At 37.0% G+C, this 1,153,433-nt stretch overlaps 10 protein-coding genes across 17 annotated transcripts; 5 read left to right on the top strand and 5 right to left on the bottom strand.

Moving 5' to 3' along the window:
• Nucleotides 1-116,429: 116,429 nt before the first annotated feature.
• prg (piragua) lies at nt 116,430-121,958 on the bottom strand. Its single transcript, XM_067769384.1, has 3 exons — nt 121,820-121,958; nt 121,515-121,752; nt 116,430-118,552 (listed from the first exon to the last, which is right to left on the bottom strand). The coding sequence occupies exons 2-3, from the start codon at nt 121,740-121,742 to the stop codon at nt 116,627-116,629; spliced, it is 2,154 nt and encodes a 717-aa protein (XP_067625485.1). The 5' UTR covers nt 121,743-121,752; nt 121,820-121,958; the 3' UTR covers nt 116,430-116,626.
• A 60,460-nt stretch (nt 121,959-182,418) lies between these two features.
• Nucleotides 182,419-190,693, top strand: LOC137241477 (epidermal growth factor receptor substrate 15 homolog). Its single transcript, XM_067769088.1, has 3 exons — nt 182,419-182,969; nt 183,046-183,404; nt 190,662-190,693. Exons 1-3 carry the CDS (start codon nt 182,419-182,421, stop codon nt 190,691-190,693), a joined length of 942 nt encoding a protein of 313 aa, XP_067625189.1.
• A 7,274-nt stretch (nt 190,694-197,967) lies between these two features.
• dachs (unconventional myosin-IXb-like dachs) lies at nt 197,968-229,669 on the top strand. Its single transcript, XM_067764640.1, has 7 exons — nt 197,968-198,218; nt 216,024-216,598; nt 218,859-219,473; nt 219,545-220,252; nt 222,177-223,809; nt 223,915-224,066; nt 228,072-229,669. Exons 1-7 carry the CDS (start codon nt 198,128-198,130, stop codon nt 228,522-228,524), a joined length of 4,227 nt encoding a protein of 1,408 aa, XP_067620741.1. The 5' UTR covers nt 197,968-198,127; the 3' UTR covers nt 228,525-229,669.
• A 7,846-nt stretch (nt 229,670-237,515) lies between these two features.
• Dh31 (diuretic hormone class 2) lies at nt 237,516-303,502 on the bottom strand. The gene is made up of 4 exons (XM_067769383.1): nt 303,210-303,502; nt 246,064-246,190; nt 242,594-242,704; nt 237,516-238,762 (listed from the first exon to the last, which is right to left on the bottom strand). Exons 2-4 carry the CDS (start codon nt 246,159-246,161, stop codon nt 238,627-238,629), a joined length of 345 nt encoding a protein of 114 aa, XP_067625484.1. The 5' UTR covers nt 246,162-246,190; nt 303,210-303,502; the 3' UTR covers nt 237,516-238,626.
• A 25,670-nt stretch (nt 303,503-329,172) lies between these two features.
• On the bottom strand, nt 329,173-331,488 carry LOC137242019 (U3 small nucleolar ribonucleoprotein protein MPP10). Its single transcript, XM_067769382.1, has 3 exons — nt 331,256-331,488; nt 329,454-331,188; nt 329,173-329,381 (listed from the first exon to the last, which is right to left on the bottom strand). The coding sequence occupies exons 1-3, from the start codon at nt 331,357-331,359 to the stop codon at nt 329,217-329,219; spliced, it is 2,004 nt and encodes a 667-aa protein (XP_067625483.1). The 5' UTR covers nt 331,360-331,488; the 3' UTR covers nt 329,173-329,216.
• Nucleotides 331,489-336,334: 4,846 nt separating this feature from the next.
• Nucleotides 336,335-338,515, top strand: PIG-U (phosphatidylinositol glycan anchor biosynthesis class U). The gene is made up of 5 exons (XM_067769381.1): nt 336,335-336,567; nt 336,627-337,260; nt 337,601-337,872; nt 337,942-338,084; nt 338,154-338,515. The coding sequence occupies exons 1-5, from the start codon at nt 336,447-336,449 to the stop codon at nt 338,262-338,264; spliced, it is 1,281 nt and encodes a 426-aa protein (XP_067625482.1). The 5' UTR covers nt 336,335-336,446; the 3' UTR covers nt 338,265-338,515.
• A 1,039-nt stretch (nt 338,516-339,554) lies between these two features.
• Nucleotides 339,555-344,820, bottom strand: lmgB (lemming B). The gene has a single exon (XM_067764638.1). The coding sequence runs from the start codon at nt 344,799-344,801 to the stop codon at nt 343,815-343,817; it is 987 nt and encodes a 328-aa protein (XP_067620739.1). The 5' UTR covers nt 344,802-344,820; the 3' UTR covers nt 339,555-343,814.
• Nucleotides 344,821-344,889: 69 nt separating this feature from the next.
• Nucleotides 344,890-345,461, bottom strand: lmgA (lemming A). Its single transcript, XM_067764639.1, has 2 exons — nt 345,212-345,461; nt 344,890-345,116 (listed from the first exon to the last, which is right to left on the bottom strand). The coding sequence occupies exons 1-2, from the start codon at nt 345,303-345,305 to the stop codon at nt 344,953-344,955; spliced, it is 258 nt and encodes an 85-aa protein (XP_067620740.1). The 5' UTR covers nt 345,306-345,461; the 3' UTR covers nt 344,890-344,952.
• Nucleotides 345,462-354,809: 9,348 nt separating this feature from the next.
• On the top strand, nt 354,810-469,562 carry LOC137239380 (uncharacterized). 8 transcript variants are annotated; one of them, XM_067764634.1, is made up of 6 exons: nt 354,810-355,109; nt 425,269-425,773; nt 425,911-425,972; nt 433,658-433,805; nt 436,607-436,842; nt 466,541-469,562. In XM_067764634.1, the coding sequence occupies exons 2-6, from the start codon at nt 425,754-425,756 to the stop codon at nt 467,374-467,376; spliced, it is 1,302 nt and encodes a 433-aa protein (XP_067620735.1). In that variant the 5' UTR covers nt 354,810-355,109; nt 425,269-425,753; the 3' UTR covers nt 467,377-469,562. The 8 variants fall into 8 exon arrangements, with proteins under 8 accessions (XP_067620735.1, XP_067620734.1, XP_067620732.1 ...); XM_067764633.1 differs by having other exon boundaries at nt 354,810-355,150; XM_067764631.1 differs by having other exon boundaries at nt 354,810-355,212.
• A 2,489-nt stretch (nt 469,563-472,051) lies between these two features.
• Nucleotides 472,052-1,150,711, top strand: Sema1a (semaphorin 1a). Its single transcript, XM_067764629.1, is given in 21 exon segments — nt 472,052-472,268; nt 583,890-584,667; nt 891,728-891,824; nt 953,716-953,824; nt 983,893-984,088; nt 1,050,507-1,050,611; nt 1,057,853-1,057,941; nt 1,060,862-1,061,003; nt 1,066,507-1,066,628; nt 1,069,204-1,069,284; nt 1,072,656-1,072,801; nt 1,100,768-1,100,850; nt 1,101,010-1,101,153; nt 1,102,706-1,102,817; nt 1,105,182-1,105,324; nt 1,110,690-1,110,821; nt 1,128,606-1,128,813; nt 1,128,943-1,129,189; nt 1,130,563-1,130,616; nt 1,142,341-1,142,410; nt 1,147,520-1,150,711. Coding segments are annotated over 20 exon segments (3,447 nt in total). The 5' UTR covers nt 472,052-472,268; nt 583,890-584,492; the 3' UTR covers nt 1,148,512-1,150,711.
• Nucleotides 1,150,712-1,153,433: the final 2,722 nt, after the last annotated feature.

Here is a 1,153,433-nt window from a genome sequence, read left to right as displayed (position 1 = left end):
TCCGTCAAATCAATCTTCAGCATTCTAATGCGGCTTCCGCAAACTTATTGCTCTGTCTTGAGAAAGGCGGAGTGGATATAGTCCTTGTCCAGGAGCCGTGGCTGAGTAGTAACGGCGGAAAAATTTCTGGATTAAGGACGGGAAAATTCAACACCTTGGTGCATGGGGAGGCAGGTAGGCCTAGATCCTGTGTGCTTATTAAAAAGGAATTTAAAGCTTTTATTCTCTCTAATTTCAGCAATGCTGACGTAACCACGGTCTGCCTCGAGCGAGGCAGTAACGAATTGTGGGTGGTCTCAGCGTATATACCCCATGGGGACGTAACGGGACCACCGCCTGTGATACTGGGCGAAATCACCGCTGAAGCAAGGCGGAGAGGTGTTGGCGTAATCATAGGTGCCGATGCTAATGCACACCATAGCATATGGAGGAGCTCGGATACGAACACCAGAGGTGAGTATTTATTTACTTTTATTGTAGATGAGGGACTTTGTATATGTAATAGGGGGAATGACACGACTTTTATTACTGCGGTAAGGGAGGAGGTCCTGGACCTCACCCTGGTTAGCTGAGAACTGGAAGATCGGATATCTGGATGGAGGGTTCTCAACGAGCACTCTTTCTCTGATCACCGATATATTCAGTTCTCGGTGAATGAAGAACGTCCCGGTAAAATATCTTTTAGGAACCCTAAAAGTACCAACTGGGACTTGTATTGTAGGAAGTTGGGAGAACTATTGCCTGAGGCGCCTATCGTTGGTTCGGACCTGTCCGAATCTGAAATAGACGGTCTGGTGGAAAACTTCACCTTGGCAGGCAATAGCGCCTTTCAACAGTCTTGCCCACTGAAAACTTATAGGGGGAAGGGCAAGCCGCCCTGGTGGTCTGATTCCCTTGATGACCTAAGAGCGTAGGCGGCTCTTTAACAGAGCCAGGAGGAGTAAACTATCCTCGGACTGGGAGCTCTATAAGGTGAGTCTGGGGATTTATAAATATGAAATAAGGTTAGCCAAGCGAGATTCATGGCGAAGCTTCTGCGAAAACGTAGAGGGCTGCAATGAATCCGCGAGGCTTAGAAAAATACTCTCTAGGAATCCCGCCCCTCGGGGGTAGCTGAGAGATGATGGTGGGGACTGGTCGATGAGTAGCGAGGAGTCCCTGAGACTTTTACTGGACAATCATTTTCCCGATGTCCCAGTTGCGCAGGGATCTTCGCTTGCGTGGTCGGCGGTTGCTGGCCATGCAGAAATGCCTGCCATCCCAATACGGGAAAGTCAAATATCCTGGGCTATAAATTCGTTCAAGCCCTATAAGTCACCCGGTCCGGATGGCATCATTCCTGCGCAACTTCAAAGGTCTTTAGGGATTTCCTGCCGCTGGTTGGCCATCATCTACACTAACTGCCTCAGGCTTAACTATATCCCTAAGTCGTGGCACACGGTTAGGGTCATCTTCATTCCGAAGGCCGGCAGGAGCTCTCATGTGTCACCTAAGGATTTCAGGCCAATCAGTCTCTCGTCGTTTCTTCTTAAGACGTTTGAGCGCCTGATTGACCTGTACCTACGAGAAAGGATACCTGGGGGGTTACTGTCGGCTTCACAGCATGCGTACTGCAAAGGCAGATCGACGGAAAGGCTCTCCATTCGATTGTAAAGCAAATAGAGGGGTCTCTAGAACATAAAGAGTATGCTCTGGGGCGAGGGGGCTTTTAACAATGTCTTACCGGGGGCAATCGAAAGAGCTCGCAGCGGAGTGGGGAGGAGCCATAATAAAGAGGAAGGTGTGCAGGGGAACGCCACAGGGGGGTGTCCTATCTCCTCTGCTCTGGGTTGTGGTAGTCAACGAGCTTCTTGTGGAGCTGGAAGTCAATCGTTGTCGGGTGGTTTCCAATGCAGATGACCTCGCTATCCTAGTCAGGGGCAAATTTCTGGGCACCCTGCGCTATGTTTTGCAGGGATACCTGGATACTGTGGCTAGGTGGGCTGAATCATGTGGATTGGCGGTCAACCCGGGAAAAACAGAATTGGTTCTTTTTACAAGGAGATATAAGATACCCGACTTCAGAACTCCTTCGATTGGAGGGGTACTGTTGGTACTTACTGACAGGGTTAAATATTTGGGAATTGTTCTGGACAAGAAGCTGTCCTGGAGGCCCAATGTGGAAGATAGGGCCAGGAAGGCCGCGGTTGCCTTGTACTGCTGCAGGGGGGCTATCGGAAAGAGATGAGGGCTCTCGCCAGGAGTAGTACACTGGCTTTATGAGATGGTGGTCAAATCGATTCTGCTATATGGGGTGCTGGTCTGGTGGAAAGCACTGCACACGGCGAGCACCTCCAAAATGCTAGTGTCAGTGCAACGGACGGCGCTTATCGGTATCAGTGGCGCTATGAGAACAACACCTACCTTGGCACTGAATGTCATGCTGAATATACATCCAGTAGATATTGCGGGAAAGGCAGCCGCGGCCCGGTCGTTGGTCAGGCTTCGTGATATGGGTTATATGCTTTCTGATTTCGGACACTCTAGCCTTCTTACTAGTTTCGACTTTATCCCGGACAGGACGGACTATTGCATGCCGGTGGCCGCTCCCTATACAACCTTCACCCCAGTCATTCCACCGAGGGAGGAGTGGAGAAGAGGAATTATCTGGGGCATGGGACCGGTTAACTTGTTCACGAATGGGTCGAAGTTGGACGGAAAGGTTGGCGGGGGGGTCTTTTGTCAAGAGCTAAATGTAAGCCGCAAGTTTAAGTTGGCTGATCACTGCAGTGTATTCCAAGCCGAAGTTGCTGCGATTAAGGATGCGGTGGATGAAATGCTATCCAGCGCTACTACGGTTAGGGAATTTAACATCTACTCTGATAGCCAAGCGGCTATAAAGGCCTTGAGCTCAACTACAGTGCGATCGAGGGTGGTCTGGGAGTGCCTGACCTCACTTGCGATTGCATCGAATTATTTTACAATTAAGATTATCTGGGTCCCGGGCCATAGTGATATTCCGGGTAACTGTCAAGCGGATCTCTTAGCCCGAATCGGTACAACTGAACCGGATGAAGATGGCTGTAGGGATTTCGGGATTCCGCTAGCCACCTGTGGATTGCTCTTCCATAGCTGGGCCTCGAGTCAGCTCAGCAAACGTTGGGCGGACACTACGTCTTGTAGGATATCAAGATCTTTCTGGCCGAAAGTGGATGGCAGGAGGTCTGCTGAAATAATTGGGTTCACTAAGGCTCACCTATCAATGGTCATTGGGGTTTTGACAGGGCACTGTCCCATGCGTATCCATGCGGTATGTCTCAATATATTGGAAACTCCAGGATGGAGGATGATGAGGTGGAATCACCAAATCACTTTATGCCTGACTGCCCAGCTTTTGCCAGAACTAGGCGAAAGTATTTCGGTCTTGACTCACTTGGATCTCCCGAGGAGCTATCCAAGGTTGAGATCGGGATCATTCGGAACTTTATCGTTGCTACCCAACGATTCTCTAAGTAGTTATATCTACGTCACCGTTAGTTTAGTTTATTATATGTGGTATCACAACGGACCGTCATGTTGTCCAAGTGAGCTTCCTCTATCAGGGAAGCTACCACCCAACCTAGCCTAACCTAAATAATGTGAATATAGAAATGCAGTCTGAAGATGTTCGCATACATGTACTTATTACCAAATTAAAAATTTTATAAAAAAATCTTATATAGACTCCAGTCCTATTTGGACGTTAAATATTGATTCAGACGAAAATCACTTAACGCCAGATGAAGTTTGCTGTGGTGTTAATGTGGATATAATTCTATCAACCAACTTTTTCGAAAAAGATGACGTACATATATTTAAGAGCTGTGCTAAGCAATTTTATGTACAATTTTGTAGTACTTTATTAAAAAAAATAAAAAAATAAATGTAAGGCGCGATAACCTCCTCTCTTCCAATTTGCATCGTGTGCGGGACCTACTTGTTTTACGCTGACTCCGAACGGCATCTGCGAGATGAGTTTTCACTGAGAGCTTTTCATGGCAGAAATACACTCGGAGTGCTTGCCATACACTGCCGAGGGGCGACCCCGTTTAGAAAAATTTTCTTCTAATTGAAATACCTTATTTCTAAAATTTGTTGATGTTGCTTTGCCCGGGGTGTGAACCTAGGGCATTCGGTGTGGTAGGCGGAGCACGCTACCATCACACCACGGTGGCCGCCAAAGAAAGAAAGCAAATTTGAATGATAGAACTTTGTTGTGGGCTGCAAAGCTTTCACCAGAAAGTATTTTAATCGGTGATAAAATAGAGACAATTAATTCTCAGTTTAGAGCTTTAGCAGAGCATGAGTAGAAAGTTTCCTGACTAAAAACAGTTTTTGTATAAATAAGCAGAATATAGCTCTGGTTTGTTTCAAATCCACATCCGAAGACTTTTGGTACATTTTTGTATGATTTGGTACATTTTTTTCTCGTTTGGTACAAAATGAAAAAATCCATTTATCATCTCTGATAAGAAACGGCTCGAAACCAACATCAAACAGCGAGCAATGACATTCAACATCGACGCATTAATACCAAACAGCGTGCAAGGATAACTAACGGTTCGAGCAACAAAATCTGACTAGAAAGCATCAAACATGTAGGGTGTCTGTATGTTTCAAATGAATGAAACGCCGGCCGGCTTCAAGTAAGCAACTTGTTAGCATAGCAAGTGTGCAAGTTTGAACGAACATACGCAGAGTTGCCAACAAACTACCTAAATATAGCTAGATGTTTTCACATAAGAGCTAAGATTTTCATATGAACTTTAACTTGAAACTCGGCTAAGTAAACATTGGTTAAATAGCAGCGTGGCCAGCTTTAATTAATTAGAGAAATGGTGTGCTGCGATAATCTAACTCCCGATTGGGCGTTAGGGCTTGTATTTACCGGGCAAGCTGGAACCAAGGCACTTTCGCCTGGTACTGATAAAAGCTGAATAATAAAGCATAGAGGATCTTCATGACTTCACTCGTCAACTATTATTCACAGCTGTGTCCATTGAATGATGGGTTTGATGGTGAATGAGGACAAAACGAAGTACCTGCTGTCATCGAGCAAAGAGTCAGCGCATATGCGCATTGGCAACCAATCTACTGTTGGCAGCCATAATTTCGAAATAGTGAAAGACTTCGTTTATTTGGGAACCAGCATCAGCACTAGCAACAACATCAGCACTGAAATCCAGCGAAGAATCAATCTTGCCAATAAATGCTACTTTGGACTAGGCAGGCAGTAAAGTCCTCTATCGGCGAACGAAAATCATACTCTACAAGTCACTTATCGTACCCGTCCTGCTATATGGGGCAGAAGCATGGACCATGACAACAGCAGATGAAGCGGCTTTGGGAGTGTTCGAGAGAAAAGTTCTTCGAAAGATTTATGGACCTCTACGCGTTGGCGATGGCGAGTACCGAAGAAGATTTAATGATGAGCTGTACGAGCTATACGCAGACATCAACATAGTCCAGCGAATTAAAACGCAGCGGCTGCGCTGGCTAGGCCATGTTATGCGAATGAAAGATGATGCTCCGGCCAAGAAAGTGTTTCTATCGGAACCCGCCTATGGAAGCAGAGGTAGAGGGCGGCCCCCACTCCGTTGGAAGGACCAGGCGGAAAACGATTTAAACTCCCTTGGTGTGACCAATTGGCGCCGGTTGGCGGAGCGAAGGAGCGACTGGCGCGCCTTGTTGGACGGCCATAACCGTTTAGACGGTTAAGTGCCAATTAAGTAAATAAGTAAGTAAGTGTCCATTGAATGGTTCTTAGTTGGAACACCAATCACCAAGGATGAATGAGTTTTATTGAGTGGAATGAGATCCGCTTAATGGCTGCCTTCTAACTCTTGCCAGATTTGCTCTGCCATTTTTCGATTTGTGTTCATCCAACATAAGCGGAGCTACAAGTTTCTTAATGTACTTCTTTTCTAAGCTTATACCCCTGCCCGAAAGGGTTCTCCGGAATAATGTTAGCCTCTTTAACCAAGCTGATATATATTCTCAAATAGTTTGTGGCCTTCGAGATCTAGATCAAGCATTCCCAGGCTCCCAGACCACATTATTGTTGTGCTCAGATCCCTAATTGCCATTTGACTTTCAGGGTAGCTAATAATTCCAATAAATGTAAGAGCACTAGATAGCATATCATTCATTTCATCATTCATCATTCACCATATCATCATGCATTTATTAGCTGCGACCTTAGCCTGAAGAAAAACCAGTAATTTAGCAGTTGGAATCTTTGCCTACCCTCTAACTTTGAGCTAAATAAACACCGAGAACCGCAACGCCCATCGGGTATGAGGCACATGTACCGGTAACACCTAACCGCAAATACTTAAAAATAGTTGTTATGCGAGGTCGCCCTTACGCAGTATTTCAGCAAACACACCGAGTGTGTTTCTTGAATGTAAAGCTTCTCAACTAAAATTAATCTGCATTGCAGATTCTGTTTGCCTAGGCTAATATTTTTTTTATTTTTGCTTTCGAAAGAGATGAAATGAGGGTGGGGGAAGGTGGAAGAATTAACTAAAGAGGTAAAGGGAGTGGGGAAGCTACAGAGCGAAGGTTTGATAAAAGGAGCGGGCTGGTCACAGGGAGACGGGGAAGTAAACTAAAGAAAGATATATAGGGACGGAAGAAAGACAAAGACGCGCAGAATGACATGTATATTAATAAAGGGAGAAAAGGTGGGGATAGTGATAGGCATCGGGACAGAGAAAGGGATGGGGATAAAGATAGGGATAGGGATACTAATAGGTATTAGAGCTTACGATTGTTCGAGAAGAGATTTATCGCAAGTGTTGCCTTCTCGCGAGATTCTCGAATCTCGAAATACTCGTAAGGCTCGCGAGATTCTCGAATCTCGAATTACTCGTAAGGCTCTTGAGATTCTCAAATATCGAATTACTCGTAAGGCAAGCGAGCTTCTCGCCGTTGACCTTATGTCACCACACCATCACATTAATGCATTGTCGTCGAGCCTTGATATGTGTGCAAAGTTTCAATCAAACTTATGGCAAGCTAATAAAATCGTGGGCTCCAGTATGCTCTTTCGTAGATGTGCCATGCATCCACTTCTATCATTAATAAAGGAATGCGTTTTTCGCATTACATATGTGCAAGGTTTCAAATCTATGGCCATTTGGGGTGGTCATAAGTTCATTTGACGTTATGGCCGTTGACCTTATGCCACCACACCATCACATTAATGCATTGTCATCGAGCCTTCATACGTGTGCAAAGTTTCAATCAAACTTATGGCCATTCAAGGTGGTAATAAGTCCAATTGACCTTATGGCCGTTGACTCTATGTCACCAAACCATCACATTAATGCATTGGCATCGAGCCTTCATACGCGTGCAAAGTTTCAATCAAACTTATGGCCACTCAAAGTGGTAATAAGGCAAATTGACCTTATGTCACCACACCATCACATTAATGCATTGTTATCGAGCCTTGATATGTGTGCAAAGTTTCAATCAAACTTATGGCCATTCAAAGTGGTAATAAGGCCAATTGACTTTATAGCCCTTGACCTTATGTCACCACACCATCACATTAATGCATTGTCATCGAGCCTTCATACGTTTGCAAAGTTTCAATCAAACTTATGGCCATTCAAAGTGGTAATAAGGCCAATTGACATTATGGCCGTTGCCCTTATGTCACCACACCATCACATTAATGCATTGTCATCGAGCCTTGATATGTGTGCAAACTTTCAATCAAACTTACGGCCATTCAAAGTGGTAATAAGGCCAATTGACCTTATGGCCGTTGACCTTATGTCACCATACCATCACATTAATGCATTGTCATCGAGCCTTCATACGTGTGCAAAGTTTCAATCAAACTTATGGCCATTCAAAGTGGTAATAAAGGCCAATTGACATTATGGCCGTTGCCCTTATGTCACCACACCATCACATTAATGCATTGTCATCGAGCCTTGCTATGTGTGCAAACTTTCTATCAAACTTATGGTCATTCACATTGGTAAAAAGGCCAATTGACCTTATGGCCGTTGACCTTATGTCAGCACACCATCACGTGAATGCATTGTCATCGAGCCTTGATACGTGTGCAAAGTTTCAATCAAACTTATGGCCATTCAAAGTGGTAATAAGGCCAATTGACCTTATGGCCGTTGACCTTATCTCACGACATCATCACAATAATGAATTGTCATCGAGCCGTGATACGTGTGCAAAGTTTAAATCAAACTTATGGCCATTCAAAGTGGTACGTGATACGTATGTAAAGTTTCAAATTAATCAGAATTCTAGAAACCGGTGAAAATTAGGCTCAAAGATTCCGTTACATAGATACAGGCCTAGCTAATAAAAGCGTGTTAAAAAAGGGCTCCAGTATGCTCTTTCGTAGATGTGCCATGCATCCACTTCTATCATTAATAAAGGATTGCAAATTGCAAGGTTTCAAATCTATGGCCATTTGGGGTGGTAATAAGTTCATTTGACCTTAAGGCCGTTGACCTTATGGCACCACACCATCACATTAATGCATTGTCATCGACCCTTGATACGTGTGCAAAGTTTCAATCAAACTTATGGCCATTCAAAGTGGTAATAAGGCATTGACCTTATGGCCGTTGACCTTATGTCACCACACCATCACATTAATGCATTGTCGTCGAACCCTGATATGTGTGCAAAGTTTCAATCAAACTTGTGGCCATTCAAAGTGGTAATAGGGCCAATTGACCTTATGGCCGTTGACCTTATGTCACCACACCATCACATTAATGCATTGCCATCGACCCTTGATACGTGTGCAAAGTTTCAATCAAACTTATGGACATTCAAAGTGGTAATAAGGCCAATTGACCTTATAGCTGTTGACCATATGTCACCATACCATCACATTAATGCATTGCCATCGAGCCTTGATACGTGTGCAAAGTTTCAATCAAACTTATGGCCATTCAAAGTGGTAATAAGGCCAATTGACCTTATGGCCGTTGACCTTATGTCACCATACCATCACAATAATGAATTGTCATCGAGCCGTGATACGTGTGCAAAGTTTCAATCAAACTTATGGCCATTCAAAGTGGTAATAAGGCCAATTCACCTTATGGCCGTTGGCCTTATATCACCACACCATCACATTAATGCATTGTCATCGGTCCTTGCTACGTATGCAAAGTTTCAAATTAATCAGACTTCTAGAAACCGGTGAAAATTAGGCTCAAAGATTCCGTTACATAGATACAGGCCTAGCTAATAAAAGCGTGTTAAAAAAGGGCTCCAGTATGCTCTTTCGTAGATGTGCCATGCATCCACTTCTATCATTAATAAAGGAATGCGTTTTTCGCATTAGGTGCAAGGTTTCAAATCTATGGCCATTTGGGTTGGTCTTAAGTTCAATTGACTTTATGTCCGTTAACCTTATGTCACCCCACCTTCACATTATTGCATTGTCATCGAGCCTTGATACGTGTGCGAAGTTTCAATCAAACTTATGACCATTCAAAGTGGTAATAAGGCATTGACCTTATGGCCGCTGACCTTATGACACCACACCATCACATTAATGCATTGTCATCGAGCCTTGATACGTGTGCAAAGTTTCAATCAAACTTATGGCCATTCAAAGTGGTAAAGGGCCAATTGACCTTATGGCCGCTGACCTTATGTCACCACACCATCACATGAATGCACTGTCATCGAGCCTTGATACGTGTGCAAAGTTTCTATCAAACTTATGGTCATTCACATTGGTAAAAAGGCCAATTGACCTTATGGCCGTTGACCTTATGTCAGCACACCATCACGTGAATGCATTGTCATCGAGCCTTGATACGTGTGCAAAGTTTCAATCAAACTTATGGCCATTCAAAGTGGTAATAAGGCCAATTGACCTTATGGCCGTTGACCTTATCTCACGACATCATCACAATAATGAATTGTCATCGAGCCGTGATACGTGTGCAAAGTTTAAATCAAACTTATGGCCATTCAAAGTGGTACGTGATACGTATGTAAAGTTTCAAATTAATCACAATTCTAGAAACCGGTGAAAATTAAGCTCAAAGATTCCGTTACATAGATACAAGCAAGCTAATAAAAGCGTGTTAAAAAAGGGCTCCAGTATGCTCTTTCGTAGATGTGCCATGCATCCACTTCTATCATTAATAAAGGAATGGGTTTTTCGCATTATGTGCAAGGTTTCAAATCTATGGCCATTTGGGCTGGTCATAAGTTCATTTGACCTTATGGCCGTTGACCTTATGTCACCACACCATCACATTAATGCATTGTCATCGACCCTTGATACGTGTGTAATGTTTCAATCAAACTTATGACCATTCAAAGTGGTAATAAGGCATTGACCTTATGGCCGTTGACCTTATGTCACCACACCATCACATTAATGCATTGTCATCGAGCCTTGATATGTGTGCAAAGTTTCAATAAAACTTATGGCCATTCAAAGTGGTAATAGGGCCAATTGACCTTATGGCCGTTGACCTTATGTCACCACACCATCACATTAATGCATTGCAATCGACCCTTGATACGTGTCCAAAGTTTCAATCAAACTTATGGCCATTCAAAGTGGTAAAAAGGCCAATTGACCTTATGGCCGTTGACCTTATGTCACCACACCATCACGTGAATGCATTGTCATCGAGCCTTGATACGTGTGCAAAGTTTCAATCAAACTTATGGCCATTCAAAGTGGTAATAAGGCCAATTGACCTTATGGCCGTTGACCTTATCTCACGACATCATCACAATAATGAATTGTCATCGAGCCGTGATACGTGTGCAAAGTTTAAATCAAACTTATGGCCATTCAAAGTGGTACGTGATACGTATGTAAAGTTTCAAATTAATCACAATTCTAGAAACCGGTGAAAATTAAGCTCAAAGATTCCGTTACATAGATACAGGCAAGCTAATAAAAGCGTGTTAAAAAAGGGCTCCAGTATGCTCTTTCGTAGATGTGCCATGCATCCACTTCTATCATTAATAAAGGAATGCGTTTTTCGCATTATGTGCAAGGTTTCAAATCTATGGCCATTTGGGCTGGTCATAAGTTCATTTGACCTTATGGCCGTTGACCTTATGTCACCATACCATCACATTAATGCATTGTCATCGAGCCTTCATACGTGTGCAAAGTTTCAATCAAACTTATGGCCATTCAAGGTGGTAATAAGGCCAATTGACCTTATGGCCGTTGACCTAATGTCACCACACCATCACACTAATGCATTGGCATCGAGCCTTCATACGTGTGAAAAGTTTCAATCAAACTTATGGCCATTCAAAGTGGTAATAAGGCCAATTGACTTTATGGCCGTTGACTTTATGTCACCACACCATCACATTAATGCATTGGCATCGAGCCTTCATACGTGTGAAAAGTTTCAATCGAACTTATGGCCATTCAAAGTGGTAATAAGGCCAATTGACCTTATGGCCGTTGACCTTATGTCACCACGCCATCACATTAATGCATTGGCATCGAGCCTTGATATGTGTGCAAAGTTTCAATCAAACTTATGGCCATTCAAAGTGGTAATAAGGCCAATTGACTTTATGGCCTTTGACCTTATGTCACCACACCTTCACATTAATGCATTGTCATCGAGCCTTCATACGTTTGCAAAGTTTCAATCAAACTTATGGCCATTAAAAGTGGTAATAAGGCCAATTGACCTTATGGCCGTTGCCCTTATGTCACCACACCATCACATTAATGCATTGTCATCGAGCCTTGATATGTGTGCAAAGTTTCAATCAAACTTACGGCCATTCAAAGTGGTAATAAGGCCAATTGACCTTATGGCCGTTGACCTTATGTCACCATACCATCACATTAATGCATTGTCATCGAGCCTTCATACATGTGCAAAGTTTCAATCAAACTTATGGCCATTCAAAGTGGTAATAAAGGCCAATTGACCTTATGACCATTGACCTTATGTCACCGCACCGTCACATTAATGCATTGTCATCGGTTCTTGATACGTATGCAAAGTTTCAAATTAATCGGAATTCTAGAAACCGGTGAAAATTAAGCTCAAAGATTCCGTTACATACAGGCCAAGCTAATAAAAGCGTGCTAAAAAGGGCTCCAGTATGCTCTTTCGTAGATGTGCCATGCATCCACTTCTATCATTAATAAAGGAATGCGTTTTTCGCATTATGTGCAAGGTTTCAAATCTATGGTCATTTGGGGTGGTCATAAGTTCATTTGACCTTATGGCCGTTGACCTTATGTCACCACACCATCACCATTGTCATCGAGCCTTCATACGTGTGCAAAGGTTCAATCAAACTTATGGCCATTCAAGGTGGTAATAAGGCCAATTGACCTTATGGCCGTTGACTTTATGTAACCACACCATCACATTTATGCATTGGCATCGAGCCTTCATACGCGTGCAAAGTTTCAATCAAACTTATGGCCATTCAAGGTGGTAATAAGTCCAATTGACCTTATGGCCGTTGACTCTATGTCACCAAACCATCACATTAATGCATTGGCATCGAGCCTTCATACGCGTGCAAAGTTTCAATCAAACTTATGGCCACTCAAAGTGGTAATAAGGCAAATTGACCTTATGTCACCACACCATCACATTAATGCATTGTTATCGAGCCTTGATATGTGTGCAAAGTTTCAATCAAACTTATGGCCATTCAAAGTGGTAATAAGGCCAATTGACTTTATAGCCCTTGACCTTATGTCACCACACCATCACATTAATGCATTGTCATCGAGCCTTCATACGTTTGCAAAGTTTCAATCAAACTTATGGCCATTCAAAGTGGTAATAAGGCCAATTGACATTATGGCCGTTGCCCTTATGTCACCACACCATCACATTAATGCATTGTCATCGAGCCTTGATATGTGTGCAAACTTTCAATCAAACTTACGGCCATTCAAAGTGGTAATAAGGCCAATTGACCTTATGGCCGTTGACCTTATGTCACCATACCATCACATTAATGCATTGTCATCGAGCCTTCATACGTGTGCAAAGTTTCAATCAAACTTATGGCCATTCAAAGTGGTAATAAAGGCCAATTGACATTATGGCCGTTGCCCTTATGTCACCACACCATCACATTAATGCATTGTCATCGAGCCTTGATATGTGTGCAAACTTTCTATCAAACTTATGGTCATTCACATTGGTAAAAAGGCCAATTGACCTTATGGCCGTTGACCTTATGTCAGCACACCATCACGTGAATGCATTGTCATCGAGCCTTGATACGTGTGCAAAGTTTCAATCAAACTTATGGCCATTCAAAGTGGTAATAAGGCCAATTGACCTTATGGCCGTTGACCTTATCTCACGACATCATCACAATAATGAATTGTCATCGAGCCGTGATACGTGTGCAAAGTTTAAATCAAACTTATGGCCATTCAAAGTGGTACGTGATACGTATGTAAAGTTTCAAATTAATCAGAATTCTAGAAACCGGTGAAAATTAGGCTCAAAGATTCCGTTACATAGATACAGGCCTAGCTAATAAAAGCGTGTTAAAAAAGGGCTCCAGTATGCTCTTTCGTAGATGTGCCATGCATCCACTTCTATCATTAATAAAGGATTGCAAATTGCAAGGTTTCAAATCTATGGCCATTTGGGGTGGTAATAAGTTCATTTGACCTTAAGGCCGTTGACCTTATGGCACCACACCATCACATTAATGCATTGTCATCGACCCTTGATACGTGTGCAAAGTTTCAATCAAACTTATGGCCATTCAAAGTGGTAATAAGGCATTGACCTTATGGCCGTTGACCTTATGTCACCACACCATCACATTAATGCATTGTCGTCGAACCCTGATATGTGTGCAAAGTTTCAATCAAACTTGTGGCCATTCAAAGTGGTAATAGGGCCAATTGACCTTATGGCCGTTGACCTTATGTCACCACACCATCACATTAATGCATTGCCATCGACCCTTGATACGTGTGCAAAGTTTCAATCAAACTTATGGACATTCAAAGTGGTAATAAGGCCAATTGACCTTATAGCTGTTGACCATATGTCACCATACCATCACATTAATGCATTGCCATCGAGCCTTGATACGTGTGCAAAGTTTCAATCAAACTTATGGCCATTCAAAGTGGTAATAAGGCCAATTGACCTTATGGCCGTTGACCTTATGTCACCATACCATCACAATAATGAATTGTCATCGAGCCGTGATACGTGTGCAAAGTTTCAATCAAACTTATGGCCATTCAAAGTGGTAATAAGGCCAATTCACCTTATGGCCGTTGGCCTTATATCACCACACCATCACATTAATGCATTGTCATCGGTCCTTGCTACGTATGCAAAGTTTCAAATTAATCAGACTTCTAGAAACCGGTGAAAATTAGGCTCAAAGATTCCGTTACATAGATACAGGCCTAGCTAATAAAAGCGTGTTAAAAAAGGGCTCCAGTATGCTCTTTCGTAGATGTGCCATGCATCCACTTCTATCATTAATAAAGGAATGCGTTTTTCGCATTAGGTGCAAGGTTTCAAATCTATGGCCATTTGGGTTGGTCTTAAGTTCAATTGACTTTATGTCCGTTAACCTTATGTCACCCCACCTTCACATTATTGCATTGTCATCGAGCCTTGATACGTGTGCGAAGTTTCAATCAAACTTATGACCATTCAAAGTGGTAATAAGGCATTGACCTTATGGCCGCTGACCTTATGACACCACACCATCACATTAATGCATTGTCATCGAGCCTTGATACGTGTGCAAAGTTTCAATCAAACTTATGGCCATTCAAAGTGGTAAAGGGCCAATTGACCTTATGGCCGCTGACCTTATGTCACCACACCATCACATGAATGCACTGTCATCGAGCCTTGATACGTGTGCAAAGTTTCTATCAAACTTATGGTCATTCACATTGGTAAAAAGGCCAATTGACCTTATGGCCGTTGACCTTATGTCAGCACACCATCACGTGAATGCATTGTCATCGAGCCTTGATACGTGTGCAAAGTTTCAATCAAACTTATGGCCATTCAAAGTGGTAATAAGGCCAATTGACCTTATGGCCGTTGACCTTATCTCACGACATCATCACAATAATGAATTGTCATCGAGCCGTGATACGTGTGCAAAGTTTAAATCAAACTTATGGCCATTCAAAGTGGTACGTGATACGTATGTAAAGTTTCAAATTAATCACAATTCTAGAAACCGGTGAAAATTAAGCTCAAAGATTCCGTTACATAGATACAAGCAAGCTAATAAAAGCGTGTTAAAAAAGGGCTCCAGTATGCTCTTTCGTAGATGTGCCATGCATCCACTTCTATCATTAATAAAGGAATGGGTTTTTCGCATTATGTGCAAGGTTTCAAATCTATGGCCATTTGGGCTGGTCATAAGTTCATTTGACCTTATGGCCGTTGACCTTATGTCACCACACCATCACATTAATGCATTGTCATCGACCCTTGATACGTGTGTAATGTTTCAATCAAACTTATGACCATTCAAAGTGGTAATAAGGCATTGACCTTATGGCCGTTGACCTTATGTCACCACACCATCACATTAATGCATTGTCATCGAGCCTTGATATGTGTGCAAAGTTTCAATAAAACTTATGGCCATTCAAAGTGGTAATAGGGCCAATTGACCTTATGGCCGTTGACCTTATGTCACCACACCATCACATTAATGCATTGCAATCGACCCTTGATACGTGTCCAAAGTTTCAATCAAACTTATGGCCATTCAAAGTGGTAAAAAGGCCAATTGACCTTATGGCCGTTGACCTTATGTCACCACACCATCACGTGAATGCATTGTCATCGAGCCTTGATACGTGTGCAAAGTTTCAATCAAACTTATGGCCATTCAAAGTGGTAATAAGGCCAATTGACCTTATGGCCGTTGACCTTATCTCACGACATCATCACAATAATGAATTGTCATCGAGCCGTGATACGTGTGCAAAGTTTAAATCAAACTTATGGCCATTCAAAGTGGTACGTGATACGTATGTAAAGTTTCAAATTAATCACAATTCTAGAAACCGGTGAAAATTAAGCTCAAAGATTCCGTTACATAGATACAGGCAAGCTAATAAAAGCGTGTTAAAAAAGGGCTCCAGTATGCTCTTTCGTAGATGTGCCATGCATCCACTTCTATCATTAATAAAGGAATGCGTTTTTCGCATTATGTGCAAGGTTTCAAATCTATGGCCATTTGGGCTGGCCATAAGTTCATTTGACCTTATGGCCGTTGACCTTATGTCACCATACCATCACATTAATGCATTGTCATCGAGCCTTCATACGTGTGCAAAGTTTCAATCAAACTTATGGCCATTCAAGGTGGTAATAAGGCCAATTGACCTTATGGCCGTTGACCTAATGTCACCACACCATCACACTAATGCATTGGCATCGAGCCTTCATACGTGTGAAAAGTTTCAATCAAACTTATGGCCATTCAAAGTGGTAATAAGGCCAATTGACTTTATGGCCGTTGACTTTATGTCACCACACCATCACATTAATGCATTGGCATCGAGCCTTCATACGTGTGAAAAGTTTCAATCGAACTTATGGCCATTCAAAGTGGTAATAAGGCCAATTGACCATATGGCCGTTGACCTTATGTCACCACGCCATCACATTAATGCATTGGCATCGAGCCTTGATATGTGTGCAAAGTTTCAATCAAACTTATGGCCATTCAAAGTGGTAATAAGGCCAATTGACTTTATGGCCTTTGACCTTATGTCACCACACCTTCACATTAATGCATTGTCATCGAGCCTTCATACGTTTGCAAAGTTTCAATCAAACTTATGGCCATTAAAAGTGGTAATAAGGCCAATTGACCTTATGGCCGTTGCCCTTATGTCACCACACCATCACATTAATGCATTGTCATCGAGCCTTGATATGTGTGCAAAGTTTCAATCAAACTTACGGCCATTCAAAGTGGTAATAAGGCCAATTGACCTTATGGCCGTTGACCTTATGTCACCATACCATCACATTAATGCATTGTCATCGAGCCTTCATACATGTGCAAAGTTTCAATCAAACTTATGGCCATTCAAAGTGGTAATAAAGGCCAATTGACCTTATGACCATTGACCTTATGTCACCGCACCGTCACATTAATGCATTGTCATCGGTTCTTGATACGTATGCAAAGTTTCAAATTAATCGGAATTCTAGAAACCGGTGAAAATTAAGCTCAAAGATTCCGTTACATACAGGCCAAGCTAATAAAAGCGTGCTAAAAAGGGCTCCAGTATGCTCTTTCGTAGATGTGCCATGCATCCACTTCTATCATTAATAAAGGAATGCGTTTTTCGCATTATGTGCAAGGTTTCAAATCTATGGTCATTTGGGGTGGTCATAAGTTCATTTGACCTTATGGCCGTTGACCTTATGTCACCACACCATCACCATTGTCATCGAGCCTTCATACGTGTGCAAAGGTTCAATCAAACTTATGGCCATTCAAGGTGGTAATAAGGCCAATTGACCTTATGGCCGTTGACTTTATGTAACCACACCATCACATTTATGCATTGGCATCGAGCCTTCATACGTGTGAAACGTTTCAATCAAACTTATGGCCATTCAAAGTGGTAATAAGGCCAACTGACTTTATGGGCGTTGACCTTATGTCACCACACCATCACATTAATGCATTGTCATCGAGCCTTCATACGTTTGCAAAGCTCAATCAAACCTCTGGCCATTCAAAGTGGTAATAAGGCAAATTGACCTTATGGCCGTTGCCCTTATGTCACCACACCATCACATTAATGCATTGTCATCGAGCCTTGATATGTGTGCAAAGTTTCAATCCAACGTACGGCCATTCAAAGTGGTAATAAGGCCAATTGACCTTATGGACGTTGACCTTATGTCACCATACCATCACATTAATGCATTGCCATCGAGCCTTTATACGTGTGCAAAGTTTCAATCAAACTTATGGCCATTCAAAGTGGTAATAAAGGCCAATTGACCTTATGGCCATTGACCTTATGTTACCACACCAACACATTAATGCATTGTCATCGGTTCTTGATACGTATGCAAAGTTTCAAATTAATCAGAATTCTAGAAACCGGTGAGAATTAAGCTCAAAGATTCCGAACATACAGGCCAAGCTAATAAAAGCGTGCTAAAAAGGGCTCCAGTATGCTCTTTCGTAGATGTGTCATGCATCCACTTCTATCATTAATAAAGGAATGCGTTTTTCGCATTATGTGTAAGGTTTCAAATCTATGGCCATTTGGGGTGGTCATAAGTTCATTTGACCTTATGGCCGTTGACCTTATGTCACCACACCATCACATTAATGCATTGTCGTCGAGCCCTGATATGTGTGCAAAGTTTCAATCAAACTTATGGCCATTCAAAGTGGTAATAGGGCCAATTGACCTTATGGCCGTTGACCTTATATCACAACACCATCACATTAATGCATTGCCATCGACCCTTGATACGTGTGCAAAGTTTCAATCAAACTTATGGACATTCAAAGTGGTAATAAGGCCAATTGCCTTATAGCCGTTGACCTTATGTCACCATACCATCACATTAATGCATTGTCATCGAGCCTTGATACGTGTGCAAAGTTTCAATCAAACTTATGGTCATTCAAAGTGGTAATATGGCCAATTGACCTTATGGCCGTTGACCTTATGTCACCACACCATCACAATAATGAACTGTCATCGAGCCGTGATACGTGCGCAAAGTTTCAATCAAACTTATGGCCATTCAAAGTGGTAATAAGGCCAATTCACCTTATGGCCGTTGACCTTATATCACCACACCATCACATTAATGCATTGTCATCGGTCATTGATACATATGCAAAGTTTCAAATTAATCATACTTCTAGAAACCGGTGAAAATTAGGCGCAAAGACTCCGTTACATAGATACAGGCCAAGCTAATAAAAGCGTGTTAAAAAAGGGCTCCAGTATGCTCTTTCGTAGATGTGCCAGGCATCCACTTCTATCATTAATAAAGGAATGCGTTTTTCGCATTAAATATGTGCAAGGTTTCAAATCTATGGCAATTTGGGGTGGTCATAAGTTCATTTGACGTTATGGCCGTTGACCCTATGTCACCATACCATCACATTAATGCATTGGCATCGAGCCTTCATACGTGTGCAAAGTTTCAATCAAACTTATGGCCATTCAAAGTGGTAATAAGGCCAATTGACCTTATGGCCGTTGACCTTATGTCACCACACCATCACATTAATGCATTGTCATCGAGCCTTGATATGTGTGCAAAGTTTCAATCAAAATTATGGCCATTCAAAGTGGTAATAAGGCCAATTGACTTTATGGCCGTTGACCTTATGTCACCACACCATCACATTAATGCATTGTCATCGAGCCTTCATACGTTTGCAAAGTTTCAATCAAACTTATGGCCATTCAAAGTGGTAATAAGGCCAATTGGCCTTATGGCCGTTGCCCTTATGTCACCACACCATCACATTAATGCATTGTCATCGAGCCTTGATATGTGTGCAAAGTTTCAATCAAACTTACGGCCATTCAAAGTGGTAATAATGCCAATTGCCCTTATGGCCGTTGACCTTATGTCACCATACCATCACATTAATGCATTGTCATCGAGCCTTCATACGTGTGCAAAGTTTCAATCAAACTTATGGCCTTTCAAAGTGGTAATAAAGGCCAATTGACCTTATGGCCATTGGCCTTATGTCACCACACCATCACATTAATGCATTGTCATCGGGTCTTGATACGTATGCAAAGTTTCAAATTAATCAGAATTCTAGAAACCGGTGAAAATTAAGCTCAAAGATTCCGTTACACACAGGCCAAGCTAATAAAAGCGTGCTAAAAAGGGCTCCAGTATGCTATTTCGTAGATGTGCCATGCATCCACTTCTATCATTAATAAAGGAATACGTTTTTCGCATTATGTGCAAGGTTTCAAATCTATGGCCATTTGGGGTGGTCATAAGTTCATTTGACCTTAAGGCCGTTGACCTTATGTCACCACACCATCACATTAATGCATTGTCATCGACCCTTGATACGTGTGCAAAGTTTCAATCAAACTTATGGCCATTCAAAGTGGTAATAAGGCATTGACCTTATGGCCGTTGACCTTATGTCACCACACCATCACAATAATGCATTGTCATCGAGCCCTGATATGTGTGCAAAGTTTCAATCAAACTTATGGCCATTCAAAGTGGTAATAGGGCAAATTGACCTTATGGCCGTTGACGTTATGTCACCACACCATCACATTAATGCATTGCCATCGACCCTTGATACGTGTGCAAAGTTTCAATCAAACTTATGGACATTCAAAGTGGTAATAGGGCCAATTGACCTTATGGCCGTTGACCTTATGTCACCACACCATCACATGAATGCATTGTCATCGGTCCTTGATGCGTGTGCAAAGTTTCAAATTAATGAGACTTCTAGAAACCGGTGAAAATTAAGCTCAAAAATTCCGTTACATAGATACAGGCCAAGCTAATAAAAGCGTGTTAAAAAAGGGCTCCAGTATGCTATTTCGTAGATGTGCCATGCATCCACTTCTATCATTAATAAAGGAATGGGTTTTTCGCATTATGCGCAAGGTTTCAAATCTATGGCCATTTGGGTTGGTCTTAAGTTCAATTGACCTTATGGCCGCTGACCTTATGACATCACACCATCACATTAATGCATTGTGATCGAGCCTTGATACGTGTGCAAAGTTTCAATCAAACTTATGGCCATTCAAAGTGGTAATAGGGCCAATTGACCTTATGGCCGCTGACCTTATGTCACCACACCATCACATGAATGCATTGTCATCGAGCCTTGATACGTGTGCAAAGTTTCAATCAAACTTATGGCCATTCAAAGTGGTAATAGGGCCAATTGACCTTATCGCCGTTGACCTTATGTCACCACACCATCACATTAATGCATTGTCATCGACCCTTGATACGTGTGCAAAGTTTCAATCAAACTTATGGCCATTCAAAGTGGTAATAAGGCCAATTGGCCTTATGGCCGTTGACCTTATATCACCACACCAGCACATTAATGGATTGTCATCTGTCCTTGATACGTGTGCAAAGTTTCAAATTAATGAGACTTCTAGAAACCGGTGAAAATTAAGCTCAAAAATTCCGTTACATAGATACAGGCCAAGCTAATAAAAGCGTGTAAAAAAGGGCTCCAGTATGCTATTTCGTAGATGTGCCATGCATCCACTTCTATCATTAATAAAGGAATGGGTTTTTCGCATTATGCGCAAGGTTTCAAATCTATGGCCATTTGGGTTGGTCTTAAGTTCAATTGACCTTATGGCCGCTGACCTTATGACATCACACCATCACATTAATGCATTGTCATCGAGCCTTGATACGTGTGCAAAGTTTCAATCAAACTTATGGCCATTCAAAGTGGTAATAGGGCCAATTGACCTTATGGCCGCTGACCTTATGTCACCACACCATCACATGAATGCATTGTCATCGAGCCTTGATACGTGTGCAAAGTTTCAATCAAACTTATGGCGATTCAAAGTGGTAATAGGGCCAATTGACCTTATGGCCGTTGACCTTATGTCACCACACCTTCACATTAATGCATTGCCATCGACCCTTGATACGTGTGCAAAGTTTCAATCAAACTTATGGCGATTCAAAGTGGTAATAGGGCCAATTGACCTTATGGCCGTTGACCTTATGACATCACACCATCACATTAATGCATTGTCATCGAGCCTTGATACGTGTGCAAAGTTTCAATCAAACTTATGGCGATTCAAAGTGGTAATAGGGCCAATTGACCTTATGGCCGTTGACCTTATGTCACCACACCTTCACATTAATGCATTGCCATCGACCCTTGATACGTGTCCAAAGTTTCAATCAAACTTATGGTCATTCAAATTGGTAAAAAGGCCAATTGACCTTAATGCATTGTCATCGGTCCTTGATGCATATGCAAAGTTTCAAATTAATAAGACTTCTAGAAACCGGTGAAAATTAAGTTCAAAAATTCCGTTACATATAGGCCAAGCTAATAAAAGCGTGTTAAAAAAGGGCGCCAGTATGCTCTTTCGTAGATGTGCCATGCACCCACTTCTATCATTAATAAAGGATTGCAAATTGCAAGGTTTCAAATCTATGGCCCTTTGGGGTGGTCATAAGTTCATTTGACCTTATCGCCGTTGACCTTATGTCACCACACCATCACATTAATGCATTGTCATCGACCCTTGATACGTGTGCAAAGTTTCAATCAAACTTATGACCATTCAAAGTGGTAATAAGGCATTGACCTTATGGCCGTTGACCTTATGTCACCACACCATCACATTAATGCATTGTCATCCTGATATGTGTGCAAAGTTTCAATCAAACTTATGGCGATTCAAAGTGGTAATAGGGCCAATTGACCTTATGGCCGTTGACCTTATGTCACCACACCTTCACATTAATGCATTGCCATCGACCCTTGATACGTGTCCAAAGTTTCAATCAAACTTATGGCCATTCAAAGTGGTAAAAAGGCCAATTGACCTTATGGCCGTTGACCTTATGTCACCACACCATCACATGAATGCATTGTCATCGAGCCTTGATACGTGTGCAAAATTTCAATCAAACTTATGGCCATTCAAAGTGGTAATAAGGCCAATTGACCTTATGGCCGTTGACCTTATCTCGCGACATCATCACAATAATGAATTGTCATCGAGCCGTGATACGTGTGCAAAGTTTAAATCAAACTTATGGCCATTCAAAGTGGTAAGTGATACGTATGCAAAGTTTCAAATTAATCACAATTCTAGAAACCGGTGAAAATTAAGCTCAAAGATTCCGTTACATAGATACAGGCAAGCTAATAAAAGCGTGTTAAAAAGGGCTCCAGTATGCTCTTTCGTAGATGTGCCATGCATCCACTTCTATCATTAATAAAGGAATGCGTTTTTCGCATTATGTGCAAGGTTTCAAATCTATGGCCATTTGGGCTGGTCATAAGTTCATTTGACCTTATGGCCGTTGACCTTATGTCACCACACCATCACATTAATGCATTGTCATCGATCCTTCATACGTGTGCAAAGTTTCAATCAAACTTATGGCCATTCAAGGTGGTAATAAGGCCAATTGACCTTATGGCCGTTGACCTTATGTCACCACACCATCACATTAATGCATTGGCATCGAGCCTTCATACGTGTGAAAAGTTTCAATCAAACTTATGGCCATTCAAAGTGGTAATAAGGCCAATTGACCTTATGGCCGTTGACCTTATGTCACCACGCCATCACATTAATACATTGTCATCGATCCTTCATACGTGTGCAAAGTTTCAATCAAACTTATGGCCATTCAAAGTGGTAATAAGGCCAATTGGCCTTATGGCCGTTGACCTTATGTCAGCACACCATCACATTAATGCATTGTCATCGGTCCTTGATACATATGCAAAGTTTCAAATAAATAAGACTTCTAGAAACCGGTGAAAATTAAGCTCAAAAATTCCGTTACATACAGGCCAAGCTAATAAAAGCGTGTTAAAAAAGGGCTCCAGTATGCTCTTTCGTAGATGTGCCATGCATCCACTTCTATCATTAATAAAGGAATGCGTTTTTCGCACTGCGTGCAAGGTTTCAAATCTATGGCCATTTGGGGTGGTCATAAGTTCATTTGACCTTATCGCCGTTGACCTTATGTCACCACACCAACACATTAATGCATTGTCATCGACCCTTGATACGTGTGCAAAGTTTCAATCAAACTTATGACCATTCAAAGTGGTAATAAGGCATTGACCTTATGGCCGTTGACCTTATGTCACCACACCATCACATTAATGCATTGTCATCGAGCCCTGATATGTGTGCAAAGTTTCAATCAAACTTATGGCCATTCAAAGTGGTAATAGGGCCAATTGACCTTATGACCGTTGACCTTATGTCACCACACCATCACATTAATGCATTGCCATCGACCCTTGATACGTGTCCAAAGTTTCAATCAAACTTATGGCCATTCAAAGTGGTAAAAAGGCCAATTGACCTTATGGCCGTTGACCTTATGTCACCACACCATCACATTAATGCATTGTCATCGAGCCTTCATACGTGTGCAAAGTTTCAATCAAACTTATGGCCATTCAAAGTGGTAATAAGGTCAATTGACCTTATGGCCGTTGACCTTATGTCACCACATCATCACAATAATGAATTGTCATCGAGCCGTGATACGTGTGCAAAGTTTAAATCAAACTTATGGCCATTCAAACTGGTACGTGATACGTATGTAAAGTTTCAAATTAATCACAATTCTAGAAACCGGTGAAAAGTAAGCTCAAAGATTCCGTTACATAGATACAGGCCAAGCTAATAAAAGCGTGTTAAAAAAGGGCTCCAGTATGCTCTTTCGTAGATGTGCCATGCATCCACTTCTATGATTAATAAAGAAATGCGTTTTTCGGATTATGTGCAAGGTTTCAAATCTATGGTCATTTGGGGTGGTCATAAGTTCATTTGACCTTATGGCCGTTGACCTTATGTCACCACACCATCACCATTGTCATCGAGCCTTCATACGTATGCAAAGGTTCAATCAAACTTATGGCCATTCAAGGTGGTAATAAGGCCAATTGACCTTATGGCCGTTGACCTTATGTCACCACACCATCACATTAATGCATTGGCATCGAGCCTTCATACGTGTGCAATGTTTCAATCAAACTTATGGCCATTCAAAGTGGTAATAAGGCCAATTGACTTTATGGCCTTTGACCTTATGTCATCACACCATCACATTAATGCATTGTCATCGAGCCTTCATACGTTTGCAAAGTTTCAATCAAACTTATGGCCATTCAAAGTGGTAATAAGGCCAATAGACCTTATGGCCGTTGCCCTTATGTCACCACACCATCACATTAATGCATTGTCATCGAGCCTTGATATGTGTGCAAAGTTTCAATCAAACTTATGGCCATTCAAAGTGGTAATAGGGCCAATTGACTTTATGGCCGTTGACCTTATGTCACCACACCATCACATTAATGCTTTGCCATCGACCCTTGATACGTGTCCAAAGTTTCAATCAAACTTATGGCCATTCAAAGTGGTAAAAAGGCCAATTGACCTTATGGCCGTTGGCCTTATGTCAGCACACCATCACATTAATGCATTGTCATCGGTCCTTGATGCATATGCAAAGTTTCAAATTAATAAGACTTCTAGAAACCGGTGAAAATTAAGCTCAAAAATTCCGTTACATACAGGCCAAGCTAATAAAAGCGTGTTAAAAAAGGGCGCCAGTATGCTCTTTCGTAGATGTGCCATGCATCCACTTCTATCATTAATAAAGGAATGCAAATTGCAAGGTTTCAAATATATGGCCATTTGGGGTGGTCATAAGTTCATTTGACCTTATCGCCGTTGACCTTATGTCACCACACCATCACATTAATGCATTGTCATCGACCCTTGATACGTGTGCAAAGTTTCAATCAAACTTATGACCATTCAAAGTGGTAATAAGGCATTGACATTATGGCCGTTGACCTTATGTCACCACACCATCACATTAATGCATTGTGATCGAGCCCTGATATGTGTGCAAAGTTTCAATCAAACTTATGGCCATTCAAAGTGGTAATAGGGCCAATTGACCTTATGGCCGTTGACCTTATGTCACCACACCATCACATTAATGCATTGCCATCGACCCTTGATACGTGTCCAAAGTTTCAATCAAACTTATGGCCATTCAAAGTGGTAAAAAGGCCAATTGACCTTATGGCCGTTGACCTTATGTCACCACACCATCACATGAATGCATTGTCATCGAGCCTTCACACGTGTGCAAAGTTTCAATCAAACTTATGGCCATTCAAAGTGGTAATAAGGCCAATTGACCTTATGGCCGTTGACCTTATCTCACGACATCATTACAATAATGAATTGTCATCGAGCCGTGATACGTGTGCAAAGTTTAAATCAAACTTATGGACATTCAAAGTGGTAATAAGGCCAATTGACCTTATAGCCGTTGACCTTATGTCACCATACCATCACATTAATGCATTGTAATCGAGCCTTGATACGTGTGCAAAGTTTCAATCAAACTTATGGCCATTCAAAGTGGTAATAAGGCCAATTGACCTTATGGCCGTTGACCTTATGTCACCACACCATCAAAATAATGAATTGTCATCGAGCCGTGATACATGTGCAAAGTTTCAATCAAACTTATGGCCATTCAAAGTGGTAATAAGGCCAGTTAACGTTATGGCCGTTGACCTTATATCACCACACCATCACATTAATGCATTGTCATCGGTCCTTGATACGTATGCAAAGTTTCAAATTAATCAGACTTCTAGAAACCGGTGAAAATTAAGCTCAAAGATTCCGTTACATAGATACAGGCCTAGCTAATAAAGGCGTGTTAAAAAAGGGCTCCAGTATGCTCTTTCGTAGATGTGCCATGCATCCATTTCTATCATTAATAAAGGAATGCGTTTTTCGCATTATGTGCAAGGTTTCAAATCTATGGCCATTTGGGTTGGTCTTAAGTTCAATTGACCTTATGTCCGTTAACCTTATGTCACCCCACCTTCACATTATTGCATTGTCATCGAGCCTTGATACGTGTGCGAAGTTTCAATCAAACTTATGGCCATTCAAAGTGGTAATAAGGCCAATTGACCTTATGGCCGTTGACCTTATGTCACCACACCATCACATTAATGCATTGTCATCGAGCCTTGATACGTGTGCAAAGTTTCAATCAAACTTATGGCCATTCAAAGTGGTAATAAGGCCAATTGACCTTATGGCCGTTGACCTTATGTCACCACACCATCACATGAATGCATTGTCATCGAGCCTTGATACGTGTGCAAAGTTTCAATCAAACTTATGGCCATTCAAAGTGGTAATAAGGCATTGACCTTATGGCCGTTGACCTTATGTCACCACACCATCACATTAATGCATTGTCATCGACCCCTGATACGTGTGCAAAGTTTCAATCAAACTTATGGCCATTCAAAGTGGTAATAAGGCATTGACCTTATGGCCGTTGACCTTATGTCACCACGTCATCACATTAATGCATTGTCATCGAGCCCTGATATGTGTGCAAAGTTTCAATCAAACTTATGGCCATTCAAAGTGGTAATAGGGCCAATTGACCTTATGGCCGTTGACCTTATGTCACCACACCATCACATTAATGCATTGCCATCGACCCTTGATACGTGTCCAAAGTTTCAATCAAACTTATGGCCATTCAAAGTGGTAAAAAGGCCAATTGACCTTATGGCCGTTGACCTTATGTCACCACACCATCACATTAATGCATTGTCATCGAGCCTTCATACGTGTGCAAAGTTTCAATCAAACTTATGGCCATTCAAAGTGGTAATAAGGCCAATAGACCTTATGGCCGTTGACCTTATGTCACCACATCATCACAATAATGAATTGTCATCGAGCCGTGATACGTGTGCAAAGTTTAAATCAAACTTATGGCCATTCAAAGTGGTACGTGATACGTATGCAAAGTTTCAAATGAATCACAATTCTAGAAACCGGTGAAAATTAAGCTCAAAGATTCCGTTACATAGATACAGGCCAAGCTAATAAAAGCATGTTAAAAAAGGGCTCCAGTATGCTCTTTCGTAGATGTACCATGCATCCACTTCTATCATTAATAAAGGAATGCGTTTTTCGCATTATGTGCAAGGTTTCAAATCTATGGTCATTTGGGGTGGTCATAAGTTCATTTGACCTTATGACCGTTGACCTTATGTCACCACACCATCACCATTGTCATCGAGCCTTCATACGTGTGCAAAGGTTCAATCAAACTTATGGCCATTCAAGGTGGTAATAAGGCCAATTGACCTTATGGCCGTTGACTTTATGTCACCACACCATCACATTAATGCATTGGCATAGAGCCTTCATACGTGTGAAAAGTTTCAATCAAACTTATGACCATTCAAAGTGGTAATAAGGCCAACTGACTTTATGGGCGTTGACCTTATGTCACCACACCATCACACTAATGCATTGTCATCGAGCCTTCATACATGTGCAAAGTTTCAATCAAACTTATGGCCATTCAAAGTGGTAATAAAGGCCAATTGACCTTATGACCATTGACCTTATGTCACCGCACCGTCACATTAATGCATTGTCATCGGTTCTTGATACGTATGCAAAGTTTCAAATTAATCGGAATTCTAGAAACCGGTGAAAATTAAGCTCAAAGATTCCGTTACATACAGGCCAAGCTAATAAAAGCGTGCTAAAAAGGGCTCCAGTATGCTCTTTCGTAGATGTGCCATGCATCCACTTCTATCATTAATAAAGGAATGCGTTTTTCGCATTATGTGCAAGGTCCTTATGGCCGTTGACCTTATGTCACCATACCATCACATTAATGCATTGTCATCGAGCCTTCATACGTGTGCAAAGTTTCAATCAAACTTATGGCCTTTCAAAGTGGTAATAAAGGCCAATTGACCTTATGGCCATTGGCCTTATGTCACCACACCATCACATTAATGCATTGTCATCGGGTCTTGATACGTATGCAAAGTTTCAAATTAATCAGAATTCTAGAAACCGGTGAAAATTAAGCTCAAAGATTCCGTTACACACAGGCCAAGCTAATAAAAGCGTGCTAAAAAGGGCTCCAGTATGCTATTTCGTAGATGTGCCATGCATCCACTTCTATCATTAATAAAGGAATGCGTTTTTCGCATTATGTGCAAGGTTTCAAATCTATGGCCATTTGGGGTGGTCATAAGTTCATTTGACCTTAAGGCCGTTGACCTTATGTCACCACACCATCACATTAATGCATTGTCATCGACCCTTGATACGTGTGCAAAGTTTCAATCAAACTTATGGCCATTCAAAGTGGTAATAAGGCATTGACCTTATGGCCGTTGACCTTATGTCACCACACCATCACAATAATGCATTGTCATCGAGCCCTGATATGTGTGCAAAGTTTCAATCAAACTTATGGCCATTCAAAGTGGTAATAGGGCAAATTGACCTTATGGCCGTTGACCTTATGTCACCACACCATCACATTAATGCATTGCCATCGACCCTTGATACGTGTGCAAAGTTTCAATCAAACTTATGGACATTCAAAGTGGTAATAGGGCCAATTGACCTTATGGCCGTTGACCTTATGTCACCACACCATCACATGAATGCATTGTCATCGGTCCTTGATGCGTGTGCAAAGTTTCAAATTAATGAGACTTCTAGAAACCGGTGAAAATTAAGCTCAAAAATTCCGTTACATAGATACAGGCCAAGCTAATAAAAGCGTGTTAAAAAAGGGCTCCAGTATGCTATTTCGTAGATGTGCCATGCATCCACTTCTATCATTAATAAAGGAATGGGTTTTTCGCATTATGCGCAAGGTTTCAAATCTATGGCCATTTGGGTTGGTCTTAAGTTCAATTGACCTTATGGCCGCTGACCTTATGACATCACACCATCACATTAATGCATTGTGATCGAGCCTTGATACGTGTGCAAAGTTTCAATCAAACTTATGGCCATTCAAAGTGGTAATAGGGCCAATTGACCTTATGGCCGCTGACCTTATGTCACCACACCATCACATGAATGCATTGTCATCGAGCCTTGATACGTGTGCAAAGTTTCAATCAAACTTATGGCCATTCAAAGTGGTAATAGGGCCAATTGACCTTATCGCCGTTGACCTTATGTCACCACACCATCACATTAATGCATTGTCATCGACCCTTGATACGTGTGCAAAGTTTCAATCAAACTTATGGCCATTCAAAGTGGTAATAAGGCCAATTGGCCTTATGGCCGTTGACCTTATATCACCACACCAGCACATTAATGGATTGTCATCGGTCCTTGATACGTGTGCAAAGTTTCAAATTAATGAGACTTCTAGAAACCGGTGAAAATTAAGCTCAAAAATTCCGTTACATAGATACAGGCCAAGCTAATAAAAGCGTGTAAAAAAGGGCTCCAGTATGCTATTTCGTAGATGTGCCATGCATCCACTTCTATCATTAATAAAGGAATGGGTTTTTCGCATTATGCGCAAGGTTTCAAATCTATGGCCATTTGGGTTGGTCTTAAGTTCAATTGACCTTATGGCCGCTGACCTTATGACATCACACCATCACATTAATGCATTGTCATCGAGCCTTGATACGTGTGCAAAGTTTCAATCAAACTTATGGCCATTCAAAGTGGTAATAGGGCCAATTGACCTTATGGCCGCTGACCTTATGTCACCACACCATCACATGAATGCATTGTCATCGAGCCTTGATACGTGTGCAAAGTTTCAATCAAACTTATGGCGATTCAAAGTGGTAATAGGGCCAATTGACCTTATGGCCGTTGACCTTATGTCACCACACCTTCACATTAATGCATTGCCATCGACCCTTGATACGTGTGCAAAGTTTCAATCAAACTTATGGCGATTCAAAGTGGTAATAGGGCCAATTGACCTTATGGCCGTTGACCTTATGACATCACACCATCACATTAATGCATTGTCATCGAGCCTTGATACGTGTGCAAAGTTTCAATCAAACTTATGGCGATTCAAAGTGGTAATAGGGCCAATTGACCTTATGGCCGTTGACCTTATGTCACCACACCTTCACATTAATGCATTGCCATCGACCCTTGATACGTGTCCAAAGTTTCAATCAAACTTATGGTCATTCAAATTGGTAAAAAGGCCAATTGACCTTAATGCATTGTCATCGGTCCTTGATGCATATGCAAAGTTTCAAATTAATAAGACTTCTAGAAACCGGTGAAAATTAAGTTCAAAAATTCCGTTACATACAGGCCAAGCTAATAAAAGCGTGTTAAAAAAGGGCGCCAGTATGCTCTTTCGTAGATGTGCCATGCACCCACTTCTATCATTAATAAAGGATTGCAAATTGCAAGGTTTCAAATCTATGGCCCTTTGGGGTGGTCATAAGTTCATTTGACCTTATCGCCGTTGACCTTATGTCACCACACCATCACATTAATGCATTGTCATCGACCCTTGATACGTGTGCAAAGTTTCAATCAAACTTATGACCATTCAAAGTGGTAATAAGGCATTGACCTTATGGCCGTTGACCTTATGTCACCACACCATCACATTAATGCATTGTCATCCTGATATGTGTGCAAAGTTTCAATCAAACTTATGGCGATTCAAAGTGGTAATAGGGCCAATTGACCTTATGGCCGTTGACCTTATGTCACCACACCTTCACATTAATGCATTGCCATCGACCCTTGATACGTGTCCAAAGTTTCAATCAAACTTATGGCCATTCAAAGTGGTAAAAAGGCCAATTGACCTTATGGCCGTTGACCTTATGTCACCACACCATCACATGAATGCATTGTCATCGAGCCTTGATACGTGTGCAAAATTTCAATCAAACTTATGGCCATTCAAAGTGGTAATAAGGCCAATTGACCTTATGGCCGTTGACCTTATCTCACGACATCATCACAATAATGAATTGTCATCGAGCCGTGATACGTGTGCAAAGTTTAAATCAAACTTATGGCCATTCAAAGTGGTAAGTGATACGTATGCAAAGTTTCAAATTAATCACAATTCTAGAAACCGGTGAAAATTAAGCTCAAAGATTCCGTTACATAGATACAGGCAAGCTAATAAAAGCGTGTTAAAAAGGGCTCCAGTATGCTCTTTCGTAGATGTGCCATGCATCCACTTCTATCATTAATAAAGGAATGCGTTTTTCGCATTATGTGCAAGGTTTCAAATCTATGGCCATTTGGGCTGGTCATAAGTTCATTTGACCTTATGGCCGTTGACCTTATGTCACCACACCATCACATTAATGCATTGTCATCGATCCTTCATACGTGTGCAAAGTTTCAATCAAACTTATGGCCATTCAAGGTGGTAATAAGGCCAATTGACCTTATGGCCGTTGACCTTATGTCACCACACCATCACATTAATGCATTGGCATCGAGCCTTCATACGTGTGAAAAGTTTCAATCAAACTTATGGCCATTCAAAGTGGTAATAAGGCCAATTGACCTTATGGCCGTTGACCTTATGTCACCACGCCATCACATTAATGCATTGTCATCGATCCTTCATACGTGTGCAAAGTTTCAATCAAACTTATGGCCATTCAAAGTGGTAATAAGGCCAATTGGCCTTATGGCCGTTGACCTTATGTCAGCACACCATCACATTAATGCATTGTCATCGGTCCTTGATACATATGCAAAGTTTCAAATAAATAAGACTTCTAGAAACCGGTGAAAATTAAGCTCAAAAATTCCGTTACATACAGGCCAAGCTAATAAAAGCGTGTTAAAAAAGGGCTCCAGTATGCTCTTTCGTAGATGTGCCATGCATCCACTTCTATCATTAATAAAGGAATGCGTTTTTCGCACTGTGTGCAAGGTTTCAAATCTATGGCCATTTGGGGTGGTCATAAGTTCATTTGACCTTATCGCCGTTGACCTTATGTCACCACACCAACACATTAATGCATTGTCATCGACCCTTGATACGTGTGCAAAGTTTCAATCAAACTTATGACCATTCAAAGTGGTAATAAGGCATTGACCTTATGGCCGTTGACCTTATGTCACCACACCATCACATTAATGCATTGTCATCGAGCCCTGATATGTGTGCAAAGTTTCAATCAAACTTATGGCCATTCAAAGTGGTAATAGGGCCAATTGACCTTATGACCGTTGACCTTATGTCACCACACCATCACATTAATGCATTGCCATCGACCCTTGATACGTGTCCAAAGTTTCAATCAAACTTATGGCCATTCAAAGTGGTAAAAAGGCCAATTGACCTTATGGCCGTTGACCTTATGTCACCACACCATCACATTAATGCATTGTCATCGAGCCTTCATACGTGTGCAAAGTTTCAATCAAACTTATGGCCATTCAAAGTGGTAATAAGGCCAATTGACCTTATGGCCGTTGACCTTATGTCACCACATCATCACAATAATGAATTGTCATCGAGCCGTGATACGTGTGCAAAGTTTAAATCAAACTTATGGCCATTCAAACTGGTACGTGATACGTATGTAAAGTTTCAAATTAATCACAATTCTAGAAACCGGTGAAAAGTAAGCTCAAAGATTCCGTTACATAGATACAGGCCAAGCTAATAAAAGCGTGTTAAAAAAGGGATCCAGTATGCTCTTTCGTAGATGTGCCATGCATCCACTTCTATGATTAATAAAGAAATGCGTTTTTCGGATTATGTGCAAGGTTTCAAATCTATGGTCATTTGGGGTGGTCATAAGTTCATTTGACCTTATGGCCGTTGACCTTATGTCACCACACCATCACCATTGTCATCGAGCCTTCATACGTATGCAAAGGTTCAATCAAACTTATGGCCATTCAAGGTGGTAATAAGGCCAATTGACCTTATGGCCGTTGACCTTATGTCACCACACCATCACATTAATGCATTGGCATCGAGCCTTCATACGTGTGCAATGTTTCAATCAAACTTATGGCCATTCAAAGTGGTAATAAGGCCAATTGACTTTATGGCCTTTGACCTTATGTCACCACACCATCACATTAATGCATTGTCATCGAGCCTTCATACGTTTGCAAAGTTTCAATCAAACTTATGGCCATTCAAAGTGGTAATAAGGCCAATAGACCTTATGGCCATTGCCCTTATGTCACCACACCATCACATTAATGCATTGTCATCGAGCCTTGATATGTGTGCAAAGTTTCAATCAAACTTATGGCCATTCAAAGTGGTAATAGGGCCAATTGACTTTATGGCCGTTGACCTTATGTCACCACACCATCACATTAATGCTTTGCCATCGACCCTTGATACGTGTCCAAAGTTTCAATCAAACTTATGGCCATTCAAAGTGGTAAAAAGGCCAATTGACCTTATGGCCGTTGGCCTTATGTCAGCACACCATCACATTAATGCATTGTCATCGGTCCTTGATGCATATGCAAAGTTTCAAATTAATAAGACTTCTAGAAACCGGTGAAAATTAAGCTCAAAAATTCCGTTACATACAGGCCAAGCTAATAAAAGCGTGTTAAAAAAGGGCGCCAGTATGCTCTTTCGTAGATGTGCCATGCATCCACTTCTATCATTAATAAAGGAATGCAAATTGCAAGGTTTCAAATATATGGCCATTTGGGCTGGTCATAAGTTCATTTGACCTTATCGCCGTTGACCTTATGTCACCACACCATCACATTAATGCATTGTCATCGACCCTTGATACGTGTGCAAAGTTTCAATCAAACTTATGACCATTCAAAGTGGTAATAAGGCATTGACATTATGGCCGTTGACCTTATGTCACCACACCATCACATTAATGCATTGTGATCGAGCCCTGATATGTGTGCAAAGTTTCAATCAAACTTATGGCCATTCAAAGTGGTAATAGGGCCAATTGACCTTATGGCCGTTGACCTTATGTCACCACACCATCACATTAATGCATTGCCATCGACCCTTGATACGTGTCCAAAGTTTCAATCAAACTTATGGCCATTCAAAGTGGTAAAAAGGCCAATTGACCTTATGGCCGTTGACCTTATGTCACCACACCATCACATGAATGCATTGTCATCGAGCCTTCACACGTGTGCAAAGTTTCAATCAAACTTATGGCCATTCAAAGTGGTAATAAGGCCAATTGACCTTATGGCCGTTGACCTTATCTCACGACATCATTACAATAATGAATTGTCATCGAGCCGTGATACGTGTGCAAAGTTTAAATCAAACTTATGGACATTCAAAGTGGTAATAAGGCCAATTGACCTTATAGCCGTTGACCTTATGTCACCATACCATCACATTAATGCATTGTAATCGAGCCTTGATACGTGTGCAAAGTTTCAATCAAACTTATGGCCATTCAAAGTGGTAATAAGGCCAATTGACCTTATGGCCGTTGACCTTATGTCACCACACCATCAAAATAATGAATTGTCATCGAGCCGTGATACATGTGCAAAGTTTCAATCAAACTTATGGCCATTCAAAGTGGTAATAAGGCCAGTTAACGTTATGGCCGTTGACCTTATATCACCACACCATCACATTAATGCATTGTCATCGGTCCTTGATACGTATGCAAAGTTTCAAATTAATCAGACTTCTAGAAACCGGTGAAAATTAAGCTCAAAGATTCCGTTACATAGATACAGGCCTAGCTAATAAAGGCGTGTTAAAAAAGGGCTCCAGTATGCTCTTTCGTAGATGTGCCATGCATCCATTTCTATCATTAATAAAGGAATGCGTTTTTCGCATTATGTGCAAGGTTTCAAATCTATGGCCATTTGGGTTGGTCTTAAGTTCAATTGACCTTATGTCCGTTAACCTTATGTCACCCCACCTTCACATTATTGCATTGTCATCGAGCCTTGATACGTGTGCGAAGTTTCAATCAAACTTATGGCCATTCAAAGTGGTAATAAGGCCAATTGACCTTATGGCCGTTGACCTTATGTCACCACACCATCACATTAATGCATTGTCATCGAGCCTTAATACGTGTGCAAAGTTTCAATCAAACTTATGGCCATTCAAAGTGGTAATAAGGCCAATTGACCTTATGGCCGTTGACCTTATGTCACCACACCATCACATGAATGCATTGTCATCGAGCCTTGATACGTGTGCAAAGTTTCAATCAAACTTATGGCCATTCAAAGTGGTAATAAGGCATTGACCTTATGGCCGTTGACCTTATGTCACCACACCATCACATTAATGCATTGTCATCGACCCCTGATACGTGTGCAAAGTTTCAATCAAACTTATGGCCATTCAAAGTGGTAATAAGGCATTGACCTTATGGCCGTTGACCTTATGTCACCACGTCATCACATTAATGCATTGTCATCGAGCCCTGATATGTGTGCAAAGTTTCAATCAAACTTATGGCCATTCAAAGTGGTAATAGGGCCAATTGACCTTATGGCCGTTGACCTTATGTCACCACACCATCACATTAATGCATTGCCATCGACCCTTGATACGTGTCCAAAGTTTCAATCAAACTTATGGCCATTCAAAGTGGTAAAAAGGCCAATTGACCTTATGGCCGTTGACCTTATGTCACCACACCATCACATTAATGCATTGTCATCGAGCCTTCATACGTGTGCAAAGTTTCAATCAAACTTATGGCCATTCAAAGTGGTAATAAGGCCAATTGACCTTATGGCCGTTGACCTTATGTCACCACATCATCACAATAATGAATTGTCATCGAGCCGTGATACGTGTGCAAAGTTTAAATCAAACTTATGGCCATTCAAAGTGGTACGTGATACGTATGCAAAGTTTCAAATGAATCACAATTCTAGAAACCGGTGAAAATTAAGCTCAAAGATTCCGTTACATAGATACAGGCCAAGCTAATAAAAGCATGTTAAAAAAGGGCTCCAGTATGCTCTTTCGTAGATGTACCATGCATCCACTTCTATCATTAATAAAGGAATGCGTTTTTCGCATTATGTGCAAGGTTTCAAATCTATGGTCATTTGGGGTGGTCATAAGTTCATTTGACCTTATGACCGTTGACCTTATGTCACCACACCATCACCATTGTCATCGAGCCTTCATACGTGTGCAAAGGTTCAATCAAACTTATGGCCATTCAAGGTGGTAATAAGGCCAATTGACCTTATGGCCGTTGACTTTATGTCACCACACCATCACATTAATGCATTGGCATAGAGCCTTCATACGTGTGAAAAGTTTCAATCAAACTTATGACCATTCAAAGTGGTAATAAGGCCAACTGACTTTATGGGCGTTGACCTTATGTCACCACACCATCACACTAATGCATTGTCATCAAGCCTTCATACGTTTGCAAAGCTCAATCAAACTTATGGACATTCAAAGTGGTAATAAGGCCAATTGAACTTATGGCCGTTGCCCTTATGTCACCACACCATCACATTAATGCATTGTCATCGAGCCTTGATATGTGTGCAAAGTTTCAATCCAACGTACGGCCATTCAAAGTGGTAATAAGGCCAATTGACCTTATGGACGTTGACCTTATGTCACCATACCATCACATTAATGCATTGTCCTCGAGCCTTCATACGTGTGCAAAGTTTCAATCAAACTTATGGCCATTCAAAGCGGTAATAAAGGCCAATTGACCTTATGGCCATTGACCTTATGTCACCACACCAACACATTAATGCATTGCCATCGGTTCTTGATACGTATGCAAAGTTTCAAATTAATCAGAATTTTAGAAACCGGTGAAAATTAAGCTCAAAGATTCCGAACATACAGGCCAAGCTAATAAAAGCGTACTAAAAAGGGCTCCAGTATGCTCTTTCGTAGATGTGCCATGCATCCACTTCTATCATTAATAAAGGAATGCGTTTTTCGCATTATGTGCAAGGTTTCAAATCTATGGCCATTTGGGGTGGTCATAAGTTCATTTGACCTTATGGCCGTTGACCTTATGTCACCACACCATCACATTAATGCATTGTCATCGACCCCTGATACGTGTGCAAAGTTTCAATCAAACTTATGGCCATTCAAAGTGGTAATAAGGCATTGACCTTATGGCCGTTGACCTTATGTCACCACGTCATCACATTAATGCATTGTCGTCGAGCCGTGATATGTGTGCAAAGTTTCAATCAAACTTATGGCCATTCAAAGTGGTAATAGGGCCAATTGACCTTATGGCCGTTAACCTTATGTCACCACACTATCACATTAATGCATTGCCATCGACCCTTGATACGTGTGCAAAGTTTCAATCAAACTTATGGACATTCAAAGTGGTAATAAGGCCAATTGAACTTATAGCCGTTGACCTTATATCACCATACCATCACATTAAAGCATTGTCATTGAGCCTTGATACGTGTGCAAAGTTTCAATCAAACTTGCGGCCATTCAAAGTGGTAATAAGGCCAATTGACCATATGGCCGTTGACCTTATGTCACCACACCATCACAATAATGAATTGTCATCGAGCCGTGATACGTGTGCAAAGTTTCAATCAAACTTATGGCCATTCAAAGTGGTAATAAGGCATTGACCTTATGGCCGTTGACCTTATGTCACCACGTCATCACATTAATGCATTGTCGTCGAGCCGTGATATGTGTGCAAAGTTTCAATCAAACTTATGGCCATTCAAAGTGGTAATAGGGCCAATTGACCTTATGGCCGTTAACCTTATGTCACCACACTATCACATTAATGCATTGCCATCGACCCTTGATACGTGTGCAAAGTTTCAATCAAACTTATGGACATTCAAAGTGGTAATAAGGCCAATTGACCTTATAGCCGTTGACCTTATGTCACCATACCATCACATTAAAGCATTGTCATCGAGCCTTGATACGTGTACAACGTTTCAATAAAACTTGTGGCCATTCAAAGTGGTAATAAGGCCAATTGACCATATGGCCGTTGACCTTACGTCACCACACCATCACAATAATGAATTGTCATCGAGCCGTGATACGTTTGCAAAGTTTCAATCAAACTTATGGCCATTCAAAGTGGTAATAAGGCCAATTCACCTTATGGCCGTTGACCTTATATCACCACACCATCACATTAATGCATTGTCATCGGTCCTTGATACGTATGCAAAGTTTCAAATTAATCAGGCTTCTAGAAACCGTTGGAAATTAGGCTCAAAGATTCCGTTATATAGATACAGGCCTAGCTAATAAAAGCGTGTTAAAAAAGGGCTCCAGTATGCTCTTTCGTAGATGTGCCATGCATCCACTTCTATCTTTAATAAAGGAATGCGTTTTTCGCATTATGTGCAAGGTTTCAAATCTATGGCCATTTGGGTTGGTCTTAAGTTCAATTGACCTTATGTCCGTTTACCTTATGTCACCCTACCTTCACATTATTGCATTGTCATCGAGCCTTAATACGTGTGCGAAGTTTCAATCAAACTTATGGCCATTCAAAGTGGTAATAAGGCCAATTGACCTTATGGCCGTTGACCTTATGTCACCACACCATCACATTAATGCATTGTCATCGACCCTTGATACGTGTGCAAAGTTTCAATCAAACTTATGGCCATTCAAAGTGGTCATAAGGCCAATTGACCTTATGGCCGTTGACCTTATGTCACCACACCATCACATTAATACATTGTCATCGAGCCTTCATACGTGTGCAAAGTTTCAATCAAACTTATGACCATTCAAAGTGGTAACAAGACCAATTGACCTTATAGCCGTTGACCTTATGTCACCACACCATCACGTTAATGCATTGTCATCGGTCCTTGATACGTATGCAAAGTTTCAAATTAATCACAATTTTAGAAACCGGAGAAAATTAAGATCAAAGATTCCGTTACATATAGGCCAAGCTAATAAAAGCGTGCTAAAAAGGGCTCCAGTATGCTCTTTCGTAGATGTGCCATGCATCCACTTCTATCATTAATAAAGGAATGCGTTTTTCGCATTATGTGCAAGGTTTCAAATCTATGGCCATTTGGGGTGGTCATAAGTTCATTTGACCTTATGGCCGTTGACCTTATGTCACCACACCATCACATTAATGCATTGTCATCGACCCTTGATACGTGTGCAAAGTTTCAATCAAACTTATGGCCATTCAAAGTGGTAATAAGCCATTGACCTTATGGCCGTTGACCTAATGTCACCACACCATCACATTAATGCATTGTCATCGAGCCCTGATATGTGTGCAAAGTTTCAATCAAACTTATGGCCATTCAAAGTGGTAATAGGGCCAATTGACCTTATGGCCGTTGACCTTATGTCACCACACCATCACATTAATGCATTGCCATCGACCCTTGATACGTGGGCAAAGTTTCAATCAAACTTATGGACATTCAAAGTGGTAATAAGGCCAAATGACCTTATAGCCGTTGACCTTATGTCACCATACCATCACATTAATGCATTGTCATCGAGCCTTCAAAGTTTCAATCAAACTTATGGCCATTCAAAGTGGTAATAAGGCATTGACCTTATGGCCGTTGACCTTATGTCACCACACCATCACATTAATGCATTGTCATCGAGCCCTGATATGTGTGCAAAGTTTCAATCAAACTTATGGCCATTCAAAGTGGTAATAGGGCCAATTGACCTTATGCCCGTTGACGTTATGTCACCACACCATCACATTAATGCATTGCCATCGATCCTTGATGCGTGTGCAACGTTTCAATCAAACTTATGGACATTCAAAGTGGTAATAAGGCCAATTGACCTTATAGCCGTTGACCTTATGTCACCATACCATCACATTAATGCATTGTCATCGAGCCTTGATACGTGCGCAAAGTTTCAATAAAACTTATGGCCATTCAAAGTGGTAATAAGGCCAATTGACCTTATGGCCGTTGACCTTATGTCACCACACCATCACAATAATGAATTGTCATCGAGCCGTGATACGTGTGCAAAGTTTCAATCAAACTTATGGCCATTCAAAGTGGTAATAAGGCCAATTGACCTTATGGCCGTTGACCTAATATCACCACACCATAACATTAATGCACTGTCATCGGTCCTTGATACGTATGCAAAGTTTCAAATTAATCAGACTTCTAGAAACCGGTGAAAATTAAGCTCAAAGATTCCGTTACATAGATACAGGCCAAGCTAATAAAAGCGTGTTAAAAAAGGGCTCCAGTATGCTCTTTCGTAGATGTGCCATGCATCCACTTCTATCATTAATAAAGGAATGCGTTTTTCGCATTATGTGCAAGTTTTAAATCTATGGCCATTTGGGGTGGTCATAAGTTCAATTTACCTTATGGCCGTTGACCTTATGTCACCACACCATCACATTAATGCATTGTCATCGAGCCCTGATATGTCACCAAAAAATCACACTAATGCATTGTCATCGACCCTTGATACGTGTGCAAAGCTTCAATCAAACTTATGGCCATTCAAAGTGGTAATAAGGCCAATTGACCTTATGTCACCACACCATCACATTAATGAATTGTCATCGAGCCTTCATACGTATGCAAAGTTTCAATCAAACTTATGGCCATTCAAAGTGGTAATAAGGCCAATTGACCTTATGTCACCACACCATCACATTATTGCATTGTCATCGAGCCTTGATACGTGTGCGAAGTTTCAATTAAACTTATGTCCACTCAAAGTGGTAATAAGGCCAATTGACCTTATGGTCATTGACCTTATGTCACCAAAAAATCACACTAATGCATTGTCATCGACCCTTGATACGTGTGCAAAGTTTCAATCAAACTTATGGCCATTCAAAGTGGTAATAAGCCATTGACCTTATGGCCGTTGACCTTATGTCACCACACCATCACATTAATGCATTGTCATCGAGCCCTGATATGTCACCAAAAAATCACACTAATGCATTGTCATCGACCCTTGATACGTGTGCAAAGCTTCAATCAAACTTATGGCCATTCAAAGTGGTAATAAGGTCAATTGACCTTATGTCACCACACCATCACATTAATGAATTGTCATCGAGCCTTCATACGTATGCAAAGTTTCAATCAAACTTATGGCCATTCAAAGTGGTAATAAGGCCAATTGACCTTATGTCACCACACCATCACATTAATGAATTGTCATCGAGCCTTCATACGTATGCAAAGTTTCAATCAAACTTATGGCCATTCAAAGTGGTAATAAGGCCAATTGACCTTATAGCCGTTGACCTTATGTCACCACACCATCACATTAATGCATTGTCATTGGTCCTTGATACGTATGCAAAGTTTCAGATTAATCAGAATTCTAGAAACCGGTGAAAATTAAACGCAAAGATTCCGTTACATACAGGCCAAGCTAATAAAAGCGTGGTAAAAAGGGCTCCAGTATGGTCTTTCGTAGATGTGCCATGCATCCACTTCTATCATTAATAAAGGAATGCGTTTTTCGCATTATGTGCAAGGTTTCAAATCTATGGCCATTTGGGGTGGTCATAAGTTCATTTGACCTTATGGCCGTTGACCTTATGTCACCACACAATCACATTAATGCATTGTCATCGACCCTTGATACGTGTGCAAAGCTTCAATCAAACTTATGGCCATTCAAAGTGGTAATAAGGCCAATTGACCTTATGTCACCACACCATCACATTAATGAATTGTCATCGAGCCTTCATACGTATGCAAAGTTTCAATCAAACTTATGGCCATTCAAAGTGGTAATAAGGCCAATTGACCTTATGTCACCACACCATCACATTATTGCATTGTCATCGAGCCTTGATACGTGTGCGAAGTTTCAATTAAACTTATGTCCACTCAAAGTGGTAATAAGGCCAATTGACCTTATGGCCGTTGACCTTATGTCACCAAAAAATCACACTAATGCATTGTCATCGACCCTTGATACGTGTGCAAAGCTTCAATCAAACTTATGGCCATTCAAAGTGGTAATAAGGCCAATTGACCTTATGTCACCACACCATCACATTAATGAATTGTCATCGAGCCTTCATACGTATGCAAAGTTTCAATCAAACTTATGGCCATTCAAAGTGGTAATAAGGCCAATTGACCTTATAGCCGTTGACCTTATGTCACCACACCATCACATTAATGCATTGTCATTGGTCCTTGATACGTATGCAAAGTTTCAGATTAATCAGAATTCTAGAAACCGGTGAAAATTAAACGCAAAGATTCCGTTACATACAGGCCAAGCTAATAAAAGCGTGGTAAAAAGGGCTCCAGTATGGTCTTTCGTAGATGTGCCATGCATCCACTTCTATCATTAATAAAGGAATGCGTTTTTCGCATTATGTGAAAGGTTTCAAATCTATGGCCATTTGGGGTGGTCATAAGTTCATTTGACCTTATGGCCGTTGACCTTATGTCACCACACCATCACATTAATGCATTGTCATCGACCCTTGATACGTGTGCAAAGTTTCAATCAAACTTATGGCCATTCAAAGTGGTAATAAGCCATTGACCTTATGGCCGTTGACCTTATGTCACCACACCATCACATTAATGCATTGTCATCGAGCCCTGATATGTGTGCAAAGTTTCAATCAAACTTATGGCCATTCAAAGTGGTAATAGGGCCAATTGACCTTATGGCCGTTGACCTTATGTCACCACACCATCACATTAATGCATTGCCATCGACCCTTGATACGTGGGCAAAGTTTCAATCAAACTTATGGACATTCAAAGTGGTAATAAGGCCAACTAACCTTATAGCCGTTGACCTTATGTCACCATACTATCACATTAATGCACTGTCATCGAGCCGTGATACGTGTGCAAAGTTTCAATCAAACTTATGGCCATTCAAAGTGGTAATAACGCCGATTGACCTTATGTCACCACACCATCACAATAATGAATTGTCGTCGAGCCGTGATATGTGTGCAAAGTTTCAATCAAACTTATGGCCATTCAAAGTGGTAATAAGGCCAATTGAACTTATAGCCGTTGACCTTATATCACCATACCATCACATTAAAGCATTGTCATCGAGCCTTGATACGTGTGCAAAGTTTCAATCAAACTTGTGGCCATTCAAAGTGGTAATAAGGCCAATTGACCATATGGCCGTTGACCTTATGTCACCACACCATCACAATAATGAATTGTCATCGAGCCGTGATACGTGTGCAAAGTTTCAATCAAACTTATGGCCATTCAAAGTGGTAATAACGCCGATTGACCTTATGTCACCACACTATCACAATAATGAATTGTCATCGAGTCGTGATATGTGTGCTAAGTTTCAATCAAACTTATGGCCATTCAAAGTGGTAATAAGGCCAATTGACCTTATGTCACCACACCATCACAATAATGAATTGTCATTGAGCCGTGATACGTGTACAACGTTTCAATCAAACTTATGGCCATTCAAAGTGGTAATAAGGCCAATTGATCTTATGGCCGTTGACCTTATGTCACCATACCATCAAATTAATGCATTGTCATCGAGCCTTCATACGTGTGCAAAGTTTCAATCAAACTTATGGCCATTCAAAGTGGTAATAAGGCATTGACCTTATGGCCGTTGACCATATGTCACCACAACATCACATTAATGCATTGTCATCGAGCCCTGATATGTGTACAAAGTTTCAATCAAACTTATGGCCATTCAAAGTGGTAATAGGGCCAATTGACCTTATGGCCGTTGACCTTATGGCCGTTGACCTTATGTCCCCACACCATCACATTAATGCATTGCCATCGACCCTTGATACGTGTGCAAAGTTTCAATCAAACTTAGGGACATTCAAAGTGGTAATAATGCCAATTGCCCTTATAGCCGTTGACCTTATGTCACCATACCATCACATTAATGCATTGTCATCGAGCCTTGATACGCGTGCAAAGTTTCAATCAAACTTATGGCCATTCAAAGTGGTAATAAGGCCAATTGACCTTATGGCCATTGACCTTATGTCACCACACCATCACAATAATAAATTGTCATCGAGCCGTGATACGTGTGCAAAGTTTCAATCAAACTTATGGACATTCAAAGTGTTAATAAGGCCAATTGACCTTATGGCCGTTGACCTTATATCACCACACCATCACATTAATGCATTGTCATCGGTCCTAGATACGTATGCAAAGTTTCATATTAATCAGACTTCTAGAAACCGGTGAAAATTAAGCTCAAAGATTCCGTTATATAGATACAGGCCAAGCTAATAAAAGCGTGTTAAAAAAGGGCTCCGGTATGCTCTTTCGTAGATGTGCCATGCATCCACATCTATCATTAATAAAGGAATGCGTTTTTCGCATTATGTGCAAGGTTTCAAATCTATGACCATTTGGGGTGGTCATAAGTTCAATTGACCTTATGTTCGTTAACCTTATGTCACCCCACCTTCACATTATTGCATTGTCATCGAGCCCTGATACGTGTGCAAAGTTTTAATCAAACTTATGGCCATTCAAAGTGTAATAAGGCCAATTGACCTAATGGCCGTTGACCTTATGTCACCGCACCATCACATTAATGCATTGTCATCGATCCTTGATACGTGTGCAAAGCTTCAATCAAACTTATGGCCATTCAAAGTGGTAATAAGACCAATTGACCTTATGGCCGTTGACCTTATGTCACCGCACCATCACATTAATGCATTCTCATCGAGCTTTGATATGTGTGCAAAGTTTTAATCAAACTTATGGCAATTCAAAGTGGTAATAAGGCCAATTGACCTTATGGCCTTTGACCTTATGTCAGCACACCATCACATTAATGCATTGTCATCGGTCCTTGATACATATGCAAAGTTTCAAATTAATAAGACTTCTAGAAACTGGTGAAAATTAAGCTCAAAAATTCCGTTACATACAGGCCAAGCTAATAAAAGAGTGTTAAAAAGGGCTCCAGTATGCTCTTTCGTAGATGTGCCATGCATCCACTTCTATCATTAATAAAGGAATACGTCTTTCGCATTATGTGCAAGGTTTCAAATCTATGGCCATTTGGGGTGGTCATAAGTTCAACTGACCTTATGTCCCTTAACCTTATGTCACCCCACCTTCACATTATTGCATTGTCATCGAGCCTTGATATGTGTGCTAAGTTTCAATCAAACTTATGGCCATTAAAAGTGGTAATAAGGCCAATTGACTTATGGCCGTTGACCTTTTGTCACCACACCATCACATTAATGCATTGTCATTGACCCCTAATACGTGTGCAAAGTTTCAATCAAACTTATGGCCATCCAAAGTGGTAATAAGGCTAATTGAGCTTATGACCGTTGACCTTATGTCATCACATTAATGCATTGTCATCGGTTCTTGATACGTATGCAAAGTATCAAATTAATCAGAATTCTAGAAACCGGTGAAAATTAAGCTCAAAGATTCCGTTACATACAGGCCAAGCTAATAAAAGCGTGCTAAAAAGGGCTCCAGTATGCTCTTTCGTAGATGTGCCATGCATCCACTTCTATTATTAATAAAGGAATGCGTTTTTCGCATTATGTGCAAGTTTCAAATCTATGGCCATTTGGGGTGGTCATAAGTTCATTTGACCTTATGGCCGTTGACCTTATGTCACCACACCATCACGTTAATGCATTGTCATCGACCCTTGATACGTGTGCAAAGTTTCAATCAAACGTATGGCCATTCAAAGTGGTAATAAGGCATTGACCTTATGGCCGTTGACCTTATGTCACTACACCATCACATTAATGCATTGTCATCGAGCCTTAATATGTGTGCAAAGTTTCAATCAAACTTACGGCCATTCAAAGTGGTAATAGGGCCAATTGACCGTATCGTCGTTGACCTTATGTCACCACACCATCACATTAATGCATTGCCATCGACCCTTGATACGTGTGCAAAGTTTCAATCAAACTTATGGCCATTCAAACTGGTAATAAGGCCAATTGACCTTATGGCCGTTGACCTTATGTCACCACACCATCACATTAATGCATTGTCATCGAGCCTTCATACGTGTGCAAAGTTTCAATCAAACTTATGGCCATTCAAAGTGGTAATAAGGCCAATTGACCTTATGTCACCACACCATCACAATAATGAATTGTCATCGAGCCGTGATATGTGTGGAAAGTTTCAATCAAACTTATGGCCATTCAAAGTGGTAATAGGCCAATTGACCTTATGGCCGTTGACCTTATGTCACCACACCAGCACATTAATGGATTGTCATCGGTCCTTAATACGTATGCAAAGTTTCAAAATAATCAGACTTCTAGAAACCGGTGAAAATTAAGCTCGAAGATTCCGTTACATAGATACAGGCCAAGCTAATAAAAGCGTGTTAAAAAAGGGCTCCAGTATGCTCTTTCGTAGATGTGCCATGCATCCACTTCTATCATTAATAAAGGAATGTGTTTTTCGCATTATGTGCAAGGTTTCAAATCTATGGCCATTTGGGGTTGTCATAAGTTCAATTGACCTTATGTCCGTTAACCTTACGTCACCCCACCTTCACATTATTGCATTGGCATCGAGCCTTGATACGTGTGCTAAGTTTCAATCAAACTTATGGCCATTCAAAGTGGTAATAATGCCAATTGACCTTATGTCACCACACCATCACAATAATGAATTTTCATCGATCCGTGGTACGTGTGCAAAGTTTCAATCAAACTTATGGCCATTCAAAGTGGTAATAAGGCCAATTGACCTTATGTCACCACACCATCACATTAATGCATTGCCATCGAGCCTTCATACGTGTGCAAAGTTTCAATCAAACTTGTGGCCATTCAAAGTGGTAATAAGACCAATTGACCTTATGGCTGTTGACCTTATGTCACCACACCATCACATTAATGCATTGTCATCGGTCCTTGATACGTATGCAAAGTTTCAAATTAATCAGAATTCTAGAAACCGGTGAAAATTAAGCGCAAAGATTCCGTTACATACAGGCCAAGCTAATAAAAGCGTGGTAAAAAGGGCTCCAGTATGCTCTTTCGTAGATGTGCCATGCATCCACTTCTATCATTAATAAAGGAATGCGTTTTTCGCATTATGTGCAAGGTTTCAAATCTATGGCCATTTGGGATGGTCATAAGTTCATTTGACCTTATGGCCGTTGACCTTATGTCACCACACCATCACATTAATGCATTGTCATCGACCCTTAATACGTGTGCAAAGTTTCAATCAAACTTATAGCCATTCAAAGTGGTAATAAGCCATTGACCTTATGGCCGTTGACCTTTTGTCACCACACCATCACTTTAATGCATTGTCATCGAGCCCTGATATGTGTGCAAAGTTTCAATCAAACTTATGGCCATTCAAAGTGGTAATAGGGCCAATTGACCTTATGGCCGTTTACCTTATGTCACCACACCATCATATTAATGCATTGCCATCGACCCTTGATACGTGTGCCAAGTTTCAATCAAACTTATGGACATTCAAAGTGGTAATAAGGCCAATTGACCTTATAGCCGTTGACCTTATGTCACCATACCATCACATTAATGCATTGCCCTCGAGTCTTGATACGTGTGCAAAGTTTCAATCAAACTTATGGCCATTCAAAGTGGTAATAAGGCCAATTGACCTTATGTCACCACACCATCACAATAATGAATTGTCGTCGAGCCGTGATATGTGTGCAAAGTTTCAATCAAACTTATGGCCATTCAAAGTGGTAATAAGGCCAATTGACCTTATGGCCGTTGACCTTATATCACCACACCAGCACATTAATGGATTGTCATCGGTCCTTGATACGTATGCAAAGTTTCAAATTAATCAGACTTCTAGAAACCGGTGAATTAAGCTCAAAGGTTCCGTTACATAGATACAGGCCAAGCTAATAAAAGCGTGTTAAAAAAGGGCTCCAGTATGCTCTTTCGTAGATGTGCCATGCATCCACTTCTATCATTAATAAAGGAATGTGTTTTTCGCATTATGTGCAAGGTTTCAAATCTATGGCCATTTGGGGTGGTCATAAGTTCAACTGACCTTATGTCCCTTAACCTTATGTCACCCCACCTTCACATTATTGCATTGTCATCGAGCCTTGATATGTGTGCTAAGTTTCAATCAAACTTATGGCCATTCAAAGTGGTAATAAGGCCAATTGACCTTATGTCACCACACCATCACAATAATGAATTGTCATCGAGCCGTGATACGTGTGCAAAGTTTCAATCAAACTTATGGCCATTCAAAGTGGTAATAAGGCCAATTCACCTTATGGCCGTTGACCTTATGTCACCACACCATCACATTAATGCATTGTCATCGGTCCTTGATACGTATGCAAAGTTTCAAATTAATCAGACTTCCAGAAACCCGTGAAAATTAAGCTCAAAGATTCCGTTACATACAGGCCAAGCTAATAAAAGCGTGTTAAAAATGGACAAGAACGGTTAAAGACCACGCCTACTTTTACATAAAAGATTTTTAAAAGGATCGTAGACGAAAATAATAAGCTATATCTTAGCAAAAAAGAGCTTTGTATACATAGAATTTTACTTTCTAAATTGAATTATAACATTAAATTGGAAAACACTAAAATTTTTGAAAATGGGTGTGGCAATGCCCCTTTTATGACTAAGCAATTTTCTATGTTTCGGGAGCCATAAATCGAAGAAAAATTAACATATCGTAATGAAATTGTGTACGCATATTTTCCTTATAGCAGAAAATATTTCTAGAAAAAATGGACGAGATCGGTTAAAGACGGCAACTTAGATATAAAACAAGTTTAAAAGGGTCGTGGACTAGAATAATAAGCTATAACTTAGCAAAAAATAGTTTTGAATCAATGATATTTCACTTATCAAGTTGTATTGTAAGAGGAAATGGGGAGACATTTTTTTAAACGGGCGGTGCCACGTGTTATGTAGAAAAGTAATTTATCTGAAATGAAATGTACAATTGCAGCCCACGCTGAGTATATAATGTTCGGTTACACCCGAACTTAGACACCTTTACTTGTTTTTTTTTTTTTCAGAATTTGAAGATAACCCCTAAATTCTTTTTTTTTTCAGAATTTGAACATTATTTGAAATTTTCTGAACTTAACTTTGAAAATTTTAACTTGAAATGTAAATGTTGATTTGAGTTTAAGTTTTCTGACTTTGAAAAAAAATTCTCAACTAGAGTAGTTGTTTTCTGAATGCGAAATAAAAATTCCGAATTTATATTGAAATTTTCTGAATTTGGAATCGAACCTCTAAATTGAATAAAAAATTTTCTAAATTCTACAAAAAAATTCTTTATTTAAATTGTAATTTCCTGAATAAAATCTATTGAGCTCATGTTGCCGTTTTTCGAATTTGAAAGTAATTTTTTGACCCCGAATTACTATTTTCTGAATTTAAAATAGAAATTATGAATTTAAATAATTGTTTTCTGAATTTGAGCTAGAAAATCTGAATATGAGTTGCAGAAATTCCAAATTTCGACTGAATATTTCTAAATTTGGTAAAGAATGTCTGAATTTGAAATAGACAATTTGAATTTGAATGGTTTTTTCAGAATTTTAACAAAAACCAAAACTTTAACTTGCAAAATATTAAATAGAAATGTAATATTTTGTTTCTAAAATTGAAATTCTGACAGTTATTACTGATTTACTGAGTTAAGAAAAAATTCTGAATTTGAGTTTAAGCTCTCTGAAATTGAAAATGAAATAAATGTGAAATGAAAGTTCTGAATTTATACTGATTTTTCTGAACTTAAAATATAACTTCTATATTGAATCAAAAATATTCTGTATCTGAAAAAAAAATCTTTATTTAAATTTAATTTCCTGAATTTTGAATAAAATCTACTGAATTTGAAAATAGTTTTCTGAACTCGAATAACGGTTTTCTGAATCTAAAATAGAAATCTTGAATTTGATTTGGGATTTTCAAATTGTAATTTTCTGCACTGAACCTTTATTTTTCTGAATTTAAAATGTTATTCTCTGAATTTCGATTAAATTTTTTTTAAATTTGGAGAACAATTGTAATTTTAATTTTCCGAATTTGAAATAAATAGACAATTTGAATTTGAAATGTTTTTCTAGAATTTGAATATAAACCAAAATTTTCTGAATTTAACTTGGAAAGCGTTAGCTTAAAATGTTATATTTCGATTTCGTTAAATTTTTCTAAGTTTGGAATAAAACTTCTGAATTTTAATTTTAATTTTACGAATTCAAATTTAAATTATTTTTTCAGAATTTAAACATAAACCGAAATTTTCTGAATGTTAAATGAAAATGTTAAATTGAAATGTAATATTTTGAAATTGAAATCGAAATTCTGATAATTACTACTGATTTTCTGAATTAAGAGAGAAATTCTGAATTTGAGTTAAAGTTCCCTGAATTTGAATATGAAATTCTCAATTCGGGTTGCAGTTTTCTGAATGCGAAATGAAAATTCTGAATTTGTTTTGAACTTTTATGGAGTTTGAACAGAACTTCTGAAATGAATAACACATTTTCTAAGTCTGAAAAAAATTCTTTATTTAAATTGTGATTTCCTGATTTAGAGTTGCCGTTTTCTGAATTTGAAGTAGTTTTCTGAACTCGAATTACTATTTTCTGAATTTAAAATAGAAATTGTGAATTTGATTTCTGATTTCAAAAATTTTAACTTTCTGGACCGAAGCTATATTTTTTTGAATTTAAAAAAGCAATTTTCTGAATTTGAACAAGAAAATCTGATCATACATAAGTTGCAGAAAATCTGAATTTCGATTGACATTTTCTAAATTTGGAGAAGAGTTTCTGAATTTTAATTTTTATTTTCCTTATTTCAAATAGATAATTTGAATTTGCATTATTTTTTCAGAATTTGAACAATAACCGAATTTTTTTTGGATTTACTTGGAAAATGTTAACTTGAAATGCAAAATTTTGAATTTGAAATTGAAATTCTGAAAATGATTGCTAATTTTTTGAATTAAGAAAGAAATTCTGAAATTCAGTTCAAGTTTTCTGACTTTGAAAATGAAATTCTGATTTCGAGCTGTTGTTTTCTAAATTCGAAATGAAAATTCTGAATTTATATCGAAATTTTCTAAATTTGGAAAAAACCCCGAATTTTTAATATATTTTTTCGAAATCGAATTTGAATTATTTTGGAAGACTTTAAACGTAAAGCGAAATTTTCTGAATATTAAATGAAAGTTTTAAATTGAAATGTAACATTTTTAATTTGAAATAAAAATTCTGATTATTATTACACATTTTCCGAATTAAGAGAGAAATTCTGAATTTGAGTTTAAGTTCTCTGAATTTCAAAATTTAATTCTCAATTCCAGTTGCAGTTTTCTGAATGCGAAATAAAAAATCTGAATTTGTATTGAAATTCTATGGATTGAAAAAGAAGTTCTGAAAAATTTTTTGAATTCGAAAAAAATTCATTATTGAAATTGTGAATTCCTGAATTTTGAATAAAATCAAATGAATTCAAGTTGCCGTTATCTGAATTTGAAAGTATTTTTTTGAACTCTAATAACGGTTTTGTGAATCTAAAATAGAAACTGGGAACTTGATTTGTGATTTCAAAAATTGTTATTTTCTGGACTGAAACTATATTTTTCTGAATTTAAAAAAACAATTTTCTGAATTTGAACAAGAAAATCTGAATATGAGTTGCAGAAAATCTGAATTTCGATTGAGACATTCTAAATTTGGAGAAGAATTTCTGAATTTTAATTTTTATTTTCCTAATTTGAAATAGATAATTTGAATTTGCATTGTTTTTTCAGAATTTGAACATTAACCGAAATTTTTTTGGATTTACTTGGAAAATGTTAACTTGAAATGACAAATTTTGAATTTGAAATTGAAATTCTGAAAATTATTGCTAATTTTTTGAATTAAGAAAGAAATTCTGAATTTCAGTTCAAGTTTTTCTGACTTTGAAAATGGAATTCTGATTTCGAGCTGTTGTTTTCTGATTTCGAAATGAAAATTCTGAATTTATATTGAAATTTTCTGAATTTGGAATAGAACTTTTGAATTGAATCAAATATTTTCTGAATTTGAAAAAAATTTCTTTATTTAAACTTTATTTTTCTGAATTTTTATAAAATCTACTGATTTCTAATTTCAAAGTAGGTTTCTGAACTCGAGTTATAATTTTCTGAATTTAAAATAGAAATTTTGAACTTGGTTCGTTTTTTTTTTTTCAAATTGTAATTTTCTGGACTATATTTTTCAGAATTTAAAAATGCCATTCTGAATTTAAATATTAATTTTTTGAACTTGAACAAAAAGATCTGAATATGAGTTGCAGAAATTCTGAATTGCGATTGAATTTTTCTAAATTTAGAAAAAAGTTTCTGAATTTTAATTTTAATGCTCTGAATTTGAAATAAACAATTTGAATTTGAATTATTTTTTAGTATTTGAACATAAACCGAAATTTTCTAAATTTTACTTGGAAAATGTTAACTTGAAGCGTAATATTTTGAATTTGAAATTGGAGTTCTGAAAATTATTTCTGATTTTGAGTTTAACTTCTCTGAATTTGAAAGTGAAATTCTCAATTCATGTTGCAGTGTTCTGAATTCGAAATGAAAACCCTGACTTTGTATTGAAATTTTATGGATTTTGAACAGAACTTCTGAGTTGAATCAAACAAAGCAATTCTGAATTTAAAAGGAAATTTTCTGTATCTGAATATGGGGTGCAGAAATTCTGAATTTCGATTACAGTTTTCTAAATTTGGAACGGAACCTCTAAGTTTTTATTTTAATTTTACGAATTCGAATTAGAATTATTTTTTCAGAATTTAAACATAAACCGAAATTTTATGAATTTGACATGAAAAATTTTTAATTGAAATGTAATATTTTGAATTTGAAATCAAATTTCTGAAAATTATTACTGATTTTCTGAATTAAGACAGAATTTCTGAATTGAGTTAAATTTCTCTGAATTTAAAAATTAAATTCTCAATTCGAGCTGCAGTTTTCTGAATACGAAATAAAAAATCTGATTTTGTATTGAAATTTTATGTCTTGAAAAAGAAGTTCTGACTTGAATCAAATTTTTTGAATTTGAAAAAAAAAAATTCTTTATTTAAATTGTGATTTCCTGAATTTTGAATAATATCAACTGAATTCGAGTTGCCGTTTTCTGAATTTGAAAGTAGTTTTCTGAATTCGAATTACTATTTTCTGAATTAAAAATAGAAATTGTGAATTTGATTTGTGATTTCCAAAATTGTAATTTTCTGGACCGAAACTATATCTCACTGAATTTAAAAAAGTGATTTTCTGAATTTGAACAAGAAAATCTGAATAACAGTTGCAGAAAATCTGAATTTCGATTGAGATTTTCTAAATTTGGAGAAGAATTTCTAAACTTTAATATTAATTTTCCAAATTTGAAATAGACAATTTGAATTTCAATTGTTTCTTCAGAATTTGAACAATAACCGAAATGTTTTAAGATTTACTTGTTAACTTGAAATGTAAAATTTTGAATTTGAAATTGAAGTTCCGAAAATTATTGCTGATTTTTTGAATTAAGAAAGAAATTCTGAATTTGAAAATGAAATTCTCAATTCTAATTGCAGTTTTCTGAATGCAAAATGAAAACTTTGAATTTGTATATAAATTTTATTGTTTTTCAAAATAACCTAAATGAATCTAAAATTTTCTGAATCTGAAAAAAGTTCTTTATTTAAATTGTAATTTACTAAATTTTTTGTAAAATCTACCGAATTCGACTTTCCGTTTTCTGAATTTGGATGTACTTTTTTGAACTCGAATAACTATTTCCTGAATTTGATTTTTGATTTTCAAAATTTTAATCTTTTGGACTGAAACTATATTTTTCTGAATTTAAATAAGCAATTCTAAATTTTAATGTCCCGACTTCGAATTTGAATTATATTTTCAGAATTTGAAAATAAACCGAAATTTTCTGAATGTTAAATGAAAATGTTAAATTGAAATGTAATATTTTGAATTTGAAATAGAAATTCTGAAAATATTACTGATTTTCTGAATTAAGGGAGTAATTCTGAATTTAGTTAGTTCCCTGAATTTGAAAATGAAATTCTTAATTCGTGTTGCAGTTTTCTGAATGCGAAATGAACACTTTGAATTTACATTAAAATTTTATGGATTTTGAACAGAACTTTTGAGTTGAATCAAACATTTTCTGAATCTGAAAAAAATGCTTTATTTAAATTGCGATTTTCTGAATTTTGAATAATATCTGAATTCGGGTTTCCGTTTTCTGAATTTTAATGCAGTTTTCTGAACTCGAATTACTATTTTCTGAAATTGTGAATTTGAATTTGTGAAACTATATTTTTCTGGATTTAAAAAGGCAATTTTCTGAATTTGAACAAAAAACCTAAACCTTAGTTGCAGAAAATCTGAATTTCGATTGAGCTTTTCTAAATTTGGAGAGAAATTTCTGAATTTTAATTATTATTTTCGAAATTTGAAAGAGACAATTTGAATTTCAATTGGTTTTTCAGAATTTGAACAATTACCGAAATTTGAGATTTACTTCGAAAATGTTAACTTGAAATGTAAAATTTTGAATTTGAAATTGAAGTTCTGAAAATTATAGCAGATTAATTCTGAATTTGAGTTCAAGTTTTCTGACTTTAAAAATGAAACTCTGATTTCGAGCTGTTCTTTTCTGAATTCGAAATGAAAATTCTGAATTTATATTGTGTTTAAGCGACTTAAACTATGAACATTTTTCGTTCGTTTGTTTCAGTAGCCATTGAGTGTGCTTGTAATTCTCAACTGGTTAGTGAAATATTCTAAAGACATAGTTTGAGTTTTTTAATTAAAACCGAGGTTCTTCGGATGGTGTGCTAATACATCAGAGCCCAGTGCTCGCCTCCATATCACACTTTGAAGGGGTTCTTCAAATAGAAGATGAGGTGGCTCATTAGAGCGAAACCTCAGAGTGCCCAACGCTCGCCCAACTTAAATAAATAGAGGTTTTTCTTGTAGAAAATGGGGTGCCAATACCTCAGAGCCGTCCCGTGCTCGCCTCCATATCACATTTTAAAGGGTTCTTCAAATAGAGGATGAGGTGGCTCAGTAGAGCGAAGCCTCAGAGCCCCCAGTGCTCGCCCCCAAATTAAATAAATAAAAGGTGTACTGATGCTATGCATCCTCCCATGACTTAAACACACCAATAACACTAAAACTACCCAACTTAATAAACTGAATCCCTTAAAATAAACACAAATAAATAAATAAAGGTGTACTGATGCTATGCATCCTCCCATGACTTAAATACACCAATAACACTAAAACTACCCGACTCAATAAATTGAATACATTAAATAAAAAACCCCATAAACTCAATACAGTCCATTAATAATAATAATTTATAAATTTAAAAAAAAGGAATGCTTGGTGGGAGTTGAACCCGCAACCCCGGGCGTTTGGTCGGGTACGTCAGCCACTGTGCCACGACTCATACGCTTACAAGCAAATAAAATTACTCATTTATAACTCTTATTAAACTGCTCGCCCTCAATTGCCCAAAGCTTAGACTTATTGAAATTTTCTAAATTTGGAAATAAAACCTGAATTTTCGATATATTTTTCCGAAATCGAATTTGAATTATTTATGAGGAATAAAAACATAAACTGAAATTGTCTGAGTATTGAATGAAATTTTTAAACTGAAAGGTAATATTTTGAATTTGGAACCTTCTGAAAACTATTACTGATTTTCTGAATTAAGAGAGAAATTCTGAATTTGAGTTTATGTTCTCTGAAATTGAAAATTAAATTCTCAATTCGAGTTGCAGTTTTCTGAATTTGAATTTTGAATTTTTTCGGAATTTGAACATAAACCAAAAGTTTAACTTGCAAAATATTAAATAGAAATGTAATATTTTGGTTCTGAAATTGAAGTTCTGACAGTCATTACTGATTTTCTGAATCAGGAAAAAAATTCTGAATTTGAGATTAAGCTCTCTGAATTTGAAAATGAAATTTGCAATTCGAGTTGCCGTTTTCTAAATGCGAAATGAAAATTCTGAATTAAAACTGAAACTTTCTGAACTTAAAATATAACTTCTATATTGATTCAAGGTTCGATTCGAGCTCAAGGCCAGAACAATAATTTTTTTCTAATTATAATTATTGTTATTTTTTAATTTTTCTAAATTTGAAAAATTGTATTTTGTTTTTGGAATAGTAAGTAGAAAATTTTTCCGACAACCTGCCATAGCTGCGCAGATAGATCCATTTGCCAGTCAAACAAACCACCGCTGTATAGCTAAATGGTTAGCGCAGCGTGCCTAAAGCGTACTGATCATGAAGGCTTAGCACCCTTCGAAATGGATCTATCTGCGCAGCTATGGCAGGTTGTCTGAAAAATTTTCTACTTACTATTCCAAAAACAAAATACAATTTTTCAAATTTACAAAAATTAAAAAATAACAATAATTATCATTAGAAATTATATTGTTCTGGCCTTGAGCTCGAATCGAACCTTGAATCATTTATAAATAGGCCCATAAAAACAAAAACAAACTTCTATATTGAATCAAAAATATTCTGAATCTGAAAAAAAATCTTTATTTAAATTGTAATTTCCTGAATTTTGAATAAAATCTACTGAATTTGAAAATAGTTTTCTGAACTCGAATAACGGTTTCCTGAATCAAAAATAGAAATCTTGAATTTGATTTAGGATTTTCAAATTGTAATTTTATGCACTGGACGTTTATTTTTCTGAATTTAAAATGTTATTCTTTGAACTTTAAAAAGAAAATCTGAATATAAGTTGCACAAAATCTGAATTTCGATTGAATTTTTCTAAATTTGGAAAACAATTTCAATTTTAATTTTCCGAATTTGAAATAAATAGACAATTTGCATTTGAATTATTTTTTCAGTATTTGAACATAAACCGAAATTTTCTGAATTTTACTTGGAAAATGTTAACTTGAAATGTAATATTTTGAATTTGAAACTGGAGTTCTGAAAATTACTACTGATTTTCCGAATTTGAGTTAAAATTCTCTGAATTTGAAAATGAAATTCTCAATTCGTGTTGCAGTTTTCTGAACACGAAATAAAAAATCTGAATTTGTATTGAAATATTATAGATTGAAAAAGAAGTTCTGAATTCTGAAGATTTTGAATTTGAAAAAAAATCTTTATTTAAATTGTGATTTCCTGAATTTTGAATAATACTATTTTCTGAATTAAAAATAGAAATTGTGAATTTGATTTGTGATTTCCAAAATTGTAATTTTCTGGACCGAAACTATATTTTACTGAATTTAAAAAAGCTATTTTCTGAATTTGAACAAGAAAATATGAACATAAGTTGCAGAAAATCTGAATTTCGACTGAGCTTTTCTAAATTTGGAGAGAAATTTCTGAATTTTAATTATTATTTTCAAAATTTGAAATAAACAATTTGAATTTCAATTGTTTTTTTAGAATTTGAACGACAACCGAAATTTTTTGAGATTTACTTGTTGTAAAATTTTGAATTTGAAATTGAAGTTCTGAAAATTATTGCTGATTTTTTTAATTAATAAAGAAATTCTGAATTTGAGTTAAAGTTTTCTGACTTTAAAAATGAAATTCTGATTTCGAGCTGTTGGTTTCTGAATTCGAAAGGAAAATTCTGAATTTATATTAAAATTTTCTGAATTTGGAATAGAACTTTTGAATTGAATCAAACATTTTCTGAATTTAAAAAAGTTTTTTATTTAAACTTTAATTTCCTGATTTTTTATAAAATCTACTGATTTCGAATTGCCGTTTTTGAATTTTAAAGTAGGTTTCTGAACTCGAATTACAATTTTCTGAATTTAAATTAGAAATTGTGAATTTGATTTGTTTCAAAATTGTAATTTTCTGGACTGGAAAAATATTATTCTGAAGTTAAACAGTAATTTTCTGAACTTGAACAAGAAAATCTGAATATGAGTTGCAGAAATTCTGAATTTCGATTGAATTTTTCTAAATTTGGAAAAAAGTTTCTGAATTTTAATTTTAATGCTCTGAATTTGAAATAAACAATTTTAATTTTAATTCTTTTTTCAGAATTTGAACATAAAATGAAATTTTATGAATTTTACTTGAAAACATTTTAAATTGAAATGTAATATTTTGAAATTGAATTTCTCCAAATTGCTACTGATTTTCTGAATTAAGAAAGGAATTGCTGAAATTCAGAATTTCTTTCTTAATTCAAAGGTCTCTGAATTTGAAAATCAACTTTATTTTTCTGAATTAAAAAAAAACATTCTAACTTTAAACAGAAATTTTATGAATTTGAACAAGAAAATCTGAATATGAGTTGCAGAATTTCTGAATTTGGATTGAATTTTTCTAAATTTGGAAAACAATTTCTGAATATTAATTTTAAATTTTCGAATTTGAAGAAGACAATTTCAATTTTAATTGTTTTTTTAGAATTTGAACAAAAGCCGAAAATTTCTGAATTTAACTTGGAAAATGTTAGCTTAAAATGTTATATTTTGAATTTGAAGAAGTTCTGAAAATTTTACTGATTTTCTGAATTAAGAAGAAAATTCTGAATTTGAGTTGAAGTTTGAATTGTAATTTTCTGTACCGAAACTATATTTTCGAAAATTTAAAAAAGCAATTTTTGGAATTGGAACAACAAAATATGAACATAAGTTGCAGAAAATCTGAATTTCGATTGAGATTTTCTAAATTTGGAGAAGAATTTCTAAATTTTAAGTTTTATTTTCCAAATTTGAAATAGACAATTTGAATTTCAATTATTTTTTTAGATTTTGAACAACAACCGAAATTTTTTGAGATTTACTTGTTGTAAAATTTTGAATTTGAGATTGAAGTTCTGAAAATTATTGCTGATTTTTTGAATTAAGAAAGAAATTCTGAATTTGAGTTAAAGTTTTCTGACTTTAAAAATGAAATTCTGATTTCGCGCTGTTGGTTTCTGAATTCGAAAGGAAAATTCTGAATTTATATTGAAATTTTCTGAATTTGGTATAGAACTTTTGAATTGAATCAAAAATTTTCTGAATTTAAAAAAATCTTTATTTAAACTTTAATTTCCTGATTTTTTTATAAAATCTACTGATTTCGAATTGCCGTTTTTGAATTTTAAAGTAGGTTTCTGAACTCGAATTACAATTTTCTGAATTAAAAGAGAAATTCTGGATTTGAGTTTATGTTTTCTGACTTTGAAAATGAAATTCTCAATTCGAGTTGCCGTTTTCTGAATGCGAAATGAAAAATGTGAATTTAAATTGAAATTTTCTGAATTAGAACTTGTTAATTGAATAAAAAATTTTCTGAATTTGAAAAAATCTTAATTTAAATTGTAATTTCCTGAACTCTGGATAAAATCTACTGAATTTGAAAGAGAAATTTTTGTTTTCTCAATTTTAAATAGAAATTGCTAATTTGAATTATTATCGAAGTTGTAATTTTCTGGACTGGAATTATATCATTCTGAATTTAAAAAAGCAATTCTGAACTTTAATTGTAATATTCTGAAAATGAATTGTAATTTTTCGAATATCAATTGCGACTTTTTGAATTTGAACTGAAAAATGCGTAAAAGTTAGAAATATGATTAAGACGAATTGTAGGATTGGAGTACTTTACGTCACAGCTACAATCCTACGGGGTCCTGAAAAGATCCAGAATATACTTTTCGATTTTTCAGACCACTGACTTAATATGAATAATTTCCTTGACGATTTTCATGTGTACAAGGGCCTCTACAAACTCAGTGGTATTAAGAAAGGGAACCTATCACAAAACTGATTTCTAAGGATTTCGTGGAACAGGACACCTACTCGCCTATTAAATATTTACCATTATTATGCCTATATTATTGCCTAATTTACGAGTTTTAGTACAAAAACGTCGCGCCTGCGCTAATCAGAGCCAGTGGGAGGGGCAAAGCTATCATTCCAGCCCTACTAGTGGCCCATTAAAATGGGGGCTGGCATCGTTCGATGAGACGGTTGATCGACGTATATTAAAATGAATAATTTTTTGTTTTCATAGATGTCTATGTAAAAAAATTCCAAAATTATTTTTTTTTGCAGGATACAAACGGAAATATCTACAAAATCTGATTGCCTATGAAATCTGTTAATGTTGCAAAAACGTAAGCAAGCAACAACTATCAAGCAACATGCTCGAGCGCATGTTGCACTGAAACAGTTTGATGCAACAAGCATTTCCTACCAAAAAACTTGTTTGATTGCTTGCCTTGGTGTGCGTGCCGGCTTTTTCGAATGTATTAGTAACTTGCACTTGTATTAGTCCACCCATTTTTTGGCTGTATGAGTGCGTCCATTACTTGTTTGTATGCGTGCGCTTCGTGTCTTTCTTTCAATGCGTTTGTGGATATCGCGTCTCTTTTTATGCTTCGTGTCTGCTTGTAAAATTTTGCAGGCGTGGGTGTGGTAGGAGTACGATGACATGACAATTTTTGCACGAACACCTGGCATTCGTAATTCTTGTCGGTTTTAATACTCGCGCCGCGCTCGCCTGCTCGTTTCGTCTTTCAGTCTCCATATAACTTCGGTTACGACTTCGTTAATGCCGCTCCCCAAATTATGTATGTTTGTGTGTGTGTATGTGTGTTAGTTGGTCCTTTGTGGCCACTTGTTTACATACTTTATTGTGTTTATTTGTTTAGTTGTAGCTGAGCTTTGGTACTTTTTGCTTATTTTCATTACTTGCTGATGGTCCTCACGTTGTTATTGTTGTTATTATTTTTGTTTCTATTTTCGTGTTGTTGTTGTTGCTGTTTTATTTTTGCGTGTGTCTTCTCAAAGCTAAAGCCTTCCTGTGCATACATAAGTAGTTAGTGCTAGTTGAAGTTACATTTAGCACGTAGTTGATTCATTCGTCTGCAACGAATATGCAACAACATACCGACACACACACAAACACACACACATGCGTATGCATGCACAAACAACTTTTCGCAATAATAAAGCAAATGCAAAGTTTCGAGTAGATAATACAACTACAAAAAAAATATTTTTTGACAAAAACTTTTTAATCAAATTGCAGAGGTTATTGGCTGCCTTTAGTCTAATCGTGCGCTCTGCAATTTCAAAAACTTGAAAATTTTTAAGCCATTTAAAGCATTCATAATTTAATCAAAATTCGCCACAAAATCAAGTGGTCGCTTTTATGTTTGTTATTTTGTGCTTGGAGAATACTAACAAATGTATGCCCATGTGCAACTCTATGTAATAAGACTAATCGACAATTTTGGCAATGCTCACTCTTGCGTATTGCAATTTTCCTATTTATTGTATTCCTTTTTTTTTATTTTTAGCAAAAAGAAAATTTATTAGTTTTTCGGTATACTAATTCTTGGCATCAATTTTTGAAATCATAAATAAAAATGAAGAAACCGAGTGCCTTTGTAAAAGGAAAGTGTGATAAGTCCGCAATTTTTCTTAGTAACAAAGACATCCGCAGCTAGAAATTTGAGAGTTTACTCACTAGAAGCTCAAGATGTAATAAATAATTATTTGCAAGAAAATTTCACTAGACAAAACTTCTATGTATGTGTAAGGAGCGCAAGTTGTAAGCCATTGAAAAAAATGTGCGCCTTAAGATATGCAATCAAATTTTCATATTTTTTTCACTAAACCTTTCTTTAGATGAAATTTTTATACAATGAATGCAAAAGAAAATAATAAAAAACAAAATGCGCCTTTAAATATGCAATGAGTTTAAAAAAAATGTTACTGGCGTGAAACTTATAACTTAAAAAAATGTGAATCAAAATTTCTGCATTTGTTAAAACTAAAAAAATATTTTAGCTATCATTCTTGAATGTGTGTAGTTCTTAAGCGAGCATGAACTTCATTACAGAACGCAAAAAGCGCCTTGTGATATGCTATGAGTTTTTAATTTTTTTTATTGAGATGAGTACTGAGCAAAATTTCATTTGATTATTATCTCCTTTCTATGCAAATGGTCTACAGGTAGGAATCAACTTTTCAGAGTCTAAATAAAACCTTTAAATAAGGACGTTCGAAGATTAAAATATTTTAGGAAATATTTTTCAAGGAAACTTCTGCCAGGACTTTTATTCAAAGTGAGTAGAAGTAAATAGGAAATATACGTCAAAGTAGTAACTACTATTTAAGTATGTATTGGAACTAAATTCAAACCAACTGCGTCTAAAATTATACATCAAGTACGCTGTAAAATTTAATTACATTGTTCCTTGGACAAAATTTTGTCCGAAAAAAATATAATTTGAATTATAATGTTAGACGTGCTAGTCACATATTAACTGCATGAAGGTGGTATTATCATAGTAAAACTATAGTAAACTAATAAAACAAAATATTTAAGTTAAAAGGAATCAAATCGGCTTGACTCACCTGTTAGGCAACTACGTATCTAAAAAAAAGCCCGCCAAAAAAAATCAACTTCAAACTTTTTAACTTTACTTAAATCAGCGCAGAAACCTTTTTTACCTTATCAGTTTGCAAAGTCTTTTAAATAAGGAAACGTGTGCCTAAAAATATGCAACATTTCTTAGTTACTGAAATTGTCAATTCCAGCAGCATGAAATGCTGACTTTCTAAAGGGCCCATTACTGATACTTAGCATAGACTTAACTGGACTTGAGAACCTTGAGAACTGTCACTTACAGTTTTGTTAAATGAACATTGCATGTTACTGATTACTCAAAACTTAACTTGACTTAGAAGTTGGTTGAATTTTGAATTTCTATGTAAGTTCTAAGTGACGTTTACATTTTGAGATGCCATTTCTATGTTTCCATTTCATTTTGACATTTTCTCATACAAATTGACATTTATTTAAAAATAAATATCAAACGTGGAAAACAGCTGATTTCATAATCCAGCCAGATTGTATGCGCTAAGTGGAGTATAATCGTGGCTAAGTTGCCAAGTTTACGCCACGTCAAGTCAAGTATATGCTAAGTATCAGTAATGGGCCCTTAAGGAATATTTGCGTACATAGCGAAATTTGCGCCTTGAAGAATGTAGATCATTTTTCTACTTTCTGGAACGAAACTTTTCTGTACAGTTTTTGTTGTTTCTGTACTAACGATAAAGACACTCCCCGAAGGTTTTGGGAAGTGTTATCAATGTTGATGGTCTTTTGCCGAATATAGTTCCAGTAACATGCACCATTAAGCTACTAGCCCGACCATATCGGGAACGATTAATATGACCGCATTAAATCTTCTATGCCAACCTGCTACACCCAACCCACCCCCCCCCCCCCCCCCTCCTTGTTCCATGAGGAAGTAGGGAATCTTGAAACCTATTTATGGGTTACTTCTCGTAGAGTTTAAGTCTTTGAACCTGGAACATATTTCAGAACACGATATAATGCAACATGAGTAAAACAGATTTTCTGTTGTTGGCGCAGGGATCGCTGGTTTGAACATAGAAATTTTTGGACGAGTTTTAGGTAGCTTCACGATCACTTAGAGACCAGAAACTTTGACAATAGCTGAGAGCCCTACTGAAATGCTATATTAAGGGAAACAATTCTTACAGTTTAGGCAGAATAAGAGATATTTAGAAAATCGATAAAAACCATGTAGAATCTTGTGATCGATTTTTAAATAACTTCTCTTTGAGCTATACGCTCGAAATCCTACACTTACTTTAGGGCAACGTGACAATGAAAAAAGAAGACCCGTGTCACACGGGTCGAGATAGTTAAAAAGTGCATACGAGGTTTGGAATCTTGCGAACGATTCTTAAGTAATTTGCCAGTGAGCTAGAGACTTGAGATTTGAAATGTGGTTCAGTAACAAGTTAACCGTTATGACAAAGTTTCGCCGCGTATCGCACGGATCTAGATATTGGCATTGAGCTACAAAGCCGATGCTATTGCATTGAAAACAAGTAAGGAAGGTTACGTTCGGGTGTAACCGAACATTACATACTCAGTTAAGAGCTATGGTGACAACATAAGGGAAAATAACCATGTAGGAAAATAAACCGAGGGAAACCGTGGAATGTGTTTGTATGACATGTGTATCAAATGAAAAACATTAAAGAGTATTTTATGAGGGAGTGGGCCATTATTCTATAGGTGGACGCCATTTAGGGATATCGCCATAAAGGTGGATCAGGGTTGACTCTAGAATTTGTTTGTACAATATGGGTATCAAAAAAAAAAGGTGCTAATGAGTATTTTAAAAGGGAGTGGTGGTAGTTGTATAGGTGGTCGCCTTTTCGAGATATCGCCATAAAGGTGGACCAGGGGTGACCCTAGAATTTGTTTGTACAATATGGGTATCAAAAAAACGGTGCTAATGAGTATTTTAAAAGGGGGTGATACTTAGTTCCATAGGTGGGCGCCGTTTCGAGATATCGCCATAAAGATGGACCAGGGATGACCCTAGAATTTGTTTGTACGAAATGGGTATCAAATTAAAGGTATTAATGAGGGTTTTAAAAGGGAGTGGTGGTAGTTGTATAGGTGGTCGCTTTTTCGACATATCGCCATAAAGATGGACCAGGGGTGACTCTAGAATGCGTTTGTACAATATGGGTATCAAACGAAAGGTGTTAATGAGTATTTTAAAAGGGAGTGGGCCTTAGTTCTATAGGTGGACGCCGTTTCGAAATATCGCCATAAAGGTGGACCAGGGGTGACTCTAGGATGTGTTTGTACGATATGGGTATCAAATTAAAGGTATTAATGAGGGTTTTAAAAGGGAGTGGTGGTAGTTGTATAGGTGGTCGCCTTTTCGAGATATCGCCATAAAGGTGGACCAGGGGTGACTCTAGAATACGTTTGTACGATATTGGTATCAAATTAAAGGTATTAATGAGAGTTTTAAAAGGGAGTGGTGGTAGTTGTATATGTGAAGGCGTTTTCCAGATATCGACCAAAATGTGGACCAGGGTGACCCAGAACCTCATCTGTTGGATACCGCTAATTTATTTATATATGTAATACCTGCAAAGCTTTCAAGGGTTTTTTATTTCGCCCTGCAGAACATTTTCATTTTCTTCTACTTAATATGGTAGGTGTCACAACCATTTTACAAAGTTTTTTCCAAAGTTATATTTCACCAAGATAAAGTGCGTTCAGATAAGTACGTGAACTAAGTTCAGTAAAGATATGTCGATTTTTGCTGTAGTTATCGTGTTAACGGCCATGCGGAAGGACAGACGGACGACCGTGTATAAAAACTGGGCGTGGCTTCAACCGATTTCGCCCATTTTCACAGAAAGCAGTTAACGTCATAAAATCTATGCCCCTACCAAATTTCAAAAGGATTGGTAAATTTTTGTTCGACTTATGGCATTAAAAGTATCCTAAACAAATTAAATGAAAAAGGGCGGAGCCACGCCCATTTTGAAATTTTCTTTTATTTTTGTATTTTGTTGCACCATATCATTACTGGAGTTGAATGTTGACATAATTTACTTATATACTGTAAAGATATTAAATTTTTTGTTAAAATTTTACTTTAAAAAAATTTGTCTTACCCTTTAGATGTGATGATGTTATCCCTTAGTCTTTGAACTGCAGTAGAAATTTTAGTCGTTGTTGTTGTTTTGCGAGTCTTATTTTGTTCTTGCTATATTGTTTTTTTTTAAGTGGGCGTGGTCCTTCTCCGATTTTGCTAATTTTAATTAAGCGTACATATAGTAATAGGAGTAACGTTCCTGCCAAATTTCATCATGATATCTTCAACGACTGCCAAATTACAGCTTGCAAAATTTTAAATTGCCTTCTTTTAAAAGTGGGCGGTGCCACGCCCATTGTCCAAAATTTTACTAATTTTCAATTCTGCGTCATAAGTTCAACTCACCTACCAAATTTCATCGCTTTATCTGTCTTTGGTAATGAGTTATTGCACTTTTTCGGTTTTTCGAAATTTTCGATATCGAAAAAGTGGGCGAGGTTATAGTCCGATATCGTTCATTTTAAATAGCGATCTGAGATGAGTGCTCAGGAACCTACATACCAAATTTCATCAAGATACCTCAAAATTTACTCAAGTTATCGTGTTAACGGACGGACGGACGGACATGGCTAAATCAAATTTTTTTTCGATCCTGATGATTTTGATATATGGAAGTCTATATCTATCTCGATTCCTTTATACCTGTACAACCAACCGTTATGCAACAAACTTAATATACTCTGTGAGCTCTACTCAACTGAGTATAAAAAGGAGCCATACCGATAGGTGGCGCCTGGGTCAGAAATATAGAAATGTTTTACCAAAGGAGGGGATTTTACTAGCAAGTTTTAAGAAACTACCCATTGAGCTACAACCTTGAAACCACACAATACAGAATACCGAGCCAATGCAACAAAAGGAGAGAAAAATTCAGCCAGGTGGCGCATGGCTCTAAATAATTAGAAATTTTATACGACACTTGGAATTCTGAATTCTATAGTATTAACGGAACAAGCCGTAGAGGAAACAGTGTTAATGTTGGTGAATTTTGATTTTGGAACTACAACAGCAACAACAATAAAAGCTAGAAAAAAAAGAACTGAAATAATGTTGGAAAAACACTGCTCTCTACCGAAATATCAATCTTTCACGCCAAAAACGCACACATACATCCAACCACTCTCGTCAATATGCCTATAATAGCAAATCTTAAATCGCCTCAAAGCCAATAAATAACTTTTTAGTTTAGCTTACGCTGAGAGTCGGAATTCCCTGTGGCGAAAATTGCGGTTAAGGCGAGCGGTGAATTACTAATAGAACTCGACCTGGGACATGTCGTGATTGCTGATGCGGTTTGTGTCCACTACCAAATATACCAAAGTTGTAATACATATTACTCTTAGATCAGCAATATGAAGCTGCATATTATTGTTTTTGTACTTAAATTGACAGCATCTGCTGCGGCCAGTTATTGGCTGGTCTTCAAGCTATTGAAGCTGATGGCGCCAATGCTTTTCCTTCTGCTGCTGCGCTGCTGATGTTGCCAACGCTCGTTAGTGAGCATTGCGTATGTGACCGGAATTTTAGCGTACTTTTAAAAATCAACATGTATCAATATGTAACACATACATACATACGTACACTTTACAAAGCTAACTAGCTCACCTATGTAGACACAAATGCAACAAAAACAACGACATAGCAAGCACTCGAAAAAAGTAGGTAGTTTACTCATGGTTTAACTAGAAATTGGGTAAAAGCAAATCTAAATTGAGCTGTGTGGTACCCAAAATTGATACGTTGACCACAACGAAACTATGCTCTGACCATCGCGCTGTGATGACCACCATTACCACCGTTAGTAACATAACGAATTCAGAACAAATGTGAAGCAATTGAATCAATGCAGTCATTCTGGTACCTTCATATGAGCGGCAATGGCGCAAAGTAAGCTGTGTTGACAGAAATGACTGTGTGTGTGTGTGTGGTAAGGTATGTTCAAATGTTGTAACATTGTGCTCGGTTTTATTGGAAATGAATAAAAATTGCCTGAATAAAAAGAATTGCGCAAAATATATTTTTTGTTGTATTTTTTTTTACTTATTCTACTTTTTTTTGTTCAATCAGATGAAAAATATTTTTCTTTCGGTAATCGGCGTATAGAGTAGGGGGAAACGCAGGCGAACGAAAAATGTCTCTCTATTTGATAATTTCAATCGATGATAGCAAATTTATAAATTCAACCCAATTGCTTGGGATTGTTAATAAAGGAGGACAGGAAACGGATAAGCATCTTAATTTGTGAAGATGAAACATATTTCATATTCTTTTTAAGTTACTAATTTTGTCATGGATGACAAAAAGGGTTGAATTTGAAATAGAAGCGAAGGGTCTATATTTTGTGGAGAGGTGACATAAGGTCAACGGTCATAAGGTCAATTGAACTTATGACCACTTCAAAGTGGAGATAACGTTCTTATGAGCATTTTAAATGCACATAAGGTTAATTGACTTTATGACATTTTTGACGTAATGGTCATTTGGAAAATTCCCGTTCGCCCTTATTACAATTTCGGTAAAAACCTATGGCTGCTTTTACTGAAATGCGAACATCACGAAATGAAAAAAGCATCGCAGAATGAATTAGGCGTTAAGTTGAAGTAGTTTTTATCAGATTTCACATTAGAATATAACGATTGACTTTATGACCATTTCAGAAAAGCAGATTGAAACGCCAAATGTAAAAAAAAAAGTCCAACCCCAGCGTTGTGACACGTTTGAAATGGTTACAACTTTAACTGATATTATGGCCATTTGATGTGGCCCTTAGGTCAATTGACGTTATGGCTCTTGACCTTATGTCACCCCGCCATATTTTGTATATACCTTCTTCCTGTTTACTCCCTTTTGCTAATGATGTAATCTAGTTTCTCCCAAGAGATTAAAGTAGAAAGGAAAGGATAGGAGATGGCTATCGAAGGTTGCTATTCTATGTAGTTAGGATGCTGCGGCTCGCGCGGTAGTAATGGCTTAATACACGAGTTCGAAGACAGAAAACGAATGACGAGTCCATCAAAAGCAAAACTAGTTGGCTTATTATTCATTATTCATTTATTATTCAAAGACTTATGAGGTTGACAAGTATCATAAGTTCATAAACCGCGAAGCTGATGAGCTTGTCTGCGGGTAGATCGATTAATTATTACATATTTTCTTCTTTAAAGCTTAATTCATTGTATCCAAATATCTTAAAAACTAAGCGATAACGGGACATTTAAATTATGGGATTTGATGATTCCTACAATAAGCTTTTTAAATGATTTTTTAGAAGTGTTTTCCTGTTAGGCGTGGTTGGCAAGTTAAATAGATGGAGTGGCAGTTCGTTTAGAAGTGTCGGTAAAATAACTGCGAGCGTATGTTTAGAGTAGTTGTTTAGATATTTTGGGACTCTTAGCCTATTTTCTGAACGAATTCGTGTGGCGTGGGAATGAGAAATTGTGACTTTATAGTCTGTTCTATCATAAAATTCGTGTAAGACTGTTAACTTAAATATAGATTTAACGTCCAAGAGTTGTAGCTCTTTGTTATGCTCTTCGTATATATTTATTTTTTTTGCAGGGATTTCTAAGTTGTACCTTTGACTTTCTTGAAGTTTTCTACAACCTGTCGACATGCTCCATGCTGCGATACCATGTCTAATGTACGATTCTGTTAAACCAGTATATACGCTTCGGAGAACCTCATAATTGCTCCAATAACTCAAATGCTTTAAAAAATAAGATAAGCTTCGTAATTTTTTCTGCAGATAGGAGATGTGGTCGCTCCATCTAAAATGCCTATCAAGGACTACTCCAAGGTATTTGTATGAATCTACGGATTCTAATATTGTTACGCACTGGCAATTTTTATGTTGTTCGTGTAAACACTCATAGCCATGAAACTTGAGGTTGATTGTAGCAGTCTTGAGGTGTGGGGGTCTGATATGCATTAATTTTGTCTTCTGGGCATTGATTGACAAACCGTTGTCATGTGACCATTTAGCTATTTGATTGAGCTTCCTTTGCATTATCTCAATGGCAGTGTCGAGGGTTCTGTGTGGAACTAGGATCGCCGTATCATCCGCATATGCGTATACTTCGCAGTTTTTCAAACACTTTATCATACTATTGGCATATATTATGTACAAGATCGGGCCTATTTTTGATCCTTGCGGGACTCCGTTGGATACATATTTCTCTGTGCTATATTCTCTATTTATTTTGACTCTATATTGCCTTAGTTCTAAATAGCTTTCGAACCATTTCTGCAGGTTCCCTCTTATTCCCGCATTTTCAAGTGCTTCAATCATTTTGGAGTGTGACAAAGTGTCAAAAGCTTTACTAAAATCTATAAAAAGGACGAGATTATGAAAATTTTTACCCAAGTTAGAATTAACTACGTTAGCGAAGTTACCGAGGAGTTGGTTGATGTTTTTCCCTTTTTGAAAGCCATATTGTCTACTATCGACTATTTTATATTTGTTAACGAAAGCAGACAGTCTTCTATATACGATGTCTTCCATTACTTTTTCATTTGCAGGTAAAATCGCTATTGGGCGATAATTTTTCAGGTCCGTCTTTGCTCCTGCTTTATATATAGGTCGAATCGCAGAAGTTTTTAAAAGCTTTGGGACTATTGATTGACTAAGGCTAAGATTAATAAGTCACTTATCAGTGGAGCTATCACGGATGCATTTCTTTTCAAACCTTTGGGTCTGATTCCATCATAACCTGATCCATTTTCACCGAGTTTGGGGATTATTGACAGCACCTCCTCTTCGCTTGCCTCTTCGACATAAATGGAATTACTTATTTTGCTGTTGTTGTTGTAGCAGTGCTTCGCCCCACCTAACAGCCGCGACCGATCACAAATTGTCATCAATATCCTCTAACGGGAGTCCAAGGAAACTTGCTGTTTCAACAGGGGTGGACCATAATGAAAGCGGTGTTATAGGCGTTGGTTCCCCATTACAATTAAAGAGATGGTTGGTGTCAGGTGGGGACACATTGCAAGCGGGGCATACATTTAGTATGTCGGGGTTGATTCTGGATAGGTAAGAGTTTAACCTGTTACAGTATCCAGAACGAAGTTGAGCAAGAGTGATACGCGTTTCCCTGGGGAGTATGCGTTCCTCTTCCACAAGTTTTGGGTACTTTTCTTTGAGTACTGGATTCACCGGGCAATTCCTGACAAAAAGGTCCGACGCCTGTTTGTGGAGTTCACCAACGACCTGCTTGTGTTTTTTTGCTTCATACGGCTGGGTTCTCAGGTGCCGTATTTCCTCAAAATGCTTACGGAGATGACTCCTTAAGCCCCTACGCGGTGTTGGCTCATCAATCAGATGTCTGTTTGGATGCCCAGGTTTCTGGGTGTTCAACAGGAACTGTTTGGTTAGCATCTCATTTCTCTCCCTGATGGGGAGTATTTTCGCCTCATTATGTAGATGGTGTTCTGGGGACATAAGAAAGCAGCCCGTGGCGATTCTGAGAGCAGTATTTTGGCAGGCCTGTAGCTTCTTCCAGTGGGAAATTTTTAGGCTTGGCGACCATATGGGTGACGCGTAGCACGTAAACGGCTGGCCAATTGCTTTGTATGTAGTAATGAGCGTTTCGTTATCCTTTCCCCAGGTACTTCCAGCAAGGGATTTGAGGATTTTATTACGGCTCTGGATTTTCCGAACAATTGCGGCTGCGTGCTCACCAAAATGTAAATCCTGATCAAACGTCACACCCAAGATTTTGGGGTGTAGAACAGTCGGTAGCGTAGTGCCATTGACGTGGATGTTCAAAATGGTCGACATTTGGGACGTCCATGTTATAAATAAGGTCGCGGAAGATTTAGTCGGTGATAATGCCAGGTTTCGCGAGGCGAAAAAACTGGAGAGATCAGGGAGGGAGCCGTTTATTCTGTTGCAGAGCTCATCGATCTGTGAGCCTGGGCCTGTGGCCATTATCGTGCAGTCATCGGCGTATAAAACGATAGTGACTCCTTCTGGTGGTGAAGGTAGCTTAGATATGTAGAAATTAAACAGAAGTGGGGATAGGACACCACCCTGTGGCACCCCTTGTTTAATTCTTCTTGATTTTGATGTTTCGTTTCTAAATTGCACTGATACCTGCCGACCACCCAGATAATTTGCGGTCCACCTTTTAAGACATGGGGGAAGGGTAGACCCTTCCAGGTCTTGCAGTAACGTGTCATGGTTGACCATATCAAAAGCTTTCGATAGGTCTAGCGCTGCGAGTACTGTTCTATGGTGGGGGTTTTGATTTAAACCCCAATTTATCTGGGTGCTGATGGCATTTAGCGCGGTGGTGGTGCTATGGAGTTTTCTGAAGCCATGCTGATGAGAGGCTAGCTGCAAATTTGCTTGGAAGTAGGGGAGCAAAATGGCTTCAAGCGTCTTTGCTACTGGCGATAGGAGAGATATCGGACGAGACGACTCTCCTATGTTAGCTGGTTTCCCAGGCTTTAGTAGCGGGACCACCTTGGCCATTTTCCATTTTTCGGGTATGACAAAGGTGGAAAGAGACAGGTTGAAGACATGTGCTAAGTATTTGAAACCCTCTTTCCCTAGGCTTTTAAGTATCGGCATGGCTATGCCGTATGGGCCCACTGCTTGGGATGGTTTAGCGTGACCAATGGCATCTTCAACCTCTCTGGGCGTGATGGTAATTGGTGACACGCTGAATTTATGTTTATGTGCGTGTCTGTTGGCCCTCCGTCTATCTTTGTCGACCGTAGAATGCATTACATATTGACGGCAGAAAGCGCTCTCGCATTTTTTCGAATCCGACAGCACTTTATCGCCGAAGGCGATGGAAACTTTGTCATTGTGCTTAGACGGATTCGATAGGGACTTTACGGTAGACCAAAGTTTACCCACACCGGCAGAGAGGTTACAACCTCTTAGGTACTCCTCCCATTCAACATGGTAATATCAATTCGCTCCCGCCATGGTCGGGCTGGTACCTTAATAGTGCTATTTTTCCGGAACGTGCCGCATCAATATACGACAAAGGACCATTGACATCGCCAAAACTCCAAAACCTTCTCTGCTTACCGAAATTTTATATTCTTAACTAAGTTTCTCATAACAATTTGAAAGCGGCATGAATGAGAGAAAGTCTACACTCCACAATCCCCAGCCATCTTCACAAATGCTTGGCTGTTGGACAGCAGCTTAGGGATACATTTTCAGGCTAAAATATAAAGGAAGCTATAAGGGAGGCCGTCCAACGTCTACTATCGGAAAGTCTTGCATCCATGTCCGAAAGGTTAATCAAACTGCGATTGAGCTGCAAACAAACTGACGAGGAAGACCATGGCGCAGGCCAAATTAAATCACGTCTCCTCTTGTAAAGCTCTTTTATGTACATACATTCGACAGTAAATTATTCCTTCTGAAGTTTAGGTTGACTGCCCAGGCGGTGAGAACCTCAAATAGACTTAATACGTCATAGTGTTACCAGAACTTTGATCAAAGACCAAACTGAAAACACCTATTAACAAAAACTCCGTCTTCTTGGCCCCTGAGCTTAGCGAGCGCAGTATGTGCTTGGGCTCACACGTACTCCTCTGCTCTTTATTTTCTTTAAATTGGAAGTCTCATTCTACACAGAGGAAGTCTCCATACTTTGCGACTCAGACGCACTGTGCTATAACAACGTTCTCAGGCACGCATCGTTGAGCTAGACATCATAATGGCAGTTATCACACTAGCTTCCAGTTTTTCCTGACCTACCATTATCAGCAACTAAGTAAGGACAGAAGCTCGGCCTTAGCTCTCTTCGGAGGTTATCGCGCCTTACATTTATTTTTTTATTTTTTTTTTAAGTAAACTGCGACGTGATGGGAATTTAAAATTAGAAATCTTTATCGATGACATAATGCTGCCGATACCCCAGCCCAACGTTGGGCTTAACTTCCCTGCAAAAAACCGTACGACTTATCCTCAAAGAGACTGACCGACCATTGATATCTTACGTCTACAGTGAGGAATAACAGAGATCGACTTGTCCCGTATGAGACAGTTCTGGCAAGGGTACAAAGAAGAGTAGAACAATGACCTGGCCAACAGTATGTATTCAGGCATAAACAGGTAAAATAAGTATCTCCCTAGGACATGCTCAAACAAAAAGGATCAGATCAACTCATTTCTAAGACTAATCCAATTTTTTAAGGGTCTATAGTGGTCCCACCAACCGTAGTTATTTGTTAATCTTAGAGAAGTAGCAATAACCTCAATTGCCTTACAGGTAGCTTAGAATAAGATTAGGAATAAGATAGAGAAGCGTTTCCAATAACATTCAAAACAATTGGCAAGTGGGGCATATGTTACGCATTGCGTATATGGAGGCCTGTCCTTCGTTAAATACATTGGAGAAAGCGACTGTCTCGCCATAAAGCCGCAAACAAAATCACCTTTATTTATGTTTTTAAGGCGAATTTAAATGCTGATCATTCAGTTGCTGTTGTTTTACCACAAATCAGATCATGCGAGCTGACAATTGATTGACATTTGCTTGCATGCCATGGGAATATGGGGTTAGATAGTAAATACTCAGAAGAAATCTGGCATATAGCTCCGCTGTTTGATCTATAGCAACATGAGTTGTCTCGTAAACCAGTTCATAGAGAGCACCGCAGGAAGAAGTCGAGGAAAGGAGGCATCAAAAAAGAAGGCGTGTTACTCTGGCCCAACATCAATCTGGATATTGCAGCAAGCCAAACTCTTACTTGACCAGACCCAAATCTTATATAGCGAATATAAATCGAACAAGTGGATTACCTCCGCAATTCTATTGATGTCAGTTTATTTGGACTTACGTCACAAGTTTTGAAAATTCCGCGTTATTGATTGAGACGAAGTATTGCGAAGTATTGCAAAACCTACGAGTGTCTTTATCGCCACAACAACAACAACAGAGTTCCGTATGTATAACTGCTATAGTATCCATTTAGGTGAAGTTTTTTCTAAAATATGCAAATATGTATGCGTATAAAACTCTTTCATCCTTTTCGGACTCAATTCAATTCCACGCACTTCATGAACAATCAATTGATATTCATTGAACCTACTTAACCCTTGTGTACGCCTCAATGCACCCAAAGACATGCCGATTGTCGCATTTTATGTTTCAACTTCAAACGACACATTCCATATTCACACGCTAACAAATTCACATTGATACATATGTGTAAACATGTAACACTTCAACACATGTGCCACGGAATTTGCCCCACCTATACTGTGGTCAAATGGCATTGACTGCCACCGATGTGGCATTTGTGCCACTTACCACCAAGCACATAACAACAAACTATCTATCTCATTGCATACCAGAGTCATCATGATGTCACAATATATCGTGTATACTGCATAAGTATTTTGTAGTGAAAATGAAGTAGAAGAAGAAGGGGAGAAAGAGGGAAGAGAAAGTAAGTAAATAGCAACCGAGACATTATCAGTACGCTATGGTTACTTTAAGCTAACGTACGCTGTTACTGTCGCTTCAAGCTTCCCGCTTCCCGCTTTCCGATTGCTGTTTTCCGTTATCTAATTTCTGCTTCCAGCTTCACACTCTTTAGTTCGTTTGTTTGTAGTCTATTTTAAGTTGCTTTATTTTTTAGATTTATTTTGCTCGTCTCAGTGCGCAATTTTTATATATTTTTGTGCAGTAATAATGTCAAAATAAAAAGCCAATATAAAAAATTCCTCAATTGCTTGTTCCGTACCATGGCTATCGTCGCTTACTTGCTACCGTTTGCCGTTACTGATGATGCTACTCCTGCTGCTATTCGTCCTTCGTCTGTTTCTGCATCTGTCTTCATCTTTTTTTCTTATCTCCTTTCTCCTGCCACTTGCCACATTATTGTCTGTCAGTAGAGCTTAAACACTCGACAGCCGCCATTAGAGGCATCAACCATCTAGTCAGCCAACCGTCCCGTATACTTTATATTCTCGTCCTCTACTTAGCAATGGATTTAGTAGTTGGTATAGCTTGGCTGGCTGACTGGTTGGTTGCTTGGTTCGTTTGTTTGGTTGCCATTCAAAGCAAATGCGAATCTTTTATTCATTTTATTGAGGCAAAATTGCGAAAAGCAGTCAGCAGACAGTTGCTGCGGAGCTCATCTAAGGCAGCGCAATGCAATCAGACGTATCGACAGCAAAAATCGTGCCTCGCTAGCATTTCAAGTTATCCCCTGGCGTATCGCCTTTATAGCCGACCGTTTTTGTTCCCAAGTGAAAATTTTTTCCTTCTTATATTTCATACAAGAGGATTTGCAAATATATCTTCTATTGAGCGTATATTTCTCTTAAGTACCAATGTACGTACAGATGTATGTGGCTGCTCTGAAATGTTCGCAATTGATGTCGAATTTATTTGCACGTGTGACAAGGGTTACCCTGCAACGGGGACGAGGAGCGTAAACAAAGGAGATTTAATTGGGTTCGTAACCCTACCGTATGCTATCCTTTTGCAACGTAAGCCTTATAACACTGCGAACTCTACAGATCTTTTATACAAACCTCTACCTAGTAAAAGTACAAACCTAAACTTATAGGAAGTTGATCACTGTGTTCAATTTCGTGGTTCACATTCTAGTTAAATGACCTTTTAAGAGACCATTAAGACCAGCCGGATACCCAGCGGGTTAGGGGGTTACAATATGTCCGCGCGACCACTCACAAATTGTCATCAAAGTCCTCTAACGGAAGTCCAAGGAAACTGGCTATTTTAACAGGGACGGACCATAAGGAGATAGGTGTTAGAGGCGTAGGTTCCACATTACATTTGAAAAGATGGTTGGTGTCATGTGGGGACACATCACATGCAGGACATACATTACGTATGTCGGGGTTGATTCTGGACAAGTAAAAGTTTAAGCTATTACAGTATCCAGACCGAAGTTGGGCCAGGGTGACTGCCTTGGTAGTGTGCTTTCTTCTTCTGCAAGGGTGGGATATTGCATATTACGGGGTTCACTGGGCGCGTCCTGACAAAGGCGTTAACCGATTCTGTGTTGATTTCGCTAAGGGCCAGCTAATGCTTACTTGGATCAAACGGCTGCGTTGGCAGGTGCCGGATCTCGTCATAGTGCTTTATGAGATGTTCCCTTAACCCCGTTGAGGCGGTGCTAAATCAAGCAGTTGTTTGCTAGGATGTCCTGGTTTGTGACAATTAAACCTACCCCCGGTAGATATGCCTATCGTATGAGGCGATTAAAATACCAAATAGATTCAAGGGGTTGTGTAGCGCAATCCTTTCAGGTTGCCAGCGCAATATATAGCTTCTCTAACCCTATTGTCAACCTCACCTATCCGTGGTGAATCCTTTCTCATTAACAGCCGAGGCTCTGGCGACCCCAAACTCCTCATGGGTATAGGGGGTGGGAGGGCGGTATGGCCTAGAAGGTCGCATGTGGTAATTACAAATCGTTCCCGAGATGGTCGGGCTTGGTACCCGAAAATACCGAATCTGCATTCGGCAAAGGACCATCAAAATCGATAACACTCCCCAAGGGCTTCGGGGAGTGTGCTTATCGCTACAATAACAACAACAACAATAACAAGCCGAATACTCTGCGAGTGTGGGACTCCCTTTCTCTTTACAAGGGTTAGTCACAAAAGTCGACCCGCTCTTGACTATAACTTAGGTCACGCAAGCATGCTTCGTGAGCTGAATGACTAATCTGCCGCTAATGGAATAGGCAATCATCTTCCAGTTTATTGCGAGGTACAAGCCTTAATTATCTCTTTACATTACCCCTCTATCACTTCTGTTTAGGCCACCAGCCTAAATATTTCGGACCACCCTAACGGGCGCATTAGTTATCGTATTATTACCGGTAACGGCTAACAGCTGCCCAGGGGAAAACTCGACGAAAGTTAGCTATCGGCAGGTTTGACTTTTGACCATTGAACTAAGAGTTCGCATGCAAGGAAGCTTCTCTCCGATGTTTCATTTTGTTTTCCCTATCAGGAAGATATAGTGACGAGAAAGCTGCTAAATAAAGTTTCAGGGGCCTAGCACCGAATCCTTGGCTGCGACGTCTTTTGTCTCCCCTTCTCCTTGTCTCAAAGTCGCAGCGTATGTTATATACCGGACTGTCTGGTAGCCCCTCAAATTAACTAGCAGATAGGCTTTTTTAGGTTTCAGGCTTGCTAGAGCAATTCACATACTACAATATTCATCAAAAGGATTAACATCCATAACTAAAACTAGATAATATTTCATCCACTTCAGATTGTGATTGTCAGTATCCTACTTGATCTTAAGTTATGAGTTTTGCTGCGAAAACAGCGCGTTGCATACAGACACTAAAAAAAACTACTTCAGCACAGGCCGTAAGGCTCTGCGGCGAGAAAGGCAGCAAAGAAAGAGTAGCGCACTACTTGTGTGAATGCTCAGCTCTAGCACACCCTAGGCAGTTATATACTGCCGGAACTTGAGGAAGTAGCTAAATGGTCTGTACAAGATATCAGTAGGTTCGTCGTCCGCTCCAAATGGTTCGAACGGAGTACCGACTAGCCATACGAAATCAGCAGCCAGGTTCTGGTGCCAGGATAAATGTGCTTTTAAATGGTGCCACGTGTGCGACTTGGGTTCGGATCTTTGGTATCCGGGCGGCACAGCAACCAACATGACGAAATGATATGTGTAGATCTTTCTTCAAAATACATGCTTTTAAGCTGTTTTGGAGGCTTTAGGAATATATCTGAAAACTGGCATCTATGAATTTGTCAAAGTTGGGTCAGCCAATAGTTTTGTTATAAGGGGGGCTGCAGTTTGGGTTATAGAAACTACTTTATCAATGAAACGCTTAAGATAGTAAACATTCTAAGCTATTTGAGAAAGATTTTTGAAGTTAAGACAAAAAAATTACAAAAAGGCTTCGTCTGGAGGAATTTAAGGTTTGCCGGGATTAGCATGTCTTAGATTTTACTCAATAATTTGGAGCAACAACACGGTTTCTGACAAGTACTTTTTATTACAAAGTGGCCTTTTTATGTTCAATTAAAATACACTTAAAAGGATACGTCAAATTATCTAACATAACCCATCTGCTCAGCAGTATAACGCGCCAAGCTGCTACCTATCCTACTCTTGTTCAAGTTTGACCCACGTCACTGCCTGCAATGTTTTTATGCAAAATTGTAAGGACAAAAAAAGGCATACCTCAAGGCGTTTCCTAAACACAGAATGTGTGTGTGCTTGTGTTTATATTACGACATCATCATAGTCATCGTCGTCGTTATAATAATGTGATTTGGTGTGAAAAGCTGACAAAAAAAAATGCAGCTTCAACTACAAACGCCCTTTCGTTTAACCCGCACATATATAAGTTGCGGTTTTTTGATGCTGCTTGGGGCTACATCAAAAATATCAAAATATACAGACACATGTTTCATATACACTCACACTAATATGTATGTATGTCTCTAAAATCAACTAACTAACTGAGTGAACAAATATGTCTACTAATATATGTAGATATGGGTATATATATATAATAAACTATTCTAAACATATGAATATTTACATACAAATATACAGACACATACCTGAGCAGATGTTACGTGAACGATTATGAATGGAAGCGATTGTGCCAGCTGAAGTGCACTGAAGCACCATAATGTGTGTATGGTTAGTTTTGATTTTATTTTTTTGGTTATATTATTAATGCGAATTTCATATTTGTTGAGGCTATAAATGCTTTTGAATATGTTAATGCCACACTTGTATGCAAATTATGTTGGAGGAGTGTTTTGTTTTGTGGTATGGGTTAGCAACCGATTTATGGAAGTATGTGCATTAGGGTGAGCAGAATGTTAAACGAACTTTGAAAGAAAGAAAAGAAAAAACAAAAAACGGCTATGAAAATTTTTAAAAATATTTGTAAATTAAATTTCATTTATTTTTCTTGAACTTTGTAACTGAAACTATCAAAACATTTCCGAATAATGTTTGAAATCTTGAGAAAATGTTGACTTTTAACTTAAGTTCTCCGCACTTTTTGCATATGCGGCTTTGTTTGAATTATTGCGTTGATTTTTTACAATTTTTTTTCCTCCATACAAAGGACGACAATTTTTTTTTGATATCGACCCTTGGATATGACACAGTTCGGAAAAAAATCACCAAAAATCAATGCAAGTTTTAAGTGACCTATATCTTGCACTTGGTAAAACTGACATTGATTGGGCTACAAAACTGCTTACCTCAGCATCCTGTATTCCATTCATGGCAGCGTTAGTTAAGTTAGTTACCTCGTAGGAGGTTACTCTTATTGGAGATGTTCTCAATAAATACTGGGAATGACCTTGTATTTTATGGTATCTCTAAAACCACTGACTTTACCAACTAACTTTCATAACATTAATATGGCGCCCGAGCAGGAACGCGCTTTCATAGATAACTGTGGGAAAATATGCAGACGTATATAATGAAAATATTCTCCCAATTAACACACCGATTCACTATACATCAACGACGGGGCTGAAAGCAGTGCGACATCGGACTTACAAATGGGGGAGTGTAAACCGTCGCTGTTCTGCATGACGCACTGAGTAGGAGGAGTAGGCGACTACATCTAGCAAATTATTGGGACGTGATTTTTTGCCGGCCACCGTGGTGTGATGGTAGCGTGCCCCGCCTGCCACACCGTATGCCCTGGGTTCACACCCTGGGCAAAGCAACATCAAAATTTTAGAAATAAGGTTTTTCAATTAGAAGAAAATTTTTCTAAGCGGGGTCGCCCCTCGGCAGTGTTTGGCAAGCGCTCCGAGTGTATTTCTGCCATGAGAAGCTCTCAGTGAAAACTCATCTGCCTTGCGGATGCCGTTCGGAGTCGGCATAAAACATGTAGGTCCCGTCCGGTCAATTTGTAGGGAAAATAAAGAGGAGCACGACGCAAATTGGAAGAGAAGCTCGGCCTAAAATCTCTTCGGAGGTTATCGCGCCTTACATTTTATTTTTTTTATTTTTTTTATTTCCCACATGAATAAGCAGTTTTACTTCAGTTCTTGTCACCCCTTTAGCTATTAAGTAATGTTAGTTAAAATAGTTCCTGATCTCATTCTTTTTGATTACGCCTTCAATTACCCTCTTTAAGGCTAAAACTTGCAAAGTTGGTTGTACTAGCCTGTCGCAGTCTGGCTAGCTTTAAAAATATCAATACATTTGTTTCGAAAACTTCAGTATCTACACGAATTGGCTACGTCACTTGCAATAGAAAGCAGCTACAATTTCGTTTCAAGTCGTCAGGGTCGATTATGACATTGTTCGAAATTTTTAAGGTTTAATTCATAATCAATGCTGGATTAAACACAGCTTCTTTGAATTATTTTGAAATTAATTGCATGTTCAATTTACTGTATTATTATAGATCAAGGAATTGCATGAATAATAGTCTTTAGCGTTTAATATGGGTCGAATTTCGGACCTTTTGGAGACCATTTCCAAATTACTTCAAGCCCACTTCGGGTTTGTTTTTCTAATATATTGTACAAATTGTAGAATATTCCACGATTCTTTCCGGAATCAAACATTATGTAATTGCATAACGGTTCTTGAAATAGTCCCGAAATGGTGCCAAAAAGACTAAAAAGTATTATATTCATATCGACGGCTGAGTGGAATATCACTCTATCTCGACTGCCTGTTCGAAAATGACCTAAGAATATTTTTCAAAACAAACCTAATTCTGGGCTCGTATCGTATTATGGGATTCGTGATCGATATGAATTTTTTAAATCGCAGTAGCTCTGAAAGGGCTGATCTGATTAAGGAAATATGAGAAATGGTGGCTACTTGTACTCATACGATCCATAACTTGTTATCATTTTTACGAATCTTTTGACTGTTCCATATTTATCGGTTGAGTGAAATTGCTTTTTCACCGATACGGGTTCTGAATTCGGTTGAAGAACGCCCTCTCTCAAATTTTTTTTCATAAATGCTCTAGCTGATGGGAAAATGTATTAAATTTAAGCTCAGATATTTGTTTAAACAATTTCTGTTATAGGAAGTTCTTTGCCCGAATTCTGAGATGAGTCATTTCGAAACGAATTTTAGAATAAGGCGTTCTTTAAAAGTTTTCTAAGACAGCATTCGATGTAAAAGGTGTCAGAAGCTACCATAACAAAAAATGCTAAAGGTGCAAGGTCATCAAAAATTCAAAGAAATTCTGTTTGGTGCGGGAATGATTCTGAACTGATACCACTTCCTTACAACCACCTTACAAATTTTACAAACGCCAATCCCTGCACCACATTACACTCTCCGCCTTAATGGGTTACCAGCTACTACCAAACTTAACGGTGCTAGTTATCAATGATACTTTACCTGTCATTAATACCTTTGTGTATGATCTAATAAAAAGGTACACCAGTGCGTATACGTAACATAATTTTTTTAGTCGGTATTACCTAAGCATATATTAAATTCGAGTTTAAGAACTATTCAATGCGCCATACTATTTTATTGCAATATCTTCGAAAACAACCCACCTTTATGTGCCCAAGATTACGTTCTTACATATGCGAAGATATGGAAATAAAGTTTATGGTAGACAGCGCTTTATTTTATCATCAAACTTTGTGTGTGTATGTATGTATGCATACATACTTGTATTTATATGCTCTAAATACATACATACATACACAAGTGTATAAAGAAAAAGTTTATATCCTTAGAGAATTTTATTACCCGAGGGCTGTAAAATATATGTAAATTGGTGTTGTTAATTTGAATATTTCTTCGACCTTCTTTATCGTTTTAAGTTTAAGCTTACAAAAGGCTTTGATTAAATTAGTTAATAACTAATTAAATGAGAAGTAATTGGCTTCATGTGACTTAAACTGGTTTTGAATAGCTTTTACAATAGTTGTTTTGTTGCAACTCATAAAATGGCAATTATCGTAAGCTGCCATAGAGCCTACAGCTACTAACAAAATTGTGATGCCATTAAGTTTGTATGTGAAATTGGTATTACCTCCCCTTTGAAAATTCAAGAAAACACACACATATTAAACAAACACACACATATTTCGAAATCAACACACATACACACTTCAACATTCTATCATATAGAATATTATCGAAAATTATATAATAAAAAAAACTATAATGTTATCGACAAGTTATTGATTTGTTATTAAAAATGTATCGGAGTGTTATCGAAAAGTTATCAGTTTATAATCGAAAAGTTATCGATAAATTATCGAAAAGTTATCAACAAAAACCTATCGATTTGCTATCGAAAAGATATGGATTTGTTATCGGAGTGTTACCAAATTGCTATTCACGTTTTATCAATTTGTTATCGAAAAGTTATCGATTTTTTACCGTAAGGTTATCGTTTTACCATCATATGTATCGATTAGATATGAAAAGAGATCGGTTTTATGGGAATGGTACCAATTTGTTACCGATAAAGCTTCACTATAGAGTCGATGACACACATCCGTAACTCCGGTATAACAAGCCGATAGGAAACCAATGACTCGGTAAAAACAATCCGGTAAGAATAGATAACTCCACTATAATAATTTTCTTGGAGGGAGGACGTGAAGCTCAGCTCAAGCTCAGCTAACACGAAATTTAGGCGATCACTGCAGCGACTTCCAGGCGGAGGTGGTTGCTACATGCGGCAAATGGAATGCAATCCGCTGCTATAACTGTTAAGAAACTTATCTTTTACACAGATAGTCAGGCAGCTCTCAAAGCGCTAAGCTTTGCCAACGTGACGTCGAGCACTTTGAGAGATTGCTTTACGTCACGTGTTGTGGCATCTAACTACTTTTTTTTATATATTTTATCCGAATACCAGAGCATGTCGATGGCAAATGTCAAGCTTATATCTTGACCGGAGCAGGCACTAGCGAACTGAACGTGTCGCCCAGTGGATTCTTTGGGATTCTGCTGAGCATGGGCTCTTTGGTTTTAGATAGGTAGGCTTCGAACCAGCGAAGCAAACGCAGAGCTGACAACACCTTTATCAGTTTTTCGTGGTTCTTTTTGCCCGTTGTTGACTGTAGCCTCGACGGAGCTATTCGAGTTTGATAAAAGCTCATCTATCAACGGTTATAGGAGTGTTTACTGGTGCGCCTTAATATACTGTACAGCCACAGCTGTGTTGGCTGTATGGAAGACGACGAGGTGGAATTATGATGTTTTTGTATTAACAATAAAGACACTTCCGAAGATTTTGGGAACTGTTATCGAAGGTGATGGTCCTTTACCAGTTATAGATCCGGTACTTTCCGGTAACAAAGCCCCCTTTAAGGTACGAGCCCGATCAACTCTGGAACGATAAATATGTCCACATTCAACCTTCTAGGCCATGCTCACCTCCTAGTTCCACGAGAAATTTGGGGTCGCCAGAGATTCGACTGCTAAATATGTATGATATATTCTTATTTGTAACAGAATCCCCCTTCTCGTAGATGAGGTTGACAATTGGGTTACAGAAGCTCTAAAGCTATACAAATTTGTATTGCGCTTATCTCTCGAATCCCCAGGTGGAATTATACAGTCAATTTATGCTCTGCTATCCAGGTTTTGCGCGGCCGAGGCGTAAATATCGCGGTTGGGAAATTTCTAAGGCAAAGGTGTGCCTTATTCGTAACCAAGCAGCGATTTGTTAAATAACTGAAAGCCAGTTTCTGGGCTAATATGCAGTTGGCTCTCAAGCTTCCGCTGGCTTCCCTGCGAGTTTATTTGAATATAGCCAATACTCCAAACTATCTTTTCTGACAAATTCTTGTGAAGTTACCACTACAAAAGCATAATATCCCATTGGTCACTTCTGCTATCGCGCACCCTACTCTTGCCGACCAGCAATCAATCTACAGTAGACGTAACCCCAATACCAGCTGTTTTCAACTAACCTATAATTGTTCTCTCGTTGTTCACTATATTTGTACGGAAAGCTGCTGTTCTATTAGCAACTCAAGAATTTGTTAGAAGAGAAATTTAGGGCGAGTATCGGCTTCTCGCTAGAGTCCCGAAATACACGTGAGGTTAGCGAGGTTTTCTGCATTCAATTCAATCGCCGATTTGGCAGTATTACACAGGGCTAACGATTTCTTTTCGAGCACAGGCGTGAATTTCGAGAAGAAATCGTAAGCTGCAGTAAACTCGTAGAAACTGAGTCGGGTTTTTATGAACTCTACTTTAGTGAGTGACTTAATGGTACTTCGGCCTTCTAAAAATCTACCTCATAGATAAAAAGCAATACAATTTGGGTATACGGTTTGATTTTTACACATAACAATCAGCTGGGTGTATTGTATTTTGTTGCACACGAACTTAAACTTCCTTAACTTTTTTTTTGGTTTTCAATTTAGAACAAAACTAAGCTTTGATACTGATTACCCATTGAAATAGAAAAGTTATGCAAATTATATCCTTTACAACTCATACAAAAAATTTTTGCCTCAGAGGAATTGTTTTCAAAAAAAGTTTGCAACTCGCTTCATGTTCGCATTTTATTTTTGGCCTTGAAAAGTTTTGAACTCACACTTTCTAAGCACTTGCAGAAATACAATAAACAAATATGTACACATGTGTGATGATTTGGCCACAATTTTATGCAGTGAAAAGCAGCCAGCACTTGCCGCAAGTGTACGGCACTTGAAGGTGCTGAATGAAGTTGGCGACTGTGGGAATTCGACTGCCGTTGTTACGACTATTATTTATTTGTATTTCATTTTGTTATTGTGGTATTTTGTATGGCTTTTCAAGTGAATAATAGTAGCAAAAAATAACAAAATAAAAAACTACAAATCCATTGTGCTTGTTCAAAAAATGGTTTCACTAATGTTACAAGTATTGCTTTTTTAAAGTTAAATAGAATGAGTAGCAAAAAGAGAGAGCGGAAAAAATATTTCAAAAAATTAAATTAAGACAAAGCGCCAAACTGTAATGAAAAACAAAGGAAATGGGATGAAAAAAAGTTGTAGAAATTCCCCCTCACGACGTTCCGATACCTAGAGCAACGTGGCGCTTGGCTGTCTGGCGTTGACAAGACAACAAAGCATGCCAAAGTAGCGAAACGCGTACGGCCAGCAGTCAACGTCCTTCTATACGTCCGTCTACCCATCGACCACACTATAACACCTGTAATTTTTCTTACTCTCTAGTGGTTTTTCAACAGCTATTCCCACGCCAATGCCACATCGCGCAAAATGTAACGAATGGACGCGACGGAGCCACAACACACCTGCCAAACATCGTTCGTAAAGTACAAAGTACAAAAAGGACGATAAGGCGACAGGCAATCGCCGCTTGGTTGCACATCTTGTAGGGCGCGAATTGTTGCATGAGGTGGCGTGAATTGGAGCGCGGTGATGGGTTGTGAGTAGTGAAGCTTTGCTATTTACGCCTTACTTGTTTTCAACGGCCACCAAAACAACAAATGTTGCAAAAGTCGAAAAATAAAAACAAGCAAAAAATTTAAAAAATAGTAATACAAAACAAGAAGAAAAACAAAAACTCTGTACAAATGAAAATATTCAGAGTCCAACAAGGCAACATCAAACTTTTTGAGCGTTGGTATGGGTGTGTAAGCGCATGCTGTCAGTGGAGTCCGCGTTGCTTGTGGCTGCTTGTACGTAGGATTACAAGCATAAAGATTTGTAGGAAGTCTAAAATTACCATTGCTATGCGTTTTTTTTCATTAACGACTTACTTTTGTAGATACTTCTTGTAGTACGTGGCTTTTATTGACGGTTGTTGTTTTTGTTTCATATACCCAGTAGTAGTAGTTGATAGCGCGGTATGTTAGATAGTAAAGTAGATATAGACAACCATATCAACCAAACTTGCCATTATACTTGAAATAGCAAGAATCTGTTCCCATTTCTTTTTATATCTACTTCAGTTCGTCCGGTCTTTCGTTCATAAGCCCATCTATTCTTCGTACATTCATCCGTATGTGTAGTCCTTTCAGATATGTAAGCGACAAAAGTTGAGAGAAGGTCATGGCAGAGATCGTCATTGTCGATCTATTTCACAGTCTATGCTTCCGAGTTTAGACCTACCATGCTATTTTGAATGGCTATTCACTAAAACTCAACTTTCCCCGACCCGCACAATTTTTCGTACTGGGGCCTGCAGTTAGTATAGTACGGATAATCTACTCTCACGTTTGGTGACAGGCAGTTCACGTTCTTCACAAGATGTCGAAATTAGTTCGCTAGTCTTATTTACCCTGCAGTACTTCTGCTCCACTGCTACTGACTGCTCGATTATTCTCGTACCTTAATGGCGACAACAACTCTACAAGCTTCTGGGTCGATACCGTCATTTAATATGGTCATCAGTATATGGACTACTTTTTTGAAAAACGATGTTATCACAAGCAGTCCCCGTATTTTCTGTTGAAACCTCTCTACTGCCTGCACACAAGAAATTTATTTCCTCAGCGAAATTTACTATTTACCTCACAGAGCCAATCGAGTGATCGAGTGATAGGAGTTTCTTATTTTCGAAACGTAAGTATATCATAAGGGTCGTCTACATATGTAAATCCCTGATTAAGGAAGTGTACTTCAATCCGAAATCTTCGCTTGTCAAGAGAGTATGCACTGGCCGTTAAGGACTGGACGGATGGCATTGAAATACAATATCTAATGTCATAAATCTTCCGATCAGGAAGGAACCGATGGAGCAGTATGTTGTCTATTGACCGGGCATTACTTAATAGGAATTCCAGTTAAAACTCTTCATCAAAGCTCGAAAAATGTCAGTCCTTCACGGCTATTTTCATTAAATTTCTGGCTAAATGACGAACTGTGGTATGAAAACCGAGTTAGGCAGCAATGTGGGTCAGTTTATACAACTCCCATCTACCTAGCAACTAACCTAGTCACACTGCTAGCTAATCTTAAGTGATGTGGCAGTCTGAAAAGCCAACATAGTCAGAATAATCGTTATATTACGCCAATCTTCACATTGCCCCATTGCAGAGTGTCCGCCAATACACCAATAAACACGTTAAGATGAGAGGTGGTCTCAATTCAATGCTTTCTTTCAAATGTTTCAAGTGGGACTCGGATTACACTTATACAGGAAAAGATTACAATCCCTACTCACAGCCAAGTTCAGTTCGCATATGTCTAGTAGAGTCAAAAGATTCGCTCTAGTAGTGGAAATTCCGTGTTGTCCCGTGACCCTTATTAATAACTCGATGCTATCGGCAGGTCAGGCAGACAACCTCCAATCTCTCTTACCACACATTAGTTGATCTGAGCGCATTAACCAATTACCTGCTGGCTAACTGTTTGAATATTTTATAGAGATCGTTTTAAACCTTCCCATCTACCGCATCTCCCGTTTCCGATATCTTATTATCTACGAAAGGGGAGGCCCATTGCCACTCATATATTCTTTTGAAAGGGAGGATTAGAATACTCCAAAGAAAACTCTTGAATATCGAGAGAAACTTTGTTCCCAGAAATTCTGAATGTTAGAGAAAAAGAAATACCTTTACGGTGCACTCTGAGTATCCTAAATACCGGCGGCACAGATAGTGCACGCGAAGTGTATTTGGTGTCGAGTTCCAGCGACTGCACAAGATGCTGAATAGGGCACGAGCCTATTCAGTCTAAAAATATCTCTGGGACTATGCACAATGTGCTTGAGCACGCATATGGTAACAAGCCACTGCGCTTCGGATGTGGCAGGTGTGGAAGACTATATTGAGTCCCAAATGTGGGGATTGTGCATTTCCAATGCAACCAACACCGGCGGTCACCGTGGTGTGATGGTAGCGTGCTCCGTCTACTACACCGTATGCCCTGGGTTCACACCCAGGGCAAAGCAACATCAAAATTTTAGAAATAAGATTTTTCAATTAGAAGAAAACTTTTCTAAGCGGGATCTGGCTGGTCATCGAGCAGCGGTAACCTCAGCCCTGCGTCTAAGGGAGTTGTCGTGCTGGAACAACAAGACCACAGGACACTCAAGTATACTAAACAAATACAGTTTTCTCCCTCCTAGCACGGATCGCTGTGCGACCACAACAGTTGCGGAAACCAACTTTAAGATAAACATACCCAGCAGGGATGACTGGACGGAGTCGGATAAGTGCCATGCTATGAGCAACAGCATATGCATATACACGGACGGCTCCAAGCTAAACGGTAGAGTTGGAGGTGGAGTATACTCAAGGGACCTTGACCTCCAGCTCTCATTCAGACTACCCGACCACTGCAGTGTATTCCAGGCAGAAGTTGCAGCCATAATGGAAGCCGCAGCTAGGATAGGGACATACAATGTCGGCAAAGAAATTTTAATCTTCAGCGACAGCCAAGCTGCCATAATATCTCTGGGCTCCCACTCGTTCAATTCTGAACTAGCACTAAACTGTCGCCGATCTCTTCAAGAGATGGCTCAACAGAACCGTGTACACCTCACATGGGTCCCTGGACATAGGGATATCGAGGGAAACTGCATTGCAGATGAACTCGCTAGGCAGGGTACAACCAAGCAGGTTCTTCCTGGACAAGAACGCTTAGGTATGCCCCTGTCTACATGCAAGCTAATACTAAAAGAGCACATCTACCGTCAAGCCGACGAAAGATGGCTACAAACACCGGGGTGTCGAACATCGAAAGAAACCTGGCCTAAATGGGATCCTAAAAGGTCCCGTCACGTGTACAACCTAAGAAGGGATACAATTTCCACACTTGTGGGGGCACTAACAGGTCATTGCCTCATAGGTAGGCATGCAGAAAGGCTAGGAGCGCCTTATCGTCGTTGCTGTAGGAGTTGTAAAGAGGATGAGGAGGAGGAAACGGTAGTTCACCTCATTTGCAACTGTCCAGCACTAAGCGGAGCACGGCAGCGCTTTCTGGGAGCTCCATTTCTTGATAATATGAGTCAGGTTGTGGAGCATGACGTCAAGGACCTGGTAGCTTTCATCAGGTCCTCAAAATGGTTCGAAGAGGAAAGGTAACGGTGTTTTTCGTGGTATCACAACGGGCCTAATAATACTGGCCTAAGTGTGCCCTCGGGCAGCCACTCCAACCTAACCTAACCTTTCTAAGCGGGGTCGCCCCTTGGCAGTGTTTGGCAAGCGCTCCGAGTATATTTCTGCCATGAAAATCTCTCAGTGAAAACTCATCTGCCTTGCAGATGCCATTCGGAGTCGGCATAAAACATGTAGGTCCCGTCCGGCCAATTTGTAGGGACAATCAAGAGGAGCACGACGCAAATTGGAAGAGAAGCTCGGCCTAAAATCTCTTCGGGGGTTATCGCGCCTTACATTTATTTTATTTTAATGCAACCAACGGCTGAAACATGTTTTTCTCCAAACTAAATTCGCAAGGGATGATGGAAAATCATTTCAATATACATCAATAATTTACCTTGTAGGACAACCAACAACAGAAAATGAAGCAGAGAAAACCCCTTCCGCGCTCTGTGAGATTTAAACAAATTATCGAGAAGGATAAAAGAAAAAGCACTGCGCAAGGTCACGCAGAGAAGTCAATGCAGGAAGCGGATAAGTATTGACTAGAGACCCGATAAGAGTTCGAAAAACCACAAATCTCAGACAATTTTAGATCTTAATCTGGAACAAAATATGTCCTGAAGGGGAGGTAACACCGTAGCGATGATTACCTACAGGCTGACTGTGAAGAAGCAATCCTCGGAGTGGCTTGATATGAAAACGGCTTAGAATAATAAATAAATAAATAAATAAATAAATGTAAGGCGCGATAACCTCCGAAGAGATCTAAGGCCGAGCTTCTCTTCCAATTTGCGTCGTGCTCCTCTTGATTTTCCCTACAAATTGGCCGGAGGGGACCTACATGTTTTATGCCGACTCCGAACGGCATCTGCAAGGCAGATGAGTTTTCACTGAGAGCTTTTCATGGCAGAAATACACCCGGAGCGCTTGCCAAACACTGCCGAGGGGCGACCCCGCTTAGAAAAATTTTCTTCTAATTGAAAAACCTTATTTCTAAAATTTTGATGTTGCTTTGCCCGGGAGTTGAACCCAGGGCATACGGTGTGATAGGCGGAGCACGCTACCATCACACCACGGTGGCCGCCAGAATAATAGCCAGCGCCAAATACAAGTCATCTACTTGATTAACAAGAGCGATCTGTGGCCTTAACGCTTTTGACAGGGGAATAAATTCACCCTATAGACCATTTAAGGAAAACCTTGTTAAATCAGGTCGTAATTGGCTATATATACACTGAAAGAAATGGTGCTAGTAAAATCAACAAATCGGTTCTGTTGTTCTTGACTTAACGGAGATTCGGTGAAATTAATCGAATTATGGTTAATGCGACCGAGTTCTTTGTCAAGCGAACATATTAGTTTAGTCATTTCAACAGAAGAGAAATTTTCGCTCTTAAGTTAACAAAAATTGACAGATTCCTAATCAGACTAACTGATTTTTTTGTTAACACAACTGATCTCACTGGTCATTTCAACAGCGATCAACAGTCAATACATTAGCAACTTTCAAAGAGAATTTTACGCTCACTGCGCTCTCTACTTTGTACTTATGTATGATGTGTACTATATGTATGCACATATTTACGTATGTATATGGCGGCCGCCATGGTGTGATGGTAGCGTGCTCCGCCTACCACACCGAAGACCCTGGGTTCACACCCCGGACAAAGCAACATAAAAATTTTAGAAATAAGGTTTTTCAATTAGAAGAAAATTTTCCTAAGCGGCGTCGCCCCTCGGCAGTGTTTGGCAAGCACTCCGAGTGTATTTTTGCCATGAAAAGATCTCAGTGAAAACTCATCTGCCTTGCAAATGCCGCAACATAGGTACTTTCGTACAAAGCTGTCGCAACAACTTTGTTTGTTCATTTGACTACTAAAAAGGTCAATTACGAATCAATGATTTGTGCGTAGTTGATTCAACATCTTGTTGCGATAGATACAAATTGACAGAAATTTCGGTTGAATTGACCCGTATTTCGGTTGATTTTACCAGTCTTTTTCTTTCAGTATACTTAGGCTTTTTACAGACTCTGAACACTGCGTTAATCTTCGTATCTTTAAATTTATCTTTTATAGAATAACCTTCATTTTACTTAAGATTTCATAGTAAATACATCAGGCGTCATAAGCTCAAATACCCTTAAGTCATTACGGGGTACATAATCGTTACCTCCACCACAACTTGTCCTTCCCTTAATTATTTTGCTTCTTTTTTTTCAGTTGATTGGTGGTAATGTACTTTTTTACCCGTTTCTTTATTGGTTTTTTTTCTATAGTTTTTTTTTAATATTTGCTTTTCTTCACAAAAGTATTTGCATTGAAAGTTCAAAAATTGGAAAGGTGTCCGTTCCATGCGGCTTACAAGTTGTCTATTGAAGATGTCAAGTAGCATGAGGGTAGGATAAGCGGAAGTTCTAGCGAAAACAAAAAACAACTACAAATGAAACGAAAAGAATATATAAAAAAATTTTACGAAAATCAAGCCTATCAAGAAGAATACCAACAAGAACTTGTTTAGCCCAAAAAGTATGGTGAGGTAAAGTTAAGTTAAATTGGCTGCCTCTTCTATAACGCAATTGAAATTGCAAACGAATCTACAAATGCGAATGCGATTGCAAAGTTCGAGCGAAAAAAAGTTGTGGGCTATTCATGAGAGGCAAGGCAGTTTTATAAAAATTCAGGTTTACACTTAAGGCAGAGGAAAAAGGGATTTGGCGGGTTAGGCTGTGGTTAGTTTGCGTTTGCCTTGGGACGCCATTTTTTTTTTTCAATAACAAATGAAAGATGCAAATTTTTGTAATTTTACTGTTAAAGGAAAATGCAACTGACATGACCATTGGAATGCAAACAAAATTGCTTGTATTGAGACTTCAAGTTTTGATACAACAAATAAATCGAAAACATGCAGCAATTTTTGCGGAAAAATATTGAAAGCATGAAGATCAAATGATTTGCATTTGCAACTGAGCGGAAATTATTGCAGAGATATGTTGGGGATAATGGTCATATGAAGTGTGGCGAATGTAAGCAAGTATCGTATATGAATTCCAGAATTCCTGGCAGTTATGCAGATTGCTGCAACAACAACGACAACGTAATTACTAAATAACGAAAGCTACATAGACCCACACACGAAAGCAGCAGGCGGCGTACAGAGACGGATGTGATTGACATCTAGTACACTGGCATGATGATCTGTTGGACTTTCAGGCCTTGCAAGTTAATTAAAACCCGTATTTACAGACCATTTTAGGGGAAGATACCGATGTCCTAGCTACCTACTTGGTGTTCTCGTGAGGTAAAAGGTTGACATCAACGACTTCGATCTGTATATTCTAGTAAGTGAAATTCTACTTACTTATGCAGAAGCTCGGCATACTGCATGTTATGTATCTACACATGTCGCGAGTCATGGTTTAAAATATAGCCAACGCTTCTAACAGAAATGTCTTTATGGCCCAGCCCCAATTAAACTGTTAGTTTCCTTGAACTTCCGTAAGAGAATATCGATGACATTTCATAAGTGGATGAGGCGAGCCACTGTTACCAATAGGAGATCAGCTGCAGACAGAAATCGCGAGGTATTGGACAAGGCAAGAGGACAATAGGGCAAAGTCTACCATGGACAGTTGGAGATAAGTGGGAGTATGGTGGTCACGACTGTAAAGGAGAGTCACGCCGCAATGCGCATCAAGTTAATGTTTTTCAATTTAATCTACAATATAATATGCGGCTTTGTGGATAAAGATGCTTTCTATGTTAAGCTAGAAAAGACATACGATGATTGTCCTAGTGATGACTTTAGAATCACTGTTGACGAGTTTAACGCCAAGTTAGGAGTCTTTGGTGGAGTGTGATTGCCTTCGCTGCGGATCGAAATATAATAAACTGTCTTACCAGGTTTTTAATAATCCCGAAAAACAACTGGAACGAGCGAGGAGGAATGTCAAGCTACCTCAAAAAAAGCTAAATTAAGGCGCAGCAACGCGTGTTATACGGGAGCGTTGCTAACGCGAATTGGGTTGAGAGACGGCTAGTTAGAAAAGCAAGAAACGTTAGGACGAACGGAGTGTCACGATAAAATCCAAAGCTCAATTGTCAACCTCAGTTTGGCGAGGTGAGTCCTGCTACAAATATGAATGTATCATACATAAACTTAACAATCGAGAGTTTGGCGATCCCAAGTTCCTCACGGAAGGAGAGGCAGAAATGACTGAAGTTTTACGCGGTCACATCAACGCATTCCCGAAATGGTTGGGCTGTTTCTTTAATGGTGCAAGTTTCTGCAACATAAAAAATAAAAGTAAATGCAAGGCGGGATAACCGCCGAAGAGATTTCAGGTCAATCTTCTCGTCCAGTTTGTGTCATTTGTTCAATTTTTCCTACAAATTGGCGGGATGTGACCTACATGTTTTACGTCGACTCCGAACGGCATCTGCAAGGCAGATTCAATGAAAAGCTTTTCATGGTAGAAATACTCGGAGTGTTTGCCAAATTACTAACGAGGGGCGACACCGCTTAGAAAAACTTTTTCTAATTGAAAACACCATTTTTCTAAATTTTCGATGTTACTTTGCCCGGGGCTTAAACCCATTATCTTCGGTGTGGTATGCGGAGCACGCTACCACCACACGACGGCGGCCACTACTTTTGGAACATGCCTGAGTAATATTTGACAAACATCAAAATCGATAACACTTCCCAAAACATTCGGGGAGTTTCTTCATTGCTGCAAGAAAAGAAGCATCGACTTCTATGTAAAATATGGTCGTACGAGCTCCTCCAGACTGGAATTTAAGGCGATGCCGCAAGCCGCGTTAATTTACGCGGATTCATCCTAGTTGGTATCGAGTATAAATAAGGATCGCTTATTGTTCGAATGACTGAAGCCCAAAATACACGAACTGGTTGGACCTTATCAGTGCGACTTCGTGATATCTCCGGGCAGTTCGAAACCAGATGAGTCTATAGACAATGCGACACTTTGTCGAGCTGTAATACTACAATGCTACAATGGAGATGGAATGATTTTGGAGTGTTCGATAGAATATAAAAATGTATGGGCCTGCATGTGACGATAACGTATCGAGTGAGGTTTAATTGTAGGTTGTATGAGTTTATTGCAGAAAGGGGCATAGTAATAATCATATTATTTTGGCGCGATATACCTCCGAGGAAATTAAAGCTAAGTTTCTATTCCGATTTATGGTTTGCTGTGTTTTCATTTTTTTTTTTACAATTTTTACTTGTCGAGAAGTTTTTCATAGCATTAATACACTTAAGGAGATTACAAGCCACTGTCAATGAGCAACCCCGTTTTCAAAATGTCTGAAGTAGTTGGATGATAGTTGTCACCTAACTACAGTCAAAAAACTTTGATTAGTTAGGTCAGCAGCATACCTCTATACAGCGGCAGCCGCCAAAATGAGCAGCGAATTAAAAGCCAAAGACTTTGCTAGGTAAGATGTAGGAGGGCGCTCGAACTCAGTATTCGTAACGGCATCCGTAATTGGACCTTCACTGAGATGGAAGAGGCCATTGGAAGGCTATGTGATCTCTTTTTGTGCTCCCAATTGCCTTAAGTTATTGGGAAATAGTAAATGCTGGTATGACTTGTTACGTAACGGCCTAAATTGCCAAGGCGTTGAAGCTCCAATTAATTGATGTTGCTAAAGCGAAAATGTCTGTCTTTATAATATTCTCTGTCTCCGGATGATGCAGAAATCTCTTTAAGACCAATATTTGGGAGCAGAGAAAGAGGCGCTGACTTGGAGGAGTCATACTTGATCACGTTTGGAGTTCCTAACTGTAGTCAGTTCCCGCGAGCTTAAATCAGCGTAATAAAACTCGCTGCCTCTTCTATGATCCCTACATATTTACATAGAACATACAATCATATGCGCAAGCATACACCTGCAGTAAACAACAAAAAACTTTAGTCGGCTCAACAGTTGCTGGAATCAGTTTCACACAAAAGTCAAAAGCATATGGAAATCCCACAACATCGCACTGCATCCATGCAGTGAGATTGGCATGTTTTTTAAGCAAACATAAGCTTTTCACGAGCATTTATCACTTTGCAAAAATGGGTATGTATGTATGTGTGGTTGTGTGTGTGCGTGCTTGTGGCAATTACCATTTTCCACTTAATTTATTTAACACAATAGTCATAATCCCTTTTGAAAACTCGCTAGGATTTAAATGCTAAGTTAAGCAAGACAAAAACAAATTTCCCCAAGACTCAACAACAAACAGGCAGACAGACAAACAGAGTTTTCAGAAATCTCTATGCAGATAAAATATAAATACCCATACACGTGCACTTACATATTTAGCTACATACATGCATTGATACGGCTGCAGTGGAAGTGTGAACACAGAGATCAAAGTGATAAAAGAAATGCTTTTTTGAAATAAACACAAAACACTTGAGAGTGGAAGCCAGTTTTCGTGCGAAGTTTTGTTTTTGGAGCTTTAAGTGGTGCGAAAATTTAATACTGAGGTTCATGGATTCAGTGAAAACTTTAAAAAAGAAAATCACTGAAGTATATTATTTTCAGTGCAAGCCGATCTGTTGCTTAGATCATCCGTCAGCTCGAAACCCACGGTACGATTCTACGGGCAGAACGTGTATTTCGTTCCCCACTTTATTTTAGCCTCCTAAAATCGGGATTAACATTCTATTACAAAAAGTAACAAGTCTTGAAGTTTTTCCGATAGTCATAACTTTGCGGTATTCATGTCAGTCTCGTTCTCAAGTTACCAAGTTAGCAATTATTTCACTCCAACGTACTTTTTCTTAGGAACTTGAGTTAAGGGAGTTAACCTGATAGGCAGGCCTACGTAAATACCTCTAGGCTTGTGTCAAAAATCCTGTTCTAAATTACTCAGAACGGTTTTTGATAATTCTTTTAATCGTCGCAGGCTTATCACAGCCTCAGAATTTCAACTGCATAGAAGTTCTCACTCAGCTCCCGTAAAGTTTGGAATGAACGAAAGCTGTCTGCATTCAAGGCTTAACAACAGGCTTCCTTTGGACTAAATGTAGTGGCTCTTAACTGTTAGTACACTCCACAATTTTGAGTGCGGTCGGTAGCCAAGTGGCTTACCCAGCTCTTAAAAAGTACCTGGTTCTAAAAACGTATCCGGTTTTAAAAAATTATCCCGTCCTGAAAAAGTATCAGCTTCTTTAAAGAAACCTGGTTCTTAAAAAGTACAAGGTTCATAAAAGTACCTGGTTCTAAAAAAGTACTCAGTTCCCAAAAAGTACACAGTTCAAACAAGTACCCCGTTCTGAAAAAATATAAAACACTATTCGGTTTTGAAAAATTGACCTGTTTAAAATACGGTTATAAAAAAGTACCCGATTCTGAAAATATATTATTCAGTTCTAAAAAATGTTTCTGTTGAAAAAAGCACGCGGCTCTCTCAAAAAGTACCCGGGTTTTAAAAAGTACAAGTGTCCTGTTCTGAAAAAGTGGCCCATTTTTTTAAAAGTATCCACGTTCCGAAAAATACCCGATTCTAAAAAGTACCCGCCTCAAATAAAGTACTCGAATCAAAAAAAAAAAGAGCCCGGTTCTGAAAAAGGGTCTAAAATATTCGGTTCTTAATTAGCACCCCGGTTCATAAAATTACCCACTTCAAACAATTATGCGGTTCTAAAAAGTGGGCGGTTGTAAAATGTATCTTTTCCTAAAAAGCCCCGGATCAAAAAGTGCTCGGCTCTAAAAAGTCCACAGTTCTGCGAAAGTAACCGGCTCTAAAAAGGTAAGTTGAGTTCAGTAGAGGGAAGCTACGTCGATGAGGCACTTCAGAAATTCCATACGTGTCTTGACCAGGGGCCCTATTCTGTAACTCGATTTGAATAGAAATGCCCTTGGGAAAGCTGTGATCTCATATAAATTTTTTTTCAAATGCGATAGAAATTTTTTTCGAATCGAGTTGCATAATAAGGCTCTAGAGCACATAGGAAATGTTCAACTTACTAGCCCGTCATAAGTAGACGGGTAGTTCATTATTATAAGGGTCAAAATAATAATGCCCATTCGACAAAAGCTTTCTTGACGAAAACAGACACCAGCTTGAGTTCGCACTCAGCAAAAAGAGTATCGATGTTCCTCTTCTGGTTCAACACGGTTCATCTCGTGAATTTCTGCTACTTCCCTTTTTCGATAATTCGTTGGCAGCATAGTTTTCTGAGTGGTTTCCCGCGGAATGTTGTCTCTTGAGGAAAGTGCCTTTGGGCCAAGAGGTTACCCTTTTCCCTATTTCGACCTTCTAACTCACTGAAAGTGGCTTATTTGCATATCTTATCCTTAGTATCCTCCCTCATATCTATGGGAGATAAGTTTTCCGGCCTAGCCCTTAACCAACAACTAACATCAATTTACGAAAATTTTTATTACTCTCGGCAGTGGTTTGGAAAGCCCATTGTGAGTATCGTTGCATTGAAAAGCATCTCATCAAAATTCTTCTGCCTTATCAAATGCCGTTCGGAGTCGACATAAAGTGAGCCAATTTCTAAGAGAATTCGTAAATGCAGCACACCACAAATTGGAAGAGGAGCAGGGCCTTAATCACCTCGAAGATGCCGCACGCCAAAAAAGTATTATTATTATTGATCACCTACTAAGGCGCTGCCGTTTCTTGGACATGAATTGAAAAACGAACAAAAAAAGGAGAAAAACCCGTTGGATTACAGCAGAGCCGTATACGAAATCCTCATTACTCATTGACTGAAAAACTCTCAGTAGAGGATTTCGCATAACACTATGGATTTGGCAAAAGGGAATATTCGAAACCCTTCAGATCAAGATCCATAGAATTCTGTAGAACCATGACAACTTAGGAGTGGCCAGGGCCAAAGCAACTCGTGTCCATGCACGTTGGCTTCAGCGGGTTCCGAAGAAGACATAATAATGAACTGTATGACCATTATACAGAGATCAACGTAAAAAAGCTAATCAAAACACATCCACAACGCGGTGTGCTCCAGCCAAGACATGTTTTTTTAATGCCACACGACTATGGAGGTAGATTAAGACGGAATTCCCTTGATGTTTCCAATTAATGGCGGGTAGTGCAACGAAGAAGCGACTGCTGCAATTTATGGGAGACCAAAACCGATTAAACATTTAAGCAAAAGTCTTCATCAACTAAACCTTGGGTTTTCAGATGCTAATTTAGAGCCTAAACTGACTCCTGAAGTTGTAGGATAGCAAAAGGTACCAAAAAAAGGAACGAGAAGATTTCATCAACCACTATGAAAATCGAGAAAAGAACTATGCAGAGCACTACGCTTAAGAAAACTATTATATCTAGACCCCGTGTACTGCTGGAAAAAATATACATAGTTGACACAACCTTGTGAGAAGAAGAAGTACTTAGCTAGAGTAGATCTTATGAACTCAATCAATACCTATTTATATTAAGTCTAGCTATAGGTAATAGAACATAAAAGACATCATGCATCGATTTTCATTCTTGCTATTACGAAGTTCACCTTTAATCTCGTCAGAAGACAAATTACCTAAAACATTCGAATTTAGATCGCCCTCACTCTTCTTCTACTCGAAGCGCATCGATTACTGCCTGAAGTAAGGATGAATTTCTTCATAAATAGGAAAAAACAATGCTACTTTCGAATTATTAGACATATGAGTAATTTTAGAGTCACTCAAAAGGACATGTTAACAAGAGTTAACAGCCGAGTTCCAATAAAACTCCTCACAAAATTATCTCCATTCACCCCTTGAATGGAAAAGCTTAAGCTTTTTCGAATATTGCTCCAGTCCAGTTTATCTTTCGTACAGTCTATCTTTTATTTATCTTGTCCCAAAAAGCTTGCTAAATTATCTACGAACGTTGTTTTTTGCAGAGAGGCTGGAAAGTATATGAGAGTATTTTCATGTTATTCATTTAGGCTTTTAACATTATCTGCATCCCCCAAATAAGGGTGGGAAAAGCGTTATCCTTCGTCAAATTAAGCTTTCGAAATTCTAACCGAAACACAAAGACAGCTTTACATATTCATTGACTTTTTTATCTATGGTTAGTATAATGGTAAATATTTTTGGTCTGATATTTTCCCTTGATTTCACTTTTCAAATTTGTGTTAACGGTGCTTTGACAAAAACTAGGAAGCAGCACAGGAACCAGAGAAATATAAATATTTTTCGACTACTTGGGTTTGTTGTTAAGGCCAGAATGTAAGTCAATTTGGAATCAGTATCAGAGCTAGGGGCATACATTGATAGGGAAAGGGATAGAGATAGCAATAACCGGAGGTCAAAATAAAAGGTAGATCTGTACACGAAACTCTGGCCTTACTTTGGCTTACCTGCGCAGAATAATTGGAAGCTATTTTTAGCAAAAGAGTACTCCTTCTTGACACGGCGGAAGCTTCGAGAAAGCAAAATATCCCCGGCGGCATATCAGAGGGATTGGTACTAGCGCCGACGCTATGTGATGTGTGCTCCAAATCGATCTTCCCGGAGGCAAGCTGTGGCCATGAAACTAGATCTGCTCCAAGCAATATGTAATGACGCCGTAGAAAAAATAAAGAAATCCTAACGAATAAGGGCCTTGAGATGGCCAGCAATAAAATAAAAGTAGTGTTGGTGAACTTAAAGCGGGCTGTGAAGGACCAGGTCCTTACCATTGGAGATTAGCGAAAAAAATTAAAACCGCAAACTTCAGGGCGGTGGGAAGGAAAGTTTCTTAAGTTATTGGATCCCTTATGCGAATAATGATTAACAACGACGGGCCAGGCGAAGCAACCTGTCAGCTATTGTCGGTGGTAACGAGCTAAGGTTTTGGGGAGTGTTATCGATGTTAATGGTCCTTTCCCGGATATAGATCAGGTACGTTCCAGTAACAAACACCATTAAGGTAGGTTAGGTTAGGTTGCAAGGGCTGAGCTGGACACTATGGTAACAGCTCACTACTTAGGCCACCAATAGGCTCATTGTAATACCCTATACGGCCTCAAGAGGACCCCTACCCTGCCTAAAGCGAGTCAAACCACCTCGTGGAAATTATAAATTATGCTAGAGCCTTTACTTCATAGCTAGAGACCTCAGCGAGGTCATGTAGGAAAGGTTTACCAAGGATGGCCAACCTACGCCTACTAAGCGCTGGACAATGACAGAAAAGGTGCTGGACACTCTCTTCCTCTTCTGTACATCTACAGCTGCGACAATAGTCGAAGGTCGTTGCCCCCATTCTAGCACCATGCGTGCCTATTAAACAATGCCCTGTAGGAACCTTATCAGGGACGATAGAACTGATTTGTTTAAAATCAGAAGCGCTCCTGTGCGCCCCTTGTCATATGAGGGCCAGGTTTGCCTGGATGTCTCACACGATGATATGGCTGAGCATAGTCCATTTGCAATTCTTATAGTGCTTGTGTTCACACGAAGCCTGAAAGTGGCCATCGATATACCTACCGAATCATTTCCCGGAAGGATATGGTCGGTGGTGCCTCTTCTGACCAGCTCGTCTGCTCGGCAATTACCTTCAATATCCCTGTGCCCAGGTACCCATATAAGGCTGATACTGAAGTGCTGAGCCATCTCGTTAAGAGATCTGCGGCATTCAGTGACAGACTTTGCGTTGTTGACGAATGAGTCCAGGGCCTTAATGCGGTCTGGCTGTCTGAGAAAATAAACACCCATTTACCATCCTTAGGCATAGACCTGAGATGGTTCACAGCCCTGTGTATTGCCAGCATTTCCGCTTGGTAAACACTGCAGTGATCTGGTAGGCCAAAAGAGACCTCTAGACCCAGATCAGGCGAAAAGAGGCCTGCTCCCACCTTCCCGTCAAGCTTGGAACCATCCGTAAATATGTTGATGGCACCCGGTACCGTATGTTGTCTGGTATTCCAGTCCTGTCGCGATGGTATATCTAATATATAAAATTCTTCTGTCACGGTGTTAGAGGCTTAACTCCTCCGAAACGGCTGAACCGATTCAAATGAAATTTTGTGAGCATATTGGGTAGGTCTGAGAATCGGCCAACGTCTACCTTTTTTCCGCTACGTGCCTAGGGTCTTGAGACTAAAACGTGGACCCGGGTACCCCTAGAATGTGTTTATACAATATGGATATCAAATGCAAGCTGTTGATGAGTGCTATAGTACAGGATGATTTTCATACAACTGGGAGGCTAGCGTCTCGAGATATAGCCCAAAACGTGGACTCGGGTACCCCTAGAATGTGTTTATACAATATGGATATCAAATGAAAACTGTTGATGAGTGCTATAGTACAGGATAATTTTCATACAACTGGGAGGCTAGGGTTTCGAGATATAGGCCCAAAACGTGGACCCGGGTACCCCAAGAATGTGTTTATTCAATATGAACATCAAATGAAAGCTGTTGATGAGTGCTATAGTACAGGATAATTTTCATACAACTGGGAGGCTAGGGTCTCGAGATATACCACAAAATTTGAACCCGGTTACGCCTAGAATGTGTTTATACAAGATGGATATCATATGACAACTGTTGATGAGTGCTATAGTACAGGATAATTTTCATACAACTGGGAGGCTAGCGTCTCGAGATATAGCCCAAAACGTGGACCCGGGTACCCCTATAATGTGTTTATACAATATGGATATCAAATGAAAGTTGTCGATGAGTGCTATAGTACAGGATAATTTTCATACAACTGGGAGGCTAGGGTCTCGAGATATAGCCCAAAACGTGGACCCAGGTACCCCTAGAATGTGTTTATACAATATGGATATCAAATAAAAACTGTTGATGAGTGCTATACTACAGGATAATTTTCATACAACTGGGAGGCTAGGGTCTCGAGGTATAGCCCAAAACGTGGACCCGGGTACCCCTAGAATGCGCTTATACAATATGGATATCAAATGAAAGCTGTTGATGTATGCTTTAGTACAGAGTAAGTTTTACACCGCTGGGTGACTACGGTCTCAAGATATGGGCCAAAACATGGACCCGGATACACCTAGAAAGTGTTTTTATATTATGGGTATCAAATTGAAGCTGTTGATATGTGCTATAATACAGAGTAAATTTTACACCGCTGAGTGACTAGGGTCTCGAGATATAAGCCAAAACATGAACCCGGATACCCCTAGAATGTGTGTGTATTATGGATATCAAATGAAAGCTGTTGCTGAGAGCTCTAAAGTTCATTGCGATATTCGATTTAGTCGCATCAACCGGGCAAAACTGATAAATGTGCATGCGAAGCCGAAATAAGGACAGGAATTAATAATACCCACATACCTACATATTTACATACGTCCTATTCGATTTGCCTGAAATTTCGTATATAAATTTGCCTATATTAGTATTTACGATGTTTTTTTCCGGGAAGTATACCAGAGACGGACTGGGACTGGGATTAGGACTAGGACTGGGACTGAAAATGAGACTCGGAATGGGACTGGAACAAAATACATACCACCCTCTGGGACTGGCAATAAGAGATGAAGAAGGAGAAAAACTTGAGAGAAGAGAAAAGAGAGAAGGAGACTGAGAAAGAGATAGAATGAGACGAATATGGAGATGAAGCGAAAAAGACGGAGGGTGGAGTGAAAAAAAGATTAGGAAAAAGTTTAGAGGGGTAGGGCAGAGTTAGACGGAAAAATCTTATTAAAAGGTATGCAGATAGGCCAAATTTAGGGCAGAACAACGTCTGCCGGGTCTGCTAGTATATACTATAGTTTTTAACGAAGACGTTCTTTGGCGGGCAGTAGTCAGTGCGCTCCGGTATTGGGACTGGATTGTTGCGTGTCCCAGGTCAAGAGGTGGAAGGTATAGCATTGTGTTGAGTGCTTCAGATGGAGTGGAGCCGAGAGCCCCGGTGATGCAGAGCTCCGAACTCCGTTGCAACCATTAAGGTACTAGCCAGACCATTTCGGGAACGATTAACACGACCACATTAAACCTTCTAGGCCTTACCGTTGTTAAGTGAAATTGCTGATCTATATGAGATGAGAATCAAGCGATGACGTAAAGACGCCCAGAAAAGCACAAGGTCACGAAAAATTGTGACAGGAACGGACCTTCACATTAGTTCGGCATACAGCGGGATGGTATTAGCGGAAGCGCAGCGAACTAAACACGGAGATACGCGGATATGGCTATCAATAAGACAGAAGTGGTTTTGTCGGCCAGAAGGCGGATTGTGGATGAGTAAATCGAGGCATTTATTGAAATATTAAGGAGTAAACATTGATCCAAAGCTAGCTTTTAGGGAGCACTTCAGGGCGGATCTAAAATGATCCATCAAAAAGATATACTAGCAGTCTAGAGTAATACTGCTACACGATTAGCATGTGCTTATCTGACGGTGTGCGACGACACGATCCTTAATTTATCTCGAAAAATCCTAGTAGATCTACTATCAAGTGAAATGGCCGATCTGTATGGTATTGGTCCGGTCAATCCTCTGAAGGTGCCAAGAAAAGTGCAAGGTCACGAGCATTAGTTAGGTGGCAAGAGAAATGAGAAGCATTGAGGAAAGGGTGCTAGACCTTCATGTTATTCGGGAATATGGTACGAGCGAAAGCACGGCGAACTAAACTACCACCTCACGCACCTTTTGAGTGAGCACGGCGGTTTCAATGTGTATATACATAAGTGTAGGATAGAGGGGGATCCTTTCTGTCCACACTCTCCCACTAAATTGGAAAGCGCTCAACAGCCAATATTTCATTGCCCTCGTTTTCAAGGCGAAAGACTCTCTGTATACAGAGGTTTTGGAGAGGAGTATTCCATTATGAATTTAGGTCCCCTAATGTGCAAAGACATAAATTTTGGACTGCTGTGAGTAAAATGGCGTTTTTAGTGATGACGCGATTGAAGCATGTCGAAAGGGAGCGCACAGAATTGCGCATTCGAAGCAGTGGCGCCTAAATGGCCTTTCCCCTTCCGTAACTTTATGCCTAATAGCGATAACGCGGGGTGTGGGTACATGAACAGGATTAGCCTGATTCCATTGGGCCACTTGAGGGCAGTGAGCTACCCCAACGTACAACAAAAAAGGAAAAGGCAGTGCCTCGGCCCATCCGGTAGGTGCGACAACTCACAAATTGTTATCAATATTCTCTGACTGGAGTCCAAGGAAACTTGTAGTTTCAACAGAGTTTGGACCAAAGAGAAGGATACGTCTGGCATAAGTCTGTTCCACCTCATCCTGGAAGAGACTGATGGCCTGTTTATCTTCATGGTGTTTCATAGCTCTCTATTGGGATTTCCGGGTTTCTGATGATGATTGGCAAGTCGCAGGTGAAATATGGAAGCAGGATGGCTGCAAGTACCTTGACTACTGGAGATATCGGGCGATATGAGTCTCCTACGTTAGCTGTATTCCCAGGCTTTAGAAGCGGACCCCCCCCCCCCCCCCAGCAATTTTCCATTTTATGGATGGCGAAAGTGGAGAGAGACAGGTTGAAGACGTGCGCTAGTTATTTAATTCCCTCATAGCCAAGGTTTTTGAGCATCGACATGGCCTACTGCTTTGGAAGGTTTAGCAAGTTTGAGATCTACTGTAACCTGGAGTTTTCAACCGAGGAATGTATTAGGTATATCCGGCAGAAAGTTCCGCGCAATTCTCCGCATCCGATAGCACTTTATCGCCAATGGCGATGGCTTATTTGGCATTGTCCTTAGTCGAGTTGGAGAGGTTCTTTCCGGTTGACCATAGCTTACCAACACCGGCTTACCTAATGCGTATATTTATGCCCCTGATTTGGTCGCCAGGGTGTTGCTGTGTCACAAGGTCACGCTCGCTCGATGAAGTTGCGGCCGCCTCCGTTGGAAAAGTTTACCGGATTTCCGGAACTCTTTTAACAGGAATAAAGCGAGGTAACGCGGATTCAATGACCTTGCAAAGCAAAATGACTGCATTTGTGTGCGTCGCTCAGATGTTATGAATTTGGCTGATCGCTCAAGCGAGAGGAGTATGGATAAGTGATCGGATGCCAATGTTAACATCGGCTGCCAGTTGACAAGCCCTGCCCTAACGGTGCAGATATCTGGCGGGCTATCACAATTCCGAGTAGGCGCTGTTTACTGTGCAGAAAGTCGTATCATCGATTTGATTCGCCATTATCTCACCCCTACCGTCAGCTTGCAGATCAGAATACCACAGATTATGGTGGGCATTAAAATCGACTTGAATAGTGCGGTTTTCACCAGGAGAAGAGCACTGATATCAAGGCGATATCTACTGAAGCAGCAAGTAACAGGGAAAATATTGATGATATCTAAATTCGCATCTCCTGATGATAGATATTCTTTGACGCTTTGATGATCAAATACATTATACTGCATAGAGTAATGAGTAATAAGTGTGAGTCTTTTAAGTGAGGTTAGATTAAATGCCTTCAGAATGGCTACGGGCCGTCTTCTAATATCCCCAGAACACCACGTACACAATGAGGCGGGAGTACTTCCCATTATATATGTATATATATATTAGGGCGGGTCGATTTGTGGGGAGGCAAAAAAAATCGCCAATTGCTCTGTGAAAATCATATTCTAGGGATCAAAATAAGAAACTTTGCCGAAGGAACCATACCTCTAAAACGAATTCTGATGCCCCCCCCCCCCCCAGGTAGGGGTAAATTTTGAAAAATCCCACTTTGACCCATTTAGAGTGCTCCAATCGAATCCAAATTCGTTTTAGAGGTATGGTTCCTTCAGCAAAGTTTCTTATTTTGATCCGTAGAATACGATTTTGACAGAGCAATGCGCGATAACCTGCGCAGAGATCTAAGGCCGAGCTTTTCTACCAATTTGCGTCGTACTCCTCTTGATTTTCCCTACAAATTGGCCGGACGGGACCTACATGTTTTATGCCGATTCCGAACGACATCTGCAAGGCAAATGAGTTTTCACTGGGAGCTTTTCATGGCAGAAATACACCCGGAGCGCTTGCGAAACACTGCCGAGGGGCGCCCCGCTTAGAAAGGCTAGGAAGTCATCTCCGCAAGCATTATGAGGAAATACGGCACCTGAGAACACAGCCGTATGAAGAAAAACAAAAACACAAACAGGTCCGCAGTAATATCAACAAAAAGGCGTCGGACACCTATGCTAGAAATTGCCCGGCGAACCCAGTTATTAAAGATGAATACCCTGAACTCGCATAAGAGGAAAGCACTCTCCATAGGAAGACGACCGTCGCTCTAGCTCAACTTTTATCTGGATGCTGTAACAGGTTAAACTCTTACCTATCCAGAATCAACCCCTACATACATAATGTATGTCCTCCTTGCAATGTGTCCCCACATGACACCAACCATCTCTTTAATTACAATGTGGAAACAACGCCTCTAACACCCCTCTCACTCTGGTCCACCCTGATGAAACTGCAAGTGAGGACAAGTAGGATTAGACTTTTCAGAAGTTCATAGTAATTAAGTGATTTCATATGTACATAGTTACCGCATGGTGCAGGGGATATCTTTGTCTTTACTGGCCGGGACAGTTCAACGTAACCTAACCATGGAGAATTCTATAACCGCAGTTGAATCGAACCTTGCTTAAAATTTACCTACCATATGTTGAATAAGTTTTTTCGCTATGACCTAAGATTTAAAAATATATAAGATGCTACATTGTATACCAGAGCTGTGGAACTTGGTATAACGGTTGTGGCAGGAATTCACCATGCGATTTGCTATGCTGTCCGCCTCAAAATAGCTAATTTTTGGTGAATTCCTGACACAACCGTTATACAAAGTTCCACAGGTCTACAATGCACCATTTTATATTTTTTTAAATCTTTGACAGATTTACGTCTCTGGATGACTACATCTCTGCAACATTTTCGATTTTCTCAGACAGAGAGGACATAGAACGCAGAGTTGCGATGTTGTCCACACAACCCAACTGTTATTCCTCTGCCAAAACACAAGAATTCTGTTATTCCTCTGTCAAAACACAAGAATGCTGTTATTCCTCTGCCAAAACACAAGAATTCTGTTATTCCTCTGCCAAAACACAAGAATGCTGTTATTCCTTTGCCAGAACACAAGAATTCTGTTATTCCTCTGCCAGAACACATGAATTCTGTTATTCCTCTGCCAAAACACCAAAATTCTGTTATTCCTCTGCCATAACACAGAATGCTGTTATTCCTCTGCCAAAGCACAGAATTCTGTTATTCCTCTGCCAAAACACAAAAATTCTGTTATTCCTCTGCAAAAACACAGAATGTTGTTATTCCTCTGCCAAATCACAGAATTCTGTTATTCCTCTGCCAAAACACAAGAATTCTGTTATTCCTCTGCTAAAGCACAAGAATTCTGTTATTCCTCTGCCAAAACACAGAATGCTGTTATTCCTCTGCCAAAGCACAAGAATTCTGTTATTCCTCTGCCAAAACACAAGAATTCTGTTATTTCTCCAAATGGCGAAGGTGAACTTTGTGTTCGATGTTCCTTAGAAACAACCAAAGGTGAAATTATTTCACCTTCTCTTGAACGCTTGAACGTATACACACCACCTTTCCAGTGTTACCAGAACTTTTTTGGCGAATCGGCTAGGTTGGCAAAGAAAATCGTTTAAGCGCCAAATACACGACACGAAAATTTCCGCGAACATTCCCGTTATGTCAAGTTTCTGCGACCTTTTCTGTCGTGTATGGTGGTGTTTGCCAGTTCGCGCAAATGTTCGCCAAAATTCAAAATATTTTAATTTTTGGCGAACAATTGCGCGAACTGTTCGTGCGTGTATGGCGAAATAGCTCATAATCGTAGTAATTTCTGAACGGAACAGACGTTCGCGGAAAAGTAAAATGGACAATAAAAAATTTCTGAGTGAATTTATTGAAATGTATAAATCTTTGCCATCATTGTGGAAAAAGCAAAGATTATTGTAATAGAATTAAAAAGAATAATGATTATGCGACTTTAATCGAAAAATTAAAAGAAGTAGATCCTGATGCCACAAAGGATACAGTTATAAAAAAAATAATAATAATTTTTTTACGCTTAATTGCCACAGCGAGCAATATTGCTGCAGCACAATTGTTGTCTGTATTCATCGCTGTCTGAAAGTCATCATTGGTCTGAAAGAGAACTAATGTTCACTGATGACCTGATACGAAACTTTTATTCTCTCTCAATTCGTTTCCAGGAATGGGGCTCGAAATCAGCTGACTGTTCATTCAATTGTAAACAAAAGTTCATTCGTTGTAAACAAAAGTTCATTCGTTTTCAAGAATGGGGTCTGAAGTCAGATGGCTATAGAGTTGCCTAAAATACGCAAAAAAAATTCTCCAAGAAATCCGTTCGTTTTCATTATTTTCAAATACATCAGCAAGTAAGCTGATAAAAACTTATTAAAATTTATAAAAAAGGTAAAGTTTTGTGGAAATCGCGGGTTCGAATCGAGCTCAAGGCCTAACAATAATTTTTTATCATTATTATTATTTAAATTAGAATAGAACAAAGAAAAAATTTAGACAACTGCCAAAGCTCGTTGTATAGATCCATTTCGGGAACTGCTAAATTCCTTCATCGGCAACGTTTAGGCGCCGCTGCTATAACCATTCAGCCATCACAGCGGTTTTTTGTTTGTCTTCATTAATCCTACTTCTATTCTGGTTCGTGCCAATTGATATTCACAACACTGCGACATCTGTTGCAGAATGGCTGTGAAAATTGGACTTTGTTTGTTGGCAATGCTGCCATAGTGTCATATTTTATTTGACACTTTTTCCCCGTGCTCTGGGATGTATTAACAATTTTTGTTGTTATATCGGCCTACTGATTTTAAGATCGCGGGTTCGAATCGAGCTCAAGGCCTAACAATAATTTTTTATCATTATTATTGTTATGATAAATTTTTTCTTACTTGAAAAAATTTTTAAATTAGAATAGAACAAAGAAAAAATTTAGACAACTGCCAAAGCTCGTTGTATAGATCCATTTCGGGAACTGCTAAATTCCTTCATCGGCAACGTTTAGGCGCCGCTGCTATAACCATTCAGCCATCACAGCGGTTTTTTGTTTGTCTTCATTAATCCTACTTCTATTCTGGTTCGTGCCAATTGATATTCACAACACTGCGACATCTGTTGCAGAATGGCTGTGAAAATTGGACTTTGTTTGTTGGCAATGCTGCCATAGTGTCATATTTTATTGACACTTTTTCCCCGTGCTCTGGGATGTATTAACAATTTTTGTTGTTATATCGGCCTACTGATTTTAAGATCGCGGGTTCGAATCGGGCTCAAGGCCTAACAATAATTTTTTATCATTATTATTGTTATGATAATTTTTTTCTTAATTGAAAAAATTTTCTTAATTGAAATAAATTCGCATCTCCTGATGATAGATATTCTTTGACGCTTTGATGATCAAATACATTATACTGCATAGAGTAATGAGTAATAAGTGTGAGTCTTTTAAGTGAGGTTAGATTAAATGCCTTCAGAATGGCTACGGGCCGTCTTCTAATATCCCCAGAACACCACGTACACAATGAGGCGGGAGTACTTCCCATTATATATGTATATATATATTAGGGCGGGTCGATTTGGGGGGAAGCAAAAAAAATCGCCAATTGCTCTGTGAAAATCATATTCTAGGGATCAAAATAAGAAACTTTGCCGAAGGAACCATACCTCTAAAACGAATTCTGATGCCCCCCCCCCCCCAGGTAGGGGTAAATTTTGAAAAATCCCACTTTGACCCATTTAGAGTGCTCCAATCGAATCCAAATTCGTTTTAGAGGTATGGTTCCTTCAGCAAAGTTTCTTATTTTGATCCGTAGAATACGATTTTGACAGAGCAATGCGCGATAACCTGCGCAGAGATCTAAGGCCGAGCTTTTCTACCAATTTGCGTCGTACTCCTCTTGATTTTCCCTACAAATTGGCCGGACGGGACCTACATGTTTTATGCCGATTCCGAACGACATCTGCAAGGCAAATGAGTTTTCACTGGGAGCTTTTCATGGCAGAAATACACCCGGAGCGCTTGCGAAACACTGCCGAGGGGCGCCCCGCTTAGAAAGGCTAGGAAGTCATCTCCGCAAGCATTATGAGGAAATACGGCACCTGAGAACACAGCCGTATGAAGAAAAACAAAAACACAAACAGGTCCGCAGTAATATCAACAAAAAGGCGTCGGACACCTATGCTAGAAATTGCCCGGCGAACCCAGTTTTTAAAGATGAATACCCTGAACTCGCATAAGAGGAAAGCACTCTCCATAGGAAGACGACCGTCGCTCTAGCTCAACTTTTATCTGGATGCTGTAACAGGTTAAACTCTTACCTATCCAGAATCAACCCCTACATACATAATGTATGTCCTCCTTGCAATGTGTCCCCACATGACACCAACCATCTCTTTAATTACAATGTGGAAACAACGCCTCTAACACCCCTCTCACTCTGGTCCACCCTGATGAAACTGCAAGTGAGGACAAGTAGGATTAGACTTTTCAGAAGTTCATAGTAATTAAGTGATTTCATATGTACATAGTTACCGCATGGTGCAGGGGATATCTTTGTCTTTACTGGCCGGGACAGTTCAACGTAACCTAACCATGGAGAATTCTATAACCGCAGTTGAATCGAACCTTGCTTAAAATTTACCTACCATATGTTGAATAAGTTTTTTCGCTATGACCTAAGATTTAAAAATATATAAGATGCTACATTGTATACCAGAGCTGTGGAACTTGGTATAACGGTTGTGGCAGGAATTCGCCATGCGATTTGCTATGCTGTCCGCCTCAAAATAGCTAATTTTTGGTGAATTCCTGACACAACCGTTATACAAAGTTCCACAGGTCTACAATGCACCATTTTATATTTTTTTAAATCTTTGACAGATTTACGTCTCTGGATGACTACATCTCTGCAACATTTTCGATTTTCTCAGACAGAGAGGACATAGAACGCAGAGTTGCGATGTTGTCCACACAACCCAACTGTTATTCCTCTGCCAAAACACAAGAATTCTGTTATTCCTCTGTCAAAACACAAGAATGCTGTTATTCCTCTGCCAAAACACAAGAATTCTGTTATTCCTCTGCCAAAACACAAGAATGCTGTTATTCCTTTGCCAGAACACAAGAATTCTGTTATTCCTCTGCCAGAACACATGAATTCTGTTATTCCTCTGCCAAAACACCAAAATTCTGTTATTCCTCTGCCATAACACAGAATGCTGTTATTCCTCTGCCAAAGCACAGAATTCTGTTATTCCTCTGCCAAAACACAAAAATTCTGTTATTCCTCTGCAAAAACACAGAATGTTGTTATTCCTCTGCCAAATCACAGAATTCTGTTATTCCTCTGCCAAAACACAAGAATTCTGTTATTCCTCTGCTAAAGCACAAGAATTCTGTTATTCCTCTGCCAAAACACAGAATGCTGTTATTCCTCTGCCAAAGCACAAGAATTCTGTTATTCCTCTGCCAAAACACAAGAATTCTGTTATTTCTCCAAATGGCGAAGGTGAACTTTGTGTTCGATGTTCCTTAGAAACAACCAAAGGTGAAATTATTTCACCTTCTCTTGAACGCTTGAACGTATACACACCACCTTTCCAGTGTTACCAGAACTTTTTTGGCGAATCGGCTAGGTTGGCAAAGAAAATCGTTTAAGCGCCAAATACACGACACGAAAATTTCCGCGAACATTCCCGTTATGTCAAGTTTCTGCGACCTTTTCTGTCGTGTATGGTGGTGTTTGCCAGTTCGCGCAAATGTTCGCCAAAATTCAAAATATTTTAATTTTTGGCGAACAATTGCGCGAACTGTTCGTGCGTGTATGGCGAAATAGCTCATAATCGTAGTAATTTCTGAACGGAACAGACGTTCGCGGAAAAGTAAAATGGACAATAAAAAATTTCTGAGTGAATTTATTGAAATGTATAAATCTTTGCCATCATTGTGGAAAAAGCAAAGATTATTGTAATAGAATTAAAAAGAATAATGATTATGCGACTTTAATCGAAAAATTAAAAGAAGTAGATCCTGATGCCACAAAGGATACAGTTATAAAAAAAATAATAATAATTTTTTTACGCTTAATTGCCACAGCGAGCAATATTGCTGCAGCACAATTGTTGTCTGTATTCATCGCTGTCTGAAAGTCATCATTGGTCTGAAAGAGAACTAATGTTCACTGATGACCTGATACGAAACTTTTATTCTCTCTCAATTCGTTTCCAGGAATGGGGCTCGAAATCAGCTGACTGTTCATTCAATTGTAAACAAAAGTTCATTCGTTGTAAACAAAAGTTCATTCGTTTTCAAGAATGGGGTCTGAAGTCAGATGGCTATAGAGTTGCCTAAAATACGCAAAAAAAATTCTCCAAGAAATCCGTTCGTTTTCATTATTTTCAAATACATCAGCAAGTAAGCTGATAAAAACTTATTAAAATTTATAAAAAAGGTAAAGTTTTGTGGAAATCGCGGGTTCGAATCGAGCTCAAGGCCTAACAATAATTTTTTATCATTATTATTATTTAAATTAGAATAGAACAAAGAAAAAATTTAGACAACTGCCAAAGCTCGTTGTATAGATCCATTTCGGGAACTGCTAAATTCCTTCATCGGCAACGTTTAGGCGCCGCTGCTATAACCATTCAGCCATCACAGCGGTTTTTTGTTTGTCTTCATTAATCCTACTTCTATTCTGGTTCGTGCCAATTGATATTCACAACACTGCGACATCTGTTGCAGAATGGCTGTGAAAATTGGACTTTGTTTGTTGGCAATGCTGCCATAGTGTCATATTTTATTTGACACTTTTTCCCCGTGCTCTGGGATGTATTAACAATTTTTGTTGTTATATCGGCCTACTGATTTTAAGATCGCGGGTTCGAATCGAGCTCAAGGCCTAACAATAATTTTTTATCATTATTATTGTTATGATAAATTTTTTCTTACTTGAAAAAATTTTTAAATTAGAATAGAACAAAGAAAAAATTTAGACAACTGCCAAAGCTCGTTGTATAGATCCATTTCGGGAACTGCTAAATTCCTTCATCGGCAACGTTTAGGCGCCGCTGCTATAACCATTCAGCCATCACAGCGGTTTTTTGTTTGTCTTCATTAATCCTACTTCTATTCTGGTTCGTGCCAATTGATATTCACAACACTGCGACATCTGTTGCAGAATGGCTGTGAAAATTGGACTTTGTTTGTTGGCAATGCTGCCATAGTGTCATATTTTATTGACACTTTTTCCCCGTGCTCTGGGATGTATTAACAATTTTTGTTGTTATATCGGCCTACTGATTTTAAGATCGCGGGTTCGAATCGGGCTCAAGGCCTAACAATAATTTTTTATCATTATTATTGTTATGATAATTTTTTTCTTAATTGAAAAAATTTTTAAATTAGAATAGAACAAAGAAAAAATTTAGACAACTGCTGTTTTGTGGAAATATTTTGTGGTAGATAAGTGAAAAAATATGAAATAATATATTTCGATTGCGTTGCTTTGCTTTGTTGCGCTGGCACCGCCATAAGATAACAATGAACGGCTAGGCCCTTTTTCACTTTGATGCGACCAAAATGGTTATGTACATACATATGTATATCCACATACAATAAATAGTTATTTTTTCTTCGGATTTGTAATCCTGACAAAAATTCGAGTTTTTTGATATCCCATTTTACAATCTTGAGTAAGTTTTCGGTGAAAATTATAAATTAAACCTTTACCATGTAAAATACCCCAAAGTTATTCTGAAATGCCCAAATTGGATTTTGAGCATGATGGCATCTATGGCCAATATTATAAAAAATGCACAATTTCACGCGCTTTCAGAGAGCGAGAAGTTTCATATCATGTCATCAGTGATTTCAAGAGTAAATTTGTTGGCAAAAAAATCGGCTAAAATCAGCCAATAAAACTTTTGCAGCGCTTTCGTTTTTGTAATTCTGACGTCGGGTACCGTAGTATGGTGGTGTATGGCGGGCCACGATATCGAAGTTCTGGGCTTACAAAAACATTATCCTAATCGGAGTCGTCCTTCAACAGTTGTTAGGCAAAAACTTCAATAGTATATCAGCACCGCGACTAACATTGGAGGAGAAGCTCGGCATATGTCGCCTCGCAGGGGTTAACCGTAGGTATAAGCAAGGGAATTAAAATTGTTATTGTAGCGATAAGGACACTCGCCGAAAGCGTTGGGGAGTGTTATCGATGTTGTTGATGGTCCTTCGCCGAATGCAGATCCGGTACGTTCCGGTAACAAGCACCATAAAGCTACTGGCCCGACCATCTCGGGAACGATTTGGTATGACCACAAGCAACCTTCTAGGCCATAACGCCCTACCACCTCCTAGATCCGTGAGGTCGCTAGAGCCTCGGCTGATAAAGAAACAGGATTCGCCACGGGTAGGTGAGGTTGACAATTGGGTTGGAGAAGCTATATATTGCGCTGCCCCCTTGAGAGGGTTGCGCTACACAACCCCTTGAATCAATTTGGTGTTTTAGTGTCCTCTTATGACATGCATACCTACCGCGGCTATATTCTAAGCCCCCTAACCCGCTGGGGCTAAGGGAATTAATCATTGCATTGGATGAGGGTTGATAGTTCAGTTCACAAAACCGACCAACATGTTGCATATAGTACCCACCGACAATCAGCAGATTCACACCTCTTAGGCAATAAATTTGGTTGGATGTCATTTTGTTGGTAGCATAGGCGCTTAACCTGTTCCTATGTTCTATGCATTTACCTATATCCTAAGCAAATGAATTTAGTGTAGTGCGTGCAGGATATTGGACTATAGTTACCGATTGAGCACCCTGCAATACCTGCTCATTGTCTTACTGCCATTCATATTCGGCAACTTATCAGAATGTATGAGAGTAAAGTTCTGCGAAATATTTACGGACCTCTGCGGGTTGGCGAAGGCAAGTACCGAAGATTTAATTATGAGCGAAGAAACGACTGGCGCGCATTGCTGGACGGCCATAATCGTTTAAACGGTTTAGCGCCAATTAAGTAAGTGACGCCAGAAAGCACTGTCCAGTCAGAATACCCATCACAAGCCTACCGTCTGCTCTATTCAATGGTAAGAGTAACTTTGTTAATCTAAATTTTTGGGGCATGCACATGATCTTCGACACTTTGCAGTCCCGCGCTTGGTTCCACGCCTTTCCTGCTTGGTCGATCATGTACAGCCTCGTCTTCTTTTAATCTCGCCCACTACCGTCCCCCCTTTTCAATGATAAGAGTAACTTTGTTAATCTAAATTTTTGGGGCCTGCACATGATCTTCGACACTTTGCAGCCCCGCGCTTGGTTGCACGCCTTTCCTGCTTGGTCGATCATGTACAGCTCTCGTCTTCTTTTAATCTTATTGGAACGTCTACAGTGCAAGCTTCGAGCAATGCGTCCTGTTATTAATTAAAAACATATTTGTTCATTGTTTAAAATAAAGTAGTTCCGGAAGAAGTATATATTTAAGTAACGACATTTAGGTCTATCTAAAACTAAATTACATAATTATATATACTCATACATATATATATTTCGTACAACAAACAACTTAAAATAACATAATGATTATGCAAATAACTTACGCGCCTATTCCAACACCTCCACTATCCGCATTCTATATGCCATTACGATCTTCGGGACGCGTCTCGTTATAGAAACCTAAATTCATGGTGGGAACCAATTGGCTATAGAATGACATATCAGCTGCCGAGGGACGATGCGATGTGGTTGACATATCTTTAGGCAGCGGCACCGCAGGTGGTGGTGGTGCACCAGCAATGCTCGTCGAATTCGTGGCTAAATTTAATGGTCCACTAGTGTTGGGCACTCCACCAGCTAAGCCAAAAACGCTATCCACTACAGCAGCACCAACACTGCTGCCAAATACCATACCAGCTGCTGCACTTATTGCCGCTTGTGTAGCCATAACAGCATTTTGTTGCAGTTCGTGCATTTTCATATGCATTTCATATTCATCACGCTTACTAAATTGTATGCGACAGACTTCACATGGATGTTGAGGAGCATGAAATTCCAATTCATGACGTGCCAGTTTCTCGCGTCTATTAAAACCAGTACCACATTGTTTGCATGTAAAAAGTGTATCGAGATGTAATGCCTGATGACGTTGTAAGTCACGTTCGCGGGTGAAAGTTTTCTGACATATGGTGCATGTGAAGATGCGTGGATGTGATGGTTTATGTGGCGGTGGTTTTGGCATCACAGGACGTTGTTGTTGTTGCAATTGCGTTTGTAATATATTTTGTTGAGCGCGGAATTGGTCTTGTGGTGAAGTCAAGCTATTAGGCACTTGTGTCGCGTCTGTATCACCGTAGGGATTAAGTGCTACTACAATATTTTCGGATTGTCCAGCCATAGCATTGCTTCCATCTTCATTTTTAATAACAACACCACTTAAAGGAGGTTGCGTACCATTGCCTCCCGTTTGAGCCTGTAGCATTTCAGCGTCTCTGCGGTAATGTGCTTCTTCGTGCAGCTGCAATTTATCTTGACGTGAAAAAGTGCTTGGACAACGTGTACATTGATATGGTCTCGAACTAGTATGCGTACGTACATGACGCAGCAAATCGATAGCGCTTGAAAATGATCTTGGGCAGTAGGTGCAAACATGCGGTTTTATACTATTATGTATGCGTATATGTTTAGTTAAATTGGTGTTGCGTGAGAAACTCTTTCCACAAACTGGACAAGCGAATGGTCGTACGCCTGTATGCACAATCGTATGCTTTTTCAAATCTGAACGACGTACAAAACCTTTTTTGCAAATCGCACATACATAAGGACGTTCGGGATCGTGTAGTTCTTTGATATGATATATTAAATTTTGACGACTGGAAGTACGTTGTGAACAGAAAGTGCAGACATAGGGTGCAACGCTATCGTGCTGTGATTCGTGCTCTTGGCATTCCGATTGCACCGTAAATGCCATATCACAAATTTGACAGAGGTATGTATTCCTAACCAAAATTTCGCCGGCAATAAATGTATCATTATTTGTTAACATCGAGTGCTGTGATGCGAAGGTTGGTGATATATCATGTACTTGTGGCGCGGTTGGTTGTATTTTATCGTTGTTTAACAATTCAGCATTTGCCGTGGCGGGGGGTATAGGTGGCGGTGGTTGCGTCATTAAAGCATTATCAATAATATTTGTTTTCTCATCCTCCGTGAGCGTCTGCGCTAAACTCAATGTTGTTTGTGTTACATTTGGTGATGCTTCCGATTGCTCCTCCATTTCTGTATCTGATTCCATTGAAAAGTCATCCTCTGAACTTTCATATTCTTGATCCGGATCAACTTCGGTTATAATGCAGTCTTCCTCGGGCTCAAATTCACCAGGGTTTCCATTTAGACCTGGTCGTTGTGATTCGCCTGCTTCTGCCCTCTTGTTTGCATCATCCAGCCACCTTTGCAGCTCAGTCTCACATCTCTGTACGTTTTCGCGGAAATTGCCAAAAGCCTCCAACAATGCAAAGCAGCGCTGACATATGCTACTCGGTAGTGAGGCTGAGTATTCGAACTGCAATAAACGGATTTAGGTATTGATTTGATTAAGAACATACAGTTGGACTTCATAATCTATCACAACGCGGATGTTTATTTTTTTACAAGATAGAGCAATTTGATATATAAGAATAAAAGTTTGTTGTTGACCAGAGGCAGACATACGAAGGTAAGGAGCACGTCTAACAAAACATGGTCGGTATCATGTAATCGATTTATAGAACTAACCGTAAGGCTTAGGTAAACAAAAGAGGTTCCTTATATTAAGATTTGAGCTGACTTAGATTACCAAAAAAGAGTACATTAAACCTTGTGTATAATTTCCTGATGTAGATATTGCCTATCTTCTTGGCGTCTTCAGTACTTTGAAACATTCTGTTAAGGAGCATTCTCCGGAACGGCTCGTACATAAGGAGACCAGCTTAGCCCCTATATTAAAAATTGAAATCTTTGTGGAACTTTCGTAGGTACAAGTTAGCAGGGCTGAGTATGTCGCCGAGGCATATTCCATCAGATCATGGGTCTAGAGACTTCCTTCCATACTGCTATATAAGTTCTTCTAAACCTGCCTTAAGAGCTTATCACTTTTATTTATTTGTTTTTTGAAATTTTATAAGATTTTAGGAGGTGCAGTTCTGAAAGTTTCATTTTAAAGAAATGGATGCTAGTTTTGTGTGCTGTTGTTGTTGTTGTTGTTGTAGCGATAAGGTTGCTCCCCGAAGGCTTTGGGGAGTGTTATCGATGTGATGGTCCTTTGCCGGATACAGATCCGGTACGCTCCGGTAGCACAGCACCATTAAGGTGCTGGCCCGACCATCTCGGGAACGATTTATGTGGTCACATTAAACCTTCAGGCCATCCCTCCCTCCCCAACCCCAAGTTCCATAAGGAGCTTAGGGTCGCCAGAGCCTCGTCTGTTAGTGAAACAGGATTCGCCGCGGATAGGTGAGGTTGACAATTGGGTTTGGAGAAGCTATATGTTGCGCTGGCAACCTGCAGGGTTGCGCTACACAGCCCCTTGAATCTGGTATTTTAGTCGCCTCTTACGACAGGCATACCTACCGCGGGTATATTCTGACCCCCCCTAACCCGCTGGGGGAAGTTTTGTGTGCTCTTCGCTAACCATGCCGTCTTCTTCAAGTCAGCCTAGCAGCCCACCACTACAGGGAAAAGCGGATTCCTATGACCTACAATTGAAATATTTCCTTTTTCTTGAGCAATGTTGTGCATGGTATATTCAACAGGGTTGTACCATAGGGAAGAATTTGTCATGTGGGGACATATCACATGCAGGTCATAGATAACGCATATATATGGGGCTGATTCTGGACAAGTAAGAGTTCAACATATTACAGTATCCGGAACGAAGTTGATCCAGAGTGAGACGTGTTACCTTGTAGTCTGCTTTCTTCTTCTGCAAGGGTTGGATAGTTGTTGTTGTTCTATTACCGATAAAGACACTCCTCGAAGGCTTTGGGGAGTGTTATAGATGTTGATGGTCCTTTGCCGCCTATAGATCGGTAACAAGCAACATTAAGATACAAGCCCGACCATTTCGGAACGTTTTATTATTACCACATTGCACCTTAGGCCATACCGCCTCCACCCGACGGATCTCATCATAGTTCTTACGGAGATGTTTCCCTATCCCTCTTTTAGGCAGGGCTAGGGGCGAGCAGTTGTTTGCAAAGATGTTCCGGTGTGGCACAATTTAGCAAAAAATGTCTGTTCAGCATATAGTTATGCTCTTTTACTTTGAACTCTTTTTCCTCACTATGTTGATAATGTTCATAAGACATCCCGTAGGAGTTGAGTTAAGCATTTGGTAGAACAGGGGACCAGACTGGCTACGCGTAGCACATCATCAGCGGCCAATTGATTTGTAAATTGTAATCAACGTTTTTTTATCTTTTCTTCAAGTGTTACCGGCAAGCGACAAGCGGTAGCGTAACGACAGCAACAACGTGAATGCACACAATTTCGCCATCTGTTTTTTCCACGTGGCCGTGGATTTGGTCGGTAATAAGACCGGATTGTTATAGATATATACTGTGATGATCGTTGGGACATCACGTCTTGTAGGAAATTCAAATTTCTGCACTTCTTGGAGAACACCCAACATGTTATCTTGCTAATCCGACAGCCGCAAGTTTTCGTTTGGGTTTTGAAGTTTTAATCAGTATTGTGTTCTGATATTTCAGAATTTTTATTTTTTTTCGTATTCTTTTTTTAGGCGTTATAATGAACACTACTTTCCATTCGAGTCGAAACGATAAGAATGTCCGAAACCAATAGAAAGTCCCACAATCAAATTATAATGGTCCCTCATTAGACTGGGGACCATTAGAATGGTTCACTAATCACAAACGCAAGTTTTTACTTATCGTGATGCGGTCGAGTTAAGGAGAAGCTCAAGTGTAACTCATTACCCACAGAAAAGAACTAGATCCCCTACACCAGCGGGTCAGGGGGTTAGAATATACCCGCGGTAGGTATGCCTGTCGTAAGAGGCGACTAAAATACCGGATTGGCCTGAAGGTTTAATGTGGCCATATAAATCGTTCACGAGATGGTCGGGCCAGCACCTTAATGATGCTGTGTTACCGGAGCGTACCGGATCTGTAAACGGCAAAGGACCATCACATCGATCACTCCCTAAACCTTCGGGGAGCAAACGTATCGCTACAACAACAACAACAACTAGATCCCCTTTGTTGAATTGACTCTTTGAACACAGCCACAGCATTCCATTAATGCATTTCCAAATTCCTATTTAATGTTGTTAATGTAACGATATGTCGCCGCTCTTTCAAGATTGCTTTAAAATTTTGGCGGGGAATTGTTATGTATTCCTACACAACAACAACGCTACAAAAGGGTATAGTATTGTCTAACCATTGCCAAACCTAAGCTTTACACCTACGTCTCTTTTTCTGCCCAAATATGATAAAAGAGCCAATCATAATGCAAAAACATACCTTAACTCCCAACAAATCAAACAGTCGCTCCACCAATGGCATTTTCTTCACTTCACCATCTGCAGAATTTATGGCGCTATCACCAACTGGTACCGCTGCCGCCTCTATTTCTTCTTTAAAAATATTCGCTATTGTTTTATCATGACGCAAACATAAACGACACAATCCAATTCTAGCTTCCATCGCAGTAACTTCTGCCGGCGCTCCCAATTCTTCGAGATCAACCATATCTGCTGTACTGTTTAAAGGAATCACGTTTTATGAACAAATTTTTTTTACTAACGCACAACTTTGTGATATGTTGCTTTGTTTTGTTTGAAAGTCATACACTCCTAAGTTATTCTTAATGCAGTAGAATTTATAGAAATAAATGAATTAATAAACGCGTCGCTAAAATATGACAAAAAAAATATGCGATTACAAATGGGTTGTTTGGAAACTAAAAATACACAGGGTTGCATGAATATGTCACTACGTGATGCTAATGCAATGTTCATATGGTGGTTGTTGGAGTACTGCGTGTGTAGTATGGACCCAAAATATTTGATTACTTTACAACAACCATGGCAAATTGATAAGGCTGGTTCATTTCATCAGCTGAATTAATTGATAATTTAATCTTAGCTAACAATTGTTAAAACACGTCCAAAAGAATGCGAATTTTATTTAAGACAAAATATATTTCCAAGGCAATTCTTTACTTTAACTCACAACTGCTAAAACTTGACCAAAAATATCGGGAGAGGTGTCAAAGGGCGCGTTTTGATTCCAGGACCAAGAATCCCCAAGCGCAAATTCAAAATTTTATTTATGTCAAAAGTTATTTCAAAAAACCGAAATTTGGCCCCGGAGCGCTGGGAAACCGGGGTGAGATTCATAGGCGCATAATCATAGTCAAAATAAAATAGATTTTAAATTTAGTTTCAGCTTTTTTGACAGATAGCTCATAGAAAATTATATCAAAAAGCTGCAACTAAATTTAAAATCTATTTTATTTTGGCTATGATTATGCGCCATAGTATTTTTGCGCAGAACACCTTTCTGCATTGGCGGCCTTCGGCCGCGCTTATAAAAAATTACCCTGGGTTGGTCCAGCACCGCTTTGGAGAGCAAAACTATATCCGCGCAAACTACTTTTAGCTACAGTTTTTCTATTGGGTACCACAAAATCATCAAAATTACAACAACTACATGAAAATTTTAAACTTTGTTTGCAAATATCTCCAAAACGAAATCAAATTTTTAATTTTGAATCCTTAGTCCAAGCGCGTATTCTAACTCCTCTCCCGATATTTTCGGACGAGTTTTAGCAGTTGTGAGCTAAAGTAAAGAATTACCATTTCCAATAAACCGGAAAATGATATTGACCGATTCGGAACCAAGAATAGAATGCATGATATTTTTGCACATAAAACCTTCCTGCATTAGTGGCTTCGTCCACGCTTATAAAAAGCTACCTTGTATGGGTCCAACACCGGTTTGCGATAGAACTAAATCATTTAAGTAATAGAAATAGGCTGCAATGACCAAAATTTGCTTTAGTGCAAGTCAAAGGACTCCACTATTCAAGCCCTACGTTTCGCTAATCTTCTTAGCTTCTTCAGGGGCAGACTGCATTTATTAAATAATAGTATAATACACCACAAACAACAACGTTGAACATGAAACATGAAAATAGAAAATTATAGAACTTAAAATTGAAGAACTTTTTGTGTAAATATCACATTAAGATAAAAAACTTACAATTTATGTGTATAAATATGTAATTATAATTTACATAATGCACAGTTGTAATTAATAAATAAATTAAATGCAAGTCAAAATTTAAAATGTTTAGATACCCTTCTGTTTAGGTATACTTGTCAAATTGGACTTTGATCCATAAGTAGAAAAAACCAACAATTATAAACATAATAAATAAGCGGATGAAATGTCATAAGTGTCCTCTTTCCTGTTTACAGTTCGGCTTCTGTTTTGCATTATTCGCAAGCTTTCCAGTGTCAATCTGACTTTTCCTCTTTTTTCTTTGTCTAAGATTTTCGCATTGCTTATGTCAGCTATGTGGCCAGTGGCTGTTGTATGTTGCGATAGTGCTGTGCTGTTTTTGTTGTTTTTAATGTCTGCAGCATGTTCTTTTAATCTTACGCCTAGTGTACGTTTTGTTGTTCCTATGTATGTTTTATTGCATGTTTGGTTTTCTGTTCCCTTACATTCGATTTCGTAAACTACATTGTTTTGTTGTGACGTTGGAATCGGGGTTTTTGTTTTGGTGTAGATACTTGACAGGGTTATGTTAGATTTATATGCCAAACATACGTTGTTGTTGCTTTTGATTAAGCTTTTGTTAAAATTGTCTGTTAGCCTAGGTATGTATGTTACACTGTAAAATTGTTTAGGTCTGCCATCGGTATTTTCTGTAGTGTTGTTGATTTTTGTGTGTTTAATCTGTTCCATTTCCTGTTTTATTAGATTTTGTATGAGTGTGTGAGGGTAATTATTTTGTATTAATATATTAGTGATTTTTTTCAAATTTTTATCCCAGAATTTTTGGTGGCAAATTTTCAGCACTTTGTATATGAGGTTTTTTGCGGTATTCACTTTATATTTAGAGGGCTGGGCTGAAAGATAATTAATTAAACGCCCAGATGAAGTGGGTTTGGTATACCAATCTAGCACAAGTTTATTGTCCATTCTGAAGATACGTGTGTCTAGAAAGGGGATGCTGCCATTATTTTCAACTTCCACCGTGAAATTGAGTTTGTTGTGGTACTTGTTGAGGGTATGTAGGATTTGATCTAAGTCCCTTCTCTTCACGATAGCAAATATATCATCCACGTATTTGCATAAGAATTTTATATTTATATTTGACCTTTCTTTAAGTTCTGCCATAGCGTAATTTAATAGGTCATCCATCACCAAGTCGGCTATAGTAGGAGAGAGTGGGTTTCCCATCGGCATTCCATAGGTTTGAGCGTAAAGCTTATCGCCCCACAGAAAATAATTATTATCTTTTAAACAAAAGTTCAGTAATCCCAGAAATTGTTTTTTTGTGATGGAGTTTCTTCTGGAGATCTCATCCCATTTTTTCATTATTATCTTGATCGCGAGCATCGTAGGTATATTAGTGAACAATGATACTACATCAAACGACACCAGTATGTCGTCGTCGGAAAGATTTATATTGTTGATTTTTTCTTTGAGTTCAAAGGCATTTTTTATATTAAGTTCATCAGATATTAAATCTTTGAGGATATCTCCAACATATCTAGATAATCTGTAACATGGTACATTTATGGACGATACTATTGGACGGAATGTCAACTGCTAATGCCCCCAGAATGTATGGCTTGCCTAAAATACACAAACCTGGTCATCCATTCCGTCCAATAGTATCGTCCATAAATGTACCATGTTACAGATTATCTAGATATGTTGGAGATATCCTCAAAGATTTAATATCTGATGAACTTAATATAAAAAATGCCTTTGAACTCAAAGAAAAAATCAACAATATAAATCTTTCCGACGACGACATACTGGTGTCGTTTGATGTAGTATCATTGTTCACTAATATACCTACGATGCTCGCGATCAAGATAATAATGAAAAAATGGGATGAGATCTCCAGAAGAAACTCCATCACAAAAAAACAATTTCTGGGATTACTGAACTTTTGTTTAAAAGATAATAATTATTTTCTGTGGGGCGATAAGCTTTACGCTCAAACCTATGGAATGCCGATGGGAAACCCACTCTCTCCTACTATAGCCGACTTGGTGATGGATGACCTATTAAATTACGCTATGGCAGAACTTAAAGAAAGGTCAAATATAAATATAAAATTCTTATGCAAATACGTGGATGATATATTTGCTATCGTGAAGAGAAGGGACTTAGATCAAATCCTACATACCCTCAACAAGTACCACAACAAACTCAATTTCACGGTGGAAGTTGAAAATAATGGCAGCATCCCCTTTCTAGACACACGTATCTTCAGAATGGACAATAAACTTGTGCTAGATTGGTATACCAAACCCACTTCATCTGGGCGTTTAATTAATTATCTTTCAGCCCAGCCCTCTAAATATAAAGTGAATACCGCAAAAAACCTCATATACAAAGTGCTGAAAATTTGCCACCAAAAATTCTGGGATAAAAATTTGAAAAAAATCACTAATATATTAATACAAAATAATTACCCTCACACACTCATACAAAATCTAATAAAACAGGAAATGGAACAGATTAAACACACAAAAATCAACAACACTACAGAAAATACCGATGGCAGACCTAAACAATTTTACAGTGTAACATACATACCTAGGCTAACAGACAATTTTAACAAAAGCTTAATCAAAAGCAACAACAACGTATGTTTGGCATATAAATCTAACATAACCCTGTCAAGTATCTACACCAAAACAAAAACCCCGATTCCAACGTCACAACAAAACAATGTAGTTTACGAAATCGAATGTAAGGGAACAGAAAACCAAACATGCAATAAAACATACATAGGAACAACAAAACGTACACTAGGCGTAAGATTAAAAGAACATGCTGCAGACATTAAAAACAACAAAAACAGCACAGCACTATCGCAACATACAACAGCCACTGGCCACATAGCTGACATAAGCAATGCGAAAATCTTAGACAAAGAAAAAAGAGGAAAAGTCAGATTGACACTGGAAAGCTTGCGAATAATGCAAAACAGAAGCCGAACTGTAAACAGGAAAGAGGACACTTATGACATTTCATCCGCTTATTTATTATGTTTATAATTGTTGGTTTTTTCTACTTATGGATCAAAGTCCAATTTGACAAGTATACCTAAACAGAAGGGTATCTAAACATTTTAAATTTTGACTTGCATTTAATTTATTTATTAATTACAGCTGTGCATTATGTAAATTATAATTACATATTTATACACATAAATTGTAAGTTTTTTATCTTAATGTGATATTTACACAAAAAGTTCTTCAATTTTAAGTTCTATAATTTTCTATTTTCATGTTTCATGTTCAACGTTGTTGTTTGTGGTGTATTATACTATTATTTAATAAATGCAGTCTGCCCCTGAAGAAGCTAAGAAGATTAGCGAAACGTAGGGCTTGAATAGTGGAGTCCTTTGACTTGCACTAAAGCAAATTTTGGTCATTGCAGCCTATTTCTATTACATACATATTCAAAAAGTGTTGACCAGCTTAATCAAATCTAAATCATTTAAACTGGAACAACGATTTGAAAACTTTCAACTTTTCTTGCAAACACCTCGTCGGGGGGGTCAAAAGTTTGGGTTCAATACGCATCTTTTGACATCCCCCTCATATTTTACGACGTGTATTAAGAGTTTTGAGCTTACGAAAATAATTGACCCTTTTTGGGTTCAAGATCCTAGCATCAACTTCCAGTTTGCCTCTTGGCAGGAGTTTGACAAACCCTCCGAGTATATTTCTGATATTTATGAAAAGCTTCTCAATGAAAACTCATCTGCATAGCGTCGACACTTTATTCAAAAACATAATAAATGAGAATTTCGCTGTTTCTCACCGCTATATTCGCCGAACATCAATGAACTAAAGCCGTGTTTTTTTTACACGCGAATACGTTTCGTTTGCGCGTGAAAAAAAACGCTATCCTCGCTTAGATAATCCTTAAGATATCCATCTAGCGGTTGTGGTTAAACAACTAGCTACAGCACTGGGTGTGCCGAAAAGCGGAGACACAACCCTCTGTTGTATTTCTGTGTATAACATATAGCTGAATCAGTTACGATAAATAGTCAACGCGCATAGAGTACATAGAACTAGTGCAGAGGTTGAAACATAGACACATATTTCAGTTACATTTGATTATAATGCGTATTAAATTTAGTAGTACTAATTTTATGCGTAGCAATTTCAGAGGTGTATTTAAAGTTTGTCGCTTAGCAGTCCATATAAAGTTTAAGCGTAAATGTATATAGATGTGAAAAAAAAAACATAGCTTAAATTAACGTTATGATGAGCTATACCGGTGTGACATAAAACGCTCGACGCGTTGCTTTCTTTTTTGTGGGTGCGGCCATACGTTGAAGTCATCTCTCAGGCGATGCAATGCAACGAAGCGTTCTACATGAATTCGGGAGTGTGTTAAAAGCAAATCGAAAAAAACCATAGCAAGTAACCGAGAAAATGTCGTATTAGTCTGCATTGCAAGTGGTTAGCGTAAACGCCTAAGAGTGCGTTTTCCATCTCGATAAAGAGGAGACATCAGTGCAAATGTGAAAGAAAAAAAGGAAAAGGGGATTCTTGAGTGGCTATTATGGCTACAAACGACATTGGCAGTATTCATTCAAATATCGATACAAATTTTGCAGAGGAGACACTTATTTCCGAAATGACTTTACAAATTCCCGTATATAAGTTGTGCGGTATAAAGTTGAGCTGAATGAGTGCAAGGAATATATTGCATCGCAACTAAAAGCAAAATAAAACCGTAATTCGAAAACGTCACTGTTAACTTCAGCACTTTTCTTTTATGGGTTCCAAAAGCCTTCTGCTTCCCACATTGACGACAATATTTCGCTTGGCTAATGCCCAGATTTTCAGTGCGAGTTTGAACTCCGTTTAAAATTGACTAGAGCTTAACTTTGCCCCTGTTTGCTTAAGCTGACATGGCAGCAAAATTTTATGTTATCGAGAAAAGTGGCAAAGTTAAACTTTAGTGAACTTTAACTGCAGTTTAAACTCACACTGAAAAACCGGGCATAAGAAGTTCACGCCATTTATGACTTGTGTGTACTGTCCAAAAAATAAGTTTAAAAAATGAAAAAGAGAGCATTTCAATAATCCATGCTAAAAGAAAAAAAATTCGAAAATAATATTAAAAAATACCAAAGGCTGTCGGAATGTGTGGGGCGCACTCAAAAATTGATACGCGAAAAATAATAGTGGTTAGTGGTGATTCATTTTTAAATGTGTTTCCGCATGAGGAAAGCGCTCTTCTGTTGTTTTGTTATTTTCTGAATTTAAATTGAACATTCCGAACTCGAATTCTTATTAAACTATTTATTTTAAACAAATAAGAAACACGTATGCTTTTATCACGTACAAAATTAAAAACGTAATGAAATAAAGTAACTAAAAAGCAAAAAGAATTGTTCCATTTTTGGCGGAAGATACCAATGGTCATTTATGATAATATAACAGTCAAACCTGATATCTGCAGTAAACTATCATTTATTACTCTTTTTGATAGTTAGAGTGTCAGCACAGATCCAGGAAAGGAATGAGAGTGAGCAGTACATATACTTAATCAGTAGGCCATGTTGGTGTATAAGAAGGAGACAAAAACTCACATGTATACAGTTGTTTACATCACATTTGCGCAAGTCCCCTTAAGTTTGTGATAGAAAGTTTGTATGAGGCGCTGATCGTTAGGTTGACATTGCTAACAATCAGATGATAGTCATATGATAGTCAGTATTCTTGTAGGGTCATCTATATAAATTTGTTCAATTAATTAAAATCACACGACGGCGAATCTGGGCGAAAAAAGAAGTTCATTTAGCCATGTCCGTCCGTCCGTCCGTCCGTATGTCCATAAACACGATAAATTGAGTAAATTTTGACGTATCCTAATGAAATTTGGTATGTAAGTTCATGGGCACTCATCTTAGATTGCTGTTTTAAATGAACGAAATTGAACTATAACCACGCACACTTTTTCAATATCGAAAATTTCGAAAAACCGAAAAAGTGTGATAATTCATTACCAAAGACGGATAAAGCGATGAAACTTGGTAGGTGAGTTGAACCTATGACGCAGAATAGAAATTTGGTAAAATTTGGACAATGGGCGTGGCACCGCCCACTTTTAAAAGAAGGTAATTAAAAAGTTTTGCAAACTGTAATTTGGCAGCTGAGTATGTAATGTTCGGTTACACCCGAACTTAGCTTTCCTTACTTGTTTAAAATCCTAGCTATTAATATAATGTTGCTTTGGGTACAATATGGCAGCATGAGCCGCGTTAATTCTGCTGAAAGATATCGCCCAACTCTTATCTATATGAAATTGATCAAGTTAATGCAACCACGCGACGGAACACCCTTTAATTTAACACCAAAGCAATACTATATGGCATCACCTTAAAATTTTGCTACTACTTGCCAGCAGGTGGCGCGACTGACTGACAATTGAAAAGCAGTTTTGTGCGCGCGTTAAATCGTTACGTAAAAAAATTTTTAAGTGCCGGAAATCCTGTAAATTGCATCATAGAAAATTTCATAAAAACTCCCGATAGAACCATGAAACCATGTGTGGTCTCGAAACTTTCTTGGAATAACTGGATCGGGTAAAAATGAAAAGGTACGCTAAAATATTTGCTAAGCTTCACTTAACGGTGGCGAATGTATATATCTGTATGTATAGATGTAATTATGTATGCAATTAGGTAGCAAGTACATTCATAGCTGATAGGAATGCAGCAACGGTGAACAAGCTGGTTGCGTGCACACACAAGCGTACGGTTGAAATTCTTCGGACTCTTGTACGCATAATGCGGTAGTTACCCACCGACGTGTGCCGTACGTAAGGACGTTTGTCGTACGAAGCACGTTTGACCGAACTTTCAAGCCCGTAAGAATCAATGTATGCGTCTGTGTACATGTACATAACATATTTGTGTGTGTATTGTTTACAGATAAGCACTGTTGCCATTGACCATTTTGCATGTATGCTTATGGAAACATCAACTTTTTCCAATTTAGTTTTTGATATTGTAAAAGGCCGGAATACATATAAAATAAGTATAAATAGATTAAATATTTATAATCAGCACTTTTACATAATTATTTCGAATTATTTCCACAATTTTTCAAACTTTAATTAGGCGTTTTTGCATAAAATTGGAAACGGTCAAAAATTAGCGCACAAAAGTTTACTAGGTAACTCTGTCTAGTGAGAGAGCGATCAGCTGACACGTTCTTACGGCAAAAATCAAAATTGTTTTGATTTCTACGTTCCGGGCTACGTACGTACGGGCGTTGCACGTCGGTGAGTTTTCGTTTACATTGCACACTCATAAGATAGGTCGTGTCAGCTGACACGTTTTTTCTACGTACGTTCGTGGGTAACTGCCGCATAACTAATATAGCACCGCAAAAAGGTGGGCGCGCACACGAAATAACACAGTTATCTATTCGTCATATCATTGTGTGGTGAGGTAGCAGAGATGAGATAAGAAACAAATGAAAGAAGGCAACGACGTGCAATGTGATGAAGATCAGAAGTTGCCAACAAGTGTTTGTTGCAAGTGGCCACAAGTGACATAATTAAATGCTGCGCACGTTGTATGCTGCCCAACCATTTAGGGATATTCAATTATAATTCGATTAAAATGCTTCACACATGACCATGATTATGGCACAAAACAGGTACTACATGGGCTAGCGCTACAGGAAATCATACTATCAGCTAAAGCATCCCACTGTGATTGAGTGTGTAATGTGGCAAGACATAACCGGAGTAAACACGCGCGGATGCAATGGACAAGTTTGTGTAAAGTGGATATGCACGTCTAAATGTCTACGCTGATTGTATGTACTTTCAAAATTGTTGACGAGCGCTAAAATTACGCTTTAATGTTGTCACTTTGAGCCAAGCCATAAACGATTGTCACATCGAGCTTGAGCTCGATGGTCAATTTATCAAAAGCATACAAAAAATTCCCATAATCAGGTTCGAAAAAATATTAAGTGTTAAGATAAATTGTGCATATTGGTAGCAATTACCGTTCAACATTTATCATTGTAAGCTTATAAATATGTAGCATGGACGATGACTTTATTACGCCAGCAAAGCGTGAGAATAAATTATGCTTAATGAATGAAAAGTTCTGAGCGGAGAAAAAGGGATAGACAAATTTAAAAGATTTTGCAGTTCGGAGGAGACAAAAGACGATATTGTTGACGAGAGATTACAGGACAAACGTTATAGGATTCAAGAATTTACACAGCACCCAATAGGCAGCCGAGCCTTCGATGACCCCAAGTTTCTGAAGGGAGCATCGGCGCAGGTGTAGCTGCTAGGTGGGGCGAAGCACTGCTACAACAACAACAACAACGGGGAGGATGGCCTAGAAGGTTCGACGTGGTAATATCAAAACAATCGCGCTCGCACCGTTATGATGGACCATCAACATTGATAATACTCCCCAAAATTCATCGGGGATTGTCTATACCGCTACAAGAAGAAGAGAGAATAGCTACTGTTGAACAACATCAAATACAAGCCATACGACTTCAACGTAAATATATAAGAAGCTCCCACTGTAAGTCAGTGATGCATCCTAACCAACAAAACTTCTATAAATAAAAAGGTCCAAATCGGATTGTGTAACTCCTCCTGTGGCTGATACTTATATTTAACCATGTGGCCGGGACGTGCGCCCTTCAAGTCAAGAAAATCCGTCACACCTCCAGCTCAATAGGCGCAACTCCTTTAGTTTCGTTAGAACTAGCAAAACCACTTCAATTATGGTTTCCTGACTAGCAAAGCGGCGATGCCATTCGTATGGATGCAGCTCTACTAAAAATTATTTACGCAAAATTGCAAATTTATTCTGTTTTGGAGAATCGCTCGGCTTACTTGTTCAGTGGTTTAAAAAACTAAGCTTATCGTGCTGGGCCTGTGGTCACAGGCGTAACATTGAGCTACTTGCTCTCGACTCTACCCAGAAGGTAAACACAGTGAGATCAGTTTCGAATTTCAGTCAGGCTATGGTAAATTCCTTATACCCTCTATTTATCGTTCTTCGCGTTATGCGAGTGTCAAAGGGAATCAAATGTATGAAGATGATCGTGTGATCGGCGAAAAGTTGGGACAGCAGAGAAGCAATGAATGGGTAGAATAGGGTAGAATTTTCGCTTTAAAAACAAAAAACACTTTACATTATCCACTTGAAAATGTAACGAAACAACAACATGACCAAAATCAGGGATTCAAGGGGTTGATAAGCGCAACACACAGCTTTATAGCTACAAAGCTTCAGCAACCCAATTGTCAACTTCACCTACGTGAGGGGAATCCTCTTACAAATATGAATGTATCATACACATATTTATCAGACGAGGCTCTGGTTCCCTCATAGAACTAGGGGGTGGGGGACGGGCGAGATGTCCTAGAGAGTTTAATGTGGTCATATAAATCGTTCCCGAGATGGTCGGGCTAGTATCTTAATGGTGCTTTGTTACCGGAACGTCCCGTGTCTATATCCGGCAAGGGACCACCAACATCGAGAACACTCCCCAAAACCTTCGGGGAGTGTCTTTGTCGTTAATACAACAACAACATCCAGCAAGAACAGTTTCTAACGTTAGAGAAATATTGTAATTTTACATAAGAAGTCCAATGTAGTTCTATAATGCATTTCGAATCGAAAACTAGGTTAGAGAGCTAGGTTAGAATTCGACCGTGAAACGATTCGAAAACACTAGAAATGCGATGTTATGATTATTGTCACAGTTATCGATTATTTGCACGACATGATCACTCATTCTTAGTGTTATACAAACAAAATAAAAATAGTGGAAATATTACAAGTTGCGAAATAAGTTTTTTTTATTTATAATAATAAATTCTAGTACGTAAAAATGAATCAAAAAAGTTAAAAAAGGAAAGCGAGCAGATTATTGAAGTGCTATTTGAATGGCATGAAGAAACCGCTTCCTCATCCGTACCTCAAAGCAACGCTGAGCTCAATCTTTAAGTACAGTTTTAATTTATTATAATAGAAAAAGGCTTTGAAATATGTCCATTCTTGGTACATAAGATTATAACCAAATAAACATATTTGATATAATGAAGCAATGAAAATTTCATAATAAATTATATATATACATAAATATTTGAACTTAATTGCGCATCACTTCAAAATTCTCATTAGAAACTCATTAGAATTTGACGTTAGAATTCAATCAGAATTCTAACCCTTTTCTCGATATCGAGAACGAAGTTCCCTTTTTGTCGAGAATGCTGTCATTCGCGACAGTTTCGGAAATTATCCTCTAACCTTCTACCTTAGAGAAATACATTAGAATTCGAATCGTCTTCTAATCGTTTTCTAACCTAAATGTTTGTTGGGAATGAACAAAATCACATTTTATGCCTGTGGAAAGAAAATGTCTGTTAAAGATTCTTAAATTTTCACTAAACTGGCTACTGCTGAAGAATGAGGCGTATAATCCCACTAGTGAGGCAGTATAAACCTTTAGGCGAGTCAATTGGGTAGAATTCTGTATAATAAATGCTTAAGACGACAAGATACCCATTGGATACGAACCTCCCAGCATACAAACAAGAAGGCTAGCCAGTCCAAGCTCCTTATAGCAGTAAGGGATATAGAACAAGATGACGTGGAAATATCGACTTTGTCATTTGAAGTCAATAGCATAAAAGGCAGGTGAAAACCCGATCATCCTGAATTTGTATGGTGCTCTCCAAAACTATGAGAATAGTTTTTGACGACTATCACAACACAACAACACCTAAGTGATCCCTTCTTACTACATCGGGATCAGACAGATTGATATTCGATCAGGAACTGCAACCTTCGCGGCACTTTTTGGTACCTTCTGAGTCTTATACCTCACTTACGGATCTAGTGCCGAACTATGTCAGTAATTTACAGGCAACAATCAAAACATCATGAACATTTCATGATGAAACTTAAAGGTAGTAATAAGTTTTTCTGAAGCCACAACTGCCTCCCCTTTCGCAATAAAAACCACTACAACGCACCTGCGCTCAAAATATGGTTGTTTGGTTTTGTTGCATGTGGCATGTTCGTACTTTTGGTCAGTCTCACCGGCAACCACAACTTTTCGTGCTCGCGCATAGGTTGATCATCAACATTTGGCTGGCGCGTTACACACTCAATACGAAACGGCGCGATCGTTCGCACGCATGCGCAGCGCTAACTTTTAATTCGCGGATGTTTAGTGTTATTTATTCGTTTCGCAGTGTGCTTTGGCATAGGATACGTAATTGTTTACATATAAGAATTCTATATACTGTACAGCTGTTTTTGGTGATTGTGTTTTTGTTTGTTTACTGATCATGCGATATGTGCAGCTTATGAAAATTTTAAGCTTGCAATGTGTGACCACCGTTTTGTCCTTTAATTAAGCTGACATTTGCAATGATTATAATATGGAAATTGTGGGGTGTAACGAAGTGTATTAAGAGAGGCGAAAAGTGAAAAGAAGAAAACTTCGGAGATTGGATAATCTCCTTCATAAATGGCGAAGTGTTTATTTCGAAAATTGGATATTGATTGACAAGCTTGTTTTGAGTGATTTTCTCAAGCCAAGCGTACGCTGTGAAGACCAGTGAAGACTAAATATTTTTGAAATTGATGGGTTTAACAATGTTTAGTTTTTCGCTTTGAATATTTCTGAACATGAACTGGGTATTATAGCAGGAGTTCTTTGCTCTTTTACTTTGCGAGTTGGCGTGAATAAACCAAATTAAATAAGAACCTCGGCGCTGATACCGAAGTGCTTTGTTGTATATTCCAATATGGTAGTGATCTCCAGCCTAAAATCTCTTCAGAAAGGACTGTCTGCCTAAATTTTTTATGCCCCTAATGACGATTAGCTACTTCATGTCAGAGTTGTGTTTGTAGCGTTAGAAGTAGATTGCAGATGGATCTAATCCTGAAAGTGTCTCTACAATGGTCCCCAGATGGAAATTTTTGCGACCTGTCTGCATGTAACTCCTCATGTGGTGGCACAAGCGCAAACATGAAGCTGAGATACTTCAAGACGGCATTTATTGGTGTTAAAGAATTGCCCGCTAGGTGCAACCTGTTGTTGTTGTAGCGATAAAGACACCCATCGAAAGTTTTGTGAAGTGTTATCGCTGTTGATGGTCCTCTGCCGGATATAGTTTTAGTACGTTCCGATAACAAGCACAAATTAAGTACTAGTCCGACCTTCTCGAAAACGCTTAATATGACCACATTGAACCTTCATGACATACCACCCCCTTTTCAAAATGTTTCATATTTCTCATTTTTACATAGCCTTCTGTTGTCCTTGCATTCAGATCCCGGTTCTTTGATTTGAGTATGGTTTCTACAAACAAGTTTTTGCTTGCGAAGCATTCAGACACTCGAAGGTTGTGTGCCAAACAACTACGTTTAAAAATAAAAACGCTGAAGTAATTAGAGCTTGGCTGTCCTGTCACTAGTCAGAGATTTCTGTTAGTAAGGACCCAGACTACCTTCATACTGCGTAAGCCGCCAACTGACAATCAAAATAAAGGGTGGATCTCATACATTTTTGGTCCGCCCGGTTTTCGAGGACGATTCTGGTTTAGTGTTGTTGCTAAGCCTTACGGACTCTTTATTGCATTTAACAACCTCATATCTCTATTGCTTCTTGACCTCCACCCCAACAAAGGAGACGGATAACGTGAATGAGTTGTTCTTCTGCAATAAACTAATAAAGGTATACAAATATTGTCCTACCACCTGCTCGCTTACTTCAATGCCATAGTAGGAAAGGAATGAGTCTTTGGTTATACAGTCGAAAAACTCGTCTCTTGTCAAGGTTCAAAATGGAATTGCCTGTTGTAGTAGATACTAACATCAAAAATCGGTGCGGCCCAACATCTCAATATCGACGTGTTTTGTTTTGTTGATTTTCCGACAGGGTGGGTAAATGATGTATATTGGAGAGATTTTGCGTTATCCCTTGTCAAATTTGGTTTCGAGACAAACCGGTTTCGGCGTTGTGGCATCATCAGTGTCGATTTCGTCTCAATATCGGCTCGAAACCTCATCTTATGATAGCCCAGATATGCAAGGTCCTCAACCTGCAGCGAGGAAGCAAGGTTTGCCAACTAGCATACGTTCATGAGACCGATAGCTCATAAATTAACTAGTCGCATCTAGCACTAGCTCCATCAGCGTAATATATAACTTAAGGATGTTGATTAGGTTAGGCTGAGAGAGGATGCACGAGAAACCCAACACTTCTTAGACTCTGCGACATTTTTCCTATTGTAGAGGGCCTGGTGGTGCCACATTCGTTCGGCTAGGTACTTCCTTATTTGCATTAATTTCTTTTCCATAGAAACATTAGTAGGACAGAACTATCCACGTTCCCTATCTCCGCCAAAATGTCAAAAAACCGTGAGTAGTCTTATTTTCAGTCCTGAACATTGGCAGAGAAAATTTATTCCTTTTGCTCCTTCTTCTTCTGGAGCGATAAAGACACTCCCCCAAGGTTTTGGAGAGTACTGTCGATGATGGTTTTTTGCCGTACTTTGACCCGCTTGGAGTTAATACTGTTCCCCCTCATTCTAGCAGCTTCTGCAGAAGGAGCTGGTTGATATACGCAATCGGTACAATAGCACGTTGCCATGCCACGACATCCTCGTAAATACTCGTCTCCGAACTTGGCTATGACATCAACAAATTCAATCCCTTCAACATTGCTATGCTATGGTGACCTTGCAGAGGCGAACTTTGAGATATACTATGAATACCAGCGAGGATTGACAATTTTGAACAATACTTTTATCAAGTAGGTTTCAAATGTCTTTACGCCAGCCTGACTGCCAGTGGCCAGAAGATGTCTAGCTGCTATCGCTCTAAGACATTGACTTCGTCTGAAATACGCTGCCAGGATGAGGAAGTTGGTAAAACTGACTGACAGCAGATGCTTCGAATACAGATCTGCTCCAGTTCCTATTTTCATTTTTTAGTAGTTCGTGTAGACTTTAATGTCACTTATCGGACTAACCAAGTATTGGAACCATATTTCTCACTCATTACGTACAGCCGCTGTGCACACTAGGGACGCGCCTTAGGACAATACCTTGTGCGTACGCCACATTGTATACAGGCGCAACGAACTCTGTATGTGAGATTTATTATAGCACAGGGAGGAAAAAAGAAAATGGAGTCTGCTGGAAAAAGACGTGTAATTCAATATTTGTGCATGGTATGACTTGGGCGACACGAGGACCATTAGGGGCCAATCTAAGATCAATTAGCTCATTTTGCAACCACTCTGGGCTCAGATGTGCCTGATTTATCTTAGTTAATTTTGTTTCGTCCATACAATATATGCATTACTCCAAATAAACGGAAGGACTTACTAAGGCTGGGTTTTTCAGTACGAGTTTAAACTCCAGTTAAAGTTGACTAGAGTTTAACTTTATCACTTTGTTCAATAACAACAAATTTTGCTGCTCATCCCAGCTTAAGCGTCTCAAGTGGCAGGGTTAAACTCTAGTCAACTTTAACTGGAGTTTAAATTCGCGCTGAAAAACCGGACTTAAAGCTCTGAAATGATCGCTGGATGTCATAAAGTCTGTGGCAAGCAACGACTTAAGTTAAGTGAGCGATGAGTGTTTAACATTTTGTTGAAATAAACCAATTTATTGCGATGACAAGCAACAAATGCCGCTACAGCGGATTGAAGCGGCACACGCGTCAATAGGAAAGAAGTACGCAAAAAACTCAGCGCGCGCGGCACTTAACTTCTCAACAGAACACTACGGTCGATGCTCATGCAAAAATATGAGGAATTATAAACAAATATTTAATGAAAATAAAAAAACCATAACAATTTAAGATCCTCCCACTCTGAGATGGCGCAGCAGCTAACATTGGCCGCTCAACTTAAAAACGTTACTAACGAGTTTAGCAAACGAAAAAGATAAACGCTTTGTCACTCTATTTGTCCGCGGACGCACGTAGTTTGTCGCAGCTGTGTCTAGCATGGGGGTGCTGGTATGCGATGGAGTGATGTGGTGGCATTAAATCACGCACGCGAAATATAGCGTGCTGCCATCATGATTCTTGGCGAAGTGAAGAGTACACGCGCGCGGGTGTAGGTTGCAAGGTTGGTGTGCTGCATTGATTTTGCTCTAGCTGCAGTGTGTTAGCGCTACGCTAAAGCTAAATGGCTGGCCTACTACTTACCTGATGACGAAAGAGAAACGCGACAAGCCATACGAAATGAAGGAATAACTAATGAAAAATTCTTGGAATAAAAGCAGAAATGAATAATTTATTGATGTGAATGGCATGCGGCTGTGAAGCGCTATAGCTGGTGGATGGTGCGGTAAGAGCGCAGCAAACGCGCGTTGGTAATATTGATGATGCGCTTGGTGGCGCGTTGACAAAGAAGTGGCTGCGCGCGAGATGCGAGTTGTGAACACGAAGGAAGCAACAATATGCTCCAAAGCAAACGCAATATTTGGCAATGCTAACGACGCGCGTCATCTACTTTCCCTCCCGCTGACACGGCTGCTGTAGTGAGCTGAAGCATTTTTTGGAAATATTTTAATTTAGGTTTTTTATGCAACAACGCGCGCGCTTTACTGTTTTATTATACAATGTTATTTAAAATTCGCAATTACATAGTATCGTGCAGCGCGCGGCATGATGGCGTGCCGCAAATCGAAAAAAAAAACAACAATAGTTGCTACTGCGGTTTGCGTGCTTGCTGCGGTTGCGTTTGGCATTACAGCTGTGGCTGTTGCGCGCGCGTCTTGTTTGTCAACGCGATTGTAACGAAATTTTTGTTGTGGACTCCTGCTTATATTGCTGTATTTGTAAACTTTTTGTTGGCGCAGTTTAGTTAGGCTTTTTACTCTCCCTCTTTCAACTCTCACGGCATTTCACGATTATAGATAAGCGCCACGGCAACAAAATGTTGCATGCAACATAATGGGGATTATGGCGTTAAGCTATATGCTGTTTTTAATTTCTTGCGTCGAAAATTAAAAAAAAACTATTGTTAGAGTGGCGCGTATCGACGCGAAGTGACCAAAGTAAAAAGTCAATTTGCCTGCTGTCAATGCGGAGGCAGATAAATTCGATATTATGAGAAACACGCACATCTTGTCGACAAGAAAAGTGGAACAACGCAGAAAAAATAATTGAAACTCGGATTATCAATGATATTGAGTTTTGGGAACTAAAGACAGCAGCAGCAAAAACAACAGCAACAAAATAGAAAAATTGCTAAAACCCCAAAGCGGAAATATATGTATGCATATGGGCTTTGTACAAATCACGTTTTGGTAATTTACCTGCTCTTTGTTTTTACAAATTCTTGTACATATAGACACATGTTTCGCAACATAACAAATACCTCGCCCACATTCACTACATTTTACTACATTCTTAGATCATCCTTTGACCACTCGTCGCTGTCTGTCTGCTTTCATATTGATACCTCACCTTAATTTAAGGCTCCCACTCCGACTTCATGGTCGAGCACTTATGGAATACATTATACACAAACAAATGCTTTACCTAGATTATTATATACATATATTAGTAGGGATTACCCTTAGGCTATTAGCGATTTAGAGGCGATTAATCAAATAGCCGAGCTGAGCAATAATAACGACAAGGGCAAAAGCTACATGGTAAATAATGATTATACTTGCATTCGTTTCCTCTCAACTATGAGAGGATTTTCAGAACAAAACAACTCTTGAATAGGTTTAATTTTATATGTCCAGGAAGTGTGCCCCTTGACACAGTGATCCGTCAGAATGCCAATCTTACATACTTGCTTACTTATTGGCGCCTAACCGTTTAAAGCCGATTCACGGTGGCCTTCAATCTTTCCCACAATACACGCAGACAGGATCCACGATAGTTGGCGCAGTTTGCAGTATCCCCTTTCTTGTAGACTGGGCAAAGAACACTTGGATTCCAATCGTCGGGCATGCACTCGTCCGACCATATTTTGTGAAGAAGCTGATGCATGCGCCTTACTAACTCCTCGCCGCCGTATTTGAATAGCTTCGCAAGCAATCCATCAGCGCCCGTAGCTTTGTTGTTTTTCAATCTGATTTCATCATAATGGGGTGGGGGGACATTTATTCCATCACCATCGATTGCGGGATCGGATTCGTCATCCCTGTGCGGTAAATCGCTGTCTCCATTTAGGAGAGCAGAGAAGTGTTTCCTCCATAATCTAAGTACTCTCTGGACATCAGTTACAAGGTCACCGTTTTCGTTCTCAGAATGCCAATCACCAAAAATAAAGCATTAGTGAACCAATTTTTTCTGCAGAATGTCTGCTATCCATTTCGTGCAAGGGGGATATTCGCTCTAGCGAATATCGGAGGGTCATGCAAAGCGACAGTTTCGCATTAGAGGTTTAATGACTATGACTACCAACGAACTGGTGCTAATCGGATGTAGAGCGGGACATTTATTTATATTGATTAATCAGAGGCTGCGACTATTTCAGAACCACCAACGACTGAACCAGTTCAAAACACCTTCAAAAGGTCGACAAAAAGAGGCATATGCTATTGCGTAGGACATCACGGTGTTAGAAATGGCAGTTGAAAACACTGGGATGGGACAGAATTAGAACAAGTACCGTCGCTTAATGCTATAGTTCTGTGCTTGTTCGGAAGTGGTACGATACCCTGCAGGTTTGTAACCCTACAAGAGGAAGTTTGCGTAGCTTAGTATATTTCCAATTGTACAACAGAAGTCTACCGATGGACAACGGAACTATCAACTCCTAAAAACTATCCACATTCGGCTCAATTGTGGTTTTTTGGAGTAAGAGTTCCTCGTAATAGTTTCTTGTAACAATATCGTCCAAAGCCTTAATTACCACTATAATAGCATTAGCGCTGGATAGCATCACAACTCCTGTATCTTTACGGCCGGCGACCTCTACTTGGAAGACTATACAGTGATCGGCCAGCTTGAACTTTCAGCTCACATTTAGCTACTTACAGAAAACCTCGCCACCAATCTTCTCTTCTGAATCCGATTCATCCGTAGTCCACTTAATTGGTCCACGGCCCCCAATTGGGTCTCTCACTCCATTACTCTCTCAAGAGAGTTAGCAAGCAACCAGCATCGAGGGCAAATGTCGGTGCACCAGTGATAAAGTCTGCCAGGTGTCGGCCAGTGATAAAGTCGATGTTGGTATGGATGCTGGAGTGGTTGAAGCCAAAGAGCCCCTAGCTTATATTCAGAAGCCTGATAAACGTCCAGGTCGCAGCGGTCTGGCCGAATGGGTTTGAGCATTCAGTCCCAAAGCGAGCGTTATTCTTGGGTAGGCTGGTGTCAACACCGATGTTCGCCGCATAGGCATCATTGAAGAATATGAATAAAATGGAGGACATACGAATAAAATGGAGGAGATAGACGACACGCCATCGCTGCTCCCATCAAGGCATTAAAATCATGCTTGGTAGTTTCGACGCCAGGATGAACAAAGATTCAGTCTGTGGCCTTACTTACTTGCACACTTAATTGGCGCTTGGCCGTCCAACAAGGCGCGCCAGTCACTTCTTCTCTCTCTTAACTGGCGCCTTGGTCACACCAAGGGAATCTACATCATCTGTGGCCCTACCAAAAAAATTGGTCCTCCATAATATAAGAACTCGAAATGGAAAGATGTTGATTAACTTCGCCGCAGCTTGCAAAATTGTAATCTTTGGTATAAGGCTCTATCATTAAAATATCCGCCAATCTACCTGGCTATAGAAATATAAAACTTTATCGATCACGTCCGGATGAAACGTTAGTCCAACGTCCAGGATGTACGAACTTTTTTAAGTGAGCACGGCTTAACAAACATGCCGCAACTTGTAGCTTTCTGTTTTAATAAAGAGCGAAAAAGGGCGAATCTTGCGGTTACCGAGAACAAAACGTAGTACTCTTGACATCATCTTACGTACTTCTCAACAGCATTCCCTTTTCGTAATGGAGGGAAGAAATATCTTGCGATTTACTTCAGAATGGGAGAAAGATCACAAGCATATTCCCAATCGTATTGTGACGAATACTAGCAACACTAAGGGGTACTATCATCTCTAAGCCGAGCAGTGACTTGTATGCACATAACCAAATTAATCATTATGTCTACACTTATGTCCATACAAGCAGCGGAGAGCAACGCACAAACACATGCATATATCTGAGATACTCCCAAAAGTAGGCAATAATTTGTGCCAGTATCACTCACATATACACGCGCATATGAGAAGCTATACACGTGCATCTGTAGTTATAATTTTATAGCTAGTAACTAAGTAAATTCTGGAAACGCCTAGAAGTATGGAACGAGGAAATCAAAGAGTATAAAAGAGCGCAATATGAGAATCAGAACGATTTTTATTTAAGCACGCTATCTGTCGAGAAGTAGTAGAATTGTGAAGTACTTGAATAAAGGCCATTTTGCATTATTGAATAGTGAAGTTATTTATTCAACAGTTTAGTGATTCGAACGTTAGTAGAAGGTTGCAAATAAGCGGACTTACAATTAATTCGTTACAGTGTGTTAGGGCCTTGATGGCCGATCAATTTTTTTGAGTGAACCTACCACTTCCATCCTACATCAATGGGTGTCATTATTGTTGTAATGAAAATTTGCTTCAATTTTGTTGTGCCATCTTCAGTGACATTTTCCGTTCTATTAGTCTACTGCTAAGTGTTTAGTTGTATCCTTTTATAGCTAACCATTTTGCTGTACCGTTCGTTTAAGTACGCTTTGTGTGCATAGCATGCAGAAGGTAGTTACTTCGTGTGTGTACGAAATGCGCTCTTTAAGTGTGTGATTCTAATTTGTTTATCTACAGGGTGTTTATTTCATGTGCCTGTGCTTGCATTAATACCGCGTGCTTTGCCTGTTTTCGTACATCATTTTGAAGATTCGCGTTGTATAGAGTTAGTGTGCTGGCCAATTTACAGATGGCATACTAAACGAACGTTACAACATAACGAAGGATTGTAAAAGCCTACAACTCAATACCAACGCAACGGATCGAACAAGGACACTGAAGATGGCATAAACGCCGATTTTGGTTTGTCGTCACGACCGACCAGAAATAAAACATTAAAAAAGTATATCGGTATCCTTGACTGTCTACATATAAGGTGCGTTCGGTACTAGTCCGACTGTCGTTGCTTGTGTTACCATGAACTAGTTCTAACCAATAGAAGATCACATTCTAGTGTTTTTAAACTCATAAAAGAGATTTTTAAGTAATTGAAAATTGTTTACCAACACATCTCAAATATTCGTGGCCCCTATCTCAGAAATTAAAACAGTACTTAAACTGTGTAAACGACTTTGATGGGATTAGTGCTTTCTCAATTTAGACATCCGTCTAAATATATGTACAAAAGTCGGTTTCTGTGTGCTAGCAAATAAAAAGAGGCTATAAAACGTCAATATAAATACTTAAACGCCAGAGAACAGTGTAATCAGCAAATGAAGAAATGAAAAAAAAAAAAAACCAATAAAAAAAAAACCAAACAAATCAAACAAGTATTTAAATTGGTCAGTAGTGCGTAGCTGTTAATCACCTGCTGAGTGTTGAGTGCAAGAGAAAATCTGTGTCGTTTTACATAAAAAAGAATTGCATGCGAGTGATTTATGTAGGAAATTACCCAAATGACTTCATTGTGGTATAAAGAGTATATAAATATTTGATTGATTGTGAGCTCCAGAAGGTGAAGTGAATTTATGTACTAAGAAGTTATTAGTGTACGCTTAAGCTTAAACCATTTTGCAATATTCCCAACCTACGTACTTTTTTATAGCCTTAAATCACTTTGTATTGGTGCTTTGTAGATCTTACGATCAAATGAATTTGTTCGAGTAGAATTTTCTCGCGCGTATCGACTTCTCGAAGATTCTCGCATCCCAAAATACTCGTACGACTCGCGAGCTTTTCAACATTCACGGAGAGGGGCAAAATTAATTTTTTTTGGGGCTGCGTTATAGAAACCCATGGCTTTTCCATTTCAAAATTGCTTTACTGAGCAGATTCTGTATCGACACCATGGTCCGGAGCTTAGGTTAATTTGAACTGATCCGGCAATAAAAACCTCGCATAGACTGTTTGTTTTCATAGTGTCACAAACATTTGTTTGACGACCAAACGGAATACCTCAAATCAGGTACTGAGATTTATGTTATGAAATAACTTCATCCTCTTGGCAAACACTGGACGTTTTCTAGTATCTAACTTAATTGCTTTTACTGACAAGACCTAATTTTTAAGCATGTGATGTCAGAAGGCATCATGAGCCTTAGGTCTTCTCCCTTTCTAAGCCTAATATCGTAGAACTCGCACATGATCTCAGAATTTTCCTATCCCGGTGCTTCTGTCCACTCCTTTCTTGATAGATGCAACTCCTGTCTTCTTTTGATTTTCCCCTGTGGATTAGAATGTCTACCGTAGTTTCATCGAGTGCTGCACCTTCCTTTGCCAACTCATCGGCCTTTTTATTACCTTTTTTGCCTTTATGACCGGGAATCCAGTTTAGGTGTACGATCCGGCCTGAGAGAAGACTCTTAAATGCTTGTTGATGAAGTGCTGTGTGTGTTATTTTTGCCTTAATGGCCGCCTGACTGCCAATGTATATATATTGAAGCGAATATTTTGCATAGTCGCGACTGTGGAGAATCGAATTGCTGCTGTAAGTGGGGAAAACTACATGATACCATGATACCATACCAATGTTGTCTAGGTGTCTACTCACATTTACTGCAAATAATTTGTTGGATTGCTGACAGGTGACTTGACTTGGTATAAACACATGACTGCGATCATAATACATGAGGGCAACCCGAGCAGCCTTCCCTGCCTCGAGAAAGATGAGATGACTGAGCAATTTATGTTCGGCTGAATAGATGTGTTAGGCGGGGAACACCTGAGCTCTTGAACTTACAGAAAACTACTTTCATTTATTCGTACAGGTACCCTTAGAAAAGGAGGGCAGTGAATCGGGGAACGGCTTTGTGAATCCAAGTTCAACCATTGAATTATAGAACGGTGGTAACGTGAGTAGTTAGGTGGTGTGCAGAACGACTGGTGTAGTTATGTAATGATAAACCGTTGACTGGAGGTTGGTTAATTGTGAATGGTTAAGTGGTTAATCGGTATCTAAGTATGTAAACGATGAACAGGTAGAGGAATGATCATAAACGGTGGATGGTGAAATGGCTAGTAGTGGATCGGTGGTCTTGTTCCCGAGATGGTTGGGATAAGAATTTAGGAAAAAGATAAGTACTTAGCGCGATTTACATCAAAGGCGATTGATTCTGAGCTATTTCAATTTGCGTCGAGCTGCTTTTTAATTGTTACTAGAAATTGCTGACTCCGAGCGGCAATTGGAAGGCAGATGAATTTTTGTTGAGAAGGTTTTAACGCCAAACTACTGCCGAGGTGTGACACCGCTTAGAAAAACTTGTTTCTAATTGCATATTTAAATTTTTTTCTCTGATGTTGCCTTCGGTGTGGTAGGCGTAACACGCTAATAACACACCACACCACCACTAGCACCATAATGATGCTTTTTATCGGAACGTACCAGATCTACATCCGGAAAGGTCCGTCAACAACAATAATACTCCCCAAAGCCTTCGGGGTGTGTCTTTTTCGCAACAAAAAGTAGAAGAAGTCGAAACTGGTTGACCGGAATAAGTTCCAAATGTATGTGGAGGTATGGTCCGTATGTACGGTGGCAGCTATAAGGACGCTATAAGATCACCAGTGCCTTAAAGACAGTTGGGATAAGAAATTTAATGTCGTGTGCACCCCAAGTTTCTTGACAGTAATAATTATCGGGAAGGGGGGTTTGTTCAGAAATTTTGAGCTACAGATCTATCCTATAAAACGGCGCTTTCGACAAACAGAGAAGTTCTTGCTTTTCATTGTGTTGCCTTTTGATAAGGCGCGATACGAAATGCCTAAGTTGATGTCGTTGATTACCCGTGAGTATGCTGGACATTGCTTTGAGCTCCTAATATAGGCCCTTATTATAGACAAGTTTCGATATCAGCCCAAAATGCTCAAAGAAAGAACTATGATCCGTCAATAACAAAGAGAAAAATGAAGGATCAGCGAGCGACAAAAAACACTACATCTATCACTTAGCTGATCAGTGTTTCTTTGTTTTCCACATAAGGAAATTATGGCTCTCATGCGTCGACTTTTTCATTTTGAACTCATATAAAATAAAAAACTAATTATTTGATTTGCAAGTTCAAGATAATTGTCTGCGTATGATATTGCCACCTTACAGAGTCCATGTGCCTGTAGAGCACAACCAATTTTTTTCAGTGTATCGTACTTTACCCGATTTGTGCTCCACTCACAATGTATTCAAATATACATCACTTGAATGCCAGCACAATTAGCCTGCCTGCCCATGTTCACAGATATTTGAATACTTACTCCAACGCTATTGATCTTGACCCTACCATACAACCATTCAACCTACCATTACGCCATCCAGGCAACCAGTCAATCTTCAGAGCGAATGTTATGCCTAGCATCAAGCAATTTAGTAAACTAATTCGCCATGAGGTCAGTCATGGCTGTCATCTTAACAGAGGATCATACTATTATGGCAATAATAACAAAAGTACGAGTAAAACAACAAAATTATTAACTCAACAAAAATTGCACCACAAATAAAGCGACATAAGACGGGTATAAACATAAAACAAAAGAAACTCAAGCCAGACTCACGAATTTATTAGAACATGCGTTGATTAAGGGTATGCGAAGTTAGCAGTATGTGAGTGAATATATTTTTATATACAGGGTGAGCAATAATAGTAATGGAATTAAAAGAGACATTAAGACATGCCGAAAACCAATTCGGAGTGAGAAATGGAGTGGGAGTAAGAACGGGATTGGCAGTGTAGTGAAAGTTGGAGTTGGAGCGAGAGCGATATTGGGAGTGGAAGCGGGAGTAGGAATGATTTAGCTCCGCTCTCAGTCGAAGTGGAAGGGGAGGTAGAGGTAGGAGATTGAGATCGAGAGGGAGACAGAATGAATTATAGAAGGACAGGAATAAGAAGTAGAAATGAAAACGAAGGATGGGGGCGAAGTGATAAGTACCAAGACGTTAAGACGGCGTTCCCGGGATGGTCGGGCTAGTATCTTAATGGTGCTGTATTACCGGAACGTACCGGATCTATATCCGGCAGAGGACTATCAACATCGATAACACTCCCCAAAGCCTTCGGGGAGTGCGAGGGGTTCTTTTCCGGCAGACACAGCAAAATAATTTCTCAGGACCGGGGTCAGGAGACGGACCCGGATTGGGTTCGATACCTTCCCGGAACAAGAGAATATGGAGCAGTCCCGCTGCAAGGAGCTGCTGATAGGTTGACAATTTGTGGAAGGGACGCAACAAATTAGATGGGGTTACACTGAAATGACAGTCCTTGGTAGGAAAAAATCCCGAGTCGCTCCGGTACATAGAACCGACTGCCTTGGGAAGCGACCTTCGGGGAGTGTCTTTATCGTTAATACAACAACAACGTTAATAGCGGTGGTCTGATGAGCCTATAACTTCGATCAATGTCTTGTCTTTAGATCATATTGGCGATAACCTTGATCTTGAGCCGTCTCATCACTGACGGCAAACCCTGTATTTAAACTCATCTTTCAAATGTTTCTTTGTACGCTTGTGTGGGCAGCTGGGCCTGGTCATTTCTACACGTCTAATTGTGAATGAGTGCTTCCAGCTTATCCTGTGAGGGGAGCAGCACGAATTCGTGGCATACACACATACACACAAATCCATGTAAAGCATATTTGTTGCACGGCACTCACATGTATTTTGCTAGTAGCGGCGATATATCTACATGCAGCATAAAGACGCGTCGTGCCATGCGTCTCACTATTTACCTCATTTATTGTTGGTGCGCCTTTTGTCAGATATACATCAGAACTGACAACACGAAAAATCACTGTACAAGCGTGCAGCTACACTGAGGGGGTAGCAGAAGCTTTGTTGCACTACGCAAGATCACGAGGAATGCATATTTTTAGCATACAGAGAGCCCTGATTTGTGATGGTATGGTTTCGGTGCGGGTAATTGTGCGAGGGCGTGCCTCTTTGAAGTTCAACTATACGTAGTACATACGTAAGTCTGCGCAAGCACATTTGTAAGAGCATATACATTTTGGCAGTATCACACACGCGGATGAGACGTCGAGTCTGCAATTTAAGATCTTTTGCCTAAGGATATACGAAATCAATGGATAATCATGTAATTTCTATAATATTGCGAATACAACAACAACTTCAATAACAACAAAATAATAAAGATTAAAGTAAATGATTGAAGTACAACAACCACATCTCGAGGGCTACATTGTTGGTGAGCGCATGCATGCAGCAGAGTTCGAATAGCACATATCGATCATTATAGCGGTAGAGGTGGATAGTGTAAATGACACAGTGGGATGCGGCTTGAAAAGTACACGACATCTAAGTGCTCTCGAAAATCGAATGGAAAGTAAACCATTGCCAATAGAGACAATTTTTGTTCCACTTCCCTTAAAAGTCCGAATCACATGCAGAGGTTGAGATTTGCCAATGTAAGGACTTATCTTTAATCACATTGTATCTGCCCATAATTCAAATTTCATATTTCATATTTCTTTATTCAGTCTATGATTTACAAGAATCTTACAGATTATATTAAACATTATTAAACATAAGGTTTATTTACAGTAAAGTTAATTTAAAATGGAAAATAACATATTTTTAAAACTTCGACGAGATATCGAAAAATCAATACAATAATTATTATTGATTGAGTTAATAGCAATTAGAGCGCGAGTGATCGGGCCATTAAGTGCGTAATTAGATCTAAACTGGTCAATTACAAACATAGTATATTGGCGCAAAGTCCGTGATGGAACATAAAAGTTCAAAGACTCTAACAGTATCGGGCAATCAATATTGCCATTAGAAATATCATAAATAAACATTATAGATGTAATTAATCTTCTACTTTCTAATGTGTGAAGATTGATTAGCTTACACCTAGAGATATATGGAGGAAGAGGCAGATCGAAGTTTATATCGTATAAACAGTACTTCATGAATATTTTTTGCACACGTTCGATTCTCTTATTGTGTACCTCATAATTAGGACTCCATATTATGGAACCATACTCAAGCCTTGACCGTACAAAGGTATTGTATAATAGTTTTTTAGTATATGGATCCTTAAACTCGGATCCATTTCTTTTAATAAAGGCCAGTAAGGAATATGCTTTGGAGATAATAAAATTTAAGTGCTCGGTGAATGTAAACGACGAATCAAATACAACACCTAAATCCCGAATTTTATTCACCCTAAGTAACGGTTTATTAGAGACATAGTAAGACGAAATCAATTTATTACATAATTTGGAATAAGTTATGTAATAACATTTTTTGGCATTCAACGCAAGCTTATTTTTACAGCACCACTCATTAAAATTATTTAACTCAGATTGTAGTATGAGAGTATCAGACTCGTTCTTGATTCTGAAAAAAATTTTCAAATCATCAGCGTAAAGAAGATAATTGCATTGCTTGAAACAAGCACTTACATCATTGTTAAAGATAATAAAGAAAAGTGGGCCAAGGATACTACCTTGGGGCACACCTTAGGTTGCTACGTAAGGAGATGACTTTACGTTGTCAATAACAACAAAATTTATCCTATTGGATAAGTATGAATAAATCCATTGTAAAAATGTTGAGTGGAAACCCATTTTTCGCAATTTAGCCACGAGAGCTTTGTGCGAAACTCTGTCAAAAGCTTTGGATATGTCCGTATATATGCAGTCAACTTGACAACCATGAGTAAAAGACGAGATGCAGTAATTCGAAAAAACGACCAAATTAGTTACTGTTGAACGCCCCGGAACGAAGCCATGCTGACATGGGCAAATATAACGCTTAACTGCGGACGATAATTTAAACATCACCGTTTTCTCAAAAAGTTTTGAAATCACGGGGATTTTCGATATTGGCCGATAGTTTGTAACGTCAATTTTACTACCACTTTTATGAATAGGTTGAATAAAAGTAATTTTCCATTCATCCAAAAAGATACCAGACTTTAATGATAAATTAAATATATGCAACGAGGGCTCTGCAACGGAAGCTACACATTGCTTCAGGAAAAAAGATGAAAATTCTTGATAATCACATTGCTTGGAGCTCTTGATCGTCTGAATACTTAAGATAATATCATCAATATCTAGAACTAATGAGGAGAAGTCGAAACAAGACGTTATCCCATTCAACATATCCCCGTCGTCATTCCACAGATCATCAATAGCAAAGTTTGCTTTAAAAAATTCTGCAAACAAATTGGCTGAATCACTAGACGATGATGAATTCTTGCCCTTGTAAGATACAGACACCGGTATTCTTGAAACCGATTGTTTGGAGCGAATGAAATTCCAAAACGATTTAGGATTTGATATTATTTTCGAAATTGAGAATATATCGATTGTACAGAAACTTATCAAGACAATTAAACTCCTTCGCGTAATTCGGATATTGTTGCAAATTTTTTAGAGTCTTTAAGCTTTTGGTATACCACGGCAACTTGTAAACCCTTGCCGGGAAACGAGGAATATTAATATTCATTATTTCCGAGATATTACTTTTGAATAAGTCAAAGCAGTCTGAAAGATTACGATTATTAAAAAGAAACTGCCAGTCAATATTTGAAATCAAATTATTGATCAAGGCAAAATCACATCGGCTATAATTGAAACCAACTTCATTATTGAGTTTAATATTTTCAAATTCATAAAACTTAATCTCCAATATCAATAGTACGTGATGTTTATCAGTATTAGACAACGGGCAGAGGGAACGAATTAAATTATAATTAAGATCATTACTAACAAATATAAGATCGAGGATTTTACCTAGCGTATTTTCAAAATCATTGATTTGAACTAACTGTAAACTATAAAAATTATCAACTAAGTACATTTCACTAGCTTGATTGACATTAGTAGGTATGAGAGTTTTCTCACCTGGAAGATAATTCCATACGATTTTATTTAAGTTAAAATCCCCTAAAATACAAAATGATTTTCATAAACACTATCTGCACTATTTGGTGGTATATAAGAAGCACTGACAAATAGACATTCTGTTTTGCCTTTTATGCTGATTATAAGCTGATCAATAGAAGTATCAGAGATATTAAGAGGAACCTCCGAGGTTTGTAGGCTTTTTCTTACAGCAATTAGCACTCCTCCACCTCGATAAAGTCCTGTACTTACATTATCACGATCTTTGCGATATATATTATACAAATTTTTATCAAAAAACTCATTACTAAAAAAGTCCGCAGTAAGCCACGTCTCAACAAGAACTATCAAATCGTATTCTTCACTAGAGGTAGCAGCAAATACAGCAGAGGCCTTAGTTCTCATGCCTGATATGTTTTGAAAATATATTGATATTGAGTTCTTTAAAGAACGGGCATCATCAATTAGACATGAATTGTAGCAGTCATTATTGGTGACGGAGCGAGGACTTATGAGTTGTCCTTTTGGACCACAGTCCTTTGAAAAAAACGAAACGGCCTTATTTTTACATCCGATGGCCAAATTGACGAATCGAGCAACTTATTGTAATTAGATGCTGAGATCCCAAGCTTAAAATTAACACTCCGTAAGGACTTTTCATCTACGTCCCTTTTCGTAAGTTTTTGGCAGCGCATTAATAAAGGCGAAATATTTGCAGTTCTTGATACATAGTCAACTATAGTTTCAGCATTCACAGATGGCTTAAAAGATTACAGATGAAGCCATTTGAATCGTACACTAACTTCTAAACTAGCATTAGAGTTACTACCAACAACTATTGGACGCGCCTTTTGGTTGTTCATTCCATCACTTTGGGAACTATTTTTCAATTTCTTATTGGGATGTCCGATATTAGAAGAATCAGATCGAAATGAAGCGACATACTCTGCAGTATTAGAAACAGCGCCAGCTACAGCAGAATAACTACCAGCATTCACACTCCCAATATCAGCGACGCCAGCAGCAGCTGCAGCAGCATCTTCACCACCAACAAGACTCCGGCTCGCATTATCAAAATCACTAGCACTCAGCTGTTGAAGAGAGTGAGATTGCACCTGACACTGCATTTTTTCTATTGCTTTTTGTGGTTGTTAAACACATAAGCCTTATCAAAGGAAATGGCATCAAGGTTTTTGTTGTTGCGCTAGTGGTATCAGAGCAGTAATCTCAATGGGACGCCGCTGCGGTTTAAAGGGATTCGAATATTCCCGCGGTAAGGCTTTCCTGCCGAACTCCGAGTGGCAAAAAATCGTTCTCGAGGCAATTGAGCTACTACAAGAAGATGCTAGTATTGAATTCATATCCATGAAATGATTGCCCGTGTCAGTAACACTCCCTAAGCTATCGGGAAGAGTTTTTGTGTTCACAACAACAGCAACATATACCTCCCGAAGTGACTTCTAACTGTCATAATATTGTCATATAAGTTTCGAATTCTATAAATAAATATATATTTGATAGTAATGATTTCGAAAGCCTCTTTGCAACAGTAATGAATAGCCTATATTAAGAGGCTCTGAAGACGTCTTTTGGATTTCTAAGTAGTAAACAATAGTTACTGCGAACCAGCCGATGTACTAAAGACTTTTTATTTTAAATTTCTTTTGAGTTCGATGTGGGATTGGATATGCGAAGCGAAAGTACCTATATTTTGAGATGGCGTGTAATAACTTTTCCGAATTGATATCGATGTTGAGACTTTTTCCTTCTGATTTATCATTGTATCCGATATTTATATATCGTGGCGGTGGCTGTGATGCAGAGGTAGTGTGCTGACTAACTAACTGAAGGACTAAATTGACGGGACGTAAGAAAAGTACCAGTACCACATGCCGGCTTGCACATTTGTATGCTTCTGCCGTTGCAATATCATCCCTGTTTGTTTATGATAGGCGATTCCCGTAAAGTTCCTGTGGTGAGGTTAGTTGGTTGCTGCACAAAGCATCTTCCTGCAGTTACAACCCCAATCGCTGGATGGTGAATCCTGTTTCGAACACATGAAACCTTCTAGGCCATCTCGTCCTCCCACCCCCTGTATCCATAACGAACTTGGCGTTGCCAGAGCCTCGGCTATTGAAGAAACCGGATTCGCCACGGATAGGTGAGGTTGACAATTGGGTTGGAGAAGCTATATATTGCACCGCCAACCCCTTGAATAAATTTGGTATTTAAGTCGCCTCTTACGACAGGCATACATGCCGCGGATATATTCTAAGCCCCCTAACCCGATGGCGCATCTCCAGCTCAGTGAAGGTCTTCTCTTTTATCTGCTTCCAAAATTTTAATTTTTTTTTTAAATACGGGTATTGATTGAAATACTTTCCTGGCCGAAGCGTCTTCACGCATTCGCATAATATGACCTAGCCATCGAAAACTTTTTATTTTTTATCGAAAACTTCTGCTAATCCGTTACTTAAAAGTTTTTTGGATTGCATGTACCTCTCAAGCAGGGCTAAGCACTGCTAAAACAACAACAACATAGTCCTATTGTCGAATAGCTTGCAGTTTCACTGATGTAAAAGATTTAAACCAATGTGATCAAGGCAGACGTGTAGTGTGTCAGTTGAACAATACCTTATTGATTCTGTCACTCCGGACTTCTGGCAATATCTTATTTAGTTTTGCAAGATACTTTGTGTGAAGCATGTTTCGCCAAGGAAAGTATTTCGAGATGACATCGCCAGAAAAGGTTCCGAAATGGGCATTAACGAGGCGGACAGCTCCGTAACATCACCGCTGTGTTAAATCCTGAGGAAAATCGAGAAATATAATATTCAGACAAAAGACTTACTGTGGACCAACCGGGATGATAACGAGGTCTAAAGGTCCTTATGACAATGTTTGGATAGGAAAAGAACTAGCTTCGTTCTCAAGTTAAAAAAACCTGCCGTGAGTGTCATTACAGGTCATTGCGCTCTTACACTGATGCTCGCACCGTGTCGCATACTAACAAGCTCCCTCTGCAGAAGCTGTCAGGATCAGGAGAAAGAGAAGTCGATTCAATAATTTTCTTTTTGTGGGAGGTTTCCGATTTTAAAATCGTATTTCAACAATTCAAATAACATAAATTTTGTGCTTGAAATATCCCACTATAACACACTGTACCCTCTCCTGCTTAAGCTAGTGGACTGTGATGAAGAACTGGTGCGAATTTCCAGCTCAACTTCGTAACGCGCAATGGCATGAGAACAATTCTCAAAGCATGTTCTTGTATTTTTTTTGAGCTTGTGAATATACCTACTTAAGCTGCGTGTTGCTTGACTTGGTATTTGTTTTTGTTTTGTTTCTACGTATCTATAATACGTTGGCTGGTTGACTGAGGAAACGCTGACTTACTATGGTTGAATCATTTGAGTGGATGAATTGATGTTTTATTCGTACATAATTCCGGTAGATACATACATAGTAATATGCATAATTGAGCTGCTAACCGACTGCACATACCCAAAAAGGCGGCGGGTGGATTGAACTTAACCACACACATTGGGTACCAATAATCAATTTGATGCCAAGTTGAAGACAATTTGGGAGGGATACATTGCGAAAAAGAGGAACTCCTTATAGCGTAGACTATTGGCATAGAAAAATGACTGGTATGTATGTAATCGTTAGGTTGAGCGAGTGAATAAGTGAGTCAATTACCGTTGCCCGTAACCACAAATTAACAGCCATACAAATTTTTGGGTTGGCCTGCGAGCTTCGAGTTGGGATGCTTTCTATAACCTTTTCAATTACTAGCAACAACTATCGAAATTGCGCTCCAATTGTGTTCGCATTACAAAGCGCAGCTGACGACGCCTACAACGCGCTGAACACATACTTACATATGTGTGTACATGACACATATACATGTGTATAATTTCAAAGCAATGCAGGCATGATTCCGGTCATGCCACATGTTGCATGCCACATTCACCACACATACACTTATTGTATGAATGATTTATGCGTGTTATTTAGTTTCACTTTACATTAAACAACGATTAAATGCTTTGCTTTTTAACTATTCGCGTGTTGCACTTTTAATGGTAAAAGCAGCAAAAGGTGTCGCAGTGCAGGGCGGCGCCGTATTCTGTTTAGTTGGTTGTCACGGATAGTGTGAATTTTGTGTTGCAAGTGTTTAATTTTTTGCAACTTCATCAATGTTTTATTGTTCTTGTACATACATACGTCAATGTGTACAAGCAACTGCTGCCAACCCCGTGTTTTAGCTTTTCCACTTCCTATGCTTCGCTACTTAGATTCCCACCGGCTTAAACGGCAGCAGCAGCAGCAACACGTGTTGCATGTGTTGCACAAACAACAAACAGCTACTCATGTACAACTTCATTTAACATTCTACAACAACCAAGCAAAAAAAGAAAGAAAGATAGCATAACAAAAAGCACGCGTGAAATTACAGACCTGTAAACGTTGAAAGAACAGAAGTTGGTTTTGATATCAAATACAGCCACGAAGAAAATAATTGAAAAGCGGCAACCAATTGATTTAGATTATGATGGAGATTCTTGTATGGCTTCGAGGAGCTTAGAAAGCCGTAAATGTTTTATAGAAAGAGTCCAAGAATTTTGATTTTTAGCTCACGGTGCACACTCCAGAGTGTTACTTTAAATCTGTCGGCTACGGTTATGGTTACAGCTACGTTTAAGGTTGCAGTTGTGCTAGAGTTTGCGATTATGTGGTTCACTACGATTGCGCTTAGCGTTAGGTACAAGATCGCGACTGTGGTTACGTTTCCGTTTTAAGTTATGATTACGTTTACGGTTACGGTAAAGGCAGTTGAAAGTAAGGTGTTATGATGATGGAAGCATTTGGAAAGCTGACCTAGTTTTCAATCGCGAGTCACACAAGAACAGTTAGCTCAGTTGCGGCCTTCAAAGTGGTGATAGAGAGAACAGATACCGACCACCAATGCGGAACGGGTGACACGGAATTCAACAGAAATAATCTTCACGACTCCAATGAACGTTAACGTTTATTGCTGTCAAATCTGAAGATTGATCAAATCTGAGAGCAATTAGTTGAGCAGTTCGACAGTTAATGCTTCGAACGACGACGCCCCCCTTATGTTATGGGTAACGGAAGGCTAACTTTAGGTCAACGGCCATAACGTCAAATGACTTTTGATCATTTGAAGTGGTCAATTGACCTTGACGTCAACGGCCATAACGTCAAATGTCTTGGTCATTTGAAGTGGTCAATTGACCTTATGAACACTTCAAATGACTTTTGGTTATATACTAATATTAGGACCATCATGCTTTTCCAAAATGGTCATAAAATCTACTATTTATTGGCCGTAGGGTCAATCATTTTTTTACGCACCTCCACGTATTAAAATGTTGACAGCTGGTGAATTACAGTTGATAAAGTCATATGAACTTATAACCATTTGCAGTGCTCATGAGGCCAATTATCTAATGGGCTTTTGAAGTGGTCTTGACTTTTTAGCTGTTATGTCACCGCACCATTGGTAACGCCAAGAATTAACCAAATATCTCCATAGTCAGCACAAATGGAGGCAACTGCGTTAACTGGCTATCGATAATAGCACCAACGTTACTAATATTTCGGCAAACTCATCCGTATTTCGCTGCAGAGGAAGCAACCTTGTCCAAATTCAGAACACCTTCGGCTAATTCTTTGGTAGTAGTGCTTAGCGCACAGAACACATGCAGGTAAGCACTCGTAATAAAGGGATCGAGACTCAACTCAACGCAAGGATAGCCGAAACTATCACATATTATGATCAGGTAAAACTGAGCACTACAAGTTATGCATAAAAGAAGCAGGTACCGTTTCAATTGTGAAGCGAATACAGGGAAATAACGTAATCCGATGTTAATGCTATACCAGCGATTTTGTTAATCTTGCAAGCGGGAAGTTAGAAACCATGTTTTTAGATGTTGTCGATATTATCCACAGGGCACTCAATTAAACTAGGCGCTAACCCTAGCTAAACCGCCACTATTACTTGAAAGAGGAAAGGGACTCTGGGCGAAGGAAGCATGTTGGTAGTATCACAACTAGAGTAACAATGGTGTGTGGACGATTCGCTTTCAAAACTTACAGCTGTCTCCCAAATATGTTGACGTGGATGTATACAAAGTTAGTCAGATGCATAAACGAAAATATGAGGCCTCCAGAGCAGCTACAGCTTCACTCAGAAAGCACAAACAGTGGCGTTAGAAGTGCTGCTCGAGTTAACTCCCTTGCACACAGTAAATGAACAAGCTGCCTAGGAAATCCTAATAAATAGAGCCAAAGAGAGTGTTGACAGAGGAAAGCTCATCACAATGGCCGAAATGCGACGTCACACTTTCATAAGTTTTGACAAGAGGAGACATAGCAGCTTTGAAGGCCTTCAAGATTGACACTTTCAGTGAAAATCAGGCACTATAGAGTGTAATTTAAGAAGGATTTAAAGACTAATGCTTACATAGTTCTAAATTATCTTTGAGGATGGAAATAATGTACATAACTTTGCTGAATGTCAGTCAAACCACGCTCAGACTCATTTGCATATATGAGACGAAATCCCCATTAGTGCTTGAGGCCTTGTTAAAACTTAACATACTGTAACGAATTTAGTGCAATTCCCCTTATTTGCAACCTTCTGCTAACGTTCAAATCACTAAACTGTTGAATAAATAACTCCACTATTCAATAACGCAAAATGGCCTTTATTAAAGTACTTCAGAATAACACTACTATTGCTCGCCAGATAGAGTCTTAAATCAAACTGATTGTCGCGCCTCTACTGTTGCTGCTTTTTATACTCTTCGATTTCCTCGTTCCATACTTCTAGGCGCTTCTATTTCCAGAACTTACTAGTTAGTTATCAGCTATAAAATTACTACGTTTATAGCTTCTCATATGCACGTGTATTTGTGAGTGATACTTGCACAAACCATTGCCTACTTTTGGGAGCATCTCAGATATATGCATGTGTTTGCGCGTTTTCTCTCCGCTGCATGTATGGACATATGGGTAGACATAATGATTAATTTTTTGATGTGTATACAAGTCACTGCTTAGTATCGGCTTAGAGATGACAGTAGCCCTTTAGTGTTGCTAATATTCGTAACAATACAACAACATGAAGTTGGGCTAGTGCGCAGGGGTGATTGAAAAGAGCACACAAACAAGAGAAATAGCGGATGAGTGGCTAAAAGACCTGAGAGGAGCTTAGAAAGGAAGATATAGAAATTAAAGGCGCCGTCAGGCGACCGGCGTGAGTATAACAAAAGCTATGATGGGAGGACACAGCACTAAACGTATAATCCTAACTGGAGCTGCCATTGGCTCCTGCCGACTCAGGACCAACATGCATGAAACAGCCATCTGTTTCGGCAAACTGTTTTTTTTTTTACAATAAAAAGGTCGTGGCGACAACAAAAAATAAAAACTTAGAAAAAGGGTACATAAATTAAAGGGGAGTACCGCTATTAGTTTAAAGCATTAAGACTAACCCTAAATCTTAGCGGAAGTTCCCTTTGCCCTCTGCAGACTCAGGACTCATATACATTTGAAAGACATCTGGTTTTGCAGACTGTATTTTTGGGACAGTAGCGATGAGGCCATAATTTCTGACTACGCGTAGCTGGCTTAAGACAAAGGAAAATACTTCCATACTGCTGCAACTTTTTTAGGCGCATACTCTAACGAAAGTCGACTTTGATTCTCAATTGCTTGAGACCGATTGTTCTGAATGAGGTGGTCTGCGGAAAAGAAGGCACAAGAGATACATAGGGCTATCTATATTACTTAATTCTATTCGTTTCCATAGACTGTGAAGTTTAGAAAACTTTCTTCATAACCCACATTTTCCCCAAGAGAATGCTTTACTTCTACGGGTATTTCGCTATTGAAACGACACCATTAACATTAAGAGCTGCAAAATTACAATACAAAAAACCTATAGATAAAACCCAACAACTCACTCGAACTCCCACCGCGCCTCTTCACCTATAAATAAAATTACATTCAAAGTTCTTGCTACAAAACTGTTGCAAGCATAGTCGTAAACTTGCCTTTTGTCATTGTCCATGCGCCTCATTAATTCCCATTGTACTTATTTGTGAGTCTTGTGGCACAGAAGTAGAATTTGTTAAGCATGAATGTGATGATGTTGATGATAATAATGTTGACGACATTAGTGGAAGTGTTAATTAATTGTTTGTCTAACAGCAAAAAGTACGAATGTTGCACAAAAGAATTTATTCTATAACTGTTAAAGAGCTGGTGTGGGCGTGTCAATTGGCGTTGCAGGCTAACGAATATGGGAAGAAGTTCATAAAGCAGTTTTTTATACTTCGTTCGTGCACCGTAACGGTATAAACTAATCGAGATAGATATAGACTTCTATATATAAAAATGATCTGGGCGAAAAAAGATATTCATTTAGCCATGTCCCTCCATCCGTCTGTCCGTGAACATGATAACTTGAGTAAATTTTGAAGTATCTAAATGAAATTTGGTATAGAAGTTCCTGGACACTCATCTCAGATCTTAAGATATTTAAAATGTCCAAAATCGGACTATAACCACGCCCACTTTTTCGATATCGAAAATTTCGAAAAACCGAAAAAGTGCGATAATTCATTACCAAAGACGGATAAAGCGATGAAACTTGGTAGGTGGGTTGCCCTTATTACGCAGAATAGAAATTTAGTAAAATTTTGGACAATGGGCGTGGCGGCACCGCTCACTTTTAAAAGAAGGTGATTTAAAAGTTTTGCAAGCTGTAATTTGGCAGAGGAGTATGTAAGGTTCTGTTACACCCGAACTTAGCTCTCCTTACTTGTTTTTGGTTCATTTTTATGCTACTCGTATTTGAACAACGGAATGCTAAGCTAAAAAGGTTTATTGTATTTTTTTTCTTTTTTGCTTTATATTGACACATATATGTATGTGTGAGCAACACTCTGTAGAAGCTAGACTCAGAAGTACCTTTCAGACAAAAATACAAAAGTACCTTCAATGATTGATACGGAGGTAGGAGTTGCTCCACTCTTGGAGAGAAGTGAATGAACGAACTTGAAAATACAAAGATACACATGAGAATGAATGTGTCTTGCTAAGAGCTGGTAGCGACTGTAATACTTTGCTGAAGTTCGTGTAGTAGTACAGCTGTGGTACTTAGGTATAATGTGTCAATCACATTTGCCTGGCAAGATGTCAACGCCAGCCTCTTGTTGACAGCATTACAAACAGTAGTTAGTAAGCAATGTTGTTACAACTCGTTAAGCGACTGCAGAAAGAGATGTAGGGATGTGAATGAGCTACTATGGGCGCAAATAGTTTTCCTTTTATTTATTTTATCTTAAACAAACTACAGTTGGGAGTGTATCATGGATACAGTAACTTATTTGGAGCTTCAACAATAAGAACTCTAGTTTTTTAATGTAAAAGTGTATAAAGAAGTGAGAGAGATGGAGAGCAGGACAGAGATAAGTGAAGGGAGAATTAGAGCAAGGTGTAGAGAACGCGGTAAAGAGATGGAGAGAGGAAGTGGGAGAAGTAGAGTGAGACCAAGAGTGGAGTGTGAAGGTAAAGGAGAAGGAAAGGTGTGGGGCTGATTAAAGTAAATAAAATAGATGTAAGGCACGATAGCTACGAGCTCCATTTCCAATTTGCATCGTGCTCCTTTTTAAAATATACGTACGAATTGGCGGGAATGGACCTATGTATATGTTTTATGCCGACCACGAACAGTATCATCAGCAAGGCAGATGAGTTTTCCCTGAGAACTTTTTCAAGGCAGATATACGCACGGAGTGTGATGTGTGATGATGATTAGAGTACGAATGGGAAAAAAGTTAACTCAGTAAAGCAGAATGAGGGGAGGGGGTGAGAGGTGGAAGAAGTGAGAGTGTATGTAGAGGAAGAAACCAAGGCATTGAGTGTGTTAATGATAGAGGAGTGTTCATAAACGGAATAACCTTCTGAGTCTTATGATTATTATTAATGAACTTGTCTGATGAAAGGTAGACCTTTCCAAAAATTTGTAACTACTTGGGGAGCAAGAGATACTATAATTATGTTTTAAACACAATTTTCGCAACCATACTTAAGCTTAACTCTTACGTCTTTGTTTACTTTATCTAGGAAACGTAAGCAACTCATGCGTAACTGGTTCGATTTAGAAGTTGTCTGGATTTGACAATTTTATTAAACCAGTAGATATGATCGCTTGAAAATAACAACACTTTTCTTCACCACACTTCATACAGCAAGATCTATAATATTTAAGCTGATTAATTATTTCTGCGGACTAATAGACTGTAGATGCCTTTAATTCGTCCAAGATGCTTATCTCTTTTCTGAGCGATGGCATTGCATGTCGCTTTAGTCTGCCATGGCCTGTTGAGATGCTATGCTCATATTTTATAGCATTAAAATATGCTTTATGACTAAGTGTAACGTAGTCATCCATGCAAGCCAGCAGGTGTAGCTCTTACTTGGAGGAAAAGGCTCTAAGGAAAAACTAGTCCCCATAGGAATGCAATGCGTTTTCCTTCGATGAGGAATGAGCTCGCACAAATAAAAACTACCTCGGGAACTAAGCTGCTTCCATGTCACACGTTTACTAGAGGTAAAATGTTTCCAGGAGGTGTAGAACAAACCCTATTAAGTTAATTAGCAACTTCCCATGTGTCATTTTGACGTCGTTCTAACGTCTACATGGGACTCTGTAAGATTACCTTTCAAGTGAGAAAACCCAAATTTTGATCTTCCTAGTTCGCAATCTGCAATATTCAAAGAGGGATCTTAGGCTAGTTTTTTTTAAAGAGTTACCTCTTATAGGCAGAGGTGAAGAGATGAGGAACCATCGCTTCTGAAAAAGGAACCTTTTACTTAGATCTAAAACCAAAAAATACAAAAAACCACATGACTTCAATGGAAAAGTAAGTGAGAATGTATGAATGTGTTGTGCGAATGCTCTATGTACTCGACACATGGTCGTTTGGCGTTAGGGGACAGGTGTAATTGACGGCAGGTATGACGCGTGCGGTACTCCCTTGTTGAAACTAGAAAATATTGAATACTTGTGCACGAGGTATTTGTTAATGGCTTCATGTGAAATGGGTCTTGCGGATATTTCGACCCTCCCTCGTCGGTAGTTTTGATTTCGAGGCACAACTAATGACTTAAAGTTTGTAAAGTCTGTACCAAGGGAAGCAGGCACGAATCGAGTTGGCCTCAACTTGACTTAGAGTTGCATTGTTACCAGGTGCTGGGACTTATAGTAAGCAGGGATTTCGATATGCTTCGTACCCCACCACGGAGGTTTGTTCATCCAAAGGGCACTGACAATTGGTGACAAAGTACTTGCGGTCTGCACGTCCACTATATGGATCAGTTTTATGTTTTTGAATACTGTCAGATTGGGCGATGATTGCAGCCTATGGTGCGGTCAATAGTTCAAAGGCATCGATACTTCATTTGAGTGCAAACGTGATCACAACAAAAAAAGTCTTGTCCCTTCAAACTCATTTACAACGCAGCGTTGTTGGTAACCGAGCCTAGCTAAGGCTGTATGTTATAAATCCTGTTCAATTAAGAACACGTATCGTACATTTCCGGCGGGAGGAACGCTAGATCATGTAAATTTTAGTTACGCGGTGAATTAATTTTTGAATAATTCAATATAAGTTCATCTAGTGCAAACCCATTCATCTATATTAAAACCATTCCCACACAAACTCCTTATATAAACATCACCTAGGTACGTATTTGCTATTTGGGTCCCCTATTTCCGATGGTCTATGCAGGTTCCCAAAAAGGGGCTTTCAAAAGTTTTCTTACTAGAGCCGCAAATGTACATAGAAAGTGCTCAAAAGTCTCTTTGCTGGTTATGTCTTTAAAATTTATGCCGTGATCAACATAGCGTACTCGAGAGAAAATTCTGGTCCAAGCTCAATATGTAGAAGGCTAACTGCCAAGGCTACGTATTGTAACGAATTTAAGGATATCCTGGTTATTATACACCTTCAGCTAACGTTCGTATGGCTGAACTGTCGAATAAATAATTCCAGTATTCGGTATTGCCTATTTTAGGAGAAGTACAATTATAATTCGATATCACGTACTTCACAACTGCATGTTTAAATCAAACGGATTACTGATTCTTCAGCTTGCGCTGCTGTTATACTCTCGGGTTTCTCGTTCACCTATTTCTCCTAAGGTCTAGTCATTTCGCGAAAATCTGTTCGAGAACAATTGTATCTCATGCTTGGTTACCATCTACAAACATGTAAATTTATAGTTTATGCTTTTCTTATAGCCATATGCGTGTGTATGTGTGAGCAACTACTTCGGCTGATTACTATATGTGTGTGTGTGAGATATCTCTTCGCTGCCTTGTACATAAGTGCTGCCGTTTTTGCTGTTGTGATTATTTACTAACAGCATAGTAATGCTAATATTCGCCACAGTATATTTACCATTGTTTCAGTCTGAAAAATAGCTTTAGCTGGAGTATGATATGTCATGGCTCTCACTTACATACATAGAAGGCGAAGACCACCAATACGGAATCAAAGTAACGGTTAGGTTGAGACGGTTATAATGTTTTGTTGGAAATAAATTGAAACCAATTTCCGAATCAGTAACATAATTTTTGTGCATAAATTTTCGAAATAAATCCACTGTGCTATAAGTTATATGTATGTGCGTTCTTCATGCAATTTGTTGCAACAAAATTAATTCTCGAAATGAAACAATGCTAAGATTGTCGTCTACTGCTTTGCATACCACGCTTTTCGCGTACTTAATTCTCAAACTGAAAAGATCGATTGTCAATCAAAAGAGCTGACGACGAATATCAAAGCAACACCAAATAGTCAGGCACTTAAAGGAGGAGGAAGCAGAATTGTATGAAGATTTTGCTGGACGGTTTCAAAAGCGGCGTTGATAAACGACATTTATAAAGCTATAGATTGAGACAATAGTTTTAAATTTACTGGGCAACATTTACATATTTACGGTTGCAAATATTTTAAACAATCCGTGAACATGACAAAAAAGTCTAAGTGGTAGATTTCAGAAGATACAAATACATTGGTAGGTTGATACTAACAGTCAAAACCCCGCTTTCTTGCCACAATATGTTAGGATCGGTTAGGTTCAAGTGGCTGCCGTCCACATGGGAGCGGCACATTTGGGTTTTTATAGGCCCATTGTGAAACCACACGGATCTGTTGCTACTCTCCTAATCAAAACAATTCGTTGAGTTCGTGGAGCTAACCAAGCGTCGTGTATTGACCTCAGCTATATCAGTCAGATCTACAAGAAACATCTTGCCCATGAAACGTTGCCTTTTTCTACCAAGCGCTGGACATTTGCAAAGTTGATGCCTAATAGTTTCAGGCTCCTCTTCGTTGCCGCAGCTTCTACAATAATCATTAAATGGAGCGCCAATCCTTTCCGCATGCGATCCAATACAAACTTGACAGTGAGAAGACCTACAACTATGGAAAATCCCTCTTACCGATTGTGAGAAGCTCTCGCGATCTCTTCTCATTCCATTCGGGCCATGTGCGTTTTGCCTTGTGGCATCTATCATGGTGCTTCCACCTGGCTCCCGCTTCCATCAGTAGGGCCTCCTTTATCTTGAGCTTGCAGGTGGCGAGCGGCATGCGCAACCTCTTCCACGATGGGCGTACCCTTTCTTGCAAGCTCAATCGCCATCTCATTACCTGGTAAGCCCTTATATCCCGGAACCCATACCACATTCAGGGTAAACTGTTCACGTTTGTTGCTATTTGACAGCCTACTACAGTTTCAGAATTAGTTGTGGCAGAATCAAGGGCTTTCAGTGCTGCTTGACTGTCTGAGAAAATATAAATGTGCTTCTGAGAGACTGCCTTAGGCAGTCCATAGCGTCTTGTATGGCCGCAAGCTCGACCTGAAATACGCTACAGTGATCCGGAAGGCGAAACGAATGTATGTGCAATCGTTCCGAATAGACACCTCCTCCGACCCTGTTATCCAGTTTGGATCTATCTGTGTATATCTGAATGCTGTAAGTGGGCTAATCAGGGTCATTCACCCATTGTTCCCTCTCAGTGATTAATATCTCGTATCCCTTGTTGAAGTTGGTATGTGGTTTGCAGAAATCTGTCCATTCTGGTTTGCAGATTATGTCGAGAATTTCAGTATGGTTGCAGTGAGACCTTGTGGTCAGTTTCCTCAGCCTAATAGCTGCACATGCCACATACTTTATGCCTACTATATCTATGGGTAGTAGGTTCAGTATTACATTCATAGCTTCCGATGGCGTTGTGCGGATGGCTCCGCTTATGCATAGTAATGTAGATCGTTGCACCTTTTGAAGAGCAAGAACCGTCGAGGATTTATTCAGGGCGGGCCACCATACCGCCACCCCGTATAGCAATATTGGCCTAACAATGGCCGTCTATATCCAATGCACTATCATAGGGGACATACCCCATTTGCGTCCAATTGCCCTTTACATGTGTAGAGGGAAACCGTGGCCTTGTGGATACGTTCCGTGGTGTTTTGTGTCCAGTTCAATTTCTTATCAAGTGTGAGCTCTATATAGTTGGCGGACTCGCATAACTTAAGCACTGTGTTTGCCAGCACCGGAGTTTAGAGAGGTGGTATCTTATACTCCCTCGTAAAGAGCGCCAGTTCCGTTTTATTAGGGTTCACGCCCAGACCATTATCAGCGGCCAGTGCTTCGACTCTTCTTAATTCCACCCTTATTAATTCTTTTCCACAATGGTCGCATGCAGTTTTGGGAGCTCAAAACCTCGACTGTTTACTAACAGGAAATTAACTTGTTGCATTAGAATTTATTATTTCCAACAATCATAAATACACAGACACTCACACACATATACATTAGGCACCCAGTCAACATGATCACCCGACTGCATATTTATTACATTTGTTTGTTGGTTCTTTCAAATTTATTTGCTTTTCAGTTGAGTGAGTGATGATGCAACTAAAATGTGCCGTACACAAACGGAATTGCAGCAATGTTGCAAAATTCAAAATAAACTTAATTTGTTGACATTTATCAGCTGTTAGACAAAGTGTAATTAATTTTAGCAAATCGCTTACATATTACTGCCATTCGAAAAGAAAATGACATTGCCACACGCGAAGTAATGCTGGGAGTGACGGAGTTGGCAGCCGAGCGAGAATGTCATTTAAAAGTAGCTCTATATATGTATGTATGAATAGTCAAGCTTTAATTCTTCAACGTATGCAGTGAAACCTCTTTCAAAGGACTTACGCCTACATATTGTAACGAATTTTGGGGATTTTTGATAATTATACACCTTCTGCTAATGTTCGAATCGCTGAACTGTAGAATAAATAACTCCAATATTCAGTAGGGCACAATGGTCTTTATTTAGACTACTTTGGGAGTAGTACTTCACAATTATACGTCACAACTAATAGCGTGTTTAAATAAAACTGATTACTGATTCCTCAGCTTGCGCTGCTTTTATACTCTCGGTTACCTCGTTCCCCATTTCTCCTAAGGTCTAGACTTTTCATGAACAGTTGGAGCAGTTGTATCTCATTCTTGGTTATTTAGCTATATTCAGGTATGTGAGAGTAACAACTTCTGCTCTTAGCTATTGACTACATATGTGTATGTGAGATATTCTCCGTCGCCGTCTATCTACGTGTGTAAATGGTTTACTTTGATGTGTTCATGTACACAAGTGTGGTTGTTTGCTTTATTGTTGTTTTGCATTTATTTAGTAGCAACATAGTTAATATTCACAACATTTTAAAATAATTGAAAAGGCAAAGAAGAAATTATTTGCCAATTGCTCGCATTATATGTACATTAGGGTGTTCCTTATTAATGAAATAAAACGATTTTTCACAACCTTAAAACGGTTAAAAATATCGTATATAAATTTTGGTTCCAATTGCACATGCTTAAGGAGTGTTGCTACATCGGTTCAAGCACAGATTATACTATGAAGACTAATGACTCAGAATATGAACTTTAAGCACTGTGCGGCACCCCCTAACCGGTTCCAAACAGAACCCAAATGTCATAGAGTAATGTATTACAATCAATTTTGGGTGCTAGAAAAAAATCTTATCTTTGACCACTGTGCGGCACCTCTTAATGATTTCGAATCGGCACCAAACTTTCTGTGTTATATTTTTGTCCTTGTTATTGACGTTTAAAGGGGCGAGACTGGAAAAATGTTATATGATTTTTTAGACCACCCTACTGTACATGCACCTGACAATTGAATAAACAAGAAACAAGCCCTGCTAGCGCTCACCTTTATCTAACTACCACTTACAGGACTACGATTTAAGGGTTTGCAACTGGGCAAATATACCTATGCGCATCTATTTCGGTTAGATGATGTCCTAATTAAGGCAAATGCTGGCATTACTGTCATACAGGACGCACGATGGATGGGGCAATGCAGATAGACAATAAGTCCTTTGCTATATCTGCAACAATGGCCATATGGATGGAAGCGTTATTCGGGCCAAGGTGATGGTTTTGTGGAGGAAAAAAGCCTTCTCCATCCCAAAAACTGTCGCGCACAACTGTGAACGAGCATATTGGCGTGATTCGTACCAATGCAAGTGTTTTCAATACAAACGCCAACGAAACGATTATTTCAAAATCATTCTTAGCAGCTTTAAAACCAGGGTGGCCAAGGAAGGTGGAATTGGGCTGTACAGTCGGAAAACTTAGCCTCCACGATGTAACCTCTCCTAATTGGCTAACGTGTAATGACTTCTCCAGGGCTCGAAATAAGGTTATACGCAGTACCAAGTTTCAGCCTAAATAAATATACCAAGTAACTTTGCTGTCTCCGGATCGAAGACCACTGTCGGTTTCGTCGCAATCATTGGCAGGCATAACACCAGCTCCTGCATATGCGCACTCTACGAGTTCCAAAAATCGACACGAAACATTACATTGTGGCAGCCAAGAGACGCCTGTGTTAGGCGAAGCAAGTTCACATAGTTACCCAAGCAATCTTAGCCGTCAAGAAGGCGCTAAAGAAATATACTGGCGGTGATTAATCCACTCGGCTCTAAAAAACAGCTCACTGAGAACAATGTTCTATCTGACTAACGGAAAAAAGGGCTTCTTATCGGCGGGCTGTGAGCGTTCGACGAGTTATCGAATTGTTACTCACAGTGTGTTAGCACTGATTATAGACGAGTTATCGATTTTTTATCCAAGTATAAACAAAATTTTATCGATAAAAAAATGTCGATGAACTATCAGTTTTCAATCGAGGGGTTATCCGTTTGTTATCGGAAAGTTGGCGATTTCCTATAGAAAAGTTATCGATTTTTACATCGAAAAGTTATCCATTGACTATCGAAATGTCTTAGATTTGATATCGAATTGTTATCAACGAGTTCAGGCTATCAGCGTTACGAGTTATCGAATTTTTATTCACTTGTTATCGGTGTGTTATTTTTGAGTTATGGACGAGCTATCGATTCGTTATCGAAGTATACAAAAAATTGTATCGATAAAAAACCTTACCGATGAACTATCAGTTTTTAATCGAGGGGTTAACGGCTTGTTATCGAAAAGTTAGTGAAGGTTATCGATTGGAAAAAAAAGTTGTTGACTTTTACGTCGTAAGATTATCGATTGGCTATCGAAAAGTCATCAATTTGTTATAAAAGAGTTATTGGTCTGCAATCGGTGTGATATCGAATTGTATCAACGAGTTTTACGTTTGTTATCGTCGAGTTATGGGTTTGTTTTAGATGAGTTATAAGTTCGTTATAAGTAACGACGTTACAGACACCTCATCGATCACTTCAAAGCTGAAAACAATTTCGAAATAATCCGAAAGTGGATCCTGATATCGAAGTAGATCTCTAATTTGTTGAAGAATGGTACCAAATTCATTGAAAAAAGTAAGAAATAATTCCAAAATTACAACCTACAGAAATTATCTATGGAAACTCGGTCTAGATTCAGATTGGATTAATTTTAATGAAGCCAGTTAAAAAGTTCATCTCGCAACATCTCCGCTTGATAACGAGCCTTATACCACGTTTACGCATGCCTTACTCTACAATAAATCCAGGTTTTTACGATTTTCTTATATTTTGTGCTTCTAATTAGAGATTACACTCTAGAGGTGGAACGTTTTCCATGACAAAAAATCCGCATCTCTAAGTTTCATTATAATTACTGATTATCGAAGGGAAAAAGTTATATGGGAAATCTAGACATACAATTAGCGATTAGGAGTTAAGTACGAAAATGAAAATAATCTCGTTATATGTAAACTAAGCCTTAGCTATTTCAAAGCATGTACTTGGATAACAAAATAAAGGTTCGATTTACATATGATATATATTTGTTTTGAATTTTATAACTTATAAAAATAAAAACAAGCCGACGACGGGTTCTTAGAATTCTCAAGGCCTTTAAAGCTCCATAGTTCCTTAGTTTCGTTCCAAGGTATTCTTATATCACTGTCTGCATATCGAGTTTTTACTGTACTATAAAGTGCATGCTTGTAAACTAACACCTGGCAGATATCGCTTTGGGCAATGTAACATTACCGGCTTGCCTCTCACTACTCTCCCTCTATCTGTGCATGCATATGACATACTAAGCTACGTATAAGTGAAACCATCTGTAAGTTGTTTAGAATTTATGATTTAGCTTAATTTTATTGTGTAATGTTTTAATAATTCATCGCATGTGCTTCTGTTGGTTTCCGCTGTTGAATGGCGCCCAACCAATACATAACTACAAAAGCAATGCCCTCCTTGGATATTAAGTGAGAGCATAGCGGTTTTTTTTTTGGTGCTAACAAATGTACCTGCCCTCATACGTATCTTTTCATACCGTCATCCATACCCTACTCACATTAACAAATGCGCATAAATGCATAAATTTTTGTGGCATCACCTGCTCCTTCACATTGGTGTTCATTTGTTTGTCAGCTTGGGTTATGATGCTGCCGTTTGTAGATTTGTTTGTTCTGCATGAATGTTAGTGTGTTTTACAAGCTTTACTGCTACCATTTTGGCTGAATCGCAAGCTTTTATCGTTTATAACCATGCCACATGTTGCAATGTTTATGCGGCGCATGCAACACGTTAAGATAATCTTTTCGTTTCCGTAATGTTATGCCATGCACTGCGTGCCAATTTAAGTGCAGTGAAACTGGCGCTAGAGGGCTGTAAGACATCTGACCGTAAGGCAAGAACATCTTCAACAAGCTTCAGAGCAGGCTTCCGCTTTTCAGAAGAAATGGCTAACAGTTGAGGAACTATGAAGAGAAAATGTTCTCGACGGGGGAAAAAATGTCGCCATAGCTCTTTATCACATCTAACTCTTGAAGAACTATATGGCAGTTTGAATGAAGCAAACGAAAAAAAAGCATCAGCAAGGTACGAGCCCTAAGAAGTCAAAAAAAGCGCTGAAAGTGCCCATAAGAAACCATTCTTGGAGATGATGGTATCACAGCCCCCCATAAATATCCGGAAAAAGACTTTAGGAAGTGTCTATTCCTACAAGAAGAAAAAGAAGATTATGGAATCACATCTTTGTCTGAAGTTCGGGGTTTTGGCCAATTTTCTGTTCTGGTTTAGTTCTACTGAGCCAGGAGAAGTTCAGTGAAAAAGTTTTGTCGAAACATAGAATAGGTGCAGAGATAGCTCTACTGAAAGTCAGCCTAGTTCAAGAAAAAGTAGTGTTAAATCTGAGAAATTCAGGTTCGATATGGAGGTGACAAATGTACATGTATCAGTAATTTTGTCTGAGCAGCTGAAATATCTAAGTAGGTCGCCGCGAAAACTTCAAAGAAGTCGCAGTGACTGAATGGTTGTGATCGCATCTGTGTCTCGGTCGCAATCACGTTTACCAGTAATAACAATCACAGACCTAAGCTGGGATTCAAGGGGTTAATAAGCGTAATACAAAGCTTTATAGTTTCAGAGCTTTTGCAACCCAATTGTCAACATCACCTAGACGTGTGTATCACACATATATTTAGCAGCCGAGGCTCTGGCGACCCCAAATTCCATGGAAATAGGGGGTGATATTAAATCGTACCCGAGATGGTTGGGCTTGTACTTTAATGCACCATTAATGTTACCGGAACGTACCGGATCCATATCCGGCAAAGGGCCATCAACATCAGTAACACTCCCAAAAAAACTTCGGGCAGTGTCTGTCTTTATCATTAGTACAACAACTACAACAACCGACATAAGATCTCGTCACATCACCTGTAAGAAATGCGGTGTGCAATAAGAAACGATCGAGAACTTATGAGTTCTGACTACATTTAACTACCCCAACTCAATAGGTCGGCCAGTTGGTACAATTCTCTGAGATTCTACTTTGCAAAGTCCTGATGAGTCAATAGCAGACCCTGAAGTAGTCATCTGGGGATTTTACTATATCCAGATCGAGGTACTAACGCATTGTCCTTACAATAGCTGAGCTACTGAGCGGGAAGTGACTTGTTAATATTTCCATCTTTTCATCTTGGATTGAGCTAGCAAAGCCCAGGTCGTTCTAATAATCATCCGCATTGTATTTACTCCCATAGAGAAATACTCTATTAACGTTCCAATTACTGTCGACAGTTGTACATGATAGAATCATATAAGTGTGCCTGAATACTTGCCGTCAACAACAGTCTAGAAAGATATGAAAATGTTGCAGGAGTTGATGTCAGCTTTTCAAGGAATGCCTTACTTTCTTAATATTTCAATGACAATCTACTTTCAAATATGGGATTAGCATACCAATAAGTCTGACACTAGACGTCATTAGTAAGCTCTGGTCTGACAACAGAGCCCAGTCTAGTTGGGAGCTGCCGCTCACCAATCAACGAAATATCGAAAATTAACGATATCACACTGTCTACGAAGGTTGGAGGTGCTTTTCTTCTCTTTATAGGGGCTAGAAGACCTTAAGTTATATGCAAATGAATTCACTGTGGAACGTTTTTGTGGACTATACTTTACGGTGCAGCCACAGAAGGATGATATGACGAGGAATTCTTACGAATTACTGATTTGATGCTAAGCATTCAGGAGAATGTCGGTACCCCTGGTAAGGTACTGAGATGCTGAAAACTTCTATGTCTATGAAGGATATAGTTTTAGAATTATGGAAATCGGAGTTCTTAGACAGCAATACCTATGAGAGTCTATTCCTGGCAATGCTGTGAATATTTGGTGGAAGGCTGGGATGAACCGTGGCTCTCTTCATGCTGCTGTGAAAACTAACAGCCTAGTCTTTCAGAAGTTTCAAGAACGATTATTCATTGATCTAATTCCACTTGGAGGATGTCCCTCTTTATGTAACCTAACTCAAGGGGGTTTCTTCTTTAAATTTAGGTATAATTAAACCAAATGTCGTCAGTCCTATGGGAGGCAGACACCTTAACTACCGTTTAGCTTAAAAGACTTACACATTTCAGTTCATTTCATGAAATACTAGCATTCTTTAGTTTTTTTCGTGGCGGACTACCACATCTCATTTCTTTGCGGGGAGGACTAGCACATCTCCGTTCTCATCATAAGCACATTTCAGTGCTCGTGCTAGAAGACTAACAAATCTCAGTTTTTGGCTGGAAAAGTGGCTCATTTCAGTTCTTTGAGCGTAATACTAGTGGGTTCAGTTCTTACTGCGAATACTAGCACATCTCAGTTCGTGAGACGGAAGACCAACAAATTTCAGTTTTCGAAGGAAGAATGTCTGATTTCAGTTATTGGAGTGGAAGACAAGCACATTTCTTTTCTTGCCGTGAAAGACTAGCACATTTCAGTCCTAAGCGTGGAAAACTAGCACATTTTAGTTGATTGCGTGGATAAGGGCGTTATTCCAGTTTCTTGCATGAAAGAGAACTTGTTTTCATTCCTTTTTTACGTTTTTTTTTGGGAAGACTGACAGATTTGCTTGAAAGCCCACTGGTTTGATCTGCTGAATTTGGTTGGGCTTAGGTTACACCTTTTCTAATATTTGGATGTCTGGTATTATTGATATGGGATCGCCCTCTCTAATGAACGTATTCCAAAAATGTGAAAGCTTTCGAGCAACTTGATTTAGCTCTTTTGGTTCGTAGACTGACTACATATTCAGTTTCGAGTACATTAACTCACCTACTGTACTTGTAGCATCCTCTACACGAATACTGGATGTAAAGTAGTGCAACAAGAATTTGAAGGAAATACAAAGGCATACGAAAATCCACGCGGTAGGTAGTTCAGAGATTTATGAAATAGCGGTGCATATAAAATTACTAATGTGTATCTTGCAGAATATCATCTACATACTCCGCATATTGCCCCCAATAACAATGCAACAAATGGGATTGTGTCATATAAGCTCTACGTTGACTTGAATTAATATAGCAACCAGCAGCGCGCAAGTCGTACTCACAAAAATCTCTGCCATTTGAAATAATCTGTTAACGTAACAACTGCACTGCGATGTCGTCTTGTGGTGCACTTTAATCCATTTCCTGCTAGATTGCTTGCATGTGTCCTACTAGCTTATGCTGATCCATCGCACTTTTATTGTGCAACACTTTGGCTCATTTGGTATTGCACTATTGATTGGTTTGGCTTATTGGTGTTAGTGATGCTTTTAAGTCTTAACAGCTTTTGAAGTGTGGCGCATTTACCGCTGCTACTATCATAGAGTTAATCCGCCATTAGTGTTGACGTGCGTCCACAGTAGCCAACGCAATGACATTCCATATTTCCCGCAACGTTGGAGCTATGGCGGGTTGCGTGCATTCGTGCACCAATTAGCCGTCGAACTAGTTAAATGTAAATTTTTCTTTTTAGTCGTATTTTCTATGTGAAACGCACTTCCGCTAATGATGGATTAGCGAACTTAAGAGCGTCTCACTCTTTTCGTCGTAACTGTGGCCCAATACTTTCAACCCCTCACTTGCTATTAGTTATGCGCAAGTTTCGCTCACCTCTCACTTTTCTATAATGACATCATAGTGACAGTATCGAAAGTAAATGCAAAGTAAACACTTGTTGCCACTGTTACATTTTCCAATTAAAGATTTTTTAAGATCCAGAATATACAGGGTGCTATGGTTTTTCCATTTGAAAATTTACATCATTTTTTTGCGACGGGATTTATAGGGTGGTGGTATAATATAAGATCAACGGTCAAAAGATCAATTGACGTTATGACTACATAGGATCAATTGGTTTTATGACCACTTCAAATGGTCACAAGATCAATTGACTTTATAAACTTTCACAAATTTACTTTATAGCCATTTAAGAAATTTCGGTTTGATCTTATAACCGTTTCGGGAAAAAACTTGTAATAAATGATGGCGCGAATTTTTATACCAAGTTTTCTGAAAACTTATTGGACTTCTTATCAAGGAGAGGTCCTCACTGGGCCAGTTTATTATCCGATTGTTCACTGCAACGGGAGCACCGTATTTGAAAATTTTAAATTTAAAAAATTCTCTTTTCATTCGACTGAATAAAATTATAGAGAAAACAAACGAAACTGTTTTTCAATAGTGGTTTAAATTGTAATACGGAGAGTTGCGAAACAAAATAATTGACCTTATAGCTACTATAGAAAAAAGATTGACTTTATGACCATTTACGAAAAGTAGGATGGTCATAATGTCAATATCGTTGACATTGTAACCATTTCGAATATGACTTTTTTGCCATTTGAAATTGCCATAGGGTTATTGAACGTTATGGCCGTTGACCTTGTGTCACCCCTCCGATTCATAGTGATATACGGTATGAATAAGTTAGATATCGAGCAAGGGGTGCCCAAAGTCGCCGGAGCTTCGTACCATTTCATGTAGTAGTATAAGAAGATCGGTGAACAAATTTTAGCATACAATTTACTCATGAGAAGTTAACTGCTTGGAATATAAACGATATTGATTCACCGCTTGCTCTGCTAATTTTCAGTCGCTGCACTCACACGACATGAAAGTGAACGTCGAATAAATTTCCGACTCTCTACAAAGCTCAGGCATGTCTGGTTTAAATTCGTTTATGTTAAATCTCGTTTTCAAGAACTCTCTGTTTGACCCATCTCAAATCAAAGTCTCGCTCAGAATTTGCGCTAAAACATTGTCGACTGCTCTTTAAGCGACCCTCTCTTCGCCCAATTGTCGCCTTGGCTTCATCGTGATTAATTGAAAATCGTGGATTGAGAATTGTGGTCTTCTATTCAGTAATTTTCTTGATTTGATTGTCGATGCCCGCAGAGCACAAATGTAAGCGGGAACGTGGATCTTGTGGCTAACGTAATGTTTATCTTCCAACAAATTTGTAGAGCTCCAGATCAAAACTTCTGCGATTATCGTTATAGTCCTTTTATTTCATTATTCATTTTCTCCGGTGCATTTTACAACAAACGCATGGGTTTCATACGCTCGGCATGAGCACTTCAGCGAACTTCTCCCTACTGTGCCTATTTCGGCCCATCGCCAATATATTTATGACATTTGTTCCGTCTATGACTTGAAATGCCGGCTGCAATTGGAGATACTACTTGCTCTATAAAGGCAATCAGAGCGATATCGTTATCTCATAGCGGGAGCCGCCATAAACCGCTAATTCTATTAGAATGGGCTTGTAAAATGTGCATGCTTGATCAATCAGATATTACTACCTTTGTACTACTGAAACCAAGTAAACCTGAAATGTGTTGCATAGATGTATTTTCCATATTTCTGAGATGTGATGGGATTCAAACAAAGGTTGGATAGTGCGGAAGTACCTATACTTGTTCCTGTCAGGGTGAAGAACTTTCGTTTCTGACAAATGGAAATGACAGTCGCCGATGCACACATAGGCCCATTGTGATACCACAAAAAGACAAAATCAGGAAATAGTTCTAAAGCTTAGCTATAACTATAAGTCCTCGTCACAATACTGCTACGCTAACCACTTCAAAGAGCAGTTGAGGTTACCGGTCTGAATTCGTAATATGCAAGATAACGTTGTAGACAGTGGCCGCGTTGACGCTCGAAATTCAACGCACTGATCGCCGAATAGATAAAGTCGGAATAAGTAGGGGCAATCTCTAGACTTATTCGTCCATTCGGTGTATGCAGACAGATGGGATAGGTCCACGCATAACACGTACAAGAAAAGGTTTAACAATTCGATCGAGCACCCAGGTGCGCTCGTCAAATTCCGTACCAATACCCAACCTCTTCTCAAATTCAATTAAAAAATATAACGACAAAGGTAGTTTAGCTTCATTAAAATTATTGCAGGTTAGAAATTTATGCTACTTCAATTTGTTGAATTTATTTGGCTTAAATGTCAACTAACGGGTCGAGCTCAGTATGGATGCTGAACTCTATAGTTGTTAGCTACTGCTCTGAACGCAGAATGAACTGTTAAGCTCAGCGCAGCGTACTTTTCAGGTACTTTTGACTTTAAATCTAAGTGAGTATAAACTATTTGAGAAGTTTACACCCCCGCGGTAGGCGATAGTTTCGCGAATAAAATAAGTGCAAGTATTCACTTGTATACGTCTGTCCCTTTCTTTCAAACAGCGTACGGCGTATAAAGGTAAAAAATATTAAAACACCTTGTATACATGAAACGCGGTCACTCAAGCACAACTTTTTTTTGACATCTCGTTCAAAACACGAACGCAATCTCGGTTAGCAGCTCACGGGAATTATGCACGCTTTTCTGTTTTGGCCGTGACGCCACTTGACATACGACGATTTGACATGCGCCATGGGAAACAACATGTCATCGTTTTTTGTATGTTTCATTGGTGTGGCGATGCGCCAATTCATGTGTAGTACGAGCTTAGCTACCCGTTGGTTGTTTGTTGGCTGCTGTCGCTCAGAATTGGCAGTAAATGGCACTAATCTGTGTGGTAAAGTAAACAAAAATCGTCAGTTACAACAGCATTTTGACTTGTTATTGTTGTATATCATAAAAACAAGTTTTATTAGTTGCATGCAATATGAACAAAAACAACAAGTATAATACATTGTCACCACGCAGCCAGAGTTGCTGGTTGTGTAGCTTCTTAAAAAACGTAAAACTGCTGTTGGAGATGATGATCGCAGGCGTGCTAGTAGTGCTGGCGGCAATTGGTGCGGGCTACAGTAACGTCGACCACGGTGATGGCATCAACCATGGTGACGGTGTTGGTAATATTTGTGGCAACTAATATGGCGTGTCTGATATATCGAGATGCCAACATGTCAGTATGCAGATCCGATTCACTTACAAAAGAAATGAATGGTGGAATGCCTTGACTATTAGAGTGTGCGCAGTACCGCCTATTTATGAGCTGAGCGGTGGGCGTGGTTAGGTGTTAGAAATAGGCGTTCATTATTGTGGGTTGAGACGTCATAACAATTAGCTTTCGGCGTGAATTTTTTGCAAGGCGCTTTTCTCAAAATTTCATTTTATTATGAAGGCCATGAAGTGTTGACCAGTTATCGACGTCGCTTGCATTTTGTTTTTTATGTTCGTGCGCAAGTTAATAAATTTCAAGGCTAGTGGGACCATACCTGCGCATGAGCATTAATTTCACTTCTAATGCGCATAATAATGTTTCTTCATTATTCAGGCTGTGCAAAGAAGTTTGGCTGGTGTTGGGTGGTATATTAAATTTTTCATATTTATTGCTTTTAAGAATTTGCAGTCCAGCCACTTTTGTGTTGGTGAGTTCTACTTGACCTTTGCTCAGCGCAATATCGTTTGGCTGAGGCACCTAACAGAGCTTGAAAAGGAATCTATAAAAGAAATGTTGTGATGAGGATTCCAATTTCAAAGCATCTGCTGCTTCTTATTTTGGTAGATCTTGAGAGTAATACTATCTTAGTCGATTAAATCAAGACCTAACCGGACAGACTGTACTCTTCAATATGTTTCAAACTTTGGGTTTATTAATGCAGGATTCATCTATCCCTTCCAAACTTTATCAAAATGGGTGATGGGATTATCCGAGCGGGAGGTTCTTACCTATCAGGCTGGTTGATGTTCCCGTGAAAGCGAAAGCCACAAGTTGCGATGTGAATGTCTTATCAATATCTCCATAAAGCAAAATTTCGACAACATTTCACTCATTTTTACCCTTGCGACGAAAGACGAAAACCAAAGCCAATGGAGAGAAGGACGTAAGCATTTTGAGGAAATACGGCACCTGAGAACTTAGCCGTATGAAGCAAAAAAACACAAGCAGGTCCTTGGTGAACTCCACAAACAGGCGTCGGACCTTTATGCCGGGAATTGCCCGGTAAATCCAGTACTCGGGGAACAGTACCCAAAACTTGCGGAAGAGGAATGCATACTCCCCAGGGAAGCGCGAGTCACTCTGGCTCAACTTCGTTCTGGATACTGCAACAGGTTAAACTCTTACATATCCGGAATCAACAGCGAAATACAAAATGTATGCCCCGCTTGCAATGTGTCCCCTCATGACACCAACCATCTCTTTAATTGTAATATGGAACCAACACCTCTAACACCCCTTTCGTTATGGTCCATCCCTGTCGAAACAGCAAGTTTCCTTGGACTCCCGTTAGAGGATATTGATGACAATTTGTGATGGGTCGCAGCTATTAGGTGGGGCGAAACATTGATACAACAACAACAACAGAAGGACGTATGGGTTTAAGGGGCTGTGTAGCGCAACCCTTCAACACAATTGTCAACCTTACCTATTCGTATTATTTTGGGAGGCGAGGCTCTGGCGAACCTGAGTACCGCAACGAAAGGAGGCGGTTGAGTGACCTAGAAGATTCAACGTGTTCATATCAAACCGTTACGAGATGGTTGGCCTATCAGCTTAATGGTGCTATTTTCCGGACCATGCGGGATCATGATCTGAGAATGGACCTTCAACATCGATAAAAGTCACCAAAAACCCTTTGGGAGTCTCCTTATCACTACAAGTAAGTGAGGAAGAAGTACGTATTCCATGACCGACTGGAACACACATACGAGCACTGTTCCCGCTATATTACAAAAACGTTGTTGGCGTCTTCACTGCTAGGTTGGACAGAGAAAGGTTTTTAGGTCAACCTCGACAACTTAATGGAGTAAGGCTGATCGACTACGCCGGTACCCGAATATGGTCACCAAATTTTAACATAAAATTTCCACCTAGTTGCAATCGCAATAGCCAGCCAATTAATTCGCTACTCGGCTGGCGTTCAGGCGCTCCAAGGACACAACTCAAACTATCTCTAGAGCACTTCGTGCTGCAGTCAAAACAAAGAACGCTACTGATCGAATCCAAAGAGAATAATGTGCGAATACCTTCGAGGGGTGACTGCCATAAAAACCTGCATCTACCCCCTTCATCATTCGATTCTAGGGAAAGAGCAAATGAGGTTAAGTTGATAGATAGATAGATAGATTGATATTTATTATTAATATGTTTACATATTTTTTGATTTCACAATAAATTTTAAATATCACAAATTCATTTTCAATTCACAGACGTGTATGATATATATATATTAAGTAATAAAAAGTAAAAAGTAATAAAAAGTATTTTAGCCTCGAATAAGATCTATACATAGCCGTTTAAAATTCATAATATTAGCCTCTCCTTTGATATAATCAGGTAACGAGTTAAATATGTTAAGGCCCTTATATAATAATGTGATTTGGGCTGCAGTAGTCCGCTGTAATCCTAGTCGAAAGTCATTCGCATTCCGCACAGCATATTGGTGTGTATCTCTAACATACTGAATGCAACTTGTTAAATACATCGGCGCCCTGTTCTGTTTAATTTTAAAAATCATTATTAGTGTATTGAGCATCAGTTTTTGCTCAATATTTAGCCATTTCAATGTTTCAAGCATGTGACTTATTGGGGTGTATTTGTGGCATTTTATTATTGATCTCATACATTTGTTTTGTAATTTCTGTATTCTTCCTATTTGTGATTGGTTACAAGATGTGTACAGAATTGTGGAACAGTATTCAAAATGTGGCTTTATGATTGTATTGTATATTTTTATTGCTGTTAAAGTGTCTAATTTATTTCGTATTCTTCTAAAGAAGTAAATCTTTTTTGCAGCTTTTTTACACAAATAGTCCACGTGATTGTTAAATTTGAGCTCATTGTCTATTATTATTACTTGCTCAATACTAGTATTATTTATCACTAAATTTATTTCGCTATTTGTATTCATCACCATTACTTTTGTTTTCTCTTCATTCAATGTGAGCCTATTCATTTTAAGCCATTTCATAATTTCATCTATATCACATTCTAACTTTCGTTTACATTCTTCCACTGTTTCTGCTTCTGTATATACCAATGTGTCGTCTGCATACATTACCAATTTGGATTTTGATATCACTTTTCCTATATCATTTATGTAAATTATAAACAGAATTGCTCCCAGAAGAGATCCTTGGGGCACCCCTGTATTCACATATGAAAAACTTGATTTTGTGGATTTTATTTTTGTTTGCTGTCTACGATTTGTAAGGTAGTCCTTAAACCAAAGTAGCTCTTTTCCTCTTATTCCATACATATACAGCTTTTTTATTAGAATATCTCTGTCTATTGTTTCAAATGCTCTTTTAAAATCAAGAAATAGAGCTGCTATTATTGTTTTTCGTGGACACTTCTTCCACTCACTTACGACGAAGTTTATTGCACTTTCACATGAATGATTCTTACGAAATCCGGACTGGTTTAGAGACAGTATTTATTGAGCTTATCAGCTATTTCATTTTCATCACTTATTTCTTCGTTTTTATAAATTATAGAGCTTGTTTCGTTTACATCTTTGCTAAGTATTAAATTTTTAAGTATTTTCCACATTTCTTTTTGATTTGTTGCGCTATTGATTTTTAGCTTAAAGTATTTATTTTTTGCCTTTATTATCTCTTGTTTGTATGTTTTACATACACTTTTATAAATTAACCATGAATTGGTATCGTCCATTACTCTTGCAGCTTGGTATGCTCTAATTTTGTTTATTTTTAGCTTCTTTAACGTTGAGTTAAACCATTTGTTGCGATAATAATAAGATAAGATATAAAAATAATTCGACCATGAAATGGCTTAGGAAAGTTGTCCAATTTCTTCAAAACAAAGCAAAAGAGCACGATTTGAAGTGGCAGAGGAATTATTTTACCCAGAGCTTAGGTAAATATTTATAACTAAGTGGCTTTTAAGGCAATAGTTTCACTTCATCGAAGTGTCTTGGAGTGCAAACGAGCACGAGAGAGTATTCACTGAGAGCGAAGCGTTTTTATGTATTGGGGTTCCATTTATAACAGGATTAAGAGTGATGAAAAAGCTAATGAGGATGAGGGACTCCATGCATTTACGGTATACGTTCCAGTCCGTTTGAATTGAAAGGGGAATATAAGTTGCCTGGCGGTCACATCTCTAACGTTAAGTATAAGTTTTACGAAATTGGACTATCAAAGTAGGTTATATTGGTAAATGGAAAAGACTTGAGGCTAATGATGCGACAGTGACAGCAGAAGCATAAAGTGCTGGTTGTGTTCGTGTAATTCGCTCGCTAGGCCAAAGCTCCGACTGCAGGGTAGGAGATTTGTTAGGTCTTATCATTTAAGCTGTTTGCAAGTAGTATTTGCGGGGAGGACGGAGTTATTTTGTAATATGCGTGCTGATTCTTAGTTGGGTCAAATAATTTCCGATAACACTATGGACACATTCAGTTTATGTAAGGGCCTTATGGACTGACCAATTCAATCTAACCTGGATAAGGTTCATATGGGAAATAAAATTGTTTAGTAGACATTAATTTGGAAATATGTGGTTGGAACACTGAGGCGCCATCCGGCACTTACTGAGGTCACTAACAATGGACAAAAGTATCTCCGATCAGGATTGTGAGAAATTTCTATCCACGCCATCTCAACATTGCCCTGCTATTATTGAGTAAAAATAACGGATCTTTTGTTTTTTCTTTTTGTACAGATTTTCCGAACATAGTTGAACGGAAATCCCTACAATCAAAATGATATGTTGCTGCCGGATGAAACCTACGATCAACACGACAAAAACCCGACCATAGCAGTATCCGATCAAAATACACTCAGTAAATCTACAAACAAAAATAAGACTTCGAAAACCAAAGTTAAGCCTACAAAGCATCAACTCCAGCAACGCAATGACTCACTTTCTGGTAGCGCGGGAGCAATCAGTGGCGGCAGCGGAAGCGGCAGTGCTGCCGACAGTAACAATAGCAGAATCAAGAGTACCGCGAGCGTGTCCTTCCCCTACTCCACGTCAAATTTCTTCACAAATATTCTCGACACATTGGGTGACATCCTGCCGCAATGCGAAGAATTCACACACCAGCAACCAGCACAAAAAGAAGAAAACGCAGCCGCATCAGCTGAAAGTACCAACCTCTGCGATAGCAGTAGCAGCGAAAGCACCGCTGAGGAGTGGGATCCGAGCGCACGACGATTGACAACAAATGCGGACATGTTGCACGTTATTTGCGATAATTTCTTGCGTCGTTATCGAATACGTCCGGACTTCTTTTGTCAGTATCAGCAAGCATTTAGGTAAGTTTTGGAATGATGATGAGGCCATGTTTTTTAAGCAAAAAATACAAATACTCGAAATATTTGTTTTTCTTAGCTCTGCTACGTTAATGCAGCAAACAACAAAACCAAAGAATGTGAAAACAACGAATGTTGCATGCCACGAACCCGTCACTTTTGCTGCTACCGAGCGTTGTGCAATAAAAACTGAAGACATTGCAGTGACAATAAAATCGGATGAGACAAAAATAAAATTAGATAAGCAGATGGAGATGCAGCAGCAGCAAGAAGAGCAAGAAAAGCTATTTAAACAACAGCAGCAAAAACAACAACGTCAAGCTGAATTGCAAAATCTGTATACATTACCGCTGATTAAACACAAAAAAACATGCAATGCATCAACAACAACAACCAAAGTAGCTGATGCTGCTGCTGCTGCTGCGGTTGTTGGCGCAGGTAAGTGCAGTTGTACGATCGCGTGTCGAATATTTAGAACAGCAACAACTAATGCAACAACAGCGCCATCCATGTATGTTGGAGTATTTTAATTGCAACAACGTGCTGAAATTCTCATACTATAACACCCAGCTTTTTTTGTTATGGCTAATGTTATTGCTACATTCTACACATATCTACATACCACTCGATGCATTACAATTAATTAAGCAAAAAATTTGTGCAATGCTAAATTCAAATCGAAAGTGCTTTTGATATAAATAAGCGCTAAGGTGGTAGGCTCTTATTCTAGGGGTGCTAACCTCATGTTCTGTGCCAAAACCTTTTGAAATGGTGAAAGATACTGTATTTAATTAGCGAGCTTTGCTCATATTGCTTATACAATGGTTTTTGTTATTGATATTAGAGAAAAAGTTTACAAACGACTTTACTTCTTCATCAGCTAGCTTTTCGGGAGCTGAGCATTGAACTCGAATCTCCAACATTGATACCAGTGCAAAGGCATATGCCTTTTACCTACTCAGCCATTACAATTGGTCTCTAAGAATTGCCTCTCTGTTTCTACTTTTGGCTCCCAGTAGTGAAATATAGGTGTTTGACAACACTTCAATTTATTTCATACCCTTTTTACACTCAGCTGAGCAGAGCTCACAGAGTATATTAATTTTGTTCGCATAACGGTACCCCGTAACGGCATTAACTAATCGAGATAGATATAGGCTTCTATATATCGAACTGATCTGGGCGCAAGAAATTCATTTAGCCATGTCCGTCCGTCCGTCCGTCCGTCTGTCCGTCTGTCCGTAAACACGATAACTTGAGTAAGCTTTGAGATATCTTAATGAAATTTGGTATGTAAGTTCCTGGGCACTCATCTCAAATCGCTACTTAAAATGAACGAAATCAGACTATAATCACGCACACTTTTTCGATATCGAAAATTCCGAAAAAGTGCGATAATTCATTACCAAAAACGGCTAAGGCGATGAAACTTGGTAGGTGGGTTGACCTTATGATGCAGAATAGAAAATTAGTAAAATTTTGGAAAATAGGCGTGGCACCGCCTACTGAAAAAAAAGGTAATTTAAAGTTTTTCAAGCTGTAATTTGGCAGCTGAGTATGTAATGTTCAGTTACACCAGAACTTAGCCTTCCGTAATTGTTAAATTTGACTTTATGGTTATTTGTGAAAATTCCGTTAGACCCTACGACCATTTAGTAAGAGATTCAAGGGGTTTATAAGCGCAATACAAAGCTTTTATAGGGATGGCCTAGAAGGTTTAATGTGGTCATATTAATCGTTCTCGAGATGGTCGGTATCCGGCAAAGGACCCTCAACATCGATAATACTCCCCAAACCCTCGGGGAGTGTCTTTATTGTTAATAAAACATCAACAACCATTTCGTGAAAGAGGCCAGGCTGAATATGTTCTTTTTATAATAAAAAAATGCGGGCCGGGACATTTTTTTTATCCGATTTGTGATATTGTGGCTATTTCATATGGTCATAACTTCAATTGACCTTGTGACCATTTAAAGTGGTCGTAAGACCATATGACTCCCCCCTCCATAACATGGGCTAGCGCGGCAGCTGCTATTGGTACTTTAGTATCACATTCGTCATTCGGAATTCAATCACCTTCCGAAATATTTCAAATTCCACACGAAATTCTGATAACAAAATATTTCATTTGAAGTTAATTCACACTTAATTATTACATGAAATATGTTTAATTCGATGCCTTGTTGTTGTTGTTGTTGTAGCAGTGCTTCGCCCCACCTAACAGCCGCGACCGATCACAAATTGTCATCAATATCCTCCAACGGGTGTCCAAGGAAACTGTTTCAACAGGGGTGGACCATGATGAAAGGGGTGTTAGAGGCGTAGGTTCCACATTACAATTAAAGAGATGGTTGGTGTCATGTGGGGACACATTGCAAGCGGGGCATACATTTTGAATGTCGGGGTTGATTCTGGATAGGTAAGAGTTTAACTTGTTACAGTATCCAGAACGAAGTTGAACAAGAGTGACACGCGTTTCCCTGGGGAGTATGCGTTCCTCTTCCACAAGTTTTGGGTACTTTTCTTTGAGTACTGGTTTCACTGGGCAATTCCCGGCATAAAGGTCCGACGCCTGTTTGTGGAGTTCACTGAGGACCTGCTTGTGTTTTTTGCTTCATACGGCTGGGTTCTCAGGTGCCGTATTTCCTCAAAATGCTTACGGAGATAACTCCCTTAGCCCCTAGGCGGTGTTGGCTCATCAATCAGATGTCTGTTTGGATGCCCAGGTTTCTGTGTATTCAACAGGAACTGTTTGGTTAGCATCTCATTTCTCTCCCTGACAGGGAGTATTCTCGCCTCATTATGTAGATGGTGTTCTGGGGACATAAGAAGACAGCCCGTGGCTACTCTGAGAGCAGTATTTTGGCAGGCCTGTAGCTTCTTCCAGTGGGTAATTTTTAGGCTTGGCGACCATATGGGTGACGCGTAACACATAATCGGCTGGCTAATTGCTTTGTATGTAGTCATGAGCGTTTCTTTATCTTTTCCCCAGGTACTGCCAGCAAGGGATTTGAGGATTTTATTATGGCTCTGGATTTTCGGAACAATTGCGGCTGCGTGCTCACCAAAATGTAGATCCTGATCAAACGTCACACCCAAGATTTTGGGGTGTACGACAGTCGGTAGCGTAGTGCCATCGACGTGGATGTTCAAAATGGTCGACATTTGGGACGTCCATGTTGTAAATAACGTCGCGGAAGATTTAGTCGGTGATAATGCCAGGTTTCGTGAGGCGAAAAAACTGGAGAGATCAGGGAGGTAGCCGTTTATTCTGTTGCAGAGCTCATCGATCTGTGGGCCTGTGGCCATTATTGTGCAGTCATCGGCGTATGAAACGATAGTGACTCCTTCTGGTTGTGAAGGTAGCTTAGATATGTAGAAACTAAACAAAAGTGGGGATAGGACACCACCCTGTGGAACCCCTTGTTTAGTTCTTCTTGGTTTTGATGTTTCGTTTCTAAATTGCACCGATGCCTGCCGACCCCCGGTCCACCTTTTAAGACATGGGGGAAGGGTAGACCCTTCCAGGTCTTGCAGTAACGTGCCATAGTTGACCGTATCAAAAGCTTTTGATAGGTCTAGCGCTACGAGTACTGTTCTATGGTGGGGGCTTTGATTTAAACTGCAATTTATCTGGGTGCTGATGGCATTTAGCGCGGTGGTGGTGCTATGGAGTTTTCTGAAGCCATGCTGATGACAGGCTAGCTGCAAATTTGCTAGGAAGTAGGGGAGCAAAATGGTCTTTGCTACTGGCGATAGGAGAGATATCGGACGATGCGACTCTCCTATGTTAGCTGGTTTCCCGGCTTTAGTAGCGGGACCGCCTTAGCCATTTTCCATTTTTCGGGTATGACAAAGGTGGAAAGAGACAGGTTGACGACATGTGCTAAGTATTTGAAACCCTCTTTCCCAAGGCTTTTAAGCCGGGCATGGCTATGCAGTCTGGGCCCACTGCTTTGGATGGTTTAGCATGACCAATGGCATCTTCAACCTCTCTGGCGGTGATGGTAATTGGTGACGCGCTGAATTAATGTTTATGTGCGTGTCTGTTGGCCCTCCGTCTATCTTTGTCGACCGTAGAATGGAATACATATTGAAGGCAGAAAGCGCTCGCGCATTTTTTCGAATCCGACAGCACTATATCGCCGAAGGCGATGGAAACTTTGTCATTGTACTTAGACGGATTCAATAGGGACTTTACGGTGGAACAAAGTTTGCCCACACCGGCAGAGAGGTTACAGCCTCTTAGTGCTCCTCCCATTTAGCCCGCTTGTGTTCATCCACAAGCAATCTGATGCGTTGGTTTATATCCCTTATTTGGGGGTCGCCTGGGTCGAGCTGTCTTATAAAGTCACGTTCTCTCGCTAAATTTGCGGCCTCCGCCGGGAAGTGGTCCGAATTTCGGAAATTCTCCCGGCGGGAATGAAACGTGCCGAGGCGGATTCAATGACCTTGCAGAAAGCACGCTCCCCTTGGCGGGCATCAGTCGGGATAGGGCGGGCAGCAAAGAGGTTGTCTTTAAAAGATTTGTATTCGTCCCACTTTCCTTTTTTAAAGTTTATGAAAGTGCGTTTTTCTGTAACGATGAAGTCGGCGGTGCGCTCGAATGAAATAAGTATAGGCAGGTGGTCGAATGCCAATGTTACCATCGGCTGCCAGTTGACGCAGTTTACGAGTTCTGCGCTCACGATTGAGATATCCGGCGAACTGTGACAGCTTCCTCCCATACGTGTGGGGGCGTCTCCGTTTATTGTGCAGAACGTCGTTTCTTCTATTTCATCCGCCAACATCTCACCCCTACTGTCCGCCCGCAAGTTTGAATGCCATAGATCGTGATGGGCATTAAAGTCGCCTAAGATAATGCGATTGTTGCCAGTGAGTAAGGCGCTAATATTAGGGCGGTATCCACTGGGGCAACAGGTGGCGGGAGGGATGTAGATGTTGATGATTTCTAGGTTTGCATCGCCTGACCGGACAGATAGGCCTTGACGTTCTAAGACATTGTCCCTGCGGTCGATGCCAGGATCAAATATATGATATTGCGCAGAGTGGTGTATGATAAACGCGAGGCCGCCTCCATTTCCGCTCATGCGATCTTTTCTGTGGATATTCAATGCAATTCGATTTTTATTAAAAAATCATCCAGCCTTCTTTCGATGTCAAGGGTGTAATGCGGTGTATGCCTATGGGATGATTTGCAGCAAGGGCAGCTGTTGTGGCAGTCATTAAGTTAGAAGCCTGAGCCTTCTTTGCTTGCAAGTGATCGTACGAGCAAGATTAATCACTCAGCAACCTATAACGACGAGGAGAAGAGTGCTACAACAACAGCACAATACAAGGATGGTGAAAGTGTGCCATTAGGGAGCGGCAGGCGAGTCAACAGAGAAAAAAGTGGATAACGTGGCAGAGCATAGAAAATAGCCCTCTCACAGTACCGGGCAATATTAAAAATTGCGCAGCTCTTGGGTTGCTGGGGTCGAACAAACCGCTAGTAGGCATTTCACGGTGAGAGCGTAGATGTAGATCGCAGGCAGTTCGTTATCAAGAAATATCGCTAGAAACCTTAAGAATAAGTTTTGTTATCTGTTCTATGTGCTGATCTTACTTATCAACATTCTGTTGTATAACCATGTGCCGCTTTACGGCCTACAAAAACAGATATCCTGTCAATAAGGCGTTTTCAAACTGAAATATGTCATTTGTTTTCTTTTTTAGCAGTGAATGTGCTTGTTACGTTGCGGGATCCAAGCCCAACGCATAATTTTAACTCAAGCGGAAGAAATTTACGCATTCTTAGCGATCCCTGCTTGCTGAATAGGTACTGCACACCTCAGTGAGCCTCTTAAGCCGAGTATGTTGGATTGATAAACTGATCCCGCCAATTGATTTCCCACGTTATTTCATAGTGCGTCAACGAGGTACGGGATTGAGCATTGCCGCGTAACTGAGTTCTCCAAACCAGTGACACTACCCATCTCCATTATACTCCCACGAACCGATTCGTATCGCTTAGGCGGTTGAAGGTCTATTAGTGAATAATAAATTTAGATGCTTCTTACTTAAATGAACTTTTCTGCAGGTCACACTTCTTGGGCCAAAACTTTCTCCACAGAATTAAGATAATAATAATAATTTGGAGAGATATACCGCAGAGGAGATCAATGCGATTTTCCTCCAATTTGTAATAGAGCAAATTCCTTAGGTATTTTAGTGTAAGTTTTTCCGGAAGTTTAAAATGGGACCTTCGGTATGACAGATCAGCTCAGCTGAGCAGAGCGCATAGGGTATATTAAATTTGTTCGCATAACGGTACCCCGTAACGGCATAAACTAATCCAGATAGATATAGACTTCTATATATCGGAATGATCTGGGCGAAAAAAGAAATTCATTTATCCATGTCCGTCTGTCCGTAAACACAATAACTTGAGTAAATTTTGAGGTATCTAAATAAAATTTGGTACGTACGTTCCGGGGCACTCATCTTAGATCGCGATTTAAAAAGAACGAAATCGGACTATAACCATGCCCATTTCTCCCCGTACGGGAATTCCCATCGACTTAATAAAATTTTTAAGCTCTAATTCAATTTTTTAACTGTATTTCGTAATAGTTTGATAGAAAAATAAAAATTAAACAAATATTACGATGTTGTTGCTGTTGTTGTAGCTATAACGACACTCCTCGAAGGTTTTGGTGAGTGTTATCCGTGTTGATATTCCTATGCCTGATGTATATGGATCCGGTAAGTTACACTAACAAGTAGCATTAAGTTATTAGCCACCCCATCCCGGAAACGATTCAACATGACCACATTGAACTTTGTAGGCCATTCCGCCTCCCACCCCCTAGTTCCATGAAGAACTTGTGGTCGCCAGGGGCTTGCCTGCTAAATATGTGTATGATACTTTTATATTTGTAACAGGATTCGAGTCTCGTAGTTGAGGTTTACTATTATAATCCCCAAATACTACGATGATGGAGCATATCGTTGGTCCATGGAAGACTAATACGGTTCGTGTTCGCATGGGAAGCTAGCACAGTTCGTTATATGCGTGGGAGAGATTTTAATTGTTGTTCGTGAAACGTGCTAGTTTTCCGCGCGTACAACGAACTATGCTAGTTTTTAGCGAGAAGAACAGAAAAGTGTTAGCCTTCCATGGGACCGACGATATGGTCTTAATATTTTGGGCTCTTTATAGGGCCCCGAATTTTCTTTATTTAATAATTCGTTTTACTTCCATTTAATTTATTTTACTGACCAATCCCAATTGTACGCAAATGGACCTAGATCGGTTCAATTATGACCCAATGCGGCCACCGTGGTGTGATGGTAGCGTGCTCCGCCTATTACACCGTATGCCCTGAGTTCGCACCCCGGGCAAAGCAACATCAAATTTTAGAAATAAGGTTTTTCAATTAGAAGACAATTTTTCTAAGCGGCGTCGCCCTTCGGCAGTGTTTGGCAAGCGCTCCGGGTGTATTTCTGCCATGAAAAGCTCTCAGCGAAAACTCATCTGCCTTGCAGATGCCGTTCGGAGTCGGCTTAAAACATGTAGGTCCCGTCCGGTCAATTTGTAGGGAAAATCAAGAGGAGCACGACGCAAATTGGAAGAGAAGCTCGGCCTTAGATCTCTTCGGAGGTTATCGCGCCTTACATTTATTTATTTTTTTTTTTTTTTTGTAAACACAACAGTTCAATCTCAAGCTTACTCTCTTCAGGATTAATCGCACGATTTTTTGTAGTGTAGCTTCACATAGCGTACCAACATATGTTCAAACCTGATGGCTATCAAAAAATATTGCATACTTACAGGCGCACAGTAATGATCTTGTCAAACTGAACTTAATTGTAACCGTAAACAAAAAAACGAAATTAAATTCTTGCAGCTGATTCTTTAACGTCTTTGCACCATACATACATACAAATATGTGTACATATGTGTATTTCTATCATCACATACATATGCATATGTTTGTTTTCTTAACATTCAGAAGTTAACCAATACATACATAAGTATGTGGGAGAGCGTATGCTCTCATTGTCGATTGGAAATTGCATTGACAACCTGTTTGAAGTGCAAACAAGTAAGGAAGGCTAAGTTCGGGTGTAACCGAACATTACATACTCAGCTGAGAGCTTTGGAGACAAAATAAGGGAAAATCACCATTTAGCAAAATTAACCTAGGGTAACCCTGGAATGTGTTTGTATGACATGGGTTTCAAATGGAAGGTATTAAAGAGTATTTTAAAAGGGAGTGGGCCATAGTTCTATAGGTGGACGCCATTTCGAGATATCGCCATAAAGGTGGACCAGGGTGACTCTAGAATATGTGTTGTACGATATGGGTATCAAATGAAAGGTGTTAATGAGTATTTTAAAAGGGAGTGGACCTTAGTTCTATAGGTGGACGCCTTTTCGATATATCGCCATAAAGGTGGACCAGAGGTAACACTAGAATGTGTTTGTACGAAATGGGTATCAAATGAAAGGTGCTAATGAGTATTTTAGAAGGGAGAGGGCCTTAGTTCTATAGGTGGACGCCTTTTCGAGATATCCCTATAAAGGTGGACCTGGGGTGACTCTAGAATGTGTTTGTACGATATGGGTATCAAATGAAAGGTGTTAATGATTATTTAAAATGTACCCTAGTTCTATAGGGGGACGCCTTGTTGAGATATTGCCATAAGGGTGGACCAGGGGTGACCCTAGAATGTGTTTGTACGATATGGGTATAAAATTAAAGGTATTAATGAGGGTTTTAAAAGGGAGTGGCCCTTAGTATGTGAAGGCGTTTTCGAGATATCGACCAAAATGTGGACCAGGGTGACCCAGAACATCATCTGTCGGGTACCGCTAATTTATTTATATATCTAATACCACGATACTGTTCCTGCCAAGATTCCAAGGGCGTTTGATTTCGCTCTGCAGAAATTTTGTCATTTTCTTCTACTTAATATGGTAGGTGTCACACCCATTTTATAAAGTTTTTTTCTAAAGTTATATTTTGCGTCAATAAACCAATCCAATTACCATGTTCCATCCCTTTTTTCATATTTGGTATAGAATTATGGCATTTTTTTCATTTTTCGTAATTTTCGATATCGAAAAAGAGGGCGTGGTCATAGTCGGATTTTGGCCATTTTTTATACCAAGATAAAGTGAGTTCGGATAAGTACGTGAACTAAGTTTAGTAAAGCTATGTCGATTTTTGCTCAAGTTATCGTGTTAACGGCTGCGGGATAAGAGACGGACGACTGTATATAAAAACTGGGCGTGGCTCCAACCGATTTCGCCCATTTTCACAGAAAGCAGTTAACGTCATAAAATCTATGCCTCTACCAAATTGGTAAATTTTTGTTCGATTTATGGCATTAAAAGTATCCTAGACAAATTAAATGAAAAAGGGTGGAGCCACGCCTATTTTGAAATTTTCTTCTAGTTTTGTATTTTGTTGCACCATATCATTACTGGAGTTGAATGTTGACATAATTTGCTTATATACTGTAAAGATATTCAAATTTTGTTAAAATTTGACTTTAAAAAAATTTTTTTTTAAAGTGGGCGTGTTCGTAATCCGATTTTGCTAATTTTTCCTTAGCACACATATAGTAATAGGAGTAACGTTCCTCCCAAATTTCATCATGATATCTTCAATGATTGCCAAATTACAGCTTGCAAAACTTTGAAATTACCTTCTTTTAAAAGTGGGCGGTGCCACGCTTATTGTCCAAAACTTTACTAATTTTCTATTTTGTCTCATAAGGTCAACGCACCTAGCAAGTTTCATCGCTTTAGCCGTCTTTGGTAATGAATTATCGCACTTTTTCGCTTTTTCGAAATTTTCGATATCGAAAAAGTGGGCGTGGTGATTTTCCGGTTTGGTTCATTTTGAATAGCGATCTGAGATGAGTGCCCGGGAACCTACATACCAAATTTTATCAAGATACCTCAAACTTTACTCAAGTCATCGTGTTTACGGACGGACAGACGGACATGGCTAAATGAATTTCTTTTTTCGCCCAGATCATTTTGATATATAGAAGTCTATATCTATCTCGATTAGTTTATGCCGTTACGGATTACCGTTATGCGAACAAAGTTAATATACTCTGTGAGCTTTGCTCAGCTGAGTATAAAAACGTTGAGAGCTGATCTTATGTGATCGCTTATATTGTTGGTTTGTGTGCGTTAAGCGTTATACGCCTACATACATACATTTGTTTTTCAATGAGTATATACTCAGGTGAACGAATAAGCGCATGCGGACCTGTTGCTGTTGTGGGTACATTGTGACGTTTTATATAATTTTGTATTGGCAATACGCGCAGGTAAACGTTTTTGCCACAAGAAGAGCGCTCAACGCCACAACAAGCCATTTAGTCTACGGAGAGCATTAAGAGTGTTAAGATGTTTTTAACGGGTGAACGATTTTTTAAAATGCTGCATATAAAAAAAAAAGAAAACAAATAATAAATATATGTATATACATATATGTATTCATAAGCATATACAAGTATTTAAATATACTTATAAATGAAAATTTGTGCAAAAACGTAACTGCCAAAAAGTGTAAAAAGATTTGTAAAGGGAAATTGCAGTTTTTACTAAAAAGAAAATTTAGTGTTTGAAAATATTGAAAGTATTCAAATTTGAAAATTAGTACATACAAACACATGCATCTATCGTTTTGCATACACATGCATAGAATTATCCATAACAGTTTTGTAGTTGTATATGTGTGGCGGTGGCCAATATGCCAACTAAGAAGAACTCATGCAGTTACTTGTATGCATGCACATACGTGAAAATGTATGTATATACATATATATGTGTGTGTGTGTGTATGTTGCTAGTACCTGTGTAGTGTGTATCCGTTGATTGGGTTGTTTGTCTGATCAGCAGCGCTGTGGTAGAGCGGTTGGACAAGTTACCAATTCTGAAAAAGTGTTGTTTAAAAATAGCAGAAGAAAAAAAAAACAAAAATAAACAAAGATAAAAAAGAAATGAAAGATCAAAATGAAGCTATAACAAACACGACTAACGTAAGAGTGTAGAACAAATGATATTTGAGTTTAAAAAAAAATGGGGATGAATAAAGAATGAAAATTGAAATTATAAAACAAATAAAAAATCAATAATCAAATATTTAACATCTTGAAAAATTGGAAAACAAGCAACAAAAAATGGGTCTACCTTAAAATCTAACTATGCATAACATAAATGTTTCTAAACATAATTTATTCCTTTGAAAAAATGAAAGCATAACAGAATAAAAAAGTGTAAACTGCGCCTATTACAAGCAACATATCGCTCATTTAGATGAATAAGGAGCTAAGTCGAAAATCTGTAATTTCGAATTCATGCATGCTGTCGGGTTGCACAATTAAATACCCATCAATCTCTATACTCGATTAAATAGTAGTTCTAATTACTTACTTACTTAATTGGCGCTTAACCGTCTAAACGGTTATGGCCGTCCAACAAGGCGCGCCAGTCGCTCCTTCGCTCCGCCAACGGGCGCCAATTGGTCACACCAAGGGAGTTTAAATCGTTTTCCACCTGGTCCTTCCAACGGAGTGGGGGCCGCCCTCTACCTCTGCTTCCATAAACGGGTTCCGATAGAAACACTTTCTTGGTCGGAGCATCATCTTTCATTCGCATAACATGGCCTAGCCAGCGTAGCCGCTGCGTTTAAATTCGCTGGCCTATGTTGATGTCTCCGTATAGCTCGTATAGCTCATCATTAAATCTTCTTCGGTACTCGCCATCGCCAACGCATAGAGGTCCATAAATCTTTCGAAGAACTTTTCTCTCGAACACTCCCAAAGCCGCTTCATCTGCTGTTGTCATGGTCCATGCTGCTGCCCCATATAGCAGGACGGGTACGATAAGTGAATTGTAGAGTATGATTTTCGTTTGCCGAGAGAGGACTTTACTTTTCAATTGCCTACCTAGTAAAAAGTAGCATTTATTGGCAAGATTGATTCTTCGCTGGAGTAGTTCTAATACTTACTAAAAATTTCATTAGCCTTCATGGCTAAGCCGATACATTTTTTCTTCACTTGAACATGTGATTTCTTGATTTGATCGATGGGTTCTTCCTCTTCTTCTTGTATCGATGAAGGCATTCCCCAAAGGTTTTGGAATGCAGCTTTCACCCAAATATGCATAAAGAGGTCCTCAGCCTCATTTACAAAGGGGCGGCACAGTCTTGTGCCGATCAATGACCGGCGAAACCTGTTTTCAGACTTCCCAGAGAAATACGCGTCACTCTGGCATAACATCGATCTTATCTAGAATCAACCCCGTCATATACACACAATGTGTGTCCGCATAATACCAAACATATTTTCAATTGTAATGTGGAACCAACGCGTCTTAAACCCATGTCTCTCTTATACAACACTACTGAAATATTCTTAGGATTCAAACACTACGGGCTCATTCAGTCTATGTGAGGTCCTCATGGACCGGCCAGTTCAACCTAGGATTCCCGATGACAATTTGTGAAAGATCGCATTGAATGCGGCGAAGTACTAATACAAAAAGAAGAAGAACATAAATATGATAAGGTTATGTGAGGTTGAACTGTTCGGTCCGTGAGGAATTCGCTGAATGAGTCCCTAGAGTTACCAAAAGTTTGATCAAAGACTAAACTGAAATACCCTGTCACAAACCAGGACTCCGTCCGCTTAGTAAATACAAGTAGCTTTCTAGGTAGTATATACTTGTTGAATCTAGGTGTGTTAATTGTACCACTCCTGACATCTGGGGTCTTAGCTTGTCGAGCGCAAGATACGAGCACAATAAATGCCGACCTTTTTCTTCTGCAACCCGCACTTCTTTCATTTACTTTTACTGACGAGACGCTATTTAAAGGGACATAACGCGTGAATGCAGTGTCCAGTCAGAATAGTCTTCATGAGCAAACAGTCGTCTCTTTTTAGACACAAGAATAACTTTGTTAGTCTAAGTACTTAAGACCGGCACATGATCCCAACAGTTGCTTTCCGCATGTCTACTCAGTTCGCAGTTAAAACTTCTAGCAGTGTGGAAATGTTATCTCTATTTAGGGTGTAGAGCCATTTGGCTAGGTTTGCTTAGTTGTCCAACACTTCGAAGTAAGTAGCCATCTTTAGTTGGCAGATATGCACTTTCCGTATTAGCTTGCAAGTAGTAAGAGATATACCTAAGCGTTCTGTGTCAGGCAGAGTATGCCTGCTCGTACCCTATCTAGCTATTTAGTCTGCAATGCAGTTTCCCTCGAAGTCCCTGGCACCTATGTGAAGTGCACACGGTTCTGTTCGGGCTATCTCTTGAAGAGATCGGCGACAGTTTAGTGTCAGTTCAGTATTGAATGAGTAAGAGCTGAAAACAAGGGTTTCCTTGCCGATAATGTAGGTTCCTATCATAATTGCATCTTCCATCAGAAGTATTAGCCACTTCTGTCTGAAATACACTATAGTGATCGGGTATTCTGAAGGAGAGTTAGATGTCTAAGTCCCTTAAATCATCAATACAACCCTGCCATTTAGCTTAGTACCGTCGGCGTATATGGAAATCGATGCATCGTCTCATCCGCTATTTGAGTGCCCTTGCGTTAGCCTTTTACCTACCTCTGTTGTGATTCCAAGAATCGAATCGCAGATACAGAATCACATAGTCTGTTCGTACAATATTTGATGGCAGTAGGGTCTGCGCTCGAGCTACCGCGAGACATTGAGTCTCGTTGCAGTTCTTAACGCTATGTTCTTTGCCACTAGGTCTATAGATGGGATATTGTTACAGGGCTTAAAATACCCAATGAGATATTTGCGGGTGATAGGCCCCTCATACACGCCTGCACTCTGCTGTCGAGGCCTTTTTCACTCTCCTCTCCATCTTAAGTTTCCACGACAACTTACTGTCTAGAAAGAATAGATTACCCCTTCTGCAACGCGCCTGACCCCCTTATGAATCTATGTATGATAAGAGACTAGTCTCTATAAAACAGTACGAATACAAGGACTGAAACCTTATTGATCTGTCCCAACCAGTTTGTCTTTGGCACTGTAGAATAATAAATGTACGCGACGCTTGTGTTCGAGGGCACTGTGTGCTACTAGTGACTCAGCATTGAGGTCCGTCTAATTGGTGAATGCATGATGATGCTGGCAAATTTAACTTGTTTTAATTGTAAGATCACTAAAATGTTATAAATTCCTGAGAATCCAAGAAGCTGCAATAAAAAAAGAACAAACGAAAAAAAATCAGTGCTAAAATACAACAACCCAGGTACGACTAAGCGCTTCTTGGAATTCCAAGCTCACTTTGCTTGCAATAGATACACTTTTGGCAATTTCCTCGCCCCCGTCGTGAATTTCACCAACAAGCGTGTGCCATTATTCCTGCGCTGGCTAAACATTTCATTGCTTTTACTGCTGCTCCACCAAATTCCTTATATTGTACTCAACAAACAACACCAAAACAAACCTGTTTCGTAGACGGTGTGTGCCTGCAACGAAACGATAACGTCAATGTGCCACATTTTGGTAGAAGTATTCGCGTACAACATTTAAATTCATTGTTGTCGCGTCATCGCGTAAAGTTTTAACTTACCCAAGCAAGTTCCCGTTTGTCTGTTAACCCCTCTATTGCGCGCATGAACCGAAACACAAGCTCTCTCCACAACGCGCATTTATTCCCGATCGCGCACTTATTGTCGACTCAGCGCGCTCTTGCAACAACAAATCGCGTCGTCGTTGTTAACGCTGCCGCCGCCCTTTGCAAACTCAACGGAGCGCGCTGCACCTTTGTGGTGAATTTGTATTACATTTCGATTTTACCATTCTATTCAAGTCATATACTGGTACAAACACACTCATGACATGTATGTATGTGTTCTGCCCAATTTGAAGGCGCCACTACGTCGTTACTACATACAAATATTCATAGTGAATTTTTATTTATTTTTATTGCAAAAGATAGGCGCTTCTAAGCCATTAAAATTGGCATCACCAAAAGCATCTACAATTGCAACCTGATTCCGGATTTCCAATAAGAAAGTATATATGTGTGTATGTAATTTTGTGCTTGCATTAGTGTACTTCCGCACACATAGTTAACGTTAAGGAAAACAACTTTTTTTTTGGATAATAAATACAAATGTTTATCAACTATGGCCACATTGGGCCTTTCAAAAGTATTCATTCTGGATAAATATTTTACCGAATTGCAGAAATTTTGGGAGACTGAAAAAAAATTACAAGGTGAGTTTCATATCTACATTAACAAACAATTATTGAATAAAATTTTGAGTTTCAATTAAAAACCAAAAAAACTAATATACGAAAATTTTTGAGCAAGGAAACAGAGGGAACAGGGCCGTTGGGCCTCTATTGTTCTTCGCCGATCAGTAAGCATTCATTAGGTTGCCCGAATTTTAAATTTCTAAATAGACTCCCCCAACGTCGGTTCAAAGCACTCATACAGCATTCGTTATGCAGCGAAAAGGTGTATCGCTATTCAGAGTTACATTCAGAGGAGCGGAGAGAAGATTTGGAGAAGTTGGAGTGAAAAATAGAGAAAGAAGGGCATCCCAAGTAGGGTTGGAGAAAGAAACAGCATTTCTTCCCAAAATATCTATTATATTAAATTGATTCACTGAATGTGTTGCCAAGGGCAAAACTCGAGAACGGTTGGACCGCGTTCGCTAATACTTTTTCAAGAATGATTCTTGAAGTACGAGGATGGTTTTTATGGAGCGAAAAGTTCATTCCGGGAATTAGACCAGGGACCGATCCATCCGCACAAACTCTATTAAGGGTTCGATTTTCCTGAAATTTTTTATATAGGTAGTCCTTTGCCTAGATTAGTTTTTACTAACCTTTTTTCCGGGAAACGGACCAGGGGCCAACTGGGAGTGCGACTGGCACTGGGATTGGGGCTCGGACTGGAACTAGAACTGTAACTATTACTGGGAGCGAGACTGGGACTGGAACTGGGGCGTGGTCTGGGATTGGGACTGTGACCGGGACTGGGACATGGACTTGAGGTTGGGCTGGAACTGTAACTGAAACTGGAAATGGAACTGGAAATAAGGGACGGAGAGCGGGACTGGAACTGGGACTTGGAGTTGGGCTGGAACTGGAAATGGAATTGGTAATAAGTGATGGAGAAGAATAATAAGAACGATGGAGAAGAGAAAAGAGGAAAGGGGAAAGATATTGCGAAATAGACTTGGAAAGATGGAGATAGGGATAGATAGAGTGCAAAAGAAGTGAGGGAAAAGATGTTGAGGGAGAAAGAGAAGCAGCGAAAGAAAAAGGCATAGAGGGGAGTGGGTAAAAGGATAAGGAGAAGGGGAGAGAGAGTCAGAGGTAAAAACTTCTTAAAAGTTATGCAAATAGACCAAAGCTAGGGTAGAACAACGTCTGCCAGGTCTGCCAGTAAAAAAATTGTAAGGTAGCAAAATAAAATGTTTAAACAAAGCCGCGTTTTTGGAGATATTGGAGAAGGGTCTTGGCTAAAACAGGAAAGTCATAGAAGAGGGAGAAAATTATTCTTAACATGCGGACTACCAAGCTGGACTTGTTCTTCTTAGGAAAATATGCAAGCTGCCTGACTTCGGATTATACCGTTTTGTTAACTTTATTTGAAATATAGGGCTAGGAATGCCTGGGTAATATTGTACCACCGCAAGAATGGCATCTGTAAAAACTGAAGTCTCTTGAAAGATGCAAGATTAATATGAAATAAAAGTCGATCAGATACTCTTCTTTGTGACACAAATCTGGTGTAACAGACTGCACGCTAGTATGTACAACGAAAAATTGGCATTTTTTTGAAATCAGACAACGTCTTCAGATGTTGCTAAAAGATGGAATATGTAAAATCATTATTTGTGCTATATTCGATGGAGCTCTTCGGAATTAGATTGGCGAAGATGATCATGGATGGATTAAAACTATTTTGGAAACGATTGAGGTGGCTAAGATGCTATGCAGTGCTCGCAGAGTTATGGAATTTAAGCATCTAAATTAACCAAGCGACGCTTAAGCCCTGAGGTCAATATTGGCTTGGCTGAGGGCACACTGCGAATCCATGATTCATTGCAGTTTATTTTTGGACAAATGAACCTTGTGCAAAGGCCAACCTGGTGTCGAGGTGCACACCTACCACACCATACCGCAGGCACAAGTCCACGGAAAACCAACATCAGAACATTTTAGAGCAAACTTCACGTGTATTTGGGCTATGAAAAGCTTCTCACCCCTTGCAACAATTTCTAGTGAAAATGAAAAAGTGGCACAACGCAAATCGGCATTGAAGATCGTCCTGAATGTCAATGGATCTTAAATCTGTCATGCCAAACTATTTTTATAATTAGCCTCGAATGAGCAAACAATTACTACACAACGACTGCGGTCGCTATGTCCTTTTAACTAGAAATGGATGCTAGGCGATCAGCTGAACTCATAACGTTCATTAAAGCTCATTTATTCATGATGATTGGTGCTTTAAAAGGAAACTGTCAAATTTGATTCATTTTACTGCAGCAGCCGCCACCAAGTCATTTCTGTTCAGGACTGTTGAAAGCGCTTTGGTCGCGGATTTCTCTGTGTAGAGCTTGACCAAGGTAGATCTAATCTGATTTGGAATTACATCATTCGATAATCAAAACATACAACTTACCGTTCACTTCTCATATCAGATGCTTCTGTCTAGTAGCGTGTATAACTCACATCAACCTAACCTCACATGTATTCTCACTAGGGTGGGCAAAAAAACTGTTCTTTTGGTAAAGTGGAAATATTGTTCAGTACATTCAAAAAGCTAGTTCGTAAAAATTTCGGCTTTTAAATGGGTTGTTTTTGGAGATTTTACGCACTTCTTTGAATAAAACAAAACAAAACTTTAACATCGTATAACAACTAAGAAAAAGTATAAGAATTAAGGGCCTGGCAAAGTTGACATAGTCATAACCATAAGAAAACGCCAAAAATTACGAACATATTCCACAAACAATAGATTCTTAGTAAAAACATATCCAAAATAGATTCCTTCTCGAACACAAGCGTGACTTTCGAGACCCGAGAAATCGAGAGCTCGAATTCTCGCGAGATTTTCGTGTCTCGAAGTATTCGTAAATCTCGCGAGCTTCTCGAAATTCTTACTTAATCGCTGTATGGACAGTATTTATACACTTTGTTTTTTTACTTGTGACTTTTTTGTTGATTATATTGCTTCAATGACATTTAACTCAAAACATATACATACATATAATTTTGTTCGCAATATTTTATTTTTCAACGAGACATCAAGAACACGGCCTCTCGCGAGATTCTCGAATCTCGAATTACTCGTAAGGCTCGCGAGATTCTCGAATTTCGAATTTCTCGTAAGGCTCGCGAGATTCTCGAATCTCGAATTACTCGTAATACTCGCGATCTTCTCGACTTTCAATTCAGTCACTGCATTGGCAATATTCTATACATTTCGAGGTATTTTACTTGTGGTTTTGCGGACATTTTGGCTTGTGCTCCAGAAGAAATCGTAAGCTCTATATAAAACAGCCAATGAATCGATTAAGTTGAATGTCGAGAAGCTCGCGAGCCTTACGAATAATTCGAGAGTCGAGAATCTCGCGAGAAGGCGAGATTTGCGAGAAATCTCTTCTCGAACATGTTCGAGAAATCTTAAGCTCTAATACAAAACGATAAACAAAATATACAAAATGTTAATAAAATCATCAACTTAAATATTATGGATATGGCGAAAAACCAAAAACCAATTGGTTGGTTATGGAATGGTTATGGCTAGGGCGTTATGGTATGGCCCCATTGCCCAATTACATTGATTTCCATAAGATTGGTGGGATAAGCTGTTTTATATGGATATGATAATTCGTCTTTAGCAGGGCTTTTAGGCTGTTATTGCTTGTGACCAAATGTTACTAAATGTTGCATACTTTTCTGCGCACTTGATATTGTTTTAGAGATTTTAGGCGACGGAGTTTTAGCGTAGCGAATCCAGAATTTGGGGCTGAACAATATTTTCAGTATACCAAAAGGAAAACAAATTTTGTTTGGCCAACCCTAATACTTACTTTAATGTAATGAAGTGACTAAAATATTATATAAATATGGCAATTAGGTAGGCACTTGTATGCAACCCTTTGGCAATCCATAATTATACATATAAAAAAACCAAAAAAAAGTCATAATACAAATGATATTTTTGTTTAAAAAATTTTGTAAGTAAGTTAAAGCGAAATACCCTTTCAATTTGATAACCTTTGTTTATTACGTTGAGCTTTATGCGGCAACGACGAGATTTATTTTCTAGCAGCAGCACAAACAGTTCCTCAACTCTGAACTCCTTCAGGCAAACATTCATAAAAGCTACGAATAAACGTACATACCTACATATCGCACACTTTGATCAAAAGTGAGCTAAATCATAAATCTGAAAGTTTGAAGTTATGGCAACCCTCGGGACTGCCAGTTCAATATCTACAGAACTTCATACTCGATTTATTAATACCTCGACTAATCAGCGAGAAAATGCTTTGAAAAAAATAAAATAAAAACAAGTAAGGAAGGTTACGTTCGGGTGTAACCGAACATTACATACTTAGTTGAGAGCTATGGTGACAACATAAGGGAAAATAACCATGTAGGAAAATGAACCGAGGGAAACCCTGGAATGTGTTTGTTTGACATGTGTATCAAACGAAAGGCATTAAAGAGTATTTTATGAGGGAGTGGGCCATAGTTATATAGGTGGACGCCATTTAGGGATATCGCCATAAAGGTGGATCAGGGTTGACTCTAGAATTTGTTTGTACGATTTGTGTATTAAATGAAAGGTGTTAATGAGTATTTTAAAAGGGAGTAATCCTTAGTTCCATAGGTGGACGCCCTTTCGAGATATCTCCATAAAGGTGGACCAGGGGTGACTCTAGAATGTGTTTTTACGATATGGGTATCAAATTAAAGGTATTAATGAGGGTTTTAAAAGGGAGTGGTGGTAGTTGTATAGGTGGTCGCCTTTTCGAGATATCGCCATAAAGGTGGACCAGGGGTGACCCTAGAATTTGTTTGTACAATATGGGTATCAAACGAAAGGTGTTAATGAGTATTTTAAAAGGGAGTGGGCCTTAGTTCTATAGGTGGACGCCGTTTCGAAATATCGCCATAAAGGTGGACCAGGGGTGACTCTAGAATGTGTTTTTACGATATGGGTATCAAATTAAAGGTATTAATGAGGGTTTTAAAAGGTAGTGGTGGTAGTTGTATAGGTGGTCGCCTTTTCGAGATATCGCCATAAAGGTGGACCAGGGGTGACTCTAGACTTTGTTTGTACGATATGGGTATCAAATGAAAGGTGTTAATGAGTATTTTAAAAGGGCGTGGGGCTTATTTCTATAGGTGGACGCCTTTTCGAGATATCGCCATAAAGGTGGACCAGGGGTGACTCTAGAATGTGTTTGTACGATATTGGTATCAAATTAAAGGTATTAATGAGAGTTTTAAAATGGAGTGGTGGTAGTTGTATATGTGAAGTCGGTTTCCAGATATCGACCAAAATGTGGACCAGGGTGACCCAGAACATCATCTGTTGGATACCGCTAATTTATTTATATATGTAATACCTGCCAAGATTTTAAGGGTGTTTTATTTCACCCTGCAGAACTTTTTCATTTTCTTCTACTTAATATGGTAGGTGCCACAACCATTTTACAAAGTTTTTTCTAAAGTTATATTTCGCGTCAATAAACCAATCCAATTACCATGTTACATCCCTTTTTTTCGTATTTGGTATAGAATTATGGCATTTTTTTCATTTTTTGTAATTTTGATATCGAAGAAGTGGGCGTGGTCATAGTCGGATTTCGTTCATTTTTTATACCAATATAAATTGAGTTCAGATAAGTACGTGAACTAAGTTCAGTAAAGATATGTCGATTTTTGCGCAAGTTATCGTGTTAACGGCCATGCGGAAGGACAGACGGACGACTGTGTATAAAAACTGGGCGTGGCTTCAACCGATTTCGCGTCATAAAATCTATTCCCCTACCAAATTTCAAAAGGATTGGGAAATTTTTGTTCGACTTATGGCATTAAAAGTATCCTAGACAAAGTAAATGAAAAAGGGCGGAGCCACGCCCATTTTGAAATTTTCTTTATTTTTTGTATTTTGTTGCACCATATCATTACTAGAGTTGAATGTTGACATAATTTACTCATATACTGTAAAGATATTAAATATTTTGTTAAAATTTTACTTAAAAAAAAAATTTTTTTTTAAAGTGGGCGTGGTCCTTCTCCGATTTTGCTAATTTTTATTAAGCGTACATATAGTAATAGGAGTAACGTTCCTGCCAAATTTCATCATTATATCTTCAACGACTGCCTAATTACAGCTTGCAAAATTTAAAATTACCTTCTTTTAAAAGTGGGCGGTGCCACGCCCATTGTCCAAAATTTTACTAATTTTCTATTCTTCGTCATAAGTCCAACTCACCTACCAAGATTCATCGCTTTATCTGTCTTTGGTAATGAATTGTTGCACTTTTTCGGTTTTTCGAATTTTTCGATATCGAAAAAGTGGGCGTGGTTATAGTCCGATATCGTTCATTTTAAATAGCGATCTGTGACGAGTGCTCAGGAACCTACGTACCAAATTTCATCGAGATACCTCAAAACTTACTCAAGATATCGTGTTAACGGACGGACGGACGAACATGGCTCAATCAAATTTTTTTTCGATCCTGATGATTTTGATATATGGAAGTCTATATCTATCTTGATTCCTTTATACCTGTACAACCAACCGTTATCCAATCAAACTTAATATACTCTGTGAGCTCTGCTCAACTGAGTATAATTACATTGGCGCATATGGGTCAGGCAATCAGTTTTTTCGCTTTTTTTGAACACTGGCGTTTTTCGAGTTGACCACTGTTTTGATCTAAGTGTGCGCTATGCACAAATCTTTCTTATACAGCATTTTCTTTTTTGGTTATTTTCTATACCTGAGAGTAGATTTAAGTTATTGCTAAGCGTGATTAGAAAGGCATTTTGTAGGCCCAACGTACGTGTAAAATTGTTGGTGCTAAGCTGTGGATAATATTTAACATATACATACATACATACGCATTAGACTGGGTCGCTTTCTATGTTTACAAAGTAGGAAATTTTCAAAAGACCGCAGCACAAATATGTAGCAGCACAATTATGAAGCGAAAAAACCTTGTATCTTCTTTATCGTAGTAAATACCGTCGAAATTTAAACTTAAGTTCTTTTGAGTCCGCCGACATTTTCAAGTAGAGGTTTTTATAGAGGTATACTTTAAGGGGCTACAACATTAGCAGGAAATATGGAAAATTTGTAATATCAAAATGTCAATCAATCTAAACTAAAGCACAATTCTGAAGGTATTAACAAAGATAAAAATTTTAAGAACTGTGTTTTAACGAATTAAGGTCAATTCTAATTATTATGCACCTTCTTCTAACGTTCGAATCGCTGAACTGTCGAATAAATAACTCCAATATTCATTATTGCAAAATAGTCTTTATTTAGACTAGTTTGGGAGTACTTCACAATTATACTTCACTTAATAACGTGTTTAAATCAAACTGATTAGTTGCTCCTCAGCTTGCGCTGCTTTTATACTTACTGTTGCCTCGTTGGCATCTTTCTCCTAAGGTCTAGACTTTTCACGAACTTGGAACAGCTGTATGGCATACTTGGTTATTTAGCTATATGCGTGTGTATGTGTGAGTAACAGCTTTTGATCTTAGCTGATGGATACATACGTGTATGTGAGATAATCTCCTTGCTTTAAGCAGCTTGTTATGTGTGTAAAATATTCTTCGTCGCCTTCTATGTAAGTGTGGCTGCTTGCTTTAATGTGCACATGTAAATAAGTGTGGGTGCTTGCTTTTTTTGTTGTAATTATTTACTAATATCATAGTGAAGTCAATATTCGCCACAGTATTAAGGATTAAACACATTCGAATTTTGCGTCGTTTTGGCGTTTACGTTGCGTCAACAGCGTACTTTGAACACACACATCTTTATTGCTATGCTCTCAATCCTCAGGCAACACAACGAGACCACCAAAGCAACAGCAAAAGAGTTCAAAAACTTACGTTTTTCCATACGCTGTCAATCCTCTATTCCAATCTTCTAATTGTATACGAAATTTATTAATTCTCGAGTTTTCTTGCGTTCCTTGTGGCAGGGAAACATCCATCGTGCGTTATTTCAAAGTGACACCAGCGCCAAAACGACGCAAAAGTCGCATGTGCTCGGGCTTCTGGTCCCTCATAACAAAAGCTTAAAATTTAGTTAGCAATTTGTTTGCATCAACTTTGTTTTGACCCAGCCTAATGTACATATGTATGTATATCTATTGTGCAAACTTTAGTTAAATGCTTAGCTTTTTTCTTAATTTCCTTATTTTGAAGTTTAGGTGATTGCTTGTACGCGTTTCGATCATGCTGACTTTAAGCTTTGTCGTTCTATGTGCACATCAGAGAAATGCTTCTCCGATAGTGTTTCCTATACTCGTTTTCGAGAAGTGTGAGCGCAATGTGATAAGGTGCGTATTTGAGAAACAAAAAGTAATGTCTTTCCATAAGCCAATTGTGAAATTATCTAAGCGAGTTCCTTCTATATACTATTTCTTCAGAATAGAACAAACAAACGACTTTGCAACTTGACCCTTCTAATTAGCGTCCAATAAAGTACATCAGTCGCTTCTTTATTGCACTACCTGGCGCCAATTTGTCACAGCAAGGAAACTATCGGCAAAGACAAGAGGTCCATAAATCTTTCGCAGAACTTTTCTTTTAAATAATACTAAAAATTGTAATTGTAATTCGGAACAGAGAGTGAAAGAGAAAAGAAGAAAGATAAAGCTAAATTTTAGGGTAAGGGCAGAGTCGGGGTAAGAGTGAAAATGGAGATGAGGGTTAGCGTGAAGCTAATATTTTGGGTGAGGAGAAAGGATGTGGGAAAAAATTGGGCAAGAGTAAGGGCTGAGGAATGGGAGAAGAGAGTGGTGAAAGCAGAGGGACAAAGCTCGAAGTGGAAGACGGGACGGATGGAAGGATGCGTAGTGAGAAAGGAAAAATTTGCTATTTTAAATAATTATTTACAAAATCAGCCTAAGAATAGCTTCTGTAAAGTCTTCTTGGGAGTACCCAAATTGTTACGCTGGGCAACTGTTGTTGTTGTTGTAGCGATAAGGTTGCTCCCCGAAGGCTTTGGGGAGTGTTATCGATGTGATGGTCCTTTGCCGGATACAAATCCGGTACGCTCCGGTACCACAGCACCATTAATGTGCTAGCCCGACCATCTCGGGAACGATACGCTGGGCAACTCGTTGTAGGCTATGCCTGAACTACATATTTTCCTTCTGTATTTGAGAAAAAGCCAAATCAAAATCCGAAAAAAAAAATAAATAGAGAATAAAAGTAAATGTTCTTAGGTCAATCTTCTCTTCCAATTTGCGTAGTGCTCCTTTTAATTTTTCTTACAAATTGGTTACCTACATGTTTTATGCCGACTCCGAACGGCAACTTCAAGGCAGGTGAGTTTTAATAATCAATAAGTATTAAGTTAATATGGAAGTTGTACAGTTTGGCAAAAAACGACAAAACTAGAATTCAACTTTTATTTCTCCAAAACATGACACTTCTGTATTCGGCAAATCTTTACATTTTCTTAAACAAAAGCTAGTATTTCTTTTTTGGACTAGTTTAGGAACAGTCATAAACTTCTAGTTGTAAACTAATGGGTTTGGCGGTTCAATGCTAGGGAAATGTGCATTCAAAGCAAAACCCACCACAAACATACATACTTAAATGTTAGGTATTTTGGCAAAACTGGTTCTCGAGTATTTGGGACTTTTCCTTCAAATTTCGTGTGCTTTTCTAACAAACACATACCTATGTATGTATGTAAGTAACCACATTAAAACAGGCTGGAAGAGTGTACCCAAAAAATAAATAAATCAGCAATAGATGAGAGATATATGTAGCTAAGCAGAAACTTTTATTTTGGCAACTAATAGGAATGCTCACAAAATGTATATGAAACTAAGGAGGCATTGCACGACCTTTTCAACCTTTTTTCTTAACACAACACTTGAAGTCGTGCCGAATTCAAAATTTTATTTTAAAACACCTTATCTCAGAATTTGTTTCATAAATGATCTATCTAAGCATAAGTTCAGTACAGTTTGATATCGATCTCATATCATCATGATATAGATAGTTCTTCAACTGAGTTCTGGTGTAGCCGAGGTAGGGTGAGATTCCACTGAGTAGTCGTTATGATAGATTGAGAACGCAAATAATGTTACTCGTACGCCACACCCTATATTATATAAAGGAATACTAGATATTTTCAATCAAGTTATTTAATGTCAAATAACGGTAGTGCTGGTTTCGGCTTCTCACAGAGAACAACCGTATTGCCTGAGTATAGCAAATAGATTAGTCCTTGAACGAGAACAACCGACTACCAGAAATTATAAGAGAGGCAATGAAAGTAGAGGAAAGATGTGCAACCGAAATCAGACAAAGTGTTAACGAAATGTTAACACTTTCAACCGTTATCGACAAGTTATCGGGTTGATATCCATTTGCGGCGTGTTGTCGATTAGGTTTGGACAAGTTATCGATATGTTATCGAAAAGTTGTTATCGAGAATTTATCGACTTAAAAAATATGAATTTGTTATCGAAAAATTATTAGTTTGGTATCGAGTTTTTACCCATTACGTAAAAATTTCAATAAAAATTCGATAACTAATCATTTTCGATAACCTTAACAAATAGACATTTTTGAAAACAAATCGATACCTTTTTAATACTAAATCGATATTTGTTCTACAACAAATCAATATCTTTTCGTTCAAAAATCGATGTGTTTTCGATCAAAAATCGATAATTTTCGACAGTAAACAAATTTCACGTCGATAACAAATCATTAACTTGCCAATATCTTTCCCATTACAGTAACTGCCCGATAACTTTTCGTGATCATACTTAAATGAATTTTTCCGAAACCTGCCGAAGTCCAAAAATATTCCCGAAATTATCTCAAAATGGCTGCGGAATGATTCCGTAATGATATCGAAATAGTAATGCAAATAATTCCGAAATATTCCCTAAAACATTGCCAAAATGATATCGAAATAGATTCAAAATAATTCCGTAATCAGCTGAAAATTGTTTCAGATTCATCCCACTATTACAACAAACAAGTAATCACATTATTCGAAAATGATCGCCAAAGTCCACAAACTATTTCAGATTGGTCCCAGAAATATTCTGAAAATACAACAAATCGTTGTACAAAACGTCTAGAGCTCATTAAATTTTACAAATGTTATAAATTTCTTCTCAATGAGAAAAATAATTAAGGTAGGACGAGTGGGTTAAGATTTCGCTGCATTTGGATTTTGTAATGTCATCGAAAAGATGCGACTAAAGAATATTGGTATACACCAATCAATATTTGTCCATGAAGTGCAATTAAAAACTTATGTTTGTAACTTAGATTTAGCTTATGATGAGTTTTGAGGCTATGTAGAAAATATTGTACAAGAACTGTAAATAGTTAACTATGCACATACAGCAGTGAACAGAAAAATTGCAGTGGCAGTCTTTTTTTTCAATTTCGTCAATTAAGTTTTTTTATTTACGATAATTTAAGAGAGCGCTTCTTTGAATTTGGTAATTGAGACCATGCAAATCAATCTCAAAAAGGTTTTCAAAAAAATTTATATTCGAAAAAGTTTTCGAAAATTTCGAACTTTTTTTGAGTTTTCTGCATTTTTTGTAGTATGCAGTTTTGTAACCCAATAAATTTTATTTCTCCGTTGTATAAGTTATATGTCTCAGATTTTTACCTTTAAAACAAAAATGTTCAAACTATGTATGGAGTAAAATCAACAGAGCTGCTCCCTATTACATTTACAACACCTTTGTTTTTGTTTTGCCCTGAAGAATAAAGGGCCCATTACTGATACTTAGCATAGACTTGACTTGACTTGGCGTAAACTTGGCAACTTAGCCACGATTATACTCCACTTAGCGCATACAATCTGGCATCGTAATCAATAAATGTCAATTTGTGCGACAAAATGTCAAAATGAATTGGAAACAAACAAATGGCATCTCAAAATGTAAACGTCACTTAGAACTTACATAGAAAAGCAAAATTCAACAGGCTTCTAAGTCAATTTAAGTGATGCTAAGTTTTGAGTAATCAGTAACATGCAATGTTCATTTAACAGAACTGTAAGTGACAATTCTCAAGTCAAGTCAAGTCTATGCTAAGTATCAGTAATGTGCCCTTAACGGTGAATTTAATATGAATTCGATTCATATGAAAGTGCCTGAATTACATATGAAAGTGCAAAGAAGGCATATGAAGGCAAGGCACTTCGGTGTGATATTCACATTCACACTAACAAATTGACAACAAACAATTTTTCAAAATATTGCAGTACTAAGGAAAAGTTTACTTCAAAATTTATTCATTAAGGGGACCATGAAAATTCTTTAAACATTTAAAATATTTTTTTTTTTTTTCAATTTGAAAAAGTCTCCGTGTAATTTTGTATATGTATTGTGATTTGCACTTCAATATAAAAATGTTTGTACGCCCTGAAAATCAAAAGTACCCTTCGGAAAAAAAATTTTCAAAAATCAATGCAAATCTTTAGAGGCCTATAACTCATACTTTGTTAGACTAAATTGATTCGGCTACAAAACTGCATACTCAAAAAAATTCAGACAAATTAAAAGTTCGAAATTTTCGTTAAATTGTCTCGAAGTTTAGAATTTTTTTGAAAACGCTTTTGTGATTAATTTTCATAATTCAAATTACAAAATTAATATAAGTTTTTTCATGAATATCGAAAATAAAAAAAAAGAATTTAGTTGACAAAATTTGATAAAAATTTTAACTGCTATTTTGCTGTTCACTGCTGTACATATTAATATTTAAAAATTAAATATCATTGACCGCAAAATAACAAAACAAAAAAGCGACTAATTAATGCAAACAAACTAGAAAAGTTTAATTTAACATGGATCGTAGATTTACCTATACAAAAGTATATGCATATATATCTACAAAACCATAATTACATACACATACATCCATACAAACACATATTTTAAGCCGTTCCGGTGAGCTAAAGAGCAGTTACTAAAATTTTCCTGAGAAATAACAACAAAGTCTCAAACAAAATCAAAACAAGTTTTTACTCTCATATTCACTTGCATAGAATGCTCTTTTTTAATATTCGACTGCAGCTGTTAAGTTCTCTCAATTCTCTGTGCACTCTGCTCTCCATCAGCCATGGTTCAATTATTTGGTTGGCTCATCTGTAAAGCAACAAAATATGTCTGTTCAAATTGTCAAAATCTGTGTATTGGTGTTGGTGCGAATTATATGGAATGGAAACATAAAACTTAGCAGTTTTTGTATGTGTAAGAAAATGTTGCCAATGTGTTGGTTTCATTTTGAGTTTGCCATCTCCTTTTGACAATCCCTTCGACCATGCAATGAAATAAATAAAATCAGCTGATGAGATGAGCCAACCATATAATTGAACCATGCCATCAGCTGAGCAAAATTGGAAAGTTTGAAAAATTGTTAGGGCTCCATGCTTGATGGTAGTTTTTCTAATTGGTCTCACTAAAAAAAGTTCATCACTTGCTTTCTGAGCCACTTTAAACTTAAAGTACCTATCGTATTTTATCTTAAATTTTGTTTCTATTGTAAGCTCTCAATCTGCAGCATAGAAATCCATAACGAACAAGTTGAAGTCTATACGACAGGATAGTGAGTGGAGCTCTGTTGAAACAAAACAACGAATGCAATATCCCTTCAATCCGGGCGATCGAATTAAGTCTCTAGAAAAAATTTTTCAGGTACCCGTACAAATTGGCCTGTCCAACCGTGAGAAGCAAGGTGACCTTGCCTCCGTAGTGAGTTAAAAACTTAGCGAGCTAAGGTCAAATGTAAGAATAATTTTTTGCGACTGCTACTCAAGAACTGACTCTCTTAAGTGTAGAACCTTTTTAAAGAAACAACACTGCTAGTCGATTGATCCCGCACAGCACACAGCAAGACTTGAAAAGATTATGGCTATAAATAGCTCCAGTTAAATGTTTGTCAAGCGTGTTGATGGAGCTTGAAGGACAATAAAAAAACGACGGTGATATTCACATCGAATTTGAGCAAAAGTAAACATGCACTGACCAAAGATTTGAGGTCAAGAAGCCCCACATCCTTCGATTCACAACTTGTCGATGAGCTCCCCTTTTTATTGGCAGAAACACTTTGCTTTGGCTGTCTTTGTTAATATGAAAAGTGCTTTCAATAACGTGGAGATGACTATTAATACGTCTTCGTTAGGGTAGGGTTGGTAAAAAGAGCTCGTTCTAACTGCTTTAACGCGAAACATCATCCGGGCTAGGTCGCTAGAACAACAACAGCTGGGTTGAGCTAGGTTGTCTGGTAAGCATTACTGTCGTAGGATGTGACCAGATGCAGTTTACGTGGTGCCAGAACTTAAGCATCCGGGATTACTTTTACGTGACTATCCACATCCGCAATACTCTCTGAATCGGATTTTTTGTGGTTACAACAACATCAACAAAAACAACAAGATACTATGACTAGATGACGGTCCTGATTTCGTATTACTTCTCTTTCGCGATGAGTTAAATCATAAAAAGCACATTGAAACCCCCCAATTAGATGGGCACAGGAATAAGGTCATTCGTCCACTCGCAGAAAGGCGGAGCCACAGCATTGCCTTCCGAAGAAGCCATTCTTCGAGAAAGTCGCAATCTCTACTTTTTGACTTATCTACAACTTCCTCCATCCCAATCCCTATGATTGTCATAATACCTCTTGTTGTGACTTGCTGCTTTCGAGCTATATGCTTCCTCGCTATTCAGGTCCCTCTGTTTTCAACATTACACTTACGTACATGTCTGCCTCACAGCCCTTTAACTAAATCCTTGTTGCCCTTTTAAGAGCAGGTTTGTCGAAGGTTTATTGCAGCAAATTTCTTGTCATCGAACTGCCTTCATTCGACCAGCTTCTACGGTCAACGCGAATCAATGTCAAGCGCTCACTCTACCGCTCTGTTGGAGCGATCACATCTCTCAATCGTTGAACTATTCCTAATGCTGCTGTGCTGTGAAGGGCTTCTCCTACGCTCTTCTTTACACGGTACTCCACTGTATTGTCTCTTTTTAAAATCACCTGCTTCTTCTTCATCGAACTTATTGAATTTCCACCACCCTCGCTCTCCAATGAGCGACTCAGCGGTTGCAGTCATGTCAACTCTATAATCCACCTCTTCGCCTACTCATCTAAGGTATAAGCTTTCATATAATACATTTCGTACGTATGACCAGTTGCCCTATAAGGCTGGTTAGGTTAGCTTAGGTGGTAGCTGCCCTGATAAGGATAGCTCACTTGGATAACACGAAGACCCGTTGTACACCAAAAATGACCCAACGATTCTCTAAGTTGCTAGATCTAAGAGCAACTTAGAGAATCGTTGGGTAGCAACGATAAAGCTCCGAATGATACCGATCTCAACTTTGGATAAATCCTCGGGAGATCCAAGTGAGTCGCGACAGAAGTACTTTCGCCTAGTTCTGGCAAAAGCTGGGCAATCAAACATAAAGTGATTTGGTGATTCCACCTCATCATCCTCCATATAGCTGCAGCAGGATAGAATTTCCAGTATATTGAGACGTACGGCATGGATACCCATGGGACAGTGCTCTGTCAAACCCCAATGATCATTGATAGGTGAGCCTTAGTGAACACAATTGTTTCAGCAGACCTCCTGCCATCCACTTTCGCCCAGAAAGATCTTGCTACCCTGCAAGACGTGGTGCCTCCCAACGTTTGCTGAGCTGACTCGAGCCCCAGCTATGGAGGAGCTATCCACAGGTGGCCAGCGGAATCCCGAAATCCCTGCAGCCATCTTCATCCGGTTCAGTTGTACCGATGCGGGCTAAAAGATCCGATTGACAGTTACACGGGATATCACTATGGCCCGGGACCCAGATAATCTTAATTGTAAAATAATTCGATGCAATCGCAAGCGAGGTCAGGCACTCCCAGACCACCTGCGATCGCACTGTAGTTGAGCTCAAGGCCTTGATAGCCCTTTGGCAAAGAGAGTAGAAGTTAAATTCCCTAACCGTGGTAGCACTGGATAGCATTTCATCCACCGCATCCTTAATCGCAGAAACTTCCGCTTGGAATACACTGAAGTGATCAGCCAACTTAAACCTGCGGCTTACATTTAGCTCTTGACAAAAGACCCCCCACCAACATTTCCGTCCAGCTTCGACCCATCCGTGAACAATTAAACGGTCCCATGCCCCAGATAATTTCTCTTCCCCACTCCTCTCTCGGTGGAATGACTGGGGTGAAGGTTGTATAGGGAGCAGTTATCGGAATACGAGTTCTATCCGGGATAAAGTCGAAACTGGTAAGAAGCCTAGAGTGTCCGAAGTCAGAAAGCCCATAGCCCATACCACGAAGCCTGACCTTACCGCGGCCGCCCTTTCCCGCGATATCTACTGGATATACGTTCAGCATGACGTTCAGTGCCAAGGTAGGTGTTGTTATGAGAGCGCCACTGATACCGATCAGCGCCGTCCGTTGCACTGACATTACCATTTTGGAGGTGCTCGCCGTGTCCAGTGCTTTCCACCAGACCAGCACCCCATATAGCAGAATCGGTTTGACCACCATCTCATAAAGCCAGTGTACTACTCCTGGCGCGAGTCCCCATTTTTTCCGATAGCCTCTCTGCAGCAGTACAAGGCAACGGCGGCCTTCCTGGCCCGATCTTCCACATTGGGTTTCCAGGACAGTTTCTTGTCCAAAACAATCCCCAACTATTTAACCCTATCAGAAAGTACCAACGGTACCCTCCAATCGAGGGAGTTCTGAAATCGGGCATCTTACATCTCCTTGTAAAAAGAACCAATTCCGTTTTTCCCGGGTTGACCGCCAATCCACATAATTCAGCCCACCTAGCCACAGTATCAAGGTAGCCCTGCAGAAATCGCGCAGGGTGCCCAGAAATTTTCCTCTGACTAGGATACGAGGTCATCTGCATAGGCAACCACCCGACAACCATTGGCTTCCAGCTCCACAAGAAGCTCGTTGACTACCACAACCCAGAGTAGAGGAGATAGGACACCCCACTGTGGAGTACACCTTCCTCTTAATTATGGCCCCTCGCCACTCTGCTGTGATAATTCTGCCGCATAGAAGTTTGCCAATAAATTCAATCAGAGCCGCCTCGACTCCTAAACCCACCAGAGCTCTTTCGATTGCCACCGGTAAGACATTGTTCAAAGCCCCCTAGATGTCTAGAAAGGAACCCAGAGCATACTCTTTGTTTCTAGGGAACCGTCTATTTGCTTTACAATCGAATGGAGAGTCGTTTCCGTCGATCTGCCCTTGCAGTACGCATGCTGTGAAGCCGGCAGTAACCCCCGAAGTATCCTTTCCCGTAGGTATAGGTCAGTCAACCGCTCAAACGTCTTAAGAAGAAACGACGACAGACTGATTGGCCTGAAGTCCTTAGTTGATACATAAGAGCTTCTTCCGGCCTTCGGAATGAAGATACAATGGTCTAAAATTAAATATGGAGAAAAAAATATCCCCCAAAACAGCACCATTTGTTGTGGTGAGGCTATCTAGGCGGCCCTTTATAGGGAAGGCTACGTTCAACAGTCAGATTCCGAGAAAAAAGTTGGGATTATCTTGGCTCTTGTATAATAGCATATTCTCAACTTTTTTCCTTGGAACTATGTCGTGGCACTCCCCTGTTAGGGCTTGATATATTCTTGATTTTAGTAGGTTAAGACAAGTTCTGCGTCATCAAGTCAGCTTTTAAATAATTATTTGGCCGATCTGGGTCGCAGCCATTATACCTGATTAGTATAGTCTAGATAGTCTATAAATAATAACTTTTATTTTTTTCAGACGCATCCTCCTCCAATGAAGCTGTGCACCTGCAACAACGCCTCAAAAGTCTTAGCACTGAGTTAGTCACCCTGCGCAATCGTTTGCATGTCGGTCAGGGACAGAATAATAATAACAATAACAACAACAATAATATTAATAACAATGTAACGACAGTGTCAAATATACAGCAGCACCAACACCAACACCAGCAACAACAACATGGTGCCAACACAGCTGCTCTAACCGGCCTTAATTTGAATGCGTCCACGCCGAATTTACACAGCTCAACGCAACAGCATCACAACAACAACAACACTACAACAAACTGCAGTAATAGCACTTTGCAACAGCATCAACAGCAACAACATCAACAACAACAACAACAGCAGTCATTACATTTATCGCACCCAACATTAATTCCCACACTAGGCTATAATTGCAACAGCAACAACACTCTACACAAATCTTCTGGTAATAGCAATAGTAATAACTGCAACAACAACAACAGCAACAATGCATCCTTAACGTCATGCAATAACGCTAATAATAACAACAACAACACATTCCAGCATATTAACAATAATAACACGAAGGTGAGTAATCGTTGCCGTTGACACGATCATACATTTTGCTTGAACATACAGTTATGCGCAGAAGAGTAGCACATTAGAAACACAAACCATTTATATTTATTTGGGGCTTAACCGTCTAGTCGATTTTTTCAGTTTCCCATCAAGTCACGCCATTTCTCCTTGTTTTTCTATACTTGACGGCAGTTGTGAGATCAAAATATTTCCCACATGTCCCTCCTAGCTTAACTGAGAGCAATACCTTTTGGACTAATGCGTCTTCATCCATTCAGAAAATGCCTAGGCAGCGTAGCCTTCGGACTTTTATTCATTGCACTAATCTTATATCTGCAAAGAGCTAATAAAGCTCTCATTACAACTCCTTCGATACTCGTCGTCGTTAAGCCTCACCGACAGGGACATACATCTTTCAAAGAAATTTTCTCTACCAACTTCCATGATTCTAATATATACATCAGGACAGGTATGATAATTACCTTTTTGATTTCTAAGCTGACATTGTTTTTTCTACCGTTCAAACTCGTTACCAAATATACGAGTCGTTAAGAGTTTCGTACTTTGTCTCGGTCACGGCAAACAAAACTTTTTGTCTTTTATCCAAGCCTGAGAAAATAGAACGTATGGCGTATTTGTTAAAACCAATATTATCTATATCAGTATTCTGCCCGGATCTCAGTGTCAGCCGGAAATTTACGCCGTCTGATCTCTGGCGGAAGTTGTCCTATTAAGGACGCGCTGCATAGGATGCTAGTTTTCGTTTTACCAGTTAAAGGGCTGTCTGTCATCGGTTCACCTCACACACAGTAGCATCGAACTACTTTTAATATATAAATTTTAATAAATAATCGGGATGTCAGGGCATAAGAATGTAAATGGAAATATTTCAGGCTGATCGTTTGGCCATAGAAGGCACTTGCGAAGTAGTGGTCGTCAGTAAAGACTTCAAGATTGCGCTGGCTACTTCTTCATGTCAGTTAAGAAAGCGCTTGGCTATCAACTTCTTAGAGGTCATCGTGGCCAGTGTTCACTCCAAGCGCTCTGAAGATCTATGGGTGTTTACGTCTTTTGTATGGACGATGCGTAAATAACTCAGTTGGGACGTATTCCACCCTTCAGAGAAAATAACCAAGATCAATACCTTATTCATAAAATTTTCATTTCTATGCTGCGATTCGCTAAATAATTAATAACCAAGCCTTTAGAGAATATGGTAATACAATGGTCCAAAAAGTACGTCCCTTAACTGAGCAGCGGTTTGCCAACCCAACCCAGTTGAGGATATATTGCGATGTCAACTCAAACTTCTATTTCTACGTCCGCATTACTCCATGGCGGATCGGGAAGAACATGCCACCGCTAGTAAACTCAACAGCTCCAGCATAGATCTCCTGAGAACTCTACGGAAAGTTGCTGTACAGTTTTGCATCGGTCAGGAAAGGCAATATTTTTATACTTGTAGCTAAGAATCAGTTATAACTGGGGCACAGCTTTGTACTTGGCAACTGTAAGATAGATATCTAAACTCATTAGCAACGAGTTTAAAATATCAGGGACTTTTTAACTGTCAGAAACTTTTACACCGGCAAGTTTGTTTAAATAGAAGAGCTCCAATCGAAGACACAAGGTCGTAGGCTGATATAACTTATTGTCAAGTAATGCAGTTATTCTGATCGAACTAAGATGCTAAGATAACCAAAGCTTTCTGGGAACTTTAGCAATCCAAATGTCCGTTTCTTTAGCAGCTTGCCACAGTTTAAGTACTTCGTTTCGAAAGGTTTATTTAAAATCGGGGTTGGTCAGATTTAGCAGAATTTAATACGACTTTACAGCACTAATATTGGCATAACCACTACATTATTGAGTCTCCTCGTAGAAGGACTAACCTAACCTAAATCTGTTTAGTGAAAGAACTTTTTTTGGGGGACTACACGGAAATTCTTTTTTCTTTTCTTTGTCTTTTGCCTTTCCATTTATCTTTGTCTTTCCTCCTCTCATACCTCTCCTTTCACTTTCTCTCCCCCCCCCCCCCCCCCTCTCCCTTTGCCTCTTTCTCTTCCACTCCTTTTCCCTATAACTGCCCATATAGCTCTCCCTCTTACAATCTCTGCTCCCTCTCTCATCCCCAAACCCCCATTTTTATGCAGAAGACAATTGGTTATTTTTAAACTCAAGGCATGCTACTTCTCTGCCCATAACTATATTTAAATGATTGCCACATAATTACACATATTAAATTGAATTTTTTTTCTTGCTTTCGCATTAGACACATTTGCACACCTTCAGCCATACATTGACGCATAACGTAACAGCAACAATTTCCGCTGCCAACACTTCCACATTGCCATCGGGTGGAGGCGGAGGTAGTACTGGCATAATTTCCACACGCAATACTTCCATACCACACCCATTACCAACGTCCATACAACAGCAGCAGCAACTCCAGCATCAACACCACCAACAACACACTCAGTTTGGACAGCAGCAACAACATCAAACACATTCGGCGCACACGCTTCCAATGCGCTCCACTGCAGTTGGCCCACATGTCCATCACCTAAGCCATATATCGTCACCCTTCATTCCCATAGCACATAAACAATTGAGTTCCAATCATGGTGGTGGCTTCAGCAACACCGTCGCACCATTCGGTTATAAGAGTACAAATACCGAGCAGCGCAATACGAGCAATCAATTTCTTGTAGGGGGCAATCAGAGTGTTGGCCAAGGTACGCATAACAAGCACAACAACAACAGCAATGGCATTGTTGCACTGAAGCAACCGCGTGAAATTGAGGATTTGATACATTTGCCGGGGCCGTTGACAGAGGATGCGGTAATGCGCACGCTTCAAGCGCGATTTACGGACAATTGCTATTTTGTAAGAAGGACTAACTTAACCTCGCTAAAAAATCAGGCACTAATATCATTCCATCTTTATTTACTTTCCAGACTAATGTTGGCCCCATATTACTTTCTATCAACCCTTATCGCGATGTTGGCAATCCGTTAACGCTTACCTCTACCCGTTCGCTACCATTGGCACCCCAACTGCATCGCATCGTTCAAGAGGCTGTACGTCAACAAACTGAAACTGGTTATCCGCAAGCTATTATACTCTCCGGCACATCGGGTGCTGGCAAGACTCATTGCTCTATGTTATTATTGCGTCAATTGTTTGCTATCGCTGGCGGTGGCCCAGAAACGGATGCCTTCAAACATCTAGCTGCTGCGTTTACGGTGCTGCGCTCCTTGGGTTCTGCTAAAACTACAACGAACTCAGAATCCAGTCGTATTGGTCAATTTATTGAAGTGCAAGTAACAGATGGTGCTTTATACCGTACCAAGATCCATTGTTACTTTTTGGATCAAACGCGCGTCATACGCCCATTGCCGAAAGAGAAGAATTATCATATATTTTATCAAATGCTTGCTGGTCTAAGTCGAGATGAACGTATTAAATTAAACTTGGAAGGCTATTCGCCTGCGAACTTGCGTTATTTGCAAAGTGGCGATATTGCACAAAATGAACAGGAGGATGCGTCACGTTTTCAGGCATGGAAGACGTGTTTGGGTATATTGGGTATACCGTTTTTGGATGTGGTGCGCGTATTGGCTGCTGTTTTGCTGTTGGGTAATGTGCAATTCATTGATGGGCAGGTGAGTTCTTGCAGAATAGTAGCACCTTATATTAATTCGCCTTAATTTAAAGGGAACCAGTGTAAGGTTCGATATACTTGAACTCTTCCAACTGTCTTTGAGAAAAGAGCAGAACTTTTTGAGTAATGGCCAATGTGTTTGGGAAAAATTCTGTAGTGAGATTGAATTGGCATCTACCTCGTAGGCACCTCTGCATTAGGGAGTCCCTAAATCTTCAACTTTACATAGCTGTGTCCTAAATTCCAACTGGCACTGCGGCAATTGCTCTTTGAATGCACTTGCCCGTATGCGCTGACATGCCTACTCAATATTCCGATCATAACATGGCTACTTAATACTTCAACTGGTGAAATAATTCGCCGTTTGGACCAAGCTGCTTGTAATTTGGCTAAGGTTCAACTCGGTAGACGCGCTATAAAAAGGGATGAGTGATACGATAGCTTTATTTCGAAGGCAACGAAAACTTTTCATGTTAAACCGAGTTAAGCTACCTTTCAGAAGTATATTTCACTCCCTAGTCATTAATAGATCACTGGATCCCGAAGAGCAGTGGACTAAGCTGTAATAAGTGGAAAGGGCCTTCGAACAAGTACCTCTTTGATGGATTGGGCACTTCGGCTAGCTAATTTCGAGTTGAGTGCCAATGAGGAGAAGACGTTGATGGTCTTGTTCACAGGGGGGTATACGGTCCTGAGTAGGTCTAGTCCTTAGCTAGGAGGAAGAAAGAAACTTGTACCAAATATTTAGAAATCGTTGTGGACAGTAAGTTCGCGTGGAGCTCAACGTGGAGGAGAGAGTGAAGAGGGCCTCGACGTCACTTTATGCATGTAAAAGAGTGCTAGGGTGTACATGGAGTATATCGCCCACTCTCTCTCGCATTGGATATTTATATTGTAAAGCCCATCTTCTACTATGTAGTTCTTGTTTGGTGTACGGCCACTAAAAATGAACGTACCTCAAAAATTATAGAGAGGCGCTGAAATGGCGGACGAGGCTATACACGTGTATGCCGATGGTTCCAAAGTAATGGAAAGTGCAGGGTCTGCGGTATATTGCGCATATCCGGAAATAAACAAATCCCACAAGCTGGCAGATCACTGTAGTGTTTTTCAGGTGGAAATGGTAGAGCATATTTTGTGCCCCTTCCCGGCGCTCTTAAGCCTAAGACCCCAACTATTAAGAGTTGCACAGGTAATAAATTTAAAAGCAGCAAGTAGCAGTGGTCGTAGTAAGCTTCTAGTACTTGCCAAAAGGACGTAGTTATTTTATAACTAGGTCCTGGTTTCTAATAGGGTTTTTCAGTCTGGTCGTTGAGCAAACTTCTGGTAACATAACTCGGCTTAGTCAGTCTATGTGATGTCCTCATAACCTAACCTAAATAAATAAAAAAAGGAGAAATTGAATTGACGAAGTTTTGGAAAAATGTCCATTGCTTTTTTTCGTTCGCTGCCGTATATTCAATTAAAATCTAAAAATTTACTTTGAATTTCCTACTGGGCTTCATACAAATTTTATTCAGTTACACAACAGTTGTATCACTCTGTGCCTATATTGTGCTTGACTAAAGGTTTGTGTCTATACTGCAAACATTTTTATCCCAATAACAAAACAGCATTTCGCCGCTAAAGCAGGACGTGTGGAGGTGGCGCTATGGTAATGCGATGTGCCAACGAGTTTGTGATCCCAAGTTCAAGTCGCGGTGAGGGCGAGCAAATTTTTCATTGTGATGTTTTATTTGGGTAATTTACGCCTGAATACGATTTTGAATTGTGTATGTTGCGAAATTCAACGACTGAATGAAAAATTAGCTATCTTTTTTTAAATTTAAATAAATAATAGTTCCTATTTGTTAAGTCATATGTATTTTTAAATTTTTATTATTTTTTTTAAATTTATTTTTATCTACTTCACTTTCTCTCCATAGAGCCTTGAAGTGGACGTAAAAGGTGAAGCTGAATTAAACTCTGTAGCAAGTCTATTGGGCGTACCACCCGCCGCACTCTTCCGCGGCCTAACCACACGCACTCACAATGCACGCGGTCAATTAGTAAAATCCGTTTGTGATGCCAATATGTCGAATATGACTCGTGATTGTCTCGCCAAAGCTTTATACTGCCGCACAGTAGCGACCATAGTGCGACGCGCCAATAGTCTCAAACGCTTGGGCTCAACTTTGGGTACGTTGAGCTCTGATTCAAATGAGTCTGTGCACAATCAAGCAGATGTCGCCTCGCAGCATGCCTCTACAATTGGTGGTAATTCGGGTTCGAAATCGATGGCTGCCTTAAATAATGCTGTGCGTCATGCTACGGATGGATTTATTGGTATATTGGATATGTTTGGGTTTGAAGAACCATCACATGCGCAGCTCGAGCATTTGTGTATTAATTTATGTGCTGAGACGATGCAACATTTCTATAATACGCACATCTTCAAGTCTTCGGTGGAATCGTGTCGTGATGAGGGTATTGTATGCGACACTGAAGTGGACTATGTGGATAATGTGCCGTGCATTGATTTGATTTCCTCGTTGCGTACTGGTTTGTTAAGCATGTTGGATGCAGAGTGTTCAATACGCGGCACCGCCGAGAGTTATGTAGCCAAGGTTAAGGTACAACATCGCAACTCAACGCGTTTGGAGACCAAACATTCTGGCGAGCCCTATGATCCGCGCATATTTATGATACGTCATTTTGCCGGACGCGTTGAATATGATACAACCGATTTTTTGGATACAAATCGCGATGTGGTGCGTGATGATTTGGTCGCTGTCTTCTATAAGCATACCTGCAATTTCGGTTTTGCCACACATCTCTTTGGTTCTGAGTTGAAAGCTTTGTATGCCTTACAAAATGTGCCACGCGGTTTGAGTTTTCGCATTTCCCCCACATCACACACAGATCTACTGAATGGCGACGAGCCTGTCTCAACACTAACACAAGACTTTCACACACGCCTGGATAATTTGCTGCGCACTTTGGTACACGCTCGTCCACACTTTGTACGTTGTATACGCAGTAATGCCAACGAGACGGGTGGTTGCTTTGAACGCAAGATGGCCGTGCGTCAAATACGCTCATTACAAGTATTGGAGACCGTCAATTTAATGGCATCTGGTTTTCCGCATCGTATGCGTTTCAAACAATTCAATTCGCGTTATGTTGCATTGTTGGCGCCCTTTCGTCTCCATCGCCGTAGCGAGGATAAAGCAATGGAGGATTGTAATCTTATATTGGAGTATGCAATGCAGAATCCACCTGTGCTGGATGGTTCGGTCACTTTGGCTTGGGCACCTGGTAAGAGGCATGTATTCTTATCAGAAGGTATGCGTCAGCATTTGGAGCATCTGCGCTCTGAGATACGCACCAAAAGTGCTACGCTAATACAGGCCACCTGGCGTGGTTGGCAATGGCGCAAGAAGATGGGCGGTGTAAAGCGTACGCGTGGTAGCGGTGGTCCTCCTACCAATAGTATTATGACATTGTTGCCAACAACTACAACAACAACAAGTGTGTCGAAGTTGAATAAATTGCTGCCCAGTAGTGGCGCGAATTCGCGTAAGTGCTATGAAGCGCTCATGCAAATCGGAATATTAATTGAATTTTTTTCTCTATCCTTATTTTTTTCTTTTCATTTCTGTTATTTTTACCGTAAATGTGCAGTTCCTCGTTTATCAGCTAAGTCATCAAATCTGATGGGCACCGTGACACGTCCTCGTCCACAACCAATTGCCGGCACACCACCACCTGATCCGAATGAGAAATGCGATACAAAGATAATCCAGCAAACTTGTAGTCTTTTCGGTCTAGATTTGGTGAGTAGAGCATTTACATTTTATACTTTCATTTATTGATTTCCACATCCATATTCTTTCATTTCACTGCCTTTTTTAAGTTTGTATCCCAACTAACTAACCAACTAACTAAACCTAAAGTATGAGAGGAGCTAAGGTTCACGCAGTTTAAAGATCTAAAGATTGCCCAAGAAACATTTGGGCTTGAGTAACATTAGAGCTCAAATTGAGAATTAGCATACTCCTCAGACCTCAAGCATTGTTCTCAACAGTGGCTCAACAGCCACTCAACAAAAAGGCCATTGTTTTAGATGGGAAAAATGCAGTGTGTCAAGTTGAAAAAAGCTAGTTCTCAACTTGAACTCAAGTCTGACTCTCTAATTGGACTCAAATGTACGAGTCCAATACTGCAGTATCACCAGATGTTTATTTCCACACGATAAACAGCTGTTGGCTGTGGTGGTGCCACCATTAAGAACATTTCCAGATTCACCTCAACTCGTTATCCAATATGGGATATCAAATGGAGAAATGTGCTGGATATAGATTAGAGAACTATAAAATTCTCAAAATTTCTGTAAGATTAGAAAATAAGTTGAGAATAATGCGGGAGATCAACTCAAGAACTATCAATTTCACAAAGTTTTTTAAAGCTTGGATAGTGATTAGAGAATTATGTTGGATATCAACTTGAGAACTATATATTTCTCGAAGGCTGGAGAAATACCTTTTCGATGTTTCTTGCGTAGTTTGTGCCAGCGGATAATAAATAGGGGTGGTACATCTTTCGCAATATAAGACCAATTTCACTGTATCATAATGTCCGATACGTTGGAACCTACAAGACCCTCTTAGCCCTAACAGTGCCTACTAAGATAACTTCCGCCAGACTCGTGTCAAAGTTTATATTAAGTTCTGGACTAGTTTTTTCGAAGGTCCACCCACTAAAACCGCCGCTCATGAGAACGCTTATAAAACTGTTTTAGGTACTGCTTATCTCATGGTAAATATCTTTTCTTTATGTTATCGCCTTGATATGTATATTGGTAGCTTGAAATGGAGCTCTAGCGCAATGAGCATTAAAGAGTCAAATGTATTGCTCACATCTAATAAAGCTCTATAGGCTTTGTTTTCTGCCACACTGTCCCAGGTACAGCCGTTATTTTGTTCAGCTAAGGCGCCTACTGTGATGCATTGTTTCCTTTTATAGCTGTGGTATGACGTTGCTTCGGAAGGCATTCCGTCATCCCGTAGTGTTCGGTTAAGCTGAAGCCTGGACTACTTCACATATTATCTTCTTCTATATCGTACTATGAGTAATTTCGTATGTATCTGGCTGAGTAAAGCGTATCTGACCTCCACTAGTTCTTCCTTGGTGGCACTGTTTCGGCTTTCTTGACTGCATCTGGTATATTCATTTGGTTCTTAATTCACGCATTTGTTTTAAATGCGCATAAATAGCTTTGTGCATCGATTTTCAGCTATTTTAGTTGTCTAAGCGGGTACTCCGGCAAACCCTTGTACAGCTTTCAGATTACGAAGGACTGTTCTAAGCCCAGACGATGGACTTCGATGCTGCTTTATCTGTCTACACACTGCCACCTATTGTTAAATAATCAAACTATTGAGATCCAGTACAGCTCGCGCTATCCTTCGACGTATTTACGTCGCATTTTACTCGGGTTAGAAGCTAAGAAAAAAATCATGTCAAGGTGTGTCTGTCGTAAGCCGAAATCATCCCCTCGTACTGTTGCTATAACAACAGAGTGTTCCTGTTTTTACAACAACTACAAAAACACTCCTTTCACTGAGTCGGATGAAGCACCGTGTATTTCATGGAAACCATGTCGACATGTGAAAGGGTACCGAAATCTCCAGAGAATGATTTGTTTTCGAAAATTTATCGATAATTATCGTAAAGTTATCGATTATTTCTTTAAAAATTATTGATATTTAATAAAAAATTATCAATTTATTACCGCAATGTTACAAATTCGTCATCGGAGTGTTACCAATTTGTTATCGGTTTATTATCGAAAAGTTATCGCTTTGTTATCAAAAAGTTATCTACTTACTATTGAAAAGTTATCAATTTATCGGATTCAATAAAACAAATACCGTTAAAACTTCAATTTAAAATGAATGAGACGTCTGTAATCCGTCGGTAAGAAGCTCATATGAAACCTATGACTCGTCTTCTTTAAGTTTATAGGCTGTATTTAGAAAAGGTTGCGTTGAAGGCTTCAAGCACACATATCGAACCCAAACTCCTTATACGTGATCACAGCGCAAGCTGAGAAAACTGAAAGAGAATCCTCAGTTTCATCCTTCTGAAGAAAAAAAGGGCAAAGTATGATGTCATATATTCTGATCACAGTTCATACCATGTGAATTGGTTTGCAATCCCTTATACCTTAAAACGTCTGCCATTCCGTTGGCTCAATGATGGAAATACCTCGACAGATTGTCTTCTGTGATTGAATATAACCTGAGTTTAGTTCGCATTCAGTCCCTCGAAGCTTTACAGCTCCGACTGTGAGATACATATATTCTGACTGAGGCTTCAAAAGCCGAAGGTTGAAGAGAGCCGTTGCGTCACAGAGCTCGTTTACTCCCAATTAGTTTCGCTCTCCGAGTCCGACGCATCACTTTTTACGCTTTTGTCTTCCTGGCTTGCGACTCAGTTCAAAGTCTCTCCTCCCAATTATTACAAGATCTTCAGTTGTTCATCTTCAGCGGCCAAATATTAAATATAGGAAAGAAACCGTCCGTCATAGCAGCACCCTTTACAGTTGGAAGGCTATCGTTGCTCTCCGAAGCGGTCCGGTATCGGAAATGCTCCGTTGGAATTCAACTGAATATATCCCATGGCTGCAATCAAGTAATATGTACGGTCTGCATAACGCCCTGTAGGGGGGGGGGGGCATCTGGCCATCGGCACTTCACCACACTCCTGTGAGGCCGAACGGCGTAGACGCAAGCCCCTAAAATATTTACCCACATAGTCGGGCGCTATAGAGTTCGACTAAGCCCTCACACCATCGACAAGGTGCCTACCCTAGTATGGGAGCTGCCCATGTCTAAGGAATAATTTGTAAAGGAAATTATCAAGGAGGCGTAATATGGAGAATACGGCTTCCTCTCTATTGCTTGACGAAGGAACAACGGCAAGAGTCGGGCTTGCACCGAGGCCTTAAGAGCAGTAGCTAAGCCAATTATTCTCTTTGGGATATAGTATATAAGAATTCTCCGGAATCGCTGGGTGGTGTGAGCGGCGATCTTTGTACAGCACCACGTGAGCTTCAACACAGTAAATTTCAACTCTGAACTTTCTCAGTAATAGCATTGATATAATGAAATTCTGTGCTAATTATGCTCACGGAGATTTAGGTTTACCATCATCTGTTTTTGTTTTTTAATACCACAGGTGGGACTCCAACAAGGAGCTCTGTAAAGTCTATTCTTTGTAAAGAATCATTGTAATCTGTGGTATTAGTGTGTCCTAGTACATATATATGTATAATAATAACCAGGCGATGCAATGTTGTTTTAGTCACGTAGGCATAGGGAACTATTTCTAGTCCTGCTAGCCCCCTCTCCTTTCTACTAAATATAAAAACTAATTTCACTTTTTTAGTATTAATTTGCTAAGCTTCTTCCCCTTCTTCCCAGCTCCCTAACCAATCTGTAAGCTAATCGCACGTTCAATAAACTAAACACTCGCGTATAACTACTTTCTTCATCACGTCCCACTCATGCCCCCATTCACTTACTCATTCACTGATTCCCATTATGCTCGTTTGGCCGCAATAAATTTATTGTGCTCGACATCGCACACACATACATTCATACTTTATCATTCATTGTTTGTCAAATGCCTTTCAATTGAATTCTTTTCTTATCTTTTTCGTCGCGTTTGTGTGTTTTTTTACGTTTTATGCTCCTTGCGTTGCCAACGTCAACATAACTGTTCTATAAACTACTTCGATTGTCATATGTCACATGCATAAACACACATATATACAGGAACGTCCACCACCAGTGCCACAATCACGCGCCTACACCATCGCTGGCAGTTTGAAGCTTAGTTATCCACAAAGTCGCATCATGAAAATGAATTTCCCAGAGGATCCATCCATTGTTAATCCAGCCGAACAAATGCAACAACAATTGAAGAAGGGTGAAGCTGTTAACGTTGTGGGCGCTTCGACATGCCGTGGACATTTGATTGTGGAGCATAAAGGTCAGAGTTATCACGTACCATTTCAGTATATGGAGTTGTTGCGTCCAAGTGCTGCTGTAGGCGGCGTGACCAATAATCCCAATAACAACACAAATGTCAACAATAGTGGTAACAATAACAACAATAATAACAATATAGCTAGTAAAACTTGCAGTAATAGCACAGGCAATTTAGCTAACAATTGCAACAACAGCGGCACTACCAATAATAACACTTCGACTGCTGTCAACATTTGAGGTGTTTGAGTGTGTGTGAAGGTGAAGTGCGACAGGTGGCACTTTTGTAACCACAATAACAAATCATAGCCACTTCCGTTGCAAGGGAATTATGTTGGTGGTTTAACGGCACGTATTTCCGTAAATATGCGAAAATAAGATAAATTTTTTTATTCATAAAGACTGTAAATATTTAATTTCATATAAGCAAAATATTCATTATAAAGTTTAAACTTTAAGCTTAAATACAACAAACATTTTATTAAAAAAATATAAAATAATATAAGATATCATAACATAACATAACACAGAACATAATCCAACATAGTATAACATTATATTCTACTTGAAAGAATTGAAGGGTAAAAAAATGTAATATTCGCGCGGCCAATCATATTATACGGGCTTGTATTTGGTTGGCCGGCACTCCAAAAAGAGATGGCATAGCCTGCAGGATCAGCAGTGCTACTTCCTTTAACACCCACAAAGGAAGCTGGAGTGCAGTCCTACACTGTAGCACATCAGATTTAGCCATTCCGACAATCGGAACACGCCTATGGAAGCAGAGAAAGAGGACAGCCCCACTCCGCTGGAAGGACTAGGTGGAAAACGATATAAACTCCCTTGGTGTGACCAGTTGGCGCCATTTGAAAGAGCAAAGAGCGTTTAAACGGTTAAGCGCCAATTATGTAAGTAAGTAGCAATCTAGAGACCGTTTAGAAGACATACGTCAACAAGAATACACTTTACCGACCCAATCTTTATAGAACTTGGTCTTCATTTCTACTTTTAGTCCTGATACCTCAGCTGTCTTCACGATTGAGTCCCAACTTAATGGGATTGAGGGCACGATATATACTCAGAGTGCATTTCATTTACTGTATCAGCCAGCCCAAAGGGGTCGTTTTTAGGCTGTTAACCATGAATCTCACATTCGTGGAAAAATTCTCGTAGTCGAACAGCAATACAAGAGTAAGTGTAGAGTACTGATGGTTGCTAAACAAACTAGCCTATTGGTGTGTTGCCGCATGAGAATCGCAATAAGCGATTTCCGTCAAAAATTTAGAGTATTTGTCTCTTGTTGGAGATATAGAGTGTTAAGTACTTCCTCTGGAGATATTCTTCTCGCGGCAGGGATTGCTTAGATGAGCTTGACAAAGCTTAAATTCTGATACATCATCATTAGTAGGCGCTTACCCGTCTAACTGATTTAGACAGTTTCGTAACTATTCATGCCAGCTATCCCCGTTTCACGATAACTGACGCTGCTTGGGAACACCCAGGAAGGTGAAGACTTCCTCCACCTGCCTCTACCAACTCAGTGTAGGTCTCGCTCTTCCTCTGCTTCAAAACTGCGGTGTCGATAGAAATTCTTTCATGGCTGGAGCGTCTTCGTCCATTCGCATAACATGACCCAGCAAGCGAAGCCTTCGGATTTTTTTTTCTGCCTGCCGCCATGCCCGCGTAAAGCTCATACAGATCATCCTCATCCCTCCTTCTAAATTCGCGGTCGACATTATGGAAAGGACCATAAATCTTCCGGAGAACTTTTCTCTCGAGCATTCTAAGTTCCATCTCAACTTCTCTCGACAACTTCCATGATTCCGCGCAATACATCAGGACAAGTATGATGTGAGCAATGATAGAACGAACGTAAGTTTTTTGTCGATAGAGGGCTTTATAAGAGGGATGAATTGGGTCGGTTCGGTACATATTTAAGGGATAAAGCGCACAAGGACATCCAGTGATATCAAAATGGGCCAGCCAGCTAGTATGCACTTATAATGGTCATAGAATTAGGGGTTGTCTTACTCACAGGAAAAATATATTCGTCTCATCTCCCACACGGTAGGAATGGGAAGATTGACTTGTCATATATCTTAATCTGATTAATGATTCATAAAATAAAAGTGACTTGGCGGCAATTCTGCAAGTAGTATGCATTCCCATATATTTTATGAGAGTAAACACCTAGCCTGACTTTCTAAAACTGATGGCAGGATGCAATCCTCTATGCTCTCATACATAGTGAAATATCCACAAAGCTTCTTACCGTATCTACGTTACCCGAAGGGAGAAAAGCTAGAACTGGCTCCAGTTCCTTGGGTATATTTTCAGAGCCCACTTTGGCATGTTGTCAGCCGTGTTATTCGCAGGAAATCGAGTATGACCTAATACCCACACAAGTCTAAGCGCCACAAATTGAGTGGAATCGATCGTTGTTATCCAAGTGTAATTCCCTAACGTGAGGTGCTGGAACTAGTTGGAAAGAGGTTTAGAGCTTTGCTGCCTTTGCTAGTTGTCAAATATGACAACTGATAAACTTAGTTAGAGCTGGCGTACATATAACTGCCTCATACAGAATAACCTTCCCAAAGATCCTTCCTTCAGCAATTCAGCCCTTAAGCTTGATGTGAGACACAGAGGGACCACTTTGTCCCATAGGAATGCAATATGCTCCGGTGTAGGACTAATCCGACTATATCGGAAATGATTAGCTTGGCCCGTTGAATCCTCGCTTAATATTATCTTTATGTATATTTACATGTGTATGTTCTTTGAACTATGAATGGAGTTACCACTTTACGCTACGTAAATCCCGAACTTGGCAGTCGGAGCTAAAAATCGTCATTACACTATGCTTTTTTTAATTGTTGCCGGCGTTGTATAGAAAACATAGCACAACGTTCAACGTAAAATCAAAACGTAACAAAACATAACAAAACAAATCAAGCCACTACATAGCATAACATAAGATAATATAACATAACAAAATAACACTATATAACTTAGCATAACGTAAAAATATAACATAAGATAAAATAGCATAACATAAGATAAAAAACATGACATAATATAACTTAATATAAAATAACTACATAAAATAACATAACTGACATAATATTATAAAACATAACAAAAGAAATATAACACATAACAAAACATAACACAACATAATTGTGAAAATACATACATTGTCTAATTGTATATATGCTACAAAAAATATAACGCAACGTGCCATAACTTGGCATAAATTATCACACATAACAAAGGCATGAAAAATAACATAGCACATCTAAAGTTCTCATATAATAAGTTCTACATGGTATTACATAACATAACAATAAGATTATACGATATTATTTAGCACACAAAGCATTGTATGGTATGAGGAAAAATGACTAAAAAGCATAATAAGCATAGAAACGTAAACTTATATAGCGACTATTAACAATCAACATAGCATAACATATTTAGCATAAGAAAAACTAATTTTGTCATAACGTAAAATGGCTGCATAATGTGACGCAATACAACATAACGAAAGGGAACATAAATTATTAAATATAACAAACACAACATAACATGACATAGCATAGCACAACATAACATAACATGACATGACATAATATGGCACAACATAATGTGTAAAAAATGAATGCAATTAAATTAATATGAATCACAACATAAATAAATTCCCCAAAAACTTAAATAAAACTCTGAGATAATATAAAGTAAATTATTATAAGCAATCAAGTGTGTGTCTTTTGGCAACATTTGATTATAAATAACGCAACTGTATTTAACTTTTAGCAATTTAAGTATAATTTATTAAGATTTAATATATTTTATTGCGAATTCACTATTTTAATTGAATAAAGTATTTAAGTATTTCAATTAATCATTATTGTGCCAAACATCAATCTCAATACGATCTGTCAATCAACAAACATAACGACAAGTAAACGTCAACTCAATGCATAATTATAATTTTTGTTAATTTTTTTAATTCCATATAAAAATACACAGTTAAAACATGCATAATTACTTGCTTACTTTTAGTTTAAAAAATTTGAATAGCTTGTAAGAAAAAAAATTTAACCCAGTTTTAATATGCAATGCATTTAAATTTTTATTAAATCAATTTTGTGAAAACGATTTGCAAACAAAAATTTTGTGCATTTAAAAATGCACATGTTGAAGTAATTTTATGTGCATTGAAATGTGTATTGTAGGACAAAAAATCCACCATAATTACCTTTACTTTTGCAAAATATTGTGTGCATTTGCTTGCATTTTTTTTTTCAATCATACAACCAAACAAGTACATACATTTGTATGTATGTATGTATAACGAAAAAAAATATCTTTATAAGTACGCATAACTTATCATTAAAAATAAGCTAATGCCAACAATTATGCTCGTGCAAATATTTATTAGAAATAAGTATGTATTAAATATGTATGTGTATATGTATAAGTTCAACATTTCATTAAACATCATACATACAACGAATATTTTCAAACAAAATATGATAAGCAACGAATCTTTAAAAGTGTAACACTTGTTTTGAATATTAAAATATATAAATAAGCTTATACATAAATATGTATAAACGATATTAATAGCAATAAACCTAAAAACCTACATTTTTTAAATAAATATTTTGTATTTTTGTTTTTGCTGTCATGTTACGTTACGTTACGCGCTCATATGATGGCCACTGGATGCGAATACTTTTTGACTCAATCCAGCCAGGTTGCACTATTTATTGTTGCAGCAGTTGGACTAGATTGAAACATAACTTAGCATTTCGTTATACCGAGAGGGGCTTAGAATATACCATCGGTATTGATTCAAGGGGTTATGTAGCGCAACCCTCTCAAAGGGTTGCCAGCATAATATATAGCTTCTACAACCCAATTCTCAACCTCAACTACCCGTAGCGAATCCTGTTTCATTAACAGTCGAGAATTTGACGACCCCGAACTCCTGATGGATCTAGGGGGTGGTAGGCCGTTTTGGCCTAGGGGGTTTCATGTCGTCATACCAAATCGTTCCCGAGATAGTCGGGCTAGTACCTTTATGGTGCTTGCTACCGAAACATACCGGATCTGCATCCGGCCTTCGGAGAGTGTCCTTATCGCTACAACAACAACAACATTAGAAATTTGTGCCTAAATTTTAAACAATTCATTGTTTTAAGCACTTCTTCAAACTTTTGAAACGTCTCCATTTATTACACTTTTTCTAAAACTATTCGATTCACACTTTAAACTTAACTGAACACCCAGTCTACAATCTCAAAAATGTTTTAAAACAAAACCAAAAAGTTTAAAAAATCTATAATTAAGTGTATTTAATTAGTGAGGCATATTCATATTGCTTTATACAATTCTTTATTTTTTATATCTTTCATGAAAATGAAATGGTATATTAACTTTGTCACGAATCTCAAAATTGTAAGTCCTTAAAGGAAACCCACCAATAAGTAAACCGAAATGATCATGATGAAGAGCTGAGTTAATTTAGCCATGCCCGTCTGTCCGTCTGTCTGTTGGAATGCAAACTAGTCCCTCAATTTTTGAGATATCTTGATAAAATTTGGTGAGCGGGTGTATTTGGGTGTCCGATTAGAAATTTTTCAGAACCGGCCGGATCGGACCACTGTACCATATATCCCCCATACAACCGATTTTTCAGAAAAGAAAATGTCTGTCATATCTTCATCAATTTATCAGATTGAAGCTTCAAACTTCACCATATGCTTTCCCATATTGCACATATAGTTGTCTGAAAAAATGGATGAAATCGGTGGCACATATAGTATATATCCCATACAACCGAGTGTCCAGATAAGAAACTTTTCGTAATTTCTGCGCCATTTTAACAGCTAGAAGCTTCAAATTTCAGCAAATGCCTAAATATAGAGCATATACTGTTGTCTGAAAAAATTGTATAGATCGGTGGTATATATAGTATATTTCCCTGTCTAAGCTTTGGCGATTCGGTGGGCGAATAGTTTTTTTGCTATTATATTATTTAAGTGGACTGTGTGTTATTCATCGGGGGCGAGCACTGGGGGCTCCAAGGTATTGGCTGCGGGATGAGCCACCTTGTTTTGCTTTGAAAAACCCCTATTACACCTTGTATTTATTCATTGGGGGCGAGCACTGGGGGCTCCAAGGTATTGGCTGCGGGATGAGCCACCTTGTTTTGCTTTGAAAACCCCCACTTTAGGATAAAAAATTTAAACTATGTCTTTAGAATATTTCACTAACCAGTTGAGAATTACAAGCACACTCAATGACTAATGAAACAAACGAACGAAAAATGTTCATAGTTTAAGTCACTTAAACAATCCCATACAACCGATTGTTCAGATAGGAAACTTTTCGTAATTTCCGCTCCATTTTAACAGCTAGAAGCTTCAAATTTCACCAAATGCTTACGTATATTGGATATATTGTTGTCTAAAAAATTCGAAGAGATCGGTCGTATGCATATGTCCCCTACAACCGATTGTTCAAATAAAAACTTTTCGCAATTTATACATCAGGTTAACAGCTAGAAGCTTCAAATTTCACCAAATTCTTACGTACATAGCATATATTGTTGTCTGAAAAAATCATAGAGATCGGTGGTATATGTATTATGTACCCCATGTAAACTGTCATTTCTGCCCCGTCCCTATTCCCCGTCCTTACATGTTTTTATTGATATTAGAGAAAAATTTTAAATTTACATACGGCGAGTGATACTAGACATGTTTCTGAGTTTCACTACTTCATCAACTAGCTTTTCGAGAGCTGAGAATTGAACTCGAAATCTCCAACATTCGTACTTCATACTGGTGTTAAGGCCGATGCCTCTGTCCACTCAGCCATATGAATGTTCCGCTGCATGATTTGTAAATTGTCTTTAAGTATTGCCTTTTTTGTTTTGCTATGCCTTTTGTACACAAATTGGTATACATATTATGCTATATGTTTTTTTATCAAAATTGGGTGGAATATTTACAGGCGCGCTCCAAGAACTTAGTAATATTGGACTTTTGGCAGTGCTTTCGCTTCCGATGTTCACTATTATACCTACCTAAACTTGTTACTAAAACTCTAGAAAGAAAATCTTTCATTTGAAAAAACTGCTGCTAGCCGTATAATCTTTTTCGCAATGTTTTGTTACATAAATGATATGTTTTGTTATACAGATGTTCTAGCTCGGTGGGTAGAGCACAAGACTGTTATTCAGACAACTCCGACTCAAAACCTAACTACGGACCGAACAATATTTCTATTTTTTCGTACTGCTTATGCATACTTCTTTGTTTCAAATTTGAAACAAAACTTTTCTCACCCGTTTATATAAATCACATGTAGTAGTCGCATATTTAGTATAAAAATTTTTCCAAATTACGGTAAAATTTTTAAGCGTACACCAAATCACATCATCTGAGAGTCTATAGATTTTACTTGACACCTTTTTAGCCATTTAGTTAAAAAACCAGTATTGCAGAATATATTTTATTTATTAGCTCAGAGGTTACAGCACTCAAGTCTGATGTAGTTGGCAGCCCTCGCATGAAAACTCTCTCAACAACCTCGAGCAAAAAAATTGGTTCCGATTTCGAAAGATCAAGTACTTGTTTGCCCGCAGTCGGTCAAAGAGTTGATTGACAACGTAAGCGTTTGCTTGGAAGTGATCCTGATTTGTCATGGACAAGTTATCGATTTGTTATTCAATTTGTTTTCGATTTCGCGAAACAGATATCGATAAAACATCCAACTATCAATAGAAAAGTAAGTTATGGCCGTCTAACAAGGCGCGCCAGTCGCTTCTTCTCTCTGCTAACCAGCGCCAATTGGTCACACCAAGGGAGTTTAAATCGTTTTCCACCTGGTCCTTCCAGCGGAGTGGGGAACCCTCTACCTATCCCTCCATAGGCGGGTTCCTATAGAAACACATTCCTGGTGGGAGCGTCATCTTTCATTCGCATAACATGGCCTAGCCAGCGCAGCCGCAGCGTTTTAATTCGCTGGACAATGTTAATGTCTGCGTAGAGCTCATACAGCTCATCGTTAAATCTTCTTCGGTCGAGAAAATAGTGTTATCGGTGAGTTATCGATGTGATGTTTATCTATTATCGGTTTGTTATCGACGTGCTATAGACGAGGTGTATACGAGTAATCGATTTGTTAAAAAATTTTCTTCGATGTGTTATAGAAAAGTTATCGATTTGTAACGGAAAATGTATCGACACGTTATCGAAAAAATCGATTTTGTTAGCATAATTGTATCTGTGCCTTATCTAATTCATATCGTTTTGTTATCATTGAGTTATCCGCGTGTTCTCAATTTTTTATATACAGACTATCGGTTTGTAATCAACATGTTATCGATAAGTGAATGCCGAGTTATCGATTTGTTAGCGTTGCTTTCTCGGTGTGTTGTCGACATTTATCGGATTTCTATCGATAACTAAGTCAACAGCAGCTCATCGGTTTGTAGTCAAGCAGATACCGATAAAACTGCAAAAAAAAGCCCGAACTGGTCCTTTCAGGACAACATTCTGAAAATATTCTATACATATGCCGATAAAGAGCAATAAACCATGCCGAAAACCTTTACTATTTTCTGTACCAATAATAACGGTTTCGTATAATATTGGTAGAACTCAACCGAAAAAATAAAGTTTTCATTTTGTTTGGATGCACACTTTGATTCTGCCTACATGAGGTCCTCACGGACCAGCCAGTCAATGCTTACCTTACGGTTTGCACCAGCTATGCATGGAAAGTGTCGATTTTCCTCCAATGGCGTAGTGAAGCTTTCTTGCGCCCGGGGAAAAATATTTTTTTGGAGTTTTAGGTTCAATTTCTTTTCTACCTCGAAGTTATATTTTCCAGAAATCAGTTATAATAAAAATACAAATTCCGCTTTGCAATGAATTGGTTCCCCCAGTGAGTAGCGCCCGGTGCAAGATGGCCCCCTTCCCCATGCTCTCACTACGCCACTGTTTTCCGCCTCTAATGTATTTCCATAGTTGAGCAGCCTATAAATAGTATGAAAAATGGGAGGTAAGATGAAATAGAAAAAAAATCAAAACGCAATATTCGTTAAAGGCCTTTTATGTATTTTGTGTATGTATGTATGCATACATTTATTTATTTTTTTATATATATATTAATTTCTCTACAAACATCAGAATTTCAAATGCTTTTTTCAGTACAATTTATTTATTTAATTTAATTTATTTATGTTTTTTATAACTGTTCGAACATATTTATTTATATATGTATGTAAGTATATATGTATATCATCACTCGATACATACATTTAAATAAGTTCATAAATATGTATGTATATATGTATTTTAAATAGGTATACATTGTATTTATAATTCGTTTCAGTTGCAATTTGTTTTTGTGCATGCTAATATTATATTTTTTTAATTTGTTTATTTATTATTTTTTTTTTTTTTTAGTATAATACAGTTATTTAACATAATAATGTAAAATAATGCAAAATTAATTCATATTCATTCCTTCGGGGGCCTTTAAGTTTTGTAATGGTGACGTCATTTTGTTGATGTTTGTGTTAACGGTGGTTTAGATGACATTGTCGGTGGTGTTGTTTTCATGTTGTTGGTGGTTGTATGTTGTTCTTGTTGTCGCTCCGCGCCATAGTGTTGTTGTACGTATGTGCGTGTGTATGTTTTGTTGACGCTTAACCTACATACCTACTTAAAGATTTTTTTAAATTTATTTAATTTTGTTTTTGATTTGAAACTATTTTACAAGTAATTTGCTTCCTGTTCTTCTTTTCTTGTTCTTCCTCTGCTTCTCGTTCGAGCACATCTTGCGCTATCGTTAGTTTCAAATATTCGCAAAAAGTCTAACATTTCTAAAATTTGTTAAAAAAAAATTTAAAATTTTTTTTAAACAACAATAGAAGTATGATTTCATAATTTTTTTGTTGCATAACAGTTTTTAAATTTTTTTATTTTTTTACATTTTTTTGTTTTTGTTTTAATAATTTAAATTTTCCATTTCACTGCTTTCGTTAGTTTAAAATATACGTTTTAAATAATTTTTTTTTTTATCGTAAATAAATATTTTATATAAATTAATACTCTTTCCTTAAATATAAAATCTAATTTAAAAAAAGCATATATTTCATAGTTATACTTTAGGACTCAACGGGCTCTGTAGCGCAGGTATTTGTTTTTGTAAATATTGGCAAATTCTTTTAGAGTTCTTCAATAAATCCGGCATAAATTCAAGTTTCAAAAATCAGGAATTTGTTTTTCATTTAGTTGTTATTTGTTGTGCTGGGAATGCTTTAAACCTGAGTTTCAGATCGTCGCCTCCTTCCAGGTCCTCCAGGGAAATTAGCTGCAGCTAGACCCATACGATGTTTCGCCTCTTGCGTTCCAGAGTAGCCACGCGCCAAGCCAAAATCTACGGTCCGTTTAGAGCTGTAATAAGAAAATAACCAGAAGTAATATAATAAATGAAAGTCAAATGAAGCAAATTGTTATTGGTTAAATGTTTTATTGCAATTTTATAAAATTAAAATTTTTTTTTTCTATATCCAATTTAGCAGAGTAGCCGACATCTATCGAGTGTACCATAGACATTTATATTAAATTAAGTTATAACAGTATTCAGTGAATACTATTCACTCTCTCATCTTTCCTTTCCATTTCCCCCTTAATTTTCTGCTCTTTTCCTCGTAATTTTTTCCCTCGTTTCGCCACTCTGTCGTCTACTCTCTTCATATGTCATATCTCCAACTCTAGTTATATATCCTTTTCATATATGACAGGTATTCTCTTACTCTACAAAACTCTCAAAAACTGTTTCTCGTCTTTTCCCTATCTCTACTACTACACATCTTTCCTCACCCTTTCTCTTCATCTTTTCTCTTCTCTCTTGTCAGTTTTCTGCCAAAACTTCCAAGCATTATTGATGTTAGCCCGCATCTTCTCGCACTCATGCCTATCGGAGTCACGTTTCATTCTTGTAACAAAAGTTTCTCTTTGCTATTCGAGTATTGAAAATAATCACATTCATGGCGCGTTGATGCGCTCAAACGCATTGGAAAACTTTCGGTAGAGTTGTTCTTTTCCGAGGGCGTGATATTCCTCATTGTAAAAGTCATTTCCCATGGTCCCATCGTTAGACATACGATTACTCTCAGTGAGCACAGGTAAAAAAAAAAAACTCAGCAAAATGGGGTTACCAGTGTTTTGAGACGTACCGCATATATTACCATTAGACAATGCCCTGTCAAAACCTCAATGATCTTTGATAGATGAGCCTTAAACCTGCAAGAGGTGGTGTCCGTCCAACGAATGCATGACAGTCAATGACATGGTAGGTGTTTTTCTATTGTTCTAAGTGTGCCGCTGATATCAACCAGCGCCATTCGTTGTACTGACACTAATATTTTGGTGGTGATCGCCGTGTCCAGTGCATTCCGCCAAACCACTACCTCAAAGAGCAGATTCGGTTTGACTAACATCACATAAAGCCAGTGTACTACTCTTGGCCAAAGGCCCCATCTCTTACCGATAGCCTCCCTGAAGCGGTACAAAACAAACGCTGTCTTCCTGGCCCTATCTTTCTCGTTCGGTCTACAGGACAGTTTCTTGTCCAAAATAATCTCTAAATATTTAACCCTATCAGAAAGTAGCAACAGTACCTCCGCAATCAAGGGAGTTCTAAAAGCGGTTCTCTTATTTCTCCTTGTAAAAAAACCAGTTCCGTTTTTCCTGGGCTGACCGCCAGTCCACATAATTCAACCCACCTAGCTACAGTGTCTTGGTATTCCTGCAAAACAGCGCGTAGGGTGCCCAGAAATTTGTCCCAGACTAGGATAGCCAGGTCAACTGCGTACGCAGTCACCCGACAGCCATTGGCTTTCAGCTCCACAAGAATCTCTTTAACTACCAAAATCCAGAGCAGAGCAGACAGAAACCCCCTGTGGCGTGGCCCTACACACCTTCCTCCCGATTATGGCCCCTCCCCACTCCGCAGAAGTTTGTTAATAAACTCAACGAGAGCCCCTCGACTCCTAAAACAAACAGAGAGCTTTCGGTGGCCCAAGGTAAGACATTGTTTAACACCGCCTCCGTATCTAGGAAGGTATACTCTGGGTGCCTGACAGAATATGTTTAATGCCAGCTCCGAACGGCATCAGCAAGACAGATTAATTTCTTCAAACGCAAAATACATACACTCCGAGTGCTTGCCAAGGGGCTAAAAACCACATCACCGCTTGGAGCTTATACCCCAGTTTCATCCAACTATTCTGTTACACCATTAGTGTCAGATATGTAGGTCCCCTGTATTAAGACTCAATCAAAGACCAGAGCATACAATTACATTTGTATGCCTATTTCCCCAGCTCTGACGTTAAACCGTCCATATAGCTCTAGTAGATATTTTTGTAATCAAAACTCTTCAAAGTTGTTCACCAGTGTAAGAACAAGCGTTTTCAAGACTTTTTTATACTCAGCTGAGCAGAGCTCACAGATTATATTAATTTTGTTCGCATAACGATACCCCGTAACTGCATAAATTAATCGAGATAGATATAGACTTCTATATATCAAAATGATCTGGGTGAAAAAAGAAATTCATTTAGCCATGTCCGTCCGTCCGCCCGTCCGTCCGTCTGTCCGTAAACACGATAACTTGTGTAAATTTTGAGGTATCTTAATGAAATTTGGTATTTAAGTTCCTGGGCACTCACCTCAGATCGCGTATTTAAAATGAACGAAATCGGACTATAACCACGCCCAATTTTTCGATATCGAAAACTTCGAAAAACCTAAAAAGTGCGATAATGCATTACCAAAAGACGGATAAGGCGATAACACTTGGTAGGATCTTATGACGCAGTATAGAAAATTTGTTAAATTTTGGACAATGGGCGTGGCACCGCCCACTTTTAGAAGAAGGTAGTTTAAAAGTTCTGCAAGCTGTAATTTGGCAGCTGAGTATGTAACTTTCGGTTACACCCGAACGTAGCCTTCCTTACTTATTTGTAATCAAAACTCGCCGAAGTTGTTCACCATTGTAAGAACAAGCGTTTTCAAGACGTTTAATCCCTTTCATGAACATGAAATGGTATATTAACTTTGGTCCGATGTTTGTAACGTTGAGAAATATAGAAGATAGACTCACCATTAAGTATACCGAATTGATCAGTGCGACGAAATGAGTTGATATAGCCATGTCCGTCTGTCTGTTTGAACACAAACTCGTCCCTCAAATTTTGAGATATGTCAATAAAATTTGGCAAAAGGATGTATTTTTGTATTTTATAGACATTTGTCGGATCCGGTTGGATCGGACCACTATAACATATATCTCCCATACAACCGATCGTTCAGATAGAAAGATTTTTGGCAATTTCTCCCTTAGTTTCCAATATAAAAACGTGAAACTTGGTGATACATATTCTAATATATCATAGAAGATTTCCTGTAAAAATCATTTCGATCGGAGCTATATATAATATATTTCCCATACAACTTATCCTTCAGATAAGGGGTTTTTTGCCATTTTTTTATATTTATCTTAAAATCGTTTAGGTATGTACATCAGTTCACTATATATTTCTTGTCTTATACAGCGCATTATTTGGAGATTACGAATGGGATAAGATTATTGTTCAACCCCATTCATGAAAGGTATGAAGTCTTCGGCACAGCCGAAGACAGTCCCGTCCTTACTTGTTTTTATTCTATCATTGCCTTATAATTGTTTAATTTTGTAACTCAATAAAGTAAAGTTTTTGTCGGTTACTCGTTTTTTTTTTGGCTCTGTAAACCTGCCCGAAATAGCAAATGAATTTACTGGACTTAAGGTACATTGTTTACTCACTAATTTCGGTAGTTTCCGTTTTTGTCTACTTGATTGGGTGACCTAAATTATTGGCTCATTTCTTTCGTATGTGCTTTGATTGCCAAACAACACGAGAGTTAAGCTTCATTTACTTTGTCTACGAATTAAGTAGGTAAAATAAAAAAAAAATGTTGCTCATTTAGAAAGTCTAACACTAATATTTACTTCTAGTTGCTTGTAAATTATCTAAGTAAATAATTATGACATTCGCACAAAGCTACAAGCAGATGTATTCAACTTGCTTGTGCTAGCCAATTTAGACATCCTTTTATTGACTTTTTAAGTTAACTAATTTTAGAGTTTAACTTTCGCTCTTTTGCACAACGCCTTCTGCATTTAAACTAATGGTTTTTATAATAAACATTTCTTTGTTTTTGTTGTTATATACTCACTTTTCCAGATCGTTGCGTGCTCTCATAATAGTTTGTCCAAAACGAGCCATCAGCTCCATTAATATATCATCGGGCACTTCCTCCAGCTCGTTGTAGTAGCCATTGCTTTGACTGTGCATGTATGGGTGCGTAGATGTGTGTTTTATGTTCGCATAAGAATTTATGTTTATTTGTATTTGTGTTTATGTTCCGTTTGTGTTGGCAAACATATGGAAAGAAAAGAAAATCTCATATTAGTATCTCTTAAGCTCATATTTATGTACTTCGACAATTCTTTTTTAAGCACGCATCCATTAATAATTTATATTGAATACGCCTACATACATAAAATTGCTTTGAATCTATAGCAAGCATTCGCATAATAAGAATACAGAAAAACAGCGAAGTATGAACTCCAAAGAGGAAAACAAGTAATTGCCTATTAAGTAGAAAAATATTTGTAAAATAAAATTAATTAAGATGTCCAAGCTAAGCAAATCCATTGAGCAAATTCATCAGCTCCGTAAGGATGTACAAGCACCTGTTCAAGAAAACTCAAACCAAATATGAGAATATGATGGGCATTTGAGAATTTGCAACCATTTTTAATTCTTTCTTTCCCGTGATGCTAAAATTCGAAAACATTGTGGATAAGGCAAGTGTGATATATTCTGCATAGACGTAAAAATTACAAATAGAATGGATCACCTGATTTTTAAAGTGACTATCGTTATCTCATCCTGTATCTCTTTCTATCACCCGCTGAAAATAGTCGGCCATATGCGCCGCCATATTGGCCATCCTGTCAAGACGCGAAAAAGTAGCCATCTTGAACATCCTGTCAGGCAGTTGACGGATAAGATATTACACTTCTTTTGTTCACAATGTTCGAAAAGCTTCCCTTGCTAGGTCATGTTATTATTATTTTTACTAGGCCTTGATGCACTGTGACCTTTATTTAGATTTATTGTTGCTGAACGCACAGGCTTTTACTGTATGTGGAGGCTATTAATATACTAAACTACCTCTTCAGCATTTTTACTCCATAGTTATCACGAGTATTTTAAGGATCACACCACCTAGATGGAAGAGGCTCTGTCTTGCCAGAGCGACGCATTCGCATAGAATGTGTGGCGGCGTTTCATCCACCAGCTTAAAAAACGGCCGGTTTGTGTATCGGATCATTTTAACTTATTTAGGTGGAGTCGTAGACTACAAGAATTCGTAGGTCCTCTATGCTTAGATTGATGAGTTTGGCTGGTACTCTTGTTACTAGGAGTATATACCATTTGGCCTTCTTTACCTTGAGCATTTAATCCAGTTTTGCCTGAACTGCTATGCTTCCCAGTTACTTATGGTTTACCACATGTGTTCACAGAAGGGCTCTGAATGTATAAAAAATCTCCCCAAAATCAGTATTCCTATCGACACCCTAAGCAGCGCAGCAAGAGAAAATCTCTGGAGACAGTTCTTGATAATACTACTTTCAGTACATTAGCCAGTTCGGGCCTTCAGTGCGGTATTTACTATGCACTGCTCAATTGAATTCAGTTAGAGCTGGTCAAGATACAACTTGTGGCATCAACTAGGACTGCATAGGGGTTGCTCGCAAGGTGGAGTGATTTAGTTGAACTGGCCGGTCAATCAAGACCTTAAATAGACTGAATACGTCTATATTGTTACCAGAATCTATTTAAAGGCCAAACGGGAAACCCCAATTAGGTACCAAAACTTATGTTATAAAATAACTTCATCATCTTGGCAAATATAAGAAGGTTTCTAGGAATTAGCTTAACAGCTGCCACGAGATCTGCCGCCTCTAGTGCTCAATTCTTTCTTCTTGCTGTTACTTACGCCGCCTAAATTATAAACATATGACGCAAAAAGCGATGTCTACCGTCGATTCATAGAGTACAGCACCCTCCTTTACCAAATAGTCGGCCTTTTCGACCATATATCCCTTTATGACTGGAAAACGGTATAGATTTATTCCTTGCTCTGGTAATTTTTAATCGAGAATCTACATATATACCTTCAGGCATCATTCGCATGATTTGGCTTTGAAGGGATTTGGGTCGAGCTTTTTTACCAACTACATTCAGAGTGCTTTCCAACTTAACGACGTTTTTCTTATGCAGAAAACTTTGAAGGGGTCTCTCTTCCTTTATTTATATGTCTAAGATGTGACCTATTGCCATTTGCCTATTATATCTGCGGTTAGGCAGAGTAGACTCTAAATCAACAGCATTAAGAAATCAGGTTGACAAACATAAAGAACGGTCGCTATGGGTGACAATGCCGATATCTCTGCAACAACTGTTGACGTTCTTGATGCGATGCTTTTTCACCACGTAGTACGATCATAATAGGTGAGAAAGCCATTAAGACCGACTGCAGAATTACATGGGAAAGTAGTGATATAACACGTAGTGGGTATATAGATGCGTCGAGATAAATATTGCTGCGAGTTGCGATGTCAACATATCCGTTTTTTAACTCTTTAGAGTTCTTTACCACCATTGTTTGATTTTTGATTGCATTACGAAAGAAAATCCTAACTGCTGAGTTCTCTATAGCTCAATTTCGCTCAATCTAAGCACTGGCACTAAGCTCACGCTTTCCTTTTACTGGCACCTTCAAATTCGTGAGTATTTCTTAGTAATTTTTTTTTAATGTAATTTTTCACTGGGACTCCCATATTGCAGTCTACCAAGCCATAAACTATGTTCTAGAAAATTGGTAGGAAAGCAAAAGTTTTTACATCGACAGTGCAGTAAAGGTGTGGGTTAGATTTCTTACTTCTTTTAACTGCTTCAGACATAGTCACTGCAGTTTAATTATGTTTCCGGATATAATGCCCGAAGTCCCCTCTGGAAGCCAGAGTTTCGAAAAAGTGGCGACTAAATACTTGGAAAGGGTGCGCTTCGAATAGGATTTACTGAACCCGAGACTGATTCTTCACTCACCTCTCTAGATATCGAAGCCAGAAATTTTATGAATATTCCCCTCAGTCGATACTGAGAGACATATAGAGACTGTCCAGATAAAGTGTTTGCTGCCAAGACTTAAAGAGTCTGGCTAGGCTTATGTGAACATTGAGCAGATGAAAATGCATAAAACGTCTGGCGTTGTTGACAATTCACATCAACCCGATGTTACCTTCCCGCCTTGAGCAGGGATTTCCGTGCGCCTGCCCATCTTAGCTGGGATCAAGTATACGGCATTTGAGAAAGATAACATAAAGATGTTAATCTTTAACAAGCGCATCTCGGACAAATATACTTGTTACAAATCTGTGGTAACAAGCAATAACAAACAATGATTTAGAATGAAACGAAATTATTAACAACTTGCATTTTTCGGAAAAAACAATTTTTTTAATTTAGCTTTCAAAGCGCTCTTTTCAGAAATAAAAAACAAATCACTTTGGTTGTTATTGCTTATTGCCAAAAAAAAATAAATAAAAATGTGCACTATGGTGCATCTACAACTACCTGGGATATGGCGCAGCATCTGACGTCGACAAACATAACGCCAAGCAGACAGCGACAGCAGCCAAAACACAGCATAATACTTTATTTGACATCATTAGAAATTTGAAGATGAATGAGACTCGTGCTGCAAAAGACAGAAAATATGAAAGAAATTACTTTAATTTATTATAAATCTTGTATTAAATATAATTTAATTTAATTTCAAAGCACAATGTTTCTAAACGCATAAATTTTGATGAAAGTTTGCACGCAGGTAGCCAATAATCTTAAATTATTACTGATTAGCTGCTTACATTAGCTGCTGTTAAAATTTTAAAATTAATATACATATATCAACATTATATTTTTCATCAAGTACACGTTTTCGGTGTAGATAAGGATTTACATTTTAACCAGCGCGCATCGGCAATTGTACTTAAATTCAGGTTCGTAATAAAATCATAAAATCTCTCGCCGGCAGCAATTGCGGTAAAGATAGAGAGACGCCCATTGCAATTTACAAAGCAATTGGCCGATCGTTTGCATGCTATGCGTCCCCGGAAATACGTGCCTTCCAAAACACTGCTCTTAGAATCGCTACGGGCTATATTCTTATGTCCCCAGAACACACATTGAGGCGAGAGTTAGAGTTCCCGTTGAATACCCAGAAACTTGGGCATCCCAAAAGACATCTGATTGAAGAGGACCCGCCTCCCAAGGGCTTAACAAGCCTTCTCCGCAAGCATTGTGAGCCAAGCCAAGCTGCGTATATGGTGTTCTGGTGACATAAGAAGAAGTTGCGGCTGCAGTTTTGAGCTCGATGTTTTGATAGATTTCATTGAGTAACCTTTAGGCTGGGCGACCATCTCGGAGACGCGAGGCATGCAAGCGGCCAGCCAATTGCTTTGTAAGTGATAATGAGGGTTTCCTTATTTTTACTCGAAGTGCTGTCGGCAAGGGATCTGAGGATTTTATTACGGCTCTGGCTTTTAGGCACAATTGCGGTTGCATGCCCGCCAAAATGTAGATCCTGATCGAACGTCATACCCAGTCTTTTTAGGTGTAAGACAGTCGGTAGTGTAATGCCATTGACGTGGATGTCCAATATGGTCGACATTTGCCGTGTCCATGTGATAAATAAGTTCGCCGTTTATTTGGACGTTGACGGTGTTAGGTTTCGAGAGGCGAAAAAACTGTAGATATCGGGTAGCTGTTTGTTTTATTACGTAGCTCATCGATGGGTTGTTCGCAAACTGTGGCCCTGAGCAGTCATCGGCGTAGGATACAATGGTGACTCTTTCTGGTAGAAAAGGGAGCTTCGATATGTAGAAGTTAAACAAAACGGAGATAGGGCACCACTCTGTGGCACCCTTTGTTTAATTCTTCTGGGCTTAAATGTTATGTTCCTGAATTGCACTGATGCTTGCCGACGAGACAGATAATTTGCGGTCCACCTTTGGAGACTTGGAGGAAGTGGGTACCCTTCTTCGGTGAAGTTAGCGTAGCACGCTACCACCACACCACGGCGGTCCCCACAATATATATTTAAACCTATTTACATTGATGTTGCATGCACTGTTGAAATATTTCATTCAGCAACATAATGAGCAATGAATAAGCTATTTATGAAAGAACTTGTTTGAACATTTACTCTGAAACGCATTATAAACAATTTAGTTGTTGTAAATCAGCAAGTTATTTAACCTATTTAACACTAAAAATGATGAAGCAGAATGTTAAAAAACATTGTTAATGCCATAAATTTTGATGCAAGCAAACACATACATACTATGTTCATATGTATATAATAACAATGTTGCAATGTGTCAACATGTAATGATGATCAAGTTGATGATGTCGTAAATGACGTATGATTGGTGGACACTATCAAAATGTTGTTTACTGTATGCTGGGCTTGTGTGCTTGCACTGAAACATTCAACAGATAAGAGATAACTAATAAAAGCGAGCTCAGAACTAAACAAACTGATGCGGTTGGGCATCAGTATAAATAAGCGTAGGGCAGTGTAAGTGTAGGAAGTATTAATGGTTCTTTATCTGCATATGAGTGTTATAAATGCTATCGATAGCAAAGTTTATAAATGAGACAACGATTTCTACGCGGCGAATTTTCATTCGGAAAGATATACATTTTTCATCAAATAGTTATCGATTAGTTATCACAAAGTTATCGGTTTTTATCGAATATTTATCGATACGTTATCGGAAAGTTTTCGATACGTTGATAAAAATTATTTTGTTGCTACCAATTTGCTATCAAAAAGTTATCGATGTTTTATAGGAAGGTTATCGATATGTTATCACAAAAAAATCGATTTGTTATCGAACTAAAAATCAAATATGTATAGTAAAACTATCGATTTTCTAAAAAAACTATAGATGTGGTATTGATAAGTTATCGATTTCTTATCGAAGTGTTAGTTATTTGTTATCGATAACCAATCGACTTGTAAATATAAACTCGATGACACACCGGTAACCCGTCCTTCAAAAAGCCAATAAGCAAAAATGATAGCTCATGCTTGACTAATGGTGTGACGGTTTACTCAGTCGCCTGTATTCCTAGCTGATGCCGATAATATAGGAACGACAACCCATCCGTATGATTACGATAGTGACAGATCGCCCATGGGTTATCGATCTAAAGCGACAAACTTATGCATCGAAGTATTTATCGTAAATACAACAGCAACAACAATATCGTAATGGTCTCTCCCAATCTTTACGAAGCTGAGGGTCTTGCTTTGCATCATTTGACAAAGACGTATAGGCCATGCACGCTACTCCATTCAGGCATAGTAATATACATCGTGTCGCTTCTCCAAGCTGTAGCGTATAGAAAAAGTCTCGCCGATCGTAGAATTGCAAAGTCTAAAGCAGCATAGATAAGGTACAAACAGTTCGTTGACTTCGTGGGCATTAAGCAGGCTTATTCTGCGGTAATCAGCGCGATTTGCAGGATCGACTTTGGTATGGAGCAAATTTATATAAAAATCTGGCGACTTGCGCTCTCTTTCGATCATATTTAGTGTAAGAGTTTATGCACGACTTTTTACAACTCTTCTCCTTATGTGTATACATTTCGGCTGGAAGTTCGTCTTTGCTAGGAGTTTTGTAACGAATTGCTGTGATTTTATCAATATCAATTTATAACAGCGTATGGTATATGTGTCGCGTATCTTCAGCTTACTGTGAGGGTCTGTAAAACAGTTGAACTTTAACTTGTACCAATAACATCTACTTTCTTTGAGCTATCGATTAAACCGTAGTCTTTTAAGATAAAAATTGCTCTGGATTTTACAGAACTTTCATGCCATCAAGCAATTCCTAACAGAATCACTGTGCATCGTATGCTTTCTGCATTTAAGTGAATAAGTGACTGAGTACACACAAGTTGCTCTTGAACTAGTAGTAGTGTATAAGCACGTGTCAACAGTACTTCGTTTGTATGAGTATTTGCCATAGTACTTTCTCTCTCAACATTTGCCACTGAGGTCATTTCCTCGTTGTAAAATTAATCGCCTGCATATAACAATTTACTTAATGTTGAAATATTATTCAAATGTATGTGTATAGTAAAAAAAGTGCAGGCAGTTGGTTTATAACGATTGGCAACAAGTTGCATACATACACACATATATGTATAAGTAAGTACAAATTGTAACGTTGACCTTAATTTTCATCTCGCCCTCTTGCTACAACATAGAAATGTAAATGTTGCTCATACGCCATGGCTACTCCCATAGGCACAATGATAACTAACTGCTCACTTGATATGCAGCAAATTATTCAATTAAATTGTTTATCTAAATAAATATGACTCTGCCTCTGTGTATATGTATCTGCTTGTTTGTGCATATGTTAGTATCCTCATGGAAAAATTGAAATTGATTGACGTCTTCTTAAGCCAAGAGTTTTACTTTTATGAATCACTTTGTTATGGACATATCAGATATTTACTTCGGTATTTTCATGCAATGCATTTTCTTTTGGGACGAGTTTATTGGCAACCTGTGGCTAAGCTATTTTGGTTTTGATAAAATTTGTCTAGTCAATCATGTACATATGTATGTCATCTCTTCTAAGAGTTACTTTAAACCAAAATGATTGAATAGCTACGGCCGTGTAATGTTATCATGTATATTGAGAGCGAGGCTACTTTTTTGGCTAAATGTGTATATACCGTTTGAATAATGTACATTAATGAAGCGGTACATATAGTTCAGGGCATGTTTCTCCTTTTACAATTTGCTCTATTAAAATAAGGCATTTAAGACAGGATACGACATATCGCGAAAATCTAGTACATGAACGGTTTACCAGATCTAAAGCCACTCTGATAACATCCGATCAATCTGTTTACATATGGCTTCAATCTGCCATATAAAATACTTAGCCTTTTATACGGTACTTAAAGCTGATTTTTCGATTTTCGATAAGCAAAGCACACTTAGGGCCAGATTATGTATGACGCCGTGACACTTTGCGTCGCAGTCACTTGCATTCACAGTCACTCTTATATAAAACCAAAAATTTCATAAAGGCTTTCATGTTTACTGTTACTCACGGAAGTGAATGATTGCTCTTATGTGATAGGAATTTCGTTTCACACGACAAAAAATTACTTGTTGTTGTTATACATAATTCGCCGCTTAGATTCCAATACCTATGTATAATTCACTGAATATTTCTCCTTTTATAATTTGCTCTATTAAAATAAGGCAGTTAAAATTCTGGTAATATTAAAGATATTTTTAATTTATAAGGCAAGAGAAGGACTCAGTAAGTGAATTCTAACCAAATCAGAGAAACAAAATCAACGTTTGCGCTAGTGTGGAAGAGTGATGTCATGGAAGTTACATGAATAACATCCCAGGTTAAGTTCACCGTGATATTTGTGAGGCATTCACTGTGACAATTTGATCATAACCTACTGAGGCTCTTCTGTGCAGACACGTTATGTACAATATGGCACTGACTATTTCCTTATCGCGGAAACGGCAATAACCTGCAACAGTTGGGACTCTGTAGAGAAGGTATATTTAAACCGGCCCTTTTTTTTGCAATTTTAACGGCTCCTACATAAAAACAAGAACAGCTTTGTAGCAGCAGCAGGTATTTCTTTAATTCATCATTTCAGTTTTAACGTATGAAAGCGCTGTGTAGGAGCAGACATATCGGCAAAGCCACTGCATCCATCTGTTAAGCAGCCGGATTCAGCAGCCAGCATGGTTCAATCCGTGATCTGCGCTAACCATTACTGTCTCCCAATTGTACTGATAACAGCATAGTCATCCTCTTAAAGAGCTTTACAACTATAGGGATCTTCGATCAGCCAATAACACATCGTACCTGGTTAGTAAATTTAGTGTTTGCGGCATGAACCTGTGGAGTCGACAAAGGGTCCCTTTAAACTACGTAACGACTCAGGTTTACACACACAAAGAAATGTTGCAGAAACTAAGGAGATCTTTAAACACTTCGACCGTTTCCCTCCGCACTGGATAATCGAGGCTAAAAATAAGTGAAGGCTTTTTCAGTTAAACACGACTCAACTGTAAGATGACTTTAACAAGCCGATAAGAAAACAATAAGAAAACGAGCATCCCGCAGAAACAAGCCGATAACTTGACGATAATAGTTCGATATCGATATTAACCCGATAATAAAACCACAAATTGTCAATATCGGTTGTTACTGATAAGAAGCCGACGAAATGCTAAGGATGAAAAAAGGAATTGATTTAGCCATGTGCGTCCGTCCGTCTATCTGTGCACACGATAACTTGATTAATTTCTTATTGAAATTATGTATATGAGTTCATGCAACTCATCTCCCATCGCAATTTAAAATTAGCAAAGTCGGATGATGATCACGCCCTCTTTTTATATATATAACATTTTAGAAAGCACTATAAACTTGATTATTTTGAAAATAATACACCAATTATTAAAATGTGAAGTGTGGACTGATTTGATGATTGAGACTTTTGATAAAAATTTAAAAAATAAAAAATTTACATGAGCGTGGCACCGCCCACTTGTGATAAAATCAATTTTACAAATATTATTCATCGTACATCAAAAACCGTTAAACATATGATAACAGAATTAGGCAGAGAGGTTGCCTTTACTACAAGGAATACTTCGAAGAAAAATTAACGAAATCGGTTAAGAACCACGCCCACTTGTATATAAAAGATTTTTAAAAGGATCGTGAACGAATAAAAGCTAAATATTTGCTAAAAAGAGCGTGGTTAGTGGAATTATAACAAGAATTAGGAAAAACTTCAAATTTTTAAAATGGGCGTGGCATCACCCCTTTTAGGGCTATGCAATTTTCTAAGTTTCGGGAGCCATAACTCCAAGAAATATTAACGGATCGTAAAAATATTGGGTACACATATTTTCGTTATAGCAGGAAATATTTCTAAATGGACTAGAGCGGTTAAGGACCACGCTCACATTTATATAAAAAACTATTAAAAGGTTCGTAGACGAATATAATAAGCTATATCTTTGCGAAAAAGAGCTTGATATCAATGGTATTTAACTTTCTAAATGGAATTATAATAAAAAGTTAGAAAGAATTACAATTTTTTTAAATGGGCGTGGCACTACCCTTTGTTTAACTGAGCAATTTTCTATGTTTCGGAAGAAATGGCTCGAAGAAAAATTAGCATATTGTAATAAAAATGGAAATACATACTGTAACGAATTTTGGGAAATCCTTGCTATTATACACCTTCTTCAAACGTTCGAATCGCTGAATTGTCGAATAAACAATTCCAATATTCAGTAATGCAAAATGCTCTTTATTAGACTACTTTGAGAGTACTTCACAATTATACTTCACAACTAATTGCGTGCTTAAATCAAACTGATTCGTTATTACTCAGCTTGCGCTGCTTTTATACTCTCGGGTTTCTAGTAAACCCATTCCTCCTAAAATCTAATAATTTCCCTAACAGTTGTAGCTCATGCTTGGTTAGTTACCAGCTATATAAGTACATGTATGTTTGTAGTTTATAACCATATGCGTGTGTATGTGTAAGTACCTACTTCGGCTGATGACTGCATCTGTGTGTTTGAGATAGTTCTTCGTCGCCTTCTACATAAGTGTTGCTAGCTTTAATGTGTACACGTACATTAAAGTGGCTGGTTCATGTTTTTGTTGTTGCGTGGTAATTTACTAACGGCTTAGTGATGCTAAGATTCGTCACAATACTTTCTTCACAGCAGGAAATCTTTTTAGTAAAAATGAATGGCATCGGTGAAGGACAATGCCCACTTTTATATAAAAGATGTTTAAAAGGGTAGTAGACTGAAGTAATAAGGTATATCTTAGCGAAAAATAGCTACAGCCGAACTTTCACTTTTTTACTTTTTTGGGAATATTTTGTGCTAAAATATATCTCAATAGGATTAAAATAAATAAATGTAAGGCGCGATAACCTCCGAAGAGATCTAAGGCCGAGCTTCTCTTCCAATTTGCGTCGTGCTGCTCTTGCTTTTCCCTACAAATTGGCCGGACGGGACCTACATGTTTTATGCCGACTCCGAACGGCATCTGCAAGGCAGATGAGTTTTCAATGAGAGTTTTTTATGGCAGAAATACACTCGGAGCGCTTGCTAAAGACTGCCGAGGGGCGACCCCGCTTAGAAAAAATTTCTTCTAATTGAAAAACCTTATTTATAAAATTTTGATTTTGCTTTGCCCGGGGTGCGAACTCAAGGCATACGGTGTGGCAGGCGGAGCACGCTACCATCACACCACGGTGGCCGCCTATAGGATTAAAAAAGTAATTTATTGGAAATAAACAGTACAATTGAAACTCACACTGAGTATATAATGTTCAGTTACACCCGAACTTAGGCACCCTTACTTGTTTCAGTTTGAAATGTATTTTCCCAGTCGTTCTGTTACTATAATTGACTGTCCCAACTTCTTGGGTTCGCGTAGTTACAAGTTCACCCTGAAAATATTTTTTATATAAACGGGAGCGTAAGCTCAGCAAATTTACACAAAACCAAGTGCTTACAAGACAAAATCCACTCAGCATAATTTGTGAACTATCAGATAAATAAATGTAAAGCGCTATAACCTCCGAAGAGATCTAAGGCCGGGCTTCTCTTCCAATTTGCGTCGTGCTCCTCTTGATTTTCCCTACAAATCGGCCGGACGGGACCTACATGTTTTATGCCGACTCCGAACGGCATCTGCAAGGCAGATGAGTTTTCACTGAGAGCTTTTCATGGCTGAAATACACCCGGAGCGCTTGCCAAACACTGCCGAGGGGCGACCCCGCTTAGAAAAATTTTCTTCTAATTGAAAAACCTTATTTCTAAAATTTTGATGTTGCTTTGCCCGGGGTGTGAACCCAGGGCATACGGTGTGGTAGATGGAGCACGCTACCATCACACCACGGTGGCTATCAGATAGTTTAAATATTTTCCCAAAGCTTTTCTGCTTTACCAAATAGTTTCATATTTATAAAAATCTGCAGAGACTAAAGCGATTATCCAAACAACGTTGGACCACGTCAAACAAAGCCAGACTGGTGTAGTTTAAATCTAAAGAACTGCAACTACTACAACAACACGAATATAAGAACTGGAATGTATTACAGGAATTCCTTGTGGTGCTATTTTAAATGCCAAGGGGTTTTGGCAGTGACTTAGACCACACACAGGTTGTTTTGGTGGTATTTATGTATAACATAGACATGTACATATACATATATACACATACCTAGGTACACATGCACTTATAATCATATTTACGGTAATATCGGTAATATCAAGCGTAGGCTCTCCTACCATCAAACGTCGCGGAGTCGAAGGGAAGCAAGTGGATTAAGCCAAATACTTGCCCTTTGGCAAACAAAAAATGTCTATTTAACAGACTTTGCTGCTCGTAGAAGGTATTTCATGTAAGAATTTTAGGTTTTTGCAATGTTTGTGTGTATGTTTTAGTCTTTTAGTTAAAGCAGTTATTTCGGTTGTCAGGCTTATATGTGGTACTTATGTATGTATCTGTATTAGGGTGAGTCGATTTGTATGGACGAAAATTAAGCGATATCGCGCCATATTTTTCGATAGGATTTGGGCTCAGGAAAAAATGTTCCACTATGCATACCCAAAAAAATAATTTTGGAGCCTGTGAAATTTTCATTTTTTTACTTAAAAAAAAAAAAATGTTATCGCCAACATTTTAGTGAACATTTTTGGGTTGGACATGGTATATATATGAAAATTTTACAACCAAATGAAAATTTTTTTAGTAGGTCATAAAAAAACCCTTAAAATCAAAGTCGAAAAAAAATGAAATTTCGCAGGCTCGAAAATATTTTTTTGGGGTATGCGTAGTAGAACTTTTGTTTTCTGAACCCAAATCCTATCGAAAAATCGATGGCGCGATATCGGTTAATAAATCGACCCACCCTAATCTGTATGTACATAACGTAAAAGCAACCTTTGAATTAATAACGTAAACAAACCTTTTACTGTCTTTGTAAAGTGCAGCTAAACATATTTTTGCATTTTTGAGTACCCTGATAATGTGGGACGATTATGAAATACATTTTGTGCTAACCCACACGAGTGGACAGTTAAAAATTAGCATTAGGAGCCTATTTCGCAGTGAAATAAATTAAAATTTTTAGTAGACCTTTAAGAATAATCGAACGCCTACTAGACTAGAAATAAGCTGTTGCTCAAGGTTTAGTTATAAGAAGCTTCAACAAGCATGACCAAACAAAAAAAAAATATGGTAATAAAACTATTTAAGGAATCCCATTGGAATAGTTTGAAAACGTATAGCTTTAAAAATTTAGTGCCCTATTATCATTTAGGATTTTCAAAAAAAAAAAAATTACGACTGGCTAACAGTTTTACTGCCACTGGAGAGGCGCTCTGTAAACATTTGGCTCAAATTTAAAAAACAATCTAATTTTTAAAAGAACTTTGCCAACAACAAAGCCTAGCCTTCGTATAACCAAATAAACAAAGAATAAGTATATGCAGCATAAAACAATTTGGAAAAAGTTGTTGTACAACAAGACGTCGCTTTGGTTGAGTCTGATAGTCAACAGATCGATCAACGCAAGAGCGCAAGTTCATATCTCACTCCCGTGATAAATGCTTTGAAGAGATTTACAACATTTAATCGAAACAACTGTCGCCTTGTCTGATGTCGCGTTTTTTAAATTTTTTTCAAAATCTTAATATATAAAAAACACGTGTCACAACATTTTTGGGCGCGATGGACTCCTAAACTACTGAACCGATTTTGAATTTGTTTTGCACCCCGAGTGTAGTTAGATTTAGCTTGAGAGATAGGATAGGCTATATATCAATTTATAGTCGCAATATTATTTTATTGCAAATTTTTTTATTTGTTTATACGTAATAATAAAATGTTACGTATACGCAGTGGCACTCATATTTTCAGGTGGTGCGGATATACTTCCGTGTAATTGCTTGGTGTTTAATTAAACAACCTGCTTATCAATAAAAAATGAATGATGATATCAAGTATAGCACATCATCAGGCCCGCCGAGAGGGGGGGGAGGATTTCTGAGGGGGCCCGCGATTTAGAGATCCTATGACATTTTTTTTAATTTAGGAGAGTCTTTAGTTGTGTAGAGGGTAATTTTCATACCCCTGGGTGACTAGGGTCTCGAGATATAAGCCAAAACGTGGGCCAGTGAATGCCTAGACAGTGTTTATACAATATGGATATTAAATGAAAGCTGTTGATGAGTGCTTTAGTACAGAGTAATATATTATCCAGAGACGGACTGGGATTAGGACTAGGACTGGGACTGAAACTCAGAGTGAGACTGGGTCTGGGACTGGAATAAAATACATGCCACCCTCTGGGACAGGCAATAAGGGATGCAGAAGAATGAGAAGAAATTGAGAGAAGAGAAAAGAGAAAAGAGAGAAGGAGAAGGATATTGAGAAAGAGATAGAATGAAACGAAGATGGAGATAGATGAAGCGTAAAAGACGGAGGAAGGAGTGAGTAAAAGAATTAGGAAAAAGTAAAGAGGGGGAGGGCAGAGTCAGAGGGAAAAAGCTTATTAAAATGTATGCAGATAGGCCAAATTTAGGGCAGGACAACGTCTGCCGGGTCTGCTAGTATTTTATAAATTAAAATGTAATTTATCTCAGTCACCCACAATATTTCATTAAGCTATCTCGCTATTCATGTTAAATTGTCAATTACAAACGACTCGCGCGTAGGGTCAGGAGGGGCTTAGCAATAATTTCGTCACTCAATTCATATGCTTAGGTTGGGTTGAACTGGCCTGTCAATAAAGACATCACATAGACTGAATGTGCCCACATTGTTACCAGAATTTGTTTGACGACCAAACGCAAAAACCCCAATCAGGTACCAGGACTTATGTTTTAGAATAACTCCGTACCCTTAACAAATACTAGAAGTTTTCTAGCACCTAGCTTAATTGATGCCTCGAGATCTGGCAAGTCTGCCGGCCCTAATATTTGGAGCTTTGACCTGGTGAGCGCAGGGCACGAACACAGAACGTGCTCAACCGTTTCTTCCTACAGCTCGCACTTCCTACACCTGCTGTTACTGACGAGGCCTAATTTATAAGCATGTGCCGCCAGAAGGCAATGTCCACTTAGTATACCCACCTCGAGCCTTAAGTTTTCTCTCTTCAGAGATATGAGCCACTTTGTGAGTCTAATATCGCAGATTTTGCACATAATTTTAAAAATTTGGCAGCCCAGCGCTTTTATTTATTCCTTTCCTGACAGCGTGGTTAGGGCGCTTAGAATCTACCCGTTGCAGGTATTACTGTCGTAAGAGGCGACTAAAATACCAAATTAATTCAAGCGGTTGTGTAGCGCAACCCTTTCAAGGGGTTGCCAGCACAATACATAGCTTCTCCAACCCAATTGTCAACCTCACCCAGCCGTGGCGAATCCTATTACTTAAACAGATGAGCTCTGGCGACCCGAAGTTCCTGATGTATCTAGAGGGTGGGGGTGGTATGGTTTTATGTGGTCATACCAAATCGTTCCAGATATGGTCGGGATATTACCTTATCTGTATCCGGCAAAGGACAATCAGCATCGATAGCACTCCCCAAGGCCTTCGGAGAGTGTCGTTATTGCTACAACAACAACAACAAAGCCTTTCTTGCTTGATGAAACATATGCAACTCCTGTCACATTTTAATATCTCCCAAATGGATTGGGGCGTCTATCGTCGTTTCAGAGCGTGTTTTATCATCCTTTTTCAACTCATCGGCATTTTTGTTAAGAACACTTCTTGATGAAGTAGAGATTTTTGCCTTAGTGGCCGCCTGACTATCAATATATATATTGACGCGGTTGCAGATGAAGCACGCTTCCTCTAAAAATTTCTGCTCCTTTCTTTACGGAACTCTTCGTGAACGACTAGACCGATATTGATGAAGTTGTGTGTATCTGTTCGAGGGGATTTGAAGATGCTTTGGATTCCATGCGCTTGTGAAATGCGTCCTCTTTCTCATCGTATAAGTTCTCTCCACGTTTATCTCTTTACAAATCTCCCACCGAAGCTATGCTTATTTTCATGGCCGCTCCTTTGTAGATAGCGGGCTTATATCTGTGTAGCACGGATCGCATCTTTTGTATGGTGCAGCCGGACTGAATCTGGCGCGTTAGAGACTTTGTTTGGATTTTAATTGGAATAAGGCTTTATGTGGCGGGTTACAAACCCAACGCATAACACACCTCATGGTAATATCGTCCTGCCAATGAAATGATCCGGATAGCACTGAAATAAATTATTTCAGTTTGTTGCATTTCCACATTACTTCATCACCAAACGGATGCTCAGTGGCTACTTGAACTACATGAATCCCATGCAAAAGATTCACTCTGACCCTTCTCTGGTGAATGGCGATCAGGACTTTTTTGTAGCTTTTATTTCTCATTTGTCATTTTATAAATCAGTCCCGCTCATAAAAGTTTTAGATCTACGGTACAATCTAATGGCGTTTTCTTTTGTAGAAAAATGTTACCCTCATGTTGCAATCTTACACTTCGAACTTTTGAACTAGATCACCTAGCGCTATGCAAATTGGCTATTTTTGTAGATAACCAGACCCCTGTATAAAACTTTTTGTAAAAGGATTACACGAAATAGTGAGAGAGAGCCGAAGAAACAACATGCCGGCATTTTTTTTTTTTTTGCAGCAAAGAAAACTCCTTAAATAAAGCTCTTGTTTGCTTGTTTTTATTATATTTTTATTTCATTACCAATTTATGTACATATATAACACGATTTTCTACAACAGCTGCATTTCTGCGTTGAAATTCACAACTAATTTGGGCTGTCATGCAATTGCTTCAGCTTAGAGCTTTATGGGACTAATAATCTTTCACAATTTGTTTTTTTTTTTTTTGCCAAATCAAATAAGTTGTTTATGAAACATAATACATTTAGAAATTATCCTAAGTCCGAAGTAAATCAGCTCCATTGTTGTTTTATTATTGTTGGGTGCAGGACTGTCCTCATTAAGGAGATAAAGGTAAAGGGGAGAGCAAAAACTTTGTTGACCAGCCTAAGAAGCTTTGGTTGATTTAAACAGATTTGAGGAGAGTTGATTAAGATTACAAATTTGCCAAATTTAGCAAAGGAAAGCAGGTACTATTTGACTAATAATTGAGGTAATGTATGTGCGTGTGTGCATTTTTACATTCAAAAAAATTTAAGCAAGAAGTAAACGCAAAAGAAACAACAATGCTTGCTTAATATTACTTAAAATTGTTTACCAATGCGAAGGCTGCGTGCTCTCAGTGGAGTAAGCGTACGATTTTGTTTATAAATATGAATGAATAAACGAGTGAATGAATGAATCTATTACGCTTAAATTACATACGTAAACTCAGCCACTGAACAGCAGGACAGCAAAGAAAATTCTAAATGAGCTTGGCTGTGGGTTGCCACGCACTTAGAAGGGCAACAGGGAGTTGCTTCTATCAAACCAAACACTGCCAAATAAAAATATCGCACACAAAATCTGATTAAAAGATAGTGGGTGGGGTTATGTGACGTTATGGCTTTCCGCCTGTGGCGTTCTATGAATCAAACTTTAAGTGCAACTAAAATATTTCTGAATGATTGTTAAAATGAATGAGTTTGATTGAAATGATTGATAGACGTTGAAATGATTATTGCTACTCTGCGACAGTGGGGGTGACTACAAATAAACAATGTAAGCAATCAAAAGTGATTTTAGAAACGCGCTTCGAATTTAAGTATTTTCTGTATAATTTCTTATAAGACGAAAGTTGTAAACATTGTAAACATAGACCTAATTGTTATGACTGTGGTTCCCAATATGTATTTGCAGCTGATCTACCAAAACATATGCCGATTTCTGCTCTTAAAAAGTGTTTCTGTAAAATATTAGAAATACATTTAGGTGGGCTGCCATCTCAGCCTAACCCAGCTAAAGACGTCTTAATAGTATATTGAATTTTTAGTCATATCAGGAAATCAGAGTAAGTGGTATTTAGCAGTGAGAAAACTAGATGGTTTTGAGAAAAAAGGAAAAAAAGACTAGAAATCAGTTTCCAATATGGACCAATGTTTGGAGAGTTCACATGCTGAGTTCAACTTTTACCAAATCAGTTTTTAACACTTTCTTAATATGCAATCAATTCGCCCGACAGCGTAGGAGCGTGGAGGAGATATTTATCATTATGCCATGTCATTCTTAAAATTACGGCGTGTAGCGACATATACATAAAGGATATGCTCAGCTTATATTGACATGACAGATTACATTACCTTATTTATCAGAATAAATAAATTTTTCCATTGGAATATCAAAAATGCATGCAGAACGTGCTAAGATATTTTCTTCTCTCCGTGGACAGTTCGCTTTTGAATCAAAATGTCAATTTGTGTGATTTTATGTAATAAATTTACTTTAGCAACAACTGAAAAGGAGATGCCAGGAATGTTATACCAGCTGCAAATGAACGTAATCCGATGCATATTGACCTCAAAGTACAAGTCGTGAGCATAAACATTGACATAAACTAAATTTTACCTGCCAATGCGGGAGTAAGCTATCCAAGGTGTCAAGAGTATGGGATGATAAGAAGGATGATGGAGAAACTACCATTTTACTATGACACTGATGTTACTCAATTTAATTGTAGTAATATGGGACAGCTGTCGATAGCTGGTTGGACTATATGAATAGCTAACGCGCAGACTAAGTTACGGACTAAATGACAGGTTGCCTATGTCAGATTTAATTGAACAGACTACTATGCTAATCGGTTGTCATGTAATGGAAGCTGAGCGAAAGGTGTAATGCGTGTACATATGGAATCATATTATGTATTTGCTTATTGCTTTGAACTTTGTACGTAATTTTCTGCACTCAAATCTATCCACTCCATTACCAAATTAAATTGATGAATTGCTAAGTGTTTGCTAAATGATAAAGTATGCAAATGATGATCAACATAACTAAAGCATAGATAATTAAGGCATAGTTGTTATTTGGCTTTAATTTAGTTCTAACATAGAAAAAAGATATTTCAAGCTTTCAAATAATTGACGTTTTTGCATAGTTTACGGATGATTTTATCTATTTTTTTATCTATTTTTTTTTAGCCATTTGTACCTTGTTATCTGCCAAGCGAAGCTCTGCAGGTCATTCTTGGCATCCTTCCATTAGATCTAACTGGTTATCGCGCTGCAGCAACTTCAGCCCTGCACCTAAGAGAGTTGTTGTGTTGGAACAGCAAGACCACACGATACTCTAGTATAATAAACAAATACAGTTTTCTCCCTCCTAGCATGGATCGCAGTGCGGCCACAACAGTTACGGAAGCCAACTTTAAGATAAACATTCACAGTAGGGATGACTGGATGGAGTCGGATAGGTGATTTCCTATTAACGGCAGCATTTCCATATACATGGACGGCCCCACGCTAAACGGTAGAGTTGGAGGAGAAGTATACTCAAGGAACCTTGACCTCCAGCTCTCTTTCAGACTTCCCGACCACTGCAGTGTATTCCAGCCAGAAGTTTCAGCTATCATGGAAGCCGCAGCTAGGATAGGGACATACAATGTCGGCAAAGAAATCTTTATTTTCAGTGACAGCTAGGCTGCCATAAAATCACATCCAGCGTCAAACCAACGAAAGATCGCTAAAAACACCGGGGTGTCGAATATCGAAAGAAACCTGGCCAAAATGGGATCCTAAAAGATCCCGTCAAGTGTACAACCTAAGTATGGATACAATTTTCACACTTGTAGGGGTACTAACTGGCCATCGCCGTAAGATTGCAGAAAGATTAACACCGCCTTATCGTCGATGCTGCAGGAATTGTAAAGAGGATGAGGAGCAGAAGCGGTGATTCACCTCATCTGCAACTGCCCGGCACAAAGCGGAGAACGGCAGCGCTTTCTGGGTGCTCCATTTCTAGATAATCTGAGCTAGGTTGTGGAGTATTACGTCAAGGACCTGATAGCTTTTATCAGGTCCTCAAAATGGATCAAAGAGGAAAGCTATTGGTGTTTATTCATGGTATCACAACGGGTCTAATATCACTGGCCTAAGTGTGCCCTAAGGCAGCCACCTCAACCTAACCTAACCTTGTTATCTTTAGTATTTGTTGTTTTCACTGTTATGATTTCATTTTCTGTGTTTTTATTTATTAATATATATTTTTTCATTTGTCATGAATTTTGTCATTTTTAATTTGTAATTTGGCTCTTGTCATTTCTTCCTGCGGACTAATATTCTGTCATTTGTCATGTATTTTGCCATTTTGTAACTTGGACCTTGTCATTTGTTCCTGTGAACTAAAATTCTTTCATTTGTCATGTATTTTGTCATTTGTAATTTGGCTCTTGTCATTTGTTTCTGCGGACTAATATTCTGTCATTTGTCATGTATTTTGTCATTTGTAATTTGGCTCTTGTCATTTGTTTCTGCGTTTTGTCATTTGCAATTTGTAGCCTGGCTCTTGTCATTTGTTTCTGCGTACTAAAATTGTATTTGTATGTATTTTGTCAAATTTTTTTTGTAATTAGTACTTTTTAACATATTCTTTGTCATTTGTTTCTGTGTACTTTTGTTTTTCATTTGTGATTTCTTTGGCGGCGTTTGGCCAGCGCCTTTTGTCGTTATTATGGTTTGTTATTATACCTTTCATGAAAATGAAATGGTATATTAATTTCGTCACGAAACCGAAAATTGTAAGTCCTTAAAGGAAAATAGATAGACCCACCATTAAGTATACCGAAATAATCAGGTTGAAGAGCTGAGTTGATTTAGCCATGTCCGTCTGTCCGTCTGTCCGTCTGTCTGTTTGTATGCAAACTAGTCCCTCAATTTTTGAGATATCTTGATAAAATTTGGTGAGCGGGCGTATTTGGGTGTCCGATTAGACATTTGTCTGAACCGACCGGACCGGACCACTATAGCACATATCCTCCATACAACCGATTTTTCAGAAAAAGAGGATTTTTGTAATATCTTACCCAATTTAACAGATTGAAGCTTCAAACTTCACCATATACTTTCGTATATTGCACGTATTGTTGCCTGAAAAAATTGATGAGATCGGTCGTATATATAGTATATATCCCCCACAACCGATTGTTCAGATAAGGAACTTTTCGTAATTACTGCCCTATTTTAAGAGCTAGAAGCTTCAAATTTCAACGAATGCTTACGTATATAGCATATATTGTTGTCTGAAAAAATCATAAAGATCGGTGGTATATATAGTATATATATGGTGGTATAAATAGTATATATATAGTATATATATATATATATTTTCGCAAATTTTAGCCCCATTTTACCAGCTAGAAGCTTCAAATTTCACCGAATACTTACGTATATAGCGTATATTGTTGTCTGAAAAAATCGTAGATATCGGTTGTATATATAGTATATATCTCATATAACCGATTGTTCAGACAAGAAACTTTTCGCAATTTATACCCCATTTTAATAGCTATAAGCTTCAAATTTCACCGATTGCTTACGTATATAGCATATATTGTTGTCTGCAAAAATCATAGAGATCGGTTGTATATATAGTATATATCTCATACAACCGATTGTTCAGATAAGAAACTTTTCGCAATTTCTACCCCATTTTAACAGCTATAAGCTTCAAATTTCACCGATTGCTTACGTATATAGCATATATTGTTGTCTGAAAAAATCATAGAGATCGGTTGTATATATAGTATATATCTCATACAACCGATTGTTCAGATAAGAAACTTTACGCAATTTCTACCCCATTTTAACAGCTATAAGCTTCAAATTTCACCGATTGCTTACGTATATAGCATATATTGTTGTCTGAAAAAATCGTAGAGATCGGTTGTATATATAGTATATATCTCATACAACCGATTGTTCAGATAAGAAACTTTGCGCAATTTCTGCCCCGTTTTAACAGCTGCAAGCTTCAAATTTCACAAAATGCTTACGTATATAGCATATATTGTTGTCTGAAAAAATCATAGAGATCGGTGGTATATATATTATATACCCCATATAAACTCTAACTTTTGCCCCCTTTTTACGGCTAGAAGCTTCAAAATTCATCAAATTTCATCAAATAGTTACGCTTACGTCATATATTGTTGAAATACGTGATTCGTAGTCATAGTTTTTACACGCAGACCACAAAAACCTGAAACTTTGGATCCTCACACAAAGTACCTACCTATTTTTTATTTTATATTTATCTTAAAAATCGTTAAGGTATGTAGATCTGTTCACTATATATTTCTTATCTTATACATCCGATTATTCGGAGATTACGAGCGGGACAAGATTATTGTTCAGCCCCATTCATGAAAGGTATGAAGTCTTCGGCACAGCCGAAGACAGTCCCGTTCTTACTTGTTTGTATTTAATTTTTATATCAACTGCCATTTCTCAATTATCATTTTCCATCGAGGCGAATTTGTCTTTCGCACATTTCAAACCACAACGTGTTCACTTTAAGAAATCAGAAAATTGAGTAATTGGAATATGAAGCTTTTTAGTGAAGGGGGATCTTAATCCAAACGGGAATTTTTTTCGAAGAACTAAAGCTCTCACTTTCGGGCAAACAGTTTTTTTCCGGCAAGCTAAATTTCAAGTTTTTTTTTTCAAGACTTCCTTCGAGTTTCATTACAAAATTTCTTGAATGTTCTTGCAAGGGGCGGCCGCCGTGGTGTGATGGTAGCGTGCTCCCTTCCACCACCGAAAATCCCGGGTTCACGCCCCGGGAAAACCAACATCAATATTTTAGAAACAGGTTTTTTAAATTAGAAGACAACTTTTCTAACCGGGGTCGCCCCTCGGCGGTGTTTGGCAGGAACTCCGAGTGTATTTCTGCCATGAAAAGCTCTCAGTGAAAACTCATCTGCCTTGCAGATGCCGTTCGGTGTCGGCAAAAAAACACGTGGGTCCCGTCCCGCAAATAAATTGATGTTCAGATATATATTTATTGTGTCTAATGTATAAAAGCTGACGGGATCTTGTCGAATGAGTAAACTGAAGCCGTTCTCTGATAGGTTGATGTTCCCTACGGTTAAAATTGTATGTAACATTGTAAGGCATTTAAGCTTTAGTACGTTGTAGAATGAAATCGAAGATATCTTCAGCGCCCACTCTGAAATGTGATCGTTACGTCTTTTACCAAAGACATACCGTGCGATGTTATTGTAGATTACATTGAATTTTTTATGACACAAAGCACCAGAGCCTGCATAGAATTCACAACCCTACAACAGTTTAGGCAATAGATATGTTTTAGCCAACAGTAATCGAACATCAAGTGGAGTGAAATTTTGAGTAGACCAAAGCCATCGAATCATGCTAAATACTTTGCCAATAGTATGAATGATATGATCACTCCAAGTCAGAGTTCTGTTGAATATTATCCCAAGATTTTTAGCAGAGGAGACAAGGGGTATAACAGATTTATTCAGTAGCATAAGGTCGTACTCGTTAGGATCAAAATATTTTCTGTGGATGACCACGCACTTTGATTTGCCCTTTTTTACTGGCCCATTCACTTACAAGTTCCAAGTCATGGTTAAGCTCATGTACGTAAGAGTTTAGCGTCGATTTAGGGCAGCTTATATACAGTTCGACGTCGCCTGCGTAGATGCGGATATTACCATACTTAATTATTTTAGGGAGATCGTTAATGTATAATACAAAAAGTAGAGGACCGAGAATCGACCCCTGTGGGACACCCCTGGTTACAGAAAGAAAATTAGAAATTCTGTCTTCTGAGCTAACTGCTTGCGATCGGTCTAAAAGGTAAGAGCTAATAAAATTTAGGGCAGACAACTCGAAACTAAAAATACTTTTCAATTTGATACACAACAATTTGTGGTTCACAAGGTCAAAAGCCTTGGAATGATCAAGAAGAGTGAGTAGGGTTACAAATTTTTTATCAATATTCAACCGTATGTCAGCGGATACTGTTAATAGAGCAGTGCTACAGTCTAAAACCTGATTGAATGCCGTCAAAGTCAACAGCGTTAGACTTAATGGATAGTACAGACTGGACAACGTCGCACTCATCCAATGCACACGAAACCGAATCCCTGGATTGACTCATTAGCACCCACACTATATCTATCGTAGGATATATCGCTGTCGGGGACAGATGGGTTCACGAATTTATTGTTTAAGTCATTTACGTCAGCTTTTTCCGGAATTTTTGCTTTCTTTTTGCTGCCAATGCCTATTTCATGAATTCGCCTCCAGGTTTGTTTGGAGCCTATTGCCATCCCGAACTTGGTTTCATAGTACCTACATTTTTGGGTCTTGATTTCCTTGTTTACCTCGTATTTTAGGGCTTTATATCCCTCATATAAAGTGTCGCTTCTTGTTCGTTTCCAGTTGTTATATGCCCAATTTCTTTTCGAGATTAGTGTCTTGATATCCTATTAGGTTAGGCATTCCCGATAATTTTCTGCTAGCAACATCAAGACTGTAGAAAGTTCAGCAATGACAAAATCAAATGTCTTAGGTCTGAGATCTTAAACAGAAAACAATCTAGTACGACACTTACAATCCACCTGGCTTAACAATCAGCTTACTAAATGGAATATGCTATTTAAATCCTCAATCTAAGATGTCTGCAAAGTTGGCTTAAATGAGATTTTGTGTTTTCCCAATACAGTAAACGTAAGAAATTTCAAATTTAAATTAGTTATCTAATAACAAACAAACAACAAATATCTCATACCAAAATATCAACACATAAGAAATTCTAAGGATTTGCCATAGTATCCTAATGTATAACATCTGCAACAGGCCTTAGCATATATCTGGTTAATTGCGTAATTTACAAGCGAGTAAATTGGTTGCTAAAATTCTACACATGTGAGTGGGTCTACATGGCGTATGATTTATGCATAAGCGAATAAATAAAAAGCTGGGTGGTGCGCAAAAGCTACTGGCTAAACAGTTTGAATACTTGTTATATGAATATGAATGTATACTCATCCTCGTATATGGGTTTACAACATAATCCCGACTTAAAATATCCCGAAATAAAAAATCCCTAAATAAAAAATCCCGAAACACAAAATCCCGAATTACAAAATTCCGTAACACGTAATCCCGACATGACCAAATCCCGACACGACTAAACCCCTACCATTCACAATCTCGGCACGACCAAATCCCGACAACATGTAAATTGGGAAATCGCGTATGAAGCTATAAAAATACATATCTTCAGTATTGTTTTATTATTTTAGACATCTCTGCATAACAACACATACCCGATCCAACACCAACTACGCGATCCAAAGTATTTCTGCGCAGAACATCTTTCTGTGTAGGCGGCCTTCGGCTGTGTCTCCAAAAAGTAACCCTTAGCCGATCCAAACGCGGGCTACGCGATCCATAGTATTTCTGCGCTGAACACATTTCTGCGTAGGCAGCTTTCGGATGCGCATATACAACACCGACTACACGATTCACATTGTTGGCGCTGTATGTGACAACGCAATTTCAGTAAATTTTTCTGAATTGCGTGTTGTCGGGATTTTTAATTGTCGGGATTTTGACCTGGTCGGGATATTATGTTGTGAGGACATTGTCTTCTCGGGATTACTTTATGTTGGGATTTGATTATGTCTGGATTATGTCTTGTCGAGATTTTTGAAAATTGTCGTGACTTAAGTTTTCGGGATTTTGAAAGTCGGGACTATAAGGTGCATCTCTATGCATATATATGTATCCATTTGAATTTGCTTAGTTATGAATAAAATCCAATTTAAGTTTCTTAAGATTTCTTTCAAAATATGTTTATTGCGTAAATGGTAGTAAAACGATTTGCAAATTTAATTGAAACTAAAAAGACTTTACTAAAATTGACAAATTTTAATCTTCAATTTCCAATTTTGAGCTCAAAAGCAACCAATTAAAGTTGAAGTTTCTCAATTGTATAACCGCTCATGTGTAAGTAAGAGCGAAATTTATAATCTAACTGCACACACACAATTTCAACAATTTGGGTTGAATGTTTGTTTTTTTATTTCCTCTCGTACTTTCTTCTTTCCTTCCTTCCTTTGTGAACCGTTGCTAATTTCGTTCAACATTTGTCATTTATCTATGCCATTTAAGGTCAATGCGCAATTAATGCGCTTCTTTGCGTAGGACTATGTTTTCTGGATCATTTTAGGTGACCTTAATAGGTGTCAGATGTTTGTACAACAACAATTGTTAGTGTCAACATAAAAAAAGAGCATCAAAAGGCGAAATATTTTCATTGGGTAATAGGTGTACAGTGGTATTAACCAAGCGAATGCGCGAAGGCATCCAGTTCTTCATCCAAATGGAACGGAAGGATAACATTAAGTCAACAGGCATCACATCAATTGACCTTTTGAACAATTCACATAGCCACAAGATCAATGGCCTTTTTCCGAAAGCGTTCTCGCTCGTCGCAGTCGTCTTACTGCCAATCAAAGGGGTATAAATAAGTAGGGGTTACCTTGTATGATATTAACACAAATAGTCATCCGTATACCGAATGAGAGATCCTACCTGTTTCAATATCTTGGCAATAGCGGTGGTACGTGCTTGACCCATCGTAGTCATCAGCCTTCTGAACTTCGTAACGCCAATTATGAACCCTTTCAAATAATTTGTAATGACCCTGTATGGCTGCAGTCGATAGCCGAAACCGATGAGTTAACCGACTTCATAGATATTTCTATTTTCGGCAGTTATTCTACTTAGCGTCTTTCCATACCGTGATATATTACTGAGCTTGTTTGAAATTCGCTTCTCGAGGCCGTTCAGTCTTCAAAACAAAGTAAACTTGGTACTGCTTCGAGATTAATAATGATGCACTCATCCCACGTGCTGATACCACTGGAATGGTCTCTCCTGGCGCAGCTTCAAAATATAAGCTACAACAATCTTGTATATTCTTTAGACTTGGACATTCCTCAAGGAACAACAGTTGCCACCAGCAAATGTCTTACACACCATCGTTTTTGAGAAGGTTGAAAGTGATAACAGAACTTCTATCCGTGATGACTCTAGCCGCTTTGCCGAACACTGCCTATTGTGTCTTAAGACCTCGTCGCTTACCCGTCCAGTACCTTTGGTCGAATACAACCACATAAACTTTGAAAATACGCCCCCGACATTCAGAATTTAATTGTAGGCTTGCTTGGTTGATTCCATGGACCCCAGGTAGACGTTGTGGTAGGACCCTAAGGGGCAGTCTTCTTTATTGAAATTCTTGTACTCCTAAAGGCTTCAACTCATACCAAGCATACCTTTGACTCATAGGTTTGATCTAATGGTTTTTGTACTGAGCTGTAAGAAGCCCTAAATCGTCGTTCCTTTCGCAGTTTTTAATATTTCTCTAGAGCAATGATTATACAAATATCTCTGACCAAGTGACTTTCAAATAACTTTTTCATACAACTTTTTTTAATAACTGTTATCATACGACTTTAATTTTGAATGATAAAAAAAGTCTCACTAGTAATAAGGTTTCAGTCTTAACTCGAGCTACGTGTCGGGTTTTGTTTTGGGATCTAGTTTCCGTATCGGCTTCAGCTTTGGTCTCGGTTTTAGAATAACTTTCGACTTGTGTTTTGGTCTCAGTTCTAAGCTCATTTGCTTTTCAAATTCAGTTCGGTCAGAGTTCCAGTTTCGGTTTCGACCTTTCCGTCGGTCCCGATATCGGTTGCAGTTTAGATTTTAGTTTCGTGCTCGGTTCAATTGTGGTCCGGCTACCTGTTTTGGTTTGGACCTTGGGTTTAGTTTCTGTTTTCGTTATGGTCTTGGTTTCAGTTTAGGTTTCGGCTTTAGGATTCGTTAAAGTCTTGGCTTCTGTTTCGGTCTCAGTCTCAACCGCGGTATCGGTTTTGATTTCGGTTTCGGCTTCGAGTTTTGCTTGGGTGTTGATTTTTAGCCTTGATCTTGCTCTGAGCGTAGGTTTTCTTTTCTTTTTCGGTCTCGGCATCACCTGCCGTCTTGGTTTCACTTGCCGCCTCGGTTTCAAGATCGATTTCAGCTTCATTTGCGGTAAAGTTTCAGTTTAATTTTCAGCTTCAGTCTTGGTTCCGGTTTTAGTTTAGGTGTTAGTTGCGAATCAGGTCTCAGTACCAGTTTCGGTTTTGGTTTATGTTGCGGTTTCGCCAGAGCTTTTATATTTGGACATACAAAATAAAAGTCAGTGACTGGCATTTACTGAGGAGTTTAAACATATAACATATTGACGGACAGTTATAAACGACGTTCAAATGAAGTATAGACGCTCTTCTGATAAGTATAAACCTGCAAGCTGTGTGAGTCAATGGATAAACTTATGAGAATGCTCAAACAAACTGGCCACAACCTCTTTCTCAAAATCTGTACGCTTTCTTTACTACCAAGATGGTAACTGATGTTAGCCGTACTAAGTAGTTACTGAGTTTTCTCGCTGACTTAGAGATAGGACTACAGTGTCAACTTTCTATTACTTAATTTGCGTTGAGCCACCTGAGCGATTTTAGAGGAGTTGAACATAATAGAACAAAGAATTACTTCCTTCTACGCGTTTTAACGCAAGCTCATATCCTCTTCAGGGATGCTCACTCTCTTTCGGTCGAAACATGCTGAGAGTAATAAAATGCGTATGGGCAATCAAAAAACAGCTTCACTGTGCCTTGATTCAATTTAATGCCGTCATGAAATTCATACGATACTTCTTCCAATTCTTCTTTATGTAGCTATCATATATAATTAAGATGAGATAAACTGGCAACTCAGGAGTCACAGAATGAATCTACACACGTGCTCACACCGCTCGCAAGCCACAGGTTATTCAGCTTGACTTCATTTCACAAAAAATGACAAACCTTATTGGTATTTCTTTTTCTCATAGAACAATAATTGGCCCTTTACAATCAGCAATAAATAAATCAATTCGAAACTGCAAACGATAAAGCAAGCTGAAAGTCTGCAAAGATACTCCGTCACATATTTATAAATACAGCCAACATAATGTTGTACAAATAAAGAAATCAACGAATTTCAAGCATGAGTTAATTCTAATAAAGAAAAAAGAGCCACTTTGCTCATTGAATCAACAGAGTGTCCTTCAATTACCGCATACATACACAGATATACATACACACGCGTTGTACACACAGTTATCTGTCATCGCTAAAATACCATACGAATGTTCATATTTTGTGGTTAAACATAACATATAAAAGTTATTTGAACAACAAATCAAATAACGAGTTTAAATGAAATTTTGTTGCATGCTCAGTTTTGGTATTTGGGTATGATATGATATGTGTGTGATGTGACGTGCATGTGATACGATGTGATATGGTTGTTTTAGTATATTATTGTCATTATTGATGAATTATAAATACATAAATATCTGTGTTTGCCAATATTCGAATCAGTAAGCATTGAACAAATAATTATGGAATTTTTGTTAAAATTTCTGAAGCTTTGAAAAAAAAAACAAGCAGCCAGAACAATAAGCAACCAGTGCAGGCGCGCAACGTGCTCCCAAATTCTAATTAGTTTCTAAATAGAGTTTTTTCTTATACATTGATTTACGCATATTTTGTTTATTCTATGAGCATTGGATTAATTTTCGTATTTTCATTTTCACTTTCCTCTTTGTTTCGGCCATTGCTTTCTACAGCCGTTCATTTCCTGCTTTAATACCCATGATAATCAAAATGAAATGAGTTCTTCTATCAAATTATTTTATGTCTACCACAATTTGGCCATTTTACATATTGAAAGCAGAATGTTATTATACTCATATCTGTGATACGTTTTTATATCGAACTTATCTGACATCATCTTTATAGGCATAGAGCTTTTATGGTCATTATTGCGGGATTCACCTGGCTTGCTTTGTTTTGGGCAACTAATCAAGCGATATTGACGCAAGCAGGTGGCTTATGAAGCTTTAAAGCACTTGGGTGATTTGAAGAGTATCCGTAAGAAAATTGTCAGATAAATTGATTACCAGAAATTACAATAGACACTTAGAGTAGAAAATATCCTATAAACATTCGAAATATATTAAAGAAAAAAAGGAGCAAGTACATTGACCCAAACTTGCCAGTGTCATTTCATATGTTTTTCTTATTTTACCATCGAAAATTTCCCAAATTGACGAGATTTGTTGAGAATCTTCTGCGAAGACGTGAAAAGCTGCATGGCTTGGAAAAATTCTTTCAAGGAATCCTACCCCCTTGAGCTGCTTGAGGGATATGGACAGTGGCTGTAGAGTGAGTAGGGAAGAAGGTTCTAAAGGGCAATAACTCTCCTGAGATCCCTGTAGTCGAGGTTCCTCTCAACACTGCTGACTGTTGTGGACTCTTTGGGAATACAAGTAATCCCTCTGCGCGAAAGCCACCATGTGTGGACTATTCAAGGCCTTGGGACCGGATGTCATTTTCCCTGCGTAACTTCTTTGAGGAATATCTGCTGCTGACTGGCCAACATTTACATCAATTACCTTAAACTTAACTATATGCCAAAGTCATGGAACATGGTGCAAATCAACTTCATTCCAAAGGCTTTTAAGAGCTCTCTTGTATACCCTTTGGATTTCAGATCAATCAGTTCCTCTTTGTTTGTTTCCTAAAAAAACGTTTGAATCTTTCATTTTGATGTGCATTTGGACAGAATTTTTAAGGGGTTACTATCAGCATCGCAGCATGCCTACTGCAAGATCAGGAAACGGAGTAAGCTTTTCATTCGATTCTTAAAACAAAAATAGATCTCCTTAGACACAAACATATTCTATGGGTGCCCTTGTATTTAGACATCCAAGAAGTGTTTTATAATTTCCCACCTGAAGCTATCGAAGGAGCGCTGATCTGTTAGCGTGTCGGAAGGGCTCTCGTTGAATTTATTTAAAATTTTTGGTGCACACAAATTTTCGCAATGTCTTAAAATTGTACCAGAATTGAGAGAAGCTGTAAAGGTGCCCGCCGCAAGGGGTGTCTGTCCATTCAGCTCTTGGTTGTGATAGTAAATGAGCTTTTGGAGGACCACAAAGTCAGTAACTGCCGAGTAGTTGCCGATCCAAAAAATCCTACAACTCTGGGTAAATTTCTGTACAACTTGTGCGACGTCCTGATTGGCTATCTGCATATGGAGAATATGTATCCCGAGTCACCTGAAATGGCTATCAGCCCAAGCAAAAGGTAAATAGTTGTTTATACGCGATGTAGTATTCCTGCTTCCAGGCCTAATGCAATTGTACAGTAGCGTTGATAGCCCCTATTAAGGTCAAATAACTAGAATTTACTCAATAAAGAAGAAAGACCTAGCAGCACCTCCGCTGCTTTTCACTAATGTAGGGTCGTGCCCTGGGTTTACCAGATCTTAGTCAAGTCTCTAGGGGGTGCTGGTCTGGGGGATAGCACTGAACACTGCGATCTGGAGTGGTTGAATTCATCGGCGATCTGAAGATAACACCTACTTAGGCTCTTCCAATTTGCCTCGTGCTCCTCTTATTTTTTCCTAAAAATTGGATGGATGGAAGCTACTTGTTTTATGCCGACTCCGAACGGCATCTGAATTACACTCGGAGTGCTTGCCAAACACTGTCGAGGGGCAACCACGCTTAGAAAAATTTTCTTCTAATTGAAAAAACTTGTTTCTAAATTTTTGATGTAGCTTTACCCGGTGCGTGAACCCAGCATCTCCGGTGTGGTAGGCGCTACCATCACACCACGGCTGAACATGATGATGAAGATATATCCGGTGGAATAAGGCTTTCGTAAATTTGATTGTATTCTAGTCAAGTCTGAGGCATAAATGTGGTAGGAGCAAGTGGACCAGTTATCCGGAAAACGTATGAATAAAAGTAGGAAATGAAGGATGGTGGGGAGAACTGGGCGTGGCAGAGTATAGGGAATTGGGAATTACTCTGCCCACCTTAAGTAATCTTATTAACAAATAGGTACTCTTTGAGCAAAGTAAACTCTGGGTATGTTCTTCATTTTGTTGGGTAGCGAGCTTCTTATGGGCGTAAGTTGGCGAAAGGCGGTTTGCCGAAATCTTTACAACGCTAAGGCTCTGTTATCTTTCTTCTATGATATATTATCATAGTGACATAAACTTCCTAGAGGAATTTGCTTGAGACTGAGCCACTTTTAAAGCACTTCAGAAAATATTTTCACCAGTCTACTGACATGGAGTTCTGATGAAACACTGTCCAATGGGAGTGTATTCGGTACTTTTCAGCACACTGGAAACCCTTCCTGCAGCAGCTGTATGGGGGTCTCCGTAGGATTAATCTCAGCTCAGGTAGGTATAAACCATCTTACAAGCATCGGTATGAGAGCACAGTGACCTAGGATGACGCCCGTTAGTACTCCCACTATAGAGTTGTTTGTTTGTTTAAGGATACAGCTTGTCTGAATTTTATCCCAACTTGGCCTTAAAGACCTAGAGTTCCCACAATCATCCTAGTTGGCCACAACAACTTCGTTGCACTTATGGTGTTTTCTTTGTTTCTCAGATATCCAATAGTATCAAGTTCTATTATAATATCTTCCCCTCAGCGGGTTACGGGGTTAGAATATACCCGCGGTAGGTATGCCTGTCGTAAGAGGCGACTAAAAGGTTCAAGGGTTGTTTATCGCAACCTTTCAGGTTGCGAGCGCAATGTATTTCTCAAAACCCAATTGTCAACCTCTTCTATCAGTGTCGAATCCTGTTTCATTAACACCCGAAGCGCTGGCGACCCCGAACTCCTTATGGATCTAGGGGGTGGGAGGGCGGTATGGCCTAGAAGGTCGCATGTGGTCGTAACAAATCGTTCCCGAGGTTGGTCGGGCTTGGTACCGGAACGTACCGGATCTGCATCAGGCGAAGGACCATTAACATCGATAGCACTCCCCAAGGCCCTTATATTTTAGACGCCGACAGGCATTAGTCCATGATGTACTGTACCTGGAAGTAACAGTTGCCAAAATATAATCAATACAAGAACGCTAGGTCTGATTTGACACGGTTTAATCATTCTCCCGCCCTGTTCTGCGTACCCTCAGTCGACTGTTCTTCACCTTTTTCGTTATGTCGAAAGGCTACACCTTTGAGTACCATATTTAACCACTGTTCCATCATCAGTTTTCTGCCATCAACAGTAACGGCACCAGTTGCTACTTCCAAGATTCACAAAATATGAAGAACAGCCTTTCAATCAAGCTAAATCCAATATATGGATCATCCAACAAACTCCATCCTTGACATCCATTCAGAAGAAAGGATTCGATAGTAATATTCAAGTCAATCAACTATATACAAAGACAATCCTTAAGGTTTTTTTGTTGTTTTTAACGGTATAATCCACACAAGCTGTTGTTTATTCAATTGAAAACTTTTCTAAATGACCAACATATACAGTTATCACAGTAAATGCAACAAGTGAGAAATCTATTTCACTGAATTGATGCAAGAGTATTAGTAAGTAAGTAAATATATATGTATGCAGATATAAATATTTGTATGACTGCTTCAAACCAAATAATCGATTTGAATGACGATTGTGATACTTAACTTATCTATATACTGGAAGCTTTTATTTATTTGTGTGATTATATTATTCATGTAATAAATATATCGAATTGCAAATATAAATATTTGTTCTACGCTTTATAGATATTTGTAAAAATATAGGTATGTGTATTAGTGCACATAACTGTCGATTGAATTGCAGGCAACAAGTGTCTACTTATGACGCTTAGCTATTGGCTATAAATGTTGAAACTTTGATTCGTTGCTCTAACAAACACAAAGCTATAACAATTGTTGTTGCTAAAGTTGATTTTTCCTGATTACATTCTTAGTATTACATTGTATATATTTCTCGTTTTTTTTTTTTTTTGTTTATGAACAGTAAAACATTTATTGTTGCATGACCTCTTTGAGTATGTCTACTGCTTTAAGTTGCTGCCCTGTACGGAAAATCTCTAGTTCAAAACGACTTAGCTTCTGGTGCATGCGGAAACCCTACTAAATGTCTTAGGCGCTGGAAGTTGTCCCCGCTATATTACTTTTTCTGTAGTTCCGAGATAGCTCGAAATTTCCACCTCAGAACTAGTTGGTTTATTGGTACGATTATTCCGAACTAGTGGAAAAAGTGTATAGTTGAGATATATTTCATTTAATAATTTGGGAAAAATTTAAACAACGTGACATCAGGACGGACAAGGCGACAGCAGTTTCGATTATACCTTGTAAATCTCTTCAAAGCCTTTTCTACCGGGAAACGCATTCAGCCACGTCATGCTTTAGTTGTTGTAAGCTTTATCCCAATTGCCTTCCTTGCATATATTTTTGTTTTTGCACAGTACATACTTTGTATGTAATCACGTGTTAAAGTGATGCTTGTTGGTAAGGCGGTTTCAAAGAAACTGGTATTATTTTGGTTTTTTTTTTCTATTTACAGAGCTACAAAGAATTAACCAATGTTGTCTATTTGTATGAATTATGCGGGGGTTGGCCTTATTCTTTTGTTGGCATTATATGTACGGTTCCGATCCAGACCAAAACTATACAAGTTGCTTATAATACTATTTTGTCCTCTTTTTCGATAGTTCCAAAACTTCCAAAACACTCCATAAGTACCCTGTAGGCAAAATATCTAGTTCAAAACTTATGAGCTTCTAGTGCATTCGGAAACCCTACTAGTTCGCCCTCTCTTTCACATGCTTTCAAATTGCGGATTTAACATGGAGATGTCTTTTCTGTAGTTGGTACTTTTTCCGAAAATTTGGAACTAGTGGAAAAATTTATAGTTGAGATCTATTTCTTTTGTTGATATTATTTCATCTGTTCCGAACTAGACCGAACTTCTACAAGTTGTTTCTAATACGATTTTATCCCCTTTTTCGATAGTTCCAAAACACCCTATAAATATCTACAATGAAAATATTAACGCCATTTTAAAGTTAAATCTGATCTAGACGAAAATTCGAAATAAAAATGTTATCAATAAAAATAGATCTCCCTGAGGAAGGTACAAAATGTACCGAAACGCGTAGGAGGATAAAGGAAAACTTCGTTTTTCGCTTAAACACCACCGGCCAAATTGCGCTTATATAAAATAACCCAAAAATAATAAACATTGGCCTATCAAACAACTGAATTCGGAATATTTTAGTTGGACCTTTCTGCATTGTCGGCCTTCGACCGCTCTCTAAAAGAATATCTATGGATCGGTCTAGCACCGGCTACGCGATACAAAGTATTTCAGCCCGGAACCCTTTCCTTAGTGTGCGTGCATAGGCAATAAGTATTTCTGATTCTCCAAAGTTGCTCTCTGAGAGAGTTAGGCATGTTCAATACGAACTGACTCAAATATATCTTGCTTGTCATTGTCTAAATGTACTCTATTGAATTTGTGTCAAAAAATTCCTTTCTGGAACCCCTTTTCCTGCCAATTCGGTTATCTGTATGCTATGGAGCTTTTGCTAGGGAAACGCTTTAAAGTGTAGGGAAGCGAGGCATACTCATATTCGAAGCTCCTTTAAGTTCTACATAGCATATTAATCAAATATACGTTAAACGTGAAGCATAAAAACCCACATTGTCGATTTTTCAATTAGAGAAAATCTATTAGTTATAGAACTCGTACTTATTTGGTACTTGTTCTGAATCAGAAACTTGTATCACAATTTACTGACTTCCCTACAGGGTGGTGCACAATGTTATAGTTGGTAGTAGACCGCTGCACGACAATGCACAGATTCATCAGGAAGCCACTGTATGCGCTTTTATGCGAGAGTACTTTAGAGTGGCAAAAGGTCAGAAAGTATATACATATGTGTGTGTGATTGTTAGTATTACTTGCTTTATGCGCGTTTTTATCGATGAATTGAGCTTTAACCATCAGTGCGTTTGTGAATTTGAGCAGCGTTGCATAGCAAAGGCAGCACATATATGTAATAGGTCTGGTTAACTGACTGTTAGTTAGTACATTTATATTTTTAGTTAAATGAGTGCTCGCTCACTTCAATGTGCCAGTATGTATGTAAGTACTTTATGACTTTGTTGCATATAAAAATCGATTGGTTGTAAAGCAGTATATATATAAAGTTAGTTTTGAAAAATATTCAATTTTTATTATGGACATTTGGGGAAGCGCGACATTATGTTAATGCTCATAACGCCAATTGGCCTTAATACCACTTCTAATTTCCACACGTTCAATCAAAATAGTCACAAAGTCCAATTCCAAGTATCTACAATATGGGGTGACATAAGTTCAATGGCCAAAATGTCAATTAAACTTACGACAACTTCAAATGGTCATAAGATCAAGTTGCCTTCTGAGCATATTTTTACTGAATTTAGAGCAGCACAAAAACAAAAAAGCTCAGCAGGATGAATTAGACGTTTATTTGAAACAAATAAAATAAATGCAATTCGCGATAACCTCCGAAGCAATTTTAGGCCGAGGCACTTGGAGTGTTTGCCAAATTTCTAAATTTTTGATGTTGCTTTGACAGGGATTTGAACTCAGAATCAACGAAAAAAGTTTTACTGGCCTTTCCCTTGAAATGGTCATAAATTCAAACAGCATTTTTCCAAATAAAATCTAATTTAAATTGATCATAAAGTAAATTCACCTTATACCTATTTGATGTGGTTGTAATAGCGGTAATGATATTTCCCGAAGGTTCTAGGGAGTGCTATTGATGCTCATGATTTCTTACCAGATATAGATCCGGTACGTTCCGGTAACAAGCACAATTAAGGTACAAGCTCGACTATCTCGAAAAATATTTAATATGACCACACCGAACCTTCTGGGCTATACCGCACCTCACACCCTAGTTCCATAAAAAGCTTGGGGTCGCTAGGATTAAACAAAATAGGTGAGGTTGACAATTGGATTGGAGAAGCTATAAATTGCCCTGGAGCCCCCTTGAAAGGATTGCGCTACACAACCCTTTGAATCATTTGGGTATATTAGTGACGTCTTACCACAGGCATACCTGGTTATATTCTAAGCCCTTACCCGATTGGAGAAGTGGCCACTTCCAATACTGATTAAAATTAATGTATATCTGGCTTCGATTTCGATTAGTATGTTGCTGTTTACTGTTACAGCTTATCACTGAATCTTCTTCGTGTAAGGTCATCCTAATAATACGAGCAATATAATATAAAGGCAACCTAATCTATGGTCAATATAATACAACGGTTAGGCTGACCCTACCTTAGTAATTAATCCTACGAAATACATCATCTCTGCACATGAAGGGAATAACAATCAATTGGCAACCCTTACTCAATGTCAGCGACAAAAGAGCAGTTTAGATTTGAACAACGCGCCGTGAACAACGTCGGTTCGGCAACGGGCAGAGAAATCATTCTAATACTCATTTTACTTTCATTAAATTAAACCATTTAACTAATTTCATTTAAACACACATATTTTCATATATTTAACTTTAAACTTTAATAAACATGAATTGTTAGTTATAATGTGCTAATGTGCATAAATCGGCAGCGTTTTTGTTTAATCGGAATCCAGAAATCCTGACAACCCGAAAGATCTTGAATAAAGACTCTTTCATTCGGTACTTTTGAAGAACTTTTCTCTCCAACATGTCCAGGGCCGCCTTATTAGATGTTGTGTTCACGCATTTTCACGGACGGATGAGGACGGGTACGATTAGTGACTTTGATGCTTGTGAAAGCAGCATTACATTAAAATCAATTTCAGTATTCGGTATTAGTTCGGCTTCGGATCCAGATTCGTTTCCAGTCCGGCTTTGATTCAATATTCGGCACAAGGTAGCGTTCCAATCGGATCGGTTACACTTTCAGTTTCTTCTTCGGCTGCAGCTTCGGTACAAGATTTAGTGCCCAGTTAGTTACAAACTCGATAAGATTTCCGTTTAGGTTTCTTTTGCGGTTGTTTGGAGTTGAATCAAGTGCAGTGCTTATTGGTTAGGATATCCCCGCACTATTTTAAGAGCGAGATAAGGAAAAGGCCTTTGTAGAATACTATTTTGTTTTAAATCCAGATACCAAGGGCGTATCTAGTTATATACTAAAACTATTTTATAAGTAAGTATATCAATACTGAATAGCATGTGGTGAGATTTGAGCAAAAGCGTAGACGCTTCAGCCATGATTGACTGATTTCAAATCCACCTTTGGCGGAAGCCTGAGTATGCAGTCCTTGCTACATCTCACTGCAAATTGCTCTGAATTATTAATTGTACCATAGCATAAAAACTTATGTTAACATCTCTAATACAGAATGGCATGAGGTCTTAGAGGAAAAGGGGTTAAGTAAGTTTCTCCGTTAAGAGGGGTGCATCCCAAACCACAAAAATTGCAACAATTTGTATTGAAATTTAGGTAAGGCAACTTTCCAAAGTATAAAACAAAGGCTAAGTTTCAGCTGTAGGCATACATACTTAAGTATATGTATTAGGGTGGGTCAAATTTATTGTTGAAAAGGCATATCCAGTTTCTGAATCTATGGGTCATACTGAGTAATATTGTCCATGGGAACATAGGTCTGAAATGAATTTCGAGCCTCCCTAATTTTGTTAGAAAATTTTATATCCCAATCCGAATTGCGGCCCTCACAAATAAAATACATGAAAATAAATGTCAAATTCGGATTCGGATTGGGATATAAAATGTTCTAACAAAATTAGGGAGGCTCGAAATTCATTTCAGACCTATGGTCCCATGGACAATAATACTCAGTACGACCCATAGATTCAGAAACTGGATGTGCACCTGAAGTTTTTTCCCCCATTTTCCCCATAAAATTTCATCCGCCCTAATGTGTATGTATGTATGTGTAACTGAAGTGGAAGCAAGTGCGTTCACTTTCTTTCTCTACTTCCTTCATTTTAATAATATTCTACGAATTTGCTTGACCAGAAAATTGGCCAATGTATATGAAATATGTAAAAGTTTTAAAACAATTCAAATTTATTTATTCGAAAGCCACTTTACAAATATTTGCTCTAAAGTAGCGGCAATTCAGAGTAAGCCAAAATTTGATTGTTGTGCAGGAAAACCAAAGTAAACACAAAAGCCGAGCGTGGGAGAGAAGTGAACATAACCAAAATTTAAGATCAACACTTGAAAAGTGCGTATGCATTTTTATAACCTCGGGAATACGCCTTAAAGTATGCACACACTCTATTTGGATAGTGGCCACACGCCTACATACACACACTTACATTCTACTTAAATAATCATGCAATAGCAATGAATGTGTCTTATAACTTTTCATTCCATATCTTTTTCAACGGTTTTGTGTAATTTTTATATCCACAATATGCGTGTACGTGCGGGAAATGTCTCATAACAAAGTCGTAAAGCTCCAAACAAAAGTTTAAATAGCGAAGATAAGCAGCAAGTACTTTGTACTTAAGTGAAAGAAAATCACTTAAGAAAAAGCGACTGCGGAAAGATTTGCGAACTTGAAAACTTCACAATGGATTTATTTAATTTGTTTGTTTGCACGTGTGCCTTGTTATAATATTCCCCCATAAGCAGACATACATACATACTGGCATGACTATTACATGCAGTATTATATTTAATCATCAGAGTTAGAAGTTTACTGGGATGATGGTATATTTATTACGATTTTGAAAACAAAAAGGTAAAGGTAAAACTTGTTATGCGAATGAAAGATAACGCTCCGGCCATGAAAGTGTTTCTATCGGATCCCGCCTATGGAAGCAAAGGTAGAGGGCGGCCCCCACTCCGTTTGAAGGACCAGGTGGAAAACGATTTAAACTCCATTGGTGTGACCAATTGGCGCCGGTTGGCAGAGAGATGGAGCGACTGGCGCGCCTTGTTGGACGGTCATAACCGTTTAAACGGTTAAGGGCCAATTAAGTAAGTAAGTACAGGTAAAAGCTTAGGTATAGGAAAAGTAAAGTTTAAGTTTAAGGTAAAGGTAAAGGTAAAGGTAAAAGTGAAGGTAAAGGTAAAGGTAAAGGTAAAGGTAAAGGTAAAGGTAAAGGTAAAGGTAAAGGTAAAGGTAAAGGTAAAGGTAAAGGTAAAGGTAAAGGTAAAGGTAAAGGTAAAGGTAAAGGTAAAGGTAAAGGTAAAGGTAAAGGTAAAGGTAAAGGTGAAGGTAAAGGTAAAGGTAAAGGTAAAGGTAAAGGTAAAGGTAGAGGTCAGACTAATGCTAAGGCTAAAAATAAAGGTAAAGGTGAGGGTAAAGGTAAAGGGAAAGGTGAAGGTAAACGTAAAGGAAAGTGTAAAAGGAAAAGGTAAAGGTAAAGGTAAAGGTAAAGGTAAAGGTAAAGGTAAAGGTAAAGGTAAAGGTAAAGGTAAAGGTAAAGGTAAAGGTAAAGGTAAAGGTATAGGTAAAGGTAAAGGTAAAGGTAAAGGTAAAAGTAAAGGTAAAGGTAAAGGTAAATGTAAAGGTAAAGGCAAAAGTAAAGGTAAAGGTAAAAGTAAATGTAAAGGAAAAAGAGAGGGAAAGGGAGATGTGGAGGAGGGCACAGGGGAGAGAGGGATAGGAGGAAGGAAAACAGAAAACGGCTAAAGCGAAAAGGGGAAAAAGGAAAAACGAAGAAAAGCCAAAATAAAATAGTACTACAGGTAAAGTTGAGGGAGCAAAAAATAAAGATAAGGAAGAGAGAAAGTAAGGAGAACGAAGAGAGAAAGTATCGAAATTATCCAAGAGATAATCGTAAATAGATTCTGAAATATACTATGCATGGCCCCAAAACATGACCATCTGCGCACGAAATTAAATTTGACAGTATCCCAAAGGGCAACGAGTAGTCCTAGAAAAAGTCCAAAATATTACTATAGTTATAAAGACTTCATTGGTACTGTTCCAAAGATGAACGGGACTGACATTGCACACTTTTCCAAAATTGTTATAACTCTTTTTTTTGTCTATGCGGGGGGACATTGGCTTACTATGCGGTCAATATAGTAGACGCCATTGGGGTTTTTTTGTTTTTCAAAAGATATAGCCAGTAACCTATTATATAAGTGTGTGCTAAGTTTCATCCAAATTTTGCCGCGGTTCTGGCGTAATTGAGCCACTTAGACAAATATCTGAATATTCAAACTTTCACATTCATCTCAGAAATAATAGTTACACATTTTGTAATGAAAACAAGTAAAGGTGTCTAAGTTCGGGTAAACCCGAACATTATATACTCAGCGTGAGCTTCACTTGTACATTTCATTTCTGATAAATTACTTTTCTACAAAACACGTGGCACCGCCCGTTTAAAAAAAATGTCTTCGCGTTTCCTCTTACATAAGTGATATATCATTGATTTAAAACTATTTTTTGCTAAGATATAGCTTATTATTCTATTCTACGACCCTTTTAAACTTGTTTTATATATAAGTTGCCGTGGTCTTTAACCGATCCCGTCCATTTTTACTAGAAATATTTTCTGCTATAACAAAAGTATGTGTACCCAATTTTGTCACGATATGTAAATTTTTCTCCGAGTTATGGCTCCCGAAACATAGAAAAGTGCTTAGTCATAAAAGGGGCGGTGCCACGCCCATTTTCAAAAATTTTAGTGTTTTCCAATTTAATGTTATAATTCAATTTAGAAAGTAAAATTCTATTGATACAAAGCTCTTTTTCGCTAATATATAGCTTATTATTTTCGTATAAGACCCTTTTAAAAATCTTTTATAAAAAAGTGGGCGTGGTCTTTAACCGATCTCGTCCATTTTTTCTAGAAATATTTCCTGCTATAGGGAAAATTTGCGTACCCAGTTTTATTACGATCCGTTAATTTTTCATCGAGTTATGGCTCCCGAAACATAGAATATTGCTTAGTCATAAAAGGGGCGGTGCCACGCCCATTTTTTTAAATTTGAAGTTTTTCCTATTTATTGTTATAAATCCACGTGTGAAATGAAATACCATTTATAAAAACTCTTTTTTGCAAAGATGAAGCTTATTTTATTCGTCCACGACCCTTTTAAAACTCTTTTATATAAAAGTGGGCGTGGTCCTTAACCGATTTCGTAAATTTTCTCTCTGCTGAGTTTTGTTACGATAGGTTTAACGATTTTTGAGTTATGATTAATAATATTTGTAAAATTGATTTAATCACAAGTGAGCGGTGCCACGCCCATTTTAAAAAATGTTTCAAAATTGTTATCAAGAGTCTCATTATCAGTCCACACGTCAAATTTCAACATTCTCGGTGTTCTATTTACTAAATAATCAGGTTTTTTGTGTTTTCCAAAATGTTATATATATAAAAAGTGGGCGTGGTTATCATCCGATTTCGCTCATTTTCAATAGCAATATATTCTGGGTCCAGATAAGCTCGTTAGCCAAATTTGGTGAAGATATCTCAATATTTACTCAAGTTATCATGTTAACGGACAGACGGACGAACGGACAGACGGACGGACGGACATGGCTCAATCAAATTTTTTTTCGATACTGATGATTTTGATATATGGAAGTCTATATATATCTCGATTCCTTTATACCTACACAACCAACCGTTATCCAATCAAAGTTAATATACTCTGTGTGCAAAGCACGCTGAGTATAAAAAAAACTGAAGAAGATATAACAGTTTCCTTTGAGGATTTCTCTAAAATCTACATGGTTATAAGACAAAATTTGTTCCTTGAAAATGACTGCATGATCTTTCTTGAAAACTCAATCTTCTCTTATTTTACTACGTTTTAATTCATCATATACTACGCTTTTCTTCGTCCGCTCTTCTAAACCTATTCAATATACCCTCTCAAATAGTTGCTCATACGCCACGTTGTACCCGTAAGCTTAAATGCTTGTTTTGACAGTATTTTGTGGGTTCTATTAGAATTTGGCTTTGTAAATGACTTTTGTTAGATCAAAGCAATTTTCTTTTAAATCTTGTTTGTCTTATCTGTTTGAGCCAAAAATAATGTAATTTCGTGTGCGATTGTTGATTTTTGTTGGTTATTAAAGAAATAGCATGCGCTTTTATTAAATCGCGTAGCATAGGAAAACGTGCAAATAAATGCACACAATTTAGTAGCGACAAAATTAAACACCAAGAGCTTGTTGATGTTCTGCCAACTCACACAACTGGTGGCAGTCGTATGTTTGACAAGAAGCAAAGTCGTGTTGCTGAAAGGAGTTAACACAAGAGCTATTATGGAGTCGCAATGCGCGGAAATAATCACAGAAACGTCGGTGAAAGTGCTGAGTGCTAATAAAAATTGCTTGATTTCAAGTTTGAGTTAGGTGAAACAAGCTGTTCCGTAAGAAACTCAGATAGACTGAATATGTTCCACAGTCGGTTTAAAGGAATTTGTTTGTATTTTACGATTTCCTTACCCTTATAGTGCCTTTGAAGCAAAGGCGTAGCCATTGTAGTAATAACTAATTCGCCCAAGAGAGTACAGCTCTTGCGATGCTGCTATTAGAATCTAAGATAGTAAAATGTTAACTTGCACGGAAGTTCCAAGTCTCACTGAACTGCATAAAGCATGTAGTTGCCTATTTCTTGAGGGCGCCAGGAGATAAGAATATCGCCGTATATAAAGATAGCCAAAAAAGATATCGAAATTAACCAAAAGGAGGCGGACTCCTTTTCAACGGCAAACAAGCTTGATATTAACCAACTGAGAGCAGGTGTGAAGATCTGTTGTGCCATTGTTGTATAGGAAGACAGACATAGCTTTTTTCACAAACTTAACAATACTTTAATGAGAGTGCTTAGAGGCCTCATCGTAGGTTATTTTTTAAGGTACCGCTGCATCTGCCACAAAGTATACCAGACCAAGTTTCTCCTTTTAATTCTTAAGCTCACAGAATTATATGGCAGTGGAGTTGATTCAAAAACTTCTATGCCAGTGCTCAGAATTGCAGTCAAAATGACGTAGAAGTTTGTATAGGAAGAAGATGATTTAATAACGTATGGAGTTATAGAGAAGCTCGACCCCCAGCGGGTTAGGGGGCTTAGAATACAACCGCGTCAGGTCTGCTTTTTACCAGAACGTACCGGATCTGCATCCGACAAAGGACCATCAACACCGATAACCACTCCACAAGGCCTTCGCGGAATGTCCTTATCGCTACACCAACAACAAAGAAGCTCGACATAAATCTCTCAAAAGTTATATTGCGGCATGCATTTATTTACTAATTATATTGAGTTATAATTATATTCCCAATCGTCACTCACTGAGGCACTGATGACATTCATGATTGTCAAAAATGTCTCCGAGTGGAATACACACCTTAAGCTAATATTCGCGCATGTATTGCTTCTCAGTAAAAACTCATTTGCCTTCTAGATGCCGTTTCGGAGTCGGCGTAACACATGTAGGTGCCGTTCCGCCAATTTGTATTTATGTATTTATAATTATTAGGCCTGGAAGCACCTGGTCTGGACCTGTGTGTAGATCTATTGTGCATGACCTTACAGCCTAATTTTGTATGTGGAGGCTTTTAATATGTATCTAAGTACCTAATCAGGCCTCCTACTTCATATCAAATAGGAATTGAGTCACACCATCTAGATGGGAGAGTGTCTGCCTTGCCAGAGCGACGCATTTGCAGAGCGAATTTTAACTGGCGTTTCATCCTCCAGCTCACAGAAATGACAAATTTGAGTATCGGATAGATTTAATTTACTTAGGTGATATTGTAGACCATAGTGTCCCGTATAGTACACAGTGAGAGTTCCCAGTTACTTATGGTTTCCCTGGTGTGTGCTTTTGTGAGTCCGCAAAAAGGCTCTGGACCATAGAATTCTGCTGTAGTACCCTGTTTTGGTAGGTAATCTGCATGTTCGTTACATTCATGCCCTTGATGTCCCAGAGCCCATCATAACAAATCTTTGGTTTTGGCTCCCACGTCATTAAGGATTTCATTCACTAGCTTAGATATAACTGTGTAGGATGGCAAGGCACGCAGGGCCGCCTGGCTGTCCGACATAATGTAGATGCTCTTCAAGTATTAGCCTCTCCGTAGACATTCTCTACCGCAAACTTCTATTGAAAGATTTCTGCCTGAAATATGGTAGGGTAACATCACATTGGTATCAATTTCATGAAGCTCAGCCCATCGATGCCAGATCTCGTTCTTCCGTCATCGAATTACGATCCATCCGTAAACCAGACCTCTGATTCAGGGCCATTATAAGGATTCCCAATTTCCCATTGGGTCCTGTCCACAATGCACACATCAAAGTTCTGTGGGATTCTGTGCTTAGGGGATTACGTCACGCAGTTGTAATTGTAGTAAAATTTAAAAGGAGCTCGACGCAAACTGGAATTGAAGCTCGGCCTTAATTTCTTCGTAGGTGTATCGCCCCTGCGCATTTACTTTATATTTTTTATTGCTAGAAGTATACCACAAAGCTTTGCATGCATATAACAGCAGAAAAATATTTCAAAAAGAAAAAATCGTTTCTTGTGCCGGATTAAACTCTTTAAAAAAGTGAAGTAAACAATTTTCAGAATTTTTGTCACTCTAACTGTATGTTTGTGCACGCATCACTAGCTTACTTACTTACTTAATTGGCGCTTAACTGTTTAAACGGTTATGGCAGTCAAACAAGGCGCGCCAGTCGCTTCTTCTCTCTGCCAATTGGTCACACCAAGGGAGTTTAAATCGTTTTCCACCTGGTCCTTCCAGCGTAGTGGAGGCCGCCCTCTATCTCTGCTTTCATAGGCGGGTTCCGATAGAAACACTTTCTTGGCCGGAGTGTCATCTTTCATTCGCATAACATGGTCTAGCCAGCGCAGCCGCTGTGTTTTAATTCGCTGGACTACGTTAACGTCTGCGTAGAGCTCGTACAGCTCATCGTTAAATCTTCTTCGGTACTCGCCATCGCCAATGCGTAGAGGTGCATACATTTTTCGAAGAACTTTTCTCTCGAACACTCCCAGAGCCGCTTCATCTGATATTGTCATGGTCCATGCTTCTGCACCATATAGCAGGACGGATACGATAAGTGACTGGTTTTTCGTTTGCCGAGAGAGGACTTTACTTTTCAATTGCCTACCTAGTCCAAAGTAGCATTTATGATCACTAGCTAATTGGTGGATTTTCAGCGAATCATTATTAGACCTCCTGCAAAGAAAATACGGCCGGGTTTACTGCGGCTGCTGTACTTAGAATTTTGAATTAGGTACAAGGCGAAGCGTCGCACAACGGTGAGTATCTTAAGGTGAATACCATTTCTTTGAAGTAATGCTCCAAAAGTGCTGAATAAGCCAGCATATTTTTTAGCTATGATTACTTTAAGCATCAGAATATTTCAAAATCTCAAAAATCATAAATTTTTTGATTTATACTTAATTGGCTTTGCAACTAATTTGAAAACTTTAAGTTACTTTGAAATACTTTCTTGCCGCCTTATTTATTTAAGTCACCACAATTGTACACAATCTGCAAAACTAAATTTAATAAAATAAAACAAAAAGAAACGCAAAAACACAAAAAAATATATACGCATTCGTAAGGTCACCACATGCCATCGGCGCAAAAGAACAGCCAAAAAACGACTTAAATCCAACTGCTTGCTTACATTTCCTTAATACGTCTAGTCTCTAAAGATTTGGTATAACAATTTTGTAAACATGAGAAAGTGCTTAAGAAATTAGCATAATTCTCATTTGAACTTAAGCCAACGAGCTAGTTATGATGACTAAATACTCAGCTAAATGGTGCGAACAAAAACTAAACTTGAATTAATATAAGCAGTAATAAGAAATGTTGTTGTAAGAGCAGGTGTAAATGAAAACAGAGAGCGGTGGCAGGAAAGAGCTTACAGTTTAATGAATAAATTGTTTAAGCAGATTTTCTACGAATTCCGTCATAATAAAATATCATTGAGCTCCAGCGCTTTGAAGTAAGAAAATTTGTGTGTTTTTCAATCAATGCTAAATAAATAACTTGTTGAATTCATCTATTGAGTCACTGTTATACTCTATATACGTAAACTAAGCACCGTTATCGTGGGATTACATAGTAAGTTACTTACTTAACTGGCGCTTAATCGTTTCAACGGTTATGGCCGTCCAACAAGGCGCGCAGGTAGCTTTTTATCTGGTTTAACGGGCTCCAACTGGTCACAACTAAGTAATTTAAACCGTTTTCCACTTGGTCCTTTGAGGGAAGTGGGGACCGCCCTTTTATGCTGCTTGAAAAGGCGGGCTCCGATAAAAATACTTTCTTAGCCGGAGCATCATCTTTCATACGCATAACATGGCGTAGCCGCTTCGTTTTAATTTGCTGAACTACATTGACCATGTGACGGCTGCTATGGTGTAGTGGTAGCGTGTTCCGCCTACCACATTGGGTTCACGCCTCGGGCAAAATAACATGAAAATATTAGAAACAATTTTTTTCAATTAGAATAAAGTTTTTCTAAGCGGAGGACCCCCTCGTCAGTGATTTGGCAAACACTGCGAGTTTATTTCTGTCACGAAAAGCTTCTCAGTGCAAACTCGCCGTTCGGAGTAGGCATAAAACCTGTAGGTCACGCCCCACCAATTTGTAGAAAAACTTAAAAGGAGCACATCGGAAATGGGAAGAGAAGCTCGGCCTTAAATCTTTTTGGAAGATATCGTGTCTTACAGTTATTTTTTGAATTTATGTTGATGTCTGCGTCAGGCTCGTAAAGTTTATCATTAAATCTTCTTCGGTACCTGCCATCGCCAACGCGTAGAGGTTCGTAAATCTTTCGAAGAACTTTTCTCTCGAACACTTCCAGAGCCGTTTCATCTGATGTTGTCATGGTTCATGCTTCTGTACCATTTAGCAGTACATGAACGATGCGTGTTTTGTAGAGCATGATTTTCGTTTGCCGAGAGTGGACTTTACTTTTCAATTGCCTACTCAGTCCAAACAAGCATTTATTGGCAAGAGTGAGTCTTAGCTAGATTTCATAGCTGATGGAGTTGTTTGTGTGAATTTCGGTTCCCAAATAAACGAAGTCTTTCACTATTTCGAAATTATGGCTGCCAACAGTGGCGTGGTTGCCAAGGTCCAAATGCGCTGGCTCTTTCATCGATGACAGCAGGTACTTCGTTTTGTCCTCATTCACCGATAAACTCACCTTTTCGGCTGCTTCATCCAATTCTGAGTAAGCAGAACTTACGGCGCGGGTATTCAAGTCGATGATATCAACGTCATCAGCATACACCACTTTTTGCACGCTTTTATAGAAATATGTTTCAGAGCGTCTAAGTTATGCAACTACTATAATCCAGCATCAAATTAAATAATCAAACTATAGACCGGGTGACTCCGTGTGAAATATCGTTCAGTTCCGTAATTAATCTGAGTATTTATGGCATTGAGCGCGGTGGTGGGGCAGTGCATTTTGTGGAAGCCATGTTGGTGCGTGACTAGGCGAAGATTTGCCGTGAAATGAGGGAGTAACCGGTTTCCAGTTTCTTCGCTACTGGCGAAAGGAGTGGTATCGGTCGATATGACTCGCCTTCGTTAGCTGGTTTGCCAGGAATTATCCTTGCCAATTTCCATTGTTCAGGAATGACAAAGGATTTCAGCGACAGGTTGAAAACTTGTGTAAAGTAAATTATTCCCTGAGTGCCAAGGTGTTTTAGCATTGGCATGGCTATTCCATTTGGGCGTATTGACTTATAGGGCTTGGCCTTGTGGATGGCTGCTGAAACCTCTGCGGAGGTGATGGTAATGGGTGGCACCTTCTATGTCTTGGAGTAGCGTGCCGTGGTTGACTATGTCAAAAGCTTTTGGCGAGCCACGAGCATCGTCCTGTAATGAGGTTTTTACTGATTTAGTTGATCGTGTTGGTCAACGTCATTTAATGGATATATTGGTTTATGGTTTTATAAGGGACATACATACATATATAAATTTTTGCGATTGCAATATTCCAACTAAAAATAAACTTTCCGGTTGCAAAAGTTGGAAAATTCCTTATTTTTCTCTTATCTAAGTACATGAAAATCCCAATCATTCGATTAGAACGCGAAAGCCAAAATAGCGTTTTATTAGCTATTTTTAAAAACTATGTACATATGTATGCAAATTTAAGCAAAAAACTTTTAAACTAAAACAATATAATGACCAGCATTTGCTGTGAAAGTGCAAATTCTAACACCTCGACGATTAACAACGGACACCATGGCGTATACGTAATCATTTCAGCTGGCGCAGCATCTGACACATCAACATGAAAATTCGGTTGTTATCAGCGTATACTAAATATTAGCATTCATAGCTATGTAAATATGAGAGCGCGTGAATACTTGGCAGAATTTTAATATTTTTATACCTTTCATGAACATGAAATGGTATATTAAGTTTGGTCCGATGTTTGTAACGTTGCGAAATATAGAAGATAGACTCACCATTAAGTATACCGAATTGATCAGGGCGACGAAATGAGTTGATATAGCCATGTCCGTCTGTCCGTCCGTCTGTCTGTTTGAACGCAAACTAGTCCCTCAAATTTTGAGATATCTCAATGAAATTTGGCACAAGGATGTATTTTTGTATTATATTAGACATTTGTGGGATCCGGTAGGATCGGACCACTATAACATATATCTCCCATACAACCGATCGTTCAGATAAGACGATTTTGGTCATTTCTGCCGCAATTTAGAAAGTATAGACGTGAAACTCGGTGATATATATTTTAATATATCATGGAAGGTTTTATGAAAAAATCACTTTGATCGGAGCTATATATAGTATATATCCCATACAACCGATCGTTCAGATAGAAAAAAAGATTTTTGGCCATTTCTCCTTGAATTTAGAAAGTATAAACGTGAAACTCTGTGATATATATTTTAATATAACATAGAAGATTTTCCGAAAAAATCACTTTGATCGGAGCTATATATAGTATATATCCCATACAACCGATCGTTCAGATAGAAAGACTTTTGGCAATTTCTCCCTTAGTTTCCAATATAAAAACGTGAAACTTGGTGATATATATTCTAATATATCATAGAAGATTTTCTGTAAAAATCATTTCGATCGGAGCTATATATAATATATATCCCATACAACCGATCGTTCAGATAAGGTGGTTCTTTGCCATTTTTTATTTTATATTTATCTTAAAAATCGTTTAGGTATGTACATCTGTTCAGTAAATATTTCTTATCTTATACATCCGATTATTTGGAGATTACGAACGGGATAAGATTATTGTTCAGCCCTATTCATGAAAGCCGAAGACAGTCCCATCCTTACTTGTTTAGTAAAGCGTTGCTTCCATTTGTTAATTAAAAACAAAAATAGACAGCAGCAATATCTAATACTTGCTACTAAGCTACGTAGTGCTAACAAAGAATGAGTACAAAAATACTTGAATCTTAATTAAATTATTAAATTTGTATACAAATTTTAACAAGTAAGGAAGGCTAAGTTCGGGTGTAACCGAACATTACATACTCAGTTGAGAGCTATGGAGACAAAATAAGGAAAATGAACCTGGGGTAACCCTGGAATGTGGTTGTATGACATGTGTATCAAATGAAAGGTATTAAAGAGTATTTTAAGAGAGAGTAGGCCATAGTTCTATGGATGGACGCCATTTAGGGATATCGCCATAAAGGTGGACCAGGGCTGACTCTAGAATTTGTTTGTACGATATGGGTATCAAATGAAAGGTGTTACTGAGCATTTTAAGAGGGAGTGGGCCTTAGGTCTATCGGTGGACGCCTTTTCAAGAAATCGCCATAAAGGTAGACCAGGGGTGACTCTAGAATATGTTTGTACGATATGGGTATCAAATGAAAGCTGTTAATGAGTATTTTGAAAAGGAGTGATCCTTAGTTCCATAGGTGGACGCCGTTTCGAGATATCGCCATAAAGGTGGACCAGGGGTGTCTCTAGAATGTGTTTGAACGAAATGGGAATCAAATGAAAGGTGTTACTGAGCATTTTAAGAGGGAGTGGGCATGAGGTCTATAGGTGGACGCCTTTTCGAGATATCGTCATTAGGGTGGGCCAGGGGTGACTCTAGAATGTGTTTGTACGATATGGGCATCAAACGAAAGGTGTTACTTAGCATTTTAAGAGGGAGTGGGCACTAGGTCTATAGGTGGACGCCCTTTCGAGATATCGCCATTAGGGTGGGCCAGGGGTGACTCTAGAATGTTTGTACGATATGGGTATCAAACGAAAGGTGTTACTGAGCATTTTAAGAGGGAGTGGGCATTAGGTCTATAGGTGGACGCCTTTTCGAGATATCGCCATTAGGGTGGGCCAGGGTGACTCTAAAATGTGTTTGTACGATATGGGTATCAATGAAAGGTGGTAATGAGTATTTTAAAAGGGAGTAATCCTTAGTTCTATAGGTGGACGCCTTTTCGAGATATCGCCATAAAGGTGGACCAAGGGTGACTCTAGAATGTTTGTACGATATGGGTATCAAACGAAAGGTGTTACTGAACATTTTAAGAGGGAGTGGGAATTAGGTCTATAGGTGGACGCCTTTTCGAGATATCGCCATTAGGGTGGGCCAGGGGTGACTCTAGAATGTTTGTACGATATGGGTATCAAACGAAAAGTGTTACTGAGCATTTTAAGAGGGAGTGGGCATTAGGTCTATAGGTGGACGCCTTTTCGAAATGTCGCCATTAGGGTGGGCCAGGGGTGACTCTAGAATGTTTGTACGATATGGGTATCAAACGAAAGGTGTTACTGAGCATTTTAAGAGGGAGTGGGAATTAGGTCTATAGGTGGAGGCCTTTTCGAGACATCGCCAATAGGGTGGGCCAGGGGTGACTCTAGAATGTTTGTACGATATGGGTATCAAACGAAAGGTGTTACTGCGCATTTTAAGAGGGAGTGGGCATTAGGTCTATAGGTGGACGCCTTTTCGAGATATCGCCATTAGGGTGGGCCAAGGGTGACTCTAGAATGTGTTTGTACGATATGGGTATCAAATGAAAGGTGTTACTGAGCATTTTAAGAGGGAGTGGGCATTAGGTCTATAGGTGGACGCCCTTTCGAGATATCGACATTAGGGTGGGCCAGGGGTGACTCTAGAATGTTTGTACGATATGGGTATCAAACGAAAGGTGTTACTGAGCATTTTAAGAGGGAGTGGGCATTAGGTCTATAGGTGGACGCCTTTTCGAAATGTCGCCATTAGGGTGGGCCAGGGGTGACTCTAGAATGTTTGTACGATATGGGTATCAAACGAAAGGTGTTACTGAGCATTTTAAGAGGGAGTGGGAATTAGGTCTATAGGTGGAGGCCTTTTCGAGACATCGCCAATAGGGTGGGCCAGGGGTGACTCTAGAATGTTTGTACGATATGGGTATCAAACGAAAGGTGTTACTGCGCATTTTAAGAGGGAGTGGGCATTAGGTCTATAGGTGGACGCCTTTTCGAGATATCGCCATTAGGGTGGGCCAGGGTGACTCTAAAATGTGTTTGTACGATATGGGTATCAAATGAAAGGTGGTAATGAGTATTTTAAAAGGGAGTAATCCTTAGTTCTATAGGTGGACGCCTTTTCGAGATATCGCCATAAAGGTGGACCAATTGTGACTCTAGAATGTTTGTACGATATGGGTATCAAACGAAAGGTGTTACTGAACATTTTAAGAGGGAGTGGGAATTAGGTCTATAGGTGGACGCCTTTTCGAGATATCGCCATTAGGGTGGGCCAGGGGTGACTCTAGAATGTTTGTACGATATGGGTATCAAACGAAAAGTGTTACTGAGCATTTTAAGAGGGAGTGGGCATTAGGTCTATAGGTGGACGCCTTTTCGAAATGTCGCCATTAGGGTGGGCCAGGGGTGACTCTAGAATGTTTGTACGATATGGGTATCAAACGAAAGGTGTTACTGAGCATTTTAAGAGGGAGTGGGAATTAGGTCTATAGGTGGAGGCCTTTTCGAGACATCGCCAATAGGGTGGGCCAGGGGTGACTCTAGAATGTTTGTACGATATGGGTATCAAACGAAAGGTGTTACTGCGCATTTTAAGAGGGAGTGGGCATTAGGTCTATAGGTGGACGCCTTTTCGAGATATCGCCATTAGGGTGGGCCAGGGGTGACTCTAGAATGTTTGTACGATATGGGTATCAAACGAAAAGTGTTACTGAGCATTTTAAGAGGGAGTGGGCATTAGGTCTATAGGTGGACGCCTTTTCGAAATGTCGCCATTAGGGTGGGCCAGGGGTGACTCTAGAATGTTTGTACGATATGGGTATCAAACGAAAGGTGTTACTGAGCATTTTAAGAGGGAGTGGGAATTAGGTCTATAGGTGGAGGCCTTTTCGAGACATCGCCAATAGGGTGGGCCAGGGGTGACTCTAGAATGTTTGTACGATATGGGTATCAAACGAAAGGTTTTACTGCGCATTTTAAGAGGGAGTGGGCATTAGGTCTATAGGTGGACGCCTTTTCGAGATATCGCCATTAGGGTGGGCCAAGGGTGACTCTAGAATGTGTTTGTACGATATGGGTATCAAATGAAAGGTGTTACTGAGCATTTTAAGAGGGAGTGGGCATTAGGTCTATAGGTGGACGCCCTTTCGAGATATCGCCATTAGGGTGGGCCAGGGGTGACTCTAGAATGTTTGTACGATATGGGTATCAAACGAAAGGTGTTACTGAGCATTTTAAGAGGGAGTGGGCATTAGGTCTATAGGTGGACGCCTTTTCGAGATATCGCCATTAGGGTGGGCCAGGGTGACTCTAAAATGTGTTTGTACGATATGGGTATCAAATGAAAGGTGGTAATGAGTATTTTAAAAGGGAGTAATCCTTGGTTCTATAGGTGGACGCCTTTTCGAGATATCGCCATAAAGGTGGACCAAGGGTGACTCTAGAATGTTTGTACGATATGGGTATCAAACGAAAGGTGTTACTGAACATTTTAAGAGGGAGTGGGAATTAGGTCTATAGGTGGACGCCTTTTCGCGATATCGCCATTAGGGTGGGCCAGGTGTGACTCTAGAATGTTTGTACGATATGGGTATCAAACGAAAGGTGTTACTGAGCATTTTAAGAGGGAGTAGGCATTAGGTCTATAGGTGGACGCCTTTTCGAGAAATCGCCATTAGGGTGGGCCAGGGGTGACTCTAGAATGTTTGTACGATATGCGTATCAAACGAAAGGTGTTACTGAGCATTTTAAGAGGGAGTGGACATTAGGTCTATAGGTGGACGCCTTTTCGAGATATCGCCATTAGGGTGGGCCAGGGGTGACTATAGAATGTTTGTACGATATGGGTATCAAACGAAAGGTGTTACTGAGCATTTTGAGAGGGAGTGCGCATTAGGTCTATAGGTGGACGCCTTTTCGAGATATCGCCATTAGGGTGGGACAGGGGTGACTCTAGTATGTGTTTGTACGATATGGATATCAAATTAAAGGTATTAATGAGGGTTTTAAAATCGAGTGGCCCTTAGATGTATATGTGAAGGCGTTCTCGCGATATCGACCAAAATGTGGACCAGGTGATCCAGAAAATCATCTGTCGGGTACTGCTAATTTATTTATATATGCAATACCACTAACAGTATTCCTGCCAAGATTCCAAGGGCTGTTGATTTCGTCTTGTAGAACTTTTTCATTTTCTTCTACTTAATATGGTATGTGTCACACCCATTTTACAAAGTTTTTTCCAAAGTTATATTTTGCGTCAATAAACCAATCCAGTTACCATGTTTCATCCCTTTTTTCGTATTTGGTATAGAATTATGGCATTTTTTTCATTTTTCGTGATTTTCGATATCGATAAAGTGGGCGTGGTTATGGTCGGATTTCGGCCATTTTTTATACCAAGATAAAGTGATTTCAGATAAGTAAGTGGGCTTTGTTTGGTAAAGATATATCGGATTTTGCTCAAGTTATTGTGTTAACGGCCGAGCGGAAGGACAGACGGTGGACTGTGTATAAAAACTGGGCGTGGCTTCCACCGATTTCACCCATTTTCACAGAGAATAGTTACCGTCATAGAGTCTATGCTCCTACCAAATTTGAGAAGGATTGGTAAATTTTTGTTCGACTTATGGCAATAAAAGTATTCTATACAAACTAAATGAAAATGGGCGGAGCCACGCCCATTTTGAAATTTTCTTTTATTTTTGTATTTTGTTGCATCATATCATTACTGGAGTTGAATTTTGACTTAATTTACTTATATACAGTAAAGATATTAAATTTTTTGTTAAAATTTGAATTAAAAAAAATTTTTTTTAAAAAGTTAAAATTTTCGATATCGAAAAAGTGGGCGTGGTTATAGTCCGATATCGTTCATTTTAAATAGCGATCTAAGATGAGTGCTCAGGAACCTACATACCAAATTTCATCAAGATACCTCAAAATTTACTCAAGTTATCGTGTTAACGGACGGACGGACGGACGGACGGACGGACATGGCTCAATCAAATTTTTTTTCGATCCTGATTATTTTGATATATGGAAGTCTATATCTATCTCGATTCCTTTATATATGTACAACCAACCGTTATCCAATCAAACTTAATATACTCTGTGAGCTCTGCTCAACTGAGTATAATTATTTAAAAACATTGCTATAGGCACACAAGCTTTACTACATTCATACATCCATGAGAGGTATTGGGCTGTTATTTTGTGTGAGCTTTAAAAAAGCATCTTGCAAATATTTGATTCTATTCAGCATAAAACTCTGCAAAGTACTTCACTGTTGGCCACCATACAATTAATGCAATAATCTCGCATAGCACAGCAACTTAAAGTGTGTTAGAGTATTAGAAATCCCTGGAAAGAATCAGGAGAGGAATAAGCATACGTCTACATTGGGCCCCGGGGCATATGGGAATGAAAAAGCGGACGAATTAGCTATAAAGGGCGCATCCCTCGAAGCTTGCTCCGAGAAGGCGAGCGTTGCACATGACCAACCAAGTGAGAACGGCGTTGACCCAAGCCTTACAAACTTAGACTAACAAAGTTATTATATCATTAAAAATAGAAGAACTCATGACGGGTATTCTGACCTCATATGCTTTTAAATTAGGCTTTGTCAGTGATAGCAGATGTAGGAAGTGCGATTTGGAGGAGGAAACCAGCAAGCACGTTTTGTGCTCATGCCCTGCACTTGCCAGACTAACACTCCAGCTAGTAGGAGTGATACGGCTGTCAGATCTAGAAGCTTTCAATATTTGCCAAAAGGACGAAGCTATTTTATAACATAGGACCTGGTTTTTGATAGGGTTTTTCAGTTTGGTTAATAAAGAAGCTTCTGGCAACACTACTACTCAATCAATCGACTAAAATCCAAAAAGCCAAGGATCGAGGGTTCAATAGCATCGTTCTTGAAACAGTCTGGCAGTTACCAGAAAAGTGCCGCAGCGTACTGGACTCTTAAGCGCTAAAGGACAACCCATATTCGCAACACTTCACTAAACCTTTGCGGTTACAACACCAACAATAACACTGTGCAACAAACGGCTGGGAATTGGACCAAACCCCCTTTTTTGTAGAGATTGAGGCTTAAGTAGACAAAGTACTCTCTCCGTTTTTCGAAGTTAGCCTCCGAAAAATAGATATCTGCTTTCAAAGTTCGAAATTCTATATTTCGAAATTTTATTTTTTGTTTTTTGTTAACGCGTTCAGCAAATTAAAAAAGTAAAAATGTGGTCGTGGTCCGCTCTTTTCCCTTATTTGAAGGGCTGAATTCTTTTTTTTTCAAAATTTAGTACAACAGCTGTTAAACGAAGTGAAAAGTCAGATAGTCCCATGATAGTGGCTACTACTTTCATGTCTGCACATACTCTCCACTGGAATTGCTCGTACTGTAATTTTTCAAAAAAAAAGAATTCAGCCATTCAAGTAAAACAAAACGGCGGACCCCGACTACATTTTTACTTTTTTAATTTGCTGAACGTGTTAGCAAAAAAAACTAAAATTTCGAAATGCAGAATTTCGAACTTCGTAAGCCGATATCTATTTTTGGGAGGCTAACTTCGAAAAACGGAGATAGTACTTTGTGTACTTAAGCCTCAATCTCTACAAAAAAGTGGGTTTGGTCCAATACCCAAAAAAAAAGTTGATTTTGTCGCATAGCGTAATTGTTTTTGTCATAATCTTAAGCAATTATTGCAATTGTTCTTGCTTTATGCCATTTAAACTCGAAGTCGCGTTTACTCAGTGGAATCGCTTTTTCCATCGGGAGTGAAAAATTGCGAATAAAAACAGCAAAACCAAAGACATCCGAAATTTGTTAACTAATTTTGGAACGAATGCTGACAGCCTTAAAAACTACCTTATATGTACCAATTTTCATAATTATAACGCAAATTTTCATGTTGTAGCCATTTATATAATTTCGTTTTAGTTCAAATCAAGCGCTTTTGACATTTATAAACTCAAGGTTTCTATTTTACACCAATTAAAAAAAGATAAAAATTGATCGAACCGTCGGCAGGTTTCGAGCGTATCTGCTTTGGGTCAGAGTCGTGTGCTCTACCCACTGTGCTGTCACATATGTACAATAAAACGTATTCCTATATGTAAAACAAAATGTTTTAAAAAAGATATAGGGCCATTCCATAGTGACGGGTGGGACATTTTGACTCGAGTTTTACTGAAACTTTAAGCGGTTTGTCCTTGGTAGTAATTATAAAAGTTTTAAAATTTTATTTTAACAAAAAATTGCCATAACCCCAGTGTGACGGGTGGGACTTTGAAAGTACGCTCCTATATAAATGGATGACTTTGCTTTCACAAACTATAAATTGTTGTAAAAACTTCTCTGTACCATATGTTTTAGTAGGAAGCTAAGATCCAATTTGTACTTTTACGCAATTTGACTATTTTTTCTAAACACAACGGTGCGTGGATTACATGTTTCGGGACCCGCCGATCCTTCTCAGGGGATTCGATACCAGTACCAACACTATATCCGTTCTTTACTGTAAGTGCCTGTAACCACTAGGGTACAATCTCTTATGTTTAAGTTTGTGACTTAATCTTAGTGCCATTTTATTCTGCCTTTGCAAAAAATTGGTTGCTTTACCTCAATTTTTCAATCAAAAATCAACCTTGGTTTTCTTGCACAGAATTACAATCATTTAGGTCCAGATTTTTAGCCGTGGTGTCATTTTTGGCGGGCCCTATTGAAACTTGCGCTAGGTAAAAAACGTTTGAAAAATTGCTTAGACCAATGAATGGCTCAAAATTTGCTCGAATTTTTAACCGTACAGCGTCTCATAAAGTTATTGAATGAAGCGCAATTTTTGTGTACCGCAACTGCATTAAAATTGAAATCCAGGAAATAAAACGAATTAGTTAAGGTCTGGACTGCTCAGTGGCCCCAATTTAAATTTGTTCGGCATTAATTAAACTAAACCATCTACAAAGTTGAAAGTTGGCAATGCTAATAGTGATAGCGTATGTAAGAACAACGCCAAATTTTCGACCAACCACGCCCATAGTCACCGCCAGTTCAAAGCATTATGTAGAACTTTGGATTTTGGATCCAACTGAGTATATTGCATCTAAATACTCTGTTAATACCTTTATTTTAGAGTAAGCGATGCGTACATTTGTGTGCAAAATAGTAGTACTGAAATTGAAAACTGTATTTTTTAACTTGTGCTTATTTATCGCAGTGGATAAAATTTTTTTTTATTACTCCTGAAAACTCATCATTTTCGTCAGGTGAAAATTAATTTTACAAATAGCTCCTACCTCTCGAAATTTTCTTTCTCTCATTTTGCGTTGTTATCGAGTTCTAAGCCTTGTTTCAAGCTACGAGTCCTTGTTTGAACTGGAAACTAGGAACTTTCAAGAATCTATCTATACGTAGCTGCGAAATTTCGGTTTTCTAAATACATTAATGAGTGTTCAGTCTACCAGAATTTTTCCTGCAGCATTTTTTATAGTCATTTCGTTCAAAACTTTGTTTCGATTTTCAAGTTTCTAGCTCATCAGTATGTTACTTAAAACTCGATCACACGGTTATTCAATTTCGCAGAAAATACACTGTAAAAAATGAAGCTAGTAAAATAAACAAATACGGTTTGTTGTTCTTGCTTTAACAGTTATTCAGTAAATTGTATCGCATTATGGGTAATTCAACGGAGTTATATGTCAAGGGGAAAAACTTGTATAGCCATTTCAACAGAAGCAAAATTCAAGTTAACAATTTTCTGTAAAAATGAGAGTGTCTCAGTCAATCTGATTTACTTTTCTGTTAAAATAACTGACTTCAATGGTTATTTGAACAGATTACAATTGCAAATATTATGCAAACGCATCAGCTAATTTTAAAGAGACATTTACGCAAAAGCTACGCGGGGCGAATCATGTTACAAAAATGCATGTATCATACACAAATTTAGCAGGCGAGGCTCTGGCGCCACTAAGTTCGTCATGGAACTAGAGGAACGGGAGGCAGGATGGCTTAGAAAATTGAATGTGGTCGTTCCCGAGATGAACGGGCTAGTACCTTAATGGTGCTTGTTAACGGAACGTACCGTATTTATATCCATCAAAGAAACACTGACATCGATAACACCGCCCAAAGATTTCGGAGCTACACAACAACAACAATCCAAAAAAGTTTTTATTTGTATTATTTCATTTGATGAACTATTTTTTTTTTTTTTTTTTTTTTTGTTGAGTTGACTGCTTAAGCATTCTGCATTAATATGCGATGGATAAAGATCGCCAAAAATATCGGTTGAATTGACTCGTAATTCGTAGCCCAGCGGGTTAGGGGGCTTAGAATATATCCGCCGTAAGTATTCCTTTCGTAAGAGGCGCCCCAACTCAATTGCTTCCCCAACCCAATTGTCAACCTCACCTACCCGTGGCGAATCATGTTTCATGAACAGCCGAGGCTCTGGCGACCCCGAACTCCTGATGGATCTAGGGGGTTTTTGGAGGGTGCTATGGCCTAGAAGGTTTCATGTGGTCATACCAAATTGTTGCCGAGATGGCCGGGCTAGTATCTTTATGTTGCTTGTTAACGAAACGCACCGGATCTGCATCCAGAAAAAGACCATCAACATCGATAACACTCCCCAAGGCCTTTGGGGAGTGTCGTTATCGCTACAACAACAACAACATGGATAAAGATTGACAAAAATATCGGTTGAATTGACCCGTAATTCGTTTGATTTTACCAGTTTGTTTCTTTCAGTGTCTAAAAATTGGCATTGACTAAAAGTTATAGTGAAAAACAACTGACTTTGTTGGCTTCGCAATAACTAATGGTTCCCATATATATTAAATAAGTATGGGTTTAAGGTACTCTTGTTTATGCGCTCTTAAGAACACCTTGCCTTTGTTAAGAATTGGTGAAAATGAAAATTGAGTTTATGTCTCATTTTTTCGATTTGTGATTTTTTGGTAAAAAAAAACTTTTTTGAAGGAGGTACCTGAGTATCCAATCAAATTGGCTTATCTAAATCTCAATTAATTTATTTGCTTTTTTGATTAGTTTTCTATTTTTCCTCTAAGCTAATCATTTTTTGCGGGGTTCTCATTTTCTGAATCTGTCCATTGTTTTCACATACATTTTTCAAGAAATTTTTTTATGTGATTTTTATTACTCGAGTATTATGGTACTCATTTTGCTCTTAATAAATATTGGACCTCAATATTTTTCGTTAATTTTTTAATGTGCCTTTTGATTTACACAAACTTACCTTTAATTTGTTATTAAAATCTTTTTCTATTTGAGTGTCACTCTCGGCCTGTCACACTTTCAAAAGCGCACAATTAAAAAATGTTTATAACCGTACACCTTTTTGGAAATATTCACTTATTTATCTTATCTTTTGTTTGCTATTCGAATAGTTTTCGCATACACTTTTCGCTTTATACGTTTTCGTTCGATTAAAATCACGCGTTTTGAAATGTAACTATTGCTACCAAATAATTATTATTTCAACTTGTTCAAGTGCTTAAGCGCTGCTTATACCCGTTTATCACTGCTAAAGTGCACTGTTATAAATCTGACTAAACAGTGAAAGCAGCAAAGCAAAGTTGGCGGGATTTATAGTGCACGGCAAACACAACCAAAGCAGCCAACGTATGAAAGCAGCGACGTAACGACAGTGTTAAGCAGCAGCTACGGAGACGACACAAACGACGAACTTCATAAATGAAGTAACTGTTTGAAGCGTATACAACAACGAATGGAATGACTTAATAACACGAACAACTTCTAAGCATATAAAAATCGCTTTAATAAACATATTATACATATGTATGTATGTACGTGTTTCAGCTTGTGTTCGTTATTCGTGCCGCTTTTAACACACAAATGTGTATTAAAATGAACGTCACCAGTTATTATTTGGCGGTTAACGGCAATTTTTGGGCGCCAACACTTTTCGAAACGAAATTGAATATAGCCAAACGGAAGTGGAGACTTGCCAACGACATAGAACAAACTAACGAGCATTTCTTTGTATATTACGCATATACGTACATATATGAATATGGGAGTATGCGTTAAATGTTCATATTATTTTGCTACAGGTGAGCGCACATACGAGCACACATCATAATTCAACGAAACGGAAACGATTGTGCGCATTGGTAAAGCACAAAAACAGTTTTGTTAAATAGACAGATAGCAATGCTTTGAAAGGGGAATGGCGTGGTTGGACTTAGGGTACAAAGCATATGATAATGTAGCGAAAGTCATAAAGCCACGTGTGCCCTGTCGCGTTCACTTTGCCCCCACACAGTCAATGGGTCATGTAGAGCGATGGCGTATGAATAACATTTGGTTGATTTTTGTCAACGTAATAGCGCGTACACGAAGAGGAACTAGGAACACAGATATACATACATATATATATATGCAACACGTGGTAGCGTGGCATTAGTAGATATACATACAACTTTTATTTGTGCATTTTTTTGTTTTTCTCTAAAATAATATTCTTATTTTCGTCCTCCCCTGCCAGCAATGAAGAAAGCGTAAAAGTATTTTTTTTTTTCCTTGCATTCTTTATATTAAGATAAGGACGTAGTGTGCTGCTGATAGTGAACTCAAAGCTTCTACATTAGGGAAGAGGGGGAAATTCTGGTTCTATGAAGTGATAAAAAAATTGCATAGATTTAAACAAATTTCTCTATTAAAATTTTTTTCATTTAACATCTTTATTATTAGTTTTACATATTTTTTTTAGTGGAAAACATTAAGATTGTCTGATTAAGATTAAAAATTATTAGTTAAGGAACAAGAATGAGTTAAGGAAACAAGATTTAGGGAAGTGGATCTTGTTCTGTGAAACTATGAACTAAAAATAAAATTACAGAAGTTTGATAAAATGTTTTTAAATTTCATCACTTCACGAACAGAAAAGGCTGAGCAAAAATGTTGAAGTAAAAAAGTTTTTAAAATGCAGTTTTGTGGCTCCTAAGAAATTTTAGAAAAAGCAATACGAAATACTATGTCGGAGTAAATAATTTTTTTTGTAAATACTTTGCACACGAAATAAATTTACATCAATTTGTGTAGTTAAGCCATTTAAAAACAAAATATTATAAGTTTTAAGCGACCTTTCTTTTTTAAATAAATAATTTTCTTGCCGGCTTGAGGTCCAATTTCGTAAATAAAATGTTCAAAAATTGTTGAGTTTTTTCAATATATTTCGGTTACCTACTGTAACCGTCTTCAGGATTAAATTATTTTACGCGTCTTCACTGCTCTACGCAGAGTTTTTGTACTGAAAACTTGGCGGTATTTTGTTTTCCATGAATTGTAGTGCCATCGACTCGCAAACTATGTGCTAAGTTCAACTCTGGATCACCGAGAAGTTAGTTAAAAGTCGATCGCAAAATTTCCATTTTAAAACTAATTTTCTATATATCTCGATCCGTGCGCCATCTAGCGGATTTTTTTTATCACTTGCATTGTATTGTCTCCCAGATCTGAACTATGCTCTAAGTATCAAGTGTCTAGCTCAACGGGAAGTTACCGAAAAAGACTTTTCCGTGGGTCAAAAATTCGTATGGAAATGAGGGGGCAAACATGAAAGCGACTTATAATAAAGGTATAAAAAAAATACACATACAAATTTACGGAAACTTACTTTAATTTATTTCAAAATAAGATTATTTGAAGTCATTTAAGCAAGTATGCTTTTGAAAAAACTTAAAAATTAAAAAAATTAACAATACTTTCAAAATTGAAAAATTAAAAATTAAACAAAAAATATGAAAGAAAATCTGAGAGTATTTTTAAAAAAATTATATTGGAAACAAGTTGTACGATATTTTTAAAATGTTTTGAACAAAAATTTCTAATTTGAACATTTTAAAAAGCACATTATATAATAGATATTGACTTAGAAGCCTTTTCTTTTATTTAAAAAAATTTGTGAAATTTTAAGAAAGGTAAAAGTAAAAGTTCTTTAATTCAATATAAGAGCTTTTGATATAAACTCTGAAAAAATTAGAAGTATTCCAATTTAAAAAAATTTTAATAAAAACTTTATTTTTTAATAAATTTTGAAATAAAATTTTCAAACAATTTTAAGAATTAAATTTCTAAATTCTAAATACATATTTAAGTACATATTTAAAAATTTACAAATTTCTAGAAATTCCAACTTAATTCTAAAAGTTCATGCAATTTTAAGAAAGGAAGAAAGTAAAATTTCTTAATTTCAATATAAGACCTTTTGATAAAAACGTTTTCCAATTTAAAAAAATTTAAATAAAACTTTTAGTTTATTTTGGAAAAAATTGTTGCAAAAACAAATTTTATGGTTTTTTAATAAATTTTGAAATAAAAATTTTAAACAATTGCGCTTGAATATTTTTAGAAATTTTAAGAATTGAATTTAGAATTTAGTAAATTTTTAAAAATCTACAAATTTGTAGAAATTCTAATTTAAATGTCTCAAATTCAAAAATATTAAAAGTTGAAGATTTTTAATGGAAAGATTTTTGATTTTTAAAAAATTTTGAAAAAAAAACTTAAAGCCTGAAAATTTAACAAGAATATAAAATGGAAAATATAAAAGAGATAAAAAGATTCAGAGCTTTCCTTTTCTTTAAAAAAAATCCATATTTTTTTTTAATTAAGGTACAAAATCGAAATTTTCGGTTGAACAAAACAGTTCTAGGCAAAAACAAAACATTTAAAAACTAAAAAAAAATAAACATACAAAAAAATGTAAGCCTGAAAAAGTTAAAGAAAAATTAAGTTTAAAAATAAATTTTTGATCAAAAGACAACTTTATAAATGTACAAGAAAAATTTTAAACTACTTATTATCAGATTTAATACACATTCGTAAATATTTTTTCCAACAACTCTCCATATTGGAGTGCCCATTTTTTATTTTTTTTTTTTTTACGTTAAATATTTTAAGATCTGGACAATTTAAATCAATGTAGTGAAATTATATAAAATTTAATTCCAAATCGACTACACAATTTTGATGTAAAAGTTTAGAAAATTTCTTAATAATTTAAAAAAAAAAAGATTTAATACGTGCTTTTATGGATTTTTTACCCACTTATTTTGTATGGATTGGTGAGATATTGTTGGTGAGCAATTAATATTCGTAGTCGCACATTCACAAATACAAATGCACGAAAAGCATTCCCGCAATCATTGGTCATTAATATGAATGAAATACAATAAATTTGTGTTTAATTATTTTTCGCGCTTCAATGTCATTAACATTGCTGCGATTGCGAGCGATGCGGCGCTTCGTTTTCCATTTCATTTGACATCATTTCCTCTTTTTTGATCTTTTCATTTTACGCTTATCAGTTTTCCATCAATTATCATTTATTAGTTATCTAAATTATAATACGCGTACTCTATTCAGCTGCCTATTAGTGAAGTTTTTTGCGTTAAAGTGAAGCGAAAGGCGTTTGGCATATCAACGCCGGACAATAAAAGTTTCATTATGAAAAAAAAAACATATAAAAACAAGTAAGGAAGGCTAAGTTCGGGTGTAACCGAACATTACATACTCAGTTGAGAGCTGTGGGGACAAAGTAAGGGAAATCACCATGTTGTAAAAGGAACCTAGGGTAACCCTGGAATGTGTTTGTATGACATGTCTATCAAATGGAAGGTATTAAAGAGTATTTTAAGAGGAAGTGGGCCATAGATCTATAGATGGACGCCATTTAGGGATATCGCCATAAAGGTGGACCAAGCCTGACTCGAGAATTTGTTTGTACGATATGGGTATCAAATGAAATGTGTTAATGATAATTTTAAAAGGGAGTGGGCCTAAGTTCTATAGGTGGAAGTCTTTTCGATATATCGCCATAAAGATGGACCAGGGGTGACTGTAGAATTTATTTTGTACGATATAGGTATCAAATAAAAGGTATTAATGAGTATTTTAAAAGAGCGGGGGCCTAAGTTCTATAGATGGACTCTAGAATTTGTTTGTACGATATGAGTATCAAATGAAAGGTGCTAATGAGTATTTTAAGAGGTCGTGGGCCATAATTCTATATGTGGATGCCTTTTCGAGATATCGCCATAAACGTGGACCAGGGGTGACTCTAGAATTTGTTTGTACTATATGGGTATCAAATGAAAGGTGTTAATCAGTATTTTAAAAGGGAGTGGGCCTTAGTTCTATAGGTGGATGCCTTTTCGAGATATCGCCATAAAGGTGGGCCAGTGGTGACTCTAGAACTTTTGTGTACGATATGGGTATCAAATGGAAGGTGTTAATGAGTATTTTAAAAGTGTGTGGGCCTTAGTTCTATAGGTGGACGCCTTTTCGAGATATCGCCATAAAGGTGGACCAGGGGTGACTCTAGAATTTGTTTGTACGATATGGGTATCAAATGAAAGGTGTTAATGAGTATTTTAAAAGGGCGTGGGCCTTAGCTCTATAGGTGGATGCCCTTTCGAGATATCGACATAAAGGTGGGCCAGGGGTGACTCTAGAATTTGTTTATACGATATGGGTATCAAATGAAAGGTGTTAATGAGTATTTTAAAAGGGAGTGGGCCTTAGTTCTATAGGTGGATGCCTTTTCGAGATATCGCCATAAAGGTGGGCCAGGGGTGACTCTAGAATTTGTTTGTACGATATGGGTATCAAATGAAAGGTGTTAATGAGTATTTTAAAAGGGAATGGGCCTTAGTTCTATAGGTGGATGCCTTTTCGAGATATCGCCATAAAGGTGGGCCAGGGGTGAATCTAGAACTTTTGTGTACGATATGGGTATCAAATGGAAGGTGTTAATGAGTATTTTAAAAGGGTGTGGGCCTTAGTTCTATAGGTGGACGCCTTTTCGAGATATCGCCATAAAGGTGGACCAGGGGTGACTCTAGAATTTTTTTGTACGATATGGGTATCAAATGAAAGGTGTTAATGAGTATTTTAAAAGGGCGTGGGCCTTAGCTCTATAGGTGGATGCCCTTTCGAGATATCGACATAAAGGTGGACCAGGGGTGACTCTATAATTTGTTTATACGATATGGGTATCAAATGAAAGGTGTTAATGAGTATTTTAAAAGGGAGTGGGCCTTAGTTCTATAGGTGGATGCCTTTTCGAGATATCGCCATAAAGGTGGGCCAGGGGTGACTCTAGAATTTTTTTGTACGATATGGGTATCAAATGAAAAGAGTTAATGAGTATTTTAAAAGGGAGTGGGCCTTAGTTCTATAGGTGGATGCCTTTTCGAGATATCGACATAAAGGTGGACCAGGGGTGACTCTAGAATTTGTTTGTACGATATGGGTATCAAATGAAAGGTGTTAATAAGTATTTTAAAAAGGAGTGGGCCATAGTTCTATATGTGAACGCCTTTTCGAGATATCGCCATAAAAGTGGACCAGGGGTGACTCTAGAATGTGTTTGTACGATATGGGATTAAAGGTATTAATGAGGGTTTTAAAAGGGAGTGGCCCTTAGTTGTATATGTGAAGGCGTTTTCAAGATATCTACCAAAATGTGGACCAAGGTGATCCAGAACATTATCTTTCGGGTACCGCTAGTTTATTTATATATGTAATACCACGTACAGTATTCCTTCCAAGATTCCAAGGGCTTTTGATTTCGCCCTGCAAAACTTTTTCATTTTCTTCTACTTAATATGGTAGGTGTCACACCCATTTTACCAAGTTTTTTTCTAAAGTTATATTTTACGTCAATAGACCAATACAATTACCATGTTTCATCCATTTTTTCTAATTTGGTATACAATTATGGCATTTTTTTCATTTTTCGTAATTTTCGATATCGAAAAAGTGGGCGTGGTCATAGTCGGATTTCGGCCATTTTTTATACCAATATAAAGTGAGTTCAGGTAATTACGTGAACTGAGTTTAGTAAAGATATATCAATTTTTTCTCAAGTTATCGTGTTAACGGCCGAGCGGAAGGACAGACGGCCGACTGTGTATAAAAACTGGAAGTGGCTTCCACCGATTTCGCCCTTTTTCACAGAAAATAGTTACCGTCCTAGAAGCTAAGCCTCTACCAAATTTCACAAGGATTGGTTAATTTTTGTTCGACTTATGGCATTACAAGCATCCTAGACAAATTAAATGAAAAAGGGCGGAGCCACGCCCATTTTGAAATTTTCTTTTATTTTTGTATTTTGTTGCACCATATCATTAATGGAGTTGAATGTTGGCATAATTTACTTATATGCTGTAAAGATATTAACTTTTCTTTTAAAATTTGAATTTAAAAAAAAAAATTTTAAAAAGTGGGCGTGGTCGTTCTCATGCCAAGATTTCAAGGGTTTTTTTTTCGCCCTGCAGAACTTTTTCATTTTCTTCTACTTAATATGATAGGTTTCACACCCATTTTACAAAGTTTTTTTTTTAAGTTATACTTTGCGTCAATAGACCAATCCAATTACCATGTTTCATTCCTTTTTTCGTATTTGGAATATTATATTATGGTATTTTTTTCATTTTTAGAAATTTTCGATATCGAAAATGTGGGCGTGGTCATAGACGGATTCGGCCATTTTTTATACCAATACAAAATGAGTTCAGATAAGTACGTGAACTGAGTTTATTAAAGATATATCGATTTTTACTCAAGTTATCGTATTAACGGCTGAGCGGAAGGATAGACGGTCGACTGTGTATGAAAACTGGGCGTGGCTTCAACCGATTTCGCCCTTTTTCACAGAAATAAGTTATCGTCCTAGACTCTAAGCCCCTACCAAATTTCACAAGGATTGGTAAATTTTTGTTCGACTTATGGCATTAATAGTATTCTAGACAAATTAAATGAAAAAGGGAGGAGCCACGCCCATTTTGAAATTTCCTTTTAGTTGTGTATTTTGTTGCACCATATCATTACTGGGGTTGAATGTTGACATAATTTACTTATATACTGTAAAGATATTAAATTTTTTGTTAAAATTTGACTTTAAAAAAAAATTTTTTTTAAAAGTGGGCGTGGTCGTTCTCCGATTTTGCTAATTTTTATTAAACATGCATATAGTAATAGGAGTAATGTTCCTGCCAAATTTCATCATGATATCTTCAACGACTGCCAAATTACAGCTTGCAAATTTTTAAATTACCTTCTTTTAAAAGTGGGCGGTGCCACGCCCATTATCCAAAATTTTACTAATTTTCTATTTTGCGTCCTAAGCTCAACGCACCTACCAAGTCTTATCGCTTTATCCGTCTTTGGTAATGAATTATCGCACTTTTTCGGTTTTTCGAAATTTTCGATATCGAAAAAGTGGGCGTGGTTATAGTCCGATATCGTTCAGTTTAAATAGCGATATGAAATGAGTACTCAGGAACATATATACCAAATTTCATCAAGATACCTCAAAATTTACTCAAGTTATCGTGTTAAAGACCGAACGGACATGGCTCAATCAAATTTTTTTTCGATCCTGATGATTTTGATAAATGTAAGTCTATATTTATCTCGATTCCTTTATACCTATACATTGTACTGTGTACAACTAACCGTTATCCAATCAAAGTTAATATACTCAGTGAGCTCTGCTCAATTGAGTATAAATATGAGCAACGTAAAAGCATATACATATGGTATGTATGAACCTCAGATTAAAAGGGAAATATTTTGTGCTGATACTACTATCTCAGTTAATATGCCTACTTTATTTAATCGCACTCGAATGCAATACAATTTTGTTAGTTTTTTTTAGCCAAAATTTGGCTGATAAGATTAATGCAAAATCACCTAACTTAATTAGTCGCATATAACTTTTGTTTGTTTGTTAACTTTTCCATTTAGCTTTTTCTCAGAATTAATTATATAACCCACTTAACTAATGATTATAAAACCAAAAAAAGTGAGTTTCAATTTACCAAAACTCATGTGTTGAGTTCACCTTTGTAAATTTGACTTTGGTTGCTTTCAGTGTATAGTGTATCAGTTTGATTTGCTATTTCTTTGATTGCGCTGCTTTTATACTCTCCGTCGACGCGTCATTGTTGTCTCCCAGGGTCTAGACTTTTTGCGAAAAGCCTTCTCGAATAGTTGTTTACTTATTTCTGGTTTCTGTATCTCATATTGGCTTTATGTATACATATATATCTGTAGGTCATATAATGCCATATGCGCTCTTTGTTGCTGTGTACATGTATTATGTGTGAGTAATGTCTATGCTCTTTGTTGCTGTTTACATGTGTGGATAATTATTTGATGTCCTATCAGCTTAGATTGCTCCTGTAGTTGTGCAGCACTTCCTTAGCGGCATATTGATATATCGGTATTAAAAATATTCGCCACAATGGCGATAATCTGTCGATAGCAAACCGACAATGTAGTTGTCGATAATATGCCGATAACAAACTTAAAACTCGTCGATATCGGTTGCTACCAATAAAAAGTTGATGAAGCTCTTTTCAAAAAATATCAAAATTACATCGACACAGTTCCGAAGAAATCTCCCGAAATGGTCCCGAAATAATCTCGAAAATAATACTAAGATGAGAAATGTCGCGCTGCCTCGGAAAAATGGTCGATTTCTGTAGAACCACGCTGCGTACGGATAACGGAAGGTCTCTCTCTTCCCCTCTCACTCGCCGAGCTGTTAAAACACGAGGGCGAAGAGTTGGTAAAAAGCATGTATCCAAAATATGGTTGGACGAGTACATGCCTTCATATTGGAACTTAAGTGTGCTCTGTCCTATCCAAAAGAGAGGCGATCCGGCAAACAGTGCTTATTATGGCAGAATTAGCCTAATTTTTCATGAAATATTCCCAAAATTATCATGTAACAGTTCTAAAATAGGTTTGAAGCAGTCTACAAATTATCCAGAAGTAATGCCTTGAAGTGATCCTGAAATTGTTCCAAATTGGTATTGAAATAGTGTGATCTTGCAATGAACCTGTAACTCTGCCTCTCTGGTTTGAATTAGTATCTTAATTAACCTGAAGTTGTACTATTGGGATACCTAAAGTAGTCCAGAAATAGTTCCAAATTGGTCCTGAAATAGTCTCAAAATGTTTGCGAAAACAATTCATAAGTGGTCTGAGATTGCCCAAAAATTGCACCGGAATAAATAAAATAAATAAATAAATAGTTTTGAAATGAGCCTTAACATAATCCTGAAGTGTTCCTAAAGTCATTTGTAAATTTTCACGAAGCCGTTCCGAAATAAATCCAAAATGGTTCAATAACATACAATACAACCCCTTCAAAATTTTATCGAAGTACATCAATCAGTAACGCATGAATAGAGGTGGTACTTAGCTTCATATTCTGATTATTTAGCTATATAAATATGTATATGTGAGTAATGTCTACTTCGCTCTTAGCTGATTACATATATGTGTAATTGTTTCTCTTTCTTTTTCACTCTTTGCTGCTGATTACATGTATGTGATATATTCTCTTCGCTCTTAGCTTTGCTGTTTACATGCATGTGTAGCTGCTTGCTTTGCTGTTGTTGTGTATTTATTTACTACCAGCAAAGTGGCGTATCGAAACTGCTTATATTTGTCACAATGGTATGCGGACAAACCAAATTTGATAAAGATTGTATCGAGAGAATTAATTGTGTGAGGATGAGTGCGCAGATCTTGATTTTAAAATTAAGCTAGAGAAGTCTACACAAGCAACGAAAAATGAAAATTGGTCGGTTCGTCGGCAGCTTTTGAGTCGACATGCCGTACCCACTGAACTTTCATATAACAAAATGTTTTAACTTAGGCCAAAATAGTTTGAAGCATTGCTTAAACGTTTGCCTCCTCCCCTAGAATGGCCCAATGTTAACACAAATAAAAATAAGAGAATCAGCAAACAAGTAAAGCCTTATGGTTCAAAATCTCCTTTACTCTGCGTCTATGCTATCTAATAAGCTAAATATTTTAACCGTGTACGGATCTAATTTTTCTACTCATTTAATCATATTACTTATTTATTCGATTTTCTTGACTTTCTTCGCAGTTCTTATTAATGCTAATGAAGTTGTGCTAATTTAACTTTATGTACAACAATAATAAAGAGTGAAAATTTAATTAAAAAAGTATTATTAAACTTAGAAGAATAAAATGAAATATCTTATGAATACATTAACCTACTAAACAAATGAAAACTAAATTATAATATACCTTGTATTTAAAATAAATATTTTCCTCTATTTTACTTAAACTCATGTTAAGCTTACCTTCGTTGCTCTTTTAACTTGTAAGGTATGGAAATTTTATGTTAGGAACAAGATGCACGAGGTATATGCGGGTAGGTGTAGCATTTAGATATAACAGTGTTTCGGACAGCTGCCCAACAAACAAAAAAATTAATCTTATGTAAGGCTTATTTCATGTGGCTGAAAGGCTTATGACATCAGGACTTAGTTTTGTAAGGAATATTTGTTGTTTGGCGTATTCCTTATAATCCTCTTTATTTTTCTTTACTTATGTCATCTGGCATTTTATTTATCTGAGAGGCAACGTTACAGCTCATATAACATAAGGCTTAGGAAGAAGATAATAAACCTTGCTTGTGGACTATAAAATAAAATAAGACTAACATACGGCAATATTATAAGATACTGCTTGCTGTATTAGGGTCTTATACATATATAAGGTTAAGAACCCACTAAAAATTAGTCTAACATAAGGCGTTATAAAAAGATAATACATCGATTACAACAACCAGATTATAAGGCTCATGAACTAGGTAGAATAAGGAATAGTATGTAATATTTTAACCTAATTATAAGTCTTATTGCACATATAAAATCAGGCTTCATAGGACTTAGAATAAGACACCTTCTGACTTTAAATTCTTTTATTCAGCTTTATAATCACTTATTCCAAAACTTTCAATTTAAATTTGATTACAAAAATAGTAATCTATAATCGAAAACTCGTTTTGATTTCCTTCGTTTAAGTTACGAGACAGGTTAAGTTACGTTAGGTGGAACTGGCCGTCGATGAAGACTTCACATAGACCGAATGATCCTGTAGTGTTGCCAGAAGTTTATTTAACGAACAAACTGTAAAATTCTATCAAAAACCAGACGCAACTCCGTACTCTTGGCAAATACTAGAAGCTTTCTAAAAGTTGTGCCCCTTTCTGCTTCTAGATCTGACAGCCGTATCACTCCTAAAAGCTGGGGCTTTAGCCTGGCTAGCACAGGGCATGAGCACAAACTTGTTCGATTGTTTCCTCCTCCAACCGACACTTCCTACAACTGCTATCATTAACCAAGCCGAATTGGAAGGCAGTTTTCAGTCAGAATACCTGCCATTAGTCTACAGTCTTCTCTCTTTAATTATAGGAGTAACTTTGTCAGTCTAAGGTTGTAAAGATTTACTAGCAGCCTACCGTATTACTGCTACACGATTAGCATGTGCTCATCGGTCGGTGTCCGCCGACGCGGTCCATATTTTATACCGGAAAGTCCCAGTAGATCTACATTCAAGTGAAATGGCCGATGTGTATAACATGGGTATCAGCCAACCATCTCAAGATGCCAAGAAAAGCGCAAGGTCACTAACAATAGTTAGTTGGGAATAAAGCGAAGTGGTACGAGCGGAAACACGGCGAACTAAACTACCACCTCATACAGATATTGAGCGGGCATGGCGGTTGCAAGGAATATATACATAAGGGCAGGATAGAGGAGGACTCTTTCTGTACACACTGTCACACCGAATTGGAAAACGCAGAACACGCCAGGTTCTGGTTCGTTTTCACGGCGAAAGACTCTCTGTGTATAGAGTTTTTGGACAGGAGCCTTCCATTAGGAATTTAGTTCAGCGATTGCGCAAATAAATAGATTGTTTGACTGCTGTTAGCAACATTGCCTTTCTAGTTATGACGCAATTGATGCATGCTGAAACAGAGCGCAGAGAAATGCGCATGCGAAGCAGTGGCTACTAAATCGCGTTTCCCTCCGTTACGTTACACCTAACGGCGGTCCCACGGGATGTGGACACGTGAACAGGATTAGCCTGGTTTCATTGGGCCACTTGAGGGTAGTGAGCTGCCACAACGTCCAATAAAAAAATTAAGTTTGTAATACCTACACATGATTTTCGACAATTTGCGGCCCCGCGCTTGGACCCACGCCTTTCCCGCTTGCTCGATCGTGTGCAACTATCGCCTCATCTTAATCTAGCCCAATCGAATTGGGACGTCAGCGGAGTAAGCTTCGAGGGATGCGCTCTCTTTAGCTAGTTTATACTTATTTTCATTCTCCTCGGTTCCCATATGCTCTCGAACCCAATAGAAATGTATGCTTCTTCCCGTTTCGATTCTTTCTTAGTTGCTGCTTGGCTGTCAATATAAAAGTTGATACGGCCGCAGTTTAAGCTATTTTCTTCGAGTGTATCTACTGCTTTGGTTACGGCTAAACCTTCCGCCTGAAAAACGCCACAATGATCTGGCAGCTCGTAGCATCTGTTATTTTCGGATCAGCACAGTATACAGCAGACCCTACATCCACTACTTTGGAACCATCGGTGTACACGTGATCGCCTCATACGCCATTTTAGCATCCTTGCGGCAACCATCCACTTCGCTGATACAAATTCAGGTTATTCCTTCGTCCTGTAATTGATGACGTTATACTACTATGAGCGTATGGTCTGCGCTCAACCTGCCTGGAGGTACGGTTACGAGACAAGCAGCATTTAGGAAATACTTTTCGGAAGTTTTATTAATCGTGGTTGCTCCTCCGAAGTGGCTCGGCCAGCCCAGAATGTGTGGCGTTACAATAAGGCATATGATGCCACCTTATTCTAAGGTTTATCTGTCAGGAGTGAAACCAGTATTCCTTATTGCTTACAACCGCTTATGCCATATTTTGTTGGGTAAACTTACGTGCATATACATATTTGTAATGATAACATTTAGATATATCAAACATAGCCAGCTGTTGCCTAAGCACTTTATGTCAGTTTATGCCAAAAATGCCGAAGCTGTCGATAAAATAAAATAAAAATAAAATAAAAAAATTTTAAGCACTTCCTTTATATAAATCAAAAATCAGCGAAAAATGTCTCCTTATATAAAGGCATATTCTTGCTAAACTTTGATTTTTAAATTTTGACATAGAAATTGCAAAAATAGTTATGAGAAGTAAAAATATAAAAGTGGAGCGCACATTACTTGGATTGAAAAGTTGGTAGGAAAGTCAATCAATTGCGCTCCACCTTTATATTTTTACTCACTTACTTACTTAATTGGCGCTTAACCGTCTAAACGGTTATGGCCGTCCAACAAGGTGCGCCAGTCGCTCCTTCGCTCCGCCAACTGGCGCCAATTGGTCACACCAAGGGAGTTTAAATCGTTTTCCACCTGGTCCTTCCAACGGAGTGGGGCCGCCCTCTACCTCTGCTTCCATAGGCGGGTTCCGATGGAAACACTTTCTTGGCCGGAGCATCATCTTTCATTCGCATAACATGGCCTAGCCAGCGCAGCCGCTGTGTTTTAATTCGCTGGACTATGTTGATGTCTGCGTATAGCTCGTACAGCACATCATTAAATCTTCTTCGGTACTCGCCATCGCCAACGCGTAGAGGTCCATAAATCTTTCAAAGAACTTTTCTCTCGAACACTCCCAAAGCCGCTTCATCTGCTGTTGTCATGGTTCATGCTTCTGCCCCATATAGCAGGACGGGTACGATAAGTGACTAGTAGAGCATGATTTTCGTTCGCCGAGAGAGGACTTTACTTTTCAATTGCCTACCTAGTCAATTGCCTACCTTTATATTTTTACTTCTCATAAATATTTTTGCAATTTCTATGTCAAAATTTAAAAATCAAAGTTTAGCAAGAATATGCCTTTATATAAGGAGACATTTTTCGCTGATTTTTGTCCATTTATATAAAGGAAGTGCTTAAATCTTTTTTTATTTTATTTTCATTTTCTCCTTTTGTTGCTTTGTCACGGTGTCTCAACCTGTCTCTGAGTTTTCATGTTTGTAGCTCAATGAGAAGTCACTTTAAAATCGATCTCAAAACACCAAATTTCCAAATTCCTATCTAAATATTTCGATCCGTGCGCCACCTAACGGAATTTTTCTCCTTTTCTTAAATTTTCTGGGCGTCTTATCCTATCTGTGAAGTTTTACAGTTGTAGCTCAATGAGAACTTACATAAAAATTAATCTCAAATTCCCTCCGTTTCGTACGATTTTTCTAAATATCTCATCCCGTGCGCCCCCTAGCGAATCTCTTTGTATCGTGTCATCGGCTGTCATCGACCTCTGAATTAAGTTTGCAATTTCAAGTATCTAGCTCATCAAGAACTTATTTAAAAGCTGGTTTGAAAATTTTCAAATTCTTAACTAATTATTTCGATCTGTGCGCCATCTAACGGATTTTTTTGCTTTTGTTGCATTGTCACGGTGTTCTAACCTATATGTAAAGTTTCACGTGTATAGCTCAATGAGAAGTTACTTAGAAATCGATAGCAAGATTTGTATGAAAAGCGGACGAACATTCAACCGACCTAATATAAAGGAAGTAAAAATAGGTTCCTGTCCAAAACTCTATACACAGAGAGTCTTTCGCCGTGAAAACGAACCAGAACCTGGCGTGTTCTGCGTTTTCCAATTCGGTGTGACAGTGTGTACAGAAAGAGTCCTCCTCTATCCTGCCCTTATGTATATATTCCTTGCAACCGCCATGCCCTCTCAATATCTGTATGAGGTGGTAGTTTAGTTCGCCGTGTTTCCGCTCGTACCATTTCGCTTTATTCCTTTTTCTTGGCATCTTGAGATGGTCGGCTGATTCCCATGTTATACACATCGGCCATTTCACTTGAATGTAGATCTACTGGGACTTTCCGGTATAAAATATGGACCGCGTCGGCGGACACCATCCGATAAGCACATGCTATTCGTGCAGCAGTAATACGGTAGGCTGCTAGTAAATCTTTACAACCTTAGACTAACAAAGTTACTCCTATAATTAAAGAGAGAAGACTGTAGACTAATGGCAGGTATTCTGACTGAAAACTGCCTTCCAATTAGGCTTGGTTAATGATAGCAGTTGTAGGAAGTGTCGGTTGGAGGAGGAAACAATCGAACAAGTTTGTGCTCATGCCCTGTGCTAGCCAGGCTAAAGCCCCAGCTTTTAGGAGTGATACGGCTGTCAGATCTAGAAGCAGAGTATGGAGTTGCGTCTGGTTTTTGATAGAATTTTACAGTTTGTTCGTTAAACAAACTTCTGGCAACACTACAGACTCATTCGGTCTATGTGAAGTCTTCATCGACGGCCAGTTCAACCTAACCTAACTTAACCTGTCTCGTAACTTAAACGAAGGAAATCAAAACGAGTTTTCGATTATAGATTACTATTTTTGTATTCAAATTTAAATTGAAAGTTTTGGAATAAGTGATTGTAAAGCTGAATAAAAGAATTTAAAGTCAGAAGGTGTCTTATTCTAAGTCCTATGAAGCCTGATTTTATATGTGCAATAAGACTTATATTAGGTTAAAATATTACATACTATTCCTTATTCTACCATACTATTCCTTATACCACTAATTTTTAGTGGGTTCTTAACCTTATATATGTATAAGACCCTAATACAGCAAGCAGTATCTTATAATATTGCCGTATGTTAGTCTTATTTTATTTTATAGTCCACAAGCAAGGTTTATTATCTTCTTCCTAAGCCTTATGTTATATGAGCTGTAAGACTTATACATAACGTTGGCTTTCAGATAAATATAATGCCAGATGACATAAGTATAGAAAAATAAAGAGCAATATAAGGAATACGCCAAAGAACAAATAGTCCTTACAAAACTAAGGCCTGATGTCATAAGCATTTCAGCCACATGAAATAAGCCTTACATAAGGTTAATTTTTTTGTTTGTTGGGCAGCTGTCCGAAACACTGTTATATCTAAATGCTACACCTACCCGCATATACCTCGTGCATCTTGTTCCTAACATAAAATTTCCATACCTTACAAGTTAAAAGAGCAACGAAGGTCAGCTTAACATAACTTTAAGTAAAAATAGTAAATATGATGGAATTAGCAAGCGCATTGGGGCTTATTTTATGCCCATTACGAACTTTAATCGCACCGTGTCAACGATACGTGATAATTTGGCATGTTAAGCTCTGAGTGAATGCACACAAAGCATTCCCAAAAAAAAACAAGTAAGGAAGGTTAAGTTCGGGTGTAACCGAACATTACATACTCAGTTGAGAGCTATGGTGACAACATAAGGGAAAATAACCATGTAGGAAAATGAACCGAGGGTAACCCTGGAATGTGTTTGTATGACAGTGTATCAAATGAAAGGCATTAAAGAGTATTTTATGAGGGAGTGGGCCATAGTTCTATAGGTGGACGCCTTTTCGAGATATCGCAATAACGGTGGACCAGGGGTGACTCTATTATGTGTTTCTACGATATGGGTATCAAATGAAGGGTTTTAATGAGTATTTTAAAAGGGCGTGGGGCTTAGTTCTATATGTGGACGCCTTTTCGAGATATCGCCATAAAGGTGGACCAGGGGTGACTCTAGAATATGTTTCTACGATATAGGTATCAAATGAAGGGTGTTAATGAGTATTTTAAAAGTGCGTGGGGTTCAGTTCTATAGGTGGACGCGTTTTCGAGATATCGCCGTAAAGGTGGACCAGGGGTGAGTCTAGAATGTGTTTGTACGATATGGGTATCAAATTAAAGGTATTAATGAGGGTTTTAAAAGGGAGTGGTGGTAGTTGTATAGGTGTTCGCCTTTTCCAGATATCGCCATAAAGGTGGACCAGGGGTGACTCTAGAATATGTTTCTACGATATGGGTATCAAATGAAGGGTTTTAATGAGTATTTTAAAAGGGCGTTGGGCTTAGTTCTATATGTGGACGCCTTTTCGAGATATCGCCATAAAGGTGGACCAGGGGTGACTCTAGAATATGTTTCTACGATATGGGTATCAAATGAAGGGTTTTAATGAGTATTTTAAAAGGGCGTGGGGCTTAGTTCTATAGGTGGACGCCTTTTCGAGGTATCGCCGCAAAGGTGGACCAGGGGTGAGTCTAGAATGTGTTTTTACGATATGGGTATCAAATTAAAGGTATAAATGAGGGTTTTAAAAGGGAGTGGTGGTAGTTGTATATGTGAAGGCGTTTTCCGGATATCGACAAAAATGTGGGCCAGGGTGACCCAGAACATCATCTCTTGGATACCGCTAATTTATTTATATGTAGTGCCACGAACAGTATTCCTGCCAAGATTTCAAGGGTTTTTTATTTCGCTCTGCAGAACTTTTTATTTTCTTCTACTTAATATGGTAGGTGTCCACCCATTTTACAAAGTTTTTTTTTAAAGTTATATTTTGCGTCAATAAACCAATCCAATTGCCATGTTTCATCCCTTTTTTCGTATTTGGTATAGAATTATGGCATTTTTTCATTTTTCGTAATTTTCGATATCGAAAACGTGGGCGTGGTCATAGTCGGATTTCGGCCATTTTTTATACTAATTTAATGTGAGTTCAGATAAGTACGTGAACTGAGTTTAGTAAAGATATATCGATATTTGTTCAAGTTATCGTGTTAACGGCCGAGCGGAAGGACAGACGGTTGACTGTGTGCGTGGCTTCAACCGAATTCGCCCTTTTTCACAGAAATAAGTTATCGTCCTATAATCTATGCCCACAAGGAATGGAAAATATTTGTTCGACTTATGGCATTAAAAGTGTCCTAGACAAATTAAATGAAAAAGGGCGGAGCCACGCCCATTTTGAAATTTCCTTTTGTTTTTGTATTTTGTTGCACCATATCATTACTGGAGTTGAATGTTGACATAATTTACTTATATACTGTAAAGATATTAAATTTTTTGTTAAAATTTTACTTTAAAAAAAATTTTCTTTTTAAGTGGGCGTGGTCGTTCTCCGATTTTGCTAATTTTTATTAGTCATACATATAGTAATAGGAGTAACATTCCTGCCAAATTTCATCATGATATCTTCAACGACTGCCAAATTACAGCTTACAAAAGTTTTAAATTACCTTCTTTTAAAAGTGGGCGGTGCCACGCCCATTGTCCAAAATTTTACTAATTTTCAATTCTGCGTCATAAGTTCAACTCATCTACCAAGTTTCATCGCTTTATCCGTCTTTGGTAATGAATTATCGCACTTTTTCGGTTTTTCGAAATTTTCGATATCGAAAACGTGGGCGTGGTTATAGTCCGATATCGTTCATTTTAAATAGCGATCTGAGATGAGTGCTCAGGAACCTACATACCAAATTTCATCAAGATTCCTCAAAATTTACTCAAGTTATCGTGTTAACGGGCGGACGGACATGGCTCAATCAAATTTTTTTTCGATCCTGATGATTTTGATATATGGAAGTCTATATCTATCTCGATTCCTTTATACCTGTACAACCAACCGTTATGCAATCAAAGTTAATATACTCTGTGAGCTCTGCTCAACTGAGTATAAACAGAAACGATATAATATAGAGACATTGCATAGACGAAAAATCGTGTGAGACAAGCTTCACAAAATTCTAGTAGGTCACATCCACCACTTACCACTTACTTAAACTACCACTGTTTGTATTTGTTATTTAATAATTATTTGTACACTTTTTATTCAGCTAATGTGTTCGGAATTTTAACTTTTACTCACTAAAACTCCAATCAGTGTATTTCTGTGCTTAAATTATGTTAAAAATTGTGTTAAAAGTTTTTGGTGTGGTGAAAGTGACCTACTAGAATCTTGTTACGCTCCGCTGCTTTCCACCGAAGTTCGCGCATGCAATATCTTTATATTCAAAAATTTTTGGTATAAACACAAAGAGCTTTGCAAACAAGCATACTTACATGCATACATAGGTATACCCTATTTACATACTTATGTGTATGTGTGTATAAATTCTATATTTATTTATGGTACAATACACCAAAAATCGCTCATACGCCCTGGCGTACGCTTTTCGACTAATTAAACAGCGCGGCGCAACTTTGGCAAACTAAATGGAAAAGCAAGCCTTTTTTTTGATGACTACTAATACCCGAAAATTCCAAACGATTAATTATTAATTATAATATTTTTGAACTTCGATTATGTCTGAATATTAGCGTAGGCGAATGATAAATTGGCCGCACAGCAAAGCTGATTTAACAATTTGCAAATTATTTCCTTATCTCGCGGTGAGAGGTTTTTCACAAAAAAAAAACCTGAGAGATTACAAATAAGCTGATGTGAGCTGGAAAGTATTTAGGCATAGCTACAAATTTACACTACAAATATAAAAAAAATGTCAAAGCACTCTTGTATGCCCTCACATATGTATAAATCAAATTCATATGGAAGTTTTTGATTTTCATATGTGAGTGCAAATCAAAAGCACTTCGGTATAAAAAACAAATTTGCACTAACAAATTTAAAATTTAAAATTATTCAAACATATTATGGCACTGAAAAAAATTTGTATTCAAATTTGATTCATTAAGAAAATTAAAATTATTTAACTTTTCGACCTCAGAATTTGCTTCAAACATTTCGTAAATCGATTTATCGTCACAATACTCAGGAGCAATTAAACTGAATTCTTAAAATTCAGCACAACAACTTCACTCAGCACCGATAGATATTAATTCAATTATTATTGTCATTAATATGGCATTCAGATCATCTCCCCTAATTTTTTTGCGATACGTTCGGAGTTGTGGTAAAACTGAGTGGCGCCAATTTTTCTAAATTTTGAAGCGATGTTGCTGGCGACCCAAATGTTAGTCCAAATACAATATTTCAATAAGTTCACTTCATGAATATCTAAAATGGGTCGATGCAAAGTTTGAGCGAGTGCTCGAGCCTTAACTCAGAAATGGTTGACACCACGAAAAAGTTCTTCAGGTCCAGCACCTGTGGAGCATTTCATAATGTTCGGGGCTCAAACATCTCAGCACGCGCACAAAGTCGCATGTGGACTATAAATACCTTTAACATCATATATTGTTTCTAATTGCTGTTTTTATGTACGGGTCCCTTTTTCACTCTTATTTGGAATCCAAATCTATAAATAAAATTTTGCTTGTAAAGATGGAGGTTCAGGCTATTAGCGAGCTATGGGCAATTTGGTCGTACAGCTTTTGTTTAGCTATATTTTATTAAAATAATTTGTTAAAAATAAACGATTGTGAGCACACAATTATAAGAGACTCTTATATTGGTTGCGCAAGATGCGCACGTGTACAGCTCGTAATGTTAAAATAAAGACTTATGCAATTTTCCAAGTCTTATCTCAAATTCCGACGTCAAACACTTAAATGGCTGGAGTAATTTAATTTTCTTAATAAATCAATTTTGAATACACATTTTTTTCAGTGCTATAATATTTTTGAATAATTTTTAGTTTTCAGTTTGTTAGTGTAAATTTGTTAAGCTATTGCATAGATTGGCTTGGCGACTAAATAAAAAAAAAACCGTAACGGATATTTGTCAAAAAAGGTTCGAAAAGGTTCGAAAAAGGTTCGGTGTTAAAGCAGGACAAATACATAAAATTGGATCTCTATCATAAAGTTAAAGTTATAGTTAAAGTTAAAGTTAACGTTAAAGTCAAAGTTAAAGTTAAAGTTAAATTTAAAGTTAAAGATAAAGTTAAAGTTAAAGGTAAAGTTAAAGTTAAAGTTAAAGTTAAAATTAAAGTTAAAGTTAAAGATAAAGTTAAAGTAAAAGTTAAACCTAAAGTTAAAAATAAAGTTAAAGTTAAAAATAAAGTTAAAGTTAAAGTTAAATTTAAAGTTAAAAATAAAGCCAAAGTTAAAGTTAAAGTTAAGTTAAATATAAAGTTAAAGTTAAAGTTAAACTTAAAGTTAAAGTTAAAGTGAAAGTTAAAGTTTCATTAGTTATCTTGGCCGGCGATTTCAACATCAATTTCGCTGTTAAAAAATCAGAGCGGTTGACAAGTTTTCTTTTTGAAAAATTCAATTTGAAAATAAATAATGATCCAAAAGAATCCACAACAAAATATAGGACCACCTTTGACGCGGTATTTTCAAGATATTTAGAGGATATCAAGTCTCAAACGTATGTTTCCTATTTCAGTTACTATAAACCTATAATTTCAATTATAAATATATCTGAATAACCTATGTATGTACATATCTTGTAAGATAATAATAAAAAATTTTTAACCAATATTAACATCTCATTTATTCAATAAAAGCAACTAAAATCAAAATGATATAATCAGGTCATCGCTACGGTTGGGACCGCCATGAAGAGACCCTACCAATGAAAAAACTTATAAATAAGCTTCGGTTTAACGCATTAGGATGTACGGGAATGTATCGCGATGTCCTAGCGGCCGCCGCGATGTGATGGCAACGTGCTCGTCTACAATACCGAGGATCCTGGGTTCAATTCCCGGTAAAAACAACATCGAAATTCTTTTAAAAAAAATATTTATAAGCGGGGTCGCCCTCGGCATAAGTCTGGCAAACACTCCCAATGTATTTCTGCTTTGAAAAGCTACTCAGCAAAAATTCATCTGCTGTAGGTCTTGTACCGTTAATTTGTAGGAAAAATTGGAAATAGCCCCACGCGCATTCGAAAGGAAGTATATTGCGCCAAGCTTTTTTTTAACTTGAAATATCCATACTCTTTTAAAGAAAGGTGCCAAAAGCCTCGCTAATTGCGCTGATTAATGTCCTTATGAAGGCAAAGGACAACATCACCATCATACAGAAAGCACGATGGACTGGGTAAGGCAGTCCTCCACAGTGGCAATATGGACAAAGGCTTAATTAGAACCTAAGGTAAAGGTATTGTGGCGAGTAAAGGACTTCGCCGTCAAGTACTATCATTCACGACTGTGAACGTGTGTTTCGCCGCTAATCCCAAAAACAGCTCTTCAGAAGGCGCAGTATAGCACGATTTATGTGAAAGTTGTCGTGATGCGACTTTCCAAGCCATTCGAAAGCAAAGGAGATTTCAGCCAAGGCAGCAAAGCATGCGAATTTTCCAAGATGATGCCCGGAAAGAAAATTCTGTTGATATCACTGGCTTAAACAAAAGCGCTACAAGTTCTGTCTTCTTTGGCCTGTCCAGAGATGTGAAAAAAGTATATCCTGTGGTAAGCTGTCGCATCAAAGAAAAAATTGGCAGCCACGTCACTGTTAACAGATATAAGATAAAAACTGTGAAGGACTTTATATATTTGGAAACCAGCATTTGCAGCGAAAAATATGTAAGCCGCTGAAGAATTGTCATCCAAATCGTCTTACGAAGCTAGCAGCTCGAATAGGGACTGCTAAATGCGTTGGTTCCACATATGAACTGAAAAGATGGTTTGTGTAATTTGGTTGTAATTGTGATACTTGCGTTAAAGATACTTCCTAATGTTTAAGGAACCGTGATCGATGTTGATAGTATTTTGGCAGTAAAGACTCGAAGTTTCGTGGGGCCAAAAAATCGTTCACCCGTCGGGCTAGTACCAGAAGGTTGTTGTTGTTGTTGTTAATAGTGCTTCGCCCAGTCAATCAAAGTTCTTTGACAGTAGCCTTAGGAAACTAGCAGTATCATTAGGGTTGCTGCTGTTAGAGGCGTAGGTTACACATTATAAGTGACAATTTAGCGTGCCGGTTTCATATCCGGCAAGAAATTGCCCCTATCCGGGAATAAGGATTACAACAAGGAAATTATAGTCTCTATTCTTAACGATCGCACAACTTTACACCAGCGATTTTATAATTTTTTCGTTTCCATTCTTAGCGATTTTTTGAGATTTTCAAATAAAAAAAAAAATAAGATGATTACAAACCTTGTACGCACCTTGTAGCAACGGTCATCGGTAATTTTCTTCGCTGTTGTTGTTGTTGTAGCGGTACGGACACTTCCCGAAGGTTTTGGGGAGTGTTATCGATGTTGATGGTCCTTTGCCGGACTGTAGATCCGGTAAGTTCCGGTTACAAGCACCATTAAAGTACTAGTGTGACCCCAAGCGGGTTAGGGGGTTAGAATATACCAGCGGTAGGTATGCCTGTCGTAAGATGCGACTAAAATACCGGATTCAAGGGGTTTGTGTAGCGCAGCCGTTTCAGGTTGCCAGCGCAATACATAGCTTCACCAAACCCAATTGTCAACCTCACCTATACGTGGCGAATCCTGTTTCATTAACAGCGAAACCTGTTTCCCCAAGACCTTCGGGGAGTGTCCTTATCGCTACAAGAACAACAACAATCTCGGGAACGATTTGGTGTGACCACATGGAACCCTCTAGACCATACAGCCCTCCCACCCCTAGATCCATGACGAAATATAAGCTGCAGGATTCTATGTGTACATTAACCTGGGTCGATTTGTATGGACGAAAGTTAATCGATATCGCGCCATCGATTTTTCAATAGCATTTGGGCTCATGAAAACAAGTTCCACTACGCATACGCAAAAAAAATAATTTTCGAGCCTGCCAAAAAAAAAATGGCGAAAGGGTAAGTTTTTCGACCAAAACACTCCCCAAACCAAAAAAAATATATATATATTTTTTTAAACACTGTTGTAAAAACCTTAGCGCTAACAGTTTTTTGAAAAAAAAAAAATATTTTTTTGGGTTTTGCTCGAAAAATTTATCCTTCGCCATTTTTTTTCGCAGGTTCGAAAATTATTTTTTGGGTATGCGTAGTGGAACTTTTTTCCTGAGCCCAAATCCTATCATGGTGGCCACCGTGGTGTGATGGTAGCGTGCTCCGCCTACCACACCGTATGCCCTGGGTTCGCACCCCGGACAAAGCAACATCGAAATTTTAGAAATAAGGTTTTTCAATTAGAAGAATTTTTTTCTAAACGGGGTCGCCCCTCGGCAGTGTTTGGCAAGCGCTCCGGGTGTATTTCTGCCATGAAAAGCTCACAGTGAAAACTCATCTGCCTTGCAGATGCCGTTCGGAGTCGGCATAAAACATGTAGGTCCCGTCCGGCCAATTTGTAGGGAAAATCAAGAGGAGCACGACGCAAATTGGAAGAGAAGCTCGGCCTTAGATCTCTTCGGAGGTTATCGCGCCTTAGATTTATTTTTTTTTATTTAAATTCAATGAAAAACTCGATGGCGCGATATCGGTTAATAAATCGACCCAGTCTAGGCTCGATATATTAATTTGCAAGAGGTCAATAGGTTCCAATGAAGTGAAAAAATATCAATTTATAAAAAATGCATTGCGTCCACATTAGCATTTAACATGTTTAATGTGACGTGCACTTATATATGTACATACATATATGTATGTATATTTTAGTATAAGTACACACATTTTTACTCTAGTATACTGCGTTCTAATACGCCCATATGTAAAAGCAATATGTTTTATTGAATATTAATTCTGACGCCTTTTACGATGTCTATAAAGACGACAAGCTATCAACTACCAATGCAGTTAACGTGACCAGTCGCCAGTGACCATGCTTGAGTTTTCAAAATCAATTGATTTGAAATTTCATATGACATAATATTGTGTTCATTTGCGATAATGTACAAAATAGTTAAAATAAAAATATGAACGCTAAATATTACATTATTTACTTATTTACTGAATTTAAATCTTATGCTTAGGCAACGTAAGAGCTTTTTTTAGTGACTCATACAGTTGATATATTAAAATCTATTTTGGGATATAGAACTAGAATCAGTTTTTTCCTGTGGGCGTAAAACTACTTCCGTAAATTGATAATTGTATTGTACACATGCGTGGGTAGATTTCCTCAATTTTGAATATATTTTTTAACCAACAATTGCGTCGCTTAAGCCAATCCTTGGCACATGTTTTTTAATATGCGATGCATAATTTCATATATCATATTTACAGCTATTTGACAAGACACGAGCTTATAATCTGTAGTAAGACCCCTACAGTGAGACACATACATAAATTGATTGTTTTTTTTTTTTTATTATTTGCGTCTAAAAATATAGCGCAATTTAGTTTGATGATCTACTTAGTACTTAACTGTGGCCCCTTGCGGTTTTCATCATACAAACAGCAGTGGAAGAGTTTTTGTTTTGTTTTGTTATAATTTACTTCTATACAAGTTTACCGGCGCGCGCATCAGTCGCAATAATTCTCTTGTGTATCCTAAGCCTAATTTTTGTTGCACGTGACATTTTGCACAGCATATAATTGCTGCATGTAGAATATATTTATGATGCCGTCATATTTAATGCTTTACAAAAAAATTACATATTATTTGGAAATACATCTACGCTTCTAAGCTAAACAGTTGAATATAATAAAAACAAACTTTATTTTTACCAAATTTTTATCTTATATTACAATTTCACTCTTTTTGCTGTTATATTTTTCCCTGTGGATTTATGTTTCTTAGCTTTTGCTGCTGAGGCAGCTTTTCCTGCGCTACTTGTAGTATCTTGCAATTTAGAGAAGAATGATTTGGATGATTTTAAAGCACGTTGATCGTCGCTTGTGGTATTTAACTACAAAGAAAAAAATAAAAAATAGATTTTTTAGATTTAAACTTAATAATATGCACAAAAATATATGTGTACCTTTTCCACATTGCGATGTTTGGTTAGCGACTTCAGCAGTTTTGCACTTTCCTCCTTCTTTGTTGGCGCTATGCCTTGTTCTTGTTTTATCTTGCTCTTCTCATCCAACAAACGATGTATGACACGTTGTTTCTGTTTCTTCTTACGCCTTTCACGATTCTTATCTGTGCGTGTGCGTTCCGTCTTGCCAAGTAAACCATTTTTAGGACCACGATAAACTTCTTCAGGCGCTAATAGCTTAGCATCACTCACAGCTACAGGTGCCACCTCTTCCATTGTTACTGCAGGCGTATTGGTTATGATTCTTGCTTCGGGCGCAACCGGTTTTGGTGTGAAGTGGAAATTGGAGAGCGCATCTAATTTAACAAATAATGCGCGCATTAGACGTTTAATTTCTTTATGCTCTTTAGGTTCTTCTTCAGCTGCATCAGCGCGTGCAGGGTCGAACTTATCTAACTCCTTTTGATATTCCTTTTCATAGACTTGCGCTAACGATTCCTTACTCTTCTCATGATCTAGTATGAGTTGTTTTCGTAAGTCGTTTGCTGTTTGTACTGGTTTCATTACATATACAGGATCATCCCAAGCTTGATCACGTATACGCTGTTTAATGATGTCTTCCAAGCGTCGCGTTGTAGTTTCTGTAATGACAGGCGGTGGCGCCATTGTTGATTCAAACTCGAGTACTTCCTCGAGCAATGAATTATGTGGTCTGTTGGTAGCTTGCACTTCACCGCGTAGTTGCCAAGGCTTCTCACCTAGTACGATGTCTTCGTACTCGCGCATGCGTTGCTCTAGGCGTGCTTGGCGTACTTGAAATGATGATTGCGGCTTTTCTTCACCCTGTTCGTCTTCGCCTTCACTATCATCATCTGAACCAGACGAGGCGGGTTGCAGCACATCTTTAGCGGATACACCTTCATTCTCACTATCGTAGTTTTCGGCATCGTCTTTCTTTATCAGATCACTACCATCATCATCGTCCTCATCATCGTCTTCGTCTGCATTATTTTCTTCTTTCTCCGTTACATCTTCCTCGTCGCTAACATTTTCTTCGAAATAATCTTTCTGTTTATTTTTTGCCTTTTTCGGCTCATCCTCCGTATCCTCCTCTTCTTCATCAAAAAATTCTTTGTATGTTGGATTTGCTTCATCTTCATCTTCTTCATCATCCTCGTCTTCTACACCTAAATCTTCGGCGAAGTAATCAATACCTGCATCCATGGAATCATCTGGCTTTCCTTTCTTTCTCATCTCTTTAGCATCCTCCTCTTCTAAAAAAGCTTCCATTTCGCTCAACTTAAAGAATTTGTCATCTACTATAGAACTCCGCCCCGTTCGCTTCTTTTTGAACTCTTTATCTCTTTTCAAAAATTCTGGCTCTTCATCATCATCATCTTCAGATTCATTAAGCATATTTTTATCTTCTTCATTTGCCTCTAAATTATTTTCTTCCAAATCTTCAACGTTCTCATTCTCATCGTCTTCATCTAGTCGCACCTCCAATTTTTCTTCCCGCAGCGCCAACAATTTAGACGTGTTATCTATCAGACCCGTGAGCAACGCATTGTTGCGTAGTTCGAGCTGTTGCCAAATTTGCTCTTCATCCATATCCTCCACCACCAGCTCGGGTAATATATCAACCGTCTTCTTGCTTTCTTTGTCAAGCTGTATACACGCTTTATATGTCTGCTGCAACAATGATTTGATATCCTTTTGCTTCTTTTCCGGCACCCTGAAAGGTTAAATATCATTTTACTGTTTTGTTTTTGTATATTTGGTGCACCACGTGCATTACTTACACGAGTAGAAACTGTGTTGGGTCATCGGCGATTTCTTTAAACCCCGTGGTAATATCGCTTAGTAATTTTGTTGAGTTTTGCTTATTTTTTTTGGTTTTTCCCATTGCGTTCGTTTACAACGAAGTTTCTCTGAATTAAAGGTATTTTCTTATAAATCACCTAAAATATTTACACAAATTAGATGTAAATAACACTTATTCTTCCCGAGCTTCCGTTCACAATAAATGTGGAATTGTTAAGCTGCTCAACTTAAACAGAATGAAAGGTGCTACCAGCATATACACTTTTTTATCTTTATTTATGTCAGGTTGCCTTATCAATTTATCAATTATGTTTTTTTATGCTTTTCTAATATTAGGCCATATTTATAAAAATCAGGGGCCGAAACTGTTATTCCTTTTATAATATAATTCCTTGCAATACTATTAATTTTGGACTTTTAATATATTTGGATCAAGATAAAAATTATTTTCGGATTTTTATTTTTTGAGTCCGATAGAAGTAGTTAAACTCGCCCAAACACTCACACAGTGAGTTTATTTTGGCCTTAAAAAATAAAAGTCCGGATTTAACTTTTATTTCTGGACTTTTATTTTTAAAAGTCCGAGTTTAACTATTTCTATCGAACTAAAAAAATAAAAATACAGATTGTACTTTTATATGTGGACTTTTATGGAAAAAGTTCGAAAACAAAAATGATGCATGATTCGACATGATATTGCTATAGGTATACCTGGGAACTCAAACACTTTCACCTAGGACAATTTTTGACCTAGACTTTTTCGACTCAGAAAAAAAATAATTATTATTTTCCGTCCCTGATAAAAATAGCAAATATTTCGAAAATGTGACATAATTTTTTATAAAAACTTGAGACTTGAGTAAAAAATCTAAAGTACTAAGCAAATCAGTTGCTGCTGTCTCAGTTTTCCTAAGATTCAAGGAAGCACATAGCATCACACTCGAATTTTTTCGCGGAAAAGTATACCTTCTCACCACATATGTTGAAAAATAGTCAACGATTTTCGGAAAAATTATGTCAGGCGCGTTATCACAATATCTCAACGTGTTGCTCCGTTGTTCATTCTACAAAGTTTGTGCAACAAGATGTATATGCAGCTTAACATTGAAATTATCTCTATTCTAAATGATCCTTCGTTGATGTGGCAATCTATTAATATATTGATAGAGTTCGGGGGATGACGACAGGCTTGTGCCGAATCGACCTGATATCTTCTTTATCTTATGAATTTGCCTATGAACACACGAAATCGCAGTTAAGTTGTAAAAGCTGCACCCTACTCAAATTTCAGAACACTTTTTAATTGCCTCAAAATTTTAAAGATAAACGTCAAGGTTTACGTTCTCAAAGTGTAAAAACCATGTTTTTAACTTTTCAAAGTTTTCCGAAAACATGATATCATTTTCTTTGCCATAGAAGAAGACCCTAAATGGCCGTATGCTGTATGCATGCTTTAACCCTAGTGAGATAACGTACGTCTGTGAGACGTACGTCCTTTTAATTTTGCTCTCAGTCTCCCACAATCGTAATGAGAGAACATTCTCATTCAAAGTTTTCTCAGCTACCATTACCAGCTTGTCAGTGAGGGGTGTTTTTATACTCATTTGAGCAGAGCTCACAGAGTATATTAACTTTGATTGGATAACGGTTGGTTGTACAGGTATAAAGGAAACGAGATAGATATAGACTTCTATATATCAAAATCATCAGGCTCGAAAAAAAAATTGATTGAGCCATGTCCGTCCGTCCGTCCGTTAACACGATAACTTGAGTAAATTTTGAGGTATCTTGATGAAATTTGGTGTGTAGGTTCCTAAGCACTCATCTCAGATCGCTATTTAAAATGAACGACATCGGCCTATAACCACGCCCACTTTTTCGATATCGAAAATTTCGAAAAACACAAAAAGTGCGATAATTCATTACCAAACACGGATAAAGCGATGAAACTTGGTAGGTTAGTTGAACTTATGACGCAGAATAGAAAATTAGTGAAATTTTGGACAATGGGCGTGGCACCGCCCACTTTTAAAAGAAGGTAATTTAAAATTTCTGCAAGCTGTAATTTGGCAGTCGTTCAAGATATCATGATGAAATTTGGCAGGAACGTTACTCCCATTACTATATGTATGCTTAATAAAAATCGGAAAACGACCGCGCCCACTTTTAAAAATTTTTTTTTAAGTCAAATTTTAACAAAAAATTTAAAATCTTTACAGTATATAAGTAAATTATGGCAACATTCAACTCCAGTAATGATATGGCGCAACAAAATACAAAAATAAAAGAAAATTTCAAAATGGGCGTGGCTGCGCCCTTTTTCATTTAATTTTTCTAGGATACTTTTAATGCCATAAGTCGAACAAAAATTTACCAATCCTTGTGAAATTTGGTAGGTGCTTAGATTCTAGGCCGATAACTTATTTCTGTGAAAAAGGCCGAAATCGGTTGAAGCCACGCCCTGTTTTTATACACAGTCGACCGTCTGTCCTTCCGCTCGGCCGTTAATACGATAACTTGAGCAAAAAGCGATATATCTTTACTAAAGTCAGTTCACGTACTTATCTGAACCCACTTTGTGTTGGTATAAAAAATGGCGGAAATCGGGCTATGACCACGCCCACTTTTTCGATATCGAAAATTACGAAAAATGCCATAATTCTATACCAAATACGAGAAAAGGGATGAAACATGGTAATTGGATTGGTTTATTGACGCAAAATATAACTCTAGAAAACACTTTGCAAAATGGGTGTGACACCTACCATATTAAGAAGAAGAAAATGAAAAAGTTCTGCAGGGCGAAATAAAAAACCCTTGAAATCTTGGCAGGAAAACTGTTCGTGGTGTTACATATATAAATAAATTAGCGGTATCCAGCAGATGATATTCTGGGTCACCCTGGTCCACATTTTGCTCGATATCTGGAAAACGCCTTCACATATACAACTACCACCACTCACTTTTAAAACCCCCATTAATACCTTTAATTTGATACCCATATCGTACAAACACATTCTAGAGTCACCCCTGGTCCACCTTTATGGCGATATCTCGAAAAGGCGTCCACCTATAGAACTAAGTCCCACGCCCTTTTAAAATACTTATTAACAACTTTCGTTTGCTACCCATATTGTACAAACGCATTCTAGAGTCACCCCTGGTCCACCTTTATGGCGATATGTCGAAAAGGCGACCACCTATACAACTACCCCCACTCCTTTTTAAAACCCTCATTAATACCTTTAATTTAATACCCATATTGTACAAACACATTCTGGTCCACCTTTATGGCGAAATCTCGAAAAGGCGTCCACCTATAGAACTAAGGCACACTCCCTTTTAAAATACTCATTAACACCTTTCGTTTGATACCCATATTGGGCAAACGCAACCTAGAGTCACCCCTGGTCCACCTTTATGGCGATATCTCGAAAAGGCGACCACCTATACAACCACCCTCACTCCCTTTTAAAACCCTCATTAATACCTTTAATTTAATACCCATATTGTACAAACACATTCTAGAGCCACCCCTGGTCCACCTTTATGGCGATATCTCGAAAAGGCGTCCACCTATAGTACTAAGCCCCACACCCTTTTAAAATACTCATTAACACCTTTCATTTGATACCCATATCGTACAAACATATTCTAGAGTCACCCCTGGTCCACCTTTATGGCGATATCTCGAAAAGGCGACCACCTACAGAAATAAGGCCCACTTCCTTTTAAAAAACTCATTAACACCTTTCGTTTGATACCCATATTGTACAAATAAATTATAGTCACCCCTGGTCCACCTTTATGGCGATATCTCGAAAAGGCGTCCACCTATAGAACTAAGGCCCACTCCCTTTTAAAAGAATCATTAACCCCTTTCATTTGATACCCATATTGTACAAACAAATTCTGGAGTCACCCCTGGTCCACCTTTATGGCGATATCTCGAAAAGGCGACCACCTATAGAACTAAGTGCCACTCCCTTTTAAAATACTCATTAACACCTTTCATTGATACCCATATTGTACAAACACATTCTAGAGCCACCCCTGGTCCACCTTTGTGGCGATATGTTCATTTTCCTACATGGTTATTTTCCCTTATTTATTTATTTATTCACCATAGCTCTCAACTGAGTATGTAATGTTCGGTTACACCCGAACTTAACCTTCCTTACTTGTTCAGTGGTAACTTTTTTGTTTGCTGAAATATATACGATTGTTTTTTAAAATTACATCTAATAGACGTATATCTTTTACGTGACTACAAATTTTATATGTAATTTTGCCCAAAATTATAATTTTAGCTAATATTTTCTTAAGTATAGTTTAAAACAGTTAATTCATTCAATTGAAGTACAAAAAAATGTTTTTCATTTTAATTTTTTTGCTATAAACTGAGGTCCTTCAAAAAAGACCGATTTTTATAAGGACAAGTCCAAAACAAGTCAAACATAATTTTTAATATATTAAAAAAAACAATATTTTTCTTTAAAAAACATTTAAAACAAGTTAATATATATCAAATAAATTATTAAAAAAAAAAACAAAAAAAAATTAAGTTTCTTTATGTCTTTAAGGTCCTTAAACTTGAACACGTCTCAGACGTACGTTAACTTTCTAGGGTAAAAAAATAACGTTATCTTTCTAGGGTTATCTCTTTTGTCCGGAGTATCCTCTGGGGAACAGTAAAGTTGAAGGTTAGGAGGACTTGCTGGTATGTCTTTTTCCAGTTCTTGCAATACAATACATAAGTTTTGTTGATTACAAGTCAAACAAATGACACAATCGCTCCATTTCCTGATGCAAATATTGCAGCTTTTCTAAAACATGAATGTAATTTTTCACTCTCAATTTTCCCTTCTTTGCAAACTTTTCAATATCACGATCGCTGTTTGATATCACTTTGAAATATTTTGTACAAATTATCAGCATAGCGAATAAAGCTTTGTTGAATTTATTGGCGCCAGTTATAAATGCAGGTGATTTTCTTCAAAAAAGGTTAGCACTAAACTTTTAAAATATGGCAGCATAGTTGATCAGCTGACCGGCAAAGCAAATGCAACTAGATGGTACAATTAATTTTTTTTTTCGAATTTTTAGCGTCTGCAGATATATTTGCCGGTTAAAAAAATTGTAATTACTTTTACTAGTTCCTCCAAAAATATGAAAAGAAATGTGGTGCTTTTGCTAGCGCTTGGTGGAGTGGCGCGCTATTACGTACAAAGCATTCATTGGATTGGCGAACGCGTTGAAGTGTCAACGCCTATTAACTCATTTAAGAGAGGTGAGACTGCCAAATCTTGGTTAATTATATTAATTAACCACCTTTCTCTTGTTTTATAGTAAAAGAAGGCATTTATCTTTACGAAAATGGCATAGACCCGTATACAGGCGATGTAGTGCACGAGCTGCCTGCAATTTTAGTGCTTTTGGTGCGCATCTTCAGCTATATGGGAAGCTTTGTACCACTGCTATATATATTGTTGGATTTATTAACCGCCTCCTTGCTTTATAAGATGGCACAGAAATTTGTAAAAATAAAATTAGCTGAACAAAAAGCTGAAATTTTAACGTATGCTGCAAGCACGGATGAGTTACAACTACAGCAAGCTGATTTGGATATTGTACCGCGTTGTGTATTCTTGGCGTATCTCTTCAATCCGCTATCATTGCTAAGCTGTGCTGGTCTCACATCGACTGTATTTAGTAATTTTCTCTTGGCGCTTACATTATACTTTTTGCTACATAAGCGTTTATTGCCGTGTGTGCTTTGTTTAGCGCTGGAGACAATGCGTAATCTATATCCAGTGGTACTTATTGCGCCAATTGTATTGGTGTTTACAGAACGGTCGAAAACAACGGCATCGACAGCTATTGGTATTGTTTCATTATTTGTTGCTGTCTCTTTTGCTATCACCAGCGTCAATTATTATTTAATGCAAAGTTGGAGCTTCTTGGATGCCACACTAGGATTTATGTAAGTAATTGATTAATGTTTTATATCTAACATTGCTTAGCTTGCATTATAGCATGTATATTGTAACTAATTTACTGTTGTTATGACAAAACCAACTCGACTGCCAAAATAATCCTTACTCAGTATAAATATTCGGCACTTATACACGATTGTCGATGACTTTCTTCATTTAGCTATGGCTTAGAATTGCAATACTCACATATAGCTAAAATTTGCGATGGTGCAAAAAAGCCTAAAGATAATAAATATGGTCTTCCTAACAATTTTCTAATCGCCTGTTAAGCGTAATGTTTATTCCATTTTATGAATCCTATTTAGATCTTGATTTTTTCATTCGCAGTTTCTTCTATCGTGATCTACAACCCAATATCGGTCTGTTTTGGTACTTCTTCACTGAAATGTTTGAACACTTTCGCACAATGTTCCTCATCACATTCCAAATGAACGCAACTGTACTTTATCTTGTTCCCTTAACGCTAAAATTGCGTAAAGAGCCATTGTTACTTGCTACAGTGCTCATTGCTTTAATGTCTATATTTCGTTCATATCCCAGCGTGGGCGATGTGAGTTTTTATTTGGCTTTACTACCGTTGTGGCGGCGCTGTTGGAAATGTAAGTTAACTACTTTAAAATATATACCTTTAAAAAAAGTTAAATAATGTGAAATAATTTTTCTAAAAGTCATGGCGCATAACTTTGTTGTCTTCTGCTTTTTCGTCGTCACATTGTCAATGATGCCAGCCCTTTGGCATCTATGGATTTATTCTGGTTCGGCGAATGCTAATTTTTACTTTGGTACAACGTTGGCATTCTCCACAGGACAGGTACGCTTATGATTAGTATATCAAACGTTAAAAAACGTTTTTAATTCTTTCCTTTTTTCTATTTTCAAGATATTTTTAGTCACTGATCTGCTCTTTGCCCACGTCAAACGCGAATTTTGCTTACGCAATGGCTTAAAAATCTATGTTGAAGGAAAGGAAGCGAAAATAATTTTAGAATAAACTGTATGTTTCCTAATTTACTTTATTCTTAAGCATTCGTCCTTTTAAATTTATCAAATTGTACACTGCTCTTGTTATGGACTACATTTAGATATTAGCTGAAGAGCCATGTATTGGTAATTTCGTTCGTCATGTTGGAGTGTGTGAGTGAACTTTTTAGTATTAAACAAAAAAATATCTAAACTGCATTTTGTGGCTGTATTTTAGTCGTTAAAAAGCACAAAGCTATCGTTAGAACAATAAATGTCGGAAAAAAGTAATAGAACTGTTTGTTTTGGTAATTTTTCCGGACCGAATATTCATCTGCATCAAAATGGCTTTATCCAAAGAGTAATTGTAATTTTTTGTTTTACTGCAGCGACTGGGTTTCTTTGTCAAGCTTTAGATCCTTCCCAACCAAAGGATAAGATGGAGCCCGCCAGTTTAGTAATGACATAGTCGCTTACATAGACCTATTGCTATCTCGAAATTCAGACAGGGATCTACTAGGACATTGTTATTGCCGGAACTTCGATTGGAAAATCGAATTCCCCGTCGGTCCACATAAGAAGTGTTACGTACCGAGCTTTCAATTGATGTATATTCCAACGATTTTCCGTCGTCCTAGTCAAATTTGGTTTGAAGACAAACAGGTTTGGGCGTTACGCCATCATCAGTGAAATTTTTCGTTCTGGATGACGGAAAATCGTTCCAATATACATCATTCTGCCGTTTATTTTGATTTGGGGACAACCTGGTTTTAGCGCTGTTACAGTCACGTTTTTCTTAGGCTTCACTTGAGTGAATATTGCGCCCGTTTCAAAGTTAAAATAGTTATAAAAAGCCTACTTGCATGATATGAATAGGAAAATGAAATTTTATATGATTCCTGTGTAAAAATTTAAATTTGTTTGTTAGGGCCTTTACGAAATAAGATAACGATCAGCTCTTTTTAAGCCACTATATTAGCTCGTAATGTAGTGACGAAAAAACCGCCACTAGGAAGGCAATATTATAATATCAAAATAATTTGTAGCATTATTCCTTTTCTGAATTTTGGGAAATCCCCTGAATCCTCTTGTACTTATATTTCTACATCAATATATATATATTCGGTTTTTGTTGAATAAGTTTAAAAGGAAATCGGTACGCCTGTTGCACTCTTTTAGCTTGCCGGTGAACTGGCAAATGTATGATTACGGAAAAGTAGCGGCGGGTAGTAGCTTGGATTACAATCTCAACAAAATTTCTGAAATGAAAGAAAAAATAAAACTACACTGTTAAAAAAGTTATAAAAATTAATTCAAATAATTTCCTTTTGGTTTTGTGTAATAATTTATTGCATAATTTATTTTAACGCTCTTTTTTCACATTTGATTTTTAATGTAATACTTAATATTTTTTATTATTTAAAAAGTTATAATAGGTTTAGTAGTAGTAGTAATATGCATTTGAGTGATTAAAAACATTTTTTGCAAATTAAAACATTTCAAGGACAATATTTGAAATTTTTTAGAGCTTTTCGCCTAGTCTCATAATCAAATCAAATAGCTAATACAGTTTGTAGTATATATGGTAAATCTGGCGCTTCTAGGAATTTTGTTACTTTTTTTTATAAAAAGCAACTTTTCCAAGTTTGGCTGGTGTTTAGATCACACACATATCTTAAGGATATCTAAAGAATATAAATGTATGAATGTGGTATGAGATTATTTAAATTAAAGAAGTAGATTTCTTATAATAGGAGCTATAATAGGACCATAACGATTGAACGTGAGAACAAGATTAGATTTAGCTTACCTTAGTTTTTGTTTTAATTTTATAATATGGTATATATTTTCTTTTTATATATCGTATGCGATTGCGTTTATTTGATTCGATTTATATATATTTTTGTTTTCGTTATTTTATAATATATCGATTTATATAATTTTTTATGACCCTGCTCATGCTGAATGGTGGGGAAATTCGAAGGAGTTTGTTCTAAAACCATACCAATCATTATTATTTAGATTAACTTGGTTATAATGGATACCACATGTAATATTTACAGATATTGCTTAGATCTTTAATGGGCAAATTGGCGTGTCCGGGTGAACATATTTTAAAAGAAGAGTGAAATGTTGGACACCTTCATCTGTGGAAACATCTGTGCGATATTTTCTATTGTTTTGTTTCCAAGTTATTCAATTTCTTTATTATGTATGCTTTGTTAGCACTTGGAAAAGCTTTTGCTCAAGACGAATGATAGTACCTTTGTATGTGATATTAATATTACGGATTCTGCGGCAACCCTAATTTTTAACAAACATAAGGCGACTATCCTTCTTGTGTATTGAAGTCATATTTCTGTGGCTTAGTTTAAGTGAGGAAATTATTGCTCTTACATCATCGTAGTGTGTGTGAAAAGACTTCAATTTGTTCATTCAGAACAAATATTCGCCATTTTCGTTCAAACAATAATTTGTGAATATCGAAACTTTTAGCCATTCATCGAAATTTTTCTTTGCCACTGACTGAAGTTCTACTAACTTTTGCCCATTTTCAAATTGCATTTATAACATACTAGCTTATGCCCATGGGTTTCACCCCACGTTTCTATAAAAATGTGCAAAATAAATAACACACATTTTAAAGTTATTTTAAGGATGTGTATTTGCGAATTTAGGTGCTGCTGAAACCATAGGATATACATTATTTTTTGTAAATTATTTTTTGATGAGCCAACTCTGGAATAGGCTACCTATAATTGGCCATGGCTGAAACATGAGTTGGTAAGATTGACTTCTACTACAGCTAATGACTGTCCTTGAGGGATTCAAGGGGTTGTGTAGCGCAATATATAGCTTCTCCAACCCAATTGTCAACCTCACCTTCGAGCGGCGAATCCCGTTTCACTAACAGACGAGGCTCTGGCGACCCCAAGCTCCTCATGGAACTTGGGGGTGGGGAGGGAGGGATGGCCTGAAGGTTTAATGTGGCCATATAAATCGTTCCCGAGATGGTCGGGCCAGCACCTTAATGGTGCTGTGTTACCGGAGCGTATCGGATCTGTATCCGACAAACGACCATCACATCGATAACACTCCCCAAAGCCTTCGGGGAGTAACCTAATCGCTACAACAACAACAACAACTGTCCTTGAGCTTTATTGCCTTGAGCTATTAAGCCAACCTAATAGGAAATTTGAGGCGTTTGAAATTTAAAGGCATATCTGTCGGTATTAATTGAATCCTTGGTATGAAAACTTTGTTGTTTTCGAAAATTCCCGATCAAATCATTGCTTCAATGACCTTGGAAGTTTTGTGATAATAAGCCTTGTCGCATTACATAAGCGTGGAAGATCCAAATTACGAAGAATAATATTATGTATTCTTTTTTTAAGGATCAATCGATGAGGAGGAATTCCTGGTGGCTCCAAAGAGTTTAGAAACTCAACCGGACAATGCACAGCTTGCGATTCTTCCACGACTGTGTCAATGGATTGGTTAGTAGTATCGTTTGTATGAATTTTAAATAGACATAGAAGATGTAGACTAAAATTAACAAAAAAATTTAACGGCGGCAGATTACTAAACATCCAAACGGAATAACAGCCAAACTCAAGTATGTAGTTAAACTTTAGCTGTTAAAATAACCTAAGTTTGTACGGCAGCCATAGTTCTCAAAAATCCCATTTGTAGGGAAGGTGCCACTGGAGGTGTTAGGACTTAACGTAATATAGCTCCTTACCAATTTTTATTATCCTACCATTACTACATCCAGAGATATAAGATATAATATATTCCATTTGTATGGGAGGTGCCACGCACCCTTCTCCCTCACCTCACATTTTCTTTGTGGTGTTAGGGATTGACCTCATATAACTCCTTACTGAATTTCAATGTTCTAGCATGAATACCTTCAGAGTTATGCAGTATCAAAAATTCCATTTGTATGGCAGGTGCCACGCCCCTTTTATATAAAATTATTTTTAGCCTATGACCATCCCTGGAAGGTTTCAAGTGGGTTGTGCAAATTTGGTTGTGATCGGTCGATCCGTTTAGGACGCAACCCGATCTATACCTACATACATAATTTTAATTTTATATATATAGATAAAATAGTTCGGGAATGACTTAGAAGTTCTGCATGTTGCGATTTTAGGACAAGTTCCTTCAAAAAGGCCCACTGTGCGACAGCTCAGGGATTGCTTCATACTTCGGGTTTTCTTTTATATTCGTTTATTACATTTTATTTAAATATGATCAATAAATAATTTTTTTATATAAAGATCGATGTAAATCTCTCGCTATTTCAAGGGTTGTATATCTCTATCATGTAATAATTGATTGAAAATGTATTATATGAATTGAACATCTTATGCTAACGAGCTTTAGGTGAGAACATGTACATATATGTATATGTATTGGGCTAAAATCAGCTAATAACGTGTGTGCTAATGTCTATGAATAATGTTCATCTAAGCTTATCCTGCTATAGTTAACAAGCTATGTGTCCAGCAAGGGACATTAATATGGGAAACTTTTCGAATTATTTCGAAAAATTTATTTCAAGCATTTTTCGAACTCTGATTCGAATATTAGTTCGAAATAAATTACCGTGACTTTTTTTTTAATTTGCTTCCACATTTTCCAGTATTATGTGGCGAAATATACCTATTTCTTTCACCAACATTATCTCGAAATCGTCAATCGTCTCGAATTACGTCAAGTTCGAAATAAATAACCCTGCTTTTTTTTAATTTTTTCCAAATTTTTTTTTGTGAATTGCTTCCACATTTTCAAGTATTATGTGCCGAAATATAACTATTTTTCACCAACTTTATTACGAAATCGTCAATCGTCTCAAATTACGTAAATGCAGTATATTTAGGATACATGTTATTTGTGTAGTTTACAACAAATGATCTCTTGCGTGCTTTTGTGTGTGATTGTGTAAAGCAAAACGTTCAAGTTTTATAATCGTACATATGTATTAACAATAATTTTCGTAGTACATATCTAAAAAGTTTGATATTCAATTCGTTTACAAGGTTAACCCTTTAACAGTAATATTCGTGAATATGTGTACTATACGACACCTTTTACTTACATATCATGCATATATTTGATCATGTAGCTTAACACGGCTATACGCTTATATACTACATACAATTTTCACGGAATGCTCTATATAAAATACAATTTTTATTTAAAAAATTTCGAAACAAATTGTGTAAAGCAAAACGTGCCACTCTAATACGTGAGCTAACGTGATGATTACAACCGTTTTTCCGCAATTCATAATATACGAAATCCTCTGAATAAATTTTTGATTATTTGTATTCATATTTACGTTTCACCGTCTAAGTTCAAGCGTCTCTCATCTCGTTGACCACCGGTTTAGCAATTGCAACATGTAATTGACAACATTCACTACTCTTCTACCAAACTACATTTATGCTGGTTGCTCAATAATAACCTATTTCCATTGGCATGAGTTAGTAGTTTTATTTATTAGAAATTATCTAATTTTTCGATACATTCTTGGATTAAATACAAAATGCGTTTAATCCAAGAATGGGTTTTGTCAGAGAGGTCTTTGTGGCACTTGCGCTGCCATTTTAGGTCTTGCTGTTGGTGGTGGTGGCGGCGGTGCACGCCGCATACGTTGCTGCAAAATACGTGGCAGCTGTGGATGTGTCTTTTGTGGCGCAGGTGGTAAAGGCATACCACCCATACTCATACCAACACCACCACCATGTTTGCCCATCGAAGAGGTCGCTGATGAAGAGCCTGATGTACCTGAGGCCGAGCTAGTTGATGCATGCGATATACTCGAACCACCAGGTGGTAAAGCTGGTACTACAGGCATGGGATGAGCGACTAACTTTAAAGGTTGTGCAGAGTATGATTCCTCCTCTGCCTCGGATGTTAGTGAATTTGTGTCAGATGGCGTGGGTGACGGCGACGGAGGTGAAAGTGTTTCTTGTTCTTGTAGAAAAACACGAAATCCCTGAATTGATTCGTTGAGTGCCCACAGTTGTGAGAGTAAAGATAAATCTAATTGTCGCAAGCCATACATTTCACGTCGTAGAATAGCTAATTGCGTGTCTAGTGTGGTAGTACTTGCGCTACTGTTACCACTGCCGCCGCTACCACCATCACGTATCGAACTAGCCGATGTACCACCATTATCGGTGTATGTATTTGTTGGCGTATGATGACTACTGTGCGAGGAAGAGGCGCGACTATGTATACTTTCGCGATCGCTTAACGATTCCTGCGTCGATGAGAGACTACCATGACGATAGTGATTATGTGTGGTTGCTTGCGCCGATGTGGAAGGACCCAAAAAGAGTTCTACATCGCCGACACCATGAAATGCACTATGATGAAGGTTGTGATTAAGCGGTGATGCTGTATTCGAATGCGCCGCCGATGAGGCGGCGGATGAGACACCGGCAGCTGCAGCTGTGCTTAAACTTTTTGGCAGTGGCGGTAGACCAGGCAAGTGTAATTTATTTAATTCGCTATCCATTTCACGCTCACGCAAACGTTCCTGTGCTAATCTCATTTAGTTTGCGTTTGGTTTTTATATTTAATGTTTGCTAATTATTTATTATATTTGCGATATAAACGTTCGCCTTTATTTAATATATATATTTTTGTTTCGACTTCGCGTTTTTATATTTTTATTTCAAAATCGTCATACAAATTAGATTCATTTAATGTATATTAAACTTCCAACTTTGACGACACATTGGGCATTGCTTATTCATTGTTTGTAAATTCAACCACTTAACAATGCAGTGCATATGAAAACAATGCGAGCATACGCCCCACACTAATGGACAATCGTCACCTGGCAGCGAACACTCCGGACAGGTACCTGTTTTGTTTTTTCAATAAAAATAGAATCAAATTAACAAAATGTCTTATTTTTGCAATTTCATGTAGAGCGAGCGCTTCTACTCCGCTCCTTACTTTCAAAAGACATTCGACAGATGCCGCAGTTTTCATCATTTGCAATCCAACGCCAAGTAGCCACTCCAGTCCATGATTTAATTGTTAATTTCATTTTGCATTCATTTGCAACATTGAATACAATTAATATCAAATATTTTACACAATTTTTGTTTTGATAATAGCTAGCCAGGTAAATTTTCACGAAAATTTTCACACTTCGTTGTGGCCCCTTTTATTTATGTTTTGTGCTTTTGTTTCTGCAATAGTGCACTAGCACGGCGAAATAAATGACAGCGAAAAACAAGAAATTGATAAACGAAATTAGCGAGTGCTGCCACACTGTACATAGCGTAGACATTGGTGCTTTATCGGTAACCGTATCGGTAACCTTTTAACAACTGATTCGACCAACCTTATGAGAATCAATGCAATCGATTATTGGTGCCGCTAAGGTCGTAACCGTATCGTAGCCAACCAATTGGGTTTTGGTTTACCGTCGTAACGATAAACAGCTGATTACGTTAAGGATACGACTACAGCGATACGACAAACGGCACCAATGACTCCAGCTTTACTTATGTGGAGAAAGTATTTAAGCGGGACTCATTGATGCCGTATGTCGTATCGCTGTAGTCGTATCCCTAACGTAATCAGCTGTTTATTGTTACGACGGTAAACCAAAACCCAATTGGTTAAGGGCCAATTAATGGTGACTTATAACCCTAAAACCATAACCAGATAAAACAGCTGATCGAACCTACCTTATGGAAATCAATGTAATCGATTAATGATGCCATACCATAACATAGCCAACGAATTGGTTTTTGGTTTCTCACCATATCCATAACCTAAAAATATTTGAGTTGGTGAATTTAACAACTTTTTGTAGATTTTATTCATTGTTTTGGATACGTTATGTCTAACAGACTTATTTTTTGTTTGTAATTTTTTGCGTTTTATTAATTTTTATGAAATTTTCACGATTTTAAGGTTAAGCCACCATTAGTCGATCACATTGGAGATGGTTATGGATATGGGTATAGTTACCACTATGGCGTTAGGGTTAAGGAAGTTTAATTAGCCCTTTAGCCACGATACGGTTACGACCTTAGCGGCACCAATAATCGATTGCATTGATTCTCATAAGGTTGGTCGAATCAGCTGTTATAAGGTTACCGATACGGTTACCGATAAAGCACCAATGTCTGCAGCTTTAAGCAGAGCTTGTGACACCGAACACAGTTATTAACCGCAATGTATAAAAAGAATGACGTAAGGGCCAATTAATGGTGACTTATAACCATAAAACCATAACCAGATAAAACATCTGATCGAACCTACCTTATTGAAATCAATGTAATCGATTAATGGTGCCATACAATAACGCTAACGCCATAACAATACCATAGCCAACCAATTGGTTTTTGGTTTTTCGCCATATCCATAACCTAAAAATATTTGAGTTGGTGAATTTAATAATTTTTGTAGATTTTATTCATTGTTTTGGATACTTTATGACTAAGATACTTATTTTTTGTGTAATATGTTTGTAACTGTTTGCGTTTTCTTCATTTTTATGAAATTTTCACAATTTTTAGGTTAAGGCACCATTAATCGATCACATGGGAGATGGTTGTGGATATGGGTATGGTTACGACTATGGTGTTAGGGTTAAGGAAGATTAATTAGGCATTTTACCAGATTGCGTTGCTTCACCTGTCAAAAGAGTTCAATGAAGGACCGCAACTATATCTTGCTATAAAATGTTCAAAGCGTAGCAAAGCAAATCATTGGGGTAAGAGTTCAATGTTGTTGTTGCGTTCAGAGAGCTCCGCCCCATTCATTAAATGCGTCCACTCATAAATCGTCATCAAAATCCTTTAATGGTAGTCCAATGAAACTAGCAGCTACAGGGCTGGGCCAAAGGGATCATTCTGTTAGAGGCGTATGTTCCGCATTATAACTGAAAAGATTGTTTGTGTCATATGGGGAACAGGTCATATATTACGTATTCTGGAGAAGTAAGAGTTAAACCTTTTACAGAAGAGGGACCAGAGTGACTCGTGTCTTCATTGTTTGCTTACTTCTTACGCAAGGGTTTGATGATGTACATATATTGATAACGGGGTTCACCTTATATCCTTATAGCTCTCCGAGGCGGGGATAGATCCAGCAGTTGTTAGCTGGGATGTACAGATTAGTGACAATACAGCAAAAACTGTTCAGCATTTCATTATGCTTTTTATACTCAGCTTGCTTTGAACACAGAGTATATTAGCTTTGATTGGATAAGGGTTGCTTGTACAGGTATAAAGGAATCGAGATAGATATAGACTTCCATATATCAAAATCATCAGTATCGAAAAAAAATTGATTGAGCCATTCCCGTCCGTCCGTCCGTCCGTCTGTCCGTTAACACGATAACTTGCGTAAATATTGAGATATTTTAACCAAATTTGGTACACGAGCTTATCTGGACCCAGAATAGATTGGTATTGAAAATGAGCGAAATCGGATGATAACCACGCCCACTTTTTATATATATAAAATTTTGGAAAACACAAACAACTTGATTATTTAGTAAATAATACACATAGATTGTTGAAATTTGACGTTTGGACTGATATTGAGACTTGATAAAAATTTGAAAACAAATTTTAAAATGGGCGTGGCACCGCCCACTTGTGATAAAATCAATTTTACAAATATTATTAATCATAAATCAAAAATCGTTAAACCTGTCGTAACAAAATTCGGCAGAGAGGTTGTCTTTACTATAAGGAAAGCTTTGAAGAAAAATTAACGAAATCGGTTATGGACCACGTCCACTTTTATATAAGCTATATCTTTGCAAAAAAGAGCTTTATATCAATGGTATTTCATTTCCCAAGTGGATTTATAACAATAAATAGGAAAAACTTCAAATTTTTAAAAATGGGCGTGGCACCGCCCCTTTTATTACTAAGCAATTTTCTATGTTTCAAGAGCCATAACTCGAAGAAAAATTAACGGGTCGTAATAAAATTGGGTACACAGATTTTCCCCATAGCAGGAAATATTTCTAGAAAAAATGGACGAGCAAAAAATAGTTTTGAATCAATGATATTTCACTTATCAAGTTTTACTGTAAGAGGAGATGGGGAGAATTTTTTTTTTTTTAAACGGGCGGTGCCACGTGTTATGTAGAAAAGTAATTTATCTGAAATTAAATGTACAATTGAAACTCACGCTGAGTATATAATGTCCGGTTACATCGGAACTTAGACACTTTTACTTGTTTATATTGTTACGGATATTAAAAACACTAAGGGGTACTGCCATATCTAAGCCGATGCTAAGCAGCGCCTTGTATGCACATCCATAAATCTATCATTATGTATCTACATAAACGAATCAATCATTATGTCTACACATATGTACGTACACGCAGCGGAGAAGCAACGCACAAACACATGCAGATATCTTATTTGAGATATGCACACTCGTATATGAGAGCTATAGACGTACATTTGTAGTTATAATTATAGCAGATAACCAACTAGTAGATTCTAGAACAGAAGCGCCTAGAAGATGCAAGGAGGAAATCAAAGAGTATAAACGGCCGCGACAGTAGAGGCGCTACAAGCAGTTTGAGTTAAGCAAGCTATCAGTAAGCGAAGTATAAGTGTTAATGTGAAATACTTTAATAACGGCCATTTTGCATTATTAAATATTGGAGTTATTTATTCAACAGTTAAGTGATTCGAACTTAGCAGAAGGTTGCAAATAAGAGGATTTGCAGTAAATTCGTTACAATATTAAGCCCTTTTGCTTTGCTATGTAGGTGGTGCTCAGGAGTCATAAGACATACCGTGGCACCTCTGAGTGCATCATGAGTATTGTTGGTCTGACCACGCGTAGCAGATGAGCGGCCCGCCTGCTTTGTAAGTTGTTATCAACGTTTCTTGCCCTTTTTCCCAAGTACATTGCTTCATTATCCTGGATGTGCACAGTTGATAAAAAAGCATGCCTCCAACTAAGATTGGATTTAAAATGTGCACTGTGCCCAATCTACCAGCAAGCCGAGCCCGCCAAACGCTCCACATACTAAGGCATTAGTCTAGAGTATTGTGTGAGAGACGGAACCTCGAACTTGAACGGATTGGATCGTAATAATAATGTAAACACAATATCTCTTTGTTGACTTCAAAACAATTTTTGAAAACGCGGAAAGGAGCTGTTTGTATGCTCTATCAAGACTAGAAATCCACCAGATCTATTATTTACCGTGCAATTGATGATAAGGCGATAAATACACTTCCCGATGGTTTTGGGGAGTGTTATCTTAAGCGGCAGCCGTGGTGTGTGGTAGTGCGCTCCGCCTACCACACCGAAGACAAAAAAAGCTTTTCTAAGCGGAGTCGTCCCTCGGCAGTGGCTAAGCAAACACTCCGAATGTTTTGGTGCCATGAAGGGTTTCTCAGTGAAAATTCATCTGCCTTGAATCTGCCGTTCGGAGTCGGTGTGTCCCGACGCAAATTGTAAGAAAAGCTCTGCCAAAAGCTTACTTTTATTTGCAGTTTTATACTCAAAAAACGTGCAATAGCTGGTGTATGCTCATGCTATTGGCACTTTGTCCTTAATTAAGGTGCTATAAATTCTGCTTCCTCAGTCCTGTATAAAGTGGGTCTTTCGGTAAACGGGGCACATACTTCACTAGTTGCCATCAAACCTCGTCACTGCTGATGCATACCAATTCAAAACTGTGAAGGAGTACGGAATTGGGAAATAAACTCCATCTTCGAGGAACGAAATCCCAAAAGCCTCTGAACATACCTTTGCAGATGTATGCTCCTTCCTGTGATGATTGACACACAAGTCAATCCTCAATTAAAAAGTCTCGGCCCAGAATGCATTCCTATCGAAACCGCGATTTGGCAGCAGCCGTAGTTAATCGTTCAGACTTAGGAGAAATGTTCGGAGAAAAACTTGATCGAGGCGACGTCTGCTAAGTGAAGGTCGCTTTCGTAACAAAAGCTGAGGAAACCAGCATTTGGGACGACTTGATGATAGAGATTTATTCATTGTAAGCTGTAGGAATGTAACCTATCAAACGCCGGTTTTATATTTAGGGACTCAAGAGGTTGATAAGCGTAATATAAAGCGTTACAGCCTCACAGCTTCTGTAACCCAATTGTCAAATTTCAACTAACCGCGGGGAATTCTGTTACAAATATGAATGTAGCATACATATATTTAGCAGGTGTGGCTCTGGTGACTCTTAAGTTCCTCATGGAACTAAGTAGTATGGGGACGGGGGGCTTGAATGGTTGGATTTGGTCATGTTGAATATTTACCGAGATGGTCGGGCTGGTACCTTTATGATGCTTGTTACCAGAATACACTGCATCTAAATCCGTCAAAGAACCATCAACATCTATAACACTTCCAAAAACCTTCGGAAAGTATCTTTATCGCTACTTTCAGATATAAAAATTCAACAAAACTGATTGGAACCGGTTCATGTGCTTGACGACAATATTCTCTATTGTCGAGCAATTACTGGACGCATACAGTACTGGCGACAAAAGTGTTACCATTGCCTCTTATATTCATTATTGTTGCAAAATGCAAATTCATATGTAAATCGAAACTCGTTTTTAAATGTACTCATTACACAGCCCAGCAATTCAAAAAGCGCCAAAAACGACTTAACATTTAATAAATGCAAGCAAAACGTTAATCGCCTTCAACTTGACAATCAGTGATCCTTGAAAAGGTTAATAACTTCAAAATGTGAAATATGAAGAGAAAAAAATATCAACAAAATATTGAGCTTATAAACGTACTAAGCTCTGCTGCTCTATGTGACTCCGACGTAGCGTGGAAGTGGAAATTTTTTAAAGTAAATTGCGATTCAGAATGTATCTATTTAGTGGTTTGTAGATAGCAAAGGTATTTAGGTGCAGATGTACCTATGAGTAATTAATGTTATTGCAGAATGCAGAAACTTTTAGCCAAACGATCAGTACACATCTGTTTTGTTGTGTCTCCTACATTTTTGTTTTGCTTGTGCGACTGTTACGCATTTTCTCAAGCTGGCTAGCCTGAAGAGCGTTGTATATTGTTTTTTGTTGTTGTTGTAGCGATAAGGTTACTCCCCGAAGGCTTTGGGGAGTGTTATCGATGTGATGGTCCTTTGCCGGATACAGATCCGGTAACACAGCTCCATTAAGGTGCTAGCCCGACCATCTCGGGAACGATTTATATTGCCACATTAAACCGTCAAGCCATCCGTCCCTCCCCACCCCCAAGTTCCATGAGGAACAGAGCCTCGTCTGTTAGTGAAACGGGATTCGCCGCTCGAAGGTGAGGTTGACAATTGGGCTTGGAGAAGCTATATATTGCGCTGGCAACCTGAAAAGGTTGCGCTACACAACCCCTTGAATCTGGTATTTTAGTCGCCTCTTACGACAGGCATACCTACCACGGGTATATTCTAACCCCCTAACCCGCTGCATAGTTAACTTATCTGATTAATAACATGTAAGATTCGTAAATGAGAACTCATTACAAAGGAGTTCTGTAGATATCTGCACCACTTACAGGGGATATCCCTGCATAATTACTGTGGTTTAAAGTTTGTCGATTCCCTATTCATTTCTCACATTGTGTGTAGTTATGCGCCTCATAAAGGTGACTAGTTTCATCAAATATGGCGGTATCAATCCCCTTCAGTTATGAAATCTTTCACATAAATTATAAATGAGTCATATCGTGCGATCTGCTTTAAATTTGGGTCTCTTAGGGAGATCAAGGCTTTCTCTATCGGTTTTCCCCTACTCAGTGGCGTCTCCTCATTCCCCTGTGGTTAAATTTGAGTATAGATAGGAACTCGTTCTAAGCAGGTCCGTCCTTATCTATTCGCATAACATAACGTAGCCGTCGGACTTTAATTCGCGAATATACATAAGCCCATCGGGGTCAAGCTTATGAAAGAAATGCTTAAGGAAATCTAACCTTTTCGACGGCACGACCCCAGCGGGCTATGAGTTAAAATATATACCTGTTGTTTGGTATGTATGTCGTTGAATGCGACCCTAATTACGGCTATCAAGCCCGAAGTATGGTCAAATTCTTAAATAGAGGACGTATCTATCTGTTGAATACCCTTCTGTGCCTCGGCGCCTTTTCGCTAGGATCATCAATTAGGCTATCTCAAAGGAATATGTTCTGACCACCCGCCTCGAGGAGAATGCCCGGCAAGGAATTTAATAAACATCAATGCGACTTCGTGCAGAAACAGATTGAGAAATGAAAAAGTCTTTCCTGGATGATAAGACGGCGAGTCTGTGTCGCCTTACTAGGATAGGGTATAATAGATAAATAGATTTGTGCCGTAGTTATGCACACTCCGACCAATAGGTATGTTGTGGGTCAATTTCTTTACAGCACCTCGTCTAAGCCGAACTCACTTTAGAGAGCGTATGCGGATTTTTCGAACTGCGGCAATCCGAGGATTCTTAGTCTTCTTTTAGCGCCACCAATGTATTCGAGAAAATGTCGTCAGCTGGCTGCTTCTTGGGCGGTTAATCATGACTTTATATGTGGCCCGTAGGCTTCGGGGAGTATTACCGATGTTGATGGTCCTTCGCTGGATATAGATACGGTACGTTCCGGTAACAAGCGCCATTAAGGTATAAGCCCAATAATATCGAAAACTATTTAATATGAGCACGTTAAACCTTCTAGGCCACCCGCACTCACCTCCTCGTACGAAAAGGTACTTAAGGAACAGGTTAGTGAGTTTGAAAATTGTGTTGGAGAAGCTATAAATTACGTTGACATCCCCTTGAAAGTGTTGCGCTACACAACCTCTTGAATTTTTTGGTTATTTTAGTCGCTTTTTACGACAGACATTCCTGCCGCGGGTATATTTTAAACCTCTTAACCCGCTGACTTTATACCGCTTGGTCTTGTGTCCGCTACCAGTGACCTTGCCTGCCTCAATAGTGGTGCTCTACAGACATCTCTTCTCCGGACGGAGATTTCACCCATATAAACAGATGGTGTTACTAGTCCTAAACGCCTGAAACATGTTCCGAAACTTTTTCAGTGTAATGACCACGTTGGTTACGAGGCTGAATATTCACGCTCCAAAGACCGCTGGTCTCTGCAAGTCGTCAGTATACTATATGAGAGTGTAGTCCTAGTGGAGCGCCATTTCTTTCTTCAACCACGATGACCTTTGTATTATATCACATAGTCGCTCTCAAATGAATTGATATAATACCCTTACCATTATCACAATGTCATCTGTGAAATTTGGTCGGCTCTACATGCCCACAGCGGAAATATTTTAAGTCCCTTGACCCGCTCAGGCTAGTTTTACCTGGCGCAGAGGTTATAGTGATCTTTTGGCTTGAGGTTGAAGTCCTTTACGTTGGCAGAATACGCACGTTCCCGCATGTGTACTCACTTCAAAGTCACAAACGCCGCAGCCTTAAAGTACTCTCGGATGCCGTATATTTAATAATTTGATCAATTCGTACCATTTCGCTTATCACGTTCTGAGTCTTCATAGGGAACAATCGAACTTCCTCAGTGATCGGGATGTTAGCAGCTATTGATTGTATTCGCAGGTCGGATAAATTAGGGCTTGTTTTCTGCAAATATTTACTTCACCTTACCCACAAATAAACTAGATTGAAAAAAGTTCCCCCCAGTGGGTTAGGGTGTCAGAATATACCCGCGGTAGGTATGCCTGTCGTAAGAGGCGACTAAAATACCGGATTCAAGGGGTTTGTGTAGCGCAACCCTTCAGGTTGCCAGCGCAATATATAGCTTCTCCAGACCCAATTGTCAACCTCATCTATCCGCGGCGAGGCCTGTTTCACTAACAGACGAGGCTCTGGCGACCCCAAGCTCCTCATGGAACTTGGAGGTGGGAAGGGAGGGATGGCCTGGAGGTTTAATGTGGCCACATAAATCGTTCCCTTAATGGTGATGTGTTACCGGAGCGTACCGGATCGGTATCCGGCAAAGGACCATCACATCGATAACACTCTCCAGAGCCTTCGGGGAGCACCCTTATCGCTACAACAACAACAACAAGAACATTGAAAAAAGTTTTAAAGAAATGGTGCAGTTTGTCCAGCTAATAACTACATTCCGTTCATAGAATAGAAATCCCAAAAAATCTTTTAAAGAACCTTCGCTTGGAGTACTCAACGGGCTACCGTTCATGTCATCTTACGAGCGTCTTCCGTTCGCTTGCAACAGAACTCAAAAGTCTTCCTCTACGTATGCACTTCCATATCAACTTAAAACTATTAACAGCTGCCCATCCTATCAGTGGCGTTCACACAAACTAGCACTTGCGGTGCTTTTGGTTAACTTCCGAAATTTCGTTTAGTAAATCAAAATCGCAGTGTGAGTAGCAGCTAAAACAGATGCTGAACATACAAACGAACAACGACGACGACATTAAATACTTAACGATAATGACAACGACAAATCGAGTCAATCGAGCTGATTGCCGGCATACCAGCAGCCAACATATCTAACTTAGTATTTGGCTTCAACTCCATTCCGAGCTCTACTAGCTCTAGTCATCAATTCAGTCATTTGGCGACTGTTGAACTCGATAGACGTGTGAGACGGTTAAGCGTACGCGCGACCAAGTTTGTGAGTATTTTATTATTGCACGGATAAACGCGACCGAATGAAGTGATTAAATAAATTAGTTTACCAAAAGAAAGAACTAAATAAATATTGTTTATCAGTTTCGTGGTAAGACAAAATTTCACGCGCGGCAATTTAAAGTGGTGAAAAAAGGGAGAAAACAAATAAACCAAGCGATCTAGTGAGGTGTTGGTGGGCCAACACAATTCACAAAAACAACAAACGTACGAACGTGTCTTGTGATCAAACGGTGGTAATTAATTTTTTCCGCGTCTTATATTTCATAATTTTGGGGTTTGTTTTGTGTTTAAATTTTATTAAACAATTAACAACAACAATAAAAGCGTGTCTGTATGGTAAATAGAAATTATGATAAAAAGGTGATTAAATTTTATTGAAATAATCGCAAATTTATAATTAAAAATTAATACAATGATAAGTTTATATATATATATGCAGTATTTGTTGTTGTCAGCCGTTATAAAGAAAATAAAAAAATTGAAAAGAAATGCAAAATAAAATGCGTGTGCGATAAGTGTAAAAGAATATGTAACAAGTATGATAGGCTAAGTGCGGATGAAACCGAACATTTTATACTCAGTGGTGTATGAAAGTTGTAATGCTACTAGTGAAATGCCACGCCCACTGCAAAGAACTTATAAGAAGTGCTATCGGTTTAATACTCAATCTTGGAGAGTAGTAATATTATTGGTCTTTCGTCAAATTCGCTAAAGTTTCGGTTCGAGTTCGTCCAAAAAAATTTCCTTGGACAGCTAGAAGAAGTACCCTTCGTGTTCCTTATTTCATCTCTCGGATTGTCAAGAGGTACTTTGAGAGCTTAACTTGAACTGCCACGCGAATAGTTCTTTCTTGTTTGATACTTATTTTTAATTCCAATGACGCTGAGCTGCTAAAGCTAAATTGGGAGATAATAAATTATGTATTCTCATATACGAAAAATTTGTTTCTAGACCAAACGAACACACCTATTTTAAGGGCCTTTGGAAAATGAAATTGTTTGAACTTCAATTCGGTTCGTTACAAATTCTTTCCGACCGTCTCTAATAAACGCTTTAAAATTTAAATTTTTGAAAAATGTCGTGTGCCAGAACTTTGGTCATCTTTTATGTTAAAAAGCGCTGTATAAGGCGCGTACGAAGCTCAAAGATCAGCCTTCCCTCCTGTAAGGCCAACAAACTTTTCGTATCCCTAGCCACAATTTTCTGATGTAACCCTTTCAGGTTATTACCTTCTAAGACTAACTTATCTTCTGTCTTAGCACGTCATTGGAGATGCTGAAGGAAGATGTTTAATCTTTTAAGTCTTGACTGCGATGTATCGGAAAAGGTGAATAATGATCTGTTATATTTAAAAAATCTGAAATCCAGCGTCGGCAGTCAAGACAGCCCAGTAACCTCTGTTTCCCATAGCTTTTTATTCCAAATAATTTATCTTGTATGATGTTGGCGTATGCCGTGGTATAGCTGTAGCGTACGCCGCCTGGGTGCAAGTCCCTGGCAAAGCAACATTAAAAATTTACTTACTAACTTAATTCCCCTTAATCGGTTTAACAGTTTTCGTCGTCCAACAAGTCGCGCCAGTCGCTTCTTTGTTGTGCTAACTGCGGCCAATTGGCAACACCAAGGGAACTCAAACTTCCACCTGGTCCTTCCGACGGAGTATGAGCCGCCGTCTTCCTCTGCTCCCTTGTAGGTGAGTTCCCTTAGAAATACATTACTGAACGGAGCATCATATTTTATTTGCATTAAATGACCCAGGCAGCATAGCCGCTGTGTTTTAATCCATTGAACTGTGTTGTTGTCTGTATAAAGCTCGTATAGCACATCATTAAATCTTCTGCGGTACTCGCCGTCACAAACGCGTAGAGCTCCGCGTTCGGAGTTAAATAGCGCCAAGTATATATTTTTCCCATTTGGAATTACTATGGACATTTCGAGTATCCAGCTGTTTCCGTCATTTGGTTCCATCAAACGAGTTGGCGTTCTTTCGTCGCGTTTAGGCGTGTCTGTCGTAAGAGATGGCTAAAATCCACGTACCCAAAGGCTTGACGGGTCTAAAGAGTCGTTTTCGATGCTATCGAGGGAGCACCAGAAGGCAAAAGTACCGTAGCGTATCAGATTCATATCGGGCAAAGAAGTGTCCACTTCTTTAGAACTCCGCCTAAACCTTCAGGGATTGATTTTGAGTTTACAAGAACAAAATAAAGAACAACAATAGTTCATACGATATTGTGGACTTGACTTGACCATTGAGAGAACAATATCGGATGAGGAAACCTTTAAAGCTTTCAAATGGGTGATGGCGGCCGCGTCTAGATATCACAAGTACTAGGTAGAGCCTATTGAGAAATATATGAGGTGGAGAATAGTTTGATTGTTGTTCCTATAGTTGTAGCGATAAAGACACTCACTGACACTCAGATGTACTCTGGAGCTAGCATTTTAAGCTACTAGTCAGACAAAGTCGTGAATGATTTGATACGACCATTTGGAATCTGCTGGGCCGCACCAGCTCTTCGTCTGTTAGGAGTTCAGTGTAACCAAAGTCTTGCTATTTGTATGAAAATATATACCTCGAGTGGGTAAGGCTGATAATTGGATTGGGGAAGCTAAAAGCTTGGGTGTATAGCAGATGTCGTGAGCTGAATTACGTGCGATACCTACTATTGAAAACTCCATCTTTAGGTTACTTCATAAATCTCATTCCCTATGAAAGATATAATACTAGCAGACCCCACTAGCAGGAAAGGTAGACTTCGTTTTGCCTGAAATTTAGTAATGAAAATTGTTCTTTTCCGCTTTGGCGGCTAACAACACGTCAGATTCTCTGGCATGTACGTAACGAAGCAGCTGATGAAGATAACTTCACATTGTGTGCTTTACAGGTCCACCAAATCAATAAATAAGGGCACGCCGCAGTTCGTGGTATTATCGCACCATACATAAGAATGGAATAGGTCGGTTCCTTGTTCTCTTTCCCGAAAAATTGGTTTCCTCAATACTACCTGATGCAAAAAGCTACGTATATATGTACTAAATTTCAAACAAATATCTCAATAAATAAAACAAAAAAATAAATAAAATAAAAAAATTTTAAATACTTCCTTTATATAAATGGACAAAAATCAGCGAAAAATGTCTCCTTATATAAAGACATATTCTTGCTAAACTTTCATTTTTAAATTGTGACATGAAATTGCAAAAATATTTATGAAAAGTAAAAATATAAATAAAAGTGGAGCGCACATTACTTGGATTGGAAAGTTGGTAGGAAAGTCAATCAAATGCGCTCCACCTTTATATTTTTACTTCTCATAAATATTTTTGCAATTTCTATGTCAAAATTTAAAAATCAAAGTTTAGCAAGAATATGCCTTTATATAAGGAGACATTTTTCGCTGATTTTTGTCCATTTATATAAAGGAAGTGCTTAAATCTTTTTTTATTTTATTTTTATTTTCTCCTTTTGTTGCTTTGTCACGGTGCCTTAACCTGTCTCTGAGTTTTCATGTTTGAGCTCAATGAGAAGTTACTTTAAAATCGATCTCAAAACACCAAATTTCCAAATTCCTATCTAAATATTTCGATCCGTGCGCCACCTAACGCAATTTTTTCTCCTTTTCTTACATTTTCTTACATTTTCTCGGTGTCTTAATCTATGTGTTAAGTTTTACGCTTGTAGCTCAATGAGAACTTACATAAAAATCAATCCCAAAATTCCCCCTGTTCCGTTTAATTTTTCTAAATATCTCAGTCCGTGCGCCCCCTAGCGAAACTTTTTGTATTGTGTATCGGCTGTCATCGACCTCTGAATTAAGCTCTAAATTTTTAGCCTCTAGTTCATCGAGAAGTTACTTAAAACCCGGTTTCAAATTTCCAAATTGTTATCAAATTTTTTCGATCCGTGCTCCACCTAACGGAATTTTTTCTCCTTTTGTTCCTTTGTCACGGTGTCTTAACCTGTCTCTGAGGTTTCATGTTTGTAGCTCAATAATAAGTTACTTTAAAATCGATCTCAAAACATCAAATATCCAAATTCTTTCTTATCTAAATATTTCGATCCGTGCGTCACCTAAGGGAATTTTTTCTCCTTTTCTTAAATTTTCTCGGGGTCTTATCCTATGTGCTAAGTTTTACGCTTGTAGCTCAATGAGAACTTAGATTAAATCAATCCCAAAATTACCTCCGTTTCGGACGATTTTTCTAAATATCTCATCCCGTGGGCCCCCTAGCGAATCTTTTTGTATCGCTGTCATCGACCTCTGAATTAAGTTTGAAATTTCAAGTCTCTAGCTCAATAAGAAGTTTTTTTAAAAAATCGATTGCAAGATTTGTATGAAAAGCGAACAAACATTCAACCGACCTAATATAAAGGAAGTAAAATAATGTCTCTATATAAACAGTGGGCGTGGTTATTGACGGGTTTACGTATTTGAAAAGCCTGACAGCCTATCTCTTTCACAAAGTGCCTCAGTTGTACCGTCATGGTAATACTAATCTCAACTTTTTTGTTTGATAAATATTTTGTATAAAAGTCAAATGACCGCTATGTGGAAATCGCTAAAATATTTATACTGCTCGCCAGCACCACTGGGTATATATGTAATTCATAATGTGTGCAGCATATGCAAAGTAGAAAACAAAATGTGATGTGGGCTAATCGAAGGGAATTTACATGTGCATAGCGCACAGACAAGTGAACGAACTGAAAATTTCAAATGGATTTCCCGCACTTGCAGTGCTTGAAAATCTGTAAGCTGCATACGAAAGCCAAAAATACATGAGCTAAAATCCAAAAAAAAAAAAAAAAAAACAAAATGTAACACAGAAAAACGAAAAAAAAAAATAAAAAACCAAAAAAATATACACACAAATAAAAAGTAAAAATTGAGTAAGATGCAGTAAAGCAAGTAGCAAGTGGCAATCGTAGGAATGCTCTGTAGCAACAATTGCAACTACATCGGCCAATAACAACATCACCCATATGCGGTTATTGTCTGGCCTGTGGCCCGCCATGCGTTTGCTTTGGATCTGTGCACAAGCAATGAATGATATCTGATTTTATTTAGGCAATTGTTGCCGCACACCCTCACCCCTCTCCCCACTCCTCAGAAGCGATTGTCAATCAGAATTGTGTGGCTTTTTGTGTGTTTTTGTTGCTTGTGTGTGGTGTGTGAAGTGTGTACGTGTGCGAAAGTTGAAATGAAAATCATTAAAATAACATAAACTTAAAAGTTTTACTTAAAATGAAAGAAACAACCAATTTAAATAGGAAAAAAGTTACAAATTAAAAAAGAAAAAAAATTATGGCGGCATGTACTAAAGTTGAACGCCCAAGGGTAATGAGTGCCCAAACAAATAAAAAAAAAACTGATAAATAAGAAATTTTACCATCATCGAATGCTCTGGTTAGGTTAGGTTGAACGAGTCATGCGACAAAGACCACTCATAAGCTGAATGTGCCTATAGATTGTCCTTTGCAACTTTTTCATTATATTTATTTTGGCCTCGATGCACTACGAACTTTATTTAGATCTATTGTGCCTGACCTTTCAACCTATTGCTCGTACTGTATGTGAAGGCTTTTACACAATTACCTAGTAAAGCTTTTTACTGCATATCACAAAGAGATGAAGAGTCACGCCACCTAGATGAGAGAGTTCCTACATTGCGTGAGTTCGCGTTTCATCCTGCAGTTAACGAAAGCGACAGATTTGTGTATCGTGTAGATTTAAATTACTTGGTGATATGTAGTCTACAGAGTCCGTAGGTCCTCTATGCTTAGATTAATGAGTCTTTGCCCTGCGTAAATAAACCAGTGGTGTTTGTACTGCTTTTGTTTCCCAGTTACTTATGGTTTTCCTAGTGTGTGCTTTTGTGAATCCACAATGCTTCCATAGCACCCTGCTTGGCTAGGTAAGCTGTATGTTCCTTACCTTTATGTCCCCGATACCATGTGTACCCGATCCTAACAAAAGCTTGGTTCTGGATTCCAGATAATTAAGGACTCCAATGCATCATCCACTAGCTTGCAAGTAATTGTGTTCTATTGCAAGGCTGCTTGGCTGTCTGGCATAATGAGGATACTTCTAGAGGATAAACCTCCTCATAGATATTATCTGCCGCAAACTTCTATTACATGGATTTCTGCCTAAAAATAGTGCTGTAGTATCCCTTTGGTATCGATTTCGCGAAGCTCGGCCCATAAGTCCCATTTGTCCGTCATCAAAGGATCCGTATTTTGATTCGCCGTTTCCTCAGGAGGCCTGCCCAATGGAAATCTCAAAAATCCCTGAGAGGGCATCACGTATTTACAAAACGAGATTTCCTATGAATTTTCCTATTACTTTCAAATGACCTGTCATATTTTCGTTGTTTACCTCAGATTTATACTGAAGTGTTAGTGCAGCAAGTGTTGCCCCTTCATTTATTAGGATAGGGCAGGAAAGTATTCCCACTAAAGCACTAAGTGCATCAGCTGGGTACGTTCTCTTCGCATCCGTTATTTCAATGCAAACTAGTCTATGTAACTTGCTTGATTTAGTTATTGCCCTTCTTTATCCAACCAGCCTTTTGAACTCTTCCTGTGTTGCCTCCATCTAGAAGGTTGCCAGGATAAGGAACTAATCCTTTCCGCGCACGAATGATAGTACCGCTGGATCTTCAGTACGGAAATTAGATAGCATATATGCTTGTAGCCTTACCATGTTGTAGCTCTCGTACGGCCTCCAGGGTTCGCGTACGCTAAACCTAAACAAATTTCTTAACTCGCAGCATTTATGTGCACGTCTTGTTCCTGACCCGGCTATATCTGTATCGCGAGAACTGAAACTAATTGCTCTCCAAACCCATTGGAGTTCCTCCTTCTTCTGTTTCCAAATATGTATCTACAGGTGTTGATAGAAATACTTTCTTTAAATCCTTGCACTATCTTCCTATCTGCATAAAGCTCATACAGCTTATCATACTTGCCATCGGCAACACGAATAAGACAATAAATCTTCCAGATAACTTTTCTCTCAAACACTTCAAGGGCTATCTCAACTTTTCTCGAAATTCAAAGACAAAGTCCTTCACTGTTTTGAATTTATATCCATTAACAGTGATGAAGCTGCCGCAAGACCTACTGTGTTTTCTTCTCAATCTAATCCAGTGAATGGAGAACTTACGATGCATTTGTTTAGACCAATGACATCATCGCGGATTATTTCTCCTGCTAGGTTTATGTATATAAAAACCGCATGAAAGAGAGTCGGTTCGTCTGAAGCCTCGTTTGGCTTCGGATGGCTCGAAGTGGTACTTACCAATCCTAATGGAGCTTGTGGTGATGTTCAACTTCATTTAACAAAGTCTTATAAGCTTTGACCGTGTTATGATTATAGTCCCACATTAAAATGTTTATCTGTCAAAAGAGACGTAGCTGCTAAGTTCCAATTGGTCTGACGGTTTTGTTTAATGACAAGAAGTACTGCATCGTGCTTTCGTTTTTTACCAGACCTTTCTTATGCTAGGGTTCCTTTCCTTTGTTCGAGTAAATTATGTCAGATGGTACATTTGTTCGCGGCAAAGCCGAGTAAATATCGGAAAGGCATTTCGACTGTAACACCTTCTTTAAAAGTATAAGTTATCAACTGTCAGAAGCCGTCCAACATCGGAGTCCTGGTAATTGCATAAATAAGCTTAGTCTCCTAGTGAACCATATCCAGTCAACATTCTTGCAAAAACGTAAGAACCGATCAAAAACTGTCGATTAGCGTTACGCGGAGACGGAAGAAAAGGCCTAAGCCAGTTTGGCAACGTTTTTAATTTTCGGTATCGATTATTTTATCACATCGCTATTACACGCTTTAGTTTCGCACATTTTTGATTGTTGTGACTTGTATTGACAAATGTGGCAAGTAAATAGCTTTGGTAAATCATTGGCAGTAAACCGGCACGATTACAAAAAAAAAAAACTAATAGCAGCGGCAATAATTTACGATTGACTCAAAGTGTAGGCTAAGACAGTGGAGCAGGAGAGCAGCAGCAGCAACTGCATAAACAACTTGTAGAATGTCGCTTTGAGCAACAAATTGTTGTTAGATTGCATTTGAACGCATAAATTCGTAATGATTACAGGGTCAGCTACGCATGCGCAAAATAAAAAGGCGAACATACCTACAAAACAAAAACCCATACATTCAATCAACATCAGCGACACTGACACTGACAACCAGCATTTTTTGAATAATTTTAAGTATTTTTTGTATTTTTTCAAATACCTACGATTTTGTGGGCAGTTTGTAAGGAGGCGTGCACACAACTTCAGTGAAAAGCAAACTTACCTGTTTATTTAAAAAAACCGGCTCCGTTTTGGAAAGTACTTGTTTTTTTTCTTTTGAAACTTATGGATTTGTTCGAGAATTTTGTATCAACATATTTTTTTTCATGATGGGTCTAATGTTGCTGTAGTAAAATTTGCTGGGCCTTATGGAAGACGTGAGTAAGATTTTCAAATGCTTTAGTCTATACAAGCAGGTCAAATATACCGCCAACATCAACGATAAAAATTTTCCTAAATAAACTGAACAAGTGAGAAGAGCTCCCAAAAGCCTGTGGAGTCCTCTTGCCTAGCAAAAAAGTTGGTGAAAAACTTAAAGAGTTTGTCTAATCCGTGCTACATTCTATCACAATCGAGGACTGCGTCTTCTTAAACCCTTAGTGGTTCATGAGATTAATCAACTGACAGTTAATCTCACACAGATAATATTTGAGGCTCTCAGTCTCAAACAACATTAACTCTGCCAGCGGTTCAATATGTAATGATATACAAATTCCCAATGTTTTATAATAGCTGCTGTATCAGCAAAACTGTGTTCGTGAACTACAGAAATGCCCCCTTTGAAACCGTTGCTTTCTAAGGATCACTTTCACATTATTTCAAAGTGACTTTCAATGTTGCTAATCTGTTGCCTTCTATTGCTTCTGCGTCCAGGTTACGATTTTTACTCTAGATGGGGTTTCTATGAAGCTGCTGCTCAGTTGCAACTCTTTTAGGTTACTCAGCAGTTTCGCGACAACATTTGATTTGGCTCGAGCATTATTGGTTCTGTATCCATAGCGAACATTTTTAGAAGGTGTGTTTAGCATCACCCCGCCTAGTCGTTAATTTTTCTAGCGGTCTTACCAGAGTCCGCTTATATGTAGCGCTAATAGGATTGCGCGGGTGATCACTTGTATGGCTGATCCTACCTTTTGCTGTAAAAGCTTGCAAAAAAATTCGTTTCCGAAGCGTCTTTGTTCACTTTTCGGAGTCCTAACGTAGCGTGGATAAAGTGAAGTCCATCCGCAGCGTTCTCTTGCTTTCTGTTCGTCCTTCGATTTTTTCCCTCAACCTGATTAGCAGCGGTACCGTTCTTAGGTCTTACGTTTATGCGTAGTTATCTACGAAATTTGATGCGGAGTATCCACTCGTTTTCTTGTGCTGGCAACGGGAGTCCGTGTAAGTCTAGCTACTCTTTCCTTCGGATCGCGACCTGATGAAGCTTTCTGTGTGCTTCTTTTAGGACTTCAATGTGTGCATGCCTATCCGACCCAGTAACCGTCAGCGGGATTTCAAGTTTGAAAATTACAGCATAGCTGAGAATTTATTAAGCAGGACTTAGAATTGTTTCTCGTGCAGCTTTGAATGAGACCTTCAACGAGATTTTTATGGTCCGACAATACGCTGTAAATAGCATGGAATTTGAGTTTTACTTTGTAATTCAAAACAAGGTTTATGTTTTCAAAAAAAAGCTTAGAAGGATTGCCACCCTTCAGAATAAATTCGAGACTATTTCGAAATTATACTGACTTGTTTTCGGAATCAATTCGAAACAATTTCACAATCATTTCATAATTTTTGATTGAACTATTTCGGGATTGTTTCGAAAACGATTGGGAACTATATCAAGATCATTTCGGGATTGTTTTCGTTGTCATTGGAATTGACTTTTACTTTTTTTACTTTTTTTTAAGTCAAAAGAGGTTTTATGTTTAAACAATAAAATGATATTTAGGGTTGCCACCTTTTCAGAATAAGTTCGGGAGTTTTTCGAAATCGTATGGACATTGTTTTCGGGATAAATTCGAGACAATTTCAATATCATTTGCTAATTTTGTTTTGAGTTGTTTCGGAATATATTAGGAAGTACTGCACGTTTATTTCGGACTATTTTCGGTATCATTTCGTTGCTGTTTCGAAATCACTAAGGGCTCATGTCGAAATATTTTTAGTGTTAATTCGGGACTATTGCGGGATTACTTCGAAATCATTTCGTGACTGTTTTCGGGATCAATTCGAAGCTATTTCAGAATATCGATAGTTTCTGGTGATATCGATATCAGTACATTTGAATTGATTATGTAAGATGTGCCAGCTTTATATATTCTATAGGAGATATAAGAGCACAATATTCTATGAAGTTGTAAAAAAACTTGTTGCTCCGCGAAGGTTTTGGGGAGTGTTATCAAAGTAGATTTCCTTTACCGGATATAGATCCGGTACGTTCTGGTAACAAGCACCATTAAAGTAGAAGCCCGATCATCTCGATAACGATTTCTAGGACATGCTGCCGCCAACGCCTTGAAAGGGTTGCGCTACCAACCCCTTAAATCGTTTGTGTATTTTAATCGTCAGTTACGACAGGCTTACCTACCGCGGATATATTCTAACCCCCTAAGTCGAGTTCATTTGCGAGGCAATCACCTATGAAAAATTACTTTTACAAATATTTTTCATATATTTTGTTTGCTATTCTTGTTGTATCTATGTATTGTCGCTTGACACATGTCCAAACAGCAGCTAATGTGACGTGATTATTTACTTATCAGTTTTTAGCCACTCAAAGTGATGTTTAAACACTCGTACATACATATGTATGTATGTACCTACGTTTGATATTTAACTGTGGACAGACAAACGCACATACAACAATCATCTTATCGTCGTCAATGCGAAGCTCTGTTAACAATTCGCAAATAAACTTGCCTAATAAAGCGTTAATGAAAACTATATAATGTCAAGTAAATATGTTCCTTTAGAGAAATATAGTTTATGATACCTCGTTATTGATATTACAAGGATTATTTACGAAAAACTTGAGGCGGCTAATATCAGCAGTCAGTAGCTATGATGGGCTTCGCGACACTTTCCTTTCAAGGCATACAAGAAGGGAGTTTATGATTTAGAGAAGAAAGAAGTTGATGCTTCTACATTGAGTGCAGGTCCTCTAGTTACCAGATTTGATCTGATTAGATCCTTTAGTCGTAAGAATCCCTTTGTCTATTTCAAGTAGTTGTGAGACGGTGGAAGAAGCAATGCTCATATCTGCTACAGCCATAAAAGATATACACTGGGCAAACCCCTAAAATTTCTAAATACCTATGAGTCTAAAGGCCTCGGAATGGTTCCAGTCGATGAATAATATGCTATTTACAATTCAATGAGCTGTCCCTGATGCAATCGCAAAAGCGTTTAGATCAAAAGCTATGTATGCGATATTAAACACGCCAAGAATCGCACTATTTTTATAAGAAAATGCATTCCATGTTGTTGTAGCGGTAAGGGCACTCCCCGAAGGTTTTGGGGGTGTTATCGATATTGATGGTCCTTTGCTGGATGTCGATCCGGTAAGTTTCAGTAACAAGCATCATTAAGGTACTAGCCCGACCATCTCGCAAACGATTTAATATGACCACATTGAACCATCTGGGCTGGATATACAGTGGAACAATTGTCACTTTATCATTTCGCTTGCCGATCTCTAGGGCTGCAAACAACACATATATTCCTGGGGAATCGTACTCTGAAAACTTTTGTACTGTCGCAGATAAAGAAAGTTAATTTTTAGCTCCTACTCAAGTTATGATGAACAATATTATATTTCGGTATCATATTCGCCCCACAAGTAAAATAAAAAAAAAATACTTGGAGATTTAGACCGAGCTTCTCTTCCAATTTGCGTCGTGTTCCTTTTTAATTTTTCCTACAAATTGACACTCGGAAGTATTTTCCAAACCACCACCGAGGGACGACCTCGCTCAAAAAAACTGTTTTCTAAATGTTTTTTGCTTTGCGCAGTTCTTGAGCTCAGGACATTAGGTGTGGTAGGCGGAGCATGCTACCACCACACCACGGTGGCCGCCATGGTTTACTTAATGCTCAGGAAATATATGAGCTGTATGGAATACCCCAAACTAAATTTAATTGCCATTTAATCTATTCATTCCGTAATTTTATGATCATTGCATTTATAGCCAATCTTAATAAAATTATATGATTTTATTACTACCTTTATACAAGGTTGCTTTCTTTTTCGTGCAGAACTTTGGTGCAACGTTGGGAAATCTAGAAATCGACCTTTAAGGAACTTTGTTGGCAAAACTTTGATGATCAGCCATGTTACAGAAAGAAGTCTTTTAGATTCAAATAAGTAGAACATTCGAAGAATACTGAAAACTGTGCTTCCGTCCGATTTTTATTTAACTTTACGCGAGTTTGAGAAAAAGTGACGCCAAAAACGAGTACCTTATAAAATTCGTTTAAAAAAATAAATAAATGTAAGGCGCGATAACCTCCGAAGAGATCTAAGGCCGAGCTTCTCTTCCAATTTGCGTCGTGCTCCTCTTGATTTTCACCACAAATTGGCCGGACGGGACCTACATGTGTCATGCCGACTCCGAACGGCATCTGTAAGGCAGATGAGTTTTCACTGAGAGCTTTTCATGGCAGAAATACACTCGGAGCGCTTGCCAAACACTGCCGAGGGGCGACCCCGCTTAGAAAAATTTTCTTCTAATTGAAAAACCTTATTTCGAAAATTTTGATATTGCTTTGCCCGGGGTGCGAACCCAGGGCATACGGTGTGGCAGGCGGAGCACGCTACCATTACACCGCGGTGGCCGCCGAATTCGTTTAAGAAAAGTTATTCGGCACTGATTTTTGAGTAGTTTTGGAACTTGGAAAGGAATGCAAGGTGTAGCGAGGATCAAGTGCTTTTTCTAGTTGCCGAACTTTGTGATCTAATCTCAATAAACTTCTGGAGCGTAAAAGACTTTAAACCTTTAACATAGTTCAGAAGAAAGGTAGGTTAGAGGCCAAATGTTCCGCTAGATGGCGCCCGGATTTCGATATTTAAAGAATTAGTATTAATGGTCCGATTTTCTTCATATTCAGGACATACATAAACTAAAGCTTAGAATAGTTTAGGTGAACTTTATTAGTCCGTTACTCTGTTTAAGAAAATAGTACCTGGGCGACCGAGCTTTGCTCGGCAATCTTCAAGTATACCGCATAACATACTTTGTTCTACATGTCATTAATCAAACTCAACTTTTTTATATGTACATCTAATATATAAAATTCTTCTGTCACGGTGTTAGAGGCTTAACTCCTCCGAAACGGCTGAACCGATTATTATGAAATTTTGTGAGCATATTGGGTAGGTCTGAGAATCGGCCAACGTCTACCTTTTTTTCGCTACGTGCCTAGGGTCTTGAGATCAAAACGTGGACCCGGCTACCCCTAAAATGTGTTTATACAATATGGATATCAAATTAAAGCTATAGTACAGGATACTTTTCATACCCCTGGGTGACTAGGGTCTCGAGATATAGTCCAAACCAAGGTCCCGGGTACCCCTAGAATGTCTTTATACAATATGGATATCAAATGAAAGCTGTTGATGAGTGCTGTAGTACAGGATAATTTTCATACCCCTGGGTGACTAGGGTCTCGAGGTATAGGCCAAAACATGGACCCGGGTACCCCTAAAATGTGTTTTTACATTATGGGTATCAAATTGAAGCTGTTGACGTATGCTTTAGTACAGAGTAAGTTTTACACCACTGAGTGACTAGGGTCTCGCGATATCGACCCTACTCAAAAATGTCCCTATTGTAATGCAGAGTGAAATACCTTTCGTTTAATACCCATATCGGCATATCTCATACACTTTTTTTTAAATTGCGAATAGGTTTCAACCCTAAATGGCAACTCTACTCAAAAATATCCCTATTGTAATGCGGAGTGAAATACCTTGGGCAATCTCGGGCAATTTTTTTATTTCGAATAGGTGGCAACCCAAAATTGCATACTCAAAAATGTTCCTATTGTATTGCGGAGTGAAATACCTTTCGTTTAATACCCATATCGGCATATCTCATACACTTTTTTTAAATTTCGAATAGGTGGCAACCCTACTCAAAAATGCCTCTATTCTAATGCCGAGTGAAATATCTTTCGTTTGAAACCTATTGTAATTTATTTAAAATATGCATTAAGAAATGCTTAATAAATAAATAAAAATAATTATATCGGCATATCTCATGCAATTTTTTAAATTTCGAATATGTGGCAACCCTAAATGGCAATCCCACTCAAAAATGTTCCTATTGTAATGCGGAGTGAAATACCTTTCGTTTGATACCCATATCGGCATATCTCATGGAATTTTTTTTAATTTCGAATAGGTGGCAACCTTGGTAAACATTCTGAGTGGCAACACCTAGGTAGAAAGTCTTAGAAGGTGATACATTATCTCTGTGCCAAATTTCATCAGTTGAGCCGTTCCCGAGATTCGTTCCGATGCTCGTTTAAAGTTACTTATAAGATATTCTATAAATTTTTGGTCCACATATACATATAAAGGCAGTGTTGAAATTTTTATACAATTTTTGTATTTAATCATCTAAAACATTGTTAAGTTGTGTAAGAATTGTACAGAAACTTGTTTTCGTATATAAATAAGTCTGACTGCATATTTGAACAGGTGTCAAAAATGAAAAGTAACGTTTATGTGTAGTATTTGTTGTACAATTAAATATTTTTTAGAATTTCTACCAAAAAAAAAAGAAACATTTCCAGCAATTAATTAACTTGCATATAAACTAAAGCTCTTGAACAATAAACAAGGCATTGCAAAATGAATCAATTTCTGATAGCCTACCATTTAGAATGAACGGGGGCATGGAAACAGCAATGAAGAAAAGGTAAGGAATAAGCATAGCGTACTTAAATGTTAGGGTTCTTTCCGACGAAATGAAAAATTGATCCTGAAAAGTTCAACGATCCCACGACAAAGCTTTCATTCTTGGATGAATTGCTCCCAGTGTCACGCTCTTATGGTTTGGACGTGTAACCTAAATGCAGTTCGTTCGTTCACCATAAGTCCAAATTTCATGTCTCTCCGTATAAACTGGCGTCGCATTGAAACTTGTCCTGTTGGTATATTCATCCAAACTGAGAAGATAGTCAGACGACTGCGCCGAAGTTTTTTGAAAACATGTTTAGCCACAGATTCAGAATTTATGCTTTTGTTCCAAAGATTTAAGAGAAAACTAAAGACATAGTAATCGTAAGTGGCCGAGTAGACTAGTATACGATGGAAGTATTTGAAACGCAAGTCAGAACTAGCCTCACGTGCATTTCACTCATTTTGAATGTCTATTTCATTTTTACGACTGAAAAACGAGGTGAATGTCTCGTATGCACAAAACTGAAAGTACGCTCATAGAGTTGTAGCTTGGGTGCCTTATTTGGAATAAATCTCTCTCTTTTCTAGCACAGTTTTAGCCTACAAAACATCTCTGATCGAAAAAAAAGACAAAAAAAAAAAAAAATCATTGACAATCCTTCAATGAAACTACGTGATAGAACGGCCCCTATAATAAAATTTGCTTATGTCCATTGTCGATAGTGTGCTTTGGAAAACAGGGAATTCATATACCGCAACTAACTCAGAGGTCTGTCTCACCTATTGAACGAAATTTGAAACATTTGGACCAAATATCAAGAAGTCGATACCAATTCGACGCGATGCCGCTATATTTTAAACAGAAACCGTTGCAATACATTTCTGTGGTAGAGAATGTCTACGAAGAGGTTTATCCTCGAGGCATATCCACATTATACATGACAGACAGACAGCCTTACATCCTTCCAAACAGGGTGCTACAGCACCGTCGTGCGTCCTGTTAACTTATCATGTATTATGCCGACTCCGAACGGCAGCTGCAAAGCAGATGAGTTTTCACTGATACGCTTCTCATGCCAGAAATACAATTGGAGTGTTTGCCATACCACTGCCGATGGACTTTTTCCCAGGAATTGGACCCAGGATCTTCGGTGTGGTAGGCGAAGCATACTACCGCTCACAACGGTGAGTTAAATCTATCCGATACATAATTCTATCGCTATTATGAAACCGAGGTGGCGTGACCTTAATCTGTTCCTGATATGCAGTAAATCGCCTGAAGAGGTATTTTAATAAAAAGCTCCATATACGGATATAAGGTGGAAGTTCTTAGAAAATTGATTTAATTTATAGTCTCAGTACATTAAGGCCTAATAATAATAGCGTAACGAATTTAAGAACTCTTGATTATTCTGCACCTTCTGTTGTAGTTCGAATCACTGAACTGTCAAATAAATAAATCAAATATTCAGTATGGTAAAATGTTTCTTATTGATAACACTACTACGGCAGTCGTATTTCACAATTAAATTACTCGCGTTCTTCACTTCCAACGTTTGAAATCCAAGTGATTGTATATTCCACAGTTTGCGCTGTTTTTATACTCTCAGTGCCCCGTTATCCTATTTCTCCTAGGCTTTAGAATTTTCGCAAACAGCCATCTCGAATAGTTGCTTATATTATTCTTCTTTCTGTATCTCATAGTTGGTTATTTAGCTATAGTCAGTAATTTCATCTTCGCTCTTAGCTGATTACAAATATGTGTGACTGTTTCTCTTTCTTCTTCACTCTTAGCTGCTGACTACGTGTATGTGAAATATACTCTTCGCTTTATGCTTTGCTATTTACATGTATGTATGGCTGCTTGCTTTGCGGGTGTTGTCCATTTATTTATTAGCAGCATAGTGACGTTTCGAAATTGCTAATATTCACCACAATAGTAAGGACACATTTTTTAGTGATACGCTATTATAAAAGTTAAAATTCGTGAATAAGCCTCGAACAGCAGTAATGACTTGTATGAACAATAAAAAATGTAGTAGAATAAGACTTTTTAACCCACCTTGTATAATGGTAATTGTCTCCCATTGTAGACCTTTAGAGCTCGTTCTTAACTCGTTCAATCATAGGTGGTTCTGAAATAGTTGAATAATTATTTTAAGTTCGTATAGCTCAGGCCTGAGCGCTATTGGTACAAGTGTAGCTACCAACTGTCCCACTCTGCATCCGATTAGCACCAGTTCAGAAGTAGGTGCTTTGTGTGACGGTCTTCCCATTTTCCCTGCAGAGTATGTACAGTGTATATCTTAATATATAAAAAACACGTGTCACACAATTGAGGCCAATGGACTCCTAACCTACTGAACCGATTTTGAATTTGTTTCGCACCCCGTGTGTAGTTTGATCTAACTTGAAATATAGGATAGGTGACTGGGTGACTAGGGTCTCGAGATATAGGCCAAAACGTGGACCCGGGTACCCCTAGAGTGTGTTTATAGAATATGGATATCAAATGAAAGCTGTTGATGAGTGCTTTAGTAGAGGGTAATTTTCATACCCCTGGGTGACTCGGGTCTCGAGATATAGGCCAAAACGTGGACATGGGTACCCCTAGAATGTGTGTATAGAATATGGATATCAAATGAAAGCTGTTGATGAGTGCTCTAGTAGAGGGTAATTTTCATACCCCTGGGTGACTAGGGTCTCGAGCTATAGGCCAAAACGTGGACCCGGGTACCCCTAGAATGTGTTTATAGAATGTGGATATCAAATGAAAGCTGTTGATGAGTGCTTTATCAGAGGGTAATTTTCATACCCCTGGGTGACTAGGGTCTCGAGATATAGGCTAACACGTGGACCCGGTACCCCTAGAATGTGTTTATAGAATATGGATATCAAATGAAAGCTGTGGATGAGTGCTTTAGTAGAGGGTAATTTTCATACCCCTGGGTGACTAGGGACTCGAGCTATAGGCCAAAAAATGGACTCGGGTACCCCTAGAATGTGTTTAGAGAATATTGATATCAAATGAAAGCTGTTGATGAGTGCTTTAGTAGAGGGTAATTTTCATACCCCTGGGTGACTAGGGTCTCGACATATAGGCCAAAAGGTGGACCCGGGTACCCCTAGAATGTGTTTGTAGAATGTGGATATCAAATGAAAGCTGTTGATGAGTGCTTTAGCAGAGGGTAATTTTCATACCCCTGGGTAACTAGGGTCTCGAAATATAGGCCAAAACGTGGACCCGGGTACCCCTAGAATGTGTTTATAGAATGTGCATATCAAATGAAAACTGTTGATGAGTGCTTTAGCAGAGGGTAATTTTCATACCCCTGGGTGACTAGGGTCTCGAGATATAGGCCAAAACGTGGACCCGGGTACCCCTAGAATGTGTTTATAGAATATGGATATCAAATGAAAGCTGTGGATGAGTGCTTTAGCAGAGGGTAATTTTCATACCCCTAGGTGACTAGGGTCTGGAGCTATAGGGCAAAACGTGGACCCGTGTACCCCTAGAATGTGTTTATAGAATGTGGATATCAAATGAAAACTGTTGATGAGTGCTTTAGCAGAGGGTAATTTTCATACCCCTGGGTGACTAGGGTCTCGAGCTATAGGCCAAAACGTGGACCCGGGTACCCCTAGAATGTGTTTATAGAATATGGATATCAAATGAAAGCTGTGGATGAGTGCTTTAGCAGAGGGTAATTTTCATACCCCTGGGTAACTAGGGTCTCGAGATATAGGCCAAAACGTGGACCCGGGTACCCCTAGAATGTGTTTATAGAATGTGGATATCAAATGAAAACTGTTGATGAGTGCTTTAGCAGAGGGTAATTTTCATACCCCTGGGTGACTAGGGTCTGGGGATATAGGCCAAAACGTGGACCCGAGTACCCCTAGAATGTGTTTGTAGAATGTGGATATCAAATGAAAACTGTTGATGAGTGCTTTAGCAGAGGGTAATTTTCATACCCCTGGGTGACTAGGGTCTCGAGATATAGGCCAAAACGTGGACCCGGGTACCCCTAGAATGTGTTTATAGAATGTGGATAACAAATGAAAGCTGTTGATGAGTGCTTTAGTAGAGGGTAATTTTCATACCCCTTGGGGACTAGGGTCTCGAGCTATAGGCCAAAACGTGGACCCGGGTACCCCTAGAATGTGTTTATAGAATGTGGATATCAAATGAAAGGTGTTGATGAGTGCTTTAGCAGAGGGTAATTTTCATACCCCTGGGTGACTAGGGTCTCGAGCTATAGGCCAAAACGTGGACTTGGGTACCCCTAGAATGTGTTTATAGAATGTGGATATCAAATGAAAGCTGTTGATGAGTGCTTTAGTACAGAGTAATATATTATCGAGAGACGAACTGGGACTGTGATTAGGACTAGGACTGGGACTAAGACTCGGAATGGGACTGGGACTGGAATAAAATACATACCACCTTCTGGGACAGGCAAAAGGGATGCAGAAGAATGAGAAGAAATTGAGTGAAGAGAAAAGAGAGAAGGAGATTGAGAAAGAGATAAAATGAGACGAAGATGGAGATAGATGAAGCGAAAAAGACGGAGGAAGGAGTGAATAAAAGGATTAGGAAAAAGTGGAGAGGAGGGGAGGGCAGAGTCAGACGGAAAAAGCTTATTAAAATGTATGCAGATTGGCCAAATTTAGGGCAGGACAACGTCTGTCGGGTCTTCTAGTTAAACATACAATGGCCGTATTTCTTTACTTACATATACATCTGCGTTGGCGACTTAAAAAAGCGCCCATCTGCAATCACACATAGTAGTAGTGTATGGTGGAATAGACGCCAACCTTTCCGATCATAGTATATAACGCATACCAAGGCCGAAATTGGACAATTGAGGAGACACACAATTTTTGTACTTATTTTATGCGCAACAATTTCATAAGTGCAGAAAATGTTATGCGCTTATGATGTATATTGGAACGATATTCCCTCGTCCCTTGTCAAATTTGGTTTCAAGACAAAGGGGTTTCGGCGTTGTGCCATCATCCGTGTCGATTTTAGCACAGCTTATACATATATATAATAAAATACCTGATTAATTTAAATTCTTATTAAATAATTATTTCGCTTCATTAACATTGGTTACATTCGAATAATATCCTAAAGGGATGCATTGCCAGAGTTGGCCGATAAACATAAAATTAAAAAAAACTTTAACGACTGCTTCAAATTTGTGAATGTCAATTATGATGACATTAAACATCATTCGAAATTACGCTTGCTATAATCTCAATCTAAGTTTACATTTTTCAGATTTGCGATTGGTTTTTTTGTAATTGATTGACGTAAGATTCTTCGATTAAAGATTAAGTACAGTAATCGTAATTAAAAAAGTTGAAACTACTACTTAAATGATTTCAATCATAGGCGAAATTTATTACCAATAAAATTATTGTCGCCTAGCTGTGATTAAGATACCTCGCTTAATATTTACCGTAAACTGCTATTTTTTAGCGCACTAGAACTTACTACTTCGCTTAAACTGATTGAAATAGTTGTGATTAGACAAATTTTAATTCGAAATCGCAGCAATCATAATGAAAGTCTTCAAGGTTAAGATAAACATAATTGTAGCGTCTAATCTTCAAAATTTACGATTATGATTGTTGTAATCTAAGATTTACAATAATCATAATTTATGAACATTTGAAACTACAATTAAAATAATCATAATCACAGTTGCAATCGATTAAATGTAAGTTTTTTTGCTCATCTCTGTTGATTATAATAATTTATCTATATATATATGAACTTGCTATCTTGAATGCAGATAAGTCAATTGTATTGACATATGTTTACAAGTACGAGATATAAGGTTGTACATACAAACGTTCATACATATGTATAAGTAAATTATACAATTATAGATACGTGTTTATATCTCGAGTATTGTGTTCAATTATTGTACTTAATAAGTGCGATAACATGCATTCTGACTTACACACGTTTGCCGAATAGTGAATAATTCATCACTATTTCAAGTCAGTAAAATAATCGCATTTAGGGAAATATTTGAATGTTCAGGCATAAAAGGTAACGATTATATTGAAAAAATCAGTCAGGGTCTGTAGAGGTTGTGAGCATTGTGGATAAAACAAGTGTGATATCTTATCTGTCAACTGCCTGACAGGATGTTCAAGCATTTTGGCAGCGTTTTGACAGGGTTTTCAATATGGCGGCGCACAGGGCCAGCTATCTTCAGCGGGTGATAGAAAGAGATACAGAATGAGACAGCGATAGTCAACAAAAAATCAGATGATCCATTATATTAATAATTTTGACATCTATGCAGAAGTTATCGCACTTATCTTATCCACAGTGGTTGTGTTTTTTTTTTTTTTCAAAATGCCAAGATAGTAGCTTTTTCTCTTTCCTCTTTTATTCGATTATCTTTGACGCTATCGTGTCCAAAACGACCGTCGGTCGCCTTTTTGTAGCACGATTAGCAAATACGATGACGTGACGGAATCATACAAGGTGGCAGCACCGTGGCATACATACAAACATATACAAAAATTCCACGTACTTTGTTTTAATGTCAAAATCGTACTACGCCGATAGTTGAAGTGTCAAATCATGTTGAAAAAGTACCAATCAGCTGATTTGCGGCGGTTACCTGTTCCTGCGCTGCAAAAAGTGACCCGCAAATTAACAAGTAAAATGTCCCTATCTGTGATGATGAAACACGTAAAATCTTTATTAACATATCTTAAGAGCATCGGTAACTCTTGTGATTGCCCATATTGCTCACTCATATAGGGCAAATGTACACAAACTATAGGGCTGTACTGTTCGTACAACATTTTCCGTCACTAGATTTTAGCTGGAACAGTAATAACACCCGAAACTCATTATTTTTTCTGGCCGTCCAACTGACACTTCTGACGAATGTGTTCTCTCTTCTCTCAAAGTTTTAAGAGCAAACGGAAAGCAACGCCAAATCCTTACTAACTTTAACAAAACGCTACAAACATCGTGGATTTTTTACCTGTGGACTGAAATTAAATCTCTCCAAGACGGAGATGCCGTTAGTAACAAGACTACGTAAAATGAATTTTCTTAACTTGAGCTTAAAATCTCCTTGAATAAGTACTACCTCGGCATTATACTCGAAAGCAAACTTAACCGAGAAAAAAAATTAAACTGAACAAATCGAAGACAAAACCATGAAAAACGTTACTCACAAAAATGCTCACAAAGTCGCTATAGACGGCTAGAGCCCTAAATTTCTACGCAGTTACGATCTGACTAAAGCTCTTGCCTATAACGTATGTATGTGTAAACAGAAGCACTCCCTCCTACGTCTACGTTGGTTTTTGAAGTCATAATAAACTTTTTTGGAGCTTCCCCCTTTTGCTGAACGATAATTAACACCGAAAATGGCACCATGACGAAACCGTTTCATCCCGCAACCAAAATTGACAGAGGATGATGGAAAATCGTTTCAAAATAATTCTAATAATAAACCTTATTCACAACGGCAGGTCAAAATCAATGCTGGACGAGGCACTCATTCAGTCAGACCATGAAATTGATCCTTCTGCTGGCAGAACTAAGCACGACTTTCATTTTCAGACTGAAATATCTTCAAAGGACCATCAGATCGCGGCTCAATGAAAACTGAGTGCTTTTGCATCAAAATTTTGACTGACATCTTTTTCGATCCCTGAAATGTATATTGAAATTTTCACATTGTTTATATTAGGTTAGTTATATTTTTGTTCACACTTTTTATAATGGGAAATCATGTTATGGAACATTATTCGTAATGAATTTTTGGTATTATATAATGAGAAAAGGCCCCTATAGGTGGCGCGCGACTAGTAAAATTTAGAGAATCCGAGTAAAATTCGAAGATATTGTGAGAAATTTTTAAATAACTTCATTATGAGCTTTATACTTGAAAACTAGAACATATTTCAGATTGCCGACGACAATGCAGCATAAAGTAAAAAAAATCAGTTTCCGAACTAGCTCAGAAATATCTCATTAAGGGCTGATACTAGTTCTAATTCTATTCCCTCGCAGTACCTTCAACTGCCAAGCGCTGTTGGTACAAGTGCGTTCGAGATGTTTATGATGTATAAGACTACCTTTATATAAATGAACTAACGTAGTTGAAAAAGTGATAGTCTTGATGATTTTTGTCATCCAACAATTTTGGTATCAAAATTCGTCAAGGTTTCTTCATTGCTTGAGGGAAAAATTGTGGCCTGCTTTTTGGTTCATTGATATAAAGGTAGGCTGAAAAAACTGTTTTTATCTTCGTTTCACTATCAGCTCTCAGTCACTTTCAAATTTATTGACAACAACAATTACACGTATATTAAACAAAAGTCTCCAAGTAATCTCCTTGTAGTAGGAGGGTTATTTTCTGTTATGTATTATTATTATTGCTATTAACAATTGTGGATAGACGAAAGTTATAAAACAATAACTTTATGACACATAATCTACATATTCACGTGTTTAAACATATGGAGGTATTGTTTTAAAAACATTTATTGGCAAAGCAATGCAAAAGTAAAGTAAAATGAATCAATCGCAGGACTCTTCTGTAAAAACTTGATTATGATTATATAAATAGCTAGGATACGGGATCGAAGAATGCGGTAGGTGTTACGGTACTGGGAACCACTAAAGTTATTATCACCGAGCCTAATCGCATAAATTCTTAAAAGATAGGCAAGTGAATTGGAGAGCGAGCCTATAGCTTTAGAAAGGAAAATTGGAACCGCAATAAAATTATGAAGATTTTTACGGTCTAGAGACTAATTACTAAGCTTGCTCAAGGCCTCAGTCTAATATTTACTCACCTGCTTGTAGTGAATCTGAACATACGCCTGGGTTGAACGAGAATACATATTGAAATCCTTCAGGATAATTAAGCGTAGATATCAGCTTCCGAGTAAAAGCAGATTGCTAACCCAATCAGCTAATTCAGTTCATAATTAGTCCCTCTTTCGTCAAGGTTTCTGGCTGAAAGATGCAATGAATACTATACCTTGCTGTGAAATAAAATGAATATCCTATTGAAATGAAACCCTCGGCTAATATCATCATAAATTGACGCTAAACATCCCAAGCGATTGGTGCCGTTTTGTAACAGCTGTCACTGCTACGCTATAACTAACGCCAATTTGGCGCACCAAGGTAGGTCAAGTCTTCCTCCACTTGCCTCTCGCAACTCAGTGGAGGTCTCCCCATGCCTTTGCTTCCAAACTGCATTGCCGATTGAAATACTTTCTTGTCCGAAGCGTCTTTGTCTATTCCATAACATGACCTAGCCAGGGAAACCGCTGGGCTTTATCTTCGTAAAGCTCCTAAAACTCATAATTATACCTCCTTCAATAGTCGCCGTGTGCATCATGGACAGAACAATAATTTTCCGTAAAATTTTATTTTCGATTAGTCCAAGAGTCAACTCTTCTTCTCTCGACACAGTCCATGCTTCTAAGCCATACATCAGGACAGTTATGATTAGCGAGCTGTAGAGCGTAATTTTTGTTTGTAGAGAGAGGACTTAACTTCTGATTTATCTGCTTAACCCTAGGTAGCACTTGTTGGCAATAGTTATTTTCCTTCGGTCGGTAACAAAAGGCAAATCAAACATTTTCAATTTATATGACAAATGAGTCCTATTAGGGTTTGTTTACTGTCTAAAAAAGATTATTTAAAACAACTTAACCATTAGTACGCAGCATAATGACTCATATTCGGGAAACAACTTTTATATTTCCTTAAATCTTCGGTATTGTTTTGTATGAAAAATTACTAAAAAGGACGCCCCTCAGTTAGGTATGCTCGGTCTTCTTCTATGAATACTGGTAGTCGCAAGCATGACGCTTTTGTGGTATTGATCTCAGGTAAATTCTTTCCAGCGGTTAGTGAGCTCTCAAGGCAATGGCACTTTACGGCACTGCAAAACATGCTGGAATTAAATTCCGCACTACGACAAATCTTTATCTTGGAATCGACTCGAAATTTAGGTTGGCAAGGAATGCCGGAGTATATTATACCTACAAATAGAGCGTCGGTAAGACCGGTACTAAGCTCTGGCGCTCTCGACGGTTGAGAGGCGCTACACAAAAGAAGAAACGACTGCCAGTTAAGTGAAAAGGGCCCATTACTGATACTTAGCATAGACATGACTTGACTTGGCGTAACCTTGGCAACTTAGCGACAATGTTACTCCACTTAGCGCATACAATCTGGCATCATAATCAATAAATGTCAATTTGTATGACAAAATGTCAAAATGAAATGGAAACAAACAAATGGCATCTCAAAATGTAAACGTCACTTAGAACTTACATAGAAAATCAAAATTCAACAGACTTCTAAGTCAAGTTAAGTGTTGCTAAGTTTTAAGGAATCAGTAACATGCAATGTTCATTTAACAGAACTGTAAGTGACAGTTCTCAATTCAAGTCAAGTCTATGCTAAGTATGAGTAATGGGCCCTTCAAAGCGAGAGTGTAAACAAAAGTCAGTTGTTTTGTTGATTTTCGTGTATTCACAATAGACTTTTTCTGTTTGTATTACAAAACGTTCACAATTATCGATATATATGGGTGTGGGTCATCCTGTGTCACCAACAAAATGAAAATGCTATAAGAAGCTATCTAAACAATCACAGCTAAGTTTTAACATTACCAGAGATAGTAAAAATGGCACTCACAAAGTGTTGTTAAAACTGACCTAACGTCTGATCCAATCCCTATTGGGATACGAGTTCACTCCCAGGTACAGCAAGTAAGATAGGCTTCGAAAGAGTAATAAAAGGAGGGCTTACACAGTAAGACATTACAGTCCTCATGGCTACGGACGGCTCAAATATGTAAGAAAACTGGTGATATCCTGCATTCGAAGCAGGTTGCCTTGGAGTCTTTGCCGTTGAGTGAGAAGCTAAACTGCGTCTTGACAGTACAGTATCAGAGACCAATCATTGCCGCAGGGTGAGGAGAGTATGATAGAGGGAGCAAGACTTCTTATTATACTGCGGCAACAAGTTACGAACGTAGAGGTTGAAATTTATTTTCTTAGAGGGTATACAAACCAGTAATTAAGAAATTTGTAGTATAGCAACAAAAAAATATTTTAGCTCTAATGAACTTCAAATTCTTGCTAATCTAATAACTGTTTTGTGCACATTTAAACTGATTTATTCATACATGTGTTTGAATGAATGTTTGTAGATAAATATATCGGTTTGCATTGTTTTTACCCGTGTAGTACCTACACGGTGTAATAAAAAAGCAATTATAATCAGTGTCGATTGTTTTCATTGCCAATGAATTTAATTACTGTTACTCTTGAAAAGCGAAATAATTATGAAAATTATTGGAGAGGAACAAAAAAGAATATTTTCAAATATTGCGGATACTTATTAAATTGGAAGGTTTTAATGAGATATTAGTTAGTATTTGCAATAAATGAAGCATACAATTAATAAAAGTTGAACTAAAACTTGAAAGAGGTCGCTCATTTATAACGACCGGTAAACGGATTTTACAAAGTTTGCTTTGTCCGAATTGGAACCCAAAACCGGAAGTCGAAGCAGTGTACAAGTCGTACATATCTAAGTAAATATATTGAGCTGCTAAACCCCTATACACTTATAGCACTTTTGTTTTTGATACAAATTCCAACATTGAATGTAAAAAAAAATTCATAGCACTCCCATATGCCCTCACATTTAATATCGATTCATATGAAAGTGCCTAAAATCATATGGAAGTGCAAAATCACTTCCATATGAAGCCAAGGCACTTCGGTACGATATTCAAATTTACACTAACAAATTAACACCTAAAAATTTTTCAATAATATTGTAGCACCGAGACAAAATTTTAAATCCAAATTTATTAATTAAGGGGATCATCAAAAATCTTTAAACATTAAAATAATTTTATTTTTATTTTTTTTTTTCAATTTAAAAAATGTTTCACAGTACATATAATTTTGTATATGTATTGTGATTTTCAATATAAAAACTTTTGAACAGCCCTGATATTGAGAATTTGTAATAGAACCTTTGCTATTTTTCTTCATTTCACTTCATTCTTGACAGCAACAAAAAAGTTTGCGGCCGATTAGCCACTTCGTTTTGAAAAACTTTGTAACTACTAGCCACCGAGATAGGTTGATATGCCCGCCCAGCGGGTTAGGGGGCTTTGAATATACCCGCGGAGAGTATGCTTGTCGTAACAGGCGACTAAAATACCAAATTGATTCAAGGGGTTGTGTAGGGCACTCCTTTCAAGCGGTTGCCAGCGCAATATATAGCTTCTCCAACTCAATTGTCAGCCTCACCTACCCGTGACGAATCCTGTTTATTAACAGCAGAGGCTCTGGCGATCCCGAACCCTTGATGGATCTAGGGGGTGGGAGGGCGGAATGGCCCAGAAGGTTTCACGTGGTCATACCAAATCGTTCCCGAGATGGTCGGGCTAGTACCTTTATGGTGCTTGTTACCGGAACGTACAGGATCTGCTTCTGGCAAAGGACCATCAACATCGTTAATACTCCCCAAGGTCTTCGGAGAGTGTCCTTATCGCTACAACAACAACATAGGTTGATATTCCAATCAGCAGTTGAAATGTTCCCTGCAGACCAACTCATAACTCACTTAAACTGCATTTAATTTGATATTGATGTTTTTGAAACAGCTTAAGTTTTAAAGTAAATACTCTCATCTCTTTTATTGACGTAGTTCTTCCAGTGAAATTAGCATTGAAAATTTGTTTGTCGAAATAATTATGAATGATCACGTATTCAATTCATTAGCAAATTCAAAGGAAATGCGCAATTTAACCATGTGAGTTGATAGATAATATTTCAGAAGTACACACACAAACATTCGTACAATCATATTTACATATCACTTATATCCAAAATAGAAGTTGTACGTAACACTAAAGCAAGTAATGCTTGTAAAAATACTAAAGTTATAAGTAACAAGTAAAGAAGTCTAAGTTCGGGTGAAACCGAACATTACATACCCAGCTGTACACTTGAAATGCTGTTGTTGTTTGTTTCGTTTGCTTAATAGTGTTACAAGGCTGCGAAATAATACATATACATATGGTTCTATTCTGAACTAATTTTTCTTCGAGTTATGGCTTCCGAAACATAGAAAATTGCTATAAAAGGGGCCGTACCACGCCCATTTTTTAAAATTTAAAGTTTTTCATATTTATTGTTATAAATCCACTTGGGGAAATAAAATACCATTAATATAAAGCTCTGTTTTGCAAAGATATAGCTTATTTTATTCGTCCACGACCCTCTTAAAAATCTGTTATATAAAAGTGGGCGTGTTCCTTAACCGATTTCGTTAATTTTTCTTCAAATCATTCCGTATAGTAAAGGCAACCTCTCTGCCGAATTTTGTTACGATAGGTTTAACGATTTTTGATTTATGATTAATAATATTTGTAAAATTGATTTTATCACAAGTGGGCGGTGCCACACCCATTTTATTTTTATTTTTTTAATTTATATCAAGAGTCAATATCAGTCCACACGTCAAATTTCAACATTCTAGGTGTATTATTTACTAAATAATCAGGTTTTGTTGTGTTTTCCAAAATGCTATATATATAAAAAGTGGGCGTGGTTATCATCCGATTTCGCGTATTTTCAATACCAATCTATTCTGGGTCCAGAAAAGCTAGTGTACCAAATTTGGTGAAGATATCTCAATATTTACTAAAGTTATCGTGTTAACGGACTGACGGACGGACGGACATGGCTCAATCAAACTTTTGTTTGATACTGAAGATTTTGATATATGTAAGTCTATATCTATCTCGATTCCATTATACCTGTAAAACCAACCGTTATCCAATCAAAGTTATAATACCCTGTGTACAAGTACAGCTGGGTATAAAAATGCTAAGTTCCTTTTTAAAAGGTTTTATTTAGCTTGACTTGACAGGTTGGCGGGTTGGCCGGCACGAATTTTGTAATTGAAATTTAAGTAACTTCCTGATAAGCTACAAGCTTGAAACTTGGAATATAGTTCAGAACACGATGACAATGCAATAATAAGAAAAAAACTCCGATAGGTGGCGCATGGATCGAAATATTTCAAAAAATCGTATTTGTGGTCAGATTTGGTTCATATTTGGAATAATACATACATGAATAGAAAGCGACCTATTAAAAAAAATTGTCCCTAGGTGGCGCAAGGATCGAGATATTGAAAACAATCGTATTTGTGGTCCGATTTGGCTCATATTTGGAACACATAATACATACAAGAATGGAAATAGACCTATGGTGTCCGATTTGGCTCATATTTGGAACAAATATTACATACAGTTCGGTAGAAGTGACATCAAAATATTTTGGAGGTGGAGGAGGGACAAGCATACATGGCGCAGAGTCGAGTAAAGTCTTGGGAAGGATTATGTATTGAGGACTTAGATTGTAACAAATTGTTAGGAAAGAGTCCTTGAAATAATGAGTCACTAAATGAACTAAATAGAATAAGAAATAATAGGCAATTAAATAAAGACTAAAAACTTGAAAATAAAATAATTTTAAAAAAAATATAAGATAAACGGTTCTATTGAAAACAATACTTACATTAATTAATAATAATACTAAGCGCTAGAAAATAATTAGGTAGGTCCTAGAAACTAGTCATCACACAACTCATCAATCTAGGGCATTGATCTGACAATTAAATAAAAGCGTTGGACGCGTCAAATTTCTATTGATAGTTATATAAGACCAATGAACCTTAATAAGGTTATGCTACGCCTCAATTTTTAGAAATTTCAAGCGCCCAACGATTTTAGTTAATTGTCAAATCAACGCCCTAGATTGATAAGTAGTGTGATGACTAGTTACTAGGACCTACTTAATTATTTTCTAGCGTTTAGTATTATTACTTCATGTAAGTATTGTTTTCAATAAAAATGTTTAACCTAAAAAAATTTTTAAAATTATTTTATTTCTAAGTTAAACCATATAAAGCAGTAACATTGCATGGTTGCTACTCGAATTTGTTCGAGAAGAAGTTTCTTGGGAGTCTCGGCTTCTCGCGAGGCTCTCGAATCTCAATCCCCTGTAAGGCTCGCCAGCTTCTCGATATCAAATTTAATCGCTGCATTGACAGTATTATGGAGAGCCTAGGATTTCTTCTCAAACACAAGCGATAACTTGATTTCAGCTTCGTATGTGAACCCATTTCTGACATATAGACGAAAATGTGGACCAGAGTGGTCCTGGAATGTGTTTTCACAAAATGGGTATCAAATAGGATGTGTTTATGAGGGTTTTAGCCAGAGCGGTGGTTAAGTAGAAGAGTGAGAGGGAAATGGAGAGTTTTACGAAAATCCAATGATATGAAAAAAGTTAATGAAAATAAGAGATAAGCTTTGGGATCTAAGAAGGGAGAAAGAGAAAGAGGAGACGCAGAAATCTAGAGAGGGGGTGCAGGAGAAGACCAAAGGTACGATTAGGAAATGGAGATAAAAATGAAGAAGCAAGAGAAAGGGAAGAGATGATGAAAAATTTAGGGAATTTGAGGGAGAGAAAAGAAAATGGGAGTATAGGGGATAAGAAAGTGTAAGGGGAAAGATACAGAGGAGATGGAGGCGAAACAAATTTTTTTGCAGAAGCTACAATAGTCAAATGCCTCTGTTTACTGGGGAGTATAAAAATGCATACGATTTTAAAAACTGTACCTGCGTTAGCTTCATATGGTTATGTTATGGTTTATAAAAACAAAGATATAGAAATCGGTCGGTATAAGCATTCGCTATATGAGGAAAATGTGGTAAGAGAAGTAGAGGGAGTGGGACGGGAACTGAAAGTGGGAGTGGTAATTGAACTAGGAAGGGTAATTGGAATGGGAGTGGAAGTGGAAGAAGGAGAATGTGTGGGAGTTGGAGTGGGAATGAGGATGGTGATGGAAGTGGGTGTGGGAGTAGCAGTGGGAGGGAAATCAATGGAATAAGTAATGAACAAGAATAAGAAGAAGAACAAATGAAAGATAAAATAGAAGAGAGTGGGATAGAGATTGAAAACGAGAAGCGAGGTTCTTGTTTCAATTGTAGGCAAACCAACTTTCGGGCTGAACAAACTCTGCTGGGTGCTCTAGAATGTTTATATATATTTCTTTTATTCACTCTCAAATTATCTCCATTTCTTTTTGCTACAGATAGCCTGGAGCAAATAAAATGTCTATGAAATGGAGGCTGGAAAGAGTGATTACTTGTATAGCATGCTCGTTGTTAAGATTAATATGGCTAGGCCTGATCAGCAAATTTGGCAGATTAAATACGACTTTTAGACCAGAGCAAACCAGCTGTAGAAGTAATGGGGATACGGTATCCGAAGTGCAGAGCATCGTAATAAGAGGAGGATACGCCTTCTTCTAGCTTAATTTCTTCCTGCCGATTAGATCAAGGCGCAGGTATAATGTCTCGTGTAGTGATGATATACCTGGTGATCTATTCAAGCATGGAGGTGAACAGTTGGTATGTTGCATGTATCAATATATTCAAGCATGGAGGTGAACAGTTGGTATATTGCATGTATCAATATATATGGTCGGATAGTGCACGCCTACCGATTGTAGACTAAGCGTGCTCTAACCAGTTCTTAAGAAAGACATACCCGAAAAGCGTGCTTATTTTCGGGAATTTATTATCCTTAATATATCATATAAAGTATTACCTTGCCTGTGCCCTATCAGCGCAGCGCCTTCAGACCTGTTCGTATTTCCTTAGACTAAGCTAGCGAAAATAATGCCCTCTAAGTTACTCTATATACGGCATCGGAAGCATGAAAGATGACAGGCACGACGATTTTGGGCTGCGGGATAAGTTATCAAATAAAAGTGAAGCGGCTACCCTAGTAAGGATATGTTATACCTTCCACTCGGGTATAACAAAAGAAAGAAACCTAGACCGCAATAGCGTTGGGAGAATAACTTGGCTTATTGATGCTGCATTGTTGATAAAACAACGAACAATTCTCCACAACGGTTAAAGGAGTGAGAACTGTAACTTTAGTCACACGAAGGTTAATTTCACTTTGTTAAAGATTTTGTGGCATTCCACTTTGCCTACTTGTGCCTACTTCAAATTTTCTTTCGAAGAAAAGCGCTAAAAGTGCTTAAACACCCAACAAGAATCCGTGCGCTGAGGAAATGGATATATTCAAGTCGCAAGATACTATCTTCTTTACATAACGTCAGTGCCAGTAGAGCCTTCATTTTCAATCTATTTTATCACACAAAGTTATTGTTATCATTAAGGGTGCAAGCACTTGAGGTGCATACATGCAAATAATCTCATTGAATAGAATATGTCGCAGAGAACTAAGTTGCATCTAAAGTCTGCCTAAAGCTGTAGCTCAGCAGCTAAGTAGATGTGTGGAACATTTGTGAATCATTCATCTCTGGGTATGCGTTGATACTTCGTTTGGTACTCAAACCCTTATTGTAACAGGTATGGAGGGACTGCGTCGATGTGAAATCTTTGACTACTGTCCAGTTAACAAAGTGTATAACTTGACTCAAGCATGCGGCAGTGGTGAGTTGCTTGAACCGTTATCTAAACAGTCGTTCACTCCAAAGAAAATGACAGCAATTATCACATTGAGTACACCTCTGTACACTCACCCTGTATTTGATTGACAATAAACAAGTTGATTTCATAACTTGGCAAAGTAAATGCTCTCGTTTATTTAAATAAGAAAAGAAAAGAAAGAGTTGTGTATACACATGTACAATGTATGTAAAAATTGGTTAATACAATTAGTATCTTAACGGTAATAAGTCTACAAATATTTACCTGACCAATTACTGACTGTCAATCAACAATTTATAAACGAAATCTTAAGCGAGTATGAAAAACAATTAAGCAGCGAGTTTCTCAATATTTATGCAGCACACAAATTAAATTACAGTTACGTTGTTACTTTTTTATTATTATCATACAATTAAAGCTTGTAATAAAAATGGAGATCTATTACTATGATAGTGGAAAATTTTCCAATCGAATTCGGTGAGAAAATAATACAAAATTTATAAAAAAAAAAAATTATGATTTTTAAGTGCAAGTCATAATACAAAAATCCAGCACGAATTTGCTCAAGCGATACCGGTTGGTTGTTTTCCTATTTATCAATTTTTTTTGACAATTGAATTGTTAAGTTGTTTTTTTATACTTAGTTGAGCAAAGCTCACAGAGTATATTAACTTTGATTGGATAACGGTTGGTTGTACAGGTATAAAGGAATCGAGATAGATATAGACTTCCATATATCAAAATCATCAGGATCGAAAAAAAATTTGATTGAGCCATGTCCGTCCGTCCGTCCGTCCGTCCGTCTGTCCGTTAACACGATAACTTGAGTAAATTTTGAGGTATCTTGATGAAATTTGGTGTGTAGATTCCTGGGCACTCATCTCAGATCGCTATTTAAAATGAACGATATCGGACTATAACCACGCCCATTTTTTCGATATCGAAAATTTCGAAAAACCGAAAAAATGCGATAATTCATTGCCAAAGGCGGATAAAGCGATGAAACTTGGTAGATGGGTTGACGTTATGACGCAGAATAGAAAATTAGTAAGATTTTGGACAATGGGCGTGGTACCGCCCACTTTTACAAGAAGGTAATTTAAAAGTTTTGCAAGCTGTAATTTGGCAGTCGTTGAAAATATCATGATGAAATTTTGCAGGAGCGTTACTACTATTACTATATATGTGCTAAATAAAAATTAGCAAAATTGGATGAAGAACACGCCCACTTTTAAAAATTTTTTTTTTTTAATTCTAATTTTAACAAAAAATTTAATATCTTTACTGTATATAAGTAAATTAAGTCAAAATTCAAATCCAGTAATGATATGATGCAACAAAATACAAAAATAAAAGAAAATTTCAAAATGGGCGTGGCTCTGCCCATTTTCATTTAGTTTGTCTAGAATACTTTTAATGCCATAAGTCGAACAAAAATTTACCAATCCTTGTGAAATTTGGTAGGGGCTTAGATTCTGGGACGGTAACTTATTTCTGTGAAAAAGGGCGAAGGTTGAAGCCACGCCCAGTTTTTATACACAGTCGACCGTCTGTCCTTCCGCTAGGCCGTTAACACGATAACTTGAGCAAAAATCGATATATCTTTACTAAACTCAGTTCACGTATTTATCTGAACTCACTTTGTATTGGTATAAAAAATGGCCGAAATCGGACTATGACCACGCCCACTTTTTCGATATCGAAAATTACGAAAAACGAAAAAAATGCCATAATTCTATACCAAATACGAAAAAAGGGATGAAACATGGTATTTGGAATAGTTTATTGACGCAACATATAACTTTAGAAAAAAACTTTGTAAAATGGGTGGGACACCTACCATATTAAGTAGAATGAAATGAAAAAGTTCTGCAGGGCGAAATAAAAAACCCTTGAAATTTTGGCAGGAATACTGTTCGTGGTATTACATATATAAATAAATTAGCGGTATCCAACAGATGATGTTCTGGGTCACCCTGGTCCACAATTTGGTCGATATCTGGAAAACGCCTTCACATATACAACTACCACCACTCCCTTTAAAAGCCTCATTAATACCTTTAATTTGATACCCATATCGTACAAACATATTCTAGAGTCACCCCTGGTTCACCTTTATGTCGATATCTCGAAAAGGCGTCCACCTATAGAACTAAGCCCCACGCCCTTTTAAAATACTCATTAACACCTTTCATTTGATACCCATATCGTACAAACATATTCTAGAGTCACCCCTGGCCCACCTTTATGGCTATATCTCGAGAAGGCATCCACCTATAGCACTAAGGCCCACTCCCTTTTAAAATACTCATTAATACCTTTCGTTTGATACCCATATTGTACAAACGCATTCTGGAGTCACCCCTGGTCCACCTTTATGCCGATATCTCGAAAAGGCGACCACCTATACAACTACCACCACTCCCTTTTAAAGCCCTCATTGATACCTTTAATTTGATACCGATATCGTACAAACACATTCTAGAGTCACCCCTGGTCCACCTTTATGCCGATATCTCGAAAAGGCGTTCACCTATAGAACTAAGGCCCACTCCCTTTTAAAATGCTCATTAACCCCTTTCATTTGATACCCATAACGTACAAACGCATTCTAGAGTCACCCCTGGTCCACCTTTATGGCGATATCTCGAAAAGGCGTCCACCTATAGAACTAAGGCCCACTCCCTTTTAAAATACTCATTAACACCTTTCGTTTGATACCCATATTGTACAAACGCATTCTAGAGTCACCCCTGGTCCACCTTTATGGCGATATCTTGAAAAGGCGTCCACCTATAGAACTAATCCCCACGCCCTTTTAAAATACTCATTAACACCTTTCGTTTGATAGCCATATTGTACAAACACATTCTAGAGTCACCCCTGGTCCACCTTTATGGCGATATCTCCAAAAGCCGTCCACCTATAGAACTAAGCCCCACGCCCTTTTAAAATACTCATACACACCCCTGGTCCACCTTTATGCCGATATCTCGAAAAGGCGACCACCTATACAACTATCACCACTCCCTTTTAAAACCCTCATTAATACCTTTAAGTTGATACCGATATCGTACAAACACATTCTAGAGTCACCCCTGGTCCACCTTTATGGCGATATCTCGAAAAGGCGTCCACCTATAGAACTAAGCCCCACGCCCTTTTAAAATACTCATTAACACCTTTCGTTTGATAGCCATATTGTACAAACACATTCTAGAGTCATCCCTGGTCCACCTTTATGGCGATATCTCGAAAAGGCGCCAACCTATAGAACTAAGCCCCTCGCCCTTTTAAAATACTATTAACACCTTTCATTTGATACCCATATCGTACAAACAAATTCTAGAGTCAACCCTGATCCACCTTTATGGCGATATCCCTAAATGGCGTCCACCTATATAACTAAGCCCCTAGCCCTTTTAAAATACTCTTTAATACCTTTCATTTGATACACATGTCATACAAACACATTCCAGGGTTACCTTCGGTTCATTTTTCTACATGGTTATTTTCCCTTATGTTGCCACCATAGCTCTCAACTGAGTATGTAATGTTCGGTTACACTCGAACTTAACCTTCCTTACTTGTTATACCCAGCTGTACTTGTGCATAGGGTATTATAACTTTGATTGGATAACGGGTGGTTGTACAAGTATAAAGGGATCGGGATAGATATAGACTTCCATTTATCAAAATTATCAGTACTGAAAAAAATTTTGTGAAGCCTAGTCCGTCCGTCCGTCAGTCTGTCCGTCCGTTAACACGATAACTTGAGCAAATATTAAGATATCTTCACCAATTCAATTCGGCATACGGGCTTATCTGGACCCATAACAGATAGGTATTGAAAATGAGCGAAACCGGACGATAACCACGCCCACTCTTTCTATATCGAAAACTGAGAAAAATGAAAAAAATGAGATAGTCCAAAAACGAATACCGCTTAGCTAAAGAAATTTTGTAGGTGGATTGGTTTTATTACGTAAAAACTCTTTCCAGAAACGGAAATACACCTTGATTTAGAGAAGCATTACAAATATTCGTTAAGGGCCGATACAAATATTCCGCGCAATTTTTTAGAACAACAGAAGGAATGCTGTCGGGACCACTAGCATAAGAAGTTTTTAGGTTTTCTAGGTGTAGAAATACGTCGTTACAGGATATCGAAGGGGCTCGTACACCGCAAAGCAGTGGCGAGCTAAAAAGAACATTCGGTTGGAGGGGACGCAATTTTGTGCGCAGTTTGATTTAAAGAAATCAGCAAACATATCGGCAACTGTAGCATCGTCACTTGAAACCAAGTCTTTAAATTTCATGACGGATGGGAATCCAGTAGTCTTTCGTTTAGTGTGAACAAAATTGAAGAACGACTTGTGAATAAAGAAAAGTTGCAGCTTAATCTTATTAATGTAGTCTTTGTAACACTTTTTGTTCAAAGAATTATATTTATGACGTAGAATAGAATATCGGCTATAGTCATTTGGAAGTCCAGATTTTTATATCCCTTAAACCAACGCGTTTTCTGATTTTTTAAGCAGTTTAGTTCCTTGGTGCACGAACCAGCATTTACTGAAACTCTAACGCTATTAGTTTGGGGGATACAAGCACGGAATATGAGGTGTAAAGCACTAGTAAAATGATGAACGCTTTCGTCAACATCTCCACTATAATCGGGCCAAACTATAACGGAAAGCTCATTTCTTAACTTCCTGAAGTCAGTTTTCCTAAATAAAAACCTAGCAGCAGACAAATTGTTATAGGTGTTACGTTGTTTTGGAAGGCTAAAGGTTTCAGCAATTAACTCCAATGCAGGGTGATATACATCTTCAGGCAGTACCAACGGGTCAGTTCGGACTAAAGAGAATCTAGAATTATCACTGACATATATTAGGTGCAAGCATTTACCAAACTTATTCAGAATGCCGTTAACCTGAAAAAGCCCACTATCTGCAAGGTTGTTTAAGAACTCATTAAAGATTTCTCGAGAAGAACAGGGAACCAAGCAACCATCAATCATATTCCACGTTACACACGGTAAATTAAAATCACCAAGAACTACAATCAAGTCAGAAGAAGTAGCCAAAGAAGTCATAGACATTATAATCGAAGCGTGTTTGTTGTATAACTGTAGGTCAGATTGCGGAAGAAGGTAGCTAATAGTAATGTATAAATGCATAGATAAGAGTTTGATACGAACGCAAAGAAATTCGATTTCGTCAGCTTCAGGAATCAGAATTTCTTCATCAGATAGGCGACGATTAAGACACGACCACCGACTTTACTTTGACGGTCTTTTCTAAAAATTTCGTATCTATTACATAGAATTTCAGAGTTGAGCACATGAGGTTTTAGCCAGATTTCGGTAAATGCCAGTACCTTAAAAGAAAGGTCATGCCTGCCAAGAAAGAGATCTATTAGTTTAGTGTTCAAGCCCCTCACATTCTGGTAATAGAAGTTGATGCCAAGGTCTACAACTAGTTTTTTGAGACAGGAATAGATGGTGGAGTGCGAGCGACCTTTCTAGACCTAGACGTAAATTCGTGGACTAACGCTCCATCTGGCCAGAAAGACTTATCCAAAAGCATCTCAAAACAATCTGCAGAAACATCTATCTTGAAAGAAGAGATGCATCTATCATGGTCAAATGTAAATTTTCCTATATGCAGTTTATTCGGCTTTATTTTTGACGATATAAAATAATTTATATCGTCTGCAGTTGTATCACTTGAGAAGCGGGATACAAAGATAGCTTTTCTTGGAGGAACAACTGTAAGTTGTCTTCCAACCGTTATTTCCGTATTATTAGGGCTTGGTAAATTATGAGTTGATGGAGCCCTCAAAGTTGCCATATCTTCTGGAAAGCTGGGTCGTACGAGCTGATTTCCAAAAGTTATGGACGAAATAGGAGCAGATGAGGTCGACGGCGTCAACGTTAACGAAGAAGAAAATTTGAAAGTTTAACAAACCGTAAATCAAAAGCCTTTAAAAATATAACATTGAAATTCGGCATAGACACTATACTTGCAAAATTATATAGACTGAGTGAAGATAATCAAAATCGGTTAAAGACCACGCCCACTTTTTCTAAAGGTCTTACCCTAACAAAGTTTGCAATAACTCTATGATATTTAACTAAGTACATTTGACTAAGAACAAAACTTAAACAAATTTTGAAAATCGGATTGACCCGCCCCTTTTTTCTGTTTACTTTTCAAAAGTACTTTTAATGCCAAAAGTCGAACGAAAATCTGCCAATCCGAAGTTTGGCATAAGCATTTTTTTTGACAGCTACAACTGTTAAACTGCATTTTTACCCGCTTAAGTTCATTAGTGGTTGTTTGGTTTTCATCAACTTACTTCGTTTTATCCATATTGTACTTATCTCACCTTGTACTTTACTAACCCTACTCCTAAAATTTATCGATTAATCTTAATATCAATTATTCATCAGCACTATTTGTTAACCATCACTACTACAACAAAAGATATTAGCAGCAAAATTCAATCGTGTTGAGTTTTTATTTATTGTTAATGCACTAAAGTCAATGTAGTGAGTTCTTTTTTCTATTAATGTATCCAACATTAAATGGTGTCGAAACCCGGGAATAACTGATTCTACAATCATCCCACATCAATTGCCAAACTTACCAGCTAAGTAAAGAAAAGTAATCACGTGGATTACCTAACCTCTTTATATCTATACACTTTATAAAAATTTCTAAAATGGCCACCGTCGATTCGATGATCGAGGACCAGCGAAAGACATACAAGCAAAGGTTCCAAAAAAACTTTGACGAAAAACCCGCTGCATCAAAAACTGCGGGTCTTATACAAAGCCTTCTTACAGAAATTGAATTGCTGTTGCGTACTTTTAAGCAAGGCCACGACGACATCTGCGCGGAAGTACGAGCAAACTCTATTGCTGATGCCGACGTTCCTTACCTAAAAGATGAGACCTTTTACGACTGCTATGATCTTTTTATCAATTTCAAATCAAAACTGTTAGACTTACAATTGGAACTTGCTTTGCCTGCGACACCTGGTACAAACAGTAAATTCGCCGCCACTAATTCACGCAACGATACCATTTCAGCTGCCGCTCGCTTGCCTAAAATCGATATTCCTACGTTCTCAGGGGACTACTTGGAGTGGATTCCGTTCCGCGACATGTTTCTGTCGCTCGTACACAACAATACCAACCTAACGCAGGTGCAAAAATATTTTTATTTAAAGGGTTCGTGTACTGGAACTCCCAGAAAAATGGTAGAGGAGTATCCAGCTACAAATACCAGTTATGAACCAGCTTGGGCTGCTCTCGTGAATCGGTATCACAACAAACGCAAACTCGTTGACCAAATTCTAAGAAAATTGGTTAATGCTGAAAACACAGACGGACGTCTTCGTACTATACATTAATTGCTAGACATAACACACAATTGCTTGGCGCTTTTAAGAACATTAGAGGTGGACACCTCGAACTGGGATCCAATTCTTATGTTTTTGTTAACCCAAAAAATTGACAAGCAAACTCGAAAGGAATGGGAGCAATCACTTCACGGCAGCACTGACATCCCACAAGTGAAAGAATTTCTTAAATTTTTAGATTCCACTTACTAGGCATTAGAGTTTGTTGAAGAAGGGCTTCCTATTGCGAAACTGGCAAAACCTTCTGTCAATTCCCATAAAGATTTACGGCGTGGTGCTTACGCAAAATCAGTACTTACAGCAACAACTGCCACTGCCAATAACAGCTGTTCCTGCTGTCAACAAAACAATTTTCCTTATAAATGTAAATTCGCTGCATTGCCAGCAGTAGATAAAAAGGAGTTCGTTAAACAAAACAAACTGTGCATGAACTGTTTAGGTAAGGGTCACACCTACAGTAACTGTACAACAACATCACGATGCAAAGTCTGTGGAAGCATGCATCATACATTACTTCACAGCGATTCCTCAATTGGAAACTCAACTTACAACTCTCACCAATCTGACGTATCTAACACCTCTAAAGCTGCGACCGTGCAGTCAACCAACGTTCACACTTTGTCCACTAATATTAGTACACAAGTACTCCTAGCTACCGTTCGCATAATAGTCGAAACGCCCAGTAGGAAATTTTGTTTCAAGGCTCTTGTAGATCAAGGAGGTCAAGCGTCTTTTATATCTGAGGATGCAGCTCAATTGTTAGGATTAAATACACGTAACGTTACTGCAAATATTTCGGGTATTGGAGGTTCTCAATTTTTTACAGCAAGAAGGGCTGCCCACATAAGTTTGCGGTCAGCTTACAACAAGCACTTTATTCTAGAATGCCAATTTCTTTTACTGCCAAGTGTTACAACATACTCTCCTACTGCAATCGATCCCAATTACCTGAAGGATTTACCAAACGTATTCCTTGCAGATCCAGAATTCAATTCTCCATCTAAAGTCGATTTTATTTTGGGTGCTGAGCTTTATTGTAACATTTTGCTCTCAGGAATGATAAAATGTGAAAATGGTTTACTACTGCAAGAAACCTACTTTGGGTGGATGATTTCAGGTCCTGTAAAAACCAATTTTAATGAGTGCAATCTTTCTGCAAATTTATCGTCAATCGATTCCATCGATAACCAACTGCGTCTGTTTTGGGAACAAGAAGATATGGTGGATCTTCCGTTAATTTCTACTGAGGAAGCTGCAGTAGAGAAAATTTTTTTGGAAACTCACTCTCGTGACGACACTGGTCGATATCAAGTCCACTTGCCATTCAAACGTCTTGTTTTGCAAAATGAGTTACCAACGTTCAGTCACACCAATTTTAACGCCCTTTGAAGACTGAATCAGCTCGAAAAACGATTCAGATCTCAACCTGAGTTTGCGAGGCTTTATAGAGACTTTATGGAGGAGTACGTTCGTTTAGGTCACATGAAGGAAATCGGAAACTATCCGCAAGATCTTCCAGCTAACTCATATTTCCTATGTCATCACGGTGTCTTGAGAGACAGCAGCAGTACTACACAGTTAAGAGTAGTATTCGATGGCGGAAATCATCATCAAAACCAAAACTCCCTTAACCTGGAACTCGCTGCAGGAACTGCTTTACAAAATAGTTTGTCGCTTATATTGTCTCGATGGAGACTACATCGCATAGCTTTTACCGCCGACGTAGAAAAAATGTTTCGACAGATCAATATCTGTGAAAAACACCAGCTGTTCCAATGTATACTCTGGAGAGACGCTCCTACAAAACCAATAAAAATATACAAACTCTGCACAGTTACTTACGGTACTACTTCAGCGCCTTTCTTGGCCATACGTGTGCTACATCAGCTAGCAAATGATGAGCGGAGCTCATATCCTCTTGCAAGTAAGATCCTCTTAATATACTTTCAGGTGGAGACTTTATTCAAGAGGTAACCGAATTATACCAACAGCGAGAATGCTTACCAAAAGTGGTGGTTTCAATTTAAGGAAGTGGAACTCTAACTCGGCAGAGTTGCTGGAATCTATACCACTAGACCACATTGATAAGCATCACTCATTCGAGGTAACTTCCGAAAATTTTGTTAAAGCGCTTGGCCTTCATTGGGAAACAAAAGATCATAATTTCTACTTCAAAATTAACTTTGAATTTTCTGCCACCGTAACTAAGAGCAGCCTTCTTTCTGAATCGACCAAGCTCTTTGATCCACTTGGTTGGCTAGCACCTACCATTATCATTGCAAAAATTATATTTCAAAAATTATGGTTAGAAGGACTGGATTGGCAAGATCCGCTTCCACCTCAACTTCATTCAGAATAGGTTCGATATCGTCACTCATTGAAAGAGCTAGAGCAAATCAAGATTTCAAGATGGATTGGATGCAAACAAGCAAGTACAGTTGATTTACACGAGTTTTGCGACGCCTCTCAAGCCGCTTACGGGGCTGTAGTGTATGCAGTAGTATGTACAGATGGTGTTCTCTCATCAACATTAATACAATCGAAAACAAAGGTAGCGCCGCTTAAAACCGTATCCATTCCTCGACTTGAATTATGTGCAGCAACACTTCTGGTAAAACTAATGGCCATAGTAAAAACTTACTTCACGTCAAATCTTAGAACTACTTATTACTGGACCGACAGCACCACTGTTCTAAGTTGGATTCGAAGTCATTCGAATCGGTGGGCAGTATATGTCGCGAATAGGGTTGCCGATATTCAACGGCAATCCAGCACATCTCAATGGAAATACGTTTCAACTAGCGAAAATCCCGCCGACTGTTTAACACGAGGTCTAACACCTTCAAAACTTCGTACACATGTGCTGTGGTAGAATGGACCACCATGGATAGCAACTCCATCTCGCTGGCCGACACAAAATTTGAATTTAAATACTGAGCTTGAAGAACGAAAGACTAAGGTCAACTTTCACAACACTGCTGTAATCTCAGATAAGCATGAATATTTTTCTTTAATTAGTTAATACTCTACTCTTTCGAAGCTTCTTCGCATTACAGGTTACATTCTTCGGTTTTATAATACGCTTAAATCAGCTGTGAACAAACGCAAACAGCAAATGCAAGAGAATGTAAGCCACGAAATAGGTTTTTTTTAAATCGTACGAGTTAAAGCGAGCACTTATCACTGTCGTTAAAGTAGTCCAACGTGTCGACTTTGCAATTGAAATCGACTGTTTATCAAAGAAGAACACGTTAGGCAAAACCACTCGCCTCCTACAACTTGCTCCATTTCTCGACGACAACAATATACTTCGAGTCGGAGGCCGACTGTCTAAGACCAACATTGCCTACGACGGTAAACATCCAATAGTGCTAACTAAGCAAAATCCAATATCGTTACTCATATTTAGAGATTCTCACAATCAAACACTTCACGGTGGAGTGCAACAAATGATGGCATACGTTATGCGTCGATTTTGGATCTTATCTGCCCGAACCCTGGCTAGATCAGTACTTCGACACTGCCTTGTGTGTTTCAAATATGTTGCGAAAATGCATGAACAAAAGATGGGTGATCTACCAGCAGTGAGACTTCAACTTACCAGACCATTTAAACACAGCGGACTAGACTATGCTGGGCCCGTTTTAATAAGAAATTCTACATCACGTAAAGCGCCAACTGTTAAGGCTTATATCTGCATTTTCGTCTGCATGTGCACGAAAGCAATTCACCTTGATGTAGTATCCAGCTTAACTACGGAGGCCTTCATGGCAGCTTACCGAAGATTTATTTCAAGTGAGGACGTTGCACAGACTTGTATTCTGATTGCAGCTCAACGTTCATTGGAGCCGAAACAGAACTTAAAATTTGCTTCGAAATTCAAAATTTAGAGTTACCCGAGTATTTGGCAGCTGGACTGGCTAACGAAGGAACCACCTGGCATTTTATTCCGCCCGGCTCACCTAACTTCGGTGGTTTATGGGAAGCGGGTGTAAAATCCGTAAAGCATCATCTGCGACGTGTTATGCGTGATCAAAGACTTACATTTGAAGAATTAACCACGCTTTTAGCCCAAATTGAGAGCTGCTTGAACTCACGACCACTGTGTCCTGAACCAACAACCTGTGTATCTGAATATGATCTACTAGCTTACGAGGAGAATGCTCTAAGCCGCTGGAAGTTAGTTGAACGACTTAAACAGCATTTTTGGAAGAGATGGAGCAGTGAGTACATTCACACCCTACAAACACGTTCCAAATGGTCTCATACTAATCGAAACCTAGAAGTTGGCGACATTGTTTTACTGCAGCACGAACGAAGTGCACCAGGGTACTGGCCCTTAGCGAGAGTACATCAAACCCATCCTGGGACAGATGGACTGGTAAGGGTGGTTACACTTTTACTCAACGGTAAACTGCTGAAACGTCCGATATCCAAGGTGTGTCTGCTACCAATAATGGAGTCTACCAACAAGGACCAGGAACAACCTGAACCACAAGATAACACCTAAGCAATTCAAGAACAGTCGTTCTTAGTTGGGGAGAATGTTTGGTTTTCATCAACTTACTTCGTTTTATCCACATTGTACTTATCTCACCTTGTACTTTACTAACCCTACTCCTAAAATTTATCGATTAATCTTAATATCAATTATTCATCAGCACTATTTGTTAACCATCACTACTTTGAACAAAACAAAAGATATTAGCAGCAAAATTCAATCGTGTTGAGTTTTTATTTATTGTTAATGCACTAAAGTCAATGTAGTAAGTTCTTTTTTCTATTAATGTATCCAACAGTGGTAGCCTCTGTATCTGTTTTGCTTCTTTCGAACGAAAATGAGTTCAGAATAAAACCGTAAATGTATGTATTATTAAAAAAAATAAATGTAAGGCGCGATAACCTCCGAAGAGATCTAAGGCCGAGCTTCTCTTCCATCTTGCGTCGTGCTCCTCTTGATTTTTCCCTACAAATTGGCTGGACGGGACCTACATGTTTTATGCCGACTCCGAACGGCATCTGCAAGGCAGATGAGTTTTCACTGAGAGCTTTTCATGGCAGAAATACAATCGGAGCGCTTGCCAGACACTGCCGAGGGGCGACCCCGCTTAGAAAAATTTTCTTCTAATTGAAAAATCTTATTTCTAAAATTTTGATGTTGCTTTGCCCGGGAGTTGAACCCAGGGCATACGGCGTGATAGGCGGAGCACGCTACCATCACACCACGGTGTATGTATTATTGCGCGGCCTTATAACACTATTGAACACATAAAGCAAAAAACAACAGCGTTTCAAGTGCACAACTAGGTATATGATGTTCGGTTTCACCCGAACTTAAACTTTCTTACATGATGTTTAGTTTTATTTTACTAGGTATGTGTACGGTGGCTCGAAATTGATTCCTAGTGCTGCTGGTATTGCGCAGAAGATAAACGTGAACAAAAGCCTGTCTTTTTGAAATCACACATATGAACCTACTAATATTAGACAGTTTAAAAAAAATATATCAAAAAAGATGCTCAAAAGTTTGGTCCGCATCGCACCTTTTGATCTATTCCATTACTATCATTGCAAATTCAGCTCAGCATTATCGAGCTTTCAATTTGACTCCTTCCAAACAAAGAAAAGAACACAATGCCACACCCAGAGAAATAAAGATTCTTGAAAGTTTTGCATATTTCACTTAACTATGTTTGTATTTTTAAACCTTAAGCGTCGTTTTCACTATCTTTGAATAAGTTTGGAATTACTGGAGAATAGTAATCCCGCAATTAGCTTCACTTGATATTTTCATTTTAACCAACACAGGGTGACCAGCTCCTAGTTTAATCCACAATTGTGAATGTTTTGTAGAAAAATCGCTAAAACCTGTTCCGAATACACAAGCAGCTGACTTTTCTTTACACTTTTGCCTTACCTTTGAGAGTACTGGGTTTGATTGTGTCGAAAGGCTCCTGAATATAACTTATGGTGAAAGGTTTGTTATGATATTAGTTGAGTTGTAATTTTTGTATCGAAGAATTATAAAATTGCAATCGATAACAAACATTATCGATGAGTTATCGATATGCTACCGAAAAGTGTTTGACTTTCCATCAAAAAGTAATCGATTTGTTATCGAAAAATTATCGATTTGCTATCGAAAAGTTATCTGTTTATTATCGACTTGTTATCGCTCATATGATCAATAACTTTTCGATAAGAAATCTATATTAGCCGTGTTTTTTAACACGCGTATATCCGTTTACGCTTAAACTTTATATTGACTGCTAAGAGACAAACTATAAATACACCTCTGAAATTGCTGCGCATAAATTTTGTCCTACTAAATTTCAATACGCATTATACTCAGATGTAACTGAAATATGTGTCTTTGTTTCACCCTGTACACTAATTCTGTGTATTATATGTGTGTCCACAATTCATCGCAACTGATTCAGCTATATGTTATACCCTATGGCCATCAGAGCGTTGCGTCTCCGCTTTTCGGTACACCCTGTTGCTGTAGCTAGTTGTTTTACCACAGCCGCTCGATGGGTCTCCTAAGCATTATCTAAGCGAAGATAGGCGTTTTTTAACACGCGCAAACGAAACGTATACGCGCGTGTTAAAAAACACGGCTATTATTAGAAATCCAAGTCGATAACAAATCGATAGCTTTTGTACAATATACTGATAAAACTTCGATAATTCGCCGAAAACAAATCAATGACTCTTCGTTAGCTGTTGTTGTTGATACAAATTCGATAACACCTCGATAACAAACAAATAATTTGCATTCATAAATTAACTTTTCCGAATCCTACCAAAATGATTTCAAAATAATCCTGCTCCCAAATAGTCGCTACTATTATCCAGAGTTTATCTGGAAATGGCTCTGTATTGATTCCAACGCGATTCCATAATGATCTCGAAACAGTCCCGAAATAGTTCCAGAATCATACCAACATTGCTACAAAAAAGAGTCTCGAAATTGTTTCAAATCATCCCCAAATAGTCCAGAGCGATCTCGAAATGGTCACGGGACTACTTGCATGACACCAGAAAGATTTTTATGAAATTTTGAAAAATAAAAATTATACTCTAATAACATACATAGCATTGAGGTTTAATTCTAACAGAACAAACAAGTGAATCACCCTTCCCAAAACCTAATCGTCTGTTTTAAATTTGAACTCGAATAATTACTGATTGAGTAAATAATTTGATCAAAAACACCCCACGGACCAGAAAATACAGATTTCTGCAAAACCGTACATACCGAAAACTATACAAATAAATTTCTCATCAAAACTCCTCTTTTAAATACATCCAAACAAAACTGTAGTTATTTGGAAGAAAGAATGTGTTTTTTCGGAACTGTCTGGTGTACATACATAAGTACCTCGGTTGTATGTATTAACATAACTTTTGCCTTGCTGAAGAAATATTCGTTCATGTTTTCTATGCAATGGGATTTTTCTTAAACGACTCATTCGCATTTGCTTGGGATATGTATGTATGATTCATGATTATTTTTTTTTACAACCAAACCAAAAAATACACAAACATAACAAAATTTACAAATTTGCATACTAGTTTCGCATCTTTGATCTATGCACGTGGTATCAATTATACGTCACCTTTTTTGTATCTCATTTTTTGTTTTTGCTTATATTTATGTTGTTGTTAATCAATTTGAGTATATCTTTGTTTTGAATGGGAATTCTCAAAAAGGTAAACAGGAAATGTCAATATTACAACAAATTTAATCGTGTCAAGAAAGAATGTAAAATTGTTTGCATAAGATGGAGAAGAGTTCAAGCTCTCGACGGAGGTATTAAGGTTGAGAATCCGTTATGTTTTTTGAATTATCGTTCTGTTTTTCAAACGTCCGTCCTTCGTATTTTTTACAGTAAACATTGAACTGCTTAATACTTTTCTAAGTACTTCAGTGTCTTTATTTGTTAATTTTTACGGTACGGTACCTTCCTATACTTCTTTTATGGTTTGCGCTTCATGATTTAGGATTATACCCGGCCCATTATCCGTTTAACAAAAATGCAAGTAAATTTCTTTTGGTTTTTATTATTATTATTATTATTTTAAGGAAGTTTACTTGTATTATAAGACTTATTTGTTCCCTAGATTTCTGTTGGCATTGGTCTAGTCAACTGCAAATCGTGCACCCGCATTGTTCTGCTTCATCTGTCCCACTGATGACAACCAATTAAAATAAACTGAGCCTTATTATCTCCAAAATCTTCGTGACTCAAAGCCGTCCTGTACCAAAGAGGATAGATATAATAAGAGCCGTCACTCGTTATTTTTTAGGCATTTACTCGATGTAAACTGTGAGGTAGTCGCTACTTTTTTTTGGGGCGAGATGTTTATAAATGTCTTCTATACATTTTCATGGGATATTTGTGTTTACTTTTCCGACTGTATTTAATTAATTATTTAATTCTCTTTCCAAAAATCACGTTTGCATAAAGTGACAACACCGCATGGATAAATGGGAGGCAACTCAAAAATGTTCCTCATAGAAAACATTCGGCATGAATTTTTTGATTTCCAGCGAGTTACTCGCCACAAAATAACGAGTGACGGCTCTTATTATATATATCCTCTTTGCCTGTACTTCGACTGTTACGTAATTTATAGAGAATATCAGGCATACATTTTCATGGAACAGGATACATACATATATCATCCTCTCTCTCATATATATGCATCCAAAATTTGACGGTTTCACTAAAGCCAATGACAGTAGCGTGAATAGGATGGGGTATACCTTCTCGTTTTGAGTGTACAGTTCGTTTCATTTGAAGTTGCAACACAAAGGCCCCTGCAGCATTTTTAGCTAGCTTAAGCGCTTTCTAATATGGAGGGTTGGTATGAAGAAATCTAGCGGCGTATATGTAACTCGCCACCGTTATAATGGCTGCTGAAGTTAGAACGATTTATGCTGCAGTTAAGCCTATGTTGAGTCAAGTGGGTGAATGGGTCTAGAACAGGGTTCTTCGTTTCTTTGAACAATCATTCTTACTCAACATACACGTATATGACTCGCTCTTTAGTCCATGGAAATGTATTGAATGTCGTCGCTGAACAAGCGGAGTATCAACATAGAGGGGGGCTATTGTTTATTTGCGCATTTAAGAAAAACATATTTTGCAAATCATCGCGCATGCGAAGAATGCTTAAATATTTTTATGTAAGCAAAATAATTTATTTAAATTATTTGGTGTGCTCATACAATGAAATACCATTTTTACAAGATACTAGCAGACCCGCCTGACGTTGTTCTGCTCTATCTTTGGTCTAGCTCCATAACATTTAAGTAGTTTTTACCTCTTACACCCCTTCTCCTCTCGCTCCCTCGCTCCCCTTTTCGTTATCCTTAAAAAAAATATGCTCACAAAACTTCATGACTAACGTTCGAGCCGTTTCGAAAAACTTCTACCACAAACGCTTTAACACGAGAATTTTATATATAAATTTACGACACTAAAAAAAGCTAACAAACAATGCGTGCAAACATATTAGCCTGCTACACGTTAATCAACGACTAAACCAACTCTACAACGATTCTGTACAGTTACCAACACCACACCACAATTTCAGCTTTGAATAGCCCTCGTCTAGAATATTTAATCGGTGAGAAATTGTTTTAAGAGGCGAGTTAAATCCACATACCCAAGGTTTGAGGTAGGCAAAAAGTGGCTCCCGTGGCAGTAAAGCTAGTACCTGAAGGTGTGTCCACCTAAATTATATCCGGAAAAGAACCGCCCATATCCGTAACACCCAATACTCCTCTACACCCTTGGAGAGTGTTTTTGAGGTTACAAACGGAACTACTGTAGTTTAGACTACTTATCCTTAGTGCGTACATTCTGTCTATCATAAAGGGATTATTTATTTAATATTTTTAGGGAGTCCTTCTCTGTTTAGTATTATTTAAAGAAGTCTTGCCGAAGAATGGTTTCGAAAAATCTGGGAGGCCTGCTTTTAAAGCATTTTCAATTAATTTAATATTGGAACTCGGGTTTTAGGCTTTGGAACGAGTGCAGGAGAGGATAGAATAGGAACGGAATATTTTTGAGAGGTTTAATTAGGTTGAACTTGCTGGTTCGTGAGGACCTACCTCACATAGCCTGAATAAGTCCAAAGTGTTACCAGAAGTTTGCTCAACGACCAAACGGAAAACTGTTTTTGAGAACCAGCATCCATTTGCACACAAAATAGAAACAACTAACTATATTTACCGAAACACTTGAACCATAACGAACTTAATTGCATAAATTAGTTACAGTTGTTTATGAATTATCTAATCTGAACAATATGCAAGTATATAAAAATTAATTATTTATGTTCAAGTTCACTGCCGCGGAAAATGAAAAACAAAAATTATTAACATTTTGTAAATGTATGAGTAAAAAATAGTTACGCATACGAAATTCTTTCAATTCCAATTTAGTATTATTTACCTACAAAAAAATTATTAGCATTTTACCTTTCGCATTAGCATTCGCATTTACATTCGCCTTCACTTTTAGATTCGCATTTGTATTCGTTCAATTGTTTCCTATCACCTTCCTAATGTTTTTATAATTGTTTAAAGCTGTTGGTTAATGGACACATACATACATATATACTTACTTATATATGAATGTTAATATTTATGAATTGCTATTATGAGATCTGTAATGTTTTTACATTATCTTTGAAATAAATTAATTTATAGAATTTATTATAAACAGATCTTTCAACGTATTTATGAGTTTAAGGGGAATCTGTATTGTTAACAAAACAATAACATAATGAATGAATTGATAAACATGGCAAATAAATGCTTCGAGATTCTTAACAACAAATGTATTTTTCAAAGTACTGTTTGCAGCTGGGGTTGCTAATCCCGAAATGATTTGTTTGAAGTCAATACCGGCGCTGTATATTTTTTTCAAATTTCGTCAATAGAATTCTTCTATTTTTATTTTTGATGTTTTAAAGCAGGGCTGTTCAAAAATTGTTATATTGAAGTGCAAATCGCAATACATATACAAAACAATATGTACAGTGAAACATTTTTTAAATAAATAAAAAATATATTTTAAATGTTTAAAGAATTTTGATGGTCCCCTTAATGAATAAATTTTAAATTAAAATTTTTCTCAGTGCTGCAATATTTTTCAAAATTTGAATATCATACCGAAGTGCCTGGTTTCATATGAAAGAGCTTTTTCTTTACACTTTCATATGCATCGAATTTATATGTGAGGGCATATGGGAGTGCAAAGAAAAATTTTTTTATGTTTGTTTGTTTTAATGGTGTGTTCAATTTATACTTATTACTAGAAGACCCGGCAGACGTTGTCCTGCCCTAAATTTGGCCTATCTGCATACATTTTAATAAGCTTCTTCTGTCTGACTCTGCCCTCCCCCCTCTTCACTTTTTCCTAATGTTTTTATTCACTCCTCCCTCCGTCTTTTTCGCTTCATCTATCTCCATCTTCTTCTCATTCTATTTCTTTCTCAATCTCCTTTTCCTTCCCTTCTCCTCTCTCAATTTCTTCTCATTCTTCTGCATCCCTTATTGCCTGTCCCAGAGGGTGGTATGTATTTTATTCCAGTCCCAGTCCCAGTCCCACTCCGAGTCTCAGTCCCAGTCCTAGTCCTAATCGCAGTCCCAGTCCGTCTCTGGATAATATATTACTCTGTACTAAAGCACTCATCAAAAGCTTTCATTTAATATCCATATTGTATACACACTGTCTAGGCATTCACTGGCACACGTTTTGGCCTATACCTCGAGACCCTAGTCACCCAGAGGTATGAAAACTACCCTCTACTAAACCACTCATCAACAGCTTTCATTTGTTATCCATATTCTATAAACACATTCAAGGGGTACTCGGGTCCACGTTTCGGCCTATATCTCGAGACCCTGTACGTTGATCGCAACCACCGCGTGATGTTTACGCAACTTGTGTGAAAGTTTGAACAAAATCGACCGACGCATCTCTTCAAACACCAGCGACCAACTAACACACATTTTACCCTTTCTTTTTATATAGCTGTGTTTTTTTATTCTTCTATATACGGTTACGCTTAAACTTTATATGGACTGCTAAGCGACAAACTTTAAATACACCTCTGAAATTGCTGCGTATAAAATTTGTCCTACTAAATTTCAATACGCATTATACTCAGATGTAACTGAAATATGTGTCTCTGTTTCACCCTCTACACTAATTCTATGTATTCTATGTGTATCCACAATTCATCGCAACTGATTCAGCTATATGTTATACCCTATGGCCATCAGAGGGTTGTGTATCCGCTTTTTGGTACACCCTGTGCTGTAGCTGTAGTTATTTAACCACTGCCGCTAGATGGGTCTCCTAAGCATTATCTAAGCGAGGATAGGCGTTTTTTTTACGCGCAAACGAAACGTATACGCGTGTAAAAAAAACACGGCTTATATGTATATAGATTTTTATGTTTCACACTTCACTATAATATTAAAACGAAATGCAGATTTTTGTTGCTTTTGAAATTCGGCTTAAAAATTGCACATGGAACATATAAAGACTCTTCTGAATTAAAAAAAATGTCATAGTACCTCTAAATCGGGGACTCCTCAGAAACTGAGATATAACCTATCCTATATTTCAAGTTAGATCAAACTACACACGGGATGCAAAACAAATTCAAAATCGGTTCAGTAGTTTAGGAGTCCATTGGCCTCAAACATAGTGACACGTGTTTTTTATATATTAAGAAGATAAGAATTCATGAGCTTAACACCGGCTTATTTATTTATTTATTTATTTATTATTTAAAGTCGACGACAAACTATGGTCGACTGCATAATATAAAAGATATATAAATATACAACTCAAAAGATAAAATTTAAGATATATCGAGATTTCAACAATGTTATATTACAAACAAAGAAATATTAATGAACATTGCTATTTAATTTCAAAATATAATAATAATAAGAAATATGAGTAGAAATAAGATCTAATGCCGAAATCTTATACTGGCGGAATGCATCAGATTCCGCTCAGCATGATTTCGGAATGCAGTGGATTCCAATCTCCCTGTTGGAATGCAACAAGATTCCAATCAGCATGTCATGGGAATCCGGCAGTGCTAAGAGTAGTGTAATGAGGATACGCCATCACAAGGCATAAAAAAGTAACATGACCTGTGTTGTTGGAATGCACCGGATTCCAATCAGCTCGATGCCTGACCCATTAGATTATACTGCCGGAATGCATACGATTCCGGTCAGTAACTCATGAAAAAGCATGTTTTTTACGTTGTTGGAATGTACCAGATTCCAATCAACACAGTACTGTCTTGTTCCTTCTTAATGATACATGTTGATAAATGTTCCTCCATCCTTAAGCGAGATAGTTCCTGTTTTTTATCGAAGGAATAAAATGCCGACAAATTAAATTAGCTTGTATCTCTTAAATTAGATAGGCAAGTATTGCACTACGTATAGTGGCAAAAGTACATTCAAGACTGATGCAGCTATGCAAGTCATTGTAGTGCGCGCACCAGATAAGAATAGGATTATTTTTAGCAAAGTTTCGTCGACAAAGGGGTAAATAAAAAGGAACGTAGTGTCTGGATACTCTAGGGGGAACCGCAAAAAACAAGCGGCTGAGGAGGTCCTCGGAATCAATTTTTCCAATAATGAGCTTATGGATGAACAATACCCCCAGTAATATTCTCCGATTTTCCAGAGTGGGTAAGTTAATAAGAAGAAGTCTACTTCTGTATGGGGGACGGTGGAGACTTGAGTCCCAATTAAGGCCGCGCAATGCAAATATCAAAAATTGCTTTTGAACTGACTCAAGACGCTTTATATGCTTTTGAGAAACAGGGGACCAAACGCATGATAAATACTCGAGTATTGGACGAACCAGCGATGTGTAAAGAACCTTAGTGAGGTACGGATCATCGAACTCTTTAACCCATCTTTTAACAAATCCAAGTAAACCCAACGCTTTGTTGGCTATAGATGAAATATGCATGTTAAAATTCAATTTCGGATCAAAAAGGACACCTAGATCATTTGCAATAGATATACGCTCCAAAGGCGTACCATCTATTACATAAGATTTCAATGCTGGCTTCACTCGGTGAAATGTCATATGTTTACATTTAGAGCAATTTAAAGCTAGTAAATTTGTTGTGCACCAACATTGGAACGAGTCCAAGTCGGCCTGAAGCAGATCCAAGGAACTCAAATCGGTAGGACAGTAAGTGTAGCAAAGTTTTACATCATCCGCATACATTATAGTATGGGAATATAATATTGTCTGTGGCAAGTCATTAATGAAAAGGGCAAAGAGCAAAGGGCCTAGATGACTTCCCTGGGGTACGCCGGAGGAAACTCCGAACGATTCCGACAGATTGCACTTTAACAGGACTTTTTGGGTCCGGTTAGAAAGATAGCTTTTCAGCCACATTAATAGGTGAAACGGAAAGCCCAGTAAATCAAGCTTATGAATAAGCAACTCATGGTTGACGGTATCAAATGCTTTGCTGAAGTCCGTGTAGATGACATCCGTTTGCTTGTTCGCTAAAAATCCTTCCATAACTATAGAGGTGAATAAAAGCAAATTTGTAGTGGTTGACCTTTGACGAATAAAACCGTGTTGGCATGCAGATAAAAGACTAGAACACTGATATTGCAGTTGGCTGGTGACAATCTGTTCAAAGACTGTAGGAATGACTGAAAGTTTAGCAATACCCCTGAATTGAATATTCAATTATTATGTTTTTGCTAAGAGAAACTGAAAATAAAGGAAGAAACATTTACTGGTATATTGCGATGGTACAATTTCGAAAATCGTCACAAGTTCATCGTCAGGCAATTTCGTAATGTTATCAAAGGTTTCACCAAGATTCGAACCGCGAATCACACGGTGAAACTGCAGCTGCCTTAGCCACTAGGCTATCCTGCTTGTATTTGTCTCCTTACTTAATTCAGTTTATTTTATTTCTACACTAACAACGATGACGATGAATTTGTGACGATTTTCGAAATGGTACCATCGGAATATGCCAATAAATATTTCTTCCTTTGTTTTCAGTTTCTCTTAGAAAAAACATAGTAATTGAATATTCAATTATTATAAGTTTGAATTTGTATGCCTATTCTTCAGGGCAAAACAAAAACAAAAATGCTATAAGTGTATAGGGGTTGAACTGCTCTGTTTCAAAAAAATTTCAATGAATTTTGTAACAAAAACTATGCAAACCTATCTTCGAATTTTTAATTTGGAGTTCCCAGAATTTTTTTAACTATTTTTTTTTCCGAATTTCTTCCATAAAATAAAATTTTCAAACTTTGCATGGAGGAACATCTGAAACAATCTACGAAAAAAATTCTCAAAAATCTATGCGAATTTTGAGAGACTTATAATTTGTCAGTGTAGAGCAATTCATTGCCTTGACCTCACAGGTGCTTAAAAGAGCGCCTTTAGTACTCCTAATTCGATTCGACTAAAACATAGGGTACCATTTGGCAAACCTTCGATCCATATAATATAGCTGACTAATCTCTTACTTACCCAGAGCAAATGTATCCGAAGACATTCACAACTTTAGATAAGATGACCCATCGCTTTATAGTATAACTATTGTTTATAATAAGAGTGCCCACGCAAAGGCTCTTTTGGCTCCAAATGGCTCCCAAGAACATAATTTTGGCTCCGACTGGTTCCCAGCAACAACTAAAATAAACTACACTTTAGGAACCACATATAGTACTAAGCTATTGGGTTTATTTTGGCCAACTTTTATTGATAGAGTTGCTATTCTAAGGAAATGGAATTTAGTAACCGAAGAGCAAATGCGAGGGATTGTTAGAGTCTACTGTCTGTCCTACTTATAACAGACTTAACGACATTAACTAAATAAAGGTAAACGAACAAGATATCAACTTGGCTCACGTCTATTATAATTGCAATGAAGACTTCCAAAAATTGTTTAGATTAGGACGTCAGTAAACTAGAGAATGTGTTAGTTCCATTCTTCCCTTGAGAAATACTTTGTCTTTTACTACATTATATACTGAGATAAAATATTACCCATAGTGCTTCTCATTTTTCCTACAAATTGGCGCTTCCGACCTACATGTTTTACGCCGATTCCCAACGGCATCTTCAAAGGCAGATAAGTTTTCAGTAAGAAGCTTTTCAGTAAGAAGCTTGCTTTTCTTAGTGAGCAAATATCCGGTCTTAGCATATCAGTTAAATTTTTTGTCTAAAAAGGTTTTTCTTGCCGGAAAACCAGCCTAGCAAATCCATTTTTAATCTTGGCCTATTTACTCCGTTTAGTTTAAATTGGAATCAAAAATAAATACCAAATATTTGTCATCAATTTTGATGAAGTGATTTTCGTGTTTTCTGAATTGGTTATATTTAGTTTTGAGTTGATCATCTAATTTTTTAATAGATCGCTTGTAGCGGCACGCCTTTCCTCAAGTTCCTACATTGTTGTATGCTATGAAATCTCGTGAGCACGTTTTCACATCCGACTATTTATTTGCATATTGTAAGCTGTTACCTCCGCTGCTTGTGCATATGCTTATTTACATACATATGTTAACATTAGGGTGGTCTAAAAAAACTCACTTTATTCCGCATCAACTTCTAACCGTTATATCATGATTTAACATATAAATATTGGTTACGATTGGATACGATTATGGCGTGCCGAACGCAAGTCAAAGTTCAGATAACCAACTGCAAGGGGACCAAAACTTATATTTAACAACTTGGACTAGAGTTTTATCGAGTTAGGAAAACCATTTCATTTGATTTTTCTGAATTAATCTGAATTTGTATTCCTCAGGGACACGCCCTAATCGTCTTCAACGCTGATCAACATTTATACAGTAGCAAACACGAAAATAGCAGTGACAACTTTGATCGAATTAATTAGGTTTTTCTCTTTTTACTTTAGATGATTTGAGAAATAATTTTGTAACTAAAACTATATGAACCAATCCCAAAAAGGCTTTCGTAAAAATTCGGGAAGTTTTCGTACTTTTTACTCAGACTTTTCTGAATTTTCTTGAGTATGAATGCAGTTTTGTAGGCCAATCAATTTTAGTCTAACGAGGTAACCCAACTCCAATTGATTTTTTAAATTTTTTTTCAGACGGGTGTTTTTTATTGTCTTCCTTCCTTCCTGCCTTTAGCTTTCTTTTTTATATGGAAGAAAATCTGAAACACCATTCGGTGTTTATAGCATTATCAACTTTGGGTATTAAAGAAGAATTACTTAAATTGGTTGAGTCCCCACTCCAGGGGGTGAGACAAAAGAAAAACGTTCATTCGATTTTTGTAAGTACCACCCTAATGTTATACATACACACTATTCGAACTCGCGACTTGTTCGTACCCTGCCGTGTTACGTACAATGTCTGTCGATCGCGTGAATATTTATGACAATCAACGAATAATCTAATAATCATAGGCAGTTCGACGACTCATTTCATATTCCAATTCAAAATAATTGAATGCTGTTTATTAGAATGAATGAATACAATGAATCTTTCGTCGAATGCTAGTAAGTAACGGTTTGTGAAGAAAGTAGATTTACAGGTACACTAATTTACTTAAAATATATTTTCTAAATTTATATTTATTAGAAGTCGTTAAGTTTTGAGCCTACATTAATTAAATTGATGTAAATAAAGTCTAAAAAAGTTAATATGTTGAAAGAATAGGCTTCAAATGTATTTTTTATGTTCGTGAACATTTCAGCTATGCAATGCCGATCGCTTGACATACATATGCACATGGCATGTTTATTGTTTGCTTTTAAGTGTTTATGTTTTTCGTTTTGTTTTGATCAACAACTTCGTAAGCTCATTATGTCACAACCTGAAGTGGTCTTACTGAAGAGGCGTGTGTCCAATCGTTCGCTGTAAAACCGCGGTAACTTTCAAACTTAAAAAGATGTTATGATGTTGAAGGATTTCAAAATTCCGGTGGACAGTTTTTAAAGTTTATACAATTATTTTCAAATTGTCAGGAAACCTTATACTACACAGTATGTATGCTTTAGAAGGTATGCCCAGGACATAACTTGAATGGAAAGTTTTTAGCGGTGAAAGCTTTGAAAAGCTTAAAAACACACTGAGAGCATAACTTAAAAGAATTAATCTGAGCTCCTATGATTTGATAGATGGTGAAAGCTCCATTTATAGAACAGGCCAACTTTCGATCGTTGTCTGCTAAGTCAGCGTAACTTAAATACCTAAAGAAATTTTATGATGGCCGAAGATATAAAAGGTTAGTGGAAAAAGAAGGAATAGTTCAGAAGTTCCTAGATTAACACCAAAAACGTTATTTTTATTTAAAGCTCGCGATGGTGAAAGCTTTGATGCAAAAAAAAAACAAAAAATACTTGGCGCTATTAACCTTCGGAGAGATTTTTGGCCGAGCTTCTCTTGCAATTTGCGTCATGCTCCTTTTAATTTCTTCTGGCAGAAGGTCCTATGTATTACACCGATTCCGAACAGCATCTGCAAGGCAAATACCTAGCTACTGAGAAGCTTTTCATGGCAATAATTCACTCGGAGGCGACCTTGCTGAGAAAATTTTTTTTCTAATTGAAAAAACTATTCTCTAAATGTTCGTTGTTGCACTTAAAGAATCTTCGGTGTGGTAGGCGGCCGCTTTGATAGGCTTCTTACAAATTAACGTTAGCTTCAGTGAATAAAGCTTTTAAAATAAAGGAAAAGCTCAGAAATTTTTTTTATGTCCGCAGAAGTGGAAGTCTTAAAGAGCTTTTGAAAAGTATAAATTAGAATAGGTGGTAAAGAAAACTTTAAGCAGAACTGCTCTTGTTAGTGGAACCGATAAGACCTCCTCACTTCACGAAATGGTCTAAGAGCTAAACTACGGTGAATGCTGGATATAGCTCATAGCATATTCGTGCTAAGATTTCAGGGAATGTGGTATCAAAATGGCGCATTTGCGCATATTGGAGTTCGGGTAACTTACTACACCAGCCAAAGAACCAATCAGAGTGGTAAGAGTTTCAGTAATCTGGATGTAAGGAAAGTTTCACGAAGAGCTTTTATGCTGATATCGAATTTTAAAAGCTGAGTGTTAAACTTGCATAAAACACATTTTCTGTTATTAAAAGCTTTAAAAAGTTAATTATAGTTCATGACACTTCACGAGTCAGCAAAAGAACCGAAAATAGTGGTGAGAGATTTAGAAATTTGGATTGGAGAGAGGTTTTATGTTCATAAAGAAATGCGTTTGTAAATTAATGAGTTTTAGACATATTGCACAATATTTTTTTATATAAATAATTATAAAAGCTTAGTGAAAAACCTACTAAAACCTCGTTGTCTGAAAGCTTCAAAAAACCTTTGTACGCACAGGCTTAGATCATATATTTAACCTATGCTCTCTCTCAATATACAACAGCTTCAATGAAACGAAATTCCACTTGCTTGTTTTAACTAATACCCATGAAGTAAAAATTGTTTGGGAAAAGCTTTCAAAATATTCCAAAACATTGCAGTGAGTTCTGGTTAGGATAGCTTTAAGAGCGTTGGGTTATTCCTCTAAGGGGGGTATAACATATGCCATTCGATAGCGTATTTGGCTTGTAGTTTTCAAACTACTAACAAGCCCCAGGGCTAGCTTGGTGAAAGCTGAGGAAAAGCTTTGAAGAGCTTTAACAAGTTAAGCAGTTTTTTTTAAGCTGAATTGCGTTGTGAAAGTTCTTACGTTGCCGCAACATTTTAAAAACAGCATCAAAAGCTTAGGCACAAATTTGGAAAACTTTTAAAAGCTTCGAGAAAGGCTTATAAGAGCTATAGCAAGTTAAATAGTGTTTTTTAAGCTAAATAGTGTCGTGAACAACAAAACGTTGGTTAACTTTGAAAATCTTCAAAAATTCGTCAAAGTATTCCACTATAAAAGAAAGTTTGAGTGGCAGTTTCAATAGCTCCTACTTCGTTTTTCTCAATGGCATATTTTCAGCTTCGAATGATTAAAATGCATCACAGTTATTCATTTGCCAATACTTTACGTGTCAAATGTGCTTACATGCCGGTCTCGTAATGAAATCACCAGGTTAATAGTTTGAGCGCTACATAGCAATGAATTTGTGGTTTGGTGTAAACAAATTACATATGTATATAAGTATATACTTACAAACATATAAATAATTATAAATAAAGCAGGTACGACAAATTTTAAAATAAAAAATCACGCAGACGGTGTTACATGCAATGTGATGGATGGCGAATTGAAACTATTGGATGGGATCCGTGAACCCATTAAAAAATGTATCGCTTTCACTTGGAATTAAAGGTCTAAAAGATCGTTTAGTTGTATTTCGAGTAAAAATAGGACATAGGAGTCAATAAATAAATAGAAGAAGAATCTTGCATTTGAAATTTGAAGTTATGTTGCACTGGCCTCAATGAATGTTCGGAGAAAGCTCGAGTAGCTTCTGGTGCTGAAAGTACCATTGAACGATTTAAGTCGACCCATTCGAATCTTGTAGATCATATAATGTACGTCACCTTATGGAAGAGAAAAGCTGGAAATCGATAGTGAGAGATGAAATACGACTTATTCGTTTCAGTTCCGCATCATTAACCTCGGCCCATCGTTCCATGCTGGAATCATTTCGCTTTTAGACCTTCACTGTAAAGTAGTTGCACAGTAAAGTGCACAGTTAATTCGAAAATAGTCGAGGAAGTACATGACTAGATGATGCGTAATATTTACATACATATGTCACTGGAATATGACAGTTATTATACCGGAAAACGTATGAAAAATTAATTAATCAACATATGTGTTGTTGTATGGGTTTTAGAATAGAATTTTTGTGAAAAATATAAAAAATAACAACTAAAGCAATTATTGGGAATTATGACAACGCAATTTTGGCTTGAATGTATAAATTTTTTTTCATCATTAGGGTGGGTTGGTTGAAATATTTGTATCTAAAAAAACGTTTGAGACAGTTTATACTACTTTGTTTAGCTAAAGTTTGGCGGCGGCCGTGGTGTTAGCGTGCTCCGCCTATCACACCGAAGATCCTGGGTTCAAGCCTCGGGCAAAGACACGTCGAAAGACCTATAACTTGTACCTTGTTAGACTAAAACCGATTGGGTTACAAAACTGCATACTCACATATACTCAGAACACCCCAAACAAAAAGTTCGAAATTTCCGTAAAATTTTTTCGAAAATGTTTTCAAGATTAGTTTGCATAGTTTTAGTTACCAAATTAATGGAAATATTCTCTTAAAACAACAAGAATTACGACTTTACTCGACTCAGCACCACGTATGTATGCTTGTCCCTCCTCGAACTCCAAAATATTTTGATGTCACTTCTACCGGACTGTATGTAATATTTGTTCCAAATATGAGCCAAATCGGACATCATAGGCGCTTTCTATTCATGTATGTATTATGTGCTTCAAATATGGACCAAATCGGACCACAAATACGATTTTTTTGAATATCTCGATCATTGCGCCACCTATTTCATTGTCATCGGGTTCTGAACTATAATCGAAGTTTCAAGCTTGTAGCTTATCGGGAAGTTACTTAATTTCAAATACAAAATTCGTGCCGTACGGACTGTCAAGTCAAGCTAAATAAAACTGTTTAAAAATGCCACTGATATTTTTCTATTCACTGCTGTACATATCTAATATATACATATGTAAGTACCTCTTTCACAGACGAAAAATTGCTAATTAGGTTTTATTGAACCGGAATTTTTAATTAATGGCTTATGACAAGAAATTTATGCAAATAAGATTTTTAACAACCAAATATCAAAAAACAAAAAGATAAAAGTTTCAATAAAACGTGTTCTAACTCGCCTTGCTTTTATTTGCCTGCAAAAAACGTGAGTGGAGCGATTTTATTTCTGTAGTTAAAAGTAACAGTTCAATGAAGTCATTATAAAACAAGTAACACCTTTCATGAATAGAGCTGTACAATTAAGTGCTGAAATTTCAAAAAACCATAAAGACTGATCAATCTGTTGTATGGGATACATATTGTATACACGGTCGATCTTAACGACTTTTTCAGACAACAATGTATACCTTATATGTAAACATCCTGTGAAATTTCAGTCTTATAATATTAAAATGGGTAAGAAATTACGCTAAAACTTTTATCTCAACAGTCGGTTGTATGGGATGTATATTATTTATATGACCACTCTAGGCGATTTTCTCAGACAATATTGTATGACATATGTATAAGCATCTTGTGAAAATGCAAGCTTCTAGCTGTTAAAATGAGGAAGATATTACGCTAAAACTCGTATCTAAACAATCTTTTATATGGGATACATATTATATATATGGCCGATCTTACCAGTTTTTCGACAACAATGTGTGTCTTATATGTAATCATCCTGTGAAATTTTAATCTTCTAGCTCTTAAAATGAGGAATAAAAGACAAAAACCCTATTTATAGTGGTCTGATCCGGTCGGTTCCGACAGATTATCAAATAACACCCTAATAAACCAGCGCACCAAATTTTATCAAGATAACTCAACAAATTAGGAACTAGTTTGCATCCAAACAGACAGACTGGCGGACGGATAGACAGACGGCCGACATCTACTCAGTTCGTTATCCTTTCGGTATATTTATTGCTGGGTCTATCTCTTCTCCGTTAAGGAGATTCGTGACAAACTTAATATATCATTTCGATTTCATGAAAGATATAAAAACCAAATTGTTGCTTGTTATAATTTTCTAATACATATGTACATTCATATATGTGTGCATGTATGCACATTAGACTGGGTCGACTTATTAACCTGCAAAAAAAAAATGCCGATAGAGTAAATTTTTCGACCAAAACACTCCCCAAAACCCAAAAAATGGTTTTTTTTTTTCAAAAAACCGTTGTAAAAACGTTGGCGATAACAGTTTAAAAAAAAAAAAAATATTTTTAGGGAGTGTTTTGGTCGAAAAATTGCATTTTTTTTTTGCAGGCTCGAAAATTATTTTTTTGGGTATGCGTAGTGGAACTTTTTTTTCCTGAGCCCAAATCCTATCGAAAAATCGATGGTGCGATATAGGTTAACTTTCGTCCATACAAATCGACCCAGGTTAATGCACATACTTTCCTCTACACTAAATCGCTTTGTGCCTAAAAATATACCTCGATTTACATAAATCTTCTTCTACTCACAGCCAGTGTTGCCAGAAAAAAAATTTCTTTGTGGCTAGAATGTAGAATAAAAGGGCTAGAAAGAGCCAAATTTCTTCAAGAAAATCCAAAACCAGTTACGAAAAGAGCTAAAAGTATATGTATGTATATTTTTCAATGTAAGTTTTCACATTTATTTCAAATCAAACTAAACTAACAAAAAAAAAAAAAATAAGGTACAAGAGTGGTGCATAAATAAAATGGTTGTTATAGTTAATTTAATATTTTTTAATAACAAAAATAGGTTTTTTTACTTTTGTTTTGCCATTTGGCGGTAAGGTATTGTTTAAAAATAAGAAGTATTTTTCACACTACTACAATGACGCCATGCCTATAGGTTCGCCAAAAATATGAGTTGCCGAATGTTGGTCGATGGAAATTAATTTAAATTTTTTCCAATTTTTTTATTCAATTTTTAACGTCCTACGGGTGTACGAATCACCATTAAAATAGACGTGTGTGATAGTCAAGTTTATGTTAGGACGAGATATGTTTGAAGCGCCTTAGACTTCAAAATCTATGATTTCGTCCTCAGGAGATGAATTATTATTATTGCTACACTCACAAATATTTTTTGTGTTCATTAATTTTAAGAGATCGTTGTTTATTTCGAAGTCATGACAGCATTTATTTAGCCTTTTAAGACCACTTCTTATTGTCAGAAGCGAATTCAACATAACTAAACTCATTTTCTTTCTCTGTTTGCTTTTATCAAACTCATGTTTGAAAACGTGCTTGCAACTTCAGCATTACTTAGTGGCAACACAAAATCGACAAGCTTTTGGAATTATACTATTGAACATCAAACCAAAAACTTAATGTTGAAGTCACATTTTTCCAATTTTGGAGATATGTAGATAGATGCATCTGTAATCTCGTTTGCATCAGTGCTATACTTGTTTTTTTTTCATTTGTGAAATATGAAAACTTTTAAGGGTTTACAATTCTCAATGCGCTTTCACCCGAAAATAAATCTATTTTGCTAAGCTTTTCTATATTGTGCGGGGGGCGTTGCCTTAATTGCTCTATTAATTTAATTATGAAATGGCGACATACATATATTACGTACATATCTTACTTTCAATTCGCCTATAAACGTATCTTGTTTTTTAATTCGCATATATTCTTCAAAGGTATAATGAAAGTAAGGTACGGGAGACAAAAATGTATTATAATCTGAAGTTAAACGCTTAGAAGGTGACACCATGCTGTTGACAAGCTACAAAGCAAATATACAACCTCATGACACAGTTTATCAATTCAAGTTTTTGTTATCAGTTGAGTACCGAGTTGCCACATCATACATAACGAAACAAATAAAATAAAACTTCGACACACATAAAACACATTACAAATTTCACAATACGTATTGCCGAAATAGATTTGGAGCTAAAAAGGGGCAAACATTTTAAAAAGGGCCAAAAAATAGCTAGGGCCTAAAGCGGAATTTTTGGAGCTTAACGCAAAAAAAGTGCTAGATATGGCTCCAAAAGCACCAAAATGGCAACACTGCTCACAGCAATTAGGCGCCAATTTCGCTTACCTGTGATTGCACGCAGCTTAGCACGTCACAAACAGTTTGCCATGGGATTGGGAGCGAGAGCGAGTGATCACATATCTCTTCTATAGGTATATACTACTAAAAATGTGCATATGTGTGTATACAGGCTCATTGCCCATTTCTCGTCTAACACTCATTCGTTGCACAGTGGGTTGTCAAGGATGAAATAACGAAAAATAGTCGTATAACCTATCACTAGCAACATTTTTGCCGCTCACAAAAATCAGTTGTTTTTTTAATTCAAAATTCAGTTTCAACCTTCATGTCTCATTTATAAATTGTCTATTCAAATACACATTGCTAAGAAACTGTAGAAACCGTTGACAGTTTTTCATAAATTTATTTTGTTGTTGCGTGTAGTAAACTTTTGACAGTAAGATGAAAAACTTTCTAGGTTTCAGAATCAACATTTTGAGAAACTAAGCTTCAAAGTTATATATTTTGAAATATTAGGGAGCTTTGATATATATGACACACTTTCTGACCCAAAAGACCAAAGAACCGTATAAACTTGGAAATTTCCATTCCTGTAATGTAATGGCCTTAAAACTTATTGAATGAGTCTGCATTCAAAGCGAAAATATTTGGTATCTGTACTGGGCTACGTTTTGGTGAATTTATAGCGTAGACTGGTGCTGTTCACAATCTGTAGAATATTTTTGGCCTGCATATCAGCGAATGTACTTCCCATTATATCTACATTTGCTGCAAGTTGTAGAAATATGTGCTTAGTAAATGTGTCAATCGATAACAATTTATTATCCCGAGCACCATTTTGCTATAATGAGATTTTGTTCAAATATCAATCTCTAAGAACATGACATAACATTTTCTCATAGCTGCCATAAATTTTCATTCTAAACTTCACTCCGCTAAGCAATTTTTAGATAGAACCAAGAACCTGCAAAGTATTTCCGCAATCCCGAATAAGCGGGATGGCTCACTAGTCAACACTCATGATATAAAATAATATTTTGGCTAACTTTCAATCCCACCTTCTGCTTATACCTCAAAGCATCCCCTGAACTGAAAGCTTCATGCAAAGGGCCACGACTTCATGTCGAGTATTCGGATATACATTCACCTTCGAAAAAATCTGCATTTGCCAAGGCATGAAACCGACGCTGCTCCTAGAAACAAATTTTTCTTGATATTGATATCGATATGTTACTTATAAAGTATTTTTGTTTAGATAATATCAGATACCCGATAAAAAAAAAGCAGATACATAGTGTTTTTGGCTTAATCTCTCTGAAAACAGCCCACTGTGCGACCACCATTGCTGCTACAATCTATTGCGCGTTAAACTTTCTGCCTTTTATGCTCTCGCAGACTTTGCGACGCTTTATTTACACATGCAACCAAACATATAAACTTACGCTAACGCTTCAAACTTTATTGGGAGCATATCAAGTGTAAAGTAAATAGAATCGAGTTGAGTTAAAGAATGCGGGTTTTATTTACATAGTACAATCCCAAAAACAAATAATAATTAAAAGCATGAAAGCTCAACGTGTAGGCACAATAGGACCACAATTGAGGTTCACCCTCATAGAAACAACGCCAAAAACAAATATACACTTAATAAAAGAAAGGGTTCGTAAAAAATTATTGCTGTTCAGTAAAACGATATCGAAATGCAATACATAATAACAACAATAACAACAATAACAAGTAAAGTTGTCTAAGTTCGGGTGTCACAGAACATTATATACTCAGCGTGTGCTTCAATTGCACATTTCATTTCAGATAAATTACTTTTCTACATAACACGGGGCACCGCCCGTTTAAAAAAAATGTCTCCCCATTTCCTCTTATAATAAAACTTGATAAATGAAATATCATTGATTCAAAACTATTTTTTGCTAAGTTATAGGTTATTATTCTAGTCTACAACCTTTTTAAACCTTTTAAACTTGTTTTATATCTAAGAAATATTTTCTGCTATAAGGAAAATATGTGTACCCAATTTTGTTACGATATGTAAATTTTTCTTCGAATTATGGCTCCCGAAAAATTGAAAATTGCTAAGACAAAAAAGGGGCGGTGCCACACCCATTTTTTCGAATTTAAGTGTTTTCCAATTTAATGTTATAATTCAATTTAGAAAGTAAAATTCTATTGATACAAAGCTCTTTTTTGCTAAGATATAGCTTATTATTTTCGTCTACGACCCTTTTAAAAATCTTTTATATAAAAGTGGGCGTGGTCTTTAACCGATCTCGTCCGTTTTTTTTAGAAATATTTCTTGCCATAGGGAAAATTTGTGTACCCAATTTTATTAAGATCTGTTGATTTTTCTTCGAGTTATGGCTCCCGAAACATAACAAATTGCTTGCCAGGGGCGGTGCCACGCCCATTTTTTTAAATTTGAAGTTTTTCCTATTTATTTTTATAAATCCACTTGGGAAATGAAATACCATTGATATAAAGCTCTTTTTTGCAAAGGTATAGCTTATTTTATTCGGTCACGACCCTTTTAAAAATCTTTTTATATAAAAGTGGGTCCTTAACCGATTTCGTTAATTTTTCTTCAAAGCATTCCTTATAGTAAAGGCAACCTCTCTGCCGAATTTTGTTACGATAGGTTTAACGATTTTTGATTTATGATTAATAATATTTGTAAAATTGATTTTATCACAAGTGGGCGGTGCCACGCCCATTTTAAAATTTTTTTCAAATTTTTATCAAGAGTCTCAATATCAGTCTCCACGTCAAATTTCAACATTCTAGGTGTATTATTTACTAAATAATCAGGTTTTTTGTGTTTTCCAAAATGTCATATATATAAAAAGTGGGCTTGGTTATCAACCGATTTCGCTAATTTTCAATACCAATCTATTCTAGGTGCAGATAAGCTCGTGTACCAAATTTGGTGAAGATATCTCAATATTTACTCAAGTTATCGTGTTAACGGACAGACGGACGGACGGACGGACATGGCTCAATCAAATTTTTTTTCGATACTGATGATTTTGATATATGGAAGTCTATATCTATCTCGATTCCTTTATACCTGTACAACCAACCGTTATCCAATCAAAGTTAATATACTCTGTGTGCAAAGCACGCTAAGTATAAAAAACGCTGAACAGAATGTAAAAGAATATCGCGAGAGATTGCCCCAACCGGTATGTGGGACACAACAATAGCACCACTTCGACCACAAATCAACTCTCAACAGGGGCGTAGTGAGGCATACACCAACGTTGGGGTTGTATTCTGTATACTGTAGCACTCTGCTACATGCGGATTAGGTAGATACAATAATATACCCTTTGTTGCACCACGTTGTGTTCATATCAATCTTAATTCGGCAGAGTTCTTTGATGAACCGGAAAAATTCCAAGGTTCGCATGAGATATTCTGATAATCTGCACTCTACATCCTCTATTCACGTGGTATAAAGAAAAGCAGGCTTCGACATTGTAAAGTGACTTTCAAAGCAGCGATCTTGATGGAAAAACGAAGTTTTTAGAACGTTATAACTTCGTATGATCTCTTACGTAATAGGTTTTCAAATAAGTATTGGCTGAGATGACTCGATCCTCATCCGTCGAAGTGAAGCATGCAAGAAAGAACATGTAAACAATCAACGCCTGGTTTTCGATATGTAGTTTTCGTACTGGCGCCCAGGCATTTAAATCTCTTCTTGTCTATCGTAAGTGACTGACACAGTCATTAACTAATTTCGACCACTCTGTTAGCGCCGCCAAGACGCAAACATCGCAATATTTTCTCTTAGATATTGATGATTCCATTACATAATAATGTCAAGTTTTCAGCTCCAGCTTCCTACAGCTAGATGCAGTTTTAAAGGTTTTATGTCGACTCTGTTAATATTGGCGGAATACGCTGGTGGATGTAAGGACCAACCGCTTCTGAACAAATTTTGTATACATTTTATTAAAATTTTATGCTTCTGGAACCAAACTGGAAAAATATTTCTCACGGGATGGTACCTTAAAAATAGATTATATTTAATACTTAGCAAACGTTGTTTTAACGACAGCAAAACACTTCGAAAGTTGCCTCTCTGTTCTCCAAAGGATGTTTGGCGTTACAGCGTCTCCTAACGTGAAGAAAATAGGAAAATGCAATTCAGTCAACTTAAGTAATGGAAGCTTTAAGTTTTGTCTTAAAGTTCTGCCATTTAATCGGCTTTGTTTAGGCAAAAATATCTTGGTAAGGTTTGGAAGGATGTTACTGATGAGAAAGACTTTTACCAAATGTGATGTAATGTATGTCCTGCACGCGATGTGCCCCACATAGCACCAACCATCTTTTCAATTGTAAAGTGGAACCTGCGCCTCTAACAAAAATCTTCCTATGGTCCGCCCCTGTTGAAACTGCCAGTTTCCTTGGACTCCTGTTAGAGGACTTAAATGACAATTTGTGAATGGTCGTGCCACTGAAAGGCGTGAAGCATTGTAAACAAAGCAACAACAACAATCTGTCTATTCCTTCCCTATATACGCGGGACTGGTGTTACAAAGCAGACCATCCCAGCAAACAACTGCTTAATGCAGTGCATCGCATACATATTCGAAAGCACCGTGAGTAGACCCGACACCACATAATTCATCCATTGGACTTGGAGGAATATAAAGAGAAGCTTTGTTTCCACTTCAGGCCAGAAAACGCCACTACCACAGCTTAATTTTTACGTATAACGGTAAAAGAGCTCTTACTACCCAGGAAGACGTATGTCATGCTGTACTAACTTCCATCTAACTGCTGTAAATATTAAAATTCTTATCTATGCAGACGATACCCTGGAAAACCAAATGTATGTCCTGTATGCGACGTGTCTCCACATGACACTAACCATATATGCAATTATTCTGAAAACCCAACCACTATTATAATATCCTCTCTATGCTTCAGTTTTGTTGGAACTTCGACTTTGACTCCGTGGCCTACTGTTAAAGGATTTGGATGATAATTCCTCGTGTCGTCGTGCACATTAAGAAGGTGGAAGTACTGATACAACAAAAAATATTCTAGTTTGACGCACATACGTAAGCATGTATGTGCTTAGCTTAAGTGAGGTCAGATGCCTCACTCGTAGCCCTCCTGTCTGCACTCATGGTGCTAAGCACGTGAAATAGAGTGAGAGCCGACTGTGTCAAGTTAGAGAGAATTCTTGTCTTGCGAGTTGGTAGCTATGAGCGGTCGCGTAAATAAAACTACTAAATAGGTGCGTACAGGCGAGTGTAAAGCAGTAACAGCAGTCCACCCCGGCGGATAGTAGATGTTTCAATTATGCACGGATGGCAGCAGGCGGTTCATGATTCGACGAATAGGCATTAGTAGTACATACATACCAATCATCAGCTAATTGAGTAAATCTCATGAATGAAAAAAACCGACGCGATTGAAAACATATTCATAACAAGAAAACACAGGTACGATAGGAAGAAGAAGAGCAACAGCTACAACAAGATCGAATGGGGCAGAATCAAATGAATGATGCAGCTGGTGTGCATTTGTACTTTTTAACTGAGTGTGTGTGTGTGTGTGTTTGTGTCTGTTTGTTGACTCGGCATGACAGAGTATAATAGGTTTTTTTTTGTTTTTAGTGTATTTCGCTTGCAGTTTGAGCATTCCAGAGCATATAGCACGCCGATAAGTTTTGAATACAAACAAAAAAGGAAACACGTGAAAAAAGCGCTATGCGCACTTTTTGGTTGCGTTGCAGCTGATAAATAAGACGCGAACTAACTTTAAAAGCTTGCGGGCTTGCATTTTAATTTGATTTATGCAATTAAAAAAAATATTAAATACGCGCGTAACAACAACAATAAATTGTTGACAACGACGTCCCCAACTTTGATCGCTCTTGTCTCACCTGAGCGCTGCGAACAAACTCGAACTTTGTCGATCGAAAGACAGCAGCATACGTATACATAAATCAACAGTAAGTGGAGGCGCACGCACAAGAGAGATCCCCAACAGTGTGTGCTTCGCCGACACTCCACACGACGTAAACAAGCCAACGCATTTAGCTCCGTGTGTGAGACAACGACACAGTCAGACAGCCCGAATAATACTACGGAAAAGTAAAATGTGTCGTTGCTGCCAGAGGTGAGTAATCATAACAATAATCAGCTGATCTTATATTAGTATTTAGGTTTTCCTTACATTGTTACTGTTTGCTTTAAATGTTAACTAATACGATATGTATTTATAATTTGTTTAAAAAAATTGAAAAAAATATTTAGCTGCTGGGAAGACTTCAAGTGGAACTGCTTTGAGGAGAGATTCTGCTACGATGACTCAATTGGTAAGTAAATTGAAAAATATGTTTCAGATATGTATAGGAAAATTTAGTTAAATACAAATTAATTGTAAAAAGAAATAAAAAATAAAATAAAATAAATTAAAATAAAATAAATTAAAATAAAAAAAATAAATAAATATGAAATAAAGTAAAATTAATTAAAATAAAATGAAATAAAATAAACTAAAATGAAATAAAACAAATTTAATTAAAATAAAACGAAATAAAATAAAATAAAATAAAATAAAATAAAAAAGTAAATAGAATTAAATTTATACAAAATAAAATAAATTAAATTTCATAAAAAATTTAATTTAAATAAAATTATTTAAATTAAAATATAAAAAAATAAAATAAATCAAATTAAAATTATCTTAAATTAAAATAAAATAAAATAAATTAAAACAAAACCAAATAAACTAAAGGCAAATGAAATAAAATAAAATAAAATGAAAAAAAAAAAATTAAAAAAACATAAAATGCAATAAAATAAATAAGGAAAAATGAAATAAAACAAAATGAACAAAATGAAACAAGTAAGGACGGGACTGTCTCTGGCTGTGCTTCATACCTTTCATGAATGGGGCTGAACAATAATCTTAACCCGTTCGTAATCTCCAAATAATCGGATGTATAAGATAAGAAATATATAGTGAACAGATGTACATACTTGAACAATTTTTAAGATAAATATAAAATAAAAAATGGCAAAAGAACCCCCTTATCTGAACGACCGGTTGTTTGGGATATATATTATATATAGCTCCGATCAAAGTGATTTTTTCAGGAAATCTTCTATGATATATTAGAATGAATATCACCAAGTTTAACGTTTTTATATTGCAAATTAAGGGAGAAATAGCTAAAAATATTTCTATTAGAACGATCGGTTGCATGGGATATATATTATATATAGCTCCGATCGAAATGATTTTTTCATGAAATCTTCTATGATATATTAGAATGAATATCACCAGGTTTAACGTGTTTATATTGAAAATTAAGGGAGAAATTGCCAAAAATCTTTCTATCTGCACGATCGGTTGTATGGGATATATACTATATATAGCTCCGATCAAAGTGATATTTTCAACATATCTTCTTCTATGATATATTAGAATATATATCACCGATTTTCACATTTATACTTTCTAAATTGCGGCAGGAATGACTAAAATCGTCTTATCTGAACGATCGTTTGTATGGGAGATATATGTTATAGTGGTCCGATCCTACCGGATCCGACAAATGTCTAATATAATACAAAAATACATCCTTGTGCTGAATTTTATTGAGATATCTCAACATTTGAGGGACTAGTTTTCGTTCAAACAGACAGACGGACGGACAGACGGGCATGGCTATATAAACCCAGTTCGTCGCCCTGATCAATTCGGTATACTTAATGGTGAGTCTATCTTCTTTATTTCTCAACGTTACAAACATCGGACCAAAGTTAATATACCATTTCATGTTCATGAAAAGTATAAAAATAAAATAAATTAAAACAAAACCAAATAAACAAAAGCAAATGAAATATAATAAAATAAGGAAAATGAAATACAACAAAATGAAAAAAACCAAAAAGAAAATATTTCAAGAATTAAATAAAATAGAATAGAATTAAATGAAATAAAATGAAATAGAATGGAGTGATTGAAATGATTAGATAAAAACAGAATTAAATTTAAATGGAACGAAAATAAAAGCAAAATGTACAAATAGAGGAAAAATTTGATGAAAGTCCCAATAAAGCGGCAAGAAGTTGAGATACTGCAAAAAGTTGTAAAGCATAATTTGATGGAAATGAGGAAATGAAAATTGGCAACGGATAACAAATAAATAACAAAGCTTTGAAAATAGCACAACGCTGAAACCGGATTGTTTTAGAATCAAATAATGGACGGAAAGTTGCATACAAATTATTTGAACTTTGGCAATCAAAACGCTCTAGCAGTTCCCTCAAGGACAAGCAAGGGACCAGAAAGTAAAAATATCTCTCCCAAGTTACTTAAGCTAAAACGAGGTATCACAGATTGCTTGAGACAAACCGAGGTAATAAAGAGAATCGTCGCCCAATGTTGACAATATTGGCTCTAGAAATCAAGAAGTTCTACTGTTATCATAGTTGTACTGATATATGTTTTTGAGTCGCGAACATTGCCAGTGGTTGATCAGGCTAATATTGGAGGATTCAAAAAAACCATTTGGACTTTTGCGCCTAACCCGCTGTCCTAGCATATTAAACAAAAATCAAATACTCCGGCTTAAAAAATATTGCTAACTATAACCCTCAATGCATTGATCAGTTGGCTAAGGTCTTGGATTTTTTTTTAGAAAACGAAGAAGATGTCGGCTAGTTTTGTTGGACTCAGACCCAAATTGCAAGGAAGTTTGTAGAAGTTTGGAGACTACTTATTACAAGAAAATATAACAACTTTACAAAAATGAAGAATTGTGAATACAGGAGCTCACAGCCAGGTCAGTGACTTCAAAGGATTTTAACTTCTTGTTGAAACAACAGAACGAACGATCTTGCAGCCTTGAAGATTCCAAGCAGTTTTTAGCTGTGCCTTTAGCACAGATTCCAAGTTCATACCACATGCCAGCTCAGTTGTCTAATGACTCAAATGGGCTTGGCCATTATTGACTTTTCTGCTCATCTGTTATAAACCTTAATTAGTGCCAGGATAATTAACACAGAGTGCTTTATCATTTTCGCAGTTTTTCATTACAAAAGTGGCCGACAAAATGGCAATTTCGGCTGATAACTGCTGACTTACTTAAAGGTAATAAAATACTATAAAGATTGAGTTTTCAACGATCAAAAGCTTTATAGACGTTTTAAAATAATCTGTTTTAATAGCAGCCGTGATATTGTAAAGAAGTTGTTATGTTGAGACACAGTGAAGCTACGTTAAGTGACTTCAGTGAATGCTGCAACTCAAGCTAGAAGAATCGCAGAGAATACAGTTTTGCGCACACGCCTACATTAAGAGCAATAGAAGTTGTTGTACTGGAATAACTTGCAGAGGTACAACGCCAAATATTCCGCATAGTGCTTTGCTGATTACAATAGCAATAAAAAAATCTTTTAACAATAAAAAGTTAAGTCTAAATATATTTCGTGCAGGAAAGCTCAATCTATCAATCTATCTAGACTGTATAATTTTCTCCCAACTAACACCACTTGAGCTATCGTGCAAAGAAAGTTGAAAAAAAAATTGGCATAAAATTGTGGCAAACAAGTAAGGAAGGGTGTAACCGAACGTTACATACTCAGCTGAGAGCTTTCGAGACAAAATAAGGGAAAATCACCATTTAGCAAAATGAACCTAGGGTAACCCTGGAATGTGTTTGTATGACATGCTTATCAAATGAAAGGTGTTAATGATTATTTAAAACGTAGTGGGCCTTAGTTCTATAGGTGGACGCCTTTTCGAGATATCGCAATAAGGGTGGACCAGGGGTGACTCTAGAATGTGTTTGTACAATATGGGCATCAAATTAAAAGTATTAATGAGGGGTTTAAAAGGGCGTAGCCCTTAGTTGTATATGTGACCAGGGTGACCCAGAACATCTTCTGTCGGGTACCGCTAATTTATTTATATATGTCATACAACGAACAGTATTCCTGCCAAGATTTCAAGGGCTTTTGATTTCGCCCTGCAGAACTTTTTCATTTTCTTCTACTTAATATGGTAGGTGTCACACCCATTTTACAAATTTTTTCTAAAGTTATATTTTGCGTCAATAAACAAATCCAATTACCATGTTTCATCTCTTTTTTCATATTTGGTACAGAATTATGGCATTTTTTTCATTTTTCGTAATTTTCCATATCGGAAAAGTGGGCGTGGTCAAAGTCGGATTTCGGCCATATTTTATACCAAGATAAAGTGACTTCAGATAAGTACGTGAACTAAGTTTAGTGAAGATATATCGTTTTTTGCGCAAGTTATCGTGTTAAGGGCCGAGCGGAAGGACAGATGGTCGACTGTGTATAAAAACTGGGCGTGGCTTCAACCGATTTCGCCCATTTTCACAGAAAACAGTTATCGTCATAGAATCTATGTCCCTACCAAATTTCACAAGGATTGGTAAATTTTTGTTCGACTTATGGCATTAAAAATATTCTAGACGAATTAAAAGAAAAAGGGCGGAGTTACGCCCATTTTAAAATTTTCTTTTATCTTTGTATTTTGTTGCACCATATCATTACTGGAGTCGAATGTTGGCATAATTTACTTTTATACTGTAAAGATATTAAATTTTTTGTTAAAATTTGACTTTAAAAAAAATTTTTTTTAAAAGTGGGCGTCATCCGATTTCGCTATTTTTATTTAGCACACATATAGTAATAGGCGTAACGTGCCTACCAAATTTCATCGTGATATCTTCAACTACTGCCAAATTACAGCTTGCAAAACTTTTAAATTGCCTTCTTTTAAAAGTGGGCGGTGCCACGCCCATTGTACAAAATTTTTCTAATTTTCTATTTAGCGTCATAAGGTCAACGCACCTACCAAGTTTCATCGCTTTATCCGTCTTTGGTAATGAATTATCGCACTTTTTCGGTTTTTCGAAATTTTCGATATCGAAAAAGTGGGCGTGGTTATAGTCCGATTTCATTCATTTTAAATAGCCATCTGAGATGAGCGCCCAGGAACCTACATACCAAATTTCATCAAGATACCTCAAAATTTACTCAAGTTATCGTGTTTAGAGACGGACGGACGGACATGCCTAAATGAATTTCTTTTTTTTACTCAGATCATTTTGATATATAGAAGCCTATATCTATCTCGATTAGTTTATGCCGTTACGGATTACCGTTATCCGCACAAAGTTAATATACTCTGTGAGCTATGCTCAGCTGAGTATAAAAATACTTAGGTAGGATATGTTAATATTAGCTAAATATTTCGTAAACAAAAAAATTGTCCACAATTACTTTATTGAACTAGCCATTGTTTTTGTAATGTCATCGATCGATTGATGAATCACTTACCTTTCATCATATAAAGGCTGGTATTGTTTCCTCATGCATTCATTTGCCGCGATTATTTATTACATCAAACTACGCAAATCGTGAGAATGCTATGCTAATGTGATGTGTAATGACTTGTACGTGTTGTGTAGTGTTGTCTGCGAAAGTCACTCAAGATTTTGCGGGATTTATAGACGATATCGAAAATAATGTGAACTTCAGCCTAATTAATTACGAATAATGTACAGTGGCGGAGAAAAATTAATTCTGCTAAGCTTAAAAAATATCAAATAAAATGAAAAAAAAAAACATAATAATAATCAATAAATAAAAAATAAACAAACGTTTAAATAATGAAAACTAAAAAAATATTAATAAACATGATAACGTAATAATGATAAATTAGTATAAAAATAAAGTATTTGTTACGTTTCAAAATTGATTACTTCAGAATTACATTTTGAGCTTTTGTCACAATATCCCTTAAATAATTGATTATAAAACCATAAGTTGCATATTTTATCAATTCCCGATTACCTTCTAATTACTTTATGTTTATATTATGATTACATGTTTTCTATTAGATTAAAGCTGAGTTTAATCTTTTTGTTTTGGTTTATTATAATTTATAACTTATTACCAAACTAATTAGCCGTATTTTAATTTTTCGTTAGCTCCAATAAGTTTTAATACTAGTGCACCCGGCAGACTTTGTCCTGCCCGAAAACTGATTCACCTACATTGAAAAAGTGGGCCTCACTTCCCTTCTTCTCTCTGCACCATTCTCTTCTACTTTAAACTCCATTTTTCTTCTTTCACTTGTTGATCGCTCATTTCATTTATATACCGCTCACTCCAACTCTCACTCCCACTCTCACCCCGCATTCCACTCTAACTCTCACTTTTACACCCTCTTTCATTCGCATTCCCACTCACAATTCAACTCCCTTTCCAACTCTCACTTCCACCCCCACGCCTACTGCACACTAACTCGTAAATGAAATCTCTATAAAAAATTTCTTCTCATATTAGGGGGCCTGGCATCGAGACTAAGGCACCGCAATTTATTTATATATATAGATTAATTTGTAATAATAAAAAATTTTTTTGTGTGTTACGTGGTGGAAATGATTTATGCACTAAAACCTAACCTCACACGACTTGCACATTTTCCACACTTGGGACCGCGGTTAGCATAACTTCGGTTACAAAAGCGCGCTACATGAGCTCTTTGGCTGTTCTCACGTTATAGAGCTAAGCAACCATCTTGCCGTTTCACGAGGAGAATATTCCTTGCCTATTTGCTGACCATATACCATCTGTAACTTCCGCAGGTCATCTTATGGATGACACTGCCCGGAGATATAGGTGGCCTAGTGTTACTTCCACCTTTCTCCGTTGCCGTGCGTAGTGCGCATTCAAAAAACGTATGTCGTGCGTTGTATATGAGCCCACAGTATACGAAATTCGGATTTTCAACCTTGCGAATTCCTGTGGAGATATTCTCGAATGTAGCCGTGGTCTCTTAAAAACTGTGTCAGGTAGAAGTTGACCTCTTCATGTGGCCGCTCTAACCATGGGTCAAGGTCGGGAATTAGTAGAATATGAGGCTTCCAAGGAACTTTCTTGTACTAAGCTTTGGACCGCCTATGTTTGCCATTACAACTCAGATTCGCTATTATGTGGGAAGACTCCGCCGCCTGTTTGGTAGAAAGTCCCTTTTATGTTGAATACCGGCCTCTCATATAGTCCCTTAGGATATCAAGCAAATATTGTCGTACCTTGAAAATGTGTACTAGGGCATCTAGCATCCCACCTGGTTGCATGCAAATATCATCGTACTCTGAAAAAGTGCTCTAGTTCCTCTGGCATGTCATTCCAAATGCTTATCTTTTGGCACGATTATTTCCGCGAATATTTCACCAGGTTCAGGGACCTTTATGGGCTTAATACTATGCAGCGATGTTTTCAACTCTTATTGATTGTATGGTTCTACGTTAAGGTTTTCAGGAATGCACTCACTCCTCAGCAAAACGTTCACTCTGTTTCCCTGAGCTGGTTAGGCGATCGGAGCCTTTTAAAAAACATATTGCATCTTCGCCTCCAAGTTTCTCCACCCATTTCATCTCAAAGCGCTTTCCCATACGTGAGCTTACTTGGATTAATGGCAGCCCCGTGAGACATTTAACTCTCTTCAATGCTTGCGCTTCAATCAGTGATTTCGCTGTTACTCCAGTAGTTTGTTTCTTGCTCCTAGACTTTCCTCTCTAATGCATAGAAAGTTTCCAATTACTCTAATTACTTGGCCATCGAAATTTCATAATTGATTTAGTATCCAAAAAGGCTCTTTAAGGTTTTAAAATTTTTAAACGTTGTAAAATCATATAAGCAACGAAAAATGCTTTTGTTACATTTCATTACTTTGCATTATATAAAAACATTACACCAATAATTACTTAAGTTCATCTTAAAGTTCGCTATATTTAGATATAAAAGTTTTTTGTATACAATTCCTTCCATCACTTCATAATTATAATTATTTTGCATTACATTACAAAATTCTCTTGAAGAAAAGAAGGAAAAATTCCACGGCTAAAATCGAAGTGTTAAATTTACAAAGTAATCAAAATGTAATCTAAGTGCATAATATTACAAATACATTACATATAATGCTATTTTCTTCCTCTCATATTTTCAGCCAATTACAATCCTGATGACGATTCAGATTACACGACTATGCAGAAGAATGGCAGCGTTCTAAGTCATATACAAATTTCGGATAACAATAATTTAACTGTACCCATTTGTAATCAACCAGTACATCGCAGTAATTCCGGCTTTTTGAGGTACTTAAAAGTACTAAACAAACTTTTTGGGTGTAGCTTACTTACATACAAAGAGTCACATGTCTGGGTCGTTAATAGTTTTTTTTTTGATCTTTTTTAAACTTCACACCTTCAAATTCGTGCATGTGTACTTAACCGTAGAAATTTCGCCTTTTAAAAGTGCCATAAGTATTATTTACATAGTTAACAAATATTTTGAAGAAATTTGTATATGAAGTGATTCAACAACGAGTTTTCAGCTTACCAGAAACTTATGTCAGAGTTAACATTCTCTAAAAGAAAAAAATTATTCGAAACTTCAAAAAAATTTAAAAAATTTCGATAAATGTCGGAAAAAATCGAAATTTTTATAAATATTTTAAAAGAAAAAAAGTTCCTAATAAAAAAACAAACCTAATAATAATAAATAAGAGAACATCGAATATTTATTTTGTTTATAAAAAAAAAAGACAAATACGATATCCCAAGCAAGGGGAATTCAAATTTAGGAAAAAAGAAAGTAAAAAATCGTTAAACTTATAGATTTATGCGAAATTAAAAACTTGACACAAAAATAAATTTAGAAAACATTTTTGAAAAAAAAAATTAAACTTTTCAAAAATACTTTATTCGAAATAAAGAAATTGAAATTTTAAGAAATTAACGGTAGTAGTGCAGTTTAGGGGCCCCACCCTAAAGTTGGGCCAAGATTTTCCAGTGAGGTATCAAAAGACGCGCATTTATATCTAGATTAAGAATCCGAAAGCGGAAGTTAACTTTTTTCACCTGTCAAAAGTTATCATCAACACAAATATTGTACAAAATTTCTGCCCAAATGAAAACATATGAAAGTGAACAGTCTTGCCAGCTCAGCAGGTAATAAAACAAGGTTTTGTTTGATATATAAAACATCTATATTTAGAAGAAATATCTATAATAAAACTATGTTTTTATGAGAAAATGATTGCTAACTTATCATAAATCGAATAATAAGTCGAAAATATGTGTTATTGACAAAATACTTTAATTTTATTTTTTTCAAAAAAGGCTTAACTAAACATGCACAGTAATTCTGCGTAGAACACCCTTAGCCGATCCAACACCGGCTGCGCCATGCACAGTAATTCTGCGTAGAACACCTTTCTGCATAGGCGGCCTTCGGTCGCGCCCGGGTGCCACGGGGCCATGGTTATACCACACACCCGGACTTGGCATGGCGTAGCCCAGGGTTATTTTATATAAGCGCGACCGAAGGCCGCCTATGCAGAAAGGTGTTCTACGCAGAATTACTGTGCATGGCGCAGCCGGTGTTGGATCGGCTAAGGGTGTTCTACGCAGATGACTTGAGAAAAGCAAGAGTAATTTCTTGTTCAGTTAATTTCTATTATTGCTCATCTGGCAGCACTCTTCACCATCAGGTGTTTTTCTTCAACAACGAATCAAGTGATTAGAGTGTATTTTCTGTATTTTTATTACCTAATTGCATATTAATTAGAGAAATTAGACAAAATTTTTCACTAATTCGTGAATATCAAATTGTATTAATCTATCGAAAAACAAAATAGGATGTGATTTGTGCGCTTAAAAGATTGTAAATGTGCGGGAACAATATGTACAAGACGAACCAGTTTTTCGCGCATAACTTTTAAACGGATAAAAAAAGTTAACTTCCGCTTTCGGATTCTTGATCTAGACGTGAATACGCGTCTTTTGATACCTCACGCAAAAAAAAAAACCCAATTTTAGGGTGGGGCCCCTAAACTGCACAATTACCGAATTAACAAAATAAAAAATATTCGAGGCTAACGGTTTTTTTTTTTTTAATTAATTGGAAAAACTTTCTGGAAAATTAAAACTTTTTAAAAACGTTTGATTAGCAATAAAAAATTCGAGGTTAATGGAAAAATATAATTAAAATTAAAATAAACAAAAAACATTAAGCAAACTAAATTAGTTAATTAAAAAAAATTTTATTCGAAATCTGCTATTGTTTGTATTCATTCAGAAGAATATTTTCAAGGCTATTCGATTTAAAAATAAAATAAAGCAAAAACCAACTAGCTCAAACCAACAAAATTTGACAAATGAAATTCTAAAATTTCAGAAGGATTAAATATATATATATTTTTGAAAAATAGTTCATTAAAAATTTAGAAACATTTTTAAAAAAAGTTTGAATTAATTAATTAATATTATTTTTTTTTTTATTATTTTTTTTTTTTAAGAAGAAAAATCCAAAATTGTGCTCATGGAATAAAAAAATATCAAGACAAAAATTGTAAAAAAATAACATTTTGAAAAATTAAGAAAATAAAAATGTTAAAAAAAAATATTAAAAGAAGTTCAGAAGAAAGATTTTCAAAGTTAATTTATTGCAATTTTGAAAAAATAAAACCAAAAATAAACTGCATATAGCTTTTGAAATTAAAAAAAAATATATGCTGACACTTAACAAAAATTTAAAACTTTCAAAAATATTTAAATTTAATAGTTAAAGAAACATTTTTGAAAAAATTTCAATTTTTTAAAATAAATATTAAAAAAAATACTGAAATCTTGCTCATCAAATTTTAAAATTAAAAAAAAAAATGTATGAAAATATAAAATTTTTGAAAAATGAAGAAACTCAAATTGTTTCAAAAAATGAAAAAATTCAAAATAAAACTCGAATGGGAATAATTCTAAAACATGAATCGGCAGACAGAAGAACGTTGCACAGTCTTTGTTCTGAAGCTTTTACTTTTATTTAGAATCCTATTGTTTTTGCCCTTCCTCTTGATTCTCTCATACATTAATGCTCTATCACCCAATTTCACTTACAGCATTGCGAAGATACACGAGGAGGACTATCGACGCGAAATACAAACAAATGTGCCGATGTTGGGTCCAGAAATATTGGCCGTTTTTGCCAATTCACAAATCTTCCAAGATCATCAACCCACGAAGTTGAGTCGTATTAGCACAAAGACGTTCCTAGCGGGCATACATTCACCAAATAAAGAAATACCAACAACGCCGCGTGAATCTGAACAAGATCGGCTGTTACGACGTTTGGAAGGTAATAACCACAACAAACACTACAACCAAAGTAACAGCAACAAAAACAATAGTTTTAGTCATAATGAACATTTATTACATGTAGTTAGTGATGTTAATGGTGTTGATGATGATGATGATTATGATAATGGTGGCTTAGATGCGCAACCACATCATCCGCTACGACGACCATCGCGTAAAAGTAGCAATGGTAGTAGTAGTGGTGCGCAAGTGGTGGCGAGTCAGAATGGTATGGTGGGGCATCATAAGGTTAAATTTTACTTAGACTGAGAGGCGAAAAAATTAAACTCTACTTAAGTTTGAACAAAGTATTTGTTGGGTTCAATGTTGTTTGAGAAGGCATTTTAAGTGATTTGGTGCATTATTTTTCAAATGTGCTCACTAATACCTATGCAGTGCAAAAATCAAATTTTAAGGTTTGCCGTGTGGCTGAAAAACGTATGAGATACTTTTTAGTACTTAACTACATTAATGAATCATAATACATAACTAATAATAATAGCTTACATAGACCTACATACATATTTATAAGTACGCATGCTAGTATTGCTCATTTATAGAGTTGTCAATAGCTTTAAATATAGTTGTTTGCTATGTACTTATTAGCTTTTAATATGCTTCATTTAAATTATTTTTTAAAATAGTATTAATATGGTATGTTATACTTTTATTTCTATTTTTTATTATTATTTAATCGTCTTGTTATAAATATATTTTAAACTTTCATATTATGTATTGCATTCAAATATTTATTTGCATGTTTATTTCTTTTTTTTACTACACTGTAAATATTTATATGTAAGTAGCCTGTCGTTTTTCTCAAATACACCGTAGCATTTTAATTGGCGCAAAAAATGCGTGCGAAATGTAGGCAGTTTTGTGGCCAAATGCGTAGGCCATGTATCGACTTACAAACACACATACATGTATGTATGTACATTAGGGTGGAGCGGAATAAAAAAATATTTGTTCAACTAATTGCATGTGGATTATGAGCACCCATTTGCCTGCTTAATGCTTACTACCACTGCTTCCTTTGTTATTTTGAGGGAAAAGTGCAAATAAAAAAAAAAAAACAACTACAAAATGACTTATAAAACTAAAAAAACCCTTAAAAATTATATACCTAGAAAATATTCCTAGAAAAGTAGCAAGCATTTTCCTGAATGTGACCCAAAGAAAAAACTTTCCAAAATGATGCACCTTATTTAACATTGGATGTTTAATGTCATACAAGTATCTCTTAAAAAAAATTACGAAAAAGATCGGAAGTTTTTGTTCTGAATTTTCCGGACGAACAGCCATTTTCTTAGAAAAAAATTATAAAATTTAAAAATTGATTTTCCGAAATTTTGATTTTTTGTCCCCATGTTCCTGACAGATAACGAAAAAATAAATTAAATTTATAAAAGTTACGTTTACAAACTAATTTTGAATATTAAAAATTTCAGTGTTGCAAAACGATTATAAAAAACTTTTGGCGTTGTGTGACCATTTACCAGTTGCAAAGAATTGTAGAAAAAGTTTAAAAGTGGTTCTAGAAATGTAGATGAAATAATATTACAGATACGCATTAAAATGTAGCTTTTCGAACACCCAACTGTGTAGTGATACGTTGAGCATACACTGTATATATGTTGAGGAAGATAATGAGGGCGGATTTACATAAAACTTCGCCACTTTGCTTCAACAAGTATAGAATATCTAGTTTGACTGGCTTTACATTCCACCAACTTTACGCAGCAAGATATAAGTGCGCTCATACATTGAACTCATCTGTTTGGATCATAAGTCACACATGCCGATTCCGAACGGCATCTGCAAGGCAGATGAGAAAATACACTCAGAGCGTTTGACAAATCAGTGCCGACGGGCACTAAATTTTTGTTGCTTTGACTGAGAGTTGAACCCAGGATCTTAGGTGTGGTAGGCGAAGCACGCTACCACCACACCACGGCGGCCGTGCGTACATAGGATCAAAAATATTCAACAGTGCGCTTCAAATGTCATCACTAAAATGTGGGCCAAAAGTTGTAGGTAGGAAATGCTCCGAATGCATCCCACATGCCAAAAACGTTGACAACCCAACAGAATTCTAGACGCGATGTATACTAATCCTATACCTTTTTTTAATTTCTTATTGGTGCTTTGATTTTGTAAAGAACTTTCGCACATTAATTGAAAAACGCAAATCGAAATCAGAAAACTTTAAATTGATTACAGAAGAGTTTAAATACTTTTGGAAATAGCGATATTAAATAAAGGAATCCCTTTATGTGTTCCTGAAAAGGAAAAAAGTCAAAAGTATTTTAGAAAAGCGAAAAAGTTTTTCATAGAAAGGTAACTATTTTTCAGAAGAAGGTAAATGTTTGGCAGAAAAAGTAAATTTTTTTCTTCAGAAAAGTTTAAAATTACCTTAGTGGGTTTATGTGTTATCAAAGTGCCTTTTTTGAGATATATTTGGGATTTAATACTTTTTTGCCCTTTTCTGAAATAAAAGTGCCAACTGTGGATTTCATTCGTCCTACTCCGAAATAAATTTAGGCTTCCTAAATTTGATTTAATCTCTGGCAAAAAGTGTATATTCTTTTTCTGAATTTCAATAAAATTTTTCTAATTTCAATTTGTGTTGCTTTTCATTTTTCCCTTCTGAAACAAGGTTCGAAAAGGTTCATACCTTTTTGGTTTAAAATAAAGCAAAAAGGATCATAGAACGAGAAATGCCGCCAATCTAAAAAGACCTTGATTAAGTTACAAACACAAGTTTTCGATTTTTTTCATAAACGACCTATCTCAGTTCAAAATGTTTAGATTTTGTGCGGATATAGATCAAGAAAGTTTTGAAACAAATTCTGGAGTAGGATGTTCTTCAACCGAATTTTGAGATAGTACGTTATTCAATCAAATTCTCCTCTAGGGCGTTTTTGAAACAAATTCTAAAGCAGGGCGTTCTGCTAGGAAATTCTGATACATAAAATTTTTTAAAAGCTAAGACAAACTTATTTGCGTTCCATAAATTATATTTAATTGAAACTAAATTCTTGTATTCTTTTCGCTCCTCCCTAATATTGTTTCATACGTACATATATATATATATATACCATCCTACTTGTCTATTCAATAAGCGTACATATGTATGCATGGTGTGAGAATAAGTCAAATGGATACTTAAATCGATAACTAGTATTAAGTAACACTACGCAGTAATTAAGTTTTGTTGTACAAAAAAAACAAGAAATAAAATAATTTATTGACTTTCTGTGATTACAAAACAAACAAATTTGGTATAAATGCTTGTGCGTGCCTTTGTATGTGCATTATGTATTGTGGGAGATTGAGAAAGGTGAGAGCGTGAGATGTGATGCTTTTTGAGTTTGCTAGAAATGGCTTTAACTTTTCCTGGCTGAAATCAATTTGATAACACTCTAAAAGTTGTTTATCAAATCGACATTTTTGTTTCCACTTGAATCAGTCATACGGCGTATTTCTTGTTGGCGATGTCCTTAATTTAATTAGTAGCGTAGTCATACCAGTTCCCCGCCAAGCTAGCTGAGTAGAAATATGGTCTCACTTATCAAATTAATCGTTTGGTCGACGATAAATTTCAAGGAGCAGATACGAGAGCCAAATCCATCAGCTGTTTGCGTATCTTTGCTGTCTCTAAATAGTGTTCCGAGTCGATATTGGGGACACGTTGCCAACTAATCATTTCTCGCTAAGTCAGTCCTTTTCCCATCCAATACATATCTTGAAGTTGGCGACGAGATTATCAATTAGCCGATAATGACCACCCTCTATAGTATAGAGTCTAAAATATAAAATCTTTGCCGTTTAGCGTGATTGCTATAATATAATTACACAATCCAAGCAGAGCGCTTGCATGTCGAGAAAGTCAAAGTAGTCTCAATGCTAATGCTATCCCTCGCCTTGAGCCGCGGCACTTTGCACCACACCCGTTGGTTACCTTATATATGAACCTTCTTCTAAGAAATTTGAGAAACTCCGACAAGTGTTATCTAAATATATCCGGGCTCAGCTTTGTACCTTCTCCAGCCGAGTTCGGGATCATTACGTAGTTACATTCGGATACATTTTTGTCCATTGTGAATATCCTCAGTGAGAGCACATCCAACAACACAATACCTTGTTAATCTTTATCAAATTGCTCCATCAACATCAGAGACACAACCTAAAAAATGCGCTCAGAAGTCTTCACCAGAAATCTCTCTTCTACTCAATCTGTCAGACTGCAGTAAAACTTTGTAGGTTTACATCATTGTAGATACATTGATGCGATAGCACAATATACTGTGATGAAGCTCGTAAATATTCTCACTGCGGCTTTGCTCTATTTCCTTTCTCTATCCAGACAATTTCATAGAAACCTTTCTGCGCCGCAATCGCCTCAGCTAGGCTAATAGTATATTCCTCGATTTCCTTATGAGAGCGTCCATCATACAGAGCTGTCCAACTCAGTTAAGGCAGATGTTCGGAAGACACTATTTCCTGTAGCCGCCCAATTCTGAATCAGTCTAACCTCTCTCTCTCTATGGCATAGACCTTGCCTCGGAAGACGCTGCTGGAGTAAAAAAAAGCCGGTTGAATTGCCTGATAATCAGATTTTTAGAGTGAAGCCCAGCGTCAATTTACTTTTCCAGGCTCAGCCACCCTAGAACTGTCTAATCCCTTCTTCAATATCTTACTCAAAGTGCACTCTATACATCTGTAACTCGAAATCAATAGATTACGTGATGTTGTCCGTGTCGGACTTTATTTAGCTCAGCTTTGAAAGGGTTTAGTTCTTCCTTTTCCTTGCCATCCAACATCGCATTGTGACCATAGTTCGCTGATTACTGGTCTACTAAGTGGTTTTTCGGGGCTACTTAAGGAATCTCTTTGACACAGTTTCAGCATGACTTTTTATCCACATCGGTATTTTTCACGGGTTCAGTTCGACACAACTGCATAATCACTTGTGCACAACTTCATACAACTCCAGGGTTTGGTTTGCATTGAGAGCTCCTTTTGTGCTCCCAAAAAGGTACCTTGTTAACATTTGTAAAAAAAATATACAGCAATCGTTCTGGAAATAGTCGCGGAGTGTATTATTACAATCTAAAGTTATGACAAAGGACCCCAAGGACCTCTTTTTGTTAGAGCACTGCTCACGAAGTAACAGATCTATCTACGAAGTAACAGTCTACGATGCCTCCGACCAACTGAAGTAAGAGAGTTAGTAATCGTACCATGCTACGATGGCTCTATGCCAAAATACCACGTTGCCCAATTTACCAGGTTCTTGGCATCGTAGAAAGGTAACATTTTACTTTCTTAATTAGCCGTTAATGATTCTAATTATAATTTATACGTACATATGTAGGTCGACACCAAACACCATTTTTCGAAAAAGTTTTTTATGACTAGCTTTTTTTGTGTAGAGATTAAACGATTTCTTATCTCAGCTAACTGTTCAATAATTTTGAATTTGTGTGCTCCATGTTTGTTTAGGGGCTCCGAGTACTGAAGTGAACAACTTTTATTTTTTGGAGTTAAGGTCGTGCAGCGTGCCTCACTGGAAGCTTAATTTATGATATTAACACTTTTTAGAAGAGAGGTTCCATCTCCAAAGTTGCTCCCAATCTAAGTGAGTACATACTTATAAGACGGTACAAAATACCTGAACCAACGAATGGTACTATATGCCTCTTAGTAGTAGGGGTAGTTTTCTCTGTAATGTCAGAAAAAGAACAAGTAGTCTGCTCTCGTTGCTTGAGCATATGCTTTTTGCGCAAGGTCTTCATACACCAAGGCGGCCGCCGTAGTGTGATGGTAGCGTGCCCCACCTACCACACCGAAGATCCTGGGTTCACGCCACGGGCAAAGCTACATCAAAAATTTTAGGAACAAGTTTTTCAATCAGAAGAAACTTATTCTTATTAATTAGCGGGGCCACCCTCCGCCGTGTTTGGCAAGCAGTGTTTTTCTGCCATAAAAGGCTCTCAGTGAAAATTCATCTGCCTTGCAGATGCCGTTCGGGTTCGGCATAAAACAAGTAGGTACCATTCCGCTAAATTGTAGGAAAAAATAAAAGGAGCACGACGCATATTGGAATAGAAGCTCGGCCTTAAATCTCTTCGGAGGTTATCGCGCCTTACATTTAATTATTTTATTTTTATATACTAAACTGCTAAATCTCTTATCTTTTTTGCGATTTTAAAAGCATGTTTTTTTAATCACAAATATAGCTTTTCAAGATTGTATTGCACGTTCCTTTTTTGTTTTTGTTACACATATAAAATCTCTTTGCGAGACGAGCAATCTGATAATTTTTATACCCAGCTGTACTTGTACACAGGGTATTATAACTTTGATTGGATAACGGTTGGTTGTACAGGTATAAAGGAATCAACATAGATATAGACTTCCATATCAAAATCATCAGTATCGAAAAAAAATTTGATTGAGCCATGTCCGTCCGTCCGCCCGTCTGTCCGTTAACACGATAACTTGAGTAAAATTGAGATATCTGCACCAAATTTGGTACACGAGCTTATCTTTACCCAGAAAAGATTGGTATTGAAAATGAGCGAAATCGGATGATCACCACGCCCACTTTGTATATACATATATAAAATTTTAGAAAACACAAAAAACCTGATTATTTAGTAAATAATACACCTAGAATGTTGATATTTGACGTGTGGACTAATATTGAGACTCTTGATAAAAATTTGAAAAAAAAAAATTTTTTAATGGGCGTGGCACCGCCCACTTGTGAAAAAATCAATTTTAAAAATATTATTAATCATAAATCAAAAATCGTTAAAGCTATCGTAACAAAATTCGGCAGAGAGGTTGCCTTTACTATAGGGAATGCTTTGAAGAAAAATTTATGAGATCGGTTAAGGACCACGCCCACTTTTATACAAAAGATTTTTAAAAGGACTGTGGACGAATAAAATAAGCTATATCTTTGCAGATATGATTTATAACAATAAATAAGAAAAACTTCGTTTTAAAAAATGGGCGTGGCACCGCCCCTTTTATGACTGAGAAATTTTCTATGTTTCTGGATCCATAACTCGAAGAAAACTTAGTTCAGAATAGAAACATATGTATATGTATTATTACGCAGCTTTGTAACACTATTAAGCACACAAAACAAACAACAACAGCATTTAAAGCGTACAGCTGGGTATGTAATGTGTAGTTTCACCCGAACTTAGACTTCCTTACTTGTTTTTACTATAATTTAATCGCAATCGTCGCTGACGTGAAAGCTTTTATTATTCTCTTTTTTTTTAATTTATGCATCACACTATTTTAATCAGCGATATCAATCAAATTCTAATTTAAAATTTCTAAAAAAAGGAGGAAAACAAATTTAGAAAGATAAGAAAGTGTACACACCCATTCATAAGCTTTCACCTTATTTTAACCGTGATTACTGCAGTAGTATTTCGAAAAAATTTTTTATTTAATTTATTGTTAATCGTAATTCAGTTCAGTTCGTCAATAAATGTATAAATATAACATAGGGAGAGTTTATCACCTGATAAAAACACAATCACAATAATGTATTGTTAAAATTTTATCAGTACTAAATGGAAACGTTTCTTCACATATACACATTAGTGATGGGATGAATATTTACTTAACACACTGAAAGAAACAGACTGGTAAGATCAACCGAAATACGGGTCAATTCAACCGAAATTTCTGTAAATTTTTATCCATAGCAACAAGATGTTGAATCAACTGCGCACAAATCGTTGATTCGTAATTGACCGTTTTAGTAGTCAAATGAACAAAAAAAGTTGTTGCGACAGCTTTGTACGAAAGTACCTATGTTGCGGCATTTGCAAGGCAGATGAGTTTTCACTGAGATCTTTTCATGGCAGAAATACACTCGGAGTGCTTGCCGAACAGTGCCAAGCGGCGACCCCGCTTTCTTCTAATTGAAAAACCTTATTTCTAAAATGTTTATGTTGCTTTGCCCGGGGTGTGAACCCAGGGTCTTCGGTGTGGTAGGCGGAGCACGCTACCATCACATCACGGCAGCCGCCATATGCGTACGTAAATATGTGCATACATATAGTACACAGCATACATAAGTACAAAGTAGAGAGCGCCGTGAGCGTAAAACTCTCTTTGAAATTTGCTCATGTATTGACTGTTGATGGCTGTTGAAATGACCAGTGAGATCAGTTGTGTTAACAAAAAAATCAGTTAGATTGATTAGGATCTGTCAATTTTACAGAGTTTTGTTAACTTAAGAGCGACAATTTCTCTTCTGTTGAAATGACTAAACTAATTTGTTCGCTTGACAAAGAACTCGGTCGAATTAACCATAATTCGATCAATTTCACCGAATCTCCGTTAAGTCAAGAAGAACAGAACCGATTTGTTGATTTTACTAGCACCATTTCTTTCAGTGCATGTACTTATAAGAATGATTCGCATTAGTTGAAGAATCAAATGTTCATTCGCAACCAATTCGACACTGCACCTAATAAGCGTCACGCGAAATGATAGTTTCGCACTAGGGGTTTATTGACTACTCAAGAACTCCAAACGGATGTAGAGCGGGACAGTTATTAGCCACACTTATACCAACAGCGCTGAAGTCTGGGGTATATGTATTTAAATAAGTCAGATATTACATCTAAGGGTTAACAAGAAAAAGCAATTACGTTCATCACGGATAACAACCGATATTCCCGAACAAAAAGGGATTTCTCAGTGAGATATGTTTTCCATATGAATGTTTTCGATCTTTTTGTGATCATGCAGGAACTATTTCCAGCATCATCTTAAAAGCATGGCTACACTGCTCGGGAATAATTTCTAGACCTTTTTAATATTTTTATGATTCCTAGGATATTTTGATATTATTACTGGATTGTTTATAATTTTTCGGAAGTTTTTTTGATAATATTTCGAGATCGTTTTGTTAGGGAAAATTTCAGGATTAGTTATGTTGGAACTATTTTGATATCGTTATGGCATCATTCCGAAACCATTTATGTATAACTTCGGGATTGTGATAGCGACTATTTCGGAATCATTTCTGGACTATTTTGGAATAATTTAGTAGTTTTTTATCGACGTGTTATGGAAGAGCTATCGATGTCTTACTGGTCAATTATCGACGCTTTATCGGTTTTTGATTATATATTATTGATTTGTTAACGGAAAAGTATCAATCTTTCAATGAAAAAGTATCGATTTTTTATCGAAATATTGTGATTTGATTTCCAAAAAATATCGATTTGTTATCGAAAAATTATTGATTCTTTGTTGATAACAAATCGATAAATTATTGATTTTTGTTGATCGAAATTTTTTTATTCAGCCCAATTCTAAACAAAAATTCTTTGCGAGTTTTTTCCTTCCTCCCATTCCTCGTGTTCTAAATAAAAATTCCTTGCGCGTTTTTTCACTTCTCCTTTTCCTCTTATTCTGCACAATGTTCGAATAAGCGGAAACTGGTTATGGGAGAAAAGTAGGTATTATGAATGTGAGTGAGTGGGAGATTTCTCTGCCAATTCTTAGGAGTTTTTTTCACTTGTCAAATTAAAGGGAATGCATGTAAATAGTTAAAGTAAATTGGTTCTTTTAAGAAAGAACACTTATTTGTACAAATTTGTGCTAAAATATGTACATTTTACCACAATATTCTTCATTTTAAGTCCAAAAGTATATCATAAGCAACGGAAGAGCTTTTGGTATATTTCATGCAGCCATCCAGAAATTGCGCAAGGATTTTTAAGAAGGCTTAAATAGATTTTGGCATATGATGAAAGACGAATTCAACTCGACTTGGCCGCCAAAAAATTGCTTTGATGAATGGAATCAGGCAACTCCGGCGAATTTATGTTGTTCCGCCGTCTTCTTCTTCTTATGTTCATCTGTTGATGTTGCTGTGGCACCAATTCATTATTCATTTCAGTGAATACCACATGAAATGCAATACTGTGCATTGTTTTTTAGTTTGTTTCTTAATTTCAAACAAATTCGCAACAATAATTAACCTTTTCAATTTTCTAAACAAAATAAGAAATGCGTAACGAAATTTCAATTGACAATACAGCTGACTTCGAAAATTCGAAATTCCTATTCCCCAATTATTGTTCGCCCTAGGAGAACTAAATTCCGAGGGAATATTGAGAATTGGGCTGATTATTATGAATTATATCGTAAAGTATTTCTTTGTATATGAATTATATCGTATAGTACGCTAGAATCTATTACTTTTTCAGTCTGAATCAATAGCTTTTCTATAAATAGTCGACAACTTATGGGTAATAAATTGAAAGAAGGGGGTGCCATATTTTCAAATTGCCTATTTATATATGTACTAGAAGACCCGGCAGACGTTGTCCTGCCCTAAACTTCGCCTACCTGCATACATTTTAATAAGCTTTTTCCATCTGAATCTGCCCTCCCCCTCTTCACTTTTTCCTAATCCTTTTATTCACTCCTTCCTCAGTCTTTTTCGCTTCATATATCTCCATCTTCGTCTCATTCTATCTCTTTCTCAGTCTCCTTCTCCTTATCTCTTTTCTCTTCTCTCAATTTCTTCTTATTCTTCTGCATCCCTTATTGCCTGTCCCAGAGGGTGGTATGTACTTTATTCCAGTCCTAGTCCCAGTCCCACTCCGAGTATCAGTCCCAGTCCTAGTCCTAATCCCAGTCCCAGTCCGTCTCGGGATAATATATTACTCTGTACTAAAGCACTCATCAACCGCTTTCATTTGATATCCATATTCTATAAACACATTCTTGGGGTACCCGGGTCCACGTTTTGGCCTATATATCGAGACCCTAGTCACACAGGGGTATGAAAATTACCCTCTCCTAAAGCACTCATCCACAGCTTTCATTTGATATCCATATTCTATAAACACATTCTTGGGGTACCCGGGTCCACGTTTTGGCCTATATATCGAGACCCTAGTCACCCAGGGGTATGAAAATTACCCTTTACTAAAGCACTCATCAACAGCTTTCATTTGATATCCACACACTATAGGGGTACCCGGGTCCACATTTTGGCCTATATCTCGAGACCCTAGTCACTCAGGGGTATGAAAATTACCATCTACTAAAGCACTCATCAACAGCTTTCATTTGACATCAATATTCTATAAACACATCCTAGGGGTACCCAGGTCCACGTTTTGGCCTATAGCTCGAGACCCTACTCACCCAGGGGTATGAAAATTACCCTCTACTAAAGGACTCATCAACAGCTTTCATTTGACATCAATATTCTATAAACACATTCTAGGGGTACCCAGGTCCACGTTTTGGCCTATAGCTCGAGACCCTACTCACCCAGGGGTATGAAAATTACCCTCTACTAAAGCACTCATCAACAGCTTTCATTTGACATCAATATTCTATAAACACATCCTAGGGGTACCCAGGTCCACGTTTTGGCCTATAGCTCGAGACCCTACTCACCCAGGGGTATGAAAATTACCCTCTACTAAAGGACTCATCAACAGCTTTCATTTGACATCAATATTCTATAAACACATTCTAGGGGTACCCAGGTCCACGTTTTGGCCTATAGCTCGAGACCCTACTCACCCAGGGGTATGAAAATTACCCTCTACTAAAGCACTCATCAACAGCTTTCATTTGACATCAATATTCTATAAACACATCCTAGGGGTACCCAGGTCCACGTTTTGGCCTATAGCTCGAGACCCTACTCACCCAGGGGTATGAAAATTACCCTCTACTAAAGGACTCATCAACATCTTTCATTTGACATCAATATTCTATAAACACATCCTAGGGGTACACAGGTCCACGTTTTGGCCTATAGCTCGAGACCCTACTCACCCAGGGGTATGAAAATTATCCTCTACTCAAGCACTCATCAACAGCTTTCATTTGATATCCATATTCTATAAACACACTCTAGGGGTACCCGGGTCCACGTTTTGGCCTATATCTCGAGACCCTAGTCACCCAGTCACCTATGCTATATTTCAAGTTAGTTCAAAATACACACGGGGTGCAAAACAAATTCAAAATCGGCTCAGTAGTTTAGGAGTCCATTCGCCTCAATTGTGTGACACGTGTTTTTTATATATTAAGAAGAGAAGATTAAGATAGATATCAGGTGAGTGTCTTTTGAATTCAAGAACCATTTACGTTTTCCACACTCGAATAACGCCTATTCGAATTCATAATTTGGCTTTAGATTTTTAAACATTTGCCGTCAAATATTCATCTTCTTAAATCTCGTATTCGTAACATCTCTAATTCACGTAAACGTATAAATATATGGGTATTTTGAAATTCCTTTAGAAACCTAATTAATGTAATTTTACTTTTTATCGCTTTGTGATGGATGGCACACCGAAGGTGCGGTAATCTGTTTGTGTCGATAGGAAACACTTATAAAAGGCAACAATAAAAAAAGTAGACGACGGTAAACTGAAAATCAGATCACCGGGAAGAAACAGACCACTTTTACATTTGCCTCATTATAGCTTTGGAAAGCAACGGTGTGTCGAAAGATGTAAGTCTATGCGTTGCCTGAAGTTCTTTAGTATGCTGTTCAAAATCTTTGATTTTCCTATCGCTAATAAAAGAAAAGTCGTATACCTTTCATTTTACAAATCTGTGCAGAAATGAAGAGAATACTATATAATATTATCTCTAAGAGTTCTATAAGGAATGAAATCGACTGCTGAGTGGAATATCACTCTTTGGCTGCCGTTTAGAAACCGCCCTATCTAATAAAACGTTTGAGTAACGCCTATTTCAGAATTCGGGTAAAGAACGACCTATCTCAGAATTTGTTTCATAAACGCCCCAGCTAATGTCAAAATGTATTGAATTTGAGCTCAGATAGGGCATAAATGAGGTAAATTCTTAGTCCACTTGTTTTCCTCTGTCACCTCGGTGAAAGTCTCTACATTCTGCCAAATATGGGTGTCGATAGAGTATGTCGTGGTCTTCATCCATTCCCATTATATGTCCCAGCCAGCGAAGCCGCTAGGCTTTTATTCAATTCACTATATTCGCATCTTCGTTAAGCTCACACATCTCATCATTGAGTGCCATGCCGTTGGCAGCACGGAAAGAATCATAAACCTTTCGGCTAACTGTTCTACACGTTTCCGAGCCATAAATCTCGACAGATACTATGAAAGACTTATCAGTCCAAAGCAAAACTTGTTGATAAGAACGGTTCTCTGTTAGATTTTTTATGTATACATTTTTTTTTGTGTTAGGGCTGATTCCCAAACAGACTAAGCCCTTCACAGTTTAAAATTTTTAATAGCCAGCAACGATTCTTTCTTCGACGGCATCGAGTACTTCGTATTGTACTCGTTTATATGAAATCCACTCATTATCCAGAACAGAGAAGGCTGAAATTTCGGTGCGTTAGTTAAGGCCATTGATAACTATATCGTCTATATAAGGCAACAACTGTACACTCCTATAACAGATAATACAACCGAAATATATTTTTCTAGCGCCAGTTAAAGAAATCGCTCTATAGGGAGACGCCTTGCATGAAGACTCGTGTGAATTCGAATAGCTCGAGGAGCTCTTTCTCAATCCTTATAAAGCTGAGAGTGCTGTCAGACGTTATTTGAGAATGAAGGGTACTTAAATTCAGGCCCAACACCAGCCTTTAAAGAAAGATGCGCTTTTATGTAACTATTGTTGTTGAATAAGAAGAAAATGTCTTTCTTTTAAGGAGACTTATAAAAATATTCTTTCCACAGAAAAATGAGATAGACTAAGATACAAGTAGCGCTAGTAGCCTTAGATCAGACTTTTGAACTCACTTTATCAATTTGTATAGACACAAAAAAGCATTTTATCAGAGTTGTAAGAATAAAGTGATATATATCCTAGATATTTGACTTTCAAGGCAGTAAAACCTGATTATGACTCTAGCAAGTTGCTCGTCGTATTCTGGTTAGAGACCAAGCCCATTTTTCTTATCTACATCTTTGCCATGGACTTGGAGAGAAGAGGTGAATGTATTCCCCACAACCAACTCTATGTAACGAGATGGGTTGCCTCAAAGGCGAACAGCAGAACGGAGCAGAAACTGATAACAGACCGTTGCTGCAGGACCCTCCCTACAATCTCTTTAACGCCATATATCCCCCATTATCGCCCTCTATGTTTATTGTGGTTGAAACCAAAAAAAGAGTCGGAAATTTACTCTAAAATATGACTTCATTAAGCTAAATTCGAAAGTATAACGATCTATGCAGACATTTTTGTAGATTGGTAAAGTTTCTGGTCATGAGCTTAGTTTCTTTCCAAATGTCTTCAGGAAGCTATCACACACAGCTGGTAATGACCTATCATTCAATATATGCCCATACATTTTACATCCCGGTTCCATTTTGTTTCAGTACACCCCAGTAAACACATTATATGTATGTACATACAAGAGCCGTATTTGAAGAGTTGTCTAGAATAATCATCTTCACTTATTTCAGGCGCACTGACTGAATTGTCAGGTGTTATTTTATTTTTTTGTTATCTATGAATTATTGGTATTTCACTCACAAATGTTATTCTATAAATGTATGTTTATTAGACTGGGTCGGTACCCTTGCGAAATAAAAAAATAGCAAAAAGACAGCCCAGTTTTTCAAGCTTGTATAAAGATCATTTCGGAACAAAAAACTAGTTCTAAATTACCTCGGTTTTTTGACAAGGTGCATAATATAATCCCGAATTAAACAATTCCGATAACAAGAGTCCTAAAAACAATACAGACACGGTCAAATCTTGAGTACTCATAATCCAGACTGGATATACTGCCGACAATTCATAACCTCTACAAGATGAAATGCGGATACAAAATCCCGACAAAACCTCCCAGTGGGTTAGGGTACATAGAATATACCCAAGGCAGGTATGCCTGTCGTAAGAGGCGATTTAAATATTCAAATGATTCAAGAGGTTGTGTAGCGCAACCCTGTCAAGGCGTTATCAGTGCAATTTAAAGCTTCTCCAACCCAATTGTCAACCTCACTTATCCTTGGCGAGTCCTGTTTCTTTAGCAAGCGAGGCTCTAGTGACTCTAAGTACCTCATGGAACTTATGGGTGCGGGGTGGAATGGCTTAGAAGATGCAGTGTGTTCATATTAAATCGTTCTTGAGATAGTCGGGCTTATACCTTAATTATGCTTGTTACCGGAACGTATCGGATCTCTATCCGGCAAAATACCATCAAGATCGATAACACTCCCCAAAACCTTCAAGGAGTGTCTTTATCGCTACAAAAACAACAACCTCATATGAACATTGTTTAAAGAGATTGAAATAAATTTTTCGGTATATATTCTATTAACACTAAAAATTTTTCTATTTGCTTTGTTGATATATTATCTTGTCAGGATTCTGAAAGTCGAAACTAGGTTCGGTTGAGTTGGCCGATCCATGAGGACCTCACATAGGCTGAATGAGTCCGTAGTGTTACCAGAAGTTTGTTTAACTACCAAACTGAAAACTCTATCCAAAACCAGGACCTATGTTATAAAATAACTCCGTCCTCTTGATACTAGAAGCTTTCTAGGACCTACAGCCCAGCACTTGGACCCACGCAATTCTCGCTTGGTCGATCACGTGCACCTCTAGTCGCGACTGGGAAGTACATACATTCGTTATCCTATTTTAATCTTATATGCTTCTGTTTTAGTCTCAGATTTTGGTCCTTTAAAATCTGCAGTCGATTTCACAGCAGCGTTTTCTTTCTTTCATAGTAAAACGGGAAGCATGCATTAAGGGGTTTCACTCGTATATTAAGCAAACGGGAAGCATACTTTAAGGCGCTCCAACTCGTTGACCAGACGAAACTTAATGAAAGGCTTAAGAGCTTTGAAGGACAATAGCAGGATATGTAGATCTTCCTAAAAGACAGCTAATGATATGAATTTTCAATTTCGAAAATTTTCAAACTAATTCAACAAAAAAACAAGTAAGGAAGGCTAAGTTCGGGTGTAACTGGACATTATATACTCAGCGTGAACTTCAATTGTACATTTCATTTCAGATAAATTACTTTTCTACATAACACGTGGCACCGCCCGCTTAAAAAAAATTTCTCGACAATAAAACTTGATAAGTGAAATATCATTGATTCAAAACAATTTTTTGCTAATACTAGAAGCTTACTAGGACCTACAGCCCAGCACTTGGACCCACGCAATTCTCGCTTGGTCGATCACGTGCACCTCTAGTCGCGACTGGGAAGTACATACATTCGTTATCCTATTTTAATCTTATATGCTTCTGTTTTAGTCTCAGATTTTGGTCCTTTAAAATCTGCAGTCGATTTCACACCAGTGTTTTCTTTCTTTCATAGTAAAACGGGAAGCATGCTTTAAGGGGTTTCACTCGTATATTAAACAAACGGGAAGCATACTTTAAGGCGCTCCAACTCGTTGGCCAGACGAAACTTAATGAAAGGCTTAAGAGCTTTGAAGGACAATAGCAGGATATGTAAATCTTCCCAAAAGACAGCTAATGATATGAATTTTCAATTTCGAAAATCTTACAACTAATTCAACAAAAAAAACAAGTAAGGAAGGCTAAGTTCGGGTGTAACTGAACATTATATACTCAGCGTGACCTTCAATTGTACATTTCATTTCAGATAAATTACTTTTCTACATAACACGTGGCACCGCCCGTTTAAAAAAATTTCTCGACAATAAAACTTGATAAGTGAAATATCATTGATTCAAAACAATTTTTTGCTAATACTAGAAGCTTTCTAGGACCCACAGCCCAGCACTTGGACCCACGCAATTCTCGCTTGGTCGATCACGTGCACCTCTAGTCGCGACTGGGAAGTACATACATTCGTTATCCTATTTTAATCTTATATGCTTCTGTTTTAGTCTCAGATTTTGGTCCTTTAAAATCTGCAGTCGATTTCACACCAGCGTTTTCTTTCTTTCATAGTAAAACGGGAAGCATGCTTTAAGGGGTTTCACTCGTATATTAAACAAACGGGAAGCATACTTTAAGGCGCTCCAACTCGTTGACCAGACGAAACTTAATGAAAGGCTTAAGAGCTTTGAAGGACAATAGCAGGATATGTAGATCTTCCCAAAAGACAGCTAATTATATGAATTTTCAATTTCGAAAATTTTACAACTAATTCAACAAAAAAACAAGTAAGGAAGGCTAAGTTCGGGTGTAACTGAACATTATATACTCAGCGTGAACTTCAATTGTACATTTCATTTCAGATAAATTACTTTTCTACATAACACATGGCACCGCCCGTTTAAAAAAAATTTCTCCACAATAAAACTTGATAAGTAAAATATCATCAATCATTGATTCAAAACAATTTTTTGCTAAGTTGTAGGTTATTATTAAAGTCTATGACCCTTTTAAACTTGTTTTATATCTAAGTTGCCGTGGTCTTTAACCTATCCCGTCCATTTTTACTAGAAATATTTTCTGCTGTAAGGAAAATTTGTGTACCCAATTTTGTTACGATATGTAAATTTTTCTTCGAGTTATGGCTCCCGAAACATTGAATATTGCTTAGTCATAAAAGGGGTGGTGCCACACCCATTTTCAAAAATTTTAGTTTTTCCAATTTAATGTTATAATTCAATTTAGAAAGTAAAATTCTATTGATAGCAAGCTCTTTTTCCCTAGATATAGCTTATTATTTTCGTCTACGACCCTTTTAAAAATCTTTTATATAAAAGTGGGCGTGGTCTTTAACCGATTTCGTTAATTTTTCTTCAAAGCATTCCTTAAGCAAAGGCAACTTCTCTGCCAAATTTTGTTACGATTTTTGATTTATGATTAATAATATTTGTAAAATTGATTTTATCACAAGTGGGCAGTGCCACGCCCATTTAAACATTTGTTTTAAAATTTTTATCAAGAGTCTCAATGTGTACCCAATTTTATTACGATCCGTTAATTTGTTTTCGAGTTATGTCTCCGGAAACATAGAAAATTGCTTAGTCATAAAAGAAGGGTGCCACGCCCATTTTAAAAAAAATTTAAGTTTTTCCTATTTACTGTTATATCCACTTGTGAAATGAAATGCCATTGATATAAAGCTCTTTTTTTGCAAAGATATGGCTTATTTTATTCGTCCACGGCCCTTTTAAAAATCTTTTATATAAAAGTGGGCGTAGCCCTTATCCGATTTCGTTAATTTTTCTTCAAAGCATTCCTTAAGCAAAGGCAACTTCTCTGCCAAATTTTGTTACGATTTTTGATTTATGAGTAATAATATTTGTAAAATTGATTTTATCACAAGTGGGCGGTGCCACGCCCATTTAAAAAAATGTTTTCAAATTTTTATCAAGAGTCTCAATATCATTCCACATGTCAAATTTCAACATTCTAGGTGTATTATTTACTAAATAATCAGATTTTTTGTGTTCTCTAAAATATTATATATATAAAAAGTGGGAGTGGTTATCAGACGATTTCGCTCATTTTCAATACCAATATATTCTCGGTCCAGATAAGCTCGTGTACCAAATTTGGTGAAGATATCTCAATATTTACTCAAGTTATCGTGTTAACGGACGGACGGACGGACATGGCTCAATCAAATTTTTTTTCGATCCTGATTATTTTGATATATGGAAGTCTATATCTATCTCGATTCCTTTATACCTGTACAACCAATCGTTATCCAATCAAAGTTAATGTACTCTGTGTGCAAAGCACGCTAAGTATAAAAAAATTTAATTTCCTCTGGGACCCTCCCAAGAAGAGCTTCAAATCTAGAGGCGGTTTTTTGCAACTTTTTTATTTCGACCCAGTTTAACTTATATATTCCTAGATACATATATATTTACCCATAAATATATCGTTTTCATAGTATTTTGATATTTAGATAAATAATAAATTTAATAGAAGATGACTTATGGAGGCATTTAGATAACAATTGAAATGAGCCCTTGCAATCAAGTTTTTAACAAATGCTTGGTTTTTTCTTAAACATTACCGATATTGTTTAAGTATAAACCGTATCTATGTACATCGAAAGCATTTGTTTGATGAGAGCACGTTGTGGGCGTAAATGAAGTTAAACAAGATAAGATTTCTTAATTGTTTTCGCATGTAAATATAGATAGACAGATACACTGAGAAAAAAGGGAGTTTAACCTAAGAAGTGAGTACTATGCTTTAGAGAATCTTGCTTTCTAATAGATGTCTACACTAAAATTGTATAGCCGAACAATCAACAGTCCTCAATCTTGACTACGGGAGCTTATTTCAGCCATGTACCTTTTCCCGTACTTCGTCCAATTTCTGTCTTACCCTACACTGATGATGATTGCTCGGAAGGAAAGATTAAATACTTACTTAATTAGCGCTTAACCGTTTAAACGGTTAGGGTAGTCCAGTCATTTCATCACTGTTTTAACCAGTGCCAAGGGAATTTAAATAATTTTCTAACTGGCCTTTTCACCGAGTGAGGTCGCCATTTCCTTTGCTCCCGTAGGCGGGTTCCTATAAGAAAACCTTCTTAGTCGCATCATCATCTTTCATTCGCATAACATGGCTAAGCCATCGTAGCCACTGCGTTTTAATTCGCTGGTCTATATTGATGTCTGCATAAAACTCGTACAGGTAAGCATCAAATTATCTTCGGTATATCCCGTCGCCAACGCGTAGAGGTCCGTAAATCCTTCGAAGAACTTTTCTCTCGAACACTCCCAGATGCGCCTCATCACATGTTGTCATAGTCCATTCTTCTACATCGCATAGCAGGACGGGTGCGATAAGTAAGCTTGATTTTCGTATGCCGAAGGAGGGATTTACTTTTCAATTGCATACTTAGTGAATTTCGAGGCGGTGTTGTTGTTATTGTAGCGATAAGGACACTCCCCGAAGTTCTTGGGGAGTGTTATCGATGTTGATGGTCCTTCGCCGGATGCAGATCCGGTAAGTTCCTATACCAAGCCCGACCATCTCGGGAACGATTTGTTACGACCATATGCGACCCTCTAGGCCATACCGCCCTCCCAACCCTAGATCCATGAGGGGGTCGGGGTCGCCAGAGCCTCCGTTGGTAATGTAACAGGATTTGCCACGGATAGAATAGGTTGACCCTGAAAGGGTTGCGCTACACAACCGCTTGGATCTATTTGGTATTTTAGTCGCCTCTTACGACAGGCATATCTACCACGGGTATATTCCAACCCCCTAACCCGCTGGGGGTATTTCGAGGCGGTCGTTATTGTTCGTGTCCTTCGTTTTGTCCTCATTTACCATCAAACGCATCTTCTCCACTTCCTTTTCCAGTTTGGAGTAAGCAGAACTTACGCCGCGGATGTTTTAGCCGATGAGATAAATTTCGTCAGCATACGCCAGTAATTGCACATTTTTTTAAAATATTGTTCCAGAGCGGTTAATTTCCTCAAGTTTCAAATTAACAAGTAAGGAAGGTTAAGTTCGGGTGTAACCGAACATTACATACTCAGTTGAGAGCTATGGTGACAACATAAGGGAAAATAACCATGTAGGAAAATGAACCGAGGGTAACCCTGGAATGTGTTTGTATGACATGTGTATCAAATGAAAGCCATTAAAGAGTATTTTATGAGGGAGTGGGTCATAGTTCTATAGGTGGTCGCCATTTAGGGATATCGCCATAAAGGTGGATCAGGGTTGACTCTAGAATTTGTTTGTACAATATGGGTATCAAAAAAAAAGGTGCTAATGAGTATTTTAAAAGGGAGTGGTGGTAGTTGTATAGGTGGTCGCCTTTTCGAGATATCGCCATAAAGGTGGACCAGGGGTGACCCTAGAATTTGTTTGTACAATATGGGTATCAAAAAAAAGGTGCTAATGAGTATTTTAAAAGGGAGTGATCCTTAGTTCCATAGGTGGACGCCGTTTCGAGATATCGCCATAAAGGTGGATCAGGGGTGACTCTAGAATGCGTTTGTACAATATGGGTATCAAACAAAAGGTTTTAATGAGTATTTTAAAAGGCAGTGGGCCTTAGTTCTATAGGTGGACGCCGTTTCGAAATATCGCCATAAAGGTGGACCAGGTGACCCTAGAATTTGTTTGTACGATATGGGTATCAAATTAAAGGTATTAATGAGGGTTTTAAAAGGGAGTGGTGGTAGTTGTATAGGTGGTCGCTTTTTCGAGATATCGCCATAAAGGTGGACCAGGGGTGACTCTAGAATGCGTTTGTACAATATGGGTATCAAACAAAAGGTGTTAATGAGTATTTTAAAAGGCAGTGGGCCTTAGTTCTATAGGTGGACGCCGTTTCGAAATATCGCCATAAAGGTGGACCAGGGGTGACTCTAGGATGTGTTTGTACGATATGGATATCAAATTAAAGGTATTAATGAGGGTTTTAAAAGGGAGTGGTGGTAGTTGTATAGGTGGTCGCTTTTTCGAGATATCGCCATAGAGGTGGACCAGGGGTGAATCTAGAGTGCGTTTGTACAATATGGGTATCAAACGAAAGGTGTTAATGAGTATTTTAAAAGGGAGTAAGCCTTAGTTCTATAGGTGGACGCCGTTTCGAAATATCGCCATAAAGGTGGACCAGGGGTGACTCTAGGATATGTTTGTACGATATGGGTATCAAATTAAAGGTATTAATGAGGGTTTTAAAAGGGAGTGGTGGTAGTTGTATAGGTGGTCGCCTTTTCGAGATATCGCCATAAAGGTGGACCAGGGGTGACTCTAGAATACGTTTGTACAATATGGGTATCAAACGAAAGGTGTTAATGAGTATTTTAAAAGGGAGTGGGCCTTAGTTTTATAGGTGGACGCCTTTTCGAGATATCGCCATAAAGGTGGATCAGGGGTGACTCTAGAATATGTTTGTACGATATGGGTATCAAATGAAAGGTGTTAATGAGTATTTTAAAAGGGCGTGGGGCTTAGTTCTATAGGCGGACTCCTTTTCGAGATGTCGCCATAAAGGTGGACCAGGGGTGACTCTAGAATGTGTTTGTACGATATTTGTATCAAATTAAAGGTATTAATGAGAGTTTTAACTACCACATGTGAAGGCGCTTGCAAGATATCGACCAAAATGTGGACCAGGGTGACCCAGAACATCATCTGTTGGATACCGCTAATTTATTTATATATGTAATACCTGCAAAGATTTCAAGGGTTTTTTATTTCGCCCTGCAGAATATTTTCATTTTCTTCTACTTAATATGGTAGGTGTCACAACCATTTTACAAATTTTTTTCCAAAGTTATATTTCGCGTCAATAAACCAATCCAATTACCATGTTTCATCCCTTTTTTCGTATTTGGTATAGAATTATGGGATTTTTTTCATTTTTCGGAATTTTCGATATCGAAAAAGTGGGCGCAGTCATAGTCGGATCTCGTTCATTTTCTACACCAAGATAAAGTGCGTTCAGATAAGTACGTGAACTAAGTTCAGTAAAGATATGTCGATTTTTGCTGTAGTTATCGTGTTAACGGCCATGCGGAAGGACAGACGGACGACCGTGTATAAAAACTGGGCGTGGCTTCAACCGATTTCGCCCATTTTCACAGAAAGCAGTTAGCGTCATAAAATCTATGCTCCTACCAAATTTCAAAAGGATTGGTAAATTTTTGTTCGACTTATGGCATTAAAAGTATCCTAGACAAATTAAATGAAAAAGGGCGGAGCCACGCCCATTTTGAAATTTTCTTTTATTTTTGTATTTTGTTGCACCATATCATTACTGGAGTTGAATGTTGACATAATTTACTTATATACTGTAAAGATATTAAATTTTTTGTTAAAATTTTACTTTAAAAAAAAAATTTTTTTAAAGTGGGCGTGGTTCTTCTCCGATTTTGCTAATTTTTATTAAGCATACATATAGTAATAGGAGTAACGTTCCTGCCAAATTTCATCATGATATCTTCAACGACTGCCGAATTACAGCTTGCAAAAGTTTTAAATTACCTTCTTTTAAAAGTGGGCGGTGCCACGGCCATTGTCCAAAATTTTACTAATTTTCAATTCTGCGTCATAAGTTCAACTCACCTACCAAATTTCATCGCTTTATCTGTCTTTGGTAATGAATTATTGCACTTTTTCGGTTTTTCGAAATTTTCGATATCGAAAAAGTGGGCGTGGTTATAGTCCGATATCGTTCATTTTAAATAGCGATCTGAGATGAGTGCTCAGGAACCTACATACTAAATTTCACCAAGATACCTCAAAATTTACTCAAGTTATCGTGTTAACGGACGGACGGACGGACGGACGGACATGGCTAAATCAAATTTTTTTCGATCCTGATGATTTTGATATATGGAAGTCTATATCTATCTCGATTCCTTTATACCTGTACAACCAACCGTTATGCAATCAAACTTAATATACTCTGTTAGCTCTGCTCAACTGAGTATAAAAATATTGCACGATAGGGGGTCACCCTCGTTACATCCTTAAACTTTAAACGGCTCGGGGAGGTTCTTCCTAATTCTGAATCGGAATTCGGAATCCAAATTCAGACATAGCGGCATCAAGGCCGACTCTTTTCGTGCTGTCGTAGACGGCTTTAAAATTGACGAAGAGATGATGACGCACTGATAAGATCCCATCATCAGATTCACGATGATCAATCTTTTGCACAATACACTTGACAGGATCTTATATGCGATATTAAGGTGGCTAATTACGCGATAGTTGTCGCAGTTTGCAGGATCCCGCTTCTTGTGGACTGGGCAAAGAACACTTAGACTACAATCGTCAGGCATGTATTTATACGACCATATTTTGCAGAGGCTGATGCTTGCGCCTTACCGATTTCTAGCCACTATATTTGAATAACTCCGCTGACAGTCCATCAGCGCACCAGGCTTTGTTGGTTTTTAATCTGATTATTGCTATTCTAACTTTGTCATGATCAGTTTGAGGGGACATTTATTCCATCATTATCGATTGGGACCCGGGTTCATCATCCCTGTGCGGTATGTCGCTGTCTTCATTTAAGAGAGCAGAGAAGTGTTCCCTCCATAATCTAAGTACTCCCTGTACATCGGTTACAAGGTCGCCGTTTTCGTTGTTAAAGAAGTTTTCCCGGACTTAAAACCTTCCATCTGTCGCTTTCCTGCCTCTGTTATTTTCTTCGTGAAAAAGCTTCTCGCTTCTCTTTTCAACTCGCAGTAGCATTCACACGTTCTTCTTGTTGCGCTCGCTTTTAACCTAGCCCTAGTAGGCAGCCTCTTTTCTTTCAGTTGCAACGCGGCACTTTTCATCGTACCAGTTATTTTGCTTTGGTCGTCGATAATACATTTTTTCCTTGACGCCGGTACGAAGTGCTTTAGGGATATGCTGCGACTTCACCTGCATTCCGTCGGGCTAACTTGTGCTCTCATAGAGCAGTTGTGAGAGACGAGTTGCAAAATCATTGGATGTCTGTTGCGATTACAGCCTTGCGACATCTAGCGTTTCTTGTGTTTTTGTTCCTTGCTTTCAAACGCGCATCGACGGGCACGTATTTTTGCGACAAGATAGTAATCGGTGTCGATGTTAAATCCTCGGATCGTGTGCACATCTAAAATATTGGAGGCATGCGGCATGCCGTCCGTCTATCCCAACACCTCTTCATTGGAATTTAGGAGACGTGAGTTCGCTTCATAGCCGACCTCTTTAGAGTCATATCAGATTCTTCATTTTATACGAAGACTACTGCCCTGCGGCATTTTCTGTGTAGAAATATTTTCGAAATAATTGCGTGCTGATTTTGAAATACTGTATGACATAGACATAGATATATAAATAGTGTAAATTAGTTTTATTAACATATTGAAAAATAGTGTGAAAGTTTATACGAAACCACTAACAACTATATCTCTGTATGCATTTATTTATTTTTAGTGCCAAAGCTCAGTTTTATATAAGGCAATGCATGAAGGGCAGATTTCACAGTGAAATCTCAATTAGGAATGTACTTAATACTGAGTGCACTAGGAGACTGAGATGATTCCTAACAAAAACTAAATCTGCGAGTTCTATATATAATATATAAATTCATATATGATATGAATATAGAATTATGTGCAAACGTCCAAATAGGAATCGAATTAATTTGAGTGAGTCAAAATATTTTGGGAGACTTTGGTGGGGTCATCTATGTAAAAGCTTATATAGATTCATATATTTGCATATATGTCTGATGATTAACCACATTTTTCACTGTAATTTTTAATTACACTGAAAGCAAAAGACGTAAAATCAACCGAAATACGGGTCAATTCAACCGAAATTTCTGTCAATTTTTATCCATCGCAACAAGATGTTGAATCAACTGCGCACAAATCGTTGATTCGTAATTGACCGTGTAAGTAGTCAAATGAACAAAAAAAGTTGTAAATAAATGTAAGGCACGATAACCTCCGAAGAGATTTTAGGCCGAGCTTCTCTTCCAATTTACGTCGTGCTCCTCTTGATTTTCCCTACAAATTGGCCGGACGGGACCTACATGTTTTATGCCGACTCCGAACGGCATCTGCAAGGCAGATGAGTTTTCACTGAGAGCTTTTCATGGGAGAAGTACACTCGGAGCGCTTGCCAAACACTGCCGAGGGGCGACCCTGCTTAGAAAAATTTTCTTCTCATTGAAAAACCTTATTTCTAAAATTTTGATGTTGCTTTGCCCGGGGTGCGAACCCAGGGCTTACGGTGTGGCAGGCGGAGCACGCTACCATCACACCACAGTGGTACTTACTAACCGAACGTCAATTGGGCTACGTCAAATATGCTGGCACACATTAAACATTATACGCTTTATTATTTTGTTTTATTAAACGCACTTTCACCAAATTTTATATTTTATAACTTATTTAATTTATAGTTTTGAACTTCGTTTTGCAAATAGAAATGAAAATAGTAGTCACAAAACTGATTCTCAATTCTTTCAGTTGCAGCTCAGCTCATTCTCAATTTGTTCTCTCGCATGTAGTTGCCACACTTGATTGCTTCGAGCAAAACTTGTAGTATAAATGTTTGACGTAACATTTTAAAAAGTGAACTTGCAAATTATAGAAAAGTAAAGAATCAAATCGCAGGAAGGTAATTCACCACTGGAGTAACTTTACATGTAATTAGGCAAGTTTAATTTTCGTAACACTTTAAGTTGAAGCGATTCCAAAACAACTCAAACTTTTACGTTGTCGGAAACATCAAAATTAAAAAAGGATGTTTTTATTATCTTATTAAATTCGTTCGCTTGAGTGAAAATTCAAAAAACTTGAACAAAATGTTACTAGCTTTGGAAAAATACTGTTCGTTCAAGCAAAACTTTTGCAACAAGAGGGCGCAATTTTGCATTTCGCTTGGACGAGAAATTGCAAAATTGTACCCGATAGATAGGTGTCCCGGTATCTCATAATTTTTGCACAGTAAATGCAAAAAATGTTTTTTTTGTTTTGTATTGATAACTGAAAAACTAGTTTTTTGTTGTTTCCCCTTTTGTGTGTTTTTTCGATTTGATGCTTTTCTTATTTTGGTTTTTTTTTTTTTAACAAGTGGCACCATCGTCATAAGAACAAAGTAGAGAGCGCAGTGAGTATAAACTTCTCTTTGAAATTTGCTCATGTATTGACAGTTGATCCCGTTGAAATGACCTGTAAGATCAGTTGTGTTAACAGAAAAATCAGTTAGATTGACCAGGAATCTGTCAATTTTACAGAATTTTGTTAACTTAAGAGCGACAATTTCTGTTCTGTTGAAATTACTAAACTAATTTGTTCGTTTCACAAAGAACTCGGATGAATTAACAGCTCCGACACATAAGCAGTTTTTCATATAGATGAGTCTAACACATGATTATGCATTATGAGTAGAGTGCATGTATTTTTATGGAGAATGTTAGAATGAGCGACACTAGCGCCATCTGATATTGAAAAGTAGCCAACTCCCCGATTTTGTTCTAAGCAAATCATAAGAAGAAGAATTTGACATTTGCTTTGGCTAAGGGTGTTGGCACACTTTGCAAGTGAAATTATTTTTCGCACTGGTTGGTAAATTGTCTAACATTTTTCACATTTAAAAACTACAATATAATATTCGAATACGACACAAAAGCAAGTATTTTTGTTGTATAGGGAGAATGTTTACAACAGTGCTTCGCGAAATTTTGTATGTGAATGGGCAAGGCGTAATAAACTTCAGTTGCCAAGTTTGAAGTTCCTTCATATTTACAAACGCAACATCTTGGTTGATTGTGGCGATGTTATTGGAATACATAAGCTTGTGTTAAACGCATCTACATATATGAAAAATGTCATTGTGTCACCGCCTTAACCATAATTCGATCAATTTCACCGAATCTCCGTAAGTCAAGAACAACAGAACCGATTTGTTGATTTTACTAGCACCATTTCTTTCAGTGTACAAAAAACGCTTTTTTGAATTACTAACATGCCCATTACCCCAAACTATTTGCTGCAACATGGAATTGGCTGACTCATAGTATTTAGCTGGAGGCTGAAATGATTTCAATTCTGGATGAAATAGCGCTAAAGTAAAATGAAGGGATGCCAATTTTCTACCGTTTGAGTGTTTGTAAAGAACTACAGTAGAAAATCACTCCGGAAAGAAGAAAGCTTAAAAAATATTGCATAATTTTAGGTGCATCACATTTTCTTTTTTGTATTTTTTGATTACGAATACTTTTCAAAAAAATTTCTCGTCTACCATTTTCTCGAGCTCATTTTATGATAATTTTAAATAATTTGTGATGAGACTAAATATTTTAAACCTTTGATGCATTTTTCTAACCTAGGTGTCGAATAATGAGCCTAAAATAAACCGAATGATTTCGATTCAGCATGAAAGAACCATCAAGTTCAAAAACTTCACACATATAATGGATTTGTTAATGCAAACTTTAGAAAAAAGTTGATTCGCAAATGCAAATTTTATTAAAGAACTAAAGCTTGATAAATTATTGCATACTTTTAGGAGTATTATTTGTTTTATAACACTATATTTTGCAAGTTCCATGTGAGCTAAGTTGTAGTAAAATTTTTCCCAAAACAGATTTCTATTTAACATTTTAACCCATTAGCCGCCACCCAAAATAATTAAATTGTACAGAAAATAAATTTACTGTGCGCTTCTGGCTCTTTCATCCTGAATTGAAACCATTTCGCTATGAAAAGCGAAAACAAAGAAAATATATAAATATTGGCTGACTGAGAAGTGTGTGGTGAATGGAAGAGCGATTAAATGAATGTCGATATAATAGTGCATGTTATAAAAAAAAATTTAATCATTAAATTATTCACATTGCAACAATGTTATACATATTATCTTTATATAAACGCATACATACATACACTCGTATCCATAGGTATATAAATACAGTTATCCACAGAAGAAATGGTACAATTAAGTTCTTAAATTTTGTTTTTTGTAAATTCGAGAGTTTTCTATCAATAAATTTATGTGATTTTAGAAATTTATATTTAATTGGTTGATTTTTCCATGAAAACTTCAATATTGCTTTTGAAAAATTCAAAAAAGTTATCAAAATTATAGTTTGTTTCCAAAAAGTTTTAACCGAGAAAGAGAAAAAAAATGAAATAAAAATCTATAAACTGAAATTTCAAAATTGTTGTAACTTTCAAGTTAATTTAAATAATATTTAAAAAAATTTACGCCATAAAGAAATTTAAAAACATTTCTAAAACTTTAGAGATATTTTTTTCTCAACGAATTTGAATATATAAACAGTAAAATTTTTTTCTCCTAAAAATCAAAAAAAAAAAAAAAAAAAAAAAAATTCGAAAATTCTAGATTATAATGAAATTTTGATATAACTCTACAATTTTTAAAATGCGTTCTTAGAAATATTTGAAAATTAGTCTGCTATTTACAAATGTTAAAGAAAATCTTTAAAAAGTTTTAGCAGATTAAAAAAAATTCTTAAAATAAAAAAACTGTAGAACGTATTTTGAAAATATGCTTTTAAATATTTCTGTAAAATTGTGAAAAATTTCGAAAATCTCGATTTGATTTTTAAAAGCATTTTTTCAGAAATTTTGTGATAACTTTTTTTCTATTCAAAGTACACATTTTTTTTTGTGCACTTTTAAATTTGTTTCATTATTTTTTGGTTTTTACAAATTAACAATTATTTTCTCTAAAAAATGTTGCGAACGTCTAAAATTATTATTATACAATTGAGCAACTTTTTGTAAATTTAATTCCAAATTTTCATAAATACTTCCTTCTTTATAGTTTTTTTATTTCTAAATATTTAGAAATATTTTTTTTTCAAAGTTCATTATATTTAATTATCAAAACAAGAAGAAGAGCAAGATTTAAAATAATGTTTACTGATTTTGAGCAAAAGGAAAAAACTATTTTATTTTGTTAGCCTTATGACAATATTTTAAATTCTCGGATGGATTTCAAATTTTGAATTACATGACTTTTTAAAATTAAAAAAAAAAAAAAAAACTTTGAATGTAATTTCAATTGTTTTTTTTTGTTATTCTTTACATTTAATTTAGCTGAACCTTTTAAATATCAAAAAAAAAAAAAAAAAAAAATCAAACGTGCTATTTATTTAAACTGTGGCTGACTGTCCGTATTTATGTTGTAAATATTTACAGTCAACGTAAATAAGCTTTCACTAAAAACATGTTTTCTCTTTCTCCCTCTCTTTTCTCTCTTTTTCCATCTCTATATATTTCTTGCAGCTAATAACGCAACCAACCTTGCAGCTCTCGCCGCATCGAACGAGAAATCACATGCAAACAATGCGTACTCGCCATCCTTCGTCATATCCCCCATATCAGACGCGGTCGATGGTTCACCAGAGCAACGCATTACTTTCACTATAACCACCGACTCGTCGCCCGAGGGTAGCCAAATATTAACACCGAAACTATACGATGCTATTGCCGAAGAGGGTCAAAAGCACACATATAACAGTGAACCACCGAAGCCGGATACCGACGAAGTAATATTACGTCCACCACGCCTTTTCGATCGTCAACCACATCTTCGCACCTCTGCCATATCAAGTGTCGCTTTAAATTCGCCACGTAAGCTTAAACGTAGTGCAACCAGTGTGCCACATTTCAATGTACGCAGCGCTGCTAGTGAGACAGATATCTTCTCTATTACCGGTTCAGGTTTACGCATCAGTATGACACCCGAAGTGCCATCGATTTCATATAGTAATTTACCGAAGAATTACGAAGATACACCTACTATTGAAAAATATCGTGTCTCACAAAGTTTGTACTCAATACAAACAGCAAATGCGGCACGTGCTAATCAAGCGGATTATTCAATGCCACGCTCTTTCCGACGTTCAGCTGCACTCATGCAAACACAGAGTAATGAAATGTTATCAACAGCGCCATCTTCGTCGTCGAATGCTTCGATGTCATCGTCTAGTGATGGTGTGCATCGTGCGAGTAAAGCTAAGAGTAAGCGATTGCAAATGTTACGTGGTAACTTGCCGCCATTGTTGATACATTCGGTGTCGTTTCGTAAGAATCGAGAGGAGGGCAAGCAGCTTGATTAGGTTATGATTAGGATCATGCGAAGAGGGAGGTAGTGAACGCCTAAGAGAGTCGGAAGATGTGACAAGAAATGTTGGCGCAGTAAGAGCGTAAAATTACAGTGGATCTGAAGAAACATTTTGCTGGAGACCGTTTCATATGTACTTAAAATAAGCGCGAATTTGCGCTCAAAAGTGGGAGCACTTACAGTGAGGGGTCTTGAACTTGAACCAGTGCAGTTGTTAATTTAGAGTATGTAATAAGGTATCAACAAATTATAAAGACGTTTAACGAAGCTCCTTAATATTGTAGTATTTCTGTTATAAATATGAAAAAAAAATACAGTTAGGCTTTTTTATCTTGAACTTTAATTTTGAAAAAAAAGCAGGCATAGTAAAAAAAGACTTGTTGAGATTAATGAATTGAAAAAATTAAAAAAAAAAACTGGATTTTCATTCACAACCAAAACTATGGTAAAGCTTTTATAATATGGACGTATAGTTGAGTGATTTATATACCGGTAAGGTTGAACTGGCCGGTCCGTGAGCACCTCATACAGAATGAGCCCATAGTATTACAAGTTTGCTCAACGACCAAATAGAAAAATCTTGCCAAAAACCAGAACCAATGTATGTTATAAAATAACTCCGTTCGCTTGTGAAAAACATACTAGATGCTTTATAGGACCTACGTATGCTTCTTGATACTTCTATATCTGACAGCTGTGTGAGTCCTTATAGCTGAAGTCTTAGCCTGTCGAGTGAAACACACCAGCACTGTATGTGCTAGATACTTTCCTCTTGAAGACCGCATTTCCTACATCTGCCACTACTGATGAGTTCTTATTTATAAGCATGCCAGAAGGCAATTTTTAGTCAGAATACCTGCAGTCCTCTCTCTTTTTAGTGTTATAGGTTAACTTTGTTAGTCTAAGGTCATAAAGCGTTCACATGTACAAGCTCCGAGGTATGCCCTCTTTTTAGGTAGGTCATACGGTTTTTAATTTCAATCTACTCCCATATGCCCCGGGAATTATATACAGAGAATTAGAAAAAATCGAAGGACATGCCATTCATAAAATCTGTACCTTATATTAAAAAAAAATTCTTGTCTTTGAGACTTCACTGCACTTGATACAACTACGGCTTGGATCAATATTAAGAATTTCAGTTAACCAAACTGCATTTTACTTAAAAAAATCTAATAAATTAAGATAAAGCTAAGAAGTTTGACTTAGCAATACTTCACTGTACTTAATAAAAAAAATTCAACTTTTGTCGAAAAAGAGCAAGATTAAGAGCCGTTTTCACCATCTTTAGTTAGTCACTTATCCAAATTCTCGTTTAACTGTTAGTTAAACGCAAGGAAATAGTGTAAACAAAAGTCAGCTGTTTTGTTGGTTTTCGTGTATTCACAATAGATTTTTAAGATTTGTTCTACAAAGTAGTATTCACAATTATCAATTTAACTGGAAGTTGTTCACGCTGCGATTGACCAATGAGAATGAGAACGTCGAATGCATCTAGCTGGAGGATTGTTATCTTCCAGGTAAATTCTAACTTAACTAGAGATGGTGAAAACGGCACTAAGAGTTACAGTTGGCAAAAGTTCACGGTACTTAAAATTAAAAAATAAGAAAATCAAATAAAATCAATTTCTGCAGTTGAAGATTTTAAGGTAGCAATACTTTAGCGTAAAAACAAAAATAAATAAATACATAAGTCCAACTTTTGTTTAAATAGTTCACGCTAAATGGTTTCAGTTAGCAATAGTTTACTGTACTTAAAAAATCTATGGAATGTATAACATTTGTCGTAAAATTTTAAAGCAAACTAAATTTTAATAAATTTTCTTGTTAATACGCCCAATGAAGTAAACGCGTTCAAGTCAACTAGTCTTTACTGTACTTAAAGAAATTTAAGCAGCTAAATATTTGAAAATTACTTTTTATATTGAAATAATATTCCAGTATTTTGTTAAATGCATCTAAATTATATATATGTATGCACTTAATACATGCATATTACAAACAGACATATCGTTATATCATATTGTATTTATTATTATATAAAAAAAATTAAGTATGCGAAATAAGCGATATTTTATTGTAACTCGTTGTTTCCGAGTAAGTGGATTAATTTTAATTAAAAAAAATACATACATGCATATGCATGTATATATGTATGTGAATATAATGCTTTAATTGCAATAAAATTAAATTACAATAAAGTCTTTGTTTGATATTTAACAAATTTCGTTGAGACGAATGCGAAGGTAAGTGCAAGTGAACAGAGATGCTCGCCATCTCTGCGAGATCGATAAATAAATAATTCGAAAATTTCTTACATGTCGTTGAAAAAGTTGCAAAAAATAACCGATAGTTCGATAAATTTAAAATTGAATGCACTGCATATGCATCGATGACTCTAAGCCATGGGAATAGTCATTCAATTGTTGCGGTCCTTTTTATCAGACTCGAATCAAAAAAGAATCGCTTCTGACAGACCTACAGATTAATGATAGAATCACCATTTGAAAGGTTTTCGAAGACCACCATAAGTATTCACGATTGTTTCAAAAGGGCGATAACCTAACAATCATTAGTTGATGTCTTTTAAAAAACTCACATAGTCTTATAAAAACGGACTAAGTCCCTAAAACTCACAGTATTCTTAGCTTATCGATAACTACTGCCGAGTTGTAATGCACCAAATCCATGATGGAATTATAGAAGGTGGCGCATAGCGCATGTAAACATTAGTTCAGCTGTTTTTTATGGTCAATTTTTACGTCATTTTCCTTTAACTCTTGTTTTTTTTCTCTCTTTCATTCGCTGAAGCAGTCAGGTGTGACATAAATGCGCAGAACGAAGCAATTTTGAACTCGTGAATGCACAATCTTCTGTGTATGATTTGTGAACCAAATCAAAGGAGAAGTGTTTGCTTTTGCAATATCCACAATTTGATATAAAGTTTCATCACTAACCCTTCAAGGTGAAAACTGGAGTTATTGGTACACAAATGAGCCAGCACTATATCTATTGAGCTAAGCAAGATTTTCCAAACTTTTTTGTTGCATTATATAGCTATATAACTGTAGACTAAGGCCCCTATTACAAGACAAAAATCGATATTCGAATGAGGTCGAAAGAGCTGATCGAACGAATTTTCATTCGGTATTATGACACTCATTCGACGAAGACTAGTGTCATTGTTCGATAATTCGATAAATTCAACCATTTACAAAAGCACATGCCCATCAGCTGTCAAATAAAAAAAAACAAAATTATTTATTATAAAGAAAAGAGCTTAAGTACTGGAACTTGCCAGAAGTGAAAACGGCTGAAAAGAATGTCAACAGGTATTTGTAGCTTTCTAAATATTGTAAATTTCTAAACACGTTGTTACATGTCTTAAAAACTAAACTTCATACTGACCATAGAAGTCTTCATGGACTTGCTATCCAGTAAAAATGAATGGCTGCAACAATGCACAAGCGCCAAGCCTATTCCAACCATTTTGAAATTGGCAACAATTTTTAGATTTTACGCTAGCAGTTGTCTCAACTAAGCATCGGGAACGAGAATGCACTGGAAAGTTTTTTCCCCCTGATCCTTTGTGCAAGTTCCTTTTGTTATAAACGAATTTTGTCCCATTTTTGAAACCAGTCTTCCAAGCTGTTGTCTTGTATTCACGACCTTGAACCTATATAAGATTAATACAAATAGTTTGAAATTACTATTAGGTAGCAAAAAAGTAGAAGATAAACAAAAATAATTTACATTTCAAACAATTTTCTTCTAACTCAATCCATCGTCGAACCTATTCGATTCAAAAGTAGATACACAACGAAAACTTCGACAGCAATAAGCTGTGATAATACGAATTTGAAATTCGATGTTCAGTAGTCAACGAAGATCGAAAGATTCTCATAATAAGGGCCTAAGATACGTTTCAATTCAACGTTCTTTCCATTCTGAATGATGACTAAGTGTGATATCTTATCTGTCAACTGCCTGACAGGATGTTCAATATGGCTAATTTTTAGCGTTTTGACAGGGTGTTCAATATGGCGGCGCCTATCTTCAGCGGGTGATAGAAAGAGATACAGAATGAGACAGCGATAGTCAGTTACAAACCAGGTGATCCAATCACTTTGGAATTTTGACGTCTATGCAGAAGATATCACACTTAGTTATCATTCACAATGGTTCTTTCATTGACGGTTCAAGCGCTACGTGAAAAATCAGGTTTGTTATCGAAAGCCCGATTACTGTGTATATCTCTGTGGTCAGAGACTGCTCAAAAAGCGAGAGGGTGTAGAAAATAATTTTATAAAAAAAATCAAGTTCTTATCTTAGGCCCTTTGTTTTAAAATAAACATTTTGAAAACTGATTGGCAGCTGTTTTATCATAAGTACGAACGCTTCAATTCAACGCCGTTAATTTTCCATCGCACAGTCAGCCAAATACTTCAAACTCACCCGGCATTCTTCAATAGTGTGGCAGCAGCTGTGAGAGAGCGCATAACTAAAGTAATCCGTAATACATAAAGGTTCATTGTCCGATGCGGTCGTGTTTGTATATATTGTTTTAAGTGATAAACGGTATTTAAATAACATTTTAAATGTGAAATCGACAAGTTTAAAGTGTTCTTCTTAAGTGGTGCATCAAAAATCTACGATTGAAAGTAATTTTCATACAATAATCAATGTTTTAAAATAATTTTTTCACATTTCCTCGTGTCATTTTGTGTTCGAATTTCATGGAAGCACCACTTTTCTGTTTGCTGCAATTAGGCCGATACCAGCGCCGCTTCCAATAAGAGAAATATATGCATTCTTCCACTCGCACCATTCGTAAACAACCCGAAAGCAATGAGCTGTATCGGTTTGACTGGGAAAAAATAGCTATATGTATGTATGTATATTTGCTTAAATGGATTGAAGTGCTAAATACTAAGAAATGTGTGTGTAATTAACGTAATTTATAAATCTTGAATGAAAAAGTAAAAATCAATTCTGATATAAATTACAATAAACATATGTATATCTGAGGTAGCAATGGGTAAACAAATTATCCACCAATATCTAAAAACCAAGGTGTTGCATGTATAAAAAGTAGTAGATGCCAGTGTTGCTTATTGCGATTATTCAATATCAAAAGGGAAATATTTTTAAAAATCCTGTTAATCTAAAGGCCGCGGTACAATGAAATTTTTCATATAGATGCGTTTAACAACCAACCAAGATGTTGCGTTTGTAAATATGAAAGGAACTCCAGACTTGGCAAGTGAAGTTTATTACGCCTTGCCCATTCACATACAAAATTTCGCGAAGCACTGTTGTAAACATTCTCCCTATACAACAAAAATACTTGCTAACATATTTTGTGTCGTATTCGATTGTTATATTAGCCGTGTTTTTTTTCACACGCGTATACGTTTACGTTTGCGCGTGAAAAAAATGGCTATCGTCGCTTAGATAATGCTTAGGAGACCCATCTAGCGGCAGTGGTTAAATAACTATAGCTACAGCACACGGTATACCGAAAAGCGGAGACACAACCCTCTGATGGCCATAGGTATAACATATAGCTGAAACAGTTAACATAGAATACATAGAATTAGGGTAGAGGGTGAAACAAAGACACATATTTCAGTTACATCTGAGTATAATGTGTATTGAAATTTAGTAGGACAAATTTTATGCGCATCAATTTCAGAGGTGTATTTAAAGTTTGTCGCTTAGCAGTCCATATAAAATTTAAGCGTAAACGTATATAAAGTAAAAAAACAGCTATTGCAGTTTTTTATTGTGAAAAATGTTAGACAATTCACCAACCAGTGGGAAAAATAATTTCACTTGCAAAGAGTGCCAACACCCTTAGCCAAAGCAAATGTCAAATTCTTCTTATAATTTGCTTGGAACAAAATTTGGGAGTTGGCTACTTTTCAATATCAGATGGCGCCAGTGTCGCTCATTGTACCGTTCTCCATAAAAATGCGTGCAATCTACTCATAATGCATAAGCTTGTTTTAAACTCATCTATATGAAAAAGTGCTTATGTGTCGGATCTATAAAGATCAAATATTTGTACTTGTTAAAAGTCTTGAACAGGGGTCAATTGCTACTACACGTACAAAAATATCGGAAGAGGTGTAAAAAGATGCGTCTTGACCTCAGTATTAATAATCCGGAAAAAAATTTGATTCCTTAAAAAAAAAATCAATGAAAACCCGAAAAATTACCCTGGGTCCCTCCGAAACCGGGAGTGGGATCTATAGTATTTTTGTGCATAACATCTTTCTGCATTGGTGGTCTTCGGCTGCGCTTAAAAAAAAATTCGCTCATTACCCTAAATCGTTTGGGTAAAAGTCTTGAACAGGGGTCGATTGCTAATACACGTCCAAAAATAACGGGAGAGGTGTAAAAAGACGCGTATTGACCTCAGTATTAATAATCCGGGGGAAAAAACATTGAGTTGTTCAAAAAATATTAATGAAAAACTGAAAAATTACCCCGGGTCCCTCCGAAAAACTGCGGTGGGATCTATAGTATTTTTGTGCAGAACACCTTTCTGCGTTGGTGGTCTGCGGTTGCGCTTAACAAAAATAACCCTGGCCGGTCGAACAATGGGATGGGGTCAAAATTAAATCCCTTTGTACACATAATTTTTTCCTGTGTACAACAACATTACAACAACCACATGAAAATTGCCAACTTCAACTGAAAATATCTCGGTACAGAGAGAAGATTGTTAGAGAGATTTTTCGTTTCCGCCTTCGGATTATTTTTGTCGAGGTTAATACGCGTCTTTTAACATATCTCCCGATATTGTTGGACTCCTATTAGCAGTCGATCCCTGTTATAGATTTTTACCATCGTTTGTGACGCGAAAAATTTCAAAATGTATGATTTTTCAAAAAGCTAGAGTTTGTGTAGAGCTCTTCGGTACGGTAAAAAATTATAACCCCAACAAGCCTCACAGTTATATTTCAAAAAACTCACTCATTTTCGTTAATGTCTCACAAGGTGTGTTTGTTTTTGTTGTATTAACGATAAAGACACACCCCTTTGCCAGATAAAGATCCGGTACGTTCTGGTAACAAGCACCATTAAGCTACTAGCGCGACCATCTCGGAACGATTATTGTGAGCACAATAAAAGTTCTAGGCCAACCCGCCCTAGTTCAATGAGGAACTTGGGGTGCCGGAGCCTCGCTTGCTAAATATTTGTATGATATATTCATATTAGTAACAGGGTTTCGCTCGCGTAGCTGAGGTTGACAATTGGGTTGCGGAAGCTCTGAAGCTGTAAATCTTTGCATTGCGCTTATCAACCTCTTGATTTTCTTATTTTAATAGGTAATTTTACTAAACGCGGTTGAATTAATTTTTGTAGGGTCTGATTTCACAGATAACTTAATATGTTTACCCTTATTTTAGTGATAACTGAAAGAATGCAAATCGAACATTTTTCGATAACATAAAGAGATTTCGATTTAAAATGTCGATAAAATAAACTTTAATACAAGATTTCCGGGGAAGCGGTTGGAAGTTTTGGAATAATTGCTTTATCGACTAGGAAATTCGGAACATTGCTGATGATGGGAGCTTTTACAGCTCCAAACTAAAAAGATGAGGAAGATAAACTAGGTAATGCAGTGGGAAGGGAAAATAAGAGAGGACGTTAGTCAGAGGAGAGGCAGGTATATAGGAAAAGTCGGAATCATGTCTGTTGGGTTTGATCGTACGGATATTTCATGTTTGTCTTAACGTTTCAGTGTCAGCCAGAGCTGTTTAAAATTAAGTTCTGATAAGCCAAATTTTTCTTTTTTGCCATCACTGAATTTCTCTGAAGCTCTGATTTTTGGAAGCGTCGTTGCTGTAAGACCTCTGCCGCTTTATATTTTTAAGCCAGCTACTTTTTCTGCTTAATTAGCCTACCTCTTCTTCTTAATGCGCCTTCGCTTCGTTTACATAGCTAAATGTTGGGTTTTGAGGCCGAATACTGTCGATCTCGAGTTTTCGTATTTCAAGCCTCCCAGATACTCATACGCATCTTCATGATATTGTTTCAGATCGTCAATTATCTCATTGACGTCCAAAGTCTGTTTTCATATTCCTTAGTTGTGTACAATGGGATAGCATGAAGATCTAGCCATTCAGTTTCGTTGACTAGAACTTTTCCATTTCCACTCAAGAAAAATAAATAAGACGCTTTCACAAAAGGAAATACAGACCACATGTGCTGTTTTCCTGCACGTTACTTCATATTTCAGAATAGCATCAATGTAATATTTTTGTATGATACTGAAAAAATTAATGCTGTAGATAAGTCTAGAAGCAACACTTGAATTTTTGAGGGCGAGTATTGTCAAATGAGACTCCATTTTGTAATAATGAGTTCACCTGTCTGATTTATTGCATCGTGGTATTAATATTGATTGAGACTCGGCATGATAACTTAAAAATCTCCTGTTGATAGTCTTTAAAAACCCTAAACCATTTGATTTTTATTAAACCTTTGAAGCAATTTTGTAAAAAGAAAAATTGTATATGGAAAGTCTGTCGAAAGCTTTAAACATGAATGTTCTAGCTCAAAGTTAAAAGCCGTTCTTAGTAAAACTTACAATTATATGAGAGCCTATCCAATCTGCGATCCGGGTGTATGAAAAGTGGTACATCTTGGAAAAAGTTCCTTTCAAAAATGTCTCATAACAGAATTTTATCGAACGCTTTCCTTGGCTGTTTAAAGAAATCGACAAAAATTACGAGGTTGAGCTCTGGTTACTTAAAGCCTGTTTCTTATAAAAAGCTATATTGAAATACAAAAATTGGGCATATTTTTATGCTGTCATTTAGATTTTAGTCAGCATTCTTTCAACTTTCAACGTTGAAACGAGCTTAAGTAGGATTTCTAATATTTTGGAAATTTTATTATTTTTTTATTATTAAAACAATCTGGCAGCATTTCATCGCGCAGCACTGGTATCTATCACTTTTTCAAGTTACACATAAGCGGTGTGGCAAAGCAAACCACTGAAAGAGAATAATGAATGAAAAATGCTGATAAGGCGATTGATAAGAAAAATAGTAATATGAGCGCCTTAATGTATGCTACATTTAAGTAAAGCATTTTGTTTCTTTCATAACTAAACCCAAATAAAAAAAATTTTTTTCATCTAACAAAATACATTGGAAATACGGCAAATCATTCCATTATGTTTTTGTTTGCATTTTGTTTGTATGTTTATTAAAAAGCGCTCTGCTGTTATCGGGCATGTTTTGTATACTCCACTCCAAGCTCAATCTCTCTCAGAGCACATCAGAGTTGTTTTCTGTTCCAAATGAAGTGAACGTTTCATTTACTGCGCATGTACGTTCCATTTCACAGTATTCTCTTTGTTAGTTGCTTGAAACTCTGAAACGGGTGCCGCCGACTGCCCATTGAATTCAAAGCAACTTTGTTTCTGTTTTGCAGTCTTTTCGTGAGGTAATGGCGCGCGCGATCGTGAAATAAATTGAAAAAAAATGGACAAAGTGTGTGAAAATTGTGTTACTGCTTGAATAATGTAAAAAATACTTTAATAAAAGTGTAAATTAACTAAGAAAAGTGTTTGTGAAAACGTTTATAAGAATTTTAATCAAGTGGTAAGTGAAAAAATGAAGAAAAAGCAAGCAAAAGTGCTGCAGTAAGCAAAATGCTTGAGCGTCGTTTGTGCACACATACATACCCACAAGCATACAACCTTAGAATGTGCTAATAAAATGTGTATTATTTTCTAAATTGTTTGCTAAAAGCATGCAGCAGCTTGTTAAATGTGTTTGCATGTATGTAGTGGTGAAGTAAACAAAATAAATTGTGGCAAATTAAATAATTTAATCACAAGTGTGGCAGAGGCGCTGAGGCATTTAGCAATGATGAACACTCAATTTGAAGTAATAAATTGTGGGAAAAGAGCAAAAAACGATTTGTTTGTGCGTGCATAAAAATGCTAATAAAGCTAAAAAATATGAAAAATAGTGAGGAAATTTAAATTTAGGAAAAATTTGGTGGGTTCTAAAAAGAGTTTCAAAATCTCTCAAACGCGCTTACAAAATTCTGCAAACTTAAAAAAACTCAATAGATTTTAATCGTTTTGCATTTGTGAAAAAGTGTGTATGCTGTTTAAAATTTAACAAAAATTGAGAAATCACAAAAAAAAAAAAAAAAAAAAAAATACATTTGTAGGTATGTACCAAGATTTATCAAACCCCTAAGAGTATAAAACTATGAGATACATAGTATAATTAAAAAATATATCAATATATGACAAATTTAGAAAAAAAAAACTAACAATAGATATGTAGTAACAATATTTGAAAAATATTTTTTTTTACTCGAAATGTTTAAAAATATTTGGAAATATCAATACAGTTTCATATTCCCACATAGCATATGGCAGATTGATTAAGGTATAAATCACCACAATGAGACATTTTCGGCTCCTTTTGACGACTAAAAACTGTTCAATCAATTCTGCGATCAAACGAAGACTCGAAATCGACTCCCTCTTATGAGTAAAATATAATTTATTGAAAAAGCAACAACAAAATGTAAAGCGGTCACAAAAAATGATTAAAATAAGATTCCAAATAGACCCTTAAATGTCTCGAGAAAGAATCGCGAAAGCTTTAAAACACACTTGAAAATTATTCCCACAAGACTCATAAATGATGGTAAATATGACTCGAAAAAGACTAAATACTGATTAGAGAGTCTTTTCTGATCAGAAAATGAGCGCATATATGCTTATTTTGATCATGCTGGAGACTCGAAAAAGACTCTAATATGATTAATAATTTCAAAAAATGCTGGGTGGGTTGCAACAGAGGCTTTTAAAAATCTAAAAGCACAAAAAATTTTCCCAAAACATTCTAGGATTAGAAAAGAGATAAAAAATGTGCAAAAAAACGGGCAAAATAATAGAATATTGAAAAAGTTAACAAGTTTTCCACCATCACAAAATATATAGGTAATAATTTAATAAAAAAATTATTACGAAGGGCGTCCAAAACTCATTAAATTTTACGAGGGAAATATAAGTATTAATTTCAAAGCTTCAAAAATCGTGAGAACTTAAAAAAATCTGAAAATGGAAAATAAAAATTATGTTAAAAAAATTAGTTTATCAAAAAAGTTGAAAAAAAAAAATATATTATATTTCCTATAAACACTGCATTTGTTATGAAAACAAAAAAATTGAATTTATAAACGAAATACATACCCTAATACTAAAAAAAAAAACGTTTCAATGATGTTCAAATTTGGAACAAAAAACTTTAATATGAAAAAGGGGGAAATTTTAAAAACCGAAAACAACAACAAAAATTTTAAGTTATGATAGTTATTAATTACTAGTGTACCCGACAGACTTCCGAAAATTGATTTGTCTACATTCAAAAAGTGAGCCACGTGTTACCTTTTTCTCCCTTTAGTTCTCCCTTCCACTTTTCTTATTATTATTTTGTGCATCCCTTATCTATATCACGTATTTCCCTTTCGCTGCATCTCCCACTCCAACTGTCACTCCCATCCCAACTTTCACTCTCACTCCCATTTTAAATCTCACCCTCATTCCCATTTTCACTCCAAATTTCACTTCAAATCCCACTCCACCTCGCCTATAATACATTTTTGATACCCTCTTCAATTTAAGGAGATAAAGCGAATCTAAATTTTTTCTTATAGGGGCGTGGCACCGCCTAACTTTTCAAGTTTTTTTCCAAACCGTCCTTGAAACACAACTAACAAAATAAAATAAAAGTATCGAAGTCGATCTAGCCATTTTTAACTTTAGCGAAACTAACGCACATCAATTTATTTATATATGTATATAAATTCATTCATGGCGGCCACCCTGGTGTGATGGTAGCGTGCTCCGCCTATCACACCGTATGCCCTGGGTTCAACTCCCGGGCAGAGCAACATCAAAATTTTAGAAATAAGATTTTTCAATTAGAAGAAAATTTTTCTAAGCGGGGTCGCCCCTCGGCAGTGTTTGGCAAGCACTCCGGGTGTATTTCTGCCATGAAAAGCTCCCAGTGAAAACTCATCTGCTTTGCAGATGCCGTTCGGAGTCGGCATAAAACATGCCGTCCGGCCAATTTGTAGGGAAAATCAAGAGGAGCACGACGCAAATTGGAAGAGAAGCTCGGCCTTAGATCTCTTCGGAGGTTATCGCGCCTTACATTTATTTTTTTTTTTATATAAATTCATAAAAAAATTAAAAATTCATAAAAATTATATTAGAAATTCTAATGGAGATTTAACATAAAAAATTAAAAACAATAATAAATATCAACACAAATGTTCTAAATATATTGCATATAAAAAAAAAAAAAATAAAGAAAAACTGATTTAGTTATGATAAATAAAAATATATATTCACAGAACATTTAATTTAATTTTTTTTTTTAATTTATGAAAATTTAAATAAAATATTTTGAAATGGAACTAAAAGATGAAATCAGAACCAAAGCGCATATTTAAAAAAAAAATTGCACATTGCTGAAAGCTTAAAAAAATAATTTTAAATAAGAAACATTTGATTATTTATAGCCATGTATGGAAAATTGTTTATATGAAAATTATAAAAAGTTTGATAAATATGAGGAATGTTTAAATTTAAAAATTGGAAAAAACTTGAAAATATATAAAAAAATATAAAAAAATGTGATCGAAAATAAATTCTAATATTAAATGCAAAACAAAAAATTAACAAAAAAAATTCTAAATTGGAAGATGCGGCTGTATAGAAAAAAAAAAAACGTTAAAAATCATCAAGCAGTAAAATTTGACTAGCAAATTCTGGGAAGTAGAAAAAAAAAATTTCTAAAATAATCAGTGAAAATTGGAAAAAGTCAAAGAAAGCATACATACTAGAGAAAAATAGATGTACAAAGGCTTGTATGTTGTTAAACTTTTTTTCTAAAGATTTTGAAATTTAATTGTCTGATGCCAAAAATGTAATAAATTATGCTAACAAAAAAAAAAAAAAAAAACAATTTAGATGGTTTGATAAAAAAATAAAAACTAAATATTAAAATTTGCAAGTTTTGGAAAACTGTTTTGTTGTTTTGTTTTAACGAAGCTGTTATTAGTTCGTAATAAAATTTTGTCATCAGAAATGAAGAATAACAGGAAAAAAATATTTATAAAAAAACATCGGTAAAACATATTCAATTGTTTCCTGAGGATGATCTCAGAATGAGATCGAAATATCGACAAATTAAATTGAAATATAAACATTTAAACTGTGTTTCAATTTTTTAAACTGCCTCGAGCTCATCAAAATTTAATAAATTATAATATTTGAAGGCAAATAAAAATATTTTTAAAATATTTATAAAAAAGTGAAAAAAAATCGTGAAAATCCAGTAAAACTATTTCATACGTTAAATTTATACCAGAAAATGAGAAAAAATTCAAAAATTTTGTGTAAAAAAATTGAGAAATGCTTTAAAAAAATGTTAAAAATTGTAAAAACTAAAATACTTTTTGCCAAAAAAAACTAGACATTTGAAAAACAAAAAAAAAAAAACTGAACAGACAAAGCAAAAAATAATAATTATAACAAAAGTGCAAAAATTTCCACAACAATGTTTCAGAAAAATTTAAAACTTAAAGAAATTTAGAAAAAACGTAAGAAAAACCAAACAATCTTAAAAATTTAAAATTAACGAAGATAAAAAAATGTGTGAAAAATAGCTATAAAAATAAATTAATCCGAAGCTAAACATTAGTGTTGGATACTTTAACAAATTGCTCAACTATTTATCTCCCAAACGAGCAAAAGAAAACAATGAAAGATTAAAAATATTCTAATTGGACAGAAAAGAATAAAAAGGCACAGTTTGATGAACTTCGCTAGGCAGGAGCTGTAGTCAGGCCGTGATTTTCAAATATGATGTGGAAATTTTCCCATTGATTTTTCGTTTCGTCTTACATACGTTCCATTTAGACAGAACGTGAAAGGAGAGGAAAGGGATATGCAGCGGTGCGGCTGCTCCCAACTGTACAAATACATACATGTATGGATTATGTATACATATATATATATACAAATATATATATATATACAAATCGTTAAGACATTACTTAAAGATTTCGTGAAAATATTACTTTGCGAAATCGTTAAGGCTTTTCTAAAAGATTTCGTAAAGAAAGTTCTTAACAAAATCGTTACGACGTTTCTTTACGAAGTCGCGTCAACCCTGTCATACAAATTTCTTTACTACTTCCAAAGAAAATCGGTTCCGATTTCGGCAAATTCTTTAGACACAACTTAACGATTTCGAAAAAAAGTCGGAACAAATTGTTTAGTGGGTAGTGAGTGTTTCTCTGGTTTTCTACTCCGATTTTTCGTTAGTAGTACAAGATTGATAATTTGAATTTACGCCTTAGCACTATTTTGTGCAACTGTGTATATATGTGTGTACTGTATATGTGTATTTTTATTTTCCTCTACATACTTGCATGTGTGCTCGTATATTTTATGCTTGTTAAGTAAATGTCTCAAAAAAAAAAAAACAACATAAGTTTTATGCTCCTAAATTGTGTTGTATATGAAATGGAATGGAGAAGGGTTGGTATAGCGACGACGCATGTAAGGTGCATTCATTCGAAACGCTCAGCCAAGAGTTTGAGCGTCTGGGAATCCTAATGCGGAAGGAATGTGAAATAGAAACAACACAAACAAAAAACAAAAAAGACGAATTAATCTGGCAGACTTGATTTTAGATGTTATTTTTAGCGCAACAACAACAAAAATGTATGAGGAGCGGCATTCCCAAACATTGTTTTTTCTATTTTCTCTTTTGAATAGTCGTCCTAAATGTTATCTACAGCTGATAAAATGAGAAAAAGAATTTTGTGCTTGATTAAAATTTTTTTATTCAATTTAAATGTGTGAATAATGTGGCTTTCGTTAAAGTCTAAAGCGGTGGTCTGTACTTGGGGAATGCGCAAACCTTGCGACCTTTGACCTTGAATATGCAACAACGCTGCCAAGCGATTTCTTGGGACTGCTTATCTCAAATTTAAACTGTTAGGCCTTTTTTCTAACAGTCAGCCAAAAAACAGTCGTAAAAAAGGGCTACGATATGGCTATTCTTCCAAATCCGAATTTTTCTCATACAGGACAGACTATTGCGTCCAAACCTTCGAAAAGGTATGACGTTGGCGTCGTTTCGTCAGGATATGTTATTGATGACCGTGCCGAGCAACGAGATTCCTTTGACCGGACGTAGAAGGAAGACAGTCTGCTGGATTTATTGAAATTCTGATTGGTTGTTGTGCTATGGCCGTCGTAATGAAGTGGTAGCATGTTTGGCATACAACACCGAAGATTCTAGGTTCCATTGCCGTGCAAAGCAACAACAAAAATTCAGAAATAAGTTTTTTCTAATAGAAAAAAGGTTTTCTAAGCGGAGTTTTTTTTAATTAGGAAAAAGTTTTTCTAAGCGGGTCGCCCTTAGGCAGTGATCTGGCAAACACTCCGAGCGTAGTTCTGCCAAGAAAACCTTCTCAGTGAAGTAAGTTCAGCTTAATTGAGTTGGTCATAAGTACATATTTCGGTACCAGCTCAATTGTAACTCAAAATATTTATCCATGTTCGAGAGCGGTAGGAAATGTGAATATATTCTTTTTTTCTTGATACGATTCTTCAAGTAGCTAAAGCTCATGTTACCCTTTTGTATTCAGTATCAAAAGAGCTCTTCATGCTGCCCAGGCGCGCATCCCCTACCGAAGTCCCAACACCACAACCTAACCTAATTTAACAGTTCCCTGACCTATTCTAGCAAATGGCGCAATAGTGTGACGACCCTATTTTTAATTCTGGTACACTTTAGTTTCAATCTTGGTACACTGGTTTATGTGAACCCAAAAGGCAATGAACGTTCGTGGTAGTATAACAGAATGCTAACCGCAGAATATACTGGATTCATATCTGACAAAGGACAGCCCTCACCGAAGTCTTTATAAAACATCTAGGTCACATCCTGCCAACTTTCAGAAAAAATTAAAAATTGTAAATCTTAGCGTTTCTTGCCAATTGAACTTTTAGCAGCTTAGTTCACTCAAAAATACTTCCCAGTGCATGCACATAACTCCAAGCCTCTCCCTTGCTATTATTAAGTATTTTAAGTACGGGCTCTTTACCTTATTAAAATAATCACTTTGATCTGATTCACAAAAAACTTCCCATTAAGTTTTACTAAACAAACCAAGAGGACACATTTCCAATGAACAAAACCCAAATTTAACTAAAAATATCCACACAGTCTCCTTTGCTCGCTTCTCCATTTTTTGTGTGCATGTATTGTCGGCTACAATCGGTAGCATACCGAGTCGACCCAACTAGTATAATAAAACCAAATAGCGGCAACGGCAACGAACCATGCATACTTCTGCACACTAACAAACATACATGAATATATATCTTTAAACGCTCGATTGTATGACTGTATGTGTAGCTGAATGTGTTTATTGTAGTAGCCTTGTTCTCGTCCTCGCACAGGACATTCCACTGTTAAAGTGATGTATTTCTACGTACGTACATATGTATATATATCTGGGTATGTAAATATGTATATAAAAATATTTGTATGCACGTAACTACGTGTGTGTATGTTTATATTTTGCTGCTCCTACCTTTTTCGTCCTTTAACATTCGCATAGTTGTTTCGTATTGTATGTTTACATAAGCATTGAGACTAAAAACACAAAAAAACAATATACATACACACATATTCGCTTATTGAGGAGACATTTGCATACGAACATACATACATACGGACATACACATATGCACATCTGTATCTGTCAAAAAATCCTTGCCACGCAGCCAACACAACTATGCCGACGAAATTTTCTAGTGTTTTCACAGCAAACATCCTTTTGACCACTACATATGTTATATGCGGCCTCTCTCTGTTAGTCATTCACATGTGCTCTCTTTAAACAAATAACCTCACTTATGTATGTACTTAAATCCTCCAAAAAAATGCAACTCTGTGTCTCTTACATTCTTCAGCTTTTAACACTATCGTCCACTTTGCTGCGCATTTTTTCTTTCGCTTTTCCTTTTCCACCGTTTGTTAACCTTTATCCTCATGCGTGTTCTTCCCTACGCCTCATTACATTCCTTTTCTGTGTACGCTTTTCTCTGCTTTTGTGTTTTGATTTTCCTACATTTTCCGGGCGGTTAGTCCTATTCTCAAACGTTTCGTTTTCGCTTTTGTTGTTAAATGGGCAGCGTTTTCATATTCAAGTGTTGTCAAATGGGTTTTAATTTTAAGAGAGGATATCATGTGGGCATGTAGGAAAAGTTTGGAGGGAAAGCATAAGTTATACATCAATGACAGAGGCAGGCGTTTATTATCGTTTATACTTCCAAAAGACATATACTCCATCATAGATTACCAAAGACATATGCTCCATCATTAGGATATACACTTATCGATCTCCCTTTAGGTACAAACCAGCCAAAATAGAATATTTCTCGAAAGCAGGTCGGTTACTTGAAAGATATATTTCTACTCCGTTTTTACCCTTCTGAACTGTTCTTCTTGGTTACATATTACTTGATAGCTAGTCCAGTTAAGATTCAGAAGAAAAAGTAGTTGTCTGGTATAGTAGCCTAAGCTGTAAATTCTGATATTTAGGTTAGTTTCCCTTGGCGTACGTGCCTCTATACTAGTTTCAGTGAACCTTTATTATTCTAGAAAAAGCGCTGCATTCTAGAAACATGTGATCTGTAGCTCTATCTGTACTGTCGCGGAATCGGTATAAGCGATTCCAAAGCCTATTTTACGAACAAGGGAAGGCTCCTGTTAGAATTTCTGCTATTATATTGAGGTTGCTCTTGGCAATCCAACTGCCTGTATCCATTCCGCCCGTACTTTTTGTAATTTGAGCTCCTGTTAAAATGTATGGGGATCTATAACACTAAGCGCGACCTATCATGGACTTTCCAGCTGTCGCCTTTCCAGTTAATCTATAGTGCATGAAAGTTCTCACTGTTATATGTTGGTTCGAGGGTCCACACCGATTCCAACCGGGGTCTTCAAGAATAACTCTAGAGGCATTCTTAGATCCAACCGCAGTGTTGTTGATATTATTCTTCGATAAGTAAAAGATTGGGAGCTGAGTCTTTAACTATATTTACACTAGGGGCGATTGTTCTATTATATTGTGTAATGAAGCTAGCTCGACCAGTATATCCAGTATATCTATCGCCGCTATTTGCGAAGGGGTCCCGCTTTTGAAACCTCTATTGGACGAATAGACTGACTGATCCCATTCCTTCGCTTCGATGGGGTTGTTAAAGCCACAATAGAGATTGAAGATTGACGCAAGGCCGCTGAAATGGCGGACGAGCCCATACACGTCTGCATCGGTGGTCCCAAAGTAATGGAAGAGGTAGAGAATAAACAAATACTACAAGCTGCCCGATCACTGAAGTGTTTTTCAGGCGGAAGTAGTAGGTGAGGCCGAAGTAGTAGGAACACTGGAGGAAAATAGCTTGAACTGCAACTGCGTACATTTTTGTATTGACAGTAAAGCAGTATTAAGGCAATTATCTCGCACAGCAAAATATCTAAAAGTGTTTTAGATTTTAAGCAATCGCTAGGAAAAATGGGATAGCTAGAAATATATATGTATCTACATTGGGTCCCTGGACATATGCGAATAGATGGAAATGAAAAAGTGGATGAGCTAGCTTCAAAGGGCGCATATCCTGAAGCTGGTACCGTAGACGCCCCAATGAGATTGGGCGAAGGCGAGAGTTGAAAATTCTGGACCAAAGCGGGAGATGCGCGAAACCAAGCGCTGGGCTGTCAAGCGTCGAAAATCATACGTAGGTCGTACAACGTTAGACTAACAAAATTACTCTTATTAATAAAAAGCAAGGATTGTTTGCTCATGACATACGTCACGACTGCACACTGCCTTTTGGTGTCATATGCTTTTAAATTAGGCCTAGTCAGTGATAGAAGATGTAAGAAGGTGGGTTGTAGGTGATCGTGCACGTGCTCGTGCCCTGCGCTTGTCAGGCTAAGACTCCAGCTATCAGATCTAGAGAAGCAAGTGGTATGGGTCTATAAAGCTGCGAGAGAAGCTCTAGATGATATTAGGTTGAGGTGCAATTGAGTGCGCTTCACCACATGATGATCTTCTAGAAAGGCATGAATGCAGGCCTTGATGGTTTTAACCTCATGTTATTCATATTTGGTTCACTTTAGGTAAATTTTAAGTCTATATCTTATTATGTTATCAAATATTTCGAAAACTTTATAGGGCCTTTATTATTAAATAAAATTAGGCTGAGGATGCAACTTTTTCTTAAAAGTTATTAAACTTTCCTGCTGAAAAGTATAAAATATCAAAGATTAACAACACAACACTTCTTTAAAAATTTCCAATTAGATGCAAACTCTCTCCTCCTCTCTTACTTTCCAACTCGCTCTCCATTTTTTTCGGCCTGACAATCCCTATTGCATTTGTATGCGTATAGTTTCGTTTCGCTGCATTTCATTTCCACAAAATTTCACCAGCATAATGGCACACCAAATGAACCAGTCGAGTTTCGTACTTCCAGTCAAACAAACAGCAATGCAGCTAAAGTCTAAGCAGTTATATGCAAAAAGAATAAACAAATATCCTTAAAACTTAAATACACACACATCTAAGCAAAATGAAATGTTGTTATATGTGTCTTGTGTTTTTTCTCCTCTCAACTATTAAAAATGATTGTGTATAATGAAAAGCTATGAAAAGTAGCGATAATATAAAGAATAAGCGTATGCGCCTAGTTGTATGCTTAGAATGTTTGTATTGTCGGGGTATTTGTCACACTAAAACTATGTCTCGTTGTCATAATAAGTGATGCTGTTGTTTTAAGAAAAAGTGTTGCAATAAGCGAAAAAGTTGCTATTAGCAAGAAGATAAAGTGTGAAAAAATGCAAAAGCAAAAATTAAAAATTTTGTGCATTTCTTTAGAATATTTTCGCTTTTGTTACTGTTTTATTACTTAAGTGTATTTGTGCTATAGCGGCGTATCTTTTTTCTATTCATTCTATATACATACTTAAACTTTGTTGTGCTTGCTTTTGTTGTGTGCAGCCTCCTACCGCCCTAAAATTTGCGATGTGTTTATGTCTGTATTGTGAAGGAAGCAGAAAAATCGCTAAAAGCAGGCATTTAAAAGGAAAACAAAATAAATGCATTAAACACATTGTTTGGTATGTGAAAAGAATAAAAATTTAATAACAAAATAACAAAGAAGCTATAAATAAAGATATAGCTAATGTTGAAGGCATGAATTGAAATAAAACCGATTAAAAAAAATTAAGCAGTACGAGAAGAATTTAGGAAACATTTTCGATAGTAAAAAAAGACTAAGAAAAAGATAATAATAATAAAATAATTATAATATTAAAAGAAATGTTTAAAGCAATCTAGAAACAATTAAAATGATCCAGAAATATATAAGCAACTAACATAACCGGCAGACGTTGTTCTGCGCTAAATTTGGTCTATATGCATACACTTTAATAAGCTTTTTCCGTCTAACTATGTCCTCGCCCCTCTACACTTTTTCCTAATCTTTGTATTCGTATTTTTCGCTTCATCTATCTCCATCTTCGTCTCATTCTATCTCTTTCTCAGTCTCCTTCTCCTTCTCTCTTTTCTCTTCTCTCAAGTTTTTCTCATTCTTCTTCATATCTTATTGCCAGTCCCAGAGGGTGGTATGTATTTTGTTCCAGTCCCATTCCGAGTCTCAGTCCCAGTCCCACTACGAGTCTCAGTCCCAGTCCCACTCCGAGTCTCAGTCTCAGTCCTAATCCCAGTCCCAGTTCGTCTCTGGTCTACTTCCCGGAAAAAAGCATCCTAATTAATAATATTGGCAAATTTATATACCAAATTTCTGGCAAATCGAATAGGACGTATGTAAATAGGTATGTGGTTATTATTAATTCATGTCTTTATTTCGGCTTCGCATGCATATTTATCAGGTTGGTGCGACTAAATCGAATATCACAATGAAAATTACTTTAAAGCTCTCAGCAACAGCTTTCATTTCTAGGGGTATCCGGGTCCATGTTTTGGCCTATATCTCGAGACCCTAGTCACCCAGCGGTGTAAAACTTACTCTGCACTAAAGCACACATCAGCAGCTTCAATTTGATACCCATAATGTAAAAACACATTCTAGGTGTATCCGGGTCCACGTTTTGGCCTATATCTCGAGACCCTAGTTACCAATAGGTATGAAAACTACCGTGTACTAAAGCACTCATCAACAGTTTGAATTTGATAACCATAATGTAAAAATACTATCTAGGCGTTCACGGGCCCACGTTTTGGCCTATATCCCGAGACCCTAGTCACCCAGGGGTATGAAAATTACCCTCTACTAAAGCACTCATCAACAGCTTTCATTTGATATCCATATCCTATAAACACATTCTAGGGGTACCCGGGTCCACATTTTGTGAAAATTACCCTCTACTAAAGCACTCATCAACAGCTTTCATTTGTTATCCATATTCTATAAACACATTCCAGGGGTACCCGGGTCCACATTTTGGCCTATATCTCGAGACCCTAGTCACCCAGGGGTATGCAAATTACCCTCTACTAAGGCGCCCGTCAACAGCTCTCATTAGATATCCATATTCTATAAACACATTCTAGGGGTACCCGTGTCCACGTTTTGGTTTATATCTAGAGACTCTGTGCGTCGATCCTGCTATAAACTTCGCGGAGCCCGAGAACTGTCCAACGAATGCAAAACCGTGGAAATCGGTTCGTGCGTTCTGGAGTTATAGCGTCAGGAAGGAAAACCCGACTTATTTTTATATTATAGATGACGACTGAATAAATTTTAGAAGATAGTGCGTGAAATAATAAAAAAAAATATTAAGACGAGTGAAAACTTAAATATTAAAACAAAAATAGAAATACCTAAATAGATGGGGTGACATAAGGTCAACTGCCATAAGATCAATTGACCTTATAACCACCTTAAAACAAAAATATATCAGCAAAACAAAAATATAAATAACTAGGTGCGGTGACATAAGGTCAACGGCCAATTGAGCTTATGACCACTTTAAAACAAAAATAGAAATAAATAAGTGTGGTGAAATAAAGTCAACGGTCATAAGGTCAATTGACTTTGTGACCACTTCGAATGAACATAAGTTCAATAGGCCTTAAAGTCATTTTATAGGCTATAAAGTCAATTGATTTTAAGACATTTTTAAATTTGACTTAGCTGCCGTTTAGAAAATTTCAATTTTACTTTTTGACCCTTTCGGAAAAAAGTTCAACAGAAAGAATAAAGCTTTTAATTGGAATATTTCCCTTTATCGAAAAGAAACTCTCACCAGACCTGTTTATTATCGGATTTTTTACGGAAATGGAACCAGAATAAAGTAAAAGGCGTTGGTATTGTAATCATTTGACGTTGTGACGCCGCGTGGCGAAAGTGGAATAGTGGCGAAATGAAACTGTGACACCTAAGCAATCGCATACACCCATAACATAATATCAAACAACGAATTCAGAGTCAGACTGCTGAATAGTGTGAAATTCGCGTTAGCACCTCTTTTTAGACCAAGAGGACATATAAAAATTGTGAAAAAGTTGGTCTTACTTTCGCACAAGGTTGCGATTTAGTAATAGGAAGTGTGTTTAGAGACTCGCGGCAGCGCAACAGGACACATTTCGAGATATTTATTTTCTAAGACCTGAAATCTGGCATAGGCCAAAGATAATATAATATTAAGCCCCGAATACCCAAGTCATAATCGCGGTCAGCACCTCTTTACTGTCCAAGAGGTCGCATAAAAATTGTGTAATTGTGAATCGGCTTGACTATCAACTCGCCTCAATTCTTGTCAATAAGAGCCGCAACCAGAGACCTTCCTAGCCCAATCCTTTATAGTGTCCTAGATATATAACTATAGAGGAAGGCCTGAACAGCTATCTTATACATAAAACCAATCCAATATCTGACTCGGCCCACTTGCTCATCATGTCCATATAGCACTGCAGAACTCCGCGCAGTATACCCAGTAATTTATTCGTAACAAGGAATGCCCTTGCTCAATTTTTAAATTCCAAATTTTCGCCCGAGCCGCTTCTTTATTATATTCAGAATTAACTCCACTGAGAAGTCGTTTAAAAGTTGTTCAAGTTAATGTCTAAATCACGCTGCGAAGCTTTTCTGGTCACAATTCAGAAAATGTAAGGGGTGGGGTGATGTAAGGTCGACTGCCATAACGCCAATTGCCCTTATCGCTTATGGTTTTTTCGTGAAATGGCATAAGGTCAATCGTAAACCTTCTAAATGGCTATCAAGTCAAATTTAAAAAGTTAATGAACTCAATTTAAAGTGTTCATAAAGACTATCGTGCAATTTGAAACGGTCATAAGCTCAATTGACTTTATAACCGTTGAACTTATGCCACCTCGCCTGTCCATATGGAAGAAATTTTGTTGATAATGAAGCAAGTGACTGTGCGTGAAAGGAAAACTTAATTATTTCATTAAATCAAATTGTGATTCGATTAAGTTTCTGTGTGAAATTGATATAACTCGATATAAGAAGTTTTGGTTTAGACAATAATAATATTTTTATTAAAAAAATTAAAAATATTTGTGGCTCGTAAAAAAATGCAAGAAATAATGAAGACTTAAAACTTTATTTACAAAAAAAAAAAAAACAAAAAACAACGATCTGCTCTTTTCCAACAAACGTGATTGTGTGTTAAAACTTAATTCGACAAAAAACTACAACTTGTTTTTAGTGACTAACAAATTACAGCAATCGCCACAAAAGTGCTTTTATTTATAATATATTAATCATTTATATAAAAAGTATTTCTCATATTTGTTTATTTCTGTTCTTTTCTCTTCCCTCATTTAGCTGAAACGGAAAGAGATTAATTGATTGAGCAATAAAAAAAAAATGCAAACACCGTTAAAGTGAAAAAAAAAAAATTGTTGAAAAAAGCAGAAAAAATTGCAGTGAGACAAAAAAGAATTAACAACAACAATATTGCACAATTTTATCATGCACACATACCTGACTTGAGTGCAACAACTTCAAAATGTGCTGGCGCTATTGGTGCAGTGTAGCTGAAGTGATATCGCTCTGCAGTTAATACCATACGCACACACACATGTAACATTCGTGCCTGTGTACTGTGTTGTGTAAAAATAAAAATTAAAACTTATAAAATAGCAGTATCAAGTTGAAAGGATCAAAAAACATAACAACTGAATTCCGCTTATAAGCGGCGCAGTTATTTTACATACATTTCGCTTTTGTCATTTTACAAAACAAAAGAAAACAAAAAAGAAAGCAGCGCATAGAAAAAGACCCCTTACTGTTTTTGTTATTGGTGTTGTGCATTATTATCTGTTATTATTTCCGTTCATATATGTAGATATATCCACGGTTCGTACCCTACACACAATTCGTTTGTTCCGTCTCGTCGTTCGTTGTATACCGTTAAATACTCACCACTCATCGTTCGTTGTTTACCGTTCATCGTGCTCGTTTCAACTCGTATTTGTCACAGTCAAAACTTTTGTGTCGCGTCTCGTCTCAGCGCCCGTGGCTCAGTCAACCGTAAAAATTTTTTTTTGCTGGCTCTACACTCCAACTGTGTTGTATCCTAACGCGCCGTCTCTTGTCGTGCGCTAACAACAAAAACAGCAACAATATATTTAAACAAATCTTTGTGTCGTACACGTGCCTCCTGCTGTCTCTAGAGTGTATTACGTTTTTTATCATTATAACTGTAACAGCACTTGTGCTATTCTTATAACATTGTTCGTTGGCGCGTTTGTCCTCGCGTTTTACACTCCTGCTTCCTCGTCAACTCAACAACACAAAAGGTTGGCAGACACGGTGTTCACCTTTAACGCATATGTCAGCATAAAATAAGTCTTTTCAGCGCTAGATAGATAAAAGCGCAGCAGAAAGACAACCGAGGACCCAAAAAGGAGCTCAACAAACTTGCAAAAAAAAAGCATCGCGTAACATTCGCGTCGCAGCAAAACAAATCATCTAACTCACACACATGAAGCACGATACAACAACACTATTAATATTACAGAAAAGGGATATAAATTTTGGTTATATTCCAAAATACATTTTTAAGTATTTGCAAGAACGCTCCGCCAACATCGCCAACGTTACTTTGGCGTCAGCAGCGACTGTTTGTTCGTGGGGTATAAACGCTTGCGATTGGCATGTTGTTGGTTGGTTACTAGCCGCTAGCAGTCAGTATCAACTTTATGCGAATACATTCGATGTGTTGGAAGCTCGCTTAGATACCAATTTTTTAACGTCGCGTCAATGCTGCATTTGGCAATGGTCTTTGTTGTCACCGATATCGCAGCGTCGTAGTGTTTTCACATCAGCAATTGAAATTCCATTCAGCACTCCAAACTGGCAACTTTTATTTTCCTTTTCGGTTTTGCGACATACAACATTTGCAATGTTTTAAAAAGGAAAGGCAACAACAACAAACTGCAGATATAATTACAAAAAAAGGTAAGTTTCACTTTCTTAACGAAATTTTGCTTGTGTGTACTTTTTTTGTATATAATTTTGAATAATACGAGGGTCCATTGACAAGAGCGATACTCATGTTATGGGGTAGCAACTAAAAATTGAGATTCTCTATTTCTGTCCGTAATAACTTTTCCAATGGTTTCATTGTCAAGTCCTAAGTACCTACTCAATTGCCGCACTTACTCCTAAGTCTTCATAAACTATCCAGAACACCTGTCATAAAAAGTGGCTTGTCCTAGGTTAGGTTAGGTTGAACTGGCCGGTCCATGAGGACCTCACATAGACTGATTGAGTCCGTAGTGTTACCAGAAGTTTGTTTTGACGACCAAACTGAAAACCCCTTGCAAAAACCAGGACCTATGTTATAAAATAACTCTGTCCTCTTGGCAAATACTAGAAGCTTCCTAGGACTTAAGCCACTTGCTGCCTCTAGATCTGACAGCTGTGTGACTCCTAATAGCTGGAGTCTTAGCCTGGCAAGTGCCAGGGCCGAGCACAGAACGTGCTCGATCGTTTACTCCTCCAACCCGCACTTCCTACATCTGCTATCACTGACCAAGCCTAATTAAAAGGCATGTGACGCCAGAAGGCAGTGTCCAGTCAGAATACCCGTCATGAGTATACAGTCCTCTCTTTTTAATGATAGAAGCAACTGTGTTAGTCTAAGGTTGTAAGACCTACACATAACCTTCGACACTTTACAGCCCCACGCTTGAACCCACGCCTTTCCCGCTTGGTCGACCATGTGCACCTCTCGCCTTCGCTTAATTTCGCCCAATCTAATTGGGACGTCTACGGAGAAAGCTTCAAGGGATGTGCCCTTTTTAGCTAGTTCGTCCGCTTTTTCATTCCCATCTATTCCCATATGCCCTGGGACCCAATATATATGTATGCTTCTCCCTGTCCCGATTCTCTCCAGAGACTGCTTACATTCTAACAAGCATTTAGATGCTGTGCTATGCGAGATAATTGCCTTAATTGCTGCGTGACTGCCAATATAAAAGTTAACACGGTTGCAGCTTAAGCTATTCTCTTCCAGGGTTTCTACTGCTTTGGCTTGTCCTAAAAACTGAGCTGTCAGAAAAAGTGGCTTGTCCCAAAACCTGAACTGTCCCAAAAAGTGATATCTCCTAAAAAGTGATCTGTCTTAAAAAGTGGCATGTCCTGAAAAGTTACCTGTCCTAAAAAGTGATCTGTCCTAGAAAGAAACCTGTCCTAAAAAGATACATCTCCTAAAAGATGACCAGGCCTAAAAGGCGACCTGTCCTTAAGAGTGACCTGTCCTAAAAAGTGACCTATACTAAAAAGTGACCTGTATAAAACGTGAACTTTCCCAAAAAGTGATCTGTCCTAAAAACTTACCTGCCTTAAAGAGTGAATTGTCCTAAAAAGTTACCTCTTCTTAAAAGTGATTTGTCCTACAAAGGAACTTGTCCTAAAAAGTAACCTCTCCTAAAATATGACCTGTTCTAAAAAGCTACATGTCCCAAAGAGTGACCTGTCTAAAAAGTGAACATCCCCAAAAAGTGGTCTGTCCCAAAAAAAAAACATGTCAAAAGAAGGCCAGTCAAAAACAACAAACTGTTGTAGAGAGTGACTGGTGGTAGTATGTAGCCGACTCCAAAAAGTAACCGGTGCTAAAGAAATAAATGATCTCCAAAAAGTAACCCGTTATTAAAAAGTAACCGATTGCAAAATAGTGACCAGTTTTGAAAAAATTATTTAGAGCTGAATAAAATTAACAAGTTTTGAGAAGGTAACCAATTCCCTAAAAATATTGGGTTCATAAAAATTAATGAGCTCCGAAAAACTAAAATATTACAGACAAAAAACCAAGAATAGGCTCCGAAAAATAAATAAATAGTCCGTTTCTAATAAAAGCACCAGCTCTTACAAGAGCGTTTCTAATAAAAGCACCAGCTCTTACAAGAAGTACGGTTCTAATAAAGCGACCGTCTCTGTCAAAGAGTCTGACTCTGAAAAAGCTACCGGATCTTATAAAGAGACCGGCTCTGAGAAAGGATCGGCTCTTAGAAAGAGATTATCTTTTTAAAAGAGACATGCTCTGGAAAAGAGAACGTATAAAAAGAGACCGGCTCATAGAAAAAGAGCGGCTCTGACAAAGACACCAGCTCTGAAAAAGGATCCGTTTTTTCTCTTAGAAGATTGGGTCTGAAAAATTATCGACTTTAGAAAGGCACGAACTCTGAAAAAGAGACCGGCCACGAAAGAGAATTTGGTTTTAAAAACGACCATATTTTAGAAACAGACAGGCAATAAAAAAGTAACCTGCTCTAATAAAGAAATCAACTATGAAAAAGCGAACGGCTCTGAAAAAGATACCGGCCCCTAAAAAATACCAGTTGTATTAAAGATGGCTTAGATAGTATGGAGATTCTGTGAAAGTAACCGATTACGAAAAAGTATAAACTCAAAAAGTCCAGTGCAACCAGACCATGTTGACTCTACGTTGACGTCATCGTTCCTAGTGAAATAGTTCACAACTTGTGCTTGTAGAATCGAAAAACTAGACGAGTTTACTTTAGCTGAATATGTCGCAAGGTAGATTGTACCGTGTATTTCTAAAATGTTTATGTATTCTGTGGCGAAACGCCAACTTCCCTGAGCATTTAGAGGCGATGGTGGAACTGTTTCCTGTTTTATATCTGGCACCATCTTAAAACTTCTGCTAACGAAAACACTGGAATCTGGAGTTCATATACAACAGTATCGTTGTCTTGACACGCTAACGGTGTCTTGGTGGTTCCTTTTAATTTTTGCCTAATGCCATCAACGTTCGCAAGTCCTATACCAGTTAACCCCACGAGCTTCTCAACTATCCCTCGTCGTATTTATAGATAACTAAAACTCTACCTTTAAGCAAATCCTTTTATTCAGAGCTTTTAAGCTCATCATGTCAACCTTGCTATGGTGCTTAGTCCACCGTTGACATTTTTTGTTTACTTTCTGCTTACTCATCGCGTATAGGTAGTGAGAGTTTAAGTTGTATGTAAAACGGATTTCGCCATAAACATGGTATGATTATTTGGTCACCAGAAATGCGATTAATGGCTTTGTGGTTTTGCTACACAATACACTTTGTTAACGACCCATAAAATGTCACTGAGAGTATGAGGGAAAAGTAGTAAGTACGATTTTTTTCTAACAAAATGCATATCCAAACACAGGTCATTGAACAGGTTAGGAAGTATTTAGGATTGATAAGTAAAATTCTTTCGAAGTCACCGTATGTATATGACGAAATGGAAAGTTATCCTTGACAATTCTCCTAACAGCTTTATGCCATACACATCTTGGCGCCCGAGCAGTTTTCGAAGGACTCTCATAGTATGTAGTGTAAAACTTAAGTAATGGGAGCGTTACCAAACTCAATGCCTCAAACTTGCAGATATAAAATGTAATAGAAACAACAAGAAGGCATTACAAAGGCACCCCTAAAAGACGTTGAGTAAAAGTTAAGTTGACATGAATAATAGTCTGGTTGGAGGCCTCTGGACTAGGTTAGGTTAGGTTGTACTGGCCGGTCAATAAAGACCTCACATAGACTAAATGTGCCCATAGTGTTACCACAATTTGTTTGATGACCCAACGGACGAATTGCAATCAGGTGCCAGGACTTATGTTATAGAATAATTTCGTCCTCTTGGCAAATATTAGAAATTTTCGAGGACTTAGCTTAATTGCTGACTCGAGACCTGGCAACTCTGCCGCCCCTACTAGCTGGAGCCTTGACCTGGCGAGCGCAGGACACGAATACATAACGTGTGCAACCGTTTCTTCATGTGCCGCCAGAAGGCAGTGTCGAGTTGGTGTGCCCATCGTAAGCCTAAATTCTTCTCTCTTCAGACATACGAGTCATTTTGTGAATCTAATGTCGTAGGGTTTGCAAATAATCTTAGAAATTTTGCAGCTCTGCGCTTTTGTTCACACCTTTCCTGCTTAATGGATCATATACAACTCCTGCATTCTTTTGATTTCTCCCACATGGATTCGGACGTCTATCGTCGATTTAGCAAGTACTGCACCTCCTTTGTCAAGACATCGGCCCTTTCGTTACTTTCTATCCCTTTATGACCAGGAACTCAGTATAGATGTATGGTCCGGCCTGAGCGAAGTTCTTTCACCGCTTCTTTGCATTCCAGATCACTTCATGATGAAGTGCTGTGCGAGATTTTTGGCTTAAACGCCGTCTGACTATCTATATATATATTGACGCGACTGCAGCTTAAGCACGCTTACTCCAGAATTTCTCCAGCTTTCTGCAACGCTGTAATTTCCGCCTGAAAAACGCTACTGTAATCTGGCAGTCTATAGGATCTACTTATTTCTGGATATTTCACAGTATACAGCAGACCCGACACCTTCCATTAACTTAGAACCATTCATATACACGTGTATAGTATGTTCTGCCATTTCTGCACCCTGGCACTAACCCTCCGGCTCAATTGTGGCCCCAAGATCACTTTCGAAGCCAATTGCGATGTGATTATTTTGAAGCTTAACATGGTGCCGATCCAATTTGTTAAAGCTAGATGAACTTCAATAGAGTTGAGACTGTCGATGATTGCACTTTTCGAGACATTATTGAAAGCTCCGGCAATATCCAGAAAAACACCTAGGGGTTCCAGGGCTTTCTCTGTTCATGACCACCCTATGCAATGCATTATCGACTGACTGGCTTGGCACGTTAATGAAAGTTGATATGTAAGTTCCTGGGCACTCATCTCAGATCGCTATTCAAAATGAACGAAATCGGACTATAACCACGCCCACTTTTTCGATATCGAAAATTTTGAAAAACTGAAAAAGTGCGATAATTCATTACCAAAGACGGATAAAGCGATGAAACCACTACCAAGGTGGATTGATTTTATGACGCAGAATAGAAAATTAGTAAAATTTTGGACAATGGGCGTGGCACCGCCCAATTTTAAAAGAAGGTAATTTAAAAGTTTTACAAGCTGTAATTTGGCAGCTGAGTATGTAATGTTCGGTTACACCCGAACTTAGCCTTCCTTACTTGCTAAATATACGACTCAAGATTAGTTGAAGTTACTATTACGCTCATAAATCTCATCTTATGCTAGCAGCACATATTGCGGAGTCAATACGCCGCGGAAATCGATATCTTTGTTGATATTGGGGTATATCGCTGATGCCTAATTCATCAGACGGCAACGCCGCGGTTATGAGATTTGTTTTTTTGGTGAGCCTGTAGCTTGCTACATTGCGTCTAACACTCTTTCGGCTACCTAATTGATGTTTGCTTTATAAGTTGCATGCTTATTTTTGTAAGGTCTCTTTGAATTCCTTTGCTTTCGCTTCCTAATATTTCGATTGTCCGACGTTGCTTAAATATGGGCGCCTAGACGATCTTAATCAAACTTCAAACAAATTATTACAAAATCACTTAATAGAATAAATTGAACCTTTTTAATAGCGCTGAATGTTCGCAAGGTATTTTACAAAAAGATCGTTAATCCTCTATCTGTAACAGTTACATATCTACAATTCTACATCAATTGTATACAAAATTGGATTTTATTAGAGCTTTAGATACATTTTGTTGAAAATTTGTTTATAACTTGTCTACCGATGAAACAGCAGTTAAATAAGATTAAAAAATGCTATAAATTGTTGTTGTCAAAGTTTTGTTATTTTATACGTACGTACGTGCTGATGCAAGCAATTCAATCGATTGAAGAAGCTTCCTGTGTCTGTAATACGAAAACATGAAAACCCACACAATAAATGAATAATTGAATTGAACTACTCTATACTGCTTTGATAGTAGTGCACATAAAAGAGGAATCGGATCCTTTATTAACCATAAAGATTCCGACTTGATTCCTACAATAAATGTTGTGGCTACCATACCGAGTCCCAAGGAAAACTTTAAACGTAACTCAAGGAACTAAATCTTCGTTCAAAGAGAACAAAAAAAAAAAAAATATGGTCTAAATGACCCAAACTCGATCGTTAAACACTAGAAGATGGGTCGGAATCAACTCAAAATCTATTCCAAAATCGAGGGAAGCTGCTCTGGTTTTCAAGAGAGCAGAAGAAAAGTTTCCTAGTGGCCTTAAACGTGGTTAAATATTAGAAAACATTTCTACTTTTTACCACTCCGAACCATTTTCGAATGATCCAGTTTCCTACTAACTCAGATTAGCACGTCACTATTCTTACATACGTACGACCATAGCTTACAAGTAAAATAATCATCCCAAAAGGTAAAATTTTTATCTGTCTTTGATTATTCAAACAACGCTTTAAAAACATACGTAAAACGAAATAAAGAATAGAAGAAACAAAACATACAAGAAAACAAAAACAAAAATAGACGAACAGCAGGGATTTTGTTGAGCAACGACCGACCGAATTCAGTTTGAATGAATGAATTGATTTGAATGGGTTGAAAAAGCTGCAAATGAAACTGACAGCGGCAGCATAGCCAAGAAGCTGCATGACAGGAGCGTAGTTTTACTATGAGCTGAGTTTGCTCAGAATGAAGAAAAAATTCTATATTTTAAAAACAAAATTAAGTTCGTTTATCATTGATTCACAGGAGAGCAGCTGAATCGATATGAGGCTTTTGTTTGCTGATATATCTCTGGAAAAAAAATTCGCATATGTGGCACTGTGGTCTATATATTTTAAAAACTCTTAATTGCAGACCGATTGCGCTCAAATGCATAAGTAAGTATTTGAAGGATATCTTTTGATCTAAAGCTGCTGTTGAGATATTTAATCAAAAACTGAAAAGAAAGCTAAAGGAAAAAGGAAATACAAAAGGAGAAAGAGAGTGAGAGAGATATAGAGAGAAAATAAAAGAAATAGAAAGAGATACGAAAAGAGAGCATGAGATAGGGAGATGAAAGATAAAACTACTTATAGAATATATATATATTGTCTAAGAGAGGGAGCGCAAAGAAAGAAACAATGAGAGAGGTGAAGAGAACAAAGTTGGAAATAGTAGTAAATGCACTGTTATGTACTTGAAACTACGGAGGGAATAAAAATGTTGAAGAAAGCGATACGCCCTTTTGCCTCAGTTCTGGTATACTAAAGTGAGTTAGTGATATACGGTACAAAGAGATTTAACCTCATTCTAGAAAATTTCCAGAGTTTAGGCAGGAAATTGTGCATGCGTAATGCTTTCGCACCGAAGTGCCGACTATAGCATACACCAACAAGTTCCATTTACAGAATTTATCAGAATGATGTGAACGACGAATGAATTGCTACGGAGTAAACTGTTTATGTAGGTTAAATTAGCTTTAGAGAGTGTACATAGGAACTTTCCACATCTCCACCCATAGAAATCATTGTCCATCGTGAATGCCCTCAGTGGGTGCCAGGTGACGGCACATTCGTCCAACCAGGTTACTGCCTGCTTTCTCAGACGAACTTAAGTAGGAGCGATAGATCCATCTCCACCTCCTAACCTCTGGAAAACTGTCTGAAAAGCGTGCGCCCAGCAATCTGATTCGTTTTCTTTTCAGTCCTTAGCATTGGCAGAGAAAGTGATGAATCTACTCCTCTTCCTTCTCATTCTGACAGCTTCTGTAGAGGGAGCTTGTTGTTATGCACCACAACCGGAGCATCGTGTGATGTCACCCTTTAAGTACTCTCACTGCATATTAAGTACTCTCACTACATATTTGTTTAGCTTGAGAAGGAAGCTTGTTCCTTTCTTATCCCAAGAGGGCCACAGGAACCTTTAGACCTCGTAATCACCCCCGTTGGTTCACAGCAATTCCGATGTCCTCTGCTCATATTCCTCGATTTTCTTCAGAAAATAACACAGCGGCCGTCGTACGGCGCTGTTCGTCTCGCTTATGTCCGTTTCGGAACCTTTCCCGACCATCTCATCTGCAAATTCATTCCCTTGAATATCAATGCAAAGGTGCTTATGGATGCCTGCTGGCTTCGACACCTCCATACGATATATGACTTTATCACGTTGGATTCGAATGCCTCTTGAGGCGGCATTGGTGTTGACAAATATCGTTACATTGGTGTCTGAGACCGTAGTGTGCTGGAAGACACTGCCAGCGTCAGGAAGTCGATACGACTAATTTACCTGCAGATGCTTTGAGTGTACTCCAGCTCCAGTTCCATTCTTCAATTCTTCAGCCGTCTGTGTAGTTTTTATATTCTTAGAATAGTCTGAGAGGTCGATACCTACCACTATCCAACGTAGATATGGAATGCAACCAAAACAAGAATCGAATTTGGCTTTGTTTCCCAATGTCGGCGACAAAACTGATTTTAAAGCTACCTCAAAGTAAAGAAACTGTCCCCTCCAAGTTCTAGATTCCTCTATTAGCTGTACTCTGAGTTGGTGTATCTTATTTGAATTTATTAAAAAATGTGGGCCCATTAAAACGCAGAAAATATTACACATATATATCTAGCCTGGGAAACACAACCATATCAATTGCCCCTATCATTTGCGCCCATGCACACATTCGCAGTTGCAAACGTATAAAAAAAGCGGCATAGATACAAATAAAAGCAGCGGTCCAAACTGATAGAAGACCGAAAAATCAATCAAGATTATTTTGGTTTCTTTCTTTTTTCCGATGGTTATCTGTAACTCTGTGTAATGTATGTTTGAATCTCTTAGATACATATTTCATTGAAATTAGCGTCTGCATAGATTTGGTCCAGTTTGAAGACCACACAACCAATGCTTGATGCTCTCAAGTGCCTTTGATAAAGTTAGGAAAGACGAAGCATGTCAAATGTGCACATCATACTTAGTTCTTTCACACAGGGTTTCTTTACTGCATGGCATTTGTATTTTGACATTTGTGTAGGCATGTGTAAATGTTATTCCATTTCCATACGTCTTTCGCTTGGTCAGTCCATGTATTATTTATTTACGTTTTAGTTGTTTTTTTGTTATGACGGGTGAGATTCTTAACATTTCCAATGGGCGTGTATGCTGATATTTCGTTAACACACATATAGTACCACTACAAAATTTGCATATTATTTTTGGTTTCATTAGTAATGGTTTCATTCCACTTTTCTTGCTGGGAGGGACACCGCCTGTAAATTGATCAAAGATCATCTAATCCCAAGAGACATAAATTTCATAAAATGGCATGCAGGCCTGAGCTACTATATTTAACGATATTGAGGAAGGTAACAAACAGTGCCAAAGATGTGCCAAGGGTCCGAATTTTTAATAATACTTCAAAATACTCAGCACTGGAGAAATTTCATTAAATTATGTTTTTAGATATTTCAATGCCTTTTCAATGCTGTTGGACACAAGACGAACATATTAGTATTACTATCAGTAGTGGTCACTACTATAGAGCCCCATTCATTTTCCATGTAGTCCGATCTACTAGTGCCCATTACGATGCTGACTTTTTTCTGAGAAAGAGAAGCTGTATGTTCGCACCAGGGCTCTTTTGTCAAATGACATCTTCTCTTCTAACGGAAATAGGTCTTGCTATGACCGTTGTAGTGGAAACTGTTTCTTCAAGGTTTTGGGAAGTGCACCTTACGTGACAGTTTTTTGATGTCAAACAAAAGTTTGATGTCAAATAATGCTAAGAAAATGTAGGAGATCAACAATGAAAAATAAGACATCATATTAATATATCAGCCATTGAGTTTCTTGCACTTCAATTTGAAAACTCATTTAAGCTCAAACTGACAAGCTGGGTCAGGGTTCCGAATGCTCCTTAGCAAAATCATCTTGCCGTGCGTCGCGACGTGCGTAAAGCTGTCAGACCCAGGTGCTCAAAAATAAGTTTAAGTTGTTTGAGAATTAAGTGCTTTTTAGGTGCTATTTAAAGCCATAAAAGATAATTTAGGTGCCCATTGGGTTTTCGAGATATTCGCAAAAAAGTATGAGCCTGCTAGCTTGACGTAATTAACTTAATTCTCAAACAACTTAAGCTTATTTTTGCGCACTTTTTTGCGAATATCTCGAAAACTAAACGAAAAACTAAATTATCTTTTGAGGCCCTAAAAAGCACCTAAATAGCTCCTAATTTTGATATATTTTTTATTAAAAAAAAAATTTAATTTAAGTTGTGGGTCTGCTAGCTTGACGTAAAGCTAGAGACCCACACTTTTTTGCGGATATCTCGAAAACCAAATGAGCACTTAAATTATCTTTTGTGGCCCTAAATAGCACCTAAAAAGCACTTATTTCTCAAACAACTTAAACTTATTTTTGAGCATTTGGGTCTACTAGCTTTACGCACGTCACAACGCGGATGTAGTGTTAGATATCTAACAACTGAAGTCTATTTCAAATATTTTCTCCAGTAGACGTCAGAATAAGTCAGCTTAATCCAGCTTCTGCTAGCTCAAACTCGCACTCAATTGCTAATAATCAGCAATTAGTCAGTGTTGAGAAGAAGGAAGAAACGGAAGAAAATACAGCATTCACCAACTGTGGTCATTGTCCATTTAATTGGCTGTGAGAACGTCTGAATGTAAGCGAAAGTAAATTGTCGGCTGTCACTTAGCGTTGCTTGTCATTTGAGCACATTGAGCTGATAGGTAGATAGGTTTTGTAGGTATCTTTGGTATTTCTAGCTACCTACGCACACACAATGTGTGGAAGACTGTCTGTTGATTTCGCTTTAGAGTGAGCAAATTAAGTAACAAAGAAAGATGTGAAACCGCAAATGAAAGCCGTTTTACGAAATTAACGCTATTCATATAGATATTTGTGTGTATGAATTTATGCACATAGGACTCTACATCAAGTCTTAAGCAATGACAACATTTTTGTGTTAAAGTATTGTTTAGTTTAGGAGAATTCAAAAACTTTGTGTATGTTTAGGCTCACAGGCGTACACAGTTCAAACTCGAGACAGTCGTCTTCGCATTTGCCGACTACTTGACAAGCATTTCTTGGCCATATCAGATATCAGTGACTTTGTCAGCGACAGTTAGCAGCTAACAGTTGTGGTGGCGGCATGTACTGTAAACAAAGGACAACATTAACGTGACTAAAGTGGCTGCAGTTGGCATTAGATGCGCACAACTAAGCAAATACTAATGCGGGCATGGACTTTAAGTAGACAGTGGTAGGCAAACAAGTGAAATAAGATTGTGTTGTTTTGTTTGTAGAAGAAATATAAGTCAGATTGAGGCTGTACTGTAGTTCATACTTAGCATTATGGACCTCATAACCTTGCAAGAGGTTCTTTTGACTCAGTTCTAACTTTGCTTCATCAGCAGCGTAGACAATCCTTGAAAGAAAGGAAACGAAGAGCAAAGGAAATACCGACGGCTCTAATACTGCCGCATACATTTCCCTGGCATTTAATCGGGCTTAGATATACGCTAAGCAATTAACAGGTATGACGTAACAATCCGCTTTCTAAATGACTTATTCAAATATAGCTCTGGGTATTCTCCCCTTTTTCCTCTAAGCATTCTCTTCATAATTAATTGGTGCTTTACCGCCTAAGCGATGTTGGTCGTATCGTTACAAGTCATGCTAGTTACCCCTGTTTCGCGAAAAATGACGCCAATTGAGAGCACAGAGGGAGGTCAAGTGTTGCTTCACCTGCCTCTTTCAATTCATTGTAGGCCGCATTGCGGTTGATGCTGATTCCGATATAGACAAATCCCTACACAGTCTCGAAGTCAACAATGACTTGACTACCAAGGCGCGAATACGCCGATTCCGTTTTGAATGACAGCTAGTACTTCGTCTTGTCCACATTTACAACAATACCCATTTTTGTTTGCCCCCTGCGCTATTATAATAGATTGTGCCATCTTCTTCAGAATTAGGTTCAGACAATCTCTCGAAAGGGAGTCGCTTTATATTTGGTTTCGAATGGCTGTGGGAGGTGCTACTCAAAACTTAAGGAGGGGGTGGTGTTGCTCAACATTATTTGGCAGTCTTATTAACTTTGCAAGGATTTTAAATTCAGATATAGCAGCATACAAGCAATTTCTTTTCGCGATGTCAAAGGCTGAGTTGAGGTCAACCAAATACGTGCTGAGTATCGATTCTTTTATCTTGAGTCTTTTTAAGGATTTGGCGCGCTGTGAAGATTTGGTCAATGGTAGAATAACCAATTCTGAAGTTGCGCTGATCAGATCCAATCAGTTTATTCACTTGAGGCTTCAGTTTTTCGCACAGTATGCTAGATATAAACTTATACGCGATATTAAGTAGGGTGACTCCATGGTAAAAGTTAGCCATATAGCTTGATGTATCTTATTATGCTGGCAGCTGGTACTGTAAATCACCATATTTAGAGCCGCGGCGAAGTCAATCATCCTCAAATGTGGACGTTGCTTTGTACTACAGTAATACAGATCAATCTGCCCAGAGTACGATTACCTTAAGCATTCAAGAGCCTTATCAAGCATGTCTTTATTTTCTCGACCATTACTGTGTGCGCTCGTCTGGTCTATCTGCGCGCCTTTCTATCCTCTCCGTCTAATACTCATTAGCTCCACTTTTCCTAGCTCAAAAGTAATATAAAACCTTTGCATAGGAAATCCATGTAAAACTTCAATAATGTTCGCATACATATGCTTGTTTTTCTATAACTGTACATACATAAAATGTATCCCTCCCAATAAGCCTACTAAACATATGTTAAGATTATATTTCAAATGTTTAAGCTGCCTAAATAAAGTAGACAGACGAAATAGAGAAGCATAAGGCAAAGACCATGCTGAAGACAGCAATTGTACGAGGTACCCGTAGGTAGTCCAGTAACAAAGAAAATGCAACAAACGTTCGAAACATAAAACTCTTAGAAGTAAGTTCAGCCGGTAGAAGTAGGTATAAAAAAACAAAAAACAGACAAAGTCAATGAAGTTGTAAAATATTATTGTAGCTTTTAAAGTAGGTAATGCGATGAGCCTATCTTAAACACTCATTGGCCATGCGTAGCCTTATAACTAACTCCAAACCGCCCACTGAGATACTTAAGAAATCCAGTAAAAATGTGAGTATTGGAGCAAGAAAGCTTACGTACACAAGATATCTGTTACGTGCGTTTTATGTTTGTTTGTATTTTGCATAACGTAAAACCTTTCCCAAAAGTATCCCATAGCGCAAGTCAAAGATGATGCATTATGTACCGCATTGTCACCCAAAAAGTAATATCGCCGCAGGTTGCCCAGCAATCGGCAGGTGGTCTGTATACACTAATATGTCCATACTTTGTGTGGAGCAAGTGCAAGAATTGAACTGCTAAGCCACGCTCGAAATATGTGGGCCGCATTCACTACTTTTCTTCTCGGTTTCTGCTTCATATTGTGGTTTTTTATTGCTTTTTTAAATTTTTTTATGATAATTTTTCGTGCTAGTTTCGGAATTGCTTTCAGTATAATTTTGGGACTCTTTCGGATGGGCTTAGGACGGCTTTGTGGCCAAATTTGGATAATTTGGAACTATTTCGTGTGTCCGGAATCAGGTAGTGATCATTATGACAACCTTTTCGAACTCTAACGACATCAACTCAGGAGATGACTTCAGGATTGTATTCAATTCCATTAGTTCGAATTCGATAGTACTTTAAAATTTTTTCAGGATTATTTTGTGATGTTTTGATATACATGCCGGGAATATTTCGAAACCATTTCGTTATTGTTTTAGGGACAATTTATGAATTATTTCGGTACTGCTTTTATGGAATTTCTGGATCCTTTAGGGACTATGGCCGGAATATTTGGTTTGGGTTTCATTACAATTGTAAGACTATTTTGGAAATTTTTCTTGGACCATTTCGGGATCGCTTACATCACTTATTACACTAAATTCCTTTAATCGAACAAACCTATTATACGATCTTCCAAGTGATTGTTGATAATGACTAGTGGACGACGAAAGGAGATAGGTGCAGGGCCGGCCTGAAACGGCCCGTGGTTGATCTGTGCCAATATTACCCCAGGAAACATATCGGTGCTTGATGCACCGGTCAAATAAACGCTTGGGCATTGGATGGTGAAAAGAAACCGAAATATAATCGCTGGCGTGGCTCCGTACGGAACCGGATGCACCAGTTATTTTGTAGATGAGCGATATCATGCTCAATCTCCTAATACGTCAAATCCAGTTAGTAACCGCATTCGCCAACAGGAGTAAGGGAACCGAGAGTAGTGATTTATGTATGCACAATAAGGGAAAAAGATCTGGCCTAAGTAGGAGGTACATATTTTTCCTTATCGCAACCGTGGTTTCGACCCTTCTGTAAGGTGCAAATATTTGTAACTACTTGACCTGAAGTCATGATAAACTATTTGAGAAGTTAACGGACACAGGACAGACGATCGCTTTGCGAGCAAAATGCATGCAAATGATCACTCGCAATGCGGTCCTGTCTTCCATTCTCCTGCTGATCGCTCTTACTGTTTACTGTAGAGGAGTGTGTGCTTAACTTTGAGGGAGGTGCCGATTCATCATAAGGAATGAAAAGGAAAGCAAATCAAAGGAAAGGGAAGCAAAATAAAGGAACGGAAAAGAAAGGAAGAAAGAAAAAGGGGGAGAGAAAAGGGAAAAATTAGAAGTCAAAACTGAAGCCGGAACCGAAACTGCATAACACACATTTGTTTCGAAGAACTAACCGCTTTTTATCGATAAGTTGTCTGTTTGTTACCGGCGCTTAATGAGCATGTTATCCATTTCTTGATACCGAGTTAACGGTTTGTTATAGGTGTGTGTCGATTACGTATGTACAAGCTACGATAATAGAAGTATTATAAATTTGCTATCGATAAGAAACCTCATCATTAAGGTATGCATTTTTTCTCGCCGAATTGTAGAAAAGCCTTTGATTAACTATCAAAAAGTGTTCGCAAATTTATCGAAAAGCTACGGATATATTATAAAAAAGTCATGGTTTTGTTAGCGAAAACGTATCGATTTGTTATCGCACTGTTACCATCGAAAAATTATTGTTATCGAAAACATTCCGTTTATCTATCCAAATGTTATCAAAAAGTAATCGATTTTTTACAGAATAGTTATAGATTATAGATAGATATAGATAGATATATTTGTTATCAAAAGGCTATCGATAATTTATCTAAAAATTATCGATTTATTTTCAACGTGTTTGCAAAGAGTTGACGATTTTTTGTTGAAATTTTATCAATTTTCATTAAAAGATATCGATTTGATAGCAAAAAGTTATCGATTTCTGATCGGAGTGCTAACAATTTCTAATCGACAATTCATCGGTTTGATATGAAAGAGATACCGATAAAATTTTAATACAAAATCAATGAAACATCTGTAACAAGTCCATAACTGGCCGATGGGCCGACGATAACAAAACGATAACTCTGATAATAATTCGATATAAGCCGATAACAAAACAATAACTTGTCGGCTACCAATAAGAATCTGATACTCTTCTCAAAAAACCCGAAATTATATATTTGTGGTTAAATTACCTCTATTGTGGTATCACTCCAACCCCTGGGCGAGTGTTATAGCGTTTTCTTTTCTGGCTATAGTGTTACGCTTTTTGTACGCCGCGCAAGGGTTGTTGTTCTATTCTAAAAAACAGGCAACGCCTTTACGGGGTATTTCGTTCTTTTGTGAAAATTGTTGCCTGCTCGCAACGCAAAAGCGTTACACTTTTACCCTGTATAAAATGGCGGTGTGGCAATGCAACTCTGTGAAACTCTCAATTCGCTCTTGAGTTCCACATATACTCTGTTAATATGAGTGCAGATCACCTACCAGATTGCGCATTCACGAGTTCAAAATTGCTTCGTTCTGCGCAGCTACGTCACAGTTGACTGTTTGAGCGAATGAAAAAAGAGAGAAAAACAAGAGCTAAAGGAAGATGACGTAAGAATTGCCCATAAAAAAGAGATGATCTAATGTTTACATGCGCAATGCGCAATCTTCTTGTGTGATTTGTGATATGAGTCAATATGGTGAGATGAAATGTTCTTTGTATATGCACTATAAATGTTGACAATTTTCTGGGGTAGGAGTAACACTATTAAGGCTTTACCATTTACTTAGGCAGCAATTTATTTCTGAAAAGAAAACGCTATTAGTTCACAAGAAAAAAAAATTTTTTCTACGACGTACACCTGTAAGCTCACTCATCGACCTCCACGAGTACTTGGTTCTAAAGCCTATTTTAATACACTTAAAGGGGTCTTGCCTTGTGCAGCCTTAAGTATTGTTATAACTAGCAACTGGGTATACAATGCTCAATACGATACAAGCTAACACTTCTTTACTTGACATTTTTTTCTTTTTAGCATAACTTAAGTTCTTTCTTCCTATGTCTTTCTTCAAGTTTCCATCTGTATGCAGCCTATTTAGAGATGTCGTCTTAGGCTGGTTGCGTTTGAAAATAAATATTTAAATATTCGTTTTGCTGTCATGGTTTGCCCTTCTTATTTACTGGTAATAAATATATTTAGATTTTCTTCCACAACAAATAAACACAAACGAAAAAAGGGTTCGTATTGGGAATGACTTTGTATTTGGGTCTACAGATCTACAAATAGTACAGATAAAATAATTTAATGCTCTGTCGCATGTTTATTCAATTCAACTAGTCTTATTTATATTTATGTATGAATACAACTACATACGTATGTATATATCAAAAAATATATAGATAATCGTATGTATGACGATTTTAGAGAAACACTTGGATATCCAAATAGAGTAAGGGCGTTCCTATTGACTTTCAATGCACGTGCTGCATGCCACATGCCTCATGAGATAGATATCTACATACTTGCATACATATATATTCGTATATAAGTAATAAGATACAATTTTATATTTTTATTTTAAGTTTTTTTATGGTGATGCGATCTCTTAGCTTCTTCTTTACCATATTAAATTTATGATTCTTTTGTGTTTACCGCAATTGTTGTTGTTACTGTTTTTGTAGCAACTACCCAAATGTAATGCGTCTATTTTGCTTAGTATGTGTTTCGTTTCTTCATGCCTTTTATGCTAATAAATATTAATTCAAATAAAAAGGTGGGAAAATAGAATTCAAATCATAATACCCTTCTATGCAGTTGCCTTGTGGTTGCTTGCGCTTTCTAGCCTCGCCCTTCATTGCCGCACCTTTTCCTTTTCCCTCACATTTCACCGAGCTTTGTCTTTCCCCAATATTGTCACTTCCCCTTTTTTCACGCAACTACCTCCTTCTCTCTCTTAACTTTCATTGCCCTTTCCTCTCCCATAGTCCATTTTCCAATAAATCAATGAAGTAGCAGCAAAAGCGTAATAAACTATATGTCCCTATTTGTTGTTGTTGTTTTTGTGCAACTTAAATTTATTACTGTCATTGGCAATTGCCTTCAATTCACAAAGTTCATAAATTTTATATTTTTTTTTGTGTTTTTCATTTCATTTTGTATCTAAGAATGCCTAATGATAAATTCAATCGAGATGCTTTGATTAAACACATTTTGGGCGTTGATAATTTCATAAATAATCCCTTAACTAAGTGTGAAGCGCTACCACTTAAAATTTATTGAAATTGGGAAAAGCCGCCGAACATTGGTAACGCATGACCTGATTTACTCTAATTAATTGTCACAGGGGATGAAGCTGTATTGGCATTTTTATTTACTTTCAATCATGTAGCTTTCAGGTTAATCACTTCACATATATCTCGCTGAATGTATGGAGATAGTCGCATTTCAATGAAATTAATGGACTCATTTACGTGGGTATTATGGATAGAATTATACAACCTAAGAATAAGAAAAAATCTACGAATGGGTTATGGGCTTCAGACGGTCCCTAAGATATGTAGGTTGTGAAATCTTGTAATGTTAATGTTGTGTTAGTCGCTATATACTTTTCTGATTAATTATTCCTCAGCTTGCGCTGCTTTTATGCTCTCTGTTACCTCGTTCGCCTATTTCTCGTGAAAAGTGTACACCTTTCACGAACATGCCTTCTGGAACAGTTGTAGATCATACTTGGTTATTTAGCTATATGCGCGTGTATGTGTGAGAAACAACTTGTGCTCTTAGTTGATGATAACGTGATGTGTGATTGTTTCTCTTTCTTCTTCACTCATATCTGCTGACTACATATGTGTATGTGAAATAATCCCATGCAACCCTGTTGCAGTTGCGCGTTTCCTATCAGCACTATCACCCAGGCAACATGGGTCCAGGCTCGAGAATGTACATTAGGTGCAACCGAAGACGTCATTACAAGGCTTTAATTGGCACAGCGATGTAATGCCAAATCCAATCGATTTGTCCATCTTGTATTCTTAGACTTAAGAAACGCTTTCAACAGCGCAAGATGGAAAGATATGCTTGTCGCCTTAGAGCAGCGATTCGAAATCCCATGCTATATACAACGCGTCATCAGAAGCTATCTCAGTGAACGCATCCTGATATATAAAACTGCAGAGAGGCCGCGGACCATGAAAGTCAAATGCGGAGCAGCACTGGGATCTATTCTTGGTCCTGACCTGTGGAAAGTTAGTAGCGATGATATTGTCAAACTGGAAATACCCCATATTTCATTCTCAGTCGGATACGCAGACGGCATTGCCGCAGTCATTACAGCTCGAAATATAAAGCTCAATCAAGTCATGATACGCACAAAGGAGTGGCTAGACTCGCGTGGGATCACAGAAAAAACAAAATTGATGCTTCTAAGAAAAAAACTAGAAGTTGGATTTAAAAGCTTCTCTGGCAGTATAACCTCAAAGGAGGTAGTCAACTATTTAGGCGTAAGGTTAGACTCACGATTAATATACAGAGCGTAAATTCACAATGTGACTGAGTAGGTATCTAAAAAGGTTGATGGCAAACATCGAAAGCCCAACAGAAAGCATAAGAAAGCTGCTTGTAGGCATCGCGCTGTCCACGTTACTATACGGTTCCAAAGAATTATTTCAAAAACCAGCAAGCAAACATTGCCAGTTTAATTTAAATTCTTAACCCCTTTACCGCCATATTGGTGACAGCCCACGCAAACGTAATTGTTCTTTACTTTCTTTTGAGCAGCATAAATTTGCATTGATTTTTGTAAAAGGCGCCCGTACAAGGTTATTTGCCTTATTTATATTGAACATTTAAGTACAGCTTAAGCAAATTCTTTTGAAATTTGTTTATTTTTCACAAATAATTTGCATATTTTATAAATCGTTTTCGCTTGTCAAATAAACTAATTACACTTTGAAGACAAATAGCAATGAGCATATAAGTGAGTGAAGGGGGTTTTCGTGGTTTTTATGTGTGCAAGTGTAATGGTACATTAGAGAGTATTGAAATTCCAATCCCATATATTTTTTTCATATCTGATATATGATGTCCCAAGAAGGAGACACCAAAGTGGCCCAGGTTGGTTACTCTCTCTTTTGTGTTTAGAGAGAACAAAGGCGAAATAAATTTAACTCGCAGTGCCGTTGAGATTAATCCCTTGCGGGTTAAGGTGTTTAGAACATTTCCATGTCTGTCGTAAGAGGCCAACATTCACAACTTCGTTCTTTGATATGATATCCAAATGATATAACATTTGATATGATAATCTCCTCACATTCAAAAAAGAGGGCATCCGCGATTTTTAAAGCCGCTGAAAAATTATCAAGTCACTCGCCCGGTGAAAAATCCTCTATAACAACAGTCGCCGGTTCGTCGTAGCCACAAACGGCATTCATATGACGTCGATTGTTTTTTTGTCAGCCAGGTCCACAATTAGAAGTTCTTACACTGAAATAAAAAGACTGGTAAAATCAACCGAAATACGGGTCAATTCAACCGAAATTTCTGTCAATTTTTATCCATCGCAACAAGATGTTGAATCAACTGCGCATAAATCGTTGATTCGTATTTGACCGTTTTAGTAATACACTCGGAGTGCTTGCCGAACAGTGCCGAGGAGCGACCGCGCTTAGCAAAATTTTCTTCTAATTGAAAAACCTTATTTCTAAAATTTGTATGTTGCTTTGCCCGGGGTGTGAACCCAGGGTCTTCGGTGTAGTATGCGTAGCACGCTACCATCACACCACGGCGGCCGCCATATACATACGTAAATATGTGCATACATAAGTACAAAGTAGAGAGCGCAGTGAGCGTAAAATTCTCTTTGAAATTTGCTCATGTATTTACTGTTGATCGTTGTTGAAATGACCAGTGAGATAAGTTGTGTTAACAAAAAATCAGATAGATTGATTAGGAATCTGTCAATTTTACAGAATTTTGTTAACTTAAGAGCGACAATTTCTCTTCTGTTGAAATGACTAATTTGTTCGCTTGACAAAGAACTCGGTCGAATTAACCATAATTCGATCAATTTCACCGAATCTCCGTTAAGTCAAGAACAACAGAACCGATCTGTTGATTTTACTAGCCCCATTTCTTTCAGTGTAAAAGAGAAATCCGAATGGAAAGCAATGTCGAAGATAATAGAAAAAGGAAAGAAAACTTTAAAAAGCGAGAAGAAGTAGAGTTTAGAAAATAAACGGGCAAGATTCAATGAGAGCATGTGAACCGAAAGAATTAGAAAGTAGTCAAATTACCAAGGAATCGAAAAAGGGAAGAAAGGGAAAATGGCAGGGAAAGAATAACAACAACCGAAAGGTAAATACAAGGAAAAAGTGCAAGGGAAACAGAGAGAACGTGAAAGGAAAACGAAAAGAATATGGAAGAGAAGAAGAAAATAATTCTAATGATATCATAATTATGAGGGGGATTGTTAAGGCGACTAAAAAGGCAGAAGTTAAAAATAAAAAAAAAAAAGGAAGAACCTAATTACGTTGGTATTATAATGATGGGGATGCTAATGACGCCAAATCGAATGCATAGGGCCAAGCGAAGGAGATCAATAACGTGAAGGCGAAAAACAGGAAACCTCGAGATGGGCTAGGACTGAATTGTAAAACAAATTCGCCGCCGAACTTTCGAGTAAATTCGCAGATATATTTGAATACGAAGATACGGTGCTAGTTTTCGTTGGCGGTGAAATTTTTAGGTGATTACGAGACTTTTACCGAATTTCGCTACCGAAATTCAGTAAATACTTTGGATGATTGAAAATTTGTTGTAAAATTTTTGCTGCTGTGAGAATTATACCCACGAACTTTAGTAAAACTTTTGAATCAACAAAAATTCGCTGACGAATTTGGCTGCCGATTATCGCTGGGAAACTTTAGAAAGTTTTTGGTTAAATGCGAATACACGTGCAAATTTTAAAACAAACAATTAGCGAATTATTTTCCTAATGAATTTTATGTGGAATTTTAAGAGATGTTGTTGGACTACTTGGTTGGCGGATTGGTTTTTGAATTTTGTGCATTTTAAATTGTATTCTTACACTTTGGTTATTTCAAGCTTTTGGCTGTTTTTTCCCGATATGGTCTAATATGCATATTAAGCATAAGTTTTAAAATAACTTTGTATGAATTGAGTTTGGCGACAATAAGACCGCTAATCGATATGTCGTCGGTAATTAAGAATTCATCGTTCACAAGGTACATATACATACATACATACCTAAACATTTGACCAGGGATTTCCGCTAAAAATCTCTATAACAGCTTCGATTTTTTTCACAAATCCCTGTACGCCTTTTTCTAGTATACATTTATTTATAACGCAAATTGGAGAACTTCCACCCATAAAATACTTCGTTGCCGCAATGCGTCTCTGGTTTAGATTGTTGTTGTTGTTGTTGTTGTAGCAGTGCTCTGGTTTAGATTGATATGTTGCAGTAGAGGGAGGCTCTGGAGTAATAAATCATTTTTCGATGTTTTTTTTGGTATACAATTTTTCTTTTTTCTGCGTTGATTTGGTCTAATTCGTCTGCAAGCGCCATCACAATTAATTGTTCTCTTTCCGAAGTTGATGAACTGAAAAATATTCCATGCATTGAAGCGCACAGCATGCTTAGAAAATGATCCTAATTACTTGCATATTTACCGAATTTAACCTTAGTCGTTCGCCTACTTGAACGTCCAATGGGTTGCTTACCCCGCTTCAAAGTGCGTTACATGGCCTTTGGGCATATTCTGTTTAGAACTTAATACCTTTTCTTACTAGCACAAATTATGAAAGGTCAACGCATTGACCTTCTCTTTTTTTGTTTGCTTCATAATTTTCTAGTGGCCACAACGTTAATTTGTGCGATTTGAATGTAGCCGAAGTGGCTGCCTTCATTTTTCTTAAGGTTTCTGGCGCTTAATTGGAGCATAATTAAAAACAAATACATCATTTTTGTGGTCTGTCCTAAATTGATTATTCGTCTCAGTTACTTCTCAACCCTTTGGGATTTGTTTTGTTAAATGGTAACTTAAAAAATCTTTTATTTTCAGTGAGGTTAATTGTTTGGAAATTGTACGCGCATAATTATTCAAAATTTTATAGGCCAATGACTCTGCTGCTTCTTCCGTTTTAGTTCTAGCGCTTATGTGATTAAACCTACAAATTTTGCATAACTTGCGGTTTTGCAAGTCTTGGTAGAAGATCTCTTAAAAGAGTTTGTTCTTTTGTTTTGCTTTCCTAAATCCGCTAGGGACACTTTTATGAACTTTTTGATAACACCAAAAGCACTATATGAATAAGGAAGTCTTAATGTAGCGTTAAAATAATGCAACCCCCACTGTAACTTCTCCTACGCCTAAAACCACACAATAAAACAGCAGCAAGGCAAAAATGGATTAGCTGGGCTAAAACAGCTGAGCAAGTATCAGCTGACGACCAAGAGTAAGCACCGTTTTCACCATCTTATCTAAAAGCTATCGAAATTCTCGTTTTCTCCATGTTAACTGAATTATCGACTGTCAGTTAAATGTAAGAAAAAAAAGTAAACAAAAGTCAGCCGTTTTGCTGGTTTTCGTGTTTCACAATGGGTTTTTGCGATTTGCTTGTCTACAAAATATTCGCAATCTTCGATTTAACTGGTTATTTGACACCCTGAGTTGGTGAAAATGAAAAGTTATCTGAACTATTGCTAACCTCCAGTTAAACTTTAACATAACCAGAGATGGTGAATATGGCCCTTATTGGAAATTGACTGCAGTGCATATCAAAAGAGCGAATTCGCTGTACGCAATTCACTTCTACAGATGAGCTAGGGAAGTGGATACATTTGGAGGAAACATCTCTGCTCTTGATAAATAGTTGAGTGAAAAATGGGCTCTAACTACGCTGGGTCACCCTTTAAAGAGCTACGCACGATGAAGCGGCTGCCTTTTTTGGGCTATCTTTTCCCCCTTAACTCAGCTGAGTAAGCAAGTGGCCGCTGCCTTTATCACCAGATTAATCGTCAACTCTGGCTTCGGAAGTGAAATGTCAGCACATGCAAATTCTTCATTACCCCGAATCCCACTCATGCTGAGCACAAAGCACTAACTTCGTGTGTGTGGCGAACGACGGACAGTCTAGCTAGAAAAGTAGTGACTATAAAGCAACTTCGACCTGAACTATTCTTAGAAATGTGTCTACATACTCTCACGAACTAAATTGAGGGAAGAAATTAAGGAAACTCAAAGAGTGCCAAGTGCGTCGAAACTGCGTATTTGTTTTCTTCTCCCACTCCCACTTCCAGTGCCGCTTTCACTCCCACTCTCTCACCCATTCCCACTTCGTATTTGCTATAAAAAGTACAATTTATCTACACAACGAACTTTTATTAAACCCCCCTTAATAAATGAGCGTTAATGTAAGTAAATTTGTGGCAATAAATAAATGCATGGAATAAAGCTATACATAAAAAATTTAGTTAAATATACTAACTATTTAAAAATCATAACGAAAACTTTTTTTCTTTTCACCCGCCCGCTTTTTCATTTTCGTTACGCTTTGTCTGTGTAATTACAAAATTTTGTATGCGCGGTTAACCACTAAAAACAATTCAAATACAAGAAAAAAGTAGAAAACAAAGAAAAAGTACTGGCGCCCATTCATTCGCACAACAGAACTCGTATATTGCTCACATTTATACAACTACACACACGTTCAAATGTTTAACCACACATTTTCAAACAACTACAACTGAAATATAGTAAATGCCAATGAGCGCAATTGCATTGACATGCGGTTTGCCTGTTAGACGTTACATAAGTTCAATTCAAATTGTTGTATATAGTTCCAACCATTTAACCACGAAAAGTAAGTGGCTTTTTATGCATTTGTTTATATGGATAGGGGTATTCACTTCTAGTCTGAGTAGCAGGTGTATGTATGCGAAAGCTATAAGTAAAAACTGTTTATAATCGAAGACGTAAAAAAGACTAGTATTTATGTATAAAGTGCTCCAACCATGTTAAAAATTACATCTGTTAACATGAAATCACAAATAAAAACTGTTAAAATAACAGATTTCAGTAAATATTAGAATAACAATGAAAACTGTTGAAATAACAGAGATTTGTGTAGCATAATGATCAAAAGAGCAAAGTAGGGAGTGCGTGCGTAGGTTCTCTTTAAAATTAGCTGATGCGTTTGTATAATATTGACAGTTGGTTGCTGTTGAAATTACCAATAAAGTCCGTTTCTTCAACAGAAAAATCTGTGAGCTTGCTTAAGAATCTGTCATTTTTACAGAATATTGTTTACTTGAGCGCAACAGTTTCTGCTGTAGAAATCGCTAAACAAATTTGTTTTCTTGGCCAAATTTTACCGAATGTCAGGTTGATTTTTCAAGCGTCAGTTCTTTGGAAGTATTCCCTTAAAGACTGGCATACGATGTACGCTCCATAGGGCCAACTGTAATCTGAGTCATCATGATCTTTTCAATTTAGAATTGTTTTTGGAATTGCACTTTGGCGTCAGACTCAAAACTAGGATCACAGTAGAGCGTAGAAATGAAAAATAGACAAATTTGTACATGTACTTTCTCAAGATGGAATCTTGCTTTGCTTGACCATTAAGCTGAATTTTTAGCAAGTAATTCCCGACTTGTATCGTATGTACGCAAGATTCAATCACATGCGAAACTCTACAAAAGTGTTGGCAGAAGCTTGGTTCAAGTTTAGATTTGGTAGTCTACCTGCCATATCAAAAGTGATTTCCCTAGTGCAATGCCGATGAACTTCCTCAGTACATCACAATTAGTCGATCCCATACCTCGATCCTTTCTTTCACGCTTGCTAATACTATGTGCTCAGTACCTTCATACAAATTGTTGAACATCGAAGGCATGAATTATCTGGAATGTACAGCTAATATTTCGATTATATACCGAGAGATAATAAGAAAATATAAATTAAAATTAACACAATTGATTGATACATAATCGTGAACAATTTCTACGATTTTGGACTCACAAAGCTGCCCTTATCAGTGCCCTGCCATTAGGCATCGCATGCTTCCAAACTTGCTCTTACATATTGCGAGCGCAGTTCTAGCTACCAGAACCAACTTTCCGGGTTGTGAAAGATTTGCCTCTGTTACCTTCGGCAAAAATATTCTCAACGGATATTAGAAGGTGCAGTCTAACTGATAACCCTTAGTCTGAAACATTTTAGTCATCTCATCATTCTAGTCTTTCCAGTTACAGTACTGCTCCTCGTATTAGCCTTTAAAAAACCAACCAGCGAAGGTCGCAAAGGGCAATGATTAGGTTTCCCTACGCGATGCTTTCATACTGCAAAAAAGGCTCCGCAAGATGTTTCTATCGAACCTTTCTTTCAATAATTGAATTCAGTATACCCGTAAGTTCCTCATATAATGAGTCTCCGTAAATTATTTAAAGAAAAACCTCGCATGGCTTCATCTAAGTAGAAGGTGACTACTTCGGCTGCCATAGAATGTACCCATAGAAGTTAATTTAAAAACGTTCCATATTTATAAATTTTTTTAGAAATATCCTATCTGAAAAATTGATTGAACATAGCACTTTCTTAGCCATTTTTTCTAATAATGCCCGATCTTAGCTGAGAATATACTGAGCTTTTATTGAAACGGAGGGTTTTGAAAAAAAAAATCTGTAACTACGCATTTCTCAACCGAATTCTGGGTCTTCTTAAAAAAAAAAACACAAGATAGTTAAGAAAATAGGAAGTAAAATATCCGAACTATTTCTGGACCTTTATCAAATCCAAACGGTCTCGTTCTTTTATTCCCACGTCAGTTTTTCTCGACGATAAATCTGCTGAAGGGCCCAATGAGGTAGCTAATCTGTTTGCTGATTTTTTTATGTCAAACTTTTCTACTGATGAGAATTCCTCTTCTGCAAACTTTTCTTCGAACTTTAGCTCTTACCTCAATTTTGGTTCTCTTGTATTGTCTGTTGAGGACATAGAGATGGGTCTGACTTCACTGAAGCCTTCGTCTGAGACCGACGTTGATGGCCTATCGGCGATTTTGCTAAAGAAATGCCCAGCTCTCATCGAACCTCTTAAAATAATGTTTAATTTATCTCTTTCATCAGGGACTTTCATTAATGATTGGAAAGCAGCACACATAGTTCCGATTTTGAAATCTGGTAAAAAGACTGATGTTCGGAACTACAGACCCATCTCGAAGCTCTCTTCCGTTTCAAAACTTTTTGAGTGCATCGTAAAAGACAAATTGTTCTTTGCAACCAAGTCGCTTATTTGTCATAATCAGCATGGATTTGTACCAGGGCGGTCCACAGCCTCGAACTTAGCTGTGTTCACCGACTACTGCAATACTGCCTTTTCGGCTCGATTCCAGGTTGACTGTGTATATACAGACTTTTCAAAAGCCTTTGATAAAGTTTCTCATATAGTACTACTTAAAAAACTAGCATTTATGGGCTTCCATTCCAGCTTTTTGGAGTGGATAAACCGTATCTCACTGATAGACGTTGTGTTGTTACCATTGATGGTGTGTTCTTACAACCTTTCATTGCCTCTTCTGGGGTACCGTAAGGGAGCGTCTTAGGCCCTCTACTATTTGTTCTGTTCATCAATGACATTAGTAGCTGCTTTTCCTTCGCAAATTTTTTACTTTATGCCGATGACCTCAAAATATTCGCCAAAGTCCAAGATGCCTCTGATGAAGCAAAGCTTCAATGCGATATCAACGCTGTTCATTCATGGTGTCTTTGTTTTCGTCTCCCTTTAAACATAAAGAAATGTTTTAAAATGACATGTGCTAAAATTTTGCATTTTCGAAGCACGTCCTACCACATTTCTAATACTGTCCTTCAGAATTTTGTCGAAGTAAAGGACCTAGGAGTTTTTTTGACCCGAAACTGTCTTTTAACAAACATGTTGATTTCATCATTGCGAAGGCCTACTCTGTTCTAGGCTTTATTCGTCGGAACTGCACCAAGTTCTCAGACACTTATACTCTTAAAATGTTGTATATAACTTTTGTTCGCTCAAACCTTGAATATGCAGTTTTTGTCTGGAAGCCGTATAACCAGATATCAATAAAAAGAATAGAACGTATTCAAAAGGTGTTCATTAATTTCGCTTTACGGTCCCTCAAATTTGATACTCCCATTCCACCCTATGCATCCCGTATTATGCTACTTGACCTACAATCTCTCGAAACCCGTAGGTCAATCTTATCTTTGACTTTCATATTTAATGTTATTCATGGTACCATAGATTGTCCTTATCTTCTGGAAAGGATTACTTTTAACATTCCAAGGCGAAATCTTCGCGTCACCTATCCTTTTTACTCGAAAAAAGTCAAAACTAAATTTGCCAGTAATGCTCCTCTTGCAAGATCTATGCGCGAATTTAATATTCTATCTCAGAGTATTTCCCTAGATTTTTCCTTGGGAAAACAAGCTTTTTTGAATATTTTACTCTCTTATTTTAAGTAGGTATGTTTCATTTTGTAACCTACACCATTGTAATTAGTCTGTAAGAAATGTTCTTTCATAGACAGTATTGAATAAATATAAATAAATATGATATGGGGCATTCTAGCGGGCATAGGCTGATATTTCACTCATCCGACAATACAATCTAGAATTGGTGTTTTTGGAAGATAAAAGTAAGGTTAAAGCTGAACTTAGTTTTATTTAGAATATTTATTCACCTGCTCTTAACGCTGCCAAGTGTATCACACGAGCTTCTTTACTTTCGGAATTTGAACGACTAATTTTTTGTGGAGATTCTTTTTGGTCTGCTTCTGAGTATCTTAGGTTTGGGCCTTATAAAATTTTGCTGTTGTTGTTGCTGTTGTACCAGTACAATAAATTAAAAGGGGTTACACAAAATTTTGCTCTTGTGTCGGATTTCCATGGACGAATAGGAGATAAAGAGTGTTGAGTACAGTCTTTGAAGATCCCCTGCTCTGACTTGGACAAGTATATAGAATGTTTGAACGGCAACTTCAAGGACTATTTAGAATAGTCTTGTTCTGCTGAAGTCAAACACAATCTGCGATACATAAGACATATACTCTGGCTAATTTCATCATGTTGAAAGGAGGAAGGCTTCTAACTCATACAGTATATCACAGTGGGTCAGTGGGCCTATGGGGGCCTCTATTCTTGCTGAGCGTTAACTGCTATAACACATCTCTAAAATTGGGCTCTATTTCGGTTCGGCTTCATGATTTTGGGTAATGTCCGTTCGCTGCAACTCGCTGGTTGCAACATACGAGTACCAACTAACTTGGTATGGCTCTTTTCGACTTTATGATCAACACAATATTAACCTTTATTTCGCCACGTTTATATGTGTAAGTAAACAAGTAAATGTTATAATTAATCTACATACTCGTACGCACCTTCACCCTCTCCAACATTTTACTACCTGCTGCCTATTAGTATCTCGACCGCCAGTTACCATTTCGATTCTGTTTGGTCATTCGCAATTCCATTTAAGCCAAATTAATAGAGCGTGTTCATGTGGCTTTTAACTGTTTATATGCAATTTTAAGCGGTTTTTATTTTCTTCTTCATACTTTTTATAATACACTTTTTTTGCCGTTTTTGCAACTACAGTTCCACACCTCTGGACTATCACCACAAATACATACAGTTGTGTGTATAGATATAGTTATACTTCATATTTAGCTGATTTCGATTGACAATTGTTTTGCTCGTCTCTTTCAGTTGAAATTATATACACACATACATACAAATGGGGCATTCCATACCAGCAAAACTTTCCGTCAGATTTCGCTGGAATTTGAACATCTTTATGTATTTTTCGAAAAAGAGTATCCGTTTTTTGGGTACTGCCAATTGGAAAATCTTGTAACGAATTCTGGGAAATTCCTGATAATTATGCACCTTCTGCTAACGTTTGTATCGCGGAACTGTCGAATAAATAACTCCAATATTCAGTATTCCTAAATGGTCTTTATTTAGACTACTTTGGGAGTAGTAATTCACATATTCAATTATACTTCACTACTAGCGTGTTTAAATCAAACTGATTAGTTATTTCCCAGCTTTCGCTGCTTTTATACTCTCTGTTGCCTCGTTCGCATAGTTCTCCTAAGGTCTAGACTTTTCACGAGCAGTTGTATGGAACAGTTCTATCTCATACTTGGTTATTTAGCTATATGCTTGTGTATGTGTGAGTAACAACTTCTGCTCTTAGCTGATGACTATATAATATCTCTGCTTCAAGCTGCTGGTTATGTGTATGGAATATTCTACGTTGCCTTGTACTTAAGTATGGTTGCTTGCTTTAATGTGTACATGTACATAAGTGTGGCTGCTTGCTGGTTTTGTTGTTGTGATTATTACTAACAGCCACAATATGAATATTCACCAACTTTGTAAAAACGTATTTAAAATAAATATCAAAACTTTTGAAAATTCACATCTTTTGATAGGCTATAAGAAAAAATCATAAAAATCGTTGAAATCTTTTTCGAAAATCGGCTTTGCAAAATCGATCGGTGGGACGAGTTTGCATGGATTTACCCAATATCATCTATGGTATATAGCTTCAATTGTTAATAGACTCAAAAAAATAGTGTGAAAAGCTTTCCGTTATTCACAGCTTTAATTGGAAAATATAAATAAAAGTTGTTAGTATAAAAATATAAATTAATGTTTGTGGGCGTTTGAGAGCTTTTCTCGGTACATGTGGTGAATTTGATGTTCATATGTGGATCCACACTTTTCATGTTCATTTTATGCCAGTTGAAGGTAGTGAAAATTACTCCAACATTACCTTAACACACAACAACACACAAATAAATCAACGAAAGCCATCCAGCCAGCAACAAATGCTTTAAAGCTTAACGATAACAATTTAATGATAGCAAATATCATTGTATGCTAGTATATGTGCATTTAATTGCAACAACAATATCATAAAATGATAATAAATGGAGTAATAATTATGCAGAATATGAAACACAATTCCACATAGTGAATACAGACACACAGTGAGGATAAAAATTGGGCTGTGATAATTTTCAGTGTTAGAAATTTACTACAATAGTAGTAGTTAATTACTTTTTGACAAACTTTATCATATCTACTACATACTTTATTTACTACATTTTTGTCAGCTGATACTATGATTTGATGAATAACTAATTGAGCTTCTCTTTCAATTCCGATTGTGCCCCTTTTCCTACAAATTGGCGGCATGGGAACTACATATTTTACCCCGACTCCGATCGGCATCTGCAAGGCAGAAGAGTTTTCACTAAGAAGAATCTTCAGTGTGCAGAGCAGACTACCACACCCAACGCGGCGTCGGCCATTCGGGGCATTTAGGGGTGTTCACGTTCTTTATTCCCTAACCTCAAACACCGAAGTTGCCAATGCTTTCAAAAATTCTATAAAATGTGCAAACCAAATTTTGACTATAAGCATTCAGCTCATTAATAATTCTCTTTTGCGCTTTCTTATTACCTCTTTTCAACATTCTAAAATACCGTTAGAGACATGTTCTTATTTTATTGAAAACAGAAAAGCTATTGAAATTTGAATGCGAGAAAATCCCAACGATATCAAAAGCGGGAATTTGTCAGGAATTTTGTTATGATATCTGCAACAAATCCATTTACTAAATTTCGTTGCGGTATCTCTATTACTGCCCAAGTTATAGAGTGAATAGGTTCAGCGTTCTAATCTCTAAGGGATCTCAGTCCAAAATAAAAAAAGGCCAATTTCTGAATTGACTACACTGGTTTACAGCCAAAATGCACCAGAGACGCCATTATGAAATTCCTATGTAAAATCACCCCCTGATTTCGAAAATCAAGGTTATTTTTAATTCTATGTAAATGTTTTTGAGATATTTACGAATAACGGGGTTTTCCAAAAAAAAAAAAATTGGGTCCACTTAATCATATATAGAACGAATTGAGCAATTCCAAAACGGTTTAAAGCTTTTAAAAGGTAACAAAATTTGCTACAGACTGTGCATATAACTTTTGTATTAGTCCATCGATTTTGTTGAATGAAAGCTTATTTTTTTTTGCAATAAAACAGAGCTTAGATAGTAAGAAACAAATCTGCAAAAAAATAAAAAGTTTTCGAGATATTTCCTCGCAAAATACAATTTTTTTTTATATTTTTACAAAAAAAAAATTGAAAAAATCCGTAATGATTGTTCGTTATCTTTGAATCTGCAGGGCCTAGCAAAAAGTGTTCTATGCACAGTTTATAGCTTTATAGTTTTATTACCTTTTAAAAGCTTCAAACCGTTTTGGAATTGCTCAATTCGTTCTTGAGATATATATGATTAAGTGGACCCAATTTTTTTTTTTGGAAAAAACCGTTATTCGTAAATATCTCAAAAACGTTGCCATAGAATTAAAAATAACCTTGACTTTCGAAATCACGGGGTGATTTTACAGATGAATTTCATAATGGCGTAATGGTGCAGAAAGAAAATTGAAATTTGTGTACCAGTGCTATTAAGCTTTAGAAAAGCCCTTATCTCAGGATCTTAAGAAACTTTCAAGAACGAGTTATCTGAGCTAAAAACTATGACCAGGGTACAGTATTCAAATTGTGGAAAATCGAATGCGACCACTGTTTTCTGAACGGTTTAATGAGAATCAATGCGGTTGTTTATTCTAGCATCATGTACTTCAATGCCTCCCTCCCGTGGTCAGCAATAAAATGCTTTTAAATTTGTTTGCGTACCTTTGCAGCTAGCAATTAATTTCTGTGTGTATGTGTTTTAGTGAAAAATACATTTATTTCTGTAGGCATATTAGTGTTTACCTTCGTATGTGATTAGTTTGATCCGAAAAATCGTAAATAGTGGTAATTAAAAATGCTCAGGCTTAGTGATTATGAATTAAAAATGAAGGCCAATTGAACAGATTTGTGAATTCAACCAGTGGTGCAGAATGCCAGCAGAGCTTTAAATAGAAGCGCAATGTTTTTTTATATTAGTTAGTATATGTGTACAAAAAGAATAACTAAATACAAAATTAGCGTAGATTATGAGGAAGTGATGTTTACTGCTTCATTCACAATCGCAAATATCATTTGCTGCTTGTTTTACGGAGTAAAATGCTAGAAGCTTTCCAGGACCTATGATACTGGCTGCTCCTAGATCTGACAGCTGTATTACTCCTTATAGCTGGAGTCTTAGCCTGTCAAAAGCAGGACACGAGCACACAACGTGATCAATCGTTTTATCCTAGAATCCCCGCTTTCAACATTTGCTATCACTAATCAAGCCTAATTTAAAGGCATGTGACCTTTGAAGGTATTATTAAGTCAGAATACTCGTCATGAGTCTATAGTCCTCTCTTCTGAATGATAGGGGTAACTTTGTATATCTAAGGTTGTTAAACCACATATGATCTTCAACACTTAACAGCCCCGCGCTTGGTTCCGCGCCTTTCCCGCTTGGCCGACCATATACAACTCTCCTTCTTTCAATCTCGCCCAATCTTATTGAAACGTCTGCGGAGCAAGCTTCGAGAAATGAGCCCTTTTTAGCTAGCTCATCTACTTTTTCATACCCATATTTTCACACATGCCTTGGGACCCAATATAGATGTATGCTTCTCCCTTTCACGATTGTTCCCAGGGATAACTTACACTCTAACACACTTTTAGATGTTGTGCTATGCGAAACTTTTGCCTTAATCGCTGCTTGGCTGTCAATATAAAAGTTTACGTGATTGCAGTTTAAGCTATTTTCTTCCAGTGTTTCTACTGTTTTGGTTCCGGCTACTACTTCCGCCTGAAAAACACTACAGTGATCTGGTAGCTTGTAGGATCTGTTTATTTCCGGATTAGCACAGTATACCGCATATCCTACTCATTCCCCTACTTTGGAACCATCGGTGTACGTCTCTGCTGTAAAGGCAATAGTAGCGTTCGATCCTGGGTCATTGAAGATACACATTTGACTGTATCTCAGATATTCACTTCGTCTCCGTGTTGATCAGCATTATTTTTCATAATTAGACAAGACGCATCATAGTTTATAGTTGCATGGCCTATTTAGAAACAACAGGCATCAAATACCAAGCATCACAACAGTCGCTACGTGTATGGGTTACTGGCGTTTAACAAGTGATGCTTTACAAACTGCAACATAAATCATGGAACAAAGGCGTGGTGGGTCAGGATGGCTTATAAGGTGCAATGTGGTCGTATTTAATAGTTCCCGAGATAGTGAAACAAGTAGTTTAATGGTGTTTGTTACCGGAACGTGCGAGTATTGTTATTATGAGAGCGATGATCCCTTTTTTAGAATGTTGTGCTACCAGGGATCAGAAGTTTGATTAAAGAAGAGGCTATATCTTCACGAAGTTGAAAGTCTTTATAACTGTAGCCTGAGGGAGAATATTCCTTTAGAACGCCCTATCTCAGATTTTGTTTCTGAGCTCATATTCAATACATTGGCTGGGGCGTTTTCGAAACAGCAGCCAAGATAGGATGATATTCCACTCAGCAGTCGATATTTAGTAAGCTATTTCACTTTGAATATGAAACTTTCTTTCTGCGCTGCTTGCCTAAAAAAGTGTGTTACATTATTCTTAAAACATCATCAATTTGTCCACATTTTATTAACAAAAAAAAATGTTAACCATCTGTTCACCATTTACATTAACAGGAAATAATTGCTTACGCCTCCCTGCCTTTGAGAAATATATCTTGAAATTAAAACAAAAGACAATACGCAATTTATTTTCATTTTTATGCAAATTTGCAATTTAAACTTTGTTCAAATAAATTCATAAGAGTATAAAAAGGTCTCCACACTTACAAAAACACACATTAAATGTAAGCACAAATACAGTGAAACGCCTGAAAGTGAGCAAGAAGTATTGCTATGTAATTTCATCTGCAACACTGGTTGAGAGATGTCAAGTGCTGCTGCTGCTGTGCTGTGTGGGCACTAAATGGTTGCATAAAAGTTTGTATTTATTTTCATATATGTATAAAGTCATATTTGTAAGTATATAAGATGAATTTAAGTTTACGAATGTGTTGCAAGTTGACCAGGTCAGTGTGGTCAAGTTGATGATGTGCACAAAGTTACTTTCAAGCATGTAAATGTTAATAGGGAAATTGTATGATGTACATGCTTTCATCAGTAACATATTACGCTGTAAGTAAGGGCTATATACATATATGGTAAATTGTATACCGTTATTTGCAGTTAAATATGTTCTTGAGAGTTGCCATTGCGTAGCGGATGATGTCTTCATCAATCAAATTGTTGTAAAAGTCGGTAATGTTACATTTCAGTAGATGACGAATATAATAAATAAATACCCGTTGGTAAGTTATACTAATACGACAGAGTATTTGAAGGACTAGTCGTATTCCGAATAAATATTAGACCGTTATGTGAGGAAACTTGCAGTTTTCATGGAATACACATAGTGACTGCTAGTTTTCATGTATTTAAAGGAATACTTTTTCCATGAGAAAGATTTGTTGAGCATAACTAAGAACAAATACCTAAATTTGGGCCTAATTGGTCAGACTTAGAGCTCCTAGAGCTTAGAGCGCTACTTTTTCAATGCGCTCCTGCTGTTTTTTTCTCGAATAGTCTTAAAACACAAACAAAGTAGAACACCCAACTTCTATCTCTCTTCTCTCCTCATCCTCTCTTTTTCCAACCACTTTTTACTCTCACTGTCATTGTCATTGTCACTGGCACTGTCAAAGTCACTGACAAAGTTAATCTAATTTTCAAAGTCAAAGTCACTGTCACCGTCGCTGTCACTTTCAGACTTGCCCTCTTTTTCCTCTCTCTCTTCACATCCTATCCCTCTTCTTCTATACTTTTTTCCGCGAAACGATTCTTAAACTAAGTGGTTTGATTGATTTCTTATAGCCCCTAACAATGTGGAGTTCAGAAAAATAGTTGTATTGGCATTAAAGAAATTAATTGGCATTATTAATTTATTGTACTGTACCGAAACAGAAACAGGAATTTAAAGAAATTGGAGAGATTTAAAGCAACTGATTTTTTTTAGAAGCTAAGGCATTTAAAATGATTTCAATCAAAAAGAGAGTAGTTCAGCACTAGTCCCTTATGGTGTCTACATAGCATACATTTTATTATGAGGTACGCATACATCTTATGTTCTTCCGCGCAGTTCATCCGGATGTGGCAGTCGACTAGTTGGGAAATGTTACTCAATTACAATTGATATGACAAGTGCATCGATAATAACAACATCAACATCATTTATTATATATGACTGATGTTGATGATGTTGTTGGCGCTGTCAAGTATCATCATTGGTGGCCAACATTAACAATATCATGAGTATCAGCAGCATCAGCAATACAATTCGCTAGCCCATCAAGAGGAAGAAGAGTATTGTATATAAATCGTACGAACTATAGTTATAGGAGCCAAATGATATTCAAGTTACCTTAATGGTCATTCAGTGCATTAAGCAATAACTGAGATAAAGTAACTTACTTGGGATGCTATTTTATGTAGATCTTCTTTGAGGCAAATTGAATTGAAACAAGTAAGGAAGGCTAAGTTGGGGTGTAACCGAACATTACATACTCAGCTGAGATCTTTGGAGACAAAATAAGGGAAAATCACCATTTAGCAAAATTAACCTTGGGTAACCCTGGAATGTGTGTTGTACGATATGGGTATCAAATTAAAAGTATTAATGAGGGTTTTATAAGGGTGTAGCCCTTAGATCTATATGTGAAGGCGTTTTCGAGATATCGTCCAAAATGTGGACCATGGTGACCCAGAACTTCATCTGTCGGGTACCGCTAATTTATTTATATATGTAATACCACGAACAGTATTCCTGCCAAGATTCCAAGGCCGTTTGATTTCGCCCTGCAGAAGTTTTTCATTTTCTTCTACTTAATATGGTAGGTGTCACACCCATTTTACAAAGTTTTTTCTAAAGTTATATTTTGCGTCAATAAACCAATCCAATTACCATGTTTCATCTCTTTTTTCATATTGGTATAGAATTATGGAATTTTTTTCATTTTCCGTAATTTTCAATATCGAAAAAGTGGGGGTGGTCATAGTCGGATTTCGGCCATTTTCTATACCAAGATAAAGTGAGCTCAGATAAGTACGTGAACTAAGTTTAGTAAAGGTATATTTTTGCCCAAGTTATCGTGTTAACAGCCGAGCGGAAGGACAGACGGACGACTGTGGGCGTGGCTTCAACCGATTTCGCCCATTTTCACACAAAACAGTTAACGTCATAAAATCATGCCCCTACCAAATTTAACAAGAATGGGTAAATTTTTGTTCGACTTATGGCATTAAAATTATTCTAGACGAATTAAATGAAAAAGGGCAGAGCCACGCCCATTTTGAAATTTTATTTTATTTTTGTATTTTGTTGCACGATATCATTACTGGAGGTGAATGTTGACATAATTTACTTATATACTGTAAAGATATTAAATTTTTTGTTAAAATTTTACTTAAAAATTTTTTTTTAAAAAGTGGGCGTGTTCTTCATCCGATTTTGCAAATTTCTACTGAGCACACATATAGTAATAGGAGTAACGTTCCTGCCAAATTTCATCATGACATCTTCTACGACTGCCAAATTCCAGCTTGCAAAACTTTGAAATTACCTTCTTTTAAAAGTGGGCGGCGCCACGCCCATTGTCCAAAATTTTACAAATTTTCTATTCTGCGTCATAAGGTCAACCCACCTACTAAGCTTCATCGCTTTAGCCGTCTTTGATAATGAATTATCGCACTTTTTCGGTTTTTCGAAATTTTCGATATCGAAAAAGTGGGCGTGGTTATAATCCGATTTCGTTCATTTCAAATAGCGATCTGAGATGAGTGCCCAGGAACCTACATACCAAATTTTATCAAGAAACCTCAAAATTTACTCAAGTTATCGTGTTTACGGACGGATGGACGGACATGGCTAAATGAATTTATTTTTTCGCCCAGATCTATATCTATCTCGATTAGTTTATGCCGTTACGGATTACCGTTATGCGAACAAAGTTAATATACTCTGTGAGCTCTGCTCAGCTGAGTATAAAAAAGAGTAGAGAATTCGATCTGGGTGGTTGAGAATTCACTGATTTTGGGCAGACATTTAAGAGAAGTAGTTAGAGATAGTGAGAGAAAAAGTGAGTGGTTGAATATGAGAAGAAGAATACATATTTTGAGGTTCAAGGGCAACGATTTGGAAAACGCCTCTAGATAAAAAGTTATGCATCAGAGTTTCAGGTAGATACAAACTGTACAATATCCGTACTCCCGACCCTCAATATACGGCTGACTTGACTGATGGCCTCTAAATTTAATTGCAAAGTTGGCGGTAACAGCTACTCGGAAGATCTATCACTTTACTTAAGCAGCATCTTTCAGGCATAACTAGAAGTAATAACGGAGGAGGCCGTTCGATGGATACTCTTTAAGAAGTCCGCGTCCGCGTTAATTTACTCCGACTACAAAGCAGAGATTAAGGCTATTCAGGGCAAGAATACGTCATCGAAGGTAGCAATAGACTACAGAAATGGCTAGGTGACTGTTGTAGGTCACAGTGTTGCTCCTATAAACTGTACTACCGATTAGCTAGAGCGGAAAGCTCCTTAACGGACCAAAATCTACTAACAAAGTAATATCGCTCCACTGGTTCTTTCATATATTCACCGAGAGACCTATTTGCAATTGGGCACTTCAGTTTTGCATGGAATAAATGAGAAACGAATTAGGTTCATTGATTGGGTTTTCAAAGAGTAGACTGTCATGTCGTGTCGTGAAGCTTGGCACTACCGAAATTGATAACATTCTCTGGCGCTATATTAGACAGGCATAGACGTTTATATTTAAAGGAAGAAAGGTGGAGCTCATCCGGTACGATGATTCCAAGCTAAATTGACGGACTGTGAGATGCTTAGTTTTCAATAGATCTCAATAACAAATCAGGCCAAGGTCTCCGCCATTTTAGTAGCTATGTACAATGCTTGAGAGGAGCTCCGGAAAGAGATGGTCACCATTTTGTTTCAAGCTGGCACTTGCTTACTTTAATTCATTAGGCACAAACTAGCCCATATATTGACTACAGTTTAGTGGAACTGATTAAAAGGTTACCCTGCAAGGTATATTCAGACACATAAGGATGACCAGTCTTATCTCCGATATTCGAATCCTATCTACCTATCATACTTGTCTGCGAGATAAACGTTGATACATTAGGTAGCCAAGAGTTGCCCTCGTTTTAAAATAGTTAAGTAGGTTGATTAATAAGCTGATTTGACAATTTCGGTGAAGGGAGATAGAGTGGCGTGAGATGAGGGAAAATTCTTGGAAAATATAAGTTTACGATGCCCCTTTCGAGACGAATGAGGTTGCGTTCCTTTGATTGGTGTTGGCTCTACTCCGACCATTTGACGGGCAAGTATAAACAAATGACTGATTCTCGTCGAATGTAGCTTATACAATCCACATATCATGCTATTTTCTAACGGTAAGAGGGCGTAGATGGAGCTAGAAGGTTCGATGAGGTCATATTAAACAGTTCACGATATAGTAGCGCCATCGATAACACATCTTCTTCTTCTTCTTGTAGCATTAAAGACACTTCCCGAAGGTTTTGGGAAGTATCATCAATTACGATGGATGATTTGATATGACTACATTTGACCTTCAAGATCTGTGGATTGAGTCGCCTCTAATGCAGGGCATTCATACCACGGGAAAATTCTAACGCCTTAACACGCTGATGTCCCTCCACTCATTGAGATGATTCGTTATTCATCTGCGGGTTTTTTTCAAGAAAATATCTGCTGGGGTGAGGCGCAAATGCTTAGCCGCGCCCCTCTTTCAAGTGTTTGTGCACTTTAGCCCTTGGCATCTCCTTTCGCTGTAAACTTTATTTACTTCCGTAATTTTCATAGACTTGTAACTTTATCCACTTCGTTTTCTTGATTCCTGGCACCAAATCTAAGCTATTCGCTAGGTCGTCCTTAAGTGGATTTAATTTTTAGATCCAATAAAAGCTTTAGTTCGCGCGACCTCTCTGTATATGTATATAGGGAACGATCGAGATCTCCAGCGTCTTTAACGCACTTAATTTGTAGTAAAGCAATAAGAGCGGTACGCAGATCACAAGTAATTGTTAAAGGAAAATTTAGCCTTTTTTCTTGCGTGAAAAATGGTAGTATGGAAGTAATTTTGGCGTTTAAATATCCACGGTGAATAGTGAAACAAGCAAGAAGAAGAGCACATAAACAAAAGAAATGTAAAGAATGTCACTTCCCTTATAAGTGCCCGTTTCTCCTCCGCCGTGAAATTCGCTATGCGCTTTTTGCGTTTTGGTGCTGCGGCTATTGTTATTTCCATTTATGAAATAAAATAATAATTATTTATTGCAGAAAAATTAAAAAAAATCATATGCTTATTTTTCCAGTTTGTTTACCTTTTTTCTTCAAGAAATATATGGCACTTGACATATTTCTTGCGGAAACCGGCGTTGCCGTATGCAAATTTGATGGAAAAATAGTAGTAAATTAGCGTACTAAATTTCTTGTAAACTGCGTACTACCTCAAGAAAATTTACCACAAGGAATTTTCTTGAGCATTTCTTGACCGTTTTGTATATGGAATTTTTACTTTCTTGTGATCTGCGTACCGCTCTATAAACAGAATTGTAATGTGAGCGCCCATAACCAATTGATGCTTCGATCGCCCAAGTGCCCAGTACACAGCACAGCTCGCGTTAAGCGCCACTACCTAAGTGCTTTACAATTAAACGACCAAAGTGCAAGCGGAAAAAGCTGATTCGAGCGCAACAACACAAACATATGGTGTTTGCATAAATTATGGTAATAGCTTCGGGCGCTACAAGTTTGACTAGTTGTTATGCAAGCAACGAACACTTGAAATAAGAGCCAACAATAACAACCAGAATTTTTTTAGAAAATTGCTGACTATACGACAAATTTCTTTAGCATCTCACTTTGCTATGGACGGTTTTTAAAACAACATCTGGTAACATTTAAGTTCTTAATTTTATTGTCAATTGTGGCAAGTATATGTGCATAGTGTTGCATGTCTGCCACACCAACACCCAGACACCACCATGTCAACATTACAAAATATGCTCGGTAACTCGGTTGCTCGCTTACTTCTGGTTTTGTTGTTGGCTGTTGGTTGAAAATATTTTATTTAATTAGCGCGGAAATGCATACAAATTGCCTGCGTATGCGTTCTTGTGAAATTTAGCGCGCGCAAGAGACCAACACCAACACTTAACCCACCAAGCCACTATGTGTCAATTCATCACATACACTCTCACTCCTATGCGAAAGCTTGTTCCAATTTTATTTCTTATTTTTTACGACCACTTAAGTGTGCACTCTGTCGAAATCTCACACTGAAATTGCAGTGGCTTAATTGAGCGCAACAATTTGCTCATAGCGCTACCAGAGACGCCTGCAGTCGTAATAATATTGCCTGTCGCCCGCAAACCAAAACTGAAACCGAACCTCGTTATTGCTTGGTACGCGCGCGAGCTTCAATTTGACATTTAGTGCATGTTGTGCTTCCTCGTCACTTGTCGTTCATTTCATGAATGTTTGTTGGTAGGTCGGTATTTATGTGTATTTCTGGCATGTTGAGGCGTCAATTTTCTTCGCTCATGCATCGTTGACATTTTCCTCTTCGTTTTTATGTGCGTCTAATTCTGGAGCTCGAGAAGATGTTGTTAAGTTGTTTATGTTTTCTCGTTATTGTAGCTGTTGCTGTTGGTGTATAGTTTATTTCGCCTTGCCTAGCTTTGACATTAATTTGATTATTTCAATGTTGCTTCATAAAATCAACAGATGCATGCGTACTTACATACATATATACATACATACGTGTATATGCAGCATATTCACTTAAGTGCGTATAAAAAAGACGCCCCATTACGACACGCATATCGTTGACGCTGCAGGGGATGCTGTGAATTTTTTAGATGGGAATATGTTTTTGTTTTGTTGTTTTTTCTATTAACGCCTTTGTAGACTTTTTACTGCTCCACAGGGCATTGAAAAGTCATTGCACATAATTCAAATAATTCAAATTGCTACAATAATGCCCTCAAGCGAATTGAGCTTACAAGGCGCGATGATATATGTTGATTCATTAGTTTTCACAGATCATACGAATGTTTATTCATACATGTAATTTTAGAGCTTAAAAGCTCTGCGAATACGGTAACTATGCACTAGAAGACAATTTACTAGGCCTTTGTGCAAATATATTGTGCATGTAGAAGACAATTTGCAAGCAAAAATTCTTTTCCAGAAGCTTGACGAAAAGCTTTAAGCAAAAAGCTTTTGCGGAGCTTTTATTGTTAAACAATTTGTGGATCGCTATTCGTTCACAATTGATTTGTGTCAAAGGTGTTCAATATAGCAGCAGAGGCTATACTATTTAAGAACAAATATGATTATCAAGTTTTGATGAAAACTTGAAAACAAGGTTTGCAAAAACTTAAAAGCTTTTCAATTACTGTAAGCACTAGAAGAAAGCTTTTTCACGGAGATCTTTTTATATCAAGTCTAGGGAGTCGATTTTTTTCAGCAGCTTAAGAAGAACTTTAAGTAAAAAGCTTTTACTGACCATTGTTTTTTTTGATAAAACGTTTTGTGGTGCATTTTTTAGTGAAGTAATTTTTGCCAAAAACTTTGTGTAAAAAAGCAGAGGCCTAATATTTAGAAACAAATATGATTTTAAAGTTTAAAAAAAAAATTGTAAGGCCAGGTTTGCTAAAGCTCAAAGCTTTGCTTTAAGAATCTATTTTATAATTCTTGGTATATTTATATAAGGCGGAAAATCTATAATATGTGACCCGGTCTATGAAAAGGTAGCTTCTGACTCAAAAAAGAAATTGCGAGAAACAGCTCTTGACAACTGTTTTTTTTTGAGTCCTAAGCCACCTTTTCATAGACCGGGTCACATATATCCCCTAGCAGAGCTTTTACTAGCTGCTAGGTGTAACATACGCTTAAACAGTAGCACACTAATTGCGATTTCAACTAAATATAATAGAAAGGATTAAATAGAAGCACATAGTATTGAAGTGTTGTGACTTTTTTAAGTTTCGAATAGCCACAATCGATTTGATATGATATCGTACAAACTAGATTTCATATCATGTGGTGCGATATGAACTAAACAAATTTGACTCGAAATATTTACTGTCTTATGACGTTAGAAGAAGCCAAGTGAATATGACCTAAACAAGTTGTGCTATTTTACGATGTAAATTTAAATGCCATGATGTTATGATGATGATATTTACTGTCTTATGATATTAGAAGGAGCTAACTGAATATGACCTAAACAAGCTGTGCTATTTTACGATGTAAATTTAAATGTCCTATACAAGTTGTGATATTTTACGATGTAAATTTAAATGCCATGATGTTATGATGATGATATTTACTGTGTTATGATGTTAGAAGGAGCTAACTGAATATGACCTAAACAAGTTGTGCTATTTTACGATGTAAATTTAAATGTCATGATGTTATGATGATGATATTTACTGTCTTATGATGTTAGAAGAAGCTAACTGAATATGACCTAAACAAGTTGTGCTATTTTACGGTGTAAATTTAAATGTCATGATGTTATTTACTGTCTTATGATGTTAGAAGAAGCTAACTGAATATGACCTAAACAAGTTGTGCTATTTTACGATGTAAATTTAAATGTCATGATGTGATGTTGTTTGGTTACATAAAGTGATGTCGAGTATTGAATAAAACGTTTCAAGATTATGTATATAAAAGCTTTATTTTGTGTTAGAATAATCGATACAAATGTAACTTAGTCGGTATTTTTCCATTTGACTTGATTACTTCTTTTTGAATGTGATATCATATAATCGGATATCACTCCCGCAAAAATCAGACAGAAATTTGTTTTTCAAACCTGTTCAAGATTTTATAATTCGATACAAGATTACACAGCCAAAATCTTAATTTAAAAAAGTACTAATCTCAAAAATTACTTAAAAGTGATGTCATAAGACTTAATCTGTTCAAGCTTCTTGAAACATATTTGATTGAGTTAGTCCAATTAAATGTGATTTTATAAGATGTGATGTGATATTATTTGAACTGATATACTGCTCAGATATGATATGGTAAGCAGTTCGAGAAATGATTTCCACCCACACTTAGATCAGAGCTTACAAAGTTTATCTGATGAGATCTACTTAAGTTTCACCACCCTTGGTATTATATGATGTGATATCATGTCGTAGAAACGGTAATTTCATATGTTAATGAAATAACTTAACGTTTTAGTCTGATTTTTTTAATTGATTGTAACGTCGGGATCTGACTTTGTTAACAAGCCAAACAAATAGTTTAGTATTACGTAATTCGCTACAACATTGCAAAGCTGAGATCTTTTTAAAATTTTTTGAGGTTTGATCTGTTCAAGCTTCTTAAAACCAATTAAATGTGATCCTATATGATGTGACGTGATAATAGTTCTCCAATAGCTAATCTTCTTCACTGTATAATTTCGTTACTTACCGGTACCACACCTAACCACGTCGAAAACTGCCGGCAGCACAATTAGTTGCAACTGTCTGCTGCTCGGTATGTTTGTGTGCATATCACACCCAAATAACAATAAATAAGTAATAAGTGCGTATCGATTAGTTAGGCAAGCTTAAAGTGTTCTGCACCTCTGACTGGCTAAGTGCTACAGCAGTCTTCAATAAAATCCACCTTAGAAAGTAATAACGTATTCAGTGTAATGTTATTTGCTGTTCTTTGGCCAGATTGGATTTTGTATGATGTGATATTTTCTTATTTGAGAACACAGGATTTTTCTATAAAATTATCTCCTTAAGCAAAATATAAGAGAAACAATTTTCATAGCAAAAACACACCGAGAATATTTTGAACATAAGCTTTTTAGAAAAAGGCTTTCCCTTATTTTAGCCCCTTTCTTTTTGCCTTATGTGTATTATGGAAAGAGTTATAAGTTAATAACATTCTGTTGTCTTGTGAGTTTCGTCATACATTTTTAGAGAGACTGGGGTATTTTGCCGCTTAAAGATGAAAGCGCTATCTATCCTTTTCCAAAATAAGCATAACCAGAATCCCTAATTAATTACGGACAAATTTAAAGTTACTCAAGCCTTTCCGTTATTTACATTTTAAAAGCACATCACGGTTAAAGTTAAAAATAAAAATCATATACCTTGTATCAAATCCACATCCATATCCACAGCGCTCAATTTAATTCGGTTAATGGGTATAGGCAGCGTATTATATAACACACCAAATTACGTCAAATTCATTAGCCTGTTTCATTTTATAGTAATCCATTTTCATGCTTATTTTCACACGAATGCAATTTGAATCCATGAAGCAGCTAAGCTGATATGGAATTAAATATTAAAAAAAAAAGGATATATGCAAAAAAAACTACGAGCTACCATTTACCTACAATTCGTACCTTACGTAACAAATTTTGGGTGTGATGCAAACGGACATGTAGATATACACCAGGCATCGGCAAATTGGAAATGTAGATGTGTTAGTGAGAGCGCGATAATCGCGCGCATCACTTGATGCATCGGTTTGCGTAGTTCATTCGCTTATTAGCAGACAACAAGACAAAGGGTTGGGGAACAGTAAATATTGCGCATTGAAAAAACTAACAAACGATCTTTGCTTGTTGCTTGCTATTATCGTCGACATAGCGAGCGACGAACACAATCGATGTTACTGCGCCAAATGCTCAGCGACAACTAAACTAAAGAGAATAAGGGGCCCATTACTGATACTTAGCATAGACTTGACTTGACTTGACTTGAGAACTGTCACTTACAGCTCTGTTAAATGAACATTGCATGTTACTGATTACTCAAAACTTAGCAACACTTAACTTGACTTTGAAGTCTGTTGAATTTTGATTTTCTATGTAAGCTCTAAGTGACATTTACATTTTGAGATGCCATTTGTTTGTTTCCATTTCATTTTGAAATTTTGTCATACAAACTGACATTTATTGATTATGATGCCACATTGTATGCGCTAAGTGGAGTATAATCGTGGCTCAGTTGCCAAGTTTACGCCAAGTCAAGTCAAGTCTATGCTAAGTATCAGTAAATGGCCCTTTAGAATACGTGTGAATTGAGTGTGCACAATTGTGCCATTATTTGCCGATGTCTGATGTACACTCATACATACATTGTAAGCACAGATTTGGTCGCATATTGATATTGTACTCGTATCAATAAAAAGTAAACTCCGAAAATTACTTTGAATTCATTTCAAAAATATTTGACTGTGCTACGCTGTGGAGCTACGAGTTTTGTATACAAATGAAAAACGAAAAAAAAAATATAAAAAAAATTTATATAATCTATGGATTTGCATACACAGGAAGTTATTTGCGTTTGTGAATGTAAAATTCACAAGGAACCCTGTAGGAAATGTATGCCAATGATTTTATGCGGTTTGGGATCAGTGGTTTTTTATTGGAGTTTTGAGTGAATTCAAATTCATAAGCTGAGGTATGCTTTCATGTCCGTATTCAAAACAGTGTTGCAAATCATTCGAATAGCATAATTAGATGTGACGACGTGGTATCATGAGATGTGATCTAACCAAATTTGATGGGTATGATATGAACTTAACTTAGTTTCATTCTTATACGATCTAACCTGATCTATGTAATAAATATAATATGACTCAGTACGGGATCTGGTTTAGTATCGCAGGCAATGGAACGATGGGCTTAGATATTATATATATAGTTATTATAAAATAAGCTGAATATTTGCAAAGACGTATTAAAATTCGTCGATTGAGACAATATTTAGCTGCCAGATGGGATTAAATCACAGTCACGTCAGTCGTTCCTTCGCTTGCACCAATTGGTAACACTAAGGTAATTTAAATCGTTTGCCAGTCTGGTTCTCCCAGCCTAGTGGGATCCGCCCTCTTACTCTACTTTCGCAGGTGGTTTCCGATAAGTATACCTTTTTGAGCGAAGCATTATCTTTCATTCGCATAACATGGCCTAAATATTTCGAAGAACTTTTCTTTCGAACATTCCCAGAGCAGCTTCATCTGTTGTTGTCAGGGTACATGCTTCTGCACCATATGATAGGAGGGATACCTTAAGTGATCTGTAGAGCGTGATTTTCGTTTGCCGAGAGACGACTTTACTTTACCTTAATTGCCAACTTAATCCAAAGTAGAATTTATTGGCAAAAAAGATTCTTCGCTGGCTTTCAGAGCTGGTGTTGTTGTTTCTGTTAATGCTGCCTCCCAAATAAACGAAGTTTTTTACTATTTCGAAATTATGGCGCTAAGTCTTTTCTGCGTTCGTCCTGCGTTCGCCCATCTTTTCCACCCCTTAGTTCAGTTTGGCAATATCAGAGTTCACGGTGCCGATATTCAGGCCCATAATGTCGATGTCGTCAGAATACGCTAGTGCATGCTATCTGAAGCCTCGTTTAGCTTCGAACGGTTCGGAGAAGTCCTTCCCTATTCTGACTCAGCTGATGGTGTTGCTAAACCCTATTTTGTGCAGTCATATAAGTTTTAAGGAGAAACCAAATTCAGACTTAGCGTCATATAGAAAGCTCCTTTACGTGCTGTCAAAGGCGGCAAAGTAGCAAAATAAAGCAGGGCTCCCTGAAGAAAGTACAAACAGGTACCGAAACGTATAGCAGATATGGTATTGGCCCAGTCCATAATTTTTTACGCTATTCCAGTGTTAACAGTGTTCTTAGAAGAACGGAGAGGGAACTGTAGGCTTTGTTCTAAAATGGTCTTCACTGTTAGAGATGGAATATTTATAGCAAACAGCTTATGGAGTATCAAGTCACCGTCGCTTACAGCAGGACGAGATGTCCGATAAGCTTCGCCCGTTTCGATTTTAATGTTATGGGAGTGAGGTTTTTGTGTTTATTTTTTGGACTGTTATAGATACACTCTGGACCAGTATCCTAAGGCACATATCTCGTGAACGACTATGACCACATCGTATCATACATATGGATGTCTTCAGCTTATCAGTAAAGTAGGCACTGCCTAAAGGAACCACTACAAGGTAGTGTTGCTCCTCTATCCATAATAAAACCCTTACGTTGATCCTACGGGGTTTCCAATTTTCCCACTGTGTTTGCAAAAATGCATAGCTCCAAAAGAAAAAAATTTCCCAAATCCTTTTTAAAGAAGCGAAAAAATCTTTTCAAATACCCATAAAACCCAAGGCAAGTATGCATAAGTATAAGTGAATGAAAAATAAAAGGAAATTCGGGAAAAGAATGTATACAAACGCATGTGTATATAGTTGTAAATATTAAGTAAAATAAATATGCAACTGCTGTGAAGAGTTCCCATGCAGAAAAAACCCCCCTAGCCTGAGCCAGGCGATGATACCAAGCAAGCATCATTACAAACCCACACTGCAAAAGGAAACCAGCAGCAGAAACACTTAACTACAGGAGCAAAGCGGCCATACTCTCTCACCACTTTAAGCATTCAATCCAATCAGCACCACAGCCACTGGCATTAGAACGACTACCAAGGCCGATGCCATTGATAGCGTTGCCATAAGCTAAGATATATCTCCAAAATGAAAATTCTGTAGATTTTAAAACATTTTCTAGTTTTTCTTCTCTTTTCTGCTACTAACAGCCTGGCACACATTCAGTCTATTTCTAAAGATGATCTTTATTGTTAGCTTATTAAATCATCTGAACAGGATAGCAAACTTAGTTTTGGGACTTGAAATAATTTTTCCGTTAAATATTTCTTCACATAATTATACGCTGAATGATCTATAAACTCCTAAAGTAACCTTACATGTAAAAAATTCTGGTCCCTCCATTCTTATCACTGAGTAGCTGTAAAATACGAAAAATTTGCTGGCTCCGGTACACGATCCTTCTTCCACACCTTGCATAGAATATGCTTCGGCAATACATAAAAACAACAAAACAGCATCTACTCTCACTTAGATTTTGGGGCGATATCGTATCGCATGGCCGTTCTTGCCTTGTCTAGACATTAATTCTTTCCAATGTTTCCACTGCCAATTTGACCCCGTTTTATGGTATATTTTCTTTGAGATACCTCGTATATATGTACCTTAGATATCGTTGTTATATAGTAGCCACCACATTGGGCATTACATGCGTACAACATTGGGTGCCAGTTTTTTCTTGAATGTTAATATGCAATGATACAAAAGTTTATCCTACGCAGCAACACATAGTTTCAAACGTTAGAGAAATGTTGTGATTTTTCGTTAGAGTTCTAATGTAGTTCTCTAATCGAAAATTAGGCTAGAATTCGATTGGAGAAAGATTTGAAAAACACTAGATATGCTATGTTGTCACAGTTATCGATTATTTGTAGGACAATACAACAGAGTGCTACAATAATAACAACATTTGTAGGATATGATCACTCATCCTTAGTCATATTATAAACTTATTAGAAATTGACGTTTAGAATTCTAATCCCTTTCTCGATATAGAGAACAAAATCCCTTAATGCGAAAATGCAGTTTCGCCAATCGCCTTCTATCTTTCTACCGTAAAGAAATGCATGAGAATTCGATTCGTTTTCTAATCGTTCTCTAACATGAATGTTTGGTGTGTAAATTGTTGGGTATAAAGAACACCTTTTTCGTGAAAAAATTAGTATTTTTTTGCTTCTGCTTCTGGCAACGCTGGCCACCGTAACAAAATTTGGAAAAAAAATTTTTGTAAAAATAAAAATTCGAACACCACATTCGAGTTTCCCACCACATACAAACACAAACACATGCACACACGCAACATAACGGCGCTTAGCCTGTTATTAATGGCTTTAATGGTGGTGAGATTCGTTTAAACGCCTCCTCTAGCAGGAATATTCTAATCTACATACCGTTTGAATGTATGGGTGCGTTCGTGTGCTGTTTCTTTACCAGACCAAAAGCACTCATATCACTCTGTTTGCTTAACGTGTGCATGCAGGAGGGGTAATAAAATGTACCGTTATGTAAACAACAAGAAATTTCAATATTTTTTTCTTATTCATGTTTGCCAATGAATTTGTGTTTGTTTGAGTAACAACAAGCAGTGCAAGCCAACATTCTACTTAAACGCAAAAAGCGGCTATTGAGCCAGTAAATGTGGCATTGAAGCTTACAAAAATTAATAAGGAAAAAAAAAAATAAAAACAATAACAACAAAAAATATGCTGCTTAATGAAAATGAGAAAGAAAAGATATTAAAGCATTAATTTTTCATACGTTGGCGTTGATTGTGTTTACCAAGCGCGGGTGTAAAGGGGAATGCGTCCAAGTGGTAAAACAAGTCCTACGGCATGATGCACATCGCGTGATTATGTTTCATCTATGCATACATACAAACATACATATGTATATGCGCACATGTACTTTTTTTGTAGAGCAGCGATTTAAATTGAATAGCTGCAAGATGTGAAAAAAGCTTAAACTAGAATGAAACTGAATAGTATATACCCAGTTCTGGTTTGTATTATTTTTTGATTGCGTTTGATAATTATGAATCTGCAAAGTCGCCTATTGTGGTATACTAAAATAATAATAATTTGCCTCACTACATCTCCGAGAAGATTAAAGCCGAAATATCCCAACAATTTGTGTGAATTTTTTCTGTGCAGCTTTTTGTTATAAAAATCGAAGTGATTTTCGAAAATATTTCTATATCGAATAGTGGAAAAAGTTGTTATTCGATTTTGCCCTTTTGTAAGTTTTTTTTGGTAATACGACTTCACCTTCATTACTTTCAGCACTCGTAATATAATCACCCCTATTCTGCATTTCGATTACGTTCCCGTTCTACGCTCCGCTTTAATCGAAGTTGGGTATTGTGCATTACGACAGAATAATAACGAGAAGAGGAAGAGCAAATGATTTTTCGAAATCAGCTGTTTGTACGGAATGTGTGAACATTCGAACAAAATAAATTAAAGAAAATTTGTAAAAAACACTGAAAAACGTTTATATTTTATTATCCACGCCATTTTGTACAAAAAAAAAGCAATAGAATATATTGAAGCAGTGTTATATTTTTTTGAGTGAAGTTCTTTCAAATTTGTATGTGTGTTTTTGTCGTTCTTTTGGCCAATTCCCTGCCGTGGCCACCAAGTTTTGTTAAAACGGATTCCTGCACGAGTATAGTTGACATTTTCTGAATTTTATGGATGCTAATTTCATTGCAATGGCCTAAAATACTTTATGAAGATTTATTTATTCTTTCCGCAAGGATTGTTTACCTTTTCGCTTCACCTTCCTCTACTCCGGCAGCTTGCTTTGGCATATAACTGGACCCAACGAACAGACACAAATTATAGCTGTCTATTATACTGGAATCAATAGCCGCGGCATTATTTGTGGAGTTGGAAAGCAACGCATACGAAAATGGCCAGTCGAGAATGGAAAGGCAAATATTGCGAGGCAGTTACCAGCATGGAATAGGGGCGGATTATAATGTAGGAATGGGAGAGTCAACAATGTCAAAGTCACTGTCTACGTTTCTGGATGTAATGCAACCAAAATTATGCCCTCAGTGGATAACATTTGTACAAAGTGAAGAGGAGAAAATACAAGCGAAACAAGAATTTTATGCGAAGGCTGGCTTCCCAGGAGTCATAATATCCCGCCTTGTTGCCATTAAATTAGCCAACGTCTCATACTGCACTTGTGTTGGAAACATATAAAAAACAATCACCATCAAGCCTTTTACGATTCTCAACAAGAAAACAAGTTTTACTTACATTTTTGTTAAAATTCTGTTATAAATTAATAAACAAATAAAAATAAAATATATTTATTTGTAAGAGCTTTTTGGTCGTTCAATTTAAAGCAAAAGCATTAGTTTTTCTTTTTTTCTCCGACGCGTTTCGACACGTTATTGTATCTTCTTCCGGGAGACTATGTATTTATTTTGACAAGAAAACATAATTAGACAATATTTTTCTAAATTTTTTTGTAAAAATGTGTAGTTAATTTGCAGTCTACAATTTATGTTATGGTATGTATGTACTATAATTTAGAAAAATATTTTCTAATTATGTTTTCTTGTCAAAATAAATACATAGTCTCCCTGAAGAAGATACAATAACGTGTCGAAACTAGTCGGAGAAAAAAGAAAAACTAATGTTTTTGCTTTAAATTGAACGACCAAAAAGCTCCTAAAAATAAAGGAATTCAACAATTCCCTTGGTCTAAAAAAATAAAAATAAAATATTTTTCCGTCAACAAATTTGCAACTTAGAAAAACGGAACTACGATCGAAATGCAGAATACGAACGATTCGAAGTTGGATCGAAAGAGATTGGAACACAGAATACCAAAGTTGCCAAATCGAAAAAATTCCAATCCAAGTCGAAATGCAGAATAGGGGTGAATGTAAATTTCGAAGTTCCAACTTTCGAATTTAAAAAAAAAAAAAAACTAGTGTAACCATTGTTTTATTGTTAACAGCAAGTTTTCATATTTAGTAGATTAATCTCTGCAATCCATTTGGTTTTTTTTTACAAATAACGAGAATTTCGAAATCATTTCGATATCGAAAAAGTTTGTACTGCCTTATAAATTGCAAATGGTATCTGAATGCAGATTAATACGTATGTGTGTAGAAGTGATCGTTAGTCATATCACTTTACCTACGCTAATTTTGTTTGTTATAATTCGATACGATTTTTAGAATTTTCGAAAGTGAGCACCATAACCACTTTTTTGTTGATATCATTCACCCTTATCGCGAGTTTTTTTTTCGCCCGAAAATATTCACAGTTTTTGTTCACGCTATCGCAGAGGGTGGCGAAAGAATTTTTCGTGTTCGAAAAAGATTTCACCTTATCGGCAACTCTTTGTTCGGTTGAAATGAACAGCGGGGAAACCCAAATTTGTTCACTTATATTTTACATGCGAACGAGAGGAAAACAATATGTAAGTAATTTTTTGTTTTGAAATTTGGTACTCTTATATGTACTTTTATTATTAGAAATAAATCAATAAATAATGCACAATCGGAAGCTGAGTGGAAAAAAGTGAAACTCCTGTATTGCTAAGTAGGTAAATTCTATTTTTAATGACAACGTATCAGTCGGCCAAGTTATCCATCGTGGACAAAGCAACGGTTCCAAAATGTTGAGCACCTCGGTGAAACAAGATTGGCTAAGACCCACTCCTTGGTCCTTTCCAACGCCTTTCCCTATGCGAAAAAACGAAGACATGTACTCAACTTTACAATTGGTGGAACTCCAAATTTGTGCTTCAATGGGGGAAGGAGTTGGTAAGATTTCTAGCAAATATTAGAATGGCGGCTTGTTTACCCTGTAATATTGGCGAAAGATAATTGAAAAAAATATAACTTGTTGTTCAAAACTGCTGAAAATAGTAATTTTTCGCTTACAGTGAATCATTTAGCTTCAGAGGGTTAGACCTGTTCCTCAATTGCCTCCGAATCGCTTTCATATTTATATTCTCCTCGTCTCAAGCAATACCAACCTAAGTGCAATACTAAACACTATTTTATACATTTTTTATTTCTATTTTTGTTGTATTTTAAGGAAATATATGCTTGTTTACAAAATTTACACAATTCCAAGTAAATTATTTGTTCACTGCTAGTTCACAATAGAGCATCAGCTGTTTCGAAGTGAACTTTTGTTCGGCCGAAATTGCCGATAGGCGGAAAAATTTCACTCGAACAAAAAAAGTGAAGGCGAACACTTTTCCGCGTGAACTTCGCGATAAGGGTGATTCTTCACGCCCTGGGAAAAGCAACATCAAAATTTTAGAAACAAGTTTTTTCAATTAAAAGAAAATAAAATATAAAAAGTGCTTACCACTTTTCGCTTCTTAAAGTTTTCGAAAATGGGATCACTTATTAAATTTTTTCGAATTTTGAAAGAATGAGCAGTAACAACCATTTTTACTAATAGCATCTTGAAATATTTGGTGATTTAGAAGTGATTTTTTGTATATCACTTTACCTACATACGTAAATTTTTGGCATTCATACATACATATATAACACGGTTTTCGAAAATTTCGAATTTGGAAATAAAGAGACATTAACACTTTTTTGGGTTAACAGCATTCTTTAATATTAATATTAAGTCACTTAATTGCTGCCATAAATTCAGTATTTTTGAAAATTTTAAGATATGTAATCTTAAGGTTTTCGAAAATATTTCGATATAGAAAAAAGTCTGCGAAACAATTTTTCGGGTTTGTCCATTTATTGCACTTGCCTGAGATTACGTTACATTTAGCATTTTTATTTAACAGAAGCTGAACCCCTTATATTTTCATATTTCCAAATTTTGTAAAGTTGAACCGTAACCACAATATTTTTTTGAATATTCTGTGGCTCAATCACAGCTATCCATGTATTTAGTTTTTAAATTTTACGATGTTGAAAAAATTAAATTTGCTTTCGTACATTTGTAAAGCTGATAATTTACTTTCATTATATCTGGTGATGCAAAACTTTGGTTTTCGAAATTTTCGATATCGAAAAAGTAAGCATCGCTCTTTAAGCAAACAATTTCCTATTCCTTCGCGATACAAATGTGGTCTTTATGATACAAGTATACCATGTTTTCGCGTACTTTTCGGTGTCGCAACTTTTGCTGAGGATATTCTCGGCTAAGCCTATCCTCTTTCACTTCATTTTAAGACATCACATGGTGACTTACATGAATATCGATGTTGTTCGAAACTATCGTTGAGCGCAGCGAAATCAAATGTTACACAAAACTTTCAGTGCAACTGGGTATAACATGTAACACATACAAAAACACACACCCTCAAAAGTGATTTCAAAATATATCGAGCACAAAGCGAGTGTTGGATTTAGAAGGTGCCAAAAAGCCTAGAAAGTGTAAGCGTTCAAATCCCAATCGCATGCATACGCTAGAGTGAGCTCGTTTCAAGCATATTTATTTTTGTTGCTGTTTTTCTTTCTTTGATATTTTTGCTGTTGTTTGTTTTCGCTTTTATTGCGCTGAGAAAGGAGGTCAGCAAGAAAGTATGTAGAAAAAAATTTTAATTTGAAAATAGATTATGTAGCTGGCACACGCTCTTGTGTGGCCATAAATCCTCAATGGACACACTCACCGTTATAAGGCCGTTTGTCAGGCCGTGTGCCACTCGACTTTTCGCAGTCAAAGAGCAATAGCTTACATAAACAGCGCTCTTTGTTTGTTAGAAGTAGCACATTTTGTATGTTTGATAGTTTGTAGCAAACTTCTAGGCGAATAAGCAGATTCGCGTAGCGAAAAGGTATTAAAGTTGCATACAGTGAATGTTTTTATAAGTGGACACCAAAATTGGTTAAATCTTGGCTCACATCACACGCTTACAAAAATGCCGCTTATAGTAGATGATTGACATATGAACCAATTACAATATGAGGGTCTGCTCAAAAGAATTCTTACTGCATTTTGTACTTGAACGCCAAATAAAAATAATTACATAAAAACTCCTTGTAATTAAGCACTTAGGCGGTTTATGTTAACCGCGCCTTATAAACATTTATGATTACCATTCCTGGGTTACATTTTTCTATTAAATGTTTAATTTTGTCAATTGCTGGAAAAGATAATCAGCTTAATTCAAAGATATGTGCTAATATAAAATTTTATTGTGCTTGCTTTGATGTCCTTCATGAAAGTGTAGGGTGTGACGATGTTGTGACAATCCTTCACCAACAAAAAAAAAAAGGGCCTTGTCGTTTTGCTTTGGTACCCTGCTAAATGTGATATTTGGTGTTGTTTTTGCTATTGTTGTTGTAGCAGCGAAAATGCGTATCATATGCTAGCTCCTTTGTTTTCTAGTCCATCTTCAGCTTCCATTTCTTGTAAGCCCTCAATCAAGCAATGTGGTAGACACGTGCAGTGAAATAACTCCCAAATGCAATAATTCCCAACAAAAAAATTAAATAACTCCCAAATATTTTCCATATAAATTGGTACTTATTTCATTATGAAATAACTCCCAATTCATTGGGACTTATTTCATAATTTTTGCTGGTAATTATTTCATAATGAAATAACTCCCAAATGAAATAATCCCCAATAAAATTTCGTTGAGAGTTATTTTACAATTTTTTTAGATTGGGAGTTATTTCATTATTATTGGGACTTGCTTCGTTGTTTGTAATTCAGGCATTGGGAGTTATTTCATTTTTGTTGGGAGTTATCTCATTTTCTTAAAAATACAATTTTATAAAACCTTGACGTTCTTCTAACAGTTTCTATAACTGGTGTAAAGAAATCTGTATCAAAACAATGAGTTATTTTTCAATTATCAATCTGTACGCCATCAGTTCTTGTTAGAATTTTACTATTATAGATCGGTGCTTAGTGAGAGTGTAAAAAAATGTCAAGTCTTGATTTTGAAGTAGTGAGTGGAAAAAGAAGAAATAGCAAATTATTGTACATAAAAAATGAAAAACAATTTTATTTAAAAAAATCTGAAAGTAATGGTAAAATATTTTATACGTGTTACGAAACAAATTGTAAATTGCGAGTATCTTTGGAAAACGGACAGTGTCGATAGGTCCGAAACTTTATAGAGCATAACCATAATGATCAACATGAGCTATATGAAGAACTCAAAGCCCTTAATGAAATAAAGGATAGATGTTTACATTCCACAAGTACTTTTGGTGCATCTAGTACTGTCAGCGGAATCCGAGAGAATTTTCAAGAAATATACATGAGGTAAGTTAATAGTGTTACATGCATGTGTAAACTCACATTGGGTGTTAAAAAATTTCTTTTGTTAATAAAGCCAGCAGGAATCGACGAAAAATATTGATTTTAATAAAATCAAGCGTGGTCCCCAATATTTGACAGCCAAAGTGTTTGCAGCATCTCCGAAGACCCCAACTGATGTTGTTAATATGTTTAAAAAAGATAATATTTTCAATAACTTTGGACTTCGTGCAAAGTACGATGGCCAAGAGAAAACACCCTTTTATAAAGTTTGCCATAACTCGAAGGATTTTGCATACTGCGTATTTGCATCTGATAAGATAATCAAGCTGATCGGTGAAAACGTTCCCAACAACAACAATAATTTAATTGATGGTACATTTTCAATTGTACCACTTGGACGTTTTAAGCAGTTGATTTTAATTCATATTGAATATTACGAAAAGGTTAGAAACGGCGGGGGGGGGGGGGGGGGCGCACCGCCGGGGTGCTGCGTGGCGCGTTACGCCCGGTCGCGCCGGCGCCGCGCCGCCCACCCCCTTCCTCACCCTTTTTTATATATTAATTAATAAGGTTCCAAAATAATTTCGTATTACTTTTACTAGGTTTTTCCAGTATTTTTTATTTTGACAAATAAAAAGTCAACAAAATGCTATACACATTTATTCAACTACATAAATTCAAATCTTTTGAACTTAATGGTGCGACCTTCGTCGCCGATTATGAAGCGAGCCTAAGGAAGGCTATTAAAGCTCATTTTTAGATTCAAAATTGTACGGCTGTTGGTTTCATTTTTGCCACGCGGTACGACGCCAAATAACTACAAAGCATAAACAACTTGCTCAATTGATTCGACAAAACAGTAAGACGGCATTGGAATACCACAAGCTTTTGTCACTTCCTCTGTTGCCCGCCGAGCATATAGTGGCCACATTTCTAAAAATTAAGGACGATATTGGAAACCTCGAGCGTCATTTCCACTTTGCATGCTTTTTGGATTTTTGGAATATTTCGAGAAACAATGGATAAAGAAGGTAAGCTCTATTAAAGAAATCTCGGTAAAAGTCTAGTTGAGCGGTCGACTGCTAATACGCTACCAAAAATATCGAGAGGTGTCAAAAGACGCGTAATGACCGCCATCGGCCATCGAGGGATATAATGGAGCGCTGGTAAAAATGATACCAAAACAGGGAAACTTATAAATTTATCAAAGTTTTGCAAACAGAGGAGTTCAATATCTCCCGAAATTTCGAAATGCTGGCTAATAGTAATGGAGCTTTGGGAATAACTAAAAAAAGACGGAAATTTATTGACAAAGCTGAACTGATTGCGAAAGCCAACGAAAATCTACGTTCTGGAATCATAACAGCTACTGCGTTTGTTAATCGAATGGTGTATCCAAAAAATAAAATTGTCAGTGAAATGGAGCCAGAAGAAGATTTTTTTGAAGATCAACCGTATCTTGAAGAAGAGGAGGAGGAAGAACAAGATTCCGCATCAAAGCTATCAGAAATACCGCACTCTCAAATTTTATGCGTAATTTGTTTCGAGTTTGAGCCCAATGTACTATTGATGCCGTGCAAACATTTAAAAATATGCAACGCTTGTGTTCTAATGCTGCAAGCTAAGAGTATTTCCGAAGGACTAGAAAGCTTTAACTGCCCAATTTGCCGTGACAACACTATTCAAGTTTTCTTGTAATTGTAGCTTTTACATATGTACATAATAGTTTGCTGTATTTTTCAAATTTCATTGTAACTGATTATATAGTATAAAGATACAATTTCAAATTTTGATTTGGGATTTATTTCATTTGGGAGTTATTTCATTTTTTTTTTGGAACTTGTGGTTTCATTATGAAATAACTGGCAAATATTGGTAGTTATTTCATTTCCTTCTTTGGGAGTTATTTCATTTATTAAAGTTAAGAGTTATTTCATTTTTATTGGGAGTTATTTCATTGGGACTTATCTCATGGGAGTTATTTCATGTGGGAGTTATTTCACTGCACCGTTAGAGACCTCTTCAAGGGCAGAGTTTTGGTGTACTCAAAGTTGATTGACTGAGTGCTTTCTGTCAGAAACACGAAAAAAGCTACACATTAATTTTGCCTGATGGACAGTCTTATAAGCGGTGGTTGGGTTGATTAAGAATGCGATATTTGAAAGCTTTAAAGTTAGCGACTTCTCGTAGCCTATAGTCGATCTCGCCCACGCATGATAAATCACGTTACAGATGTAAATGTATAAATACTTATAAATATTTAGCAGACAAAGCTTTGGAGAGCTGAACTTATAAAATCGTCCACGAAACAATCTTGTTAGTACCCTAATGTGCAATAATCGAAGCGCACCGGACCCGTATCTAACAAAGTACAGTCAACATCGACAAAATCCTCCAAAAGCCTCAGGAAGTGTCTTTATCGCTTCAACAACAAAAAACTCATTTTGATCGCGATAATTTAGGATTTTTGATAGCTTTACTTCGTATCTCTAGGTATAGCACTATCCAGGGCAACTGTCGCGCAGATATCATGATCGTGAGTGCAGAGTTGCGTGCGTCTTCTTTGGTTCAGAACTCAACTTATTTCTGGTGAGTGGTGGTTTGATTGGTAGTAGGCATATGGAACATTTAAAAAGCCTATCTTCCTGCTGCGGCATGAGGAATCACGACGGAAAATTGCTGGATTGCCGGATTTCGGGAAGATTTAATCAAGCTGTAGGTTAGTCTTCGTAGTTACAACCCAGCAATTTTGAAAGTAATTTTATGTGGCATCATTACCGATATTTAGGATGTTAAGGAGAGCTGATCCTACACAGGGGCAGCTGTTTTTATACTTACCGTTACTTCTGCTTGTCAACCGTCTTTGTACATCCCCAGTCTATCCAACTTCAAGCCACCGGTCTTCCAAGCAAGTCAGAGGACTTGCAACTAAAAGAGCTGCCAGTCATCCACAGAGAGCTTGTATGTCTTTGCTCAGGCAGTAGAAACGTGCAATCGTAGTTCCACATATACTCAACGTCAAAAGTTGTACCTTCTTAATATTTTTGTCAGAAAGACCTTGGAGGTACAATGGCAGTTAGCTATCTAGCTTTTGATGTACTTAGCCTGGAAAAGAGGGTAATCACAGCTTTCAAAACTTCGTCTAAAATGCGATGAGGTGTTGGAGTATTAATCTTCTCCAAACTGGTCTCAGTCGTGCCTTCGACGAGTCTTCGAAACTCTGCTGGTGTATCCAAGCCGATGTACTTAGAATAGAGAGGACTTGTGGTTCTTGTTAGAAAGCTATAAGAATTTGTGAAACAAAGCAGTCCACTTAGTGACCATGAACTCATCTGGGTGAAGGGTGTAGTATGGCAGCAACTTTCTTTGCAAATGCCCAACTCTGATTGATCTCATACTGTAGGCGGGAGTAAACGTATTATCGAAATGTCCACAGGGGAGGCTTTCTTAGCAAATGATTTAGGCAGAAGTCAGCATAGAGTAAAACACTTTCATAGATAATAGTTCGACAAGAAGGAGCATCAAAATAGCGCTTTGTGCGCTAATTAGGCGACAATTATCTGGCTCAGTAGCTTAGCAAACAATCAACCAATTAAACTCTGTCCTTTCCAATGAGCACGTGCTGTGTTCGTGTTCTGCGCACGCAAGATCAAGGCTCCAGCTACTAGGGGGGACAGGATTGCTGGCTTTCGGGGCAACTATTTAGTTAGGTCCTAGAATACTTCTAGTATTGACCAAGGAGTGGAGTTATTTTATAACTTAAGTCTTGGTGCTAAATGGGGGGTTTCCGTTTGGTTGTCAACCAAACTCTGGTAACAAATGGAAACTGTCAGTCTATGGGAGGTCTTTATTGACCAGCCAGTTCAAGCTAGCCGGGTTTACGAATGGCCAAGTCTTTACTTAATACCAGTTGCACTGGATAGATTTTGTAAAGCTCAACATTATCAGCACATTGGTATTTAATAGGTTAAAGCTTGAAAGTACTTATTTGCAAGTAAATTTTTTTTTTTTTAATTTTAGTTACGAAATTTTAGAAATACAAGTGTCATAAACGTAAAACATTTTGTTAAACGTTTTGAAGTTTACGATGCAATTGAGTGTTAAATAATGCGTGCAACATTTACTGGTTAGTGCCAATGTATGTAAGGCTGAATGAAATGCTGCATAGTCAAACTTTATCATGTGATGCTGATCAACACCATCAGCCACTTGACGCGGTTATAAAAGCGCAAGCTCATTTGCGTGTAATTTTTTTTTATTTAACATTAGCACGCTATTAAGGTTTACATTAGCTGACTGCTAAAAAAAGTAAAAGTGTGTGATAAAAACGAAATAGTATTTGCATACTTTTAAGGATACAAAGCGGTTAAATGACAAAAAACCAGCAAAGTCATGTTGAGACTTTCGTTGGATAACATCCTTCTCTTGCCATTTCAATGATGATATCGCGTGCTTAGATATGTAAGGGAGATATTAGCATCATGGGATTCTAAAGAATGCCCCTGCTCGGGCGCCAGGTGAATGCCGTGATATAGAAATAGTAAGCTTGGATACCATACCCGAACTTCGAAGGTCCAAATGAGGAGGCAATTAGTATCAAAACCACTTTAAGAAACCATTTCTAAACGAGGCTAGCCCTCGGCATATGCTTGGCAAGCCGTCTGATGGATTCCTACCATTAAAAGCTTCTTAGCAAAAAAATTTTCTGCATAAAACATGTAGATCCCCCACATTGTAGTATAAATTCGTAGCAGCACACGTTGGAAAAGCAGCCTTAATTTTCTTGCAAAACTCTATTCTTCTACTTAACACATAATTTAAAGAAAATAATGAAATGTTATTTGGCATGTGGTTGTGATTAAAAAATTTGTGATTCACTTTAAATGAATTTCAAAATAAAAGCGAAGGAAGGAAGAAAACGGAGACGCAACGCTTTGTTTTACTGAGAATTAAGCACAAGTATGGGAGCACAGTCCAGCACAGAACATTATTTCACCAGTTTAGTTTTGTGGTGCTACTGTGGGCTACTTTGAAAATAGTTGTCACAAGAGTCAATATCCGATTAACGAAGAGTACCAAAGTAGTATGCGAAATACTTGAGCATAAAAAAGATCATAGATAACCAAATATTTGTTTGGAACTTTTGCAGATAGGTTAGTTTTGGGTAGGTTTTTTGTTTTACAAATTCTCAAGCTTGTGTAATTTGAAACATGTATAATACAGTACTTGATGAGATAGCATTACAAAAAATATCCTAGGCATCTCAGTAAATGAAATATCAAAAGAATACTTATTTTTATTTTAAAAAATCTGGAGGAATATGATAGATGACGCCCGAGCCTGATGTTCCCTTCTTTAAAAATTTAGGAATATTTTATTGGTGGCTCGCAGATCGATCTACACAAAAAAATTACACAAAATGAGAGGAGTACGCTAACTGGCGCCCGAGAACGTTATATAGCAAGAAAAAAGAGCGAAAGCAATTTTTAGGGGGTTCAGGGATCGAATAACAAAAAAAAAAAATGCACAAAATTGAATGCATATCCTAGATAGCACCCGATCCTGATTATGTAGCTACCTCCTTTAAATTGGTGGAATATTTTTCTGGGTGATCGAAATATAAACAACATTTTTAAACATTTTGAGGAATATGCTGGATGGTGCCCGAGAACGATATTTAAAATGTATGGAATATCTTCCTGGTTGCCTCGGGAATTGAAATGCTACACAAATGTATACGAAATTTAAGGTATATGTTAGATGGCGTCCGAGCCTGAACATTTAGCAAAATCTTTCAAAATTATGGAATTTTTTCCTAGTTGGCTTCGAGATCGAAATACTAAAAAAAGTGTATAAAAATTAAAAAAATATGCCGAATGGCGCCCGAGCACGGTATACATATACTGAAAGTTCTCTAGGATCTAGGTAAAATTGCTGCCTCGAGATGTGACAACTCTGCCATCTCCAGTAGCTGGATCCTTGAACTCGCGAGCGAACACAGAACGTGCTCAACCGTTTTTTTCTTTAGCTCGCGCTTCCTACAGCTGCTGTTACTGACGAGACCTAACTTGCAAGCATGTGAAGGCAGTGTCCAGTTAGCATGTATGTACATTGTGAGCCTTTTCTGTTTAAAGATACGAGCAACTTTGTGAGGTAATGCCGCATGATTTGAACATGATGTTAAAATTTGTTTGATGCATTCGTAATTGTGCCAACTTCAGCGTAATTTTGCGCTATCAAGAGATGACGAAGAGGTTTTACAATATACATACTTCAATTATCTACCCTGCCAACTAAATAAAAGAAAGCAAAATGAGTCAATACGATTCCTTTATATTCTATGTATATTGCGAAAAGTTTCATCAAAACACCCCAGTGTGCTTGGTTTCTGGGTGTGGTTGCAAACGCGACGTTCAAATCGAATTTAATTTCGATTGTCTGCTTGGCTGCCTTTTTGTGGCGTATACGAATATTACCATCACTTGTTTTGTTGCATTATTCGTAGTTGTTGTTTTTTTTTTTTTTGTCATTAAACACTCTGCACAATACGTTCTTGACACAAGCACTCGAAGCTCTCTGATATATTTACTTATAATACTATTGAAAGCTTTCATCTTATTTGCATTGCGCATTTTTTAAAGAAATTTTGTGAAGTGCAATGAAGTACTGCGGGTGATTTTCTTTGAATGCAAAGTTGAATTTAAAAATAAGTTGGTTTCTGTGATTCATAATTTTTGGGCAGCAGACCCCGATAACAGCGAAATAAGTCGTAGTTTTTGTTGTTGGCTGGAAGTGACGAAAATGACAAGTACTTAATATATAATACATTTATTCATGTATACGTACGAAATCGTCTTTAGCCGTCGCTTTTGCTCATTTACGGTCAGTTGTTGTTCATTTGTTGATAAGATTCACATACACAAAAGTCTCCATCTAGTCAGCCCATTTAGTTCCGTCATTTAATCTCTTTTTCACATGAGTTTTAGTGTTGTTGCTTAAGCTATTCATTAATTTTTGAAATTTGACTTTTATGTTCATTCTTTATTCATTTGTTCGTTTAGTGTTTGTTACTGATAAGCCATGTTTATGGAAATGGTTGTTTACTTATGTAAACCTTTTTATGTGTGCGTTGATATTTAGTTGTGTCTGTATCTGTTTGTTTGTTTTGTCTATTAATTAGTTTGATAGCTACGTTTACGCGTCCTGTTGTGTCTCTGGCTCGCCAACTTGGGTTCATGGGCATATTTTGATAATTACTAATGTACCACCTTATTTATGTATTAATATGGTGCATAAACGGCATTTCATGTTAGATGGTGCATGAAGATTCGATTTCGATATCAGTAGAAAGAAATAAGCAATATTTTCTTTGTTTTGACTTATTTAGGGGCCGCAAATTGGGTCTCAATTTGATATACTGTCACCTTGTTCGGATGTCTCTGGCATTGATGTGTTTACAGCAAAGGTTTTGTTGGTGTTGCTATTTCAATTTTAGTTTTTGTAATTTACTTAAATTAATTGTCCGCTTTTTTGTTCTTATTGGCTTTCTTCTTAGAACTTTTCTCCAGGTTTTAGTGGGTTGCTATTTTTAGGTTTTGTTATTTCGTTGTTGTATGTTAGTATTGTATTTCTATTATGCTTAAATCTTTGTGCTTGCTCTTTTTACTGATTCACTAGTTTTTCTTTCTGAAGTTTCTGTTACTCCCGATTTTTAGTTTTCTAGTGTTTTTCTGTTAGGTCGGTGCTTATTTCGCAATTTTTTATTTTCTGCTTATGATGATTTTGTTGTAATTTTTGTATGTTGTAAGTAACGCAGTTGTTATTCCTTTGTTTTACTTGATGTACTTGATTTTCTTTTTCGTTCTTCTTGCTGTTTTTGCACTTTGATTTCTCTTGGATTTGAGTTTTCTGTTACTTAGTTTTATTGTTGTTATGTTTTTTTTAATTTTAGTTGCTGTTATTATTTTGATTTATGCTTTTATAGCCGTTCTATGATTGTTGTTGGGTCTATTATCTGTTGCTTTTTTGTTCTTGTTATATTATGAACTTTTGTTAAAATTTTTGTTGGAATCTTATTATGTATATGTAGCCTATTTATTTTTAGTAAATATTGATCATTTCTGTTTATGGTGGCCTTGTTTTTACAAGGTTTTTTCCCCGGTTTATTATTTATACCTAAGTTAACTACTTTGTTGTTATTTTTGTGTTAGTATTTTTGCTGGTCTTCATAGTTCGGTTTTGTGTTTTTTACTTTTAATGAAAATTAAATGATATATTAAGTTTGCTCCCAAATATCGAAATTGTAAGTCCTTAAGAAAGAGAGCTATACTCCACAATAAGTACGCCAAAATTATCAGGTTGACAAGCTGAGTTGATTTAACCATGCATGTCCTGATCGCAAACTAATACCTCAGTTTTGAGATATTAGGATGAAGTTTTGCTGAGTTGATTTAACCATGCATGCCCTGAACGCAAACGATACCTCAATTTTGAGATATCTCGATCTTCATCATTTGTGAGCGGGCATACTTGGGTGTCCGATTAATCATTCATACTGGATTCGAACACTGAAGCATATATCTTCCACGCAACCGTTTTTTTTCGGATTGGAGGACTTTCGGCGTTCCCTTCTCATTCTAACAGCTTTAAGCTTTAAATTTCGCAGGATGCTTACATAAATGGTAGTCCCGTCCTTACTTTTTTTCAGATACCTTTCTTAACGGTGTTGTTGTATGTGGTATATCTGTTCTCGTGCTTGTAAGAACTCGTTTCATTAACTTGATTCCGATCAATTACACCTTAGCTTTTTTGTGACTGTTGATTTTTGTGTTTTTGTTCTTTATATTTCGTGCTTTAGGACTACTTTGCTTCTTCTTCTGTGCCTTTCTTGTTTTATGGTTGTTTATATAATTTTTCTATTATTCGTTTCTTTTTCTTCATTTTAGATATAATGTTTTCTTGTTGTTTTGCATTTCTTTGGGTGGTTTCTATTAAATTCATTGTTGTTGTTGCAATTTAAGTTGTTTTTGTACGTAATTTTTGTAATCTTTTGTTGTTAGACTTCTTCTTTTCTTTTGCTGTATTAAATTTGTTCTTTTGGGTTATTAAAACCCTTTTTTTTGTTTTTTTTCGTTTCTATTTATTAAGTTAGCTTATGGTGATTTCTTTTCTACACGAAAATGTCGCCACTTTCAGGGGCAAACATTTTTAAGATTCTCACTTCGCCTTGTGAAATTGTAGCCACTTAAAATTTTCAGTGCCACCCTGCATGACTTGAAAAGAATAAAAATTGTAACCCTGTCACCTAATCAGCTGTTTCTTCGCACCAAATAAACAAAAGCCTTCGCAAATATTATTTATTCAAATAAAATTAATTTTAGTATACTGTTTTTAGTATAATGTGTTTATTTGTCAACGTGGTACATCAGCTGATTGACAGGACTGTTCTCTGCACCTTCAATGGCAGCGAGGGCAAGTAATGTTGCATTTTTTCCATTTTTAGGGGTACGTTGTTGAGAAAAGATAACGATGCCCTCTATTGAGGCTACACTGATTTTACAACAGAACACAACTTTTTGAAGAGTTGGCGTGAAGGCGACATTTTCGCGTAGAATCACCTTAAGCTTTTTTTTATTTTATCTTTGTAGGTCTAGCTTTAATTACTTTTTGTTGTGAATTATTTTCTTGTACATTTATTTCTTAATTTTCTGTCCTACATATATCACCCTTTCTATTGTTCTTATATTTTTTGGGTTGTTCTAAGCGTTAAACCAAAGGTTAAGCTAGTCTGTATACAATATTTAGTCCTTGCTTGAAAAAAAGCTAGTCAGACAATTATCCTAAAGAGAGCACCCAGAGCGGCCATGGCAACATATTTCACCTAAAAGTCTGGTCTTTCTGATACTCTCCTTCCAGTAGGTATATACAATTTGGCCTGCCTTTGCCCTGGGCATTCAATCCAGTGCTGCCTGAAATGCTTTGTTTCTTGTGACTTTTGGATTTTATAATATGTGCCTTTTGTGAGACCACAGAAGGGCCCTCAACCATAAAATGCCGCTACAGCGCCCTGCTAATAAATATCTCCTGAATCAGATCGTTTGATGCTACCAACTCAAGAGCCGAATTACGTTATAACTTCCTTCATCTAAGCCGTTTTTAAAATAATAAGTATTGATACAGCAAGCTTTCTCAGTCTGAACGTTGCTCAATAGACCCACTTATAGCATGACTTGCAGAATGGCAGTCGATCACAGAACTCATAACAGAATTCGGCCCTAAAGCATCAAAGTTATTTCATTCAGTATGCTTTTAGTTTTAATACCATTTTAAAAGTTTGATGCCATGTCGCACAAAGATCCCAAAGACCATCCTCTATACTCTTTTATTCCTGTTATCCGATTATCTGGAATGAATTCTTACTCGGTGATAATGAGATTATTTCATCAAAATGAGCTTAGTTCCGACCCTGTTATCAGTATTTGGATAAGGATTTAAATTGAAAATGAATGTTTCGGAATTTTAAATAGACTTATCTTGTTCCACGTACAACATCTAAATTTCGAATATTTTGTAACGTTAATTGAGAAATTTCAAATTCGTTAGAACACTAACTACCTAATTAGTCATGGCCAATTATACTAACATTTGTGTTCATGTCTCACACTCATCAATAAAACAAAACATGAAGGTAAACCATAGTAAACTAGACAAAGTAAAAATATTTGTCAAAGTGACAATGCAACGCCGAGTTTGTTCCACGTTGTGTGTGAGGATGATTTATGCGCGTGCGTGTCGCTGTCAAACGCGCAGCGATTTGTTTGTATATATGTATATATTTTTCAGTTGTCGGCGTTAGAGCGTTGCAGTGAATATTGATTTCCCACGTTGAGAAATATTGGAATGTTATTATATGTAATAAGCTATTTTTGTTGTTGATAATTATAGTAACAACGATCATCCAACGCTTCCCCATTTGATCACGTTGCTTGGCATGTGACCACATTGTTTTGCTTAAAGGGATCAGGGCAACCCTTTCGCTGACTCGAACATGCGTGCAACCGTGTGATCAAGTTACATAAGCAGAAGCGTGAGAATTTTAGATAGCGAATGCAATATTGGGCTGCAGGCGTAACTGATCGATTGGGAGGTATCGAAAGGCTAATTTTGGTAAGACCAAAAACTTAGCTGAAAAAGAAGTTTTACAGTTAGAGAAGCGCCAAATTTTCACTCTAAAGACTACCAAGGTCTGCTTTGTGGTTTTCTTAAACCACGATTTATAAAGTGAGGCTATTGTGCACCCATTAAGTCTGCTGAGCCACCCTGCACAACATAGGAGTAATCTTAGAAGACAACTTTGAAAAGTTAAAATACCTCCTATACACATTAAAAGTCATTTATTAACCCATTTAAATAATGACCTGGAGATGCGTCCTGGGTAGAACCAGTATCGATATCATTAACTCATAGCCTTTTGAAGATGAGCCTCCCGATCTATTAACTAATTTCTGAGTAATTCCATTGGCTCAACTCAAATTCACTTAATCTAACTCCAATATCTTTACGATTGAAATTTGTGTTTACAGTGGGTTTTATTGACATCCTTCTATTAAATTTGGCTGTCTGAGGCAATAATAAATCAGCAACCTCACTTCCAGAAGTCTTCTCTAACCTGTCATTGTGGAATAAGTTCGGTGTGAAAGGCATTGCAGACACCTAAAATGAACATGCAACGATTTCAATGTATTCAAAGAGTCGTAGGATAATCCTAAAATTTAAAATTTAACCGATCTCAAAGATCCTACAGAATGTCCTAAAAATATTCTCGGAATATTCTCTTAAAACTTCAAAATCTACTGGAACATTTCTAACCTCTTTCCTGAGCTATCTCAAACGGGTTTGGAAAGTAATTCTTAAACAATCCCGGAAAATTGAAAAAAATGATTTCACAAAGTTCCAATAATATTCCTACACGAATATAAAAGAGTCTCTAAGAAATTCCGAAATTTTCTGAAAAGATCCCGCAATGGTTCCAAAAATAACAACAGGAATCAACCTGACATCAAACAAAAATATTCTGAAAATTTTCTCAAAATAAACCCGAAAAAATCCAAAACTTCTTGAAAAAAAATTTGGTCTGGTTTCTAAGAAATCATAAAATGGTTCCAGCACTGATCCCAGAGAAATAGTCCAGATATAATCTCGAGAGTTTTTCGAATATATTAGCGCAATTATCCTCTAAACTTATTATAATATTTCGGAAATGCTCTTGAAATAATCACGAGTAGTCCCAGTAAATAGCAAATGGGCTGCAAATAATACAAAAATGATGCCAAAAATCGCCCCTAGATTATGCCCAAATGGCCTGAAGTCATTTTCGAAATAAACCAAAAAACTCAAAATCTCTAGGAACATAATCCTGAAACTGTTCCTGAGAGATCCTTAAACGGTTCTCAAAAAAGTACGGAAATAATTTAAGATTTTTTCGAAAAATATGGGGAAAGAAGCCAATCAAGTTGTTATAACATCCTGGGAATGAATCTAAAGTAGTCCCGAAGTTGTTCCGAAAATTAGCGCGTAAGGAACTGCGACATTGTACCAAAATGAGTCAACAGAATCTAGAACTAATGGGTAGTAAATTCGAAAAAAGATCCAATAACTGTCGTTCCGGAAATAACCCCGGAACTCAAATTATATTCAAGTATCTCAAAAATACTCTCAAATAATATCAAAAAATTCAAAATCTCATGGAAAATAAACCCCTTAAAACCCAAACATATGCAAAAATAGTTCCGACAATAATTTGCAAACGCTCCGGAAAAACTAATCAATTAATACCGAAATAAATCCGATATTTTTTCCGAAATAGCAAAATGATCCCGTAAAGGTCTAATAATACTCTGTAAATGATCTTGGGATAATTCTTTATAGAAAAGGCACAAACTTTCTTAGAAAATAACCTGGAAATAAAAACTAAAAGATCCGGATATGTTACTGAAAATAATTCCAAGACGATCACAAAATAGTCCCGAAATGATTACAAAATTTTGTGAAATTATAGGGAAATCATAACACAAAGGTGTAATAAATGTCCGGAAATCATTCTGAAGTAATACCGGAATAGTCCCGAAGTTGTCCCGAAATGAACAGCGGCATTGCACTAAAGCGAATTGCACAGAATTCAGAATTACTTGCTAGTAAATAAAAGCTCCCTCATAAAAATGAAATTCTGCAATATAAATCCATACTTATGTAAGTGAAAAGAAAAAAAAAATTCTTCCGCTAACCTTAACCCAAATGCATCACTCATCTCCAGAATGAGTATGTATTGTTGTACATTTTAAATTACCTCACATCACAATCACACCCTCACATTTCTTGACTACGTCAGGAGACCTTGTCGTAATACTAATAATCACAGCTCAACAGCGAAAGTCTGCAAGCATTTCTTAGGCAGCTATTATATATAAATATAATTACAGTACAACAACAGTAAGCAAATCTACATGAAATAATAAAAAATAAAAACAAAATTGCCTAAAGCACAAGTGAGAATAAAAAAAGTTTTTTTTGTGAAAATTTCGATCCTTGTAATTAACACAAAAACTCAAATAGAAAATTTTTGCAATTTCACCCGTTTTTGCAGATACACACATGCAAACAATTTGCTATATGAAGTGCATTTAGTAGATACGTAGTTAGTGCAAATATATACTTTTATTGAGATGAAAGTAATTTCTTTTAAGGCAGGTATGTATACTTACTTACGAGTCGCGTGAAGGGGTGTGTTCTTCTTGATATAGCAAATATTTGCATTCTACAGTAGCTTGAACAAAAAATGGGAAGCACAAATTTTATTCTAAGTTAACGGCTAAATCAACTCTCATATCTCAATCCCTTTCAAACTAATGGTCCATCCCATTCTCCTGAACTGAGGAAAGGTCTCAGTAGCATTCTGAAAACAATATCGATAAAGCTTAGGTGGCATCAGATACCTATTTTCCCTATATCTCTTTTGAAACAACTTACGTTTTTACACGCGCGTAAAGCTGGCAGACCCAAGTGCTCAAAAATAAGTTTAAGTTGTATGAGAATTAAGTGCATTTTAGGTGCTATTTAGGGCCACAAAAGATAATTTAGGTGCTCATTTCGTTTTCGAGATATTCGCAAAAAGGTGTGGGTCTGCTAGGTTAACGTCAAGCTAGCAGACCCAAAATTTAAATTTCATTTTTTTTAAATAAAAAGTATATCCAAATTAGGAGCTATTTAGGTGCTTTTTAGGGCCACAAAAGATAATTTAGGTTTTCATTTCGTTTTCGAGATATTCGCAAAAAGGTGTGGGTCTGCTAGGTTAACGTCAAGCTAGCAGACCCACAACTTAAATTTCATTTTATTTTAAATAAAAAATATATCAAAATTAGGAGCAATTTAGGTGCTTTTTAGGGCCACAAAAGATAATTTAGGATTTCATTTCGTTTTCGAGATATCCGCAAAAAGGTGTGGGTCTGCTAGGTTAACGTCAAGCTAGCAGACCCAAAATTTAAATTTCATTTTTTTTAAATAAAAAGTATATCAAAATTAGGAGCTATTTAGGTGCTTTTTAGGGCCACAAAAGATAATTTAGGTTTTCATTTCGTTTTCGAGATATTCGCAAAAAGGTGTGGGTCTGCTAGGTTAACGTCAAGCTAGCAGACCCAAAATTTAAATTTCATTTTTTTTAAATAAAAAGTATATCAAAATTAGGAGCTATTTAGGTGCTTTTTAGGGCCACAAAAGATAATTTAGGTTTTCATTTCGTTTTCGAGATATTCGCAAAAAGGTGTGGGTCTGCTAGGTTAACGTCAAGCTAGCAGACCCAAAATTTAAATTTCATTTTTTTAAATAAAAAGTATATCAAAATTAGGAGCTATTTAGGTGCTTTTTAGGGCCACAAAAGATAATTTAGGTTTTCATTTCGTTTTCGAGATATTCGCAAAAAGGTGTGGGTCTGCTAGGTTAACGTCAAGCTAGCAGACCCAAAATTTAAAGTTCATTTTTTTAAATAAAAAGTATATCAAAATTAGGAGCTATTTAGGTGCTTTTTAGGGCCACAAAAGATAATTTAGGTTTTCATTTCGTTTTCGAAGTGTCGAGTATAACAAATGCCATGAATTAAGACCTCATTACATGTAGTACTCACAGCTCTGCTAAAACCCAAACCAACAGAACCCTAAGTGCTGCCAATTACACGTTTCAATGCTTTTGCGTCTTCTTCAAGGAGATAAATTGAATGGATGCTCCCTATATAAACGAATCGATTGCAACATCCGAGCATTCGATCTGCTAACGTGTGGACGTTTTTAGCAGTCTTCTTCCTCGACCGACTGCACATCTTGTGGTGTTCTCTTCATACCATACGTTTGACATGTTTCAGCATCGTTTTGCTAGGGCTTACATTTGGTCTTTCTTCTTAGACGACCAGACAAGTAGCAAACGTAGGGGAAATGATTTGATAAAGCGAGAGCAACAAATCGCAGTGGTGGAGAGAGAGCTACTCTCTTGGAAGTTCCTCTTATAATTCAGTTAATTTTTGTTTCCTAAATGCATCCAATATTTCGCTAATATACTGTCAAAAGCTAATAAATCGAGTGAAACTCATTTGTGACGATGTATGAAAGAGCGAATTGCACTGTTTAAAAGTCGTTACAAACATTTAGAACTTACGATATTTAAGCATTTTCCGCTTTTATTTTTCACCATTGTTTAATTTTTCATTTCGCTGCTTTTGTTCGTTTCTAAGGTCATACTCACACTGAGCCCCAAGGCATACATAATATCACCATGTGATTGGTACTTAGAGCGCTTGTGACATATGCGTGTAATGCATGAATGTGTATAAATAAAAATGCGCTTGTAAAAAAAAAAAGTTTTTAATGTAGAAAAAGTGTGAGTACTTGTATCGAGTGTGGAAGTAGTTGTTGGAGGCGTGCAACCCCACCATTTTTAAACCACTCCTGTACTTGCTTATTATAGTATGCTTTTGGGGACGGGGGAGAGGATGGGTGTGTATTTACACCCACGACTTTGTTAATTAGTAAACATTTTACGCCTTATTTACATTAATTACAACTTTACCAGTACAGCTGTGTAAATTTGCGCCTAAAAGTAGGCCTTTCTTATCGCAGCCTTGTCTTGTAGTGGAGAAATATCGAATCGAAAAGTTTGTTAATAATTTATGCCTGTATATTTTGTTGTTTTGCATTTTTAATCGGAACATAGTTACATAAGAACCTAAATATTTATTTGTGGACTAAGAAATTGGAGCAAAGGATTCTCTAGTGCTTGCTTGATTTATTTTTGTTGCCTAGTTTTAGGCGCACACACAAGTAAAATCGAAAGTAAAGGAAATGGCATCAACAAAATGGCTAATTGTGTGAAGAAGTGAATACGAAATATTGTTCTGCTGATAACAAAACTTAAATGTTGCAGGCGAGTTGGTAGAAAAAGAAATTACCATCACTTTGACCACAATCACTGCACAGTGGTTTTAATGAGATTAAGCTTCCCTGTAGGCGCTAAGGAAAGTGCTAACCACACAGTGTTTTTTTACTGCCTTTTCCTTTCTAAGCGTAAGCTCGTAGCAAATGGATCGTGTTAGTAAAGCTGAGCAAATGTTCTTCAGTTGTTGTTGTTGTGCCGATAAGGACACTCCCGAACGCGTTGGGGAGTGTTATCGGTGTTGATGGTCCTTTGCCGGATGCAGATCCGGTACGTTCTACTATCAAGCCCGACCATCTCGGGAACGATTTGTTATGACCACATGCGACCTTCTAGGCCATACCGCCCTCCCACCCCTAGATCCATGATTAGTTCGGGGTCGCCAGAGCCTCGGCTGTTAATGAAACAGGAATCGCCACGGATGAGTGAGGTTGACAATTGGATTTGGAGAAGCTGTATATTGCGCTGGCAACATGAAAGGTTGCGCTACACCCCTTGAATCCCTTTGGTATTTTAGTCGCCTCTTACGAAAGGCATACCTACCGTGGGTATATTCTAATCCCCTAACCCGCTGGGGAAAAATGTTCTTCAATAATTAAGGGTATTGGTTAGTACTGTAAAGTTTGAAGATGGCAAGTTAGAGTTTACATGGTCATCATCAATATCAGCATCTTGGATCTTATCTTTTGCTAATATTTGTCCCACATTCAATCACAAAAGTCCCTTTTGGTTCTTTTGCGACCTCTTGATATATGATGGAATCTTAAGTTTCTAGAAGTAGCATTGGAGTTTTTATTAGGTTGAGCCCAGACATCATAAGCTACTGCTGCTCAGTCCAGCCGTGTAAAAATTTGGAAGCAATTTATATGTTCTACCCCTGCCAATAACTGAAGAGTACAAGAGCTATACCTGGCGTTACCCTATCAAAAGCCGTTGCGCTTTTACTTCAATTAGAAACAAAAGTACTGAGCTCTCTGCCTCAGCCCACTTTATTGTGCACAGTCTGCTAAAAGCTGATACAAGCAACTTTTCAAAACTGACCAAAAGAGAAAGATTCTATAACCTCACCAACCTTTACCAAAGTTGCCAAACATAACATGTACTAACAGTTCCTTAGCGTAAAATAACATAGCTTAAGTTAAAACATCACAATTTGGCATAAGCAGTTGATGAAATTAACATGGTATATATTAAGAAACATTACAATACATAGCGTTATAAAATTAAACAAAAAGGAAGGAGAGAGAGCAACAAAATTTAATATAAGATAGCATAATGTAGCATAGTTAGTATAACAAAATAAAACCACCAATATAAAACTGAACAACAGTGTGAAGGACTACACAATACATTATAACATAAAATACCATAGTATAACGTAGCACATCACAACACAACGTAACATAAATTAACTTAGCATAACATAACATAACATAAAATACCATAGCATAACACAACAAAAAAGAGCAACACAAAGACAAACAATTTTACAAAACTTAAATTATTTATACAACATGGGATAACATAAAATAGCATGATTTTATCGCTGATTCATACCACAGTGCTTCGAAGTGCCCCACTATCTTCCTATGTTCGGCCCCAGTCATGTTACATTTCTATATGCTATCTATTTCTCGCTTCATCCCTTGCAAATAGCAAGAACATCCTTTCCTTTTGTTTTTATTGCTTTATACTATGCTTTCTATGTTTACTGCATTGTTATTGTGTCAGCATTTAATAAACACAGACCATAATACAAAGCATTAAACAAATCTACAGTAATGAGGAGAAGGAGTTAGAAGATGGCCGTAATACATACAAACTCAAACCAAATCACACCTACTCAATCAGGGCATTTTCTAGGAAACTGAAAAAAAAAAAAAAAACAAAAATAAATTGTAATAGTGAGGGGTGGGGCAGTATTTGACATATTCAAGCAATTGGAAATGTAATGATTGCACGAGAATAACAAACACACACAAAAAGCGAGAGAAAAAAAAAACAAAAAGCAACAACAAATCAGCAATTAAGCTAGAAAAACTACTACACTCGCATTGTGGCATGCTGCTGTTGCCAAGGGCGTACACGTTCAGAGTGCAATGCCCGCCTGTGGGGGCTTTGTCGGTGTCGTTGCTGGATTTGTATGTAGTCCTACACAAAGAAGTGTTGTTGTTGTTTGGTGAAGGATTTTCATTTCAGGCACTTTGTAGAAAAGCTTTTATATTCCATTACGAATGCTGTCGCTTGCTGCTTTACCGTTGCTACCGCAAAAATGCTTTCCGTTCCATTTTGGTTCACTTCTCCGTTCTTTATTTATCTACTTGTTGTATGTGTAAGTATCTTTTCCTGTACGTTACCGTTTCTCTTGTACTCCTCTTGTCCTGCCTCATTTGTGGCGAAATATTGCTTTGTGCATGTAGTTAAAACGTTATTTTGTTTTATGGATGCTTTGATGGCTTTGTTTTTTGTTGCTGTAAGGTTTTGTTTTTAAACAATACTTTACAAAGCATATATGCATAACTTAACACAACATTTTGTGACATACAATAACATAGCATGGAATAGCGCAACATAAAATGACACAGCACAACATAACATAACATAATATAATATAGCAAAACAAAACAGAACAAAGCAAAACATAACATAACACAACATAACATTACATAAAAAAACAAAACATATCAAAACAAAATATAACATAACGTTACTTAACAGAACACGACGTAAGATAACATAATATACAAAATACATTACACATAATATTATAACATAGCATACAGATCTATATATACCTAGTTAAACAGGGTTCCAAATCACATTTTAACATAAATAAATACTTAGCTGCTTTATCTATTTAAGACGTTGCGGCTACGCCCTACCTGCATGAAACCGGACAAAATCTTTTCAGATTTATACACCCGTGGAACCGACTTTCTTGGATAAGCACTCGATCTTGGATAAAGAACCTAAAGCCTGCAACATAGCCGAGCTAATTAGTGGTTTGCATATGAATTTGTTCTTACACAACGGAGTGATTAAGAGTGGGTAGCCACTCAATTTTAGGCTGCGATGATCCGGCCGGAGCATTAAAAGCTGGTACCATAGCGGTGAAGCTTTCTCCAATCTGCTTACTGCTAAATGCCCTTCAAGAACTTTGGCTGATATCCACATGCGGAAAAGATTTTAACTCGAATGTGAAGTTGCATTAAAATCGGTTGCTAAGACGTTCTACACGTAATAGGTTCTAGATAGGCCTTAAGCCTGATGAAGGTGGTACATTCGGTTGATAAGCGGCTTAGAATACTTCTACTGTATGTGTGTTTGTCGCAATTAAAACAAATTTTTTCTCTGGGCAGTTGGGTTAGCGGCCGAAGGTGCTTATACCGAAGTGTATTGGCTTCAGTCTAACAAAGGACTATACTAACAGCAATAACAACAAAAATCAATATATTCGAAGCTTGGGTGCTGGTCAATTATTTTTTGACCCCTAAGCATTGGTGCAGTCCTATCTTACCCATTAACACAGTGTTACTTTTTCAATTTGGACCTCACCCCGCTGTGGCCTTTGCTGGTTTCATTGTTATTTGCATAGTTTGCCTTTCATTGTGTAGTTATTGTTGTTTGTTTTACTGCCCAACTTTCTTTTGTTTTGCAGCATTTTAGCATATATGCATGATTTTATTTTGCATCAGTCGTTTAGTGTCGTTGCTGCTGTCTTTGCATAGTTGTTGTTGTTCTTGTTAGTGAATACCTATTATTGTTTTCATAGTTGTTATCCTTGTGAATTTTCATATTTGTAAAGTGCATATTTATGTTTCAACAGTTGAACCCTTTAAACACCCGTTTATCACCAGCTTTCTATATACATGTTCTCCTCCTCTCTTTTATGCGTACCAAGACACAGTTCAGGGTTAAGAAAACAAAACGAAGTTCTCTTTTTGTATACCCAAATGCATTTAGTATACATACCTTCTAGTTATTTGGTCATATCCGAGATTTACGAATAAATAATGTGTCCACAGCGAATTTGTTTAGCCAACATTTTTGCAACCTTCGCCAACATCTTGATAAATACAATACCACACATGCTTGCACACACACGCACACACCCACCGAAATTGCATAAGACCAAAGTAGAATTGCATGAGCAAAACAAATATAAATATATCCTTGACAGTTGCATCAGTGAAATTGCTTCAGAGCTTGAAGAATTTAGAATCTAATCAAAGCAATATTATTCTTGGCAATCTGCCTGTTTATTTAGCGGCATACAAAGCAATGATATTTCCCAAATGAAAATGCTGTTTAAGTTAAGAAGAACAAGAACAAGAAGCAGATAAATGAAATGAGATATAAAAAAATTGCAAGCGCACAAAAGTAGGCCACGAAAAACTAAGACTTCTTATCAGATTGACAATAAAAAGTTAATCTGGTTAGTGAAGGACAGCAAATCTTTTTAGTTAAGCGCGCTGCTTAAAGCTCTTTGCTTAGAAGAAATCGCTAAAGATTTTTTTGAGATAAAATAAATGAAATGAAAATAAAAAAGATTTTAATAGTTGCAACTCTGCGTAGTACAAAACCATTGTAGTCTCCTGAAAAAAAAAAAAACAATATTAAAATTAGCTCGGAGTTACAGGTCTGCTTTTAACCACTGCTGCTAGGAACTACACCAGAAGACTAACTGCAAAGTGCAGCCTTTTTTTAAGAGAGTTGTAAATGAAACAAAGGAGGCTTCCCAAGATATGTTGCTCTTGTGACTGCAAAAACACTCCTTGAAGATGTAGAGGAGTGGTATGAGTATGGGAAGTACCCTGTCTGATAGGAATGATACTAGCACCTTCTCGAACTTTTGAACCCTCGAACTCTCGATTCCTGTGGACTTTCCTCAACTCTTACACTGAAAGAAATGGTGCTAGTAAAATCAACAGATCGGTTGTGTTGTTCTGGACTTAACGCAGATTCGGTGAAATTGGTCGAACTATGGTTAATTCGACCGAGTCCTTTCTCAAGCGAACAAATTAGTTTAGTAATTTCAACAGAAGAGAAATTGTCGCTCTTAAGTTAACAAAATTCTGTAAAATTGACAGATTCCTAATCAATCTAACAGATTTTTTTGTTAACACAACTGATCTCACTGGTCATTTCAACAGCGATCAACAGTCAATACATGAGCAAATCTCAAAGAGAATTTTACGCTCACTGCGCTCTCTACTTTGTACTTATCTATGCTGTGTACTATATGTATGCACATATTTACGTATGTATATGGCGGCCGCCGTGGTGTGATGGTAGCGTGCTCCGCCTACCACACCGAAGACCCTGGGTTCACACCCCGGGCAAAGCAACATACAAATTTTAGAAATAAACGTTTTCAATTAGAAGAAAATTTTCCTAAGCGGGGTCGCCCCTAGGCACTGTTCGGCAAGCACTCCGAGTGTATTTCAGCTATGAAAAGATCTCAGTGAAAACTCATCTGCCTTGCAAATGCCGCAACATAGGTACTTTCGTACAAAGCTGTCGCAACAACTTTTTTTTTTGTTCATTTGACTACTAAACCGGTCAATTACGAATCAACGATTTGTGCGCAGCTGATTCAACATCTTTTTGCGATGGATAAAAATTGACAGAAATTTCGGTTGATTTTACCAGTCTTTTTCTTTCAGTGTATAAAAGGCATGCCTTGCCACTGCAATAATCTAATCCCCTTTGGCCGCTGTGGCTTCGGATACACCGAATCAGATCTGAGTTTAAATCATATCATCTTTGAGACTACCACATATTTCAGATTGGGCTTGCAATCTATAAAAATAAGAAATATATAAGAAGGGAAATTAGAAGCACCCAGAAAGGTATAGATACATAGTTTGTTGAGATTAGTTCTGTAAATATGCATCTATTGAATATGCATCTCTTTCGAAAAACCTCATTTATACTGACTTTTCTATATTATAATAATGTATGGGAACTGAGGGTTTGATTGTATGGCATGATAAGGGCATGCGATTTAATGAGGCTTTGAAGTCTACTGCCTCTGAACCGGCACATCTCGTTGTGATGAACCGCGTTAATACTTCGCAGCCAGCTTTTGAGTCGGGTCAAGAGTAACTGCCTATTGCTACTTCAAGATTCTGCGGCTCCGTATCGGTTACCACTGTGCAATTTTCTCTCAAGACTTCAAAAACCATGGAAAGATGAGCTTTAGTAGACCCTAACAGCATTCGTAAGTTATTGATGTCAAAAATTGGATTAAGCGACCCACCCAAAATGTGGTGCCGGCTGCCTGACCACTTTTTCATAGTAGGGGAGAAAGTACGCTTCTATCAGACATGCCCCTTTTCTCTTTTGTGTCAGCCGACACTTCTCCGTCCTCCGGTGTAACCGAGCTTTCCCTCAGTGGTTTACTTATACATTCGAGTCGATTGGATACCGCTAGTACGGCATTATTGAAAGCTCACAAAACTTAAAGAAAGTTGCCACACTCTATTTATAGGAATGGTTTTATATATCACGATAAGTCAAGTCGCGGATTGAGCTGCACATATTGATTAGGCATTCATTTCCGCCTATGCACGTGGGTTTCCACAGTCATTGACACTTTGGATACAAATGTAATAACTCAAATTCAAATCGGCCTTTTAGACTCATTCCTTTATCACTATTTTTTCGGATTAGTGAAAACTTTACGCAAATCCACATTATTTGTTTGTAATCGCTACTGTCATCCTTTACTTATTTAAGGATGGCTTGACTTCGGCTTGTCATGGCTTTCCTATGCAATGTTCACTCAGACTTGGTAGCCGCAGAATGCTTGTTTTCTTTGGACTGCTTTTATAGAAACTCGGTGTCAAAGATGTACTTGAAATGCTACTTCAATTGGTTTTCCCATTACAAAAAGAAATGTCGCAGAGTAATCGTTCTTAATCCGAATCCTTTTCTATCTCTTATTCCAAAAAAAGCAATTTTTCAATTATGTAAAAATTTAAGAAACAATAATTATCATAAAAATTAATGTTCTGGCCTTGAGCTCGAATCGAACCTGAAATCCTCATACAGATTAATTTATAGTTGACTTGTTTCTTTTTATAACCGGCAGGGCTTGAAATTTGTCTTCCAAAGCTTCCAATAATTCTGGAGTTCTCATTTGTTCGATTTCATTATGAACCTGCCAATTCGAAATTGCTACTTTCTCAGCATATAGTCGAAGCTTTTCCAACAGAGCCATTTCCCGGATAAATCTAGCTTATTTTCTACTCGAATTCTAAGTGTTTCCTACCTGCATATTCATTACTAATTTTTGTGTAAATCTCTATCGTTAAGCCCTATTATTCTTCCACACTATTCTTCCACATACATCTTATTAATGATGTTAGTGATAGTGTGTCTCTATAACATTCACCACAATTCTTTAAACACTTAATTTTTTCTCTTGTTATACGTTTTCGCTCTTCACAAAGTTTCTACATTCTCTTAATCCTGTTTACCTATTGTCAACACTAACATGGAAGTTAGCACCATCCACTCGTGTTGCTGTTAACCCAGCACCGTGGCTAAGCTACAACACACATCTTTTTATTCCTCACCAAAGTTCTTTACTACTACTCAGTAGTTTCTTGGGCAAGTTACTATTTTTTTTACCTCTCACGTCTACAGCTCTAGCGTCTTGTTTCGATCTCTCTCTTTCGCACTCCAACACTTTTAAATTTTTTGACTGCCTTAAGAGGCTTCGGATAGCTATTTTTTTATGCTATTCTTTTTTGTCAAATTTTTTTCTTTTTATTCCAATTTATTCCTTCAACCTCATCCACTTGCTTAGTTAGTCTAACTAGTAGTCCATTTTTGTTCTAGTGCTTGTAATATATATTGTGTAAACTTTCACTTCTACTGCCTTTTAGCAAGTTTCTTCGATTTGGCTTCCTCAGCATACACTGCAAGAAATGGTGCTAGTAAAATCAACAAATCGGTTCTGTTGTTCTTGCCTTAACGGAGATTCGGTGAAATTGATCGAATTATGGTTAATTCGACCGAGTCCTTTCTCAAGCGAACAAATTAGTTTAGTCATTTCAACAGAAGAGAAATTGTAGCTCTTAAGTTAACAAAATTCTGTAAAATTGACAGATTCCTAATCAATCTAACTGATTTTTTTGTTAACACAACTGATTTCACTGGTCATTTCAACCGCGATCAACAGTCAATACATGAGCAAATATCAAAGAGAATTTTACGCTCACTGCGCTCTCTACTTTGTACTTATCTATGCTGTGTACTATATGTATGCACATATTTACGTATGTATATGGCGGCCGCCGTGGTGTGATGGTAGCGTGCTCCGCCTACCACACCGAAGACCCTGGGTTCACACCCCGGGCAAAGCAACATAAAAATTTTAGAAATAAGGTTTTTCAATTAGAAGAAAATTTTCCTAAGCGGGGTCGCCCCTCGGCACTGTTCGGCAAGCACTCCGAGTGTATTTCAGCTATGAAAAGATCTCAGTGAAAACTCATCTGCCATGCAAATGCCGCAACATAGGTACTTTCGTACAAAGCTGTCGCAACAACTTTTTTTTGTTCATTTGACTACTAAACCGGTTAATTACGAATCAACGATTTATGCGCAGCTGATTCAACATCTTGTTGCGATGGATAAAAATTGACAGAAATTTCGGTTGAAGTGACCCGTATTTCGGTTGATTTTACCAGTCTTTTTCTTTCAGTGTATAAAAGGCATGCCTTGCCACTGCAATAATCTAATCCTCTTTGGCCGCTGTGGCTATTCGGATACACCGAATCAGATCTGAGTTTAAATCATATCATCTTTGAGACTATCACATATTTCAGATTGGGCTTGCAATCTATAAAAGTAGGAAATATCTGAGAAGGGAAATTAGAAGCACCCAGAAAGGTATAGATACATAGTTTGTTGAGATTAGTTCTGTGAATATGCATCTATTGAATATGCATCTCTTTCGAAAAAGCTCATTTATAGTGACTTTTCTATATTATAATAATGTATGGGAGTTGAGGGTTTGATTGTATGGCATGATAAGGGCATGCGATTTAATGAGGCTTTGAAGTCTACTAGGCCTCTGAACCGGCACATATCGTTGTGATGAACCGCGTTCATTGAGCCGATATTACTGTAATATCTTTTTTTCCTCATGCTGTAGGTCTTAAGTTAATACTTCGCAGCCAGCTTTTAAGTCGGGTCAAGAGTAACTGCCTACTGATACTTCAAGATTCTGCGGCTCCGTATGGGTTACCACTATAGTGTTAACTACTTTGTACTCTTTACTTTAATTTTTAAAATAATTTTTAATTGAGTTTTCAACTTAGAATTTTTGAATAACTTCAAAAAAAGAAAATTCTAATTAGTTGGAAAATATTTAAACTCAAAAATAAATAAAATAATATTTTTAAAAAATAAATATTTAAATATTTGGTTAACCACCAAAACCACTGTACAATTTTCTCTCAAGACTTCAAAAACCATGGAAAGATGAGCTTTAGTAGACCCTAACAGAACTGTAAGTTATTGATGTCAAAAACTGGATTAAGCGACCCACCCAAAAGGTGGTGCCGGCTGCCTGACCACTTTTTCATAGTAGGGGAGAAAGTACGCTTCTATCAGACATGCCCCTTTTCTCTTTTGTGTCAGCCGACACTTCTCCGTCCTCCGGTGTAACCGAGCTTTCCCTCAGTGGTTTACTTATACATTCGAGTCGATTGGATAGCCGCTAGTACGGCATTATTGAAAGCTCACAAAATTTAAGGTAATTTGCCACACTCTATTTATAGGAATGGTTTTATATATCGCGATAAGTCAAGTCGCGGATTGAGCTGCACATATTGATTAGGCATATATTTCCGCCTATGCACGTGGGTTTCCACAGTCATTGACACTTTAGATACAAATGTAATAACTCCAATTCAAATCGGGCTTTTAGATTCATTTGTTTATCACTATTTTTTCGGATCAGTGAAAACTTTACGCAAATCCACATTATTTGTTTGTAATCGCTGCTGTCATCCTTTACTTATTTAAGGATGGCTTGACTTCGGCTTGTCATGGCTTTCCTATGCAATGTTCACTCAGACTTGGTAGCCACAGAATGCTTGTTTTCTTTGGACTGCTTTTATAGAAGCTCGGTGTCAAAGATGTACTTGAAATGCCACTTCAATTGGGTTTCCCATTACAAAAAGAAATATCGCAGAGTAATCGTTCTTAATCCGAATCCTTTTCTATCTCTTATTCCAAAAAAAGCAATTTTTCAATTATGTAAAAATTTAAGAAACAATAATTGTCATAAAAATAAATGTTCTGGCCTTGAGCTCGAATCGAACCTGAAATCCTCATACAGATTAATTTATAGTTGACTTGTTTCTTTTTATAACCGGCAGGGCTTGGAATTTTTCTTCCAAAGCTTCCAAATAATTCTGTAGTTCTCATTCGTTCGATTTCATTATGAACCTACCAATTTGAAATTGCTACTTTCTCAGCATATAGTCGAAGCTTTTCTCTATCAACAGAGCCAATTCCCTGATAAATCTAGCTTATTTTCTACTCGAATTCTAAGTATTTCCTACCTGCATATTCATTACTAATTTTTGTGTAAATCTCTATCGTTAAGCTCTATTATTCTTCCACACTATTCTTCCACATACATCTTATTAATGATGTTAGTGATAGTGTGTCTCTATAACATTCACCACATTTCTTTAAACACTTAATTTTTTCTCTTGTTATACGTTTTCGCTCTTCACAAAGTTTCTACATTCTCTTAATCCTGCTTACTTATTGTCAACACTAACATGAAAGTTAGCACCATCCATTCGTGTTGCTGTTAACCCAGCACCGTGGCTAAGCTACAACACACATCTTTTTATTCCTTACCAAAGTTCTTTACTACTACTCAGTAGTTTCTTAGGCAAGTTACTATTTTTTTTACCTCTCACGTCTACAGCTCTAGCGTCTCGTTTCGATCTCTCTCTTTCGCACTCCACACTTTTAAATTTTTTGACTGCCTTAAGAGGCTTCGGATAGCTATTTTTTTATGCTATTCTTTTTTGTCAAATTTTTTTCTTTTTATTGCAATTTATTCCTTCAACCTCATCCACTTGCTTAGTTAGTCTAACTAGTAGTCCATTTTTGTTCTAGTGCATGTAATATATGTATATTGTGTAAACTTTTACTTCTACTTCCTTTTAGCAAGTTTCTTCGATTTGGCTTCCTCAGCATACACTGCAAGAAATGGTGCTAGTAAAATCAACAAATCGGTTCTGTTGTTCTTGACTTAACGGAGATTCGGTGAAATTGATCGAATTATGGTTAATTCGACCGAGTCCTTTCTCAAGCGAACAAATTAGTTTAGTAATTTCAACAGAAGAGAAATTGTAGCTCTTAAGTTAACAAAATTCTGTAAAATTGACAGATTCCTAATCAATCTAACTGATTTTTTTGTTAACACAACTGATTTCACTGGTCATTTCAACCGCGATCAACAGTCAATACATGAGCAAATTTCAAAGAGAATTTTACGCTCACTGCGCTCTCTACTTTGTACTTATGTATGCTGTGTACTATGTGTATGCACATATTTACGTATGTATATGGCGGCCGCCGTGGTGTGATGGTAGCGTGCTCCGCCTACCACACCGAAGACCCTGGGTTCACACCCCGGGCAAAGCAACATAAAAATTTTAGAAATAAGGTTTTTCAATTAGAAGAAATTTTTCCTAAGCGGGATCGCCCCTCGGCACTGTTCGGCAAGCACTCCGAGTGTATTTCTGCCATGAAAAGATCTCAGTGAAAACTCATCTGCCTTGCAAATGCCGCAACATAGGTACTTTCGTACAAAGCTGTCGCAACAACTTTTCTTGTTCATTTGACTACTAAAACGGTCAATTACGAATCAACGATTTGTGCGCAGCTGATTTAACATCTTGTTGCGATGGATAAAAATTGACAGAAATTTGGGTTGAATTGACCCCTATTTCGGTTTATTTTACCAGTTTTTTTCTTTCAGTGTAATCGTCGTAACTTTATCCATTTTATCTTTACATGCATACATATGTATACCCGTATGCTCATTCCTGCTCACTACTCCATTGGATTTCTTTTGCAGTAAATTTTACTTTTTGATGCTCATTTTATAGTTCCTAGCTAACTGTAGGTTTTTTTTTCATGTGTCAACTGGGCGTGTGCTGTGCCATGCCGTAACTTGGTTTGGTCGTCATCGTTAGCTTCCTGAATTAGCATAATGTCATTTAGGTTTTTATTGTTCTTCATTTATTGTGCTTTTATTTTGTTTTTCATATTTTATTTCTTCTACATATATAACACTTGCATATTTATTCAAGAGATATTTCCTTCCTCTTGTTCTTCTCTCATCTTTTGCTCCTGTTGCCTGCTGTTCTTCCTCTCTGGTCGCATATTTTATGTGTTGTGACTCCCAGTGTGGGGTGGATTACTTGCGTTGCTGTGGTTATAAAACTTCGAATTGTTGTTCTATTGTTACTGTTTTTCTTTTTCTCTTATTATTGTTGTTGTTGTTCCTACTATTGCCATGCTTGTCCTTGTTGCGGCCGACTGTCATGGTTATGTAAATAGTCGTAATTTTAAAACTTTGCTCAATGCTTTTTATGCTCGCATAGAAATATTCATACGAACGTACATAGCTAAAACAAATATAGAAATACTCAGATTACCCTCTAAGAATCTTAGCTAAGTTTAAGTACACTTTGTAGTAACTAGTTACTAACTCGTTATATATAAACTAACTTCTAAGTAGTTGATTTTAAGATAGCTACAAATTACCGACTTTTATGTTAGTTTAAAACTTTTATGTTAAATTAAAATTAGTTGATTCGTTCAAATTTTTTAGGGAGAGTGGTTTTACCTGGTAGATTTTCGGAAACGCTTCGATATACAACACATTTCTCATGGGGTTAGACCAAAGTAGAAAGGATTTCTGGATGTCTTTGACGGGATGGCAACGGAAGGCGTGGTTCGTCTCTTGGGGAGACATTTAGTTTCTTTTTCTTCAAATGTTTTGAACGTAGTTGTGTGCTCCCTCCTGCAATAAAATGAACTTTAATAATGACAATGACATACAATTCGATCACACATCTTTGAAATCAGTAATTTAACATTGCACCATCGAATGTAGTTTCCCGAAAACTTTTTTTTTTAAATCGTATAAATAAACTGAGATGACCTGAAAGTTTTGACTTAGTTCATGCAAGTCATTTGCTCGGCAGTATCTCAGTTCTAGTTCTAGAAAACCTTACATATTTCGCGCCCGGTAAAGAGTAAGAAGCCGTTGACCAAATTATGATTTTGATCAGTAACACAGTGGACACCTTCTGAGAGTCGCCTCACTAGAAGTTATCAAGAAGTACGTTACACCACCATCCTGAAGAACCCCGTCTTTGGATTTGCGGTTTCGTTTCTAGAGCGAGATGCCAGAATGACAGTTCTTATCCAAATATGACTTAGGGAAGCTTGTGCTTTGGTCCCTGAACATTACAAACCGCTATTCGGCATCCTGAAGAAGGTCAAATGACAGTAAATGTGAACTCTAGCTTTCTTAAAGTTAAGATGTGACTAAAAGAAAATATTCCATCAAAGAGGTCCCCAGGTAATATTAACAACTGCCGTTCTTTAATGCTTTTTTTTAATGTAAAAGTGGTGATAATCTTAGACCGAGAGCTGCTTCTTCTTTCTATACCGGAAAGAGAGATTCAATTAAACTGTGTATATTATCTGTTGCTTTATTAGGCCATACTTTGGATGTTTGATACTGACACTTCTGGCTTTGTCGAAGTTGTATCTTGAATATTGGGAGGAAGGAAGGATTAATCAGGAACGAACCATACACTTTTGAATACAGCTACAGCAAATTCCTCGCCCGTACTACAAGAGTGAGTCGCAATGCTTAGCTAATGCAGAAACTACTACGGCGTGCGGCAGCATGAATTGCAAAAGGCAAGGACACTGCATGATGCTGCGGAGACGAAGTAGCATACATAGCAGAAGAAAGGGCCTGTTAGAGTAGTCAAGGAAGGAAAGGACACTGGCCACTTCGCCTTCCTCCTGAGAAAACGGATCCCCCTTTTAACAGCGCTTGCAGGAGCTGCATGGAGGAGTGCAGCAAAATAGCAGTTTCACACTATCCGAGCGAATGCCAAGCTCTATCACATATTAGGATTCAAAATATAGCCAAATACTCCGTAAAATATAGGACAGATTTCAGCCAAATGTTTTGAACCGACTAGCTTAATAAAAACAGCAGCAGTCGGTTTTAGGAGAAAGCGCATCGAAATTGTGCCCCATGCACTACTTTGGGCTGGGTCTTTAAGTATTCGGGTAGCACAATAACCAACCAACAAGAGAGCTTTTCTAAATAGGCATCCTGGGTATGGTAGTACCGTCTTGAGGTTCAGCACTGCGTTAGAATTTGAAAGTTGTTAAAAAGTTTTATTGATTGTTGCTTTCATGGCCTTGAAACTAGCCAAAAGTTAGTTGATAGTTAATTAGTACAAAGTTAGTTAGCTTGTTTATTGGATTGAGTATTCCCAACAGGCACAATCTTTCTATTAGGGTGGATCTTAAAAAAATAAAATAAAAAACAAAACTGTTTACCGTACCGTTCAACCCCTATAACGATAATATCAAGGTCATAAATACCACTTTTAAAATTTGATTCCGATTTGGTGTCTACTAAGGGGCTTTGCACAAGGGTTATAGTAAATATTTCTCTATGGGGACTTAAAAAGTAACCAAACATTTTTTTTTTGTTTCACCATAGGGCAGTTTGAGCGTGAATCCTTGTAGAAGACGCCCTCGCTATAGTATAATCGATTTTGGTTATTCAAAAATTTAATACCCAAATATTTTTGGGTCTCCAAAACCCAATCTTAACTTCGACCCCTGTGCGAAACTCTTTACCGCCTGCAGTCAGGATCAAAAGGTTAAATTTGATATTTTCGAGCTTTGTCTTACCATTTGAATGAGTAAGGCTGAAGAAAATTGATTATTTGATTTATAAGGACTACCCTAATGTACATTGTGGATACAGACTTATGCATGTCTATGCTTTTTGAAATAGCAACTGCTGTTAAACCTTATTCGGTTGTCTCGCTTGCCTTGTTGCTATTGCACTAACAGCTTCTTGCGGTTGATGCCGTAATGCCAACAGCGTGTTATCAGCAAAGTAAGCAACTGTGACCAACATCAACAACAAGAACAACAACAACAGTCAACATACATACTTCTAGTATATGGATAATTCTTACTTATCCAACTAACTTTATTTCACAAAAATGTTTTTTTTTTTTCAAATTTTCTTGACAACTGCGGTGGTAACTCTGCTGGTTCTCTGTATAAGTTTCAACATTTACGTTCAGCTTTGTGAAGTTTTTTTTATTGAAATGAATACCACTAATTAAAAAAAAAAAAATTTTTTTTTTGTCAAATTCTGTGCCCAGAGAATTGCATACGAGAATTTTTAGGATGAAAATGAGATTATAAATGCAAATGTTAAATTAAACATCACAGCTGTAGAGTAGGAATGAAGTGTGGTGAAGGAACTCTAGAGGAATGTGGTTTGTTAGTAATAAAATGAGGTTTGCTGATTCAAAATGCGAGCAGAAATATAGCATTTCGAACAATCTTTTGAATTTTACGGCTTTCTATGGCTTTCACTTTGGTAGAACAGGACGCAGAATCATCAAAGCATGATCCGAATTAAGCTGTCTTTGCTGGAGCGTACACTCAATACAAACGGTTTAAAAATCGATCGACATTCATTCACTCCTGGCCGGTCACTTGTTCTTCACCTTCATAAGTTATAAAAAAGTGTAACCTTAGTAGAGAAGCTTTTGAAATCCTTTCAAAGAATAGCTTTAACCGCAAGCATATTCCAAAATAACAAACGTCTTTCTACTTTTAGTAATAAAAACCACTTAATTCTTGTAATGTCGTAGCGGAGCTCCGAGCAACGAGTTGAGGTAGAATAATTGCTTGATAACGTAGTTAGAGGCACTACTCAACAATATGTTCAAATAATCCACTCTCTAACCCCTCGGCAAAATTTAAACTTCAAAGGTAACACATTTCTGGTAGTTAAGTCTTTGCGTATGTCTAACGACAACTGGGCAATATTCCCTAGACATCGTGGACGTCATCCATTATCTCTAACCCGACGCAAACAAAAGGTACGAGTACCATGTATTGTCCTAAGTTCAAGGCGTCTAGAAATCTATTGTAATTGCATAAGTTAATTAGAGCTGAAGTTAACACACTTTGGCAACTTTACCAAAAACAAATAACTTCGAGAATTTTCCGAAGAGTTTCGTCGGCTTCTTATCGGTAAAAACCGATACCGACATGTTATTGCTTAGTTATCGGCTTATTATCGACAACAAATTATTCTAGTTATCGGTTGGATATCGGGTTATATCGCCGAACCACTGGTTTTTTATTGCGTATTTATCGGCTTGTTAAGAACGGGTTAAAGGTCTGTCATCGGTTTTATATTGAAATCGTAACGCTATCTGTTTCATAAAAAATCGATAACATGACTATATCGAATTGTTAACCATTAGGCTAAGAAATCGATATCAAATAGAATTTTTTTTATAACAAATTGACATCTATCGAAAAACAAATCCAGAGCATTTTTATAATATGTAGATAATTTTTCGACGACAAAGCGATAGCTCTTGAAGAAAAAATCGATAAGACGGCTATTAAAAATTGATAAAATTCCGATAAGAAATCATCAAATTTTTGATATCCAATCAACACTTTCGTTATCAAGTCGATAACTTGTTTATACATATCGATAACTTTCCAATTTCAACATAGAGATAATTTTTAAATAACAAATCGATAAAATTTCCATAAAAAATTGATGGTCATCCAATAATGAATAGACATGCTGGCTACTACAAATAGAAAACGCCGCGATAAGAAATCGACAACTTTTCGATATCAAACCATTTTTTTTTTTGTTAAAAAAATCGTAAGTCGGTATAAATGATTGAGAAATCATTAAGAAATAGATAACTAAGTTTTCTATAAATAATGGATATCTTTCGATAGTAAATGCATAGATTTTCGATAACAAACCGATAACTCGCCGATAAGAAATTAGAACACGTCCATAATTTGTACGTCGACAAAAAAACATGCACACTTTAATAACCAATTTATACCACGAATTCGGTTACGGTTTTGACTCCTAATTTTTTTTTATCTCTTCATTCTTCTTTTCTTTCATTTCCATTCCTTTTTTCTCTTTTTCGTTTCTTCTCTTTTCTCTTATTTATTTTCCCTTCATTTCCCTTAATATATACATAAATAATCGGATGACATCCTGTACAAAGAACGTAAAAATACTCGTAGAATAGATAAGGAAATTCGCGCCTTGAAATATGCAACGTATTTTTTTTAACCATTATCATATTATTTTCCCGAAATAAAATAAAGATGGGTGGTGTATACCTTCGATAAGATTTAGGTCGGCCTTATTCTATGGCAGAAATACTCTCGGAGTGTTTGCCAAAATAGAGCATACTTACAGGCGATAAATATCAAAATTTCCTCTCTATTATCTTCCACGTGTTTTGTGCAAAGATTTGCTCTAAGAGAAACGTTCCAGCTTCCTTTTAATTGCTATTCCAAACGATGTTGTAGAAAATTACACAAAAAAGCTTTCGTGAAAGTGATAACGGAATGAAATATTCCTCAAAATGTTTCCTGATACAATTATACCACAAAAGTATACACCAACTGCATATACACATCCGATATGTATTTTATCCTGTCTTTCATTGATTCTAAATTAGCTCAAGCAAAATAGTACAAATTGAAAACGACCATAGCAATGCAATTTAAACAAAGAATGCAAACCGCTTTCAAGCTTGTACTATACTTCATTATGATTTGAAGTTATTGCATCACCAAATTGCTCTTGCATGAGGCAAATTCACAGATGGACTCCGAAGGGCATCTGCTATGCCAATATACTCGGAGGCCTCACCAAATCACTGCCGAGAGGTGTATTTGTTGAAGAACGCCGCTTTGCCTAAAAGTATGCAACGTTAAGAGATATTTGTGTTTAATGACTGTCATATCGCCAGATCCGGGTGATTACCTCTAGTATAACTGCAGGCATGTCCTCAAACATTGCATATTTTAAGGCGTGAGCAAATTTTGTTTGCAAATACATGACTCACACTGCAAAAAATATTCAAATAAACTTAAACGAAAAGGTTTCATCTATACCAGAATTTCAAAAAGCACTTATAAACAAAAATATGAAAAATTCCCCCACCACTATTAATAGTTTTCTTTTTCTTCTTCTTTATCTTTTCAGAACACAGCCTTTCAACTGCGAATATGATAAAGTAACTCTGAAAATATATTTTCACTCAAATTATTATTCTTCGACGCAAAAGAAATCCAACATTCCAACTCCTGCAATATTTTCCTAACAACTCAAATAAATTTAATTTTAACTTTTAAGAATTTTTTTTTCCAACTTAAAAAAAAAAAATTAAAGCAGAAGCGGAAATCAGTAAACGTGCTAGAGTGTTTGAAGAAACATTTTCGTATTCGACAAAGTTAAGTCAAAGTTAATGTAAAAGAGCAATAAAACTGAATGAAAGTTCTGGTTAAAATAGCAACAACAACAAAAAATACGGAAATCAAAAGAAAATATTAAGTGAAAAGAAATTAAAAGTCGCAAGGAGGTAAATAAGTAACAAACTTTATTGTGATTTGATAAATAATAATAACTAAACGCGAAGAAGCATTAAATGAAGAAAAATAAATAAAAGGAAAGAGAAAGAAAAGAACAAAATAACCAAACTAACGAAAAGTAACAAATTGTTGTAAGAAAATAATTAAATTGTGGTAAGAAAATAAATAAATTGCAAGAATAAAAAAAAAAATATACCAAAAAATAAATAAAAAAAAAATGTTACACGAACCGCAAATCAAACGAATCAAAATGTCGTGTCGTAGCTGCCATATTGCCAACGGCTTCACGGTCGTCGCAGCGACGCAAGTCTTCCTCATATTGACGATATTCGTGATTGGGAATTTAAGTGCCTGGCAGGAGAATGTGCGGCCGAAACTTTATGTGGAATTAGGTAAGTTGAAATAAGAAAGGAAGTGGAGAAAATTTTTAGCAAGAAAATTATTTATAACATAAATGTATGTATATGTATTGGGTAGAATAGGGTTAGAGTGTAGACCCTGTAGGAGAAATTTACTTGACATTTTTGCTTATGTCAGACGAATTATGGAATAGTCGGATTTTAGCGATGATCAATAACAAAAACTATTGTATAAAGCAATTTGAACATGTCTCGCTAATTAAGGTTTTTCAATTAGAAGAAAATTTTTCTAAGCGGGGTCGCCCCTCGGCAGTGTTTGGCAAGCGCTCCGGGTGTATTTCTGCCATGAATAGCTCTCAGTGAAAACTCATCTGCCTTGCAGATGCCGTTCGAAGTCGGCATAAAATTATGTAGGTCCCATTCGGCCAATTTGTAGGGAAAATCAAGAGGAGCACGACGCAAATTGGAAGAGAAGCTCGACCTTAGATCTCTTCGGAGGTTATCGCGCCTTACATTTATTTTTTTTACTTAATAATATTGGTATAATAGTGAACAGTGAAAGTACTGCTTATAAAAGCAATGCTATAAACCCAATGTTACTAAGCTCTTAGAGCGCGCCTATAATTATTCCACATAATTGGGATTTAAAAGTATAAAGAATTAGTATGTATGTACCTAAATGGTGAATAAAGGAATAGCAAAAAAGGCAACACTTAGAGACCAATTGCAAAGCGAGTGGATAAAGCCATCTGCATTTACACTAGTATAAAGTATGAATGTTGGAGATTTCAATTTCAATGCTAAGCTCCCGAGAAGCTAGCAAAGACGTGAATGCTGTTGTCACACTCGCCTGTATAAAATTGTTTCAAGTAGGAAGAAGGTCCCTCAAAAGAACGCGAGAGGTCCTACGAAATGGTTAAAGCTCCTCCTATGATAAACTTGAGAAATCATATGAAAGTTGCTTTGATACCAAAAATAATTGCATAAACATTCGAGTCAAGAAAGATATCGGCCCAAACTTCTGCAGGAACAATAATATATATCTGGTAAGCGAGTCTGCCGCGAGAAATGATTTCTCGTCGAGCTCACGTGATTGAATTATTAATTATATGTAGGGATTTCTTTCATTTCTCGCTTTTAATTCGCGGCAGGCTTAAGAAATATTCTTCTTCAAGAAATAACTTAGGTTTATTTTCCGAAATGTACGTATTTTTTCTCACATAAAAATTAGGGCGTTCTACCCGTACATTAATACATCAGAGCTACAAGTGCTCGCCCCCAACTGAGAAAATTTCGTGCTCTTACAGGGGCTCCGGGCCTCAGTCCCTCAATAAAATTGTTCTCCTAAATACGGATTCTTCTCGTTTCTTCTTACTTGTAACAATATTTCTGCATACGGACACACACTGCTGTGACTGAATAATGAACCCAAATGATGTTTGTTTCTTGAAGGAGGGCTTTTGGATCGATTTTGAATTCTTCGTCGAGTGGAGAAGTGGAGTCTACCACAGTTGTGAGCTCGGATCGGTGTTAGTTCCTGAGTCCAATGTAGGACTGGCACATACATATATTGCGCTAGTTGTAGGAAGAGTCGGTGTGGTTTATGCTTTGACGGCGTCTTAGGCGATGTAATTTCAAACCCTTAGGTCAAAATTTACTCTAGTTCTTTGCAGTTAGACTTTAATATTTCGTGTTGTAATATTGCTATCGTCCTTTTTATCGCTCTTTGGGCGCGAATGAGCGTGTCCTGATAACCCACATTCTGCTGCGGATCCCCAGAAGTAAACGACGGACAAGAAGTGTGATCGCTGCCGCCTTGTCTGCTTATTTTTCCGACACTATAGATATTTGATGTATATAGAAACTATTTTCCATCATCGCTTATCAAAATTAGGGTATAGATAAACAACAGCAACTACAAATGCATTAATACCGGTTTTAGGGAGCTTGAAACGAAGGTATTTGAAATAAGACTTAAGTGCTTTGAACTTGTTCGAAGGACAGACTGAAAAGAGATAACAAACTCTCCAGTTCATACTCAGCGTGAAAGGTTGTGCAGATCTTGACTTTGCTTACTACTGCTAAGAAGGAATAATCATAGATGACACACCGTCAGGCGAAGTATGGCAAGACAGCTAGGTACACAATGATATGAGAAATTCTAGTGCTTGAAAGGGAGGGCTTTAGGATATGGGATCTACGTGATTTGGCAGACGTAGTATAGCAGTAAGACAGAGTAATTTTTTAAAAACTAGTCCACAAAAAAAAACGTCAAAACGGTGTCCGCAAACTCAAAAGCGGTAAACTCAATCTGCTATGCCAAAGCGTCGTAACAATTTTCGTCTTAAACAAAATGTCCCTAACAAAAGGCTCTAAATCCAAAATCCCCGAAAATGTTAAGGGTCTAACTACAAATAAGAAAATTTCCCACAGGGTGCGTTTTTAATCCCCACTAAAATACAAGCATGCCTTCATCCATATTAATTTTACTTCTACACTTGAATCAAAAAAACTTTGTATTCCAAATAGTGGCTCATTCGCGTGGCGGTGCCACTCCTTCCACGAATACGTCTGCCAATCTTTTTTTTGTTGTTGTGTTGAAAGTTTTGTGTTTATTTTTATACATTTTTGGCTGGCAATTAGTGTTGTATTTCCGCGCTTCGAGCAGCAGTAGCGCGTGTCAAGTGTGTTAACGGTGCGTTTATGTGTTAGCAAACGTGTATTTATGTATGTGTGCATGTCTGTATTAGAGATATACGCCGCCTATAAACGCCGTCGCCGCCGCCGATTAGGGTCGTTTTTCGCACGCCGCCGCCAAATATCAAAAATATCGGCGCGGCGGTGGCGGCGTCCGGCGCGTTACTATATCCCTGCAAAAATCGCGAGTACTCCATGCATGCATGTATGGAGTACTCGCTATGGACCAAGCGAGTGCTCCAAAATTAACCACAATTCATACAAAAAATATGGTCCAATTAACATAGCGATGTCCTAGGACCGGACCATATACTCCAGCTCCGCATTACATCAGAGTAATCCATGGAGTACCCACAGTCCAATCAACATCGTGTAGTGTTTACAATCGTTAAAAACGAACAATGATCGGCTTACAATATGTTCGTGTAGAAACATGAGTTGGTCCATTGCTGCATTACAGTGGAGTATAATGGTAAGTACTCCAGTGGACCACATGATCCAACGATTTTTGCAGGGTATTTTCTACTCGTTTAAGACTGTTTAGGCCATTTATTGTTCATGTCGAAAATTGGTCGGATATGGTCGAAAGTGGTGTCAACGGATGCGCATCACTGCCAGTTATAAGAAACTAATTGCGAAGTTTAACTCTTTCTACTGTTCAAAAGTTATTTAAAATAAAATAATTAAAAAAAAAATTTTTAAGTTAAACGGTTTTATTGAAAACAATACTTACATGAAGTAATAATAATACTAAAATCTAGAAAATAATTAGGTAGGTCCTAGGTACTAGTCATCACACTCCTCATCAATCGAGGGCGTTGATCAGACAAATAAATAAAAGCGTTGGGCGCGTAAAATTTCTAAAAATGTGAGGCGTAGCATAACCTGATTAAGATTCAGTTGGTCTTATATATGACTATCAATAGAAATATGACGCGTCCAACGCTTTTATTTAATTGTCTGATCAACGCCCTAGATTGATAAGGAGTGTGATGACTAGTACCTAGGACCTACCTAATTATTTTCTAGCTTTTCGTATTATTATTATTTCATGTAAGTATTGTTTTCAATAAAACCGTTTAACTTAAAATTTTTTTTTAAATTATTTTATTTTCAAGTTTTTAGTCTTTATTTAATTTCTCAATCTATTTAGTTCATTTAGTGACTCATTATTACAAGGACTCTTTCCTGACAATTTGTTACAACCTAAGTCCTCAATACATAATCCTTCCAAATACTTTACTCGACTCTGCGCCACGTATGCTTGTCCCTCCTCCAACTCCAAAATATTTTGATGTCAAGTGACATGACATGACTACTGGACTGTATGCAATATTTGTTCCAAATATGAGCCAAATCGGGCCACAAATACGATTTTTGTGAATATATCGATCCTTGCGCCAGCTAGCGGCGATTTTTTTTCATAAGTCGCTTTTTTTTGGTGAATATCTCGATCCATGCGCCACCTAGAGGCAATTTTTTTCACAGGTCGATTTCTATTCTTGCATGTATTATGTGTTCCAAATATGAGCCAAACCGGACCACAAATGCGAATTTTGCGAATATCTCGATCCATGGGCCACCTAGGCGATTTTTTTTCACAGGTCGATTTCTATTTGTGCATGTATTACGTGTTCCAAATATGAGCCAAATCGGACCACAAATGCGAATTTTGCGAATATCTCGATCCATGCGCCACCTAGCGGCGATTTTTTTTCACAGGTCGATTTCTATTCTTGCGTGTATTATGTGTTCCAAATATGAGCCAAATCGGACCACAAATGCGAATTTTGCGAATATCTCGATCCTTGCGGCACCTAGCGGCGATTTTTTTTATTATTACATTGTCATCGGGTTCTGAACTATATTCCAAGTTTCAAGCTTGTAGCTTATCGGGAAGTTACTTAAATTTCAATTACCAGATTCGTTCACAACGGCCGTGCGGCCGTGCATGCGGTCTGCCTGTCAACTCAAGCTAAATAAAACCGTTTAAAAAACAGGCGCCTTCGATGTCAGCTTAACACGGACTTTGCATCACCCAATTCACCAAGTTATTAAAACAAAACACTAAAAGAAAAGTTATATATCTAATAAATTTATAAGCTCACTTTCCATATTTAAAAAAAAAAATTAATAATGAACAATGAATTTAAATAAAATGACCCAAGGCGAACATGTTTTCAAATTGTCCTCAAGTTGTTAAAAAAAGCAAATTAACCAAAAAAGGTGCCGATTTAAAAAATATTTATATTGTGATTGGCTGAAAGACTAAGCGAAATCAGTGACGCAAAATCCTTTGAAATGATTCTTACCTCATACTTAAGTTGAGGATATATGTACGTATAAGGGTTTGAAAAATCACTTGGGCTTACATTCAAACATCTGTTGTCTATTTGCGAAATTATACAATAGGGTCTGAAATGTTAATTTTCATTTTGACACTTAATCCTTCAACACCCAAGTCTCCCGGTTTGAGATTTCCTAAAGTTGGCTGCCCTATCCAAAACTAGTCCCTTGGAGTGAATCACATTGATTATAGCTTATCAACCAAGTTTAAATATCACCTACACGTTACGGCTTCTTTTACAAATGTGAATACGTAGGCACATATATTTACCAGGTGAGGCTTTGTCCTTCGCAAGAACACTCAAAGTGGTGAAGTAAAAGCTTTCCCAAGACAGTCGAACTAATGACCGTGTATGCTACTACCCTAACGTAGTGGACAGTCGAACTAGTCTGAAAACTGAAGCTACGGGGTAATGAGCTCTTATAGCATAAGACCGGAAACAGAAGTTAACATATTTCAACTTAAAATCGGTCGACTTTCATTCTAAAATATGGTTTTGATTTAACGAAGACTATTGAAATCAATGTTGTGAACACAAACGCCTGCATACTTTGTTCTACCTTTAAAAATTTTATCCAGGGTCCTTGTAAAATTTTAATTATGTAGATGCGCCGAAGATTATACGATTTTCACCCATTACGCAATGACATCCACTTAGACTGCTTATGATTTCGAGGGCGGCATCTTTGGCCGAATAGTCACTCCCTAACGTTTCAAGGTGTTTCTCTGGTGTAGCTCGGCAGCATAGCGCGACAACAGCATTTGTTGGAAAGTCCTTGGAGGTACACCTAGAGCTTCTAGGAAAGTGACGTCAACGAAGGTATGAGTTCGAAGTCGCAGTCCTATAGCTTCTGTGCTGGTATATGGTGTGAGGGTCAGGAGGCGTGGTAGAGACTTGTGGTCGGGATTGCTACTGTTCGCACATCGGGAATAGCTCTTAAAAACAGCCGAAACAACTGGAGGCGCCCTGTGCCACGAGAGTCATGAGTATTAAAAGACCATTAATAGCAACCGTAAGTCGCCTTTGTGCGTGGCCGCCAAGGAGCCACAAATGATTTAAAGGAATTGTGTTCGCGACGATTATTAAGAGTTAGCCCTGGGTGAAACTACGCTTTGCACGAGATATACAGACAAAAGTGTGACTATTTTATGTATCTCTATTTCTTTTCAGCTGACCCAGCAGTACCAATTCCAAAGGCCGGGGTTAGGTTCGAAGCCTTTCTGGAGTAAGCGAACGAGGGACAGACCCTCAGCAAGGAGCTACTCCTGAAAATTTTTGAACGGTCTGCGAGATCTTGAGGCAAATCCCCGGATCTTTCCAAAATGGCCAACACGTTGATTTCCTTAAATACATACAAACAAAACCTTTCCTAAATATAATTTTTTTAAATAGAAAAATCAAGCTTTTTAAAGTAAGAACACCGGCGTAGGCCGGCGCCGCCGATAAAGTGATCGGCGTAAACCTCTAGTCTGTATGGAGATATTCGTTGGAATATTTGTGGCAAGTCCAACATGCCACATTTGGCGGCACATGTGTTGGATGGAGGCCTTCGGCGCATAGTGGCTTGTGTCATTTTATGAAATGTGAAAATAAAATCGTAAATAAAATACATAATGAGCAACAACAACAACAAAAATGCAATAAACAGTTACGGTTATATGCTTTGTAGGCTTGTATGCGAGCGAGCCTGTGCGTCATTGTCATACTAATAATTTTTGCAAAACAAGTCATCGTTGCTATCAGCGCGATAGCCAGGGGATTCGCAAGTGGTTCTTGTGCCGCACCTTAGAACTATTAATTTTGGGGAAAAGTTTCTATGGCAGTGGTGGTGAAGAATACTAAACAAATTTAAGTTGAAAGTATTTCTCGACATGAAAGGGTCCTTCAATAAAGCTAGTTGTGGAATGATCGAATTGAATTTATCGACAAAATTTTAAGGAAGGAAACTCTCGTGGAAGACTGGTGATGATATCCAGGGAGAGGTAAAAAGGGCCATTACTCAAGTTGCTGATCGATCCTCTAGTCTACGCCGATGTCATGACATTACTTGTAAGGGGAGGCTAGGGAGCGATCACTCTATTGAAATCAAGAGGAAGTAAATGGAGCCACGAAGATAGCGATTTTAGGGGAGATGTGACAATCATACCAGAAAGTTCTGTTTAAAGATGTCGGAGAAGGTATATTATATCACAAATGAAGGTACTAAAAGGCATAGCAGGCAAAATTTAAAAAACTGTGGCCTCGCTGAGCATTGTAGCGTCTTGCAAACTCGGATGGAGCTGTTGAAATGTTGTGTAATATCTGATAAGTGACCAAGTTCAAAAGCCTTCGAAACATTGTTAAATATGTGGGGTTTGGTTCATTGTGGCCATTCCAAATAGAAGAATCTTATTCGGACTGAATCACGATGATGGGTAATCTCAGCTTTAATTGTTGCACAGTGATATAGTTCAAAAGATGGCTGATCTCTCTCTGGGTAAGTCCTACCCGAAGCACTTTCGCTTAGTCCTCGCAAAATCCGTACAGTGAAGCACTTCGATGATGGATGTTTACAGTACCTATATTAAGACGAACAGCAGATTTCTATGAGAATTCCAATCACCGCGCATACATAAAATTTTCGAAACCCAATGAGTTTGGAAGAGGCAGTGTCTGCCCGCATATGTTGGTTAAGTCAAGGCCTATCTGTACAATAGCAGAATACAGGTGGCAATTGGAACTCCAAGTCCAAGTTACTTTAAAGCAAGTTTGGGATTCCCTGAATTGTATCAAAGTGCCTGAATTGCTGTTCAAGAAAATAAAAATTCCTTGACCGTGGGATCAATAGCCAGCGCAGGCGATGCATTCCACTCACAGCTTCCTTATTTGTGGTGACATCTGATTGGAATACGCTACACTGATCAGGAGGCTTGCGGATATTGCGGCTTGTATACACATTCTGACCCAAATAAGGGTGCTTTTGAAATCAACTATTTCCATTGGTTTGAAGCTTGGAGTTTTAAGGTGATGCGTCACAAAGCTCTAGCGAAATGAACGCATCGATCACCTAGGATAATAGTGGTGTTTTGACTCTGACTAAAATCACTTCAGCTGTACCTTATTAAAAATTTTCCAAACTTCTTGCTTTATTTGAATCGAAAAAAGCTCCGTTCAAAAAGGTTAATGAGTAGTTTTTTGTTAAAAGGGGTATCAAATATTGCAGATGGTCCCTTCTCGGGCGCCAGTTTATGAACTTCAGTTTTATAATAATCTTATTTAGATTAATTTGCATTAGACTATATGTAGAAAGCAGGCTTAAATTAGACGACGTCATCTGCTGCCCAGACACTTCTTGTAATTAAGTAAAAAATCTGAGAATCGGCACCAACTTCATAACCCTTACGAAATTTTGTTTCATTTCATTCATGGCGCATACCGAGCGATATTGGGAATGAGAAAGTATACCTACTGTCACATTTCGACAGCATAGGGTACACGGGCTTCAACTGAGATGGAGAAAACAGATAGAATTTGTACTCCCCCGTTCTCCCAGTTGGCGTCAGTTATCTCAAAGCAGAACCTCTCGTCCAACTTACTGTACAACGTTCAAATTCGCCTAGGCGTCCGTCAATATATGCTATTTGGGAAATCAGCTTCAGTTATAGCGCAGCTAAAACACTTCGACCAGTTTTTCATTAACCCTCTCAAAGATATTTTCAAAACTGGTGGTGGCTGGGTTTTAAGTTATTTTTAAGCATTTCGAGCCACAATTGGAACGAATTCACAGTAATTAAAAACATTTCTTTTGTACCTCCTTTTCCTAATCCAACTACGCTTCTGCCTGCCGCCGTTAACTCTACAACGTCACGGGCATATTTTTAACACAGCAAGGCCATAACGAAGCGAAGCGAACGACAGTCGCGTTTAATTGCGTGAAATGAAAATGCGCACGTACGATGCGTTTAATGTGCATATATTTATGTTATGTTGTCATCAGCGGCGACTAGACAGAGCTATCGACACAATGAGTTGAAGGCAGCGTGTGATCCGTACATGGTCTTGCACTAGAGGGAGGCCAAGTAGGTGGCGCAGAACTTTGATAACATGCAATACAGCAAATGGAACAAGTTCTGGAACAACTTCCCCCTTTCATTTTCCTTACCTCATGCCCTCCGAAAGCAGCAAAGCTGTTAGTCATACGTTAAATGAATAAAATTTTGCTTACTTGCTTGGCTTGTGCTTGCGCTTTGTCTCTTTGTGTCTCTATGCATAGTTTTCACGAAATGTAAACCGCAGGCGACTCACGCACTGACACCTTTTATGGACATATTACCGGTATTGGATTGTGTCGCTGGTGCGTTTGTTGTTGTTTTTTCCTTTTGGTAATTGTTGTTTATTGTTATTGCAATTTTGTCGATAGCAACCGCAGATTCTTAATTGAGTTCACCGGAAATGCGTATAATTTCAACTCGATCGATGCATACCCGTGGACATGTTGAATGTTCGTGTTTTTTTTTATTGTTGTTTTCAACATCGCTGTCAATATTTTAGCTACTACAATGTTGCTACATTACTTTCATACCTTTGAATAAACACCTAATGTTGCATGTCCAGTGAATAATAGCTGGCTTAAATCATGACACTTGACATCCTATGAGAGTTATGGTAATAATTATTCGTAAATTTTTGGAATGCAGTTTTATTATGAGATGAAAGAAATTGGAGTGATGAAAGGGGAATGTGTTATAAAAACCTATTCACATTCATTTTTAGAAGACAGGTAGGCAGTGTGATATCACCTCGACAGTGTGATATCACATCGAACTAGAGCTTACGATTTCTCGAGCTTACGAGTCTCGCCTTCTCGCGAGATTCTCGAATGACTTGTAAGGCTCGTAGATTCGCGAGCTTCTCGACATTCAATTTAATCGATTCATCGGCCGTTTTATATAGAGCTTATGATTTCTTCTGGAGCACAAGCGAAAATTTCCACAAAACCACAACTAAAAACACCGAAATGTATAGAATACTGCCAATGCAGCGACTGAATTGAAAGTCGAGAAGCTGGCGAGTATTACGAGTACTTCGACACACGAGAATCTCGCGTGAAGTCGATTTCTCCGGTCTCGAAAATCTCGCTTGTGTTCGAGAAGCACTACTAAGCCCAACATCGAACTAGACGTTCCCCTTTAAAGTTGCAAGATCAGACTGCACTTGAAATTTTTTTCATGCTTTGTTTGCGGTGTTATCTGTTTGCTTTCAACGATCATGATGTTTTGATCTATTTCCCACAGTACTCTATTCCACAAATCACATCACTTAAAATTGACGATATGGCCAAAGAAAGATATCCTAGCAAGTCACTAAGTGTTTATTTCGCCACTGTTTAATCCAAAATTCTTACCCATGAAGTTGAACTTCCCGTTACTCTCGTGTTCCGGATAGAACATTACCATCATTAAGGGTGCTTAATCGCTCAAGCTTTTTGGTCGCTCCGGAACAAGCCACGCCAGATACACCTGTTTCGCGACAACTAACACCAATTGTGAGCACCAAGGGAAATCAAGTCACCTTCAACCTTCCATTTCCAACTTAGTGGAGGTCTCCCCTGCCTCTGCTTCCAAACGTTGGTATCGATTAAAATATATTTTTAGCCAGAGCGTTGTCGTCCTTTCGTATAACTTGACATAATCCTTTTTAACATCGAAGACTTCTGCAGTTTTAATAAATCGGTCTTAGTCATTTCGTAGAACACGGATAATTTTAGAATAAATGGCGCCAATTGTTTCGAATTTTTTATGTCTCCCTTTAAATATGCCAAAGTTGTAAAAAGTAATTTTTTCCATGTTAAGTTTTTTTTCACATGGAAAACACACAAATGAGTCGTCGACATCCTCCCTATCAAAATACAATGCACCATCCACGACTGCGCTTATTTAAGTGGACGATAAAAATAAACGAGTTTATATATTTTAGTCAGAAAAATTTTCATGGAAAATATATTTATAATTTGCATAAGAACAGAAGGAAAAAATATTCAATGTCTTTTACTTTAGTTGAATTGGGGCGCATATGAATTTACATATAAATAAACATAAAAGGATGGAAGTATATTTTTAGTGAATATTAATTTGTATATACCCAGCTGTAGTAACTCATTTAGTTTTGATCTTATTCACATAGTTCAAGCAATGTAACTGCTCATTGAAGCTTATGTATCGGACGCAAATCATCTCTGGCAGAGTTCCATTCATTTCGACAGTAAAGATATGGAAACTATGATTCTATGTTTTCTTCACTCCGAGATTGCAGGGAAAGCCAGAGAACAGCCTCTAGTCGGCTCAGGAGAAGTAACATAAAAAAAATATGTTTAGACAAACATAAGAAAATAAATTTGTCCCTAACTGCATCGATGTTAGAATTACAAATTCGTATTTGGTGGCCGAGCAGGGACCTTTTGAAAGCTTTATGAAACCTTTATTTAGAGGGATTGTAAAATCCAACTTTAAAAAGAGCAAAGCATCGCAAGGAGTATTCACTAATTCTTTAAAAATCGTGAAACCTATAGACAGATATGATTCCAGTAAGGCGCATATTTTTGATCTAGATCTTCTTGTACGAAGATACGCATCACGATACAACACTCTTCAATAAAGCATATTCTTTGTTATTTTTTCAATTGATCTCGCTGAATAAGAGAATTTGTAAGCGGTTGCGCATTCAAAAAGGCAAAGTTGAACCATTTCCCTCTTCTTCTAAGAGGTTCTTCATATTTTTAGAAATCGATGATCTAATTTAAGTAGGACAAAGTCTCCCTTATTTAAGGTACTGAAACCTGCAAATTATGGCAGAACTTATCTGCCAAGGGTCTTCTATGCCAATTTGTAATGGTTCATCGCTCCATTACCAGTAGAACGAGACCTCGGTTAATGGGATCACTACATGTCAAAATAAAAAAAAAGGTGTGAAGTTGCCCTATCCATAAGTAGGGAAGGTACGACTGCTAGGCACATTAATACCCTGGAATAAAATAATCCTGCTATCCAAGAGATCTGATGACAGTGTTTGTGTAGCGCAACTATTTGAACTGTCCACCACACCTCACCGTATCTACCAGACAAGGTTCTGGCGACACCAATTTCCTCACGTAACGAGCGAGTTGGAGGGCCTAAAGGGCTCCATGTGGACACATTAAATCATTCCCTAGACTGTCGGGTTAGTGCCTTAATGGGGGTATTTTCAATATTCGCACAATCTTCTCCTAAATGAAGAAGAGGAAAAATAAGAAAAAGAAGAAGAAGGAGCGGTAGGGGAACAAGGAGTGAAACAAGCAGAAGCAGGTGTGGTAGAAGAATGAGTAGAAGAAGCAGAAGGTGTGGTCGAAGAAGAAGCAGAAAAAGAAGATATATGGATGCAACAGATGTGTGTACCTTTTCAACTTATGACTCCTATTCGAGCAGCCATATAATAAAATACACAGTCTTAGACAGATTTGCAGGGAGGGGGAGAGATGTAAAGAAGGTTTATTTGGCTAAAGTCGGCAATGTATGCTGGTATCTGATAAGTATCTGCTTTAAACATGAACAAATATATCAAGCTCTGCGCTCCGAACGAAAAAGTCGTAACGACATTGTACGTGTGTTAAAGGTACGATCGATGCACCCAGGAAAATCTCGTATTGGAGGAGCTTTCCGCCTGCCTCTGCAGAAAAAATATGTGTATACCGCTGGGAAGCTCTTAAATCGGTCCGCATATCTGTACTTGATCCGCTCTGCCAGTTTTCCTAATCGCTTCCTAACACTCTGGTCCCGAGTCCTGCTGAGCGGGGAGTAGTGTTACGATACACGCTTTTATATCGAGCTGTTAGATACACGACAGACGCTACCGATTCCCCAGTTAGCTTCTAAACCCACTATGTCAAAGTGGTTTTGTCAGGTTGTCGCGTGATCATCGGATCAACTATCATCGACAACCATTTATTGCTGCCCATTGCCCATTATGGCCAGCCATCGTGTATCGCTGCTGATTAGATACAATCGATAGCTACTTACTGTTGACTTTTCACAGCTCTCCGCTCATAGGTGGTTGAATGCAGACAACATTTCGTCCTTTGAACACCGCTTGTCGACTTGTTGACGTTCTTCCGCCGCGCTTTCTTTATCATGTTTCAAATAGTTTCCTTCTACAGCCCTAGTTGTGTGGTGACCAAATATTCTTATTGAAGCGCTTCTTTGATCCTTAAGTAAATCCACATCACAATGCCAACGGTCGGAGAGTTACTAGGTTTGAGGAGAGGACTAGGTTTGAACAATGTCACACATTTGTAGTACTTGAAAAATTTCACAGCGGGGTATATGTGTATGGTTTCTTACAAATCTAGATATCCTCAACTCTTTTAATAAGGTAAGAACGCTGAGCTGACTTCGAAGATTAGTTTGGGAAAAAAGGGAAGAAAAAATATTGTCGGGAGAGAAGAGTGGGGAACTAGAAAGATGTTGTTGTAGCAACGCTTATACAAACATGTAAAATTAAAAATAACTCAACACGTTTAAGAAAAAAGTGCATATTATTAAGAGCGCATTTGGCAGCAAAGAAAATTGAGATGAACTGCAATGAGTGAGCGCTTATTGCTTGGTGCAAGGGTAGTGAGTGCTGCCACACATTTACTGCAAGAATTGCAAGCAAAGGATATAAAGGATTGGAGTGCGCGCGTGTGTGTGTGATTGTGACAGTGACATGTCTGACTGGTAGAAGGCATTTGATAATATTTATACGTTTGTATGCAGCATAGCAACGCGGGAGCAAATAACTCTGTTGGGCTGACGGACGGACAAAAAGAATCCGCACACACAAAGCGCACTCCAGCGTGACATACATAAATAAGTAAACGCTTGCGAATCTGAGTTTTGTATATATAATATAGTTGTATTTAGTTGAAGTTGTGAATGTGTTGCAAGTACTGGGTATGCGGCAAAAGCATTTGTAGTGTGTCAAAGGAATGGCAAAGCAATTGTCAGGAATGTGTTGCACAGAAATGACAGCGCAAGCCAATGCACAAGTGAGACTGACTACGTAAAAAATAAATAGAATAAGCAGCAAGTAGAAGCAGACAATCAGAGGACGCTAGTAAATAATAAGAGAGATAAAAAAAAAACTTTAAGTAAAAAAAAAGCAAAATCGTATAACGCAAAGGCATACACTTTGCAAGCTGTAAAGGGGTTCCAGCATAGTTGTTCCACCAACAAACACGTACGCAAGCATTGTGTAGAACTGTCAGCGCAAATGACTAAATTGTCTGCACGTTTGAGAGAAAAAATCAGTAATAGCTTAGGTGGTGCAATGGTCAGGGGCGGGGATGCCTAGAGATGCTAGAAACTACATAGCTGTGGAGCAAATCTGCCACTCAAGCCACTCATGTCTAAGCTTACTTACATGCATACGATTGAGCTTCATTTTGGCAACGTGGACAGTGGGATATTAACTCCCATAGTGACGAAGAAAAATTTAATAAAAAAAAAAAAAAAAAAAACAAAAAAATATAAATAGAAAAAAATAAAAAATAAAAATAAACAAAATAAAATAAAGTTAAATAAAAAATAATTATAAAATAAAATAAAATAATAATAAAATAATAAAAAAATATTAAATAAAACAATAGTAAAATAAAATAAAAATAATAATTATTATAAGATAAAGCAATAAAATAAAGTAAACTAACAAAAAAACAAATTATAAAAATATAAAAAAATAAAATAATAAAAAACATAAAATAATAGTAGAATAAAATAAAATAAAATAATAGTAAAATAAAATAACATAAAATAAAATACGATAAAATAAAATAATATAATGAAATATGCTATAATATAATATAAAAGAAGATAAAATAAAATAAAACGAAATGAAATAAAATTAAGTAAAAACAAGTAAGGAAGGCTAAGTTCGGGTGTAACCGACATACTCAGCTGAGAGCTTTGGAGACAAAATAAGGGAAAATCACCATGTAGGAAAATGAACCTAGGGTAACCCTGGAATGTGCTTGTATGACATGGGTATCAAATGGAAGGTATTAATGAGGGTTTTAAAAGGAAGTGGCCCTTAGTTGTATATGTGAAGGCGTTTTCGAGATATCGACCCAAATGTGGACCAGAGTGACCCAGAACATCATCTGTCGGGTACCGCTAATTTATTTATATATGTAATACCACGAACAGTATTCCTGCCAAGATTCCAAGGGCTTTTGATTTCGCCCTGCAGAACTTTTTCATTCTTCTCTTAATATGGTAGGTGTCACACCCATTTTACAAAGTTTTTTCAAAAGTTACATTTTGCGTCAATAAACCAATCAAATTACCATGTTTCATCTCTTTTTTCATATTTGGTACAGAATTATGGCATTTTTTTCATTTTTCGATATCGCAAAAGTGGGCGTGGTCATAGTCGGATTTCGGCCATATTTTATACCAAGATAAAGTGAGTTCAGATAAGTACGTGAACTAAGCTTAGTTAAGATATATCGATTTTTGCTCAAGTTATCGTGTTAACGGCCGAGCGGAAGGACAGACGGTCGACTGTGTATAAAAACTGGGCGTGTCTTTTATCGATTTCGCCCATCTTCACAGAAAACAGTTATCGTCATAGAATCTATGCACACACCAAATTTCACAAGGATTGGTAAATTTTTGTTCGACTTATGGCATTAAAAGTATTCTAGATAAACTAAATGAAAAAGGGCGGAACCACGCCCATTTTGAAATTTTCTTTTATTTTTGTATTTTGTTGCACGATATCATTACTGGAGTTGAATATTGACATAATTTACTTATATACAGTAAAGATATTCAATTTTTTGTTAAAATTTGACTTATAAAAAAAAATTTTTTTTTTTAAAAGTTGGCGCGTTCTTCGTCCGATTTTTCAAATTTTTATTTAGCACATATATAGTAATAGTAGTAACGTTCTTGCCAAATTTCATCATGATATCTGCAACGACTGCCAAATTACAGATTGCAAAACTTTTAAATTACCTTCTTGTAAAAGTGGGCGGTGCCACGCCCATTGTCAAAAATTTTACTAATTTTCTATTCTGTGTCATAAGGTCAACCCACCTACCAAGTTTCATCGCTTTATCCGCCTTTGGCAATGAATTATCGCATTTTTTCGGTTTTTCGAAATTTTCGATATCGAAAAAGTGTGCGTGGTTATAGTCCGATATCGTTCATTTTAAATAGCGATCTGAGAGGAGTGCCCAGGAACCTATGTACATACCAAATTCATCAAGATACCCCAAAATGTACTCAAGTAATCGTGTTTACGAACAGACGAACGGACGGACGAACATGGCTAAATGAATTTCTTTTTTCGCCCAGATCATTTTGATATATATAAGTCTATATCTATCTCGATTAGTTTATGGGGTACGGGGTACCGTTATGCGAAGAAAATTAATATACTCTGTGAGCTCTGCTCAGATGAGTATAAAAAATATAAAACGAGATAAAAGAAAAATAAATAAAATAAAATAATTAAGTCAAATAAAATCAGCCAAAAACACTAAGTTTATTAGTCGTATGTAGCACAATAGGAACTCACATTACCATTTGTATAAGGACCTACTCTCTGTGTTGCGAATTCACGTCTCTGACTACTTACGTTTTGCGTCGCTCTTCTTCCAAAGGTCTCTTGAACTCCTTTGGTGAAGTGTCCGTCTGCATCACTCGTCGTAAAAGTAGCATAGCCTGCCTTTTCTTTTGCTCGTAGGTTCATTGTGCCAGCATTCAGTGCTAAATAACGGAAGCTGTTTACTCGTTAGGAAGTGCTTCACCACTTCTCTCATTATCTCAGGGTTACGGCGTTCTTCTTCAGATTCTGCGAGTGGGTCGTCAAATCCTTTTGGGTTATCTAGCACCTGGTCCACTCCTATGTGTTATTAACAAATTTCTAATCTAGTGATCGCGCACTCCAACCCATATAATTATCATTCATTAATCAAGTAACTAAAGTATGCTGAGGCGCATTTTAATGCCCGGTAATAGGAAGGTAAGATGGCTTTTAGTCGTGACCTTCTCTACTGAGGAAGCTTGAGTCTCTAGTTCAAGCACTAGAATTAATTATGACATGTATATGTGATACTTTTTTAACCCTCGTGTCTAAAAGTAGGCAGATTTTAATTTTCATGCTTCCTGAAATAATGTCGTTGTACTAAACTGAATGTTGCATATCATTAGGCGCATCCGACATAATGGTAACCATTTCGGAAAAGGAAGTTTTTAGAATTGTTAGTTGAATTCTACTTCAGGTGATAGGCTGGTTTAGATCAAAAGACCTGTAAATTTTGGTTCAAGCACCAAACCTTCATATGGCGTGTCGAACTAACAGGCAATTAAACCTCTGAAAAGATGAGTCAAAAGCTTTGCCGTAAATCTCCACTGGGAGCTATATATTTGTTTTAGTAAACAAAGTCTTGTCCAATTTTGGTAAAATCAATTTCAGTTTTTAAAAGAGATTTCGCGCTGCACACCGGTTGAACAAATATGGCTTGTATGTCTGCCAATGGCCCACCTTTCATCTCACAATAGCTTGTATGTATGTGTATATTATGATTTTCTGTGCATGTATGTACAGCGCGCGCCATAGCTGTGATGCATCAAACGTCTGGCAAATGACTGCTAGGATGAAACGCACGCACTGCATCAAAATCAGCAAAGAAATTCCAGCCACGCCTTGATATGCTGTTAGCGTGTTAAGTGGTAACGAGTATAATGCACATTTCAAAGCCATAAGTGGCAGCACAAATACGGCAGATAAGTGATGAGAGCAGCGTGAGGACGGGAGCGCCTGCATAACAAAAATAAAGCACAACACAATTGATTAAGGTTTTTTTTTAACAATTCCAAGCAAAAATGGACAAAAAAGGGTAAGACGCACACGCGCGCGTCAAACTCATTTGTCAGTTGACATGTGTGACGGTAGCGCAAGAGTAAAAAATAAACAAACAAATATGCAGCATCATTATAATGGCGGCAATTGTACAGCGCATCATTTATTATTTGTTATTGTCATTGTCGCTTGCGTCATAATCAATGTCAACTTGCAAAGAGAACGCTCGTTGACCAGCGCGCTATTAACAACTGTCAAATTCAACATTAAGTGTGTGATAATACATATATGGACTGCATAGAAAAGAAGTATTGAAAGGCTTTTTCTTCAGCGTGTCGATCTTTAAAGCTGTTGTTCTTGCATTAATATTAAGCGCGCGTCTCTGCTCCCTTTTACATGGTAGCGTGCGCTCACTTACAATGGCAGATTTTTACTGAATATTGGCAAATGATGCTTGCGGTGGCACGTACAATTAATGCAAAATGTTATCAGTTGGTACTTTGCTGTGAAACTAGCACAGATTAAGCGGAATTAAAGTATTTCGTACTCGATGAACTTTAACCATTGCCAGCGCGCACCTGGCTAGCGGAAGTACTGTGGCACGCGCTTGCAATATCGTTTTATCAGGAAAATGACAGGATCTTAAGTTACACAATTAACGTGAGCGCGCGCCTATTTGCTGCGTCCCTGTAATTGCACGAGGCGCATCTCATACGCGCTGCACTTCCGTATTGCAATTGTTTGCTGTGTCACACAGTGTAATTTAAGTGCGCTCTTATAAAGGAAATATTTTCGCTCATAATACTGTTAAACTAAAAAGTGCAGCGCGCATTAGTCGCTATAAGGGCGCCACGTGTAGATGACACGAGATATATCATTTATGTGAATTTGGTAACGTAGGTGAGTGCGCGCTGTTATGTGGTTGTTCATTGGTGACGTAAGGAAGCGCTCATGCGCAGTGCTACCAAATATTGCTAATGATTACCACTGGACGTCGTAATTTTCTGCACTTTTTTCTAGCGCGTCAATTTTGTCATTCTCCCTGCTGCGAATTTGCTTCGCTCGTTTCTTTTCATTCGAGACTATCTTCCATCTACCATCTTTTCTTACAACGCGTTGAATTCAATGAAAAGTATTGTTTTCTTTTGCTTTTCTGACCATTTATTTTAGTTTGCTCATTGTTTGGCGCCATCAGTGCGCCGCGCCGCTTCAAGTACGAAACATCACCAGGGAAATTAGTAATGCAAGACATTGCATAGCAGTTATATGTGCACGCGCGCTGACTTTCGCAGACGCTGATTCCCAGCACGATTGGTAGCAATAAGGATTGTGACTATGCTTGGACTCTTGTATACGTATACATATACATTAATTTCTACTCTAAATGTATGTGTCTTAGTCTATCACCTAAGGACGATTGGAAATTTCACAAGTGCAACTCCAACTCCCGAAGACAAAAAGAAGAAAAATAAAAATTAGAAGCAGTCCCTTCATGCGACAAATAGCTATCTAATCTTCATCGTTTCTATGAGTTTTGCTGCTGCTTTTGTTCTCTTTGTTCTTGTCTTTAGCTACGCTGCTTCACCTCATATTCTGCTGACCAACCGTTTGTAATTGACAGGACGTGAATGTGACTCTGTCAAGACAAATTCTCGTATGCGATACATAACCTTTGTTAGTGTATTTGTGCGCTTGACTTTCCTATCGCTTTCCTTTATTCCTTCTTATGATTTTGTCTTGAATTTCAAATGCAATTTAGTTTTCAGCAAATTAAAACTGCTGTTTTGCAGACAAACTATGAGGCAAATGTGGTCATTGAATGTCGGGCACCATATTGTCAAGCGTTCTAACGCTCAGTGTATAATATGCGTTACAGAAATTCGAAAATTTTGACAACACCAATAGTCACTGGCAGAAATAAATATGTATGCTCTCGTATAAATTAGTTAACAAATTTATACGATGCTTGAGCAAAACTAGTGGATTTTAATGCCTTAAAATGCGATTGAACTTTTCAAGTCGTTTTGCTAGATTAAAAACAAATGAGTATGAATAAAACATGGCACAAATGCTTAAGGGCTCCGGCGATTAACAACGAGATTGACTGAATTTTGTGTGTGTTAGTGCAGTCGGGTGGCTTCGTGACACACGTATTTGTTGTCGGACGTTGATGAAAATCAAAAATTTTTGATTTTTTCATTTGACGCTTGCTTATTTGATAGTCGCGGGGTGTGATTGACAAAATAGCAGTGTTGTATTTAGTTTGTGTGGACATTCAAAATGAACAAATGCGCGGAAGAACAGCAATTCATATTAAAATTTATTGAAAATTATCAATGTATTGCGTTTTGCGTACAAGCTTTTCAACCACAATTTCCTTTTATCACTCTTTTCCCTTCTCTTTTTATTTAATAAAACTGCTGTAGTAACAAGAAAAAAACATCATCCGATGACGACATATTCACGTCCAACCGCTACGGTTTCTCAATGCAAACGTTGATTGATGGCTTTTTATTTGATAGTCGCGGGGCAAGCGTCAAATACCCGACACGCACACATACAAAAATTCAGTCAATCTCGTTGTTAATCGCCGGAGCCCTTTAGTGCACTTTAAAAAGTTTAAGAAAGAAGAAACTAGTTGATAAACCAGGATAATGTTGATTTGAAAAAAATATAATATAAAAACTGATCTACAGTCACTTCTCTGCTTGTCAATGAATCATTATATTTTTAAGAGTGACTTAATTTCAATCTGTATGGTTTGTCCAACACATTTTAATCTTAACATAATTATAATTATCTTATTCAATTTATAATTATTTTATTTTATGAAATTTTATTTTATTTTTAAATGTTAATAATTGTTTTTGTTTTTAAATATTAATTGTATCGGCCCTAGCAAGCCAATATTAGTGGCGTAGCTGATTTGCATTACTTTTAAGATATGATGTATCTGACATCTCTATTTTATTGTTTCCCCAAGCATCTATATTTTTGATAATTTTTCTGTTGTACTATAAAAGACTCAGCTGAATTCAGTAAGCCGTCTCTAGGCACTATTAGAGACAATTTGGGATGAAAATCACTTTTGACACAATTTGCCATTCTGTAAGCTGTCTCGCGTCTCCAGCGTCACAAAAGCAATTACTAATTTGTGAGCTGGGCCGGAGAAAACCACAAACATGAAAATTTCAGAAAAAGTATGAAAATTATTTGCGAAGAACGCTTTAAATATGTTGTTTTATTCCTCAAATTAAAATAAGCATAGAAAAATTAAAAAAAAAAAAAACAGAAAATGCTAAAAAAAAAACATGGAACTCTACTATGTGGCGCCGCTGAGATTCGAACCTACACACTTTGGGATTTTCTATACAAAATTATGAACGGCGTCTTCGCAAGCTCAGCCACAATACCACGCAATGTTATGTTGACAAAATGCAATGCTATATTATTTGTTCAATGTATGAGTAAATTGTCTTTTTGGTGAATTTCGTTGATATGGTCAATTGTTTTTGTGACTTTCGTTTAATGAATACCGAAATCATCTCAAGTCACAAAAATTGTCTCTAAAGCAAAATCTCAAATTTAGAGACCTGAGATGAGACTCAATTACAGTATTCAGCCGTAAGTCTTATTGTACTAATGTTTAATTAATAAACAAATACAAATACAAGTACAATTACAAAAGGGATCGCAACCTTACTATAGTGATGGTATAGCAAAAGTGTCTTAACGTTGCACAAACTTACCGATGAAATTCATAAAACACTCACTTTTACAGTACTATCAAGTGCGCCTAAAAGTATGCAACGCTTTATCTTTCGTCTGTAAAATTCAACTTAAAGATGAATTCCTGCTTCAGCTAAGGCTAACATAATGAAAAAGTAAAAATATGGCCCAGTTAGGCTTTAACGATGGTGGTGGCAAGTGCTCCGATTTGTGCTACCGCAGTTCCTTGAAATGGCAACCACTAAGATTGAACATCCGTAAGTTCTATAAAGTGGCCACTAAGGATCAATATAACCAATTTCCTAAAATTAAGCATAACTGGATTATATGTCAGATCATTGACGTCACATAGCAAGAATAGGCAATAGGCTAGTGATGCATACTCTTAGACGCATGGAAAATTTTCGAGGAGATGGACATCACATATCAAAAAAAGGCTAGTTATGCATACTTTAAGGCGCACGTGTAGCTTGAAGTGTTGCTTAGTAGCTCGAAATCAGCACTTGAAATCAGAAAGAGAACTAAAAGTATGCCTCCAAACGGAATTTGCCAAGGCATGACAGACAATTTTTACAATTACATCAAAATTGGGATTCATCTTCTGATATGATGAATATTTTGGAATGTGTCAGATAGAGAATTGCATACTTTTAGATGAATATTTTTTTAAAGACATTGATGATCGCTTTTTATATTTGACTAAAATTGTGGTCTGCTTAAGTGGGCCAATAGACAACAACGCCTTTTAGTGGTGAAAGTAAGGAAGATTGCTCTTTTTAGCTCAGGATGTTTAAGCCTATAGTCGGAATTTGTCAAATAAAGAATTACATACTTTTAGGTGCACGCTTTTAAAATTTATTGATGATCGATTTACCTAAAATTGTAGCCTGCTTTAGGAGGGGGTCAATAAGATAAAAATACGCTTTGCTAATGAAAGCAAGTACAATGGCTCTTTTTTGCTCAGGATGTTCAAGTCTCTAGTTCAAGCCCTAGATGTCAATTATGGTGGCATGTTCCTCCATGGCGGCCACCGTGGTGCGATGGGAGCGTGCTCCGCTTACCACACCGAATGCCCTGGGTTCACACCCCGGGCAAAGCAACATCAAAATTTAAAAATAAGGCTTTTCAATTAGAAGAAAATTTTTCTAAGCGGGGTCGCCCCTCGGCAGTGTTTGGCAAGCGCTCTGAGTGTATTCTGCCATGAAAAGCTTTCAGTGAAAAGTCATCTGCCTCGCAGTTGCCGCTCGGAGTCAGCATAAAACAAGTAGGTCCCGTCCAGCCAATATGTAGGAAAAATTAAAAAGGAGCACGGCGCAAATTGGAAGAAATCTCTTCGGACGTTATCGCGCCTTACATTTATTTTTTTATAAATTTTTGTCCATCCAAAAAGAATCAACCAACGAAGTGTTGTACACCATAAGGCGTTATTTGGATGGCTCTCTTCCATGCCTTTTTCTGCTTAGGATATATAAGTGTCTAGTTCGAGCGGGTAATATTCCCTCATAAATAGGAAGACTGATGAGGACTTTCAAGGTGTTGCTGGCGCAATATATAGCTTCTCCAACTCAATTGTCAACCTCACCTACCCGTGGCGAATCCTGTTTGCTATGGCCTTGAATGTTTCTTGTGGTCATATTAAATCGTTCCCGAGATGGTCGGCTTAATGGCGCTTGTTACCGAAATGTACGGTATCTGCATCCGGCAAATGACCTTAAACAGCGATAATATTCACCAAGGACTTGGGGAGTGTCCTTATCGCTACAACAACAACTTTCTGTCAGCAGCCGGAAATGGTTTGACTAAGCTTACGTCAACAAGGTGAGTGGAACATCGGTTCGTTGGATTCCCTTGTCCTTGCAGCTGCAATAAAAACAGGAAGCCAAGAGCTTCACTCTTTGGCCGTTTAGATTTTCATGCGATAATTTCCATATAAAAGGTCCTTGCAATGAAAAAAAAAATAAGAGAACTGTTTCCAAATTTTATCGAAAACCTCCAAGTTCAACTCACCGGAGAAACAAAGCCGGAAATTACATCCAGGCCCTTAGTAGGTACCAGATATTTTCAATTTTTAATTGTTCTGGAATATTACCCTACCCCGACTGCCTTTTTGAAGGGCTTCACTGCCACCGGATGTCTCCTTATGACGCCCGAACACCACCTACATAATGAGGCCAAAGAGCTCAATATTAAAGAGCACAACGAAATGCTGAAAAAGCAGTTTTTGCTTAATTGCCACAAACCAGGACATCATAACAAACAACTGCTAAAGCACTATTACGAGATCCGGCACCTGCCAACACAGCCGTTTGATCCAGGCAAGCATAAACAGGCCCTTAGCCAAATCCATACAGAATCGGCAAACGCCTTTGTCAGGACGCGCCCGGTAAACCTCGTTATTTATATGAAATATCCCACCCTTGCAGAAGAAGAAAGCACATTGCCAAGGGAGACACGAGTCACCCTCACCTAAGTTCGTTCCGGACACTGTAACAGGTTAAACTCTTACTTGTCCAGAATCAACCCCGACATAAGTAAAGTATGTCCTGCATACGATGTGTCCCCACATGGCACCAATCATCTTTTCAATTGTAATGTGGAGCATATGCCTCTAACACCTACCTCCCTATGGTCCGCCCTGTTGACACAGTTTCCTTTGACTCCCGTTACAGGACTTAGATGACAATTTGTGAGTGGTCGTGCCCATTGAATGGGGCGAAGCACTGTTAATACAACAACAACAAAGCGCTTCATAAGAACTTATTTGGTGAACGTCAGATTGTCTGTTCTCAGCTTAAATTCCATATGTTTTCAGTAGAATTAGTGGATCTATGAAAAACTGTTAGATAAGGCTTCCTCGAACAAATTTTGAGATAGATCGATTTCGAACTGTTGGTTGCTAGGGTATATTGCTTTCATGCGTCGATTTAAAGACACAGTAAAAAAAGCGTCCATGTCTTAAGACAGGTTGCAGAGTTATAAATCATAGAACAATCCAGTAACATAAAACCGTAGCTTGCAAGCGACATATAAAACACGACTGCTCGCTTCTTCCCTCATATTTATAAATTAAGCTAACTATGTCACGCTGTAGATGATGAAAAATTAACAGAGAAAGCAGGAAAATAAAGATGCCACATGCTCTGCTAAAACTCATATTTTAGTCATTTGATTTCTAAACAAGTAAGGAAGACTAAGTTCGGTTGTAACCGAAAATTACATACTCAGCTGAGAGCTTTGGAGACAAAATAAGGGAAAATAACCATTTAGCAAAATGAATCTAGGGTAACCCTGGAATGTGTTTGTATGACATTGGTTTCAAATGGAAGGTATTAAAGAGTATTTTAAAAGGAAGTGCGCCATAGTTCTATAGGTGGACGCAATTTTAGGATATCGCCATAAAGGTGGACCAGCGGTGACTCTAGAATGTGTGTTGTACGATATGGGTACCAAATTAAAGGTATTAATGAGGGTTTTAAAAGGGAGTGGCCCATAGTTGTATATGTGAAAGCGTTTTCGAGATATCGACCGAAATGTGGATCAGGGTGACCCCGAACATCATCTGTCGGGTATCGCTAATTTATTTATATATGTAATACCACGAACAGTATTCCTGCCAAGATTCCAAGGGCTTTTGATTTCGCCCTGCAGAACTTTTTCATTCTTCTCTTAATATGGTAGGTGTCACACCCATTTTACAAAGTTTTTTCAAAAGTTACATTTTGCGTCAATAAACCAATCCAATTACCATGTTTCATCTCTTTTTTCATATTTGGTACAGAATTATGGCATTTTTTTCATTTTTCGATATCGCAAAAGTGGGCGTGGTCATAGTCGGATTTCGGCCATATTTTATACCAAGATAAAGTGAGTTCAGATAAGTACGTGAACTAAGCTTAGTTAAGATATATCGATTTTTGCTCAAGTTATCGTGTTAACGGCCGAGCGGAAGGACAGACGGTCGACTGTGTATAAAAACTGGGCGTGTCTTTTATCGATTTCGCCCATCTTCACAGAAAACAGTTATCGTCATAGAATCTATGCACACACCAAATTTCACAAGGATTGGTAAATTTTAGTTCGACTTATGGCCTTAAAAGTATTCTAGATGCATTAAATGAAAAAGGGCGGAGCCACGCCCATTTTGAAATTTTGTTTTATTTTTGTATTTGTTTGCACCATATCATTACTGGAGTTGAATGTTGGCATAATTTGCTTATATACTGTAAAGATTTTAAATTTTTTGTTAAAATTTGACTAAAAAAATTTTTTTTTAAAAGTGGGCGTCTTCGTCATCCGATTTTGCTAATTTTTTTTTCCGCACATATAGTAATAGGAGCAGCGTGCCTGCCAAATTTCATCATGATATCTTCAACGACTGCGAAATTATAGCTTGCAAAACTTTTAAATTACCTTCTTTTAAAAGTGGGCGGTGCCACGCCCATTGTCCAAAAATTTACTAATTTTCTGTTTTGCGTCATAAGGTGAACGCGGTCCTATTAAGGTGGCAGACACACTATAGCAAACAACAATATTATATATTAAATAATTTATACCTCATTTATTGGCAATTTAATACCGCAAAAAAAAATGTAAAGCTGCGTCCGGTTCCGAGAAACGGGAGTGTCTGCTAGCTTAAGACTCAAGCCAGCAGACACTTCGTGAAAACACGACCTACGACTTCCGAACGACTTGGATAATTGATATTACATTTATTGGCAATTTAGTACCGCAAAAAAAAATTTAAAGCTGCGTCCGGTTCCGAGAAACGGGAGTGTCTGCTAGCTTAAGACTCAAGCCAGCAGACACTTCGTGAAAACACGACCTACGACTTCCGAACGACTTGGATAATTGATATTGCATTTATTGGCAATTTAGTACCGCAAAAAAAATTTAAAGCTGCGTCCGGTTCCGAGAAACGGAGTGTCTGCTAGCTTAAGACTCAAGCCAGCAGACACTTCGTGAAAACACGACCTACGACTTCCGAACGACTTGGATAATTGATATTGCATTTATTGGCAATTTAGTACCGCAAAAAAAATGTAAAGCTGCGTCCGGTTCCGAGAAACGGGAGTGTCTGCTAGCTTAAGACTCAAGCCAGCAGACACTTCGTGAAAACACGACCTACGACTTCCGAACGACTTGGATAATTGATATTGCATTTATTGGCAATTTAGTACCGCAAAAAAAATTTAAAGCTGCGTCCGGTTCCGAGAAACGGAGTGTCTGCTAGCTTAAGACTCAAGCCAGCAGACACTTCGTGAAAACACGACCTACGACTTCCGAACGACTTGGATAATTGATATTGCATTTATTGGCAATTTAGTACCGCAAAAAAAATGTAAAGCTGCGTCCGGTTCCGAGAAACGGGAGTGTCTGCTAGCTTAAGACTCAAGCCAGCAGACACTTCGTGAAAACACGACCTACGACTTCCGAACGACTTGGATAATTGATATTGCATTTATTGGCAATTTAGTACCGCAAAAAAAATTTAAAGCTGCGTCCGGTTCCGAGAAACGGAGTGTCTGCTAGCTTAAGACTCAAGCCAGCAGACACTTCGTGAAAACACGACCTACGACTTCCGAACGACTTGGATAATTGATATTGCATTTATTGGCAATTTAGTACCGCAAAAAAAATGTAAAGCTGCGTCCGGTTCCGAGAAACGGGAGTGTCTGCTAGCTTAAGACTCAAGCCAGCAGACACTTCGTGAAAACACGACCTACGACTTCCGAACGACTTGGATAATTGATATTGCATTTATTGGCAATTTAGTACCGCAAAAAAAATTTAAAGCTGCGTCCGGTTCCGAGAAACGGAGTGTCTGCTAGCTTAAGACTCAAGCCAGCAGACACTTCGTGAAAACACGACCTACGACTTCCGAACGACTTGGATAATTGATATTGCATTTATTGGCAATTTAGTACCGCAAAAAAAATGTAAAGCTGCGTCCGGTTCCGAGAAACGGGAGTGTCTGCTAGCTTAAGACTCAAGCCAGCAGACACTTCGTGAAAACACGACCTACGACTTCCGAACGACTTGGATAATTGATATTACATTTATTGGCAATTTAGTACCGCAAAAAAAAATTTAAAGCTGCGTCCGGTTCCGAGAAACGGGAGTGTCTGCTAGCTTAAGACTCAAGCCAGCAGACATTTCGTGAAAACACGACCTACGACTTCCGAACGACTTGGATAATTGATATTACATTTATTGGCAATTTAGTACCGCAAAAAAAAATTTAAAGCTGCGTCCGGTTCCGAGAAACGGGAGTGTCTGCTAGCTTAAGACTCAAGCCAGCAGACACTTCGTGAAAACACGACCTACGACTTCCGAACGACTTGGATAATTGATATTACATTTATTGGCAATTTAGTACCGCAAAAAAAATTTAAAGCTGCGTCCGGTTCTGAGAAACGGGAGTGTCTGCTAGCTTAAGACTCAAGCCAGCAGACACTTCGTGAAAACACGACCTACGATTTCCGAACGACTTGGATAATTGATATTACATTTATTGGCAATTTAGTACCGCAAAAAAAATTTAAAGCTGCGTCCGGTTCCGAGAAACGGGAGTGTCTGCTAGCTTAAGACTCAAGCCAGCAGACACTTCGTGAAAACACGACCTACGACTTCCGAACGACTTGGATAATTGATATTACATTTATTGGAAATTTAGTACCACAAAAAAAAATTTAAAGCTGCGTCCGGTTCCGAGAAACGGGAGTGTCTGCTAGCTTAAGACTCAAGCCAGCAGACACTTCGTGAAAACACGACCTACGACTTCCGAACAACTTGCATAACTTATATTACATTTATTGGCAATTTAGTACCGCAAAAAAAAATTTAAAGCTGCGTCCGGTTCCGAGAAACGGGAGTGTCTGCTAGCTTAAGACTCAAGCCAGCAGACACTTCGTGAAAACACGACCTACGACTTCCGAACGACTTGCATAATTTATATTACATTTATTGGCAATTCAATACCGCAAAAAAAATTTAAAGCTGCGTCCGGTTCCGAGAAACGGGAGTGTCTGCTAGCTTAAGACTCAAGCCAGCAGACACTTCTTGACAACACGACGTACAGCTCCCTAACGACTACAATAATTTATACCTTATTGATTGCCTAAATGTTTCGTTGTCCTGAAAAATATTTTCACTATACCAAAAGGAAAAATTAAATTTTATATTTTGCCGACCCTAATAAATATAAATTATAACTTTCGAAAATCATTGAGTTGCATGTTACTGATTACTGAAAACTTAGCAACACTTAACTTGACTTAGAAGTCTGTTGAATTTTGATTTTCTATGTAAGTTCTAAGTGACGTTTACATTTTGAGATGCCATTTATTTGTTTCCATTTCATTTTGACATACAGATTGACACTTATTGATTATGATGCCAGAGTGTATGCGCTAAGTGGAGTATAATCGGTGCTAAATTGCCAAGTTTACGCCAAGTCAAGTCTATGCTAAGTATCAGTAATGGGCCCTTAAGTCTGAAGCCAGCAGACGCTTCGCGAAAACACGTATGAACATACATGCATACATACATATGTACACATGTACAATGTACATGTTACCGCGCATACAATGATTTAAGTAATGCGTAAATTTAGTTGCATCAATATGTTGATTGTTTTTGTGTTGATGATGGTCGCAACTATAACGGTTTATGAAATACATGTCGGTCTTCTTTCTTTCGAAAATCAGAGAAAAGTTTGTGCATATTTCGTATTTGTATTTTCCCGCTGCGCGCAGGATTTCTGATAACGGGTACATATGTATGTACATATGTGCTTTAGGGTGTGCCGAGAAAAACAACTTTTCAATTTCCATCCTCTCAAATATTTCTATTTTATTAAAAAAAAAACCCTCACCAAAGATGGGTCCTATAACTCCACTCTACAGGGTACGATATTTTTATTTTATTTTCCCATTTCGTTAACATGGGAACAACTATTTTTTGTCCAAACTTGAATTTACTCAACTTTTTACGAAAATCTTTTATGTGCCGTTTTGCCTAGTTTTGAGGTCTTGTACAGGTTACAAAAAGTTTTTATGATTTTTTTCTAATCATATCATTTGAAAACACTCTTAATGTATTGCGACCTTAATTACGAATTTATGTTATTATTATATTGTTTTAGTTATAGCTATGTGAATTTATGCTTTATCATTTCAATACACTTTTTAAGTGTGAAATAACTGTTTACACAATTTCGTCAAAGAACACAACTTCAAATGGCCACGAATTTTGGACAAAAATCGTAATTAAGATCTTAATATATTAAAGAGTGTTTATAAATGATATGATTAGAGAAAAAAATCATACAAATTGTTTGAAGCCTGTACAAGACCTTAAAACCCGGCGGGAAATCCGTTTTTCGGGTACCACTTAGGGTGGAGTAATAGGACCAAACTTTGGTGAGGGTTTTATTTTTACATCAAATTGAAACATTTCAGAGGATAGAATTTGGACAAAATTTTTTTTCGAACCACCCTAATATGAACTTTTTCATATGTACCCATTAGCGCAGAAATCCTGCGCGCATGCCATTTGAAACATATCGAAATACAAACTTTTCTGATTTTCGAAAAATAGTAGAGCGACATGTATTCTAGAAACCGTTATAGTAGCAAACATATAAGTTTGTGCTAACACATACACAATCAACATATTCATGCAACTAAATTTACTCATTACTCAAATCATTTGTAGTAAGTATGCTCGCTACCTTGAATGTATGTTCCAGCGTTGCCACTCGCGCAATTTTTTTTGTTCCTAAAGTGTATCATTCCTGAAAAAATGTATCAATTCGTTTTAATAGATTGATACATAGTTTTTGAGTCATTTCGTCTGAATTTTATATAATGTGTGAAACAAAATTCTGAAATTAATAATATTTAAAACAAAACATCACCGCACTATTTTGGCTAAACGGATCACACAACTGAATTTTATAAAATTTTACCAACGCTCAGTTTTAAATAAATGTCGCTGTTATAAAGGTTTTTCTATTTAACATATCGAAACGCGTTTATTTAAACGGAATTATTGTTTATACGTTTTTTAACAAACACTACTTATTTTAAACAAAACTAATACCAACAAAATAATTATGTAGAAGAAATACGGTTTATCTATATATATAATATAGATATAAAGGAAAAAATAAATATCATTCTAAAATTTGATTTACTCTAAAACTGCATATTCAAACATTTTTTAGAAATCTTACTGATAATTTGTAGTTCCCATGACAGGCACAGAGCTTCAATCTTCCAAAATAAAATGTATATATTTTAGATTTTTTGTATATTTGTATCCACTCATTAAAAATGTATTCAAATGTATACAGTTGTATCCAAATGTCAACCCTGGCATGCACATTGTACATATCTGTTTTCATATGTACGCACTAGGGTAGATCTCCTGCGATCTCATGCTATTAGAAAATATTGTTTAGGACAACGAAAAATTTAGCCTGTTAAAATTGCATGGGGAAACTAGGTTATTTTATATTATTGCCACTTACCTAATTCATGGCCAAGCATACCGAGAGATATTGAGAGTTTGAAAAGGACAACGTGCCAAACAAAAGTAACACCTTAAAAATTTTTGACAAAAAAATTCTATGCAAAAATTTTTAAAGCAATAGTTCTTGTTTGGAACATCGATATTTAAATATTTCTAACCCAGCTCAATGAGTTCAAAGGGCGGAACAAAGTATCAAATATACAACCATACCAAAAACACAATAAAATAACAAAATTTAATAATAACTTGTAAAATATTAATTTTACAAAAATAATTAATATAAATTATAATTTATTATTAGAAATTATTAAATTCTATTTTCGAAAAGGAAATTTTTTATATTATTACATGAGGTATCTAAACGTGTACACTATACTGGGTCGATTTATTAAACGATAGCGCGACATCGTTTTTCGATAGGATTTGGGATCAGGAAAAAAAGTTCCACTACACATGCCCAAAAAAATAATTTTCGAGCCTGTGAAAATTATAATTTTTTTTTTACTTTTTTTCGACTTTGATTTTTAAGTTTTTTTTCATGACCTACTAAAAAATCTTCATTTGATTGTAAAATTTTCATGTATACCCTGTCCGACCAAAAAATGTCCGCTAAAAAAAATATTCTTTTTTTTTCAAAAACTGTTATCGACAACGTTTAGCGGATATTTTTGGGTAGGACAGGGTATACATATGAAAATTTTTTTAGTAGGTCATGAAAAAAAACCTTAAAAATCAAAATCGAAAAAAGTAAAAAAAATGACATTTCGCGGGCTCGAAAATTATTTCTTTGGGTATGCGTAGTGGTACTTTTTTTCCTGAGCCCAAATACTATCGAAAAATCGATGGCCCGATATCGGTTAAGTTTCGTCCATACAAATCGACCCACCCTAGTGTACACATATATTTTCTTACGAAGGTTTTGAAATGTGCGTTGTGAATGAAAATAAAATTTATAAATTAACTAAAGGAGTAGAAATTATTTTTTTATTTGTATCCTATTGTCCTTTGTACTACAATAATTATTGCATATATATATATATGTGTATGTTGTTGTTGTTAAGTTGACCATGCATACATTCGTACATATGTATATACATACATATGTAGGCACGCGTTAGCTGTATACAATTAATGCCACCTATTGCTTGCTGTAAGTAAATGTAGGCAAGCTGGCCGTAGTAACGTGAGAAATTAGTTAATATTTTTTGAACTAACAAAATAAAATAAAAAGGGGAATAAAGTATGTAATATTTGTTTAAAAAGTATAACTTTTATTTAGTATTTCGATTTTATAAAATAATAATTTTATTATTTATTTACTATTTCGATTTTATAAAATAAAATCTTTCTTTAACGCAGTTATAAAGTAAATGTCGTTACCTTCAAAATAAAACAAAAACGACGAGTGGAACCAAATATATAGAATTTTGAATGTGGGCAAGTTTGCTTAACCATGGAATCTGAACACATGCAGATCTTTGAAATAAACTTTTTTTTGAAGGAATTCTTGATATACATATGTATTTAGGTATTGACTTAAATTGTGAAAAGATTCCAGGAAATCTGGTATCTTTTAACCTTCCTATACCCGCGCGTTGGTCTGTGAGACCAACAAAACGCTTTTACGTAAATACTCTTTTTTCCAGCAACCCTAGAAATTTGAATTTTCTGTTAGCTGCCGCTTTTTTTACAGGCTTTGTTTTCGTGTTTGTGCGAGACGGGCATACTGGTGTATTTTATAATAATTGGTCTGTGAGACCGGCACGGGTATATGTGTAACTTTTTGTGCAGGTAAAATTTTTTTGTGTTTTTTATTCATTGCTGTGCATTTTAAGCTATTGCATAGATTTTATCGTGGGCTTGGCGACTAAATAAAAAAAAAACCGTAACGGATATTTGTCAAAAAAGGTTCGAAAAGTTTCGAAAATGTATCGGTGTTAGCAACAAGATGATTACATAAAATTTGATCTATTTATGCGAATATTGGTTGTTGTCTTTGGTGTACATCTATCTTCACTACTGCGCCGTAGATGGCACTGGTAACCGCCAGACGCCAGATGACCTGCACGCTAGATTTAATCAATAAAAGTAAAAAATTTGTTTTCTTATCGGTCACCACGCTTAAAAAGTGTAACTTGAATTAATATCAAAGACAAAACTTGAATTAATATCAAAGAAAACAAAATGTTGCATAAATATTATAATTGCATAAGTGATAATATGCAATAGCTTTACCGTGGCAGTCCCCGAGTGCCACACGTCCTTTTTTTATTATTTTGAAGGTACCTGTAATTATCAAAATGAATCAAGAGCAAATCAAACTACTTTTGGAGGAAGAAATTTCGAGTTCTGAATATAAGGATGAAAATGACAGCCAGGTTGAAGATTTGTTTGGAACATGCTATTATGGTATGTTCTAACTGTTACTGTAGGGTGAAGAAGCGTTTTTCTTACCGTGGAAAAAATTCGAAACAGGGACTGAGCTGTGCTCTAAATTAAAAGAAAACAAGTAAGAACGGGACTGTCTTCGGCTGTGCCGAAGACTTCATACCTTTCATGAATGGGGCTGAACAATAATCTTATCCCGTTCGTAATCTCCGAATAATCGGATGTATAAGATAAGAAATATATAGTGAACAGATCTGCATACCTTAACGATTTTTAAGATAAATATAAAATAAACAAGTAAGGAAGGTTAAGTTCGGGTGTAACCGAACATTACATACTCAGTTGAGAGCTATGGTGACAACATAAGGGAAAATAACCATGTAGGAAAATGAACCGAGGGAAACCCTGGAATGTGTTTGTATGACATGTGTATCAAATGAAAGGCATTAAAGAGTATTTTATGAGGGAGTGGGCCATAGTTCTATAGGTGGACGCCATTTAGGGATATAGCCATAAAGGTGGATCAGGGTTGACTCTAGAATGCGTTTGTACGATATGGGTATCAAATGAAAGGTATTAATGAGTATTTTAAAAGGGCGTGGACCTAAGTTCTATAGATGGACGCCTTTTCGAGATATCGCCGTAAAGATGGACCAGGGGTGACTCTAGAATGCGTTTGTACGATATGGGTATCAAATGAAAGGTGTTAATGAGCATTTTAAAAGGGAGTAATCCTTAGTTCCATAGGTGGACGCCGTTTCGAGATATCGCCATAAAGGTGGACCAGGGGTGACCCTAGGATTTGTTTGCACAATATGGGCATCAAACGAAAGGTGTTAATGAGTATTTTAAAAGGGAGTGGGCCTTAGTTCTATAGGTGGACGCCGTTTCGAGATATCGCCATAAAGGTGGGCCAGGGGTGACTCTAGAATTCGTTTGTGCAATATGGGTATCAAACGAAAGGAGTTAATGAGTATTTTAAGAGGGAGTGGGCCTTAGTTCTATAGGTGGACGCATTTTCGAGGTATCGCAATAAAGGTGGACCAGGGGTGACTCTAGACTTTGTTTGTACGATATGGGTATCAAATGAAAGGTGTTAATGAGTATTTTTAAAAGGGAGTGGGCCTTCGTTCTATAGGTGGACGCCTTTTCGAGATATCGCCATAAAGATGGACCAGGTGTGACTCTAGAATGCGTTTGTACGATATGGGTATCAAATGAAAGGTGTTAATGAGTATTTTAAAAGGGAGTAATCCTTAGTTCCATAGGTGGACGCCGTTTCGAGATATCGCCATAAAGGTGGGCCAGGGGTGACTCTAGAATTCGTTTGTGCAATATGGGTATCAAACGAAAGGAGTTAATGAGTATTTTAAGAGGGAGTGGGCCTTTCTGGACCAGGGGTGACTCTAGACTTTGTTTGTACGATATGGGTATCAAATGAAAGGTGTTAATGAGTATTTTTAAAAGGGAGTGTGCCTTCGTTCTATAGGTGGACGCCTTTTCGAGATATCGCCATAAAGATGGACCAGGTGTGACTCTAGAATGCGTTTGTACGATATGGGTATCAAATGAAAGGTGTTAATGAGTATTTTAAAAGGGAGTAATCCTTAGTTCCATAGGTGGACGCCGTTTCGAGATATCGCCATAAAGGTGGGCCAGGGGTGACTCTAGAATTCGTTTGTGCAATATGGGTATCAAACGAAAGGAGTTAATGAGTATTTTAAGAGAGAGTGGGCCTTTCTGGACCAGGGGTGACTCTAGACTTTGTTTGTACGATATGAGTATCAAATGAAAGGTGTTAATGAGTATTTTTAAAAGGGATTGGGCCTTCATTCTATAGGTGTTCGCCTTTTCGAAATATCGCCATAAAGGTGGACCAGGGGTGACTCTAGAATGAGTTTGTACGATATGGGTATCAAATTAAAGGTATTAATGAGAGTTTTAAAAGGGAGTGGTGGTAGTTATATATGTGAAGGCGTTTTCCAGATATCGACCAAAATGGGGACCAGGGCGACCCAGAACATCATCTGTTGGATACCGCTAATTTATTTATATATGTAATACCTGCCAAGATTTTAAGGGTTTTTTATTTCGCCCTGCAGAACTTTTTCATTTTCTTCTACTTAATATGGTAGGTGCCACAACCATTTTATAAAGTTTTTTCTAAAGGTATATTTCGCGTCAATAAAACAATCCAATTACCTTACCATGTTTCATCCCTTTTTTCGTATTTGGTATAGAATTATGGCATTTTTTTCATTTTTCGTAATTTTCGATATCGAAAAAGTGGGCGTGGTCATAGTCGTATTTCGTTCATTTTTCATACCAAGATAAAGTGAGTTCAGATAAGTACGTGAAATGAGTTTAGTAAAGATATATCGATTTTTGCTCAAGTTATCGTGTTAACGGCCATGCGGAAGGACAGACGGAAGACTGTGTATAAAAACTGGGCGTGACACCAACCGATTTCGCCCATTTTCACAGAAAACAGTTAACGCCATAAAATCTATGCCCCTACCAAATTTCAAAAGGATTGGTTAATTTTTGTTCGACTTATGGCGTTAAAAGTATCCTAGACAAATTAAATGAAAAAGGGCGGAGCCACGCCCATTTTTAAATTTTCTTTTATTTTTGTATTTGTTGCACCATATCATTACTGGAGTTGAATCTTGACATAATTTTCTTATATACTGTAAAGATATTAAATTTTTTGTTAAAATTTTACTTTAAAAAAAATTTTTTTTTAAAAGTGGGCGTGGTCCTTCTCCGATTTTGCTAATTTTTATTAAGCGTACATATAGTAATAAGAGTAACGTTCCTGCCAAATTTCATCATGATATCTTCAACGACTGCCAAATTACAGCTTGCAAAATTTTAAATTACCTTCTTTTAAAGTGGGCGGTGCCACGCCCATTGTCCAAAATTTTACTAATTTTCTATTCTGCGTCATAAATTCAACTCATCTACCTCGTCATCTAATTTTTCCTTTTGGTATAGTGAAAATATTTTTCAGGACAACGAAACATTTAGGCAATCAATAAGGTATAAATTATTGTAGTCGTTAGGGAGCTGTACGTCGTGTTGTCAAGAAGTGTCTGCTGGCTTGAGTCTTAAGCTAGCAGACACTCCCGTTTCTCGGAACCGGACGCAGCTTTAAATTTTTTTTGCGGTATTGAATTGCCAATAAATGTAATATAAATTATGCAAGTCGTTCGGAAGTCGTAGGTCGTGTTTTCACGAAGTGTCTGCTGGCTTGAGTCTTAAGCTAGCAGACACTCCCGTTTCTCGGAACCGGACGCAGCTTTAAATTTTTTTTTGCGTTACTAAATTGCCAATAAATGTAATATAAATTATGCAAGTTGTTCGGAAGTCGTAGGTCGTGTTTTCACGAAGTGTCTGCTGGCTTGAGTCTTAAGCTAGCAGACACTCCCGTTTCTCGGAACCGGACGCAGCTTTAAATTTTTGTTTGCGGTACTAAATTGCCAATAAATGTAATATCAATTATCCAAGTCGTTCGGAAGTCGTAGGTCGTGTTTTCACGAAGTGTCTGCTGGCTTGAGTCTTAAGCTAGCAGACACTCCCGTTTCTCGGAACCGGACGCAGCTTTAAATTTTTTTGCGGTACTAAATTGCCAATAAATGTAATATCAATTATCCAAGTCGTTCGGAAGTCGTAGGTCGTGTTTTCACGAAGTGTCTGCTGGCTTGAGTCTTAAGCTAGCAGACACTCCCGTTTCTCGGAACCGGACGCAGCTTTAAATTTTTTTTGCGGTACTAAATTGCCAATAAATGTAATATCAATTATGCAAGTCGTTCGGAAGTCGTAGGTCGTGTTTTCACGAAGTGTCTGCTGGCTTGAGTCTTAAGCTAGCAGACACTCCCGTTTCTCGGAACCGGACGCAGCTTTAAATTTTTTTTGCGGTACTAAATTGCCAATAAATGTAATATCAATTATCCAAGTCGTTCGGAAGTCGTAGGTCGTGTTTTCACGAAGTGTCTGCTTGCTTGAGTCTTAAGCTAGCAGACACTCCCGTTTCTCGGAACCGGACGCAGCTTTAAATTTTTTTTACGGTACTAAATTGCCAATAAATGTAATATCAATTATCCAAGTCGTTCGGAAGTCGTAGGTCGTGTTTTCACGAAGTGTCTGCTGGCTTGAGTCTTAAGCTAGCAGACACTCCCGTTTCTCGGAACCGGACGCAGCTTTAATTTTTTTTTTTTGCGGTACTAAATTTCCAATAAATGTAATATCAATTATCCAAGTCGTTCGGAAGTCGTAGGTCGTGTTTTCACGAAGTGTCTGCTGGCTTGAGTCTTAAGCTAGCAGACACTCCCATTTCTCGGAACCGGACGCAGCTTTAAATTTTTTTTTGCGGTACTAAATTGCCAATAAATGTAATATCAATTATCCAAGCCGTTCGGAAGTCGTAGGTCGTGTTTTCACGAAGTGTCTGCTGGCTTGAGTCTTAAGCTAGCAGACACTCCCGTTTCTCGGAACCGGACGCAGCTTTAAATTTTTTTTTGCGGTACTAAATTGCCAATAAATGTAATATCAATTATCCAAGTCGTTCGGAAGTCGTAGGTCGTGTTTTCACGAAGTGTCTGCTGGCTTGAGTCTTAAGCTAGCAGACACTCCCGTTTCTCGGAACCGGACGCAGCTTTAAATTTTTTTTTGCGGTACTAAATTGCCAATAAATTTAATATCAATTATCCAAGTCGTTCGGAAGTCGTAGGTCGTGTTTTCACGAAGTGTCTGCTGGCTTGAGTCTTAAGCTAGCAGACACTCCCGTTTCTCGGAACCGGACGCAGCTTTAAATTTTTTTTTGCGGTATTAAATTGCCAATAAATGAGGTATAAATTATTTAATATATAATATTGTTGTTTGCTATAGTGTGTCTGCCACCTTAATAGGACCGGTGAACGCACCTACCAAGTTTCATCGCTTTACCCGTCTTTGGTAATGAATTATCGCACTTTTTCGGTTTTTTCGAAATTTTCGATATCGAAAAAGTGGGCGTGGTGTAGTCCGATTTCGTTCATTTTAAATAGCGATCTAAGATGAGCGCCCAGGAACCTACATACCAAATTTCATCAAGATACCTCAAAATTTACTCAAGTTATCGTGTTTACAGACGGACGGACAGACGGAGGGACGGACGGACGGATATGGCTAAATGAATTTCTTTTTTCACCCAGATCATTTTGATAAATAGAAATCTATATCTATCTCGATTAGTTTATGCCGTTACGGATTACCGTTATGCGAACAAAGTTAATATACTCTGTGAGCTCTGCTCAGCTGAGTATAAAAAAAAAAAACACAGTCGGCGTTCACTTAAAGTACTTCATCTTCGTGACGTCCAATCACCCTAACTTTCCTTTGCCTTGATTTTTTGTTGCCAGCTTTGGTTTGCTTGGTTTTCTTTGAAGACTATTGCACAAAAGTCAATCAATGCTACTAGCAAATACTTTTTTGTTGTTGTTGTTATAGTAAAATGCGTCGATTTTGTGACATTTACTACGCCATTCATTTTCAATCCATCACAGACAATCTGGTATTAAGTTCGTACTTTGCCACCGCTCTTCCACTATTAGCCTGCTTGGTTGGTTCCAGCCTGCGCTGCTTTCTTGCCTTATCGGCTTAGGTTGAGTTGGTCGTTGCATAAACGTTTCACACATTGCGTAATACGATGGCTTTTGTTTTCGTACCCCGATACTCGCAGTTATACTTACATACATATCATGAATACTTGACTTTCATATATTGCGTTGAAGTTGTGGTTTGACGTTCTGTCGGGTATGAATGGCTTACTTGATGGCATTGTTTGGTGTATGCCACGCATTGACATTGATAAATACGCGTCGATAAGTTGCACAGGATAAGAAGGTTGCTGCAAATGATGTCTGTCCTTTTGGTTTGGCTGTCGCAAGGCTTAGCACTCTTTCAGTCACGATTTCTTACAGTTCTCTTGCGAGGCGTATAGGTTTTGTAATTATGTTTATTTTTATTTTATGGTGAATACAGGGTTCAACGAAAGTACCCTTGCGAATTTCGTTATGATGGCTTCGTTCCATGTTTAAACTCCAAAGCGGGCGTAAATTAATACAAACTTATATGACCTTAAGCAGAAGTTCTTAAGACCCCCGAAGTAACCTGTAAATAAAAGGTTGCGTGAAAAATTACACTGAAGATGGCACAGCGATGAGAACGCGTTTATATCCAAACCGATTTCATAAAGGGAGGACGGAAAATCGTTGCATTATTTTAATGAAAAGCGATTGCGGATGGTTAGGGACATAGCTCATTTCTGATTGATGTAGGACCCAGTTTGCTTAGAAACCTCAAATGTATGTATAGCCTTGTCTTCATCTGGTGCAATCAAGCACGCATTTGAAGGCAGGCCAGGTTAGGTTAGGTGGAGTGGTAGCCACCGCTGCAGGGTAGCTCAATTTGACAACATGAAGGTCGGTTGGGATACCACATAAGGTACAGGGATTAGGGATCCTAGTAAGTCGAGACTGACGTACTTTCCCTGACAAAATGAGGAAAGTCAAGCATGAAATGTCTCGACAAAACTAAATCGTCTTCATTCAGCGCTCCTTTTAATATAAGTTTATCTAGTGAACTCTACCACGAAACTACCCGTCGTAGAATAGTAAGCTTGACTAATTATTACATTTTGGTCAGAAACTATTTTAGACGACAAGTTCTATCATTTTCCACTAATCTTACGATATTATCAAATTGTTACTGATGCCTATTTGATGCACTAAAATGGTCTAGATGGGAACGTGAATGAAATCTGTCTTGGATTCGAAGGGTATCACCTGTCGTAAGTAAACTACTCTCATGCCATACACACATTGAATATTTTAGAGATCAGTATATATAGTTAGAAGAAGAGTCTACGTTTTTTCAATGTAATACTGGTCTCTTGAAGTAGGACCAAATGCCTTTAACATAAAGCCTGCAATAAAAGGAGAATGAAAAAGGAGTTGAAGAACTCATTTCGAAAATCGCTGATGGTCGCTGATTGTCGATACATCGTCGAATCAAAATATTGCATAACGTTCTTCAGTATATTCTCGTTCCATTTATGGAAATGTACATTCTGTGCTTTGGTTCATACTAGAGCTTACGATTTCTCGAACATGTTCGAGAAGAGATTTCTCGCCAGTCTCGCCTTCTCGCGAGATTCTAGAATGTCGAATTACTCGTAAGGCTCGCGAGATTCTCGAATCTTTAATTACTGGTAATGCTCGCGAGCCTCTCGACATTCAACTTAATCGATTCATTGGCTGTTTTACATTTATAGAGCTTACAATTTCTTCTGGAGCACAAGCTAAAATGTCCGCAAAACCACAAGTAAAAAACCCCGAAACGTATAGAATATTGCCAATGAAGCGACTGCATTGAAAGTCGAGAAGATCGCGAGTATTACGAGTAATTCGAGAATCTAGCGAGCCTTACGAGAAATTCGAGATTGAAGTGAGGACTAAGCGCGGATCAAAGCATGCAATTCTTGCGCCAAAATCACAATCAGACAAATTTCTTTTAATGTGACGGTCATATTATGGACTGAAGATTCAGTGCAGATCAAAATTCTCCGTTCTGACTGCGAATAAAGGAGTTTGGCGAAATTTCGAACAGAATTAGACGACCCTGTATAATTCCAATTACGGGGTGTTATGCGCGATTGATTTTTCCTTTTTTTCACTTTTTTCACTGTTTTTCTTTTATAATATTTATACCCTCTATTTTTTGTTATTATTTGCTGTCATACTGTTGTTTACTTTTGTAGCTGAGCGCTGATTGCCACAAAACGCACGTTTAGATTTTTTATTTACCTCAACCTGCAACATTTATACGTGCATACGCAAACAATGCGTCTTCGTCTCATTTTTGTGCTTTGTTACAACTTATTCTCATGGCGTCGCCTCGCTAAGCGGCGTCATCAAATCACAGGAGTTTCTTCGATTGCGCACGCATTTGATTTTTTACAATAATATTTTTATTAAATTTTTTCACTTTTTTGCACAACAGCTTCCTTGGCGTCAGTAAGGCGCCTACGTGCCACATATGGTAATACATGTAACTAGCACTTATCACAAATCCTGAAATTGGCAAGACGCCGCCAATCAAGAATGCGTCATCATGCTTTGCGTATGTCATGGCCGCGCAGCATCGACGCGTTTTTTTTTGTGTGTTCGCGCTACCTTATTTGCTTGTAGTTATAACGGCAAGTCGCTTAGTATGCAGTGGTGCTTATACACCTCTGTTATTTCAACAATTCCTTCTATTTGATTTATGCGTTTTTAATGTGTGCGTATGATGAGCGAACGCGCGCCATGCACACACACACCACCAACGCGGTGAATTAATAGCAGGCGTCCCTTTGGATGTTCAAGCGTATGTGCGTATGTAAAATTTTATGCCAGTTAGTGTTGCAAATTGTGCGTATTTGTGACAGCTCCAACAATGCTATCATACAAATCGCTCACACAATGACGCGCGATTTACTTTGGATGGAGAGCGCTTGGTTGGCGCGCGCTGTAGGTAGCATATAACTAAATTGAAATATTACTAACAGCCATCAAATGCAGATAAATATATTCGTTCGACAGCTCAGTTGAGCATGGATTTTGTGATTCAATTTAGTTTTACAATAAATATTGTTGGATTTGTTGTTGTTGTTGTTTTGGCTATATATGTTTATGTGTTTTATTTGTAAGCAATTTGTGGTCTATTTGGTATATTCTGTTTTTATTTTTATTTATATATTTATTTTTCACTTTTTTTCCGGTTGGCTGAATCAGTCAACAACGGTTTTGCTATTGGGTCTTTATTTAAATATTGTCTTAATACCAACGATTTTCATCGTTTAAAGCAAATATCTACGGCGAACAATTATAGCCATGGATATTTATATATACATGTATGGGTAAATCAAATAAAAATAAAATAAAATCAAGTTAGTTAAATTAATATTGATTAGTTTGCCCTGTTAGCGTCAAGCTAAGCGCCCCCTATGGAGCTGCTGCCAATCACTTTACCAAACGAATTAGGTCAGCAGCACACGCTAACATGCAGTATTAATTTATTCTACATATCCTCGAGCCTTTCGTAAATTAAATCTTTGATTAGGGTGTCGCAAAAAAGTACCAATAAAAGGCTTTGGAATAGGTTATAGGGGTTTAACAAGCTCTTCAATAGAATACTAGAGTAAAACTTTGTGCGCCCAGTTCAGCGAAAATCGCAAAACAACTCCCTGGCTTCTAAGTGAAGCAGGTTCCACTTCTTCCAGTTATTCATGCTTTCCCAACATTGTTGTAGCTCTTGTATTAGCAATTGGTAATCGATCGCGAAAGCCAGCGAAGCCTCGTTGACTTTAGAGCCAGCAGCGAAACAGCTATTGTACAATTCATTAGATGTTTCTGTATCCAAAGTTCGCAGTTTGAGATGAAGAACTCAATGTGATTTTTGAACAAGGAAAAAGGTACAGCTAATTGAAATGCTTTTTTTCATATTGAACAATCGAACTTTTGACACATCAGGGAGATGGAACGATGCTGGATCTGCAAAGCGCATAAGGTGTAAAGTGGAAAGAGACTCCGAGTAAACATTTGTTGGATGCAGAGCTGAATGCAGCACAAGTGCTGGGCACGTATCGTGTTATACGATCATGTATCGAAAAGCAATTTAACTCAAACAATAAATCAGAAACTGTCAAAATATTCGTAAAAATGATAATAAGTTATGGATCTTAAGAATACTCGTAGCCACCATTTCACATATTTCCGATTACCAATGTCAGTGCTATTGCGAATTGAAAAATTTATTTGCTCACGGACCGTATAACGCGATAGTAAGAAAATATTCTTGAATGTCTACTGAGGGTTCAAATAGGCTAGTTTGAACATGTACATATTTGAGACGTTTACGTGCTACTCACCATTAAACAAAAATTCTTCCTTACACGCAAATAGTTATAAGTTGGATGCGAATTGCAATCACATTGCCTTGTGCTGTATGTGACGAATAAAAAGCTTTCGTTCAGTTTTCGTGTCTTTAAATTTGTTTTTTTTTTTTTTTTGTTTTCTGGTTTGCTTATTTAAGTAGTACTGTGGAAAGTATTATAATAACTACTCCATGTATACTTTTAGGCGCTTCAGCGAATATATAATTAAAACGACCGCGAATCTAAACTTCGAATTTGAAATTCTTAGGCTGCTTCGATTGCTATAAAACCAGTTCCAAAAAATGCGAGGTTTTAAACGTTTAGTGTTTTTTTTTATTAGATAAATTGTATTACGTAGGCTTTCGTGGCTTTATGTACAATTGGCTGAAATCATACTTATCAGGAAGAGTGCAGAAAGTAAAGGTTGGCAATTGTTTAAGCAATTCTGTGACAACTACCGTAGGAGTACCCCAAGGGACTGTTCTAGGTCCAATACTGTTCCTTGTTTATTTGAATTCTTTGTTTTCTTTGTAGTTATATGGAAAGGTTACCGCTTTTGCAGACGACCTTGCTATAGCCTATAGTTTATCGAACTATCTGGATTTGGTAGCCGGCGTCAACTTCGATGTTCATTTGTTGAGGTGTGGCTTGCTAAACATAAATTGATCGTCAGCAAGAAAACTCAACTGATGTATTTCAATTTGCATACAAAACCCTCACCTGATATTGCTATTATATTCCACGCCACTGACTGCAGACGTTTCGCTCTGAGCAATATGTTGTGGTCTGGCACATCGTTTAATCATGAAGCAAATTGTAGCGATAAGTGTTTCCCAATTGAAAGAGTTGATACTTTCCAATTTCTGGGTGTTTCTGTGGACCAATCCGTAAGTTGGTCAACATATATTTCCCGCTCGAAGGCATACGTGCGACCTACTGTGCGCTATTTTTATAGTCTAAGGAATATATGTTCAAACGCAACGCTTAAGACGCTTTATTACGCGCCTTACAGTAAAATCCAGCAACTTCTTACTATTCAAAAATGTGTCATAAGGAAAATATGTAATGTGAACCGTTTCCACCACAGCATGGAGTTGTTTAGAGAGCTGAAAATTCTTCCAGTAAAACAAAACTTTAAAAATATTCTTTATTCGTTGTGGTTACCTACATAGCCTAGTCACGGATAATTATAATTTGGGGCAAAACTCACTCGGACTTGTTGTTGTTCCTACATCTCGTACTACACATTATAATAACTTTTTTACTATCGTATCTTGTAAAGCTTTCAATACGCTACCTGTGTCTATACGTGTCATTAGAAATATGCGTGAATTTTTAAAAAATATCAAATCATTTTTATTACAGCAGTCACACGACGACATCAAAACTTTGCTGAACCCTGCCACTTAGTAATTTAAAATCAACATTGTTATTTTCTATTGTTTATACATTTTATTTTGCATATGGTACTTTAACTTCCACTTAGGTTATAACTTATTAACTATTTTCACCCTACACACATTTGTATATATTCATTAATTTATTTTGAGATGGCATTCAAAACTAAAGTTTTAGATAACTTTACAGAATGCCTTACTTACTTCTCTTTCAATTTCAATGTATTAATTTAAGTGTCAATTTTATATATTGGCTTAAAAAAATAAATAAATAAACGTGTATAAAATATTGTGATTTGAAAGAAAATGAATAAATCTAATCTAATCTAATCTAAAAATCTTTTATTACCAGCAGTATACTAGACTTTATATGAGTATTTCTTACTTGATAGTTTTAGAAAGATAAGTACCGTAGAATCTACTCTTGCATCGAGACGCCTAAGCAAATCAAATTTCGGTTCTGGATTTTCCCATGCCGTCAGCGAAAATTCTTTAAAATTTTAGAACTTCCCTAGCTTAAACTTATTTTCCCGAATACAATATTAGTACGATATGACCCAGGTGTTAACTAGAATGCCTAATACATTTATTGCTACAGCAGCATGCATTGCCCACCAACACCGACCAACCAATAGCAGCCACTAGTGTTGTGTTTGTTGTCGGCCTACAGCTGGAGGCGATTGGCAAGCGCACAAATTGAATTAAAAATGTTAATATCACATATCGAGTGAGATACATAGGCTCAGAATGTACCAGATGGTTTATCCTATATACATACATATTTACACACATGTCAATTCAAATACATATACAGCACATCCTCATTGCTAAAAATAGTAATAAAAGCCGTTTACAAGCTAAGTTGATTAAAAATATTGGTTATTATACCTTTCATGAACATGGTCCGATGTTTGTAACGTTAAGAAATATAGAAGATAGACTCACCATAAAGTATGCGAATTGATCAGGGCGACGAACTGAGTTGATATAGCCATGTCCGTCTGTCCGTCCGGCCGTCTGTCCGTCCGTCTGTCTGTTTGAACGCAAACTAGTCCCTCAAATTTTGAGATAGCTCAATGAAATTTGGCGCAAGGATGTATTTTTGTGTTATATTAGACATCTGTCGGTCCGGTAAGATCGGACCACTATAACATATATCTCCCATACAACTGATCGTTCAGATAAGACGATTTTGGTCATACCTGCCGCAAAAGTATAAATGTGAAACTCGGTGATATATATTCTAATATATCATAGAAGATGTCCTGAAAAAATCACTTTGATCGGAGATATATATATATATAGTTATATCCCATACAACCGATCGTTCAGATAGAAACATTTTTGGCCATTTCTCCCTTAATTTAGAAGGTATAAACGCGAAACTCGGTGATATATATTTCAATATATCATAGAAGATTTTCTGAAAAAATCACTTTGATCGGAGCTATATATAATATATATCCCATACAACCGATCGTTCATATAGAAAGATCTTTAGCCATTTCTCCCTTAATTTCCAATATAAAAACGTTAAACTTGGTGATATTTATTCTAATATATCATAGAAGATTTCCTGAAAAAAATCACTTTGATCGGAGCTATATGTATATAGTATATACCTATCCCATACAACCGATCGTTCAGATAGAAAGATCTTTAGCCATTTCTCCCTTAATTTCCAATATAAAAACGTTAAACTTGGTGATATTTATTCTAATATATCATAGAAGATTTCCTGAAAAAATCACTTTGATCGGAGCTATATGTATATAGTATATACCTATCCCATACAACCGATCGTTCAGATAGAAAGATTTTTGGCAATTTGTCCCTTAATTTCCAATATAAAAACATTAAACTTGGTGATATTTATTCTAATATATCATATAAGATTTCCTGAAAAAATCACTTTGATCGGAGCTATATGTATATAGTATATACCTATCCTATACAACCGATCGTTCAGATAGAAAGATCTTTAGCCATTTCTCCCTTAATTTCCAATATAAATACGTGAAACTTGGTGATATTTATTCTAACATATCAAAGAAGATTTCCTGTAAAAATCATTTCAATCGGTGCTATATATAATATATATCCCATACAACCGATCTTCAGATAAGGGGGTTTTTTTGCCATTTTTTATTTTATATTTATCTTAAAAATCGTTTAGGTATGTACATCTGTTCACTATATATTTCTTATCTTATACATCCGATTATTTGAAGATTACGAACGGGATAAGATTATTGTTCAGCCCCATTCAAGAAATGGTATGAAGTCTTAGGCACAGCCGAAGACAGTCCCGTCCTTACTTGTTTTCTAGTACATTTTATTATCATATTGTGCATTTATTCAATTCGTATTTATTTTACCAATTCGGAATTCTTCTCTTTATATAAAATAAAATGTTAAAAATTTACAGACGAGGTAGAGGGCTAGAATAACGTAAGTTAAGGCGGCCACTGAAAAACTACATATTAAGTATCCTCTTCTACTCGTCCCTACCAGTTCACGCTTCTATACTACCGCTGCCAGCTATGAGCCTGACAAGAATTCTTAAGAAACACTCGTGAAATAAGGGAATGTTATACTGATCCATCCTTGATATTAATCAGACCAAGACCATGTTGCTATTGTTGTTGTATTAACGATAAAAACACTCCCCGCAGACTTTGGGGAGTGTTATTGATGTTGGTGGTCCTTTGCCGGATATAGATCCGGTACGTTACGGTAACAAAGCACCATTAAGGTACTAGCCCGAGGCCATACCGTCCGCCCACTCCCTAGTTCCATGAAGACCTTGGGGCTGCCAGAGCCTCACCTGCTAAATATATGTATGATACACTTATATTTGCAACAGGATCCCCTTCGCGTAGGTTAGGTTGACAATTGCATTGCGGAAGCTTTGAAGCTTCATATAAATGTTTGTATTTCGCTTATCAACTCCTTGAATACCATCAAAACCTTAAACGTCAAACTGAGGATTGATTCCTCTTAAGGTTTATGAGGAACAGCAAGTCATGTGGCATGAAAAAATGTCACGTGATAACATGGCTGTTCGAATGACTTGTCATAATGACTTCTCAGTCGCAGTGCTTTTTATTCGTCACTGTGGCTGAACAGGGATAGCAGAGCTATTTGATTTTAATTTCAGGCTAAAATCATGCTTATTCCAAAATCGCTATCGCAGGTCGTGTAACATCAATACCATTAGCCCGGTGACTTGTGGCAGAAGAGGATGTAAAAAGCTGCCAGAGGAAATTTGTATAGACGTCATAGTAGCAGTAGGTCAGAGCTTCATTAGTTGATATTGTCACAGTTAATTGTGCTTGTGACAAGATGTGTGACTAAGCTTGTTTCTCAGCGTGATTGCGGAAGAGATGTATATCAGCACAATGATTTTTCGGCGAGTTTGGAAGATATCGCTGGCGTTTTCTAATAAGACTTATCGAAAAAAGATTATATTAACTACAATTTTAGCAGCAAAAATGGCTTCAGGGTGTGCTTCTTGGTGATCATTTAAAAGTGGTGAAGCTCAGCATATACCTGTGCACTAAATCAGGGCCATCGTTACTTTCCGAGGCTGCCCGATATTTCGATGCCGGCTTGAAATACAGTCGAATATACACGGCTTGTTCAGAGGACTTGGTCACCAAAATCCGTCCTCGCTCCTATGAGGCGGAATGCCGTCAATGCAAACCTGTAAGCCACTTAGACACACAGTTGGGTGCTTTTAATTTCCCTCATACCTGGGATAATGTGGCTGTGGAACAGCCGAGAAAATCCAGTAGGTACGTCTTTCGACTGAGTAGGAAATTGAAAATTGCAATCTTTCTATGCGAAGAGAACGCATGATGACTTCTATGTTTCCAATATTGTCCGTCGTAATATATGGCGCCCGAGCATGCACATAAAATGAGATGTATCGAATGTTATGTACGTGTAATGAAGACGTTCTGACTCATAGAAAGTTTCCGTTACTTTGTTTTTGTTCGAATCTTCATCTGACATGAGGAGATGAAAAGAAAATTCTCAGGTCCAGAAAGTATTTCTGCCGATACTAGGGTAAACAAGTACGTCTTTGAACAAGTTTTTCTTCGAATTCAATACGGACTTCTTGGTTGAAGGGAGAGGTACATATAACCTTCGAAAACGGCTGGTGTTGTGTGGTGGTTGTGTGCTCCGCTTAACACACTGAATGTATTCGGTTCGAGTCTCAGGAAAAGCAACATCAAAAATCTTAAAAAAGTTGTTAAGTTAAAAAAAAAATGTTCCTAACGGGTTCGCCACTCAGCAGTGGTTTGGAAAACACGCCGAGTGTATTTCTGCCTTAAAAGGCATTTTAGTGAAAATGCATCTGCCTTGCAGCTACCGTTCGAAGTCGGCATGAAACATGTACGTTCCGTTCCATATTTACATAACTGGCGTGTTTGAACCAAAAATTTTATCTTACCAGGAAGCATGCTAAGTTAGGTTAGGTTGAGTTGTAGCCGCCATGGCAGGAAAATGATGGATGGTCCGTTATGATATCACATAAGATAACAGCGAGGTAAGCTGGAGCTATTTAGAGAACGGCTATGTGGCAACGATGTAGTTTCAAATAGGGCGGATTCGACCCTGGAAAAGGTGTGCGGAGTTTCTAGTCGGCTTAAAATGAAATACTTTCGCCTAGCTCTGAAAAAAGCTGGACATTCAATCATGAAGTGTCTAGATGATTTTACTTCGTCTTTCTCCTGCAACAGGACGGGTTTACAGTATGTTGAGACGTACCGCGAAGGCTCCCATTCGATACACGTCAACACCCCAATCACCATTGATAAATAGGCGTATGAGAACCTACTAATTTCAGCAGGGCATTTGCCAGCAACTTCCGACCATCACGATCCCGCTACCCTGCAAGAGCTAACACCTCCCAGCGAATGCTTAGCTCTGCGTGACAGCTGTCAGGTATATTGCTATGTCCCGCGGCCAGATTATATTAATATTTAATTATTACGCAATGGAGGTCAAGTATTTCCATACCCTCGTTTGCACTACAGTTGGACTTAGGGCTTTAATAGCTCTTGGCTATAGGAGTAGATGTTGAATTCCCCAATTGTAGAGCAATGTACTGCATCTCATCCATTTTATTCTTAATTGCGACAAACTCCGCTTGGAATACGTCGAAGTGATCAGACAACTTAAACTTGAGGCTCTCATAGAGCCCCAGACGGCGAACTCCCTGGTTGTCGTGCTTTCGTGAACTCAACGAAATCATTAAGGCAATTAAACGCCAATTAGGGAAGAAGACATCCTTGAGCTCTTGTATCAACTAGTCCGCTCTCTTCAAGTATCCCTCATAAAGTCACACTTCATAAGCATATAAAAATTAAGGAGATTCGCACTTGAAATAAGGCGTTGCTCATAATTAATACAAAACTAACTAAGAGACTCAAAGAGCACGCTTTGACCATTAAGTCGAGCAGAAATTGCTCTAACGGCACAAGTGTGTCAACAATATGTTGTAGTAGCGATGGTAGTGAAAAAGTTTTTGCAACGGTTAGTGCTAAATGCAAATAGTTGCATAAGAACGTAACGAACGAAACGAAAAGCCGGATATAAATAAAATGTAAAATGAAAATGAGTTAGCAAAAAGTTTTCCAAAGCGAAAACGAGATAATGCACGCCAAGGTGTAAGTAGTTAAGAGATACAAACATTACAGCTACTGAAATGCAAATATTTTGGAGGTGAAACAAGCTTATAGTAAATATCTTCAAACATTCATAGACGTACATGCATGCATACATAAATGTGTGTAAACAAGCACACGGTGCAACTATATATCAACATATCAACAAAAATTGTTTACATATGGCTAGGTAGTTGCGGGAAGTATGCAGTTATACGGTTGATATGTGAGTGGTGTGTGAGGCACGCTCTCCACTTACATGGAGGCATGATTTTTATACTCAGCTGAGCAGAGCTGAGTATATTAATTTTGTTCGCATAACGGTACCCCGTAACGGCATAAACTAATCAGATAGATATAGACTTCTGTATATCAAAATGATCTGGGCGAAAAGAGAAATTCGCTTAGCCATGACCGTCCGTCCATCCGTCTGTCCGCAACACTATAACTTGAGTGAATTTTGAGGTATCTTAATGAAATTTGGTATGTAAGTTCCTGGACGCTCATCTCAGATCGCTATTTAAAATGAACGAAATCTGACTATAATCACGCCCACTTTTTCGATATCGAAAATTTCGAAACGCCGAAAAAGTGCGATAATTCATTACCAAAGACAGATTAGGCGATGAAACTTGGTAGGTGGGGTGAGCTTATGATGCAGAATAGAAAATTAGTAAAATTTTGGACAATGGGCGTGGCACCGCCCACTTTTAAAGGAAGGTAATTTAAAAGTTTTGCAAGCTGTAAGTTGGTAGTTGTTGAAGATATCATGATGAAATTTGGCAGGAACTATATGTGTTCTAAATAAAAATTAGGAAAATCGGATTACGAACACGCCCACTTTAATAAACATTTTTTTTTTAAGTAAAATTTTACCAAAAACTTTAATATCTTTACAGTATATAAGTAAATTATGTCAACATTCAACTCTAGTAGTGATATGGTGCAACAAAATACAAAAAAAAAAAAATTTCAAAATGGCCGTGGCTCCGCCCTTTGCGTTTAATTTGTCTAGAATACTTTTAGTGCCATAAGTCGAACAAAAATTCACCAATCCTTGTGAGAGCATAGCTTCTATAACGATAACTGTGAAGATGAGCGAAATCGGTTTGAAGCCACGCCCAGTTTTTATACACAGTCGACCGTCTGTCCTTCCGCTCGGTCGTTAAGACGATAACTTGAGCAAAAACTGATATATCTTTACTAAACTTAGTCCACGTACTTATCTGAATCCGCTTTAACTTGGTATTAAAAATGGGCACTCATCTCAGACCGCTATTTAAAGTGAACGAAATCAGATTATGACCACGCTCACTTTTTCGATATCGAAAATTACCAAAAACGAAAAAAACGCCATAATTCTATACCAAATACGAAAAAAGGGATGAAACATGGTATTTGGATTGGTTTATTGACGCAAAATATAACGTTAGAAAAAAAATGGGTGTGACACCTACCATATTAAGTAGAAGAACACGAAAAAATTCTGCAGGGCGAAATTAAAAGCCCTTGGAATCATGGTAGGAATACTGTTCGTGGTATTACATATATAAATAAATTAGCGGTACCCGACAGATTATGTTCTGTGTCACCCTGGTCCCCATTTTGGTCGATATCTCGAAAACGCCTTCACATATACAACTAAGGGCCACTCCCTTTTAAAACCCTCCTTAATACCTTTAGTTTGATACCCATGTCATACAAACATATTCCAGGGTTACCCTAGGTTCATTTTCCTACATGGTGATTTTCCCTTATTTGACAAAGGATGAAGGAAAATCGTTCCTAAAAACGTCACCCTTGGTCTACAATTTGGTCGATAATTCCCAAACGTATGTGATATGGAATTAAAAACCACTTACAAACCATCTACGAAACCCTACGAAACCTACACAGCTAAGCTCTCAGCTTTGTATTTAATGTTCGAACTTAGCCCTCCTTACTCGTTGTTGTTGTATATGTTCGCAGGTATGTTGCATATATGTTGCACTGCATTTCAGTAGTCTGCGCGGCGCCATGCAATCGACACTTCATGACACATTTAGCTCATTTTCATATGAATTGGCATAGTGTATACACTTAAGTAAGGCATCATTCTACATACCCAAGCTTAAATTTTTTTCTGCATACACTTTGCATAACTGCAACTTTTTTTCTTCATTTTTTTTTGCATTTTCTCTGTTCAAAAGTTTGTGCTTTATTCTTAACTAGACACTTTTGCAATGGCATGCAAAAAGCGTTGTAATTTCACACATTCAAATGCGCTTACGTATCAACACATACGTGCAATGCAGTCATTCGCATTTTATTGACACTTTCTTTTGCCTAAGCAGCTTTTGCGGGGGATTGATGAAAGTTTGCTTAATTTGGTAATGATTTAAAAAAAATTACGTTTCCTGCAGTTAGTGCTGCAGCACTGTGCTTTACTTGCTGTTGTTGTTTGTACAAATATAAATTTGTTGGTTTGGACACAACTGAGCTTTATTATATTGGGCTTTGGAAGGCTTTAGATGCAAGTAATGTTACCACGAGGGACAACTTTTTAGGATATTTCTGTATTCCATAAGTCAATTTCTCCAATTTTAGGGAAAGATTGTAATTAGTTATGAGTTGTATAGCCAAGGCCATTCTAGATCAATATTATATTTCGGTGATATTAGAGCTGTGGTCTTTTCCGTTTTAACTTCATAGTTCTTATCCATTTTATTACATATTAACGTCCCGTTGAAGTATCACCGTATCTCGTTAGTCACTTCTAGAAGACCCTGTCTCTGAAATCAAATAAAGAACCCGTTATCTTAGAATTTCTTTTAAGACCATATGTTAGCAGGTGTTTTCGAAACGACAGCCGAGATGAGTTGATATTGAACTCAAGAATCGATATGCCGATAAGTAAGTGAAAAGTTAGGTATTCTTCACATGAATCTTTGAATAATTTTCTCATGTGCATCCCATTGAACTTGGCTTTGAAGAAAGATGAGCCCATCGCTCCGAAGTAGACGATAATGGGACCACCCAGAATTCAAATACTAAATTTCGATATACAGAGATAAAGCGACTTATAATGATTGTATAAAGACTAGAAGACAGGACAGTAGCTAATTCTGATATAAAAATAACGAATAGTAACCAAACCCACTTTATTACATTTACCTCATCCGAATGTATGTATGTATATAAAATGCCATATCTTACCGTAGTATTTAGTGCTCTTGAAGTTGTACTCTTTACTCTTATTGGTCCTGCTCCTATTGTTGGTATTCTTCTTCCACTCTCTCGCCGTCTAATTTTCACTTTCGATTGCTCTTTTTCTCGTACCCTTCTTCCCCTTTCTCTCTCTTTCTCTTCATCACCCTTTTTGCTTTTCATTCATCCCATAATTTGTACTTTTCTTTCATGCTTTTTTCAATCTTTACCTTCATATTTTCCATCAGAGAAGGTGTAACTAAAGAGAACCGTCATATTTTCATATTTTCCATATTCTTTCTTTGGCTCTTGGTCTTGCTTTCCGCATATCCTTTTCCTCCTACTTCTGTAGTCTTGCATCGCTTCTTTATGTTCAACTCCCCCTCTCTTAAACTTTCCCTCAACTGGTTAATTTTAAAGTCCTCTTTATTTCATTCATCGTTTTCGTCTGTTTTCTTTATATTTTGTTGTAATTATTCCATTCGCGCCATCGACTTCTTCTTCTCCTCAAGCATTGCACCCTTCGTCCCTTCCGCATTTTACCTCACCCATGCATTTGTGTCCTCTTCTATCCTTTTTGCCTCTCACTCCTATTTTTTTCCTCTCCAAATACAGACCTGCGTATGTTTCAAAACGCGTCCCCAGTCCCACTGTCTTCTTCTACTTCTTCCTCTTTGGACCTTGCCTTTTCTCAAACACCGCGCTTCCATTTATTTCTCCCTCGCTGCACTTATTAACTAACTCATAGATAAGTATTGGATATATACTTAGAATATGGCTGATATATCTTGCCTAAGGGGGTGACATCGCCCACTTTTGGTGACTTATGAGACAAAAAGTAACTTATATCTCAAGGTGGACCACATTACATCTAACCACTTAATTTGAATGCATGCTAGAGGATGCTAGGATGCACGTGGGGCTTATCGTTCAAACTCTCTCTCAGGCCTATTGGCTAAATATATAGTGTAAGCAACTGCAACAAGTCTTCAGGTCTCGGGGAAGCTTCAGTGCAGGAAGTATGGCTATAGCAGAGAAGCGACATCTAGTATAGGTTAAACCGACTAAATGGTCCCGTGTCTGAGCTTTGGAAGATAACTTGGGGATACAATAGAGCCGTGTATATCTATGATTTGAAATTAACGGAAGCCATTGGGTCTGTTGTTTACTGTATCGATCCAGAAATAATTAGATCTAGGCAGCAACAGAAATTCTATAGGAAGCGTGCTTAAGCTGATAGTCAGACTAAATCAAGCAATAATTTCATACGGTAGATACTTCATTACGAAGTTGCCTGGAATGCAAAGAAGCATTGGCCAAACCATTCATCTATACTAAGCTTCCTGTCATAAAAGGGTAGAAAGTAACCAAAAGACCGATGAGTGAGCAAACGAGGGTGCAGCACTCGATGAATCGACGGTAGATGTCCCAATCCATTTGGGAGAAATTAAAAGGAGGCATAAGTTGCATATGATTAATCAACCAAAAAATGTGGACAGAAGCAAAGGCGGCAAATATTCAAGAGCATGTGCAAATCCTACCACATAAGGCTCACAAAGTTGCTCATATCTCAAAAGAGAGAAGACTTAAGGCTCACGATGGGCATATTAACAGAACACTGCCATCTGGTAAATAAGGCCTTGTCAGTAACAGCAGAGAAGTGCAAGCTGCAGAAAGAAACGGTTGAGCACGTTCTATGTTCATATCCTAAGCTCGCGAGGTGATGGCACCGGCTACTGGCAGCGGCCGAGTTTCTAGATCTCGAAGCAATAATTAAGTTGGTTACTAGAAAACTTCTAGTATTTGCCAAGAGGATGGACTTATTGACTTTTGAAACATATGTGCTGGTACTCAATTTATTGTTTTCCGTTGGATCGTCAAAGAAACGCTATGGGCACGGTCAGTCTATGTGAGACCTTTATTGATCAGCCAGTTAACCCTAATCTTATCCAACTAAACTTGAACAAAATCCCTTCAACAGATTCAGAGAACACCACAGACATAAATTTAAATATAAACATTACTCAGCCGTGCAGAAACCTTTATAGGTCCCCAATGTACATAGCACTATCGCATCCACAGAGAATGAATATAATTAATCTACTGACTGAATATTGACTGCGCAAAGCTCTTTCTTTCCCAACTCGAGGCAAACCACATACAAATACGAATCTTATACAAACGTACGTACATCCAACAACAATAACAAAAACGTCTCCATGTAGTATCCTTTAACATAATGAAGGAACTTATTTTCCTGGTAATTAATTTAATTAGAAAATTTCTTCTCTCTTTCATTTTTAATGCACTGGCAAATGTTTGCCGCTTACTTACACCCTCTTGGATGTGCAATACTTGCAGTAGCAGGCAGAGCCATCTTACCATTGAACTCTCGAATCAGCAGCAGCAAAGTTCACACACTCGTTGTAAGGGAATTTGTAATCTCAGCAACACTTCTTCGATTCATTTTAAAATTTGCTTGTAATTGCGACCAAATGTTGTAAATATGCACACATTCACGCATGCACCCCCCTAACCGCGGCGTCTTCAACCCTACTTACTGTTTACGTTCCGGTGTTCTGTGTATGGTTAGATTGCTCGTTTGGTGACACAAATTCCTTGAAACTAGTTCTTCCAGTTATTTCATGAAATAATCACTAAATTGTTGTAAAACTGAAGGGAGTGTTGTTTGAGGTGTGTGTGTTTGTGGGAGTTTATGTGTAGGTAAATGTTAAACAATGTCAAGCAATTGGAAATGGCATTCCTGATTCGTCGTCCGTCTTTAGTCGTGCCGTTTGTGACTCTTGAATGTTGAATGCTCAATAGTGACTATTAAACTGCAACCTTATCGTTTTGCCTTTTATTATACATACTCGATCCTTGTTTTCCATGTTTATTATACGTTGTCCTTAAATATTTTTATGTGTATTAAGCGTGTGTGTGTGCTTGTGTGCGTTTGTCGACCAAATGACAGCAAGCCAGGTAAAAGTTCATATTATGAACATTGCAAGTATGTGAAATTATTTAATTCATTAAACACTAATTGTAAATGTGTTGGTAAAGTGGTATGATTGCATATGTAGTGGGAGATAGTACCTTCAGACACACACATTTAAGTTAATAGCTTTTTAGCATCCTCTGTCTAAAACACTTCACTCGTTTGCTTGGCATTTCTATTTATTCTCCGGTTGAGTTCATAAACTCTATATAAAACAACAACAATCAACTGTGTATTTAACGCGATTTCAAATGACATACTTACAACAACAATATAAAGAGCTACGCATTTACAACTTAAGTTTAACTATTGTAAATAATGTTTTGTGGTTATGGTCGATACTGAAATTTTCCCGATGGCCAATTTGAAATTAAATTCTTTCGAGAAAACGAAATTCAACAAAACTATTAGTGATAGATGGTAAAAGAGGCAAGGGTGTGGTTTTAAAAAGCCGTACTTTTCGGACTTTTTCTATTATTTTTACAATGCTTCCTCTAACTCTCCTTATCCTAATCATTATCTTTATCATTATCATTATCCTTATCCTTATCCGTATCCTTATTCTTATCCTTATCCTTATCCTTGTTCTTGTCCCTGTCTTTGTCCTTGTCCCTGTCCTTGTCCTTGTCCTTGTCCCTGTCCCTGTCCTTTTCTTTGTCCTTGTCCTTGCCCTTGTCCTTGTCCTTGTCCTTGTCCTTGTCTTTGTCCTTTTCCTTGTCCTTTTTGTCTATTTTCTAATCTTGACGGTTGGAAATGCATACTGGGAGTTGTAATCTGGGAGTGCAGTAATAAGTGAGTACTGGTGTTTAAGCGACTTAGACTATGACTTTTTTCTTTCGTTTGTTTCATTAGCCATTGAGTGTGCTTGTAATTCTCAACTTGTTAGTGAAATATTCTAAAGATATAGTTTTAGTTTTTAATTTAAAATTGAGGTTCTTCGAGTAGAAGATGGGGTGCCAATACCTCAGAGCCCAGTGCTCGCCTCCATATCACATTTTTAAGGGTTCTTCAAATAGAAGATGAGGTGGCTCATTAGAGCGAAACCTCAGAGCCCCCAGTGCTCGCCCCAATGAATAAATACAAGAGGTTCTTCAAATAGAAGATGAGGTGGCTCATTAGAGCGAAACCTCAGAGCCCCCAGTGCTCGCCCCCAATGAATAAATACAAGGGGTTTTTCAAAGCAAAACAAGGTGGCTCATCCCGCAGCCAATACCTTGGAGCCCCAGTGCTCGCCTCCCAATGAATAAATACAAGGTGTAACAGGTACATAGTGACCTCTCTCTAAACAAATTTAAAAATAACAAACAAATACATTAAAATAAAGATATCATAAATAAGGTGTACCGATGCTTTGCATCGTCCCGTATTTTAAATACACCATAAACAAAGTAAAATAACATACAGTCCATTAAAATAGTAATTTATAAAATAAAAAAGATAATAAATTAAAAAAATGCTTGCTTGCAGTGGGCTTTGAACCCGCAACCCCAAACGTGTGAGTCGGGTACGTCATCTACTGTGCCACGACTCATACGCCTACAAGCGCATCAAATTACTCCCTTATAACTCACACTAAACTGCTCGCCCTCAACTGCCCCACGCTTAGCTAACTGGTGTTGAAACTGGGGCTTTGGTGCTCAAGATAGTAACATGTCGCAGTAGTGACCAGTCGCAATAATGGGTAGTTTCTACGCAATCAATGCAGTGGTAGGTGCAGGAGGCTGACTGCTTTCGCCGGAATGTAAATCCGAGCGCCGCTAATGCAAAGCTCCGAACTACTCTGATATTTTTATAAGCATTTGAGGTTCGTGGCCTTTGTAAGTTTTGGCCATTGAACCAGAACACCAAATAATAGAATTGGGTGTACAATGGTTGCATAGATCCGTATTACATTGGTTCTATACAGCCGTTGCACGCCCTATTTAACAGAAAAACCCCACGAGACACCAATCTTTTTTTAGAAGAGACCAACTCATTTGTTGCTTTCTTTACTTAATCTGCTACATTGTCACTCCAGAGTAGTTTCCAATCTATAATGACTCCCAGATACTTAACATTATCTCTGAAAGCTCGGTGCGTTATATATGGTATATGCCAGATTCCGCGTTTTGTACCTTCTTGCGAAGAGGAGCAGCTCTGTTTTTTTCCGGGTTGACACTTAGACCTTCTTTTGGCAGAACTTTCCCTGCATAGTAACACAAATATCGTCCTCGTAGGCAATCACCTTATGACCGTCCATCTCTATTAGTAGCGGTAGAGAACACCTCATTGCGGGGTGCGTCTCTTTACCAGCCTATGGGGCGTTTTTCCTCCTAGTTTGGTGTTATGACTGTACTTCGCTAACTTATCAGAATGCAATCAAACACCGCCAAATAAAGAGTAAGCTTGTCCTAAGGCTAATGTAGGCTGTGAAGCCAAATTCGCACAACTGGATCAACAGGGAGCTAAGTCGAAAATCTGAAATTTTGAAGTTATACCTACTACCGTGTTTACCAATTCAATACCTAGCGATCTGTATACTTTAAAATATTAGGTATGCTTCTCATCCAGAGAGGGCTTGGTAAAATCTAAAACATGCATCGCATATGGCGTAGTCAATTAGCATTTCGCCTTTCCTGAACATTCCGATTTTTGGATTTGATCGCGGTTTTTATTTAGTAGTCCGATGTTATTAAGAGTCTAGCATATTTTTGAGTCTAGTTTTTTTTTGTTTAAATTAGTAGGCAAAAATTAACTATAAAATTTTCTTTTCATTGCAGGTAAGCAATTAATCACCATGGTGGAATAAAAATATGTATTCTGGAAAGCTATATTGTAACATTGGTTAGATGCCTTGTGAGTTGACTTTGATAAGGTATAAATTGTAATGATCCATATGGTTAAAAAATATTATATCCTTAAGTGCTCCTGAAAGTGATGTGTTCGATAGAAGCTTAAGAGTTTCAGTGAATAAATGGTACTTATGTGGCGCCCGAGCAAACAAGAACCCGCTGAATTTATACTCTTGATAGGGACCAGATCTGATTGAAAAAGTCCTTCCTCCCAGGGACGTAAAGTGTCATATCCGCAAGTACTACGAAGAAATCTGGTACACAAGAGATCAGCAGTTAGAACGAAAATAGCATTAAAAGTCATCCACAAAGAGTCGTCGAAGTCCTCCTCAAAACTTGCACTTGAAGGAACGAGCCAGGGAGATGTGCGTCACTCTGGCGCATCTTCGATCTAAATACTGGAATGGATTAAACTTTATCTATCCAGAATCAACACATACGCTGTATGTATGTCTTGTAATATGTATTCACATGACACCAACCATCTTTTCAATTACAATGTGGAAACAACGCCTCTATCACCCATGTCTCTTTGGTCCAAGTTTACTTGGACTCCCGTAACAACAACAATGAGACTTTGGGTATCCTGATTAACTTTCGTTGCTACTTACACTCATAGTTGTTCTTGTCTCATATTCAAATTAATGTGTGTGTTTTGGGGTATTTATTTGAAATTCTAAATTTGTTTTCTTTAATGATTAAATATCGAACATTTTATGTTCAGCGTTGGCCCTTGCATCGATTCCTTGGTACAATCGATCCTTGCTTCTTTTTTTTTTGCGCGAGATGTTTGAAAGAATTAAGACAAGGCTGGATTTGCATCGAATACTGAACTTTCGGGTAGATGAGTAGTGAATGTGTTCAAAGGTAAACATAGCATTGCACTACCCCTACCCACCAAATGGGTTTGTCCTTGGTGCCTCAGCTAAACCTTCTTGCACATATTAACAGAATGTTGGCAACAGAAAAAGACTGAGCTTTTGAGAAAGAGCGAAGGATATGTTCCATTTTGATTTTAAAGCTTTACAATAAATCATTAAATTTTTGATCGCTTGTCCACATTTCAATTTCCAAGTGGTCTCCTTACAATAGCATTCTTCATCAACTCAGCTTTGGCCTCACAGCCGTGAAAACGTCAACCTAAATAATTTATGTACGTACGAGTATTGGCATAGTTTTGCTCAGCACCAAATAGTTGCAGTGAATTGAAATTTTACGCTGTGCCAATCGTATTTGCAGCAAAACGTCAAACGCCATCTTTTGTTCCAAGTTCGTTTGTTTGCCCACAAAAACCGCAAACGGTATGGCCTCGACCTGGAAGGATAGACAATGTTAACCAATGCAACCACAAAAAGATTAGAGGGGTTCTTTCTTTCTTAGAGATCTGCATTTACAAAATGGTGAGCTACAATGAGACACGAATGGTATGCGCGCCATTGTGCTATTGTGAAGTCTGACATAGCTCCAGGGTGCGAATGTGTATTTAATGCGGTATCTCCGTAAAGCATAGCCTACGCTGCTGCTGGTGTTCGCTGTTCGTTGATTCGTTTACCCAAGCACATAATCTGCACATTTTGTCGCATGCAATTAAAACCAAAGTATGAGCTTATCTGCATGTCAGAACTGAGGTGGTGATGTTTGGCTATGGGAGCCCAACACAGACATAGGTTATGTAAGTACAGTGTTGTGCAGTGCATTAATATCATAAGATGTTGATAAATTTTTGAAAACTTAAGGTTTAAATCTTGAATGCCTTGGTTCAGATCTACAGCATTGGGTAGGTAGTAATATAAAGAAAGGGTGCCTATGCAAAAGCTCTTTTGGCTCTCTATGGCTCCCAACAACATCACGTTGGCTGCGAGTACGGTAGAGTAACACTGAAAATATTCACATCATGCTCTGTGGCATACCACACAATCAAAAAAGGGCAAGACAATTGATCTACGTTTTTGAATTTGGCTCCCGCTGGCTCCCTGATAGCTGTAGAATTACACAGAAAATATTCACAGCATGCTTGGTGGCATGCCACACAATCCAACAAAGAGCAAAACAATGGATCGTGTTTTATTCCCTTTAGCTCCGGCTGGCTCCCAACAACAATCTGTTTACAATAGAATAAAACGGAAAATGATTGTTAAATTGCACTGCAAACGAACAACAATAAAATTTTGAAATCACATTTCAGTATGAAACCGATTTTGTTCGGTTTGTTTGCTGTCATTCCAGGAAGGAAGATGTTGTAATCTTCATTGACGTTGTTGTCGTTTGGCTGCGTTAGTCAAATCCCTTGAGCACCCTTGCTATAGGGACAACAATTTCCATTAGCAGAAAAGAGAACTTGCTCTGAATTGTATTCGAAGGTTCTGCAGGTCATTTCCCTTCACAACCTCATGTAATGCCCTCATAGCTGAATGAACGACCGCAGTGCTGCATAGTAATATAGTTCCATTAGACAAAGCGATATAAAAGGTGGTGGGAAAAGTGTTTAGCTTCATAGATGCCGCTAGAGGGTTTAAATTTGTATCACTTCTGAATCTGCGAGCACGGCTTAATCAAAGGAAACGATATGATATGGCCCAGAATGGTTCTGAGATTGATTAAGCTAGATGAAAAGTTTTGTACAGAAGCTGTTAAAATAAGTCGGACCTGGAGAATATCCATAATTTCTTTTATATTTCAGGACCCATAGGTACTGAGGCTAAGTATTGTGGGCGCACGTTCTAAGGGTTACAGGTTAGAGACATTAAACTCCTACTAATAAGACCCAAATAGACTCATGCAGTGGGAGCTATGAATCTGCAACTTTATTGACAAGGCATTTGGGAAGGTATATTGGCAGAAGTCGAGACATGGATGTGGAAATTGTTAAATTGATTGACATTAAACAGCAGACAAGTCCAAAAAGTGGTCGCAATGTGTCCTAGATTGGACGTCTAGTCACAGATCCGCCATATTGAGGTGCCCGTGAGGCGTTTCGACATAACAAGTGTAAAGTGAACAGCTGGGAGTTTAGTCCAACCCGCTGCGAACTCTGTTTATTAATCAGGCGAGATTATAGCTACCCCTAGTTTCTCAGGAAAGAAGAGGTTTGTATGACCTAGAAGTTTCAATGTGGTCATATGAAATCGCCCCGATATGGTCGGACTAGTACTTTAATGGTGCAATATGAAAGAAAATTACTGAGAAGAGCATTTTAATTTGGCAGCATCCAAGAAGGTTATTATAATGAAGGTAATAACAAAAGAAAAACTTACAGAGCAGTCGCGTGGATGCTCGAATTCAAAGTAATGGCTATAACTGGACTTATTTCCCATTCCGTCTTTAAGTTGAACATCAGTAGAGCAGCGTTCATGAAAACAAACGGATTAGCTTCCGCCAAGAATGAACGAGTATTGAAGTCATCTCATGCTTCGATGTAGCACTATTATAAATGTGGTGACGATGGCTGATGGACGAATTTCATGTCTGTGCGTTTTCACCATTGATTTTCACAATAAATGCACCAAAACAACAAACACACAAAGATGGTCAAACTACTAGAATTACTGACTTTTACCTGCCTCAGTCAGCCACACAAATCGATCAGTAAAAAGCACCCTCGGTTCTGAATGAACACACAGCACATACACATAAATATACACAAACATCAATTGACAATACTTGCTCATGTACCTACGAATTATAAATACAAGACAAACGATAACAACAGATCAGAACGAAAATCGACACTGATGATGGCACAACGCCGAAACCGGTTTGTCTCGAAACCAACTTTGACAAGGGATGACGGAAAATCGTTCCAATATACATCATTTATCCACCCTGTCGCAAAATCAACAAAACAAAATAAGTCATTGTTTTTCTCTTTTGTTTCTTTAGGAGAACAGATGGGCCAAAGATTTGAGGTGCCGAATAATTCTCTACTGCGGCAGTTAAGTTATTAGATTCCTATCCTGGATACTTCTACCCTTACAATATTTATATATTCAGGCTAGTATGAAAACTTAATAGCACAGGGAATTCAGTTTTTTATTACAGCTCATCAACAAATCCAATTACTTTTTCTAATGCTTTTATATTGCACAGCACTGTATGTACTTATAAGTTTATGCAAATAGCGACCTGAAAATAATTGCGTAGCGCGTTTTAATGAGAAATGTGTCGACGAATGATAAAACATTCATATAATGTATGCCTGCGTACCGCATATTCCCCTCCCAATACATAACTCGCATCCCTACCTTTCTGCTCCCCACTGACGTACCGTAATAACATGAATGATAATTGTCTTTATGCGTTAATCTTATTAAAGAGACTAAGTGACCGAATGAATAGCATGAAAATGAGTGCAAGTCAGAGACAGAGAGCTGACTATGATCCTACCTTTTAACACACAATAGTGCAATATGACTCAATGAGTAGTCACCCTATAATAAGCAGGACACATGGGCGGGTCATTCTTATGTGGTAGCGCTTAGAATGTATGATTTGTTGCTTATAAAAGCGTTGTTGTTAGTATTGTTGTTTACATTGGTAGTTTAATCCCTGCTTCCGTTGTTGTTGCCCCTATTTCCCCATTTTGGTGTCGTTGTTGTTGTTGTTGTTGTGCTATAACACTTCACTCTATGCCATGCCCTTTCAAGCTGCTTTATCTTCCATGTTGTCAGCAAGTTATTGCAACATCTTTAGATTTGCTTACATAATGGCAGTTGAATGGACAACGAGTGACGTTGTTGTTGCTCTTAGTAAATATGGTGGACAACGGGCGTCTGATTCTAATGGCAAATAAGCTAACAACTTGAATTTGCTGCTACGAAATTATGATTTCTGCAACATTTTGCGAGCAACTTAAATTTTGTTTATGCAGGTTGTGAACGTTTTTACAGAAGAATGTTCAGTTTGATATTAGTATGGTGGTCTCAATGAAAGGCTTATGAATCAGAAAGACTTGGTTGGTTCAAAATACTAACCTCAAGGAAAGAAATTGGGCACTATCATGGAAGCAAAAGTGACAAACTCGAGTATTATTTGGAAGTTCCGGGATAAACTTAGCCTGTTATAATATTTCGAGGTTTATATATTACTGTTCAGCGTTTCGCCATCATCAGGCTAGTTTTCTGTTCCGTCCATAGAGAGCGAAAAACTGCAGTGAAGGTATTGCAAAAATGAAGGCAGTTTGAACAAAGTTTTATAAGCTTTAGGCAGAGTTAAAAATACCCAGAGTTAAAAATGACACTGAAGATGGCATCGCAATGGAACAAGTTTGCCCCGAAAACAATTTTTCTGGAGAAAAGCAGAACGAAAAATGATACTGAAGATTGTACAGCGCTGGAACCCCGCTTTGTATCCAAAGCAAATTTAACAAGAGATGGGACGAACAAAAAATTACACTGAAGATGACACATCACCAACACCGCAGTGACGGAAAATTATTTCAATATATATTTACTTTTACCCTCTCACGAACGGGAGTTTTTGTGATTTCATACTTAAATTTCCAGTTCTGAAACGGCGACAATACATGTCAACTACATTAATTAAGGAATGAACGGAAAGAAAAGGGTCCCAACCTGCTGTTCTTTGAGCTAATCAGCATTGCTAATTAACACAGTCATCGCCATATTATGACATTCCTCAGTTTGTCTTCTGGAACACTATGTACACATTCATTCTATGTGAGGGCCTTACGAAGCGGCCACCTCAACATAGTCTATCAAAATCCTGTACTGAAACCCTCGTCATACATTTTGCACCCACGCTGTTTTGTAATGAACCTGACGTGGGTGTGGAACAAAGAGAGGTCTGCAAGTTTTTATGAGAATGGAAATGATTAGATGTTTGGCCATTTGTGAGCTACTTTCGGGAGCTAGCTTTGCCAGTCCATTCGACCTACACTCTTAATTAGATGAAGTAAAAGACATTCTGATTTAGTTAGGCTGTCCCGATGTTCAATTGCTCAAGTGCAGTCGGCCTAAGATCAATAAAGCTTCAAAGTGCCTAACCTTTCTTTAAGCCCGTCTTCTTATTTTGGGGAAAAAATAGTCTGACTTTTGCAGTGTGGTTTTGATAACCGCTTAACAGTCCGTATAGCTGTTAAAATATGAATTATTTTGAACGATAGTACCACCTCCCTTATACATTTAGGGCACAAACAGCTTTGGTCATTGTGCCATCTTCAGTGTCCGTTTAAGTTTCTAAGACGAATTGCTAATATATTATGATAGTTGAGGTGTTGAACATCTCCACTGTGTCTTAGAGGTTACCCGGTGCGGCATTGTTCCATCTTCAGTCTTCTTTTCCGTTTCTAAAATAGTGAATTAAGGTCGAGAGCATGAGCAATCTGAAAGCGGACGGTAAGCATTTTTACCTTAAGAGGCGTGATCCTGAACTACCGGTTAATCAAGAGTTCCTGGTATCATGAGCCAACTCTTCCACTTAAATTCGAGCCATTCGTTTACCTCCGCAGATGAGTTCAATTAGACGAATTCTTGCATAAAAAATCGATGAAAAGACTATTGGGGCAAGGAACTTTTTTTGTACTAACCAGAATGATTGCGAGGTCTCTGGTCCCTAAAGGACAAAATGTTTCCTAGTGCAAGTCTGGGAAATTATAGAAAATGCCCTATCAACAAAACCTAACTTAATCATTACAGAAAATTTACTTGGTTGAGCAAATCGAGGTGAACTGCATGAAGAAGAACTTGAAGCGCATGTAATTCTTATGATTTCATTACGAATTGTGTTTGTGTGATTTTATTAAGTGAACGGTCTGATGACTCTTCACTTTATATTTTGTAGACTATGAAACGTCAATAATCACTTAAATGTGATGGAATGAACATAACATTTTGATTGACTGATTTGTATGAATGAGTGTTTTTCTGGATTATTTGATTTTACGAAATATGGCATGTTGTTAAATAAATAAATTTATTTCTATGTTTATGTAATTATGTTATAGCTGTCTCATGAAAACTATCTAAAAATGTATTTATACGTACATACGACAAATGCATCTTTGAGTTAGTGTTTTTGTAGTTAGAAATTTCAGTTGTCATCATTGAATTATTTTGTTACCAAATCGAACCTCTACACCTTTTCTAGGAATAAAATTTAAAAAAATCAATATATACCTGAAAAATGTCACAACAGCATTAGATACGAGTGCGTATGTATGTACATATATATTTAACAGGATGTACTACGTTACGTGATTTGCAAAATGTTTTGCACAGTGGGTCATTTGCATGTATTGGGTCGTAATTTTAAACTCGGCTGTGAGTTGTAAACTAAAATTACCGTAATTTTTTGATGCGTAAATGTAAGCGTTAGCGTAAGCGTAGTCTTTTTATGTGGTACACTATATGAGGGATATATGTAGAATGTAAACGCAGATGTGATGTGTAAAATTAGTATATGTATTACATATATCGAGAACTAATGCGTAAGCGTAGTGTAAAATAAGTATACATATGTACTATATCGAAAAGTAATGCGTAAGCGTGGGTAATATTTGTATGCTGTATAGAGTAACAGAGAATGTAAGAGTAGTGATCGCTACACTGTAGTATAACGTGGGAACAATGTACGTGGTAGAGTTGATATGAATGAAATCACCCAGCAAGTCACGGTAAATACGTCATTTACATATAAAAACTAAAGTATCTGAGCATATACACAATTTTTTTGCATGAAAGCGCACGAAAAGATGTATACGCTGCTGTTTTGTTCCAAATAAGGAGCGCGAGAGTATTTTCAAAAACAAAGCACGTGGTGGGGTAATCAGGTTTAAGTCGAAGGTAGTTTTTCATAGGATTTTGTTGGCTGTAACATGTTTGGAAAGTTCAGCGATCTGCCTGGGGTACAATTACGGATGCGATAAGGCCTTAAAAGTGATATACAAACGATCGCTCTCTTTATGAAAGAAAAAGTGCCTCAAGGTGCCCTTAAGTTCTGAAAGTTTGACTTCCGGATAGATCGTATAGGCACGGTCGTATCCTACTCAAGTTAAGAGCTTCTGTATTACATCTAAAATGGGGTGCATATGAATAGTAAAAGTCCTTGACACAACCTATAGATGCCTATTTAATACAAGAAGTTATCAGGAGGATGCGGAGTACACGGAGTGGTTAAACATTTCTGCTTTAGCGGACAATAATCTTAGACGTGCATAGAACGAGCTGCAGACCAGGCCTTCTTGACTCAGCAAAATTGTTTTAAGCCGGGATTTCCGTCATCTTGGGGATATAAAAAGCAACACTGAATACAAACAGTGCTGGTGACAGGATAATCATCTTCTCCAAAAGCTAATCGGCTCTTTGTGCCACGGCGAAAATATAAAGTCAGTTCATCTGTGTTGAGGGAGTCAGTAATGTATCTGGTGAGGCACCCCATCGTTTATCTTATTTGTGTGGTTGGGCATCGTAACATAGGGGGAAACTAGACGTCCGATGAGTTATGGCCGTGGGTATTGGTTCTTGATGTAAAAGATGAAAGGAAAGGTGAACTGCATGGTTCTTAAGAATTTCACATAAACTGAATATATTTATAGTCAGCGAAGGAGATTCCTCCAGCACTGGTTTCATAGAGAATCACATCTTCCAGCGCACTGACGAAGCAGAATGAACTTTTTTAGAATTTTTTTTCGAAAGCCTCTTAGAACTTTGGTATATAAGGCCGCGGGGCTTGTCAAATATATAAGCTCTATGGTATGCATATAGCAGGATGAAACTCCCACCTGCGGAATGCCGAAGCACCGACGACGTTTAGTAGACTGGTACCCCAGCGGGTTAGGGAGTTAGAATAACCCGCGGTAGGTATGCCTGTCGTAAGAGGCGACTAAAACACCAAATAGATTCAAGGGGTTGTTTAGCGCAACCTTTTCAGGTTGCCAGCGCAATATATAGCTTCTCCAAACCCAATTGTCTACCTCACCCATCCATGGCGAATCCTGTTCCATTAACTGCCGAGGCTCTGGCGACCCCGAACTCGTCATGGATCTAGTGGATGGGAGGGCGGGATGGCCTAGAAGGCCACATATGGTCATAACAAATCGTTCCCGTGATGGTCGGGCTTGGTACCGGAACGTACCGGATCTGTATCCGGCAAAGGACCATCAACATCGGAGTGTCCTTATAGCTACATCAACAACAACAAGTATACTGGTCTAGCCTTCTGAGCACTCTTATTTATGGATATCGGTCAGTAAGTGTTCGCGGTAAACGAACTTTTATAAACTCTTCGTCTTAAGTACCTATGTGTACTCACGCATTGTATATACCGTTTCGCAAACTTGCGCCATAGCTGCACATGCCAAGCAATCGTATATTCGTGTCATACCTACGTGAGCGTGCAACAAATGCAACAACAGCAGCTACTTCTTTGCTGCATTGTAACAAATTTCCATGTCGTATGAAACGTCGCCACCAACGACGGACGAAACACTTTTACGGCAGCAACAAAACTTGTACTACACATGTGTTGTTGTTGCTGTCAAATGTTCTGGCAGTCATTGTAATCGAAAATGTAAAGGACGTATACCTAAAATCATTACAGCTGCAACAACAAATAAAGTAAAGCAAAGTGAACTTATGCTCTGGAAAAGCTATGTCGTCGACCACCAATCGCCTGGTCAATCTCACAGTTTGTCCTCCTAAGTACAAACTTTGCACAACTTGTTGTTGTACTAAGTAGTGGCTGTTGTTGTAGCAGCTTCCATTACTGCACATGTGGTTGAATGTTAGACGCATTATAGGTGCGCCTGTTTGTATGCGGTTCCATGCGTTTTGCAATTTGTATGCTAAGTGCGTGTAATAATGTGTGTGTGTGTTTGTGCTCGCATACGTGCATGTGTGTGTTAGATTACCGGAAATTGACGAGAGGAAGCGTTTAATTAATGAATTGCTATGAAGTTTTCGTGCTGAGATTGAAAATTGCAGCCAATGTTTTGTGGGCCAATGGCGCAAAGGCAGCTGAAGCAGCAACAAAACTTACGTGCACCATTTTACCCTTTACGAGAAATATGCCATACCAATTGCAACCAAACAATACATTATGTTGCTATACCAATGTGCCAACTTTGGTTTCATCGCCAATGAAATATTCAAACATTGTGGCTACTTAATCATCTTGCTTATATTTGCTATTTAACTACTTTGTGCGTGTATGTGTATATGTGATTGTGTTTGGCTTTGTGTTTCTTGTTTGATTGTTTTGTTGTTGTTGGCTGTGATGTTTGTATATTCACTGCTAATGCAACCAATGTTTGCCTACTCGTTACAAAACTACCACATTTTCGCATACGTACGCGTTGTTGTTGTAAGTATTTTGTCGATATATCTTCAGTTATTGCGGATAAGTTTAATGTTATGTGGTTCAGTTTTGAATGAGCTTTGATTAAAACTTTTGTTATTGTGTACTCATTTGGGAGAACATAAATAAATAAATCTACGCACTTGTAGTTGCATGCATTATTGTTAATATATGTGTGGGTGTGTGCGTGTATTGCAAGTACTCAAGAAAGTTGCAAAGTTCGATAATTGCAAAGTTCGTATGAGCTAGTGGGGAATTGTGTAGGAGATTTAGAAGCATCTATGTATTTGCGTAGCACTCAAACTTGTTTGCCCATTGTAATTGTAACCTTAAACAAGGATTTGGCAGATATGGGACCATCAATAAATTACGTGACGCGCCTAGGAGGAAGAGCGGGGTTAAGGTCAGCATCCCGTTCTAGCACGGATGCAAGCACGATTTGTCAAGTAGGGCGGGCAAGCGGGCTGAAAAGAAGAAAAATGGGCATCACTTATGCTATAGATCACCCTTATCGAAATAAGTGAACTTGCGCAGTGAATGCTTCTTCAAAGCTATATCCTCATAATATTGTCAAGCGATAGATTATAAAGCTCTGGTCATTATCGTCATTATCAATACATCTGACCCAAAAATACTAACAAGTACGTAGTGAACACTGTGTTGGCAACTCACAGCCATATTTTTCACACATATGCCCCTAGTTATTTGGGGGTTAAGATACTTGGCTTGGATATCATACGTGGTTCCAAGCTCTGGATCAGGGACTGGTATCAGTCTTATAACGGCCATAGTGACGAATTGTCACACATGATTAGTTATCACGTCCTGCACGAGGTACCCCTGCTTCTACTGATAATGGCGGATCTAGAGAGGACAACTCGATAAAACCCGCACCCCTGAGTCATTGTGCCGAGCTCAGGGGAGGGAGGACCCTGTTAAGGGTCAAGATCGGTACAAAACGGTGACGAACTGGATTGTTAGGGATTTTGATTTTGACTGTGTGTTGGACTTGATGACTTTCTGCTGGTAGGTGCGGTATTCTGCCACCTTAGTAGGTCGGGGTGAAACCTTACCGAAATAGCTGGTAGGCTAATGCTGCACCTGCCCACGTCCCGTTAATACCGTGGCAGGCCTCAAGGCACGTTCCGGCTCCGTCGCCGTTAAGTTGATGGTGTAGGTGCGGTTGAAAATTTTCCCGCTTTGCGTCCGGTCTGGCTCTGAACGCATTGCTCTTAAGGTAATGCGTCAACCCTCGCGTGGCCTCCCTGCGTAGCATAGATAACCACGAGACCGTTGAAGGGCGACTACACAATCGGCTCCGGATAGCGGCCTTGAGGGGGGACCTTTTAGAATGGACAAGACTAACACGAATCCGCCAAGTATGAGGTGCGGAAGAAGATCGGTTTTGATGGAAATCCGTCAAATTAATCTTCAGCACTCTAAGGCGCAAATTTGTTGCTCTGCGATACTGGGCGAAACCACCGCTGAAGCAAGGCGGTGAGGTGTTGGTGTGATCATCGGTGCCGATGCTAATGCCCATTATAGCATCTGGGGAAGCTCGGATACCAACACTAGAGGTGAGTCTTTATTTATTTTTATTGTAGACGAGTGGCTTTGTATATGTAATAGGGGGATTGTCCCGACTTTTATTACTACGGTAAGGGAGGAGGTCCTGGACCTCACCCTGGTTAGTAGCAAATTGGAAGGTCGGATATCTGGCTGGAGGGTTCTCAACGAGCTCTCCTTCTCGGTTCACCGATACATTCAGTTCTCGGTGAACGAAGAACGTTCCGGTAAAATATTTTTTAGGAACCCTAAAAGTACTAACTGGGACTTGTATTGTAGGAAGCTGGAATAACTGTTGCCTGCGGCGCCTACCGTTAGTTCGGACCTGTCCGAATTTGAGATAGACGTTCTGGTGGAAAACTTCACCTCGGCAAGCAATAGTGTCTTTCAACTGTCCTGTCCATTGAAAACTTACAGGGGGAAGGGCAAGCCGCCCTGGTGGTCGGATTCTCTTGACGACCTAAGAGCGTCCAGTCGGCGGCTCTTCAACAGAGCTAGGAGGAGTAAATTACCCTCGGACTGGGAGCTCTATAAGGTGAGTCTGGGGATTTATAAATATGAAATAAGGTAGCCAAGCGAGATTCATGGCGTAGTTTCTGCGAAAACGTAGAATGCTGCAACGAATCCGCGAGGCTTAGAAAAATACTCTCTAGGAATCCCGTTCCTTTGGGGTATCAGAGAGATGATGGTGGAGATTTGTCGATGAGTAGCGAGGATTCCCTAAAGCTTTTACTGGACAATCATTTCCCCGATGTCCCAGTTGCGCAGGGATCTTCGTCTTCAGGATCGGCGGTTGTTGGCCATGCAGAAGTGCCTGCCATTCCAATACGGGAAAGTCAAATAACCTGGGATCTAGGGTCGTTCAAGCCCTATAAGTCTCCGGGTCCGGATGGAGTCCCTCCTGTGCAACTTCAAAAGTCTTTGTGGATTTCCTGGCGCTGGTTGGTCATCATCTACACTAACTGCCTCAGGCTTATCTAGTAATCCAGCGTAATCCGTATACTTAAATGTAAGCAATCATAAAGCGATTGTGAAGTCCACTAGCGTTGACGATTTTCTACCGAATGAAATCCTTGCAAGCATTCACTTGCATTATGCCAGTATCTTGACTTTTCGCAGTGCTTGTTGTTGTTATAGCAGTGCTTCGCCCTATCCATAAGGTGTGTTCGCTCACAAACAGGTATCAATATCATCTACCAGTTTCAACAGGGTTAGACCAAAGAGATACGGGTGTTAGAGGCGTTGTCCAGGCAAATCTGGCTAAAGCTAGACGAAGTGAGATCGCTGTAGCATTATGCGTCATGCCCACCTATGCAATACATTTGCGGCATTACGCATCATGAACTTCTATGCCAATACATTTTTGTAATAGCATAATCATATTACAATATTATGCGACATAAATTACATTGACCTAACACAGCGGTAAGCCAACATCAATGGAATGCCGAATATGAAACCCTTGTCAGTTCACACATTACAAATTTTTCTTAGTCACACACCCCGGTCAATACACTTGCCGATCGTCAATGTTAGTTTGCCACCAAAATATTTACATACAACCAATAATGTGAATCAACCAAATATTCACATACAAACATTTTACATGAATAGCAATCTGCTGAATTTGCATACAAATCTACATGTATGCATACCGTTTATACAAATCTACATGTATGCATACTATTAATACAAATCTACATGTATGCATACCGTTTATAAAAATCTACATATATACACACCACTAATACAAATCTACATATCTTTAGTTCGTAAGTATTAGAATAATTATGAATGTATAGGTTAAGAAATTATGTATAAAAGGGAAAGAATTTCTTTTAATAAAAACAATCACTATCTGACATTCAAAGGCTCCTAATCTTTTATTTGAACATTTCATCGCAATCGGTCATACTTCTGAATCGCCTTTCTATTAGCCCATTAGTCAGTATTCCAACAGGGTACTGTCTTATGGGCGCCCATGGGGCTCATATGGGCCTGCGAACAAATTACTTCTGTCACAACTGCAGAGACGCGGTAGAAATAGAAAACTTAGAGCATTATCTATGCCATTGTCCCGCTCTGTCGAAGACAAGGTACCGATGTCTCCACAGCCACTTATTTGGATGCAAATATAAACGAAATTCTGCGCTACATTAGGCAAACGCACTGGTTTAGCTTTATAGGTGCATTATCCACATTACACAGAAAGGAAACAAGGGCTCTTTTCGCAGTATCACAACGGCCACAACGGCCACAATGGCCTACGTGAGTCTTTTGGCTTGGGCAGCGGAGGCGGCCACCCTAACCTTACCTAACCTACAGGTGTTGGTTGCACATTGCAATTGAAAATATGGTTCGTTTTATGTGGCAAGACTTTAACCTATTACAATATCCAGATTGAAGTTGAGCTAGAGTAACGCGAATCTCCCTGGGAGGGTGCTTTCTTCAAGTGCGAGTTAAGGGTATTTGTCTTTGAAAACCGGATTCGCCGCAAATTTGTTGGCATAGACATTTGAAGACTTTTTGTAGAAATCTCTTATGACCTTTTTGTACTTCTTTTCTTCATACCGCTCACTTCATGAGTGTCGAATTTCTTCATAGTGCCTACGTAGATGACTTCTTAGGTTCCTGAGTTCTTTCTATTGGTGCTTGCTTCTTATAACGAGCGTAAGTGTAGTACATAGTAATACAATACAGTTTTTTTCGTAGGACGCGTAGTTAATCTTTATCAGCTGCGCAGAGCAGAGCTCACAGAGTATGTAAATTTTTTTCGCATAACGGTACCCCGTAACTGCATAAATTAATCGAGATAGATATAGACTTCTATATATCAAACTGATCTGGGCGAAAAAAGAAATTCATTTAGCCATGTCCGTCCGTCCGTCCGTCTCTCCGTAAACATGATAACTGGAGTAAATTTTGAGGTATCTTAATGAAATTTGGTATGTAAGTTCATGGGCACTCATCTCAGATCGCTATCTAAAATGAACGAAATCGGGCTATAACCAACCCCTCTTTTTCGACATCGAAAATTTCGAAAAACCGGAAAATCGGGATAATTCATTACCAAAGACAGATAAAGCGATGAAACTTGGTAGGTGGGTTGGCCTTGTGACGCATAGTAGAAAATTAGTAAAATTTTGGACAATGGGCGCTGCACCGCCCACTTTTAAATGTTCGGTTACACCCGAATTTCGCATTCTTACTTGTTAAACTAAACTTTAGTACATATACACATTTTGTAGACATATTAAGAAGCTTTTAAAAGGAAATCAATGTCAACGCTTTAAAAAGAAAACTATTAAATATTGGATGCGCTTTAACTATTTCCCTCCATTTTATCAAAACATACATACATACATACATATCTTTGCTCTATTGCAAACCATTACACACATTGAACATTTTATCTCTTTTGTTACTCCACCATTGGCCGTCAGCGATTACACTCACCATTTATATTTTGGAGCATTTGGTTTCACGCATCATAAAGCAAATTTCAATTTAATGTGTAATTTATTTTCGAATAGCGTAAAATTGAATAATACACAATTGGAAAATTAACATACAGACAGACGACTACCGCACGCAACATATATAAAGAAATTAGTTTAGGAACGTCCTTTGTAAGACCGATAAGAGGAGAGCTAATAAATAAATAGATGTTACATGGCAAAACAATTTTTTTTGTATATGTATGTACTTGTAGGTGACCATTGTATGACCCTTCTAATATTTGGTTGTTTTTCACCAAAAAAATCTATGTTTTCCATGTAATTTACAGCGCTGCCTAAAGGTCACTGCGGACAAACAAGTGCTTCTATATTTTTTTTTCGAACATGCATTTTTCTTTTGAGTATTGGAATTTTGATCATATGAGCATACACATACATACATATGTAGATATATATTTGCTGTAATTTCATTGCACATTTCATATAACAATAGCAATAAAAGCAATGAGCTTTGGGATGCTGACAAGTGCCTTGTGTCATTGCAGTGGTCAGCCTCGAGCACTTCAACACAAGCAATGAATGTTTAACGTAAAACAAATATCATAATGTGAGAAGATGCGAGAACAATGTATTCCTGTTCCAATATGATGTGCTCTGTTTGTTGCACTACTTTTGTATAAAGTTGCATGTTCGTTTTTTGCTATACCAGTTTAGGTATGCGTGCGCATTTGTGCTAGGGCGGGTCGAATTGAAAAGAAAATAAAAGAAATGAAATAAAATGAAAGGAAAGGGAATGCAATGAAAGGACAGGAAAAGAGAGTAAAGGAAGAAAAGAAAAGAAGGAAAAAGAGAGGGAACGAAAGGAAAAAGTGCCATGAATTTGCTGTCGACAACAAAAGCTATCAATGAGTTACCGATTTTTATCCACGTGTTATCAGTTTGTTATCGAAAAGTTACCGATTCATTGTCGCTTGTAAATTTATCAGTTATCGACATGTTTTCAAAAGGTTTTGCTATAAAAGTTATCAATTTGGTATCGAAAAGATATCGGCTTGTTATCGAAAAATATTCGAATCGAATTTATCAATTATCGATATGTTTTCGAAAAGTTATCTATTTATAATCTATTATTAATCGAGAAGTATCAAATTTGATATCGGAATGTTACTAATTGGTTATCGGCTTGTTATCGAGTTGTTGTACAAAAAGTATCAAATTGTGAATAAAAAGCTATCGACTCATTATCGAAAAGTTTTCAAAAAGTTATCAATTTCTTCAAATCGATGATATATCTACAACACGTCGATAACAAGCCGATGAGAAACTATCAAGCCGATAACAAACCGGTAACTAGACTATAATAATTCGCAATCGATAATAACCAATAAAAGTCTGTTAAAAAGCGTAAAAGCGTGTTTAAACATAAAAAGTATAAGCGTAAGAGGGTATTTTAACGTAAAATGGTATTAGCGCAAAGCATGTTTTAATGCAAAAAAGAGTTAGTATAAGATCGTAAGCGTGGAGCCGCTATGGCGCATATGTGTGTTTTACCGAGAAAGCGTAAACAAGAGCATATATTTCTATTAACACGTATTGGCGTTAAATAATATTTTCACGTCAAATCGGATGAGCGTAAAAGCGTATTTTTTCGTGCAAAGCGTATTAGCGTAAACGTATGTTGCTTGCTTGTACGTATAAGCGTACAAGCGTTTTGGCGTATTAGCACTAATGTGTAGTACCGTATTAGCGTGGTATATGATGGCTATATATGTATGTATATAATTTTTTATTTTCTCAGAATTTTTGAATAGATTTGCGCTAAAAATTTATTTTCGAAACTCATTCAATTCAAGTAAAGAGTAAGTATATACATATGTATATAAACATATTCTGCTATGCATTAGACCCACCCTAATGCGCATCCATCTGCACCATTTCATTTTCAATTTCTAAATGTATTTGTCTAGGGCAATTAAAATTAAACACGAAATTCATAAGTGAAAACAAAAAAATATTTTAAAATAGAAGTCACTTATCGACTTGTTTGAGGCGTGTCGTGGGAAAGCGCGCTTTGGCCCACTTGTGATACAATGTGGTGAAAATTAAAAATAACGCACATTTATTCAGACACTAAACAAAAGTGGCTCAAGAGGCTCATAATATGCGAGGGGGGGGGGGGGCGAGTGAGTGCATCAGTAGTGGGTGCATGAGTGTGAGTTTGTGTGTGTGTCTGATCGGTCATGCATGTTGACAGCTGTGACAAGTAGCAAAGCCGTCTGTGAGCTAATGTATATGTATTGTACATCTTGTTGTTGCCGCATGTTGTTTTTGTTGTTGTTGTTGCTGAGTGTTATATGAACACTGCATTACGTTAAATGTTTACACGCCTAATTATGATTTATTTGTACTTACATTTACGAGCTGGCGCATGGACAATAAAAGCGCCCAACTTTGCTGTGATAAAACATAATGAACGAATTGTTGAAAAATAGAAAAACATGAAACATGAGCAACATGACAGTTTTCAACAAATGCACATATGAATACATTTGGCTGATACACAAGCAAACATACACACATGCTAATGTGCATTGTTAGTGTTGTATGTACAAAGTCATATAAATAACTGGCGATATCTGTTGGTGGCAGGCGAGTTGCTGTTTTATTATTTTCCCATTCTTGTTAATTTGTTGCCTTGTGCTAATTATAATAACAACAAATATTATAATCCAGTCAGCCATCTGCTTATTGGTTAAAGTTTTGTGTCCACCCTTCCGTTTCTATTTGGAAGCTTTGAGATAATCAGTCTATGAACCTTTCAGTCTTCTCCTGCTACATGTATTTTTGGATTGTCGATTTCTCCAGAGTCACAAAATACTCCAATGTTATAATATGTTGAGCAATTTGTAACATAGGTAAGTTTAGGTTGAACTGGCTGGTCCGTGAGGACCTTACATAGACTTAATTAGTGCAAAGTGTTACCAGAACTGGTTTAACGACCAAACTGAGGAACCCTATCAAAAACCAGGGCGTATGTTATAAAATAACTCCCATGTCTCGGCAAATACTATACGATTTCTAGGACCTATGATACCTTTTGCTTCTGGATCTGACAGCTGTTGTTGTTGTTGTTGTATTAACGATAAAGACACTCCCCGAAGGCTTCGGGGAGTGTTATCGATGTATCAAGGCCCTAGCCCGGCCATCTCGGGAACGATTAATATGACCACATTAAACCTTCTGGGCCATCCTCGCGTAGGTGAAGTTGACAATTGGGTTGCAGAAGCTTTGAAGCTATAAAGCTTTGTATTGCGCTTATCAACCCCTTGAATCCCCTGACAGCTGTATGACTTCTAAACGCTGGAGGCTTAGCCTTGCAAGTGCAGGGTACAAGCATAACATAATATTCATCTGTCACCACTGACTAGGCCTAATTTAGAAGCAGAACATACGTCATGAGCCTATAGTCCTTTAATTTTAATTATAAGAGTAACTTTGTTTGTCTAAATTGTAAGACGTAGTACATATGGGTACACGCCTTTTTCGCTTGGTCGCTGTGCAAATCTCGCCCGATCAGAACGGGACGTCTAAGGAGCACGTGATGCGCTCTTTTTAGTTTTTCATTCCCATCCATTTTCATAGCCTCTGATTCTCTCCTGGGGTGGCTGAAACTCAAATACCATTTTTAGATGTTGTGCTATGCGAGTTTATTGCCTTAATTGGCTGTAATATAAAAGTTGACTTGGATGCAGGTTAAGCCATTCCGTTTCCTGCGTTTCTACTGCTTTTGTTATGTCTACTTCTTACGCCTGAAAAAGACTACAGTGATCTGTTTATATCCAGATCAACACAGTATAGACCCTGCTCCTTTCATTACTCGTGTATTGTCTTGTCTGCCATTTGGGTACCTATGCGTCAGCCATCCACCTCTATTGTGGCTCTAAGGTAGTCTGTTCGTCCAGTTATTGATGACGCTGTACCATTGTGGTACTGAGCCTCGTTGCAGACGTCGACCGCCTCTAGTATTTATAACATATGATTACCTTTGCCAAAAAGTGAACTATACGCTAGATAAATAAGTAAGCTGGCTGCTCCCCATGCTGCGGTAGTAGCTAGAAAAAACTGTTTTGATATCATAAATCTCGCTGTAATCTATCCAAAGTTAAGCGGAAGTCTTAAAGATCTTAAGCCATGTTGTAGCTAGAACCCGATCGGGCTGTAAGGACTTAGGTGTGGAAAATATATAGTTTGCATTCTCTTCGCGGCTTTGAACAGACAATTGCTGATTATTATTCTGGATGCTAAAGGAAAAATTTCCGTATAATTTCTTTCTAGTTCAATTACCTTCGGTACCTGTTCTGGGGATTGTTAAGACTACTCAAGGGCAGCTTTTGAACGATATTTATTCGTTTATTTTTTTACTTCCATTCCTCCACTCTACCTATTGCTATTGTATTCTATCTTTCTCTCTCTCTCTAACTTTTCCTTTCCCATCTTTACTCTCTGTTTAGACTTTTATCGCACTTCTACTTCTTTCATCTATATCACTCTCTTGTCGCTTCACATAACTCCGTTTTTTTATATACATATATTTGATCTAGGTACTCAAGAGCTTTGCGTTTTTGCCCAGACCTTCTGAAGAGGGAAAAACACCGAAACCGGTTTGGGTTTAGACCACATTTGACAAGGGATGACGGAAAATCGTGCAAATATAGTTCGCTTCAGCCTCCTTATAATATACATTCAAACTGCGAGCTGTGGTCGTTCTTTCGTGCTGCTCATCCCGCTGAGTTGTTCGGTGCTTCCTTAACCTCCTCAAAACTTGGTAGTAGGTTCTTTAGATGAAACGAGACAACAGGGCCTGGTTGATATTTGACGCGTCTCTTCTCTTCAGTGTTAACCTTACGTTTTTTGTCTCTAAATATCTTAGTTGAGTTTTGTTTAGCTTTAGCTGTGACACAGCCATTCAATGCGTAGCGCTGTTCGTTTGTACAGTTTATCCTTTCACCTAGTGGCTCCCCCTTCAGTTCGAAAATCTATCTGCGAAAGTTGACTTTTAATGTATTTTGATTGTGTTTGATTACACCAAACGTTTTGGAGCTTGTTTTTACATTTGCGCATTCGCCTTTGGAAACAGGCACTTCTCGAGCGCCATACAAACTTGATTATGATTTTTTCTTTCCTGTTGGATATTATCTTATAAAATAAATTTTTGAAAGTCGAGGTTTATTGAATTTTAACTTTCGTTCGTTAATCTTACGGTTTTGGTGCTTGTTCTTTCTGTAGATTCGAATGAGAAAACGGAACTCTGATCGGGCGCCATGAACAAATTGGGTAAGCTTATTGTTTTTGCATATAACTTTGGTGAAAGATAGCTTGACTGGGAATCCTGTTATTCCCATTGTTTAAGCGACTTAAACTATGAGTTTTTTCTTTCGTTTGTTTCATAAGCGCTGAAATTCTCATCCGGCTTATGAAATATTCTAAAGACATAGTTTTAGTTTTTAATTTAAAATCGAGGTTCTTCGAGTAGAAGATGGGGTGCCAATACCTCAGAGCCCAGTGCTCGCCTCCACATCACATTTTGAAAGGGGTCTTCAAATAGAAGATGAGGTGGCTCATTAGAGCGAAACCTCAGAGTTCCCTATGCTCGCCCCAAATTAAATAAATAAAGGTGTACCGATGCTTTGCATCGTCCCATGTTTTAAAGGCACCACTTAATAAATTGAATACATTAAAATAAAGAAATTAAATAAATAAAGGTGTACCGATGCTTTGCATCGTCCCATGTTTTAAAGGCACCTCTTAATAAATTGAATACATTAAAATAAAGATATAATAAATAAATAAAGGTGCACCGATGCTTCGCATCGTCCCGTGTTTTAAATACACCATAAACTAAATGAAAATAAAATACAGTCCATTAAAATAATAATTTATAAAATTATAAATTAAAAAAAATGCTTGGTTGCAGTGGGCTTTGAACTCGCAACCCCAAGCGTTTGAGACGGGTACGTCATCCACTGTGCCACGACTCATACGCCTACAAGCACATCAAATTACTCCCTTATAACTCACATCAAACTGCTCGCCCTCAACTGCCCCACGCTTAGCTACCCATTCATTAAACATCGAAACTAGGTTGTTTTTTTTATCAGTTTGAGTCCTAGCGAAATTATCATACTATGATGAAGCAAAAAGGATACTTTATGATGATACTACTAGGTTAGCCTACTCAACTATGCGAAAATGGCTATAGAGCTTTTAAAGACCAAAATGATGTCAAAAAAATATTGTACCTTGATCTTCTCAACGTTAATTTCATATTTAGGATGGACCTTTTCCTTACCAAGTCGTCAACACTGTAAACGCTTTCCGTAATACAGTTAATGACCTATATCATTAGTAGGCAGCGAATATGTCAAGCAAATCTAAGACATTTTTCACACATTAATTATATTCTCCTTCCTCACACTATTTTTTTTTCTATCCTCCATACATCTTTGTTTTTACTTATCTCGTTACGCTTGTCTTGATTCTTGGAGCCATTCATGTGTAATTATTTGCCACTGTTGGTTGCTAAACACTTTTTGTTACTGCAGATACTAATGCTGAGTTATGGTCATAATTTTTGATGTGCCATCAGCTAATCTCTTTCATCGTTTGTGGGAGGCTTCAATGCGGTATATTTGTGTTTATCAGCGCCTCTTTTTTGTTGTTTCTTTGCTCTTTGCTTAGGTCGTCATATTGCTACAAATATTTTCAAGACGTAGAAATTTTAGGCTGCAGAGCTTATTTATCAAAAAGCTTCATATCTAAGAAAATTTCTAGTTTTGGTTTACATAAATACTTAGCTATTTAGGCGTTGACAGCTTGATTTCCTTTATTGCTTAGCCAAATCTAAATATTTGCTTATATACACACAAACTCTAAAGCACACGCGTAAAAACTATTGTTTATGTTAAGAAGCTTTCATACGTTGCTGTCATACTAGCTTTGTTTGTTAACCCTTATAAATAAATGTTGATTTGTCCGAAACAGTGGTTTATTATTGTTGTGCATTAGACTGAGGTTATCTAGACCTTCGATTATTATAGGATGAATACGAGATAGGTCGGAAAGCAGTATATGACTATAGCTAGTTTTGAATTCTTGATATGGGTTGGAGTGATCCCATTTGTTTGAGAATGTTCTATGGAGAAACGAATTGTATATATGCCTGAATGGATGATGTCGAACTGGTCCTTTTTATACCCATACGGGTAGAGATCCTTTTTTTACGCTGCTTCATGCTCATGTGGATACTGTTCGACATACATACCCTCTTTTTATGCCTTCGGGTACTGTCGGAGATATCGTCTTCGTGTTGCTACGGGTACCGTCAGATAAGTTCTCTTTCTACCCGGACGGATTTTATTAGTACTTCAAATTCAATATTAAACATTTTTATACCCAACTGTACTTGTACACAGGGTATTATAACTTTGATTGGATAACGGTTGGTTGCACAGGTATAAAGAACAGAAATATATATAGACTTACATATAGCAAAATAAAATAAAAATTTGATTATGCCATATCCCTCCGTCGGTCCGTCCGACCGCTAACACGATAACTTCAGCAAATATTGGGATATCTTCACCAAATTCGGTACACGAACTTATCTAGACCAAGAATAGGTTGGTATTGAAAATGAGCGAAATCGGACGATAACCAAGCCAACTTTTTCTATATCGAAAGTTAAAAAAAAATAGAAAAAATGAGAATTCAAAAACGAATACCGCTAAGTTAATGAAATTTGGAATATGGGCGTGGCACCACCCAAATTTAGAAGAAGAAAATTTGGAAGTTTAACACAAGCCGTAAATCAAAAGCCATTAAAGATATTACATTGGAATTTGGCAGATACACTATTAATTGAGACACAATTATTATAATAGTATTAACCACACATAACAAACAACAACAGTGTTTGAAGTGCACAGCTGTGTATATTATTGTCGGGTTCACCCGAACTTACACTTTCTAACTTGTTTCGTATTGGTATTGTGGAAAAATAAAACAAAAACAAATTCTTGATAATGGCTAGTATTTGTTTTCATTAAATTTTGTTTTATATTTTCCGTTTCGTTGCCGTTTTTTATTGTTTCTTAAAATTAGCTATATCAATTTCGAACTTACTAATTCCAATTTGGGCGATGGAGATCAGTCGCATACCACTCTTTTTGGGGATTGACTGCACAATTTCTTAAGGGGCATAAACTACATTAAGAACTCACTAGATGCTGCCTTAGGATATACATCAGGAATTTCTTTCGCGAGAGTGGGATAACAAATCCGTAACGTTTCGATAGTAAATCGATAACTTTTCGATAAAAAATTAATAACACGCCGATAGAGAATCGACAACTTTTCGATACAAATATATAATTTATTGATATATTTTTGATAGTCTGTCTATAATGAATCAATCACTTTTCGATAACGAATGGATAACTTTTTGATAAAATGTTGATAAGTTTTCTTCTAGTAATCGATACATTTTTGATAAAAAGTCTATGACTTTTCTATAAAGAGTCGATAAAAAGTCGGTTAATTTTCGATAAAGAATAGATAATTTTTCGCTAATAAATCGACAGCACGCCGATAACAAATTCGTGAAATTCCAATAACAAATAAATTACTTTCCGATACAAAATTGATAACTTTTTGATAACGTATCGATATTTTGCCCATAAAAGAAACGCTAGCTTTTCGATAATCAATCGGTAACTTTTCGATAGTTAACAAAATAATAACTCGTCAATAAAGAGTGGACAACTCATTAATTAAGTCCACTTTCACATTGGTTGAACACTGTACTACAAAACGACCCATGCATTACGCATGCCATTCGGTGACAAAGTGGTCCTTATAATGAAAAATTTCTGGTCCGAAGATGCTAAAATTACTCTTAATTAGTAACGGTTATTCAACTATGCTGAATTGCACACATTTTTTTTTTTTATGGACAATTTCTATGGTTTTTAGCTACCAACAAAAGTCCCTGCAAATTTAATGTTTCCTTTACTTACTGTCCCCTTTCCACCCACACCTCCGCTTACGTGTTGCCCACCACACTTCCCACAATCAAGCACTAATCTCTCTCATGCGTCATCATCACTCATTCAACAAATGTTGAATTCGTTCCGATGTAGCCGTTCAAGGCTGTATGGCGGATGCTATGTACGTGCGTGCGTGCACTTCTTTTGTTCCCTTATACCAGAGCTGCCAGTCAACCATGCCGTCAGTGACGCCATCTATTTACACAAAAGATAAAGCAACGATGATTTCTGCTTATTTTCGTTTCCGCTACACTTAGGCGCAGCTTTCAGTTCTACAGCTCGTCAGCTCAAGTGAACAAAAAAAAATAATAAAAATAAAAAATCGTTGTACAATAGTTTTAATTCAACAGTAGCAGCAGATGTATTGTTTTCCTGTATCCCAATAGCGATCCTTACCATAATAATAAATAGTACCTAGTACCAACAGCAACACCAACAACACAAAGCATACAAATTGTGTCTGTTTTTTGTCGGCCGGTGCAGCCACGCGAAACCACCGACTACATCACTTGATATCCTCCAAAAGCAAAAGTTTTCTTTAACTCATAGCACAATTTGTGGGCGCTTGTGTCCAACAATTCATTTGTGTTACGATACCATTCGTTCAACCGTTCAGCCGTCCATCTAGCCATCATTCATCCATTCTTCAGCTAGTCCAACTTACTCCCCGTAAGTTGTTTGATGTGCATAATTTCCGCATGATTGTAGACAGACGACTCTAGAAATTATTATGTGCGTAATAAATGCCGAATTTTCTGGAAGACTGAGATGTAAGCGAAATCGTGTGGAGTGTGTGGTATAGGTAAAGATCGGTCTGACAAATTTTTCATTAAATCGAAGCAACCGCTCCATCTCCAGCGTGCTCACTTACTATGCCGAAGGTCTGAGGTGCGTGTGCCGCAAAAAGCAAAATCAAAATATTTTGGAACAAGTTTTTCTAAGCGGGTTACCCCGCGGCGGTAAACACCCTGAGTATACTTCAGTCATAAAAAGCTTTCGAGCGATAATTCGTCTACCTTGCAGATGCCGTTCGGGGTCGGCATAAAACATGCATGTCCCTCTCAATTCGAAGGAAAACATTAAAGTAGCACGAAGACATGTATCGTCTTATTTTGATTATTATTCTTTTTGAAATCGTTATCTGCCTGTTTCGAAGTTGTGTTACGTATAATATCGGAGTCGCAACGAAATTGCTTTTGAGGTATTTTCAGGTTTATTTGTGGATCATTTCGGAACTATAAACCCATATAACTTCAGATTTTTTTCTAAGACCGTTTCGGCACTGTGTCAGAATACCAGGACTACTATGGAAACGTTTCGGTATCATTTCGGAACTATGTCAAGACCGTTTCGTAATTGTGCTCGATATCATTTTGGAACAATTTCAGAATGGTTTTCGAGATACATTACTTTAGAATAGTTTTGGGACCGATTTGAGATTACTTTCAAACCATAATTCGGAACTATTTTCGGAATAGCTCTTAATATCAAAGCTATTCCTGAACAATCTCGGGACTATTCCATATATGTTTCAGTGCTGTTTTCAACATCATTTCGACGTTATTTTGCAATTATTTCGGGCTCGTTTCGGGTTGGTTTAAGGAATATATGGGTACAATTTCGGAAACGTTTCGGCATCATTTCAACACTTTATCGGGGCCGCTGAGATATTATCACTTCGGGACCATATTTGGGAGTATTGTTTGAATGACTTCTTCGGAGTCTTCTTGCTTCAGGAACATTCCGTGACTGACCCTATATTTTTACAGGACGTTTTCTCAAGATAATTTCAAGGGTTTTGCGGAATAATTTCACGCTAATTAAAGGATTATATCGAGACTATTTCGCACTCATTTCGGAGCTATGTCATTTCGGAGCTATGTCATTTCGGAACTCTTTCAGAATTCTTTTCGTGGTGTTTTAGAATAATTATCAAAATAATTTCAGGTCCATTTCGGGACTTGTTCAAGAATCATATCAGATTTAGTTCGGATACGTTTTGGGTAACTTTCAGGACTATGCCGAGATTGAATCATACGGAATTGTTTATGAGATGGTTTCAGAATTTTGTCTGGACTACTTAGGAACTCTTCCCATATAATTTCAGAAGTGTTTTCACGATAATATCGGCACCATGTCGGAATAATTTTGGGATCATTTCTTGTTTGGTTCAAGGATCAATTTCGTAAGCATTTCGAGATAAGTTCAGCACTATGTCGAGACGATTTCGGGATCGAACTTGATGTAATTTTGGATCTAATTCTGAATGGTTTTTGCTACGACTTAAAAACCATTTTTGAGCACCTCAGAACCATTTTAGAACATTGTTAGAAGATTGGTTTCTGAATACATAGCTTCAGGATTATGTTGGAATCCTTTTCTCTTAAATCTATTGTTTTTGTATGCTTATAGTTCTATGTGCTCAATCGTCTCATTATAAAATGTTTAAGTTCCTTGCCGTCCTGCTTATCTCAAGTTAGAAATTCTGAGATCGAGAGCAGCCTAACCATTACTAAGTGAGCCATTTATGAGTTTAAGCGAAGTAGACGGTGGGCCATCGAACGGTCCGCCACTCTGTCATCAAAAACTTCTTTGGTAGCTTTGGCAAGATAGCCAGCGCCCCACAAAAAAACCTGTTCTGTTTTAGCTATTCTCCAAGTTCTCGTATATAGAATTGCAAACAGGCATACCTGTAAACCGGAAACGTAATTCGCCAGAGATAAGGGACTTTTCGCATGATTTCCTTCAGGATAGACTGCTGTTCCTGACATAAAGTTTGTAGGTATGGTATGTAGCTCAGGGATAAGTATTTGACTTGAGCCAGAAACGCGTAAAAGGAAGTTTGCACAGATGCGGTCGATTTCCTTTCTTCCATCGAAAGATCATCAGCTGGTATTATCGATGAGGTTTCTTCCATAGAAAGGACTTTCATAATCCAACTGAAAATCCATCGATCTAAAAGCACTGAAGCCGAACCAGCTCAGCAGATTGGATATCGGTTTAGACATATAAGTCCTTGCCTATACTCCTTTGCTTACAAAAAAGTCATAGTCAACTTATAAAATTAGCAGAACTCATATAATACAAACAATGCCTTCTACACCCCAACATTCAGGTGCAAGTTAGTGTTGCCTCCCACGCACAGTGGAATCACTCATGCGTGAGTGCGTGCGTGAATTCTTCTACTAATTGTGTTAAAATGAAAAGAAAGCATGTTAGGCCTAACAAAAGAAGCAACAGACCGAGCTGAGTAGTTTAAGTCGTCATAGATGCTGTTGGGTTCGCGCCTGCCGAATGTAGCACTGAAATACACCGACTGACCGCCGGCGGGACATGGCTTTTGGATAACCGATTAGGCGAATGAAAAGCAGCCGTGGTCAGCAGCAGCAGTGATGATGATAGTGAGGTTGAAGAGAGCTGACAACTGGGATGATATTTTTGCACTTCTTTACAAAGTTAAGAGTGTAGTTTTGTTCTTTGTGATAGATATTGTTCATTTCTTAATAATTTCTTGATAAGTTTGCTAGCTCGCTCTTACTCTCTCTCTCTCCTCGTCTTCTGTTATTCTTCAAATTCATTGACATTGTTAGAAAACTTTGAGCCAAATCAATTTTTGTAAGAGCGATGTTCGTTAATTACCTTCCAAGAAAGTCAGAATTATAATGAAAATAGAAATGAACGTAAACCAAAAGCCAAAGCACATGCAGCGACTGGCTCGAGCTCTGTGCACTTGAATGATTAATGTCAGTAATAATTTGAAAAGAGCAATGAGTGAACAACTAGAAACTAAAAGAAAAAAGTTGATTAAAATAAATTGGGCTATGCTATTGTGCGAAACTTTTGGAACCAACAACTTGTAGTGAGTAATAGAATTTTTCTGTGAATAAATTTGAGCACTTAACCCACTAATTAACGATCTGTCAATTGATTTCCAAATCAAAACATTTCTGATTGGCGATAGATTGAAAATATTGAAATTGATTATAGAATATTGAGGAAAAGTGTAAAGCTGTGAGAAACTAATGATCTTTTTGCATAGGAGAGGTGAAGGCCTTTAAAAGTAGTGAAAGCGTTGCACCTTCTTTAAAAATTTCAAACCTTTAGGAACTAATATGGCCCTGTCTACGGCGAGTATCGAAGGAGGTTTAGTGATGAGCTGTATGAGCCTTTAGCAGATCTTGAGACTGTACAACGAATAAAAGGCGAAAGCTGGGCAGGTCATGTTATGCGAATGAACGAAGGCGCTTCGGCCAAGTGAGTATTTCAGTCGACACCGGAGTTTGGATGCAGTGGAAAGGGCTGACCTCCAGTGAGTAGGGAGAGGCAGTTGGTGGAAGACTTGCTGCTCCCAGTTGGCTCAAGTATTACTAAGCAGGGATGGCTTGAAGATCTTGTTACGAAATGGCCAAATCGCTTAGGCGGTTAAGCGCAAAGTACAAGTACAATGATGATGATGTAGGATGCGTTCCTAAATGTTTAAACATTGCCCAAAAATAAGACATCTAACTCAGCCACGTATTTTTCGATTAGGTTTTAAATCTTAAGCTTTCATAATCTTTTCCGATCATTAAGCATCTTCAACATCGTAGTTGGCAAAGCGTAGACGACAAGAATGGGTAATAGCACCCTTTTTGTGGCGCTAGCGCACCAACGCTAGGTCAATTTCTGGCTTCAGCGCTATACTCCAGCGCAATCGCGTCACACTCTGTAATTTTTGTCACATTTTACTCATGACGGTTGCGCTGAGAACTCCGAGTTGAGTGCTAACGCTATTGCATGGCGCTGCGCAGTGTTAGCCATACTTGGTAGATGATCAATATCGTTAACTAAAGATCGTTGCTTGACGACGTGATGCTAAATCAATAGATTGTGACGATTAGGTGATTGGAAATAAAGATCCCCAAGGTGCCTCCAAACAGACGAAAATAGTGAAAGCGTTTTCGTTGGCTCGTCATACAGACTTAAGCAGCTCAACAAATTTGCGCTATGTACCAAAACTGACGTCATTGCTTTTGAGACCTTTAGTTATTTTGCAGTTCGTATTGCCATGAAGGCTAAGGCAATGGATAACATTTTCCCAACTTACGAACGCCAGAAATATACGTCAATGGGGACCATAGTCTTAGGCTTTGGAATAGTTACTTAGTCTTTGAATTGAGAATTAAATAAAAGCGTTGGACGCGTCAAATTTCTATTGATAATCATAAGTAAGATCAACTGAACCGTAATCAGGTTATGCCACGCTTCAATTGTCTGATCAACGCCCTAGATTGATGAGGAGTGTGATGACTAGTACCTAGGACGTACCTAATTATTTTCTAGCTTTTAGTATTATTATTACTGAATGTAAGTATTGTTTTCAATAAAACCGTTTAACCTAAAACAAACTTTAACTGTTTTATTTTCAAGCTTTTAGTCTTAATTGCCTATTATTTCTCATTCTATTTAGTTAATTTAGTGACTCATTATTACAATGACTCTTTCCTGACAATTTGTTATAATCTAAGTCCTCGAATTCCAAAGTATTTTGATGTCACTTCTACCCGACTGTATGTAATATTTGTTCAAAATATGAGCCAAATCGCACCACAGATACGAGTATTTTTAATATCTCGATCCTTGCCGCGCCTAGCGGGATTTTTTTCATAAAGCGATTTCTATTTCTGTATGTAATATGTGTTCCAAATATGAGCCTGGCGGCGATTTTTTTATATGTCGCAAGTCCATAACTTCCTCGCACTCATACAACTTTCACACGCTAATCTATTTGTCACATCTGCAAAGAAACTGCAGACAGCTACACGCACTCACATTAAATTGTCGCGAAATTTTCGCATTCAACTTACATAAGTACTTGTATAATCTAATAGAACTATCTAAGCGTAGCTGAAAACCGCAATAAGCATGTTACATTTATTTCACAAAAGTTCACATCACTTAAGTTCAGTTCACTACAGTTTAATGCAGCACATGATCACTCCCAAGATATTTCCAGCAAGTTATTTAACTTTGTACAACTATTTAAGTGTACATATCTACATATATTTGTGTATATGAGAGTATGTATATTGTATGTTATGTATTAAGAGTTTTGGTGTGCGATTTAAATGCGCTAAAGCCACCATGTCGTATACGTAATGGATGTCATTAGCACTTGCTAGCAAGATGATAACGAAAAAGTCCAAAATAAAATAAAGTAACAAATAAAAACTAAAACAAAATACGAAAGACAGCGTAAAAAGAATGTAAAGAGCGTAAGAATAAAAAACACGTTAATGTAAAAACAACAGTTTTTCACACTTCTTCAATCATTCACCGCAAAGTCAAGTCAACTCAAGTTGCGTTAAGAGTTTAGTTGAGTAGTACGACCTAAAGGCCGAATAGATGAAGAACGAGAAGAAAAAATATATAAAAATTCAAGTGCAATAAACGAGGAATACACACAAATATGTGTGTGTATGTAAACTCATGTATAAGCTGAGTACAAGCACCTTGAACACATATCTAACTGCGAGTTCAAACACATAGACATACAGTCATGTGATATTAAACAGCTACACTTGCGTTTAGCTTAGCGAAAATGTCAATGAAGCGACAATAAAGCTGTACGAAAGATGTGTATTTGTATGTTTGTATGTATATACATATATGCATGCTCGCATATACATTAAGGCGAACACAAAAGTTAACAAAATCTTGCAGTAAAAAAAAAAACAAAGAAGTCCAAAGGCGTGTAGGGCGAGTTTTTTATACCATACTATGCGATTTTCTCTATACTAATTAAAAGAAAACTGAATTGCTGACATCACACCAGAGATCATACTCGTTGAAAACATCGCATATAAACATCTGCTATAAAAAAAAACTCGCACCACCTTCCGATATAGGTAAAAATGATTTTCGATAGAATCAATATATGAACGTCACGTGATAAAAATATCATATCACCTGCTCACATATATAATTAGTTGACACTTCTTCTTGATACTTTCTTATATCATTTCAATCCCATACCTTTAACCTCCTCTTGTTGTTTGAATATTGAAACAATGCACGAAATTTAATTCATTTGAATATCATATGATAGAAAAGCATACGTGAATCTATAAACAAAATATCACATCGCACTTTTTGGTATCTAATTCATGACACATCAAGCCATAAAATGTTTTTGTTGAATTATCGAACTTTTTCTTTGATGGCAACCACAAATCGCAAGTTAAAAATATTATATGACTAGTGATATTATCAAATGCATTTGGAAATATCAATATCATACCACATATCGAATGTAGTACACAAATATAACTTTTCTAAAAAGTAAATTCGATTTTCACACAAATATCTACAAGACTCTAAATTATCAACAAAAATAAATAAATAAAAAGATCACTTGCTTATCTTAGATATCACAACTTGATGTATAGCTATGGTGTAATATCTCTTGATAATATCACTTAAGGGTTTTGTTAGTATTACACGAATCTCTTATAATCCGGTAAATAACAATCAACATCGGTAATAATAAAAAATAACAACATCACACACTCATCTGTCCATATACCAGAAAACAAAAAAATGTGTTATACATCACAAAATGATCTTTCCTTAAAGCGTAAAGATGTGATGTGATATAGGATCACTTCAATCTTCATAAATACTGTAATGAGTATATCGCACGCATATAATATCGCTAAAAGAGTTATCGACTGATGTAAAGATCACATGAGTTTTTTACAAACATAGTCAGGTATATTCATATCACCATAGCCCGTGTAATGACACAGGAGAGTACAAAATTACTTAACGAAAGTAAAAAATCAAAAAATTATAAAAAAAAACAATATCGACTCTCTAGCCCCAAGTGAATGCACTCGAGAATTGCATTCAAGTCAATGCAAAAGAGGATGAGTTAAGGGTTAGAGCTTAAATGTAAAAAGGTGTTACAGCAGCTGCGTTTTTACAGCGCTGAATTTGTTGCAGCTGTAAAGCAAAAACGTGCACCGTCTGCTCTGCATAGATATACATATGTACATGCTATGTATATATAAATATGTATGTACCTCAAAGTACATATGTTACAATCTTGAAAAATTTGTAGCCAGATTAAGTTGAGCTTTTGATTGCTATCATCTGCGGCATGATGCGTGCGCCACCGGTTCGTCATTAAAACTTCTTGCCTCAACCCGTTTTTTGTGCAGCTACAATGGCTGAGTCCACATTCTCGAGGGCTTACACACGCATTTATAAGCAGCAGTGTAAGTGCAAAAGTTAGCTACACTGGACTGTCTGACTATGTCTCTTCTACTTTTTCAAGGCTTGTTAAACGTAAGGCCAAATAGAATAAGAAAAAAAAACCATCTAGTAGCAAAGAAGCCAATGTAGATTTGACGACAGACAAAATCTGAAACTTTTGTTGCTCTACACAGACTTGAGAAATCGTTTTCGATTTTTCATGTCAAAGTATGGTATTAATATATACGCGCAATGTGAGGTTGTGTATCTAGACGAGGGTGTTTTTAAGGCTAAAATGAGATAAATATAAAAAAGTGAAACTTAACCGACAGCTGCAGTTGCGTAAAGCGATGATAGGAATGGCATATTAAGGGTGGCAAATGGAACCGCATATAGTTGAGAGGTGTGGTTGTTGTAGACGTACGCATAGATGGAGTATAAATGCAGAAAGCTTTAACAATTTAAACTAGACCATTAAGCAAATTGTATATGTGCATTAAGTTGCTGCAGACAGAAATTAAATGGACGACCGTTTATTGAGGATAGCTTTTTAGTTAAAAAGTGGAAATTAATTTATTAGAAGGGAAAGTGGCTTAAGTTGGCTGTAGTGCTAAAATTCGCTCACACAACTTTCCAGTTAAAACGTCTTTTTGATAATAATGAAATGGGAGACGATTTCTGCAAATGGTGGTAAGAGAAAAGTGTCTATCAGAATCCAAAAAGAAAGCTGCTAACTCGCATCAGTTTTCTAACATTATGAGCTTTGGAATGACAACTCACGTTATCACTCAATTCAGTTTTTCAGTTCTACTATAAAATTGTATTGGCTGTAAACGTAACTGCAGTGTTAAACTTTGCTGTAAGCGTTAATGAACCTGTTAACGTTAACCTAACTGTAACCATACACTTAACTGTAATCTTTAACGCAACTGTAACCGTAAACGTACGGAACTGTGTACGTAGGCACAACTGTAACAGTGAACGTAATTGTTACCTTAAACGTTACTGTAAACGTAACTTTTACTGATATTAGAGAATTGTATACAGCAATATGAGCCTGTGTCCATTAACGTAACTGTAACCCTTGATATAACTGTCAACGCAAACGTAACTGTAACCGTTATAATAACTGTAATCTTAACTGTAAACTTAACCGTAACCGTTGTAGAACTTTACCTACAATTATTAACTTAACCCTACCCACAATAGTAACAGTAACTGATCGTAACCATCACTTGATCTGTTATCGTTGCCGAAAGCTTTACTGTGACCATATTTGAACACTTTCTGAGCCCGTTATTAAAATTGGTTAGCGCAATTACAATCATTATCTTTCTATTTTTTGTTTGTTCTGTAATGACGTTTTACCGAGAGCAGACAACCTTATTCTACTTCGCGCCGGACAGTTACACAAAAGTTACTGCACGCTTTATTCCTCCTCAATATATCTGCAGCAGCGGCAGTAATAGTAAGATTCGATGCCTAGCCTAGCGGTGGGACTGCCTTTCAAACAGTGACCGGTGAGAACCCTTACGTGCGTAAAGCTGGCAGACCCAAGTGCTCAAAAATAAGTTTAAGTTGTTTGAGAATTAAGAGCATTTTAGGTGCTATTTAGGGCCACAAAAGATAATTTAGGTGCTCATTTGGTTTTCGAGATATTCGCAAAAAAGTGTGGGTCTGCTAGGTTAACGTCAAGCTAGCAGACCCACAACTTAAATTTCATTTTATTTTAAATAAAAAATATATCAAAATTAGGAGCTATTTATGTGCTTTTTAGGGCCACAAAAGATAATTTAGGTTTTCATTTCGTTTTCGAGATATTCGCAAAAAGGTGTGGGTCTGCTAGGTTAACGTCAAGCTAGCAGACCCAAAATTTAAATTTCATTTTTTTTAAATAAAAAGTATATCAAAATTAGGAGCTATTTAGGTGCTTTTTAGGGCCACAAAAGATAATTTAGGTTTTCATTTCGTTTTCGAGATATTCGCAAAAAGGTGTGGCACTGCTAGGTTAACGTCAAGCTAGCAGACCCACAACTTAAATTTCATTTTATTTTAAATAAAAAATATATCAAAATTAGGAGCTATTTAGGTGCTTTTTAGGGCCACAAAAGATAATTTAGGTTTTCATTTCGTTTTCGAGATATTCGCAAAAAGGTGTGGGTCTGCTAGGTTAACGTCAAGCTAGCAGACCCAAAATTTAAATTTCATTTTTTTTAAATAAAAAGTATATCAAATTAGGAGCTATTTAGGTGCTTTTTAGGGCCACAAAAGATAATTTAGGTTTTCATTTCGTTTTCGAGATATTCGCAAAAAGGTGTGGGTCTGCTAGGTTAACGTCAAGCTAGCAGACCCAAAATTTAAATTTCATTTTTTTTAAATAAAAAGTATATCAAAATAAGGAGATATTTAGGTTTTTAGGGCCACAAAAGATAATTTAGGTTTTCATTTCGTTTTCGAGATATTCGCAAAAAGGTGTGGATCTGCTAGGTTAACGTTAAGCTAGCAGACCCACAACTTAAATTTCATTTTATTTTAAATAAAAAATATATCAAAATTAGGAGCATTTGAGGTGCTTTTTAGGGCCACAAAAGATAATTTAGGTTTTCATTTCGTTTTCGAGATATTCGCAAAAAGGTGTGGGTCTGCTAGGTTAACGTCAAGCTAGCAGACCCAAAATTTAAATTTCATTTTTTTTAAATAAAAAGTATATCAAAATTAGGAGCTATTTAGGTGCTTTTTAGGGCCACAAAAGATAATTTAGGTTTTCATTTCGTTTTCGAGATATTCGCAAAAAGGTGTGGGTCTGCTAGGTTAACGTCAAGCTAGCAGACCCACAATTTAAATTTCATTTTTTTAAATAAAAAGTATATCAAAATTAGGAGCTATTTAGGTGCTTTTTAGGGCCATAAAAGATAATTTAGGTTTCGAAAACGAAATGAAAACCTAAATTATCTTTTATGGCCCTAAAAAGCACCTAAATAGCTCCTAATTTTGATATACTTTTTTTTAAAAAAATGAAATTTAAATTGTGGGTCTGCTAGCTTGACGTTAACCTAGCAGACCCACACCTTTTTGCGAATATCTCGAAAACGAAATGAAAACCTAAATTATCTTTTGTGGCCCTAAAAATCACCTAAATAGCTCCTAATTTTGATATATTTTTTAGTTAAAATAAAATGAAATTTAAGTTGTGGGTCTGCTAGCTTGACGTTAACCTAGCAGACCCACACCTTTTTGCGAATATCTCGAAAACGAAATGAAAACCTAAATTATCTTTTGTGGCCCTAAAAAGCACCTAAATAGCTCCTAATTTTGATATACTTTTTATTAAAAAAAAAAATGAAATTTAAATTTTGGGTCTGCTAGCTTGACGTTAACCTAGCAGACCCACACCTTTTTGCGAATATCTCGAAAACGAAATGAAATCCTAAATTATCTTTTGTGGCCCTAAAAAGCACCTAAATTGCTCCTAATTTTGATATACTTTTTATTTAAAAAAATGAAATTTAAATTGTGGGTCTGCTAGCTTGACGTTAACCTAGCAGACCCACACCTTTTTGCGAATATCTCGAAAACGAAATGAAAACCTAAATTATCTTTTGTGGCCCTAAAAAGCACCTAAATAGCTCCTAATTTTGATATACTTTTTATTAAAAAAAAAATGAAATTTAAATTTTGGGTCTGCTAGCTTGACGTTAACCTAGCAGACCCACACCTTTTTGCGAATATCTCGAAAACGAAATGAAAACCTAAATTATCTTTTGTGGCCCTAAAAATCACCTAAATAGCTCCTAATTTTGATATATTTTTTAGTTAAAATAAAATGAAATTTAAGTTGTGGGTCTGCTAGCTTGACGTTAACCTAGCAGACCCACACTTTTTTGCGAATATCTCGAAAACCAAATGAGCACCTAAATTAGCTTTTGTGGCCCTAAATAGCACCTAAAATGCACTTAATTCTCAAACAACTTAAACTTATTTTTGAGCACTTGGGTCTGCCAGCTTTACGCACGTAGAACCCTTAGCAGGGACGAAAGCCCTGACTTATTCAGGGTCAAAAGATTGTTAATGCCTCCTTTATCATAGAAAGGCCAAACCAACGTTGATGATTCGCATGTTAGGAAGCACTGACTGGAGCATGTTTGCCTCTACCATAGTGTTCGTACACGCACAAAATTCAAAAAAGGCCATAGGTGTACCTACCGAATCATCAGTGCTGGGATATATCATTGAGAGGTCTGGGGCATTCAGGGACCGCCTTTGTGTTGTCGGCACATGACTTCATGAGGCCTTTAGCGCGCCCGAGAAAATTATCACCCTTCTCCCGTCTTCAGGCACTGGTGCCAAATGATGTATAGCGCCGTAAATTGCTCACGTTGCCGCTTGAAGCAGATCTCTAGTTCCAGGTCTGGCGAAAAGATACCGTGCCCCACCTTCCCGTCAAGCTTAGAGCTATCAGTAAATATGCTGATAGCACTCTGAACAGTATGTTAGAGGGCTGCGAGCTCGTCCGAACTTTTTGTTTGATGAATGGTTTTGAGAGATTTTTTGTACTTCTGTGTTATTATATAGATCCCACTTCATATCATATCATTAAACAAAACCTCATGTGATATTCTTCAGATTGATTCAGATATCACACTTTCAGATTTCTGAAGGTCTTATCTTCAGCTTAGAGTAAAGATAATAATATCTATGCATGCTTACTGCATTCATAATACTTGCGAAGCATAATATTAAATATTCTTTTGTTACTTATCAATCGTAAAAATAACTATGTTTACTATTCGTTAACATACATACATCTTCATATAGCACTTTATTTATTTTGCTGCACCTGTGCAAATGTGGCACATTAAGAATTTGCTGCAATCGTGAGCAACACACAATCCTAAAGCTCAGCCCCTTCTTGCAATGTGGAGCGTGCACACTACATAGTTGTTTTTGTTCTTGCATCGCTAGGATATCAGTCTGAAAATGCATCACTATTTTGCTGGAGTAAAAATATATTTTGTTTGGCATGTGTGAGTGATTTTTAAGTCTTCTCAAACATGTGCGATAAAACGTATACTTGAAAGCTTTGAAATAGTGCTGATAAATATGTTGTCTGAAAATCTTTTTGTAGCAGTTAAAGGGTGGAACATTAGCGAGCTCATTAAGTATTTCTCAAAACTGACTAGAGATTTTACTTTCTTGTTCTCTAAAAAAATATTTAAGAAATCAAAGCATATACTTGGGTTGTTGTGGTAACGCTTTATAATCTACGCAAAGTCTGCATGTCCTAATGCTTGAATTAAGTCTGAATCTCTTCCCGTCTTGTTTCTCCTTTTGCAAGAACTTGATTGCGAAAATCAATCAGCAATAATTTTGAAGAAATATCTACGCCGAAGCCAAACATAAACCAGAATTGAGACTGAAATCGAAATGGGCATAATTTTGAGGAAATGTTTTGGAATCGAAACTACACTCAAAACCAGAAAGAAACGTGAACAATTTAAGATAACGATGCCGAATAATACCACAACAGATAGCAAACTGAAAACCAGATTGGTAGAGAGCGTAACCGAAACCGGAACTGAAACGAAACTTAACTAAATAAAAATAATTTTGAAGAACGAAACATTTTGGAAGCCATTAAGCGAAACGACAAGAAAATAATATTTGGAAAACAAAATCAAAACTATCGAAACTAATCGAAATCTAAATAGCTTTGAAAAACAAAAGCGAAGCTAGAATGAAACCAGCACTAAATAACATAATTTGAGAAACAAATTAAAACTGGACTTGAAACTGAAAACCAAAACAGAAACAACTTTGAATGCTAAAAACAAAACGAAAGATATATAATTTTGAGGAACGAAACGAAAAATGAAACGGACATATTTTAAAAACGATAAGCCAAAACAAGAGCGAAATAACAGAAACTAAAAACAAAACCGAAACCCTAGTAGGAAGAAAGGCGAAATAATTTTGACGAACGTAACAAAAACTAAAATCGAAATAATTTGGATAACCGAAATCGGAACCAAAAAAAATTAAATAATTTCGGAGAAAGAAAACGAAAACGAAACCGACACAGGAACAGAAATAATAAATGAAAAACAAAAAACTGAACAAAATTAAAATAATAATAATGAGGAACAACCCGAAGACTTAAACGCAAACACTTCAAAACGCCTCGAACCCAAAAATCTAAACAATTTGGAAACCCAAATCGAGGTCAAATGATAATTGAAATAAATTTGAAGAATGAAAAACGAAACTGAGACAGGAGAAAACCAAAAACCGAAGGAATTTGAAATAATTTTAAGAACGAAACGAAAACTGAAACCGCAAACACTTTAGAATACCTCAGTCATAGCGACAGCGTTATAATGAAAACTAAAATTAAACCAATGGAATCAATTTTGGTATGAAACCGAAATAATTTCGAAGAACGTGTCGACCAACGAAACTGAAATAGCTTGCAAAAACGCAACAGAAACGGAAACCAAAGCGAAATAATTTTGAAAAATTTCGCAAAAACGTAAATCGAAATAATTTGAAAAACGGAAATCGCAACCGTAAGAAAACTCAAATAATTTTGAAGAATGAAAACGAAACATAGACAGAAACCGAAACAGAACCAGTTTAGAAACACTAACCTAGAGCAAACCCGTATTAGTAGAAACAAAAACCAAAACCGAAACCAAAGTAGAAACGAAACCGAAATAATTTTGAGGAACGTGCCAAAAACCGAAACTGAAACAGCTTGCAAAACCGAAAAAGAATCTGAAACGAAAACGGAATGACTGAAGAACTTAGCAAAAATTAAAATTTGGAAAATCTAAACTAAAAGAAGACTGAAATAGTTTTGAAGAAATAAACCAAAACCGAGACAGACAGCTATAGAGGAATGAAATGGAAATAATTTTGAACAACTAAGCAAAAGCCGAAGCTGAACACTTTACAACACCGAATAGATTTGAAAATTTCGAAAAATGTAACCAAAATTGAATGTGAAACACTATTTGGAATCGGTTTCTATCTTAAGTAGATTTGCATTTGCCGTGAAGTATACAAATAAAGATATTTTTGCACATGTATAAATCACACAATCGTATAGATAAGCACACATACACGCACAAATAGGCATTTAGACTTATTCACTAAAGCTCCAGAGCGCAATTTCAAATGTTTATGCACATTATGTATTCATCATTCCAACATCACAATAACAAAATGCTACAATTCAAATGGCAAGAATCATGAAATGCATATGAATGAAGTTAGATATATGTATGTACATACATACATACATATGAAGCGCGCATATTTCTACCTTAGTATGCATACTTTAACATATTCACACATATCAACGCATATTCACATACATATGTATATTTAGCTCCCCCACAATGCATTGGCAAGGACATGCATTTGGCGCATTTCTATTGCAACTCAAATCGAGTCGTACAAATCCTTTCACTATTGTCGCTTTATACAAACATACACACACACACATCTGTAGGCTGACTTAATAACTGTCGCTATGATTGTTAACTTATTCACTAAAATGTTGAATGTATAACTATTATACATATATAACATCACTGGTATGCGAATTCTTAGTCACATACATACACACATACATTGGTGCAATAACTCTACTGGTTGAATAGAGCTATCGCTTGAATATTCCTTTTATAACTTTTTATTGTATACAAGTACGCAAGATAAAAGTAGTTGTGTGGATGGATGACATGCCTATACTGTTGTTCTGGAGCTTTATGCGCCAGTTCTTCTATTTCTATGCATGCGTAGGGGAAAATTGGTTTGTAACTGACGTGAAAATGCCGGAAGTCTAGATTATTGAACATGTCGCTGACATTTGCGTTGAAGCTTAAAATTGGCGGAAATAAATTGAAAACAGAGAGAAAAGAAAGAAATAATTGTTGATAATAAGCGCAAGCCAATTATTTTTAGGTATTATTACTACTAAATCAATTACAGATACAATGAGTGTGGCTCTTTTTAAGAACTACTCAAGTAAACGACTAGTTAGAAAAATAATTTAAGAAAAAATCTTGTAAGTATGTATACATATATTTAGTTACAGTTGCAAACACGAAAGTAGCAGTGGTAATTTTTAGCAAATTTCATCAATTAAAATTTTCCTTTTATTTTCAATAATTTAAGAAAAAAAGGCGTGAGTACGAAATACTTGTGAAGTTTGACGTGAAGGAAACATACAGGTGTACTTACGTCTAGAAAACTCACGTTTTTGAGTTAACTAGCGTTCGCTCAGGAGTTGAAGTTAAGCCACAACAGAGGTATTTTTACCAGAAATAAATACTATCTGAGCGTTTGGGTTAAATTTACCAGAAGGAAATAACTTCGGGCTTTTTGAGAAGAGCCAGATTACAGATGTCACAACGCTTTTATATTGCAGTTTAATCGATATCTGATTCAAAACAAGCCGCTGAGTTGTCGTTATCAAGTTGATAACACGCTATTAGCAAAGTGGTAACAATACTATAACTTTTCGATAAATAATCAATAACTTTTGGATAACAAATCAGTAAATTTTAATAATAAATCTTAAACTTTTCTTTAACAAATCGATTACAAATAGATCAATGTTTGATAATATATCGATAACTTTCCGATAAATAATCGGTTACTTCTTGATAAAAAATCGATAAGAGGTCGATAACTCGTCAGTAAAAAAATCGGCAGCTCGTTGATAACCTTTGTAATTGTTGTTGTTGTTGTAGCGATAAGGTTGCCCCCGAAGGCTTTGGAGGGTGTTATCGTTGTGATGGTCCTTTGCCGGATACAGATCCGGTACGCTCACAGCACCATTAAGGCGCTAGCCCGACAATCTCGGGAACGATTTATGTGGCCACATTAACCCTTCAGGCCCCTCAAGGGGTTGCCAACGCAATATATAGCTTCTCCAACCCAATTGTCAACCTCACCTAACCGTGGCTAATCCTGTTCCATTCCTCATGGAACTAGGGGGTGGAGAGGGCGGGATGGCGTAGAAGGTTTAATGTGGTCATATAATGGTGCTTTGTTACCGGAACGGACCGGATCTATATCCGGCAAAGGACCATCAACATCTGTAACACTTCCCAAAGCCTTCGAGGAGTGTCTTTATCGTTAATACAACAACAACAACAAAAACAACAAAGCATGTACTTTTAGACTGAATGAATTAAATAAATAAATAAAATACACGCACAAAGATATGACTAGTAGTTCTGATTGATATTATTGACAGGTTGACTTAGCACATATAATACACATCATTCATTGCCCACAGCACGTAAAAATGAATAATGAAAATATTTTTTTTTTGTGATCGATGTATTTTGAATTCAGATTTAAAACTGAATTGAAATACAATTTTTAAAAAAAAGTGACTTAGCACATTTTCATATTAAGCTAACGATAATGAAAATATTTTTTTTTTGTGATCGATGTATTTTGAATTCAGATTTAAAACTGAATTGAAATACAATTTTTAAAAAAAAGTGACTTAGCACATTTTCATATTAAGCTAACGATATGTGTTCTACAAGGAAATGACGTGGCTTTAGCCAAATCTTTTTTTAAACTGCTCCATCATAAAAAAAAAGACTTAGAAGAGGTTTACAAATTACAATCGAAACTTTGTTTGAATTCTTACCAAAATATCCAATCATCTAAAAATGTTTTTGAAACATTCGAGAAGTCTAGCATGACATTTTCAAATTTTTTATTTGGTGTTTTCAGAAATTGTTTGAGTAGTGCAAAGAGCAATTTAAAATTTTCTCAAGATTCGTTTTGATTTTTTAAAGTTTTTTTCTTCCATATAGAGAGAAAAAGTATGCGCCATTTTTTATGGAAGAAAGGCTAAAACACGCTCTGGAAAAATTTTACATAAAATCAGTGCAAACTTTGGGAGACTTATATACATTGCTTTTTGTCAGACTAAACTTGATACGATTACAAAATTCCATACTCCGATAAATTCAGAAAACTCTAAATAAAAAGTACGTTCTTGTCCAGCTGCAAAAAAACAAAAAGTTATGCCGAAGTTCATCGATTCTTCCTTTAAATGCAAAGGCAAGTGCCCAGTAGGAAAATTATCTATCCAAAAAGCGAAAGTGTACTGGCTAAGCCACACTATATAAATATTTAGCTGGCAAACTCTCTTTCATCATTTGGGAACATTTCCTGACACAACTAAATGCGAAAATCGACCGGTTATCTCGACAGCAATTGCAACGGAAAATAATTAAGTTGAGGAAGCTAAGACAAGCAAAAAGGCCCAAAAAGTCGTTGAGTAAGTTCATCCCTGATCTAATTATAAATAAATCTGATGTGACCCTAGAGGAGAATGAAATATGTCTTCTGAACAAAGGCCTCAACTTCGCGTTACCGCACAAATCTTCAACAAAGCAGGATATAATAGTGGATTCTGAGTTAGCCCTCGGAAAAGTGGATACCGAAGTGGAAGAAAATGTACGGTTTTGTGTAAAGAAAGCTCTATTGTCGAAATCCAGGTATAAAAAGCAAAACAATTCAACGCTTTTTTATAATACGGTAAAATCGCTAAACCGTAAAAATATCTACGTAACAAAAGCCGATAAAGGTAATTGTGTGGTCGTGCTAAATGAAGTTGATTACAACAGTGGTGTGATCGCTCTTATTGAGGAAGGACATTATACTAAAGTGAAGAATCCTCTCTCAATGATGGAGAAACAGGTGTTTGAGTGTCGTAAAAAGTATGCTGATTTGTTCGGTCGTCTTTGGGACAAAAACATGCATAAATCTTATGTCCGTGTACCATGTTTGTATGGTTTATACAAGGCTCGCATTATGGTTGAGTAATTACTTTAAGAATTTAAACAGTTTCGAAAATTTTTCTATAACAAATTCTCTGGAATTAACTGATAAGATCAAAAATATGCAGTTGAATTCGAATGAATGCTTCGCATCGTTCGATATAACATCATACTTTTGGAATGTACCGAGAAATGGTGCGTTGGACTCTTTAAAAATTTGGTTAGATAGACAAAATATTAATCTATCGGTCGCCGGCGCATTATTTGACTTAACCTCTACATGTATTAAACAATCATTTTTTCCAGTTCAGAGGGGATTTTTATGAACAAACCGAGAGCTTACCAATGGGTTTAAGTATAAGTCCCTTCTATGCAATTTGTTCATGAACACAGTTGGAGAAAAACTAATTCACAGCTCTCTATTCCCACGGTTTTATTGCCGATATGTTGACGATTGTTTTATTATTATTGAGAGAGATAAAATCGAGCAAACTCTAAATCTATTTAATTAAAAAAATAACGCTATTCAGTTTACGTGTGAATGCGAATCAAATAACGAGCTTCCATTTTTGTACCTAAAAATTAAACACAATGTCGATGGAGCTGTCGAATTCGATATATATCGGAAGCCGACTTCAACTGATCGATTTATTCCAATTGAGTCCAATCATCATTACTCCCACAAACTAGCTGCCTTCAATTCCATGGCTCATTGGCTAGTAAACGTTCCACTCAGTCATGCGGCATACAAAAAAGAAAGAGATAAAATTGTGAGCATTGCAGAAACAAATGGGTATAGCTCTAACAGTATAGAGCAGATAATTAAAAAGCACCACAACAAAAAAGAGCGAAGGGAGAGTAGCTCATTTTTTGATACGTTGGACGTTGAAAACAAAAAGACTTGGTGTAGCATGACCTACGACTCTAATTATTTTAACGATTTACAAAAATGCTACAGACAAATAAATGCGAATTTGGCCCCCTCTAACAACAACAAAATTAAAATCATTACTTACATCCACAAAAGACAAATGCGAAAACTTGGACAAACCTGGCGTTTATTCAATCACTTGCTATCAGAAAAACGACAACGAGAATATATGCGGCGCAAAGTACATCGCCCAATCGATCCGCACTGTACGAATCAGATTACATAAGCACCTAAAATATATTCAGAATATTGACCCGAGAAGTGGAATCGCTGAACATGCTTTAGCGAATGAGCATTCAATAAGTGAGGACGATTGCCAGTTAATTATGTCGGAATGTAATATTGAAAAATTAAATATTTTAGAATCTCTACATATATATGTAAACAAAAATGATTCTGTGAATCGTGATACAGGCCCACTGTACTCGAGTCTGTTCACAGCATTCCAGTAAACTTAGATTGTTCCATATATTGTTATTACATATTACATACATATGTACATAATTACTTTTGTATTTTGTTGTTGTTGTTTAAACTCTCTTTTTGTTATTTTTTGCATTGCATTAGCTTTTAAATTTTGAATGTTAGATTTGCATATACATACTTTGTTTATATTTGTAGACAATGGTTAGTTGATAACTAGCCACTGATGATGACACGTCGCGAGTGTCGAAACAATTGTTTTGCCAAATAAAGCAAACATATATATATATGGGGTATTCCATCCCATTTCGACCAATTTTGAACCCGACCCCTTTAGAATTGGCTGAAAGTTTTTCTTCTTTTTCTAGCTTACGAAAGCCGTTTTTCAGAATTTTTTCAAATTTTTTCATCCAACTCAAAAAAAGACATGAATTTAAAAAAAAACACCGTTTTTGTTTTCAAAATGCTATAACTTTTTCAAAAATTGACCGTTTGGGATCTTTTTTTTTTTTTTAATTTGTTTTTAAATGTACTTTTCGGAAAAAATACAAAAAAAAATTTTCATAGTTTTTTTTTTAAATTTTTTAGTTTTTCGAGATTTTTCGAATTTCGCCATTTTTTTTCTCATAAAAAACTTCAATAAATTCTGCAATCATCCCCACTAATCCCGGACTGGGCCGATTTATTTTATATTTTTTTTTTATTTAATTGAAAAAAAAAAAAATTTCAAAAATAAAAATTTTTTTTATCAATTTTATTTATATAACAAAAAAATGTAAGAAAATGATTTTTAAGTATTCTTTTCTTTATATATTATGGTAATATACGATTAAAATAACCAGGATTAATGACTGACACAGTAAACATGTAAGTTTTCTAAAAATAATACTATAATACATATATAAAGAAAAGAATACTTAAAAATCATTTTCTTACATTTTTTTGTTATATAAATAAAACTGATAAAAAAAATTTTATTTTTGAAAATTTTTTTTTTCAATTAAATAAAAAAAAAATATAAAAAAAATCGGCCCACTCGGGATTAGTGGGGATGATTGCAGAATTGATTGAAGTTTTTTATGAGAAAAAAAAAATGGCGAAATTCGAAAAATCTCGAAAAACTGAAAAATTAAAAAAAAAACTTTAAAAATTGTTTTGTATTTTTTCCGAAAACTACATTTAAAAAAAAAATTTAAAAAAAAAATATCCCAAACGGTCAATTTTTGAAAAAGTTATAGCATTTTGAAAACAAAAACGGTGTTTTTTTAAAAATTCATAACTTTTTTTGAGTTGGATGAAAAAATTTGAAAAAATTCTGAAAAACGTCTTTCGTAAGCTAGAAAAAGAAGAAAAACTTTCAGCCAATTCTAAAGAGGTCGGGTTCAAAATTGGTCGAAATGGGATGGAATACCCCATATATAAACGACTATAAGGTGTTTTATTTTAATTCTTTATTGTGTGAGTCGTTTACCGCTCAATATTTATTATTTAAAAAGTACGTAATTTTCAAAAAGTCTCCTCGAATTTTTAAAACTTTTGGAGTTTAGTTTTTTGAAAACTAAAAAAAAGAACATATCTAATGAAATTTGCTAAAAATTGGAACTACTATTTTTTTGTTCGCAGCTGTTCGCAGAAAACTTTCATGAGTCTCATAGTATAGTTGATATAATAAAAAATTATAATAAAAAATTCTAAAACAAAATATTTTTCTCTATTTATTTTCAGGTAAGCGAAGTACTTTATGGGGTAAATAGAATTTATGCATATTTACTGTTTCACCAAGTTTTCAATGTAAAAGCTGTGATTACTGGAGAACAAGTAAGTTATTGAAAGTCGGTCGATATGTTGTTGAAGATGTATGGATTTATTATTGAATAAATATCGAAAAGCTATCGATCAAAAATGTAACGATTTGTTATCGAAAAGTTATAAATTTGTTATCTAAAAGTTACCAATTTCTTATCGGCGTGTTATCGATTTGTTATCGTCTCTTTTTAATCAAGGACAGGCATGCACCGCCGATTTACATGGTTTAGTTGATATAAGCAGAATTAGATTTAAAAATTAGTGAGTGAACTTAAACCAAATCAGAACAGAAAAATTGAAGAAAAAGGAAATTGAAAAATAGAAGGGAAACGGAGGGCAAAATAAAATATGTGAAGAAAGGATAAAAGAACAGCTCACATTAAAAGGACCAGGAAAGGTGAACGAGGAAAGAACAGAAAATTAAAAACAAGAGGAAGGGGTATAAAAAGGAGTGGAAGGGAAGAAAAAGAAGACAAAAAAATAAATGTAAGAAGCTGATATGATGACGGTACTGATGCTGCTAGTGTGATTATGATGAAGGGAACACAAACACGAAGTTGAAGATGTAGACGGAATGGACGAAGGGAAATCAAAAATTACTCCCCAGCGTTTAAGACGTTTAGAAAACAGGAGGTTTAACGTGGCCATATCAAATCGTAGCCGTGCCGGCTAGTAGCTGTGTGGTGCTAGTTTCCTGGACGTACCTGATCGATATTGTTCAAGGGATCTCTTCGGGTCCATTTCAAGTTTCTTACAGAATCTTTTAGAATTTGCTGTGGGAACTTTTCGAGAATCTTTCTTATCAGTTTCTTGGTTGTTTTCGAAGTAGTGTTGTAATTTTGTGACTATTTGGTGACCATTAATCTATTGTCTTCTGATAAGTACAGGATTGTTTTCTAGATCATTTTTTGACTCATTTCGAAACGTTTCGGGATTGTTTTCGGAGCTTTCGAGCATCATATAGAATCATACCGCATCCATTCCAGTATTGGTTTAAAAGCCTACGGTATATTTCAAAACCATTTTATAATATTTATTTATCATTAAGTAAACAATTAGGTACTCACACGGATAGAGCTATTTTTTTTTTTATTTTTTTGAATATTTTAGGGTAATTTGGGGGTTGATTTCGAAGTAATTTCGGTTGGATTTCAGAACTATTACCGTTTCTATTTCTAACTGTTTCCGATTTCGAATTATTTTGAGATCATTTGGCAACCATTTATAATTAGTTCGGGATTATCTCCGGATTGTTTCTAATTTCTCCGGGCTATTTCAAAGCTGCTTTCAGGGTTATTTCGGAGATATATTCCAATTATTTTATGTGTTATTTGCTTACTGCTAACGGAGCCGCGGTTAAACACTAGCTTTATCTATAAATTTCAATAACGAAACCAAACTTCTCTTTTTTAGGTTATTTATGGCATATTTGTAGATGCATAAGTTCTCTCCTTCTTTGCAGTAACCTCCAAATTGGTTTGCCAATTTTAATAATTATTGTAAAAGTGTGATTCAAATCTAATTTGAATGCTCTTAAATACTAATTTTACTCAAGGGTTCGTGTGTCCTATAATTATTACTCGAGATTGATTTGATGCGCAGCTACCTGCGTAGAAATATTCCAGAAAATATAACAAACTTAAATCGCAAGAGCTTTTACTTCTACCCCCTTGGCTCCATCATTAGTATCCCTATTACAAATTGCTTTCCTACACTCAAATTGTCCTACTTTAAATAATTTTTTTACCACTTATTTTTTTATGCACTAAGCACTTTATTTTACACAAAACAACTAGCAAAAAATAAAAAAGGTGCAAAACTTCAAAGAGAATAAACAAGTAAACGTTGTAAGTACGTAATGTAAGCAATGAAATGTAGAAAGCAAATATTTTGCCAATGTTGGCACAAGTGATACATGCAAAGAGCCTACTATGATTTTGTTGCTGTATCTTTAGTGCACAACATGTTACATACTTATATAAAATGCGGGTACAAATACTGCTACGATCCTCAGCTACAAATGTGCCACTTGTTACTTGAATACTTGTCGCGCAACTGTCTTCTCTCTTCTAGCCTCGCAACCTATATGCATGCTTGCACATATGTCAACACTGCATCCCATCGCATATCACACAAAACATCTTCGTTTGATGTGTGTATATTACACAATCACTTTTCATCGCACAAATCACACATTTGCAAACGAATCGAATAGCCGATGATTGTGTGTGAAATTCGAATAACTTGATGTCTTTCATACGCCTTAGCACTCACGCTCTCTCCCTCTCTGTCAAGCAGCTCATTTAGCCCTGCATCCTTTATCACCACTACTGCACACATCGCAAGGCATCACATCGCATTGCTTGCATCACATCGCATCTCTTTGTTACGCTTCATCACTCCGATTGCTTATGCACACAATTAACATGAAGAAAGCCACAGATCTTTACCCTCCTCTTGTCCACTTTCATGCTTGTGTTTTGTTTAGGCATTCCTCTTTGCCATTTATCATACTTCTATGTACAACTTCAATTGTTGCTTTTTGCTTACGCATATTCATGTAGATAAGAGTCTTGTGGCTGGTTGGTTTCGATTCACATCGCAATTTTCACCTGTTCTTCATCTACAATCACCCTATTTCACCCCTCTTTTTCTCTTGCGCCCTACTACTACATTTCACCCACATCCACAACACATTAATTGCTGCTCCTGTTGCATCTTCATTTTGTGGGGTAAGCAGCAGTGCTGAAATAAAAGGAAATGCATCAACGTCAAGATTTGAAATCGTTACATTTACCTAGCTTTGCCACTCACCACACATACACACACGCACATTAGCAATACTTCAACACCGAAACAATCAGTTTTGTTTATTTATTGCTGTATTTTCTTGTTGTTGTGGTTCTTGCCGCAGAATGCATTTGCTTTGGTGGCTGCCACTTGGCTGTTGTTCGCAATGCTGGCAATTTGAGGGTGCGAGCTTGTGACTATGACTAAAAATATTGTCTGTCGCCAGCTTCATGTCTTCTGGGTTATACGCTTTGTTATTCCTTGTGTGAGGAGTCAAACTTTAGACTCTGTTGAGTAGAAAAAAAATTTAAATATACATACATGGCGGGAATAACGCTATTTCTACTAGCAAATGATGGTGACACTTCAAAGACTACCTCACCAAATCACATATGGGGTTTTGCGTAAGGAATATATTTTTTTAGTTTTTAATATAAAAATGATCAAATTTGTTTTCATACACTCGCACGATTTTCCATAAATATGTATTTTGTTTTGTTTACATGCTTCCAAATTTTGCCACTAATCAATGGAGCAGACCCCTAACCTCTCTCATAACGTGTTCAAGATCGTATTGTCATCGGCAACTGATAAGTCAACATCGTATCAGTTTAATCTGATAGCATAAATTGGTGGCAACATACTTATACGCATATCGATAATTTTTCGTGTTATCGATACCGATAACAAATTGTTAGTACCCCGAAATCAAATTGATACATTTTCACCAACTTTTTGTAAACAAGTCGTAAATTTTTCGATACATAATCGCAAAATTTTCGATATTAAGTCAATAATTTTTCGATTACAAACCGATAAGTGTTCGATAAAAAAATCGATAACCTTTTTTCAATAGCAACTTTATAACACTTCAATAATATATCGATATCTCGTCTACACCACGTCGAAAACCAATAAAAAACCGATAGCCTATCGATAACAAGCCGATAACTTATCGATAACGAACCCAGCGCTCCAAAACTTACACTTTCTGGAACCACCCCGACTTCCTCTGAAGCTATTTTTTTGACACTTCAAACCTTAGGGTCTGTGAATTTTAATCGCTCTTCTAAGCCGCATAACTCGCTATAGGCATTAAGCGGTGGCGGTTCTGTGGGTTGTTGGCCGCTACTTTTTATATCTTAAACTTATAGATGGATATGCGCTTATGACTGCAAATCGAACCAATCGTGAATATTATTTACATAGAATTACAAACAATGAATTTAAGGTGAGAGCATTTGAATGAATGAGGAACATAGTTTTGTTCTTATTTATCCCGGACCAAGCTTGTCTGGGGAGCTAAGACTATGGTTTCATGAGTGCCATTTGACATTAAATTTCTTCGTGAAAACAAGCAACATCTAGTATTGGCACGTAAATGCAGGATTTCCAATATACCACTGTGACCTGAACGCATACCACTGCTTTTACGCACCGAAGGGCCAGCTCGTTTAGCGTCCGACTGTTGTCTATTTATACCTTTTTGCCCTTGCAAGTTTTCTTCAGCTTGAAGGATTCTATATACATTCTAAGGAAATTGTGTATTATTTAAAGATCCCATGAATATGTGTGAGATAGAAATAAAAAACCACTTGGTTATAATTTTTATGACCACAAGCCATCCTAGCATACGTAATAAAAAGATTGTAGATATTTGTGTCATAGAGACAGTAGCCAGACTGCTCCAGAACAGCTTCTCTACCATTTTGCGTTGTGCTCCTTTAAATTTTCCTACAAATTGGCGGGACGGGACCTAGATGTTTTTCGCCATGACCATGTTTGTGGCATGAGGAGAAAGAGGAGTCGACTCATTAATTGGTCTGCCGATGTCCAGTACTGCAGGCAAGACTACTCATATTTCTAGGTGCACAGTTTTTCGACAGTCCGTGTGGATCGACGTTGATAACTAAAGCTCAGCGGCCCATAGACCTTTTTCACTTTAAAACGTAAGAAAAGTAATAACCAGAATATAATTAAGATTTATAGACGGAGTCTGTAAAGCGTCCAAAGTAAGGTGGAAGAGGTATAGGCTGTGGAAGTGGGAGTACCAGAGCTACTGGGAGTGCGAGAGCGAGTGGGAGTGCGAGTTGGAGTGGGAGGGGAAGCGTTAATGGAAGTTCGAGTGGGTGTTGGAGTGTGATTGGAAGTGGGAATGAGAGTAGGAGTGGGAGTGAGAATGAGAGTTTTGGTGGGAGTAAAAATGGAATGGGTTCAGGAGTACAAACGACAAGTAGAATGAGAACGGAATGGTGGTAAAGGGTATAAAAGATAACAATAAGAAAGAAATAAAAAATAAAATTGATGAGGATGAAAAGGCGAGTGATATGGAAAGGGAGAACCGCGTTAAAAATGTGAGAAAAACAACTTTCGGGCCCGACAACGTCTCCTGTATACGCTAGCTTTATATAAAATAGTTCGAACTTTTCTTAACTGCTCCCGACTGATCATAAAATTTAGGGGAGTGCTGGAAGATGAAGCTGGAGAATCACAACATAAGTATGCAGTCATATACACTCATGTCCTCATATTGGTCGTCATTTATTGTAATTTCTGTCTGCGGCATTTAAATGCTTTTCGATTATGCATTTCGAGGTGCGTTGTGTTGTTAATGTTGCACATTATTTCTTGGTATGAATTTGCAAAGTAAGCACCCGCATATATCATGTGAATATGCAAATATCATACATACATTCTTGCATACTAACTACAGATGTATATGCACTTAATACGTACTCAATACTCGACTCATTTAGACTTCTTTACGCTTTTGTGTTGCTTTGTGCACAAACATTTCTATATAAATTTTGCATTTGCATCTAGCTTTGTGGTTTCGGTTTGAGAAATTTATTGCGAAATTGGTTTTTGTTATTGTACTTGTATTCACATTTACTTTACACCCTCATTTGTCGATTACTGTTTTACTGTGTTTTTTGTTTGTGTTCGTATTGTTGTAATTACTGTTGCGCTTACCAGGTACTTCAGGTGTTATTGTTGTTGTTCTTATTGTTTTTTCTGTTCTATAATAACGCTTTTGCATGTTGCAATTGTGGTTTATTTGCAACAAATGCCTTTTTTGTATATGCTTTGTTGTTGTTTTTACTCGCTTCTTTTTTGTTGCTTTTGAACGCCCTAACTTCATCACACGTACGTGCGTAAGTACACAGCACTCGCATTAATGCGATTATGTAAATTAATTTGTAGAGAATGTTGCAAATTACAACCGCACCCATCGTTTCACGATTTTCGAATAAATTTATCGGCTGCATGCACTTGTGTTGTTGTTTCGCACCTTTTTCGTTGCCCTAATTAGGGTGACAAATGTTTGGTGCCGTTGTCTGTCGCCTCTCAAATACACTCGTACGTTGTTTGTAGTTCATTGGTTGGAATCTTTGCTTTTGGTTTGAAATTGATATGCAGGGACGACAAATTGTTGAGCTTAATTACAGCCCATTATGCAAAATACTTAGAAGCAGTGATAGTAAGACTTTCCGAGAATGGACTGATAAGTGTTTCTAAAAGCTTATTTTTGTTACTTAAGGCATGCTATTAAGTGTAATTATGATTGGTAATTACAAAATATGGCAATGATTTCAAAAAGGAAAGGGAGAGGGTGAGAAAAAGTAAGCGACATTTAAGATAGAGGGACAATGTTTCAAATGTAGCTAAGCAAATTTTCGGGTAGGACAGTGGGGAGTTGGGCTGGAGGTGAAAGCGGGGGTGGGAGTGACAGCACGGGGAGGGTGTGAGTGAGAGTGGCTATGGGAGTGGGAGTGGATATGGGAGTAAGAGTAGGAATTATAGTGGAAGTGGTAGTGTTAGTAGAAGTGGAAATGGTAGCGGTAATAGGAGAATTAAAGGAATAGGAAGGAAATGGATAAATGGCTTATGGGCAAGGAAAGGGAGTGGGAGCGGTAGTGGTAGTGCGAGGGGGAGTTGGAGTGAGAGCGGGAGAGGAAGTGGAAATGGAAGTGAATGTGGGAGTAGAAGTTGGAGAGGAAGTGGGAATGGGAGTGGGGAAGGAAGTTAGAGTGGGAGTGGGAGTAGCAGTGCCAGTGCCAGTGGTAGTGGGAGTAGGGGTAGGAGCGGAAGAGTTAAATAAAGGCAATGAAAGCTAGTGAATGTGAGAGTAGAAGTTGAAGAGGAAGTGGGAATGGGAGGGGGAGTGGCATGGCCAGTACCAGTGCAAGTGGGAGTGTGCGTAGGGGCAGAGGAGCGGAAGTCGTAAATAAAAGCAATGAAAGCGAGACAGGAATATGAAAGGAAAATGGCTGATATACAAGAAGGGAAGTAGTCATAAGAAGGGGAAAGAAGATAACTTTTCTAAAGTATCCAGGTAGGATAAGGTCTGCCCATTACATTGTCCACGCAGCCTACTGGACGATATCTTTACGTCCCCCTATTGGCTCAAGTATGTTAGTGGAAACAATGCTGTTATAAAAGAAAGCAGTCTAGACTGCCAAATTGGTCCATTCTAAATAGCTAGTAACCTCAGTATGCAAACAAGATATATGGTCAATCTTTTCATCGTGTAGCATTCACGCTCTTCTTCTACTATCGCTGATCAGATCTAATATAGGTGTGTGTGATTCCAAAAGGAATACCCCTTAAGTCCGTCCCATATAAATCTCATCTTGTCCGGCTGTATGTCAATGTAAACATTTACAAAGCTACAGCTAATGTTTTCCTACGTTCTTCTGCCAGTTTGACGGTAAGATCCCTTTAAAATCGCAGAAACGAAATGAGGAAGTATGTCCAGTTTTAGTTGTATTGTAGATTACTATATCCCCTTCGACTGTGGTTGATATCCGAATGCGGTAAGAGTTGATTTGCTCGAATGTGGAGTTGCATTGGAACCGCGTGTCATGACCTTTAGAATGGAAGATGTGTAAAATAGGCCTCCAATCCCACCAAGTTGATAATATGTCAACCTCACGTCATCGATTGAGACTATGTTAAAGAGAGCCTTGGGTGCTGGAAATGTGTACTTGGATTCACTGTAAGGTTAGGCCAAGAATGGCAGGTACTCAAATAAAACTATGCACTTAATGTACGGCTTGCACTCAGCTCTTGCCCACTAGGCCTACTTAGACCTATTCCAATGCGGAACCTTATGCCGCATATGTTTTGGCATGTATATACAAAAGCGCCTACTCCATAAGACAGTTTTGCTTCTTCTTTGCGCAACTTCATCTGCGTATGCCTTGAGTTTGATGAGGAACCCATCGAACAGTCCAGGAAGTTGATCTACAGCAATTGTTCGTCAACCCTGGAACTACTCGTTACTGGATCGGCAGCAAAGTACTATCTATCGGCGATGCCATACTATCCACCAAAGAGAAAGCTGAATGAATTAACGCTCTAAGTTACCAACTTTCCCAGTTCCTGAAAGTTCCAGTAACAGATGTTTTCCAGCATATCCGTTTCTTTATCGCTTTCCATACCTTGACAGAAGTCTTTCCATGACTTCACTTTTAGTCTACTATATTCATCATAAAACAACTCGTGCTCTACGACTTTTGTTAACTTTAAAATGACTACCAACGGATACCTAGCTCTTTGCTCTGCCGTGATGAACTCGTTTCGATTTTCGGGCGGGCTTTGCTGTACGTGTTTCTGAACCTCTTGATTGCAATGTTATTGCACTGTTCCAATTTTTCTACCGAAGGAACCTTCTTGGGATGTTTTCTCTAAAAAAATGTCTGCAATTTTCAAAGTGAAAAGTATATTCACTATGGAAGCTCATTAGAGAATTTGCTTACAATGTCCGAAGAAATTTTTGATTTAAACATGAAACGTCGCCAGCGTGAGCTAATCACTCAAGCACATACATATGCTAAGGTTGAACTGGCCGGTCTGTAAGGACTTGACATAAAACGAGTCCATGTGTTAATATGTCTAGGTAGAGAGACAGTAAATTTATTTCAATGTAAGCTCGATTTAAAAACGTCACTATTTAAATTTGGGCGCAAATATTCATTTGTGTTGCCTACAATCAGGCGCACCAATGATAAGAACGTCGGCAGCTTAATGTATGTAAAAAAAAAACGCAATTAAAAGTATGCAACAAAAAAGATCACATTTCTTTCAGCAAAGTCTGCAGCAACTCATACTTAAAAAAAAGAGGAATATTGAAAGGAAATACTCATTAATAAACGAAATACTCATCGAATTCTGAATGCAATACGATACTAACGAAGAAGAGCTGAACTTTTGTAAGGGGCTTCGTTAAAAATTTAAATGAAATGCATAATCTTTTGCTATTAATAATTCAGTTGGGTCGTATAAAAGCAAAGTAAGCGAAGAGTGATGCAAGACGACAGCTGCTGCTTCACAATGAAAGTTGTAAATTGTGAGCTGTGCTGTTGTTGTATGACAAAAAAAAAATTTTTTTTTTTCTTTGATTGAAATTGAAGAAGGATGTGTTTACACACATAAAGAAATAAAATAAAAATATTTCAGAATTTTTTTATAAAAAACAATCTTTGTTTTTTTTATTTTTTGCTCTTCTATCAAAATAAATAATTTAAGCAAAATCACACACGCCTTAGCTCACATTCATCTTTTCTTCGCTGCTACGCTCTATTGCGTGTTAATACTTCCAACCTTTTTTTGACGCTCACTTACTTCACTTCCCTCCTTATCTAATACATATTTACAGTTCACCAACTACTCGTAAGATTTTCGCATTCATTTCCCATGCTTAGATAATATTTTTGGCGAAACTGTTGCGATTTCATGAAATGCAATTTTTTTCTGCTTACACTCAAAACGAACTCATTTTTATGCACATAAATTGCAACTCTGTGTGTAATAGTTACTCTGTATGCAGCAGGAAACACAGTGGCAACAGCGGGAGCAAACAAATCGAAAACATGATATAAATTGCTGGAGCAAAATGAAAAAAGCTGTATAGTTATGAAAAGATAATGCTTGCGGAGTGCTGAAGTCGGATTCCAATACAAGCTGTCACTAAAAGTCAGTTTGAACTAACTGAATTTCTTAAGGCCTCAGAAACTAAACCAAAATAAGTTTTTCCTGTCATTATCTACAAAAATCTCAAAGGTAGTAGCAATATTAAGGGGCAAGAGCGGGACAATGATACAGAAAAACCTACAGACACAATATTTCAGCCACAAAGAGACATCATTACCTCTCCTCTTCGAAACATTTCGGATGAAGGCTACCAACTCCTTGATATCTTACTCCACGACTTGGCATACCCTATCCAGAAAGGAAGTTAATTTTCCACTTAAGGCGGGGTAGTTACACATGAGGTAAACCACCACTTACTCCTCTTCGTCATCTTTACAACTACTACAGCATAGACGAAAGGGCCCTCTTTGCATACCTACCAATGAAGCAAAGCCCAAAAAATGTGGAAAACTGTTTCCTACATACGGTGTAAACGCCTCCTAAGATCACATTTTGAAGATTTATTCTTTTAGCATTAGCTTGCATGTTAGCGAAGCGTTCTAAGATAGATCGATAGTACCAACGGCTTAGTTAGTCAGAGATACAGCTAATAAAAGGTCTTTCGATCAAGAGCCATCCTTGTTTATTGGTATCCACACAAAGCTGCTATAGATTATGGCTCTTTATAAGATGGTCATAATTATATTCAAAAAGAAATTTACGAATAGTCCAGTGCAGATTGGACTGTTGAATTTGGTGTAAGATCATCAGTCTCAGTAAGGACCGACCTGCTCAATCTAGTACAAAGCCGTTCGACTTGTGTGCGTTCTGTGGTCTGAATTCAGATTTTGAATACCATTCCCAATCTCTACGTTTTATTTAGATGAAAGTGGAAGCTTTTGTGCTCCACCGTAAGACTTTTAAATTTCTCAACAGCCAGGAGCATAAATACAATACATAGTAAAATGACGATTCATAACACCAACTGCATTTCCTGTATAACACCACTCCATTTTCATATAGTAAAAACAGTTCCTAGGCTCAGCAAGGTGCCCGAGCAGGATGCCGTCAAACTTTGCAAGCCAGTACCAATCCTGATCTTCCTGAGGGTGGTTGGACTGAGCTGTTGGGAATGAGATGTAAGTGAAGTGGTTCTTATGTTGAATACATATCTTATAAAACGATGCTTACTAGCTGTTAAAGGAGAGCATTGTTTTCCTTTCCGGGTAGTAGTAAATCATTCGCATCAAAAATGCTAATGGACTCTTCTTTGTGTGTCTTACTAGTTAAGCGCTTACACGCATTCAATACCTCTCCGGATATTTCAAACGACGGGCCATTTCCCGACTTCTTAATCGAGCCTTAAAGCTCTTGCCAAACCATATTACGCCCGTAAAGAAAGTTCTTTGTGCCTCTCCCAGCTCTTCATTCCATTTTCAGTGTTTAGAATAAGCCTATGAGCTCCGTATTTTGTGACGAGCTCTATTCTTTCATCCCTTTTGAAAAGATTTATATAAAGATAAAAAAATCGGAAATTATTCGCCAGGTTTTTAAATACTTACCTTGCAAGTTCAACCGCAAGCGAGTTCAACCGAGTAAGCGATTCGTTGACGCGATGTCCTTTTCTATACTTTAAAGCTTAAGAAGTAGTACTTAACATGTGAGCTTAGATGAGGATCTTGCCCTTAAAAATATATTTAAAAAAAATTACAATAGGCCGAGTAAATGTAACTAAAAATAACTATTGTGCCCAAAAGTATGCGTTCTTTACACAAATATACCTAAAATAGCTTTCATAAGAGAAAATATTTAAATGCTGCATACCTTTAGGCGAACTTTCTGGTCCTTCATATGTGTATCCATCCAATTTTAACGACAACGGATTTCGGAATCCATCAGTTGATTGCGTAGCAGCCAAAAACTGAGTCCTAGTTGCGCAGCAATACTGATGAGCTACCAAGTGCAAGTTTTTGGCAATCGTAAAATATCAATGCAGCCGAATTTAGAGTGGCTGCCAGCGCATTTGTTTTTTGCGAAATAGCTTCAGCTCACATTTTAAGAAATTTATGATTATATAAGCGAGACGTAACTTTGCTGTTTGCTGATAATGCAATGAATGATGATAACTGTCTCATGAGAATATTGCAGGCAATACAAAAAGAAGAAAAATTATGAAAAGTATAAATGGAGAAACAGTAGAAAGAGGAGGGATCCGTAGTAGCATTGTAAACTTATTGCACTTGTATTGCTTTCCTCACTGTCATTGGGTGAAGGTTTGAAGAAATGCATTTACTTGTAGCAGACATACTTGAAACAGGGTGATTGTTGCAAGGTGCCCTGGAAGTCTGTTCATTTTTCTTACCAGCCTTAAAAAACGCCCCCTTATAAGTAAATAACCACACCTTAATGCAATTTTTGTTCCCTCCGCGAGGTCTTTGTAGCTCTAAAAGCTATCACATTAGACACATGCTTTTTGAGTCAAATTTCGTTTTGAAACAACCAGCATCAGCATTGTTACATTTCCGGTCTAATATTTCATAACAAACAGGTCCTCTTCCATCGAGTAACATATCACAGAAGCAAAATAATGCGGACTCCTTTCCATAATATGTGATAGGTTGGACACTATCATGACATTAGTACAGTTTTTGGTCTCAAGTGAGATCTCCTAGCATTAAGTTCTGCGCTAGTACCGATCTGTGCAAATAAATAGATGAAAATCTCTATGACAGTCGAGTGTTAGCGCTAAGTGACCAGAACTCCCTTTGCTAGTGGGGAGTATTTGGAAGTTTCAGCACCGAGTGAACTAGGCAAAATAAGACACATGTGACATATCTGAGCAAAAATTACAGCTGAGGCAGAAAAACTTCCGGAGTCCCAGTTAACCTCGGAAGCTCGGTACAGAATGCAAGCACTCAAGCCGGGAAGTAGAGCGAATATTTACGCGTGTAATGTTACGACATCTAAAAGTTGCAAAAAGCAACGAGGCCCATATACAATTTCTTAAATTCTTTACTGCTCCACACATTTATTAGGCTCATGTCGTGTGTTCCTGCCTACTCCTGTCGTGTGTTCCAGCCCTACTCCCAGCTCTAAATAAATTAGTTCCTAAAATCGGCTTACAAAATAATTTTCAAAGCGAACAGGTTGAGAGTGGTTTAAATAATTCCAACGGTTGGCGACCGAGCCATATAATGAAGCGATTTTGAACCTGATTTTTAAAATCATTTTGAAAGCGACCAGGCTGAGCGTGGTTTAAATATTTTAAATAGTTGGTGACCGAGTCATGTAATGAAGCGGCCAACTTGATATAGAAAATAGTTTTTAGTTCTTCAGCGCGGCTTAAATATTTCGTACAGTTGGCACCCCAGCCAAATAATGAAGTGGTTAACTTAACTTAAAAAATAGTTTTAAAATCGAACAAGCCGAGTGCAGTTTTCATCTTCTTAACGGTTGGCGCCCGAGCTATATAACGAAGAAGTTTATCATATTGTTTTACAAAAGAATTTTTTAATCCATATTTTTTAGAGTGGCTGAAGTATTTCCCACAGTTTGCGCCCGAGCCATATAATGTAGGGGTCAACTTGACTTAAAAAATTATTTTCAAATCGAACAAGTTGAGTGCGGTTTTCATATTCTCGACAGTTGGCGCCCGAGCCCATTGATAAATATTTTACCAAAGCAAATATTTGGACATAATTGTATGACGATCATTTTTTCAACAAAATTTCGGAAGACAAATTCTTAGGTTTTGTATGTAACGGCACCCTATACACCAAACTTTCAAGTACCAAGTAACTCAAAGGCAAATATGTACCAAGTGAAACAAAATAAAACATGAATCAGAGTAAACGAATAATACAAGTATTAAAATATAACTGTAAAAAATGAAACGATACATTACAAGAGTAGAATATGAAACAGAAACACTCCAGAAAAGCAAAGAAAAGCCAACCAAAGAAATAAAAATCAGAAAAAACTTCATGAAATAAGAATGATGACAAAGTGCAAATCTTAGCGCAGCAGCTGAGCAAAAAATCGGCTTAGTTGCAGCAATACAAAAATATTTACCCCGTTTTTCCTGTGTATCCGTTTGGACTTTGGGTTGTCTGAGGGCTTCTGATGCGCCTTCAAATAGCTTTTGAGTTGTTGGCTAGTAAGCGCTTTTGCCTTTGGTGCTCAACTTTGTAATATCGCTGCATGCTGTGGGCGATTGCATTTTTAAAGCATGAGGCTTAGTGGAGATGGAGTGCAGCCAATGCTTGAATCTGTTCAAATACGTAGATCGAATAAAATGTGGAGCATTGCTGCAAGTCGAGTCAGGGTGGGTGAGTGCAGTCTAGTTCAGAAGTGCATATATTTAATGATGAAAAGTTTGCAAATATGAAATTACTTTTTGATTTTCTCTCGTATATATTTTTTTGTTTTTGTGTGCATGCAGTTGATTTGTTTGTAAGCTTTAAATAATTCATATGTGTTTGTATGATACAAAGCTGCTACTTGAGCTTTTATGCTATTTTTATTTTGTAAAGTATGATAAATGAAAAATTTTATTCTAACGAAAGTCGTAAGTAGGCCGATTGTATGGTTTTGCACTCCTTGCTTAAATAAAGTTTGTTGAAAAAATATATTACTCAAAAGATTGCAGCAGTTATGAGGTCGATTATGAGAAAGCTTTTAATTTCGGCTTGCTGTTAAAAAATAATAAAACATGTTTAAAAGTTACAATAATATCTTTTTTATGAATTGTAAACATATGCATTGCAAAAAGTTCAAATGAAGGTAAAAGCTCGAAAGCTTAAAAGCTTACCGCTTCACAAAACAATTTCTGTATGGACAACTTATTCAATTTTTTTTTAATTTTGATCTTAGAATAAACCTTGTATTTTCCATTTATTTAGAAACTTTATAAGAAAGCTTTTAGGCTTTTGAAGATTGTATGAACAATTACAAAATTTTAAAAATATATCATTGATTTTATATAAAGAAATAGTCGCCATATTTGAAAAAGTGAAAGCTTGAAAGCTCCAAAAGCCCAAAGCTACACAGACAAGTTTTTAGAAAGTATAACTTTTCTTCAAATTATAACTTTTCTTCTTTATTGAAAAATGTAAAGCTTTTAGAAAGCTGCTTTCCACATTGTTTAGGTATTCGGGAAATATTAAGAGTGATCAGGATGTACAGATATGATAAGTTTTTTAAAAAAAGAGAGGAGAAAACAAGAGTTGAGAGAAAATTGGAAAAGGAATCATGAAAAACCTATAGAAACTGGGGGAAAAAGGGAAGAGAGATAGATAGAAAGATGAAATGATATACGGCAACGATGTAAGACAAAGTAAGAGAGCGCGAAAAGAAATTGAAAAGGGATTGAGAGGAAGTTGAATGTAAGTGGAGGGGACGAGAGGGAAAGAAAGCTGGGTGTAAGTAGCTAGTATGTTGAGGGAGATGGATTAAAATATATGGAGCGAGGGAGAAGGATGTTGAAAAAAGGGGGACAAATAGAAAGGTGGATGATGAATGATTTTTCTAGGAAAGGCTTGTTTAGCAGACTATGAGAGTCCCAGGTTATCACACTAGAGAGAAAATATTTCAAACAGATTAGATGCAATATCACCAAGTGGGCTTGATTTTCGCTCATTTTAGTCTGCAAACATGAAAATAATTCTTAGAGGTTTCGACCAGGCCCAGAAAGTACCAAATTTTATATTTATCAAACGACTATCAATCAATCAAGATTTTGGGGTAATGTAATTATCACTACAGTCACAACAATAACAATTAAAAGATGAAAAAAATAAGTGAGCGAGGAGGAGAGAGAATTGAAGGGAACGTAAGGAATAAAAATAGGTGGAGAGTTAGTGCGAGAAAAAACTTGTAAGGAAAGCAGCCGGAGAGTGAAATTGTAGGAGGAGAGAAATTGCGGAGGAGGGAAGAGAGAATATACTTGGAGGAGTGGTAGGTAAAGACTTGTGGGGAAGGCATAGCGGGAGAAGAGAAGTGGGAAAGGAAAGAATGAGAAATAACAACTTCCTCGATTATTTTAGAACTACTTAGCTATTACTTGCCGCTCTGCTGCCACAGGAACCCCTTTATCAGAATTTGCTATTTCTTTAAAGACGCCCTTTTGGTTTAGTCGTTATTTAAAGTGGATACTCACATTTCTTACTCTCTCTTTCGCTTGCTTCTCTCTTTCGCTCCCTAATATCTCCCCCTTCCTTACTTTTTATTAGTATATCTTTATACATACCTCCTCACTCTTCGTTCGGCCATACATCTGCTTCTGCTACTGATTTTCTAGTTGTTCTACCCTTATGTAATCCTGAGACGAACATATGTATGTCGTTTTAAGATTTGAATTTCAAAAAGCGGTTAAATAGATAGTATATTTTTCTCGAAGGAAGATAGGGCCTTTAGTTTAATATATCTGATTCTGCATCTGCCTTTCCTGTCGCTCAACCCCTAAGTAAATTTAGAGCAGACGCATGTCATTTCAACACTTGAATTAGAAAAATCAGTCTTGTAGATTGACTAGTTTGCTCGAAGAGAGAGTCTTTAATTTTATATATAGTATATATAGATTATCCGCGGATAATCCAACGTTCATAGAAAGTCTGCCTAGTCTCCAAGGGCTTTACTTGACAATCAGCATTGTGTTATATGACATTTTGTATGTTTAACAACAAAAACAATTTCAAGGAGTGATGAGGAACGGCAATACCCGAATATTGGTAGGGCCAAATTTCTAAGATGTTTTTGACTATCATTTTTATGCAGACCATCACATAGCTCTGCCACATAGTTCAGCGAATTAAAACAGCGGCTACCCAGGACAAGCCAAATAATACGAACGAAATAAGAGCTGGCCAATAGGGTATTTGGATCGTCATTTTGTTTTTTTCTGGAAGCAGAAGAAGGGAGGGGCACCCACCTCTTTGGAGGGATTGATGGACAAACTGTTTGAATTCTGTTTGTGCTTCATGAGGTTCTAGATAGCACAACGAAGGTTCGACTGGGGTAATTCGTTTGTAAATAAGTAAGTAGGTCGGCCCGACAGTTACTGAGTGAGCATCTATTGAGGTTAAATTTTGTTTTCGTTAGACTTCGGCTATACTCTTGGTTTCGGAGCTGTACTCGTACTATTTTATTAGCTTAGGCGTATTCGAATTTCATCGGCAATTATGTTTTGACATATCTACAGCACATTGGTCTTGTAAGCAATATTGCCGCAGTGTTCTGAGGAGCCCACATGAGCTTTTGAGTATAGTCACACCTTTTTAACCATTACAGACGCACAGCTGGAGCTGCTATTTGAAACGCTCGCTTGCCATTAAGAAAGTTAAAATCATTCAAACGACATACTCACGTTTTAGACGGCTTTCACAAATTCTCATAATAATAGTAATTTTAATTAAAGCTTGTATTCAAAAACTTTCAATAGGAAAACATGTAGGAAATTTGCCGCGCTTCAAATGTTGACGCTGTCTGGAAAAGCCTAAAAATTTGCATACACCATCTAGCGAAAAAAGGCATGGTAGCTCACAGTGGGGAGTTTTGGAAGCATTTTTTTATTTTTTAATCGAATGACATTTGTTAGCGCAGGCTACAATTAGTAATATTTGAAAGAATTAATTTATTGAAGCATATATCGTCGGACCCGTGGAAGACTAACACGTTTCAAATTCCCATGGAAGACTAACACGGTTAATATTGGCGTGGAAAACTAGCACAATTCCTTATTTGCGTGGAGGACTAGCACATCCCGTTGTTCGCGTGCAAAACTAGCACATTTCAGTTGTTCGTAAAACGTGCCAGTTTTCCACGTGAAGAACATAAAAGTGTTAGTCTTCCATTTCAGCGACTATATATACTGCCTTAATATGGCTTCAAGTCAAAAGTTTTTATAATCAGCTGAGCAGAGCTCACAGAGTATATTAACTTTGTTCGCATAACGGTAATCCGTAACGGCATAAACTAATCGAGATAGATATAGACTTCTATATATCAAAATAATCTGAGCGAAAAAAGAAATTGATTAAGCCATGTCCGCTCGTCCGTAAACAAGATAACTTGAGTAAATTTTGAGATATCTTGATGAAATTTGGTATGTAGGTTCCTGTGCGCTCTTCTCAGATCACTATTTAAAAAGAACGAAATCGGACTACACCACGCAACTTTTTCGATATCGAAACTTTCGAAAAACCGAAAAGGTGCGATAATTCATTACCAAAGACGGATAAAGCTATGAAACTTTGTAGGGGCGTTGACCTTATGACGCAAAATTGAAAATTAGTAAAATTTTGGACAATGAGCATGGCACCGCCCACTTTTAAAAGAAGGTAATTTAAAATTTTTGCAGGCTGTAATTTGGCAGTCGTTGAATATATCATGATGAAATTTGGCAGGAACGTTACTCCTATTACTATATGTATGCTTAATAAAAATTAGCAAAATCGGAGAGCGACCACGCCCACTTTAAGAAAAAATTTTTTTAAGTCAAATTGTAACAAAAATTTAATATCTTTACAGTATATAAGTAAATTATGTCAACATTCAACTCCAGTAATGATATGGTGCTACAAAATATAAAAATAAAAGAAATTTCAAAATGGGCGTGGCTCCGCCCTTTTTCATTTAATTCGTCTAGAATACTTTTAATGCCATAAGTCGAATAAAATTTACCAATCCTTTTGAAATTTGGTAGGGGCATAGATTTTATGGCGGTAACTGTTTTATGTGAAAATGGGCGAAATCGGTTGAAGCCACGCCCACTTTTTATACACAGTCGGCCGTCTGTTCTTCCGCTCGGCCGTTAACACGACAACTTGAGCAAAAATCGATATATCTTTACTAAACTTAGCTCACGTACTTATCTGAACTCACTAAATGGCCGAAATCCGACTATGACCACGCCCACTTTTTCGATATTGAAAATTACGAAAAATTAAAAAAATTCCATAATTATATACCAAATATGAAAAAAGAGATGAAACATGGTAATTGGATTGGTTTCGCAAAATATAATTTTAGAAAAAACTTTATAAAATGGGTGTGACACTATATCAAGTAGAAGAAAATGAAAAAGTTCTGCAGAGCGAAATCAAAAGCCCTTGGAATCTTGGCAGGAATACTGTTCGGGGTATTACATATATAACTAAATTAGCGGTACCCGACAGATGATGTTCTCGGTCACCCCGATCCACATTTTGGTCGATAACGCCTTCACATATACAACTAAGGGCCACTCCCTTTTAAAACCCTCATTAATACCTTTAATTTTGATACCCATATTGTACAAACACAATATAGAGTCACCCCTGGTCCATCTTTATGGCGATATCTCGAAAAGACGTCCACCTATAGCACTAAGGCCCACTCCCTTTTAAAATACTCATTAACACCTTTCATTTGATACCCATATCGTACAAACACATTCTAGTGTCACCTCTGGTCCACCTCTATGGCGATATCTCGGAAAGGGTTCCACCTATAGAACTATTGCCCACTCCCTCATAAAATACTCTTTAATACCTTTCATTTGATACACATGTCATATAAACACATTCCAGGGTTACCCTAGGTTCATTTTGCTAAATGGTTATTTTCCCTTATTTTGTCTCCAAAGCTCTCAGCTGAGTATGTAATGTTCGGTTACACCCGAACTTAGTCTTCCTTACTTGTTTTTTAATCAATGGGGTAACCAATATTGCCATACAAGTTTAAGGACGAATGCATTGGTGCGGTTTGTGCTCTCGCTCTCTTGATTCAGCAGTGGTCGGCCTCCTCACAAATTTGTGGATCATTATCTAACAAACTACGAGACGAGCGTTACCGTTGTTCATTTGTGCGCAATGATTTAATATTACGCTGCGTTTTCTGCTTGTAAATTTTTTTAAAAAGATCAGTATAATGATCTTAAAAAATGTTAAACAATACTATTTTTAATGATCTTAGTATGTGGTTGTTCCGTAGGAATATTAATAGTAGACAAATTAGAAAAAAATTGCAAGTCTTGTGGACCTACCTCAGCAGGGTAAGGCTAAATTTACAAAAGCTTTTTTTATATTTTGTAATGTGTAGTGTGTAAAAAAAATTACGCTGTCATATCCGTAGGCGAAGCGAATGCAGAAATATCTCTAAAATTTTCACCCAGCTAATTAAATTGTAGCTTATTTCGTCAAAGATTCGCTCTTAGGGCTTGGAGTCAGTACCGACACACATGAGTATTTGCCGTATCTTAGGAATTAATAGCGTGCTTGAAGTAGCTTTCTCCTAATAGAGACAGAGTATATAGACTAGGACTAACGTTGGCAAGTGTTGGTACAATTTTCTTCACCTTGCGACACATATGAAATAGAAGTAGTTTATAATTTATCTCAAAGAATGCTAGAATGTGTTTTCAACCCCCAGGATACTCTTGAGAGCATATGAGCAGCTTGGTTGCTTTGGTGGAACCCTTGTCATGATAATATAATAATGAACTCGTGTTCAACTTGAATGCGGAAGCTATTTGACGTTATCTTTATACTTCTTCATTTTTGAGCTGCAGCGGCTTTTTATCGTAGGCGCCTTTCAACGTGCAGGGTAAACGCGTGGAAGTCGCGCGGTGCTGTCATCAGAGGCCCCTATTGTCCAGCGTTGGAAGCATGTCTCTGGAAATTCATCTTTTTGCGCATTAGGGTGGACCTTGTAAGCTAAATTACGGATTTTTTTATGGGGGTGTCTCACAGGGATCGAAAATAAGATTTCTCTATAGGGACTCAAAAAATTTAAACTTAATTTTTTGCTGTATAATACCCCAAATGGATATCAATTATCATTTTTGGTCCCGATTGGAGACGATTAAAAAGTGTCGCACAGAGGTAAAAGCTCATATTTTAATGTATTCAGTCTTCATAGCTTAATCTGAGCTTGAACACACATGAACGGGCCCCCACCGTCTACAATCAGGACTAACCTTGATATTTAATATTTTTGACCTCGTTACTACCTTTTGCTAGGGTGAGACTGGCAAAAACGGTAATTTGGTTTATAAAGGCCACCCTAGTGTCAATTCATCTTAATTTTTTCATCTAAAGTTTACCTCTTGCTTTATCTTCGTTTGGCGAAAGTCTCAGTCTATATTTTTAATTTCTAATATCTTTCCTTTCATCTCAATCTTTGTTTTCATTTTGCCATACATTTTCCCTCTACTATGTCTTCTCTCTGGCGGCCGCCGTAGTGTGATGGTAGCGTGCTTCGCCTACCACACCGAATACACTGGGTTCACGCCCCGGGCAAGGCAACATAAAAGTTTTTAGAAACAACTTTTTTCAATTAGAACAAAGTATTCGATCGGGGTCGCCCCTCGGTAGTGTTTGGCAAACACTCCGTGTGTATTTCTGCTATGAAAAGCTCTCAGTGAAAACTCATCTGCCTTGCAGATACCGCTCGGAGTCGGCATAAAACAAGTAGGTCCCGTCCCGCAAATTTGTAAGAAAAACTAAAAGGAGCACGACGCAAATTGGAAGAGAAGCTTGGCCTTAAATCTCTTCGGAGGTTATTGCGCATTTCATTTATTTTTTTTTGTCTTCTCTCTACTTTTCCCCTCTTTTATTTTAGCAAATTGACTAAAACCGTACCAAAATGTTATTCGTTACCAATTCGTTACCACTGTACAAAACTCAACTTTAAAACGTTTGAGGCATATCTATCCACAGCCTGTCATCTATTGTATAGTCGTAATATTTTTGCATAGCGTGTTGATGGGGTTGCAAGTATTGCAGATACAAAGAATATACAGACGTACATACACATCCATACTCGATGTTGTAGAGTTAGCGCAATGAGTGTGATATGAAGGATGAATTTCATAATTTTTCAGCAGATTTTGCTTTGCTTTTACTGCAATCCCTTTAGGAACACAAAATATCTGATATATACAACACACAGACTTGTTCATATTTGTGGATGTGTGTATGGCTGTTGGTTGAGTCAAAATGGGCGGCATTTTAAACGTCAGCGTGAAGGAACAAATATCGTGATTTCGTTGGTTATTTTGATGTTTTTATTTTCAAGTTGTTGCTGTTGTCTCACTGACGCTCGTTGCTTTTTTAATCAAAGTCAAATCTGGTTTTTTTTCTGCACGCGAAAAGGATGGCCTGCGAAAATGCACAATCAGTTTAAAGTATTGCCAAAAAAAATGGAGTGGTAGATTGCCTGGAGTGTGCACAAATGTTTTTTTGGTTCTTTTCTTTGGCGGTGAATTGCCAAAAATTCGTAAATATGATATTTTGATATTAGAAAATGGATTTGCGGGCAGACGTTGCACAGTGGTCGATTTGGCCTCCCTAGCCGCACAAAATACGAAAAAAATGTTTTTCAATAAAAATTAAAAAAAAAAATGTTAATTTATATACACTAAAAAAAAAATAAATTTTTCGAAATCAGAGCCAGTAGTGTTCGAAGATTAAATTTTTTCAAAAATCGTACTCCTTTGTTGTCTTAAAATTTTTATAAAGAGCAGTTTTTTTTTTAAATATCCCGAAGGTAAAAGAAATTGTAAATTCAGATGAACTTAAATAAAGGTATAAAAAAATGACTTTTTCGGAATCAGAGCCAGTAGTGTTCGAAAAAACTAAATTTTTTATAAATCATCTACATTGTCTTAAAGATAAAAAAAAAATAAAAAAATATCTTGAATAAATTGTTTTAATACCCGGAAAATCTTTTCTCAAAAATAATAAATTAAACATTATTTTTTTCGATATTAGAGGAAAATTGTAAGTTTACAAACGGCGATGGTTACTAGGACATGTTTCTGAATTTCACTTCTTCATCAGCTAGCTTTTCGGGAGCTGAGCGTTGAACTCGAATCTCCAACATTCATATCAGTGCAAGCCTTTAGCTGCTAAGCCATATGAATGTCCCGTTGTTCGCTGTACAATTGGTCTCTAAGAGTTGCCTTTTTGTTTATATTCCTTTTGATCACCATGTAGGCACATACACTCTGTATGTAGTTTATTCCTAATGGTGTGGATATGATTTTTAGGCGCGCTTTTGAAAGCTTAGTAACATTTGTTCGGATTTTTACAGTATTTGTTTTTAATACTTCCGCTGTTACTATTGTACAGCGAACAACGGGACATTCATATGGCTTAGCAGCTAAAGGCTTGCACTGATATGAATGTTGGAGATTCGAGTTCAACGCTCAGCTCCCGAAAAGCTAGCTGATGAAGAAGTGAAATTCAGAAACATGTCCTAGTAACCATCGCCGATTGTAAACTTACAATTTTTCTCTAATATCAATTACAAAAACCATTGTATAAAGCAATATGAGCAAAGCTCGCTAATTAAATACATATGATCATTATTATTTTCAAAAATCAAAATTAAAAAAAAAAAAATTGTCTTAAAAAAGTTGTATCAAATTCATATGAACCTAATATAAATTAATTATTCGGTATCTGAAAGAATCGTCCACTATTCGTTTTTTTCATCACAGTCTCTTAAATTTTATAAGGCAAATATCATGTCATTATACTCAGCGTGCTTTGCATACAGAGTATATTAACTTTGATTGGATAACGGTTAGTTGTACAGGTATAAAGGAATCGAGATAGATATAGACTTCCTATATCAAAATCATCAGTATCGAAAAAAAAATTTGATTGAGCCATGTCCGTCCGTCCGTCAGTCTGTCCGTTAACACGATAACTTGTGTAAATATTGAGATATCTTCACCAAATTTGGTACACGAACTTATCTGGACCCAGAATAGGTTGGTATTGAAAATGAGCGAAATCGGATGGTAACCATGCTCACTTTTTATATATATAACATTTTGGAAAAACAAAAAACCTGATTATTTAATTAATAGTACACCTAGAATGTTGAAATTTGACGTGTGGTTTGATATGAGACTCTTGATAAAAATTAAAAAAAAATTTGTTTAAATGGGCGTGGCATCCCCACTTGTGATAAAATCAATTTTACAAATATTATTAATCATAAATCAAAAATCGTTAAACCTATCGTAACAAAATTCGGCAGAGAGGTTGCCTTTACTATAAGGAATGCTTTGAAGAGAAATTAACGAAATCGGTTTAGGACCACGCCCACTCTTATATAAAAGATTTGTAAAAGGGTCGTGGACGAATAAAATATCTTTGCAAAAAAGAGCTTTATATCAATGGTATTTCCCAAGTGTATTTATAACAATAAACAGGAAAACTTTAAATTTAAAAAAATGGGCGTGGCACCGCCCCTTTTATGACTAAGCAATTTTCTATGTTTCGGGAGCCATAACTCGAAGAAAAATTAACGAATCGTAATAAAATTTGGTACAGAAATTTTCCCTATAGCAGGAAATATTTCTAGAAAAAATGGACGAGATCGGTTAAAGACCACGCCCACTTTTATATAAGAGATTCTTAAAACGGTCGTAAACGAAAATAATAAGCTATATCTTAGCGAGGAAGAGCTTTGTATCAAGAGAATTTTACTTTCTAAATTGAATTATAACACTAAATTGGAAAAAACTAAAATTTTTGAAAATGGGTGTGGCGCCGCCCCGTTTATGACTAAGCAATTTTCTATGTTACGGGAGCCATAACTCGAAGAAAAATTAACATATCGTAATGAAATTGTGTACACATATTTTCCTTATAGCAGAAAATATTTCTAGTAAAAATGGACGGGATTGCTTAAAGACCACGGAAACTTAGATATAAAATAAGTTTAAAAGGTTGAAAAGGGTCGTAGACTAGAATAATAAGCTATAAATTAGCAAAAAATAGTTTTGAATCAATGATATTTCACTTATCAAGTTTTATTGTAAGAGGAAATGGGGAGAAATTTTTTTTTAAATGGACGGTGTCACGTGTTATGTAGAAAAGTAATTTATCTGAAATGAAATGTACAATTGAAGCTCACGCTGAGTATATAATGTTCGGTTACACCCAAACTTAGACATCTTTACTTGTTTTTTTCTTTAAAAAATTAATTCTTCTTAATTATAATTTTTCTAAAAAAAAATTATCAAATTTATCTATTAGATGTCTTCAATCGGTTTTGGTTTTAATTCATAACAAATCTCAATCAAAATTTAGTATGTTTTAATAACAAACAACTTTTTTTTAACTTGTTTACAATATCAAACAAATAAAATTATTTGTTTTTTTAATAACAAATAAAATTAAATAATAAAAAAATTAATAACAAAAAAAATTAAATAATAAAAAAAAAATTAATAAAAAAAACAGAAAATTTAAAAAATTTTAATTTTTATTTAAAAAAATGGTCAACAAAAAAATTGTCTTTGTGCCGCAAAATGATAAAAAATATATAGCAATAATGAAAAACAATATTGTTAATAATAAACAGATAAAAAATTAGCAAATTCTGTTCAGTATGTTTTATTGTACCGTATACTGCAAAAATACTAGATGAAGTTTTATGGTATTGCTACGGATTGAAGTTGTACATTGCCGGATATGAATCCGAAACGCTCCGGTATAAACATCTTCTGGTACTAGCCCCACTGACACCATTTTTTTACCCCTCTGAGCTTTTGGGTCTGACTACTTATGTCGTATCTTTGCTATCAGTGTCTGGCAAATCATAATTGTCCTTCATATTCTTTCATTTTTCATAAACTATATACCTACAACTAATTATTTTAGAAATTCGAAAATAATTAAGAAACTAAACAAAGTATTTCAAAAATAAAAATATATTTAAAACATGTCCTAGTAACCATCGCCGTTTGTAAACTTACAATTTTTCTCTAATATTAATTACAAAAACTATATTAAACATTTTTTTTTTATCGAAATCTAAGGAATGCAAAAACATAATTTTTTTCTTACATTTTTTTTACCGCAAATGATTCTAAAAAAAATCGATCAAAAACCAATTGAAATATCAGTTATCAATAGGAAGTAAAAAAATGCTCAGTTTATTTCACTTCAAAAACTAAATTTTTCGCCATCAGCGGCGCCCAAATTGACTACTGTGCAATGTGTGCTGGGTGTCTGTCGCTGGGATGCTGGGCTAGAGCTTTAATACATATCAATTTGGAACTAAATTATGCAAAAAAATATTTTAATAGAAGTAAAATGAAGTGCAAGGACATTATCGCGCTTGGTTAAGATTTGATGGATGAATTTTTGCTTTCATGAAATAAAGTCAGAACGGAACATTTTGGAGCTAGAGCTTAGGGTGAGCTGACATCAGCTGCCATTCAAAAGTAATGAATTATTATTGATTTTGCAAAAAGGCGTGTTACGAAATTTGAATGAATGAGTTATTTGACACACAAAAAAACCAATAAAATAAATGTAAGGTACAATAATCTCTAAAGAGATTTTAGGCCGAGTTTCTCTTCCAATTTGCGTCGTGCTCCTTTTTAGTTTTTCTTACAAATTGGCGGGACGGAAGCGAATGGTTTTATGCTGACTACGAGCGGCATCTGCAAAGCAGAAGAGTTTTCACTGAGAAGATTTTCATGTCAGAATTACACTTGAAATGCTTGCCGAACACTGCCGAGGGGCTACGCCGCTTAGACAAATTTTCTTTTAATTGAAAAAAAAAAAAACTTGTTTCTAAAATTTTGATGTTGCTTTGCCCGAGCGTGAACCCAAGAACGCCGCCTACCATGCGGAGCACGCTACCATCACACCACGGCGGCTGCCAAAAAATGAGGTTATGATATCTAGTGTAAGCTTAATTCAACTTGCCTTTATATTCTACGTACTTGCTGTGAACTCATATATCAGTTTTCCAATTGAAATTAATAAAATTTGGGTTGTCTTTGTACTCGTTACATATACAGATTTCAAAAAAGACTTGACTGACTTGTCGGATGCTTTTAAGTGGTTTTAGGGGCTTTGTATCATGTTGTAAAGAAACGGCCATTCGTAACACAGAAAAGAGGAAAAACTTCAGAGTAAGCGACTAAAGCGCTGTTGAGCGGGAACGAACTGAACTAGAAGCTCACACTTTTATTTAATTCCTTGGTGAGTTTGTTATCACCACTTCATCGAAGGTGATATGCAAAGAAGCCCAGCCTCCTCCCGTCTCCCTTTGTTCATAGTCTAAAGGAAACCACGAATCTGCTTGTGACTGTGGTATTTTTGGCTATATCTTGCAGGATAGGAATGACCTCAGGATCTGGAGTCTTCCCCCACCTGTTTCTTCAAACTTTGTGCTGGCCTTCCCTTCCTCTGCTTACAAACTGCGGTGTCGATGGAAATATATGCTTGGCTGGAGCGTTTTCGTTCATTTGCATAACATGACCAATCCAATGAAGCTTTTGGTGTTTTTTACGCTGCACTATCTTCATATCTGCTTAGATCTCATGCAGCTCATCATTATCAAATCTAACTAACTTGTGTAAAAAATTTTTTAACGACAACCGACGCCTCATCATCCAGTTCAAATTACCGTTAGTCTTAGTATGGAGTACATTTGTCTTAATAATATTATCCAGCAAAAGTTCCAGATCGTGCCTAAATGAACCGTTAATAAGTATAGCTCATATCCTTTTCGATGACAGTCTAAGCTATCTTTATCTTAGATAACCAATTCAGTATGATTTGATAAGAGTACAGACAAGCTCTTCAGCAAAAAGTGTCAATATTGTAACTTGTTTGGAAATATTGGTCGTATGCTCATTACAATTATGTATTCCCATAATGGCCAGGAGCCCAAATGCCTTGTTTTTTTCCGCCAAGTCGTTTAGCACTTCAATGCATTCAGACACGGGCTTAGAAATAGTCATACAAGAAGAGAAGGGGCTCTCTGTGCGATGTATTGTGACGAAATATCCATATCTGGTTGAATCTCCCTCGATGCTAACATTAACCCTAGCAGTTGCAGTTTGTAATGGGTAGAGTGTTTTCTCAAAAAGCCGAGCTATTCAATCTCAAAAACTAAGGAAGGTACACGGTGAACATTTTGGTTTAGGCCTTAAAGTCTTCTTTCTACATATATGTTCAATTTTTATTTTTTTTTTTGATTTTAAATACATACCTTGCAAATTTTGAACTGAAATGAGCTCATATGACTGGTTTTGAGTTGAAATAGTTTGGTTTAAATTTTAGTCCAGCAAATTTCCATTTTTTAAACTTCTTGACATAAATTTCAACCCAAATATATTAAAAATTGGGTTTATCCTCTCTTAGTTTATAATATTATTACGAACATCACTATTCTGATGCTAAGTAAATGAAGCCACAACAACAATAAAGCAGGCAGTCACTTGTGTCTACGTGGACGAATCAATCATTATGTCTACACATATGTACGTACACGCAGCGGAGAGAGACGCACAAACACATGCATATATCTTATCTGAGATGCTCCCTGTGCAAGTATCACTCACATATACACCCGAATATGAGAAGCTGTAACGTGCATCTGTAGTTATAATTTTATAGCTGGTAGCAAATTCTAGAAATAGAAACGCCTAGAAATATGTTAACGAGGAAACCAAAAAGTATAAAAGCAGCAGCAGCTGAGGCACGAAGAATCAGTTTGATTTAAGCACGCTGTCTGTCGAGAAGTAGAAGTGTTATTGTGAAGTACTTTAATAAAGGCCATTTTGAATTATTGAAGAGTGGCGTTATTTATTCAACAGTTTAGTGATTCGAACGTTAGTAGAAGTTTGTAAATAAGACTAATTGCGCAAAATTTGTTACAATATATATACCAAAAAAGTTAAAAAAAGCAGGGTTCGGGTAAGACTTTGTGGTTTTAATTTTACACTTTTTATCGAAAATTATATTTTTCAAGAATCAGCACTAAAATTAAAACCAATATATCTTAGAAATTGCTTAAAACTATTTAGTGGTTTTAAAAGTAGCATAAAAAGGTTTAAAAAATAAACTAAAAATTTTCATCGTCTTGTTTATAAAATGATCAAAAAAGAAAATGGGGTTTAACATAGGGTCGGTACTCAACAGTGATGGTCAACTTTTTCGAATAGCTGATATCGTTCGGTTGGCGCAAACAAAGTTTGGGTACCACAAATTTTCAAGATCATAAATACACGTAGTTTTGTTTTTATTTTTTATTTATTAATCTACATTCACATATAGATTGCAGCATACTTCTTTTATTCCATTTCAAATAAAGAAAACATAAACACGACACAAAAATTGCACAATAATTTTCGGCTGTGACGTAAAGTGGGCGCGCGAGCGTGCTTTTAGCAAAATGAGTCAAAAACCCCTTCAAGGTAATTTACTAATTACAGTATTTGTTTGGTAAGAGCGGCTTTGATTTACGATTGTGGCAGAGCGGTTCCTGTATACTTAAGTAGAATGAAAAAAAAAACCAAAGCAAATATCACTCACGGGATTCTCATTGAGTTCATGGGCTAATGTACGATACGTATCGTGACCGCAAAATGAAATAAACCATTTCGTGAAAATATAAAACAGTGCTGCTTGTAGCTAAGAAGGTTGTGGAAATCGTAGCACAATGGAAGGTTGTTGATAAGTTACAGTGCTGAAGGAATATTCGGTCTAGTAAAATGGCTGTGGTAGGACTTTCAGCATGTTTGAACAAAATAATCCAAACGGTAGGCCAATTAGTCCACTTACAAGTACATAAGTTATTCTCTTCCTTAAATTTTTATGAAAATTATTTTGCTGTTGTTGTTATAAGCTAACAATTTGAAGCAAAAAACCGAAAGCCAGACAAAAAATGTTGAAAATTATTGTAGTGACAGCAGCCTTACTTCAATTGCCGGTTTTGCTTGATAAAATGGACATAAATTGCTATGAACGACACACATACATGCATAAATATGTGTATGTATATACCCTGCAAAAAATGCGGTTAGTCTAGGATGTATCCGGGACAAAACCTTGAACAAAATGCGATTAGTCTAGTATGAGTATCAAAGGAGTATGCGAGTAATGTCAGTTTTGATCTCCTTGTTTGCGTTGAACTGTTCCCTTCTGTTTGAGCATGTCCCATGAATTGACTAATTGTAGGCATTTATATGCGAAAGGGATCGATAGGACCAATCCCCCTTGTAGCTATATGGGAATATATGAAGACGAATCCCTTTTCGTTTCAATAAGGACTCAAATAGAGATCAGTCGATCCATTCCATTTTAATCCATTTTAAAATAAAACAATAATTCAAGTTGTTTTAGTTTCATTTCCGGTTTATATTGCAATAAGCAATTGCTAAGACTGATGACTTTTTTGCTGAGAAACTTTTATGACAGAAACACAATCGAAGGATTTGCCAAGCCACCAAATCTAGGTGATATAAGCTGTACGCCCGCCTTTCAAAAAGGAATAAAAAATATTCACCGAAAATTTTACCTTAACTCTGGCGTAGTCGTTAAGTCCTAGTAATTTAGGTTCGGTATAGGACCCCGTATTTTTCTCAAATAATTCGATTCAATGAAATGTGCTACATAGAATTCAAACTGACTAATACCAACTGTACCCGAAAGGGACTAAAGTGGCTCAATTATGCCCAAATGTAGACAAAAGAGATCAATCGGAGACCCATCTCTTTAGGGATTAATCGAACGATTTTTTGGAGGGTATTCATAAAGGCACATAAACAAACACACAGAAATGGCATTTTCTAACACATTGACATTTTTGCACATCCTTCCGTCCGTTGGTTTTTTTTGACGAGTTTCTCATCTTGTTTAACTTGCAGCTTTTTTTGGTTACATATTTCATATTTTGGTGTCGGCTTTGCGGTTATGTTTTTTGGTTTTTTGTTGTTGCTGTTTTTTTTTTGTGCTCTCTCATAGATGAAAACCAACAATATCAGCCATAAAATATGCAATAATATTTTATGGCAACCAACAATCCGTTAACATGAAACTGCCACTCTTAAAAGCACTCAGAAATGGTACATACACATACATAAAAATACATACGAGCATGACTACAACCATTAATAATTATATGACAATATATGTAAATTTGTATGTATTCAGAGTTGACCCGTAGGAATCAAGAGTGCGTTAAGGGGCTAAAACTATTTCCCGTATTGGCATGCCTGTCATAATTGGCTGCTGAAATTCAAGAAGAAGAATCGAGGGATCGAAAAAAACGTTCTTAAGGGCTAGTACTCGAAGATGCCCTATCCATCAAAAGAATACCCATTTCCGCAACATTCTCCTTTGACTTCGGAAAGCATATCAGCAGGTACAGCAACAACTTCAAATTGTAAGGACTGTACTTATGGACTTCGTTTGTGAAAACTCGGTGAATTAAATCAGAAGCCGGAATACAGCTTTACAGTTCACAATATTAATTAAGAGCTTACTACGGCTGAGTTTAAACAGGTTCAAGACCTTCTTTATCACAAAGCATTGCATTCCAAAGCTCTTTCTTACACGTGCCAGAAGCACGTCTGACTCAGGAAATGGTTTCGACACTTAGATTGTAGCTTGAAGAAAAAAAAAAAACGAAATTTTACTTCCACTTGATAATGTACTCGTCTTACCTCAAGTTGTATAAGTGAATATGTGTTCTTAACCGGAGCTCTTAGGTTCCCTATCACTTTTAAAGAGAGGAATTAGACATTGGTAGTGGTTAAACTTCCCACAAGAAATAGTTTAAAATTTTTATGTGCCAGTCTAGTACTCAAGAATCCAAATTGTGCTAGTCTCCTTTATAGAATCTGAAATAGCCTAGTCGTAAACTTAAATAAAAATAAAATAATTAAAAAAAAATTTTAAGTTAAACGGTTTTATTGAAAACAATACTTACATGAAGTAATAATAATACTAAAAGCTAGAAATTCCTAAAAATGTGAGGCGTAGCATAACCTGATTAAGGTTCAGTTGGTCTTATATATGACTATCAACAGAAATTTGACGCGTCCAACGCTTTTATTTAATTGCTGATCAACGCCCTAGATTGATGAGGAGTGTGATGACTAGTACCTAGGACCTACCTAATTATTATCTAGCTTTTAGTATTATTATTACTTCATGGAAGTATTGTTTTCAATAAAACCGTTTAACTTAATTTTTTTTTTTTAATTATTTTATTTTCAAGTTTTTAGTCTTTATTTAATTGCCTATTGTTTCTTATTCTATTTAGTTCATTTAGTGACTCATTATTAAAAGGACTCTTTCCTGTCAATTTGTTACAATATAAGTCCCCAATACATAATCTTTCCAAAGACTTTACTCGACTATGCGCTACGTATGCTTGTCCCTCCTCCAACTCCAAAATATTTTGATGTCACTTCTACCGGACTGTATGTAATATTTGTTCCACCTATGGACCAAATCGGACAACAAATTCGATTTTTTTGAATATCTCGATCTTTGCGCCACCTAGCGGCAATTTTTTTCATAGGTCGCTTTCTATTCTTGTATGTATTATGTGTTCCAAATATGAGCGAAATCGGACCACAAATACGATTTTTTGAATATCTCGATCCTTGCGCCACCTAGCGTCGATTTTTTTCATATGTCGCTTTCTATTCATGTATGTATTATGTGTTCCAAATATGAGCCAAATCGGAGCACAAATACGATTTTTGTGAGTATCTCGATGCTTGCGCCACCTAGCGGCGATTTTTTTAATAGGTCTCTTTCTATTCTTGTATGTATTATGTGTTCCAAATATGAGGCACATCGGATCACAAATACGATTTTTGTGAATATCTCGATCCTTGCGCTACCTCGCGACGATGTTTTTTTCATAGGTCGTTTTCTATTCTTGTATGTATTATTTCTTCCAAATATGAGCCAAATCGGACCACAAATACGATTTTTTTGAATATCTAGATCCTTGCGCCACCTAGCGGCGATTTTTTCCTATTATTTCATTTTCATCGGGTTCTGAACTATATTCCAAGTTTCAAGCTTGTAGCTTATCGGGAAGTTACTTAAATTTCAATTACAAAATTCGTGCCAGCCACCCAACCAAGCCTGTCAAGTCAAGCTAAATAAAACCGTTTAAAAATGTGCAAGTCTGCCACCTAAATGTTTGAAATATGCTCGTCTTCCCCTTATTTGCGCATTTGTAAGGAGAGCCTCGTCGAAGCCAATCCAGTAACCAGAAGGCACCTATTTCCTTTCTAATTGAATACACGTTACTTTGGTGGTGGTATTTGGGTTCGACGCACACTCACACACCGTAGCGGAGAGTTGTGCCTAGTTGCAATAGTCATAGGTGAACTGTATCTAAGCGGTGATTGATGGGATTGTTGAGTTGACAGGAGTAGCATCGATGGACAGCGTCAGGCTGTCCCTGATTTTTTTCAGAAAACATTAGCCAGAACCCTTTTTTCAGAAAGCCAGAATTCAGAAATCAAATTTCAGAAGTCAAAAGTCGGAAGTCAAATTTCAGAAGTCAAATTTCAGGAGTCAAAATTCAGAAGTCAAATTTCAGAAGTAAAATTTCAGAAGTCAAAAACCTGAAAGTAATCAGACAGCAAAAAAACATTAAATTTTGCGCAGATGCCGTTCGGAGTCGGCATAAAACATGTAGGTTCCGTCCGGCCAATTTGTGGGGAAAATCAAGAAGAGCACGACGCAAATTGGAAGAGAAGCTCGGCCTTAGATCTCTTCGGAGGTTATCGCGCCTTACATTTATTTTTTTATTTTTATTTAAGTACTTTATTTTTTCTTTAATTTTTATTTATATTAATAAACTCTGCCTTCTTTCCCTTTACATAATTTTTTAATTTTTTAATTTTATTTTTTTATGAAGGTGTCCTCAATTCTTTTCGAAATTTTCGTTTTGTGTCACACTTACATATTTCATATGTTTTTATATAAAATTAAACTCGGTACAGCGCCAATTGCATACCTAACGTGTGGTGTGAAATGGGCAAAATTCCTTTAGCACATTTCTTCGTTTTCAACTAAAAATTCGTATTTTTTGAATTATGACGCTCTTGAAGTAAATGGGCGATATATGTATATGTAGTTTATATGGGTGATATAGACCTGCTGGGGAACCGAGCACCCAAAACTAACTTTGGTAGCGCGCCAACGGCGTACCTCCCGGGTGGTGTGGAAAAGTAAATTTTCAGTTCAATTTCAAGTCATTTCACCATAGTTCTATGTCGATTTCGTTTGATTTTACATATTTTTTATATTTTTTTTAAGGAGCTCAATACCAAAACGTTATTATCACATTTGAAAAGGTTGTAGAAAATTTAAGAAAATGCAATCAAAAAGTATAACGTCTTAGGTCAAATTCAATATTTTAATGAGAAATTTAAGTAAGTTGGACCAGTTTGCTATATTTCCTTTCACTGCGCAACTATTAACGCATTATTGCACTACCCCCCAACACTGGATACATTTCATTTTCATTTCATTTCATTTCATGTTGTTAGGATACATTTTTTCTTAATTGAAACAACAAAAAATGTTAATACATCCCAGAGCACGGGGAAAAAGTGTCAATAAAATATGACACTATCGTATCATTGCCATGAAACAAGTCCAATTTTCACATCCATTCTGCAACAGATGTCGCAGTGCTGTGAATATCAATTGGTAAGAACCAGAATATAAGTAGAAATAATGAAGACAAACAAACAACCGCTGTGGTAGCTGAATGGTTATAGCAGCGGCGCCTAAACGTTGCCGATGAAGGAATTTAGCAGTTCCCGAAATGGATCTATACAACGAGCTTTGGCAGTTGTCTGCAGTTTCTTTCTTCTATTCTAATTAAACATTTCTTCAATTAAGAAAAAATATATCGTAACAATAATAATGATAAAAAAATTATTGTTAGGCCTTGAGCTCGATTCGAACCCGCGATCTTACAAATCAGTAGGCCGATATAACAACAAAAATTGTAAATCCATTTGAAAAAGATAAACGCGAAAAAAATAAATTGAATATATGCTTGCCTTTGCACACAATTCAAAATTTTAGATTGTAATACTTTTTCTTTATACGTAATGCCTTCCAAATAAATAAATATTTTTGAATTGTGAGAAAAATTTTGTTTTTTCTGTCGTCTGATTACTTTCTGAATTTTGACTTGTGAATTTGCACTTCTGAAATTTGACTTTCGAAAAAAAGGGTTCTTTGTAACGTTTTCTGAAAAAATGTGTTTCTGAATTTTTGCTTTCTGAATTTATGGGGGGTACCAAATTACGAATCGGTGAATGCCGTCGGTGGATCGATTTCCAAGCAATCGGTTGGTGGTGAAATCGATGTCCGACGATCGGTGTATTGGTGGAATCCGGCGAATAGCGTTGGTGTGTCGTAGAGCCGATATCCGAGCAACAGAAGATTGGTGAAATCGATGTTTGGAAAGCTCCAGGTGACGCACCCGATGGTTGGTGAATGTTTGGCCAAGTTGCTTTAGCTGATGGGTTGGTGGGAATACACCCCAGTTAACCTCTACCTTTTCATACGTCAGGAAATGTGCCAGTCTTCCACACAAGAATATAAAATGTACTAGTTACAACTTTAATTGCGATATGTGGTAGTTTTCAATCGAACAATCTGAAATATGCTGGTCTTCCATGTTAATTAAAAAACAGAATTTGAAATGTGTTAGTTCTACAGCCAATTAAGGCAATAGTCTCGAATGGCAAAGAATCTTAAAGTTTGTTAGGGTGTAAGCAATCCCTGTAAAGAATCGGGATAGGGAGAACCATACATCTATATTGGGTCCCAGTGCGAATGGGAATAGAAGGAAATAAAAAAAGTGAAGGAGCTAGCTAAAAAGGGAGCTTCTCTCGAAGCTTGTATGGTAGACATTCCAATAAGATTGGGCGAGATTAAAATTTACTCACTTCATTGCAGCTTTTTTAATATTTCTTAAAATGGGCTACATAGATTTCAAGCTGACTAATCCCAACTGTACCCGAAAGGGGATCAAATATGCCCAAATGTAGATGTAAATGTAGGGATTAATCGCACGATTTTTTGTAGGGAAACTACCATCTCTCCCTACTCTATGTAATGCTTTTAGTTGCTGAGCATACTCACTTACAATCTTTTACATTCCTAGCAACCGTTTATCAGAATAACAAGTGCAATGAATCCATTAGAACAACAATAACTTCGATAAGCATTAGCTATCAAATAGTGTATGTTTTTATTTATTGTGTGTGTGTGTGTTATGGCACATATTGCTACCTGCAAATTTCGCCTAATCAAATTTATTATAACACTTAAAGTTTTTTATCTATTCCAAGTACATATTCAGAAACCACTGCAGCATATGAGCTGTGCTACGTGTTATAGTTTCACCTGTCCTTCTCAAGTTTCTACATACACCCATATTTTTTATGTTCCTTACCAATACCAATGCATACTAAATTTAATTAACAAACACTGATCTGCATAATAAAGGTAGACTTTTGCTATTATTATATCCCTCACATACCAAGTAACTACCAAACATAACGATTGTCCATAACGTCGTAAGGCTTCACAAAATTTCTTGTAACAGCAGGAGTTATGTCAATGGATGCTAGAATATGTGCTTAGTAAAAAGTTGCTTTGCATTTTAGATATACAAAAACCTCTTATTTCCATCACCTATACCAATTGCTGCACCCTCAAACAATTGTTTCGGTAGCTGCGCTGTTGGTTTCATAGCTTGATTGCCCATTTGCTTTGGCTTTTTATTGGCCCTATGCATGGTTGTTTTTAAAAAATTCATAGGTTTAATATTTGATCTTGGCAAATTTGTCTAAAAAAAAATTATAGTATTTATGCATGTTTATATATTGTGTATAAAACTGCTATACAAGTTTCGGTATACCGCAGCGAACATAAAAATAGCAGTGGAAATTTTTATAAAATTTCATCAACTTAAATAACCTATGATTTAACAAAAAACTGCCATGAATTTTGTAACTAAAGCAAACCAATCTCAAAGCCGTTAAAAAAATCGAAAATTCGCGAAAATTTTAGGTGAATTTCGACGTTTTTATTATGAGTTTTTAAAAATTTTTTAATATAAAGTTTAGTAGCCCAACCAATTTTAGTCTCACAAAGTAAAAGTTATAGGTCTGCAAGCTCGCATTGACTTTTGACAATATTTTCTTCGGAAAGTGTTTCAGTTTTTCTTTTAGATCAAAAATAAAGCTTTGCGCTCTTCGTATGGATGCAATTATCAAACACCGTTTGGAAAAAGAATTACAAAAGATCAATACTCTTACGAATCCTAAGAAATTCGTTAACTCTGCGCTTTCTGTTATCGTTCGAATGACTGAACTGTTGAATAAACAAACGCTAATGTTCTGTATATAAAATGCTCTTTGTTGACAGCACTACTATGGTAGTAGATTTTCACAATTAAATGCATTCGCGCTCTTCACTTATAGCGTGTTAAAAGCAAACTGACTAATTATTCCTTATCTTGCGTTGCTTTTTTACTCTCAACTGTCTCGTACGCCCATTTCTGCTAGGGTCTACACTAGTTGCAAACAGCCTTTTCCATTAGTTGCTTAGATACTTCTCTCATACCTTTGCATATCATATTCAATGTTACCTTCAATAGATATGTGTGTACTAATACACTCTTTATTGCTGGGTACATGTATATGTGGCTGTTTCCATTTCATCTGCTTGTCTTGCGGTTGTGTTGTCCAGTATATATTAATAGCGGTATATTGACGCATAAAAATTGAATTTGGAAAACTCTTAATAAAAAAACGAAATATTCCCGAAATTGATGGAATACGTTTTTGATGTTGACATTGTTTCAGTTACAAAATTCATAGAAGTTTTATATCTCAAATTGTCTAAAAAAAAAAAAAGACAAACATCTAATTGACGAAACTTGATAAAAACGGTCACTGCTATTTTCATGCTCGCCACTGTATGTTTCCATATTTACATACATCAACTTCCTACCTCTAGGTGTAGGCTAAAACATATCTTTTTTCTTAATTCAAATATTATGTAGCTTTAAAATTTTGAGTGACAGCACATTCTGTTTCCGTTCTCAGCCTAAATAATAAAAGGACACTGAGTTGCGTTTGCAAACTTTGTTGTAATATAAAATTCTGACATAAACATAAATCTGTATACAAAATATGACTTTTACTAGTTCAGTTGTTGTTTTGTTTGTCGATTTTATTTTCTTTCCCCTCTTGATTCCTTTTGATTGCAAATCATTACTTATGAATCGAGATAGTATATTTGGGGAGCAAAATGGGAGACCATTTGTCTCATGCAAACGTATGCCATTAGATTATAAAATTATTAGGCTTTTTATTTAGGCTGAAGTTAGAAAACTAGAAAGTGTCAATCATACAATTATATATTTTTGTCATATCTTGACATTGCAGCGCATGTTCTACACATGTGTATATTAAAACATGATCATGTCTGCATATTATAAACTTCTTTAACAGTGCCCACAGAATCGTATGCTCCATGAAGCGAAAATGGTAGACAATTGCGCAATGCTACAGCTTCATACTAGAGCATTAATGACTAACCTCTTAGTTGGTGCTATACGAATCTGGGGCGGGACAATTAGTGGGCACACTTTTACCAAAAGTGCTTAAGTCTGAGATATATGTATCTAAAGGAATCAATCAAAACCACATTCGACTGAACCAGTTAGTTATATAGGGGGGTAACTACCATTTTGTAGGACGTCACAATGTTAAAAGTGTCAGTTGAAAGCGCTGCGAGGGAACAGAATTAGAACTATTTTGTCTCCTAATGAGATAGTTCTACGCTAGTTCGGAACTAATCCGATTCACCCGATCCAGTTAATAATAGAATAAATTGCAGGCATTAGCTAAGCATATATTTAGAAGCTAGTAAACTTTCAATGCAGAGTACTGTAGAATTGATAAAAATAAAAACATTTTTTGTTAGAGTGTGAAATTGTTTCAGATTATCGTTTCAATCGATATAGCATTCGAATTAGAGCAGATACTATGTTTCCCTCTTCTCGAATCCCCTGTTGTTAAAATATGCGCCTAAAAGCATACTAAGTTTAGTCTAGCGACTGCTACGTTACCACATTATGTTGGTTGTCTAATTATTTAGGAGTAATTTAGTTTTTAAAAGCTGTTAAGAGGATCAGAGAAGGAAAGTGATGGAGTTCTGACTATCTTTAGTGAAACGGAGTAGCTGGATACACAACCGGAAGTAACTTCGGCTACAAAAGTCTGACCAAGATCTCTAAAGTGGTACCACGGGGACCAGATGGTCCGCGGAGCTTGCCCCGTTTCTGCTCATTTACGTTAGGCCCTTCGGGAGCATCGTGATGGCTGTAGTTGATATCCGAATGCGGTATGAGTTGGTTTGCTCGTTAGAGTGGAGTTGCATTGCAACCGGGTGCCATGACCCTCAGAATGGAAGAGATGCTAGATAGACCTCCCCACCATAGTGATGATCTGTCCACTCACATCATCAAATGGCACCAAGGTAAGCAAGCCTTGAGCGCTAAACATGTTTGCTTGGATGCACCGTGAGGTTAGGCCAACAATGGCAGGTGCTCACGTAAAACTACGCACTTAATCTTTAGAGAGGGGGTTTGTAGATTGAAAAAAAAAAACATTCTCTGGTCTATTGATCTGGTCCTATAAGCTTCGATATGTTGTTTTATGCTAATTGATGACATGGCAATAGCTAATTAAACGGAGTCGAAACTAATATTACGAATGCTATTAACCACATCAGGCACTGAACATAACCTAATTTAAAATTTCGCTTGTATTACGTTGTGTGTATTACCAATTGGCTCCAGTTAGCTCAACGAAGAAGCGACGGTCAAAAGCGTTTAAACGGTTAAGCGCCAGTTAAGTAAGGAAGTAAGCCTTAATAAAGCTAAATGAATAGAATGAAAGCGCAAAGTTAACAATGCAAAGAATTAGGTAGCCTGGTCCTAACTAAAAAAATCCATTTTGGAATAAAATCATTGTTCCCGAATAAGTTCTACTATAAACAATAGATATGTGGAATGCTGATATTGGTAATAAGTACATTGAAAGAGAAAAGCTTATAAAATCAACCGAATTACAAGTCAGTGCAACCGAAACTTCTGTCAAGTTTTATTAACCGCAATTTGTTGTTGAATTGACAACGCATAAATTTTTGATGCTGATTTGATAGATTCAACAGTCAAAACAATAAAACTAAATTTTCATCATATGTTAGCCAGAGCTCTGTTAATTTTTTAATTTTTACTGTCGCCCCAACAATACCAATGAAAACTGTTCAACTAAAAGATTTTCGTCAATAGAATAGACGTGATGGCTGTTGATATTGTAACGAATTTTGGGAAATTCCGCTGCACTGCGCTGCTTTTATACTGTCAGTTAGCCTCGTTCTGGAACAGTTGTATCTCATACTTTGTTATTTAGCTATATACATGTATATCTGTAGTTTATGTTTATGTAATAGCTTCTACTCTTAGGCTGATGATAACGTGATGTGTGATTGCTTCTCTTTCTTCTTCGCTCTTATCTGCTAACTTCATATTATATTCTCTTCGCTTCAAGCTGCTGATAATGTGTGTGAAATATTCTTCATTGCCTTCTATGTATATGTGCAAATGGCTTACTGTCGTTGTGTTTATTTACTAATAGCATAGTGATGTTAGAAATGCTAATACTCGCCACAATATGAAGGAAATTTCGGTGACCAGATTATCATAAGTGCAAAGTAGTGATCTCTGTATAGGAAGTTTGTTTTTAAATTAGCTGAAGTATTTTGCATAACATCGACAGTTATTTGCTGTTGAAATTACCACTCAAAACAGTTCTTTAAACAGAAAAATCAATTAGCTTGATTTTGAAGCTGTAAATTTTACAAAGCTAATAACTTGAGACCAAAAATTTCACTTCTGTTAAAATCATTGAAAAAATGTGTTCTTGACAAACAACTCGGTTGAATTTACCGTAATTAGACTGGGCAATATTAAGAGAAGACGAGAGGTGCACATGACCGACCAAGCGGGAAAGACGCGGGTTCAAGCGCGGGGCTGTAAAGTGTCGTAGATTATGTGTAGGTCTTACAACCTTAGACTAACAAAGTTGCTTCTATCAATAAAAAGAGGGGACTGTAGATTCATGATGGGTATTCTGACTGGACCCTGGCTTCTGGCGTCACATGCCTTTAAATAAGGTGTGGTCAGTGATAGCAGATGTTGGAAGAGGAAACGATCAAGCACATCTTGTGCTCGTGCCCTGCGCTTGCCAGGCTAACACTCCGGCTATTAGGAATGATACAGCCGTCAGATCTAGAAGCAGTAAGTAGCTTAAGTCCTAGAAAGCTTCTATTATTTGGCAAGAGGACGGAGTTATTTTACAACATAGGTCCTGGTTTTTAATAGGGGTTTTCAGTTTGGTCGTTAAATTAAACGTCTGATATTACTACGGACTAATTCAGTCTATGTGAGGTCCTCATGAACCGGCCAGTTCAACCTGACCTATGTGTATCGATAGCGTCGCCATTTTACCAACTTTAGTTTAATATCGACAATTGCATTTGTTTTACCATAAATCATATCAATATTATTCATTTGTTCACGCTGTCTCAGTTGCTTTAATGTAGTAATTACAAGATAAGTAGAAGAAAATATAAAAAAAACTACAAAACAATATCCTGATACCTTTACATTTCACGCTACATACTACCTCAATTAAATACGGTCAGTATATAGACGTTGCTATTAAAATGTTGAGCAATTTGTTCTTTGCTCTGTAGCGCCAAGGAGAGTGTGTGTGTTACTTACATTCTTTTTTTTTTTTTGCATATAACACTGGTTTACAGCCAAAATGCACCAGAGACGCCATTATGAAATTCCTATGTAAAATCACTCCCTGATTTCGAAAATCAAAGTTATTTTTAATTCTATGGTAACGTTTTTGAGATTTTTACGAATAACGGTTTTTTCCAAAAAAAAAAAGAAAAAAGTTGGGTCCACTTACTCATATATATCTCAAGAACGAATTGAGTAATTCCAAAACAGTTTGAAAGTTTAAAAGGTAATACAATTGTCTATAAACTGTGCATACAACACTTTTTGCTAGGCCCTGCAGATTCAAAGAACAATCATTACGGATTTTTTCCATTTTTTTTGTAAAAATATAAAAAAAATTGTACTTTGCGAGGAAGGATCTCGAAAACTTAATATTTTTTTTGCAGATTTGTCTTTTTCTCTCTAAGCTCTGTTTTATTACAAAAAAAAAAAATAAGCTTTCATTCAACAAAAACGATGGACTAATACAAAAGTTATAAGCATTCATGTAAATATTCCCATTTAATACTTAAGTACCCTACTGGTACATATACTTTAGTATTCGTATATCAGTTAGTTTTTGCAGATTTCTTTCTCTCTAAGCTCTGTTTTATTACAAAAAGATAAGCTTGCATTCAACAAAATCGATGGACTAATAAAAAAGCTATAAGCATTCAAGTAAATATATCCATTTAATACTTAAGTACCCTACTGGTACATATATTTTAGTATTCGTATATCAGTTAGTTTTTGCAGATTTTTTTCTCTCTAAGCTCTGTTTTATTACAAAAAAAAAAAATCGATGGACTAATACAAAATTTATAGGCATTCAATTAAATATATCAATTTAATACTTAAGTACCCTACTGGTACATATATTTTAGTATTCGTATATCAGTTAGTTAGCGAATATTAACACATATGTACCAGTAGGGTACTTAAGTATTAAATGGATATATTTACTTGAATGCTTATAACTTTTGTATTAGTCCATCGATTTTGTTAAATGAAAGCTTATTTTTTTTTGTAATAAAACAGAGCTTAGAGTGAAAAGAACAAATCTGCAAAAAAAAATGTAAAGTTTTCGAGATCCTTCCTCGCAAAGTACACATTTTTTTTATATTTTTACAAAAAAAATGGAAAAAGTCCGTAATGATTGTTCGTTATCTTTGAATCTGCAGGGCCTAGCAAAAAGTGTTGTATGCGCGGTTTAAAGAAAATTTTATTACCTTTTAAAAGTTTCAAACTGTTTTGGAATTGCTCAATTCGTTCTTGAGATATATATGATTAAGTGGACCCAACTTTTTTTTTTTTTTTTGGAAAAAGCCGTTATTTGCAAATATCTCAAAAACGTTTACCAAAGAATTAAAAATAACCTTGATTTTCGAAATCAGGGGGTGATTTTACATAGGAATTTCATAATGGCATCTCTGGTGCAGAAAAAAATTGGAATTTGTGATCCAGTGTAATTTACGAGCAACTTAAATAAGCTATACTTTGCAACATTTTTCGTAATTAAACGTTAATAAAAATTTCATATTTTATTTATGAAAGAAAATAAAAGTTTTCGTGAATAAATTGAACTGTGGTGAAGTGGAGTCTCCTTCCTGCTAGTTAAGCTGAATTTAGCTGAGTTGAGTGACGGGGGATAACAGGATAAAATGGCGCATTCATTATTAATATAAATATTGATAAATATGATTAAATACTTTAATGAAAATATGTGTTGATAATATATACAATATTTATATGTTTATATATATTTTGTAAACTTAAACTACGTATTTATTTATTAAATTTTCTTATATTTTTGTAATGCTATTAATTAAAAATCTTCTGACCCTGTAGGATTGGGCACAGTCTTATTGCATAGCACTCAGGCATTTTGGTGTATTAGGGGCATATTTTGTATAACGCAACGAATCATATTTTATCGGGTGAGCCGGAATTCGTATTATATTAGAGCATTCATTCACCTCAGTGAATGACAGTAAATCTGATTGCCTTTGTGAAATTTTTGGTATTATACAGTGATGAGTGTGAATGCAACGCAAATAGTCACGGCGTCATACACAATCTGGTCCCTAATCACACCTTCATTTTTACCAAATAGTATTCTTAAAGAAGAATAAGTCTCAAAATTTATTCGAGGAAGTTATACACTAACACTTTCGAAGTTCCCAGCAGCAAACAAGTGAGGGAACTATAGCATGCTGAAATCGCTCTATAAGAGGCGTATGTATAGTACGTTGAAATATACGCCACAGGCTCACATACCAATGAGCTTTGTAATAAAATAAACAGCTATCTCCCTGATCTCTTCTGTATTTTCGCCTCGCAAAACCTGAAATTGTCCCTGGCCAAATCATCGACGACCTTATTGACAACATGCACGCGACAAATGTGGACCATATTGGACATGTACGTCGATGGCATTACGCTACCGACTGTCTTACACCCTAAAATTTTGGGTGTGACGTTTGATCAGCATCTACATTTCGGAGAGCATGCAACCGCAATTGTACCAAAAATCCACAGCCGTAATAAAATCCTCAAATATCTTGCCGGCAGCACTTGGGGTAAAGACAAAGGAATTCTCATTACCACTTGCAAAGCAATTGACCGGCCGATTACATGCTACCCGTCCCCGATATGGTCGTCAAGCCTAAATGTTACGCACTGGAAGAAAATACAGGCCTGCTACAATGCTGCCTACAGAACCGATACGGGCTGTCGTCATATGTCCCCACATAATGAGGCGAGAGTACTCCCAATTAGGGAGAGAAATGAAATGCTCAACAAACAGTTTCTGCTGAATACCCAGAAACCTGGACATCCCAACAGACGTCTGATTGAAGAGGCTGCACTTCCCAGGGGCCTAAGGAAATACGGCACCTGAGAACACAGCCATATGAAGCAAAAAAGCACAAGCAGGTCCTCAGTGATATCCACAAATAGGCGTCGGACCTCTATGTCGGGAATTGCCCGGCGAATCCAGTTCATAAAGAAAAATACCCAGAACTCGCAGAAGAGGAACATGCTCTTCCCAGGTAAACGCGTGTCACTGTTATAGCAACGTCGAACGTCGTGCTGTGCAGACGTGTTTACACTGCTCTCTAAGCAAATTTCATTTATCTCGTGAAATCAATGTAAACAAATTAATATTTCTATACTTGTGATTTATATCGCGATCTCCAAACAAAATGTCTAATAGTGCCTTTAAAAACTATAATTGAATAAATATTTTAATATTCAAAAATTATAAAGTTTATTGACTTTCATATAAAAGGGTTTTGCATAGGTGCTTCTGCATATTTTAATTCTTTATGACTATTCTTCGTTACTTTCAAAATGCCGTGCCTATGTGGCTGTAGAGTAGAGCGAACGCAACCAAAAGTGCAGTGCGCAAAGTGCATTGAACTTTTTCATATGGAGTGTGTCAAGATTCGCCCAGCTGATCTGGATTGCTTGACTGAAACGGGTAAACAATTCATATGTAATGGGTGTATTGCCTTGCGTCGTAACTCTCTGCGCTCACCGCCACCTATCATAGATTTCAATAAGTCTATTAATCTCAGTGATGCTACAACAACATGCATTCCTGATAAAACAAATAACTTCAATAGTCAACCTATGCTTTCTTATGTTGGCAGTGTTGACGTAAGTCATCCTCACTCATCTCAGCAAACAAGTGCTTTAGATTTGGCTCTAATTGAGATCAATTCTCTCAAAAATTATAACAAATTTCTTATTGACCAATTGGAAATATTAAGTGAAATTCGCTCTCTACACAACAAACTTCGTTTAGATGAGTTGTTCTCGGCCATTGCTTCGCTAGCTTCAGATTTAAATACAAATAAATGCACATGTTCTACAGATATTCGTTCTGCTTGCGCCGCTACTGCAGTTAAAACGTCAGAGACAACATCGTCGAGTACAGATGACGCATCTCTTGCCTGTGCAATTGTCGACGCCACCTGCAATGATACTGCGATCTCTGCTGCTGCTATGACTTCTGCTGATGTTGATGTCAACAACAAGAGTCCAATTGTTACTGCTATCACCGATCGTTGCCCAATTTCTAATGATAACAATGTGAGTGAAATTCAACTATGTGCCACTAAGCAGAATGTTACTACTGTGGTTCAAGCATGCTCAACACATCTCTCTCACAGCTCTTCTACTGCAAATAATATTGAATCTCCCTCACAGTGGACTCAGGTTCAGAGAAAAACGCGTAAAAACAAAAAACGCACTAAATCTCTGTCTTCTGGTACTAACGTTGACGTGGTAGGCAATGATAAAATCAGTGATTCTAATAACGCGGGAAGTCAAGTCCATCAAAAGGAAACCCCCCAAGTCCAAACCAGATCGCGTAGTCTAGTGATCGGAGTCAGTACTAACACTGAACTTGATGTAGTTTCCGCAAAAAAATGGATCCATCTATCGTCATTCAAATCTAATGTCACTGCTGATAATATAATCTCCTATGTGGTTAAAAATACGAAAATCGATGGCAATGAACTTGCCTGCTTCCCTCTGGTTAAAAAAGATACAGATTTTACTAAACTCTCTAGAGTAAATTTTAAGCTTGGCGTGTCAGCTACCTTCCTGGACGCAATTATGGATCCCTTGCTATGGCCAGCAAATGTGAAAGTTAAACCGTTTAAAAATGTTCGCAAGCAAGCAAGTAGCTCGGACCCAGTGTCAAGCGACGATTAGCAATCACTGAACAATGTGGTGAGTGCTCTGCCTCCAATTAATGGGCATAGTGAGATAAAGGTATATTTCCAAAACCTTTCTGGGATGAGGACCAAAGCCGATCTTGTTCACACCTTCAGTTCCCAATTGGATTATGACGTCTTTGTTTTCATCGAAACATGGCTGAATGGAAGTTTTTTCGACAGTGAGTTCTTCGACTCTAATCTTTTTAATGTATTCCGCAAAGATCGAGATGCTAACGCTACTGGTTTTCTTCCTGGCGGTGGGGTCTTAATTGCGGTCAAACGTCAGTTATCCTCCTGTTTCTTTCCGCTTAGTAATGGTGACGTTTTGCTCGACCAAATTTGTGTTTGCATTAATAGTTTTGATTCACAAGGCTCCCTATATCTCCTTGCATCATACGTGCCACCAGGCAGTTCATTTGAACTATACAAGGCACACGCTGACAACATAGTTTCGCTAGTTATTAATAACCTAAGTGATAATCATCTCTGCGTGCTTGGTGACTTCAACTTATGCAATATTGACTGGTCAACTAATGTTTGTAATTTTGGTCCTACACCTAATAATCTCTCTGCAAATCACGAATTATATTTCATTGACAATTTACTTAGTCTTAATTTATTGCAAATCAACAAATGTGTTAATACTTTAAATAGATTACTCGATCTCATATTTATTAGTGATAATATTAATTGTGAAATCAGTGAATGTACAAATCCCATCACTCACAAGGACAGGCATCACCTACCCTTGGTTATTAATTTTAGTTTTTATAGTTTTGCACAGGATACTTCTGAAAGCAGATTTACTTTTAACTTTAATTCGTTTGATTTTCCCAGTTTTAATAGTTTTTTATCTGAAATAGACTGGAAAGTGGTACTTGAAGGACTGGATACTTCTAATAGTTTCCAAACTTTCAAATCTATTCTATTAAATCACTGCCTGCATAAAATTCCTGAGACGAATGAGGCCTTACAAACTTCCGTGGTATACGAAAGAGTTGAAAAAATTGAGGAATCTCAGAAATAAATATATGCGTAAGTTTAAACATACGAAGAACCATTTGTTCTTCATTAAATATAAGCAATACTTGAAGAAATTTAATAATTTGGATAAGCTTCTGTACACCAACTATATTCATACAATCGAGTCTAACATTAAGTTGAATCCGAAAACATTTTGGAGCTATATCAAGTCCAAAAAAGGTTGCTCCAGTATACCGTCTGGAGTGTTCCTTGATGGCCACTCAGCGCGAACACCGGGTGATACAGCCAACTTATTTGCGGAGTTTTTTAAATCAAATTTTTCTGCCGACGATAGTTATCAATCGCTTGATGCCTCCTCGAATCTTGACACTGCTCTAAACTTTGGTGCCCTCTGTCTCTCTTCTGATGATATTAGTAATGCTATTCTCAAACTTAAATCTTCGTCTCAAACAGACGTTGATGGGTTCTCTTCAGTCCTGTTAAAAAACTGCCCGACTCTAGTTCTTCCTTTAAGAATAATCTTTAATAAATCTCTTTCGTGCGGTACGTTCACTGACGAGTGGAAGCTCACCTCCATTACCCCCGTCTTTAAAAGTGGTAACAAAAATGATGTGCGTAATTACAGACCTATTTCAAAGCTTTCTACCATTTCCAAAATTTTCGAGCATGCTGTTAATGCCAAGTTGAGTTTTGCGGTTAAGTCTTTAATATCTCCCTTCCAGCATGGTTTTGTCGCTGGTAGATCAAAAGTTTCAAATCTTGCTGTTTTTAGTGAATATTGTATTGAATCTTTTTCTGCAGGTTATCAGGTTGATTGCATTTATACGGACTTTTCAAAAGCTTTTGACAAAATCCATCATAGTGTTTTAATTAAAAAATTAGGTTGCCTTGGTTTCCACTCTTCGTTTCTTTTATGGGTAAAGTCTTATTTAAGTAACAGACAGTGTGTTGTTTCCATTGATGGACAATCGTCTAGTCCGTTTGTAGCCACTTCTGGGGTTCCCCAAGGGAGTATATTAGGTCCACTTTTATTTATCTTATTTATTAATGACGTAAGTAGTTGTTTTTCATTCGCGAAGTGTTTGCTATACGCCGATGACTTAAAGCTATTTTCTGCCATTAAGACGCCAGATGATGCCTTAATGTTGCAGAATGATATTAATAAATTGCACCAATGGTGCCTGAATTCCGGTATCTCTTTGAATCCGTCCAAATGCTTTCAAATGACCTACTCGAAGTCAATTAATCTTCTAACTACAAATTATAGTATCTCTAATTATGAGCTTCAATGTGTTAATGAGATTAAGGACCTTGGTGTTGTCTTTGACAATAAGTTTTCTTTTAGTAAGCACATAAATTTCATAACCTCTAAATCATATTCTATGCTTGGCTTTGTAAGGCGCAATGCTACCAAATTCTCTGATCCCTACACGTTTAAGCTACTTTACACATCTTTTGTTAGATCTAATCTGGAATATGGCGTATTTATTTGGAGACCAAGTAGTCAAACTGCTATTACCAGAATTGAAAGAATACAAAAAATTTTTCTCAAATATGCCCTTCGTCCATTAAACTTCTCTGATCCTATACCCGCCTACTCTGCGCGACTTATGCTTTTAAGCCTTAAGTCTTTAGATAATCGCAGATCAATACTCTGCTTGTCATTTACGTATGATATTATTAATGGGTTCGTTGACTGTCCATATTTATTGGATAGGATTCGATTTAATATTCCTCGGAGGTGTCTTCGCAGTTTTTATACATTTTATTGTGAAAATTTTAAAACCCACTATTCCAGTAATGCTCCAATTGCTCGTGCTCTCCGTGAGTTTAACTCTATCAGTGCTGTTGTAAATCTAGACTTTTCTGCTCCAAAAGCGAAACTGCTAAATATGTTAAAATCTGCTTTCTAAGTATTATGTATTATTTTTCAAATAACTATCTCTTAACTTTAGTTTGTATCATAGTCTGTAAGGATTTAAGTCCATTGACTAAGTGAAATAAAGAAATAAAGAAATAAAGATACATCGATAGAAATAACGCTAGTAAATTCAACAAATCGAGTTTGCTGTTCTTGCATCACACAAACATTCGGTAAAATTGAACCAAGTTTTGTGTCAAGGGAACACACTTTTTAGTAACTTCAACAGCAAAGAAATTCTTATTGTCAAGTTAACAATATTCTGTAAAAATGACAGACTCTCAAAAAATTTCACAGACTTTTCTGTTAAAGGATCTGATTTCAGAGTTCATTTCAACAGCGAATAACTGTCAATATTATGCCAATGCATAAGCTAATATAAAAGAAACTTACAACGCGGCACTCACTACTATGTTTGGTTTTATGACCATGGTGCCACCAAAACTTCTGTTATACCAACAGCCTTCATTGCTATTTAATTACGACAGTAATCTGTTATTTTACCAGTCTTCATTTGCATTCTGTGACAGTATTAATTAGTAGTGGTTTTCTAATGTTGGCAGAAGTCTGTTATTTTAACAGTTAAGAAAATTTAAATGTACAACTTTCCTACTGGGTAGGTATCAGTTTGTTCGAATGCATTTGCATTGTACATACCATTTCAAGTACACGCACCTACAAAAATATAAATATTTTTATAACGAAATAAACAGCCTCAGGCTATGGAGCAGACAAATATGGCGCATATTTACTTAACGTACCAATAATATTTGCATAAGTCATAATAAATTAATCTCACGCATTAACACAAACATGGAAAGTGGATATAATAATAAGAGGTGAAAAATTAAAAAAAAAAAAAACTGTAATTATATATGAAAGCAACATAAAAGTTGACCCGCCAACAACCATTATGATGCCTGCCGTTATGTATTCATAAAGATAACACATAACGTAATGGCACACACACACATAACATCACTTAGCCCATGTACATGCGACCAACCTAAGGACTGGCCGACCAAGCCACCAACTCGCCGTTCCACCAATCAGTCTACTACGCAAACAACGCGTTTGACACCATAAAATTATTGCTCTAGAACGGCGCCTGCAAGTCTGGTCTCTTTCACGCGTCGCGACGTTGTTTACACGTGTGGTTGTTTATGATGTTTGTGTTCGTTCGCGTGGGTAACGTAGACTGATCCCATTGGCTACAAATTGTAACATTAAATTGACATTATTGCCTTCAACAAATTTCCTTATACAATGTCAATTATTGGCGAATAATACGCCTACGGTTAATAGCACCTGAATGCCGCAGACAGCCACGTTCATGTTGTATAGGAAATACAATAGCAATTACAAGTCTTTGAGCTCGTCCAGACAACAAACAAATTGCTATAAATTTCGTATCGATAACAGTCTTTGTCGGTGAGTTGACTATTTATGATAAAGAGTCGTCGAAAATCATCAAAAGTTATCGCTTATCTATCGAAAAGTTATCATTTAGTTTTCGATTTATTATCGACGAGTCATCGTGGTGTTATCGATTTCTTATCGAAACGTTATGACTTTCTTATCAAACATATATCGTTACACTTTAATATAAATGCGGAAACCCATCGATAACAAGCTAATAAGAAGCAAGTAAAACGCCAATTACTCAGTGATAATAAGTTGCAAACAATCCGATAACTCGACGATAATTTCGTGTAGGTCTTCATCATCATTAATTGGCGCTTAACTGCCTTAGCCATTTTAGCTGTTATGTAACAAGTCATGCCAGCTATCCCTGTTTCGCGATAAACGTCGTCAATTGGAGCATCGATAGCGGTCAAGTCCTCCTCCACCTGCCTCCCCCGACTAAGTCGAGTTCCCCTCTCTGCTTCTAAACTGTGGTGTCGATTGAAGTACTTTCATGTCCGCAGCGTTTTTTCCGTTCGCATAACATGACCATAAATCTTTCAGAGAACTTTTCTCACGAAAACCCCGAGAGCCCTCTTTTCTCGACTCCGTCCATGATTGACACCGTTCATGATTCCGAGTCATACAACAAAACAGTATGATGAGAGACTTAACTTCTAACTTGCCTACTCAGTCAAAAGTAGCGCTTGTGGGCAAGGGTTATTCGACATTTGATTTGTAATCTGACATTGTTTTCAGTTTCTCCGTCTCTGTATCTGAACAATTCGCATACTCGGTACATCAGTTACCAGATCGCCATTATCGTTCCTGCCTCGATCTTTAAACCTTACGTCATCTGCCGTAGTCCTATAGATAGCGCCCTTCTTTTCCCAGGTAGCGCGACATTCCTCATCGTACCAGTTGTTTTTGCGGTCTCGCTGGAAACCAATGTTGTCAGTAGCGGCGGTAAGTAATGGAAGAGAAATATGCTCCCACTGTTCTCACATTGTCAGGACAGGTGTGAGAGCCGAATAGAGCAATATAGAGTAGAGAGCTATCTGTTTCGTAAACAGCTTTTGTACGGCAAACTTTCGTTGTGACACTGTGTGTACTTTCTTTGTTGGACAGAAGCGTGTACGTATCTTAGCTGCCGCAAGTAAGTGGTCGATATTTGGACCTCGTAGAATGCGCACATCCATTAAGCTGAAATTATGCCTTCCGTCGATTCGAACGTGATCTATTTGGTTTCGTATTCTCCGATAACAAGACGCTTACACCTCTAAAAAAAAATTAAAATACATGACGCGATAAACTCCGAAGAGATTTTGGGCTGATCTTATCGTTCAATTTTCGTCGTGATGCGTTAAAATGTTTCTACAAATCGGCGAGACCGGTTGTTATTGATAACAAGGCAATCAATTCAATAATATATCGATAACACCACCGATAACATACCGATGATAAATCGATAACAAATCAATAACAATGTTATAGTTTTTCGAATTCCTAAATTAATTTTTGCGAATCTCCTAAAACTGTTTCCAAAATTGTACCGAAATAATCCCAAAAGAGTCCCGAAACGAGCTTGCAATAGTTGTGCAGATAATCCCGAAAGGTTCCCTAGAACATTGCAAAATTAATCTAGAAATATTACCTAAAACAAAAAAATATATATAACTATAATAAAAACAAAGTACAAAATTTAATCCAAAATTATTCCGCAACAAATTTCGAAGAATAACAATTATTTGCAGCCCCTGTTTATAACTTAATGCTAAGTTTACAATTCCCGAAACTTATTTCGTTCGCAAAAAAATTTTTCAAAAAACCTTTGGTAATAAATCGCACTAAAAAACTTCGAAATAAATATTTATAACTGTGAAAAAACGAAGGTATAAAATTATTTTTATCTCACTGAGAAATCCGTTTTTCACGGCTTGCATTTCCTGGTAAACCGTTAAATGCGATCTCTGTTCATAAAAACTGTGGTTTCTATATTTCACCGTAAACTTGAGTGATTAACAAATATGTTTTTGAGCTATTATAACGCAGTATGATGAGTACTAGGGCGGGTCGATTTAAAAATCGCTCATTGCTCTGTGAAAATCGTATTCTAGGGATCAAAATAAGAAACTTTGCCGAAGGAACCATACCTCTAAAACGAATTCTGATGCCCCCCCCCCCTCCCCCTTTGGGTCGAACTTTTGGGTAGGGGCAATTTCAATTCTACCTGCTGTATCTTGTGGTGGCTTAAAAAAACAACACAAGCATTTTACGATCTGCAATTGTGTCACAGTGATACCTTTATTTTTTAAAACGGTTGAATAAAAAACCCATACAACTATGTTTACGGCATGCAAATGCATCACAGTGATGCCTTGGTTTTAAAAGGGGATTGTAAAAACGCTAATTTTTAATAATTTTTTTTAATTTCTTTTCTATTACTAAGTTAAATTCATTTTTTCATTTACATATGTTCTGACTAAATAAATTTCTAAAGAGAAAAATAAACTCCAAAAAGAAAAAAACATAGGCATTTCAAAGTGGGATTTTTCAAAATTTGCTCCTACGACCCAAAGGGGGGGGGGGGGGGGGGGGGGAGGGGGGACATCAGAATTCGTTTTAGAGGTATGGTTCCTTCGGCAAAGTTTCTTATTTTGATCCCTAGAATAAGATTTTCACAGAGCAATGGGCGATTTTTTCCCTCCCCACAAATCGACCCGGCCTAATGAGTACGCTTTTGAGTTATGGTTGTTTATTGCCTATAAAGTAATTTTTTTACTGCGGCTTTACCTTTATTGCAATAACTTTGCGGTTTTCAACTTGTTATACCCCCAAAAAAAAGGTCAATAAAAGTGAGAAATAAAAAAAATGTATGCAAAGAGTAAAACAATAAATTACGAAATATCAAGGACGCTGATATTGAGTGCATTACATACGTCATCAGCAAATGAGATACAGTGGCACGTACGAACACACACACACATACATACAAAAATAACATAACAAATGCAAGTAATAAATCCGTAAACTCAAATAAATAAAATTATACTAAAAGTTTTGTTTGTTGTGGTGAAAGCTTTTGAAAAGTTATTGCATGTAATTAAGATATAATTGATTAATTTATGCATATTCGATGCTCGTTATGTTGTAGGGAGGCATGGTTTCTGATTAAAAGCGACATGTATTTATTATATATATATGCGCGGCCACCGTGGTGTGATGGTAGCGTGCTCCGCCTACCACACCGAGTGCCCTGGGTTCACACCCCGGGCAAAGCAACATCAAAATTTTAGAAATAAGGTTTTTCATTTAGAAGAAAATTTTTCTAAGCGCGGTCGCCCCTCGGCAGTGTTTGGCAAGCACTCCGAGTGTATTTCTGCCATGAAAAGCTCTCAGTGAAAACTCATCTGCCTCGCAGATGCCGTTCGGAGTCGGCATAAAACAAGTAGATCCCATCCCGCCAATTTGTAGGAAAAATTAAAAAAAAGGAGCGCGACGCAAATTGGAAGAGAAGCTCGGCCTAAAATCTCTTCGGAGGTTATCGCGCCTTACATTTATTTTATTTTTATTATTTGTATTATCGTCCATTGACTGTGACAGCAAATAATAACCACATTGTCTGTTGTTATTAATTAAATACTATAAGTGTTTAAATTTTTGCATTTGCATATTAAACATTGTTTTTATATATTTTTTTGTACTAATGCGCAATATTCGATGCATGTCTACTTGCAATCACTCAATAATAAAATGTTACTCATACGCCATGGTATCCACGACTGATTTGCTTATTAATTTGGTTGTCAAGTGTGTTATTAAATTAAATGTAAAAATACAATTGCAATTATAAGTACTTAATTAAATACTTTATTGAAAACAATTTTGCAACGTTACTGTGGCGAGTTAGGCGTAACTCTATTGCTGAGTTTAAACAGGATCAATTTAATGCCAAGAGAAAGACTCGGAAAGTAGACATAAACCAAATTAGAGCGGGGAATTAGAAAGAAAAACATGCAACAGGTAGAGAAGGGAGAGAGTAAAAAAGATAACATGAAAAGGAAAAATTTACCTTAATGGGAAGGTAAAATAAGTTGCCAGAAATGAAAAAGAAGGAAGAAGAAAGGTAGTTTATAAGTTGGTGACTACAATAATGATCATGATCATGCCTGTAATAGTGATGTTGGTGTCAATGAGGACAAAAAGAAGATAGACTCGAAGATGCAGACGAAAGGGAGCACAAACGCGAAGTAGACAATGAGGAAACGTACCGTTAAGACGCTTTAGATTGAGTTGCAGCTACGAGCACCATTAAAATTACGGGTTTAAACTTTTGGTTGCAATCATATTTTTTTTTTAACTGGCCCCGGGACTGCAGTTATAGTCACAAGTACGAATGCTGTTTGCTATTATGGCTGCAGTTTCTATGGTTCAGGCCAACGTCAACGAGCAAATCTACAACTACTGTTACAAACACGGTCACTACGAGCTTACAGTTGAGATTGAAGCTACGTTAACAGTCATAATTATATGTGCTGCATAGTGAAGGGAAGAGTTACCATTATGGTAAAGGAAAACGTATGGTAGTAGTACTGATTACGGTTACAGTGACTGTAACGCTGAATTTAACTCTGTTATGTAAGGCTATATTTTTTTTTTTATGGTTATGGCTATGGTTATAGCTACGGTATCTCCCAAATTGGCTGATTTTCCTCATTGAGTACTGAGGTCGTCACACGGTTAAAATGACCCAAAATGCCAACAGTAGCTCATATCTTTTGTTTAAGCAAATACACAAAGTATGTTCTGACCCAAACTGTAAGTACATGCAGCAATATATGCCAATTGAGTTAATAGCCGCGACTACCAAGTACTGTTGTTGTTGTTGTTGTACCGATAAGGACACTCCCCGAGAGCCTTAGGGAGTGTTATCGATGGTGATGGTCTTTTGACGGATGCAGATCCGGTACGTTTTGGTAACAAGCACAAGCCCGAGCAATGATATAGTATGACCACATGAAACCTTCAAGACCATACCGCCCTCCCACCCTCTAGATAAGAACTTGGGGTCGCAAGAGCCACGGCTGTTAAAGAAAAAGTACTCGCTACTGGTAGATGAGGTTGACAATTGGGTTGGAGAAGCTATACGAGTATATTGCGCTGGCAACACATTGAAAGGGTTGCTCTACAAAACCACTTGAATCAATTTGGTATTTTATTCGCCTCTTACGACATGCATGCCAGCCGTGGGTATATTCTAAGCCACCTAATCCGCTGGGCCAAGTACTCGTGAAGTTCGATATGTAAACATAAATTTTTCGTCGAATTATCGGCACGTTATCGGCTTGTTATTCCCAACAATTTAATATTGAAGCTTTATCGGTATCTGTATCAAAACAGACCGACGAGTTCTCGTTAATAAATCAATAGCACACTGATAGCAAATTTCTTTCACTCCGTTAATAAATAGATAAACTTTCCATAAGAAATCGATATCTTTATGATAATAAATCGATAGCGTTTAGATAACAAATCAATAGCTATTTGATAATATTTTGACAAATTATCACCAACTTTTCGATAATAAATCGATAATAGCTTTGATAACTTTCCTAACGAAATCGATAAATTTCGATATAACGTACATAATTTTTCGATGATATATCCAACGCTTTTCGACGGATAAATGATAACAAATCTGTATTTTTTCGATAAGAGGTCGGTAACTCGTCGATAAAAAATCGATAACTCATTGATAATTTTAGTTACTTTTTTCTGGTGGGGATGAAAAATGCCTAATGCACCATATCTGCTCCCTTCACAGCAACCATGTGTCCGTTAACTTAAAATCATCGCATTTGGAACCGTAGCTCCCCCGAAATGGGTTCGCATGCATTCAGGGTGGCAATCTATATATATCGCTTTTAAAGATCCTTCTGTTGTTCCTGTGTCCAGGTCCCCCTTTTTTGGCTCTGAATATGGTTTCTACGAAGACACTTATTTATCTCCTTAATGGACTGCTCAGCTTTTTTGCTCTAGCATCGTTGAAAGTGAGATGGCCGACTCTTTGCTCGAGCAATTTTCCCTTCTGGCTGCATCGCCAGCATTTGGAGTATGTGTGTTCCAGCATCATCCTTCTCTGCATTGCCGTAAACGCATTTTGGGTCTACGGCCTTTTTTATCATGTACACATATTTTTCGAAATAGCCGTGCCCGGAGAGCAGCTGGGTAACGTAGTAACTTAGCTCTGCAAAGCTGCTGAGGTTCCATGCTTCAGCACCTGTTATTAGTTTCGCTTTCCATATCCCTCGCTCTTCATTTTCTATGCGTCTTAAACTAAATTCCCTGCTCTTTTTGCTAACGACTTTCATGCGCTCTTGATCCGTCTGCTTTTTTGTAATAGTTCGATGTGGATTGTTCCGCTAATTTTTTAAACGGTTGGGCCTAATACAGTGCGATAAGCGGAGGCTACTCTCAGAGCTGCTGTTCATTATACAACTGTTAGAAGCTAACAACGATTCTTCTTAGGAAGTATTTTTGCCCACAGCTCGGAGCCATGCAGTAACCTGAATAGGTTGATGTCCATCTTCCTTTAGCTTTCTGTTGGTCCTCCGATGTTTGTCATCAGTAATCGAAAGCATATTTATAACATTTCAGTAACTAATCGATAACTCGTTTTTACTAAGCATTTCTTTCCTTTCCTTTCCTTTCCTCTCCTTTCCTTTCCTTTCCTTTTTTCCCCTTTCCTTTCTCTCTGTTCCCTTCCTTTCCTTTCTTTTCCTTTCTTTTCCTTTCCTTTCCTTTCTTTCCATTCCTTTCCTTTCTCTTCCTCTCCTTTCCTCTCCTTTTCTTTCCTTTCCTTTCATATTACAGCACCACACACTTCGCCTGCATTTACATTCTACATATACCCTCCATATAGCATACCACTTACAATGACTACCATGAATACCCATATGCATACACTTTACACCTTACCCTTACAATGAGAACTCCCCTTATCATGAGCAAAAATGTATACACTCACAACAGCACCAAAACAGGACCAGAACTTGGTCGAGTCCGCTTGTCGACAGATCAATCATCGCATTAAAAATCTTTTGAAATTGGTATCTCTTAACTTTTTTAATTTCCTTACGAGCTACCCGAATGAAAAGACAGACAGGATTTTATTTAATTAAGTTAAAAGATAATCTAGAAAAAAAGGCTCTTAACTAACTGCGTAGGGAAATTTGAAAATATAGTCAACTCATTTATCAAACTCCATCTGACGTACAAACCAATATCCACAAATTCGCCAAAAATTCAAATAAAAGAATCAGGACGCATAAAAAGCATAGAATTCGAACAACTTTCGCTCGAATGACTTAATCAATAACCAACAAGCGTCATAACCAAATATGAAGTAAATGAATGAGTATTGCGAACTAACAACAATAAATTAAGTAAATAAACTAAGTACGCAATCGGAAAGTGCTGGCTTCTATCGATTTCATGCAAAAGATATGAGATGGCATAATAATAATTTTAATGAAGAGCGAAAATGCGAGAAAGGCAGTTAGAAACTGGGAGTGCAGCGAAAGAGGATGCGAAAAGGGATAGGAAGAAGAAGCACAGCCAACAATTGAATAGCGAGCTCAGATGAGGGTAAAAGCACAAAAATATCAACATTTTGCAAAAAAAAAAAAAAAAAAAAAAATTTGAATACGCTATTCAACAAAGCCGAGGCGCGCTTTTTCATTTCCGTATAACGCACGCGTAATTGTTGGCCAGGGGATGCAGACTGAAGGACGGAGAGATATGAATTATGAAACTTTCACTTCTAAACTTTACAACTCTTGTGCAAATATAAATTTAAATGCAAATTCAACAGAAACGAAGCACAGCTTGTGGAATTAGTACGCCGAAAAGCATGCCTCGATGAGGCGAGATAAGGACATGCAGCGGTAAAATGTGCTATGGTGTACCAATGTGTGGTTTGGTACGCATTTTTGTTTGGTAGGGTAAAGTGCTTGTAAAGAGGCTAGCACAGTAATGTCCTATGCAAACACAAATCTTATTTGCAAATGTTGAATTTTAAGTAAGTAACGAACTGTGACGCTGAGTTTGATGAGAAAAGCAAAATCGTTTTCATCCATTTCTCCCCCCATGTACACTTCAAAAACTTAACAATTTTAATGGCTACCCTTAAAAAGTGTTGTACACCGGCTGCACTAAAGAATGTTGAGTGGAATTATTTAAGAGCGCCAGTTGTTCATTGCTCAAATCGCTGTCATATTTATTTGCATACAAAGCGGGTTTTAGTTGTGGTAGTCTCAATGAGTGTGCTTACAAAAAGACGAAGAGATAAGGAAGAGGAGTGGAACTAATTTCATGTAATAACATATTTTCAAGTAGTTTTAGTGACTGTTGCGTGGTACTTTAATATCTTTTTCCACAATTACTGGCCGTTCGTGAAGACATTGAAGGTTCACATACAAAGGCTTCAAAAATTTGGGTAGCATGAGTCTTGGTTATCGAACCAACCCCGCAGCGAATCGCTCTACCGTATTAAGAGGCTGTTCTTATCGATAGCCGAAAAAATATTTAACTATCAGCTGTTCGAGCGTTATGCAGATATCCTCTGCGGAAAGGAGCAGGTGGAAAATGATTTAAATTCCATTGGTGTTAGTAATTGGCGGCAGTTAGCAGAACGGAGAAGTGACCTGGTGTGTCCCTTATCACAAGCTTTCACATAGTCAATCGCAATAGAATGGTCTAGCCTTCCACCTAGTGGAAAAAAGTGCACCCGAAACTTTAGTCGTCGTCCGACATCATTCCAGTTTAGGAACCCAGCTTCAAATCCAAGAAACAATTAAACAAGGGGCGCCTAAAGGTAGCGTCCTATCCATTTCGACCAATTTTGAACCCGACCCCTTTAGAATTGGCTGAAAGTTTTTCTTCTTTTTCTAGCTTACGAAAGACGTTTTTCAGAAGTTTTTCAATTTTTTTTATCGCTATAACTTTTTCAAAAATTGACCGTTTGGTATAATTTTTTTTTTTTTTTTTTATATGTTTTTAAATGTACTTTTCGGAAAAAATACAAAAAAAATTGTGGGGATGATTGCAGAATTGATTGAAGTTTTTCATGAGAAAAAAAGGGCGAAATTCGAAAAATCTCGAAAAACTGAAAAATTACAAAAAAAAAACTTTAAAAATTTTTTTGAATTTTTTCCGAAAAGTACATTTAAAAACAAATTTAAAAAAAAAAGATCCCAAACGGTCAATTTTTGAAAAAGTTATAGCATTTTGAAAACAAAAACGGTGTTTTTTTTCATAAATTTTTTTGAGTTGAATGAAAAAATTTGAAAAACTTCTGAAACACGTCTTTCGTAAGGTAGAAAAAGAAGAAAAACTTTCAGCCAATTCTAAAGGGGTCGGGTTCAAAATTGGTCGAAATGTGATGGAATACCCCATATATATATTACGTAGTGGAACTTTTTTTCCTGAGCCAAAATCCTATCGAAAAATCGATGGCGCGATTTCGGTTAACTTTCATCCATACAAATCGACCCACCCTAATGTATACATTCCCCTACACCATTGCGCCCTAGAGCAGAATCGATTTGACTAACATCTCTCGAAGTCAATGTATGACTTGTGTCCACAGACCACTTCTTTTATCGCCGCTTCTCCCACTTCCTCTTCTTTTTTTCCAGTATAAATTTCAGATACTTCACCTCTTCATAAAGTTTCAGCAGTACTCCCCCAATCGCGGAAATCCGCAAAGTGAAGTCTCATACCTCGTAAAAAGAATTAGTTCCTTTTTATAAGGGCTTACAGTAGGCTCGCATGGGTTGGTCTTCCTTCTTGCTGTGCCCTGTATATGGTGGCGCAGCATGTGTACCAACCACTGACTAGGATTACAAGGTCAGTTTGTTCGTTTACTACTACTACAACTACGAGTAGGGGAAAAATAAATAAATTGCGTGATGTGAGTCTGCACAGGTCTCCTCCATGGAGCCAATTGTACCTCTTTTTACTCCCCGTGCGACAATTCTGTTATTGTTAGTGAAATTTTCCACAGTTCTATCGACAATTAATATATAAAGCTACTGTTAGGATAATCTTGATGTCTAGCAATTCACTGCTTCACAACTATATACCTTGCATTTGAATGGTGAGGTATTTTTATTGATCTGCGCTTACATTACGGCTGTTGCCATGCCACCAATAATCCCACGGAACACTGTGTTGTATAAACATTCCCATCCGCTATACGGTTTGTAAGGGAACGACGGGAGACTGATTGGTTTGAATTTCCTCGGCGATAAGTCAGTACTTCAACCGTCTTTATAGTGGAGTTAACTTTCATTATGATCTTAAGTTGTGGCCCTTATTTGACCTACCATCCCAACCTGGCGTGGATTCTTTTTATAAAGATACGGTAAGAAATCAATGCCAGGAGCATGCCAGGAAAAGTGAAAATGAAAAACGGAGCATTGCAATTTCTAAATCAATAAAAGCGTGACGTCAATGTTCAGAGCTTAGGTTGAAAACTGGCAAGTTGCGCTGAGATTATAATCGTTTGCAAGCTCTCATTACACAAAACTATTTAATCATCTACTTATGGATTTGTATGCAATACAGTTTTAATTAAAAATTCAACCAATAACAAAAACAAGTAAGGAGCACACTGCCTTCGGCTGTTCCGAAGGCTTTACACCTTTAATGAATCGAGAATAATTGTTTGGTAATCCTCCCACAAAATCGTATGGTTCTATATGAGAAAGCTATGTCGATGAACAACTTCTTGTCAGAACAATCGCTTGTGTGAGGTATATACTGTAAACATATACATATGACCCACCACTACAATTTTTTCAGAACACAGTATGTGCCATCAAAGAAAGCATTTGGGTAAATTTTCAGCCTCTTTCTGATAAATTCAAGAAGATATGGCAAAAAACCTTTTTGTTTTTTTTTTGTAAAATCGATTGTATGGCTAATATATGCTATAATGGTCCCATCCGATCGGTTCCGATAAATGTCCAATCGAACACCAAAACATACCTGCGCACCGAATTTCATAAAAGTGAACAGCAAAAGCATTACTAATAACGCACTCCTAAAAATCCAATGTTATTGACCAAGTTCTGTTGAACGCGCCTGAAAATATTCCACACAATTTGGATTAAAAACATATAGTATACATACATATGTACCTAAAATAGCAACAAAAATGCAATACTTAGAGACAAATTACAAAGCATGCAGCATATAGCTGAGTGGATAGAGGTATCTGCTTTTACCCTATTATGAATGCGGAAGATTTCGAGTACAAAACACAGCTGCCGGAAAGCTAGCTGATGGAGAAGTGAAATTCAGAAACAAGTCCTAGTACCCATCGCCGTGTTGTAACTTTTCTCTTATATCAATGAATTTCATCAAGTTATAGCAAAAATTGAGGGGTAAGTTTGCGTTCAACCAGATAGGCGGGCATGTCTAAATCAACACAGCTCGCCATCCTGATCGTTTCAGTGTACTTATTAGTGTGGCTTGCTCTTCTCTTTGAAGTACTTTTGGATTTCGTACCAAACTTACTATACCATTTTATTTTCATGAAGGGTATACACAATTTTCTATTCCCCATTTTGTTTCACTTGCATTTTCGCTCTATTTTACTTTCTCTCTACATAATAATGCGCTTTACATAGAACTTGAATATGTCCTTCATTTAACAAGAAACATGCAATCAAACAATACTAATTAAATCTGTTTTTTTCTTCTTCTTTTTCTCATTTCAGGTAAGTTGACGTTTCACGTACATGATTGGCATATGGCTCACAATTCACTTGCGAAGCTTTACGTTAAGATGCAATTAGCTGGTTAAATGGAAAATTGAACACTAACTGTTTGTGTAATGATACCCTAGGGCGGTATATTAAAAATGTATATGTATGTATATAAATATGTATCGAGTGTCAGCAAGTAATACATACTTAGCTTTTTCCGTTAAATAGATTTTCAGCTAATAGTCATTAAAGATTTTGCTTACAGCTTCGCTGTTGTATTTATAACTCCCCCATCCCACCTTCATGCACTCAATCAACTTTAGTGTTGCATCTATGAGGGGTTTGCTAGGGAAAAACAAACACTTTTGCATACAGGCACAAAAACAATGCAACAAACTCGTGTTAGCTGCCTGCACTCTGAGTACGCCGTCTGGCTACATATTGACTCGCTAGCTAGCTAAATTACTTGTTGGGTACTTTCATGGCGTTCATTGCGCCATTTCATTCATTTACAATTTATGTTAATTAAGTGTACACTAGTTGTAAGGTTGAACGGTTACTCGCTTAGTTGGCCGATTGGTTAGATGGCGTGTGGGTGTAGTGATGTTGTGATAGTGTGCTGTTTCGTGTAAGTGTATAACGGTTAGTTTGCATGCCAAAGTCTATGTTGGTTCTATGACAATAAAGCTAGATGCAAACAGTTTTTTCAATGCTGACCCCAAGCCGACGTAACTGCCGCTCGCAACTACATATTTATCCTCACTTCAGTAAATGTTACTCATACGCGCTGTACACCCCATACTCATGTTTTTAGTGATTGAGCTGAGGTGAATCTTATTTATTCTACATAATTTATATAGCAGAATGTGTCAGAAAATCACACATAATTATGTATCGAGATCAGATAGAGTGCGTTCCTAAAAATACCCCTTCCGAAAAAGGGCACGGTTGTAAAAATGTACCCGTTTCTAGGACACTACCCAGATCCGAAAGCCGGCCCCGTTATAAAAGAGTAATTTGAAAAAGTATCTAGTTCTTAAAAGTACACGGGTTTTAAAAGTATCCGAATCCAAAAAAGTTGTGAACAAGTACCCGATTGCGAAAAAGTACCGGGTTCTGGAAAAGTATCTGAACCTACAAAAATTCCCGGATTCAGAAATGTGCCCGGATTTGTACCCTGTACTTATGTATATACGTAAGTAAGTCATCAAACCCACTGAAAAAGTTTGCGGACAAAAAAAGTTCCTGTCTCTGAAAAAGTATCCGATTCTGAAATTTTCGGATCCCAAGTACCCCGATACGAAAATATCCGGTTTTGAAAAAATCCCGGATACAAAAAAGTACCCGCGACTGGATAAGCACCCGGTCCTTATGTATGTATGTACATTAGTAAAGCATGAAAAGCCTTGCTTTAGTCCGTCTTAATTACAAGATGGCGCCTGATATGGTTTTGAAAAAGTGTTAGGACATTAAAAGTACCCGTTTCTTAAAAAAAAACACCTGGCTCCGCAAAAGTAGTCGGTTCTGACATAGTACCCGGATCCGAAAAAGTACCCGTACTATAAATGTCGGTTCTCAGAAAGTACCCGGATACAAAAAAATATACGGTTCTGAAAAAAATTTCAAATTTGTCACAATTTTTGTCCGAATTCGCCACATATTGGCCTGGCGCCTTACTATGGGACTGAGCAGTTAAGAGGCGCGCATCAACGCCGTTTCGCCCGGCCGCCTCGGGAAGTGATGACGGGCGTGCCGCACGAAGGGGCGGTGCTGTGGCAGACGATTTTATACTCTTACATTTAACTTAAACTCTCCTAGGTCGTACGACCAAAATGAACTCAAAAGCGTCAACAGCAAGGAAGAATGAGAATTAAAAAGCGATGTCAACGCATGCCGGGGAAGCGGAAATCGGTTACAGTGATGTTTTGGGCGCCTATGATAGTGTGCAGTCAGTGCGCTCGGTAAAGGAGCGATCTATCAACCCGGGTGGGAAGCTTAGGAGAACGCTCTCACAATACCGGGCAGCTTTAAGAACTATGCAGTGCTGTAATCGACCCAAGCGACCGCGAAATCGAAATTGGTTGTTAGAGCATTGATGAGCAAACGTCAAAATCCGAATATACCAAAAATATTGGAAGAAGCTTCATGTATCTAACCCATGGATGGGACCAGCATAACATCCTTCAAATATTCCTTAACTACAATAGGCTAAAAGCAGGGAAGGTACAAGGAGTCATCGAGTACCTGGAAGCAGGGGTATAGCCGTAGAGGCAGAATTGTTGTTGAAGGAGGAGATAGAAACGGGCCTTAAGAACCTGAAATCAGCAGAAAAATCACTTGAATGAGCGCAGTGGTGAAGAATTTGGAGATAGACAAACAGCGCAAAGGCGCTGCGAGTTTTCCAAATAAACGTTCAGCAAAGTAACGTGTCAACGAGCAAGCTCTCGCGTACTCTTGAGGATGGTTCGTTGAATGTTGAGCTAATACAGGATCCCTTGCTCACATCTAGAGGAAAGTCGTATGGACTCAGTGTGCGCGGATTCAGCTTGTATTACTCAAAACGGGCTAGAGCTGCAATCATAGTGAGGAAACACCCATACTCGTATGCTATCCAACTTCATCATCTTTTGTTCTTCGTTTATCAGCCTAGTGAAGCAAACAAAATATCGCAATTCTTATTACGGTGGTGCTCTTGCAGATCTTAAACTTCTTTAAATGTTTTAATTTTTATACTCAGCTGAGCAGAGCTCACAGAGTAGGTATATTAGTTTTGTTCGCTTAACGGTACCCCGTAACGGCATAAACTAATAGAGATTGATATAGACTTCTATATATCAAAATGATCTGTGCGAAAAAATAAATTCATTTAGCCATGTCCGTCCGTCTGTCCGTCCGTCCGTAAACACGATAACTTGATTAAATTTTGAGCTTTCTTAATGAAATTTGGTATGTAAGTTCCTGGGCACTCATCTCAGATCGCTACTTAAAATGAACGAAATCGGACTATAACCACACCCACTTTTTCGATAGCGAAAATTTCGAAAAACCGAAAAAGTGCGATAATTTATTACCAAAGACGGATAAAGCGATGAAACTTGGCAGAATAGAAAATTAGTAAAATTTTGGACAATAGGCGTGACACCGCCCACTTTTAAAAGAAGGTAATTTAAAAGTTTTGCAAGCTTTAATTTGGCAGCTGAGTATGTAATGTTCGGTCACACCCGAACTTAGCCTTCCTCACTTGTTTTAAATAGCGCTGGTAAATGATTTATATGTTATTGAAGAAGTTTTGAAAGCAATTGCCGTTATAACTGCGGTTACTTAAAAGTGACTATATGTACTTGAATATGCATAAGCACGTAGTTGTTGTTAAACTATTTGAATTCCTAACAGTGCAATTGCACAGTGCACAGTGCGATTTAAAATTATGGGCGTTACCATCACCTCGCTGACCACACTCATTGGCTTATATAATAATTTATTATATTTTTACAATTTGCATGTTAGCACGAATATGCTCATACATCAGCACTTACCTACTTACATATATAAATATATATGTGTGTATGTATGCATGTGTGTCGCCCAGCTGACCAAATTTATATAATTGCCTATAACGTAATCAACATTTATAATAAATCGTTGAATAAAATATATGTAAAAACTTGCTGAAGCACATTTTTCTGCTTGCAAATTTTGTATGCGGGAGCTGTGTCCTTTATGGCAACCACATTTGCAGCAGTCGCACTCTATAAAGCCCACAGGAGTTTACAGTTCAGCGCTTGGGTGCGAGTTCGATTTTTGAGGTTCGCCAGTGTTGCCAAAGGGCATAACTTTGTTAGTTTATACACTACAAGTGCACACACGCTTACACACACATGTGAAAGTATATGGCTATAAATTTAAATTCGCATATTGATTTGTTAGTGTTTGTTCATTCGGTGTTATATTTCAATTTGCAATTTGGGCAACAAAAAAAAAAAAAAATTTTAACTTTCAATTCCAATTGAAATTGAATTCAAATATTATGTACAAGCAAATGAAAAGAAATGAGAGAAAACCAAGTAAGGAAGGCTAAGTTCGGATGTAACCGAACATTACATACTCATCTGCCAAATAACAGCTTGCAAAACTTTTAAATTACCTTCTTTTAAAAGTGGGCGGTGCTACGCCCGTTGTCAAAATTTTACTAATTTTCTATTCTGCGTCTAAGGTCAACCCAACCAAGTTTCATCGCTTTATCCATCATTGGTAATGAATTATCGCACTTTTTCAATTTTTCGAAATTTTCGATATCGAAAAAGTGCCCGTGGTTATAGTCCGACTTCGTTCATTTTAAATAGCGATCTGAGATGAGTGCCCAGGAACTTATATACTAAATTTCTGTAAGATAGCTCAATATTTGCTTAAGTTATCGTGTTTACTGACAGACGGATGGAAGGACGGGACGGACATGGCTAAATGAATTTCTTTTTTCGCCCAGATCATTTTGATATATAGAAGTCTATATCTATCTCGATTAGTTTATGCCGTTACGGGGCACCGTTATACGAACATAATTAATATACTCTGTGAGCTCTGCTCAGCTGAGTATAAAATACATTAAAACAACAACAAGTAACGATAACGACTTTTCATTGCATGCATCGCCTCAGGCTGCATTCATTTGATTTTCCTCTCTACTGCGTTGCTCTCTGAAAAAGCTTGTAGTGTAATTGCAACATTTTGCATAATATATATGTCGTAAATACCTTGTTGTTGCTGCAGCAGCGTGTTGTTTGCAAGTGCATGTGTGTGTATGCTTCTGCGTATGCGTAAATTAACCCTTGCATTACACATATGCATACATTAGAATAATATTTATTTAGCAAATAATGTGCAACAGCAGTTACAATTCATGCTTATTTCCCTCTTTACTTCCTTTTTCTTTTACGTCTCTAATAAATGGTTTGCTTACACAAATTAGAAATTATGCCATCTGGTGTCATAAATTTGCATTGCTTGCAATCGAGTCAGCAATAAATGCTATCGGAATCGTTACATGATTGCATTCATATTAGGCTGTTGATTACAAATATATATACATATATCATCATATATATTATTTTTAATTGCTGTTTTTATGTACGGGTCCCTTTTTCGCTCTTATTTGGAATCCAAATCTATAAATAAAGTTTTGGTTGCAAAGATGGAGATTAGGGCTAAGCGAGCTTTGGGCAATGTTGGTCGTAGTGCTTTTGTTTAGCTATATTTTATTAAAATAATTTGTTAAAAATAAACGATTGTGAGCACACAAAGAAATCTATTTGTACTGTGGCACTATTGTGAATATTTGCACTGTATTACCGGCAGTTGCTACCATACGCTAGATAGCAGCGCAAGCTGTAAGTTTTAATTTATTGATAGAACAGCTGATTTCTTTGATATTTGATAAGACACTTTTATATTGGTTGCGCAAGATGCGCACTGGACCGGCTCGTTTCTAATATTTGTGCATAAATTCTGTAAGTAAACATAAAGCGAAGCATACGAATGTGTTTGTTTTCATTTATTGTACTAAATTCAGTTATTTCTCCAATATTCAGCATGAGTCGCTTAAGACTTCTTCAAGTTGTCCAAGGAGGCTAGCAGTTTCAACAGGCTAAGACCATAGGAATGTTCCTGAAGGAAGTTCAACATCACAATTGAAAACATGGTTGGTGTCTTGTGGGAACAAAACGCATGCCGAAAGTACCTGGGTTTGATTCTAAAAAAGTAATAGTTTAACCGGTTACAGTATGCAGAACGAAGTGCCAGAGTGACTCGTGCTTCCCTTGGTAGTCTGCTTTCTTTTTCTTCAAAATTAGAACAGTGTTTGTTGATAACAGGGATCACCGGGCGCGATCTAGCTAGGGTATTTACCGATGCTGTGGTTATTAGGCTTAGGGCCTCCTTATGTTTATCTAGATCAAACGGCTGAGAGGGCAGCTATCGTATCTCTTCATAGTGTCTACGGAGATGTTTCTCTATCCCTCTTACAGGCAAACTTATGATCTTTAATGTTGAACTCTTTTACCTCACAAACTATATAGATTATATCCAGCGCTTATACGAAGACAACACGTGGCAGCTCTGAGTTGAGCATTTTGACAGGCCTACAGGCTTGCAAGTGTATGTTAATCGTGATCCGCTAGACATACTTGGACGCGAATAGCTGGGGTCGATTTTATAACACAACATAACTTAACAATGAAATTATTAAATAAATTAATATTGCATAATAATGGAGGGTGGGGCCGTGTGTAGAAGTCCACGAAAGTGGGGAAAGCTTCTGACCGCCATTCACCTGGGAATGGCCAGAGCGATTCTTTTGCATGCGGTTCAAGCAGCTCACTACTGCCGGTCGCTTGCGGCCAAGTATCCTCTGGGTAGCCGCTAAACACCCGTTTAGCGGTGAGCTAATGTGAGAAGGCGACAACCTGGCTAGGCCACTCTGACATAATCGGTTTAAGGGCTAGCCGGGGGAGATTTCATCGGCAGCGTCTGTACACCTCTAGGTGCGGCTGCAAGCGGGCGTCTGTCTTGGAGCAAGCGGCTCGCTATATAAACGTGCCAAGTAATATTTTCACCCCCGCTGAGCGGGTTGTGCGCTGGGCTTGGGACCCGCCACGTAAAACCATACTCCAATGAAATATAACAACAAGCCTCGGATAAATACACTCTCTATTGATGACGACCATGGCAAACGTTTGAAGGACAATGAATTGAGGGCATGCACCTGGAACGTCCGCTCCCTGAATGGGATTGGTGCAGATGCCCGGCTGGTTGATGTCCTCGTCAAAGCAAAATCTGACATCACCGCCATCCAAGAAATGCGTTGGACGAAGCAAGGAAGAAAGATCAAAAATTGTGATATATATTGGAGTGGCCATGCGAATAAGCGCAGTTTCGGCGTCGGATTCGTGGTGGGAGAGAGACTTTGTCGCCAAGTGCTGGCGTTCACGCCTGTGGACGAGCGTCTCGCCGCTATTCGAATAAAAGCAAAATTTTTTAATATATCATTCATCTGCGCCCATGCGCCGACAGAGAAGAAAGACGATGAGGTGAAAGACACTTTTTATGAACAATTAGAACGCACATACGAGCGCTGCCCCCGTCATGATATAAAAGTCGTGCTTGGCGACTTTAACGCCAGGGTGGGCAAAGAAGGTGTTTTTGGCCCTACAGTCGGAAAGTTCAGCCTACACAATGAAACTTCTCCTAACGGACTGAGGCTGATTGACTTTGCCGGTGCTCGAAACATGGTCATATCAAGCACGAGGTTCATGCATAAAAAGATACATCAAGCTACATGGCTGTCTCCTGATCGAAATACTCGCAATCAGATCGATCACGTTGTGATAGACGGACGGCATGCCTCCAGTGTTTTAGATGTGCGAACGATCCGAGGACCTAACATCGATTCGGACCATTATCTCGTTGCAGCCAAAATACGCACCCGCCTCAACGCGGCTAAAAACAAGGAACAAAAAACACAAGGAAAGCTAGACGTCGAAAAGCTTCAATCACAACAGACTGCCAATGATTTCGCAACTCGACTCTCACACCTGCTCTCTGAGGGCACAACTCATCCTGAAGGAATACAGGAGCAGTGGGAGCATGTCTCCAAAGCACTTCATACTGCCGCCGAGGAAAAAATTGGTTACCGGCGGCCACGAAAAAACAACTGGTATGATGAAGAATGCCGCGTTGCAACCGAAAGAAAAGATGCTGCCTACAGGGCTACGTTAAAAGCGAGCGCGACAAGAGGAGTGTGTGAACGCTATCGTGAGTTGAAAAGGGAAGCGAGACGCCTTTTCAGGAAGAAAAAAGCAGAAGCAGAAAGGCGTGAGTGCGAGGAGCTTGAGCTGCTAGCCACCAGGAATAACGCCCGAAAATTCTACCAAAAAATACGGCGACAGACGGAAGGTTTTAAGACCGGGGCAAACTCCTGTAGGAATGAAAACGGCGACCTTGTAACTGATGTCCAGAGAGTGCTTACATTATGGAGGGAACACTTCTCTGCTCTCCTAAATGGAGGCAGCAATTTACCGCGCAGAGATGAAGAACCCGATCCCGCAATCGATGATGATGGAATATATGTCCCCCCGCCCGATTATGACGAAGTTAGAATAGCAATAACCAGATTGAAAAACAACAAGGCCGTGGGCGCTGATGGATTGCCTGCGGAGCTATTCAAGTTCGGTGGCGAGGAGTTGGTAAGGCGCATGCAGCAGCTTCTTAGCAAAATATGGGCGGACGAAAGCATGCCCGACGGTTGGAATCTAAGTGTTCTTTGCCCAGTCCACAAGAAGGGGGATACTGCAAAATGCACCAACTATCGTGGAATCAGCCTTCTTAATATCGCATATAAGGTCCTTTCAAGTGTATTGTGCGAAAGATTGAAGCCCACCGTGAGCCGGCTGATTGGACCTTATCAGTGCGGCTTCAGACCTGGTAAATCTACCATCGACCAGATTTTCACAATGCGCCAAATCTTGGAAAAAACCCGTGAAAAGAGAATCGACACACATCACCTCTTCGTCGACTTTAAAGCCGCCTTCGACAGCACGAAAAGGAGCTGCCTATATGCCGCTATGTCTGAATTTGGTTTCCCCGCAAAACTTATACGGCTGTGCAAAATGACGTTGAGCAACACCATCAGCTCAGTCAGAATTGGGAAGGACCTCTCCGAGTCGTTCGAAACTAAACGAGGTTTCAGACAGGGTGACCCCCTATCGTGCGATTTCTTTAATTGATGCTGGAGAAAATTATACTAGCTGCAGAACTTAACCGCACTGGAACAATATACTATAAAAGCGTGCAATTACTGGCATATGCTGATGACATTGATATCATCGGCCTAAACAACCGGGCTGTTAGTTCTGCTTACTCCAAGCTGGAAAAAGAAGCGGTAAAGATGGGTTTGATGGTGAATGAGGAAAAAACGAAGTACCTGCTGTCATCGAGCAAAGAGTCAGCGCATATGCGCCTTGGCAACCACGCTACTGTTGGCAGCCATAATTTCGAAATAGTAAAAGACTTCGTTTATTTGGGAACCAGCATCAACACTAGCAACAACATCAGCACTGAAATCCAGCGAAGAATCAATCTTGCCAATAAATGCTACTTTGGACTAGGTAGGCAATTGAAAAGTAAAGTCCCCTCTCGGCGAACGAAAATCATACTCTACAAGTCACTTATCGTACCCGTCCTGCTATATGGGGCAGAAGCATGGACCATGACAACAGCAGATGAAGCGGCTTTGGGAGTGTTCGAGAGAAAAGTTCTTCGAAAGATTTATGGACCTCTACGCGTTGGCGATGGCGAGTACCGAAGAAGATTTAATGATGAGCTGTACGAGCTATACGCAGACATCAACATAGTCCAGCGAATTAAAACGCAGCGGCTGCGCTGGCTAGGCCATGTTATGCGAATGAAAGATGATGCTCCGGCCAAGAAAGTGTTTCTATCGGAACCCGCCTATGGAAGCAGAGGTAGAGGGCGGCCCACACTCCGTTGGAAGGACCAGGTGGAAAACGATTTAAACTCCCTTGGTGTGACCAATTGGCGCCGGTTGGCGGAGCGAAGGAGCGACTGGCGCGCCAATTAAGTAAGTAATAATTGATCATAAAATAACATTGCATAAATTAACATGACATAACGTAATTTAACACTAATATGTTTTTTTAAACTAAATATAGAGCAACCGCACTCTTTAAGGTAATTTCCCGGGGAAACTTTCTAATTCCCTTTTTATACACATTATAACTTTGATTGGATAACGTTTTGTTGTTTTGGTTGGTATAAAAGAATTGGTACAGATATAGACTTCCATATATAAAAATCATGAGGATCGAAAAGAAATTTGATTCAGCCATGTCCCTCTGTCCGTCCGTTGGCACGATAACTTGGGCAAATATTGACACATCTCTACTAAATTCGGTACACGGGATTTCCTGGGCCCAGAATAGATTGATATTGAAAATGAGCTAAATCAGACGTTAACCACGCCTACTTTTTTGATATCGAAAATTTAGAAAAATGGAAAAAATGAGATAATTTAAAAACAAATATCCCTAACCTTAACTATGTGGATTGTTTTTATAACGAAAAACATAAATTCCAAAAAATTTTGGAATATGGGCGTGGCATCACCCACATTTAGAAGAAAATTTGGAAATTTAACAAGCCGTAAACGAAAAGTCGTTAAAGATGGTACATTGAAATTTGGTAGAGACACTATCCTTGCCAAGTTTTATAGACTTAGTGAAGATAATCAAAATCGGTTAAAGACCACACCCACTTTTCCTAAAGGTATAACCTTAAGCAAGTTTGCAACAACTCTATAGTATTTAACTTCACCTGACTGATATTCTACCTCAGTAGTGGCATGGTTGAGCTAAGAACAAAACGTTAACAAATTTTGAAAATAGGCGTGGCCCCTTTTTTTGTTACTCTTCCAAAATACTTTTAATGCCATAAGTCGAACAAAAATCTCTCAATCCGAACGAAATTTGGCATGAACTTTTTGTATAGCTACAAATGTTTGCTCTGAAAATGAGCGAAATTGCCTGAAAGCCACTCCTATTCAGCGTTTCAAGTGCACAGCTGGGTATATAATATTCGGTTTCACCCGTACTTAGACTTTTCTACTTGTTTTTTTTTTTGGTTCTATTATCCACTTATTCCGTTTACTTCGTGCATAATCTGTCAACAAGTTTAAAATTGCTATTAATTTGCTACTGAAAATTCTTTGTTTACAATTTTGCAATTGCTTTATACTCTTTGCTCTTACAACTTCAACTTCATTTTTGTGCATAATTTATTCAATTTAAGCAAAATACATAATTGCTTTCGAATTTCTTTATTGCGCCTTTGGGAATTCTACATCTCTGCACTTCCTTCATTCCTTTCCATTCTAATCAATTCCAGCTAGCACAATCACTGCATTTCTAAACAGTTTCTACTAATTCTATAAATTTTCCATATAAAATATTTACACATACAACATAGCCACGTTTCTACCATAGAAATTCTTGCCTTGATTATGCATGCATATCCATACAATTTTCTCAACATAATAACAACAACAACGACCTGATTTAGCTTTTACTTTACTCTAGAAATATTTATTGTATTTAGTTTCCTCAAACGCAAAATATTCATTGTTATTAATATTGATATAATAATTTATTGCCCTCAACTCGTACAAGTAATCATCAGCATTGCGGAGAGAGGGCAGGCAACCAGGCAGGCGTATTATATATATTTCCAAGAACCTCTACTATGTTGTCCATGACAATGTCAACGTATGCGTGTGAGCGTGTGTTTGTGTGTGTTTTTGCTTGCGTGTTATTATTTCTACATTGAAATATTCGTAAATTGGCAATTCGTTTGCGCTAAGCAAGCGGAAATGAGTTTCTTCTGCTTTTCTACTTTGACTTACTTGCATTTAGCAAAACACATTATCTAGCAATTCTATCAATAAAAACAACAATAAAAAGGAGCAATGACTGGCTAAAAGCTTGTATTGATGTTATTGATAGTCAATTTGGCCGCGGGGGTATTTTGTATGTATATTCTACATTGTTGTTAATGCTTTGTATATTTGTGTGTATGTGTGCGACATTGTTGCATTGTTGGCAATATTTCATGTTATAAATTACTTAAAGTATTAATGTGAAATTTAAATGTAGAATATACATAGTTTGTTTGATACAAATGGCATAAATAATGAGTACTTGGGCGACCGAGCTTTGCCCGGAAACGTTTCGTTGTGCTGGCAACCTTACTTTATTTTTAATTTTGAATAGGTGGCAACCTTAAATGGCAACCCTACTCAAAAATGTCCCTATTGTAATGCGGAGTGAAATACCTTTCGTTTGATATCCATATCGGCATATCTCATGCAATTTTTTTTTTGATTTCGAATAGGTGGCAACCCTAAATGGAAACCCTACTCAAAAATGTTCCTATTGTAATGCGGAGTGAAATACCTCGTTTGATACCCATATCGGCATATCTCATGCATTTTTTTAATTTCGAATAGGTGGCAACCTTGCGAAACATTCTGAGTGGCAACACCTAGGTAGAAAGTCTTAGAAGATGATACATTATCTCCGTGCCAAATTTCATTTAAATCGGTTGAGCCGTTCCCGAGATCTGTCGGCTATACAAACAAACAAGAATTGCTCGTTTAAAGTTATAAGATAAGATTTAGCAAAATATTAAAAGAAAATCTAAATTAAAATGATTATTTGATAGAAGTATTTTTTGTTGAGACAACAACTATGATAGTTTCAAAGTTTTAAAGTCCAAATGTTTAGAAAAATACTTCCATGAATTTTGTAGCTAAAACTATGCCAACGAGTCTCCGAAATGTTTCCGAAAAAAAAAAAATAATAATAATAATTCAACAAAGTTTTGTTCTATTAATTAATACAGGCATTCTTTTCAAATTTCGCCAATTAAATTCTTTCTTTTTTTATTTTCGATATTTTAAAAAATTACTTCTATACACTTTGAAACACTAATTATGCAAACAAATCTCATTACGATTTCGAAAGAAATTTAAAATTGAAAATAATTTAATTTTAATTAATTAATTAAGCCATTTTTTTTTTCAAATTTCGTAAATTTTCTTTTTCTTTTTTATTTTCAGTATTTGATGAAAATACTTCCACGAATTTTGTTACTGAAACTATGCAAACGAATGTCCAAAATATTTTCGAAAAAATAAAAATAAAAATGTAATGTTAATTAATTAATTAAGCAATTTTTTTAAATTTTCGTCAAATAAGTTCTCCTCTTTTGTTTTAAGAAAATACTTCCATTAGTTTTGTAACTAAAACTATGCCAACGAAATGCCGAAAGGTTTTCGAAAAAATCGAAAATTCAAAAAAATTTATTTTAATTAATTAATTAAGCATTTATTTCAAATTTCGTCACTTGAATTCTTTCTTTGTTATTTTCGATATTTTAAGGAAATACTTCTATGAATTTTGTAACTGAAACTATACAAATCAACCTGCAAAACTTTTCCGAAAAAATCAAAAATAAAAAAAATGTATTTTAGTTCATTAAGATTTTTTTAATTTCGTCACTTTAATTCTTTTTATTTTCAATTTTCGGATATTTGATAAAGTGCTGCCATAAATTTTGTAAATGAAACTATGCAAACGAGTCTCCCAAACGTTTTCGAAAAACATCCGAAACTCAAAAAAAACTTAATTTCAATTTATTAATTAAGATTTTTTTTTTTAAATTTCGTCAGTTAAATTCTTGCCTTTTTTTCTATATATTAAAGGAATAATGCCATACATTTTGATACTGAAACTTTCCAACGAGTATCCGAAACGTTTTCCCGAAAAATCAAATCAAACTTAGGATTCTTTTCTAATATAATAAGTTAAATTCTAGCTGATTCTTATTTTCAAAATTAAAAAAATACTTCCATGAATTTCGTCACTGAAACTATGCAAACGATTCTCCAAAACTATTATTAAGCCTCTATGCTTTGTGACATTTATTTAGATCTTTTGTGCTTGACTTTTGAGATTAATACTGGTGGAGGCTTTTAATGTATTTAAGTACCCCTTGTCCCATATCATGAAGCGATTAAGAGTCACGAAAACGCCCTGTTTCAGAAAACTTTTGAAAAATGCCCTATATGTCTTAAGGACGTACTTTTTACTTATTTTTTTTCAGAAGTTGTTTTAAAAATGACCTATCGAAGCAATTCTGATAATAGGGCGTTTTCGAACTGGCAGCCGAGATAGGTTGATATTCCACTTTCCGTTGATATTCCATTTCACCCGCACTTAAGTTTGCTTACTTGTGTTAACACATTTTTCGTTTTGAAAGAGCGCAATGTAGAAGAATTTTTTCTTCATTACAATCGAAAAGTAAGAAGTGAATATTTCGCAGTAGTAAAAATTGATTAAAATTATACTCGAAGCCATCATTATAAGGCTTCCATCGAAGTAGAAGCATGAAGCTGCCAATGTGAGTGATAAGTTGATAAACATTTAGACTGGCAGGTGATTGGTTCAAAAAAGCCGTGTAGCTGCCAAATGACATCTTTTGCTAGTTTGACAGACACAAACGTTTAGTTGCTTCTTCTCAAAAAGCATTGATGTTGCTTTTGCTGTTTTTGCAAGTAAAAAACCAGAGCGACGACCTCTTTTTCAGCCGTGCTTTTACTGCGCACTGTCAATGTATTTTACATTTCCTTTTCAATCTTCAATCACTTTGTATTTTCTCGACAGCTCAACAGAATTTTTTTTTCCAAATTCGTGTTTATTATTGCTCATCACGCTATTCTGCCGCTTCTTCTTTTTTGCTCATCATTGTGCTTTTTCCTTTTTTGTTCTTAGCTAAATTGAAGTAGCTCACATAGTTGGTCAGTCAAAGTTCAAGCAAGCGCCATTTTTAGAAATGATTCGACAGAAAAGACAAAAAACGAAAGCAGAAGTAGAATAGAGCAAAAAAAAAAAAAAACAGAAAATAGCTCTAAATAATGTTCAACAAATTTAGTTGAACTAGCAGTTTGAACTGTTCTTTAAAAGCTTTTTTATGTACATATGTGTGTGCATATGTGCCTGTTCTACCATAATTCCACTACATTTTCACACATTTACATTTACCATGTATATGTAAGTTTACACAATGTCTTGGCTTTCTTACTTCAGGCATTTCGTCTAGCCGAATCTCTACTTAATGAATGTATGTAAGTTTGCTTTTATTTCCAGTAGGCATTTTCATCATTTCTTTTCTTTTCCATTGTCTGCATTGGCTTCGTGCCATAATTATGTTAAGGTTTGTTGTTTTGGCTGTTAGTTTTTTTTGCTGTAGTTTGCTGCTTTTCTTACATTCAGCTTTGTTTACTGCCAAGCTTGTTCTTAGTGGCTGCTTTTGGTACAATTTGCCTTCCGGCAGCATATGGCTGCTTGGATTTTAAGACTAGTAATATGTTCTTCTATATGAGAAAATGTGTGCACATACATATGCATTGATGAAATTATGTATGAATGTGTATTGTTGTAAGGAAATGTGTTTGCTTTAATATTTGATATACTACTTTAAAGTTGATTTAAATGTATGATTTATGTCAAGAGTTACGAAACCGATAACTTCGATAAACAATCTATAACTTTTTGATATAAAATCGATAACTTTTGGATAGACAATCGATAACGCGCCGATAACTAACTCCAATAAAACATAGACAACTTTTCGATAGTAAATCGTTAGCTTTTTAATACAAATGCGATAATATTTTCATAACATATCAATACATTTTTGATAACAGTTTCAAAGAGTATATATTTGTCAAGAGGCGTCACTCGATACTTTTGTTGTTGCCAAAGCAAATTACTCGATGTTTTCTCAAGGTAGTCTTTGGTTTTTTTTATCAGATGTATTTATAAAAACGCCTTCTATACATTTTCGTGGGGTATTTGTGTTTATTTTATTGATTGTATTAAATTAATTAATTAATTCTCTTTCCAAAAATCGTAATTATGCAAAGTCACTTTACCGCATAACTATATAGGATACAATTAAAAAAAACTAAACAAAACTTCCTTGAGAATCACATTCGACATGACAGGGTTGCTTTGGCAACAACAAAGTATCGAGTGACGCCTCTTAACAAATATATACTCTTTGACAGTTTGATAATTTTTGATAACAAATCGATTAGACTATTTGGTAAGATTTCGATAAATTTTCCAAAAAAAATTTAATACATTTTCGATAGTAAATCGACAATTTTTCGATAACAAAATGATAACCTTTCGCAATTTACAACCCTTCGATTACAAATCGACAACTTATCTATACCTCGTCGATAGAGCCCCTATAACAAACGTCACAAAAGACAACGCGAGCTAAGAAAAAAAGTTGGCACCAAAGAAAATTTTTCGCCTTTGGGTTCGTATACGACGGCGTTGCTAAGTCGAACCAAACTCCGGCGTAGAAAATAACAGCATTTAATGTACTGGTGACGGCATACTCATCCTGCCTGAAAGCCACGCGACTTTGAAAGAACAACAACGCTTCCTGCACTGTTCACCACCCAATGGCGTGATTCACAGTAGTTTCGGGGCTATTGGAACTTGAGCGGTAGAAGGTTTGGCTTAGTTAGAGTTGATGCGGGCCTTAAACGATATCTAAAATAAAATCAACATCTACTGACGTGTGGCATTTCTTAGCCTTGTGAACAAAAAGAAGGTATAATCGTCCATGCAAATGGTGAAAATTTCTTTAAAAAGGAGATTGAGCTGTTGAAAGTGGACCCACCACCGAAAAGATTGGGAAACAGTTCAAGAATTAATAGTTAAAAAAATCCGAAATTATCTTGGTCAGCATTTATACCGAAACTGGCTTGAAATTATCTTCATAAGATGCCGAAATATTCAGGAACATATACTGAAATATTTCTAGAACGATTGCAGTGATGTCAAAAGTAGTAACAAAACAATCCCCAAATATTTCCGAAACAGTTATGAAAGTATATTGAAATTATGCAAACAAGGTCCCGAAATTATCCGGAACTCAACCACGTACAAAGTTTCTAAAGTGTTCCCGAAGTACACATGCGAATATGTGAATTCCCCCAAACGGTAACCTAAAAGAGGTTTGCACCCGTCGTCTTGTTAAAGGGCCATTTCTTTCAACAGATCACAGATCTGTCAAAATAATCTTTATATACTGGGAATTGGTCACACCAAATGACAACTCCAGCTGTCGGTCTTTTTTATATCATAGAACCGATACTGTGCTGGGTATGAAATATTTGCGATCTATACCAGTCCTTTTGAGTAGATGAGTCCCTATCAATATTTTGTTCGTGAAAGCTTCTGTGCGATATAGACCAGATATTTTTGCCGAGCTTTACTATACATTACAAATAGGAGTCAGCACTTAGCTTATACGACAATTTGTGTTTCTAGGTGCACATTGAAAATGTTCCTTACAATATTCGCCAACTTTAATAAGGGTTCGTTTAAAATATTGCTCTGCTAAATTTTTTTTTGCTCCAGCACGTTGTTGTACGATTTTTATTCCTCAAAGCATAAAGCAAATATAAATTGCATGGACGTTCTAACCATATTCTTATATGTGTGTGTGCCTGTGAATATGCTTAAGATATATACATCAGCATATGTTACATATTTATCTACATATGCCTTGATTGGCTTAATAGTTCACTTTTTATACTCAGTTGAGCACAGCTCACAGAGTATATTAAGTTTGATTGGATAACGGTTGGTTGTACATATATAAAGGAATCGAGATAGATATAGACTTCCATATATCAAAATAATCAGGATCCCAAAAAAATTTGATTGAGCCAAGTCCGTCCGTCCGTCCGTCCGTCCGTTAACACGATAACTTGAGTAAATTTTGAGGTATCTTGATGAAATTTGGTATGTAGGTTCCTGAGCACTCATCTCAGATCGCTATTTAAAATGAACGATATCGGACTATAACCACGCCCACTTTTTCGATATCGAAAATTTCGAAAAACCGAAAAAATGCGATAATTCATTGCCAAATGCGGTTAAAGCGATGAAACTTGGTAGATGGGTTGACGTTATGACGCAGAATAGAAAATTAGTAAGATTTTGGACAATGGGCGTGGCACCGCCCACTTTTACAAGAAGGTAATTTAAAAGTTTTGCAAGCTGTAATTTGGCAGTCGTTGAAGATATCATGATGAAATTTGGCAGGAGCGTTACTACTATTACTATATATGTGCTAAATAAAAATTAGCAAAATTGGATGAAGAACACGCCCACTTTTTAAAAAAATTTTTTTTTTAATTCAAATTTTAACAAAAAATTTAATATCTTTACTGTATATAAGTAAATTAAGTCAAAATTAAACTCCAGTAATGATATGATGCAACAAAATACAAAAATAAAAGAAAATTTCAAAATGGGCGTGGCTCCGCCCATTTTCATTTAGTGTGTCTAGAATTTTTTTAATGCCATAAGTCGAACAAAAATTTACCAATCCTTTTGAAATTTGGTAGGAGCATAGATTCTATGACGTTAACTGTTCTCTGTGAAAATGGTCGAAATCGGTGGAAGCCACGCCCAGTTTTTATACACAGTCCACCGTCTGTCCTTCCGCTCGGCCGTTAACACAATAACTTGAGCAAAAACCGATATATCTTTACTAAACTTAGCCCACGTACTTATCTGAACTCACTTTATCTTGGTATAAAAAATGGCCGAAATCCGACCATAACCACGCCCACTTTATCGATATCGAAAATTACGAAAAATTAAAAAAATGCCATAATTCTATACCAAATACGAAAAAAGGGATGAAACATGGTAACTGGATTGGTTTATTGACGCAAAATATAACTTTGGAAAAAACTTTGTAAAATGGGTGTCACACCTACCATATTAAGTAGAAGAAAATGAAAAAGTTCTACAAGGCGAAATCAACAGGCCTTGGAATCTTGGCAGGAATACTGTTAGTGTTATTGAATATATAAATAAATTAGCAGTACCCGACAGATGATTTTCTGGATCACCTGATCCACATTTGGTCGATATCGCGAGAACGCCTTCACATATACATCTAAGGGCCACTCGCTTTTAAAACCCTCATTAATACCTTTAATTTGATATCCATATCGTACAAACACATTCTAGAGTCAACCCTGGCCCACCCTAATGGTGATATCTCGAAAAGGCGTGCACCTATAGACCTAATGCCCACTCCCTCTTAAAATGCTCAGTAACACCTTTCGTTTGATACCCATATCGTAAAAACATTCTAGAGTCACCCCTGGCCCACCCTAATGGCGATATCTCGAAAAGGCGTCCACCTATAGACCTAATGTCCACTCCCTCTTAAAATGCTCAGTAACACCTTTCCTTTGATACCCATATCGTACAAACATTCTAGAGTCACCCCTGGCCCACCCTAATGGCGATATCTCGAAAAGGCGTCCACCTATAGACCTAATGCCCACTCCCTCTTAAAATGCTCAGAAACACCTTTCGTTTGATACCCATATCGTACAAACATTCTAGAGTCACCCCTGGCCCTCCCTAATGGCGATATATCGAAAAGGCGTCCACCTATAGACCTAATGCCCATTCCCTCTTAAAATGCTCAGTAACACCTTTCGTTTGATACCCATATCGTACAAACATTCTAGAGTCACCCTTGGTCAACCTTTATGGCGATATCTCGAAAAGGCGTCCACCTATAGAACTGAGGATTACTCCCTTTTAAAATACTCATTACCACCTTTCATTTGATACCCATATCGTACAAACACATTCTAGAGTCACCCTGGCCCACCCTAATGGCGATATCTCGAAAAGGCGCCCACCTATAGACCTAGTGCCCACTCCCTCTTAAAATGCTCAGTAACACCTTTCGTTTGATACCCATATCGTACAAACATTCTAGAGTCACCCTTGGTCCACCTTTATGGCGATATCTCGAAAAGGCGTCCACCTATAGAACTAAGGATTACTCCCTTTTAAAATACTCATTACCACCTTTCATTTGATACCCATATCGTACAAACACATTCCAGAGTCACCCCTGGCCCAGCCTAATGGCGATATCTCGAAAAGGCGTCCACCTATGGACCTAATGCCCACTCCCCCTTAAAATGCTCAGTAACACCTTTCGTTTGATACCCATATCGTACAAACACATTCTAGAGTCACCCCTGGCCCACCCTAATGGCGACATTTCGAAAAGGCGTCCACCTATAGACCTAATGCCCACTCCCTCTTAAAACGCTCAGTAACACCTTTCATTTGATTCCCATATCGTACAACTAGAGACACCCCTGGTGCACCTTTATGGCGATATCTCGAAACGGCGTCCACCTAGGGAACTAAGGATCACTCCTTTTCAAAATACTCATTAACAGCTTTCATTTGATACCCATATCGTACAAACATATTCTAGAGTCACCCCTGGTCCACCTTTATGGGGATTTCTCGAAAAGGCGTTCACCTATAGAACTAAAGCCCATTCCCTTTTAAAATACTCATTATCACCTTTCATTTGATACCCATATCGTACAAACACATTCTAGAGTCAGCCCTGGTCCACCTTTATGGCGATATCCCTAAATGGCGTCCATCCATAGAACTATGGCCTACTCTCTCTTAAAATACTCTTTAATACCTTCCATTTGATACACATGTCATACAACCACATTCCAGGGTTACCCTAGGTTCATTTTCCTACATGGTGATTTTCCTTATTTTGTCTCCATAGCTCTCAACTGAGTATGTAATGTTCGGTTACACCCGAACTTAGCCTTCCTTACTTTTTTATATAAGTCTTCTCTTTAGCTCATATATAGTTACTCAACAAAATAAATACACACTTGGTTTATGCTGAAAAAAAACTCAAATGCACTGGCTCACAGCTTAATTGATAATTTTCATTTAAAATATCGCAAATTCTCTAAAAGAAACCACATTCAAAAAATGTCAAAGGTTATTCAAAGGTAAAGAGAATTAATCAAAATTTCAAAAATTACCACCAAAATTTTCAAATTTTTTTTTCAGAATATCTAGAAAATTTCTGAGTATGCAGTTTTGTAGCCCAATAAATTTTAGTATAATAATGTGCAAGTTAGAAATAGCTCAAAATTTTTCCTGAATTTTCAAAATTTTTTCTTCAAGGGTGTTGAGCAATTTCTTCCATACATCGCATGAACAAAAATGCTTTTTGTATGTGGGAAATTGCTCAACACCCTCGCCAAAAAAAATTCTGAAAATTTAGGAATAATTTTGAGCTATTTCTAACTTGTACATTATTATACTGAAATTTATTGGGCTACAAAACTACATACTCAAAATTTTTCTAGAAATTCTGAAAAGAAAATTTGAAAATTTTGATGGTCATTTTTGAAATTTTGATTAATTCCCCTTCCCCTTACCTTTGAATAACCTTTGAAATTTTTTGGAATGTGGTTTCTTTTAGGGAATAATTTTAAATGAAAATTATCAATTAAGCTGTGAGCCACTGCATTTGAGTTTTTTTCAACATAAACCAAGTGTGTATTTATTTTGTTGAGTAACTGTATGTGCTTGTATACATAGTCCATGTCTCAAAGGTAGTCGACTTTAAGCTTTGTTGTATGCCTTTGGCTGCTTACTACGAACAATGAATTGAAATTGAATATAAGTTTTTAGGTTTATATGTGGGAGGACAAAACGAAGCCAAAGTGCTTATATGCTTGAACTTTTTTCTATGGGATCCACAGTATATTCAAGTGACTTTATTCCACAATATATCATTGCTGCATAGTTACTACAACAGCAAAAAGCTAATCAATAGTGTAATTTCTTTTATCAATATATTTCCTTGAATTATTGTTGTTGCTTTTTTTACAACAATTTTGCCTTTTGTCTTAAACAAAATTTATTGACAATTTTAGATTGCTTTGTAAATTCAATAAATATTGTGCATAAGTATAAGGTTATATATATAAGCTTATATATATATATAATTTCAATAATTTCAATATATTAGCATTTATGAATGTGTGTAAAGCAGCAAATAGAACAAGTAAGGACGGCTAAGTTCGGTTGTAACCGAACATTACATACTCAGCTGCCAAATTACAGCTTGCAAAACTTTTAAATTACCTTCTTTTAAAAGTGCGCGGTGCCACGCCCATTGTCCAACATTTTACCCACCTACCAAGTTTCATCGCTTTATCCGTCTTTGGTAATGAATTATCGCACTTTTTCGGTTTTTCGAAATTTTCGATATCGAAAAAGTGGGCGTGGTGATAGTCCGATTTTGTTCATTTTAAATAGCGATCTGAGATGAGTGTCCAACAGATTTGATTGATGAGCCTACACCCTCTAGGGGCTTAAGGAGTCATCTCCGTAAGCATTATGAGGGAATACTGCACCTGAGATCTCAGCCGTATGAAGGAAAAAAAAACACAAGCATGTCGTCAGTGAACACCAGAAACAGGCGTCGGATCTTTATGTCAGGAATTGCCCGGTGAATCCAGTACTCAAAGAACAGTACCCAGAACTTGCGGAAGAGGAACGCATACTCTCCCCAGGGAAACGCGAGTCACTCTAGCTCAACTTCGTTCTGGATACTGTAACAGGCTAAACTCTTACCTACCCAGAATCAACCCCGACATACAAAATGTATGCCCCGCTTGCAATGTGTCCCCACATGACACCAACCATCTGCTTAATTGTAGTGTGGAACCAACGCCTCTAACACCCCTTTCATTATGGTCCACCCCTGTTGAAACAGCAAGTTTCTTTGGACTCGCGTAAGAGGATATTGATGACAATTTGTGATCGGTTGCACCTATTGGGTGGGTCGAAGCACTGCTACAACAACAACATGAGTGTCCAGGAACTTACATACCAAATTTCATTAAGATACCTCAAAATTTACTCAAGTTATCGTGTTCACGGACAGACGGACGGACATGGCTAAATGCATTTCTTTTTTCGCCCAGATCATTTTGATGTATAGAAGTCTATATCTATCTCGATAAGTGTATGCCGGTACGGATTACCGTTATGCGAACAAAATTAATACACTCTGTGAGTTCTTCTCAGCTGAGTATAAATATAACGATGATACATATATTATGAGATGCCATTTTGTTTACGAGGTAAATAAAATCTTCTGATATTAAAAAGTGATGTGAGTTTCCTAGCGACTTACAAAATTTCAGGGAAACAACTTGATTTTCTCTGCTTCCAGTTTCGTGTGCCCTATGTTGGGCGCCTTTTTCTATTCTACATATTTCATAAGGGCTGTGAACGACATCTGCATGCATATTAATTCTTGCTGATAAGGTTTTCATTACCAAAATACACCCGGAATATTTGTCAAACCACTGCCGAGGGCAACCCTGGCTAGAAAAAAGTTGTCTGCCCTTGAAGAAGCAAATGGTGTCCGATGATCTGTTGAGCATGGTTGGATATCGCGTTAGCTTGCCGCATGTAGTGGAGGTCGTGGATGTTGTTGTTATTGTAGCAGCGACAAATTAAATAGGGTAACACTGAAATGACAGCCCTTGGTCGGGAAAAATCCCGAGTCGCTCCGGTCATAGAACTGGCTGCCTTGGGAAGTGGTCGTGGTGGATGACCTTTGATGCTGATCTAAACTCTAGAAACAACACGAAAAACCATATGTTGCTGCTCATGCATCCCCACAGCTAGCCATGTCCCGAAAATTAAACTCCTGTTCAGCAGTACTCCGCCAATAACCCAGAACACCCTTGACGTATAGATCTTAGTAGTTTCGCTGAGTTATTGACATCAACAGGAATATCTAGAGACCTAGAGGAGGTAATGTCAGCCCAGCGTTGCCTTAGCTAACCCTAGACTCATCATTCCAAAGGCAGAATGCAAGTAGTCGGCGGAGATGGAAACTCCATAATGGCATCCAGATTTGTATCGTAATTTCCATATTTTGCTAACGATTGACCATTTCCAAAAATGTCGGTTGCCCTGAAACTCAGATAACTTTTATCGTAAAATAGCTGACAATCGCCGACTACTCTCCTCCGCAAAGTTAGCTCAGCATTATAGTCTGTAACTCTGGACAATATGACATCGAGCGTATCCTTGATGGCGGCGACCGACACTTGGACGACGCTGCAGTGCTCGGGTATTCAAAGGTTATACATAAATCCGAGTTCCTGATAGAACACTAGAACCTCCCTCCCAACGATACGGCAATGGTCAGGCTAGGTGTTATTTTCTAAAATGTGCCTGAACAGTATCCAGCAACGGAACATCGGCATCGATAAAACTTACTAATCTCCTTATCGGTACAAGAAGTAGAAGAAGATATTCCCGACCTTCACAATCCGAAATATAGAATGCAGGACGACCAAATTCGGATCGTTCATTGTATAGACACGACTAAACTCCGACATAGACATAGGTTTCGGTTGTGGTTGTAGTCATCATTTCCATATAAGTTCAATTTACTTGATTCAAGTAAAATATTTTTCCCATTTTTTTCGTTTTCTGTTTCGGTTCATTTAATTTCATTAAATTAAAACTACCGGTTTTTGCATTTTATTCCGTTTCCGATAGGTAATTTTAGCTAATTTGTTTCAAAGCAAGTATTTTTGCCATTTCCTTCTAATTTTGGTTTAAGTTCGAGTTCCAATTCACTCCATTTCATTTTCATTTAGTTCCGGTTTTGATCCGGTTACAATTTTAGTTATAGTCCGGATTTCAGTTCATTTCGTTTCATACGCTTCAGTCTCGATCGGGGCTAATAAAAATAATACATTCACGTTGCTGAGCAAATATTTCACTATTATTTTTGTGGCATTTGGAAAATCAAATTAACAACAGCAAATAGCACACGAGAAGTTAACACGTACATACAACATACGTATATATCTTTCATTTATACTCAAAACACAACTCCAATTCAAATGATTGACTTGGCAGCTGCCAGTTTGGAAAAAGGATGTGCTACATATTCTTGTTTAATATTTTTTTTGTTTGTTCGTAAACAATTTTTTTTTTGTAGTATTTACTTTATGCACTCATATTCGTATTCTTGTTACGTATCTCTTGTTTTTATTACTTTTTTTTTATTTATTTGCCACTCGATTTATCATTTATGCTGACATACCAATGAAATGCTTGAAAAGAAGTGCAATGAGTACAAAGTTGAATGTAAACAAGAGAAAGGAAAAAGTAAATACGAAAAAATAAATAAACAGAAAAATATGAAAAAAAAAACAAAATAAATAAATATGTTAAAAAATGCGCAAATACTTGTGCATATGTGTTGTGTTATATTCTTTTTTTTGTTTGTTTGCATTAGTAACTATGTGTGTGTGTTCGTGTTGGAAAAAAGGAGATGTTTAAAAATGCTTAAACTGCACGTCGAGGTGGTAGAACGTGAACAAATATGCTTAACATAGCTTTTCGAGCTTATTCATCAGCGTAAATACATTCACGTTTATGTAATAAATATATTTATATGTCTGATAAATGGAGATAACTTGTCTATTAGTGCTGCCAAGTTGCAATGAAAGATTAGTTATTGTTTCATTGTATTTATTACTTTGTATGAATACATCACTCAATTGTATTGATGAGTTTTAGGAAAGACGATTCCAAAGAATTCTTCACAGTTTTTGAAGCTAATGAGTAAGATACATGTAGGGTTTGTTATTAGGTTGTTGTCGTCGTAGCGGTAAAGACACTCCCAGATGTTGATGGCCGATAGCTCTGGTACTTCTGGTAACAAGCACGATTAGCATATAAACCCGACCAATTTGAGAACGATTTAATATGACCACATTGAGTCCTCTAGGACATCCCACCCACCCCTTAACTCCATGAGGAATTTGGGGTTGCCAGAGCCTTGGCTGCTAAAAAAACAGGATTCAGCACGGGTAGGTGAGGTTGGCAATTGCATTGGAGAACACAACTCCTTGAATAATTGGGGTATGTTGGACGCATATTTGCCGCGGGTATATTACACAGGTCAACAAACAAAAATTTTTTTTTGTACATGGGTTTTGCCCTATATATTCGGATTCTATGTTCAATTCTATAAAAAAAAAATGCAATTTCGAATCAAAAATATTTGGTTTTGTAGAAGTTATAGCGATTTGAAAATTTTGCATTTTTGCACCAGGCTAATGTAGGTCCTTTCGTGCTATTTCGGTCGATAGAGGGCGGCGGGTAGCTACCTGATGCAGCGATGCATCGAAAAAAGATCTACTTAAAACACAACATACTCATCTTAAAAAATATCCAAAAAAATGTGGCTGAGAAACAGTAAAAAGGAGATAAAAGGTCCCAGATACACATGATTTTAGGTAGATTTGGCAATTCGTTAAGTACATATTAAGAAACTCATCGAAACTTTTACTGACGGATTGGCAGGCCTAGCAATAGAGCATGCCAGCTACCTGATAGCGTTTTTGTAAGTAAGTAAGTTTTTTTTAAGAAGCTGTAGTTTCTTGGGTCACTCGTTGTGGACGACACTATGTTTTTGCATATCACAGAGGAATGATGTCTTCGAGAAGTTGTAAACGAGCGGCTAATTCGCTTTGCTATATATGTGGCGAATGTATTAGAAGAAGACAAAAAAAGTTTGACTTAACTAAGAACACAAGGATTTGCGAGACCTACCTAGCCTACTTCGGTCTACCTGTTAGTAAACCAGGACACAAAATGAGCTCCACATGTTTCATGTAACTCTTGCAGAAGTATTCTGGAGCGTAAGTTTATTTTCTCTTTTTTATTGTACTAACTGTTTCATATATATATATATACATATATCTACATATATATAATTGCATAATAACTGAAATTGTTATGAAATGCTTTACGTTTTATTATAGTTTGGTACCAGGGTGATAAAAGAGCCATGAAGTTCGCAGTGACGAGGATTTTGAGGGAACCGAGTAATCATGACACTGATTGCTATTTTTGTGTAATGAAACCACTGAAAGGGAAACGTTTAAGGAAAACAATATATCCGGAACTACCATCGACATCCGCTCCAGTACCACAATCGGAACAAAATCCTGTATCTGATCCACCTGTGTTGGAAAAGCAACTATTCCCTCAAGGCAGCTTTCAAAAACCGAGTTCATCTGCATCCGTACATTCCGAATTTGTTTCTGAATTTGAACCAGGAATACCACATCTCATCAACTCCGAAGATCTCAATGACTTAATAAGAGAGTTAAATCTATCAAAAGACAAAGCAGATTTATTAGCATCGCGGCTTAAACAACGAAATTTACTTACTTCTGATGTTCGAATATCTCGGCAAAGAAAGCGTCATGAAGAATTTTCTTGTTTCTGCAGTAAGGAAGATGGACTCTGTTTTTGCTATGACGTGGAAGGTTTATTTGAAGCAATTGGTATTCCTTGTAATACAAATGAATGGCGCCACTTTATCGACAGCTCAACAAAAAGTCTAAAAGCAGTTCTACTACACAATGGGAACAAATTTCGATCTATTCCACTGGCACATTCCATACATCTCAAAGAAAATTATAACAGTATTGAAATGCTATTAACTGCAATCAAATATACGGAATACAAGTGGGAAGTTATTGAAGACTTCAAGATGGTTTGTTTTTTTAATGGAATGCAAGGTGGATATACCAAAAACTCCTGATATCTTTGCCTATGGGGTAGCAGAAATGATGCCGCCCACTATCGCCAAAAACTTTGGCCTGAACGTACTGAGTATGGAGTGGGAAGATTTAATATTAAACATGAAGCAATTGTCGATCCTAAAAATATATTGATGCCGCCATTGCATATTAAATTGGGCCTTTTTACAATTTGTGAAGGCCCTTAATATTGAGTCTAAAGCTTTCAAATATTTGCAGACTTTTTTCCAAAGCTGTCAGAGGCGAAAATTAAAGCTGGAGTCTTTGTTGGCCCTCAAATAAAAAAAAAATTTGAACTGCGATATTTTCCCGGACCTACTTAGCAATGAGGAGAAACTAGCGTGGAACACTTTTAAGGCAGTAGTTCATGGCTTTCTTGGAAATCATAGGGATGAAAATTATGATGAGCTGATAACTGGCATGATTACGAATTTTTCCGCCATCGGATGTAGAATGTCGCTAAAAATGCACATGTTACATTCACATATGGATAAATTCAAAGATAATATGGGAGCTTATTCAGAAGAGAATGGGGAGCGATTCCATCAAGATATAATGGAGTTTTATAAACGCTACCAAGGCCAGTATACGGAAAGCATGATGGGGGACTATATTTGGACGTTAATAAGAGAATATGTTACCGAATATGGCAGGAAAAGCAGAAAAAAGCATTTTTAAACATTTAAACAGTATTCTAAAACTAAATTTATAAGAATAAATCTTAAATTGATTTTTACTATACTAGAATAAATTAAATATATGCCAAATTTTGATGAATTTTCATGTTTTTCGTTTTTCTCATTTTTTTCGAACAAAACCAAATCAACAACTTTTTTATGTTCATATTCTATTTCTGGGTGCAAAAGCAATAAAAAAAATATACACACGACCCATGTACAAAAATGTTGTTGACCAGGGTTATATATATGCCCCCTTACCGGTTTCTAGGTCATATACTAGCATTACGCCAACTATAAGTGTCCTCTCGCAGCTATTAAAGTCTTGATTTTGGACGAGCTAATTATCTCCAAGTAACAAGTTTTGATCGAAACCGTTGCTTCGAAAACTCTACAAAGTTTTTAAACACGCTGTTGAAGAACCAACATGAACCAACCGACAAAAGTTTAGGTTAAACTGAATTGGCCGGTTAATAAAGATGCCACCAAGCCTGAATGCATTTATGGTGTTAACAAAATTAGTTTTATGAGCAAACGGAAAACCCAACTAGGTATCAGGATGTACTTATGTTATTGAATAACTCCGCCCCCTTGGCAAAAACTAGACATTTGCTAGGACCGAGCTTAATTGGTGCCTCGAGATCTGGCAGCTCTTTCGCCCCTACTACCTGGAGCCTTGGCCTCGCGAGCACAGGACTTCAACACAGAGTGTGCGCAACCGTTTCTTACTGCAGCTGACATTTCCAGCAACTGCTGTTACTGACGAGGCCTAACTAATAAGCATGTGACGCCAAAAGACTGTATCCCGTTAGAATGCCCATCGTAAACCTTAAGTCTTCTCATGAGCAACTTTGTGAGTCTAATGTCGTTGGATTTGCAAATAATCTTAAAAATGTTGCAGTCCAGCGCTTCTGTTCACGCCATTCCTGCTTGATGGATCATATGCGTTCTCCTATCTCCTTTTGATGTCTACCAAACGGATTGGGGCGTCTATCGAATGCTGCACCCTTCTTTGCTAACTCATAGGACGTTTCGTTACCGACAGCCCAGTATTTGTAGATGTATGGTCCGACGTGAGAGTAGTCTCTCCAATGCTTCTCTGCATTCCAGAACACATCTTGATGCAAAACCGTGTAAGATTATTACTTTCATCGTCGTCTGACTATCAATATATATATTGACGCGACACTACTCGAACCTAAGGCAGACTGCCATCTCAACTCGCAAAGAAATAATTTAAATAAAGATTCCAGCTCACCTCTAAATATTATTGCTTCTGCAAGAGCTCAGTGCAACTAATGTCACCTAGTTTGAAAAGCGAAATTTCCTCAACCAATTGCCAATCCACCTACCCATGATGAATATTGCTTTCTTAGCAATCGCGTTTCGGGCGAACGTAACTTTCTTATGGAACAATGGGGTTGAATGACCTTCAAGGTTTAACGCGGTCATTCCAAACCGCTCGCTAATACCTTGATTTTGGCATTTTTTGAAAGGCACCGCATCAATGCCGGGAAAGGACCATCGAGATCGATAAAACCTTCATGAGTGTCTTTATCGCTACAAAAAGAAGAAGAACATGATTGAAAAAAATCGGCTCACCACGAGACTTTCTCTCATTTGCTGAGTTTTCACATCTAGCTTCCTCTTTTAGTTCCTTTCGTTTCATTTTCTTTTAGCTCCAGTTATCGTTTTGTTACTATTCCGATTTCAATTCATATCAATACTTTTTCGTTTCCGGCTGTTTACTACACTCACTGTCTGTCATTTGTCTCTATGTTAGTCTGTATTGCACTCGCATAACTCAGAAGTTACCGCATATAACTGAATGCAACTTTCACTTATGCATCAGTCGAGGCTTAACGTACAGTTTAGGTCTTGAGACCCAATATTAGGACCCAGGTGTCCTTCGAATGTGTTTATACAATATGTATACCAAAGGAAAGCTAATGAGAGCTTTATCAAAAAGTTCCACTTTTTGAGATGTCTCAACCCGTTTACGAAAAATTTATCAAAATGTCTCCTCTGACAATGCATCATCTTTGTATCGCCTCTGCAGCAATGTCTGCGCCGAATATGCGCCGCTGTGTACGCTCAATTTGCATGAACTCTAATTTTGCAGTGAATTTCGCCTAAACTTCGCCAAAGTCGCGCCGATACTGAACCGATATCGCGTTTAGGTCGCTCCGTTGCTGGGCTTAAGCTTTCCTTAACGAACTGCGATAGTCCTCCACGTGAAGATCTTAAACGTACTAGTATCAAATAAAGCTCTTTAAATTCCCAATAACTTTTTCCTCATTTTCGGGTCAATTGGGTAAGAACTCTATGTAAATATATTTTGCATAACATTGCGAATTTCTTTATAACAAATTGGTAAAGTGTATATTATTGCTAAGCATGTGGAGTAAGCACAGGCACACCCACATACATATTTACTCTAATAGGTGAAACATGGGAGTATGTGAAGAATCACTAACATGAAAACAAATTTTTTAAATAGATTTATAGAATATATATGTATTTACATTTATATATGTAATTGTCTGCGTTTTGAATTGCCCCAAGTGGCTAACAATGTTCGCTTCAAATCATACATGGTGCATCGTAGAATTATCTGTCTGCCTGTCGGAAATACTAAGAAGTATAGAACACAAAGGCCATAAGGTCGAAAGGTTCACCGGTTGGTTGCCTCTGTGCTAGCGTCAGTCCTTTCGTATGAATGTGTAGCTCCTGCTAGACGTGGCATGCCAGTTCTATGCGCGTGTTAAGCATATTTAGTTCATTTATTTAAAATTAGATTGGAGCACGAAGAGATAACACTTGCAAGTGCAATGAGGGGTTGGGGTTAAGGGGTTAGGCGTGGTGAGCACTTTAGTGTGTAGAATGTGACCGGCTAGCTTGCAACTAACTAAATCGCAGCTAACAACAATTGCTTGGAATGTATGAACGGGATGGTGTTGTATAACCGAGTGGCCAAAGAAGGGATGGCTGAAGTATTTACAAAACTACGAGATGCGTGTGATGAGTGAGATAGAAACTGAGTTTTTGTTGAGATAGCAGTGGAAGGTATATACATATATTTTTATTTTTTCTCAATTAATACTTCCTTCCATATATTGAAGGTCACATGGTTGCTAATATAATAATAGAAAGTGTTTATCTCTTTACATAATACCGTTAGCTATACCACAAAAATTGTTGACTGGCTACACCCTGTGAGCTATAACGTCTTTATATGATAATGGGGAGGAACTGCCCGATGCCGCTTACGTGTTCCAGGTGTCTGTCCCGACATCAGCGGATGGTGTCTGTTAAAACGAAACTCCTCATGAGACATGCATAGTATCGCGAGATGTGAAGGAGGTTTATGCCCGTTTTTTTGCAGGATCCGATCCGCCCAGGGCTCCCACTATAAACGCCCCACCCTATTTTCGAAGCCTAGTGCCGTCAGCTGGTCAGATAGATATAGTTAGATATATTATGTTTCTCCTACCCAGCCTCCTTGATCGATTTCATTCTAATCTAAAATGGAATAGCGACGTCAATCAGGGTGATCTAACTTCGTTACGGATGGGGATGTCAGACCCTATAGCGCCAGCCGTATCCTGGGTGTTATTTTGGCGCCGCTGTCGCGCCGTGGAGTGTGGAGCGGAATGAATTTTCCAGTTCGGAGGAAGTAGTACGCTGGTTTTTTTCGTAACTCTTCTGAACCGGATTTCTTGCACATGATTGCGCTTTTCAACATCGCAACGTAGAGACGAAGTACTTGGAATCCCCTCGCACGACAACGGAGAAACCAGGATCTATCGTTTGGCCACACTGGGTCCAGAACTTCGACTCCGATGAGGACCATGTCCAGCGTAGTTAAAACTTGCTGTTAGTTCTGGTTGATGCCTTTCGCTTTTCGACCAGCAGTTATCAAGGCCGGATAATCGATATAAGTCTAATTTGTTGGTTATATACCCCGCAATATCTATGTGTTATGTCGGCTTATTTAGCCTTTCTGGTTTAGCCTGCCTTTGCAACGATACCGCTATGCCATTGACGGTCTGTTCCTGTTTTAGCTCAGCATCTCAAATGCATGGTCCACGGGGAGCAGATCTGTCATGTCAGCCAGAAGTAGTAACCTCCGCCACCTCATACATAGCTTAGCTCTCTTTTATGACATTATTTGCCTCGTTTAGTTATTCTTTATCCACGTCTGTCCCTTGTAGGATAAAGTGTAACCGTGGTAATTATAAGGCTGCCCCAGCTATGGTGCTTTTGTTTAGGCGATTATTTCTGAGCATCCAGTGAGGGGACTATTATGAGGAGGAAATAATAAAGTTTTCGTACGTTGTGGACATATCTGCCGTTCCTTGTTAAAACACATGTTACATATCTATGGATGAAGTATGTATTATTTTTCCGCTATTGCATACGTCCTGCTTGTAGAAATACTTCAAAGACCAACAGTGTACAACAGCACCACTATTTCGCTTCAAAGCTTCAACCGAGCACAAGCGCCCAAACGGCACTAGCATCAGTGCCGCCACTGTGCCATTGCTACTGAGATATTTCCGAATATTAATTTGCGCTGAGTTGGGATGCCACTGGAACCAAGTTGCGTTGAGTCAGACCAAATCGAGTTAGAATTGAGTTGGGTCTGTTCGTACGGTTGTGTGAAGTACTAAATGATATGAAGATATTTAAAAGCAAATATATATTTGGAAATAGTTGTGTGTTTTAGAAGGAATTTGTATGCACGTAAGTGTTTGTGTGTGTGTGTGTTAATGCTTATTGTTCTTCTTTTTCATATTGTTATCCTTTTTTTGATTTTTTTTATATTTCCTTTGCATTCAATTTGACTCTCCCAAGATACTTTTGTCTATTCCCATTTTGCTTTTTGATTAAGTAAAATGGAATTTTAAACAGAAATCTTCCAAAGCACTGACATGGAATAACAAACCAAGAAAAATGCTAGATATATATGTACATATGTATAAGTGTACTTTTGTTTTTTGCTCTTTATTTTGCTTATTGGCCATGTGTTTTATTTTATTTTGTTTGTTTCGGAACTGCTATGTCTGCTTAGGTCACATCAGCATTCTGAGTCAATGTACATCACCCTACATTCTGTTGACTTGGCAGCCAAGTTGTCATTCACGTATGCATTGCTTTTATTCACTTTTATTATTAATATTATTTGTTATAATAATAGCGAACAGCAGAAGCATTGCTAGTAATGCACTGCTAGAAAATCCAATGTCATTGATGAAGTTCTATTGAACGAGCCTAAAAATATTCCCAACAATTCGGATTAAAAACATAGAGAAGGAATAGTAACAAAAAAATTTTTGTTTAGTAATTTGTTTGTTTTTAAACAATTTTTTTTTATGATCAGTTTGTTTTAATTTCTTTTAGTAAAAAATCCAATGACACTGATTAAGTTCTGTTGAACGAGCCTAAACATATTCCCAAAAATTCGGATTAAAAACATAGAAATGAAATAATAACAAAAAAATTTTTGTTTAATAATTTGTTTGTTTGTTTTTAAATTTTTTTTTTATGATCAGTTTGTTTAATTTCTTTTAATCAACTATGGCTTAATTTTTTAAAATAAGTTTCTGGTGTACACTTTTGTATTTATCGTCTGTAAGTGCGAAATACCTAAGATTGATGTGAACGACTAAATTGAACTGGAAGTTTAATATAGTTCACATACTCATGCTGATATATGGGGAATGCATATGCAAAGGAGCGCAAAAGTGGAGCCTGGGGTCAAAACTCTAGGTTAGATTGTACAAAATGAAATGTCCTTAGAAGAACATGCGGGCATAATTGTATTCTGCTCATTATAAGCGACTTTTGAGTTTTATAGCGGGCATAACTTTTTCCATGGCAGGCTGAACGCGTAAGATTGAACAAACTTAAGCATTGTCAGAGGCTTGGTATTACAGTTTTCACTGACGATTCCATGTTTGCTTTAATCGGAAATCTTTGGAGTTACGTAATATAAAGCTTTGTTATGATATGCGGGATACAAATAGTACAGTTAATAGGTTAGCCATTATCTCTGATAATAAGGAAGTATAGAGGATGAGATATCAACCTGCCTAGTTTACTAAGCGTTTCGCTAATTTGGTTAGGGGGTTATCCAAGGTACCCAACATCAAATTCTCTTAAGATGGGACCACCTTTAAACAAATTATCATGTGCATCATATGACTGATAAATACATGAACAACAAGGAAATATGATGTCTTAAGTACCAAATATGCTGCGGACGTTATTTCTGTTATGCTTTATTGAGCCAGGTGTTGGGCCTTCAATGGGAGCTAAAGAGCTTTAGTCATCGACCGGCAAACTGCAGTGCTTTAAGCTCTAGAGTAGCATGTATCCCACTAATCTCATTTGATGGGTGATAAGTAGGTGAAGGGTACACTGGAGGCCTTAAGTATTTCGCAAAATTATAACCAGCTACCAAACAATTTTTTACGGAAAGTTGATTGCACTACTAAACGTTATTTACACGCAGAGGTGTTATTGCGGTTGGAAAATCGTACGCAATAAGTCATTTAACATATTTAGAGGAGTACACAACCGGTTTCACTTCCCTTTTTTGTGCTGCTGCTTTCCTATCAAATCACAGATTGAAGACCATCTCCAACACCTAACCTTGATCTGAATACAAATAGACCTGGACCAACATACACTCGTCCAGTGAACAAAGTAACCATCGCCTACTGGCAAAGTGCAGCGTGAGTTGCGAATGAATGTGAGCAATTTTTTCTGTTTTTTTTTCTCTCTTTATTTTACATTAATTCATCTGCTTATAGTTAGTCTGTAATGGGATTGTCTGCTTATGTTTGTAGTGCTGGACATTGTATGTTTTTTTTTTTGTAAATAATCGTACTTTTATATAATTATATGTGGGCCAAAATTGTTTTCGTAAGAAAAACGAACAAAGAGCGTAAGCAAATTACCCTAAGAAAGAAGGTTACGAAGAGTAAAACTTAGATCAATTCTAGGTTGTGGTATATGTAAGCGAAATTTTCATTGGTCCAATATGTTTAATTTTACACTAGTGATTTTATTAGTAAATAAACTTAGGATACTTCCCCAATTTAATTTTTCAAAAAAAAATTTAACCAACCTAATGTTTTATGTAGTGCCCACTGTATATTCGACTACAAATTTTCCTATGTTTGCTTTTGTTGTATGTGTAATAGGGCGGGGTCGATTTAAAAATCGCTCATTGCTCTGTGGAAATCGTATTCTAGGGATCAAAATAAGAAACTTTGACGAAGGAACCATACTCTAAAACGAATTCTGGTGTCCCCCAATTTGGGTAGGGGCAAATTTTGAAAAATCCCACTTTGACCCATTTAGAGTGCTCCAATCGAGTTCAGATGTATGATCGACCCCCACTAACTTTGGAGGCCCGACCCACCGATGCCAGTGGCACACCTCCTGGAACCCCCCTGGGGATTCACTATACAAACATTTCAAAAAATCGCCGGTTTTGCACTTTACATGAAAAAATCAGTGTTAATACAATAACACAGCACAGTGCTGTGTTACTCAGCCTTAATTTATACTCATATTCATATTCGTAGTCATTTTCATATTCTTATTCACGTTCATTCATAATCATGTTAATATTTATATTCATACTCATATTCATATTCATATTTATATTTATACTCCTATTCATATTTGCATTTCATAGTCGTATTCATATTCTTGTACCTATTCTATTTATATATATTCATATTCATAGTAATTTCATATCTTTATTCATATTCATATTCTTACACAAATTTATATTCGTATTCATATTCATAATCCCATTCATATTCGTGTTCATATTCATATTCATAATCAAATTCATATTCGTGTTCATATAAATATTCATATTCATTGCCTATTCATATCTTATAACTTTAAACGAGCAATTCTTGTATATTTGTATAGCCGAACGATCTGGAACGGTTCAACCGATTTAAATTTGGCACAGAGATAATGTATCACCTTCTAAGACTTTCTACCTAGGTGTTGCCACTCAGAATGTTTCACAAGGTTGCCACCTATTCGAAATTAAAAAGAATTGCATGAGATATGCCGATATGGCTATCAAACGAAAGGTATTTCATTCCGCATTACAATAGGGACATTTTTGAGTACGGTTGCCATTTAGGGTTGCCACCTATTCGAAATAAAAAAAAATTACATGAGATATGCCGGTATGGGTATCAAGCGAAAGGTATTTCACTCCGCATTGCAAATTTTGGAGTAGGATTGCCATTTAGGGTTGCCACCTATTCGAAATTAAAAAAAATTCCATGAGATATGCCGATATGGGTATCAAACGAAAGGTATTTCACTCCGCATTACAATGGGGACATTTTGGAGTAGGGTTGCCATTTAGGGTTGCCACCTATTAAAAATAAAAAAAAATTGCATGAGATATGCCGATATGGGTATCAAACGAAAGGTATTTCACTCCGCATTACAATAGGAACATTTTTGAGCAGGGTTTCCATTTAGGGTTGCCACCTATTCGAAATCAAAAAAAATTGCATGAGATATGCCGATATGGATATCAAACGAAAGGTATTTCACTCCGCATTACAATAGGGACATTTTTGAGTAGGGTTGCCATTTAGGGTTGGGGTAGTTAGACGAAATAGCACCCTACTTACTCCTATTCTATTAAAGCCTTAAAGGAAAACATTAAAGTTAAAAATCTTCGCAAAAGAATCTTACACATTATTCGACTTAATTTTCTTAATTTCACACACGCTAATAAAATTGAAATGCAATATCAAGGCACCGTGGCAAATTCTAGCCAATTATATTTAAATGCATATTTTTGGCAAATATGAAATGAATAATTGCAATTTCTCACAGATTACTATTAGAAAGATTCCTCACCATGGCAAAAAGATATCTCACCATGGTAAGTTGCTACCGTTGAACACTAGAGCCATATGTTCAATTTGAAAACGACATCTAACCATTTAACTACTTGCCAACAGATGGCGCTTAGGGAAGTAAGTTGACATTTAATTAAACTAACTTATAGTTTTCATAACTGATAGTTGTAATTCGTCAAATTTACAAGTGAAAATTGTGAGACTTTCATAGTGTATAACTAAAAAAAATGTTTGAAATTAATAATTCGGTGCATGAAGATACTCGACCTAAAAACTTAGTTCTCGATTTCACTTATTATCATAATAATCCCTTATACTATAGGTTGGAATTACCCATTTCAAATTTTTCATTCCAGTTCATTTTGCGGTTAGTGTTTGATATGTTCTTGAAATCTATTTTTAAGGAAATCAAATATTGGTAAGTAAAAATATATAATATATGTACATATAAAAAAGTAGAGTTTGATTAATGATGACATGTAGAACAAAGTATGTTATGCGGTATACTCGAAGATTGCCGAGCAAAGCTCGGTCGCCCAGGTACTGCATATTCATCTGCATAGTCATGTTTAGAATTTTTTCGAATTTTTTATTTTTTTTTGAACAAATAAAACTGGGGCAACCCTATGTTCATTTCAACCCCCACATGCCATCAGCGTATTGATGCGAAAAGTTGTCATTTTTTCTCGTCGATTTACCCTGTTTTCCTCTACAATCGTTTGCTTGTTCATCCTTCATATGACTACAGCGGTCGCTGCTCTCTTCGATTTCATTCTCATTTTCGTAGTTTTTTGTGTCGTTATATTTTGATATTATTTTTAACTTGCCATATGATGTAGCTGTGTCATACATATCTATTGCATTATTTTTGTGTTCGTAACGTTGATTGTTTGTAATTAATGATGACCTCTAGCTATGGGTCATACGACTGAAAATGACCAACTCGTGCATATATGTATGTATATGGCAATTTAACGGACGTATATGGGCAGGTCAATATAACTGTACATATTCTTATGTACCTAAGGTTATTTATCGACACATGATTATTTATGTAAGCCACTATGGATATTTTATGTCATGCCATTGACGACCCAACAAGTCAGCCGTTCGGTCAGCTAGGATCAGATATTAGTTCTGTACCTGTACCGACATTCTGGAGTTGCAGTGTGCCAAGACTTGACCTAAAATTTTATGAAATTCTCCCTGAAATATGCAATGTTTTGTTTAATCTCTGCTGCCGTGAGGCTTGCAGACACGATACCTTTTAAGATAAAAAAGATGGTTTGAAATTCCGCGCAGTTGTTCAAGTGTCCTAGTGCATAATCCTTTGTCAATTTTGCAGAGGAAAGAGGGGAAGACAATGTAGAAGGTACTGCTTGAAGGACGGAATACGTTGATACAATTGAAAATCGCAATGCTGTTGAACCTACACGCGAAATATTATTTCACTCTGGGTCAGCAAGAGTCGATATATTTACATATTTTTATTAACTACACTGGAAACATGGGAAGAAATGCCTGACAAAGAATAGCGCCCAGTTAACTCGCAACTTGAATTGTAACAACAGATCCTTTTCTCTGACCTAATAAGTTCAGAAAGCCCTGATGGTTTGATTTGTAAAGCCTTCATGTGTGATCCCTGTTACTATTCCCGTGTGCCTGCTCGGGTGCCAGTTAGAACTAATTTAAACAGATGTTGAAGTTAAAAGACAGACTATATATATAAATTGTCGAATAAAGCACCTGTAACAGCGAGTATAATCGGAAGTTTTTTGCTTTCAATAGAACAAGGCTTATGTAGTAGATCAAAAAAGAACACTGTTCACGACAAATAATTACATACTTTGAGTATAGTTGAAGATGACCGTTATTGCTCTTGTTGGCATTATCGATATTAATGTCTCAACATTTTGTTTTTATATTTTTCGTTGCTGTCCATATCTGTTGATGCCCGAACATATTTCAAAATGTTGGTTGTTCATACACAGCGCAAAAGCTATAAATTGAATGTATATATTTCGAAACGTCATTGAGTGTGTGTATATATGAGTTTGTTTGCGTGTGTTTTATAGACTAATATGTTTTCGGGTGAATGTCACTTCATATGCAGTATCAAAAGCACTCAAAATTGATAAAAAAATCAATTGAAACCAGGCCAATAGAGCAAAATTAGTTTCCATTAGACTCAAAAAAGACTCATGAAACAAAAAAGTGAAAACATTTTAGAAGAAAGAAATGGAAATGAAATATGTGCTACTAAAACTCAACTAAAATTTCTTAACGGATGATAAAAGGTTTAATATTTTTTCAATATTAACCAAGGGACTCACAACTATGATGAAGTTATTTTAAATGACTCAAAAGATACTTAAAACTTCATAGAAAAAGTGTTTCATAAGCTCTTAAAGCTATGACAGTGAAGTAAAATATTTTGTTATAGATGAGTCAAAAAATACCCTTTTAAGTGAAAACAAAAACATTTCAAAGGTGCATGATGTTCTTATAAACAAAACAAATTGAAGTCCAAAATACTTTTACTGTATGAGTTGTAAAGAGCTATGGAATCAGAAAAGAGTCAAATATGATTCATAAAAGTATTGAGAAACCAAAGGCACAAACCGATTCAAAAGTCATTAAAAGTGATTAAAAAGTACTAAAATAAGATTTCTAGAGGTCTCCGATATGACCCAAAATTCGTATTATTGACTCATCATACAATAAAAAAAATTCGTTTTCGATTGCTTTTGTTTTTATCGGCCTATTGATAAAGGATTCAAAGTCCGATTCTAGCTTAAAATAATTTTTATGATTATTTATAGTTTTTTTTATTATATTAATTTTTCTAAATTTTGAAAAATTGTTTTGGAATAATAGACAGAAAATTTTTCAGACAACCTGCCATAACTGCGCAGATAGATCCATTTCGTTTTTTATATGATTTCAATTTATTCTAAATTTATTATGAAAGTAAAACAATATTATAGTATTATTAAATAAAATTTCAATGGAAGCGAGTTACACAACGAAAAATTACACTGATGATGGCGGAACTCCAAAACCGGTTTGCCTCTAAACCAAATTTAACAAGGGTTGACGGAAAATCGTTCCAATATACAACAATTATCCACCTAGTCGGAAAATCAATAAAACAAAGCAAATCACACAGCAATCATTCCATTAAGAGTCATTCCGAGTTCACTACTTTCAGCGTATTTTGGTCGTCCAAATATGTGTTAATAAATATTCAGACCTGAAAACAAAAATGCTTCCGATATGATACAAAATTGATTTAATGGATTTATTGCAAAAAAGTAAATACGCATTCTTATATGATTTCAATAAGCTCGAAATTTCATATCAAAATAAAACTAATTCTACAAAGTAATCAATAAAACCTTCGGAATGTCAGCCAAAAAATAAATAATAATATTCATTTCATTAACAGTCATTTCGGTTCCATTAATTTCGGAGCATAAAAAATATGCTACGAAAATGGATCAAATATGACTCATAACCCGTTTTAATGGATGTTTTGTAGTACAATAAAAGCATCTGCGCTTACAAATATTGAACACTGTAAATCACGTCACGAAATTAAATGAACCAAGAAATTGCACTGTACTGGTTACGAGTCATTTTCGACTCACTACTTTTAAAACTTAAGGTTCTTTAGCTGAAAACTGCTGTGTTCCTCGCACTCTTTACGATTTATCTCAAACAATAAATCATATATATTACGGGGATGCATACATATCCATTTCAGCTACTGTCAAATGAGTAGCAAAAATGCATACACTCATATACATATTTTTAACTTTAACAAGACAAAATGGTTGGCAACAAAATCGACATTGCAGCATATTTACCCATTTCTGCTCGGATATGTTGCACAGCAGTAATAAATGCACACGCGCGCATTGACACACACACACACATCGAGGCTTAACGCAACAGCGTTGTGAGCTACATTAATGAAAACGCGCCAAATGTGACAATGCGGCATGTTCAAGTTTCATTGCAGAATTTTTAATTCCTTTTCTTTTAAAATTTTGTTTTCAATGCGTTGTGCCTTTTATAAGTACATTTATACAAAAAAAACAAACGTGTTCACAGATCCACCTTTGCATATTTTAACTTTCGTGTTACTCGCAGCCGGATATGTTGAAAACTTTACAGCACTGCGTGTAAGCTAGTGTAACAAGTTACAAGTGTAACCTACTTGCTTGCTTGTACTCGCGATTAACGTTTCCAATAAAATCGAACATGTGGCAGCATTGCAATTTTGTTGCGAAAAATGTGTGTGCTTATATTCCGATTTTTTTGCGAAATTTTATGGTCATAGTTGAAAAGTGTTTTGGAGCTTTTAGGTTGTAGAGGGGAACTTTTTAACGCTTTAACGCTTTAACCTTGTTTTTCTTTTCTACATCATGGAGAACTCTAATGCAATAATCTACTAGCTTGTAGATGGTAATGTCAGTCTTTAAGGCATGGAAAGCTGCCTGGTCTCCAGGATAATAATATTGCATGAACTTTGACCTGAAAGATAGTAGGGTAGCATCCCATCGATATCGATTTCTGAAATTCTCTCAATACGCGCAAACTCCCGTTTTACCAAAATAAAAATTGTATGCATCCGTGGGTCAAACCTCTGTTGCAGGGTCACTTACCGATTAAATTTTTTCCCAGACGACTCTACACATAACTGACACCTCAAAATTTCATGATACTCAGAGTGTAGGAGCCATTGCAGCACGTAGTCGCAATAAAGAGTTATCTAAGAATTTTTGATAACTAAACAGTTACATTACGGATTTCCCGTACGGTAAGGAAATCCGTTATGTAACCGTAAAGAAGATGTAAATGTAACGTTATATTTGAAAGTGGTATTCTGTATGGATGAAAGGAAAGGCAAGAAAAAAATAAAAAAGAGGGGGAGAGGAGAGGAAAGATGAGAACCCAAACCCGATACCGAAACCCAGACAGTGTGTCATCGATTTGCGTTAACCGCGTTAACAATTCGTTATCGACAACAAACCTTATCGATTGTTTATCAGCTTTTTTTATAAAGAGATTATCAATTTTTATATATGATTAATCGGTTTTTTATTGAAGAGTTATCAAAAATCGATTTGTTATCAAAAAATATCGATACTTATCGAGAAGTATGCACGAGTTTAAAGAGTTGCCGATACTTTATCGAAGCGTAAACAATTTGATTTCAGTAATAAACATTATCAATAACGATCGGTTTTTCTCATAAAATTATCGCCATGTAATCGAAAAAAATATGTTTGTTTTCGGAAAATCAATTTTTTATCGAAAAGTATAGAAGGATTAATGACGAGCTATCCATTTATTATGGAAGCGTTCACAATTTGCTATCGGTAATGCACAATGTCGATAAGTTATCGGTTTTTTATCAACATATTATCAATTTTTAGCGATAAAATATCAGTATATTATCAAAAACGTTATCCTTTGGTTATCGAAAATTAGTAGACTTGTTAAAAAAATAAAATCGAATTTTTCAAAATGTTATCGAAGTTTTCAAATTTTGTGTTTTTGGTAATAAACGACATCGACGACTTATGGTTTTCTTATTACCAGTTCATCAACTTCTATAGCTGATAGTTTGCTTTCACCATTCTTTAAGTCATTTTTTTATAAAAAACCGTAACTAGGTGTATTAAAAAATTTGCTAGGATTCCTTTTTATAAACGAAAAATATTTTTTACGATTTAACATTACTTACTGCACTAAATCTACTCCCTTATAAATAGATATGCAAATGCATGCATATCCACATATGCTTCCATATTGTAATAACTTTAAATTGTATAACGTACTTAATCGATTTCACTTTTACCACATTTACTTGAAAACAAGTGAAAACCAAAAATAAAATAAAAAGTATTCACCTCAATTTCAATAGATCGTAATTTGCATGTGCTTTGTGGCATGAAAATATTGGTCGCTCATACCCCATGGCGTGCCAATACCCTCCATTTACTAGATTTGCTGCTATGAAGGTGTGCATTATTTAGTACAGCACACATATGTTAAGTTCGTTCTCAAGCAAGCTGAAAATATTTTCAATAAAATTTGCCATAAATTAAGCTGAATGGTTGAAATCTGCTTTTAGAGATTTAAGCGTGAGCACGTACGATCTTAATGGTTTTACGAAGAGAGAAGAAAATGAAGTATGCATGTTTTAAGGAAAACGTACCATGCAGATCGTTTTTTAGAGAAAATGATGAATTTGAAAAATTAAAGATGTCTATTATATTAAATATATATACTACGTTTATAAGAAAGTGGGAGATGTTTCCTATTATGTGGAAAAAGGTTATGGTATCGCGAAGTAATCGATTGAATGATTGACTTACTCATAGCTTTCGACTACTTAAAATAAGCGGTTATCTTTATTTAGTATGCAATAGACCGACCTATATAAACCCTAAGGCTTTTCTAAAGTTTAGTGTCCAACTATTTTAGGGGTTTGTAAGCGCAATACATATCTTTACCTGGCCCTGGTGAGAAAGCTGCTGCTTACATATGTACTCATGTGTAGCAAGCGAGGCTACGGCAAGCTCTAGTTCTTTACAAAAAAAAAAAAAACGGGGTCAGCTTGAATGATTATCTGACTGGTACCTTGAGGTGCAAGCTCTGGAGCATAACAGATTTATATCCGGCAAATTACGATAAACCCTTTATGAGGTGTGTTTTGCGGAAGACTGAGAAACCAATAAGGCAATCCAGGATCAAATAGAGGTGCAACAAATCACCACTTAGTAAAACGCAGTATTTACACACATACACCGCTTGAGGTGTTAGAAGAGTAACAGCTTTCCGTACTAAGAGAGTCAAGCTCGAATGGACTGAAAATAACCTGCCAGGAATGCAGTGTCAACAGCAAATTTACTTCTTTACCCGTAATTCGTTTTAATCGAGTTGAAAAATAAACTGCTAGTTTTTGGGTACCACAATGAATTTTGCAATTTGGTCACCACCCGCCGTGTGCTGTAATGTTGTTGCTTAGATATAAGACGTTTGCTATGTATCGTTTGTTGTTTGCTGCTCGGTGTATAGCGGCATATTTTTAGGCGCCGGAGAAAGTACAGAGCTGGTTGTGGCTATTGTAAAGCTGCGTTGCAACTATTACAATATACATATTTAAATCCTAAAATAAGAAATGGTTTCGATAAATCGCATAAAATAATCAAAAAGTTATACCATAACTATCCCGGAATTGTCTCAAAAAGGAACCTTAAAATAATTTCGAAATTAACCACGAAACGACGCGGAAATATTCACGAAGCAACTCGCATATGATCCCGGGACAGCCATATGGGACAACCATATGAATAAGAAACAAATCCAGTTATATCCCGCAAGAGTATCGAAAATAATCCTGAAATGAGCTGGAGAAAATCCCGAAATGATCACGAACACACCCGGAAATGATTCCGAAAACAAGTCCAATTAGTTAGAAAGTCATTCAAAATTTTGGTCCGAAATGGTTCAGAAATAATCCCGATATAGTTACAAAATAAATATCAAAGAAAATTCCAAATTTATTCCGAAACAGTCTTGAAAGCTATCTTGAAAGAACATTTAGCTTTTCATACAAAAATAAAGCCGAAATGGCCCAGAAATAATGCTGAAATGATTCAGAATAATACTAACAATGTTCCAAAACAAATATTAAAAAATTCCAGAAAGAACGGAAAACTATCCTAAAGTGACCATTAGATTGTACACAAATAATCACTAACACAACCCAAAAATGGTCCCAAATAGTTCTTAAAGAGTTCCGAAATCAACTCATCCCGAGTTGATTCCAACATGACGCACCCAAATAGTACCGAATGATCCCAAAACTGCCCCAAAATAGTTCCGAATCTCGCAAAAAGTTCCGAAAATAACTCTTCAATAATCCGAACGCAGTCCCGAAATAATCACAAAACAAAAAAAAAAAAAAACAATCCTGAACTTGTCACCTGATAGCTCTCAAACAGTAGCAAAATTAAAAGAAGATCTTATGAATAGTCCCCAAATTATCACAAAATAAAAAAAACCTAACTCTGAAGCAATGTTTCAAATCTTAATGCGATAGTACCAACTACGGACTCATTTAGTCTATGTGACGTCCTCATGGACCGGCCAGTTCAACATAACCCAACCAATTATATCTCTAATTTTTCTGAATTATTAAGAAGATAGTACCAAAATAGACCAATATGATCCCGAAATGGTTTCGATAATATTTCCGAAATTCTCCAGAGATAGTCCCGAAACAGTACCGAAATGAACCCGGAAACCATTTCGAAACTATCCAAAAGTGGTCTCCTTATGATCCTAAAATAACCTGAGGTTAGTCATTAAATGATCCTAAAATAGTTCAACAACGGCTGCCCCTTTTCCAAAATTTTCTAGGAAATCGTTTCATATGACCCCATGTAGTCGGTTTCGTTGTTCTAGGTTAATATAGCTAGAGTTATAATGATTAGGAAAGAAATAACTAGTAAGGTAAAGCTCCCATGTTTCTTCAGCATTGTCGAAAAAGCCTTACTCTCCAGTCGTTCTGGCTCTCCCAGAGGTCATAAGACCCCCGTCCCTGTTTTTTTTTTTTTTTAACGATACAGCCACTAAATCCTTCTAGACTATTTAGCTATCTGTTATCTGCCAAATATTATCAAAACCTCCTCAGCCATTTTAGCGTGACTGAGTCGCAAAGAAAAATGTCTGAACCTTCAAACATACAAACTTTTACATTTTCAATAAGAAGTGTTAAAAAGAGATGTGCCAGGGATTTAAAAAGAAAGCCATACGTAGATGGCTGAAACTAAACTAAATAACCTCTAAGAGGACAAAGAGCAGTTTTTTGATTTGTATTCTCACCGGCCATTGTCTTTTCTCAACTAACACAAAGTAAGAAAAAGGCGCTGTTAAGTTACATAAACAAGAGCCCTTTCATAGTTACTAGGGCGGGTCGATTTAAAAATCGCTCATTGCTCTGTGAAAATCGTATTCTAGGGATCAAAAATCATATTCTAGGGATCAAAATAAGACACTTTGCCGAAGGAGCCATACCTCTAAAACGAATTCTGATGCCCCCCCCCCCCCCCCCAATTTGGGTCAAACTTTTGGGTAGGGGTAAATTTTGAAAAATCCCACTTACTCCCACTAAATGTTTGTATGGTGAACCCCCAGGGGGGTTCCAGGGGGTGTGCCACTGGCATCGATGGGTCGGGAGTCCAAAGTTAGTGGGGGTCGGTCATACATTTGGACTCGATTGGAGCACTCTAAATGGGTCAAAGTGGGCTTTTTCAAAATTTGCCCCTACCTAAAAGTTCGATCCAAATTGGGGGGGGGTGACATCAGCATTCGTTTTAGAGGTATGGTTCCTTCGTTCCTTTTGATCCCTAGATTATGATTTTCACAGAGCAATGGGCGATTTTTTTGCCTCCCCACAAATCGACGCGCCGTAATAGTTACCCTATACTTAAGTTCGTTCTCCATTTATTTTTTGCTTTGATGTAGCTTGGAGTATAAAAAAAAAGTTTATAATTTTTCTACCACTTCCAATGAATTTGTTTAATAATTTTAATCCCTATGATGAAATCATATTGATATTTCTAAGAAAAAAAAGCTCACAACTGCAGTCGGATTATTACTTCATGAATACTTGGAAATAGATATTCGTAAACTCTCATTAGACTCACCATGAACATCTGTGCGGTATTTCATCAACAACCACCATACCCACATACAAAATCTCTCCAACGAGTAATCTTTCTTTCCAATTGGTAATGGCATTTAGCAGCTTGCAGCAACAACTGAGTGCACTTCTTCTTGACCAACACTCAGCAGATGAAAGTTTTATAATGAAATCCTTTGTGTCATGAGAGTGCCAGAGTGCAGGTGCACTAACATACATACAAAAAAATAAAGGCAAATGCATGGAATAGTTATGCATTACCCCTTTTTTGTGTGTTCAAAAGTAGCTCACTCAGTTGCTTAGCATGTGGCACACAGGTGTACAGGCTCGACCCCAGCTGGCTGAGTTGTGCTTAGTTCAGTTCCCCAAGATTGCCACATTGCCACAGATAAGCATATGCGTTTGCATATATGTATGTGTGTGTTTGCGTTGCTACTGAGGTTTGCATGAATACCTAAGCGCAAAAGTGTTTTCCCTATCGTTCCCACGAAGCTGTCAGAACAAGAAAAAAAGTAAGCAGCAGCTAAAGCTAATGCAAAAGTAAAAAATGCCAGAATTTATCATATTTTTATGAATTTATAGGAACGTATAGGGTGTGCTAAAAGTGCACATATTAGTAAATCTTTTCTAAAATAAAGTATAATGTTTCTTTTCGTTGTTCGTCATTATTGAAGAAAAAGAGCTAAAGTGGCAGTGAAGGTATGGAAACACAAACATCGTTTTGTGTCTATTAAAAAATAAAACCCTTTGGAAGTTTTTGACAAAAATTAATGGGCTTAAAAAATTTTAGCTACGGGAATAAGTTCAAGTTTTCCTATTCCCAATATGGAAATTTCTCTATTAAATAATAATTATATGCCTAAAAATATGCAACATTTAAAAAAGTGTCTAGTATTTGAACTAATAAATAACATTCTTTTGGGAACCACAGAAATCGCCGGGCAATTGTATTTTCAAAGTATTTTAAAATTTGTGTACGGCAGAATTTGTACTGAAATTTGTTTAACAAAGAGACCATCGAGAATTCCTCCCGATACATATTTAGGAATAGATAGATAGATACTTAAAGTATAAGGGCCGAATTAGATTAAGCCTAAGCTAGAAGCGGTGATCCTGCAGGAAAAACCTACAAAATATCTGGGAATTATTATTGACAAAAGGGTTGGCGTGAAAGCGTGCCATATGAATTGAAACGAATTCTAGGGTGTACGTTGGTTCTATCCCTCCCTCTGTCTCATGACAGAGTTTGTAGAGCGATTGTGAGGCCTGTCAGTCCTTGTTTGGTGGATAAGCTCAAAAAGAAGGTACATAAAGAAATTAAAACAGATATGTAGGCAAGCATTGCTTAGTATGATGGGAACCCTGAAAACAACAAATTCCACTCGAAGACAGTAAAACGGTCAAGCTGTTACATACGCAACGAGACTAAATGCCACGTGGCGGTCATACGGCCGTACAGACTACCTGATCCACTACCTGTGTTTCGAAATGATTGTTAGATCCACAACAGAAGTAGAAGGTTTGCGCAAGGCCGCGGAAATGGAAGACGAACGTACGTGTAAACCGATGGTGCCACTTTAACGGAATGTGCGATCCATTGTGCGACACTATAAAAGCAGAAGACAATCACTGAAGGAAAATAGCTTAAACAGGAGTCGCGTAAACTTTAATATTGATAAACAAGCAGAAATTAATGCAATAATCTCGCATAGCACATTATATCGGATGGGCTGGCTAGGATGAGCGCGTCCCTCGATGCTTGTATCGTAGACGTGCCTCTTATGGCTGGAGATGGAAATTAACGCGTATGAGGTAGCTTAGAAGGGTGTAGGCGTCCTAATTAGATTGGGCGAGAAAAAAAAGCCAAAACCTGCACATAGTCAACCAAGAAGGAAAGCGCGGAACTACAAAGTGCCAAAGTTCATATGCAGCTCTCAAGACATGCAACTAACAAAGTTACCCGAGTCACCGAGAGAGGAAACAGCAGGTTCATGATGGGTGTTCTGACAGGGCATTGTCTTCTGGCGGCAAGCAGGATAGGTCTGATAAAAAGTATTTACCAGAAAGACCGAGTTATTTTTGCACATAAATCTCGATTTTTGACAGGTTTTTCAGCTTGGTGGTCGAGCAAGCTTCTGGTAAAACTATGCACACATTCAGGTTATGTGATTTCCCCGACTATTTTTTGAAAATTCCCATCTTCGGGTCGTGGGTTGTAGTCGCCTCTTACAAATCGCACGCACGCAGCCGTAACCATAATCGTTACCATAACACTATCCCTAACCGTAGCCATAAACTAAAAGAAGCTTTCCGAGTCACTGTAAAAGCCACGATACAGATCAAAGACCACCTCCTTTTTAAACATAACAGAGACTCAAATAAGTGATACCCATACAATACCTGCGGCGAATCGCACTACTTTCGAGCAAGCGCAGAACTATCGCATTAAGAAATGGTACTGGTTCTAAACCTGTCCCTTCGCAGTGCTTCCAAATGACACTATTAACATTGGGATGTCCCACGAAATGGCAGTTGCCCCGTTTGCATACCATTTGATCGCGTTCCTAATAGTTTGGTCGTACATGGCACTGAAAGAGTCGAGGCTTTTGATAACTTATCTTAAATACAGTGCTCAGACTTCAGAACTATCGGAACAAGTGTGGCTACCAACTGCCCCGCTCTGCATCCGATCTGCATCAGTTCGGAGGTAGTCATTAAACTTGTAGTCTGAAGCTGATGCTTAGGTTTAGAGCTGGACTAATATTTATAAACACGTGATCGGCGAGAAAACATAGACGATTTTGTTCCCATATGCAAGATGGCATGTCCAATTTAAATTTTACCTGCCTTTGTGGCACAGCTCTTCCCATGTCTCCTCGCAGCACTTGATCTTAGCCCAGGTTCTCAGAAATTCGACGATTATCTGCTGTTCTGAGCTGAAACCACAATTTCGAGAATTTTAACTAAAAGTATATTACTTGAAGTTCCAAAACTTACTTGAGCGAACTTAAAAAATCGTTACCAAGATCAACAAATTGTCCAAGAAAAGAACAAATTTAAACTTAAAGATTGTACTGCGGTTTTTAGTTAGTGTCTTCTCTTTTCACTCCAGATTCATTACGGGCTCTTGCTACTTAAAAAAAATTTTCATATTGTTGACTTCCTACACCACTGCTTACAATTCGTTTCCTCCGCTGCCATATTCCCCGGTGTCATCCGTTATCCTCTCCAAGTCTTTCGCAGTAAATAGTTCGGGCCCAATAGGCTACTTTGCTGGCTCAAATTTCACCTAGCATCTACATCCTTTCGGCTCTCTTATATCAGCCGTGTTAATGACGCTTTAACCTGTAAATATGCAAGCATGTCTTCCACATATTTTTCGTTCACACTGTATGGACATTTGTAAGTTTTACCCTACAACATTTTACATTTGCGTGTGCCTTTTTTTTAGATAGCGTCAAAGTTTAAATTAAGTTAAGACTACGCTAACTCGACTTTGGCACGGATAAGCTTGTGCACTGACTTCGCTGCTCAGCTGCCACTGCAAGCGCAACTATAAAATTGTGCAAACTATGCAATTGCTACTGCAATGCCTGCTGACGTCATTTGAAAGCGTGTCAGCAGGTAATACCCGTTGGCACAGTTCAAGGTAAAAAACCAAGCCAAACTATGGTAACCATGACTAACTGCAATAATAACTATATCTGCGGTATGAGAGCGTGTTGATTTAAGTAACTCAATGACAAAGTGAAGTCATGTGGTGATAAAATACAAGATTATGACTTTGTAATAAATCTTGATTTATATTAAAAATTGTAAAGAAATGCACGCTCCGGCACCGTAAAAAATAACATTGGGTTGAAATCTTCGCAAGATGGCGCCACTGCGTAATTGTGCTACTAAATTGTTTGAAGTTATGATTTTCAGTAGCAGTCCGTTAGAAGAAGTTCACGGAACATAGCGACGATTTATGCTAAATCAATGGGATTTCGATATATTTTGTGAAATTTTCTCTTAATATAGAAAAGGCGTGAATATCAAGTATTCGTAAACTTTGATGTGCGAAAGGGTAGAGCAAAAGAAAAATTTGAAGTCATAACCGCAGCCAAATCCAAAAAAACCAAATGGCATGTTATCGAAATGTTAATGGTTTGCTATCGATAAGTTATCGATATGTTTTAGGTGTGCTATCGACGAGGTAAGGATGAGGTATCGGTTTTTCGTCGAAGTATTATTTATTTTCTTTCTTTCGATGACAACGGTTATCAATGAGTTTTTTTTTATCTATTTGCTATCGAGAGCTTATAGATTTGTTATCTAAAAGTTGTCGATTATTTAGCGAAAAGTTGTGAATATGTTATCAAGAGTATTGGAGTGGATATCGTGAGCTTATTGATTTTTGTCGGAATGTTATCAGTTTGTTATAAATTTGTTATTGAAATTTTAAGGGTTTGTTATCGTTGAGTTATAGGTTTGCAAGAGTGTGTTATCCACGAGGTGTAGAAGAGTTATCGACATTTTAAAAATTTGCTATCGATAACAAAGTTTATCAATGAGTTATTGATTTCTTATTGAGGAGTTATAGGTTTTAATCGGAAAGTAGTGGATTATTTATCGACAATGTATCGATATGTTATCAAAAATTTATCAATTTGTTATCGGCATGTTATTAATTTGTTATCGGCATGTTATTAATTTGTTATCGAAAATGTATCATATTTTTATCAAAAAGTTGTCGATTATGTGTAGCGAAAAGTTATCGATTTTTATCAAAGTTTCATCAATTTGTTGTCGGCGACTTATATGTTTGTTATATACAGATACCGATAAAACTTCACTATAAAGTCTCTAACACATCTGGGACCGTGCTATAAGTAACTGGTACGAAACCATTAACAAGCCGATGACTAGGCGATAACAAGCTGATAATTTTTGTCACTATAGCCAGAAGACCGACCGTCATCGTAATCAAATTTATCAGCACAAACGTAATCAGACCCATTAACCATTACAGGCGTAATAAATTATAATACCGGCAACATTTGATTGCCACTGTGGGGAAACTACCGCATCGGCTTCGTCTTCATGCGAGACTGCATCTACATCTTTTTCTCCGTATTCGTCTGCGCTTCATCACTTCCCGCACCGTCATCAATATCATCATGAGAATGCGTTCCTCATCCACTTGATTATCATTAGCACTGGAATGCTCACCTTTTTCTATATCTTCTTTCAATCTCCCCTTCTCTCTTCGATTTTCTTTTATTCCCTTCCTTTTCCATATCATTTCACCTTTCCTAAGGAACCCTTTCATTTCCCATTCCTTTCCTCCCTTCACAAACCCCATTTTTTCCTAGCTGTCCAATATTGTTGTACTTAGTGTAATTTAGGCCCTAACCCATTGGAGTTTAGAGCTGGTTCAGGAAAAAAACATTCCAGCTGACCTTGAACTGACTCAATGAATCTCCCTCTTAGAGAATACTCTATGCCATTGCAACCGAAAACATTCCTAAGCTGTATATATGGATAGACCTCAAGGACAGTGTTCCATCATAATTACAATAACCATTCACAAATTTTCCGTAATTAAAGTACTGAGGTCGTAAGAGCGCTGCCGTTCTAGAAAAAAGGTCTGCCCAGCAATTTCTTAACTACTGTAAGTACCATCGATTTATTTACGTGGTCAGTGAAACTTCGAATTCCCTACAGCTCCTCTAGTCCGGTTCAAAACTTGTCTAGAAATTGCGGAAAATAATTGTCGCACCAACCTACCGTTTCAGCCTTTTCACTGTCCTCAGTTAGTACCTCACACCATTCCTTTCTTAAGAATATAGACCTGGCTAAGGTGCAATTACTACACAAAATAATCTCTCTTGCCTGGGCTGGTTGAAATATTGCATGGCCGGTAGTTCGAGAACGAACAGCAATAGCCGTAGCCCATAATATTGGATCCACTTTATAGATTAAGAAATGCTTTTAGCGTTATGGGGACGAATTTCTAAAAAGTCACTTGTGTGTGCCAGCTTTGACTTTAGGTAAGTAATAGTTTATCTATTACAGTATCCACATTAAAGTTGTGTCATAATGACACGCGATTATCTTGGAAGTCCTATTTCCTTTTTCGCAAGAAACCGTAACCGTTCCTTTATAATAGGAGTGAGTCAGCAAATTAGTTAACCTACGATCAAAAAACCGCTGAAAGCCTCCCCATGTTTTTTCAAGTCAAACGTTAGTAATCTAAGTACGTTTGTAATACAGTGTTTGACTTTATCGTACCGACGGCGTACAGGGGTTGATCCTCTGACAAATTGGCTTTTATGTAGCAAGCAACATTCTTCGTTTTCCATACAAGTTTTGCTGCGGTGCAGCACTTTAGATAACGCAACTCCTTATAAGGGCGCTTCTAATATCAACGGAAACTGCCCGTCGCAAAGATATCAGCCAGGTAAAGTTGGGCATATCCAGTCATATGTACCACAAAAGCATCCCATGGAAGAGTATCGACTTGATTATCAGCCCTGATTAAGAGGGCTAAGATCCCACCACTGGCCATCCTACTGAAGTGCAAAGCGACAGAAACCTTCATGTCACTACCCTCCAAATTATCTCAAACTTATCGTCTTATGAACATTGTTGCAGTACCCATCTTCTTCGTAGATGAAACGTCAAGAACTGTACCATCTTAAAATCAAACTCGCCAAAACCTCACCCCGTTGGCAGTTACATATATAAGGCCTTGTCTGCTACTGTCCGATATAAATACCACGGCAATACCACGTTATTTTTGTATACACCTGAATGCTGCTTTATACTGTAAAGGTGCTGATTCAGTTTAATTTTCTTAAATCTATTTATTTTGGAGCCTCTATGATAACCTTGTGTAGATCTTTCAAAGTTCCAAAGTGTATGCCCATATACTTAGTGTTCATGTTAAGGCATTCGCTGGTTGACTCATAGCCCTACTAAATATCTATATAAGCATCGAGCCTCCTACATAAACAGTCCCTAAGTCGAATACGAATATGATGTCACTCGCTTTGAAAAGGCTATAGCATTTCTCCGTTTTGAGTGTAGCTCTTGAGCTTTTAGATAAAATTAGTGCTCTTTTAGAACAAGCTATATCGAAATGCCTTAATTAAGTACTATCGGAAATGTGCCAACGAAGAAACGGCGCCCAACGTGGGGCCTACTAATGTGGCCTCGATCGTGGAGTAACGTTGCTTTTACTATATGCTGGTAAATAATGAAGGTTATCAAAAAAGAAAGAGAATAAATTTTCCGGCGAGTATAGGGCAGTTTGAAGACAATATCTAACAATAGCTAGTTCGTGAAAGCCGAATACTTCTCCACAAACTCGGGGAGCACCCTTGTTTTTGGCTAAAGAATTTTTTGTACAAAGTACGTATGTTCTTTTTCGAGCACTTTATTTCGAACTTACTTAAAGCAACAACAACTATAAATTTTTCAAATATTATTTACGATCTATAACGAAATAACTGCTAAAATTTTCCCCTCTCGCTCATTTTGGTGCCACTCAACTTTTGTGCAAATAAATATTTTTAATGTGCAATATTTTTGCGAGCAGCTAAAAAAACAAGTCAATAAAAAACAATTTTTATAGCACAGTTTGATCCTGCTTTGCGGGTTTTAAAACGACAATGTAAAGTAGCAGCGAAAAGTTTATGTATGACATAGGATAATATTATTTGTTTGATATTTGGCGAAAACAATTTTGTTATTGCAATTTTTTTATTGCACAATATATACGCACATAAATAGCTATAAAGAGCACATACAACATTTTGCAATAAGAACAGCAAAATAGGGAAATAATAAAGGCCCTTAACTCATATTGAGACGAAAGGGCCATATGTAAGAAATTGTGAAAGTTAAAGGGATGGTGAGAGTTAAAGCAGAACACATCGATTTCCGCTGCTGCGCGCTCACAAGGAATGTACGAAAGTGTTTTGTTTGTTACACATGCCACATGCTACATGCCGCAAGCAAAACCAAAGTGAGGTGAAAGTTAGAGCTTCGTTTACTATGTAGAAGTGCATATGTATGTATGAGTGAAAAAGCAATAAAAAAGGGGGTAGAGATGATAGAAGAATGAAAGAAAAAGAGGATTTGGAAGAGAGTGCGATGGAGGTGGGTGCAAAAAATGTAGGCGATAGTGCGAGACATGGGCGTCGAACGATTGGCAGCAAGTGTTGTATCTTAATTGAAAGTTGCCTGCAAGCGTACTTAAGGGTAACGACAATAGCAACATTAAAGATAGAATAACAACAAAAAATAAGCAGTTCTTAGTTGCGCTAAGACTAAAACCTGTGTAAATAAAGAAGTACGTTTCAAAAACTGCTGCTACCTATAAGGATTGCAGAGATTTTAGCTTTCTCATGAAGGTATTGTTTATTAAAAAATTTCTTATATGCAGGCTCGGTGGACCGTTAGATATCAAACTTTCCTCATATTAATAAAAAAATCACTTTACAATAAAGAATTTGTTTCTAAAGAGGTCTCAAAGGAACAGATCAGTTACATGCGAAGCAGCATTGCGATAATTTTTATACTCAGCTGAGCAGAGCTCACAGAGTATATTAATTTTGTTCGCATAACGGTACCCAGTTACGGCATAAACTAACCAAGATAGATATAGACTTCTATATATCAAAATTATCTGGGCGAAAAAAGAAATTCATTTAGCCATGCCCGTCTGTCCGTAATACGATAACTTGAGTAAACTTTGAGGTTCTTAATGAAATTTGGTATGTAGGTTCCTGGGCACACATCTCAGATCGCTATTTAGAATGAACGAAATCGGACTATAACCACGCCCAATTTTTCGATATCGAAAATTTCGAAAAACCGAAAAAGTGCGATAATTCATTACCAAAGACGGATAAAGCGATGAAACTTGGTCGGTGGATTGACCTTATGACGCAGAATAGAAAATTAGTAAAATTTTGGACAATGGGCGTGGCACCGCCCGCTGTTAAAAGAAGGTAATTTAAAAGTTTTGCAAGCTGTAATTTGGTAGCTGAATATGTAATGTTCGGTTACACCCGTGCTTAGCCTTCCTTACTTGTTGATTTCATATATTTTATCTGGAAGTTTTTTCGGTATTTATTTCAAAACAAACCAATAATAAATCGACAACACGCAGAAACAAATTTTTAAGACTGATACAAATCGACAACTTTTCGATAACAAAGCTATAACTTTTTATCAAACCGACCATTTTTCGATAGTGTGGGGAGAGTAAACCGAACGTTTTATATCAAAAATGTATAATTTATATTAGGTTGAACTGGCCGGTCCGTGAGGACCTCACATAGACTGAATGGGTCCGTAGTGTTACCAGAAGTTTATTTTAACGACCAAACTGAAAACCCTTATCAAAAACCAGGACCTATGTTGGTCCTCTTGGCAAATACTAGAAGTTTTTCGAAAACAAGTGAATAATTTTTCAACGACAAATCGATAAATCTTACTAACTTATTTAATTGGCGCTTACCCATTTAAACAGTTTTGGCCATTCAGCAAGATGCGCCAGTCGCTTCTTTGTTGAGCTTGCTGCCGTCAATTGGCAATACCAAGAGATTTTAAATCATTTTCCATTTGGTCCTTCCAGCCGTGGGATGAACAACACTCGGCTTCCGTATGCAGGTTCCCATAAGAATATTAACACGTCGGCACCAAATTTGTAGCATTCCGATTACAAATCGATACATTTTCGATAGTAAATCCATTACTTTTCGATAGCAAACCGATACTTTTTTCATAGCATATCGATAACTTACATTGTTAAAAACATCGCCTTCAAATTTACGAAAGGAAGCTGAAATCTAAGAATTATAGATTATAGAGCCGAGAGTCAGACAACTGACAATAAATAATTTGTTGAAAAATCTGCGCTCCCCAGAGATGTGGGAAAAGCAGCAGTTTCGCTAAGCCATACCCAGAGTAAAACGGATCTGGACTAAGGCACAATAGAGTGTTAGAAATGTTGACTATGATCTCAAAACTGAGGCGTCAACAACAATGATCCATTATAGAAAATTTCGCATCAAGTCTTTCTAGAGAAAGGTGGAAGCTAGCATTCGTTCCTTCTCTAATAAGGTAAGATGGCGATTGGGCGAAAATTGTAGCGTTCCGCGGTAGACAGTTAAAAATCAATTATGGAACAATTGGTGGATGCCATTTACATCTTATAGGTAAACTGACACTCAAAAGGGTCAACAGAGCGCTCATAAAATGAGATAGAAATGAAAAATAAAACGACACCCTAGAATCGGGTAACGGGGCAAGAAATGTTTCCGAAATTGTGGACAGTTTTCCAGTACGCGGACATGCGGTTATAGGGACGGCAGCATTTGTGATTCAGTTAAAATTTTTTCCATTGAAAATCGAACCTCTGCAGGCAGCCTTCGTTCTGCAAGTTTAAATGATTATGGGACTCTGATTGTAGCATTCACAGGACGACAGCTGGTAAAATAATTATGGAATTCTGATTTAAGTTCATCATAGTGCCCGTTCGTACACCGACTAAGCAAAATGAAATTTTATATATTTGCAGATCTTATTGCTTAAGATATAAACCCGTGTGTTGGTACCACAGTGACAACCTATCACAAACTGCCAATGTTTTCTTCATTTTTAAGCATATCTTCCTCGCTGTGGAGAATATATTCTGGGGACTTTCGAAAAACTTAACCAGCGTTCAACTGACATCACTTCAAATGAGGTAACCAATTCGTTCTGCCATGATCGTGATGCCAAGTTTGCAGTTGAGGTTCTTTACCTCACAAAGGCGCTCTCACACTTCATGCTTACCATTTTGGTAAAACTTTGATTTAAACGAATACGAACTAAGTGCCTAAACATGAGTATCCATAGAATCTGAAAGTAATTCGAACGATGAAAGACTTCAAGATCTGGTGTCAACTCCTATAGAACTACCAAATATACCACTAACTTTTATTATTTTCTATAGCTTACGAAAAAGATTCCAGGAATTTTTTGGCTATTACTCGGCAAACCAATTTTAAAAACGCCTAGGAAAAAACTCAAAAATTGTAGAAAACTAAATTTCAATTTCGAGCTTCTTGTTTGATTTTTCTGAATTTTTTGAGCATAAAATTTTGTAGTCTAATAAATTTTACCCTCACATGGTACAAGTTATAGATTTCGCAAAACTCGCATCGATTTGTAAATAGAACCACCCTTCGAAAGAAAATAGCCAAAAATCAATGCGAATTTTGATACACCCATAACTTAAACTTCGTTTGACTAAAATTGACTGGACTACAAAACTGCATACTCGAAAAAGTTCAGAGAACTGCAAATAGAAAGTTCGAAATTTTCATATAATTTTCTAGAATTTTTTGGAAAATGTTTGTGAGATTGGTTTACATAGTTTCATTACCAAAATAAAAAAAATTATCAAAAATAAAAAAGGAAGAATTGTATTGACAAAATATTATAAAATTATTGCCACTGCTATTTTGGTGTTCGTTTCTGTATACCAGTCCTTTTTATATAGATTGAATGGCATAAAATAGTCAAGTTATAAGACACGCGTAAACAAGAGCAACATAAAAACGCACATTGATAAAGTTATACACAAAGCAAAAAAAAAAAAAAAACGAAAGGGACTTACAACAACCAAATATTAACGCCAACTTTCATGAAAAACACATTGCAGGCAATAAAAGTAATAAAAAGGGCCAAAGTAAAAGCGATTGAAAAAGAAAAATTACTTTTGGCCCACACTTGGTATCATACGATGTTCCACAATATCGCGTCATGTGTACGTAGACTCTGTCTGCCACCAAAAGTGGCAATTGTAAATATGTTAGTATTTTTGTTTTTATCTTAACTCAGTGGCAATCTAATATAAACGAACAAATGAATAAATATCGGAGGTCACATGTAGTACTTTCACTCACTCCACGGCACCGCACTTTCTTGCCACATTTGCATGGAGGGGGAGAATACTTCTTCGCTTAGAGCAGGTGAAGTCGGGGAAACTATGAAGTACTTGTAGACATTTTCGTGCTCGGTAGTATTTATTTTTACAGCATCTACTTCTTGTTGCACTCATTTTCCCCACTGGTGCTCTGTACCACTTCTTTTAACGCCAACTGCCAACAGCTGTTACGTTTGCGGTTACATGTAATATCGCGTGTAGCTGTTGTTTGTGATATGCCACTCATAACGCGTGTGGCAGCTCTGCTAAGTGTTGTGCATTATAACTTTACCGCCGCACAATTGTTAACAAATGTCGGCAATCTCATTGTCTTTGCCCCCAGCCTTAGATAGCTCGATTTGCTATTTATGTTATAATGAGTTTTTTCACTTTTTCTTTGCTTTTTTTTCTTAAATATGTTTAATATATTGGGTTTCTTTCATAAACTTATGTATTGTTACATTTTGTGTCGATTAATTTATATGATATATTACATTGCATACTTTAGGGCATTTTAAACTTTTTGGAGTCAATTAGTCGAGGCTTTATACTCGCATAATTTATGTTTTTATTTCAAATTTGCGGTTTCCTTGTTTTAGGACTATAATTATTTGTCCATTATTTGTTTCAAGTAGAAGAGTAGAAGAAGTAGGTATCATTCGGATTCGAAAAATACAGTCCCCTTATAGATTTGAGTAAAATTTGAAAGTAACAACTTCGTTCTATAATAAGTTCAAGTTTAAAAGCTTTTTCAAGAACTTTAAATGGAGCCTTTTTAAGAACAAATTTTTTTAGTCCTTAGCATACCGAGCCATACACAAAAAATTGAATATCTAAGATTGCAGATGAAAACTAAGAACTGATTTGAATACTAAAATTTATTGTAAGTTTCAAGAGCATACAAAATCATATATACATATTTATGAATTATTATAGATCCCGTCTTGATAGTTTAGGCTTTTGGGACCTGCTCGGGCGCCAGTTGAGGTAACGCATGGGTGTGCTTCAAGGTACGTAGGATGCTTTAAAAACTTGTAGTCATAAGACTTTGTTATTGTAATTTACCGTCTGGATTAACATATATAGCAGCGAACAGGAAAACAGCAATGGAAATTTTTATGAAAGTTCGTCAGTTAAATTTTACTGTTTTTCGATATTTTAATTTAATTTAGTTTTTTCCAGTATGAAGTTTTCTAGCCCAATAGATTTTAGTCTAAAAATATTCAAGTCTCTCAAAATATAGCATAGATTTGTAATAAAGTGAATTTTTAGCTTTTCCTCTATACAAAGTTTGAACATTTTTTTGTTTATATGGAAGAAAATCTGAAACACCTTTCCGTAAAAAAATTATCAAAAATCAATGGCAATTTTAAGCGATCTTTAACTTATACTTCGTAAGGCTTAAAGTTATTTTGCTACAAAACTGCAAACTCAAAAAAATTCAGAAAACTCTAAATAAGACGATCAAAAGTTACGTAAAGTTTTATTGAATTTTCGAATTTTTTCGAAAACATTCTGCGATTGGTTTACAAGATTTCAGTTAACAAATTCATGCAAGTTTGTTCCTAAAAACTCGAAAAAAAATTTAATTGACGAAACTTGAGAACAAATAGAATTGCCACTGTTTGAGGTATAGCATTTCTCTGTCCTGCTCGGGCGCCAGTTTGGATGCGTCTCTTCGTTAGCTTATCAAATTTATAAAACTAAATTATTAGAAATATTATGCTAAGTCTTTGTTTTATTTACTTATGCATAAAAATGTATATTCTAATTCCAAATTATTAATTTTAATTCTTTTTCTTCTCTTGCAGGTAAGAACTTGTCTCATCGTACATCTATTTATATGAAAGCAAAACAAATCGCGCTAACAATGTGACTTAAAAGGTAAAAAACAGACATACAGGTATATTATTTAACGGACAACTCGAAAAAGATTTCAGAGCAGAAAACTTATTTTAAAATCTTATAGAAGCAAATGTTACTGAACTGCTGACTAGCCAAAACTTAAGTACAAAAAGACTTTTTAATGTCTGACTGAGACAGGATACAATCCATCAACTAAATAAAATGAACCAACTGCTCTAATAAAAAACTGCCTTACTTTCCTATCCAAATTTGGCGATAACTTTCGACACTTTATAAGCATCTCAGTTAGTTTATCTTTGGTCTTTAAGCCTAGATCTCTGATTTTTTATCTTGAGCTTTCAGCTTTCTTATTTGAGCTTTGAACGTTGATCTTTTAGCATGTGTTAACCTAACACCTTATTTATCGATTATGGGTTGGAACAGCACCTCTCTACATACGGTAAAGCAGATGTCTCTTTACAATATTGCAATACTCAGCGGAGAGAAGTAATGAGATATTTTCAAAACAGCTAAGAAGATCGGCATCTCAATTTGAAGTTTGCTGGGGTTTTAGTATCCAGTACAGCCCGCGCTCACTTTTTTAAGCATAGAGTTCCAGAGCGCCTTAAGACTATGTTTTACTTCGTTTTTCGTTTAGCTCAACCATTTTGTATGGACAATGAACCTACTCGTGTCTTTTATACCAAATTTGAATATCTCACTAAGACCGCAAAGGAGTCAAACGTACTAAGCTTGTTTGGGTTCCTGAGGAAACTACACTCACTTTGCACACGAGACAATATTTCGATGCATATTCGTTTGGAACCAACCTCATTTAGGCCTTTATGAACTTACCCAAAGCTTTAAGCTTCATATTGTCTAGAGCTGCACACTCAGAGAAAATTAGTTACTGCGCAGATTGCTGAAAAGCATCTCAATTCTCTCTAGACATATGTCCAGTACACTGTAATTGTAGCTATGATTCTGAAGATATATTTCCTTTACTGGCTTTCTTTTCACTTACTGTCGTCATCGAGCCACGTTTAATTGCTTTTTTACTGCAACCGCGTAGAAAACGCATGAATCTGCAAGACGAAAACAGGAGAGTTATCGATTTGATGTTGAAAAGTTATCTATTTGTTATTGAGAAGCTATTGATTGTCATCAAAAAGCTATCGATTTGATATCGGTAAAATACCGATTTCTTATCGAAGTGTTACCAATTTATTATCGGCGTGTTATCGATTGTTATTGCCGATTCCTCGGTTGATTATGAAATAGTTATCGATACGACTTCAATATAAAGTCGATGACAGATCTCTAACCAGTTGATGACAAACCGATAAATAACCAAAAGGCCGAAGAACACATCTGAAACCTGTCGAAGACAAGCCCATAAATAACCAGTAAGCACCCGATGACTTAGCGATAACAAGTCGAAAACTGGACGATGATGGGTATTCGCTATTTCGCTAGTTAAACACTTGTCGGTAACAGATGTAACCTATAGGGCGCCGGCGAGGCTCTTTACAAATAGCCCAAGGCTATGCGCCTTTAGTAAAGTTACCTCTGTTGTGGCCTCATTTCAACCCCTGAGCAAGCTCTATTTACTTAATTTAAAGCATTCGTTTTCTAGACGTACACCTGCCTTTTTATTCCCTGACTATATTGACAATCGCAACTGCCTTATGTTGTTGACTGCCATATGATCGACAGAAGTCATTTCGCCTTAAAAAAGAATTGACTTACCAAACTACCCTACAAGGCAAAATCTTAGATAGTATAAGACGTTGAAATAAGGAAAAACCATCAATCTTTCTAAATTTCGCAGCAGCCAAAGTCAATTTAATCTAAAAGTTATCGTTTTTATTAATCTATCGAGCAAGAAACCCTCTTTGAATGCATAGATCTAAGGAATTCGAAATACTTGAATTATCTTAATGTATATACAAATGTATGCGATGTAGTAGTTATAATTCTTCTGCTTCAAATTGTTCTTCGTTTTTGAATAGTTTGTGTTGGCTTTTTTTCCCTGCTTCCATTCGCGATTTATAATCCTTATCATATATTGAAGTACACTGTATATATGTAATTGTTATTTTTATATTACCCTACAGTGCAATTTTCATACATTGCTAAAATCCAATTGCTTGTGCGCTATTGTAACAACACCGATTTGTATAGATGATTGCTATTAACTTTTTTCTGTTGCTGCATATTTTTTTGTTACATCCTTCATGCCTCATATAGCCATTTTACTGTATTGTTATCTTCTTTACTTCCTCCTGCTCGTTCGTTTTTTTTATTTGAACGCAACCTTTTTATACCTTTTATGAAAATGAAATGGTATATTAACTTTGTCATGAATCTTAAAATTGTAGGTCCTTAAAGGAAAATTGATACATCCATCATTAAGTATATCGAAATGATCAGGATGAAGAGCTGCGTTGATATAGCCATGTCCGTCTGGCTGTTTGTATGCAAACTAGTCCCTCAATTTTTGAGATATCTTGCTAAAATTTGGTGAGCGGGTATATTTAGGTGTCCGATTAGACATTTGTCGGAATCGGCCGGATCGGACCACTGTAGCATATATCCCCCATACAACTGATTTTTCAGAAAAGAGGATTTTTGTCACATCTTCCTCGATTTATCAGATTGAAGCATCAAACTTCACCATATGTTTTCGTATATTGCACAATTGTTGTCTGAAAAATTCGAAGAGATCAGTCGGATATATAGAAATTGACCCTACAACCGATTATTCAGATAAGAAACTTTTCGCATTTTCTAAACCATTTGAACAGCAAGAAGCTTAAAATTTCACCAAATGCTTACGTATATAGCATGTATTGTTGTCCGAAAAAACCATAGAGATCGGTTGTATATATATTATATACCCCATATAAACTGTCATTTTTGCCCCCTTTTTTACGGCTACAAGCTTCAAATTTCATCAAATACTTACGTTTACGTCATATATTGTTGAAATAAGTGATTCGTAGTCATAGTTTTTACATGCAGACCACAAAAAAACGTGAAACTTTGCATCCTCACACAAATTACCTACCTATTTTTATATTTTATATTTATCTTAAAAATCGCTTAGGTATGTACATCTGTTCACTATATATTTCATATCTTATACAGCCGATTATTTGGATATTACGAATGGGATAAGATTATTGTTCAGCTCCATTCATGAAAGGTATGAAGTCTTCGGCACAGTCGAAGACAGTCCCGTCCTTACTTGTTTCCCTTTTATTTTGAAATTCCATTGCTATTCTTTGTGATTTTTTTGTTCTCTTTCATTTATTGTTAGCCAAGTTTTTCTCGCGCTCTCACTCTCCGCACTCTAACAAAGTCATACATATTTCTTAATTTGCTATGCTCGTCTGGAATAACAAACTTTGATTGTATTGCGCATTCTATGTGTGAGTACTCTTTTTCCTCATTGCTATTATAACGGTCTATGCGTCGGCCTTGCAGATATGCTACTTTGATATGCTTAAGTATTTGTGTAAGCATGTTGTATCTGCATCTGTATTACTACGATTCCGTTGAGATATGTGCTGTGTAACGGAGGCCAATAGGATCAAAGGCAAGCGCATTTTTTCAATTATTTGGTCGCAGTGCGGGACTCTCGATTTGATTGCTTTACTCGTTTTGTTTTTTTTATGTTAGTATATATTGGCTTTAGTTCTGATACTTTTACTATGATAAGTGTAAGTAGATATAAGAGGAGTATAACAAAAGTGCGCTTGATTTAGTAGAAAACTAGTAAAGTTTATTCCTCAGCTTCATCTATTTTTTGTTTTCTCAAGCTAATCGCGTAAGAGGGGTTTGTATTTTTTCATTCTTCAGTACACCCTCTGACACTTGCACGACTGTTGCAGAAACTATTTGCTAAACGCGTACTAACTAGCCTTTGGAACATCTTATCTGTCCGCTGAAAGATGTTTGAAGTAAGCAATGGCGCCTAACTTCAACTTAGTCATGAGATTGGTATTAAGTGTCTCAAACCCTCACATCTATAGAGCAGTCAGCAAGCTGTATATCCCTTCGATTTCCAGCACTGATACTCTTGAGCGGCGCATTGATGTACACCCATAAAGAAAGAGTAAAGAGCCCGATTAGCACCCCATGGAACCGGATAATATATAGTAATCCTAATTTTAAGTGGATTATGAGTGTTACGAACATCGAAATAGTAAGGAAGGCGAGCTCTACACGGAAATTTAAATAAACAGATATCAGATAACGCGATCAGGAGAAATATCCTTGATGCAAATGCTGTTGGAATATGTCCATTATATCATCAGAGCGGCCAGATATACCATTCTCCCAACTATTTGCTGAGAGTCAGAGTGTCTTGTGCTGCGGTGTGATATTACTATGCTCCTTTCTGGGGCAGCGTTTGAACACTCATGTCGAGGTAAAGAAGGATAAAAGCTTACAAACCAAAAATAAATGAATAAAATATCTGCTTTAAAACCGTCTTGCCTAAATCACATATGAGGCAAAGTAAAGTTGAGGTCACAATAGATGCCCACATTGAGGATCATTTTCCCTATAAAGCATCTTGTCTGAGTAATTAATATCTTTTCAATACGAGTTTTTATTTCTAAAATCTTGTTCAGTTCTCGATACTTATTGTGTGAAGAAGAAGATACGTAGTTGTAGTCATGATTGGAAATTGGTAGTGTTACCAGCGCACTGCCAACACTGTAAAAGTATGTGAACACATATATTACGGTAAATGGGACAAGGCCAGCCGTTCTAATTGGGCTGTCAGGCTAGGAAAGGTTTTCCGATACAAGAACTGATTTTTGGACAAAAATTTACTTTAACAAATAGGCTAGGACTGATGCACCAAGAAACCAAACTTGCGATCGAATATTTATCGGTTGTACAAGGATACTAAGAGGTTTATATCTATTATATTCAGCAGCTAAGCTTTCATCTTTCGGTTGTAGGTGTTGTGTATTCCTTCGAGGACGGAGTTAGCGGAAAACGTACTCCGTTACCTTAGGACAGTACCTCCCGGACATCATTTATCGAAGTTCCCTAATATAGGTTGTTTAAAGCTAGCAATTTTAACTGAAAAGGATCATAGACATGTTGGTTCTGCAGAACAATGCAATCACATCACATACATTTGATGATAGTGCAACATGCGAGAAAAAACGGTACCTAGGTGGTGTCGAAAATGTCATCCGAATTTCAAGTTTTCTGGTTGAACTTAAGTAGCTTCTCGATAGCTACAGATCTGAAACCTTGAATATTGCTTAAAACACTTTTTCTACAATAAACACTTACAATAAACACTTTTTCTAGAAGGGGCAGGGATCGAGATATTTAGAGATCTTTAGAAAATCTGTATTAAATACGGAGAAACTTGCCATCAATTTTTAGGTACATTTTAACAAAGCCTTACATTTAATTCAGAGCGACGAGACCATGCAACAGAATTAGAAAAAAGTCACGATAGGTGGCGGTTCAAGATAATTAGAAAATTCATAAAAGTTTTACAAATAATTAGAAAATTATTATGAGACTTGGAATATATGTGTGTAATTTCAGGGCAAGGTAGAAATTTGCAATTTTAAACATATTTCTGAGACCAAATCGATTGTAATACCTATCAAAATAGTTCCCCTAGGGGGTGCACGTGTAAATGTATTTAAGAAAAAAAAGATGATAAAAAAATTTTAAGGACTACCTTTATATAATTTAACCAAAAAATAGAAGACAATTTTTCATTTAATACAGACATAGTCTTGTTGAATTTTGACTAAGCAACTTTAACAATAGCTCTTGTAAAAGAATTTTGGGATCTGAAACTATAAAGGTGGAGCGCAATCTTTAAATTTAAGGTAAACCATGTACTTGGGATTAGCTAATTGATTATTTAAAATTTAAACACGCGCTCTACCTTTATAATTTTAAATCCCAAAATTCTTTTACATGAGCTATTGTTAAAGTTTTTTAGTCAAAATTCAACAAGGCTATTGTCTGTATTAAAAGAAAATTTGCCTTCTATTTTTTGGTACAATTATATAAAGGTAGTCCCTAAAATTTTATTATCAGCTTTTTATTTTAAATTTTTTAGTAATGCCTACAAACAGGCAATTGCAACTTTGATTAGTAATTTAAGTAATTCCTAAGTGAAAGTTCTTATCTTTATTTATTTGTTCAAAATAGCAAGATTTAATAGAATCATGACAAGAGAATTCCACCTCGTTTGTCAGCTACTTAATCTGCACAGCTGAAAATCGTGGTGAAATTCGCATATGCCTGAAAGTCTAAAAGAATCGTGGTGAAATTCGCGTCGGCCTAAAAGTATGCACGGACGTGCATTGAGTTGGGCCTTCAACGAGGTGGAATTCTACAACGCCTGCAACACTCAAGAGGATAGCCATGAAGGTATGGCCTAATATTCTAAATAGTTCGACTTGTGCGTTACGTAGCTCTCTAGATATCCAGGAAGTTAGTTAAAAATCGATTGCAAGATTCCCAATTTAAAACTAGTTTTCTCAATATCTCGATCCATGCGCCACCTATCGGAATTTTTTTGATAAAATATTGCATTGTCGCCGGGATCTGACTTACGGCCCAAGTTTCAAGTCTCTAGCTCACCGGCAAGTTACTCAAAAATCGATCACGATATTCCCTTCGTTTTTCAGGGATTTGTAGTTATCTCAATTAGCACGCCACCTAGCGGAACTTTGTTTTATATGAATTGTATTTTCACCGGGTCTCGAACTATGTGCTAAGTTACAAGTCTCTAGGTAACCGAGAAGTTAGTTAAAAATGGATTGAAAATTCCCAAATTAAAATTAATTTTCCTAATATCTCGATCCATGCGCCACCTAGCGGTATTTTTTTGATAAAATATTGCATTGTCACCGGGCTATGACTTACGGCTCAAGTTTCATATCTCCAGCTCACCGGGAAGTTACGCAAAAATCGATTGCAAGATTCCCTGCGTTTTTTCAGGGATTTTCGTTTATCTCGATTCGTCTGCCACCTCGCGTCATTTTCTTTTTCACGAATTGTAGTGACATCGACTCGCAAACTACATGCTAAGTTTCAAGTCTCTGGATCACCGAGAAGTTAGTTAAAAGTCGATCGCAAAATTTCCATTTCAAAATTAATTTTCTGTATATCTCGATCCGTGCGCCACCTAGAGGATTTTTTTTTCACTTGCGTTGTAATGTCTCCCTGATCTGAGCTATGTTCTAAATATCGAGTGTCTAGCTCAACCGGAAGTTACCGAAAAAGACTTTTCCGTGGGTCAAAAATTCGTATTAATAATATTGAAACTTTACTCATATTCAGAGAACAAAGACTATTGCAAGGGAAAAATCTAAAGAATATAAACAAACTTTTAAACTTTCTTTTAATAAATTTACTTTAAAATGTCCAATACAGATAGACTTTAAGTAAATGTTTACTGCAGATTGTTTAAACATTTTTTTATTTAATTTTTATTTTTTATTTATTGAAAATTTGTAGTAGATTTGATTAATTTCCTAAACAAAAAGATGTCCCCTATCAATTTTTATTATGTTTGTCCCAAACTAATCGAACTTTTGTCAGCGCCCCCAAATGGTTTTACCGTTTTCAAGTACACATACCCTTACAGATATGTATGCTTGTTATTGTAGATTTGTTATGGTGCACACTTATGATTATCAATTTAATAAAAATAACAATCGTTCGGACTATACCCAATATGTGAATTAATAATGCGTTCGCATTTCGTTTAACGCACGTTAGGGGAACCACCCCTTTAGCGCATTGTATGTAAGCGTACATTAAGTGTACATAAAAATGTGTTTATGTAAATGTCGACTACAATAGGGCTGCAAAAATAGCAATCCCAAAAAAAGAATTGTTTGATTTTAAGAAATGTTTTGGGATGAGGTGGCTGAGGTTGAGTGATTTCCCATCGAATTTATCCGCACATTAATTACTTGCTTTTGTTGATTTGATGTAAAATGAAATGGTTTTCATCCCTTTTCCCAGCCATATTGGGTGGCATTACAAATTTTAATTTGTTTTGGTTAATTAATGGAAATTATGCATGGTAACTCGGCACTTTTTGTATAATTTACCCTAAACAAATTTTGAAGTGAAATATTATATTTTGGAAGTTAAATTTATATATAGTTGAAGCTTCTGAAGGCATTATACGAAATGTGTAATTTTATAGAGGAAGGTGAAAGAGGGACCACTTCACTGGGTGCAATAGATTGAATTCTGCCTCTATGGGACCACTGTATTTCTGGTTAAAAATCTTTTAGATATATATGCTATATAAGTTCATATTTGGGATCCTTTCATCATCATATGAAGATTGTTTTCGTAAGCAAACCAAGTCCGGTTCGTGACCGTTTCGGGATAACTTCGGCACCTTTTCGAGATTATCGTCGATATCGCTTCGGCACAGTTTCCGAAACGCTTTGACATCATTTAAGGTTACATTTTTAATGGTAGCATAAACAGTGCAATTCTAAAGTTACTCCAAATGGCCGGAAAAGACCGCCATATATATGGACTGACTCAATTAATATGGTGGAATAAAATTATACAACCAGGCGTGGATTCAGTGACAACGATCCGAACTTTGGGAAGTTGAACCTCAGCCTTGGTTTTGTAGGCTATAACACTGAACGAGGTATTACTAACTCGAGTTCCAAGAATGCTGTTATCGAAGTTCCACAGTCTTTTCCTTGACTTAGTAGGTTACATACTTGGGTCACATCAAGCATACTTCTTACTAACCCCAGCAAGACCGGGCAAGTGCCTTCAGGTAATGTAACAGAACTCTAGACCATCAAGGTGATGACGTAACTCGACGTTAAAATGCACTAAGCTAATAAGTTAATATTGCCAAAAGAGTAGAAAAAAGTTGGAGTAAACCCAGAACCATTCTAAAGTATGCGCTAACTGGTCCTAGACAAGCAATACAGTGTTAAAAAATAGTACGAATAGCTTGTGTAGTCTTAACTCGTGTCCAACAGACCGCACTTAATTTAATCCTTCACCAGCTACTACTGGACCTTTATATACGTGTAACAGCTATAGGCTCAGCAAATAGACTCAAAAAGTCTAAATTCTGGAACGTGAAAGAGTAGGACTACAGTGATATTCAAACCAGAGTTCCCAGTGTGGATATGAAAAGGCTATCTAACCCCCACATTGAAATTTGAAAAGAATTTTAATATAAGGTTATCCTTATGAATGTATTAGTCAGAAAAAAGCAGTATGTAAGGAGGTCGTCAACATCCTACACAGGCGAGTCCAAAATTGAATGCGAGCTAAACGTCCCAATCTCCCTCACCATTGCTAAATAGCTCAGCAGATCGCTTGTTACATACTTCTGTCCAAAATCTCCGGAGTTGACTGCTCAAAAACTTGCACGAAGTCTGGAAAGAGTTCTGGAATGCCCTAGATAAGAAAGCCCACAGCCATTCAATGCCAAGGTAATTGTTGTTCTAAGACCGCCTTTGACTCCAACCAGCGGTTTACGTTGTACTGACACTAACTTTTTGGTAATACTCGCCATATTAAGTGCGTTCCATCAGGCCAATTCTTATTGTATAATCGTATAACAACAACATGCGTCCACATTTTCAGAGAGCCAAGCATCGCCTAGCCTAATTGTAAGTGTTATAAAGTGCAATACAAAGCAGTAAACTTAGCGATCTTAACACTCACTTTAGCACCTTCTCACAGTAATATTGACGGTAACGAAAATGTGAAAACGGGCAAAGGCCATGACATCGTTAGACATCACAGGAGCTGCAGGAAACAAATACCCTCCAAGGGGCTGCTATATATATAGCTTCTCCGACCCAATTGTCAACCTAACCCAACCTAGAAATAAAGGAAGCCCTTTATTGGGCAGGCGACGATTCTGGAAAATTTCGTAGCTATTCCAAATCGAACGAGGTTTAATCTCGAAAAAATCTTTAAATAATTCCGAATAGTGGTAGGTTATATAGTGATTCCAAATTAATCCCGAAGTGTTAGGTTAGGTTAGGTTGAACTGGCCGGTCCGTGAGGACCTTACATAGGCTGAATAAGTCCGTAGTGTTACCAGAAGTTTGTTTTAACGACCAAACTGAAAAACCCTATCAAAAACCAGGACCTATGTTATAAAATAACTCCGTCCTCTTGGCAAATACTAGAAGATTCATAGGATTTAAGCCACTTGCTGCTTCTAGATCTGACAGCTATATCACTCCTAATAGCTAGAGTCTTAGCCTGGCAAGCGGAGGGCAAGAGCACAGAACGTGCTCGATCGTTTCCTCCTCCAGCCCGCACTTCCTACATCTGCTGTCACTGACCAAGCCTAATTTAAAGGCATGTGACGCCAGAAGGCAGTGTCTAGTCAGAATACCCGTCATGACTGTACAGTCCTCTCTTTTTATGATAGAAGCAACTTTGTTAGTCTAAGGTTGTAAGACCTGCACATAATCTTCGACACTTTACAGCCCCGCGCTTGAACCCACGCTTTTCCTGCTTGGTCGATCATGTGCATCTCTCGCCTTCGCTTAATTTCGCCCAGTCTAATTGGGGCGTATACGGAGCAATCTTCAAGGAATGCGCCCTTTTTAGCTAGTTCATCCGCTTTTTCTTTCCCATCTAATCCCATATGCCCTAGGACCCAATATAGATGTATGCTTCTCCCTGTCCCGATTCACTCTAACACGTATTTAGATGCTGTGCTATGCGAGATTATTGCCTTAATTGCTGCTTGACTGTCAATATAAAAGTTAACACGATTGCAGCTTGGGCTATTTTCTTCCAGGGTGCTCGTAACAGTCCCAAAAACTATACCTAAATTGTCCAACACTGTTCGAAGTAAAATGGGCCTGCAAACTCTCTAGGTTGATCTCGAAAAGATCTCTGTATGATTTTAAAATGGTTCCGGTAATATTTTGACATGGTTGTTGTTGTTATTGTAGTTGTAACCCCGAAAACACTACCAGAAGTCTCATGGCAGTGTTACTGCTATTCTAAACGTAACAGTGTCAAGTAACGGTGAGACTGAAGGTACTCGATCTAACTTTGGCATTGTGGTAATCGTCAGAAGTGTTACGTAGTAACATACTCGTGCAATGTACATCGTACCTACTCGTGCAGAACTCCTATACGTACACACAAAAAAAAATATAGTACTCTCGACATGCGGCGCTGCAATTGTGTATGCTATTTAAACAACAACAAAGTGCCGATGCGCTAGAAACATTTACAACAAAACAAAATGCTCTACACATGTGTCGTTTCAAAAATAGAAAAAATTTAAGTTTTTTTTGAGTAAAAAAATCCGAAAACAACAGCAGTAAAGACAATGGCAAACAACTAAGAGCATAGCTAGCAATTGAACCTGCGGAAACAGCTAAAAAGGACGACTAAAAATATTGCATTGTCAGGAGCGTACATTGTACGTTGGGCCATACTTTTGTCAGCACATCTGCTCACGCTCCCAAATAACTTTGGTAGCTCTCGTTAAGTGTCTAGGTGTCTATAGCTTCTCTTAGGGCCGCAGCGTATGAGTCCACCCAGCTGCTCCGTTTATCAAACCAAAGCGGGTAAGGCTGCAATTGAACATCTACGTTGTACTGACTTCCACTGAAGTTATAGCGATATCTGATTCTTTGGTACTTCTTATCTGCAGTCTAGACGACTAAACGCTAAAGAATAAGTTGTATCTCGTGCAGTTATTTGGACTTGTGTTTATTTGGCCTTATAAACTGCTAACCCAATTTCATTGTCTTTCACTGCTCTTTTTGATGTAAAAACATCTTTACTCACGATATTGGGGTCATACAGAATGTAAGCGTGAGTGTAGTCACTATACTTTAGCGTCATGTGGAAATTTTTACATTTCGTTATCAATGAGTTATTGGTTCATTATCTACAGGTTATCTACGTGTTAAACATTTTTTTATCGACGTTTTATCGTTTTGCTATGGGTGTGATATCGATGAGGTGAAGTCGAGTTTTCGATGTGTTATCAATTGCTATAAATTTGCTATCGAAAATAAAGGTTATCGATGAACTATCGGCGGAGGCAATTTGTTATTAGCGTTTTACCGATTTGTCAACGAAAAGTTAAAGATTTGTTATTGAAAAGTTATAGATTTTTTCATCGAAAAATGATTGATATGTTATCGGTTTTTTTTGTCGGAAAGTTTTCAGAGAGGTACCAATTTGTTATCGGTTTGTTATAAAACTCTAGTTAAATTAGTTCGACATTAGTCATAAAAACTCTGCTTTTCAACAAAACTAAATATAAAGTAAAATAATGTCCATTTATAGTATGCACACTCCAGTATTTCCCTTAACTTCGGATGTGTTATTGGTACATGTTTGGTCTTTTTAGGAATAGATCAACATTAGACATAAAAACTTTGCTTTTGAACAACAAAATTAAAATAAAAAGGTGTATAATGCCATTTTGTACTCAGGACACTCCACTGTTCTCCTTAACCTCAATATGTGGGTGGTACAGATTCCGAACTAGTTCGATACCAGTTAAAAAAATCTAGTTAACATCAAAATTGAACAAAAAAAATTTATGTTTTTTCATGCTCTAAACACTACATTACTTCGGATATAGAGGTGGTATATATTTCATCTCTTTTGGCTTAGTTCGATACTAGTTAGAAAAACTGTAGTTGTTGACATCAGAAGCTAACTTTAATGATTTTTCGTACTTTCGTTCTATAATGCCTTTGATCATCTTCGGACTAGTCCGACATTAGTCATATGTAAAAGCTCTGATTTTCAACACAAAATTAATACCAAAAGCTCTATACTTACTTAATGCCTTGTCATACTCTGCACCCTCCTATATTCCTCATTACTACAGATGTGTGGGCGGCAAAAATTGTATCCTTTTCGGACTAATTCGATACCACTTACAAACATTCTAGTAGTAAACATCAAAATTGAGGCAAAAGATCTGTAATATTTTTCGTGCTCTGGACACTCCAGGTACGAGTTGAATCTTTTTCGGACTAGTTCTATACTAGTAACAAACATTAGTAGATATCAAAATTAAAATAAAAAGTTCTTTCATGTTTCCGTACCCTAGAAATTTCAGTATTCCTCATTACAAATAACTAGTAAGTTGCAGATACGCAGCTACGCCAAATTTGATCTTTTTCGGAATAGTTCCTAACAAGTCAAAAAATGTTCATTCCTCAACTAGCATTTTTTAGCCCCCCGTTTTACTTTACTGCATTGTTGTTTATGAACTGAGCTTTTGAAAGTTATACAAATAGGGTTGTACTTTCCTGCTGAGGCAGCATAAACACAGAATACTCGAAAACTTTATTATGTTTTGAATAGGTACGCACACACTTTGAGGGCAAACTTTAAAAGCGAAATGGATTCAGCTTTGTTTTAGGGCAATTTTGGGTAGTGTTTGCTTCTGTGTGCTAACACATGTGTGTGCGCTGGTTACTAAGGGTTGGGAATATGAATGTATGTATGTACGAGTCAGGGGTTGTGAGCAAAGTTCATTGCCCCAGTGATTTGCAGCTGTTCGCCGGTGGGCAGCTGACCAGCAAGTTTAATTGGTTAGATAATATTTGTTGTTGTCGCGAAAGATGACAGAGAATTTAACATTTTATGAAAAATTGCAGATTAGAAAAAATTTCTATAAAAAAAAATATTCAATAATTTATACATGGGCCACCATGACGTTTATAAAAAGCCCTCGGCGGGTTAGGGGGCTTAGAATATACCCGCAGCAGGTATGCGTGTCGTAGGAGGCGGCTAAAATACCCAACTGATGCAAGGGGTTCCGCTTCATCCCTTCAAGGTGATGCCAGCGCAATTTATAGCTTACCCAAACCAATTGTCAACCTCACCTAGCCGTGGCGAACCGTATTTCTTTAATAGCAGAGCCTACGGCGCCCCAAGTGTCTCGTGGAGCTAGGGGATGTGGGGCGGGATGGCCTAGAAGGTACAATGTGGTGATATAAAATCATTCCCGAAATGGTCGGGCTTGCGCCTCAATGGTGCTTGTTACCGGAACGTTTATGAGAGAGATGAATGTTGCACACCAAAAAGAAAAATTGTAAAATTTAAGTTAATAGGAAGCTAACTCAAAAATCTGAAATTTCGATGTTATGAGTACCTATGGGCTTACCAATTCAATACCTCTACTCGATTTACTAATCGCTCCACTAATCAGCGATACAAGGCTTTGTATTTATGACGAAGGCAGCCATTTTTTGCGGTTTCTGAACATTGCGATTTTGAGAGTTGGTCGTTGGTTTGATCTATATGTGCGATATATTATAACACTTTTTCGCTTATTTCAAATTCATTTAGACAAAACTAGCAGGCCCAGAAAACTTTGCTCTGCCATACATCTGGTTTATCTGCATAAGTATAAATAGTATTTTACATCCTATTCTCCCGTTTTCCTTTAATCCTCATTCTCTCCCTTTCGTTCCTCCCTCTCTCTTTAACTCTCTATATCTCTGTCTCCCTTACTCTCCCTTTCCGTATTTTGCTTTAGCTAAACTTTCCCAAGTGGAGACGCTGCTCGTCAGTGTTTGTCAAGCACTCCGAGTGTATTTCTGCCACGAAAAGCTCTCAGTGAAAACTCATATGCAGATGCCGTTCGGAGTCGGCATAAAACAATCTAGGCATTTATGATTGGAACGAAAGAGATAGATTAATAGGAACACATTGGCTAGCTGGTCTTATTCGCCATTTGATCTAGTAGAACAATATTACATTGTAGCAGGTAGACTGCTTTCGCTGAACGTGTGTTTTAATGTTTGGTTCACAGCGAACACACACACATAAACTGTTTTTGCACCATTTGCGCTAATTCAAATTCTTTTTTTTTTTTTCAAATTTCACTATAATCAAATAACTATAAAAACTAAAACACAAATTGAAGCATAAGTTCATCTCTGACTCGTCAAAGTAAAAATTGCAACAAAAAATAGAATTTGTACATTCCAACTTTCGAAATAACCGTACGACCATGCTTTTCATTCCCAACTCTATGCTTGCGTGTATCCATTGTGTCGGTTACATCCAACAACTCACTTACAGGCAACATCACAAAGAACACCCATAACCCGGTGAATTCTTTACAAGTTCAACTCATTGTTCTTGTATAGGACTTACGCCTGAAAAATGACGCATAGACCACGACAAGCTGGTAGGCAAACTCTTTTGTTTAACAAGAGATTAGAAAAAGATTTACGATTATTTGGAATGCATAAGGCATGTAGAAATAAATGTACTTGAAAGGCATGAAAGAAATTTACAAGCAAGTACAACTTAATGCGAATACCAATGAGTGTAAGATGCTAAGAGTGTTGTTAACGCAAAACAATGACGTAATTTCAGTGCGACCTTTTTTTGAATTGATGATATGGTTAGAAAGCGGATTATTTTATTTGGTTCTTTTATGAGGGTCAAATATGTATATATTCGATGGTTTGTTTAACGTTTTACTTTAAAGAAGGCTGCCTGAAGTTAAGTATATAACAGCATCTACAAGCGATAAAATTCAAGATCGAATTTAGTCGAAAGCAAGTTACTAATATCGGCGCTTTCTACATAATTAGATTTTGGCTTTATCAAAGTAGGTCAGTCCGATAACTCACAGAAATGTTTGGAAATAAAACTGCTTAAATAAAAAAACAAAAAAAAAATAAAATAAGGCAAGATAACCTCCGAAGAGAATTGAGGCCTAGCTTCTCTTCCAATTTACGTCGTGCTCCTCTCATTTTATTCCTACAAAGTAGCGGGACGGGACCTACTTGTTTTATGCCGACTCCGAGCGGCATCTGCAAGTTAGATGAGTTTTCACTGAGAGCTTTCCATAGCAGAAATACACTCGGAGTGTTTGCCAAATACTGCCGAGAGGCGACCCCGCTTAGAACATTTTTCTTCTAATTGAAAAAACTTGTTTCTAAAATTTTGATATTGCTTTGCGCGGGGCGGGAATCCATGATCTTTGGTGTGGATGGCGGAGCGCGCTCCCATCTCACCACGACGGCCGCCTAATAAAACTCCTTACGTCCATATAATAAAGTCTTCTGAAGACAAAATGCAGAGCAATAAAAACTAATCAGTTCACAAGGTGTTTGGTGTTTTCAGCTTAATATGTTTAAGATAAAGTTGTAATACTGTCGAAAGTCGCGTTCTCTAGTAAGCATCGTTGGAAACATAACAGATTAAAAATCGCTTAACAAGATGACCCAGCATATAAATGTTATCATTGGGTGTGGGAATGATATAGAAGAGATATTGAATGCAACCCGCTATCGGTAAGTCAGGGGCTTAGAATATTCCCGAGGTTGAAAACCTTGTCGATAAATAATCTATAACTTTTCATAAAAAAAACGATACATTTTTGATAGCACATCGTTAACGTTGCGATAGCAAATTGAGTACACGACGATAACAAATATATAAAACTGTGATAACAAATAGATAACTTTAAATTAAAATTTCGATAAATATTCGATAGTAAATTTTACGATAACAAACTGACAACTCTTTGATAAAAAATCGTTAACTCATTGACAATCTTTGTTATCGATGGCAAATATATAACAATTCGATAACAACTTACATAACTTACTTATACGTCGTCGATAACAACCCGAAAACTCGTCGATAGCACTTCGATAACAAATTGATAACACGCCATGCTGTGCCCCATGTTGCTGTCTGATGTCACTCATGCTTATATTTTGTATTCCTCTCTGAAACCTACCAATCCCACGCATTACGCCTACACTTACCCTACGCTTACACTCTGTATTACCCCATACCATGATCATTGACTTCCCTGGTATACGACTAATACATGCAGTTAGCATACATGCAATGCTGTTGCCTAACTTTCCCCTCTGCTCCTCAATTTGCTGCGAGCACTTAATCATACAAACACTTTTCCTTGTGTGTTAGCTATTCAACAAATGGATTTCGTAGCATTTTACAATTGCAACGCTGCGATTTGTATTCGTATTATTAGTGCGTCAGCTGCTGTGACTGCGAACAAGTTGAAAAACAAGAAAAAGAATACAAGTTAAAAGAACAAGAAGAAGAGTTATAAAAAATAATTTTAGCAAGCAATAGTTACTTTCCGGCAATTTTGTTAACGTGCCACTGTAAAACTGCGCCAGTAAGATAGGGAAGCGGTGAGTGGATAGGCAAGGGTATATACGTAGTAGGTAGGGGTTAGCGGATGAACTCTCAAGGGTTGATTGTGCAAGTAGAAAGTTGGTTTCATTAAATTTAATTGCATGTTGCATTTGTGCGCGCGTTATAAACTAACTTTCTTCTTGACCAACTGCAGTAACAGCAAAAAGCCTCGAGTACTTGTAGAACAAATAAGTTATTTGTTGTTGTTGCCGGAGTTGTTCTTCTTATTGCTGCTACCACATTTGTTGTCTTTGACTATAAAGCGTTGGCATTATTTTTGTTATTTGCTGGTGGCAAACAATCAGCAGGTGCAGGTGCTAGCAGTAAAGTGCTGCGGTTTTTATTAGTTGCACAAGTTATTTGCAAGTTGCATGTTGCAAGTTGCAAGTATTTCAAGTTGAAAGTTGCTATGAGCTTATGGCAAGGTGCACGGATGCAAAAAATTATGTTAATTTTCTTCAAGTTAAAGTTGACGAATTTGATTTTCGCAATTTGTTTGTAATGTTGTTCTAGGCTAGATTTGAAATTCCAAATCAAAACTAATTAGTTGTAGAAGGTAAAAAAGTAGTAGAAGGAAAAAAAAACAGAAAAATAAAGAAATTAATAAATATTTTATTTTTTAAATTTAAAGAAGGCAAAACCAGGACGAATTAGCCGACAGCTGTTCTCTCGGGAGTGGGATTCGTATCCGAACTCCTGCGATGTTCGACCTGTGGACAGACGGAGTCTATAAAAGCCACGTCTTGTTGTTGTACAACTCTTTTCCTATTATGTTCTAACATTCTTTCACATATTTTTCCTTTGCTACAGGAAATATCTGAACAAAAGCTAGGCATTGTTGTTGGCAGGTTCTTTATGAACAGGTTTTTACATTATGTTATTTGTCGATGCCTAATAACTAACTGTTGTTGTTAAGCGGGCTTAGGTTGAGTCCCACTACCAAGATTTACTGGGTAATTTTAGTTGGTGAGAGAAAGAGTGTTCAATTTTCTCTGCTCCAACAGTCTGCCAAAATAACCTATCCCAAAAATCTAACTCCCATCCCAAAAATCTAACTCCCATCCTCCTTATGAATGCAGCATATCTGGCACACACAAACTTCACCCCATCAGTGTAATATCATCTTGTTCAAATAAGACAACCATAAGAGCCTAGAGTTGTGTAGTCCACAAAAGAACACGCTTAGTTTAATGACACAGTTCACAAGAAAACGCGCCTCACTTTAGAACAAATTCCGTCGGGGTATTGTAATATGCTAAGTTCTGAATATTCCAGAATGAACCCCGACATTGGCAATATATATACCAACATAACTCAAACCATCTTTTCGTTTGTAATGTAGAACCAACGTTTCTAATACCAATGTGTCTGGTCAAAATCTATTGAAACTTCAACATTCCTTGAAGGTCCGTTGGGGAATATTGATGACAAGTTGTGAGTAAACGCACGCACTGGATGGAGTGAAGCACTGCTATTAGAAGAAGGGAACACTGCTCATTGAATACGCAAATCGAAGCGATGTTCATTTCACTGTAATTCTGATGGTAGGTAATTTCCTGCTAAACTCCCCTATCAGCATGATAGTATTGGTTTTCGTATGCAAAAACAAAAATGAGATTGAAATATTGAACGTTGGGAGCAACCTAGCGCTCTTTTGAAAAATGAACTTGTTTGTTGTATTCATGAACTCAACAATAACAAAAAATGTGTCCATAAACATCGCAACTCGACTAGTTCACCGTTTTAGCCTTAAGCTTTAACTCAAGAACTCTTGATTTTTTACTTTTAACCATAAGCTTTTAGATTTGAGCTTTTATCTTTGCGTTGTGAGCTTTGAGCTTCGACCTTGTGTTGCCCTAACTATTCTGAGCAGGGAGAAACAAATTCTAAAAAAAATCACGCTGTTTGCCGGGCTATAGTATCTAGCAACAGTCTGTGCTCACATAGACCTTCAGAGTGGAGGCCACGTATGGTTAATTTGTAGGGTTTGCGCCATCTCATAGAAGAACTCGAACCCAGTGAAGTTTCATTTGGATTCGCAGTCTCCTGCATCCAGCCTGACGCTATCGTGCTTTGTTCGATGTTTAGTTCAAACCATTTTGTTTGACCTATGAAACTGTTTATGTCTTTTATATGACACGTGAGAACCTCGCATAGACTTAATGAGTCCATCGTATTCCCAGCTGTAATGAAATGAAGCTAAAAATATTTCATTCAGCAGAGACATAGATATTCGACATTATAATTTCTAATTAACTAAAAATATGACTACTGTATTTTTAATTTGATAAAGTGGACTCTTCTTTCAGCTCTGCTAATTCTTCCGGTTGACTGTACATGTTCGATCATTACACTTTTAAGCCTAAAATAAATTTTGGCCACAGCTTAGTCTCCTGTAACCATTTTGAGGTGCATTTGTATGCTGATTTGTTATAAATGAAACCACAAGCTCAGAGTTATTTTGTACGTGTGTTTGTAGCTTCAGCTGGTGCGTAGACCTTAGCATTTTAAGTAGCCAAATAGCTAAAGAAGTAGATAGACAGCAACAATAAACTAGATTAACTAAGAACTTATTTTGATCAAAATTCGAAACAAGCCAATTAAAGTATCTTACTGTACAAAACATAGAAAAAACTTAGTTTTTTTATCGGTGGGGTAACTTAACTTGTGGCACAAGCTAAGGTACTTCTACCTCCGGCGTGTATAAGGCTGATTTTGAGATTTATGTATATGGGGTATTCCATCCCATTTCGACCAATTTTGAACCCGACCCCTTTAGAATTGACTGAAAGTTTTTCTTCTTTTTTCGCAATAGATGTGCCTTGTGTTTAGGGGTTAAATTTGGCGCATTGCATTACTTCGCCCTTAGCGTTTAATGTATATGGGGTATTCCATCCCATTTCGACCAATTTTGAACCCGACCCCTTTAGAATTGGCTGAAAGTTTTTCTTCTTTTTCTAGCTTACCAAAGACGTTTTTCAGAATTTTTTCAAATTTTTTCATCGAACTCAAAAAAAGTTATGAATTTTTAAAAAAACACCGTTTTTGTTTTCAAAATGCTATAACTTTTTCAAAAATTGACCGTTTGGGATCTTTTTTTTTTTTTTTAATTTGTTTTTAAATGCACTTTTCGGAAAAAATACAAAAAAATTTTTAAAGTTTTTTTTTTAATTTTTGAGTTTTTCGAGATTTTTCGAATTTCGCCATTTTTTTTCTCATAAAAAACTTCAATCAATTCTGCAGTCATCCCCACTAATCCCGGAGTGGGCCGATTTTTTTATATTTGTTTTTATTTAATTGAAAAAAAAAAAAAATTTCAAAAATAATAATTTTTTTTTATCAATTTTATTTATATAACAAAAAAATGTAAGAAACTGATTTTTAAGTATTCTTTTCTTTATATATTATGGTAATCTACATGTTTACTTACATGTTTACTGCCTCAGTCATTAATCCTGGTTATTTTAATCGTAGATTTATTTTAGAAAAATTTTTTTTTTTCAATTAAATAAAAAAAATATAAAAAAATAAGCCCACTCCGGGATTAGTGGGGATGATTGCAAAATTGATTGAAGTTTTTTATGAAACAAAAAATGGCGAAATTCGAAAAATCTGGAAAAACTGAAAAATTAAAAAAAAAACTTTAAAATTTTTTTGTATTTTTTCCGAAAAGTACATTTAAAAACAAATTTAAAAAAAAAAATGATCCCAAACGGTCAATTTTTGAAAAGGTTATAGCATTTTGAAAACAAAAACGGGTGTTTTTTTAAAAATTCATAACTTTTTTTGAGTTCGATGAAAAAATTTGAAAAAATTCTGAAAAACGTCTTTCGTAAGCTAGAAAAAGAAGAAAAACTTTCAGCCAATTCTAAAGGGGTCGGGTTCAAAATTGGTCGAAATGGGATGGAATACCCCATATACATTAAACGCTAAGGGCGAAGTAATGCAAAGCGCCAAATTTAACCCCTAAACACAAGGCACATCTATTGCGATCCAAACACATATATACCATGCTACCGTCGTTTTCAGAACTTGAGTAACGTCAGTAGCCTGAGTACATTTTTATTCGAATCTTGCTCCTTGAAAATTTCGACTCGACAGTAGTTGGTATGAATAAGAAAAGCCATTGGGCTTAAGATCGTTACTCGATTACCAGCTTCGTCCTCTCAAAAATTCCTACATCAACATATATTCAAGACGTTTATTGCTAAGATAGGGCATTCATAAAACAAATTGTAGGGGTTTCTTAGAGCAAACTAACTTTTTTAATTTTTCACTATTAGTGAGACTTAATTTTTAACTGACTTCAGAAAGAGCATGTTAATCCAGATTAACGCGTTATCTGTCTAGACTGTAACAGATACACATATCTCTGCATACATATATACATACACACATACTTATATTCTTATAATATAGGCTCAATTGTAACGAAATGAACGTTATATTCCGATAATATAATACGCAACCGCATCTCTCTTATTTATGCTGCTTACGGTCTTTGGTGAATGGGAATGCACTCTTACATACAAACATAGTTATGCAAAGTTACAATATATATAGACATTTGATTGGATGCGGTTGAGTTGTCATATGCGGCACAAAATGTTGCAAGTATATGATTGCATTGCATTCGAATTTAACCGCAAAAATAAATATTAAAATTCAAATCCAATTCCCATTGAGTGATGAATGTGGTGAAGGGAGCTTGAGGTAAAATTGTGGATTTTTTTGCACCAACTCAATGAAGCCATACAAATGATGTCACTTCACTATTGTGGCATCAATAAGTAATATATATTTTTATTTTCCCATGAGATGCGCATTCATAGTGTATTTTGAGCCAGTCAAAGTGCTAACTTGGAAATTTTTCTAACTGGAATTGAACTTTAAGTACTTATGACGATCGAGGTCAACTGGCGTGATTACCACGATTACTATCTCTTTTATCATGTTTATACTAGAGATAAATAAGTTAGGACAACAACTGTTACGACGGAGCAGGGCTAGCATCTGCCACAGAATATGCAACAAAGAAAATGAGCACCAACGCAAGTCGAGCTATTAAGTGTCTCTTATAGAACTTCTGCTCGACTCTGAATTTGATACGCCACCTCACAAATGGCGCCCGAGTAAGTTATCAAACATCGTAAGTTTGAGTTCTGATCACCCAGCTAAAGACAACTTTGCACCAAAAAGCGTGTGAGTGTGTGTCTAAAACAAATAACATAAACAAGGTTATGTGTTTCCATTAGTAAAGAATCTGCGTTCTGTGAGTGCTATACCAAGTTTTGAAAATGTCCACGTCACAAGTGGCCTCCGAGCAGTTCGCTTACGCAAACGATTATGAAACAGCAAAAACAAGCACGAACACTATTGAATTCAGGGCACATCAAACTTAGAGAGTTTCCATTATTCATTGATGTGCAACCTCTGCTCGACTCTAGATTCGCTAAGTGATAGCTTAGGCTTTGAAAATGCCCACCCGACAAGTGGCGTCCGAGCAATGCTAGTTTTAGAAAGCCACTATGCAACATCAAAAACTAGAATCAAGCATCCCACCTAGCTAAATACAGCTCTACATCACGGTGTGCGAGGGTGTGCCTCTTTACATCTTAATCCACGCTCTGGCGTTGATCATGCTGAAACTGGGCTCCCAGCCAGCGCTATCTGGTGACATTTAACGCCTGGAAATTGCAGATTAGGTGATCAAAAGCTTCCTCCTCTTCGCCAACTTTACAGGATCGACGATAGGACACTCCTAACCCTTCTGCAGGCCAATCAAGGCGTCAGCGTCACTTAGTGGTCCTAAAAGTGTATCCCTACTTAGGTGTAAACGTGAATGGATCTCTTATTTTTGACAGGTTTGCTTAGATTTCACATACTTGGGTTTGCAGTCAGGCAAAATCTGGTTGTCGTTCGTGCCTAGCAAATTCATATTGTAACGAATTTACTGCAATTCCGCTTATTTCAAATCTTCTACTAAGGTTCGAATCACTAAACTGTTGAATAAATAACTCCACTTTTCAATAATGCAAAATGGCCTTTATTAAAGTACAATAACACTACTATTGCCCGACAGATAGCGTACTTAATTCAAAGTTATCTAGCGCCTCAACTGTTTCGGCCTTTTATACTCTTTGATTTCCTCGTTGCATCTTCTAGGCGCTTCTGTTCTAGAATCTACTAGTTGGTTATCTGCTATAATTATAACTACAGATGTACGTGTATAGCTCTCATATGAGCGAGTGTTTGTGAGCGACACTTCTACAATTATAATTGCATATCCCAGATAAGATATCTGCATATGTTTGTGCGTTGCTTCTCCGCTGCGTATACGTACATATGTGTAAACATAATGATTGATTCGTTTATGTAGATACATAATGATTGATTTATGGAAGTGCATACAAGGCGCTGCTTAGCATCGGCTTAGAGATGGCAGTACCCCTTAGTGTTGCTAATATTCGTAACAATATGCAATACAGTTTCCCTACATATACAATGTCTGGTGCAATGGTTCTGTTGGGCCATCTCTTGAAGAGGTCAGCGATAGATCAGTGTTAGTTCAGAATTGAATGAGCAAGAGCCAGGGAATATGATTGTGCTTGGCTGACGCTAAAATTAAAAGTTCTTTGCCGAAAGTGTCTTATCCTATTCTAACTGCAGTTTTTACGAAAGCTGATACTTCTGCCTGTAAGACACTACAGTGATTAGGTAGTCCGAAAGAAAGTCGAAAGTTAACTATCGGTGTATATCACAATGCTACCGTGAACAGCGAAGCACACGTCCGCCTCCTTTCAATCATCCCTGTTGGGAATGTTTAAAATAAAGTTGCTGTTCGCAACTATTGTGTACGCACAGCAGTATGTGCATCGAGGAAGCAAACTATAATTGTTAAGTATGCTGGAGTGTCCTAAGGTTCTAGATGTCCAGCTAGACGACCTCCTAAACGCAGGGCTAACGCTGCCGACGCTCTGTGTCCTTCTAGTTTTAAAGGTATAATATAAAGATTGTTCTGAAGAGCTTTGCTTGGCGTTATTTTTAGCGCAACACTTATCCTGATCGTACTAGGTCTGTAAAAAAATTTAGAACGCTTTGCGGTATGAATTCATCTTATGCATGTATTGGGTGTTAGTCGCCATTTTCCCCAATAGCGTGTATAATGCAATGTATGCTTTCTTTCGACGCTCTATGACGTTCTCCTTCCAGTTCAGCCTTTCATCTAGAAGTACGCAAAGGAAAGGAAGGTTGCTATCAATAGTGATAGACAGAAAATTGTTGATAATCATCTCCAGGATCTTGATTACGAAGGACGAAAGACTAAGCAGTCTGTAGTTCCTTGGCTCGTAATGAGAGGCATTCCCAAACTTAGGAATGAAAATGGCTTCACGACGGCAATAAAAAAGCTTAAGACTGCTCACTAAGCATTAGTCAGCTCTTTCGTCAAACAACCACCCAGCCAATTTAACTTCGCAAATACTTAACCTTCATTGCTTTCCTTTCAACTGCTCTCTTTATACATTTTACTTTGTAATCATTATCCCACTAAAGTACTAATGATAAATGTTTGATATTTTCATTATCATGAGCTTATCCATTCCGTATACCCAAACGTAATTCAGTGCTTAATGCGCAAAAATCAACAACAACACAAAATTCAACATAAACGAATCAGCCAGGCGTAGAAAAGAGATGAATAAGCAACAAAGTCAGACCATTGAGCGAGTCGACAGCATCAAAAAAGTCGGGCCGTACATTATTAACCCGCCCAACACTAATTGACCGTACATTTGATATGTTGAACTTGTAATGTATATTAATTAGACGAGTGGGGGTATGTAATGAGGTGCAACTATGATTAGCTGCAGTCGGACTATCGTCAAAGTGGCAATGGCAGAAAATCAACAACAACACAAAATTATAGCAACAATAACAAAATTTAACCAGAAACAAAATAATCAAAACGAGATGAATTGGTTAGAAATTGAGTAATTCAGCAAGCCAATGACAATTAAGGGCGTAGGTGAATATTAATATTAAGAGAGGGAGCGGAAAAAACTTTTCTCGGTTTATTGGCAATCAGACGCTGTTAATGCATATTATTAGACTCGATAAGAGCGACCGTTTTCCCTTACCAATGGGAAGGCGTTTAAGCCAACTGGAATACTTAAGTCCTTATAAGTATAGATCAGGTGGACTGGCCAAGCTCGTGTGTAGCATCCTACTTGTAAAGTTGAATGTTTTGTCAATTCATTGCTTTGCACGCAAACTCTTCACGACGTGAAAAAATGGGAAATCCTGCCAATCATGGCGATTATGTCCTCTATTGCGCTATCATGGGCCTAGCTGATCTTTTATAGCCTACGCGGCTTTCATAATAACCCAAAAAATTTCCGACAGCCAGTTATACATGCCACAGGAACTCAAGTGTTTTTCCGATCACTTCAGTTTGACTACGTTTAATACACCATACATTATTAACACATTTTAATGCTCCGATCAGCTCCCTACTCATCAGCCTCCTACTCCGGGGAGTTATGGAAGCCAACCACATTTGGAGCCTCAGCTTAATATCAAGTCGCCAAATAACAGGACGGAAAAGTCCACAGTAACCTTAAGCGTGCTTCTCTTCATCTTCCCGTGATTTCCAAAGAGACAAAAAACCTAGATAGTACAGCTTAAGCGCTTTATGCTTCCTCAATTTTCATTTATAACGAGGCTTCTTCGGTGACACGGCATACTTAGAAGGGCTTCCGCTTCTACAAAGCTTTAATAGTGTTCCGATGCATAATGATCTGTTGAGTCGCTGTTGTCAGCGCTGTTGAGACAAATACTCAATTTTTCTGAAATCCATCAAACGTTTTTAATTTGTTTGGGTTTGAAGGGTATCTTGGCCTTTTCCGGTTATTCACTATTTTAAGCATCGTCGATCCCCTTCTGCCACTTCTTACACCACTATATCTTGGAGCCACTACAGTGTTTTAAATTTTGGTGTTACCAGGTTACGTTTCCATAACGATGGAGTTAAATAAGCCACTAGGGCTTGTAAAACCGCCAAATATTTCCAAATTACCGGCGCCGCACCCTGCTCTATTGTTACCCTCACCACCAATAAGATTGTGAAGTAGATCTCTCATCTCATTCGGAACTGGCCTTCTAAGTTGTATGCTTTATTTATATAGAAATTACCATATCCTTACCTTTTGGATTCCCTCTCACTCATAGTCGCTAACCTGTCTCGAGAAATGTTTTCGGTATTGTGCTCCGTGATTCAATTTGAAGTCAAGTTTAGCAACGAGTCCATATACGACTTGGCTCTAGCTCTAATAGGAGAAGCCCCTTGTCAGTAAAATCCAGGCCAAAATTATTAACGTACGTTATTTCGCCCCAGCATCCTACTAAGGGACCAGATCGCTACATAATATGAGATATTACAAGGAACTAGCGGGTCGCAGATGATCACGGCATTAACTTGAGAGACGTTTTGGTGTGTTTTTGGGGCACCTTTGTGATAACGTGAATCAATTTAGGGTTATGGACGAACCAAAAATATTATCCAGGGCAGACAAAACTTCAGGAGAGGAAGAGAACTAATTTTCTGTTGACAGATATAAATTGAAAACTATGAAAGGCAAACTGAGTATCACTCTTTTCATGAAGTGAGAAATCCTTTGTCGACATATGTATTAACTAACCATGCTTCTTAATTTCTTACCATACACGTCCTGACATATGGCGCCCGAGCACACACCATGATAGCATCCTGATAATTGGCGCTCGAGCATGTATTACAGTAACATCAAATATGTCTAGTACTTGAAAGAAAACTTATCTGGAATGTGTATCGAAGGTAGTTTAAAAATTAGAGCTGAACATAGTACAATGAATGAGCCCTCAAACGCATCGCCGACTAGGTAGTTTTATGCGAAAGTTTCAGAAAGTGTTGCTACTAATATCCCCAATTCGCCTTTTGCACACAGTTGAGAGATACCAATAAAGAAAGACCTGATTTCTGCTGATGCTCCCAATTTAGTTGGTTCTAGTTTAGAATAAGTGGTACTTCCGATTGGAATAAGATGTGTTAATGATGATATCACCCAACATATGGTCTTAAAGGGAAGCATAACTAGCTCAAGTACACACGAACTTCCTATTGACCCAAACCCGTTAAGACTGAATGTTTCATGGGTCCTTCGATAGGCTATATTGGTTTGAGATCAATAGCAACATTAAGTGGCACTCAGATCTATCAAGCACTGCGATAATTGCTGTGCAAAGTCAATAAATATCAATTAGAGACCCCACGGAAACCGCATACGTGCATATGAATGTATCTTTATATATGTGTGTCATTATATGTATTATCAATTTACCAAACGCACACGTATCAATTAGTATCCGATATGCAATGAAAAGCTTTTAACCCCTAACACTTACCCCATCCCAACAGAGCTTAAGCTGCACCATCATCAACTGTATTATCATCAACATTAATTTGCACTATATGTGGAGGGAGGTGTGGGTTTTCATATAGAATTAGGCAGCGTGTGGGTTGTGCCTTTTAATCCACCTATTTTACTCTTTTAATGAAATCAGTGAATATTTTTGGGGCCATTATGGGCGTGGCATAAAGTCCGAATTCATGCGCGATATGTACGAGAAAATGGCAATACAACAATAAAGGCAACAATGACCAAGGAAATCTATAAGATTGCTAAAGGAGATAATGACCTAATATTGCAGGAAAGCTAAAGCGACAACAAAAATACATATTTTCGTAAAACGTAAAAGAAAAACCCTAAGTAAATGAACTTGGCGTAAGAAAAAAAGGAAAATGAAATAAGATAAGAAAAATGTTATTTCTATTGATGCTGCAACTGGCATGTCATTTATCATTCTTACTAATTGTGTCTGAGTCAACGCTGAAGTAACAAAAAAAAACCTAACGTATAGCAACATTGATTGTATATAACAAAAGCAACAAAAAAATGCAGACCCAGCATGTGTAGTAAGGAGATTTAGTTGGGAACTACGAATGGCGTTGACTTAAATCCGTAGCTATACGAAAATTATAATAAGTATCAATGTTAGTGACAACGACAATAACAACAACACATAGAAGTCTGACAATAACAACAACACAACAAGTATGACAATGAAAATATCCTGCATTAATAAACACAATAACAACAAACAACAACAATGTATGTAACAACTAAAGAAGACAACAATGAGTCAGTAACTAAGTATGCAAGTTTAATGGCTAACTGTGTTGTATAATGCTGTTGCAGTTGGGGAAATTATAAAAGAAAAATGAGCAGAAATCATATAAAGAGACAAGGGAGAAAAAACACAACAAAATATGCTGCATTGCCAGCGTTGACACCAAAAAGCATATGAAATTCAAAAGCTTTACCTTTTACCATTTTTTCTATACCAAATCAGAAAGTGTTTGTTAAATAAGAACGCGAGTACCAAGTACCCTTGAAATTCGACACGTAGGTGTATATCTATAAAATTAATGTTTTTAAATATTGATCTATCTATATGTATAAAAATCAAATTCTGTGAGTGTGTGTGTTAGCTATGGAAACGTATTTCCCACACTTCAATCAGCCCCAATATAGGTTTCTTCGATCAACACGAAGGTTTTAGGCAAAAATTATTTCGATATATGAAAGGGGCGTGGCACCTCACATACAAATGGAATCTTTGGTACTGCATAACTCTGAAATTCTGTTGGCACCTACATGTGCGAGTAATTAAAAAAACCATATCCCATTCGTTTTTCCACCGTTTGTCCATGTTTGTCGAGGAAAAATTTTCGTTTGTCCACCTTTTGTTAAAAAGTTATTTCAAAAAAAAAGAAATTCGTGTGTGAAGCTGGCACTTCCATTTGCTAGTAATTAAAAAAACCAAAAGTCATTCGTCTGTCCACCTTTTGTTAAAAAGTTATAACAAAACACAGCCGATGGACAAACGAATTACATTTGGTTTTTTTAATTACTCGCAAACGGAGATGCCAAATCCACATAGAATTTTTTGTTTTTGAAATAACTTTTTAACAAAAGATGGGCAAACGAAAATTTTTCCTGGACAAACATGAACAAAAAAAGATGGGCAAAAGACGGACATACGTTTTAGCACAACAAAGAGAAAAAAATTTGGGATTTTTACAAAAAAAAAAAATATTTTTGTTATAACTTTTTAACAAAAGGTGGACAAACGAAAATTGTTCCTGGGCAAACGACGGACATACGATTTAGCACAATAAAGAAAAAAAATTTGGGGTTTTCTCAAAAAAAAAAAAAAAAAAAATATTTCGTTTTTTTAATTATTCGCAAATGGTGATGCCAACTTCACACACAATTTTTTTTTTTTTTTTTTTTTTTTGGAAATAACTATTTAACAAAATGTGGACAAACGAAAATTTTTCCTGGAAAAACTGTGGACAAACGAATGAGATATGTTTTTTTTAATTAGTCGCACATGTAGGTGCCAACTTCACAGAGCTCAAATAAAAACGGACTCGGCCAAGATTCCGTTAATGATCGACTTTCCTGTACCGACCACCATCAAGCAGCTCCGGCGCTTCTTGGTATGTGTGGCTAGTGCAGGCGGTTCATACCTAACTTTGCCACAACCGCCACGCCGATGACAGGCTGCCTTCGGAAGGCGAAAGCTTTCGCGATGACAGCCGAGGTCATAAAAGCCTTTTTATACCTAAAGCGGGCGTTGATCTCCACAGATGTCCTGGTCAACCTGGATTTCAGCAAGCACTTCTTCGTCCAGTGCGACGCCTCAAGTCAAGGCATTGGAGGTGTGCTGTTCCAAAAAAGACTAGGAAGGAAATGATAGACCCATTGCCTTCATGTCGCAGAAGCTTACTTCCGCCCAGCGGAATTACACCAACGGACGACGTCGAGGAATCCTTGTGGAATATCTGGTTTCCAGAGGGTCTCAGATAAACGCTCCTGGAAGAGATGTACTGTGACAGGACGGCAGGTCACGGGGGTATTGCAAAGGCGCTGCACAGGCTGATAAAAGTGAGAAACGAAATGCTGAACAAACAGTTTCTGTTGAAACCCAGAAACCTTGGCATCACAAAAGACATCTGATTTAAAAAGCTCCGCCTCCCATGGACATAAGTAGTCATTCCCGCAAGCACTGAGAAGAAACCCGATACAAAATAAATTATCCGTTTGAACCGAAAAAAGCATAAAAGGGTCGGAAAATTACTGTGCCAATAAATGGACGGGGAACCACGTTCTGAATGACAAATACCGCAAACTCACAATTGAGGAAATCAATCTCCCCAGGGAGACGCGTTTCACGGCGTAACTTCGATCTGGATACTGTAATAGCTTAAACTCTTACTTAGCCATAAGCAATGCCTGCACACATGGGTTGAGCCTCCCTTGTTCAGGATAACCTCGTATATCCTATTAGGCATTGAGTCTTACAAACTTTTAAATAATTGAGAGAAATTTAAGTCCACGCTCGTTGAATGGCCTCAATAAGTTCGGCTTTTGTTGAAAATTGTTTTCCAGACTCGTAAACTTATCTGGACAGCCATCCCCAAATATTCTCTATTATATTCAGGTCCGGCGAGTATGGTGCCAATTCAAAACTGAGACATTTTTGGACTCTATCCACGATTTGACCAAACGGGCAGTATGTATTGGGGTGTTGTCATGTTGGAAAGTCCACGGCAAAGAACCATAAAGATTTTCAAAAGATGGAAAGGCCTTTTCTAGAACACCCTGATATGTTTTACCGTTCATAGTGGAACTTAAAAACTGCAGCTCACAGGTGCCATAATAGGAAATTGCACCCCATACCATAACTCCGCCGACTCGACTGTGTAATCGATCCAACTGGTGAGTCTCCTTCCTCAAATCGTGAAAATAATAATTGTAGCCATCAGGGCCCTCCAAATTACACTTTTTCTCGTCAGAAAAAACAACTCGCTTCCACTCGTTGTTCCATGCTATGTTATCTCGGCATAATTTGAACCTCATTTCTTTCCGTGCAGAGTTAAGTGGTGGTTTTTTTTTTTAATTTTAGTCGTTTTAGGCGATTTGCTCCTGAAATAACACGCCATACAGCGGTCTTGCTAGCATGGACACCTACTTTAGCCCTAATTTTGTCCACAGAATCATGCGAATTTGAAGCTTCTCTTAAAATAGCCCTCTTTTCTGCATCAGACAGCACACCACTTATACGGCCTTTCATGTTTTTTCCATAGTTTGTCTCATTTTGAATAAAATTGGATATTACCTTTCTGCTTTTAGCAATTCTTTTGGATATTTCAGTCACAGAAAGCCCACAATCTCTAAATGTTTTGACTTTTGTTTGTTCTTCGTTGGTTAAAGCTTGACCGCGACCCATTGTTATGGTAAATGAAATCAGTTTGTTTAAAATATTTAAAAGAAATATTTTTTTACTTCGCGGCCAATCTGTTCACTGGTACATCAAACAATGTGCTATTCAAGTGAAACAAAAAATGCACTGCATTTCAGAACAAACTTAAATCAAAGCAACATAAACAAATAACGGCATTTTTCCAGCAAACCAAATTTGACGAAATAAAACAATAACAATTTGACGAAAATAAAACAACAACAAAAAGCTCAACAAAATTAAGAATATTGATAGATAAGCAAATAAGAATAAAAACAAACGAGTGTGCTATTCAAGTGAAACGCAGTGTATGTCTCGCACCAACCATCATTTCAATCGTAATGTGGAATCAACGCCTCTAAACCCCCTGTCACTTTGATCCAACCCTGTTGAAACTACAAGTTTCCTTGGATTCTTGTTGGAGGATGTTGGTGAAGATTTGATTAACATCAAGATCACTGCAACATCAACAACAGACATTCAGTTTTATTTCTGTGTTCTTTGTAGTAGTAATGATAGTTTTGTCCTGAGAACATTGTGTGAACTGTGTACATGGTTAAGTTTGTAATAATGGTGTATTTTTTTACGCTAATTTCATGGTTATTTTGGGATCATTTAAAAACAGCATTTTGGTTTATTCTCGGAACTATTTTCATCTAGTTTTAAGATAACTTCAATCATTGCGGTATTATTTCGGTTTAGTTTCCAAATTTTTTCAAAATCTTATTGGAATCATGTCTTGAATGAATCCGGGGATGTTGGGGGACTTTTTCGAAAATATTCCACAGATTTCAGGATAACCTCGTAGACTGCTTCGGTGTCGAATCGGTATTCAGAATATTTTCAGATTTATTTGCGAAATCGGGGCAAGATTATTTTCAGACTGCTCTGAAGTTATATTCAGAACCATTTCAGTATTATTGAGCGATAACTTTCAAATTATATTTGGATTATATTAAACTAATGTCTGAACTATTTAGGGACCACTTCGGAACTCTTTCGCTAAACTTAAAGGTGAAAGTAAAAACCTTACACTTAAGCTAAAATTGTATATATGCATGGAAACACAAAAAAGGGAATGAAATAAACTGTAATTTTTATTTTTGTTTTTGTATTTATTTTTATAAGTGCATTATTATTCTACAACTCATTACATATATATATATACTTCAAAGTTTCCTTTGTACGAGGTACTTATAATGAAGATTGAAGCTCCCAAAATCTTTTGGCTCTTTGCGGCGTTAATGAGAAAAACCATGCAAATTATCACCAGGCTTTAACACATCTACCAAGCGTGGAGGTGGACGCAGCTTTTGACTTGGTTTACTCCCAACGCTTTCCCCACCTTGTTGTTGTTCAACTTGTGTAGTGTCTTGACGTCCCGGAATGGGTAGAGATCTTGGACGCTCTTTACATGGTGAATTTTTACCACCAGCGCTTTTCCCACCTTGTGAACTGTGTGGGGATTTTGGAGGCTCTTTACTTGGTGAAGTATCTGGAACACTTATAACACGGTCAGCTAAAATATCAGCAACAGGACCGCCTTGTGGTTGAAGATGTTCCCTCGTAAGTTGAAAATGATAATTTATAGATGAAACCTCGTTCAGCATCAACACCAAAGCTACCAGGGCAGCTAACAAAGTAGTAAGAGCTCTCATTTCTATTTAGAGGCAAATTTGATCAAACTTATAAGAAGTTGAATATATAACTGTAAAAGGCTTGACACCAACGCTCTTTTTATACGAAAAATTATAACTCCAAATTTTATGCGCATAAAAAAATTTACTTGGAAAATATATACATAAACGTACTGAAATATGTTTTTTTATTCATTAAGACTGTTTATTTAAGACTTAAAGACAATAAGCAAATTAAATTAAAAAAAAACTTAGTATTTGCTTTAAGTAGATTTAGCTTTAATTTAGAATTTGTTTTCGTACGATTTTCTGATAACTTGAAGAAAAAACATTTGTTTATTTTTTATTGACACGGCACAACGAAAAACTTAATTAATTGCTCGTTAGCAATTTTTTGTTTGCTTTTCAGTTCAATAAATAAAGCAATTACTGATCAACATCACATGACAGCCAGATTTTATTTAAGTTTTAATAAACAAAATATTTGGTGCAGAGCAAGTACCGTTAGCGTGTGCCATAGGTCTATGCTCAGCCGCTAGCTAAAGAGGAATTGAATTTTTAGGCAATCAATGGTCTAAGGTCTCAAAAATCAATTTTTCTCAAAAATTTCTCGCTTTATCAGACTATTCCAATTTACATACTCCTAAAGTTACGTCTGAGCACTGCGGTCATGAGATCAACGGAAATGTTGTTACTGCGTGAAAAGCCCCCGGAATGTTTGAATTTAATGATAATGATATTATTGCCCTGAACAAACGTGCTGTGAGTTCTGCCTTCTCGGCATTAGATAAAGATGCAAAAAAGTGGGACTTGCGCTAAAAAGGGACAACACGAAGCACTTGATTAATCGAAGATCATTGTATTCGCGCCTTGGCAGCCACTTTACTGTTGACGGATGTAAATTCGAGAGTATGAAGGATTTTTTTCTTTAGGAATCATAACTAACAGCAAGGACAATGTTAGCTTAAAAGTCAAACGAAGCAAGAGAGCAAGAGTTATTGCCAACAAGTGCTACTTTGAACTGAGTGGGCAATTAAAAAGTAAACTCCTCTCTCGACGAACAAACATCACGCTCTACAAGTCGCTCATCATACCTGTCCTGTTGAATAATGGACGATGTTGAAGGAAGATGAGATGGCTCTTGAGAGAGAAAAGTTCTCCGGAAGATTTATGGTCCTGTCCGTTATGCCGAAGGCGTGCGTCAAAGGAGGTGTATGAGCTTTAGGCAGATATGACGATAGTGCAGCGAATTAAAACCCAAAAGCTTCGCTGGCTAGCCCATGCTATGTGAATTGACGAAGACACTCCGGCCAATAAAGTATTTCAGTTGACACCACATTTTGGAAGCAGAGGAAGGGGGAGTCGTCCAATGTGTTGGGAGAGGAAGGTGGAGAAAGACTTCACCTCCCTTGGTAGTCGCAATTGGCGCCAGTTATCGCGAAACAGGGAAAGTTGGCATGACTTGTTAAGAAACGGCCAAAATTGCTCAGGGGGCTCTACGCCAATTTATGATAATGATGGTATATGGGATGTGGACGGATTTCAAAGACTGCAAGGTGTGTTAGAACTGCCATCAAGTTTGTTCATATATAAAATTTAGTTAGAATGGGGTAAAATTTTTCATATAAAATAGATAGTCTTAGTTTCCAGTTATAATTGACGTGAGCGTTTCCTAGATCCAATTTTGTTTAAATTTCAAATGTGTTCTTAATTGGTGCCACAAAGCTTTTGTGCAAATTTTCATTGATCTGCGAGGACTCTTTCGAGACCTACAACTTGATATTCCACGACGCACGTTTGAAAGTCTGATAAAGCGAAATATTTGCGAAAAAGTGGTTTGTGTGGCCATTGATTATCTAAAATTTTACTGGAGTCCATGGCAACCAGGTGAGCATAGCTTTTATGTCACACGCTAATGCTTCTCTGTATGAAATATTTTTTTAAATAAAAAGTAAATATTATCTAGCGATCATGGGATTTTAATTAATACTTCCTTTATTTAGTGAACTGAAAAGCATACAAAATAATTGCTAACGAGAAGTTTTCTATTGTGTCGTGTGAATAAACAATAAGCAGAAATTTGTATGAAAACAACTTAAGAATTTATGTTAAAGCTATAAAAAACAAATATTTATTTTTTAATCATTAGGCCCATTGTCTTGTTAAAGAATAAACAATCTTATAATCTAAAACGTAGACAATCATGTTTCAATGCGTTTATGTACATGACATAATCCCAAATGGCATAGCCCCAAGTTTTTTACTTGAGATTATGTCATTGCTTATGAGGTGTCATAATCCCAATTGGGATAATGTGATATCTGCGTCTAAAACGAAGATTTACATAAACAACTCCAAGGCAGTCACCTTGGGGTTCTGAGTAGTTTGCTTTTTTTACCGAACACCTGAGTTCGAGATCCTCTAGGATCCATTAATTTCAAGTAGTTTACCAAGGGTTTTCGGGAAACAGTCACCTTTTGATGAATGTGGATTTCACTTTAGTTGATATTCTCACACACCTTTTCAATTTTGTGTTTTCTCTGGAACATTTCCTTCCGATTTAAAATGTGCCATTGTCATTCTTCTATTTAAAAAATAAAACAAAAATTACAGAAACAACTACAGGCCAATCGCTTTGCTTTCTTCTATCTAAAAAGTTTTTGAAAAACTGATTAAAAATATTTGTATTTTCTTTTCTGATACCAATAAGTTTTACTGAATATGCTCTACTTAATTTTAGTTCAATTATCCATCGGGATTTAGATAACAAAAAAAAACTGCGCTGTCGTGTTTGTAGATATTACCAAAGCTTTTGACATGGTAGATCACCAAATTTTGCTAGATAAATTGCATTATGCTGGTTTTCGTGGATTTATAATGGTTTAGTTCCTATTTAACTGGGAGAGTACAGAGGGTAAAAGTTTGTGAAAGCCTAAGTGGTTCAGTTACAATTAAAATGGGCGTGCCACAGAGGTCAAAAACAGTGCTATATTGTTTTTAGTTTACTTAAACTCAATTTTATGATTACCATTCTTCGGAAAAGGTAATGCTTTTGCGGATAACCTCGCGATTGCATATGGATCAACGAATTTCGTAGGTTTGGTTGCAGGTATCAATAATGATGTGTACTTGGTAAGGCTATGGTGTGCTAAGCATAAGCTCATTGTAAGTAAAAAAACGCAGATTATGTTTTTTATTATAAATGCAAAAAATATGCCCGATGTAGATATTGTGTTCCATTGCACCAAATGCACTTGTTTCTCCATACATGACTTATTTTGCCCTAAAAGATCTTTGGACTGCGATGCTCCGTGTAGCGATACCTGCTTCATAATCGATAAAGTGAAGGAATTCCAATACTTAGGTGTGTCCCTTGACCAAAGTCTAAATTGGTCGTCACACATATCCCGCTTGGAGGTATACTTCCTATCAACTGTTCGTTACTTTTATAACCTTAGGAAGGTATGTACAAATAAAACCCTTAAAACTATGTACTACAATCTAGTCCACTCTAGACTTCAGTATGGCATTAGTTGTTGGGGTGGTGCATCGAACAATAAAATTCAGCCCCTTTTAATAAGTCAGAAATGTTTAATCAGAAAAATTTGCAATGCTAACCGATCCCATCACTCCATGGAGCTTTTTAGGAACCTAGAAATTCTTTGTATTTTATATTTTGTTATTTACATAGGCTGGCTTCTGATAATTATAATCTGAGGATAAACACTCTTGGGTTGGTGATTATCACTGCGTACGGAACTACTCATTTTGGTAACTTATTCACCATAGCCTCTTGTAAATTGTTCAATGTTCTGCCTGCTAATATACGACTCATTAGACATTTGAAAATATTCTTACGAAACATAAAATCCTATCTTATCGAGTTTTCACATAATGATATCAAAAATTTGCTGGACCCTGCTACTTAATTTGCCCCTGAATAAAAAAATTTTGTTATTTCGCCATATACATACATACTCATTTTAACAGCTTTTTAAGTGCCATTATAACCCCACACATTAGATTTAATAATTTATGTAGCTATATCACTCAACACTATTATATCATATTTTACAGAATGCTTTACCTTTTTATACTCGGTGAGCTCTGCCGTAACGGTAATCCGTAACGGCATAAACTAATCGAGATAGATATAGAATTCTATATATCAAAATGATCTGGGCGAAAAAAGAAATTCATTTAGCCATGTCCGTCCGTCTGTCCGCCCGCCCGTAAACACGATAACTTGAGTAAATTTTGAGGTATCTTCATGAAATTTGGTATGTAGGTTCCTGGGCGCTCATCTCAGATCGCTATTTAAAATGAACGAAATCGGACTACAACCAAGTCCACTTTTTCGATATCGAAAATTTCAAAAAACCCCAAAAGTGCCATAATTCATTACCAAAGACGGATAAAGCGATGAAACTTGGTAGGTGCGTTGACCTTATGACGCAAAATAGAAAATTAGTAAAATTTTGGACAATGGGCATGGCACCGCCCACTTTTAAAAGTAGGTAATCTAAAAATTTTGCAAGCTGTAATTTGGCAGTCGTTGAAGATATCATGATGAAATTTGGTAGGCACGTTACTCCTATTACTATATGTGTGCTAAATAAAAATTAGCAAAATCGTATGACGAACACGCCCACTTTAAAAAAAATTTTTTTTTAAGTCAAATTTTAACAAAAAATTTAATATCTTTACAGTGAATAAAAAAATAAAAGAAAATTTCAAAATGGGCGCAACTCCGCCCTTTTTCTTTTAATTCGTCTAGAATACTTTTAATGCCATAAGTCGAACAAAAATTGACCAATCCTTGTGAAATTTGGTAGGGACATTGATTCTATGACGGTAACTGTTAAATGGGCTAAATCGGTTGAAGCCACAGTCGACCGTCTGTCCTTCCGCTCGGCCGTCAACACGATAACTTGAGCAAAAATCGATATATCTTTACTAAACTTAGTCCACGTACTTATCTGAACTCACTTTATCTTGGTATAAAAAAGGGCCGAAATCCGACTATGACCACGCCCACTTTTTCGATATCGAAAATTACGAGAAAATGAAAAAAATGCCATAATTCTATACCAAATATGAAAAAAGAGATGAAACATGGTAATGGTTTATTGACGCAAAATATAACTTTAGAAAAAACTTTGTAAAATGGGTGTGACACTTACCATATTAAGTAGAAGGAAATGAAAAAGTTCTGCAGGGCGAAATCAAAAGCCCTTGGAATCTTCGCAGGAATACTGTTCGTGGTATTACATATATAAATAAATTAGCGGTACCCGACAGATGATGTTCTGGGTCACCCTGGTCCACATTTTGGTCGATATCTCGAAAACGCCTTCACATATACAACTAAGGGCCACTCCCTTTTAAAACCCTCATTAATACCTTTAATGTGATACCCTTATCGTACAAACGCATTCTAGAGTCACCCTTGGTCCACCTTTATGGCGATATCCCGAAATGGCGTCCACCTATAGAACTATGGCCCACTTCCTTTTAAAATAGTCTTTAATACCTTCCATTTGAAACCCGTGTCATACAAACACATTCCAGGCTTACCCTAGGTTCATTTTGCTAAATGGTGATTTTCCCTTACTTTGTCTCCAAGGCTCTCAGCTGAGTATGTAATGTTCGGTTACACCCGAACTTAGCCTTCCTTACTTGTTTCTTGTATTTCAATCTAAATGATTTTAACTTAAGTTACTATGTTACGATGGAAGAAAAAATGAATAAACCATAACTAACCTTTCGACCCAACATGTTGTTTCTGCCTTAACGATTTTATAGCAGAAATATTTTTTTATGTGGAAGAAATTACACACGTATAAATTTTGGTGTCAAAACCGCACTTTTTGGTCTTGTTCTACATAAAAAATCATAATAATGGACAATCACACCAAACACTTTAACATTGCACTGTTCTGGTGTTAAATTTGAAAGTGCTACAAAAATAAGTGTATTTATTATTCCTCTGGGTAGCCACTGAACAGCCGTTTGTGTGGAACTAATGTGGAAAGGCGACATCCTGGCTTGGCCACTCTGACATAAGGGCTAGCTGGGGGATTTTCATCGTCCGTCCACCACAAGGTGCGGCTGCAAGAGTGGGTCTGTGTTGGATCAAGCGGCTCGCTATATAAAAGTGCAAATAATATTTTCATCTCCGTTGAGCGGGTTGTGCGCTGGGCTTGGAATCCGCCACGTCAAACCACACTTCAATGAAAAACTCAACAAAGCCTCGGATAAGAAGACAACCTTTAACTGATGGCAATTATGGCAAAAGCTAAAAGATCTATGATTTGAGGGAATGCACCTGGAATGTCCGTTCCCTGAATGGCATTATGGAAGATGCTCGGCTTGTTGATGCCCTCGTCAAAACAAAATCCAAAATCGAAGGAAGATTAAAGATTATGACATTTATTTGAGCGGCCATACAAATAAGTCCAGTTTCAGCGCCGGAATCGTGGTGGGAGAGTTTACGCCTGTTGACGAACGTCTCGCCGCTATGCGAGTAAAAACAAAAGTTTTCAATATATCATTCATCTGCTCTCATGCACCGACAGAGGAGTTGACGATGAGGTGAAAGGCGCCTTCTAGGAACGTTTAGAATGCACATACGAGCGCTACCCCCGGCATGAAAATGGTCATATCCAGCACGAGGTTCATGCATAAAAATATACATCAAGCTACATGGCTGTCCTCCGATCGAAATATACGCAATCAGATCGACTACGTTGTGGTAGACTAACGGCATGCCTCTAGTGTTTTAGATGTGCTCACGATCCGAGGACCTAAAATCGACTTGGACGATTATCTCGGCGCAGCCAAAATACGCGCCCGCCTCTGCGCGGCTAAAACCAGAGAAACAAGGAAAGCTAAATGCCGAAAACCTGCACTCGCAACAGACCGCCAATGATTTCGCAACTCGACTCTCACGCCTGCTCGCTGAGAGCACAACTGAACCAGACGGAATGCAGGATTAGTGGAAGCATATCTCTTAAACACTGCGTACTACCGCCTACGAAAAATTTATTACCGGCGATCACGGAAAAGATTTGGTACGATGAGGAATGCCGCGTTGGAACCGAAAGAAAAGACGCTGCCTACAGGGCTCTGTTAAAAGCGAGGGCAACAAGAAGAGTGTGTGAACGCTACCGCGAGTTGAAATGGAAAGCGAAATGGCCTTTCAGGAAGAAAAAAAGCAGAGGCAGAGGCGTGAGTGTGAGGATCTTAAGCTCCTAGCCACGGGCATAACGTCCGCAAATTTTACCAAAAAATTCGGCGACAGACGGAATGTTTTAAGTCCGTAGCAAACTCATATAAGAACGAAAACGACAACGTTGTAATCGATATCCAGAGAGTACTATGATTATGGTAGCAACAGTTCTCTGTTCTCCTAAATGGAGACAACGAGTACTGCACAGTAATGATGAGCTCGACCGCGCAATCGATTATGATGGAATTAATCGTCAGCCTTATTTTTATCGCGTATATGGTTCTGTCATGTGTTTTGTGCGAAAGATTGAAGCCCATCAGTGCCTCCTCAGACCTGATTTTCACAATCTTGGAAAACCCGTGAAAAAAGATTTGGCACACACACCCGGGCCGCTAGCGACGGCAAATACCGATGAAGATTTAATGATGAGCTGCACTAGCATTACGCAGCCATCAACATAGTCCAGCGAACTAAAGCACAGCGGCTACGCTGGCTAGTCCATGCTATGCGAATGAAAGATCATGCTCGAGCTAAGGAAGTATTTTTATCGGAACCCGCCTATGAAGGCAGAGTAAGAGAGCGGCTGAAAGGACCAGGTGGAAAACGATTTTAACTTCCTTGGTTTGATCAATTGGCGACAGTTGACAGAGCGAAGAAGGGACAGGCGTGCCTCGTTGGACGGCCATCACAGCTTAAACGGTTAAGCGCCAATCGAGTAAGTAATTAGTTATACCGAAAAGCGGTCATGGACAATCTCAAGTACATTAAAAAATTGGATTAAATAAAAAAAAAAATAAATGTAAGGCGCGATAACCTCCGAAGAGATCTAAGGCCGAGCTTCTCTTCCAATTTGCGTCGTGCTCCTCTTGATTTTCCCTACAAATTGGCCGGACGGGACCTACATGTTTTATGCCAACTCCGAACGGCATCTGCAAGGCAGATGAGTTTTCACTGAGAGCTTTTCATGGCAGAAATACACCCGGAACGCTTGTCAAACACTGCCGAGGGGCGACCACGCTTAGAAAAATTTTCTTCTAATTTAAAAACCTTATTTCTAAAATTTTGATGTTGCTTTGCCCGGGGTGCGAACCCAGGGCATACGGTGTGGTAGGCGGAGCATGCTACCATCACACCACGGTGGCTGCCGAAAAATTGGATTGGCGTCATGTTTATCTGCAGAATGATCTCGTCGCAATGGGGCTTATGCGAGGCCACGGCATTTGTAACCAGAGGAACCTCGCAGGGTGGGTATTATCACCACTGGTCACCAACAAATTGTTAAGGCGGCTCGGCAGAGGACCATTCAAACTCATGGCGTATGTAGATATGACGTATCAGTCATCATAAGCGGCAGATATTTGCAAACAAACAGCTCTCTGATGGGCAAAGCGCTTCGGGATGCACATGTCTTAGCATCTTTCTGTATATCCCTATATAGGATCAAACCAAATTTGGTTTGAAATTTTAGTTTTGAATTAACATTTCCCGGTTTGCAGTAGCTTGCTCTATATTTTAAGCTATCACATATATGTATATTATAACACGATGATCTTAAGATTTTCAGCAATAAATTTAAACTTTTAGGGTTTCTTAGTAAATCAGAGTAATATACACATGTTTCTATTTTTGGATTTTTTTCTTTCAACTTTTTCAGATTAATGTAAACAAGTTTTAAAAATTACTCAAACCGATGAATGGTTTAAAGTTAGGCTCGAATTTAGAACCATATACGGATTGACCTGGAGTTAGTGCACTGACAAAAACAGAGAATGATCGGGACTGACCAATCCAAATATAGCGCGGGGCCTCCACTCAGTAACGAACCTGCTGAAAGCAGAGTTCAGACAAAACGTGTGCAGAGCGTAATATCCTACAATTTTGTAATGCACGAAGAGCGCGGGAATGTCTGATAAAGTAATATGTTTTTTATACCTTCACCATTGATAACATACAAATTTACTGGCGTCCCTTGCTAGCAGGGGGGAAGTGTAGATTATCAATAGTTAGCATATCAGGAGCCCTGAGAACTACCGCGACAGCAGCACTGCATGCCACTTTGTAATATGGCCCCAGAGGTATAGTTTCGAAAGACATTTTGGGGGCCAAAATAAAGGCGAAGGGTTTGCACAAGGGTGCGGGAATGGAAGAACATTCTATACAAGTGTTTGCCGATGGTTCCAAGTCAACGGAAGGACCTGGGTAAAGAGCGAGTTCTGGCGGTGGCGGACGGAGGAAATACCATTATGCTAAAAAGAGCAATATATAGTTGCGGTCACCCTGTCCACCTTAAAATAAATTTTCATCGCGCGAGTGCAACCATGCGCGCGCCTTGCGAACGCATCCCGATCAGCTGACAATGACTTGTGTCATTTTGTGCGTGGCCGTCTACCAGCTCTGTGAAGTTGGCACCAACATGCGCGAGTACTTAAAAAACCAAATGTCATTCGTTAGTCCATCGTTGGCCACGTTTGTCCAGGAAAAATTTTAGTTTGGCCACCTTTTGATAAAAAGTTAAACAAAAATATTTTTGTTTTTTTCGAAAAAATCCCAACATTTTTTTTTTTTCGCTTTATTGTGCTAAATCGTATGTACGTCGTTTGCCCATCAATTGTCCATGTTTGTCCAGGAAAAATTTTCGTTTGTCCACCTTTTGATAAAAAGTTATAACAAAAATATTTTTTTTGCGAAAAACCCCCAAAATTTTTGTTTTCGCTTTATTGTGCTAAATCGTATGTACGTCGTTTGCCCATCGTTTGTACATGTTTCTCCAGGAAAAATTTTTGTTTGTCCGCCTGTTGTTAAAAACATATTTCAAAAAAAAAAAAAAGAAGTGAAGTTGGCACCTCCATTTGCGAGTAATTAAAAAAACCATATCTCATTGGTTTGTCCACCGTTTGTCCACCTTTTTTTAAAAAGTTATAACACAAATATTTTTTTTTTTTTCGAAAAAACCACAAAAACAAACATAATGAGTAAATACAAAACAACAATGGGTACACTTAATTAGTATTATCTGTTTCCAAACTGCTTAGTATGTTCTATTATCTACTGCCCCAAAACGATAGTTGGAAGCAGTGAACTATTTACTCACAAAATTCAACGTATTTCTGCATATTCCCGCTAAATGAAATGAGCTCAGCTTTGAACAAATATTTTGCTTTACTTTTGCCAAAGAAAATTTCCTAATAATTGTTTGTTTATAAATGTATTCGCAGAGTTGAATTGTGTTATTAAGTTTAAACGTGTACAACAACTTTATTTTTAATGAGTAAATACAAAAAAACAATGAGTAGGTACACTTAATTAGTTTTATCTGTTTCCAAACTGCTTAGTATGTTCTATTCTTTACTGCCCCAAAACGATAGTTGGAAGCAGTGAACTATTTACTCACAAAATTCAACGTATTTCTGCATATTCCCGCTAAATGAAATGAGCTCAGCTTTGAACAAATATATTGCTTTACTTTTGCCAAAGAAAATTTCCTAATAATTGTTTGTTTATAAATGTATTCGCTGACTTGAGTTGTATTATTAAGTTGAAACGAGTAGAACAACTTGAGTAGGTACACTTAATTAGTTTTATCTGTTTCCAAACTGCTTAGTATGTTCTATTCTTTACTGCCCCAAAACGATAGTTGGAAGCAGTGAACTATTTACTCACAAAATTCAACGTATTTCTGCATATTCCCGCTAAATGAAATGAGCTCAGCTTTGAACAAATATTTTGCTTTACTTTTGCCAAAGAAAATTTCCTAATAATTGTTTGTTTATAAATGTATTCGCAGAGTTGAATTGTGTTATTAAGTTTAAACGTGTACAACAACTTTATTTTTAATGAGTAAATACAAAAAAACAATGAGTAGGTACACTTAATTAGTTTTATCTGTTTCCAAACTGCTTAGTATGTGCTATTCTCTACTGCCCCAAAACCATAGTTGGGAGCAGTAAACTATTTATTCACAAAATTCAACGTATTTCTGCATATTCCCGCTAAATGAAATGAGCTCAGCTTTGAACAAATATTTTGCTTTACTTTTGCCAAAGAAAATTTCCTAATAATTGTTTGTTTATAAATGTATTCGCTGACTTGAGTTGTATTATTAAGTTGAAACGAGTAGAACAACTTGAGTAGGTACACTTAATTAGTTTTATCTGTTTCCAAACTGCTTAGTATGTTCTATTCTTTACTGCCCCAAAACGATAGTTGGAAGCAGTGAACTATTTACTCACAAAATTCAACGTATTTCTGCATATTCCCGCTAAATGAAATGAGCTCAGCTTTGAACAAATATTTTGCTTTACTTTTGCCAAAGAAAATTTCCTAATAATTGTTTGTTTATAAATGTATTCGCAGAGTTGAATTGTGTTATTAAGTTTAAACGTGTACAACAACTTTATTTTTAATGAGTAAATACAAAAAAACAATGAGTAGGTACACTTAATTAGTTTTATCTGTTTCCAAACTGCTTAGTATGTGCTATTCTCTACTGCCCCAAAACCATAGTTGGGAGCAGTAAACTATTTATTCACAAAATTCAACGTATTTCTGCATATTCCCGCTAAATGAAATGAGCTCAGCTTTGAACAAATATTTTGCTTTACTTTTGCCAAAGAAAATTTCCTAATAATTGTTTGTTTATAAATGTATTCGCTGACTTGAGTTGTATTATTAAGTTGAAACGAGTAGAACAACTTGAGTAGGTACACTTAATTAGTTTTATCTGTTTCCAAACTGCTTAGTATGTTCTATTCTTTACTGCCCCAAAACGATAGTTGGAAGCAGTGAACTATTTACTCACAAAATTCAACGTATTTCTGCATATTCCCGCTAAATGAAATGAGCTCAGCTTTGAACAAATATTTTGCTTTACTTTTGCCAAAGAAAATTTCCTAATAATTGTTTGTTTATAAATGTATTCGCAGAGTTGAATTGTGTTATTAAGTTTAAACGTGTACAACAACTTTATTTTTAATGAGTAAATACAAAAAAACAATGAGTAGGTACACTTAATTAGTTTTATCTATTTCCAAACTGCTTAGTATGTGCTATTCTCTACTGCCCCAAAACCATAGTTGGGAGCAGTAAACTATTTATTCACAAAATTCAACGTATTTCTGCATATTCCCGCTAAATGAAATGAGCTCAGCTTTGAACAAATATTTTGCTTTACTTTTGCCAAAGAAAATTTCCTAATAATTGTTTGTTTATAAATGTATTCGCTGACTTGAGTTGTATTATTAAGTTGAAACGAGTAGAACAACTTGAGTAGGTACACTTAATTAGTTTTATCTGTTTCCAAACTGCTTAGTATGTTCTATTCTTTACTGCCCCAAAACGATAGTTGGAAGCAGTGAACTATTTACTCACAAAATTCAACGTATTTCTGCATATTCCCGCTAAATGAAATGAGCTCAGCTTTGAACAAATATTTTGCTTTACTTTTTCCAAAGAAAATTTCCTAATAATTGTTTGTTTATAAATGTATTCGCAGAGTTGAATTGTGTTATTAAGTTTAAACGTGTACAACAACTTTATTTTTAATGAGTAAATACAAAAAAACAATGAGTAGGTACACTTAATTAGTTTTATCTGTTTCCAAACTGCTTAGTATGTGCTATTCTCTACTGCCCCAAAACCATAGTTGGGAGCAGTAAACTATTTATTTTCAAAATTCAACGTATTTCTGCATATTCCCGCTAAATGAAATGAGCTCAGCTTTGAACAAATATTTTGCTTTACTTTTGCCAAAGAAAATTTCCTAATAATTGTTTGTTTATAAATGTATTCGCTGACTTGAGTTGTATTATTAAGTTGAAACGAGTAGAACAACTTGAGTAGGTACACTTAATTAGTTTTATCTGTTTCCAAACTGCTTAGTATGTTCTATTCTTTACTGCCCCAAAATTATAGTTGGAAGCAGTGAACTATTTACTCACAAAATTCAACGTATTTCTGCATATTCCCGCTAAATGAAATGAGCTCAGCTTTGAACAAATATTTTGCTTTACTTTTGCCAAAGAAAATTTCCTAATAATTGTTTGTTTATAAATGTATTCGCAGAGTTGAATTGTGTTATTAAGTTTAAACGTGTACAACAACTTTATTTTTAATGAGTAAATACAAAAAAACAATGAGTAGGTACACTTAATTAGTTTTATCTGTTTCCAAACTGCTTAGTATGTGCTATTCTCTACTGCCCCAAAACCATAGTTGGGAGCAGTAAACTATTTATTCACAAAATTCAACGTATTTCTGCATATTCCCGCTAAATGAAATGAGCTCAGCTTTGAACAAATATTTTGCTTTACTTTTGCCAAAGAAAATTTCCTAATAATTGTTTGTTTATAAATGTATTCGCTGACTTGAGTTGTATTATTAAGTTGAAACGAGTAGAACAACTTGAGTAGGTACACTTAATTAGTTTTATCTGTTTCCAAACTGCTTAGTATGTTCTATTCTTTACTGCCCCAAAACGATAGTTGGAAGCAGTGAACTATTTACTCACAAAATTCAACGTATTTCTGCATATTCCCGCTAAATGAAATGAGCTCAGCTTTGAACAAATATTTTGCTTTACTTTTGCCAAAGAAAATTTCCTAATAATTGTTTGTTTATAAATGTATTCGCTGACTTGAGTTGTGTTATTAAGTTGAAACGTGTACAAAAACTTTATTTTTAATGAGTAAATACAAAAAAGTAATGGGTACACTTAATTAGTTTTATCTTTTTCCAAACTGCTTAGTATGTTCCATTCTCTACTGCCCCAAAACCATAGTTGGGAGCAGTGGACTATTTATTCACAAAATTCATATTTCTGTATGCTCCCGCTAAATGGTTCAAGGTCAATCCCTAACACCACCAAGAAAATGTAGAATTGGGAAAAAGGGGACGTGGCACCTTCCATCCAAATGGGATTTTTCAGAACTATGGCTGCCGTATAAACTTAGGTTATTTTAACAACTAAAGTTTGACTGCATTGTTGAGTTTGGCTGTTATTCCTTTTTGACGTTTAGTAATCTGCCGCCGTTAAAAAAATTTGTTAGCTTCAGTCTATCTACATCTTCTATAAAAATCAAATTCCGTGTGTGTGTTCCCTATGGAAACGTATTTCCCACACTTCAATCATCACCAAATTTTTGGCTATAGGTTCCCTCGATCAAGACGAAGGTTTTGCATATTTCAATGATCATGTATACAAAATCAATGATCGCATTCAAAACCAAATTCCTGGTGAAGTGGCGAAATATAAATCGATCGACACAGTTACAGATGAAGATCAAATTGTGAATTATCCAACTGAATTTCTAAACTATATAGAACCACCTAGAATGCCAACTTTGAAAATTGGCTCACCAGTCACTCTTCTTCGGAATTTAGACCCACCAAAATTGTGCAATGGAACCAGACTTTGCATTAAGAAATTAATGCCGAATGTAATCGAAGCAACAATCATCGGCGGTAAAAGCAAAGGTGAAGATGTGCTCATACCACGGATCCCAATGATTCCTACAGATTTGCCATTCAATTGTAAGCGCCTACAGTTTCCTGTACGCCTTGCTTTTGCAATTGCAATGAACAAAGACAAGAACAATCGCCTACTGTTGCATGGCCAGCTATATGTTGCTTGCTCTAGAGTTGGAACACCAAAAAAATTTGTTTATCTTTGCACCGAATGAAAAAACAAAAATATTGTGTACGCAGTTGCATTAAAATAAGATACAATAATAAAATGTTTTAAACGGAAATTTCACCAAATATGCGTACAAAATTCAATTCAATTTACAGTAAATTAAATTATCAACAAACAAAACAGAAAAAATAACGCAACATTCATTCGATCTCGTACAACGTACGCCGGGGAAAGCTAGTATTAGATAAAAATTGCAAAGTTTACAAACGGCTATGGTTATTAGGACATGTTTCTGAATTTCAATTCTTCATCAGCTAGCTTTACGGGAGCTCAGTATTGAACCCGAAATCTCCAAAATTCGTACTTTATACTAGTGTAAAGGCGGATGTCTTTATCCACTCAGCCATATGAATTCCCCGCTGCTTGTATTGCAATTGGTCTCTCATATCTATAAATCTATAAATTAACTAGAGTTCACCCAGGGTTGAAGTTAAAACACAACAAAGGTAACTTTACCAGAAAGAAATAATTTCGGGTTTTTGAGAAGAGCCTCGTCGGCTTCGTCACGGTAACAAACGATAAGTTGTTGTTGGTAACGAATCTTAGAACTCCGCTCTAAAATTCTTCCGTTATGTTGAAATCATTTAAATGTCGAATAAATAAAAATTCCGTTTACAAAATTCTCTTTATCTACAGCACTACTTTGGTAGTAGAACTACACAATTCAAATTATTCGCGTACTTCACTTAAATTGTATCAAAATCAAAGTGAATGACTCTAACTTCAATTGCGCTACTTATCAGTTGTCTCGTTCTCCGATTTCTCCCAGTACCTAGACTATTCGGAAAAACCTTCTCGATTAGTTGCTTTAATACTTTTCTCATCTTTCTGCATCACATAATAGCTGTTGTCTTCTATCTATATGTTTGAGTAATGTCGTTTGCGCTCTTTGTTTTTGCTTATATATGAGTCTATAGCAAAATGTTAGGCAATTTATCGGTTTGTTATCGGCTTTGATCGCCGAATCGACGGCTTATTATTGGGTTCTTATCGCCTTTCGATGGGTTACAGGTAAGTCATCGAATTTACATATATTTAAATTATATCTATATCTGTTTCGTAACGATGAGTCGTCGGTAACAAAAAACCCACCGATAAGAAACTGTTAACACTCTTATAAAAAACCGATACACTTGGGATAACTTTTTGATAATAAATCCGAAAACTTTCTGATAACTTTTCGATAGCAAATCAAAAACCTTTCGAAAATAAATAGATAATAATTGGCTTTTGGATAAAAAACCGATAACTTTTTGATATTCTATCTAAAACTTTTCAATATATATAATCGATAAATTTTCGATAGAAAATCAGATGAGTTTCGAAAAGAAATCCTTAACTTATCGATAATAACTCGGCAGCTCGCCGAAAAGGAAATTGGTGGCACTCCGATAACATATCGATAACTTGTTGATAAAATATCAGCCTTTCCATTAATCATACAGATAAATAAATAACTTTTTGATAACAAATAGAAAACTAAACTATACATCGACGATAACAAATCGACTACTTGTCGATAAGAAATGTATAAGACACCCATATTCCGTCCATAACAAACCGATAACTCATCAGTAACAAACCGTTAGCACTTCGATAACAAATTGATCACACTCCAAACGCTTTTGGTTTCCAGAGAAAATGAAATAGACCAAATAACCAAAAACATTTCTATCTATTCAGAATGCTTAGTTAGAGGGTTATCGATACCATACTCAATCTCTCTTTTCGCTTATCACATTACCAGATCCCTTTTAAGGCTAAGTTATTCCTGAAGTGAACTCTTAGGGAATGAGATAGCTCAAGAATAGAGGTTATAACTTGCCGGATTTCAAAGTCACAAGCACTTTGAGAGAAACTGCAATATAGGGCTATTCTTTAAGCAGTTATATATGAACCACGGAGTGAAAATTCAGAACCAAGCCCAGATTATGAGAACGTTGGGTAGCAAAGCGAAAATGGGTCCAGACCACCTTCAACCGACCAATTAAACCAAGCAGCGGTGACCCTTGTTTGCTTACTTCTTTTTCCTTAATATTTCTTATTATAAGGTTTTAGCGAGCGCGGTGTCAAGTAGAACAAGAAGAAGAAGCAGGCCCCTAGCTCGCAGAAAGAAAGGTGAGAGATAATGGAGTGAGTGCGAGGAAAAGGAAGGGAAGCTGAACGACAGGAGATTTCAAGATCGGAAAACTGCTTCACGAAGTATGCTGCCGATTTGATAACCGATATAGACAGGGTCCTCAAATTATAGCGATAACACTTCTCCTCTTTCCTAAGCAGCGAAGAAGATAATGGGCCTGATACCGCAAAACGCGATCATGCAATGCAATTGGACAATATTTTCCAAATCGTTAGTTAATCGGCTAAGTGATGATAATGTTTTTTGCGAGTTAGTAATAAGTAATCAGAGAAAGAAAAGATGCGCTTTATACATGCAATATTTTCAAACGTTTTGGGTGAGAAGAAATAGTTGCTGCATACTTTTAGGCTTAGCTAATACTCCGAGATAATTGCTGATCTCGTTATGCTATTAGCCGTTCTCAGCACCGATAATATGATTTTCTTAAAGCATTAATACGCAAGCGCCCTCTGGCGAGCAGCAATTAGTGCTTTCGCTCAATGCCATTGAAGCTTTGGTTATTTGTGAAAGCTGAGCTTTCACCAACGATGAAAAGGGAACTAAACAACACCTGCCAGTGGGGGATTAAAATTACCTTAATATATAAGAAAAATATTTTATTACCTTAGCTTTCGTTACTGTTTTTGCTACAGTCAAGTACATTTCAAGTAATATAAAATCGAGCTCTTATTTACTTAATAATTTATATATGTCTAAGTGCGAACGTCAAGCTGTGAAGTTGTGTTTTGATTTCCACTGTGCCTTATTTTGTCTTAAATCAATAAATTTGTTTGTTTAAATAATTATTGTGCTAAAAATAAGTGTAAACACGTTGTGTACTGCATTGGCAATTTAAAGTTCTGCTTTTCTTTACTAAAATAAATTGTATCTTAAAAATAATTGATAAAGTGTGTATATCCATACATACATACATATTTGCCGAGTCACTTTGCATATTTGTTGTTGCATATGATTGGCATTTATATATTTTCAGTTTTCAATTGTTATTTGCTCGTGCACATTTGCTTCATTTTCTTTTCACTGCCACAGCTGTTTGCATTGTGTGTTGTTAAGCGTCAGTTAATAGCGATCTTAAACTGCTCATACAGTGATCTTCAAACTGCTCAAACAGTGATTTTCTTACTGTGATCTCCAAACTATTTTCACTGCCTCCGTCTGTTTAATCAATTTTACTTTAACTTATAATGTCTTGCAATTTTGTTAACTGCCAATTGAAAGGTGATACCGAGCGTTTCGTGTCGTGCTGGCCTTGTGATGAGCTTGCTCATATGAAGTGCGCTAGTTTGACAGCAAGGGTGTGTGATGCGATCAACGATAACAAGGGTGTGCGTTGGTTGTGCTTGAAATGCAGATCCACCGAAGTGGATCTTTTTAAGCTTTTCAAACATACCCGAAACGCATTCTCCGAAATCGGTAAGGAACTTTCTACATTAGGGGATAAATTCAAGTATTATGAAAACTTGTTTAAAACTTTCAAATGTATTACCGATTCAGCTGCTAATGCTAACAGCGACAGTCGTGACAGCAAACGAAAACGAACTGATGTCTCGGCTGGCGTATTGACCCTAGACCCCGTTCAAAACATCCAGAACCCAATCGTTCCTACACCTAGCACGATAGAATTAATAAACTTAGCATCTCCAAGTCCTCTTACAGTAGAGCCTTCAACATCAAAGGCACCTCCAACAAAACTAGCAGCTAGAAAAAATATTGAACCTGCAAACCGTTCTCAGGCGACTGAGCCTGGAACTAGGAAGTTGGTTGTAGTCCCTTCTAAAAAATCGATATTCGTGTCAAGATTCGAGAGGGATACTACTGTGGAGGATCTGAAATCGTATATCTTCTCAAAAAGGAAAACCCATGACGTAACAATTCGGAAATTTAATTTTAGTTATGAAAGAAACGTATCTTCCTTTAGATTAGATGTACCTATTGACCATTTTACCACTATCTTGAGTAACGATTTTTTGCCCTCTGGGGCACTTGTGCGGGAATTTGAATATAGGCGGAATAAGAGTGTTCCAAACTTGGCAAAGATCCCTGTTAATAACACTGAGTAAAAAAACTGAACGAAAAATCTGCTTTAGATATACTTTACCAAAATGTTAGAGGCTTAAACACCAAGTTAACAGAACTGTTTTCAAAATCATTTAACTCAAGCTACGATATAATTGCTTTAACCGAAACCTGGCTGAAACCTCATGTTTTTAACTCAGAGATCCTCTGTAATGACTACCAGATATATCGAAATGACCGCTTGAACAGGGTTGGAGGTGGGGTTCTGCTTGCTGTACACTCTTCAATACCATCTGAAGAGATTTGCGTAACCGCCACCAACACAACTGAGTTCTTGTGCATACGCACACAACTAGCAAATATCCACATTTATTTGGCCATCTGTTATATCCCGCCATCTTCTGAACTGTCCGTTTATATGAATCACATTTCCTTGCTAAGAACTGTTAATTCGATGATAAAGCCTTCCGATTCCATTATTGTCTTGGGTGACTTCAATATGCCACACATATCATGGTGCATCTCTGACTTTAATATCGTACCAGTTTCGTCAAAGTCTTCCAACAATGAATTTCTAGACGGAATGTCTGAGCTGTGCCTTCAACAAATCAACATCCAATCGAATAAATTCGGAAGAGTGTTAGATTTAGCCTTTGTGGATGATGAATCTAAATATTCCATTAGTCGATGCGAACCCATTATTGAACCTGAAGATGGTTACCACCCTTCCCTCAAAATAGTTTACGAAGTTGTAAATTATGCTTGTAACAGCGGAAATAAACGATACGACTCCAGTTATCGCTTCGACTTTGCGAAGCCCAATTTCAAAAAATTAAATCGTGAGATATCTCGAATAGTGTGGCCAATATTTAATGCTGATGTGGAGCAAAGCGTTTCTCACTTTTACAATACCATTTACTGTCTTTTTGAAAAATACGTACCTAAGCGGATTTGTGTACATTCCGATACAAGCCAAGTATGGTTCACTAAAGAGCTGAAAATCTTAAAGAATAAAAAGTCTCAATCTTTCAAGTTGTTCAAAAAGACGGGTTTACATAACCATTACTTACAGTACTCGATTCTACGCTGCAAGTATTTTCAATTGAACAAAAAGTGTTACAAAGCTTATCTTTGTAAAATGAAAAGAAATATAACTTGCAACCCGAAGGCATTTTACGGATTCGTAAACTCTAAACGCAGGGTGAAAGGGTTTCCATCATCCATGAAATTCCAAGATAATATTTCCAGCGATGATCAAGAGATCGCCGACTTCTTTGCGGAATTTTTCAAATCAAATTACTCTATTGAGACCAACGTTTCACCTATTGAATACCCATACCATATTGATTCATGTTATTCAATCAGAGCTCCATTTATATCTTCAGAAGATGTATTATCTTAAAAATGTGCCGCAAACATCTATCAGCCGCTAACAGATTTATTTAATTTATCTTTAATTTAAGGCGTTTTCCCAACAATATGGAAGAAATCTTTTCTTATTCCGCTTCATAAAAATGGAAGCAGGTCTTCAATAGAAAACTACCGGGGCATAGCAAAGTTATCCGCTATCCCAAAGTTATTTGAGGCTATTGTTACCCACCACCTAACATTCTCTATTTCCCCCATAATTGCAAGGTCGCAGCATGGGTTCTGTAAGGGCAAATCACCTATCACCAATTTACTAGAATTTACCACCCACGTTTCTAATGGATTTAGAAAAGGCCTTCACACTGATGTAATTTACACCGATTTCAGTAAAGCTTTCGACAAAGTATCACACCCATTACTTATTCATAAGCTCAGTCAACTCGGTTTTCAACCCCGTCTTATATGTTGGATTTCTTCGTATCTTGGTTATCGTACGCAAAAAGTAATCTTTAAAAATACACTTTCTGGGGTCATCAATGTTTCTTCTGGTGTTCCTCAGGGCAGCCATCTTGGTCCGATTCTGTTCTTGTTGTTCATAAACGATATATCTGGTACAATTAAATACTCAAAAATCTTGATGTACGCAGACGATGTAAAACTTTTCAAATCATGTGCCTCGGTTGAGGAACATTCCTTGCTTCAAATGGATTTAAATCACTTGGTTACCTGGTGCAATGTAAATTATATGCCGCTCAATTTCAAAAAATGTAAATTCATGTGTTTTTCTCGGAGAGTTTCGCCACCAGCTTCATATGCAATTAACAAATATAGTCTAGAAACTGTAAATAATTTTATTGACTTGGGAGTCATGATGGATTCCAAACTTAGTTTCAATCTTCATATTAATGCTACAGTGAATAAAGGCAAAGGTGTTTTGCATTTGTTAAACGGTGGTCAAAAGAATTTAACGACCCTTACATAACTAAAGCACTTTTTACAACATTAGTTATGCCAATATTAGAATACGGCTCGATAATTTGGAATCCGCGTTATCAAGTCCATGCAGACAGTCTCGAATCAATACAAAAACAATTTTTACTATTTGCCTTAAGAAATTTCCAATGGGACTCTTTAACTAATCTTCCACCTTATACTAATCGATTAAAGCTTATCAATCTTCCAACTCTTGCTAGTCGAAGGGAAATGCTTGGTGTAATATTTATGACAAAACTTTTAAATGGTTCAATTTCGAGCCCATTCCTTCTGAATGAAGTGCGTTTCCTCTCGGACATCGAGACACTTCAAACCTCTTCTGCTGAAACAATGTAGAACGAATTTCGAACAAAATGAACTTCTTCGGCGTTTATGCTAAGATTATAACTCTCACTCAAACACATTTGATAGCTCGGACTCCCTTTTTTCTATAAAAAAGATTGTTCTCACCTCTCTAAATTAATGTATAATACGTTTGCTTCTGTTCTCTTTAAGTATTACGCTTGGCTGATGAAATTTCTTCTGTAGCTGAGCAGTCTCAGATCGTGACGCTTGACAAACCGCTGCCCATCAAAGACTCGGCAAAATAAAAAAAAAAAAAGTTATTATATATATATATAAATCGATCGCGTGAACAGGATTGGCCTGGTTTCATTGGGCCACTTGAGGGCAGCGCGCTGCCACAACGTCCATTAAAAAAAAAAAAAAAAAAAAGCACACCCACGTGTGCAACTGCTAAGTAGACGATGCTCAGATGACTGTAGCATTTACACAAATTCATTTCTAGGTTTCTGCGAAAAATATTTTAATATTGCTGCTGTCATTAGTTGACAGGACACTTGAGCACACTTACATGTGAGATGTGACAAACCTCTGCTACTAATAAAGTCGTATGTGGCCATCATCCATTGTGTGCGCCTGATGAGAAATTGACTCCTAGCTTCAAATAACAATCATCATAAAAAGTTTTCTTATGTTATTTGTCACTCAAGTACATATATACACAGATATATGTATGTCGATCCTAGAACTTTCACGCATAAGAGGCCAGTTTGTGGTGCTGTGTGTGTGTAAGTAAGTTTGTGTTTGCATCACTTTGGTCCTTCATCAGACAACATGACATATATGTAAATAGAATAAAAATCCAAAATACAAATACATTAATTCTTCGTTTGTGGCTTTTAGTTACAGCGTTTGTCTTTTATCAAATTTTGTTCATGCTACTTCTTTAGCTAACGAAAATCGAGTTTTTTTTGTCAACGAGTTTACAAAAAGACTAACCAATCGGGCGCCATCTGTAGTTTAGTGGGAAAACTAGCTGCTCTAAGAAAACGTACTTTATAAGTCTTCTTGTACCTTCTTTATTGGTTATAAAGCAGTGTGCTTCCTTTTAGCGACTCTTTTCAGCTAGTGAATTCCAGACTTTCGAAAATTACTGATGCGAGTCTTAGTAATCTTTTGCAGCTCAATTGCAAAAGAACAAAGTTTAGACCACGTTGCTCTGATAGCATTTTATGATATCATATTGCAGCTACTGACCTTTTACATCTTGAGTGACTGATTGTCTGACTAATATTTGTTTTCTTAGTTTGGTGAGTAATTGCCAGGAAAGTCAAAGGAATTAAAATCTGACAATAAGCAAGATAATTATAAGAACTTTAACGTCCTATATCAGCCTGTAAAAGAATTGCAAAGAAGCGCATATAAAATTCAAATCGAATGTTTGCAAGCAGACAATAAATCTCCAAGTTGTACTTAGATTTATACGTGCCCTGTGGGAAATTCCGTGTATGACTACTTTTCTAACTCACTTTCGAAATGCGTCTAATGAATAGCTTCATATAGGCTTTAGATATGTTAAATGATCATGGAAATATATTTGATTTAAATGCTTGCCACCTTTGGTATTCTATCAGTTGGCTAACTACTAGTTAATTTATAAATAGCCACTTTGTAGTCAGTCAAGTCGAAGAATATGAACCTACCTTAAGCTCCCTGCTCATCCTGCTGAATTTACAATTTCCTCCACCTCTCTCCCTCACTAAATATAGTTACAATTTGTTTTAAATATGTCGATCCCGCTCCCAAGTATTCTTAATTAGTTTAAGCAAATAGCAAACCGCATCTGCTAGAATATATCATCAAACCGGTCGGTACTGGTTCATTTCCCAGAGTAAAGATGTTCTAAGCTTCTTAAGTTCCCAAAAAAACCTATTGTTCTATAACATCAATGAGTAAAGTATGAATTTTCTAGCAAATCGGCTAAATTGTTTCAGAGTAGACACGTTATGTGTGGTCCTGAATCTAACTCAGCAAGAGCGATGCTGGATAGCTTCACAGCAACACACAGAGTGTTCTTGTGAAGTTTCTCTCCCGGAAACGGACCAGCCACGGAGTTATTCGAACAAATTCTATTCACTGTACGATTTGCTTGAAATTTGGTGTATAGGTAGCCCTTTTGCCTAAATTAGTGTTTACCATACTTTTTTTCCATGAAATGGAACACTGACCGACTGGGATTGGGACTGGGAATAAGGGTTGGAGAAGAATAAGAACTAGAGTGAAGAGAAAAGAAGGAAGCAGAAAGAGACTGAGAAGGAGATAAAGTTAGACGAAGATAGAGAGATAGGGATAGAAAGAGCGAAAAATTGAAGGAAAAAAATTGAGGGAAAAGCCGGAGAGCAAGAAAGGAAAGGGCAGGGTGGAGTTAATAAAAAGTTATGGAAAAGGGAGGGAGAGTAAAAGGTAAACACTTCTTAAAAGCTATGCAGATATACTAAATTTAGGGCAGAGCTGCTAGTTTCAAATATAAAAAAGGAAGTGGTATTGTGAGAAAAAAAGCTTGCTCCACATTACGTACTTATGTTATCATCATGCATGCTCGGGCGCCACATCTCAGAAAACTTTGGGAACATGTGCTTTGTTCCTCGAGAGCTTTGTTTATTTCCCATTGGCCTACTTCATTCAAATTAGCACCCACTTACAAATTAATTGAGTACCTACAGGGTATTAATTATTCGTTTATACTTTGCAACAACAATTACATACATATACACAACAGTAAATTCTGATGTTAGAAATTTTCAAGCAACATACAACATGTGTGGAACAACAAGTTCAAATAAACTTTATGTATAAATTTTAATGAGAAGAACTTTTAATAGGCGATATGTTTTGTTAAAATGGCAAGTAGCATGTGTTTTGAAGAATTTAAATGAATCTTAAAATTTAATGCTGTAAGGATATATGTCTCCTGCAGAAGCCGTATGTAATGGGTTATAAATAGAATATGAGAAAATGAATTTTAATTTTTGCTAACACAGCACCGTTGAAGCTTGCTCCGTAGACGTCCCAATTAGATTGGGGGAGATTAAGCGAAGGCGAGAGGTGCACATGATCGACCAAGCGAGAAAGGCGTGAGTTCAAGCGCGGGGCTGTAAAGTGTCGGAAGATTATGTGTAGGTCTTACAACCTTAGACTAACACAGTTGCTCCTATCATTAAAAAGAGAGGACTGTAGACTCATGACGGGTATTCTGACTGGGTACTGCCTTCTGGCGTCGCATGCCTTTAAATTAGGTTTGGTCAGTGATAGCATATGTAGGAAGCGCGGGTTGGAGGAGGAAACAATCGAGCACGTTCTGTGCTCGTGCCCTGTACTTGCATTTAGGAGTGATACAGCTGTCAGATCTAGAAGCAGCAAGTGGCTTAAGTCCTAAGAAGCTTCTAGTATTTGCCAAGAGGACGGAGTTATTTTATAACATAGGTCCTGGTTTTTGATAGGGGTTTTCAGTTTGGTCGTTAAAACAAACTTCTGGTAACACTACGGACTCAAGCAGTCTATGTGAGGTCCTCATGGACCGGCCAGTTCAACCTAACCTAACACTGCAATGATCTCTATACTGCAGTTAAGCCTCTGAAGGTAGTCTGACATAAACAATTTTATTGCAAGCTTTTGGTGAAACCGAGTGTGTTTTACACCTATATTTGCAGACACGACAGACGTTGTTCTGCTCTAACTTTGGTCTATCTGCAGGACTTTTAAGAAGTGTCTATCTCACGCTTGCCTACTTTTTCTGAACCTTCTCCTTTTTTAACAACTCTTTATTCGCTCCCTCTTCCCTTTTTCTCTATTACTGCTTCTCTTTCTCCCTTTCCATATTTTTCTCTCCTTTCCTCTCTGTCTCTCCTTTCCTCTCTGTCTCCATCTCCGTCTCTCTATCTCTCCTTCTAGCTTCTCCTCCTGCCTTCTATCTCTGCAGTTTCGCTTATTCAATCCTCAGTCACGTCGTCCTCGTTCCCTCGTTATTCTTGGACAAAATAGTATTTGAGAAATGATGCCACCATCGGGGTTAGATACAGCTGCAATGGAAAACAAAGTAAAGGCACTCTTTCAAACTCATGAAATAAGGGAAAATAGTGAGAAAAAAAAAAACAGCCCCCGGGCTAGATGCACGAATGCATGAACAGATCATCGTGGATATGAATAACTAATTTCAGAGGGACAAATTGTTTCTAGTCATAGAAAAACCAGTGACTGAATTGATGCTTAACCGTTTAAACAATTTTGGCCATCCAACAAGGCGCTAGTCGCTTCTTCACTCTGCCAACTGGCACTAGTTGGTCATACCGAGGGAGTTTAAATCGTTTTCCACCTGATCCTTCCAGCGGCGTGAGGGCCGCCCTCTTTCTCTGCTTCCATAGGCGGGTTCCGATAAAAGTACTTTCTTAGCTGGAGCGTCATCTTTAATACGCATAACATAGCCAAGCCAGCGTAGCCGCTGCATTTGAATTCACTGGACTATGCTGATGTCTGTGTATAGCTCGTATAGCTCATCATAAAATCTTCTTAGGTACTCGCCATCGCCAACGCGTTGAGGTCCATAAATCTTTCGAAGAACTTTTCTCTCGAATACTCCCAGATCCGCTTCATCTGATGTTGGCATGGTCCATGCTTCTGCACCATATAGTAGGACGGTTACGTTGAGAGACTTGTAGAGCATGATTTTCGTTTGCCGAGAGAGGACTTTACTTTTCAATTGCCAACCCATTAAATCCATGGGAGTTTTTCTACCTGCTACCTTATACGTTATGAACGCTTTTAAAATTGCCAAAAGGGATTTCAAATGACATGTTACCTACAGTACGTCAACAGAAGCTACCTAAGTGATCGCATTAAGTTTAGACTCTCGACTAAGAAACTGGGAGCAAGTTCAACATGCGACTGAGATGTCATCAAAGGAACTATCGTTAAGCTGGTTGACATCGGAGAACCAACGGCCAAAGAAGCTGCTGCGTTACTATACGGCCACGAATTGAAGCAAAACACACTTTAGAAGAAACGCTGTAAGCTCATAAAATCTGTTGAGCTATGAGAGTGAGATCTTAAGCGCGGTTCATTCCAGAAAGGAAATCTTATTTGACGTTATTAGGGTGCTTAATGGATTGTACTGGTTCTCGCTCTTTTCCAACTCTTAACTTTCCCCTGACCTATTTTATTTTAAACTGAACAAAAATTTCATTTCAAAAAGTCTGGTAACGTCCTTTTTTAATTATATACATATGTATGCTAAAATGCAATTTCGCACCACAAAAATTCGCAGGCAGCCGAAAAAGCAAAACTACCAATAACTAAACTTAACCACTAAAACTTGGTCAAACGGCAGCGAATTGGCAGGATCCGAGCGCGTAAATTTTACTCTTACGTTTGGTCAATGAGAATTTTTCGGCGAATCACAAAATTCTGAAAATGTTTCTGATTTAGCTGCGTAACAACAAAACAAATTCACAACTGATACTATGATGGCAACAAAACTAACAAGGTTTAAATATAAAAAAAAAATTTGCAAAATTATGTTCAAAGCAGGCAATAATAGCATAACCGCAAAAACCGTTATGCCTTACTCGGTTAGTGGTTTGCGAAATGCACACTTTTGAAATAATAGAAATCACAAAATAATCTGGTACAGGTGAGCGCAATGGTCTATTTTTTTCAGAATCTGATGTATGTGTGATTGTTATCGATAACTATACTTGTCGACGAGTTATCGGATGGTTATTTACTGGTTATGGGCGAGTTTTCCTTACCGTTCCAAAGAGATATCGATTTATTATCAGCATGTTTTCTAAGAGATAATGAAAAGTTATCGATCTGTTATCGTACTTTTCTAAGTTTGTTATCGATGAGTTATAGGGAGGGGATGAACTGGATGAAATTTGCTTCAAAAATCTGCACTTGTGTTGTTTATGTGAGTAACCGGTAAACGATTTTCAAGAGAGACGGCGTCAAACAAGTCGGCTGATATACTCAAATGCTCAATGGAATGCTTTATTTCAGCTTCCGTAGAAATTCGAATCAAGCGATTATTCATATCCCATACGTGCTTCAGGCTTGCCAAGATCAAGCAAAATCTTTCCATCCTTCTCTTTCCTGCTTTGTGCATCTTGGCTATAATGATAACCTTTAGAAGTGGTGACTTCAGTCCTCACATCCAGTTAAGTTCCTATTTAAATTTAATATGTATTACCACTACACCCTTAGTGCTGTCGTAGGCATGGAAATATGCCAGAGTGACTCATAGAATGTAATTTTTGTTAGTCCAGAGTAGACTGTGCTTCTCAATTCAAAGTAATTCTACAGCTATTACCGTGGGAAAAACCCCAATCAGTTAGTTCAAACCTGTAATTCAAGCAGTTTAAGAAAAAGCTATGACCCGTAAATTCACCAACCCATGCTACTACTTCCAGCTTTCACTCAGTCAATTAGCGGTATTTTCAAGTATGCGATTTGAAGCTTAAAAGCTTAACTACAGCGTTCATTTTACTGCAGTGCGCGTAAACAGCGTAACGTCTGAAAAACAAACGTCATTGCATATATGAGCTTTTACAAGCTTTCACCATATCGCTGATTTACTTCAATAGTGTCATAACTCAAAAAGCATGACTTTTGAGTTAATAACATATAAACGTACCCGTTAAAAATTTACCATGTGCTATAAAAATGAAAATATGCCTTTATATGAGCAACATATGGCAGTTAAAATCTTTGAATGGCTCTCCTGAAAAATTGTATTTTTTGAGTTATGACTCTATTGACGTAAATGAGCGATATAATTTTCGCACCATTAGATATAATAATGCGAATGGTGTTAATCTTAAGGATATGAGTCTGTTAAGAACTTTATAATAGCATTTAGTTTGTATTTGTTGTTAATGAACTTTGTTGTCATCACTAATTGCATAAATATTCCACTAGCCGTTGCATATCTATGCAGTCTGTATTTGACGTGTGCCTTTGTATGAGTATGGCATGGTTTTAATGGTTCCGGAGCTATTAACTCGTAAACGCAAACATTAGGCAATTGTCAATTTATACCATAATTATTTAAGCTCATAATCAACATAAGGCTCATCTATGACGGCGTATAATGTTTGAAAGTTTTGTTAAATATTATTTCAACTAATACAAAATCTAGCCGTTTATTGAGTTTAGGACCACCTTAGTACTTTGTATATGAAATTCGCTTTCTTCTTCTATCCCATAAAACCAATTAGTTGCATCATTAAGTATTTTATTTTAGTTTTTCTTAGCATACTTTAAGGATTCTTAATATCTGCAATATCTATTAAGTAGTTCACAAAAGACTGCGTATGTGATTAAAATGAGCTGAAAATTTTCAATCCAGATACACATACAATAAAACACACCTAACTTGGTGTGCAATAACTTTGGTAATAAAATGTTTATTGACTCAGATGAATTGAAGCCGCTCTTTGCACATCAGATATCATTGTAGGAAAACAGACGCCACTGTAAACTTTCGCCAAATTGCGCCTAAAAGTACACCACAATAGAGCGACAAAATGAAAATGTGGAAACCAGCCATCAGCAAACGACGCTCGGTTCGCTACTTGCTGACCAACGTACAAGCATCGACTAATGTGCAAAACAACAAACGAACATATCTGCTGTAAACAATGAGCGCCAGCATTGCAAATGACGTTTGTTGAATTAAAAAGTCAGCGCTGTACTTACAGTCAGTTCATAAGCTTATGCGCATAAAAAATCATTTTATCCAAACTAAAATTAGTCTACATATGTCAGTGGACATCGAAATTTTCGATATCGAAAAAGTGGGCGTGGTTATAGTCCGATTTCGTTCATTTTAAATAGCGATCTGAGATGAGTGCCCAGGAACTTACGTACCAAATTTCATTAAGATACCTCAAAATTTACTCAAGTTATCGTGTTTACGGACAGACGGGCGGACGGACGGACATGGCTAAATGAATTTCTTTTTTCGCCCAGATCATTTTGATATACGTATATCTATCTCGATTAGTTTATGCCGTTACGAGGTACAGTTATGCGAACAAAATTAATATACCCGTGAGCTCTGTTCAGCTGGGTATAAAAATTAAAAGACTAATAAAACCGACAAACAAGTGAAATTTTAGGGCTTACCTTTAGTGTGCGTCTTTCTAAGCATAAACTTACGCAGCTGCTACACAATGCGGGTCATTTAGAGGGCAGCGCCAGCTTCAAGTTGGTTTCTTTGCGAACAAAAAAGTTTGCTGTCAAAATTTCCAAGCTTTGTAAGTCACTTTGCAACTTCTTTCATAAGTTTTCCCCCACCAATCAAACACGTTTATGAAACTTATATATTTTGAATGTTTTTTCTTTCTTTGTATTGTTTGCTCTTGGTTTCAATCAAATGCAAATCCACATTATCATTGCCTTTTTTTAATTTTCGTATTTATTTTTGTATCTTTTATGGCTATTGTCATTGTTATTTTCTCCTCCTTCCGTCTGTCCTTTTTTGTGCTTTTCACTCGCGCGGAAATAACACTGCGTACTTTTTATTGTCTCTTCATTATTTTATTCAAACGCAACAGAATGAGTGGAGGCACTAACAAAAGTTCGGTAAATATGAGAAAATTCATAGCTGATTTGGACAACCCCAAGTATTTGGCACAGTAGGACGAATCATGGCCTGTCTCACCTTTGAAGTCAGACTTTCGTATCTCAACTAAAGTGTGCCGATTTTTATTGGGTGCTACCTCTGAGCTGAGAAGGAACACGAGACATTGCTGAAAGATGTTGGATAACCACGAGAGATGCGCGGAGAGGAGATTTAGATCCTCCGATGGGTCACTGGCACACACATTTCTCCGTATTCCATCTACTTTTTGCTACGATCATGTTACTGATAACGAAGCACGAAGTTTAGTTTCCATATATCTCTTTGCTATCGAATTCGAAGAAGAAGAATCCTGACGTAGAAGTCAGTATCTAGTTGTCAATGCTTCAACAAAGGACGCAATATGGCAGTTGGTTCCCTACCGAGCAGAGAGATATAAGGACATGGCTCCCCAATAACCAGAACTGCTTCTGCGGCAACCGTGTAGTAAGCTGAAGGGCGTGATGGCGGTTAGGTAATTCCAAGATTTTTTTTTACTTCCCGAACAATACTGCAATATAGAAGAACATCGAATCCTACACTCAGAAAAAAATTTCTCCCGATTGAAGAAAAATGGGAATGAAATGGCACTTAAGAAATTTTTTCCTCATTCGCATGGCCAAAATTTCTTCAAAATGAGGAAAAATTCCTCAATTTGAAGAATTTTTCCTCATTTTGAAGAAACTTTGGCCATGCGAAGAGGAAACATTTCTTAAGTGCCATTTCATTCAAGTTTTTTCTGTGTGTAGGCTGATGTTGGGAACTTTCTTGTACATGCATTTGGACCGCCTATCTTTGCTCTTCTTACAAGCCCTGCATATTCGTTCCTTGAACTCGTCTGCGAAGTGATGATAAAATTTCCTTCTATCATGTTTAAGCAGAGAAGAAAGTCTTTGGAAACATTCCTGAGATCGGAGTCTTGCATCGACTGTTATCTTAATCTTTACATACCAATCTCCGACGTATTCCCTGAATAAATCAAGCATTTTTAGTGGTATCTTGACAATTGCGTTCTATTTCCTCTAATATCTCAAGCTGTCTGGTTGAGTTATATTATTTCTGACACACAAAATGGCCAGTTAAACAATAGGCCTTAAACACCGTGGAACGCTGTATCCGCTTTCTTAACTGTGTCTCTCACTTCAGGTATGGCGTTAAGTGTGGAATGCCCCCTGTGGACACCATGCACGGTAAAAGCGTCCTCCATCTTTTATGACCGTATTAAGGCGTTGCTTGTTGGTGTTGTAGCTGCAATAGTTATCCCCGAAGGTTTGGGCGGGTGTTCCCGATGTGGGCAGTCCTTTGCCGGATATAAATCCACTACGATCCGGCACTAACATCTTCTGGTAGTAGCCCGACAGCATCGTAAACGTTTTTGGAACCCTCGAACTGTCTATGGATCTTAATCGCCTCTCACGACAAGCATGCCTAGCACGTGACTATTCTAAGCCAATAAATCCGCTGCCGGCTAACGCGCTGATTCAGGAGATACGCTGTCATTTTCCCTGCGGAGTCCAGCATGTATTATGGGTGGAGGCACTATGGAAATGAAAGGATCTCCTTTGCCCTCCGAAATGAGAACTATCCGTGCCGTCTTCCGTCTGGTGGGGGAAATAATTCGTTCCAGACATTTGTTCCAGATTTTCAAAATAGTCTCGGGCCATTTATTTGCGCTTAGTTTAGTTGGCTGCGAAGGTATTGTATCAGGTCCATTGGCATTTCGAGGCTGCGTTTGGTTAGTTTGAGATCCTTTATTGAATGACTCCACATTTCATGCTCCATTGGGTTGGTTGTGCTCTTTTATTGATTGGTTCCACTTTTTATTTGGGTCAGAAATCCAGAACCATTCTCGTAGTCCCTCTAATTTTATTCTTAACCATCAGCTGGTTTGGCGGACGTGGCTTCTTTTTCACTATTCTAGAGGGATCGGGGAAATGATAGGTTATTTGATCCCGATACATGGGAAAAATGAGAGTGAAGAATCCAATCTTTGAACTTCGGAGGGATGACAAGCAGGTACTCCCTCAGAGAAGATACAAATTAGAAACGGAAAACAAGATAACAAGATAAGATAGCAAGAATAGAGATCATCCATCGCCTAAACAAGGTGGTATGGTACATGTATGGTTAGAGCCAGGATGCTAGTTTCTCTGGGAAAATACTAGATCATTTTCAGGCGTAATTAATTGCTCTAAGTCAGTGCGCAAAGCTGAACATTCAGTTGGAATACTTTAACGAAACCATCGCCATACCAAGCAAAAGTGCATGAATAAGCTGAACATAATTTAGTCCTGCTGGTCTGGGTTCCAGGCCACAGGAGAGTGGAGGGTAATGAGCAAAGAAACAGTGGGAATACAACCGACTGCTGTATGACTCCTGGGCTGAGGGCTTAGGTCGCACAAGTATACTTGTTTTACTCTCTCCCCACGTTCTTCTACGTGATAAGTGTGACCCAGACAATTCAAAGTGCCGTCTAACGTTTCAGTCGCCGCTTTGGTGCCATCGGTTAAACAAGTACGAAATACAAAGTTTCATACAAATCTTAACTTGTCGAAAATTACAACAGTTTATATAAGGGTTTAAGAAGACTTTAGTGATACCAACATTAACCAGACCGCTCTGAAGCAGCCCCCATAAACTTACATTAGTTCTTGGTTGCTGAATTCACTTACAGACTCATGCTGGTATTGGTCTTCAGCGGCGTCTTTCGACTTCATAATACAGCGGCCTCTTTCGCCTTCAAATTCAAAGATTTATTGCTCTAGACGTTCATTTGTCAGTTCCTACCCGAGCGTGTGTCTGTATGTTTGTGTATGATCACTTTTGTGTCAACTCTCCCAAAGTAGCAATAAGTCCAAATAACATCATGCAAAGACACCAACTTCAATGAGCTTAAGTACCAGACACACTGGACACTTGCCTCTTTGTATGGAACGGAAGATATAAGTAAACATAAGGATGCTAGAGTATGTCGTCTGGCACAACAAAAATTCCCGTTCGCAATATTACGCTTGGATGAGTTTTTCATTTTACGCCAAGTTGAAAATATTTCTTATGCCCATATATGTCAAGAATGTGTGCGTGTATATGAGTGTTGCTGTGTCGACTCAACTTTTCTTGTAAATACATAAATATATTTTATTTAGTTTTTTGAGATCCTTTGCTCTTTTTAACTTCTTTCGTCCTTCTCGTTTTTAAGTTGTTCCTTTGTGTGCAATCACGTTTTTTCATTGTCTTTTCCGCTTCACCTAAGTACTTTTGTAAGACTGGATTGTAAGTGAGCCTACTACTTAAATATTTAATTTCACTTAAGGACAATGACGTTGCGTCGCCCAAAATCAGACTACCGCCTCATATTTTTATTTTTTATTTGCTGTTACTTATTTTATGCCGATTTTTCTTGCATACTTTACTGTACTTGTACGTCTTGTATTCCTTTGTTTTTTTTTTGCTTGAGTGCGACTTGGCGCAAAGAAATTGCGTACTGCTGCCCATTATTTCTTTGCTCTATTTCTCGATGCAAATTTGTTTGCCACTTTTATGGTTGAGTGAATAAATAAAGCATTTCTTATCTAATACTAACAAATCCTGCTTGGTGTTTTGCGCTTCTCCTCCTTAATTTCCATTCTCTTCAAACTGCTTCTTGCATATTCATACATTCATTTGTGTGCGTTACTGTGACATGAAAGTTCTCACGTACTCACATCCGTGTACAGGTCACGCGCAAACTAATGCAAACATAAGAAATCTTACTCACAAACACACACAACCTCTCAGTCAATTCTAATCAAAATTCTCAGACACGCATTTTAGCATGACCATAATTTTGAATATTTCACACTCGAGTTGTACAGTTAAGTCAGGAATGTGCCAACGTGGCATGAATATGCACTGGAAGTTATTTAATTAACAAGGCACATTTGCCGGTTCAGCGTCTATGACTTGGACCGAAAATGATGAGTGATATATAGGGCTGTCCAACAGGCAAGGAAAAGAGACAAACGCAACGACCAGGAAAAGAAACGAGAATAATGCATGTGACGTTTAATACGAACAGGATACAATACTTGGCAGATTAAAACCATTTCTGCCTTTATAGTCACTGCTGGCATCTGTTAAATTTCAAACTACCAACCGAGACCCGAAGTGCAACACCAAAGACACAATCGTTTGATCCCCTTGAAACTGTTTTACTTTGTGATGCGAAAAAAGTAGCTGTAATCATTTCAAACCGTTTGAACCGTTTCATTTTTCCGCATCTATACCATTAACTGTTTCAACCCGTTTTATTTAAAAAAAGATACATTTAACAGTTTTGAACCGTTTCTGTTTGCAAAACCGATAACTTTGACCGTTTAAAACCGTTTAATTTTTCACTATACCTTTAACTGTTACAACCCGTTTTATTTTTCAAAAAATATATCTCAACAGGTTTGAACGGTTCCAGTTTTAAAAACCGATACCGTTGACCGTTTAAAACCGTTTCTCTTTTCGAAAATAATATCTTAACCGGTTTGAACCGTTTTATTTTTCAACATCTATACCATTAACTGTTTCAACCCATTGACCGTTTAAAACCGTTTTACTTTTCAAAATATCATCTTAACCGGTTTGAGCCGTTACATTTTTCAAACCCGATACCTTTAACCTTTTGTGACCATTTCTGCAAACTTCCAGTTTTTTTTTAATTTGAACAGTTTCATGTTTGAAAACTGATACCCTTGATCATTTGAAACCGATTAGTGTTTCAATATCAAAAAATGTTTGAAACTGTGTATTTTTTCAAAGCCGATATCGTTGATTATTTGAAACCGTTTCACGTCACAAAATCTTAAACGGAACTGTAACCGGCTTGAACCATTTCATGTTCAAAAGCGAAACCTTGAACAATTTGAAACCGTTTCATTTTACTAATTCTTAAACAAAATTATGACCGCTTTAAACGGTTACATTTCTCAAAGCTGATCAAAGCTGACGATTTGAAAGTGATTTATATTACAAAGTCTAAACTGCAACTGCCACTTTTCGAATCAGTTTCTTTTTTCAAAACAGACTCCGTTGACTGTATTAAACTGTTTAAACGGTATTAGCCGTTTGAAACCGTTTCATGTTCCAAAATCTAAACCGAAACTGTAACTGCTAGAAACCGCTTAACTTTTCAAAACTGAAATTTCAACTGAGTGCATAATCGTTATAAGCCGTAATTTGTTTGAGCTGAGTATTTGCATGCTGCTCAATATCATTATGGCTTTCGCTGTTGCATTGGTCAGAAGACGAGAATATTTTCAAGTGTAACAGCCAATATTTTGCGCAGCAGGTCATCGGTCATCTTATCAGAACCCAAGCCATCGTAGCTACATACGTCTGTGTGGTGAACTTTACGTAAGTTGTAAAAAAGTTGAGGTGTATACAACCCGATCTACATCGTTCCTGCTAGTATTCTAAGGGCCATTTTCTAGAATCTACCTCTATTTTGTTATGCCACCCCGATCCAATAGTAAACAAATTTTGTATTAGAAACCCTGAAAGAATCGAAGCATGATATGTCTACCCAAGACCCATAAACCTTTATCACTTTCACGGATGGGTACTATGTGGAAGATCCCTCGCTTTATTCAGGTGACACTCTTATCTCTGTGATGTAGTCCTCTCCGGGCAGTAATACTTACTACAATGCAATATAGTGCAAATGTCACTAGAAAACTTTGCCATTCATTGCATCACTGTAGGGATGTGATTCCCAGATAAAAATTATGTATCTGGAAACTGTACATCCATCGAACTGGCTAGGAAGGGCACAGCCCAGAACGAGTTAAACCTAGTCAGGAGCATCATTCGCCTTCTTGCGGTTTGCAAATACAGGCTGTCTTTTTGCAGCGTGAAAACGAATGGCAAATGGGCTCGGCAACAAACTTGTAAGGTGTTCAGTCAAACTCAATTCCTTATCAATGAGAACTCAATTAGGCTTCTAAATAATCATCTGCCTCTTAAGGTCAATTATTGGAATGCGGACAGATATCTGTTTGGTGAGAGTACTTATAGTTGGAGTTTCAACAAGTAGGTTGTGGCGAAGATTTGGGTACAAGAAAAGATGGAAACTGTTAAAGCGTTTGCAGTATTATCAAAAGTGGTATTAGTGTGCCAATTCGCTTTTTCGTGCGATAGCCGCCATAGCCTAGGTTAGGTTAGGTTGAACTGGCCACTTCGTGAAGACCGCACATATACTGAATGAGTCAATAAAGTTAGAAGTTTGCTCAACACCCAATCTAAAAAACCGTACCAAAAACCAGAACATATGCTATGAAAATAACACCGGCTTCTTGGCAAATACTAAAAGTTTTCAAGGACCTTCTTGCTGTGCCACTCCTAATAACAAGAGAATTTGCCTAGTGAGCATGTGCTCCATTGTTTCCTTCTCCAACTCAGATTTCCTATATCTTCTATCACTGGTGAGGCCTTATTTAAAAGCATGTGACGCCAGAAGGTAGTATCTTGTTGGAATACCGACCCAGAACTTTCGAAATCTCGCCGAATCTAATTGGAACGTCTACGGTATAAGCTTCGAAAGAAGTCAAAGTAACCAGTTCTCCTAGTTTGGCTCGGTTCAGCTGTACATCTCTAACAAAACCACAGTTTATGACACCATTTGATTCATTCAGTTAGTGCCGTATCTGGGCGTCATGCAATCACTAGCATGACTCAACGTTATGCTGTTAATTTCCTTTAAGCGATTTTATAACCGCATAGTTTATACCATGACACAAATAAATACTAAATCCATAACTGACGATGTCTCTGAAAAAAAATGCTTTTATTCCCTTTTTCTTACTTTTCAATATGCCAATCCAAGATCTGGGCGCTTGCTGAGAACCATTTGGCAATGGTTATCGGTGATGCCATGTGTATAAATATGTCACGGTCGAACCTGCGTAATCGAATATAAGCACCGAACCCCTAATGACAATGTCTTTGCCATATTTCATCACCTTCCGCTGTATTGCCTTTGGCCTAAGTGTCATAGAAAGAAGCAAGAAAAAAAAAAAAATATGACGGCAAGCAAAACGCAAAAGACATTGAGCCAACAACTCATCAAAGCACCAGTCATAGAGTTCATAGCTACAACATATCGGCGAAGTGCGAATGTATATGGTTATACTAATACTTGTACGTTTATTGACGACACAAATTTGATTCATAGATTGCGTTAAGCAAACAGAAACGCGCCAAAGCAAACACACATGGGATATTGAGGATGTTGGATACACAGAAATGGATGGGTGGAGGCTACTTACATACAAACAACCCATATGAAGCTGGATACTTACACGCATAAAGCAGTCCCATTAAGGAAATGACGAAGGAACCTGTAACGTGATCAGAAAAATATATTACCTGACAACGCTAAAAGGAAACGTTTTTTCTTCTCTATTCATTTTCTAGTTATTGCACAACAAAAGCGTTAAGTAGCATTTGTAAATAGTTAAAAATAGACTATAACAAGTAAGGAAGGCTAAGTTCGGGTATAACCGAACATTACATACTCAGCTGAGAGCTATGGAGACAAAATAAGGGAAAATCACCATGTAGGAAAATGAACCTAGGGTAACCCAGGAATGTTTGTATGGCATGTGTATCAAATGAAAGGTATTAAAGAGTATTTTAAGAGGGAGTGGGCCATAGTGCTATAGGTGAACGCCATTTAAGGATATCTCCATAAAGGTGGACCAGGGGTGACTCTAGAATTTGTTTGTACAATATGGGTATCAAATGAAAGGTGTTAATGAGTATTATTTATTTATTTCATCATCTGTCGGGTTTTATTTTTATATGTAATACCACGAACAGTATTCCGGCCAAGATTTGACGGGCTTTTTATTTCGCCCTGCAGAACTGTTTCATTTTCTTCTACTTAATGTGATAGGTGTCACACCCATTTTACAAAGTTTTTTTCTAAAGTTATATTTTGCGTCAATAAACCAATCCAATTACCATGTTTCATCCCTTTTTTCGTATTTGGTATAGAATTATGGCATTTTTTCAATTTTCGTAATTTTCGATATCGAAAAAATGACCACGCCATAGTCGAATTTCGGCCACTTTTTATACCAATACAAAGTGAGTTCAGATAAGTACGGGAACTGAGTTTAGTAAAGATATATCGATTTTTGCTCAAGTTATCGTGTTAACGGCCGAGCGGAAGGACGGACGGTCGACTGTGTATAAAAACTGGGCGTGGCTTCAACCGATTCCGCCCTTTTTCACAGAAAACAGTTATCGTCCTAGAATCTAACCCTCTACCAAATTTCACAAGGATTGGTAAATTTTTGTTCGACTTATGGCATTAAAATTATCCTAGACAAATTAAACGAAAAAGGGCGGAGCCACGCCCATTTTCAAATTTTCTTTTATTTTTGTATTTTGTTGCACCATATCATTACTGGAGTTGAATGTTTTAATTCAATAATAATTTACTTATATACTGTAAAGATATTAAATTTTTTGTTAAAATTTGACTTTAAAAAAAAAATTTTTTTTTAAGTGGTCGTGGTCGTTCTCCGATTTTGCTAATTTTTTTTAAGCACACATATAGTAATAGGAGTAACGTGCCTGCCAAATTTCATCATCATATCTTCAACGACTGCCAAATTACAGCTTGCAAAACTTTTAAATTACCTTCTTTTAAAAGTGGGCGGTGCCACGCCCATTGTCCAAAATTTTACTAACTTTCTATTGTGCGTCATAAGTTCAACTCACCTACCAAGTTTTATCGCTTTATCCGTCTTTGGTAATGAATTATCGCACTTTCTCGGTTTTTCGAAATTTTCGATATCGAAAAAGTGGGCGCGGTTATAGTCCGATATCGTTCATTTTAAGTAGCGATCTGAGATGAGTGCCCAGAAACCTACATACCAAATTTCATCAAGATACCTCAAAAGTTACTCAAGTTATCGTGTTAACGGGCAGACGGACGGACGGACGTGGCTCAATCAAATTATTTTTCGATACTGATGACTTTGATATATGGAAGTCTATATCTATCTCGATTCCTTTATAACCTGTACAACCAACCGTTATCCAATCAAACTTAATATACTCTGGGAGCTCTGCTCAACTGAGTATAAAAATATAGATATGTTCAAAATTAAGCACTACATACTTAACAAGTAAGGCAAGCTAAGTTCGGGTGTAACCGTACATTACATACTTAGCTGCCAAATTACAGCTTGCAAAACTTTTAAATTACCTTCTTTTAAAAGTGGGCGGTGCCATACCCATTGTCCAAAATTTTACTAATTTCCTATTCTGCGTCATAAGTTCAACTCACCTACCAAGTTTCATCGCTTTATCCGTCTTTGGTAATGAATTATGGCACTTTTTGGGTTTTTCGAAATTTTCGATATCGAAAGAGTGGGCGTGGTTATAGTCCGATTTCGTTCATTTTAAATAGCTATCTGAGATGAGTACCGAGGAACTTACGTACCAAATTTCATTAAGTTACCTCAAAATTTACTCAAGTTATCGTGTTTACGGACAGACGGATGGACGGACGGACATGGCTAAATGAATTTCTTTTTTCGCCCAGAACATTTTGATATATACAAGTCTATATCTATCTCGATTAATTTATGCCGTTACGGGATACCGTTATGCGAACAAAATTAATATACCCTGTGAGCTCTGCTCAGCTGAATATAACAAGTAAGAGAGTCTAAGTTCGTGTGAAACCGAACATTACATACCCAGCTGTGCACTTGAAACGCTGTTGTTGGAATATCAGTCAAATGTAGTTAACTACCATAGAGTTATTTCAAACTTTGTTACGGTTAAACCTTAAGGAAAAGTAGGCGTGGCCCTTAACCGTTTTTCTTTATCTTCACTCAGTCTATATAATTTGGCAAGGATAGTGTCTCTACAAAATTTCAATGTAACATCTTTAACGGCTTTTGATTTACGGCTTGTTAAACTTCCTAATTTTTTTCTAAAAATTTTTTAGAATATATGTTTTGCGTCATAAAACCAAAACACCTACGAAATTTCATTAGTTTAGCGGTATTCGTTTTTCAATTATTTCATTTTTTCCATTTTTCAAAATTTTTGATATCGAAAAAGTGGGCGTGATTATCGTCCGATTTCGCTCATTTTCTATACCAATCTATTCTGGGTCCAGATAAGCCCGTGTACCGCAATTGTGTGAAGATATCTCAATATTTGCTCAAGTTATCGTGTTAACGGACGCACAGACGGACGGACGGACATGGCTTAATCAAATTTTTTGTTCGGTGCTGATGATTTTAATATATGAAAGTCTATATCTATCTCAATTGCTTTATACTTGTACAATCAACCGTGATACAATCAAAATTATAATACCCTGTGTACAAGTACAGCTGGGTATAAAAACTCTAAAATTTGTTAAAATATCTTTTACTAAAATTTTTTTGTTCTGCTATTGATGTATAAAAAATAAATAAATAAATAAATGTAAGGCGCGATAACCTCCGAAGAGATCTAAGGCCGAGCTTCTCTTCCAATTTGCGTCGTGCTCCTCTTGATTTTTCCCTACAAATTGGCCGGACGGGACCTACATGTTTTATGCCGACTCCGAACGGCATCTGCAAGGCAGATGAGCTTTCACTGAGAGCTTTTCATGGCAGAAATACAATCGGAGCGCTTGCCAGACACTGCCGAGGGGCGACCCCGCTTAGAAAAATTTTCTTCTAATTGAAAAATCTTATTTCTAAAATTTTGATGTTGCTTTGCCCGGGAGTTGAACCCAGGGCATACGGTGTGATAGGCGGAGCACGCTACCATCACACCACGGTGGCCGCCGCTATTGATGTATAAGTCACATGTATTGACCTCGCTTAGTACCCAAGAGAGACAAAGAGTCTGTAAAGTTGCTCGTTATAAAGACGTGCTACAAATTTTAAGGACCTTTGTGTGCTGTGCACGATACGGTCTGGTTTGAGATGAGTGCTATTTGGTGTGACAGTAATGTAAAAAATACAATCACTCATTGTCGCGTTTATTTGTTTAAGATCAATAGGACGAGAATAGAGTAGAATTTGTATTAGAGTGCTGAAATAAAATTATAAGGTGGGTTTATCGAAGGCTGATTTAGCACGCATTCAATTCGGTGGCTTGACGTTGGTATGTGACGGGCAGAGTAGTTGGGGCGGACGGTATAGAGGATGATTGGTGGTAGGCAAGGTTTATCTTGAACATATCTGAATATGAGGAAGAATCGCGATGTCAGCAGCTGGGCATTGGTATGAAAGCGGACGCCAGCAGCTGATGGTTGTTGAAGCAAGGGAGGGTCTCGTGACGGCAACATCTGGCAAAAGATGAGCGCTAGTATGATAGCGGCAGCAGCAGTCGGATAGTGGGGCGACCAGCAGCGGCAATAGGGGACTAACCGCTTTGACTTACCTTGTGCAGCCGCGAATTGCTATAGGCAGGGTAATGATCTAAAGAAGACTGCGAGGACTCCCGTTAGTGCTGCAGTAAAGTGTACAATAAAGGCGCAATGGTAGTCCCTGGTGCTAACGCAATAGTCTACGGCCAAAGCGGATGAGAGGAGTCCACCTAGCCTTAAAAGTATCTGCCACTTTTCCACCCAGTGAGTGCCGAGGAAGGTATATAGCCGCAAGGCATTATGTGGAAGTCGTACCAAAAAACGCTACGTTAAAAAATTAAAAATTTCTAACAAAAAAGAAATACACAACTTTTATTTGAATAATGCCAGCCTATATTTGAGACTTTGACATAGGGATTTAAATAATTATAAATAGTAGGCCAGTAATTTTGCTTTCTCGCGAATATATGAAATTCATTCTTATACAGCTGGAAATCATCATACGAAGAGGGAGTGGTTGTGCAATGGGAACATATGCGAAATTAGTGTCCTTTCGCAGGGACTTCACAGTACTAAAAGCATAGCCACCATTCACGTTCCTCACGTACCCCAATAGAGCTGAATTTCTATGAAATATTTTTATAAGCTTGGCAGATTTATAATAGGCTTCTCTGTTTTCGCAGAAGCTTCTTTACTAACTTGACTTAGGTGTAAATATTATTGCGTTTACATGCCCAATTTTTCTCATGGTTCGCGATATGGAGTATGGGCTGTCCAACTTCGGACGCGCCAGCATTTGCACCAAGTTCTATTTTACTTGTGCTGACAGAAATAGATTAGATATGGAAGCACCTCTTTAAATTACGACATTTATTTGATAATAAATCGAAAGCTGTTCAAAAACAAATCGCTAACCTTTGATAAAATATCGATAGCTTTTCGATAACAAACCAATTTTCCTTTCCTCTCCTCTCCTTTCCTTCTCCATTAACTTATTCGCTGTCTGAAACTGAGATCAAAAAGCGCGACTCTCCTCCGTCCTACCTCAGGTATGCTCGCATACGGTGCTTACCATTTTGATTAAGGCCGTAGCGGTGAGTCTCGGTCGTATTTTTTCATAAAATCATTTACATTTTCATATAATCTCGAGAATATTCGACCGCGGCAATATACTGACCACATGAGTTGTTGCGCACCTATTACATCCGTGACGCTTGTACCTAAACTGTCGAATACAAACACTGAAAGAAATGGTGCAAGTAAAATCAACAAATCGGTTCTGTTGTTCTTGACTTTACGGAGATCCGGTGAAATTGATGGAATTATGGTTAATTCGACCGAGTTCTTTGTCAAGCGAACAAATTAGTTTAGTCATTTCAACAGAAGAGAAATTATCGCTCTTAAGTTAACAAAATTTGTAAAATTGACGGATTCCTAATCAATCTAACTAATTTTTTTGTTAACACAACTGATATCACTGGTCATTTCAACAGCGATCAACAGTCAATACCTGAGCAAATTTCAAAGAGAATTTTACGCTCACTGCGCTCTCTACTTTGTACTTATGTTTGCTGTGTATTATATGTATGCACATATTTACGTATGTATATGGCGGCCGCTGTGGTGTGATGGTAGCGTGCTACGCCTACCACACCGAAGAGCCTGGGTTCACACCCCGGACAAAGCAACATAAAAATTTTAGAAATAAGGTTTTTAAATTAGAAGAAAATTTTCTAAGCGAGGTAGCCCCTCGGCACTGTTCGGCAAGCACTCCGAGTGTATTTCTGCCATGACAAGATCTCAGTGAAAACTCATCTGCCTTGTAAATGCCGCAACATAGGTACTTTCGTACAAAGCTGTCGCAACAACTTTTTTTTTGTTCATTTGACTACTAAAACGGTCAATTACGAATCAACGATTTGTGCGCAGTTGTTTTAATATCTTGTTGCAATGGAAAACAATTGACAGAAATTTCGGTTGAATTCACCCGTATTTCGGTTGATTTTACCTGTTTTTTCTTTCAGTGTAAAAGGCAACGAAAATCCAGCGACCTGAAAGTTCAAGGGGTAAAAAAAATTATTTCTGAAACAGTCAGGCTAATAACACAAGGATCTAGTACCGAAACGTACCCAATTAATATCCGGCGAAGGGCTGCCCACATCCTAAACACCTTCCTTACGTCTCTGGATATGTTTCTGCTTCTACAACAAAAATAAAAACAAACAATTCAAATACAAAATCTAAGTGCAGGCCATCAAATCGTAGGCCGCTGGATGATTCCTACGTTCTTTATGCGGTGCTATGCGTAATGTTCCAGGCCAAGTGCATATAATTCCGCTACATGTTTATAAAGTGAGTCAAGTCACTTGGTCCAAGCCAGACACCGGCTAGCAGTTGTACATCATAAGAGTCACATGCTGCTGATCAAATGCGCTTAGCAAGTCCTTAAACAGGTTATGTAGGGGTAGGCTTTGCTTGGCAGTAACCTGCTCAATGGATATTAATGGGCGGATACTTGCACGGAAGTATCCTGAGGAAATAAGCTGCTTGTACCGCATCCATAGTGAATTGCAATAAAAACGCATTTCTCACTTTAGTGGACTTCTATACTGAGACCCTAAATAGAAGTCCTCTCCTTTAGTATGTACCTAGCTAAAATTCCGGAAATACAAATGTACAGGTCTTCCAATGTTAAAGTAGCCACAAAAGCAACATTAAAAATCATTTTCAAAATTCATCAGCATTAAATGAGCCTTAGTGTGAAAACTACTCACCTTCTATCTATCTTTTCTTTCGTCTTTAACACAAAATTGCTATTCGTCTCACCTGCAGCCGTATTTTTCTATTCACAACTTGTGACTTTTCAGCCATTAAATTGCGCTATTGTCACACAATTCTCGTCGGTCTCCGCTTCCGCAAATCTTCATTTTACTATTTGATAACCAAAAAAAAAAAAACGGAAAGAACGTCCTTCAGCGCGTCACAGGTTTGTGCGACACTCTACGTATAGCCAATGTGCATGGCTGGTCTGGGAGTGTGGCCTTCATCGGCCAGTGACTGTAGCAGCGCTGGCATTGTCACAAAAAGCTTTTTGTTAAATTTGAATTGCCTAATTAAGCATTTGCTGTTCTCTGCCGAATAAAAACACTCACTTCACAATTTTTTCATTCGCATTCCACGTTGCATGAATGGTTGAGGTTTTTCTGCTATTGCACACACACACACATACATACATACTCGCATTTGAATAATATTTATCTTAGCTATACTAATTTTTTTCTCATACTAATTAATTTTTTCACTTTCTCTCTATTATTTTGCGTTGTTGCGCTGCTATTTGCAGGTCCTGAAGATGTCCTGAAATTTCTAGGAAACGAAAGTGTCGTGGATCATTTCAAGCTTGTCACAAAGGATGGCAACAGTCTGCTCGTTGGTGCCAGGTGAGTAAACAAAACGATTTTTATGTTCTTACATATATCTGAAACTACAAGTCATATACAAATAAACTATAACAGCAACAACAATGCGCATAGCCATCATTGCATCACAAACTCTATATGTCAAGTGGTGCTGTTGAGTGCTGTACACCCACTCACCCAGAGTAAGCCAAGTGGCGCAACGTACTATGCAGCAGCATAATAAAAGTAAGAAATAGTAGGTTAACAAAAGTGTTCGTTCGCTTCGTAAATAAAGTAAAAGCAGAATGAAAGAAAAATGTCAAAAAAGTGGGAAAACAGGAAGGTACTTGAAAAGTAACAGCATGCCTAGCGTAGGTGCGTCTGTTGTCCGGCACATAGTGAGTTGAGCACAGGTTGCTGAAGGCTGTAAAAGTGGCAGCTAGCCCAAGTCCGGTATGAACTTTTGTTCTGTTGCTTGTCAAATCTATGCTCTGCTGTCATATACATTAGCCACCTGCATGCAGGTCTAGTGCCTGCGATTTCTTCTCTACGCAGCTTGTATGTAAATATAGAGTAGGATGGAGGGATGCGACGGTTACACTTGCATAACTTTATATATTGTAAAGGCGCTGTTGTTCCTATTTTTTGTACTTGTTCGGCATTTATTATCGTGTCGCTGTGTATGAAGTTGTTTTTTAAATTTAGTTCTATAGAGGAAGATATACATACACGAATAAGAAGGTAAAGCCTGCCCCGAAAATCCAAAAAAGAGAAGGTGATGCCTCACAAGAACGCCATTTATAAGTATTTATCATATGTTATTCTGTCTTTCCAGAACTACCCGCGTATGCATTTTTTCTGCTTCTTCTTTTTCAACTTATTGTTCTTTTCCTTCCTAAATTTTTACTTTTCTTATTCTTATTTTACTTCTTCTTTTTTTTCTCTTCTTTACCTTCATCTGTTTCTTCTCTCTTTAAAGATTGTCTGCTAGGTCTTCACCTCTTTAACCTTTTTCTAATTCTTCTCCGTTCACCTCCGTCCCCCTTCCTCTTGCTCTTATCTTTACTCTTTATCTTCGTTTTTTTCATCGTTCTCTTTTTATTTCTGTATCTTCCTTCCTCTTCTTCCTTTCTCTCTTCCTCTTTTTTTACTTTCTACTTTTTTCTTCTTTCTCGTCTAATCTTCCTTGTCTTTACCGCCTTATATTTCTTCTTCTCTTTAGTCATTTTCTGCCAATACTCTACCTCGTTATCCTTTTCCTTCTGATTTTTCTTCTCCGTCCACCCCAATTTTCCTTCCTCCTGTTTTTCTGGTTCAGTTTTATTTTTCCTTTCAATTTCACTTGCTTCCTGTCCTCGTTTTCCCGTCATTTTTGCACTTTCTTTTCTTCGTATCTTTCTCCTTTTTATTTGTCTTCCTCGCTTTCTTTCCATACCTCTTCTTCCGATTTCCGTTCCTGTTCCTTTTATTCTTCCTCTCACTGTGTCTCTTCTTATTATTCTTTCTCTTGCTGTTCCTCCTTCCTTCCCTCGACCTCTTCTCAACATATTCCCCTCCATTTCTGTCTTTCTCATCCATTTTCCGTTCCTCTTGCTCTCACACTTCCTTTCCTTGTCCCTGTCCTACTCCTTCACCCTCTTTCCTTCTTCCTATTTCCCCTAACTCTCTTTATCTCCTACTTTGTAGTTTTTCTTATTCAAACTTCTATACGTGAAATAACGTGTTTGCCTCCTCGCTCCTTGCGATTGTGTTCAATGCAGATCAAAGCAATGGGTTTACCTATAAGATAAGGGCAAGTTAGATACCGTCTGTGCAATCGGTCACCCCATTCTATAAGTGTAAGAAAATAAATGACACTCTGAGAATCAGAGATTGAATCGAAGGACTATAACAATAAGGACTATAATAATAAGGTTAACAGTTTTAGCAATGATATCGGCCGATAGAGATGGCAGCTTCGTCTTGGGGGAAAACTACCTGCGTTGGTTGTATTAGGGCTAAGGAAACCTCCATTGCCTCATGAGTGTGTTGTTCTATACAAGTTAGACCACATGCTGCTGACGAAATGATATGCAGTGCTGAGTTTAATGAACGGTCTTACATGAACTGTGTTTTAACGTTTGAGCAGGGATACGACAGATTGCAAAACTACTGGACATTCTTTATGATCGCTGAGGTCATTTTGCGCAATGTGGCTGTTGACGATGCTGTTCGCAGTTGTGTAAAGGCCACAGCTCGAGGAGCATGTAACTCAAGGTTTGGAAGAGCATCTTCGATCTTATTCATATTAAGTTCATGGTTAAAGAAGGTAGTTAGTTGGCAATATCAGAGCTATCCAGCTTCCGAAAGAACAGCCGATGCGATATACCCCGTTCAACTTCGGAGAAAATAGTGTTTAATCTTTAGAGCTCCATCCTAAAAGAGACATCCCATATTAGCCAGCACTTCTGCACTTCCACTTGCAACATCACCGTTACTTGCGCTGTCATTTGCTTCGTTCGTTAGGTTGTCGCTTATTTACCTACAACTCTGCTTATAACTTTTTGTGCTCATTCCTTCAGTTCGCTAACATTTGTGTTGCCACTCAAGAATTGCCAACGTAACGAAGCGACTGCATCATGACGTTGCCACATATTTTTTCTGTTTACCAAGATGTTGGCTACCTCATTTCTTTTGTGTCTTATTTATTGTTAACTCTTTTGCATTTCTTTTTTTTAACACTTCTTGCTTTTATTTTTCAGCCTGTCCAAGAGTTGTTATGAAAGTTTTTTTCAAAGTGAGATTTATGTAGAATCTCAAGTGACGTTATGTTTACTGAAGATGTACATTTTTTTTTGCAAAAATAGCCAAAAGTAAGTGACATATATGCACATTAGGGTGGGTCGATTTGTATGGAAGACAGTTAACCGATATCGCGCCAACTACTTTTCGACAGGATTTGGGCTCAGGAAAAAAAATTTCCACTACGCATAGCAAAAAAAATAATTTTGGAGCCTGCGAAATTTCATTTTTTTGACTATTTTCGACTTTGATTTTTAAGGTTTTTTTTTCATGTCCTACTAAAAAAATGTTCATATGTATACCCTGTCCGACCGAAAAAGGCAAACAAATGAAATTTCGCAGGCTCGAAAATTATTTTTTTGGGTATGCGTAGTGGAACATTTTTTTCCTGAGCCCAAATCCTATCGAAAAATCGATGGCGCGATATCGGTTAATAAATCGACCCAGTCTAATGCACACAACCATATATATGATACTATAAATTAGGGTGGAGCAAAAGATGTTCTCATTAGCATACGCACTTAAAAATTTTAGTGAATAGATTTCCCAAAAAAGGTAGAGCTCAAATTAAATTTTCTTCTATCACATTCGGGTCTCTATACACTTACTTACTTAGTTAATTAACGCTTAACCGTTTAAATGGTTATGGCGCGCCAGTCGCTTCTTCGCTCGGCTAACTGGCGCCAAGTGGTCACACGAAGAGTATTTAGATCTATGCCTTGATAGAAATTACGCCATAATCCAACTTATGGGTATATATGGCTGCGCCACAAAGGGACTTACCCAGCAGGTTGGTCTGTATCGCGGTAGGCATGCCTATGCTTGTCTTAAGAAGCGACTAAAACTCACAGATCTAGAAAGCCAAATAAAAGTCATTATCGAAAACCTTCGGAGAGTGTTTTTTAAGCTTATAGAAGTTGCAGAAGAAAAGGAAATGGGTAATGAATTTTGTTTTTACTCGTTGTAAGTGAAGTACGTGACGTACACAGAAGGAAGAAAATCGACTACCTTGGGTGTGGTGATTAAAGAGAATTAATGAACAGAATGTTTGAGCGTAATTCATTTGCCAAATCTGTGACACGAACCGATAACAAATATTCAGGAAATCAAATCAATCATCGCAATACATAAAAGGGGCTAGGCAAAGTTTCTAAATTAATAGAAAAATAAATCGTAATCTCGCATTAAAACCAAAAAAATATATAGAGATATATTAAGAGTCACTAATAGTTAGAAACGATTCACGTCCTGTTAAGTTCGATATAAAAATCGTAAACAATTAAAAGGCGTGTGTGCCACATACTCATGAAGTTCGTTGTGTAAACATACAGATGTACAAGTAGAAAGAACACAAATTGATTTAAAAAATCGATAACTTTCGATAGTAAATCGACAACAAAGTGATAACTTGGCGATAAAAACTTATAACTAATCGTAAATGTTTATTATCGAAAACAAATTTATAATATTTCGATAAACAATCGGAAATTTCTTTATACCACGCCCATAACATGTGGATAGCTACGCGATAACTCGTTAAAAAGAAATGCATAGTACGCCCATAACTCGTCGATAAGGTTTGTTATCGATAGCAAGCCTCTAAACCTTCGATAACAAATGGAAAAAACGCACTACGGTTTTAGTTTCTTATTTCTTTATTCTCTCGTATTTCTTTTCCTTCCACTCTTCTTCCAAATATTATGCCTAGAATTACCCCACACTTTCTTTCTGTATTCCCCCATTCAGCATACCAATCCCACATAGTATTACGCTTACACTTACGTTCTATATTCCTGTAGAGGTTTTGGTATTCCGGCAGAAAACAAACGAATGAACAAATTATAGGCCCGATTTGGCTCCGAAGATATTTAGGCCGAGCTTCTTTCTCGATTTGCGTCGTTCTCTTCTTAAATTTTTCCTACAAATTGGCGAGACGGAACCGACATGTTTTACGCCGACTCAGAACGACAGCTGCAAGGCAGATGCATTTTCATTCAGAAGTAGAAATACACTCGGAGTGTTTGCCAAATCACTGCCGAGCGGCGACCCCGCTTAGAATAACTTCTTTCTAATTAAAAAAAACTGTTTTGCAATTTTTTGATGTTGCTTTGCCTAGAGCTTAAAACCAAGATCTTCCGTGCAATAACCGGAGCACGCTAGCACCGCACCACGATTACAGAAGTTGATGAAAATAAGATCCTATTTATTTTCGTTCCACCTTAATGTTAGAATAATACAAGTCATAACTACGGCTGCATACAACATAATTTCCGTTAGAATTTGTATATTTTTTTATTTTTATTTTTTATTCATTCACATCCTGCAGCAAAAATAGAAGACAGTCACACAAAGCGACAGTTTCGAACTACACGTTTAATGACTACCTCCGAACTGGTGTCAATAGTTTGCAAAGCGGGGGAGTTGGTTAATAAACGCATACCAACAGCGCTTTTTGTCTGGGGGCTATGCGTACTTAAATTAATTAGTGAAAGGATGCAATAATTTTAGAGTCACCAACGATTGACAAGTTAGGGATGCGTTACAAAGGTCTGGAGAGGTCGGGCAATTGTCATTTCGCTGGATATCACAACGTTAAAAGTGTCAGTGGAAAGCACTGCGAGGCGACAAAATTGGAACTAGTACCATCTCTTAATACGATAGTTCTGCGCTGGTTCGGAACAAGTGCGATTCGCTGCAGGGCATATACAAATCGGCCACAATAACTCACCGCCTGAAAGACTTTGCAAATTGTAGCAGCTTCTCTTGTTGGCATGCCGACTTGGCGTAGATTTTGTTATATTTAATTGTATTCAAAAGGAGAAAATTGAAATTTTAAAAGTTAGAAATGTTAACACAAAAAGTTCCACGACATTATTTTAGAATTATGTATTGCTCTTATTTTTGTGTGTTTTCGAGTTGTGTTCGCTTTTACTAAACTTTCATTTTGTGTATTAGTTAATTTCAGTGGAGGTGTATTCAGTTTTAAGGTAATTTCCTGTGAGTAGGAAAGTTCATTTCCAAAAGGGGAAACTGCTTATTTGTACTGAATTAAAAACGTAAAGGACGAAATGCGAACAAATCAAATATTAGTAGACAATGTTGTCTAATATGTGTAATTATGTGGGTACTAAAGGTTGTTTTATGTTAGGGCAAAATGGCAACTTTGTCTACGAAATCAACTCGCCAGAAGATTAAGCGGCCGACGTATAGTCTTTTTTTATAACAAACCAGAAGAGAAATTTAAACACAGCCCATGCCATGACTGCAAAATCATAATTGAGTAAACTCAATGCTAGGCTGGTAGTCTTGTATTTGCTTCCATACGAGCAGGGTAGAACTTCTCCCACGGGTTGAAGTTTATCGACTTCACCCTGGCTTATATATGGTCATCCGTAGTACTAGGTTTCAGTTTCGAAAGGTCAAACAAGGTTCTTAATTATACGTGGCAAAATAACACGACGGTAATTTTATGACGTCGTAATCGACCGCAGTCTCTGTTGTGGATGTACGAAACCCACTAGGCTCGATCCATTATCTTATGACAGCGTAGATACGCACATAACCCAATACAGGGAAGAAAGTGTACAATAGAACTTTTTGGTGCATAGTTTCTTGAGCAAAAAAAAGAGTGATGAGTTTTCTACTCTGTTCTCTATGAACAATAGTATACCTATGAATCTAACTGAGCGGTGAAAGCACATTTCTCGCTCATTTCGTACCAACGCTGCTGATGTCATAGGAATTCATAAAGCCAAATTACTGAAAAGTTTACCCGAAATGAGACCTCGATGTGATCCTGATATTGTTCCGCATCGATCCTGAAATAGTTTCGAAATTATTACAAAACAAGTAAGGAAGGCTAAGTTCGGGTGTAACCGAACATTACATACTCAGCTGAGAGCTATGGAGACAAAATAAGGGAAACACTGGAATGTGTTTGTATGACATGTGTATCAAATGGAAGGTATTAAAGAGTATTTTAAGAGGGAGTGGGCAATAGTTCTATAGGTGGACGCCATTTAGGGATATCGGCATAAAGGTGGACCAGGGCTGACTCTAGAATTCCTTTGTACGATATGGGTATCAAATGAAAGGTGTTAATGAGTATTTTAAAAGGGAGTGAGCCTTAATTCTGTAGGTGGACGCCTTTTCCAGATATCGCCATAAGACCAGGGGTGACTCTATAATGTGTTTGTACGATATGGGTTTCAAATTAAAGGTATTAATGAGGATTTTAAATGGGAGTGTGGTAGTTGTATATGTGAAGGCGTTTGCGAGATATCGACCAAAATGTGGACCAGGGTGACCCAGAACATCATCTGTCGGGTACCGCTAAATTATTTTTATGTTTAATACCACGAACAGTATTCCTGCTATGATTCCAAGAGCTTTTGATTTCGCCCTGCAGAACTTTTTCATTCTTCTTAATATGGTAGGTGTCACACCCATTTTACAAAGTTTTTTTTCTAAAGTTATATTTTGCGTCAATAAACCAATCTAATTTCCATGTTTCATCCCTTTTTTCGTATTTGGTATAGAATTATGGCATTTTTCGTAATTTTGGAAATCGAAAAAGTGGGCGTGGTCATAGTCGGATTTCGGCCATTTTTATACCAATACAAAGTGAGTTGAGATAAGTACGTGAACTGAGTTTAGTAAAGGTATATCCATTTTTGCTCAAGTTATCGTGTTAACGGCCGAGCGGAAGCACAGGCGGTCGACTGTGTATAAAAACTGGGCGTGGCTTCAACCGATTCCGCCCTTTTTCACAGAAATCAAGTATCGTCCTAGAATCTAAGCCCCTACCAAATTTCACAAGGATTTTAAATTTTTGTTCGACTTATGGCATTAAAAGTATCCTAGACAAATTAATTTTTGTTAAAATTTGACTTTAAAAAAGTTTTTTTTTTTTAAGTAGGCGTGGTCGTTCTCCGATTTTGCGAATTTTTATTAAGCATACATATAGTAATAGAAGTAACGTTCCTGCCAAATTGCATCATGATATCTTCAACGACTGCCAAATTACAGCTTGCAAAACTTTTAAATTACCTTCTTTTAAAAGTGGGCGGTGCCACGCCCATTGTTCAAAGTTTTACTAATTTTCAATTCTGCGTCATAAGTTCAACTCACCTACCAAGTTTCATGGCTTTGTCCGTCTTTGGTAATGAATTATCGCACTTTTTGTGTTTTTCGATATCGAAAAAGTGGGCGTGGTTATAGTCCGATTTCGTTCATTTTAAATAGCGATCTGAGATGAGTGCCCAGAAACCCGTCCCAAATTTCATCAAGATACCTCAAAATTTACTCAAGTTATCGTGTTAACGGACGGACGGACATGGCTCAATCAAATTTTTTTCGATACTGATGATTTTGATATATGGAAGTCTATTCTATCTCGAATCTTTTATACCTTTACAACCAACCGTTATCCAATCAAAGTTATACTCTGTGAGCTCAATCTCGAAATGATCCTGAAATTGCTCCGAATTAAAATAGTCTCGAAATGAATCCAAAAATATTCCCGAAGTGAACCGGAACTGATCACCAAATTGATCCGAGACAGTCTTTAAATGATTCAGACGTTTTCTCCAAACGATACCTAGTATAATCCCGATGTAATCCTAAAATTTTTGCGAATTGGTCTCGATTCCAAAAATGGTCCCGATGGTAAAACTGTCCAAAAAATGTACCGGAAACATACTCCAAATGATCCTAAAGTTTTTTTTGAAATGGTACCTAAAATAATCCCGAAGTTATTCTAAAATTGTTCCAAATTGGTTCCGAAATAGTCTTCAAATTATGCAAAATATCCCGAACTTATCCCGAAATAGTCTCGAAATGTTACCTATAATAATTCCTAAAATTGTTCCGAACTGATCGCGAAAATCCTCAAAATGATTCAGAAAATAATCTCACAGTGAAACTGAAATGATCCTGCCTTGCATTGGTTTCGAAATAGTTCCGAAACGAGTCTGAGGTTTTTTCAAAATGCTATCTAAAATGATCCCGAAATGATCCTGAAATTGTTCGAAATTGGTTCGACAATAGTCTTGAAATGATTCCGAAAGTGATCCAGAAATTGCTTCAAAACTGCACCGCAATAGTTTATAAATTATCTTTAAATAATGTCCACGAAACAGTTCAGAAGTAGCCCCGGATTTTACTAAAAGATCTAGTGTGTATTTTTGTTGTACGATGTTCTAGTGGAAAAAAAACGACTAAGTCCCACATTTACTGTCGCTTTTTTCTTCATCGCATTTTCAGGGATCTTTTACGGGTATGTTTATAAGTTTCGCTTTTATTAAATTTTAATTCAAAACCCATTTTTGCTGACGACCCTTCATATGTAAGCTGTGAAATACCGAAGCCCAAAGTGCCTTGGGCTTTATCAGTACAGCTTCAAAACTGATACTAAAAACATTTATTTATTTATTTAACCGGAGATTGGTCACCCTGTGTTTGCGAAAATGAAAATGTCAAAAAAATATTTCTGAAAAAATACTGCCCTCTTGTTAAAATCTAATTTAACTAGCGATGATGAAAACGGTCCTAACTGCCGCTTTAACTGTGGGTTTGTCACCCTGTGTTAGTTAAAACAAAAATGTCAAATAAAGTTTTCTCAAAGATTGCTGTCCTCTATTTAAGTCACGATTCACTACGGATGATGAAAACGGCCATAAGGGCCGATTCCGCTAGATGTTGGACACCCTGTGTTGATGACAGTGAAAATCTCAAATAAAGCTTTCTGAAACATTTTTATCCTCCAGTTAAATTCCACCCAAAGTAGGCCTTTCAAATAGCTTCATTTGATATTTTCGATTTCACCAACACAGGGTGATAAACGCCCTGTTAAATCGATAACTGTGAATATTATATAGAACAAATCCCCAAAATGTATTCTGAATGCACGAAGACGAAAAAAAAGTTGATATTTGTTTACACTTTAACTGACAGTCAATACTACAGCTAGCATGGTGAAAACGAGATAACTTACAGATAAGTGACTAACTGAAGATCGTGAAAACGGCCCTAAGTGAATTTAACTAGAATGCTTGCAAGCAAGTAGCATAAATAAATGTGTACATACTTGGCATGTTACATGTTACAACAACAAAAAAGCAATAATATCTACATATGTAGAACATTCATTGCTTAGTAAATTTCATTTTTTATTTCTCTTGGCACTTTGTGATTTGATTTTATGTTTTTGTGATTATTTTTTGTCACGAAACAGAAATGCTAACAATTTAATGCCCTATATTTGCTCAAAGTAAGTATGACTGCATATGTTTTCATGTTAGTATGTCAGTCGAAGGGTGAAAGACATGAATTTTTAAAAGCAGCTCTTACTCGCTTGGCAGCAACATATGATTATGGAGTTAAAAAAGCACTGATAAACGAGCACGATTGAGTCGTTAGGAGTGGCAAAAGCAGCTGGGAGAATTTGTTTTCTGGTTTGCTGTTGTTGGGGTGTTCTTGCTATAAAAACAACAAACAAAGTTAACATTTTAAAGGCATGGCTCATATAAGAGATGAGAATGTGGGTGTGTTTGTGCATTCGTGAAAAAGCGAAGTGTTTCGATACATCGATGAGTTATCGATTTGTTAGAGAAGTTTAATCAATTTGCTGTCGATTAAAGACGTTGATATGTAGCATCACCCTCAAGAGAGTATGGTGCAGACCATATTTTCCATGCTTACAGTATTAGTGATCGCTCGGAATTCAAACAACATCGGCTTACCTACAGAATCATTTTCGTAAGGAGCTGGACAATCGTACATTAAGTATCCCCCATGTCCTGGTATCAATTTGATGGTGATACTGAAAGGCTTATATTCTTATAAACAGTGGTGTTGAAAACCCTCTGTAAATTTTATTTTGAATATCGAACATTTTCAAACATCCATAGCACTCTGTACTATATTGCATGTAGCATACAAGCTGCGCACCGAAAGGGTTGACATCGCGTACTAACTAAAAATACAAGAACATCCTTAAAATAAATAAAAAAAAAAAATAGTAAGATGAAAATTTGGTTGAAAAGATTTTCGTTTTGGCAAAGTGACAGTAATGAATGTTGACCTGATTACAGTTGAGTGACATTTCGTTATGCGCTTGCAAACATATGACGAAGCAAATGCAAGTTTAATGGTTGAAAGCTTGACACAGGATATATATACATATCAATATATATGTATGTATATATAGCAGCGAACAGAAAAATAGCAGTTGCATTTTTATTTTTTTCAAATTTCGTCAATAAAATTCTTCGAAAATAATGGTATCAAAAGAAATTTACTGAGGCTGAAATCAAACTGAAGCTATGCAAGTCAATCTCAAAAACTTTTTGGAAAAATTCGAAAGTTCAAACAAAGTTAACGAAAACTTCGAACTTATTTTTTTGAGCTCTCGGCTTTTGTAATGCCAGTCTCAAAAACGTTTTCGAAAAATTCGTACAGATATGACGAAAATGTCTAATTATTTATTTAGGGTATTTTGTATCTTTTTGAGTGTGCGGTTTAAGTTTTAGTTTAGCAAAATACATTTTCTTTCGAAGGTTTGAGGTAGATTTTTGACAATTTTTTTTCCGAACGGTGTTTCAGGTTTTCTTTCTTTCAAAAATGTTTGAAGGAAAATCTAAAAAACCTTTTGGGAAAAAATTTTTAAAAATCAACGCAAATTTTGATAGAATTATAACTTGTTTTTAGTTAGACTAAAATGGAATTGGCGACCACCGTGGTGTGATGGTAGCGTGCTCCGCCTACCACACCGTATGCCCTGTGTTCAAACCCCGGGCAAAGCAACATCAAAATTTTAGAAATAAGATTTTTCAATTAGAAGAAAATTTTTCTAAGCGGAGTCGCCCCTCGGCAGTGTTTGGCAAGCGCTCCGGGTGTATTTCTGCCATGAAAAGCTCTCAGTCAAAACTCATCTGCCTTGCAGATGCCGTTCGGAGTCGGCATAAAACTTGTAGGTCCCGTCCGGCCAATTTGTAGGGAAAATCAAGAGGAGCACGACGCAAATTGGAAGAGAAGCTCGGCCTTAGATCTCTTCGGAGGTTATCGCGCCTTACATTTATTTTTATTTTTAAGATGGACTGTGATAAGAACTGCATACTCAAAAAAAAAAATTCGAAAATTTCAAATAAAAAGTTCGAAATTTTTTAAAAATTTTCTCGAATTTTGAAATTTTTGCGAAAACGTTTTTGAGTTTGGCTTACATAGTTTCGTTCCGAGAATTCCAAATAAAATGCTCAAAAATTTCGAATCCTTTCGGAAACATATTTTAAAATATGAAATTTCATTAACTAATTTTGTTAGCCTCTGCTGTTTTTCTGTTCGCTGCTGTAAGTGTAAGTAGAAAGCAACTTACTTATTAGTACATTGCTGCTTCCACTTGTGTTTTTGGCGGTATGTATCTTTGCGAGAATAAGCCAACTGTGAATGATTCTCATTTTCTCGGAAATGGTCTAAAAAGCAATCATCAAAGGCAAGTAAGCACTTGAGTTGAGTTTTTTCGCTTTGCTTTTGGCTACTTTTTGGCTTTTTTGGGGATATACTAATGTACAAGTTATCACTGGTTGCTTTATACTGATAAGAAACTTTTTTACAGGATAAATTGGCCTTTTCCTTGTTTAGACTGAAATTGCTCACAGATGTTGCTTCAAGCTCACTTTTGTTACATTAGAGGGGTGGAACGATGCCAATATATTAAAATGCTTAGTTTAAGACTTAGTTAGCCAAGAGGACATGTTCAAAACTATGGTTCTAGGGGAGCTTCAGTTCATCGATAAAATTTCAAATTCGTAACAATATTAACAAATGAGCTATCCTCCAGACTCTCGAGTTGTTAGGTATATTGGCGTAATTTAGAATTAATGGAGCCCCGCCAAGCTAACGAGCGATTCAACCACTATATTCTTTCGGAACGTTGAATGGTTATCAGTTTGTTCCTTTGCTTCGTCATCACCGTGTGTCAATAAGTATACTTCATAGCTCAGGGCATGCTCATCCATTTGCATTCTCATGTGTACTGCCAAAACCAAAGAGGCTATTGATGTTACTACTTCAGGGTCTAGAACCCACCATCCTATAGTGGTTGTTGTTGTAGCAGTGTTTCGCACCATCCAATAGGTGCGAACACTCACAAATTTTTATCAATATCCTCGAATGGGAGGCCAAGCAAACTTGCAGTTTAAACAGTGGTGGACCAGAGAGAGAGAGTGCTATTAGAGGCAAACACACATTGGTTCCACGTTGAAATTAAAAGGATGGTTATTTAAACTCAAAAATAAATAAGAATACATTTTTAAAATAAAATAAATATTTGGTTTATGACCAAAGTGTCATGTAAGGACACGTTGCAAGCAGGGCATACATTATGTATGTCGAGGTTGATTCTGGATAAGTAAGAGTTTAAGCTGTTACATTATCCAGATCGAAGCTGATTAAAGTTACGCGCGTCTCCCTACGGAGATTATTTTCCTCTTTTGCGAGTGCAGGTTATTTATTTTTCAAAACAGCGGTCGCCGGGCAGTTCCTGGCATAGAGGTCCGACGCGTTTTTGTAGATATCACTGAGAACCTTTTTGTGTTTTTCTGCATACGGCTAAGTTTGCAAGTGCCGCATTTCCTTATGAGGCTTACGGATGTGACTTCTTAAGTGGTTGGGAGGCTGGGCCTCTTCAATCTGATGATGTCTATTGGTATGCCTAGGTTTCTAGGTATTCAACAGAAGCTGTTTGTTCAACATTTAATTTCTCTTCATAATGCGGAGTACTTTCGCCTCACTCTGTGGGTGTCGTTCTGGGGACATAAGAAGAGAGCCGTATCGGTTCTGAGAGCGGTGGTTTGACAGGCCTGTATTGTCTTCTAGGGAGTAACCTTTAGGCTCGGCGACCTTTGTAAGTGGAAATAAGCGTTTTTCAGCTTTACCCCAAGCGCTGCCGGTAAAAGATTTGAGAATTTTATTACGGCTCTGTATTTGAGGTACAATTGCAGATGCATGCTCAACAAAATGCAGATCCAGATTGAACGTCCCACCCAACATTTTTGGGCGCAAGACAATCGACAGCGTGATGTCATCGACGTGGATGTCCAATGTGCTCAATATTTGCCATGTCCATGTTCCAAATAATGTCGCCGATGATTAGGTCGGTGACAATGTCAAGCTTCGCGAGACGAAACAACTAGAGGGTTCAGGGAGATAGCTGTTTATTTTATTACATAGCTTATCGCTGGGTGGTCCGGGACCTGTAGCCTTTAACGTGCAGTCATGGGCGTAGGATAAAATGGTAACTTCTTCTGGTGGCGACGGGAGCTTCGATATGTAGATGTTAAACCAAAAGCACATTATCACCAAAGGCGATGGATATTTTGTCGTTGTGCTTAGTCGGGTTTGATAAGGACTTTACGTACCTGCACGGGCAGAGAGGTCACAATTCTTTAAACGCTCCTGCCACGGCCCTCGGTGTATAGCAAACTAACGCCACATCACGGTTGCCACCAAAAAATAGGGAGTACGCTCGTAAGTTGGTGACGTCATTGCTATGTGACAATAGAGGTAGGAAATGGACACTTCCGTCTTTCCTTTTCCAAGCAATTTGAGTAAAGGGTCAAATAACTTGCTTGGGGGAAGGCATACATTTGCGCCAGTATATCAACTCCTTTTACGACACATTTCCACTTTGATAATGTCAGCTCGAGTTCAAGGAGCTGATTTCATCAAGTCTTCTTATTAAATCCATTAGGTTGTACATTTAGCCTTGGGACATTAAGCTATGTATAGAAAAAAGAAGCTTCTCAGTTATTTACTATGAAGGTATCCTTTAAATATTATTTTACTACAGCTAACTTGAAGGTATCCTTTAAATATTATTTTACTACAGCTAACTTGGAAAGGGCGCAATGAGTTCATTAGCTAACAAGATTTCCCTTAGCTCCGTTTTACAAATTTGATTTAAATATTTACGCACCACGCACTCGCTTTCAAATAGATTAACCTACATTGCGTGAACATAACTTTTTCCAAAATAAAAAGGGTAACACCTAAACCTTAAAATGTTTCTCATGTACGCCGCCAGCTGTTTACATAGCCTACAGTTAATAAAAAGTATCGAAAATAAACTTTAGCCTACATTTTGCCCTTAAGCAATATAACATTTTGAACATAATACATTCTATTCATTTTATCAATTTAATAGTCTGACGCCTAAAGTTATGCTACATTTTATAAAGCCTTATCGGAATCATTTTAAATTCCAAGCACACAGCATTTCAACGAATCGAGTGCTAATATAATTTGTTGCCACAGCTGTCACTTCTTCTTGGCGTATGCGCTATTCCGCCCACCTGTCCACATCTTGTTCATACACACCGACACACAAATTCATACACCAAAGTATGCGCGTATCAGCTTGTGACGCTGAAGAATGACACTTGAAACGCCCTCAGTTTGGCATACTTTTTGGCTGGCCAATACGGTTGACAATATCGAATGCAATAAGCTAAATAAGAAACGTAAAATGAAGGCGAACTAAAACTAGGCTGAAATAGAAAAAGTATGCGCATAAGTCGCAATGAGTTGAAGCTGCTGTGGCAGACAATGTCACAAAAAGAGGGGCGGAAAGAGGTGATAGGTTAAAGTGCGATTTGAAGTGGCAATTGCGCTACAAGCTTTGGGCGGCAAAAGTTGTCTGGTTTATGTTAATAGTTGAAGCTTTGGAGTGCCTATGTTGTTGTTGTTGTTGTGTAAGACTATGGTAGAATGAAGTGTGTAACATATTTGTGTTGTAGTTTTGTTTAAGTTTACAACTTCAAGTATGCTCATAAATGGCTGCTGCAGGCAAAAGTTTCTTTTAACATCCGTTAGCTCTCTTCGCATATTTCCTCCTTGCCCTCTTTCGCCAACACCAACTCAGTGCACATTGCTCAGCTTGCCGGTGTAGTAATAACACTTTTTAAAGAGTTACCTCGCATTTTTATTGCTTCTAAAATAATTGCTTTCATCTCTTGAAAAATCTTCTTAAACTACTTTTTAAATAAATTTTTGTTCGCTCAATTAAAACCAACTTCTATAATACGCTTTAAGCTCTACCACTCTACCAACTCAACTTTTATATACTTACACAAAACCGTATTGCTTGTGAGCGCAAAGTTTTTTCTATTTTTCTCATGTTTCTGGCTCCAATTCAATATGCAACTCTGCACGTTTTAGTCTTTTATCATTGGCCTTGAGCGTTGGTGCACCCTTTTTTTTTTGAATTTTCGTAAAATTTGATTGCATTGAAAGGGACCCCTAAAAGTATGCACAACTAACGTAAATCAGCACTGGAACGGAAATTTTGAATCACTAATTAAAAGCTAAATCACGCTTTGTCTTTCTTTTGAAAAATTGCGCTCCCCTTTCGTTGGCGCATTTAGCTTCACCAAGAAAAATGCAAAAAAAAAAAAATAATGCGCGACTTGCATCACGCAGCCGAAAAGTATACATCACTTTGCTACGCTACACATTTTTAGCTGCTTGCATGAATGAGTTTCAAAGCCAGTTGCCTTGAAATTTGCTCCCCTTTTTTTGAGTTTGGCATGCCAAGATGCATTCAGTTTTCCTTCGAAATTTTTTATTTGTTCCTCCGCCATTGCGCTACCGTGAACTGAAGGCAGCAATTAAAAGCAACTGTTCTTGTGGCATACTTTTAGGAGGAAAAAAATTAAAAAAAAGTTTACCGCTGATATTGTTGTGGCGTTAATGAAGCATGTGGCTTGCGTTGCTAAAAATTAAGTAGGTAACTTTCTGTCATATGCATTTTCTTAACTATTGAACAGCTTAAACTACATATTATCATATTAGAAGGATATTATTTTACATCTACGTCCAATTGCGGTCTACAGGAACAATTCTTTGGCGCCCAAGTTTTATTGAGAATGCTTCAAAGAACTAGTGTTTCGAAGAGCATGCAAAGATGAGACTAAAAGCAGAGAAAGCATGTTAAGACAGAATGCTGTAAAGTAGGTAATGTAGAGTCTTATTCAAAGGGAGGTTGATTTAAGGAGAGTGTGTCTTAAAATAAGTCTACTTCCATGAGATATCGTTCCAAAAGTGAGTGTTCAAAAGAAAACCACTCAAAGGATTTGCTTCCCTAAAAAGACTGCATTAAGAAGACTGTACAGCGGGTTGTTATTAGGCAGACTATTGCGCAAAGTCTTTCTCAGCAAGGCTGTTCCATAAAGCGTCTCTTGATAAACCGCTTCAAAGACACACTCCTACAATCAGCTAGTTAATAAAAAAGAGTATTCCGAAGACTTTCAGCATATTCGACGAAAATCTTGATTCGATTTAACTACACGCGAGAGTCGCTGAGCCTGTATAAACTGACGTTAAACTCACTTCACCAACTGACTCCTTGCAACGTACTTGCTATTTTCGTACAAATTCTGACTTCAAGTTAAGAAAAGTCTATTAATACAAAGTATTGTCGCATTGTCCCTGCAAAAGCTGGTCAGCTTATTTAATCCACCTCATCATGTTTGAGGCGTATAACAGGAATAAGCGAGGCTCAGTCAATCTAAAAAGGCTACATACAAGAGGTGACTATAGTCCGCAACTTTGAAAGAGCTAAACCTTGGTCGGCATGCTCTAAAAAGAGACTGGGATTGCGCCCATTAAATTGAATTCTGATCCTTGACGGAAAGAGTTCACGAAAACTCTGGCATACAATATTATATTTTGCTGGTGCTGAAGTCGAGGCTAGGAGTCTTGCTTGCTGCAGATCGTAGGTAAATTACAATGAAAAATTATGTGTTCGGCTATCAAGAAATACTGTTTACGCAATACACCTATAAGGAGTTCACAGAGCTTCTGAAGAGGCCCTAAGCAAGAAACTGCGAGCGAAAGCTTCTTTGCTCTTACCTACAACTCTCTACACAACTAATAATCCCAGTAAAATACTTCTCACTATTAGATAGGCATGCGCGTGGTAACAGGCGACTAAAATCCACAAGCCTTGAAGATTCAATGTGGTCATATCAAATGGTTCCCGAGATGGTCGGGTCAATACCGTAATTATGGTATTTTGTAGAAGGTACCGTTTCAAAGTGCCAAAATCTTGATGAATATCTTTATCGCTATAAGATCAGCGACACTGATAAGACGGATGGTCGGCAGCCTACGGTATTTTCGATATCTTCGTTTGCAGCAGACATTTCTTACGACTCGGCCAAGTAATACGTTGGCTTTGCCAAGAATTCAAAGTCGTCAGTACACTCGACCATTATGCTAACTATGCATCAACCTTTTCCAAATCTTTGGCACAGAATGAAGCAGCAGTTTCGAATAAGCAGGATTGACTAAATGTTACAACCTTACCTCAGATAAGTATTCGGACCTTAGTCTAATCCACACAGAATCGCCAAACACTTTTGCTAGGTCGCTTCCGGTGAACCCCGTTATCAATATACACTATCCAACTCTTGCGGAAGCAGAAAGCAGACTAAGAAGTTAGACACGAGTCACCCCAGCCCAACTTCGTTCTGGACACTACAACAGGATAAAACTCTTGCTTGTCCAGAATCAACCGCGACATACGTATGTATGTCCTGCATGCGATGTGTTATCACATTACATCAACCATCTTGTCATTTTTGATGTTAAACCTATGCCTCTAAGAGCAACATGTCTATTGTCAAACACTCTTGAAACTGCAAGTTCCCTAATACACCCATTAAAGGACTTTGAGGACAATTTGTGAGTGGTCGCACCTGTGGAAAGGAGCATTTTCGGAGAAAACTGTGGTGCTGAAAATTTTTTAAATTATCTTTCCTTCCTTCTCAAAGAGAGTGTTGATATTTTCGAATTTCGCGCCCTTTATTGCTTATTCGCCGTTAACCCCTTATGCTACAATGACCCAAAGTATCTACATGTCACTATGCTCTAATCGACGGCGAAATTTGCTTTTTGCCTGTAAATAAATAAGTTTCTAGTTATGCAAACAGAAATTTGTTTCCTTATATACTTATTTGCGGTTATTTGTAATTTGTCTTATCCTTTTCACAGCTTTTTTCACGTAACTTTTTCATGAAGTTTTACATTCTCGTTTTTGGAAAACCTGAAACGTATTTTTGTACTCTTTGTTTTTTTTTTATAATTTTGTTTGCTGTATGTTTAGCTGTCACCAACAAAATAGCAAATTTGTTTAGATCATTATCTTTAACGATGGTTAAGGCAGCAGCAATCCTTTCGTAGCAATCCTTTGCCGCAGTATTGCCACTACTGTTTGCCCAACAAAGATTTCAAGTTTAGCTTTATTCACATATATTTTATATCCTGCTTGCCTTTTGAATAACACACGCGATCAACGAATTAAATGCGTCCATCTTATACTCATCTCATGCGCCAACAACTGCCTCACTATGCTATCCTTTCGACAACCGCTTACTGTCTTACTGCATTCGCCATACACCAACAGCCAGCCAGCGATTCAGCGTTTCACCCTTTGCCATTCATTTCAAGCCCGTTCAAGCTGTCACTTATGCAAATCACAAGCCAACAAACCATCACAAAAAAGCTTTTACGAAATGTACTTAATTCAACTTTCTGCTTTACTGCTTCGTTTTTGTTGTTGTTGCCCTTTTATTTTCATCGTGGCATGTGATTTCGTTGCGCACTTGCTAACCTTTGACCCATGCAGCAAAAATGGTTATTCGTTGCTTTCGCGTACTTCCATCATACCATTGTATGATATGCTCTTTCTCTCTCTCTCTCTACGCGTTGCATACTTACGTGCGGCACGTTCCCGTTAGCAATGATTTTCAATGCGAAATCCGTTGGAAAATACTGGCATGACTTCACTTTGTTAATTTTAATGTGGTGCAAGAATTTTGTGGCAATGATACCAAGCCGCTTTGTTTTGATCTATAAAATTGGCATGGGTAGAAGCAAAATAATGGGATACTTTACAACCATAATTGCCACGAATAATGACAATGGCTGTTGAGTAATGTTGTGGAGAGCTGAGATGTGGTGTTAAAATTGTGACGTACAAGGGAGGAAATTTTTAATCCGTAACTTGTTTTCTTGCCTTTTATTTGTGAAGACTTCAAAATTTTTGAAATTGCTTTGAAACAGTTACATAAGTACGAAATGCCCTCAAATGTTCAGCTGCTCGACCTGACAATTTCAGAGGTCCGACTCCAGAGTTACTAGGCCATGCCACTAAAAAATATTTGCAGATCCTACAAGAATAAAGTTGAGTGATGAGCTGTATGAAGTTCGGTGGCTAGGTCTTATTATAATAATGAAAGAAGACTCTCTGGCTCAGAAAGTGTTCTCAGCGTCCTCTCGGAGTCCGCATTTGGAAGCAGCAGGGAAGGGAGACCACCCCTAAGTTGTAAGGTACAGGTGAAGGAAGACTTAGTCTCCCTCGTTGTTCCCATGCGACATCAGTTATCATGAAACAGGAATAGCTGGCTAACTGTGGAAACTCCATGCACTTCTTAGCCGTGGTTGTGTTAGTGGCGGCTGTTTCCGACCTGCGATGGAAACGTCAATGTTTTTCTTCATATAAATGCTTGTTGGAATATCTTATTTGAAGCGAGTCTTTTAGTGTGTTTCTAAAACCACGTTTACCCTCCCTTGAGGTAAATCCCATATCTGTGGCTTAACATGGCGCCCGAGCAGCCATGTGTATGCTAGATTTGTTTTAAGAGATTCTAAAGCGGGAGCCTGCTTGTATAGTGATAGGATAGGATAGGTTAGGTGGTAGCTGCCCTGATAAGGATAGCTCACTTGGACAACACGAAGGTCCGTTGTGATACCACATACACCAAGAATAACGGTGACCTAGATCCAGCTACTTAGAGAATCGTTGGGTAGCAACGATAAAGCTCCGAATGATACCGATCTCAACTTTGGATATATCCTCGGGAGATCCAAGTGAGTGGCGACCGAAGTACTTTCGCCTAATTCTGGCAAAAGCTGGACAATCAAGCATAAAGTGATTTGGTGATTCCACCTCATCATCCTCCATACAGCTGCAACAGGATGGAGTTTCCAGTATATTGAGACGTACCGCATGGATACCCATGGGACAGTGCCCTGTCAAAACCCCAATGACCATTGATAGGTGAGCCTTAGTGAACCCAATTATTTCAGCAGACCTCCTGCCATCCACTTTCGGCCAGAAAGATCTTGCTACCCTGCAAGACGTGGTATCCGCCCAACGTTTGCTGAGCTGATTCGAGGCCCAGCTATGGAGGAGCAATCCACAGGTGGCCAGCGGGATCCCGAAGTCCCTACAGCCATCTTCATCCGGTTCAGTTGTACCGATGCGGGCTAAGAGATCCGCTTGACAGTTACCCGGGATATCACTATGGCCCGGGACCCAGATAATCTTAATTGTAAAATAATTCGATGCAATCGCAAGCGAGGTCAGGCACTCCCAGACCACCCTCGATCGCACTGTAGTTGAGCTCAAGGCCTTGATAGCCGATTGGCTATCAGAGTAGATGTTAAATTCCCTAACCGTGGTAGCACTGGATAGCATTCCATCCACCGCATCCTTAATCGCAGCAATTTCCGCTTGGAATACACTGCAGTGATCAGCCAACTTAAACTTGCGGCTTAAATTTAGCTCTTGACAAAAGACCCCCCCACCAACCTTTCCATCCAGCTTTGACCCATCCGTGAACAAGTTAACCGGTCCCATGCCACAGATAATTCCTCTTCCCCAATCCTCTCTCTCTGGAATAACTGGGGTGAAGGTTGTATAGGGAGCTGTTATCGGCATACAGTAGTCCGTTCTGTCCGGGATGAAGTCAAAACTGGTAAGAAGGCTAGAGTGTCCGCGGTCAGAAAGTCTATATCCCATATCACGAAGCCTGACCAACGACCTTGCCGCGGCCGCCTTTCCCGCAATATCTACTGGGTATATGTTCAGCATGACGTTCAAGGTAGGCGTTGTTCTGAGAGCGCCACTGATACCGATCAGCGCCGTCCGTTGCACTGACACTAACATTTTGGAGGTTCTCGCCGTGTCCAGTGCTTTCCACCAGACCAGCACCCCATATAGCAGAATCGGTTTGACCACCATCTCATAAAGCCAGTGTACTATTCTTGGCGAGAGTCCCCATCTCTTTCCGATAGCTCCTCTGCAGGAGTACAAGGCAATGGCGGCCTTCCTGGCCCGATCTTCCACATTGAGTCTCCAGGACAGTTTCTTGTCCAAAACAATCCCCAAATATTTAACCCTATCAGAAAGTACCAACGGTACCCCTCCAATCGAGGGAGTTCTGAAATCGGGCACCTTATATCTTCTTGTGAAAAGGACCAATTCCGTTTTTCCCGGGTTGACCGCCAATCCACATGAATCAGCCCACCTAGCCACAGTATCCAGGTAGCCCTGAAGAACATCGCGCAGGGCGCCCAGAAATTTGCCTCTGACTAGGATAGCGAGGTCATCTGCATAGGCAACCACCCGACAACCATTGGCTTCCAGCTCCACAAGAAGCTCGTTGACTACCACAACCCAGAGGAGAGGAGATAGGACACCCCCCTGTGGCGTGCCCCTGCACACCTTCCTCTTAATTGTGGCCCCTCCCCACTCCGCTGCGACAATTCTGCCGCATAGAAGTTTGCTAATAAATTCAACCAGAGCCGCCTCGACTTCTAAACCCACCAGAGCTCTTTCGATTGACCCCGGTAAGACATTGTGAAAAGCTCCCTCGATGTCTAGAAAGGCACCCAGAGCATACTCTTTGTGTTCTAGGGACCCCTCTATTTGCTTTACAATCGAATGGAGAGCCGTTTCCGTCGATCTGCCCTTGCAGTACGCATGTTGTGAAGCCGACAGTAACCCCCGAGGTATCCTTTCCCGTAGGTACAGGTCAATCAACCGCTCAAACGTCTTAAGAAGAAACGACGAGAGACTGATTGGCCTGAAATCCTTAGGTGATACATGAGAGCTTCTGCCGGCCTTAGGAATGAAAATAACCCTAACCGTGTGCCAAGACTTCGGGATATAGTTAAGCCTGAGGCAGTTAGTATATATGATGGCCAACCAGCGGCAGGAAATCCCCAAAGACCTTTGAAGCTGCGCAGGAATGATTCCATCCGGGCCCGGAGACTTATAGGGCTTGAACGACCCTATAGCCCAGGTTATCTGACTTTCCCGTGAACTGTGAACTGGTTTATCAAATATTTATTTAGGATAATGCCACATTGGTCTGATTCATTGTCAAAATATTAACTGCTTTGTTGCTGCTTTTACTGTAGCGCGACGCTCACTGCATTTAAGGAAGCACTGCTCTGTAGTCATCCTCCATACAAAATCCACTCAAAATTTATGGTGTTTTTTTTTTTATACACGGAAATGTCTCCTTCACGCCAACCCTTCAAAAAGTTGTGTTCTCAAAATCAGCTGAGCCTCAATAGAGGGCATCATTATCCTTTCTCAACAACCTAACCCTAAAAATGGTCAAAAATGCAACATTACTTGTCCTCGCTGCCATTGACGGTGCAGAAAACAGCCCTGTCAATTAGCTGATGAATCACACGAAGCTGAAGCGAATGCTATATGTGTACGTATGTTTCGTATCACGCCTCACTCAAAAGCAATTTGCGGTCACAGTTGACAGCGAACAACCACACGAACTACATTTTTTTGTAAAAATGGGTACAATTTTTGTTCTTTCCAAGTCATCAGGGTGACACTGAACATTTTAAGTGGCTACAATTTCACAGGGCGAAGTGAGGATCTTAAAAATGTTTGCCCCTGAAAGTGGCGACATTTTCGTGTAGAAAAGAAATCACCATTAGTAAGCAGAAATAAAGTGACCTAGAAATGCATAACGTACGCAGTATGAGTTCTTTGACCCAGTCCGCGTTTTTGGCGAACCCATCAAATACAAAAACCATTATCGATAACGAATTATCATTGTCGACTGATCGGTTTGTTATCGGTTTCTTATTGTTTTCTTAGCGGCTTGTTATCGGCAGGTTACCGATGTGCCATCGATTTTGTATCTGTTTTATAACAAATCGATGAGTCGTCGATAAAAAGACTGGATAAAATGCCGATGAAAAATTGTTAAAATTATGTTAACAAATCAATAAATACTATTACAAACAAATCGATACATTTGTGAAGACAAATCGATAAGTTTTGAATAACAAATCGAAAACACAGAACTGCGCTAATATATCGCTGTTTTGCCGACTCATTTTTTATAACATATCGATGACTTTTCGGTAAAAAGTAGATTACTTTTCGATAAATAATCAAGCGCTATCGATAATAAATCTATAAATTCCCGAAAACAAATCGATAACTCGTCGATAACTTTTTAATAAGAAATCGATAACTCTTCGATAACATTTTCTTACTGTTGTTGTTGTTGTTGTAGCGATAAGGTTGCTCCCCGAAGGCTTTGGGCAGTGTTATCGATGTGATGGTCCTTTGCCGGATACAGATCCGGTACGCTCCGGTAACATAGCACCATTAAGGTGCTAGCCCGACCATCTCGGGAACGATTTATGTGGCCACATTAAACCTTCATGCCATTCCCTCCCTGCCCACCCCCAAGTTCCATGAGGAGCTTGGGGTCGCCAGAGCCTCGTCTGTTAGTGAAACAGGATTCGCCGCGGATAGGTGAGGTTGGCAATTGGGTTTGGAGAAGCTATGTATATATTGCGCTGGCAACCTGACGGGTTGCGCTACACAACCCCTTCAATCTGGTATTTTAGTCGCCTCTTACGACAGGATTACCTACCGCGGGTATATTCTGATCCCCTAACCCGCTGGGGGGACATTTTCTTACTCCTCTTCTTCTGTTTCATCATCTATACAGGTATTTTTTTTTTCCAATTAGGTGCAGAGTTAGCAGCATTGGTCATGCTGGCAGGCAAAATCTATGATTTTCATTCTTATCAAACTGGCTGCCTACAGACACGTAGCAATAAAACGGTAGCCCAAAAATCGGCAGATTTCTCGCTACAATGATAACCGGAAATATTCCCCAAACAGGCACAAAAGGAACGAAAACCATTGCCTATATATGTATGCCACTTTTCCAGTGCTAGTCCGACTGTCCACTGAATATTCTTAAGTCTGCGTATTTCGTCACCCATTTTGATAGCAAAAACCAGGAGTGTGAAAGCTTTTCTACCTTTTTATCTCGTACATTGAAAGCATCGATTCTTTTTCGCTGCTTGCCCATCTATCAAATTTTGTAAAGAGAGTTCGTTGACTCCTCTTTAGTGCAGGGCTCTTCAAAATTGAAACTGCGACTGTGTTGGTAGGAGTACTAAGATCGTAGTTGTAGTGATTTAGTCGTTGATCAGCGAGTTACAAAGCAGGGTATACGCACGTATTATTCGCCAACATTCAACAAATACTTCCTACGTTGGTTAGTAGACCAGAATGGGGTTGTGAGTATTGATAGGACATCATGCGTAGAAAAGTTCCCCAAAGAAGATTCTACTTGGTCAAATCAAACCCCTTTCTAGTGATATCAATCAGTCCCTATGCGTCTTTATCGTTACAAAAACAACTACCACACATTACGATTTGTTGAGCGAAGTTGAGCATGCTGAGCAGTTATTGCAAAAGAAAAAAATTTCGATCAGCAAATAACCATTAAGTAACTTAAAACTGTTTTTCGACATCTTTATTTCCTCAAAGTTATAATATCTCGCAGCGAAAAAAAAATATGTATACATATGCTACATAAAATAAATCGTCTATAACAAAAGAGGCAACATGGGGATTTTCTTGGATATTTTTTCCTCTCCATCCACTATCTGGCCAACAAAAGTAAGATAAAGACAAAACGGAAGAAGAGTATTTAGTGTCATAGAACATTTTCTAAGACATTTCGCAACCTCTTCCCCCCTTATACAGCTCCTATTACTCCTATACCAAACATTTATTTCCTATTTATACACTGAAAGAAATAGTGCTAGTAAAATCAACAAATCGGTTCTGTTGTTCTTGACTTAACGGTGATTTGGTGAAATTGATCGAATTATGGTTAATTCGACCGAGTTCTTTGTCAAGCGAACAAATTAGTTTAGTCATTTCAACAGAAGAGAAATTGTCGCTCTTAAGTTAACAAAATTCTGTAAAATTGACAGATTCCTAATCAATCTAACTGATTTTTTTTTGTTAACACAACTGATCTCACTGGTCGTTTCAACAGTGATCAACAGTCAATACATGAGCAAATTTCAAAGAAAATTTTACGCTCACTGCGATCTTTACTTTGTACTTATGTATGCTGTGTACTATATGTATACACATATTGACGTATTTATATGGCTGCCGCCGTGGTGTGAAGGTAGCGTTCTCCGCCTACTACACCGAAGACTCTGGGTTCACACCCCGGGCAGAGCAACATAAAAATTTTAGAAATAAGGTTTTTCAATTAGAAGAAAATGTTCCTAAGCGTGGTCGTCCTCGGCACTGTTCGGCAAGTACTCCGAGTGTATTCTGCCATGAAAAGATCTCAGTGAAAACTCATCTGCCTTGCAAATGCCGCAACATAGGTACTTTCGTTCAAAGCTGTCGCAACAACCTTTTTTGTTCATTTGACTACTAAAACGGTCAATTACGAATCAACGATTTGTGCGCAGTTGATTCAACATCTTGTTGCGATGGATAAAAATTGACAGAAAGTTCGGTTGAATTGACCCGTATTTCGGTTGATTTTACCAGTCTTTTTCTTTCAGTGTATTTCTGGCAGCTTAAATATCTACAACGCACAACTCGATTTGAATTATCCTTTGGCATACCTTTTCTATTCAAATTCAATAATTTTTTTTTTTTTTGTCATAAACCTTTTGTGTGTCAATTTCAATTTGCACATCTCCATATATCTACAAAAACATATATATATCCATTTCAACTACTATTTTACAGCTGTTTTTTCCCAGCAAATATTTTGAGGCAAAAATAAAATAGATATATAACGCTTTTGTTGACTGGCTGGCAATAATCCTTACACACCACTCCCTACCATTCCAACTCCTTGCTCCCTGTCAGACACAACTGCACAACAAATACACAACACTGTCACACACAACCGTTATAAGTTTTCATATACATATATATGCATAAATCTATGCATATACTTTGTATTACATTTCTTGAAATGTAACTAGAATTATAACATCTTTGCTTTAGTAAAGCATCAAGCTTCAGCGCCTAAATGTATGCTTTCTCAAACAGATCTTACCCACGAGGCAACAAGACAAGTCAAGTCTAGCAAAGTTTCACTTACAAATCGGTTCGTTAGTGTTCTTGTGCATGTGTGTGTTAAAGGGTTTTCTTCTACATTTTCTCAGAAGTAAATGTAAATGCAGGCGACGTTGAAAATTAGGTTAACATAACTCGTATGCGTAGGACTGCAAAACGTTTATTTCAAAATGCCAAGCAGGGACATATATCCATAACTTTGCATCTACATATGTATGTATGAGTGCGAGTTTTTGTCTATGCATATCCAATGTCTTTGTTTTATATATAAAATATATATATATAAATGTGTAGATGTTGTACGCGCGTATAGCATAGCCTGCGGTCAAAACATAAATTCCATGCAGACACATCACTTATGTTATTCACATACATATACATACAAACTTATGTATGTTCGCATATATGTATACTTTCTTGATCTAGTTCGCATGCAAAGAAAAAGCCTTCTTCGGTTTATAAAGTTATTCAAAGTTCAAAAAATTTATCGAAATTAAAGCCTTAAGTAAATTCCTTATTTTCTTCTATGACGTATATACGTAAATACTGTTGTGGTGCTTTGTCATGGGAATGCACAGTGACTAAAAATATTGTTCGTACAGTACTGTATTCTAGGTTAGGTTAGGTTAGGTTAGGTGAAGGGGGCGTGCATGGGTATTACCCACACTTCCACTCCGATACACTTTTGTCCATTGTGAGTGCCCTCAGTAAGTGCAGGGTGGCGGCACATTCGTTTAACCCCATTACCTATGAACCACTTGCTTTCCCTGATAAAACCAACAAGAAGCGAGACGTCCACCTTCCCAACCTCTGCCAGGCTGTCGAAGAACCGTGAGCTTAGAAATTTGAGCCTTCTTCTTTGAAGAGCCGGAAATCGGCTGAGAAAGTGGTAGATTGATTCCTACTCCTCATCCTGACAGCGTCTGCAGCACTGGTGCGATAGCACAATTACTCGTGGAGACACCCGTAAGTACCCTCATCACAGATTTGTTCAGTTTGAGAAGAAAGTTGGTGCCTTTCCTATCCAAGCATGTCCATAAGGACCTTGAGACTTCGCAGTCAACCCTTTTGGTCCATAGTAAGTGCGTTGCCCTGTTCTCATATTCCTCGATTCTCCGCAGTAGACAAGTCAGCGGTGGTTGGACGCAGCTGTCCACCTCACTTATGTCCAAATCGGAATCTTCCCTAGCCATCTCATATGCGAGTTCATTCCATTCAATACCGGTGTGCTCAGGGACCCAGCAAAGGGAGACATTGAGCTGACTTATAGAAGCCAGGGAGGCTCTACACCTCCGCACGTTATTCAATGTTATCATGTTTGACTCTAATACCCTTAAGGCGGCTTGACTGTCAACAAAGATTGTTACGTCGGTGTCCTAGACCACACTATTTTGAAGCAGATTTGCTGCTCTGTCTATAGCATAGACCTCGGACTGGAATACACTGCATGCGTCATGAAGTCGGAATGATTGGCTTAACTGTAGATGTGTTGAGTACATCCCAGCTCCAGTTCCCTTTTCCATTTTCGAGCCGTCGGTGTAGATTGTAATGCACCTGCCATTGTCTAGGCCTACTTCCCATTCCTCCCTTGAAGGATATCGGTTGTTCTGAAACTGGAAATGCAAAACCGCTGTTACTGTGTTCTAAATTTTGAAGATTTGTGGATTAAAAGTTTTGGTATTCATGTTTAAATTTATAGCGAAAACAGTTTCATATAAAACTTCATTATAAAACTACATACATTTTAGGATTAAGAGGCAACTAAAATATCAAATTGATTCAAGGGGTTGTGTAGCGCAACCCTCTCTAGGTGATGCCAGCGTAATATATAGCTTCCCCAATTGTCAACCTCACCTACCCGTGGCGAATCCTGTTTCATTAACAGCCGAGGCTTTGACTCCGAAGTGATCTGATGGATCTAAGCGGTGCAGTGGGAGGGCGGAGTGGCCTAGAAGGTTGCATGTGGTCATACCGAATCGTTCCCGAGATGGTCGGGCTAGTACCTTTATGGTGCTTTTTACCGGAACGTACCGGATATGCATCCGGCGAAGGACGATCAACATCGATAACACTCCCCAAGGCCTTCGGGGAGTGTCCTCATCGCCACAACAACAACAACAACATGTAAAAATATGTGTGTATATATGCATATTTAGTTGTATAAAAGTTATTCATTTTCCCTTTTTCCTTTTTCGTACCATAGTTAAGATCTTCCAATTAAGTGTTAGTCTTGTTAGAGTGCCAACGATAGCACGAAAGCAATCCCCCCAGTGTGCTTGCGGTAAGTACATTCTACGAGAACTTACACACTTACATACACACATATTTACATACTTTATGCGGCACTGGGTATTCTTAAACGTATTCAACTACAATCAGGATACTACTAAATTATCGTAATCAAGCAAACTGGCCATGAGAAAGGCGCAAGAGAAATAGAGAGATTACAAAAGAAAATTTTGCGTTTATCGATTGCTTAGAAAGTACTTTGATACACATTCATTTTATATGAGTATGTTGTATGTAATGAGCCATAGGAAGCTTTTGTTTAAAGATCCTTCGTAAAACACGTGCAGCTGATTTGTTTTGCGCATAGTTTGCTCATAATTAAAAGTTTTCTTGATATGTTTATTCTATCCACACAATTTATTATTAAGCATATTATGCGGCATATTTATGCATATTCATATTGTTGAAATAATTTGTTAAAAGCTAAAAAATCATTCAACTGAAAATTTTGCCTTAATGCAACCGCAAGATTATGTTTAGGTTGTCCTCTACTTGCAATCTTCTTTAGAAATATAGAATCAATCTTGGCCGGGATCTGGATTTCACAGCTGAATAACTTTTGCTACGAGGGACATTTCATAAATCTTTATATATAAAAATCACGTGTCACTATGTTTGTCCGCAATGGACTCCTAAAGTACTGAACCGATTTTGAATTTGTTTTGCACCCCGTGTGTAGTTTGATCTAGCTTGAAATATAGATTATATCTCAGTTTATATTCGCAATATTATTTTATTGCAATTTTTTTTAAATGTTTATACGTAATAATAAAATGTTACGTATACGTAGCGGCACTCATATTTTCAGGTGGTGCGGATATACTTCCGTGTAATTGCTTTGTGTTTAATTAAACAACCTGCTTATCAATAAAAAATACTATAGCGAATGATATCAAGGATAGCACATCACCGGCCTGGTGATCGAGAGAGAGAGAGGGGGGTGGGGGAATTACCCCCGGACCCGGGGTTTCTCAGGGGGCCCGCGATTTAGAAGTATCTATATATATAAAAGGAAAGGCTAAAATGTGTGTTAGTTGGTCGCCGGTGTTTGAAATGCGTCAGTCGATTTTGTTCAAACGTGAACCAGGGTACCCCTAGAATGTGTTTATAGAATATGGATAACAAAGCTGTTGATGAGTGCTTTAGTAGAGGGTAATTTTCATACCCCTGGGTGACTAGGGTCTCGAGATATGGGCCAAAACGTGGACTCCGATACCCCTAGAATGTGTGGGTAATATGGATATCAAATGAAAGCTGTTGCTGAGAGCTCTAAAGTAATTTTCATTGTGATATTCGATTTAGTCGCATCAACCTGGCAAAACTGATAAATATGCATGCGAAACCGAAATAGAGACATGAATTAGTAATACCCACATACCTATTTACATAAGTCCTATTCGATTTGCCTGAAATTTGGTATATAAATTTGCCTATATTAGTGTTTACGATCCTTTTTTCCGAGCAGAGACGGATTAGGACTGGGATTAGGACTAGGACTGGGACTGAGACTCGGTGTGGGACTGGGACTGGGACTGGAACAAAAGAAATAGACTGAGAGAGAGATAGAATGAGACGAAGATGGAGATAGATGAAGCGAAAAAGACGGAGGGAGGAGTGAATAAAAGGATTAGGAAAAGTCAAGAGGGGGAGGGCAGAGTTAGACGGAAAAAGCTTTTTAAAATGTATGCAGGTAGGCGAAATTTAGGGCAGAACAACGTCTGCCGGGTCTGCTAGTCTTTGATATATTCTAACATTCTGAAATACTGTTTGTTCTACGAACCTTCAACTGTAAATCTTGTACATTTGTAAGATCGATTTGTTATAACAATGGCTATATTGGCAATTAATTAAACAGAGCAACATCATTTTAGCTCTGTTTGGCTCCCAACAAAAAATTCGATTTTGCGAGTGGCAACCTTCACCTCTAAATCTTGTATATTCAGAAGATCGCTTAGTCCCCACAACGGCTTTCTAGTGAACACAAAAACAACACTTTGGCTTCTAGCAAAAAACAAAGCGATTTTTGTACATAGCAGTTTTAGCTCAACCTTCACCTGTAAATCTTGCACATTGATAAAATCAACTTGCACTCAAAACGGCTCTTGTGGCTGTCTATTGAACCCAACATTATCACGTTGGCTCCTAACAAAAAAAAAAAATAGTGAAAAAATTTCCCATTGGAATTTTTTCTTAACCTTCACGTGTAAATCTTGCACATTGATATAATCGATTTGTACTCAAAACGGCTCTGATGGCTTTTTATTGAGCACAACTACAACAGTTTGGGTCTTTTTGGCTCCCAACAAAAAACAAATTATCGAATAGCACCGAAAATGATCAAAGCATACTTTACATTTGATTGACATTGCCATGTATCATACTCAAAGCAAACAGTACACCAATGATACTGGCCAGTAAACTGTTGTGAATGCGAATGCATAAAACTGAGTCAGCCATTTGTTGTTCCTCAGTATCGAAGCCTTTTTGTGTAGAAAATTTTATTTCTGTTATTCCGAGACGGCTGTTTTCGCAAGGGGATTTACAGCTTCGCTACAAAATTCAGTACGAAATAAATTTGCATTAGAGAGTATAGGACAGTCCTGAGGGAGTACGAATTATGAAGACATAATTTTGAAATATCTAGTCGATTTAGGGCACCAATGAGGCAAAGTTTGGCACAAAATCATTCAAATTAGATCTAAGTGGGTGAGATGCGCAGATGAAATGTAGTTAGGATCGACCGCCATAGAGTCCATTATATCAACTTACTTTTCGGACAGCCCTGGTGAAAGGTGGGGAGCAGAATGGCACATCATGAAGCATCTGACATGTTAATAAATATAATGATGCAGAAGATGAATATATATTTGGCTAAGAAACTAAAAGTAAAAAAAAGTACGGCACGTATTTATCACAACGATATTCAGGCCATACGGAAGAAAGCAAGGATGGTTTTCATACCGAAATCGGACAAATGAGAATAGGTCAGTACGTCTTCGAGCCCTTAGAAGCATTGCATATGTCTACTGCACACCAAATGTACCTGAGGGAGTCGCCACATGAAGTCCTGCGAACAGAGTACAATAATTTAATTTGGCTGCCTTTTTTGTACTGAAATTCGACTTCCCCAGCCCACAGCAAGTCTAGCGCATTCCACACTTTGACTCCTCCCGAGCTTGTCTCCATCCGAGCTTGTCTCCATTGCCCCATGATGGACACCATTTCAACCGTACTTCCTATTGATTTCCATGTACTATGTAATGTGTAGACTCAAGGAATCTGAATAATGATCAACAAGAGCAAAGTATCCGCAAGATCTACACTGTCGTATGCAAGATGAAATCAGGAGCTATATTCAATATGTAGGTGCTGGACTCAACTTGAATTTTTTAGATACATGTACGGCATTTGCCATCTGGTAGTCCCTCAAGGTATCCAATAAACATTTCGATTTCTTGAAAAAGGGGAGTTCCAGTGCCTCGAGCATGTCGTCCCGGAAGGGTTAAGTAAAAGCGGTTCTGACATCAAACCTATTGGTGTTCCTTTTAATTCGTTGCACTCTGCATTGGCTTTTTCACTGCGTATATCACTCAAGTTATAGCATCTATTGGGTAGTGCCCTCTCCGACATTGTCTTCCAGCTGGCGGTGAACAGGTGCAAAATAAACTCTGTGGAGATATATGCACTATGTCCAATTGCCTTCGCTTGTTTTCCGTCAGACACTTTTCCTCTCTTGTGTTCATGCTGCTATTTTAAGCTTTTACAATTTCTCTTTTAAAGTTTCTCTTTATTTTAAAGTTTCACGTTGGTCTTCTCAGAAAACCTGTCCATCCTTGCTGAATAGTTGAGTGCAATACAGAACTTCCATAATGTTTTTGATTGTGTACTCGTTCATCACTGCTTTGCCAGCCGAATTTTGTTCACTGCGGTTCTGTATCCGAGAGCTTTCTTCGGCCCCTGGCATGCTACCAGTTTTTCTAGGACCTCAAATCTTCACTTCCTCTGCATTGCATATGTACTTTGCAAGCATATTCCCTGATCAGTATTTGGGAGCAAGCTTACTGACACAAACAGTTTTTTTCTCAGGGTCTATTATTCAAGGCCTTCGATATATTAAGGCCGAGGCCGTTTTTAGTAAGTTTAAACCGAACCTGGCAGCCATCCTTTGTTAGCCCCTGCCATTCCTCATTCGACGGTTATTGATTTTTAAGTTTCCCGCAGTGTGCAGGTTACCCCGTCATGAACATTAACTTATCCGGCCACACCGTTCGCAACGTTGGAACCAAGCCCCTGTCTTGTCGGTTTCGCTCATAGCTACACAATGTCGTTGCGTGGTCCAGCAGTTCGCCAGTAGTCGGATGTAGATTTTCCAGAATAAAGCTAACTGTTCACGGGCAGCTCAGTTTGCTCTCTTCAGCACAAATGCCACTTCGAATATTCTATATGCTTCTGACCCCGAAATATGTTTGATCTTTTGTTAAGAACAGAGGTTTTCGGCCACATTTCTAGCAGGCGTCGCTTCTCCGAACATTGCAGGCAGCATTCCGGTACTTATAGCCGATACAAAATAATTCCTACAAAAATTCAATCAATCTTCTATAATTTCAGCTGTTACCAATATTCAAATCCAAAATTAAATATAAGTATAACAAGTAAGGAAGGTTAAGTTCGGGTGTAACCGAACATTACATACTCAGTTGAGAGCTATGGTGACAACATAAAGGAAAATAACCATGTAGGAAAATGAACCGAGGGAAACCGTGGAATGTGTTTGTATGACATGTGTATCAAATGAAAGACATTAAAGAGTATTTTATGAGGGAGTGGGCCATAGTTCTATAGATGGACGCCATTTAGGGATATCGCCATAAAGGTGGATCAGGGTTGACTCTAGAATTTGCGATCTGAGATGAGTGCTCAGGAACCTACATACCAAATTTCATCAAGATACCTCAAAATTTACTCAAGTTATCGTGTTAACGGACGGACGGACGGACGGACATGGCTCAATCAAACTTTTTTTGATTGCTGATTATTTTGATATATGGAAGTCTATATCTATCTCGATTCCTTTATATATGTACAACCAACCGTTTTCCAATCAAACTTAATATACTCTGTGAGCTCTGCTCAACTGAGTATAAAAAAGAGGGGGGAAAAAACAGTTCTATTACTCAAAACGGGCAAGGTTAAACGATAGTGTGCGTGTTTATTCTAGCATATGCGCTAGCTTCATAAATCATTTTAAAAGTTTATGCAAAAGCCTGTTCCTATATATTAGAGAGTAGATGGCAGGCTTTGCTAAGTGGAACGCTCAAATTTGGCAAAAGTACAAAAAACGTCAAACCCACTAACAGCTGAACAAAGCACATAACAAAAATAAAACATTCATACATATTTCTTTATAAATTACACAAAATCTACGCTATGTAGGCGCTAGAGAAGCGATAGTAGCAAATATCCTTAAAATATAAGCCTAAAAGTATGCTATATTTAACTATGTGTGTATTTATGCGAATTACTGGAAGGTCGACTTGGTCTTTTCATAGCTTCGTTATTTATTTTGCATGATTTGTAGTTGTAGGCAATTTAGTGTCATTATCACGTAAATTATTATTAGGTGGAAAGCTTAGAAAAGGCTAACGAGTTAACCGCGTAAGGACCTTTCATAAACGTAGGCAAGTTTTTAGTCAAGCACAAATATTTATTTATGTATGCATTAACGACAATATGTATGTAAAATAAAACAAGAACAACGTTATAAGTATAGACCATAGTGATTCATGTAGTCAATTAGGTGTACTCGTATACTAGACTGGGTCGAAGAAAAAAGTTGCAAAAGCTTAAGTTAAAGCTTATGTTAAGAGGGTCTCGAAAAATGATTTTGCTCACGGTATGTGGGAGTCCAGGATGTAAGAGTAACCCTAGTCTTTGGAAGTAGGCCTTGTGTGTGTTATTGGTATACTGTATGTGGGAATATTGAATGAAAGCGTAAGTGTAGTCACTACACTGCAGCTTAATGTGGGAACAATGTACGTGGTAGAGTTGATATAAACGAAGTTAAGGCAAGGCAAGACAAGGCTTGTTACCAAGTTATTATCGAAGTGTTAACGGGTTGTTAGCGACGGGTTATTTGTTTGATACGGAAAAGTTATCGATATGTTATTGAAAAGCTAATGATTTGTTATCGAAAAATCCAACTTTTATTAAAAGTAATCGATTTGCTATCGAAATGTATCAATTTTTTATCGATTTTCTATCGAATAGGTAACGATTTTTTATCCAAATGTTGTCGAAAAGGTATCGATTTGCTATCAGAGTGTTATCAATTTATCATCGACATGTTGTCGATTTGTTTTCGAGGACTAATCAAATTGAAAAGGTACTGGTAAAACTTCAATAAAAAAGAGACAAGAGGTTAAGAGGAGAAAACACCCCAGGATAAGAGGGTAAAATAACCCAGTTATGGGACAATGATAATTCACTATCGATAATAAGTCTATAATAAAACGACAAATTGCCGGTTACTGCTTTTCTGACCTGATCTGTTTCTCCATTACAATGACAATTTCGCCATTATGAATCGTTTGAAGCATATGCAGCGCCCGCTGGAAACGATTCCGTCTTACCTGTACTTGGCTTAAAATTTTTCCTCATATTTTGGAGGCCTGTGCACTATGGTTAGTGTCACTAGCCTCCATTGAGTTAAAAATTGGCCGCCAGTTATTTAGTTTAGTACCCAGCTGGAGCTTAATTACTTTTGTTGATGTTGATAGTTGCCGTCTCCGTATATGTCACTGTAGCGTCCGCCGGAGCGTCGTTTTTGTTCGGAGTCGTTGTCTTTTCTTCATTAGCAGTCCTTTCTTCCTTTGCTTTGTTGCTGTTTATTTTGTTTTATTTATTTGAGCTCATATTTTGGTCCCACGAGCAGGACGCGAAGATTTGGTCCGCAGAGCCAGAATGCGTAGAGAAGGCACTTGTAGAACGAACCTTACCTGGGCATCCGATACGGCCGTTCGAGATAAGCAATTCTAATTGATTAGTCGCTGACTATTCATTATTCATTTATCGTCATGAGTGCCCCAACACCTTGTCTTAGGGGGGTGGTAATCCTCCCATTGCTTGGAGTCGCAGGGGAAAGTATATTAGCCTGTTGAAATGTGTGTACCCTTCACACTGTTGTAAGCAATGAAAGGATTTCATCTGAATTCACCACCGCCTGAGGCTTCTTTACATGAAGATGCCTCAGGCAGTCGTTTAGACCACCCACGCCCTGTCAAAGCGACCAGTATTATGAGGGCACGACCGAGTAGCAAGCAATAAGTTTGGTCCTCAGGCGATGTAGTGATACGGCAACTCTCCGACACAGCATGCATTAATTATAGCTTCAAACGTTTGGAACGCCCATATTACTACATACCCAAGGGCTATGCAAACTCATGCTTACGTACCAGGATCTGCTGAATATAGCCAGACCAGCACTTGCGTGATTAATGGATTTTTAACAACTTCCACATTGGCACATAGAAGAGACCTAACGAAAATTTTGAAGCGAATATGCGAGATGATGATGCAAAAGGCTCCAAGCGCACAGAGATGTGTATGTGTGTGTGTTTGTGTGTTTAAGCACCGTAAAGTCAAAAAGTTGATGAAACGCGCTGGTGCTGACAAGCATTGGCTAAAGTTTTCTGGCAGCCCAAAATAGGCGCAGGCGAAACACACAATCAAATATGACAGATGTTCGTCATATATGTATGTAGATACCAGTGGCATGGGAGTGTATGTATGTGTCTGAGGTAATAGTAATTTAAGTTTCTTAGATGCGTGGAAGCGCTCACAAATGAGAGAATGCTAAGTAAGATGGGTTGGTAACAAAAACAACAAAATTATGGCAGTGACACGCATTTTGCATGTAATGCGAAACAGACGAGGGCAAGGCTGTTGATAAGGAAGAAGTATATGGAAATGAAGAAGAGGACAACGACGATTGGTTTGTCACTGAAGCTAACTCAGCTGATGATGTGCTCACGCGGACGGTGACTATGCTGATATGAACGAAATGAAAGCGATGACTTCTCAGCCTAAAGATAACGCTCAGAAACTGCCAGAGAGAGATGACACGTGTACGGCCAAAGATTGTAGACAAAAGCGAACGCGGGCTCAGAGGCGTGTGAGGGGAATATAAGATCTTAGTAAATTTAATTAGAAATAAGTTGATTGGGGACGCAGAAAACGCGACGGATACGTAAGAAAAGCTAACATAATGGAAGAAAAAATCCAGCGGCATAGCTATTTTCTATAAAACGCACTTGGAGAAAGTGAACATTGAAAAAAGCAAAAAATGTCATACAGCTAAGCTGTAAAAAGCTTCCAAATTAAATGAGGCATAACTAAATTGGATGATAGCAACTAAAGGTTGCATAAAAAGTGAATGCTAATAAGGACGTTATTCAACTGTGTGAAAAAAATGAGTCAGAAATTAAACAAATCATAATGTGAAAGTGAGCTTTCAACGAAGAAAATGGAAGGAAAAAAATGAAAGAAAAGAAGTTTCATTTGAAAAAGTGATATATGAATAATATACCCAGTTGCGGAATTAAAAAAAATACTCTCCTTATAAAAAAAATGTTTCCTTTACTCTAATAGTAATTTTAGCCTATTTGGAACACATTGCAGCGAATCGAGTTACTTTTTCTAGTATTGAGAACATTTTGAATTTTACATAATAAGGTCCTAAGTTTTTGAAAAAGAGAATAACATGGATCTTAGTACACCTTTTGTTAGGACATACTTATTTTTCAAACAGTTATAAAGTCAACATCCAAATGTAGCCGAGCCAGCAAAGACTCATTTCTCCAAAATCGAGGAGGAAACAAGCGACTCTAGAAGGAAGATTTGCTGTCATCAGCACCGAATATCTAGAGCGCTGCGGCACCCGCAATGCATCTCAGCTGTTTTGAGTAGTACCGACTTTGTCCCAGAGCAGAGTTCATTCAGGAAGTCGCTCGATGTTGAGAGGGCAGAATAAGGCAAGAAGTCTCGCGAGAAAGAATACTGCATATACAAGAGAATCCAGAGAGGTGAGGAGCAGCAGCAAACGTTTAGAGAAAACGCTAGGCGTGCACAGATGATGGGGCTATATCCTGGCAAGATCGACTGTGGGTGGCATCAGCAATATCAGTGGCTTATATGAGGTCCATGCGAGAGTTTTTTGGACCGAGTACGTGGAATGATATTAACTGTGTTCGGTTAGTTGCCTCCGTTAAAGAACGCAAGCTAATGCTTTCAGTAGGATGGTAAATTTGGTTGCTAAACGTCACCGTCTTATGTCACTTTTCACTCCATTAGCTCTCTATATGCCCTTAGCATTCTCTCAAACCACGCATATGTACTTTTAATTACCGTTACTCACGCCCACTAGCACAAATGTCAAACGAATTTCAAAAAATAACTGAATACGGAAAAGCACAGCATTCAAATTGCTTTGCTTTGACCGACAGCAGCATTGAGGTTAGTAAAGTTAAAGCCACAAACGACTAATGCGGCAGTTACTCACGAACGTACGTACCAAAAACGTGTCAGCTGACACGACCTATCTTATGAGTGTACAATGTAAACGAAAACTCACCGACGTGCAACGCCCGTACGTACGTAGCCCGGAACGTAGAAATCAAAACAATTTGGATTTTTTCCGTAAGAACGTGTCAGCTGATTGCTCTCTCACTAGACAGAGTTGCCTAGTAAACTTTTGTGCGCTAATTTTTGACCGTTTGCAATTTTATGCAAAAACACCTAATTAAAGTTTGAAAAATTGTGAAAATAATTCGAAATAATTATGTAAAAGTGTTGATTATAAATATGTAATCTATTTATACTTATTTAATATGTATTCCGGCCTTTTCCAATATCAAAAATTAAATTGGAAAAAGTTGATGTTTCCATAAGCATGCTTTGTTGTAAACAATACACACACAAATATGTTTTGTACATGTACACGGACGCACACATTGATTCCTACGGGCTTGAGAGTTCGGTCAAACGTGCTTCGTACGACAAACGTCCGTACGTACGGCACACGTCGGTGGGTAACTGCCGCATTACGCGCACAAAAGTTGTCAAAATGTGACAAATGTCAAGCAGCAAAATTGTACCTGACTGGACGGCAAACTAACTAAATCATTTAATGATGGAATAGATAACGAACTCAATGACTGATGAACTGACGCATCACCCATATTGACTAACGCACTAAATGCCTATAAAACTCACCCACCGACTAATTAATTAACTAACTGTATAACTGACGAGTGCGACACCAAGTCTCTCTCTCTCTAATTATCTGATTTGAGTTGCTCTTGCACGTTGGCGGCTTTGACAGAGTTTTACAATTTGCAATTAAAATTTTTGACAGTTGGCAAGCTCGCATAACATTCACCTGTCATTTGACAGTTAGTACTTTTGACATCTTGGTTATAAAAGTTCAACTAAAAGTGACGACGAAATATATTATGCTGTGGCATATGAAAGTGAATCCACTTATGACTTTTCACTTAGCATGAAATTTAAATAAAAAAATGAAAGTTAAAAAGTTGACGGATATCACATTTAAATGTGGGGGTAGAAGGGCGTCCTGGATGGCATTAAATACAAAAACCGCGGTTCGAACGTTGAATAAAAAATTATAAGCAAATTAGGATAGGGCCAAGTTTCCTTAGGAGCTGTCATAATCCCTAAGGTCTAAGTCTCCATTTCCTTTTTTCCGTTTTTTTTTTTGTTGTTGTCTAAGTTCTGAATCAAAAAGTTCCACGCAAATGGAGTATATTTAATGGTTCGTATCAACTGCAAGCAAACGCGGAAATTTAATTGCAGTAACTTTCCAAAAAGAAAAAGCTTTTTATAATTTTCTGAAATTGAAATGTCATTTTATAAATTGTAATTTTCTGAGCTTGAGACAAAATTTTCTGAATTTGTAGTGAAAAATCTGAGATTAAATTGGTATTTTCTGAGTTTAAAATGGAAATTCTGAACTTCAGTTGTAATTTTCTGAACATAAATTGTACTTTTCTGAATTTACATTTCAACTTCTGAAATTTGAGTTGCTATTTTCTGAATTTGAAATGAAAATTTTGAACTTGAATTGTAATTTTCTGAACTTGAGATATAATTTTCTGAATTTGAAGTGAAAATTCTGTGATTCAATTGTCATTTTAAGTAAAAATTCTGAAGTTGTGTTGTAATTTTCTGATTTTGAATTGAACATTTCTAAATTCAAATAGCCATTTCTGAAATTGAATTGTCATTGGCTGAATTTGAAATAAAAGTTCTGAACTTGAATTGTAATTTTCTGAATTTGAAGTGAAAATTCTGAGCTTTTAGGAGAAAACTCTGACCTTGTACTGTAATTTTCTGCATTTGAATTGAACGTTTCTAAATTCAAATAGCCATTTCTGAAATTTAATTGCAATTGTCTGAATTTTAAATATATATTCTGAACTCGAGTTGTTCTCTTTTGAATTTAAATTGCAATTGTTAAAGTTGAAGTGTAATATTCTGAACTTGAATTGTACCTTTCTGAACTCAGATTGCAATTTCTGAAATTGAGTTGTAATTTTATGAATATAAATTGCAATTTTTGAACATGAAATGTAATTTTCCGAAATTAAATTCGAGATTGTAAATTTAATATGACTTTTTCTGAGTTTAAATTGCAATTTCTTAAATCGGAGTATTATTTTCTGAAATTATAATAAAAACTCTGAATTTGAATTTTCAGAACTTAAATTGTAACTTTCTAAGTATAAATAAGAAATTCTGAACTTGAACGAAAAAACGATTAGGATACTTTCAGGTCCATGCCCAATAGGAGGAAATTTTGTAAGACAGTTTTTAAAAACTCACGCCCTCGCCCGTAAGAATCGAAGTTCTCAAACTCAGTACCCAGAAGACCAGTATGTGGTTGTGAGATCGCTCTCTATAGCCCACCATTTTTTTCGTGTTCTGGGATTAACGAACTCATCTCATATCGTGACCTAAAGCAAAATTGTGGAGACCGATCGGCAAAAGATTAAAATCCTAGGTGGCGTACAGATGTTTACGAAGTTCGAACCAAAAAGCCAAAATTCTTAATTCCTTGGTTTTTCCTTATGTTCTAAAAGCCCATGATAGTTTGTTCCAAGTAGAAGTTCCTTAACAAAGAGATAGGTGATAAAGTCCACTATACTTGCTCTTAAATCCTTGCTGATTGTAGCTACATATGACAGGAAACTGCCCAATATGAATCGATACGGCATATCACAAGATAATGGAACTAGGCTACAGTATTTCTTTAGTTAGATCTCCAAAAAATCTATTCAAAGTCGCCAGGTCAGTTTTATTGAAAACTACATTATCGCTACGTTGCGTACGCCATTATTCTATGAGGCATCACAATAGATCTTCTTCTTCTTGGGGCCCACTCCCCGAAGGTTTTGGTGATTGTTATTGATTTTGCTTGTCCTCTTCAGGATATAGATCCGATATGTCCCGGAAACAAGCACATTTGTAGTACTAGCTCCACCATCTCGGGAACGACCACACTGAACTTTCTGGTTCCCTGGGGAACTTTAAGTCGTCAGAGTGACGGCATCCGCGTAGAATAGATGAGGTTGATAATTGAGTTGCGTAAGTTGTAAGCCATAAAGCCATACATGGCGAGCTCCTACTGAACCTAAGCTAAGTTAATGTGAAGAATTAGTTAAGTTTTACGAATTCGTCAAGACTTGCCCGGATATTACTTTTGTTGAGTCCGTGCTTAGTTCCGATATTATTTTCTCTCTTTTCGCAGCCTTCATTCTCAAAGTTGGGGATTATTAAGTCAAACTCAGTGATTCAAGATAGTTTAGCGCACAACTAAAGCTAAGCTGCCATTTTTTCACCAACATATTGCCTTTCACACTTTCACATTCATCTCTCCATCTATTCATCTACTGTTTAAAGAAAAAATATCTCACCTTGTTACGCCAATCAAACTTGACAGAAGGCACAATGACATTTATGTGAGTGCGACAAGTTGAAAATGACAATCGTAAGCAAATTGCAAATACAGTTAAAGCAGACAAAATATTTTAAAATGCAACACACACTCGTACACACTGACTCATTCACCGCCAATCACATTTAAACACTAAACTTTGATAGTTTGAAGTTAGCCGAACGAATGAGCAACAAAAAATATGAGTGGGCTGGTGAATGTGGTGCTGCAAAATTTGACTGCCGTTGCAGCTCAATCGAAGTGGACACAAATTGGCTTACTGAACAAAAGTCAAAAACCTAAATCCACGCGCATGCACGCTTCGACAAATTCACAAATAAAGGATGGTACTGCGGAACGATGCGTCGATGTGGACAGTGGGATGAAAAGTAAAAATTAATATATCATGTGTAGTTTTAGAGCTTGCCCGTAAGGGAAAGGTGAAAGGGGTGATGTAGAAACATGTCCACGCGAGATAAAGAGATACCAGCATAAAAACCGACGCTTTATTCAACTAGTTTGTAATAATTATTATTTTTCCAATGATAGCCGGATTCCAGTTGCCGCTGTAAAGTCATATTTATAGCTGTCCGAGTTTCTTCGTCATTCGTTTCTTGATTCTGAACGTAAAAATATAACTCCCTGTTCCTGGGTTCGCACTTAGGCCCGGTTTTTCAGCGCAAGTTTAAACTCCAGTTAAAGCTGACTAGAGTTCAACCTTGCCACTTTGTTCGATAACAACAAATTTTGCTGCTCATCTCAGCTTAAGCGGCCGAAGTGACAGTGTTAAACTCTAGTCTAAGAAGGAGAGCACCACTGAAAAGCCCAGCCTTAGTTGCATTAGTATATGATGGAAACGAGAATATTAAAATTGGACGTGTAACACTCTCTATCCCGAACCAAGTATCTGGGAAATAGGTCTGGTACCTTAATGGTGTTATTTTCCGGAACGAACCGGATCACTTCCCAGAGGAAGGACCATCAATACCAATAAGGCTTCCTAAAACTACTCGAGAACGTTTTTCCAACCTCAATGTTTCTCGAGTAAAGTAATGATGATGATGATTAATTTTTTCAAGGGGTGACATAAAGTCAACGGCCATAACTTCAATTGACATTTTCGAGGTTGTTACTTTCGAGATAGTTACTACATCTCTATTGGAGTCCATCTTTAGACCCACTCGTCTTGTCTTTGCGACTGTCCTGCCTTGTGTCTCTGGGATTGGGTCCTTTCTGCTTCTTGAGAGCAGATTTCTTGCCTTCAGCCGAATGGCTCTTCATTCTGCCTCTCGAAGCTTCTTCCTCATCGTAGCGGTTGCTTTACCGAGATTTTGTCGCAGCGAATCTCTTAAACTGCCATCGACCTACTTCTTACGCCTCACAGGCCCACTCCAAGCGTTCACTTTTCAGATCTGTTGGGTATACCATTCTTCCCAAGTGTTGGAAAATTCTCTGCTAAGCACTCTTGTCCACTCTACTCCTCCGCTTTTCCGTCATGAAGCTTGTTGACTCTTCACTACTTTTGCTTTCTGAATCCAACGCTTTTGCTTTCTTGTTTTTTCGACTCCGTTCTCCCCCTTCAGCCTCCCCATAAAATAAGATTTGGAGTCGGTGATCTTGGTCCTACCACCACCTGCCCAACAAGGCGGGCTCAGCGGTCCAATATTTAATATGGGGAAGAAATATGTCCGCCACAGTGGCGTCCCTTACTGTGACAAGGCCATCAATACTTACCGAGGTGGGCCGGTAACAGGAGGGCTCTGTTCGCACACTGCCGAATATATCCCCTGACCGAAAATCATCCAATAGATATGATTCGCATATCACTCTGGATTAGGATTGCTGGAAGAAGAGGGGAATTCGTTTAGGAATGGAGCTTGCAGAGTCCGAGATCATAAATGGCTTCCGAATAAATAGTATGCAGCTCAGGGGGGTTATAAGATGAATTGGCGGTTATAAGATGCATTGGCGTTATGGCCCCTGACCCCATGTCATCCCACTTTATTATATGTGTGCGGGACCTCAAGCAATTTCGCGCTTCGGCAGAGATGTTTCTAACTATTATAAGGCAGTCATTATGTTATGTTTTCGATGACTGCAAGCAGAATATGTGAAACCATTGCAAGATCCCGCTCTCTACACACTCTGGATCGCGAAGTGCTTTGGTGAAGTTGCACCTATACGAAAACACGAAACTTTTGAACAAAATTTTGTATTTAAAGCATAAAATTCCTTTCACCGTATTGGGGATAAACTGTTTGTGCCGTCTTCAGTGTAATTTTTCGTATAAAAGTAAGTGGGTCCCTCAAGTCTTCACTAAATCTCTTCTTTAGTACTTCAAAGAGGTTGCCAGCTAAATCACAGCAGCCTACACTGTTCAACAATTGACAAACCGTAACGAGTCACGCTACAAATCGGTACATCTCGTTACGCTTAGCGCATACTAGCAAAGCTTACAACGTTTTTTTTCTCGTACAGTCACTGCGATAAACAGACAAATATAGGCCAGAATTAGAATACCAAAAATGGTTTGCAATGCTGGCTTGTATTGAATGAAAATGAAAAAATGTGAATGGTAGAGTGGTGAAATGACAGTAAGAGGGGGTACACATTGTCAATGTCGATGCACCAAAAAAACAAAGTTTGTAACGTCACACCGAATATCCCATGCATGCACGTAAAGCTCTATGCTCCATATGTAACAACGATGCTAATTTAAATTCTAAACGATTGCAAAGGGGGTCGAGGGATTATTGCACAAGTGAGCGAAATGAAAAACTCTATACAGAATCTAGAATGCAAATTACGATTTGGGAAAAGATGCTTTACATTTTTTACCACGATTTGCTGCTATTCAAAAAAGCCATTTACCGTTACACGCTAACGTGCCACAAACGAAGGCAACAAGATACAAACAAACAAACATGCAGCAATATACACCAAACAAATACCAACAAATCAAGAGGAGTAAAAGTCACAGATGCTGTGTGTGTATGCGTTGGAGACTCTAAACTTAAAAAAAAGCGCTTACATACACCCTTCGTCAGTGCAGCTGTGCTAGTGTTGGTTGTCAAAGCACGCCAAATGAGTAAAGCAGCGTTTGTGAGTGCGAGTATGCGTCAATTTCCTGTTCGATTGTTGTCAAACCATCTCTTACTGCTACAACCACAATATCCCCTCTCCTGTATCTACCTCTTTAAAATTTGTGCTTGCTTTCATGCCGCTCCCGGGCACTAGCCACTCATCTCATACTCATACTGAGCCAGCCATATCACGCTCTTCTTGCATTCACTTTACGATTTGTTGGCTACGACATTTGGATTGAATTGACGTGTGACATTGAAATGTTACCAGCACCAAAGTTTGCTGCTGCTGCTTGTCTACCTGAAGGGGTTTGAGTATTTTACACAGAGCTTCGACATTATGTTGATGCCTTTGGGTAAAAAACCAATTGCACAATGGCAAATTGCCAGGCGCTTGTTGGTTGCATTAAGTGCAGAAGAAGCAATAGCAAAAAAAATGAAAAAAAAAAAAAAAAATTGCTAGCATGAAATCAAAAGCGATCGAAAAATTCTAATAAAGGAGACAACAGTAACAGCAATAAAAAAACATTTTTGCATACATTTGCTAGATATCGCATGTAAGCTGACTAACAATGAGGAGTATAAAGACACAAAACCGTGATACACATGTTAACCGACAGCCGAAGTTAAACGTGCAAATGGATTAGATTCTATTTTGTTAGGGAACTTGCTTAACTTTGTGTATGATTGGCTCAATAGACCTTTGTGTTCATATCTTAAACAATATCAATTAGCTTGGGGTGTAAAAAAAGAAACTTTCTCGGCTTGACTTTGACAAGGGGGGATCTCCTGTACTTTTGTATTGTATTCATGCCACAAGCCAAATCCCAAAAAGCTGTTAAATGAAGTTTAGCACTGAAATCGACTACACGTTGAGCCAGAGGCCGATACTTTTAGAAAGCGCACTTCTAGGCGTCCCAAAAGTGTGGTCTTAGGGGTAAAATTGTTTTTTAGACAAACACCATCGTGGGTTGAGTAGATAGAAATCATTCACTGTGAATAGCACGATCTCTAATTAAGAAAATGTGCATTGAATAACCGAATGATCATCAAAAAGCACAAAAATAGTTTTAGCTTAGCCTAAAAGTATGCAACATATAATTTGTCAGATGCGTGGCAGTCATTTCTTCTTACTTTAGGAAAAACACAAACACTGTATACTTTTGGGCACACCTTTTAAGATATCAGAGGTGAATGAGTACAATTTTAAAAATTTTAATTATTTGTTATTTATTACAAAATTTAGGCAAAGCTCTGGAAACCGACAACGATAAAATATAAACTTCGTAGAATATTTATCAGATCGAGCATACGAAATGAGCATTTTTTAAAGCTTTGATATACCTCAGTGAAAGTACGGCTGCCTAAAAGTATGCCTTGTTTTAAAATTTAACTCTCGAAGCTCCTTTGTCAACTTTCATGAACATTTTAGAAATAAAACCTTTTAGTTATGGCTGTAACTTAAGGAAAAATGTGCATTGACGTACGGTTAGTACACATTTATTATATCATAATTTTAAAAGTTAGGCGTTCACCTGCACAAATTTTGGTTGCATACATTTAGGCTAGAATTTTCGAGCTACATTGGGGTGAGACTCAATAGATAATGTAAGCTTGTAAGAGCTATGCACTGTTGAAGTCAAATTGAAGCGCAAACAGTATATCAGAAGTGGCTTTTAATTACTTAACAATAATGCCAAAAATATGAACGTGTCCGTAAACGTAATAAGCAGGCAAAGATCTGTCGACTCCAGGGTCCGTATGAAGATTTGGTGTAGCTAGTACGAAATCTTTCCGACAGTGTCGGTTTAGCACCTTAAGTTGCGAGTTACAGAACTTATCGGCTCGATATGCCGAAAAGGGGTTTCACTACCGCTCAAAATTCTCAAAATAACCGGAAAGTATGCTTACCGAAACTGCAGTAACAACAAAAACAGGTTCGTGTTTATTTAATTTATGAAGGCCTGAACTATTTTTTTTTTCTTGCCTGTCGTTAGAGGCAAATAAAATACCCAAATGATTGAAGGGGTTGTGTAGCGCCACCTTGTCATTAAAGTGGCGGCCAGCGCCATTAAAGTTTATCCAACCCAATTGTCCCACGAAACTAAGGAATAAGGGCGGGATGGGGCTATTTCAAGGTGGTCATATTCAGTAATTTCCGAGATGATTGAGCTTTTAATGAAATGATGCTTGCTACCCGAGCGTACTAAATCTATATCCGTAAAAGGATCATCAACATCGATAACAATCCCTACAACCTAAGGGGAGTGTCTTTATCGCTTCAACAACAACAACATAACAATATCCATAACCATCGTGGAGGACTGCTATGGCTGGAATAATAATATCATAGATCTAAAAAAGGAAGTAATTTTTCATAAAAGCTGAACTCTTGTATCAACATGCTCAGTAAATTTAAAACCGATGTACTAAAAAAGTAGATTTGTAATAGAACGACACCAGCGGCATTTGTAGGCAACTTGCATAAAGAGCTTAATAATATTCACCTACTTCATTGTTATTAATTTTCCGGCAGAAAGACCTGTCCAACCGTACCCAAAGGCGAACAAAGAGGATTTCTTCCACAGCCCCTGTTCAATCACGAATAATATCTTTCCCACAGTACCGATATGGGTATAAAGAAGGCCCGTCTGACACTACCCATTCAGGCATTAATTGGTACAGTTGGTCCCTCCATAGGACACGCTTCAACAAAAGGCATCACTCCAGCCCATATAAAGAGCACAGTACTAGTCGCATATGCCTCTGCGACTCATCCCGGATTCATCCTAGACTAGTCGCATTTTTTATAGGTTTGTAATAAGAGAAAATAATTTTACAAATGGTATGTTTTTAGTGTAAATATGGCTGTCGACAAAACACGATGACCAGAAATACGTAAAAAGTATTTAGCTCGCCTAAAAGTATGCATCGTTAATAGATATTATAGGAATAAAATCACAGATGGCGCTGAAGTAAAGGTGCTGCCAGAGGTTTGCTTGAAAAGAATTAAACGAAAATAAAAATTTAAAAATTTTCTCAACTCTTACATAGCAACTACAAAACAAACCTGTAAATTATTAGTTATTACAATTTTTGTGCAAATCGCTTTTAACATTTCACAGCTTCTCGAATAAACATATTTTCATGTTTTTCGCAACTTTGGCTGCTTTGTAATTCTTCGTTGTTGTTAGTTTGCCTTACCACAATTGCACAAAATTTAAATTTTTATTCAATCACAAAACATTAAGTTGAATTGAAAATTCGAGGCAGCTGTGGCTTAACGCACACATTTACGCTCATACATACAAAACTATGTGTATTCATAAGTTGCAGCATGTTGCAAAAGCAGCGGGATGTTTGAGGAGAAAACAATGCGCACATTATTGTGGCATGGTCTACTGCGATAACAACAAAAGAAGCCACAGCGGTGTGGTAGTCTCGCCTGAGTAAACGCGCTACACAGCGTCGCGTCTATTACGGCAATGCAGTCAAGCGAATACAGACACACAGACAGATGCTGGCGCACACACAAGCAAAGGAATACATTTAAGCATATGAGTACTCATTTGCCACAGTTGCCATATCGCTGAAGTAATTGATGGTAAAGTGAGTGCAAGAGAGAGAGAACGGCGTTTGAATAAAGGCAGTGTTGTGGCATAAACATGCAAAGCCGCAATAATGCGAAAAATACTAGCAAAAGTAGAAAACCAAAAAAGTTAACAAACACACACAAAAGAAAAAGTTTCAGCATACGCGCAAACTATTAAATGCACACGCGTACGTGTATGTACTTTAGAAGGATCTCCATTGGCACACCACACAACAGATGCGCAATGCTTAATATTTATGAGTATTTGGTCGGGGTTTACGCGCCAAATGCGAATTAATAATGCGCTAGTCCCGCTTCGCCCGCAGTTTTTTAAGCGCGCATCTTTATACCTGACGCGACTTTCATGTACGCCACTCAACGAAATGCGTATGCGTTTTTAGCCAATGCACCAATTATAAAACAATAATGCGTTTAGATCGCTCTTTACTTTCTCTGTGCAACCGAATGTCTCTTAAAAATTTTTAATTTTCTGATTTTTGGGCTTCGACGCTAAAAGCTGCAGCGCCTGATTTGATTGTGCAATTGCATGTTGATATCAAGCGCGGAAACAGCGAAATCCGAGACCTCATAAAGGTAGTAAAAAAATAAAAAAATAAATGTAAGGCGCGATAACCTCCGAAGAGATTTTAGGTCGAGTTTCTCTCAATTGTTGACTTGGCTATTCAGGTATATTACTGGAGAGCGTTTTCAGCGCGTCTACTCGCGCTACGTTACAACCTTTCCCGCCTCGGAGTGAATGATAAGGTGAACTGTTTTCTGTTCATATGGCTAGCCTTTGTCAGTATTAGATGAATTTATGTTGGCCTTACTGCCATGAGACATATGAGACGTCGGATCAGTTTAGTGCTTCTACGCCGCCCTCGCTAGAAACTGGTGTGAGGCTTTAAGTGACCAGTATAGCTTCTGGTTGCAATAACAATCCTGCCGTGAGAAAAATGAAACATATAAGACCGAGGAGCTTTGTCTGTGTATCTTTTGAGCGAAAGTACCTAAAACATCTGGCACTACGAATACATTATATATTCCGAAAGGAGTAACTTAGTTAGTGCTTCAAATCACATCCATTTCCGTCAAAGGCAGTTCATGTTATGGAACCCTTCTTAGATGTAAAAGTGATATCTTATTAAAAATTAGGCACTTTCAAAAGTGTTTTGCTTGAAACCCTTATGCATAAAAAATGGTTGTTGTAATAGTAAACGCGCCGGTTGAAGAAACTGTTTACAAGAAGGGCAGTTCTTTGACGGATACTAGTAAAGTTCGCTCCTGTACTAGAATGCCCTATAAGTAGCCAAATTCAAATTTTACGAAAACGACTTGTTGCGCCCCGCGGCCACTAGCCCCTCCTTCAAGTAAGATACTTGTTGCACCAATCGGAGGCACTCGCCTTATTTACCTGTTCTCGTATATATGTTCACAGCTAACCTAAAAAAGAGCAGGAGCTTGATAGTGAAAAATTAATTGAACCGCGCAATGCTTTGAGACTGTAGGGTAATGGTTTATGAATTTATTAAAGATGAAGGGGAAAGTTGGAACATTAGAAGAGTTGGCAGAAGCTAGTCGCCTTCCAAGAAGAAATTCACAACTACCGGAATAACTGACTTCGAATTAAACAATGGTAGAAAGCAGGATGGTCTAAAAACGCTTGGTCTTGCTTCCAACTGTATCGATCTATTTTAAGCTTGAGTAGCTTTCACGAGGGTATCTTGGCACAAATATAATCTTATGTATCAGATGTGGCGACATAAAGGCCTTCCCGTTTTTTTTTTATCGATGGTTACAGATGTATTTTTTCACAAAAAACCGATGAGTCGTCACTAACAAATCAATAACGCGCAGATAACAATTTGGTAACTCCCTGATAAGAAATCGATAGTTTTTCTTTAAAAAATCGATAAATTTTCCAAAACAAATCGATAACTTGTCGATAGCAAATCGATATTTTTACGATAACAAATGTAGAAGTTTTCGATTTAAAGTCAATAAATATTTAATAAAAAATCGACCACTTTTCGATAACAAATTGGTAAGACTGCCATAACAAATCGATAATAAATCGATAAAAATTCGATAAATTTTTTTAACCCATGCGACATTTTTTCGATAGCAAATCGTTTACTTTCAGACATGTCGATAACTTTCATGAACTTTATAAATAAGCGGCATCTTTTCGATAACTACGAATGTGTTTTTGAAAGCAAACCAATAACTCGTCGATAACTAATCAAAAGCCTTTGTTATCGATAGCAAATTTATAACACTTCGATAATAAATCGATAATTCGTCTATACCTCCTCTATAACACACCTTTAAAAAACTTGGCCTCTTCTTTTCTATCCTGTACTTCTCTTTCCTCTCATGTTTTGCCCTACCGTGGTTTGCTTTGCCTTAATTTGCTGTAGAATTTTGCTTGTATCAACATTGATCATACTAACGGGGTAAGGTTGAATGACCTGCATAAATATATGCGCAGAAATATATATTAAATTTTGATGTGGTAAACCAATAGCGCTTAGTACCGCAGTTCAAATGCGACGTCATAGAAATGATGCGTGCTTTTGTTGCTGTTTATTTTTGTTAAAGCAAAAGAAAAACTCGAATTTGATTACATATCACAATCGCTCTATCAGTGCTGAGTGTGTTCGCAAGAAAGTGTGTATGCATGCGTTTTCTTTTCACTGTGTGCATTCCAGGAAAAATAGCGCCTTATACCGGAAGGTAATCTTTTAAGCGCCATTTTACATACGTTACACTTTTGAAAATAGCGCTTCGCTCGTTGTTTTGAATTTGGGCTGACATGGCTAGAAGCGCAAGCGACGATTAATCTGATTGATTCAACGACGGAAAAAAAATATGTACCGGGGCGGATAAATAACCGTTAACTGTTACCACTGCAAGCGCGTAGAATATTTGCATTTGTCCACATCTAGCTCTGAGTAGCTTGAAACGTTAGCTTTATAAAAACTCAGAAAAATAATAATCGCACTCTCAGCAGTTTCACCCCTACGTGCCACTCAATTTGTTGCAGCCAGCTACCTTTGTAACAAAACAATCAATCAAACAAATTTTTGCTAACGCGAACGAACGCACACAAACACGCCACTATCCAGTAGCGCCAACATAGCAAAATGCTGGCTTTGATGTTACGCGCGCTTTCTATATGATTACCGCAAATCATGATTGCCCGCACATCAGGTATCAATTGAAAATTATGCATTTGTTGTACGCGCTGTTGTTATACGCCCTGTTGTTATACGCCTTGTTTTTGTGCCTGCTAACATTCTATGCTTGGCATTGATTGCGCGCGCTCATCGTTGTCATGTGTCTGTCACGTGTATGCCGCGTGTGTTATCAATAAGCGCATGCATTTGCAAAGCGTTATTCAAATGCGTCATAATTATCAGCAATAACAACAAAAACGCATACCACCTTGTCTACAAACGCGCTTAGCTAAGCACAACCACAACTCTCATACACATCTGCATACGTACAAAAGCTCTTTCAATTTCAAAAGTACGTCTACTCGCACAGCAACGCGTCAAATTGTCGTCCACGCCACATTAACGAGCGCTGCCTACAATAGTTACTCATACGCCCTGTTGTTCACATTCGCACATTAATGTTGAAGGCAAAGGCAAGAAGGCAATGATGTTCGGTTAAACAACGTGTCGTTGTCATTTGTATTGCAAATTTGCTTTGTATTTGCATTTGATGTTAGTATTGCATGATAATTGTTCTTGTTGTTGTATTATTTTCCTTGTTGTTAGCAATTTAGTAAATCGTTAGCTCTACTGTTATTTTCTTCATTTATTTAGCATATTTCAAATTATTTTTTAAGTGGCTCGGGCTCATGGATGGTGTCGAGAGAAGATAAGTTGGCTCTTGGAGTGTACAAGCGAAAAGTTCTCCGGAATATTTATAGTCCTGTCCGTGATGCCGACGGCGAGTATAGAAGGAGGTATAATTATGATCCTTACTCAGAGAAGAAGATAGTGCAAGTAATAAAACACCAAAGGCTTCGCTAGATAGGTCATGTAATGTAAATAGACGAAGACGCTCCGGCCGCGAAACGTATTTCAATCGAGGCTGCAGTTTGGAAGGAGAGAAATGGGATATCCTCCACTGAGTTGGGAAAGGCAGGTCAAGAAAAGCTTGACTTCCCTTGGTGCTCCCAATTGGTGTCAGCTATGGCGAGACAGAGAGAGCCCATCTATGAAAATATCGAAATGCTGGTGTGACTTGTTACAAAATGGCCAAAACCGCTAAGGCGCGTAAACGCCAATTAATGATGATAACGATGGAGGATGTTTTTTATGTGCTAAATATTTGGCGGCCACCGTGGTGTGATGGTAGCGTTCTCCGCCTACCACACCGTATGCCCTGGGCTCACACCCCGGGCAAAGCTACATCAAAATTTTAGAAATAAGGTTTTTCATTAGAAGAGAATTTTTCTAAGCGGGGTCGCCCCTCGGCAGTGTTTGGCAAGCACTCCGAGTATATTTCTGCCATGAAAAGCTCTCAGTGAAAACTCATCTGCCTTGCAGATACCGTTCGGAGTCGGCATAAAACATGTAGGTCCCGTCCGGCCAATTTGTAGGGAAAATCAAGAGGAGCACGACGCAAAATGGAAGAGACGTTTGGCCTTAGATCTCTTCGGAGGTTATCGCGCCTTACATTTATTTTTATTTTTATTTATTTATTTATTTATTTAAATATTTGCTCAATTAAGTATTCTCCCAGAATGTAAGCGTAATGTAAGTGTAAGTGTAAGCGAAACTGCAATCGATACGTTACAGCGTGTTTTCGATTTGCAAACAAAGTTAACGGTTTGTTATCGATGAGTTATCGGTTTATCATTGAGGGGTTATCCATTTCTTACCGAGGAGTTGTCGGTTTGTTAGAGGTGTGGTATCAAAGAGGTATAGATGAGTTATCGAAATGTTATAAATTTGTTATAGATAACAAAGGTTATCGATGAATTATCTTTATTTTTCCCCAGATAATCAGAAAGTTATTACTTTAGTATGAAAAAGCTATGGATTTATTATAGAAAAGTTATCGATTTGTTATCGGAGTGTTACCAGTTTGTCATCGTTGTGTTTTCGATATATTTTTGGAAGCTATCGAATTTTATCAAAGCGTTATCGGAATGCGATCGATTTATTTTCCAAATCTCATAGATTGTTTATAGCTTGTTGGTGTTTATTGTTGCCGATACGTTATCAACGGCTTATCGATTTAGTATTCAAAAGTTGTCGATTTGTTAGCAATATTACCAATTTGCTGTTGACGTGTTATCGATTTGTTATTTAAAAGCCGTAGACTTCTTTCGAAAATGTATTTAATTGTTATTGGAGAGCAGTGGGCATATTAACCACTATTTTTCAACGATTAATCTGCTTGTTGCTCATATTTTATCGGTTTGGAGTCAGAATATTATCGACGAGATATAAGCGAGTTATCGAGCTGTTATCCAAGTGACTTAAATGTTTTCTGACGGATACTCGATTTTTTACAAATAATTTATCATTTTGCTTTCAGAAAGCTGTCGATAATGTATCAAAAAATTATCGACAAGTTATCGAGAGTTATCGATTTATTTTCGAAATGTTATGGATTATATATTGAAAAGTTGTTGATATTTAATCAGTACGTTAAAAGCGTATTATCGACGAGGTATAGGCGGCCGCCGTGATGTGATGGTATCGTGCTCCGCCTACCACTCCAATGATCCTGGGTGCATGCCCCGGGAAAAGCAACATAAAAGTTGAAACAAGTATTTTCAATTAGAAGAAAATTTTCTAGGTGGTTCGCCCCTCGGCAGTGTTTGGCAAGCACTCCGACCATATTTCTACCATGAAAAGCTTATGAAAACTCTTTTGCCTTGCAGATGCCGTTCGGAATCAGCATAAAACAAGTAGGGCCCCTTATCGGTTATTAATCAAATGTCTGACGATTCTTATAGTGTTGCTATCAGTTTATAATCGACAACAACGCTATCGACATCTAATCGGCTTTTAATCAAACAGATACCGGTAACACATTAAAAACGATCCCTAATTCATCCCTTAAAGATCCAGACAATATTCTGAAAATATCCCATGCAAATACCGAAGAAGACCAATAAAAATACTGAAAACAAGTATTTTCTGCAATAAGATTTGGTGGATTAGTTTGGCCTAAAGTAATTTACATAAGTTCTAAGGAGCTTAGAAAATTTCTATACAGCAGAATATTTTCCTTATCAGCAGCTTTTATAAACCGTTCAAGTTTCTCTAAAGATTGCAAACAAGCGCAGAATTTGCTTAAGTTTCAAATAAGTCACACTTAGAAATGCATTCGAATATATTTCACATATTTGGAGTTTATCTACGAGTAATCTCAAGTGAAAATAAGTTTGCGCAAATATGGAAATTGAATAGCCGAAAAAGCGCAAATACACACAAACACATTCAAACATATGTAGATGGCTTGTTTAAAACTTTGCAAAGGCGTCATACGGATTCCAATACGAATGAGTATTGTAGCAATAAAAATAAAAACAAATTTGGAAACCCAAATCAACTATATATAGGCAATAACAAAAACAACAATACCCCGCATATTGCGCGCATATTCACTCAATTGACAGCAACTATTGGAAGCCGCTCGAGTAGTGCGCTAAAAACCTTCAAAGAAAAAAATTGGGAAATGATGAAAGTAAAATCCGCCATGTCGAAAACCCAATGAACTGAGCTTATCAAAACTTCCGTTATCGGTGCACCGCTATAAATACTACTTGCCTGCATGCACGCCGCAATTGCTTAACTGCAATCATGCATGGGCGTATTGCATTCGAAATTTAAGGAGCTACCGAAAAATAAGAAATAAATTATTAAAAACTGAATGATAATGAAAACTGATTTGCATTACATTATTTTTTTGCATTACCCATATAAATTTTTTGCTAAGGAATTTTCTAATGGCGTAAATAATAACTAAAAGCACGATTTTCTTTGCATTACTATGTAAATATATACAACTAATGCAATTTCATTTGCATTACCGGTTAAATATTTACATTTACTCGAAAAGTTAGCTTCAGTTGTATGGGCCACACATGCCGTTTATATGAAAAATATATCCCTAAAAGCTGTAATGTAAATGAATTAGCATTACTAATGCAAAAAAATTTCACTGTCAACAAAAATTTTAATTTACAGCTTATTTTCATTCATACCAGTATATATAATCTAACCAAAATTTGTTCATATCTGTTTCGTTTATTTCGAATAATTGTTGATGTATGGTAATGAAAAATTATTTGTTTTATGGAAACGATCTTTTTTTAATTATCTAATTTTTTTTGTGTACATTAGCGCATTTGCAGCTATCCTTAAGTATCTGGATTCGCCTTCGTCGGACTATTGCGCTCCGACTGTATTGTTCAATATGAAGTACAAGGTTATTATCCCGAATAGGGATTATTGGTTAAAGGAGCGCCGCCGGAGCTGAGCAATAGGCTGCAGATATATACTAACGGTTCCAAACTGGAATATAAGCTGGGTAGCGGTGTCTTTGCACCTCAACTAGGGTGCAATCTATCATTTAGCCTACCCGATCATTGCAGCGTCTTTCAGGTGGAGGTGACTGCTATAAATGAGGCCGCTGATCACCTGGGGAAGGCTGCTCACGGCTATAACCAAATTTGTATTTACTCTGACAGCCAGGCTGCACTAAAAGCACTTGGATCGGTCACATGTAAGTCCAGGACAGTAGAGAAGTGCCGCAAATCTCTTAGCGAGATCGCTGAGCAAACTTCCCTCAGTTTGGTATGGGTGCCTGGACACTCGAATATACCGGGTAATGAGATGGCTGACGAACTTGCTAGAGGGGGCACATTCGTTCCGCTTTCGTCGTCCTGGAAGGGATTGAGCATGCCGCTCGCTACCTGTAAGCTTATTTTGAAAGGGATTTTCCTTAGGGAATCGGGTGTGAGATGGAGCAATCTTGAATCCTGCTACCACTCCAAGCTCGCGTGGCCTGAATGGGACGCGAGACGCACAAAAAGTCTCCTTCTTCTTGGTAGGGGGGATATACATATCTCTGGTGGTTGGACTTATGACCGGTCACATAGCAATCGGGAGGCACGCACAACGGCTGGGTGCTCCCTATAATGATTACTGCAGGAGCTGCAAAGACGAAGAGGAGATAGAAACAGTCAAACATTTTATGTGCGATTGTCCCGCGCTTTGGCACAAGAGGAAGACATTTCTGGGATCTCCCTTCTCTCACGATCTTTGTGATCTGGCTAAGTTGGAACCTAAGAAACTCCTGACGTTTGCTGTATCGATCTGTTGGTTTGAGTAGGGGAGAGATCCACGTGGTATCACAATGGGAAATTTTTGGGCCTAAATGCACTGGTACTCGCACCGGTGGCCACTCTAACCTAACCTAACCTAGCACACAATAATTGTTCTGTTTGCATTACACGTTAAATCTTTTGTATTAATGCAATCTCATTTGCATTACGAGTCAAATATTATCAAATAATTGAGTAATTTAATATTTTTTGCATTGCTAGTTTAGTTTCTAATTAGAAAAAAGTACTTCACTTTGCCTATACAAAAAAGTTTACCATAAAATAAATTTTAGTAGAAACAATTTTCAATTTCAATTTTTGCATTGCCAGCACAAATGACTAACCAAAAAAATCACAGCAGCATTAAAAAATGTTAATTATTGTTTTATTATTTGCATTATTTATAAAAAAAACGCACTTATAGGAGTAATGCAATCAAATTTACATTATTAGTACAAACAGTTTAACTATCATTGGATTTTGTTGGAACGTTGTTTTTTCTATAAAGACACTGCATTTAAATTAATTTCTGCTAGTAATGTAACTAGATTTGCAGTACTATTAAAATCATTACTGTAATGCGTAGTAATTTTCAATGCGAAATTACTCGCTTTTTGTAATAGCAGCTAAATTAAATCTCTAGTAATATTTTAATTTTATTTAGAAGACAACCTAAAAAAGTTAATGGAACAAATTGCATCATTGTAACAAAAAAATGTCCTTTTCATACAAATTCAACTAAATTTACTACCTTTAAGCGACGATAAGGGGAAATTCTCGTAGATAAAGCAATATGACGTGCATTACCATTACAATTTACTACTAAAAAATTCACAGTAGCGCCATATAACTTAATTTTATTTATACTATTTATTACCTTACTTGCATTATTTGTTAGTTCCTCTAAAACGTGCCGTACACAAGAGAAGTACTGCAAACCATTTTGCATTATCAGTGCGAATAATAGAACTGTGGGTGAAAGTTTAACTAAATGTTGTTGTTTTTTATGTATAGAAATTGCAATATAAATTAAGTTTTATAAGTAGTGCAATTACAGTTGCATTACTATAAGATTTTTATCAGTAATGCATGGTTAGTTTTAACGCCAAATAACGTGCTTAATGAAACAGCTGCAAAAATAAATCTCTCGTAATATATTTACTGCAAAAAACATTACAAACAGAAGAAATGCAAAACAAACTGCATTATTGAAGCAGACAATTTTCTTCTCAGCAAAAATTTTACTTTATTTCAATAAATTCAACGTTTTTCATTTTAAGGTGACAATAAAATTAGCGTGTAATGCAAATACGATTGCATTATCAAGAAAAAATGTAGTTAGCTGCAATTCTTTTGATAAAATTAACAATATCACCAATATTTGTATTAAACTTTCGGCGTTAATGAACCTTTTTCCTCTCTTGTCGTTGAGCCAAATGCCCATCTATGAAAATATCGAAATGCGAAAATATGCCAAAACCTTAAAATAAAACTAAAAATGATTTCAATAACGATAAAAGATCAACACAAACATATATACGTATATATATATATATACGAAAACACATACATATGTATGTGCATGTTCTGATAATATCACACATATGCATTTGCGTATATATATATATATATATATATATATATATATATACGCAAATGCATATGTGTGCTATTATCAGATCATGCACATACATATGTACATATGTGTTTTCGTGAGTACCAAAAATTCGAATACACCACGAAAGCATAACGAACAAATAAGCAAAATGAAATGATTGTGAATGGAAATAGTTGGCGCATGCATGTGAAAAATGTGTGGATACGAATAAGTTTATACCAAGGCTGAAATACTAACAACAACAAATGCAAAAAAACAGTAGCAGTAAAGCAATACAATGCAAGAAGGGTGTGGCTGCATTGCAGGTGGCCGTTTTTTGTTGTAGTAGATTGCTGTTTGTTGTTGGTTTATGAGCCCAGGGTTGTCGTTGCAATCGTTTTTTCATCTGATGAATGTATTATCGCCACAATATTTATGTTTGGTTGTTTTCTGTTGAAACGACAGCTGCCTGACGCCGGATGCCACAGCTCAACAAATTTTGGCAGCGCATAGATCAACATCCGGTATTTGTGCTGACACATGTGCAAAGTTATGTTGTTGTTGGTGTTTTTGTTTCGGCTGCTTGTTTAATGCATTTATAAGAGTGCTTTTCGATATTGCCAATATCTTTGTATCGCAATTTATGCTTAAATGCACGTGTATCCATTGTGTGCTTGCATGGGTGTGGGTTGAACAGTTTTCCTCTGAGCCTATCATAAATACCTAACCGCAGTATATTTATGTGTATTTACATACATACAATACGTTATTCTTCTATTAATGCGTTGAAAAAGGTCGAGTTTGTGATGTGAACTACTACATCGTAAACAAAAAGCGCGTCAACACACAAATTATATTTTATTGAATCGACTGAAAAGAAACACATCTATATACTATACCAATATTTTTACAAACGATTTGATTGTCCTATTTTGCAAACCCTTATTGACGTCGCTACTAGGGCGCCATGTGTTAGGCATAACTTTTTAGAAGTAACGCGCCCAAGCTGATATTTTTCGTTGCGACTGGCGAAATAGATCGGCTTGATTCGGCTCATTAACATGCATCGTTCTCTGTTGCGCCCTGCTCGGGCGCCATATAATGGTGATTCCTTTTTAGAAGCAACCCACCCACGGTTTTATGACTGGGGTTATTTAGAAGGTAGATGGTAGAGGAAGAATCAGAGCATGGTAAAAGCGTTTATATTGCAGGTAGTGGTAGTTGGGAATAGGTAGCATCGTTTGTAGTAAAACGGTCATAATTTATCAGCGTTAATAGATAGCGTAACCAATTAAGCTACAGCTGATCTGAATTGGTTTGTAGGATGGAGTCATTCCAATATCGGAGCGTATTCAAGTGATTGGGTGCAAGAGTCGATGTCCGATACCGATATTGCAGAGCTGTGCCTCATCCAAGTCACAAATAGTTATCGATATCGTCTAAGGAAAGTGCATCCTTTCCTCCTACCTTCAAGAGGACACTGCGGTAATAAACTTACTGCGCTGGTACACCGTGTTTTTTTCGTCTTGTATCTACATATACACATATGTGCAGAACAGTTAAATGATCACTCATGAGATATTTTTGTATGAAATTTAAACTGTTCTTTTAAAAATTCCAACGTTTCATTCGTAAAGCATATCGTATATACATTTTTTCAATTTCATCGATAAATGTTTGAAGAACCTGTTTGCATAATAAAAATTGTAAAAGCAAGAGATTCCCCGTGAAAGGGTTGCGAAATACCATAAAGAATTACCCGATTTTCATTTTGTTATTAATAATTGCATACATTTAGGCAGTCACTATATTTTGGTGTTTAATGGTTTTTTTAACCAGCAAAGCTTCTTTACGACTTGGGCTTTTGCAATAACAAACTGTTGTGTGATGAAAAGGCTACTATTATAAGATCCAAAATACCATGGCATATAATAGAAATAATACTTGCATACTTTTAAGCTGGCGATGTTAGATTTTCTTTTAAGAATAGCGCGGAAAAGCTGTTTTCAGAATTATGTTGTCACCTAGAAAGTGCGAAGAACGAAGGATTTCATGCTTAAAAAAATTTGGATTATGAATCGCATACCTCTAGACGTATGAGATATTTTATTTAGCCTTTTTCTCTGAGTGCCTCGAAAGAAAAGTAATGGGGAAGCAGAGAAACAGACTCGGTGAATAGCCACTAAGTTACCATGACATTTTTCCAGTTCAAACCCTTGAACTAGAAAATTGCATACTTTTAGGTGAACGAGATTTTGTAATGCTTTGTCTTGTAAGTCTAGCAATAATCTGAGAAAATTTCTGCATACTGGTTTCAAATTCTAGATGTATGTGACGTGTTACATCATAGCTTTTTTCGGCTTTCTTAAGGAAAATGTACAAAGGAAATAAAGAAACCGAATCCCGGAGCAAGCTCTAAATTACCTTGACATTTTATCAATATAAGCCTTTCGACATGAAAATTGCATACTTTAAGACGGGCATGATATTTTGATACTTGAATAGGGTTTGTAAGTCCAGCAATAGTCTGAGGTAAATCCAAAAAACTGATTTCCACTTATTGGTCTTTTACAAAAAAAGACCTGGTGTTTGGTAGTAAAAATTTATACTAAAAACAACCCTCTTGAGGAAGGGCAAAATATCACCTAAACCTGGTTTGTACAAAAGTTAAATTGTCATATATTTTTCCCCATTTACTTATACGACCGTGAAGCTAATTCCGTTCTAGTATTTATAAGGCTCAACACGAACAATTTATTGGCATGGTAAATTAAACTGAGATCTATGCTATTTCAGCCTAGAAGTATGCTTCATATATAATCGATTTACATAAATAATTTTTTAAGGCCTCTTTTGAAGGAAGAAATTTCAACAAATTTAGTTACTTTAAATATTTCCCCTTCCAATAAATTCTATTTTCAAAGCACTTAAAAGCAAACATTTAAAATTAATTTTATGTAATATTACTCTATTTTTCAGAAACATCGTTTACAATCTGAGCATACACGATTTAACGGAACAGCAACGTTTGGTATGGCAATCCAGCGAAGATGACGTCAAGATGTGCATTATAAAAGGCAAAGCAGAGGTAAATATAAATATGATTAACTGAAATTCTGAAATTTTACACACAAAGAAATGTGTAAATAATAAACAACTCAAAGTGTGAGTGTGTGCATAGTACACATATTTGTATAGACGTGCCAAAATTGCAAAAATATGGTGGCGCAAATGGCGCGATGAAAGCGTAGAAACAAATCTTAGTCATAACAAAGCCTGCAAACACATTTCTTGTGCATACTTTGGCGCTTGCGCTTATGCACATACGCACACACATCAAAAGTCCTTGTACGTCACGTGTGTCATTAACAGCAAATGTGTTTCCATCATATGTACACACATACATACACACAGCACATGTGTTATTTATGTGAGCGCATTACGTGCTTGCGGCTTCAATAAATTTTATTCTTATTTTTCTTATTTTTATTTTCATTCATTCTATGCTTCTTGAGCGCCAAGCGTGCCGCAAAACTTTTATCAATTAAAAATAAATATGACAAAATAAATATTCATGTGTGTGTGTGTGTGTGGACGCAACAAATTAAATGGGGTTACACTGTGTGTGTGTGTCAACAGCAGTAGTGTAATTAAAATAAGGAACACCTAAATTTAGGCATGTATTGTATGCACTTTTTAGTTTATGTATAGCAGAGATGTGTGTGTGCGCCTAAATGTATGCTTGCCGCGGGAAAGGTGTAATTATGGCGTGCATGCGTCTGCATGTTTGCTGCATAATTATGACTGCCTTCAAAAGTGCACTTGAACATGCGACCTGTGTCGCAACGCCCATTCACGTACATGTAGAATTAATGTTCTGACGCAAAGATCGACAACCGGAACCGTTGCGCACTTGTGCAAGAAAAACAACTCCATTTATAAGTGCTTAATTAAGAAAAAGCAGCGCGGGAAGTGAACAAATTTATTTTTACAATTTCTGCATGCATTTTTATTCTATTCGCTCTTTAAATTGTAGGTCATACCAATTTTTTAGCTTTTTAAAATGCAGATGCCAGAAGACTTAGCCCTACAAGTTAGAGGCTCTCAGTTTTTCCATCTTAAAAAAAACATTGTGTTTTTGTTTTATACGTCTGTGTTGATTAAGTTCAGTAGTAAAGAGAATTTTTTTTTTGATATTTTTAATTTTTTCCCTAAAATTAGGTATTACAAAGTATCCCAACAAGGCAGTCACTTCCACAGTTGCCACCACTGTACTAAGCGAGGTACAGAACCGAACAACATTTCATTCAGCTACATTCCGAAAGCTCGTAATTCTCAATCAGTTCATTGCAATTTCCTCACATGTAACTAGAAAATATCATGCATAGGACCATATCCTCCAGACTATCGACTACCATCCCGAAATGTGAGTAGCTTTCTCGGCAGATCTGGATATCGGCAAAGAAAGTGACGAAAGCTTTAGATATCGGACAAAGTTCTGCAGTCATGTAGCTATTTGCATTCAAATTTGTTGGATGGAGAAGTGTACACTAGAGCCCTCGTGATCATCCCGGTTGACCCATACCACAATTGCTACTGTGCTAGGTAATCCCTCGGCTTTCATGAGAATTTGTCTTAGTGACCAGATGTAGATATCTTTTACATATAATAAGAGAAGCTTCTTCTATATCTGATATTTGTTTGAGAAAATCTGCTGATATTTGAACTCTAGGAAGATCTTGTCAACCAATTTTTCCCGCCATTCCGTATTAGCTGCGCTTATTAATCTACTACTCCACTTCATCAAAGTGGACGTAAAATTTATGTATATTGGAAAGATTTTTCGATATCCCTTCCAAATTTTGTTAGGAGGCAAACCATTTTCAGTGTTGTGCCATCTTCAATGTCAACTATCGTTCAATGGTAGTCCTAATAAATAAACTATTTCAACCGACGAAAAGTAAGCTTTAATCGCAGAAACTTATATAAGTTTATTTAGTATTGCATGTTTAAATTCAGTTCTTGTCGTCTGGCGGCAAGGCATACTTACTTAGGTTACATTGAGGCCCAATCTTCATAAGGAAGTGTTGATCTCGAAACATCTTACATAGCCGAGCCAAGCTAAAAGCACTTGCTTGGGTGTCCTCTCAGGCCAAATTCTATTGGTACTGAGTTAATTCTCTTGGAAAGTTTTTTGAGACTATACTATTAACAGCGACGTGCGAACAACTTAACCTTGTACTTCATCTGGCCTCGGTAGTTAGTGCCACCTGACGGAAAGGAAAAAGTGTCAAATTAACTAGAACGTGCCTGCTGATGACTGAGTAGTCGTAATCTGTGTAAACGTTTTACTCTACGCTAACAAGTAGAGCGCCTGAACGGCTGGTAGGCCGTCCTGACAAGAGGGAACATATACTCCCTAAAGAAAACAAACTCTACCAACTCCTCTCCTTTCAAAAGTAAATGACCAGCCTTCTCTGATATACATTGTCTAATCGGGTTGTTGTCGCAAGGTCAGAGGAGGCACTATGGACCAAAACGGGAAAAGATCTTCCGTAGTTATCTGCATAAAACTACAAGGTATTTATCACCTGAGGTGACAGTTAAGTATTGAAATCGAAAAAGTGGTGGGACTGCTTCTGCCAGCGATCCATCTTGCTTCCTTTGACGGCAAGTTCCATTTTTGTGCAAGTGCCCAAACAGAAAATTTACAAGCTATGAGGAAGCCCTCAAATCCCTAGTCCCAGGCTGCAGTGCTATGTAGATAATAAACATCTCAAATTTGAAGTTCTCGGACAACTAACGAAGATCTTCAACTGCCTGGGCTAGGTTACGTTAGTTTATAAGACGTATTGCACAACAAAGTGAAGTAGTAGAACTGGACTAGTTGGACCCTTGTGATATCACTCAATGAGCTAGCAACTTTCTTAATTTAACCAACGTGACCATCCAATGTAGCGAAGAGTGTCCTCGATAACAGCAGAGACTATCTCTTTGATTAGCCTATGCAGTAGGTGGTCAAACATTCCATACGCAAGTTGTCTCGATCAGGGCATCTCCAAAAGAAGAGTTCAACACTTTTTTTCGCCTCCTAGCTTGTACATCTCCAACAAAAATCATTCGTTGAGACACCCATTCTTTGAGCATGTATTCCCTTCAGACATTGGTCCAACTAATTAACGTGAAGAGAAATGGCAAAGATTTATTATGAACCTACTTCTCACCCATTTGGGGTCAAGTTTTAAAAGGCAAAACTCTGATACACTCGTTGCTAGAGCAAAAGTTACTTTTGAATAGTGGGTATATTCAGGGTTAAATACACTTTTAAATTACTTTTTTTTTTACATTTTAGCGCCATTCCACTTCATTCACTTTGCATAACTTTAGGCGCTGCAGTATGCGCTCTTAATCAGTTATAGCATTACATACATATGTATATTTTAACGGTAATTAACTACCTCAAAGAAAATAATCGTAGCCAGCAAAAGAAACCCGCAGCACTTTGCCTAAAAACGTTTTAAGTATTTTAGCCTCAACGAAAATTTTCAGTTCAACTCATCCCAAAAGTATGCTACGTCATATGCGCAATCTTTTATCTAGTTTTTTGTTGTTTTTTTTTATTATAGCTCATCTTCCTTCGTTTTGTGTGACGGAAGTCACAACAATAGGAATTCGTGTACTATTTTAGAGCAATTTGTATGCCAACTTTGATGGCATTTTTTTGTCTGCACACAAATACATATCCATATACTTACATGCGCACATATGTATGTATTCCTTTGTAAAATACTCGCATATACATATATATTTTATCAGCTGCAGCACAATTCACCGTCGCATAGGCAGAGGTCACACACTACTTCCGATTCATTTGTATTTCATACCGGCAATAGCGTACATTTATTGTAGTTTATTTGAAGTCTATCTCTGATAGGCAGTTTGTTTATGTATTTGCGTGTGTGTGTGTGTGTGACGTTGTTGGAATGCAATTAGAGTTGGCGAAATATTTTGCATAGTCACGCAATTAGAAAACGTTCTAGTCGTTGTGACTACAATGCAATTGTCGGTAGAACAAAGAAACAATGGGTGAATGAACGTAGGGACAGTGTGTGGCTTTAGTAAAAATGTGGTCAAAAATGTTTTATACAAAATGTTCGAAATAAAGACGTTCTTAGACTTTCGAATAAAAGAAAGGATAAAGAAATCTTCAACGCTTAGTTGCCCTGAGTTATAAACGGAAAGAGTCCAGTCGCTAGCTTCTTTCATATAAGGACTCCTTCCTCCTCGTACCGTTTGCACTTTTTGCAGCAAAACTCCTGAACTGTCTTAGACATATCAGGTGTATGCATATGAAACCGGTATTTTTTATTTAAAAAAAAAAAACACATTTATTTCAAGAGAATGGCAAAGAATATTTTATTCAAAGTAAGCGCCCTCGCTAGCTACACATTTTGACCACCTCTCAGGCAATTTATGGATACCAGGCCGAATAAAGTCTCCAACATTTTCGTAAGAAGTGAAGCGCTGTTCGCTAAGTGCGTGCCTCATCAATGCAAATAAGTGAAAGTCGGATGGAGCCAAGTCTGGTGAGTAAGCGGGGTGGGGTAGCGGTTGCCAGCTGTACGACTCAACCAATTCCCGAGTCTGTTTTGTTCGGTGTGATGGTGCATTGTCATCGAGAAAAATCACTTTGTCATGCCTAATTTCATATTCTGGGCGTTTTTGGCACAGAGCACGGTTCAAAATGGCCAACTGTTGTTGGTAGCGTTGACCATTAACAGTTTTCGATTACGCCACGCTGATCCCAGAAAACACAGAGCATTGTCTTTTTTCCGAAGCGATTTGGTCTTGGGGACGATTGTCCTGCTTGGCCAGGATTCACATACGATCTCTTTCATATGGGATTCACGAAATAAATCCACTTTTCATCGCCAGTAACGACCCGATGCAAAAACGACTTTATTGTCTGGCGAGCAGCATTTCACATGTTGTTTTCCGGTTTTCCTGCTGTCTGTCGTTCAGCTCATGTGGCACCCATCTTCCGGTTTTCATGATCTTTCCCATGGATTTCAAACGTCTGGAAATGGTTGTCTGTGACACATTTAGTTGTTCTGCGAGCTGTTTTTGAGCCTGACTATCGTCTTCATCCAGCTTAGCCTGCAATTCGACGTCCTCGAACAATTTCGGTGGTTTGCCGCGGTCAGCGTTTCTCACATAAAAATTACCACTTTTAAGCTTGTTGTACCACTCATTATACTGCGTATGACCAATAGCGTGCTCTCCGTAAGCTTCGACAAGCATTCGATGAGATTCTATTGCCGATTTACCCAAATGGATGCAGAAAATTTATGCTCCCCGTAAATCGTTTTTTGAAGGCACGTATTTCGACATTTTCAAGAGCGAAAAAAACACGATGTTGTATGAAATTTGAAATGTTTGGTATTGGATATTGTTGACAGATCATAAAACGCCAACTAGCGTCAATGGCAAGTTTTGATTGTTCCTACAATTGTGCATACTAACCGCTAGATGCCAATACCGGTTTCATATGCATACACCTGATACAGTAGTCGCTCACAAATTAGAACCTTCAGTTATTAGAATGTCCAGAAATTAGAATCCACTTTTTCAATACATACTTCTACCGCCTCACCTGCCGTTCCATCGCGGAGCTCTTTGCCTTTCCAATACTTTCGTTCTCGAGTCCGACTCGTAAACGTTACTTATGAGAAAATTGTTTCGACTGTTAAGAAGCTGGTATTACCCAATGTACATCTGGTACAACAACCACGTCCTCGAAAACAGTTTCGAACTTTCTACCTGGTTTATCGATCTCGTGATGCCTATGAATACAAGTTATTGACCATAAAATCAAACTAGATACTTCTTCCTTATTAAAAGTTAGGAAGTAGGTATCGTCACATGCAGAATTGTAAGCAATTTACCTTTCAAAAGGGAAGGATACGTATTTTCTCTAAAATGAGAGTAGCCACAAAATTTATGTAATGCAAAAGATTGTCCAACAAGTTGTTGAAGGTACGAATTTCATGACTTGATAAAATTCGGGAAAAATGTCTACCCAATAAGGCTTTGAAAACTTTCTACGGAACCACTCGCATCGTATAGCACCATGTCTTATGTAAACAGTTTCGCTTAGGCTGCCAGTGTGAACTTCGCAAAAGTTTTAATATACCATTTCCACCGCTTTTTTGATCAATTTTGTAGTAAGGAAAATACCAATAAAAGCTCAGCGCTGAAATAGATTAAGCAACTTACGTGATCTCGTAGAGTAAAAATAATGGAAATCGTAAAAGATCTGAAAAACGGGTGACGTCAAAAAAATTCGTTCGGTCAAAGAAATGTCTCTACTTCTCACTAACCAGCATACAACCCAAACTAAAGCCAACTTCGAAGTCTAACTGTCCAGAAACTTCCCGCCTACTGAAAAACGAGCGCTACATGTCTGCGATTTAGTCCCTTATTGCTGGCTAATAGTTCAACCTAAACCAGTTGCCATCAGAATCCGAAATTTCGGTACTACATCCAATTTTAATTTTGTGAAACGTAGTGGAATAAAATGGGAGGGATCTATGAAGAAAAGTGTAGTATGTGAAATTAGTGTAGACTCATCCGTTATTGACTGCCACTCTGAAATTGGGTAGCTGATCAAGAAGTGCTTTAATTGTAAATAACAAGCAATGACGCGCCTAGATGTATATATCTTATTTTAAGAGTCATATGAGGATTTTGTTACAACAATGGGTTTTGCAATCGGTAATTCTGATTTGATATTGTTACACTTTAAGGTCTATTACACGCGAAAAACTATTTTATTTCCCATAGTTATTTTTGAGGGCTTTCCAAGCTTTGTCAAAGCTAAAGATTTTTCCGAAATGAAAGCTTCCCCTTCATTTAATAAAAATATGCTGCTTTTATAAGTGATTATTCTATCTCTCTTAATTGCTAATTAACCCACTGTACACTATTGCAATCGCATTTAGTTAAGCCTGTCGACTTTATTTAAAAGCACTTGAATTTAGTTGTTCGCAATTTGTGTTGCATATTTTTAGGTGTTAAGTTGAAACTAGGCGAATACGATTACATTTGAAATGCCAAGTAGGCATTATTTGGTAAACTCATCGTCGTCATTCCTTGTTAACTTGCTTATCTTCGCATCTAAGTAAATATTTTTCGCTCTTTCTATATTTTCCACTTTACACGATTTATATTTGTTTTGTTATTGCACTGCCTCGCCTTCACCCAAACACTCTGCTCGTTTACCATTTTATATTTCCGTTTTGCTCGCTTGGAATTTTTACCTATAAAAATAGAAATAAAAAATTCTTTATTTTGCAATTTTCGCTTTAATTTAAATGATTTTAACATGCAACTGTGCAACAACTTTTCCTACAAATATTCGAACATATATAAGTGCATGCGTTATGGTGTATTAAAATATTAATAAAATTTTAATTTCTTAATATGTGGTGTTTTTTTCTAGCGTTTTAATTAATTCTAGCCGACTTTGCATATTTTTACGAAAGATGCATATTTTGTAGCAAATTTAATTAAATTTAGTGGAATGTGATTTACGGTTTTTATTGGAATACAATTATGTGATAAAATTTATTTACGCAGAGTGGTTATGTGGCTGACCTTCAATTGTTTAAAATTGAATTGTTTTGATAAAACCTGCTTTTGTTACAAAACTTATGACGTCTGAAGGTGGAACGAAATTCAATATTAATATTGCGTCGTCAGGGCGCAGATTTCTACCAGCTCTAGTAGCGTTAGGCGGTTTGAATATTATGACTAAAGATGCCTGTGTTTTGGTCGGGCACTAGAATTTAACTACTCAAAGTAATTGTGCTTACTCGGGCGCCAAAAAAGTTAAAATTCCCATCACATCGCAGATCCAGCGAAAAAGAAGGAAGATTTAGGAAATCGATTAAAGATTACTGATCTTCGGGTTATAGCTTTTACCAGCAATGAATTAAGATTTTATCTAAACAAAAAAAAAAAAAAAATTGTTGTATCTTCTCGGGCGCCAGAAGAACTAAAACAATTTCACGTGCGTCTAAAAGTAAAGATTTTAAAATGTTATTCGACTGCTCTTTGGTCGTAAGGATACCAAGATAACTTGTTTCCCTTCTCGGGCGCCAAAGTTTTAAAAATATTGTAATATCGCAGATTTAGTGAAGAAAAGTGCTGGGTTGGATTTTATCCCAAAAAACTAATTTTCCCTTCTCAAGCGGCAACAAAACTAAAACAGTTCCACGTGCCCCTAAAAGTAAAGATTTTTAAATATGTAAATATTGTAATATCGCAGATTTAGCGAAGAAAAGTTAGTGAGTTAGGAAATTTAAATATCTAAAAGAAAAAATTTTTAAATGCTGGTCGATTCTCATAAATACATATGGTGGCTGTTCTTTGGTCTGAAAGGTACAAAGATTTTATTTGATGAACATTTCCGTTCTTCTCAGGCGCTAACAATATCTTGTTGCAGGTCTAACGAAGAAGATGTTATATTTGAGAAATTGAAGAAAGATTACTGATTTTCGGGTTATAGTTGTTACAAGCCAGGAATTAAGATTTTATCTAAAAAAAGAAATAGTTGGCTTTCTCGGGCGCCAACAAACCTAATACAATTTCACGTCGCCTAAAAGTAAAGATTTTAAAATGTGATTTGATTCTCATAAAGACATAAGGTGGCTGCTCTTTGGTCATAAGGATACCAAAATTTTTTCTGCTGAACGTTTTTGTTCCTTCTCTGGCGCAAAATTTTAAAAATATTGTACCATCGCAAATTTACCGAAGAAAGGTGCTGGGTTAGGAAATTTAAATGTAACTGCAGAAGTTTGCTGATTTTTGGGTCAGAGTTTAAACAAGCAATGAATTAATTTTTTATCTAAACAAAATCGTTGTGTCTCTCGGTCGCCAGCAAATTTCACATGCGCCTAAAAGTAAACATTGTTTTATAAAATGCGGGTGGATGAAAAGTTATACAAAACAGACAGGGGAACAAACTATGATGATGTCCAAACAAAAATGGTTACTAACCCTGAAATTAAAATTGATCAAAGAATGGCTCACACCAATGTGACCTTAATACTTTGCTATTTATAACTGTACTACCAAGGTAGAAAGATCAATGCTAGTTCATTTGGAATACAAGATATATTTGTTATTATCTGCCTCCAAATTCCAACCTACGCTACGCTAAAACTCATTTGCTAAAAATAGCTAAAACAGAATCCAGTGCGCAGAAAACCATGCATCATTTAGTACCATATGGTCATAAGGAATTACCTCCTAAGTCCTCTGTAAAAGTAAAGGAGTGCTATTATTACTTGTCACCATATGGTTCTAAACGTTGCATACTTTTCTGCGCACTGGATTCTGTTATAGCTATTTTTGGCGATGGAGTTTTGGTGTTAGCGAAGTTTGGAATTTGGGGGTTGGTCGCCCGGTAGCTATTTTGTCTGTCTTCTCCCTGCGTTAACTAAACATCTAAAGAATATTTTACGAATATTAACAACCCTAAGGGGTACTGTCATCTCTAAGCGATGTTAAGCAGTGACTTGTATAAACATCAATAGATCAATCATTATGTCTACACATATGTACGTATACGCAGCGGAGAAGAGACGCACAAACACATGCATATATCTCTCAAAAGTATGCAATTATAATTGTGGAAGGTAGGTAGGTAGGTTGAACTGGCCGGTCCATGAGGACCTCACATAGACTGATTGAGTCCGTAGTGTTACCAGAAGTTTGTTTTAACGACCAAACTGAAAAACCCTATCAAAAACCAGGACCTATGTTATAAAATAACTCCGTCCTCTTGGCAAATACTAGAAGCTTCCTAGGACTTAAGCCACTTGCTGCTTCTAGATCTGACAGCTGTATCACTCCTAATAGCTGGAGTCTTAGCCTGGCAAGTGCAGGGCACGAGCACAGAACGTGCTCGATCGTTTCCTCCTCCAACCCGCACTTCCTACACCTGCTATCACTGACCAAGCCTAATTTAAAGGCATGTGACGCCAGAAGGCAGTGTCCAGTCAGAATACCCGTCATGAGTCTACAGTCCTCTCTTTTTAATGATAGAAGGAACTGTGTTAGTCTAAGGTTGTAAGACCTACACATAATCTTCGACACTTTACAGCCCCGCGCTTGAACCTACGCCTTTTCTGCTTGGTCGATCATGTGCACCTCTCGCATTCGCTTAATCTCGCCCAATCTAATTGGGACGTCTACGGAGCAAGCTTCAAGGGATGCGCCCTTTTTAGCTAATTCGTCCGCTTTTTCATTCCCATCTATTCCCATATGCCCTGGGACCCAATATAAACGTATGCTTCTCCCTGTCCCGATTCTCTCCAGAGACTGCTTACACTCTAACACGCATTTAGATGCTGTGCTATGCGAGATTATTGCCTTAATTGCTGCTTGACTGTCAATATAAAAGTTAACACGGTTGCAGCTTAAGCTATTCTCTTCCAGGGTTTCTACTGCTTTGGTTACGGCTAATATTTCCGCTTGGAAAACGCTACAGTAATCCGGCAGCCTGTAGGATCTGCTTAATTCCGGATCAGCGCAGTATACCGCAGACCCTACTCCTTCCACTATTTTGGAACCATCGGTGTACACATGTATCGCCTCGTCCGCCATTTGCGCACCCTTGCGCCAACCGTCCACCTCTATTGTGGCCTTAAGATCTCCCTCAAAGTGCAGGTAGGGAATCATGTAGTCTGTTCGTCTTGTGACTGAGGACGCTATACTACTATGGCCATATGGTCGGCGCTCAAGCTGCCCCGAAGCATCGAGCCTGGTTGCGGTCGTTAACGCTTTGTTCTTTGCTACCAGGTCTACAGGTGGAATGTGCAGAATGGCATACAGTGCAGCCGTCGGGGTTGTTTTCAGGGCTCCCGTAATGCAAAGCATCGATAGTCTGCATACCCCCTCTAATTTTTTGAGGTATGTTGTTTTTTGTGTGGCTTTCCACCAAACAAGAACTCCATAGTATAGAATAGGGCTTACATTCGCTGTAAAAACCCAATGAGAAAGAGAGGGCGATAGGCCCCACGTACACCCCAGCATTCTTTTACATGCATAGAGGGCCGTTGAGGCCTTCTTGACCCTCTCCTCCAAGTTGAGCTTCCATGACAGCTTACTGTCTAGGATGATTCCTAGATATTTTGTGCAAGGTTTCTCCTGTAAGGTCACCGCTCCTAACTTAGGCCTGGTCCAATTTGGGACCTTGCTCTTTGTAAACAAGACCATATCCGTCTTCTCCGCATTGACTTTCAGCCCGACATTAGATGCCCAGGTATGAATATCCCGAAGCGCCCGATCCATCAAAGAACTAATCGTTGGAAGGCATTTTCCACTTATGACAATTGCAACGTCATCTGCGTAAGCCGTAAGTTTTACGGGTCCCTCATCGAATTGCCTGAGCAGTTGGTTGATGACCAGTGTCCACAGCAGAGGTGATAGCACCCCTCCCTGCGGCGTGCCCCTGTCCACTGATTTCGTGGCCTCGTACAATCCCCATTGTGATGTAATCTTTCTGCAATTTAACATGCAGCCGATCCATCTGATTAAGGCAGCATGTACTTTAATGTAATTAAGACCATCCATAATCGCCCATTTTGCAACATTATTGAAAGCCCCGGCAATGTCCAAGAAGACTCCTAGAGCATACTCCTTATATTCCAGGGATTTCTCTATGCTTATTACCACCCTATGCAATGCGGTGTCTACCGACTTGCCTTTGGTGTACGCATGCTGTGTTGTGGAGAGCAGCTTTTCATCCACGTTGGACTTTATGTACACATCTATCAGCCTCTCAAAGGTTTTGAGCAGAAATGATGTTAAGCTAATGGGTCTATAGTCTTTGGGATACACGTGACCGATCTTCCCCGCCTTTGGTAGAAAAGCTACACGAGCAGTTCTCCAAGAGTGCGGTACATGATTCAGTCTTATGCACCCATCGAATATTATTTTAAGCCATTCCACGACCGCCCTACTTGAGACTTGTAGCATGGCCGGGAATATACCATCTGGGCCCGGCGATTTAAACTTAGAAAACGTCTTCACTGCCCACTCGATCTTGGTATCGGTCACCAAGCCCGGCACCACTAGCTCCGTGATCGAAGTGTGAGTGATGTCTGCTGGTTCTTCTAAACCGTCTCCCGATGGGAAATGTGTATCGAGAAGCACCTCAAGGGATTCCTCACTATCACGTGACCATTCCCCGTTCTCTTTCTTTATTAGTCCCTGGACTATGTTTCCCTTTGCTAGGACTTTTTTCAACCGTGCTGTTTCACTGGAGCACTCTATGTCCGTACAGAAACTTTTCCATGAGTTTCTCTTCGCCCTGGTAATTTCACTCTTGTAGATCCTCAGTAGATCCCTGTACTCGTCCCGACACGCTTCGCTTTCCGCGGTCTTTGCGAGTTTAAACATTTCTTTTACCTGTTTTCTTAGAAGACTCAGCTCATTGCTCCACCATGGCGGCTTTGCTTTTTTTCTGAATCTTCTTAGAGGGCAAGCTTTGTTATACGCAGTCATAAGCGTCCTTGTTAGGAATTCATTCGACTCCTCCAGTTCCTCTACATTAGCAACCTCTTTGGGTTGTCCCAGTTTCGTTTCTACATGTTTCTGGAATTTAGTCCAATTCGTTGCCCTGGGTTTTCTAAAGGTTCCTCCCTTCTCTACCCTCTTTAGTGGGATGCTGAAGCTTATATACGCATGGTCGGAGAAGGATGGTCTATCGAGAACCATCCAATCATACCTTGATATATCACGCTCGGAGCTCAATGTAATATCCAGAACATTGCTGGATGTTGGACCAATGTATGTAGGAACATTTCCCCTGTTGGCTATCTGCAAATTGGTTTGCAGGATGTAACAAAATAGAGATTCGCCTCTCTCGTTCGTATCTGCTCCTCCCCACGCATTGTGGTGCGCATTTGCATCTGCGCCTATGACCAACCGCCCTTTGCGCCCTTCCTCCTGTACTAGCCTTTTGCACTCCATCGGTGGAACCTCCGCAGCATGGGCCATGTAGCAGGACGCCAGGATAAATGCCTGCTTATTTTTTGCTCAACGGCCACCGCTACGAGATCCTCGGTGGTGTAATTAGGCAGCATATATGAATGCAGCTGTTTCCTTACCATTACTACAACTCGCACCCGTCCTTCCGTTTGTGCGTAGTAAACGCCAAACCCGCGCGCGCTAAGTCCAGAAACCTTTCCTCCCGATGAGAGCCACGGCTCCTGGATCAGCGCCACGTCAAACGAACCCTCCTCAAGGGTTAGGAGGAGTTCGCTCGACGCCACTTTACTGTGTTGGAGGTTTATCTGTAGGACTCGCAGCACCATTGGGCTGTTTGTCCCCCTCCAGCACCTTCGTCTTGACGTCGTCGTCCTTCTCTTGCCCTTTTGGTTTAGAGTATTCGAGGCCCCCTTCAGCCCCTCGTGAATGTTGTGCCGTGTGTTCCTCTGTGCGAGTCACAGCACCATTTAGCGGTTGGTCCTCTTCTAGCACGTTCGTGGTGACGTCGGGGACCTCCACCTGTATTTTTTCCCTTAGGCTTCTGAGGTCCTTTTCGACTTCGCCCACTTCCAGCGTGTTAGGATTTTTATCCTCGGGACTTCTTTTCCTGAGTCGCATGTAAATTTTGCCAGTGCCAAAGGACATTTTGCCAAGCTGCGTGTACAAAATATCCTCCGCCTGCTTGTTTATTTGAAAGATGTAGAACTGACCATCCTCGGTAGGCCGAGATACAGTAAGTACCTTCCAATCCCGTGTCGGTATGTTCGGATTCTGATTCTGCAGAAGTCGCAGTGTATCCTCCGACTTCATCACGCATGGTATCCATACCTTAACTTTTGGTACCGTGGGGATTTGCGCTTTATCCACCACCTCAAACCGCGCGTTCGTGCCTTGCCTTTGGAGGTTTGGAACGACTTCCTCCAGCCACCGCAAGCTCGCGATGTTGTCGCACGCTATCATCTTCACACCATTATACCATCCCCCCGAATCAAAGGTTGAAGGGGCTTACTTGGTTGTTCCCGCATCATCTTAAGCATTAAGCTAATAAGCTCCCTTTCCACAGATCTCCACCTTTCAGTAGTCATTTGTCCGAACGGACTGCTACGATCAACCAGCGCCACAGTCAGTGACTGCTTTGCCACATCACTCATCTTCTCGGGAAAAGCAGGAGTCTTAGTGTTATCTCCCTTTGGAACCTCCGAGAACACCGGAGTCTTCGCGTTAACTCCCTTTAGCGCCTCCGAGAAAGCCGGAGTCTTAGCGTTATCTCCCTTTGGCTTATCTCCTACTTCCGTAGTTGGAACTTCCCTCTGACTGGCAGCTTTCGAGGTAGTTGCTACCTCGCTATTGGAACCCATCTGTCTTACAGCTTTGGGCCTACTTGTCTTGTCTATGCGACTGCCCTGCCTCGCGGCTCTAGGACTGGGTCCTTTCTGCCTCTTGAAAGCAGGCTTGTCGCCTTCTGCCGAACGTTGCCTCTTCATTCTGCCATTCGACGCTTCTTCCTCCTCGTACCGGTTGCAGAACCGAGGGTTTCTCGCAGCAAACCTTTTGAACTGCCTTCGACCTACTTCTACCGCTTCATGGGCCCATTCCAAGCGCTCGATCTCCACTTCTGTTGGGTCCACCACTGCTCCCAAGCGTTGTACAATTCTTAGTGCTGCACGGTACTGCGAGAGAGCTCTTTTACTTCCTCTGCTCCGTACCCTTCTCCACTCTTCTACTCCGTTTTCATTTGTGTGCTTCTCCAACACGGAGTTCATTGAATCAGCACTACTCTCGCTCCCCGAGTCCGACGCATCGCTTAATTCGTATTTGTCGTCCTTGGATTGCGACTCAGTCCTCCTCTTTACATCCTCCTTATTACATTCAGGTAATGAGTTGTTCATCTTGGTCGTACGACCACCTGCCCGACAAGGCGGGCTCAGCGGTCCAGTATTATATACGGGGAAAGAACCGTCCGCCACAGCAGCGCCCCTTACTGCGGTAAGGCCATAACTACTTCCCGAGATGGCCCGGTATCGGGAAGGCTCCGTTCGAATACAGCCGAATTTATCCCCTGGCTGCAAATCGTCCAATAGGCACGGCCCGCATAACACCCTGGATTAGGGGGTTGGCAGTTCTTGGTCACCGACATCCCGCCGCCCTCCTATGAGGCGAAACGGCGTAGATGTCAGTCCTAAACAGCTCCGCCTCATAGTCGGGCGCTGTGGAGTTCGGCTATGCCCTCACACCAACGACAAGGTGCCTACCCTAGTGAGGGATAATTGTGGAAGTGTCGTTTGCAAATACACGCGCATATGAGAGCTATACACGTACATCTGTAGTTATAATTATATAGCAGTAACTAAGTAAATTCTAAAAATAAGTAATTCTAAATTGCACTAAATTCGTTACAATATTTTAGCAGTATTTGAGTCACATTGGGTACTTCTAAATAAAAGTAGCCTATTTTTGGCGCTTCCTATCACTTTTTATCTGAGAGTTTTCTATATTCTATGCTAAATTGATTAAAATTATTTATTGAATAAAATTCCAAAAAAAGATACTTGCCTACATTTTACAGCATAACCTTCAATATAATTGCATGTGTGTAAACTTATGGATTGAAATGAGTTTATTTACATTTTCATAAATAATGCAAAATAATGCGACTTAATTAATTTTTAAAATACAGTGTACTCTCTCCTAACGGACACCTCTCATAAACGGACAATTTTTTTCAGTACCAAAAAAATCCTTAAGCATTTTTTAAGTTTTTCCCTTTTGAGCGGACAACCCTCCCATAACAGGACGCGGACACTTGCTTTTTACCCCAGAGGGCTTTTTAATTTCCCATAACCGGACAGCTTACAACACTTTTTTTTTTCATTTACTCTTTACCATATTCATACAGCTGTTGCTTATTCACTAATACGTGCATGGATGTAGGGGAATCCCCTAAATACGAAGAACCTGTTTTCAATACAGTAAAAAAACATAAAAATGTATGTACCTATTGCATACACGTAGTTAGTATCTTCTTGTGTGTGTACGTACGTGAATCGCAATGCCTAAAGTAGTGTTGAGTATTAAAGACAAAGTTAATGTCATTGAAATTCATAACAAATAAAAAGTAAGTGTACGAGAGTTGGCAAAGAAATGTAAGATCAGCAAAACGCAAGCTGCTAGCATTATCAAAAACAAAAATTAGCCGCTTGAACAAGGTGTTATAAAAAACTTCAAATTTATGTACAAATCGTTATTTTTAAAACATATTTTGGTATGGATGGAAGATTCAAATTCTGCTATGGAATTATCAAAATCAATAAATTTGTTAGACGTTGTTTATTTTATACACAAGGCGTGGGAACAAGTGAGTCCACAGACAATACAAAATTGTTTTATTAAAGCTGGGTTTGTGAAAACCGATTCGCTCAATGAAAGCGGGTGGACTGCAAAAGATGAGCTTCCTTTATCAGCACTTGCCCAGTTCTCTAGAGTTATTAATCGAGTTCAGAGCGAAATCCAAATTGACGTGGCGGACTATATTACTTTATATAATGAAATCTCTATTAATGATAAGGACGTGGAAAATATCAATACTGAAATGTTACCTCTTTTCCAAGAATCGCGGCCATCTCTTCTGAAGATGAAATAGAAGATGATATTGCTGACAAGATTACTTCTTATAAAGAGGCTTAATTAGCTATAAAAAAACTAAAGGATTTTTCATTAAATCACAGCGCCCTTAGGGGTGTTGAACTGCTAACTGATATTCAACTACATCTTCAAGATATAGAAATTAAAGGAAAAACTCGCCAAGCGAAAATTTCTAACTTTTTTAAATTATTTTGAATATTTTGTACACAAAACTTTATTATTTAATTTATGAACAAAGCTTTACGAACCTCCTAACTCAGTCTTATTTGTATGTATTAATATTCTTGTTTGGAAATAAAACTGTTTAAACATTCATCAATAATACTTTTCTCATTAGCGGACACCTCTCATAAGGACAAATTTGGCAGTCTCTTAGGTGTCCGGTTAAGAGAGAGTACACTGTATTGTTTTTTGTCTCTAGAACCCAACAAATACTAAATAACATTACAGTTAGCCACAAATTCGTGACCCCCGTCGCATAATCGCCACTTGATCTTTGCGCATTTATGTAATTATTTTAAAATTTTTAATACCATAAAAGCATGCATATACAAACACACACAACCAAAATGGCGTTACATCGAAATGTGATTTATAAAGCAAAAATTATAAATTTTTGTTATCCAAAAATGCCTAAAACGAGTTTAATTAAAAAATTAAATTACTTTGTTTAACAAGGGCATGGGCTTATTAAACATATTTTCGTGCATGAATATGTGTGCGTGTGTGTATTTATATGGTAAACGCATACATTCAAAAGCATGCAATTCTAAACATGACTACACAACAGCTGAATAGTAATTAATTAATTTTACAATTATTGTATATGCCAAAAGTGCAACACCCTCTTACGGCCTTACAGCGCACACATGATTTCATACTCATGTGTATAGGTCATAATGGCACAACCTTTCATTATCATTTATCTAGCCATTTAGGCTAACTTTATGCAATGTGAGAGAGTATGCCTAAATGTGTGCTTGTGTTATATGCAATTTTTGTTTTAGCGCTTATGTAGTTATTGTTCAGCGACTCTTGTTGCATTCGAACATTCAAATCCCGTATTCCCTTTTCCCCACTCTCTTATTTGCAATGCATTTTTAGCACAGCAGAGTGCAACGGTCGTCAGAGTTTAGAGGCTAGCCTCGATGTCAAAAACCATTCCAAATATGTTTTTTCTCTTCACATATGCGCGCAGAGGGAGCTGAAGTGGAATAGGTTGAAAAATGTAGAGTTTTGCATTACAAGCATGCATTTCAACAGTTTGACACAATTTGTGTGGTGTAATTTATTTAAATTTATACCTAAAATTTTAAAAGCTATGCAAATTGCTTTGCTGCAGAATATAACAAATGAAAGCAATAGCAAACAGATCATAGAAACAACAACAAATTTTGTCATTCCATAGTTCAGTGAGAAAAATAGAATACACACATTAAACGGATTGTCTAAGTTATACATATTAAGGGCAATTCCATATCAAAACGCGCGAAGACAGAACTTTTGTCAGCTAATATTTTAAGTTACATCGGGTGAATCGGTGCCTAAATATATGTAGATTTTCAAAAATACAAGTTTTTCAAAATTCGAATTTGAAATTTATTTGAATTTTATTAGGCTTTGCTGGTCTAGTGTAGTTAGTCCAAGTTAAAACTCGTACCTTTTCTCCAATATCACCCTACGTTTCGCCAAGCTCCTTGGCATCCTCAGGGGTATAATCTTTATTTTAAACAAAAAGTAACAAAACTCAGACAAATGGAACAAAACAGTGGCAATGTATAGAACAGACTACAACGAAAAAATTAACAGGCTACTTGAAGACAAAAATACGTATAAAAAGCGAGAACAGACCCCACAAACAAACAAAAAGTAACAAAACTCAGACAAATGGAACAAAACAGTGGCAATGTATAGAACAGACTACAACGAAAAAATTAACAGGCTACTTGAAGACAAAAATACGTATAAAAAAGCGAGAACAGACCCCACAAACGCACTACAAAACAAAACAACAACCTACAACAACTTTACAAAAACAAAATAATAGATTTCAAAGAAAAAAGGCAACTAACTTGCACCGCGGCCACAGCACCTAGACTCTACGGTCTGCCTAAGATACATAAAACGGACACTCTCTTACGTCCCATTGCGACATCTGTCGGCGTTCCATGTTATGATCTATCAAAATACATTGGGAAGATACTAACTAACTTAACTTCAGACGAATACAACATAAAGAACTCCTACAGACTCAAACAAACATTGAATAACATGAAACTATCATTCGATGTGGTATCGTTGTTCACCAACATACCAATATACTTAGCCATCAAAATAATAAAGACCAAATTCAGCAAAATACATTCAATGATACCAAAAAACAAGTTCCTTAAAATTTTAAACTTCTGCCTGAACGACAACAACTACTTCATGTATTATGAGCAAATTTTCACACAAAGTTTCGGAATGCCAATGGGAAACCCACTCTCCCCGACCATAGCAGACATTATAATGGACGATTTGCTGGACAACACGATCTCCGAACTGAAGCAAACCCACAACATACAACTGAAATTTATAGTAAAGTACGTGGGCGACGTTTTTGCGATCGTGAAACGAAACGACTTAGACATAATTCTAAACAAATTGAACAGATACCACGACAAACTGAAATTTGCGATGGAGAAAGAAGAGAATTTGATGATCCCGTTTTTGGATGTCCTTATTCACAGGAAAAACAACGAAATAGTGCTGGACTGGTATTCTAAACCCATATCCTCCGGCAGAATAATACACTTTCTATCCTCGCAGCCCACAAAATACAAAGTAAATACTGCAAAAAGCCTCATACACAAAATATTTACGTTAAGCCACAAACAGTTCTGGGGAAAAAATAAAACAAAAATATACAGCATACTAATAAACAATAATTACCCGAGCCACTTAATTACATCCCTAATACAACACAAATTATTAGAAGTAAACAGAGCGCAAGAAAAAACATCAATTAACAACACAACGGAGACAAATCAATACCACAGTGTCACATACATTCCCAAGCTTACGGAAAGCTTCAATCAAGACATGAAAAAACAAAAACGGAACATATCTCCCATACAAATCGAACTGCACACTCTCTACCATTTACAACGTACAAAACGCCGTATAGAACCACACCAACAAAACAATGTGTTTTACGAAATTCAAAGCAAAGGTGGAGATAACGAGAACTGCAACAAAATCTACGTTGGAACAACGAAAAGGGCACTAGGAACCCGATTGGCAGAGCACGACGCCGATATAAGAAAGAAGAAGACCAGCACTGCACTTGCTCAACACGCACTAACACACGGGCACACACCTCATCTAAAAAATGCAACAATAATAGACGTGGAGAAGAGAGAAAAGACGAGATACATACTGGAAAGTGTACACATATTACAAAGAAGGGAGAGAACGATGAACAGAAAAGAAGACACCAAGTTTATTGCTTCTATCTATTTGGCTTGTTTATGACATTTTAGTATGACAAAAGTGCCCAATGACCATGGTACTGATGGATGTTTTTAGTTTTAAGTGTATGTTGTTTTATGTTGTGTGATGTTTACACTTTGATTTAATACTTTTTATGTAAGTATGTCACCAATGTTCTTATAGTGATTTATGTGTTTTCAAAAATTGATTTTCTGTTTGTTTTCGTTTTGTCTTTTTGTTACTTTTGTTTAAAATAAAGATTATACCCCTGAGGATGCCAAGGAGCTTGGCGAAACGTAGGGTGCTATTGGAGAAAAAGTACAAGTTTTACTTGGACTAACTACACTAGACCAGCAAAGTCTAATAAAATTCTAAACAATCAAGATTCGAAAAAAAAAGTTTTAAATGTTTTCAACAAACTTTAGGATACTGCTTTCCTATTCTTCCTAGAAATTGAATATTCCAAATAATTGTATTTTTTTTTGTTTTTCAAACAACTCTTTCACAGATATATTCACATTTATGTTTAAAAATATCTATTTAAGAACTTGAAAAAATTGTTAGTCTAAAATTTTTAAAATTTCCTGCTGGTTTTCTAATGTCTTAATATTTTGAGTATTTGTGATGATTAGAAAATCACAACATAGGAATTATAAAAGTTTAAAAACGTCTAGAAAATAGTCTCGTATACTCTTGGAATTTTTTTCCAGATTTTTAAAATGGAATGGAATTAAAAAACAGAATTGGGTTAATGCGCTTTTTGATTTTAATAAAATCGTGATTTCTATATAGATTTATTACTTTTACATTAACTATTGTTTTTTTTTAATTTTTGGAACTAAAAACTACAAAACAAATTTTTAAGATTTAGAAAACAATCTCGTATACTTCTTGAAATTTTTCCATGTTTTTGAAATGGAACTTCAAAATGATGCAATTTAAATTTTCTTCGGCTTATTGAAATGAAATTTAAGAAAAGAATTTTATAAATTTGCGAGGTTTGTTTTAATAACTGTCTTTATAATAAAATTGTGCTTTCATAGTATAAAAAAATCTTTAATTAATTAATTTTTTGTTTGTTTGAAAAATAAATTTTAAATAAATATGTAATTTTTAAGAAAATTTTAAATCACGTGCCCATTTATCTAATTTTTTTGATAAACTTTTTTTAGCTCAATTGAAAAATGGTATCAAAAGAAACTTTTGTTCAAAAAATATATTAATTAAATTTTTATTGTTTCAAAGTTAAACAAAAAAGTTTCGGTTCAAGGTTTTGTAAATATTTGCATTTTGTAAAAAATGCATTTTGTTATAACTAGCGCTTTGCGACTAAGTGATTGCTCAAAATTTTAATTAATCACATTTTAAAATTTTGAATTAATTGATTAATATATTTTTTTTTTAAGTTTTGGTTTAAACTTTATCATCATTTTTTTTTTTCAAACTCTTATAAAATGTATATTTGCAATACTTAAGAAGATTATTAAAACTAATTCTTGCTAAAAAAATAGATTAAAAGCCTTTTAAAATAAATTTACAATGTCAAAATATATTTAGAAATTTTTTTTAGTCTTTTTGTAACTAAAAAAGAAAATTCATGAAAATTTATAGAATTCAAAACCTTCAAAATACTTTCAAAAATTCTAAACTTTATAGTCTTAATAAGCTGATTCTTAAAAAAATAAAGTATTGTTTTTATAAACTTTCTGAAAAAATAAAAAAATTACAAACAAATTAGTAAATTTTTGCAAAAACATTTGCAAGGCCCAAAGTTCGAGTACAAAAAACTTAAAAAATTTTGAAAATAAGTTTTCTCCCTTTTAAAACCACAAAAATAGAAAATAAAAACGTTTTTCTCCCATAGCTAAGAAATTAAACCATATACAATTTTAAAAGCAATGTTAAATTTGTTTTAAATGATTTAACTACTTATCATATATACATCATTAAAATAATTGAAATATATAACTTTCCCACAAATAAATACATAAAACAAATTTACTTGTTTGAGCCAAAAAAAATCAATTATGTGAAATATGATATTTTTAATTTTCGAACAAACATTTTTTTGTTTTTTTGACATTTTTAAGATTTTTTTTTTTTTTGAAAAAAAAGTTAACTAATTAAGTAAGAATTTTCCATGTTTTTTAATTTTGTTTTTAAACTGAAAACTTGTTTACCTTTTTTTTTTGTTGAGAAAAAAAATCTTGAAAAAAAGTGTACAAAACTTTGAAAACAATTAAAAGAAAATGTTTATTAAAGAATTTTGAACACAATAATTTAAACATTTTAATGAATTACAAATTTTGTTAATGTTTTTTTCACACTAACATTTTATAGATATTTAGGCGAAAATTGTTTACCAAAAGTCATTCAAATCGTGACTGATCAAATTCATCGATTTCGCGAATTGACATGAAATGAGCCTTAAAACAATTTTAGCATATTCTCAATCCAATATTAAATGCAAGTTTGTCACCGTGTAAGTTATTTATGTGCGTATTTTTATACATAAACCTCTGTAGGTTATAATGTTAAATATTTGAAATAATAAACAAAACCATGTGCATATGTTGCTCTTAAATAATAACACTGGTTTACAGCCAAAATGCACCAGGGACGGCATTACGAAATTCCTATGTAAAATCACCCCCTGATTTCGAAAATCAAGGTTATTTTAATTCTATGGTAACGTTTTTGAGATATTTACGAATAACGGGTTTTTTCAAAAAAAAAAAAAGAAAAATTAGGTCCACTTAATCTTATCTATGTCAAGAACGAATTGAACAATTCCCAAACGGTTTGAAAATTTTAAAAAGTAATAAAATTTTCTATAAACTGTGCATACAACACTTTTTGCTAGGCCCTGCAGATTCAAAGATAACGAACAATCATTACGGATTTTTTCCATTTTTTTTTGTAAAAATATAAAAAAATTTGTACTTTGCGAGGAAGGATCTCGAAAACTTTTTATTTTTTTGCAGATTTGTTTTTTTTTTTTCCCTCTAAGCTCTGTTTTATTAATTACAAAAAAAAAAAAAACAAGCTTTCACTCAACAAAATCGGTGGACTAATACCAAAGTTATAAGCATTCAAGTAAATATATCCATTTAATACTTAAGTACCCTACTGGCACATATGTGTTAGTATTCGTATATCAGTTAGTTGGCGAATATTAACACATGTACCAGTAGGGTACTTAAGTATTAAATGGATATATTTACTTGAATGCTTATAACTTTTGTATTAGTTCATCGATTTTGTTGAATGAAAGCTTATTTGTTTTTTAATAAAACAGAGCTTAGAGAGAAAAAAAGGAAGTGTGGCACTCGTAGACTGGCGCGGTAAAGCTATTGCATATTATCAACTTATGCAATTATAATATTTATGCAACATTTTGTTTTCTTTGATATTAATTCAAGTTTTGTCTTAAATTTTAACTTTAACTTTATTTTTAACTTTAACTTTCACTTTATCTTTAACTTTAACTTTAAATTAAACTTTAACTTTAACCTTAACTTTAACTTTCACTTTAACTTTAACATTCACTTTAACTTTAACTTTCACTTTAACTTTAACATTCACTTTAACTTTAACTTTCACTTTAACTTCACTTTAACTTTAACATTCACTTTAACTTGAACTTTAACTTCCACTTTAACTTTAACTTTAACATTCACTTTAACTTTATGATAGAGATCCAATTTTATGTATTTGGCCTGTTGCTAACACCGAACCTTTTTCGATCCTTTTCGAACCTTTTTTGACAAATATCCGTTACGGTTTTTTTTTGATTTAGTCGCCAAGCCCGCGATAAAATCTATGCAACATCTTAAAACAAATCTGCAAAAAAATAAAAAGTTTTCGAGATCTTTCTTCGCAAAGTACAATTTTCTTTATGTTTTCACAAAAGAAAATGGAAAAAATCCGTAATGATTGTTCGTTATCTTTGAATCTGCAGGGTCTAGCAAAAAGTGTTGTATGCACAGTTTATAGAAAATTTTATTACATTTTAAAAGCTTCAAACCGTTTTGGAATTGCTCAATTCGTTCTTGAGATATATATGATTAAGTGGACCCAAATTTTTTTTTTTTTGGGAAAAAACTGTTATTTGTAAATATCTCAAAAACGTTCCCATAGAATTAAAAATAAACTTCATTTTCGAAATAAGGGGGTGATTTTGCATAGGAATTTCATAATGGCGTCTCTGGTGCAGCAAAAAATTGGAATTTGGGATTCAGTGTAATTAAGCTTTATGCCAATATAGTGGCTGTAAATACACCCCCAAAGCATTGCATATTTTATTACAAACGGATAAACACATTTACCACATAGTCACCGCAAGGGGTGGACATATAAGTACGTACACATGTATGTATTTATGCTAATACACATGCTAGTGTTTGACATGAAAATTCCAGGTGACAAGGACTATATGTATATTAGTATTACATATTTCGGAGCGGCAGTGGCACTTGGCTGTAATTCCCTATTCCGGGATCCCTAAATATACATATATTATATACATTTATTTAATATTTTAAAATACAAAATACTATACAAGTTTAAATGCTAAAATTTTGGAGTTCATGCTTTGAGAGCAGGGAAATATTTAGAAAACAAAAAAGTTCGATTGCTCGATTTTTATGAAGGTTCTTGGTCAAGTTTGTTCTAAGTACGAAATACTTTTAAGTTCGAAATACTTTAAGGTCTTAATACTCCGCACAATTGGTCAGATTTTAAGATTTTCTAAATTGACTCTTTTTTAGCTTGTATACTGAGACACCACATGTAACTCCGAAAAATATTTTGTAGAGAAAGCCACGGCGTAGGAGTAACCTGTCACAAAAATTTCGATATCAAATGGTATCTTTGTCGCTTGTTTACTTTTCACCTTTTAAACGAGACTTTGATGGATAAAATACTTGTTTCAACAATCAGATACTTGCCGAAGTAAAGTATTTTAGCTTACGCTGAACTGTTTTGATCCTAATATAAGATGAAACAAAGTGCTCACAAAACTCTTTCAAAAATTCTCAAGATAATGCAATTGCTCTTATATGCTTCATAGCTATTAAAAACTTTACACAATCTAACTTTTTTAAGGCTTTCCGTATCCTCTTATATGGTGCATAGATTGCCTGCGGGTCCTCGTGTGAGTTAGCCGCTTGTTGCATGAAGTTTACTCCCGCTTACGACTTTCTATCGGCTATGTTTTCAAATGTAAGCTTTGCCTACTGAGTGCAGCATCATTACCAGTTTACTTTCATAAATTATGTCCTTCCTCCCATCCTACAGTATCCGCATGAAGACCACAATAGCATACATGCAAGCCTTCTAAAGCAGCTTCTATTTATTCCGCAGATTTTTTTAAGAAAATTCGAACTAATGTTTTGTGTTTTTGTTTGAAGCAATTGATCTTTAAAAGGGACCATAACTTGTTGCCTCTCCACAACATACCGACTTTTTTAGTCTAAAATTGTCAACCTACTGAATTGCCTCAGAATTTCCGCTTTTAATTATTTCAAGAATAAAGCATAGCTGACTATCAGAGAATTTTAAAAAAGATACACTTGGATATTTAACGATTTTCTCACCCTCTCTTTCTCCCTCCCTCTGTGCCTTTCTTTCTTCCACTCTATCACTTCTCTCTCCTACCCCTTCTCTTTATTTCTCTTTATCCTTATTCTCAGTATATTTTGTACAAGCTGACTATGAGAGTACTTCGGTGAGATACACATAAACCTTTAAGGATTTTCTCACCCTCTTTTTCTCCCTCCCTCCGTCCTTCTTTAACTTAATCCCTCTCTTTCTTCCACTCTGTCTCCATCTTTCTCTCTCCTTTCCCCTTTCTTTCTCTCACAATTAAACCTTTAGCAATTTTCTTACCACTCTCTATCAAGTTCCTTCTCGCTTCCCCTCCCTGTCTTTATTCATCTCTTTCCCTTTTACCTCCCCTTACTCTCTCTACATATTTCCCTATTTTTCTCTTTCTCTCTATCTTAATTCATTTTCGTCTTCATCAAAGTTTTTACTTCATCTCTCTTTATCACCATATGCATTTCTGTCAATAAATCACTTTCCATCTTAATCTTCATCGCCTTCGCCACCTCTATCTTCAGTTTCACCCCTAACTATATATCTATCTCTATCTATATCTGTGTCTCTATCTTAATATCTATCTCTATCCCCATCACCAGCTATACCTCTATTCCTATCTCTATCGCTTTCTTTATCTCTATCACTTAACAGATCTATATATATTTATATTTATATCTTTATCGCTATCGCTATCGCTATCACCATCTCTATTTCTATTTCAATATCTTTCTTTATGATTGTCTTTCCTTCCCTCTTCAGCTACATGACAGTATCTATCTCTATATATATATACCCCTTTTCCTGTTTCAATCTCCAACCGCATCTGCATCACCATCGCTGACTATCTCTACATTCTTCTCCATCTCCTTCATCCTGTTTATATCTGTCTGTATCCCCACCACTGCCTAGTTCTTCTCTTCCTTTTTCCGCATTTATCACTCTCCCTTGCATTATCTTTTTTCCTCTTTGACCTATTTCCCTTCTTATCCCAAACCCCTATACCTCGCTCCCACTTCCTCTCCCTCTACCTCGATATCGAGAAATATCGATGTCCTCATCTCATTTACATTTATTAAATTTACTATAAAACATCATCTTTTATGTTACAGATTTAATGTCATTCGGTTTGGCTGCAACACACAATGAAAAGGCAATAAAATGGAAATGTTGCGGTTTTTTGTCAAAGCCAACAACAATGATATCAGCATGCTTCCGTTGACAAAAGCTTTCAAAATTAAAAGCCTCTGTTTTGTGTTTTGCATTAAAATTTAAATATTTATCGGTATTAAAAAATGATACATGAAACTTTGTAGTCTATGACTCATTGTTAGTTCAGACAGGAAAGTGAAGTGAAATTTTGAATTTTCAATCATCACATACATAGTTTAGGGGGTAGTCAGGAGCTACGACAACTTCCTGCACCGTTAGCAAACTATATCGGCTACATCATTCTTTATTTATGGGATGTTATTAGTAGATATGATTTAAAATATAAAAGAATAGGAAAAATTTAAGTCCAATGTGGGTACATACATCTACTAGATGAACTGCGCCCTTTCCACGATTGTTGCAATTAGCTGATCAGAAACCTGCAATTAGCTGTTGGGCTTTACCTTTTTGTTCTTCAGACTCTTTCTCTTCTCCCACTCATACAGGATTATATAGAGTTCCTTTGGCATTTGCTTCCGAAATCTTACAGGAGTATTGAAATTGAGTTAATAGCTCTGTAATAAAACAATTGTTTCGTTTCGGCGTTTACGTCAGCCGTCCACTATCCATAAATATGAACTAGTTCCTTAGAAGATCAGAAAGGTGGACCCTCTTGCAGCGTCCTAGTATTCGTTTTAAGTTCTATCTGATGCGAAATTTCCGAAATCTGCTGAGTAAATGAAAGGCAACCAAAAGTCTGCTTGCTCGGGTGCCACCTCTTTGGTATATTGATCAAGAGTTAATTGAAGTGAGTGAACTCCAACAATGGCATTCCATTGTTTGGTAAATTTGCACCGTAGGTGTAAATAGATTAAAATCCGTTTGCTCGGGCGCCACCTTTTTGCTGAGAGGGGTACTTTGTATCCCATACATAGAAATATCAAATACACCTTAAAATAATTGAGTTTTCCTTTACAGCTGGTGTTTTTTTGTTTTTTTTTTTTTTTTGAAATAAACTGCCATGTGAAAATAGATACAAACGTATTCTAGTGAGCGTATCTAGGCGTAATTGTACTGCCGATGCACATCATATCCCACGAAGAACTGTAAATACTCGAAAATAACTGTTAGCGATAAGTTCCCCAGATACTTTGTATTAAGCACCATTTCCAATGACTTAACAAAAGTTGTGTGCCAAAATATTCCAACTAACACAAGCACATGTACATTTATACCTATACATAAATGAAATCGCGCATTTATGCAATAGTGATCATTGAAAATGAAACTTTTTGAAAACCGAAAATGGATACTGGTTTTTTTCTGGCCGAAGTTTTGTATTGTTATCTACCTGTATGAATATCTGAATGCTACGGTGCCAGAGTGCCTGTCGCGGTACTCGTCGTGACAATGACAATGCATGGCGGTATTTTGTTATTGTTGTTGTTTCATGATAGTTGTATTTGGTTCAGTTGCTGTTTCGCCGGATTTTATAGTCAAGTGGTGATGGTAAAAAGTCACATTGTGGGTTAGTTCGTGTGTATCTGTGCAGGTACCTTGTGGCAAATGTAAAAAACAATATGGCCGACATTTGACTTTTTTCGCTTTTACGCAAATAAATAAGTAAATGTTGTAGTGGAAGAGCAACTGAAATAAATTGGAATATGCTGAATTGGAGTCTGTTTTAAAGAAAAAAATTATTTTATAAATATTCATCATGCTGTTTTTTATTTCGATGTTCTCTTGTTTTGCAACTAAAGATTCTCCCAATGGTAGAATCAAGCTAACGGGTCTAACAGGACGCAATCTTCAGAAGAATGACATCCTCTGAGAGTTGCTTCACATAGCGGTGTTTGATGGTGTTTGTAAAGTCTAGGGACAAATGGAAAGATCCAGTGCATGAGTATGTTGAATTACAGTAGTAGATTTAATTCTTTGCACTTCACTATCTGCTTTTGATTTTATTAATACATATCTAAAACAGGTCGAGCCTTTTCTCTATGAACTTTGAATACTCCAAGCTAATAAATGTTTTCATTTTCGAGTGAGGGTTTCACTAGCGCAGCAACCTCCTCGGAATGCGGGCTTGGCTTCCAACAAAGTCTATAATCTATCCAATATTTTCCACAGAGCAATTTGATTTGAGAAACTTGCATCTGATATAAAATAAGTTTCATTTGACTTGAAAAAATTTACTTTTGATACGAAAAAAATTTCACTTAATATGAAAAAAGTTACAATTGCTTTGAAAAAATGTTCACATCAAATATTTAAAAAAGTTCTTTTGACTTGAAAAAAGCTCGGTTTTATTTGAAAAAAGTTGAATTTGACTTAGAAAAAGTTTCATTTGATACGAAACAAGTTTGATTTCATTTGGAAAAAGTTTCATTTGATTTGAAACCAGTCCCATTTTATTTGAAAACCTTTCGTTTGGTAAGAAGAAAGTTTCATCTGCTATAAAAAAATTAAATTTAATTTGAAAAAGTTTAATTTGATTTGAAAAAAGTTGCATTTAATATGAAAAAAGTTTCGTTTGATACAAAATAAGTTTCAGTTGACTTCAAAAAGGTTTAATTTGACATGAAAAAATTTCCATTACATATGAAAAAAGGTCCATTTGATTTGACAAAAATTCTATTTCATATGAAAAAGCTTCATTTGATTTAAAAAAAATTTTCATTTTATTTGAAAAGTTTTCATTTGACTTGAAAAAAATTTCATTTGATTCGAAACAAATTTCTTTTGTTTTGAAAAAAGTTTTTTTTTTTTTGATATGAAAAGTTTCATTCGACATGAAAAGAGTTTCATTTCATATGAAAAAAGTTTCAATTGATTTGAAAAGGTTTCATTAACTTGAAAAAAGCTTCATTTGAAATGAGAAAAGGCTTTGAATAGACTTACAAGGTTCACGTTGTTTAAATTTTTCTCAAATTATTAAGTAAAAAAATTAAAAAAAAGTATTATACGAGTATTATATAAAAAACGTTTATCAAGAGAAATCAATACAAGTTTAAGCCAAAAAATCAGCTTCAGGTTTTGTTTGCAGTTGGGTGTGGCAAATATTTTACGCTGCTCCTCTTTTACATTTCCTTTTTCTGCAATTTTTTTAACGCTCACACTTTATTGAGTTAATTCCCTTAGATCCAAGTTAAAAAATGTATACTCATACTGTTCGCACTTTTTTTCGTTTTTCTTTCATTTTTCATGAACGTTTTTTCTTTAATTTAACAGGAGGCATGTCAAAATTACATACGCATCATGGTGGTGACGTCGCCTGGTCGTTTGTTTGTATGTGGCACAAATTCTTTTCGACCTATGTGTAATACATATATTATCAACGACTATAACTACACCCAGGAGGCGACCAAAAGTGGCCAAGCTGTATGTCCCTATGATCCACAACACAATTCAACTTCCGTATTTGCTGGTAAGTACAATAATACTGTTTCTTACTCCGCTACTTATGTATATGATGTTTTATGATTTTATAAAAATATACATTAAAAAAGAACAAGTAAGGACGGGACTGTCTTCGGCTGTGCCGAAGATTTCATACCTTTCATGAATGGGGCTGAACAATAATCTTATCCCGTTCGTAATCTCCAAATAATCGGATGTATAAGATAAGAAATATATAGTGAACAGATGTACATACCTAAACGATTTTTAAGATAAATACAAAATAAAAAAATGGCAAAAAACCCCCTTATCTGAACGATCGATTGTATGGGATATATATTATATATAGCTCCGATCGAAATGATTTTTACAGGAAATCTTCTATGATATATTGGAATAAATATTACCAAGTTTAACGTTTTTATATTGGAAATTAAAGGAGAAATTGCCAAAAATCTTTCTATCTGAACGATCGGTTGTATGGGATATATACTATATATAGCTCCGATCAAAGTGATTTTTTCAGAAAATCTTCTATGATATATTAAAATATATATCACCGAGTTTCACGTTTATACTTTCTAAATTAAGGGAGAAATGACCAAAAATCTTTCTATCTGAACGATCGGTTGTTTGGGATATAACTATATATAGCTCCGATCAAAGTGATTTTTTCAGGATATCTTCTATGATATATTAGAATATATATCACCGAGTTTCACGTTTATACTTTCTTAATTGCGGCAGGAATGACCAAAATCGTCTTATCTGAACGATGGGTTGTATGAGTGATATATGTTATAGGGGTCCGATCCTATCGGATCCGACAAATGTCTAATATAATACAAAAATACGTCCTTGTGCCAAATTTCATTGAGATATCTCAATTCAAACAGACAGACGGACGGACAGACGGACACGGCTATATCAACTCACTTCGTCGCCCGGATCAATTCGGTATACTTAATGGTGAGTCTATCTTCTATATTTCGCAACGTTACAAACATCGAACCAAAGTTAATATACCATTTCATGTTCATGAAAGGTATAAAAAATTTCCTAAAACAAGGAAAATAGCTATTAAAATGAGGGAAAACGGTATATATATTTCCTTCCAAAAAACAGGTAACAAAAATTTAAAAATTGAATTGTGGAACTGTCGAGCTGCTCAACTTTACAGTCGAGTGCCTTTATTCACTGAACTAACTCGTACATGTAAATATTTCCCCTCAAATTAACGAAAGTTTTATACAAAACTTAAAAAATTCTTACTTGTTAAATTAAAGTTTTGCTCAATTTAAAGAACATTGTTTAGGAAATGTTTTCCTAGTTTTATATAAATAATTTTCTAAGTGTAGAAAACTTAAGATACAATTTCCAATAATAATCTCTAACTGTTTTGTATTCAAAGCTAGAGTAGCGACCAAGTGGCTTGGGTATGACTTCAGATGAAATGTCTCTTGCTTGGGCACAGTTTTTTTTTTCGAAATTTTCAAATCATCAGCCTAAGGCAACCTGAGGTGAAGAGATGACCGTAGCAGCGGGTACCAACTTGTTTCTCCGCAACTTTTAATTTATTGTGAGCTTACACTGCAAAAGTTTAGAGGATTTCCTATGGTCAGTGAGTGAGCCTGAATGTCTTCACTCGTTTTGTCTGCTCAAATCTCTTTAAAAAAGGCTGCTGAGAAGTCGTACCTTCAGAAGTGGCTACCTTCGTTGAGATAATTGTGAAAATAATTAATTAAATGCATAAGAGCCATGTAATTTCCTAACACGAGGTGATGGCGAAATCTACCGCATATGTTATGGTAAAGTTAATACAACGCTCCTAACAGTCTATACCCTATACCCACAGCCCAGTATGTACAAAAATTTATTGCAATATACCCCGATTTGTTCCCGATATACTTTTTTACGAAATGATCACTAAAAGGTTTTCCAATAATTTCGAAAACAATCTCTAAATGATTCTCGAATTGGCTTTGGAAACATTCCGAAATAGTTCTGAAATACTCTCGAAAACAATCTCAAAACTACGCTGAGATAATCTCGAAATATATACGAAAGCAGCCGAGAAACTGGCCCGAAGCAGTCCCAAAAGATATCGAACACCATTTCTAAACGTTCCCGAAAAATTTCTAAAAAATCTCGAAAAGGTTCCAAAAATAATTACGAAACGGTCGTGAAAATCGAGAACTAGTTCCGAAAGTAGTCCCGAAATAGGCCTGAAATAATTTTGAAGTTAATTAGCAATATTCCCAAAATTCCTCCGAGCGCAGAACGCTATTGCAATAGAACTATATTTTCAACTAGTTCGGAGCTAGTACGCTTCGCCGCAGGGTATCGTTTCTTTCGACAAACCTATACGCATAATTTAGCAGTACTTAAATACTATTGCTTTTTATACTTAGCTGAGCAGAGCTCATAGAGTATATTAATTTTGTTCTCATACCCCGTACGCATAAACTAATCGAGATAGATATAGACTTCTATATATCAAAATGATCTGGGCGAAAAAGGAAATTCATTTAGCCATGTCCGTCCGTCCGTCTGTCCGTAAACACGATAACTTGAGTAAATTTTGAGGTATCTTAATGAAATTTGGTATGTAAGTTCCTTGGCACTCATCTCGCTATTTAAAATGAACGAAATCGGACTATAACCACGCCACGCAGTGCGATAATTCATTACCAAAGACGGATAAAGCGATGAAACTTGGTAGGTGAGTTGACCTTGTGACGCTGAATAGAAGCTTATTAAATTTTGGGCAATGGGCGTGGCACCGCCCACTTTTAAAAGTAGGTAATTTAAAAGTTTTGCAAGCTGTAATTTGGCAGCTGAGTATGTAATGTTGGGTTACACCCGAACTTGTCCTTCCTTGTTTTAATTTATTCTTACTCTCTGTCCCTATTTATCACCTGACCCTAATTCTTCAGCTACTTAGGAATGTCATCTTTAGTAACGTTGTCATCCACTTTACAAGTTAGCTTTTGAGGTATGCAACATCGCGCCACATCAAGTCATTCATTTCAGTTGTTATTTTATTTTGTTTTTTTTCACACTTCTATATATTTTTGACAGTTTTTTCATACTTTTAATAATTTTTTTTATGTATTCTTATTACTGAATCCATGTGCCAATAGTTAGTATACGTTCAGTTTTTTCAACATATTTTTCTTTTGTATGTAACTTTTCGTATTGTTCTCAATCTATTCTTTTCCTTTCGTTCAATTTTATATGAAGTTTGCAGTTGTTGTGTAAATTTTTGTTTTTTATTTGGCTGTGTTATATTTTGCTCCCTTTTTATCGGTTTTTTCTTTTTTTTTTGCTTTGTTGTTTAATTTTTAAACTTCCTGCTCATTTTGCGTTCTTTGTTCACTTTTTATTTCCGTTTCGTTTGCATTTGATATGTTAAAGTGTTGGTAGTGAATCACAATTCGAGTTTGAGGTTCGGATAACTTTTTTTGTTATACTCAGCTGAGCAGAGCTCACAGAGTATATTAACTTTGTTCGCATAACGGTAATCCGTAACGGCATAAACTAATCGAGATAGATATAGGCTTCTATATATCAAAATGATTATGATTAATTTGGCAGTCGTTGAAGATATTATGATATTTGGTAGGCACGTACTCCTATTACTATATGTGTGCTAAATAAAAATTAGCGAAATCGGATGACGAACACGCCTACTTTAAAAAAAAATTTTTTTTTAAGTCAAATTTTAACAAAAAATTTAATATCTTTACAGTATAAAAGTAAATTATGTCAACATTCGACTCCAGTAATGATATGGTGCAACAAAATACAAAGATAAAAGAAAATTTCAAAATGGGCGTAACTCCGCCCTTTTTCATTTAATTCGTCTAGAATACTTTTAATGCCATAAGTCAAACAAAAATTTACCAATCTTTGTAAAATTTGGTAGGGACATAGATTCTATGACGATAACTGTTTTCTGTGAAAATGGGCGAAATCTGTTGAAGCCACGCCCAGTTTTTATACACAGTCGACCGTCTGTCCTTCCGCTCGGCCGTTAACACGATAACTTGCACAAAAAACGATATATCTTAACTAAACTTTGTTCACGTACTTATCTGAAGTCACTTTATCTTGGTATAAAATATGGCCGAAATACGACTATGACCACGCCCACTTTTCATATATCGAAAATTTCGAAAAATGAAAAAAATGCCATAATTCTGTACCAAATATGAAAAAAGAGATGAAACATGGTAATTGGATTGGTTTATTGACGCAAAATATAACTTTAGAAAAAACTTTGTAAAATGAGTGTGACACCTACCATATTAAGTAGAAGAAAATGAAAAAGTTCTGCAGGGTGAAATCAAAAGCCTTGGAATCTTGGCAGGAATACTGTTCGTGGTATGACATATATAAATAAATTAGCGGTACCCGACAGAAGATGTTCTGGGTCACCCTGGTCCACATTTTGATCGATATCTCGAAAACGCCTTCACATATACAACCAAGGGCTACTCCCTTTTAAAACCCTCATTAATACTTTTAATTTGATACCCATATCGTACAAACACATTCTAGAGTCACCCCTGGTCCACCCTTATTGCGATATCTCGAAAAGGCGTCCACCTATAGAACTAAGGCCCACTACGTTTTAAATAATCATTAACACCTTTCATTTGATACACATGTCATACAAACACATTTCAGGGTTACCTTAGGTTCATTTTGCTAAATGGTGATTTTCCCTTATTTTGTCTCCAAAGCTCTCAGCTTAGTATGTAATGTTCGGTTACACCCGAACTTAGCCTTCCTTACTTGTTTATTTTGCAAATTGATGCGCCATTTTGTTACAATAAAGGTTTATTTTTCAGTGTGATAAGAGTTGCCTTTCTTTTTGAGCTTCTTTCATCTTTTTTTTTTTCTTTCTTGAAATGGTATCTAGTGTTGCATATTTCTGGATTGTTGGTAGTATTTATAAAACCCCTGGGTTCACTTTTCCTCAACGTTTTTGTGTCATTTTTTATTTGTATACCATTTTTTCCATTATCATCGTTACAATTTTAGTCCCTTAGTTCCTACATTTTTTGTTTTTTTTTTTCTAAATCCTTCCGCTAGCCTTCGCTTTCATCCTAATTTTGGTCACTCGTTTCTTTTTGTCCGTATATTCTGTTATTTTCACTATGTGAAAATTTGTAGCACATAAAAATCTGATAAAAATTTGTAATTTATCATCCGGTGCTTGTGAAATATACATTTTTATATTGTCATTTGTATATACATACATATTTACGTAATATTTATTTGAAACACGTTCCTAACAACTATCAACTTTGCAATGGAATTCAACTATTTGCATCCTCATGTTTTTGTTTTCTTCTTTTCGTATTCAGTCACCGTGCGACATGTGGCAACAATATCGTCCGATATTAGTGTGTTTCGTACCCTTTTTGTAGTTTTTCTTTTGTTCATGCTCTTAATTTTTTTCATTTCGTACATAGTTTTTGGTGATATAATAAATTAACTTTTGCTTGACGCTGCTCACGCGCTTCCACACTGGGGCTTTGGACTAACATAATTGGACTTTTCTTTCACCATTTAAATTTCATTTATATAATTAAATTTTTTTTATTTTATCTACTCTATTTTATTTTTTTAATTATTTTTTTATCTCAATTCATTATATCAAATGAAATTAAAAGATTTTATTTTAAGTTATTTCATTTAATTTTTATTTTTTTATTTTTTTTATGTTATTTTATTTATTTTGATAAAGTTTATTTTATTTTTTGTTACAATACTTCATTTGATTAGTTTTTATTTACATATTTATATATTTAATTTCTTTATATTACTCTTTTTTATTTTTATTTTTTTTTAATTATTATTTTTTAGTTCAATTCATTATATGAAATGAAAATAAAATGTTACATTTTATGTCATTTCATTTTATTTTTTTTTTTTATGTTATTTTATTTGTTTTGATAAAGTTTATCCTATTTTTTGTTACTATACTTCCTTTGATTTTGCATTATTTGATTTTATAAATTTTTTCTATCTGAGTTAATTTTACTTTATTTTATTTGCTTTCTGTCTTAGTGGATTTTGCTTTATTTTGTTCTCTATTTTATTTTAATACTTTGTTTTGTTTAATTAAATATTTTTTTTAGTTTATTTTATATAACTTTACTTGATTTTATCTCATTTTATTTTATTTTATTCTTTAATTTTTACTCTTAGTTTGTTTTATTTATTTTTATGATTGATTTAATCTTATTTTATTTAGTTTCATTTCATTTAATTTAATTTTTTTGTAGGCTATGTTTTTTAGTTTTTTTCATCATATTACTTTATTTCATTTTATATAATTTAATTTGATTTTATTTTATTAAGTTTATTTCATTTCCTTTGATTATTTACTTGACTTTATTTTATTTGAATTTGCTTAAATTTTTTAAATTTTATTTTATTTGCTGATCATTAATAATACGCGTGTCCCCGTTGAATTTACAATCGATTGTTAGTGGCTGGTCATTTAGCCTTGTTGCGAACTCAAGGGTATGAGGTTTTTACTTCCTCGTGAAGAGTAACAGCTTCATCTTCTTCGTTCCATGATTTCACTAATCACCGAAGGGAATGGACCCCAAGTCAGTACTGCCACATCTTCAGCGTATGTGTGTCAAGACGAGAATGTAATTTCGCTGTTTATTTCAATCAATGGTCAATCTGGCAGTCAGTAGGAACTTACTTCTCTCCGTCACTTCTACCACAAACAAAATGTATTCATCCCAAGAAATCTACACTTTTTTCGCACACACGCCTTACCATACAAGCGCTGCCACCATCGTTATGTAACATGGCTTCTAACACTTTTCGGAAACATATGCGGTTGAGTTAGTGGATAAAATGTGGTTAAATAAACGTACAAAAAAAAAAACAAGAAATGTTCGCTTTGGTAGTCAAATTTACTGACATTGCTCTAATATAAATAGAAACGCGTTTTACGTTTGTGACCCTCCCCCCATATTAACTCACACTACAAACATTTCACATGTGATGTACTTGGCAAAAATACACACACCACTACATATTTGATAAATAAAATATTTGTGTAATATTTGTATATCATATTTACTTATTTCTGTATTTTTGCTCAAAATTTTTATCTACCATAAATATTTTGATCACATTCAAATGATGCCAATAACAATTTGTGGGCATTTAATATTTCTATTTTTCCATTGACTCTTATTTGTACTGCAGCAGCGACGTGATAGTGACAAACGGATGTGTGCGTTTTTTTCTAGCTTTCCATCACTTGGCGTACATTTGCCTGAATAGGATTTGATGATAATTTATGACCAAATAAATGTGAACACAAATCTGCATATCATATAAATACATACAAAAGTTCGTACATGTTTCACATACGCAAAAATAGACATGTTTGTGTATAAAATTAAGTACAGCAGTGAACAGAAAAATAGCAGTGTTAATTTTTATCAAATTTCTTCAATTTAGTAATTTATTTTTTATATTTGAAGAAAAGTGTCTATGAGCTTTTTAGCTGAAACTATGAAAACAATCTCGAAAACTTCTTCGAAAAAATTTTACGAAAATTTCGAATTTATGAAATTTCAGTCGAACAAAGGACGAGTTATAAGTTTCAAAATTTGCTTTGATTTTTGTCAAACTATTTTTCGAAGAGTGTCTAGAAAATCTAAAACACCCTTTGGAAAAAAAAAGAAATTGTCAAAAATCGATGCCATTTTTCAGAGGTAGACATAACTTATGCTCATAAAAAATCAAAATTCTTTCTAAATATTCGTAAAATTTTTTCTAAATTTCGAACTTTCTCGAAAACATTTTTGAGGTTAGTTTGCATAATTTCAGTTGCAAAATCCATAGATGTTTTTTTAAATATCGAAAATAAAAAAGAATGATTTAGTAAACGTAATTTGATTAAAATCGCCACTTCCAGTTTTCGGTTCGCTTCTGGAAAGGAAAAGAAATTTTAGTAAAAAGTTCGAAATTTTCGAAATTTTTTTTCGAACTGACACATTTTTTTGAAAAAGTTTTTGAGGCTGGTTTGTATAGTTTCAGTTGCAAAATCCATAGAATTTCTTTTATTTTTTAATATCGAAAATAAAAAAGAAGAATTTAGTTGATGAAATTTGATAAAAATTGCCACCTCCAATTTTCTGTTCGCTGTTGGAAAGGAAAAGAAACTTTAGTAAAAAGTTCGAAATGTTCGTAAAATTTTTATTGAGCTTTCGAATTTTTTCGAAAACCTTTTTGAGTTTTGCTTTCATATTTTCAGCTACAAAATTAATAGAAATTATTTCCTAAAAGATCGAAAATAAAAAAATTTTAATTGATAAAAATTTTCGCTGCTATTTTTCTGTTCGCTGCTGCATGTTTTTGTGTAGGCGCTTATGGCATTTTTTTTTTTTTGAATTGAGAAAATAGCAATGAAATTATAAAAAGTGTTCTCTAAGTTGGCATGATAGCGTTATTATCGTACAAAACATGTTTCTAGTGGCGTCTGCTGCTTATGGAAAAAGACAAATTTAAATTCAAAATATTACAAATGACAGTCATTATAGAATCAAATTTAAAAATGAAATATTTCTATTGCTACTCTTTGATATAGAACGCGTCAATTGTAATTCCAAGAAATGCCATGTAGAATGCTTATAAAAATCGTAAATTATTTATTTATCAATTTTAGGAACCAGATTATTTAGTCAAGTAGCCATTTTTATACCCGCTGTACTTGTACACAGTGTATTATAACTTTGATTGGATAACGGTTTGTTGTACAGGTATAAAGGAATCGATATAGATATAGACTTCCATATATCAAAATCATCAGTATCGAAAAAGAATTTGTTTGAGCCATGTCCGTCCGTCCGCCCGTCCGCCCGTCTGCCCGTTAACACGATAACTTGAGTAAATATTGAGATATCTTCACCAAATTTGCTACACGAGCTTATCTGGACCCAGAATAGATTGGTATTGAAAATGAGCGAAATCGGATAATAACCACGCCCACTTTTTATATATATAACATTTTGGAAAACACAAAAAACCTGATGGTTTAGTAAATAATACACCTAGAATGTTGAAATTTGACGTGGGGACTGATATTGAGACTATTGATAAAAATTTGAAAATGGGCGTGGCACCGCCCACTTGTGGTAAAATCAATTTTACAAATATTATTTTCCATAAATCAAAAATCGTTAAACCTATCGCAACAAAATTCGGCAGAGAGGTTGCCTTTACTATAAGGAATGCTTTGAAGAAAAATTAACGAAATCGGTTAAGGACCACGCCCACTTTTATATAAAAGATTTTTAAAAGGGTCGTGGACGAATAAAATAAGCTATATCTTTGCAAAAAAGAGCTTTATATCAATGGTATGTCATTTCCCAAGTGCATTTATAACAATAAATAGGAAAAATTTCAAATTTTAAAAAATGGGCGTTGCACCGCCCTTTTTATGACTAAGCAATTTTCTATGTTTCGGGAGCCATAACTCGAAGAAAAACTAACGGATCGTAATAAAATTGGGTACACATATTTTCATTATAGCAGGAAATATTTCTAGTAAAAATGGATAAGATTAGTTAAGGACCACGCCCACTTTTATATAAATGACTTTAAAAAGGGTCGTAGGCAAAAATAATAAGTTAAACCTTAGCGAAAAATAGTTTTGTACCAATCGTATTTTTATTGTTCTGTTATATCTTTATTTTAAAATAAACAGTAGGGAAATCCCCATATCAGAAAAAAAACTGCAATATTACCCGCTCAAGGTCATTGGTGTTAGCCTGTGTATCCTTTTTGCTATTTTTAAACGAAAATTAGTTCAGAATAGAACCATACGCATATGTATTATTGCGCAGCCTTGTAACACTATTAAGCACACAAAACAAACAACAACAGCATTTAAAGTGTACAGCTGGGTATGTAATGTTCGGTTTCACCCGAACTTAGACTTCCTTTCTTGTTTGATACTGAAATTGCAACAAAATATAAATATGTATATTGGAACGATTTTCCGTCATCCCTTGTCAAATTTGTTTGCGAGACAAACCGGTTTCGGCGTTGTGCCATCATCAGTGTCGATTTTCGTTCTCTACTCGAACTAAATATATTAAGTTCGGATTTAAATAAACCCAGACGCATATTAAATCTAAGTCTGAGTTTTCTGCAGGAAATAATAAGTCCCGGAGGTACCCTTACGTTACCCTGCCGTTGGTACTATTCTCCCAACGCTTCTGCTACTTCTCTAGAACTCCTATCTCCATATCATCATCGGAAATCTATTAATACTCCAGCAAGGGGATGCTTATCTTCCTCCTCAACCTGAGGGAAACATCACGCTGGATCACCTCCAGATAGAGAGGTATACATGTTGAGGCTATCACCACCTCTATACTCGCATGATGCAGACTACCTGGTCACGACACTCAGGTGCAAAAAATTTGCCCAGTGTTTTCAAAAATTTCCCCCTGACAAAAGTTGTCTGATGCTCAGTATAGGCCTCGACTTGGCAGCTCCTTGTTCATAACCAGGTTACATAGCATATCTAAACCAAAGCCCTCAGACTCAAACATTAAGAACAATTAAGGGCTTCTGACGTTGTCTGCCCTGGCATTTGCTAATTATATCATATACCTAGTTACTCCTTCTGATGTTGTTGAGATCATGAGTTTAGCTCACCTATAACCCATCGAAGCCTCCCAGCTTCTACTTTTAACCCATTGTGACAAAAATGTACTTTCCACCCACATCTACCAGACTGTCGAAAAACTGTGCGTCCGAAACGATGAAGAAGGCGGTTGATTGACTCCTTTCCTTATTTATCGGTGCTGTCACAGTGACATGGTCATGCCGGTAAGTACTTTCACTGCAAATTTATTCAGTTTGAGTAGGAAGCACATTCCTTTCTTTCCCAATCACATCTAGCCATAAGGAGATCAGGACCTCGCAGTTATTATCATCAGCTTCATTACCTACAATATTGCTTTATCCGGGAAGAAATTGCGATGTCATAGGGGCGAAATTGGATTTTAATTCCTTGTAAGGAAGCTTGGAGGCCAAAAAAGATCATTGAATTGGCTTCTGGTACGGCATTGCCTTGTAGCAGTCTGCTACACTCTCTATCACAAGTACATAACTCCGCCAGGTTCAACTGATTAACCTCAATATATTTCGTTTCTTGGGCCATCTTCAGTTTCTTTTTTTAATTTTTGATCCGTCGGTGCAATTTGTAATGGAGCTAACACTTAAAATCCTCCTTTCTCGATACGGGTATACCCTTAGTCGCTCACTATTTAGATTAGCTCAACCTAAAGCTTTCTTTTGCTGCCCAACCCTGATTGAACTCAGACACCACCTTCTCAATTTCAATTTATAGTTCTTTTTTTCGGTATTAAGCCTTCCACCAGACTAGAGCGTCATACGTTAATAAGGATGACATGACTAAGTTGTATATGACAAAGTTGATACACGGCGCTAGAATAAGTAACGCAAAAACGAATCAATGCGAAAATAAGTATTTGGAAAAAATATATCGGTCGTCCTCCAGAGTGACCTCTTATATAATTTAAAACTATTTCCTACAGTTTATTCATTTAAATGCCACTTGCCGTAAGCACTTCAAATGTCCTTCGTTCCTTATGCAACTTGTATTTAATAGGAAATGCTTACTTTGCAACGATTACGTACACTTTCGAAAGCATAACAGTAAATACTTAAGTTGCTACACCTAAATTGCCCATTTCAAAGCATCTTGCTCTATTTCGACGAGCTTCGTATCCGCCATTTCCACGTCTTCTTCGCCTTTCGACTGGCTTAGCATTATCCAAAAAAATTTTAAAAAAATCATTATCGCTTTACCCTATCGCATTAGCGTGCAACTAGCTAAGGGCGCCTTGTTACCCGTAACACCCGCTCATCGTTCCTTTTCGAAATCTTTAAGTGATTGCCATAGCGGCTTGAGTGGCTTCCTTGCCAAATGTCGTCAAGCGCAATGCCAAGAAACGGAAGAAGAACATCATTTCGCTTACCGCCAAAAATGTGAATTCGTAATATTTTGCCGCTACGTTTTCGAAAAGAAATTCAAGCCAATACCTTCCGCAAGTTGCGTTTACTTGCAACACCGCAATTTCTTTCATCCAAAAAATAAGTAAAAAATTATGAAGTAAAAAAAGTAAAAACCAGCTTGCGGTTAATATCGACAGCTTTTCTACGTCGCAAACTTTCATGTGTAGGTGTATAGGTAGCTAAAGCTTTATAAGATGCTGATGTAACTGTAAAAGCAACAAAAAACATCACCAGCAACTTAGCAGCAGCTTATAATGCCACTACACCAACAACAACAGCAATAATAATATTAACATTTTTGTCATCAATTGCTGCAAAAAAACAAAAAAAGAACAACAAACAAAAATTGATAGCGTACGGGTAACGGCACTTATAGCTTTTGCTCGTTGAGTTGAATGCGCCAAAAATTGTGCTACAAATGCTGGTTGAAAATGCACGCAACATTCACACATGCACAAAAGCATACATACAAGTACAGTGATGTGCGATAAATATTGTCGTTCTTCCATATATGCACGTTTTTCATCTTCTTAAAAGATTGACCTATTTTTTTTTACGAAAGTTGAAGCTCACGGAAAGTTTTTTGTTTCAACGCCGCGAGGTCCAATTGTTGCTGTTCTTGTAACGCCAAAAAAAACATAAATATATTCGAAATTTCTGTCAGTGTGACGGTTGTTGACCTCACGACCCAGTTATACTTAAAACAAAAACCTTCAAAAATCATTGCTATTGATACCATGTAGGACTTGTATCGGTGTTTTTGGTGCGGGTGCTGTAGCTGTATATACTAAAGAAAAATTACCAAATGACCGGAGGATAGACCTATGTAAGGTTTGAGAGGTTAGGAGTAACTATAGCTGGGATGGCAGCATGGTAAGTGAACTTCGGCTGACGAGACGGTCTCTTATGTCCTCTCATATCAATTCGTAAAAAACCTAACAACCCACGCACACTGAGGCAAGACAAAAGTACTTCCAGTTTTCGTGTCTTCTTGTATTTTTGGATCTACCTTAAGATCTGAATCTACTACCATACTCACCGATGAACAAAGGCAGATTAATTTTTCGATAAACTTTTCATTTGAATACTTCAAGGTTCATCTTTCAACATTTCCTTCGGTTTTGAGAGGTGAAGTTGCCAATTGAATTGCGAAAGCTGTGAAGCTATCTATAAAGCTTTATATTGTGCTTAACACCTACTTAAATCCTGGGAGGTAGGAGTCAAACCTATTTATATGTATACTCAAGATTATCATAAAAGTGCTAAACTATTCAAGACTATTCCTATATAGTGACAGAAGATTTTAAGTTTTCGTAATCAAATAAAATAATATTTGCATATCTGCGTTAAACTGATTTTCTGTAATACTCACCAATGCACAACGAGTTTTTTGTACATTTGAGCTTCCTTGCCATAATATTAGTTCGCATCAACTCTTTTCTTAAATCTGATTATCATGGAAATGCCCGGAAGCCTTTTACTTTCTGAGCTTAAGTAACCAGACCCACTCCTGTATCATGGGAAGATCTTGAGCTTGAAGGTCTTGTACTAATGTGAAGGCCGTATGGAACTCGTTAAATCTTCTCTGTTATATCGATAAACTTGTTCAAGCCTTACATCAGCACCAATCTCATTCGATGATGTTGGATCTATTACGGATTTACGCAGCCAAGAACTCGGTGGTTAAGGAGTTTTTACTACACAACTGCTTACTGCGGAAGTATTACCGACCAAACTTAAACTACACGCGCGTCCATTATTTGAAAACAATTTTAGTTTTCAACATTTTTTGGGACCTAAAACGGCTTTCTATTTCGTCTTTTAGCTTGAAACATCCACCGTGTTTGAAGTCGCATCAGGGCCCGATTGTATAAAAAAAGGATCACATTTAAAAACGCTCGCCAAAAGCCCACTTCGTGCTTGAAACGACATCAGTTCAATCCAATCTGAGAATTAAGACAACCCGTCCAAAAATATCTGTTCCAAATTTTAAATAATTTAGTATTAAGAAACCTTCTAAGGCGATTAAGTACGAACAAAGCTTTCTGTACAGAACCGAAGACCACGAGACGTGATGTAATAGTTAAAAATGATTTCTATTCGAAGAGTGTTTTTACCACAAACAGATCGAAAACATCTTTGTTCTTTGAGAAGTTAAAGTAGGGTTAAAGGTTTTCAGACTTATTAGGGATCCACTTCAGCAAGATTAGCGGTTTCCGTTAAAACTCGTTTCTTTACGGAAGGATGGAACTCTAATTAAAAAACGATTTGTATTCAACAACCGGCCTTCGGGAGATCTCTTGAACAGCATAGCTCAAACCAGTTATATTAAAGTAGCAGCTGACAATTTCAAATTATTTTTGGAAAAAAAATGTTTGCTTAACGGATTCCAAAAGTAATTTCATCCAACTAGAATTTTTTCATGGAATATGTTCAAAAAGATCGTTTTATACCCCGAAGTTACAAAAGGACCTGATTAATGTCATCAATTGACCTTATTCTACTTGATGAAATCTAAACTCTCGAGCTTTTATTGTTTTACCTATTGAAAATGCCTTCCTAAAATTATCTTCAGACTAACAGGGCTTGATCCCTATGTATTAAAGTAACCAGAAGTTCTCCAGAGATAGCCATTTGGCGAGCAACCGTAGGTGCACTTGAAGTACTTCGATGTAGAAGAACGCTCTGTTTCAATATTTTTGCGGACGAACTAAGTAGTCGCAAGCGATATCTATAAGCTTAGCAGATCATAAACCTAAACGTCTTGGAATTCTGTATTGCTTATGAAAGTAAACAGTTTATACAATGTTTGTCATTCGAGCAAGGTGCTAGGCATTTCTTAACTTTTGCTTGGCGGCTCTAACCTCCGGTGTTCCTCTAAACTTCAAGGTGCGTTCCTGAAGAAAGGGTAAAACCTCTCACTGCTCTTGATATATTTTCCTGCTCAATCCCGTATGTAATCGAACTCCCCCAAAAAATGCATTCATGTATATCTACAAAAAAAGTAGCGCAAGTTTCATTCTTTTATCTGAAGCTTTTCCACGTGCTCGAGACGCACAATCGATCACTAAAGTATTTGCTATATCGGGCCAAACTAATAATTATAGTATTCTTTAAGAAGAGGAAGACGGGGGGGGGGGGGGGGGGGGGGGGTGTCAATTTTTTTATTCATAGCACAGCGAAGGCCGAAATTAATTCCCGAAACCCCTTCTTTCAATAATATTCTTGTAGTGGATCAAAAAAATTCCAAAGCCAATTTGGGTGACTGTTAATGGCGTAAAGAGCTGATGTATATTGGAACGATTTTCCCGCATCCCTTGTCAAATTTGGGTTCGAGACAAACCGGTTTCGGTTTTGTGTCATCATCAGTGTCGATTTTCGTTCTGATCTGTTGTTGTCGTTCGTCCTGTATTTATAGTTCGTAGGTACATGAGCAGGTATTCTCAAAATTGTTCTTTGTGTATATTTAGTTGTGTGTATGTGCTGTGTGTTCATTCAGAGCCGAGGGTGGTTTTTACTGATCGATTTGTGTAGCTGCCTTGGTCCTGAACGAATAGGACTCACTCTCACATGCCACCGAAAAGTTTTGCGAATTTCATTTGCGTCTAATGACAGATGTATTTTACCACGAAGTTATATTTTTCACTAGCTTGCTGGAATAAATCTCTTTCCAAAAACTCAGTAAATCCCTTCTACGTCAATAACTTCAAATTATTGCTCTTTTAAAGTAAAAGGCTTAACTTACCTCACTCTGAACTGATACACTTGTGTTCTCGTGAGTGAAGATTGTTTCTAATGCATGACAGTAGCTGTAGAAAGCTCCCTGCTGTTCACTACACTGTGCAACGATTAGCCTATACATAAGATTTTATTTGCACATCACTGTAGATTACACACAATACACTGACATTGCATTATTGCACAATGCAACTCAACCTTACCTTGGTATTCCCTTCTGCACTGCACAGCGCTGCACACTTTCGTACATATCGAAGATGACTTCACAAAACGCCTGCTCGCTGAGTGGCGGCATTATCCTAAACAACACGTACGTGTTTTACGAATACTCGGTACGCCTGAACTATTTTCAAATGTTGCCAAATTGAATTTAAAAGATGTTTTTTGTTTTTGAGATAAAATTCTCCAAACGAAGCTTAAGTCACTCATACTACTTTCACATTTATTTCTTTCCATTTTAATAGTCTCTTCTCTCTTCGTATAACTGAAAGTCCCATTCACATACATTGCACGTTTTTGCATTAACCATTCCGCAAGCCAAAATTCTTTTACATATTACACGCATACATATATATACGCATATACATATGTACTTACACGTATGTAAATTGACATCAAGGATAATGAGCGTATTAAGTGTGTCCATTGCTCTATTGCTGTTGTTGTTCGTTCCTTTGAAATATACTTCGTTGTGTCATTATAATGCAATTAAATTTGAAAATTGAAGTTTATTTTGATGAGTATGGCGCCCACGTGGTCATGCATAGAGCGCCCCTCCCTGACAGGCGTGCATTAATGCACGATTAACAAAATGTTGGGGTGTTTGGTTTTCCCATCTTCTACATGCGCCTTTGGTTTGTTAAGAGTTCCTGGGGTGTGCTATGATATTGATGTTGTCTTTTGTTAGTGGAGTGAAATGGTTATGCTTTTTCGTGGAGCACTCATTGCATTATCATTCGAGAGTTGGCAGACAAACAATTTGTAGTTGTCATTAGGTGTAAGTATAACACATACGCACGTTCATAAGCATTTAGCGGATATATATTTATAGGGGTATGGTTACACGCATATCCAATCGAGCCAAAGTTGTGTGATAAAGCTTTAAATTGCATTACGTGCTTTCGATATTTAGTTTAAAAAAGTCAAAAGCAGGCATGGTAAGGTAAGACTGAATGAGTCCATATTGATGCCAGAAGTTTGCTCAACGACCAAACTGGATAACCTTATCTTAAACCTGGACCCATGTTATAAAATAACTTTGTCCACTTAACTTGGGCCTGTGCTACTTACTGCTTCTTGATTTAATAGCTTTGTCACGCCTAGTAGCTAGATTTTGAGGTTTGCGAGCGCAGGGCACGAGCACAAAACATGCCAGATCGTTTCCTTCTCAAACTCGCACTTCCTACATCTAACTAAATTAGACAGGAGTTGCATATGATCCAACAAGTAGGAAAGGCGTGAAAAGAAGCTCGAGGCTGCACAATTTTTAAGATCATGTGCAAATCCTACGATTTAAGACTTACGAAGTCGCTTATATTTCTAAAGAGACAAGAGTTAAGGCTTAAAATTGGCATACTAACTGGACACTGACTTCTGACATCACATGCATATAAATTAGTCTTCGTTAGTAACATATGTAGAAAGTGCGCATATACCAATTTCATTGTTATCAAAGTTGTCGAGTTGTTATCGGAAAGTTATGGATTTTTTTCGAAAATTTGCTGGTTCGTCATCGAAAAGTGACAGATTTTTTGTTACAAATTTTTCGAAAAGTTATCGATTTATTATCGGAGTGTTACCATATTGTTATCAGCGTGTTACCAATTTGTTATCGACAACTCATCAGTTTGTACCAAACAGCTACCGATAAAACTTCAATATAAAATCGATGTGGCATCTGTAAACCATTGAGCATAAAACAATAACCTATCCGGCCGCCGTTGTGTGGTAGTAGCGTGCTTCGCCTACCACACCGAAGGTCCTAGGTTCAACTTCCCGTCAAAGAAGCACAAAAAATTTAGAAACTATTTTATCCTATTAGAAACGAGTTTTTCTAAGCCGGGGCGCCCATGCGGTGATGAGTGATTTGGAAAACAATTTGACCATGAAAATCTTCTCAGTGAAAACTCATCTGCCTTGCAGAGGTCGTTCGGAGTTTATTTATAACTTATCGACTTGTTAACTTCAACCCCTGGGCGATCTCTAGACAATCAAAAAGATTAGTTTTCTAGACGTGCGCCTATATGTTTACACATCGTCCTTCATGAGTTCTTATATATGATTTTAATAACGCTCCTGTAGGAGGACTCTGTGAAAGGACGCAGCAGCTGCAAGAGGTCGCTCCATGTTGCCGTTTACTTCGCATAAGTGCCTGGTCACAGTCACGTTGAAGGCAACGAGAAGGCAGTCAAACTAGTAAAGGTAAGGGCACTGCGGGACGCTGTGGAGGCGGCCCAGATACATGAATTTCTCAATCAAAAGCAACATACATAAGCGATAGCTGTCCCTAGCTGGACATTTATGAAACCAGGCCGCTTGGACTGCATGTTGACAGAATGCGGCTCCCGAAAAACAACTTGTCCGCTGAAGATTTCTTTGAAATAAGTAGAACATACTTAGCTTAGCGGAGCAGTTTTGTTGTTGGACCCGATACTCAGCTTTTAGGCGAAATACCAAACGGAATTCTCTTAAATGGACTCAATTTCAAATTCAAAAAGGTCTTGAAGTAGATAAGCATAATAGCCTTTTGAAGTGACTATAATGACAACTGACCTTATGACCGTTGACTTTTTGTCACCACACCTAACCAGGCAGAAAAGTTGCTCTTTACCATGGTGGATGTAATTACAGGTCAAGGCTCTTCATGCTTATAAATTGGGTGTCGTTAATAACAGAAGTTGAACAATACTCCTTTCCTGTTCGTGTCTGTGCACCAAATTAAGATTAATTTAGTCAAAATAATTTGCTTTGAAGAAAGTTGTTTCCAGTCACTGGGCTCGACTTTTACTTTTATTACAATATTCCTTAATACATAAATTCATATTTATCATAAACAACAGAAATTAAATAATAGAAACAAAAAGGAATGAAAATAAAAAATAATTGATGCCATTAAACCGAAAGTAACAAGCAAATTAAGTTTAATAATTGCTTAATATCGGCGTAGTATACTTTCAGGCTCTGAGAGGCGTGTAGAGCCAAATTATGAAGTGTAGTCGAGAAAAATTAATAACTTTCGGTGACCAGTAGCTTTGATAGCTGAAAAATAAAGAAATTGTATGAAATAATAAAAAAGTTTTGCGAAAAATAACGCAGTGAACCCCATAAAAGCATGACCCTTCTCTTTTTGTTTCTTTTTACCTACCTAAGTGCATTCACAGTGGGCGATTTTCCACTCAATTGAAATTTGAAGGGGACTGTCAAATTGTTAAATATTATAAATGACATGCACTAATACATTGACAACGAGTTTGGATACACCTTCACAGAAATATGTAATCAACACAAAATTGCATGTGTGTATATACTCTGTAAAGAAAATCAATAGTTCTAAACTTGTGCGCTGCTAGTGCATTCGGAAGCACTATTAGTTCGGCCTCTATCTCTGTAGTGATGTCCTAGACGGTGGAAATTGGTTTAGTTGGTTACTGGTACTAGTTCGATAGTTTCGAACTAGTTTAAAAATTTACAGTTTAGATCAAGTTTTTTTGTTAGTACTATTTCGTTGGTTTCAGCCTGTGCAAGGGTAACCGGCGCATTTAGGTCGTGTCCAACAGACGCGTTAAATTCTTAACCAGCTGCCACTAGAAAATAACGTACGCTTTACAGGTACTAACTCTGCCATCAGACTCAAGGGGTCGAGATGCTAGAGCGAGAAGCAGTATGGGCACAGCGGTATCCTAAGAAAGTTACCCGATATTGGTGCAGGGAACTTCTCCGAACAGCTGGAAATCGCACTCTCAATCCGTGATCCAAAGTACGCTAGTATCTTTCACGCAGAGCTACTGGGAATAGAGATGGCATCATGCTTTCTGCTGGATAAAACTGTAAACGGTCGAGAGGTATGCATATTCTCAAACAGCCAAGCAGCGCTCAAGTCTTTGGACTCAGCACTTAGGTCCCCTAAGGCCGTTGATAACTAACAGAAGGTGCTGCGCAGCGCAGCAAACTTACCGATCATTACTCTCACATGAGTACGGTGTAAGACGAATATAGACGGCAATAAGAAAGCGGATGAACTGACAAAGGCCGTTGCATCATTGAAGCCGTCACAGTACATCGCCCGCTCACTAAAAAGTGACATTCGTACCTATTTCGTAAGAAAACCGCCATTCAAAATATATACTCTACAGACTCCCAAAAGAATTTGGCCGGTTTATAAACAAAAAAAGTAAGAATTTACTTAAATTGTATTGGAAAGAAATATTTAAGATAACAGCCACATCTGCAGGACACTGGCCATATGGCATGTGCAGGAGGTACAACCAAGACGGTTGTAAGGAAATTTTCACTCATTTTCTCTGCGAATGTCTAGTCCTGACAAATATCAGGTACTGAACGGTAGGCGTTTTTGTGATGTCAGATCTAAGTGAGGTATCATTGTGCAAGTGGTTAATATGCATGATAAAAAATTGATTCCAGGAGAACGTGAATCAAAACGGCGCCTATAATGCCACTTGGGTTCGGTCTAGCCGGCCGGGAAGCACAGCAACCTCGTTCGCCTATTTCTCCCATGGTGTAGACTTTTCGCGAACAGCCTTCTCGATTAACTGTTTATTTACCTGTTCTCATTTTTCTATTCATTGTAGCCTTCTATGCGTATCGTTGTAGTTTATATGCGCTCTTTTTTACTGAGCATATGTGCGAGGAATGTCGTCTACTCTCATAGCTTTATATGTGTGTGCATGGCTGTTTGTTGTCTCATCAGCATAGATTGCTGATGTAGTTGTGTAGCACTTATTTAATAGCCGTAAAGTGATGTGCCGGAATATAGTAACTAGTACCTATTTGCTGTTTTAGGTCTAGTTCTGAACCAGACATTTTTATTACTAGTTTCTAACTTCCCTACAGGGTTAATATCTATGTTAGTGTTCTGCGAAATAGCATGCATAGTCCCTTTATTATACTCAGCTGAGCAGAGCTCACAGAGTATATTAACTTTGTTCGCATAACGGCAATTCGTAACGGCATAAACTATTCGAGATAGATATAGACTTCTATATATCAAAATGATCTGGGCGAAAAGAGAAATTGATTTAGCCATGTCCGTCCGTCCGTAAACACGATAACTTGAGTAAATTTTGAGGTATCTTGATGAAATTCGGTACATAGGTTCCTGGGCACTTATCTTAGATCTCTATTTAAAATGAACGTAATCGGACTATAACAACGCCCACTTTTTCGATATCGAAAATTTCGAAAAATCCAAAAAGGGCGATAATTCATTACCAAAGACGGATAAAGCAATGAAACTTGATAGGTGGGTTGACTTTATGACGTAGAATAGAAAATTAGTAAAGTTTTGGACAATGAGCGCGGCACCGCCCACTTTTGAAAGAAGGTAATTTGAAAGTTTTGCAAGCCGTAATTTGACAGTCGTTGAAGAGAACATGATGTAATTTGGCAGGAACGTTACTCTCATTACTATGTATGCTAAATAAAAATTAGCTAAATTGGATGAAGAACACGCCCACTTAAAAAAAAGAACAATTTAAAAGTCAAATTTTAAACAAAAATGTATTATCTTTACAGTATATAAGTAAATTATGTCAACATTCAACTCCAACAACAACAAAATACAAAAATAAAAGAAAATTTGGTAGGAGCATAGATTCTATGAAGATTGTTGTTTCCTGTGAAAATGGGCGAAATCGTTTGAAGCCACACCCAGTTTTTATACACAGTCGAGCGTCTGTCCCTCCGCTCGGCCCTTAACACGATAACTTCAGCAAAAATCGATATATCTATACTAAACTTAGTTCACGTACTTATCTGTACTCACTTTATCTTAGCACAAAAAATGGACGAAATCCGACTATGAGCACGCCCACTTTTTCGATATCGAAAATTACGAAATATGAAAAAAATTCCATAATTCTATACCAAATATGAAAAAAGGGATGAAACATGGTAATTGGATTGGTTTATTGACGCAAAATATAACTTTAGAAAAAACTTTGTAAATTGGTGTGACACCTCCCATATTAAGTAGAATAAAATGAAAAAGTTCTGCAGGGCGAAATCAAAAGCACTTGAAATCTTGGCAGGAATACTGTTCGTGGTATTACATATATAAATAAATTAGCGGTACCCGACAGATGATGTTCTGGGACACCTGGTCCACATTTTGGTCGATATCTCGAAAACGCCTTCAATTGTCCAACTAAGGATCACTCCCTTTTAAAGCCCTCATTAATACCTTTAATTTGATACCCATATCGTACAAACACATTCTAGAGTTACCCCTGGTGCACATTTATGGCGATATCTCGAAAAGGCGTCGACCTATAGAACTAAGGCCTACCTGCCTTTTAAAATACTAATTAACGCCTTCCATTTGATTCCCATTATCGTAAAAGCACATTCTAGAGTCACCCCTGTTCCACCTTTATGGCGATATCCCGAAATGGCGTTCACCTATAGAACTATGGCCCACTCCCTTTCAAAATACTCATTAATACCTTTAATTTGATAACAATGTCATACAAACATATTCCAGAGTTACCCTAGGTTCATTTTCCTACATGGTGATTTTCCCTTATTTTGTCTCCAAAACTCTCAGCTGAGTATGTAATATTCTGTTACACCCGAACTTAGCCTTCCTTACTTGTTTTTTTATTAGTTTGTTTTGCTATTATTCATGCTGCTCATTAAAGTTGATATACGAGCAACAAAACAGGGATGAAATCATATCCATCGTATAAAGGGCTGTCAGTCATGCGTTTTATTACGCTTATGTGCTTAAGCGTATTTCACAACCTTTTTTAGTTTTCTGACATAACAATATTTGCATATCGCAGCAATAATTTGACCTTTACTTTTGAAAGGTGTAAAAAAGTGGTTGGTTTTTTTTTTTAAGTTCCTTTTTTTGTTTTCCGCTCTATTGACGTCTCGTTAGCGACTTTGGTGCTCGGTTTTAGCACTTCCTTGTCCAGAAACTTTTTATGAGTAAGAGCACACAGACAACCCCACATGCGAGGTAATAACGGCAGCCCCTCTTAAAAGAAAATATTACCAACAACAATGCAAATGAGTTATGCAAATCAAATTTGATATGCAATTAAACGAACCACCACCTCATATGCATTCGTTTTATAAGAGTGTACCTTATGCTAAAGTCGAACGTCCTATGAAGTGTGATAAGTAGTACTGAATCCCATAATAGTTTTTAAAGGCAAATTACTTTTAACACAGTTCGGTATTTTTCTCACCCCTTTTAAATTGATATGATTTGGTCTTGTAGTCGTTGTTGCCGTCGAAACGCTGCTCACCAAACAGATTATTACTCCAGTCGGCTCACACACCTACTCACTGATAGCGACGGCCGCGGCAAGGTACGGTATATTGGAGCATTATCATGACGAGAAGAAGGAAGAGATACACCTAGTTAGAAGGAAAAAGCATGAGGTAGAATGCCTTATGTGCGATGAGCTTCAGATGCTTTCTGATAAGAAAAGTACACGAAAACTCTATCAAAAAATGCGTGTTCTGTTCAAACAGCTTCCTTGTACAAGGCTTCGGGCCTCCTACGTATGCCTCTCAAGTGCACTCCAAGAAGTTCACCTGGCTATCCAGTCTCATTCCAGATATTTCGTTTATCCGCATGTTCCTTTCTGCTGGTTTCCAACCATCATATAGCGAATATTAGGGATCCGCCTCTTCGTAAGGATGACATTATCAGTTTTTGTTACTGACAGCGGAAGACCTCTGCAATAACGATGAGGAATGTGTTTTCTTTAATGTTACCTTTCTTTAAACGTGGGTGGTTTCATACATTATATATTATTCTCTCAGATTGTCTCTCAAAATTTGTAGTGGTGTCCAGCATTCATAGCGGAAGGCAAGACGATAGGCAGTTTAGGCCTCCTTTGTCTTTCGGAAGTTTTGTCTTCCATCTGGGGGGGAAATTTTAGATTTCCGACTTCTGTGCAGATATTTTTAGCTAAACTTATTACCCCTCAGGGTAATCCCTGTGCTACATAGGGCTGTTTTTAGGACTTATTTGCGTAATGGTTCTACACTGCTGTTTTCTTGGACACGTCCATCCTCAATGAGTGGTTGGGTCATGTTGATATTTGTTATATTATGCTATGTAATGCAATGTTAAGTTATGATAAGCTATGTTATATTATCTTATTTTGTGTTGTGTTGTATTATGCTATGTTATGTTATATTATGTATTGTTATGCTATGTTATGTTATGTTGTGTTCTGTTATGTTATGTTATGTTGTGATATGTTATGTTATATTATGTTGTTTGCGATCCTTTGTTTCTTATGTTGTGCAATGTTAATGTAAATTAATCTGGCTTTACTCAATCCATTAATTTTTCTGTTACAATGACCCAGAGCAATCCCATACCTCAAATTTTTTCAAAGAAACACTTAAATAAGCAAAGTCGTTTATAAAACAAACAAAATTGATTAAATTTGTATGAATGTACCATTTACATATTAAAAGTACACATAGCGTATATTTGCAAATTAAATTCTTGAAAATACTAAATCTATGTTTACACTGACATTCGAATGTGCATATCATGGATACACCAACAGCCACATACAAACAATGCATATCTACTACAAATAACTCCAGGATGTTACTTCAACAACAACTACAATAACAACAACATCAAATAATTAATACGCTGCTTAAACAACTTTTGTGTTCTTGGTTGTCTTTTTTTCGTAACTTCTTCTACTCCCCCCACGCAATTGTGGAAGAAAAAAATCTAGAGAACTTGAGGGCATGAGCTTGTAGTGGGGGGGAGACCTATACGAAAAGCGATTGTGCTCCACTTATGAAAGTCTGCAGCGATTTCATTTGTAATTTCTGTTCATTTGTTCCTACTTTTGTAGCAGCTAAAAGAATGTAGAGCAAACAAAACGTATAAAATTCAGATGCACACACACACTTAGATAGCAAATGGTTATGGACAAAACATATTAGCAAATATATCTTTACACACACTGACATACATACATAAATGGAAATACAAACAAAATAATGCAGAAAAAATAAACATAACAAAAAAACAAGTAAGGACGGGACTGTCTTCGGCTGTGCCGAAGACTTCATACCTTTCATGAATGGGGCTGAACAATAATCTTATCCCGTTCGTAATCTCCAAATAATCGGATGTATAAGATAAGAAATATATAGTGAACAGATGTACATACCTAAACAATTTTTAAGATAAATATAAAATAAAAAATGGCAAAAAACCCGCTTATCTGAACGATCGGTTGTATGGGATATATATTATATATAGCTTCGATCGAAATGATTTTTTCATGAAATCTATGATATATTAGAATAAATATTACCAAGTTTAACGTTTTTTTATTGGAAATTAATGGAGAAATTGCCAAAAATCTTTCTATCTGAACGATCGGTTGTATGGGATATATGCTATATATAGCTCCGATCAAAGTAATTTTTTTAGGATATCTTCTATGATATATTAGAATATATATCACCGAGTTTCACGTTTATACTTTTTAAATTGCTGCAGGAATGACCAAAATCCTCTTATCTGAACGATCGGTTGTATGGCAGATATATGTTATAGTGGTCCGATCCTACCGGATCCGACAAATGTCTAATATAATACAAAAATACATCCTTGTGCCGAATTTCATTGAGATATCTCAAAATTTGAGGGACTAGTTTGCGTTCAAACAGACAGACGGACGGGCAGACGGAGGGACAGACGGACATGGCTATATCAACTCAGTTCGTCGCCCTGATCAATTCGGTATACTTAATGGTGAATCTGTCTTCTATATTTCTCAACGTTACAAACATCGGACCAAAGTTAATATAGAGTAACTTCGGGTATTATGGTATAGGCGTCTAATATGGTACACCTCTCTATCTTATGAGCTATTTGCACTGCGGCAATGCCGACTACGAAAACAGCTGTTAAATTACGAAAAAGAAAATGAAAAAAAGTTACAGTACTGACAGCTGCCCAGTTCTCTTTCAGTTCTTGAAAACACGTCGTTGTACAGGTAAGACTTTTTAAGACATTGTAGTAGAAACGGTTTTTTATTCGGCAAAAAAATACGGATAAGTACAAATATCTTTTAAATCGATATTATACAACCAATATTTTATTTTGAAAAGGTGGGTTATAAACTAGATAAAGTTTTTATTATAAAAAAGTTTAAAATTAGTGTAAATGAAAGAGGAGTATAATATGGTACACTCGTGGCGGGGTAATATGGTATAGTGTACCATATTTCCCTTCCTATGTTCAGTAGGTCAGTACGTTAATTTAGTGGTGGAATTTTACAGCAAGAATGCCAAAAAAAGGTGTACGAAGGCTATGAAATGCAGAAAATACGCGCAGGGCCATTGCAGCGGTAAGAAATGACGAAGTGGGGGTTTTGTTGGCCGAACTTGTAGGATACTATTTAGAGATGGAATCTCGATTTTGGGGGCTAACAAGGTTCGACCTGCGATCGCTGGCATACCAAATTACAATTAAAAACAACATTCCAAATAAATTTAGTATCTTGAAAAAATGCGTAGTAAAGGACTGGTTGTAAGGATTTTGTAAACGGCATAGCGAAATACTAAGCTTGCGAACTCCAACCGGCACTTCTTTTGATCGAGCAAAATGATTCACTCGCGAAAACGTGGCTTAGTTTTACAACTTGTTGGAAAGTGAGTATGTTAAACATAACTTTTCAGCAACACGCATTTAGAATGTGGACGGAACGGGTTTGTCAGTTGTGCTGTCTCGGCAATCAAAAGCTATTGCACAAAAAGGAAAAAGGCAAATAGGCGCGATGACTTTCGCAGAACGCGGATCTCTTATAACTGTCATTACGTGCATGCGCCTCGTGGCTCTTTTGTTCCGCTCTTTATTTTCCCAAGAAAGAACAATCATCCACTTCTTATCAATGATGCCCCATCTGGAGCGAAATCGCCGTGCAATCTCTCTGGCTGGGTGCAAATAGATACCGATTTTCACAAATTGGTCAAATATTTATTGGAGTTTACAAAGCCAATAAAAAAACCTATTCTACTTATTTTAGATGGCCACTATTCCCAAACGCGAAACATCGAAATACTTGACCTAGCCCGTGTAAAGTATAGTTACCTACTTTGTGTTTCTTTACATTACTTTTTTTTGACGTATAATTCAAGTAAATTATTATATTTTTTTTTTAATGAATTGGGTTTTTTGTTAGCTTAAAGGCGTTTTTGAAATTAATATGACGTCAAGGAGGCTTTATTTGTAATTGCATTTCACGTTCTTAATAAAATTGATTCCATTATACATATATACATATTTTCCTTTATAATTGTATTACTAATCATGTAAGTTATTTTTTAATTGTAACATTGGGCTGGTAATATGGTATAGTATACCATTTTAAACGAACCTGTATACCAAATTACCCGCATGTTTTTCAAAGTGACACTTTTTGGCTTTTTTCAAATTTTCCCTCAAGATTTTTTTTCATATGTTCTAGTGAAATAATTGTAAAACATATTTGTAGCCCATGTTTTAGCGATACTGTGTACGAAATTTCGAAAGCTTCCGGTATGTATTTAATTAGTTATGCCATAAAAAGAAATAGGTATTCCATATTACCCGAAGTTGCTCTACCATTTCATGTTCATGAAAGGTATAATAAGACAAAGTAGATCAATGGAAGTGGTACAAGCAAATTGAAGCAAATACCTAAAAAGCGTTGAGATTGAGCGGTCGTATGGTTGGAGGGCGCTGTACTTAAATAGCGGTTAGGGGCAGGCTGAAATGGAGAACGATAGTGAGCTCATTTATAAGTTGCAAACAGCAGCAGGATGTACCTATAAACAAGGTGCGTCAAAACAAATGGGTCTGTTAAAGTTTTAAGTTGTTGTTGCTGTGTAAGCCTAAAATCACACCCTGAAAGTTAAGTTATTATTCTTCTCCCAGTCCTTCTATCTCCCTCTGCTTCTCACTCTCCCACTTCCATTTCCACTCCCAACCCTACTCCACCTCCAACTCCAACCGCACTCCAACTCCTACTCCCATTTTGACTACGGCTCCTACTCTTACTCTCACTATGACTGCAACTCTCATTCCCATTTTCATTCCCGCAGCCACCTTCGCTCGCACAACTACTGTTACCTCAAACTTCGAGCCCTTCGTTTTTCAAATAGAAAGAAAATGAAACCATTCCCGTCAATCATGGATTTTGACATAGAAAGTTTGTGATGTAGCTTTAGAATAGTACAACTCTCATTCTACCTTCACCTACATCTAAAACAGCATTCGAGTAAAGCAGGCCAAGGTATTCAGGCCAGCGAGCTAGCAACCAATATCTTTTCCCTGAATAATAAAAAAAGGCATTGTGATTTTGATTTTTTGTCACAACGACATATCTTTAAAGGCTTTATATTTAGGGTTAACACTTCAGTCTCGTGCACGCACTCCTGCGATCGTGAATGCCTTTGTCATAGATACTTGACATCTTCGGTCAGGCACCTAATATGAAGAGCACTCTCACTACGCTATACCTTTCATGTTAAGCTTTTTAACTGTATGGGCCCCTCCGCTTAGCTTCTGGCTTAGCATGTTGGTAGCACTATACCCTCAAGGATGACGCAGCACCGCTTCCATATCCTACTACCACTATCCTACAACTACTATGTAGCAAAGAAGGCAGTACTTTTGTTAAGCCAGCAGAAATGGATTCCTCTCTGACTTATTTAGACATTCCTGCTTGCCAGATCTGTAGAATATGTTGTGTTATAAAGCGAGGCGACCTTCACCTAGAACTGATGATGGAGCCAAAATCTTTTAGGCTATTAACCCCACCACGGTCCGGTCAAGGTGTTTATTTGTATTAGATGCTGCTGCTGGTACTGCACTTAGCTTGAATGCTACGTTAGGGTATTCACTCATCCGCGATGTTTACGAAAAGCTTACTTTCTCAAGCCTTTGAAAAGCGCTTCCTAACATATTTCGTGTTTAGATATTACACTGATCACTGGTTCGTTAGATCACGTAACTGTAATGGTTAGCCTTCTTTCTACGAGGATCAAGCTCAGCGCTCCATAATATCTGCTGAACCGACCACGCTGTGAACTTCAGTCAGGCACTATACTTTCTGTCTTATGGGGAGCAAAAGCATTGCTTCAGTTTTAATCACCTTGTAACTTTGTGTGGGTGAAAGTGTACTCATGCATGCAAGTGTACTTTGGTTTGCTTTTTTTTAACTTTTTTCACATTTTCGGTGTATTATTTTCTTTTTGCCATCTGAAAGTTGTTCTTTTCCACCAGCTTTGTTGTTTACTGTTCGCCGTCGACGCAGCTGTATGTTGTTATTATTATTGTACCTACAGCAACGAACGGAAAAACAGCAGTGGCAGTTTTTGTCAAATTTCATTGTTTATTTTTCGAAAATTTTAGAAAAAATTTTTATGAATTTTTCAATTGAAATTGTGCAAGCCAATGCGAAAAAATTTTCAAATTTTTGTTTTTTTTTTGACTATGCAGTTTTGTAGCCCAATAAATTTATGTATGAAAAAGTACAACATTTAGGTCTCTCAAAATTAAAAAAAAAAATATCGAAAATAAAAAGAAATTTGAAAAAAAAATCGCCACTACTATTTTTCTGTTGGCTACTGTACTTGCTTACACACAAGTAAATGCGTATAAGCATATGAACAGCTCAACTACGCCCTTGTGTGTTATATTGCCTTCAGTCTTGTTTTTGTATTTGTACTTGTTGTAATATTAATGGCTTTTCTGACACAATTTTCGATTCATCGCTTTTTGTTCATTGCCTCGATGCCAAACTCATCCAACGTCTCTTCTCACCTCTTCCTTGTTTCCTCTTGCTTTCGAGTGTAGCACGCATCCGCCTTTTGCCTCTAGCCTTATCAGCCTTCCCATACACATATCCTTACATTTAGTTTGTATACTTGTACCTTTCCACTTTAACATCTTAACTTATCTTCTTTTGTTTGCGACTTTTTTCCACATGGCTTTTCTTCGTTTATTTTCTTCGTGTTATTTTTTCCAATTTTTCACAGTTCATCGAAATCGTAAGTTCTGTTTTTCTACTTATTATTAAATTTTGCCTCTTAGTAGCAGTTAAAGTAACAACAAAGATAAAATGAGACTGCAAATGATTGGCTGCATAATATGTGCTTATTGTTAAAGTAAGGACACCTTGAAGTTTCTTTAAAATAAATTTTTAAAAATTTACTAAATGCGTAATAGATGTTAGCTCTTTGTTTCACTTCACTCGAAAAGTACAAAACACAAAACACATATTCAAGGTAAAGGTGAAAAGAAGGACTCCACAGGGAGGTGTACTTTCTTCCATGCTATGAGTCGTGGTAATGAACCTACTCCAGAACAATGAGGAACTGTCAAATGGTGACTTATGACATGGCCTGCCAACTCTTGTCAGAATTTCGTTTTTAGCAATGCGAAGCAATTTAAACCATCTTCTATGGTGGGAACACCGCTGCTGCTGACTAACAGGATTAAGTACTTTGTCATTATTCTTGTTAGGAAACTTTCATTAAATATCAATGTGGAGAGCAGGGCTGGGAAAGAATTCTGCTGCCGCGGAGCTGCAGCTCTTCACAAAGTGGTGTACTAATCTGATGGAAAACAAAGGGGGGATTCAACCGGTAACACGCCGTCTTATAATCGATAGACAACTGTCGCTTATCTAGTTTATATTTTATTTTTATCCGTATATTTCAAAACAAACCGAATAGTCATCGATAAAAAATTGATAACACGCCGATATCAAATTGGTAACTCTCCGATAAAAAATCGATAACTTTTCGATGTCTCATAGAACAGACTGACAACACTCGATAACAAAGGTATATAGCAAATCGATAAAAAATCAGTAACTTATCGATACATATTTGATTATTTTTCAACAGTAAATCTATAACTTTTTTAAAACAAATCGATAACTTTTTGATAACAAATGGATAACTGTACGCTAACAAAACGATCACTTGGTGACAATAGTTTGCTATCGATGCTAAGTCGATAAAATATCGAAACATTTTTGAAAATAATTTGATAACACTCAGATAACTCTTCGATGTTATATCGATAAATTTTGATAACATATCGATAACTCTTCGATCAATAGACTACAATTTTCCGATAGCAAATCAATTCAATAACAAACCAATAAATCGATGGTAAATATCGAACTCTTGTTATCGGTGGCAAACTTATAACACTTCGATAATAAGTCCACAGCTTGTCTATACCATGTCGCTAACACATCGATAAGTCATCTATAACCATGTATAACCTTTAACTCTTCGGTTTACGTTTTGCCTTCGGTTTTGACTTTTAATCTTTCCTTTCCTTTTTCACCATTTCCTTTCCCTTCCTTGCCTTGTATTTCCTTGATTCGTTGTCCGATTTTCTCATATTAATTCTTCCACGTACTTTGTTCCCATGCTACTCCACTGCAGTAACAACACTTTTACTTACATTCTGTACTTTCCCTTAGAGCATAGCACTTCCAAGGACTATTTACGCTTAAACTTAAACTTCTGGATTTCCCCCTACCTTGAGCAAACATGTTTCTACGTCAAAAAGGAAAGTCGTCCAAATATTCATGTATGGCACGTAGGTAGCATACCAAGTTCCGTTCACACCTTAACCAATTCACGTGATTCCATATTGTGTTAATTATTGTTAAGCGCCCTTTTCTATTTACACTTCCCTTTATGCGCTTCAACTTAATTTTACTTATGTTAGTTTAGGCTAAACTTCTTGCATTAAAAGGCTATAATCTTGCATATCCATTCTGTCGTGTTTTGTTTGTATTAAAAACTCAGGCTTTTGTTTATTTATAAGAACCCACTGGAAAAGCGCGCCTCTCCAAGAAATGGTAGCTACTTTTTAGATACTTACAAACAGCGTTATCAAGTTGAGCCAATTTTCAGCTAAGCATGTAAGGAAGCATACCTAAGCATAAACTTAAATTGTTGTTGTGTTTACTTAAGTTGTGTTTCCAAGAAGTTTTTGCGGAAAAGCATACAAACAAGAAGTTCAACTCAATAAGCAAACATATAAATTACAACTAACTCACACTCTTCAATGGCAAATACTTCGTTTAACTTTGCGTCACTGTACTCCAGCATAGCCAATGAGAAAGAGGCAGTTGTCACTCATACGCCCCGGTGCACATTGTACGTTGTATGAGTCTAAGCCAGTCATTTATTAGGCATTTATACACTTTGGACTTTACTATTTTAACTTAGTAGCTTTATATTAATGCTAATCAACGTGAGTGATAATCATGATGTTGATGATTATAGTGCAATCAAAATGATTATATGAAGCTCATGATGAGCATCATGACGGTAACAGTGGTGATGAAGACTTTGTAAGTAAGTAAGAACGATGAATGTTTCACGTGATAATGATAATGTGACTGCTTAAATCGGATAACAGCCAAATAGCTTGCCAAACATGAAATCAAATTAGGAAATGCCAAGTGTTTGTTTCTTCTTAGCCCTTGCGGTTGTTTTCCGCTCCTCTTTTTTTTTTTTTTTTTTTTTTTTTTTTTTTTTTTTTTTGGCGGAAGTAAAGCGTTTTCTTATCGCTTCTGCTTGGTTACGTTTAGGAGAAACGACATAAGAATTTTGGCAAATTCAGCAAGATAATAATTTATGTACGACAAAGCAGCGAATGGTAAAATAGCAAAGGCAATTTTTATTAAAATTCTTATTTATTTAATAAATAAAATAAATAAATGTAAGGAGCGATAACCCCCGAAGATATCTTAGGCCGAGCTTCTCTTCCAATATATCTCGTGCTCCTTTTAAAATTTTCCTAGAAAATGGGTCGACTGGACTTACATGTTTTATGCCGACTCCGAACGGCAAGGCAGATGAGTTTTCACTGAGAAGCTTTTCATGGCAGAAATGCACTCGGAGTGCTTGCCAAATCACTGCCGAGGCGCGACCCCGCTTAGAAAAACTTTCTTCTAATTGAAATAACTTGTTTCTAAAATTTTGATGTTGCTTTGCCCGGGGCGTGAACCCAGGATCTTCGGTGTGGTAGGCGGAGCACGCTACCACCACAACACGGCGGCTGCCATTTATTTACTTTCGATATATTAAGAAAAAGCTTCAATAAATGTTGTAACTGAAACCATACAAACCAACCTCTAAAACCTTTTCAAAAATTCGAGAAAATTTTTCGAAAATTAAACAACTTTTTATTTGGTTTCACTGAGTTTTTTCGAGTATACAGTTTTGTAGTATAATCTATTTTTTTCTTACAAACTACAATATTTAGGTCACTCATATTACGAACTGATTTTTCAATAAAATTTTCGAAGAGAGTTTTAGATTTTTCTCCATACGAAGTGTGAAACATTATTTTTTATATGGAAGAAAATCTGAAACACTCTTCTGGAAAAAATTGCCAAAATCAATGCGATTTCGATAAAACTATAAATTTACTTTTTGAGACAAAAATTGATTGAGCTACAAATCTGCATACTCAAAAAAGTTGAAAAAACTCGAAATAAGAAATTCGAAATTTTAAATTAGCTCGAATTTTCAGAAAATGCTTTTGAAAATGGTTTGCATAGTTTCAGCTACGAAATTCATAGAAGTATTTTCTTAAAATACGGAAATTAACAAAAAAAATTAATTAACGAAATTTGTTAAAAAGTGGCACTACTATTTTTCTCTTTGCTCCTGTATATATGTACATTAAGCTGGGTTGATTTGCATGGACGAAAGTTAACCCATATCGCGCCATCGATTTTTACCCAAAAAAATAATTTTCGAGCCTGCAAAATTTGAGTTTTTTGACTTTTTTTCTTTAATTTTTAAGGTTTTTTTCATGACGTACTTAAAAAATTTTCATTTGATTTTAAAATTTTCATGTATACCCTGTCCGACTCAAAATTTTCCGCTAAAAACTTTGGCAATAACAGTTTTTTGAAAAAAAAAAACAATATTTTTGGGTTTTGAGGAGTGTTTTGCTGAAAAAATTTATTTTTTCGCCATTTTTTTTTTAAGGGTTTCTTCAGAAACATGCAAAAGTGTTGCCGATGAAAACGAATTTGTCTCATAGTTCCTATCCCACTTAAAATTATGAGATAAAATCGTTGGCATTAACAGTTTAAAAAAAAATGAGGCAGAGATGGGGCAGAAATGGCGAAAACCCTCTTATTGAACAATCGATTGTATGGGAGGTATATGCTATAGTGGTCCGATCCGGTCGATTCCGACAAATGTCAAATGCTCCATCAAAATATGCATGCTTACCAAATTTCATCAAGATATCTCAAAAATTGAGGGGCTAGTTTGCGTTCAAACAAACGGACAGACGGACAGACGGACGGACGGACATGGCTAAATCAACTTAGGTCGTCCTCTAATCATTTTGGTATACTTATTGGTGGGTCTAACGGAAACATATACATAAAAATGATTTGGAGCCTTGAAACTGAAAAAAATCGATTTCGACCAAAACACGTCCCAAAAACAAAAAAAAAAAAAAAATAATCGAAGAAAAAAAAAGTAAAAAAAACTCAAATTCTGTAGGCTCGAAAATTATTTTTTTGGGTATGCTTAGTAGAACTTTTTTTTCCTGAGCCCAAAACCTATCGAGAAATCGATGGCGCGATATAGGTTAATAAATCGACCCAGCTTAATGTACATACCCATCTGTGCTTAGCAAGTCCGATGTCTCTTGTTGAGTGCTTAAAATGCTTTTAAATGAATAATGTGTAAAGTTTTAAAATTTTAATTTACTGAAAGTAAAATTCGGCTTAAAAAAACTTTCGAAAATTAAATTAAATAAAAAATTCGAATTTTTTGAAAATGGTTTGCATAGTTTCAGCTATGAAGTTGTTAGAAGTATTTTCTTAAAAAAAAAAAACAGAATTAGAAAAATATAAAATTAATTAACGAACTTTGTTAAAAATTATCACTAATATTTTTCTCTTTGCTCCTGTATATACATAGCAAGTCCTATATATCTGACATCTGAGTAAAGTTTTAAACAATTTTTGTTTTTAATTTTGAGTTAACATCTGAATATTATGAGACTTTCATTTTACTTACTGAAAGTAAAATTCGACTTAAAAAAATCTTTTAAGAAGTAAACGGTTGGCAACACTTGCGCCCAAATATATGTCATCCATGGATAGTGGGAATGACGCGTTAAGTTAGACAAAATTGTTGGCTTTTGGGCTATATTATTCTTAAAAATATGTTTTGGCTATTAATTACTATAATTGCATTTTAAGAGGAAAGCAATCACATACTCATTCGCCCGTATAAAGTCACACACACACTCCAACAAAAAATGTTACCACAAACAACGGTCTAGTATCTTCTATACATTTGCCAATACCACGTACGACACTTAGTTGGCCTAAAACTTTTGAAAGGTTCATTCCAAAACCTCATACCAAGTTTGCTAATATATTTAACATACATCACAGTATAAACATATTTGATACATATGTAAACAGTGATGTTACGAATGTTCAATTCTGATAACATAGGTACGACTTTTCACATTGACACCTAACATACCGATTCCTGTGCACATTTTTTTTTACACAACCTATTCATATATACTCCTTAAACTGCTCATTTAACTCATGCCTTGGGGTACCATGAAAAGCCCAAGCCCTTTAGAAACATTACGGTGTCTTTGTGTGATCCTCAATACTAGGCTTTCAAATTCGCAGTAATTTAATACAGTCGGCTGCGAAAAGCATACAGTTTACAAAGTAGTTTTAGAAAAATATTGTAATCTGAGGTCATAACTCAAGGCATTACAAGGTGATTACTCAACGCCTCCACATGCCGGTAGTCATCAAAAGACGCATCTGTTAGTACTATCTAAGCGAAGCTAAGAACAGGTGGGAGCGACAGCTGTGTGGACAATTTTGTTGGAAGACCTTCACAGATTTCTAAAATGTTATGCTTGCAGTGCTTCTAAGTTTTTAAAACTGGATATCTTGCACATGAGGAGACGAGATTCGCCCATCTTACAATACCGAATAAGCACGTACTGGAGTCTCTAATAACCTTTTTCGAAAGTGTAAAATTACACTGAAAATATCACAACGCCGAAAGCAATTTGTTTCCATCCCCAGTCGATTTGTTTAATGAAGTAAACTTCTCTTCGAATATGTATTCAGCTATTGTTGTGTGACTCATAACATCCAACTACTCCGTCTATATCTATAAGCCTGGCCAGGTCTACCTTTTTCACTGTCGCTGATCTCTTGGTACTGTGCTCCTTCGATCACATGAGACCGTATGTATATGCGAGAGTTGGTTTCATTCCTTGCTACCTCAGACTTTGGCAAATACCAAATCATAAATGGCTGGTGAAAATTGATATATCATTGATTTCTTTCTTAAAATGAAAAATGGCACTGGAACTGGTTTGTTTCCATCTTCCGTCGATCGATTTCATTGGTTAGAGTAAACATGTCTATCTATTTAACATTGGGCACCCAAATGCGGTCTTTCATTAAGCCCACCGCATAAATGGCAGTGTCACATAGCGCGCATATAACTGCCCGGTAACAACATGTACCAACTCTGGTGTCTGTGGGCTTATCGAAACTACTTTTAAGAAAACGTAACATACACATCAATGAAATCAAACTCAAGAATAGGTTAAGTAATAATGAACTTACGAGGCGTGCTGGTCCAGCTTTGAATAGGCTACTGCACTATGTGAGAGCCTCACAGATTTAAAAGTTTTAAGTCTTGGGGTGTTTCTAAATTTTCTAAATTCAATAGCTTACAATATGTAGTGGGCTTATCGACAACATAAAACATGAAATTTCGACCAGGATCGCCCGCCGGTCTACTTACAGTAGTTTTCATTGAATAGTTCAAACCTCAGACCTCACTTATCGGGATTTAAACAAACCCTTCTCGTAAATGGCGCCCGAGTAGGCTCGTATTTCCGGAAATGACTGTGAGCAAACAACAAGCACTAAAACTGCTGAGCTGAGCTCTTCGGAGTCAGTCCTCAAAACATTTAACACTCACTTCAATGGAATTTTGTTCAAGAGTCGATTAAGTACAGCAACGACAGTGAAAATTTTTATCAAATTTCGTCAATAGAAATACCCTTTTTTTAGGAAAAATCTTCAATGAATCTGTGCAGTCAATATCAAAAACGTTTTCGAAAAAAATACGAAAATTCGAACAAATGGTAGCTTAATGTGGTTTTTTTATTTGGAGATTCCTGAAACTTTCTAAGTAGGCAGTTTTGTATTCCTATCAATTTTTAATAGAATAAAATACAAGTTGTTGGTCTCTCAAAACTCGTATTGATTTGTGACACTCTTTTTCCAAAGGGAGTGTTATGTTTGCTTCCATATAAAAAGTATTACACTTTTTGAGATTGATTTTGTATATTATAAGTAACGAAATTCTTGGAAGTCTTTTCTTGAATAAATCATGAAATGTATCCACAAGGCGCAGTGGTTCGCCCTTAGGTTGCCGATGAATAATCTTTCAGGTTTCACCCCCTTTCGGTAAGAAACTACTGGAGTAGTCATTTGTTTCTTAACATACCATGTGTTTCTTCTAATCGGTTACAACATTTTGTTTCACTTTGAAATTAAAGAATGCAAATTCCGACTAGGCTTCCGTAACATACCTAGCACACAACACAAACACAATTGACCACTGGCTATTGACTGACAATATATGAGACGTTCTGGCGTGGCCAAAGTTTCGCACAGCTGCTGTGCTACTTTCAGAAAAGTATACTCATAACACGCTCCTCGAAAAACTGCAGCCGCCCTCAATAGTTTTCTCATTTGGCACATTAATTCATTGCGCTACGTTGATACGTATCCTTATATTTATGTGTGTATGCATGTTTGCATGCGAGAAAATAAAAACAAAATTTGGCTTGACTTCTTGGCAAGGCGTAGTGCAGTTAAAATTTTTATTTAGATTACTAGGTTTACCTCAAATTGGTCGAAGTATTCCACTACCGCGCTACTTGCTATGCGCTCCTTGTCCTACGGCGCTACCTTTCTCTTTTCCTCAAACTTTCTTATTTAAGTGTTTATTTATTTTTACATTTTTTTATCATTCCACTTCGTAAAGTTCGACTTTGCTAGCCCTTCTGCGCATTTTTTGTTGTGTTTTTTTTTTATTAATTTACAGAAAAAACATTTTTTTCCTTCATTCCTTGTTTCGTCTTCTTGCATTCACTTTGGTTCATTGGCGCATTGTGGTTTTTATCGTAGCGCTGTTTAATTACTTTCATGCTGCCAAGTAATTTGGCTTTATTTTTCTCTCTGTGCATTAAACGTACAAACATGAAACAAAGAAAATTCTGCACTGCTTTGGCCAACAAATGAATGTAGCTTAAGTTTACACACACACACACATATACCTGCTTATATGTGTGTAAGTGTTTAGGATATAGATACTTTCTTCCATACTCTTTCAACTCGATTTTTACTGCATTTGGTGGCGGGTGAGTTGTCTTGTAACATACGTTTTTCAACTGGTCATAATTACAAAATTAGTGTAATTTGAATTTCATTAGGTTAACAATGGACTTTATACTCGTACATACACATACATTTTGCTTATTTGGCAGCGATGTTTGCATTGAAGTTTTACCGGAAGAAATTTAACGCTACTTAACGCTTTGATAGGTGATAATTAGAAAAGTAGAGATAACATTTTTTGCATTGCGCTTTCTTTCTTATTTCTTGGTAACATGCAAGTTGAAAATTACTTACATGCGAGAAGGGCAGTGCTTTCGCCGCCACGTACTCTTTCAAGTACGCCGTCTTTTTCACTTTCCAACTATCTTGCTACTGTAGTTTGTTTTATATCTCAGTCCGTATGTGTAGTGGGGGCTTGATTCACTTAGTGCTACTTTTAATTTTGGCGAACCTATGCTATAAATAAAACTATAAATGGCGCCCGAGCAGGCACATATTGCAGTTTCTAACAAGCATTTAAGGAGTAAAAAACCCCTATGAAATCAGCATGTGCTCCTAAATGGCGCACGAGCAAATACATATTGAAGTCTCTTATAAGCCTTTCCTATAATATAAGTTTTTAAATAAATCGGTATGTGCTCTTAAATGGTGCCCGAGCACAAACACATTGAAGTTTTTAACAAGCCTCTCCAGAGTGAACAATTTCAATGATATCAGTATATGCTCATAAATGGCGCCCTACCAAGTACAGGCACACAGGGTGTTTAACCCTTCTCGGTAAAGCAACATTAAAGTTTAGAAAACAGTTTTTTTTGAAATAGAAGTCAGTATTTATGAGCGTTTTCTCACCTCAGCTGTATTTTGGCAAGCACTCCGTGTGTATTTATGCCTTAAAACATCTTCAGTGAAAATTTATCTGCCTTGCAGCTATCGTTCGGATTCAGCATAATATTTGTAGATCCCGTCCTGCAAATTTTAAAGTAAAATCAAAAAGGAGCATGGTGCAAATGAAGAAATCTCAAGCCTATAACTGTTTTATTTTTAGCTGGCACATATTACAGTTTCTAGTCAACCCTTTCCTATAATGAATGAATTTCACTGAAATCTGTAGTACCAGGGATGCACCTTAACGTTAAGCTAATCGTTTATCTAAAAATGTCCACCGTTTCCGTTGAAACACTTCGAAATATTATCGATAAAGAAATTATCAAGATAAATTGTATCTCGTTTTTAACCGAAACGAAAAGCTTTCGTTAACGTTAAAAACGTTAACGAAAACGTGATACTTTATGTTTGAATTGTGCTGGCAATGCTATAGCCATGGTGAAGCCGTAAGGTGGCAACAACGAGCGCACATACACACACAAACTCTATGTAATTTGTTTGTGTAATTCGTTGGTGGTAATGTCAAAAATACTCTGAGAAATGTTCGTACTGTCAAAATTCATGAGAAAAGTTGCAATCAGCTTGGATAATGCTTTCACCTTTAATGACTCCGCCATCAATCAGCTTTGCCAGCATAGTTTGAAATTAATAATCAACATAAACGATTTGATTTCGTTTTGATATGGCAGAAAACGAAACGAAATCATTTCGTTAATTTGACGATCTTAACGTTAATAAACGAAACGAAATGACTTCGTTTCGTTTATTAACGTTGATTATCGTAACGAAATGATATCGTTTCGTTGGTTAAGCATGCCTGTGTAGTACTCATAAATGGCGCCCGAGTAACACGTACTGGAGTCTCTAATAACCTTTTTCGAAAGTGTAAAATTACACTGAAAACATCACAACGCCGAAAGCAGTTTGTTTCCGTCTCCGGTAGATTTGTTTAATGGAGTAAACTTCTCTTCGAATATGTATTCACTATAGTTGCGTGACTCATAACATCCAACTACTCCGTCTATATCTATAAGCCTGACTACGTCTCCCTTTTTCACTGTCGCTGATCTCTTGGTACTGTGCTCCTTCGATCACTTGAGGCCGTATGTGTATGCGAGAGTTGGTTTCATTCCTTGCTACCTCAGACTTTGGCAAATACCAAATCATAAATGGCAGGTGAAAATTAATATATCATTGATTTCTTTCTTAAAATGAAAAATGGCACTGAAACTGGTTTGTTTCCATCTTCCGTCGATCGATTTCGTTGGTTAGAGTAAACATGTCTTCGATCATGGGGTTGGTGGAGTTCGAATCTGGTGTGTTAGTTAGTGGGGCAGGCTGCCGTATATAGAGATGACTTTTTTCTTCTTTGAACGCGAGCTCTTTTGAAAAGAAGACATCCGTAATATGTCATCTGGCGCCAGTAAATCTTTAATTATGTACCAACGTCTCAGCAGTTATGTGGGAATTTATAGCGTAATAACTGAAAAAATTGCATCAAGGTCAACTATGTCGACATTAAGGCACACAGAAGTGGGGAGAAGTGTAGTTAAGAGAAATCGACAATAGGGCGTGGGCTCAAACGATCAGCTTAGTATTCACTAGGCACTACTTTTACGGTCAACTTTTTGGAAGCGGCCTAAAGCATGGCGACGGTGTGGTACTAAAGCAAATGCTATATATATTCCAATCAGACATCGTGAGCAAAATAAGCGCATGACAGGCCTGCAATTAGGATAGGAGGCGGGGTATATAAACTTGTGGTTTATGGGCACTACATCAATTTAAACAGTTTCTACTGCATCTCTTACAAGAAAGTTTACCGGGATCATCATCTAATTAAGCAACCAAAACAGGCCGAAATATATATAAATGAGAAAGCACTGTGAAGACAACGAACTTTCCGTGGATACACTGAATGAAATGATTGTGAGGTCTCAAGGTGCTTACGACCAACTTCGATAAGAAAAACACAAGCTCCCTCCTTACCCTAATCAAATCTACGGTAAGAGTACTAATGGGCGTGATCACAGGTCACTATGCTATAGCAGCCATGCTTTGACCAAGGCCTTACCTATAAGCATCCTTTGTAGAAACTGTCAGGATGAGGAACAAGAGAGTCGACTCATCACTTTATCTGCTGATGCTCAGGATAGTAAACAAGAAGTCTCAGTTGTCTAGGCTAACGAATTTTCGACGGTCTGGCGGAGGTATGAAAGGTCGACCTTCCACTCCTACTCAAGTACATTAGGGAAAGCAAGTGCTGTTGGAATACCTACTTAGAAGTAGCTCGTTAAACCACTGTGCCCCCATCCGGCGCCAACGTCAGGAGTTTGCAAAAGACAAAGTGTGTTCGTGTCGAAGTGCGGGAAATTCACGCTCATTCGTGCTCTCTCAACCTAACCAAACTTCGATTTCTGTGGGCTGATTTCTGTCCTGGTTGTTAGATTCAACAGACAAATTATATAAACCCGTAGTTTGCTCAACTTTTTAAGTATAGATTTAAGTAAAACGGAAATGCTGAAGAAATTGTACTTTGCGAGAAGCTCTAGGTTCGATGGAAGCGTATGGATACCGACCACTTAAGTTGGAGAAAACTTCAGCTGTCTTACAACGAAATAAATGGAACTAGTGTTTTGGTTATTGATATTGTTGTTGTAACGAACATGCATCCTGTTCGCTCCGGTACTGGCCTGACTGCCTTGGGAACGCTTTTTTGAACTCTCGCACCTTTGGGTTTGTACATTTTAGTAGCCCCCAACGACAGGCATTCTTACCACGGGACTAGTCTTAACCTCTTAACGTGCCGATGTAGGAATGTAGTCTTGTTGTGTCTGGTTTACTGCAAATGTTTTTCTGTTTTTTTTTCCTAAATTTTTAAGTTTTTGCTGGAACGGACAACAACTGCGATTGATGGCCTTTACAACAAATTGCTTGAAGTTTTTGTTATTTATATTTTTGGGGCAGTTTTTACTTTAATTATGTTTCATTTTGTTGTTATTTTATGTGTCAGCTCTTGTGTAGTTTTCACGTTTCTAGAAGCTGAGTTTTGCTAACAGTCCAAATATATATTGCTTTAAATTACCTTTTTTTGAACTTTTTTGCTTTTAGTTGTAAAAAAGTCTGTTTGTATAGTTGTTGTTTTTGATTTTGGTTATTGAAATCTTCATGCTATGCTGATGATGATGATGATGATGAGGTCGAGTTGACTGCGTAGTAAATGAGTGTACATTAAGCAGCCAAAACAGGCCAACATACAAAAACAAGGGCGGGAGGAAAAAGAAGAGCACAAACAACAACAAGATTAATAACACGTTTTCTTAACTTTGTGGTAAATAGCGATGTTTCTGAACATAATGACGGCAACTGTGAAAGGGTCAAGAAAATCTTTCCTTACTCTAAAACACATACATACACACTCATACTTTTCTAAGCATTATTTTCACTTACCATCTATAGTTACTCTACAAAAGCTACTAATGTTTTTTTGTTTTACCTTTTTTAAATGTTTGCGTATTAATAGTACTCATCTACAACGTTTAAGTTTAAATGCACTTTTTCTAACAACAATTTTTTTTTTGGGTTTTTTGCTTGTTTAAGTTAATTTTTCAACGTTTAAATAATAACGACAACAATTTGACCTTTACTACTACATATATAACTCTATAGTTGTATGACCTCTACTGCGGACTGCCTTAGTCTCTTGCGTAGCTGCTGCTGTTGTTGTTTTCTTTTTTGCGGTTTTTTTGTTTGACGCCCCACTCTTGAGTATGTTTTACTCTCTTGGGGATTTTGTGTGGTAGATATGTGAGTACACGCATTTGAGAGACGATTTATCATGCCTGCTACTTATATAAACATATATATACATGTATACCCACATACTTACATATTCATTAAGCTACTGCTCAGACCTTAAGTAATTCGAGCTGCACAATGTATAGAGGAAGGGAAATTACTCTTATCCTTAAGGCAAATGGTGACTATTGTCTAGAAAGAGACGTTGAACTGGGAAAAACGGATCACAACTAAGACGTCCTCTTGTGATGCAGACGGTGAATATTACCACTTGTCCCGAAAGAAAAGTTGAACTGGGAAAAACGGACCACTACTTGGACGTCCTCATGTGATGCAGACGGTGAGAATTACGACCATTCGTCACTACTAGGCGTCGTTGTAATTGATCCCTATTCGTCAATTTTGTTGCCCTCGGACGACGATTGTATTTATTTTCCTGATTGCTTCGATTATGTTCGTTAGATCTATTCGTACGATTTCCTAATTATTGAGACTTCAAAAGCATTTGGTCTCCCAAAACCCAAATTTGTGCCAGTCAATGTACCGAAATCCTATATATAAAATTATCGTGTCACGCATGTTTATGGAACGGCTCCTCCGATTCTCATGAAATTGTGAGCATTTTGGGTAGGTCCGAGAATCGGATCTTCTCTATTTATCATACCCCAAAATGGTAAAGGTGGTCCAACCTTTAACTTTTTTTTTAACAAAATTGTTTTTTTTTTTTTATCAAACACCTTTCAAAAATACATACAAGCCTCTAGGACTGGGGTTGGGAATGGGACTGGGACTTTAACTAGAACTAGATCTGAGACTGGGACTGGTCATAAGGAATGGAGAAGAATAAAAATAGGTACAGCAAAGAAAAAAGGGAAGCAGAAAGAGACTGAGAAAGAGACAGAGTTACACGAAGATAGAGAGATAGGGATAGATGGAAAGGGAGAGAGAGAGAAAAGAAAATAAATAAAAGACGGAAAGTCAGAAAGAGAAAAAGGGAGAGGTGTAAATAAAAGGATAAAGAAAAGCATAGAGAGCTAGACCAAAGTTAGGGCTGGGGATCTGTTGGTATTATCATAATTATCTGAAAAAAAAAACCACCATTAATGCAAAATTTACCCCGAAAATAACTCTAGAATAATTTCGAAATGTTTTGAAATTACTCAAAATTGATAATTTGATCCCGAAATAGCACTGAATTTATCCCGAAAATCCTGAAATGATCAAAATAAGATCTCGAAATAAGCTGGAAATAAGTCCTAGAAATATCCTGAAACTATCGCAAATGATCCCAAAAAGGTCTTGAAATTGTTCGAAAAAATCCAAACTGATCACCAAGTCTTGTTAAAGGACCAATCCTTTTACCGCAGCACAGCTCTACCACCATTGTCTTGTACAAGGACCTTCATTTAACGAACCACATGTTCAGCACCATAATATTAAAGAAGCGGTTCTTGTTTACCACCACAGCTCTACCACCAAGGTCTTGTATATCTATGACCAGCTCTTTTAACCCATCACAGTTCTCTCACCATAGTCTCTATATGGTGGCAATTAAACCACCCGCAATGGCAGCTTCATGTTAAAGTTGCTGGTCTTTTTCATATAACAGAACCGAATTGTCAAGTGTATGATTTATTTGGTGATCGGTATGTGCTACATCACGTACCAGTTCCTTTGTGTGCAGGGTACTTAAGCTTTGATTATTTGCTTTGCTGCGCAAGCCAATCAAAAAGGGCATGAAGATTGAGAAAATAAAATTTTAAGTCACTAGCTTTATTTTATTTTAAAGAAGTACGTCACTACAACGGAAAGGGCTCAAAGTGTGCTTAAAATTTAAAGGATTTTTTCACGCATCCTTGAGTTTTCAATTAAGCTTATTACGTGGTTGATTTAAAATTTGAATAATTTGTTAAATTAATTTTAATCTCACTTTAATTCGAAAAGGGTTAGAAAGGGTCACTGAAGTGCTTTAAAGACATTTGATAAGAAAGGAAATACCCATTGCATTAGAAACATTAATATAAAGAATAAAATATGATAATGCTGGTAGCGGCCGCTTTGGTGTGTAGTTAACGTGCTCACCTACCACACCGAATGTCCTGGGTTCAAGTACCGTGAAGAGCAAAATTCGAAATAGTTTTATAGTTCGTGTTTCAAAGTAAATTCGCTTCTGGCCACCTCGCTGAAGTGTCATCTGGAGGAGGTTTGTTTCGTCGCCATTACAAATATCGGACGGTGTACTATCAATTTGTTATCGAAGTGTTAAAGGTTTGTTATCAATAAGTTATAGGTTTATTATCGGCGGATAATGGGCCTGTAATTCATTTCCTATCGAGAAGTTATCGCTTAGCGGGTGTTATCGACGAGTTATAACCTGGTTGTCGTTTTGTTATCGAATTGCTATAAATTTTCTATCTTTGTTATAGTTTATCAATGAATATATTATCTAAAAATCATCAATATGGTATCAAAAAGTAAACGGTTTGTTATCGAAAAGGTATCGATATTTTTTTTATAAAGGCTGTCGATATTTTATCAATTTATTGTGGCAAAATATTCGACTATTTTATGTAAATCTATCGATATGATATCAAAAAGTGGTTGATTTTCTATATAAGAGTTAGTGTTTTGTTATCGATACATTACCAATTAGTTATAGGTGTATCATCGATTTGTTATCAACAACTTATCGTAAATTTATCGATATGCTATTAAAATGGTTGCCGATTTGATATCGAAATGTTTTTGATTTTTTACCAAGCTGTTAACTACTTCTTATCCATGTGTTATCCTTTTATTATCGACGACTCATCGGTACCGATAAAACTTCATCAAAAGCCGATGGGAGCCAATCACTCGGCTATACAAGCCGATAATAAACCAATTGCTCGACAATTGTAATACACGTTCGATAGTAAGTCAATAATAGAACAATAACTTATCAGTATCGGTTGCTATCGATAAAACCGACGAAGTTTTTCTCGAAAAACCGACAGTTTTTCTTTCTGGTAAAGCTCCCTCTGCTGTGGTTTACCTTCAACCGCAGAGCGGTCCCGATTTAGCTAAAAAACATAAGTTTTCTAGACCTACCCCTCAACTCGGCAAACCTTTGGCTAGTAAATGGGCGAGATCATTGTCTTCAACAAAGAGATTAGGCAAAACGAACCCGTTCGAAAGGCTTATTCCTTCTTTGGGTATCAAAGATTCCATTATATACTGTATCAGACCACCCAGTGGTTTAGGGGTCAGAATATGCCCACGGTAGATATACCGATCGTAAGAGGCGATCATAATCCAAGTAACAAATTGCCGTCATCGTATTAGTGACGAAACGGTTAACCAATCCTAAGTGGTGCTTACTTCAAAGGGAGTAGAGTGGACCTACTGTACCGCCTATAAGACCCTAGGCTGGTATATTAGCCAATTGCAACCTGATGCAGTGTATCATATGATGCTTGTATCAGGTTTTAAACTCATATTTTTGGGTAGAGGGACCCTTAATGCGAGGAATTACCTCCGTGGAAGTTGACAATAAAGCATGCTTAATGAAGTTATGCAGTCGCTTCTTCGCTATTCTCTTCGGAGTAACGCGGTCACTTCAGTTATTGAATCAGACATTATAGCATTCTCTGCGCAGTTATGCTTTCTTCTTCGGTTGGAGGTAGGCAAAAAAGTTGACTCTTGGTACTCTTCTCAAATGGAGTAAACTGTCTGACTATGTGTCTGGTCTATGCACAAATATTTCTAAAGACTCTTCTGCGGAAGGTCAAAGCAAAGGTTCTTACACCCCTAAATTGCGTTGTAAAATTGGTTGATAAATAAAGGCTGATAAATAAAGAGGGAGTATAAGAGAATATAAAGATGTATTGTATTAATAGCGAGTTCAAATGAGTTGTATAAAAACTGAATAACTAACGTTTAGCTGGTAATTCAGTAGCACATGGTCTCTCGTTGTGGATAATTATGGATAATTGTAAGAGTGGGTTAATGCAGACCCTTATCTTTGAAATTTTTTGAAACTTCGTTAGACTAAAACATTTGATCTTAAGAATACGTACCTAGTACTTGTGAGTAATGAGATGTATCTTGAGTGCGTATGAGTTAGTACTTATAATTAGCGAAGATGTATCTTGCGAGTGGGTGTGTTAAGTACTTGTGAGTATGACTGTCTGGTGGCTGACGACATTTAGATAGATACTAGCAGACCCGGCAGACGTTGTTCTGCCCTAAATTTTGCCTATCTGCATATATTTTAATAAGCTTTTTCCGTCTAACTCTGCCCTACCCCTCTACACTTTTTCCTAATCTTTTCATTCACTCCTCCCTCCGTCTTTTTCGCTTCATCTCCATCTTCGTCTCGTTCTATCTCTTTTTCAGTCTCCTTCTCTCTTTTCTCTTCTCTGCAGTTTTTCTCCTTCTTCTTCATCTCTTATTGTCAGTCCCAAAGGGTGGTATGTATTTTGTTCCAGTCCCATTCCGAGTCTCAGTCCCAGTCCCACTCCGACTCTCAGTCTCAGTCCCAGTCCTAGTCCTAATCCCTGTTCCAGTCCGTCTCTGGTATACTTCCCGGAAAAAAGCATCGTAAATACTAATATAGGCAAATTTATATACGAAATTTCTGGCAAATCGAAAAGGACGTATGTAAATAGGTGGGTATTATTAATTCTTGTCTTTATTTCGGCTTCCCATGCATATTTATTAGTTTTGCCGGGTTGATGCGACTAAATCGAATATCACAATGAAAATTACTTTAACGCTCTCAGCTTTCGTTTGATATCCATAATACACACACATTCTAGGGGTATCCGGGTCCATGTGTTGGCAGCGGTGTAAAACTTACTTTGTACTAAAGCATACATCAACAGCTTCAATTTGATACCCATAATATAAAAACACATTATAGGGGTATCCGGGTCCATGTTTTGGCCTATGAAAATTATCCTGCAATATAGCACTCATCAAAAGCTTTCATTTAATATCCGTATTGTATAAACACATTCTAGGGGTACCCGGGTACACGTTTTGGGCTATATCTCGAGACCCTAGCCTCCCAGTTGTATTAAAATTATCCTATAATATAGCACTCATCAAAAGCTTTCATTTGACATCCATATTGTATAAACACATTCTAGGGGTATCCGGGTCCACGTTTTGGCCTATATCTCGAGACCCTAGCCTCCCAGTTGTATTAAAATTATCCTATAATATAGCACTCATCAACAGCTTTCATTTGACATCCATATTGTATAAACACATTCTAGGGGTATCCGGGTCCACGTTTTGGCCTATATCTCGAGACCCTAGTCACCCAGTGGTATGAAAATTATCCTGTACTATAGCACCCATCAACAGCTTTCATTTGATATCCATATTGTATAAACACATTCTAGGGGTACCCGGGTCCACGTTTTGATCTCGTTGGCCGATTCTCAGACCTACCCAAAATTTCATGAGAATCGGTTCAGCCGTTTCGGAGGAGTTCAGCCTCTAAAACCGTGACAGAAGAATTTTAAATATTAGATATTCACAACGAACGGACATTTCGCTTTATAGATGACGTCGACTTAGCTATTCATAGGGAAAAGACATTTTGCGCTTATAGATGGCATCGCCCAGAAAGATTGTATAATAGTCAATTAGCTAGATGACATCCATCTTCGGTACCGTAAACCGGAGTCAAATGAGATGAGATTACTTGCTATAACTGATATATTCACTGTGAGACTAGAACACGGCTCAACAGCGCCCACCCGTTGGGCGCCTTTGCGCACATATGTTTGTATATTCACAGTAGCGCTGAAACAGCAATAACTTCATACTTTGCAATTGTCCTACCGAAGTCGATGCGCCTTTAAATAGGCAATGAAATGAATGACATTCCTAGAATACTTTACAGTTTATATGCTGCATTTTCTTTTGTATACCAACTCAATTGACACGCTAACCTGCCGCATTTTTTGCTCCTACCATTCAAAATTTCTCTAATCCAGTGTTTTGGCATGATATTTGCTGACTAACATTACATTATCTCTGCTATGTTTCCCCCAATCGCATATTTAACAAAGAATAATTCATTACTTTACACAGTTTTCAATTCATTCCTATTCAATTGAATTCAATTCAATTTTTTTGGGGCATATTGACACACTTCATTGCTCTAATGCTTCATTTTCTTCATACTTTTCAAATAATTCCATGAAGTAGTTTCTTCAAACAAAAAGCTCAATGAATAGCAGGCATTGATAATAAATGAAAAAAGGGAGCTTGACTTGCATATCGCACATGATAGCAATTTTATATCTGATATATTATAAGTTGACATTTATAACTGCATAAAATCATTTGTAACTACTGAGAGTGGGAAAAGTATACACAAATACATCCAAACATATTTATCTACAATCTAATAGAGAGATTGAAACTTTATTTATGCGCTTAACACATACACACAAGAACTTGAAAAGTCACACAAAACGGAATTCCAATAGATAGTGCTTAATTTGTAAATATGTAACTAGTTGTGTGCATATTTTAATGGATGTTTGTATGTCAGCAAGATGACAGCACTTCTAGCATGAATGCTAAGCTTTAAAAATGCGTACGCTTGCTTTTGTGTGAACAGGAATCCCTGAAGATGCTTGTACAGCGAGTACATACAGCAGCGAGCACGAAAGTAGCAGTGGCACTTTTCGATCTAATTTTGTCAACTTAGTTTCTCTTCTTCATTTATTTTTAATAATTTAAAAAGAAAACTTCCAGGAATTTTTTAAATGAAGCTATGTAAATCAATCTCAAAAACGTTTTGGCAAAGATTTGATTAATTCGAAAAATTTTATTTTAATTTTGATAAATTTTTTTTCAGCATACATTTTGTAGCCCAATTATTTTATTCCAAAAAAAATGCAAGTAATAAGTTTCTCGAAATTCGCATTGATTTTTGACATTTTTTTGTCCGAAGCGTGTTTCAAGTTTTCGCCCATACAAAGTGCGTACACTGAAAGAAAGAAAAATACTAGTAAAATCAACAGAAATACGGGTCAATTCAACCGAAACTTCTGTCAATTTTTATCCATCGCAACAAGATGTTGAATCAAGTGCGCACAAATCGTTGATTCGTAATTGACCGTTTTAGTAGTCAAATGAACAAAAAGAGTTGTTGCGACAGCTTTGTACGAAAGTACCTATGTATTTTGCGGCATTTGCAAAGCAGATGAGTTTTCATTGAGATCTTTTCATGGCAGAAATACACTCGGAGTGTTTGCCTAACAGTGCCGAGGAGCGACCCCGCTTAGAAAATTTTCTTCTAATTTAAAAACCTTATTTCTAAAATTTTTATGTTGCTTTGCCCGGGGTGTGAACCCAGGGTCTTCGGTGTGGTAGGCGGAGCACGCTATCATCACACCACGGCGGCCGCCATATACATACGTAAATATGTGCATACATATAGTACACAGCATACATAAGTACAAAGTAGAGAGCGCAGTGAGCGTAAAATTCTTTTTGAAATTTGCTCATGTATTGACTGCTGATCGCTGTTGAAATGACCAGTGAGATCGGTTGTGTTAACAAAAAAAATCAGTTAGATTGTGTAGGAATCTGTCAATTTTACAGAATTTTGTTAACTTAAGAGCGACAATTTCTCTTCTGTTGAAATTACTAAACTAATTTTTTCGCTTGACAAAGAACTTGGTCGAATTAACCATAATTCGATCAATTTCACCGAATCTCCGTTAAGTCAAGAACAACAGAACCGATTTGTTGATTTAACTAGCACCATTTCTTTTAGTGTAGAAAATCTGGAACACTCTTTGGAAAAAAAATTGTCAGAAGTTGGTGAAATTTTGCGGTAGGTTAAATTTCTGACTACTCCACACTCTCCTTGTATCTTTCCTTTTCTCTCCCACTAGCTTTTATGTATTTCTTTCACTTCACCACCTTCACTATATTTTTCTTCCACGTATCTTTATTTTTTCTGTCTATGTCCCGCTCGTGCATAATTTTTTTTATTTACTTCTTTGAAGTTCGTTTTGCGTTATATTTTTCCATACGGTTATAGTTCCGTCTTTTTTCATTTCTATCTTCCCTTTTTTAGCTCACTTCGCTACACTTGTTTTCCTTCTTTCACGTTGACCCATTTTATCTCCCTCTTAATGTCTTGTTCTATCTATAATTACCTCTCTCTATCTCCCTCTCACCCTCTTGTCCCTAAACTATGCTTCTCTTGTCTTACTTTCCCTTCTTCACTTTACATTTCTTTTAGTTATGCTTCTTCAGAGTACCCCCCTCGCGCATATTTTTTTCTATTCTTTGAATTTCGTTTCCTGTTTGCTTAAATATGTCTCCAAATGGTTATCCTTTCGTATGTTTCTATTCTTCCTTCTGCGTTTACTCACTACAATTCCTTTCCCATATGGCTCATTTTTGCCGCTTCAATCGATCTATATCTGTCTACCTCTATTCTTATATCTATCACTGTCACCTTATTGAGCTCTATATCTCCTTTTATCAAGCTCACTTCCCCCCTCTAACCGCTTTATCTCTCTATACCTCTATTTCTTGCGCTTTATCTTTCTTTATTTAGTTATTCTCCATCGTCGTTCTAATAATCGATTTTACATCACGTTTCAAATTTGAAAGCAGATAGAAGGTTTATATTAGGATTTCATACTTCCTTTTTTTAAGTTTGCCTGATTTCTGCTTGATTTCCCTACTAAAAAAAAGTAACTTTGGTTTGATATAATCCAATTGCAAAGGAACTTTTTCCGGTTTCCCTAATGTGTTTGCGCATGTTATTCGAATAAATCATATTTATTGGGCATTCCATGTCCATTTATATTGTCGATGGGCTTGCCATCACTGATTTCTCTCAAAGTTGACCCTTTTGCACCCGCCGAAAAGATGTTTATAATTTTTCAACTTTTTTTTTAAGATCACTTAGACATTTATATTAGACTGGGTCGATTTATTAACCCATGTCGCGCCATCGATTGATCGATAGGATTCGGGCTCAGGAAAAAAAGTTCCACTGCGTATACCCAAAAAATAATAATTTTCGAGCCTGTTAATTTTTTTTTTTTTTTTTTTTTTTTTTGTTTGATTTTTAAGGTTTTGGTTTTTTTTTCAAAAAACTGTTATCGGCAACGTTTTTAGTAGACATTTTTGGGTCGGACAGGGTATACATGAAAAATTTTTTAGTAGGTCATGAAAAAAACCTTAAAATCAAAAACCAAAAAAAACACAAAAAAATAAAAATTTTCGCAGGCTCCAAAATTATTATTTTTTGGGTATGCGCAGTGGAACTTTTTTTTCCTGAGCCCAAATCCTATCGAAAAATGGATGGCGCGATATCGGTTAACTTTCGTCCATACAAATCGAGCCAGGTTAATGTATATTCTTTAGAATTTGAAAAAATGTTTTTATTATAAGTAAATAATTCCGAAATTTTCAAAAATTCCTATCTGCCGATCGGCCGCAAGAAAAATTTGAAACTAGCAAAATCGGTGATGCAAAACCCATTGGCAGAATGAGTTGGCATAGAATGCCTCATATATCGTTGTACTTAGAGTTGCGCTTTTTATGCATAGAGAGGAAGACTGTGATACTTTTAACAAAATTCAAATTTCTCAACGCACTTTATTTTCGACAAATACAAAATTCACAAAATTTAATTAAGCAAGAGAAGAAACTTTTCAAGGATTTCTTTTTTTTACTTCCCATATTTTTCTTTTTATTTTGACTACAAATCGAAAGGAGCTTTCAAGTGAACAGCGGTGAAGCCGAAGAGCACACTCCACATATGACACACAAACATATTTATGTGTATGTAAATTTGTTAGACCATCAATTTAAATAAATATATGTATATGCGCATACCTATACATATTTTGTGAAAGCATGGCAAGCCAAAATAGCTGCGGTTGGTGCGTTTACATAGTTGGGTCTTGTGTTGTTGGTTGAGTGTGGTGTTGGTGTTGTTTGGTTTCGTGAAACTTTTGCAGCCTTTTGAATTTAACTTTAACAAAAACCAAAGTCACTTCTTACTTGTCTCTAAATTGTGTGTGTATGTGTGTACATGAGTTGCTTTCTGTATTTGTATACGTGTCTTTTGAAATCTGCATACTCGACAAGCAGTCACAGTATTGCACCACTTCATACTCTGCTATAACTTTGCTTTTTGCCTTCCGTTTTACTTCATGCTCTTCGTTTTTGTTGGCCTTTTGCTGCTTCTCAATTCCGCTCAGCTCAGTTCAGTTACTAAGTTCAGTACGGTTCAGTTGAACTGCCAAAATTTAGTCGAGTCGGCATCGTTTTCAGCCAACTAGCAAGCCAGTCAGCAAAAATGCAAAATTGTCGGCTTTGTGTTGTACTATGTATGTGCTTACATTCAGTATGATGGCAAGCGAGGGCATGAGGAATGCGAATGGTTATATAAAAGTGAAGGAAATGTAAGAAAAGGAAATGAAATAAGTCCCAGTTAGCATTTAAAGAGATTCTAAAAGAGTTAGAACGTATGATTGGCTATGAAGGGATTCAAGGGGCTAACTCCTCTAGAAATTTAGTTTTTTCCCCATAACTGGTATTCAAAGATCTTACAGTTTGCGTCATTGTAATTTTTATTTATTACCCACAAATTGGCGAGACGCGACCAACACTTTTTATGCCGGCTCCGAATAGCATCTACAAAGAAAATAAATTATCTCTTATAAGCTTTTTTACGGCAGACATACGCTCGAAGTGTTTGCCTAGCCACTGCCGAGGGCGAAATTACTTAGAAAACATCAAACTAATTTATAAATTCGTATCATGGTCTTTCGATAATCATTTCTCACGATGCCACTTAAGTCCACGAGACTAGATTGCCACAAAATGTAGTGACTTGAAATTCGTAGGCTAGTCTATAGATATGACGCCTCTTACTTCTTCCTATCAATGTTTAGTTTCCATCACTTTCGGTGACGCTATTAATTGCAAGCATGATCTGCTTATTTTTGTATGATCTGCTTATTAAGCTGAGTCGACCCGAAGGCTCGAAAAGTCATACAAACCACATCAACAAAATATTTGGCAACGGCGGAGCACAGCTAATGAAAACTTTAACTTTGATTTCCCTTTACTATGCATTTCCTTATTATGGAGCTACCCGCCGAACATTGAAAGGTATTTCGTTTTTGCCCTATTGGTGTTTTTAAGATTATATTATAATCACATATACAGTCAAGTATATTTTGGTGCAGAGTAAGAGATTGTTCGTTACAAAAATCGAATCCTTCCGTTAAGAAGAATTCACTCAAGTATGCCTACTTTTTTCAAACCAAGCAGAAACAGAGCGCTTTATCAGCCATGGGTCTAATATCTCGCTTTATCAATCAAATGCAACTCTTAACTGCTTTAAATTTCTCCAAAACAAATTTAGACATCTACCCTTTCTTCATCGATAGCTGCACCCTCCTTTGTCAACTCATCGGCATTTTCGTTAACTTATATCCCCCTGGAGCGGATAATGCCTGTCTGTACTCTTGCACATTTATGTTATGAGTAAAAAGATCTTAAATATAAATCGTACTGGATCAACGCCCATCATGTTTTTGAAAAGGCTGCAAAGCTTATTTAAGTGTTAGCAGTGATCAACTGTTTGAGAATTATATAGTCGATTGTTTATTGAACGAAATTCATTTAAGAGCTAGCTTGCGTTTGGCTTGTGCCACGCGCTTTTCGTGCTGATTGGTTAGTACAAGATATGCATTTGTAGTGGTGATATCTTAAGACGTATAAACCTCTGATGCTACTGAAAAGCAGCCATTTAGAACTATTTTGGAACCAATAGCCATATATGATAGCTCTAGGTAATGTTCAGTTGTAAAGCTGAGTGCAGTTTGTTATTGCTTAGAAAGTGGTCCACAAAGACCTGGTTCATGAAGAGTGTCATTACATGGGATACCATAATACTTTAAACATTTTTTTTAACTCTCTTTAGCAATTTTATAACTAGCCGAACTTGAAAAGCTGCCTCCAGAATACACTACATTGAAATAAATGTTGTCTGCTATTACGTATATATAATTCCGGGACACCTCCAGCTCCTCGTTCTTTGTGGTTTCCATCTACTGCTAAATTGAATTATGCTTTGAGCAGCATTAAGCGAGATCTAAATAGCAATGCTATACATCTATACTACCCTTAGTATATGCCATTTGATATGATTTGAGAAATGAATTATGAATTTATTACAAATAATTCAATTTCAAGATTTCGTTTGACTGCATACCAAAATCGCACGTCCTTCCGCACAATTTACATTTACCCCCATCCAAGATTACGTCGCAACTTCCATACCGGATGCATGTGGCGGGGACATAAATCACGGCACGCCTTGAAACAATAAAATCTAGATACCAACTACAAAAATCATTCAAATAACGTGACACGTCACAACGCGGCGGCAACACCTTGAACGCCGCTAAAATACTAATCAATTCTCAGCATAAACTAAAGACAAACGAACCAACAATTTTTGACACATTAAAATCAACACGAAGATATTCGCACAAATTAATTTACACGCCTTCCAACAAAGCATACCATTAATAAAGTTGTATGGCTCCCAAGCGGTCACACTTAATGGTCGCCTCGCATACGAAATACAAATTGAGTGAATGTCACGAAACTTAAAATCCTAATTTAAGAGCGCGCAATAAATTTGTATATCGATTCGGCCTGCGACACAAGGGAATAAACTAAATAATTTTAGAAGTAAAACAAACAGCGAGCGGGGCATGGAAATGCTCGGAATGTTTGTAATCGAGTGATAATGAAGACATCACCTCATGTTGAGTTGGTTGTGTCCTTTTGAGATTTATGCTACTAATAGGAAAAGCGAATTGCTTTAGTTAAATTTGTGTTGTTGTAATTCGACATGGAAGTTTTTGGGTTATGCATGGGTAATGACCAAAGTTCGATTGAGCTAAATATACTGTATAAAGTCAGGGCATCTAATTTTAAAGACGATTGAATGGGTAATCTTAAAACCTTGAGGAAAACGATAGGAATTAAGAAGACAAAGGCCAAAAACTCGACCACAAACTTACTTACCAAGCTGATATAGGGTTTCGAAATAGCTTAACGTTTAAAAATAAAATAAATGTAAGGCGCGATAATCTCCGAAGAGATTTAAGGCCGAGCTTCTCTTCCAATTTGCGTCGTGCTTCTTTTAATTTTTCCTACAAATTGGCGGGAGGAGACCTACTCCCCATCTGCAAGGCAGATGAATTTTCACTGAGAGCTTTTCGTGGCAGAAATACACTCGGAGTGCTTGCCAAACCCTAAACATTTACACTATATATGGGGTATTTCATCCCATTTCGACCAATTTTGAACCCGACCTCTTTAGAATTGGCTGAAAGTTTTTCTTCTTTTTCTAGCTTACGAAAGACGTTTTTCAGAATTTTTTCAAATTTTTTCATCCCACTCAAAAAAAGTTCTGAATTTTTAAAAAAACACCGTTTTTGTTTTCAAAATGCTATAACTTTTTCAAAAATTGACTGTTTGGGATCTTTTTTTTTTAATTTGTTTTTAAATGTACTTTTCGGAAAAAATACAAAAAAATGTAAACATTTTTTTTTTGTAATTTTTCAGTTTTTCGAGATTTTTCGAATTTCGCCATTTTTTTTTTTTTCTGATAAAAAACTTCAATTAATTCTGCAATAATCCCCACTAATCCCGGAGTGGGCCGATTATTTTTTTTTATTTAATTGAAAAAAAAAACTAAAAATTTGTCTGTATTTTTTCCGAAAAGTACATTTAAAAACAAATTAAAAAAAAAAAACAAAGATCCCAAACGGTCAATTTTTGAAAAAGTTATAGCATTTTGAAAAAAACACCGTTTTTTTTTTAAATTCATAACTTTTTTTGAGTTGGATGAAAAAATTTGAAAAAATTCTGAAAAACATCTTTCGTAAGCTAGAAAAAGAAGAAAAAATTTCAGCCAATTCTAAAGGGGTCGGGTTCAAAATTGGTCGAAATGGGATGGAATACCCCATATATATTTCTTCTGCGCGTCTGTTTTTAATTGAAAACCTCCTAAAAACTGCACCGAATTTGGTGAAATTTTGTATGACTGCTCAACGAGATTGCAGAATGCTCGGTATTTTGTATTTTGTGTCCGGAAAGAGCCAACCTATTATAAAAAATGTTATTTAAGGTGCACTTTGCTTGATGCAGGGGTAAGGCTTTGACTAGCAAATTATTTGAGACATATTTCTTTCCGGAAAGTGAAACAAGGCCAGACCTATTTTAAAACTTCTGATTTATGATGTAGGAAATTCAATATTACGACAGCCTTTCGAATATGTTAGTCTTAAATTCAAAAGAGAATCCGTTGGTTACTTAATAACTCAGGATCAGATGAAACGACTTTGATTGGTTTCGTATAAATTCGTAGATTGTTTCTAGGTGGATTTGAATTCCGTATGTGATCCAACTTTTGAGATATCTACCAAAATGTGGACCAGGAGTGGCCTTAAAATGTAACAGCGTCTTTACTTCTACATCTGAACTCATTACAATGGGAGGGGGAGTGGGAATCGCAGAGCCTTAAATGGAATAAAGGATGAACAAGAATGAGAAGAAAAATTGAAGATAATAGTATAGAGAGTAAAGAGGGAAAGCGAGGCTCACATTTCCAATATAGGCAAACCAATTTTCGAGCAGAATAATATGTGTCGGCTGCACTAGAATTTCTAATAATAGAAAGCTTTCCTTTACTTATGCTGCCATTACGATCTCAGTTTATCGCATACATCGAGCCGAATATGCCATACAAGGTTTAGGTAGAAAGACAGCAGCCGCTCAAAGTTAACCAAGTCAAATGCACTCAATAAGAGCCTTGTGGAAGATTATCCATTTAACTAGCAGAAAGAACAAAGCGTGGACCAACTTTTTTTACTTATTTAATACTATGAAGAGAATGGTTTGAGTAACCTTGTCTTCAGTCCTGGACATCAACAAAGGAATTTAGTATTACACTCTTCTCTTAACAACTTTTTGGGATACTAAGTAGCGGTGGATTGGTTTAATAACACAGGTGCCATTCCTTACTATGTAGTTGTTCAATTAAGACTTAACAAGCCTCTTTATCAGTCAATTAAAATGTAGACTAAATAGTTTAGCCTTAAATTACCTGACAGGATTGGTCATTGGGACTAGTCTGATACCCCAATGTACATGTATAAAATTCAGAATCCTTTTTTTTCCATCTCATTCACAATATTGTTACCTTCTATGCTGTTCAATGTCTTGAACTCACCAACGATGATGGAATCTTTCATGCAACTTCCGATAGTAACAAATCACTCTCTTTAACGTAGCTCAGTAAATTTTTAGCAAAGATCGTTGCATTGATTACTCAAATCGTTCTGACTTGCAGTGGTCTAGTCAGTCTTTCTGGATATAGAACCTTGAAAGGCGCTTTTTAATCCAATAATATTGGTTTGTAACATGAGCTCTCTTCCTTACCCTGCTTGTAAATCTTTGCCTGCTTGCTTTATTCTTTGCCTCGAAATTTCCAATAAATAGACCTCTACCCACGATTATCAGTGGAATTCCGCTTTTACACATACCGTGACGTTACTTTGTAAGTTTCAAATTTCGCTAACTTCATTCGTGCTCCTTTCTTCGCGTTATTTTACTTCACAGAAGAGACTAATCGTTTTTTAGTTATTTTTCTTAATTACGTTCTAAGATTTCGTAATCTACAATAAGGCTTATTAAAAACGATAGGGTCCCTTATCCATCTTCAAGTGGTGTATTCGATGTTACATAGAAGAACATAGAAGACCGGTTAAGTGGTGCGGAGCTGCGGCATTCCAAGCTAGCTCGTCATCTTGGGTGAAGTATTTCATCATCGCCCCACAGCCCGTTCATGACGTAACAGTAGAGCCCAACATGGGCACAAACTCACTATCCTCTAAGAGTCTCATGCTCCACCGACTAAGTTTGATTTACAAGCGCTCCTCAAAAGCCTCCACGGAACATACTCCTCCTATTCACAGAAGTTGTGGTCGGAGCTGCGTTGAAGGTTCTGTTGCCCTAGAAGATTGCGTCGTCGAATAATATTGGACCAGTTGTGGTCGAGTTTAAAAAAATATATATCCCAGTCCGTCTCTGGTACACTTCCCGGAAAAAAACATCGTAAATACTAATATAGGCAAATTTATATACGAAATTTCAGGAAAATCGAATAGGACGTATGTAAATAGGTATGTGGGTATTATTAATTCTTGTCTTTATTTCGGTTTCGCATGCATATTTATCAGTTTTGCCAGGTTGATGCGATTAAATCGAATATCACAATGAACTTTAGAGCTCTCAGCAACAGCTTTCATTTGATATCCATAATACACACACATTCTAGGGGTATTCGGGTCCATGTTTTGGCCTATATCTCGAGACCCTAGTCACTCAGCGGTGTAAAACTTACTCTGTATTTTAGCTCACATCAACAGCTTGAATTTGATACCCATAATATAAAAACACATTGTAGGTGTATCCGGGCCCATGTGTTGGCCTATATCTCGATACCGTAGTCACCCAGCGGTGTAAAACTTACTCTGTACTAAAGCATACATCAACAGCTTCAATTTGATACCCATAATGTAAAAACACATTCTAGGTGTATCCCGGTCCACCTTTTGGTCTATATATCGAGACCCTAGCCTTCCAGTTGGATGAAAATTATCGTGTACTATAGCACTCATCAACAGCTTTCATTTGATATCCATATTGTATAAACACATTCTAGGGGTACCCGGGTCCACGTTTTGGGCTATATCTCGAGACGCTAGCCTCCCAGTTGTATAAAAATTATCCTGTACTATAGCACTCATCAACAGCTTTCATTTGATATCCATATTGTATAAACACATTCTAGGGGTACCCGGGTCCACGTTTTGGGTTATATCTCGAGACCCTAGCGTCCCAGTTGTATGAAAATTATCCTGTACTATAGCACTCATCAACAGTTTTCATTTGATATCCATATTGTATAAACACATTCTAGGGGTACCCGGGTCCACGTTTTGGGCTATATCTCGAGACCCTAGTCACCCAGTTGTATGAAAATTATCCTGTACTATAGCACTCATCAACAGCTTCCATTTGATATCCATATTGTATAAACACATTCTAGGGGTACCCGGGTCCACGTTTTGGGCTATATCTCCAGACCCTAGCCTCCCAGTTATATGAAAATTATCCTGTACTATAGCGCTCATAAACAGCTTTCATTTGATATCCATATTGTATAAACACATTCTAGGGGTACCCGGGTCCACGTTTTGGGCTATATCTCGAGACCCTAGCTTCCCACTTGTATGAAAATTATCCTACACTATAGCACTCATCAACAGCTTTTATTTGATATCTATATTGTATAAACACATTCTAGGGGTACCCGGGTCCACGTTTTGGCCTATATCTTGAGACCCTAGTCACCCAGGGGTATGAACATTATCCTGTACTATAGCACTTAGCAACAGCTTTCATTTGATATCCATATTGTATAAACACATTCTAGGGGTACCCGGGTCCACGTTTTGATCTCAAGACCCTAGGCACGTAGCGAAAAAAAAGGTAGATATTGGCCGATTCTAAGACCTACCCAATATGCTCACACAATTTCATGAGAATCGGTTCAACCGTTTCGGATGAGTTAAGCCTCTAAAACCGTGACAGAAGAATTTTATATATTAGATATTTTTTTTTTCAATAAGCAAGGCCCCCATAGTTAGGTTTACATTTAAACTATATTCCTGTGTATACGTGTAAATAAATTTGTGCCTATCGACTAACCATAAATATTGAAACACTGATTTCGTCCATGAGGACACATCGAAATCGACACCACGATAATAAATGTCGTTATTGCTAGCAACTCATAGATTTAAATCAGTATGAAAAAACAACATCAAATGCTACAGAGGTGCGAGTGTGTAAGGTTGAACAAAGCCGAGCGAGGGAGGCAGGGAGAAGAGGGTTGAAGCACCGCCGAAACTTGTGCCCTACGATAATTGCCAACCGTGACTTTTCACAATGTGCCCCCTACCAATGTTTGGGGATATGGAAAATTGTATGTAATAAAAATTTGTGGGCCACGGCTTATATGGTGCTGCTGTCGTTTTCGACTTGTATGTGCTGCCTACAGCAAAAGTCATTGTGTAGATAAACTCGTCGCGTTCCGAAACTCGTCCCGCACACAAACTCATTCTGCATACAATTCGTCCTGCTTGCTGCTTGCCCATCCATTCCCCTCCTCCGCAGCCAGTGTTTCACGTAACACGTACAATTGTCACCCTTGGGATAAAAATGGTCAGCTCGAATGTAGCGTAATTTACAGCTACACAATAAACGTGGAATTTCTTTTTTTTTTCGCCGCCATTTGCGCGCATAACGGTAAACTACGTGTACGAGCCTCGCGCTTTGTTTGCTCGTGCTTTAGCGTTGACTTCTTCCACCTTTATTTTTTTTTTTTTTCGTTTTATTTATTTTATAACAATTTTTTTTTGCCTTTTTATGACTTAGCAGCCATTTTTTTTTTTCAAGTTGTTTTTGTAGCTACCTCGTCAACGAAGCGTTTTACAAATTTATGAATCGCAGGTAATTAACAATGGAAATGCAATTCGTGCTATGCCTGAGCTTCCCTATTATAACTTAAATGTACACAGAAAGAAAGGAGCTGACGTGCTGGCTAGTATGAGCTTTGAAAGAGTGAAAGAATGAGCGCTTCCCTCCAAATAGCCTCTAAGCACTTGGGCTTTTCCTGTTTTGTGTTAGCGCCGCATTGCAGTGCTTTGGATGCGCTGCTTTGTTAAGCCAAATGGGTTGAATCCTGGCGTTGTTTTGCTTTCCACACGACAGCTAAGTTAGCTTTCCCACACCAACTGAAGCCTCGCATTTTCCTTCAAGCACACAATTGGTTAAAACGTTTTCCCGGCACAACATTTAAGTTATTCTAAATGACAATGTGCCGTGCAAAGTAATTTTTAAATATTTACACAACCTCAACCACATTATAACGGTATGCTAGTTTGTAAGTTGTAAATTACGCGACTATTTATTGTGTAGTTGCTAGGTGCTGGGTTGATTATGCATGAGCAGTTGTAGTTTGTTTACAAGTTAAATTTATTGTTGTTAACGAGTTCGATAAACTCATTGTTTGTATGGGAATGTGGAGGACACCGAAGGAGACGAAGCTTAATCGATAAATATTAAGAGTGTTAATGGAAAAAGTTTTTTTTTTTTTCAGTAATATCTTCTGAAGACGAGTAAGTTATGCGGTAGGCGGTCGTGGCACAGTCTTACATGCACTTAAATAGAGGCCATATTGAAGCAATCAACAAATGTTCGAATTCTCTACCTAAGGCTCTCTATGTATGTATATAGAAAAACTTGCTTAGAGACTTTCTGAGGATAAACTACTCTGCCTTAGTCAATGCAATTGGGAAAACTTTCCAACTTCACCTGCTAAAGGGACTGATGCAAATTACATTCAATTCAGTAGTTGTGTGCCCCTGCGGGTTATGGGGGGTTCGAACATACGCGGTATGTATACCTGTCAGTAAAAGCGTCTAAAATCCAATTTCCATTCTTGTAGTGTGCGCTAGGCTTGGGGCCCGCTAGGTGAAAACCCCTTCTAATGTAACATAAAAATAACAAGCCTCGTATGAGCACACTTTTTTCAGATGACAACCACGGCAAACGTTTAGTTGGATATGATTTTAAAGACCATGATTTGAGGGCATGTACTTCGAATATCCGAACTCTTTTGAAAGAAGCTACCGATGACCATCTTTTTCTGCTGTTTGATGTACTCGTTAACCAAAACCAACATTACCGTCATACAAAAAGCACGTTGGATGTTGCGAGACAAATGGACGATAGGGCCATGTGACGTCTACTACAGTGGAAATATGAAGATACGCGCAATTCAAAGCCAAGCTGTTGATTTTGTCAGAAACTTTGCAGCCAAGAACTATCGTTCAGGGTCATGAACGACCGTCTCGCTGCGCGATCCGCATTAAGGATAAGTTATTCGATTTAAAGGTTATATGGTGGTACAAGGATAAGGGCTAATTTTTTAGAAACTAGAAAAGACATACGATGATTGCCCTCGCTTTGATATTGTAACGAATTTACTGCAATTCCCTTTATTTGCAACCTTCTGCTAACGTTCGAATCACTAAATTGTTGAATAAATAACTCCACTATTCAATAATGCAAAATGACCTTTGTTAGACTACTTTCCAAAATAGCGTCTTAAATCAAACTGATTGTCGTGCCTCTACTGTTGCTGCCTTTTATACTGTCTGATTTCCTCGTTGACATATTTCTAGGCGCTTCCATTTCCAGAACTTACTAGTTAGTTATCAGCTATAAAATTACTCAGCTGTAACTACAGATGCATGATTTTATAGCTTCTCTCATACCCCATGCGCGTGTATTTGTGAGCGACACTTGCACAACCATTGCATACTTTCGGGAGTATCTCAGATATATTCATGTGGTTGTGCGTTGCTTCTCCGCACATAATGATTGATTTATTGATGTGCATACAAGTCACTGCTTAGCATCGGATTAGAGATAATAGTATCCCTTAGTGTTGCTAATATTCGCCACAATATTAATATCATGCTGGGCGACCTTAACGCCAGAGTGTGTAAGGAAGCGGTCTTTAGTCCTACAGCCGTTAAATTTAGCTTCCAACATGTAATATTTACCATCAAGTGGAGATTGATACGCCACGGCTCGATATAGTTTAATAACAGTACCAGATCCGAGCGTGAAAGGATATGTCATGCTATTTGAGTGTCTTTTGATCAAAGATCACGAAACCTAATCGATCACGTCGTGATCAATTTCAGGCGTAGTTCTAGTGTCCTGGATATGCGCACTTTCTGAGGTGCAAATATGAACTCGGCCCTTTGCAGAAAAAAACTTTGTGCAATGACACCAGGAAGGCTTGCCGTCGAAAAGCTGCTTTCGAGATAGACTGCTGATGAATTATTCACTCGGCTCTCATATCTGTTCACTGAAAGCAATCTTCAACCTGAAGATGCAGCCGAGCAGAGGATGTATTTTCTCTTCCCATTACGTACACCAAAAACAACAGTACGGGCACCGCAACGCACTGTATATTGGAGAATATCGTGACGCGAAGAAAGAAAATATACGCCTAGTTAGAAGCAAAGGAAGGGAAACGTGAAACCACCACGTGAGTACGAAAATCTTGAAATGCTGGTAAATAGGAATCACTCACGAAAGTTCCCCCAAAAATTCGGCGGGTGATGGAAAATTTGATTGAACACGGGACAGATTCTTGACTTACAGGATGTGATTAAGTTGTAGAGAGCATGTTTCATCATTGCCAGCTAGCGAGCGAGAATACGAATGCGATAATCTGGCGAAGTGAGAAAGCCAATTTCCCGGCTAGAAATTTACAGGAGGCCAGGTAACGTCTGACCGGTCGAGTTGTTTAATAACGGAGGCGAAATAAAGTCGGACGCTCGTATACCTCCAGTGTACTCTGCCAAACCTACAAGCAAAGCGATCCCACAAATCGTGCTAATTACTCCGGAGTCGGTCTGCTTAATACCCTTTAAAGTTCTATCCAGCGTACTGTGCGAAAGACTGCATTCCAAAGTTAACTAAGTGATTGGACTTGAACAGTGCGGCTTCAGACCTGCTAAATCTACTGTCGAGTAGATATCCACGATGCCCCAGATTCTGGTGAAGTCTTACTCAAAGAGAGTCCAGACTCACCATCTTTTTGGCGACTTCAAATCAGTCTTTGACAGCGTCGTACGTTCTGCCATCTCTGGATTAATAAAAGGGAGTCTTGCGATAACTGAAGACAAGACGAAGTACTTGTTTCTTCCGAGTAAGAATCGTTGAGCGAAAACAATGTCAGTTTAAAAATCAAACGGAGAATAAATTTTGTCAGATAGTACTAATTTGGAACGAGTAGGCAATTGGAATATTAAGTCCTCCCGCAACGAACAAACATCACACTCTACAAGTATCTTATCATACCTGCGCTGATGTATGGCTTGAAATCATGGGCGGTGTCGAGAGATGTTGAGATGGCTCTTCGAGAGAAAAGTACTCTGGAAGATGCATGGTTATGTCAGTGATGCCGATGGCGACTAGCTAAGGAGGTATGAAGAAGAGAGGATCAATCGACACCCTTATTTGGAAGCAGAAGAAGTGGGATACCTTCATTGAGATGGGATAGATGGAAGAAGACTCGAATAAAGCATGCCTCTACTCATAATTGTACTTTGAAGCTTTGAAAATATGAAAACTTATAAAATGAGCTTAAATATTTACTGAGTAAACAAAGTTCATTATAAAAGAATATTCCCAACTCTCGCGAAATCTATAACGGTATTAAGCGATTTATCCATTTAAATACAAAATAAGATTAAGCTATCATAAAACATGTATAAAGCGATTATCTTTTTTATTCACATACAAAATCAATATTTTTCTTTCAACTTTAGTTAATTCTTTCTCCTGCTGATCCTTTTGTATACCAAATTGAAACTGCAATACGATAATATTAATCTTCACTTTGTTTGCCAGTTTCGCGGCAAACAAAATCGATTTATTTTGCCTTATGGGAACTCGAAATTTTTTTTTTTCTTTTGTATTCACCTTCTATGAAATGCAATCACTTTGCTTATTTCTTAAGCTCGTAGCGGAGTGTATTCAAGCGTATTTTTTAACATCCATTTCTCGTTTTATCATTCTATCATCTGTAAACATTCGATTTGCTATAATTTCGTTTATATTTTTTCTTATACTTTTGTAATTCGTTACTTTATTGTTGTTGTTATTGCTGTTAAATGGTATTATTTGCATGTCCTGTAAATTCTTTAAATCCTGTCATTGCTTTTGCTACCGTTTAAAATCTTGTTTCTTTATATCCTACTTATTTTTCTTTTTCATTCTTCTTTTAGGTATATTTTTTTTTCTTAAATTTTTTTTTCCATACCATAATTCCCTCTTTATATTCACCATTCTGTTGCGGTCCCTTATTTATCATTATACCACCTTTTTATCACTCAAATAATTTCTTTTGCCATACTCCTCTTACTTATATATTTACTTACTTTTACTTAAAAGTTGTATCCCACAAGTACTTTGACCATCGTTCTCACTCTCTTTTTACGTCTTTCATTACAGATAACGAGCTATACTCTGGCACAGTAGCCGATTTCAGCGGAAGTGATCCGATTATCTATCGTGAGCCGCTACAAACGGAACAATATGACAGTCTAAGTCTCAACGGTAAGTTTATAATGTTTATTGTTATTGCAAATAGTTTTTGTTGTTTTTGTTAAAGCATTGCTTGTTGCAAATAGTAATTGAATTATTGTTGTCTTTGTCGGCTACATAATATTGATGATAATGATAATGTTGATGATGATAATGGTCAATGACTCCTTGGTTAGGTTATTTTTGTTAATGGGTATGAATGTTGGATAGGGAGTGTTGTTAAAGTTAAAGTAGGCCTTAGAGTACATACTTAACTGTATTTTAAAGCTGAAGTCTATGGATTACATTTTACTTTAAGTATATAAAAAAAACATTTCAGGTTATCCACTAGGTTTTGTGTCCCTTTCATACGGCTTTAAAAAAACATTTTTTTTATAAAAATTATTATTGGCCTTTAATCTTTAAATTTATTAAATTATTTTATAAGCTCGAGACCTTATCCAAATAAAACACAGTGTTATACTTCGTATTTGTATTTTCGATATTTCGACTTCAGTCTGAAGTCATAATCAGGACTGTGAAACAAAAACAATAATTATAACATTTTCAAAAAATCCAGCATAAAACAAATACCCTTACACAATATGCTATACAGACTAACCATATGTGCGAAAATGAAGAATGTTGGAGACAAATAATCATACAAAAATATAAACAATATTTTAAAGCATATTATCTCATTTCGTTATTGTTGTGGGAGATATCTTTCTACCGTGCAATGGTGTTGCCTTAAAACTAAGTCCCGATACACATGTGCACTGTGGTCAGTGTCCGCCTTAAAATTTATCCTCGTACTATTAGGGGTGTTCGCTATATGAAGCATTTCCAAATTAAATCGTTTATTATAATTTCTCTCCTCATATAAAATAGCTACATTAGCGAAGTCTGGATAATACCCCGTATCTTTACAATGGGGTGACAAGGCCGTGTTATTTTCCGAATACCTTTTCTAATTCTATTGTAAATTTGAAAGATTTGTTGTAGGTATTAAGATTATTAAGCATCTTTTCCACATCCTCTCTATTAACTACCGCAAACAAGTCATCCACGTACTTTTTTAGTAAGCGGGGATTGGGAATTTGGATAATAGTTCCTCCATTACTATATCCGCTACGACAGCATCCCTGAAATCTGTTCATATATATGCAAATATATAGTAAACATACTTAAGAATATAACAAAATTCTCAAAGTATAACATCAAAGACGCAAATGAGTTTAGGAACAAAATAAAATATACATTTATTTATGATGATTAGACTTTAGTGTCATTTGATATGGTTTCTTTATTTCCGAGTATTCCAGTGCAGTTGGCCTTTGAGATAATTTCCTCTAAGTGGAATGATATAAAAGAACATACGCGTATACCAGAAAACTATTTATAACAATTGTTAAGTTTTGCATCTAAGCGAATCGATACTGCAAATACAGTGATAAAATATATGAACAGCGTTCAAGGATGCCCATGGGATCGCCAGCATCACCTGTTGTAGCGGATATAGTAATGGAGTAACTATTATCCAAATTCGTAATGGAATCCACCAACAAACCCCGCTTACTAACTAAGTACGTGGATGACTTGTTTGCTGTTGTTAAAAGAGAGGATGTGGAAAAGGTGCTTAATAATCTTAACAGCTACAACAAATCTATCAAATTTGCAACAGAATTAGAAAAGGATGGACAAATACAATTCTTGGATACCCTTGTTATAAGCAAGAATAACAAGCTACTTATTGACTGGTATAAAAAGCCGACCGCATCAGGAATACTCTAGAGCTGGATTTCGATTCGATTCTTAATCGATTTAATCGATCTTTTTTTAGAAATTTAGAATCGATTTTTTTTTTAATCGTTCGATTCTCTAGGCATCGAAGTTTTCATCACTATCTACTTTACGGATGCTTGAGGAAATACATATTCTGTAATTTTTCTTTTTATAAATTTAGTTTTATTGTTTTGGTGACTTCGAGTGAAAAGAGAAAGAAGAAGAAATTTCTGCGCACTTCTGGTAAGCAATATATTGAACATGTGTTTATCTATTTTGCGGTATGATTTTGGGTTCAGTACGAAATTAATACCATAGTTTTAGATTCTAGTAAGCCAATTGAAAGTGACTGAAGGGGAATTCAATCTAATAAGTAATGCAAAGATTCGCAGATCTGTTGCCTGGAAGTATTTCAGTCAAGTGCAGGGCGATTCTGCGAAATGCAAATCGTAAGAAAAAAAATGTAAAATAGGAGGAATTACAACCAATTTGTTTAATCACTTGAAGCGGTCACATTCAACGTTGATGGAAATGTCTTCATCAACAGCTCTTATAAAATCTTTTTTTAACCTAGTAACAACCATATAAGGAAGTCTCAGTCTGTAGATGAGCGAAAAAAACAACTGGATTGTGCTTTTATTAGAATGGTTGCCACAGATATGCAACCCTTTAGGATTGTCGAAGATAACGGATTCAGATCTTTTACACAATGCTTGGATCCTCGGTACGTTTTGCCTTAACGAGTAAAATTTTAACAAATATACAAAATCAATACTTTTTTTTGTCATAGACAGCAGCAAACACGAAAACAGAAGTGGCAATTTTTATGAAATGTGGTCAATTAAATTCCTTATTCCTTTTTATTTTCAATAAGCTAAGAAAATACTTCCACAAAGTTTTTAACTGAAACTACGCAAATCATGACACAAATTGTCGTATGTTGTCAATTGAAGGTCCGTATACCTCATTGATTAAAAAGCTGCAAGCGTATACTGAGAACATGTTACCTTACGTATGTAATAAATACTTCCTTTTTATATGACGCTAATTGTAATAATATTGATTTTTCCAATTTTCTCGGCAGGCAACGAAAGGAGAGAGAACCTGCCAAGCTTTATTTGTCGGGAAAAATCGTGTAATTTGTGAAGTACGTAAGCAAGTACACTGTTACAAAGAATAGGCAAAATTTAAATAAACTTTGTTTGGTTCGATTTAATCGATTAAGTCGATTTTTTTCTAGAATCGAATCGAAAAAATCGATTCTTAAACAAATCGAATCGAATCCAGCTCTAGAAGACTCATCAACTTTAACTCTAAACACAAAAATAAAACTATTATAAATACGGCGAGTAACTTCATAAGAAGAGTTCTCTCAATGAGTGACAAGATTTTTCACAAGAACAATATCGACATTCTCAAAGTTAATCAACAAATTGCTCAGAGATTGCGTGATGAGGTTGAACAGTGAGAGAACTAGCAAACTTCGGGAGATAAAATATATAAATCAGTATTACGTGTCCCGGGTGTAACGAATCGAATAAAATACTCCTATCTTTACAATCGGGAAAAATACCAGATATCATCGACAATGAGTTACTTCTAAATATAAACAACGAAGCTATTGACAAAGTCAGTACTATCAAGTACTTGGGAATCAAAATCGATGATAAACTCAACTTTAGTGAGCACATCGATTACACGGTTGGGAAAATAGCCAAAAAGATATATTTCATCCAAAGAACCTGCAAGTACGTAAGTAGACGGTACAAGGTAATGGTTTACAGATCGATAATCGAACCTCACTTCATATATTGTCCAACATTATTCTTCATTATGAGATATAACCAAATTTACAAATTGCAAAAGCAACAAAACCGAGCTATGCGATTTATTCTTAGGAAACGCTATGACACACCTATCAGAGATATGCTCGCCACTCTAAATTGGCTAAGCATTAAACAGGTACTGTTTTATCATACGATGAATTTTATTAGAAACATAATAGAAGGCAACTTGCCTGATTATTTGAAAAGTAACATAATATATGTAAGAAATGTTCATTCCATAAAGAAGAAGAAATGATTTTACTCTACCTGCTTATAGAACAGAAGCACACAAATGTAATTTGTACTATAAAGGATTAAAATTCTACAATGAATTACCAAATGATGTTAAATCTAGTAACATAAGGGAATTTAAACATAAATTGTACAATTACTGTAGAACACTGCCATTCTAGTGCAATATGGGCAAACTTTCGAATCATCAATAGCGTATGAAAAAGTAGCCGAAGCTCATACTGTAACGCATCACTCATCCTAGTAAGTGCATCGCCATTCAGATGTTGCCCTCGCACTTTAAATACGTTAACAGCGTCAGATACAACTGGCAAAATCCTTGCATTCATGTCATTCGTCTGCTACCCATCTCTCACTCCATTTGTGCAGTCAATAGATGCAGATAAATTAATTTAATTAGTTTATATATTAATTACTATATATAGGTATAAGCTAGGCTTAGTATAAGCTGTAAGAAATAAATAAATAAATAAAATAAATAAATAAAATAAAATATAATCACACTCTTAGCCGGGGCTACAGCAGTACAAAAGATAAAATACCAAAGAATGAGAAATCTGACGTGGTTTAGAGATTTCCGTGTAATGGTGACGGGTCCCACGTATGCGACAAGGTATATGTGGGGACAACAAAATTAAAACTCAAGACAAGGATTTCCGCTCACAGATCTAGTATTAAGTTAAGAAACAATTATTCGGAAAATAAGACGGCCTTGTCAGCCCATTGTAAAGATACGAGGCATTATCCAGACTTCGATAATGTAGATATTTTACATGAGGAGAGAAATTACAATAAACTAGAAGACCCGGCAGACGTTGTCCTGCCTTAAATTTGGCCTATCTGCATACATTTTAATAAGCTTTTTCTGTCTGACTCTGCCCTCCCCCTCTTCACTTTTTCCTAATCTTTGTATTCATTCCCTCCGTCTTTTTCGCTTCATCTCCATCTTCGTCTCATTCTATCTTTCTCAATCTCCTTCTCTCTTTTCTCTTCTCTCAATTTTTCTTTTGCATCCCTTATTGCCTGTCCCAGAGGCTGGTATGTATTTTCTTCCAGTCCCAGTTCCACCCCGAGTCTTAGTCCCAGTCCTAGTCCTAATCCCAGTCCCAGTCCGTCTCTGGATAATATATTACTCTGTACTAAAGCACTCATCAACAGCTTTCATTTGATATCCATATTGTATAAACACTGTCTAGGTATTCACTGGCCCACGTTTTGGCCTATATCTCGAGACTCTAGTCACCCAGGGGTATGAAAATTACCCTCTACACAACTAAAGACTCTCCTGAATTTAAAAAAAAATGTCATAGTACCTATAAATCGCGGGCCCCCTCAGAAACCCCCCCCCCCCCCCCTCCCCCACCCTCTCGGTGGGCCTGGTGATGTGCTATACTTGATATTCGCTATAATATTTTTTATTGATAAGCAGGTTGTTTAAATAAACACCAAGCAATTACACGGAAGTATATCCGCACCACCTGAAAATATGAGTTCCACTGCGTTTACGTAACATTTTAATATTACGTATAAACAAATAAAAAAATTACAATAAAATAATATTGCGACTATAAACTGAGATATAACCTATCCTATATTTCAAGTTAGATCAAACTACGCACGGGGTGCAAAACAAATTCAAAATCGGTTCAGTAGTTTAGGAGTCCATTGGCCTCAATTTTGTGACACGGGTTTTTTATATATTAAGAAGAAGAAGACGATTTACTTTGGAAATGCTTCATATAGCGAACACCGCTAATAGTACGAGGATGAATTTTAAGGCGGACACTGACCACTGTGCACATGTGTATCGGGACTTAGTTTTAAGGCAACACCATTGCACGGTAGAAAGATATCTCCCGCAACAATAACGAAATGAGATAATATGCTTTAAAATATTGTTTATATTTTTGTATGATTATTTGTCTCCAACATTCTTTATTTTCGCACATATGGTTAGTCTGTATAGCATATTGTGTAAGGGTATTTGTTTTATGCTGGATTTTTTGAAAATGTTATAATTATTGTTTTTGTTTCACAGTCCTGATGATGACTTCAGACTGAAGTCGAAATATCGAAAATACAAATACAAAGTATAACACTGTGTTTTATTTGGATAAGGCCTCGAGCTTATAAAATAATTTAATGGCTTTAAAAAACTTTAAAACCGCATAGAATCTAGTAACGCAAAGTAAGACAAGGCTGCTCCGTTTTATTTGCAATACGATCTTCCCTCTGAACATCACACTCGTTTTTTTAATTCTTTCCTATCAGATGCTTGTTTGTTTCCGTAGGCTTAAAATATCATAAAAAATGTGTGAGGTATAACTTTAACACTCCTTTAGACGCCTGCATTTTATCTTAACTCCAACTGCAGATGTTACAGAAGGACTCTTGAAAGGTATATACATTTCCGCTTTGACCGGGTAGTTTTTTTAAATGTACATTTGATGGCATGTTTATTCACATGTCTGTGGTATTTTAAGAACTGTAAGCTGGATTGCCAATTGAATAAAGTCTTTGACTGCCTTTCCTCTAGGCATTAGTTTTTCTTTTACTTACTTACTTACTTAATTGGCACTTAACCGTTTAAACGGTTATGGCCGTTGAACGAGGCGCGCCATCTATGACAATCATCACCGGATATATGTTTTCCTTACGGGAGATCTCCTTTCTCCGACCCCTGTGGAGGCCTCTTCCTATCTTACTAAATTCAGGAGCCGATAAGCATAGGTACTCTTTGGTGGGAGTTTTTTTTATCAATTTACATATTATATACTAGCCAGCAAAGCTCTGGGTGTTTAATGGCTGCATTTTAAACTATTTTTAATATTAATATTAGGCCTCGATGCACTGCGAGCTTTATTTATATTTATTGCATTTGAACTTTTAGTATTAAGTACGTCTTCATGGTCTTACCCCATATCACGAGCGTACTAAAAGGCACGCCGCTTAGATGCGAGAGTCTCTGCCTTGCCAGAGCGACGCATTCGCAGTGAATGTGAACCGGAAAAATTGACAGTTTTGTGTTTTTGATAGATTTAACTTAGGTGATATCGTAGAACACAACGGCCCGTATAGTATCCACTAATAGTTCATAGGTACGCTCTGCTTAGATTAATGAGTTTTGTTGTTAATCTAGTTGCTGAGAGTATAAACGATTCGAACTGTCTGTCCTGGGCATTCAATTGTTTCCAAGTTACTTGTGGTTCCCCTAATCTGTGCTCTTGTGAGTTCAAAAAGAACTGTGGATCATATAACACTACTATAGCACCCTGTAGATCGATCCCGCCGTGCCAGCCAGTTTCACAGATTACACATCGTTGGCATACATCAAACCTTAAAGTAGTTAATTTTTTATTCCACCATATTTTACTATTTTGCTAAATAAAATTTTTTTATTTTACTTTTCAGCGCCAAATTTTGTTAGTTCTTTTACACAGGGTGACTTTGTGTATTTTTTCTTTAGAGAAACGGCTGTAGAATTCATAAATTGTGGAAAAGTGAGTAAAGAAATGGAAATAAAATTTATTATTAATATTATTATGATATACAGATACATAGGTCGTAATTTATTATAGTATATGTTTAAACAATTTTTTCTGCATTTTTTATGAATTTTTTTTTCTTATATATTATGAAACATGAAGTAAGTAAGTATTATGAAACATTTGTCATATGAATACCTTTAATTGATTTGAAAGCGAGCATTGCAATTGTTATGAGTAAACTTTTTTCCCTACACGTACCAGCAATCGAGTACTCTTGTCGAAAGGAAAAATAATTAATGGACAGATATTTTTTTTTTTTTTTTTGTAATCCTATAAACATACGCAGTAACATTTTATTGCGTGAAGATGAAATGCCAGTACCGTAGTAACATTTTTTTATTGTTTTCATGTGCAAATGGTATATTTTTTTGATACGAGTATAACGGAAAATTATTTAAGGAATCAAACTCTTATAAATTATCGAATAATGTCAAAACCATTTCAGTATTTCTAGCTACTGATATTGCAACTGTTTTAAATACATATATTATAAATTTTTCTTTTTGCTTAAAACCGAAGCAGTTGAGCGGAATTGTCGCAAGATATATATGTACATAGAAAGGGAAACCAAATTTTTTTTAATGCATTGAAATGCGTTGGTAAAATCAATAGAATTCTCGGACAATTTAACTGGAATTTCGGTAAATTTTAATCCTTGTCAATAAACTTCGCACAAATTGTTGGTTCTGAATTGATCGTTTCAATAGTCAAATCAACAAAAAATCTTTCACTATACGTAAGCCACAGCTCTGTTAAGTTAACAATTATTATTTTCACCATAAGAGTTCCAACGAAAATTGTTCAAATAACAGATTTTCGTTAACCTTATATTAACAGTGAGGGCTGTTGATATGACATATTTCTGTGGTATAGTCATGAGAACAAAGCAGTATGCGCTATGAGCGTAAGTCTCTCTTTAATAGTAGCTGCTGCGCTTGTGTAATTTTGACTGTTGTTCGCTGTTGATATAACGAATCAAATCAATTCTTTTAACAGAAAAATCAAAAAGACTAAAAAAATATTGTTAACTTGAGATCAAATGTTTCTCTTCTCTTCGAATGTGTAAAAAAAAAACAATACACGCTTGATTTAACTATAATGCGATCAATTTTACCGAATGTCAGTTAATTCAAGATCGACAAACCCGATTTGTTGATTTTACTAGCGTCATTTATTTCAGTGTGGCCGAATTCACTAAGACTGCCTGATTTTTGCAAAAATATTCAAATTTAAAGTTTCTACCTTAACGGGAAACTGCTTTAAGGTTGAATGCATAGTTCCTCAACTCCACATGAGTATTTTAAGTATTTGACGCGCCATCTAGCAATTTTTCATTGTATTGAATGCCACCTGGTTCTAAACTGTTTCAATTTTGTTGTTGTTGCGTTAACGATAAAGAAACTCACCGAAGTTTTTGGAAATTTTAATCGATGTAGATGTTCTTTTGCCGAATATACATCCGGTACCATCCGGAAACAAGCATCATTAAGGTACTAGCCCGACCATCTCGGGAACGATTAATATGGCCACACTAAACCTTCTAGGCCATCCCGCACAAACCCCCCAACCCCGTAGTTCCATGAGGAACTTGGGATCGCCGCAGCCTCGCCTGTTAAATATGTGTGTGGTGCATTCATATTTGTAGTAGCATTCCCCTCGCGTAGGTGAGGTTAACAATTGGGTTGCGGGAGCTCTGAAGCTATAAACTATAAAACTTTGTATTGCGCTTATCAACGCCTTGAATCCGCTATTGTTTCTATTGACGTCAGAGGTTAGGAGTCGAGAACAATTGTTCCCTTCTCCTTCTTATCCTTCTTCTGCTTCTTCTTGTAGCGATAAGGAGACTCCCTTTAGATTTTGACGAGTTTTATAGATGTTGAAGATCCTTTGTCAGATATTTCTCCGGTACGTGACGTAAAATAACGAGATTCACGTACCAAACCGACCATCTCGGGAATGATTTGATATGACCACGTTGAATTTTCAATGTCTTTCAACCCACTCTTTCAGTGGGTATATGGCTAGCAACGCCTTGAAAATTTTGCACTACACAACCCTTGTTTCCTCAGTTGACGTCAGCTATCAATAAAATGAAATGGCTGTGGTACTGTGTTATAAAGCAACCGAAACCTTTTACGTGCGTAGGCACGAACTCACGAACGGAATGAGTTTCAAATGCTTAACCAGCGTTGTAAATCTACGCGCGAATTCCCTTCAAAAAATCATGAAAAAAGCTTGTAGTATATTCTTGTATACAAAATCGGATATGACATTCCAACAGTACACCATTTATCGATTTCAAACTTTAAAAAATCACACCCAACACCATTGATTGTCCTCAACCAAAATTGCAATGATAAATATTTTAACAGTTCAATATGAAAATTGTTACTTAAATAACCTAAAGCGCTACCGCATCCCTCCAATAATAACTTAGCTTGTTCGCTGACTAACATACAAGCGCTGTTGTGCTCGCCAACCAACACCGCGTTCCAGCCGCACATTGACCACAAAACCCGCAACGCATCAATCCGCGCTAATGATGCTCATATTTTCATTGTGGCTGGCAACGATGCGCTGCGATTTATTTATTGTCGATACTCATTGAACGGTAAATTCGTATGTTTATTCACGCACTGCGTCATTCACCGCAACAACAACATTTCAACTGTTCGATTGTGATTCATTTGCTCATTTCAGTGTTATGCTGCTGCATTTGTTTCGTATTTGTGTTGTTGTTTTTAGTGCGACCATGATTTACATTTTATTTCATGTTTATTTATTTGATTTACTGAATTTTATTGTTATTTTAAAGAGTATGTTTGCTTGTTAATTTATATATATGTGTAATTGTCTATTTAACAAAATTTAGGCAATTTATTCACGCGTGGCGCGCGTCTGCAAATGGGACAAAGGTGGACCGCATCGTTTTCGTAATCGTTGGACATCATTCCTGAAATCGCGTCTCAATTGCTCGATACCGGGCGAATATCCATTTTACTTTAATGAGATACGTAAGTAAAATTATTTATGCATAATATTTTTCCATTTCGAAATATTTTCACTCACTTTTTTTAAAAAGTGGTGCAAAAGGTCGCATAAACTGTTTTACCCAAACCTCTGGCAGTTTTACGGGCAACAATTTGAGAAAAAAGATCCCCTTATAAGAATGAAGACTAACATTGGTCCCGCGAATTCGTCGATAAAGTTATTTAAAAGAGAACTCAGATAATCAAAAAAAGGGATTAAATAAGATTTGTATTGTGAACTCAGGTCCATTTTGTCCTTTTAAAGCTTAAAATCAAGATATGCTTTCGGCCTAGCGTGTCGCCGACATATTCGTTAGTAAATTTTTATACTCAGCTGAGCAACGGCATAAACTAATCGAGATAGATATAGACTTCTACATATCAAAATGATCTGGGCGAAAAAAGAAATTAATTTAGCCATGTCCCTGTCCGTCTGTCCGTAAACACGATAACTTGAGTAATTTTGAGGCATCTTAATGAAATTTGGTATGTAAGTTCCTTGGCACTCATCTCAGATCGCTATTTAAAATGAACGAAATCGGACTACAACCACACCCACTTTTTCGATATCGAAAATTTCGAAAAACCGAAAAAGTGCGATAATTCATTACCAAAGACGGATAAAGCGCTGCAACTTGGTAGGTGGGTTGACCTTATAACGCAGAATAGAACATTAGTAAAATTTTGGACAATGGGCGTGGCACCGCCCACTTTTAAAAGAAGGTAATTTAGAAGTTTTTCAAGCTGTAATTTGGCAGTCGTTGAAGATATCATGATGAAATTTGGCAGGAACGTTACTCCTATTACTATATGTGTTCTTAATAAAAATTGGATGACGAACACGTCCACTTTTTTAAAAAAATAATTTAAAAGTCAAATTTTAACAAAAAAATTAATATCTTTACCGTATATAAGTAAACTATGCTAACATTCAACTCCAACATTTGTCTCCTAAGCTCTCAGCTGAGTATGTAATGTTCGGTTACACCCACCCGAACTTAGCCTTCCTAACTTTTTAAGTGTCGAATTATCGTATCCGCAAATAAACTTCTGCTTGACTTTTCTCTCGTCTTACATGAGTTTGTAGCTCATAGAGTGAATAGTTGTTACACAGAATGGACCATCGCCATTGGACATTGCAGTCGTGTTTTTTTTTTTTTTTTTGATACGCAACCTGAACACCCGATACCGTCCATACGCTTTAGGTACCTAAGCGGCTAAGGAAGAGATTCTGGCGGTGAGTCTATTAAACTTTTCCTCATACCCCAGGACTAGTGAAGACTAATCAATAAGGTGCCATAAGTTAAGTTTGACTGTAGGTTAACACAACGATTTTCCTGTTATAATAGGCAATTTGCAGATTAATATCCTAGAACTGAAGCGCTGTTGTTGTTGTTGAAGCGCTCGCTGGAGTCTTCCATTCAACAGAGTAACAAAATGTGTATGGGTTTGGTGGACACTTCAACTTTCGAAGTATTCTATGCTGTCTTTCTTCATAATTATGTAGAGATTTTCTTTTGTTTTTGGCTTTTTCTGTAACACATATCGTTAGCTTAATGCGAAAATGTGCTAAGTCGTTCTTTTTTCAAAAATTGTATTTTAACGCAGTTTTAAAACTGAATTCATAATACGTCGATCATAAAAAAAAAATATTTAAATTTTTCATTTTTACGTGCTGTGGGCAATGATGTGTAAATATGCTAAGTCTTCAGTTGTTAAAAAAATGTGCTAAGTCAACCTGTCAATAGTATCAATCTGAATTACTACACTTTTCCTTGTGCGCGCATTTTATTTATTTATTTAATTCATTCAGTCTAAAAGTTGTTATATTAACGATAAAGACACTCCCCGAAGGCTTTGGGGAATGTTACCGATGTTGATGGCCCTTTGCCGGATATAGATCTGGTACGTTCCGGTAACAAAGCACTATTAAGGTACTACTACTAGCTCGACCATCTCGGGAACGATTTATATAATCACATTAAACCTTCTAGCCAATCCCGTCCTCCCCACCCCCTAGCTCCATGGGGAACTTGTGGTCGCCAGAGCCTCGGCTGTCAATGAAACAGGATTCGCCACGGTTACGTGAGGTTAACAATTGGGTTGGAGCTATACATTGCGCTGACAACCCCTTGAGAGGATTTCGAACACAACCCCTTGAAATTTTATTCACCCAATTGAGATATGCCTTTGGTGTTTGATAAATGCTTTGCTCTGACCATAATCTACTTCAATTCTTACATGTCGATAACTACATGCTTTCTTACAGACCAGTTAAAAATAGAAAACAATTCACTCTTAAATTTACATATTTATTAAAATTAATAGTGTTATTTCGATGAATCGATTTGCTAGATGTAGAGTCCTAGTTATAGATTCATTCATAGCATAATTCGTTTCATGAGTTAAATAAATAATAAATTATTTCGATAAATAATCTATAATGCCGAAGATCACGCAGTGGAATATATGGAATGAACAAAATAGATAAATCAGAGCAATTCGTGCTAAAGTTTATTACATTATAGGCAAGCATGAGTGAGATAAAAGTTCTTCTGTCATGCAAAGCTTGAAGACCAAGCAATTTGTGACTGCTGGTATATGATGGAAGGCCGTCTGGCCAGTGAAGCATACGTAAAGCAATTTTGTAAAAAATTTTGGAACTTTCTCAATTTTATAGGAGTTAGATTCATAGAAAGGATTCTATATTATTGAGCAATATTCAACACCACTTCTGACCAAGGATATATAAAGTGCCTTCAAAGTCATAGGGTCCTTAAAGTCACTGGTGTTACGTCTACTGAATCCAACCATTGCAACAAATTTTGAAACAACGAAATCAATGTGACTAGAAAAAAAGAGCTTGGAGTCAAAAATAACACCCAGGTCTTTACTCTATTGACAACGATTAAGAGATTTAGCATTTAGTTTGTAGATAAAGTATGTGGCAGTTGTCTTTATGGAATAAGACACAACACAACATTTGTTTGAATTTAGAAATAAGTAATTGTCTACGCACCATCCGGCAATAGAGTCCAGATCAGAACCGTTAGAAATAAAATTAATGAATAAATGTAAAGCGCGATAACCTCCGAAGAGATTTTAGGCCGAGCTTCTCTGCCAATTTACGTCGTGCTCCTTTTTTTTTAATTTTTCCTACAAATTGGCGGTCCCTTGTTTTATGCCGACTCCGAACGGCATCTGCGAGGCAGATGAGTTTTCACTGAGAGCTTTTCATGGCAGAAATATACTCGGAGTGCTTGCCAAACACTGCCGAGGGCCGAGCCCACTTAGAAAAAATTTCTTCTAATTGAAAAACCTTATTTCTAAAATTTTGTTGTTCCTTTGCCCGGGGTGTGAACCCTGGGCATTTGGTGTGGTAGGCGGAGCACGCTACCATCACACCACGGTGGCCGCAAATAGTTAGAAATAGTTTGACAAATAAATAGTATTTTTTGTGAAATATATAGTTTTAGTATTATATTTCAATCATTAAAGGGGAGGAGTGATGGGGAAACATATTGAGTAAAAAGTGAGGAGTCAGGAGAAAAAATTTGTTTTGAGTAAGGAAATTGTGCTAAGTTATAAAATAGCTGCTGGGTTAGCATACATGATTTTTATTTATCTTTTTCAAAGCTTCTACACTCAAAAGTATTGTAACTAAGGTATCCTCATTCACAGTTTTGAAAAAAAAGGTTACATTTTTTAAATAAACAAGGCCATCAAAAATCAAAAATTATAAAAAAAAATGATATTTCAAAAATTATTCAGTTTTTTTCGTCTACCGTAAAATTCGTAAAAAGTGACTTAGCACATTTTCACATTAAGCTAACGATATCATTTCAAAGAGATCGCAAGCTTTTTCCAATGTCTCTATACTTAGAGAAAGAGCAAGTTATGATTGAAGCGGGCTTAATTCTTTTAACATGCACAGGTTCCGAAATACAACCCAATACCGCAGAACAGTTTGACATATCAGATAGTTCAGTTTTTCGGTCTTTTTGCCCAAAAAAGAGTGCATTATTCAGCACTAATATTTCTCTGTGGTGGAAGAAAAACAAAACACTTTCTAAAAATTTCGCCTTGGGATGGATGGCAACCCGAAAGAATTATAGCAGATCGGTTATTCTTCGTATAACCCTAAACCAGTTGAAAACAGCAAAGGAGATAATATCGTTTTATATTTTCTTCCACGAGTTTTTACGCAAAACTTGAATTGTGAACGCGACTCCTCATTTGCAGCGATTTTTACATGTGACTGTGACTGTATAGTGATAATGATAAAACGGAAATTTAATTTAAATTGTAGTTCATAATCACGCTTACTCAAAATCGCAGTGAAAAATAAACTTAAATGCGAAAATACAAATCAATGAATAAGTGACTTATGATCGGACTGAGTAGCAGCAGTGATAGGATAGCCAACTAAGTAAAAGTTGATAGCAGCAAAAATCGCAGCTTCATTGTTCCCGTGATAATAAATGTGATTGGGTCTGCGATTGGAAGAAATGCGTTATTAATAATAGGATTGAGTAACAGCAGTCATAGCATAGCCAGCTAAGTAGAAGAGGATTACGCATTAACTCCGCAAGCTCCACTTTCAAGCAAAAATAAAAAGTACATTGTTCCTGTGATAAAAACCGTGATTAGGTCTGTGATTGAAATTAATACGTGATTTATGATGGAAGTGAATATCAGTTGTGGTAGCATAGCCAACAAAGTAGGAGTAGATAACAGCAAAAATCGCAGGTTCTTTGTTCCCGTGATAAAAGCTGTGATTGGGTCTGCGATTGAAAGTAAGACTTGATGAATGATAGGAACAGCAGTGATATAATAGCTAACTAGAGAGGAGTAGATAGCGCAGCAAACTTCGACTGCGCCATATCCGGCTACTTACTAGCAGCAAAATTCGAAGGTTCATTGCCCCAGTGATAAAAGCTTTGCTTTGATATGTGATGATAAATATTGTTAAGTCGTATAATGAACGAAATGCATGTACTGTCAAAGAGTCAGTCACTACAATTTTTTTAGAAACTTTTACTGCGATTTGCTGTGATCTTTTTGCACCACTTTATACCCGCTGTAAGAACGTGAATTGCCAAATGTCAACTTTATTTGCTGTGACATCTCAAATTAATATTTAGATTTATATTTTTATTTTATTACAATTTCTTATTTGCTTATTGCTTTGTTCTTATAGCGTGACAGCATTTCACAATCTCACGCCAGCTAAAACTCATTTCGAATCTATGTATATTAAACATAACAACTTTTTAAACATTCATGCAATTCATTATATTTATTGCTTTTTCTCTCTCTCCTTCTCTCCATCTACTTTTGTATATACGTCAACTTTTTTCGTCTGCATATTTTTGCATGTCTTTTGAATGATGTGTCTTCGCCACACCAACGTCTACTGTTTGATGAAAATGAACCAACCAACCAACCCACCAACGCACGGATCGACCTACTTTTTTGCCCAACCCAGAATCGGCTAGCAATCTCGTAGAAGGACACTATGGCCCTACGAGCGCTAAATTGATTTATGGCATTTTTAATACGCCAACAAATTCAATTCCCGGCTCGGCAGTTTGTGCATTTTCATTGCAGGTAAGTTTTTTTCGTAGTCAAAAATATTCAAAAAGTGTGAGAGAATATGTAAAATGGGTTTGGAGGTTATTGAGGTGATAGCTTAATTATTAAAGTGTATATTTTTAAGGAAACCATGAAGAGTCTATAAACGTGATATAGATTACAAGGAACTTTGAAAAAGTCGTCGTGCTCTTCATACCTTGGAACCAATTCAAACATAACCTTGCTTTGACCTCCGGATCATCGGGCTGACTGTAATGCATTCTTCTACGAGCTTATCAGTAGCTGTATATGAGAACAGCGAAGCAGCGGACAGAAAATAAAAAAGTAAAAAAGCTGTGCGAAATAGCTTTTCAATTGTTCTAGAGATTCTGAGATAAAGGAAAAAATCGATTTTTTCCAAACTTTTCAGGCTCACTTTTTTGTAGTTTTAGAAACCTGTGAGTAAGCAAAAAATTGCGAGAAATTTTAAAAATTAAAATTTTTTGAAACATAAAAAAAATTTTAATTAAAAAAAAAGTGTTAGAAATATTCAAAATTACGGCAAATATTAAAATTTTAAAATCTAATCAGAGTATCTTTTCAATAGTATCAAAAAAGCAGGAAATTAGAAAATATTTGGAAAAATTTCAAAAACTCAAATATTTTGAACGAGACGATACATTTTAAAATTAGGGAAAATATATTTAATAGTAGTCAGAATATTATTTGATAGTTCTAAAAATCCTTATAATCAACAAAATTTTTTGCAAAATTACGTCAAATATTCACAATTTACAAAAAGTAAAAAATTTAAAAAACTTGTCGGTGTAGTTTTTGAATAGGTTCTAAAAATCTGAAAATTAACAAGCAATTACGAAAAATATTTCAGGTTTTTTCAAAGAGACGAAAAATTTTAGAATTAAGAGAAATACGAATGTATTTTGTATGAGTAGTTTTTAATGGTTCTAGGGTAAAAGTTACCCAAAGTGTTAACATTTTTCCAAACAGATAAAATATTTAAAAACTAAGAGAAAATTATAAAAAATTTTCTGAGTATTTCTTTGACATGGCTAGATATCCTGATAAGGAGAAAAAAAAGCTGTAAAATTACGCTGAATATTCAGATTTTTTCCAAAAAAAGTCCAAATATTTTAAAAAATTTTAAATTTACTTTAATAAAAATAAGCAAAAAATTTCAAAAGTTCAAAATTTTCCAAAAAAACAAAAACAACATAGCTCAAAAAATTAGAGGGGGTATGTAGACTTTCGATGCTTAGCATTACGGGAGCCCTGAAAACAACCCCGACGGCTGCAACCGTGTTAACTTTTATATTGACAGTCAAGCAGCAATTAAGGCAATAATCTCGCATAGCACAGCATCTAAATGCGTGTTAGAGTGTAAGCAGTCTCTGGAGAGAATCGGGACAGGGAGAAACATACATCTATATTGGGTCCCAGGGCATATGGGAATAGATGGGAATGAAAAAGCGGACGAACTAGCTAAAAAGGGCGCTTCCCTTGAAGCTTGCTCCGTAGACGTCCCAATTAGACTGGGCGATATTAAGCGATGGCGAGAGGTGCACATGATCGACCAAGCGGGAAAGGCGTGGGTTCAAATGCGGGGCTGTAAAGTGTCGAAGATTATGTGTAGGTCTTACAACCTTAGACTAACACAGTTGCTTCTATCATTAAAAAGAGAGGACTGTAGACTCATGACGGGTATTCTGACTGGACACTGCCTTCTGGCGTCACATGCCTTTAAATTAGGCTTGGTCAGTGATAGCAGATGTAGGAAGTGCGGGTTGGAGGAGGAAACGATCGAGCATGTTCTGTGCTCGCGCCCTGCACTTGCCAGGCTAATAATCCAGCTATTAGGAGTGATACAGCTGTCAGATCTAGAAGCAGCAAGTGGCTTAAGTCCTAGGAAGCTTCTAGTATTTGCCAAGAGGACGGAGTTATTTTATAACATCGGTCATGGTTTTTGATAGGGTTTTTCATTTTGGTCGTTAAAACAAACTTCTGGTAACACTACGGACTCAATCAGTCTATGTGAGGTCCTCATGGACCGGCCAGTTCAACCTAACCTAACCTTCCAAAAAAGGAACAAGTTTGAAACTAAGCAAACACTTTTTAAATGTGCTCGGTAGCTTTAAACTAGATCTAGAGATCGTCTGAAAAATGCTTTTTAACTATTTAATATATTTATTTTTATTTTATTTTTTAAATTCGAAAGTTTGAACTTTTTCGAATTTTTGAAAAAATCGATTCTTCTTCTCTTATTAAAAAGCTACTCATAGTAGTTTTTTCCGTTTATTGGTACCCCGCATCTTTGGCTTAAATTTTTTTCAAGCATTCCAATTTTTTTATTCATCCACTGTACTTCCTCCCACTTCTCGTTTGCAAACCTCAGCGCACAGTCAAGTGCTTGTACAAATGCTTTGATTTACATTTCCTGCGGGGGAAAATGTTGATTTTGGCGTTTGCATTTATTTTTCGTTAACAATTTTTTTTATTGATTTTTCTTCTACAGCGAATTCGTGTTTAATTTAATTTCACACACACACACGCATACATTTAAAGCTATAATTCCATTTTCATTCTTTCATTGCAGAAAATCGCTGACACATTTGAAGGCAACTTTAAGGAGCAGAGCAGCATTAATTCAAATTGGTTGCCAGTCAATAATGGCAAGGTATGCAACAAATACACACACATTCATACACTTACAAACACACATACACACATACATGATATAATTTTCACTATTTATGCAATTAAAATGCCACATATTTCGATATAACAAATCCGCGTAAAAATAAATGATGTGTGCATATGTGTCTGTGTAAGTGTGCGACTTAATACTTTGACACATATTTTCTTTGTCTGCATATATGAAAGTGCATATCAGCGTATATGTATTTGTGTATTTACATGTTTACTTTATTTCTATATACATTCAATTAAATTGGCCCCATACAATGTCACTATTAAGCAATTTTTTATTGCTTTGCCACAAACCACAATTGCCACTCCCACTCAAACCTATCTGTCAATTTATGTACACTTACATGCATAGACATACTTATATACCACTGATTGTAGTATATTTATTTGAGTGAAATGCGCACAAATTAAATTTCATTTTATCGTGATTGACTTTTAATGCGACTACATAAACATGTGCTTAATCGTGTCTGTATATAAGTAAGTAGTTATGTCGTAGTACTTTTGGGGGTTTTAAGTGGCCAATTAATGGGTATATATATACGCACAAAAATATAAACATAATTACCCGCAACCCTGTGAGAAAAAGTTGCGGCACCGGAATCATTTTTTGGAAAATATTACATCTATGGCAGGGAGGAGCGGAAAAATTCTATCTTAAGCGAATCTCGCAGATTATTTTGACTATCTTTATATGATCCTCCAATCAGTCAACCAGTCATTTTCATGAATTATTGAAGACTGCGAATGACGATATAAGAATATTTGGCGGAGCACATGACAACCATAGCAAAACCTATATTTTAGAATGGTTCAACCATGACATTGATTTTTCGTAGTTCAAAAAAGAACGTGTTGAGAAGAACTTTAATTCGGCCAAAATAATCCCCAGAAAAAAAATAGTCCTATATATCGTCACTTGAATAAATGTTTATTACAATTATTGGTTTTTTATTAAAAAATTGAAAAAATGTGACAGAGTTTGGAATGAATTTGGAAATTTTAAACATTGAAAAACTCCCTTCAATGATTTCTTGTTGCTCTATTTATATCTTTTCTGTTCATGAAAATTTCAGTATCCGCTCACTCGATTACATCAAAGTCTGTACAGTGTAATACTATTGAAGTAGATTGTTCTATATTCCCACATATATAAGAGTTTAGGATGTGATAATGTCACCCTCATTTACTTACTTAATTGGCGTTTAACCTTTTAAACGGTTATGGACGCCCAATAAGGCGTGTCAGTCACTTCTTCGCTCGGATAACTTGCGCCAATTGATCACACCGGTAAACCGTTTTCCACCTGGTCCCACTCGGCATCTTTCTCTGCTTCCTTTGGCGGGTTCCGTTAAGAATACTTTATTAGCCGGGCGTCATATTTCATTCGCATGACATGGTATAGCCAGCATAGCCGCTGAGTTTTAACTCGTTGGTTTATGTTGATGTCTGCGTAAAGCTCGTACAGCTGATAATTAAATCTTCTTCGGTACTCGCTGTCGCCAACGCGTAGAGGTCCGTAAATATTTCCAAGAACCTTCTCTCGAACACTCCCAAAGCCACTTCATCTGATGTTGTCATGGTCCATGTTTCTGCACCATATAACAGGACGGGTACGATAAGTGACTTGTAAAGCTTGAATTGCGTTCGCCGAAAGAGGAATTTACTTTTCAATTGCATACCCAGTTTAAAGTAGCATTTCTTGGCAATGGTGATTCTTCGCTGGATTTCAGAGCTGATGTTGTTGTTTGTGTAAATGCTGGTTCCCGAATAAACTGTATCTTTTACTAATTCGAAATTATGGCAGCGAACAGTAGCGTTGTTGGCACGAAAAAGCCCACTGTGATATCCACAAAAAATCGCGTTTCTATGCCAAAAGTTGCCCTGTGAAGCCCGTTCAGAAGTATAAGCACCGTGAACTCGCAGAAAAGCAACCTCCCCAGGAAGACGCCAGTCACTGTAGATCAACTTCGATCTGGATAATAAAATATGTTAAACTCTCAGTTAGCCAGAAACAACCACTACATACTTAATGTATGTCCTGATTTTCCCCACATGAAACCGATCATCTCTCCAATTGCAATGTAGAACCAGCACCTTTAACACCCCTATCTCTTTGGTACAACCCTGTTAAGACAGCAGGTTTCCTCGGACTCCCGTTGGATTATATTGATGACAATTTGTGGGTGATCACAACTAATGGATGGGGCGAAGCACTGCCACAGCAACAACATTATTCGTAAGATAATAAAAGATAAAATCGCACTTCAAGTGTGAACACTTGTATTTATTTCATTCGTAAGATAATCACCTACCGCGAGTGCTTCAGCTTTTTAAGCACTTTATAGTGGCTTATAGTTAAATACTTTTTTCACAAGGGTGTGGAAGACAAAATCTGATGATCTAGGCCTGTGGCTCAAAATATTGCGTGAGCAGATCACTTTTTGCACAAATACTCAACATTCGGTTGTTCGAACATTGACTGCAGTCCACTGATAAGCTGGCTATTTGGACATTGATTCGCCATTTACTAATTCGCTAGTTGTTTGAATCGCTCAACATCATTCACCGTTTCGCCGAATGTTTTATACCAGTACAACATTCATCGATCCACCGGTTAGCCATCCATCGATCCGCCGGGAATTCGTGCATTGGTTTATCATTCACCAAACCATAGGTTATGTGGTACCGGCCTACAATTAATGGATTGACCGGTTGTTTTGAAATGATTACTCTCTTAGCTGCAGAATAGACAATGCTAAAACTTTTACTGGAAGACATATTTCTGTCGTATACCTGAGGTCAATGCGCTTCTTAGACTAGCAAAAGTAATACTTAACTTACTTATTTCAAACACGCAGTCTGCTCCAAGATAAATTTCCTCTCTTCTTCCAATGAGAATAGTTCTGCACGCCTCAGTCCATATTTAGTAAAACCTCAGAGCTTAAAACTCAGCTTTTGCCATATCTTTCATGTTTTTTATTCAAATTGTTTTCATAAGCGTATAGAGGGTAATCAGATAGTTGATTATAGACTGCTGCATTTAGTGACAGTAATTCCTACCCTAAGCAAGTAATATAAACTTTAGCTGTGGCAAACTAATGCTTACTCCCCAGGAAAATTGTTCTATCATATTTGCATTATTTTTCATTTAATTTCGCTAATGTTTTCTAGTAAAAAATTCAAAACCAGATATAACAAACAAAAAACAAAAACCAACTAAAATCAGTTCTCAACAATGTTCCAAAAATTGTTAACACACAAAAACAACTTCATCTTAACCAAACAACACTTAAAGCTACATCTAACCACGTTTTTTCTTCTCTTTTGTAATTACAGGTACCCGAACCGCGTCCCGGCTCATGCCACAATGATTCACGTACATTACCGGAACCAACGTTGAATTTCATCAAAACACATTCGCTAATGGATGAAAACGTTCCGGCGTTTTTCGGTCAGCCAATTTTGGTTAGAACGAGCACAATGTAAGTACCTTTACTGCCTTGAATATCGTCATTTACTACTACATACAAACAAGTACTAGTATACGTGTTTATACGATGTCTACTCGTGCACATACCTTGAGTGTGTGACGAAACAAGAAAATGTTGTTGCGTTTTTTTTTTAATATCTGCAGGGGATTTAAATTATGTATATTAGGATGGTTTAAAAAATTCGCGATATTTTATAATCAAATCTTAAAGGTAGTTGAAATCTTTGAGATCTTTAGACCCAGTAAGTGTATATAATTCAAATCAGAACCAGAATAAATAGAGGAAAAGTAAGAGGAGCATGCGACGAAAGAGGCGAAGTAGGAGGAGGATAAGACAAACTTTAAATCTGAGGTGCTCTAAAGGTGAATATTAAAGTTCAGTTGAAAGCATAGTTAAACACTAACACGAATGAGGATTCGAAGGTGCAACCAAATTTAATGGGGAACTCAAAACCTAGTCCGGATCTTCAGGCTGAGATGAGTAAGAAGACGATTTTAATTTATAGATAGAAGAAGAAAGTTGGAACGAAGAAGCGACGGCGAACCTTAATGAGAAAATAGGGAAGAACTTAATGGAGAAGGCGTTAATGCAGTTGAAAGAAAAGCAAGGAAATAACAGCAGGGGAATGAAAAGTATAAATAATATGACTGCAACTTAACTAAAGAGAAAGACTCAGTGAGTGTACATATACCAAAACAGGAAAACAAATAATTTGAACGAGTAAGCTAAATTAAGAAGAGAGAAGGTAATGAAGCAAGTAATGAAAGTAAGGAAAACGCAAAGGAAAGGTTTAACACCAAAGTGTCGTTCTTAGGGGCTTGGCAACTGCTGGGAAAATGATGAGGAGTTCCTAATACAATGAGTGTTCCTAATATGTCTATCTTTTTGTAACAGATTTAGTTATAGCTTCAGTGATATATTGCTTGTTTCGAAAGGCTACTTTTTGAAAGCTTTGGGTACCTTTGAACGGTTTTAAATTGAAGTCTTCCAAATATTCGTTTATGGCCTCATGTCAGTCAGTTGATCGTTGATTTATATGACTATGCATAATAGTACAGTATACTTTTCTCGTATTTTTACGCGTGCGCCGAACTTCGGGCATATTAACTCTAGAAATATGTGTTAAGCGAACATGGTTTTTATGTGACAATTAAAAAACCGAAGTGTCCTACATTATTGTGCTTACTACTTGAATGTGGCTTGATTTGCAGCTTTGAGCTATCAACGGACCTATAACTTATTCATACCCGGTTTAAAAATGTGTTTAGAAAGCAGACACACAAACAGCACGGATACATGGTTCACCAAAAGAAAAATCATTTCGCAATTCGTTGTTTAAGTATCGTTGTAGAATCTACGAGGAATATTATCAAAAACGGATCTTAAGTCTGATTTTAGAGATATGTGATTTTGTATTGTCATATATTTTTCTGTTTCGTAATATCACTTCTGCTTCCCTTTCCCTTTTTTCTTTTACCATTTGGCTGTCTTTATCCTCATCTTTCACATTTCTGTGTATCCCTAACAACATCCGTCTTTTCATCTAACCACGTACCATACATATTTATCCACAAGTTTTTTATCCTCGCCAATACATCACTCTGAGTTTATATCCTTTTTACCCTGTTTTCTATTTCTTCTTCTTTTTTGTTTTTGTCTTTTTGTCTCCCCGCTTCGATACTGCTATTTCTATCGCTGTTGCCTTCTGTTAGCCAGCCTGTTTCACTTAATTTGTACACCTTTCTTATCCAATGTCTTTCCATCGTCGGCTTCCTATCTCATTGTTTCATATCCCTCCGTCTCATTTCTTTCCTTCTTAATTTTCCTTGTCCCTGCTCTAACTTCTGCTTTCTCTGTCTTCCACTTTTCTTCACAATTTTTTACCTCTGCCTCTCTACTACTTGGCTTTCTGCCTTTGACTTTGCTGCTTTCAGTCTCGTTTCCTCAAACTGTATTCTTTTTTTTTTGTTGCTCCACCTCTTTTACTTCATTTGTATATCCTTCTAACCCTTTGTCATTCCAACACCACCGATCTTTCTATTGGCCTCGTGTCATTGCATTTCGTTTTCTATATGCGCCTCTTAAAGTCGCCACCTTGGGCTCTCTATTTGTGTTTTCGACTAATAAAATAGTAAGATTACTTCCACACAAAGACGTCAAAATAAAGTATAGAGACAAAAGTAAAGAGAGATAGGAAAGTAAAGTTATCACAAAAAATGGAGAAATATAAAGAGCTGTAATCAAAACAAGAGATAAACAGGTAAAAGGATGAAGATACAGAGAAGGAGGAAAAGATGGCAGGAGAAATAAGCGTAGTAATAGACGAAAAACACATACCGGATGGGCGAGAAATTCGACCAGGAGGTACAGGACGACAAAGCAAAGACAAAAAGTTAGATATGTAAAAATTACGTTAAAAAAGCTGTTCTCATCCACCCCTTTCTCTACCACTTCCCTTTTGTGTCTACATATCGACCTTAACATCCTCTCTCCGTCTCTTTCTCTACCTTTCTACTATTTTTTGACTCACTTCTTTTATTCCCTTATAGTCTAATTTTTTCCCTCCGTATATCTGAATTTTTCTGTTTTCCTCTTCTTATCTTATTTCGTTATATTCCTCCCGTTATTATCACAACCTCGTTTTATGAGCAGAGCTTACAGAGTATATTAACTTTGTTCGCATAACGGCAATCCGTAACGGCATAAACTAATCGAGATAGATATAGACTTCTATATATCAAAATGATCTGGGCGAAAAAGGAAATTCATTTAGCCATGTCCGTCCATAAACACGATAACTTGAGTAAATTTTGAGGTATCTTGATGCAATTTGGTATGTGTGTTCCTGGGCGCTCATCTCAGATCGCTACTTAAAATGAACGAAATCGGACTGCAACCACGCACACTTTTTCGATATCGAAAATTTCGAAAAACAGAAAAACAGCTATAATTCATTACCAAAGACGGATAAAGCGATGAAACTTGGTAGGTGGGTTGACCTTATGACGCAGAATGGAAAATTAGTAAAATTTTGGACAATAGGCGTGGCACCGCCCACTTTTAAAATAAGGTAATTTAAAGGTTTTGCAAGCTGTAATTTGGCAGTCGTTGAAGATATCATGACGAAATTTGGCAGAAACGTTACTCATATTACTATTTGTGTGCAACATAAAAATTAGCAAAATCGGAGGGCGAACACGTCCACTTTAAAAAAAAAATTTTTTTTTAAACAAATTTTAACACAAAATTTGATATCTTTACAGTATATAAGTAAATTATGCCAAATTCAACTCCAGTAATGATATAAAAAATAAATAAATGTAAGGCGCGATAACCTCCGAAGAGATCTAAGGCCGAGCTTCTCTTCCAATTTGCGTCTTGCTCCTCTTGATTTTGCCTACAAATTGGTCGGACGGGACCTACATGTTTTATGCCGACTCCGAACGGCATCTGCAAGGCAGATGAGTTTTCACTGAGAGCTTTTCATGGCAGAAATACACCCGGAGCGCTTACCAAACACTGCCGAGGGGCGACCCCGCTTAGAAAAATTTTCTTCTAATTGAAAAACCTTATTTCTAAAATTTTGATGTTGTTTGCCCGGGAGTTGAACCCAGGGCATACGGTGTGATAGGCGGAGCACGCTACCATCACACCACGGTGGCCGCAGTAATGATATGCTGCAACAAAATACAAAAATAAAAGAAATTTTCAAAATGGGCGTGGCTCCGCCCTTTTTCATTTAATTCGTCTAGAATACTTTTAATGCCATAAGTCGAACAAAAATTTACCAATCCTTGTGAAATTTGGTAGGGGCATAGATTCTATGACGGTAACTGTTTTGTGTGAAAATGGGCGAAATCGGTTGAAGACGCGCCCAGTTTTTATACACAGTCGACCGTCTGTCCTTCCGCTCGGCCGTTAACACGATAACTTGAGCAAAAATCGATATATCTTTACTAAACTTAGTTCACGTACTTATCTGAACTCACTTTATCTTGATATAAAAAATGGCCGAAATCGGACTACAACCACGCCCAATTTTTCGATATCGAAAATTTCGAAAAATGAAAACAAACTGCCATAATTCTATATCAAATATGAAAAAAGGGATGAAACATGGTAATTGGATTGGTTTATTGACGCAAAATATATCTTCAGAAAAAACTTTGTAAAATGGGTGTGACACCTACCATATTAAGTAGAAGATAATGAAAAAGTTATGCAGGGCGAAATCAAAAGCCCTTGGAATCTTGGCAGGAATACTGTTCGTGGTATTACATATATAAATAAATTAGCGGTACCCAACAGATGATGTTCTGGGTCACCCTGGTCCACATTTTGGTCGATATCTCGAAAACGCCTTCACATATACAACTAAGGGCCGCTTCCTTTTAGAACCCTCATTAGTACCTTTAATTTGATATCCATAACGTACAAACACATTCTACAGTCAGCCCTTGTCCACCTTTATGGTGATATCTCGAAAAGGCGTCCACCAATAGAACTAAGGCCCACTCCCTTTTAAAACACTTATTAACACCTTTCGTTTGATACCCATATAGTACAAACACATTCTAGAGTCACCCCTGGTCCACCTTTATGGCGATATCTCGAAAAGGCGTCCACCTAGAGAACTAAAGCCCATTCCCTTTCAAAATACTCATTAGCACCTTTCATTTGATACCCATATAGTACAAACACATTCTGGAGTCACCCCTGGTACACCTTTATGGCAATATCTCGAAAAGGCGTCCTCCTATAAAACTAAGGCCCAATCCCTTTTAAAATACTCATTATCACCTTTCATTTGATAGCCATATAGTACAAACACATTCTAGAGTCACCCCTGGTCCACCTTTATGGCAGTATCTCGAAAAGGCGTCCACCTATAGAACTAAGGCCCTCTACGTTTTAAATAATCATTAACACCTTTCATTTGATACCCATATAGTACAAACACATTCTAGAGTCACCCCTGGTCCACCTTTATGGCAATATCTCGAAAAGGCGTCCACCTATAGAACTAAGGCCCAATCCCTTTTAAAATACTCATTAACACCTTTCATTTGATACCCATATCGTACAAACACATTCTAGAGTCACCCCTGGTCCACCTTTATGACGATATCTCGAATAGGCGTTCACCTAGAGAACTAAGGCCCACTACGTTTTAAATAATCATTAACACCTTTCATTTGATAGCCATATAGTACAAACACATTCTAGAGTCACCCCTGGTCCACCTTTATGGCAGTATCTCGAAAAGGCGTCCACCTATAGAACTAAGGCCCTCTACGTTTTAAATAATCATTAACACCTTTCATTTGGTACCCATATCGTACAAACACATTCTAGAGTCACCCCTGGTCCAGCTTTATGGCAATATCTCGAAAAGGCGTCCACCTATAGAACTAAGGCCCAATCCCTTTTAAAATACTCCTTAACACCTTTCATTTGATATCCATATAGTACAAACACATTCTAGAGTCACCCCTGGTCCACCTTTATGGCAATATCTCGAAAAGGCGTCCACCTATAGAACTAAGGCCCAATCCCTTTTAAAATACTCATTAACACCTTTCATTTGGTACCCATATCGTACAAACACATTCTAGAGTCACCCCTGGTCCAGCTTTATGGCAATATCTCGAAAAGGCGTCCACCTATAGAACTAAGGCCCAATCCCTTTTAAAATACTCCTTAGAAACTTTCATTTGATACCCATATAGTACAAACACATTCTAGAGTCACCCCTGGTCCACCTTTATGGCGATATCTCGAAAAGGCGTCCACCTATAGAACTAAAGCCCAATCCCTTTTAAAATACTCATTAGCACCTTTCATTTGATACCCATATCGTACAAACACATTCTAGAGTCACCCCTGGCCCACTTTTATGGCGATATCCCTAAATGGCGTCCGCCCATAGAACTATTACCTACTCCCTCTTAAAATAATCTTTAATACCTTTAATTTGATACCCATGTCATACAAACATATTCCAGGGTCACCCTAAGTTCATTTTCCTAAATGGTGATTTCTCCTTATTTTGTCTCCAAAGCTCTCAACTGAGTATGTAATGTTCGGTTACACCCGAACTTAGCCTTCCTTGCTTGTTCTTACTCTCCTTGACTTTTCCTATTTCCGCTGTCACCTTTTCATCTCAATATTTCATTATCTCGACTCCGTCGCCTGAAAGTAATCATTAAGTCTCTCCTCTTCCATTCCTATCACTTAAAAGTTATGATCGTCTAAAAGAAGATCTGCTGGAGGCGAGCTTATGAGGCACCCAAAAATTATATCGCAATTTTTTTACATTTAAACAAATTATGTTGCACCCTGCTAAACATTTAACTACTCAAGCATGTAGAGGAACTATTATGTATGTACATGAATGTAATCGCATATCCTGCATGACTTTATACTCTGCCCGCAGCCATTTTGGTAAGTCCTTGCAAAATGTCGTTCACCAGTGTTCCTTTACATTACATCCGGCGTTGACTTTTTAGTTGTGCTGACATTTGGGAAGTGAAATTGACTTTTTGCTTATGCTTGTGTGTGAGCGTATGGAAATTGTGTATGTATGTGTTCAAAAGTGAATGTGTATATGGGCTCCTTTATCTTGCAATGTACATGCGTGCGTACATTTTGCGAAATGTGTCGTTGGCCGGATGTCGGTCACGTACCACCGGATGAGTGGCTAACGCGCAAGTGACTATGAAATTGTTGTCGTTTTGTAATTGATCATTATTGTTGTTGTTGTTGTTGTTGTTGCTGTAAATTTTGGTGTTGTTGTTCTTGCAGTTATTGCAGCCAGCATTGTCGTCGTTGTCATTACAGTCCATTGCTGTGTCACAAGCGCCAACGCTACAGCGATGTAAGAAGTATTAGACAACTGCAATGGCAGCAGCAGGAAAACATTTACGGAAGCTTTTAACTAGATGCCCCTACAAAAACAACAGCAACAACATGATGCACTTAAAAATTCAGGTTGAATAAAAGCAACTATAACAATACTACATACAAATTGACTACTTAAATGCTATCAACATATACGGATATATCACTCACACTTTCTCCCTCCTGCTGTGTGTGTATGAGTGTGTGTTTCGCTCTTGTTTGCCAATTTCACGTTCGCACAAATGATCATTATGATTATGATTATGGTTTGGTTGATGCAACATTGCCCACTAACCGTTAAGCAACTAACCGTTAACTAAGCGCACCGCGGGCGTTGCTTGACGGCAGGAAAACTTATTTTTGTAACCAAAACGTTGAGCGTTGATAGCATTTATTTTGAGGTGCGACTGTGAATGTAGTTGTGTGGTGTAACTCCTCGTTCAAGTGTTTGTTGTTTGTTAGCTTTGATCTTTGACTTTTTGTGTTGAATCGTCGCATAACTGCAATGGGTGCGGTTACGATGTGTATGTGTGTGTGCCATTGAAGTAAGAGATGTGTTTGCTCTGGTGCAATGTCAAAGACCGGAAAGTTTCGATACACTCAATTTGATATGAGAAACTTTTGTGTCATTTTCTCTTAATGTCCTGATTTCAAGTATGTGAAAAATAAAGCATAATTTTTTATTGGAAAAAATTTTGTAATGAACGCTCGTGCTAATCTTATCCCAATTTTGGTCCCCTCTCTCAAATTCTCTACCATCCCTTTCTGACTTCACTTTTGTTTTTCCTTAGCTATCCTGCAAATCAACACGTGCCTAATATAGTTCAGTCGTGTACCGCCTACTCTTAGAAGGAACAACGCGAAGCTAGCTCGAACTAGGATTCATTGAATGGTGAATAGAGAGAACCCCACAGCGGGAAGGCATTCTCTCTACTGTTTTGGCTGATGACCTTTCGCAAAATACTTTCAACTGAAACATATATGCATTTTTTTTTAACCAATATATTGCTATACTCTCCCATAGTCTGGTGCCCGCTTTAAGTCACTCCCTTATGCCGAAAGAAAAATACTCGTATTTTAAAGTTCAAAAATTTTAAAATTCAACCATCACCTTTTCATTCCCTGCTATGACCTCCAAAAATTTAATCAACCACCTTAGTAACCCCTTTGCCGAACAAATGTCTAGTGGCGACAGGTGGCCAGCAAACTGCAAAATTTAATTTAGCCGAAAATTGTTTATACGACAACCTTTTATTATTAGTTGACCATAAATTACGCGCTACTTCGCTTTCGTCTTAAAAAAATTCAACTATCACCTGTTACCCGCCATCAAAGTTTCCTTTAATAAATGTCGAAATTGTTGTTGCTGCCGTTTTAGGTTTTTACACATTCAAACACTTCTTGAGATGTTGACGACCGAGCAGTAAAGTGTAGATATGTCTTGTGTGCTGTGACACCGCAACCAACGTACCACTTAGTGTCGCATGGTAGGTATTCTTGATCTACTGTGAATGCATTTTTGTTGTTGTCGTTGGGCACAAAATTTTAAGTAGCTCATAATTTACTTGTTTTATGTGCTGAAAAGTACCACAAAGGCGGCATATATAAAGAGGCTGAAGTGTACTGCAATTTTTGTGGCATATTGGAGTAGTTACAAGAGTGGCCCTTTGCCCTTTGCCGATCGTAGTCACTATACAATATGTATTAAAAAATCGTATAATTATATATGCGTACGCCTTGAAGAAATGGGGAAGGTAACGATGATGTCCACAAAAGTAGTAATAATGATAACGAAAAGACGGAGACAAAGATGTGGACGAAAATGAGGATGGAGACAAAGTCGCATAGAAAGTAGTTGCGAGTAACGAGCCGCTACGAAGCTGAGTTCATATCAGCGCTCTTAGTTAACAAGATAGCGACTCAGGAGGTGGGCATGCACCCAATCCATTCAACGCAGTAATAAAAAAAAGGCCTAAGGAAGGCAGAAGGTGAAGGAAATGAATATGGAAATGGTAATAGGGAAGGCAGAATTAATATGAAAACAAACTAGGAAAGTTAAAAGAATACAATACAGACTATGAGGAAGAGGGTAGCTTAAATGGTAATTGTCATGAGGATGATGACGACGATAGTAATATGATGATAGTACTAATGACAAAGAGAAGACGAAGGTAAAGATGTAGGCGCAAATTTTGAAAAAGGTTTCCGTGATAGTCGGGTGAGTACAAGAACATATTTTGTGCCTGAGCGAATACGATGTGTTTCCGAAAACGGAATGTTCGAGGGTGAAACCGGAGTCGAAAATAAAGAAAGGATCAGTTCCTACAGTTGCAGTGATGATTAAAATTACGGTTATGAATATCGTTGCATTAACGGCTTTAACTACTACGTGCGCGCTATCGTGACGGTGACTGGTAGTCTTACGGCTACGGCTAGGGTTACGTATGTTTTTATGGTAGCGTTCAAGATTACAGTTTGCGCCAGCAATGTTGAATGTCTGCAGTTACGGTTAGGAATATGGCTCTTGCATGGACGTCTTAGCTGACTGTTACGTTTCCGATAGAGATTTTTTTGGTGTTACTGTAAGGTTAACGGTTGGTTTTGCGGTAACGGTTACTGTAACGTTACGGCTATGATGTGAACGTAGCAGTTATGCTGACTGACACTCTTACTATATCGATTGTAACGGTGACAGTTACGTTTACAGTTATGTTTACGGTTACTGCAACTGTTCTGGTTACAGTTATGGTTACCTTCACATTACTATTACGGTTGTGTACTATTACAGTTTCTGTCCTTTTTACTGTTTCTCTTATGATCACCGCTACAATTACTGTCACGACTACTTTTACCATTGCACTTACGGTTACTATTACCGTTGAATTACTGTTACAGTTACACATTGAAATACAGTTACGGATACTGTTACAGTAACGGATGCTGTTAAAGCTACGGTTACCGTTATGGTTATGGCTACTGTTGCAGTTACGGTTACTGTTATGGTTACTGTTCGATTACTGTTATGGTTACTTTTACGGTCGCTGTTTTTGGCCACTGTTACAGTTACGGTCACCGCTATTGTCACAAGACCTGCCCCAGCCATGGTTATGGTCAAGATTATGGCTGTCGCTACCCAAAATTAAATTAGGTATTTACAAATCCAGCTTCAAAAGTACTTGGTACCAACTACTTTCATTTGAATCGCGCGCTACTTTTGGAGTACTCTCGCGGTTGCTTTTGGAGCTCTGTTCGATCCTTACAGACTAATATTTATATGCATCAATACACTATATTTAGAAACAACGCAAACAATTTTGACTGCGTTTGTTTGAACCACTGCCTGGGTAACAGGACGCACTCAGTTTTTGTGTGTATTTCACATAAACGTTTACTACAATAAAACACAACAACATTGCTGACACACTTATGCACTTGCGCTATGTGCATGGTACAATTGCTTCATAACATAGTTGGGATTGGTATGCACAGTAGGAACAATGTTGTACGGTCTACTGATTGATCAAACCTTACCACAAAATCGGGTTTCGGTGGGTCTTCGTATACACAACTGATTAGATCGCCCACATAAATTTGAAATATATACTCAGGTACGCCGTGACACACGTATAGCCTTAGCCCCACTATCCCGCTTTGACTTATCGATTAGTTCAGGCTGATCTCCGGATTATATCGGGATTATTGTCGTTATCATGTTGCGGCTTTACGAGACCGCTTCAGAACTATTTTCTAGACTGCTTTTTATACTAAATATTTTAGGATCGCTTTAAGAGTCGAACCAGAGCTATGTATATCCATGAAAATCAATAACGTTTGGTATGTGGGGCGGATCTACTTTCAACTAATTTTCGTAAAAACAGCACTATACAGCATACAAATATTACTTTATTGACTTATTTATAATTTCCGTTAGAGACAGGGTTTCAATTAGCTTAGCTATCAAGCTGTTAGCATTGGCGCATGCAATATCTTAATATATAAAAAACACGTGTCACAACATTTTCGGGCGCGATGGACTCCTAAACTACTGAACCGATTTTGAATTTGTTTTGCACCCCGTGTGTAGTTTGATCTAACCTGAGAGATAGGAGAGGTTATATCTCAGTTTATAGTCGTAATATTATTTTATTGCATATTTATTTGTTTATACGTAATAATAAAATGTTACGTATACGCAGTGGCACTCATATTTTCAGGCGGTGCAGATATACTTCCGTGTAATTGTTTGGTGTTTAATTAAACAACCTGCTTATCAATAAAAAATATTATAGCGAATAAGAGGGTGGGGGAGGGGGGTTTCTGAGGAGGCCCGCGATTTAGAGGTACTATAACATTTTTTTTTATTCAGGAGAGTCTTTAGTTGTGTAGAGGGTAATTGTCATACCCCTGGGTGACTAGGGTCTCGAGATATAGGCCAAAACGTGGGACAGTGAATGCCTAGACAGTGTTTATACAATATGGATATCAAATGAAAGCTGTTGATGAGTGCTTTAGTACAGAGTAATATATTATCCAGAGACGGACTGGGACTGGGATTAGGACTAGGGCTGGGACTGAGACTTGGAGTGGGACTGGGACTGGGACTGGGACTCGGAGTGGGGCTGGGACTGGGACTGGAATAAAATACATACCACTCTCTGGGACAGGCAATAAGGGATGCCGAAGAATGAGAAGAAATTGAGAGAAGAGAAAAGAGAGATGAAGGAGATTGAGAAGGAGATAGAATGAGACGAAGATGGAGATAGATGAAGCGAAAAAGACGGAGGGAGGAGTGAATAAAAGGATTAGGAAAAAGTGAAAAGAGGGGAGGACAGAGTCAGACGGAAAAAGCTTATTAAAATGTATGCAGATAGGCCAAATTTAGGGCAGGACAACGTCTGCCGGGTCTTCTAGTTTCTTTATGGATTTCAGTTCTGTGTTATTTCACTCCTACTGGTTATGCAGCTATTTAATCCACGCCTAAAAGCATGCAAGTATACTTGTCATACACAATCACATTTGGCCAAGATTTATGGCTGCATAAAGAATGTTTACTGTTGCCCTGCACTTATTTTGTAAACCGCAGCCAACAACTAAAACTACGCACCGAATAAATTCACTAAACTTAAGCAGCACGTACTACTCGTATTAACTGAACTGCTAAACTCCTACATTTTTCCGCATGCGAATCCACCCACATGCATGCGCTATACAGTCTATCTTTCATCAATTTTTGTGCGAATACTACTGGCACATTTCACTCATGTTTTGTTGTTATTCGTTTTTACTGCGTGTTTCTTTCATCATTCATTTCTAGACAGATGGATGGTACTTGAATGGGTCTCATTTACTGTTCTATACATGCGTGCGTGTGTGTGTTTGCATAACTGCCGCTATTCTACTCTTGTGCTTGAGCTGAGTTTGTATGCAAGTGAAGTGGTGCGTGTATGTACATATGTGTGCGTGTTTCTGTATATTTGCGTATTTGTGTTTTCTCTCCGGTTTAAATTGCGCTTTCATAATTTTAACTTTGTTCAAACACTAAACTTAATACAAACATATTTACGTACATAAGTACATACTGCACTTAATACACACTTTTTTACGTGTTTTCCTTTGGTTTTCACATTTTTTGCCACACAAAAGTTGACACAGTGAACTGAAATGAAAGTTTTGCGTGTTGATGCAGTAAAAATCCTAAAGACTTTACACTTAAATTTATGAAAATGAAAATGTTTGATGTCTAAAAAAGAAAAAGGGTATGCGTTTCGAAATGTTGAGTGGGAGTTGCAAAGAGGAATGGGAGTTAACGATTTTATTTTGTCATCACACATACATGTGCATTTATGTATAGGCACTTTTTGCATTTGTGTGCATTTCACATGAATAGTTAATTGACCTTCGTATAGCATGCTTCAATTTCCGTTTCAGCTTTAAACATGCAGGTTAATATGTGAATGATGTATGTGTGTAAATATATATATAACTCAAATATTTATTTCACTCTATGCATGTGTAAGTGGCTTAGTATAATTATAAATTTAAAAGGTAGCCGTTTTTGCTAAGCTAGCATTTTCACTTGTACAGCTGTGGTGGTGTGAGTTGTGTGAGTGAAAGTCTTTTCATTTCACAAGTTAGCTTAGCATAATGGAAAATTAATGAGATTTTGAACTTTTAAAGCTATTCATTTACGAGAGGTTCATGTTAAATATTTCATTAAAATGTTCATTCAAATCAGCTGGTAGTTAGGACTGAAGTACTGAGCTGTGTATGAATCTTAATTCTGGCAATTTTATTCAACTAAAACGCATTCAACGGATATTTCTTGGAATTTTCCCATGTAAATTGTAGATAGCTTTAAAATCTCATAATTCACAATCATTCCCTGACGCCATTAATTTGCTATAGGTTTGATATGAGGATATGATGTGATATTAATTAAAGTGATTTGATTTTGTATTGATGATGTGATGTTAATTGTTGTGGATAGACTTTAGCTGCCGCCAATAGTGAAAAAACACGTCGTATGAGTAACATTTTCTACAATTTTGATTCGATAATATGATGTTATTAATTGATGTGATTTGACTTTGGTAAGATGTTATTTGTTTTAATGCCATGTTAACTGGCTGTTAGTTTAATTTCCGCAATGTGAAGTGGACTTTGTTTGGTGTGATGTTAATTGTTTTAGTCCTATCGCAATTATAAATATTCGCTTGCCTATAGCTGTAGGCAATACTGGTCCACCACGTATGAGTAATGTTTTCTATAGTTTTGTTCTGATGATATGATGTGATATTAATGAATGTCATTTGACTTTGTATAATGTTATTTAATATAATGACATGCTTATCAGCCGAGGGCTGTTATTTTAGTTTCTGGAATGTGAAGTAGTAGCTGTAGTCCTATTATAACTATGAAAAATAGCTTGACTATAGCTGCCGCTAAGAGTAACGCACCACGTCGTATGAGTAACTTTTTCTTTAGGTTCACAACTGCGTCGAAGTTCATTTTGAATTCATTTGCGTGAAAACAACACAAACTTCTTTTTGTACCTTTCATGAAAATGAAATGGTATATTAATTTCGTCACGAAACCGAAAATTGTAAGTCCTTAAAGGAAAATAGATAGACCCACCATTAAGTATACCGAAATAATCAGGTTGAAGAGCTGAGTTGATTTAGCCATGTCCGTCTGTCCGTCTGTCCGTATGTCTGTTTGTATGCAAACTAGTCCCTCAATTTTTGAGATATCTTGATAAAATTTGGTGAGCAGGTGTATTTGGGTGTCCGATTAGACATTTGTCGGAACCGACCGGATCGGACCACTATAGCATATATCCTCCATACAACCGATTTTTCAGAAAAAGAGGATTTTTGTAATATCTTACCCAATTTAACAGATTGAAGCTTCAAACTTCACCATATACTTTCGTATATTGCACATATTGTTGCCTGAAAAAATTTATGAGATCGGTCGTATATATAGTATATATCCCCCACAATCGATTGTTCAGATAAGGAATTTTTCGTAATTACTGCCCTATTTTAAGAGTTAGAGGCTTCAGATTTCAGCGAATGCTTACGTATATAGCATATATTGTTGTCTGAAAAAATCATAAAGATCGGTGGTATATATAGTATATATATGGTGGTATATATAGTATATATATATAGTATACATATATATATTTTCGCAAATTTTAGCCCCATTTTAACAGCTAGAAGCTTCAAATTTCACCGAATATTTACTTATATAGCATATATTGTTGTCTGAAAAAATCATAGAGATCGGTTGTATATATAGTATATATCTCATACAACCGATTGTTCAGATAAGAAACTTTTCGCAATTTCTACCCCATTTTAACAGCTATAAGCTTCAAATTTCACCGATTGGTTACGTATATAGCATATATTGTTGTCTGAAAAAATCATAGAGATCGGTTGTATATATAGTATATATCTCATACAACCGATTGTTCAGATAAGAAACTTTTCGCAATTTCTACCCCATTTTAACAGCTAGAAGCTTCAAATTTCATCAACTGCTTACGTGTATAGCATATATTGATGTCTGAAAAAATCATTGAGATCGGTGGTATACATAGTATATATCTCATACAACCGATTGTTCAGATAAGAAACTTTGCGCAATTTCTGCCCCGTTTTAACAGTTAGAAGCTTCAAATTTCACAAAATGCTTTCGTATATAGCATATATTGTTGTCTGAAAAAATCATAGAGATCGGTGGTATATATATTATATACTTCATATAAACTGTCATATTGACCCCTTTTTTACGGCTAGAAGCTTCAAGATTCATCAAATTTCATCAAATAGTTACGTTTACGTCATATATTTTTGAAATACGTGATTCGTAGCCATAGTTTTTACATGCAGACCACAAAAAACGTGAAGCTTTGCATCCTCACACAGATTACCTACCTATTTTTATACCTTTCATGAAAATGAAATGGTATATTAATTTCGTCACGAAACCGAAAATTGTAAGTCCTTAAAGGAAAATAGATAGACCCACCATTAAGTATACCGAAATAATCAGGTTGAAGAGCTGAGTTGATTTAGCCATGTCCGTCTGTCCGTCTGTCTGTTTGTATGCAAACTAGTCCCTCAATTTTTGAGATATCTTGATAAAATTTGGTGAGCAGGTGTATATGGGTGTCCGATTAGACAATTGTCGGAACCGACCGGATCGGACCACTATAGCATATATCCTCCATACAACCGATTTTTCAGAAAAAGAGGATTTTTGTAATATCTTACCCAATTTAACAGATTGAAGCTTCAAACTTCACCATATACTTTCGTATATTGCACATATTGTTGCCTGAAAAAATTTATGAGATCGGTCGTATATATAGTATATATCCCCCACAACCGATTGTTCAGATAAGGAACTTTTCGTAATTACTGCCCTATTTTAAGAGTTAGAGGCTTCAGATTTCAGCGAATGCTTACGTATATAGCAGATATTGTTGTCTGAAAAAATCATAAAGATCGGTGGTATATATAGTATATATATGGTGGTATATATAGTATATATATATAGTATACATATATATATTTTCGCAAATTTTAGCCCCATTTTAACAGCTAGAAGCTTCAAATTTCACCGAATATTTACTTATATAGCATATATTGTTGTCTGAAAAAATCATAGAGATCGGTTGTATATATAGTATATATCTTGTTGAAAGAATAAGCCAAATACTTTATTATTCTCCAGTCTGGCAACATTATACGTTTTTGCTTTTCTATGAATCTTTAAATTTTAGCTTCTAAGTTCGTAATGTAAAGACACAAAGTTCAGTTCTCATTAAACCACTGCTTTGTAAACATCAGAATATCTGCATTTTTATTTCAAAGGAATAAAAAACTTCTAACAAAGGTTATGGGCCCAGAGTCCAAAGAAAATTCGAGAACTCTAATAAATCAAATTAATTAATTGTGTGAACAATAAAACATTTTTAGTAACGCGATCGAAAAAGTTTAAGTAATTCGGTTTTTATTTTTAAAACATACATACGTACGTGCGAAATAAATACGCGTAAAAATACAAAATGAGTGTACACCTCCAAATAGAGAAGTTGGGTGATGATAACTATGACGTGTGGTCAGTGTCCGTGCGGAGTGTACTCATTACGGCGGATTTGTGGAACGTTGTATGCGGAAAGTATGAAAAAGCAGAAGATGCTACCGCCGAAGAAATCCTTAAGTGGGAAACCACAGATCAAAAGGCTTTGGCATGTTTAATTTTAAATATAAAGCCGACACAGTTAATGCACATAAAGACGTGCATAACAGCGGCAGAGGCATGGCAAAAATTGCGCGACATTCATTTGCCAGTCGGTCCAGTGAAAAAAGTTCAGCAGTATCAAAAACTGTTACGCTTAAACATGCAACAAGGCGACAGTGTAGTACGGTATGTAAATGAGTTTTTGGCAACAGTCGACAAATTAGCCGAATTGGACATTCAAATAAACGACGAGTTGAAAGTCATAATGTTGCTTTCAAGCCTTCCAAATTCATGGGAAAACTTCGTTGTCGCTATTGAAACGCGCGACAAGTTGCCGACGTTCGACGTAGTTAAATCAAAAATTTTAGAAGAGGGAACGCGAAGGCAAGAAAAATATGATCGAGAATGCACACAAGCAGTCTACGCATATTCAAGTAAAAACATGACACAAAAGCAACATGAGTATGGTCGTACAAATGACGAAAAGAATAAAACCAAAGTAAATAGTAAAAAAGAAAAAGACAAACAGCGTTTTAAGGGGAAATGTTTCAATTGCCAAAAATTAGGTCATCGCGCAAGTGAGTGCCGAAGCAAGAAAAAGAATGCAAATACTGAAATGCACAGTGAGACACACGAATCATCAAATCATTTAATGTATGGTGCAATTGATAATGTAGCAAAAAGAGACACATGGTGCATTGACAGCGGCGCTACATCACACATGTGTTGTGATAAAAATATGTTTACATCGTTTACTGAAAAGAATTCTCATGTCATGTTAGCAGCAGAGAAGTTTATAGAATCGTCTGGAATAGGTTCAGTAGTGCTAAAAAGAGAAAACAATAAAATTGTGTTGAATGATGTGCTATTTGCCCCATCTCTGCTTATGAATTTTCTGTCAGTAAGTAAGGCAGCGCAGTATGGGGATTCGACAGTATTTACATGCAACAGTGCCATAATAAAAAACAATAAACAGCAAACAGTGCTACAAGCAGAGCGTGTAAATAATTTATATGTATATCGGAATGAAGAAAAAACAAATATTGTTTGTTTACTAAGTGAAAGTTCATTAGTTGTAAAGTGGCACAATCGTTTTGGTCACTTAAATATGCAAGGTTTAAAACAACTAAATGACAGTGAACTTGTGCGCGGTATGAATATTAGAAATATGCCAGCCAAAATCAGTTGCGATACGTGTAATCAAGCAAAAATATGTGCTTTGCCATTTACGCAAACAAATGCGCGAATATCGAAGAGCAAACTTGAACTTGTGCATACGGATGTGTGTGGCCCCATGAACGTTAAATCGTTAGGTGGAAAGAAATATTTCGTCACTTTCATCGACGATTATTCTCGTAAAATTTTTGTTTATTTTATGCACAATAAAAATGAAGTTTTTGAAAAGTTCAAGGAGTTTAAAGCATATGTAGAGTGCCAAACCGGTAGTAAAATAAAAGCCTTGCGTAGTGATAACGGCAGGGAATATATAAATAATGAATTTGATAATTTTTTGGTAAAATGCGGAATTAAAAGACAATTAACAGTGCCTTATACACCCCAACAAAACGGTGTTGCAGAACGGGCGAACCGCACAATCGTAGAAATGGCAAAAAGTTTATTAATTCATGCAAAGCTAGACGAGTTTTTGTGGGCAGAGGCGGTTCAAACCGCAGTGTATATCCGTAATCGGTGTCCAACACAAGCGCTTAATAATCTTATACCATTTGAAATGTGGCATAAACGCAAACCTTCAGTCAAACATTTTCGAATTTTTGGGTCAAGAGTTTTTGCACTAGAAAAAACCATTAAAAGCAAGTTTGCGGCCAAAGGTAAAGAATACACATTTGTGGGATATTCTTGCACAGCAAAGGCGTATCGACTTTATGATCGCCAAAAACGTGTAGTCATAGAAAGGCGTGACGTCAGATTTGCAGAAGGCGATTTTGGTACGCGTGTAACTGCTGACAATGAAACTTCGGAACAAAGCAATGATTTTATGACAAACATCATTCGCCTAGAATCCAACGAAAGTCAAGAAAATCAGCGTTCATCATCAAATGATACCATAGCTGAAGCTGAACAAAATGCAGGCTGTGATTCAGGCGATGATGAGGAGGATTTTGCCACTGCTAGCAGTTCCGAAGACGATAATCAAGACGAAGAACAACGAGAACCATGTATGGAGCATTCCGAACAACACAACGTAAAGCGACGTGGGGCAGGTCGTCCTAAACTAATACACACAGGTAAGCCTGGTAGACCTAAAAAGCAGTATCATTACCTTAATTACATTGAAGATTTGGAAACACCACAAACTGCAGCAGAAGCATTGAGTGGCCAACACGCAAAAGATTGGCAAAAATCAATGCAAGCCGAATACGATGCACTTATAGCAAACAATACATGGTCGTTAGTTGATTTACCTGCAGAGCATAAAGCTATTGGGTCAAAGTGGGTTTTTAGAATCAAACGAAATGTTGAGGGCGATATAGAGCGATTTAAATCCAGATTAGTTGCCAAGGGTTGTGCACAACAGTTAGGTATTAGTTACTGGGAAACGTTTTCTCCAGTAATAAGGTACGAAACGATTCGAATGCTATTTGCAATCGCAGCAGAAAAACAATTATATATGCATCAAGTGGATATTTCCAACGCATACTTAAATAGTGAGCTTCATGAAAATGTTTATATGAAGCAACCCGAAAATTTTATAAGCAAACAATATCCAAATAAAGTACTAAAATTACGAAAGGCGATTTATGGGCTAAAACAATCCGGACGTGCTTGGAACAACACACTCGACGAAGTTTTAAAAGGCATCGGTTTTAAAAGGTGCATCAATGAGCCGTGCTTATATTTTAAACAAAACCAGAAGCAATATAGTTATATCGCAGTTTACGTTGATGACTTAATCATCATGGGTCCAAGTGAAAATGATATAGCTGAAATTAAGAAGAAGATAGCGTCTACATTTCACATGCAAGATGGTGGTGCTATACGATACTTCCTTGGTTTGGAAGTGCAGCGAGAGGGCAACAGAGGCGCGATTCACTTATCACAGAAAAAGTACATCAAATCCATTCTTGAAAAATATGGCATGCAAAACTGTAAGGCAGTCGCAACTCCACTCAATCCAGGTTTCCAAGTGGGCTGCCAAGACGAAAAATGTTCAAAGGTAAATACTACAGAATACCAATCATTAATCGGTTCTCTTATGTATTTAGCAGTGCTAAGTCGACCTGATATTACACACGCTGTAAGCAAGCTTTCTCAACGTAACACAAATCCACATGTTGAGCACGAAACCGCAGCAAAGCACATTTTGAGATATCTATCAGGTACTTCAGATTTAAGTATCGTGTACCGCAAGTCTGATGAGCCCGTGAAGGGATACGCTGACGCAGATTGGGCAAATGATCCAAACGATAGAAAATCATATTCAGGGTATGTATTCTACTTAGGAAGCAGTGCTTTCTCTTGGGCTTCAACAAAGCAAAATGTAACGGCTTTAAGCAGCACCGAGGCTGAATACGTAGCCTTATCAGCGGCTGCAAAAGAGGCAGTCTACCTCAACAGATTACTTCAAGAAATTGGGTATATCAGTACAAATTCGATGATCATATACGGTGATAACATTAGTGCGCAACATATAGCACGTAACCCCATTCATCATAAGCGCACCAAACACATTGATATAAAATACCATTTTATACGAGAAAAAGTAGAGTCAAATGAAATTAAATTAGAATATGTTTCAACTAATGAAAATGTTGCCGACATTTTAACTAAAAGTGTTAGTAAGCAAAAGCATTGTAACTTTGTTAAATTACTTGGATTAAATTAATTAAATATATTTGCTTAATTTTTATAAAGATATTTGCTTAAGAAGAAGTGTTGAAAGAATAAGCCAAATACTTTATTATTCTCCAGTCTGGCAACATTATACGTTTTTGCTTTTCTATGAATCTTTAAATTGTAGCTTCTAAGTTCGTAATGTAAAGACACAAAGTTCAGTTCTCATTAAACCACTGCTTTGTAAACATCAGAATATCTGCATTTTTATTTCAAAGGAATAAAAAACTTCTAACATATCTCATACAACCGATTGTTCAGATAAGAAACTTTTCGCAATTTCTACCCCATTTTAACAGCTATTAGCTTCAAATTTCACTGATTGCTTACGTATATAGCATATATTGTTGCCTGAAAAAATCATAGAGATCGGTTGTATATATAGTATATATCTCATACAACCGATTGTTCAGATAAGAAACTTTTCGCAACAGCTAGAAGCTTCAAATTTCATCAACTGCTTACGTGTATAGCATATATTGATGTCTGAAAAAATCATTGAGATCGGTGGTATACATAGTATATATCTCATACAACCGATTGTTCAGATAAGAAACTTTTCGCAACAGCTAGAAGCTTCAAATTTCATCAACTGCTTACGTGTATAGCATATATTGATGTCTGAAAAAATCATTGAGATCGGTGGTATACATAGTATATATCTCATACAACCGATTGTTCAGATAAGAAACTTTGCGCAATTTCTGCCCCGTTTTAACAGTTAGAAGCTTCAAATTTCACAAAATGCTTTCGTATATAGCATATATTGTTGTCTGAAAAAATCATAGAGATCGGTGGTATATATATTATATACTTCATATAAACTGTCATATTGACCCCTTTTTTACGGCTAGAAGCTTCAAGATTCATCAAATTTCATCAAATAGTTACGTTTACGTCATATATTTTTGAAATACGTGATTCGTAGCCATAGTTTTTACATGCAGACCACAAAAAACGTGAAGCTTTGCATCCTCACACAGATTACCTACCTATTTTTTATTTTATATTTATCTTAAAAATCGTTTAGATATGTTCAAATTTCACCAAATGCTTACGTATATAGTATGTATTGTTGTGTCAAAAACTCATAGAGATCGGTGATATATATAATATATATATGATGGTATATATAGTATATATATATAATATATATATATAGTATATATATATTTTTTTACGATTTCGGCCCCATTTTAACAGCTAGAAGCTTCAAATTTCACCAACTGCTTATATTCTTGTCTGAAAAAATCATAGAGATCGGTCGTATATATATTATATACTTCATAAAAACTGTCATTTTGACCCCTTTTTTACGGCTAGAATCTTCAAAATTCATCAAATTTCATCAAATAGTTACGTTTTCGTCATATATTTTTGAAATACGTGATTCGTAGTCATAGTTTTTACACGCAGACCACAAAAAACCTGAAACTTTGCATCCTCACACGAAGTACCTACCTGTTTTTTATTTTATATTTATCTTAAAAATCGTTAAGGTATGTAGATCTGTTCACTATATATTTCTTATCTTATACATCCGATTATTCGGAGATTACAAACGGGATAAGATTATTGTTCAGCCCCATTCATGAAAGGTATGAAGTCTTCGGCACAGCCGAAGACAGTCCCGTTCTTACTTGTTAGATTTTGATATCACAACTTCGTTGAAACGCACTATAGATTTGATTGCATATGATGCAATGATTTGATGTGATGTTAATTCAAATGATTTCATTTTGATATATTATTTATTTTAACGTGGGCTTAACTTTCTAGGGTATGAAGTGGTTTTTGAAACTTTTTCTAGTTCTAGCAGAATTATGATTATAATCACTTCACTTAAACTGCCGCCATTAAGGGGCCACGACGTCATTCATTCATTACTTTTTCTTTTGCCTTAAGTACCACAACTCTGTCCAAACTAATTTTGAATTTACATAGTTGGTTGATGCGGCGATACCATGTTAATCATTCTGATTTCACTCTGATATGATGTTATTTGTTTCAATCAGATGAATCTAACGAGCCAACAGGTCTTATGAGTAGTTTTTAGTACTACCAATGCGTTAAAATCCCTTTTTGAATTGAATCGTATATGAAGCCGTGATATGATGTGACTTTAATTCACGTTATGTTTTTCGATTTGATTTCGCTTAACTCTTACGTACTGTTACCTGGCTGTGTGCTCATATTTTACACGCCGGGAGAACGTACTGTGTACTTAATTGAAATGACATAATATTACCATGTCATATGATTGTTTGTTAACTAATTTTGCAGATGATGCTTTCATGTTATCCCATTCAACACTAAATGTGAAAATCGCACAACCGACACAACATACGATTTGAGCTCCAACACAGCGTACTCACATTTTTTATTCATATCGCAGCAAATTAGTAGCATCACATAATACCAAGAAATACGCAAATCACATCACATGACTTGCATTACATATAATCTAAAGTTGAGAAATCAAATCACATTATATAGAAGCGTTTCAGTAATCTAAAATTAATGCAATATGCACTCATATATTCCAATTTAAATATGCACAATGCACCATAATATGTTCACATGTTATTCAAGGACTTCTGAGAGAAAAAAGTTTCAGCCATTTCTTTCTTGGCCAAACAAAAAAGAAATTTAGTGCGTTACGCATGAATTCATGTTTTTCAAAATCTTGTCTGCGACAGTTGCTAGTTGCCAAAAAGAAGTGAAGAAAAAAGTATTATTCAATCTAGTGACCTCACTTGGCATACGCACAATCAACGGCATGACATCCGTAACAAGCTTTGAACAGCGGAAAGAACAGCTATCATGCATTTTAGTTGCTGTGCATATATGTAGCGACTAAACCTAGAAAAGTTAGGTTAATTCTAAACTAGCATTGTCGAAAATCTGTTGTTAAACTTCTTTCTTCTACAACTTGAAAACTTTGAAAGTAACTACGCGCAGATATGTGCATGTGATATGTGTGTAACTAAGTGACACTTTGAAGCTGCTAAGTTTAACAAAATGCCAATATAAATGTGTTTGTGTGTAACAATGAATATCTAACAACAAATAGATATGTATATGAAAATATCAGATAAAAGTTGGAAGACTTAGTGACCATGCAGATGTTGATGCTGTTGTTATTATTTTTGTTGTCTGGTACTTGTAGTAGCAACGAAAAGTTGCATTCGAGTTCAAGTTTTCATTTAACTTTTTATGAAATATTTCGAAAGCCAATAAGAAAATCATATTGTCATGCCGAGGGATGTGAAGTTATTGGCTGGATTGTAAGTTGTGAGAGAGAAATTATATGAAATAAGAACACAATTGTTGAAGTGCGAAATTTCAGGTGATTGTGAACTTTATTGCAAATACTCAAAGGACGTTTTTATAAAAATTTACTTGCATATGTGCTTTGGCGTGAGCAGCTAGGCGTCTTTTGGAGTTGCCAGCGATTTGAGAACGTTATTTGTTTGATTTCTATTATATATCTTCAAATCATATGATATGAAAGTCCATCATATCTTATCATATATATGTAAATACTAATACCACACTGCAAAGTATAAGTATTATGCAATGTAGTATCTATTATTTCATCAAACCACAACACATTGTCTTCTATGATTTATTCAATGCCTCATATGCGTCATATATTATATCAATGTCACACAATTCTTTTATTTTAGTATATTTTGAATTCATCTTCGCATTACATTGCATAAGCGCCATGAGCTAAACCACCTCTTTTTTTGAATTATCATGCTGCTAATTACAGGTTTTACAAGGTACTAAATATACTTTTTTTGCTCAATGGTTCAGTGATACAGGGTGACTCAAAAGTTTTTTTACTACGCAGAATTAAAAAAGGTTGAAACGTTTTCTTATGCATAACAATCGTCTTATTGTCGATAGAGGATCATTGTCGTTGAGTTATCTGTTTGGTATCGTCTTTTTATCGCCGATTCATCGGCTTCTCTTTGGCGTCTTATTGGCTTGTCAAGGGACGGGTTACTGATGCGTTATCGATTTTGTATTGAAGCTCTGTTGGTATGTTTTATAACAAACCGATGAGTCGTCTATAACCGATTGGTAACGCTCCGCTAAGAAATCGTTAACTTAATGATAATATATCAATAACCTTTGTTTTATAATAAAACAATAAATTTCGATAACTTTTTGTAAATTATCTGATAACATTTTGAGAAAAAGTCGATAAGTTTTCGATTACGAATCGGTAACCCATTGATAACGTGTTCATAAATTTCCGACAGGTAATCATAAACTTTTTGATAGCAAAACTATAATAAGTTGGAAAAAATTCGGTGTCTCATCGATAACAACCAGTTAACTCTTTGATACCATTATCGATTTGGTTTGATTGTATGTCTGATTTTGCTCAACAACGTACATTGTTCCCACATTAAACTACAGTGCAGTACGCTTAGATTCTGTAGCACTCCATATAGCATAGCACTTTCAAAGACTACGCTTACGCTTACATTTACCTTATGCTAACATTATGGATTCCTTCACACCGTGATCAAAGATGTTTGCACATCAAAAGTAGGCAAGCTCCAAGTAGTTGCCAAGCTTTAGGCTATTTATTCAAGCATGACAGTTACCAGAACCTTGGTTTTATCGTTAAGATACCCGCAGCCGTAACCATAACCATGGGTATATATTTAATGTCAATCGTAACTATAACCTCAATAATGACCATAACTATAATCATAGCCGTCATCGTAACCATAACCTTAATTTTTTCTCAAACCATAGCCATATTCACAGCTGTTGCTGTAATCGTAACCACAACCATAACCATAACCTTAACCATAGCATTAATCATAACCATAACGACAGCCCTATCTATAATAAAAGATAATCATAACCTTAATCTTAACAATTTTCATAACTATAACCGTAAATTAAACTATAACCTTAATAGCAATAATATCACCGTAGCTGTTACTATAACTTTAGCCCTAACTATCTTGGATCTGTATCTAATCCTATCCATTTTCTTAACTATAAACGTATCCTGAGGTGCAGTCGTACGTTTAAACTGGAGATGTAACGTAGCCACGGCTGCTGCCGTGAAATAAACGATATAAACCGCAGCCTTAACTGTAACTACATTCGTAACGGCACTATTCAGCGTAGTTGTGGTCATAGCCTTGAGCCTAAAACGCGTTAAAAATTTGCCATAATGTATCGTGTTCTTTTTCCATCTTATTTTGCTTTTCCTCCGTTTAATTTTCATTTTTACTTTCTTAACCTATGTAAATTCGAAAAGAAAATTTGAACTACGAAAAAGTGAAGCAAGTTTGAAGAAGAGAATATGAGAGGGCGAAGTTGAGGACGTGAAAAAATAAATAAAGTAAGACTGTTTATTTATTTCCACATTTGTTTTTATTTATTATTTTACCTTTGTCAAATTTGGGTTTAGACAAGACTAACCCTAATGATGGCATCTCAAACGGATGTGTCTTCAAACCAAATTTTTCAAGATTTACGACAATTGATTCAATATCTTGTTAAACTTGAATGTTCGAGTGTAAAAAACTTAAGGTGATTGAGTTTATTTCTTGATCACGCCAAAACAGCTTCACGAATGAAGTTTAGGACACAGGAAGCTATGTAAGTGTATGTAAGGATATATTGCCTATAGTTTTTGGGAAAGCAGGAGTTTCGAAATAATCTTGGAATATAAATTATTTAGTTCTCTTTTAATTGCAATAATTGGGATTATACATGAGCTACATCAAAGATACTTAATAGCCGTGTTTTTTTTTTAGATGTATATTAGAGCGGGTCAAATTGTATGGATGGATTTTTTTATTAGGAGTATAGCAAAAACGTAATCTACAGATGATTCTAAGAAAATTGCTGAAGACACCATAGCTCTAAGTCCGATTTCGAGTCCCCCACCGATTTCGAGTCCCCCACTTTTGCAAAATAGATAGTTTGCCATATGAATGTAAGGTTTGGCCAAAAAATCTTCATAGCTTCGGATAGAATTATAGGGAAAATATCATATTGGGCTTACTTTAAAGGTATTTTCCCTGCATTTCAGAATCTGTATTAATATCTATTGTGTTTTTGAATTTTAGTAGAGATATCAGGCTTAAATTATGAGAAATTAGCCTAAAATGAACTTTTAACTACTATATTATCATTTTTAACAAATTTCTTATGAATTTTTTTTTTTTCTTTTCAAAAAAAAACCTATATTTTCAATTAATAAGCAAACAATTTTTTCTACTGAAACGAATTCGAAAAAAGAAAAACTGTCTGAATGAAAGTTGTTGGAACTGTTCTGAGCTTATTTTAGCTGTAAAGAAAACAAAAATTTTCCATAAGAAATTTGTTGAAAATGATAATATAGTAGTTAAAAGTTCATTTTAGGCTAATTTCTCATAATTTAAGCCTGATATCTCTACTAAAATTCAAAAACATTATAGATATTAAAACAGATTCTGAAATGTACGTAAAATACCTTTAAAGTAAGCCCAATATGATATTTTTCCTATAATTCCATCTGAAGCTATGAAGATTTTTTGGCCTAACCCAACATTCAAATGCAAAATATTTTTTTTTGCAAAAGTGGGGACCTCGAAATCGGACTTAGAGCTGGGGTGTCTTCAGCAATTTTTCTTAGAATTATCTGTAGATTACGTTTTTGCTATACTCCTGATGGGAAAAAATCCATCCATACAATTTGACCCGCTCTAATATACATGTAAAAAACAAAAAAAAAAACACTGCTAATATATCATTGTCGAACAGATTGAGTACTAAGCAATTTTTGAAATGTATGCAATGACACCCCCTTAAAATATTTTAAATTTTCACCAGTTACCCTATATAATAACAAAATTTGTTCGCTCCAATTTAAATATCATGCTTTTACAAGGCCGCTATTGTTATTCTTAACATCGTCATTATCATTCAACGCAGCAACGATGATGTGATATGACTCGCTGTACCATTGTCAGTATACACGCGATTATCGTTTCTTGTCATCTTCTACACGAGTACGCGCTTAGTGCAGAATCTTTGTTATTGTCACTCTAAGTTGTGTATGCTGGTACGCCCAATGGTCATTCGAGGTGATGGCGGTGGTTGCGCAACAACAACGAGCACGCTGTAAAATGAAGCTCATCGTAAAAATGATGACAATACAAAAGCAGCAACGATGTACTATGAATTTTAATTATGCCACTAAGGGCATATAAACTTCTCATTTACTTACATATACATTGATGTGTTTCGCACAGCAAGCAAAATCCTTTTTTGTTTTTATTACAAAAAGGGCGTTTAACTTTTATACTTTTCTCTTCGTGGAGCACACTTGCTTTTAGGACTTGTTTGTTCTTAATTTTTGTTGCTCTGCTTACTCGTTTCTTATTTAATTACTTACATAACAATTCATTTACTTCATTTCAGTTATCGCTTCACACAAATTGCTGTCGATGCACAGATAAAAACGCCCGGCGGCAAGACTTATGATGTGATATTCATTGGTACAGGTAAGTGAAACGAATAGATGACTGGTTAAGAAAAGAAAAGATGGACACTTAAATAGTGCCATCGAACTTTTATTGAGGTTATATTTAATGAAGAGAAAACATTTACGGGCCTTGTGCTGCTTTCATTTAACATAAAAATGTGTTTTATCTTACCTATAGATCATGGCAAAATCATTAAATCTGTTAATGCTGAATCTGCTGATTCTGATGTGAAAGTATCTTCGGTGGTCATTGAAGAAATCGATGTGCTGCCAAAGAGTGAACCCATCAGAAATCTGGAAATTGTGCGCACAATGCAGTATGGTAAGTTATTATTAAGAACAAAAATGAAAGACAATTTATTTCATTTGTCACAGCAACAATAACATGAGCCCCCACCCAAGTGGGAATGAGGGTTTGGTATAAAAATACGTAACTTGAAAAGTACACATCAACAAACATGGCACCAAAAGTTATATAAAGTTATATATATGAGCCAACTACGACCTTGAATTCTTACATTTAAAACTTTGCAGAGAATAAAATTCTTGGAGGGATAAAATTCTGGGATGCAACATCCTTAATTATTTGGCTGCCAGAAACTGTATGTTCATGTTTAAACTGTTAGAATGTAAGGTCCCCAAGTATCTTTATGACAAGCTGCATTTTACCAGGTCTCAAAGAAACCGTAGATTGGTGGTTCCAATGTTCAAATACTTATCGTCTAGCAGATTGTTTTTTATTAGCGCTGTTAGACTTTGTAACTCAATTCCTGAATCAATTAAAGTAGGGCTGAATAATAGCAACTTCAAAAGCATTATACTCAAATACTTCGCTAATGTTGATATTTCGTCTATATTTTGACTAAAATACTCTTTCTAAAATGATCTTTTTGTCATCTAATTTCCTTGTTTCTCCTTTCATTGATTTCTGTTCTTCCACCCACTATTCATGTACCTAGATTAATTTGTAATAGTTATAAGATTAAATTAAGTAAATGCATATCTAAAAAAAGAGCTCGGATAACTTTTTCAAAATTGAGTTTTTCGGCTTTAAGCCATCTGGCGACTCATTAAAATCTGTATAAAAAATTTCATCAAAATCAGTATACTCTATAAAAAGTTATATAGTAACATACAAACGAAGAAATTAAGGCCCCGAATTTGTTATTTTAAAGCTAAGTACGGCAGAGCTTCCACGGTTCTAAGCTAAACGGTAGATTGGGAGGAGGAGTCATTCCAAGGGACCTTCAACTCTTCTTCAAACGGCCCAATCAATATAGTGTCTTCCAGGCAGAAGTATCGGCTATTGTGGAACTTGTATTTACGATAGGGACCCACACACTTTTCTATACTAACACTAAACTATCGCCGATCACTTCAAGTGAAGGCTCAACAAAACCGTGTACACCTCACATAGGTCCCGGGATACATGGAAATCGGAGGAAACTGCATTTCAGACGGTGGTTTACCTCATCTGCAACTGGCCGACGCCAAGTGGCGTGATACGGCGGTTCCTGGGAGCTCCTTTTCTTAAAAAACTGAGCCAGGTAGGTATGGTATCACATCAAGGAATTGATAGCCTTTATCAGGTACTCAAAATGGGTTTATAAAGTGCCCTCGGCTAACCAGTTCAACTTAACATGAATATGACAGCATTTTCTTCTTTATGTAACTTGAATTCATCAAACGTGTGAATATGCCATTCCTTTCACACTTTTCTATCCATCTGTTTCACATCTCCCGCACGTATTTATCACTACACTCTCGTACGGACATATATTAAAAAAAAGAACTCATAAAATATCCTGTAGTGAAAACACTCATTAAAAGTTGCTGACTTTTATTTATTTTCCAATTTTTTTTTTCTTTCACAGATCAACCAAAGGATAGCAGTTACGACGATGGAAAATTAATCATTGTCACCGATAGTCAAGTAATTGCGATACAATTGCATCGCTGTCATGATGACAAAATCACCAGCTGTAGGTGAGTGTGATGTGATGCGATGTCGCATGTCGCGCGTAAATTATTGAGTTGTCGCTGCAGGACAATGTGGTAATGGTGGCAGAAGCGTGATTTTTGCGTTTTTAAGTGTTAAACTTTTTTTTGGTTTAACGAGGTCATTGCTGTCCCTACAACAGCTGCAACTGTACCGAACAGTGTTGCCATGTGTGATTATTAGCATCACTTTTAAAGAATTAGTTTATTAATTGATAACTGCAGCTTTTCTGTGAGGTTTTTTTTGAATGTTACTGTTTAAAAAAGAACTTATTTATATAATTTCACGAATTTCAGTTTAGGGTCAACTATGTCATATGTAGGGTTGCCATCAGGCTCGATAAAAGCTCTTAATTAATTACTTGATATCTCGATAGAAAGCAATGCTTAGAATTGTGACAAACAGATCTAAAACGTTCATATGAAGAACAGCTTAAAGTACAATGCAACTGGGTCAGAGGCGCCATATACAACTAAAATGATATATAATTACTAAAAAAATTTTTTAAAATAGATATAGATCTGATACCCTATGGTACTAGTAAAACTATCTCAGAAACGTTTTGATATGTTCCCACTGTTCCTTCTAAGTAATTGCCTTGTGATTGGTTTGAAAACGCTGTTACAGTTCTGTATTATGCTCTTTGAATCTCCAGTGATTTAGGCCCTAGGGTACATCAGTGTAGCCGGAAACTGCCATACTGTTAAAATAATAACGGACGTCACTGGAAAAGTCGTTGTGAACTGGTAAAAGAATATCGGCTTTCCTATTGCTAATACTAAAACTCACATGCTGGTAGCTCCGGTTAACTTTGGTTCAAGTGAAAACCAAACTAGGTTTTTTATTTACCTAAATTTTTTCTCATTAGGTCAGTTTATTGGAATAGCAGGTCACAGACTGATCCCTACCATCAGTCATCATGGTTAACTTATAAGAATCGGAAACAAATGGTTTTGGTCACAGTTATAAGGACGACGACGATTGCAGCAAGATGCTCAGCTCAGGCCAAAACACATAACCGAGCTGGTATCCTCTAAAATCAGCACCACATTAGATTGACAAATCGGGCAGCCTCTGCTTGCCTTTGGAAAAGCTCCCATAATATAACCTAGCCTAACCTAACTTGTATGGGACAATTCATGTTTACGGATTTTCGAAGCGCAGTGCCGAATATTATACTGAAACAAAATATGGGACTCATATTATATCTCAATAGTTTTGAAGGATGCTTTCGGTGTCACAAAGCAAACCAAGTGAGGTGATAGTAGATCTCATCCCTTCCAGACCCCTTATTTTTCTTCTAATTCTTTTTCTTGAAGGGACAAGGAGAATCTTCGAAGATTTTAGGCAGTTTTATCGATGTTTCGGGTTCTCTGCTGAACATTGATTCGGTACGTCGCCGAAAATACCACCATTAAGTTACTAAATTCCTGCTAAATATACTTGATTCGCTACGGGTAGTTGAGATTGGCAATTAGGTGCAAGAAGCTATAAATTGTGCTGGCAACCCTTTGAAAGGCTAACGAGGCAATAAACATAACATAACTAGGCCCCGAAAACAGCTGACTACAGAGTCGTCTCATGATTAGCTCATCTAATATCTGTCTGCGGTGTTTTGGTTTTATATAATTGGACTCGGACTTTCTTAACAAATATTCTAAGAGACAGTACAGGATTCAGAAAGCACAATTTCAATTATGATTTGGTCTATTAAATCAAATCTTCTAATGATTTTGCGACATAAGCTTAATATCCCGTAGCTACAGAACCGAATGTCGATACGTGATCAGGTCGCTGCGAGCTCAAGTAATGGCCCCATTGTCTAGACCGATAAAACGCACTCATCTTCATTTTTCATTTTAAATGAAGCCAAATTATAAAATCCGGAGTTTAGTTCGAATATCTTCGTTTAATCCAATGATCCAATTTGAGCAATAAATTTTACTAAGAGTTTTTTTCGCGCAAACTTCTCTTATTTGGAGCCTTGAGGCTGACAGAAAATAAATAAATCAAAGAATGCCCTAAAATATGCCAAGCATTCTACCTTTCTCTAATATTGGCATTTTGTGATCTAGTAATCGACTTGAAACAAGAGAACTATCAAAACTGCAGTAAGCCACCAGTAAATTTTCCACCATTATATTTGGTAAAAACTTCGAATGGCAACACTGTATGACTCACGCTGCTGCTACCATTGTATGCGGTTGAACATTGCACATTTTTTGACGTGAGATAGTCAATTCATTAAAAAAAACATAACCTTTTATTATATTTTATTTTAAAATTTCTTTTTTATTTTAAACCTCTCTTTCTCTATCGCACACACTCGCATATTAACAAAATGAATGTAGTGAGTGTGTGGCGCTGCAGGATCCATACTGTGCTTGGGATAAAATTGCTGGCAAATGTCGTTCGCATGGTGCGCCACGTTGGCTGGAAGAGAATTATTTTTATCAGAATGTGGCAACTGGGCAACATGCGGCATGTCCATCAGGTAAATATGAGAATAACTATGAATATCTGTCTGTATGCGTACATTGTTATACATATAAGAATTTATATTAAATTTAGTTTATACATATATACATACACACATAAGTATATATACGTATGAGTGTTACACCACATGTGTGCTCTTATTAAGTTTTGAGTGTATTTGTATGGCCGATTTTTTTTATGATTCACCAGCCTCTACCAAAAATAAAAATAAAAGATCAAGTAGAATAGACATGCATTCTAGTAACTAAGGAATTTCCAAAATAAAACGCAGAGAAATCCAACAATATTAATTTCTGTTATTCCGTCATTATAATAACAAAAATTTCATGAGTCGAATTTGTGAAGCTTGAAAAGATTTTGGAACTGCGCCAAAATAATAGCAAGCTGCCAAATCGCATCAAAATTAAATTCCACAGCAAGTGCAGTAAAACATAAAAGTATAAATTTGTGTATTAAGTAATAGAGGCAATTTAATTTATTTTTATACATACTCCTTGTTCCGCTACTTTCATCCATTTTTAAGCTTAAATCAATACACTAGAGTTTAGTTTGCATAATAAAGCTACTGGCAGAAATAACACCATAAACCGAATTCAAATCCAAATGTTCCTGCTATAGCTGGCGGGATACTTCTATAATCGCCTCCTCCCCGTTCAAACTTTGGAAGGTCTCTTAGTACGCTCTGAGACACATTTCATTGACCCTACAAGTTTTTTGAAATTCAATCCTCTCTAGCTGCTTTCTTGGCTCTGTGTACGGTATCCCATAAGGACTTGGGTGTAGCCCAGAATGTTTTGGTAATTTATCTCAGCATTAAATTGAAAGTTTTTGATCACAACCCTGTTGACTCAAATGAGGCAGACAATCGAATTAAGGATGACGCCGGTTAGAGAAGACGCTAGTATTAAAAAAGCAGATGGAGCAAACATAAGCCAAACAGAAAAGTATTCGAAAACGGTAGAGTTCCAAGTTGTAAGAGCAACTACACTAGAGAGATAAGCAGCCACACCAGTGTATGGGATGTGCAAGCTGCTGTGCAGAGCAAGGGAGTAGTTACACGATTATCTATCCATTTAAGATTGGCAGAACAACTACCTGCGACTGCATTAATGGAATGTTTCGACCGCATTAGGACAAAGGTCGATCAGGAACTACAACAAAAATACAGGTCGCTGAACCGAAAATTGGACAAGCTGGCAGGACGACGAGAGGGTAACCAAAACCAAAAAACTCACCAGTTTCATGACAAGTTCGTTAACCTCACAACAGTGGCCATTACCAAGAAGGAGGCACAACTTCTCGAAAAGGGCCTGAAGCACAATATCATGGACCAAAATATAGTAAGAAAAATGGAGCAAGCGATTGTAGATGCGGAGATCTCAGGAGAACAGGAGCACGCAAGACACATGTGCAGGGCAATCATAAGAAAGGAGGTGAAAGCACAGGAAAGACAAACATCTAATACAGAGGAGAAAACAATAAAGAATCTACGGCATAAACTAAGGAAAAAAAATATTGTCACAACGAAAGCGGAGAAAGGAAACACCACTGTGCTAATCGAAAAAGAGAAATACATATATATCCAAAACCGAAGATCTCATAGAGGAAATGAAATGTCGTAGAATGAGAGAGGATCCCACAGATGAATACCAAAAACAAATCAAAGTTGCTATAAAAAATGCAACAAATGTAGTAGATTCTAACATGGCACATAGATTGGTCCAAATGAACCCTTCGGCTCCTCCACTGATTGCGCTACCGAAAATCCACAAGCCGGACACGCCAATGAGGCCCATCATTAATTTTAAATCGGCACCATGTTACAAACTGTCCAAATATTTGAAAACGATATTTAAAGATACTCTGGAGCTAAGGAACGAATATGCAATAGCTAACAACAGAACTAATAGAGAGACTTGAGACCGTAGAGCTAACAAAGAACAGCAAATTGGTATCATTTGACATAAAAGATTTATAACCATCAATACCACTATCGGAGACTTTGGACATAGTTAGCTCAACAATAGTTCAAAATACAAAAAACAAAGTGAAAAGTATGCAAATCACAAATACGCTAAGAATCACTTTACGTCAAAACTATTTTCAATTCAACATAAAATATATAGACAAACAAACGGTCTTGGAATGGGAAGCCCCACATCAGCAATTCTTATGGAAGTGTTCATGCAAAATCTGGAAGAAAAGTACATACAGGAGCTGAAGTCTAAATTAGGCGTGTCGTTTTATGCTAGATACGTGGATGACATAATATGCGCTTTAACTACTAATAACGCAGAGCTTGCACTGGCGTACCTCAACAAGCAGCATGGAAATATAAAATTTACAATGGAAACCGAAAAAGACGGAGGAATCAACTATCTAGACCTCAAGATAAATTCTGATAAAGAAGCCAAAAGGTTTAACTATGACATATATAGAAAGCCAACGGCCACCGACACAATAATACATAATACCTCAAATCACCCCCAACATTATAAAAATGCAGCATTAAGGCACTTGTTACATAGACTTGAAAGAACACCTCTTAGAAAAGAGGCATGTAAGAGAGAACTTGAGGTCATATATAATATCGTTCCAAACAACGGATATAAAAAAGCACTAGTAGGTAAGCTCAGAAGGACAACCAAAAAGAAATAATGAAAAGGCAAATAATAGCTGGACGACTATGACATATACTGGGAAAGCATCATATAAATTCGCAAACTTCTTTAAAAAGTACAACATTTACAAAGCATTCAAAACATAGAACAATCTAGAGCGAAAACTAAGAACTAACACTAACTCAGAGGATCCGTTTAATAGCCACGGCGTATACAAGCTTACCTGCGGATGCCAGTATAGTTACATAGGACAAACAGGACAGCAAATATGAACGAGGTTCAGAGAACATATTAGAAATTACAACAAAAAAATACGGAATCCAAACATTATACCCGAATCTAACTTCGCAAATCACATGGTCGAGAATGAATGTTCCCCAGCAAACATCAATAAAACAGCTAGGGTTCTTCACATACAAGCAAAATGCCGACGTCTTAACGTACTCGAAAACATGGAAATCTACAAACAGGAAACATTCAACGGTAGAATAATAAACGAACAGATAAACATAATTTCTTACACAATATTCGAGGATTTAAAACTTGTTTACAAGAAACAAAGTAATCACACAGGTACAACAGACAAACACACAACAACAAATAAACACAAAACAATTAATACACCAAAACAACAAACCCACAAAGAAGGTTAAACGACTAAAATTACGGATTTTTACCTACCCCAGTCAGCCACACAAATCGATTAGTAAACCACCCTCGGTTCTGACAATACCTGCTCATTTACCTACGAACTATAAATACAGGACAAACGACAACAACAGATCAGAACGAAAATCGACACTGATGATGGCACAACGCCGAAACCGGTTTGTCTCAAAACCAAAATTGACAAGGGATTACGGAAAATCGTTCCAATATACATCATTTATCCACCCTGTCGGAAAATCAACAAAACAAGATACACGATAACATTGACAGTGCTCGGGAAATAGGCGGAACAGACATCATTTAAAATGTCCTAAGGAAGGTAGGACCTGGACACAGCTACAAGACTTGAACTTACATTCAATAAATCCCGTAGATCGCTAACTTTTAAGCGTTCACGCTGTGAAGAAATAATAGTCAATACCTCGTAAATCGCATTTGAAACGATACGAAAGTAGAAAATCTTTAATCTAGATATATTTCCTGGGGTTGAGTAAAACTGAAGCACAAGCTAATGATGTTATGATGACGTTTTTGCTGCAGTGGAAGCCCTGTTTTGAATATGAATCCCGCTCATTATGGGGCTAAGATTCGGCTGTATAGAAACGATATCCAACGAACTTCTCATCCTTTTCTGGAACGGGCTTAACACTCAATATAAGCCAATTTCTGTATATCTGATTCTTCTGCCGTGGAAGCTTCTATACGATGTTGCTTCTATGCACTATCTCCGACGGACTCAATAATCTTAAGACCTCTTCTGTGTTTCCGATGGTCAGTTGTATGCATGCTAGATGGTACGCACGGGTTTCCAGCTTTTAAGTTTGCCCTGATTTATCGGCATTTGTGGGGAAATGTTATGCTAGCAAAACTCAGTGACAAGTGATGAAAGTGGATGAGTTCCTCAACTGCATAGATAGTCGATATGTGAAGGCATCGTTTTAGAGAGTAGTATTAAACTGGAGTTCCGGGGTTAGACAGAGGCCCCTCTTGCTTGACTTAATTAGGAACTTTCGTTAACCACAAAATGCTCTTAAAGCGGATGTGTGATCATTTTGGTACATTCGTTGGCTAAGGGTGCTCCTCTCATGTGTAAATGGATGTGATCAACGGCTGATCTATTAAATGTGGAAAGCTTTGACGCATTAGGAATGATGTCTTTTTTTTTTTTTGCTCTTTTTTTCTTTAAACCAAGTTATATGTATATGTACATCAGAGTTGTTACATCTTCACTTAGACACACCTGCAGAATGGAAAGCAAACTCTATTTGTCAGAATTAATTTAAAAAATTGTCAAAAAATATGATTAAAAAAAAGAATAAGTTCTGGTTCCGCAGAGTACCCTAAAAAGTTAAATTTTAGTGTTTAACCCATTTAATAGTGCTTTTACCCCATTTGTGACCTATTTCTCTGCTCTCAATTCTGAATGCAAATTATAAACATCAATTGCTTGATCCACATGCAAATAGTGAATGTGCAGCATCTTAGCATAAGGGTCAAGTATTAACCCTTGTGTAACATTTTTTTTTAATTTTTAGCCTCAACACTAAAATCAGCTCTCTTTAGTTTCTCTTACTGATATTCATATATTGACGCATATTCATCTATTAACCCATTAGCGACCTAAAATTTAAGATCATGCATTTTTTCTTAAACATACTTATGATCTTTTATTTCACATTTCGGGCTCGTTTCAACTTTATTGCCTTAAAATATATATTGAGTAAGAGAGAATCTTAAAGAATCTGCCATACAGATACCTACATATTTTACTTCAATATTTATAATCATTTATTAATTACAAAATTCCCCCAAACAAAGTTTTGCAATATTCTTCCAATTAATAATAATTTTATTATATGTTTTCTTTATTTTCGTTTATTTCATTTCAAATCACTACATTCATTCATTCCCTATTTTCATTTTCTCACTGTCATTTCCTTTCCACCTTTATTATCCATTTTTTCTTTTTAACGATATCACATTTACATAACATTTTCTTGTATGCACACTTTATCCATTCGCATTTGCACCATCTCTATATCTCAGCATACACTCCATTCACATTTGCAGGTAAAATCAATTCAAAAGATGCGAATGTTGGCGAACAAAAAGGATATCGCGATGATATGGATTTACTGGATTCACGTCGGCAAGGCAAAGATCAAGAAATTATCAATATTATGGGTGATAAAAACTTTGAAGGTAAGGAGGAAAGAAATTTCTTTTTGGAAAATTTTAATGTGCATTTTTAGAACATTTGTCTATATACATATAGATGTGTATGTTCGTTTCAAAACTATGTATATGCTTATGTTCATACTATTTATAAATTGTAACACACTTCTTTAAATCCTGAAACAATTCCTCCTCTGTAAATATGTGTACATTGCTGTATGTTTGTATTTATGTCTTTACTTATATGCAACTAGCTCCTATTCCTAGTCACATACTTAAATCCCATACACTTTCGCAGACTAGGTACATACAACTTGCTCACTGTCAAAACGGCATAACTTATGAAAAAGCAATTTTCAGAATTTTTCGAATTCTTAATTATTCTAAAAGTTAGTAAACTAATGTTTCACCCTTTAAATAAAAATTTATGAAATTTTTCGGGAAAATTTTAAAGTTGTTCATTAATTTTTTTGAACTGATTTAATTTTAATGTGATAGCCATCACGAAAATTGCAATATGAATTCGGTGTAGATACGCTTATTTTACTGAATTTTCGGTAATTTCAAGCAAAATTTTAAAATCGTTAATAAATCAAGGTATGAAATTTTATAAAAAACTTTCTATAGTTAAAAAATGTATAGGGTTTAAAATGTCTCTAGTATTATCTGAAACTTTTAAACTTTACTTATTAAATTTTTTTTCTTAATTCATTAAAATGTTTAATATTTTTTTTATTATCTAAACATGGCTAGTTTATTTCTTTACAAAACTTGATATATTTGAAAAATACAGTTTAATAACAAAATTTTGAAATAAAAATTTAACAAACAAAAATTTTTTTAACTCTTAAAATTCTTTCTCAAAATTCCTAATAATTTCGATTTTTTTTAATTACTTAACTTGAGGCTTGAAATTTCTCTAGTATTTTCCAAAACTTCACCTTTTGAGAACTGTCTCCATTTTCAATTAAACTTTTAAATCTTTGTTTAAATTTCTAAATATAGCTTGTGTATTTCTTTGCAAAACATAAGAGTTTTAAGTTCAGACATCTTTCTATTTAATTTTAAATGTTTTTTTACATTTTTTTTCTTTTCATTTATTAAAAAGTAAATAAAATAACGTAAAAGTAGTAGAAAAAAGAAGTAATTGAAAATTATTAAAATTTGTGATAATAAAATTAGATATAGTATAAATAAATAATGTGCGCGCAGGAGTTAAGTAAATAAACATTTTCATATTTGTTAAACACGAGTTTGAAAAAAAAAATTATTTATAATTTTTTCATTTTTTTATGGATATTCAATTGAATGTATATGTGACATCTTCATTCCCATATTTTAACAGTAAGCTAGTTTACTTATATATGTACGTATGTATTTACTCTGCTTTACACAGACTATGTAGCCAACTGTTACTTATCCGCTTAAGGCCCGGTTTTTCAGTAGTTGGTTAAGCTAAGCTTAAACTAAGTTTGCTTAAACTCTAGTCAAATTTAAACTCCAGTTAAACTATTGAGCAGTTTTTCAGTCACAGTTTAAGGCCACCTTTGGGGTAGGCTTTTTTGTGCGGCAACATTGGTTTTTTATTATCTAGATAATTTGTTGATACGGAAATAGCTGGATTTTGTTTACCCAACAAACACGGAAAAAAAATTTCTCCAGCGAAATATATATACATATATAGTTCTGGGTATCACATCATTATTTAATTGTTCTTAAACCAATCACTATCACTTTTTTTTAGCAATTTTGTAAAATTTAGTAATATTGTAAAATTTAGAGTTCTCGAGTAGATCTCCAATGCTATTGTCATTATCAAACTATTACCCAACCTTTGAGAGATTTTGAGTTCTCAAATGAATATTCAACACATTTCTCCAGTTGATATCCTACATTGGATGTCTAATTGAGGTGGAGTTGAAAAAAAAACTCCAAGGTGGTACCACCAAAATCAACAGCTGTTCATTATGAGAAATAAACACTGCTATCAACAGTAATAAAGTATAATTAATCAAAAATAAATTATATATATTTTATTTTATCAACAATTTTTGTTGTTATTATGTTGTATTTTATTTTATTTTCGTGAAACTACTGTAGTCTGGATCTTACATTGGAGTCCAGTTAGAGAATCACAAGTTGGGAATTAAATTGTTTCAACTTAAGTAATAGCTCTTTTTTGCTTTATAAAAATGCCCTCTTTTGCTGATTACGCTATGATTCTCGAGTTGAGCCACTGTTTCGAAACCACTCTTGAGATTTTAGAAGTATGCCTAGTTATCAACATGAGTTCTAATGGTACTCAAGCCGAAATGGTTGGTTAACTAGAGTTTAACTCTGCCAGATCGGCCGCTTAAGCTCAGCTTAAACTTCAGTTGAAGTATACTGAAACACTGCAGAATAAGTTTAAGCGTAGTTTAACTGACAAACTGAGTTGAACTTGTACTGAAAAACCGGGCCTTACAGATACTTTATGTATCCAACTGTTACTTATCCCCTTAACTCGAAGGATATGCTGACTGCTTTTGCTGTTGATGATGTTGATGTTGTCAGTGAGACAGCTGTGCGGATTCATGGCGTATGCACAGACACACATATATACATGCTGAGTAACATTTAATGTCTGTTGTTGATTTTACTTTTATTGCCTTATTATATTATGTAAGTTTAAGTTTTTATTCTTCTTTTATTATTTGTGCATGTTCAATTTTTAATATTTTCATGTCTGCGCATACTTTACTTGCCCTTCAGCGCTCTCCTCTTGTTCTTGTTACTATAACAAGAGATGTAGTTAGTTATCTTACGGCGTATTGTTTTTGATTTTGATTTCCTTTATTAAATAGGTGTTTATAGTTTTGTTGCTTTTGGTGCTGTAATTTTTTTTTTAGTGCGTATTGTTTTTTTTAGTTGTGTGCATAATACTGTAACGAATTTACTTGCAAATCTTCTTATTTGCAATCCTCTGCTACGTTCGAATCACTAAACTGTTGAATAAATAACTCCAATATTGAATAATGGAAAAATGGCCTTTATTAAAGTACTTCACAATAACACTTATACTTTGCTACTCGCTGACTTAATAACCAAACTGATTGACAGCTCAAATGAAGCTCTACTATTCAAAATAATACTGCTATAGCTCGCTAGATAGCGCTTAATCCAAATCTCAAATCAAACTGAATTACAGCGCCTCTACATCTGTCGCCTTTTATACTCTTTGATTTTAACATTCGCATCTTCTAGTCGCTTCGAGAATCTACTAGTCCAGCAGCTCTCAAACTTCTCAGCTGTAACTACAATTGCACAATTTTATAGTTTTTCTCATTGCATACTTATAAGATTATCTCAGATATATGCATGTGTTAGTGCATTGACTCTCCGCTGCTCGTATACGTACATGGTACATATATGTAGACGCAGTTATTGTTTCGTTTATGTAGATACATAATAATTGAATTATTGATGTGCATTCACGTCACTGCTTAGCATCGGCTTAGAGACGGCAGCACTCCTTAATTTTGCTAATATTCGTAACACTGCCCTCCACCTAAGTCTGATCGTCCCGATCAGACAAATCCCTCGATCTAAACGCTGCTAGCATCGCCAAATGTACCACTCTTCTACTCCGTGGTTTCTCAATGCTTTGTATGCGGTAGATGGTATCACTGATCTTCTTCACAACCTTGTACGGGCCTTCCTAACTGCACCGAAATTTGGATGCAACACCTTTCCGCCGGTGAGGGTTGTATAAAAGTTCCAAATCTCCCTCCCGGAAACCTTCCGAATTATTTTCCTTGCCGTACCTGTGTTTCATCTTACTACTCGTTATCCTGGATCGTTCCCTCGCACTCTGTTGCTCAGCCAATGAAGAACTACTTCGCAGAGCTTGCGCTGGACGGATTTGCTTTGCATAATCAGTATCGTTCCGACGCTTCACAACAGTAGTGTGCCTTGGCTTGAAACAACCCTTGCATGCTTCCTGCAAAATTCTTGCAGTCGTTTTAGTGCGTCCATTTGGGTTTGTCAATGCCGGTGTTTTTCTCGCAGGTACTTTTGATTTCGCTTTGTTTGGCCCATTCGTTTCATCAACCTTTACTTTTGACTTTCGTGGCCTTTTTCGACTTTTCTCCACAAGTACTCGATTACTGCTGAAACCTTTTTCCAAACTAAAGTTAAGTGGTATGTCCTGGTTCTTATAGCGCATAATTTTTCTCCGCATATCGATCCTGACGTCATGGTCAACCAAGAAATCCACTCCCAATATAACTTCATCAACAATCTCCGCCACAACGAATTTGTGTAAAACCATGACCTTCCCAATTAATACCTCACAAACCACTTCGCCTTGGACTTGATTATACTCGCCTGTGACCGTACGCAACCTTGCTCCAGGTAATGACTTTACTCTCCTGTAGACCAAATCAGATCGAATCAAGGAATGAGATGCCCCCGTATCTACAGTCAGTACACGCTCTTTACCATCCACATTCCCTCTGACGGTAAGACTGCTTGATTTCCTTCCAATTTGCGACACAGATATCACAGGGCATTCAATAGCTGGATCTAGCTCTCTACCTCTTACTCGCTCTTGCTCATCTCCTCCAGCTTTGCGTTTACGGCCACCCACATTGTTGGAACTATTAAGACCAAGATCGCAATGACGTGCTATGTGACCGGACTTCCCGCATTTGAAGCATTTGATAACTTTTTCACTTCGCTTTTGCGATCCTTTCAGTGCCTCCAATATTGCGTCTACCCACTCTGGCCTTTCTACTTCCACACGGCGTGCTTTGAAAACTGGCTTACACAGAAGCGACGCTGTTTCTTGAATCAGAGCTTGTGACACCGTTTCTGCGAATGTTGGCTTTGGGTTTGCGTATGTAGCTCGCTTTGTTTCGACGTCTCGTATGCCATTTATAAAACTCTGGATTTTTACCCTCTCGGTGTATTCCACGGGTGCGTCTGCATTTGCGAGATGAGCCAACCTTTCAACATCTGAAGCAAACTCCTGCAATGTCTCATTTGCTTTTTGGTAGCGGTTTTGCAACTTAATTTGGAATATCTGTTTCCTATGCTCGCTTCCATAACGTCGTTCTACAGCAGCCATCAATGCTTCATAATTGTTCCGCTCTCCTTCGGGAATCGTCTGTAGAATTTCCGCTGCTGGCCCCTTCAATGCCACGAATAGTGCAGCAACTTTATCTTCCACATTCCAGTTGTTCACTGCTGCGGTCTTCTCAAACTGTAGCTTAAAGACCTGGAAAGGAACAGAACCGTCAAAGGATGGTGTTTTTACCTTTGTATTGCTTGCTGAAACAGCTGGGCGGTTTAGTTGTAACTGCTCCATACGACCTTTTAACGCTTCTATTTCGGCATCAATTTTGTCCTCGAGTTGTAAAATTTTTGCATCCTGCTCTTCCAGTTTCACAAAGAGCTGCGCTGATACCTGTTCCGAAATTTGTGCCGACATTTCAGATATACGTGCCTCTTGCGCTTCCAGTTGAGATGCCAAATATGTCTTCTGTTCTTCCAATTGTGTCTCCATCTTTGATGTAATCTGTGTCGACATTTCTGCCATACGCGTTTCTTGTGCTTCAATCTTCGATGTTATGCGTGTCTCCTGCGATTCTAGTTGTGATGCCATATATGTCTTCTGTTCTTCCAGCTGTGATGACATATTTGTGGATATTTGTGATGACATTTCGGACATTTGTGCCGATATTGCAGCCAATATCATGTTCAGGTCTGTGTTCGCCATTGTCTGCGGTGTTTCATTTTTCTCTTCAATTTTTGTTGTCTCCTCGCCATCAAGATGAAAGACATGCTCTTCCACATCAATTCCTTCTGCTTCCATTGCTTCTCGTAGCCGTGCCTGAAGTTCGAGTTTAACGCCGCTTGTATTCAATCCACGGCTCTCCAACTCCTTCTTCAGTTGCGGGATCTTCAATTCACTTAACTTTGCCATGTCCTTGTTGTCCTCTAGAATTTATTCAACAATTCCTCTTCTGACACCAATTGTAACGAATTTACTTGCAAATCTTCTTATTTGCAATCCTCTGCTACGTTCGAATCACTAAACTGTTGAATAAATAACTCCAATATTGAATAATGGAAAAATGGCCTTTATTAAAGTACTTCACAATAACACTTATACTTTGCTACTCGCTGACTTAATAACCAAACTGATTGACAGCTCAAATGAAGCTCTACTATTCAAAATAATACTGCTATAGCTCGCTAGATAGCGCTTAATCCAAATCTCAAATCAAACTGAATTACAGCGCCTCTACATCTGTCGCCTTTTATACTCTTTGATTTTAACATTCGCATCTTCTAGTCGCTTCGAGAATCTACTAGTCCAGCAGCTCTCAAACTTCTCAGCTGTAACTACAATTGCACAATTTTATAGTTTTTCTCATTGCATACTTATAAGATTATCTCAGATATATGCATGTGTTAGTGCATTGACTCTCCGCTGCTCGTATACGTACATGGTACATATATGTAGACGCAGTTATTGTTTCGTTTATGTAGATACATAATGATTGAATTATTGATGTGCATTCACGTCACTGCTTAGCATCGGCTTAGAGACGGCAGCACTCCTTAATTTTGCTAATATTCGTAACAATACCTATATTTATTTTGTGCATGTGTATGTGTGATTGTTTTCCACAAAGACTTCTAGCCTGTATTCTTGTTTGATTGTCTGTCTATTTGGATTTTGATAGCAGCCCAACTCGTAGCAATTTCTTTGTGCTTACGGGCTCATAAACTATTTTTTGCATTGTGCTCACTCTGACACAATACATTGTTATGAAAATAAATAAATATTTGATTTGATGAGATATTTACAGAAAAATAGGTAAAAGTTTGTGTCTATAACTTCTTAGTTGCTTTTTTGATTAGATAGCATAAACTATTATTTAAATATTGTTATTTAAAGAAATAATAGATATCTTTAGTCGAAGTTTAGCAAACTTCTTTTAACACTATGGACTCATTCAGTTTGTATGAAATCCTCACGTACCAACCAGTTTAACCTAATCTTAGCCGAAGTTTACACTTTCAATTAACTTCAAACATTTTGGTATTAAAAAACTGTCGCCACAGTTCCCGCACTTGAAAGTTTCTTCACCTCTCTCGAAGCTGCGGTCATCTAGTTATCTCTATTTTTCCTCTGTAGCTCATATTCGCTGACGCTACCACCGTGCAAGCTTAGCTTTCGTTTTCTTGTACTTACGCTGTCTTTGTTGTTTTACTTGTGGCGGAAGTTCGCTGTGCGTTGTCATGTATCATATTCACCATAGTGCCCTCCACTTAAGTCTTGCTGTCCCTATCTCACAAATTTTCCGATCGAACTGCTGATAGCTACTTAGTAATTCTAAAACGGGGATCTGTATTCCATGGCACAATCTTTCTGTCATTGCGAAAGGGAAATTACTTTAAATTTTTTGTGAACCATGCTCTAAACTTATCCACTGCATTTTTCAGGCTTCTGCACTAAGAGGAATTGAACTGCGGCAGCAAACCTTTGTTTCAGAGCCCCTACACTGTGTTAAGTGATCTGTATGCTGCGTCTACATATCTAACAGATGGCAACCGATAAACATACCTGCAAATATTTTTTCTGTATTCAGATCTCTAATCTCAGACACCTGGACCAGGACTGTTCTACTAGTGCCTTTGAGTTTCATTGCTTCCTCGTAATACGACCACCAGATTGGCGTCGTTTGTCCTCAGCATACTTCCCACACTAAGCATTTCATTTCCTTAGAGATGTTCAACCAACATACGATGGAAACAATAAAATTTTAACTTTAAATTACTTCATTGTGTCCACTATCGGCTTGCATGACCGACGCACTATCAGTGGGGAAAGTCACCCACCGTTTATCCATGACCTCGCGAGAGTAATAAAAGCTAACGTAGCCTTTCTTAGCTATTTTATCTACATTAGAATTTTTTTAGAACCTGGTTTCTTATATTTTCGCGCTGTATCTAACCCTTGGAATCAGTAGTTCCGCGAATGTGACTTCCAAGACCATACACTAAAAATTATTAAAAGTGCTCTCCCTTCTTATTTGGATTGCTACTTTCTTACTTATTAGCTTAAGCGATTTCGGCCTTCAAACAGGTCGTGCTCTGTTTTTTGCCGCCTAGCACATATTGAGATGTAAGATCGTTATCCACTGTGTCCTTCCAACATAGTGAGCACCTGCCTTTGGGTTGACAAGTGGTTAGCAGAATACCAACCACCTAGGTATTCCAACAAATAATCCTTCAGTGTGAACCACCTCCGTACCATGTTATCTGAATAGGCTACCAATTGGCAGCACCGACATTAAACGTCCTAAATTGCCTATCAAATTTATTTGGTTCGTGCAAAACTACTACATGTAGACTTCAGTCTCGTAAGAATTGGAACCGGAATGTCATCCGTTCTTTCTGGTTTCTCAACAAACTTTAAAAAGGCTGCAGCGCATCTACATATACAAGTTTTGTTGCATGTAATGAACTCACAAACAAACTACCAGATTAGCTGGAAATTTGGTATGCAGGTAGCTATTTACCTTGGGCAAGCTATAGGGTTTCGCTTTTCCGTGAAGCGGTCACTGAACTGATCTATTGGAAATTTGTTTGACCGCGACATGTTTGCAAAAGCGATAGAGGCGGAAGGGGGAGAGGGGATAAGAAAAAAGTGATAGGTTTTAATGAATCATATACGTTGGTGCACAGGTGCGGATATTGAATAGCACAGATAACAGGAAAGGAAGCACATAAGAGAGAAGGAACCCGAGATATTCGAATATAAAGAGGTATACAGGGACACAGAGGTGTAGCCAGAAAATAGACCGAGGGAACGGTAGAGGTCGAAGGGGATCGAGAGGAAGAGAGACAGATGTACACATGCAGAATGAGGATGAACGATAGGAGATGTGAGAAAATTTGTGATTGGAATAGGGCAAGGAAGTAAAAGAGTGAAAAGAGAGAAATATTGAGCGATATAAACTGTAAGGGTCTTAAAAAAAAGGAAGGTTAAGTAACAAAGCTTAGGTCCGTTACGTGTTATACGATCACGGACGAAAAACCAATTTCACTCACATAATAAATATGAATCTGTCAAACTATAAATCTAATATATAAAATTCTTCTGTCACGGTTTTAGAGGCTGAACTCCTCCGAAACGGCTGAACCGATTCTCATGAAATTTTGTGATCATATTGGGTAAGTCTGAGAATCGGCCAACGTCTACCTTTTTTTTCGCTACGTGTCTAGCGTAGATCAAAATGTGGACCCGGGTACCCCTAGAATGTGTTTATACAATATGGATATCAAATGAAAGCTGTTGATGAGTACTATAGTACAGGATAATTTTCATACAACTGGGAGGCTAGGGTCTCGAGATATAGGCCAAAACGTGGACTCGGATTCCCCTAGAATGTGTTTATACAATATGGATGTCAAATGAAAGCTGTTGATGAGTGCTATAGTACAGGATAATTTTCATACAACTGGGAGGCTAGGGTCTCGAGATATAGCCCAAAACGTGGACCCGGGTACCCCTATAATGTGTTATACAATATGGATATCAAATGAAACCTGTTGGTGAGTGCTATAGTACAGGGTAATTTTCATACAACTGGGAGGCTAGGGTCTCGAGATATAGCCCAAAACGTGGACCCGGGTACCCTAGAATGTGTTTATACAATATGGATATCAAATGAAAGCTGTTGATGAGTGCTATAGTACAGGATAATTTTCATACAACTGGGAGGCTAGGGTCTCGAGATATAGCCCAAAACGTGGACCCCGGGTACCCCTAGAATGTGTTTATACAATATGGATATCAGATGAAAGCTGTTGATGAGTGCTATAGTACAGGATAATTTTCATACAACTGGGAGGCTAGGGTCTCGACATATAGCCCAAAACGTGGACCCGGGTACCCCTAGAATGTGTTTATACAATATGGATATCAGATGGAAGCTGTTGGTGAGTGCTATAGGACAAGATAATTTTCATACAACTGGGAGGCCAGGGTCTCGAGATATAACCCAAAACGTGAACCCGGGTACCCCTAGAATGTGTTATACAATATGGATATCAAATGAAACCTGTTGGTGAGTGCTATAGTACAGGGTAATTTTCATACAACTGGGAGGCTAGGGTCTCGAGATATAGCCCAAAACGTGGACCCGGGTACCCCTAGAATGTGTTTATACAATATGGATATCAAATGAAAACTGTTGATGAGTGCTATAGTACAGAATAATTTTCATACAACTGGGAGGCTCGGGTCTCGAGATATAGCCCAAAACGTGGACCCGGGTACCCCTAGAATGTGTTTATACAATATGGATATCAAATGAAAGCTGTTGATGAGTGCTATAATACAGGATAATTTTCATACAACTGGGAGGCTAGGGTCTCGACATATAGCCCAAAACGTGGACCCGGGTACCCCTAGAATGTGTTTATACAATATGGATATCAAATGAAAACTGTTGATGAGTACTATAGTACAGGATAATTTTGATACAACTGGGAGGCTAAGGTCTTGAGATATAGCCCAAAACGTGGACCCGGGTACCCCTAGAATGTGTTTATACAATATGGATATCAAATGAAAACTGTTGATGAGTGCTATAGTACAGGATAATTTTGATACAACTGGGAGGCTAGGGTCTCGAGATATAGCCCAAAACGTGGACCCGGGTACCCCTAGAATGTGTTTATACAATATGGATATCAAGTGAAAACTGTTGATGAGTACTATAGTACAGGATAATTTTGATACAACTGGGAGGCTAAGGTCTTGAGATATAGCCCAAAACGTGGACCCGGGTACCCCTAGAATGTGTTTATACAATATGGATATCAAATGAAAACTGTTGATGAGTGCTATAGTACAGGATAATTTTGATACAACTGGGAGGCTAGGGTCTCGAGATATAGCCCGAAACGTGGACCTGGGTACCCCTAGAATGTGTTTATACAATAAGGATATCAAAGGAAAACTGTTGATGAGTGCTATAGTACAGGATAATTTTGATACAACTGTTAGGCTAGGGTCTCGACATATAGCCCAAAACGTGGACCCGGGTACCCCTAGAATGTGTTTATACAATATGGATATCAAATGAAACCTGTTGGTGAGTGCTATAGTACAGGGTAATTTTCATACGGGAGGCTAGGGTCTCGAGATATAGCCCAAAACGTGGACCCGGGTACTCCTAGAATGTGTTTATACAATAAGGATATCAAAGGAAAACTGTTGATGAGTGCTATAGTACAGGATAATTTTGATACAACTGGGAGGCTAGGGTCTCGAGATATAGGCCAAAACGTGGACTCGGATTCCCCTAGAATGTGTTTATACAATATGTATGTCGAATGAAAGCTGTTGATAAGTGCTATAGTACAGGATAATTTTCATACAACTGGGAGGCTAGGGTCTCGACATATAGCCCAAAATGTGGACCCGGGTACCCCTAGAATGTGTTTATACAATATGGATATCAGATGGAAGCTGTTGATGAGTGCTATAGTACAGGATAATTTTCATACAACTGGGAGGCTAGGGTCTCGAGATATAGCCCAAAACGTGGACCCGGGTACCCCTAGAATGTGTTATACAATATGGATATCAAATGAAACCTGTTGGTGAGAGCTATAGTACAGGGTAATTTTCATACAACTGGGAGGCTAGGGTCTCGAGATATAGCCCAAAACGTGGACCCGGGTACCCCTAGAATGTGTTTATACAATATGGATATCAGATGGAAGCTGTTGATGAATGCTATAGTACAGGATAATTTTCATACAACTGGGAGGCTAGGGTCTCGAGATATAGCCCAAAACGTGGACCCGGGTACCCCTAGAATGTGTTTATACAATATGGATATCAAATGAAAGCTGTTGATGAGTGCTATAATACAGGATAATTTTCATACAACTGGGAGGCTAGGGTCTCGACATATAGCCCAAAACGTGGACCCGGGTACCCCTAGAATGTGTTTATACAATATGGATATCAAATGAAAACTGTTGATGAGTACTATAGTACAGGATAATTTTGATACAACTGGGAGGCTAAGGTCTTGAGATATAGCCCAAAACGTGGACCCGGGTACCCCTAGAATGTGTTTATACAATATGGATATCAAATGAAAACTGTTGATGAGTACTATAGTACAGGATAATTTTGATACAACTGGGAGGCTAAGGTCTTGAGATATAGCCCAAAACGTGGACCCGGGTACCCCTAGAATGTGTTTATACAATATGGATATCAAATGAAAACTGTTGATGAGTGCTATAGTACAGGATAATTTTGATACAACTGGGAGGCTAGGGTCTCGAGATATAGCCCAAAACGTGGACCCGGGTACCCCTAGAATGTGTTTATACAATATGGATATCAAATGAAAACTGTTGATGAGTGCTATAGTACAGGATAATTTTCATACAACTGGGAGGCTAGGGTCTCGACATATAGCCCAAAACGTGGACCCGGGTACCCCTAGAATGTGTTTATACAATATGGATATCAAATGAAAACTGTTGATGAGTGCTATAGTACAGGATAATTTTCATACAACTGGCAGGCTAGGGTCTCGAGATATAGCCCAAAACGTGGACCCGGGTACCCCTATAATGTGTTATACAATATGGATATCAAATGAAACCTGTTGGTGAGTGCTATAGTACAGGTTAATTTTCATACAACTGGGAGGCTAGGGTCTCGAGATATAGCCCAAAACGTGGACCCGGGTACCCCTAGAATGTGTTTATACAATATGGATATCAAATGAAAACTGTTGATGAGTACTATAGTACAGGATAATTTTGATACAACTGGGAGGCTAAGGTCTTGAGATATAGCCCAAAACGTGGACCCGGGTACCCCTAGAATGTGTTTATACAATATGGATATCAAATGAAAACTGTTGATGAGTACTATAGTACAGGATAATTTTGATACAACTGGGAGGCTAAGGTCTTGAGATATAGCCCAAAACGTGGACCCGGGTACCCCTAGAATGTGTTTATACAATATGGATATCAAATGAAAACTGTTGATGAGTACTATAGTACAGGATAATTTTGATACAACTGGGAGGCTAAGGTATATATATAGCCCAAAACGTGGACCCGGGTACCCCTAGAATGTGTTTATACAATATGGATATCAAATGAAAACTGTTGATGAGTACTATAGTACAGGATAATTTTGATACAACTGGGAGGCTAAGGTCTTGAGATATAACCCAAAACGTGGACCCGGGTACCCCTAGAATGTGTTTATACAATATGGATATCAAATGAAAACTGTTGATGAGTGCTATAGTACAGGATAATTTTGATACAACTGGGAGGCTAGGGTCTCGAGATATAGCCCAAAACGTGGACCCGGGTACCCCTAGAATGTGTTTATACAATATGGATATCAAATGAAACCTGTTGGTGAGAGCTATAGTACAGGGTAATTTTCATACAACTGGGAGGCTAGGGTCTCGAGATATAGCCCAAAACGTGGACCCGGGTACCCCTAGAATGTGTTTATACAATATGGATATCAGATGGAAGCTGTTGATGAGTGCTATAGTACAGGATAATTTTCATACAACTGGGAGGCTAGGGTCTCGAGATATAGCCCAAAACGTGGACCCGGGTACCCCTAGAATGTGTTTATACAATATGGATATCAAATGAAAGCTGTTGATGAGTGCTATAATACAGGATAATTTTCATACAACTGGGAGGCTAGGGTCTCGACATATAGCCCAAAACGTGGACCCGGGTACCCCTAGAATGTGTTTATACAATATGGATATCAAATGAAAACTGTTGATGAGTACTATAGTACAGGATAATTTTGATACAACTGGGAGGCTAAGGTCTTGAGATATAGCCCAAAACGTGGACCCGGGTACCCCTAGAATGTGTTTATACAATATGGATATCAAATGAAAACTGTTGATGAGTGCTATAGTACAGGATAATTTTGATACAACTGGGAGGCTAGGGTCTCGAGATATAGCCCAAAACGTGGACCCGGGTACCCCTAGAATGTGTTTATACAATATGGATATCAAATGAAAACTGTTGATGAGTGCTATAGTACAGGATAATTTTCATACAACTGGCAGGCTAGGGTCTCGAGATATAGCCCAAAACGTGGACCCGGGTACCCCTAGAATGTGTTTATACAATAAGGATATCAAAGGAAAACTGTTGATGAGTGCTATAGTACAGGATAATTTTGATACAACTGGGAGGCTAGGGTCTCGACATATAGCCCAAAACGTGGACCCGGGTACCCCTAGAATGTGTTTATACAATATGGATATCAAATGAAACCTGTTGATGAGTGCTATAGTACAGGGTAATTTTCATACGGGAGGCTAGGGTCTCGAGATATAGCCCAAAACGTGGACCCGGGTACCCCTAGAATGTGTTTATTCAATAAGGATATCAAAGGAAAACTGTTGATGAGTGCTATAGTACAGGATAATTTTGATACAACTGGGAGGCTAGGGTCTCGAGATATAGGCCAAAACGTGGACTCGGATTCCCCTAGAATGTGTTTATACAATATGGATGTCAAATGAAAGCTGTTGATAAGTGCTATAGTACAGGATAATTTTCATACAACTGGGAGGCTAGGGTCTCGAGATATAGCCCAAAATGTGGACCCGGGTACCCCTAGAATGTGTTTATACAATATGGATATCAGATGGAAGCTGTTGATGAGTGCTATAGTACAGGATAATTTTCATACAACTGGGAGGCTAGGGTCTCGAGATATAGCCCAAAACGTGGACCCGGGTACCCCTAGAATGTGTTATACAATATGGATATCAAATGAAACCTGTTGGTGAGAGCTATAGTACAGGGTAATTTTCATACAACTGGGAGGCTAGGGTCTCGAGATATAGCCCAAAACGTGGACCCGGGTACCCCTAGAATGTGTTTATACAATATGGATATCAGATGGAAGCTGTTGATGAGTGCTATAGTACAGGATAATTTTCATACAACTGGGAGGCTAGGGTCTCGAGATATAACCCAAAACGTGGACCCGGGTACCCCTAGAATGTGTTATACAATATGGATATCAAATGAAACCTGTTGGTGAGTGCTATAGTACAGGTTAATTTTCATACAACTGGGAGGCTAGGGTCTCGAGATATAGCCCAAAACGTGGACCCGGGTACCCCTAGAATGTGTTTATACAATATGGATATCAAATGAAAACTGTTGATGACTACTATAGTACAGGATAATTTTGATACAACTGGGAGGCTAAGGTCTTGAGATATAGCCCAAAACGTGGACCCGGGTACCCCTAGAATGTGTTTATACAATATGGATATCAAATGAAAACTGTTGATGAGTGCTATAGTACAGGATAATTTTGATACAACTGGGAGGCTAGGGTCTCGAGATATAGCCCGTAACGTGGACCCGGGTACCCCTAGAATGTGTTTATACAATAAGGATATCAAAGGAAAACTGTTGATGAGTGCTATAGTACAGGATAATTTTGATACAACTGGGAGGCTAGGGTCTCGACATATAGCCCAAAACGTGGACCCGGGTACCCCTAGAATGTGTTTATACAATATGGATATCAAATGAAACCTGTTGGTGAGTGCTATAGTACAGGGTAATTTTCATACGGGAGGCTAGGGTCTCGAGATATAGCCCAAAACGTGGACCCGGGTACCCCTAGAATGTGTTTATACAATAAGGATATCAAAGGAAAACTGTTGATGAGTGCTATAGTACAGGATAATTTTGATACAACTGGGAGGCTAGGGTCTCGAGATATAGCCCAAAATGTGGACCCGGGTACCCCTAGAATGTGTTTATACAATATGGATATCAGATGGAAGCTGTTGATGAGTGCTATAGTACAGGATAATTTTCATACAACTGGGAGGCTAGGGTCTCGAGATATAGCCCAAAACGTGGACCCGGGTACCCCTAGAATGTGTTATACAATATGGATATCAAATGAAACCTGTTGGTGAGAGCTATAGTACAGGGTAATTTTCATACAACTGGGAGGCTATGGTCTCGAGATATAGCCCAAAACGTGGACCCGGGTACCCCTAGAATGTGTTTATACAATATGGATATCAGATGGAAGCTGTTGATGAGTGCTATAGTACAGGATAATTTTCATACAACTGGGAGGCTAGGGTCTCGAGATATAGCCCAAAACGTGGACCCGGGTACCCCTAGAATGTGTTATACAATATGGATATCAAATCAAACCTGTTGATGAGTGCTATAGTACAGGGTAATTTTTTTACAACTGGGAGGCTAAGGTCTCGAGATATAGCCCAAAACGTAATGGATATCAAATGAAAGCTGTTTCTGAGAGCTCTAAAGTTCATTGTGTTATTCGATTTAGCCGCATCAACCTGGCAAAACTGATAAATATGCATGCGAAGCCGAAATAAAGACAAGAATTAATAATACCCACATACCTATTTACAAACGTCCTATTCGATTTGCCTGAAATTTCGTATATAAATTTGCCTATATTAGTATTTACGCTGCTTTTTCCGGAAGTATACCAGAGACGGACTGGGGCTGGGATTAGGACTAGGACTGGGACTGAGACTGAGACTCGGAGTGGGACTGGGACTGAGACTCGGAATGGGACTGGAACAAAATACATACCACCCTCTGGGACTGGCAATAAGAGATGAAGAAGAAGGAGAAAAACTTGAGAGAAGAGAAAATAGAGAAGGAGACTGAGAAAGAGATAGAATGTGACGAAGATGGAGATGAAGCAAAAAAGACAGAGGGAGAAGTGAATAAAAAGATTAGGAAAAAGTGTAGAAGGGTAGGGCAGAGTTAGATGGAAAAAGCTTATTAAAATGTATGCAGATAGGCCAAATTTAGGGCAGAACAACGTCTGCCGGGTCTGCTAGTAAATATATATAAATGGTTATAAATCGGGGATCTTATCAGTGTGTATGGTCACTATTGAGCATATGGCATTCAAGAAGTTCACTATTTTAGAGCTATTTTGATTTATGAAATGGATTTCGATCACGGATCATATAACACGATGCGGGCCAGGGTCTTATTTTTAAAAAAAGCACGAATTGAGCATGAATATATGTATTTTTTTGTCATTTCTAATAATTTCTTTGTTGTTATTGTAAATTATTTTATAACAAAATATAAAGTCTGTTTTAATACTATTTTGATTTATTTTATTTATTTTATTATTTTGTTTGTTTTTTATTTTTTAATCTGTCTTTTCTCGTAGTTCTACATTTTCGATTACATACACAACAGTTTTACTCCACCCTAACCCAATTAAGAATTGTACACCTATTACAAAAACAACACTACATTTTGTAAAACAATTAAATTAAAATTTATTCTCTTTCTTTTTCTTTTCTTTTCATGTTTGATTGCAAAAAAATATTATTATCTTGACGTTTATCATAATCCACCCTAATGTTACATACATATTTATGATGATATCGTGCGTAACATAACCATTGATGTTGCTGTTGCTGTTTTACACTGTTAATCTTTGTTGTTGTTGTTGATAAACGTATTTAAATTTTCCGTGTTTCTATGCGCCAAACACAACACATAAAACAACAACAAATTAAAATAAAACGAAAATTATTTTTCTAAATGGATTGTATTGAAATGGAAAAATTTAATTAAATAAAAACCACTAAAAAAAAATTACATAATAAAATAACCTGCATACAAAATTCGTATACCTTAACACAAAATCATGCAAAATTTAACTACTAAAAAAAGGTCCACAAATTTCTCCAGATATCATCAATGCACAGTACACCGTTGAAACGCTGGTAATGGCCGTCTTAGCTGGTTCCATTTTTTCATTGCTAGTCGGCTTTGTAACGGGCTACTTTTGTGGCCGCCGCTGTCATAAGGATGAGGATGATAATTTGCCATATCCTGATACGGAGTATGAATATTTTGAACAACGTCAAAATGTTAATCGGTAAATATAAACTATTGGATTATGGAGAAATAATATAACAAAATATATATATGTTTATCTCTATGTAAGCACTTATCTTTACCTTGTTTCTTATAACACTTTCCTTTCTCTCTTCTTTCTACTACATAGCATCCAAGCCGAGCCCAAGCTGCTACCTCAAGTGGAAGAAGTGACGTACGCCGAACCGGTATTACTGCCACAACCGCCACCTCAAAATAAAATCCAACATTCACCAAAAAGTACGTTACGTAAACCCATGCATCATCATGGTCCCAATTCAGAAGCGCTCTTCCAGTTCCAGCCTGATGGCTATAATACTCAGCAAACATATCGCGGACGCGACAATTTCGGTACCCTGAGATCGCATCAGGTGATGGTAAGTGTTGTTGTTGAGATATTGCATAATTTATGAGACATAAGTGTCAATGTAGAGCCCAAACAAAATACCGACTTCGCGTACAGTGGAGGATATAAAATTGGTGCGAGTTAAAAAAATAAAATTGCCTAACCTGCGAAACATGCAAAAGGAATAAAATAACTGACTTTCTAAAATTTTAGTTTGATGTATAAGCAATCGAAGAGTCATTAGCATTTCATATCTCGCGAGACCAATTCCTCATAGGAATTTCTTACGTACTTATTTCGTTTTATGAACTGGCGTCAAATTTAGATAATTCATTACATTTTCTTTCCAACGAGGTGCTGACGTTCTACTTCTTCTGCTTGCACCAGTATGTGTAAATACCTTCACAAGCGTTATATATGTCCTTTGAGGAGCCTGTTACTCGAGTACCCCCGAACTCGTTCCATCCGCTTCTGTTAGCGCCCTTAGAATCGATTGCCGTTCGCTGATTGTAAGGTCGGGTATCGTACTTTCCCATTCGGCAGATTTGTGTCCATTACCATTCGTAGTCTTTGGAAGTGATGGGGAAGTGTGTGATATTGGTAGATGTATGGGGGAATACAAAATGTAAGCGTAAGCATTACCACTATTTTGTAGCGTAGTATGGGAAAAAACACCTGGTAAGGTTGATATGAGGAAAACAGTTTGATAACGGTCGGCCATCCATTTCTTATCGACGAGTTGGCGGTTCGTTATCGAAAAATTGTCGATTTATCATCGAAAAGTTATAGATATTTTTCGAAAATTTATTGATTTATTACCAGCAAGCCGATAAGAAACCAACGAAAAACCGACGACTCCGCTATAACAAAACAATAAATATACGATAGCAATTGGCGAAGCTCTACTCAAAATGCCCGAAAGTAATATTTTTTTTGGTAAGGTTACCTCTACAAGTGCACTTGTAGCGGATGAAGTTAAACCAAAACAGAAGTCGGGAAATTTTCGTAAAATTTTACTGCTAAACTTATTTAAGCTCACAAAACAGGAATCCGAAAAAAAAATCTGAGGTGGTCTGTTTTCGAATTAAAACATAGTTCAGGCACCCCGCGAGTGCTTGGTATTCAACATTTTTTTAGCGTCTCAGAATGGAAATAAAACCTCCTTTAACAGCCTATCAAAACTTGATAACGTCAGTTAAAGAATAACACAGCTATTTAAAACAGACCCAGGTATAAAACACAAAATATTGTCAAAAATCGGTTCCCAGTGTGTAACTTCTGTAGAACAAAAAAATTGGGAGTCACTTGTCCCAATTTCTATGTCCTTCTCTGTAAACACTCCTTATACATAATTTAACAACATGTATTCATTTCACTTTCTCCTTTTCTCCGCCCATAATTTAGGGTGATAATTATCGTCGTGGCGATGGCTTTTCGACAACTCGCAGCGTTAAGAAGGTAAGTTCACATTTACGCAACGGTAACGAGCTTTCAGTTATATAATCGTTGTTGTTTCACGGTAATTTTGTTATAATAAATAATACATACATATTACATGCATATAAATAAATTACAAATTGAATTGGATTGAATGTTTAGTAGATGAAATTGTACGTAATAATAACGCTTGCTCATTTGCTCACACGTCAAGGATTGGTGTATTTTTTTTTTTTTGTAGCATATATAGTAGATATGTATATGTATTGAAGGACATGTATAATGCTAACAATAAAGAAATAAAAAAGCACATTATACATATATTAATAACATCATATTGCTATATTAGCTAACTATTTTTGTATATTTATGTAAAGCATTTGTGTAAATATTTACTTTTCTTATCTCTATGTATGTGTCAATGTTTCTTTTTGTGTCATACTAATAATAATTTACAAATGCTAAGTAGATTACGCTTTTAATGTTGGAACATTTATCACCTACATGTCAAAATCTACATACATATGTATTTGTGTATATACTTGTATGCTTAATTTATTGACGTTTTCCTGGCTTTTCCCTCGAATTTGGCTATTATATTTACGTAGTAGCACGTTAAACACTATGTAACATATATTTTGTTTCTTTTTAATATGCTCTCATGCAATTTAAGGATTATTTTGAAATTAATCTAAGTACGTAGTATATACAGATTTTTAAGTTCAATTTTAAATGGTACAAATACATGCATATCAAGTATCCAATTAAAATAAGAACTTTTTAAATATGTACTTAATTTGGACGTGAGCCAGAATATATACCCTTCCATAAATGCAGGGGAAAGTGTAGAAAATTAATTGCAGATACAAAAACTTTAAAAAACCTTAAAAGTTTAGACTAACATTCTGCATCCTGTTGCTTAACAACCATAACAAACTTGTATCGCATGTTTCTTTCAGACTAGTTTTCAAACTAGAAAAAAAATTCAAAGTAATTAAACATTTGTGCATTAAGTTTAACATTAAAGCTACTAGAACCGCAAATTGAATACGTGGCCAAAAATCATTCACAGTCCAACAAAAAATCATAATTTTAGATTTATATAAAGACTGCTGAGACGAATTCGACCCTATATCAGCTGTTTTTTTTTAAGAACGCTCTTTCTCAGAACTTCAATCAAAACCCTACTATACCTTTTTCATAAACGCACTATCTGAGCATAAAATTAGTCAGCCCGATTCTTAACAAAAAATCCTTTCGACAATATTCGAAAAAGAGAAAAGTAGGTATTATGAATGTGACTGAAAACGATATTTCGCTGCTCATTTTAAAGACTTTCCATTTGTTTTAAGGAACACAGCATAATATTTTTTGTGTAGCAAAAAAAAAAAACACTTATTTGTACAAATTGGTGCTAAAATACAGTAATATTCTACCATAAATCTCTTTATATTAAATCGGGAAATATATAAATAAGCAACAGATAAAGCTTTTAGTAAAATTGAAGCAAAGCTATCCAGTATTTGTGCAAGGAATTTTTAAAGAAGATAAAGTAGTAGAAGAGTTGAAATCCGGACGACCGCCAAAAAATGCTTTGCAGAATGGAAGAAGGCAACTTCAGCGTATTTGTTGTTGTTGTTGTAGCGATAAAGACACTCCCCGAAGGCCTTGGGGAGTGTTATCGATATTGATGGTCCTTTGTCGGATGCAGATCCAGTACGTTCCGGTACCAAGCCCGACCATCTCGGGAACGATTTGTTATGACCACATGCGACTTTCTAGGCCATACCGCCCTCCCACCCCCTAGATCCATGAGGAGTTCGGGGTTGCCAGAGCATCGGCTGTTAATGAAACAGGAATCGCCACGGATAGGTGAGGTTGACATTTGGATTTGGATATTGCGCTGGCAACCTGTAGGGTTGCGCTACACAACCCTTTGAATCTGGTATTTTAGTCGCCTGTTACGACAGGCATACCTACCACGGGTATATTCTGACCCCGTAACCTGCTGGGCGATCAGCGTATTTGTATTATCGCGCAGCCTTCTTATGCTCCTCTGTTGAGGTTGCGGTGCCACCAAATCATTACTCCTTTTCTCCAAAAGCATATGAAATATTTTAAACAAAAATGTAAATTCGCAACAAAATGTGAATTGCAAAAAAAGCCGACATCGAAAATTCGAATTTCTATACCCCAGTTATTGCTCTCCCTAGAGAAAAAGAACTACGGGAATTTTTACACGGGAATAAACAAATCCGCGAGTGCATAATTCCGAGGGAATATTTGGATCTGGGCTGAGTACCTTTTGATATGCCGGTTATTAAAAAAAGTGTTGAGATAGGCCGTTCTTCAATCGACTTCTGATTTTTTTTTTTTTTAACAAATCTTGAGAAAGGGGTTTTTTTTGCAAAATATTCTGATATAGGACGTTTTCATACCGGATGGTATTCCACTAAGGTTCCGATATCTACTACCCTAGCTCTGCTCTGTTAACTAACAAATAGTTATGTCATCCTAAGAATACAAATGATAACAGATGTCCGCCAACATAACAGCGGTTTTTGGTATGACAGAGAACAAAATAGTGAGCGCCGTCAGCGTAAGATTCTCTTTAAATTTAGGTGATGCATTTTAATAATATATCCAGTTGTTCGCTGTTGAAATGGCCAACGAAATCAGTTCTTTTATCAGAAAAATCGGTTAGATTGATTGAGAATCTGTAATTTTTACATAATATTGCTAACTCTACACCAAAAGTGTTTAATCTGTTAAAATAACAAAAAAAAAAAAAATTGTTTTATTGACAAAAACCCGTTTGAATTAACCATAATGCGTTCAATTTTACCGACTGTATGTTAATACAAGAACAACAAACCTTATTTGTTGATTTTACTAGCTTAATTTCTTTCGGTGTATATTTCATTGTACTATATATAATCCGTTAGTATTGTAATTAAACCGCTTTAACGTAAATATATTTTCTATAAAATATTATTAAATTTAGTATGATATATAGTACTCTAGTTTTCTGGTAGATGGGGTTACAAACTCTTTATCTGCAACAATATCTGCAACTACGAGTACGTTTTAAGAATTTCATAGTACATTGTACAAAAAATCATATAATAAAATAATCACAACATTCGATTAGAAGCAAAGGGTATTCATTAATATTTACCTTTCTGTAAAATCACATACTATCCATATGCTCTAAAGTTTATAAATATTCGTTTGCCAAAAAATTATAAAAAATACACCAATCGTTTGACTTAATATCTGCTTCAATTCGTAATAATTGGCTTCACTTATTCTAATTCATAAAAATAATATAATAAAAATAATCAAATTTAGTTATATCAAAGTTCGTTCAATTTCGTAGCTGGAATGTAGCTAAGTTTCATTAATTTTTTTAGATCATTATGTTCGATAACATTATTCCGTTCTAATCTCTACTTCTTCTTCAACTATTAACATAAATACATAAATATACGACGTGTATTATCGTCAAAAAACAAAACCCGCTTTTATCACAAAAATAAAAATTAAAAACAAAACACCGTACAAACCATACAAAAACAAACCAAATTTTCTATCTATCTTTTCTCTCTTCTTCCCTTTCTCCATTAGGTTTACCTTTGAGACGGGAATGGGGCGGCTGATACCAGTCAGGGACTAATTACCCAAAATATGGTAAATACTTTATTTTATTTAAGCAACAAATATGCTAAATATTCGTAATAAGGTGGTGGATACGAAAAATAAAGATATTAAATAATCATATTTGATAGGGAATTATTAATAAACATGTAGAAATATTTAAGAATGAAAAAAAAACAATAATTTTTAGTAATACGAATATTATTCACCCTTTGCGTTATAATTTTAAGACCTTTTTTCTTGTTTGTTAGTTGTAGCCCTGCATTGGCTATTTTATAACGCACAGCAGCGAACACGAAAATAGCAGTGGTAATTTTTATCAAATTTCGTCAGTTAAATTATGCTTTTTTTAATTCCGATGATTTGAGAGAAAAATTCCCAGAACTTTGTAACTGAAACGTTTCAAACCAAAAACGTTATTAAAAATTCGTTAGTTTTTTTCTCAAATTTTTTTTGGGTATGCAATTTTGTAGCCCAATCAAGTTTAGTCCCTCGCAAGTTATAATTTTCTTAAAATTCGTAGTGACTTTTGACAATTTTTTTCCGAAGCGTGTTTCAGATTTTCTCTATATAGGAAAATCTAAAACAAACCTCGGAAAAACTGTTTCAAATCAATGCGAGTTTTGGGAAACCTATAAATTGTACTTTGTTAGGCTAAAATTGATTGTGCTACAAACTGCAAGCTCAAAAAATATTTTCAAAACTCCAAATATAAAGTTCGAAATTCTCATAAAATTTTGTCGCATTTTCGAGTAATTTAGTGAAAACGTTCTTGAATTTGTATGAATTAAGCGGGGGTTGCCCTTATTGCTTTTAAATGTATGAAAACATTTATTTGAAGCAATTTTTAATTTATAATTTCTTTAATAATTTGGCAAAAATTTAAACAACGTGACATCAGGACGGACAAGACGACAGCTGTTTCGATTATAACTTGTAAATCTCTTCAAAGCCTTTTCTCCCAGGAGTGGAATTTGAACCCGCACTCCTACGATGGTTGAAGTGTAACACAAGATATAATCGAAACAGCTGTCGCCTTGTCCGTCCTGATGTCACTTTGTTTTTTCCCAAATTATTAAATAAGTTCATGAAATTGGTTTGCATAGCTTCAGTTACAAAATTTATTTTAGTTGTTTCTTAAATTACCGAAGACAAAAAACAAACGAATTTTAGAATCGAAATTCTTTTATTTAAGCTGCCACTTACATATTTGTATTCGAAATCCATAAAAATTATACAAATTCTACTAATATATTTAAAAACTAGCGTAAATCGTTGCTCATAAATATCTAACACCTTTAACGCCTGCTTGATATATTTTAATCATTTTTAAAATCAAAATAATCAAATAATTAAAATCAAAAAATTAAAACGTGGATTTTAAATGATCACCAGCGATATTCGGAGCCAAAGTGGCATATAACATAATTCGAAAGATGTCTTATCGCTCTGAAAGAAAAAAGCTGGTAAAAGAAACCGAAATACGGGTTAAATCAACTGAAATGTCTGTTAACATTTGTCTATCGCTAGTAATTGTTGAATAAACTTTGCAAACTCAGATCAATTCAAAACTCAAATCAACAAAAAAAGCTTCATCATACGCAAGCCAAAGCTATGTTTACTTAACCATTATTACTGTCATTATAAGCATACCAATGAAACCTGTTAAAATATCAGATTTCCGTCAACTTTTGAAAAGTACTGAAAGCTGTTAATATGACAGAGATTTCAGTGGCAACACGGTGATAAGAACAAAGTACTGAACCCCGTAGAGCAAGCGTCTCTTTAAAATTACCTGATTCTATAGACCGTTTGTTCGCTGTTGAAATTACCACTAAAATCAGTTCATTTAACTGAAAAATCAGTTAAGCCAATTAACAGTCTGTCATTTTTATAGCATATTTTTAACTTGAATATTGGAAATATCAAGTTTCTCAAGTGGGTACACTTGACGTGAAAAGCCCAATACGTTTCTGAACGAACTTTCCTCAAGATCTTTTTTTAGTTGTTGAGCATTTTCGTGTACTTAGTTTCGTAGTCGAATAAATTTTAGTCAAAGAAAGTTTAAAATGTTTCAAAATTGGCATTTTTTGACAAATTTTTTTGCATACAAAATGTGCACAACTTATTTTTAAAATAAAATAATTAAAAAAAAAATTTAATTTAAACGGTTTTATTGAAAACAATACTTACATTAAGTAATAATAATACCAAAAGCTAGAAAATAATTACGTAAGTCCTAGGTACGTACTAATCATCGCACTCCTCATCAATCTAGGGCGTTGATCAGACAGTTAAATAAAAGAGTTGGGCGCGTAAGACCAACTGAACCTTATCGCTCCGTGACGGTAAAACACGATACGGGCCATGGAACACAGTTCTAAAATTTAAAAATCAATTCAAATTTTTTTTTGGCTCTGAAATTGCCAAGTAAAAACTCTGAAACTTTTGTGAAATTTTTCAAAGCCGGCAATAATTTTCAAACCTTTTCGAAACAAGTTTTAGTAATTTTTGTTATCATTTCATAAAAATTGGTATTTTAAATATAACCAAAGTAATAAAATTAGCAATAACCGATTAAATTTTTAATAAATTTTGTTGCTATTTTTAAGAACATTTATTTATTTATATAAAATCCTAAGTACACTTTCAAATATTTAAAAAATTAATTCAAATATCGAAAATTTTCAAACCTACACTTTTTAAGACTAAAACTAGGTGCTTAAAAATGCCAAGTAAAAGTTCAGAAATGTTTATGGAAATATACAAAAATTTTCAAACACTTTCGGAAATCGATTCGAAATCAGTTTAAGCTTTTTTGAGCACACAAGTGTAGTGATAATGGTCAGTATAGAAAAAGCGAGCTGGAGAACATTTTTTAGAAACTTATTTTTTATTTATACACAAAACAAAAGGATTTGTATTAATAAAGTTTTTAAAATACAATTTTGTATAGCAAACTAATATTAATTATAACGTGAAGGGTTAAAACAAAAACGAATAAGTAAAAAATATTATTTTAACAAGTGTTTATAATTTATTTAGGCTCATCGACATATGTAAATCATTTAGACTTGCTTGCAAACATTAAAAACATTTTTTTTAAACTTTCTATCAGTCAATCTCATACAACTTTCTTTGATTGCATTATTACTTATTCACACATAATTAAACATAAATGCGATTGTTATTATTGCAATATATTTCTGTTTTGTTTTTGCATAAGTATTTTACATACTTATTACATACATACAGACATTTGTTCATTTACTATAACATAACACATTTAACTCAATTTAATTTTCTCACTAACGAATGCTTTTTTCAAATATTTTTATCAATAAAATTAAAGAATATAAATTTTTTATGAATATAGAACAAATGCAATTTGGTACATATACACATACATACATATGTAGATGTAAATTGCAACTAAAAAAAACTTAAAACTTAAATCTAATCAATGAATAATCAAAAACAACACAAAAGTACACGAATCACATGTTAGAGCAATTTTCCAAAATAAAAATTAAATACAAAAAAAATTTGGAATAGAACAAAAACTCATAGCCACAGCAATATGGCGCTCAACAATCAGCCAGTTGTTGGTTATAGTCAGCCAACCCCAACTCCCAACTCTCTGCCAAAATGAACTTTAAAAAATACCATCATCATCACTTTTTACTGCTAACTACTCGCATACAAATCCCATTTTGTTGATTGTTGTTATTGTAGTTGAATATGTTAGCCAATATAAATAAATAAAACTACATAAATACATTACATACACCTAAACGCATCTATCACAGTAGTACTGAAGTGCAAATACATATGTGATAAATTTTTTAAAACAAAATAAAAATTAATTGAGAAAATTTCCAATCCCAAAAAAATACTTTGGAAAAATAGACATACAAAAATTCATTTAATTCACTAAATTGACTTTCTCCCACCCTCAAAATTGTTTCCTTCAACTTTGCTGCCACAAATGTTCAAATATCCCCAGTGTATTTCAATGCATTTGTGCTTATGTATGTGTTCTCACTTTTAATATGTAGTTTCTATTTAATTCATGTTATCCAATGTTGAATGCTTTGTTTAGAAACTTTTTTTTTTGTACTTAACACACAAGCATACATACTGAAAATAGTTATTTTACAGATGCAGCGCTCTAAATAACATTCAAAGTAGTATGTAAATAGCGGAGAGCAAGAGTATGTTTAATTATGTGTAAAAAAATATTTTTCTACAAACTCAAAAAAGGCAAAATAATCATCAAAAACTTCAACCCCAATTTCTAGAGATGTTTTGTGAAAATTGCTCGAGTGGTCTTATAATAATTCAAATTGCATTCTTATATAAGCGCCGTTACGGGTGCTCGATTACGATGCCGAAAATCAGGATTTTCAATTAACTTCGATTTGCTATTTTTATTCGGTTCCGATTGTACCTTGCAATTCAATTGATATAGCATTTTCAGGTCAAATGAAGGGCTTAGAACCAAAAGGATCTAAGTAACATCGACGTTGAATTGAGATAATTAAAGTTAATGTAAATTTCTTATTTTAAATTCTGGGTAAATGCATTTGAAATGATTTCTGTCTAAGTGAATGCAGGTTAGTCAACTAGTTCAAAGGATGTTTACTGCAGATGGAAAATAACTGTAAATTTCCAAAAATTATTGCAATAAAATTTCGAACTTTGATTGCTCGGCCAAAAGAACATGTAGAATATTTCCGAGAATGCAGTCTTGTAGCCCGTTTAATTTTAGTATAATAAAGTGCTAAACTTAAGTTCGTAGGAAGTTTCGCTGATTTTTGGCAATTTTTTTCTGGATCCAAGCGCATTTAGACCCTTTTGGCTCCAAAATGGTTGCAATAAAATTTCGAACGTTGATTGCTCGGCCAAAATTTTAATTAAAATTTTTTCGAGTATGCAGTTTTGTAGCCCGTTTAATTTTAGCATAATAAAGTGCTAAACTTAAGTTCGGAGAATGTATCGCTGATTTTTGCCAATTTTTTTTTTCTTTCGAGGATAATGACTTTTTTCCATATAAAAAAAAATTACGTTAAAAAATTAATATGGGGTATAACTCAAAAATTAGGGGAATTTTTTACAAAACTAAGATTAACTTACTTACTGGCTTCAAAACTGCTTACTCAAAGGAGTTCTAAAAATCTTGAGAAAAAAGTTGAAAATTCGGCAAATTTTCGCGAATTTGGCATACATTAGGCATAGTGACATTATATTAAGTATTTAAAGAAAATATACAACGTACAGTTGCAGTTCAACAAAAATTTCGCTATTTTTAACCCAGATATGCCTAAAGACTTATTAATACAAGAAATCTTAAAATTTTTCTTTAATTACGATACTTAAATAGATATTAGGGCAAATCCGGAAAGAAACTTAAAAAAGGATAATTTAAATCGGTTTTATAGGCCGTCCTTTTTTACAGGACACCAAAAATTCAAGTTCTGCATTTTCATCTTCCTTCTTAGTTTGACTTTTTTTTTGTGAATTTTTGATGTTTGTCGCATGGGGTATATTCATATAAAAATCGTGGTGGACAGGTGGAATGTACGGAAGAGGCTGAGTCAAGTTTTCCCATTAGGTATGGAATCTTCAACGGAGTTGGGTGTAACGGCTTAAACACATCTTCGTTTAGCAGGAAAGATGGTCTTCCGACTTTAAGCGCTGAGCATTTTTCGCTTTTGTTCACGGGAGCATCAAAACTTCTTACTAAACTATAGCAAAAATAAAAGAAGGTCTCTTTCTTGTATTGAAACCGTACAATCTCACGCCACTTTATTGGCCCTTTTCAGCATCATTTTTTGGGTCAATCAATATGCTTTTTAGATAATCGAATGAAACAAAATCAGTTTGTTTCATTTCATACACAGTGAATTTTTTTGATGTTTTTTTATAACTCTTGTCCAGTCTTCTGGAACAAAAACAGATAATAAGGAGTTCTTAGCTTTTTCAATGCAGGCGATGCGGGCAATGTATACTTAAAAAAATTCTGCATGTTCTTTTGGCCGCGCAATTAAATTTTATTGCTTGGAAGAGCGCACTTAGATCCTTTTGGCTCCAATCACTAATGCAATAAAATTTAGTACGTTTTTGGCCTGGCAAATATATGGCACTAAAATGTCCAAAATGGCTTGGATCGCATTGTCAACAAATAGACACTATATTAAATATACAAATATGGGTATAACTCAATTAAAAAAAAAAATGTCACTTTGATCCTTTTGGTTCTGAGCCCCCTTCAAATGAAATTTTATCATTTCAAATGAAACTTTTTTCGTTTTGATTTAAACTTTTTTTAAATCAAAGAAAACTATTTTTTAACTTCTGAGATCTACACCAAAAAGCCATTGTGCTATTAAAAGTGTACTGTTGAAGATTCATGTATAGACTTCTGAGTAAGATATCACCCTATCTCGGCTGCCGATTCAAAAAGGCGCTATCTCAGAAAACTTTTGGCTATCAGAGCATAAACTCAATACATTTCGACTTGAGACAGGACGCTTGTGAAAAGATTCATTTTCGAAGTAAATCCGGAAATAAGACGTTTAAAAAAAAATTTTTTCATATAGGCAATTTTAGTACTGGCAGCCAAGATAGCAAGCAGGCTCATTTGATTTGAAAAAAGTTGCATTTGAAGAAAGTTTCATTTGACTTGAAAAAAGTTTTTTTTATTTCAAAAGAAGTTACTTAAATATCTGTCGCAAAATTTCACATTCTCTCTATAGAATTTCTAAGTATTTCTAGCTGTATCGATCCCTAAACTCTCTACACAATTTTTTTATCCTAAACATTGCGTTGTAGCAATGCTTTAAGCTATGTTAAACTAAAAAATTTTCAAATCCGGTTGCGTTTTTCAAATATTGCGGCGGCACCTAGCGACAGTTTTTCCCCTTGCTGTCTGTTGTTGTTCCAAGTTTCAAGGTTCTAGCTCCAAGTTTTAAGGATTATTTACTAGAGAATCCATTGCAAGATTTTCCAATTTTGTACTGAAATTTTACCGACAAACATGAAAACAAAGGCAATAAAAGGAAAAAATATACTTAAGTAACAGACCGACTTACGTTATAACTTCGGCTCTAAGCAGTCGCTCTCAAAATCGGTGTCAGAAGTCTTAATCAATCGGAAGGTTTTAACCTATCACAATCGACGCTCTGTAACATACGTGAGCTTAATGTATAAATGCAAGAATTTGCTAGACTCACGTTTTTAAGTAAAAGGTGACAAAGTACCCACCCTTTGCTCAGAAGCTAGAGTTTTCTGGAAACCATTCGGGCCTAACTTCAATAAATTGAGACTTCTCCGAGGATATTCATCTAGATAGCTGATATATATACTATAAATATTTTTGAAAGTTTTAGAGTACTTTAAGGTCCTCTGATCCGAAAATATCAAAATAATATTCGTACTACCGGCGAAATTTCACGACAAACGCTTAATTTTAGAGTTTTGCTCTGTGTAGTTGTGAAGAAATTTTTAGGCGATTATTTAGCATCATGGTCTGTATATCCTATTACAATTTTCATAATTGGTTTAGTAAGTTAGAGTTAGCTGAAGTTACATCATTTCAAATTCAATTCAAATAACCAAACTGACACATTACCTTAACCTTATTGTTTAAGTCCCATAAAACAAAAAGTTGAAAACATTCAACACAATTTTCTTTTGAACTGCACATTCTATACAAAAGCAATACACATATTAGTGAAACATAAGGAAATAGAATCCCTCGTTAAATATTTGTGCAGCTCAAGTCTATAAATAGAATTATTAAAAAGAATAGTTCAAGTAGTTTTTGCACTTAATTAAATTAATCAATAGAAAAAGTTCAAAGTTTGCTTTAATTTGCCTAATCAAATACAAAAGAAAAGAACATAATTTTTGCATTGAAAAAATAAGTAAGCACTCACACACACACACTTTTACTCCTATCTCTCTCACTCTCATTGCAAAAATAGTTTATAGAAAGATAAAAAAACATGGAAAATACAACAAAAACTACATACATATTTTCTTTAAAATTTTCAAATCAAATTCTACTCCCCCCTCACCCCTCAGGCTGTAAACACAAACACACGTAACAGAAGTCTTGGTCGTATGAGAAGGCAGCCGCCCCGTCATGGTATTGGTAAGTTAAACAACAACAATTTTAAAACTTAAACTTACATATATACTTTTGTTGCTAGTTACATACATATATATACATATACTTATTTGTTTTCTAATGGTTGTTTACAGTTAAATTTTTTCACTTTCCAATAAAAATACTAAATTTATGTATATACCATTAAAGGGTATAGTGCATTTCATGTATGTGTATGTATAAAGCACCAGGAAATTTTCATGTTTTTATTATTAAAGTTAGACAAAGTCTGCGTTAAAATTTCTATAACTTATAAGTATGAATAAATCGTCTTTTGAAATGGTGCTGTCGATTTTTGATGCAAATATTAAAAAAAAATTGCATGTAGCGATTTTTTTTTTTAATTTAGAATGTGCGACTTATTTTGTTGTTCTTGTATGAATATTTTTCTTGATTTAAAATATTCCCCAAGTTAGCCTGTTTCAAAATTATTTGAAAATTTTTCTTTATTTTCATTTAAATTTTGGAATTTTTTTAAGAAATTTAAATATCTTGAGGACCACTTGCAAAACGGCAAGTTAAATTTTTAACTCAGCGTTAATCTGACATGAGGGGTTAAACTCATACATTTTTTACAAGATTTTTAAACTAACTCGGAGTTAAAAAATAACTTGCCGTGCTGAAAGTGATTCCAAGATGTTTTTTTTTTTAATTTCGAAACTGCAAAACAGTAAGGATTATAATTGCATTTCCTTTTGGTTGAAAATTTTTTTGAACTTGCTTTGAAAATTTTTGGAAAAATTATAAGTTTGATGGCTATGAACTCAGTTTTAAAATTGTTTAAACTAAAATACTTATATTGCAAAATTAAAAAAAAAAATTTGAAATTAATCAAAGCTACAAAAAAGTTTTCCGGGTTCTCTGATTGAACCAAAATATTAGTTTCTGGTTTTTGATTTTAAATATTGCAAACATTTTTTATAGTAAATTAGATGTGCTTGAATAAAAAACTAAAATCCATTATGAATAATTTTCCAAAAAAATTTTATAAATAGTACTTAATTGTAAGATTTTTTTATCAAGTATAATTAAAAAAACCGCCAAAAATCAATTTATAAAATCACATAAAAAAACGGGAAATTTTGGTACTGAATTTAGGGGACAGCCCAAATTTTGAAGAAAAGAAAGTTTATTTACATTTTTAATTTAAAACTTTTTCAAAATTTTTTTCAACATTTCCAGAAATTGTTAGTTTGTTAAAAATCAATAAAAAATTGTTCGAAATTGTGTTATAGGCATTTCAATTTAAACCTTTTAAAAAAAATTTTTTTTTCGGAGTTGACTTTAAATATATTTAAGAAATGTGACTGAACTTCATGTCAAAGTTAATTGTTACAAGTTTTTTAATATTCAAAATATGAAAATTTTTTTGAACTAAACAACTTCAGGTCAAAAAATTTTTCCCGCTTTTCTGATATTCAAAATATGGAAATTTGTTTGCAAAGTTTTATAAGTTATGATGAAATTCCAGCTGAGACGGTTAGACGTAAACTGCTGAGTGGAATATTACCATCTCTCTTCTGCTATTTCGATACGCTCCATCTCGGAATTTCATTGATTAACGCCAATCTAGGAACCCGGTTAAATAACGCCCTTTCTGAAAAATTCGTTTCAAGACTGCTCTATAATATTGTGACGATTATTAGTGACACTAAGTAATACTCACATCCCTAGTCTGATTCTAAGTAAATGAAGTCACAGCAACAATAAAGCAGACAGTCACTTGTATCTACATAAACGAATCAATCATTATGTTTACACATATGTACGTACACGTAGCGGAGAATCAACGCACAACCACATGCATATATCTGAGATACTCCCGAAAATATGCAATGAGAGAAGCTATAAAATCGTGCATCTGTAGATACAGCTGAGAAATTTGATAGCTGATGGCAAACTAGTAGATTCCGGAAATGGAAGCGCCTAGAAGATGCGAACGAGGAAATGAGAGAGTATAAAACGCAGCAACAGTAGAGGTGCGCTTATCAGTTTGATTTAAGCGTTCCATCTGCCGAGTAGTAGCAGTGTTATTTTTGAAGGTACTTTAATAAAGGCCGTTTTGCATTATTAAATATTGGAGTTATTTATTCAACAGTTTAGTGATTCGAACTTAGCAGAAGGTTGCAAATAAGAGATAGAATACTTTGTGAAACAAATGCTGGGATAAATCGTTCAAACAAACTCTGAGATAGTTTATTTTTGTTGGAAAAAAACTTCTCATAATATAATTTTCTTTCAACATCTTTTTAGATTGGGCCGGTACAGTTTGATGTTATGTTGTGCTGTACAATATTTCTCCCATCCGACGAAATGCACTATACCTATAAAAATATTTACTTTTATAAGATTTTTCATATATATGTATGTATGTATATATTTCATATATTAATATAAAATTGAACCACGAATATTCGCATACTGAATTTTCCTTTCTGAAAAATAAAATTAAAATAAGAAAATTATTGGTAATCTAGCATTTTCACTTGATTTAATAATACTCCAAATAGAATCAACTATCATTTGCATCATTATATACTACAACAACAAAAATTATCACAAACACGTACAGATTTCATGATTCATTATTTTATTTAGTAGAAATTCCAATTAGCTCATATTTTTAGTTTAGTTAATTTTTGTTTAATTTGTTCATTGTGCGCTGGTTAGCGATACTTTTTAAGAAATCTAAATCGCTTATCGTCTAAGTATGAAATGCTGTGAGAATATTCGAATTTACTGTAGTATCTCTCCTTTCCTCTATTTTCCAATTGCATGTTGCAGCGAGCATGAACTTATTGTGAACGTTTTACTAAAATCCAATTTGTCAATTTGTTCTAATTTATTGAGTAGTGCTGGTTGCAACATGCTTATGTGTCGTAAAGCCTAGTTTTTATTGTACTTAATCTATGACGAAATTGGGCAGAACAAATTGAAATTATACACCAAGAAAAATAATATGTGTAACATAACATAACGCAAAACGACTTAAAAAAGCATAACAGAATGTAATTTATCATATCATAAAACAAAATAGCATCGCATAAAAAATATGATATTACATAATAATGTATAACAAAACATAACATGGTAAATATATAACATATTCCATCAAAATAAAATATAGTATAACATAAGGCAATATGTCAAATGAAACATACCTTAATGTGACATAACATAATATACCATAGCATAACAAAACAAATCATGCCATAATGAAGAGCAAACCGAAATAAGATGACTTAAATCCCAATAATATAAAATCAAATATCAAACATAATAAAGCAATCCATAAAATATCATAACACAGTCAAATATAGCAACTAAAGATAAAATGTAATATATCAACATAAAATACAAATCATTACATAAAAAATGCTTGCTAACATAATACACATAAGATGGCAGTGCGTTGTAATACATAACATAAGAAAACATGAAATCCTTATAATAAAAACTATTAACATATCAACGAATCATATCAAAATATTATATAGCATAAGTTAAAACAACTTTATACAACTTAAAATACATATGACGGTATAATAAAATGCGAAATAGCATAACATAGCAAAATAAAATTATATAACATCACATAATATAGCATAGCATAAAATACCATAATATAACAACAACATAAACAACAAATCAAACCAAAAAATAATACGACATACATTAGAACGCCCCCTTAAGTAAAATAATAAAGCATAACACAACAAAGCAATATTAACGTAACATAACATAACAAGAAAAAAACATGAGTTTAATTAAGTGTATTAAGGCGCTTCCCTAAAAGGCCCGGCTGATAATCGTAATGAATATGAAACTCCAGACCTAATTCTATTTGGAGCCGACTTTGGAGGCATAGTTTCTCCAAGTTAACATGTAAAGCTATGTTTTGTATTTTTTAACTAGAGCCTTCTTGAAATTCGAATGATTGGTTGCTTTTTCTAACGTTAGATTTTCAATTTGAGGACTAGTTTTTTTATCCCATATAAATTGGCGTATTGATATACCCCGAGCGATGACTCAGAAACACTTGATATTGTTTCAGTAGTAGGGGAAGGCGGAAAGCTTCATAATACAAAAGGCCTTCGGCTGACAGGCATGCTTAAGCAAACTAGTTCAAAGTGATGTTTTTGATAATAAAAGAGGGTAATATTCAGTATTGCAAGTACTTGAAAATGTAATTCCATTCTGGTACCAATTCCATGTGCTGAACGGGCCATTATTTTTGCTTAAAGCTTAGCATCTGCTGGAGTTACTCCACTTAGTTTAATTGAGTTGTGTTCTACCCTTCCGTGGAGTGTTCGGCTTACAACACGGGTTTATTCGAGTTCGTTTTTTGGTTGTTTTGCTTTACAAAACTAAGCTAAAAACAGTTTCTTTATTTATTAGGGGTTTCCCACATATAGTTTTCTTTAGATTCAAAACTAAGTTGGCTCTAAGGTCTATCTACACTTTAAATCTGACAATCGGAAGCAGGATTTGATATTACGTGAAAAGGATTTGTAGTGAATCAATCTTGGAATCGAACTGCTTACAATTAAATCAAATTAAGCTAGCTAGTTCACAGACCTTTTGCTCTTTAAAAGTACTCTTCTTTTATGCTACGTCACTGAACCCAAAATCCGTGTTTGCCAAATCTTTTATGCAAAATATCTCTTGACAGAAATGAAATTTTAGATTTTCGCTTACGGATACCGTGGTCAAAGCGTGTCTTTTGATACCTCTTCATAAATGTTTTGCATATTTTAGCAGTCTTCGTATGTACAGGCAAACACGGAGTTTGTCTTTGGTGGAAACGTAGAAGTGAACTTTCGTTTGTGAAGCGCTTTAATACACTCTCTCATATACATATAGTTATCCATCCAGTAATTAGTTTACCCCGTAATCCCAAATCAGTATTTCATTGGAAACCATCCCCGTACGTTCGTCTCTAAGGTGTTAGCTGTTTTCTAACTTTAACTAAGCTTTCTGCAACTATTTTAGACTATGCTATCTCTTAAGAACTCAAAAACATTCTTTTTTAAGAAAAGTTTCTCATAAAATTATGTTATCTCAAATTTCTTTCCTCATCTCTCAACGCTTTAGTAACTCAGCACCGTTCGAATAGTCCAGCACAACAGCACTCCAGTTCCGGATCATCACCGGTGATGTCAAATAGTAGTTCTAGTCCAGCGCCACCTTCCAGCAGTCCTAGTCCGCAAGAGAGCCCCAAGAATTGTAGTTACATTTATCGTGATTGATTGATATGTAATACCAAATCGATGCCATTAATTAAAACAACAGCAACAACAACGGAAACAATAGCAAGAGCCGATTTAGAAGCAGGAGTAAACGCAGCTACACAACAAACGACAAACGCAACAAGAAAGAACGGTAATGGAGCAAGACAGTATGCGGCAAAAACTTCAACCAAGCGCACAACGTCCAACAAAATGCGATCTACCACCACCAACAAACATGCTAAATCCGTACCAGCCACGCCAGTACAACCACAATCACCAATCGCTGCCAGCCAACAAAATTTCATAACATCATCGCCCGAATATGAACGCGTCACTACAACAGCAGAACGTAACGCCGGCGACTACATGCCACATTCATATCCAAATTTTAACTTTGATCTCTCAGAATCATCAAATGAATTCGATAATGATGATTTGGAATTGGATGATTCATCATTGGCTATGATAACACCGCCACCACCTTACGTCGATACGCCGCTGCAGTTTGCAGAAGGACAAGAGCATACGAGACGCGCTGCCACAGCGCCACCGCCTCAAACGCGTAAGAAACTTTTTCAAAATCGTGAAGTATTCAATATGAATACGACGCCAACAACGGGTAGTATGGCTATGACACCGTTAACCCCCAGCAGCAGCAGCTTTGCCAGCGCTATAACACCAACAAAGCTGAGTGCAGCGGCAGCAGCAATGTTTGCAGCACCACCACAAATGGCGCAAAAATGGAAGCAATTGCATCGTAAGCGACGACGAAGGAATAGCAGCTCGGGTGATTCGAAGGAATTGGATAAATTGGTGTTGCAATCGGTGGATTGGGATGAGAATGATATGTATTGAGTTGGAAGGGGTGGCGTGTGAAAAAAGCGGGATGGTAAAATTTGTAAAACGATGAAGCTGCCGCGCTAACATCCGCTTTCTTAATTGTTAGAGAGGGGGAGAGAGTACATAGTGCTCTTGCTTAATAAATACATATACATACATATATATACAACACATTTCTTGGCTTAAACATTGTAGACTTACATACTTTTTTCCATTTCGAGATACATACATGCATATATACAAGTATATATATATATATATATATATATATATACAAATACATATATAAATAGTAATGTATATAAATACTTATATACGCTCGTAATTTAAAAGCAAACCATAGAGACAGAGACCATATAAATAATAATTTAAAAAAGCAGCAAAAGAAAAGGCAAAATATATAAAGAAAACGCAAAATATATAAAGAGATAAAAGCAACAAAAATTCTGAAGAAGTTAATCACTTAGAAAAAGTCTAACACATGACTTTAAAAACAAAAAAAATTCTGTAGAGTTGTTAATATTATATTTGTTTTTTTTTTTTTTTTTTTTTTGTCAAATTGTAAATTGTGTGTATAATTTAAAAACTAGTTAAACAGCCAATTTAACTATAAAATTTTGTATGAATTTTACTATAAAGTGAAAAGAAAATAATTTTTATTTAAAATTGCATACACACATAGAAACGTACATTCATACACAAGGCCAAACAAAATATTTTGCATTTTTTTAATTTTAAAATTGCACGCGAGCACTATATATCCTACACAAACCCAGTTATAAAGCTACGATGCGCATGCGCAACCAACTACACTCAAGGACACACTCAGAGGCGCAAACGACTAGTTATGCGGTATTCCATGTCCTACATATAAAATATATTGTATAGTTTTAAAATATAGACTTAATTAAGTCATTATATATAAGTTAATTTTAATAAAATATGTATATAACGTGCAGATATATGTATATGTTTAAGTAAACGACTCTCGAATTTTCGAAATTCGTAATCGAATTCGTATTTTTAAACACGAAGTATGCAAACATAGATATTTTCATTAAAATAAACGCTATGAAGGCAAAAACAATATAAAGTCACTTTTGCATTTTTCGAATTTCGAACACCGAAATTACGACTATGCATTTGCACTTTTCATACTAAAATTTAAGAATTTTTAATAAAATCGATTTTCGCGAATTTTCGAGCCCCGAATTGAATACTTCAAGATCGTTATGATGTAGAGCAGTGATGCACTGAAGATCTTTGCATATTTTGTTTTTTTTTTTTTCAATACATTTTTTGTTTTTATTTTTAGAAACTTTAATATTTAGTTAAAAATAATTTTTTTTTAAGATAATCATGTTTTTCTAATATAACAGTTTTCATTTCATTTCATTTCATTTCACCTTTAACCTATTTGATTAATTTTTTATTTGATTTTTTTAAACTTGTCTCTAAATATTGAAACTTGAATTCATTTAGGTTCTAAAATTTTAGTAATTTTTGTTTAGTTTTTTGAATACTGTATACGAAAGGACACTCAACTAAGATGGTTACTTTGAGCATCTCTGCCAGACTGCATTTTGCTCAGTTTGTGGTATACGGCATTTTTTGTGTTAAATTCTTTTCTTTTTTATTAACATTTTAAAATCAGTACGAAAATGTGTTTTTTTAAATCGATTATTGTAAATAGACATATGTATATTCTTTTAAATTTACTGTAAAGGCTCTTCATATATAGCATTTAGAAGCTTTAAATTGCGTTTATTGAATATTTTATAGCGTTTACACAAATGGTTGTTTTGTTAGGACTTTTTTTTAGGCGCGTGTGCTTTTTCATAACTTTTTTAAACTTTGTATAAAACTGCTTAAGATGAAGTTTTGATTGTTACATACGTTTAGCTACATTTTTTTAACTTTTTGTTATTTATTTCAAAAGAATTTTCGAAAAAATCTGAAAAACGAAAGTAAAAATTTTTTTAAAATTCTATTTTCAAAAAAAACCCAAAATCTCACATTCTTCTACTTGTGCATGATTAAGTGTTTTTAAAATTTTCACTTAGGTTAATAATACTTTTAAAATAGTGCAATTTTAATTTTAATTTAATTATAATTAAATAATTTAACTAATTATGTTTTAATAGAGTATACCAAAAAATCAAATATCAATAAAAACACCGAAAAAATAAATAAAACTTATTTTTAAATACCGAAAGACCTTTAGCGCCCACGTGAAGAACGGCAAGTTATCTTCTTTAACTCAAAGTTAAAGTGACATTAACCCCTCATACATTTTTGACAAATTTATTACTGCGTTATGAAGATAATTTGCCCTTCTACAAGTGGGCCTAGTTCTTTTGTTTTATTTTGTAAAACTACAATTCTCAAATGTATTATACGTATAACTGAGAATATACTGTATTTTGAAAACTTTGTAAAGTTTCTGGAGCGCCTAAACGTATGCTGAGCAAAAAAGCGCTATATTTAGAAAATTCTTTAATTCAATTTTTCGAGCGTCTATAACTATGCTTTAAAAACAGTATGAACAACTTTAAATAAATTCTATTTGTTTTTTTTTTCCCAATCTAGAAAACTAGCATTTTTCTCAAATAATGTACTCAAAACACAATATCAGAGGCTATATTGCAAAGCAACCCAATTGTGATATATAGATCGCGTAACGAAGTTTCGAATTCTTCTGTATTCTTGTATATTTTTTCTACAAAAGTGCAACATGACAACATTCAAGATAAATGACGAACACTGCCAAATATTCATTACAACGCTTGATATATTTTTTAATATTATATGCACATGAGTCAAGAAAACAACATTTTTATACAACGCAGTGTACATATCAATATTAACAAAACCTTTTCCCCGCAAATTTCATTTGGTTAAACAATTCAACGAAAATCAAAGCTCACCATGCAGCTCAGGTTTGCTCTAGATAAGTTAAGTTTGTTTCAATTTGTTTATTTTAAACATATTTTTATATTAATTTTTCTGTTTTTTATAGAAAATGTGCATTTATTTTTCAAGAGGAATACCGCAAAAACAGTTTAAAAAACAAATTTAAATATACAAAAAAAAATTATTATACATTAATGTGCTACACTTCGCCAAACTTCAAAACAAGGTAGGAACTTTGTGTTTATAGTTATTTAATTCCAACTTGTTGATGCTGAATTGTGCCCAAATATTTGGCTTTTTAAGGTCGGTACACCGAAAATAATATTAGACAAGTTTTTATATTTTTAGCTACTTAAAATATTTTTTATATCTATTTTTTTTTTTTTTTTTTACTTAAGCATTTCTTATTTTTTTTTTTTTTTTTTTTTTAATTGTTAAGTTAAAGAAATTAAAAAAAAATAGAAGTTTTAAAAAAAATTTAAATACATATTTTAAAAATTTGAAACAAATTTTTCATAATAACAAAATTTTCAGAAAAAGGCTTTTGCTAATTTCCAAACTACAATTTAAGACAGAAAACAAATTTTTAAGTTTTTGAAGTATTTTTAAAATTATAAATTTTTTAAAACATTACCAAAATTTCAACCCTATTAGGGCTCTTTTTAATTTCTAAACTGTTTCTTGAACGCTGGAATTTTATTAACTTTTTTGTTTTTGATACCATTTAAAAAAAAAACTATTTCTTTAAAACTATATTAAATCAAATTTTTTGACAACTCTCAGCTTATTATTAAATTAATAATATATAATTATTAAATTAATTTTGATCGCTATTTTCTTAATAGTTTTGAAAAAAAAAGTTTGAAAAAAATTGTATAAAGCTTAAAAAGATTTTTTGGAAAAAATTTATGAACTGTCAAAACTGCATCAACTATATGTGCCCCGGTCTATGAAAAGGTGGCTTATGACTCAAAAAAGAAATTGCGAGAAACAGCTGTTAACAGCTGTTTTTTTTTTTTTGAGTCATAAGGCACCTTTTCATAGACCGGGTGACATATATGTATAAAGAAAAAGGACCATTAAAATGCTCATTTCAGTTTTATAAAGAATTTCCGAAAATTTAAATAGAAGATTTGATTTTATTTTTATTCTTTTAGATTAATTTAAATTGTTTTGTCTTTTGTTCTCCGCTATTTGTTCCGGACGAATAGGCACTTCGAACTGGTGTTTTATTAAACGGTTTTATTTAGATTGACTTAACAGGCAGGCCGCACGGCCGCATGACCGCCGTTGTGAACGAATTTTGTAATTGAAATTTAAGTAACTTCCCGATAAGCTACAAGCTTGAAACTTGGAATATAGTTCAGAACCCGATGTTAATGCAATAATAAGAAAAAATCGCCGCTAGGTGGCGCAAGGATCGAGATACAGCAGTTTCTTGATTTTACGAACACCATCGTTGCAGGGTTTGTTCGTAAAATCGATTTTTTCGTTTTTTTTCGTAAAATCGAGTACCGTAACACTTTTCATATATTCTTGATTAAAATAGCAAAAATAACCAGAGAAAGTACACGTGTTTTTTAAAACTAGTTTTACTCAAATAACAAATGCAAAAAAAAAACAAAAAGAAAAAATTCATTTCAGAATGGTTATCACCCTATAACATACATACATATTGCATATTTTAGCTTAGGTGTATGCTCAGAAAAGTTGTTTGAACAATATCATGTGCTTAATTCAGTAAGACAGTGTTTAATGTTTAAAATGTTATTGTAAAAAATTTATTAATCATTGTTTGTTTGACAGGAATATTGAGGTAACTGTGTACTGCAGCTTTTTGAAGCTCCGTCAAAACAACCAAATTTGAAGCCTCAACATTGTTTTGCTTGGCCCACCGAATGCTCGTGCCAAAACTTTCAATACCGCCTGTATGCTTACCTTTTGGTTCTTCAATTAAAATTTCGTCTGCGGTTTCTGTCTGGTCATCTTCAATATTACCGACTTGATTACACAAAATTTGTTAG

Source organism: Eurosta solidaginis, chromosome 2 (genome assembly GCF_040869045.1).
Source record: "Eurosta solidaginis isolate ZX-2024a chromosome 2, ASM4086904v1, whole genome shotgun sequence".
NCBI classification, from domain to species: domain Eukaryota; kingdom Metazoa; phylum Arthropoda; class Insecta; order Diptera; family Tephritidae; genus Eurosta; species Eurosta solidaginis.
The sequence above is the reverse complement of the archived record's forward strand: the minus strand, read 5'-3'. Positions and strand labels throughout refer to the sequence as shown.

Coding starts and splice junctions, on each gene's coding strand:
- prg (XM_067769384.1), bottom strand. CDS start 121,742: ATGGTTGATCTCGAAGAATTGGGAGCGCCGGCAGAAGTTACTGCGATG. Junction 118,553..121,514: donor TTGATTTGTTGGGAGTTAAG/GTATGTTTTTGC, acceptor CGTTTATTGCAG/TTCGAATACTCAGCCTCACT.
- LOC137241477 (XM_067769088.1), top strand. CDS start 182,419: ATGTTGCTGCCGGATGAAACCTACGATCAACACGACAAAAACCCGACC. Junction 182,970..183,045: donor CAGTATCAGCAAGCATTTAG/GTAAGTTTTGGA, acceptor TGTTTTTCTTAG/CTCTGCTACGTTAATGCAGC. Junction 183,405..190,661: donor TGCTGCGGTTGTTGGCGCAG/GTAAGTGCAGTT, acceptor TAAACACAACAG/TTCAATCTCAAGCTTACTCT.
- dachs (XM_067764640.1), top strand. CDS start 198,128: ATGGCCACATTGGGCCTTTCAAAAGTATTCATTCTGGATAAATATTTT. Junction 220,253..222,176: donor TGCAATTCATTGATGGGCAG/GTGAGTTCTTGC, acceptor TTCTCTCCATAG/AGCCTTGAAGTGGACGTAAA. Junction 224,067..228,071: donor GTCTTTTCGGTCTAGATTTG/GTGAGTAGAGCA, acceptor ACATATATACAG/GAACGTCCACCACCAGTGCC.
- Dh31 (XM_067769383.1), bottom strand. CDS start 246,161: ATGATGTCAAATAAAGTATTATGCTGTGTTTTGGCTGCTGTCGCTGTC. Junction 242,705..246,063: donor GCTGCGCCATATCCCAGGTA/GTTGTAGATGCA, acceptor ATACATGCACAG/TCAAAGCAATGGCTACTACA. Junction 238,763..242,593: donor GCACGCAACGATCTGGAAAA/GTGAGTATATAA, acceptor TTCTTATTACAG/CTCTAAACGGACCGTAGATT.
- LOC137242019 (XM_067769382.1), bottom strand. CDS start 331,359: ATGGGAAAAACCAAAAAAAATAAGCAAAACTCAACAAAATTACTAAGC. Junction 331,189..331,255: donor CCAACACAGTTTCTACTCGT/GTAAGTAATGCA, acceptor TTAACCTTTCAG/GGTGCCGGAAAAGAAGCAAA. Junction 329,382..329,453: donor AACATCGCAATGTGGAAAAG/GTACACATATAT, acceptor TTTTCTTTGTAG/TTAAATACCACAAGCGACGA.
- PIG-U (XM_067769381.1), top strand. CDS start 336,447: ATGAAAAGAAATGTGGTGCTTTTGCTAGCGCTTGGTGGAGTGGCGCGC. Junction 337,261..337,600: donor GATGCCACACTAGGATTTAT/GTAAGTAATTGA, acceptor TTTCATTCGCAG/TTTCTTCTATCGTGATCTAC. Junction 337,873..337,941: donor GTGGCGGCGCTGTTGGAAAT/GTAAGTTAACTA, acceptor TTTTTCTAAAAG/TCATGGCGCATAACTTTGTT.
- lmgB (XM_067764638.1), bottom strand. CDS start 344,801: ATGAGATTAGCACAGGAACGTTTGCGTGAGCGTGAAATGGATAGCGAA.
- lmgA (XM_067764639.1), bottom strand. CDS start 345,305: ATGAAATTAACAATTAAATCATGGACTGGAGTGGCTACTTGGCGTTGG. Junction 345,117..345,211: donor CTGTCGAATGTCTTTTGAAA/GTAAGGAGCGGA, acceptor AAAACAAAACAG/GTACCTGTCCGGAGTGTTCG.
- LOC137239380 (XM_067764634.1), top strand. CDS start 425,754: ATGTGTCGTTGCTGCCAGAG. Junction 425,774..425,910: donor ATGTGTCGTTGCTGCCAGAG/GTGAGTAATCAT, acceptor AAAAATATTTAG/CTGCTGGGAAGACTTCAAGT. Junction 436,843..466,540: donor GCTGTTACGACGTTTGGAAG/GTAATAACCACA, acceptor TATTTCTTGCAG/CTAATAACGCAACCAACCTT.